The sequence below is a fragment of the Leiobunum rupestre genome, chromosome 1 (assembly GCF_980474605.1).
Source record: "Leiobunum rupestre chromosome 1, qqLeiRupe1.1.hap1, whole genome shotgun sequence".
Lineage (NCBI taxonomy): Eukaryota > Metazoa > Arthropoda > Arachnida > Opiliones > Sclerosomatidae > Leiobunum > Leiobunum rupestre.
The window spans coordinates 18,976,794-20,130,226 of NC_143384.1; the positions used below are offsets into that span (position 1 = coordinate 18,976,794).

Sequence of the window (1,153,433 nt, forward strand, 5' to 3'; positions counted from 1 at the left end):
CGCTCAATATGTTAAAATAGATTTCTGAAATGCAAATATAGGTAGTAAATACTACAAAAGCCTCTTTTCTTGGCGTTCAATATGTTAAAATAGATTTCTGAAATGCAAATATAGGTAGTAATTACTACAAAAGCCTCTTACTCTACGTTCAATACGTTAAATTAATGATATGACTCCGATCGAATCGTTCATTTTTTCCTATTTAAATATACGCATTTAAATTAGAATTGCTTCTAGTGTTCGGCAGTCGATTAATTTTTATCCACAAATTTTCCGATTTATTTAAAAAACGTTGGTAAAAAGAATATCATTTTAACTTATTTAATTGTGTTTTTTACCCAACCAAGCATTTATTTAAATAAAAGTGGTATTTATTTAAATAACCAATAGTTAAATAAAAATTGTTAAATGTTTAAATAATCGAAAGTGAACAAGCCTATTTTTTAAGTAAAACAAACAGACTTTAGAGTTGATAAGATTTGTAAATATCATTTGAAACTAATAATTTTCACGCTTTATTTAAGTCAAGCAATTACATTTTTAAAAATGAAAGAAGTTAAACAATATAAAAATTTGTAAATATTGTAAATATTTTTAGGTAATAAAGAAATTAAGAAATGTTTTAATTAAAATATCTTTCATTTTCTACTGGAATTGTTACAAAAGGTTCTTTTAAACGTAACTTAGTACATTAATTTATTTTGGAAGTTCAAAACGTATTAAGAGCCCTTCAGAGTACTATAAAAGGTAAATGAAAACATCATGGATTATAGGTGCGTAATCTACTATTAGACCGAACAGATTAAAAAAAAATACTTATAGTAAGTGGTTTTACTGATAAACTAAAGGAATTTAACTTTAAAGGGTATCTTAGATTATTGTTTTTAATATTATTCAAGTTCAAAACGTATAAAGAGTTCTTCAAAGTAATTTAAAAGAATTTTGTTTACGAACTAAATCCATATTTTAGAAGTTAGTTTGTATGAAATACTTACTAATACCTGAAAAATGGACTTTAGAGTTGATAAGATTTGTAAATATCATTTGAAACTAATAATTTTCACGCTTTATTTAAGTCAAGCAATTACATTTTTAAAAATGAAAGAAGTTAAACAATATAAAAATATTATTTAAAGTACAAATGCATAATTTAGTGAAATAATTCTTATTTAAATACTTTTATTTAATTAATTTGTGTATCTGAAATGTATTTATTGAAAAATAAGTGGGTTTTACTATTTATCACGGTTTTATATATATATATATATATATATATATATATATTGGAATTGTTACAAAAGGTTCTTTTAAACGTAACTTAGTACATTAATTTATTTTGGAAGTTCAAAACGTATTAAGAGCCCTTCAGAGTACTATAAAAGGATTTCATTTACAAACTAAATTAATATTTTCTTCAAACTTTCAATTCGTTATAATTTGAATTTAAATGAAAACATCAACGAAACTAATAACTGGGAGAAAGGTTGAAGTAAGTAATTTTTTGATTTTTCGTTTTTTAATTTTTGAGTTCCGATAAAAATTATTTTTATATAGCATTATAACGTACGTACCCTCGTCCAATAAGAAATGTTAACGATGTTTATCAAATCCCCGAACACCCGCAAATCAATTCCGATGGATTTATGTAATTTACTTTTTATTATATTTATATATATTTTTTAATTTAATAAATTAATTTATAAAATAAACGATTAACCCTTTGTCAGCAGACACAGGAAATGAACAATTCCTATAAAATACATACATTAAGACAAAGTTAAGAATTATCACCGAGTATTCCTACTTACATTTTATTTTATTTCATATTATTTCATATTTTATTTTATATTTTATTTTATTTCATATTTTATTTTATATTTTATTTAACAGTTCTTAAGCCAATCAATGACATGCAATATTATCCCTTTACTTCTCTGCTCCCTTCCAACTATCTTGCAATATTTTCAATCCAATTGTATTTGTTTTTATATCTTTAACTTTATTTCTCAGTACAATTTCCCTTTGACAAGCTTCTTCTAACTTCAATTCCCACTTTTTTAAATGCTTTTTTATTTCGTCCAAATGTTCTTTTATTTCTTGCATATCTAACCACGTCCTATTATACTCTTCCACTATTTAAATAAATACCACTTTTATTTAAATAAATGCTTGGTTGGGTAAAAAACACAATTAAATAAGTTAAAATGATATTCTTTTTACCAACGTTTTTTAAATAAATCGGAAAATTTGTGGATAAAAATTAATCGACTGCCGAATACTAGAAGCAATACTAGAATGCGTATATTTAAATAGGAAAAAATGAACGATTCGATCGGAGTCATATCATTAATTTAACGTATTGAACGTAGAGTAAGAGGCTTTTGTAGTAATTACTACCTATATTTGCATTTCAGAAATCTATTTTAACATATTGAACGCCAAGAAAAGAGGCTTTTGTAGTATTTACTACCTATATTTGCATTTCAGAAATCTATTTTAACATATTGAGCGCCAAGAAAAGAGGCTTTTGTAGTATTTACTACCTATATTTACATATTGGAATGTAATTTAATGTATTGAAGGTAGAGTATAGAGATTTTGTAGTATTTACTACCTACATTTGCATTTCAGAAATCTTTTTTAACATATTGAACGCCAAGAAAAGAGGCTTTTGTAGTATTTTACTACCTATATTGGCATTTCGGAAGTATATTTTAACGTGTTGAATGTAGAGTATAGAGAGTGTTGTAGTATTTTTCTTCCTACGTGACTACACCGGAAACGTCTCTGTGTTATTCGCTTTAGTAATCAAGCCGACTCTGAACATATGTTTTACTCTTTATTCTACGAGGTTTAAACATACACCATTTCAGTACATTCTTAACTTATTCCATACGCTATTTAAAACACATGCGATAAAGATAACGAGGAAACAAGTTAACTCTGAACATATATGTTATGCTCTATACGTGAAGGATGTTGTAAGCTTAAATTCATAATGGTTAATGTGTAGTATTTTTCTACCTTTTTACATTTTATAGTATTTCTTTATCTATATTTGTGTATCGGAAATGTATTTTAACGTATCGAACGTAGAGTAAATTTTTTTTTTATATTTTCTTTATATATTTGCGTATCAGAGTTGTGTGTTGTCGTATTAAAAGAAGAAAAAGGAACTTTTCATAGTGTTATTCTACCTATTTACATATCGGAAATGTATTTATATTTTACCGTATTTAAAATATAGGTAATTGTTTTTATTGGCTTGACTTAAATAAAGCGTGAAAGTTATTAGTTTCAAAATGATATTTACAAATCTTATCCACACAAATTTAATTTAATTTTAATTTTAGTGTTTTATAGTATCTTTCTGACTATATTTGTGTATAAGAATTATATTTTACCGTATTTAAATAGTAATAAAAGCGAATTGAAAGTTTGAAGAAAATATGAATTAAGTTCGTAAATAAAATCCTTTTATAGTACTTTGAAGGACTCTTAATACGTTTTCAACTTGAATAAAATTAAAAACAATAATCTAAGATACCCTTTAAAGTTAAATTCCTTTAGAGTTTATCAGTAAAACCACTTTAAGTATTTTTTCAATCCTTATACCTATATTTATTATTATTATTATTATTATTATTATTATTATTATTTACATATTGGAATTGTTACAAAAGGGTCTTTTAAACGTAACTTAGTACACTAATTAAGTATTTATTTAATTAATTTGTGTATCTGAAATGTATTTATTGAAAAATAAGTGGGTTTTACTATTTATCACGGTTCTATATATATATATATATATATATATATATATATATATATATTGGAATTGTTACAAAAGGTTCTTTTAAACGTAACTTAGTACATTAATTTATTTTGGAAGTTCAAAAATTAAGTTGGCTTATGGTAAAATTACAAACTAAATTAATATTTTCTTCCAACTTTCAATTCGTTATAATTTGAATTTAAATGAAAACATCATGGATTATAGGTGCGTAATCTACTAATTAAAAAAAATACTTTAAGTAAGTGGTTTTATTGATAAACTCTAAAGGAATTTTGGAATTTTCTAGAATAGCAAAGTAAAACTAAAACGTAAACCAAGTTTAAAACGAAACTAATAACTGGGAGAAAGGTTGAAGTAAGTAATTTTTTTGATTTTTCGTTCGGACCTATTAGCTTTATTGTAATGTTAAACTCCCATAGAGATTCCCCTAAAAAGAAAAAAAACTTGCGGTCCAATTTTGGGTACATGAATTATTTCGGAGAGGGAATCCATGTTTTAAATTCAAATTAACCGCGCTCCTCGGGCAATCCGCGCCTCCCAGGTAATCCGCGCACGCGTGCGCTATCTTCCTGCCTAGGTTATTAATCATACAACTTACATAATTTCCACTTATTTCGTACGATAAAACGCGATCGAGATATTCGTTTTAAGAAATACTCGTGAGATTGGTTCAAGTGCCAAGCGTACTACAATGATATTAAAATGAAGTTTAAAAATATTTCCATTCTACTTTAACAACGAATATTCCATGACGTCAAAACACTCTTAAATTCAAATTAACCGCGTCCCCCGGGGTAATCTGCGCACGCGCTGCCTAGGTTATCAATTTTTACATCATTTCAACTTATTCCGTACGATAAAACGTGATAAGATATACGTTCAAGTGTCTTTCGAGATAAGCGTAGATAAATGAACAAGTTGGCCTGGACACAATATGTTGATATACGGGAAAACAAATCGTCGCGAGAAATATCATAAATACATTGACTTTTCGACGATTTTACCCCCATTTCAGCCCTAAAATCCTGGATCCTCGATCCTCGATCCTAGGATCGGAGTCTCGCCCTCACTTTCCTTCTACTCTTTAAAAGTCGCTCGATGACTTAGGCCTAAGGTGGTGCCTTGGGTATTAGCCTAGCTGATTATTTATTATTATTATTATTATTGATCGAACTGTCGCTACTGAGGTCCAGGTAGACCAGTTCAACTACTGACACTCATCGAAACAGACGGTTAAACTCTCCTAAGAAGTCTAGTGTGGTCGAAGTGATCCAAGCATGCAAACCCTTACCAAAACGGGAGACTTAATTTACGCTGTAATAAGGATCGAAATGGATAATGTCTTAATTAAGACAGAATGTAGTCTGAAACACAGTTTTAGAAATATTTAAATATAACATATAATAGGTTTATTTAAGTCTTAATCAAGTCATGTTTTTAAAGACCGGCTTCAACAATCAAAAGAGACCTTTTAATACGACTGTTGCTTTCAGCTTAAATTTCGATTAAAGACTTGTATAAGAATGAGAAATGAGCATTTTAGGAGAACAGAAATCTTAAAAATGAAGATCAAATTGAGTCTTGAATTTGTTTTAAAAATACAGCCTTAGTAACCTAGATGAAATAAAATATGCAGTGTAAAATATCCATATTTTTTTATTAAATTAGTTTTAAAATAAGATTTGCATTACAGTGTTTTTAAAAATTAATTTAACACCTAAATAAGACTTAATTAGTTCTTAAAAACGACTGTTTTTCAGCTACATTCCCGTTTAGATCAAGTGTTAAATAAACTGAAAATGAAACTGTAAAATGAGTATGTTAGGTAAATATAAATCGTAAAATTTAGGTTTTAAAATAAAAATTTATTAAAAGAAAACCGTGTATAATATCCTTATTTAAATAAGATTGGCAGTACAATGTTTATAAGAAAAAACTTTGAAGCTCAATTAATGAATTTAACTATTCCAAATTTTCCTCTGAGCACTTTGAGCAAAATTTGTGAGTTACAAAACTGTTTTTCATTTTGTGCCTTTAGATTTCCGTTTTGCTCCAGTCGCGTAGACAACGAGGGCTCTAAAACCCCCCTTGGGCGAACCTTTACATAGTGCAAAAACCCCTGGATGGCTGTCGTATAATAATTATAATAATAACAATACGTAAGTAAACCTTATTGTGGGTAAAATCAAACCATTTTTGATTTATAAATTGAACCCAAAAATTGTAAACCAGAACCTGTTTTTTTAATAGCCTATAAAAGATTTCTTAATGGACTCTGCAATTTCCTATGGACTATATTCAATCCGTTTAATTTCAATAATATAATTATTTTTGACGTTATTTTTATTACACCACGATAAAACTTTAGAGCAAAAACACGAGAACCACCAATGGTCAAGAGAGTGAGGAGTAAAAACGCGAACAAGTATATAAAGAGACCAAGAAGTGGGGCAGAAAACTAAGCTTTATTGGGGAAAAATATGCGGTACTTCGGCCGATAGACCTTCAAGGCGAAAAACTTTATTAGGACTGATAAAACTTTAATCAAATTTGAGATGTTTTAGTGGTCATGTTAGCTCTAAATCGTATAACTTATTTCTTCCTAGAAATCCAATTAATTTCAAGGTTATATTTATTAATGTACATTCATACAAATGGCACCCCATACCCAATTTGGTATAAAATCCAATTCTATTTTAATTTTATATTTAGGAATTCGAAAACCAAACAATAGTATTGTGTCATGTAGTTTTCTCGCTTGGGGAAATTCATTTTGTTGGCTCTCACGATCGTCAGTACATTCTCATATTATTCCAAACGAGTAGTTAATTTCAAGGAGATAAAAGTGGTGTCAACATACACATTTATGGATTTATAGTTAAAATCTAAAAAAATATTTAAGTTCAATGCAAGTTAAAATTAGAACCATAATTGCTATTAAAATTGTAGTTAAAGTTGAGATTAAAATATTCATTATTTTTGCTGTTTAAATAGAGACTAAAATTAATGTTATATTGGCAGCATGAATAGAATAACCCAAGCAGTATACGCTTAAATTTAATCTTAAACAAGCCTTCTTTTTCATCTTAAACAAGACTAAGTTTAGAGGAGGAATAATATCAGATTTAAATTAACCGTTATAAGGAGTGTTAAATAAGACTTTCGCAGAGCTGAAATAAATCTAATTTAAGGACTGTGGCAGTTCCAAAAAAGTTTAAACTAGTCTAGAGGTTTAGTTTTACTTTTAGATTCAGATAAATAAGGCGAAAATGCCGCAATATTCGACTTATCATGGAATGAAAACGTTTTTATTTTTTTCGGAAAAATACGGAAAATTTTCCGGACACATTCCACGGTCATTTTCCGACTTAGAACTCTAAAGAAATCAAAAGACTATTCTAATGTTAATCAGAATCTGACCATTCCTACGCGTATATATTTGCCTTAAGTAACCCAAATCTGAAATTTCTGTGTTCAAATATTTTTTATTATTTTTATAATTTTCTGTGTTAAAATATTTACTGACCAGATTAGCCACTAAATTCACTTTTTTCCAGGCCAGAATTTTCCACTATTGTCCACCTGGCATTTTCCACCTCGGAACACTGACTGAGCGACGATTTCTAGTATCTATCGAAGGCTAGCATATGGTTGGTTAATGGTGAATGCCTTTCATCTAAAGCTACTAAGCATGTTTGACATTTTAATTCTTTTTTCAGCTTCATTAAATTAAACCTAGCTGCGCAACGAATTTTGTTATATCGGAAGAAGTTAGAATTTGACGTTTCTTCTGTAAGAAACATAATGAAATCGTCAATCATTTCATCAAGAGTTTCTCGCAACATATCATGTGACCTTCTAAACAACGTAAGACTATCATATATAACTGACATTGCTTAGCCCCGGAACTGAAAGCTCACATATATTAAGGAAATGAGTATTGCCCAAAGCAATGACATTTTGTAGGCAACAGTGAACTGTCTATTTATTTAGCAATAATATTAAACATTCTATGGAATGCTAAGCCATATAAAAATACAATGCCGCGTAATATGTTTTCTTAGTTCAGCTTTAAAGTATTCAGATAAAGTGTAAAAATTACTAACCGTAATAATTTTAACATTTGAAAAAAAAAGATAATTTTAAATCAGCAAAACTGAATTCTCCAAGGAAAACATCAACCGATAAAAACAAGGTTAAAGATTGCGGTTCCCAGTTTTTTGAACTGGGTGGCGCTTCCACATAGAGACTCTACAACGATTTCTTACGTTTTATCAAAAATGTTTTTATTTCCAATTCGGTAGAATGGTCGAGATATATAAAGCGAAGGTTAACTTCGCACCGGCGTGTGCTTGAATCGCGCACGTCAGTTTTAGAGAGCCAATGGTTAGGGGGGAGGAGTTTACTGTTAGAGTGAAAGTGGGGTTCAAAGCCACGGGCAAAATCGTATCAACAAATTCATTCTGCTCACGTAGAAATAAAAACATTCTTGGTGCTATATATCGCAGGGACGGCGCGGGGAACCTGTTATCCAGGTAAAATGAATGCCCATGAAATCACGTCGCGCGGACGTATCTCACAATGTGGAAGAAGATTGAAATTATCCACTCTTCAAAGACAAATTAAATCTATAATGCTCCAAATTTTGGTTTGTCGATGGTAAATTAATTTTAAAATAATGTTTAAAATGAGCTCTCGCATCTTCTAAATGGTAAGGATTTTACACATTTTCTCTGCTATGATCTCTAGAAACGTATCTGCCTTTCTTTCCAAATATTCTGCTCGGAGACCTAGAACTGTTGTTCAAGAAATTTACGGATATTTGTAACCGAAAAAAAATTGTTTTAATTATTAAAAGCTTCACGCGAAGTTTAAAGTTTGGGCGGAATAATCGCCGCCATCCGACTAAGTTTTAAATTGAATGTGCGAAAGCTTTCGGCTCTTTCAGAATGATCTCTGGAACGTAAAATAATAAATGTTTGCTCTCAACTGTTGCGATTTAACCATCGATCTAAAATATTCTCAAAGTGAGTGCGGTAAACCTATAATAATAATAATCAGCTAGGCTAATACCCAAGGCACCACCTTAGGCCTAAGTCATCATGCGACTTTTAAAGCCCTTAATTCAGGTGGCCGGGTTACAATGCGTAGGAGGGTGGTGGCAAGCCCTGCATGCCACGCGTTCGAGCCAACAGCTCCCTACACTAACTATTACCGTTAACCTCAACAAGTTTTTGTGGAAGGGGAAACCGAAGATCTCGGGGGAAAACCCCTTAAACCAGTGGGGAGAGAACTTGCAAACTCTACGCAGAAGGAGTTGTTCCGAGTTTTCACCCAGTGCCACAAGCTGGGATCGAACCCGGCTCCTCTTGCTGCGAGGCGAAAGTGCTAACCACTCCACCACCCCACAAAAAATGTTACAGAAAAAATAGGAAATTGGTTGTCGGATTAAAGGGTTTGGAAAAATATAAAATATTTTCTATTGAATTAACAGGAAAATATACGATTCAAATATGAATATGTCATTCCGTTAATTTCTATTTTTATTTCATTTGGACAATCGTTCATTTTCGTGTCAGACAATACCTCTCATCTATTTTATAATCAATTAATAATAATTTATAATTAATAATAGGTGTTTCAATAAAATACGGGATGTCACGTGTAAATGTTTTTCCTACGTCACTTATAGTTATGGAAAATAGAGAACGCGCGCTGGAGTCAATAAAGAATTTGGAACTTGAAGTTCACGAGCGAAACCCGCTTGCCAATAAAGTACTAAAAAGCTTGTGACGTGGAGAAAAACATTTTATACTTTTTAATTGTTTTATTTTAACGAAACATATATTAATAATTAATTAATTTGGCAGAGGCTGAAATATTTCTGATCTCAGGAATCAGTTATTTCGATTATTTAGTATATTGGAACCAAAGATTTTTAATGCCAGTCCTTCGCTAATTCTTCTTCAAGGAACAAATGCACTTATTAGGCGGTTCGCACCGAAAACTGCGCAGGCGTTAAGTCTGAACAACATTTAATATTTAGATTTAATGTAGATGCTTTGGTGAACCAATGTCCCGTCTCTTAAGGAAGATCATTCATCGGAAACTAAGAATAGATTTATGTGCGACCCGTTAATGTAACCAGTTACAACAGTCACATAGTCATATAAGTCATATAAGTGCCTGATGACGGATCACGCTGTTCGGATGTGTCATATGACTGCTTAGGACTCGAGTTATTGGTCAATGAAGAACGACTCTCCGAAGTGGTGTGTAAATATTCTATTGAAGCTCCTTCGCGAGGACTTGACTGGATTTTATCATGAACTTAAAAGAACTAGCTGTCAATACTGCCCATTTATCGGTTGAACACACCATCGCATACAGTCAAATATTTTGAAAAACTTATGTTCTATTAACGTAGGCTGGCTTAGTTAAATATAAACAAGGTGGCAAGCCAAAATTTACCTCTCCTCGGAAGAATTGTCCCTAGTGGTATTAATTTCTCGAGATGACCCTTAAAGATGTATCTCCGCAATTCAGAGCTATTTAATAAAAACGTCATCCCGGTTCAATCCCGACCCGTATAAAATTTTAATTATAATTACAATAATTGAGACGAAACGACCGATTATAATTTATTCAGAATATTATAAATTAAGTAGTTACAACAGAGAGTTAGACATCCTAAAAAAACAACAAAAATAACCAATAGAAAAAAAAGAATATTCAACCAAGAAGCAAGGTAATCCAAATACTTCGAAATGAAGAATAAATAAACCCAAATACTGAAAGTTAAAAAAATTATGTGAAAGGAAAAACGAAAAACACCTTACCGTTAGCAATACACGGCTTACAACGTACAATAAATGACCGTAGATGGAATAGTTAGGGCTCTTTATAATTAAAAACAGACCAACCCAAGTGATGAACTGCATTAAACATCTTAATCCGTCGAGAAAACGTTTAAAATAAATAACGAAGTGATAACGACCCAGTTTAAAACCAGACCAACCTAAATGTCAGAGCACGATGTATACAACTCGAAATTATCTTCATAAATGAACTTTTACGCTTGAAAATTAAATACGCTAAACACACAATAGATAAAAATATACGACTTAAAAAACCAAATAAATTACAAAAAACTAACTAGGTGGACCACCCTGTGGTAGAACGTCTGCCTGTCATGCAGGCGGACTCGGGTTCGAATCTTGCTCGATGCAATCGCAATTTGATACCAAGTTGAATACCGTAAACAATTGGTGGAAACCCTGCCATTTGGAGCTGAGACGTTTACCGTAACCCTCAACACTCGGTCCGTCCCAAAAGTCAATAAGAAGAACTAAGAGAGGAAACACCCATACAAACAAACTCATCACCCTCAACGCAAATAATAAGCAATATAATAAAATAAAATTAATCAAGAATACTAAACTTAACGTTCAGATGTTCGATCAAAATTGTTTCCGTGGGGGGTTTTTTTAATACCCTTTGCACCACCCTATTCCCAAGTCAACTAGCGACTTTTAATGCCTTAGCCCAGGTGGCCGGGTTACAACGCGTAGGAGGTTGGTGGCCAACCCTCTATGCCACGCGAGTCAACAGCTCCCTACACTAACTATTACCACATCAACTAGTTTTTACGGAAAGGGGAAACCGAAGAGCTCGGAAGGAAACCCCTCTAGCCACTAAGGATGGAACTTGCAAACTCTACGCAGTTGGAGTAGTTAGGTTTTGCACCCACTGCCACAAGCTAGACAAAAGTGCCAACCACTCAGCCAACCCACTTACTTAAATAATATAATTAAGGTTTTAATAATTTTATCTAAATCTTTAGAAACATGCGTGGAAGATTTTGGAAATGTTTGTTGATTGAAACATTTCTATTGATGATAATTTCTACAGCAACTACATCAAGTTAGTTTATTTTATCATTTTTTTTAAAGCTAAATTAAAAAAATTCAATTTAGTATATTTCTTAACTCAATAATTTCACTCGAGAAATCGTGCCTTCGGGTTACAAACTGCTAAAGCTAAATTCAAATTCGGTCGTTTGTTTCCCGAATCAGCGCTTAGAAACACGAAACAAGAATGTTTATACGACAGATGAGTGGTACTGAATTAATATTGAGTTTGAAACCAGCTCCGTGTTTAATTTAAATTTATACCACAGGTATCGCCAAAATCTTAAATTCACGAGTATCCATTTCATTTCAAAACATTTAATGCACTAAGCCTAACCAAACTTTATCGCTCGCACTGTCGCCCCGACTAAGCCTCTCGTAGTGATAGTTGAACCGAATTCTGGAGGCGCTTATCAAAGTGGCTGATGTACCTCAGTAAGCCTTCCGATTTAGGCCACGCCTGCCGTCTCAAAATATCGGCAACAGTGAGACCCCTTAAATTCTGGGTCCATGATTCGAAGTAGATGACATGTGCCGTCCTGCTAATAACTTTTGCTAAAGACTGGTTCAGCCCTATATGGTTTTACTATAACTTTAGTATAATCCGATTACTCGCGTGTGTTCTTCTGGAATCCTGTAAGCTAGCAAATGAATGTACAAAACGTCACTTAGAGACCTGTTGGTATCCCTTGATCATCGAAATTTATTAAACTAGTTATGGTGTTAACTGGCACGTTATCGTTGTTTTAGACTGTAACACTTTCAATTGGGAAAACAAATAATGGACATTTTTACGTCTAAATCACCGAATGATTTTTTTGGTGCGAAAGATGATTTCTTTGGTTAAACTAGCTTAGTATACATACATTTCTATAAAATTTGATGACTTTAATTAACAAACGTGTGAAAATATATTGCTATTCGCGACATGTTTTAAAAAGAGTGAATTCATTTTTATAGTTTAAAATATTAAATTTTTAAATATCCTTGAACTTTTTCCAAAAAACATTAGTTAGAAAAATGCCATTTTATACTTGTTCCTATTAAAATTTACTACTTTTACTAAAATATTGGTAAAATTTTGGACTGTCCGGTTATCTATTAGCCCATGAAGTTCATTGAATAACCTTTAATTAAAACAAGCTACATATTATTTTCAATTAATTAAGTTAAAACAATTAATTCACCACACTGTTGTACCCGAATGGCCTTGGTTTTAAGACATTTTAATTTATCAAAGCGTTTTCTTCCATCTTCCCAGCGCCCTCACTGAATACAGATCCATCTTGTAGGAATTTCACGGTGGGAAATCCAGATGCCAGAGAATTTTACTCGCCAAATTATCGGGAGTCGTATCCACCATCCGTGCATTGCGTCTTCATTATCACAGGTAAAAGTAAATTAATTAAAGGTTGATATTAAATATTCTAAGCTCAAATGGCAATTAGTCTATCACTTGAATAAAATGAAAATTATTCAATATAAAACTATTATTTCGAATTTGGTATCGCGTAAATATTTTTGGAAAATGTTTGTTGAATTTAATGAAAACTTTAAATGTTGGGTATTTATTAATATTGTAATTTAGAAATCTTCGATCTGTTTCTATAGTAAAAAATCAGGTCTGCAAAATGTGACCAAGGAGGCATGCGTGGCTGAACCCATTCTTCAGGACCCCACTACAAAAGGAGATGCGCTTCAATTAGTATTGGCGCCACCTAGGGAATGTGTACTCATTGATTACTCTTTAGGCTGTGGCTGTTTTCGAGGAGTTTAATTTCTACGCGTGACACGATGATCATTATGGCTATCACCTGCTCGGTTTAATGTGCGAACGGAAGCGCTCTTGGCCGTTTTCTTTTCCGAAAGATATCAGTATTGTTGTGCATAATTATCGCGAGGAATTACTTTGAACTGCTTATCTACCTTTAAAGCAAGTGCAGTAGTTTTTTTTTCAATAGATGTCACTAGCGTCGAGATCAAATGGGCGGTACTTATAGGTATCCCTCGCGTTGGATTGGATCATTTGTAAATTAGTCAATAACATAAATTACAGCAATTATAAACAATATTTGGACATGGGATATATAATTTAGGTTGAAGCCCACGACGTTATAATTTGGCTAAAGTAGCGCTTTTCGAAGAATCGGCTAGATTCATGGCCATCTCTAATAACCGGGGCCTTTTCATAATACAGGTGGTAATGTTAGAGCCGACAGTTACTTTTATATCTGCCTACAGATAAACTCTTTCTCGTACATAAGAGGATTTCTACGCGAATACTTTGAGACATTTACAATCATTGAAATGAACTCAAAAACTATTCAAATTTCAGCTCCTTGGAATCATCTAATTCGGGTTCAATTTTCGGAATTCACTTTGTCTTACGGAGATAAACTGCAAATCAGAGATGGCGCAACTGAATCATCCGAATTGCTCTATACGTTGAGTGGTTTCAAGGTTCCTCGTCTCATTGTCTCAACCGGATCTGACCTCCATTTGACATTCATTTCTGACCGAAACATCGAACTCGCTGGTTTCAAAGGCAATTACACATTTCTGACTTCTGGTGAGAGCACATTTTCTACAAACAATTGTTCAAGTTTTTGCGTCATATTTTTCATAAAAGTATATTTATGGTGGTAGATTTAAGTCAGGTTTCAAAGCAGAAATTTTAACTCTGGTTAGAGCGACTTACAATATTTAAATAACTTTTCCTGACGAAAATGACTTGAGCCACAGTCCGAATTTGAATCTAACTGTCCAGAATCAAAATACAACCAGTTTGATTACAAATCTATTTGGACTAGTTAGTTTTCATCAAATCGGAAAAAAGTAGAATTTCATACACGGTATTTGGATCAAATGGAACACATTTTAGATAACATAAATAAATATTAAATTATATTTATTAATAATAATATATAATTAATTATTTTTGTGTACAGTAAAATTCAGTTAGACCTCCAAGTACACAAAAATAATGTTTAAAAATGTTATAATTTAATCTCTTTTAGTAGAAAACATGAGGATAATTTTTAAATTACGCAAATAAGCTAGAAACCAACTTAAACTGAATTGAAAATAATTTTTACGATTCTTTGTAAGTTATAAGTAAGTTTAAATCATTGTACCGGTCAATTGGTTAAGTAACTAAATTTCTAATTAAAAGTCGCAAAACTGGGTTATAAAACAGTAACAAGTATTTTCTGTTGGCAATCACAAGCCGCATTTCAGGTTTGGGTGATATTTTGTTTTGAAAAATTAAAAAAATTTAAAATCCTTTTGAGATGTAGAATTTGTGGATAATATCAAGATTTACAGATATCATTGGATAAATTACTGCAGTCAAAAGGGTGTTTTAGTAAATTAACGATCTCATTGCAGACAAAACAGCGTGCCACAACTTCAGCGTGGGGAATCCGCAAACCCAGGAATTGAGTTCACCGCTTTTCGCCAATTCTTCAAGTGGCAGCCTCATTTGCGTCAAAATAATAACTGGTATTTTAACTTTTTTTTTAAATCTACATTCTGTTTCGAGTGAGAATATTGCAATTTTCAAATACACAAAAACAAACAGTATAAAGGGCTAAAGGCGGCAAATACAGTTCGCTAGTTTCATCCTTGTACAGTATCATCCTAAATATAACGCCATTTAACTGAATTTGAGAGCTGAGCTTTTTTCGAATAAATCCATTTTCACCGTTCAATATTTGATACTGCAGGACAAAGGATGAGTTGAGGTTCAAAATTACGCGTTGTTTAAATACATTCTTTAGTACCGAATTTTTCGGGCGATTCATTTTTAACCACAGCAATATCCATAAGTTCCACTTAAAAGTCGAAGACAACACAGAAAAAAATGTGTTCAGATATTGAACTTTTCTGCTCATGTTCAAAAACGAGAACGTGTTCAATTAGAAATATGGTCAGGTTTTGAACGTGTTCAAGTGGAAATATGTTCGGGTTTTGAACGTGTTTATTATGTCATGTGTTCAGGGTTAAAAAGTTTTTCAAATGTAATGTGTTCAGGTTTTGTATATGAGTTACTGGAAATGTTCAGCTTGTGAACATATTGGAAATCTCCGGACCCTTATAGGCCTTTATTTAAAGGTGGGTAAAAATGTCGACCCTCGCAGCAATATTTGAATTTATATGAAAACGAATTTCCTGTCTTGCGTAGTTTCGTGTTTTCGGTTTAAAATCGTCTGCGTTTCAGACGTCGTGTAACGAAATAGCAGTTTCTTATTGGTCTTTCACATAAATTCAAATTTTGCTGGGAGGGTCGCCATTTTTACCCACCTTTTAATAAAGGCCTATACTGTTGGAAAAACCCTTTAAATTGAATATTTAATAATATTAAAAGACTAGCTACAAAACGAAGCTCTTGGATGGTCTAAAACCTAGTTAACTGTTAAAAACTATTTTAATTTTGTTATTATTAGATCAGGGTTTTCTACACTTTGATAAAGTAGTCACTAACACTTGTAAGTGAAACTTTAGACCTTGGCAGGAAATAGTAATAATTTTAACATTTATTCTGCATTTATAAATTACTAGTACAATAGTTTCTAAAATTATTTTAAGTTTAAACAAGTCAGTAAATAAACTAAAACTTACCAAACTTTACGACAAAGGCGCGAAAGAAAGTTCGTAGTGGTCCACTGTGTTCGTTCGTATCTGGCCTATGCGAATTTTTGCCGCAAATTCTGAAACTTTTTAGATAAGAGGTCGGAAATCGCTGTAGAACACGAAACCATAGATCATGTCCTTGAATTAACATGTTCACAGAACAAGTGTTAAGGTTTTGTGTTTAGGATAGCAAATTTCATCTATTTCGAAGGGAATAACACTAGGAGAATGGCAATGTGTTCACGATAGAACACATTTTAGTCTTCGTAACATTTTCAAGCGTTCAAATTCTAATCGTGTTTACGTATAGATCATTTGAATGTGTTCAAATCCTAAACACACTTTTTTCTGTGAAGATTCGGCAAGGGCCGAAGGTCATGGTGGACGAGTGGAAGGGGAGTCAATTACAACGGGTATAGATAGGTTCGAAAAAATCCCTTTGCTAGGATTCTAGAATTCGTACCCTGCTAGAACGTGCTGACCCTCAACAGGGCAAAAGGGTGCACTGATAGGGGGCATTATCAGGGTGTCTGCGCACTGGGATAAAAAGGGGTGGAAACTTAGCTTCGACTCAGATTCAAGCACTGTCGGCGCTCTGGCGGGTGTCGCTTTTCTGCCCTTCGGACCAGTGGGGTGGCGGAGTGGTTAGCACTTCCGCTTCGTAGCAAGAGGAGCCGGGTTCCATCTCAGCTTGTGACACTGGGTGCAAACTCGGAATCACTCTTTCCGCGTTGAGTTTGCAAGTTCTTGTAAAAGGGTTTTTACTCCCGGTTCTTCAGTTTCATCTTCCCATAAAAACTTGTTGACGTTAACAGTAATAGTAAGTGCAGTGAGCTATTGACTGGCGTGGCATGAAGGGCTTGCCACCACCCTCCTACGCATTGTAACCCGGCCACCTGAATTAAAGGCTTCAAAAGTCGCTTGATGACTTAGGCCTAAGGTGGTGCCTTGGGTATAAGCCTAGCTGATTATTATTATTATTATTTATGGACGTTTGGATGACTATCTAGAAAAAGGACAGTAATTATATTTAAGTATTAATTTCGTTAATTAAATATAAAACTAATTTAATTTAATTACATTAATATATTAATTATTTAATTAAATTACATTAATTTATTTCTTATTTAATTTAATTTAATTAATTAATTAATTATTTAATTTAATTAATTAATTAATTAATTAATTAATTAATTAATTTAATTTAATTAATTTGTTAATTTTTTAAATTATTTAATTTAATTAATTTGTTAATTATTTAAATTATTTAATTTAATTAATTTGTTAATTATTTAAATTATTTAATTTAATTTAATTAATTTGTTAATTATTTAAATTATTTAATTTAATTTAATTAATTTGTTATTTATTTAATTTAATTTAATTAATTTACTAATTATTTAATTTAATTTAATTATTTTGTTAATTATTAAATTTAATTTAATTAATTTATTACATGTTTAATTAATTTTTTATTACTTATTCAATTAAATTAAATTATTACTTATTTAATATAATTAATTTATTACTTATTTAATTAAATTAATTTATTACTTATTTAATTTAATTTAATTAATTTGTTAATTTTTTAAATTATTTAATTTAATTAATTTGTTAATTATTTAAATTAATTAATTTAATTAATTTGTTAATTATTTAAATTATTTAATTTAATTAATTTGTTAATTATTTAAATTATTTAATTTAATTTAATTAATTTGTTAATTATTTAAATTATTTAATTTAATTTAATTAATTTGTTAATTATTTAAATTATTTAATTTAATTTAATTAATTTGTTAATTATTTAAATTATTTAATTTAATTTAATTAATTTGTTATTTAATTAATTTGTTAATTATTTAAATTATTTAATTTAATTTAATTAATTTGTTATTTAATTAATTTACTAATTATTTAATTTAATTTAATTATTTTGTTAATTATTAAATTAAATTTAATTAATTTATTACATGTTTAATTAATTTTTTATTACTTGTTCAATTAAATTAAATTATTACTTATTTAATATAATTAATTTATTACTTATTTAATTAAATTAATTTATTACTTATTTAATTTTATTTAATTAATTTATTACTTATTTTATTTTATTTTATTAATTTATTACTTATTTAATTTATCTTAATTAATTTATTACTTATTTTATTTTATTTTATTTTATTAATTTATTACTTATTTTATTTCATTTAATTAATTTATTACTCATTTAATTAACTTTTAATTGCTTAGTTAATTAAATTAATTTATTCCTTACTTAATTTTTTATTACTTATTCAATTAAATTAATTTATTACTTATTTAATATAATTAATTAAATACTCATTTAATTCGATTAATTTATTAATTATTTAATTCAATTAATTTAATATTTATTTAAATAAATTAAGTTATTAATTATTTAATTCCATTGTTTTATATTTTTTTAATTCATTTATTTATCAATTATTTAATTAAATTAGGTTATTAATTATTTAATTAAATTAAGTTATTTTTTATTAAATTATTTTATAACTTATATAATTCATTAATTTATTTATTATTTCATAAATTAATTAATTATTTAATTTATTTTATTTATTTAAATTATTAAAATTAATAGTTATTTAATTTAACTAGTGTAATAAATTTAATAAATGTAATTAATTTATTTAGTGTAATAAATTTAATAGTTATTTAATTAAATTAATTTAATAGTTATTTCATTTAGTTAATTTAATAGTTATTTCATTTTATAAATTTGAAAGTTATTTAAATTAATTAATTTGAAAGTTATTTAATTTAATAAATTTTATTATTATTTAATTTAATAATTTTAATTATTATTTAATTCAATAAATTTAATAGTTATTTAATATAATTAATTTAAAAGTTATTTAATTTATTTAAATTAATAAATATAATAGTTATTTAATTTTATTAATTTAATAGTTATTTAATTTTATTAATTTAATAGTTATTTAATTTTATTAATTTAATAGTCATTTAATTTTATTAATTTAAAAGTTATATAATTTAATTAAATTATTTTATTTATTATTTAATTAATTAATTAATTATTTAATGTATTTAATTTAATTTAATTAATTATTTTAATAGTCAATTAATTTTATTAATTTAAAAGTTATATAATTTAATTTAATTAATTAATTTATTATTTAATAAATTAATTTATGATTTAATAAATTAATTAATTATTTAATGTATTTAATTAAATTAAATTAATTAATTTAATTGTTATTTAATTTAATTAGTGTTATAAATTTAATTGGTGTAATTAATTTAGTGTAACAAATTTAATAGTTATTTAATTTAATTAGTGTTATAAATTTAATTGGTGTAATTAATTTAGTGTAATAAATTTAATAGTTATTTAATTTAATTAATTTAATTGTTATTTAATTTAATAAATTTAATTGTTATTTAATTTAATAAATTTAATTGTTATTTAATTTAATTAATTTAATTGTTATTTAATTTAATTAATTTAATTGTTATTTAATTTAAAAAAATCAATTGTTATTTAATTTAAAAAATTACTTATTCAATTTATTTTAAGTTATTAATATAATAAATATTTAACGTTTTAATTATGCTTTTAAGTTTAACAATTAATTTATTTTATGTAATTAATGTAATTATTATTTAACTTTTTAATTATGCTTTTAAGTTTAACATTCAATTTATTTTATTTTATTATTATAATACTTATTAATCTTTTTAATTATGCTTTTAAGTTTAACATTCAATTTATTTATTTAGTTTAATGATTATTTACTTCTAAAATTTCGCTTTTAAGTTTAACATTCACTCCACTAGAGTTGTGTAAATTGTCAAGGCTCATCATAGGTGTCTATAATTTTCGCTTCATGATTAGTCCCAACAGAAACACTTCCATCCGGAATAGCTCTGGGGATTTTAGAAGTCAATTTATCCTTAGTGTTAAGATGATTTAGGAAAACTTGAGATTGATATGGTGGTCTACCGTCATGCTGGAATAGCCATCTGAGTAGGCAATGTTTCGCAAATTTATTCAGCAAGAACTTAAATTAATTCTGCACAATCAGAAAATTTGGTAGAAGAAAATTTTAAGATATTCGATTTAAATCCCCTACCAGATCTGCCGATGGTTTTAGTTAGTGGTTCCTATTTCTAACAGTTAAGTAGTATCAAAATATCCTAATACCCTTTTTTAAGCCGAGAAAACACGTTCACCGCATATAAAATTTGTTAGCGTTATCTAAATATGTTAACTAAACTACTATTTTATGAATATTTATGTGATTATTTAGATTAATGTTAACCAGCTATAGCTTTTAAATACAGATGATTAAAAATTCTGATGATCTGATTTTGACACAGTTGAAAACGAATGGTAGTTGTTTAAAACCATAACTGATTTTAAGGTGATTAATCTTATTATTTGAAAATCTTACTTTGGAAACTATGAATTTTGGGGTACGCCCATAGTGTCCAAACGTGTTAGAAAATACTCCAAAAAAAGCTAATGCTTCCTAGTATACCCTGAAAAATTAACGATTCTAGGTTTAATTATTTTGGAGAAGCAATTAAAAAAACTAAACAAGTGTGGATATTTTATGTGCCATCTTCTTAAATGGTGCTCGAAAGTTTTCAACTTGTGTTAGCAGTCTTAAGCGCAGCTAATAATCCAATCCACCCCAAAATTTACGGAAGATTCAACCTGACAGTGTGCTTGGACGAGGGAAATTTTGATACTATGATTATTTAGGTTTTCAGATCCTTGTGGCTCTTTTGTGTGTTTCAGATTTCGAAATTGGCCGGCCAACTGCTACATTACTATATTTAAGAGTTGTAAGTCAGAATATTTTCCGGAAAATTACCGACGCCTTTTTTCCGGAACATTTTCAGTTTTTTTCCCGATAAAAATAAAATAAAGGATTTTAATTCGCAAATTTATTTATCTAAATCTCTAGACTAGGCTAGAAAAAATAAGCATTAAAAAGTAATTTTTTATTTTTCCGTTTTGCGGAAAATTTTCCGGAACTTTTTCCGCATTTACTTTTTTTGGAAAATTAACAACTCTACTATATTTCTTAATATATCAAGATCTAGAAAATTTCAGCTAACAATTATTAGAAATAGCAAAATAATCATTCAAGGGTCGGATGATTTCTCAGTTCAATATTAGTTTAAATTCCTTGTAGTTCTTTAAAAACTGTGTTTCTATGAAAATTTACAAAATAAGATTTAACGGTCATAAGACGTCGAATGCGTTATATAAGCCAGCCGGCCCCTACTGCAATTATTAGGTCCCGTACTTGGGCTTGAAAAATCTCAAACAATCGGACCTGAAGCGCACGCCGGTGACGTATCTCTTTCCCTCTTGTCTCAACATATAGTTATTCTCCCTTTGTATAATTAAATTCTTGCTTTCATACTTTATGCGAATGCATTAATATTTTTTAATTAATATTTTTAACCATTGCATATTTTTATTAAAAAAATCAGCACCTTCGCAAGACGATCACGCTATCAGAATATCATTCTTGGAATTTCCTTTCGCGGAAGAAGACGCTGGAAGCTCGGACTTGGTGCAAATTGTAGATCCGGCTTCGGAAACTGTTTACGAGGTTGGCCGGCCCATCTTTCGACGCGGCATAGTTTCGGCGGGACGTCAACTTCTTCTGGCATTCCTTTCTAACAACGCAACGAGGCAAGGCAGATTTAGGGTCCAATATTCGTACCCGGCTAAACGTAAGCATTTCTGTTTCATTTATTTATATTCCATCGGAAAGGCCATTTTGCAATGTTTCAAATGTAGACCCGAAGCGGAGCGCCAACAATAGGTGGCGCTAGGCTGCTACTACTACTTGAGTTACGGCGGATGTCTTTCCAAAAGTTAAGTAGGATGTCCACACAGGTTCTAATAAAGGGCCTCCAAGTAAACAATAAAGGACCCATATAGAAATTAAACACCTGAAATATTATATTTTGAACAAATTGCTTAGATTAAAGTTTTTCCTCTGTAGGCTAATAACAGAACACTGGACGACCTTTCAAGCTCCACAGATTCGTTTTGAAAAATTCCGGTGCTATTTCAGGTAGCCCCTTTCCGCCCGTCGCTTATTTCTTAATTTGATATTCATTAATTTCTTCATTTTAATTTGATATTAATTAATTTCTTCATTTTAATTTGATATTAATTAATTTCTTCATTTTAATTTGATATTAATTAATTTCTTCATTTTAATTTTAATTTAATTTTCGTTTTTTTCTTAATTTAATTAAAATTTAATATTCGTTTTTTCTTAATTTAATTAAAATTTAATATTTGTTTTTTCTTAATTTAATTAAAATTTAATATTCCTATATTTCTTTATTAAAATTAAATTTACTATTAATCCATTTTTTATTTAATTTATTTTATTTCTTTATTTAAATTAAATTTACTATTCATCCATTTTTAATTTTATTTAATTTATTTCTTTATTTAAATTAAATTCACTATTCATCCATTTTTAATTTTATTTAATTTATTTCTTTTTTTAAATTAAATTCACTATTCATCCATTTTTAATTTAATTTAATTTATTTCTATATTTAATTTATTTTAATTTAATTTAATTTATTTCTTTATTTAATTTATTTCTTTATTTAATTTATTTTAATTTTATTTAATTTATTTCTTTATTAAATTTATTTTAATTTTATTTAATTTATTTCTTTATTTAATTTATTTTAATTTTATTTAATTTATTTCTTTATTTAATTTATTTTAATTTTAATATTCATAAATTTCTTAATTTTATTTTAATATTCATAAATTTCTTAATTTTATTTTAATATTCATAAATTTCTTAATTTTATTTTAATATTCATAAATTTCTTAATTTTATTTTAATATTCATAAATTTCTTAATTTTATTTTAATATTCATAAATTTCTTAATTTTATTTTAATATTCCTAAATTTCTTAATTTTATTTTAATATTCATAAATTTCTTAATTTTATTTTAATATTCATAAATTTCTTAATTTTATTTTAATATTCATAAATTTCTTAATTTTATTTTAATATTCATAAATTTCTTAATTTTATTTTAATATTCATAAATTTCTTAATTTTATTTTAATATTCATAAATTTCTTAATTTTATTTTAATATTCATAAATTTCTTAATTTTATTTTAATATTCATAAATTTCTTAATTTTATTTTAATATTCATAAATTTCTTAATTTTATTTTAATATTCATAAATTTCTTAATTTTATTTTAATATTCATAAATTTCTTAATTTTATTTTAATATTCATAAATTTCTTAATTTTATTTTAATATTCATAAATTTCTTAATTTTATTTTAATATTCATAAATTTCTTAATTTTAATTTAATATTCATTCATTTCTTAATTTAATATTCATTCATTTCTTAATTTAATATTCATTCATTTCTTAATTTAATATTCATTCATTTCTTAATTTAATATTCATTCATTTCTTAATTTAATATTCATTCATTTCTTAATTTAATATTCATTCATTTCTTAATTTAATATTCATTCATTTCTTAATTTAATATTCATTCATTTCTTAATTTAATATTCATTCATTTCTTAATTTAATATTCATTCATTTCTTAATTTAATATTCATTCATTTCTTAATTTAATATTCATTCATTTCTTTATTTTCAACTTATTTCTAAGTTCAAATTTAATTTTCACTTAATTCTTATTTTCCTTTAAAAATAAATCTTAGCGAGAGTGTAAAGTCCGTAAGTGAGATGATCGTGGCAGCTGTGTGGGTATCCTATTGAAAAAGAGATTACTGCTGCCGTCTTATAAACAGTGAAAGACGTTCTGCGAAAGGTTTCAATGTTAAATGACGGACACTTTAGTTTTCGAGTTCAATAATCTACCATTCCCCAAAAAACCATACGTTTATTTTACATTTAATTTAATTTTCCTTTAGATTCGGTACCGACATCGCGTGACCCCTGTGACAATTTCAGCGCGAATCATACTTCTCAGGAGTTTTACTCTCCGAACTATCCGGATTTCTACCAGAATAATCTGAAATGCAACTTTACAATCTCTGGTAAGTTCTCTTAAAATTAGGGCGGTGTTGGTAACCGATCATCATTGAGTACTCGGTCTTTTTTGAGATCGCCTACTAGGGCTGCGTGATTACACGAAAACTCTCGAGTACTGGCCATTTTTCAGATCGAGCAGTTTGATTAGGAAGTTGACTTTTCTATTTCTGTTTACTGCTGCGAGATTTGCAAATATAGTTTGAAGAGTAGCATTAATGGATCGGGATCTCAGAAATAAAAACAGAAATAAAGTACAAAGAACGAAAGATACACATTTTTACAACCACTTTGGCTTTTTGGAAAATATAAAAACAACATATATTTTAAAATCGTATTAAGATTTAATTCTCAAATTATTTTTAATAAATACTTTTTATACTGCTGGAGAAAACAGATACATTCTCCCGAAGTATCAGGAATTTGGTTCTTGTTATTAGTAATCGCTTAATCCAATAAAATTATTTAAAAGTGTAAAAGGAAAGCTTGAATATTTTGTTCAGCAAAAATATGATGAAGATGTCACGTAACAAATTAGATAACGCAACAAATACACTTTCCTGACGGACCTCCTACTGGAACAAAGAGTAACTACTGCAAAGGCCCATAAAATTATGTAAAAATTAAATTAAGTTTTGTTTGGTGTTTTATTATCTAGAAAACTATATGTTAAGTTAAACTTAAACCACTTATTGTACGATAAAAATGTTGGTTCAGCTCGGACGCCGGCGTGCGAATAACCTCCGTATATAGAGAGGTAGGATTCGTGTTATTAATTTCAATCTCAAACGTAAAATTTAGGGATTTTTTACAGGGGACTAAATATTTTAACTACTAATTTGGCAATTGGTGGCGCTGATGAGTTAACATTTTCAACAATCGGTCAAAATTTTTGTGTTGGTTTAATAGTTTTAGGTAGGATATACATTCTCGGGGCCAAATAACGATAAACAATCAACCTTTTAATTTCTCCTTCCGTTGAAGATGGGCATTGCTTTATAGTTTTTTTTTAACAATTTCGTGAACAGTATTCGTGGGGTATCTTTTAATTATTTTGTATGTTTTAGAATCGCTAAGTAGGCCATTTCATTCTACTCCGTACTCTTTTTTTGTCTAAAACAACGATGCACCCTCCTTAATCGGTACGAGTAATGATTCGGTCTTTGTTTTTCCCAGGGCAGTTAATTAAAGTTATTTTTATCGTTGTAAGGTACCATATTTAGTACGATTATAATTTCTGAGATACGATCTTCTTTATTAAAACATTTTGGGGATATTCTAATTCGAACACCTCTTTTTGTTCATTAGTGAGCACGTGACTTGATTTATGGACGATTTCTAGCCTTGTAAAACTTAAAATAATGGCATATACCAAATAGCTCTAAGATGGGACGGTGTTTACAAACGCAACTTAAAATTCAAAATTAACGAACTTAAACTAGCAGTCCACCACTCGAAGGTTTTGACGTCAGCTCTTGCAGAACGGGTCGCTGAAACAAGAAAACCACCAAAATTGAGAAACAATTAATATTTTATACAAAAGTGATCATTATTTAAGAGAATCATTAGAAATTATTAAAAAACGCAATTCTAACTCGACAGTTTTAAATGAAGACAGAATTAGATTAGAGGAAGTTATCATAGAGCCATAGAGCCCACTGTGGGCGCATTTAACTTACCAAGAGAAAATAGGGGAGAGTGTAGCTCTTCAAAAAAAATTAAATTTCCCTTCGCTTGCTACCTTATTTGAGGGGCTCAAATGTTTTAAACTCCCCCCCCCCTCGAGCGACAGCCAATAAAGACGCGATTAAGTCACGGGACCCCAACGTCATTTTTCTCGGGAATGTAGTGCTGACCGAGGTAGTCTGGGATACCTTTACCGCTTTCATTTACTACGCCAAGCGCGCTAAAAGCGTAAAATTATAGATTTTTAACCCTTGGTCGGTGACAGCGGTTTTAGGAAATGTTTATAGTTTTTTTACTGTAATTCTGGGAAATTATTTAAACTTAACGATATGCCACCACGCAATCTGAAAGACGACAAACAACCTATTCTAAAGCCAAAAGTGAAAAACCAAAAAACTCAGTGTAACTTCTTTTTAAAACAAACTGTCTCAAAATGCATTCAAGCCTTCGCTCAGGCAGATAATATAAATTCTTTGGAAACACCTAGTCAAACTGAAATTATTGGAACTTTAGTACCAGATTCGAAATGGAAAGAACTTAATATTTTAAAAACAGGTGAGTCGAAAAGTGAATGTGGTATGAAAACAAAGAAGGCATAAAATAAAAACCACTATTCTAATTGCATCTAATCAAAGGTTCCATCAATGGGTCAAGAATACTTCTGCCTAACTCGTCAAATAATATCACTATGGATATGGAACCAGGGACTAGCTGTCATGCTAGTCTTGCTACAGAAGAAATACCAATGAATTCAACTTTATTTCATTTAAATAATTACATCTTGAGTCTTGATAAAGGTGATCAAACAATTAAAACTGCATTTGGGTTCATTAGTATTAATATATATATATATATATTATATTTTTACAGTTGATATTGAAATAATAGTAAAGAAAAATTTAAGTGGGGTAATTGAGCAGATTAAAATCTTCCAAAAAAATCTCTTGTATCAGTAGCTGAATACTGTGATGTACCATTGAAGCTACTTTTTTCTGAAAATGGCCAGTTGACAACTTTATGCATTTTTCAAAAAGCATACGTCGTAGATTTTTTTTATTGCGATACTCAAATGCTGGATTATGAGGTCATTAATAGTTCCATGGGCCTTCTCTCTGACCGCCACGTTTTTTGTCCAGGGATACCAAAGGTGAAAGTTCTTGTTACAGAATTTGAATAGACTCAATTTTTCAAGTTAAAAATATTTTTACAGTCTGATTGCGAAAATTTTAAAGCTACTAAAAACCTATCAAGTTTCACTCGACCTTTTGAAAGGTATCAATCGCAAAATTGTCATTCTTGGTACCTGCCACCTTTAAATGTGCCCAATGAGAAACTAATGAATAAAGTTTACCAATGCCCTGATTGCAGATCTCTTAATTGGTATGTAATTACTGCAATATTAATTTAACCATAAGTAACATAATATCAATAATTTTACAAATAATTTATACAGGTATTTACGTGATCGTTTGAGAAAGCTTCAACAAATTACACCTAGAAGGAAACTTAAAAGGCTTGCTGCTTCCTCAAGCTGCCCCATTAGTGCTCTCACTCCAAAATCCAAAAAAAAACGAATACTTCAGTCCAGACGTCTCCGTCATAACCAGAAGAAACAAATAGATGAACTAGAGCGGAAACTGTCAGATGCTAGGGTTGAGTTATCCGAAAAGCAAAATTTGGAAATGGCAAAGATTATTTCCGAAATAAATGAGAAAGGCCAAGCTAGTTTAAATCAAATTTACGAAGAAGCCACTGCCTGTAAAAAATCGCTGGGAGAAGCTCTAAAAAAGTCTTGGGAATTAGATTCAAATCAAATTAGCAATGACTTTTTGAAAGACCAATCAAAATTTGTTAAAGGGTTCAAAGGAAACCGCTATAGTCCGTTGACTTATAGAATAGCACTTGCTGTGTATTCTCGGTCTCCAGCTGCATATGAAGCCTTGGCTTCATTTGAAGTACTGAAGCTGCCAAGTATACACACTGTTAAAGCGAAAGCGAGAGAAATACCTTGTGGACAAGGAATAGAGTTAAAACACTTGAAAAGTGAATCAAATTTATTGGCAGTTCTTTGGATGTTAGTGAGTATCCTTCACTAAAAGATATATATTCTGAACCAAGTCTTACGGAATTACTGGAAGGAGAATATGTTTTACAATATCTTTGGTGGTGCGCGGGTGGAAATTTCAACATCATTGGACCCTATTTCATAATGCCGAAGGCAGTCCCTAATTCCACAATTACAAATACCGTTTTACGGTGTATTTGGTCATTTGAAAGTGTGGGTCTTCATGTGACAGGCTTGGTTTGTGATGGTGGCTCGTCCAATATAGCTTAATTGCGACCAAGTTTAGGCGTTGATAAAATTCCCACTCATACATCAAATGTAGATGGCGCAACGATTTTTTTCATTTTACCAAGGTTTAAGAACCCATTTGTGAAAGATGGTTGGATATACTGGATTATGTGCCCTAGTCGCCAACTTAAAAATATGATAAATGCATTAAATCATTCGCAAGATGAAGATACAAGAGATTTCACAATTACTATAATTGGAGAGGTAATTTCTTTTGGATGGAAACAGTTGGTTGATATGTATGAAAGAGAAAAGGACCGTCGAGAATGTTATGAACTTGTACATGTGAAAGGCCTGTTGCAATCGCATATTGACAGGGACGCATGGTCGAAGCTTAACGTAACACCCGCAAGAATAATGCAGCAAGAACCGGTTTTATGTGAACTCTATAACTATGCCAACCCAAAGTTTGAAAGTGAAGTCCCGAAAGACAGAAATAAGGTTATAGCTTGCCATGCTTATTTAGAAGCCTGCAATAAAATTTTCGAAAATGGGCTACTCTCAAAAAAACCTGCAAGTTCAATTACCTCAACTCCTATTAAGTCAATGCTAGAGGGCTTCGAGTTTTTTGAAGATTGGGCGATACAAATTCTACAATCCGGTGAAACTATTGGAAACAACATGGCAGACATGGGAACTGCTTCGAATAGCAATTTATGGGTTTATTGGTTTAGTTGAGGACTTTTGTGGCAGACATCCTGGTCAATATATATATCCAGTGCGAATTAATGGTTCAGCTGTTGAAACTATATTCAGTCAACTTAAATATGTGGCGGCTGGTAAATTAACAAGTGTAAATTATTCTACATGCACAAGAACCTTATATATTAAAGGGGTCACAAAAACTGCACAAAATTCAGAAGCTGGTTACCGTAAAATTGGACTGGATAATTTAACTAAAAACTGATTTTATTTTTAATTTCTTAAGTATATTTAAATGTAAATTCCATTTTAATTTTTTAAGATAAAATCAAGTGAAAATGCAATTAATTTCAGTGAACATTTATTTTAAATACTTATCTCAATAAAAAATATAACATCTTAATAATAAACTATTATTAGCACAATTTTGTTAATTTTTTTCGGGTTAATATATTTCTCCTATTCCCTTTAAGAGGGCTCAGAAGTATTTCACTAGCAAGACACTTTTTTGCCACTTTTTTGACTAGCTGTAGCTTTCCATGGTTAGTTTTATTTTTTTGGACAAATTATACAATTTTCACCTTAAATTTTGCCCACCTTTACTTCTTTTTCCTTTTCTCTCATTACGCTTGTTTACTTGACCCCTAATTAAGTCTGCCAACTTGGCATGCATTATTTTCCTTTGCCAAACTTTTCTAAGGCATTCTAAATTAGGTCTTGGTAGGTTTTCAGCTTCGGGTATTTTTTTTATGGCATGGTAAAACGCCACTTTTATGTTATCATCTTTAGTAACTTTGTCTACAGCTTCTTCTGATAAATACAAGTAAAAATTATCAACATTGACATTTCTCAATCGGTTAATTTTATGTCAAATTTACTTATGGCTCCTAAAGGTGTTTTGCTATAGTACCACCTCTTATACTCTTGGGTCACCATGTCGCTGACTATGTTAACATAGCGCAAAAGTTGTGGGTGAGGAAATAACAATACACCTTTATCAATTTTGATTAGTGCTGCAGGCACATTTTCTTTCGATTTCTCTGTGTCTCTAATCGCTAAACTTGATTCTAATAGAACTTCAGCTTGCTTTCGCTGTTTTTCTGTCAACTTTTTTTTCCCATTAAGTATTCTATATTTTTCATTTAAGTAATTTTTGTTCAGCCTAAAAACTTCTCCTAGACATCCTCCTCCGAGTCTTATGGCGGTATATAGTTGGTCACCCTTTTTGTTTCTATGCACTTTTTTAATTTGCACTATTTTCGACGCTGACTCTTCCGTCTGATTCAGTTTAGCATATTCATCAATTATTCTGAAGGATATCCAGTGAGTGAGTGTGAGCAACTCTTTTTAATTTTCATTTTTAATGTCGCTTATGCATGTAGATTGACTAGATTCATCACTAGGATAATAAAGGGTTCTATGTACCGAGGCACTCCATGCGTATAAAAAACTGGAATAACCATTTTTGTTGTTTTTGAATTGTTCCTTTAACTCACTATATATATTGCACAAAGTGTTACAAAGTTTAGCTAAGGCACCACTAATTTGCATTTTTTCTATTATTCTCTTGTAAATTCCGCTTTCGTCAAACTCAAAAATATCATCTTCAAAATTATTTATCAAAATTAAGGGGTTTAACATGTCTCCTCGCGTTGCCATTTTGGCAAAAAAATTTAAAACTCAACTTACTCAAGGCAGGCTGCAGGCCGACTACTATAAAGATTAGCTGCATTAGCAAGAGACTAGCAAACACTTATTTACCATATGATGACGAAATGTCACTTTGATCTAATTTTTTCGTAATATATATATATATATATATATATATATATATATATATATATTGCACATGTCTTTTACTTATAGAAAATATATAATTTTAATATATATAAAACAATTTCCGTGGTTTTAAATTAAAAAATAAAACCGTACTATGTTTTTGACCGCGCAGTGACAAAAAACCTCGAAACTAATAAAAATTGTGAAGCGGCTTTCGCGGGAGGGGGGGCCGACAGCTCTTACTTACGGATTTTTTACCCCTCAAACAAGGCGACGCGCGCGTTTCGCGAAGAGCTACACTCTCCCCTATTTTCTCTTGAACTTACGAGAGAGAGAGAAAGAGGAGAAGACTAGGTGGGTTGACAATTTTAGCCCCCTTATCACGGGAAAGACAGAGATTGGTACCTGGTGGAAATTTATTGAAACACGGGAAAATGGCAGCCGTTATAAATTAAAGAGACAAACTATTCAAAAGCAAACAAATCTACCAATGTTGAACTCCAAACGAAGAGTATATCCACCATTACAGAGTCAGTTGGCAAATTAGTTTGTGATATTTCAAAGATTATCAATTCTGATTATCATGAAGAATTAAATTATGAAGTAAGTACATTTGGATTTAGTATAGAATATTGAAGCATATGTTTTAAATAATACATTTTTTAGGTGAAAGGTGACTGCCGCAATCAACCAATTTTAAGAGTTACAAGAAAACATGCTATTGGACTGATAAATCAGGAAAGTGGTTTAGATCCGGTAGAATTGGTGATTTTAGAAGAAGGACAATGTAACCTTTACATTCTATTAAAACCTGTACAAACTTACCAGCTTAAAGCACAGAAAATCAAGCATTAGACACTGAAAAATTAAAAAAATTACTTAATATGATATATCGGGTCGATTAGGTCATGCATTTTGTCCCGGTGTAAACAAATCTAAAATCGAAATGGAAACAAGTAACGTTAATTGGAATCTACCCAAAAGCTTGAAGACCATCAATTAGCCTTTTATTCAATACCAAGCAATCACGTGTAAAGTGTTTTACCCTTATTATGTTAAAAGCAATTCTAAGCGCCCTAAAAGCAAGCAGTGCAAGTTCTGTGCTTCAGTGACAAACCTAATTTTTAAACCAAAAAAGAGAAAAGCGTGTGAAATTCCAACTCGAAAGTACAAACGCCAAAGGATTAACAGTAACTATGCTATTAAATTTCAAACACCTACCAGCAAGAAGCAACGGGTCTCAAGAGTTCAAAAAGCAAGATTTCAGTTAAAGCGAAAGATTTCTAGTCTAGAGAAGGAATTTGAAGTACGTCAGTTAGAGTTATCTGATCCGTATTCTCAAGAAATGTCAGCTATATATTGTTGATAAAATACACGAAGATTTTAAAGAGGATTTGGATAAGGCTTTGGATTCAACAGATCGTTTTACGAAACGCCTTTTAAGGGAATCATGGTGATTCTTCATTCAAACATGTAGCTGACCAGAGGGATTTCATTTCAGATCAGGCAAATTCTTTGAGTACCATGAAAAAAAATAAATGAAGTGCCATTACTTTAAGAATTGCTCTTGCGGTGTATTGCCGTAGCCCGGCAGCTTACAAGGCTCTGCATGGATTTAAAATTTTGAGCCTTCCTTGTGAGTCAACTCTCAAACAAAAAACTAAGAAGTTAAACCTGAAACCAGGGGTTCAAGAGCAGTTTTTATCCGAGGAACAAAAAAAACAATTCCCTTTTTGAAGAGGAGAAGTTATTAAGGGATGAACCGGTACCAGTGGCAGAGGGCATTTTGGTGATGGATGAAGTTAAAGTTATTAACAAAGTAATGTGGAACTATAAAAGTCACGAATTTGTCGGTTACGCAATGAATGAAGATGACTTCAGTGAGCTTACAGATATATATAAAGCGATATCACCTGTATCCCCATCACCGACCCAGTACGTTTTACAATATTTGTGGCGTGACTTAACCTCAGGATATGACATAATAGGTCCTTATTTTACTTCGGCATACCCATTTCAACAAAAGTTATTAGTCTCGTGTTTATATCAAACCATATAAGCGTTTCACATCTACGGATTCAAAACAATGGCAATTGTACGCGACGGTGCAAGCGAAAATTTAGCATTAATGAAGCTTACTATGGGTGTTACTGGAGCTTTTGGATTTGACATCAAAGATGGAAAGTTTAACTTTGAAATTGAACCTAGCTTTGAAAACCCTTCTCTGAAGAACTGAGAAAAATTCATTGGATTATATGCCCCTCGCACCAACTGAAAAATGTTATTGGCCAGTTGTTGGCTTCAAGAAGTGATGGACCAAAAGACTTTTCACGTAAAAACATTCACTTTAGGTGGTGGCAATTAGAGCTAGTACGAGACAGGGACAAAGAGAGGACTAAAGTTGGACAGATACGTAGGGCACGACGTTTGCTTGATAGTTATTTAGAAAGGGACGCCTGGACGAAACTAAACGTAGGACCATCAAAAGTAATGCAGCAGGAAGATGTTTTATGCGAGTTATTTGAACATACAATGGGTGTGAAAGGAACAGTGCAAAGTCGAGAGAGTTCAATGAAAACTTACAAATTCTTAAGAGCGTGTAATCAAACTTTTTGAAAATGGATTTTTATCTGGAAAGCGTATTGACTGTGAAAATTCCACAGTTATGGAATCAATTTTTCAAGGTTACAAATACTTCGAAGACTGGATTCTAGAAATTTTATCTGAAGATCCAAGTTACAATTTCAGTAGACCTAATCAACAAAGATTTATTTCATGGCAAACGTGGGATTTGTTAAGAGTGGTAGTTTTTGGTTTCAAATATTTAGTAAAGGATTTCTTTGAACGTTTTTCTAGTAACGTTTTATCACCCGTTAGAATAAATGGCAGCTCAATAGAAAGCCTTTTTTCGCAAATAAAATATGCAATAGGGGGTAAAATTACCCCAGTGAATTATGTATCAGGACTTAAAGCTACGCTAACTGGTCGCAATGTTCATGGTAGTCACCGTGGAAATAAAAATTACCGTGATCAAATGCTATATGTAAGAGAGTATGATTTATATTAAGGTTGAGAAAATGTCTAAAAACAGTTTTTAAAATTTAATTTTTGTAACAAATTTTATTTGACCAATTTATTTGAATTTTAAATTTTTTGGTTAATATAACTTTGGCTTTTGTGTGTGTAAACTAGGAACATATATGGTTAGGAACATTTACATAATATGCTAACATAAAAAATCTTGAAATAGTTTGGCTTTTCTTTTTAGGTTACTTCTCTTGACTTGGTTGACTATCTTTTCAGATGTGTCAGTTTTTATTATATCTTTTTGGTTATCACATTTAATCATGCAGGCTAAGCTGTTATCACTTGATTTATCACAAGACATTACAGTAAAGGACTGACTTGATCTGTTATTTCCTAGATAATGACTAAAGTTTGTGATGGAGGAATTTCTTTGGTTTTCCTTTGAAGAAGAATTGGTGTGACTAATACTTTGATTTGCAGCATCTACAGAGATCAATGTAGAAGGATAGATTCTTCGTTTTTCCCCGAGATCGGTTGACTGATATCGGGGACGTTAGTACAACGCAACTTTCCGTACTTTTATTTTTTGGGATTTTAACTTTTGATTAAGAAATGGAAGCTTTGGAAGATTGATTCGCTTGTTCATTTAGAAATAGAGGTTTTCTATTCGGATTTCGGTTCGTTCTGTGTAACAGAATTCTTCCGTATTCTTTTGGTCACCTTTTCCGCTTCAGGTTCTTTCATAGTTTTTCATTGAATACAGTTGATCTCGTAATGTGTGTCCGCCCTTATCATTTTTCTTGGGACTAGAAAAGAACTCCTGAATTCGGGCATGAACCATCTTACGAGTCCACTCCTTATAAAAATGTTCAAAATCAAAGCTAATTTCCGGAAGAACACTGAAAAATAACTGTCGTGGTTCCTCAGTTTGGATAAATTTGAATGTTTCATTGGCACATTTCTATAAAATGAAATAAGATTGAAATCAAACTTATCTGATTACTTAGGTGTAACAGCTCTTACCATATGTAACATAATTACTCATAAGTATGCCACTGTACCTTAATTCCATTCAAAAATCTTCACTAACGGTTTGTTTCACCACGAACCCGTATTTAGATTTTAACCTTTTTATTCATCCTAGTAATTTTGGGAGTCACACTATTGGCTAGTAACATTTGTATTTAAGCCAATGGAAAACCTCTAAATTGAGAAGGAATTTTTTGCGTTGGAAATTTAGTCTGCCCAATGTAGCTTGCTTTATTGAAATTTATAAACTCGCTCGGTTTGTGCGGATGAAGTTAAATTATGAGTAATTTAGAAAAATAAAAGGTTGGGGACAATGAGCAATAAGTGATCGCTTTCCGAAAATGGAACAAGTCGTCGAAGTGGGATATTCCACCAGCGTTATTAAAACCCAAATCAAGCCGAGACGAGTTAGGCCTAGGCTCAAAAGAATCAGCAAAGACTCCAACCTTGTAGATGCGCCAGAAAAGCTCAACCTGAATTTCAACTATTTTTTTCCAATAAACTTGCTTCTTTTATTTGACAATGCAAATTTATTTTAGAACGTGAGTCTCCGAGAACTTCATTAACTTGCAAATTAATTACATTAACAGAACTTGTAGTTCATTTTAGCTCCTGAGCCTTGGTTGTTCAAACCGGTTTGTTTACTAAAATAATGGCCGTCGGTTTATCAGACGTAGAGCTAATTATACGACGGCATAATCGGCATTTGAGATTTGATGACGTCAAATATGACATCAAATATGACGTCAAATATTACGTAGAGTACGGATGACGCAATATCTGTGAAACAAACCGTTAGTGAAGAAATAGAGCTAGTGGCTTACTTATGAGAAATTATGTTACATATGCTCTTACCTTTATCATTTTGGTTCCATATTTTAACAGACTATTTTGATTAGCAAATTTGCACACTGTCTTAATAAGTTCTCTGATAAATGTCAAAAAGCATTTCTTTGGAAAACATAATTTTCTATTATCTCGGTTTTTTAATTCTGCTGGCAAATCTTTCTCTTTTTCCTCATCAGTCATCTCCAAAAAACTGACACATTTTAAGAGCTTTTGATCCTTTAACATTTGTTTTGGGAAGATATTTTTAGCTCTTTTCCATTTTTCCTTTCCTTGTCTTAGCGTCCTACCATAAATTTCTCCCATTGTCCCTCCACCTAACGAATAAAGACCAGTATCTGTTTCATTTCCCCAATTCAGTGGCGCAGCCAGGATTTTGTTTCGGGGGGGGGGGGGACACCATTGAACAAAAAGTAAAAAAATAAAAATATTTGTACGTACGACCATACGTGCCCCCTGCGCCCCCCTCCCCGTATACGACACTGTCCCAATTCATCATGTATTTAGGCTCGTCAATTTCATAGTAAGGTTTTATCGAGTATTCCGCCCCGGACCCTTCAAAAAAATCATTTTCAAAACGTTCGGGGTGTTTTTCTTTCGCTTTGAAGAAAGTGAAGGCCTTGGATGTTAATGAAGTTAAAATTGGAAATATATCCACATTATTCAATTCATTGAAATCAAGGTCTGTTTTTAATTTCTTAGCTTCCTCAAAAAACTTGACTGTTAACGAAGCCTTTCATTTGTTTGTTCGGATTTTATTTGAAGTGTCTTCAATTTCTTTTTGTCCTTCTGTCATATCATGCTCTTCTTGGGTTGTTAAATCATTTTTAATCCTAACACGCTTCCTTTTAATTTTTTGTTCTGGCTCACATTGCACTTTTAACTTGAAAAACAATTACAAAAGTGACTGAAAATATTGCTGAACTTCTTTGCATAGTTGAATCTCGTCAAATAACGCGGATCTTGACTGAACAAATAAACTGACATCTTTTGTTTAAATATATTAGTAACTTAGGTAAATAGGTGTCTTCCCAGTCCCACTCTTCCATGTCTAACAACACTAAATATATAAGGCTTGTAAAACGTACAATATAGCAGATGATATTATCATTTCGTTATATCACGTTAGATGGCGGTATCGTTACCCAGCGTGCCTCGAGAAACTTCTCTCCTTCTAAGAGGGGTAGAATTTTAAACTTACCCCCCACGCTTTTGTAAGGCATTTACGCTTCCAGAAATTCGCGCTCTGTAGTAACTTCCTCTAACCTAATTCTGATGAAGACGATGAACCAGGTAGTCACATAATGTGGTTAAAAAAGATTTTCTTCGTTCTATTATTAGTGTAATTATGTTTTATTTATTTGTTTAATTTTAAGGAAAAAACAGTCGTTTGTCCAAAAATGCAATTGTCTTCTAATCTGTAGTTTTATCTACTTATATATTTTTTATGCTATAAACAGGAGCTATATTTCGCTAAACTTTTTTTATGCATAAATGCCACCTGAGTTTTAATGCTTACTTTACCAGCTTAATGATTTCTTTTCATGTTTGGCAACGTCTTTCCAAAACCCTATAACATCCGTTTCATTATTATCAAGAACACTTTGTGCCTGCCATTCAATATCCAACTTCTTAAAATCCAAACTAGCTTTTGGGTATTTTTTCGCAATACTTAGGAGAGATGGAGGATTTAGATTCCGGGCATTTATTGGATAAAAAATCTGCACATCTGTATATATGTCATCCTTGAATTTAAATCTACCCTTTATTTGCTTGATTGCTTCAATATAAAAGTTACGAGCAGCTAAATATATTTTTGAGGTATCTTCTTCACTTGGCTTTTGAGGGTAAAATAAATTAAATAAAAAATCCCTCAGAGTTCACGATAAAACATATTATATTTAAAAACATTCCCTCAAAGTTCAAAAATATCTTTTTTATCCCTTATCTCTTGGTTTAAAAAAAAATCCCCCAAAGACCCGAAAATTCCCTAAAAAGCGATGAAATCGCTCGAAGTGGAAACACTGGCCGCCTCACTAACTTTAAATCTAGGAAACGAATTATAACTTTCTATAAACTCCAAGCTAACCAGACCAGACACTTTCACGAAGACAACTTGGCTTTTATTCAGTAGGACTTGCAAACTAATTTATTCTTCGGTTTTAAAAATTCTGCTTCCGCTCATTCCTATTTGATTGTTATTCTCCGAAGCGTCACCCATAAAGTCGATTTTCAAAATATAGCTTAGGTAGCCTAAGTGAGGATAGTAAATTTCAAAATATAGTAAGTCCATAACTGGAATATTTACCAAATCAATGAGATATAGTTAATTGACTATTTATAATGGTTTCTATAAAACTATAACCGTTAAATGAGTAGTATTTTTATCAAAACTCCAATAGTTATCCAGATAATCCTTTTTTGAGCTACCCCCCCCCCTGCATGGTTCTCGAAAAATCGGGGCAAAAATAAATAACCAAATAAGTAGTATTTTATAGAATGGCCTATTAAGAAGTTACGAAGAGTTCCAAGATAATTAATAATTACATTACATAATTACATTTGAACTATTCAAGAATTTGGATATTTATACTTTGGTGATTTGACCATTACCGCCGACGGTTCTGTGATTCCAATTAGAATTAGAAAGTCTAACTTCCGCGGTGATTTCGAATCGGCAGAATTACATTTTGAACCCTAATTTTCATTTTTAGCCGAACCGGGTCTTAACATCGTACTCAATTTCTCCGAGTTTTCCATGGGAAGCGAGGCCTTTGATAATTTGGAAATTAGAGATGGCCAAATGGACACTGGGAAACTGCTGTACACACTGAGGGGCACCGCTATCCCGTGGGTGATCGTTTCGACCGGAAACGTCCTCTCTTTGAAGTTCACATCTTACGTGTCCGTAGAGAGATCGGGCTTCAAAGCAACTTATTATTTCGTTAAACAAGGTAACAAATCAACAAAACAAAAGTACCGGGTTAAGTGGGTTTGAGGCGTTTGATTGCCAGCTTCGACCAATGAAATCTAAAGAAAAACCACACGTGAACACTGATTTTAAGCAAAAGTGAGATCGTTGCTAGATAAAATGAAATTTGAAGGTTGTTCGAAGATCCAAACACGGCCGGTAACTTAATTGGCAAATTGCAACTGAAGGTATTTGATTTTTGATGCGACAATACTACACTTTGATCTTATCTAAACGGTGAAGAACCTTGTTATTAAATAAAAAAAATATTTAATTAGAAATCATATCATATTTTGACACAAATATTTAATTTATGCTTCTGAAAAAGTAAGTTAGTTAATTAACCTAAAGCCTATTCAACAAAAAAGAATTATCGATCAATGTATTAACCAATCGTTATCACGCTAATTTCTCCTTCAAAAACCAAACCTTATTAGCTCCATAAACGTGACATCTTACGACACCATTTAAGCGCTCAACTATCGCGTCTCAACAAAGAGTGAGTTTTCAATCATCTCGTGACCACCCGCGCGTGCTATGCGATCTGGAAATATCCAATTCCTAGGAAAAATAGCTTTTCGATAATTAGCTCTGGAAAGTTATTTAGTGGACACACTGTATATATTTTGATGTGTTGCTAAATTTACAACTTTTTGGAGAAATGTGGCGTTTGTTATCCGTAAAGAGCAAGTAGGCGAACACGCGAGAAACATTTTCCGCAGTGGTCACTTCGGTTCAAGAGATAAAGTGGTACATGAACGTGTCTCGCATTATTTCGCGTAAAGTGTGTCTCTGATCCGTATATTTATCTGTTTGTTTGCTTTGCGACACTCGTTTAGAGGAAAGACGGAACGTAGAAGCTCCCTGCGACCCATTTTCGATTGGAAACAAAGATACTCGAGAATTTAGTTCGCCAAATTTCAACAATTTCTACCACGCATCCATTCTGTGTGATCTGCACCTCGAAGGTGAGTACAAGCGGTGTATCAAAATATAATATTCATTGCCTAACTTGTAGTCAAAAATTAGTCTTAATAAGAAAAGGTGGTTTGTTTTCGCTTGTTCCGGGATTGCGGAGTAGGCTGAGAAGAGTAAGGCTTTGACGTTATTTCACTCCGATTCTGTGCTGGCGAATAGTTTGACTCGGAATAAGAAAATGGCTGCCTGTGCCTTTTCGGCAAATAAATTCTGGCTAGCATACGACAAAATCCGATTTACTCCTTTACACCTCCTTTTCAGAAGGAGTAGAAAGAGTAGCCCTAATACTCCGGAACAAGCGAATAGTTTATGGGCCGGAGTAATTCTCATCCCCGGAACAGGCGAATAACACGTTTTACGTTAAAAAGCTCCTAGTGACAAAAAGGAGCAAAAAAAGCTAAACCCTTACAGATTTAAAAGTATGATAAAACTTACGAAATATTCGAACCAAAAAAATGTCTGGTGCCATTGCCGCGAACAAGCGCATTTTGTTCTTCGCTTCATCGTTTATTTAAGGTCTGTTTCAACTTCACAGCGGAAATGAATCAGTCAGTTCGAATAAGCTTCTCCGAGTTTCACTTGGAAGAAAGCGAACACTGCTCATCTGATAATCTGAATATTCTGAGTGAAGATGATGAGGACGTTTTTAGAATATTTTGCGATGCGATGAATGAAGTCGTCATATATTCGCCCGGAAATTCGATTCGATTAAGATTTGAATCCGATGACTCGAGACAGTTCTCTGGATTCAAGGCATCTTATTCATTTCTCGGTAAGTAAACCTCGAGTATAAATATTCCAACTAGGGTAAAGCGAAAGTTATAAGCAGTTCCAAGACTGACTACCACATTCCAGACAAATTTGGGAAATCCCGTCCCGTTCTCCTTTGACTATTTGATCAGCAAAACCATCGCGAACATTTTCGACATCTATTCGGGACGACCAATCGAATATACTTTTTGGTATTGGATCGAATTATTTAGTGTAAATATTTGACACACCCCTAGTAGATGTGTCCAAATTAGTGCAAGTAACAAAGAAGTGTCATCACTGACTACCACATTTTGGAGGAGGATAAATAAGGTATGAATAGCGTTGTAATTGACCTGTCGAAATTCAAACCAGCAGGGGTAGAACCATCTTGGACATTTTTTCTAAAATTAATTATAATACGAAAGCCCTTTTTATACGAATCACTGCAAATGATAAGTGAGATCACCTTCATGTACCTGCTAGATATTGACTTATGTGAAAGCCTTTGAGTGAAAATAGAGGAGCTCTTCAATTGCTGGATTTCTGTCTTCTAAGCAGGCGATTTGTTATTTATAAGACACAAATCGTCTATTAACATTTATTTCTTATTCGATTTCAACTCCTTCTTTTACAATGAGGACCATTTTTTCTGGAATATTTTTGGCCTCTTTATTCTTGCCGAGACCATCCGGCGGTGTTGGACCCGCGTCGCCCATTATTACGTTAACCGTTTTGACTAAACCACGCCATTTTTAAAAGGATGAAAAAATTACAGCCCAGCAAACACAAAAACTTCCACTGGATATCTTTCCAATATCACGTTAGGATATTCGAAATATCCAAAGGATCCCCAAAAAACTGAAAAGGATGTCAGTTAGGTGTTCTGTGGATGCCCAAATGTCATAGTTTTAGACATCCGATTAACATCCATTGAATGTGGATTTCGAAGTTAATGGGATATCACATGGATGTTCACCTGACACCTTTTAGGTCTCAATGTTCTCCAACCGATGTCGTAAGGATATCCATGAGTTTTAGAGTACCTGAATCCAATTCCATTGGATATCCTAGAGCAACATATTTCGATATGACGCTTCGTAATTTGATCCATAGGATATCTTATTGTTATCCAAATTCGTAATAGATTTTCTATGGATATCTAATTAAAGTAGTGTTATAAATGAGAGAACGCTCTATGAGGCACTAATGAGGTATCTGGGCGCCGGGCATCGTACCTCACAGAAATAACATGGGGCACTATTTGACGGTGTCTAGAAAAAAAAGTACCGGTTCAACATCGACGCGTTTGAGACACCTAATAAGGCACCGGGACACCGGCACCGTGCCTCATAGAAATAACATGGGGCACCATTTGACGGTGACCGGCACCGTGCCTCATAGAAATAACATGGGACACTTTTTGACGGTGTCTAGAAATAACATGGGGCACTATTTGACGGTGTCTAGAAAAAAGAAGCGGCTCAACATCGACGCGTTCACCGACCGTAAATCCTCATAGAATTAACATGAAGTATTATTTAACGGTATCTCACGACCACCATGCCGCATAGAATTAACATGGGGAATTATATTGACGGTATTTGATGCGTACACCGGTCATAAATGTACTGCGAGAGAGCTGTGAGTACCGTATCTCATAGAAAATACATGGAGACGAGGATTTGAATATTGACCGTGAATTGTTCAATCGCGTATTGCGTGGATATACCCTTAATTTACAAAGCCTGCTTAATCTGCTGTTTCGAACGTGGTGGTATAATCCTAATTGTTTAAGGCGTGGTACAAAGTGCAACAAAGTTTACTATAAAAGCCAGAATTTTCCTTTAAAATATCATTCGGAATTAGGATCCCTGAGTCTCTTACACCTTAGAATTCGAATACTCAGAAGATGTAAGTAGAAACCTTTCCACATTAAATTACTTTAAGTGATTTCTAACGATTTCGATACCCCTTTTAGGAACGTCGGTAAGGTTTTCCCTATTTCTACTACGAAGGGGGTATCGGTAACCCCAGACTGTCATATTCACGTCGGTACTTTGGATGGTAGTGTTGGAATTGAGTTGACGGAAAGTCAGTTCAAGCAACTACGGAGAGCAAGCGGTCAAATTACTACGTTCTTGGAAGACGATTCGATCCCAAATTCTACGTGGTTCTTTGAAGGATCAGAAACGAGACGAGTCGAGCTATGCATTTTCCAAACGCGGAAGGTAGTGGACGTGAGAGAAATAATCCTTGGAACTGGGACCAACTACGGAAAGCACATCTTAACCAAACAGGGCTTTACTGTCACGCAATACCCCTGGAAGACGTTGATGGATAAATACGACGAAGTGATGACGTATCACAACGAAGTAAAACGCGTCTTCAATGATATTAAAGGAGTCGTTCTGACCGCGATTACAGACTACGTGAATAAGCAATGCGAAGGTTGCAAAATTGATCATCCCTCACAAAGGCAGCACGATTGTCTGATGATTGATTGGAACTCTCGTTTAGATATACATTTGTTTGACGCGATGGATAGAATTAGTTATTCCGAAATCACTTTAAAACTTGACACGTTTTTAAGCGAGGACTTTCGCGATACTATATTGACTTTCATAATGTGCAACGCTAAAAAAATGTTGTATAAAAATGAAGACTTTTGAATTTGTCAATAAAAAACTTGAGTATTAAAAACTGGGCTCTTTATTTTGTAGCTCATTTAGAGACATGGAACCAGTAATGAAACATCCGTTCACCGGGCTCGTCGCTGGGCCCACGCAATGTGGAAAGTCCCACTTCCTTGCTAAATTAATTAAACATAATGAGTCGTGCATTGCTCCTCCACCTCAAAGAATAGTTTGGTGTTATACTGAGTACCAAGAGAAATTATTTAATTCGGTATTGGAGCATAATCCTACCGTAGAGTTTCACGAGGGTTTATTAGACCCAAACAATTTAAATCCGACGATTAGAAATTTTGTAATTCTCGATGATCTCTTATGTGAAATAGCGAATAACAAAGACGTCACAAATTTATTTATACGAGGTTCGCATCATCGTAACACGTCCGTACTGATTTTAATGCAAAATTTGTTTTATCACGGGAAAGAAGTTAGAACTCTCAATTTGAATTCACAGTACCTCGTCATTTTCCGTTCGGCTAGAGACGTTTCCAGCGTGCTAAATATCGCTAAACAAATTTCACCGGCTAATACCAAATTCGTTGTTGACGCGTTTCGTCAAGCCGTGGTGAAACCATACGGTTATTTATTCATCGACTTGAAACCAAATACCGCAGATGAATATCGGCTGCGAACGGGGATCATACCGGGAGAAGAAGCCGCGATTTTCATCCCGAAATAAAATCAAAATGACTATAGCAACGTCAAAACGTGTGTGTAAAAACTTGGATTTTTTAAAATATTTGAGCACGTGTAATGTGAAACAGAGGAAAGCTATCATTAAACTAGCGAATCGCGACGCCATCTTAGCGCTGGTCGAATGTTGTATAAATGTACTACGCGGGAACATTCAGTTAACAGATGGACAAAAGAGTCGATTGAAGAAACATCGTAAAGCCTTACATCATCTTTGCGCAAAAATTCCTCTCGCTAAAAGAAAACAGATTCTAGTTCAGAAGGGGGGATTTCTCCCGTTTTTGTTAGCTCCACTTCTTTCAATCGTTAGCTCAGTCGCCGGCGCTGCGATAAGCCGCGCCATTAATAAATAAATGGCCCGAAAAATGATTTTAGTGTCTGAAGACGCTTTACGTCGAATGAAGAATGCTACTCCCGAAGATGTTCCCAGTGAAATACCATCCTTGGATAAAGAAATGAAAAAGATCCTCGACGATCCCAATATGACCGAATCCGAAAAATTAACGTTATATAATCAAACTTTGCAGCGACACATAATATCTAATCGCCAACCAGTTGAAAAACAACAGACTGTTAAAAACAAAACGTGGTACGAAGAAATTGCGACGTCTATTCCGTCAAGTATGCTTACCGACGCGATATCGTTGTACAATTGGACATTACGTTTTATTTCGTGGAACGAACTCGGTGAAATGACATTTGGAGGACGAGTCGTTTCTGGATCAAACGTAATCGATTTAATTTACGATGCGGTTAGAAAAACCAAGTCAAATTCCGACCCTACAGGATTCAAGAACTTCTACGAAGTATTGCAAAACAATAATGTACCAAAAAAATATATCAAGAATCCTACTAGAATAAGTTCTTTAAAATCGTTATCTTTTAACACGTCACCACCTAGACAAAATCAGTGGGTGACGATTTGAATGTATTTACCAATAAAACATTTAACCACCAGTTACTGTTATTTAGTTCAATCCCATATCTCATAATGGATGGTTGCACGGAAGTTGTAGCTGAAAGTATCGTATCCACATTAACTATATCATTTTCGAAAAATCCAAAACTATTAACCGTCGTTTTAATTATATTAATTTTTGTAATAGTCGAATTATTCGATTTCTTAATATTGTACTACACGACACCCACACATGGAAATTACACTAATTACGGATAAGCTAGAGAAGATCTATTACGACGTAGCGGACTCTGGCGGGTACGTTGGCGTTCGCGGACTATATCGTTCCGCTCGAGAAAAGGGTATCAAAGTTACGTTGAAAAATGTGAGGGAATTTTTACAAAACCAAGATACCTATACTCTACATAAAAATGCGAAGTGGCGATACAAACGAAATAAAACGATAGTGTACGGCATTGACGATCAATGGCAAGCCGACCTCATTGACCTCCAGAAACTTTCCAGGCTAAACAATGGGTATCGCTATATTCTCGCGTGTATTGATATTTTTAGTAAGTACGCTTACGTCGAACCGGTGAAAAATAAGAAAGGAGAGACTATAGTGAACGCTCTAAAAAAGATATTAGATGGTAAAAGGAAACCAAAGCGAATGCAGAGTGACCACGGGAATGAGTTTGTTTGTAAAGCCGTTCAATCCGAATTAAATTCCCGCGAAATAGAATTTTTCGCGACGAACTCTGAAGTGAAAGCCAGCATCGTTGAGCGGTTTATTCGATCGTTTAAATCGAGAATGTATCGATATTTTACAAGGAAAAATACTTATAAGTACGTTGACGTGCTTCAAGAATTAGTTAGCGCCTATAATAACAGTTATCACCGAGCAATTAAATGTAAACCCGTCAATGTAAATCCCGAAAATTCGAAAATAACTTGGAAAAATTTGTACGGAGATATAGACTTTAGTCCTCCGATAAAGTACGACTTCGAAATTGGAGACATTGTCAGAATAAGCAAAAACAAGGGACTATTCGAAAAAGGATATCTCCCGAATTATTCGGAAGAATTATTTCGAGTGATTAAGCAGATACCGAGACAACCGCCGGTATATAAACTGGAGGCGCTAGATTCGGAGCCCATTTTAGGAATTTTTTACAAAGAAGAAGTACAAAAGGTGGGGAAAGATCTTGACACTTGCGCGTTCAAAATTGAAAAAGTGCTCAGGAGGCGACGGAAATCTGATCATTCAGTCGAGTTACTCGTACGCTGGAAGGGGTACGGACCGCAATTTGATAGTTGGGTTCAAGAAGTAGACTTAGAATGAGTTTCTATATCACTCTACCATCCGATTCTTCGCTGAATTACTTTCCGGGTAATACTCTGAGCAAATTCAGAGCTTACCTTCCGGAGAATGTTCAGCTGAATGGACCTTACGAAGTAGGTTTAGCGGAAATAAGTTATCCTAGAACGTGGAATAATATCAAAGAAGAACGGGTAGTGCGAGTTGGTTCGGATGATATCAAACTGGAAGATTTTAGGTATATACCTAGAGCAAATTTCTCTTCTATCGAAGATTTACTTGAAATGTTAAAATTTGAGAATAAAAGGGTCGAGTTCAAATACCATAAACATCTGAAACGAGTTGAGGTTCATATAACTAAGAGTTTTTACTGTATCATCCCTCCCGATATAGCGATGATGTTGGGATTTTCTCTTAAGCAAGAAGGTGAATTTGAAATTAGAAAATCTTCGTTAGCCCCTTATACCGTAGATATGGACGTAGGATTACATTCATTGTTTGTCTATTCTGACATCGTTGAAAATACGATCGTGGGGGACAGGAACGTCCCTCTTTTAAGAATTATTAACGTGAAAGGAAAAGACGGGGAAACTGTGAATACTGAATTTTCTCGTCCACATTACCTACCCGCCGCTTCTTCCAACATACAAACTATCGAGATTAATCTTATGGACGACTTGGGGAACCCCGTGCAATTTGAACGTGGAAAGGTGCACGTTACTCTACATTTTAGACCGCGGAGGGCCTGGCTCGCTCTATAATAGCGAGTGTCGGGAACAAGTAGTCCTCAGTTTAATGAAAAGTAACGAATGACGAACATCATGAGACGGCCGCAATACATTTCCTCCGTAAGCGATTACGAGAGGTACTATTTAAATCAGGCTGGATACGGATCAATCCCCGTGTATCGCGGCGTGGGTATCCAGAGAGGCTATGGATTGGGTAACATACTCGCTTCGGCATTTCGTCGTGCCATGCCGCTTTTGAAGCGCGGAGCCCAGTTTCTAGGAAGAAAATTTCTCGATACTGGAGCGAAAGTCGTGTCTGACGTCGCTAGCGGAATCCCAATTAAATCATCGCTAGCGAAGAGATCTAAGAGCGCTGGTAAAGAGACATTGTTATCAGCCGCGGAAGCCGTTACGCAAATGACGGGATCTGGAATTAAAAAGAGGCGTAGAGCATCGCGCAAAGTCACTCGAGCTAAAACCAAGAAGAAGAAAGCATCGTGCCGATCTTACTCCGATATATTTTCATAAAGTCTTAGAATGGCGTTGATACATCCGAACTCTAGTGGTTGCGTGAATTCCGAATTGGACCTTTTCGAAGTCCCGTTAACGCAAACGGGGATTATCGGTGGCGAATGGGTCGAATACCACCCCATTTCCAGCATTAGCAACAATTCAGCGTTAACGTTTTGCATTAGTGGGAATTCCGAAGCGTACATCGACCTATCACAAACTCTCCTTCACGTTCAGGTGGATGTGAAATTGGAAAACGGATCTTACCCTAAAGCCGCCGTTGTTACTCCGGCGGGTGTGGTTACGACCCCGGCGGATAATGTAGCCCCCATCAATTTGTTTTTGCACAGTCTATTTCCCGAAGTCCACTTATTTTTAAACGAAAAATCAGTTACTCCTTCCGCTCAGAATTACCCGTACAAAAGTATGATTCAAACTATGTTAACATTTGGAGACTCTGCTAAAACGAGTCATCTTACCAGCGGCCTATTCTATCGCGACACGGCGTACGAGTTCAACGATTTCGTGAACAATAAAGGTTTCTTACAAAGAGCCACCTTCGCTCAAAAGGGAACTATAGATATGATCGGCGCTCTTCATTTAGATATTTGTCAACAGCCGCGCTTCCTTTTGAACTTGGTGGATTTAAAATTTGTTTTTGGGAAATCAAATACCGAATTTTGTTTACACTCTGACGTAAAATGTAAATTGGACATTAAATCAGCTTCGTTGTATTTGAGGAAAGTCAAGTTAATTCCCGAAATCCCACTATCACACGCCAAAGTGTTACAAATGTCGAGAGCGAAGTACCCAATTTCCCGCACGGAAGTGATGTCGTTTTCGATTCCGAGAGGCAACATGAGCGTCGTGCAAGATCATTTATTTACAGGACAAATTCCGAATAAAGTCGTAATCGGGATGGTTGAGCAAAACGCGTTTCTGGGTGAACTTAAATCGTCGCCATATAATTTCCAGCATTTCAATTTAAACCACATTGGTTTGTTCGTCGACGGCAGTAGCGTACCACATAAAGCCCTAACACCTAACTTCGCGGAGCGTAGCTACATCCAAGCGTACACCAATTTATTTCTTCAAACGGGTCAGTGGAACATTGACGAGGGAAACCAAATAAGTCGCGAAGATTACGCCGGTGGAAATTGCCTTTTCGTCTACGATTTGACTGCCGATTTAATGAACAATGCCTCTCATTTTCATCTTGTTAAAAACGGAAATTTGAGGCTGGAAATGAAATTCGCTTCCGCGTTACCCGAAACGATTGCCGTAATTGTTTACGCGGAATTCCAGAGTTTGATTGAAATTGATAAGAACCGAACCGTAATCTTCGACTAGAATGGACACAATGCAGCTAACGAGAATTTTGGAGAAAGATAATTTCACCAGAGACTTATTTCGAGGCGTATTCGCCGCGGACCAACTACCAAAGTTCGTGACGACGTTTCCATCTCTGTATATCGTGAACACGGATACGTCGAATGACGATGGTCAGCACTGGATAGTTTTGTATTTCTCGAAGAATAATACAAATACCGAGATGTTCGACTCCTACGGTAACCCCCCAGATATGTTTCGCTTTAATGACTTTGTCGAAAGAAATAGTAAAACTGTGACATTTAACTCTTTACAACTTCAAGGAAATCGAAGCGTGACGTGTGGAGGTTTTTGCGTGTATTTTGCTCTTAATAGATGTAGGGGTGTAAAAATGTTCGATATTGTGACTAGATTTTCTAAAAATAAAAATGTAAATGATAAAATGATAAAAGAATTTATGTATTCAAGGTATTCAATAAATTTTCAATAACTTAGTAAAACTTCTTTAATTTACATTTTACATTCAAAATAACACCAGTGGGTTTGTTTGGTGATCTCCGCAGTCTACATTACATCAAAGTAAAAATTTAAAAAGTTAGTTACATTTTTACGTTAAATTAAAAATATCATTTAAATAAGATAGTTTCATTTTATTTACATTACGCTTTAAGTTCAAAATATATTTTTAATAGAAATACAATAGAAGACTGAACTATTGGCGATTTAAAATATCGATCCAGTAATGACCATGCGATAGGGTTCGAATGCCGTCCCCCAAAATATACCTTTTATTATCGCATGGATTAAGAGACATTTTGTTTTGGGAGACGGTAAATAGCTGATGCCTCTGATTGACGATCCGCTTCATAGAATTGCTCGTAATTCGAGTAGCCACGAGGCAGTCGCGGTAACTCGAGTGTCGGATATCCTTTTCCACTACTCGCTTACAAACACCTTTCGCGGTTTTTTTCTCCCCCCTTTCCGAAAGGATGGAGTACATTTTGGGGCGGAGCCCAACGAACTCCCGTATAGGGATCCCATCCATTTCATCTTTCATCTTTCCAATGACTTTTTTGTTTACGTCATTGAAAAGAGGATGATTCGTGGGATACCCCGAGAAATCGAAGAGATGGGAGGAATTTCCGAAGTCCGTGTAAACGTCCTCCGTTTGTATATTGTACGCCAGGCTGTCCGTGTCCGTGAAAAGTAATCGGACCTTTTCACCGTAGGTCTTGCGCATGTACTCGTAATGAAACTCGTACATGGTTAGTTTCGAAAGATCCAAAACGGTGAAACCAGTGTAAATTGGTCTATTCAAAGTAAGTGACTTCTTCTTCATATGAATACCCACGAGTTCGTTGTGGAAAATCGTGAATTTTTCAAATGCCGGAGAAGACGCTTTCTTAATAGCCCGCTCAGGTGTTTGTACGAGATGGAAATCTATCCGATTTCTCAAGTTCTCCATTGTTTTACCTATTATTGAAACGAAATGAGATTAGTACTTATTATTCCGATAATTTGTATACGTGGCTACTTGCGTATAAACTAAATTACATTTATTAAACCAAAAGAATTTATTTCGCGCAATAAATACTGTTGGTAAAAAAAAATAATCTACTTATTTTTCATTTACTTTGATTAATAACGTACCAAAACAGGAGTTGTTTAAAAGTTTGAAAAAATCTTTTTCAAAACTGTTTTTGGCAAGTTTCCTCTTTTCGGTATTGAAATTTATGAATGGGCGAAGCCAGGGAGACTGATGGAAAGAGAGTATTCTGTGAACTTTCGTGAGTTTAAGTCCCTTCGATACGTAGTATTTTAAATTACGATAGTGAACTACGTATCGCTCTTTGTTGTTGAGATTAGGGACGAGCTTAGGCAGAGTGTCTTTTGCGGGGAGGTTTAATCTTTGAAGCATCAGTTTGTAATAGGAAGAAAATTGATCCGTAGTTATTCTTTGAGATTCGGGTGCGAGGGGGTAGCAGTTGTGTTCATGATGTAACTCAACGGGGTATTCCAAGTCGACTTCCAAAATGAAGCCGTAGGGAAACTCGTGCGATAAAGTAAGCACATGTTTATGGGTGTAGTCGAGTAGGTCTTCGACGGGAACCCAAGCGAACCTACTCGTGGGTAAGTAATCGACCATGGCGAACCCGTAGAGATTATTTTTGTCGAGGTACATGATGTAATTACACTCTTTATTGGGGTCGTAGCTTTCGGGGATGTACGGGTTATTGGCTTCGGCGTAGCGGTGACTAATCATCGAAACTCCTCCCCGAATGCCACGTTCAATAAACAAGTGCATGTCAATATCGAGTAGTAGCTCCAACTTCACTTTTGTCATGTGGAGGGCTGACTCCCAGGCAAACCCAGGTCCCGTGTACGCGTGCGCGCAATCTAGGCCGTAGTATTCTACACACATAGCGCGGAAACTCTCGAATACGTCAGCGAGTTGGAGGGTATCCGCCTGCACGTACAAATCGTGTAGTTCACCTGTTGAAGAATTTTATCACTACCACTATTACATTTAGTAATAGAATAGGGCTATAAATAATACCTAGATTTTGTATGTTAAAAATGTTCCACACTTGGCGGACATTTTCGTAACTCTCATCCGTTAAATGTTCGCCAGTGAGGGTGTTGAAAAATGTCTCTTTGGGTGGTAGTGCTGTCTCTTCAAACTTGTCTACGTCACTCATGTAGTCGTAGGGATACGTTAACTTTTTGAGCAAATACGGGATTTGATGAGTTGGATAGAAAGAGCTCAAGATGGGGAATTTTTCTTGACCTCCAGTGGCTAAATTTGAAATTAAAGTTTCGAGACTAGCGGGCATAAAGCGAATAGAATCGATGAAACGGAGGCGACCGAAAGTGAAGCTGATATACGTTTCGGCGTTAGATGGAATACAGGAAATGTTTACACTTTTTATCAACCCAATCCTTTGCATGATAAGATGGGCATCGTATCTGAAATTTTATATAAACACGTTATAGTTTGTAAATATTGGAATTAAAGAAAAAATACAATACCGTGATAAATTATGCATGATGACCGGCGTGAAATTTCCCACTCGCAGCTTTAGATTACAAGAATTATGCGCGACTCCCCGGAAACGTCCTAATAATTATAATTACGCGTTAACTTATTTATATCTAAAATAATCAAACACGTAAGTCGTACCGGTATAATGACAATGATCTCTGACTGCCGGATCATCTTGCGTAAGAATTTTCTGACACACGTAACATTGTGTCGCGGTACGGCACAATTCTTCTTCGACTGGTGTGAGATTCATTGGAATATTTTCCTTCAATAATTTGGTGATGGTGCTCCGTTCCATCAACAAACTTTCAAGAAAAATGTCGATAGCGTCGGTTCCCCTATACGTAACAGGGGCATTTGGCTTTCCTGTAATAATGATAAACGTCGCAGCGAAAATAAACTTTTTAATGAAACCAAATATAAATACCGTCGGGTCCTATTACGACGTAACTAAAACCACAAGCTACGTGCTCCGAAAGTTTCGTTGTTGATGATAGTGAGGAATCGGGTAAACAAGACTGGATTCTGTCAATTATAGATTCAAAATCCGCGTAAATGACGTAGGGAACCTAAAAATAAATGTGTTAAGCTCTTAAATTCATGAATTTCCGAAATTATTTTTTACCTTTTGAAGCCAATCAATTTTTTCGAATTTTAAAACGGGATTTTTGTGTGGCATTTTGACAAGTTGGGGGTCGTGAACGTTGCAGTTTTTCACGTATTCACTATGGTTTCTAGCACTATTTTGTCCTGAAAAGCGATGTAAGCAATAACGACACACGTAAATTTTCCCGTTATGGTTTGTGAAATGACTCAATAGTCGACTAATATCCGTAATTAGGCAAAAATGTTGGTTTCCTTTTGACTTGAGATAAAGCAGATCTATTTGCCGATCTTCGGGGGCTCTGTTTTCGCTTACATGAAGAGGAAAAACTACTTTTTCGTAGCCGTAAACGTTGATAGATAGATTATTTTTATTTTCAATTTTTTTTAGTTTAAAATGATTTAATTCGAAAGGAAACGAAATGTCACTGCAGTCTAATTCTTTTTCAAACATCACGTATTTATTCTGATTATCGCGATGGGAATTTGGAGGTTGTGGATTAAGTTTAGCGAGGACGCACCACAAGAAACACTTTTGGTCTTTGGTTTTAATATTTAATACTCCTTTGCTGGTATTATTGAGCTCAGGGGGGAGATTTATATACGTACCCCCGACCAGCGGTATGTACGCTATATTATCGATTTGAAGAAACAAGATACGATCTATGGTCCAGCCACTGCCCATATCTTGGAATTCCTCAATCGCGTGTGTTATTTGCTTCACACACGAGTCTATTTGTGTTGGTATTACATCTGGTAAAAGTGTTGCTTGAGTTTTGCACCGGAAATACGGTAATGCCTCGACTTCCGCACCATCGTTCAATTCGCGTACGTATCTCACGCGAATAAAAATGTTCCACTTTAAGCCCCGCTTCTTATTTAAGTGATTTTTTAAATACTTCATTAATGCTGGTTTTAATGTTAAAATTAATATTTCGGAGTCTGTTTGGGTCGTTTTCGGAGTATACCGCGAACTGACGATAGCGTCCTCAAGAACGGAGACTTCTTCGATGTTTTGAAGAAAATCGTCCGCCGATTGCTCGGATACGCCGACGGTTAGGAGATTTTGAAGCGGTTGGGGGTTGTCTTGATATCGGTGGTCTGGTGTGGCTGAAAGTGGGCTAAGCTGATGAACTCGCGAATGTTGAATTAATTTGTATCTTCGCGCAAAACTAATGTTACAGGTTGAACAAACATATTTTACATTTTCGTGTTGTTCTCGTACGTGGCGATTTAAAATTGACTTTTTAGAAAACTGTTTCGCGCATACGGTACACGGAAACATTTGTATGGTCTAGCTGTTTATCGCAACTGGTAAAGAGTGGAGGACTGACCCGATCTTTTATACCCTCCACTTTCATGCCTATAGATCTGATATGTGTTAGACTCTGAACTCCATATATGTGAGATATTTTTATTTATAAAAACTCTATGTATCCCACTGTAGATTTTGTAATATGATAACGTTAACCAATATTTCCAGTATTATTTTGAATTTTTTTTTAATTGGTGTTCACTGACATATCCATTACTATTCAGTGGTACATCTATTCAGAACTAAAATATAATATGTCTTTTATATGTAAGAAAAAAAAACATTTTTTTTTGCATTTATTTATTTATTTTTAAAATTATAAATTTTGAAAGTCTTCTCCGAGAGTTTGCTTTATGACGTCTTCTAAAGCCAGCAAAGCTTCCAAATCACCGTTATGATCATTTTTTTTATTTTTTTCGTCATTAAGTGAATTTTTTTTCTGTTTTTTTTTAATTGACTTTTCCACCGGTGTGCTCCTCTTTTTTAAGTTTCGAGAGGTGGGAGAAGTGGGGGATAAGGATGTCGATGCTTGAGGTGTTGAAGTAGGTGATACTGATGTGACCGATGACGAGGAGGTGGCTGCGGAAGGATAATGTGTGGGAGATGCGGAGAGCAATGGGATGGAGTTCATTGCCAAAAAAAGCGTAGAGGCTTGGACATCCTCCTCCACAGTAATAGTCAAATCCATCTTCTCCAACTTTAAAAAAACATAATAAAATGAAAACACAGTCTTTTGTAAAAAAAAAAAGGTTTTCAAAAAATAACCATACTCATGATACCTGAATTAATGCCATCATCCCTCCGAAGGCCAGTCTTATTTTAGCAATATTAGGGTGGTAGCAAAGGTGGACTTTGATGGTGTTGCTTTCTGGATCGGGTTCAAAGTGGCACCAAAATCCTTTATGATATTTTAGAATAACAACTTCGAAGGTTCTAAAATTAAAATGGGGTAAATCGGGGCGACCTGGAATTGGGCCCAAGGTAGCTGTATATTTTAAGACCGCCACTACTACTGTTTTGTCTAAAGATGACATGTTTCCAGTTATTATTCAGAAGTCTGTATGACTTTAACTAAATCAGCACGAGCTTATATACTAGTCGAAAGGTGGAATTTACAATAACAAAAGTTCGATGTACATTCCTTACATTTCGAAATTGGTTATCTCTGCGTTTGTATGTGAACGAATTTAATTTTAAAGCAAAAATATATTTTAAAAGTTCGATGTACATTTCTTACATTTCGAAATTGGTTATCTTAGTGTTTCTATCGGATCTAACCAGATTGAAAATGGAATTTGTATATCAACGTGATAGTTTAATCGATAAATATTACAAATATGATATAGACTCGGAACAACAAAGTGCTTCACATTCGGTTATTATAGTTAGAGGTCGGGGATGGTTGACTTTTATTCAATAGATAAAGCTTTCAGAATTATTCGTAAAACGTTATTGTTATTGAGTTAAGAAACGGTAAAATGGTTTGAATCAAAATATTTTATTTTCATGACAATATTACATATTCCATAATTTTATTTTCTGCGCTTTGAACAACGCGCAATTTGAATTATTAGAATGATATTTACACACTATTGGACAGGGATCGGAAAGTTCTTGGTACTTAGGGCACCCTAAATCTTCGACGTTCACCAGTCTTTTTCCAAAAAGTTCGGAAAGGTACAATTCTTTTTCCATCCCCTTTGTGTAAAAGGTTGCCGCTTTGGATTTTATGTTGGTAACTATCCCATCCAACTGGTCCAGCTCATGTTCACCCTCGTCCCAAAGCATCCCACAAATATGTCTAGAGATCCAACCGCACAGTCTCCTGTCTTTAGCGCTTAGCTCGTTGTAAGGAAAAGGTGGTTTAAATGAGTAAACCCCATTATCCCCAGTTTCCACAACCAAAAACGCTAGTTCTTTAACGACGTACTCATCGTTGGACCTCATAAAGTTGACTTCAATAATACACGAATTTCCTTCCGACCTTTAATTAATTAATAATACAATATAAGAAACGATTCCCTCAAACGTTTCATAATTTTTAGAAACCGTTTATATAACTAGCTACATCCATACTTACATCGTATTAGAATTCGAATTCCAAGTTGCAAGGGACTCTGGGATCCTACTTCAGAATGATATTTTAAAGGGAAATTCTGGCTTTTATAGTAAACTTTGTTGCACTTTGTACCACGCCTTAAACAATTAGGATTATACCACCACGTTCGAAACAGCAGATTAAGCAGGCTTTGTAAATTAAGGGTATATCCACGCAATACGCGATTGAACAATTCACGGTCAATATTCAAATCCTCGTCTCCATGTATTTTCTATGAGATACGGTACTCACAGCTCTCTCGCAGTACATTTACGACCGGTGTACGCATCAAATACCGTCAATATAATTCCCCATGTTAATTCTATGCGGCATGGTGGTCGTGAGATACCGTTAAATAATACTTCATGTTAATTCTATGAGGATTTACGGTCGGCGAACGCGTCGATGTTGAGCCGGTCCTTTTTTCTAGACACCGTCAAATAGTGCCCCATGTTATTTCTAGACACCGTCAAAAAGTGTCCCATGTTATTTCTATGAGGCACGGTGCCGGTCACCGTCAAATGGTGCCCCATGTTATTTCTATGAGGCACGGTGCCGGTGTCCCGGTGCCTTATTAGGTGTCTCAAACGCGTCGATGTTGAACCGGTACTTTTTTTTCTAGACACCGTCAAATAGTGCCCCATGTTATTTCTGTGAGGTACGATGCCCGGCGCCCAGATACCTCATTAGTGCCTCATAGAGCGTTCTCTCATTTATAACACTACTAATTAATGTGTTTAATGAGATACATATGATATCCCTAAGATGTTTAATTTTTATTTTTTAGACTTAATTTTCTAGCTAAATAAAAAAAAATTTGAATAAAAACATTTATTGAGCAAAGTAAGTAATTTTTTATTACAAGAGTAAACACTTAGTTTAGGAAATTTCAATATTTCTTATGAAATGTCCTTATTTTTTTTCGCAGCAGTTGCCTCTTTTGACTTTACCCTATCGGATGCATGCATGAACCATCTTTTCAAAATGGTTTCGATTTCCGCAATTGTTACATCTTTAAATATTCTTGGGTTTCGAACAGTATCTATAATCAAAATTGAATAGAAATTAAAAACTGCTTATAGTAAACACCATTGAATAACATACAGGTATAAGAATGACTCTACACATTTTCTGACGAACCTTCTCAATTAACCCCTTGTACCAACTTTAACTCGTAACTTACAAGTTAACTAATTTAAATCTTTCATTTAGTTAATTTTAATTTTCTATTCACGATTAGCAGAAAAAGACAGGGTTTTCCGGCTGTGCGGAAGTCTCATATATTTTGACATTAGAGGGTCTGTACTGAATGTTCAATAAGTTTTGTTGTAATCTTTGCTAATTGACATACTTATGGTTTTAAAAGTTGATATAATCTTACCAATTACTGTTTTGATGAGGCGCAAATTTACTAATGGCCTTTTCCCTTTCCGGCCTTCCCAACTATAATCTCTTGCAAATTCGTCTACAAATATGTGAACTAAAATTCTTTTGACACATTCTTGCAAAGTAGCTCCGCCAAATTGTTTCAAATATTCTCTCTGCAAATTAAATAAGATAATAAATTAAATAAATTAAAGTTTTAAACTTGAACTAGGGCTTCTAACAGTGATCTGTGATCGGTTGTGTTCACCGATTAATTGGATTATTTTTAATCCGACACCTTTAGCTAATGGCAGATTTTTAACTCTAAGGGCATTACTCAGATACGCTTATCTGACCCACCAAATGGAACTTGAATAAGAATAACTTATATTTACTAGGTCAGTGATTTTTTCAGTTGTAGCGAGTTTTTCTTCCAACGAAATTAGCTCATTCTCGAGAGTTAGGGGAAATCCATAACTTTCTTTTAGCTGCTTTGAGTCTTCAGCCGTTAAAATATTTGGAGCTTGTCTTTGCGTATTTTTCATGATGATTTCCAACGACTCAAGAATGTGCCTTTGGTTCGCCTTCAATATCTCATGATTCTGATTAACGGTTTGATACCAAGCTATATACAACAGAAAACAATTTTTTTCACAAATAGCTTTCAAGGGTTACAAAAATTAAAATCTTACATTTACTAACTAAAATCTGTTCATTTGATCTAAGCTCCTCACTACTTCCAAAATTTACCATCCCAATTATGGGTGAAGATTCAGGGACGCTAAGGGATTTTTGATGATTCAAGCCACCACGTACAGAAGATAAATAGTTGCATCTAGAGCTGCCATTAACATTTGGTGAAGTGGTATTCCTTCGCTCATTTGAAAGACTTGGGTTTTTACCCTTGGAGACTATTGCAACTGTTGTGGTTTCTAAATGAAGTTAAAGATTAACATGAGAGTTTTAGATAAAACATTGAAATTATATGCTATTCATACTTTTATTCATGGAAATTGGAAACACATTAAAGTTGGCATTCACGAAGGAATCTGAAATAATATTCTTTACTTTGTGTCTGATAATTGTCAGAAAATAAATTTTACCATCACTAGACGACCCATCATCAGAAAGGATCTCACTATGACTAATCTCTTTATAGTTAGAAACCTCATTTATGTAGTTGTCTACGTCGAGGAAATTAAAATATATATATATAGATTAGTTAAGATATTATTTATTCAAGTAAATTTCTATGATTATACCTATTTCTAGCATAGCAGTATCTTGGGTAAGCTTTTTTTTGGCCAAACTCCCACTGTTTGATACATTTAGTGTGGATTTTTTTCTTTTTAAATTGTCGTTCGTCTTGACATTCGAACATAGATCTAAATCAATGTATATCTTATTAAAAATCAGTTTTTAATAAAAGAAAAAAATTATACCTATACTGTTTTGTGTTGATGCTGAAGCGCACGCTTTGAAAACTGGAAGTTGCGGAACATTTTCATCACCATTGAGATCCCCTTCATCTGTTTCCGACTCCACTTCTTTTGGTAAATTGTATGAAAGAGATAACCGTTGCTTTTTTCTTCGTTTTCCACGACCTTTTTTGTTTTCGCTGTTTGACACATCTGTGTCCCTGATTATTTTTCCCATTTTTTTCCAAGCTGTTTCGAATTGATCTGAAACGAGTTAAATTTATCAAAACTGTCATTTAACAAATCAAATAACAATGTATTACCGCAACTGTAAAGAGTTTTCATATCAAAAACATCCCATTCTTTATTTGGTGGCAACAGTTTTTTGGCCAATAGCATTTGTTTTCTTCCAAAATCCAAGAAGCCGGAATAACTGCCGCTCCTCCTTGCACGAACTCTACCACCTTGAAATCGTCGCCCATTTAATCTTGAAAAAATAATAAAACTAAAAAAATATTACAAGGGAATCTTAATAATTTAAAAATAAATAAACTGATTGGTGTTTATAATTAACAAAGCTTTAATTTTTTAAATTTATCATTCAGAGTTATGTAAAAGACGGTGTACAATAAAGTCATCTGTGTTTCTAATAGAGTATTTCACGGCCTTAGCAAGTACGTCATTTAGAGGCAACTTCATTAACTGTGATAAGTGATTTACTCTAAATGTACCGACCATTGATGATTCACATGGAGAATTAAAATAGTTCTGCACGTTCATAAATTTTCTTCCTATTACAATATAAATACTTTAGTTGGATCAGTTACAGATGTAGCAAAATTTTCTATTACAATGATCGAAGAATCCGCTAAAAAACAAAAAGGATCACGTTCATTTACAGATAATTGAAACCCCGATAACACTAATTTCTTGTATTGAGGGTTTGAACATTCTTCTAGAAGTGGTCCTAGCTCATGAATCATGTGAAAAGTCACCAAGTCTTTTTTCTTTAACATATCAATGTTTCTTTCTTCAGTAATACGGTTTATGGCTTGTTTTAGAGGGTTGCCTGAGTTCGCTATTTTGTTTTTCAATGTAAACAGGTAGTTTTCAAACTGGTAAGCACTAAATTTATCTAAATGACCATATTTTAGGCAATCTTTAGCTAAATGTAACAACGCATGTACATTATAAGAAATAAGGTGCTTTCCGTATAGAATTCGAAACATTTGTACAAAATACTTAATTAGTTCATTTGCAAATTCCATCATTTCTGATGTTTGTTGTGGTGTGGCTAGAATTCTTATAGCGACATGCAGAGTTAGAAATGACTCGAAGTGAGTTTTTGGGAAAATATTTTGCAAAACAGTAACACCCGAATATAACAAAAATTGGCGAAACTCGGTAGCCTTCCATCTATCAACATCTTTCAAGGCTCTCGGCTTTCTCACAAATTCTGTACAGGTGACACAAGATATAGACTCTAATCGAGAGGAAACTTCCAAAATCTGGTCAGCATGCAACTTGAAAAGATAATTTTTACCTTCAGCGCCCATCCATAATTTTATTAATTTTTTAACGACCCCTAAACAAACTAAGTGCATATAGTCAAGAGGGAAGTCATCTACCATATCAATATTAGTAAGATGTTCCAGAATACTTGTTCCATGGTGGTGACCGTCTTGCGTTTTTTTTCTAAAATCCGAATCAGTTCTAGGTTCAAATTCAATTGATGGAAAACACATTCGTCCCTTACTCCTAGTCCCTTCTTGGGTGCATTTATCACAACCGAAATTTAAATTGAAAGATTATTTCTTAAGATATTGAATGGAAATTTAGCGAAGGAATTAAATTCTACCAAACATTTTTAAACTCTAGACCTTATAGAAAAACGTAGAAGCAGTTCTATAATTTTGTTCAATTTCGGTTAATCCAACAAATTGACAGACATAAAGAGACCGTTTTAAGGTATAAAATAATTTTCTAAATTTCAGAAACTAGCACCTACAAACACAACGAGTGTCGTAATTTCAGTGTCGGCAATCCAGCGATCAAAGAATTCTACTCACCAGGCTACCCAAATACGTATGGTGGATGGATCAGTTGCGTTTTGATATTAGAAGGTACGTTCAGTGTCTCTCAATTTGCTCGAACACACCTCATTTATCTCAAAAGTATATTATCTAGAAACACGATTTTTTTTATAAATTTTCTCAATTCGAAACTGTCTAACGTGATTATTTCAGAGAAATTGAAAAACATTTCACCGTTTTTTCGACTTTTTTACCAAACCTTCAAACGAAAATAATGTGGACATATTGAAAAATGTTTCAGTGAAAATGGTTTGGTTGAAAATCCACTGCTTTTTGCAAAGTTTTCAGCCGTTACTAGGCCGAAATACCTTGTTTTAATAGACTTTTCCTAAAATATATTTCAAATGTATATTTGTGAATATGTTTCAGCATTTACCAAAACATTTTGGTTTTAAATTTAATGGTTTAGATATTTTATTTAATCGTAATTTTTAAGTAAATGTATGGTTTATCTCACTGATGCAGTGCAGATGCCCTATCCATTCAAATAACCAAGACGTTTTTTTTTATGAGAGCGAGGGCAAAAACAATGTTATAAGCGCATACCTTGTTAAATAGGCTGCGTCCGAAAATATGACGAGAGATAGAAAACTTATCACAAGATTGTCGCGTGTTTAGTCTTTCTGCCCGGATGAACTACACCTCTGCGCAAAGTCTGCCCTCGGAAATGTAGCGGAAGCAGCGCCCCTTGGTGAAATAGAAGCGGGGGGATAATCAGCTATTTTAAATATTTCATTCTTTTTGCGGTAAATAGCGCTGCTCAAAACTGCCCTGACACGTTTGAATCAATTTATCCTCAAGACAAGTCTCTAAAATTATTTTGACGCGAACTGGTTTTTAAGATCTCATGACTTTGCAAAAATTGCCTTTTTTCGAGCAAACCAATTTCATAGGAAAATTTTCAGTATGCCATACTTTTCATTTGAAACGTTTTGTCTACCATCTATGAGTAGAAATATAATTTGTAATTCTTTAAGATTCACAATTGATGCTTGATAAATTAGAGAATAGAATTGAACAGAAAAAATATTCCCTTAAAATAAACGTTTTGAGAAAATGGTCTATTTCAGCAAATGCAGACACACTGTATAGATAATTCATTTAATATTAGTAAAAATAACATTTTAAATTTATTATAAACAGCTCCAAAGAAACATTACGTGGAAGTCAATTTTAAAGAATTTAACACGGATATAGAGACTGATTGCGACTACGCTTGGATGGAAGTAAGAGACGGCAATCGAGAAAACTCAAATTTGCTTCCTTCAACATGTCAGTCTTATAAGAACGCCAGGAGCATTTATTCAACCGGGAGGTACCTGCGACTGAAACTGGACACTTTCAGGAATATAAATAATTGGTCACATTTTAGAGCAAAGTACGCGTTCCTGAAACAAGGTTGGTCCTTCAGATATTTTTCGAGGGTTTAGTCACTCGTTAAAAGTGTCTACGCCTGATTACAAATATTTTTATTTATATACTTTTTTCCAATGGTGTCCCCCCCCCCCTCGGAACAATATTCAGACTACGCCACTGAATCCTCGCGAATACCGTAAATATTTAGCGGCAACTCTGTCATTTGGCGTTTACTGTAACCCTCAGCATTCGGTCCGTCTCAAAAGTCAATAACCAGTAGAAGTTGAAGATACGAACAAACGCACGACACAACACGATTATAATACGATAAACCAAACGACACAACACAATACACACGATTGGATATCGTACGCAATGAAAAAAGCGCTTTCGTATTTCCAAAACCACGTAATCGTGTAACTTAGTACACAAACCTCAAAATAAAAAGAATGCATGCATGGTTATGGAATTAAGGCGTTTTAGAAAACATTATACCAAATCTCAAAACTACGAACGCGTTCGCAGCACAGAAAGACCGACAGACACGGTGATTGTAAATAATAATAATAATAATTCCCTCGGAGAGGGTAAAATATTACCGGAATACTCTTACGAGGAGAGGTATATTTTGCCTTGCAAACTTGTTTTTAAATAGTTTCAAAGAAAAATTACACTGTGTTTGCGAGTCCCGAAACAACCATACTACAGACTAAATCTTATACGCGTATCATTGGTTTTTACCTCTCCGAGGGGACTTTGTACCCTAGGAGGGGTTATACAACCACCGTGTATGTCTGTCTCTTTGTGTGTCTGTCTGTGGGTCTGTCTGTCAGGCCTGCGAACGCGTTCGCATTTTCGGGGCAAACGGTAATCACTGCGTACGCAGTTTCTGGGAATTGGGGAAAAGCTTTTTCCAAAAGAGCCCTCTTTTTGTCATTGGGTGTAGTATAATTTTTAATCAATTGGCGTTAGTATAGGGGGGGGGGGGGGATTGGAACCCGAGCCCTCCTGCACGACAGGTGAGCGTTCTACCACAGAACAACGGATACATATTACGCTTCGCTGAAAATTAGAAACTCTTCCGAGGAGAGGTATATTTTGGCAGCTACAACATCTTTGGCACAAAGGCACTAATTTTTCAGTTAAGACATATCTTCTCAATTATCTTTCCTTTGTAAAAAGAACGTAAAATATTTTTTAAAAGAGCTATAAAATGTTAGCCAAAATGACAAATAGAATTGATAACGAAATTATCCACATTTTACGCAGATTCTCGCGCTGTGGCAACGAAGCAATTCCTCAATCCAGATTGCGAGGCATTCAGCGTCGGGAGCCCTGAGAAAAGGGAATTCTACTCGCCAAACTATCCCAATAATTATGCCCGCAATCTGGAGTGCCATCTGGTTATAACCGGTAAGTAACATCCAAGAAATGAGAGCTGTTCATTTGGGACAATATTATATTACATGGGGTTCAATGAAACCAGGTGTTCTTATCGTTGATAATTAGTATTTCTAGTGGAGTGTTGCCGAATTTCACACTTGTGAAACACGTGTTAGTATAGTTTTCTACGACACTAAAATTAATTTCGTGTGATTTTACACGTGGTGTAAACGTGATTATTTGGTAAACAAAGACACTAAATACAATTCGTGTCATTAAACGAGTGGCGTACTTATGATTTTGTTGGTGTTCTAAGACTAACTGTCTGATAGATATACTTATGGAAGAATATTTAGGGATACGGGCAAATTAATAATCTTAATGAACCATATTGTTCAATAGTTCATGGGCTAAACTTACGGAACAAAATTCTAGAAATGATTTTTAAAAATTGATAAACCTATGGAACAATATTATAGGCTTATAAGCAAACGGATTTTACACATAGAATGTATTTAACAAGGTAATTTTTTCTGTAGCTCCCGAAAACCAAAATATTCAAGTTCATGTTGAAAGTTTCGATTTAGAGTCTTGCAACGACAATTGCGAATGCGATTATTTGGAAATCCTTTACGCACCTCCTGTTGCTTCGAGCAAGAACGAGCAAAGATATTGCGGAAGTCACGAGCCTTTCAAAATCTCATCTTCCGGAAGACACCTACGCCTCATATTCAAATCGGACTCATCTGGTGAGAATGTTGGATTCAAAGCTAATTACAGTTTCGGAAAAGTTGGTAAGAGTTGTTCTTACTTGTTCCAAGGAATTCGAAAGAACGTAGCCTATGAATTTATATTTTGAAATACCTTCTGATATGGCAAGGCTTAGACAGCTTCGGATGGATTGTAGTCTATCACCGAGTTTTATATCGAATGCGTGAAACTCGTCTGCCCTTTCAAAAATATATCTCTACACTTTCCGAAAGTGGAAGTTTTGAAACCTTTCAAACTAAATGTAGCGCGATCTTTCCTCTCAAATTTAGTTGACAAGTATTAAAGCCGTTGCCTCTATTTTTTCCAAGCTCGAACAACAACTTGATGGTACATTGATTATCACATCAAATAAACGGTACTTTTCCGAATATGTTTTGCTTTGGTCAACTTAAACGTTGAAAGCATTATTAAATTAAATAATAATGAATAACAATTAAATAATTTCAATAACCGTTTATATAAGAATAATAAATAATAATAATAATAATAATAATAAGCTAGGCTTATACCCAAGGCACCACCTTAGGCCCAAGTCATCGAGCGACTTTTATCAAACTAACCTAACCTTTTAGTATTAATATTTTAATTTAAACAATAGGCGCCCCATTGCGGTGATAGTTATTCAAACTACCGTTTCAGAATTATTGAAACCAAATCTCAAGTTTCCCTACGAGGAAGAAGCTGTCGAACTAGACTGCAGCTACCATCAGGGAATCCTGGCGCCGAATATCAGTTGGTTCAAAGACAACGTGGCGCTGAATGCGTTCAACGTCGAAGTGTTGACGTTCATCGCGTCCAAGGAGGCCGAAGGAGTGTACAAATGCCTCTCCACCGACGAAGAGGGAGAAATACGAAGAACTTTTGACGTGCGATTGTACGCGGGACCATCGGTTGTCGATTCCTCCAAATGGCAGTTCGTCATCATTTCATTCGTGGTCCTTATCTTGTTATCCGTCCCCGTAGCTGTTATTTATTTCCGCCTAAAGAAGGTATTCACATTTTTTATTCACTTTGATTAACAGCAATAATTCCAATAATCAGCCTTAATTTGCACCACCCCAGACCCAAGTCATCTAGCGACTTATATTGTCTTTTAAACAAGTGGCCGGGTTAAAGTGCGTAGGAGGGTGGTGGAAGGCCCTTCATGCCACTCGAGCCAATAGCTCCCTACACTTACTATTACAGTTAACCTCTACAAGTTTTTATGGAAAGGGGGATAACTTGCAAACTCAATGCGTAAGGAGTAGTACCGATTTTTCACGGAGTGCCACAAGCAGGAATCGAACCCGGCTATTCTTGCTGCGAAGCGAAAGCGCTAACCACTCTACCACCCCACTTAAAACAATAGAAACTTAAAAACAATTATGATATCTAGCGATTGTAGTCGCAACTGGACCAAATACACTCTTTTCAGTGTCAAGTAAAGTACTTATTGTTTTCATGAAATAGAGAAGAGTGAACCGAAGACGCTCGGCAGACGCTCGGTACATTGGAAAACCTAATAAGCAATTTGAGCCAGATGTCGTGGGACCTCATCCGGACCTGCACTTCTACGACCAGAAGTGGGAATTCCCGAAGGGCAGACTCGAATTGGGGGACATTTTGGGACAAGGAGCTTTCGGAAAAGTCATCAAGGCCAGAGCTCTGGGAATCACCAAAGAGGCGGTTTCAGTTGTTGCTGTAAAAACTCTGAAAGGTACCAGTCTGCTACTTCAATTTTTGGACGTAAATAAACATTTATATAAACACTAGCTGGGGACCTGGGGTACCCGGTATTTACCGGGGAAATATGCCTATTTATACAACCAAGGAAAAAGCGCCAGTGACGAAACTCTGAATTTAGAAACTCGTTTTTTTGGCTAAGATCTAAGTGTATTATCTTGTATATAGCGGATATAGCTAATTATTTCAATAATTCAACTAATTGAAGCTGTTTTGACGGCCGTAACCGTCGAAAACCACAGTCAGGGTACCATGAGATAGTGTACCAACTGTGGTCGACCTAAGTTGAAATCTGAAGTTTCCTATAGCGGACAAAAAACGTACAGGGTGTTTTGAATTGCTCTGACTGGACATTATTTTCAGAAACTGCAAGAGATAGAGTTTTTAAACTTCGTTGAATACAGCCTTCTGAATATATAAAAAATACACATAAATGTTACGTTTTTTTTTAAATAGTTTCAAAGAAAAAGTACATTGTCTTTGCAATTAAAAAACAACCACACTAGAGACTGACTCTTATATAGGGTGTTTTGAATTGCTCTGACTGGGCATTTTTTCCAGAAACTGCAAGAGATAGAGTTGCGAAATTTTCAGGGTATTATTTCTCGTGTGGGATCGCTTTAAATCCTAAATTTCAGAAAAATCGGAAATAATTTCGGGGTTTTGTAAAAAATATTTTTTCACCGGTAGGTGCTAGAAAAAACGTTTCAAAGAGAAAGTTGTACTTGTAGAGTGTTGTCGAAAATATTCAAAGAAATTGTCTCCATTGGAAAAAAAACACTTTTTCACGAAGATATGAGCTGATAAAAAAACAAGCTGTACGTAAATGAAAGAAATGTCTGAAAGATTTAATTGAACATTTTATTCGAATAAACATAAGAATTTTACAAGTGAGGTTCTATGATACCTCCGTTTGCCGCGTTACATGTTTGGGCACGATGGAGCATGTTTTGAAACAAGCGTTTTATCATATCAGGAGTGAAAAGTTCGAAGGCTGCAATGATTCGGTGACGCAAATCTTCGATGTTCTCAACGGGCGACACATAAACTTGTGCTTTGATGAACCCCCACAAGAAAAACTTTATCCGAGTTAGGTCAGGAGACCTCGCCGGCCATCGAACGTGACCGTTCCTGCCAACCCAACGCTGAGGGAACTCGTTGTTAAGATGCTCCACTACACATCTCGGTACGTGGGGTGGTGCGCCGTCATGTTGATACCACGTCTATCTGTAAGTTTCCAGCGGAATATCTTCTAAGGCATCTGCTATTTCGTTCTGCAAAAGCGCCAAGTAGCGTTGTCCATTAAGATGAGCTGGGAGGAAAAATGGGGCCAATAACTCGGTCCCCGAGCAAACCCGCCCAAACATTCAGTCGGAATTGTTTTCGATGATGGTGAGGAAAACCCCAGTGAGGATTTTCGTCGCACCAAATGTGGGTGTTTTGATGGTTGAAAGGCCCATCTCTCCCGAAGGAGCACCCGTCGGTCACCAGCATTTGATTGATGGAATTTTTGTTCTCATCAGACATGGTTATTAGCCAGTTGCAGAAATCAAATCTACGTTCCATATCTCCTTCGTGCAGAGCTTGGTGGAGGGTCGCTCGATACGGATGGAAGTTGTGATTGTGAAAAGTTGTCCACACGTAGTTCGTCGATAATCCGAGATCGTCGCTTGTACCTCCGACGCTTTCTCGAGGATATGCCAAAAAAAACAGGCTAGAACGGTGTCTTCCAAGTTGATGTTTTGACGACCTGGTCTACGAAATCTGGGATTGACGTTTCCGTAAGTCTGAAAGTAACGAACAGGTCCAAGATCGGTGTTGACGTGATGTGGCTTGATATTCTATCTGGTTATCGAACGGTGAACAATTCACTAACCCTAAGCGCGTTACGATTTACTTCACCATAAAATTATAGGATGAAATGATATCCCAGTATACATGGGCTAAAATAAGAATTTTTTAGAACTGCCGAAATACAAACTGAACCCCCAAATCATAATTTCAATGAGCTATAAAAGTACGGAATTCAGAATTTGTAGCAGACGAATATTTTAACAAAATTATGAGAGAAAAAAAGGGCTGTAAATAAGTAACTTAGTTCAGCAAAATTGGGTGCGTTTGTCGAGATATGTTGGAAAGAGCCGTCGACCGCGAAATCTCCCATGAGGTAATCAGCTATTTTAGGTTGTTCACACTTTTTTACGATAAATTCAAGATAAATAGCATTACCCAAATACAATTTTAGAACTGCAAATCTGAGTTTTAACTGCCCACTATTTTAGGCCATTCCAGTATATAAATCTGACACTCACGCAGTATCTACTGGAACGTCAACTTGTATTACATTTCGAAAACTATAGCCAGAAACTGTATACACTAATTGGCGATTTAATTAATAATGTTGACAAAATGTTTGATGCCGTTATTGGTTCAAAGTATGACTCGATAAGGAACTTGGAAGATTCATGACCAAAATTCCGCACACCAGAAGACTTTGGACGCATCAGTGGAACTGTTAAAATCCATAAAATATTTCCTTTAAGAATATCCGGTGTGGAGGGATGCCTGCTTTTCATAGCATCCATTAAAGATAGATGGGAGAAATTGACAATACTTTTAGGTTCCGAGTTTCCAGTCTATGTAAGCGATAGCTTTACATAGTCTTTGGATATGCTTAAGTGAAACCTTAAATTTTATTTTCACTTTCGAAAATATTTTTATTAATATAATTATTCAATATTGGTAGTTCATTTTGTGCCAGCTAATATTAATTATTTATTTAGAAATATATCGAACAAAATATTATATTTGAGCATTTGAATTGTTTCAATTTCAGATTTCTCCAACCCATTGCAACGATCAGCTTTGTTGGCCGAGCTGGAAATCCTGATCCACTTGGACAGGCACATCAACGTTGTCAACCTTCTCGGAGCTGTCACCAAGAACTTCTGGAACGGTGAGTCACACATCTAGTTCGGTAACGTGTAAAACACGTCATTCAAAGTCAATAATTATGTTTGATAAGGGTGTGTGTGTTAATCGAAATAATGAATTATAGCAAAAGTGACATAATTACCAAAAGCGTGCAAATTCCTTTACTTTCCAATGCTAAAGATTTACTGAATGCTGCAATCGAGAATTCCATATTGACCACATAGAAGGCTAGGCTAGGATGGACTTTGCATGTTAACAATAAGCCTGCCAACCTCCCCAGTGCTTCTTTAGTTCTTGAAGTTCTCACCAGGTGACACGGTTTCTACTTTGGCACTTCATTCCGTCCCCAAATGAATACACTCACTCCTCCCTTCACCACTTTTACTCAGGCTCCCCGCCAGCAATAGGCACAAGTAGGCACGTGCCTACGTTGAAAAAGTGTAGGCCTACTTTGGGGGCCTCTAAATTTTTGAAACGGTGCCTATTATAACCCTCAATATTTTTAGTTACTAGTTTGTAAAATAAGATTTGATATTTCCATTTTTAGCCTACTGAGAGCAATATAACAGATTGGAAACGAAGAAAATCGAAAGTTAACTTTATCGAAATGTACTATAATTAGAGTACGGTTGGCAACGCTGTCCGTGATTATAGATTTTCCCCTTGAAAAAACCAAGGACAGTAGATACAGGGACGAGAAAGCAGAAAAAAAAATCGATTTTAAACGTCTTCATAATCACGGGTAGTTAGATGAAAACAAACCGCGGCCATTGTTAAGACGCGGTTCACCATGGACAGTATTATTGTAGTTAGTTTTTACCATTTTGATGTTAAATTAAAAATAAAACCACGAGCGTAAATAAAAAAATGTCCATTTGTTTTGAACACTTAAGCCTCGTCAAGAACCGCTAAAATTAGGTGACCACCATTTTTTTTGTTTACAACTAACTCTCCTTGCGTTTAGGTCGTTTTAGGGGATATATTCCAACAGAGGCCGCCAATACACTTTCTCGTCCCTGTATCTACTGTCCTTGAAAAAACTTTTTCTTTTGAATTGACTGATAAGAGATGGTGACGCCGGGAGGGGGAAATACGTCATGCTAGGCCGCAAAGTGCAGGGACACCTGTCTTTTTGCCTCGGTGTCAGTGAGAAGCTACAATACACACAACAAAGACATTTAGTTTCTTGGAATTTGACGACGTCAGTGAAGAGGACCGGAGGGGGGATTGCCAAAACTTGATTTCTCTCGTTCTCGTCCCAGCAGAGGTAAAGCCCAAGCCTATTGCTTTGATAGGAAGGGGTTATTCTTTCAAATATTGAGGAATTTGGGTTTCCCCTTTTTCCCTCTTTTGTGAAGTCACGTGATTTCAGTGACCATCGAACGGGGTCCGTCAGTGATTAGGGCCTCGCGTTTCGTCAATCGTCATTTCGTTTTCGTCTCCTGAGCAAGATAGTTCTCAATTTCGAGTCTCTTTTGGCCAGAATTTAACTAGATTTAATAGTTGATTTTTCAACAGCCTTTTTCAAGGCTAATAAGCTATTGTAGCTTAATTTTCCAAACAGCCTTTTTCAAGGCTAATAAGCTATTTGTAGCTTAATTTTCCAAACAGCCTTTTTCAAGGCTAATAAGCTATTGTAGCTTAATTTTCCAAACAGCCTTTTTCAAGGCTAATAAGCTATTTGTAGCTTAATTTTCCAAACAGCCTTTTTCAAGGCTAATTTGCTATTTATAGCTGATTTTCCCACTGCCTTTTTGAAACCTAATTAGCTATTATATTTACATATACTATAGCTCTGCTTTATCCAAACAGTCTTTTCGAGACTACTAAGCTATTACAAGCTTCGTTTAGAATAGGTTTTAAATTAAGTTTTAAAATATGAGCACCCGAAAGTTTTTATCTGGGGCCCAAAAACGCCAGAAGCGCAAGAGAGGAGATGGTGTTGTTAGTAGTCAGAAAGGCGCAATGGAACGTTTTTTGAAATCGTCAGGCAAGAGTCATAATGATAGTCTCGGGGAAAGCTTGGGAAATAAAGAGGGTTTTGAATTCGAAGGTGGCAATATTTCTGAGGTTCTTCCAAACGTCAGTTCTGCTTTAGACATTGCACTAAGTAATGAAGCCGAAATTATTAGAAACCCTACTATATCTGCCGATGTGCAAGATTTAACTAATTTAAGAGAAGTGCGCTTACACGAATTGGATATTAGTTTAGATAAAGATTGCCTTCCAGTTCAGCCTAAACTCAATCCTTTTCCTAAAACTTTAATGGGTGGTAAAAATCGTGGTTTCATTTCTTCTTGGTACGACAAATATCGAATGCTTGAGTATTCAGTTGCAAAAAATGCAGTTTACTGCTTTTGTTGCCGTCATTTTCTAGGCAGTAGAAATACTGGATTTGTGAACGGATTTTCGGATTGGAAAAATATGGCGAAAAAATTCGAAGAACATTTCACTTCGAATAAATCTTCCCACCAACTAGCCTATAGAATGTATTTAGACTACACTGAATTAAAATTTCGTGGATCAATAGCGTGTCAGGTTAATGGCACCATAGACTTGACGTAATTAGAAATAGAGAGGTGTTATCTAAACACGTGGAAGTCATAATTTTATGTTCTCAACAAGATTGAGCACTTCAGGGGAATACATCTGCCGATAAAATTGGAAACAGAGGAAATTTTATTGAAATTTTAGAACTTCTGAAAAGAAAATGTCCTGATTTGAAAGCCAAATGCGAGAGTATGCCCAATAATGCAAAATATATTCACAGCACTATACAAAATGAAATAATTGACATTTGTGCAAATTTAGTAAGGAAAATGATTGTCGAAGAGGTCATCGAATCCGATGGGTTTTACTCTGTAATTGCCGATGAAACCCGAGACAATGCAGGGGTGGAGCAGCTAAGCGTTTGTATTCGATATACTAGAATAGAAATAGGTGTCGTAGAAAGATTTCTAGGTTTCACTGATTTACATAAGTTCGATTCTGAGAATATCAGATTGGCAATTATAAATCTTTTGACAGAGGGTGGTTTAAAACTGGAGAATTGCGTTGGACAGACATATGACGGGGCAAGTGTAATGAGCGGACACGTAAAAGGAGTGAGGGTGAAAGTAGAAGAGGCAGTAGGCGGACATTGCATTGCTACGCGGACCGCTTAAATTTAGTTTTAGTTGACTGTTGCTCCAAAATATTGGCAGTTAGGGAACTACTTGGTTTGGTTCAGGCCATATACAATTTTCAAAGCAATTCGGTTATTAGTAGGGCTGTGCGAGTACTCGAACATCATCGAGTACTCGGCCTTTTTTAAGGCCGAGTACTCGAACTCGACCTCGAATAAGTAATTGGAGAATACTCGTCGATTACCGAGTACCAAAAAATTGCATATTCGGGTACCCGATTACTCGAATAAGTTGCTCTCTAAACTCGTCGAGTATTAGTTTTTTCTATCCTCGTTGCTTCAAAGTTCAAAAAGGGGTTTTTACAACTTTTTGGGGGCAATAAACGGTACCTACAAAGCTGTAGAAACTGTGGTCCATTTAAATTAAAGAAATGTTTTTCAGAATTGAAAGTTACTTTATACTCCTTTTAAATTTAATTTCATAATTAATTGAATAAAACCAGCTCCTAATCAAGTACTCGATAACCCGACTCGTTAAAAATAGTACTCGATGTGTTTTTTTTAGTTACTCGACTCGAATAAGGGGAATTTTCCCCTTAATCAAGTACTCGATTACTCGACTCGACTTCAATATTTCTCGAATCGAATACTCGATGAAAAAGAATTTGGTACTCGATACCCGACTCGATTGCCTGAAACCACTACTCGCACAGCCCTAGTTATTAGAAGCGAATATTTTGAAAACTCCCAAAAAGATCTGGGCTATGAGATACTTAAAATGCCACAAAGCTGGGACACTCGGTGGTGGAGTAAAAAAAAAAGGTGTTAGTTATTTTAGAAATAGACTCGATTCCGTAGTTTTAACGTTAGAGAATCTAATTGAAAACGGAAAACCAGAGGAAGCTGCTGAGTGTCGTGGGTATATATCCCAATTTCATAACTTTAACAACTTAATATTAATTGTCGCACTAGACGAAGTATTAGGCGTAACGAATTCCCTGTCGGAATACTTGCAAAGTTCGAAAGTTATTTTAACGGAAGCCGTTGCCATTTGCCAAGCTACCGTTAAGACCTTAGTAGAATGTAGGAACTCGGATGGTTTTGATTTAATTTGGGTAGAAGCTACTAAAATCGCAGAATCTGCTTTTATTGCAATACCTGATCGTAACAGCGAACCGATAGCTTTACGGAAACGTAAAATAATCCCTAACAAGAGATTAAAACATAGTGTGGTAACGAGTACAACGGGTAGCAGGGAAACGGAAGCAAAAACCCTGATTGACCAGTTGAGGTCCAACTATTTCGAATTAGTTGATAAATTTATTTCAGAAATGAAAATTAGACTATTGGAAAACTCTGGCTTATTCAAAGGTATAATGGCGTCTGACCCTAACTCGGAAAACTTTCTTAACGAAAACGATATCGTAACCCATTGTAACACTTATAATCGGTTTCAATTCGACCTGAATTCGTTAAAAAGCCAAATTAAAATAGCCAGAAATTTAATTATCCCCAAGAAATTTACCAGCGTAATCGACTGCTTCACCTATTTAATTAAAATGGCAGATGGGTTCCCCGACCTAGTGAAATACTACAAAATTGTTTCTCGCATTCCTGTGGCAAATACAATCTCAGAAAGAAGTTTCAGTTCACTCAAAAGAATTGAAACACGTCTACGGACAACTATGGGAGAATTTAGGCTTTCAAATCTGGCTACACTGTCGTTAAATCGTGATTTGTCGAATTGTTTAAAAAAAAACCCAAAGTTAGTAGTCGACGAATTTGGAAAAAAAACTAATTCCTTGATTAAAATGCCTTTAAAAAATTCAATGGGAAAATAGAAATCATGTCAAAATTTAAAACATTTAAATAAAAAAATCCTTGAAACTCGGGAATTTTTTAAATAAACATTATAAAAGGGGCCTCTAATTCAGGCTGGGCCTACGTGCATAAAATCCCTGGCGGGGGCTACTGCTTTTACTTCGCGTGAAACATTCATTTCAAAATCGATTACATTGACACACATTTGATAATTATGTCACTTTTGACGATAGCCGTGTGGGGAATGTGTAGTGTTTACCTGTTTATATATTTATCTTCTTCAAATAACCCGATGTAATGACCTAGGCTGCGCCATCTAGGGATGAGTAGTGAAAGAGAATAACGACCGGGTCAGGGCAAAGTCAGCGAAGCCACATGGTTCATCCAAGTTTTAAAATTCAATGTGTCTTGTTAATTACTTAAACCGAGTAGTTATTAACGCCACACGCACAAACTCTACACAGAGTGATGCAAAAACAGAAACCTGAACAGAAGAGGGGGCACCGTGATTAAAATAGGAAACTTTAAAACAAATTACCGCGAAAAGGTCCAAGCACGCGCTCAAAAAGCGGACGAAGCAAAGAGGGCGTCTTGAGCGTAATGTCGTAGTCTGAAGTCCTTCAAAAATGTACGGTTGATCTAAGTATGCAACGTGCAGTACAAAGTCGGCCAACCGTCCAATTGGCTTTCCCAGAATCATTCCCTCAAAGGGGTGAAAAGTGGGAAAGACATCAAGGAGGCCGACCGTGCGTCCACTTACCGACCAAGTTTCATATAAACGAAAGTCTTCAAAGCAAGAACCCTTAAAATCGTGTCAATTGAACAAAGCAAATGTATCCTCTCATAATCTGAAACGCTAAACCTTCGACATTTCTAAGCAAATTCATTTGATAAAAGTACCGCCAATTTCAAAAACTATTTCTCTAATGACATATAAGTGGTTATCTTAGGATGATCATTGTTTATTACGTTTCAATCGTAAGTTTTATTGTGAAGGTTTTAATGCGGGTTTTAAAATGCTTGTTTCGAGCCTGACGAGAACAATGAGGTCAATCGATCTTGACGCCGGTTTGAAACCCGTCCAGTTGCCAAGATCCCAAGAAATATTTTTAACTGATGCAAAAATTAAAAATAATTATAAATTTTAAATATAATTTAATAATTTGAAAGATAATGCTGTTATTATATATCAGCGGGGTCAGAGTATTTTCTTAATATCGAGATCTGTCGAATATTATTTACTAGGGGTAACATTGGTGCCAAACCTTTTGTCATGTGAAATATAGATTAAAAGCTACTACCTTTGAGGCGAACAATATTTAAATTTCGTTGAAAAAACGCAAAACACAAAACCTTATTTGAAGTATACGAATCGGAGTTTGTTAATGACATGTTGTCGTTTGATTTTAAAGGAGAGCTGTTGTTGCTTGTGGAATACTGTCCGTTTGGAAATCTTCGAGATTTCTTGTTCAAATACCGGAAGTGTTTCGTCGCTGAAGTTGATCGAGAAATCGAGGGCATCCGTTTGAAGAGCAGTGATGATATGAAGATCGATGCGTCGATTGAAGACGAGGAATCGATTCGAAGCGCGGAAAACGACCAGATCAAGCGGACGATTAAAGTTCAGGACCTGTGGTCATATTCCTTCCAAGTAGCCAGAGGAATGACGCATTTGTCGTCGCAAAAGGTTCGGACATTTTGCTTTTCATTGACACAATTTTACAGCATTCCCTTTAGACCCAAATTCTGTGTTTATTCGTTATGCTTAACATTAAAGTAGGAGCCCGTATACCAAACAGTTGACAATGCCCAGTTGCTTACCAAAATCGTTAGAAAATAGCATATCCGGTTATTCTATCTTCATTTCGTAACCTCGCTGAAATAGATATCTTCACACGGGTTTCCATGGGTACTTTATTCAACTATTATTTCTACAAATTTAACGTGTATATTTAACTGATATCGAGTACTTTAGTTCGGGACACTGGTCTAATATTTAATCGACGAAGTAAACGCAGAGATCGCTACTGTAACAATCATTTGATTCTACACCAGCCAAGTTCCATCGGGAAATACAATTCAATCAAACGCCATTTTAAACTATATTTAAGTAATCGGGTGACTGATAGACTTCATTTTCTTCAATTAAGCTCCTAACTTAAAGATGTCATTTACCAGAAGTGTAAAAAGAAATTGATTTGTAACCTCAATTACTATGCCTAATTAGTCATCGTTGTAGGGCTCTGAGAAATCTTGACTTGCAACGTTTTTGAATAATTAATTGGTTTCCGTTTCAGCTGATTCATCGGGATTTGGCGGCGAGAAACGTCTTGTTGTCCGATTTTAACATTGTCAAGATTTGCGACTTCGGCCTCACCAAAGACATTTACAACTGCGCCGCTTACACGAAGCAGAGCAAAGTGAGCTTCGCATTCTGTTCAATCCAGAATATTTTCAGGTTAACCGGACAATATGGAGCCGCAACAATGGCCTCTGTTTTCATGATTCCCAAATTTATTATTAATTAATTAAAATTTACAATATAACAAGCTATAAAATTCAAAAAAATATTATTAATTAATAAAAATGTACAAAACAAATTGATTTTAACATCAAACGTTTTGGAGGAGCAAGAAGTCTGTGTATTATAAAACGTTTTTTCGTCTCGTTATTAATTTGGTTTCACGATGTGCTGCTCATTTGTTAAATGCATTTTTAAATTTTCCTTGAAATCTTAAATATCATCGCGCTGAATTCATATTTTGAGATTCAATTGAAATACGAACCCCAAAAGTGGAATTCGAACAAATTTTTGCGATCGCTTCTACATCAAATAATATTAAATATTTAAATATAATTCCACTTATTTGATAATGTTTATTTAAAGGGTTTAGTTCCGATCAAATGGAATGCGCTGGAGTCTTTATCGGACAATGTTTACACTGTTCAAAGTGACGTGTGAGTGACTTGTATCTTATTTGACACTGCTTATTGTTTGGTGGGCGAGGTGAATCTTAAAACTAATTAGATCATCCGTACAAGCCACGTTGGAGGCTACATTAAACTGATTTATGTTAAAAGTAATTAGACATTAAAAACCTGAGCTAATAAGGGTATATCTGAGAAATATAATACCGTTTTAATCCCATTGAAATCACCAAGGTCGTTGCAGAATTGTCTCAGATGTATTATTCATGAAATTTTTACAATGTTAAATTGTACTAGTGCAATTATTCAGGCATATTTTGTTGTTTGAACTGTTCCATATACAAAAACGTTTTAAAATTAGCAACTTTTTTCGTTTTAAACTGTTCTAAACTATTATATTTTTTGTTAAAAGGAAATATTGGTCAGATTGAATAGTTTCAAAATTCTAAATATTTATTTTTCCCGCAAAGATAGCAAACTACGGTTATCTAACTAAAAATTAATATAAATTTAATACTAAAAAATTCTAAATTTCTTTATTATTGCGCACCTCTTTCTTAGGATTTTGGGCCCTTCGACTTTTAAGATGGCCATGCCCTACCTGGGCTACCCCTGGCATCGCCCCTGGGGTGGTTAGCACCTTCGGCCCGAGAGGAGCCGAGTTCGATCCCAGATTGTGGCAGTGGGCGAAACCACGAAATAACTCTTTCCGAGTTGTGGTTGCAAGTGCTCTCGCCAGTGACGGAGCCAGAAATCCTTCAAGGGAGGGGTTGAAACTATGTAAAATACCTAAGTGGAGTCAGGAAGGGGTGAAATTTTAGTACAGCCAAAGTTAAGCCCAAGGGGGGATATGAATCCCCCCCTTGTCTACGCCACTGGCTCTCACCAACGGTGAAAGTGGTTTTCCCCCGAGTTATTCGGTCGGTTTCTCTTTTCCAAAACACTTTTGGCCTACTTTTTTGGTAAGCACAGTTTTCCTTCACACGCTTCACGAAGAGTTGTCGAGGTTTCGCGCGATAACTGGCTAAGAAAATTATTCGTCATTTTAAAAATTCTCACCTATTACAATTTATGTCAAGTTAGAGTAATAATGGTATTTAATATTAATAATAGCGTTGATGTCTAGGAAAATTATTAGAGTTAAATATTTCAACCCTGAATATCTGCCTGCATTACATAGGCAGTCTACCCTCAGTCGCTAGGATGGGAGGGCCTTCGTTATTATGACGTCAGTCATGCAATCACTGCCACTCAAAAATTGTTTCGATTTGCAACGTTTTGAAACACGGCTAGTTTTCATGCCACGACTTAGCGCGAAATTGCATTTGTTACATTTTAATACCCATTATTTCCTTTAAAAGAAAATAGGTAAAAATATTAACATCAAATACCTTAATTTATGATTATAAACTGTTTATGCAGTGGCACAAGTATTTTTCTAAGAATTGCAGGTAATTTTCTTGGCCGTTTAAAACTCGCAATGCCGCAGACATTTTGTGAATCGAGTCAATGACCATTGAAGCTCTCTGCTAATTGGCGCAAGTGATGACGTAAAACACAGAACGGCACCGCGCCCATCTTAGCCCCAGATGTTAGAAAAGATAATGATATTTTAAACTACGCTTATTTGAAATAATTGGACCGAGCTTCAAAACTTTATGAACCAACTCGTTTGCGCGGGCAACGCGTCCCAGAAATGTTTTATCTAAGAGGTTAAAGGCCTATTTTTTCTTCTGCCTGTCACCCTTTAAATTGACTTTCCTTCCAAACAAATACCCTGGTGGTAGGCCTACGTATTCCGCTGTTGGCCTACCACCAGGGTTTTTGTTTGGAAGGAAAGCAAATTTAAAGAGTGACAGGCGGAAGAAAAACCTAGGCCTTTAAGCAGAGCACTCTAGAAACTTTAACAACAACGTCTTGGGTCACGTGAACATTTTCGACGTTTTACCTTTCCCGTTTGTACTTCGGAATCGAATATTTCACAATTTCAAGACGACGCCTTATTTCTGCGGAGCTTACGTGACACGTCGTAATATATTTATACTGTTTAAATGAAAATACATATAGTAAAATGTTCCGACTCAACAAATCAAGATAGAGTTATAACAACTTATTATTTATCTAGCAGCGTACTTGTTAAAAAGCGTAAATACTGGTTTGAATTGAAAAATGCCTAGGCCTTGTACAATGAAGGCTAATTTGGCAAAATAAGTACGAGTATACAAAGAAAGTCTTTGGCGTTACACCCGGGCACACGAAGAAACAAATAATTGTATTTCGACAACACTAATAACCATACGTAACGCCTGATTTAGTATTGTTCACACGACGTTTTTAAATATTCGTGTACCCTGGGTTAGCGAAAGATATGCAATTTATTAAAATTCAATTGGAAACATACTTGTTTGCGTCAGCCGGCGAACTGAAAGCGCACTTTGCCGATTTTAAAGAATGTTTATCCGCGAACATCGAGGTACTCCCGACGTTGTTGTTCAAACTTCTAGAGCGTTTTGCGACTCATGTTGCCCGATGTGCAATATTTTTCAAATGGCCTAAAGTTAAGGGAGCGGTTGGTTCTTGAGTCATGAAGGGTTTGCCAACACCAATGTGACCCGATTACCCGCAATAGTTTCCTATGGTGGTGCATTGAGTTATTTTTTTTTATAGAATTACACTTTTGACCAGAAAATTAAACAATTTAACTGTCCCATGCGCGTACTGAAATAATGATGAAAAATGTGGCCATTCCACAACCACGTTCTTCAAATGTTCGATTTGACTGTAACTGACGCTGTCCGCTCTGCGCAGGTGGTCGTTCGGCGTTCTTCTGTGGGAGATCTTTTCTATGGGGGCCGAGCCGTATCCCGGAATGGTCTTGGACGAGGACTTCTTCCAGAAGTTGAAAAGCGGATACCGGATGAAGAAACCGGAACACGCGCCAGATGACGTGTAAGAGATCTAAGCTCCATTTTCAAACAAACGTTTTAAACAACAAGTTCAAAGAATTTTATTCACTTTAACACTTTCTGAACATATTTTTCTAAGAATTTTAATTCAATTGCTATTTTTATGACATTGAGTTGAAATACACTCACTGCGTATCAAAATTATATTTTTTTCTTCGTGTGTGACGGGAAAGGAAACCAGTTGCAACACTTTCTTTAACACTTTAACACGATCCTTTCACCACTCATGAACTTTGTCCCTACGAACTCCAATACCTGATATTAAGAAGAATCATTATTTTTAAAACGCAGATACCAAATAATGTTGCAATGTTGGCAAGAGGAGCAATTCAAAAGGCCGAACTTTGCCAACTTGGAAGAGTTTTTCGAAAAGAAACTATCAAATGAGGTTTACGGGGTAAGTTTCGAAATATAAACCTTGATGACACTTCGGGATACGACTTCACGGTTTACTAGTATACTAGTCTTTTAGCTTTTGAGAGGAGGGACATAATTTCATCCTCTCAAAGCTAATCGAATCAGTCCGGTATTCCGTTGGTTCCCTAAGTTTCCCGACGCGATTCAGGGGCGGAGTGAGGGGTAGCCGAGACAGGCTATAGTCTACGTTTGTTTTCACTTAGGGGCCCACAAATCGACTTTATTTATATATTAAACTTGGCAAAATTAAATTTGTAAGTCAATATATGGGGAGCCCACAATCAAGAATAATATCCTGACGCGATTGACCCTCACGGCGGTGACCTTTTCATCCCCCCCCCATTGTACCGGAGGAATTCAGCCATGATGCCCGTCTTAACATTGTCTTTTTTTTAGTATAAATTCTTAGACGCTGAAGCTAATGAAAATAATTAGATTTATAAAATTAACTTAATTTAGTTTTTAAGTCAATATATAGGGGCCACACAATTGGGGAAAGGGGGCCACACAATTGAGGAAAGGGGGACCCATAGTTAGGAAAGGAGGGCGCACAATTGAGGTAAGGGAGGCCCACAATTGAGAAACGGAGGGCCCAAAATTGAGGAAAGGGGGCCCAACAATTGAGGAAAGGGGACCCATAGTTAGGAAAGGGGGCCCCACAATTGAGAAATGGAGGGCCCAAAATTGAGGAAAGGGGACCCATAGTTAGGAAAGGGGGCCCCACAATTGAGGAAAGGGGACCCATAGTTAGGAAAGGGGGCCCCACAATTGAGGAAAGGGGGACCCACAATTGAGAAACGGAGGGCCCAAAATTGAGGAAAGGGGACCCATAGTTAGGAAAGGGGGCCCCACAATTGAGGAAAGGGGGACCCACAATTGAGAAATGGAGGGCCCAAAATTGAGGAAAGGGGGCCCCACAATTGAGGAAAGGGGACCCATAGTTAGGAAAGGGGGCCACACAATTGAGGAAAGGGGGACCCATAGTTAGGAAAGGAGGGCGCACAATTGAGGTAAGGGAGGCCCACAATTGAGAAACGGAGGGCCCAAAATTGAGGAAAGGGGGCCCAACAATTGAGGAAAGGGGACCCATAGTTAGGAAAGGGGGCCCCACAATTGAGAAATGGAGGGCCCAAAATTGAGGAAAGGGGACCCATAGTTAGGAAAGGGGGCCCCACAATTGAGGAAAGGGGACCCATAGTTAGGAAAGGGGGCCCCACAATTGAGGAAAGGGGGACCCACAATTGAGAAACGGAGGGCCCAAAATTGAGGAAAGGGGACCCATAGTTAGGAAAGGGGGCCCCACAATTGAGGAAAGGGGGACCCACAATTGAGAAATGGAGGGCCCAAAATTGAGGAAAGGGGGCCCCACAATTGAGGAAAGGGGACCCATAGTTAGGAAAGGGGGCCACACAATTGAGGAAAGGGGGACCCATAGTTAGGAAAGGAGGGCGCACAATTGAGGTAAGGGAGGCCCACAATTGAGAAACGGAGGGCCCAAAATTGAGGAAAGGGGGCCCAACAATTGAGGAAAGGGGACCCATAGTTAGGAAAGGGGGCCCCACAATTGAGAAATGGAGGGCCCAAAATTGAGGAAAGGGGACCCATAGTTAGGAAAGGGGGCCCCACAATTGAGGAAAGGGGGACCCACAATTGAGAAACGGAGGGCCCAAAATTGAGGAAAGGGGGCCCAACAATTGAGGAAAGGGGACCCATAGTTAGGAAAGGGGGCCCCACAATTGAGAAATGGAGGGCCCAAAATTGAGGAAAGGGGACCCATAGTTAGGAAAGGGGGCCCCACAATTGAGGAAAGGGGACCCATAGTTAGGAAAGGGGGCCCCACAATTGAGGAAAGGGGGACCCACAATTGAGAAACGGAGGGCCCAAAATTGAGGAAAGGGGACCCATAGTTAGGAAAGGGGGCCCCACAATTGAGGAAAGGGGGACCCACAATTGAGAAATGGAGGGCCCAAAATTGAGGAAAGGGGGCCCCACAATTGAGGAAAGGGGACCCATAGTTAGGAAAGGGGGCCACACAATTGAGGAAAGGGGGACCCATAGTTAGGAAAGGAGGGCGCACAATTGAGGTAAGGGAGGCCCACAATTGAGAAACGGAGGGCCCAAAATTGAGGAAAGGGGGCCCAACAATTGAGGAAAGGGGACCCATAGTTAGGAAAGGGGGCCCCACAATTGAGAAATGGAGGGCCCAAAATTGAGGAAAGGGGACCCATAGTTAGGAAAGGGGGCCCCACAATTGAGGAAAGGGGACCCATAGTTAGGAAAGGGGGCCCCACAATTGAGGAAAGGGGGACCCACAATTGAGAAACGGAGGGCCCAAAATTGAGGAAAGGGGGCCCAACAATTGAGGAAAGGGGACCCATAGTTAGGAAAGGGGGCCCCACAATTGAGAAATGGAGGGCCCAAAATTGAGGAAAGGGGACCCATAGTTAGGAAAGGGGGCCCCACAATTGAGGAAAGGGGACCCATAGTTAGGAAAGGGGGCCCCACAATTGAGGAAAGGGGGACCCACAATTGAGAAAAGGAGGGCCCAAAATTGAGGAAAGGGGACCCATAGTTAGGAAAGGGGGCCCCACAATTGAGGAAAGGGGGACCCACAATTGAGAAATGGAGGGCCCAAAATTGAGGAAAGGGGGCCCCACAATTGAGGAAAGGGGACCCATAGTTAGGAAAGGGGGCCACACAATTGAGGAAAGGGGGACCCATAGTTAGGAAAGGAGGGCGCACAATTGAGGTAAGGGAGGCCCACAATTGAGAAACGGAGGGCCCAAAATTGAGGAAAGGGGGCCCAACAATTGAGGAAAGGGGACCCATAGTTAGGAAAGGGGGCCCCACAATTGAGAAACGGAGGGCCCAAAATTGAGGAAAGGGGGCCCAACAATTGAGGAAAGGGGACCCATAGTTAGGAAAGGGGGCCCACAATTGAGAAATGGAGGGCCCAAAATTGAGGAAAGGGGGCCCCACAATTGAGGAGATTGACCCACACGTCGGTAACCTTTTCTCCCCGAGGAAATTCAGCCATGATAGCCGTCTTAACATAATCTTTTATTTAAGTATAATTAAATACGTTCTTGGACGCAGTTGATGTTTCTTTGAAAAACTGAAGCTAATGAAAAGAATTGGTTTTTCAGTTTTACTTGGACTTGGCCGAAAAATTCAAAGAGAAAAATATCGAAATGAAGTCCGAATATCCGACATTGTTAAATATCGAAAACGCTATCCCGGATAATGACCATCAAATGGCGAATGTCTCCCGCGAGGACCCGGAGGTCATCCCGGGAACAACGGACGATCAAGAGAGTTACGAAACGGGTATCGAATCCGAAGAAATGACGAAACTCTAAAGTGAACCGTATCGAGTGGAATCAGAAGTATCTGACACCTAAAAGCAACAAACACACCACCAAACACAAGGAGAACGCAACCCGCCAAAAGTCGTGTATTTTCTCGCGTAAAGTTTTCATTGGTTGGACCCTTTAGCTCCTGCTGCCGTCGGAAGGGGAAAATTCGGAAATTGTCTTTCCCCTTTCCGTAAAACGTGCAGCGTTAAGGCTCGTCCAATGAAATTTGTACGCAACACTGCGTTAGCGTGTTTTAAGGCTAGCTGCGTTCTCCTTGTGTTTGTTGCTCCTAGGTTTGACCAACTGGAGGAACATTTCTGTTACGTTTGTATATGTAAAAAACTGATTCAGCTATTTTATATTTCTTATCAATTGTAATGAATTATCTTATCAATGGTATATCGTTTATTAACGCTGACTATATTGGTATTTATTGTAAGGTTCCATTGACCCAGTATCATAGTTTTCAGTGTACACTTCAATTCATTATCATCCTCAGTAAAACATTTTACATGTCTTAATCTTGTCATGGTTATTTTGTTGGAATACAACAAATTAAAACCTTGAAACCGAACATTCGTCGCTTAACGCAGTAGGATCGGCTTACTGCGCTATTTCATTGAACGTAATTTTGGAGCTCTAGGCACAGAACGTGCTGCGGTGAAGATGCCCGCTGGGAGCCTCTATCAGGTACAGAAACGACGGCATGCCACTTCAGTATTTCAGAAACATGAATTATAAGATTTGTTAACTTATTAAATTTAATTTAAATAAAAATTTATTTCACCAAACCGTCATTCTTGAAAATAATGTTTGAAATAGGGTGCAAGCGTTGAATGTCGAAGGTAGCATAATCCCATCTAGAAATAACATTAAATTTTTTATTAAATATCATTTCTTATAAAATATATGCTTTAAACAATTAGTCCTATTTTTTATCTAGCGCTGATAAAAAGAAATCATTATCTTCCTTTTTTGTAAAGATCGACCTTTTCTGGAATATAAATGTAGAGACTCAATCTGAGCATTTCATTCGAATAATCTCAAGAAACAACCGCAGCCTATCATCGAAGAAAATCAGTGATAATCAAATTGGGTAACCATTGCGATAACGCGGTCTGGTTATCTGGAAACAAGATATCAACTCGAACTCTGTTTTGTTTGTTTGTTTTGTCCTGAAGTTTTTAATCATTATCCCCGAAAAGGTGGAAATTTTAGCAAAAAATCAAATAAAAATTATTTTAGTTAGCTTTTATCAGCGCTAGAAAAATAAAATAGGTCTAAATGTTATAATATATTATATTACATAATATAATATAAATATTATAATATTATAAAATATAATATAATATAATATAAATATTATAATATTATAAAATATAATATAATATAATATAAATATTATAATATTATAAAATATAATATAATACAATATAATATTATTATTAAATATTATATAATGTGATATAATATAATATAATATTATTATTAAATATAATATAATGTAATATAAAATAAATTAATTTAACAAAAGTTTAATACTATTTTGCAAAGATGGAAAATGAAAGAAATGTGGGTTTTATAAAATAAACTTAATTTTATCTTTCATTAAAATTAATACATTAACAAAACTTAAGACAGGCTCAAAAGTGCGCATTGGCTTTCGATCGTTAACTTAATGAAGAAACTAAAGTTTGAAATAATGTTTCTTCGATCGACGTGAGTCCCCGGTTAATGTTTCGACTATAACAATTAAAGTATTAGACGTATTATTAGAGATTTAAATTAATTAATAATATTTGTCTAACATTTAAAATATTTATCCATTCATAACTTTGAAAACATTTTCAAACTCGGGTTACGGCACAAGTAACGTAAAAATGGTAAGTACGACAAAAATGTTTTCTCTAACGAAAGTTTATTTCGGGAGAGAAGATTCGAAACTAACAAGCGATAATTTTCTGTGTTGCTGAACTGGAAATAAGAAACGAATTATACTTATAATTTGATATATTTATTACACTATCATTTATAAAAAATATATTATTTCTCTGACATGAAATAGGTTCACATATCTTCATTGATGAACTTTGGTTTGTACGTTCTGGCCGCCGCGAGTAGCAACTCACCCAATTCTTTCACGGTGAATAAATAAGATTGGTGAAATGGTCTGTCCGGTGTCGTTATGGCCGAAGTGAACTCCTCGACCATCCGCGAATTGAGGCTGTGGTAGTTCATGACACTCTTGAACTCCGACTCAAGCAGGCCGGTACCATTACTGGAATCCCCGACAAGGTGACCTTGGAGGGCGCATTTCAAAAGCTCCGTGACTTGACTGACCCGCTTCCAACTCATCGACACTCCCAATAAATGGTTGATGGCCCGCTTTCTGCTGGTGGTCAGCAGATCAGACGTAATGCGCGACATGGCCACTCCGTTGGGCCCCCTCGAGTGTCGTCTTATTGTCGTCAACAGTCTGATCTCGGTGTCATAAGCGTCTTTTAAACCCTCGCAACATAGCTTTACAGATTCCCGATAGTCCTCCGTGGTTGCGGACAACATTTGAAGTCGGCGACGAAACGCGTCCAAAGTGACTTGGTACAGACGACGGTTCCGCCATTGCCGATGACGAGGCGCGAGTACTTCCGGTACTTCATAATTCACTCGCGAAACGCCTTCAGCATCATTTCCGGTTCTCGACAAGTTCGACGGGATGTACTGGGCTCCCGGATGTCTTGATTCCGTATGGTGGGGTGAAGCCATGACGCTATCCGACGAATCACCGTCCTTCTGGCGGTCGCTTCTTTCTCGGCGTACAAGAGCCATTGGTGGAGTTGCGTTAATTGATTTTTCAACTACGAATAAAATACGAATATATTTTAAATATGTTTGTTCTACCAGAAATAATTCATTCTCTTCATTTTTTTATGCCAACTAGGAGCAAGAAACACAAGGAGAACGCAGCGTTGTGTACAAATTTCATTGGACGAGCCTTTACGCTGAGCTTTTACGGGCGGGGGGAAGACAATTTCAGATTTTTCCTTTCCGACGGCAGCAGGCGCTAAAGCGTCTAACCAATGAAAACTGTACGCAAGAAAATGCACGACTTTTGACGGGTGTCGTCCCCCTTGTGTGGGTGCTCCTAGATACCAATATGAGAACCCGAAATCTCGAAGAAAAGGATGTCAAAGGAAAAAATGCGCCATAAATTGAACCCACTGAGACAGGTACATTTTGAAGCGAAAAATAAAAGACCAAAATTCAAAGACTCTTTCATGAAATGCGCATATTAAAATAGTATTCGTTTTTAATCTATAACTCTGGGAATATTTTGCAAATGATTACTAAATAACTTTACGAAAAACCTATTATCGTAGTGGATAAAATACCACTAGCATTGCTAAAATCGGAAACGTACCAATTGGGATATTCGACACCCCATTCAACTATAGGGGATTAATTTAATATTAAATTTATTTAATTTCAAAAATTAACAGAGCAACAAAATCAAAATAAGATTTTAAATAATAATTTAAAAATAAAATTAGTTTATTAAACCGTTATTACTAATTTATTTTATTTTAGAAAATTTAATAAACCGATTCAAAAACCAATAATTTACAATATAAAATGCCATTACCAGATTTTAATTGGTGTCTTCCGTTGGACTAAAAGTTGGATCAGCACGATTCAGTTCAATTAAGATGCACGGTGAAGGTGTCCCGTTGGTGGTAGACCATTGACTGTCACGATGTGTCGACGGATTTGGTACTTTATTGGAATCCAGTCTGTTATTGGTACAATGATTCACCGAAACTTAAACCCCTCCACTTATCATCGAAAACAGCGAATGATACCCCAATGGGGTAAACATTGCTTTAACGCGTCCTGGTTATCTCGATGCGAAAGGTTCAACAAACATTAGTCGTCCATTGTTCCTCTTGGTTTTAATCATCAATTGATTTACAACCAGAAGGATATCACTGCGTGCAAGTGAAGGTCATTAGAAGACTCTGTTTTTCGCGTTCATGTTTGTTTTGTCCTGATGTGATCTTTCTCCAAAATATCCAAATAAAATTATCATTACACCAACTAATAAATAACTTCATTTTGTGATTATATTTAAGAGTAGTTCTGAAATAAACCTTTTGAAAAAATCAAATCTAAAATATATTAATAAGTACAAGCAAAATATTTTTATTTGAACGTCCTCGTTATTTCATTGGAGTACTCTAGAGTACATTATTTGGCATGAATCGTCATGAGCGAACAATGATCTGATGCGTCATGTTTGTTTTGTCCTGATGTGATATCTCGATCGACGTTTCCCCAAAATTTTTAAAATTTTATCAGTTTATCAATTTATTAATAATTATCTTTGCTGTATAGTTTTTAGTGTATTGTAGAAATACCAAATATTTTCAACCAAATGTTTTTGCATAATTTTTTTTTTAATTTTTAACCTTCCTCGTAATTTCATTGGAGTACCAGATTCTTATTTATTTTGCTTTCATTGGCCTGAGCGTATAATTATTTAAAAAAAAACTAAATAAATTTAATTTAATTTTGGTTTTGAATAGAAGCAACTTGATTTAACAAAACATGGACGTCGTGGATTTAAACAACAGTCGACGGGCAGCTATGTATCTTGCTAGTTTGTTAGTTGGTAGTATTTTTAATTTGCGCTTAGTTACGGTAAAACAATTCCAATTCGCGTCATTTGGTCATCAAGAAAAACTGTATTTTTTACTTTTACACTTATTTTATAAATTTTATCGCAATTTGGTTTTTGTATAAACCAAAGAATCGAAATGAAATATATAAATCTGAGAGAGTAAATAATTAACCCAAAATATGTTTTTGGATCATTTAGGATCATGGGAGGTAACCTAAAGTTGATACTAGAAACCAGCCCAGCCGCTCGACGACTGGAAGGTTAAAATGCCAGGACTATAATGTCAGATTGCGCGATAATTTTATAAAACTCGCCACCTCCTTACTTCTACAGTCACCTGATATTTTCACAGTAGTTTATAGCAAAAATAAATAGACATAAACAGGAAGTCTCACATTAGCGGTATTCTGTACCCTTCCCTTTGGTTTCCTTGAAATCTAAGGGGAAACCCCCCAATGCTTCTCACCCAATCAGATCGCGTCTAAAGCATTTGAAAATGTTGGTCAGAAATTTGTAAAGGTAGTGTTTCGCGATGCTATACACCCTGGCGGGATTTCCTACAAGCTCTTTTGGTTGGCTCCGGGCCGCTTTTTTTTCAGTTCTAGATGGCTCTGAAAAAAACCCCCAGCTCAATTGGCATTAATGCCTAAAAACCAGGCAAGTCAATTTAAGTTTTACGTAAGTTAAGGTTGATACTAGAAATCAGCCCAATAGCTCGACGACCGGAAAGTTTCAAATAAATGCCAGGAGCATAATTGCGTGATAATGCTAACAATTTCACAACCTCTTTACCACTAAGGTCACCTGATATTATCACAGTAGTTTATAGTAATGGCGACAATTTTTCCCAATTTTAAAAAAATCAATAATCAGACAACATTTTACGTAACGTAGTAAGACACCCAGCCTTTGGTAGTGCTAAATCTGTAATCGATTACGTAATCCCTTTAATACAGTCAAAGCTACTGGCTTGTACACTGATTACGACTAGTGGTTAGCCCCTCGCCTTTGCCCACGCGATTGTATTCAATTATGATAGACGGTGAATGCTAGGAGCAACAAACACAAGGAGAACCCAGCTAGCCTTTAAACACGCTAACGAAGGGTTGTGTACGAATTTCATTTATGTTTGTTGCTCCTAGGTGAATGTGTTTCGTTGGTGGTAGGCTTTGTACTTTATAGGAATCGCGTCTATAATTGACACAATCATTCACCTAGACGGAAGCCCCCAACTCATATTATGGAACAGAGCGAGTGATACCCCCAATTGGGTAAACATTGCTTTAATGCGTCCTGGCTAAAGCGGCAGAGCCTAGCGCTGCCGATCCAACGCTGGTACTGAACCGCCGCCGCTGAGTCATTTACATTTCGGCGCGCTGCCGATAAATGTTTATCCCGCCGCCGAATCTTTTTTTCCTTCAAAAAATTTGGAATGTATTTTTCCAAATTTTCACTGCCGAAAAAAAATCAACACAGCCGAGTATTTTTGAGAAATCAGCGTAAAGCCGCCGCCAGAGCCGGATTAGGGACTAATCGTACTAGGCACAGGCCTATGGACCTCCACCAACAAAAGACAAAAAAAAATTGTCTACATGAAAAAAAAACCAGAAATCCAGAATCATAAATATCTTATTATCTGCCCTGTTTATTTGTAGCAGACGTCTAAGCACCGACGTCTCTTAGTTTTTGAAAACAGTTTTAGTTTTAGATATATAATCAATTGCCGGGAGTAGTGGCTTACTCCTGTAATCCCAGGCGTCCGGGAGGCAGAGTTTGTGGATGGCCGTGTGAGGACGATCACCAATCCCCCAACGGGTGGACGGCATACTTCCGCCACGGGTGTCCCCGCCCCTGTCCCCACGTATCCCCCCGTTGGCGTGGCCGTTACACATATCTCGCCCTGATTAATCAGATGGTGTCTTCGCCGGGCTCGCGGTCTTCTCAGACTCAAATCAGCCCTTTCTTCTTTGAATAAAAAAAAATATATAATCAATTGTCGAGATCGCTGCCATGTAATCGTTGACTATTATATATATCTTTACGTTTTATAATTATTCGTAATTACTCAATCTACGAATATCACATTGGTGACCGATATATCTTCGTTTTGCTGACTTGTAAATCTACAGTGTAATTTAAGTGAGTTATTTTACCTCTCCGAGGGGACTTTGTACCCTAGGAGGGGTTATGCAACCACCGTGTCTGTCTGTCTGTCTGTGGGTTTGTCTGTGGGTCTGTCTGTCTGTCAGGCCTGCGCTCGCGTTCGCATTTTCGGGGCAAAGGGTAATCGCTGCGTACGCAGTTTCTAAGAATTAGGGAAAAGGTTTTTTCAAAAGGGCCCGTTTTTTGTTGTCATTGGGTGTAGTATAAATATTTTTCAATTTGCGTTAGTACCGGGCGGGATTCGAACCCGAGCCCTCCTGCACGTCAGGTGAGCATTCTACCACAGAATCACGGATACACTGTACACGTCACTGAAAATTAGAAACTCTTCCGAGGAGAGGTATATTTTGGCTTGCCAACTTGTTTACCAGGTAAAATCAAAGTTTTTTAATATTGTCATGGCTATATTAAATTAAATGATTAAATATACTCTCTTAAAATAAATCAGTGAAAAACCACTGATTTACAGTGAATTTCACTGATTGAAGTAGCTCAAATTATGTCACTACAAATCAGTGCCTAGTCACCGAAAAAATCAGTAAAAATCCATAGGCCCCGACCAAAATCTGCCTACTTAGTGCCTAATTAAATCCGGTACCCAAATCAAATCGGCGCTATGCTCTAGTCTAGGTTATCTCGACACGAAAGGTTCAACAAACATTGGTCGTGCATTTGGTCGTTTTTTTTTAAAACAGAATATTGTGACTGGAAGCTAGGAGCAACAAACACAGCACTGCCCTTACAAGGAGAACTCAACCCGTCTAAAGTCGTGGATTTTCTTGTGTACGTTTTTCAGTGGATAGACGCTTTAGCGCCTGCTGCCGTCGGAAGGGGAAAATTCGGAAATTGTCTTCCCCCCGCCCGTAAAACGTTCAGCGTAAAGGCTCTTGACGCTTGTCCAATGAAATTCGTACACAACCCTTCGTTAGCGTGCTTAAAGGCTAGCTGCGTTCTCCTTGTGTTTGTTGCTCCTAGCTGGAAGTGGGTGAGGGTCACTAGAAGAATCTGTCCATGCTTGTTTTCTCGTGCCATCTTTCTAAAAAATTGTACAATTTTTATCACTTTTAATTTGGCACTTAATTCTTAATTTGGAAAGGAATTGTTTTTCAATAAACCAAAGAATAAAACTTAAATATCGAAATATGAGAGACCAAAATAATTGTCCACGCATAATATCGAATGATTTTGGAACTCCCGTCATGAAAATAAGCTTAGATAAAAACTAGAAATCGTTGCTCAACGACTGGGAAGTAGTCAACGAATGTAGGATGCCAGGATGATTACGTCAGATTGCTCATTGCTGGATAATTCTTTTAAACTCGCCATCTCACCATCTTACCGCTACTACAGTCACCTGATATTCTCACTATACATAATTTGCATCCCTACGTCATCAATAACGCAGTTCCAAGTATAGATATATGCACCAAGAATAAACATGTAATATTTGTAAATTAAGCAAGAATGAACCGTACAATAACGCCATTTTGCTGGTGTAGATTTCTTAGTAATACGCGAGTGTTAACAGTTTCAATCGTCTGTTTGCGGATTTTAATTATTTTAAAATGATTAAGAATTTAGTTTCACGTTAAAAATGGTTACCTGCCTTGTTAAAAATTGTTCGATTAGTTCAATTAGAAAGAGACCGAATATTGTCATTTTATTCGATACCGAAGGTCATTGTAAAAGGGATCACCACAAAGGCCTAATTTGATTAACTTTGCCAACCTCTTTTCGGAGATATCCCTGTCGTCATTTGCTATTTATTTAAATAACCCGGGTTTAAAATCTTATCCGGTTTTGCCTAAGGCCCATAACGATATTATTTTAAAAACTTTAAAGCATATAAATGATAAATCTAATTTTCGTCAGTTTTGTGGCTTCAATGAGATAACCAACAGAAGAAAATAGGGGGAAGTACGTTTCTTAGGAAATTTCGCGAGGCGTCACATTCTCGATTTTTTAGAGAGCGGTTTTGGCGGGATACCGCGGATGGTTACACGAACTGCTTTATGTTGTAAGTAAAATGGCAAAACTGTTTTGTGGGCTAGTGTTCGTGTCGTCTGTTTCTCATCTGCCTCGCTAAGGCTTACGGATTTGTTTAATTGAGAGTATTATTAACAATGTTTTTGAAAAATTTAACTTATCTTTAGAAATTTAATTATATGTATTCAAAATTTAGATGTAAAGATGAAGTTTCACCCGAGTCTAGGTTTAAAGTTTTTGGAGATACATATCTGGCTGCGCAAAGCTTTCGTTAGTCCCATTTGATTTTTATAATGCCCCAATGAATCCAATAGTTTGCATAGTTGACTGTTCGAAGACATTTCTATCACCAGTCTTGTTAGCTGTTTGAGTTTTGCCATCACTATTCACTACATGTACTGGCAGCCAGCTAGCAACGCCAAGGCTTAATTGTTGGCTATAGTGTTTGTCAAAATTTCCACCTAACTACCTTTATTTGTTTGCCAAAGAACATTACCCAAACTAACAAGTGGCTACAGATATTTGAATACCGGCGCTCTAACTAGAGCATAAAGCTCTTTATAAGCCTACTACACTTGTGGTATCATCACAATGCCCTACGCCAGCGAGCGTCCGCAAGCCCGGACAGGTGACAAATCCAGCATGGGTAGCAAAACCCTTAAACCCTACTACTGACGGTCTCAACCTTGGCGCAAACCCCTCATCCCGACAAAAGGCGCAGTAATTGTTTGACCAGTTTCCACTTCGCGCACAGCTGGGAGATAGAGAAAGGATGCTATAGTATATCTAGCCGACACCCTACCGACGTAGGTAGATAGCCGAGCCCTGTATGGCCATGTGTGTCAGATTTGTAGCCCAGTGTACCATAAACAGAGTGCACACCACCGGAGGTGCTCATCATAATACATAACACTCCCGCGACCACAGCCCGGACAGGTGACAGAACAGCCAAGGCCACGAGATAACCCTACCGCTGACGGTCACACCTTCGACGCACGCCGCTCAATCCAGCAGAAGGTGCAACATAAGGTCGACCAGCACCTCACTTCGCACACAGCAGTGGGAATAAAAACGGATGCTCTAGCAACTCCAGCCGACACCCTACCACGTAGGTAGAAAGCCATACCCTTCAGAAAGAGCTCCTAAAGGGGAACGACGGGCACACAGCGGCCCACGTAACCCGGCACAGCCGGTACCAGAAATCCCGGTGGGCTCCAAAAGGCCGGGAAACAGGGTCACAGCTCCTCATACGGAGACCCGCCGCGCCACAACAGGCTACCAAATCCACCGAGGCGACAAAATGCCTGGGCCCTCTCCGTTAGCCTGAACCGAAACCCAGTTTTCAGCACCTACCGGACCGAAGTCGGAGGTGGAGATAGGACCATTTGATGAGAGCCACCGCCCTTATGGGTTACAAGAGCCGGACCCCGACTCCTCGATAAAGTCACCAGTTATTGCACACCATGACCCGTTAAGGGCCAACTAGTGGCTACTATAAAATAGACTTTCGTATGGTGTAATATTCGAGGAGGAAATATTAGAAACTTAAGTTTAATATTTGTATTGGAGCGGAATCCAAATTGGGAGACGCTCTCAGCAGACTTTGCGCAGGAAGACGATAGAACTTACATTGTTAGTGGATACTACCAACATGTTGGGAAACATGATTCGAATACGATGAGAGGCCCACTTAATTAGATTATGTTAGATTGAAATTTTTAAAACCTTTTGAGGCGAAATTCATTAACGAATGAGTATATTAAAAGGGTATGATCCACCTAATTTGAAGTTTCATTGTCTCTTATTTCTCGTCAATTGGAGATCAAAATCAACTCCGCCCATTCTGATTCTTGGGTTTTTTCTTGAAGTGGAAATTTTTGAAATGTGAATTTTGAGGGTACGTTATGCATGTAGCATCTTTTTACCTCTCCGAGGGGACAAAGTCCCCTAGGAGGGGTTATACAACGACCGTGTCTGTCTGTGGGTCTGTGGGTGGGTCTGTCTGTGGGTCTGTGGGTCTGTCAGGCCTGCGAACGCGTTCGCATTTTCGGTGCAAAGTTTAATCACTGCGTTCGCAGTTGCTAGTAATTAGGGAACAAAGTCGAAAAACCGTGTTTGCAAAACCACCGTGGGACGGTGAGCGTTAACGGATTAATTTGCAGTCGGGGTTGGTTTGGTGGTTTTTTTTTCGTCAACGCTCGCCGTCACGACAGGTTTGGATATTTCGCTATTGTAATGTTTATGTGTAAGGTGGTAATGTTGTGTTATTGTTATGACGTTTGTGGGTGTTGAGTTTGTGGTGTGTATGTACGGGTGGTATCTCTCCAACTCTTTCTTATTGACTTTTGGGACGAACCGACTGCTGAGTGTAATGCTACCTCTCAACATCCAATGGCAGGGTTTCCACCAATTGTTCACGGTATTCGTCTTAGTATCAATTTGCGATCGCATCGGGCGGGTTTCGAACCCGAGACCGCCTGTTTGACAGGCGGACGTTCTACCACAGAACCACCGACACTTATTACATTTCATTGAAAATTAGACCTTCAGCTTTATCGAAAGCGTATTTAATAGAGTATGAAATTTTGGTTTAATTGAAATAGAGCAAGATTTCGTGGAAGATTTAAATTATTGCATCGAAGAAATTCTAATTTAGCGATTTCTCATTTGATTAAAAACAAATGCGTCACCCAGGTTTCGAACCCGGGCCGTTCAGTTAGGCAGTCGAGCGCTCTACCACAGAACCAACGATAACTTCAAGCTATATTGCAAATAAGACACTCATTGTAAGCATAATAGTTAACAAAGTCTTGAATTTTTTTACGAATGAAATTGTGAAGGCCTAATGTGGTTTTTTTACGAAAAAATTATAAAGACTTAATCTTGTTTAATAGAATTAGTTGCTTTATTTCAATTTGGTACTTTTGTTTAGGGTTTTTTTAATGAATGGAGTTAAAGATTGTTTTCTTCTATTATTTGACGTTTTATTTTTGCGGTTGTATATTTGTTTTATCTTTTATTCTTTTAAAATTATTTACTTCTTCCGCAAAATGGTTCATTTTTTGGAGGAACCTTTTTACTTATTTTTGTGTATTAATGTTTTGAGAACCCTTACGTTTGGGAAAGGATAATTTTTGACGGAACCTTCAAAGTGTATACGTCGCATTTTCAAAAAATTTAATGGTCAAATCTTGTTTTAGCGCAGTCAGCAGATAAGATAAAGGGTAGAACCCGTTAGTTTTTTGTAATTTATTTAGTTTTTTCAGTCGTATATTCTTATCTATTAGGTTTAGCGTATTGGTTTTCAAGCTTAATAATTCATTTATTAACAACATATCGAGGTGGTCTGGTTTTCAACTCGGTCGTAATTTATTTTAAACGTTTTCTCGGCTGATTAAGATGTTTAATGCAGTTCATCAATTGGGTTCGTTTGTGTTTATTTATAAAGAACCCTAACTATTCCCTCTACGGTCATTTATTGATGTACGTTTAGTCAAGTGGCTTTCTGTGCTTTGTGAATGGTAAGTTTTTCGCTTCTTGTTAATAAGTTTTTTGGTGGTGTGGATATTTGGATATCTACGATTCCTAATGCAGTCATTGATATCCTGGGTGTGCGAGTCATTATATGATATTGGAAATTGGACGGTTTTGGTCTTTTTCATGCGGTATGTGTCACAACGTCAACAGGATGGTTCCGACAGTCTACGAGTCGTCCACTACCAGATATCTACGGTATCTTGATCGGGCGAACGTTGAAATAAAATGAGCGTTAACTATGCGGCAAGTATTTCGTAAGCGACAAAAATACAAATACCCTCTGAAGATATTTATTTCATTAAAATTGGCTTCGTATTATATTTAACTGCTAAACTTGTACCGTAAATAGGGTTAAAGTCAATTGTGCATTGTTTTAGTACGTCTAACTCATTGTTGTAACTACTTAATTTATAATATTCTGAATAAATTAATCTCGGTTGTTTCGTCTCAATTATTTTAATTCAAATTAAAATTTTATACCGGGCGGGATTGAACCGGGATTACGTTATTAGTAAATAACTCTGAATTGGGGAGATATAACTTTGAGGGTCATCTCGAGAAATTAATACCGCTAGTTGTATTTTAATTTTGATTGTGTTGAGCTTTTGGGCGGTATTGTTGGCTTTAATTATCATTTTTTCGTGTGAAGTGGTTTAAAGAAAGTTTTCTGTGTTGTTATATCGTAAGCGATAAAAATACAAATACCCTCTGTAGATATTTCTTTTATTAAAGTTTGCTTCGTATTACATTTAACTGATAAAATTATTCTGTAAATAGGGTTAAATTCAATTGAGCGTTGTTCTAGTTCGTCTAACTCACTGTTGTAACTACTTAATTTATAATATTCTGAATAAATTAAACTCGATTGTTTCGTCTCAATTATTTAAATTAAAATTAAAATTTTATACCGAGCAGGGTTTGAACCGAGAATACGTTTTTCGTAAATAACTCTGAATTGCGGAGATATCTTTGGGGGTCGTGTCGAGAAATTAATACCACTAGGGACCATTCTTCCGAGGAGAGGTGTTTTTTGGCTTGCCAACTTGTTTATAATACTTTTTTCTTAATTGCATTAATTTAAAATACACTAATAAGAAAATGTAAATGATGTTAATAAATAAATATATTGTTAAAAATATTACCTATCATGAGCACTAAGTGAGATATTTGATCAGCAAAGGGGAATAGTGAGGGAAGGGGGTTGTTGGCACGCGTGACATGAAGGGTTTGCGACCACCTTTCTTCGCGTTATAACCTGGCCACGTGATTTAATGGCATTATAAGTTGCTAAATGAGAGGGTTTGACAATTTTTTCCCCAGATAACGAAATCTCTTAAATACAACAATGAAACGTTCTTTGAAAATAGATAGTATTCTTTTTAAAGTTGTTATTTTTCCGGAATGTAGAATATTTTCCGTAAATAAAAAAAAATAAAAAATTTAAACATACATTCCTTTTAAAGGTTTTTTATTTTAAAGGTTTAGTTTCACGTTTGGAGCCGAAAATGCCGCGAAATTTACATTTGCGAACCATAATAGGCTAATCATAGATTGAAAACCTTTTTTTTTCCGGAAAAATACGGAAAAGTTTTCGAAAAAAATGGCCTCGGTCATTTTCCGCCTTACAACTCCAATTAGTTAAAACATGTTTATTTATTAATATAATGAAAATTATTTAATTCATGTAATTTTAATAACAAAGCATTGAGATGGGCTCACGCCCACTGTTGCCCCCCCCCCCCCCATCCCCACCACACGAAAAACTTTATGCCGGCCACTCTAGATTTCTGAAATAGAAAAACGGAGGGTTAATTTTTCAAAATTAGATTTCAATTTTTCATTATGCGCGTTGTTGCGAAAATAAATGATTAGGCTGAAATCCTTAGCTTACGTAAAACTTAAAGTGACTTGCCTGGTATTTAGGCATTAATGCCAATTGAGCTGGGGGTTTTTTTCCGAGCCATCTAGAACTGAAAAAAAAGCGACCCGGCAGCCAACCAAAAGAGCTTGTAGGAAATCCCGCCAGGGTGTATAGCATCGCGAAACACTACTTTTACAAATTTCTGACCAAAATTTTCAAATGCTTTAGACGCGATCTGATTGGGTGAGAAGCATTGGGGGTTTTCCCCTTAGATTTCAAGGAGACCAAAGGGAAAGGTACAGAATACCGCTAATGTGAGACTTCCTGTTTATGTCTATTTATTTTTGCTATAAACTACTGTGAAAATATCAGGTGACTGTAGAAGTAAGGAGGTGGCGAGTTTTATAAAATTATCGCGCAATCTGACATTATAGTCCTGGCATTTGAACCTTCCAGTCGTCGAGCGGCTGGGCTGGTTTCTAGTATCAACTTTCGGTTACATCCCATGACCCTATATGATCCAAAACATCGATATTTTAAGTGAACAATTTACTCTCACGGATTTATAAATTTCATTTCTATTCTTTGGTTTATTCAAAAACCAAATTGCGATAAAATTTATAAAATAAGTGTAAAAGTAAAAATTACAATTTTTCTTGATGACCAGTTGACGCGAATTGGTATAGTTTTACCGTAACCAAGCGCAAATTAAAAATACTACCAACTAACAAACTAGCAAGATAGATAGCTGCCCGTCGACTGTTGTTTAAATCCACGACGTCCATGTTTTGTTGCAAATCAAAGTGTTCATAAAAAAAAGAAAAACTTAAGTACCAAATCATTGTACGCTCAGGCTGACGAATGCAAAATAAATTAGAATCTGGTACTCCATTGAAATAATGAGGAAGGTTATAAATTAAAAAAAAAACCTTATATGCAAAACATTTGGTTAAAGATGTTTTGTTTTTCAAAAGTTAATTTCTGCAATACGCTAAAAACTATACAGCAAAGAAAGTTATTTATAAATTGATTAACTGATAAATTTTTAAAAGTTTTGGACAAAGGTCGATCGAGATATCACATCAGGACAAAACAAACAAGACCCATTAGATCATTGTTCGCTCAGGACGATTAATGCCAAATAATTTACTCTAGAGTACTCCAATGAAATCACGAGGACGTTCAAATAAAAATATTTTGGTTCTACTTATTAACATATTTTAGATTTGATTTTTCAAAAGTTTTTATTTCAGAACTACTCTTAAATATAATCATTAAATAAAGTTATTTATTAGTTGGTTTAATGATAATTTTATTTGGATATTTTGGAGAAAGATCACATCAGGACAAAACAAACATGAACGCGAAAAACAGAGTCTTCTAGTGACCTTCATTTGCACGCAGTGATATCCTTCTGGTTGTAAATCAATTGCTGATTAAAACCGAGATGAACAATGGACGACTAATGTTTGTTGAACCTTTCGTGTCGAGATAACCAGGACGCGTTAAAGCAATGTTTACCCCATTGGGGTATCATTCGCTGTTTTCGATGATAAGTGGCAGGGGTTAAGTTTGGGTGAATCATTGTACCAATAACAGACTGGATACAATAAAGTACCAAATCCGTCGACACATCGTGCTAGTCAATGGTCTACCGCCAACGGAACACCTTCACCGCGCATATTAATAGAAAACAATCGTGTTGATCCAACTCCAACAGAAGACACCAATTAAAATCTGGTAATGGCATTTTATATTGTAAATGATTGGTTTTTGAATCGGTTGATTAAATTTTCTAAAATAAAATAAAATAAATTAGTAATAACGGTTTAATAAACTAATTTTATTTTTAAATTATTATTTAAAATCTTATTTTGATTTTGTTGCTCTGTTAATTTTTGAAATTAAATAAATTGAATATTAAATTAATCCCCTATAGTTGGATGGGGTGTCGAATATCCCAATTGGTACGTTTCCGATTTTAACAATGCTAGTGGTATTTTATCCACTACGATAATAGGTTGTTCGTAAAGTTATTCAGTAATCATTAGCAAAATAATCCCAGAGTTAAAGATTGAAAACGAATACTATTTTAATATGCGCATTTCATGAAAGAGTCTTTGAATTTTGGTCTTTTATTTTTTGGTTCAAAATGTACCTGTCTCAGTGGGTTCAATTTATGGCGCATTTTTTCCTTTGGCATCCTTTTCTTCGAGATTTCGGGTTCTCATATTGGTATCTAGGAGCACCCACACAATGGGGACGACACCCGTCAAAAGTCGTGCATTTTCTTGCGTACAGTTTTCATTGGTTAGACGCTTTAGCGCCTGCTGCCGTCGGAAAGGAAAAATCTAAAATTTTCTTCCCCCCGCCCGTAAAACCTCAGCGTAAAGGCTCGTCCAATGAAATTTGTACACAACACTGCGTTAGCGTGTTTAAAGGCTAGCTGCGTTCTCCTTGTGTTTGTTGCTCCTAGTTGGAATAAACAAATGGCGAGAATGAATTATTTCTGGTAGAACAAACTGTATTTAAAATCTATTCGTATTTTATTCGTAGTTGAAAAATCAATTAACGCAACTCCACCAATGGCTCTTGCACGCCGAGAGAGAAGCGACCGTCAGAGGGACGGTGATTCGTCGGATAGCGTCATGGCGTCACCACACTATCCGGAATCGAGCCATTCGGGAGCCCAGTCCATCACGTCGAACTTATCAAGAACCGGAAATGATGTTTCGCGATTGAATCATGATGTACCGGAAGTACTCGTCCATCATCATCGGCAATGGCGGAACCGTCGTCTGTACCAAGTCACTTTGGACGCGTTTCGTCGGCGACTTCAAATGTTGTCCGCAACCACGGAGGCCTATCGGGAATCTGTAAAGCTATGTTGCGAGGGTTTAAAAGACGCTTATGACACGGAGATCAGACTGTTGACGACAATAAGACGACACGCGAGGGGGCCCAACGGAGTGGCCATGTCGCGCATTACGTCTGATCTGCTGACCACCAGCAGAAAGCGGGCCATTAACCATTTATTGGGAGTCTCGATGAGTTGGAAGCGGGTCAGTCAAGTCACGGAGCTTTTGAAATGCGCCCTCCAAGGTCACCTTCTCGGGGATTCCAGTAATGGTACCGGCCTGCTTGACTCGGAGTTCAAGAGTGTCATGAACTACCACCGCCTCAATTCGCGGATGGTCGAGGAGTTCACTTCGGCCATAACGACACCGGACAGACCATTTCACCAATCTTATTTATTCACCGTGAAAGAACTGGGTGAGCTGCTACTCGCGGCTGCCAGAACGTACAAACCAAAGTTCATCAATGAAGATATGTAAACTTATTTCATGTCAGAGAAATAATATATTTTTTATAAAAGATAATGTAATAAATATATCAAATTATAAGTATAATTCGTTTCTTATTTCCAGTTCAGCAACACACAAAATTATCGCTTGTTACTTTCGAGTCTTCTCTTTCGAAATAAACTTTCGTTAGAGAAAACATTTTTGTCGTACTTACCTTTTTTACGTTACTTTTGCCGTAGCTCGAGTTTGAAAATGTTTTCAATGTTATGAATGGATAAATATTTTAAATGTTAGACAAATATTATTAATTAATTTAAATCTCTAATAATACGTCTAATACTTTAATTGTTATAGTCGAAACATTATCCGGGGTTAATAAGTTTATTTTATAAAACCCACATTTCATTCATTTTGTTAAATTAATTTATTTTATATTACATTATATAATATTAAATAATAATATAATATTATATTATACTATATCATATTATTATGTAATATAATATATTATAACATTTAGAAATGATTTATTTTTCTAGCGCTGATAAAAGCTAACTAAAATAATTTTTTATTTGATGTTTTGCTAAAATTTCCACCTTTTCGGGGATAATGATTATCATTTCAGGACAAAACACACAAACAAACAAAACAGAGTTCGAGTTGATATCTTGTTTCCAGATAACCAGCCCGCGTTATCGCAATGGTTACCCAATTTGATTATCACTGATTTTCTGCGATGATAGGCTGCGGTGTTCTAGTAAGCGGGTGCGTTGTTTCTTGAGATTATTCGAATGAAATGCTCAGATTGAGTCTCTACAATTGCATTCAAGAAAAGGGAGATAATTATTTATTTTTGTCAGCGCTAGATAAAAAATAGGACCAAGAATGTATTTATTTATTCTCAGGGAGAATGAATATGTCGAGACGATCGACGGACACGTTGAGGCCCTAACCCCCTCACGCTAAGGGGGGGGGGGAGAAAAAGGAGGCGGTCTTATTTTTTGCGTCCTCGCAGCAGCGTTAATCGCGTCGGAAAACGTAATTTTTAAGAACCAATGAGATTGCAGTATTATTTGATTTTATTAAAGCGGAGGAGCATACCGGGGGGCACAACGGGTGGAATTAGAGAAACGCTAAAAATAATCTCAACATATTCATTCTCCCTGAGAATAAATAAATACATTCTTGATAGGACTAATTGTTTAAAGCATATATTTTATAAGAAATGATATTTAATAAAAATTGAATGTTATTTCTGGATGGGATTATGCTACCTTCGACATTTATCACTTACACCCTATTTCAAACATTATTTTCAAGAATGACGGTTTGGTGAAATACATTTTAATTTTAATTAAAGTTAAGTAGTTAACAAATCTTGTAAAGACGCTTCCCCGACGTGTGAGTAAAGTAATTCAGCCCGTAATTATAATACCCAGACATAAGTACGTTTATTTATTTATTTATTTGAAAGAAGAAAAGATACACATCGTTAAGCTAGTTATAGCTTGTGTACAATCTTGCAGTACCCGACAGCAGAGCGTAGAAATTCAAAAGACATAATAGAAGGATATGTAAAATTTTGCTTAAAGAAGAAACTACGCGGAAGAAGTTTGGAATACAGACTGAATACAAAACATTAAGATAAAAAAAAAACAGAACAAAATAAAATAAAAATAAAAAATAAAAAAACCGTGTTGAATCATGAGGCTAATGTAACAAAACAAGACAAAACTGGACAAAACTGGCCAGTCGAACAAAAAGGGAGTCTACAACAATCTTTGACAGAGGTGATTCCGAACCAGACGACGCACAGCGCAACGGGATTGACAAGCCAGCACTTCTTTAGGTAAGGAGTTCCAGAGTTCGATATTTCGGAATGAGAAGTGCCATTGTCGAACAGACGTTTTAACGCGAGGGCATCAAACGTGAAAAAGTTCTCAGGGTTCAAAGCGGATTTCCCCGCCCAGATGTTCCAGACTTGGATAATGTCATTTATAGCGTGGCGTGTCGTTGGAGAATCGACATTGAGCACTCTATTTCTGGCGTCAGGAGAAAGTTTCTCCAGGCCCCTGGTGAGTTTTGTAAAGCGGTTGTGTGCCTTCACTAACCGATCCTGGTCCCCCAACAAAGGAGGGCTCCACACTTCTGACGCGAAGTTTATGTGAGGGAGGACTAGTGCAGTGTAGAGTGTGCGCATTAGCCGTGGAGAACGAAAATAAAAGTTTCTTCTTGTGAGGCCTGTCAGTGAGTTCATTTTCTTGACGACCCTGGAGGTGTGATTACCAAAATTGAGGAATGGATCCATCCATACGCCCAGGTCTCTCAACGGGGAGTCCGAACTTAGCAGTGGGAGACCATCCAGAGTGTAACATGTGCGCGGGTTGTTGCGACCAAGGTGGTTAACACCGCTTTTTGACGCATTGTAGGCCATCCCATGCGTTTGAGCCCAGAGAGCTACGGCGTTGAGATCTTCCTGCAAGTGCTGGCAATCTTGGGGGGTTCCAACAGAGTGAGCAAGCTTGGTGTCATCAGCGAATAAGTAAGGCCTGGAATGCTTCACAACAGGGGGCAAAGAGTTTATGAAGACCGAGAAGAGGATAGGGCCGAGTACACTTCCCTGGGGAACACCATTCAGCGGAGTAAGAGCTTCAGATTCGTGACCTTGGAGCACAACTGAGTGTTTACGATCCGTGACGAGGCTCCTGAGCCATTCAAAGGCAAGCCCTTCAACACCAGCCTCAGCTAACGCATCAAACAGCCCCTGGTGGGGGATGGTATCAAAAGCCTTACTGAGGTCCAGGTACACCACGTCAACAGGATTACCCTCGTCAAGCCACGCCGTCCATTCGTTAGTCGCAGAGAGGAGATTGGTGGTGCAAGATCAATTTGAGCGGAAACCATGCTGGGAGGGGTGGAGGAATTCCGTGTCGTCAAGGAAGGAGCGAAGTTGTTTATCGGCCAGACGTTCAGCAACACGGGCAATATGGCAGGTTTTCACAATCGGTCTATAGTTCGACGGGTTGGTTCTTAAGCCCGCTTTGTGGATAGGCGTGATAGTTGCCACTTTCCACTGGTGTGGAACGGCACCGGAGCTAAAGCTTTTGTTAAAAATGTTCGCTAAAGGTATCGCAATAGAATGAGCCAACTGTTTTAACATATACGGATGAAGACCATCCGGAGCAGCAGACTGGGTCGTGTCCAATGACAGAAGTTGCTTTAGCACAGAGTTAGCAGTGCAGGAGAAGTGACTCAGATGTTGTGCTGATAGTAGGACAGGGCCTCTAGCTGCAGCGGATGAAGTGCGGGTCGTCGAAGAGACGCCAATGAAGTGCTGGTTAAGAATTTGAGCCATTTCAGTGGGATTGGGTGATGAGCCTCCACTGGGATTAGTCATGGCAGTTTTTCGGAGACTATTCACATGACTGAAAAAGACCTTCGGGTTATCAGCAATACGGCACGTTAAGTCATGCTCAAGCTTCCTCTTGAACTTTCGGGATGCGTTAGTGACAGCATTTCTCGCCTTTTTGTACTTTTCATGTGCTGACTCAACCTCTGCAGACGAGTAATGACGAACCTTGCTTCGAAGGTAATAGCGCCAGGCACCGGTCTTGTACTCCTTAGATTTAACGAAACGGGGAGGAAAGAGCGAAGCCCGTTTCTCTCCGAGACGCCGATATGGAACATAGAGCTCGATGCCTTGATATAGGAATTCAATAAACGCTGACCAGCAAATATTCACATCATCACTGCTAACAACAGTTGCCCAATCTTGATGTGAGAGGAAATCATAAAAGGCTTCATAATTTCCCTTATAGAAGTCGCGACATAGCCTTGTAGGTGGTTTCAGGGAATTATGGTTGGAACAGGCCAGGCTGAAGTAGATTACGTTGTGATCGCTCTTCCATAGTGGCGGAAGCTGGGTAACATCAAACACCAGGTGCTCATCATTTGTAAAAATTAAGTCTAGGACACTTGGCCGTTTCAGAAGGTGGCCAAGGCGGGTAGCTACGTGGACTGCTTGTGATAAATTATGACAATGGACAGCTTCTTGGAAGGCCAATGTCGCTTTGTTAGCAGAAGGAAGCGGCAGCCCCAGAGTCCAGTCAATGCTGCGATAGTTAAAATCTCCCAGTAATACAAGTTCATGGTTCAATTCAGTACAGTACGCCGTGCACCCATTCAGAATAGCTAGGATGGCCTCGTGATTGTCATATGAAGGGGAGCGGTAGACCAGACAGAAGAGATAAGAAACGGTTGATAGTTTCCAGCTAATAGCTATGAAATCCAGTCCTTGTGTTTCGGAGTAGTCACGGACCAGAGGTGCCGGTAGGACGTCAACACGGTGGACGTTAAAGAATTATAGAAATAGTAAAGCGACGCCTCCACCCTTGGCTGGGCCACATCGGTCTTGTCGGAAGGCAGTAAATTGCGGAAGTTGGAGCTCACTACTAAGCACTTCAGGCTTGAGTCCCGTTTCAGTCACTGCAACAAAGCCAGACTGGTGAGTTTGTATCAGGAACAAAAGTTCAGCCAATTTATACGTAGTAATTGTGCATGAGTTTGTGAGAAGAATATTTATATGCTGATGAGATCGGGAAACCGCCGCAACACTATGGATGAAAGGTGCAGCAAGTGAATTCAGTGGGCGATTATTTCCACTGGAGGATGAAGGTGATGAGGGTACATTTACAATATGAACGTGTACAGGGGTTGTGATACAGGAGACGGGGGAGAGGTGGGTATTTACAATGGATGACGGGACAGGATTGACGTCCTGTAACGTACTCAGTTTTTTGGATGAGGAACAGGGTTGACCACCGGGGCTTTGTCTAGGGCGCCCCTTGGAATAACTTGGCCACTACGTATACAGAGGTCCTTCTCACCGGCGTTCAGTCGACTCTTTAGCTCAGTTACTGCAAAGCGGTGAGCTAATCGTTGAAACGGAGAGCTATCGATGGTACATGAAAATCTTATCCTGTTATCTTTAGCCTTCAGAGATTTAACACCATTCAGGAATGCATGTTTTAGTTCTAACGCGGGGAATTCAAGTTTGATAGGGGAGGTGCGTGTCGTAGAAGTCGAGGGACGCGGTGGACGTAGCCGGTGGATTTTGACCGTGCTTGCAGAGTCCTTGGAGAATCCGACATCTAGTAGGAGGGTACGTATCGCGGTAGAGTCACCTGGTTCCGTGTCCGCTTCAGGAAAGTTGAAAATCATGGCATTAAATAATCGGTTTTGTTCACCGCGGTCAGCAGAGACTGACTGTATTGAGTCCTGAATCTTCCTATCTAGTTGAGGGTTACGAGCGGCGTCCATGGAGTTAACAGTTTCACGAATACACTTATCAAGATTTTCCGGTAGAGTAGAGCTCTTAATTTGCTCTCTAAATGTTTCAAGGGATGATTCGAGTTCCTTTACGTGTTTTGTGATGTTGTTTTGAAATGAAGCAGTAGAGGATACCATACGCGAACACCCTGTGTCGATATTTGCTAAGCTCTTGGTTACACTAGCGTGATTTGTCCTGTCAATTTCCTTCAAATCAATAAGTTCTTTGCCTTGGCTGTCAATATTTTCGTTGAGAAGGGATAGTTGAGCTCCTTGGTCATCGAGTGGAACCCGTTGGTCTTCCACATCACTCTGGTATTTATTGACTTCGATCAGTTGAATACCAACAGTAGCAGAAAGTTCGGCTACTGCAGCCTTCAGATCAGCAATTAAGGCGTCCTGTGCAGTTTGTTTTTTGATGAAATCAGAAATCTGACCCTCGAGTTGCGTCACGGTAGCTTGTAGATCCATTCTGCTTCGTGTTGATGTACAGGAGGAATTCAAAGGCGAAGTAACAGTCTTGTAAGACAGGACTGTTTTAGCTTTACGTCCGCCAGGCATCACTCAAGGGAAAAAAATACGGGTTTTATCCACCCGCTAGACGACGTATCTACCCACACTACGCAAGTGGCCCGTCAACTCGCAAACGGTTACTCCACCAAGGCCAGGAAACTGTGTATATATATAGTTATAATTATTCCTTACTAAGCTTAACTGACGGACACAAATTCAAAACGAAATTAAAAACGTGAATTAATCGTGTCTAAGAAATCCCCATTGACAATGTCCCGATGTTATAAGCGATATACCTTTGATAAGATAATTCATTACAATTGATAAGAAATATAAAATAGGTGAATCAGTTTTTTACATATACAAACGTAACATAATTGTTCCTCCAGTTGGTCAAATCTAGTTCACTATAAAAAGCTAAATTGTTACATTAGAAATCAGAAATGACAAAGAATGCTGAAATAAATTTAAAGATAATGTTTAATTTAGCCTTGTTGAGCCTCAGGAGTTAATTTTGCACCGCCATACGACATTATTAAATTGCTGGTGTTTGATAAGAAAACTCAATAAATCTGATGATTGGAAGTATGCCGTGATCTGCCTAGCTGACATAGTGAAAATTCATCCCTACATCAACTTACGCTTTCACCCGCAACAGATCATCCGTTATTTTGACTAATAACAACTGATTTTTGCAACTGGATCAATATCAGGTAAACCGATTTTTTTAAGGATTTGGAATAAACACGTGCAAATAAAATCCGAAAGGAAGGGTTACCTTTACATTACCTGAGGTTATTTCTTTTTTAAAAAGTCGCTTTAATCTAAATGTAATACAAATACATTAGAACGCTAGTAAACGTTGTTTGAATTATTTTAAAATATTTCAAAAATCGTTTCACAATGTTTATAATAATAATAATAATAATAATACAGACAATTTTAGTATATATTTAAAAAAGCAAACACGGGACATGGTCAACGAGTAAATTTAGGTTTTTATACATGGGTACTTGAAGTGCAAAAGTCAACGTGTGTTTGCTAAAAATAGCGATAAAGCCGGGTTAAGCAAGCCATCTTAAACGTATACGGGAAACTTGTGGAAACGTACTCTATTTTGTTCAATCTAATCTCCTTCGTGTTCCCCCGACACTTTTTCAAGAGGATGGCTTAACCCGCCTATTGTCGCGAAAACGAGATATTTTCGTGTTTACTTTCGCCTCACAGCTATTGTAATTTAAAGTAATGTTGGTTTTAAAAATGTTTTATTTTTTTCCATAAAATAGGCTTCCTTGCGCTGTTTTTCTTACAAAATAATGATTGTTTTTCACGGGAGGAAGGTAGCTTCAGGGACAGTTTGATGACGTGGTAGAGAGATGGATAACCTTCTCATAAGCGATGTACCAGATACTTCTGATTCCACTCGCTACGGGTCACTTTAGAGTTTCGTCATTTCTTCGGATTCGATACCCGTTTCGTAAGTTTCTCGTTGGTCCGTTAGTGCCGGGATGACCTGCGGGTCCTCGCGGGAGACTATCGCCATTTCATGGTCATTTTCCGGGAGAGCCTTTTCAATATCTAACAATGTCGGATATTCGGACTTCATTTTAATATTTTTCTCTTTGAATTTTTCGACCAGGTCCAAATAATACTGAAAAACAAATGCTTTTCATTAGCTCCAGTTTTTAAAAGAAACCGGAACTGCGTCCAAGAACGTAATTAATTATACTTAAATAAAAAATTATGTCAATACGGCCATCGTTTCTGAATTTCCTCGCGCCACATTTAGGGGTAGGGGGGGAGAAAAGGTTACCGACGTGTGGGTCAATCGCCTGAATGGTGGCGCCAGGAGAGTTTTCTCAATTGTGGGCCCCCGTTCCTCAATTGTGGGCCCCCGTTCCTCAATTGTGGGTCCCACTTTCCTCAATTGTAGGGGACCCCTTTCCTCAATTGTGGGGGACCCCTTTCCTTAACCGTGGGGCCCCCTTTCCTTAACCGTAGGGCCCCCTTTCCTTAACCGTGGGGCCCCCTTTCCTTAACCGTGGGACCCCCTTTCCTTAACCGTGGGGCCCCCTTTCCTTAACCGTGGGACCCCCTTTCCTTAACCGTGGGACCCCCTTTCCTTAACCGTGGGACCCCCTTTCCTTAACCGTGGGACCCCCTTTCCTTAACCGTGGGACCCCCTTTCCTTAACCGTGGGACCCCCTTTCCTTAACCGTGGGACCCCCTTTCCTTAACCGTGGGACCCCTTTCCTTAACCGTGGGACCCCCTTTCCTTAACCGTGGGACCCCCTTTCCTTAACCGTGGGACCCCCTTTCCTTAACCGTGGGACCCCCTTTCCTTAACCGTGGGACCCCCTTTCCTTAACCGTGGGACCCCCTTTCCTTAACTGTGGGACCCCCTTTCCTTAACTGTGGGACCCCCTTTCCTTAACTGTGGGACCCCCTTTTCTTCACTGTGGGACCCCCTTTTCTTCACTGTGGGACTCCCTTTTCTTCACTGTGGGACCCCCTTTTCTTCACTGTGGGACCCCCTTTTCTTCACTGTGGGACCCCCTTTTCTTCACTGTGGGACCCCCTTTTCTTCACTGTGGGACCCCCTTTCCTCAAATTGAGGGGCCCGTTTTCCTCAATTATGGGGCCCCCTATATATTGAATTAAAAATTTAATTAAGTTTATTTTATAAATCAACATGAGGATTTGTAAGCCCCTACGTAGGCTATAGCCTGTCTAGGCTCCCCCTAACGCCGCCCCTGAATCGCGTCGGGAAGCTAAGGGAACCAACGGAATACCGGACTGATTCGATTAGCTTTGAGAGGAGGAAATTATGTCCCTCCTAAAAGACTATAGTGAGTTGCAGGCTAAGAAAGACAAAATATATAGTACAGTCGGCGCAAGGATACCTCAGATTGTTTCCGGTTAGTCGACCGCGCGAAATTTAAATTTGGCCACTTTACGGTCAAATTCAAATTTTGCTATTATCGTCGGCTTTTTGCGCCATCTAGAAACTGAAATTGGAATCTTTATTTTTAAATTTCAAGTTGTGGGGGCGAGCAAATTTAAAAGATAAGACTTTCCTATCATTCTTAAATTTAAAATAGTATGTATAATTATTTTTTTTTGTAAACAAACGAGCAATAATATTCAAGTAAACAGACTAAGACTTTATTTGATAAGACTAGAGAAAACTTATTAACTGAAAAAAATTATTGGATAATGTCAATTTATTATAACAAAATCAATTAATTCTAAACAAATAAAACAATAAGAAATCAATTATCACATTCCTCGGGACCACTATTATCAGTGTCCCTTTCGCTTTCCGAACTGCTTTCTTCGGTGCTACTAAAAGTAATCTGGAATACGTATTGCTTTTGCACCCTTTCTCGTAAATTATCAGCCTCCCACATCATTCGTTCAACCACTTGATGATACCATCTTTTCTTGTAGCCATGGTTGGTATAACTTCTAATTTCTTACTGTGGTAAGACGCGTTATCCATTACAATAACGCTTCTTGGTGGAATGTTAGGAAGAAGTTTCTTTTCCATTTAAATTGCAATATGTGGCCAGTTCAGCTAATTTAAATTATTTTGTACGTCTTACCAGTTAAATCGGCAGTTAAAATATTTGGAGCTTCCATTATCGAACTTTCTATAGCAAAATATTTCAGCTGTATTCAGTAATTAAACTAACGACCACATGAAATTTAAAAATAAAGATTCCAATTTTGGTGTCTAGATGGCGCTAAAAGACGACAAAAATAGCCAAATTTGAATTTGACCGTTAAGGGGCTAAATTTAAATTTCGCGCGGTCTACTGACCGGAAAGATCCGAGGTATCCTTGCGCCGACTGTACTATATATTTTGTCTTTCTTAGCCTGCAACTCACTATAGTATACTAGCAAACCGTGAAGTCGTATCCCGAAGTGTAATCAATGTTTATATTTCGAAACTTACCCCGGAAACCTCATTTGTTAGTTTCCTTTCGAAAAACTCTTCCAAGTTGGCAAAGTTCGGCCTTTTGAACTGCTCCTCTTGCCAACATTGCAACATTATTTGGTACCTGCGTTTTAAAAACAATGACTCTTGTCAATATCAGGTATTGGAGTTCGTAGTGACAAAGTTCACGCGCGGGGAAAGAATCGTGTTAAATTGTTAAAGAAAGTGTTAACTGGTTTTCTCTGCCGTCACACAGAAATAAATAAAATTTTGGTACGCAGTGAGTGGATTTCAACTCATTGTCATAAAAAGAGCAATTGAATTAAATTCTTAGAAAAATATGTTAAGAAAGTGTTAAAGTGAATAAAATTCTTTGAAATTGTTGTTTAAAACGTTTGTTTGAAAATGGAGCTTAGATCTCTTACACGTCATCAGGCGCGTGTTCCGGTTGCTTCATCCGGTATCCGCTTTTCAGCTTCTGGAAGAAGTCCTCGTCCAAGACCATTCCGGGATACGGCTCGGCCCCCAGAGAAAAGATCTCCCACAGAAGAACGCCGAACGACCACCTGCGCAGAGCGGACAGCGTCAGTTACAGTCAAATCGAACATTTGCAGAACGTGGTTGTGGAATGGCCACATTTTCATAATTATTTCATTACGCGAATGTGACAGTTAAATTGTTAAATTTTCTGGTCAAAAGTGTAATTATATTAAAAAAAAATAACTCAATGCACCACCAAAGGATACTATTGCGGGTAATTGGATCACATTGGTAGTGGCAAACCCTTTGTAGAATTCTTTCGGTTGAAGGCAGCTTCCCGAAATTTCGCTAGGCTAAGTTTTCGATAGGATTTCTCAAGTACTAATTTTGGGTAAGAACTCTTTATTACATGACGATGAAGTGCTTTTTACAATAATGAAATGAGTTATAAAATATAATAGATTTACAATGGAATAAAATGTTATAAAAAACTTTACTTTTTTTATCTAATGAGTTTAATACTCATCCAAAATTACCGGTTACACCTCTTTAATCTCTCTGGTTTTTCGAGGATTCTGGTACTGATGAACGGATCGGAGCTCCATGATTTAGTCATTTCGCCAACGTCCCCAGAACTGATCAAGCAATGATTGTCTATATTTCAGTCGCCTGGCGAGATCTCGCTTAGTGGAGGATACAGCTCTGTTGACATCGTAGATTCTGGATGGAAGCGCCATGAGCCGCTGACCGACGAGAAAATGACTCTGACACAAGGGTGCTGGCTCTTCGACGTCGTTGTAGCTAAACGTTAGACTAGAATTGAGAACGGCCTCGACTTCCGTCAAGATAGTCTGAAATTCTTCGGCGTCAAAAGATGACTTTCCAAGGACTTTCTTCAGCGCGCTTTTGATAGATCTGACCAGCCTCTCGTAGAAGCCACCCCACCATACGGCCTTCTCGACTATGTATTTCCTAGTAATGTTATGGCCAGAGACGTATTCTTTTAACCGCGGAGATTGCAAATGTCTTTTAGGTCTTTGGCAGCTCGCTTGAAGCTCAATGCATTATCAGAGTAGATAATGGATGGCACTCCCCTTCTCGATACGAACCATCGCAAGAACATTTCCGCTTCCATATTTGAAACGAGTTCCAAGGGGAGTCCTCGTGTCACTGCACGGGTAAACATCGTTATGTAGGCCTTAACGGTTTTCTTCTTGTTAACCCGAACAAAGAAAGGTGCAGCAAAGTCCAGACCAGTAACATTGAACGGCGGAGTTTCTGTCACCCTCTCTCTGTTTAATGGTGCAATGGCATTTGAACCAGGTTTGGCTGTGAACCTCTTACAGGCGGTACATTGATTTAGTAGAGTTTTTGCTTCTTGTGTTCCTCGGGTTAGCCAGAATTTTATAAGAAGGCAAGATGATTAATTCTGATAATCGGTTTTTACCGGACAGTATGTAGGGATGTTTCTCGCTGTATGAAAAGCTCGTCTTCTGTAGTCGTCCTCCAACGCGGATCAGCCCATTTTCGTCCAATACTGGATTCAACGTAGTTTTTGGTGAGTTGACCTGTAGACGTTTATCTTTTTTCAATGAAGTTAACTCATCTTTGAAATCTTCGGTCTCCGCTTCCTTAACGAGGATTTTTTCTGCTTCGTAGAGTTCTTCACTCGTTAGGATTGCCGCGCCGTAGTGATTTGTTTCTTCTTGATAAGTTGTACGCATCGCAATATAATGACCATTATTTTTCTTACCTTTGTCAAGAAACTATAATTAAATAAGTTTTCCGTGACGGCTTTACGGGGTTCTTCTACCTTTGTGACAGGCCAGTTCTTTACTTCAGACCTTAGCCATTCTGGACCTTTCCACCAAATTTGGCTCGAGACCAGGCTTTGAACTGTACACCCTCTTGTTGGGATATCTGCGGGGTGTTCTTTACCATTGACGTGGTTCCAGATACGAGGCACCGTCAGTGATTGTATTTCGGCCACACGATTGGCGACGAAGGGCTTCCACTTGAGTGCCTTGCCTTTGATCCAATGGAGCGCTATTGAGGAATCGGTCCACATTTGAACTTTAATGATTTCTTGGTACAGGTGTTGCCTTAAGTACTTGACCAGTCGGGCCCCAACGATTGCTCCCATCAGTTCAAGTCTCGGTAGCGTAATCGTTTGGAGCGGAGCGACTCTGGTTTTAGCGGTGATGAATGAAACTTCAATTTTTCCGTCGAATCGAACGTATTTGAAATAGGCAACAGCGGCATACGCTTGCTCACTGGCGTCGCAAAAGACAGGAATCTCCGTGTACTTTATCTGAGAGCTGTCCAAGCCGCCATAATAATGTCGGGGGATTAATAGTTGGCTAAGCTTTGGTATTTCTAGACACCATTCTTCGTAGTTCTTCGGTGGTTCATCTGGCAAGGCATCTTCATTCTGACCGTGAACGGCGCAAGAAATCCGATTGGACCAAAGATTCTTGAAACGCACTGCAGTACGCTTCGCTTCGTGCTCGTTCGGGTGGTGATAAATTCCAGAAGTGGTCGTAGATTAAAGCTGGTCTGAATTCCAAGTAAGGCCCAAGACCTTTAGATTTTCTCGTGACTCTTTTGGTGTTAAGGTAGTTTTGTTCTTCGTACTGTGCTCTTCAGCGTCCCATCTTGACTGGAGTGGTCTTGAATTTGATCTCCACTTTCGAATGTTCATGCCTCCTTTCTTCATAAGAATTTTAGTCTCGGTCGATATGTTATAAGCTTCATCTTCGTTACGAGCGCCAGTTATAAGGTCGTCGACGTATAGACTGTCTTTGATCAACTTGCAGAGTTCGACCATCTTATCTTCGTGTTTCCTCAGGTGATATTGTATAGTCGCAGAGGGTAGAAACGGACTCGCCGTGACGCCAAAGGGTACTCTTGTGATACGATACGTCTTGAATTCATCTTGTGTTGGGTCGTCTTTCCACAGAAACCGGACCGCGTCTCGATCAAGTGGCGATAACGATATCTGCAGAAACGCTTTTTCGATATCTGCGGTGATTGCGTTTTTGTAGTTGCGGAAACGTAGCAATATGGAGAGCAGCTCTGGCTTCAGATTAGGTCCTGATGGTTATTAAAATGTAACAAATGAAAATTCCTTCTAAGCCTTGGCATGAAAACAAGCCATGTTTCAAAACGTTGCGTATCAAAAATATTTTTGAGTGGCAGCGATTACCTGACGTCATAATAACGAAGGCCCTCCCATCCTAGACTGCCTATGTAATGCAGGCAGATATTCAGGGTTGAAATGATTACATTCATGCAAATATTTCACTCTAACAATTTCCTAGACATCAACGATATTATTAATATAAAATACTATTACTACTGTAATAGGTCTTTCAAAAGTTACGTCCCCCTTCCATCCCGCCCGCCGCGTAAAACCGGAAATAGGTGGTTTAGTTTATGTTACACGGCTACCAGATTTTATCGGGTAGTTGTACAGCCAACCCTCTTTGAAACAGCCAACTTCAATCCAAGATTTCGCTTAAAACTGTAAGCCTCGGCACACGCGTTACCGTTCTCTGTGGTCCTTCGTTAAGATATTTAACGTTGGGCAAGTTAAAATTTTATTTAAATGAAATAAATCTAATGTAAATAACTTAAACATTTCTAGTAAGAGGCGCGAAATAATAAAAAAAAAATATAATTTTTTAGAATTAAAATTATATTTATTTTTAGGTTAGATCACCGTAGTTGGCTATCTTTCGAGAGAAAAAGATAATTATTTAGAATTTTTAAACTATTCAATCTACCCAATATTTCTCTTTAAGTAAAGTTCAAACAAAAAATAAAGTAATTTAGAACAGTTTAAAACGAAAAAAAAATTCAAATTTTAAATTTTTCTAAAAGTTTTTCTTTACGGGACAGTTCAAACTACAAAATACGCCAGAAAAATTGCACTAGTACAATTTAAAATTGTACAAATTTCAACTGTCGTTCTCATGAACGATAAATCTGAGACAATTCAGCAAGGCCCTTGGTGATTTCAATGGGATTAAAACGGTATTATATTTTACTTTTAATATACATCAGTGTAATGTAGCCTTCAACGTGTCTTGTACGGAGGATCTAATTAAATTTAAGAATTACCTCGCCCACAAAAAAATTAGCAGCGTCAAATAAGTTACAAGCCACCGGAGGGGATTAGGCGGAAATGCTGGATATTAGATTCCATTTAAGTGTAAAATACTCACACGTCACTTTGAACAGTGTAAACATTGTCCGATAATGACTCCAGCGCATTCCATTTGATCGGAACTAAACCCTTTAAATAAACATAATCAAATAAGTTGAATGATATTGAAATATTTAATATTATTTGGTGTAGAAGCGATCGCTAAAAATTGGCCTTGTGAATGGTCTTGGATCGTTGGACTTTTTTAAATTGAAGAAATAATGGATAATCGTACAGTTCGATCAAGAATCACCATGTTGATACGATTTTAAGCGTTTCGGGGTTTGAATCTCAAAATATGAATAAAGTGCGATGATATTTCGGATTACAATGAAAATGTGATCATGCGTAAATTACCGGACTCAAGTGAGTAGTGCATTGTGAAACAAAATTAAGATAGAGACGTTGTAAAATCGCAATACTCTTGCTCCTCCAAACGCTGGATGTTAAAATATGTTTATTACGTAAATTTTAATTAATTAATTTTTAATTTTGAAATTTGATAATTTGACAACCTTACGGAAGCTTGATACCTCTAGTGGCGGGAATTGGAAGCTAAAGTGGAGATTAATTTTGTTGCTTCACGGCCATTTAGTGGAACTTAAAATATTGCTTTTCAATTGATTTTGTTTTAAGTTTTTTAAATAAATAGGAGCAATTGAAACTAGGGAAATATTTTTGCTACAAAAAGGTACAATTGCTAAAAAACAAATATATTTTGAAAATGTAAAAAAGCCACAATCAATATATTATAATGAAAAAACATAAATACATGAAAAGCACATTTACAAATTCAATCTACTTTTGGGAGTATTTCATTTTCTTGTTTCTTTTGTTCTAAGAGCTAACTCTACATTTCTCCAAAGAGATGGAATTTTTGGGAAGACATTAACTCATATACACTAATTGTTGTTGGGGTAATTTTGTAAAATACTTTTTCAATAATTTTTGTGAAGAAAGGCACCTCTAAAATATTTCGAATAGGTGACTTCGATTAAGACTATGTTTTGAAATACGCTTCTACGTCGTTTAGCTAAGATGAAAGTGTAGTATCCTTCAAATCAGCTCGTAAAAATATCTCGCCATGCCCATCGTGCAAATGGGATCGATCAAACGGTACAGGCGCTCTCGGCCCAACAGACTTCGATGAATCTTACTCCTCATCTATTCTTAACTTTCTTTGACCGCGAGTAGCTGATGTAGGTTGTGCCGCAGACGTCCATTAGAAATTAAAGTAATCAAGAACGTGTTTAGGGGCAGAGCACTTTTCAGCCGAAGAGAAACCACGCCCCTCCGCCAATCACCGTGTAATCTCTTCCCGATTTCTAGCCGTAAGAAATGAATTTTAATTAATTAATAATAAATTTTGGAATCACGAAAACAGAGGCCATTGTTGCGGCTCCATATTGTCCGGTTAACCTGAAAATATTCTGGAAATAACAAAATGCGAAACTCACTTTGCTCTGCATCGTGTAAGTGGCGTAGTTGTAAATGTCTTTCGTGAGGCCGAAGTCGCAAATCTTGACAATGTTGAAATCGGACAACAAGACGTTTCTAGCCGCCAAATCCCGATGAATCAGCTGAAACGGAAACCAATTAATTATTCTAAAACGTTGCGAGTCACGATTTCTCAGAGCCCTACAACCATGACTAATTCGGCCTTGTAATTGAGGTTACAACTCAAACTCTTCATTTAATTTTCCATGAGATGGAAATCTCTCCGTAAGTAAACGTATATATTATACACTTCTGGTTAACGGAAACTTTATGCTAATCTTAATTTTCTTCAATTAAGTTCCTATCCGTCACCCAGAAACTTAAATATAGGTTAAAATGCTGTTTCATTAAATTGTCATTCCTGATGGAATTGGCTTATGTACAATCAAATGATTGTTTCAGTAGCGCTCTCTATATTTACTTCGTCGATTAAATATTAGACCAGTATCCCGATCTAAAGTAGTCGATAACAGTTAAAGATACACATTCAATTGGTAGAAATAATAGTTGAAGATACACGTTCAATTTGTAGAAATAATAGTTGAAGATGCACGTTTAATTTGTTGAAATAATAGTTGAATATAGTACCCATGGAAACACGTGGGAAGATATCTAGATCAGCGGGTTTACGAAATCAAAATAGAATAACCGGATAGGCTATTTTCTAACGCTTTTGGTAAGCAACTGGGCATTGTCAACTGTTTGTTATACGGGCTCCTACTTTAATGTTAAGCGTAACGAATAAACACAGAATTTGGGTCTAAAGGGAATGCTGTAAAATTGTGTCAATGAAAAGCAAAATGTCCGAACCTTTTGCGACGACAAATGCGTCATTCCTCTGGCTACTTGGAAGGAATATGACCACAGGTCCTGAACTTTAATCGTCCGCTTGATCTGGTCGTTTTCCGCGCTTTGAATCGATTCCTCGTCTTCAATCGACGCATCGATCTTCATATCATCACTGCTCTTCAAACGGATGTCCTCGATTTCTCGATCAACTTCAGTGTCGAAACACTTCCGGTATTTGAACAAGAAATCCCGAAGATTTCCAAACGGACAGTATTCCACAACCAACATCAGCTCTCCTTTCAAATCAAACGACACTATTTCAATTACCAACTCCGATTCGTATACGTCAAATAAGGTTTTGTGTTTTGCGTTTCTTTCCTACAAAAGTTACGTATTGTTTGCAACAATAGTGTACTTTTTAATATTTTTTTCATGACAATACCACAGTTTATAGAATCTACACAGGTTGGGGCGCTTGGGATATGGGAGGGTCCACTTTCTGGCTACTCCCGCGTTTAGAAGTTTGAAATTTGGCTAAGGCGCCGAATGCGTCATCTGGCGAAAACTAGTGTTTTAATTTTTCTGGATGCTTCAGGACTCCAACCTTGTAAGGTTTTCTGAATTTCATATTTAACTAAGGTAAATATATTGTTTATACTAATTGTTTATTTTTCATATTATTTAATCCTAAAACACCTTATAATTTTCAAAATTGTATTTTGGAATGTGTTTTAAGCTTCCTGTTAAAAATATGATGTTATTCTTAGGCCTTAGCGTAGATAGACACGTGGATTTTCTTCTCTATAATTTTGGTTTTAAATTAAAATTTTAAAATATATAAATTAAATAAAAAAACAGGTGAAGCTTTTGTGGTATTTATATTTCAAAATAATTTTTAACAAATTGTATATAAAGTACATTAGTACTCTTTATAACATACAGGTGGCGCATAGATAGCCAAGTCTGGAACAGGGTTGGCAGGCAGTAGAAAATAAGTGGACCTAATCGCTAGGATGTACGAAGGTACAGGAAGCTCTAACCTGGGTAGATTCTATAAACCGTGACAAAACGTTGGGAACCAATGTTACCCTTAGTAAATAAGATTCGACAGTTTTCTAAATTAAGTAAATACTCTGGCCCAGCTGATATATATTAGCAGCATTATTCCATAGGATTTCGACCAATCATGTCACCATGGGTCAATCGATTTTTTTAATTTTAAACACAGATAGATTTGTCTAACAAACGGTGATATCCAAGGTTTTAGCTGAAAATATTAAGAAGTTTTAGAATAAACACAGTTTAACCGAAACCCCACATTTTTTGGTATATCGTACCTCGATTTCAGTACCCCTTCGCTTTAAGTTTAATAAATTTTTATAAATATATTTTATTTTAACAAAATAACAGTCTTACACATTTCGGCAAGGCCAATTCAAAGGTGGAGTTTATATAGTCCTAACTGGAATTTATACCAGGTTATTGGATGTCAAAATGTACATTTGTATTTTTGGGGTCTCATTCGAGGGGTTAAAGGGTCATGTGGGTGATTGAAAACACGAAATATAAATACACTATTAGATAGCTCTAGAAAAGAGCTTTAAAATAAGCTCTTAAAAAAGGGGTTTTTTCCTCGTTTTTAGTTCCACATCGATATATATATATATCGAAGTGGGACTATTGCTATGGATGGATTGTCGTTAAGTGTTTGTCGTGGAAAAGCAACGACACGGTAGATGGAGCTGCGAAAAATAAAAATTATAATTTAATTTGTTGGCAGGTGCTGGGACTCGAACCCTGATAGCCGCAAGCCGCGTAATCCCTTATACCGACAAATTAACCAACCGAGCCACGACGCTCTGCACAATTATATCCGGAATTTCTAGTCTTTATTTGCAACGCGGGGGGATTTGTCAAGTTAAGTTGTCGCAATTTCCGTTCCTTTTTCCGGGTTATTTTACGTATATTTACGGCGTTTTAGGGTCAAGTTAACCTCAAACTTCGCCTCCCCCCGTCCCCCACCCAGTGGATTTCCACGAAGGGTGACACGGGCGTGGCGGGAAGTTTGAATTACAGTGTGGGGCTACACAACGTTTCCCGATGGCCAGTTTCAGGTCTGCCAGGTAAACAGGGGGCACAATTTAGACCCCCCTTATCGAAACCGTGTATGGTCAGAAGTAATAAGTAAGTGTGGCACTTTCTTATCGAAACCGTGTATGGTCAGAAGTAATAAATAAGTGTGGCACTTTCTTATCGAAACCGTGTATGGTTAGAAGTTATAAGCAAGGGTGGTACTTTCTTATCGAAACCATGTATGGTCAGAAGTAATAAATAAGTGTGGCTCTTTCTTATCGAAACCGTGTATATTCAGAAGTAATAAATAAGTGTGGCACTTTCTTATCGAAGTCGTTTATGTGTGGCACAAAATAATATTATCGCCTTCTTAGCGAACTTGTATAGTTTGTATAGTTGGTCCAGAGATTTGGTCTCATTCGATAGAACTCTTTGACGCGCACGCAGTTCCGTTAATTTCCGCCCCCTCCGAACAACCCCCTTAAAGGGAAAGTGACCGAAAAAAACAAGTTGGTCTCATTCGATAGAGCTCTTTGACGCGCACGCAGTGCCAGTAATTTCCGACCCCTCCGACCAACCCCCTTAAAGGGAGAGTGATCGAAAAAACCAAATTTTCTATAGAACAATAAAAGTAAAAGATTGGAATCGTCTACGCTCGCGTCTACTTGAAAGAGTGAGACCAAAAAATCCAAAGCAGTCGAACTTAGGGCGTGTTTGAAAAAGTCTGCTTTGCTAGAATCAAACTTGTTAAATTCAATGGGCTAGCACTTTGCCTAGCGCTTTGGCAACAGGCCTTTAAGCTGAAAAGTATGCGACCATGGGGACAGAATCTCCGTCTTGCCATATTTGTAGTACATAAATACATTATTGCAATAATATGATTTATGCAGTTGTTAATAATCCATATTAAATATCTGCTCTAAAAAAATACTAACTTAATCACCGAGATACTATAAAATAACATGGCCTGAACAGCTTTTGTATTGGTTTGCCCACCCGGGTATCCTGAGGGTGGGCGGTGGCCACTCTTTAACATAGGATGATAAATTATATATCAAAAGATAGGAAATCACATGGCCTCAACAGCTTTTAAATTGGTTTTCCCACCCGCATATCCTGAGGGTGGGCGGTGGCCACTCTTAAACATAGGATGGTAAATTATATATCAAAAGATAGGAAATCACATGGCCTCAACAGCTTTTAAATTGGTTTTCCCACCCGCATATCCTGAGGGTGGGCGGTGGCCACTCTTAAACATAGGATGGTAAATTATATATCAAAAGATAGGAAATCACATGGCCTCAACAGCTTTTAAATTGGTTTTCCCACCCGCATATCCTGAGGGTGGGCGGTGGCCACTCTTAAACATAGGATGGTAAATTATATATCAAAAGATAGGAAATCACATGGCCTCAACAGCTTTTAAATTGGTTTTCCCACCCGCATATCCTGAGGGTGGGCGGTGGCCACTCTTAAACATAGGATGATAAATTATATATCAAAAGATAGGAAATCACATGGCCTCAACAGCTTTTCAATTGGTTTTCCCACCCGCATATCCTGAGGGTGGGCGGTGGCCACTCTTAAACATAGGATGATAAATTATATATCAAAAGATAGGAAATCACATGGCCTCAACAGCTTTTAAATTGGTTTTCCCACCCGCATATCCTGAGGGTGGGCGGTGGCCACTCTTAAACATAGGATGATAAATTATATATCAAAAGATAGGAAATCACATGTCCTCAACAGCTTTTAAATTGGTTTTCCCACCCGCATATCCTGAGGGTGGGCGGTGGCCACTCTTAAACATAGGATGGTAAATTATATATCAAAAGATAGGAAATCACATGGCCTCAACAGCTTTTAAATTGGTTTTCCCACCCGCATATCCTGAGGGTGGGCGGTGGCCACTCTTAAACATAGGATGATAAATTATATATCAAAAGATAGGAAATCACATGGCCTCAACAGCTTTTAAATTGGTTTTCCCACCCGCATATCCTGAGGGTGGGCGGTGGCCACTCTTAAACATAGGATGGTAAATTATATATCAAAAGATAGGAAATCACATGGCCTCAACAGCTTTTAAATTGGTTTTCCCACCCGCATATCCTGAGGGTGGGCGGTGGCCACTCTTAAACATAGGATGGTAAATTATATATCAAAAGATAGGAAATCACATGGCCTCAACAGCTTTTAAATTGGTTTTCCCACCCGCATATCCTGAGGGTGGGCGGTGGCCACTCTTAAACATAGGATGATAAATTATATATCAAAAGATAGGAAATCACATGGCCTCAACAGCTTTTAAATTGGTTTTCCCACCCGCATATCCTGAGGGTGGGCGGTGGCCACTCTTAAACATAGGATGATAAATTATATATCAAAAGATAGGAAATCACATGGCCTCAACAGCTTTTAAATTGGTTTTCCCACCCGCATATCCTGAGGGTGGGCGGTGGCCACTCTTAAACATAGGATGATAAATTATATATCAAAAGATAGGAAATCACATGGCCTCAACAGCTTTTAAATTGGTTTTCCCACCCGCATATCCTGAGGGTGGGCGGTGGCCACTCTTAAACATAGGATGATAAATTATATATCAAAAGATAGGAAATCACATGGCCTCAACAGCTTTTAAATTGGTTTTCCCACCCGCATATCCTGAGGGTGGGCGGTGGCCACTCTTAAACATAGGATGGTAAATTATATATCAAAAGATAGGAAATCACATGGCCTCAACAGCTTTTAAATTGGTTTTCCCACCCGCATATCCTGAGGGTGGGCGGTGGCCACTCTTAAACATAGGATGATAAATTATATATCAAAAGATAGGAAATCACATGGCCTCAACAGCTTTTAAATTGGTTTTCCCACCCGCATATCCTGAGGGTGGGCGGTGGCCACTCTTAAACATAGGATGGTAAATTATATATCAAAAGATAGGAAATCACATGGCCTCAACAGCTTTTAAATTGGTTTTCCCACCCGCATATCCTGAGGGTGGGCGGTGGCCACTCTTAAACATAGGATGATAAATTATATATCAAAAGATAGGAAATCACATGGCCTCAACAGCTTTTAAATTGGTTTTCCCACCCGCATATCCTGAGGGTGGGCGGTGGCCACTCTTAAACATAGGATGATAAATTATATATCAAAAGATAGGAAATCACATGGCCTCAACAGCTTTTAAATTGGTTTTCCCACCCGCATATCCTGAGGGTGGGCGGTGGCCACTCTTAAACATAGGATGGTAAATTATATATCAAAAGATAGGAAATCACATGGCCTCAACAGCTTTTAAATTGGTTTTCCCACCCGCATATCCTGAGGGTGGGCGGTGGCCACTCTTAAACATAGGATGGTAAATTATATATCAAAAGATAGGAAATCACATGGCCTCAACAGCTTTTAAATTGGTTTTCCCACCCGCATATCCTGAGGGTGGGCGGTGGCCACTCTTAAACATAGGATGATAAATTATATATCAAAAGATAGGAAATCACATGGCCTCAACAGCTTTTAAATTGGTTTTCCCACCCGCATATCCTGAGGGTGGGCGGTGGCCACTCTTAAACATAGGATGGTAAATTATATATCAAAAGATAGGAAATCACATGGCCTCAACAGCTTTTAAATTGGTTTTCCCACCCGCATATCCTGAGGGTGGGCGGTGGCCACTCTTAAACATAGGATGATAAATTATATATCAAAAGATAGGAAATCACATGGCCTCAACAGCTTTTAAATTGGTTTTCCCACCCGCATATCCTGAGGGTGGGCGGTGGCCACTCTTAAACATAGGATGATAAATTATATATCAAAAGATAGGAAATCACATGGCCTCAACAGCTTTTAAATTGGTTTTCCCACCCGCATATCCTGAGGGTGGGCGGTGGCCACTCTTAAACATAGGATGGTAAATTATATATCAAAAGATAGGAAATCACATGGCCTCAACAGCTTTTAAATTGGTTTTCCCACCCGCATATCCTGAGGGTGGGCGGTGGCCACTCTTAAACATAGGATGGTAAATTATATATCAAAAGATAGGAAATCACATGGCCTCAACAGCTTTTAAATTGGTTTTCCCACCCGCATATCCTGAGGGTGGGCGGTGGCCACTCTTAAACATAGGATGGTAAATTATATATCAAAAGATAGGAAATCACATGGCCTCAACAGCTTTTAAATTGGATTTCCCACCCGCATATCCTGAGGGTGGGCGGTGGCCACTCTTAAACATAGGATGGTAAATTATATATCAAAAGATAGGAAATCACATGGCCTCAACAGCTTTTAAATTGGTTTTCCCACCCGCATATCCTGAGGGTGGGCGGTGGCCACTCTTAAACATAGGATGGTAAATTATATATCAAAAGATAGGAAATCACATGGCCTCAACAGCTTTTAAATTGGTTTTCCCACCCGCATATCCTGAGGGTGGGCGGTGGCCACTCTTAAACATAGGATGGTAAATTATATATCAAAAGATAGGAAATCACATGGCCTCAACAGCTTTTAAATTGGTTTTCCCACCCGCATATCCTGAGGGTGGGCGGTGGCCACTCTTAAACATAGGATGGTAAATTATATATCAAAAGATAGGAAATCACATGGCCTCAACAGCTTTTAAATTGGTTTTCCCACCCGCATATCCTGAGGGTGGGCGGTGGCCACTCTTAAACATAGGATGGTAAATTATATATCAAAAGATAGGAAATCACATGGCCTCAACAGCTTTTAAATTGGTTTTCCCACCCGCATATCCTGAGGGTGGGCGGTGGCCACTCTTAAACATAGGATGGTAAATTATATATCAAAAGATAGGAAATCACATGGCCTCAACAGCTTTTAAATTGGTTTTCCCACCCGCATATCCTGAGGGTGGGCGGTGGCCACTCTTAAACATAGGATGGTAAATTATATATCAAAAGATAGGAAATCACATGGCCTCAACAGCTTTTAAATTGGTTTTCCCACCCGCATATCCTGAGGGTGGGCGGTGGCCACTCTTAAACATAGGATGGTAAATTATATATCAAAAGATAGGAAATCACATGGCCTCAACAGCTTTTAAATTGGTTTTCCCACCCGCATATCCTGAGGGTGGGCGGTGGCCACTCTTAAACATAGGATGGTAAATTATATATCAAAAGATAGGAAATCACATGGCCTCAACAGCTTTTAAATTGGTTTTCCCACCCGCATATCCTGAGGGTGGGCGGTGGCCACTCTTAAACATAGGATGATAAATTATATATCAAAAGATAGGAAATCACATGGCCTCAACAGCTTTTAAATTGGTTTTCCCACCCGCATATCCTGAGGGTGGGCGGTGGCCACTCTTAAACATAGGATGGTAAATTATATATCAAAAGATAGGAAATCACATGGCCTCAACAGCTTTAGTCTTGGTTTGCCCACCCGCGTATCCTGAGGGTGGGTGGCACCCACTCTTTAACTTAGGATGGCAATTTATATATCAAACGATAAGAAATCACGTAGCCTCAACAGTTTTTGTATTAGTTTGCCTACCTGTGTCTACTAAGGGTGTATGGGTTTGCCCACTCGAATACACTGATGTGGAACTAATATTACGGCCTGGGCCGACTTGTTCCGTTTGAGGACGTTTTGACTCGGCTAACTTTGCTTAAGGGGGGAGAAAAAGAGGGAATAGCATTAACAAGACTTTAGTCGCCGCTCTTAGGGGAGAGTGGCGTTTTGCGGACCGTCCCTGTGTATACATTAATGGTCCGCCTACGGAAGGTGAAATAAGCACATTATTGGCAACGTAATTATTTTTCATACTAGAAACAAATTTTGTTTAAAAACATTCCCATTACTATGAAAAAATATGGCGAGTTGCGATTATACAGAGATGTCGTTGTGTCTACTAAGGGTGTATGGGTTTGCCCACTCGAATACACTGATGTGGAACTAATATTACGGCCTGGGCCGACTTGTTATTTGATAAATCAATCACTATTTTCTTGAAATTCAACACTTTTGAAATTTTATATTTTTGATACCATACAAAAAATGGTTGAAATCTTTTAGAAATTATTACTACGTATTTAACTATGTGTGATAAATAAAGCTCGATTTTTTTTTAATCATTAGCTTTAAGAATAAAGGATCTAGCCCTGTAAGCGGTTGCTGTAGGCGTTAATATCAGTCGCAAAATCAAGTTAAGAGGTACATGGCATTTGTCGTCCCGTTTAGGCCATGACAGACTGTAAACTTATGTATATATTTTGCAACCCTTAATTTATAGTAGTAAATTGTTAAAATATTAAATTGAAAATAATTGCGTGTTAAACAGAGGCATAGAACTTTTTAGTGTCGCCTATAATGTTTGTTGTAACTGAAAACTAAACCTAATCTATAAATACCTAAAAAAACCTTATACCCTTCAGTATTGTAATCCACCATTTTGGTCAGATTGGAAAATACATCAAGAAACACATGGTACAATAAATGCTCCCGAATTTTATTTTTACCTTTTGTAATACCAATCTCCCCAAAAGTATCAACACTTGCCAAAGATTCATTTTATTAAAGTAAACCGATAGGTTTACTGTTTATTCTTACCCTCGACTCCTGCCTTCCACTCCATCCCCCTTTAGCTGTTTATCCCGTACCCTATCGTGTAGCATTGCGCTATATTCGATCGCTAAGACCCGATTTTACACTTCAAATTTGCAAAAACATCGCATTTCGACACTTTTGTATACAGTACGATCTAGAGAACAAACTACTTATCGTAGGTGAAATCGGAAAACACCATTCGATTTCTGACATTTCAATCCTCAGACTTTGCTATATTTCAAGTCAATTCCAGTTAATTTTAGTTAGTAAATCCTCGAATACAAATTCAGTTAATAATTTATCAGCTCTAAAAACAACCGGCTAGAGATAGAGCGAGGTTTTCGGGACGGGAGAAAGGGGAAGACGCGGGGGTGGAATACTTGTCTAAGAGGGAAAAAGGGCCGTGATTGGCCTTTTCGCTTTTAGCACGCCAGTAGCAGAGTTGCCATAAGTGATTATTTAGTTTTTAAATCTGATAGTGCAACGTTCAAGGTATTTATAATTATATTTATTTTCCAAAAATTACTTTGGTATGTTAAGCCTTGGTACAATTATTACATAATTAAAAAGGCTTCAGTAAAATTGCAAATAAATAAAATAGGAGTCGAGATGGATTTTTTTTGGTGATACCGTGATTTCCGTAAATTCTACCCTACATAGCGCTTATTTTTTAGAACTGACAAGGAAACGGTAAAGTAGGACTCTTGAATGAGCTTATATTGGTAGTTAGACTATAGTATATATATTATTTTAAATATTTTGAAAACGACTACCGCAAACTGCGTAAATTACTTGGTATACGTTTATGCTTAGACTATACTAAATATCATGTTAATCCAAATCTGAGATTAATAAAAACGAAGTTGAATTATGATTATTTCATTACGTAACTTCGAATTAATCAATTACTTATTACAAATAGTCGACATTAATATCAAAATTTTAGCACAATGAAAAAGGGACATATATTATACAAAAACAGTTCTCTGAACTGAAAAAACCGTGTTTATTCTTGTAAATGTTACGGCTAAGAAGGGACAGATATTGAAAGTTCACAACAGCGTTTCAAGTTCTGTTTAATTTTCCCTAGTGACTTACGGAACACCGATGAACTTTCAGCTAACACGCATGCGCATTGCGGTCCCGGATTATTTCAGTCGGTAGGAAATAAACTTAAACGCTGGAATAGCCCTTTAAGAGTATTCCTAAGGGCTATTCCAGCGTTTAAGTTTATTCTTGAACTTGAAACGCTGTTGTGAACTTTCAATATCTGTCCCTTCTTAGCCGTAACATTTACAAGAATAAACACGGTTTTTTCAGTTCAGAGAACTGTTTTTGTATAATATCATCTATAATGTGTGGTAGGTTCAATTTAACCTTCTTAGGGGGCAGCCTAGGCTGTGACCAGTTAATTTTTCACTGAATCTTAGGCAGAATTCACAATTTAAAGAAAAATAATAATTTATATGTATAGTCAGGAGTGGTTCTTTGAAATATTTTCAATTACTAACCCTAAAACAATATTACTTTTAACTACGTATACAATCACAAAACTAAATTTGTGTTAAAATAATACTCAACGGCTCATGTTTCTCACTTCGTAAAACTCGCCTATTTATATCTGCTTATGGAAGAGATGATTTTATATTATGATTTTTGAGGCACCAGTTCAAAATTATTAACAATAAGGTCAACGTTAAAACTGAAATCAAAGTACGATATACCAAAAATTGTGGGGTTTCGGTTAAACTGTGTTTATTCTAAAACTTCTGAATATTTTCAGCTAAAACCTTGGATATCACCGTTTTTTAGACAAATCTATCTGTGTTTAAAATTAAAAAAAAAATCGATTGACCCATGGTGACATGATTGGTCGAAATCGTATGGAATGACCCATTATCCTTAAAATGTATTGAATTATATTTAAAATTAAGAATCATTTTCCATTTTTACATAATTCAAAAGGATTTCTTTTTCTGGGCGGTTTTTGAACCGGCATTAAGAACAATTGACGTCATCGTTCTCGTCAGGCTGCTAATTGTTAAAAACATTTTAAACTTCACAATAAAATTTACGATTGAAACGTAATGAACAATGCTCATCATAAGGTAACGACTTACTGAAATAGTTCTTGAAATTGGCGGTACTTTTATCAAATGAATTAGTTTAGAAATATCAGAGGTTTAGCGATTCAGATTATGAGAGGATATTGACACGATTTTAAGGGTTCTTGCTTTAAAGACATTCTTTATTAGTTCTACTTGATTTCTTTCACCCCTTCGAGGGAATACCAATTGGACGGTTGGCCGACTTTGGACTGCACGTTGCATACTTAGATCGACCGTACATTTTTGAAGGACTTCAGACTACGACATTACGCTTAAGACGCGCTCTTGGCTTCGTCCGCTTTTTGAGCGCGTGCTTGGACCTTTTCGCGGTAGTTTGTTTTAAAGTTTCCTATTTTAATCACGGTGCCCCCTCTTCTGTTCAGATTTCTGTTTCACATCGCTCTGTAGAGTTTGTGTGTGTGGAGTTAATAACTACTCGGTAGAGGTGTGCAAATACCATTTTTTGGGAATTTAATCGAATATCAAATATTTTTTTCGAGGCAAGTCAAATATCAAATCGAATATTTAAAACATCAAATAATTTGGTCGAATATTTTTAGGTCAAAAATCCAAGCCAGTTAACTGATCAAATACCAAATAGTATTTCGAATATCAAATAATTCGTCGTATTTGGTTTTCAAATACTCAAATAATTTGCATATTTGTCAAAACAAAAGTTATTGAAATCACAGGACGTTTTACTAGCAAATAGCAAAATACTAAACCAAAAGTATAATTTTTATTTTATTTATTAAATGCTCAGTAGCGTAACTATATTAATTGAAGACCAGGGTGCAATTTGATAAAGGGGCCTCATCCAAACATTTTTAAACCTAAAATCCGAGGGCTGAGTACAAGCCGTCTGTACTAAATTGATTACGTATACTAGGTGTACTAAAGTGATCATGTAACTGATCCCAATTTTATTGGTTTCCAGCCAATTGACGTATTATACACTGAGAGAAAAAACTGTAGAATTTACAGAAATATTTTACAGCACCCGTTCTGTATTTTTTTTAAATAGTATCTGTTTAAATTACTATATTCAAGAAATATTTACAGTATAAATTACACGATGTTTATAGGTATTTAAAATACAGGGGCTTCATATAGTATTTATCGTTGAATAGTAATATATTCAAACATTTTCAGTACATATTACTATTTGTTTATAGTAAAATTAGAGGTTTGTTTCAGATATTTGTAATAAAGAACAGCCATGTAGTTTCTATGGTAGAAATGTTATATATGTAAATATTTGTTCAATACATATTACTATGTATTTACAGTAAAAACTGAAGACGTTTTAAGGTATTTAAAATATAAGTAGTACCTGTTGTTATTGTGGTCGAAGTTGAATTGCTACCAAACAGTAATAATCCATAAAAATTCATTATTTGTTGTAAATCAACTAATATGAAGAAAATATTTTTAGTGACATCTCGTAAAAGCACCAATGGAGTCATATTTTTAATTACCCATCAAATGAAAACAAATTAATGTTTGTACATTTCAATGCAAATTCATCGCGTTAGTGTTTGTGGTTTGAACTAAGTTTAATACGTGTCTGGATTCCAAGCCAATGAATTGCATTACTATGTTGTACACGTGTTTATGTCACTTGCTTTGGACTCTAGTTCTGCTGGAACTTATTGGTATATATTTAGCAAATTTGTTGAATATTTTTACAACGAAGGTACCTTATTGGTTAAAAATTAATTACGGAAATGTTTAGTGTACATAAACTTCTATTAAAAAAGGGTAGTAAGAACAAATCAAATATATAATATTTCCTGGCTAACAGTGGCTATATTCACGCAGTTTTTAAATGTAAATTCCGTAAAATTTACAGGAGTGTTAGAAATTTTAATTATTATTTCAGCTGTATACAATACAAAGATTCTGGTTGAAAATTTTACTATAGCTATTTGTAAAAATTACAGGAATCTCAAGTAAAAGATATTTACGAAACTTTCTGTAAAAAATACAGAACATTCCTGGCTACTCTGCGTCCAGGAGTTCCATGTAATTTCTACGCAATATTTTTTATCTCAGTACGTAATCTAATGTATTTAGTTCTATCCACACAGGTAGATAGAAAATATGTATCTATCGTTACTTCAATTGGTGAGAAACGAGTAAATACCAAGGTTGGTTTGTAGAATTATGTTACTTTTATTTAGATGAAATTTATACAGTAGATTTATTATCGTTCATAGATTTTTGGGGTCTTTCTTTACCTTGAGGATCCCAGGAAAACGTATCCGCCTAGCCCCGTGGAAGCAATAAGTTCAAAATGCACTTTTTTAATCACAAAGTTGCTTTAAACTGTCGCCCAGTTTCGTTTTAGTTTTACTTTCTTATTCTAGAAAATTCGAAAACAGAAAACACACCAATAATCTAGCCAATTATAGACCAGTGCTAAAATAAATAGCTTCTGCCTTTCGCCAAGAAGTGTTAATACACAGACTATGGACTTGCAAGGTACTCTTTATATATGGTCCTTGCCGCTGTGGCCTAAAGAGGTGTCAGAAATAAGGAGTAGTTCGAAATTTTCATTGCGTTCTCCTTTGATGGCCTTGAAACTCAACAAATTAGAAAAAGACCCGCGGTTATTCGACCAGTTTGCAAACTATTGGAAAATATCAAATACTCTTTCCTTCCCTTTTCGAATATTCGACTATTTGATCAGGAAAAACGAATATTCGCGAACTTTTCCAAGCGCTATTCGATTCGACGAATCGAATATTCGATTTGGTTTTCGATCGAATTATTTGGCCTTACCAAATATTTTGCACACCCCTACTACTCGGTTTAAGTTATTGACAACCAACATTTAATTTTAAAACTGGGGTGAACAATATGTGGCTTCGCTGACTTTGCCCTGACCCGGTCAGTATTCTTTTTTTACCCTAGATGGCGCAGCCTACATCATTACATCGGGTTATTTGAAGGGGATAATTATATAAACAGGTACAAATTACACACTTCACACACGGCTATCGTCCAAAGTGACATAATTACCAAATGAGTGTCAATGTAATCGTTTTTGAAATTAATGTTTCACGCGAAGTAAAAGTGGTGAAGGGAGGAGTGAGGGTATTCATTGGGGTGGGAATGAAGTGCCCAAGTGATGACAGCTTCGAGAACTAAGGAACTGGGGAAGGTTGAAAGGCTCATGGTTATTTTGCATAGTCCATCCAAGCCTAGCCTTCTATGTGGTCAATCTCGAATTCTCGATTGCAGCGTTCACCGTTAAAAAAATTCGTTCAGAAGACGTTCAACTTAGAATAGTCTGTTCAAAAATGAACGATAGCGTTCTAAAAGTATGTAACAGAGAACGGTGTGTTCAAGATATTTTATTTCGTTCAAATAAGAACGAATGCTCTTTCGCCCTCTGGAGGAAGGCTTGTAAACTACACAATATAATAGATTCGTTCCAATCCTATATGGATTTCTTTGCATTGGTTTCATGTACATGTTACATAAGTAACAAATAGGTGTGACACTATTATGCGGAAAAAGTTGTAAGGCCAAAAGTAACAAATAAGTATAACATCCATAAAGTAATAAATGAGTGGTTTAGAGTGCGCTTTGTTATAGGTAGTTTTTTCGTACAATATTATGTTGTTCTAAGTTAGTGTACTGGTTGATTAAAGTATTACTCGTAGTAATTTATTTACAGGTTGAGTTAGAACATGTTGTAATGAAGTGGTTTTTGTAGTTGTATGTACAGTGTGTTTGGAAATTTACCGAAGATTCAATTTCATTATTGGAGCGTTGCTCATTCACTAGCGACTCAAATGGCGTTAGGTCTGTAACGCTGTTTCTCAGAAACTACTCCACCCATTGAATAGAAACTTCACACAAATAACAATATAAATAACCTCCGTGTCCCAACGAAGTGGAAAACGAAAAAGGATTGTGAAAGGTCCGAATTTAGAAGACACGCACCGTTTTTTTAAGTATATTTTTATTTGATTGGCAAGGTAGACGAAATTCGTTCGGAAATGTAATTGCCCAAGTTCCAGAATTAAAATTTACAGAAAATATTTCGAAATATACTGCAATCTGGTTTGACGTTTTCAGCATAGAAATAAATTCTAAAATCGTTCGTTACCAGTTTACGGCCTCTCGGCTCAGAATAGAATGTAATATCTTTTGCGCTATGAAAAGGCTTTATTTAATTAACGCAGATCACTTTCGTGGTAGATATTTTAAGCTGAATAAGATGATTGTAGTTGAGGTTGGAACTAAACTTAAATTATGTAGTTTAAGGCCTGGTTTTCCTTTTCGGTGGGCAATGGGTTAGGTTAGGTTACTTTTATTAATTTAGCATGATGGACCGCCGGCAGGAGACATGAGCTATAATTTTGAAAGCAACAACTTCATATACTCTGTGTATTCAATTTCAATAACGATAAAGCATTCCAAGTCGAACGATAAAATGATCCACGGCGAACGACAAAGCGTTCCACCGCGAACGACAAAACGTTCTAATTTGAACAAAGAAGGTTTGTTCAATATAGAACATCTAAGTTCAATATTGAACCATCAACCATCGTTCTTTATCGAACGAATATTTTTTGTTCATATTAGAACAAAATGGCCTTCTGTTACAGGGACCACCTTCTGAACGGTGATTTGTTCAAATTAGAACAATTGTTTTTAACAGTGTTGGAAAGTAAAGGAACTTGCACACTTTTGGTAAATATGTCACTTTTACTATAATTCATTATTTCGACTAACACACACACACCCTTATCAAGCATAATTATTGACTTTAAATGGCGTGTTTTACAGGTTACCGAACTAGATGCGCGACTCACCGTTCCAGAAGTTCGTGGTGACAGCTCCGAGAAGGTTGACAACGTTGATGTGCCTGTCCAAGTGGATCAGGATTTCCAGCTCGGCCAACAAGGCTGATCGTTGCAATGGGTTGGAGAAATCTAAAATTGAAACAATTCAAATGCTCAAATATATATATTCGATATATTTCTAAATAAATAATTAATATTAGCTGGCACAAAAGGAACTACCAATATTGAATAATTATATTAATAGAAATATTCCGTACTTTAATAGCTCATTGAAATTATATGTTTTGGGCGTTCAGTTTGTATTTCGGCAGTTCTAAAAAATCTTTATTTTATACCCTGTATACTGGGATATCAATTCATCCTATAATTTCATGGTGAAGGAAAACGTAACGCGCTTAGGGTTAGTGAATTGTTCACCGTTCGATATCCAGATAGAAGACCAAGCCACAACACCGATCTTGGACCTGTTCGTAACTTTCAGACATACGGAAACGTCAATCCCAGATTTCGTGAACCAGGTCGTCAAAACATCAACTTGGAAGACACCGTTCTAACCTGTTTTTTGGCGTATCCTCGAACAAGAGGTACAAGCGACGATCTCGGATTATCGACGAACTACGTGTGGACAACTTTTCACAATCACAACTTCCATCCGTATCGAGCGACCCTCCACCAAGCTCTGCACGAAGGAGATATGGAACGTAGATTTGATTTCTGCAACTGGCTAATAACCATGTCTGATGAGAACCCAAATTTCATCAATCAAATGCTGGTCACCGACGAGTGTTCCTTTGGAAGAGATTGGCCTTTCAACCATCAAAACACCCACATTTGGTGCGACGAAAATCCTCACTGGGGTTTTCCTCACCATCATCGAAAACAATTCCGACTGAATGTTTGGGCGGGTTTGCTCGGGGATCGAGTTTTGGCCCCATTTTTCCTCCCAGCTCGTCTTAATGGACAACGCTACTTGGCGCTTTTGCAGAACTAAATAGCAGACGCCTTAGAAGATATTCCGCTGGAAGCTTACAGACAGATGTGGTACGAACATGACGGCGCACCACCCCACGTAATTAGATGTGTAGTGGAGCATCTTAACAACGAGTTCCCTCAGCGTTGGGTTGGCAGGAACGGTCACGTTCGATGGCCTGCGAGGTACCCTGACCTAACTCCGATAAACTTTTTCTTGTGGGGGTTCATCAAAGCGCAAGTTTATGTGTCGCCCGTTGAGAACATCGAAGATTTGCGTCACCGAATCATTGTAACCTTCCAACTTGTCACTCCTGATATGATAAAACGCGTTTCAAAACATGCTTCACCATGCCCAAACATGTAACACGGCAAACGGAGATATCATATAATCTCACTTGTAAAATTCTTATGTTTATTCGAATAAAATGTTCAATTAAATCTTTCAGACATTTCTTTCATTTACGTTACAAAAATGCGAAGGCTATTGGCCCCTATGGGCAGCTTGTTTTTTTAACAGCTCATATCTTCGTGAAAAAGTGTTATTTTCCAATGAAGACAATTTCTTTGAATATTTTCGACAGCGCTCTTCAACTTTCTCATTGAAACGTTTTTTCTAGCACCTACCGGTGAAAAAATATTTTTTACAAAACCCCGAAATTATTTCCGATTTTTCTGAAATTTAGGATTTAAAGCGATCCCACACTTGAAATAATACCCTGAAAATTTCTTTGAAACTATTTTTAAAAAAACGTAACATTTATGTGTATTTTTTATATTCAGAAGGCTGTATTCAACGAAGTTTAAAAACTCTATCTCTTGCAGTTTGCCGGGAGTAGTGGCTCACTCCTGTAATCCCAGGCGTCCGGGAGGCAGAGTTTGTGGATGGCCGTGTGAGGACGACCACCAATCCCCCAACGGGTGGTCGGAATACTTCCGCCACGGGTGTCCCCACCCCTGCCCCCACGTATCCCCCCGTTGGCCAGTGGCCGTTACACATATCTCGCCCTGATTAATCAGATGGTGTCTTCGCCGGGCGTGCGGTCTTCTCAGACTCAAAATCAGCCCTTTCTTCTTTGAATAAAACAAATCTCTTGCAGTTTCTGAAAATAATGCCCAGTCAGAAAAATTCAAAACACCCTGTATATTTTTGTCCGCTATAGGAATCTTCAGTTTTCAACTTAGGTCGACGACATTTGGTATACTATCTCATGGTACCCTGATTGTGGTTTTTGACGGTTACGGTCGGCAAAACAACTTCAATTAGTTGAACTATTTGAATAATTAGGTATATCCGCTATATACAAGATACTACACTTCGATCTTAGCAAAAAAAACGAGTTTCTTAATTCGGAGTTTCGTCACTGGCGCTTTTTCCTTGGTTGTACAAATAGGCATATTTCCCCGGAAAATACCAGGTAACCCAGCTAGTGTTTAGATAAATGTATATTTACGTCCAAAAATAGAAGTGGCAGACTGGTACCTTTCAGAGTTTTTACAGCAACGACTGAAACCGTTTCTTTGGTTATTCCCAGAGCTGTGGCCTTGACGACTTTGCCGAAAGCTCCTTGTCCCAAAATGTCCCCCAATTCGAGTCTGTCCTTCGGGAATTCCCACTTCTGGTCGTAGAAGTGCAGGTCCGGATGGGGTCCCACGACATCTGGCTCAAATTGCTTGTTAGGTTTGCCAATGTACCGAGCGTCTGCCGACCGTCTTTGGTTCATTCTTCTCTATTTCATGAATACAATAAGTACTTTACTTGACACTGAAAAGAGTACCGTTCCTTACCCCCTTTTACAAAACAATATAATTTATCTAAATCAAGTTATAGGTTTCCCTTTGTACGGGGATGGGAAATCTTTCTCCAATTAATTTGCTCACTTGGCAAAATGAAGTGTTTGACGACCTGCTTATAGCAAACATTTCATTTCAAGGAAACTTTGAGGAAGTACCCCATCGAATTGCTTTATTTGTGTATTTTGTCCAGTTGCGACTACAATCGCTAGATATCATAACTTTTTTTAAAAATATTCTATTGTTTTAAGTGGAGTGGCGGCGTGCTTAGCGCTTTCGCTTCGCAGCAAGAGGAGCCGGGTTCGATTCCAACTGGTGGCACTGGGTGAAAAATCGGAACTACTCCTTGCGTGTTCACTTTGCAAGTGATCTGCCCACTGGTTAAAGGGGTTTTCCCCGAGTTCTTCGGTCTCTCCTTTCCCAAAAAAGTGTAGAGGTTAACGGTAATACTGAGTGTAGGGAGCTGTTTGCTCGCGTGGGGTGGCGGAGTGGTTAGCACTTTCGCCTCGCAGCAAGAGGAGCCTGGTTCGATCCCAGCTTGTGGCACTGGGTGACAACTCGGAACCGCTCCTTCTGCGTTGAGTTTGCAAGTTCTCTCCCCACTGGTTTAAGGGGTTTCCCCCGAGCTCTTCGGTTTCACCTTCCATAAAAACTTGTTGAGGTTAACGGTAATAGTTAGTGTAGGGAGCTGTTGGCTCGATCACGTGGCATGCAGGGCTTGCCACCACCCTCCTACGCATTGTAACCCGGCCACCTGAATTAAAGGCTATAAAAGTCGCTTGATGACTTAGGCCTAAGGTGGTGCGTTGGGTATTAGCCTAGCTGATTATTATTATTATTATTAAAGAGCTTTCCACCCCCCTCCTACGAATTGTAACCCGGCCACCTGTTTCAAAGCCATTATAAGTCGCTAGATAATAAATTATAAAAATAAAATAATTATTTCTGTAAATCAAAGTGAATAAAAAATAATATGAATACCTTCTTTAGGCGGAAATAAATGACAGCTACGGTGACCGATAACAAGATAACGACCACGAATGAAATGATGACGAACTGCCATTTGGAGGAATCGACAACCGATGGTCCCGCGTACAATCGCACGTCAAACGTTCTTCGTATTTCTCCCTCTTCGTCGGTGGAGAGGCATTTGTACACTCCTTCGGCCTCCTTGGACGCGACGAACGTCAACACTCCGACGTTGAACGCCTTCAGCGCCACGTTGTCCTTGAACCAACTGATATTCGGCGCCAGGATTCCCTGGCGGTAGCTGCAGTCTAGTTCGACAGCTTCTTCCTCGTAGGGAAGCTTGGGAATTGGTTTCAATAATTCTGAAATCGGTCGGAACTCGACTGAGAATCGGTTAATATACCTTACCTTTTAGTATTAATTAATAATAAAAGGTAAGGTTATTTTTATGGATGGTATTTGAAATTATCAATCTTTTTGTAGTTATTTTAATAATGCTTTGAAGGTTTAAGTTGACCAAAGCAAACTCGTTTTATTTGAATTTGAAATTTTCTAAAAATATTTGGAAAAGTACGGTTTATTTTAAGTGATAATTAAAGTACCATGAAGTTGTTTATCAGTTTTTGAGTACTAAATAGGCTTCGAGCTTGGAAAAAATAGAGGCAATGGTTTTAATACTTGTCAACTAAATTTGAGAGGAAAGAACGCGCTACATTTAGTTTGAAAGGTTTCAAAACTTCCACTTTCGGAAAGTGTAGAGATATATTTTTGAAAGGGCAGATGAGTTTCACACATTCGATATAAAATTCGGTGATAGACTACAATCCATCCGAAGCTGTCTAAGCCTTGCCATATCAGAAGGTATTTCAAAATATAAATTCATAGGCTACGTTCTTTCGAATTCCTAGGAACAAGTAAGAACAACTCTTACCAACTTTCCCAAAACTGTAATTAGCTTTGAATCCAACATTCTCATCATATGAGTCTGATTTGAATATGAGGCGTAGGTGTCTTCCGGTAGATGAGATTTTGAAAACCTCGTGACTTCCGCAATATCTTGGCTCGTTCTTGCTCGAAACAACAGGAGGTGCGTAAAGGATTTCCAAATAATCACATTCGCAATTGCGGTTGCAAAACTCTAAATTGAAGCTATCAATATGAACTTGAATATTTTGGTTTTCGGGAGCTACAGAAAAAATTACCTTGTTAAATACATTCTATGTGTAAAATCCGTTTTCCCATAAGCCTATAATATTGTTCCATAGGTTTATTAATTTTTAAAAATAATTTCTAGAATTTTGTTCCGTAAGTTTAGCCCATGAACTGTTCAATAATATAGTTCATTAAGATTATTAATTTGCCCGTATCTCTATAATATTGTTCCATAAGTATATCTATCAGACAGTTAGTCTTAGAATACCAAAAAATCACACGTACTCCACTTGTTGAATGACACGAATTGTATTTAGTGTCTTTGTATACCAAATAATCACATTTACACCACGTGTAAAATCACACGAAATTAATTTCGTAGAAAACTATACTAACACGTGTTTCACAATTGTGAAATTCGGCACTAGAAAAACTAATTATCAACCGTAAGAACACGTGGTAATGCTACCTGGGTACTGTTGTTTCATTGGATCCTATCTAATATTAAATAAAAAATGCTTTTATCAAAGCAGTTGAAAGGTTGAATTAAGGGGGAGTAGTTGAGATCTATGAAGGCACAGATATTGAAAATGTTTTAGGTTTAAAGAGTTTTGTTTTTGGAATTTTCAAAAGCGAAATATATTTCTAAAATAATTTTAATCAATTTTCCTCACCTTTTATATATTTTAAAACCCTTCCCTTAAATTTGAGCCTTGAAACTGTAACAGTAAACTGAGAAAATTTTAAATTGTAAATGAGTACGCGTGTTTAGTTCTGAATTTTTTCTATTCTAATCGAAATATTTAAACCAATTTTTAAAATCACACGCATTTAGTCATGGATAAATTAATAGGGCTGTATGACCAAAATCTAGACAGAAAAAGACAAAAATACGAGGTAGGCTACATTAGGGTGTTTCAAAAAAATGCAAATATCGAAATGTTTTGGTGCACATTGATTTTCTTGTTCATTTTGGTGGGAAAATAACCCAGGAACAATTTTACGTAAATTCATTAATATTTATAACTGCCTCAACGAGCTAAAGTTTAACCATTATAAACAAACCCATTTATAAGCAAAAAATAATTATGTTACTCAAATACTTTAACTGAAAGAATTATTCAATATTTATTACTTATTTAAGATTTTAAAAGGTTTATTATAGAAATAAGTACCGGTACACAATAAAATATTTGGCAGAAATCCCCCCAAAACCAGGTCCTAACTTTTCAGCAGTTATGACCTGGTTTAGTGGGGCTTTCTGCCAAATATTTTATTGGGTACCGGTACTTATTTCTATAATAAACCTTTTAAAATCTTAAATAAGTAATAAATATTAAATTTTTCGTTCAAGTAAAGTATTTGAGTGACATAACTGATTTTTGCTTATAAATGGGTTAGTTCATAGTCGTAAAACTTTACCTCGTTGAGGCAGTCCTAAATATTAATGAATTTACTTAAAAAATTTCGTGGTTCATGTTCTCATCAAAATGAACAAGAAAATCCATGTGCACCAAAAAATTTCGATATTTGCATTTTTTTGAACCACCCTAAGGCTACATTGCTTGATAGTTGATACGGCACCATATTTTTCAAATTAAAAGCTTATTTCTGGGCTTCTGGCGTTGATTTTCAATCCGATAGACGTCTGCTACGTTGTTGTAACTAGCTCGTGCAGATTTATTTTGCAAATTAGTACTCGTAATGGCCGGGAGTAGTGGCTCACTCCTGTAATCCCAGGCGTCCGGGAGGCAGAGTTTGTGGATGGTCGTGTGAGGACGACTACCAATTCCCCAACGGGTGGTCGGAATACTTCCGCCACGGGTGTCCCCACCCCTGTACCCACGTATCCCCCCGTTGGCGTGGCCGTTACACATATCTCGCCCTGATTAATCAGATGGTGTTTCGCCGGGCTCGCGGTCTTCTCAGACTCAAATCAGCTCTTTCTTCCTTAAATAAAATAAAAAAAAAGTACTCGTAATGAGTTATAACCTAATTAATTTACTTTTTTATGTTAAATTAAAAATGTTGTATGAATATAAAAGAAATTAAACGGTTAAAGGAGTTGGCAACGTTCTATGTTAGCTAATTATCTTGATGAATTAAATTGATGTTATATATGTCATATCCTTATTTCTATCTATCATAGTCTGCATTTTTAAACTTTTCGTTTAAAGTAGAATCATGAATAGAGTAATATCGGCGTGACGTATGTCGACGTCACCCATGCTTTTTCCCGTAGATAAAAAACTGCCCTCAAAATGGCGGCCATAGCCCAAAGCTACAGAGCGATACTACTCTATTAATTAACCTCATTCAATCCATGGTAGAATTACACATAACAACACGGAACATTATACAGTTTTGGCATGCCTAATGAAAATCTGAAGCTCCACATAAGTTTGAGTAAGCGCTGGTAGGAAAAAAAGAGACTTAAGAGTTACATTAAAACGCCATGTTTCTTTCTAGAAAGGACTATTAGAATTTATTGTTATTGGAAGAAAAACAATGACTTATCTTTTCTAAGCCACAGGGCAAGACACACGGCTCTCTTTGCACTTGCAGGCTCTCTATAGAAAGACAATGTCATCTGTTGATTGTGAAAATAGAAGCTATAGTTACATCAACATTTTCTCTGTTAACTTGAACACCGTCTTGATTAAAATTATTGCAAATCTCTTTTATTTATGACTTTTTCTAGTTCAGTTTCTGTTATATATGTATTTATACAGTGATTTCAGTGTCACGTGATACGACGTCCCCCATGCTTTTTGAGTGAAACTACTCTATATGTGTATATAGAAGTTAAATGCTGTCATTTTACACGTAATCCTTCACAATTAAAAATTTTCTCAGTTTACTGTTACAGTTTCAAGGCTCAAATTTAAGGGAAAGGTTTTAAAATATATAAAAGGTGAGGAAAATCGATGGAAATTATTTTAGAAATATATGTCGCTTTTGCAAATTCCAAAAACAAAACTGTTTAAACCTCTGAGCAAACACAAGTGGTCCCTGGGACGTGCTACGAATGTCTCAAAGTGCATTATACGTCCAAGTCCAAATGGATATCCAGACAATGTCGTTGGTACGTGACAAAAATAATATATTTTAGAATTAATATCTAAAGTACATCCAAAATATCGCTAACCAATTTGGACATCTCCTGGATGCCCATTATAGATCCAAAATATCGCTAAACATTTGGGACATCTCCTGGATGCAGTGCCGTAACAAGGCAGGTGCGACAGGTGCGGCGGCACAGGGCCCACGACCCATATGGGGGCCCATAAATTGAATTCCTGTGATTTCTATATAATGGGGCCCCAAAATAAAGTCCTTGCACAGGGCCCATGAAATGCTAGTTACGGCACTGCCTGGATGCCCTTTACAGATCCAAAATGCTAGTCACGGCACTGCCTGGATGCCCTTTACAGATCCAAAATATCGCTAAACATTTGGGACATATCCTGGATTTTACATTTTTAGATTCAAAATATCGCTAAACATTTGGGACATATCCTGGATTTTACATTTTTAGATTCAAAATATCGCTAAACATTTGGGACATCTCCTGGATGTCCATTATAGATCAAAGATATTGCTAAACATTTCGGACATATCCTGGATGTACATTCTTAGATCTAAAATATCGATTAATTTGATGGACGTTCGGACAACATCCACTAGATGTCCAGAATGCCGGATTTCATGGAACTCTGAATGACGTCTATGTCCAAGAGCTGTACATTTGTAAATGTCAGGACTGACATTTACAAATTATTAATTAACACTTTAAATTAATGTGCGCCACAACTTTAATTTTGGTTTAGATGACTTTTTAAAAAAACATTTAATAAAAATATTATATTTAAATTATTTAAGCCCGATTACTGGTAGCGCTTACGTCGATCGTCTTCCGGAAAATTAAGAAGAAAACGATCACATTTGGTCTGCCTAATTCTTTTTATTACTAGCAGTTAACACCACGCGTGCCTGCTAGAAGGAGCTCAGAGGTGTGATATTGTATGGTTCGACGTATATATTTTCTTTACGCGGCAATTTCTTTTATTTGAATGCAAGTTAAAAAGGAAAAATTATACCGTAGAACGTTTACTTCACGTCCTGTGAATGTCTCAAAGTCACCATTATATGTCCAAGCCCAAATGAATATCCTTAAAATGTCGTTGGGATGTGACAAAAATAATACATTTAAAGTTATATTCATATTACATACAAAATATCGCTAACAAATTAGGACATCTCCTGGATGTCCATTTTAGATCTAAATATCGGTGAGAATCACTGTCGTCTTCCGACATCGTTAGGAAAAAAGGAACTAACAGCTAGCAAAAACTCCGAAGTCGACTGAAACCTCAACTTGTGGAATCGAAAACATCTCAACTGGTGCAATCGGAAACAGAATATTGGCGCCTCTTACAGCTAGCAAAATCTCTGAAGTCTAGCATCTTATCGACTGAATCACAACTTGTGCAATCGAAAAGATAATATTGGCGCCGGACCGCGCCACCCCAACCCCATTCTTGCTATCACGATGGGCCGTCTATAACGTGACCTAGAGGACAGTACCTAGCCATAACGCATCAAGTATTGTCCAAATACGCGGAAAACTCAAATAGTTAACTGATGTTAAATGCTTCACATTGCCCCAAATAATTAATTGATGTTCAACGCATCAAGTATTGTCCAAATACATGGGAAAGTAAAATAGTTAATTGATGTTCAATTATTCACATTGAACATCTATTAATTATTTGGGATTAGTAGTTTAGACCAAAATGAAAGTTTGTTTTCATGTGTCCTACTCTATCTCGGGGTAGAACAGCTAGTGAAATCTCCGGATAATAACAGTGAAAAACTGAAAACTCACATTCCAGATAACTTTTTATTTACATGTTTGCGGATAATAATTAATACACCATTAAATTCAGCGTAAAATATGCTACCAATAAATCGAAAAAAAAACGAAAAATAATAGGGGGGGCTAATTTTCACATTGGCCATTTTTTTAAATAATTCTTTATGTATAATTAAATGCACCACAACCAAATTTATTTACAAATAATACGTTTATTAACACTGAGAAGATTTAAAACTTTTAAGGCGGTACTGACCAAAAATTTTATTTTCAAACTTTGAACTTCCCAGCTGATAGGTAAAGCCGTCATGTCAAAAATGTTTCAATAAAGCAAAGCCTTCGGTAGCATTTTACCTACTGTCGAGTAAACCATATATTGTTTTGCGATTATGAAGTGTTTTATATTTTGAGTTGACAGTAATAACAAACCCGTTAAGCTATCGCTAGCCTCCCTAATACTGAATCTTGGGCATGAAAATCGCTTAAAATTTAAAAGTGGAAAAAAAAGCTTGCGTTTTTGATAGCCTTAATAGTGCTTTCAAAGTCTATGGAGAAGCATGTTGGCCCCTTATAAAGATTCCACTATCGTGGAATCTTAATAATATTGTCCAAAATTAGCAGCTCTCATTATTCCGGGGTAATCATTGTATCAGTCGTGTCATATAATTTCTAGCATGTTACTTACCGGTTATAACCAGCTGGCACTCCAGATTGCGGGTATAATTATTGGGATAGTTTGGCGAGTAGAATTCCCTTTTCTCGGGGTTCCCGACGCTGAATGCCTCGCAATCTGGATTGAGGAATTGCTTCGTTGCCACAGCGCGAGAATCTGCGTAAAATGTGGATATTTTAATTATCATTTCTATTTGCCATTTTGGCTCACATTTTATAGCTCTTTTAAAAAATAAAAATAGTTTTTTTTACAAAGGAAAGATAATTGTTTGTTAGTGAATTTCGGGGAATAATTGAGACGAAAATGTCATCACTGAAAAATTAGTGCCTTTGTGCCAAAGACGTTGTAGCTGTTTTAATGTTTGAGATAAAAACCAATGATACGCGTTTAAAAGTTGGTCTGTAGTGTGGTTGTTTCGGGCAAACACTGTGTAATTTTTCTTTGAAACTATTTAAAAACAAGTTGACAAGCCAAAATATACCTCTCCTCGTAACAGTTTTCCTGTGATATTTTACCCTCTCCGAGGGGACTATTTCCTCGGAGGGTTATTACAATCACCGTGTCTGTCTGTCTTTCTGGGCTGCGAACGCGTTCGCAGTTTTGAGATTTGATATAATGTTTTCTAAAACGCCTTTATTTCTAAAACCACGTAATCCTTTTTTGCGGTTTGTGTACATAGTTACGCGGTTACGTGGTTTTGGAAATACGGAAGCGCTTTTTTCATTGCGAACGATATCCATTCGTGTGTATTGTGTTGTGTCTTTTGGTTTTTCGTATCATGATCGTGTTGCGTCGTGTGTTCGTTTTTATCGTATTCGTGAATGATGTTCGTGTTTTGTACGTACTTGGTACGGTAAATAATCTGTACTCCGAGTTCGTGCATTTAGCACTGTTAAAGCTACATATTTTCAAGAGTTCGCGTGTTCCATTTAGCACTGTCAAAGGTACGGCAGTGTACACTGAGTTCGCAGAAAGTATTACCCCTCGCCCGAGCCCTCCTGCAGGACAGGTGAGCGTTCTACCAAAGAACCATCGATACACGTTACGAATCACTGAAAAGTTGAAACTCAGCTTAATAGTTAATAAAGTCTCACAATTTTTACGTATGAAATCATAAAGGTCAAATCTTGTCTTAGCGCGGTCGGTAGAAATAAGAGGGCTAAAGGGTAGAACCCCGGGGTGGTCCACATAGTTAGTTTTTTGTATATTCTCCGCCGGGAGGCCGTGACGTCATCGGTATTTTCTTTTCAAGTGCAATGGTTCATTTATTAAAACAATGTCAAGTTGTATATACAACGCGCTCTTATGCCTTTTCGGTTTGGTTTTACTTTCTCGTAACTTCGTAATTGATTTTACGTGTTTTCTTATCTGCTTTAAATGTGTGATACATTTTCATTCATGAAGTTACGTTGGGTTCACTATTCATTTAAGTGTTTTTTGTGTGCGTTAAAAGTTATTACAATTTTTATTACCGTGAGTATTTGGATTGACTTTTTCTTCATTCCTAAGTATTTCAATTAACTTGTTGCTTGGTTGGGTATTATTATATTTTTTATTTTGTTAATCAAAAGTGTTGATAATGTGAGGGAGAATTCGTGTCTACGATTTTTTATTGGCTTTGATTTTTAGCGGCTTAAAAAACGAGAAACATACAAAAATAACTCTTGAATAAAGTTGCTTCTATCCACAACCACTGCCTTCTATAATATTAGACCTAGAAATGGTAGCTACGTCGATTTTTTAAGTGACATTTTCAAACTGACATGATTTTCGCGCTAGATGTCGCTCTCTTGGGTTTTTTTGGTTTGGGGTAAAAAATGTTAAACGGCTGCGGCCAATCAGCAGTCTCCTGTCACTGGTGGCTTCGAAACAATAAATGTATTTTTTTTTAATGGATTAAAAAACCTGTAGAAGATCCAAGCTTATTTTTAAATGTTTTTTACTAAATCTATTTCATTATTTGTCCTATAAATTGAATGATGACATTATTAAATTGTATTTTCGCTATTAATATTTTTCGCGTACGTTTGAATTTCCCGCACTTTTCCTACCCAAAAAAGCGACCTCTATCGGATATTTCAAAATCGTTACCGCCACCCCATTTTTATTCTTATTTCTAGGCCTAGTATTATAGAAGGCAGTGTCACAACAACAAATAGTCAGCCAAGGCCGTAATATTACCTCTCGTCGGAAGAGTTGGTCCATGGAAAAATAACCGGAGGGCCGACCCAGTCTTTGGGCAAGGTAAGTTTATTTTGAAAGGAGATGCTAACGCCACCTGGCTGTCGTGCTGTTCTAAATAGCGCGCCAAATATAAACTTATCCCGTTACTCCTCCATGGTTTGTCTATGATATTATTTATTTTCAAGACGGTGTTTTAGATTAAAATAATCAATTAATTTTAATTTATAAATATGAAAAAATTATAGAATATATTGACGTGAATAAGTTTAAAAAGGCTTAAAGGAACCCAGGCTGTTGGTCAGTAGCTTAGCGGTAAAATATCCGCCTGCTTAAAATATGACTTGGGTTCACTTCCTGGAAACAACCGTATTTTCAATTAAATCATATAATTTTAATTTATTGCCCCCCTCCGAAACAAAATCCTGGCTACGCCACTGCACACAATACAAATTCACAAATTGCACGTACACACAGTAGGAAAAAGAACAGTTTCGGGAAAACACCTTTTCCACAATTCCAAAAACTGCGAACGCGTTTTTACACTTCGCCGTGATACTGCTAGCTCGTTTCTGCAGCCAGACACACACACACGCGGTATTTGTAAAACCTCTCCTAGGTAAAAACGTAACATTTAAAATAGCTGTGGTAATTTGTAGCCTATATTGTTAAATCGTTATGTCATTGATATTCATTTCTTTAGGAATCATAAATTGACGTGTGCTTTGTTTTGCACTCAATCTTTCGTTAGACATTCGCGATTTCGTGAGATCTATCTAAAATTAACGTGGAGCCTTTGCGGGGCCATCATGGTCAGTTTTCCCTCGCCACGAGAGGCGGAAGGAATTAACGTCACACGGGTTGACCCAATGGACGCTTCAATAAAAGATACTCGGTTTTTACTCCCCTCTCCAAATTCATCTGGGAAGGAACTATTTCCGGTCGGTCGGTTAAACTGTTAGAATGGCTAGCCAAAAAGTTATATTTAAGCCAATTGGAGACGCGTTTTTGCCCTCATGAGAATTTTGCGTCAGATAAGAAACGCGTCGGCTCACGTGTATAAGGAACATACTAATGTTAATTTTCGATAATATATTTTATGGTAAAATATATAATGTTATTAAAACTAAGTAGGGTGAGTGAGGGTAAGAATGGACATGGCGAAGTTTGGACACTTTTGAAAAATATTTAATTGAAAATTTATTCTTTGATGCCAAAGCGCAAAATTGGTCTCATTTTGAAGCCTTAAACATACCCTAAAACATGCAATTTATTACTAAATATTTACACCGCGACAGATTATACAGCAAGTCTTGAAATAAAACAACTAAAATTATCGAAAACCATGTCTTGAAATTTCATTGGAAATTTCGTTTTGTGGCTTAGGAAATAAGATATAGCATGCAAACATGAAATGGTGGGATAAAAATAAATTGTTTAAGTATTATTTTAAGCAATTTGGCGTTTTTCTAGTACACGAAATTTATAATTTAATGAAGGTTTTGCCTTTTTTATAAGCATTTAAATTAACTAGTGCAAAGTTTCAGATTGGACAGCCTACTTTGTGATCAATCACATGTCGATTGTATTCAATTTTAAACGAGGTAGGATTTAGTTTAAAGTCTTTTCTTGAAAGAAAACTTTAAAAACAAGTTTTCATATTCAAATTTCCCGGGAAAGCAGACGGTGACTGTGTACGGCTGTGAGGTTGGAGCTCTACGAAACACGTAGCTATGAGGCTGCCTCGCTTACATTGCTAGTGAAGGAGAGTCGAGGGGTCCGACAGTCGACACTCTTTCAAATTTCGTACACGCCAGTGATTTGAAAAATTCCAAATTTCAAATTACGTATTAAATTTTAGAAAATCTTTTCAAATTTCTCAAATGTTTTGGAAAATTTTAATTTTTTTTATCGATTCCAACAAATTTCTCAAATTTAATAAATCTTGTGAAATTTGATGGTTTTCCGCAAACTTTTTATGAAATTTGAATTGAAATTTTAGCAAATCTTGAGAAAATTCATAAATTTCTACGGGAAATTTAATAAATCTTCAAAATTTAGAAATTTACAAAAAAAACCCCGAAGGAGAAATTTCCAAAGATACCGTAAACTATTTCTGTGATAACTGGACACGAGAAGTATAATATGTAATATATTAATATTTTTATATATTAATATTGTAATATTACAATATCTACCCTTCTTGTCCATAGTTTTCCTAATAGTGTCCAAAGTTAGCACCCCCCCCAGGCTAATTCAAAACTATTTTGTCCAATGTTTGACTTACTCACTTCATTTCTTAAAATAATTATTGTTTTAAAAATTCACAAATTTAAATACCAAAAACCAGAATATATTAAAAATGAACATTCATTATTTGTATTTCAAATCGTTTTAAAATGGTCTACTCTCAATTTGTGTTTTTAAATCGAATTTTACAAAAACTGTCCATTCTTACCCTCACTCACCATATAAGAAGATATTATTATTATTATTATCATCATCCTCTTAGGGTATAAATAATTAAAATTATACTGAATATTTTTATAATACCGGGCAATTTTAAAGCTTCTCATGGAGGCAGAGTTAATTCATTTCGTATAAAATTATCTTTTGGAAAAAGATGAAAACTCATTCATTTAGAACTGAACGTATTACATTTGCATTACAGTATGCAACAAGTGTTTCCTTTTAACCAGGTAACTTTTTAGGCATATGTTAAGGCTTAGCAAAAAACCGATGTTACGTACGAGAAAAGTTTCCAGCTTTCTAATATTTCAACAAGCCCTATATAAATAGTAACTTATGAGTCCTGGCTGTCGGAAATATTACTTCTTGGCAATTTCTGGGAAGATGTTTTATTTAAGCGCCTATTAACTTTAATAGAGTACTAAATAAAACTTCATCTAAATAATACTTCGACTCAAACATTTTGTAGAATCTATTCGTTATTACAAACCAAAACTTTCGATTTCATTACTAACAAGGAGACGACCCGAGGTCAGCGGCGGCGCCAGCAATAGGCACGAATAGGCACGTGCCGACGTGGAAAACTAGAGGGGGCCCCAAATTTATTAAAAAAGGGGGCCCTATTTTTTCATATTGGTAAATTTTACGTAGCCGGATTAATAGAGAAATTGCTGAAAAATATCAAACTTGTGACTATCACCTAATGCACATATTTTATGGGTTTATATTTACTCCATTTAAAAAGGATAATACCCATTGTATAATACCAGGGGGTAAGCGCGTAAGCAAAAATGCAACGGGTGCCTTAAGGCGGATGCACACATAGCCCAGTACGCCCCCCCCCCCAACCCCTTTTTCCCATGGGATAATTTCCGTGCCACTATTTTCCCGCATAGTCGAACAACCACAGTAAGGCACCCTTCCCCTTTTACCCATGCGAGAATTTCCGTGGCACCGTTTTCCCCATAGTCACTCCCTTTTGTCCCATGCGATAATCGCCATGGTACCCTTAACCCCATAATCGACCTCCCCCATAAGGCCCCCTCCTCCTTTCTCCATGCGATAATTACCATTTTCGGTGTCCTATAATTTTAACAGTGTACTATATAGGACGTTTTTTCCGACTTTTCGATATTGATGACCTATAAATCCTATAATTTGGAAATTTCTTACTGAGAGCGTTAACCGTCCAAGAATTTCTCGGCTCGCAGCTGACAAATGCGATGGATAACTGTGTTTTTATAATTTTTAAGTTTTTTTATTTAAAAAGTTTTATTTTAACATACGTCAATGGGTTTATTTAAAAGATAAATTTTATCAAACAGCAGTGGGATATCCGATGCAAAATTGAAATTACCGCCAAATACAATATGTCCTATAACTTGGACTGGAAATCTATAATTTTTAGTCCTTGGGTCTATAATTGGATTTTGGCTATCTGGCAACGCTGCTTTCAAATCGGAACGACCCCGAAACCCCTCGCCCCTCCCCGTTTCCGAAACCCCTCACCCCTCCCAGTTTCCGAAACTCATCCCCCTCCCCCCTCGGAAATTCTTTTCTGTCTTTGGGTCTATAATTGGATTTTGGCTATCTGGCAACGCTGCTTTCAAATCGGAACGACCCCGAAACCCCTCGCCCCTCCCCGTTTCCGAAACTCACCCCCCTTCCCCCTCGGAAATTCTTTTCTGTCTTTGGGTCTATAATTGGATTTTGGCTATCTGGCAACGCTGCTTTCAAATCGGAACGACCCCGAAACCCCTCGCCCCTCCCCGTTTCCGAAACTCACCCCCCTTCCCCCTCGGAAATTCTTTTCTGTCTTTGGGTCTATAATTGGATTTTGGCTATCTGGCAACGCTGCTTTCAAATCGGAACGACCCCGAAACCCCTCACCCCTCCCAGTTTCCGAAACTCATCCCCCTCCCCCCTCGGAAATTCTTTTCTGTCTTTGGGTCTATAATTGGATTTTGGCTATCTGGCAACGCTGCTTTCAAATCGGAACGACCCCGAAACCCCTCGCCCCTCCCCGTTTCCGAAACTCACCCCCCTTCCCCCTCGGAAATTCTTTTCTGTCTTTGGGTCTATAATTGGATTTTGGCTATCTGGCAACGCTGCTTTCAAATCGGAACGACCCCGAAACCCCTCGCCCCTCCCCGTTTCCGAAACTCACCCCCTTCCCCCTCGGAAATTCTTTTCTGTCTTTGGGTCTATAATTGGATTTTGGCTATCTGGCAACGCTGCTTTCAAATCGGAACGACCCCGAAACCCCTCGCCCCTCCCAGTTTCCGAAACTCACCCCCCTTCCCCCTCGGAAATTCTTTTCTGTCTTTGGGTCTATAATTGGATTTTGGCTATCTGGCAACGCTGCTTTCAAATCGGAACGACCCCGAAACCCCTCACCCCTCCCAGTTTCCGAAACTCATCCCCCTCCCCCCTCGGAAATTCTTTTCTGTCTTTGGGTCTATAATTGGATTTTGGCTATCTGGCAACGCTGCTTTCAAATCGGAACGACCCCGAAACCCCTCGCCCCTCCCAGTTTCCGAAACTCACCCCCCTTCCCCCTCGGAAATTCTTTGAAAGCAGCGTTGCCAGATAGCCAAAATCCAATTATAGACCCAAAGACAGAAAAGAATTTCCGAGGGGGAAGGGGGGTGAGTTTCGGAAACTGGGAGGGGCGAGGGGTTTCGGGGTCGTTCCGATTTGAAAGCAGCGTTGCCAGATAGCCAAAATCCAATTATAGACCCAAAGACAGAAAAGAATTTCCGAGGGGGAAGGGGGGTGAGTTTCGGAAACGGGGAGGGGCGAGGGGTTTCGGGGTCGTTCCGATTTGAAAGCAGCGTTGCCAGATAGCCAAAATCCAATTATAGACCCAAAGACAGAAAAGAATTTCCGAGGGGGGAGGGGGATGAGTTTCGGAAACTGGGAGGGGTGAGGGGTTTCGGGGTCGTTCCGATTTGAAAGCAGCGTTGCCAGATAGCCAAAATCCAATTATAGACCCAAAGACAGAAAAGAATTTCCGAGGGGGAAGGGGGGTGAGTTTCGGAAACTGGGAGGGGCGAGGGGTTTCGGGGTCGTTCCGATTTGAAAGCAGCGTTGCCAGATAGCCAAAATCCAATTATAGACCCAAAGACAGAAAAGAATTTCCGAGGGGGAAGGGGGTGAGTTTCGGAAACGGGGAGGGGCGAGGGGTTTCGGGGTCGTTCCGATTTGAAAGCAGCGTTGCCAGATAGCCAAAATCCAATTATAGACCCAAAGACAGAAAAGAATTTCCGAGGGGGAAGGGGGGTGAGTTTCGGAAACGGGGAGGGGCGAGGGGTTTCGGGGTCGTTCCGATTTGAAAGCAGCGTTGCCAGATAGCCAAAATCCAATTATAGACCCAAAGACAGAAAAGAATTTCCGAGGGGGGAGGGGGATGAGTTTCGGAAACTGGGAGGGGTGAGGGGTTTCGGGGTCGTTCCGATTTGAAAGCAGCGTTGCCAGATAGCCAAAATCCAATTATAGACCCAAAGACAGAAAAGAATTTCCGAGGGGGAAGGGGGGTGAGTTTCGGAAACGGGGAGGGGCGAGGGGTTTCGGGGTCGTTCCGATTTGAAAGCAGCGTTGCCAGATAGCCAAAATCCAATTATAGACCCAAAGACAGAAAAGAATTTCCGAGGGGGAAGGGGGTGAGTTTCGGAAACGGGGAGGGGCGAGGGGTTTCGGGGTCGTTCCGATTTGAAAGCAGCGTTGCCAGATAGCCAAAATCCAATTATAGACCCAAAGACAGAAAAGAATTTCCGAGGGGGAAGGGGGTGAGTTTCGGAAACGGGGAGGGGCGAGGGGTTTCGGGGTCGTTCCGATTTGAAAGCAGCGTTGCCAGATAGCCAAAATCCAATTATAGACCCAAAGACAGAAAAGAATTTCCGAGGGGGAAGGGGGTGAGTTTCGGAAACGGGGAGGGGCGAGGGGTTTCGGGGTCGTTCCGATTTGAAAGCAGCGTTACCAGATAGCCAAAATCCAATTATAGACCCAAAGACAGAAAAGAATTTCCGAGGGGGAAGGGGGGTGAGTTTCGGAAACGGGGAGGGGCGAGGGGTTTCGGGGTCGTTCCGATTTGAAAGCAGCGTTGCCAGATAGCCAAAATCCAATTATAGACCCAAAGACAGAAAAGAATTTCCGAGGGGGAAGGGGGTGAGTTTCGGAAACGGGGAGGGGCGAGGGGTTTCGGGGTCGTTCCGATTTGAAAGCAGCGTTGCCAGATAGCCAAAATCCAATTATAGACCCAAAGACAGAAAAGAATTTCCGAGGGGGAAGGGGGTGAGTTTCGGAAACGGGGAGGGGCGAGGGGTTTCGGGGTCGTTCCGATTTGAAAGCAGCGTTGCCAGATAGCCAAAATCCAATTATAGACCCAAAGACAGAAAAGAATTTCCGAGGGGGAAGGGGGGTGAGTTTCGGAAACGGGGAGGGGCGAGGGGTTTCGGGGTCGTTCCGATTTGAAAGCAGCGTTGCCAGATAGCCAAAATCCAATTATAGACCCAAAGACAGAAAAGAATTTCCGAGGGGGAAGGGGGTGAGTTTCGGAAACGGGGAGGGGCGAGGGGTTTCGGGGTCGTTCCGATTTGAAAGCAGCGTTGCCAGATAGCCAAAATCCAATTATAGACCCAAAGACAGAAAAGAATTTCCGAGGGGGAAGGGGGGTGAGTTTCGGAAACGGGGAGGGGCGAGGGGTTTCGGGGTCGTTCCGATTTGAAAGCAGCGTTGCCAGATAGCCAAAATCCAATTATAGACCCAAAGACAGAAAAGAATTTCCGAGGGGGAAGGGGGTGAGTTTCGGAAACGGGGAGGGGCGAGGGGTTTCGGGGTCGTTCCGATTTGAAAGCAGCGTTGCCAGATAGCCAAAATCCAATTATAGACCCAAAGACAGAAAAGAATTTCCGAGGGGGAAGGGGGGTGAGTTTCGGAAACTGGGAGGGGCGAGGGGTTTCGGGGTCGTTCCGATTTGAAAGCAGCGTTGCCAGATAGCCAAAATCCAATTATAGACCCAAAGACAGAAAAGAATTTCCGAGGGGGAAGGGGGGCTATCTGGCAACGCTGCTTTCAAATCGGAACGACCCCGAAACCCCTCGCCCCTCCCCGTTTCCGAAACTCACCCCCTTCCCCCTCGGAAATTCTTTTCTGTCTTTGGGTCTATAATTGGATTTTGGCTATCTGGCAACGCTGCTTTCAAATCGGAACGACCCCGAAACCCCTCGCCCCTCCCCGTTTCCGAAACTCACCCCCCTTCCCCCTCGGAAATTCTTTTCTGTCTTTGGGTCTATAATTGGATTTTGGCTATCTGGCAACGCTGCTTTCAAATCGGAACGACCCCGAAACCCCTCGCCCCTCCCCGTTTCCGAAACTCACCCCCTTCCCCCTCGGAAATTCTTTTCTGTCTTTGGGTCTATAATTGGATTTTGGCTATCTGGCAACGCTGCTTTCAAATCGGAACGACCCCGAAACCCCTCGCCCCTCCCCGTTTCCGAAACTCACCCCCTTCCCCCTCGGAAATTCTTTTCTGTCTTTGGGTCTATAATTGGATTTTGGCTATCTGGCAACGCTGCTTTCAAATCGGAACGACCCCGAAACCCCTCGCCCCTCCCCGTTTCCGAAACTCACCCCCCTTCCCCCTCGGAAATTCTTTTCTGTCTTTGGGTCTATAATTGGATTTTGGCTATCTGGCAACGCTGCTTTCAAATCGGAACGACCCCGAAACCCCTCGCCCCTCCCCGTTTCCGAAACTCACCCCCTTCCCCCTCGGAAATTCTTTTCTGTCTTTGGGTCTATAATTGGATTTTGGCTATCTGGCAACGCTGCTTTCAAATCGGAACGACCCCGAAACCCCTCGCCCCTCCCCGTTTCCGAAACTCACCCCCTTCCCCCTCGGAAATTCTTTTCTGTCTTTGGGTCTATAATTGGATTTTGGCTATCTGGCAACGCTGCTTTCAAATCGGAACGACCCCGAAACCCCTCGCCCCTCCCCGTTTCCGAAACTCACCCCCCTTCCCCCTCGGAAATTCTTTTCTGTCTTTGGGTCTATAATTGGATTTTGGCTATCTGGCAACGCTGCTTTCAAATCGGAACGACCCCGAAACCCCTCGCCCCTCCCAGTTTCCGAAACTCACCCCCCTCCCCCCTCGGAAATTCTTTTTAGTCCTTGGGTCTATAATTGGATTTTGGCTATCTGGCAACGCTGCTTTCAAATCGGAACGACCCCGAAACCCACGCCCCTCCCAGTTTCCGAAACTCATCCCCCTCCCCCCTCGGAAATTCTTTTTAGTCCTTGGGTCTATAATTGGATTTTGGCTATCTGGCAACGCTGCTTTCAAATCAGAACGACCCCGAAACCCCTCGCCCCTCCCAGTTTCCGAAACTCACCGCCTTCCCCCCTCCGAAATTCGCAGTGGAAAGAGAGATAATATAGGGTGTCTTGCGTGTTGGGACAAGCACGGCCCAACTCTCAGGGGCGACAGATTTTGAGAAAATAGATAATCGATCCACCTCAGTAACGAAGCGAAGCCCAGCAGCTTCTCTCGCCGTCCCGCGCTGGCGCTTTCTCGCCGCCCCGCCTTTGGCTTCGTGACCGACTAAGCAAACATTCCTGAAAGCTCGGACGACGACGACCAACCTTAGACCAAGAAACACAGGGACGTCTCGCTCATAGCATACCCAACGCTTTATTTTTCGGCGGGGTTTTGTTGCGGCTGCGGTAAGTAGAGGGGGTTAGGTGATACAGATAGTCAATAGGCGCCATCCATGAGAGATGAAAATAATGTTTTTTAAAGAACTTGAAAAAAAAATAATCAGCTAAGAGTTACATTTTTTTAAATTATTTTATATTTTTTAATATTTTAGGGACACAAATATTAAAAAACATATCAGAAATTTCGTTTTTTGGAGCCACGCTGTTGCAGGCCACGTGCTGACAGATTGTAGGGCTGTGCACGTGACTCAAATTTAGCCAATAAAAATTGACTCACCTTCGCTACTAGCGACACAGCGCGAGATAAATAGGAAATAGAAGGCCGCAACGAAGCTTCGGGCGCGAAATACCTACCGTGCGACGTCCCTGTGTTTCTTGGTCTAAAGGCCCAAACACACATACGGTTCGCAAGCGATTTCGCCTGCGAATTTCCGCGCACGCGCCCATGCGCCATGACTTCCATTCTATTTAAGTCACGCGACGCGACGCGATTTGCTAGCGAAATTTCGCGCGCGAAGGCTATGTGTGCATCCGCCTTAAGGACCAACGTACCAAGCACTCCTTATAATATAGATGGAAGTCATGGCGCATGGGCGCGTGCGCGAAAATTCACAGGTGAAATCGCTTGCGAACCGTATGTGTGTTTGGGCCTTTACGCGCCTGTCACTTCTCCTCCCGCTGAGGGGGAGTTACGCGCGTGGCTAGACGAAACACGAAATCGCACAGGTGCGACAAAGATAAAAATAAACAAACAACAAGCTATCTTGTGACTAGATTTAAGGCTTGTATATAGTTCTCTTCGCTATATTTTGACGACTATTTTGAAATGACCGTCCGTGGCAGAGATGTAGACATGTAGTGTATTATTTCAAACAAAAAAAGGGTGATTCACTTTCTCTTTTTTGTTAACAGTCTGTTTTTAGGTTTGTAGAGCCTAATTCTAAAAAAAACCCTTAACCATTTTCATATATCTTCATTTTCCAGTCTGTTTTCGTACGATAAAGCAGCAATTTAGAACTCGCGATCATAGTTGAACTATATACATATAAATATTGTAAAATAGTGTAGGATTAAATTAATTTTGAGACCTCGTTTGAGACAACCTAGTTTAAAATGAGTTAGAGAAAAACTCCGTCTGGTTTCCAAAAGCGGAGAAAACGCAAAATGGAAAGGAGTCTAATTAAGAGCCAATCTGGATCTATTAAACGATATTTTGAGTCAACTATAATGACTAGCGATGTCGTTCAATCTCGTGATAGTTTCGAATGGGTAGGTTATAAACCCTGAAAAAAAAAAACATTTTTCCTACTTCGTGGGTGCGTGCTTACAGCAGCCTACTTCCAGGGGATAGTAGGTCAAACTTTGAAGCCCTCTAGCGCTCTTTAAACTCGTCGCAGAGAAACGCGACAAAAACCTGCATACTTCTCAGCTCATCCCCTACAACTACCAGAAATGTCTGTACTGACTATTGAATCACCCTGTACATAACTTGACAAAGTAATTTTGTTAGTTATTGTAGTAGTTCAGTTTCAGATGGTTATTCATACCAGCGAAAACACATGTTTTAAATTCGAAAATAACAAGCTAATGTTTAATGTTTATAATAGTTATTTTTATCCTCTTATATAATAATGCATACATAGTAAGCATAATTTACATTTTTGAAAGCAATTCAATTTTTAATGGGCCTTGGCTGTATCACTCGGCGACTAAGAGGAATTCGCCGAGAGTTATTTGTCTTTAGTCACATAATAATTTACAATGGCGAAACAGACCATTATTTAAAAAATTCATTAGGTAAATAGGTAGTGTCATAACTATGTTTATTATGTTACATAAATTTGAACCAAATGGGTGAAAATGAACCGATATGGCTTAAATAGGTAAAATGTCCATTTGCTGGTTTCAAAAACATTTTTTGTTGCCATGGCAAAACCGTTACCCATTGAATAAATTCCCTTTAGGATTTTTCAAGTTACATGAAGGTCTACCAATCCCTCGAGTTTGAATACACTTGAAATGTGTGAGCTAGGATCCCTGCAAATTGTCTGGGGAAACGATCCGGGTAGTGCACATCGTAGGCAAATCACCGAAAATATTTAAGAAATCACTAAATTTAGTGCCGTAGCCTAGATTTTGTTCAGGGAGGGGACACCATTGGGAAAAATATAACAATAAAAATAGTTGTATGTACGGCGATACGTTTCAAGAGGGGATGTGCCCTGTGCCCCCCCCCCCCCTTGTATACGCCACTGAACAATGATATTTTATGAAATCAGTAATCAGGCGTAGACACTTTCAACGAGTGACTAAACCCTCGAAAAATATCTAAAGGACCAACCTTGTTTCAGGAACGAGTACTTTGCTCTAAATTTTGACAGAGTGTTTATTTTGCCGATAGTGTTCAGTTTCAGTCGCAGGTACCTTCCGGTTGAATAAATGCTCCTGGCGCTCTCATAAGACTGACATGTTGAAGGAAGCAAATTTGAGTTTCCTCGATTGCCGTCTCTTACTTCTATAAAATCGTTATCGCAATCACTCCCTATATCCGTGTTAAATTCTTTAAAATTGACTTCAACGTAATGTTTCTTTGGAGCTGTTTATTAAAAAATTAAAATGTTATTTTTACTAATATTAAATGGATTATCTATACAGTGTGTCTGTATTTTCTGAAATAGACCATTTTTCTCAAAACGTTTATTTTAGGAGAATATTTTTCTATTCAATTCTATTATTTAATTTATCAAGCTTCAATTGCGAAATTTAAAGAATTTCAAATTAATTATACTTATACTAATAGATAGTAGACCAAACATTTTAAATGAAAAGTATGGCCAACTGAAAATATTCCGATGAAATTGGTTTGCTCGAAAAAAGGATATTTTTGCAAAGTCATGAGGTCATAAAAACCAGTTCGTGCCAAAATCTTTTTAGATACTTGACTTGTCTTGACGATAAAATGGTTCAAACGTGTTTGGGCAGTTTTGGGTAGTTCTAGAACTTGGATTTGGGCAGCGCTATTTATCGCAAAAAAGTAGGAAATATTTAAAATAGCTGATTATCTCATGGGAGATGTCGACAAACGCAGCCAATTTTGCTAAACTAAGTTACTTATTTACAGCCCTTTTTTGTCTCATAATTTGGTTAAAATATTCGTCTGCTAGAAATTCTGAATTCGGCGCTTTTATAGCTCATTGAAATTATGTTTGAGGGGTTCAGTTTGTGTTTGGGAAGTTTTAAAAAAAACCTTATTTTATCCCCTGAAATGTGTGTAGTTCGTTGGTACCTGCATCTTCGCCAACGCGAGTCTGTGGGCGATTTATCACGTTACCAAAAGACCTCTCTACTATATTCGGAGCAACAGGACGGCTAGCTTCAATTGTTCTCCGTCGTAAGTCGTCGAGGCTCGTTGCTGGCGTCGTGTAAACGTATTACTTCATAAAGCTCCGCAGGAAAAAGTCAAAGGTCGAATCAAGGGTGACTGAACTGCTCTGTTCTTTTGAATTTATTGCTAAGGAAACTCGGTAGATAAAAGTGCAACAACATCATAATGTTAATGCGCTAGCGCACCGTCATGTTGACACAGGGGACGACTGTAATCAAGCAAAGGAATGTCGTCTAGCCTAATCGCTATTTCTACTTGAAGAAAGATTAAGAAAATGGCCTATGCACTCGATTTGGAATGAAAATTGGGGAATAAGACGGTCTGCCTAAACGTTTAGTTTAAACTGTACTTAGTGGTGATGAGGGAATCCCAAGCGTAGATTGGCGTTAATGCACATGTTTTAGTGATTAAATGGTCTTTCTCTAGAGAAGGAACATTAGCTCGAACCAGTGAGACCGACGGGTGATTTAATCAGCTTCACGTTGTCTATAAACGCCGGGGCGTGCCAACCACGGGGGCAGCGGGTGCCACTTGCCACCGCTTCTATTTCACCAAAGGGGCGCTGCCCCCGCTACTTTTTCCGAGGGCAGACTTTGCGCGGAGGTGAAGTTCACCCGGGATACTTATTTTTATGGCACGCCAAACCGGACAAAATTCGACTTCCACTCACTCGCGCTCAGAATACGAACACAACGTAAAGTCGTTGCAAACATAAGATAAAATTACTCTCTCGCTCGCTCAGAATACGAACACAACGTAAAGTCGCTGCATACATAAGATAAAATTACTCTCTCGCTCGCTCAGAATACGAACACAACGTAAAGTCGCTGCATACATAAGATAAAATTACTCTCTCTCTCTACATCGTGTAGCTCTACAAACATAACGTAAAGTTGTTGCAAACATAAGATAAAATTACCCTCTCTCTCGCTCAGAATACGAACACAACGTAAAGTTGTTTCAAACATAAGACAAATTTACTCTCTCTCTCTCTCTCTGAAGAATATCTAGCTAAAGGACTTCCGAATTTATTCTTCTTTTCCGCGCCTTTAACTATTAATTTGGGAGAGCTACTTAATCTTCTAAACCGACTGAAAAATCTAGAAGATAGGTTATTAATTGGACTATCTTAATTTAGAAAGTACAAGATTTTGTATAAAAACTTTGATTTATTTACTACGTGGTTACGGTGGTTAAAAGTTGACCCATTCACTTGAGTCCCGATGAGAACTCTGCCTTAAAGGCGTCGTGAAGACTACCAAGAAACATTTTTCCCTGGTGGCCAACATTTTAGAGAAAAGGGTATGGAAAGTTTTGGGGATTAGCGGGCGAGTACATATTAGCGCCAGAGAGGCTGGAGTATTTTTCGATGGGGTTTACTTTACATGTAGAAAGGGTCAGAGAATAGAATATATCAATTTGTGCCGCTTCAATTCAGGAATTTTTAGGATGGGGAATTTTACTTTTGGAAAGAGTTGTTTTTGTTATGGGACATTTACAAATAATGGTTATAAAATAAAAGGTACAAAAACATTAATACATACAGCAAAATTAATCATGACAATGAAACAAATTATACACTCTCTACCTACATCGTGTAGCTCTACAAACGTAAAGTTGCTTCATACATAAGATAAAAATTTCTATACCGCCGAAATAGATAACAACTGAAAAATGTTTTCTATGAGGTAGGGCTCGCGAGGACTAAAATAAATATAAAAAAGATGCTGAACCAAACTAATTAAGTATTAACAATCATAGATGGCGATAGCTGTTTCATAAAAGAATGTAGTTTCCGCAAGACTAAGAACTATAATTAATGATTTTTTATTATCAGAAGTAAATGAACATAAGTTATCGAAATTGGCTTAAAAACTGGAAGGCATTTCCCTTAAGGAAATATTAAAAAAAAAACCAACCCCAGCAAATACTTATGGTCTACTGGATTTCCTATGTATGTCCAAATGTCGCATATATAGCCAATCCAAAATCATATCTACGGGATGTCTATGGAACGTTATAAAATAACTCAGTTTCTGTAAAATAATATACCTGTTGGTTAGGGAGATTGTTTTTTTTTTTAATATTTCCTTAAGGGAAATGCCTTCCAGTTTTTAAGCCAATTTCGATAACTCATGTTCATTTACTTCTGATAATAAAAATTATATAATTATTTCTTAGTCCTGCGGAAACTACATTCTTTTATGAAACAGCTATCGCCATCTATGATTGTTAATACTTATTTAGTTTAGTCCAGCATCTTTTTTATATTTATTTCAGTTGTCGCGAGCCCTACCTTATCGAAAATATTTTTCAGTTGTAATCCATTTCGGCGAATGGACGGCGATATAGAAATTTTTATCTTATGTATGAAGCAACTTTACGTTATGTTTGTAGAGCTACACGATGTAGAGAGAGAGAGTAAATTTATCTTATGTATGCAGCGGTTTTACGTTGTGTTCGTATTCTGAGCGAGCGAGAAAGTAATTTTATATTATGTTTGCAACGACTTTACGTTGTGTTCGTAGTCTGAGCGCGAGTGAGTGGAAGTCGAATTTTGTCCGGTTTGGCGTGCCATATATTTTCCCTCCAGACAGAACGACTAAACACGCGACACTCTTGTGTTAAGGTTTCTATATCTCGTCATATTTTCGGACGCAGCCTATTTAACAAGGTATGCGCTTATAACATTGTTTTTGCTCCCGCTCTCATTAAAACTTTAGCACGCCACTGTCTTGGTTAGTTGAATGGATATGGCATCTGCACTGCATCAGTGAAATCAACCATACAATTACTTAAAAATTAGGATTAAATAAAATATCTAATTCATTAAATTTAAAACCAAAATGTTTTGGTAAATGCTGAAACATATTCACAAACAAACATTTGAAATATATTTTAGGAAAATTATATTAAAACCAGGTATTTCGACCAAATAAAACTTTTCAAAAAGCAGTGGATTATCAACCAAATATTTTTCACTTAAACAATTTTCAGTATGTCCACAATATTTTCGTTTGAAGGTGGGGTCTACCACCTAAGTATGGTCAGAAATTCCAAAAAACGGTTAAAAGGTTTTTCAATTTCTATGAAATAATCACGTTAGACAGTTCCGTATTGAGAAAATTAACAAACAATTTCGTGTTTCTAGTACTTTTGAGAAAAATGAGGTGTGTTCGTGCAAATTTGAGAGGCCCTGAACGTACCTTCTAATATCAAAACGCAACTAAAGCTTCCACCATACATATTTGGGAAGCCTGGTGAGTAGAATTCTTTGATCGCTGGATTGCCGACACTGAAATTACGACACTCGTTGTGTTTGGAGGCGCTAGTTTCTAAAAATTTGAAAATTACTTTATACATGGTAACGGTCTCTTAACTTCTGTCAATTTGTTGGCTTAACCGAAAATGAACAAAATAATAGAACTGCTTCTACGTTTTGCTATAAGGTCTATAGGTTATAAATGTTTGGTCAAATTTAATTCCTTAGCTAAATTTCCATTCAATATCTTAATAAATAATCTTTTAATTTAAAGTTATCTATAAATTCGAAATCTGTGATTTCTTCACCCTTTTAATAATGGCGTGGTTTAGTCAAAAATAGCTAACGTAATAATGGACGACGGGGGTCCTACACCGCCGGATGGTCACGCCAAGAATAAAGAGGCCAAAAATATTCGAGAAAAAATGGTCCTCATTGTAAGCTAGGAGCCACAAACACAAGGAGAACGCAGCTAGCCTTTAAACACGCTAACGAAGGGTTGTGTACAAATTTCATTGGACGAGCGTCACGAGCCTTTACGCTGAACGTTTTACGGGCGGGGGGAAGACAATTTCATAATTTTCCCCTTCCGACGGCAGCAGGCGCTAAAGCGTCTAGCCAATGAAAAACGTACACAAGAAAATCCCCGACTTTTGACGGGTTGCGTTCTCCTTGTGTGGGGTGTTGTGTTTGTTGCTCCTAGTTGTAAGTGAAGGAGTTGAAATCGAATAGGAAATAAATGTAAATAGACGATTTGTGTCTTATAAATAACAAATTGACAGCTTAGAAGACAAAAATCCAGCAATTGAAGAGCTTCTTGGCTCTATGTTAACTCAAAGGCTTTCACATAAGTCAATACCTAGCAGGTTCATGATGGTGATCTTACTTATAATTTGCAGTGATTCGTATAAAAAGGGCTTTCGTATTATAATTAATTTTGGTAAAAATGTCCAAGACGGTTCTAAAATTGCGGGATTGAATTTCGACAGGTTAATAACAACGCTATTAATTCCTTATTTATCCTCCTTCATATTTACTAGGGGTGCGTCAAATATTAACACTAAATAATTCGATCAAATACCAAATTGTATAATCAATTGGTCGTACCGAATTGATGTTGAAAATGTTCGCGACGGTTTTGTAGATCAAATAGTCAATGAGAACAGGACGGGATTTTTCAAATTTACCTGGAATGTGGTTTTTAGTCATGGAACTGCTTATTACTTTCGCTTAACCCTAGTTGGAATATTTATACTCGAGGTTTACTTACCGAGAAATGAATAAGATGCCTTGAATCCTGAGAACTGTCTCGAGTCATCGGATTCAAAACTTAATCGAATCGAATTTCCGGGCGAATATATGACGGCTGGAATCATCGTATCGCAAAATATTCTAAAATCGTCCTCCTCATCATCACTCAGAATTTTCAGATAATCAGATGAGCAGTGTTCGCTTTCTTCCAAGTGAAACTCGGAGAAGCTTATTCGAACTGAGTGATTCATTTCGGCTGTGGAGTTCAAACAGACCTTAAATAAACGATGAAGCGAAGAACAAAACGCGCTTGTTCGCGGCAGTGGCACCAGACTTTTTTTGCTTCGAATATTTCGTAAGTTTTATCATTATTTTAAATCTGTTAGGGTTTAGCTTTCTTTTCGCCTGTTGTTGGATTTAAAGTGTAATATTTTTACGCGGATTAGAGTTACTCTGGCCCATAAACTATTCGCTTGTTCCGGAGTATTAGGGCTACTCTTTCTACTCCATCTGAAAAGGAGGTGTATAGGAGTTAATCGGATTTGGTCGTCTGATAGCCAGAATTTATCTGCCGAAAAGGCCATAGGCAGCCATTTTTTTATTCCGACTCAAACTATTCGCCAGCACAGAATCGGAGTGAAATAACGTCTTAGCCTTACTCTTCTCACCCCACTCCGCAATCCCGGAACAAGCGAAGACAAACCACCTTTTCTTATTAAGACTAATTTTTGACTACAAGTTAGGCAATGAATATTATATTTTGATATACCGCTTGTACTCACCTTCGAGGGTCAGATCACACAGAATGGATACGTGGTAGAAATTGTTGAAATTTGGCGAACTAAATTCTCGAGTCTCTTTGTTTCCAATCGAAAATGGGTCGCAGGGAGCTTCTACGTTCCGTCTTTCCTCTAAATGAGTGTAACAAAGCAAATAATCAGATAAATATACGGATCAGAGACACACTTTACGCGAAATAATGCGGGACACGTTCATGTACCACTTTATCTCTTGAACCGAAGTGACCACTGCGGAAAATGTTTCTCGCGAGTTCGCCTACTTGCTCTTTACCGATAACAAACGCCACATTTCTCCAAAAAGTTGTAAAATTAGCAAAATATATACAGTGTGTCCACTAAAAACGATCTAAAGCTAATTATCGAAAAGCTATTTTTCCTAGGAATTAGATATTTTCAGATTGCATAGCGCACGAGATGATGGAAAACTCACTCTTTGTTGAGACGCGATAGTTGAGCGCTTAAATGTTGTCGTAAGATGTCCCGTTTATGGAGCTAATAAGATTTTGTTATTATAGGATAAATTATCGTGAGAACGATTGGATAATACATTGATGGATAATTCTTTCTCGGTTGAATAGGCTTTAGGTTAATTAATTAACTTACTTTTTCAGAAGCTTAAATTAAATATTTATGTGAAAATATGATATGATTTCTAACTTAATATTTTTGTTTGAAATTTAATAACAAGGTTCTTCGCCGTTTAGATAAGATCAAAGTATAGTATCTTTCGCGTAAAAAGTCAAATCTTTCAGTTGTAATTTGCCTAATAAGTGACCGGCCGGGTTTGGATATTCGAACAACCTTCAAATTTCATTAGCAACGATCTCACTTTTGCTTAAAATCAGTGTTCACGTGTGGGTTTTTTTTAAATTCATTGGTCAAAGCTGGCAATCAAACGCCTCAAACCCACTTAACCCTGAACTTCTGTTCCGTGATTTGTTACCTTGTTTAACGAAATAATAAGTAGCTTTGAAGCCCGATCCCTCCACGGAGCCGTCGGATGTGAAATTCAGAGAGATGACGTTTCCGGTCGAAACGACCACCCACGGGATAGCGGTGCCCCTCAGTGTGTACAATAGTTTCCCAGTGTCCATTTGGCCATCTCTAATTTCCAAACTATCAAAGGACCCGCGTTCCATGGAAAACTCGGAGAAATTGAGTACGATGATAAAGCCCGGTTCGGCTAAAAATACAAAATAGGGTTCAAAACGCAATTCTGCCGATTCGAAATCACCGCGGAAGTTAGACTTTTTAATTCTATTTGGAATCACTGAACCGTCAGCAGTAATGGTCAAATTACCAAAGTATAAATATCAAAATTCTTGCATAAACAAGTTCAAATGTAATTATTTATTTTATTTTAACTCTTTGTAGTTTCGTAATAGATCATTCTATAAAATACTACTGATGTGGTAATAAGTAGGGGACAAATCTATGTACTGGAAAACAGGGGTCAAAACCCGTTCTATATACTGGAACACAGGGGACAAACCCTAATGTTCAGTTTATGGAGAGTCCCCCATGTTATAAGTCCATAGAGGTGACCCCCATGTTAAGTCTATCGACGCGACCCCAATGTTATAAGTCTATGGAGGTGACCCCCATGTTAAGTCTATTGACGCGACCCCAATGTTATAAGTCTATGGAGGTTACCCCATGTTAAGTCTATCGACGCGACCTAATGTTATAAGACTATGGAGGCGACCCCCGTGTTAAGTTTATCGACGCGACCCCAATGTTATAAGTCTATGGAGTTGATCCCTGTGTTAAGTCTATGAATGCGACCCCAATGTTATAAGCCTATGGAGTTGACCCCCATGTTAAGTCTATGGATGCAACCTCAATGTTATAAGTCCATAGAGGTGACCCCATATTAAGTCTATGGACACGTCCCAATGATATAAGCCTATGGAGGTGACACAACATTTATAGTCTATGGACGCGACCCTTATGTTATAAGTCTATGGAGGTGACCCCCATATTAATTTAGTGGTCGGCAACCCCAATGTTATAAGCCTACGGATGTGACCCCCGTGTTAAGCCTATGGACGCTACCCCAATGTTATAAGCCTATGAATGCAACCCTCATGTTAAGTCTTTGGACGTGACCCCAATGTTATAAGTCAATAGAGGTGACCCCCGTGTTAAGTCAATGGACGCGACCTCAATGTTATAAGTCTATGGACGCAACCCCATGTTATAGGCCTATGGATACGACCCCGTGTTAAGTCTATGGACGCGACCCCAATGTAAAAGCCTATGGAGGAGACCCCGGTGTTAAGTCAATGGACGTGACCTCAATGTTATAAGACAATAAAGGCGACCCCGTGTTAATTCTATGGACGCGACCCCAATGTTATAAGCCTATGGAGGTGACACCCATCTTAAGCCTATGGAGGCGACCCCAATGTTATAAGACTATGTAGGTGACACCCGTGTTAAGACTATGTAGGTGACACCCGTGTTAAGTCTATGGACGTGACCTCAATGTTATAAGCCTATGGACGCGACCCCATGTTATAGCCCTATGGATGCGACCCCGTGTTAAGTCTATGGACGCAACCCCAATGTTATAAGCCTATGGAGGAGACCCCCGTGTTAAGTCTATGGACGTGACCTCAATGTTATAAGACAATGAAGGCGACCCCGTGTTAAGTCTATGGACGCGAACCCAATGTTATAAGCCTATGGAGGTGACACCCATCTTAAGCCTATGGAGGCGACCCCAATGTTATAAGACTATGTAGGTGACCCCCGTGTTAAGTCTATGGACGTGACGTCAATGTTATAAGCCTATGGATGCGACCCCCGTGATATGTCTATGGACGCGACCCCAACTTTATAAGCCTATGGAGGCAACACCAATGTTGTAAGACAATGGAGGTGACCCCCGTGTTAAGTCTATGGACGTGACCTCAATGTTATAAGCCTATGGAGGTGACCCCCTTGTTAAGTCTATGGACGCGACCCCAATGTTATAAGCCTATGGAGGTGACACCTATCTTAAGCCTATGGACGCGACCCCAATGTTATAAGCCTATGAATGCAACCCTCATGTTAAGTATATGGGCGCGACCCCAATGTTATAATCCTATGAAGGTGAACCCCATGTTAAGTCTATGGACGTGACCCCAATGTTATACGCCTATGGAGGTGACCCCCCTGTTAAGTCAATAGATCCGACCCCAATGTTATAAGGCAATGGAGGCTACCCCCGTGTTAAGTTTATGGATGCGACCCCAATGTGTTAAGCCTATGGAGGCAACCCCAATGTTATAAGCCTATGGAGGCGACCCCAATGTTATAAGCCTATGGAGGTGACACCCATCTTAAGCCTATGGACGCGACCCCAATGTTATAAGCCTATGAATGCAACCCTCATGTTAAGTATATGGGTGCGACCCCAATGTTATAAGCCTATGAAGGTGACCCCCATGTTAAGTCTATGGACGTGATCCCAATGTTATACGCCTAAGGAGGTGACCCCGTGTTAAGTCTATGGACGCGACTCCAATGTTATAAGCCTATGGAGGTGACCCCGTGTTAAGTCTATGGACGCGACTCCAATGTTATAAACCTATGGAGGTGACCCCGTGTAAAGTCTATGGACGCGACTCCAATGTTATAAGCCTATGGAGGTGACACCCATCTTAAGCCTATGGAGGCGACCATAATGTCATAAGACTATGGAGGCAACCCCCGTGTTAAGTCTATGGACGCGACCTCAAAGTTATGAGTCTATAGAGTTGACCCCTGTGTTAAGTCTATGAATGTGACCCCAATGTAATAAGCCTATGGAGTTGACCCCCATGTTAAGTCTATGGATGCGACCTCAATGTTATAAGTCCATAGAGGTGACCCCCCTGTTATGTCTCTGGACGCGTCCCCAATGTTATAAGCCTATGGAGGTGACACCCATCTTAAGCCTATGGACACGACCCCAATGTTATAAGCCTATGAATGCAACCCTCATCTCAAGTATATGGGCGCAACCCCAATGTTATAAGCCTATGAAGGTGACCCCCATGTTAAGTCTATGGACGTGACTCCAATGTTATAAGCCTATGGAGGTGACACCCATCTTAAGCCTCTAGAGGCGACTCTAATATAATAAGACTATGGAGGCGACCCCCGTATTAAGTCTATGGACGTGACCTCAATGTTATAAGCCTATGGAGGTGACCCCCTTGTTAAGTCTATGGACGCGACCCCAATGTTATAAGCCTATGAATGCAACCCTCATCTTAAGTATATGGGCGCAACCCCAATGTTATACGCCTATGGGGTGACCCCCATGTTAAGTCAATGGATGCGACCCCAATGTGTTAAGCCTATGGAGGCAACCCCAATGTTATAAGGCAATGGAGGTGACCCCATGTTAAGTCTTCGGACGTGACTCCAATGTTATAAGTCAACAGAGGTGACCACCGTGTTAAGTCAATGGACGCGACCTCAATGTTATAAGCCTATGGAGGCGACCCCAATGTTATAAGACTATGGAGCCGACCCCCATGTTAAGTCTATCGACGCGACCCCAATATATAAGACTATGTATGATAAAATACGCGAAAAAGTAGATAAGTCCATAATTAAAAGGGATAATATAGCTAAATCCTAAACAAATTTGAAGAAAATTAAAAACTTACTATTAACTCGTACCGATAGGTCTTCGAGCAACGCGAAACTCGGATCAAATAGATCTTCGAGTAATAAACTAAATTAAAAATAAATAAAATAGCCAGAAATTCCAACGGTAGACCGGTTTCGTTCTATTTGGAACTCATCAGTACCGTGCGGGAAATCTGGCTGGCGACTATCAAATCGAAAAGAGAAACTAAGCCTAAACATTAAAAATTTCAAAACGCGTTGCGTATAGCAACGGAAAGCCGAAAAGGGGGGAGTGTGGTGGAGAATAGTATATACGATAAGTTAAGTTAGAAGAAACCACCTATGGACTATGAGAAGGATGATAAAATACGCGAAAAAGTAGATAAGTCCATAATTAAAAGGGATAATATAGCTAAATCCAAAACAAATTTGAAGAAAATTAAAAACTTACTATTAACTCGTACCGATAGGTCTTCGAGCAACGTGAAACTCGGATCAAATAGATCTTCGAGTAATAAACTAAATTAAAAATAAATAAAATAGCCAGAAATTCCAACGGTAGACCGGTTTCGTTCTATTTGGAACTCATCAGTACCGTGCGGGAAATCTGGCTGGCGACTATCAAATCGAAAAGAGAAACTAAGCCTAAACATTAAAAATTTCAAAACGCGTTGCGTATAGCAACGGAAAGCCGAAAAGGGGGGAGTGTGGTGGAGAATAGTATATACGATAAGTTAAGTTAGAAGAAACCACCTATGGACTATGAGAAGGATGATAAAATACGCGAAAAAGTAGATAAGTCCATAATTAAAAGGGATAATATAGCTAAATCCTAAACAAATTTGAAGAAAATTAAAAACTTACTATTAACTCGTACCGATAGGTCTTCGAGCAACGCGAAACTCGGATCAAATAGATCTTCGAGTAATAAACTAAATTAAAAATAAATAAAATAGCCAGAAATTCCAACGGTAGACCGGTTTCGTTCTATTTGGAACTCATCAGTACCGTGCGGGAAATCTGGCTGGCGACTATCAAATCGAAAAGAGAAACTAAGCCTAAACATTAAAAATTTCAAAACGCGTTGCGTATAGCAACGGAAAGCCGAAAAGGGGGGAGTGTGGTGGAGAATAGTATATACGATAAGTTAAGTTAGAAGAAACCACCTATGGACTATGAGAAGGATGATAAAATACGCGAAAAAGTAGATAAGTCCATAATTAAAAGGGATAATATAGCTAAATCCTAAACAAATTTGAAGAAAATTAAAAACTTACTATTAACTCGTACCGATAGGTCTTCGAGCAACGCGAAACTCGGATCAAATAGATCTTCGAGTAATAAACTAAATTAAAAATAAATAAAATAGCCAGAAATTCCAACGGTAGACCGGTTTCGTTCTATTTGGAACTCATCAGTACCGTGCGGGAAATCTGGCTGGCGACTATCAAATCGAAAAGAGAAACTAAGCCTAAACATTAAAAATTTCAAAACGCGTTGCGTATAGCAACGGAAAGCCGAAAAGGGGGGAGTGTGGTGGAGAATAGTATATACGATAAGTTAAGTTAGAAGAAACCACCTATGGACTATGAGAAGGATGATAGGTGGTTTCTTCTAACTTAACTTATCGTATATACTATTCTCCACCACACTCCCCCCTTTTCGGCTTTCCGTTGCTATACGCAACGCGTTTTGAAATTTTTAATGTTTAGGCTTAGTTTCTCTTTTCGATTTGATAGTCGCCAGCCAGATTTCCCGCACGGTACTGATGAGTTCCAAATAGAACGAAACCGGTCTACCGTTGGAATTTCTGGCTATTTTATTTATTTTTAATTTAGTTTATTACTCGAAGATCTATTTGATCCGAGTTTCGCGTTGCTCGAAGACCTATCGGTACGAGTTAATAGTAAGTTTTTAATTTTCTTCAAATTTGTTTAGGATTTAGCTATATTATCCCTTTTAATTATGGACTTATCTACTTTTTCGCGTATTTTATCATCCTTCTCATAGTCCATAGGTGGTTTCTTCTAACTTAACTTATCGTATATACTATTCTCCACCACACTCCCCCCTTTTCGGCTTTCCGTTGCTATACGCAACGCGTTTTGAAATTTTTAATGTTTAGGCTTAGTTTCTCTTTTCGATTTGATAGTCGCCAGCCAGATTTCCCGCACGGTACTGATGAGTTCCAAATAGAACGAAACCGGTCTACCGTTGGAATTTCTGGCTATTTTATTTATTTTTAATTTAGTTTATTACTCGAAGATCTATTTGATCCGAGTTTCGCGTTGCTCGAAGACCTATCGGTACGAGTTAATAGTAAGTTTTTAATTTTCTTCAAATTTGTTTAGGATTTAGCTATATTATCCCTTTTAATTATGGACTTATCTACTTTTTCGCGTATTTTATCATCCTTCTCATAGTCCATAGGTGGTTTCTTCTAACTTAACTTATCGTATATACTATTCTCCACCACACTCCCCCCTTTTCGGCTTTCCGTTGCTATACGCAACGCGTTTTGAAATTTTTAATGTTTAGGCTTAGTTTCTCTTTTCGATTTGATAGTCGCCAGCCAGATTTCCCGCACGGTACTGATGAGTTCCAAATAGAACGAAACCGGTCTACCGTTGGAATTTCTGGCTATTTTATTTATTTTTAATTTAGTTTATTACTCGAAGATCTATTTGATCCGAGTTTCGCGTTGCTCGAAGACCTATCGGTACGAGTTAATAGTAAGTTTTTAATTTTCTTCAAATTTGTTTAGGATTTAGCTATATTATCCCTTTTAATTATGGACTTATCTACTTTTTCGCGTATTTTATCATCCTTCTCATAGTCCATAGGTGGTTTCTTCTAACTTAACTTATCGTATATACTATTCTCCACCACACTCCCCCCTTTTCGGCTTTCCGTTGCTATACGCAACGCGTTTTGAAATTTTTAATGTTTAGGCTTAGTTTCTCTTTTCGATTTGATAGTCGCCAGCCAGATTTCCCGCACGGTACTGATGAGTTCCAAATAGAACGAAACCGGTCTACCGTTGGAATTTCTGGCTATTTTATTTATTTTTAATTTAGTTTATTACTCGAAGATCTATTTGATCCGAGTTTCGCGTTGCTCGAAGACCTATCGGTACGAGTTAATAGTAAGTTTTTAATTTTCTTCAAATTTGTTTAGGATTTAGCTATATTATCCCTTTTAATTATGGACTTATCTACTTTTTCGCGTATTTTATCATCCTTCTCATAGTCCATAGGTGGTTTCTTCTAACTTAACTTATCGTATATACTATTCTCCACCACACTCCCCCCTTTTCGGCTTTCCGTTGCTATACGCAACGCGTTTTGAAATTTTTAATGTTTAGGCTTAGTTTCTCTTTTCGATTTGATAGTCGCCAGCCAGATTTCCCACACGGTACTGATGAGTTCCAAATAGAACGAAACCGGTCTACCGTTGGAATTTCTGGCTATTTTATTTATTTTTAATTTAGTTTATTACTCGAAGATCTATTTGATCCGAGTTTCGCGTTGCTCGAAGACCTATCGGTACGAGTTAATAGTAAGTTTTTAATTTTCTTCAAATTTGTTTAGGATTTAGCTATATTATCCCTTTTAATTATGGACTTATCTACTTTTTCGCGTATTTTATCATCCTTCTCATAGTCCATAGGTGGTTTCTTCTAACTTAACTTATCGTATATACTATTCTCCACCACACTCCTCCCTTTTCGGCTTTCCGTTGCTATACGCAACGCGTTTTGAAATTTTTAATGTTTAGGCTTAGTTTCTCTTTTCGATTTGATAGTCGCCAGCCAGATTTCCAGCACGGTACTGATGAGTTCCAAATAGAACGAAACCGGTCTACCGTTGGAATTTCTGGCTATTTTATTTATTTTTAATTTAGTTTATTACTCGAAGATCTATTTGATCCGAGTTTCGCGTTGCTCGAAGACCTATCGGTACGAGTTAATAGTAAGTTTTTAATTTTCTTCAAATTTGTTTAGGATTTAGCTATATTATCCCTTTTAATTATGGACTTATCTACTTTTTCGCGTATTTTATCATCCTTCTCATAGTCCATAGGTGGTTTCTTCTAACTTATAAGACTATGTAGGCGACCCCCGTGTTAAGTCTATGGACGCGACCCCAATGTTATAAGACTATGGAGGTGACCCCATGTTAAGTCTTCGGACGTGACCCCAATGTCATAAGTCAACAGAGGTGACCACCGTGTTAAGTCAATGGAGGCGACCCCAATGTTATAAGACTATGGAGGCGACCCCGTGTTAAGTCTATGGACGCGACCCCTATGTTTTAAGCCTATGATTGCAACCCTCATGTTAAGTATATGGGCGCGACCCCAATGTTTTAAGCCTATGAAGGTGACCCCCATGTTAAGTCTATGGAGGCAACCCCAATGTTATAAGACTATGGAGGCGACCCCCTTGTTAAGTCTATGGACGCGACCCCAATGTTATAAGCCTATGGAGGCGACCCCAATGTTATAAGACTATGGAGGTGACCCCATGTTAAGTCTATGGATGCAACCCCAATGTGTTAAGCCTATGGAGGCAACCCCAATGTTATAAGGCAATGGAGCCGACCCCCATGTTAAGTCTATCGACGCGACCCCAATGTTATAAGACTATGGAGGCGACCCCCGTGTTAAGTCTATGGACGTGACCTCAATGTTATAAGCCTATGGAGGTGACACCCATCTTAAGCCTATGGACGCGACCCCAATGTTATAAGCCTATGAATGCAACCCTCATCTTAAGTATATGGGCGCAACCCCAATGTTATAAGCCTATGAAGGTGACCCCCATGTTAAGTCTATGGACGTGAAACCAATGTTATACGCCTATGGAGGTGACCCCCATGTTATTCAATGGATGCGACCCCAATGTGTTAAGCCTATGGAGGCAACCCCAATGTTATAAGGCAATGGAGGCGACCCCCGTGTTAAGTCTATGGACGTGACCCCAATTTTTTAAGCCTTTGGAAGTGACTCCCATTTTAAGTCTATGGACGCAACCCTTAAATTATAAGTCTATGGAGGTGACCCCCGTGTTAAGTCTATGGACGCGACCCCAATGTTATAAGACTATGGAGGCGACCCCATGTTAAGCCTATGGACGTGACCCCAATGTTATAAGCCTATGGAGGTGACAACCATCTTAAGCCTATTGAGGTGACCCGAATGTTATAAGCCTATGGAGGTGACACCCATCTTAAGCCTATTGAGGCGACCCGAATGTTATAAGACTATGGAGGTGACCCCCGTTTTAAGTCTATGGACGCGACCTCAATGTTATAAGCCTATGGATGTGACCCCTTTGTTAAGTCTATGGACGCGACTCCAATGTTATAAGCCTATGGAGGCGACCCCAATGTTATAAGCCTATGGAGGTGACACCCATCTTAAGCCTTTGGACGCGACCCCAATGTTATAAGCCTATGAATGCAACCCTCATGTTAAGTATATGGGCGCGACCCCAATGTTATAAGCCTATGAAGGTGACCCCCATGTTAAGTCTATGGACGTGACCCCAATGCTATACGCCTATGGAAGTGAACCCGTGTTAAGTCTATGGACGCGACCTCAATGTTATAAGTCTATGGAGCTGACCCCTTTGTTAAGTCTATGAATGTGACCCCAATGTAATAAGCCTATGGAGTTGACCCCCATGTTAAGTCTATGGATGCGACCTCAATGTTATAAGTCCATAGAGGTGACCCCCATGTTATGTCTCTGGACGCGTCCCAATGATATAAGCCTATGGAGGTGACACAACATTTTTAGTCTATGGACGCGACCCTTATGTTACAAGCCTACGGATGTGACCCCGTGTTAAGCCTATGGACGCTACGCCAATGTTATAAGCCTATGAATGCAACCCTCATGTAAAGTATTTGGGCGCGACCCCAATGTTATATGCCTAAGAAGGTGACCCCTATGGTTAGTCTATGGACGTGACCCCAATGTTATAAGTCAACAGAGGTGACCACCGTGTTAAGTCAATGGACGCACCTCATTGTTATAAGCCTATGGAGGCAACCCCAATGTTATAAGGCAATGGAGGCGACCCCCGTGTTAAGTCTATGGACGTGACCCCAATTTTTTAAGCCTTTGGAAGTGACTCCCATTTTAAGTCTATGGACGCAACCCTTAAATTATAAGTCTATGGAGGTGACCCCCGTGTTAAGTCTATGGACGCGACCCCAATGTTATAAGACTATGGAGGCGACCCCATGTTAAGCCTATGGACGTGACCCCAATGTTATAAGCCTATGGAGGTGACAACCATCTTAAGCCTATTGAGGTGACCCGAATGTTATAAGCCTATGGAGGTGACACCCATCTTAAGCCTATTGAGGCAACCCGAATGTTATAAGACTATGGAGGTGACCCCCGTTTTAAGTCTATGGACGCGACCTCAATGTTATAAGCCTATGGATGTGACCCCTTTGTTAAGTCTATGGACGTGACTCCAATGTTATAAGCCTATGGAGGCGACCCCAATGTTATAAGCCTATGGAGGTGACACCCATCTTAAGCCTTTGGACGCGACCCCAATGTTATAAGCCTATGAATGCAACCCTCATGTTAAGTATATGGGCGCGACCCCAATGTTATAAGCCTATGAAGGTGACCCCCATGTTAAGTCTATGGACGTGACCCCAATGCTATACGCCTATGTAGGTGAACCCGTGTTAAGTCTATGGACGCGACCTCATTGTTATAAGTCTATGGAGCTGACCCCTTTGTTAAGTCTATGAATGTGACCCCAATGTAATAAGCCTATGGAGTTGACCCCCATGTTAAGTCTATGGATGCGACCTCAATGTTATAAGTCCATAGAGGTGACCCCCATGTTATGTCTCTGGACGCGTCCCAATGATATAAGCCTATGGAGGTGACACAACATTTTTAGTCTATGGACGCGACCCTTATGTTACAAGCCTACGGATGTGACCCCGTGTTAAGCCTATGGACGCTACGTCAATGTTATAAGCCTATGAATGCAACCCTCATGTAAAGTATATGGGCGCGACCCCAATGTTATAAGCCTAAGAAGGTGACCCCTATGTTATGTCTTTGGACGTGACCCCAATGTTATAAGTCAACAGAGGTGACCACCGTGTTAAGTCAATGGACGCGACCTCATTGTTATAAGCCTATGGAGGCGACCCCAATGTTATAAGACTATGGAGGCGACCCCGTGTTAAGTCTATGGACGCGACCCCTATGTTATAAGCCCATGGATGCGACCCCCATCTTAAGCCTATGGACGCGACCCCAATGTTATAAGCCTATGATTGCAACCCTCATGTTAAGTATATGGGCGCGACCCCAATGTTATAAGCCTATGAAGGTGACCCCCATGTTAAGTCTATGGAGGCAACCACAATGTTATAAGACTATGGAGGCGACCCCCGTGTTAAGTCTATGGACGCGACCCCAATGTTATAAGCCTATGGAGGCAACCCCAATGTTATAAGGCAATGGAGCCGACCCCCATGTTAAGTCTATCGACGCGACCCCAATGTTATAAGTCAACATAGGTGACTACCGTGTTAAGTCAATGGACGCGACCTCAATGTTATAAGCCTATGGAGGCGACCCCGTGTTAAGTCTATGGACGCGACCCCTATGTTATAAGCCTATGGATGCGACCCCCATCTTAAGCCTATGGACGCCACCCCAATGTTATAAGCCTATGTTTGCAACCCTCATGTTAAGTATATGGGCGCGACCCCAATGTTTTAAGCCTATGAAGGTGACCCCCATGTTAAGTCTATGGAGGCAACCCCAATGTTATAAGACTATGGAGGCGACACCCGTGTTAGGTCTATGGACGCGACCCCATTTGTTATAAGCCTATGGAGGCGACCCCAATGTTATAAGACTATGGAGGTGACCCCATGTTAAGTCTTCGGACGTGACCCCAATGTTATAAGTCAACAGAGGTGACCACCGTGTTAAGTCATTGGACGCAACCTCAATGTTATAAGCCTATGGAGGCGACCCCAATGTTATAAGACTATGGAGGCGACCCCGTGTTAAGTCTATGGACGCGACCCCTATGTTATAAGCCTACGGATGTGACCCCCATCTTAAGCCTATGGACGCGACCCCAATGTTATAAGCCTATGATTGCAACCCTCATGTTAAGTATATGGGTGCGAACCCAATGTTTTAAGCCTATGAAGGTGACCCTCATGTTAAGTCTATGGAGGCAACCCCAATGTTATAAGACTATGGAGGCGACCCCCGTGTTAAGTCAATGGATGCGACCCCAATGTGTTAAGCCTATGGAGGCAACCCCAATGTTATAAGGCAATGGAGCCGACCCCCATGTTAAGTCTTTCGACGCGACCCCAATGTTATAAGACTATGGAGGGGACCCCAATGTTAAGTCTATGGACGCGACTCCAATGTTATAAGCCTATGGAGGTAACACCCATCTTAAGCCTATGGAGGCGACCCTTATGTTATAAGTCTATGGAGGTGACTACCGTGTTAAGTCAATGGACGCGACCTCAATGTTATAAGCCTATGGAGGCGACCCCGTGTTAAGTCTTTGGACGTGACCCCAATGTTATAAGTTAATAGAGGTGACCCCCGTGTTAAGTCAATGGACGCGACCTCAATGTTATAAGCCTATGGAGGCGACCCCAATGTTATAAGACTATGGAGGCGACCTCGTGTTAAGTCTATGAATGCGACCCCCGTGTTAAGTCTATGGACGCGACCCCAATGTTATAAGACTATGGAGGCGACCCCCGTGTTATGTCTATGGACGCGACCCCATTTGTTATAAGCCTATGGAGGCGACCCCAATATTATAAGACTATGGAGGCGACCTCGTGTTAAGTCTATGAATGCGACCCCCGTGTTAAGTCTATGGACGCGACCCCAATGTTATAAGACTATGGAGGCGACCCCCGTGTTAGGTCTATGGACGCGACCCCATTTGTTATAAGCCTATGGAGGCGACCCCAATATTATAAGACTATGGAGGTGACCCCATGTTAAGTCTTCGGACGTGACCCCAATGTTATAAGTCAACAGAGGTGACCACCGTGTTAAGTCATTGGACGCAACCTCAATGTTATAAGCCTATGGAGGCGACCCCAATGTTATAAGACTATGGAGGCGACCCCGTGTTAAGTCTATGGACGCGACCCCTATGTTATAAGCCTACGGATGTGACCCCCATCTTAAGCCTATGGACGCGACCCCAATGTTATAAGCCTATGATTGCAACCCTCATGTTGAGTATATGGGTGCGAACCCAATGCTTTAAGCCTATGAAGGTGACCCTCATGTTAAGTCTATGGAGGCAACCCCAATGTTATAAGACTATGGAGGCGACCCCCGTGTTAAGTCAATGGATGCGACCCCAATGTGTTAAGCCTATGGAGGCAACCCCAATGTTATAAGGCAATGGAGCCGACCCCCATGTTAAGTCTTTCGACGCGACCCCAATGTTATAAGACTATGGAGGGGACCCCAATGTTAAGTCTATGGACGCGACTCCAATGTTATAAGCCTATGGAGGTAACACCCATCTTAAGCCTATGGAGGCGACCCTTATGTTATAAGTCTATGGAGGTGACTACCGTGTTAAGTCAATGGACGCGACCTCAATGTTATAAGCCTATGGAGGCGACCCCGTGTTAAGTCTTTGGACGTGACCCCAATGTTATAAGTTAATAGAGGTGACCCCCGTGTTAAGTCAATGGACGCGACCTCAATGTTATAAGCCTATGGAGGCGACCCCAATGTTATAAGACTATGGAGGCGACCTCGTGTTAAGTCTATGAATGCGACCCCCGTGTTAAGTCTATGGACGCGACCCCAATGTTATAAGACTATGGAGGCGACCCCCGTGTTAGGTCTATGGACGCGACCCCATTTGTTATAAGCCTATGGAGGCGACCCCAATATTATAAGACTATGGAGGCGACCTCGTGTTAAGTCTATGAATGCGACCCCCGTGTTAAGTCTATGGACGCGACCCCAATGTTATAAGACTATGGAGGCGACCCCCGTGTTAGGTCTATGGACGCGACCCCATTTGTTATAAGCCTATGGAGGCGACCCCAATATTATAAGACTATGGAGGTGACCCCATGTTAAGTCTTCGGACGTGACCCCAATGTTATAAGTCAACAGAGGTGACCACCGTGTTAAGTCAATGGACGCAACCTCAATGTTATAAGCCTATGGAGGCGACCTTAATGTTATAAGACTATGGAGGCGACCCCGTGTTAAGTCTATGGACGCGACCCCTATGTTATAAACCTACGGATGTGACCCCCATCTTAAGCCTATGGACGCGACCCCAATGTTATAAGCCTATGATTGCAACCCTCATGTTAAGTATATGGGTGCGAACCCAATGTTTTAAGCCTATGAAGGTGACCCTCATGTTAAGTCTATGGAGGCAACCCCAATGTTATAAGACTATGGAGGCGACCCCCGTGTTAAGTCAATGGATGCGACCCCAATGTGTTAAGCCTATGGAGGCAACCCCAATGTTATAAGGCAATGGAGCCGACCCCCATGTTAAGTCTATCGACGCGACCCCAATGTTATAAGACTATGGACGCGACCCCAATGTTATAAGCCTATGATTGCAACCCTCATGTTAAGTATATGGGTGTGAACCCAATGTTTTAAGCCTATGAAGGTGACCCTCATGTTAAGTCTATGGAGGCAACCCCAATGTTATAAGACTATGGAGGCGACCCCCGTGTTAAGTCAATGGATGCGACCCCAATGTGTTAAGCCTATGGAGGCAACCCCAATGTTATAAGGCAATGGAGCCGACCCCCATGTTAAGTCTATCGACGCGACCCCAATGTTATAAGACTATGGAGGCGACCCCAATGTTAAGTCTATGGACGCGACTCCAATGTTATAAGCCTATGGAGGTAACACCCATCTTAAGCCTATGGAGGCGACCCTTATGTTATAAGTCTATGGAGGTGACCCCCATGTTAAGTCTATGGACGCGACCCCAATTTTACAAGCCTACGGATGTGACCCCCGTGTTAAGCCTATGGACGCTACGCCAATGTTATAAGCCTATGAATGCAACCCTCATGTAAAGTGTATGGGCGCGACCCCAATGTTATAAGCCTAAGAAGGTGACCCCTATGTTAAGTCTTTGGACGTGACCCCAATGTTATAAGTTAATAGAGGTGACCCTCGTGTTAAGTCAATGGACGCGACCTCAATGTTATAAGCCTATGGAGGCGACCCCAATGTTATAAGACTATGGAGGCGACCTCGTGTTAAGTCTATGAATGCGACCCCTGTGTTAAGTCTATGGACGCGACCCCAATGTTATAAGCCTATGGATGCGACTTCCGTGATATGTCTATGGACGCGCCCCCAATTTTATAAGCATATGGAGGCGACCCCAATGTTATAAGACTATGGAGGTGACCCCGTGTTAAGTCTATGGACGCGACCCCAATGTTATAAGCCTATGGAGGTGACACCCATCTTAAGCCTATGGACGTGACCCCAATGTTATAAGACTTTGGAGGCAACCCCCGTGTTAAGTCTATGGACGCGACCCCAATGTTATAAGCCTATGGAGGTGACCCCTTTGTTAAGTCTATGGACGCGACCCCAATGTTATAAGCCTATGGAGGCGACCCCAATGTTATGTGACTATGGAGGTGACCCCATGTTTAGTCTAAGGATGTGACCCCAATGTTATGCGCCTATGGAGGTGACCCCCATGTTAAGTCAATGGATGCGACCCCAATGTGTTAAGCCTATGGAGGCAACCCCAATGTTATAAGGCAATGGAGCCGACCCCCATGTTAAGTCTATCGACGCGACCCTAATGTTATAAGACTATGGAGGCGACCCCAATGTTATAAGACTATGGAGGTGACCCCATGTTAAGTCTATGGACGCGACCCCAATGTTATAAGTCTTTGGAGGTGACCCCCATGTTAAGTCTATGGACGCGACCCCAAAGTTATAAGTCCATAGAGATGACCCTCATGTTAAGTCTATGGACGCGACCCCACTGTTATAAGTCCATAAAGGTGACTCCCATGTTAATTCTATGGACGTGACCCCAATGTTATAAGCCTATGGAGCAAGGAAGCTATATTAGCCCTCGTTGAATGTTGTATAAATGTTTTTCACGGGACAAATGAACTGCCAGAACGTCTTCGTAATGCAGCTAAAGAAGCTCCAAATATTTTAAATAGCCCAAGAGGTTACTATAAAAAGCATGATAAAGGTTTATTGTTAACAAGTAAAGATAAAAAATATAATTTTAAACGTCTATAGCTCATTAAGACAACGTTACCCCCCAGAAAGCGTTGTAACTATTTTAAAAGAAACTGCCGATTTAACTGGTAAGACGTAGAAATATATTTACAAAATTAAATAATTATACATACTATTTTAAATTTAAGAATGATAGGAATGCCTTATGTTTTAAATTTGCTCGCCACCACAATTATGAAATTAAAAAATAAAGATTCCAATTTCGGTCTCTAGATGGCGCTAAAAGACGACAAAAAGAGCACAATTCGAATTTGACCGTAAAATGGCCAAATTCAAATTTCGCGCGGTGGAATAACCGGAAACGATCTGAGGCATCCTTGCGCCGATTGTACTATACATTTTGTCTTTCTTAGCCTGGATCTCACTTTAGTATCAATTTGCGATCGCATCGGGTGGGTTTCGAACCCAAGACCGCCTGCTTGACAGGCGGACGTTCTACCACAGAACCACCGACAATCATTACGCTTCATCGAAAATTAGACCTTCAGCTCTATCGGAAGCGTATTTAATAGAGTAGGAAATTTTGGTTTAATTGATTTAGAACAAGATTTCGTGTAAGATTAAAATTATTGCATCGAAGAAATTCTATTTTAGCGATATCTCTATTGATTAAAAACAAATGCGCCACCCAGGTTATGAACCCGGGCCGTTAAGTCAGGCAATCGAGCGCTCTACCACAGAACCAACGATAACTCCTTAGCTATACTTCAAATAAAACACTCATCGTAAGCATAATAGTTAATAAAGTCTTGAATTTTTAAAGTCTAAATTTTTTACGTATGAAATTTTAAAGGTCAAATCTTGTTTTAAAATATAAAAAGTATCTGGGTTTCAGGCAAAGTAAGGGTTTTATGTTATTTTTACTTATCGAGATAACGTTGTTTCTTTTGTCTATTCTTGGGTATTGTTGGTTTTTTAAGCTTATTTTTCGAAATCGTTCAGTTTTAGTGGAACCTCTAGAATGGTTACATCGTGGGTTAAAGCTTATCCGGTTTCATTTTAATAACGTCGAAAATTCGTAATTGTGAATGGTAAGGTGTGGCGCTTCTGGATTTTCTATTTTCTATTGCTTGGTTTTGAATTAATTTATTACTCGACTGCGTAATAATATTTTTCTATGAGCTATTTTGATCCTGAAGTCTGATTGATTGGGATATTTTTATAAATTTTTTCTATTCGTTATTTTTGCTCTGAAGCCTGATAATTTGGGATATTATTAAATATTTTTCTATTCGTTATTTTTGCTCTGAGCCTGATCGATTGGGTTGTTATTATATATTTTTCTATTAATTATTTTTGCTCTGCTCTGGTCTGATTAATTGGGTTGTTATTATATATTTTTATATTGGTTGTTTTGGCTCCAAAGTTTGGTCGATTGGGTTTTTGTATTTTATTTTTTTGATTGTGTTGAGCTTTTGGGCGGTATTGTTGGCTTTTAATTATGTTTTTCGTGTGAAGTGGTTTAAAGAAGGTTTTTTGTGTTGTTATTTCGTAAGCGAGAAAAATTCAAATACCCTCTGTCGATGTTTCTTTCATTAAATTTTGCTTCGTATTACATTTAACTGATAAACTTGTTCTGTAAAATAGGGTTAAATTCAATTGTGCATTGTTCTAGTTCTTCTAACTCACTGTTGTAACTACTTAATTTATAATATTCTGAATAAATTAAACTCGGTTGTTTGTTCTAAATTATTTTAATTATAATTAAATTGTAAACCGTGCGCGGTTGAACCGGGATTACGTTTATAGTAAATAACTCTGAATTGCGGAGATATATCTTTAAGATTTATCTCGAGAGATTAATACCACTAGGGACAATTCTTCCGAGGAGAGGTATATTTTGGCTTGCCAACTTGTTTAAATTTAAAATGAAAATTTTTAAAATAGGAACTTTTAAATTTTTAAAATAGGAACTTTTAAATTTTTAAAATAGGAACTTTTAAATTTTTAAAATAGGAACTTTTAAATTTTTAAAATAGGAACTTTTAAATTTTTTTAAAATATTATTAAATAAATAAACAAAAAGAAGTATTAACTTTTAAAATTTTCTAAAATATTAACTTGAATTTGTTTAATTAAATAAAATAATTGAAAGGGTTATGTAGATGGCGCGCGACTACAATAACGATAAAAATGATTGAAGTGATCTGACTTATCTTGGCCGGGCAAATGCTGTTACGGGCTCCAACCTTTTGTAGATAGACTCTGTCCTATGTTAGTGATGAAATTACGTTATACCAGAGATACTGACAATATAGAGATATGACCCCTTTTTTTTCGTTAACGTCGGCGCCATCTATCAGCCGGGAGAAAGCCTTTTCTTCCCGTGTTTATTTGTAGTAGGTTTACGTGTGAATGAAATTCAATGAATCATATGTGCAGCTTTAATAAAGAAATACGATTGCTTAGAGGATTTTCAATATAATTTATTAAGATAAGATAAAAAGTAAGTTTTAATTAATTATATTTAATTATTTTAAGAAAGTTCATATATTAACTATTTTTTTTTGTTATTTTAGACCTTTGTTACTTTAATACGGGCCAGAGGTTAAATTAATGATCATTAATCCAAGGGTATTTCTGGGATAAATAATTGGAATATTATTAATCCAAGTATATGTTATCGAAATGGTTAACGACTAAAATGTTTGGTAAGTATTTGTTAATGTTGAACCTTAAGTAATTTGCGATCTAGATGTTTCTGGGCTTTGTCATACTTGTGGTTTAAATTATGTTTTTCCAATGTACTACGAATGGAAAGTTGTACAAAAAAATTTATTATTTCTTTCAAGTAATCAACACATGGAACATGCTGATGCATCTCATCTTTTGAAATAAACCAAGATTGACCGATTGTTCTTGAAATAATTCTGATAATCCTCTCTTTGACTTTATTCATTTGTATTACCATTGGGAAAAGTGTATCAAACTTGTCATTGATCCATGGATTAAACATAAGTGTTTAATCCATGATTGATCTCAGATACGTAGCTCAGGAATCTTTCAGTTGGTATTGTCAAGCCACTGAATGTTGATGTATCACGAGACTTAAATGATGCTAATATATTTGACTGGTTGAGTGTTTGTTTTTCATCTACAAGTTTGGTTTTGCATGATTCACAATTGTGCTTTTTATTACAACGTGATAAGACATATCCTGAAATGTAAGATAGTGTGTTTTGTTTTCCAGGCCCTTGGCTTTCAAGTGAACTTTTACAAATTTGAAAGTCTTCCTCCGAACATGCCCTGGGATAATAATTATTTGCTGATGGAAGACTTTCATCATAATCATCTGGAATTATTATATGGGTCTTATATAAGTCAATGTTTAGAAGGAATTTGTCTCGATTTTAGGTTTAGTAGCCTGCTGAATTTCAATTGTAGGAATTTCCACTGATAAAGAAAATCATGTTAAAATTTAATAAAGTGGTTTTGAATGAAACTGTTTACAATCCTGTTCTGTAGAAATAGTTTCGCTGGAACTTGCTGTAACTGAAACACGGGTCCTTTTTGTAGGTCTATTGTTGCGCTCTTCAGGGGCGTAGGAACGTCCTAGAAGTTGGAGGGGGCAAAGTGAAACCAAAAGGGGTCTGGAGAATGGTTTTGAATTTTTAATGGAGTGTAGCTTTTCCGAATGCTTTTGTACACTTTTCTACTATATACATTGGTGGGAAAAGACTGAAATTTAAACACAGTTGAGGTTCTTTAAGCTTTATATGCTTTTAAAATGATAATTTGAGCCTTGCGAAGATTTCAACTGACAAAAATGTTGGAGGGGGCAATAACATTAGTTGCCCCTCCCAGTAAAATTCTAGGGAGGGGCATTGCCCCCCTTCCCCCCCCCCCGGGTTCCTACGCTCTTCCACTGGCGCTCTTCCACCATTTCTACAGACCATTTACTAGATTCTATTTGAAAATTGAGTTTTAACTTATGACCCCATTACTAATGTATAAATTTCATCGTACCAGTTGTTTTATGATAGTCCTTGATATCATTTTCTCTGGAACCTTTACATTTGAGCAACTAGCTAAATTATCATTCCCTTGGGAAATATGTTTCATTTAAATTAACAATACTTAAAACTCGATTTTTACACGTTGGCTTAAATTCATTTGAAAATATTATATAGGTATATAGACTTCAGAAGTTGTCTAAATATAATTCGGGATCCCGCTACGTATTATGTATCATTGATTTATTTAGCAAATATGCTAGGGTTGAAGCAGTCAAAAATAAGAAAGCCCTAACAATTTCAGAAGCGTTAAGTAAAGTTTTTGAAAAAGGTCGCCAGCCGAAAAGAATTCAAAGTGATCATGGACGCAGGGTTACATTCCTTATTCGTTTATTCTGATCTGGTTGAAAACGTCTAAGTACCGGAGAAAAAGTAGATACTGTAAAATATTCATAATATTTTGTGAAAGTTTAGTACATTTTTCTCTTTCCATTCCCATATTTGTAGTTGTTCATTTTAGCGTTTCTTTCCACTTTGTATTTTGAAAAATTTGCGTTAATCCCTTTTTGTGTGTCAAGGAAATAATTTTCCCTCTCCTGGGTCTTGTGTCCCTCGATTCCCCTTGCCCCCGGACATTCCCGGGGGTCTGTCCGAAACCCGTTCGTTGCAAAGAGAGGGCCCAATATTCGGACCCAGGCAGCGAAATTTCTATAATATAGAGGGGGTTTGGCCTACCTCGTCCCTTTGTGTTACGCGCGTCTTTTTTCTCTTGAGAAAGAGGAGCGTTAGTTACTGTAGAACAAGAGTATGAAACAACAGTTTTATTCCCGGACCTGATGGTCAAGCAACTGTTTTGTGATCGCGCGTAAACGCGAAAGAATATCTGAAAAACTACTGCCCTTATCGCGATTTTTTTGTAGTAGTATTTTAAGTCCGAAAATAAATTCCTTTGCTGTTAATGTTTTAAAGCCGTGTTAATTTCTATTCAGTTTATTACAGTTCGGAAATAGTTAGTTGTACTTTTTAAATTTAGTAAAATTCCCTGAACCTACGATTATTTTTTCAGTCGGTAGTCGGCAGGTTCTGTTTCCTTATTTGTACTCTCCCAGTCGGACTCCCACAGATACGATACCGATGTTGTCAGCGGAGTCTCAATTAAAACAGCCCTTAAATCACATTCCATTAACGACGGAAAGGAAATTGAAATCGTATTAAATAAGGTACCTGTTCACGATAAAAATAACCTATGAAATAAACGCGTTAAAACGTTAGAAAAATTTTACATATCTAAATATAATTAACTTTAATTAACTGCCTGGGAAAAACAAAGACCGAATCATTACTCGTGCCAATAATGAAGGGTGCATAGTTGTTTTAGACGAAAAAAGAGTACGAAGCAGGATTAAATGTCCTACTTAGCGATTCTAAAACATACAAAATAATGAAAAGATACCCCACGAACACTTTTCAAGAAATGGTTAAAAAAAACCTTAAAACAATGCCCATCTTCAACGGAAGGAGAGATTCGGCCCCAAGAATGTATGTCTTGCCTAAAATTTATAAACCAACACTAAAATTTAGACCGATTGTTGAAAATGTGCACTCATCTGCGCAACTAATTGCCAAATTAATAGATAAAATATTTAGTCACCTGTCAAAAAAACCATAAATTATAAAGTCTCATGAACTTATCAATGTTAATCCTTATTTAACTTTGTGTAAAAGAACCAATTTCGTTCTAAAGTGTGCTCCAAATTATTTCCGTAAAAAATTTAATTGTCTTCTAATCTGTGGTTTTATCTAGTTATATATTTTTTACGCTATAAACAGGATCTATATTTTTTGTGACGTTAATCGCGCTGCTGAAGCCGTCGAATTAGTCACCGAAACTAGTATACTATTTTATTCTACAATAAGTGGTTTTTTACTAAGTTTAACTTAACTTATAGTTTTTTAGATGTTAAAACCCAATACCAAACTTAATTTTAAACTAATTATAATTTAACTTTTACATAATTTTACGCGTCTTTAAAATGAAAAGCATTTGTAAGTAGGTACCATTTCACGTATTCTACACTAACAACAGTAAAATTACCATTCCGTTTCCTTAACATTCTCGCGCACTATTCAAAACTAGAAGCACAATCCCCGCATCCATCGGGGAAAATACTTTGAATTGGCATTCGCCTCGTTTAAGTGCTTATTTCCAAAATTTCTGTCCATGTTGAACAATGTCGATTAAATTCGATTCTTTAAAATAATGGAACTTGGCTTCAATGAAACTATTGAACGGCCCCTCATAGGTACACTTTATAAATCTTCATCATATTTATTTTAAACAAAATATTCAAAGTTTCCTATCGATCGCGGGGCCCTGCGCACGTGCCCAGTTTGAAAGAGGTGCCTGGCTACCCTTCTAACTATATTTGCAACTCTTTCAGCAGTAACCAGTAATAGAATAGTAAACTTCAAAATCAAACTGCGCAAGTACATGTACTCGAGAGTTTTCGCATTGTAACCCGACCACCTGAATTAATGGCTTCAAAAGTCGCTTGATGACTTAGGCCTAAGGTGGTGTCTTGGGTATTAGCCTAGCTGATTATTATAGTAATCGATAATGATGATTTATTTTTCAGCTCTAAGGCGTTATCATAGAGTGGGGGAGGACATAGCTAATAAGGGGGCAGCAAGCTACCTGTGGGACATTTGGTATCGCGCACCGATATTTAACATAATTCTAAATAAATAGCCTTTTATTCATCTGAATTCATCCGATCTTTTCCCTGTTTACTTCTCAAGTCTTTCCCGTCGTTATTTCTAAGGTGAAACCCATCGAGAAAAGATTCGTAAATAATTCACAAACTATTTACTTAATAAATAAATATAAAAAATGTAAACCAAAATATATACTGTATATCATACAATTAACAATCCCTATAAATAAATTTAAGTTCGTTTTGGTTTCACATAATACTAATCAATAATATTCAAAGTCATAATTGTTTATAATTTCAAACAACATTTTGACTAAATCTTCTAAAATATAGCCGCCCCAGGACAATTCTTTGCTTATTAATTAAGAATGAAATTATAACAAAAACAGTTCTTCGAACTGAAAAACAGTTTAGAGCTCGTTAGAGGTGCGGCCTTAAAGGGACATATATTATTTTTTATTGTTGATTAATTTGTCAAATTTATTGAAATAGTATTAAAAAATACTCCTGTGAACAACAGAATGACGTCATTCTGCTTTCAAATCACAGTCCACTGCTCCTCCAATTTTTAACACAAAATCTTTGGTCAAATTTTGCCCACAAAGGTATCCATATTTATATTTATTTTCTTCACTACTCATTTAACATTAAAATTTTAAAATTTATTATTATTAGTTTGTAATTAATTTTGATAAACCACGTAGCCTATTAAATATTTTATCGAAATATGCACATTTAGTTTAAATGTGTAATATGTTAATCATTTTAAATTCCACCAACTAATTTTAATTACTAATTGCTTTTAGTCTTAAGATATAATTTACTTGAGGTTTTCGTGCTTTTTCGCTATCTAGAAGCGTTTTGATATTATTTAGTATAGTTTTAATTTTGGTCATTCCGTCGCGAGGTCTCCTCCATCTCAAAATTAAAAATATTTTTCCGCCCACAATGCGGCGGAATGACGTCAGTGAAACGATTCTGAGGCTTAGGACGTCCTGTTGCAAAAGTCTGCTTTGCTAGAATCGCATATGTTAAATTCTATGGGCTAGCACTTTCGCTAGGGCCTTTGCAACAGGCCCTCAGCTGTCTATTCAGTATGGCCAGAGAATAGCAATAGGATTAATCGTGAGTTAATCAGATTTATTGTGATTTAATCGGCTTAATCGAAATTTAATACGCTTAATCGAGATTTAATCAACTTCATCGAGATTTAATCAAATTAATCACTAACTTGATTTTATCACGATTTAGTTCATTTAATCATTTTAATCATGATTTAATCGTTTTTAACCGACCAAGAGTGAAAACTTAATCATCTAAGTTAAATTCCCTTGGGTGTGGTCTTGTGTACTTTTAGTAATTGTTTATTGAAACTGTTACACTTAATCGCGATTCGATTATAAGAACTATATTTCATCGTTTAAATTAATTCAATATTTAACCCGAACTTAGTAACATTAATTATTTGTTATGGATTTAAATAGTTTGATAACTAATAATATAAACTGAATAAGATTTAATACTGTAATATCCATTACAAATAATTCGTAAATCATAAGTCAGGATTTGAATTTACCGCCATATCTTTACTTTCGTTTATGAGCAGGCGGACCGGGAGTTTCTGTACAGTCCGTGACTGACGTGATATCTTTGTTGTGATAATTAAAAGTATTATATTTTATGAAGGTGAATATTTAATTCTACACATACACAACAAATACGATACGAGAAAACCTAAAATTCAAATTAACCGCATAATTTTCGAGAGAGAGAGGAGGGGAGAGGCTTTTACAAAGTTCTACAAGAGGCGAAAAAGTTTTACAAGACGCCAAAAATTTATCCAGGAGGAGGGGAATGTTTCTACGCATGCGCTACGATTTATCGTCCCTTGCGGCTTCCCTCTCTTTCTTCGTGCGGACCGAAATTCAATCCCAGCAAATTCAAGTTTTCTCCCAAGATAAAAAAGTTTCTCCCAAGACAAAAAGTTTCTCCCAAGGCAAAGTCGATTATCCCAAGACAAAAAGTTTCTCCCAAGGCAAAGTCGATTATCCCAAGACAAAAACAATTATCCCAAGACAAAAAAGGATATCCCAAGACCAAAAAAGTTTCTCTCAAGACGAAAAAAAGTTTATCCCAAGACGAAAAAAGATTAACTCAAGGGAAAAAAGTTTCTCCGAAAGACAAAGTTTCTCCCAAGACAAAGTTTCTCCCAAGACAAAAAAGTTTCTCCCAAGACAAAAAAGTTTCTCCCAAGACAAAAAAGTTTCTCCCAAGACAAAAAAATTATCCCAAGACCAAAAAAATTATCCCAAGACCAAAAAGATTATCCCAAGACCAAAAAGATTGTCCCAAGACCAAAAAGTTTCTCCCAAGACCAAAAAGTTTCTCCCAAGACAAAAAAGTTTCTCCCAAGACAAAAAAATTATCCCAAGACCAAAAAAATTATCCCAAGACCAAAAAGATTATCCCAAGACCAAAAAGATTGTCCCAAGACCAAAAAGTTTCTCCCAAGACCAAAAAGTTTCTCCCAAGACCAAAAAGTTTCTCCCAAGACGAAAAAAGATTAACTCAAGGGAAAAAAGTTTCTCCGAAAGACAAAGTTTCTCCCAAGACAAAGTTTCTCCCAAGACAAAAAAGTTTCTCCCAAGACAAAAAAGTTTCTCCCAAGACAAAAAAATTATCCCAAGACCAAAAAAATTATCCCAAGACCAAAAAGATTATCCCAAGACCAAAAAGTTTCTCCCAAGACCAAAATTTTTATCCCAAGACAAAAAGATTATCCCAACACAAAAAGGTTTCTCCCAAGACAAAAAAAGTTTATCCCAAGAAAGATTTTCTCCCAAGACAAAAAATTTATCCCAAGACCAAAAACGTGTCTCCCAAGACAATAAAGTTTCTCCCAAGGCAAAAAAGATTATCCCAAGACAAAAAAATTATATCAAGACAAAAAAGATTATCCCCAGACGAAAAAAAGTTTCTCCCAAGACGAAAAAAGCTTCCTCCAAGACAAAGTTTCTCCCAAGACAAAAAAAGTTATCCCAAGACAAAAAGTTTTTCCCAAGACAAAAAAAGGTTTCTTCTAAGACAAAAAAAGATTATCCCAAGACCAAAAAAGTTTTTCCCAAGACCAAAAAAGTTTTTCCCAAGACAAAAAACGTTTCTTCTAAGACAAAAAAAGATTATCCCAAGACAAAAAAAAGATTATCCCAAGACCAAAAAAGTGTATCCCAAGACAAAGTTTCTCCCAAGACAAAGTTTCTCCCAAGACAAAAAAGTTTCTCCCAAGACAAAAAAGTTTCTCCCAAGACAAAAAAGTTTCTCCCAAGACAAAAAAGTTTCTCCCAAGACAAAAAAGTTTCTCCCAAGACAAAAAAGTTTCTCCCAAGACAAAAAAGTTTCTCCCAAGACAAAAAAGTTTCTCCCAAGACAAAAAAGTTTCTCCCAAGGCAAAAAAGATTATCCCAAGACAAAAAAATTATATCAAGACAAAAAAGATTATCCCCAGACGAAAAAAAGTTTCTCCCAAGACGAAAAAAGCTTCCTCCAAGACAAAGTTTCTCCCAAGACAAAAAAAGTTATCCCAAGACAAAAAGTTTTTCCCAAGACAAAAAAAGGTTTCTTCTAAGACAAAAAAAGATTATCCCAAGACCAAAAAAGTTTTTCCCAAGACCAAAAAAGTTTTTCCCAAGACAAAAAACGTTTCTTCTAAGACAAAAAAAGATTATCCCAAGACAAAAAAAAGATTATTCCAAGACCAAAAAAGTGTATCCCAAGACAAAGTTTCTCCCAAGACAAAGTTTCTCCCAAGACAAAGTTTCTCCCAAGACAAAGTTTCTCCCAAGACAAAAAAGTTTCTCCCAAGACAAAAAAGTTTCTCCCAAGACAAAAAAGTTTCTCCCAAGACAAAAAAGTTTCTCCCAAGACAAAAAAGATTATCCCAAGACAAAAAAATTATATCAAGACAAAAATAATTATCCCAAGGCTAAAAAGGATTCTCCCAAGATGAAAAAAATTCTTCCAGGACAAGAAAGATTATCCCAAGACAAAAAAGATTATCCCAAGACGAAAAAGATTATCCCAAGACGAAAAAGATTATCGCAAGACGAAAAAGATTATCCCAAGACAAAAACGTTTCTCCCAATACATGAACTTAGTTTTGTCCTGTTTGGCGTGCCATAGATATTGTTTTTGTTTATCTTATCCTAAAAACTTAAATTAATTGGAAAAGGAAAGATGTTATATAATGATTTTAGCTCACTAGATGGCGTTATCATAGAGAGGGGGAGGGCAGAGCTAATGAGCAAGCTACTTGTGGGACACTTAGGATCGCGTACCGTTACCCAACAGTATGTTAATAAAAAGCTTTTTATTAATCTGAATTCATCTGAGTTATTTTCCCACATAACAACCAACACCGCTCAAATTTCAATAGAACTTACCAGATATTGTGAAGTTGCATTCCAGATCACTCGGGTAAAAATCCGGATAGTTCGGAGAGGAAATCTCCTGAGAAGTGTGGTTCGTGCTGAAATTGTCACAGGGGTCACTCGATGTCGGTACCCAACCTAAAGGAAAATTAAATTAAATGTAAAATATACGTATTATTTTGGGGGATGGTAGAAATAACTCGAAAACTAAGATGTCTGGCATTTAACATTGAAACCTTCCGCGCAACGTCTTTCACTGCTTATTAGACGGCAGCAGCAATCTCTTTTTATTAAATTAAGAAATAAATGGATAGTAAATTTAAATTAAATATTAAAATACGGAAGGGAAGGAGCTTCATGAAATACCTCCGCAATTTTCAAAACGATTCTGTGAAGCCTGGAGGCCCAGTGTGGACATCCTACTTTATTTTTTTAAATACGTCCACTGAAACTCATGTAGTAGGCAGCCTAGCGCCACTTCGGGTCTACACTAGAAACATTTCCAAATGGCCGTTCCGATGAAATAGAAATAAATGAAACAGAAATGCTTACGTTTAGCCGGGTACGAATATTGGACCCTAAATCTGCCGGGCTTCGTTGCGTCGTTAGAAAGGAATGCCAGAAGAAGTTGGTGTCCCGCCGAAACTATGCCACGTCGAAAGATGGGCTGGCCAACCTCGTAAACAGTGTCCGAAGCCGGATCTACAATTTGCACCAAGTCCGAGCTTCCGGCGTCTTCTTCCGCGAGAGGAAATTCCAAGAATGATATTCTGATCGCCTGATCGTCTGGTGAAGGTGCTGATTTTTTTAATAAGAATATGCAATGGTTAAAAAATATTAATTAAAAAATATTAATGCATTCACATACAGTATGAAACCAAGAATTTATTTATACGAAGGGAGGGACAATGACTATATGTTGAGACAAGAGGGGGAAGGAAATACGTCACCAGCACGCGCTACAAAGGAAAAAATGTACCCATCACTGACAGGTTGGTAAAAATGTACGCTCGAAGAAATGTACAAAACCGAGGAAAAAATGTCTAAAAAATATTTATTTTTCACTTATTTGGTTTTCCGAATCTCATATTTGGCTTACACCCAGATTTTGTATTTTCACCAGTTGGATCGAGTCTAGTGGTAAAAACAAGCACGAATTTGACTTACTCCGAAAATGTGATTTATAGCTTGGTGAACGGCCTTGTGAAAGTCAACGGTAATGTGGGCTTGATTTGCGTCACAACTGTCGAGTATTACGTTAAACAATTGTTCATAATCAAAGGTTACCATTACTATTACCAACTTCACCGTGGGTACATTGATGGAAGATGCGCGAACCGACTCCAAACGTTCGTCCATAAACCATGAATCTGATGATGCGAGGTTTTCGAGTCCATCTTTAATGGCAAATATGATGAGACGTTCAATGGTATTTTGCCCGTTGTCAGGCAACTATCAGACGCACGCTTGACGAAATGCCACGTTACTTGGCTTTTCCGACATATTTTTAGTAAACATAATCCGCCAACACCAGTTTTTCACCGCCTTGATTACTGGTTATAACTTAGCCGTCCATCGGGGTATTTTAGTGAAACTGATTAATAACTGAACATTTTTTCTTTGGACAAAATTTCCAACATGTAGTTAAAAAAATCTGGACTTTTTTCCTTTGTACATTTTCTCCTACAATATCGGAAGTTTTATGAATCCGATGTGATACCGGGCTGTTTGACTTTTAAAGGGGGAGGAGCTTATCGTTCGAGCTTAAAGTTGACTGGAAGCCACGCTTAACACCGTCATGACATAGTCCGCCTACCAGAGTAGAAATAAACACATTATTGGCAACGTTATTATTTTTCATACCAGAAACAAATTTGGTTTAAAAACATTCCCATGACTATAAAAAAAATATGGCTAGAGTGTTAGGTTCCATTGGTTGAGATTCTTAGGAAACCAATGTGATACCGGGCTGTTTGACTTGCGATTTCTCAAGCCTAAGTGCGGGACTTGATAATGGCCGTAGGGGCAGGTTGGCTTATTTAAAGGAGAACTGTCACCACCCTAAAATTGGTTAAAAACCATTTAAATAGATAGAGGACGTCCGAAAATGGTTATACAAAAAATTTCATGTTAATATTTCTAGTATTTGATTTATTATAAGCAACCAAATTTCGTGTTTTATCCCCCCTTCCCTCCCTCCCCTGACTCGAGAATCTCAGAACCGTTTGCTTGAACCTACCTGCAGTGCCATCTCGTAATCGAAATATTTTTTCCTCGGTGTAATCGTTTTTCGGTCGGAACAGGGCCGTAGCTAGGGCTGATCGGCCGCCCCGGGCGCCGTGCGCGCAATAGGGTATAGGGGCGCCATAATTGGTCCATATTATTATATTAGGGGGCGCCAAAATTGCAGCTCGCCCCTAGCGCCATTTTCTCTAGCTACGGCCCTGGGTCGGAACTGCCGTCTGCTACGACATTCTCCTTGACGTTTTAACATATTGGTAGATTGTAGTTAATCGTGTTTTTAATATGCCTTACACGCCACCCTTTCTCAAATTTTTGCCGCTTCATTCTTTTGGCGCTGCACGTAGGTTCAACCGCGATTTCTAAAATTTTTGAAGTCGTTTGATGTAGGTTGCGGAAAAAGTAGCGTAACTTTTTAAATACTTTTCCAATAACTATAAAATTTCAGGGATATAATAATTAATATATTTTCTATCTTTCTGTAAAAAAAAACCTCGTAAATTTTGGTTTTGGTGACAGTTCTCCTTTAAGGAACTACAAAAAACTATACGGATTTTGAACTGAGAAATCGTCCGACCAAAAGACTACGCTTTTAGAAATTTTTAGTTTTATAGTTCACAGTAAACTAAAAACTATTGGAAGAATTTCCGTGTATTTGGACAGTAGGTTGTTACACATTTTACACCTGCTCAGTAAATTAGGAGTAATCGGTGTAAGCAGCGAAGAAAAACGAAATAAATTCGTCAGATCGTATAGGGTACACTCTGACGTCCTTTCGAGCTAGGTCAGTGGTTTTCAAGCTTTATTTTTCGCTGAAACCTTCGCCATCAGAATCAAAATCCGTGGATTCCCTGAAATTTTCTCTAATGAATAATATCCCGATGGTCGGAAAGTAATTTAAGTAAATTTTTAAATAGTTAAACTTAATTAGAGAAGAATTAAAAAAACGTTCCCGATTTATCATATTACTGATATAAACAAGCTTATTTATAAAGAAATATATATAAGGTGGAACTTTCCTTCAATCAAAACGTCACAAATATGAGGTAGAATAAATTAGAAAATTGTTATTTTGGTTTTCAAACTTTGAATATATATTTTATTTGTTTCCGCAGGTTGAAAACCACTTGGCAAGCGAGACACTTGCCAAATAATTTTTACTTTAACTTTTCAAGAGCTTGATAAGATTAAATATATAGAATAGTATCCTCTGTATGAATATATTCCTATGAATACACTGGGGTGCAATTTTTTATTTTGTTTTGCTCACGGCGCCAACACCGATTTGGGTTACCCCGACACCCTGATAAAGCCCCCCATTAGTTCACACCTTTGGCCCGTTGGGGTCGATCCACGTTCTAGCAGGGTACGATTTTTTCCGCGCCTATCTTTACCCGTTGTAATTGACCCCCTCCCCTTCCACTCGTCCAACATGACTTTCGACCCCTGTCGAATCTTGTCTTACGGATATTGCTGTGGTTAAAAATGAACCGCCCTAAAAATTCGTTACTAAAGAATGTATTTAAACAAAGCGTAATTTATGCTTTGTCCCGCAGTATCAAATATTGGACGGTGAAAATTGATTTATTCGGAAAAAGAGCAGCTCCCAAATTCCGTAAAAATGGCACTATACTTAGGATGATACTGTCCGTTGCACTAACGCACTGTATTTGCCGCCTTTGTTTGTTGTCGTGTAATTGTCACGCGTCCATTTGCAATATCATCACTCGAAACAGAATGAAGATTTTAAAAAAGTAAAAATACCCGTTATAATTTTGACGCAAATGAGGCTGCCACGTGAAGAATTGGCGAAAAGCGGTGAACTCAATTCCTGGGTTTCGGTATTTCCCACGCTGAAGTTGTGGCACGCTGTTTTATCTGCAATGAGATCGTACATTTACTACAACATTCTTTTGACTGCAGTAACTTATCCAATGATATCTGGAAATCTTGATATATTCCCGAAATTCTACATCTCAAAAGGATTTATAAAAATTGTTATTTTTTAAACCAAAATATCACACAAATCCCGAAATGCGGCTTGTGATTGCCAACAGAAAATACTTGATTTACTTCGAGATGTTTTGGTTTTATAACACAGTTTTGAAACTTTTAATTAGAAATTTAGTTACTTAACCAATTGACCGCTCCTAAACAAGGATTTAAACTTATTTATCTCTTACAAAGAATCGTATATTATTTTCAATTCAGTTTAATTGGTGTCTAGCTTAGGTTATTTGTGTAATTTAAAAATTATCCTGGTTTTTTTCTACTAAAAGAGATAAAATAATGTAATTTTTAAACAATATTTTTGTGTGCTTCTAGGGTCTAACCGAATTTTTCTGTACACAAAAATAATTCATTATATATTATTATAAAAAATTTAAATTTAATATTTATTTATTTAGGCTGAAATGTGTTCCATTTGATCCAATTACCGTGTATAAAATTCAACTTTATTCCGATTTGAAGAAAACTAACTAGTCCAAATAGATTTGGAATCAAACTGGATGTGTCTTGATTCTAGTTAAATCCAAATTCAGACGGGGGCTCAAGTCATTTCCGTCGGGGAAAGTAATTTAAATATTGTAAGTCGCTCTAACCAGGAGTTAAAAATTCTGCTTTGAAACCTGACTTAAATATACCACCATAAATATACTTTTATGAAAAATATGACGCAAAAACTCGAACAATTGTTTGTCGAAAATGTGCTCTTACCAATAGGCAGAAATGTGTAATTGGCTTTGAAACCCGCGAGTTCGTTTTTTTGGACAGAAATGAATGTCAAATGGAGGTCAGATCCGGTTGAGACAATGAGACGAGGAACCTTGGAACCGCTCAACTTATAGAGCAATTCGGATGATTTAGTGGCGCCATCTCGGATTTCCAGTTTATCTTCGTAAGACAAAGTGAATTCCGAAAATTGAACCCGAATTAGATGATTCGATGGAGCTGAAATATGAATCGTTTTTGAGCTCATTTCAATCTCAAAGTATTCGCGGAGAAATTCTCTTATGCACTAGAAAGAGTGTACCTGCAGATATAAAAGCAACTGTCCGTTCGATCATTGCCACCTGTATTATGAAAAGGCCCCTGTTATTCGAGATAGCCATGACCCCTGTAGCAAAATAGAGTCGGGCCGACGTCGGCAAAAAGGTACTAAACACTAAAATCAAACCGACCTTTGGATTTAGGGTCGAAATGTCCTAGGGAAAAAACGTTCGGTCGGCTACAAAACGTCGATTCTTAACCGCCTTTTAATAGACCTAAGAACCGACTCTGAAACGACGTCGGGCTGACTTTATATTAATGCTTATTCCCGACCCAAAGCTGATCTAATTATTAGATGTCGTGTTTTTCGAACACAAATAAGTTTGAAGAAAGAATAAAAGTGAATAAAAAATTATCTCAGAAAATCATCAAATAGTCAGAAAATAATTAAAATATCCCCTTTTTCTAAATACATATGGTCTGTTTCATAAAGTTAACGTCGAATCCAATTATTAAATGTAAGGTCTATTTTAAGTTGGATAATGGTCGGCATTAAAAGGATTTATGGTTTTAGAGTAGCAAAACGTTCGGACGTTTTTAGGTCGGCATTTGGTCGGCTATATAATGTGTCACGCGTAGAAATTAAACTCCTCGAAAACAGCCACAGCCTAAAGAGTAATCATTGAGTTCATATTCCCTAGGTGGCGCCAATACTAATTGAAGCGCAGCTCCTTTTGTAGCGGGGTCCTGAAGAATGGGTTCAGCCAGGCATATCTTCTTGGTAACATTTTGCAGACCTGGGTTTTATACTATAGAAACAGATTGAAGATTTCTAAATTACAATATTAATAAGTACATTTTTGAAGAACATTGATGCCCAACATTTAAAGTTTTCACGAAATTCAACAAACATTTTGAAAAATCTTTACGTGATACGAAATTCGAAAAAACTTAAAGGAACAGTTAACTCAAAAGTTCTATAAAAGATAATCGTCTTGAAATTTTTTAAAGATGTATCGAATTCAAAAATTCTTAAAGGGATAGTGAACGGTACAAAATTTTAGAAATATTTCAAAACAATTTCTCATTTCGGAAAGTGTTTGTTATTACGTAATTTTTTCAATAATTTTTATTTTATTTAAGTGGTAGACTAATTTCCGCATGAGCTTAGAATCTTTAATGTCGACCTGTAATTAATTTACTTTTACCTGTGATAGTGAAGACGCAATGCGCGGAAGGTGGATTCGACTCGGGGTAATTTGGCGAGTAAAATTCTCTGGCATCTGGATTTCCCACGGTGAAATTCCTACATGACGGATCTGTATTCAGTGACGAGTCTGAGGACGCTGTGAAGATGGAAGAAAACGCTTAGATAAAATAAGATGTCTTAAAACCAAGGCCATTTGTGTACAACAGTGTTGTGAATTAATTGTTTTTACTTAACTAATTGAAAAGAATATGTTGAAGTAAAGCTTGTTTTAATTAAAGGTTAATCAATGAACTTCAAGGGCTAATAGATAACGGCACAGACAAACTTTTATGCAATATTTTAGTAAAACTTGTAAATTTCAACAAGGAACAAGAAAAAAATGGCATTTCTGTAACTAATGTTTTTGGAAAAAGTTCAAGGATTTTATTCAATACAGCTAGTTGTGTGTTTCGAGGCAACCCCCCCCCCCCCCCCCACCAGTAAGCCCCTACCCCTCTTTCCCATGCGATAATTTCCGTGGTACCCTTTTCCCCATAGTCGAACCACCCCAGTAAGGCACTCCTCCCCCTTTCCCCCTGGCCAGAATTACCGGGGTACCCTTTCCGTCCCGCAAATATAACAAATAACTTGCCTTTCTCTCACGTCCCAAACTCCACAGTAAGGCACCCCTCCTCCTTTTTCACATGCCAAAAATACCGGGGTACCCTTTTCTCCACAAATATTACTCAAAACTCGCCTTTCTCTCTCTTCCAAACCCCCCAGTAAGGCACCCCTTCCCCTTTTCCCCATGCCAGAATTACCGGGGTACCCTTTCCGTCCCGCAAATATAACAAATAACTTGCCTTTCTCTCACGTCCCAAACTCCACAGTAAGGCACCCCTCCTCCTTTTTCACATGCCAAAAATACCGGGGTACCCTTTTCTCCACAAAAATTACTCAAAACTCGCCTTTCTCTCTCTTCCAAACCCCCCAGTAAGGCACCCCTTCCCCTTTTCCCCATGCCAGAATTACCGCGGTACCCTTTTCCCCCGCAAAAATAACAAAAAACTCGCATTTCTCTCTCGTCGCAAACCCCCTTGTACCCCTGTAAACTCCCTATATTCAATGGCAGATTTTCTCCACCCTCATGACGAACAGAAACAAATACGCTGGTCCCTGAGCCCCGACTCCCCTCTGCCCCGCCCTATTTATAGTCGAACCACATCAGAAACGAAGCGAAAGGCAGTCCCGGTTTCTCTCTGTCCCGTGCCGCCTTTGTCTTGCCCCGGTTCGACACCCCGCCTTTTGTAAGCAAAAACACTAAGTAAGCAAAAGCATAAAGGCTATAGTTGAGCCACTAACGAAGCGAAAGGCAGCAGTTTCTCTCTCCGTCCCACGCTGGCTTTCTCTTCGCCGCCCCGCCTTTGGCTTCATGACAGACTAACCAAACATTCCAGAAAACTCGTACAGACGACCAACGTACCAAGCGCTCCTTATAATATAGATTTTAAAATTTTAATATTTTAAACTATCAAAATTAATTAACTCTTTTTAAAACATGTCGTGAATAGAAATATATTTTCACACGTTTGTTTATTAAAGTTCTCAAATTTTATAGTTACTAAGCTAGTTTTACATAAAATTATCTTTCTCACCCCCTTCGGTGATTAAGCAGTAGAAAATACATTATGGGTTTGAAAGTTTTACGGTCACGTGACTGTTAAACACCAGAAATAGTTTTTCACCTATTTCGATGATCAACGGATACAAACCGTTCTCTAAGTTACGTTTTGTACACTCATTTGCTAGATAATACTAAAGAAATAGCAAAATTATATAGGGCTGAACCAGTCTTCAGCAAACGTTATAAGCAGGACGGCTCATGCCATCTTCTTCGAATCATGGACCAAGAGTTTAATGGAACTCACTGTTGTCGATATTTGGACACGGTAGGCGTGGCCTAAATCGGAAGGCTTACTGAGGTACACCAGCCGCTTTGAAGCTCCTCAAGAATTCGGTTCAACTATCACTACGAGAGACAGTACGTGCGTGATGGTGTTTTATGACATTTATGGCGTATGTTTCCGCATATTTTCTCTTATCGGGTCAATCATTTTCTTGAAACTTTGTAATGGGACCCTCCTATACTCAAAAGGTGGAAATAAATATTTCAACTAGGCTTAGTGCGTTAAATGTTTTAAGTTTAGAAATGAAATGGATTCCAGTTAATTTGATTTAAAAACTTTACCTATGCGCGGCTTACTGGCTATTTTTACTTAACACAAAGGTTTATTTACAATTTTACCATTATTTAAACTTTTAAAGAACCAATTTAATAAAAATGGTCAAAAACTTACTAAGCCTCATCATTTAACCGACAACAACGGCGCCGTTTGGTTAAAATTGAACGTGAACGCTTCAGCTTCTCAACGAAAGTACGCCGGAAATCGACTGCAGCGACGCCACGTTGGTCCACATGGAACTAAAATAACCGTGATTTTCCTATTCCCAGTATTAATGCGTGCTTTTTAAAGCCTGAACAGTGAGTCCCCTTAGATTATTGGTCGATGTTAGAATAAACTAGCGTTGTAATCGTTTTTAATAGGACATTTAACGCCATTTGCCTGAATACCCTTCAACTAAATTTGATAGGAAATAGCAGACGGCTTTTAGATTAAATATTTCTAAGTCTTTCAACTGTTGTACAGAGATAATTTTGGCGTTACTTGTGATAAACATTTAAATTGAACACGGAGCTGATATCAAACTCAATATTAATTCAGTCCCACCATAGCCCACTCATCTGTCGTATAAACATTATTGTTGCGTGTTTCAAGGCGTTGATTTGGTAAACAAACGACCGAATTTGAATTTAGCTTCAGCAGCGTGTAACCCGAAGGTAGGATTTCGCGTGTGAAATTAATAACTTAAGAAATATACTAAATTGAATTTTTTTACTTTAGCTCTAAAAAAATTTAAAACTAAACTAACTTGAAGTAGTTGCTGTAGAATTTGACTCGCTTGTTTGGGCTTCGTTCGTTTCTTTTATGATCAATATAAATGTTTCAATCAACAAACATTTCCAAAATCTTCCACGCATGTTTCTAAAGATTTAGATAAAATTATTAAAACTTTAATTATATTATCTAAGTAAGTGGGTGGGTTGAGTGGTTCGCACTAGGTGAAAAACCTAACTACTCCTAATGCATAGAGTTTGCAAGTTCCATCCTTAGTGGCTAGAGGGGTTTCCTTCCGAGCTCTTCGGTTTCCCCTTTCCATAAAAACTAGTTGAGGTGGCAATAATGAGAATAGGGAGCTGTTGACCAGCGTGGCATGAAGTGCTTGCCACCATCCTCGTACGCATTGTTATTCGGCCACCAGGCTAAAGGCATTAAAAGGCACTCGATGACTCGGGAATAGGCTGGTGCAAGGGTAATAAAAAAAACCCCCACGGATACAATTTTGATCGAACATCTGAACACACGGATGTTTAGTCCATCGTATTTGTAATTTTTGAAAACTTCAGGCATAAAGTAAATTTTTTATATTTAACTAAGGCAGCCTACGTTAATAGAATATTAGTTTTTTCAAAATATTTGACTGTATGCGATGGTGTGTTTAACCGATAAATGGGTGGCATTGACAGCTAGTTCTTTTTGATTCATGATAAAATCCAGTCAACTCCTCAGCATAACTTGGCAGTGAAATAAAAGTTGGCACGTGTTTAATTCTTGTCTCGATCAAAGTACCACCTTGGCCAACCGATACAAAATAAAAACACTCGATAAAATTACTGAAACTGTCCGTATACTAGTGGTACTCGAACATTTCTGTACTTTATCGATAATTGGCAAATTACTGAAAGCAGACAAGTTTGTCTGCTTTATTTAATTATAATTTTAAGGTAAAAGAGTAAATTTAAACAAAGTAGATAATATATTTCGATCTAACCAATATATTTGATACAATGCGATTCTAATATTAGCCAATCTCTTTGAAATGTTTTATGGTTGTGCAAAGGATTTTAACTCAGTAAAACACTTAGGACGCGCAAGGTCTAGCATATTACTTCAGAGCACATCACTTGTCGATAAATAAGCTTGTACGATTGTGATTAAACTGTACACGTTTTGTACTGTGTTTATTACTCATTGGCTTCGTTTACCGCCCTCTGGCGGCACACTGCCCACCCTGACACTGACGAGAAACTTCAAACTCACTGCACCTCTTTCACTTAGAAACAAGCTATAAATCAGTAGCATTCGAATAATTAATCTATTTCCCTAGGGCAAGATCTGTAATTATATTCCCATAAACGTTATAAACTGGACTTATTTATCGACAAGCCCTATGGCGGACAACCCCCACCCTGACACTCGCAAGACTATTGTTGTCGAACTCAGCGCCCCTTTTTTCCTACAATCCACCTTTAAATATGTTGTATACATAGTTTCCAAGTATATCCGTCATAGCGGGCATTTAAACCTTTAAGACTATTTTTTCGAACACAGCGACACTTTTTCACCTAGAATCAACCCTCAAACCTTTTGCATTATATTTTTTAAATCGCTCGTCGCTCCGGTTTACTACTTCTTATGTGTTTATTACTCCATGTCTTCGTTACCGACACGCTGAACTGTACATTTGTCGCCGTAGCTCAAGAATTATACCAGGGGTACGTTCAGCAGCGCTCATCGGACTTCGGTTTCCTACTGTACGCTTTTTGGCATTTCGGGTTTTGACGTCACGATAGTCATCGGTTACTCACCGAAGTCATCGGCTGGAAGAGCCGGTTTTTCCGATGAGTGACGTCATTTCTGACGTAAAACTACTATAAAAGCTACAGCATTTAAAAAAAACCGATGACTGAATAAAAGCGTTCAGCAACTTACGCCACATTATGACGAAAAAGCTCATCGGTGGAAAATATCAAATCCATCGGGTTTTTTTCCGTTGACTGCTGCTGAACGTATCCCTTATGTGAACTTCTCCTTTGGAAGGACACAATGGGAGCTTAATTTGATACTGTATATTAACTTGAATTTCAATTGCTTCTGTAGTTTTTGCTGTAGAGCGGTCTGCGAGGAGAAAATAGAAGAGGAAGAAGTAGAAGGAAAATTGGGCCTAACTTTGCCCATTACTACGAAACGTCGCGTCAACCCTGTTCAATGGAATTCGTATATTTTTGTCGCTTGCTTGTAATCTGTCAAACGATGCATCACTTGTTTTGATACGACCTATAGTTTTTGAGATATTAGATGGGGTAAAATCGGCTTCATTCTGACTCGAGATAATATAGCAAGTGCCCGGGTAGGTGCTCTACTCTATACCCGGACTTTGAATAGGGACTACCGTCCCTTTTGATGACTCGAGATAATATAGCAAGTGCTCGGGTAGGTGCTCTACTCTATACCCGGACTTTGAATATTGGACTACCGTCCCTTTTGATGACTCGAGATAATATAGCAAGTGCTCGGATAGGTGCTCTACTCTATACCCGGACTTTGAATAGGGACTACCGTCCCTTTTGATGACTCGAGATAATAAAGCAAGTGCTCGGGTAGGTGCTCTACTCTATACCCGGACTTTGAATAGGGACTACCGTCCCTTTTGATGACTCGAGATAATATAGCAAGTGCTCGGATAGGTGCTCTACTCTATACCCGGACTTTGAATAGGGACTACCGTCCCTTTTGATGACTCGAGATAATATAGCAAGTGCTCGGGTAGGTGCTCTACTCTATACCCGGACTTTGAATAGGGACTACCGTCCCTTTTGATGACTCGAGATAATATAGCAAGTGCTCGGATAGGTGCTCTACTCTATACCCGGACTTTGAATAGGGACTACCGTCCCTTTTGATGACTCGAGATAATATAGCAAGTGCTCGGGTAGGTGCTCTACTCTATACCCGGACTTTGAATAGGGACTACCGTCCCTTTTGATGACTCGAGATAATATAGCAAGTGCTCGGATAGGTGCTCTACTCTATACCCGGACTTTGAATAGGGACTACCGTCCCTTTTGATGACTCGAGATAATAAAGCAAGTGCTCGGGAAGGTGCTCTACTCTATACCCGGACTTTGAATAGGGACTACCGTCCCTTTTGATGACTCGAGATAATATAGCAAGTGCTCGGATAGGTGCTCTACTCTATACCCGGACTTTGAATAGGGACTACCGTCCCTTTTGATGACTCGAGATAATATAGCAAGTGCTCGGGTAGGTGCTCTACTCTATACCCGGACTTTGAATAGGGACTACCGTCCCTTTTGATGACTCGAGATAATATAGCAAGTGCTCGGATAGGTGCTCTACTCTATACCCGGACTTTGAATAGGGACTACCGTCCCTTTTGATGACTCGAGATAATATAGCAAGTGCTCGGGTAGGTGCTCTACTCTATACCCGGACTTTGAATAGGGACTACCGTCCCTTTTGATGACTCGAGATAATATAGCAAGTGCTCGGATAGGTGCTCTACTCTATACCCGGACTTTGAATAGGGACTACCGTCCCTTTTGATGACTCTAGATAATATAGCAAGTGCTCGGGTAGGTGCTCTACTATATACCCGGACTTTGAATAGGGACTACCGTCCCTTTTGATGACTCGAGATAATATAGCAAGTGCTCGGGTAGGTGCTCTACTATATACCCGGACTTTGAATAGGGACTACCGTCCCTTTTGATGACTCGAGATAATATAGCAAGTGCTCAGGTAGGTGCTCTACTCTATACCTGGACCATGCATAGGGACTATCGTCCCTTTTGATGACTCGAGATAATAAAGCAAATGCTGGGATTGGTACTCTATTCTATACCCGGACCTTACATAGGGACAACCGTCCCTTTTGATGACTCGAGATAATATAGCAAGTGCTCGGATTGGTGCTCTACTCTATACCCGGACCTAGCATAGGGACTACCGTCCCTTTTGATGACTCGAGATATTATAGCAATTGCTCGGGTAGGTGCTCTACTCTATATCCGGACCTTGCATAGGGACTACCGTCCCTTTTGATGACTCAAGATAATATAGCAAGTGCTCGGGTAGGTGCTCTACTCTATACCCGAACTTTGAATAGGGACTACCGTCCCTTTTGATGACTCGAGATAATATAGCAAGTGCTCGGATAGGTGCTCTACTCTATACCCGGACTTTGAATAGGGACTACCGTCCCTTTTGATGACTCGAGATAATATAGCAAGTGCTCGGGTAGGTGCTCTACTCTATACCCGGACTTTGAATAGGGACTACCGTCCCTTTTGATGACTCGAGATAATATAGCAAGTGCTCGGATAGGTGCTCTACTCTATACCCGGACTTTGAATAGGGACTACCGTCCCTTTTGATGACTCTAGATAATATAGCAAGTGCTCGGGTAGGTGCTCTACTATATACCCGGACTTTGAAGAGGGACTACCGTCCCTTTTGATGACTCGAGATAATATAGCAAGTGCTCGGGTAGGTGCTCTACTATATACCCGGACTTTGAATAGGGACTACCGTCCCTTTTGATGGGTCGAGATAATATAGCAAGTGCTCAGGTAGGTGCTCTACTCTATACCTGGACCATGCATAGGGACTATCGTCCCTTTTGATGACTCGAGATAATAAAGCAAGTGCTGGGATTGGTACTCTATTCTATACCCGGACCTTACATAGGGACAACCGTCCCTTTTGATGACTCGAGATAATATAGCAAGTGCTCGGATTGGTGCTCTACTCTATACCCGGACCTAGCATAGGGACTACCGTCCCTTTTGATGACTCGAGATATTATAGCAATTGCTCGGGTAGGTGCTCTACTCTATATCCGGACCTTGCATAGGGACTACCGTCCCTTTTGATGACTCAAGATAATATAGCAAGTGCTCGGGTAGGTGCTCTACTCTATACCCGAACTTTGAATAGGGACTACCGTCCCTTTTGATGACTCGAGATAATATAGCAAGTGCTCGGATAGGTTCTCTACTCTATACCCGGACTTTGAATAGGGACTACCGTCCCTTTTGATGACTCGAGATAATATAGCAAGTGCTCGGGTAGGTGCTCTACTCTATACCCGGACTTTGAATAGGGACTACCGTCCCTTTTGATGACTCGAGATAATATAGCAAGTGCTCGGATAGGTGCTCTACTCTATACCCGGACTTTGAATAGGGACTACCGTCCCTTTTGATGACTCTAGATAATATAGCAAGTGCTCGGGTAGGTGCTCTACTATATACCCGGACTTTGAAGAGGGACTACCGTCCCTTTTGATGACTCGAGATAATATAGCAAGTGCTCGGGTAGGTGCTCTACTATATACCCGGACTTTGAATAGGGACTACCGTCCCTTTTGATGACTCGAGATAATATAGCAAGTGCTCAGGTAGGTGCTCTACTCTATACCTGGACCATGCATAGGGACTATCGTCCCTTTTGATGACTCGAGATAATAAAGCAAGTGCTGGGATTGGTACTCTATTCTATACCCGGACCTTACATAGGGACAACCGTCCCTTTTGATGACTCGAGATAATATAGCAAGTGCTCGGATTGGTGCTCTACTCTATACCCGGACCTAGCATAGGGACTACCGTCCCTTTTGATGACTCGAGATATTATAGCAATTGCTCGGGTAGGTGCTCTACTCTATATCCGGACCTTGCATAGGGACTACCGTCCCTTTTGATGACTCAAGATAATATAGCAAGTGCTCGGGTAGGTGCTCTACTCTATACCCGAACTTTGAATAGGGACTACCGTCCCTTTTGATGACTCGAGATAATATAGCAAGTGCTCGGATAGGTGCTCTACTCTATACCCGGACTTTGAATAGGGACTACCGTCCCTTTTGATGACTCGAGATAATATAGCAAGTGCTCGGGTAGGTGCTCTACTCTATACCCGGACTTTGAATAGGGACTACCGTCCCTTTTGATGACTCGAGATAATATAGCAAGTGCTCGGATAGGTGCTCTACTCTATACCCGGACTTTGAATAGGGACTACCGTCCCTTTTGATGACTCTAGATAATATAGCAAGTGCTCGGGTAGGTGCTCTACTATATACCCGGACTTTGAAGAGGGACTACCGTCCCTTTTGATGACTCGAGATAATATAGCAAGTGCTCGGGTAGGTGCTCTACTATATACCCGGACTTTGAATAGGGACTACCGTCCCTTTTGATGACTCGAGATAATATAGCAAGTGCTCAGGTAGGTGCTCTACTCTATACCTGGACCATGCATAGGGACTATCGTCCCTTTTGATGACTCGAGATAATAAAGCAAGTGCTGGGATTGGTACTCTATTCTATACCCGGACCTTACATAGGGACAACCGTCCCTTTTGATGACTCGAGATAATATAGCAAGTGCTCGGATTGGTGCTCTACTCTATACCCGGACCTAGCATAGGGACTACCGTCCCTTTTGATGACTCGAGATATTATAGCAATTGCTCGGGTAGGTGCTCTACTCTATATCCGGACCTTGCATAGGGACTACCGTCCCTTTTGATGACTCAAGATAATATAGCAAGTGCTCGGGTAGGTGCTCTACTCTATACCCGAACTTTGAATAGGGACTACCGTCCCTTTTGATGACTCGAGATAATATAGCAAGTGCTCGGATAGGTGCTCTACTCTATACCCGGACTTTGAATAGGGACTACCGTCCCTTTTGATGACTCGAGATAATATAGCAAGTGCTCGGGTAGGTGCTCTACTCTATACCCAGACTTTGAATAGGGACTACCGTCCCTTTTGATGACTCGAAATAATATAGCAAGTGCTCGGGTAGGTGCTCTACTCTATACCCGGACTTTGAATAGGGACTACCGTCCCTTTTGATGACTCGAGATAATATAGCAAGTGCCCGGGTAGGTGCTCTACTCTATACCCAGACTTTGAATAGGGACTACCGTCCCTTTTGATGACTCGAGATAATATAGCAAGTGCTCGTATAGGTGCTCTACTCTATACCCGGACTTTGAATAGGGACTACCGTCCCTTTTGATGACTCTAGATAATATAGCAAGTGCTCGGGTAGGAGCTCTACTCTATACCCGGACTTTGAATAGGGACTACCGTCCCTTTTGATGAATCTAGATAATATAGCAAGTGCTCGGGTAGCTGCTCTACTATATACCCGGACTTTGAATAGGGACTACCGTCCCTTTTGATGACTCGAGATAATATAGCAAGTGCTCGGGTAGGTGCTCTACTATATACCCGGACTTTGAATAGGGACTACTGTCCCTTTTGATGACTCGAGATAATATAGCAAGTGCTCAGGTAGGTGCTCTACTCTATACCTGGACCATGCATAGGGACTATCGTCCCTTTTGATGACTCGAGATAATAAAGCAAGTGCTGGGATTGGTACTCTATTCTATACCCGGACCTTACATAGGGACAACCGTCCCTTTTGATGACTCGAGATAATATAGCAAGTGCTCGGATTGGTGCTCTACTCTATACCCGGACCTAGCATAGGGACTACCGTCCCTTTTGATGACTCGAGATATTATAGCAATTGCTCGGGTAGGTGCTCTACTCTATATCCGGACCTTGCATAGGGACTACCGTCCCTTTTGATGACTCAAGATAATATAGCAAGTGCTCGGGTAGGTGCTCTACTCTATACCCGAACTTTGAATAGGGACTACCGTCCCTTTTGATGACTCGAGATAATATAGCAAGTGCTCGGATAGGTGCTCTACTCTATACCCGGACTTTGAATAGGGACTACCGTCCCTTTTGATGACTCTAGATAATATAGCAAGTGCTCGGGTAGGTGCTCTACTCTATACCCGGACTTTGAATAGGGACTACCGTCCCTTTTGATGACTCGAGATATTATAGCAATTGCTCGGGTAGGTGCACTACTCTATACCCGGACCTTGCATAGGGACTACCGTCCCTTTTGATGACTCGAGATAATATAGCAAGTGCTCGGGTAGTAGCTCTACTCTATACCCGGACCTTCCATAGGGACTACCGTCCCTTTTGATGACTCGAAATAATATAGCAAGTGCTCGGGTAGGTGCTCTACTCTATACCCGGACTTTGAATAGGGACTACCGTCCCTTTTGATGACTCGAGATAATATAGCAAGTGCTCGGATAGGTGCTTTACTCTATACCCGGACTTTGAATAGGGACTATCGTCCCTTTTGATGACTCTAGATAATATAGCAAGTGCTTGGGTAGGTGCTCTACTCTATACCCGGAATTTGAATAGGGACTACCGTCCCTTTTGATGACTCGAGATAATATAGCAAGTGCTCGGGTAGGTGCTCTACTATATACTTGGACTTTGAATAGGGACTACCGTCCCTTTTGATGACTCGAGATAATATAGCAAGTGCTCGGATAGGTGCTTTACTCTATACCCGGACTTTGAATAGGAACTATCGTCCCTTTTGATGACTCTAGATAATATAGCAAGTGCTCGGGTAGGTGCTCTACTCTATACCCGGACTTTGAATAGGGACTTACGTCCCTTTTGATGACTCGAGATAATATAGCAAGTGCTCGGGTAGCTGCTCTACTATATACTTGGACTTTGAATAGGGACTAACGTCCCTTTTGATGACTCGAGATAATATAGCAAGTGCTAGGGTAGGTGCTCTACTCTATACCCGGACCATGCATAGGGACTATCGTCCCTTTTGATGACTCGAGATAATATAGCAAGTGCTCGGATAGGTGCTCTACTCTTTACCCGGACTTTGAATAGGGACTATTGTCGTTTTGATGACTCGAGATAATATAGCAAGTGCTCGGGTAGGTGCTCTACTCTTTACCCGGACCATGCATAGGGACTACCGTCCCTTTTGATGACTCGAAATAATATAGCAAGTGCTCGGGTAGGTGCTCTACTCTTTACCCGGACCTTGCATTATAAAGACATTTTTGCGTTATTTTCAAATAAAAATCTAGAACATTCTACATTGAACTGTTATTTATGAAAATTCAGATTGAATGATTTGACCTTTGGCCTTTACTTTATAATCAAATTTTTAAAAATATTTTAATATTTTTTTTCGAATTTATCATCCTTGATTTACTAGATAAGGTTGAAACCCCAATATATTAGAAGAAAAAAATTCTTTTCTACAGCACCAATTGACTAAGTGAATTCCGCAGCTCTTTCGTCAATGAAAGAGATGAAAACCTTCGAATCACCGAATGTTTTTGGTGGAATATCTACTGGGGATTTGGTATCGTGTTTACCAAAACAATTACTTTATAGCAGTAGTTGAGAAACGTCGCGTGAATTTGACGATTTAAAGGTATCCTGCATATGTCGCAATGGTCATTCGGATTTTTATTCCTTGCCTGTACTTAAGGATCAATTCTGGGTTCCATCTGACAGTATGATGTGCAAAACTGAACGCCCGGCTTAAGATAATATAACTAGGCCAAATTTGGTATCAAATATCTCCAAAACCGTTTATAGTTCATTAAAAATAATTTGTAAACCAAATTTTGGCGAGATCTAAGAGGGTAGGGTGTGTCAGAATTTATAGCCCGGTGCACCTAGTAACAGAGACTATTTTACCGGACGTCTATCATCATGGGGCCTACGCCAGCGTCCACAGCCCGGACAGGTGACAAATCCAGCATGGATAGTACGCTCTTACTGATGGTTGAACCTTTGACGCAAACCACTTAACCAAGCAGAAGGTTCAGCATTTGTGGACCATTTCCCACTTCGCACACAACAGTGGGATTAAGAGTGCATGCGGTAGCAATGCCAGCCGACACCCTACCTACGTAGGTAAAGAGTTAAACCCTATGGAGAGAGCTCCTAAAGTAGAACGACGAGCACACAGCAATCCAAGTAACCCGGCACAGCCAAAAGGCCTGGAAACAGGACGACTGCGCCTCATACGGAGGCCCGCTGCCCCACAGCAGGCTACCCAATCCTCCGAGGCGGCCAGTTTGCACTGACCCTCTCCGTTAGCCTGAGGTGGAGCTCAGTTTCCAGCCCAAACCTGACCAAAATCGGAGGGGGAGGGTAGGGTGGACAAATTAAAAAAAATGGTTGATTTGTCATGGAATGAGCTTGCGTCTCAAGCTTTTTAGTTTTTTATTCACAAGCGGGTTTCGCTCGTGAAACTCAAGTTCCAAATTCTTTATCGACTCCATTGCGTTCTCTATTTTCCATAACTATAGCTAGTGACGTAGAAAAAAACATTTTATTGAAACACTTATTATTAATTATTAATTATTATTAATTATAAATTATGATTAATTATAAATTATTAAAATTATAAATTATTATTAATTATTATTAATTATAAATTATTATTAATTATTAATTATTAAAATTATAAATTATTATTAATTATTATTAATTATTATTAATTATTAATTATTATTAATTATTAATTATTATTAATTATTAAAATTATAAATTGTTATTAATTATTATTAATTATTAATTATTATTAATTATAAATTATTATTAATTATAAATTATTATTAATTATTAATTATTATTAATTATAAATTATTATTAATTATAAATTATTATTTATTTTAAATTATTATTAATAACAAATTATTTTTAATTATAAATTGTTATTAATAATAAATTATTATTAATTATTAATTATTATAAATTAAAAATTATTATTAATTATAAATTATTATAAATTAAAAATTATTATTAATTATAAATTATTATTAATTATAAATTATTATTAATAATAAATTATTATTAATAATAAATTATTATTAATTATAAATTATTATTAATAATAAATTATTATTAATTATAAATTATTATTAATTTATTAAAGGGGAACGGTCAAGCTTTCACCAGTTAGATAGCCCCATAGCCCATTAAAAACTAAAATTTATGGCGAAAACCGCTTAAAAAATATTGAGTGGTTAATTTTTAATAAAATAAAGAAATTTTGGGAAATCGAAAAACGCGCGTCCGCCGCGACAAATGGTGAGAAGTCGGTGAGACCGAAAAACAACGTAAAAGCGCGAACTGCTGAAGACGCAAAAAAATTGATTCGCACGCGCGGCGCGTTCCAGTTATAAGAGACCTAAGCCTAAATTGCGCGATCTTAAAAGTTAGGATAGTTCGCATATCGCTCAAACGGGGTTAGGGGCGCTGGCGGCAGCCCCTAAGATGGCGGCGAAAATTCAAATCCAAACACTTGGCGTTATTTTTCGTTTCAACCTTTTGGCCCAAAAGCTATTTTTTCAAGACAAAAAAAGATACGTGTTAGTATATTGAACGTCTTGTTGATCTTTTGATACGGAAATAAGGCCACATTTGGAAAAGCTTGGCTGTTCCCCTTTAAATAATAGATGAGAGGTATTGTCTGACACGATAATGAACTGCAAACTTTAGAAGGATTGTATAAAAATTTATTTTATCAAAACGCTTGTCAAAATAAATTAACGCACTGTTAAAAATAAAGGTTTATAAAACGACCAAAATTGGACTTTTAATTTATTTCAAACCATTTGGTTACTGAAAACGGTCTAATCAATTATCTTAGACCCATTTTACTCTTTCATGTTGAATACAATACCTTTTGGGGTATGGAAAGGGAACGAGAGCTAAGAATAAACCTTTTCCAGTCCTGGTGGTAAAGGTATAAAAAAGTTATGTTCTAACATTTAGTCCTTTTGAATACCCATTTAATTCCCTTAAACGAAGAAAAAAATTATACGGACCAATTTCGAGACTAGTATTTGAATACTACGTTATTTCTTTTTTAATATTTTCTTTAAAATAACATAATGCGAAGAAATTCCAATCACCAGGAATATTTAACTAAGGTTAAGTCTTTAAAAATTTTATAACAGATTTAAATATAGGGGATATTGATTATGGCTTCAAACTATTATAACCCAAATATCGGCACCAAAAATTCTTGCTACGTGTATATCAAAAACTGAAAGTATTAAATGATACTTTACGTGATCAACTCCCTTCGTTCAACGACTATTTCCCCCGAGCGAAAACCAGCTTAATCTTGCCATGTTAATGGTTAATCTATTGAGTCGTATTGAATAATAATAAAAAAGGTATTAAATAAGGTCCTATAAAGGACTGAATAAAAAGTTAAAAAGGATTAACTTCTTACTGTTTATGAAGTAAAATATGGTACGCCAAACCGGACAAAATTCTCACTTGCTCGTTAGTATACTCACCGCTCACGCCGACATAGTCAAAACGCTCGCGTCAATATACTCAAACTCTCGCATCGATAGAGTCGTTTCCCTCTCGTTTAAATAGTCGATTTACTCTCTCGATAATATAGTCGATTTACTCTCTCGTTAATATAGTCGATTTACTCTCTCGTTAACATAGTCGATTTACTATCTCGTTAATATAGTCGATTTACTCTCTCGTTAATATAGTCGATTTACTCTCTCGTTAATATAGTCGATTTACTCTCTCGTTAATATAATCGATTTACTCTCTCGTTAATATAGTCGATTTACTCTCTCGTTAATATAGTCATTTCTCCCTGGCGTCAATATAGTCGTGGAAAGACTTGCACTGGCTTTACTCGAAGATTGCACTTTTTTTACTCGAAGATTGCACTGGCTTTACGCTTATTTTTAGCAAAGTCGAAGTTCGAAGTCCGAAGTTCGTAGTTCCTTTTCTGAAATAGTTCATCGCGAGTGGCGAATACGAAAGTAATTTTCGTTGACTGAATTAGATTGCGGTCCGTTTTTCTTTCGTAGAACCAACGTAGGCAACGGTAGAACCTACCTTTTTAAATGTTCGCTTTGGTTTAGCGCGTAGCTGTTGATATAGTTTTCCAACGAAAAATTGGTTTATTTAAAATATTTCGTGAGTGAAATGGCAGGAAATGTAGGACAATTAGACGTGGCGAATCACATTCAAAGTCTAAGTAACTGGTACGAATCTTTTATAAGGTATCGTCATACTGATGATTTAAACCTGATAGAAATGCTCCATAGAAAACTTCAGAACCATTCTTTTATAATCGGTCGATTTTTATTGGCTTTGGATCATCACCGAATTACAGATGACACCAGGAATATCTTAAGCGATATTTTCGAGACATTACTGAATGCCTTAAATGCTCATTTATTGGAACTTGAAAATCGTTCATATAGTCAAAATAATTTTGTTTCCAACCCATACTCTTGCCAAGTGGTTCGTACGGGTGCAGCGGGTAGACCTCCATATGAAATCTCCATGAATCAGCTTTCTTGGTGTAGAAATACTTTGGGTCTTTCATGGACCAGAACAGCATCTGTATTTGGTGTTAATGTTAGAACTATCTACAGACGTCGGGAAGAATTCGGAATATTGGAAGAAGCTGAAATCACCAACGAAGAACTAGATCGGAATATTTTAAATCTCTTAAATTCTACCCATAACATTGGAGAAACTTATGTCATCGGCGGACTTAGAAGAATTGGTATTGCAAGACACGTGGCAAGATGGAGGATAAGAGAAAGGCTTAATATATTAGACCCAGTAGGACGAGCTCTCCGTTTAAGATTTCCCATATTAAGGCGACAGTACAGAGCTATAGGAGCAAATGCCCTTTGGTAATTATAATTTTTTTAAGTTTATTCGCAGCGTCGTCTTAATTCAATATTAGAAATGAACACCAGACCTCTTCGTCTTTTACCGAGGGGTCCGACATCACAGAAATTTCTGTACGGGATTTGCAATCTCAAACTGATTTTAGATTTTGAAGGTGATTTCCAGATTTTGAAAGTGATTTCAAGATTTTAAAATGTTAACAATGATTTCACAAATCTTATTTTTATATTCGGGATTTTGACGCAGATTTCGGGTTTATTATTAATAATAATAATCAACTAGGCACCTCCTTAGGCCTAAGTCATCGAGCGACTTTTTTAAAGCCATTAATTGAGGTGGCCGGATTACAATGCGTAGGAGGGTGGTGTTAAGCCCCGCAAGCCAAGCGAGCCAACAGCTCCCTACACTAACTATTACCGTTAACCTCAACAAGTTTTTATGGAAGGGGAAACCCAAGAGCTCTGGGGAAAACCAGTGGGGAGATAACTTAAAGCAGAAGTAGTTGTTCCTAGTTTTCATCCAGTGCCACAAACTGGTATTGAACCCGCCAAAAAACGAAGAGGCCTACTCAAGTCGATTTTTAGGATCTTAAATTAATATAAAATATTTTAAAATAAATTAAAGACTATTTTCGGTTTATACATAATATTTGCGAAATTTTATTTTTAAGTGAATTTATGAGGGGAGCCCACAATCCAGGAACGGGGACCACAATTGCAAGACATTATTAGCTTACACCGAAACATCTCCTGGCGCTGCACCTGTTTCCAAAATTTTCGGGCTTGTGGAGAGGGGCCCCTTGTTACAATTTGTCCCAGGGAGCTCGGCGACATAGTTACGCCACTGACTGATACTCCGCGGGACATTTTTAGGTAAATTAACTATTGAAGAGGGACGAAAGATTAGTTTAATGGAGGTGAATGCATTGAAAAAAGACTTGGATTACTAGGACGTCACAGATCCCAAATGGGTATTTTGGCACAGACCTGAGTGCGGCGACTTAGGGAGCGTCCATTAATTACGTAAGGCGATTTTGGCGATTTTTCGACCCCCCCTTGGTGAGATATCGTAAAATTGGTCTCGACCCCTTCCCTTCCCCCCTAATATCACGTGAGATTTTTCAAAATGTGTATTTTTATCGTAGTAGATTCTATTTCACCCCCGGCATAGAAAACGATGCGCAAAGGTGTTATTGTGTAGGATTTTGCCATATTTTAGTGGAGAAACATGTTTTACTTCATTTCACCCAGTTTATCGCATTTTTACACTGTTTCTTGCGGGGAAAATTACGTAATATTTGCCGAAACCCCCTCTCCTCCACCTGAGATTGGGTGAGATTCAGCTCAGCCCCCTCCCTCCCCTAAACGCCTCACGTAATTTATGGATGCTCCCTTACTCTACAAAACTCTTCCCTAGTAGCGGCGGAAGGTTCGTTTTTCAGAAGTGTACAAACTACAAAAAATCACAAGCGTAGTATAAGAAAGACGTTAATTTGGGGGGGGGGGTACAATGTACCCCCTATTCCGCCGCCCCTGCTCTACCCTCTATCACTGCTTCGGACGCGGACGGGTGGCGACAACTCTACAAAACTCACTTCCCTCTATCGCTGCTTAAATAATCAAATTATATTTTAACTCATACCCTTTATTTATTTTAAAGACCACAGAACTATTTCCATAACTTAAATATATTCGTAAATTTTTATTTAAACATTAATATCTGTGAATATATTCTGAGCACCAGCAACTGAAATTAAATTATCGATAATTAGACCCAAATATTTATTGATATCACAGTATCCATATATAAATATATATGATCTATTTCAATTATCTTGGTCTCCAATCATTTAAGCATTGGTTTGGTACCAATTACGCAAAACGTCTATGGCTTTCTTCGAAGGCAATCTAAGCACGTAACTTCTTTGAAAACTCTTCTATCGAAATTGTAAAATTCGCCCAATCAAAAAGCCCGATTTAATTCAGTAGCGGCGCTAAGCTTTTTTCACGCGTAAGAAAAGTCGCACGGGAGGGGTATTTACGGCTTTATGAGAAAAAAAACACACACATTTGTTGACATGGGTGTCACGGTACCCAATTTTACGAAAATCCTAACTACGTCACTGTTCCCTGTGTCCCTTTTGCTTTGTACCCAGAGCGGTACAATCTATCCTGTCCTGTTGGAGGTCACAGGTCTCGTTAAAAGTTAAGAAGGAAGTTATCGATTCTACCAGTGCTTTATCTTACTTGAGTTTGGTCCGATGATTATTATGAACTTTGGCTTGCTTCTCGCTCGTCTATACGTTCCTTATATATATAGATACGCTCCTTATATTTATAGTTTATTTTTGTAAATTTTTTATTGTTGCTTTGTAATTACTTGCTGTGCTCCATTTGGAGCCGCCCTGATTCTAAGGGGTGTACTCTGGTACGGCTTAAATAAACCTCTAAACCTCTAAACTATGAAATCCATCCAAATTAACACTGTTAAAATTAAAAATTTAAAAACCACTAGGCCTATAGTGTTGTCGTCTGATATGATTTTGAAAACTTGGAACGTCACAGCTGTAGTGTTTATAGTGGTCGCCATGACAGTTACCGTTTTTTATCAATAGGCAAATTACAATGGTGACGTCGCAGGGTTTCAGACGACAACACTCTATAGGCGATATCGAAATATATATATCGTAGCGGGAGTTTTACCGCAAAATAGTTTGGTATTTCTTAAGACCAATTGGGTTTACCCTAACTTCGTTAAATCTGGCCTCCTACCTCAGCCTACTCTTATATTAGCAACGCTACTGATTTCATTGTATTTAAACAGATATAATTTATAATAAATTATCTCTGATTTAAACGTACAGTCCCGGACAAAAGTTCCGGGCCGTTTAGTTTTTGTTGCCATTTTTGTGTAGTTCGAGCTAGAAATTTCAGTGATAGCGTTTTGGAAAGAACAACATCGTGAGCATACAAATCTTTAAATATATTTGCGGTCACGAATATTGCCCCAAAATGACACCGGGAGTGGTCACACCCCTCAAAGTCAACTTCTCATAACTCCCCAGGAACGTTTCTACACGGGTTGCATTATATCCAAATATCTTAACAGATTTAAAATCGCTGAAGTATTTCAAAAGATATTAAACAAACAATTCAGCTTTTAAACTAAAATTTTAACCCTAATGCTATTTATTGTAGCAAAAGTTAATACGGGTAAAACAATAATAAATAACATTAGGGTTAAAATTTTAGTTTAAAAGCTGCATTGTTTGTTTAATATCTTTTGAAATACTTCAGCGATTTTAAATCTGTTAAGATATTTGGATTCAGTGCAACAGGGCGCGTATAATGCAAGCCGCGTAGAAACGTTACTGGGGAGTTATGAGAAGTTGATTTCGAGGGGTGTGACCACTCCCGGTTTCATTTTGGGGCAATATTCGTGACCGCAAATATATTTAAAGATTTGTATGCTCACGATGTTGTTCTTTCCAAAAAGCTATCACTGAAATTTCTAGCTCGAACTACACAAAAATGGCAACAAAAACTAAACGGCCCGGAACTTTTGTCCGGGACTGTACATGATTCCCCAATCGCCAGCCGGTGCGGCTTCAGACAAACATTCGAGGGGGGGGGAATTGTATTGGGTTTTCTGTATTAATCTCGAGCCGCCCTCGTTTATAAGGCTCCAAAATTTAAACGGTTTTGGTAATTCAATTGTTGGTTGTAGCCGTTGTGTTATGCTCTTCCTTTAGATATTTATATTTTAGTATTTTTTACTTATTACGAAACAAAAATATGTGGCGATAAAACAACCCACAGAGCAAGGTCTAAACTCTAAATTGAGGGAAATCCGTCAGTCTATCGGGATCGAGGCGGAACGAAAATACAAGGTCATAAGTTAGAGACGATAGAAAGTAGACCAGTCTACTTTTATTACTATACACTCTTTTTCGCGGTCTTTTCGACCCCTCTTTTTCTCAAAATCTATACTTTCTAGAATTTTGAAATTTTCAGAATGTACGCTCTCGGGGGAGATCGTTATTAATTGTAAATATCGCCACTGCTTCCTACTCCTACTAATATTCTCTTAGGACGGTCCTGTTTATTTTTATAGTACACTACACGAATAACGTGGTTGAAATATTTTTAATACTTTAAAAAGTGTAGGGTCAATATTAATTTTTATATAATTTTAAGGCACATTGACAGTAATCATAAACTCATCTCGTGGCGCTTTGTTTTCCATGGATTAGTCGATGGATTTAGTCGATTGATCATACATCTTCATTGCGAGACCAACAACCGCGCAAATACTGTCCTTCAGCATTTCCAGGAAGGTATCAACACTTATGGCACGCCTTCGAGAATACGAGGAGATATGGGCGTAGAAAACACAATGGTAGCCAGATGCATGATCGAAACTCAAGGATTGAACAGGGGAAGCTTTATTACTGGATTAAGTGTCCACAACACTCGTATAGAAAGGATTTGGGCAGAGGTGAATCGAGTCGTTTCGGCGCACTATCGTAGTGTATTTAATTTTATGCAGGAAGAGCAGATACTGGATTCAACTAATGAAAGGCACCTATTCTACCTGCACTATGTGTTTCTTCCACGATTAAGAAGATCCTGCGAAACGTTCCGTGACGAATGGAACAACCATTCTTTAAGAACGGAAAGAAATTACTCGCCTCTTCAACTATGGTCACTTAATAGATTAAGCGAAATTCGAAGGCAGGAAGAAGATGAAGAATACCGTATGGCGTTGACGATAACCTACCGAACGCGGTGGAGACGGACAACAATGTTATAGTGCCAGACAATGTATTTCAGCCACCACACGCAGTTCTTTTGGAAATAATTAGAGATTTTGACCCATTATCGGATGACGGAAATTACGGAATTGATCATTATTTAAATATTTTATCAAGATTATAATTACATAAGATTATTTTCCGATAACTAATTAGTATCTTTAAATAGAAGAATTACACATGGAGACTTTTTTAAAGTTAAAAACCTTTATTTAATGTTATTTAAAATCATCAGAGAGCTTTCGACTTCGAGGCTATAAAAAGCCTCGAGCTGGAAAGCTCCTTGATGATTTTAAATAAGTAGCCATGTGTAATTCTTTTTAAGATACTAATTAAAATTTTAACCACGGAAAATAACACATTTTATAGGCCTATTCCGATAATGAAATTAAAATTATTAAATATCAAAGCTTACGAGTTATACTATTGTGGAAAATATATCTTCATAATTAAATTTAACAGCAATACAAGCTAATAAATATTATCACCCGAGGCTTGGTAAGTTGGTAATAGTATTTCAATGAATAACCGCAAGTTCACACTTTGTAAAACGCCCTGGTCCTTTTTCTGTAAATAAGATTGGTGGCGTCACACAAAATCTCGCCCATTTATTAATAGTTGATCTTGTACTCCTTCTCAAGAGGAGAAACATTCGGGTTCAGAATTGAAAATATGGTGAAACTAATTAATATTGTCCCATAAATTTAATTATGGTCAGTCAAAATAACAATGTTTGTTAAATAATCGACACGCAAATCAAAATGCCGCAATATTAACAATCCGACGAAAGCCTATAGTTTTTAAAGCACAAAGGTCGCTCGTCAAAGGTTTTCTCACGCTTTTAGCTACCGACGGGAGAGTCAGCGTTGCCAGATCGAAAATCTTAAATTATCGTATCTAGGCCAAAAAATTATCTATTTTCCTGGAAAATTATCGTACATTTATTTTTGGCGCTAAATTTTAATTCTTACAAAAATGCGTTGAATTTAGATGATTTTTTTAAAGCACTACAGGAGTTTTATTTCAGGGAAATAAACAAAATGTCTATTATCATAATTAACTGAACTGAATATGATTAAAAATGTATTAAAAAATGCGGTAATAGCTAGGAGTAATAAACTCACACTCAGGACTACGCGTACAGAAAATGTATATCATTCATTTTTAAGAAGAAAAGTTATATAAATTAATAATATATAAATCGTTCGTAGGTTTTTAAAAAAAATCTAAAGGTTATCGTACATTATAGTACGTTGAGGCAGAATTATCGAAATAATGATACGATATCGTACGCCATGAAAATTATAGTACGCCCTAAAAATTTGATGAAATTATCGCACTGTGCGATAATTATCGTACGTCTGGCAACGCTGGGGAGAGTTCACTTTACTCAAATTGGGGGTAGACTATCAACGTATAATACGTTGATAGTCTACCTCTCTTAGTTTGACGCAGGATAATCAGAAATAAACAATATTTTCTTTTTGTGGTTTTCGATTCTATAACATTGCCTTTTTTATAAAAGAAAATGTGGATTATGTTTACTGTTATGTTTTATTTAAGCAAAGGTATATTGGGCTTGATCCAATGTAATTTTGCGATTGTGGATTAGGCAGAGTCACGCTCTCAGACGCCACGTTTCGTTCTCTTGGTCTAGTCGTGATTCGTAATTTCGTACCAAAATTGTCAGAACGCGCGCTTTCAACGTAGAGTGCAGACTGTCAGACGGTTTCATGGCGATTCTTTGTAGTTTGTACCAGAATTGTCAGAAGGCGCGTCTTTACACTAAGTGCGGACGTCGTGTTCAATCGTGATTTTTATAATGTCTGAACAAAACGTAGATATTTCGCAAATACGCGATATGTTAAATATGTTAACGAGCCCTCGGGTTATGGACGCTTTAAGCACGATTGCTGGGCCACCAACAAACGTTTCTACCAGCATTGGCGTAAATCATGGGTCCGATCCAACACCAATATTCCCGTCATTTCCACATCAGTTCGCCGAGGAAATTTTGGTTCTGTCGAAGAGGAACTGCGCCATCGGTTTCGACCTAGAATGTCCTCAGGATCTCGTCATCACCAAACAACGCCAACAGGGTCTACTCGCCATCACCAAACATTGCAAACCACTACTACTACTGAATACTCCAATCCAACTAAAAAGAGGAGAATTGGAAAGTAAGCCTCTTTTTGGAAAAATCGAGAGGGTAGTCACTCGTAAATATTTGGTACTCATGATTACTGATTTTCGTAAAACAATCGGTGATTACCAGGGATTGCTCATAAGTTTTGGATGATTTCCAGTGATTATTTTAATTGAATTCTCGTGATTACCTATGATTTGTACAACTGATTACTTAAGTGACTACCCCCTCGGGTAAAATAAAGAATAAGCTGATTTTCTAAGACGAAACGCTCATAACAGGATCGTAACCAGATCGCTGTTGAAGATAGGGCGAGACTCATACTATAAAATAATTGGTTTAATGGCGAAAGTTAAATCGTTAATTGGCCGGCCGTTACAGCCTTTTATGTGGCGAAAAACGTGCTAGTACGGGCCATTTATAATTGGAATTATAATTTTTGGCCGATATTTTCGGCCCCATTACAATTTCGGCCATATTAGCGCCCAGACTAAATGGGCCGAAATTTCGGCCCATTTAGTCTAGGTGCTAATATGGCCGAAATTTTAATGTAGCCGAAAATATCGGCCAAAATAGCCACTTCGATAATTTTTAGTTCCACATCGAAATATAGCCATTTCGGCTGGGACTGTTGTTTTCGTTGCATAGATGTGATGTGTGGTTGTCGTTGTGGTTTGGAACACTTTTCATATCTTTTTAAGGAAGCCAGATGTCACCACCATTTTTTTCAATTATATTTTATAGGGTTTCCTCTACCTGAGAAACTAATTTTCGCTGGCTAAAAGTAGTTAGCGGAGATTTGGCAGCCCTTTTTATACGACCCCCTTTAAAAAATTGGAAAAAAATACGCACTCTTATAAATTTTGATCCGAGTGACTTATCGATTTAGTTTCTTTTTTATTTTAAATCTCCTTCAACCCTTTACATTCGATATCAGTTTCAGTGCCATAAACTATATAGGGGCCCAACCCTCGGGCTCAACTGTACACCATTTTCAGATTTTGGGCATTTTTAAAAAAATAATAATAGCCCAACTAACAATGTAAGTGACTTAAAAAAAATTATTTTTTAAAATATGTATTTATATTATCTGTGATGGTGTGCCAGGTTTCGGCGCCCTAGAAAAATTATGGGCCCTTGAGCTCCCCGAAAACGGTGGTTCCACAGACTTTCGTTTTTGACTTACGCAAAGTGCGTACAGACTACCGCTTAAGTGAGATTTCTGTATAACGGCAATTCAAGTAAATGTGAATGATAGATCATTGGTTAGGTATTGTTCCCGCTAAATAACTATACCAGTGTTGTCCTGCTGGAGTTGGGCAAAAGGGAATTTTCGGCCCCCAAATGAAAAAAACGACGCGTAGGCTCCGGCGGAACTAAGATTTCTCTTCAACAACTAATCCTATAAATTTCAATATTAGGTCGTTGATTATGTATTGATCCCCGATATTCTACTAATTCAGTGTCGTCCTGCTGGTAATGGTCGTAGGGGGGTTTTCCGGTCCCCAAATGCAAAAAGACGTGGGGGCTCCCGCGAAAGTGAGACTTCTCTTCAGCATTTGAGGCAGTGGCGTAGATAAGGCCCCCGCAGACCCCGCAGTGCGGGGGGCCCCGGAGCTTTAGGGGCCCCCTAATTTCATATCAAAGTATATACTAGATACCGGATAAAATTCCGAATATTGTTTTGCGGGTCTTAGCTACGCCACTGATTTGAGGAATTAACCTTTTCCCACGTGATGTGTACAGTGTACCACGTGAACTTCAACTTTTCGATGTGGAACTAATATTACGGCCTTGGCCGAGTTGTTTTAATTAGGTTGTTCCTTAAATAACAAACCATAGGCGAGAAAACATTCTTTAAATATGTTCTTTTACCTATTTTCTGGAATTTAATTTTGTTACTTTGTACCCTAAGATGTACTGCAGTTGATCAGAATCCCACGTTTGAACTAACAGTAGTTTTGCTAAATAAACGCAAATATGACACAGCTCCGAGAGGTAGAAAGGAAAAAAAATTGACCGACAATGGATTTATAGTATCAGCAGTGACTTTTCAAAAGAACTGGGACGAAACAGCTGTTAGAAATGAATTATTCAAACTTTTCCAAAATAAATTATCTGGACCAAGAGAGTAAGAAAATTTACATTAAAAATAAATATTTTTTTAATGGGTTAATTGTTCCAATTTCAGGTTTGATTTTTTAAAATCGTGCGGCATATATCTGTCATCGGTAACATTACCAATGGGCGAGGAGTTTTCTGGTAAACAAATTCAGAGCACTTGGAATAAAACGCATCTTTACTTACGTCCGCATTCAAATATACCGATACCGAAAAAGACCAAAGGAATTTCATTGTTATCATGTTCTGAGGATTCTGACGAATTGCCTGACATTGAGTCCGTTATTGGAAATGGTAAAAAATTACAAAATATGATCGAAACTAATTATTTACAATTCGAAGTTTCAACTAAATTTTAAACATTTCAGATGACCCTTTATCTGATGAGACAACAAGAGATATAAAAATCACGGCAGAAGGGTATGACGCTGAAGTGTACAGGGATATTGTTGCATTATTTCCAGAAGAAGTTCCATTCCTTTTTTCATCATCTACAATGGCTACTGAAGACCATTCCACCTTCATACGATCACTAGTGGAGAACTTCCCATTATTACTAATGTCACTTCTTGAAACCTTCCCAATATCACTAATGTCACTTCTGGAAACCATTCCAATACTCGTTCCAATATCACTAGTGGAGATCTTCCCATGATCACTAATAACCAAACGGTTATTGAAGACCAACAAATGACTATTGAAAACCGAGAATCCACTACCAGAGACACCTTAACTCTATCAGACATCATTAAGAATTTGAAAAACAATATCAAAACGGAAAAAATTTCGTTTTTTTTTATAACCAGGGAAAAGGTTTTCGAAAGTGCCAAAGTTACATTCGATAGAAAGAATTTTGATCCAGCAGCGATGGTAAACGTAGTTTTTATGGATAATTTTAAAAATCACGAGGGAGCCGTTGACATAGGAGGCCCTACACGCTAGTACTTTAGAAAAATATTAGATGAAATATTGTCTGGAAAGGCATTTGAAGGCCCAGAAAATGCCAGATCTATCAGTACGAATGCCACTGCCAAAGATGAAAATTTGTATTTTTTAAGCGGGATGATTTTAGCAATGTCAATAGTACATGGGGGCCCTGGACCACAATATGTCTTAGTAGTGTGCTTTACGATTGTTTACATCAAAACCCTGATTCAATTGAAGTGTCTTCCGCTGACATACCAGATAGAGATTACAGGAAAAAAATAGAAGCGATAGAACAATCCCAAAATTTAGATCAACTAACGGAAAATTTCGACAAAGTCTCTGAATTGATTTTTATTTGTGGTATTTACAAGACTATACGTGACATGGGGTAAAAGGACGAATTAAGCCGAAAACTGGCTCATTTCTTGGTGATAGAACGATGCCTGCAAAATATAAATGATTTTAAAAGGGGACTAGAAACCTTAGGTGTTTTAGATGCAATTTCAACTCATCCAGAGGCCTTCAAGCATATTATGGTAGGCAGTTGCAAAAAGAAATTAACAAGACAGGATATATCGAGAATTTTTAATTTTGTTGCTTACTCCGAAAGAGGTAGTAATAAATATGTAGTAGAACAAGTAACCTACAGTTACTTTTTAAATTATCTGCTTGATATAGAGTTAGGTATAAGCTTAATATCATTTGAAGACTTATTGATTTTTGCAACTGGCGCCAACACAGAACCACCAATGGGTTTCAGGACAGTTCCTAAAATTCAGTTTTTACATGAAAATGTCAATGGAAGCTCTAAACCTAGTAGTTATAATATTTCTAACACGTGTGCATTATTTTAAATCTACCGATTGTCCACAACAATTATCCAGATTTTAAATTCAATATGGATTTTGGGATTATGTCGAGTCCAGATTTTGGCCTTGCGTAAAAAGTTCTTTCTCGACCAAAAGAAATGCGTGTCAAAAACTTTTAAAATTTTCACTTGGTTTAAAGTTCACGAAAAACATGTTGTTCAAATAATTCTTACAAAAAGACTCGAACAACTAGTTAAATTCCTTCTAAGATATTCGGAAAGATTTGTTTTTCCCTATTGTTTCGTTGTCTTTTTTTGTTAATAGTTTAAGGTGTAAACTAATCTGATATTTCAAAACTTTTGTAAACTAATCTGTTAAAAATTTTAAATGTAAACTAATCTGGTAAAAGTTTAAAGTGTAAACTAATCTGGTAAAAGTTTAAAGTGTAAACTAATCTGGTAAAAGTTTAAAGTGTAAACTAATCTGGTAAAAGTTTAAAGTGTAAACTAATCTGGTAAAAGTTTAAAGTGTGAACTAATCTGGTAAAAGTTTAAAGTGTAAACTAATCTGGTAAAAGTTTAAAGTGTGAACTAATCTGGTAAAAGTTTAAAGTGTAAACTAATCTGGTAAAAGTTTAAAGTGTAAACTAACCTACAATAAAACATTTTTATACTTTTACTTTTTTATTCGATTATGAAATACTTCATTAGTTAAATTTATTAATGCTATAATTCCTAGTTCGAAGTAATATTAAAATTACACCACGTTTTTTTAATCTTTTAACTCTACGATATTTAATTTTATGCACATTTAAGTACTTATCTAAGTTATTACAATAGCTAAAATGTATATTGATGAGAGTGAGTACGTACAGCCAGTGTGTCAGAATGTATAGCCCGGTATACCTAAGTACGTACTGCCAGTGCAATCTTCGAGTAAAGCCAGTGCAATCTTCGAGTAAAGAAAGTGCAATCTTCGAGTGAAGCCAGTGCAAGTCTTTCAAACGACTATATTGACGCAAGAGAGAAATAACCATATTGACGAGAGAGAGAAATGACTATATTGACGAGGGGTAACGACTATGTCAACCCGAGAGTAAATCGACTATATTAACGAGAGAGTAAATCGACTATATTAACGAGATAGTAAATCGACTATATTAACGAGAGAGTAAATCGACTATATTAACGAGAGAGTAAATCGACTATATTAACGAGAGAATAAATCGACTATATTAACGATAGAGTAAATCGATTATTTAAACGAGAGAGAAACGACTCTATCGATGCGAGATATTGAGTATATTGACGCGAGCGTTTTGACTATGTCGGCGTGAGCGGTGAGTATACTAACGAGCGAGTGAGAATTTTGTCCGGTTTGGCGTGCCATAGTAAAATGGATAAAAGAGTGTAAAATAAGAACTCAAACACTCCACGAAAGGACTGAATTTGGGGAGCAGAAGGTTTAAATATGTTCTATGATAAAACCATGAATGGTCTTAATTATTGGAAAATGTTTTAAGCACTTTAGAGGTCTAAAATAAGACCTTTATTTTTAAAAGTGCGGAATTATGTAATTTTTTCGACCATCTTCATTTGTAATCACATCCGCTTTTAGATTAAAATTATTCTCAAAACCTAGTTTATAAAAATGTATCCAAAGATGAACGATTGAGCACCAAACTATTGATTTTTCTACGTTAATTAAACATATTTTGTTATTGTTAATTATTTTTGATTTGTAGGGACTACAGCGCTTTCCTAAACAGCATTGGTTTAATCAGCATTTTCCAAAACAGCGTTTTTCAAATCAGCGTTTTGTCAAAATAGCGCTTTGTCATAACAGCGTTTCTTTATACAGCGTTTCCCAAAACAACAAATTGTTCAACGGCCGGAGCTTTGTCATAACAGCGTTTCTTTATACAGCGTTTCCCAAAACAACAAATTGTTCAACGGCCGGCGCTTTGTCATAACAGTGTTTCTTTATACAGCGTTTCCCAAAACAACAAATTGTTCAACGGCCGGCGCTTTGTCATAACAGTGTTTCTTTATACAGCGTTTCCCAAAACAACAAATTGTTCAACGGCCGGCGCTTTGTCATAACAGCGTTTCTTTATACAGCGTTTCCCAAAACAACAAATTGTTCAACGGCCGGCGCTTTGTCATAACAGTGTTTCTTTATACAGCGTTTCCCAAAACAACAAGTTGTTCAAACGGCGTTTTGTCATAGCGGCGGTTCTCAAAACCGTATTTCGTCGAAACAGCGTTTCCCAAAACGGCGCTGCTTTCTATAGCACTAATAATATAGGCCTATTGTTATACATATTTTTCTGGAATTTCGGCAAATTTCATTACCTAATGGTTTCTGCCGATAGTTAGTATTGCAAACTTACCCAACCTAACATAACCTAACCTAACCTAACCTAACCCCTGAAGTTCATATGTATGTTATACATTTTCCATCGTCAATTCATATAATTTTTAAGAAACCGCTGTCTTGACCAAAACCGCTGTTTCAAAATCGCTAATTTGAGAAACGCTGTTTATGAAAAAAGCTGTTTTGACAAACCGCTCTACTGAGAAACGCTTAACCAAAAAACGCTGACTAAACAAAACGCTCTTTCGACAAACCACGGTATTGAGAAACGCTATTTCAACAACCGCTGTTTTAACAAAGCGCCGTTGAAAAACGCGCTTTTGAAAACGCTATTTTAGCAAATGCTATTTTAGTCAAGCGCTCTATTCCCTACATACCATTATTTTCACGAGATGATTTTTAACCCGTGTCTTTACTATAAACCAAAATAAAACCATAAACAAATCTGCGAAGTATAAATCATCTTTTGCTACAGGCGTTGAGCTTAGCAAATATAATATTCGTCAACTAATGTGTGAGGAAACCACAGACAGCTTTTGGATTTTCATGTTCTTAGGCTATAATTTTCAGAGATAATTTGTCGTACGTATTTTGATATAGATGGCAATCGAAACTACGAAGATAAAAAAGAATTTAGAAAACATTTATGGCAGTTTTCATATTTGAATCGTGTATTTTCTACTAAATTCAATAGAAATTATCTATTTTTTTCCTTTACAAAAAAATCCTTTAATCCTACAACAATTTTTCTATTTTTCTTTAACATTTTTTTAGCTTTACCGTGCTCACTCTTAGGATATTTTAGATTGATGGTGCGGGTACACTTTTAAATCGCAACACTTGAAAGCAAACATTTATTATTCTACGTTCCAGAGATAATTCTGAACGAGCCGAAAGCTTTCGCACATTCAATTTCAAACTTAATCGGATGGCGGCGACTATTCCGACCAAACTTTGAGCCACGCGTGAAGCTTTGATAATTAAAAGTAGTTTTGGCGGTTACAAATAACCATAATTTCTTGATTAACAGTTCTAAGTCTCCGAGCAGACTATTTGGGAAGAAAGGCATGTACGTTTATGCTATGGCTGTGTGAGTACTTGAACATCATCGAGTACTCAGTTTTTTTAGTCGAGTACTCGAACTCGACCTCGAATAAGAAATTGGAGAATACTCGTCGATTACCGAGTACCAAAAAAATTGCATATTTGGGTAAGTGATTACTCGAATAAGCTGCTCTCTAAACTCTTCGAGTATTTGTTTATTCTATCCTCGTTGCTTCAAAGTTCAAAAAGGGGTTTTTACAACTTTTTGGGGGCAATAAACGGTACCTACAAAGTTGTGGAAACTGTGGTTCATTTAAATTAAATGAATATTTTTCAGATTTTAAAGTTACTTTATACTCCTTTCAAATTATATTTCATATTATCTTGAATAAAACCAGCTGCTAATCAAGTTCTCCGTAACCCGACTCGTTTATTATATTACTCGAGGTTTTCTTAGTTACTCGAGTCGAATAAGAGAAAGTTTACCCTTAATCAAGTACTCGATTACTCGACTCGACTTCAATATTACTCGACTCAAATACTCGATAACCGACATGATTGAGTAAAACCACTAATCGCGCAAACCTAGTTTCTAGAGATCATAGAATAAAAAATACGTAAAATCCTTACCATTTAGAAGATGGGATAGCTTATTTTAAAACATTATTTTAAAATTAATTTTACTACGACACAAAACTTTGGAATATTAAAGATTTAATTTGTCTTTGAAGAGTGGAGGATTTTAACCTTCTTCCACATTGCGTGATACGTCGGCGCGACGTGATTTCAAGGACCTTCATTTTACCTGTACAACAGGTTTTCGGCTCGTCTGTCGTAGCGCCGTCCCAGCGTTATATAGCACCAAGAATAATTTTATTTCTACGTGGGCAGAATGACTAGGTCGAGACGATTTTGGCTGTTGCTTTAAACCAAAACTGATGTGCGCGATTCAAGCACACGCCGGTGCGATGTTGACCTTCGCTCCGTCTCGACCATTCTACCGAAGTGGAAATAATTACATTTTTGATAAAAAAAAATCGTTGGAAAGTCTGTATGTGGAAGCGCCACTCCGTTCGTTAACTGGAAATCGTAATCTTTAACCTTGTTTTTATCGAAAGATGTTTTCCTTGGAGAATTTCAAACGTTAAAAGTATACACTTTATCGTAATACTATAAAGTTCAACGAAGGGAACCTTTTACGCGGCATTGTATTAAATAAAATAGTGAACTAAAATATGAAATATTATTGCTTACGATTCCAATGAATATATTTCATTTTGATCCAATACCAAGAACGTATTTATTAATGACCGAGGCGTTTTTTGCTGGAAACGTTTCCGTATTTTGCCGTAAAATGAAAAAAAAAAACGGTTTTCATTCTGGTCATGATTAGACTAATATTGTTCGCAAATTTAAATTTCGCGGCATTGGAGCGTTTATAATCCCACTATAGATGGTTTCTTTTCGCCTGTTCTTGAACTTAAAGTGTACTATTTTTACCCTAAAATGTTTTATTCGCCGGAACCATTGGTGTGAAGAAACAAGAAAGGTATTATTTCTTGTCTCGACGCGCACTCTCTACTCAAATCAATCATTTTGTAATTGCCTGACGACGACGCTGGTAAATGCGTCGAAATGGCCGTAGCGAATTTATAAAACCACATTTTACTGATATCTTTTCCTTTTTTTTAATTTAAAAAGGTGATGGGAAGAGTAGAATCTACCGTTGCGTTCCCGGTTGTAAGAATTATTACGCAAAAGGTCCTCAAAGAACAATGTTTTAATCGTAGAAATTATGTTTAATTCAGAGAAAACGGCATGGTATTAGAAGATAAAACTTATTTTATACAAGACGTTTCGAGCCGAGGCTCTTCTTCAGTCGTTCGTTAGTTTAATATATATAATGTTTTAATCGTTTCCCATTGGAAAGAAGATTTCATGGAAGGGGGAACCCCCATTGACAAAACTCTGGATAAACGCTTTAAAATGACCAAACAGGTTAGTTTTTAGGTCTTTGACAGAAACAATCTCACACTGGGGTATCATTCGCTTTCTTCTATGATAAGTTGCGGGGTTTAAGTTTGGGTGAATCATTGTACCAATAACAGACCGGATTCTAATAAAGTACCAAATCCGTCGACGAATCGTGACAGTCAATGGTCTTCGGCCAACGGAACACCTTCAACGTGCATCTTAATTGAATACAATCGTGCTGATCCAACTCTTAGTCTAACGGAAGACACCAATTAAAATCAGGTAGTAAATTATTGGTTTTTGAATTGGTTGATTAAATTTTCTAAAATAAAATAAACATTTAAAGGGTAATATGGAAACTAATGGCGCTTTTATAAACTTGTTTCTTTTTAAATTATAATTTAAAATCTTATGTAGCTTTGGGTGCATTATAGTAGCCATGTTCCGATTTCTCATTTAAAATATTTTGCATTAAATTAATCCCCTAAAGTTGGATGCAGTGTCGAATATCTCAATTGGTATGTTTCCAATTTTAGCAATAAATAAAGTGGTATTTTATCCACTACGAATATAGGTTTTTCGTTAAGTTATTCAGTAGTCATTTGCAAAATATCCCCAGAGTTATTGATGAAAACTAATACTCATAAGTACAGAGTTCTATTTTAAAATGATCTTTTCGTGAAAGATTCTTAAAGATATTAAAGACATCACTGTCTCAGTGAGTTCAATTTATGGCGATTTCCTTTCCTTTGATATCCTTTCCTTCTGGATTTCGGGTTCTCATATTGGTATAGACCGAATTTGGAGTGATTCAATTATTTCTGGCAGGACAAACTGTATTTAAAACGTTTCCGTAGTTGAAAAATGTCCATTCATTTAAATTTTCAGGAAAGTCAATTAACGCATCTCCACCAAGGGCTCTTGCACGCCGAGAAAGAAGCGACCGCCAGAGGGACGGCGATTCGTCGAATAGCGTCATGGCTTCACCCCACCATCCGGAATCGAGCCATCCGGGAGCCCAGTCCATCACGTCGAACTGATCGAGAACCGGAAATGATGCTGAAGGCGTTTCGCGATTGAATCATGAAGTACCGGAAGTACTCGTGCCTCGTCATCGGCAATGGCGGAACCGTCGTCTGCACCAAGTCACTTTGGACGCGTTTCGTCGCCGACTTCAAATGTTGTCCGCAACCACGGAGGACTATCGGAAATCTGTAAAGCTATGTTGCGTGGGTTTAAAAGACGCTTATGACACGGAGATCAGACTGTTGACGACAATAAGACGACACGCGAGGAGCCCAACGGAGTGGCCATGTCGCGCATTACGTCCGATCTATTGGAATAAAAAACAACGATGTAAACAAACAAGTCTAATCGCTCCTGTCTTATCTAAATTATGTTTTATACCGCACTATATAAAGATCGTACACATTTATTTTATTGTCAGTTACTCATTGTTCACACTAAAATTACTGTTGGATTGCTATGCTTCGTCTCTGACAACTTGTGAGTTCCTTATCGATGATAGTCGGTTATTTTTTCTAGTAGGTTATGGGCCCAGTCGCGACGGCGCAACGGTAAATATGTCTTTATGTATCTAGCTGAGTCCGGGGAGGTCCGTCTTCTAGAGTTTGCATCGTTCCACAAAACGTATAAGATTTTACTTCAAGCTTCGAAATCGGACGGCAAATCTATGGCTACCGGCGGCGATATGAAGACATCTGTAATCAAGCTGAACTTGACGAACTACCGGTTATGGCAATTCAAGTTCAGGATGTTGCGATTAAAGGATAACCTCTGGGAGGTGGTAGACACAGTCAGGCCAGCAAAGGAACCTCCTGCAGATTGGGATTCTCGCGACAAGCAAGCCCAAGCAGCGATAGCCTTAACGATAGAGGATGACCAGTTGATTCACATTGTAAACCTTACCACGTCCAGGGAGATGTGGAGTACACTTAAGAAGCTGCATGAGCAGAGCAACATGACTAGCAAGCTTTATCTGCTAAGGAAGATTCATAAGATGCGTTTCCAGGAGGGTCAGAGCATGCAAGCATATCTCCGTCATGCTGGAAGTTGTCGACCGTCTTCGGGGAATCGGTGAGCAGATACAGGACAGTTATGTTGCCTGTATGCTGTTATGTAGCCTCCCAGATTAATATGAGACTCTGATAACCACCTTGGAGGTTAGACCAGAAGCAGATCTTACCTTGGAATTTGTCCGAGGTAAGCTCATTAACGAATTCAACAGGCGTCAAGAACGGACAGGTGCAGATAGTGGAGATTCCGTTCAAGCTATGAGGTCCACGAATCAGAAACATAAGTCCAAGCCTGGTAGCAAGAAGGGGTCATGTTTCTATTGCGGAAAGCAATGTCATTTCAAGGCAGACTGTAGACCATACAAAGCCAAGAAACCGGTGCAGTCCAATGATATTAAGGAGTCACAAAGGTCTAACAATGTGGTATCTCAAGAATCTACGGTTTCCAGATGGGAAGATCAACTCTTCATGGTCTCGGAAGGTAAAGCGGGAAAACATTGGTATGTCGACTCAGGAGCGACTAGTCACATGACATTTTTCTTCGAAACCTTAGAGAAATTATATCAAGATGTCACACTGGCAGACAAGTCCGTCATCAAAGCTGACGGCATCGGGTAAGGCCGCCTTCATTGTTCAGTCCCGGGAGGCGGTTTCAAGGTGAATGCAGTCACGGGGGTTCTCTATGTTCCGGATTTGGAAGGGAGCCTACTTTCTGTACACAAGCTAACGCAAGAAGGTCTCAGAGTTGAATTCGATGGAGAAGAATGCAGTATTCTTAAAGACAAGAAGGTCCTCGCCACCGCGAAGATGGACGGAGCTCTCAATCGTCTCAATTGTCATGATACGGTTCGGACTGCGATGAAGTCATCGCATAGTGATTGCGTACATTTCTGGCACCGAAGAATGGGTCACAGGGATCCAGTAGCAATCAGAAAACTTTACGACCAGGAATTAGCAGATGGAATATCTCTACGAGACTGTAAATAACGTATGTACTGCGAATGCTGTATCAAGGGAAAACTCACAGAGATCCTATTTCCTCAATCATCTGAGATCAAGACAAAATCTCTCATGGATCTCGTTCACAGCGACGTGACGTCTGTAGCCCGATGAGACAAGTGACACCTAGAGGCAACCGCTACTTGGTAACCCTTATCAATGATTATTCAAGATACACCCAGATATTCCTGATAATGAACAAGAGTCAAGTATTCGAAGGTTTCAAAGAGTCGCACTCGTCAGAAACCAGATTCACCGTAATCCGCTGATCTATCGCGCAGACAACGGACGGGAATACGTTAATCAAGCTATCAAAGACTTCCTGAAGAAAGAAGGTATTAATCATCAATTAACAATTCCTTACACTCCTCAACAGAACAGCGTGGCTGAAAGGAAGAATAGATCACTACTAGAGATGGCCAGGTGTATGCTCATAGATGCAAATCTTCACAAGCGATTCTGGGGTGAAGCAGTCGTCACCGCTAGTTATCTACGGAATCGTCTTCCTACAAGTCTTCTGGAAAAGACACCCTACGAAGTCTGGAATGGTTCAAAACCAAAGCTGGGACATATACGAGTCTTCGGATCCATGGCCTTTGCCTACGTCCACAAAGAGAAACGAGGAAAACTTGACGACCGGGCTATAGAGGGTGTTTTAATCGGATCAGTACTAACAGTAAAGCGTATAGGATTATAATCCCAAAGACAAACGAAGTCATTTTATCCAAAAGTGTCCGGTTTGACGAAGGTACTGATGGAGGATTCTATACCCGAGGTCCAGACGAAATTCAGTCACGACCAGAAGAGGATTCTATGGAAATAAACCTTGGAAATCTGTTACTGAAAGTCATCGATACAAAATCTGTACTAGCCAAAGAGCCGTCAAAACCTCAGCAACCCGAAAGGAGGTTGTTCCGCCGATCAGACTGGGATGCAACTCCGCAATTACGAGTGTTCGAGAGCCGTCTACTTGGTCTGACGTTATCAAGTTCCCGGAGAGGGAGCAATTTAACTGGGTTATGGCAGCGAAGGAGGAAATCTCTTCATTAGAAAAAAGAAATACTTGGGATATAACTTCACTCCCAGTTAACAAGAAAGCCATCGGTTGCAAATGGGTATTCAAAGTGAAGATGGAAAAATCGGAAATCTTCTAAAATACAGAGCTCACCTCGTAGCGAAGGGGTTTTCCCAAAGGTACGGGGAAGGATACGACGAGACGTTGGCGCCAGTGGTCAAGTTCGAGACGATCCGAATTCTCTTGAGTATTGCTGCAAGTAAGAAATCCTGGTGGGATAATATATAATTATGAACACCAATTCAAATAAATTCCCAACAAATTGATTTTCTCTTACCAGTTCGTTGGTCATTGAGAACACCGTAATGCTCCCAAAAATTCCTCAAGAGCTTTAGCATTTGGCACGCGTCAAGAACAAAGTAAACGCTTGCATCTGTAATTGTAACTCACCCATTTTTATCACTGAACAGATTGGTTTAACCTTTGCACCTGGGTAATGTTGCTTCGAAGTCCATAGCACACAAAAGCAATACATTTGAGTTCGTTATTGGTATTTTAAAAAGGCAGTCTTTTAGCAAATTTTCCACAGCCCGGACAAATGACAGAACAGGCAACGCAGCGAGAGAACCCTACCGTCGGCGGTCTCACCTTCGACGCGAGCCGCTCAACCCAGCAGAAGGTGCAACAATGGGACGACAAACCCCTCACTTCGCACACAGCAGTGGTAATAAGAGCGGATTCTCTAGCTTCAAAGTAGTGCTCCGCATGGCTCCGGCTCCGGAGCCGGCTTCGGATCCATCTACGGCTCCAGCTCCGGCTCCGGCCCCGACTTAAACCCTATCGGCTCCAGTTGGCTCCGATGAAGACCGGACTCGGATCTGGAGCCGCGGCTCCGGCTCCAATACTTTTATGGTAATTTTATATGTCTAATCTTTGGGAGCGTCCATAAATTACGTGGGGCGTTTAGGGGAGGGAGGGGATCGAGCTGAATCTCAACCCAATCTCACGTGGAGGAGAGGGGGGGGGGTCGTCAAATATCACGTAATTTTTTCCGCAAGAAAAAGTGTAAAATTGCGATAAACTGGGTTAAATTAAGTAATTCAACCCTTACACACCTTCATCAGCATGCCATATGACTTCTATTGCCCAAGTGTACGTGGTGATCTGAAAAAGAGATGCTGCAGTACATGTGGTATCTACTTTTCATCCGTCACAAGAGCTGCAGAGCACCACCTGCACCAGCGTGCAAAGTGTGATCTTCACGGATTGTGGCACGCCGAGTTACTGAGCTTCTGTGTACAAGCGACAACGGTTTTAAGTGTCTAAATCAGAGCGAGGTTGAATGAGCAGATGATTTTACTGAAAATCACATGGACATGTTGGTTCCAGTAGTCACTCTTGAGACCACACATGAGTCCCCGTGGACTGAATTAGAATGAATATTCTTTTACGAATTTTAGTAGTTCCTTAATACTTAAAATTTAAGTATGTTATTGTTCGATTTTCTCACTGTGATTCTAGACTACGTTTTGTCTAAAATACTAGTCTTAATTTGTCTTAAATATAAATAATTAAGCAAATTACGTTTTTTTAAAATAAATCCAACGCAATGAAACACGGATTAAAGTATTTACACTAAAAATACCCACTTTGAAAAATCTCACGTGCTATTTGGGGGAGGGTGTGGTTTGAGACTAATCTCACGACATCTCACCAATGGGAGAGGGGGGGGTCGTAAAATCACCAAAATCGCCTCACTTTTATTAATGGACGCTCCCTTTTTGTTATGAATTTACGAGTCCTAGCAGTAGGAGTGGTACACTCCACTAATAACTTGGTAAATACTAATTATTTAAGTCCTAGCAGTAGTAGTGGTACACTCCACTGGTAACTTTGTTATCTATCTTGTGTAAAAATAAAATAAAATAAAGTCGGAGGTGGAGATAGGACCATTTGATCAGAGCTAACATATCCCAGTGCGCCACCGCCCTTACGGATTACAAAAGCTGGACCCCGACTCCCCGGTTAAGCCAACAGTTATTGCACACTTTGACCCCTTAAGGGCCGGGGTGCCATGAGCCAGGAAATCTCCAACTGGGACTTTCCAGTGTCCATTATTAGCCACAGCCATGAACACGAGGGCTGACGTCGCAATTTCATCTGTAGCCAGAAAACTCCTTGCCAGTCCATTCAGTATTCTTCTTGATAGACGTTTCATCCAAAGATAACGTTATTAATATTGGATCTTCTGATTTGGTAACATCTTTTTTAATTTAATCAAAGCTTTAAGTAATGAAACCCGGTTGACCATCAATTTTATTTGTCCATTCTCGTAGGTTGTTTGGATGTGGTAAGCAAAGGTACCTCCTTCAAAATGCAAACGCCATCGAAGAATATAAACGGACTGTGTAACGAATATTTTTCGATACGTTACCCCTCTTTTAGATTTTGTTAGGGAAACAATTATTTTACGTCCCTCGGCATCCCCATATGGTCGCGTTGGACCGCGTATTTTTAGTAGTCTGGCATTGGTCGAGTGCATGCTACATGTAGTTATTTTGGGGGTCATATATATTAATCTAGTAGTATTTTATTTGTAAGCGGTATTGTTTGGTTTTTACCTCTCCGAGGGGACAAAGTCCCCTAGGAGGGGTTATACAACGACCGTGTCTGTCTGTGGGTCTGTGGGTGGGTCTGTGGGTTCGTCTGTGGGTGGGTCTGTGGGTGGGTCTGTGTGTGGGTCTGTGGGTGGGTGTGTCTGTCTGTCAGGACTGCGAACGCGTTCGCATTTTCGGTGCAAAGTGTAATCACTGCGTACGCAGTTTCTCAAAGGGTTGGCAAAACCACCGTGCGACGGTGAGCGTTAACGGATGCATTTGCGGTTTGGTTTGGATGGTGTTTTTTCGCTCACCGTCGTGACGGTTTGGTGTATTACGTTTTTGTAATGTTTATGCGTAGGTTGTGAGTGTTGAATTTGTTGTGTTTGTGTTCTGATGGATGTGCATGTTGAGTCTGTTGTGTTTATATGGGCGTTTTCTCTCCAACTTCTTCTTAATGACTTTGGGACGGACCGAGTGCTGAGTGTAATGCTACCTCTCAACGTTCAATGGCAGGGTTTCCACCAGTTGTACACGGTATTCGTCTTAGTATCAATTTGCGATCGCATCGGGCGGGATTTGAACCCGAGACCTCCTGATTGACAGGCGGACGTTCTACCACAGAACCACCGACACTTGTTACGCCTTATTGAAAATTAGACCTTCAGCTTTATCGGAAGCGTATTTAATAGAGTACGAAATTTTGGTTTAATTGAAATAGAATTGAAATTGAAATTATTGCATCGAAGAAATTCTAATTTAGCGATTTCTCATTTGATTAAAAACAAATGCGTCACCCAGGTTTCGAACCCGGGCCGTTCAGTTAGGCAGTCGAGCGCTCTACCACAGAACCAACGATAACTTCAAGCTACACTGCAAATAAGACACTCATTGTAAGCATTATAGTTAACAAAGTCCTGAAATTTTTTACGAATGAAATTGTGAAGGCCTAATGTGGTTTTTTTACGAAAAAATTATAAAGACTTAATCTTGTTTAATATAATAAGTTGCTTTATTTCAATTTGGTACTTTTGTTTAGTGTTTTTTTAATGAATGGAGTTTAAGATTGTTTCTTCTATTATTTGACGTTTTATTTTTGCGGTTGTATATTTGTTTTATCTTTTATTCTTTTAAAATTATTTACTTCTTCCGCAAAATGGTTCATTTTTTGGAGGAACCTTTTTACTTATTTTTTGTGTATTAATGTTTTGAGAACCTTTACGTTTGGGGAAGGATAATTTTTGACGGAACCTTCAAAGTGTATACGTCGCATTTTCAAAAAATTTAATGGTCAAATCTTGTTTTAGCGCAGTCAGCAGATAAGATAAAGGGTAGAACCCGTTAGTTTTTTGTAATTTATTTAGTTTTTTTCAGTCGTATATTCTTATCTATTAGGTTTAGCGTATTGGTTTTCAAGCTTAATAATTCATATATTAACAACATATCGAGTTGGTCTGGTTTTCAACTCGGTCGTAATTTATTTTAAACGTTTTCTCGGCTGATTAAGATGTTTAATGCAGTTCATCAATTGGGTTCGTTTGTGTTTATTTATAAAGAACCCTAACTATTCCCTCTACGGTCATTTATTGATATACGTTTAGTCAAGTGGCTTTCTGTGCTTTGTGAATGGTAAGTTTTTCGCTTCTTGTTAATAAGTTTTTTGTTGGTGTGGATATTTGGATATCTACGATTCCTAATGCAGTCATTGATATCCTGGGTGTGCGAGTCATTATATGATATGGGAAATTGGACGGTTTTGGTCTTTTTCATGCGGTATGTGTCACAACGTCAACAGGTTCCGACAGTCTACGAGTCGTCCACTACCAGATATCTACGGTATCTTGATCGGGCGATAGTTGAAATAAAATGAGCGTTAACTATGCGGCAAGTATTTCGTAAGCGACAAAAATACAAATACCCTCTGTAGATATTTCTTTCATTAAAATTGGCTTCGTATTATTTTTAACTGCTAAACTTGTACCGTAAATAGGGTTAAAGTCAATTGTGCATTGTTTTAGTACGTCTAACTCACTGTTGTAACTACTTAATTTATAATATTCTGAATAAATTAATCTCGGTTGTTTCGTCTCAATTATTTTAATTCAAATTAAAATTTTATACCGGGCGGGATTGAACCGGGATTACGTTATTAGTAAATAACTCTGAATTGGGGAGATATAACTTAGAGGGTCATCTCGAGAAATTATTACCACTAGGGACAATGCTTCCGAGGAGAGGTATATTTTGGCTTGCCAACTTGTTATTTAGTAGTACGATTCGATATGTTTGTCTAATAATAAATTTAGTAGTTGATCATTAAATCAGAATCTGGGTATGCAAAAACTTGTCCTTATTTAATAGTTCATTAGCGTCTTACTAACCATTTTAATCTAGTAGCATAGTAGTAGTTTATGTCAACGCTAGGCACCTATAGGCCTATATTAGTAGTAGAAAAGCGTTACAACTGTCATGGCAAAGCTACGAATTAATTGAGGGTATTGTTGCTTTTTTGTATTTTTCATTCCAGTTTTTCTCAATAATTTAAACAATTCGGTTGAAGCTGGACCTTTCTCTTCATTTGCATGTTTTAAGATGAAAGCTTTGAATCTCGGCGTTTCTTGGCCGGTTTCGGAAGCCGAAATGGTTTTTGTAGATAATGAACTTTATTTTTCTCAGTCTCTAAGGCATTTTTGAAGCGCAACCCAATGGAAAAATGTTTAACATGATTTATAAATTTTAATTTACCACTATATACTTTTTTATTTTATTTCCCACCACATCAGTTGCCATTTCTTCAGGGACTGAAGAAGAAACAACGTTATTGAAATGCCTAGAATGTTTATGAAGTCCATAACTCCGAGATTACTAAATTAACTTAAAGGGAATATAACCTGCAAAGCAATCTTTATAGAAGACCCCTTCAATTTTTCAAATTTCCCTGTACAGTGGCGCCAAACATTTTTAAAGCCAAAGGCAAGAGCGGCCAGAACTGCAAACGTTGGTGTTCCACACTAAATACCTGAGGTTATATTCCCTTTAAGCAGGTAAATAGATAGATACAGTTCTACTTACATGATCATGATGCGTGTTTATTTTTTTCAGTAATTAATCTTCTTCAAAAGCTTCATGCACAGGATTGCCAAAATCCGGCGAATGACCAATGTTTCGTCACTGAGATTTACACTAAAGACAGCCTACCAGGTTGTGATCACTTTGCGATTGCTGGAAGCCTGAACTTACCTCGGCCTTTTGTTCAGAGAATTCTTCGAACTATTCTCAATTACAAAGATCCGTCTAAAAATGATCTTGCAGACACTTTGTACGACGCCTCTTGGGACATTGTTTTTTCTTCAAGTGATATTGATGTGACTTGGGAACTTTGGCTTCATGGGAAGAAGCGTCCGCCCTGGATTACGGCCGATCTTGTTCACGCGAGCCAAGTGAAAAATTATATTTTTAGGAAGGCCAAAAGATTGGGAAGAGATTTTGATTGGAAGAAATATCGGGATTTGAACAACACTTTGAGAACTATGACTAGAGGTGCATATGATATATTTGTGTATTAAATTTGCATGATACCATTGCTACTTATCCTACGCGGTTTTGGAGTTTCGTCCGCTCAAAGTCCCAGCTCCCTCCACCGTCTGCGTTTAAAGTAAAGAATGGGCAAATATCATGTCATTTGGCCATAACTAAGGCCTTTGGTGAATTCTTCTACCGAAGCTTTAGCATGCCAGACACTGCCTTAACTCTACCATCCGTTTCGACACCAGAAAAAAAAACATTTTCCTTCGCTTCTGTTGACGCATCAGATGTTGCTTTGGCCTTGAAACGTTTGAAGAATGGATCGGCCTGTGGGCCAGTTGGTATTACACCTAGGCTTCTTAAATTGATGTAACGATCTTTCAAATTATCGACCTATATCACTCAAGTCTGTCGTGGAAAATTACTGGAATCGATTGTTTACGAGAAGCTGAATAAGTTCTTGGAAGACAATTCCTTAATACCTACCTCGTAATATGGATTTCGACAGGGTCGCTCTTGCACGCACCAGCTTCTGAAGTCTTTCCACGAGTGGTCTTCCTTTCTCGATGAGCGTAACCCACCTGACATTCACGTTGTGTCGTTTGACTGGTCAAAAGCGTTTGCCTCCGTTTGCCACAAGCGGCTTATTTTTAAACTTCAAAGAATCGGGATCACTGGAAAGGTATTGCTTTGGCTTCGGGATTTTTTATCCAATCGCTTTCAACGAGTGACCTATCGTGGTGAATTCAGCACGTACCTTCCAGCGCGTTCTGGAGTGCCTCAAGGCTCGATTTTGGGACCATTACTTTTCAACATCTTTGTGTCTGATCTGCCGTCTGTGTTGACTTCAAAATGTTCTCTATATCAGTATGCTATATATCTCTCGCAATTAGATCTTCCACGGAACTTTTGAACTTGCAAGATAACATCACTAGTATTTTCAATTGGAGTGTGGCCAACAACATTTCCCTCAATATTAAAAAATGCAACTTCATGGTAATTACAAGGAGGAAGTCCCATGATGATGTTACCTATAATATTAATGGCGTTCCACTTAACCGTGTGTACTCTATGAAGATTCTCGGACCTCCCACATTAATTACGCTAGCAATCGAGCTCGCCGCTTATGTGGTCTTATTCGTAGAACCTCTGGTTTTACGCCTGCATCTACCACACTCTTTCGTTCGAAGTGCTTGCCAGTGCTAGACTATGCGTCCCCAGTTTGGAATCCTTATCTCAAGAACGATATTGCAACACTGGAACGCGTGCAGCGTAATTTCACTACCTTTAAGTCACCTCGGTCATATTTGCCTGGTCAAATTCCTTATAGCCAACGCTTGCGGAATCTTCACCTTTGGCCACTCTCCGTTCGTAGAAGTGTTTCGGATAAGGTCACACTCTTGAAAATTGTCAAGTCTCCGACCTTTAATATAGATGATAAAATGACATTACGCACCTGGAAGACCTGCCTAACGTATAATCTAAAGTTTGCTAGATGCTTGGCTTTAGAAAATTCCTTCTTCTTCAGAAGTCATGTCTCCTGACGGTACCGTATAAAACTTTTAAGTATGCCACTTTTGGTAGGGAACCAGCCACCGCGAAATGTTTTATTGTAATTAGTTTTTAAGTTAGCTTATCAATGTGTTAGGTTTATTTTGTAATGATGATAAATTTGTTAGTGAATTATTTCTAATGAAGACACTAAACACTTAAATTAACTTTTATTTTCCCCAAGACAACTGATTTATTATTTTTTATCTTTTATGCTTCCCCTAATAAACTATTTTAGTATAAAAAGTGTCTCATTAATCACTATTGTTGAAGTGCTTACCACACATAATGGTTATTTTCCAGTTTGAAGATTAATCGTTTAATGGCTATATACCATTTGGAGCGACACGGTTTGTTAGAATAAGGATATCTTAAGCGATAAAATGAAATAGTACAATATTATTTATTCTGAAATGCTTATAAATATTTTATTTCAAAAATATTTATGAAATTCTATATTGTCTCTCAAAGACCGACTTTGACAGCCAGGAAAGGCCCAAGTTTTAGGCATTTTAAGGTTTATGTTTAAATTAAATAATTGTTTTACTTGAATTTCCAATTTAAATTTACAACCTATTAATAGTTTATCTGCTAGATGGCGTCACGCAACTTTGGGTTTAACTTTCCCAAGTAAAAAACCAGGGATCCTTGACTCTCAATAGTGGCTCTATTTCTTTCTATCTCGATGGAAAGGATCAAAATCATGCAACAATTAAGATGGTAGGCATTAGGGCTAGATGTGGAAGAAATTGTGCGTTGCGTTTTGCAACACTACTGCAGTTAAAATAGTTTTCCTGTAAATGTAGAAAAACCATCGTTTCACAAGTTTCCCAATAGGTGTTTTCATTAAATCCGTTTATGTTGTCCACCGCCCCCTGCAAAAATTGCCCCTCAGTCTTTGGTTGGAATTCAGTTCAGTACGTTCCCGTTCTGAAACCGTCGGCGCGACTCGCATGCTGGTACGTCAACAAGCAGACAAACATGTTTTCCGAAAAATCAATAAAAACCAAAGACTACAGACCGTTACATGGTCTTTCCTAGAGTATACCACCTCCTAGGCAGTTCTTTGATGGGAATTTAGGAAAATAACTGTTGCAAAAAACTTTGAACTGAGTAGTGAACTTAAAGGGCAACGCAAGTGACCATGCAGGGGGGTAAATTATCTTATAGATAAAAAGAACGACTGCGCATGCGCTATCTGCCATAGCCTTTCCCTCTGTAAAAAAAAGCAGAACCATATTTGCCGAATTTATTTTGTATAAATGCGCCTCTCGCGGTTTTTACGCAAAATCCATGCATTCTTTAGTCGCGAAAATGGCCGAGGAAAGTGAAGTCTCCGTGCTTACCGACAAATCGGATCCTAAACTTCTACAAAATAAATGTAATAAAAAAAGATAAATATTCTGTCGGGGTATAATGATAGGGAAATTGTTAAGGGAGACAGGATATAGGAGTGTGTGTGGTGTTGAATTTTCTTAATCCAATGTGAGGCTAGCGGCAGAGATTTACCGCGTCCAAGGCCTAATGTTTCAACTTCCATATATTAAAAATATTCAATTCTCAAATAATTTTATTCCAAAACATTGTTAAATCGAAAATATCAAAAACCAACTCTCGGAAACTAACCCAGTTCTTTTCTCCATAATAAATAAATTGAGCTAGGCTTAAATTCCTGGGTTCGTTCACTTCGTTGATTGCGAGCTAACTCAGCGAAGAAGTTCAAGAAACAAGAAAATCGAAAAATTCGCGAATGAGAGCGAAATTGCGCCACGTGGCTACACCAAGGAGAATAAGGCTTTCGCGCTGTATAAAATCATCCTTGGAAAACCTACTTACGGCTTGTTGAAGAAAACATAGTTCCCCCTGCATGACCACTTGCGTTGCCCTTTAACTAACAAGGAGACGACCCGAGGTGCAACGCCCGATTTAGTTCAAACTCGGGGATTTGATACACCTTCATATAACCTTGGAGGAGAGAAGGGGTTCCTGGAGGGGAAAATATAATACCAAGAGCATAGGCGATAGGTACGCGAGCGCGGGACAGGGGGAAGGCTAGGTACGGTAATTTTTGGTCGGACCCTAGGACGTTAGTAGCATCTAGCGGTGGATAAATTTATTAAAAAATTCGAATTAGTCGTCTGCACATTTGGAAGACGTTTTTAGATCACACAAGGCTTAGGAATGCCCAACGGTCTTTTACGCGTTAGTTTAAATACTAAAACTTTTACAATTAATTCATTATTATGGGAAAGTACTGTTGTTATATAGATTGTAGAAGTGATTCAAAATTTCACAAGAATATAATTTTTTTTCCTGTACCTAAACCCGGAAAGAGAAATGCTTAGCTAGAGCTCACCCAAAAATGGATTTCTAGTATTAATTTCTGTACTGCATCAACTCTAAAAAAACATTTTAAATTTATAACCTTATCAAAAAGTTAATCTGTATAAAACATTCCGATCAACATCCTAAAAGCTTGCTAGTCGCGATCTGTGTTGTAGGTCAAGGTTAGAGTTCCCTTTTTATGAACCTTGGGTCAAGGTCAAATAGGGAAAAAAATAATAATATAGTTCCAAATTCCCCTCAATGGTGGCAGCATTTAACAAGAGTCCGACCGAAAAAGAAAAAAACGTCCCGAGCTATGGTTTTCATAATTTCCCCTCCAGGAACCCCTTCTTTCCTTCAAGATATAACTTGAAAAACCCTCAAGGGAATTTATTCAATGGGCAACCGTTTTGCCATGGCAACCAAAAATGTTATGACAACACAAAATAGAAATTTTCCCATTGAATATAACATGTGGGAATCTGATAAATTTAAAAAAAAATGAAAATGCTTAAAATAGAAAATATACATAAAAAAATAATGAAAAAGTTCGAAATTGATTAAAAATTTTACAGGAAGTGTTCCCTGGTTACACCTCGGGTCGTCTCCTGGTGAGAGAAAGTCGGGGAAAAGGCCTAGCAAGAGGTAAGCCACAGGCGGTGTACAGTGTTTTCAAATCGACTTTTTGCGGCCAAAATTAAATACCGATAAAATGTAACATAACATTTATAGTCTTATGTGATTTTGTGCGTAGAATCTGAAAACATTGACCAAATCTTTATACCTTACAATGTCTAATTCGCCTGTTAGTTGGTAAGATTCATAATTTTTTTAATGTGTCTTCTCACCGTACTGATGAGCCCCAAAAGGGCGAAACCGGTCTACTGTTGGAATCTCTGGCTCAATTTTGACTTTTGATATAAATATCTTAACGTTGGAATTCAACGGAAGCCCGAGCGTAAAAGATGTCTGCTGAATAGCGACCGCCATGCAATCATTGGTGAAGAATTTCACTATAAGTTGCAATGGACCGCTCACATATAGGGCACTCTGATTGTTTAATAGTGTTAACTGGTTAAGACGCTGAAAGGTAGTTCTGGACGGACGTCACATCGGAGTAAATTTATAAATCGACCAGTTTACGTTTGAATGAATAAATGTGATTGTAGACCATTGGACCGAAATCCCATTAGTCCGAATGTACCATTCAACCGAATTCCAATCGACCGAAAACCGCGTTTTGCGCGGTTTTCATACAATATACCGTTAGTGATACATATTTATATATCGTAGGTTACGTGACGATAGTATCTCTAATTTGGACTAAACTATGTCTTAAATATTTATTATTTCGTACCGACGTGTATTTTTAGACCTTTTTCCCTTGAAATTTAATATTTTCCGGGTTTAATTTTGGAAAATAACCTTGATAAGACCCGACCTGAAATAGTTGCCTACCATATCTAACCTAACCCAACCTAACCTAACCTAACCCAACCCAACCCAAACTAACCTAACCTAACCTAACCCAACCCAACCTAACCTAACCTAACCCAACCTGAACTAACCTAACCTAACCTAACCCAACCTGAACTAACCTACCCGAAGTGAAAACGAACCAGATTTAAATTTCCCATTCAACTGAATCCCGCCATGTTGGGCTATAAACGAAAATACTTTTCGGTTCAATGGGATTAGGTCGAACGGGATTCGGTTCAATGGTATACAACCAATAAATGTAGCTGCGCGTCTGAACGTAATCCGGATAAATCGAATTTACAAGTTAGGGCAGGATATTTTAAAGAGGATAATAATAATGATAATCAACTAGGCTAATACCCAAGGCAACACCTTAGGCCCAAGTCATCTAGCGACTTATAATGAATTTAAACAGGTGGCCGGGTTACAACGCGTAGGAGGGAGGTGGCAAGCCCTTCATGCCACGCGAGCCAACAGCTCCCTACACCAACTATTACCGTTAATCTCTACAAAGTTATATGGAAAGGGGAAACCGAAGAACTTGGGGGAGAACCCCTTTAACCAGTGGGGAGAGAACTTGCAAACTCAACGCGGAAGGAGTTGTTCCGAGTTTTCACCTAATAAACATTAGATTTATATTAATATAATAAACTATTGAATTGACTTAAATTTAGCCCTACGCCTAATTATAATCATAAAATTTGCGCATATCCATATTCCGAAGGTTTGAATCAACACTTTACCTATTCTTTATTTAGCCTGCTGGAATCGCGAAGAGGAATTTATGAATGGAATATCTTAATTTTAGTTAAAAAGTGGCTTCAAAGGGCTCTTATCTTCAATATATTTTTAATTGTCACTAATTGTTTTTTAAATATACGTAATTCACTCGAATTAAGGTAAAAATGTAAACGTAAGCGGTCCAAGTTCGAAATCCCGCTAACTATTTACAGGTATTCTTTTTAACTATGTTCGTATATAATGTTTTAGATAAACTGACAGATAAGAACAGATGGTGGGAAAAGTTATGTTATCCTCCTATAGTGCGTTTTGTAGTAGTTTAAAAGAAAACAAGATGATCAAAGACACCATAAAATTCCCGATGAAAATATGATTTTTTGCATGTTAAAAAAGTTGCTTTGTCTACACACCTTGACGACGTTTACCTCGCATAGCTTTTGCATTGTATTCTACACAAATTTCTTCTAGAGATAAATCTAAAATTACTCGCATTCACTTGCACTCTTTTACAAAAAAAGCCATTGGAAAATGCCACATTTTGATGAAATTTGAAGGTTTATATTCAATTTTTAGCGGTTGTATTTATTATAGGCTTACTAAACTTTTAAGTAACGTCTATGACCACCCTTAACATAAGTTGCGCCAAAAAATCCTGAAAAATTCCGTAAAGAAAACGTTTGGCCTCCTGGTGTCACTTAGAAAAAAATGATCAATGTTTTCAGATTCTACGCGCAAAATCACATAAGAATATATAATGTTATGTTACATTTTCTCGGTATTTAATTTTGGCCGCAAAAAGTCGATTTTAAAACACTGTGCAATGGGGTAAACATTGCTCTAACGCGTCCTGGTTATCTCGACACGCAAGGTTCAACAAACATTGTTCGTGCATTGCTCATGTTGGTTTTAATCGGCAATTGATTTATAACCTGAAGGATATCACTGCGTGCAGGTGAAGGTCACTAGAAGACTCTTATTTACGCGCTCATGATTGTTTTGTCCTGATCTGATCTTTCTCCAAAAATGAAAATAATTATCATTACACCATTTAATAAATAACTTGCTTTGATAATAAGATTTGAGAGTAGTTCTGAAATAAACCTTTTGCAAATAAAATCAACCAAAATATTTTTATTTAAAACTCCTCGTGATTTCATTGGCGTACTCTACAACACATTATTTTGCATGAATCGTCCTGAACGAACAATGATCTGATGCGTCATGTCGGTTTTATTCTGATGTGATCGATCTTTGTCCAAAAATATTTTTCCGGATTATTAATTTATAAATAACTATCTTTGCTGTATAGTTTTAGCGAGGTTTTTAGTGTATTGCAGAAATAAACCTTTTGAAAAACAAAACATCTTCAAAAAAATGTGTTTGCATAAAATATTTTTTTTTTATTTATAACCTTCCTCGTAATTTCATTGGAGTACCAGATTCGAAATTATTTTGCGGCTATGGATTTCCAAAAAGGAATTGAGTCGTCATCTTTCGAAATATATACCCCCGTCAATTAATATTCTCGATTTACAATACACCTGCGTATGCCGATTACGTCACTGTCCTGGCTGCTATTAGCTACCGAAAGCTATCGCAACGCCCTCTTTTGGTTGCAATGATGTAGTCCTAAAAAAACCGGGGTGCTACCTGGTAAGGCCAACTTCGATTTCACGCGTAATCGAAGTTGGCTGTACCGGCCTCTATAAATGAACGTCCAACTTTGATTTTTAGCGTGATCGAAGCTGGCGGTACCTATTTAAAGATTTGAAATTGGTATGGTATTTTCCTGCGGGCAAAATATATAGTAAATTCACACACCCAATATAAAAATTATTTACGAAATAGAAGCTAGGCGCCCTGGCAAAATGGAAAAACCAAAGCGGAGCGGAGCTATGCCTTTGAAAAAAAGCAGCAGGGCGACGCCCTGGCCCGACTACACCACTGTTTGGTTGCCATCAAAAACTACATAGGTATCTTATTAGTGTTGGTTAGCTATAGTAGCGTACGACCTTTCTATGGTAACAAATACGCGCATTAGAGGGTTATTATTGATCAGTAAAAGCCGAATATTGGCATTTAAATTTTACACGGTTTTATGATTGGTCCATGGTAACGCGGAGATAAAATTTAGGCTTTTCTCTCTAAAATAACAAGAGCAGACGGTACATCATAGACGCGTCGCCCTGCAGCGCCACATAGACTCGTTTCGGTCGTCGATTTCGCAACTTACAGAACTTTATGAATCTATTAATATATTTACTTCACGAAATAGCAAAGCTAAGAGCTACGAAAGTTTCAATAATGAAAGTTTAGAGGACACTTTGGTAGCGTTATTGTTTGTTTGTTTCTTACGCGTTTCTCGGATATGATGCTACTTTTTGGAGTAAGCGCAAAAAATGATTCGAACAACAAGCTCAAGCTTACCTCCCACAAACAGGGGCAAAGAATGAGAATTAGCTGGTGAAATATGTTACCGACAAGGTTGAGAAATCTAATAGAGATTTTAATTCTAAAAAGCTATAAATACCCTTGGTTTGTAAAATAGTTCGGATTAAGAGAAAAGTCGAAAATGACGTTTTTACCAATGATATCTGCTGCTCGTAAATAATTGAAAATTTAATGATCCGTTAAAATTCTAAATGAAATATTATTTTCACATTAGGTATTTCGCCAAAATTGAGACTTGATTATACCCAAAAAAAACCGCCGCTATTACTATTCGCAGGAATCCATACCTCTACTTGGAATGCTTTCGTCTTGATGCGGCTGACGGTTTTTTTGACGTCACTATGTTAACTTAACATTTTTTCTCTTGTAGGCGGGGCCAATGCGTTATCTGACCTTGGACGAATAATTACTGGACTCGAAACCTAAGCAAAATACCCGGTTCCACAATTTACATCGCCCGTCAGCGCTCCTACCGAGAGAATCGCGAAATATTTATATCCAAATACAAAACACGTGCGCATTCCGTCGTCTGCTCTGCCGTTTTTAATAGAAGTTAGGCTTTTGGAATTCTCATAGGCTTTAGATTATTCAGTAATAATTGCATTGGAATAAAAATGAAAGGGTAATGATTTATTTAATTTAAATAGAAAGTTCGCTTTGATGTTTTTGCATATATAGGTTGCGTGAAGGTTTAAATAGATTAGAAATTTAAAAATGCCTAGTAAAAATGGAAAAAAAGGTGTAAACTTTGACGACAGTGACGAGCTAAGAGCTAATACATTGAGTTGGGAATAATACTATTGAGAGCCCCAGTTCAAATTTTCCCCATAGGTTTTAACACAGCATTAGTTAAGATAGGAACGAAAATCATGGGAGGGTTATCAACTACGACAAAAGCCACCTATGAGCGAAAAATGCAACTAATTAAATGAAAAATTCTTCGATGGCCCCTGCCGCCACCTATTAGCGACTTTGTGAACTATTATAATTTTAACTTTTGAATTGAAGAGGGAAAGCGACGCGTTTTTAAGAAAAATTTTGAAAAAGCGTTTTTTTAAATTAAAGTCATGTATATCTGAAAACTCTTTATTAACACAATAAAGGTTTCTTTTGTGAGTTCTTTACTATTTTGTAATATATTTTGAGTGCAATTTTAAGCAAAATGGGTAGGAAATGCGCAGTTTCGTCTTGCGAAAATAATGGAAGAAACAAAAAAGTTTCTTGGCATAAGTAGGAGCAGCACTAATATTCCAAAAAAATAGAAGACATTTTTATTCTAAATTATTCAAAATTACAAAATTGTTTCCAGGTAAAGTGAATCCTTTGTTGCAAAAATGGCTCAAAGCCATTGGAAGATCAGACTGGGTTCCAAACGCAACAGATGCAGTTTGCGGTGATCATTTTACAGAGGAAGACTTCAGGAAAAACACCACTTTTAAAATGCTTACAAACACCGCAACACCTTCACTTTTCTTAAATACAAATTTTAGAGCTGGCATGGTACTATTTAAGAAGAAAATAAATTATTAGACCATTACTTAGATAAGTTTTTACAGTGAACGTTTAGTAGAAAGTGGGGTGGCGGAGTGGTTAGCAGTTTCGCCTCGCAGCAAAATGAGCCGGGTTCGATCCCAGCTAGTAGCACTGGGTAAAAATCCGGAAACATTCCTTCTGCGTAAATTTTGTAAGTTCTCTTAATGGGGTTTTCCCCCGAGATCTTTGGTTTCCCCTGCCCATATACACTTGCTGAGGTTAACGGTAATAGTTAGTGTATATTATTTATATTCATTACTTATTTATTTATATTCATTACTTATTTATTTATATTCATTATTTATTTATTTATTTATATTCATTATTTATTTATTTATATTCATTATTTATTTATTTATATTCATTATTTATTTATTTATATATAATCATTATTTATTTATTTATTATCATTATTTATTTATTTATTATCATTATTTATTTATTTATTATCATTATTTATTTATTATCATTATTTATTTATTATCATTATTTATTTATTTATATTCATTATTATTTATTTGTATTCATTTTTTACATACTTAATTTTGATTTAGGGCAATTTAATCTTTTAAAATACTCTAAATTATTTCAAAATGAAATATGATTTACCAAGAAACTACGTTGTTTTGTTTTTTAGCTTTAAATTATAATAGTTCACAAAGTCGCTAATAGATGGCGGCAGGGGCCATCGAAGAATTTTTCATTTAAATAGTTGCATTTTTCGCTCATAGGTGGCTTTTGTCGTAGTTGATAACCCTCCCATGATTTTCGTTCCTATCTTCACTAATGCTGTGTTAAAGCCTATGGGGAAAATTTGAACTGGGGCTCTAGATACTATTATTCCCAACTCAATGCGCTAATATTGGGAACGTGTTTAGAATTTGGATAGAAATATTTCCAATAGTCTTAGTCGATAGCTACGCCGCAAAATTTTAGTTTTCAAAACGAAAACATTTGAGAGAGTTGGCCGTTTTCGATCTATCGAAATCTGGCAGCCTTGCCTGCCTTCCGGCCGGTATCTTCATACCGAAAATGGCCGACGATTACGCCGCCGAAAATATTTTACAAAACTGATCGGCGGAATTTTTACCGTTATTTTTAATTATCAACTAGGACGATACTTGACACTACGTCGCTACAAGAGGCGCTGCCGTAAAAGCACTGTGCAAACTTACCAACCAACAACGTGAGAGGGTACCGCGCTCATAGGGGATTTTTCCTCTCGTAATCGGGGCTAAAGCCGTCAGACTGATCTTACCATAGGCGATACGGCAGGATAAGCATTACAAGTAGACGTATGGATTAATGCTATTCGCTATAGTGAAAATATCAGGTGACTGTAGTAGCGGTAAGATGGTAAGATTAAAAGAATTATTCAGCAATCTGACGTAACCACCTGCCATCCTACATTCATTGGATACTTCATGACGGGAGTTACAAAATCATTCGATATTACGCGTGGACAATTTACTTTGTCTCTCATATTTCGTTGTTTAAGTTTTATTCTTTGGTTTATTGAAAAACAATTCCTTTCCAAATTAAGAATTAAGTGCCAAATTAAAAGTGCTAAAAATTGTACAATTTTTTAGAAAGATGGCGCGGGACATCACATCAGGAGAAAAGAAACGTAAACAGACTCACAGAAATCGATTCTTCTAGGGACCTTCAATCACTTCCAGTCACATTCTTCTGTTTGAAAATAAATTGCTGCTTTAAAACAAACACGACCAATGTTTGTTGAACCTTTCGAGTCGAGATAGCCTGGGAGGCTATTCTGTGAGCAATCCAAATCGTTTAGACAATTCCAAATCCAAATGATTTGGATCGGCTTCATTTGGATAGGGCGCGAAAAACCGTATTCTCTAACCCAAATCCAAATCTTCATTTGGATCGCTCGATTTCCCTTTCCAAATCTAAATGAACGTCATTTCCGCTCATTGAGTTTTTATAGTGAGTTGCAGGCTAAGAAAGACAAAATATATAGTACAATCAATCGGCGCAAGGATGCCTCAGATCGTTTCCGGTAATTCCACCGCGCGAAATTCGAATTTTGCTCTTTTTGTCGTCTTTTAGCGCCATCTAGAGACCGAAATTTTAATCTTTATTTTTTAATTTCATAATTGTGGTGGCGAGCAAATTTAAATGATAAGGAATTCCTATAATTCTTAAATTTAAAAGAGTATGTATAATTATTTATTTTTGTAAATTTATTTCTACGTCTTACCAGTTAAATCGGCAGTTTCTTTTAAAATAGTTACCACGCTTTCTTGGGGGTAACGTTGTCTTAATGAGCTATAGACGTTTAAAATTATATTTTTCTCTTTACTTGTTAACAATAAACCTTTATCATGCTTTTTATAGTAACCTCTTGGGCTATTTAAAATATTTGGAGCTTCAATTATCGAACCTTCTTTAGCTGCATTCAGTAATTTAACTCATGACAACATGAAATGAAACTATAGATTACAATTTTGGTTCCTAGATGGCGCGAAAAAACGATGAAACTCACGAAATTTGAAATTGACCGTAAAGTGGTCAAATTTAAATTACGCGCGGTCAACTGGCCGGAAATGGTCTGATGTATCCTTGCGTTGACTGTACTATATATTTGGTCTTTCTTAGCCTGCAACTGACTATAGAAGCAAATACTAATTTGGTGCACATGAAATTCAACATAAATTTCACGAAGGCAAAATATGATGCAATGTGGAATCAATTGAACGGTCAGCTCAATAGTTGTGGCTTGGTACCATCCAAAACTGTTGAAAATTGGAAGAAGGTAAGTTTCAATTTAAATAAAATTTTTGCGATAATTTCTATAAAATTAACTTTTTGCTTCGCTAGTCGTTTTCAGCGTGGCACTCGAACATTCGAGCTAAGGCATCAAAGGCCTTTAAGGGAAAAACTGGTGGTGGACCACAATCCGAGCCTTTAACCGATTTGGAGGAACGGGTTCTTTCCGTGATTGGGAAAGGGACCGTGACTGGACTTGGTTCAGTGGTTGAAGCGCCCGTTGCACCAACATCCACAATTAGTATCCCACCGCGGGAGGAGCCAGCAGCGTCTTATATCCAATTGGATGCTTGTTTTGAGGTTGAGGTGGAACAAACCATGGCTGTTGAAGAGCCAATGGGGTCCGGGGAAAATGAAGACCTTGTTTTAGAACATTTCACTTTGTGCTTGTTGGGATCGGGGCCCCGGAAGTGGGGTATTTGCCCATTTAAGTGATTTTTGGCGATTTTCGTCATAAAATCTACGTACTTAAGTAATATGAAAACTAATGACGCTTTTATAAACTAGTTTCTTAGAACATTAATGTTGCGATGTTCAGTTTTCTCATTTAATAGATTTATCATTAAATTAAGCCCCTAAAGTTGGATTGGGTCTCGACAGAAATCCATACCGCTACTTGGAATGCTTATCCTGGCGTATCGCGTATGGTAAGATCACTCTGACGGCTTTGGCCCCGCCTACGAGAGAAAAAATCCCCTCTGCGCGCGCTCCCCTCTCACGTTGTTGTTTGTTAAGTTAACATAGTGACGTCGAAAAAACCGTCAACCACATCGAGACGAAAATCTGCCGCGATAAGCCTTCCAAGTAGAGATAAGGATGGTCTCGAATATCTCAATATTTACTTATCAAAATTGATAAAAGTTAGTGTTGTTTTATCCGCTACGACATTAGGTACAATAAGTAGATCATCAAGTAATGAACTGAACGAATAATGTGTAAAGCTTTATCTAAAGTGAACTAAAATGTCTCAAATGAGAAATTCATAAAAGATATTTAGAATTTTTATGTTTTATAATTTTTATAGTATTTTTAAAAAATAGCTGCCCCTGCTGGTGTTCGTAAAATATCTCTAGAGCCGTTTGTAGTAGACGAGGCATCAATCGACAGAAAATATCAAACGCTCGTGCTCGCGGCCATTATTAATACTTTTGAAATCGGAGCCCCAGAAGTTGATCATTTGTTCATTTTAGTGGAATTTGGCGACTCGCGACTTTTAATCTACTTACTTTTTTAAATTAAGACCCACTTGGTTCAAAATGATAATTTAGTCAAATTAAATGCTGATCATTTCCGAACTACGTTTACGGTTGCATTAACAAATTTTAATTTTAAGTGAGATTTCTGGCCAATACGCAAGCCACTCATACAGGTAAACGGCGCCGCAATGGGGTGGCCATCTTCCACTTCACTCACAGCTGTGGGATTGAGCACCGCACGTTTGCGACCTTATACTATCTTGACTGCCAAAAGCTCGGGGCGCTCAAATAAATGCCTTGTTACTAAAAATCGCCATTTTTAACTCTCACTCGCGAAATTGGCTTTATTTTTAAATTTTTTTAATTTACAAATTTTTATTTCGTTGAAAACAGAATATTAAACATCGTTTAAAACTAGCTATTTAAAACGGTTGCAATGCTAGTTTATTTCAAGTAGATCACACTAGCCTTGAAAACAGCTAGTAATCTTGAAGACGATATGTTAATAGTTCTTTAATATAGCAGGATACACGAGGGAAAATATTAAGCATGAACTACAATCCTGTGAATGTTTTACCATTGTTGTAGTATAGTGTTTCAGAATATATAGCCCGGTGTGCCTAGCAACAGGGGCCGTACCACCGGAGTCCGATCATCATAATTCCCTACGCCAGCGTCCCCAAAACCGGACAGGTGAAATTTCCAGAAGGGATAGTAGTACCCTACTACTGATGGTCGCACCTTAGACGCGAGCCACTCAACCCAGCAGAAGGTGCAGCAATGGGACGACCAATAACCAATTCGCACACAGCAGTGGGATTAAGAGTGGATGGGGTAGCAATGCCAGCCGACACCCTACCTACGTAGGTAAAGAGTCAAACCCTTTGGAGAGAGCTCCTAAAGGGGAACGACGGGCACACAGCGGTCCACATAACCCGGCACAGCTAGCACCGGAGATCCCAGTGTGACCCCAAAAGGCCGGGAAACATGACCGCCGTGCCCTCATACGGAGGCCCGCCACCCCACAGCAGTCTACCCAATCCGCCGAGGCGGCCAGTATGCACGGACCCTCTCCGTTAGCCTGAGCCGAAACTCAGTTTCCAGCCCCTACCTGACCGAAGTCGGAGGTGGAGATAGGACCATTTGATCAGAGCGAACGTCTCCCAGTGCGCCACCACCCTTATGGGTTACAAGAGCCAAACCCCGACTCCCCGGTAAATTCACCAGTTATTGCACACTCTAACCCATTTAGGGCCTGTTGTAGTATATTATCGCCCAATCACTTAGGTATTCGTGTATCCTGTTGAAGCCTCAAAATATCAAGGCAATGCTATATCCGTCGAAACACTTTTGATTGGCTGGTTCCGTATTTCTTTTAATTGAAAGACCGTCGCATATTTAGTATTTTTTTTATAGATTGTTGTTCTTGGTTACTCGAGCTTGGAAGAAATTAACGTTTGTCTTTTCCAATTAAGTTATATAGTTAAAATATCATAAACTAATGTTATGACATATTTCATTTTAATTTAATTAAATAGTATTATATAAAGCGTGTAATTATGGTTGTTTGACAACATCTGGCACTAAATTGCCGAAATATTTATAATTTTGTTTTTAATATTTCAACTATTGGGTCAGTAAAACGCGCGAAAACAAAGTTTTCCAGAACTATAATGCTAAGGTTTTTGATTAATATCGAAAAATCTTAGATTCTATCTTTCGATAGTTGAGCAATCTTCTTTTTTAGGGTTGGTCCGGTTGGGGATGCTCAAGTATTTATTTGGGGGCGCTGAGCATCCCCTGGCGCCCCCCTCCCTGTACAGGCCTGTAAAGTGTTGGCTATGCTATGCTATGATATATTGAGTATTTTAAGATAGGGCTGGCTTATGCCTTATTGGGTACTTTCGGAGTTTAAGTTTAAAGGAGGGTGTTTTTTAATTGACAAGCTGATTTTGATATTGTACAGGGACTTTGATATTTTTCTAAAAATAGCTTTTATAGGTTGAAATCTTGTTCTTCAGGGCGGGATTACGCAATAGACCGACTATATGACACCAAGCCCACAAAGGGCACTAAGAGGTTTCGAAAAAATTAAAAGTACAATGTCATTCAAGTAAAAATGCATTGTTGCTGAAAGTAATCACCTTTGAATAAATCGGAAGAATCGACTACTTTACATCTTGATATTAATTTTTCTGTTTTAATGTCGGGTAATATTCGTTATCCTCTTGAGAAATGACCTGGAAGGCTCACTTGGTGGTCGCTTGTTGCAATTCCAGTTGTTAATTTCGGCAATATACGCTTGTCTGAGATTCATTTAGTTTTAGAACTTCAGAGTCATTTTTATCTCGTTCTTGGGGCCAAGTATAAATCTCGATTTCGGCCAGCCATTCATTTTTCTGTTAGGTGTTCCCTAGCGGTATCTTTTCCGTTATAAGCCGGTGCGGAAATCAACTAAACCGGCCGCTGTTGAAATTTAGTCAACTTTTAAATCGTTGGATTGTTTCGGTAAAAGCGCCGTTTAATAAAAATAAAATACCTAGTTTGGAAAGAATAATAATAATCAGCTAGGCTAATACCGAAGGCACCACCTTAGGCCTAAGTCATCAAGGGACTTTTGAAGCCATTAACGAAGGTGGCCGGGTTACAATGCGCAGGAGGGTGATGGAAAGCCCTTCAAGCCACGCGAGCCAACAGCTCCCTACACTCACTATTACCGTTAACCTCAACAAGTTTTTATGTAAGGGGAAACCGAATGCTCGGGGGAAAACCCCTTAAAATAGTGGGGAGAGAACTTGCAAACTCAACGCGGGTAGAGTTGTTCCGAGTTTTCACCCAGTGCCACAAGCTGGGTTCGAACCCGACTGCTCTTCCTGCGAGGCGAAAGTGCTAAAAACTCCGCCACCCCAGATGATTAAATTACTTAATTACAGTTTCTTTAGTGCACTTATGGCGTTTTATAATAACGTCTTAAATTGATGTACCTCTATACAAACATTGTAAGTATAGCATGGAAATCTTAAGGATCGGTTTCTACACTGCCATCTTTAAAAGTAGGTATAGGTAATTGACGTCCCGATATTACGCTTCCGTGGGGCTTAGTGAACATACAACGCCATCTACTTTTAAACTGTCAATAACGCCGCAGATTTGTTTTATTGATGGTTCAACATGGTTCAAATATCGCTGACCTTCAAGGGAGAGTTGTGGGGGGGGGGGTGAATTCTATTTGAAATAAGTCATTAGGTCGCAAGTTATAATCTAATGACGTTTCAGTGACGTTTTTTGAATCGGTTCCGACCCCTCACATCTCACTTTGAGACTAAACTTGAAAATTGCGAAATTAAATTAAATTTAAAAAATATGTGCGGTATTGCGAAATGTTTAGTCTGAGCGCCTTAGCTACGTTATGTGGAATGTTGTTTGAATATTGATTTTTTAAACTTGGGGGAAAAAAAACTATTGTGAGAATATCAGGTGACTTTAGTAGTAAGGAGGTTGTGAAGCTGTTAAAATTATCAGGCAATCTGACATTATGCTCCTGGCATTTATTTGAAACTTTCCAGCCGTCGAGCGATTCGGCTGATTTCTAGTATCAACCTTAGGTTACCTCTATGACCCAAGATGTTCGATATTTCGAGTTAACTATTTACTCTCTCAGATTTATATATTTTTTTTCAATTCTTTGGTTTATTCCAAAACCAAATGGCGATAAAATTTCAGAAATAATTGCAAAATTCAAAAGTGCAGTTTATCGTGATGACCAGATGACGCGAATTGGTATTGCTTTACCGTAACTATGTGCAAATTAAAAATACTACCAACTAACAAACTATTTAATTTCTTCAAATTGGTTTAGGTGTAACGAAAAATGTAAGGCATATACGCTAGATATCAAATTTAATCAAATAACCCCTTGCAATTAAAATATAAAATAATATGGTTTTAAAGTCAGTGACAGTGCTTCCAGTTTCCTGCAGGTGCACGTGCTGGTAGCGTAGGCCTGCCGGCGACGATGGTTCCCATTGTCGCTGCCTTTAGTTCGTTTCGCGAAGAGGGACCCCCTGGCCAGAGCCCTTCCTAAACGATTCGGCCCAAACAATATTGACTCGCTTTCCATTTCGGGATTGGCGGGTTAATCCCCTAATCCCTTCAGTTGAAAACACGATTCCCATCATTTTCCTTTTTTTATTTAAGAAACCAAAAATAACGAGGGTGCCAAGCCTCTTTTATACCATACATGAATATATAAAAACTTTTCCAAAATGTACTGTATTTTGTAAAACGGATATTGGTGTGCGCGAGTTTTGTGGAATGTGTAGTTGGGATTTTTGAAGAAAAACCCGATGACGTAGGGGTGACGTTTTTCATGAACGACTATCTTTCGGACTCTACGGAGAGACGGTAGATCGGAGTGACCGGCCCAGAGGAAGGTGAAGGCAAAAATCTCTCAGAGCCTTTTGAGTGTCGAGCCGCGATTTAAAATATGCGAGACATCCCTGATTAATGAGCGTCGCGTAAACGTCTTTCGGGTGAAATGTGCAATTCTTAAAAAGATAAACCAAATTACCGCGGTCGTCCCCAGTGAGTGCCGTACCAGCCAGAATCGGACGCCGGCTCCAAGCATGGACACCATCAGCAAGCGCAACTCGAACGTTGGAAGAATGGACCGCCGCCGATATAGAGCTTCGCTCGGATAATATAAGTATATTATAAAACTTACAAAACTCAATCTCTGATTGGTTTGGCCTTGCTGCCGTTAATGTAACCTTCGAACGGACCCATATGGGCCGTTATCTTGTTTTAAATAGTGCTAGTCTTGGTAATGCTCATAAAGCGTTAATATATTCCCCCCTAATGTTTAAGTGTGCACACACCACTGAATGTGGTTAAGATTAAGGCCCCCTATTCGTTTAAAGAAAATCATTTCATTAAAATTAATTAATTTCAATGTCAGTTATGCAATTTGATTCCATTAAATGTGTGAATGTTTTTGGCAACCCTCTAAAATCTGGTTTACTCCTTATTTTAATTAATTAAGTATTTAAAAATTCCCCTAGACAACGTTTTCCTTTAATTTTGATACCGCTAACCCCGAAAGTTAAGCGAGCAAGCCCGGAACCATTATTTTAAATGTGGAGGTCAAGACACGCGAATAAGCTTATTGAACCTAACGTGCTCTCTTTTACGTACCCGTCTTATTGGGCCTAATGCCCACCTTTTACGGACCGAATAGGCTTATTCATGTTGTTAAGTTAAAATAATTAATAATTCCTCTACATAGGGTTTAGCTATTTTATCCCTTTTAATTATGGACTAATCTACTTATTCGCGTATTTTAGCAAGATACATTCTTGCCCGTCGACTGTTGTTTAAATTCACGACGTCGACGTTTTGGCGCGAATCAAAGTGTTCATACAAAAAACGAAAAACAACAAAAATTAACGCTTAAATCAAGTTGCTTCTATTCAAAACCAAAATTAAATTAAATTTATTTTATATTTGTCCCGCATTTATGAAGTACAAAATCATTATACGCTCAGGCCGACGAATGCAAAATAATTTCGAATCTGGTACTCCAATGAAATTACGAGGAAGATTATAAACTAAAAAAATATTTTATGCAAATCATTTGGTCGAAGATTTTTTGTTTTTCAAAAGCTATATTTCTGCAATACGCTATATATACAGAAAATATAGTTATTTATAAATTGATAAACCGATAAAAATTGAACATTTTTGGACAAAGAGCGATCGAGATATCACATCAGGACAAAACCAACATGACGCATCAGATCATTGTTCGCTCAGGACGATTCATGCCAAATAATGTACTGTAGAGTGCGCCAATGAAATCAAGAGAGCGTTCAAATAAAAATATTTTGGTTGTACTTATGGACATATTTTTGATTTGTTTTGGTTTTTTTCAAAAGGTTTAAGTTAACTACTCTTAAATCCAATTACCAAAGCAAGTTATTTATTAAATGGTGTAATGATAATTATTTTCATTTTTGGAGAAAGATCAGATCAGGACAAAACAATCATGAGCGCGTAAAACAGAGTCTTCTAGGGACCTTCACTTGCACGCAGTTATATCTTTCTGGTTGTAAAATAATTGCTGATTAAAACAAACATGAGCAATGCACGAACAATGTTTAATGAACCTTTCGTTTCGAGATAACCAGGACGCGACCAAGCAATGTTTACTCCATTGGGGTATCATTCGCTGTCTTCGGTGATAAGTGGCGGGGGTTAAGTTTGGGTGAATCATTGTACCAATAACCGACTGGATTCCTATAAAGTACAAAATCCGTCGACGCATCGTGCCAGTCAATGTTCTACCGCCAACGGAACACCTTCACCGTTCATCTTAATTGAATACAATCGTGCTGATCCAACTTTTAGTCCAACGGAAGACACCAATTAAAATCTGGTAATGGCATTTTATATTGTAAATTATTGGTTTTTGAATCGGTTTATTAAATTTTATAAAATAAAATAAACCAATAATGGTGGTTTATTAAACTAATTTATTTTTAAATTATTTAAAATCTTATTCAATTCCTAATTTAATCAATTTAACATTAAATTTATCGTCTAAAGTAGGATTTGTTATCGAATATCTTTCCTTTGATATCCTTTCCTTCTGGATTTCGGGTTCTCATATTGGTATAGACCGAATTTGGAGTGATTCAATTATTTTTGGCAGGACAAACTGTATTTAAAATGTTTCCTTTGGATATTCGTAGTTCAAAAATCTAAAACGAATGTCGATTCATTTCAATTTTCAGGAAATTCAATTAGACCCAATGGCTTTTGTACGCCAAGAAAGAAGCGACCGCCAGAGGGACGGTGATTCGTCGAATAGCGTCATGGTGTCACACAACCATCCAGAATCGAGCAATCCGGGAGCCCAGTCCATCACGTCGAACTTGTCGAGAAACGGAAATGATACTGAAGGCGTTTCGCGATTAAATCGTGAAGTACCGGAAGTACTCGCGCCTCGCCATGGGCAATGGTGGAACCGTCGTCTGCACCAAGTCACTTTGGACGCGTTTCGTCGCCGACTTCAAATGTTGTCCGCAGCCACGGAGGACTATTGGGAATCTGTAAAGCTATGTTGCGATGGTTTAAAAGACGCTCATGACACGGAGATCAGACTGTTGACGACAATAAGACGACACGCGAGGGGGCCCAACGGAGTGGCCATGTCGCGCATTACGTCTGATCTGCTGACCACCAGCAGAAAGCGGGCCACCAACCATTTATTGGGAGTCTCGATGAGTTGGAAGCGGGTCAGTCAAGTCACGGAGCTTTTGAAATGCGCCCTCCAAGGTCACCTTCTCGGGGATTCCAGTAATGGTACCGTCCTGCTTGACTCGGAGTTCAAGAGTGTCATGAACTACCACAGCCTCAATTCGCGGATGGTCGAGGAGTTCACTTCGGCCATAACGACACCGGACAGACCATTTCACCAATCTTATTTATTCACCGTGAAAGAACTGGGTGAGCTGCTACTCGCGGCGGCCAGAACGTACAAACCAAAGTTCATCAATGAAGATATGTAAACTTATTTCATGTCAGAGAAATAATATATTTTTTATAAAAGATAGTGTAATAAATATACCATATTATAAGTATATAATTCGTCTTTTATTTCCACTTCAGCAACACACAAAATTATCGCTTGTTAGTTTCGAATCTTCTCTTCCGAAATCAACTTCCGTTGGAGAAAACATTTTTGTCGTTCTTATAATTTTTATGTTACCGCTAAGAAACAAAAGAAATTCATTTTCTATTTGATGTTTATCAAATGTTTGAGCCTTTTCGGGAATAATGATTATCATTTCAGGACAAAACACACAAACAAACAAAACAGAGTTCGAGTTAATATCTTGTTTCCAGATAACCAGACCGCGTTATCGCAATGGTTACCCAATTTGATTATCACTGATTTTCTTCGATGATAGGCTGCGGTATTCAAGTAAGCGGGTGCGTTGTTTCTAGAGATTATTCGAATGAAATGCTCAGATTGAGTCTCTACAATTATGTTCAAGGAAAGGTCGATCTTTACCAAAAATAGAGATGAAGATTTCTTTTTATCAGCGCTAGATAAAAAATAGGACTTAATGTTTAAAGCATATATTTAATAAAATATACTGAATAAAAATGTAATGTTATTTGGCAAAGATGAAAAATGAAAGCGACGTTTCCATTGAAAGAGTCAGTCCGACATTCAACGCTTACGCCCTATTTTAAACACTATTTTCAAGAATGACGGTTTTGTAAAATAAATCTTAAGCTTAATTTTTATTAAAGTTTAATAAGTTAATAGAACTGGTAAATGGCGCTTCCCCGACATGTGAGTAAAGTTATTCAACCCGTAATTATAATTATAACAAAAACAGTTCTCCGAACTGAAAAACTATTTAGAGCTCTTACCAGTTAAAGCCTTAAAGGTGCAAATATTACTTTTAATCTAATTTTATATCTTCATTTATTTAGTAATGTAATCAACCATATACATTCAGCCTTATAAAAATGACAAATACCCTATGTCCCAGAAATAGGGTATTGACATTTATTAAAACTCGAAAATTAATTTTATCTTCTTTCAAACAGGGCCTGGTGCAAAGACGTTTTACGATTCTTCTTAATTTTAACAGGATCGCCATTTAATGATTCAGATTTAACGAGCTGTTTATCGAAATCGCGGGGCAGAGACGTTTTTGCGATTCCTGTTAAAAAAATTTAATAATAAAAAACTCATTATTAAAAAAATTTAAAACGCTTGTGCACAAGAACAATTCGTTGTTTTTACCTCTCCGAGGGGACTTTGTACCCTAGGAGGGGTTATACAACCACCGTGTCTGTCTGTCTGTCTGTCTGTGGGTCTGTCTGTAAGGCCTGCGTTCGCATTTTCGGGGCAAAGGGTAATCACTGCGTACTCAGTTTCTTAGAATCAGGGAAAAGGTTTTTCCAAAAGCGCCCTCTTTTTGACATTGGGTGTAGTATAATTTTTTAATCGGCCGGGATTCAAACCCGAGCCCTCTTGCACGACAGGTGAGCGTACTACCGCAGAACCACGGATACAGTTACGCTTCACTTTTTACCTCTCCGAGGGGACAAAGTCCCCTAGGAGGGGTTATACAACCACCGTGTCTGTCTGTGGGTCTGTGGGTCTGTGGGTCTGTCTCTCAGGCCTGCGAACGCGTTCGCATTTTCGGTGCAAAGTTTAATCACTGCGTAGGCAGTTTCTCGAGATCTCTGCGTTCGCAGTTTCTCGAAGGGTTGGCAAAACCACCGTGTGACGGTGAGCGTTAACGGATTCATTTGCGGTTTGGTTTGGATGGTGTTTTTTCGCTCACCGTCGTGACGGTTTGGTGTATTACGTTTTTGTAATGTTTATCCGTAGGTTGTGAGTGTTGAATTTGGTGTGTTTGTGTTCTGATGGTTGTGCATGTTGAGTCTGTTGTGTTTATATGGCCGTTTTCTCTCCAACTTCTTCTTAATGACTTTGGGACGGACCGAGTGCTGAGTGTAATGCTACCTCTCAACGTCCAATGGCAGGGTTTCCACCAGTTGTACACGGTATTCGTCTTAGTATCAATTTGCGACCGCATCGGGCGGGATTTGAACCCGAGACCTACTGCTTGACAGGCGGACGTTCTACCACAGAACCACCGACACTTGTTACGCCTTATTGAAAATTAGACCTTCAGTTTTATCGGAAGCGTATTTAATAGAGTACGAAATTTTGGTTTAATTGAAATACAATTGAAATTAAAATTATTGCATCGAAGAAATTCTAATTTAGCGTTTCTCTTTTGATTAAAAACAAATGCGCCACCCAGGTTTCGAACCCAGACCATTCGGCTTAGCAGTCGAGCGCTCTACCACAGAACCACCGATAGCTACTTAGGTTCACTGAAATTACGACACGCATCGTAAGCATAATAGGTAATAAAGTCTTTTTTTATTAATGAATTTATGAAGGCCTAATCTGGTTTTTTTAAAGGTTAAATCTTGTTTTAGCGCAGTCAGCCGAGATAAGAGGGTTAAAGGGTAGACCCTGTGGGTGGTCCACTTTGTTAGTTTTTTGTTATTTATTTACGGGTATTATTAACGACCTATATATAGTTGTGTTAATTCAAAGGAGATAATTTAACGTTAATTGCTTTAAGAGCTGGCGGTTAGTCAAGTGGCTCTCTGTGCTTTGTTGATGGTAAGGTTTTTGCTTCTTGTAAATATATTTGGTGTGGATATTTGGATATCTACGATTTCTAACGCAGTCAATTATTTCCTGGGTGTGCGAGTCATTATATGATATTGGAAATTGGACGGCATTGGTCTTTTTCATGCGGTATGTGTCACAACGTCAACTGGAAGTCTACGAGCGTTGAAATAAAATGAGCGTTAAAGATGCGGCAAGTATTTCGTAAGCGACAAAAATACAAATACCCTCTGTAGATATTTCTTTCATTAAAATTTGCTTAGTATTATATTCAACTGATAAACATGTACTGTAAAAAGGGTTAAATTCAATTGTGCATTGTTTTAGTAAGTCTAACTCGCTGTTGTAACTACTTAATTTATAATATTCTGAATAAATTAAACTCGATTGTTTCGTCTCAATTATTTAAATTAAAATTAAAATTTTATACCGGGCAGGGTTTGAACCGAGAATACGTTTTTCGTAAATAACTCTGAATTGCGGAGATATCTTTGGGGTCGTGTCGAGAAATTAATACCACTAGGGACCATTCTTCCGAGGAGAGGTATATTTTGGCTTGCCAACTTGTTATTTTTATTATATAGTTAAATTGTTACATAAGAAATCAGAAATGACAAAGTAAGGATAAATAAATTTAAATATGATGGTTTGATTTGACCTTGTTTAGCCCAAGGAGTTCATTTGGGGCCGCGATACTTTATTATTAAATTGCTGGTGTTTAATAAGAAAAAGTATGTCGTGAACCGACATGACTAGGTGAAAAATCGTCTCTACTTCACCTAATGCTTTCACCCGCCACAGGATATCCGTTATTTAGACTAATAACAACAGAGTTTAGCCACTTGGTTAAAGGGCCACACGGGCGTTTGAAAAAATTCGGCCCGGATATACCACGTAATAGCAGATACGACTAATCATTTTTCAGAAACAAGCGCGGTAAACGTTGGTGCGTCCCTTTAATTACCATATGCGGATAAAGGATTCTGAATAAACACGTGCAAATAAAAATGCATTCGTTACTTAAGCCGAATTTATACATTTGTTTTACGCGCCAAAATCGATCAGCAACTAAACGTTACCTTTACATTACCTAAGATTATTCCTTTTTTTAAAAGTAATTAAAATTATTTTATTATTAACTATTACGTCAACATAATACCGTTAAAAACTCGGAAGCAGATTAACGGGTTTTAAAATGAAAAACATATCAATTCGCATATTCAGATAAGGTTAACAGATTTTGCCTAAGAGAGATTTCGTTGATCTGATCAGATAAAAAATGTACGGTATACTAACTACATGGTTAGGCTATTCTCTTTATTCCTTTGTCACGCAAAAATGGATGCATATTCAAGTTTAGCTGCTCAGCATAGTTACACGTTACACCCACACGACGCCTGACTTTGAAAGTCTTCCAAAGGAATTAATCCTGTTTTAATTTTTGTGTCCGCTATACTCTGTTTGCTAAACTATATCGGACCGAAATTATTAAATGCGTGCGTACGTAGAGTGGCGGAGTGGTAAGCACTTTCGCCTCGCAGCGAGAGTAGCCGGGTTCGAGCCTAGCTTGAGGCACTGAGTTAAAACTAGGAACAACTCCTTCCGCGTTGAACTTGCAAGCTTTCTCCCAACGATTAAAGGGGTTTTTCTCCAAGTTCTTCGGTTTCCCCTTTCCGTAAAAACTTGTTGAGTTTACGGTATAAGTACGTGTAGGGAGCTGTACAGTTGGCTCGCATCGTGCGAAGGGCTTTGCACCATCCTCCTACGTGGTAAAGGCATTTAAGGTCTCTAGATAAATTGGACTTAAGGCCGTGGTTCGGTTATTAGCTTAGCTGATTATTATTATTACCAAAGCGGAAAAATTCAAAAACATCGTGCCAGCTTGTTTTAAATATTAAACACTTAAAGACTAGGAGCAGTACCCCACACAAGGAGAACGCAACCCGTCAAAACTCGTGCGTTTTCTTGTGTACATTTTTCATTGGTTAGAATAAAATTTTGCAGTCAAAAATCAAACACCGGTAAATTGTGCGGTGGTTTATAAACAAATATTATAAAATAAAATTCTTACGCGCGATTTATTTTTTTGGCTTTTGGCCAGTTTTGGGCTCAGTTTACCCCACTGTGCGTCAGAAGGGTAAATATCGGAAATAGTCTTCCCCCTTTTCGTAAAACGTTCAACTTTAAGGGCCGTCCAATGAAATTTGTACACAACACTGCGTGTTTAAAGGCTAGCTGCCTTCTCCTTGAGTTGGTTGCTCCTAACTTTATGATTATCCATGGAAAATAGAGACAGGCATGGAATTATTTAAAATTTATTTTAAAATAAAATAACAACTGAGCTTTCAACACGCGGGTCTTCGTCACAGTGAAAGCTTGTTCCGTTTACACTTCTCATTTCAATTCCAATTAGTCGTATAAATTGTCTGAATAAAATAATTGGCCTTTGAGAGTTGTTGTCAAGAATCGCTTTTTGACGCCTACAAGATTAGTTACATTCTTCACAATCACAAGCCTCGAAACTTCAGCCAATAATAATAATTTAAGGAAACCTTTTTTAAACTATTTAAATATGTTGAACATTCGATCTAGGCATATTCACATATAAGTAGATCAGAACGCTATTAAACATTTGCATTGTTTTAAATTAGTGCAATAGTCGTTTCCCAAAAAAAGCGTTGTTCAAACAATGTTAAAATGACGATAATAATAATAATACAGATATTTTAGTATCTATTTATAAAAGGGAATCACGGGAAATTGTTAACGAGTAAATTCACGATTTTCTCTTAACTTATAATTACCAAGGTGAAAACGTGTTATCGACGATGGGTTCCTGTAGTGCAAAAGTCAACGTGTGTTAGCTTAAAATAGCGATAAAAGCCGGGTTAAGCAAGCCGTCCAAAACCTATACGGGAAACTTGTGGAAACGTACTCTATATTGTACAATCTAATCTCATTCGTGTTCCCCCGATTCGTTTTTAAGTGGATGGCTTAACCCGCCTATTGTCCCGAATACTAAATATTTCGATGTTTACTTTCGCCTCACATCTTTGTTATTTATATTTTTGCAAGTTTTATTGGATTTCAAAATGTTTTTATTTTCTTTCATAAAATAGACTTCCCTGCGCGGTTTTTCTTGCAAAATAATGATTTTGTTCTCAAAAGTGCAGTTCACGAAAGAGAGGTGGCTTCAGAGAGACACTTTGAGGATGTGGCAGAGAGTTGGATTATTTTCTCGTAAGCGATGTGCCAGATACTGCTGATTCCACTCGCTACGGGTCACTTTAGAGTTTCGTCATTTCTTCGGATTCGATACCCGTTTTGTAACTTCCTCGTTCGACCGTTGTTCCCGGGATCATCGGGATGACCTCCGGGTCCTCGAGGGAGACATACGCCATTTGATGGTCATTATCCGGGAGAGCGTTTTCAATATCTAACAATGTCGGATATTCGGACTTCATTTTAATATTTTTCTCTTTGAATTTTTCGACCAGGTCCAAATAATACTGAAAAACCAATTATTTTCATTAGCTTCAGTTTTTCAAAGAAACATCAACTGCGACCAAGAACGTATGTAATTACACTTAAATAAAATACTACGTTAAGACGGCCATCATGGCCAAATTTCCTCGCGCCACAATTAGGGGGGGGGGAGAAAAAGTTACCGACGTGTGGGTCAATCGCTTCAGGGGCGGCGTCAGGATATTTTTCTAAATTGTGGCCCCCCGTTCCTCAAATGTGGGTCCCCCTTTCCTCAAATGCGGGGCCTCCTATATATTGACTTAAAAACTAAATTAAGTTTATTTTATAAATCAAATTAAGGAGCCCCATTCGGAGCCCCCTCCAGTCGATTTGTGGTCCCCTAGGTAGGCTATATCCCGTCTCGGCTACCAGTCACGCCGCCCCTGATTCGCGTTGGGAAAGTTCAGTCTAAGGGAACCAAAGAAATACCGGAATGATTCGATTAGCTTTGAGAGGACGAAATTATGTGCCTCCTCTCAAAAGTTAAAAGACTAGTGTACTAGCAAACCGCGAACTTGTATCTCGAAGTGTCATCAAGGTTTATGTTTCGAAACTTACCCCGGAAACCTCATTTGATAGTTTCTTTTCGAAAAACTCTTCCAAGTTGGCAAAGTTCGGCCTTTTGAATTGCTCCTCTTGCCAACATTGCAACATTATTTGGTATCTGCGTTGTAAAAATAATGATTCTTCTCAATATCGGATATTGGAGTTCGTAGTGACAAAGTTCACGAGGGGTGAAAGGATCGTGTTTAAGTGTTAAAGAAAGTGTTAGAACTGGTTTTCTTTTCCATCACACATTTTCGGTACACAGTGAGTGGATTGCAAGTCAATGTCATAAGAATAGCAATTGAATTAAAATTCTTAGAAAAATAAGTTCAGAAAGTGTTAAAGTTAATAAAATTCTTTGAAATTGTTGTTTAAAACGTTTGATTGTAAATGGTGCTTAGATCTCTTACACGTCATCTGGCGCGTGTTCCGGTTGCTTCATCCGGTATCCGCTTTTGAGCTTCTGGAAGAAGTCCTCGTCCAAGACCATTCCGGGATACGGCTCGGCCCCCAGAGAAAAGATCTCCCACAGAAGAACGCCGAACGACCACCTGCGCAGAGCGGACAGCGTCAGTTACAGTCAAATCGAACATTTGAAGAACGTGGTTGCGGAATGGCCACATTTTCATCATTATTTCAGTACGCGAATGTGACAATAACTCAATACACCACCATAGGAAACTATTGCGGGTAATCGGGTCACATTGGTGGTGGCAAACCCTTCATGCCTCAAGAATCAACCGTTCCCTTAACTTTAGCCCATTTGAAAAATATTAAAAAGACGGGTCGCAAAGCACTCTAGTTTTAACAACAATGTCGGGAATAAAGATTCATCCAATGAAATAATAATCAGCTAGGCTAATACCCAAGGCACCACCTTAGGCCTAAGTCATCATGCGACTTTTGAAGCCCTTAATTCAGGTGGCCGGGTTACAATGCGTAGGAGGGTGGTGGCAAGCCCTTCATGCCACGAGATCGAGCCAACAGCTCCCTACACTAACTTTTACCGTTAACCTAGACAAGTTTTTTATGGAAGGGGAAACCGTAGAACTCGGGGGAAAACCCCTTAAACTAGTGGGGAGAGAACTTGCAAACTCAACGCAGAAGGAGTTGTTCCGAGTTTTCACCCAGTGCCACAAGCTGGGATCGAACCCGGCTCCTCTTGCTGCGAGGCGAAAGTGCTAACCACTCCGCCACCCCATTTGTACGCAACACTGCGTTAGCGTGTTTAAAGGCTAGTTTCGTTCTCCTTGTGTTTGTCGCTCCTAGCTGCCCCAATCTGGGATCGAACTCGGCTCCTCTTGAGCCGAAAGTGCTAACCACCTAGTCTGGGGCGGTGTCAGGGGTAGCCCAAGTAGGGCATGACCCATCTCAAAATCCTAATAAAGAGGCTCGAAATAATACAAAAATTATTTTGCAACTATTCAATCTGCCCAATATTTCCTGAAAGGTACGGTTCAAACAACAATATAGTAATTTAGAACAGCTTAAAACGAAAAGATTTCTAATTTTAAAAAGTTTTTCTTTGCGGAACAGTTCCAACTACAAAATAAGTCAGAATAATTCAGCAACGACCTTTGTGGTTTCAATGGGATTATATTACTCAGATACACCCTAATTGGCTCAGGTTTTTAATGTCTAATTACATTTAATAAACATCAATGTAATGTAGCCGCCAACGTGTCTTGAACGGAGGATCTAATTAGTTTTAAGATTCACCTCGCCCACAAAACAATTAGCAGCGCCAAATAAGTGACAAGCCACAGGAGGGGATTAGGCGGAAATGCTGGAGGTTAGATTCCCTTTAAGTGTAAAATACTCACACGTCACTTTGAACAGTGTAAACATTGTCCGATAAAGACTCCAGCGCATTCCATTTGATCGGAACTAAACCCTTTAAATAAACCAAATAAAATAAAATAAGTGGAATGATATTGAAATATGTAACATAATTTGATGTAGAAGCGATGAGTAAAATTTGGCCTTGTGGATGGATTGTTCGAATTCCCCATTAGGGGTTCGTATTTGAATTGAATATCAAAATATGAATTCAGTGCGATGAAATTTCGTATTGCAAGGAAAATGTAATCATGCCTAAATACGGGGCTCAAGTGAGCAGTGCATTGTGAAACAAAATTAATATAGAGACGTAAACACGTTTTTAAATTCGCAATATTCTTGCTCCTCCAAAACGCTTGATGTTAAAATAAATTTAATAAATAAATTTTAATTAATTAATTTTTAATTTTGGAATTTGATAGTTTGACAACCTTACGGAAGCTTGATACCTCTAGTGGCGGGAATTGGAAGCTAGAGGGGAGATTAATTTTGTATTAGCTGAAATAGTCGGCCGTGCTCGATTCGCAGGGCCGTCAAGGTTATTCGCAAGAATGTAAACCCCATTTCAAACGGAACGTTTTGTCGACCACGTGACGAATTATGTGGCCTTGACAGCCCGAAACTTTCAAAATTCTTGAACCTCCCCCCCCCCTTTACAGAGAGACGGTGGCGGCGGCAGGTGATTTTGTATGGTGGAAGCTACAGCTTTTTCCGTCCGGTTAGAGATACAGTGTCTAAGATATTATAATGAATTTTCTTGTTTCTTTTTCTTCGCATAGCTAACTCTACATTTCTCCAAAGAGGTGTTGGGGTAATTTTGAAAAATACTTTTCGACTCACCAAAATCAAATATTTTTGCGAAGAAAGGCACCTCTGAAATATTTAGTTTTTTAAATATAGGTGACTTCGATTGAGACTATTTCATTGAATTGAATAATACGCTTTTCGTCGTTTGGCTAAGATGAAAGAGTAGAATCCTTCGAATAAGCTGTTCATCGTGCAAATGGGATCGATCTAAACGGTACAGGCGCTCTCGGCCCAACAGACTCCGATGAATCTTACTCCTCATCTATTCTTCACTTTATTTGACCGCGTGTAGCTGATGTAGGTTGTGCCGCAGACATTCATTAGAAATAATGTAACCAAGAACGTGTTTAGGGGCAGAGGACTTTCCAGCCGAAGAGAAACCACGCCCCTCCGCCAATCACCGTGTAATCTCTTCCCCATTTCTAGCGCTAAGAAATGAAGACACTCACGAGGAGACTACCCGAGATGATAATCACCGATTTGGTTGAAACTAGGTGGGTATGTAGACGTTATGGTAACATGAAATTTTACGAAGGGAAAAGTTGCAATGGGCATTAGTTTTGCCATGGCAACCGAAAATGTTTTTCGCAACACAGTATGTATATTTTCTCATTGAAAATAACATGGGAATCTGAGCACTTCTAAGGGTCCCCCTGTGAAAAATTTAAAAAAAAATTCAAATTTCAAACCCAAAAAAAATAGATCAAAATTGACAAATGAAATGAATTTTATGATATTTTGATGAATTTTGGTCAATTTGATCAAAATATGTAAAAATTCATCAATTGTTATTTTCAATGGGACAATATACAGACTGCGTTGTCAAAAACATTTTCGGTTGCCATGGCAAAACTAATGCCCATTGCAACTTTTCCCTTGGTGAAATTTCATGTTACCATAAGGTCTACATACCCACCTAGTTTCAACAAAATCGGTGATTATCACCTCGGGTAGTCTCCTCGTCAGTCCGCGAATCACGAAAACAGAGGCCATTGTTGCGCCTCCATATTCTCCAGTTGAGCTGAAAATATTCTGGAAATAACAAAATGCGAAACTCACTTTGCTCTGCATCGTGTAAGCGGCATAGTTGTAAATGTCTTTCGTGAGGCCGAAGTCGCAAATCTTGACAATGTTAAAATCGGACAACAAGACGTTTCTCGCCGCCAAATCCCGATGAATCAGCTGAAACGGAAACCAATTAATTATTCGAAAACGTTAGCCCTACAACGATGACTAATTCGGCCTTTTAATTGAGGTTACAAATCAAACTCTTCATTTCATTTTCCATGAGATGGAAATCTCTGCGTAAGTAGGCGTATTATACACTTCAGGTAAATGAAAACTTTATTTTCTTCAATTAAGTTCCTATCAGTCACCCGATTTCTTAAATATAGGTTAAAATGTTGTTTGATTGAATTGTCATTCCTGATGGAACTTGCATGGCTGATGTAGAATCAAATGATTGTAACAGTAGCGATCTCTGTGTTTACTTCGTCGATTAAATATTAGACCAGTGTCCCGAACTAAAGTAGTCAATAAAAGTTGAAGATACACGTTCAATATGTAGATATAATAGTTGAAGATACACGTTCAATTTGTAGATATAATAGTTGAAGATACACGTTCAATTTGTAGATATAATAGTTGAAGATACACGTTCAATTTGTAGAAATAATAGTTGAAGATACACGTTCAATTTGTAGAAATAATAGTTGAAGATACACGTTCAATTTGTAGAAATAATAGTTGAAGATACACGTTCAATTTGTAGAAATAATAGTTGAAGATACACGTTCAATTTGTAGAAATAATAGTTGAAGATACGCGTTCAATTTGTAGAAATAATAGTTAAAGATACGCGTTCAATTTGTAGAAATAAAAGTTGAAGATACGCGTTCAATTTGTAGAAATAATAGTTAAAGATACGCGTTCAATTTGTAGAAATAAAAGTTGAAGATACACGTTCAATTTGTAGAAATAATAGTTGAAGATACACGTTCAATTTGTAGAAATAATAGTTGAAGATACACGTTCAATTTGTAGAAATAATAGTTGAAGATACACGTTCAATTTGTAGAAATAATAGTTGAAGATACGCGTTCAATTTGTAGAAATAATAGTTAAAGATACGCGTTCAATTTGTAGAAATAAAAGTTGAAGATACACGTTCAATTTGTAGAAATAATAGTTGAAGATACACGTTCAATTTGTAGAAATAATAGTTGAAGATACACGTTCAATTTGTAGAAATAATAGTTGAAGATACACGTTCAATTTGTAGAAATAATAGTTGAAGATACGCGTTCAATTTGTAGAAATAATAGTTAAAGATACGCGTTCAATTTGTAGAAATAAAAGTTGAAGATACACGTTCAATTTGTAGAAATAATAGTTGAAGATACACGTTCAATTTGTAGAAATAATAGTTGAAGATACACGTTCAATTTGTAGAAATAATAGTTGAAGATACGCGTTCAATTTGTAGAAATAATAGTTAAAGATACGCGTTCAATTTGTAGAAATAATAGTTGAATATAGTACCCCTGGAAACCCGTGTGAAGATATCTATTTCAGCGAGGTTACGAAATGAAGATAGAATAACCGGATAGGCTATTTCCTAACGCTTTTCGTAAGCAACTGGGCATTGTCAACTGTTTGGTAACTATACAGGCTCCTACGTTTAATGTTAAGCATAACGAATAAACACAGAATTTGGGTCTAAAGAGAATGCTGTAAAATTGTGTCAATGAAAAGCAAAATGTCCGAACCTTTTGCGACGACAAATGCGTCATTCCTCTGGCTACTTGGAAGGAATAAGACCACAGGTCCTGAGCTTTAATCGTCCGCTCGATATGGTCGTTTTCCGCGCTTCGAATCGATTCCTCGTCTTCAATCGACGCATCGATCTTCATATCATCATTGCTCTTCAAACGGATGTCCTCGATTTCTCGATCAACTTTAGTGTCGAAACACTTCCGGTATTTGAACAAGAAATCTCGAAGATTTCCAAACGGACAGTATTCCACAACCAACATCAGCTCTCCTTTCAAATCAAACGACATAATTTCATTTACAAACTCCGATTCGTATACTTCAAATAAGGTTTTGTGTTTTGCGTTTCTTTAATACAAAAATTACGTATTGTTTGCTTCAATAGTAATACTTTTTAATCTTTTTTCTCATGACAATACGTTGGGAGCCAATGTTACCCCTCGTAAATAAGATTGGACAGTTTTCTAAATTAAGTAAATACTCTGGCCCAGCTGAAATATATTAGCAGCATTATCCTTAAAATGTATTGAATTATATTTAAAATTAAGAATCATTTTCCATTTTTACATAAGTCAAAAGGATTTCTTTTTCTGGACGGTTTTTGAACCGGCATTAAGAGCAATTGACGTCATCGTTCTCGTCAGGCTGCATTTTACAACGAGCATTCAAAATGACAGTGCTTTTAAACCCTTCACAATAAAATTTACGATTAAAATGTAATAAACAATGCTCATCATGAGGTACCGACTTACTGAACTAGTTCTTGAAATTGGCGGTACTTTTATCAAATGAATTAGTTTAGAAATATCAGAGGTTTAGCGATTCAGATTCTGAGAGGATATTGACACGATTTTAAGGGTTCTTGCTTTAAAGACATTCTTTATTAGTTCTACTTGATTTCTTTCACCCCTTCGAGGGAATACCAATTGGACGGTTGGCCGACTTTGGACTGCACGTTGCATACTTAGATCGACCGTACATTTTTGAAGGACTTCCGGCTACGACATTACGCTTAAGACGCGCTCTTGGCTTCGTCCGCTTTTTGAGCACGTGCTGGGACCTTTTCGCGGAAATTGGTTTTAAAGTTGCCTATTTTAGTCACGGTGCCCGCTCTTCTGTTCAGGTTTCTGTTTCGCATCGCTCTGTAGAGTTTGTGTGTGTGGAGTTAATAACTACTCGGTTTAAGCTAAGACCATTTACACTTGGACTGCAATCAAGGTAAGCGTTGTTGTTAGGCTAGTGTCGCCGCTACCCCAACGCCACCATCGTTATTTAGAGGCAACTCTCGTTCACAAGGGAATTCGGGATGTAAAAAAACGCGTTCACTTCGCGCTCAGCGTTGCCAGACGTCCTATAATTATAGGAAAAATATATAATTTTGCCTTAAAAATTTTCCGTGTCCTTCAATTTTAACAGTGTACTTTATAGGACGTTTTTTCCGATTTTTCGATATTGATGACCTATAAATCCTATAATCTGAAAATCCCTTACTGTAAGCGTTAACCGTCGAAGAATTTCTCGGGTCGCAGCCGACAAATGCGATGAATAAATGTGTTTTTAATATTTTTAATATTTTATTTGTTTTTATTTAAAAGGTTTTTTTTACATGTACCATACGTCAATGGGTTTATTTGAAAGTGAAATTTTATCAAACATTGAAGTGGTATATCCGATGCAAAATTGAAATTACCGCCAAATACAATGTGTCCTATAATTTTTAGTCCTTGGACCTATAATTTGATTTTGGCTATCTGGCAACGCTGTTCGCCCTCCTCTCCCGACATTTTACTCGGTCGCCCCGCGCATGGACTAATTATCAACAGGGACGGTCCGGCCCGGGAAAAAAGTAAAAAGAACAAGCAACGACGCACTCTAGCGGTATTCGCGGGCATAACAGGAAATACTTGTATAGGCTGGTGATTCCAAATAAGCGGGGGGGGGGGGAGAAAATAGGGAAAGAAGCTTCCTTGGAATGCTGGGAATTTAAAAGTTGAACCACGACATTACCATGCGGTGCTGCTAATATATTAGTCTTTTAAATTAATCGTCGTCAAAATTTAGAATGTCGAGCTTTTCCGATCGTACATACAGTAAAATATTCTGCTTACCGTCTGGAAGCAATTCCCAAATTTGTTACGGTAATTATTATTATCATAATATAATATTATTCATAAATATAAATGATTGTACCAAGGCTTAATAGTTGTTTACCTTTTCTTATGATGAATTTCGAATCTATCTTAGAATCGGAGGTGGCAAACGTATCATTTAACTATACCAATTATACTAAAATAATAACTATAAAATTATAGTTATTTAACGTGATAACATCGATGGTTATGAGAGACGTTTGAAAATTCAAATCACAACCGCTAAAACCGTTAAAAATCTGTTTCCTGTTTATGACGTTTGAATCACCAGGATAAAAAATATTTGCCTGGCAACGCTGCTGAACGCGTTAACACTTTTATTTGGGGTCTTTATAGGGAAATGTTATAGATCTGGGCCGTCCCTGTTGTTAATTAGTCCATGCCCCGCGAGTCGTGACCAATTTTCGCCCGTTATTTACGGCGTCCAGGCTTAAGTGGAAACCACATGGCAAAGTTTATTGAAATTCCACCTAAAACGTTTTGGGAACTTGTTGAAGCTATGTTTAATTATGAATTTTCTAATTTTTTAAGGAAAATGTTTCTAATTATTTTTATCATGGTGTTAGATACTCGTCCACCCACTAGAAATGAAGAGGAGCCCCGAGTCCGAGAAAAACAGCGGAAGAGAGCGCGAACCATTCGCCTCCTAAAGAAGGGAGCTGTTGGCTCGCGTGGCATGCAGGGGATTGCCAGTTGCCACCACCCTCCTACGCATTGTAACCCGGCCACCTGATTTAAAGGCTTCAAAAGTCGCTTGATGACTTAGGCCTAAGGTGGTGCCTTGGGTATTAGCCTAGCTGATTATTATTAGAAGGGGGATCAAAAAAGGGGGTTGCTGCATGTTTGTGGATTACTTTCGCGGATTTTCTCCACTTGATGTTGTATTGTAGCGGACACTCTGAAATCGGAGTTATAACGTTGGCATTGTAGTCTAAGTGTAAATGGTCTTAGGTTTAAGTTATTGACAACCAACATTTAATTTTAAAACTGGGGTGAACAATGTGGCTTCGCTGACTTTGTCCTGTGTCCTGATCCGTTCAGTATTCTTTTTAACCCTAGATGGCGCCATTACATCGGGTTATTTGAAGCGGATAAATATATAAACATGTAAAAATTACACACTTCACACACGGCTATCGTCCAACGTGACATAATTATCAAATGTGTGTCAATGTAATCGTTTTTGAAATGAATGATACACGCGAAGTAAAAGTGGTAAGGGAAGGAGTGAGGGTATTCATTGGGGTGGGAATGAAGTGCAAAAGTAAAAACAGTGTCGCCTGGTGACTGCTTCGAGAACTAAGGAAGCACTGTGGGAGGCTGGCAGGTTCATTACTATTTTGGATTGTCCATCCTAGCCTAGCCTTCTATGTGGTCTATCTCGAATTCTCCGTAGCAGCATTCGGTAAATCTTTAGCATTGGAAAGTAAAGGAACTTCCACACATTTGGTAATTATGTCACTTTTGCTATAATTCATTATTTCGACTAACACACACACACACCCTTATCAGGTTACCGAACTAGATGTGTGACTCACCGTTCCAGAAGTTCTTGGTGACAGCTCCGAGAAGGTTGACAACGTTGATGTGCCTGTCCAAATGGATCAGGATTTCCAGCTCGGCCAACAAGGCTGATCGTTGCAAAGGGTTGGAGAAATCTAAAATTGAAACAATTAAAATTGTCAAATATAACAGTTTCTTCAATATATTTCTAAATAAATTATTAATATTAGCTTAGAGTTAAGTCTAAAATATTATCTGGCACAAAATGAACTACCAAGATAATTATATTAATAAAAATATTTTCGGAAGCGAAAGTGAAATTTAAGGTATCACTTAGAGCATATCCAAAGACTATGTAAAGCTATCGGTTACATAGACTGGAAACTCAGAACCTAAAAATTATGGTCGATTTCTCCCAGTCGTACCATAGTATTGGCGGAAGGACTTAAAAACAACCGATCTGCCATCTATCTTTAGTGGATGGTATGAAAAGCAGCCACCCCTCCACACGGTATATTCTTAAAGTCAATATTTTATGGATTTTAACAGTTCCACTGATGCGTCCAAAGTCTTCTGGTGTGCTGAATTTTGGCCATGAGTCTTCCAAGTTCTTTTTCGCGTCATACTTTGAAAAAATAACGGCATCAAACATTTTGTCAACATTATTAATAAAATCGGCAGTGTATACAGTTTCTGACTCTAGTTTTCGAAATGCAATACAAATTTACGTTCCGGTAGATACTGCGTGAGTGTCAGATTTATATACTGGTATGGCCTAAAAGAGTGGGCAGCTCTGGGCAGTTTTAAAATTGGATTCGGGCAGTGCTATTAATCGTGAGTGTATCGCAAAAAAGTATGATACATTTAAAATAGTCGATAATCTCATGAGAGATGTCGCGTTTGACGGGTCTTTCCGGAACATATCGACAAACGCCGCCAATTTTGCTGAACTAAGTTACTTATTTTTAGCCCTTTTTTCTCTCATAATTTTGTTAAAATATTCGTCTGCTACAAATTCTGAATTCAGCGCTTTTATAGCTCATTGAAATTATGTTTTAGGGGTTCAATTTGTATTTGGACGGTTCTAAAAAATCCTTATTTTAGCCCCTTTATACTGGGATATCAATTAATTCTATAATCACCAGTGGTCTCATCATTTATATCCCGCGCAAGCGTCCACAGCCCTAACGGGTGACGAAACCGCCACTTACCACTGACAGACACACCTTTGACAACCATCCTCACTTCGCGCGGAGCTGTTGGGAATAAGGATGGATGCTGAAACGCCATCAAAAGATACCCAGCTCACCGAGATCGATAGCCAACCCGCGGAAGTAAAGGCATCAAAAGGTGGACAAAGGGCACATTGCGACCCAGTCCATCCCGCACTGCTGGCACCAGAGCACCTGTGAGATTCCAAAAGGCGAGGAAGCAAAAGCCACATCGCCTCATACGGAGAACCGCAGCCACGAAGCCGGAAACAAATTCTGCCAGAGCGTTGACAGTGCATGGACCACCACCTTTAGCTTAAGACAAAATCCAGTTTCCGTCCCCCTGACCGAAGTCGGAGGTTAAGGGTATGTGTAGTCAGAAATTTATATACCGGTGCTCCAATCGCAATCATGGCGGCTTACTACACCAATGGTCTCATTAAAATGCCCTACGCCAGCGTCCACACGCCCGGACAGGTGACAAAAACCAGCACGGGTAGTTGTAACCTACTACTGATCTCTCATCTTTGAAAACGATGTGAGATTAATAGGTTTTTTTTAGTTTCCGCGCAAGCTGAAGTGGTCTTGAACAGTAGTGGCGGAATGGCGGGGTACAATGTATGTATTTGAACCCCCCCCCCCCCCCAAATTGCACTCTGAAAAATATCATTTTCTAAATGCATAATGATTCTATAAAAATTTGGTTCCGGAGAAATCAAATAAACGAAACTTTTGGAGTCGAGGCAGAACGACGTACTTTTACTTCTTGGCGTAAATGAAATCATTGAACGAGCTTTATACGAACTTCGTATTTCGATGAAACAAACGTCTATTTGAAATTGGCAATATTAACAAATTTATTTTTTGGTAATAACATACACTTTTAAGTTAAAAGGAACAGAATATGTAAACGAGACAATAAGAACATTGTCTGTCCAATTGTTAATCTATGACAATAAACGAATTAATTTGGAGTTGGAATCAGAAGAAAGTATTTGCTCCTGCTGGAATGCAACGTCAGACATTTTCTAGATCATGTTGGCACTGCTTAAACAACAATAAATCCAGCTTCTAATTGGTTGATAGAGTTCCACGGATTAATGTTAAATTCGGATCACTAAAGTAGTCTCAGGTAGCAGACATCTAATTTATTAAGATGAGTGTTTGTATATATGTTTGTCCGCTATAGGAATGTTTAGTTTTCAACTTAGGTCGACCACATTTGGTATACTATCTCATGGTACCCTGACTGTGGTTATCGACAGTTAGGTCGGCAAAACAAATTCAATTAATTAAATAAATTAAATAATTAGGTATATCCGCTATATCCAAAATACTACACTTTGATCTTAGCCAAAAAGCCGAGTTTTTCAATTCGGAGTTTCGTCACTGGCGCTTTTTCCTTCGTTATACAAATAGGCATATTTCCCCGGGAAGTACCGGGCACCCCAGCTAGGGTTTATATAAATGTATATTTACGGGCAAAAATTAAAGTAGCAGACTGGTACCTTTCAGAGTTTTAACAGCAACAACTGAAACCGCTTCTTTGGTGATTCCCCGAGCTGTGGCCTTGACGACTTTGCCGAAAGCTCCTTGTCCCAAAATGTCCCCCAATTCGAGTCTGTCCTTCGGGAATTCCCACTTCTGGTCGTAGAAGTGCAGGTCCGGATGGGGTCCCACGACATCTGGCTCAAATTGCTTGTTAGGTTTGCCAATGTACCGAGCGTCTGCCGACCGTCTTTGGTTCATTCTTCTCTATTTAATGAAAACAATAAGTACTTTAGTAGAAATTATGTTTAATTCAGAGAAAACGGCATGGTATTAGAAGATAAAACTTATTTTATACAAGACGTTTCGAGCCGAGGCTCTTCTTCAGTCGTTCGTTAGTTTTAATTTGATTTAAAATTTTACCACGCGCCATATTCAAGTTCTAATATCACGCGAGCAGAAGGTCAGCGTGTTAAAAAATAAACAAAAGTTTTACTGATTTTAACAATTTACGTGTGTAATAGAATCAATGTAACCGATAAATCCAAAGTATATGTAAGTCAGTGTGAATTATTAAAATATAAATATAAAATAAAATAAAATTTTAAATCACAATATTACCCCAATTAGTTACTTCTTGACATCCTTTATCTAAATTTAAATTACCTAGTTTACGAATATACAATCCTTCATAGAATTTTCTTTTGTACCAATTGGTTTCCCGTTTTAAAATTTTGTAATCATCCCATTTAATAGAGTGGTTTAACGTAGACCAAATATGTTTTGAAATTCCGTTATTCATATCGCCCTTAGCCACGCAGGATTTATGTTCACGTATCCTGTCTAAAATGGAACGTTTTGTTTCACCAATATACGTTTTTCCACATGAGCAAGGGATTTCATAAATAACGCCTCGAATGGCGGAATCTTCTATTTTAGGTTTTAAATGAGAAATTTGATTTTTTAGTATATTAGTGGTTTTTGATACTAAGTTTATTTTATAATTTTTCAAAATACGTTTAAGTTTCTCTGTGGTTTTAGGTATATAGGGTAAAACTAAAACCTCCTCTTTAGGTTTACTTTTCATATCAGAAGGCATGCTGATTAAGTTTCTGTCAAATATGGTTTCTATAAGTGTTTTTGGATAATCTGATTCAATTAACTGATTTTTAATTTTTAATTTATCCGCAATTGGGTTATCAGATATGGATTCAATATGGTGTTTTAAACCTTTTACGACTGATGTTTTTACATGGTTGGGGTGGTTTGAATTAAAGTTTAAAAAGGTTTTTGAATGAGTAGGCTTTTGGAATAATGAAAAGGTTAGTTTACCATTAACATTTTTAATAAATAGGTCTAAAAAAGGAATTTCGTGGTTAACTTCTAGTTCAAGAGTGAAGTGAATAGAGTTATGTAAATTATTTAAATCATTGTGAAAAGTCGTTAATGAATCCAAGTCTCCCTTCCATACAAAAAATATATCATCCATAAAACGAAGCCAGCAAGCCAAATGATTTTTGTCCATGTCCGACCCAAAAATGGTATCCTCTAGATTTTCCACGAAGAGATTTGCTATAACCGGTGATAATGGATTCCCCATTGCTAGGCCGTCTTTTTGTTTATAAATTTGGGAATTAAAGTCAAAATAAGTACTATTTAAACATAATTCCGAAAGCTTAAGAATTGTATTGATTTTAAGAGGAGATCTTTGTAATAAATTAGGGTCATTTCTCAATTTAGATTCCAATAATTTAAGGGCTTCATTTATAGGGATACTACCATACATATCGGTTATATCAAAACTCCCTAAGACGTCATTCTGGGATAAGACAGGGCAATGGGATTTTAGTTTTTTAATACAATCTTCAGAGTTTTTTAAACAAGAAATATTGTTTCCAATTAAAGGGGAAATTATATTACATAAAATTTTTCCCGAGTTGTTGACGTTATCTCACGTTCTAACTCTAAAGAGTTCCAAGAAGCTAAATCTAAACATATCCGAAAATTCAACGAACTGTGCCTCAGACACGCTACAAGTAATCCGAAATCGAGACATCACATTGATCATCCATCTAACCCTTCTATAATCACCAACCTTTCTAATCGACAATTGACAACCGGCGAAACTTCGCTACTAGAAAAGGGTCTTAACTTCAAACCAACACAAACCAATCCCAATATCAATGATATCTATGCTACAACTGAAAATTTCTTACGCACTTCAAAACAATCCGATCAAGATAAACAGGAAATAAGGAGTCTAATCAAAAATTCGTTCAAACACGAGAAACAAGTGAAAAACTTAACTCCATCAAATCTAAACAAAATTGAAAGAACAGCTCTCAAATTCTTTAAAGAAAATAAGGACATTATTGTTTTAGAAGCGGATAAGGGTAAAAAAGTAGTTGTTATGGATAGACTTGATTATGTTCACAAGATGGCTGAGTCTTTAGATAAGAACAATTACTTAAAGCTAAAAAATGACTGTACTCAGGACATTGATAGGAAACTTAGGATTATTATAAATCAAGCGGTGAAATCAAAAGAAATTACGGAAAAGGAGAGATTTAGATTCTATAATGACAATGTTCAGACCCCTCATATTTATGGAAAACCCAAAATTCATAAGCCGAATAACCCACTACGAACTATAGTAGCTTCATATGGAAACCCAACGTACAACACGGGAAAAATTTTATGTAATATAATTTCCCCTTTAATTGGAAACAATATTTCTTGTTTAAAAAACTCTGAAGATTGTATTAAAAAACTAAAATCCCATTGCCCTGTCTTATCCCAGAATGACGTCTTAGGGAGTTTTGATATAACCGATATGTATGGTAGTATCCCTATAAATGAAGCCCTTAAATTATTGGAATCTAAATTGAGAAATGACCCTAATTTATTACAAAGATCTCCTCTTAAAATCAATACAATTCTTAAGCTTTCGGAATTATGTTTAAATAGTACTTATTTTGACTTTAATTCCCAAATTTATAAACAAAAAGACGGCCTAGCAATGGGGAATCCATTATCACCGGTTATAGCAAATCTCTTCGTGGAAAATCTAGAGGATACCATTTTTGGGTCGGACATGGACAAAAATCATTTGGCTTGCTGGCTTCGTTTTATGGATGATATATTTTTTGTATGGAAGGGAGACTTGGATTCATTAACGACTTTTCACAATGATTTAAATAATTTACATAACTCTATTCACTTCACTCTTGAACTAGAAGTTAACCACGAAATTCCTTTTTTAGACCTATTTATTAAAAATGTTAATGGTAAACTAACCTTTTCATTATTCCAAAAGCCTACTCATTCAAAAACCTTTTTAAACTTTAATTCAAACCACCCCAACCATGTAAAAACATCAGTCGTAAAAGGTTTAAAACACCATATTGAATCCATATCTGATAACCCAATTGCGGATAAATTAAAAATTAAAAATCAGTTAATTGAATCAGATTATCCAAAAACACTTATAGAAACCATATTTGACAGAAACTTAATCAGCATGCCTTCTGATATGAAAAGTAAACCTAAAGAGGAGGTTTTAGTTTTACCCTATATACCTAAAACCACAGAGAAACTTAAACGTATTTTGAAAAATTATAAAATAAACTTAGTATCAAAAACCACTAATATACTAAAAAATCAAATTTCTCATTTAAAACCTAAAATAGAAGATTCCGCCATTCGAGGCGTTATTTATGAAATCCCTTGCTCATGTGGAAAAACGTATATTGGTGAAACAAAACGTTCCATTTTAGACAGGATACGTGAACATAAATCCTGCGTGGCTAAGGGCGATATGAATAACGGAATTTCAAAACATATTTGGTCTACGTTAAACCACTCTATTAAATGGGATGATTACAAAATTTTAAAACGGGAAACCAATTGGTACAAAAGAAAATTCTATGAAGGATTGTATATTCGTAAACTAGGTAATTTAAATTTAGATAAAGGATGTCAAGAAGTAACTAATTGGGGTAATATTGTGATTTAAAATTTTATTTTATTTTATATTTATATTTTAATAATTCACACTGACTTAGATATACTTTGGATTTATCGGTTACATTGATTCTATTACACACGTAAATTGTTAAAATCAGTAAAACTTTTGTTTATTTTTTAACACGCTGACCTTCTGCTCGCGTGATATTAGAACTTGAATATGGCGCGTGGTAAAATTTTAAATCAAATTAAAACTAACGAACGACTGAAGAAGAGCCTCGGCTCGAAACGTCTTGTATAAAATAAGTTTTATCTTCTAATACCATGCCGTTTTCTCTGAATTAAACATAATTTCTACTAATATTCACCATGGTAAATAATAAGTTTAATATATAATAAGTACTTTACTGGACACTGAAAAGAGTACCGTTCCTTACCCCCTTTAACAAAACAATATAATTTATATAAATAAAGTTATAGGCTTCCCTTTGTACGGGGATGGGAAAGCTTTCTCCAATTAATTTGCTCACTTGGCAAAATGAAGTGTTTGACGACCTGCTTATAGCAAACATTTCATTTTAAGGAAACTTCGATGAAGTACGCCATTGCATCCGATAGGGTCAAAATTGCTTTATAATTGTATTTTGTTCAGTTGCGACTACAATTGCTAGATATCATAATTTGTTTTTAAATATTCCATTGTTTTAAGTGGGGTGGTGGAGTGGTTAGCGCTTTCGCTTCGCAGCAAGAGTAGCCGGGTTCGATTTCGCTTGTGGCACTGAGTGAAAAATTGGAACTACTCCTTCCGCGTTGAATTTGCAAGTTCTCTCCCCACTGGTTAAAGGGGTTTTCCCGAGTTCTTCGGTTTCCCACTTTCCATAAAAACTTGTAGAGGTTAACGGTAATAGTGAGTGTAGGAAGCTGTTGGCTCGCGTGGCACGAAAGGCTTTCCACCACCTGTTTAAAAGACAATATAAGTCGCTAGATGACTTATATGCAAAGGCTGATTATTATTATTTTTTTTTTAAATAGAGCTAATACCCAAGGCACCACCTTCGGCCACATAAGCAATGTTGCTTGTGCGTGATCAAGTAACAGGTGGCCGGGTTACAATACGTAGGAGGGTGGTGGCAAGCCCTTCATGCCACGCGAGCCAACAGCTCCCTACACTAACTATTACCGTTAACCTCAGCAAGTTTTTATGGGAAGGGGAAACCGAAGATCTCGGTGGAAAACCCCTTTAACCAGTGGGGGGAGAACTTACAAACTCTACGCAGAAGGAGTGGTTCCGGATTTTCACCCAGTGCCACTAGCTGGGATCGAACCCGGCTCCTCTTGCTGCGAGGCGAAAGTGCTAACCACTCCGCCACCCCACAGAATTATAGCTGTTAATCAAAGCGAATAAAAAAGGTGAATACCTTCTTTAGGCGGAAATAAATGACAGCGACGGTGACGGATAACAAGATAAGGACCACGAATGAAATGATGACGAACTGCCATTTGGAGGAATCGGCAACCGATGGTCCCGCGTACAATCGCACGTCAAACGTTCTTCGTATTTCTCCCTCTTCGTCGGTGGAGAGGCATTTGTACACTCCTTCGGCCTCCTTGGACGCGACGAACGTCAACACTTCGACGTTGAACGCATGCAGCGCCACGTTGTCCTTGAACCAACTGATATTCGGCGGCAGGATTCCCTGGCGGTAGCTGCAGTCTAGTTCGACAGCTTCTTCCTCGAAGGGAAACTTGGGAATTGGTTTCAATAATTCTGAAACGGTTGTTTGAATAATTATCACCGCAATGGCGCGCCTATTGTTCAAATTAAAATATTAATACTAAAAGGTTAGGTTAGTTTTATAAAAGTCGCTCGATGACTTGGGCCTAAGGTGGTGCCTTGGGTATAAGCCTAGCTGATTATTATTATTAAAGACGGTAATTGAAATTATTTAATTATTATTAATTATTATTTAATTTAATAATGCTTTGAAGGTTTTTTTAAAATATTAATACTAAAAGGTAAAGTTATTTTTATGTACGGTATTTGAAATAATAATTTTTTTTGTAGTTATTTTGATAATGCTTTGAAGGTTTAAGTTGACCAAAGCAAACTCGTTTTATTTGAATTTGAAATTTTCTAAAAATATTTGGAAAAGTACCGTCTATTTTAAGTGATTATCAGTTTTTGAGTACTAAATAGGCTTCGAGCTTGGAAAAAATAGAGGCAATGGTTTTAATACTTGTCAACTAAATTTGAGAGGAAAGATCGCGCTACATTTAGTTTGAAAGGTTTCAAAACTTCCACTTTCGGAAAGTGTAGAGATATATTTTTGAAAGGGCAGACGAGTTTCACGCATTCGATATAAAACTCGGTGATCCACGGGACTTTCAAATCGGAACGACACCGAAACCCCTCCCCCCTCCCTGTTTCCGAAACTACCCAATACGATTTCCCCCCCCCCTCCGAAATTCGCGGCGGAAACAGAGAGATAATTTCGGGTGTATTGCGGGTTGGGACAAACACGGCCCAACTCTCAGGGGCGACAGATTTTGAGAAAATAGATAGTCGAACCACCTCAGTAACGAAGCGAAAGGCAGTCTCGGTTTCCCTCTGTACCGCGGGTCGCTTTTTCATCGCCGCCCCGCCTTTGGCTTCGTGACAGACTAAGCACACATTCCTGAAAGCTGGGACGTACGACCAACGTACCAAGCGCTCCTTATAATATAGACTAGCCGAGAAGCCCGCCTTACAGGCGGGCCCTCAGCTAGTTGTGCGTTTCGAGGCACTCCACTCCAGTACGCCCCCAACCCCTTTTTCCCATGGGATAATTTCCGTGCCACACTTTTCCCCATAGTCGAACCACCGCAGTAAGGCACCCTCCCCCATCTACCCATGCGAGAATTTCCGTGGCACCCTTTTCCCCATAGTCGAACCACCGCAGTAAGGCCCCCTCCCTTTTTTCCGTGCGATGGTACACTTAACCCCATAGTGGACCTCCCCCCGTATGGCCCCCTCGCCCTTTTCCCATGGTACCCTTTTCCCCAAAGTATAGCCACACCAGTAAGGCCTTTCCTCCCCCCTTTCCCCATATGATAATTATCGTGGTACCCTTTTCCCCAAAGTAGAACCACCCCAGTAAGGCCCTTCCTCCCCCTTTTTCCCATGTGTTAATTACCGGGGTACCCCTCCCCCTTCTTCCCATGTGATAATTACCGGGGTACCTCTCCCCCTTCTTCCCATGTGATAATTACCGGGGTACCTCTCCCCCTTTTGTCCGTGTGATAATTACCGGGGTACCCTTCCCCCTTTTCCCATGTGATAATTACCGGGGTACACTCCCCCTTTTTCCCATGTGATAATTACCGGGGTACCCCTCCCCCTTTTCTCCATGCGAGAATTTCCGTTGTACTCCCCTCCCCCTTTCCAATGCGAGAATTTCCGTGGTTCCCTTTTCCCCGCAAAAATAACTCAAACTCGCAGTCGTACCAAACCCCCCTGTATCCAATGGCTGATGCATAAAGGCCACGGGACTAACGTACGCCGAGAGAGCCACGGGACTTTTAAATTGGAACGACCCCGAAACCCCCCCTCCCCGTTTCCGAAACTCACAGGCCTTCTGAAACCATGGACTAATTAATGTATACACAGGCACAACGCCACTCTCTCATAAAAGCGGCGACTTCATTTCCTGTTCATCTTTTTCTAAGCCTTGTCCAAAAAATCTTTGATTTACCATTATCGGAATCACTGAAATCCACTTTTTTAATCTTCTTTTTGTCTGGAGAAATTGAGAATAACGTCTCGAATGTATGGGCCGAAAAATTAATATCAATCAATTTAATTTTTAATATAAAAGAATTCATTTACCAAACGCACGTGAAGCCTACAACATCGCTGGCAAGGCGACTGCTTTTTTTTTGTTCCCTTAAAGGAAAAGTCCAGGTTGGGTAAAACTTGGGTCTATTTGAAAGATCATGTTTAAATAAACTCAAAAATATCAGTCGTAAAATTGTATCTTTTTTTAATGACGATAAATTAATTTTTAAACGAGCCAAATTTACCGCCAAGCGATCTGCCATTTTTTGTTTCGGGGTGACGTTTTAGGACTTTAATCACGCGGTGTTCGCGCTATAACAGGCTTTAACAGCGCTCTGTTCCCCGCGCGCGCTTGCTCCGCGTGCGGTCTGCGGAGGGAAGGCGAAAGAAAATGGCAGCTCGCTTGGCGGTAAATTTCGCTCGTTTAAAAATTAATTTCTCGTCATTAAAAAAAGATACAATTTTACGACTGATATTTTTGAGTATATTTAAACATGATCTTTCAAATAGACCCAAGTTTTACCCAACCTGGACTTTTCCTTTAAACCTTTCCTCCCGTTTCCATCCCCCTTGACTCAGTTTGTCGTTAGTTCGCACAATCGCCGCTCGAGGGCACATTTAGCAATCGCTAGCCGCTAAATTTCCTATGCGGACCTTCCCTGTTTATACATTAATTAGTCCATGCTTAAACTACCCCACACGATCCCCCCTCCGAAATTCGCGGCGGAAACAGAGAGATAATTTCGGGTGTATTGCGTGTTGGGACAAACACGGCCCAACTCTCAGGGGTGACAGATTTTGAGAAAATAGATAGTCGAACCACCTCAGTAACGAAGCGAAAGGCAGTCTCGGTTTCCCTCTGTGCCGCGGGTCGCTTTTTCCTCGCCGCCCCGCCTTTGGCTTCGTGACAGACTAAGCAAACATTCCTGAAAGCTCGGACGACGACCAACGTACCACGCGCTCCTTCTAATATAGATAGCCTACGTTCTTTCGAATTCCTTGGAACAAGTAAGAACAACTCTTACCAACTTTTCCGAAACTGTAATTAGCTTTGAATCCAACATTATCTTCAGATGAGTCTGATTTGAATATGAGGCGTAGGTGTCTTCCGGTAGATGAGATTTTGAAAGGTTCGTGACTTCCGCAATATCTTTGCTCGTTGTTGCTCGAAACAACAGGAGGTGCGTAAAGGATTTGCAAATAATCACATTCGCAATTAGCTTGGCAAAACTCTAAATCGAAACTTTCAATATGAACTTGAATATTTTGGTTTTCGGGAGCTACAGAAAAAAATTACCTTTTTAAATACATTCTATGTGTAAAATCCGTTTGCCCATAAGCCTATAATATTGTTCCATCGGTTTATTAATTTTTAAAAATCATTTCTAGAATTTTGTTCCGTAAGTTTAGCCCATGAACTGTTGAATTAAGATTATTAATTTGCCCGTATCTCTATAATATTACTATAAATATTAAATCTTTTAGCCATGGTTTATTATATAATATTGTTCCATAAGTTCATCTATCAGACAGTTAGTCTTAGAACCGAGGGGCTGGTCACTCCGCGTAATCGGTGTACAGAGCCGTACCTTTGACTGTACTAATGGGATTACGCGTAATCTTTGAAGTCCCTGCCTTTGGCAGTGGTAATCTAAGCGTAATCCGGTGTACAGATTTTCTAAGAGTGGTTAGCCCCTCGCTTAGAACACCAACAAAATCACAAGTACGCCACTTGTTTAATGACACTAATTGTATTTAGTGTCTTTGTATACCAAATAATCACGTTTACACCACGTCTAGAATCACAAGAAATTAATTTAGTGTTGTAGAAAACTAAACTAGCACGTGTTTCACAAGTGTGAAATTTGGCAACACGTGTTCTCCCCTAGAAATACTGATTATCAACCATAAGAACACGTGGTAATGCTACCTGGGAACAGCTCTCATTATTCCGTGTCACATAATTTCTAGCATGTTACTTACCGGTTATAACCAGATGGCAAAGCAGATTGCGGGTATAATTATTGGGATAGTTTGGCGAGTAGAATTCCCTTTTCTCAGGGTTCCCGACGCTGAATGCCTCGCAATCTGGGTTGAGGAATTGCTTCGTTGCCACAGCGCGAGAATCTGCGATAAATATTGATTAATTCATTATCATTTCTATTTGCCATTTTGGCTAACATTTTATAGCTCACTTAAAAAATAAAAATAGTTTTCTTTTTTCAAAGAAAAGATAATTGTTTTTAGTGAATTTCGGGGAATAATTGAGAGGAAAATGTCTTAACTGAAAATTTAATGCTTTAGTGCCAAAGACGTTGTAGCTCTTTTAATGTTTGAGATAAAAACCAATGATACGCGTATAAGAGTTAGTCCTAAGTGTGGTTGTTTCGGGACTGCAAACACAGTGTAATTTTTCTTTGAAACTATTTAAAAACAAGTTGGCAAGCCAAAATATACCTCTCCTCGTAAGAGTTTTCCTGTGATATTTTTACCTCTCCGAGGGGACTATAACCTGGGAATGGTATAACAATTACCCTGTCTGTCTGTTTTTCTGGGCTGCCTTCACAATTCAGTTAAGTGTTTTTTGTTTGCGTTGGAAGTTTTTACAATTACGTTAAAGAAATTTTTCACCCCTTGATTTGATAGTGCCGTGGCTAAAAAAGGGGAGGAAGGGCCTTACTGCGGTGGTTCGACTATGGGGAAAAGGGTGCCACGGAAATTATCGCATGGGTAAAAGGGGGAGGGTGCCTTGCGGTGGATCGACTATGGGGAAAAGGGTGCCAAGGAAATTATCCCATGGGAAAAAATTGGTTGGGGGGGGGCGTACTGGAGTGGAGTGCCTCGAAACACACAACTAGCTGAGGGCCCGCCTGTAAGGTGGGCTTCTCGGCTAGTCTGTAATAAGTTACGTGATCAGTTAAATGCCGTCAAAGCACCCTGATTACGGAATTTACAGTTTTTCGATTCAACAGTTTTTTCGATTCAACAGTTTTAAAAACCTAGAAAAGGCCGTAATTACTTAAATAATTAGTTGAACTGTGAAAATATATGAATACACTTGAAATGTGTAAGCTAGGATTCCTGCAAATCGTCTTGAGAATCGTGAATTTCCAAAATCATTGGAAGGCCATGATTGCCAGTCAAAACCTCCATTTACCTTTCAAGTGTATACTTATTTAGTTCCTTGTTAATGCACATCGTAGGCAAATCACCGACATTTTTATGAAATGACTAAAGGCAGTGGCATAGTCTGGATTTTGTTTCGAGGGGACACACCATTGAAAAAAAGTATAAAATTAAAAATATTTGAAGGACCAACCTTTTTTCAGGAACACGTACTTTGCTCTAAATTTTGACAGAGTGTTTATTTTGCCGATAGTGTTCAGTTTCAGTCGCAGGTACCTTCCGGTTGAATAAATGCTCCTGGCGTTATTATATGACTGACATGTTGAAGGAAGCAAATTTGAGTTTTCTCGATTGCCGTCTCTTACTTCTATAAAATCGTTATCGCAATCAGTCCCTATATCCCTGTTAAATTCTTTAAAATTGACTTCAACGTAATGTTTCTTTGGAGCTGTTTATAAAAAAATTAAAATGTTATTTTTACAAATATTAAATGGATTATCTATACAGTGTGTCTGCATTTGCTGAAATAGACCATTTTTCTCAAAACGTTTATTTTAGAAGAATATTTTTTCTATTCAATTCCATTATCTAATTTATCAAGCTTCAATTGTGAAATTTAAAGAATTTCAAATTACATTTTTACTCATAGATGGTAGACAAAACGTTTCAAATGAAAAGTATGGCATATTGAAAATGTTCCGATGAAATTGGTTTGGTCGAAAAAAGGCAATTTTTGCAAACTCATGAGGTCATAAAAACCAGTTCGTGTCAAAATATTTTTAACAGACGTGAAAAATTTAAAATACCTGATTATCTCATGGTAGATGTCGCGGTTGACGGGTCTTTCCGGAACATATCGACAAACGCCGCCAATTTTGCTGAACTAAGTTACTTATTTACAGCCCTTTTTTGTCTCATAATTTTGTTTAAATATTCGTCTGCTACAAATTCGGCGCTTTTATAGCTCATTGAAATTATGCTTTAGGGGTTCAGTTTGTATTTGTTCAGTTTAAAAACACCTTATTTTAACCCCTGAAATGTGTGTAGCTCGATAATACCTGCATCTTCGCCAACGTGAGTCTGTGGGCGATTTATCACGTTACCAAAAGACCTCTCTACTATACTCGGAGCAACAGGACGACCAGCTTCAATTTTTCTCCGCCATAAGTCATCGAGGCTCGTTGCTGCCGTATTAGTTCATAAAGCCCCGCAGGAAAAATTCAAGGGTCGAATCAAGGGTGGCCGAACTGTTCCGTTCTTTTGAATCTATTACCAAGGAAAGTCAGTAGATAAAGGTGCCACAACATCACGATGTTAATGCGCTCGCGCTAGCGCACCGTCATGTTGACCCAGGAAACGACTGTAATCAAGCAAAGGAATGTCGTCTAAGAATCGTGCGTATTTTAAATTTTGGTCACAAGTATCGCCGCCTACCGATCGAGTGTTAAATGAATATATGTAAGCTGTCTGCTCTTTCAAAATTAAAAACTTAGAAATTCAAAAGTTGTCGGATATTTCTTCACATATTTCGCTCCCGGATATTAAGGCAGATGGCTCTATATTTTCTAAGTTCGAAGCTCATTCGATACTTCTACTTGAAGAAAGATAAAACTTGTGGAATAATTAAGACGGTCTGCCTAAACGTTTAGTTTAAACTGTGCTTGGTGGTGATGAGGGAATCCAAAGGGTAGATTGTTTTAGTGATTAAATGGCCTTGATTTCCAGATGGAACATTGGTTTGAGACTTAGAGAACACTGTCGTATGGCTGAAAGTCAATTTTGAATATTTATAGTTCATAGTATGACGCGGCTTAGTGCAGTTGGGATGGCGGCTCTGTAAGCATTTGACTAACAAGAAATGCGTTACCAGTTCTAGCATAAAAGCACGCTATTGTCGGGAATAAGGTAGCTCTGATTTAAAAAGTCGCTATTAAAGTAATGGGTAATAAACTCGAAATTCATCTCTGACTAGTGAGTCCGACTGGTGATTTAATCAGCTTCACGTTGTCTAAAAACGTGTTGATTATTCGAATGGATAATAATATGCCATCTGCACTGCATCAGTGAGAGAATACATTTACTTAAAAATTAGGATTAAATAAAATATCCAAACCATTAAATTAAAAAAACAATGTTTTGGTAAATGCTGAAACATAATCACAAACATTCATTTGAAATATATTTTAGGAAAAGTCTATTAAAACAAGGTATTTCGACCTAGTACCGGCTGAAAACTTTGCAGTGGATTTTCAACCAAATCATTTTCACTGAAACAATTTTCAGTATGTCTACAATATTTTCGTTTGAAGTATGATAAAAATTCCAAAAAACGGTGAAATGTTTTTCAATTTCTCTGAAATAATCACGTTAGACAGTTTCGTATTGAGAAAATTTACAAAAAATTTCGTGATTCTAGATAATATACTTTTTAGAAAATGAGGTAAAACCCTGAACGTACCTTCTAATATCAAAACGCAACTGAAGCTTCCACCATAAGTATTTGGGTAACCTGGTGAGTAGAATTCTTTGATCGTTGGATTGCCAACACTGAAATTACGACACTCGTTGTGTTTGGAGGCGCTAGTTTCTAAAATTTTGAAAATTATTTTATACCTTGTAGCCGTTTCTCAATTTCTGTCAATTTGTTGGCTTAACCGAAATTGAGCAATGTAATAGAACTGCTTCTACGTTTTGCTATAAGGTCTATAGGTTATAAATGTTTGGTCAAATTTAATTCCTTAGCTAAATTTCCATTCAATATCTTAAGAAATAATCTTTTCATTTAAAGTTATCTATAAATTCATGGTCTGTGATTTCTTCATCCTTTTAAGAATGGCGTGGTTTTGTCAAAAACGGGCATCGTACATAATGGCCAACGTGGACTCTACACAGCGGGATGGTCACGCCACGAATAAAGATACCAAACATATTCAAGAAAACTTGGTACTCATTGTAAGTGGGGGAGTTGAGATCGAGCATTTGTAGGAATTAAATGTAAAGAGATGATTTGTGTCTTATAAATAACAAATCGTCAGCTTAGAAGACAGAAAACCATCAATTGAAGAGCTTCTTGGCTCTATGTTAACTCAAAGGCTTTCACATAAGTCAATATCTAGCAAGTGCATGAAGGTGATCTCACTTACCATTTCCAGTGATTCGTATAAAAAAGGCTTTCGTATTATAATCAATTTTGGTAAAAATGTCCAAGATGGCTCTACCATTACGGGATTGAATTTCGACCGGTCAATAACAACGCTATTCATTCCTTATTTATCCTCCTTCATATCTACTAGGGCTGTTTCAAATATTACACTAAATAATTCGATCGAATACCAAATTGTATATTCGATTGATCGTACCGAATAGATGTTGAAAATGTAAGCGATGGTTTTGCTGATCAAATAGTCAAAGGAGAACGCGATGGGATTTCCCAAATTGGTCTTGAATGTCACGGAACTGCTTATTACTTTCGCTTAACCCTAGTTGGAATATTTCTACTCGGTTTACTTACCGAGAAATGAATACGATGCCTTGAATCCAGAGAACTGTCTCGAGTCATCGGATTCAAATCTTAATCGAATCGAATTTCCGGGCGAATATATGACGCCTGGATTAATCGCATCGCAAAACATTCTAAAATCATCCTTATAATCTTCATTCTGGATTTTCAGACTATCAAATGAGCATCGAGCGCTTTCTTCCAAGTGAAACTCGGAAAAGCTTACTAGAACTGAGTGATTCATTTCGGCTGTGGAGTTCAAACAGAAATAAACGATGAAGCGAAGAACAAAATGCGCTTGTTCGTGGCAGTGGCACCAGACATTTTTTTGGTTCGAATATTTCGTAAGTTTTATCATTATTATAAATCTTTTAGGGTTTAGCTTTTTTTGCCCCTTTTTGTCACTAGGTGGTTTCTTTTCACGGAGTATTAGGGTTACTCTTTTTACTCCTTCTGAAAAGGAGGTGTAAAGGAGTAAATCGGATTTTGTCGTCTGCTAGCCAGAATTTATCTGCCGAAAAGGCCACAGGCAGCCATTTTCTTATTCCGACTCAAACTATTCGCCAGCGTAGAATCGGAGTAAAATGACGTCATAGCCTTACTCTTCTCACCCTACTCCGCAATCCCGGAACAAGCGAAGACAAACCACCTTTTCTTATTAAGACTAATTTTTTACTAAAAGGTAGCCAATGAATATGATATTTTGATATACCGCTTGTACTCACCTTCGAGGGTCAGATCACACAGAATGGATGCGTGGTAGAAATTGTTGAAGTTTGGCGAACTAAATTCTCGAGTCTCTTTGTTTCCAATCGAAAATGGGTCGCAGGGAGCTTCTACGTTCCGTCTTTCCTCTAAATGAGTGTAACAAAGCAAATAATCAGATAAATATACGGATCAGAGACACACTTTACGCGAAATAATGCGGGACACGTTCATGTACCACTTTATCTCTTGAACCGAAGTGACCACTGCGGAAAATGTTTCTCGCGAGTTCGCCTACTTGCTCTTTACCGATAACAAACGCCACATTTCTCCAAAAAGTTGTAAATTTAGCAAAATATTAACTCTGGCCGATAGGCCAGAGTTATTTATGGCCCGAACATGCTTTCCTATGGGAATCGATAGTACACTGGAAGGCAGGGAAAAATATAACTTTTTGTTCACTTTTTGAAAAAAGACAATTATTTTAAAGGTTTATCATGCCCAAGATTCAGCATTAGGGAGGCTAGCAGCATTATTCTTATTGTCAACAATAATTTATTAACACATTGAAATTGCAATACTTTACAAGGTTTACTCGGCAGTGAATAAGAGTATGCCAATGACTTTCCTTCATAGACTCATTTCTGACATAAGTCTGCTTTCATTGGCTGGAAAGTTCCTGAGCTAGCAACCCTGTTACAAAATTCCAAAATAAAATGGCGGACCGCGATGTCGCCTTAAACTAGTGTTAAAACTTTTCGGGTTTTTAAAAACGTATTATTTATAAATAAATTTGGTTGACATGTATTTATTTCATTGAAAATTATTATTACTAAACAATTGTATTAACGTTAATTATTTAAAATTTTAACTAATATTTGGAACTTTAGGGTAAGTTTTAATAATAATTTGAAATTCGCGCAACAAAGATTGTAGAATTATACGCCATTAGATGGCCTCCTAGGAATCTAGGATGTAGTAGGATATACATCATTTCAGCTAAGGTGCCTTGTAATTTGTTGAAAAGTAGGAACTCTGACTAGCTTGCTATTAAATTAAAAAGAGTTCCAAATTTAAAATATAAAACTGTGGCCAAATGCTATTCTTCAGTTAAAATTGATTTTATAGTAGAAATGAAGTTATTTAGTGAACGAGTGATACTAATGGATAGTACCATTGTTAAGGAAGAAAAGTACATGTCCACTGTGGCCCACAAAATGCTTTATTTTTTTTAAATTCCACCTGGAAATGTAACTGAATTCTTTAAATTGTTTTTAAAGACAGGACCGAATCTGGTAAATTTTAGTTGGAAAATGCATGAATCAAGTATTGAACTTAATTTATGATATCTCTGTAGCTCCTACCTTTAATTGATAAAATTTTAAGAATTCTTATGAAATTGAAACTCTAGTGTTCAATATTTTTAATATTGCTTCTTTACATTTTGGTTTGAATCAAAGTGTAGGATCTGTCATTAACAAAACGAACATTTTTTACCATAAAGTGAAAAGTTATAAATCATTAATAATTATTATCTTGTAACTGAATGATTACTTATGGCTTATATTTACAATAATAATTTCTACGATAAATATGCCCTGTAGGGCAGGAAAAGAGCCAGATATTAATGAAAAATGCTTTTATCAAAGCAGTTTAAAGGTAATTTATGAGGGGGGGGGGTGAGTTGGTACCTAGAAAGGTACAGATATTGCTTTAGATTTTAAGAGATATATTTTGCAATTACTTTCAAAAGCCAAATATATTTTATTACATTTCATCAATTTTCCTCTCCTTTTCACAAATTGATATTCATATTTATCAGATGGAAATGTATATATTTGAAAACCCTTTCCATAAATTTGAGCCTTGAAACTGTAACAGGAAACTGATAAAGTACTAAATTACAAAGGATTACCTGTAAGTTGACCATTTAATTTGTTGCAACTCACCAAAGGAAATACACTATTAAATTGGTATAAATGTTTTACAATCTACCTACATGTAATCAAGAATATTATCAACTACATAGCCCCTAATTTGATGATTAATTTAGTATTGATCTCCACCCATTGAGATGTGAGAGAGACTGCAACTCTATAAGGGGAGTGTTATGTTTTCCAGTATTATCCAGAAAAAGATGAGAACTGATCAGGATTTTTATTCCAATAATAAAAATAATAATCAGCTAAGCTAATACCCAAGTCACAAACCACCGGCTAGCATCTTGTTAGTCATGATTCTAACTCTAATTTAATGAGAAAATATTATAAATTTAATAGTTTTCAGTATAATAGTAAACTGGAGTTAATTTATTGGGTAGCATAGTACAACAAGTTTTAAGCAATATCAAGCCCTAAACATAACAATAAAAACCAAGTGCCACTTTATTTTAAAATATTATAAAATGCAAACTAACAGACAGAATTTATAAATAAATGAAAGTAAAACTCGCTTACATATTAATTAAATACAAATAAAAAAGCATGATAATTACTTTATAACAACTATGCACTTATTTATTCAAAGTAGTGACGACACCGTAGCAGACGACTGTTTTAAAACAAAGGGCTAGAAATAAGGTTATTAAAGTAAAAATCAGCTTCCTATGAGTATGAAGGTTTCGTTATTTGGAATAGGTGTATTTTGCTGTGTCTCTTTTCGCTATTTTCATATGGAAAAAGCTCAACCTTTCAAAAGTGAGTGATTTCCAAAATAGTCCCCCCCCCCGAATAGAGAACCCTGGATGTACACGCGTACTCCTTTGTAATTTAATATTTTATCAGTTTCCTGTTACAGTTTCAAGGCTCAAATTTATGGAAAGGGTTTTAAAATATATACATTTCCATCTGATAAATATGAATATCAATTTGTGAAAATGAGAGGAAAATTGATGAAATGTAATAAAATATATTTGCCTTTTGGAAGTAATTGCAAAAAATATCTCTTAAAATCTAAAGCAATATCTGTACCTTTCTAGGTACCAACTCACCCCCCCCCCTCATAAATTACCTTTAAACTGCTTTGATAAAAGCATTTTTCATTAATATACAGTGTGTCCACTAAAAAACGTTCCAGAGCTAATTATCGAAAAGCTATTTTTCCTAGGAATTGGATATTTTCAGATCGCATAGCACGAGCAGGTGGTCATGAGATGATAGAATAGTCTCTCTTTGTTGAGACGCGATAGTTGAGCGCTTAAAAGGTATCGTAAGATGTCCCGTTTATGGAGTTAATAAGATTTTGTTTTTATAGGAGAAATTAGCGTGAGGACGTTTGGTTAATACATTGATGGATAATTATTTGTCGGTTGAATAGGCTTTAGGTTAATTAATTAACTTACTTTTTCAGAAGCTGAAATTACATATTTATGTCAAAATATGACATGATTTCTAATAAAAAAAAATTGAAATTTAATAACAAGGTTCTTCGCCGTTTAGATAAGCTCAATGTGTAGTATCTTTCGCATAAAAAATCAAATGTCTTCACTTGTAATTTGCCTAATAAGCTAGGAGCAACAAACACAACACCCCACACAAGAAGAACGCAACCCGTCAAAAGTCGTGCCTTTTCTTGTGTACAGTTTTCATTGGTTAGACGCTTTAGCACATGCTGCCGTCGGAAGGCGAAATATTCGAAAATTGTCTTCTCCCTTTCTATAAAACGTGCAGCGTAAAGGCTTGTGCAATGAAATTCGTACACAACACTGCGTAAGCGTGTTTAAAGGCTAGCTGCGTTAACCTTGTGTTTGTTACTAATAGCTAATAAGTGACCGGCCGTGTTTGGATCTTCGAACAACAGGGCCGGATTAAGACTTTATGGGGCCCTAGGCCCAAGTTAATTTTGGTGCCCCCTTTCAATTCCTCAATTTATAATTGAGAAATGGAAGGAAAATTCATTTTGCTGCCAGATTTAGTATGTCGTCAGGGGCTAGACGGCAGTCCGTCAGAGAATGTGACAATCAAACGTTTTTGGTTCATAGGGGTGGACGCATTTACTAAAATTACTCTGGAAAATATTTTGTGAAAAGCAAATGATTAAAGTTTTGTACTTTTTTTTTCGAACCCTCTGGTGCCCCTTGTAGGCTTGGTGCCCTAGGCCCAGGCCTATTCGGCCTATTGGTTAATCCGGCCCTGTCGAACAACCTTCAAATTTCATTGTATCTAGCTACGATCACACTTTTGCTTAAAATCAGTGTTCACGTGTGGTTTTTCTTTAAATTCATTGGTCAAAGCTGGCAATCCAACGCCTCAAACCCACTTAACCCGGAACTTTTGTTTTGTGATTTGTTACCTTGTTTAACGAAATAATAAGTGGCTTTGAAGCCCGATCCCTCCACGGAGCCGTCGGATTTGAACTTCAGAGAGAGGACGTTTCCGGTCGAAACGACCACCCACGGGATAGCGGTGCCCCTCAATGTGTACAGCAGTTTCCCAGTGTCCATTTGGCCATCTCTAATTTCCAAATTATCAAAGGAGCCGCTTTCCATGGAAAACTCGGAGAAATTGAGTACGATGTTAAAGCCCGGTTCGGCTAAAAATACAAATAAAACATCTAATTGGAATCACAGAACCGTCGGCAGTAATGGTCAAATCACCAAAGTATAAATATCCAAATTCTTGCAAAATTTTCTTTTAACTCTTTGTAGTTTCCTAATAGACCATTCTATAAAATACTACTTATGAGGATATTTATTTTTGTCCCGATTTTTCGTGAACCACGCTCCAAATAGGATTATCTGGAAAACCTGCAAACCTAGTTATCTGGATAAATATTGGAGTTTTGATCAAAATCCTACTCATTTAACGGTTGTAGTTTTATACAAACCAGTATAAATAGCTAATTAACTGTGTCTCATTGATTTTGTAAAAAGTTCAGTTATGGACTTACTATATTTTGAAATATACTACCTTCACGTAGGCTACCTTAGCTATATTTTGAAAATCGACTCTATGGGTGACGCTTCGGAAAATAACAATCAAATAGGAATGAGCGGAAGCAGAATTTTAAAAACCGAAGAATAAATAAATTTGCAAAGTCCTATAGAAGAAGCGCTAAGTTGCCTTCGTGCAAGTGTCTGGCTAGTTTAGATAGGAGTTTATAGAAATTTTAAATTAGTTTCCCAGATTAAAAGTTAATGAGACGGCAGTTTGGCATAAAAATTAAATTAACCAAATATAGAAAACCATAATTACACTAATAATAGAACGAAGCAAATCTTATTTTTTGCAATATTATGTGACTACCTGGTCCATCGTCTTTATTTAAAACTGTCAAGTTAGAATTGCGTTTTTTAATAATTTCTAATAATTCTGATAAATAATGATAACTTTTGTAAAAAATATTAATTGTTTCTCAATTTTGGTGGTGTCCTATTTCATTGCCCGTTCTGCAAGAGCTGACGTCAGAGCCTTCGAGTGGCGGACTGCTAGTTTAAGTTAGTTAATTCTGAATTTTAAGTTGCGTTTAGTTTGGCCAATGTAAATACTGTCACAGCTTCAAGCTATGTGGTGTATGCCATTATTTTCAGTTTTACAAATTTTCCCTTTAAGCCGTTGAAGGCTAGATAGTAATTTATTAATGAACTTATAAACGGGTTTGACGTTAAATGTTAATGTAGGATAAGACAACAGCCTCTTTCTTTTTGAAAACTTTCTCTAGTAGTGAGTGTTTGTCCACTAAGTGTCTATGAATAATACGGTCGATGCCTCTGTTAAGAATAGAACTGCAAAAGATCCTCAACTTCTGCCAGGACAATTAAATATTCTTGGTTATCCTAAAATCATCCAGTGGCGTCGCCAAGGGTTGAAGTTTGGGGGCGTTTAAGCCATAAACCGTGCAGGGACGTCAGTTCGGGGGGGGGGGGGAGGTATCACCCCTAAAGTTCAGTTTTCGACGAACCTTTCTTGGAACAGCTCTTTTCAAGAAAAATTCCAAGATTTGGCCAAAATGAAGATGGAGTTGGCGCAATCCTCGAACCCTCCCACAAAAGCGATCCTCGTCGGTACGCCCTGCTTTATGTGGTTCTTAATAATTACTTTCACCGGGTAAACTATAATTTTTCTGATATTTTAGTAGAAGCAATAGCTTCATTTTAGGAGGCGTTTATAAGAAATTTTAGGTGGCGCTTTTATGAAGTTTTGGGTGGCACTTTTAAGAAATTTTGGGTGGCGCTTTTTAGACATTTTAGGTGGCGCTTCTGAAATTCTAAAGGTGGCTCGAGCGCCGCGTAGCCTAGCGACGCCACTGAAATCATCCATAAATCAAGTCACGTGCTCACTAATGAACAAAAAGCAGTTTTAGAATTAGAACTTAATGTCGCAATCTCCCCAAAATGTTTGATCTCAGAAATTGAAATCGCACTCAAACGATAAAAATCACCTGAGAAATAACTGCATTAAAACGTTAGAAAAATATAATAGATCTAAATATAAAGAAATGCGAACACAAAGCGTTAACTGCCTGAGAGAAAATGAGCTTTACTAAACTAGAAGCACAATCCCAGCGTCCATCGGGGAAAATACTTTGAATTGGCATTAGTCTCGGATAAGTTGCGTATTTCCAAAATTTATGTCCATGTTGAACAATGTCGATTAAACTCGATTCTTTAAAATAATGGAACTTGCCTTTAACGAAACTATTGAACGGCCCCTAAGAGGTACACTTCATACATCTTCATCGAATCATCGTATTTTAACTAAACAAAATATTCAAAGTTTCCTTCCAATTTTTGAAAAAGTTTTATTGGTTTAAGCGATTACTAATAACAAGAAAAGAATTCTTTATACTGTCGGGAGAATTAAATGTTGATACGACGCGCGGACATCCAGATCTAGTTTTCATCCAGCAGTATAAATTGTATTTAATTAAACCTAATTTAAGAATTAAATCTTAATACGATTATAAAATATTATTTTTTAATTTTTTTTCCAAAAAGCCCAAAGGGTCAATCCATGTCAAATCACCCAAGGTCCCCACGCTACCCCCTCCGATTTTAGTGAAACTCTCAGCAAATGTAATTCCCGCCTGTTTAGTATGAAATCCAAAATTTCAGCTCTGTATTCAATATAGCTCTTGAGATACTGGTTTTGAAATTTACCCCTGGACGCGGTCGAAATTTCAAACCTTTCAAAAATCCCATTTTTAACGAATTATATTTCAGGAACGGCTTCGCTTTCCAGAATGATTTTTTTTATTTTGATAAAACAGTTGCCAGAGTCCACAAATAAGGTGTTATAATTGAAAATAAATGAGTAATTTATTTTATAAATATTTTCAAAGATGCTTGATAAATCACGGTTTTTGTTCGACAGATTTATTTAAACAATTTCCCAATTCCGAACAGTAGATATTATATTGTTAATTATGACTTTTTGTAGGTAAAAAAGGGTCGGGAAACACGAAAATAGAACTAAAATTAAAAAATGACGTCACGGTGTGAAGATACGAAACTTTAATTATTGGCTTTTTTTGAAAATTGCAAAATCGAAGCCGTCTTTGGTGGCGATTTCGGGTTGGTGAGAAACTAAAATTGCAAAAAACTGTAATACCACTGGAAAGATAAGGGTTTCATATAAAACATATCAAAAATTCATTTTGTGTTTACAACTCCTTGATACTTTAAATAACTTCTAAAATAGCGGTAAAAATCTCTATATTTATGTGATAAGTGTCAGCCCTAGAACCGCTTTGGAAACAAGCTACTCAATTCGCAACTAAAATCAGGCACCCTCGTTACTGATTTAATTTGGTTATTGTGGCGTTAACGTAAATTACAGTTACTTTTAATCAGTATGTTCATAAGTTACATAATAAGCATAAGTATGACACTGAATGATATCGGTTAATGACAGTCTCTCACAAAGTGGTTGCGTATATAAGCAGCGTAACCTGAGGACTTGTAAAACGAAATTCGACACTGCCTAATAAAAAATAATAATATCAGCTAGGCTAATACCCGAGGCACCACCTTAGGCCTAAGTCATCAAGCGACCTTTGAAGCCATTAATTCAGGTTACAATGCGTAGGAGGCTGGTGGCAAGCCCTGCAAGCCACGCGATCGAGTCAACAGCTCCCTACACTAACTATTACCTATCCTTGTGTGGCATTATATATCAGCCAAAAAATATTTAGATCTCAAATTCGAATATAAGTTCCGTCATAAACAAAATGAATGAATATAATGCTATTGAAAAGTTCAGTCCTTACCCTGTAATGATATATATGGTCATAGACAAATCAGATTTATCAATAAATAATTAATAGTTAGGAGAACAGGTTGTTTCGTACTTGTGTATATGATGTTACTTATGTTATTTTTATATATTAAGTATAATTTAGGTACACATTGCCAGCAGTAGATGGTTGTTAATTCGCCTTTCGTTTCAAGTCGCTGGAAGGTGTTTCCACCCAAAAGAGCCTTCTGGTAGTTTTTTTTTAATTTGATAGAGCCGGTACTCGCTTTAACATTGCTAAAGCACTCTTATTCAATCTGAACTATCCTACTAGCACCCGCTAACGGTTCTGCGATTAGCAGCAGTAGAATCTGATTAAATTTCAACTATAGCGCGTAGCCCATTTTTATTTTGTGTATTCTGTTCCTTTAATTTAATTTCTTGTACATTTTGGTCATTTATTTATACCCTTGAAAGTAATATTATTTTGTCATCTTCTGTCAATGAATAATAATATTGAATAAATCTTGTCGTTTTACTTAGTAGTATCAGATGGCAGTCTTCTTCTGAAAAGGCCCCTGTTATTAGAGATGGCCAGGAATCTTAGCCAATTCTTTGAAAAATGTGACTTTACTGGAGAGCGTGGTGCCATCTATTTATGGCAAAGGAAGCTCAAATTCGAAATAGCCAAAAGATACCGTCGTCAGAAAGTCATTGTAGAGTATTATAGTTATACAACTTATTTCTATTTTGGGAACTTTAATCTAAATTATATATCCTATCTAACAATTTTGTTTATAATTGCTATAATTTATGTTATTGACCAATTTACAAGCAATCCAATCATCGAGAGGGGTACTTATCAGTACCGCCTTTTTAATTTCGACGCTAGCGACATCTATTGAGAAAAGAGCTACTTCACGTCAAGCCGCCACTTGCTTTAAATATAATCTACTTGTGCTAATCGCAGAACCGTTTGCATATGCTAGTAGGGTAGTTCAGATTGAATAAGAGTGCATAACATAAACTTAAGCCATGTTAGTAGGATAGTTAAGATTGAATAAGAGTGCGTAACATAAACGTAAGCCATGCTAATTAAGCGAGTTTGGACTCTATCTAATTAAAAAAAATAGAAAGTACTTCTAGATGGCAGCACCTTCCAGCGACCTGAAACGAAAAGCGAATTAACAGCCATCAATTGCTGGCAATGTGTACTAAAGGAACGGAATACACAAATTTAAAAATGGGCCAGAAATGTGTTGTAGAATAGAAGGGCACTATTCTAAATCAACTTATTATATAAAAATACCATAAGTAACATCATATACACAAGTACGAAACCACCTGTTCTCCTAACTCCTAATTATTTAAGGATAAATCTGATTTTTCTATGACCATATACATCATTACCGGGTAAGGACTGAATTTTTCAATAGCATTATATGCATTCATTTTGTTTATGACGGAACTTACATTCGAATTTGAGATCTTAATATGTTTTGGCTGATATATAATGCCACAAAAGGATAGGCAGTGTCGAATTTCGTTTTACAAATCCTCAGGTTACGCTGATTATATACGCAACCACTTTGTGAGAGACTGTCATTAACCGATATCATTCTATGTCATACTTATGCTTATTATGTAACTTATGAACATACTGATTAAAAGTAACTGTAATTTACGTTAACGCCACAATAACCAAAAGCAAATCAGTAACGAGGGTGCCTGATTTTAGTTGCGAATTGAGTAGCTTGTTTCCAAAGCGGTTCTAGGGCTGACACTTATCACATAAATATAGAGATTTTTACCGCTATTTTAGAAGTTATTTAAAGTATCAAGGAGTTGTAAACACAAAATGAATTTTTGATATGTTTTATATGAAACCCTTATCTTTCCAGTGGTATTACAGTGTTTTGCAATTTTAGTTTCTCACCAACCCGAAATCGCCACCAAAGACGGCTTCGATTTTGCAATTTTCATAAAAAGCCAATAATTAAAGTTTCGTATCTTCACACCGTGACGTCATTTTTTAATTTTAGTTCTATTTTCGTGTTTCCCGACCCTTTTTTACCTACAACATGTCATAATTAACAATATAATATCTACTGTTCGGAATTGGGAAATTGTTTAAATAAATCTGTCGAACAAAAACCGTGATTTATCAAGCATCTTTGAAAATTTTTATAAAATAAATTACTCATTTATTTTCAATTATGACACCTTATTTGTGGACTCTGGCAACTGTTTTATCAAAATAAAAAAAATCATTCTGGAAAGCGAAGCCGTTCCTGAAATATAATTCGTTAGGTTTGAAATTTCGACCGCGTCCAGGGGTAAATTTCAGAGCTATATTGAATACAGAGCTGAAATTTTGGATTTCGTACTAAACAGGCGGGAATTAAATTTGGTGAGAGTTTCACTAAAATCGGAGGGGGTAGCGTGAGGACCTTGGGTGATTTGACATGGATTGACCCCAAAGTGATTATAAAAATGTATATCTTTCGTTCTAAGCCATTTCTACTTTATATCTGTTTTTATTTCTGAGATTCCGATCCCTTAATGCCATACCCTTCAAACTATATTTGCCAACACTTTCAGCAGTAAGAAGTTACAGAATAGTCAACTTCCTAATCAAACTGCTCGATCTAAAAATGGCAAGTACTCGAGAGTTTTCACGCAGCCCTCATTAAGTCCAATTACTCGATGATGATCGGGTACACACAGAGCCCTAGAACTCAATCTCAATTAAAGGTCAAGTACTTGATAAAGACCGATACATTATAAAATTAGACATTTTTGAAATCTAAAATTATTTTTATACGCCACCTAGCGGACAAGTTAGCCTTGTGATACTTTTTTGAGCAAATCAAGCATCGAAATCAGTTATGAATTAGTTCCATATCTTATATAAAAAATTTCATTGCATTTTGTCCTTTACTTTTGAAGTTATCGAACAAAAACCACTGAAAAATGCACCAAATCCGCCATTTTCGTTTGGGTTTAACTATAGAACCCCCAGGCTAATTTCGATTTCGTTTTTTGAAATTGATAGAAAACAAGGGATATTACTATAATATTTTGAAAAACTTTGCGATCTCTGACGCAGTAGCGACAATTGCTATTAATTTTCAGTAAAACAATTTCTGGTAAATAGCACAAATATAGCCAGAAATTGGGCTATTTATGGGCTAGAAACTAAAATAGTTGGCGAAAAGTTGAAGCATAAAAATTAAGAACCGTATTGTCCTAAATACGGATAAATGACCAACAGTTTTCACTTACATCATTGTTAAAGAGATATATGTGAACTCGCGACGATACCACTAAGATGTTAAACTGAAATCGAAAGTACGTTCCCGTCGGAATGTTTATATCATTTTGATTCATTTATATTATAACCATTTAAACTTACAAAATTAAAATTTGCAATATAATAACGCATTATAACCCGGCCACCTGAATAAATGGCTTCAAAAGTCGCTTGATGACTTAGGCCTAAGGTGGTGCCTTGGGTATTAGCCTAGCTGATTATTATTATTATTATTATTATTAATGAATGATAAATGACGCCGTCCAGTTGATGTATACAAATAGTTAAAAATCTAACTCATATATAATACAGTTGATATGATGAAGTAGAACATGTTAAAAATTCAAAAAGTTAAATTTTCCTAAGTTTTTAATAATAATAATAATAATCAGCTAGGCTAATACCCAAGGCACCACCTTAGGCCCAAGTCATCTAGCGACTTATAATGCCTTTAAACAGGTGGCCGGGTTACAATGCGTAGGAGGGTGGTGGCAAGCCCTTCACGCCACGCGAGCCAACAGCTCCCTACACTAACTATTACCGTTAAAAATGTATTAAAATCAAATTTTTATTAATTTGTGTGATTCATTATTATATTGCAAATTTTAATTTTGTAAATGTTTTATGGTTATAAGATAATTGATATGAACATACCAACGGGAACTTACTTTTGATTTTAGTCTAACATCTTAGTAGTTTCGTCGCGAGTTCACATATGTCTCTTTAACAATGATATAAGTGAAAACTGTTGGTAATTTATCCGTATTTAGGACAATACGGTTATTAATTTTTATGAATCAACTTTTCGCCAACTATTTTAGTTTCTAGCCCATAATAGCCCAATTTCTGGCTATATTTGTGCTATTTACCAGAAATTGTTTTACTGAAAATTAAAAGCAATTGCCGCTACTGCGTCAGAGATCGCAAAGTTTTTTTTAAAATATTATAGTAATATCCAGGGCCGTGCTTAGGGGGAGGCGAGCAGGGCGGTCGCCCAGGGCCGCTAAAATTTTACCATAGGGATGCATATACCGGAGGGCCGCTACACTCAGTTTCGCCAATGCATTTCGCCCGGGGCCGCGAGACCTCTAAGCACGGCCCTGGTAATATCCCTTGTTTTCTATCAATTTCAAAAAACGAAATCGAAATTAGCCTGCGGGTTCTCAAGTTAAAGGTTTTAAGGTTTTATTGTTGCCGTCTTCGACACCCTTTTGTAACAGGGCGGCTCACAAAGAGCACAGCAAAACAAATTTAAAAATACATGGAAGAGTATCATTTAAAACAAATTTGGTAAAAAATACAAAGGTAAACTAGGTTAAATGCAAAGGATGTAAAAACAGACAGACCTTATATTAGCCAAGTTATATAGTAGTTAAATATAATGCAAATAATAATCAAGTATAAGAATGAAGTATAATAATGAAATATAATAATGGAATACAATAGTAATGAAGTGAAATACAATGTAATAGTTATAGTTATAGGCAGGGGGATATCGAGTACAAAAACTAGTGAAATACTGAAGTGCATCCGAATTAAACGCTATATCACATGATTAAACGCAATATTACAGATACCTGCCATATTACAAAGCAAATCGTAATATCACAGGGTTAAATGCAGTATTACATATATATATTATATCACAGAGATAATCTTAATATCCCAGAGTAGCCCGCAGTATCACATAAATTAGTATCACTGAATCATTCGCAGTATCATAGAAACAATCGCAGAGTCACAGATATTCTTTATAACGAGTTCGTATATCCCCTTATGACAAGGTCATTTACAATTTTAGGGGTTACTTTTGTAGTCTAAACTCCTTCTTTTTTAATTGCCAGAAGGTGAGAATGTCTGTTATCAGTCCAGGTTCCCAACCGAGCATTGGATTTAGCCCTAATAGGTCCTGCAATGGCGTAGAAATGTTCTTTACTCTCCATTCTCTGAAGTCGTCTTTATATGTTCCCGGACATTCTAGTAGTATATGTCGTGTATCTTCCACATTAGTTACACACAAGCGACACTGAGGGGAGAGACCCACTAATTCAGCCTGTCTAGCACTGGTCAAGAGAGAGCCTGTCCTTGCTTGAAAGAGAAGACCACCGTTCCATGTCCCTCTGTAACAGTCTTCATACTTTGGCTTAGTTTTGTTTCTATAAAAACAGAGACTCTTTTTCTTTTTGACTTCAGCTATCCATTTGGCCTCAGCGTGGGTATTTGCCTCACTGGTAACCATTTTTGCCCATTCTTTATAAGTAGTGCTTTTAGCTCTCTCCGTCCTAACGCCATACTCTCTATCCAATTGGGAAATTCTCTTGGTCCAAGCTATATTATAACCATTCATCCGGATATATTCAAAGATCTTTCTGGGTAGGCTTGTAGCAGGTAGAAATTTCAGCCGTCTCAGATAACATAACTTGCTACGTGCTTCTCTCTGGACCATTAGAGACCATCCCAACTCCCCCTGGACGGCCACCTTTGCTGCGAAGGGACCTGCATTTATGGCACTTTTGCCCACTTCGTATTGCGTCCTTTCCAATACCTCAAGGGTACGTGAGGAGAAGCCTAAAACCTCATTTCCATAGGTTAATGCTGGGATAGCTATAGATTTCCACAACAAGCGTCCAACTGAATATGAATTATATGACCGGTTAGCAAGGTTTCTTACTGCCCACCGTAGCTTATTGCACCGTTTGAGTACTAATGATTCCATGTCCAACAGATAATGCCTGGAAGACATAAATGTAACACCTAAATATTTGAAACTTGTGACTAATGCCATGGGAGCTTGTTGGAGAGTCAGTGTAGTAGATGTTTCTCCGCCATTCAGTGTCAGACGAACCGATTTTTCAGCACTAAATGATAGGCCAGATTTTTTTGATATGCTGTACATACATCTAACATCTTTTGCATATTGTGTTCGGTATTTGCAAACAGCGCGATATCATCCGCATAGAATAAACATGAGACAGAGATAGGTACTCCATGCCCATAGATTTTTGAGTCCAAATTCGCCCCAACTCCTTGTTCAGTGAGGTCTCTTGCTAGATCGTCGAGAAATATTATAAAAAGAACTGGAGATAAGGGGCATCCTTGCCTTAGTCCCACTCGACTCTCCACTAACGGCGTAATTATTGAGTAAATTTTATAGGTGTAGAGGCAGGATTCATATAGTGCCGAAATATATTTTACCAAGGGTTCTGGAATGTTCCTCCGTCTCATGCATTCCCATAATTTAGTTCTATCTACACTGTCATACGCTTTGTTTATATCTAGAAAAGCCATATCCAGCCTCTTGTTCATAGTGGCAGAAATCTTTATCAATTGCGTTATTATGAACAAATGATCGCCTATGCGTCTATTAGGACGAAACCCACTCTGAACCTCATTGAGAATTTTATTTTCTTCCAAAAAATTAGACAGTTTTGATTTCAATAGCATAGTATATAGCTTATAAACCATAGAGGTAACTGCTATGGGTCTATATGCTGACATGTCCCTCTCGTCTTTTCCTTTTCCTTTAAATAACAAGGTTACCCGGGCTTCTTTCCAAGAGTCAGGGATATTACCTGATACTCTAATTTCGTTCAATGTATTACACAGCTTAAACCTAGCCTTTGGACCCAAAGCCTTCAGACACTCGGCATGTAATCCGTCACTTCCAGCTGCTTTACCTCTCTTTAGTTTGTCAATACTGGCAATTACATCTTTGTATTCAAAGGCATCCATTAAGTTTCCTACTACAGCAATGCTCGGCGAGTGTCTAGTATTATTATTAACTGTTTTATTTTCCAAATCGTCTTGGGACATTAGCATATTTTCAGTTGGCCCCATGGTATGATCTATGTTATGATCTAGCGACTGCGGGCCCTCTACAGTGCCAGTAGCTTCTGCGGTATGACATAGGAGGTTATCTTCCAATTCCTTAATGTATTCCGTTATTCTATCGGAAACTTCTTGTCGTCTATACAGAATGGAGCCTTCTCGGGACTTAATACCACCGAACCGACTTTTCATTTGCTCGTTTGATTTCCTCAGTTTTTTCAGGAACTTCCAGAATTTTTTACCCTTCTCTTTGCCGGATTTTTCAATTGCCCGTTCGATCTTTCTATTGTATCCTGCGATGTTTCTCGAAATGATTGATTTAGCCTCTGATCTCACGTTCTGGTATACTTTCCACTTTTCTCGGATTAATTCTACCGGCAGCCCCTGAGCTAAAGCATTTCTGTGGTCTTTGTTGGCAAGCTTACGTTTCTTAATGCAAGCATCTACCTCACAGTCCCACCAGGGTTTAGGGGTGATTCCTCCCTTTAGTACGCCTCCTACCCTCTTTTTCTTTAACGTCTGATTCATAGCATGTTTTATAGCGTCTACAAAGCTTTCATATGCATCAATTTCATTTTCTACTTCAGTTTAAATGTGTGAGGTAAAGTCTTTCATTGCCTGTTCATCTTCAAAGTTCCATAATACTGTACGGGTCAGCGAGCTGTTGCCCTTTTCTTCCTCCTGTTGTAGTTTTAGTACTGCTGTTTTGTTAACCGTAGTGAAAATACTATGATGGTCGCTCGCCACACTATTCAGACCTAATTCATCAATTTCTATCTTCGTGATACAGTCAATAAAGCCACTGTCATTGAATTCCAACCCGTCCGTGTAAATTTTCCCTCACACACTGGAGTGGTATTGCCAATTATAAGCCCAGTAGTTTCAGCAAATTGCTTGAAACGTTTTCCACTTGTATTTTCCTCTCCTAGTTCTGCAATATGCCCATTAAAGTCTCCCATAATGCAGATATGTTTTCCATCTTCGACAAAACCAATAATGTCTCTTTCAAGGCAGGTGTAGATTTTTTCATTCCACAGGCGTCCGGCAGTAGTGTCTCCACTAGCACAGTATATCAGACCAAAGATTAAGTCAGGTGTCTCTTCGATGGAAAACCACATATGCTCTTTACATTCTGTAATAACGGTTATAGGTTTCTTCTTAGCAATTAAAATTCCCAGGCCACCACCTTTTTTTTCCTTTCCTACTCGATTCACTCCACACCAGCCGCAACCATCAGGTATGTCTGGAACTTCTCCTCCACGAAGATGGGTTTCTGTCATACCATAAAATGAGAGTCCCTTTTTATTCATTAGTTCACCCACTTCTACATATTTAATTTGTGAGCGAGCACCTTGAACATTCCCATAACCAAAAACCAAGGGTTTTTCTTGTCTCTTTTAGCTTCGACGTTTTCGCCGTTTTTGCCGTGGCCGCTCTAAGTGAGGAAGGAGACCACTACCGGTCTGAGGAGACGGTTGATGGATTGTGGGTGTCAACGGATGGGATTCACTTTTGTCCTCGTTGGCATATACTACAACATTATCGTTATTATTTACATTATATACAACATGCTCCTGGTTAAAACCAATAGATAAAAAATCACTAGATAAAAAATCACTATGGGTATCATGTCCTATGCGGCCTGATTCCCGGGGTGCAGGCCAGGATTCTAGTTTTTTTGTGTTTTTGCACTAGTATTACCGTTCTTATCATTTGCACAAATTGGTTTTTGTTTCTGCCTTCTATGCTGCCGAAAGGAGCGGAACCTCGCCATCATACGCTCTTCCACTGAACGGTCTGGGTGACTTTACGGAATTCGGGTACTTGATTCTTTCTCAGAGTTAGCGCCTCTTTAAGTATAACTTGACGGCTTTCAGCGCTGTCTAAACAGATAAGAATTGGTTGATCTATCTTCTCCGTTCCTCTCCCAAACCGAGTGCAAGTCTTCACAGACCAGGAAAAATTCTCATCTAATTCGAGATTTTTACGTAACCACTTTTCGGCTCCATCAGGCGTGTCTAAATCATCAAATATTGCACCAAAGGCCATTAAATTCTCGGCTGGGGCCTTTTCTATCATCTGGAGATTCAAAGAGTGATCTAACCCTTCTTCAGACTCGCCTGTCTTTGACTTAAGCATTTCGATTAGACCAGATAGATCCTTGACTGTTTTCCATACTTTTTCGGTCTCCGCCTCTTGCAGTATTTGGCGTTCTGAATTGAGTTTTGAATTAAGTTGTAATATTGCATTTTGTACTTCTTCAACCTGTGTCTTAAGCTCGGTATTGTTTTTCTCTTGGGTCAATTGCCTCTGCTCAATTTCTTCCCAACGCTTTCTGATTGCATGGTCTCTGTGATCTAACTCTGTCAGGAATGCTCTTTGCATCAACGCCAAACTTTGTTCAAAGGTGTTAAATCTGCTGCCAATAAGCTTATCTATATTTCCTAGAAAACTTTCCAAACCATTCGTTCCTAGGTTGGTATTCTGTCTAGTTATTTGATTATCAGTAAGCGTGGCCGGATGAGTGGTGTTCTCTGAACTATTACTAGTGATTGCTTCATCATTGGGTTGACTAGAGGCAAAGTCTTTAGCGTTCAGTTGGCTGCGAAACCTTGTCTGGTAGTGTTGACTTGCAGTGGCGACTTTGCAGCAGCCACCTACCCATGTCTCCTGAATCTTGCTCACTTCTCCTGGAGGTACATCTACACATTCAGCATGATACCATTGTCGACATGTTACACATTTTATCCAAGTATTGTTTTTGCCCGAACCCCTATTAATTGGGGTATCCTCCGCTTGGAATTCCTCACAAACGGTTTTCGGCATATTAACGCAGTCTCCAGCGAAAAGAAACCTTACCCTAGCCGCTATAAGATGGCGCCTCTTAACCCGTGCTATGCACAGGCCGCGTGCTCGTTATAACGGCGACTCCGCTAAGCCTAACACCTAAGTTTACAAAATATAAAACAGACTACTCACTAAAATCTAAAATACTTAGGGGAATAGATAACTACAACGTTTAAATAAACAATTCCGTACTAATAAGCCCAGATAATACTGACTAGACATTCAAAAGCATTCTCCTCCCGCTACAGCTTTTTTTGTTTTTAAACCCAAACGAAAATGGCGGATTTGGTGCATTTTTCAGTGGTTTTTGTTCGATAACTTCAAAAGTAAAGGACAAAATGCAATAAAATTTTTTATATAAAATATGGAACTAATTCATAACTGATTTCGATGCTTGATTTACTCAAAAAAGTATCACAAAGCTAACTTGTCCGCTAGGTGGCGTATAAAAATAATTTTAGATTTCAAAAATGTCTAATTTTATAATGAAACTAATTTAATAAAAATAATTTTTCAATGTACCATCCAGAGTTTTGGCCGCAAAAACGGGTTTATAAAACATAGTGCGAGAGGTCTATAACTCTTACCGCTTTAGTACTCATTCAAAATAATAAATAAAAACACGAAGAACATGCGTAAGTAAAAGCTGGTGAAAATGGTTTTATTGTTTTAATTTATTATTTTGAATTATAATTAGCGTAAGGAGTTTCAAATAGTTTTTACTTCGAATTTAGTACTCATATGATAATGTACTCGCGGACACTAGTAATCGATAACGATGGTTTCTTCCTCCGCTCTAATACTCGATCTCAAAACAGACCGAGTACTCGATGATGATCGCTTACCAACACCGCCCTAATTTCAATAGAACTTACCAGATATTGTGAAGTTGCATTCCAGATCACTCGGGTAAAAATCCGGATAGTTCGGAGAGGAAATCTCCTGAGAAGTGTGGTTCGCGCTGAAATTGTCACAGGGGTCACGCGATGTCGGTACCAAATCTAAAGGAAAATTAAATTCAATGTAAAATAAACGTATTGTATTTTTGGGGAATGGTAGATTATTCCACTGCTTATTAGACGGCAGCAGTAAGCCGGTAATCTCTTTTTGAGTAGGACCCCCACACAAATGCAACGATCATCTCACTTACGGACTTTGCACTCTCACTTACAAAGAAAAATCACCTTTTTAATTAATATAGAAAAATCGAGTTTCTATTCCAAAATCCATAGTTTTTGGTTAATTATTTTTTAGAATTTGGAGTATTCTCTTAGTGGAACTGAAGGTTAACTTTAAACCCTTCTTTTTAAAGGAAATTAAGAATTATATTTAAACGAAAATAAAAATTAATTTAATATTAAATTTTAATTAAGAAGTAAGTTAACATTAAATTTTAATTAAGAAGTAAGTTAACATTAAATTTTAATTAAGAATCAAGCTCATACTAAATTTAAATGAAGAATTAAGTTCATATTAAATTTAAATTAAGAATTAAGTTCATATTAAATTAAAATAAATAATTAAGTTCATATTAAATTAAAATTAAGAATTGAGTTCATATTAAATTAAAATTAAGAATTAAGTTCATATTAAATTAAATAAATAAATGAATATTAACTTTAAATTAAGAAATGAATGCATATTTAATTTAAATCAAGAAATGAATGCATATTTAATTTAAATCAAACTAAGAAATGAATGAATATTTAATTTGAATCAATTTAAGAAATAAACGATTTTTTAATTTAAATCAAACTAAGAAATGAATGAATATTTAATTTGAATCAATTTAAGAAATAAAGATTTTTTAATTTAAATTTAATTAAGAAATAAATGAATATTAATTTAAATTAAATTAAGAAATAAATGAATATTAATTTAAATTAAATTAAGAAATAAATTAATATTAAATTTAAATTAAATTAAGAAATAAATGAATATTAAATTTAAATTAAATTAAGAAATAAATTAATATTAAATTTAAATTAAATTAAGAAATAAATGAACATTAAATTTAAATTAAATTAAGAAATAAATGAATATTAAATTTAAATTAAATTAAAGAAATAAATGAATATTAAATTTAAATTAAATTAAAGAAATAAATGAATATTAAATTTAAATTAAAGAAATAAATGAATATTAAATTTAAATTAAATTAAGAAATAAATGAATATTAAATTTAAATTAAATTAAGAAATAAATGAATATTAAATTTAAATTAAATTAAGAAATAAATGAATATTAAATTTAAATTAAATTAAGAAATGAATGAATTAATATTAAATTTAAATCAAATTAAGAAATGAATGAATTAATATTAAATTTAAATCAAATTAAGAAATAAACCAATATTAAATTTAGATTAAATTAAGAAATAAATAAATATTAAATTTAGATTAAATTAAGAAATAAATAAATATTAAATTTAGATTAAATTAAGAAATAAATAAATATTAAATTTAGATTAAATTAAGAAATACACGAATATTAAATTTAGATTAAATTAAGAAATAAATAAATATTAAATTTAGATTAAATTAAGAAATAAATAAATATTAAATTTAGATTAAATTAAGAAATAAATAAATATTAAATTTAGATTAAATTAAGAAATAAATAAATATTAAATTTAGATTAAATTAAGAAATAAATAAATATTAAATTTAGATTAAATTAAGAAATAAATAAATATTAAATTTAGATTAAATTAAGAAATAAATAAATATTAAATTTGGATTAAATTAAGAAATACACGAATATTAAATTTAGATTAAATTAAGAAATAAATAAATATTAAATTTAGATTAAATTAAGAAATAAATAACTATTAAATTTAGATTAAATTTAGATTAAATTAAGAAATAAATAAATATTAAATTTTGATTAAATAAAGAAATAAATAAATATAAAATTGAAATTAAAAATTAAAAGACGGGAGGGCAGGAGCTACCTGAATTAAATAGCACCGGAATTTTCAAAACGATTCTGTGAAACTTGGAGGCCCTTTATTAGTATCTTAGTGTCCTAAGTGGACAACCCACTTTACTTTTGGAACGACGTCCGCCGTAATTCAATTCGTAGGCAGCAGCGTAGCGCCACTTCGGGTCTACATTTGAAACATTTCCAAATGGCCGTTCCGATGAAGTAGAAATAAATGAAACAGAAATGCTTACGTTTAGCCAGGTATGAATATTTGACCCTAACTCTGCCGGGCCTCGTTGCGTTGTTAGAAAGGAATGCCAGAAGAAGTTGGTGTCCCACCGAAACTATGCCGCGTCGAAAGATGGGCTGGCCCACCTCGTAAACAGTGTTCGAAGCCGGATCTACAATTTGCACCAAGTCCGAGCTTCCGGCGTCTTCTTCCGCGGAAGGAAATTCCAAGAATGATATTCTGATCGCCTGATCGTCTAGTGAAGGTGCTGATTTTTTTAATAAGAATATGCAATGGTTAAAAAATATTAATTAAAAAAATATTAATGCATTCACATACAGTTTGAAACCAAGAATTTATTTATACTAAGGGAGAATGACTATATGTTGAGACAAGAGGTGGAAGGAAATACGTCACCAGCACGCGCTTCAGACGGTGCTCGGAAAAAATGTACACATCACTGGCAGGTAGGCGAAAATGTACAAAGGAAGAAATGTACGCATAACTGGCAGGTAGGTGAAAATGTACAAAGGGAAAAATGTACACATCACTGGCAGGTAGGTGAAAATGTACAGGAAAGAAATGTACGCATCACTAGCAGGTAGGTGAAAATGTACTGGGAAGAAATGTACGCATAACTGGCAGGTAGGTGAAAATGTACCTGGTAAACATAAATCCGATTACCGCCTTTATTACTGATTATAACTTGGATGTCCAACGGGCTATTTTAAAGAAACTGATTAATAACTGAAAATGTTTACCTTGGACAAAATTTCCTATTTAAAAATAATCTGGACTTTTTTTCCTTTGTACATTTTCTCCAACAATCTCGGAAGACGTTTTTAAGAATCCGATGTGATACCGGGCTGTTTGACTTTTTAATGGGGAGGAGCTTATTGTTCGAGCATGAAGTTGATTGGAAGCCACGCTAAACACCGTCACGACATAGTCAGCCAACCGGAGTTTAAATAAACACCTTATTGGCAACTGTTGTACATTTTATATTATGTCATGAACCTGTATAACGGTTTCATATATATCGCCAGATGGCGCCTCATTCTATAATCACGTATTTTATCATTCTATAATCAAGGTCAACAACCAAAGTAAAACTAAAACTTAGAGAACAGGGAGAGAGACCAAGCGAGATAGACTTTTCTATTAGTGTATCAAATTTACAACTTCCCCACAAACACAACATTGGCGACGGAGATGGGATCCAAGAAAAGAGAATAACACAGTTCAAGTAACATTTACACAAGTCCCTTTTTATTTTTTGTTTTGTCTGTTTTTTACAAATTAAAGAAGGTTGTTATCTTAAATTAAAAGGGCTTTAAGTCGCTCATTGACTTGGCCCTTGAATACCTTAGATGTAAAACATATCAGATTGGCAATAAAAAAACCTGAACTTGAACTTGTATCAGTCTAACTCTTGCACACCACGTCTCAACACTATCAATCTCAGAACAAAGGATTAGGCTCAACTATGCCAACACCGCCTACCATCACTGTGTCAGGCACTGATGGCCAATGCGATACGTTCAATCCAAAGGAGGAATCTTTCTTCAATTACTCTGAACGTATGAAATCATACTTTTGGGCAAATTATATAACTGTAGATGCGAAGAAACCTGCCATTTTGGTAACTTGTCTACCGTCCACTGTATTCTCTAAACTGACGGGCATGATTGTTCCAGAAAAACTCGGGGACAAGACGTATGATGAACTGGTGACACTACTGACACAGCATTATGATCCAACATCGAGAGAGATGACGCAATGCTTCAAATTTAACCAAAGAGTCAGACAACCAGAAGAGTCAGTTAATAATTTCATAGCGGAACTCAAACGACTAGAGGAGCATTGTAACTTTGACGCAGCGTTCGATAGCGTGATAAGGGATCGCCTGATATGTGGAATAGCAAATCCGGAAATTCAAACACGTTTACTCCAGGAAGCCACACTCACACTAGCGCAGGCAAAAACCATTCCAGTAGCCATGGAAACAGCAGCCAAGGATTCCAGAGTTATGAAATCCACCGATGGAAATTCTGCATACACACAACCACATGCAACATTATCACTCAACCGCAAAACTGGTAATAGGAACGAACCAAAGAAAGACTTCTTTGAACTCCCTACAAAACGCAATGGCTGATGTTTCCGATGCGGAACGAAAGACCATTTCACGAAGAATTGTATACTCATAAAGAAACAAAATGCAACAAATGTAGGACATTCGGCCAGAGTATGTTTGGGTACATCAGGAAAGCCCAATACAACGAAGAAACAAATTACAGAGGAAGTTCGGCAAACCACAGTTCAATACAAGCTTTTCGATGAATACAATGCTACTGCTTACCACATTGAAGCTGCTAGCGCAAGACCCTCAGTCATTGAACCATGTCTCCTAACATGTAAACTGAATGGTAAAGCACTACCGTTTGAGTTAGACACGGGTTCTGCCTTCACGATTCTCTCGGAAGATGTCTATAGCACAATTCCGAACGCCAAACCTTTGGAGTCATTTCCGTACAACTTACGCTCAGTTTGTAGCAGTAGCAGTAACCTGGAAACCAAAGGATTTTCGACCGTAGATGTATAGTTTCACGGAAGGAAAGCCCACTTACAAGTAGTCGTCACACGAGGAACCAATTGTGACACTTTTTAATATTAAATGAGATTGGTTCAGTAATTCGTTGTCTAGGGGTACTTTAGTTACGTAAAGTGTCAACAATAATTAAACTACATAAATAAGAAGTCGTAATGTAGGCACTAAAAATCATTTAATTATGCATTGAAAGAGTTATATAAGGAATAATGGACCTACATAAGGTAATACAACAATGGAATTTGGCTCTGGTCTCCCCACCATATATTAAGTGCACTTATGAGTTAAAATTGTTTTCTTACGAGTACGTTGAAGAAGGCCATAGGAACGAGAGTCTTGACGGATTCCGCTGGTTTAGACGCTAAAGACCCGATGAACGCGGGTCGACGCTGGCGCGGGTCCGTACCGAACATTTCTTTTTCGGTGGATCTTGAAAACAAGAAAACATATCGCGCACAAGCGGCACAACTCCTTCAGTGGCGAACCGGGCTGACGAGAGAGTTAGGGTTTCATCATGTGGCGCATCGTCAGAAAAGAAAAGAGAGAGACCCTTTTGAGTCTGTGTCCCTTTTTATACCCCGTGGTCAGCCGATCTACGGGGTCGAGTTAGTCGTTCCAAGTATGGAAAGTTTTTCTTGTATAAAATCGTTCGATTGGGAAAACCCGATGGGTAAGACCAGAGCAACGTTTTAGTCCTATTGTAGGAGCCAGAGCCATGAAAATTATCTTACCTAGGGGAACATTCATAAAAGGAGAAATACTCGATATATATTATAGTGTTTCTTATGGGATATCGGCTTAGAATACCTTTATCGTTATACAATCCAAATCTCTGTGGAAGAACTTGGATCTTCTCTGATCTACGAGTTTTGGATCACTTTGTTCATCACTTGACTAGTGCCACCCTCACATTGGAAGATATCTTGGAAAAACACAGCAGTTTTCACACCACGTTTAGGACGTTTTAAAGACGTCTTGGTACATTTAATCAGAAAATCAGATGCGCGACCGAGATTTTTCCAACCACGCACTTTGCCCTTGGCAATCAAGGAGAAAGTTGAGAAAGAACTTGATCGTTTGGAATCTATGGGAATCATCACTACGATTCCAACTTCTACATTCGCTGCACCGATTGTCCCAGTGTTAAAGCCGAATGGCTCGATACGTATTTGTGGAGACTTCAAACTCACCGCTAACAAAGCCATAGATACGAATGCTCCTTCGAATGCACGTGTACATTTTACTACTATGTAAATTGGCGGGAAAAGACTGAAATTTAAACACAGTTGAGGTTCTATAAGTTTTTTATGCTTTTAAAATGAGAATTTGAGCCTTTTGAAGATTTCAACTGACCCAAAAGTTGGAGGGGGCAATAACATTAGTTGCCTCTCCCAACAAAATTCTAGGGAGGGGCATTGCCGCCCTTGCCCCCCCTGGTTCCTACGCCCCCGAATCTTAAGACCTGGTGGCCATAAACACAATCAAAGGCTTGTACGCGCACAACTGTCTTATGGCGTATCTTCGGCGTCTGCCGTATTTCAACGAGCTATGGAAACACTCTTTCGAGGTCACGCAAAGGTGTATCCTTTTCAAGATGACATCCTACTCGGTGGAACATCTCCACAGGATCACCTACTTCTTCTGGATAAAGTTTTGGACATTTTGCGGTGATCGTTACAAACACAAGAAACTACAAAACATTATACTGATTTTGAACTGAGAAATCGTCCGACCAAAAGAACACGGTTTTAGAAATTTTTAGTTTTATAGTTCACAGTAAACTAAAAACTATTGGAAGAATTTCCGTGTACTTGGACTGTTGGTGGTTACACATTTAACCCCTGCTCAGTAAAGTATGAGTAATCGGTATAATCAGGAAAGAAAAACGAAATAAATTCTATAGTAGGGGTTACGTATATCTTTACTCTATTGACCCTAGCTTCGAGCTAGGGCAGGGGTTTTCAACCTTGATTTTTCAAGAAACTCTTCGCTATCAGAACCAAAATCCGCGGAACCCCTGAAATTTTAAATAAATAATATCCCGATTGTTGCAAAGCAATTTTAGTAACTTTTTAAGTAGTTAAACTTAATTATAGAAGAATTTAAAAAAATGTTTATGATTTATCATATAACTGATATAGACAAGCTTATTAATAAATAAATATATATAAGGTGGAATTTTCCTTCAATCAAAACATCACAAATATGAGGTAGAATAGACTAGATTAGCTTGATAAGAAAATTGTTATTTTGGTTTTTAAACTTGGAATATACATTTTTTGAGGTTTCCGCAGGTTGAAAACCACTTGGCAAGCGAGTAATTGTTAGTTAGTTTAACTTTTCAAGAGCTTGATAAGATTAAATATATAGAATAGTGTCCTCTATATGAATATATTCCTAAGAATACACTGGGGCGCAATTTTTTATTTTGTTTTGCTCACGGCGCCAACACCGATTTTGGTTACCCCGACACCCTGATAAAGCCCCCCATTAGTGCACCCCTTTGGCCCGTTGAGGGTCGACCCACGTTCTAGCAGGGTACGATTTTTTCCGCGCCTATCTTTACCCCTTGTAATTGACCTCCTCCCCTTCCACTCGTCCACCATGACCTTCTACGCTTGTCGAATCTTGTCTTCGACTTTTAAGTGGTACTTATGGATATTGCTGTGGTTAAAAATAAATCGCCCGAAAAATTCGGTACTGAAGAATGTATTTAAACAAAGCGTAATTTATGCTTTGTCCCGCAGTATCAAATATTGGACGGTGAAAATGGAATTATTCGGAAAAAGAGCAGCTCCCTAATTCCGTAAAAATGGCATTATATTTAGGATGATACTGTCCGTTGCACCAGCGCACTGTATTTGCCGCCTTTGTTTGTTGTCGTGTAATTGTCACACGTCGATTTGCAATATCCTCACTCGAAACAGAATGTAGATTTTAAAAAAAGTAAAAATACCAGTTATAATTTTGACGCAAATGAGGCTGCCACTTGAAGAATTGGCGAAAAGCGGTGAACTCAGTTCCTGGGTTTGCGGATTTCCCACGCTGAAGTTGTGGCACGCGGTTTTATCTGCAATGAGATCGTACATTTACTAAAACACTCTTTTGACTGCAGTAATTTATCCAATGATATCTGGAAATCTTGATATTATCCACAAATTCTACATCTCAAAAGGATTTATAAAAATTGTTATTTATTAAACCAAAATATCACCCAAATCCCGAAATGCGGCGTGTGATTGCCAACAGAAAATACTTGATTTACTTCGAAATGTTTTGGTTTTATAACCCAGTTTTGCAACTTTTAATTAGAAATTTAATTACTTAACCAATTGACCGCTACTAAACAATGATTTAAACATATTTATCTCTTACAAAGAATCGTATACATTATTTTCAATTCAGTTAAATTGGTGTCTAGCTTAGGTTATTTGTGTAATTTAACCGAATGTTTCTGTACACAAAAATAATTCATTATATATTATTATTATAAATAATTTTAATTCAATATTTATTTATATAGGCTGAAATGTGTTCCATTTGATCCAATTACCGTGTATGAAATTCAACTTTATTCCGATTTGATGAAAACTAACTGATCCAAATAGATTTGGGATCAAACTGGTTGTATTTTGATTCCAGTTAGATTCAAATTCGGACGGGGGCTCAAGTCATTTCCGTCGGGGAAAGTAATTTTAAGTCGCTTTAACCCGGAGTTAAAAATTATCCTTTGAAACCTATCTAAAATCTATCACCATAAATATACTTTTATGAAAAATATGTTGCAAAAACTTGAACAATTGTTTGTAGAAAATGTGCTCTTACCAATAGGCAGAAATGTGTAATTGGCTTTGAAACTAGCGAGTTCGACGGTTTCGTAAGAAATGAATGTCAAATGGAGGTCAGTTCCCGTTGAAACAATGAGACGAGGAACCTTGGAACCACTCAACTTATAGAGCAATTCGGATGATTCAGTGGCGCCATCTCTGATTTCCAGTTTATCTTTGAAGGACAAAGTGAATTCCGAAAATTGAACCCGAATTAGATGATTCGATGGAGCTGAAATTTTAATTGGTTTTGAGTTCATTTCAATGATTGTAAATATCTCAAAGTATTCGCGTAGAAATTCTCTTATGCACTAGAAAGAGTGTACCTGCAGATATAAGAGCAACTGTCGGCTCTCTCATTGCCACCTGTATTATGAAAAGGCCCCTGTTATTCGAGATAGCCATGACCCCTGTAGCAAATTAGAGTCGGGCCGACGTCGGCAAAAAGGTACTAACACTAAAATCGGCCGACCTTTGGATTTACGGTCGAAATGTCCTAGGGGTAAAACGATCGGTCGGCTGCAAAACGTCGATTCTTAATCGCCTTTTAATAGATCTAAGAACCGACTCCGAAACGACTTCGGGCCGACTTGATGTTAATGCTTATTTCCGACCCAAAACTGATCTAACTATTAGATGCCGAATACAAATCAGTAGAGTATTTAAGTTCGGCAACTTAAACTCTACTTAACGGACTTAAACCTAAATTATATATCCCATGTAAAAATATTGTTTATAATTGCTGTAATTTATGTTATTGACCAATTTACAAACGAGCCAATCAACGCGAGGGATACCTATAAGTACCGACTATTTGATTTCGACGCTAGCGACATCTATTGAAAAAAGAGCTACTGCACTTGCTTTAAAGGTAGCTAATCAGTTCAATGCAATTCCTCGAGATAATTTTGCTGAAAATTACTGATTTCTTCGGAAGTGAAAACGGCCAAGAGAGCTTCCGTTTGCCCATTAAAGCGAGCAGGGAATAGCTATATAATGTGTCACAGCCTAAAGAGTAATCATTGAGTTCATATTCCCTAGGTGGCGCCAATTCTAATTGAAGCGCAGCTCCTTTTGTTGCGGGGTCGTGAAGAATGGGTTCAGCCAGGCATGCCTTCTTGGTCACATTTTGCCGACCTGATTTTATACTATAGAAACAGATCGAAGATTTCTAAATTACCATATTAATAAATACAATTTTTAAAAAGTTCATTGAAGTCCAACATATAGTTTTCATGAAATTCAACAAACATTTTGAAAAAAATTAAAGGAACAGTAAACTTTAATAATTCTATAAAGAAGAATCGTCATGAAAATTTTTAGAGATATAGTGAATTCAAAACTTCTTAAAGGGATAGTGAACTCAAAAGTTCTTAAAAGGATAGTAAACGGTACCAAATGTTTGAAATATTTAAAACTTAAAACTTTTTTCTCATTTCAGAAATACTAATTTTTAAAATTAATAATTTTAAGGGTTTGTTATTTTGTTCGTTTAAGGAGTAATTTTTTTGAATAATTTTTATTTTATTCAAGTGGTAGACTAATTGCCGCGTGAGCTTAGAATCTTTAATGTCGACCTGTAATTAATTTACTTTTACCTGTGATAATGAAGATGCAACGCACGGAAGGTGGATACGACTCCGGATAATTTGGCGAGTAAAATTCTTTGGCATCTGGATTTCCCACTGTGAAATTCTTACAAGACGGATCTGTATTCAGTGAGGGCGCTGGGAAGATGGAAGAAAACGCTTAGACAAAATAAGATGTCTTAAAACCAAGGCCATTCGTGCGCAACAGTGTTGTGAATTAATTGTTTTTACTTAATTAATTGAAAATAATATGTTGAAGTAAAGCTTGTTTTAATTAAGGTTAATCAAGTGCTAATAGATAACGGCGCTGTCAAACTTTTTACCAATACTTTAGTAAAACTACTAAATTGCAATAGGAACAAATATAAAATGGCATTTCTGTACCTAACTATTTTGGAAAAAGTTCAAAGATTTTATACAATATTTAGAAAATTTAATATTTTAAACTAAATTAACTCTATATAAAACATGTCGTAAATATAAATATATTTTCACACGTTTGTTCATTAAAATCATCAAATTTATAGAAATGTATGTATACTAAGCTAGTTTCACACAAAAAAATTATCTTTCGCACCCCCAAAATCATTCGGTGGTTTAGACGTAAAAATATACATTATTGGTTTTCTCAATTGCAAGTTTAACAGTTCAAAACCACGGTCACGGGACAATTAAACACCATAACTAGTTTTCAATCAATTTCGATGATCAAGGATACCAACAGGTTTCTAAGTTACGTTTTGTACACTCATTTGCTAGCTTACCGGATTCCAGAAGAACACACGCGAGTAATCGAATAATACTAAAGAAATAGTAAAACCATGTAGGGCTGAACCAGTCTTTAGCAAAAGTCATGATATATACTTCGAATCATGGACCAAGAATTTAAGGGGTCTCACTGTTCCCGATATTTGGACACGGTAGGCGTGGCCTAAATCGGAAGCCTGAGATACATCAGCCGCTTTGAAGCGCCTCAAGAATTCTGTTCAACTATCACTACGAGAGGCTTAGTCGGTGCTTAAGCGATAAAGTCAGGTTAGGCTTAGTTCATGAATTTTTTTAAGTTTAGAAATGAAATGCATTCCCGTGAATTTGATAAAAAAAACCTCAGCCATACGTGGCTTACTGATTATTTTTACTTAACACAATGGTTAATTACCATTACTTAAACTTTTAAATAACCAATTTCAAAAATAAAAGGCTCAAAACTTTCTAAGCTTCATCATTTAACCGACAACAACGGCGCCATTTTGTCGAAATGAACGTGAACGCTCCAGCTTCTCAACGAAAGTACGCCGGAAATCGATTGCAGCGACCCCAAGTTTGTCCACATTGAACTAAAATTAACCATGATTTTCGTATTTCGAGTATTCACGCGTGCTTTTTAAAGCTTGAACAGTGAGTCCCCTTAGATTCTTGGTACATGTTAGAATAAACTAGCGTTGTAATCGATTTCAATAGGACATCTAACGCCATCTGCCGGAATACCCTTCAACTAAATTTAATATAAATAGCAGACGGCTTTTGGATTAAATATTTCCAAGTCTTTCAACTAATGTACAGACAGAGAGAATTTTGCCGATACTTGTGATACAAATTTAAATTAAACATGGAGCTAGTTTCAAACTCAATATTAATTCAGTACCTCTCATCTCTCGTAAAACATTCTGGTTGCGTGTTTCTAAGTGCTGATTTGGGAAACAAACGACCGAATTGGAATTTAGCAACGTGTAACCCGAAGGTACGATTTAGCGACTGAAATTATTAAGTTAAGAAATGTACTAAATTTAATATTTTTACTCGAGCTTTAAAAAAATCAGAAAATAAACTAACTTGAAGTAGTTGCTGTAGAATTTGACTCGCTTGTTTGGGCTTGGTTCGTTTCTTTTATGATCAATATAAATGTTTCAATCAACAAACATTTCCAAAATCTTCCACGCATGTTTCTAAAGATTAAGATAAAATAATTAAAACTTGAATTATATTATCTAAGTAAGTGGGTTGGTTGAGTGGTTCGCACTTTCGTCTCGCTTGCGGCACTGGGTGAAAAATCTAGCTACTCCTACTTCCTTCCAAGCTCTTCGGTTTCCCTCAAAACTAGTTGAGGTGGAAGTAATGAGTGTAGGGAGCTGTTGACTCGCGTGGCACGAAGGGCTTGCCACCACCCTCCTACGCATTGTAATCCGGCCAGCTGAATTAAATGGAATTATAAGTCGCTAGATGTCTTGGGTATAGACTGGTGCAAAAGGTAAAAAAAAACCACACGGAAACAATTTCGATTGAACATCTGAACCTTAAGTTTAGTTTTCTTGAATAATCTTAATTTATTATATTGCATTTAATGAACTTACAAGGAGACATCCCGAAGTGTAACCCACCGATTTTGTTCAAAATCGGGGGATTGGTAGACCTTCATGTATCATGAACATTCCTAAAGGGAATTTATTCAATGGGCAACCGTTTTGCCATGACAACGAAAAATGTTTTTGACAACACAAAATATTAAATTTTCCCATTGACAATAACATGGGATTCTGACCGATTCCTAGGAAAAATTTTAACAAATTTCAAAATTTCGAAAATGCCAAAAATAGAAAAAAAAAAAAATTGACAAAAAAACATCAAAATTGATCAACATTTGATCAATTTGAGGTCCAAATCCGATGTTATTGTCAATGGGAAAATTTTATATTTTGCGTTGTCAAAGACATTTTTCGTTGCCATGGCAAACCGGTTGCCCATTGAATAAATTCCCTTTAGTATTTTTCATGATACACGAAGGTCTACCAATCCCCCGAGTTTGAACAAAATCGGTGGGTGACACTTCGGGATGTCTCCTTGTTAGACTCGCAACGGTAACAATTTTGTATTTCCTAATTACACTGATGTTTAGTCCTTCTTAGTTGTAATTTTTGAAAGCATTAGGCATAAGGTATATTTGTTATATTTAACTAAGGCAGCCTACGTTAATAGAACATTAGTTTTTCAAAATATTTTACTGTAATAAAACAATAATAATCATAATAAGCTAGGCTAATACCCAAGGCACCACCTGAGACCCAAGTCATCGAGCGACTTTTAAGGCTTTTAATTCCGGTGGCCGGGTTACAATGCGAAGGAATGTGGTGGCAAGCCCTGCAAGCCACGCGAGCCAACAGCTCCCTACACTAACTATTGCCGTTAACCTCAACAAGTTTTTATGGAAGGGGAAACCGAAGAGCTCGGTGTAAAACCCCTTAAACCAGTGAGGAGAGAACTTGCAAACTCAACGCGGAAGGAGTTGTTCCGAGTTTTCACCCAGTGCCACAAGTTGGGATCGAACCCGGCTCCTCTTGATGCGAGGCGAAAGTGCTAACCACTCCGCCACCCCACATGCGATGGTGTGTTTAACCGATAAATGGGCAGTATTGAGAGCTAGCTTATTTAAGTTCAAGAAAAACTCCAGTCAACCCCTCGTGAGGGAGCTTCAAAAGAATATTTACAGACCACTTCAGAGAGTCCTAAGCCGTCATATGACACATCAGAACAGAGTGATCCGTCATCACGCACTTATATGACTTCGATGACTGTTGTAACTGGTTCCAGTAACGGGTCTCACAAAAATCTATTCTTAGTTTCCGATCAATGATCTTCCTTAAGATACGGGACATTGGTTCGCCAAAGCATATACATTAAATATAAACATTAAATGTAGTTCAGAGTTAACGCCTGCGCAGTTTTCAGTGCAAACCACCTAATAAGTGCATGTGTTTTCAAATCGTCATAATGCGAAGAAATACTTTGTCTTCCTTCAAGAAGAATTAGCGAAGGAGTGGCACGAACATTCTTTTTTTCCAATAAACTATAAACTCGAAATATCAGATACCCGCGGTCAGAAATATTTCGTCCTCTGCTAAATTACTTATTTATTAATATATGTTTCCGTAAAATGAAACAATTGAAAAGTATAAAATGTTTTTCGCTGCGGCGTCATTTCGTGACAAATCAACCAGAGGTTTATAAGGTCATTTTGGCCCAAAAAGCCGATTTCCAAATTATTTTTAATGAACTCTAACCAGTTTTGGAGATATTTAATACCGAATTTGGCCAAAAATGGAAAAAAGTGACCATGGCCTCTGAAGTCAAAAATTAATATCTTTTGACAAAATAGTCCGATTTTAACCGAAACTAAGTTATTAAAAAGACATTTTTGCTTTCTTTTCAAAAAAAAATCTAAAACATACCACATTGAACTGTTATTTATGAAAATTCAGATTGAATCATTTGACCTTTGACCTTTACTTTTTACTCAATTTTTAAAAAATTTCCAATATTTTTTTTGAATTCCTCATCCTTGATTTACGAGATAATGTTGAAAACCCAATATATTATTTTTAGTTTTGGAGAAAAAAAATTCTTTTCTACAGCACCAATTGACCAAGTGAATAATTTGTAAGCCAAATTTTGGCGAAATCTAAGAGGGTAGGGTGTGTCAAATTTATAGCCCCATGCACCTAGTAAGAGAGACCATATTACCGGACGTCTATCATCATAGTGCCCTACGCCAGCGTCCACAGCCCGGACAGGTGCCAAATCCAGCATGTGTAGTACCCTACTACCGATGGTTGAACCTTTGACGCGAGCCACTTAACCAAGCAGAAGGTTCAGCATTTGTGGAGCATTTCCCACTTCGCACACGGCAGTGGGATTAAGATTGGATGCGGTAGCAATGCCAGCCGACACCCTACCTACGTAGGTAAAGAGTCAAACCCTTTGGAGAGAGCTCCTAAAGGGGAACGACGGGCACAGAGCAGCCCAAGTAACCCGGCACAGCTGGCACCGGAGATCCCGGTGTGGTTCCAAAAGGCCGGGAAACAGGACCACTGCGCCTCATACGGAAAAACGCCGCCCCACAGCAGGCTACCCTATCCTCCGAGGCGGCCAGTTTGCACGGACCCTCTCCGTTAGCCTGAGCCGAGGCTCAGTATCCAGCCCAAACCTGACCAAAGTCGGAGGTGGAAGGTAGGGCGGACAAATTAAAAAAAATGTTTGATTTGTCATGGAATGAGCTTGCGTCTCAAGCTTTTTAGTATTTTATTTACAAGCGAGTTTCGCTCGTGAAACTCAAGTTCCGAAATCTTAATCGTCTCCAGAGCGCGTTCTCTATTTTCCATAACTATAGCTAGTGACGTAGAAAAAACTATTTACACGTGACCTCCTGTATTTTATTGAAACACTTATTTTTAATTATAAATTCCTATTAATTATAAATTATTATTAATTATAAATTATTATTAATTATAAATTATTATAAATTATAAATTATTATTAATTATAAATTATTATAAATTATAAATTATTATTAATTATAAATTATTATTAATTATAAATTATTATAAATTATAAGTTATTATTAATTATAAATTATTATTAATAATAAATTATTATTAATTATAAATTATTATTAATTATAAATTTGAAATTAAAATGAAATGAAATGAAATTTAATGTGCACCAAAACAATACTAGTTACAGCATCAGCAAGTTGATACACAATGTAAGAAAAATAAATAAGGAAAAAACGAGAAGGTTAAAAGATTATATAAACACAATTAGAATGAAAATATAAACAATAGTTACAAATGTTTAGAGAGTGTCTTAAAGCTAGTGAGGTTGGAGATTTTTTATGTCTCTTATTGTACAGCTGAACAGATCAATATCTCTACCGTATTTGTTCGAAGTTTTTAAGATTCTAGAGATAGGATTTAAGGGGCTTTTAATAGTTTTAAATAGATTTACGTTTCTAATAGAATAATTTGTGACGGAAAAATTGATATTATACAGTAAGTCTTCACTTGGGATTGAGTTATGGAACAATTTATATAGGAAGATAATCTCGGATTTCTCTCGAGTTACATTGAGTTTTTCCATGTTTAGGTCTTCTAATAATAGATTATAATTGTAAATATGACTTTTAGTGAAGTTAGTATGCAGATATTCGATAAACTTCTTTTGAATAGCTTCGATACTTAATAAAAGATAAGTGCTACAGCCTCCCCAGGCCAAAGAGCCGTACATGACCTTCGAGAAGATAAGACTTTTATACAGTAAAATATAGTGGAATTTAGAATTAATTTTTTTCGAGAGTTTTAGAATAACGCCGAGTAGTATTCTGCAGCTATTGACAGTGTATTGAATATGTTTTCTAAAGTATAGTCCTTGGTCGAGGTACACTCCGAGGTCTTTAACCGAGTCCTGGCGTGGGACGGTGTCACCGTTAATTTTGTAAAAGTACCGAATTATTTCCATTTTCCTACTAAAAGAGATTAACACAGATTTAAGGGGATTGATTGGTAAATTATTTTTGGAGCACCACTTAGCAACATTATTCAGGTCTTCTTGTAGTTTTAAACAGTCAGTTAAATTAAGAATGGTTCTGCATATTTTATTATCATCGGCAAATTGATATATGTTGGAATGTTTAATAACGAATTGTAAGTCATATATATAAATGTTAAATAAAAGCGGGCCCAGGGAACTACCCTGGGGTACTCCACAGTTTACTCCATAGCTAACCGCGGTAACAACACCGTTACATTTTAACAAATTGTTCCGGTTATTCAGATAACTGCCCAACCAGCGCAATAAATCGCCATGAACACCAAATTTGCTATTTTTTGCAATAGAGTCGGGTGAGATACTCGGTCAAAAGCTTTCGCGAGATCGATAAATACTACATCAGTTTGTTTCTGATTTTCTACACTTTCAGTTAATTTGTTTAAAAAATTAACATGATTCGTCTCAACGCTTTTGCCTTTAAGGAAACCATGTTGGGCAGAGTTAGGAAATGTATTAAACCAATTTGAAAAATATTTGTGCATAATTCGGTCGAATATTTTCGCGAACACACATAGCAGAGATATAGGTCGATAGTTTTTAGAATCACCCGCGTAACCGCTTTTAAAAATTGGACACACTATTGATGTTTTCCATGAATTTGGGAATTTATTAGTTTTTATGGACAGATTGAATAAATGCTCTAATAATGGCAGTAGAAGGTCACCGCAACCCTTAATTATAAAAGCAGGAATATTATCGCTCCCAGTTGAGAAAGTTAGTTTTAATTCGGTAATTGCCTCTTTAATATCTGATTGAGAAATAGTAACGCTGCTATAAGTGTCCGAATGAAAAATGTTAGTGTCATAATCGAATGATTGATCAACTGCCGTGGTATCTACAGAAATTTTGGAAAAAACATCAAGAAATTCGTTTGCTAGATCGTTAGGTTTAGTAAGTACGTTATGGTTACGCTTCAGGCGGATATCCATAGGTTTCCCTTTGGTATTATTTTTAATATAACCCCAAAACATTTTTGGATGTTTAAGGGCCATATCACATATGTTTTTCGTATTTTCTTTACAATCTCTAGTTATTAGTGTTTTGGAAAGTGAACGAAAATGCCGAAATTGATCAAGATCACTAGAGTTTTTAGTTCGCTTAGATTTTTTGTGGTAATAATTTTTACGTTTTAGAGTGGCTATTAGTTCTGCAGAATACCAGTTAGGAAAGTTTTTAAAGCTTTTGCGTACTAGTTTTGGAATCGAGGTGTTCATGGCCCAGTTAACAGCGCTGGTCAGTAAATCGACACAGATGTCAACGTCAGTAGCACCGTAAAGACAAGACCAATCGTAATCGCGGAGGAAAGTATATAATTTAAGATAGTCACCTTTAGGATAGTTATATGTTTCGGAGGTAAGAGGAATGGATTTTTCAAAGTTCGAAGTGTAATCTAAAGTAAGTGGTGGATGAGGTTTATCAATATTAACGAAGGGGTTGTTCATAGGGGAAATGTTGATATTATTTATATTAGTTAAACAAAGATCTAGGGTGTTTCCATAGTAATTTTTAAAATTACAGTGTTGTGCTAAGTTGCTAGAGTAGCAAACGTCAAAGATATGAGTAGCTTTTTTCTTGATAGCTGAAGAACAGTTGACAGTGCTGTTATGAAACCAATCTACTTTAGTTAAATTGAAGTCTCCTAGTATAATAATGTCAGTACCTGATTTAAATTTTTTTGAGTGAAGTTGCCAATGTGTACTAAACAATTCGTAAAGTGTGTCACTCGCATTCGGGGGTAGATAAACATTACCAATAATAACAGAGGTTACCGAATTGATTTTAACTTCGACAAAAACACATTCCGGGATGCCCTCTAAGTCAGTGCGACGTAGAACTGTTAAGTTATTGTTAATTGCTATAAGGGCGCCCCCACCCCGGATATCCGGGTTGTCGGAATTGTTTCTATCCGAGCGAAATATGTTGAAGTAGCTGGGAAAATAGTCAGAGTTGAAGTGGCTAGAATTAAACCAGGTTTCGGTTATGCAGATGATATCGAGAGAGGTTAGATTAACGTTTTGAAAGAAAGTAGTAGATTTAGTCCTGAGACCACCCGTATTTTGGTAACCAATAGTAATAGTTTTTGACATAGATTAATGAATAATAGGGCTCTGGGAATAAACGTGTTCATCGCGCAGTCTACCCTGAAAAACCTTGAACAGACAATTTTTTGGCCAGTTTTCAGGGTCTTGTAAATTAGAAAATTCTGAAATATCAGCACTGACATGGAAAGACGCGTAAGAATTAAATTTAGTTTTGAGCTTTGTACATTTAATCGATTTTAGTTCAGTTTCGTCTAGGAAAAAATCCGCAATGTCACCTTCAGTAGTTTCTGGAGATAGCCTGGTCACAAAGAGTGCCATCCTAGTGGGTTTCAGGTGAGTGGTAGATTCCTTCAGTTTAGATTCCGTTTTGGTTCCTTTGTAGCTATCACGAACAGGTTTTTTGATAATGGCGCTGTGTTGCCGAGGGATGACTGGGTCGGCTTTTAGCGCATACGTCAATCTATTATGCGAGGTCTGCGCATTGGTGTTGTCTGAGCTAAAGGATGGTTGCTGGGTGTTGGTTGAAGTAAGACATCCAGCAAAAGAATGAGGTTCTGGAAATGGCGCCAGAGGAACGGTAGTGCAGGAAGTAGTGTTGTTACTTTTCAGACTAGCTTTTTCAGATCTTAAGTCGGTTATTTCAGAAACGAGAATGCCAATAGTAGCTTTCGATGTCGCATTATCAGCGGCAAGAGACGATACCGTGTCATGTAGGTCTCTGACAAGGTCCACTAGTAGTATTAACTTAGAATGTGATGAGTCGATGATCGACCGCTTGTCGCGAGTTAAGCTGTCGGTTTTGAGGAACACGTTAAAGATATCATTCAGGGCATCCATTTCTGGTCCCTGAACAAACCCCTTAGGTAGGGTATAGCTGGAGTTTACAGACTCGTTCAGATTTTGAGAACTATTAGCGCCCCCAGGATTTGAAGAGATAGAAGTTTCAGAGGTGTTCATAGCGTGTTTCAACTTTTGTTCCTTCTTTTTTTCTTTGATTTACACGAGGAGCAGGTGAAAAGACTGTGTTTAGGATCAGATCCATCCCAGAGATTGTCGAATTCCGCATCAATTAAGTGAGAAACGCAATCACGATGTACACGCCTACCACATGTTCCGCATGGAACACGGCGTTGTTTGCCATAAAAATGTTTGGTACATTTATTATTAATTATAAATTATTATTAATTCTAAATTATTATTAATTATAAATTATTATTAATAATAAATTATTATTAATTATAAATTATTATAAATTATAAATTATTATTAATTATAAATTATTATTAATTCTAAATTATTATTAATTATAAATTATTATTAATAATAAATTATTATTAATTATAAATTATTATAAATTATAAATTATTATTAATTATAAATTATTATTAATTATAAATTGTTATTAATAATAAATTATTATTAATTTATTAAATAATAGATGAGAGGTATTGTCTGACACGAAAATGAACTACAAACTTTAGAGGGATAGGTGATTATGAAAAAGAATTGCGCGCAAAGGCTCACGGGAGTTGGCTATTTTTTGACAAAGCGTCGGCTGCTTAAATTCGTCTGCACCTACCGAGGCCCGCGGTCATCCGCGTTTAGTAAAAAGCACCAACCATGGATTGATTGTTTGAAAAGTTAGTATTTTTCTAAAATTATTAAAAATACATAAAGTTAACAAATTTATTATATATTTTTTTTATTTCTTATAGTTCTAAACCAAGTATTGATAAAGAAACAAGCCCAATTTTAATAGAAGACACAAGTTATATATTCATACATGTTTCCATTATTCCTGAAAATGAATTAAAATCAATTTGGATAGAATTTAAAAATATTTCATTTAATAAATCAATTACCTTAATTTAACGACTTTGCAAACTTCTCTCAAAACGAAAAACGAAAAATCCTTTCGATTGAACAATGAAATAATAGAAATCTCGCTAACCCTTGCCCAACTAGCCAGACGAATTTACAAAAAGGGCCAATTTTGATACTTTTAATTTGGTAGTACTTAACCAAATCACGTGACCACCGATATTTTTCATAATCACCTATTGTATAAGATTTTATTTTGTCAAAACGCTTGTAAAAATAAATTAACGGAATTGCGTAATTTTTTCGACCATCTTCATTCGTAATCACATCCGCTTTTAGCTTCAAATTATTCTCAAAACCTAGTTTATAAAAATGTATTCAAAGACGAACGATGTAGCACTATTGATTTTTATTAAAGATATTTTGTTATTGTTAATTATTTTCACGAGATGATTTTTAAGCAAAAGAAAAACAATAATTAAATCTGCGAAGTAAATCATCTTTTTCTACAGGCTTGGAGCAGAGCAAATATAACGCTTTAATACTCGTCAACTAAATGTGTGAGGAAACCACAAACCGCTTTTGGATTTATAGATAATTTGTCGTACATATTTTGATATAGATGTCAATCAAAACTACGAAAATAAACAGGAATTTAGAAAACATTTATGGCAGTGTTCATATTTGAATGGTGTATTTTCTAATAAATTCAATAGAAATTATTTTATATTTTCCTTTACAAAATCCTTTAATCCTACAACAAATTTCCTATTTTTCCTGTAACATTTTTTGAGCTTTACCGTTTTCACTCTGAGGATATTTTAGATCGATGGTTTAATCGCAACATTTGAGGGCAAACATTTATTATTTTACGTTCCAGAGATCATTCTGAAAGAGGCAAAAGCTTTCGCACATTCAATTTAAAACTTAATCGGATGGCGGCGATAATTCCGACCAAACTTTAAACTTCGCGTGAAGCTTTTAATAATTAAAACTAGTTTTGGCGGTTACAAAAAACCGTTAATTACTCGAATAAGCTGCTCTCTAAACTCGTCGAGTATTTGTTTTTTTCTAACCTCGTTGCTTCAAAGGTCAAAGAGGGGTTTTTACAAAATTTTGGGGGGCAATAAAGGGTACCTACAAAGTTGTGGAAACTGGGGTTCATTTAAATTAAAGGAATATGTTTCAGCATTGAAAGTTACTTCATATTCCTTTTAAATTGAATTTCATATTATTATGAATAAAACCAGCTCCTAATCAAGTTCTCCATAAGAATATTACTAGAGGTCTTTTTGTGGTTACTCGAATCGAATAAGAGAAAGTTTCGCCCTAATCAAGTACTCAATTACTCGACTCGACTTATACTCGACTCAAATACTCGATGAAAAAATTTTATACTCGATAACCGACTAGATTGCCTAAAACCACTAATCGCACAGATCAAAGAATAAAAAATACGTAAAATCCTTACCATTTAGAAGACGCAATAGCTTATTTTAAAACATTTTTTTAATTAATTTTACTACGACACACAAAACTTTGGAACATTAATGATTTTATTTGTCTTTGAAGAGTGGAGGATTTCAACTTTTCCACATTGCGTGATACGTCGGCGCGACGTGATTTCGAGGACCTTCATTTTACCTGTACAACAGGTTTTCGGCTCGTCCGTCGTAGCACCAAGAATGTTTTTATTTCTACGTAGGAAGAATGACTTGGTCGCGACGATTTTGGCCGTTGCTTTGAACCCCAACCTCACTCTAACAGTAAACTCCTTCCCCCTAATTCCTCCCGGTTCTCATTGGTTCCCCAAAACTGACGTGCGCGATTCAAGCACACGGTGGTGCGAGGCTAACCTGCGCTCCCTCTCGACCATTCTACCGAAGTGGAAATAAAAACATGTTTGATAAAAACAAATCGTTGTAGATTCTGAATGTGGAAGCGCCACTCCGTTCGTTAATTGGGAATCGCAATTTTTAACCTTGGACCTCTCGTAAGATGTTTTCCTTTGAGAATTTCAATTGTTAAAAAATAACCGGTAGTAATTTATACACTTTATCGTAATACTATAAAGTTCAACGAAGGGAACCTATTACGCGCCATTGTATTAAATGCAAAATAGTAAAACCAAATAAATTAAAATATTAAATAATGTTGCTTAAGATTCCAATGAATATATTTCATATTTATTAAACCTATTATTTACCATGGTGAATATTAGTAGAAATTATGATCAGAGAAAACGGCATGGGATTAGACGAGATAACTTTATTTTAAACAAGACGTTTCGAGCCGAGGCCCTTCTTCAGTCGATCGTTAGTTTTAATTTGATTTAAAATTTCACCACGCACCATTTTCTAAAATCACGTGAGCAGAAGGTCAACGTGTTAAATAATATACAAAAGTTATTCTGATTATAACAATTTATGCGCCTAATAAAATCAATGTAAGCTATAAATCCAAAGTATACGCAAGCTAGGAGCAACAAACACAAGGAGAACGCAGCTAGCCTTTAAACACGCTAAGGCAGTGTTGCGTACAAATTTCATTGGACGAACCTTTACGCTGATCGTTTTACAGGCGGGGGGAAGACAATTTCCGAATTTTCCCCTTCCGACGGCAGCAGGCGCTAAAGCGTCTAACCAATGAAAACTGTACGCAAGAAAAAGCACGATTTTTGACAGGTTTCGCTCTCCACGTGTGGGGTGCTGTGTTTGTTGCTCCTAGATGCAAGTCAGTGTGAATTATTAAAATAGAAATAGAAATAAAAAATGTTTAAATCAAAATATTTCCCCAATTAGTTACTTCCTGACCTCCTTTATCTAAATTTAAATTACCTAGTTTACGAATATACAATCCTTCATATGGCTTTAATACCAAGAACGTATTTATTAATGACCGAGGCATTTTTTCTGGAAACTTTTCCGTATATTCCCGAAAAAAGAAAAAATATGTTTCCATTCCATGATTAGACTAATATTGTTCGCAAATTTAAATTTCGCGGCATTGGAGCGTTTATAATCCCACTATAGATGGTTTTAAGAAAGGTATTATTTCTTGTCTCGACGCGCACTCTCTACTCAAATCAATCATTTTGTAATTGCCTGACGACGACGCTGGTAAAAGCGTCGAAATGGCCGTAGCTAATTTATAAAATCACATTTTACTGTGCAGTAGTGGTTTTTTATTTCATTTCTTGATTTATTTTCCTTTTTTTTAATTTAAAAAGGTGATGGGGAAGAGTAGAATCTGCCGTTGCGTTCCCGGTTGTAAGAATTATTACGCAAAAGGTCCTCAAAGAACAATATTTTAATCGTTTCCCATTGGAAAGTTGATTTCATGGAAGGGCGAACCCCCTTGACAAAACTATGGATAAACGCTTTAAAATGACCAAACAGGTTAGTTTTTAGGCCTTTGACAGAAACAATCTCACACCAGACTGTGGTTATAGCCTCTTAAAGTGACCACTTGCTAGGCCTTTACCCCGACATTATGTTAGTTAAGTTAACGACACAGTTAAATGTTTTTTTGAAATAGTTATTTTCTTAACATCCCAATCAAAGAACTGCCTAGGAGGGGGTATACTCTAGTCTTTGGTTTTTATTGATATTTCCGGAAACATGTTTGCCAGCTTGTTGACGTACCTTCATGCGTGTCGCGCCGACGGATTTAGAACTGGAACGTACTGAACTGAACTCCAACCAAAGACTGAGGGGCAATTTTTGCAGGGGGGGGGGACAACATAATTGGATTTTATGAAAACACCTATTGGGAAACTTTTGGAACGATGGTTTTTCACCATTTACAGGAAAATCTATTTTAACGGCAAAAAGACCACGCACCATTTCTTCCACCTCTAGCCCTAATGCCTGCCATCTTAGTTGTTGCATGATTTTGATCCCCTCCATCGAGATAGAAAGAAATAGAGCCACTATTGAGAGTCAAGGATCCTTGGTTTTTTACTTGGGAAATTTCAACCCAAAGTTGCGCGGTGCTATCTAGCAGATAAACTATTAATAGGTTGGAAATTTAAATTGGCAATTCGTATGAGCAATTTCAAAGTCTAATAATTTTAAGCTTCAAACTATTCACACATATACATACTTGCAAATGTAATTCAAGTAAATCAATTATTTGTAAATTTAAACATAAACCTTAAAATGCCTAAATCTTGGGCCTTTCCTGGCTGTCAAAGTCGGTCTTTGAGAGACAATATAGAATTTCAGAAGTATTTTAGAAACGAAACATTTATAAGTATTTCAGAATAGATAATATTATACCATTTCATTTTATCGCTTAAGATTTGCTCATTCTAACAAACCGTTGTGCTCCTATAGCCATTAAACAATTAAACTTCAAACTGCGAAATAACATTATGCGTGGTAAGCACTTCAACAATAGTGATTATCGTGTTGGTAAAAGTGGGAAGGATCAGTCACGGACAAAACTAAAATAAACCGCAGTTCCTTAAGATTTAATGAAACCCGGACAAAAGAAAATAAACTGTTTTTGTAGCAGACTTGATGAAATGGACACTTCAGAAACCACGCAGATTGACAGTACTGGTAACATACCAGAAATATTACATCTTCCATTTTACAAGATGAGCACTTCTATGGTCTTGAATTGAAAGTAACAGATGATGATCATACGGAGGTAACTAGTTGCTTTAATAATTAATATTAATTAATATTTGCCCAGTAGAGTTTAGTATGTTGGGATTTATGTTATATTAAATTTGGATTTCATTGAAGATGACCCTTCATGTAAAAGCTCAAGTTTCGGTTCTAGATCCAATGCATGAACAGAGTTGCCAACTCCGAGATTTTCATTTCGCGGGAAAACATTGCTCAGCCGCGGGCCGCGTGATTTATACATTCTTGAAATGGTATTATAAATCCTTACTAACAATAATTGAAAGCGAAAAACTGACTTCCGAGTTTCCTTGTAGAATCACTAGAAAAATGGTTCACGGGAAAAGAAGTTCGTACGTTGGCAACCCTGTGCATGAAGCTCATGAAGTTGATAAAAAAAATAAACACGCATCATGATCATGTAAGTACAACTGTATCTATCTAATTACCTACTGAAGTTAATTTAGTAATCTCAGAGTTATGGATTTCCAAGACATATTCCAAGGATTTCAATAACGTTGATTCTTCTTCAGTCTCAGAAGATATGGTAACTGCTGAGCTAATTTTTTGATAAATTTGTAAAATTAATCAGAAAAACGACGTTTTTTTCGATAAAAAGCTCAAATTTTCCGAATAATACATGTTTTTTAATCATTTCCGAAATATAAAAAGGTAAATTTCTTTGTTTAAATTTTTTCCCCGAAAAAATCAATTTAATCATGGGTAATAATTAACCGTCCCCGACCTCTAAATGTAATAATAATATCAAAATATAATACTATAATAATAATATAATAATATAATAACTATAAATATTATAATATAATATAATATAATATAATATAATATACAGAAAAAACTCAAGGGGGGGGGGGGACGCTAAATGACATCTTCAAACTGTTTCCAAGACAAGAACTACAATCAACCGAATAAGAACCCATATACTAGTCAAAAGGCCACCAGTTGTTTCGGTAGGAGTTAAAGGAACGACAAATGTTTCAAAGTTAAGACTATTTAATTCATACATAATACACAAGTACAATATAACGCGTAGAGTCTGAATTAACGTTATGTGAGAGTTCGCTGAGAGTCTGAATTAACGTTGCGTGAGAGTTCGCTGAGAGTCTGACTTAACGTTGCGTGAGAGTTCGCTGAGAGTCTGAATTAACGTTGTGTGAGAGTTCGCTGAGAGTCTGACTTAACATTGCGTGAGAGTTCGCTGAGAGTCTGAATTAACGTTATGTGAGAATTCGCTGAGAGTCTGAATTAACGTTGCGTGAGAGTTCACTGAGCATCTGACTTAACGTTGCGTGAGAGTTCGCTGAGAGACTGAATTAACGTTGCGTGAGAAGCAAATTTACTTAGCCTGGTGAGAGATGTCTGTGAGATTTGATAGGTGATACTGGACGGAAATGCCTTGTAATATATAACAATGCTATATTAGAGTAATTTTAGAAGCCGCGAAAGGTTTGCTGAGATTCGTATATTTACGTATATATATGTGTGTATATGTAAATGTATATGCATGTGTGTGTACATGTTTATGTAAAGTAAAGTAGAAGGACAGGTAGAGAAGGAGTTGTCTTAACGGTTCGTGAGAGTTCGCTGGGAGTCTGAATTAACGTTGCGTGAGAGTTCGCTGAGAGTCTGAATTAACGTTGCGTGAGATTTCGCTGAGAGTCTGAATTAACGTTGCCTGAGAGTTCGCTGAGAGTCTGAATTAACGTTATGTGAGAATTAATTGAGAGTTTGAATTAACGTTGCGTGAGAGTTCATTGAGAATCTGACTTAACGTTGCGTGAGAGTTCGCTGAGAGTCTGAACTAACGTTTCGTGAGAGTTCGCTGAGAGTCTGACTTAACATTGCGTGAGAGTTCGCTTAGAGTCTGAATTAACGTTGCGTGACAGTTCGCTGAGAGTCTGACTTAACATTGTTTGAGAGTTCGCTGAGAGTCTGAATTAACGTTATGTGAGAATTCGCTGAGAATCTGAATTAACGTTGCGTGAGAGTTCACTGAGAGTCTGACTTAACGTTGCGTGAGAGTTCGCTGAGAGTCTGACTTAACATTGTGTGAGAGTGCGCTGAGAGTCTGAATTAACGTTGAGTGAGAGATGTCTGTGAGATTTGATAGGTGATACTGGACGGAAATGCTAAGTGATATATTACAACGCTATGGTAGAGTTATTTTAGAAGCCGCGAAAGGTTTGCTGAGATTCATATATATACGTATATATGTGTGTATATGTACATGTATATGCATGTGAGTGTACATGTTTTTGTAAAGTAAAGTAGAAGGACAGATAGAGAAGGAGTTGTCTTAACGTTGCGTGAGAATTCGCTGAGAGTCTGAATTAACGTTGCGTGAGAGGCAAAACTACTTAGCCTGGTGAGAGATGTCTGTGAGATTTGATAGGTGATACTGGACGGAAATGCTTAGTAATATATAACAATGCTATGGGAGAGTAATTTTAGAAGCCGCGAAAGGTTTGCTGAGATTCGTTTATTTACGTATATATATGTGTGTATATGTACATGTATATGCATGTGAGTGTACATGTTTTTGTAAAATAAAGTAGAAGGACAGGTAGAGAAGGAGTTTTCTTAACGTTGCGTGAGAGTTCGCTGAGAGTCTGTATTAACGTTGCGTGAGAGTTCGCTGAGAGTCTGAATTAACGTTGCGTGAGAGTTCGCTGAGAGTCTGACTTAACATTGCGTGAGAGTTCCCTGAGGGTCTAAATTAACGTTGTGTGAGAGTTCGCTGATAGTCTGACTTAACATTGCGTGAGAGTTCCCTGAGGGTCTGAATTAACGTTGCGTGAGAGTTCGCTGAGAGTCTGACTTAACATTGCGTGAGAGTTCGCTGAGAGTCTAAATTAACGTTGTGTGAGAGTTCGCTGATAGTCTGACTTAACATTGCGTGAGAGTTCCCTGAGGGTCTGAATTAACGTTGCGTGAGAGTTCGCTGAGAGTCTGACTTAACATTGCGTGAGAGTTCCCTGAGGGTCTAAATTAACGTTGCGTGAGAGTTCGCTGATAGTCTGACTTAACATTGCGTGAGAGTTCCCTGAGGGTCTGAATTAACGTTGCGTGAGAGTTCGCTGAGAGTCTGACTTAACATTGCCTGAGAGTTCGCTGAGAGTCTGAATTAACGTTATGTGAGAGATGTCTGTGAGATTTGATAGGTGATACTGGACGGAAATGCTTAGTAATATATAACAATGCTATGGGAGAGTAATTTTAGAAGCCGCGAAAGGTTTGCTGAGATTCGTTTATTTACGTATATATATGTGTGTATATGTACATGTATATGCATGTGAGTGTACATGTTTTTGTAAAATAAAGTAGAAGGACAGGTAGAGAAGGAGTTTTCTTAACGTTGCGTGAGAGTTCGCTGAGAGTCTGTATTAACGTTGCGTGAGAGTTCGCTGAGAGTCTGAATTAACGTTGCGTGAGAGTTCGCTGAGAGTCTGACTTAACATTGCGTGAGAGTTCCCTGAGGGTCTAAATTAACGTTGTGTGAGAGTTCGCTGATAGTCTGACTTAACATTGCGTGAGAGTTCCCTGAGGGTCTGAATTAACGTTGCGTGAGAGTTCGCTGAGAGTCTGACTTAACATTGCGTGAGAGTTCGCTGAGAGTCTGAATTAACGTTATGTGAGAATTCGCTGAGAGTCTGAATTAACGTTGCGTGAAAGTCTGAATTTAATGAAATTCACTGGAAATTCCTGGAATCCATTTCATTTCTAAATCTAAAACATAGGAAAGCACTAAAAGTGAATGACTAAGCTAGCTTTGATGTTCACAGATTGTATGTTCCTGTTTAACTTAAGTTTAAAGGCCTAGGGTTTCTTCTGCTGGTCACCCTTTCAATTTACTTTCCTTCCAAACAAATACCCTGGTGGTAGGCGAACTGCAGAACACGTTGGACTACCACCAGGGTATTTGTTTGGAAGGAAAGTCAATTTAAAGGGTGACAGGCAGAAGAAAACCTAGGCTATAAAGTACAAAAAAATATAATAAAATTTAAAACGATTTACTTGGGTTATAAGTTCCTGTTATTTAACCTGCAAAGTACTCTTTCACTAAAGTGGTTTTTAAAATTTACTTCGATAGCTTTTTCTTGATACTGTAATTTGTAAAACAATTCGTATAAAGATTAAAATGGTAAATTACTCCGTAAAGCATCCACTTTTCTCATAATTTGTTTGTGTAAAATAAATGTTTTTACTCTCTACCAAGTTGGAGTAACAAGCACAGCACCCCACACAAGGAGAACGCAACCCGTCAAAAGTCATTCATTTTCTCGCGTACAGTTTTCATTGGTTAGACGCTTAGCGCCTGCTGCCGTCGGAAGGGGAAAATATGGAAATTATCTTCCCCCCTGCCCGTAAAACTTCTTGTGTTTGTTGCTCCTAGCTGTCACGGATGCGCTAGCGTAGAGTAGGGAAAAAACGGGGGTAGACACTGTACGGATTTATACCATTGGCGAGGCATATACTTTCATATCTCCCTTAGCGCAGCTTATATAAGATCTCTGAGTATGATGTAATCCGTAGCCAATAAGATTGTTATACGTTTCTAAGACGTGAATGGCGCGCGCGTGAAATTTAAATTCTGGAAAACGACGAAAGGCTCGTGCGCGCGTTTCGATATCAAGTTTTCATTTTCAAAAGTAGTTTGGGTCTAACGGCGTCGTTTTAATTTTGGTAAACAAAAGGTACTTATTTTCGTATTAAAAATTACGTATTTTTAAAGAAAAATAATTTTAGACCCATAGGGTCGAATGTTATCTTCGTTCTAAGAAGAAACGTTAGTTTTTCTCAATTTCCTCCGCAAATGTCCGACACTTCCAGCGATGACCAGCCACCACCCGACGAGCGAAAGAGCGCTAATTCTCAACGACGACAGGATCAACTGCAGCGATTGTCCAAGCCCGTAAAACGGGAAAATCAGCCTCAAACCAGCAATGCCATATACAGGACAATTGACGGCGGTAAGTACATTCTCTTACCCCCAAAAAGAATTCCTCGCCATCCAATTGCTGTGAAACGCAGGTTTTCCTCCGTTGGAGAGAATCAACGGAGCCCGTCGAAAGAAACCTACGTCGGAAGTGAAGATTGCCGTGATTAAGACCTTGGATGGCCGAGGTGAAACGGAAATCCACGAAAGAAAAACGGAGGAGATGATCAGAGCTATGATAGAAGGTCAACCACTCATCCAGACCAAAGTCACCACGGAGCTGGAGAAGATCACCGTACTGGACCCGGCCACCACGGAGTTCTTGAAAAAAGGCGTGGTTGACATCTTGGCAATGAGCCAAGATCAAACGGCAGCCCAGGAGTCCATCAAAGAGTTCACGAAGAACGTCGCGAGGCGAGCCAAAAGAGGCGCCAGATCGCATCTGAAACACGCCACTCGGATCAGATCGGCCATCATAAAGAGACAAGGTTTTCTATTTAGCTTGAGAACTGGATTTATGTTTAAGAAAACGAGGATTTTGAAACGATAACATCGTTAAATTTAGATGAAACCTCCAGACAACCGAGGTGGATCAGAAGACAATCGCGAGAGCCGGTAATTCCGCGTTTAGCAGTGGTACCGACTGGAGGGCGTCCATCTAGATCGGGGCGTTCCAAAAGACTCCCAGCCTTACCAGCTCCGGATAAAAGTTTGCCTAGTAGGAAGAGCATCGATCCATCCCGTCTCGAAGAAGTCAAACAAGCATCCATCAAAAAGTTTCTGGAAAAGAGCTCGAGAAGAAGGGCCACCAACGTTTTCAAGCCACGCAGCCTGAAGTCGGTGTCGAGTGCTAAAGAATCCTGTAATTCCAGTCGATTCTTCAGGCCTTACAAAACGATCACTTCGCGATTAACAGGTACGCTTACGAATTGGAGTATTTTAAGAGATTTCCCTAACCTCAAGTTCTACATAGACAAAGACGACGAGAGATCTACTGGCAGAAAGTCCGCAAAATCGAAAAGAAGAAAAGAATCCAGAACTCATAGAACTTCCGAATCACACGCGGATGATCGAGTAAATAATGTTGGTTGTTGGAAAACGGCTAGAAATTAATATTAAATCTTTTCTCAGTCAAAAAGTAGAGGTCCGGCACCATTGTCTGCCAGGGCCAAAGAGAGGATGGACAAAGCCTTCGAAAAGTCCATTGCCAATATTAGTTCTTCGCAAAAGAAAAACAAACAAGAAAAGAAGCCATCGAAAAGACACGGTAAAGCGGTTCCAAGGTTGAGCGGAAGCTCGTCCAAGAGCGGAAGCGCGTCCAAAAGCGGAAGCGCGTCCAAAAGCGGAAGCGCGTACAAGAGCGGAAGCGCGTCTAAGAGCGGAAGCGCGTCCAAGAGCAAAGCGAGAACTATGAGGTCCGTGGAAGATCAAGACGAGTCCGTCGCCAAGAGACAAGCGGCTTCTTTGAAGAGATTCTTTGAATTGAAAAAGCCTAAAGAACTTCCAAAGCACTCAACACCAAAAATAAAATTTCCGTCGAAACCGAAAAAGCCGAGTCAGCGAGAAAAGCAAGCGTACGAAAGGTCCATATCTTTGAAGAAGAAGGGCTTAGCCAGCCGTCAGCCGGAACTGACAAAAAAACTCCCGAGAAGAAAACGATCTAAGGGTGAGGTCCAAACCTCCTTACTTAAAAGGGACAGAAGCGCCAGACCGGCAAGACCAACAGAGGCAGTTTCTCAGCGACAACGCCAAGCGGAAGAGCGCTTCTTGAAACTGAAAGCGCCAAAGACGGCGCCTCAACCCGCTAAAATGGTCAGTAGGAAACCGATTGACGCGGAAAAGTTCGAACGTAGAAAGCGGGAGGCGATCGAACGAAAGATATCCTTGATGAAAAAGGGAGCCGGAACTCGACAGCCGCCAGACACGAAGAGCGAGCGCCTCCGAACGAAGAAATACAAAGATGCCAAGAGCTCAATCCAAAAATCGGAACGATCAGCGGGGAAGGTGCCGCCTCAATCCAGATCCGTCCTCAAAAGACAGAAAGAAGCGGAGGAAAAATTTCTCATTCTAAAAAAAGGCAAACCGACCCCGAAACCTTCGCGTCTCAAGTCGTCAAAGACACTTCCGGCCAACTGGGAACGAATAAGGAAACGCGAAAAGGAAGCGAGAGATAAGTCCATCGCGATGTTGAGGAGAGGAACCGCCAGCCGAGAAGCCGTTGGAAAACCGATGCTCAAGAAAAGCGAGCGATTTCAAGGAGTTAAAAGCTCCATCCCGAAGAGGGACGCTTCTAAATCCGCCATGGCCCCGGACAGAAAAGATTCCGTCGCCAAGAGACAAGCGGACTCGTTGAAAAGTTTCTATAAATTGAAAAAGGGCAAAGAAGTTCCTAAACCGGTCAAGAAACAAGCCGCGAAGAAACCCCTACCCGCCAGTGTCAAGGAAAGAGCGGCCAAAGCTTACGATAAGTCGATCAGCATGTTAAGAAAAAAGTTCAGTCGTGAACCAGACAAGGAAGTTTCTAAACGTGAGAGGTCTGATAAAAGTGGTAAGAAAGAGAAGAGATTGGGAGGAAAAACATCCGACGTGACTAAGCTGACGGGACGAGAAGCCGAGGCCTACCAGAAATCAATCAGTCGCAGAAGCAGAGCCGCCAGCCGCGCACCAACGGAGAAGAAGCTTCCCAGAATCCAGCGAAAGAAATCGGACGTGACGGTCCAGAGCTCCATTCCGAAAGCCACCTCGGGGCGGGGAAAATCAGCCAAGGAAGCCAGGGACACCGTCACCAATAGACAAAAACGGGCCGAAGACGCGTTCTACAAATCAAAGACGCGTTCGAAAGATAATTCCGTCGCCGAAACGACCAAAAAGACAGCCACGACGAAGCCTAATTGGGCGCGGTTGCGGAAGAGGGCCAGCGAAGCTTACGAAAAGTCCATCAGTAAGAGACAAAAGGCCGTCGAAAAGACCGCGCCGGCAAAGAAACCCGGAAAAAAGGACACGAAAGTGGACGCGCAATCGATCCAGAAGAGAAGACACGCCGCCTTCCAAAAAGCGGTCACTGCCAGAGAAAGATCCAAACGGGACCAATCTCGGGCGGAGGAAAGCGAGTCCGAACGACGCAAAGTACAAAGAGCGCCGATGGATAAGGAACGACTTAAGAGGGTCACCGAACGTCAAAAGAAATCAATCGAGAAGTCAGTGGCGAGTCGTCGGAAACCTCCAGAGCCGCAACTGGCATTCGGCCGGCCAGTCTCCGCCAAAGAGACGCGTCGTAAGAAACCACCCGCGGAAGCGAAAGGTATGTTCAGTTAAGCCAGCGCATTTTTTTTTTCAAAAAAAGGTGATTGTAAAAGTCTTCCTTAGCGATGAAACTGTCGGCGGCTCCCGATGCCCCGGAACCCGACGACGGCAGCGATGAATCGGACGAGGCAGACGATCATTTGGAAAAACTCAATCATTTGAAAGATAAAATGAAAGATTTTGCCGATTTCGACGAAGCCACGAAGATGGTTGCTGAACTTCAAATCAGTCAAGTCACGACTTATCTGGAAACGTTTGGAGCTATTACCAGGGTGCGAACAACCATCAGCCTATATTTACTTTCAATAAGTGTGTCAGTTATTCGTAAAGTAATTACGCGTGGAGTGACGTGAAATTGAGGTCACGTATTAGAACTAACATGTTCAGTCCGAAGTGCACCAAAAATTCGTTTTCGTTCTAGAAAAGTAAAAATTTAACAGACGGAAGATAGGGAACTGACCCACTCGTGCGAAACAACTTGGTAGTTTTTCTATCATAACTAATAAACTATTACCGTCGATTTGTCTTCAACAGGCGATAGAAAAGCACCGGAAGAATCAGGGCTGCCCACATTACGTCCCAGCCTTAAAAGTCAGTCGAGGAATGAGCGAGAGATTCCACGAACTAATGGACTACGTCATCGAATGCTTAGAGAAGCTCGAAGACTCAGAAATGAGCCCGAAGGGAATCGAGGACATCCTGACTGACGCTATGGCCGGCGGCGACCAAATGCGAGACATCACACGGTTTCTAGTTTCGCGAGTTAACATCGGGAAAGCGATGGAATGTCGTCAAGCGATTCAGTACATTCGGAACAGCCACGTACGAGTGTTGTCTCTGACGAAATATCAGGGAAGTGAATTTGATTCAGCTCTTTTTCGCCGCAGGTTTGCGCCTACTTGAAAAGCACGGATTCCACGAAGATGAAGGAAAGTTTGAAAATTCTCGAAGGTTGCCAGACGTTCTTCGTTGAAGAAGTGAATCTGGAGGAAGATGGCCTGTCTCTCGAAGAATTCTTCGATGAAGCCAACTCAAACTACGAACGACTAGCTCGCGTAAGGAGGGATTTGGAGTCCCAAACTGGACAACCTCTTACGAAGAAATCGACAGATACGAAGTTTGTGGACTCGGATAAACACTTTTTGGAAGCCTTCAAGCCCAAAGTAAGAATATCTCGTCGCCATTTTACAAACGAAATAAACTGAACGGCTTTCGCGTTTCGCAGAAAACGAAAGAAAAAGCGACCAAGGAAGCGACGAAACCGGCAGTCCAAAGAAGACACAAAGAAAAGTCAACAATGAAAAAGGCGTTTTCTGGTGGAGCCGTGAGTCGGCCTAAGTCCACGCCTAAATTGGCCCAGAAATCAGGCGTAAGAGCCCCCTCGGCCGGAGTATCCACTGCCAAAAAAGCCCGCAAGGAGAAGTCTGTGACCACTGTTAGACGAATACCGATTCCTTCCACCGAATCCTTCGGAAGCTTCTTGCCGGATTTTTTGAAACCGCTAAAGAAGAAATCTAAAGATCCCAAGGATCTATTTAGCTGGGAAGAGAGAATGGTCGACAGACTATACCGACAACCGCGACCCAAGTCCCAGGAATACGAGAAGCTATTTACAGAAACTCCCGACGCGACGAAACCTAGACGACCGGCTGGCCGGCAAATTGCTACTGGTACGTTTAATCCTAATTAGACGGCGAATCATCTTTATTGTCTTTTCTTTATTAACAATAGAGCCAACCAAGAGAAGACACGGTCCACCCAAAAGAGACGCAGCAATTGAAGACGAGGAGCCACCAGAGGACTATTACAAGATGGACCTCGGGGTGCCTTTTCAAAAGAAACAAATCGGAAGAACGACGAAATTGATACGGGAGTTCGCGGACGAACAAGAGAAACGTTTCGAAGATTTTGAAAAAGTAAAAATCCACGGATTCGGGTGGTCCACGATATTTCCCAAAGTGTCGGAAGTAAAATCTTTGACAAAACTCCTCATTTTAAGGCTCTGCAAGATTACGGTCGGGACATTCCTTACAATGGTGAGGCTATGGACATTGTGCGAAACGCGAAAGTGGGAGTCCAGGCAAACGCCGACAGAGTGAAGACAACGCTGAAGCGAGTGGAGGCAGGCAAAAAACTTACGGAAGCGGCGAACCAACAAATGAGACAAGCGGACAAAAACGCCGAAGAATTGAGGGACACGGTGAACGAAGTCATCTCGACCTTCATCGAGTTGGAATGTTTAAAATCGAAGGACGAGTTCAAACGTTGCAGGGTAATGACAATGTTGAGAGCAATATGAAAAATCTTCGTAATTAACGTTGGTAATATCTTTCATCTAGATGTTGGCCTACGCGAAGAGAGTCCCCGGTGTAGAGCACACGAAGATTGTCGAGTACTTTACGAAATGCCAAGGTTTCTTCGAGGAGCATCTGCTATTGGAAAACCGAGGCGCGGACTTTGAAGACTTCTTCGAACGGGCGACCGAGATGTACGGACACACGCGCAAAATCGCGCGACTGTTACAAAGCGAAAAGGCGATTAACACCAGCGGCCAACCCATCCAGGATAATATCCAGCCCAGCGCACCGTTTCTGGACATGTTACGAAGAGTGTCTGGGAAACTTCAACGGGTAAGATCAACATAGCCGTACGTTCGAATACCACGTTCGAACCACCGAAGTCTGAAACCTTTCAGGTCAAACAACTGGTGAAAGGACTTGGCTCGAAATTGAAGGAGAAATCGCGTATTAGAAAGCCGAAGACACTTCCCAAAAAGAAGCCGGCGGAGAAGAAACGGCCCGAAAGCGCCAAGAAAGAAGCGAAGACGCCCGGGAAAAAAACTAAGCCAGGCAAAGAAGCCGCGAAGTTGGATGGAACGGTGACGACGAAGCCATCGCCTCCCGTTATGGACACGACAGACACGATTCTGAACGAAGCTAAAAAAATTTGGAACGAGGTGGATAAGGAGGTTCCCACTAAGGAAAAACGGGCCATCTTGGAGTCCAAAATCCATCTGGACTACATGTACTTACACCAGGAACTGACGGGCTTCGTGGTCGAGACGAGGGCTAAAACGTCCAAATACTTCAGAAGGGTGAGTTAATCTATTACTACGAAGATTAGAAGCCGAGGTTTACTGGTTTACGTCTTTTATCAGGTTTTCAAGAAGTGGTACCGCCCCAGCGTCGACGGAATTTTGACCATCGTGGAAGCCGTTTTGGACAAGACGAGGGACTTGATGATCGAAACTCTGAGGAGAGCGGACGCCGTGGCCCAAAAGGGAAACGTCTTGGACCTGGAAAGAGAAGCCCTAAGGGCTGGTTTCAGCCGAGTCTTGGCGAGTCGCGAAATGAAGAAATGCGAAGAACGCTTGCGAATCGAAACGGACCGTTATCTCCGGTCCTTCTACGAGAAGGAACTGAAACGAAACGTCAACGTCTACTTCGGGACCGTCCTAGAGTTAAAGGACTTGGCCATGTCCCTTATGACGGGCGACCGAGGCGACGGAGCGAGTGACGAGCCCGTATTGCTGTTGTGCCGAGAGGCTTGGCAAAAGAAGCTGGTCTTCGACAAATTCCTGTCGCACATTTCCAACCCAGAGAGAGCCAAACGGGTGGCGAATGTTCACAAGATAGACGAAGTCTTCTTGAAGATTATTGACGATATGAAAAATCTAGTCGCCAAACTAAGTATAGCTAAAAATTAAACCTTATTTTGTTTTAAAATTTCGCGATAAAAATTAAATAAATTACAAATTTCAATATAAATTCAAACTTGGTGACTCTATCTGCTGACAAAAACAGAAGCGCCAAAGGCTTATAAGAGGGTTTCAAATAATTGTTAATCACGAGGAACAGATAATAGTTATATTTCAGCTTAGGCAAAGGGTTTTGAGAATGGGTGGTTCCATTTTGGAAGGCAGGCCGAGTAAAAGCATTTTTCAAACATTTCGCGTCGCGAGAAAAACTGGCACCAAGGCTTATAATTATAGCTATTTCCGATTTCCGTGTCAGTTAATTTACTCAAGTTATAAAGCCTAACGGGTTTCCGAGTATACTCCAATGTATGCGGGTGAAAGGGGGACGCGTTAATTCGGTGGGAAACGTTGACTGAAGGTGGTCATTTTGAGGAATTCTGGTGAAAGTATGAGCTAAGAAATACTTTTGTATATTTAGTTTTTATAACTAAAATCATTGGTGACAAATATATGACCAAAATATAATTAAAACTTTATTTGGAACGATATCAATAATTTGACGTAAAAGTTAATAATTAATAGTGATAATGAACGAAATGAATACTGGTAGATATGAACGGTATATATAAAAGAATCCTGGAAAATTCTAGGAAAACAATGAAATATCAATGGTGTATGATGAAAGCATCTCGGACCCTTACTGAATTGAAATACGGAAAATGAAAGCCCTTCACATTTTCAGATTGAGGTTTGTAAACTAGTTCCTTTAATTTATCAAATGCAACTGTCCTAGTAATGTTATCAACTGTGGGTGGTATTATTTTGTCACTGATAAATTTGGCATGAGTTACATTGAGATATCACTGAAAAATTGGACACAGAAAGATTCGGCAATACGTGAGTTTCAGTATTTTTGCTAATTCTTGGCGATTCTTGTAAATAAGGAATAATAATGAGAATCAGCTAGGCTAATACCCTTGGCACCATCTTAGGCCCAAGTCATCTAGCGACTTTTAAAGAAGGTCAACATTACAGAAAGAACCGTTACTGAATCCTTATTTTGGAAACTAAGGCCTCCTCTGTCACATGTTTTAATTAAGTCTAAAAGTGGTGAATTTGAGCAGGTTGCGGAAATGGACTCGAGACACAAGCCACAAAATGCAGCTTGCTCCATTACCTTGACGGGAATCCGTTTCACAAAAGTGTAAACTGCGTGCAACCTAGGAGCAACACACACAAGGAGAACGCGGCTAACCTCTAAATACGCTAACGCAGGGCTGTGTACAAATTTCATTGGACGAGCCTTTACGGACAGGGGCAGGCCCCTCTCTACCATTGGGCTAGGTAGGGCTAAGCCCTAGGGCGTCTTCCCGGAGGGGCGCCGTCTCGCCCTTAATTTAATTTTTTAAGTATAAAACGTATTCAAATTAATTAAAGTCGTTGTAAAAAATTAAAACAGTACATTCTTCTTAAAAACACTTTTAACACATACTATAAAAAATATATAAAAGGGCGCCTAATATAATTAGCCCACGGGCGCCTGAAAGTTAAAGACGGCCCTGCAGGGGGGAAGACAATTTCCGAATTTTCCCCTTCCGACGGCAGCAGGCACTTAAGCGTCTAACTAATGAAAATTGTACGCGAGAAAATGTACGACTTTTGACGGTTTGCGTTCTCCTTGTGTGGGGTGCTGTGTTGGTGGCTCTATAGATGCAACGCTCGAATCGGATTTGTCATTTATTTGAAAATTATCCGTAGAGATATTTTCCAGTCACATGCCTCTCAACGCCCCATCAGAAGGAAACTCGTGGAAACTACAGGTGTTTTGTCTTTTACAGAAGGGTGATAGGTAACGCAACATTTTTAGGTAATTTCTACAAAAATATTGGTATGTAAATGCTTAAAATTAGAATCACAACTTAAAATAATATTTGAAAAATGAAATAAATATCTTTTTACGTTAATCAAATACCATTCAGTTTTAATTTACAAGCGTTCGAATTTCCCGCCTCGAAAATGGTTTTACAAGACAACATATCTAAAATCTAACATAAAAGCATAAAATAACTGTAAAATATTATTGTTATATTCGAATTGGCTTGTTATCGAAATTTTATTAACGAGGACGTGTTTTGTCGTTAGGGGAGAGATGTGTAAAATATTATTGTTATATTCGAATTGGCTTGTTATCGAAATTTTATTAACGAGGAGGTTTGATTTTTATAGGGAGATCGGCGCGTGTGGATTTATGTAAAACGTGGTTAAGTTTTGAGCGCATGCTCTTTTGTTTTTGAAAAATGCGGCAGTTGTGTTTTGAAATATAAAAAGGGATGTTATGATATTTTTTTACTGTTGGAATAAGAATAAAGTTTGGAGAGAGTTAAATGTTTTAAGCTCATTTAAACCCACACCCGAGTAATAATATTACATAACTATAATAATTAATTATGTGATATTTAATTAACTTTCAGTACTAGGTACTCATCATGGTCAAGTTTCGAGCCATAGAAAACCATGTTTTTGATATCGATAAAGTGGCCGACTTTAAGGTCCGGAGGTGGCGCTCCCGACGGCCGACGGCGACAATAAAAACCAAACTTTTGATTCGCGCCAATACACGGATTAGAAATTCTTAAAGCAGGCCCCCCTGGCATGCTCCCCGCCAGCAATAGGCACAAGTAGGCACGTGCCTACGTTGAAAAAGTGTAGGCCTACTTTGGGGGCCTCTAAAATTTTGAAACGGGGCCTATTATAACCCTCAATATTTTTAGTTACTAGTTTGTAAAATAAGATTTGATATTTCCATTTTTAGCCTACTGAGAGCAATATAACAGATTGGAAACGAAGAAAATCGAAAGTTAATTTTATCGAAATGTACTATAATTAGAGTACGGTTGGCAACGCTGTCCGTGATTATAGATTTTCCCCTTGAAAAAACTTTTTCTTTTGAATTGACTGATAAGAGATGGTGACGCCGGGAGGGGGAAATACGTCATGCTAGGCCGTAAAGTGCAGTGACACCTGTCTTTTTGCCTCGGTGTCAGTGAGAAGCTACAATACACACAACAAAGACATTTAGTTTCTGGAAGATGGCGGCCAAGGGTAATTATAGCGTTCGAAGCGCCATCTATCGATGAATTATTGAAAAAAATTTTTAGAAAGTTTTTTGTATTTTTATGGCATTTGGAGTCATGACTCGTAAATTTTTAGTTTCTGAAGATAAGTTAAATAGCAGTGTAGAGGTAAATAATTATGTTACATGCTTTTATATTGTTTATTAAATTAGGCGAAGGCATATTAAATCATATATTTCTTAATTTAACCTAGGCTTAGCCATTTCGTATCATCGTATGTTTAGTAGCACATGGCCTGTTGGCGGTAAACATTTTTCGCCCTTTAGGAGTAGAGGACCGTTAGTAGCGCCATCTGAATTCAAATTTTAATTATTTAAAATTAAAGTATAATTTTTAAAGTACGAAAATAATATTTTAAAACAGAAGTTTTTACGTTAGTTATAGTTAAATTATACTTACATTTAAAATAATAATAATTATTATTACTTCTTCGCAATCAAGGTGGCGCTGGGGAAGCTATAATTCCAATGGGGATAAAGGCCATCAGTAAGTAACGGTCCCCTTTCTTTAGTACGTACAAAAGTACACCGAGTTCAAGCCGTGCCGAATCACAGGTAGTGTTCGTACGGGGTCAAAAAGAAGTCGGGGTCGGGGTCTGGGTCGGAGGAAAATGTCGGGGGTTTTCAGGGTCGGGGTCCCTAATCACAGGAATCTTGGCAGGAACCTTAAATTTTTCCAGAATCAAAGAATATCATCTTTGGATTTGGAATCTTACAGGGTATCAAATTCGAATCCTTGAATCATCTCAAGAATCTGTAATCATACCAGAATCGTGGAATCACATCTGGAATTAAACTCCATGCAGTGATGGAATCTTTCCCGGTGAATCACGGGGGATTTGAATCAAAATCTATTTGTTTCTTTGGTTTGCTACGTTGTTTACAAATCCATAACGAGGTCGGTGTGGAGATGGTTTTATTTTAGGTAGTATCATTTTAAAGGGATGTGCAACCTAATTTACAAAACAATGGTAAAAGTTGAGTGTAGTGGGAGTACGCAGTGAACGCTGATGCTGGCGGAGGGTTACAAAACATCATTATCAGACTGATCATTTCAAATGCTGCAACGTAGGTATTGCGGATCCCTTGAAATGCTAAATATTACATTTCCTGTTCCCTTTAAATATAAAAGAAGAAATAACCTTAATCAGAATCAACGATTTTTAAAGGAATCCACGGAATCGAAAGTGAAATCAGAAAAATCAATTTGGATTACGAAATAATTAGAATGGAATCATGGAATCAAGGCGGAATCACGGAATCAAATGGAATAAATGATAATACTCCTAAGATTCCTTGATTCCGAATAATCTTGTAAGCTTTTTTCTTAAGTGGCGGCATGGAGCTTCTATACAAGCTCCATGGTGGCGGAACCCTTCGATTCCCCGTCTTGGATCGTTATTGCACCAGACCGCCATCAAGGTTAGTTACATCGAGTAAAGACAGCCATAATTTGAAATAAATATTTACGGAAAATATTCGTTTATTTTATAAGTTATAAAATTAAATACATTTGATTAAATTATTACAATAATAATTCGACCCCATTATGGTTTCCTTGTTTTGTCACGAGCTTCTTTATTCGCAATAGAGGAAGCTGTTGACTAATCAAAATAAATTTCCCGTCTTCCATCTAGGAGCAAAAACACAGCACCCCACACATGTGAACGCAACCCGTCAAAAGTCGGGTACAATTTTCATTGGTTAGACGCTTTAGCGCCTGCTGCCGTCGGAAGGGGAAAATAAGGAAATTGTCTTCCCACCGCCCGTAAAACGTTCAGCGTCCAATGAAATTTGTACACAACACTGCGTTAGCGTGTTTAAAGGCTAGCTGCGTTCTCCTGGTGTGGGGTGCGGTGTTTGTTGCTCCTAGCTTCCACCGACGTGAGGGGGGATGAATGTCTGCCCAGATAAATGTATACGTTAAAAGTTAAAAGGAACCACCAATGGATTGTATTGCAAAGGATGATAAAATACGCGAATAAGTAGATTAGTCTATAATGATAAAGGATAAAAAGCTTACCCTAAATAAATTTTAAGAAATTTAAAAACTTACAAATAGCTCGTACCAATAGGTCTTCGAGCAAACATAAAGACGCGAAACCGAGCACTAGAAGTTTGAACCAGAACGTCGGGAGTCACATGAGCATTTTAGACCCTTTACTTTTCCCGTTTGTACTTCCAGGGGGTAGTAGCCCCGCCAGGGATTTTATGCACGTAGGCCCAGCCTGAATTAGAGGCCCCATCTATAATGTTTATTTAAAAAATTCCCGAGTTTCAAGGATTTCTTTTATTTAAATGTTTTAAATTTTGACATGATTTCTATTTTCCCATTGAATTTTTTAAAGGCATTTTAATCAAGGAATGACACTCTTCGATTAGTTTTTTTTTTCAAATTCGTCGACTACCAACTTTGGGTTTTCTTTTAAACAATTCGACAAATCACGATTTATCGACAGTGTAGTCAGATTTGAAAGCCTAAATTCTCCCATAGTGGTCCGTAGACGTGTTTCAATTCTTTTGAGTGAACTGAAACTTCTTTCTGAGATTGTATTTGCCACAGGAATGCGAGAAACAATTTTGTAGTATTTCACTAGGTCGGGGAACCCATCTGCCATTGTAAGCGCACTTCTGTTAAATTAGTTAAATCTTGCACATCGGCAGATATAGTAGGGTTTCTAATAATTTCGGCTTCATTACTTAGTGCAATGTCTAAAGCAGAACTGACGTTTGGAAGAACCTCAGAAATATTACCACCTTCGAATTCTAAACCCTCTTTATTTCCCAAGCTTTCCCCGGGACTATCATTATGACTCTTGCCTGACGATTTCAAAAAACGTTCCATTGCGCCTTTCTGACTACTAACAACACCATCTCCTCTCTTGCGCTTCTGGCGTTTTTGGGCCCCAGATAAAAACTTTCGGGTGCTCATATTTTAAAACTTAATTTAAAACCTATTCTAAACGAAGCTTGTAATAGCTTAGTAGTCTCGAAAAGACTGTTTGGATAAAGCAGAGCTATAGTATATGTAAATATAATAGCTAATTAGGTTAATAATCAGCTAGGCTAATACCCAAGGCACCACCTTAGGCCTAAGTCATCAAGCGACTTTTGAAGCCATTAATTCAGGTGGCCGGGTTTCAAAAAGGCAGTGGGAAAATCAGCTATAAATAGCACATTTGCCTTGAAAAAGGCTGTTTTGAAAATTAAGCTACAAATAGCTTATTAGCCTTGAAAAGGCTGTTTGGAAAATTAAGCTACAATAGCTTATTAGCCTTGAAAAAGGCTGTTTGGAAAATTAAGCTACAATAGCTTATTAGCCTTGAAAAAGGCTGTTTGGAAAATTAAGCTACAATAGCTTATTAGCCTTGAAAAAGGCTGTTTGGAAAATTAAGCTACAATAGCTTATTAGCCTTGAAAAAGGCTGTTTGGAAAATTAAGCTACAAATAGCTTATTAGCCTTGAAAAAGGCTGTTTGGAAAATTAAGCTACAAATAGCTTATTAGCCTTGAAAAAGGCTGTTTGGAAAATTAAGGTACAATAGCTTATTAGCCTTGAAAAAGGCTGTTTGGAAAATTAAGCTACAAATAGCTTATTAGCCTTGAAAAAGGCTGTTTGGAAAATTAAGCTACAAATAGCTTATTAGCCTTGAAAAAGGCTGTTTGGAAAATTAAGCTACAAATAGCTTATTAGCCTTGAAAAAGGCTGTTTGGAAAATTAAGCTACAAATAGCTTATTAGCCTTGAAAAAGGCTGTTTGGAAAATTAAGCTACAAATAGCTTATTAGCCTTGAAAAAGGCTGTTTGGAAAATTAAGGTACAATAGCTTATTAGCCTTGAAAAAGGCTGTTTGGAAAATTAAGCTACAAATAGCTTATTAGCCTTGAAAAAGGCTGTTTGGAAAATTAAGCTACAATAGCTTATTAGCGTTGAAAAAGGCTGTTTGGAAAATTAAGCTACAAATAGCTTATTAGCCTTGAAAAAGGCTGTTTGGAAAATTAAGCTACAAATAGCTTATTAGCCTTGAAAAAGGCTGTTTGGAAAATTAAGGTACAATAGCTTATTAGCCTTGAAAAAGGCTTTTGAAAAATCAACTATTAAATCTAGTTAAATTCTGGCCAAAAGAGACGAAAACGAAATGACGATTGACGAAACGCGAGGCCCTAATCACTGACGGACCCCGTTCGATGGTCACTGAAATCACGTGACTTCGCAAAAGAGGGAAAAAGGGGAAACCCAAATTCCTCAATATTTGAAAGAATAACCCCTTCCTATCAAAGCAATAGGCTTGGGCTTTACCTCTGCTGGGACGAGAAAGAGAGAAATCCAGTTTTGGCAATCCCCCCCTCCCTAATTTTAAATTTGATCTAAAGTTAAAGAAAATTGAATCATTTGGATTTTTAGTTTTTTTTATTGTTACATAGCTTTGGAAAACAATTTACATAATCATGCCAAAAAACAGAAATGGTTGTTAGTTAACATTTCAATGAGAATTTGAGAAAAACTTTTAAAAATAGGGTTCACGCGCGATGCTTGTTATTTTTTTTCTTTATATATGTTAAATATAAAAGTTTAGTAATGAAATATTAACCGAAAAAATTCACAAAGTAGGAACTACTTTTTTTTTCATGGATAAGTTGTTGAATGGATGGACTAGGGTTAAATTGAAAGGAATGATACCACGATTGTGTGTTATTTCAAAAACAGTTGTGAGAAGAAATGGAAAAATTAAAATTAAAAATTCTTTTTGAGTTCAATCAATTTTCAAGTCGCGCAAAGTTCCAAAAAATACAAATCCAACGCAACTTTCCACTCGTTCCATTAGATAGGAATTGAATTCATTTTTTTATACGTATTACGAATAATAATAAAAAAATCGATTTCAATGCGATTAAACAACGCGCAAAATAGTATATATTTTGGTTTAAGTCACCCATTTTTTGTCGCAACGTTCAAGTTAACGAAATGTCATAGCTAAAACAAAAACGGAGGTTTTCGGTTCCTTTCGGGTCAAAGGATGTAAGCGTTTTGCTTTTTTTTTAGTTTGCTCTCGTTAATGGTTAAGTGTTAGTTTATTATTATTAAGTAAATAAAAATTTAGCATTTTTTTTTCAATCGGCTAAGAGGCACTTTTTTTTCTTTTATCAGAAATAATAATTAAAAAAAATTAAAAAACTCACAGTTGACTTCTGTTTTTGGTCAAATGGATCCGTTCGGAATTGTCATCCTGAAAAAATTAACCGTTTGAAACAAAAAAGCAAAAAATAAACTAAATTTAATCTTAGTGTAGCTTGAAACTGAATAGAAATGATAATTTGGCCTATCTGTTGAATCATTTAACTATTTTATATAATTTTTAATATAAGTATTCTCAGGGCGTTATTTACAAGTTTGAGCTTTTCGGATAAATTTGTTTTTAGAGCTAGAAAAGTCACAAGATATTTTGAGAAAAGATTGGTTTTGTTTGGTCTTTACGAGCAAAGGGACTATCAAAACTATTTGTTTATATTTGTTTACAAGCGGGGAAATTTTCTTTTAAATATTTTGAAGTTAAATTTCTCAAACTACGTGTTTTTTTTTTAATTTTGACTGCAAATTGAAATTTTATATAATATTTTGGGTTTAATATATTATTTGAAGAAGAAGTGATAGAATTATAATCGAATAATATAGGATGTCTTAAACAAAGTTTACATTGTTTCCTCGACCGCTTCCTTGGAATTTGGAGAGCAGGCTTGACCGTCCGGTACCCGTGGTGACCACTGCGTCATATTGATCATCGTCGTCGTCATATATGGCACAGCTTTCAGCCGTGGGCAGTTCTCCTTCCTTTGAAGAACCCGATTGGACTAGTTTCATGTACTTGTACTCCAATCTGACAAGGACATTCATTCAATTAAAACTTACATCTTAAAGATTTTCTGACAAACAATTCAGTCTAATTTGAGCTATGAGAGGGGTGACAAAGTTAACGATCCTAAAGATAGTATTTATGTAGGTCGAGATGACCATTCTCAAGGTCGAGATCACCTTTTTGAAGGTCGAGATAATTATCCTTAAAGACGAGATCGCCCTTTTGAAGGTCGAGATGAACATTCTAAAGATCGAGATCGCCCTTTGAAGGTCGAGATGAACATTCTCAAGGTCAAGATCGCCTTTTTGAAGGTCAAGATGACCATTCTCAAGGTCGAGATCGCCTTTTTGAAGGTCAAGATGACCATTGTCAAGGTCGAGATCGCCTTTTTGAAGGTCAAGATGACCATTCTCAAGGTCGAGATCGCCTTTTTGAAGGTCAAGATGACCATTCTCAAGGTCGAGATCGCCTTTTTGAAGGTCGAGATGAACATTCTTAGGGTCGAGATCGCCTTTTTAAAGGTCGAGATGACCATCCTCAAGGTCGAGATCGCCTTTTTAAAGGTCGAGTTTACCATTCTCAAGATCTATATTACCTTTTTGAAGGTCGAGATGACCATTCTCAAGGTCTAGATCGCCTTTTTGAAGGTCGAGATGACCATTCTCAAGGTCTAGATCGCCTTTTTGAAGGTCGAGATGACCATTCTCAAGGTCTAGATCGCCTTTTTGAAGGTCGAGATGACCATTCTCAAGGTCGATATCGTAATGTTAATAAAAGTTATTTTATTTTAAGATTTTGGTATATTTTCGAGATGAACCTTTTGTAGGTCGAGATGATCATTCTCAAAGCCGAGATCGTAATGTTAATAAAAGTTATTTTATTTTAAGATTTTGGTATATTTTCGAGACGACCATTTTGAAGGTCAAGATGACCATTTTGAAGGTCGAGATGGCCATTTACTAAAGATCGTTCATTAGAGCTAACGTATCAAGGACGAACGGTTTTTGGATAGAGGAGACGAGTAAGAATGCGACTAACTTTCTATTTTTCTTCCAGCAATACATAAGCAACGCTAGTAGTAAGACTCCTAGAGCGACACTACACGCGATGACAGTCTGCAGCTCGAAGGGGATCACGGTGCAAGCTTGCGTCTGCTTCTTGTTCATTTGCCAGTCGTTGCCAGCCACGCAAGAATGAGAGGAAATGTAGTGCAGAGTCTGGAGACCTTTCTGGCACTCGCCTTTCACAATCTGCCACGATCAACAAAAAGACCACATTGCGTCAGTTACGTAACACCCTTAAGTATGACACACATCGGTTCATGATAGCTAGGAGCAACAAATACTAGGAGAACGTAGCTAGCCTTTAAACAAGGTTAGTAAATTTTAGGCTATAAAAGGTTGCCTCGATACGCTGTGGTTGCTAAGGGCTAAGGTTGGTAACTTCGTTGCTAACGAACATCGTGATGTCACTGAGATGAGATCCTATCAATGGGATCTCATCTGGGTGACGTCAGCAACAGACGAATTTTGGAGGCAATCCAAAAATTCTTTCAAACCGTTTCTCGATCGAGACCCCGTTGGCCTTTAAACACGCTAACACGGTGTTGTGTACAGATTTCATTGCACGTTTTACGGAAAGGGGGGAAGACAATTTCCCCTTTCGACGGCAGCAGGCACTAAAGCGTCTAGCCAATCAAAATTGTACACAAAAAAAATAGATGACTTTTGACGGATTGCGTTCTCCTTGTGTGGGGTGCTGTGTTTGTTGCTCCTAGATGACGTAAAACGGAACCATATTTTCCAAATCAAATACCCTGATTGGGATTGCGTAAATAAGAACAGGGTTGCCACCATAATTTCAAATTCAAATGCCCTGATTTTCTCTAACCATTGGAGATTTTCCCTGATCTTTCTAAGGGCAAAATTTTACGATTTTAAACTTTATAATTTGCTTTTCTTATTAAAACGTCATCGATACGTCACCCGTGACGCATCAGCAACATAAAAACAAGAACGCCTATGTTACTTTATAGATAGAAGCAAACAACACAGCACCGAACACAAGTAGAACGCAACCCGTCAAAAGTCGTGCATTTTCTTGTGTACATTTTTCATTGGCTAGACGCTTTAGCGCCTGTTGCCGTCGGAAGGGGAAAATTCGGAAATTTTCTTCTCCCCGCTCGTCCAATGAAATTTGTACACAACACTGCGTGTTTAAAGGCTAGCTGCGTTCTCTTTGTGTTTGTTGCTCCTAGCTTTATAGAAAGGCCTATTTAGTTTATATATTCGACTTATATTTACGTATAGGGTTATATTTTACACAACGTTTAAAAAAATTAACTGCACGAAACCTTTCATTGTAAAATTAAATACATAGTTTGCATCGCTACGTCATCAATGACGCAGTTTCAAGTATGGATATATGCACCAAGAATAAATATGTAATTTGAGCAATAAATGAACCGTACAAAGCCGCCTTTTGCAGGTTTTGATTTCTTAGTAATACGCGAGGGTTGAAAGTTTCAATTATACGGATTTTAATTACTTTCAAATGATTAAGAATTTAGTTTAATGGTTGAAATGGTTAGCTGTCTTGTTAAAAATGGTTCGAGTAGTTTGATTAGAAAGGGAGAGCGAAAATTGACTTTTTATTCGATAACGAAATTAATTGTAAAAGGGATTTCTTCAAAGGCCTCATTTGAGAAACTTTGCCAACCTCTTCCTGTCGTAATTTGCTATTTTTTTAAATATTATAGATCTGGTTTTGTTCAGGGCCCATAACGATATTAATTTAAAAAATGTTGAATTACCAACAAAATGGCTGCCTATTTAGTAATGGTTTTGAATTTTTGATCTCCCCTTCCGGTTTACATGGAGACCATAGCTGCAAACTATGTATTCCCTGACTTAACAAATTCTAATTTCATTACGTTTACAAATTCTTAAACTTCCCTGATCTTTCCCTGACATTTTATATCTAATTTTAATTCGCTGACGTGTTCCTTATTTCCCGTAACCCGTGGCAACCTTAAACACTCTCTTAGTTGGTAAAAATAATTGTCTTAAATACGAGTTAAGACCCATTTAAGTTTAAAATTGTTTAAAATGTTATTTATTACTGTTGGAAAATGTTTAAATTTTCCATAAGCTTTGGCTATTCCTTAACCTAAGCTGTTGGCACTTATTTATTTATATGGTCATTGGCGATACAGACTATCGTAAAAACGTTAGAGTTGGGAAAATTTTTACATATTTTTGTAGATTGGGTTACTTATGAATAGTGTTGTTAATTTTCCGGAAAAATAAAATGCGGAAAAATTTCCAGAAAATTTCCTGGAAAATTTTCCGCAAATCGGAAAAATAAAAAATTGAAACATAAATTACTTTTTAAGGGTTTTTAATTTTTTATCGATGTAAAATGTCAAATATTAGTAAACATACTAAAAAACAGTTTACACTAGTCTAGAGGTTTAGTTTTACTTTTAGATTCGAAAAAATGAGGCGAAAATGCCGCTTTATTTCAATTACGGAAAATTTTCCGGAAAAAAGGCCTCGGTCATTTTACGGAAAATTTTCCGACTTACAACACTACTTATGAATAAGGCAAGTTCAGCGAATGGAACAATTTGAAAAGTGCAATTTGAACTAACCTCGTAGTCCTCGGAAGTACAAACACGACAGGCCCGTTGAGTTTTCCATAAAAAGTGGAAACTGCAACCGTCACAAGTTCCATCGGGGCAGTTTTGGGGCATCAAAATTTGACCAGGGTCCTTCATGGAAGGGTCGCAGTGCAGGGTGACGGTTGTGTTGCGGCCGTAGGGGCAGGCTTGGGTACGACTGTCATTAAAACCAAGTAGAAGAAGATCAAGGTCACGTTATTTATTAGGCAGGGTTCGTACAAAATTTCCGGGATGAAATTCCCTGACATTTCCAGGTTTTCCCTGACCAAATTGCCAAATTTTCCCTGACCATTTTTATTATGTATTTTGAATACATCTTTCAAAAATTTATTCGCCTGATATTTTTGGGGTCATTTTAAAATTCCCTTACTTTTTTGGACCATTTTCCAATTCCTGGACTATTCCTGACCTTTTGGAATCACTTTAAAATTCCCTGACTTTTCCCTGACCTTATGGAATCACTTTAAAATTCCCTGACTTTTCCCTGACCTTTGGGAATAATTTTCAAATTCCCTGACTTTTCCCTGACTTTTTGGAATCACTTTCAAATTCCCTGCCTTTTCACTGACCTTATGGAATCATTTCGAATTCCTTGACTTTTCCCTGACCTTTGGGAATCATTTTCCAATTTCCTGACTTTTCCCTGGACTTTCGGAATCATTTTCAAATTCCCTGACTTTTCCCTGACCTTTTGGAATCACTTTCAAATTCCCTGACTTGTCCCTGACCTTTTGGAATCACTTTCAAATTCCCTGACTTGTCCCTGACCTTATGGAATCATTTCAAATTCCCTGACTTTTCCCTGACCTTTAGGAATCACTTTCAAATTCCCTGACTTTTCACGGACCTAATGGAATCATTTCTAATTCCTTGACTTTTCCCGGACCTTTTGGAATCATTTTCAAATTCCCGGACTTTTCCTGGACCTTTTGGAATCATTTTCAAATTCCCGGACTTTTCCCGGTTTCCCAGGTCGTGTACGAACCCTGGTAGAGGTCAAAGGTTGGAAACATACCTCGACGCGACGTAATAAAAATGAATGTCGTCGGGAGAGCTGTCTGGCCCCGTCAGAAACTGCGCCAGAACGTGAATATTTTGGTAGCTAGATCTCTTCGTTACGCCAATTAGCCAATCTCCGATGCTGGAAGTTAATTAATTTTGATTTAATCGTGATTAAATTAATTTAACGAAGATACGCACCTAACCGCTTGCGTCGCGATTGTTCTGTCGTCTTCGCCTTGAGGCGGAACAATTGTTAGACGACAAATACTAGATTTGATTTCCGACACTTGATTCGTTACCTACGAAACGAGTTAAACCATAACACACTTAATTCGTTACTTTCGAAAATAATTTAACCATACCACGACATATCACAGATTTTCATATCATAATCACTCGTAAGTATGTCTCTGTATAACATCTCAATCGAAATAGTTTCAGTGAGTATGTTTCGGACACAGAATAATAATAATAATAATAATATTATTATAATAATAATAATAATAATAATAATAATAATAATAATAATAATAATAATAATAATAATTATAATAATCAGCTAGTCTAATACCCAAGGCACCACCTTATAGGCCCAAGTCATCTAGCGACTTTTGAAGCCATTAATTCAGGTGGCCGGGTTACGATGCGTAGGAGGGTGGTGGCAAGCCCTTCATGCCACGCGAGCCAACAGATAACTTGTAAACTCTACGAGGAAGGAGTAGTTCAGAGTTTTCACAAAGTGCCACAAGCTGGAATAGAACCCGGCTCCTCTTACTGCGAGGCAAAAGTGCTAACCACTATTTTAGTGGGTAGTTCATTTTCATTTTGGAAGTCATTTTGCGTAGTTAAAAAGTTGAGTTTTCACAGTTAAATTATTGTTTTAAAAAAAATTATAAAAATACTCTGACTAACCAAAGTTCAACTCTCGCTACAGGGCTATCGAAGATAACTAACGAGTAAGTGTAGCCAGACAAAGCTAGTTAGTAAGTCAGCCTGGTAGCTAAGCTGTAAAAGGCTATAATAATGAAATTTGCTCGTTGTGCTAGTGGCGACCTCTGGGGGGTGGGGTAGGCGGCAGAATCGCATTTGGGTAGTTCTGAGAAATCCTTAAATTAGGCCCTGATCATTGGACTTAAAAGCTTAGTATTCCTTGTACTTTTAGAAACGTATCATGAAACAAATTTGACTGGTAAAACTCAGGCTAGAGGTCGGGGATGGTTAACTTTTATTCAATAGATAAAGCTCTCAAAATTATTCGTAAAACTTTTTGATCAAGTAATTTATATTTCTGTATTATCAGATTAATGTTTTGATAAATTTGTAAAATTAATCGGAAAAACGACTTTTTTTCGATAAAAAGCTCAAATTTTACACCGGCACGACGAATTTCGTGTTCCTAAAAGTAGTGATGGTTACCAAGTCTCATGGCTCAAAAATCATCCAGCAACCCAAAGTAATTTTTCAACCAAAAGACCATAGTCTTCGCGTAGTTACCTAATTTTACCCTTAAACTAATTTAACGGCACAAAAAAAAAACTTGGCCTAGCCATCAATAGGTGTTTCTATAAAATAAAACAATAAAAATTAGAAGTATAAAATGTTATTATCCGCGTCACGAGTGCCAGTTATTTAAGTGCTTTACTTGTACGAGAGATGTGCACGCGGGTTTCAGATTTGGAAGAGTCTCGCGACTGCAGCGCGTGCACTCTACCTTCAAGAGCTAGGGCTAAGTGACGTAGACAAAACATTGTCACGTGACCTCCCGTATTTTATAGAAACGCCTATTCCCGATTTCATAGACCCAAGAAAAAAAATTGACAACCGGTGATACGTTTAGTCTCATAAGGCACTTCCGTTTCCCAATCTGAATCGCTAGATTGCAATCCGGTTAAAATGAACATGAATCTCAAAATGTCTCTGCACCGGGCCCTAAAACTTTGATGACTCGTAATTCGTCAGCTCGAAATGAAGCAATTGACGTCATACCCCGCGAACAAATTTTCATGATGGAAAAATCTTTTATGGCGTACTTACGAGTGTCTACGTTACATATGGTTACGTCAAAACAACAAAACAGTTGTAAAATATAAATATACTGACGTTATTACTGCAAGTGGCTTGAGGATTGGGTTTCCCGCAAAGGCTTATGTTGAACAAATGGTGGAAATTCAAACCATTCGAAGAGAAGAGCTTGCTGCCCTGAAGCGTCATCGACTTGGGAAGGTGAGAAAAGTCAATTTGTCCATTGACGGACACGGGAACGGCGCATTCGCTGTAGCAAGTGTGGCCGTCCTCGGAACGCAGACCAGCACCGCACGGTTTGCAAGAACCTCGACCTCTGGCGAAACGGTCACTGACGTGAGTGTTCGGCGGACATTTGTGACAGTTCGCGCCTTCGAAGTAATGACCCGGAGGACACGGAATGCAACTGGAAGAAAATCGGAATTCGCTTTGAGGACGACGTGAACGAAGAAAATGGAGACGCCACTTACCCTTCTAGATTGTTTCCCTTGTTACATTTGACGCATGATGACGCGCTACCGGACATCGTATTGGTGACGGTGACGCTGTAGATTCGGACAAAGTTTTTAGTGGCTTTATGGGCTCTGTTCTCCGTTTGAAAGACGTTTTCGTTGACTTCTTCTTCGGCGAAAACCCAAGCGAAGACGTAAGTGTCGTTGCGTCGAATGGAGTACCTGCGTTTTACAACAACGATTATTAACGTCTTAGCGACGACCAAGCGCTTACGTACTCGTAAGTGTCCTTGCTACTGTCGCCTTTGAAGGTGTTGATGACCTTCATGTTCTCCATGAAGTAGAGGACGCAGTTGGAAGTACAAGACATGTCGAAGGTGAAAGTCATCAGGCTGACCTCGACGGGTCGGCCATTGACCACTTTCTCTTTGTTCCGGAACCCGTCCACTTCCAGTTTGAGGACTAGGTAGACTCCTTCGCCGTTGTGATTGTGGGTCGAGCGGATGTAATTTCCCATCGGAATCCAGCCCACGTCAGAGCTGCAACGCGGTCCCTGGGACAGACAAGTGCTCAGCATATTCGGAGGAATGTCGTTCCACACTTTGTAGTTGATTTCGTAGTTGGGCGCCGTTGACGGAGGACAAGCTTGACATTCTGAAATAGTTGCGACTCGTTTATTGCAGGTTCAAGAATAATAGTTATTTCGCAACTGCACTGAGGCTAAGGCTATTAGGGGTGGTAACCAGGCTACACTAATTACAAATAATTTTAAAATATTTAAGTAAAATCCAACCAGAGGTTACCAAATAAACTTAGTTGAAGGAAAATGTGGTAAATAAATTTAATAATTAAATAAAATGTTGTGAGCAATGAGCTAATAGTGACAATCGAGGATTATATATCAACAATCGAGCATTATCTATCAATAATCAAGCATAAATTTTCTATCAACAATCAAGCATAAATTTTCTATCAACAATCAAGCATAAATTTTCTATCAACAATCAAGCATAAATTTTTTATCAACAATTGAGCATTATATATCAACAATCGAGCATTTCCTATCAACACTGAGCGTTCGAACAACAAGATGACGTCAGGCAATGAAAGGAATTACTAGACTCGAAGATAAAAAAGTAAGATTTCGCAACTCACTGGAAACGCCATCCGAGAAGTGGTTTGGCGGGCAGAACTTGCAAGTGGAGTCCACAGATTGTTCCATGCCAATGTTGCAGCGCATACAACTGTCGGTTTTATCCGAGGGCAACTGAATGGCGTCCGGAGCGCCGCTGTCCAAGTAGCAGATCCTGGGCTCCCGCCATTTGTAAGACACGCGGGTCGTGTTCTTCTGTTCGTCGCACTGCTCGTACACCGCGTGATAGTCCAGCGTCGTGCAGTTGTGACGTTTCAGGCAAGTACTCGAACCAACGGCTAGAATTCAATGATACGGACGACAGCTCAAAGACCAGATTGGACCCTTACCTTCGACCGATCTACTGAGGGAGAATGACTATGTGCAGACGATTTTTACAGTTGCTCTCAATTGGGTCCTTAAAGGGGAACGGTCAAGCTTTAACCAGTTAGATAGCCCTATAGCCCATTAAAAACTAAAATTTATGGCGAAAACCGCATCAAAAAATTTGAGCGGTTAATTTTTAATAAAATAAAGAAATTTCGGGAAATCGAAAAGCGCGCGTCCGCCGCGACACCTGGTGAGAAGTCGGTGAGACGGAAAAACAACGTAAAAGTGCGCGCTGCTGAAGACGCGAAAAATTTGGTTTGCACGCGCGGCGCGTTCCAGTTATAAGAGACCTAAGCCTAAATTGCGCGATTTTAAAAGTTAGGATAGTTCGCAAATCGTTCATACGGGGTTAGGGGCGCTGGCGGCAGCCCCTAAGATGGCGGCGAAAATTCAAACCCAAACACCTGGCGTTATTTTTCGTTTCAACTTTTTGGGCCAAAACCTATTTTTTCAAGACAAAAAAAGGTACGTGTTAGTATATTGAACGTCGTGTTAATCTTTTGATACGGAAATAAGGTCATATTTGAAAAAGCTTGGCCGTTCCCCTTTAAAACTGACGTCTACCAACGCGATTGAAGCAAACGCCGAATACAGAAGAAATTCAACATGTAGTCATTCTCCCCAAGCAGAAATAAATATATTCTTGCTAACATAAGTAGCATAATAACAATAAGTATGTCAATTAGGATAAATTATCACCGAAATTATTTTCAGAGCTACTGCGCGATATAGCTATAGTTCTCAGCACAGAGCCCCTTGGAGTCTAAATATGTCCAAGGCGAAATCTAGTACTACAAAGGACGATAATTTACTACTCACAAGGAGACATCCCGAGGTATTTCTCAAAAATGTTGTTCACAACTCAAGTTTAAACTTTCCCCACGTAAAATAGCATGGGAAAATCACGGTCTGTAATTTTTGCATTTTTCAAAAAATTAAAAAATTAAAATTTTGGCAAAACAATTGGGTAAAATCGATTAATTTGGGTAAAAACCATCAAATACAATCAACCCCCGAGTTTTAAAAATATCGGGGATAAACACCTCGGGATGTCTCCTTGTCAGTTCGAGTGCAAGTCCAAGTTGTAAAAAGTTATCGGTCAGGAAATTAGCATTAAAAAATAGGAGGTGTCAGGACCAGGCAATGCTGCTTCCGTGGTATGTCACTGGCGTCTTAGTTGGAAGTGTTCCTTCAAGTTGAAGATGACGTTTTTAAATTATATACACAACGGATACTTACGAGAATATTCGAAGGCATTGTTGCATTTCTTGCAGGATGTAGAGTTTCTCTCGGAATAGTGATTTTCGGGACAAGCGGTGCAGAATGAAGCCTTTTCTTCGCTGTACGTCCCATTCGGGCACGGGGTGCATTCCGAGGTGTAGGCCACACCTGCAATGCATCTCATTTTCAACACACTTCGAGCGAATATCACCTCTCACGCGTTTTTTAAAATAAGATAAACAGCTAAGCTAGTACCGAACTAACCAAACAGACCTAAGTCAACCAATTACCGGTGGCCGGGTTAGAATGTGTGGGAGGGTGGTGGCCAGCCGTTCATGCCACCCGAGCCAACAGCTCCCTAGACTTACTCTTACAGCTAACCTCAACAAGTTTGGTGGCCAGCCCTTCATGCCACCCGAGCCAACAGCTCCCTAGACTTACTATTACCGATAACCTCGGCAAGTTTTTATGGAAATGGAAAATCCCTCTAACCCAGTGTCACAAGGTGGGATCGAACCCAGCTCCTCTTCTTGCGAGGCGAAAGTGCTAACCACTTTTCCACCAGATTTCTTCGTTACGGAGACCATGACCATTTTAGGGATTAGTTAAGTAACAAACCATTAACCAGGGCCACGAATCAGAGCCGTAGCTAGGGCCTGGCAAGTGTTGCAGGGTGCAAAATTCTAAAGGAGCGCAAAATCTGTGATTTTGAATTGAAATATAGTTAAACACCAATTATCGGCAATTAGTATAGACATAAGTCTATAACATTCTCCATAAGTTTGTCACTTTGAGGAATATTTCACTGCGAGCTAGTAACGGAGGGACGTCATGAAGAAAGTCTCCCCCTAGCGAGACGCTGTCCAATGCTACGTGTGACGCGTTAGCAAGCGGACGCAAAACGGTGACGAAACCCGTAATGCAGTCTGTCTTGTGAAAAGCTCTCAGTAAATCTTTTGCATGTGAGAAATAGGAAGTGTCACACTTATGGATCAATATTATACACTTATGGTAGAGATGATAGGCAAAATTCAGATCCCGAAACCATCAAACGGCCAAAAATACAGATTTTACAATCAAACCTTTAATAAAAGTTTTCTATTGATAATTCGCCTGTCTCAATAACGTAGAAGTATTTTCAAATACCACCAGTACAGCCAACTTCAATAGTTCTGACACGCGCTTTTATTTGATCGCAATTGGCCAAGATAGTACTTTTGCGCGAGAGTAATTTTAAGAACGCGCTGCCTTATTCAGTGTAAAATTTTTGAAACCGATAGATGGCGGTAATGTTATTGAAACTGGCCAATTGCATTTGAAGCAGACGAAAAAGTAAAATATTCTGGTTAATTTAAAAAAAATACGTTAGGGGGCGCATTTTTAGGGGTCTTGCTCAGGGCGCCAAGTAGGCTAGCTACGGCAAGGGAACCTTTTGGCCGGGGCAACAGAAATACGAAAGGTTATATTCTCTTAAATTAGGAGGTCAACATATTTAAACCACGCAATTAAGGAATTTTAAGATTTAAGATTTAAGATAAGGTTGAAAAATGATTTGGTGAAATGTGGATTTAACAACAAACTTTCGCAGCTAGTGGCGTGAAGGAGTTAAAAGGCCTTTAAGCAAACGGCGTATGATTATTCACAGACAGGAATTCATACCTTTACTTGGAATGCTTCTCCTGGCGTATCGAGTATGGTAAGATCACTCTGACGGTTTTGGCCCCGCCTACGAGATAAAAAATCCCCTCAGCGCGCGCTCCCCTCTCACGTTGTTGTTTGTTAAGTTAACATAGTGACGTCAAAAAAACCGTCAGCCACATCGAGACGAAAATCTGCCGCGATAAGCATTCCAAGTAGAGGTATGTATTCCTGTCACATAACATTATGACTAAACGTAGCAACGGTTTCCAAGTCATATTGTCCAAAAATCTTCTAGCAACGCAAAGGTAATTTTTAATCAAAAGACCCTAGTCTGCACATAGTAACCTAATTTAACCTAACGTTAACCAAAATAAATTTTCAACCAAAAAACTACTTTTCATATAGTAACCTAATTTATCCTAACCTGTATCTTAAACTAATCTAACGTTAACCTACATTAGTTTTTCAACCAAAAACCCTAGACTTCATATAGTAACCTAATTTATCCTAACCTGAATCTTAAACTAACCTAACGTTAATCTAAATTAGTTTTTCGTACAAAAAACCTAGTCTTCATATAGTAACCTAACGAGGGGCTGATCACTATCCGTAATCGGTGTAAAAGTCTGTAGCTTTGACTGTACTAAAGTGATTACGTAATCGATTACCGATTTAGCACTACCAAAGGCTGTACTCGCTCTTATCGGTGTACGGAATTTGAGGAAGTGGTTAGCCCCTCGTAATCTAAGCTAACCTAACCTTAACCTAAAAAAAATTTCAACCATAAACTCTAGTCATCATACAGTAACCTTAACCTAACCTAAACTAATTAAAATACCGAATAAAACTAGGCATAGGTGTTTCTATAAAATATGGGAGGTCACGTGTATATGTTTTTTCTACGTCACTAGCTATACACTCTTTTTAGAAACGTTTACTGGGAGCCGCCATTATCGTACAGACAACCAACGAGCAAGAGCTCTACCACAGAAAATTCATCCCCCCAAACCGGTTTTTTCATCACCCTCGCCGTAGACTGTAAGCTAGGAGCAACAAACACAACACCCCACACAAGGAGAACGCAACCCGTCTAAAGTCGTGGATTTTCTTGTGTACGTTTTTCATTGGCTAGACGCTTTAGCGCCTGCTGCCGTCGGAAGGGGAAATTCGGGAATTGTCTCCCCCCCCCCCCCACCCGTAAAACGTTCAGCGTAAAGGCTCGTGACGCTCGTCCAATGAAATTCGTACACAACCCTTCGTTAGCGTGTTTAAAGGCAAGCTGCGTTCTCCTTGTGTTTGTTGCTCCTAGCTGTAAGGTAATGGCGGTCGATTGGGGAGGCGCGTTTAAGAGTCTTTAGTTATTGAAGACATAGAGCACGTGCTCGAGTCGATCAAGATTTTGGAATTCGAAGTCCACGTGCGAAACGCACGTGCCAATTAAATATTTAAAAGCTTAAGCTCGTGACGTGAAGAAAAACATTTTATAATTTTAATTTTTATAGACGCTAAAAGAAATTATTCGCTCCAAAATAAAAACCGTCAAAAGGAAGGGTTTTTAAATTAAAAACGCGTGAATCTCGATGATATCGCCCATTTTTTCGTCGCACGTGTAATAATTTATTCTGATAATAAAATAGAATCACGTGGGCTTAGCAATATTTATCTGCATTTGTCTTAGCCAATAAGATTATCCCTTCCGATCAAGCACGCGCCAATTTACACAATGAACCGATGAAGATTTTCAAATCAATTTCTTTTAAGATCTATTGGTTTATTTCCACAGCTAATTAAATCGGGAACCGTTGCTACGTTTAGTCGATTCTAACAAGAAGTTTTTCTTCCATTGGTAGGTAGTCTTGATAACAAGTATTTAGCTCGGTCACGACACTAGCGGGGAATGCGTTTCCTCAGGTCCTCATTGGCGTGGGAAGTTTAATAATAAAGACGTTACCAGTAATGTTGATGGATTTGATTTTGACCGGCATCAGTTTGTGGTCGAAGTATTCTCCGGAGCCCATCCCAATCGTCTTCCAATACAGCACATTCTGCCCTTTACTCAGCGGGACCTTTCAAACCAGACATTACACGTCATTAAAAATAATCAGCATTTAAAAATGATTAAAATAGTTTAGGTACGTTTGAGCATTTGAATGATTTGATAAAATTTACAGTTGATCGAATAGTTTTTAAAGTACTGTTTTAGGAGGAAATAAGTGTAGTTAAAATGATGAAGATTCGGCTAAAGGGACTAGTGGTTTGGACTTTACTAAAAGTATCTTTTTGTTATCTGTTGAAATTTTAATTCAGTAGGGTAGGTTAATAATCAGCTAGGCTAATACCCAAGGTACCACCTTAGGCCTAAGTCATCGAGCGACTTTTAAAGCCATTAGTTCAGGTGGCCGGGTTACAATGCGTAGGAGGATGGCGGCAAGCCCAGCATGCCACGCGAGCCAACAGCTCCCTACACTCACTATTACCGTTAACCTCAACAACTTTTTATGGAAGGGGAAACCGAAGAACTCGGGGGAAAACCCCTTGAACCAGTGGGGAGATAACTTGCAAACTCAACGCGGAAGGAGTAGTTTAGAGTTTTAGCCTAGTGCCACAAGCTGGGATCAAACCCGGCTAATCTTGCTGCGAGGCGAGAGTGCTAACCACTTCGCCACCCCACTTAGGTAAGGTTAGGTTGAAATAGCGGTTATAATTTATAGGCTCTCGTGACATTAGTTTTATTAGTTTTATAGTTTTGAATTGTTTATTTTAATCAGTGAAAAAAATTATTTTCATTAGTTTTACTTCACTTATTAGCTTAAAATAGCAGGTTCAGTATTTTCGATCATTTGACGTTCGAACAAATTAATTTCGATAATAAGTGGATTCGATCATTTGAAACAAGGTTCGATATCCAAATCCCTTTAATCACTTACAGTTATTTGCTTCCACTCGTCCTCGTCCGTTTTTGGCGGGAAACGGTAGTTTTCTAATTGTCTTAAACTCTGACACCGATCGTTTTGTACCTAAGGATATTAGAAACCATATTAGAGTTAAATTGGATTTTCAAATTATAATAGTTTGATACCGTAAGTCTATAGTTACGAGTAATAAGTGTGTCAGTTAGTGTTAAAGAATTATGGAATACGCCATTCTATAAAATCCGAACTGGCCAAACATTTAACACAGACTATTAGACTAATTGAGTTGGGAATAAATAGAGGTATAACTAAATCTGGCTGGCGTGGGACCAATTTCATTCAATAAGGAGACTTTATCAACTTTATCGTTCTACCGTAGCGGCATCTGTCTCTAGTAGTGGCAACTATATTGCAATTGAATTTTTTAGCGAATCTGATGCGTAACAAACAAACCATTGAAGTTGTTTAAAAATAATTTTATTCTGTCAACACGATCCTTTTTAACTCAAGTTACGGTGAGTTAGCTAATAATTATTTATTTTTTGCCATATAACTTTACAAAGTATAGATGGCGCTACCGCTTAATTATAAAGATGAATTTCGTACAGTCTTATCAGAACAGGTCCCGCGTAATCATGGAAAGTTGGCAACCGTAATTTTAATTCTAGCAGTATTATTCCCAATTCAATGATTAGACCAAGTTTGTGGGACTAACAACTTTCTTTACTCTTTGGTTTCAAAACGTTGGCTTATTTTCGGTCTTCGGCCATACATATATTTTGGGAAGTATTTCTAAGAAATGGCTCTCAGTAGAAATATAACACGCCAAAGACAGGGAACTGACACACGTATGTAACGCGTAATTATAAGCTTATGACGATACGCGAACTCACCTCGAACGTTAGCAAGACGAAATCGTCGATGTTCTGATACTCGAAAGTCAATAACCCAGGTTTGACCAATTGTACCGAGTATCTCAGCTCCGAAGAACACGGGCCCCCGTCCGAAGAAATGTACTCTTCGTAAGGTGTCCATTGGTATCTGCACCCACCCAAGACACCCGTGATTATACCATTTATCTAATAATTCGTTGTTAATACAGGACATTGAATTTCTATTCTGAGCAAACCAACCGAGGGCAGGTCACTTCCATTTTGGGTGCGTCTTAATCATAGTAAAATGATTAAATCAGGGTAATCGTGATTAAATCAGGGTATTCAAGATTAAAAAATCTAATCACGATTTAAACGAGATTTAATCATTCTAATCATGATCTAATCTTTTTAATCAGGATTCAATAATTTAAACGAGATTTAATCATTCTAATCATGATCTAATCATTTTCATTAGATTTAATCATTTTCATTAGATTTAATCATTTTAATTAGATTTAATCATTTTAATTAGATTTAATCATTTTAATTAGATTTAATCATTTTAATTAGATTTAATCATTTTAATTAGATTTAATCATTTTAATTAGATTTAATCATTTTAATTAGATTTAATCATTTTAATTAGATTTAATCATTTTAATTAGATTTAATCATTTTAATTAGATTTAATCATTTTAATTAGATTTAATCATTTTAATTAGATTTAATCATTTTAATTAGATTTAATCATTTTAATTAGATTTAATCATTTTAATTAGATTTAATCATTTTAATTAGATTTAATCATTTTAATTAGATTTAATCATTTTAATTAGATTTAATCATTTTAATTAGATTTAATCATTTTAATTAGATTTAATCATTTTAATTAGATTTAATCATTTTAATTAGATTTAATCATTTTAATTAGATTTAAACACTTTAATCACGATTCAATCAATATAATCGGTCGAATAGAGAATTTATCATTAAAATCAAAACTAAAGTACGATTTAATCATACTAATCACGATATAATTTTTTTAATCAGGATTTAATTATTTTAAACAGATTTAATTATTTTAAACAGATTTAATTATTTTAAACAGATTTAATTATTTTAAACAGATTTAATTATTTTAAACAGATTTAATCATTTTAATCTGATTTAATCATTTAATCATGATTAAATCGGATTTAAACATTCTAATCAGGATTAAACGTGATTTAATCAACTGAATCGTGATTAAATTGAATTTAATCAAAATAAACACGATTAAATCGGATTTAATCTTTTGAGGGGTGTTAATCAAGGAAGTGACCTGCCCCTAGAAACCAACTGCAACTACTCAATTCTACTACTTGTTTTTTCTCAGCTGCTGCGATTCGTTGTTAATGCAGGACATTGAATTTCTATTCTAAGCATTCTTAAAGGGACTTTCAAGAGAGAGCTGTGGTGAGGTTGAAGTCCTTTAAAAACATCATTCGGTCGCCGTTCGTTGCATTTACAAAGTTACACTCTGATGACGTTTCACTGACGTTTTTTGAATAGACTTCTGACCCCTCACACCTCCCTTGAAACTCCCTTTAAGTTGTTTAAAGCTGGAGTGTCATCTATGTGAGTTTGCCAGAAAATCTAGTACTTAACGTTTGCGATTTGACTGCTCTCGAGCGCTCTAACCAAAACCAATCTGCCGATTTCGACAGATCAACGGATCGAGATCGAGATCGGAGCAAATTTTTGCGTGTTCAATTTAGATGTTTTAGCAAAATGGCAGACCAAGACGCGAAAATTCAAATTACTAACAGACGAAAAACAACAAAGCGCGGGAATGTGTTCATGGCATGTTCCATTTGCGGTTTTACTCTAGTCGATTGGGGCGAGATCTATCACGTCAGAGACAGATTTGGAGCGAATCTCGAGCAATCTAATGGAAAACGCTATAAGTCAAATAGGTTGGATGTTCACTTTATTCGCGACCGAAAACTATCGCAACGCCCCCTTTGGTTCGCCATTGAAACCTAGATAGGTAGCGGCTAAAGTAGATGCTATTAGTTTTTCCTCATCGTTATTCGTCAATTTAACTTTATAAATAATGAAACTTGCATTTTAATATAATTTATGCATCGTTTGCTTATATATTGATAATTTTATTTAAGGAAAAACGTTCTTAAGACTTTTTAATTTGTCTGTTGCAGACGCTAAATCCTCGGAGAAGCTAGCGCCGTTACGCCACCTAGAATCGATTCGGTCGCGAAAGAATCGTTTGAAAATTTTTGAAGAATTTCATAAAGCACCAGGGCAAAAACGCCACTACTGCAACCATCGACGCAAAATCTGAGCTAGGCCTAACATGTTTTACGTCGATGATAGATTATTAGTATAGATTATCTTTAATGATAACAAAAAAACACAACAACAGCAAACGTGGACTCAAAAATTTCAGTTAGGCCTAATCGTCGATGCTAGCAGTCACGGCGTTTTCCTTTACTGGAAACCTTATTTCTGGCACCGCTTTCAGCCTAAGCATAGATACCTTACGTTGTGTGGGAAGAACACGGAAGAGACAGCTAGCAGAAGGCCTATATTTTCTGTAATAGTGGCATCTATCGGTGACCTAAATTAGTATTTGGAAAATATTTTCTGGATGTGCTACGTAATAGTGCCATCTATCGGTGACCAAAATTAGAATTTGGAAAATATTTTCTGGATGCGCTACGTAATAGTGCCATCTATCGGTGACCAAAATTAGAATTTGGAAAATATTTTTGGGATGCGCTACGTAATAGTGCCATCTATCGGTGACCAAAATTAGTATTTGGAAAAAACGCGGTAGATTATGCCTAATGATGTTGATAGCCCTAAAGTAACGTTGAGTTGAATTGACGTGTAATATTTTTTCGCTTTTGGTGGAAAGATGGCGCTCTAACTTAGCGCATCCAGAAAATTCGTGTTGTCTGCTAGCTATCACTTCCGTATCAGTCTCTCGTAGAATTGTGGATCGCAAGAACTATTTATATTCGTAGCGAATAGCTGAATTGGTTTTATTGAAGCGCGTATTACTATTAGCACGAAGCAGCAATGGTTTACTTTGTGCAGTTAGATGGTCCATCTTCGACGCTCTGCTGCAGGAAACGGAAGCTGCTGGCGAACGACTCTTGGCTGATCTCGAAGCCCTTCGGGAGCGGCGACCAGTTGTCGATGTAGATCCCTCCGCCCAAAGAATAAGTCCCGGCCTGACACGGTTGACACACTGAATTGTACTTATCTAAATACATCCCCGGTTCGCAGGAAATTGCTGAGAAAATAAAACATATTCAAATAATTTTATAATAGACGGTAAAATAAATGGGGGTGGAATTTTAAACCGTCATTGCCACTTAAAAACTGGACACTAGCCAGGGAGGGAACACCGGATTGGTTGGTATTGAAGCATGCGCAGAGACCAATTTTTAACTGTCGCCGAGTAACAAATATCTAAATCATGATTCTTCGTAGAGCACGTGGCGCCATCTAAGTAAACTGACCGTTATATTTCGGGAATAAAAGCTAGACCAAATGGTTGTTTAACTGTAAATTTACCTATAACTTGAATTCTTTAAATTAAAATACAAATTATTAATTGAGATCAATCGTAATAGACGAGAAAAACGATTGAAATGACTTCAGTGACAATTAAAGTCGCGAAGTGGGGAGGCTGGCAGCCATGCTGTCACGAAAAGTTTCCCCTTTTTTCCTACCCCCAAATTCAAAAACCCTTCAGAGGCTGGGAAGCCGTTGGAATTTATTTTACCGTCTATTTAAACAAATCGATCCAAGCCTGTTTCGGCGACTAGCACGCGGCAGCGGCAAAAGTGGCGCCATCTTTAGATTAATTGTTGAACTATTGTCAAAGCACGGTTTATATATTACACAGGTTAGAATTGTCCGTAGCTTCGCGCATATTACAGGACGGGGCCGCTTAAATTCTGCTGACTGGCAACTCGTTTTTCCAAATCGCGCTCGCTGCGCCATCTAATTTATTGAAACAGTATTAATTGGATATATATATATATATAAATTTGGTCAATAGTTTTTACAATTTTATCCGAGATGGCGCAGCGAACGCAATTTGGAAATTTCCGAATGAGGGAGTAGTGCACGACAAGCCTAACCTGTGTAATATATCAAACGTGGTCAAAGCTCTGTGGATTCTATAAATAAGCTTTTCCATAAAGTCATTACGCTTGCCGAACTTGTTTTAATGTATCGCTTTCGTCACGAGATACGTAGGAGTTCAGTTCAGTTTTGAAGGTTATCTTTATAAAACGGGCGACTCGTCGAATTTTAATTCGTGTCTTGTTCAACTTGTTAAAATGTTCCACGCGCTCTTTCATATTTTAGCGCAATAGGCTCGCGCATTTTTTTTATGTCAGGAAGCACGCGCGAAATCGCTCGAGCCCGTTTACGCTGAAAAATCCAGACGCTATTATAGTGAAACGTCACTTCTACGTGACTAACAAGGAGACGACCCGAGGTGTTACACACCGATTTTGTTCAAACTCGGGGGATTGGATCTTCATGTAACTTGAAAAATCCTAAAGGGATTTTATTCAATGGGCAACGGGTTTGCCAGGGCAACGAAAAATGTTTTTGACAGCATAAAATGGAAATTTTCCCATTGAAAATAACATGGGATTTTGACCGATTCTAAAATTGAAAAAAAATACCAAAATAATAAATAAAACATGATAAAAATGTACGAAAAAAATACAATTGATCACATTTTTATCAATTTTTTAAATTTTTTTTTCACAGGGAAATCGGTCAAAATCCCATGTTATTTTCAATGGGAAAATTTCAATTTCATGTTGTCAAAAACATTTTTCGTTGCCATGGCAAACCGGTTGCCCAATGAATAAATTCCCTTTAGGATTTTTCAAGTTACATGAAGGTCTACCAATCCCCCGAGTTTTAACAAAATCGGTGATTATCACCTCGGGTCGTCTCCTTGTAAGTGACGCGCGTCTAAACAAGAAGGCCAATGTCACTTTATAGAAAGGCCTATTGGGTTTAACTAAAACGCCCAAATTATTATTCCCAACGCGTAACTATCTCGGCGCATGTGCAATACGTTTTGACATCTGTTTTTAGAAATCCAAATAGTAATATCGTTAAGAGCCGCAAGGTGGCGCGGTTAACGACGTTTTTAAACGTGGCAGCTTCTTGTGATACCTTCCCATCCATCGTTGAAATGCCTATTTTAACCGATAGAGGGAAATTCCATGTCACTGAAACGTCAAAGTTCCAGACTAAATAGTATTTGGACAACGAATCTCGAGATACCGATCTGTTATAACCAAAATTTACATTTTTGTGTTTCCATAAGGGCATAAGTAACATATTAATGATAAGTATGACCGTTCCTATTGTTTAAACCTTAATTGGACATTAACGCTGAAAATTAGTTCGTTGAGAATTTTTCCTAATTGTCATACTTATTGGTGGATCTTAAAATTCATTTTGCGCGTGAAAATACGCAGCCATGTTATAGGATATAAAAGCAGGTATACAGGGTGTTTCAAAAGGTGATGCAAAAATTTGAAGGAGTTGTAGGGGGTGAGTTGAGAAGCATGCCTGTTTTTCCCCATTTCCCTACGATGAGTGAAGAGCGCCAGAGAGCTTCAAAGTGTGGCCTACTAGCCCCTGCAAGTAGGCTGCAACAAGCGCAAAACCAAGCAGCAGGGACTTTAAATACTGTTTAAGTTTACTTTTTTTACGCTGGTTACCTCGATTTGTTTCCAAAGTCCTTTTTTACCTATCACACGAACCCAAACCTTAATGTTCGCGTTTCTCTGCTGCTTGGTTTTGCGCTTGCTGCAGCCTACTTCCAGGGGCTAGTAAGAAACACACTTTGAAGCTCTCTGGCGCTCTTTTAACTCAACGTAGGGAAATGGGGAAAAACAGGCACACTTCTCAACTCACCCCCTACAACTCCTTCAAATTTTTGCATAACCCTTTGAAACACCCTGTATATGCCGGCTATACCTCACAATGAAAAGGTACTGTCACGCGCAAAAACTTCATTTTGAAATCAGTCAATTTTGTTTATGTTAGTTAAGATTAAATTAATTAAAATATGCAATCTCGAACCGCAGACAATATTCTTTAAAATAAGCCATAGATTCTAATTTATCATATTTATTGTTGTTCTATTACTTATGGTGTATATCTAATATATATTCTAACTAACCAGCGCCACCTACCATCAGAAGTTGACAAATTTCGTAATGATGTAGACATTTTTAGGACCTTTAAATTACATTTTACGCGTATTTCTCATTATATTTCCTAAAGTAATAAAATAAAAATGCGTGCGACGCGAGATAATAGATTATTATAAAATTACCTTTTTTTTAACAACAACCGAGGCTTAGCTATCAAAAAGTTGCGAAACCACGTTTAATTTGCATTTTTGACGTCCCTTTCAAAAGCTAAGCGTAAAAGCAGACAGATAACTCCTTCGCCAAAATTGTGTACATCATCTAAAAAATATCCCGGCAGCCTGTATAAAGAATCTTTCCCATGAATAATTCACACGAAGTAACCCGCTTCAAAGACACCATTATTTTCCTTGCATTTCTAGCCTACGCGTTTCAAAGTTGCTCAAAAATAAGAAAGTTAGTACAGGAGAGTTGTTAAATCAAGGAACGACCGGGAAAATTCCATAAAATGTATCACTTATATTCTAAATACTCGCTAGGCCTAAATGTAGCTCACTGCTAATACACGCCAAGGCCTAAATATAACTCACTGCTTGTACACGCCAAGGCTTAAATATACGTAACTGCTTGTACACGCCAAGGCCTAAATATAACTCACTGTTTGTACAGGCCAAGCCTAAATATTGCTCATAGTCTTAGTCGATAGCTACGCCGCAAAATTTTCCGTTTTGAAAACGAAAACATTTGAGAGAGTTGGCCGTTTTCGGTCTATCGAAATCTGGCAGCCTTGCCTGCCTTCCGGCCTGTATCTCCATACCGAAAATGCCCGACGATTACGCCACCGAAAATATTTTACTAAACTGATCGGCGGCGTTTTTGACCGTTATTTTGAATTATCGACTAAGACTATTGCTAATACACGCCAAAGCCTAAATATAACTCACTGCTTGTACAGGCCAAGGCCTAAATAAAAGTAACTGCTTGTACACGCCAAGGCTTAAATATAAGTAACTGCTTGTACACGCCAAGGCCTAAATATAACTCACTGTTTGTACAGGCCAAGCCTAAATATTGCTCATTGCTAATACATGCCAAGGCCTAAATATAACTCACTGTGTGTACAGGCCAAGGTTTAAATATAGCTTATTGCTAATACGCGCCAAGGCCTAATTATAACACACTGCTTGTACAAGTCAACGCCTAAATGTAACTCACTGCTTTTACAGGCCAAGGCTTAAATATTGCTTATTGCTAATACGCACGCGCCAAGGCCTAATTATAACCCATTGCTTGTACGAGTCAAGGCCTAAATGTAACTCACTGCTTTTACAGGCCAAGGCCTAAATATTGCTCATTGCTAATACACGCCAAGGCCTAAATATAACTCACTGCGTGTAAACGCCAAGGCCTAAATATAACTCACTGCGTGTACACGCCAAGGCCTAAATATAACTCACTCTTAATGCACGCCAAGGTATAAGCCAACAGAACTTACTACGAATACACCGACACATTTATGACCAGGGGCGAAGATCCTTTTACGGGGATATAGTCGGTAGAATCCTATTTGGAAATACCAGAAGTTTTACTAGATGGCGCCAGTAGTCTGAAACGTAAACTTATTTTTAAATTATCTAAAAATTGCGAAAAAAATAAATTTTTCTTGTGTTACAAATAGTTCTACGTTAAAAAAATCTGTCAAAATTTATTACCTTCCCACCAAAAAATAAATAAATTCGGCACCATCTAGTTTAAATAAAAGCATTTAAAATCCAAATCTGATGGCTTCGTTTCGAATTTTGGCGAATTGGTTCACGAAGAGCAACTCTTACGATTACGGTTCAACAAACTATAGCAAACACGCTGTGTTCTATTTGGTTATAAAATGGGTGATATATAGGTATATACTCACTGCAATTGGCTCTTTCCGGTGGGTTGGGCGCTCCTAGTATGCAGGTATTAGGTTTGGGTACGGACACGCGCCATCTACCGCCCAGTTCGTCGCATTCGGTAAATTCATAGTGAAAATCCTCCTGTGACAAAGAAACGAGTATCGGTTATTTTTATAGAGAGCGCAATATTTTCTATTGAAAGCTAAAAGAAGAAGAAGAAAGGGGTAAATAGGCCTTTGCTAATGTACTATCGATTTTCGCGACGATTGTTCGATATTTGGCATTGGCCGAAAACGAGGACGTGACTAGCTCCCTCTTTTGTTAAGCGTAATTAATTACCTAGTGGAGATAAATAATGCCGATAAAATTCTGAGGAAAGAGCTGTGGTTCTTTTTTTTGTTATATAGGAAGCCAGCCTGTCAACCAGCCAGCCGGAAAAGTTATTCCTATAACGTTATCGTCGTAATAACTAACTTGGATATAAACAAGAAGGGCAAGACTTTATGTCAGTTTGCATTGCATTAAAACGAAAAACCTATTTTTAGACTTTTCGAAATAAAATAAATGACTGACTTTGTAATCGATTAGTGTTTTAAATGTTTCCGGAATAAATTTAACCCCAATTTGTAATTTTAAACTTGGTATATTTCGAAGTGTTAAACTCTATTTGAAATTCTATTGTTATAAAGGTTTTACGTTGTAATTAAAATTTATTTATTTATTAAATAAAACAGTTACTTGGTAATTTCGAATTTACTATTTAATTAATTAATATTATTAGGAAGAGTAAAAGAGTTATAATCTTGAAGTAATAATTACTGGACTCGGAACCTAAGCAAAATCCCCTGTTCCTTAATTTGCATCGCCCGTCAGCGCTCCTACCGAGAGAATCGCGAAATATTTCTATCCAAATACAAAACACGTGCGTAAAAATGTCAGATGACCCGCATTAAATAGGCTTTAGATTATTCAGTAATAATTATATTGAAATAAAAATGAAAGGATAATGATTTAATTAATTTAAATAAGAAGTTCGCTTTAATGTTTTTGCATATATAGGTTGTGTGAAAGTTTAAATAGATTATAAATTTAAAAATTCCCTGTCAAAATGGAAATAAAGGTGTAAGCTTTGACGACAGTGACGAGCTAAGAAGGCTAGGCCTAACGTCGTCTGCTAATATTGGGCACGCGTTTAGAATTTGGATAGAAATCTTTCCAATACTTGACACTACGGCGCTACAAGCGGCGCTGCCGTAAAGGCACCAAAAGCGTCATTTGGTTTCGGGTCCAATAATTATTTGTCCAAGGTATAATAAAAGCGCGGCTTATATATTTACACAGGTTTGACTACTTGTACCTTCATATGTGCTAGCGTTTTGAGCCTCTTAAGTTCTTCTGACAGGCAACCCTGTTTTCTACTATGCTACTGGTACGCCCTCTAATGTATATAAACAGTACTAATTATTATAAATTAAATTTTTATAAATTTTAATTATAAATACACTAATGAGCTACCGTATTTATAATTTGATAATATGTATTTTAAAATGTATTAATTATCTACGACACATTTAAATTTAAAATATAGGTGGCGCTCCATTTTTAAATATAAATATTATTTTAACAATAGTTGATTATACTTCCGAAACTTTACACAAGCCGGCGCTGTAGGCGCGAAGTAGAATTTTTCAAATTCTCTAAACGCGGGAGTAGCTCATAAGCGTCCATCTCTGAGCCGAAGTAGTCTAACCTGTGTAAATATATAAACCGTGATAAAAGTTTTCGAAATAAATTTTGACGTAAAATATCCAAATTTAAATTTTGTCCATCAAAACCATATTTGACTAAAATCATTCATATATTACAAGCGCCGGGGCTTGTCCAATATGAAGTGCTGAAACTTCCTTTTTAACCAATAAACAACTAGGTTTCCCAAAATCAATCTAAAGTTGAGTAAAGTATTTGTAAAAAAAATCTTTGAAAATAAAGGCCACGCCCCTTTTATGCGCTTACAACCAGCATAACAATCTCTAAGAATTTTTCGTGAAATCCTTCAACAACAAATATAACACTATATTGTATAAAACGCTTTTTACACAAAAAAAAACCCCAAAAAAGTAACTTTTTGCCACGAAAAAAATGCTGAAGCCAGATCAAAAAAATCGCCAAGAACTCCCGAACGGAAATTACGATTCTATTTTTTTCTTTCGTTGACAAACGGAACAGAAGACAGAAAAATAAAATAACGGGTAAAATATTAGACTTCCTTATAGACGTAAAAACAAGTTCGTAGAAAAAGGTAAAATCAGTTCGGCGCTTACACTTGGGTTTACCGTAATTAAAGTTTCAAATACAATTATTTTTTTTCTCAATTTCAAATTACGCGCCTTAGAGGTCCAGGCTATGAATGACGTTAAGGGTTTCATTACGGAAAAGAAAAATCAAAATTTGTTGAAATGTTGATACATTTTATTGGATCGAAATTTGTTTTGAAAAAAATTGGACAGATCCAACGGGAATAAAATATTAATTTGAACTTAATATTTTCAAATATCTTATCTGAACTGCAATCTTAATCATATATGGATAAAATTACGATCCAATCTTGATTAAATTTGGATTCAATCTTAATCATCTTGGGATAAAAATATAAATAATATTAAGATCAAATTTCGATCCAATCCTAATCATATTGTTATAAAAATAAAAAAAATCATATTAGGATAAAATTTCGATCCAATCTTAATCATATTAGGATAAAATTTCGATCCAATCTTAATCATATTAGGATAAAATTTCGATCCAATCTTAATCATATTAGGATAAAATTTCGATCCAATCTTAATCATATTGGGATAAAATTTCGATCCAATCTTAATCATATTAGGATAAAATTTCGATCCAATCTTAATCATATTAGGATAAAATTTCGATCCAATCTTAATCATATTAGGATAAAATTTCGATCCAATCTTAATCACATTAGGATCAAATTTCGATCCAATCTTAATCATATTAGGATCAAATTTCGATCCAATCTTAATCATATTAGGATCAAATTTCGATCCAATCTTAATCATATTAGGATAAAATTTCGATCCAATCTTAATCATATTAGGATCAAATTTCGATCCAATCTTAATCATATTAGGATAAAATTTCGATCCAATCATAATCATATTAGGATCAAATTTCGATCCAATCTTAATCATATTAGGAACAAATTTCGATCCAATCTTAATCATATTAGGATAAAATTTCGATCCAATCTTAATCATATTAGGATAAAATTTCGATCCAATCTTAATCATATTAGGATAAAATTTCGATCCAATCTTAATCATATTAGGATAAAATTTCGATCCAATCTTAATCATATTAGGATAAAATTTCGATCCAATCTTAATCATATTAGGATAAAATTTCGATCCAATCTTAATCATATTGGTAAAAATTTCGATCCAATCTTAATCATATTAGGATCAAATTTCGATCCAATCTTAATCATATTAGGAACAAATTTCGATCCAATCTTAATCATATTAGGATCAAATTTCGATCCAATCTTAATCATATTAGGAACAAATTTCGATCCAATCTTAATCATATTAGGATAAAATTTCGATCCAATCTTAATCATATTAGGATAAAATTTCGATCCAATCTTAATCATATTAGGATAAAATTTCGATCCAATCTTAATCATATTAGGATAAAATTTCGATCCAATCTTAATCATATTAGGATAAAATTTCGATCCAATCTTAATCATATTAGGATAAAATTTCGATCCAATCTTAATCATATTGGTAAAAATTTCGATCCAATCTTAATCATATTAGGATCAAATTCTTAATCATATTAGGATAAAATTTCGATCCAATCTTAATCATATTAGGATAAAATTTCGATCCAATCTTAATCATATAAGAATAAAATTTCGATCTAATCTTAATCATATTGGGATAAAATTTCGATCCAATCTTAATCATATTAGGATAAAATTTCGATCCAATCTTAATCATATTAGAATAAAATTTCGATCCAATCTTAATCATATTAGGATAAAATTCCGATCCAATCTTAATCATATTGGTCAAAATTTCGATCCAATCTTAATCATATTAGGATCAAATTTCGATCCAATCTTAATCATATTAGGATCAAATTTCGATCCAATCTTAATCATATTCGGGTCAAATTTCGATCCAATCTTATTCATATTAGTATACAATTTCGATCCAATCTTAATCATATTAGGATCAAATTTCGATCCAATCTTAATCATATTAGGATCAAATTTCAATCCAATCTTAATCATATTAGGATCAAATTTCGATCCAATCTTAATAATATTATTATATAAATATAAATCATATTAGGATAAAATTTCGATCCAATCTTAATGATATTGGGATCAAATTTCGATCCAATCTTAATCATATTAGGATCAAATTTCAATCCAATCTTAATAATATTATTATACCAATATAAATCATATTCCGGTCAAATTTCGATCCAATCTTAATCATATTAGTATAAAATTTCGATCCAATCTTAATCATATTAGGATCAAATTTCGATCCAATATTAATCATATTAGGATCAAATTTCGATCCAATCTTAATCATATTAGGATAAAATTTCGATCCAATCTTAATCATATTAGGAGAAAATTTCGATCCAATCTTAATCATATTGGGATAAAATTTCGATCCAATCTTAATCATATTAGGATAAAATTTCGATCCAATCTTAATCATATTAGAATAAAATTTCGATCCAATCTTAATCATATTAGGATAAAATTCCGATCCAATCTTAATCATATTGGTCAAAATTTCGATCCAATCTTAATCATATTAGGATCAAATTCTTAATCATATTAGGATCAAATTTCGATCCAATCTTAATCATATTAGGATCAAATTTCGATCCAATCTTAATCATATTCGGGTCAAATTTCGATCCAATCTTATTCATATTAGTATACAATTTCGATCCAATCTTAATCATATTAGGATCAAATTTCGATCCAATCTTAATCATATTAGGATCAAATTTCAATCCAATCTTATTCATATTAGGATCAAATTTCGATCCAATCTTAATAATATTATTATATAAATATAAATCATATTAGGATAAAATTTCGATCCAATCTTAATGATATTGGGATCAAATTTCGATCCAATCTTAATCATATTAGGATCAAATATCAATCCAATCTTAATAATATTATTATACCAATATAAATCATATTCCGGTCAAATTTCGATCCAATCTTAATCATATTAGTATAAAATTTCGATCCAATCTTAATCATATTAGGATCAAATTTCGATCCAATATTAATCATATTAGGATCAAATTTCGATCCAATCTTAATCATATTAGGATCAAATTTCGATCCAATCTTAATCATATTAGGATCAAATTTCGATCCAATCTTAATAATATTATTATACCAATATAAATCATATTAGGATAAAATTTCGATCCAATCTTAATGATATTAGGATCAAATTTCGATCCAATCTTAATCATATTAGGATCAAATTTCAATCCAATCTTAATAATATTATTATACCAATATAAATCATATTCGGGTCAAATTTCGATCCAATCTTAATCATATTAGTATAAAATTTCGATCCAATCTTAATCATATTAGGATAAAATTTCGATCCAATCTTAATCATATTAGGATAAAATTTCGATCCAATCTTAATCATATTAGGATAAAATTTCGATCCAATCTTAATCATATTAGGATAAAATTTCGATCCAATCTTAATCATATTGGTAAAAATTTCGATCCAATCTTAATCATATTAGGATCAAATTCTTAATCATATTAGGATAAAATTTCGATCCAATCTTAATCATATTAGGATAAAATTTCGATCCAATCTTAATCATATAAGAATAAAATTTCGATCTAATCTTAATCATATTGGGATAAAATTTCGATCCAATCTTAATCATATTAGGATAAAATTTCGATCCAATCTTAATCATATTAGAATAAAATTTCGATCCAATCTTAATCATATTAGGATAAAATTCCGATCCAATCTTAATCATATTGGTCAAAATTTCGATCCAATCTTAATCATATTAGGATCAAATTTCGATCCAATCTTAATCATATTAGGATCAAATTTCGATCCAATCTTAATCATATTCGGGTCAAATTTCGATCCAATCTTATTCATATTAGTATACAATTTCGATCCAATCTTAATCATATTAGGATCAAATTTCGATCCAATCTTAATCATATTAGGATCAAATTTCAATCCAATCTTAATCATATTAGGATCAAATTTCGATCCAATCTTAATAATATTATTATATAAATATAAATCATATTAGGATAAAATTTCGATCCAATCTTAATGATATTGGGATCAAATTTCGATCCAATCTTAATCATATTAGGATCAAATTTCAATCCAATCTTAATAATATTATTATACCAATATAAATCATATTCCGGTCAAATTTCGATCCAATCTTAATCATATTAGTATAAAATTTCGATCCAATCTTAATCATATTAGGATCAAATTTCGATCCAATATTAATCATATTAGGATCAAATTTCGATCCAATCTTAATCATATTAGGATAAAATTTCGATCCAATCTTAATCATATTAGGAGAAAATTTCGATCCAATCTTAATCATATTGGGATAAAATTTCGATCCAATCTTAATCATATTAGGATAAAATTTCGATCCAATCTTAATCATATTAGAATAAAATTTCGATCCAATCTTAATCATATTAGGATAAAATTCCGATCCAATCTTAATCATATTGGTCAAAATTTCGATCCAATCTTAATCATATTAGGATCAAATTCTTAATCATATTAGGATCAAATTTCGATCCAATCTTAATCATATTAGGATCAAATTTCGATCCAATCTTAATCATATTCGGGTCAAATTTCGATCCAATCTTATTCATATTAGTATACAATTTCGATCCAATCTTAATCATATTAGGATCAAATTTCGATCCAATCTTAATCATATTAGGATCAAATTTCAATCCAATCTTAATCATATTAGGATCAAATTTCGATCCAATCTTAATAATATTATTATATAAATATAAATCATATTAGGATAAAATTTCGATCCAATCTTAATGATATTGGGATCAAATTTCGATCCAATCTTAATCATATTAGGATCAAATATCAATCCAATCTTAATAATATTATTATACCAATATAAATCATATTCCGGTCAAATTTCGATCCAATCTTAATCATATTAGTATAAAATTTCGATCCAATCTTAATCATATTAGGATCAAATTTCGATCCAATATTAATCATATTAGGATCAAATTTCGATCCAATCTTAATCATATTAGGATCAAATTTCGATCCAATCTTAATCATATTAGGATCAAATTTCGATCCAATCTTAATAATATTATTATACCAATATAAATCATATTAGGATAAAATTTCGATCCAATCTTAATGATATTAGGATCAAATTTCGATCCAATCTTAATCATATTAGGATCAAATTTCAATCCAATCTTAATAATATTATTATACCAATATAAATCATATTCGGGTCAAATTTCGATCCAATCTTAATCATATTAGTATAAAATTTCGATCCAATCTTAATCACATTAGGATCAAAATTCGATCCAATCTTAATGATATTAGGATCAAATTTCGATCCAATCTTAATCATATTAGGATCAAATTTCAATCCAATCTTAATAATATTATTATACCAATATAAATCATATTAGGATCAAATTTCGATCCAATCTTAATCATATTGGGATACCAATATAAATCATATTGGGATACCAATATAAATCATATTGGGATACCAATATAAATCATATTGGGATACCAATATAAATCATATTGGGATACCAATATAAATCATATTGGGATACCAATATAAATCATATTGGGATACCAATATAAATCATATTGGGATACCAATATAAATCATATTGGGATACCAATATAAATCATATTGGGATACCAATATAAATCATATTGGGATACCAATATAAATCATATTGGGATACCAATATAAATCATATTGCGATACCAATATAAATCATGTTGGGATACCAATATATATCATATTACGATCAAATTTCGATCCAATCTTAATCATATTGGAATTAAATTTATATAAAAGCTTAAGCGGATTGAGATCCAATTGGGATCAAATTTCGATCGAAACTAAATCATATTGTGATCAAATCTTTATACAATCATAATCGGATTGGGATCCAATCGGGATGGAATTTGGCTCAAATTGTGATTTATAGGGGCCCAATCTTGATCCAATTGTCTTTTAACATTTGGTCAAGTTTGGATCCAATTATATTGAAACGCCATAATAATCCCCGCGAAGGAAAGCGGTGCTTCTGGCATTGCATTCCCCTTGAGTTGGCGCATCCCCTCCAGACGTGATCTGCGGTGGGGTTTCAAAAGAAAGAACGTGTTTGCCAAAATAAAACCGACCAAACGACTATGCTTTCCCACATGGTTACCCCTGTTTTTCTCTCACCAGTAGCAAACACTCGTGCTAAAGGTATCAGGCGTGTTGGGCATTTTCGTCAAAGAGCCGCTCAGCTCATTCACCGCTCGCACTCGCTAGCCTAATATCCGCTCACGCTAATGCATTTTTCAGTGGTAAAATAAGCGCTCCTCTCTTTTCGCTCTTTTGTTTTGAGTGGTAAAACTGGTGCTCCTCTATTTTCGCTCTTTTTAGAGCGGTAAACTCGGTGTTCCCCTCTTTTCGCTCTTTTTTGAGCTGTAAAATAAGCGCTCCTCTCTTTTCGCTCTGCTTTGAGCGGTAAAATAAGCGCCCCTCTCTTTTCACTCTTTTTGATCGGTAAAATCGGTGCTACTCTCTTTTCGCCCTTTTTTGAGTGGCAAAATAAGCGCTCCTCTCTTTTCGATCTTTTTTGAGCGCTGAAATTGGCACTCCTCTCATTTTCGTTTCGTGCTCTTTCAAGAAAAAAAAACATTTTGGCGCTCAAATTCGCTCATAATAACAAAAGCGCTCACAATCACTCACAATGAGAGGAGTGGTGCCCATTACTGGTATCAGTAAGAATTGAAATCTAGCCTTTTTACCCCGGTTGCTAGTCCGGCGCCACGCCTAGATGGCGTTAAGATTCCAGAGTAAAATAAACGACTTGAAGGAAATAAAAAGGCCAGAGCAAAGATCCTAAAGAAGTTACCGAAAACAAAACAATTAAAAATTTCGCTTCAATGTCAGAATGAGAAAGAAGAAATTATTTTTATTTTCTTAGGCGCCTTACTTGCGATACAGAGAAGCGAGAAAGCTGGCTGGAGTACAAATAAGGAAAATTATTTTCGGGGAGTACCGAATTGAGATCCATTTTTGATGAAGTCCGGTGTTGTTATCTCCGGCTTTGCGCCAAAATCCACGCTCTAACAGCTCCGAATCAAAACTACAGGGTGTTTCGACATAAAACCTTCACAAAAATACGATCTAAGGAAGTGATGGGCACGCTCCTCTCAGTTTGAGCGGATTTTGTCATTTTGAGCGAAATTGAGAGGTAAAATATTTTTTTAAAAGATTGACAAACGGATACGAGTCGAGCGAAAATTTCGGCGTTCAACGATGAGCAAAAAGAGAAGAACGAAAGTTTCGTGGCTCAAGAAAGTGTGAAATGAGTGGAGCGAAAATTTAACCACTCAAAAATAAGCGAAAATAGAGGAGATTAAATTTTGCCGCTCAATAATGAGCGAAATGAGAGGAGATTAAATTTTACCGCTCCAAAATGAGCGAAAATAGAGGAGATTAAATTTTACCGCTCAACAATGAGCGAAAATAGAGGAGATTAAATTTTACCGCTCAACAATGAGCGAAAATAGAGGAGATTAAATTTTACCGCTCAAAAAGGAGCTAAAATAGAGGAGATTAAATTTTATCGCTCAAAAATTAGCGAAAAGGGATAAGTTCAATTTTCGCCGCTCAACAAATGGCGCCAATAGTTTGAAACGTATAAATTTTAAAATATCCAAAAATAGCGAAAAATAATTATTTTTTTCTTGTTTCATTGTATGTTAAATTTTTAATAAGTTTTAATTTTGTTAATGTTTTTGTATATAAAACATTGTTTAAAATAGTGTTAAGAGTGGCTTTTTTGTAGTTAATCGGTATTTTTTATTTCCGGCCAAAAGGTGTAAATTCGCTCTAAATGTTTGTTTCCCTGTAAGCAGTTCGTGAATTTCGAAGTATTCTTGGTAGAAAGAAATAAATTCTTGGTAGAATTACATATATTCTTGGTAGAATGAAATATATTCTTGGTAGAATGAAATATATTCTTGGTAGAATGAAATATATTCTTGGTAGAATGAAATATATTCTTGGTAGAATGAAATATATTCTTGGTAGAATGAAATATATTCTTGGTAGAATGAAATATATTCTTGGTAGAATGAAATATATTCTTGGTAGAATGAAATATATTCTTGGTAGAATGAAATATATTCTTGGTCGATTGAAATATATTCTTGGTCGATTGAAATATATTCTTGGTAGAATGAAATATATTCTTGGTAGAATGAAATATTTTATTGGTAGAATGAAATATATTCTTGGTAGAATGCAATATATTCTTGGTAGAATTAAATATATTATTGGTAGAATTAAATATACTCTTGGTAGAATTAAATATATTCTTGGTAGAATTAAATATATTCTTGGTAGAATTAAATATATTCTTGGTAGAATTAAATATATTATTGGTAGAATTAAATATACTCTTGGTAGAATAAAATATATTCTTGGTTGAAAGAAATATATTCTTGGTAGAATGAAATATATTCTTGGTAGATTGAAATATATTCTTGGTAGAATGAAATATATTCTTGATAGAATTTAATATATTCTTGGTAGAATTAAATATATTCTTGGTAGAATTAAATATATTCTTGGTAGAATGAAATATATTCTTGGTAGAATGAAATATATTCTTGGTAGAATTAAATATATTCTTGGTAGAATTACATATATTCTTGGTAGAATTACATATATTCTTGGTAGAATTAAATATATTCTTGGGAGAATTAAATATATTCTTGGTAGAATTAAATATATTCTTGGTAGAATTAAATATATTCTTGGTAGAATTAAATATATTCTTGGTATAATTAAATATAGAATGATATATATTCTTGGTATAATTAAATATAGAATGAAATATATTCTTGGTAGAATGAAATATATTTTTGGTAGAATGAAATATATTTTTGGTAGAATTAAATATATTCTTGATATAATTAAATATATTCTTGATATAATTAAATATATTCTTTGATAAAAGTCAACAACTATATTAACTATCCACTAGAACCCAACCGCGTTAGAATGTCCATTGTTTTGGAAACCGAGTGACGCTACAAATAGACCGGAAGCACCCTGTATGTATGAGATCAATGGAAGAGCACCAGGTAAAATAAGAAAAAAGGAAAGAAATAATCTAAGCTCGTCCCTTCTAAGACCTTAAGTACTCGAAGCCTTCTGAGACTCTGGATAACACCCCGAGACATGTAATGGCCAGCCCAGAACAATTTATATTACATAATGATTCCAAGGCTTAACGCTTACGGATTTGCTGGATATTTTTACAGACTTCGCTCGCGTGAAACAATTTCTGTAATTTATGTTTCTAATAATAAAATATAAACGGGGATATTTATAAAATGTGGCCGGGTTTACGATTAAAGTGGACTATTTGAACAGGTCGCTAACAGCAAAAGTATATAATATAAATCTTATAAATACCAAAGTACATAATATACCCTCTGATAAAGCAGGGTTCGTACAAAACTTCCGGAATTAAATTCCCTGACATTTCCAGGTTTTCCCTGATTATTTTTGTAGAATAAATGAATGGTTTAAGGCGAGGTTTAAGGTAAAATCTTGAAAAATATTTATTGTGTATTTTTAATACATCTTTCAAAAAATTATTTGATTGACTTTTTTTTTCGGATCATTTTAAAATTCCCTTACTTTTTTGGACCATTTAAAATTCCCTGACCTTTTGGAATCATTTTAAAATTCCCTGACTTTTCCCTGACCTTTTGGAATCATTTTAAAATTCCCTGACTTTTCCCTGACCTTTTGGAATCATTTTAAAATTCCCTGACTTTTCCAGGTTTTCCAGACCGTGTACGAACCCTGTAAAAGTAACGCTAGCCAAAAAAGTTCATAATATATATCTGATAAGATAGTAGTCCTTTCTATAAAATAAGCTACGCTTGCTGAACTGGTTTTTATGTAGCTCATTCGTCACGAAATACGTAGAAGTTCAGTTCAGTTTATGCTTAAAAACAGGGTACCTCATCGAATTTATTGTTATGTCCGGGAGTTTTCGTCGAGCGCCGGTAGGTGGCGCAACAGCAACATCAAAACCAGAAGGCCAATGTTATAGAAAGGCCTATTACCAAGAATGTATTGAAGTTACTAAGAATATTTCAGAATAGCATTAACCCCCGGTACCATCCTCACAGCTTTTGTGGAGAAAGTTCGTCTGCATTTAAGGGGCATTCAAGGTCATACCATATAGCAAACTTGAATGGGAAAGCAGACGAATTTAAGCTACAAAGGCTGCGAGGATGGGAATCAGAATCCTGTCGTCCAATATTCTTAGTCACTTCAATACATTCTTGCTATTAACTCTAACACCAAAAATACATTAATATATATTTTACGATATAGTTATCCCTAAAACAAAAAATACATTAATATATATTTTATGAGATAATTATCCCTAACACCAAAAATACATTAATATATATTTTATGAGATAATTATCCCTAACACCAAAAATACATTAATATATATTTTATGGGATAATTACCACTAACACGAAAAATACATTAATATATATTTTATGAGATAATTATCCCTAACACAAAAAATACATTAATATATATTTTATGAGATAATTATCCCTAACACAAAAAATACATTAATATATATTTTATGGGATAATTACCGCTAACACAAAAAATACAATAATATATATTTTATGAGATAATTATCCTTAAAACCAAAAAGTACATTAATATATATTTTATGAGAAAATTATCCCTAACACCAAAAATACATTAATATATATTTTATGGGATAATTACCACTAACACCAAAAGTACATACTATATTATGAAAGTATTATGCTCAACGACAAAAGTAGATAATATATCTCCTATGACCAAAGATCACGAATTTCCAGCCAAATTTAATTGTAAATATTTCCACATTTATGAACCATATTTCACAAAATATACAGTAGTTTTAGAAAGTTATAATATAATAAGTGTTCGCATTATAGCTAGGCCTATCAGATGATCGGGGGAATCCGAACTACGACCGTACGAATAATAAATAAAGAATAAATGAGTTCATTTTACGGAATGGTCAATCTCAAAATACGATCATGTTTCGTTTTTAGCCAATGGGCTATCAACTAAATGACGTAATATTCCATTATATTCCAACACGGGTCGCGCGGGATGCACGCTGCGTTCGCTCAGAAAACAAATTAGATGGACCGGGTATGCATCTTACATAGTTTTTGTTCGCGTGTTTTTCTAATGCCAAGAAAAACAGCGGCTGCAAAAGTAAATTCGATTAGATCTAAGCCCACATTCTCGTAGAAAAACGAACATACGTTAAGACGTGATACCAGAAGCTAATAAAATCTCTCTTACGAGAGAAGTACCTTCGCACACTCCATTGGACATGAATTTCCCTCCAAATCGCGTACGCAAGGCCCCCAGAGGTCCTATAATTCCTGTAAAATCCTATATTTTCAAAAATGTCCTATAATATCCTATATTTTTAGCAAAATTCCTAAAAGGTCCTATAAAATCCTTTAATTTTGATATTTTGCCCATTTCAAATCCCGCCACTCTGTTAAATTGTTATTTTAGCTATAGGATAAATTAATATACAAAGTCATTCTAGTCTATACCAGGGCCGTAACCAGGGGGGGGCGGTCGGCCCCCCCCCCCCCTGAGCCGTATGGTTGTATGTACAATTTTTTTTTAATTTTATTTGTTGCCATTGCGTGCCCCCCTGAAATCAAACCCTGGATCCTGGTTACGGCGCTGGTCTATACTTTTGTTATTGTTAACATGGTTAGCTACTAGTATATTCTTGTGATAAAATGGTTCAATAGTTTCTATTTTTCAAGTGAAAATCAACTAAATACAGATTTTGTTTTTTAAATGCATAAAGTTAGTACATGAAATAGCATACTTAGTCCTATTAAATCCTATGATTGGAAAAAATAGTTCTATAAAGTCCTATATTTTTAGAAATATAATCCTATTTTTCCTATAAAAAAATTGAAGATTTGAGTGGGGGCCCAGCGGATGTATACAGCTATACACCGAATCACGGTTTAAAATTTACCGAGTTAAACGCCTAGGATTTATTCTGCCTGTCCGCCTTGAAATTTTCTTACCCTCGATGCTTCCCCTTGCATTTATGCTTCCCGCTAAACTGGTTTTTGTAAAGAGTTATAAATTTAAAATTTGCTCGTACCAATAGGTTTTCGAGCAAACATTAAGACGCGAAACACGGACCAAATATATCTTCGAGTTAAAAACTAAATGAAATTAAATAAAATAGCCAGAAATTCCAACGGTAGACCGGTTTCGTCCTATTTGGGGCTCATCAGTACCGTGCGGGAGATCTGGCTCGCGAATATAACACTAAGCCTAAACATTAAAAAATTCAAATTAAAATTCGCCGAGTTTTATAAAAGGTAAATCGAAGTAGAATTTCCAATCAGATTAGTTTGGTCTTAATTTCTTTGCGCTTTTACCAATAATTTATCCATACTTGGACTTACAATGACTAACCCCCTTAAAGGGAGAGTGACCGGGGGAAAAAGTTGGTCTCATTCGATAGAAAATGGTGTAAGCTGAGAACAAATTGTGAACGTTGTTAACCGTAGAACGTCACTACACTGAGGGAATCAAGTTAATTAAGCCCCAGTTGGTTTACTTGGGTAAAGCTGAATAAACGACGACACCGTACAATATCATATAGACTACAGTACAACGGGAAATTAACCTTAGTATAGTCCAATCAATATTTCTATTGGATTAAGTGCCATATTACTGTTTCTGCTACAGCTAAAACTTTCAACTTCAAATGGTGGGAGTGATACTAATATAATCTAAAGTAAATTACATAGTTTAGACAGTTGGACTTAACCATAAGTCTATAATATTGTTTCAATATTTGACACTTATGACTTAACTTAATATAATGTGATAATAGGATATTTGTTATTGATTTTGTTTACTTACTTTGATATTTTTCTAGGGCACAATGCTATTTTTACGAGGGCACAGAAACTGTTTTTAAAGTAAAGGTCGGTAACGGTTAATCATTATCCATGATTAAATTGATTTTTTTTGGGAAAAAAATGTAAACAAAGAAATTTACCGGATAATATTTCGGAAAATGGTTAAAAAACATGTATTATTCGTAAAATTTGAGCTTTTTATCGAAAAAACGTCTTTTTTCCGATTAATTTTACAAATTTATCGAAAAAATTAATCGGATAATACAGAAATATAAATTACTTGATCAAAACATTTTACGAATAATTTTGAGAGCTTTATCTATTGAATAAAAGTTAACCATCCCCGACCTCTATTTTAAAGACGTAAAATATATAAACAACACCGCGTAGGGATATTTATCTATTGATTAAGCATATTTTACCGAGGAAATAGCATTAGAAAATCAATACCTGACGCACTATTTTTTATTCCCAAACATGTTTTTTAAAAATCAACGGGATCACACGAATAAAATTAGCAAGATACGTAGACGAAAACCTTTATCGTAAGAAATATATTATGTACTTCTGGTTATACGTATGAGCATAGCCATTTCCACTTTGTCTGTACAGCCTCAATATTTACTCAGGAAAAGACGACTACCCTTACCGGTGTTACTTATAGCGTTAAAAATGTTTTGGAAGTACGTTCAACTTTACTTCCAGGTTATCCAGTTTTTAAATGAAACCCTTAAGGTACGCTTTACCAACAGCGTAGGAGCACTGCTGGGTTGTATACCCAAGGGAGAAATAAGTCAATTTTAGGCCTAAATAGTTTTGTCGTTTTACACGTGTACATAGAAACACAACTATACCCATAGAACGTCTATTTCGAAAATTTACTACAAAAAGGATCAGTAAAACTAAATTTAGAGGCTATAAAATATACGACTACCACATACATAAACTAACTAACTTTAAAATTAATATACGATGTAATAAAATCCAGTATAAAAAGTGAAATTTATACCAATAAAACACGACAAAAAACCGTAAATAAAAAATTGACGAAAACCTCCATAAATCGGATATAGATCCAATTTAGTGAAAGTGGCGCCATCCGTCTGTACGACACGACGCTAGAAAATGATAATTGTTTCACGAACGATTTTCAATGATCAGAGGCGAAGAAGAAAGCATCACACCCCAAAAATGCCACTCTTTCGATCGCAATCAATAAAAACAAAACGCCCAAACGTAAAAAACTTCATCCCGATAAAGAATTATGTTGGATTATAAAACTAATCCACCCGGGATTAACGCGGAGTAATACATAATCCCTAAGATAAGCTTCACCCAATATTTTTTATGATTAACGAAACCGCTACGTAGTTACGAGTTTTGGAGAAAAATGGTCCAATTTAGTCAATATTACAGGAGTAAAATGAAATTAAACTTACGGGTATGCAAGTGGGATATTTATCTGCTGTGCAAGGCTTAAGTGTTAGGCAGGCAAGCCACGTTAAAAGTAGCCATAAGGCCGAGTTGAAGTTGTTACAACACATCGCGTTATACATATGTATTTTTCACCCGCGCTAGTTTTATCGAAAATTGGGAGTTAACTAAGTTTAATTCTAAATTAAACTAACTAAAAATAAATACATAGAACGGCGCTAACTACTCAACTTCATAGGTATTTTTAAAGCACTTAATTCGCGTACTGTTTACAAAATATATATATATATATATATAAATTTAAACGCGTTTATGTAAAAGAAGTATTTAGGAGAAGCCCAACGCGTCTACCACAGTCCGCCATTCCTACTTCTCTGTACGTCGCTTCTCCGCCGGTAAAGCCGTTGCCGTAGAGAGAGACGCAAAAAGGAGAAACATGTGTTTCCGCGGGACTGGTGTCGCCATCTAGATTTCCCAAGGCGAAACTTTTCAAATTGCCAATTACCGGGATTGGGCCGTCTATTTTTGGGAAGACCTAATCGATAATGTATGCCACGGGTGAGTGGTAAGACCCGCCTAGTATTCGGCATTTTCCCCCTCCTCTAATTAATACCAAAGATTAATTAGGACATTTAATTAATTGCGAGACAAATCAGAGGCCTTTTTCGAACGCGACGCAAAAGCGGATTGATAAAAAGATAACGCACGTTTTAAGCAGGCCTAATTTTCAGTCACCAATTACTGACGGCGGAAACCGTTGACTGTCTAGGATGTGGAAGGTTAATTTTTCAGGAAGGAACGAAATAGGGAAGAAAAAAAAGGTTGATAACAAAACGCATGTACTGTTTTGTTGGAATTTTTCTTCTATGTTTTTAACTAGGGGGCCCTGGGAATCGGCACGTTTTTGTCGTTTTTATCTAAGCGTTCATAAAAATATATATACTTTATTGTGTTTGCGCTTTACCTATAGGAGAATTTGTAGAAAAATAATTTGAGGATACTTTGACACGTAAGGTATAAATGACAAATGTTAATGGAAAGATTCGAACGCTATAATCAGCGAACACGGACACCTGGTGGTGAACATTATTATTGGCGAATGCATACGGGTCACGCTACCAAGTCACGCAGGCGTTTCCCCTTTGAGAAGCGCTAAACCGATAACTTATGTTTCTACTGAGATTGTTAGAAAGAAAGTAAGAAACTAAAGTCCAATTTCCCAGCCAAGTCCTACCCAATGAGGTCGAATAAATAGAGATCCAAATAATCTGGAACTCGCGGGACACGTTTTATTTGAGTAGGAGAATTAGGCTGAAGTTTCAACTTTATCCAATAGAGTTGGCGCCATCTGTTCTATAAGCAGACACTTTTTGAAAATATATTAAGGTTTAGTTTTCCAATAACACGATAGATGGCGCAGCACGATTTGACCAAGTTCTTTTACTTGGCCTAACTCTCCAAATCAACAAATACAGTCCCGCGAAACGGTAGGTCCTGGAATTCGGATTTGGCTCTCTATTTATTCTACCTCATTGCAATTTACTTCGTATAAATCACTACAAAATTCTTTTTATGGTGCCAAATAGAGCATTAGTTAATATTCAGGATTGGGTTAGGTTTAAATGGTTAAGCGTAGATGAAAAAGGAAATTAACTTTTAAAATTGGCGCACATGAAAGGGAATAAATTTAGGTAACCCCCCCCCCCCTCCAGAATAGTTTGCCTTTTTTTTAGCAGCTCTCTTCTATGGCTTCTGATATTTTGGGCTCATCCATAAAGAATGCTTTGGGGTTATATTCCCTTTAATGACCTAATAGGAATTGATAGATGCCAGACGCCAGTTTATACAATAAGCGCAAGCTATCAGTAATGTGGTTTACTTCACAAAAACACTGAAGGAACCGTTTTTTTTGATAAAATTGTAAAACCAATTTATTGATTACAACTATAAAATATTGTTCACAAAAGAATTTACACCATAACATCACTAAGTTTTAGATAAGTCTTAGTTCTTGTTCCAATTGAACAATTTGGGCTTTCATAGACCTTAAATTGTCCGAAATATATTTGGATTTGGTTGTAGTTTGGTGAATCGATTGCAACATATCTTGATCAACTTGAGTTTGGGTTAATTTTATTGCAGTCTGAAATTTTTGAAAATGCTGTTAGTATACCTTTAAGAATAATAAATTATTCATACTAACAAAGTAGGAAATAAAACAAAAATATTCCCAAGTAGTAGTGGTTGTTGTTTTACCTTTAAAAGCTGCTTTTCAACTTTCTGCAAGTGATTTTTCAAAATTTTAACATCATTCCTAAATCCTTCAACTTCAGATTTGTGCCTTTTTTCCAAGTCTTTATATTTTCCACTAATTGATTTTAGCTGATTTGCCAGCTTATCAGACCTGTCCTACAATTATCAATTTCAAATACAAAGTTGTCACAATATTATCAGATTCAAATTCCCAGTTTTCCCTGACTTTTTAAAACCAAAATTAGGCAATTTTTAGCTTAATATTTTAATTTCATCAGAAGTTATAATAATAGAATTTGTAAAAATTCCCTGACTTTCTAGACCCATTTTTAAGTTCCCCGATGTGTGGCAGCCCTGAATTAATAAATTAACAAAAACAAAGAAAAAAAATTAAATAACTTACGCTAAACAGATTTTTAGAAGCATCTCTTTCTTCCTTAACTTGAGCCAACTCATCTTCCAATTTCATGCATTGATTTTTGTACGTTTCACACATTTTGTGGGCTCTATCCAAGTTAAATTGTAGAGCTTGAACTTCGGCCTTTGCATTTACAGCATGAGCGGGTGGATGCATTGGACGCATCAATGTTGAAGATCTGGAACTACCGGCGCCAGTTTGAACATCAGCGTAGGCTTTTTCTCTAGAATTCATTCTACGCAGAGTACGGATATGCAATCCCATTTCATCACGTTGAGACAGCCAGGCCTGTTCCTCTTTTTTGTGGGCCCTTTTAAGACCCAAATAGTCTTCAGTCATTTTAGCCAGTAGATCTTGGGATAACTTTAGTTTGTCATTAAAGCATGCAATTTTCTCAGTATGGCGTTGGTATTGAGCTTCAGACTCTTGCCTAGTGACTTTCAAATCCTCCGTTACTGCCTCGATGTTATCCCGCGCAAATTTGGTTTGCTCTTCAAGCTCTGCTTTCAAGGCATCAATTTGAAGCTTGAAAAACTCTGTATTGTCAAAATCATCTGCAGCGTGAGACGATTTGTCTATAGTTGAACAAAAATTGTTTTATTTGAAGCCTTATCTTAATATTGTGCGTATATATATTAACTCATGGTCAAAAAATATTTTTAAGCAAAATGAAGAAAAGCCAGGTTATATCATCAAATTGATGTCTACAAAACTCACCAGTGTGCAATGTTTGACCTGATCTTTTAATAGTTTTGTGGAGGGTTTTAGGGTTATTCTTAACAAACGTTTCTGCCAAATCAGGATAATCTTTCATAATGAAGTGAACGTCCGCCGAGGGAAATTTATTCGCGCATAGCGTTAGTAACTGTTGAATCTTTTTACGATCCTCCAATTCTCTTATCTGAAGAAAATTAAAATGCTTATACACAAAGAAAAGGATAAAACAGCAGTATCAATACCTTTAATCTGTCATTCTCAGAGTAAAGCCTTAAAACGTGTTCTCGTTCTTGATACAAGCACGCTTGCATATCACTGAGAGCTTTACGAAGGGCAGAATTTTCTTCATCCCGTTCCATTAAATCTTTTTCAAGAGCGTACTAAATTTCAAAATGAAGTCTTTATAACTACAGGATTCGATAATACTCCGCATATACTCGAACTTTTCACCAACACGTACCAAATTATCACACGTAAGTTTAAATTCCGAAAGCCTTCGTCCAATTTTACCATCCTCATCTTCGTAATGAGAAAGTCTAGTTCTATAAAATTCTAACAGTTCTTTAGATGGCTCCATTTCTTGGAGTCTTTCGGCCACCGATGGTAAAACTATACTCGCGTCACTCATTTCAAAGAGATCGTCCTTAATTTTATCACTTTAAATTTACCGCTAAAAGAACTTAAAGTCGCATTCACGTTAAGCCTTGGATTCAATCTGAAATAACGTTAACTTTCCAAACCGCAAGTTAAAGACAAACTGGAGAAAATTTCTGTTTAAAAGGAGTATGACCGTGCTGTAGAAGTTTGTCGATTGGTTGAAACGTACCACGTGTTACAAAAGAGAAGAATGAATCGTCAAGGTCTGTTATCAGCGTGAATAAGCCTGCATTATTAGTATCATAAAAGTCGTCACGTAGACAGGTTACCTTGTTAATGCAATTTAGGGAATTTCCAATTCCAACGATATGAAATATTTCCCAAAAAATTCCATTAAAAAAGTTATTTGACAGTAAAGTTGAAGGGGGCGTAGGGTAAAATCTGTTATTTTAATAAATAACTAAATGTACTGTTAAAAATTTAAAGTTTGCTTAGAAGAAATGTCGAATCACTTGAGGTATTGAAAGTTATTTGACAGTAAAGTGCAATGGGGCATAGGGTAAAATCTTTTATTTTAATAAATAACTAAATATAATAATTTAAAGTAGACTTGGAAGAAATGTCAGATAACTTGATATGTTAACTGTATATCTACTTTTTTTTTGTGTAATTGTTTTTCATAATTTTTTATTTCTGTATTTGTTTAATACCAGCAAGATGGGCTTTGCTGGTTTCAGTAAACTTTAGAACTTTAAGAAACAATAGTAACTTTGTCAAATTTATTTAAATCATTTTCATAATAAATTTCTACATTTTCAACTTTTAAAATGCATATAAACTTTTTTAAGTTATCTGTAAAATAAATAACACTAATTCCAAACATGCATTTTATACTTTAAATACCTAAAAAAAAATTACCAAAACAAACTATTTATTGAACACTATGACGGCTGTAGGTTGAATAAAACACTCCACTGCTTTTGCATATAATTGATTTAGCGATATATTCAGATTAAACAGCGTTTTTGGAAGAAAAACGTATTCATGGATTTAAATTATTTTATTTGAGAGACGAGTGTTGTTGTACTTCTTTAATAATCGACTTGGCCACGTCAGCCGTAGACGATTGACCACCCAAATCAGGCGTATGCAACTGAAAAACCAGCGATTAGACCAATTTTTATATTAATCAGTTTAGAGTCTTTAGACTTACCTTTGACTGATTGATAGTTTTATCAATTGCATTACGAACAATTTTAGCCTGTGATTTAAGGCTAATAACAAAAATTACATGTCAAAATTAATATTATATGGGAAAATATAATTGTTAATTTTACTAAAACATACCCAAGATAGTCTAATAAATCTCCGCTTGCGTTTAACATTGCAATTGGATTAGCAATATTTTTGCCAACGATGGATTTACCCGTGTTACGAGTTCCCTATGGCAAAAAATGACAATTTTTATAAAATTTATTAAAATTTTAGCTCTTAAGGAATTTGAATTACGGTTTCAAAAACAGCGTAAGAATGACCGTAGTTGGCACCGGAAGTGATTCCAGGACCTCCGACAATTCCACAAGCCAAATTGGTTAAAATATTTCCATATAAATTTGGCAACAACAGAACATCAAATTGATGTGGATTGGAGACCATCTTAAATTTAAAATTAGACGATAAATTATGTAAAAATTAATTCGTAAATCACTGTACAATATTTTTATTAGGGCTGTGCGAGTACTTGCTCTAGAGACTTCGAAAATAGTTTTTCTAGGACTCAATTGGGTACCCGGGTCCTTTTCCAAGGCATAAAAATTACTCGAGTTTAAAAATAACATGAGAAATACCTAGTGAGTACATTATTTTCAGCCGAATCTATTATTTCCTGGCAAATATATTATTTTCCAGCGAATTTAAGGCACAAATAGGACTCAATAAGAAAATTTGGACTCAAATTGGCCTCGAATGAGTTAAAATCCGATTCTTATGGACTCGAAGACTCTAATGAGAATTGCAAAATTGAGCTCGAAGACTCGCAAGTCCAATTTTCCAAGACTCGGGACTCAACTCGAAACCCCAAAAACAGGACTCGCACACCCCTAATTTTTATACCTGCATACTGCAGTTATCAATAATCATATGATTATATTCTATATCAGGATATTCTTTGGCAATTTCAGTACAGCATTCCAAAAATAAACCATCAGATAGTTTCCTGCGTTTATTATAAAACATTGGATTTAAAAAATAGTGGTAAAATTAACTTTCAACTGGGACTTACATAATGTTAGCTTTATGGACAGCCGTCACCTTCTTGCGTCCATTATTTTTGGCATACTCAAAGCCAAATCGAGCAATTTCTTCCGATTTCTCACGTGTGATGACCTTAATGCTTTCCACCACCCCGGAAACACTCTGCAATATTTAATAAATGGTTTGTGATAGCTCAATTAAAGTGAACCGGACTTAAATACTTCATGTTCTAAACAACTATATTCCCCTTCAGTATTCTGTCGGATTAAAATGAGATCGACATCCTTATGCCTTGTTTTGATTGCGTCCTGACTCTTACAATGAATGATGTTGGCAAAAAGGTTAAGTCGTAAACGTAATTCGACATTTCGTGAACGGAAATGCCTGACATTTTCTCTGGTTTCAATGTTACCTATACGAAAAAATTAAAGAAAATGGACCCTTGCTTTTCAAGATAAGACTTGGTAAGTTTGACAAACCTTTTATAGCAACTCCATTACGGCGAATTGAAGTAATGGCTTCGTTGACAGCATCAGCATCCTCCTTAGTAGAGTCAAGACTTAAAACTTCAAAATCAACAGGAAACCCTCCCACACTAAATAATCAATACATTGAATTTATTTATTGCCGCAGACATAAGTTAGGTATATATTTAACCTAAACATCTCTCTTATATAAGCCATCATTTCGGGTCCAATGCCATCACCTGGTAGCATGGATACCATGAACCGGCCTCCATATTTGGCTTTTTTGAATTCAACCTGCAAAACCCTCAAATTTAGAGAAGTAAAGAAATAAAACACATAGCTACCGCCTGTAAACTATATGAAAGTATAAATTATACGTGTTTATTCATCTGAACGATTGCAAAGGAAAGAGGCAAGCGTAAGGATGAACGTAAAATAAGAACACGGTCAGGCGTTTTAGCATAAACTTACCCATGCCGTTTTATCAATTTCACTTAGGATGTTGCTAACCGAGTGTAAACATGCAACCTGCAAAAAATTAAATTCAATTTATAAGGTAAATAACAAATCTATCATATTAAACGGACTTAAATATAAACTTACGTGGTTTTTCCAGTGCAGTGCGCCTTTATTAACATTTGCAATATTAATTAAATTGTTGCAGGCTCGGAATGGAAATGATCGAATAGCCGCCATTTTATTTTTGGAAAGGTCACCAAAGGTCACAATGCAAAATCGCCTCCTAGTCCACAGACGGCGCAGTATTCGTAAGCAACTCGAAAAACACGTTTCTAAATTCATTCATTGCTCGACTGGGTTCTATTCGGAGCCGTTTTCTCGTTAATTTTAATTAAAATGTCAGGCCGTCAAGGTAATTATAAGTATTAAATCTTATATTTAAATCGATTTTGAACGCAATTCCTATGTCGTAGGTGGTAAGAAAAAACCTCTGAAAGCCCCGAAAAAGGAGGGTGGAGATCAGGATGATGTAAGCCTTGGTCCAAAATTTCTTAAGTGTTTTGATACATTGGATTCAAAAATCCAAATTAACTTTAATTAAATTTAATTGTAGGCTGATAAAGAGTTCAAACAGAAGCAGAAGGAAGAACAGAAAGCCATGAAAGAAGCTGCAGCTAAAGCGGCTCAAAAAGGACCTTTAGGTACAGAATTTAAATATTTTAAAACTTTTGCGTTGTCGTTATGACTAAAATTAAATTTAATTAAAGTTGGTGGCGGAATTAAAAAGTCGGGGAAAAAGTGACGAAGGCTGCTTTTGGGACTCATTATTAAGGAGAATGGATCACATTTGTACAGCTTTTTATTAAAAAAACAGCCCAGTCCATTTTCTACACATGAACTATAATTTTACGCCGTTTATTTCTCTATATTGAAAATGTGTATACAAGTTATGTAATAAAATACTGTTCCTTAAACAAAATCAGTCACAATTATTTTTTACCAGTCCAAATGGGTGGGGTCCGTCGTTTAGTTGTGATTTTGGGACACTGTTTGAGAGGTCCAAGCACTCTGATGTTTTGTGCAACTAGTTTGCCAGTTTCAGACCATGTATAGTGTAATAGTGCGGTTTGGCGCCATCTATATTGGAACCTTCCGAACTTTGACTTTCTTTGTAATATCCTAATATTTAAAAAATTTGTATATACTTTATTTAATATTGTACCGTGATGATGTTCTTGGAATTTCTTTAGATAAAAGGTTTTGCTACACAAAACTAAACGAAAGGCTTTGCTTTGATGTGTTGGTGCGAAACCCCGCGCCGCCGCCGCCGATTATTATCCAGCGCGACGCCGATTAGTTCTGTATTAAATGCTGCCACGCGGTTTTTGCGGTTTTCAGCAGAGGCGAAGCTTGGAAATACTTTTGACAAATGCAACGTTATGAAGACGAAATTATTATATGCTGTTAACATATGTAATATAATTACTCATAAGTATGCCACTAGCTCTATTTCTTCACTAACGGTTTGTTTCACAGATATTGCGTCATCCGTATCCTACGTAATATTTGATGTCATCGAATCTCAAATGCCGATTATGCAGTCCCACAATTAGCCTTTCAGTTTACATAGAGCTACGTAGTGGCAAATGCAAGAAGCTCATAAACGGCTGGGTTTTCGTTTGCTAAGCAGACGCTTAATTGAAAAATCGTCTGCTTAGCAGACGAAAATCCAGTCGTTCATGAGCTTCTCACATTTGCCACTACGTGGCTCTATGTAAATTGAAAAGGCTAATTAGCTCTACGTTTGATAAACCGACGGCCATTGAACTAAAATGAACTACAATATACTGTTAATGCAATTAATACGCAAATTAATGAAGTTTTCGGAAACTCAGGTTCTAAAATAAATTTGCATTGTCAAATCTTGGATTAATAATCCAAGGTGGCAAGGTCAAATAAAAGAAGCAGGTTTACTGGAAAAATAGTTAAAATTCAGGTTGCGTAGGGTGCTGTGTTCAGCGAAAAGGCTCGTCCAATGAAATTTTTACACAACACTGCGTTAGCGTGTTCAAAGGCTAGCTGCGTTCTCCTTGTGTTTGTTGCTTCTAGCTATAACCTATGGCAATGAAGTCCTAAACCACGGCCAACTTTGATCTCTCGCGCTACAGCGGCCATCTCATTCGTTGACGTTTCTGTGTTAACCTATGAGCAAAAGATGTGTATGACGTCAGCGCCCCTAGCGGATTATTATTTTTAGAATAGTTTTTACATTGAAGCCAATGGGTAGAGTGGGGTAAACACGTGAAATAGGGAGAGTTTCGTTTGGCCGACTTCTCAATTGGCCGACCACAAAATACACGTTACGCCGACTGTCCATTTGGCCGACTGCACATTTGTCCGACTGAGAAGTCGGTCATATGGACAGTCGGCCAAATGGACAGTGCATTAGACCGACTGCTCATTTTTCCGACTACTCATTTAGCCGACTGCTCGTTTGGCCGACTGCTCGTTTGGCCGACTGCTCGTTTGGCCGACTGCTCATTTTTCCGACTACTCATTTAGCCGACTGCTCGTTTGGCCGACTACTCGTTTGGCCGACTACTCGTTTGGCCGACTACTCGTTTGGCCGACTACTCGTTTGGCCGACTACTCATTTGGCCGACTACTCATTTGGCCGACTACTCATTTCGCCGACTGCTCATATGTCATTTAGACGATACTAGGTGCGTTTGGCTAGGTACTGTCCTCTAGGTCGCGTTTTAGAAGGCCCAGCTTGGTTATAAAGAACGGGGCTGGGGGGGCGCCGGTCCGGCCCCCCAGCGCTCGAGCGAAGCGAGTGCGCGGCGCCGTCAGGCGCCAATACTTAGAATACATTGCCCGTTCTATAAGTCCACCTAACACTAAAGACATAGATAAGGACAGGCTATAGTATAAGAGTCAGTGAAATGAGCAGTCGTCCAAATGAGCAGTCGTTCAAATGAGCAGTCGTTCAAATGAGCAGTCGGCCAAATGAGCAGTCGGTCAAATGAGTAGTCGGTCAAACGGGCTGCTCATTTGGCCGACCAGAATTTCAGCTAAAAGAGTAGTCGGCCAAATGAGTAGTCGGCCTAATGAGTAGTCGGCCATATGGTCTGCTCATTTGGCCGACCGAAAAGTCGACCAAATGAGCTGTCGGCCAAATGGGCATTCGGACATATGAGCAGTCGGCCAAATGAAAAGTCGGTCAAATGAGGAGTCGGCCAAATGCGGAGTCGGCCAAATGCACCCCACCCGTGAAATAATCGCGGAACTGTGGTAGGCCAATTATCAAGCCAAAACGCCAAGGTTAGCTGCGCCATCAGTAGCGGCGCTAAGGGTGGGCTGAAGTGGGCTTTAGCCTTCCTGCATTTCTGAGAGGGGCCACATATTTATATTAAAAGGGCCACATATTTGAAATTTCTTTATGTTTTCATTGCCAAGTAAAGTTTTTCGGGGGGAAAAATCTTTAAAAATCAATTCGTTTATTCAAAAAGATAGATTCGGGAGGCGAAGGGAGCGGAAATGGAGAGAAAGTTTAATGAACAATTGAAAGAAAAGAAAGGGGCTTGAGGGAATTTCGGGAAATACCCCAGCGGGCATGCGCGTCAATGCTCGGATACAAGCTCAGAAGGGGTCCAGTAAACGCGACTATAGCCACAACAATAAAACGACCTTGCTCTTCTCGCTTCCTGGGAAATTCTGCGGTTTTTCGATTTCACCACTTTTGCGAAATATGGTCAATGCCAGGCTCGACCGCTAAGCTGCTTTTTTTTTAACATTTCTTTCCATTTCGTCTTGAGCTCCAGAACGAGTCAGGTCTATTTTGAAAGTCTTCCTCGAATTTTAAGTCTTTAGTCTTTCTGTTCTATTATTTTGGCAAGAGCGGACTTCTACCTCCTCGAGGTTTAAAGAAGCCCTAATGCGCTTGTTTAAAATATAAACACTTAGCTAAATGACTAGTTGATAGTTTGATTTTATTTCAAATTATTTCAACAGCCTTTTAAAGGCTAATTAACTATTAATAGTTAATTTTTCCAAAAAGCATTTTTCAGGGCTAGCTAACTATTAGTAGATATATATTTTCCAAACCGCCTTTGTCAAGGCAAATTACTATTATTTTTATTTTTCTAATATCTTAGAAACTTAGTCTTATTATTTACTAAGATAAATATTCCTCGAGAATTAGAAGGATTTTAGAGATACATTTTAGATAATTATATCCGGTAAATTTAACTATTTAAGTATTGACAAATTAAAAAAAAATTGTAGAAATGAGTGGGTGAAAATTTCCGTCCGGAAGCCAAAGTCGCGAAAAGCCAGTCAAGAATTTTTAAATTCTCAAAAAGGGGCTCTAAATAAGTACTTCAAAACATCAATTCCAGTCTTAGAACAAACTCAATTAAATGCAATTGCGAACAAACTTGACTTACCAACCACTACTGAATCTTTAAAAAATCAACTTTCCCACAACGAAAACAAATCGCTAGAATCCGAACCAAAACAAAATAGTACTGACAATAAAATAAGCTTATTGAAGGATGCTATAGGGGTTCATGTTGAAAGTAATCTTTCAACTAATAAATCGAACGATGTTATAAATAAACATTCTATGTTGCAAACGAGTCAAAATGTTTTCGATAAAGGAGCTCCTAGTGAAAGTGAATCAAACAATTCAAATGACATTGCACTTTCATTTGTCGTTTCCAGGAATTCCCGAGAACTCCATGACAATAGCAGTATCGTGCACCATTTAACTCCTGCTCTATCTGATTTAAATGCAACTCAAATTATTCCTGACATTAGTATCGACATGGATTCTCCACTCGCTCAACCAAGGCTCTTATCATTTCCCCAAACGATTATTAGGGGTCAAAAACGAAGTTTCAATAGTATTTATTATGTAAAATATCCCTTTTTGGAATATTCTGTAGAAAATGACATGGTATACTGTTTTTGCTGCCGTTATTTTCCAAGCAGTGGTAAAAAAACATATTTCACAACTGGTTTTAAAAATTGGAAAAATATGAAGTACATACATTTTTTACAGTCTAAGAAACTTCACAGATAAATAAGCAACACCGTTTAGATACTATTCGAAACAGAGAAGTTTTATCCGCCCATGTGCAAATTGTTTTAACATGCGCTCAACAGGATATCGCTTTAAGAGGGCATCGAGAGAACGACGATCAGCAAAATCGTGGAAATTTCATTGAAATCCTAGAATTGTTAAAGCGCATTTCACCTGACTTAAAGAAAAAAGTAGATAGCATGCCCAATGTAGCGAAATATACCCACGGATCAATACAAAACGAGCTTATTAACACTAGTGGTGCACTTGTTCAAAGAATGATTATTCAGGATATTAATGATTCGGGTGGTTTTTACGCAATAATTGCTGACGAAACTAGGGACAAAGGCGGTGTAGAACAACTAAGTGTTTGTGTTCGATTTACCACCACTAAGGGAGAGGTTCTTGAAAGGTTTTTGTCTTTTGTTGATTTACATAAATTTGACGCTGAATCTTTATCTTCCGCGATTATTAATATTCTTTTATCAAATGGGTTAAAAATATCAAACTGTGTAGCGCAAACATATGACGGAGCGAGTGTAATGAGTGGAAGTAAGTCGGGAGTGAACATTAGGATTAAGGATGCTGTGGGTGGGATGTGTCCATATGTGCACTGTTACGCCCATCGCCTAAATTTAGTTTTGGTGGATACCTGTAAGAATGTACCAATAATTCGTGAAACACTTGGTTACTTACAGGCAATTTATACATTTCAAAGTAATTCGTCACTTCGAAGTGAGTATTTTCAAGAGGCCCAAAAAGAGCTTGAATACGATGTAATATTAAAATTACCCCAGAGTTGTGACACTAGATGGTCCAGTAAAAAAAAATGTATACATTTTTTTAGAACTAGATATAATGCTGTAGTTTTAGCTTTAGAAAACTTAATTGAAAGTGGCAAATCTGAGGAAGCAGCCGAATGTAGAGGGTACCATTCCCAGCTTCAAAATTTCAGCATTTTATTAATGGTCGTAGCATTAGATGAGATTTTAGGCGTAACAAATGTGTTGTCTGAATATTTGCAAAATCCAAAAGTAGTTATAACTCAAGCCGTAGCAATTTGCGGTGCCGCAATAAAAAAGTTAGAAACAGACCGAAATTCTGAAAGATTCGATCAAATTTGGGATGTTGCGAAACAATTAGCTCTCTCAGCCTCAATTCCAGTACCAGAAAAGAATAGTTCCGTCAAAGTACCCATGAAAAGAAAAATTATTCAAAACAAAAGGTTAAAAGGTACCATAATAACGGGTACTATAGGAAGTCGGGAAACGGAGTTCAAAACTATTGGCGACCAACTTAAAGCAACTTATTTTGAAATTTTAGATAGATTCGTATTAGAAATGAAAAAAAGATTGTTAGAAAATTGTTCTATTTATGAAGAACTTTGCGCATCAGACCCAAATTCGAGCGAGTTTTTGAACGTTGAAAAAATTACTGCGTTTTGTCAAAACTACAAAAGATTTAATTTTGAAATGGAGTCTCTGAAAAATCAGGTCAACGTTGCTAAAATGTTATTTAGTACCAAAAGCGGTGAAAACATAAACACAGAAAGTTTGCAAACGCAGCTTGAAACCAATGAATATCTTAAACCTCAAAATTTGCAAAATGTTTCCGATTGCTATACATATTTATTGACATACGAGCAGGCATTCCCAGATCTCGTAAAATATTTCCAAATTGTATTATGCATCTCTGTTGCTAATACTATTTCAGAGCGTAGTTTTAGTACACTTAATAGACTCGAATCATTTTTAAGAACAACAATGTCTGAAAATTGATTAACAAATTTAGCCTTGCTCTCTATAAATAGAGATTTATCTAATAGGTTAAGAGACAATCCTTTGTTGGTTGTTGACGAGTTTAGTAAAAAAAAGAGAAGAGTGCAATTTATACTTTGAGTTAAATTTTCAAATTTTTAAATATGTAGAAGCTATAAGAGACATATTGGAGGGCAAGCCACAGCTGCCACCAAATTATAAGGGGTAACTAAAATGGTAAGGGCCACGAAATTCTTAGGGGCCACAAAATATTTAGCCCACCCGTGAAAAAACCTTAGCGCCGCTACTGTGCGCCATCTGCCCTGTTTTTGATAAAATCGCTTTTAAAATGTCGGCGAAATATTGGTATCGGTATTTTTTAAATCGGTATCGGTAACCCAAAATCTATATTATATCGGTTTCGGCCAATCACTACATTTTCCCTTCCATAGACTAACAACATAGCACGGAGCGTTAGTCCTTAGCTAGATATATGGTCATTGACGAAACAAAATATCATAACAAAATAGCCTGTAGAGAATAGTAAGTGTCATACTTATGTTTCTTATGTTACTTATGGTAGAAAGGCGAAATCGTAGATAATAGAGAAATTTTAATGTTAGGGCTTTTCGCGGGAGCATAGTTAGCAGAGGTGGGCAAACATTGTGAGCGTTCATTTTTGAAAATCCTCTCGAAACGAGTGAGCACTTCAAATACGAAGGTCGGTTGGTCTTGTTAAGCGAGAAAGATAAATTGAGCCAGCTCAGGGTGATCGCCGATTTGTTCGCTCAGTCAGTGATAATTCACGGTGCGGTGAGCGAAATCGGCCGATTGAGGCGCTAGCCTGCTCAATTTGAAGCGCCGCTTCCCCTAGCGGCGGGATAATTCGTTCACTAGAAAGCGCTGACGGTGGGCTGAGTGAGATCGCGCCGAGAGAAGCGGTAGCTTTTTAACATTGGAATTTATCATCCCACTAAACGACGGGTTTGACTGTTTCCCAGAATTCGCTCACAGCGCTGTGAGAAAAAAGTTTCATTTCTTATAAATTATTTCATTAAAAAGTGCATTGAGTAAAAAAATCGACAATAAAATATTATTCGTATAATTTTTTCTCACCGCGCTGTGAGCGAATTCTGGGAAACAGTCTACACCGTCGTTTAGTGGGATGATAAATTCCAATGTTATAAAACTAGCGCTTCTCTCGGCGCGATCTCACTCAGCCAGCCGTCAGCGCTTTCTAGTGAACGAATTATCCCGCCGCTGGAGGACGTGGCGCTTCAAATTGAGCAGGCTAGCGTGTCGATCAGCCGATTTCGCTCAACGCACCGTGAACGATTAGTGACTGAGAGAATTTCACGGCGCTCGGCCTAAGCTGGTTCAGTTTAAGAGAGATAAAATAGCATCGCCATTATTGAGCACTAGCTTACTTGATCACTCAAATTAAAAAAGTCTGAGCGTTCATTTCAGAATTCGCTCACCATTTTTGCCCACCTCTGATAGTTAGAGCAAAAATAATATAAAACTCTGTAAACTAGATTATAATTCTGAGAGCTTTCCGATTGACGGTTTTGTAACGAAGCGATTACCCACTTCCGGCACGTGACCTCCGAAAAATCATTCTCCATTGGTTGCTGCAGGCAGTGCAGGGCTTTAACTATAGTTAATTACCATGGTAACTACGCAGCTAATGGTTTTCGGAGTTCCGGCATGAAGTGGGTAAACGCTATTGACTACGCCACAGAAGGTTTAAGGTATATTATCTTTGGTTGGAGATAGTTTTACCGTGAATATCTGCCTGCATTAAGTAGTTTGACCTCAGTCGCTAGGGGGAGGGGCTTCGCTTTTATGACTTTGGTCACACGCCGTCACTCAAAGATTGTTTCGATTGCCCAAGGTTATTAGAGAAAATACACTCGATTGGCAACGTTGGAAACTTGGCTAGTGTCGTTGCCAAGGCTTAGCGGGAAATTTATTTCGTATCATTTTGGATTGTAAGAAAATAAGTTAAAATATTAACATGAAGTATCTTTATTTGTGATTATCAACCAATTATGTAGTAGGATAGGTATTTTTTTAGAATTAGAAGTAATTATCTTTGCCGGTTAGGATTGCGTCATCGACCAAATGCTGTCACCCGATTTGCTTTATAGCGTTTTCCATTTGTCTGCTCTCGAGCACTCTAGATCGCTCTGATCAACATTATATGTTCCATTTGCGAGCTCGGATCTGCTCCGATCAAGTTTCGCGTGTTCCATTTCCCGCTCTCGGGTGTCTTCCTAGATCGCCCAAAACCGATCTGCCGATTTCGACAGATCAACGGATCGAGATCGAGATCGAGATCGGAGCAAAATTTCGCGTGTTCCTTTTATATTAGATTTTTTGGCAGAATGGCAGACCAAGACGCGAAAATTTAAGTTACTAGCAGACGAAAAACAACTGTTGAAGTAATTGTTCAACGGAGATATCAAAGCTTCCAAGTAATGAAGACGCGTATAACAATACGAAACTGCTTTATTTACCTCTGTACAAGGTTACATGAGAACATGGACAGTAAATTAAGAGGACAGGTTTTCGATACCCTTCCATAGTGCAATTTATTTCTCCCCGCGTATCAATCAGCTCGAGAGACTCCGAGGGAGTCTTGCAAGGTCGTTTGTACCACGTGATCTTAAAATTTCAAAATGGCAATCTAACGCGGTTGATATTGTTACGTAATTTTTGCGCTTGATATTTTAGTAATTTTTAATTTTGGTTTTTTAATTCAATAAAAACTATGAATTGATATTTAGTATATCATATTTAATCTATAAAAACGTGAAAAAATACCTTTTGGCGTAAAAATGTACTTCGTGTTTATCTTTTTTCTTTTTTCGAACAGTATCGTCCACTCTTAGCGATACTTGTTTTTTCAAATAACCTCGGACGACTCCCTTCGTGTGATTAGTTTACGGGGGCTAAAAACCAGGCCTTTTACCGATCCTCTAAAATCTACTATCCATGATGAGAACGAGAAAATTAAAACTGAACCAATTAACAACAGCTACATGCGATTATATATACAATTAAAAAAAACGTATTATCGGGTTTGTTAAATAAAAAAAAGGCTCCCGATAATCTTGCAGGGTAGATATAATACGGGTCAAGAGTCCTCAACGTGTTAAACTTTAACAACAACAAAGTACGGGAATATGTTCATTGCATGTTCGATTTGCGGTTTTACTCTAGTCGATTGGAGCGAGATCTATGACGTCAGAGACAGATTCAGAGCGAATCTTGAGCAATCAAATGGAAAACGCTATTAGTGTTTACTTAGCGGAGGCATATTTATCATTATGTCTCATAAGTATGCCATAAAAGCATTTCACTGGATATGACGTTAATTACGTCACTTCCAACTACCTGACGTCATCAACTTTACAGATGGGAAACAGAAGATAGTGAAGCTAATTATGAACACGCGATATTTCGTTTCCATGGTAACCTCTTAAATCGCGCTAGCTTTAGAAGAATTTTCGATTCATGATCCTCTAATTGGCCGATTTTAATATAATTCGGTTTTGGCGCGCAACACTACCTTTACATCACGAGGAAAAACAAGCTTATTTACCTGCTTTTATAACCTAATATGGCGGCGTATTTTCATGTGTAAAATGAATTTTAGGATAATTTAATTAAAAGTTCCGTTTGAAACAAGGTCCCTTTGAAATTATTTTCTTTCTAAATGTTATACAGAGGCACACTTATAAGGGATTATGTTACTTATGGTGAAAGCTAAGAGCATCCGAGGGCAGATCACTCCTCTTTCGGGTGCAAACTTAATCGGATTTAATCCGATTAATTGTATTAATAATCGCGATTAAATTTTGAATCCGATTTAATTTTTAATCCGATTTAATTTTTAATTCGATTTAATTTTTAATCGGATTTAATTTTCAGTAGGATTTAATCTTTTTAATCTGGATTTAATCCGATTAATTTATTAATAATCGCGATTAAATCTTTTGAATCTGGATTTAATCACAAGTTAATTTGGATTTAATCACAAGTTAATCTGGATTTAATCACAAGTTAATCTGGATTTAATCACAAGTTAATCTGGATTTAATCACAAGTTAATCTGGATTTAATCACAAGTTAATCTGGATTTAATCACAAGTTAATCTGGATTTAATCACAAGTTAATCTGGATTTAATCACAAGTTAATCTGGATTTAATCACAAGGTAATCTGGATTTAATCACAAGTTAATCTGGATTTAATCACAAGTTAATCTGGATTTAATCACAAGTTAATCTGGATTTAATCACAAGTTAATCTGGATTTAATCACAAGTTAATCTGGATTTAATCACAAGTTAATCTGGATTTAATAACAAGTTAATCTGGATTTAATCACAAGTTAATCTGGATTTAATCACAAGTTAATCTGGATTTAATCACTAACTAATCTTTTAATCGCTATGTAATCGGCTTAAATCGTTTATTGAGTGGGGTTAGAACTTTCGCCTCGCAGTAATAGGAGCCGGGTTCGATCCCAGCATTTGGCACTGGTTGAAAACTTGCAAACTCCTTTGCCGGTTCTTCCCCACTGGTTCAAGGGGTTTTCCCCCGATTTCTTCGGGTTTTTCCTTTCCATAAAGACTTGTAGAGGTTAACGGTAATAGTGAGCGTAGGGAGCTGTCGGCTCGCGTGGCATGAAGGGTTTGCCACCACCCTCCAAGGCACTTTGACCCGGACATCTGTTTAAAGGTATTAAAAGTCGCTCGTTGACTTGGGTATTAGCCTAGCTGATTATTATTTATTTAAATTTTAATTATTAAATCGATTTAATCACAATCTTAATTTTAGGATATATTTAATTTTTAATCGTGATTATATCTGCTTAATCGTGAATATATATGCTTAGTCATGATTATATATATGCTTAATCGTGATTTAATCGTCTTAATCAGAAACTGAATTTAATCGTGATTAATCAACTTAATCATTATTTAATAAATTTAATCGGCTTAGTCACTAACTCAATTTAATCGTGATTTAATCATGATTTAATCCATTTAATCGGCTTAGTCACTAACTCAATTTAATCGTGATTTAATCATGATTTAATCCATTTAATCATCTTAATCATGATTTAATCGGATTTAATCGATCAAGAGTGCAAACTTAATCATCGAAGTGAACTGCCCCTCGCTAGCAACCTATGTGAAAGTCAATAGTTTCAACACCTTTTCCATGTCCTCTTTATAGGAAATACCTGTTGATTTCCTTCTTGTCAAAGACCCAGTGAAATACTGAAATTCTACCTAACTGATAAGGATCGTAGGACAAATGTCTTTGCGTTGCGAAAGAGATAAAAAGCTTATTTCCTGCGCATGAATTCACGGTGTTCTGGATTTCCTGCGAAATCTCCTACGGATTTTAGTTTACTTTATAATTTTATTGTTAGGCAAATTTCCGAATCGAAAGGACGGGTTTCTACAAAAGAGTCTACGTACAAAGCTTTAAAATAAGCACGATAAATATACGTTGTTCATAAGTTCATATAAATTAAACGTTTTAGGTTGAAAATAGCCGTATTTAGTTCCAGAGGACATGGATTATACTGGGTAATTTAAGACATTAGATAATAATAAACATAATTATAATCTTATGTTTATACATTTTATATTTTAGTTCTTATGAATTTGGAACACTCCAGACACAGAAAGGTAATTTCAATCAAGCTTAAACTCAAGCAACGAAGTTATATTAATTACTTTTGCGATTTGATACTCAAGAACAATTAAGTACAAACGGAGTAAGTTCAGATGGAGGAAGTTCAGCAGAAGAAAGTTTAATTGATGAACCAGAACATATCAAACTTAACCAACAACAAATACGTGAATATGAGGAAGCTACTTTCAAACCTAGTAATATTTTTTCTATCATTTATACATGACCGTTTTATGGAGAGGTCAGCGCACGTACCCAAACAAAATATCGTTTTTTAAAAATCGGATTGATAAATTTACGAATAATTTTAAATTAATCTTAATTAAACTTACTTACCAATTAAAAGTAATTGGTTTCATAAATTCATTGAAGTATAATAAGTGATTTAAATCGATGACTTTTTAAAATCACTCGATTTAAATAGCAATTTAACTCACCGATTTAAATAGCAATTTAACTCACCGATTTAAATAGCAATTTAACTCACTGATTTAAATGAAATTAATTTAAATCATACAACCCTGATTAATGTGCCGTGCAAAGAATTAGCCTTTTCAGTGGAACTATTGATATTTTTAACGCAAGAAATATAGTATAAAGGTTATACACTACATCTATTTAATTTTAACAATTTATCATATCATATAATTTCAGTTTAAATTAGTGTTGTAAGTCGGAAAATTTTCCGACTTACAACACTAATTGTAACAATGTAACGCTATTAATGTTTTGTAGTATGTTTACTGAAATTAGACATTTTATATCGATAAAAAGTTAAAAACATTTAAAACCCTTAAAAGGTAATTATGTTTCAAATTTTTATTTTTCCGATTTGCGGAAAATTTTCCGCAATTCGGAAAATTTTCCGCATTTTATTTTTCCGGAAAATTAACATCCCTAGTTTAAATATTAGGATATAATGATAAATAATTGAGATAAAATAATTATATTATAACCATAAAATAATTGGTTTTATTTAATTTCTTATAATAATAGGCTTAGGGGTACCTGTTTCAATGGCGCGAAACGGTACAGTGAATGCTCTGACTCCTTGGCCTGAAACTGACTAGCTAGTCACACCAAAAATTGTAAGTGCGCCGACCTCTCCATAGAAAGATCGTGGTTTATACATACATAATAAAGATTTATATACCCCGTGCGGTACGTAAGTTAATACCAGAGGGTATTTTTTGACCACCCATTAATTGGTCTTTGTTATACAGCTACGATAGCGCCACCGTACGAGACGCCTGTGAACTACGAGCCGCCAACGAACAGAGAACTTTCATTAAGGTGAAATTATATATTAAGTTTCAAAATGTATAAGTTTCTATAGAACAATTCACATATGGCTTGCAGGGAAACAAATATTTAGAAAGCAGCTCTTAGAGATTCGATTTCAATAATTTTTATTTAAATTTAAAATACCAATTTAAATGAAGTGTTGTCGGATTTAAATCTATGTATTTATGAAAATGGACCAAATGGGTTCTCCACAAATTTGAATTCAGAGCAAACTAAAATATATTTAGTATTTAATTAGTAATTATATTTAATTGGGATTTATTTAAATTCGAGTTGCAAGTCGGAAATAATCAAATAAACTCAATAAAAAATCTGATTTAAATCGAAATTAAAAAAAACTCTGCTAGATGGCACTGATTGATTACAAACAGTATTAACGGCTCGGACAATTTTTATTTTTTTCCGAAATAAAGAAAAAAAGGTTTTCATTATATATTAGCCTAATATTGTTCGAATATTTTCTCGAATCGAAAAGTAAAACTAAACCACTAGACTAATCTTAAATTTTTCCGCATTTAATTTTCCCGGAAAATTCACGACTGTAATTTAAATTTTCGTTCACATTATAAGAAAAAGTCATCAATAATATAAAATAATCAAATAAACTCAATAAAAAAATCTGATTTAAATCGAAATTAAAAAAACTCTGCTAGATGGCTCTGATTGATTACAAACAGTATTACTATTACCTTTTATAACATTCAAATCTGAAAAAGAAATCGTTGGGAAAAGTAAACAAATTTCTACATTTCCGACTGTTAGCGCCATCTTGTAAGACTTTGGGGTATTTAAAAATCGGCTTCAAATGGCGTTACCCCAGCGAAGCGATCTTCTCCCTGGACAAGTGTACATCATTGTATTATATTGGAAATTCATTTATTATATTAAACTAGCCGAGAAGCCCACCCTACGGGCGGGCCCTCAGCTAGTTGTGTTTCGAGGCACACCACCCCAGTCAGCCCACCTACCCCTCTTTCCCATGTGAGAATTGCCGTAGTACCTTTTCCCCATAGTCAATCCACCCCAGTACCACCCCCTCCCCCTCTTTCCCATGCGATAATTTCCGACGTACTCTTTTCCCCACAAACATTACTCAAAAACTCGCCTTTCTCTCTCTTCCAAACCCCCTACTAAGGCACCCCTCTAATTCCTTTCCCCATGCCAGAATTACCGGGGTACCCTTTTCCCCCGCAAAAATAACAAAAAACTCACCTTTCTCGTCGCAAACCCCCTTGTACCCCTGTAAACCCCCTGTATCCAACGGCATATTTGCCCCCCCCCCCCCCATGGCGAACATAAACAAATACGCTCGTCCCTGAGCCCCAATCCCCCTTTGCCCCGCGCTGTTTATAGTCGAACCACCTCAGTAACGAAGCGAAAGGCAGTCCCGGTTTGTCTCTGCCCCGTGCCGCCTGTGTCTTCGCTCGGTTCGCCGCCCCGCCTTTGGTACCCTTACTGACAAAACAAAACCTTAGACCAAATTGGTCTAAGCAAAAACACAAAAAAGGCTATAGTTAAGCCACTAACAAAGCGAAAGGCAGCAGCTTCTCTCTCCGCCCCTCGCTGGCTTTCTCTTCGCCGCCCCGCCTTTGGCTTCATGACAGACTAAGCAAACTTTCGTGACAGCTCGGACGTACGACTGACGTACCAAGCGCTCCTTATAATATAGATAATATAGATTGGAAATGTGTGATTTTCAGCGTGCCAAATATAACCGACGAAGGAATCAGGGAAGCCGTGGTCGACTTAGCAACTGATACATGCTGTTACGGCACCACAGCGGCCAAAAGCATGACATTCAACGACACGATTCACAAAACCGCTTTTCGCGTAAGATACCATTTTATAATATTTATTTTATTTTAAAGTTACCAAAACTAAAAAAAAGTTACAAATATTTCCGAAAAGTTACCAAAACTTAAAAAGTTACCAAAACTTAAAAAGTTACCAAAATTAAAAAGTTACCAAAATTTAAAAAGTTACCAAATTTAAAAAGTTACCAAAATTTAAAAACGTTCTGCGGTAGAACGCTCACCTGTCGTTCAAGCGGGCTCGGGTTCGAATCCCGGCCGGTTAAAAAATTATACTACACCCAATGACAAAAAGAGGGCGCTTTTGGGAAAACCTTTTCCCTGATTCTAAGAAACTGCGTACGCAGTGATTACCCTTTGCCCCGAAAATGCGAACGCGTTCGCAGGCCTGACAGACAGACCCACAGACAGACAGACACGGTGGTTGTATAGCCCCTCCTAGGGTACAAAGTCCCCTCGGAGAGGTAAAAACGTTTCCAAATTTTAAAAAAGTGAAAATTTCCTATTAATTTAGTACACCCTCGAAACGTTCACGGAAAAACGTGAGGTTGAACTGGCATTCGTATCAGCGGACCCAGGTAACATTTTACTTTCTGCTCAAATAGAAAGCGAAACGTTTTAGCTTGATAATACTAAGCTGGGTGGAATAATGTTTAACGCGCATACGTACCACGCAGATACTCCAATTTCGAAGGGAGAGGCCCCGCTTCCGTGGGACATTTCACTTTCTCCACCCGAGCATTTCGTAGACCACTCAGTGATGACCGAAATACCCAACACGGGGGAACTGAGGACCTGCTTCGATTGTGAAGGGTGTGGCAAAACTATGTGCATGTACTGCGTCGGAACCGGAAAGGTAATCATTATCTTATCATAATCATCGTCACCATTGTCACATAAATGTGCCAATTCCCTATCTTAAATAATAACCGTGATAATATAATAATCAAGGCACCATCTTAGGCTTTCGTAACCCAGTTTGGACAGGACCTTAGGCCAAGTCATTTAGCGACTTTTAATGCCTTTAATTCAGGTGACCGGGTTACATTTTCGGTTGCCATGGGAAAACTAAAGCCCATTGCAACTTTTCGCTTTGGCAATTTCCATACTACCATAAGGTTTACCTAACCCCCGAGTTTCAACAAAATCGCTGATAACCACCTCGGGTAGTCTCCTTGTCAGTAGAAATTAATACAATCTTGGTCAGCGCAATAGACATAAGCGATTAATAATTATTAATTAGAAGCTTAAAAATTAACTAGTGACATCCGTCTAACAGGGCTCCCAGAGTACCTATATTTTTTATTATTTTATTATTAATTATTAATTAATATAATTAATAATTTTATTATGATTTATTACAAAGTTTAACCGTATTTGAAACTTGGTTTCAGGTGACATGTCAGGGATGTGGCGGCATGGGGCGAACCACCTGGTACAGGTCAGACGGCTATATGCAATACGATCCGTGTTACGTTTGCTACTCCAGCGGACGAGCCAACTGCTGGGGTTGTTCTGGTTCGGGAATGGGCACTTGCATAACTTGCTTTGGTCGCAAAGCCCTCAAATTGTTTATTCAATTAACCGTAACTTGGTAAGTTCACATTTATTTATTTGTTAATTAACAAAAATGAATTTATTTCCACGTGGATTGGTAGCCTCGACATAATCTATCTTGAGGCAAATCCCCCTCATTATCTAACAATAGCTGGTTTGTTTTCGCTTGTTCCGGGATTTCGGAGTAGGGTAAGAAGAGTAAGGCTTTGACGTCATTTTACTCCGATTCTTTGCTGCCAAATACTTTGAGTCGGAGAAAAAACATTTTTTCAAAATGGCTGCCGGTGGCCTTTTTAGCAGATAAATTGTGGCTAGCAGACGACCAAATCCGATTTACTCCTTTACACCTCCTTTTCAGAAAGAGTAAAAAGTGTAGCCCTAATACTCCGGAACAAACGAATAGTTTATGGGCTGGAGTAACTATCATCCCCGGAACAAGCGACTAATTATTATTATTAAAACACATCGGGTACTCTCCTTGTTAGTTCATCAAGATTAGAAATGAAATAGATTCCAGTGAATTTGATTTAAAAACCTCAGCCATATGCGGCTTACTGGTTATTTTTACTTAACACCATAGTTTATTACCATTACTTGAACTTTTAAAGAACCAATTTCAAAAATAAAAGGCTCAAAACTTACTAAGCCAAATCATTTAACCAAAAATAACGGCGCCCTTTTGTCAGTATTCACGCGTGATTTTTAAAGCCTGAAAAGCGAGTCTTCTTAGTAATCTTAGATTCTTGGTCCATGATTGAAGTGCACCGTAGTGACGTATTTCTTTTCCCCTCTCACGCCGGGTTGGAAACTACAAAATTATGATATATAGTCGTCCTCCCTGACTACAAAAAAATTCATTCTTGTAGTAGTCATTTAAGTAATCTATTAATTAATTAATTAATTAATTAATTAGTACTAGTGTTGTAAGTCGGAAAATCTTTCGCTCGGAATATTTTCCGGAAAATGACCGAGGCGTTTTTTTCCGGAAAAATTTTCCGTATTTTTCCGAAAAAAAATTCATTCCATGATTAGTCTAATTTATTGTTTGCAAATTTAAATAAAGCGGCATTTTCGCCTATTTTTTTGAATCTGAAAGTAAAACTAAACCTCTAGACTAGCTTTAAATTGATTAACAATGTAACACTATTAATGTTTTGTAGTATGTTTACTGATATTAGACATTTTAAATCGATAAAAAGTTAAAAAAATTAAAAACCCTTAAAAAATAATTTATTAGTACTAACAAGAACGTATATATCATGGTCTAATTTTGCCCCTATGCACGAGAGGGGGGGAGGAAAAACGTCACCGTTGTGTGCTTCAATAGCGTCATATGACGTCAGTTGTAAGGAGGGAGGAGCTTACTGTTAGAGCGAAGCCAAAAATCATCTCAACACAATCAATGTCCCAATAAATAACTACATCCACAATTATGTATTAAAAAGCTTACAAAATTTAAACAAAAATTATTTGATTTTGATTAATCGTTTAAATATTTAATTATAGGACTAATCACGTCGACGAATTTATCACGGAAACCATCAATTTTCCCAAAGAATTAATTACCAACAAACTTAGAGGAAAAATTGGATTTGAGGAACGGTATCCTAAGGTAGAAACGCGCCATCTATCGTCTATTACATTAACTAACACACGAGTACTTCATTACCTAGGTTTTTCCAATGACGCAATTTCCGGACGAATCGATAGTTTTAGCGTCTGAAAGTATCGTTCGGAAACACGAAAGTGAATTTCCTCTCGAGAAAGTTTTGGAACAGGTATAATGGCATAAATTACGACATGAAATGCCGCCATTTATTGGATTAAAACTAAGGCTGGACGAATAACCGATTTAACCGAATAATTCGGTGAATATCGAGACGAATAACCGTCTCTATATTCTTTTCACGCCTCTTTTAGTATTTGATCAAATATCGAATAACATTTCAATTATTCGACGAATATCCGGAAAATATAGACTCTTATTCCGGTCTCCCCAATCGGCCTGTGCCACTGCATAGCTGCCTATGGGGATGGTCAAAGCAAACCTTTTTTGAGGGGAAGAAATTTTTATGGTAGAGCTCTCACTTGGCGGTTGACGGCTAAGATGGCGGCGCCCAGTGAAATTCAAATAAAAGTATCTATAGGGCAATTCTATATAAAAGAACGTACGTCATTGTTCAGTTGGCTCTCAGCAGATACTTTTTTGTGTGTACGTAATCTATGACGTCAATTAAATAATTCAGTTCTACCATTTAGATATTCATATTTAAATTATTTCGACTATTAGACCTGTTATTCGACGAATATTTGGGTCTTTATTCGATGAATATTCGGCATACTATTCGACGAATATTTGGGTCTATTATTCGACGAATATTCCGTAAGGTAATATTTGCATTAAGCCTAACTATTCGGTATTTGGTTCGAAAACTACTATTCATCTCAGTATCCGATAAGAAACTTTTTGGGTATTCGATATTCGTCTCGATAAAAGTGCTATTCGCCCAGCCTTAATTAAAACGCAATTATTTCCCGTTTAAATTACAGCGTCAACGGATTGAAGTGGTGCCCATTGCCGAAGTTCTTTATCAGTTTAAAGAAAAGAATGGCAATTTTTACGTTTATGGTTTGGAAAATCAGATACATTTTGCAGATTACCCCCAAAGCTGTTGTTGGGGCTGTACCATAGTTTGAAAAATAAAATATTTATTTAACTTTATTCTGGACAATTATTACATTTACATCAGATTGACACGATTATAGAGATATCGTCAGCTTGGACACATTTCGAATTTTGCTATTTAGGGTACATCGTAAGATTGAGATGTCCAAAATTCTAAAATATATATGTTATGACACATAAAACAAATATAGGCGCATTCACATATTGCCTACAGGGAAATAGCTAAAAAGGGGCGAAATCCACCCGAGGTACCTTCCTATTTAACAATGTTTGAGGTAGATGGCGACACTTTATGAAAAATAAACGTTTTTAAAAAGTTGTTAATTAATTACTAAATTATAGTACTTTAAATTCTTATTAAAACTATATAATTTTTGTAATTTAAATTAACAATTAATTTTAAGAGTAGTTAACACTCCGCCATAGATGGCACTATAATACCATTTTAAACTATCCAATCAGGGAAGATAATTTTGTATTTTGAATCTCGACAAAACCGTTCTCCACTAAAAACTGAAAACTTTCAACCAATCGTCGAAAATGAAAATTATGACGTCATGTTGCTATCAGAGCGCCATCTACTAACAAATAACGCCATCACCATGTTACCTCAGATGAATGTTACCCCTTTAAAATCGTCTTTGCGCGTTAAAAATTGTAAATCGATCTATATAGTTATAAAAATTAACTTTGTTATTAATTATATTATAGTCACTTCGTTGACGTCATAAATTATTGTGGATAGAAAGAAATTTAAAAGATTTCCTATGTAATTCCAACCGTTCTAGTTTGGGTTAGGATTAAATACGTGTATTAAAGTATTTGTTGAATCTTATACAACATTGTATATTAAATTGGCATCGAACACCGGTGCGTTGCGGTTGGAATACTTCTACAGGGGTAATGGGTTAATGATAAACTATAGCAAAAGTATATAAAATAGTTCCTATGAGGGAAGTATTCCTTTTCCTATACTGCTTGAAACGTGAACCTTTTCAAATAATGGTTTCAAAGATAAAATCGTGCGGGGAGATATACATCCAACTATGAATAATTAAAATTATTTTAAAAAATAACCAAATATTCAAAACTACATTTTAAAGCAAGTGTCTGCTCGTCATGAAATAATTTTTTTCAACAGATGTCGCAACAAGATGCATACGCTACATTTTGACGCAAAAGGCGGGACATAAAAAAACCCCTCGCGTTGATTGGCTCTTAGTAAATTGGTCAATAACATAAATTACAGCAATTATAAACAATATTTTTACATCGGATATATAATTTAGGTTAAAGTCCACTAAATAGAGTATAAGTTGTCTAATTATAATACTCTGCAATGGTTATCTGACGACATTATTGTTTCGCTATTTTGAATTTTAGCTTCCTTTGGCATTAATAGATGGCATTTTGAATTTTAGCTTCCTTTGCCATTTATAGATGGCACCACGCTCTCCACTAAAGTCACGTTTTTCGAAGAATCGGATAGATTCAGGGCCATCTCTAATAACAGGGGCCTTATCATAATACAGGTGGCAATGATAGAGACGACAGTTGTTTTAATTTGCCACGTGGTATAATTATAATTATAATATAATTTGGTGTATCCTTCCGCGTTTTGTCCTGTAAAAATCCCTCTATTTAGAAAATGCTTCGAACTTGCGAAGACACATGTTTCCTACGTCCCACTATTAATTTCCTAATACTTTTATGATTACGCAGAAACACTTCAATTTGAACCAAATACAGTTGTATAAACAATAGATTTATTTGCGTATAACGTAGGTAAAGAAGCTGAATTTCCACACAGAAGATAGACTTTATGAAATGACAATATTCCTGTCAAGATTATTGTCATAATAAGAAAAATATTAGAATTCTTATCGTTACTGGCTTATCTGTAGGCGTTATTGGAAATGATAAAGGCTCCCAACACGGAGGATTGCGAAGAAACCGGCCAAGTGCGCGACGGGGCGTTTCGAAGTCAGATACTGGCAAGGCTTGAAAGACGCGAGTGTCGTTTGCGCCTCCTGAAAAACGCACAATGAATAATTACGGGTAATAAAGGTGATCTAAAATGTAGCCAAGGCTTCGTTTAAACTTGAGCATTTTGCAGTGGTACCTTAGGAGCGGAACATGGTATCAATAACCCACTGAATGACTACCCACCGCCGCCCCCGTATTCCCCACCCGGGGCGTACCCAGAGGGACAGGGACTAGCGCCAGGACCGGGACCTTACCAAGTACCGCCGGGGCAATTACCACCGGCAGGGTCTTCTCAACAGACGCAAGAAGAGTTGAAAAATGTGCCCATCAACGAACTGCAGCAAATACCGGGTTACAACGAAGCCACTTTCGTTTCTAGTAATGTCTTCAGTCATTTTGCTTGTTAAGTTAATAGGCGATAGCATAAATTGTTTTGGTCTTAGCTAACTTGTTAAAATGTTCCCGGAAATTTGGCATAGCACAGCCAACTTCTATAACGCGCTTCCGTGATCGGGGTTGGCCGTCATCAAAACATAGGAGTGGCTTCACTAAGCCTAGGTTAATTTTTTACAATTTTCTAGTCAGAGACTTAACATCACTATCACAATACCAGGAAACTATATAGGTATACACTTGGAATGTCATGGTTATTATATTATTAGCTTACCTGATTATCTCTTTTATAACCATACAAATACCTGAAATTAGGTATAACTACACTTCTTTCGCGAAGAACGTTATAATTACTTCAAAATATTAAGTACGATAACAAATTGAGGTTTTTAAATCCATTGTTTTATAAGCCTATTTTGCGCGGGAAGATCGCCTATTTGTGACCATGACTAAGCATTCTTTTCGCGTCAAACCTCGAGCCAATGAATTTGAAATGTCGTGTTACGTCTTAAGGCTGGTTCACACGGGCAGTGTTTTCCTGATTTTCTCTATTTTCTCGTTTTACCACCTTTCCCCGTTGTTCTGGCGCGCGGGAAAACGACTGTACACACGTACAAAATTAAACGGATTTTCCACCGTCAGCGCTGCCGGTAAACGAGAAAAAGGAGAAAAAAATGTTGAAATATCTCTACTTTTTCCCCCGGTTTTCTGAAGCACTTTGAGTTCGACTAATCAGCGGGCGTTTCGCTGTCACGGGATTTTGAAATTCTTTAAAAGTAGGCTTAAGAATTTTTGCGTCTACCACGTGACGGCATAACGCTCGCTGACTGGTCGAGCCCAACGCCCCTCAAAAAAAGATTATCCGTTTTCTCATTCCCCGGCAGCGCTCGCTGTGATAAAATCCGGCAAATTTTGTCCGTGTGTACAGTCGTGTTCCCGACCGCCAGAACAACGGGAAAAGGTGAAAGTCGCTGTTGGTGAAAACTCGGTAAAACTCCTTCCGCGTCGAGTTTGCATGTTCTCTCGCCACTGGTTAAAGGGTTTTTTTTATTAGATTTCTACTTGCCATAAAAACTTGATGAGGTTAACGGTAATAGTGAGTCTAGGGAGCTATTGGCTCACGTGGCATGAAGAGCTTTCCACCACCCTCCTACCAGTATAACCAGGCAACCGGATATTAGCGTAGCCGATTATTATTATTATTATTATTTGTATTTATCAAATCAGCCCTTTTTATAATTGGTTCTCTAAAACGTCTTACGGTTGAATTGTTTCCTTCCCCCTGTCGTGCTGGGGGCTAAATTTAGTAAGTATAAAAAAATACATACTTGGTTCCATATTTATGGTGTATCAACGAATTTAATTCGTCTTTCTTAACAGAAGCTATGGGTAACTGTATGTATTTTTATGCATATGAAGTATCTTGTCTCTTAAATTAGTTTATTTTATTATGGTGATAGTTACGTTCAAAACTAGTCATGGCGTAAGTTAACGGATGATTTCTTACTATAGAATATACCCCATTTAAGCTTGGGTTGAGGTTTTGCTTTCAAAATCCCTAATACCAATGAAATTTTAAAAAAAAAATTAATTGTGAAATTTTAATTCAATTTTGCTATTAATAAATAAATATCTAATAGAATTTCACAAACATTTTTCTAACCAGCTGCAACAGCGCCACCTGCAGAGCAAGGGCCGCATTATGAACCGCCAACCGAGCGAAACCAGTTACTTAAGTAAAGTATCTTTATCAACTTCGATCAAATCAAAAGCCATTTTCAATCTGAGATTTTTAATTTTGATTTTCGTTTCTTTCATCTAGATTTTGAGATTTTATAGAAATAATTTCGTTTAGATTTCAAAAGTTGATTTGAAAATTTATAATTTGTTTAGCAAAGTTTTTTTGATTTTAAATCTCAAGGTAATTTTCTAAATCTTAAACAACATTTTGGGATTTGAAAGTGTAATTTTCGCGTTGATTTTAAATGCCGATTTTTCGATATTTAGAACTGACTTCGGAATTTTCAAGATCTCCAAAACTTTTTTCCGGGTAAAGTGTACGGAATTTAAAAATCTCAAACAAAATTTTGAGATTTTAATGTATAATTTTCGCGTTGGTTTTAAATGCCGATATTGATATTTTAGAACTGGCTATAGGTCAAATTTCCTAGTTTTCAAGATCTCCAAAACTTTTTTACGGGTAAAGTGTACGGGATTTAAAAATCTCAAGCTGATTCGGGAAATCTCAAATAAAATTTTGAGATTTTAATGTATAATTTTCGCGTTGGTTTTAAATGCCGATATTGAGATTTTTAGAACTGACTCAAATCCAATTCCAAAATATTTTTTATTTCATTAGTTTTAAAATTAAGAAGTTAGTGAGCGACTTATAGAACCAGATTTCGAAATTTTCAATTTTTAAAATTTCAAAAATCTTTTTCTTCTGTAAAGTGAACGAGATTGGGTCCCCTTGAATTCCAATTAGAAAGATTTTCAAAAAATTAAATTTTTTTAAATATTTAAATACTATTTCCAGTGTCCCAAATTTAACAGAAGAACAAGCCAGAGAAGCCGTTTTGAACTTCGCCTCGGAGACATGCTGTTACGGAACCAAAGTGGCCAGAGACATGATCATTAACGACATCACTTACAAAAGCGCCTTTCACGTTGGTTATATCCTATCGAATTGTTTATTTTTTCCGTAACTAATCGTAATTTAATTAGTACACGTTAGAAACGTTCTCCGAAAAACGAGAAACGGCGAGAGCTTTCAAACCTTACAAAGGTACTGCCTTACGTTTTTTACTTTTGTACATTTATTGGAACAAAAAGTATTAGCTTGATCGTTGCCTACGTTATTATAAAGGTTCGCGTATGGGGGTACTTTTGAATCGGATTTCCACCTACGAAGGGGATTTCAAAAATCTAAACTTAACCTTTTCCATAGAAGTAAAACAACTATTTATATTAAATACATTTAAATTTAAATTGTTTCTGTGCTTGTAATGCACGAAAAATGGCTCTCTGAGCTCGATCTAATTGAAACAAAAGAGCCATTTATATTAAATCCATTTAAACATAAGTTTATAATATGATAGCTCCCTATAAGTTGGAATCCGCCATGGATATAACGTTAACAGTGATTTATCCCATATAAAATCAAAACCGGTATACGTGACTCCCTGCGGCGACTTTTTGCCCTATCTTTTTGACTTTTTCAACTTCCGACGATAGCGGAAACGGCTATCTCCATGGATACGAGACAGAAGCGCGTGAAGTTAGCTAGGCCTAACGACGCTTGTTTTAAATTTTACATGGGGGTCGATGGGTTTGTTGACTGGTGAAGTATTAATTTAGGGAAATTTAACCGATAAAACAACTATAATGTGTCAACATTTTGGAATAATATTTTATTCATTTCAATATGAACAGGCATTGTCGTAAAATATTCGTAGTTTAAAGCAACTGTCGGCTCTATCATTGCCACCTGTAATATGAAAAGGCCCCTGGTATTAGAGATGGCTATGAATCTTTCCTATTCTTTGAAAAAAAGCTACTTTAGTGGAGAGCGTGGCGCCATCTATTAATGGCAAATGTAGCTAAAACTCAAAATAGCGAAACAATAATGGCGTCAGAGAACCATAGTAGAGAATTATAATTTGGCAATTTTTACTCTATTTAGTGGACTTTATCCTAAATTATATATCCGATGTAAAAATATTGTTAAAAATTACTATAATTTAGGTTCTTGTTCAATTTACAAACGATCCAATCAACGCGAGGGGTTCTTTTATGTCCCGCCTTTTGGGTCAAAATGTAGCTTAACTAACTTGTTTTTATTATGATGACAGCGATATCATTCTGTTGAAAAAAGAGCTACTTGACGTCGAGCCGACACTTCTTGCTTTAAAGCTTATCTCTTCGCGACAACTCGCGTTAGACTTTGATCCCGTCGTTGAAACGAAACCGGATTTCACAGGCAAACTCTCTTTTCGATTTTTCGCCATCAGATGGCGACACGCCGCGACTTCAACGTCTTGGGAGAAATCACTCTTAACTTATAAGCTAGTATATGGTTTAAATTCATGAAATGTTTGTCCTAACCTTCCCTTTTCTTAAATTAAACTTCTTTAACGAAACTAAACAAATTAATTTGCATCCCAAAGTTGAAACCTCGCTGTTGCCAAGAAAACAGATTTATCGGGCTAAAATGCCGAAATGAATTGAAGAAATTTCAAGTGAAAGGGCCTTTATAATGACGTAGGCAACGTCTTGATCCAGGATTGCCAAAGTGGTTAACCCGATGAAAATATAACTTTCTAGGAACGCCAATTTCGGTCGGCTACGCTCCCTTACCGTGGGAAATATCAGTCCATCCGAAGACGCCTTTCAAAAACGACCACGTTGTGGTTGAAATACCCAATACCGAAGAAATTAGGCCTTGTCACGCCTGCATCGGACTGGGCCACAAACGTTGTAACAGATGTCTGGGAGCTGGAAACGTACGGTTGACAGAGCTGTTCCAAATGCATTTTGAAAATGCAAAATGCAAAATACCATTTTACAGTATTTTTCATTTTACATTTTGAGTTTCTAGGAAACTACTTTGCATTTTACATTTTGTGGGTTTGATATGTGGAAAAACATTTTCAAACTGCTTTTTCAAAATGTTTATACTCTGGTTCCATCATCGCAGCTCGTGTAAAGAAAGTTCGTCTGCTATTTAATCCTAAGTAATCATAGATGGCGATACTCAGTTACTCACTTTCTCAGAAGCAGACGAACATTCGTACAGCGCCACCGCTTTATTTACCACGCTGGCTGCGAGGATGGTTTTTAAATCTCTACGTTATTATTATTAATTATAATTAATAAGTAATAAAATATTAATAACTATTAATTTATTAAAATATAAATAACTATTAATTTATTATTAATTTATTAAAATATAAATAACTATTAATTTATTATTAATTTATTAAAATATAAATAACTATTAATTTATTATTAATTTATTAAAATATAAATAACTATTAATTTATTATTAATTTATTAAAATATAAATAACTATTAATTTATTATTAATTTATTAAAATATAAATAACTATTAATTTATTATTAATTTATTAAAATATAAATAATTATTAATTAATTAAAATATAAATAATTATTAATTTATTATTAATTTATTAAAATATAAATAATTATTAATTTATTATTAATTAATTAAAATATAAATAATTATTAATTTATTATTAATTAATTAAAATATAAATAATTATTAATTTATTATTAATTAATTAAAATATAAATAATTATTAATTTATTATTAACTAATTAAAATATAAATAATTATTAATTTATTATTAATTAATTAAATTATAAATAATTATTAGTTTATTTTTAATTAATTAAAATATAAATAATTATTAGTTTATTATTAATAAATTAAAATATAAATAATTATTAATTTATTATTAACTAATTAAAATATAAATAATTATTAATTTATTATTAACTAATTAAAATATAAATAATTATTAATTTATTATTAACTAATTAAAATATAAATAATTATTAATTTATTATTAATTAATTAAAATATAAATAATTATTAATTTATTATTAATTAATTAAAATATAAATAATTAAAAGTAAACAGAGTGCATTTGTAAGAACATTTTACATTTTGAAAAACCATTTTCAAAATGAATTTTGTATTTTTATATTGAGCTGCAAAAACCATTTTATATTTTATATTTTGCATTTTGAACAACCCTGACGGTTGATAAATATCCCAAAATTCTTTGTAAACTCTAATTAATCGAGTGTATATTAACAGACTTGTTGTTCGTCGTGTGGAGGGAGTGGGCACAGACATCGAAGCGGCGACGGCAACCATCATCACCATCACTGCCACGGATGCCACGGCTCCGGACGCGATAGATGTTTCCACTGCATGGGCCGCGGGCACGTCACTTGCAGCACTTGCGACGGCAAGACGCAACTGAGATTTTACATCAAGTTAACCGTGACCTGGTAATAACGATTTCCGGATTAAAGAGGAACGGTCAAGTTTGAACCAGTTAGATAGCACTATAGCCCGTTAAAAACTAAAATTTATGGCGAAAACCGCATCAAAAAATACAAAGTGGAACAAATTTAATTTTTAATTAAAATAAAGAAATTTCGGGAAATCGAAAAGTGCGCGTCCGCCGTGACCCCTGGTGAGAAGTCGGTGAGACAGAAAAACAACGTAAAAGCGCGCGCTGCTGAAGACGCGAAAAATTTGTTTCGCAGGCGCGGCGCGTTCCATTTATACGAGACCTAAGCCTAAATTGCGCGATTTTAAAAGTGAGGATAGTGCGCAAATCACTCACTAAGGTGCTGCTGGCGCTGCCGATAAGCCTTAAAATGGCGTCGAAAATTCAAACCCAAATACTTGGCGTTATTTTGCGTTTCAACTTTTTACGTCAAAAACTATATTTTCAAGACAAAATAAGGTACGTGTAAGTATATTGAACGTCTTGTTGATCTTTTGATATGCAAATGAGGCGATTTTTGGAAAAGCTTGGCCGTTCCCCTTTAATTATTTTTATCACAACGAGATTAATTAAGGATTAATTAGGATTAATCACGTGGAAGACCATATATCGGACACAAATGATTTTCCCAAAGAACTGATCAGGGAAGTTAGTGGACAGGTTGCTTTGGAGGAACGCTATCCTAGGGTATTTATTAAAGGCGGACCTCGCCATCTAACGGCTTTTTTTTTAATTTTAATTTATATTCAGGTGTATCCGGTGACGCACTTCCCGGATAATTCCGTGAATTTGGCTTCCCAACGCATCGTGTCCAAGCACGAAAGGGCCTTTCCTTCCGAAAAAGTTTTGGAACAGGTAACGATTACAATTAGGGCATAGCGCCGCCGATCCAACGACGCCGACGCCGATATTTTATCTGGCGCTGAACCGCCGCCGCCGAGTTACTTTTCGGCGCGCCGGCATCTCCTATAAAATTTGGTATCGTCCCTTTCGACCGAATTCCCATTTGACCGAAATCCCAATGGGCTGGAAAATGTAATATTTTCGAGCCCAAAGGGTTAGAAAATTCAAAAGCCCCATTCAATTTAGGTTAGGTTAGGTTAGTTTAGGTTAGGTAGGGTTGGGTAATGTTGTGTTAGGTTAGGTTGGGTTAGGTTAAGTTGGGGCCTCCGTAGTAAAATGGAATTTAATTTCGGTCGAATGGGATCAAATATATATTTAATTAAAAATCGCACATTTGGGCTATTTTCGGTCACCAAAAAAACGCATTCAGTCTAATGGCACCAAAGCGGATCCCGCCGCCGAAAATGTTTTGAGTTTTTCTGGTAACTTTTGTTCTTTCAAAAACATTTTGGAATTTTTTTTTTTCAAATTTTCGAAAGGGCGATAAATTAGTGCCCCTAATTCACGCCACCGCCGACCAAAAAAAATCAACGCTGACGAGGATTTGAGAAAAATCTGCACGCAGCGCCGCCGCCGGATGATTTTGGCCAAACGCCGCCGCTGACCCAAGTCAAATCGACGCTATGCTCTAGTTACAACACAAGATCGAGTAGCCAGCTGGGCGGTTTTCTCGCCCAATTGGGCTCCTTTTCAAAGCGCTTTGCGGCGAAAAAAAGACTTTGGCAAGAGGCGGATTTTTGTGGTTTTCACCAAAATTATAAAATTTAATTGGTTTTTTAATTGTTTATATATATATATATAGTAATTATTTGACCGAAAATGACGCTTCTATAAAGTTTTCCACTCTTTTTCGTAAAATTTGCCTATAAAAGGGGATAGAATGTGGGCTGTTTTTTAAGAAAAAAAAAACATTTTTATATCTGGGCTAGTTTAATTTTCGTTTGGGCTGTGGGACGTCACTTATACCACAACGCCACAAGTTTAGGTTTGGAATATTTGTGATCTAAATCCATCTTTCAAGTCTTTCTCAAAAACTAAAAACGCGTCGACGCGTTTCTTAATTCAAATGACGCGTGCAGCGTTTCCAAAGGCTCCCGTAGTGGCGCTGCGGTACCGTGATTTGGGGTTTTAAACGTCGGAGTTCCATCCCCATCTAAGGCTACGCCCACCTTAAAGCAAATGTCGGCTCTATCATTGCCACCTGTATGAAAAGGCCCCTGTTATTAGAGATGGCCATGAATCTTTCCGATTCTTCGAAAAAAAGCGACTTTAGTGGAGAGCGTGGTGCCATCTATTAAAGTCGAAGTAAGCTAAAATTCCAAATAGCGAAACAATAACGTCACCAGAGAACCATTGTAGAGTATTATAATTAGAAAATGTTTACTCTAACCAAATTATATATCCCATGTAAAATATATTATTGATAATTACTGTAATTTATGTTATTGACCAATTTAAGGTCAAAATGCCGCTTAACTGTCTTGTTTTTATTACGACGATAGCGACATCTGTTGAAAAAAAGAGCTGCTTGACGTTGAGCCGACACTTTCTTTAATATATCCCACGCGGTCATTTTATCTCTAGTTCACGTAGTCCTATATACTCTTTGCTTATACCTGGCACGAACGCCATCTACGAGTAGAAAATCAAACTTGTCCTCTTTAATTTCAGCGACAACGAATACGGATAATTCCGATCGCCGAAATACTTTACAAATGGAAGGATAACAACGGCAGATTTCACGTCTACGGTTTCGAGACCAAAGTACATTTCCCGGATTACCCACAATCATGTTGCTGGGGTTGCAATGTACTTTGAAACAAATGTTGGCAGCTATTTGGGAAAACCATGTTTAGTTCATGTAAAATAAGAATAATTCTGTTTATGGAGATAAAACTATGATATGTATTCTCGAATTTGTTATATTTTTTGGGTTAACCTAAGTAGATCTGGGCGAATAGCACTTTTAGCCAATCGAGACGCGTATCGAATACCCAAAAACTTTCAAATCGAATACCGATACGAATAGTAGTTTTCGATCCAAATACCGAATAGTTAGGCTTAATTCAAATACTGAAAAAAAAAAGAGTAAAAAAGACCGTGTAAAATTTAATAAAAAAATCACAGACTATTCGACTAATATTTACGTCTATATTCGACGAATATTTGTCGAATAATAAGCCCGGATGTTCGTAAAATAATATGCCGAATAATAAGCCCGAATATTCGTTGAATAATATGCCGAATATTCGTCGAAATATAGGTCCAAATATCAGTCGAATAACAGGTCTAATAGTCAAAATATTTTAAATTCTAATACCTAAATAGTAGAACTGAATTATTTAATGACAGTATAGGTCACCTATGACGTAATTAAAAAACTAAAACTATCCGTACACACAAAACGTACCTCGATATTCCGCCGAGTTATTCGATTATTCGCCCAGCCTTAGGTTAACCCTTTAGTTATTGTTTTAATAAATCTAAAAACTTGACAAACGAACTTTTTTATTGGAATGACTTGAATTGTGTGGATGGGGTTGGTTTATTTAGTTAAATATGCAATAACATAAAATCCGTTTAGAGCACATTTTCAACTTAAATATTATTTAAAATTAGTTTTTTAGTCTCAATTTAAACATCATTATCGATACTCACTTCGCCTAGTAAATAAGTAACGCAATAACAATAAGAATGACACTTGCTATTTTTTCGACGTATTTTTTAAGGCTAATTTTCTTACTGAAGCTTTTTCGACACTGACACTGTCACTCAGCTCAACCGAACTGAGTAATATATTATCGTCCTTGCTAACAGTATATTTCGCATTGGACAAATTTAGACTCTATTGGGCTCTGTACTCGTGATATTATGTAAATCAGTTCGGTGGTAATTCTAGCTAAATGCCCCACTTATTGGTTTTATGTTACTTATGATATAATATATAACACTTTCAACACTTCTAAACGTGTAACGAATCTTACTTTTTAATTTATTTACTTTGCGACGGAGATGTATGGGTTCCTAATTCACCTTGTGTTGGAGTGAATTTAATTCATCCTAACTTGTCAATACAGCGTGAAGCTGTGGGAGGTCTTACCCCATCTAGTGGCTGGCGCCAGTACTAAACATTCGTAGGGTTTCTATCTTAAAGGAAGTTAGAAAACCAAAGAAATATTTCTTGGTAAATAAGTTTATTTCACAATTTTGTTTTTCAATTTACAATAAATGTGCACTACCAAATACTGAGTTTGTATTGCAAAGACAACCTGCAAAGGCTTAAAAACCGACAATAAAAACACTAGGGTTAACAAACAATCCTTATTCTTATTTAAATTTGTACCAGAATAAAAAAATCTATGGTATTTTCTACACTTGAAAAAATATATACTAAATTTTTTTGTTCGAAATAGCGCATAGGCTAATTTAATTATTTTAATATTAATATCATATAGGCTGGCTAATATTTGGCATCATCGTTTTTGTTCGGTATTAGGCTTAGCTAATGAATCTAGCTACACACGTAAAACGGCAAAGCTTGGCGGTATTTGAAGACTCAGACAATGTTTACGAGATTTAAAGCTATCTTGACAAAAGCTTTTATTTTTATCTCCAGGCAAGGCTTAGCGACGTTTAGCCAACTCTTAGGTTTCTTTAACCAAGGCTTAGAGGCGTCTATCGAAGTCCCAGGTTTCTATAACCGAGGCTTAGGGGCGTTTATCCAAGTACTAGGTTTCAATAACCGAGGCTTAGAGGCGTTTATCCAAGTCGTAGGTTTCAATAACCGACGCTTATAGGCGTTTAGCCAAGTACTAGGTTTCAATAACCGAGGCTTAGAGGCGTTTATCCAAGTCGTAGGTTTCAATAACCGAGGCTTAGAAGCGTTTAGCCAAGTCGTAGGTTTCTATAACCGAGGCTTAGCGGAAATTACGTATATAATCTGAACAGGTGGGGTATGATATTTCTATAAACTTTAGGCAAAGCTTCGTTTGGCACTTCACTTATAATGAAATTGCGCCTAAATGTTAGAAATATTAACGCCGAGTGGCGCTAAGAACCTAACAAAGATTCGTTGTGAGCTTGTAAACGAGGGAGAAAACAAAAATAATGAAAAGTACACTAATTTAAAATCACAATTAAACGGAAAATGATAATTACAGAGACGAAAATCACGAAATTAAACAATTCTTATTGGCATCCTTGGCCGACGCCGACGAGTGATTGTGCGGCGAAGAGTGATTGTGCGGCGACCTATTGGGCATACTAGCCGTTCTTTGTTTGGCAGCCGCCAGAGCGTCGTTGCTGACGTAAGAAATGCGCACGCCGCCGTAAGCCTTGCGAGGCGGCAACTGGTAAGGGTCCACGTCATCGTCCGAGCTACTACTTGAGCAAGTGCTGCAACTGTCACCATCTTCGTGATGGTGGGCGTAGCCGCGTCCGAGTCCCTCGTGTCGCGAACGTCTCGGGTTTCTCTCTAGAGGCGGCGCGGCCGTCGCTTCCGAGCCGCCGTAACTGCGACTGCGCGGGAGGTTCTTGGCAATCGTCACCGTCTTCTTGGGTTTGGGCGTGGAGGACGTCGCCAGCGCGGGTTTGGGCAACGGCTTCTCTTCGGACGAATGGGTCGCGGACGAGTCACTGCTGCGTTCGGCGTGGCAGCTGGTGTTACGCGACGCGCATCGTTTGTGAGAAGGGCCACCAGGGAGCGCCGTCGCGTCACTGTCGCCGCTGCACACGCTGGTGTTGACGGAAGATGGCGTCACCGTGTTGCCGTCGTTGGAGTCGGGGAGGCTTCGAGTTTGCGGCACGCCGTCGGAGGGCGCTATCGAGTTGGCCGGACTATTGGCCACACTGGGGTCGCGGGTCAAGTCGGGCATGGAGAAATGTCCTCCGGACAACCTTTGCGCCGCCACGACCATGTTGCGGTTGCGAGTGCGTTCCCGAATCTCTTGTATGACCTCCACGAACATTTCGGAGTTGGCTAGTAAAGTGTCCAAGGTGAAATCGGAGAGGTTAATGGGCACCCGGCATCGGCCTTCTGCCGTCGGGACCAGTTCCCCGTTTCCGGGTACGATGGGAGCGTTCCCTAGCGTCTCGAGTTCGTAACACAGTTTGGATAGGACCAAGGCTTTCTCGGCGGCGTTGGCTTCGTTGTTGGACGACGAGCCGCTTTTGTCCGAGCCCGTGCCGTCCAGTTGCGGGGACTGAGTGTTGCGGTGGCCGAATTGCTCGATGGCCGGAATCACTGGGGCTTCGCGGATACTTCGCACCGTCGTCGGTGGTTCACCTGTAACAATTGTGGACATTATTTTTTTGGTTTTATAATTAAGATAATAATAATATAATAATAATAATCAGCTAGGCTAATACCCAAGGCACCACCTTAGGCCTAAGTCATCAAGCGACTTTTGAAGCCTTTAATTCAGGTGGCCGGGTTACAATGCGTAGGAGGGTGGTGGCAAGCCCTGCATGCCACACGATCGAGCCAACAGCTCCCTACACTAACTATTACCGTTAACCTTGACAAGTTTTTATGGAAGGGGAAACCGAAGAGCTCGGGGGAAAACCCCTTAAACCAGTGAGGAGAGAACTTGCAAACTCAACGCGGAAGGAGTTGTTCCGAGTTTACACCCAGTGCCACAAGCTGGGATCGAACCCGGCTCCTCTTGCTGCGAGGCGAAAGTGCTAACCACTCCGCCACCTCACAAGAATTAAGATAAGATGACTCGGGCCTAAGGTGGTGCCTTGGGGTATTAGCCTAGCGGATTATTATTTATTATAATTAATAATAATTAGCTAGGCGAATACCCATGGCCCAAGTCAGCTTGCGATTTTTAATGCCGGGCAGCGTTGTCAACCGTACTATAATTATAGTATATTTCGATAATTTTACCTTTCGAATTTTCCGTACTATAACTTCAATCGCGTACTATATAGTACGCTTTTTGCGATAATTGTACTATAATTTTACTATATTTGCGATATTTGTGCGATAATTTAGAAAGTTCCTATCTGTTAACATAAGAACGGCGTTTCCAGTTTCTTTTGTTACTCCTAGTAGGCTAAGAATTGAAATATTATACTCCTTGGAGTGTTTGGTTTGTACTTTAAAATACGGCCGACTTGACTAATCAAGCGTGTTGTAGCCTAACGAAAATGAAATATGTTAGTAACGGCCAACTTTGATAAAGTGCTACCACGCTTTAGCGAGTAATCAAAGTTGGCCGTACTTGTGTACTATACTTTTCTAGAAAATTCGATAATTTTTCGGCTTCGATACTATAATTTCAGTTTTGGGACCTGGCAACGCTGTGGCCGGGTTACAATGCGTAGGAGGGTGGTGACAAGCCCTTCATGCCATACGAGCCAACAGCACCCTACACTCACTATTACCGTTAACCTCGACAAGTTGTTATGGGAAGGGGAAACCGAACTATATTTGCAGACGTGGCATGTCACACCAGGTTTCAGATATGTTCTTTACATTCAGAATTTAAAGTTAACTTTGGAGTTTAAACCCGGTTTTGTTAAAAACATAACACGGAAACGGCGCAGGGTTGTTCAAAATGCCTTATAAAAATGCTAAATGCAAAATACCATTTTGCATTTCTAGGAAACTATGTAGCATTTTACTTTTTGTGGGTTTCGTATATGGAAAAACCATTTCAAAATACTTTTTCAAAATGTTTTTAATCTGGTACCATCATTAATTAATTAATTAATAATTAATGATAATAATTAATTAATAATTAATGATAATAATTAATTAATAATTAATGATAATAATTAATTAGTTAATAATTAATGATAATAATTAATTAGTTAATAATTAATGATAATAATTAATTAGTTAATAATTAATTAACAATTAATGATAATAATTAATTAATTAATAATTAATGATAATAATTAATTAATAATTAATGATAATAATTAATTAATAATTAATTAATAATTAATGATAATAATTAATGATAATAATTAATTAATAATTAATGATAATAATTAATTAGTTAATAATTAATGATAATAATTAGTTAATAATTAATGATAATAATTAGTTAATAATTAATGATAATAATTAGTTAATAATTAATGATAATAATTAATTAATAATTAATGATAATAATTAATTAATAATTAATGATAATAATTAATAATTAATGATAATAATTAATTAATAATTAATGATAATAATTAATTAATAATTAATGATAATAATTAATTAATAATTAATGATAATAATTAATTAATAATTAATTAATAATTAATGATAATAATTAATTAATAATTAATGATAATAATTAATTAATAATTAATGATAATAATTAATTAATAATTAATGATAATAATTAATTAATAATTAATGATAATAATTAATTAATAATTAATGATAATAATTAATTAATAATTAATGATAATAATTAATTAATAATTAATTAATAATTAATGATAATTAATTAATAATTAATGATAATAATTAATTCGTAAATAATTTTTAATACATAAAATTTAAATAATTAAAAGTAAACAGTGAATTTGCAAAAACATTTTGCATTTTGAAAAACCATTTTCGAAATGCATTTCGTATTTTACATTTTGAGTTTTGGAGAAAGTATTTTGCATTTTGAACAACTCTACAACGGCGATTCCTAAAACCAACCGAAACGACAGCCACAATCCAGTGAAAATAAAGGCAAACATTCAACTCACCCCTACTGCATTGAATGGTACAGTAGATGAGTCCTCGTCGTGGTAGGAAGGGCCTCCCGAGGAGGGAGATCTTGCAGGTGTGACAGTTGAAGCAGGCTTCGGTGGCGTGCCAGTGTTGGCCTTCGTGGGACATCTGCCCCTGGTCCACCCCGATGGCTTCCCCGCAAGCGTCGCAGTACTCGGCGAAGAGGGCGTCGAAGCAGTGCAGGCAGTAGGGGCGGCCCTCTCGCATGATATATCGCTGTCCACCCAGTTGACGGTCGCATTCGAAGCAACTGAAGTGTTTCATATGCCAAGCCCGCCCTTCGGCTTCCGTACATTCGTCGGCGAAAATTATCTGCGAGGGTTAATACTATTTAGTTCGTGGCCAACTTGTTAAAATTTAAGATACGCTTCACTTTCTACTTACTTATACAGTAATATCAACTTTTGAACATTTTACTTCAACTATAACGACAATCACGAATATATGAACTTCGTCTTAACTAGTTGACTTACTCAGTTCGGTTGCAAGTTCAAGTCAAAATTGGCCGACTGAGAGTCAGTTTTTAAAAAAAGGTAAGCTAAGAAATTTAGCATCAGAACAATAATGTCATAATTATTGTTATTACGTTATGATTTAACTGATTTAAATCGATTGTTTTATTTTATTGATTTTTAAATATTGTGTCTATTTTCCGTGGTAAGTTGATTTACGTGCTTCGGTAATGTAAATTAAAATTTCAATTAATCCTCTTAATTAATAATTAATTACAACTTTTAATTTAGTTTACACTGATTTGGTATTGATATAGATCCTAATTTTGTGAATTCCCATTAATACATTATTAAATTTTTCTACAATACGTTCTAAAATCCTTAAGCTGATATTCTTTATTTCCAAACAAGTTAGCCACTACATAAGAAAGTTTTGATTCCCCATTGTCAATCGTGAAAACTAAGTTAAGTCAACTTGTTTTGCAGAACGTAAGGAAGTTTCAAGTTATAATGTTGAGACACTTTATAAATACATCAATGGTGAAAAATTAGTTTCATCATAAGTGTTCGTTAGGACGAATTTCATACATTCGAAATAGTCGCTGTAATTGAAATAAATATTTCCAGAAGTTGATAATTCATCTCTTACGAAAGAAGTATTGATCTTAGCCATTACAACTACACAATTTTTTGTTCCGAAATTTATTTTGAAAAATCGGTGCCGGCGAAAGTACTGGTTTCACAAGTCACTAGTTGATTTCCTTGTGGTTTCCTTGGGTATTAGTTTAGTTGGTAGTACATGTTTAAAGCGAATATTATGTTGCTTTTCAATTTCTTAAATGCCTAGGTTTTCCTCTGCCTGTCACCCTTTAAATTTACTTTCCTTCCAAACAAATACCCTGGTGGTAGGCCAACGTGTTCTGCTGTTGGCCTACTAGAGGTCGGGGATGGTTAACTTTTATTCAATAGATAAAGCTCTCAAAATTATTCGTAAAACATTTTGATCAAGTAATTTATATTTCTGTATTATCCGATTAAATTTTTGATAAATTTGTAAAATTAATTGAAAAAACGACGTTTTTTTTCGATAAAAAGCTAAAATTTTACGAATAATACATGTTTTTTAATCATTTTCCGAAATATTAACCGGTAAATTTCTTCGTTTACATTTTTTCCCGAAAAAAGTCAATTTAAACATGGATAATGATTAACCGTCCCCGACCTCTATGGCCTACCACCAGGGTATTTGTTTGGAAGGAAAGTAAATTTAAAGGGTGACAGGCAGAAGAAAACCTAGGCCTTTAAACCGAAAAAACCAACTTATTGGATTTAAATCTAATTTTTATTAAATTTAATTGATTTATTTTTGATTTTATTGTTTTTTTTTATTTACACTCTATGCCTCTTACTTGAAAATTTCATTAACAATTTGCTTGCAGCGGAAATGTAAACTACATTTTAAATTATACTTAATTAGTAATTTAGTTTGCTCTGAATTGGCGGCAGGAGAACCTACTTTTGTACATAAAATATATAGGCGATTTAAATAAACGTATTTTTAAAATAGCTTGACTGAAATCAGACAACCCTATTCAGGGTGGGGAGATGAATACTTAATTCGTAAGAGCGGTATTATCTACGATATTTGTGAACGGTAGGGGCCGGGTTGGAACAAAGCCGGCTTTTTTGAAAAAATCCAGACCAGTGGTTTTAATTGGCTATATCCGGTTTTTTTCGGTTATAGCCGGCTAAAATATAAACAGTACCTTTTACTTATGTATGTAGAAATTGTCTGCAGTTATTGTCGTAAATAAGAAACTAAACAAATAAAGCGAAATAACTATATAAAATAACTGAATTCTTTTGATTTCCTCGGGAAATTCACCCTAGTTTTTGTGTATGACGCACCGACAGAAGCGAGGCAGCGAACTTTGGAACTTTAAACCTACCGAAAAACTGGTAAAAGTAAACCGGTTTCTAAATATTGAAACAAAAAATAAACTAAATTTCTAACTAAAAACTATTAATTCGCAAAAATAATCATAATTGTAATTTTTCTTAAAAAAAGCCACAAAAATCTGGATTTTTTCAAGTGGCTATATCTGGATTTAACCAGGTGGCTATAACCGGTATGGCTGGTTCTATGCCAACCCTGGGTAGGGGGGGGGGGCATACCTCATCGCAAGCGGCGCATCTGGGTTTGAGACTTTCGGCATGATGCCGTCCGCAGTAGAGTTTTCCTTCTCGGAAAAAGTAGATTAAGTCCACCAACAGTTCGTTGCAGACTGAGCAAGTGAAACAGGCCGGGTGCCAACAGGTCGAGGGACCGGCTCTGGACGCGAACACGCAGATGTCACCCGCTCCGATGGATTCTTCGCACTGGAAAACAAAAGTTACGTTGATATCAATCCATTGTCATACTCAAAAATTACGTTCTGGTTCGCTTTTACAAATAGTCATGAATAGATCTATCCAATGAATATTAAATAGGGGCTTGCCATAATATTTTCATATTTAAATTACTTGACCTTTATCTGGTTATTTTTAGAGATTTTGATTTGGTTTTTTTAAGGTCAAATTGAGAAAAATTAAAAAAATAAAGAATTTACTTCAGTTAATATTTCGATATAAATATGACTTCAGGTTTTAGATAAAAGCTTTGTATTGTTTTAGATCACCTTCATAAAATTAAATGCTGCGACATTTGCTTTATTTAAAATAAATCCCTAATATTTTACAATTTATAATTATCTGACATTCTTCTATTTTAATTTAAAATTATCTAACCATTTCCTAATTGCTTTTTTTTGATAATAACCTGACATTTTTCAATTCTTTTACAAATTCTTAAAATTCCCCGAACTTTTTAAATTTTTTTTAAAAAATTCCTAAAATTCCCCGACCTTTAGCTAATGTTTTAACAATTCTTAAAAATCTCCGACCTTTCCCTAATGTTTTAACAATTTTTAAAATTCCCTGACCTTTCCCTAATTTTTTAATAATTCCTAAAATTCCCCGACCTTTAGCTAATTTTTTAACAATTCTTAAAAATCCCGGACCTTTCTCTAATTTTGTAAAAAATCTTGAAATCCCTGCCCACTCCTAAATTTTGTTTTTAAATTTTTAAAATTCCCCGACTTTCCCAGACAATTCTTAAAAATCCCGGACCTTTCTCTAATTTTGTAAAAAATCTTGAAATCCCTGCCCACTCCTAAATTTTGTTTTTAAATTTTTAAAATTCCCCGACTTTCCCAGACGCGTGGCAACCCTGTTAAATAACCATATGACCAACCTGAAAAAAAAACCCCTAAAGCAACCTCATTGGAAATAAACGAACATGGCAAAAGTCAAAAACATGAAAACTCATTTAGCGGCTCTACAACAATGCTCGAAACATATCCGCTTAAAACAGGGGGAAATGCGCAGCTCACAAATCACGCTCTTAACTACCCTTCACAGCCTCCAGATTCCCCCTATCACAGCAGCCCGCTTTCCACCCCGCTTGGCCAATACCACCTCGGGCTGAGTCCCCTCATTGTACCGATGACTAAGTTCCCATATTTCAAGATCAGGAACACCGGGGATGCTTAGAGGCTGCGATGGATCCGCTCTAGGCTTCCCCCCGAATTCAATTCCATTTACGTAACAGCCATCCCCTTTCCCCCCCCCCATTACGACCTCCCCCTCCCGTTACAAGTTGAATCCCATCAAGTCAGATTACATTTCAATACTATACAGGCTTAAGGAACTCGCCTACAAACGTCTACGTGTACGTCTACAAATTTTATAGAATCTTGTACATGGTTGCTACAGTTTTTTCTCATTCAAATTCCCTGACTTTTCCAGGTTTTCCCTGACTATCTCCCGAGATTTTCCCCAACTTATTTTGTGGCTAAATTTTGTATTTGTTTACCCTAAATTTTAGTAAAGGCTTCCTTTAAATATTTAAATTCCCTGACTTTTCCCTGATTTTTAGACCCATATTTAAATTCCCTGACTTTTCCCTGATTTTTAGACCCATATTTAAATTCCCTGACTTTTCCCTGATTTTTAGACCCATATTTAAATTCCCTGACTTTTCCCTGATTTTTAGACCCATATTTAAATTCCCTGACTTTTCCCTGATTTTTAGACCCATATTTAAATTCCCTGACTTTTCCCTGATTTTTAGACCCATATTTAAATTCCCTGAATTTTCCCTGATTTTTAGACCCATATTTAAATTCCCTGACTTTTCCCTGATTTTTAGACCCATATTTAAATTCCCTGACTTTTCCCTGATTTTTAGACCCATATTTAAATTCCCTGACTTTTCCCTGATTTTTAGACCCATATTTAAATTCCCTGACTTTTAGACCCATATTTAAATTCCCTGACTTTTCCCTGATTTTTAGACCCATATTTAAATTCCCTGACTTTTCTAGGAATTCCAGGTTTTCCAGGTACCGTGGCAACCCTGTTGTATCTATAGCTTATTTTACGAATATTTAAACAATATTGTCGTTAATTAATTGGAAATATAACGACGGATACTTCATGGCAATATTGTCTTTAGTTTAGAGATTCCTGATTTTAATTATTTAATTCTAAGTAACGTAATAATAATAAGTATGACACTTAGTAAAAATTATCAATGAACTGATTTTCTAAGTTAAAATCAGCTAGGCTACGCTAATACCCAAGGCAACACCTTAGGCCTAAATCATCAACCGACTTTTAAAGTCATTAATTCAGGTGCAAGTATATATGGCTTATTTTACGAATATTTTGAACAATATTGTCTTTAATTCGAGATTCCTGATTTTAATTCATTTAATCCTAAGTAGCGTAATAATAAGTATGAAAATTAGTAAAAATTATCAATGAACTGATTTTCTAAGTTATGGCAAGTATTTATGGCTTATTTTATAAATAAGAATAAATATATGATAATCAAGGACGATGATATATTACTCAGTTCGGTTGCAAGTTCAAGTCAAAATTGGCCGACTGAGTCAGTTTTGAAAAAAAAAGGTAAGCTAAGAAAATTAGCATTAACACAAAAAAGTCATAATTATTGTTATTTAATTGAATTAAATCGATCGTTTTATTTTATTGATTTTTAAATATTGTGTCTATTTTCCGTGGTAAGTTGATTTACGTGCTTTGGTAATGTAAATTAAAATTTCAATTAATCCTCTTAATTAATAATTAATTAGAACTTTGAATCTAGTTTACATTGATTTGGCATTGTTATAGATCCTACTTTTGTGATTTTCCATTAATACATTCATAAAATGATTTGATAGAAATAATAATAATCATTATTAAAATTATTTGATTGAAATAATAATAATCATTAAAAAACTATTTGATTGAAATAATAATAATCATTAAAAAACTATTTGATTGAAATAATAATAATCATTAAAAATTATTTGATTGAAATAATAATAAAAATTAAAAAAATTATAATTTAAATAATAATTATATAATAATAATAAATAATTTAAATGAAATCGCGGATTTAAATCAACTGCTTACTTAAAGCTTTCATCGTGTACATTCCAGAATGGGTACTTCGATTTTGGCTCTATTGTTCTCGGGGGGGGGGGGGTATTTTAGACGTACACGTACAGGTTTGACGAGGTCATTCTAAGCTTCTGAAGTCGAGGAGAGGGGAGTAGGGTAGCCTGATTAGGAATTATTTCGCGTCTGTGGGTTCTGAGTCACGTCAGAGGGGGAGATCCTATCAAATTTAACGCGAGCGGATGACATTCAAAATGGTGGCGTTGTTTCTTATTCCGAATGGTCGGTCTTACGGACAAAGCGCGCGAATTACTACAGACCTTTTTACGCACCAAAATTTGGGAGCAATCAATTTAATTAAGTGTTTTCAAATGTAACGCTATTAAAAATTAACACAACATTGAAAAATCGTCATTTCGTTTGTATAGAAAAGATTCTTTACAAAATTTCACCGATAAACGAGTAAGATTTTAGGTAAACGAATAGCATTAAAGGGTAAAATTATTTAAATTGAATTGTGTCAGGGTTACCAGAAGTTTTAGCTGATTTACGTTTTCCTTAGTCATTTTGCGATAATTAAATTGGGTTTTATGCCACAATTTGGAAATTTTGAAATATAATATAATATAATATAATATAATATAATATAAATTTTTAATATATAATATATAAAATATAAAATATAATATATTATACTATAATATATAAAATAAAATATATAATATAATATAATATAATATAAAAAATATATAAAAAATATAATATAATATATTATAATATATAAAATATATAATATATTATAATATATAAAATATAACATAAAATATAATGTAATATAATAAATAATATATAATGTAATATAATAAATAATATAATATAATGTAATATAATAAATAATATAATATAATATAATATAATATATATAAAATATAATAAATAATATAATATAATATAATATAATATATATAAAATATAATAAATAATATAATATAATATAATATAATATATATAAAATATAATAAATAATATAATATAATATAATATAATATATATAAAATATAATAAATAATATAATATAATATAATATATATAAAATATAATAAATAATATAATATAATATAATATATATAAAATATAATAAATAATATAATATAATATAAAAAACCATGATACAGACAACACCAAATTAACTTATCTCTAAGTATACCAAATTCATTAATTCATGGTTATAGCAGTGAAGGAAAGATACTATTCTATAGCTCATCGGGACCAGAAGGTCAAATTGAAACTTACCCATACCCCAAGGTTGGTCGCAGGGCGTACCGCAACATATAACCCAAACACAGAGGCCTAACTAAGGTATCTAGGGCCCGCCAGGTTAAAAAGATTCTAAAATCTTTTAGGGTCCCTTACTCTTCGGGGCCCCACCCGCGACAGAGGCCCCGCGGGGTCAATATCCCATCTCCCCTCTCTCTCGGGCCCCCTACATTTTGGAAAGTGTCGGGCCCCTAGGCTTAAGCCGATTGCACTGCCCCAAACAAAATATCTACAGCAAACACACCAAAAATTGCGTAGGTAAAAAATAGTGTTGCCGATATCATAACTCAGCCGATTCCGATACCAACTATTTAACCGATATTTGAGATTCGAGAAGTCGTTACCGATACCGATATCGCAGACCATCGGTAGGCGAATTAGCCAAGCCAAAAGGTCAAGGTTAGCAGCGACATCTGCCTAGTTTTTGAGAAAATCGGTATCGGTTAAAATCGGTAATTTAGACGAGAGGCGAATAATCCGGAAAATCGCGATATCGGACTAGTAAAAAACAGGCAAAAATACTCACGTTATCGCAAGTGAGGGCGTGATTCTGCGCCTGTACGGGCACTTGCCGGACGGTGCCTCTTCCCAGCGCTTCTTTCTTCCTCTGGGTCGAGAAGAGCCTCAGCTCGCGGCGCTCCTCCTCGCTGAGGGCGCTGCAGTAGCGCACTTCGTTGTCGTGAGGGGGCAGCTGGTGCAGGAGCTGCTTGATGCGGTACTTCTCCCCGACGCTGTTGATGTACGGCACTTTGGCTTCTGGCAGGCCGGCGAAGTACAAGTGCACCTAACGACAAAGAAATACACCGTTGAATTAATCGGTACAAGAGCACCTAACGCGAAAGAAACATCGTTGAAATTTAAAAACGAATTTTTCGGTACAAGAGCACCAAACGCTAAAAAAAGCGAAGCACAGTTATAATTTAACATGTAATTTATTGGTACAACTACAACTAACGCCAAAAACACAGCCCGTTGAAATTTAACAACGAATTAACCGGTACAAGAGCACCTAACGCTAAAGAAGCGCGAAGCACAGATGAAATTTAACAACTAATTTATCGGTACAAGAGCACCTAACGCGAACGAAACACCGTTGAAATTTATCAACGAATTTCTCGTAATTGGATTGTTACGTTTTTAATCGGGGATAATTGTCAGAAAATGGCCCACTTTTTTAAGCCACTTCCATTGTAGGATTCTTTAAATACGTGACGCTAATGGGGTCAATATCAAAGTCATTTTTCCCGCAATAGGTACACGGTAGTACCCCCCTACCTGGGTTAGTTTTTAATGTATTTCGTTAATGAGAAGAAACACAATAACCAGGAAGATGGGGCGGTTAATTAAGGAAATTTTGTACCTGCAAGTTAGTAAAATTACGTAGAAATTAATATTTTAATTTCTTTAGCGTTTGGAAAACACGAAAATAATTTTTAATTTATATGGCCCGCAGTTTTTTGGTCCCGTCGTACGAGGGCGCTGATGTCATTACGCTTTTTTAAGAGTCGCTGACGTTAATTGTTCCGTGGCGTAGGTAGACTCGCGTCAGGTTAATTACCTTTGTCGAGCTCGATTTCGGTCCATTCAGTAACGCAGATTGGGGAGAGGATCCGCTGTCGGGAAGGTCGTTAATTATACAATCCCATTGTGCCTGCTTCCGAATGGCCCGCCTGCTTCGGTTTTAGATCTGGTTTCCCCAAAACAGTCATTGTTTCCGAGATCTATTAATAATCTAGACTGCCTTTGTTTGCGGGGTTTCTTGGAAGTGCCAGAGGGGAATAGACCATTCTATAAAGTACTACTTATATAGTTATTTACTTTTGTTTATAGAGAGGCAGAAGGTTTGGCCCGATTTTTCATGAACCAGGGAGGCTCAAAACAGGATTATCTGGCAAACCTGCCAACCTATAGATCTGGATAAATAGTGGATGTTTATCAAAATCCTACTTATGAAACGGTTATAGTTTTATAGAAACCATTATAAATAGTTTTAATAAGGATTTTAACTTTAAAAACATTGAATATTGGTATAACGTTGAGGAACGAAATATAGAAAATCTACAGGTGAAACAATTATTGTATGATATTGGAAAAATATTTATATATTTTGCATACAACGAAGCCATGAATTTAGGTAATGCCAACATGAAACAAAAGATAAAAGAAAATTTCTTTATAAAATTATTAAGAATATGCACTTACCATCAAGAAATGGAGAAGAGAAATGAGCGTAATTTTTTAAAACTTTTAAAAGAAAGTAAAATATGCCAGATAGATTGCACCCAAAAAATTTCACTTAATCCCGATCTTGTCAATTTGTTTGTATTTTAAAGAATACTGAATGTAAATATGTAAATATGCCGGTTTGTAATTTTGTTTTGGTTTTTAAATAAATTAAAAAAAAATAGTCAATTAACTATATATCATTGATTTTGTAAATAGTTTAGTTTAGTTATATTATCTTCACGTAGGCTACCTTAGCTATATTTTGAAAACTGAGTTTATGGGTGACGCAGTGACGCTTCAGAAAATACAAATCAAGACAAGAGAGATACCAATTACCGGGGCCCGTGCAGCCTCGGGGGCCCGATTCAGAACTAACGAGGTATACTTCACCATTCAAATGTATAGTTATCTCTAATAATTAGGGCTCTATGGGGACCCGAAATTTATATCTTCCGGGAACGCTCTCGGCTGCCGTCTGTATGAACCCATAACAACATCATAATTATCTAGAACTATAAATAAATATATTCGATGTAAACGTAGGCATATTTACATTTTTATAAAGCATATTTTATCGATGTTATCGTTTTAGTAAATGATCTCTTTGTCCCTGCATACTAAACGTATTTAAAAAATCAGAGCGGAAGCCTGAAAAGGTATACGCTACGAACGAATAGGGAGATTCCATTCTCTAGGCAATGTATGGTCGTTTTTAAACTGCCCTAGCCTCACAATATCATACATAGATTAAAAAATTATCCCTTTGCCACCATAATGAAAAATGCTAAACGTGTCAGTATTATTAACTAATATTTTCGATATTTCCCAAACATTGCCCGATATTTCCCAAACATTGCCCGATATTTCAAAAACATTGCCCGATATTTCCCAAACATTGCCCGATATTTCCCAAACATTGCCCGATATTTTCCAAACATTGCCCGATATTTCAAAAACATTGCCCGATATTTCCCAAACATTGGCCGATATTTCCCAAACATTGCCCGATATTTCCCAAACATTGGCCGATATTTTCCAAACATTGGCCGATATTTTCCAAACATTGGCCGATATTTTCCAAACATTGGCCGATATTTTCCAAACATTGCCCAATATTTTCCAAGCTTTTCTGATATTTCCCAAACATTGTCGATATTTTCCAATCATTGCCCGATATTTCCCAAGCTTTTCTGATATTTCCCAAGCTTTTCCCGATATTTCCCAAGCTTTTCCCGATATTTCCCAAACATTCCCCGATATTTCCCAAACATTCCCCGATATTATTCGGTACTACTCAAATATTTCAATATTTTTCAATATATTTCCACAATTTCTTCTCATTTTTCTAAATTTTAAAAAATTCGCATTTCTATTCTTAGCTTTTTGTAGGGCAGAATTCTTAAGTGGCTAGCCCCCCGCTGTTAACAAGCCGTGAGTAAAACACGAAAACAACACGCAAACTATAAGCTATCAAAGTGCCACAATTGGAGCCAAAGTAAAAAATAGTTGGCCACGAAATGTCTGCGTAGTTGGCGGACCAGCTAGAAGATGGCGCGGTAGTCGTGGCCAGAGGGTGCAAAATATCCCGCGAACATGTAGGTATCATCCATGGACGGCAGTTCTTCCGTAACCTGTAATTTGGCGTTGGACGAGATATTTCTTCGTAAATTCCCCCGTGGATGTAGAAATGCACCGCTCGGAGGCGAGGGATGGTTGTTAGGCCCTATTTTTTTAAAGGTATTTTCCACATTTTTCGGCATATTTTTGGTGCAGGGGGGCGCATCACGCAGGGGGGAGGAAGTCGAAACGCCCTTGGTGAAGGAAAGCTAGTTTTTCGAAGCCAAAAAGAGGATGTTTGGATTGAACTTCTCATTGTAATTAGGCTAATGTTTTCAGAACCAGACCAATTGAGGGGGCTATGTTTTGTGATCCCTGGTCATAGAACATTCATGCTAGGACATTTCTACCGAATAGCCAAAGAAAGTTGTCAATGATATTAGGTGTAGGCATGACTGTAGCAAAACAATGGTATTACCTCAATTTATTGTATTTCATAATAAAAGTTATTGTATTTCATAATAAAATTTATTGTATTTAATAATTAAATTTATTGTATTTAATAATTAAATTTATTGTATTTAATAATTAAATTTATTGTATTTAATAATTAAATTTATTGTATTTAATAATTAAATTTATTGTATTTAATCATTGATTTAATCATTCAAATTTCATTGATTTAATAATTCATTTTCATTGTTTTAAATATTCAATTTCATTGATTTAATAATTGAATTTCATTTATTTAAATATTCAATTTCATTGATTTCATAATTCAAATTTCATTGATTTCATAATTCAAATTTCATTGATTTCATAATTCAAATTTCATTGATTTAAATATTCAATTTCATTGATTTAAATATTCAATTTCATTGATTTAAATATTCAATTTCATTGATTTAAATATTCAATTTCATTGATTTAATAATTGAATTTCATTTATTTAAATATTCAATTTCATTGATTTCATAATTCAAATTTCATTGATTTCATAATTTAAATTTCATTGATTTAAATATTCAATTTCATTGATTTAAATATTCAATTTCATTGATTTAAATATTCAATTTCATTGATTTAAATATTCAATTTCATTGATTTAAATATTCAATTTCATTGATTTAAATATTCAATTTCATTGATTTAAATATTCAATTTCATTGATTTAAATATTCAATTTCATTGATTTAAATATTCAATTTCATTGATTTAAATATTCAATTTCATTGATTTAAATATTCAATTTCATTGATTTAAATATTCAATTTCATTGATTTAAATATTCAATTTCATTGATTTAAATATTCAATTTCATTGATTTAATCATCCAAATTTCGTTGATTTAATAATTCAAATTTCATTGATTAATCATTCAATTTCAGTCTTCATTAAATTTATTTTATTTAATAATTTAGTTTCATAATTTAATTATTTTATTTACTATACTCAGTTAGAAACTTTGAAAGGAAAAAATCTACTAGACAAATTAGCTTTTAAATAATCCACAGTTAATTTTATATCGAGATAGCGGAAACGGGAACACTTATAAACAGAATCTTTAACCTCTCAATTTTATTTGTGCCATCTTCAGAAATCAATAGTAGTTAAAAATCAGAAGAATTCCAGGGAAATCGCGTCAAATCGAAAAAGGTACCAAAGAAGGAGTATATATAGTTTGCATCCCTACGTCATCAATGACGCAGTTCCAAGTATAGATATAAGAACCAAGAATAAATATTTAATTTGAGCAAGAATGAACGGTTCTTTGCCGCCATTTTGAAGGTGTAGATTTCTTAGTAAAACGGGAGGGTTAACAGTTTCAATCGTCTGTTTGCGGATTTTAATTATTTTCAAATGATTAAGAAATTATTTTCACGTTAAAAATGGTTATCTGCCTGGTTAAAAATTGTTCGAGTAGTTCAATTACCAAGGAAGAGCGAAAATTGTTTATTTTATTCGATAGCGAAGGTAATTGTAAAAAGGATGACCGCAAAGGCCTAACTTTGATAAGCTTTGTTAACTTCTTTTCGTAGATATTTCTGTCGTAATTTGATATTTTATTTAAATCACCCGGCCTTAGAATCTTATCTGGCTTTGTTTAGGACCCATTTAAAATTTTAAAGCATAAATCTAATGCGTTTTGTAGCTTTGACGAGATTACCAACAAAATGGCTACCTATTTAGTAGCTACGCGCGAAATGGTTTGAATTTTTGATCGCCCTCCCAGTTTCCTTGGAGACCATAGGCCCCTCCCTTCGGTGCAAACTATGTATTGGTAATCACCGTAGTCATATTAATCCTTTGGAAATCAGTAGAAATGATGGGGAATCAAGGGAAATATTAAGTATTCAGAAATCAGGGACAAAGTTTTTCTTAATTGTTAATCCCATCGTCTCTGGAAATGACAATGGAAAAGAACACGTTTTTCGCTGGTTTTATTAAAAAAACTACGATTTAATTATTATAATGATTGAGCTAATTTAAATGACAATAGTAGGAAACATTTTTTCTATTCGAGAATTATGAGTATTTTAACCTCTATTATGCCCCAGGAGCTACAAATTTAAGAGTGATAGTTACGACCACCGTATATTTTAATATTTAAGCTACGGTATGAAACACAAGATTTAAATAATATTATGTTCAATATTATAACAAAATTGTACAAGACACAAAACGAAAACGTAGTTTGAAAATTGAATATATTTTAACACAAATATTTTGTACCCTTAGAATATGGAAATTTCATATTTTAGATACGATTTTCGAAGCCTAACAATAAACAAATTTCAGTAACATTAGTTCACGAACATTTAATATTATCATTAAAGACAAATATTGCTTGTCTTTGGGATTTTAATTTGAAAGTGTTAAGAGAAAAATAGTTCCCTTAATATTATATACAATAATTTATTATTATCCACTTTTTGACACTGACATGAACTTTTCTCTAAGAAGTGTCATTTAGGTAACACAGTTGCCAAGTCCATAAATTGTACCCAGCCCGGTATCCAAATACGTCAATGAATAAAAAATGAGCCCCTACACGCTGCACTTGAGGAACAACGTCCGCGAACCAGCTCGGAAAATTTACTCATTTTCGAAAAACCGTTTAAAGAAACGTTTTCGATCTCCATAAATTACGAAACTATACAGAAGAAAAGGCAACCTTGGCAAAATTGGAAGGCAATTGGCGCCACTAATGCTGGCGGAAATCCACAGAAGCGCTCTAAAAAGGGAATAGGCGGAGCCACTGAGTGGGCGCGGGACTAATTGGGTTCGTCACCCAAATCGAGACCAACATCGATACCTATCGCGCCAAATATTATGCCGATTTTTCAAAACCCACTTCGTCTAAAATCGACAACAGTTGGCGAGGGGACATTCGTTCAAATCCCTTACACTCTAGATTTGAGAATCTCGAAATCCCATTTGAAAATCTCGAAATCCCATTTGAAAATCTCGAAATCCCATTTGAAAATCTCGAAATCCAATTTGAAAATCTCGAAATCCCATTTGAAAATCTCGAAATCCCATTTGAAAATCTCGAAATCCCATTTGAAAATCTCGAAATCCAATTTGAAAATCTCGAAAAACCACTTAAATGGAAAATTATTAACATTTTGGGCTACGATTTCAAAAACCTTATAACGGGCTACCGAGGGCATAGTATTTCCTTTCAATTAATATATTCTTCGCCCTTCTAAGCCTAATTCTTGGAGAGATATGTGAAATACGGTCGCATCGGCTATACTTGTACGTGGGCCCAGTACACACAAATCCCTGACGGATTGTGAATAAAAAGTTCACCAATAGATTTCGTTTCGCCAACTCAGATGTCGTTGGGACAACTACTCAGATGTCGTTGGGACCACTACTCAGATGTCGTTGGGACCACTACTCAGATGTCGTTGGGACCACTACTCAGATGTCGTTGGGACCACTACTCAGATGTCGTTGGGACCACTACTCAGATGTCGTTGGGACCACTACTCAGATGTCGTTGGGACCACTACTCAGATGTCGTTGGGACCACTACTCAGATGTCGTTGGGACCACTACTCAGATGTCGTTGGGACCACTACTCAGATGTCGTTGGGACCACTACTCAGATGTCGTTGGGACCACTACTCAGATGTCGTTGGGACCACTACTCAGATGTCGTTGGGACCACTACTCAGATGTCGTTGGGACCACTACTCAGATGTCGTTGGGACCACTACTCAGATGGCGTTGGGACCACTACTCAGATGGCGTTGGGACCACTACTCAGATGGCGTTGGGACCACTACTCAGATGGCGTTGGGACCACTACTCAGATGGCGTTGGGACCACTACTCAGATGGCGTTGGGACCACTACTCAGATGGCGTTGGGACCACTACTCAGATGGCGTTGGGACCACTACTCAGATGGCGTTGGGACCACTACTCAGATGGCGTTGGGACCACTACTCAGATGGCGTTGGGACCACTACTCAGATGGCGTTGGGACCACTACTCAGATGGCGTTGGGACCACTACTCAGATGGCGTTGGGACCACTACTCAGATGGCGTTGGGACCACTACTCAGATGGCGTTGGGACCACTACTCAGATGGCGTTGGGACCACTACTCAGATGGCGTTGGGACCACTACTCAGATGGCGTTGGGACCACTACTCAGATGGCGTTGGGACCACTACTCAGATGGCGTTGGGACCACTACTCAGATGGCGTTGGGACCACTACTCAGATGGCGTTGGGACCACTACTCAGATGGCGTTGGGACCACTACTCAGATGGCGTTGGGACCACTACTCAGATGGCGTTGGGACCACTACTCAGATGGCGTTGGGACCACTACTCAGATGGCGTTGGGACCACTACTCAGATGGCGTTGGGACCACTACTCAGATGGCGTTGGGACCACTACTCAGATGGCGTTGGGACCACTACTCAGATGTCGTTGGGACCACTACTCAGATGTCGTTGGGACCACTACTCAGATGGCGTTGGGACCACTACTCAGATGGCGTTGGGACCACTACTCAGATGGCGTTGGGACCACTACTCAGATGGCGTTGGGACCACTACTCAGATGGCGTTGGGACCACTACTCAGATGGCGTTGGGACCACTACTCAGATGGCGTTGGGACAACTACTCAGATGGCGTTGGGACAACTACTCAGATGGCGTTGGGACAACTACTCAGATGGCGTTGGGACAACTACTCAGATGGCGTTGGGACAACTACTCAGATGGCGTTTGGTCCACTTAAAAGGAATGGCTCCCTCAATTGTAGCCTCCCCTCCCCTTGGATGACATAAACTGTCTACCTATACAATTATCTAGCTGAGAAATTGGTAAAATATCCCAAAGATTAACCATTAAAACACCGCTCCAGAGTGATTTATTCGTTCGAAATCAGATTAAAGACAAGGTTTTTCGCGGCCGTAAAAATCAATTTCACCCGAAAAGCTTTATCGGCGGCTCGTTAAGCCTTAGTCAACACTACCCACTGAAATTAAAACAACGCCGTTTCCTTCCCCTTCGCGACGACAACTTAATTTGAAAATAAAGCCAAGGTTCGCGAGCCTTTAAACTAAGACTACGGACTTAATTGGTCGTCGGATTCTATTTGTCTTTTAACATACAACCCCCACGCGTTGGCATAAAATATAAGCCACTTTGGAGGTTTTTACAAGTTTTCCGCTTCGCATCTGGGCCTGGCCTATCAAAAGCTAATATCTTTTTATCGACTGTTTTTCTCTTTGGAAACTTTAAAAGAGGTTTTACTATTGGGTGTATATAACGTCATCTTAGAAATTGTGACACGCTTTAGATTGATGTACTCGAGAACTTAATTTATAGCTTTCCGATAACACTTTTTTTTCTTCTTACAAGTTTTAAGTCCTCCCCAGTACCCTTGAAATTATTGAAGCGAAGCGAGCATACTCGAACGAATCAATTAGCCTATTCAGTTTATCGAGCCATGTGTTAAATTCATAAACTCTTCGATTTTCTATGAATCACAAAACGTCTACTTAGCAGACGATAATGTAAGTTGAATAGGTTAATTTCGGTTAAAATACAGGGTGTGTCAAAAGTGTATGCAAAAAATATAAGGAGTTGTAGGGGGTGAGTTGAGAAGTATGCCTGTTTTTTCCCGCATTTTCCTACGATGAGTGAAAAGAGGGCCAGAGAGCTTCAAAGTGTGGCCTACTAGCCCCTGGAAGTAGGCTGCAACAAGCGCCAAATCAAGCAGCAGGGAAATGCGAGCATTAAGGTTTGGGTTCGTGTGATAGTTAAAAAAGGACTTTGTAAACAATTCCAGGTAACCAGCGTAAAAAGGTAACTTAAACAGTATTTAAAGTCCCTGCTGCTTGGTTTAGCGCTTGTGGCAGCCTACTTCCAGGGGCTAGTAGACCACACTTTTGAAGCTCTCTGGCGCTCGTTTAATTCATAGTACGCCTATGGGGAAAAAAACAGGCATACTTCTCAACTCACCCCCTACAAACCAAGCAACAGGGACTTAAAATACTGTTTAAGTTTACTATATTTATACGCTGGTTACCTCGATTTGTTTACAAAGTCCTTTTTACCTATCACACTGAACCCAAACCTTAATGTTCGCAGAATTCGTATAATGAACTAACCTTAATCCAAGTATATATTGAACTAGCCTAAGCTAAAGCGAAAAACTAATTTTAATTAACTAACAGACAAAGTACATTAATTAGTCCAAACAAAAACAGAAACAAATTAATTTTTAAATTAAATCTATACCCTTGGATATTTCGAATATAAGCTCGCCATGTACAGTACACGATTTCAATTAAATCAATTTCTGGCACGTTAGGAAAGCCCAATTTCCAAAAGTTGAAATAGTTGATTTAAAATCTTCGAGTTTCGAATAAAAATTCGATTTGGAACAGTCCTTTATGTTTTTGACTTAGCTAATTGACGGTTTTTAGGAGATATGTTCATTTCTTTGATACGGTTAATTTCATGGTATGAATTAATTACAAACCCCAAACCTATTCTGACAAGAATCTTCGCATTTTCGACTATTGTGACTACACTCATGGTATTTTCAACTATTCCGACTATAATCTTGGCATTTTCGACTATTCTGACTACACTCATGGTATTTTCAACTATTCCGACTATAATCTTGGCATTTTCGACTATTCTGACTACACTCATGGTATTTTCAACTATTCCGACTATAATCTTGGCATTTTCGACTATTCTGACAAAAATCTGAGCCATGGAACTATTCTCACAAGAATATGAGTATTCTAAAATATTCTTACAAGAATACGAGTATTCCAAACTATTCGCACAAGAATCTAAGTATTTTTAACTATTCCCAAAAAAATTTAAACGGTCAAGACAAGAATCTCGACATTCCGGACTATTCTGACAACAATCTTAACATTTCTGACCATTCAAACCAGAATTATTCTGCAGTATTCTGACAAGAGTATCAAAATTCCGCGCAGCATTCTGACAAAAGTATCAAAATTCCGCAGTATTCTGACAAAAGTATCAAAATTCTGCAGTATTCTGACAAAAGTATCAACATTCTGCAGTATTCTGACAAATGTATCAAAATTCCGCAGTATTCTGACAAAAGTATCAAAATTCCGCAGTATTCTGACAAAAGTATCAACATTCCGCAGTATTCTGACAAAAGTATCAAAATTCCGCAGTATTCTGACAAAAGTATCAACATTCTGCAGTATTCTGACAAAAGTATCAAAATTTCGCAGTATTCTGACAAAAGTATCAACATTCTGCAGTATTCTGACAAAAGTATCAAAATTCCGCAGTATTCTGACTAAAGTATCAAAATTCCGCAGTATTCTGACAAAAGTATCAACATTCTGCAGTATTCTGACAAAAGTATCAAAATTCCGCAGTATTCTGACAAAAGTATCAAAATTCCGCAGTATTCTGACAAAAGTATCAACATTCCGCAGTATTCTGACAAAAGTATCAACATTCCGCAGTATTCTGACAAAAGTATCAAAATTTCGCAGTATTCTGACAAAAGTATCAACATTCTGCAGTATTCTGACAAAAGTATCAACATTCCGCAGTACTCTGACAAAAGTATCAACATTCCGCAGTATTCTGACAAAAGTATCAACATTCCGGGATTTTAATAATAATAATCAGCTAGGCTAATACCCAAGGCACCACCTTAGGCCTAAGTCATCATGCGACTTTTGAAGCCCTTAATTCAGGTGGCCGGGTTACATGAATCTGGACAATCAAATAAAGTTCTTGCAAAGAATAACGAAAACGTTCTAGCAACGAAAGTGAGTCTCGTGGTTCATATTTGACGGTTTAGCAAAACGCGTCAAGTCATAGAGAACGAAAGCCACCTTTCTATTTTGTAAGAATTCTTCCAACGTATAGCTACAGTCAAATAATTTTAAACAGTGTAAAGCCAATTCCGATCCTTTAGCGGGCCTAATCGTGATATAAACCGTAAAAAATATAGATAGGAACATCCTCAGCAGGTGGCGCAATCCCCGACCAATTAAAACACCCCAGGCAGAACGAATTTTAAATATTTTAAAAACGCTTCAAAATGGCCACCCATGGCGCCGCCAACCTTTCAAAATAATCAAATAATAACTTTGAACGCGCGATGAAAACGTAAATATAACTCGTAGTAAACCAGAATATAAACAACACGTTGTATTTCCCCCCTATAATTACCTATCGTTTCCGTTAAAGCGAAAAAGAGCTAAGCCTTAGTAGGGCCTTGGCCAAAACAAAGCTACGCGGGCGCTAGTCAATTACTTTAAGCCTCAACGTGACGTTAAGCCTGACGTGACGACAGACGCCACTAGGTGACCTTCGAAACAAAACAGGTCGTAATTTCGAGTTGGTTCGGAGTCCCTCGAGACAATGAAGAGGATACGGACGGGAAAAAAAGTAATTAAACTTTTATAACCCCCTCTGGCGAACGAACTTTGAACTGGCGTCTCATCTGGAAGACTTGATTTTGTTATTTTTCGAACGCGTTGCATGACGAAAACGGCATGACGGTTAAAAATGTGGGCGGAGTTTTTCAAAGAAGGGACGAGCTGGATTTGTTTTACGCCATAAATAATAATGAAATTTTTTAAGCCACTTTACCGGTGGTCCTATACAAGCTAGTTATTTCGGCGGCTCTTTTTCCCAGAAAGGTTTTAATCGCGATTTTCATCCCCGATGGAATCAACGACTGATCATAAATTATAAACACTGTTACAAACGGAATTGATTACTTATTAAGTTGGGTAAAACCAGATTTGGGAATTAACAAGAAAATGTTCGTAGAAATATTAAAATTTATCGACAGGGGGAAAGTAGAGAAAAATTTACTACATTTTAGAAATTAATGTAGTTGTGAAATGGATGGGTGAATCTTAAAACTGAAGGGTTTCCTGGGTTTCATTGGAGTGTCGTAAATATTGATTTGGTGAGATCGCATTGACGGAAAATTTAGTGATTGGGTGAAGCTCTGTGACGCCCAAAATATACCGATTGGTTCAAGCCTTATTGGCGCCCAAAATATACCGATTGGTTCAAACCTTATTGGCGCCCAAAATATACCGATTGGTTCAAGCCTTATTGGCGCCCAAAATATACCGATTGGTTCAAGCCTTATTGGCGCCCAAAATATACCGATTGGTTCAAGCCTTATTAGCGCCCAAAATATACCGATTGGTTCAAGCCTTATTGGCGCCCAAAATATACCGATTGGTTCAAGCCTTATTGGCGCCCAAAATATACCGATTGGTTCAAGCCTTATTGGCGCCCAAAATATACCGATTGGTTCAAGCCTTATTGGCGCCCAAAATATACCGATTGGTTCAAGCCTTATTGGCGCCCAAAATATACCGATTGGTTCAAGCCTTATTGGCGCCCAAAATATACCGATTGGTTCAAGCCTTATTGGTGCCCAAAATATACCGATTGGTTCAAGCCTTATTGGCGCCCAAAATATACCGATTGGTTCAAAGCTTATTGACGCCAAATATACCAATTGGGCCAATTTTTATGACGTCGAATGTATTGATTGGGTGAAGACCCTTATGACGTCAAATGTATTGATTGGGTGAAGACCCTTATGACGTCGAATGTATTGATTGGGTGAAGACCCTTATGACGTCGAATGTATTGATTGGGTGAAGACCCTTATGACGTCGAATGTATTGATTGGGTGAAGACCCTTATGACGTCGAATGTATTGATTGGGTGAAGACCCTTATGACGTCGAATGTATTGATTGGGTGAAGACCCTTATGACGTCGAATGTATTGATTGGGTGAAGACCCTTATGACGTCGAATGTATTGATTGGGTGAAGACCCTTATGACGTCGAATGTATTGATTGGGTGAAGACCCTTATGACGTCGAATTTAGTGATTGGGTGAAAACCTTTATGACACCAACTGTACTGATTGGGTGAAGACCCTTATGACGTCGAATGTATTGATTGGGTGAAGACCCTTATGACGTCGAATGTATTGATTGGGTGAAGACCCTTATGACGTCGAATGTATTGATTGGGTGAATATCCTTATGACGTCGAATGTATTGATTGGGTGAAGACCCTTATGACGTCGAATGTATTGATTGGGTGAAGACCCTTATGACGTCGAATGTATTGATTGGGTGAAGACCCTTATGACGCCGAATGTATTGATTGGGTGAAGACCCTTATGACGTCGAATGTATTGATTGGGTGAAGACCCTTATGACGTCGAATGTATTGATTGGGTGAAGACCCTTATGACGTCGAATTTAGTGATTGGGTGAAAACCTTTATGACACCAACTGTACTGATTGGGTGAAGACCCTTACGACACCGATTGGATGAACTCTTGTACCGAAGGGATAATATCCAAATGTAGTTTTAGCGAACGGTCAAAAATGAGAGTAAAGGGTGTAAGACAGTGTGCTTACTTGTTCGGGCTTGAGCGCAGGCGGCACCCAGGTGTACTCCTCGAGGGCGCATCCGCTGTCGTCATCAGACTGGGACTGCCTCTGGTTGGCCTCGGCGGTGGGCGCGAATGGAAGCGCCATCTTTTGGGAGAGCAGTGACCGATCCATCTCCTGGGACAAGTTGGGCGTGGCGTGCTGGATCGTCTCTCCATTGGCGGACACCGTGTGCTCGTCGCGCGGACATTTGCAATTGCGACACACTTTCCTGCAAACAGACAAAAGACAAGCTCGGTTATTTCAGGGTCTCAGTCAATAATTCACAAAAATATATAACAAATAGAAAGATTACGCTAATAAAGTATGCACCAAATATAATATCAGGAATCCATAGCTCTACTTGGAATGTTTATCCTGGAGTATCGCCTATGGTAAGATCACTCTGACGGTTTTGGCCCCGCCTACAAGAGAAAAAATCCCCTCTGCGCGCACTCCCCTCTCACGTTGTTGTTTGTTAAGTTAACATAGTGACGTCAAAAAAACCGTCAGTCACATCGAGACGAAAATCTGCCGCGATAAGCATTCCAAGTAAAGGTATGGATTCCTGATTTTATAGAACTTCTAATTCAGAGAGCTTTCTGATTGACGGTTTAGTAACGAAGCGATTTCCCACTTCAGGCACCTGACCTCCGAACAATCGGCCTCCATCGGTGGCACTGTAGGGCGCTATCTACCGAGGGGTAGATAATTCGGTTACAAGGTGCCCTAATAAGCAAGATTAAAAACTTTATCAGTATTTCGTTATTTTTAATCTTTATACAGCCAAAGCTAAAAATTTGGTTTTCATCAGATTCAATCAACGGAGGAATTATATGAAAATCTAAAATTTATAGGATTTACCAATAGTTTTCAATAATATATAGAAATTATACGATGAAAATCTAAACAAATTGCATATTTATTGCATATTTAAGAATGTATAGGAATTCTAGGAAGAAAATATTAGATTTCTATAAAAATAATACTAGCATATTTATATAAATAATTCAATATAGAAAGTATAGGGTGAAAATCTAAAACATATAGGATATTTATATTAATAATACTAAAAAATACATAGAAATTACACGATGAAAATCTAAAAAATTTAGGATATTTCAATCAATAATACTAAAACATATTTAAATCAATAATACTACAACATATTTAAATCAATAATACTAAAACATATTTAAATCAATAATACTAAAACATATTTAAATCAATAATACTAAAAAATATTTAGGAATTATAGGATGAAAATCTAAAAAAATAGGATATTTAAATCAATAATACTAAAATATGTATAGAAAATATAGGATAAAAATTAAAATCTATAGTATATTTTTAATAATATAGCAATTATAGGATAAAAAAAACCCAAAAAAATATAGGATATTTACACGACTCCAATTATAGGAGTGTTATAGGGTTAAGATATTAATAACAAAAATTCTACTATATGTTACAGTATATAAAAATCGTGCGAAACGTTCGTACATAAAGAAAATTCCATAAAATTGCTCAAAACGACTGACTCCGTTTAAACCAGATCGCGCACCTTTAACACACCCCGGCCAAAAAATAAGAGAAGATTCTACAGAATAGCACGTGCCCCAAATTACCCGAAACCCGGTAAAAATAAATTTCGAGTATTCGAAAAATATGTCCCCGAGAAGTTCCACATTCCCAGAAGATTGCATTTTTAATAAATATTAATGATCCTGAAAAAGCATCGAATTATATATACCTCCGGAAAGGTAGACGCCACACTTTGTAACCGGAAACCCTACCCTCCCAACAAAGGATACAGTTCGTACCCCCTCTTTCGAATTACACTCAACTATTAGTTGACCTTACGAGTCAAGTATCGCGAGAAGAACAGAAAATTACAAAGCGACGGTGGGGATATTTTTAGGGGGAATTTCAGAGAGGAGGCTCTTTAGGGGTTCCTGTCGATTAATTTCGATGGGGAATCGAGATACCGATCTGATCCGGAGGGGGGAGAGGATACCTAATCCCTTCGCCCAACAGCTAGTTTAGAAAAAAAGGGAATCGGTATCACGATATCAGATATCTGTAAACATGTCGTTCACCTGGCGAGATTTTCTTCCGATCCCTGCAAGTAGATACGGCGCTGCATTTTTCAATTTTTTTCTTGTAGTTTTTTATATTTTACTCGTCTTAAATACGTTTACATCGATAATGGCGTGTATATATCGGTATTTTGAAGAACGTCGCCGGTTTAGTCGATGTCAATTTATAACAGGATTTTAGTGACAGTCGATGGTATTAAGACGAAGGGTGAAATGCGGTTTTGAAACGAATTCTTATATCGGGAGGGGAAGAAAATAAATTGGTTTAAGTTTATTGGCTATAACTGACCGAAGAAGAAGCTAGAACTTGGGTTAAAAAACGGAGTACATTGAAAGTTGGAGAAAAGGGTATATACGATTAATATCAAGTAGATATTAATTACTTAGTAACTGGTACAATAAAGGTAGTGAAAATTTAAATAGAAGTTGGGTTAGGGTAGAAATCAACAAAGTTAAAAGTTCGGTAATCAGTAGAAATTAACAAAGTTAAAAGTTCGGTAATCAGTAGAAATTAACAAAGTTAAAAGTTCGGTAATCAACAGAAATCAACAAAGTTAGAAGTTGGGTAATCAGTATAAATCCAAATCAACAAAGTTAGAAGCTTGGTAAATTAATCAGTTGGAAAAATTGAAAGTTGGGTAATAAGTAGATATTGCCAACTTAGAAGTTGGTAAACATAGAGAGACGGCAAAATTAAAATAAGTCGGGTATTGGGGTAATGACTGGTAATTGGAAAATAAGAAGTTGGTAAAATAGCGAGTAGTAAAATTTAAAATAAAAGTTGGGTAATGGGTTATAAATAACAATTTAGTGAGTATAAAAAAAAATTAATTAGAGTTGGTAAAATAGTGAGTTGGCTAAACGTTTTCTAATGACCCAACAAGTAAGAAGTTGGTAAAATAGAGTAGTCAAAATGTAAATAGAGGTTGGGTTATGGGTTAGAAATCAACAATTTAGAAATTGGGTTAAAAATTAATATATTATAAGTTGCTAAAAAAGAGTAGATCAAAATTATATTAGAAGCTGGGTAAACAGAAGAAAATTACAAGTTACAAGTAAGTAAAATTTATATTGGAATAGATGTTTGTCAAAATCACGTATCCAAATCCAATCAGAACCCTATCCATTTTATGGACGATCAAACGTCAATATATAACGAATACTCATAAATTATACCCATAAATAGCCGTTAATTATAAAATACTTAAAATTCCGATAGAACAAGCATCAGCCTGAAAGAGAAAAAGGTATAGGTGGAAAACGGCTCTCGGGTGTGGAATGTGGAATGCAAAATAGTCCTAACAAATAGTTGGAATTACCGTATAACGAGGAACAATTACGGGGTCGGTTGGAAATGCCCTGTAATCGAGAATATCAATGTACCACGCGCCGTCGGCATCGCTAAAATTTAACTCTTCTTCTTCGCAGCCAGTCTAACCTGTTAATAATCCTTCCCTTTTAAATCGCGCGCTCAAGTATTTTGTAAGAGTGAAAGTTTCTTTGATTTTTCCTCCACTATCAACTCGCGTTGTCTGTTCGTGATATACTGTAACGGCGGCTATCGTCGAAGGCCAGTTCTAGGGTCAAGTGGGGTTGTCTGACGGTGCACGGATGATATTTCGTCTAGATTGATGTTTCGGGGGTTGTCAGCTGTTAATGGGGTCGTTTAACCGACTCTCCAAACGGATCTGTCTCAAAAGAGAGTTACGCTCTGACCCTGTTCCGAAGGCATTAGGACCTAATGCTCGTTCCGCTAAATATAATGGGGTTGGTGGTTGTTAGCGCTTGACCCTTAAGTAAGGGCTTTGACTTTTACGCACGTTGGTTATATTTTTAAGTTGTTAAAATAATAACTTCATCCGTTAATGTAGCAGACAGGGTTGCTACGCAGTTTTTGCCGATTCAAATTCCTTGACCTTTCCACGTTTTCCTTTAAAATTTCCATAGATTTTCCCTGACTTATTTTATGCCACATTTTGGAATTTTTTACCTATTTCAGTAAAGGTTTTCCATTTGCAACCAAAACTAAATTTCCTGACTTATAAACTAATTCTTAAAATTCCTAGATTTTTCCCTGATTTCGGAACCCATTTTGAAATTCCCTGATTTCTAAAACTATTTTGAAATTCCCTGACTTTTCCCGGATTTCTGAACCCATTTTCAAAATCCCTGATGGCTATCGATTTGAATTATCGATTCTATCGACGACCATCGATTTTTAATTTAGCTTATCCTATCGTTGTAAATCGATTTCAATTTTAACGATTCTAATGATGTAAATCGTTTTCTTCATTAGCGATCCTATCGATAAACATCGATTTTTCATTTAACAATGACATCGATAACCATCGATTTATCATTTAACCGATAATATCGATGACCATCGATATTATCCGTTTAACGATCCTGTCGATGACAATGGTTTTCTCGTTTTATGGATTTTTCATTTAACAATGATATCGATAAATATCGATTTTTCATTTAACAATGATATCGATAAATATCGATTTTTCATTTAACAATGATATCGATAAATATCGATTTTTCATTTAACAATGATATCGATAAATATCGATTTTTCATTTAACAATGATATCGATAAATATCGATTTTTCATTTAACAATGATATCGATAAATATCGATTTTTCATTTAACAATGATATCGATAAATATCGATTTTTCATTTAACAATGATATCGATAAATATCGATTTTTCATTTAACAATGATATCGATAAATATCGATTTTTCATTTAACAATGATATCGATAAATATCGATTTTTCATTTAACAATGATATCGATAAATATCGATTTTTCATTTAACAATGATATCGATAAATATCGATTTTTCATTTAACAATGATATCGATAAATATCGATTTTTCATTTAACAATGATATCGATAAATATCGATTTTTCATTTAACAATGATATCGATAAATATCGATTTTTCATTTAACAATGATATAGATAAATATCAATTTTTCATTTAACAATGATATAGATAAATATCGATTTTTCGTTTAACAATCAAGTCGATAATAACCCATAATTCGTTTAGCCGATTCCGTTGATAATAACCCATTATTCGTTTAACCGATTCAGTTGATAATAACCCATAATTCGTTTAGCCGATTCAGTCGAAAGTCTAAGATAATTCCTGAAACGATCCAGTTAATGACCACCAATTTAAATGAACGTCTTAATAAACTAGTCAGCATACACGGCGTAATTTCGAACAAATAAATATAACAGCAGAACGGTTATCAACGCGGGTTGATAACCTTCGGCCGCATCGCGCACCAACAAGTTCTCTTGGAAAGCATTTTTCAACGACATGATCGTCTCTCCAGCCAGGGCCCTTGTACAATTCTCGAACGAAAGAAACAGCAACGCTTATAAGCTTCGGAGCTGTCAAAAGACCAACTAAACCCGAATCACACCCGACCTACAACATCCCGAAACTAAGTTAGGTGTTCACGCGACGCAAACTTTACCATTCGACCATCTCTTAACTTCGCAATCGGCTCAGAGACCAACTAAAAACAAATTTTAAAAATTCAAAAACAGAATTTTTCAAAATGGCGCGTTATTATAAATCAAAAATAAATAGGAGGAATTTGACAACAAAGCGGCAAAACGCGAAAACGTCTTTTGTGCTTGTAGGAATTACATAATAGGATTTAGTAGAAATTTTTATTTGACGTCGAATAATATGCGTAGTCTTACAGTTCGTGTCTGATACAGTCGCTTTTTGGCTACCGACGAGTTCAGGTTAGTTCTATAGCGCGGTGTTGAACGGTACAGTTTCCATTGTCAACTGTTTAAAATTGATTGAACGGTTGGAATTATCAAAGAAAACTAGTTTTTTTTTAAAACTAGCGTCATTTGAAAGCGGCTAGTTCTACTTTATACCACCTAGGAGCAACAAACACAAGGAGAACGCAGCTAGCCTTTAAACACGCTAACGCGTACAAATTTCATTGGACGAGCCTTTACGCTTAACGTTTTACGGAAAGGGGGAAGACAATTTCCGAATTTTCCCCTTCCGACGGCAGCAGGCGCTAAAGCGTCTAACCAATGAAAATTGTACATAAGAAAATGCACAACATTTGACGGGTTGCGTTCTTCGGTAGTGTGGTGCTGTGGTTGTTGCTCCTAAGTACCACACTCCAAATTACGTGTCTTGTTATTGCGTAGAAAAAAATTAAGAAACTATAATTTCGTCCTAGGTTAGACCCAAATTGTTTTTATTTATAGTTAGCTGGGTGACCACAGGAAATCCTCCAATGTTTATTAGGAAAAATTGTAAATATTTAGTCATTTTATAGGAAATTATAGGAGATACCGAGCTGATATTAGTTTATTTCGGGTGAATCGAATGTGGATTGATAGATACAAATTGTCATTATCCCTAGAAATAAATATATTCGAGAGTAGAATTGTTTTGATTTGGTTGATACGGATCTCAAAACATGATATCACAATCTTCTAAATCCTCATACTTTATCTTTCGTCAATTCCCTTTTTCAAAACATTTTTAACCGCAAATATTTGAAAATATCTAAATTTATGATGTTTGGGAACCAATTTGTAACCTTTTTTTTTGTTAAATTCCGAGTCAAGGTAAAATTTATGGGAATTTAATCTAAATATAATTCCTTTGAACTTAATCCGATTTTTATTTATGGTCGATAGTTCAAAGTGTGTTTTTCTTTTGGAAAGAGAGATATAGACCCGGAACCCAGACGTATAAAATGTCGACGCTCGGATCGAGAAAATGCCAAGTTACGACTCCGTTTAAGATTTCTTCAATTCTTTCTTTCCTCGAGTTAAGTCCAAATTATTACAAGTCCCACTTTTCAACAACTGAGCAGTGGTTTTTTCCCCCGTTGTTTTAAAAGAAAATATCATATTATTAGCTGAAGATGTTTGAATTGGTAGTTTTCATACTGCGTTGATAGTTTAGTACTAGGATTAGGATAAATTCGACCAGTTTAGTATAATTTTTATTTCAATTTATTGGAAGAAATATTTTACCGAAATTTCAGTATGATGGTTTTTTAGAAGAAATATTTTACCGAAACTTTAGTATGATTGTTTTATTCGAATAAACATTTTACCGAAATTTTAGAACGAAGGTTTTTTAAGAAGAAATATTTTGCCGAAATGTTTGAATTTATGGTTTTTTTTAGAAGAAACATTTTACCTAAATTATAGTAAGATTGCTTTTTTTAGAAGAAACATTTTACCTAAATTTTAGCACGATTGTTTTTTGGAAGAAATGTACCTACGGTTTTTTTTTAAAAGCGTTATACTCTTTACAGACAAGGGTAATAAAACAAACGTAATACAATTTTTTTTTCATACATATGCCAAAAAATATGTTAACAAATATTTTTATTCAAATGTTTCTGCATATTTTTATACATAAAATAAACTTTATTAAACTGAAAATTGTGAGTTTAAAGTCAGTTTTTACGGTTGTATAAGCTTCGTCTGAAGAGGATATAATACCCTAAGCACACGGAATTTAGAAAACTAAAAGGAAATCATCAAGCGAATTTTAATGCCTTTAATTCAGGTGGCCGGGTTACAATGCGTAGAAGGGTGGCGGCAAGCCCTTCAAGCCACGCGAGACCACAGCTCCCTACACTTACTATTACCATTAACCTCAACAAGTTTTTAAGGAAGGGGAAACCGAAGAGCTCGGGGAGAAAACCTTTAACCAGTGGGGGAGATAACTTAAAAACTCAACAACGACATTAAACCCTCTTTTTCAAACGCGTACGGAGAACGTATAGAGGCGATTAAGCTAGACGTTTTATCGAACGGGCAAATTTAAAAAATTTCTATTTGAATGAAAATATATAGGCTTTCTTATATTAAAAAACTTAAGCATATTTTGACAATACAACACAAAAACACATTAAATCATAGGAAATTCCCGCCCAAAAAAAATAACTATAATAAACTAAAGAAATACTTTTCTGCATCCTGGAAGTTAGTTGGAAAAAATGTCGCGTTGAAGCCCTGCAGGCTAGTGACTTACTATACAATCGCGATACCAAGAAAAATAAAGACAGGTTAAGAAACACCTCGAAAACGTGTAGGAAGAACTTGTAGTTGAGATTATCTACGTCTAGGTGTCGTACAAGGTTCCCCGCGTTCACGTTTTCAAAAGCTAGCTTAATCAGTCTATTTTTCTCCAAAACACATTTTGTCCCCGAAGCACTATCAGCGACGGAAGCTCAGACGTCATGAACCATAAAGGGCTCATTCCTACATCACACGCGGTGTCAAACACCCAATACAATAGACCCAACTTACCCAAGTAATGGACAGACAGTTATTTAAGAATGGCCCCCCTTTTTAATAGAAGGGGCAAGGTCAAAAGAATGAACCTTATTTTACCGCTTAGTAATTTGAGTGTGGTTTAATGAAGCAGTGGAGATAAAAAAAATGTTCCATGAATATTCAAAGATTTTATCCTTTAAATAACGCGCTAAAAAGGGGGTTTATAAAAAAAAACCGGGCGAAACTGGTTAGTCTTTCGTACCCAAAGTCACGCATTTATATTCTTAATTTTGTACAAGATAATTTTGTGAGTGTCCCCCCTGTTGGATTCGGAGAAAGTGTTTATAAGGCTTTGTGTTTTCGGTTTTTTGGCTTGGTTTAAGTACTTATTAAGAGACCGATCCCATTCGTACTTTAAATTAATTATCGATTTACGGAGTAAAATATACTTTTTTTGAAAGAAATAATTTGAGACCTATTCGTACGATAGCAAACTAAAATTAAATTAAATTTAACTTTTATAAAAATATCAATTAAATAAAAGCATATAATCAGGAATTTATTAAGAATTTCATTTTATTATTTTATGCAGAGACACGATACTACACGACTGAAGTTTTAAAAACGTTTAATTAAAACTTATTTTCAAAATATGAAAATTTTACAGCTAGCTTGTTGACATGTAGAAGAACTACGATTCCAAAGCTTGTTTGACAAATTTTAATATTATGAAAATAAGTTTGAATTAAACTTCAGTCATCTCGTATCGTGTCTCTGCATAAAATAATAAAATAAAATTCCTAATCTTGTAACTATGATTTTGAATGCTTTTAATCTATATACGAATTCATTATTATGGTAGAGTTGTAGGTCGGAAAATGTTCCGGAAAATTACCGAAGCCTTTTTGGGTTCCATTCCATGATTAGCCTAATATTGTTCGCAAATTTAAATTTCGTTGCATTTTCGCCGTGTCAGAATCGTCTCAACCGAGGGGTTCTAGGGAAAAATGAAATTAGAAATCTTCAAATCCACTTTTAAAATAAAAGCGCGTGTCAAAACTATTGAAGTTGGCTGTACTTGTGGTACTTGAAAATACTTTTACATTATTGAAACGGGCGAATTAGTTCCAAAAGTTCGAATTTAGCATAAAAAAACCTGAATTCAACACGAAAATCATGCTCTGAAATCTCAAAATCAGTAAACAAAATTGGCAAATTTGAGAGTCCCAACATAGTCATATATAATTTAATATTTCTTAATATTTGAATTTAACTTTGTGTCATCGAAATGAAGAAAGTAAATATTAATTATTAAAAAAAATCGTCAATTCGCATTTTCATTTGGGGGATAAAAACCCCCTTTTTGATAAATAATAGCAACACGGCACCGACATGGTAGGACAGATCGAAACAATAACGATCGAAGGATGTCTCAATTAAAATTGTATCAATTGTCGTTGAGGAGAAATTGACGGAACCACCAACAACATCGATATTATCGAAAATAAAAGCTTCTATCCCCTCTATCGCTAGAGGCTAAAAAGCCAAATATATCATTGTAGATTTCACTATCTATACTATTTAAGCAACTTCGGCATTCGGAACGAATTTACATACAAAATATACGCGTACGAGAAAACTACAGCATTCCAAACATGGCGAATAAAGTTAAACTGATCTTTTGCCAGCGGCCGAAAAAAGCCTATAAAACGGCTGTATCTCTTTCTAGCAAAACGCGTTTCAAACTATATAATTACCCCACCTGTCAAAGCGATGGTACCACCGTTTCGAAGGAAGAATCTAGGCCTTGGCGAACATGGAAACGCCGACGAAAAAAATCTTATTCGTATCATTTCGAATGCTGATTATATACCTTTAAAGGTTCTCTGTATCTACCTGGGGAATATAGCGAATAAGGAATTATTTCAACCGAGCCTTCCGACGCTAAAATCAAAGGCAGCGCTTTGACGTTAGCAAACATGATAAACTATAAACTTTAGGCCTTGGTTGAAATTAGACAAGGCTTAGTTTTAAGCCTTGGTTAAGCAAATAGGGAATTATTTCAACAGAACTTTCCGACACTAAAATCTAAGACAATAGTTTGACGTTAGAGAATTATGCTAAAATAGGCCTTGGTTGAAATTAACGAAGGCTTAGTTACTTAATACCTATATATTTACCCGACTTAATTTTCGTGAAACTTAAGAAACCGGCGAAAACAGTCTACACTAATTAATTGCTAGTTTTACTGCGAGAGTAAATGAAAATAATTTTAGTTAGCCTAAAGGTTTTAAAGTTTTAATTTTGATGATAAAATTGCCGTTTCAAAAAACAATGACCAAATAGTTTATAAACCTGTCATTTTCCATTGTATCTGATAATCTGTCATAGAAATGTTGATTATATAGTAAGTAGCAGGAATCCATACTTGGAATGCTTATCGCGGCAGATTTTCGTCTCGATGTGGCGGACGGTTTTTTCGACGTCACTATGTTAACTTAACAAACAACAACGTGAGAGGGGAGCGCGCGCAGAGACGATTTTTTCTCTCGTAGGCGGGGCCAAAGCCGTCAGAGTGATCTTACCATACGCGATACTCCAGGATAAGCATTGAGTAGATATACCTAAGGTTAGGATCTGCGATATTTGGTAACATTCCTAGTCTGTTAGGAACAACAAAAGTATTTATTTTTAAACTAAGTTCAATTTTTAATCAAACTAGAAAATATCTCTTCAATCTCAATAAATAACAAAGTAAATACCAAACCAATTACAACGACTTTTGTGTGAAATAACTAGCCTTAAATCACTCTAAACTATAAGTACTTAATGCATTTTTTCATTCAGTCTCAAGATTGTATAGCTTATTTCAAATCGGCAGTTCGCGTGTGATCGGTGCACGTTTGGCCTGTAATTTAGGTATCCGTTACGTCGATTTGTCAATATGACTTCGTAGCTCAAATAGGGCTGAACGTTTACGGTTCGCCACTTTTGAGAGATGCCGTCTTAGACCTACTTAATTTTTTTTTCCTCTCTTTCATTTTTAAAGAAAAAAAAACCTCGGCAAAAGTCATTTTTTGAGTGCTACGGGTTCCCGCCCCCGGCCTCAAGACACACCCAGCCTGTTTACAAAGAAACACTTTTTCGTCTCTCATAGATGGGGAAAATTTACGTTACAATAAAGTTTTGAAGAAGTCAAAAAAATCTCATTTATTTTTTGGCAGTTTATTCTCAAAGTGTTTTGGTCGGCGGTCGGACATATCTAGAGCGTTTGAGAGCCGCAATTTATATTTAATTATTTGTGTGTATTAAAAAGTTAGCTTAAATCGGTGACTATCATTTCTACTTTTTTTAAATGATTTAGATATTTTAGACTGTGATTCTGAATCGAATTTGAGATGTTAAAGTCAGTTTTAAATATAAGTAGTTGATTTAAAGATATTTATAGCTATCTTTAAATCAACTATAGCTATCTTTAAATCAACTATAGCTATCTTTAAATCAACTATAGCTATCTTTAAATCAACTATAGCTATCTTTAAATCAACTATAGCTATCTTTAAATCAACTATAGCTATCTTTAAATCAACTATAGCTATCTTTAAATGTACTATAAATATATCTTTAAATCTACTATAAATATCTTTAAGTGTACTATAAACATATCTTTAAATCTACTATAAATATATCTTTAAATCAAATATAAAGATCTTTAAATCAACTATAAAGATCTTTAAATCAACTATAAAGATCTTTAAATCAACTATAGCTATCTTTAAATCAACTATAAATATCTATAAATCAACTATAAAGATCTTTAAATCAACTATTAATATCTTTAAATGTACTATAAATATCTTTAAATCAACTATAAAGATCTTTAAATCAACTATAAATATCTTTAATGTACAATAAATATCTTTAAATCAACTATAAAGATCTTTAAATCAACTATAAATATCTTTAATGTACTATAAATATCTTTAAATCAACTATAAAGATCTTTAAATCAACTATAAATATCTTTAATGTACTATAAATATCTTTAAATCAACTATAAATATCTTTAAATCAACTATAAATATCTTTAAATCAACTATAAATATCTTTAAATCAACTATAAATATCTTTAAATGTACTATAAATATATCTTTAAATCTACTATAAATATATCTTTAAATCTACTATAAACATATCTTTAAATCTACTATAAACATATCTTTAAATCTACTATAAACATATCTTTAAATCTACTATAAATATCTTTAAATCTACTATAAATATCTTTAAATCTACTATAAATATCTTTAAATCTACTATAAAGATCTTTAAATCAACTATAAATATCTTTAATGTACAATAAATATCTTTAAATCAACTATAAAGATCTTTAAATCAACTATAAATATCTTTAATGTACTATAAATATCTTTAAATCAACTATAAAGATCTTTAAATCAACTATTAATATCTTTAAATGTACTATAAATATCTTTAAATCAACTATAAAGATCTTTAAATCAACTATAAATATCTTTAATGTACAATAAATATCTTTAAATCAACTATAAAGATCTTTAAATCAACTATAAATATCTTTAATGTACTATAAATATCTTTAAATCAACTATAAAGATCTTTAAATCAACTATAAATATCTTTAATGTACTATAAATATCTTTAAATCAACTATAAATATCTTTAAATCAACTATAAATATCTTTAAATCAACTATAAATATCTTTAAATCAACTATAAATATCTTTAAATGTACTATAAATATATCTTTAAATCTACTATAAATATATCTTTAAATCTACTATAAACATATCTTTAAATCTACTATAAACATATCTTTAAATCTACTATAAATATCTTTAAATCTACTATAAATATCTTTAAATCTACTATAAATATCTTTAAATCTACTATAAATATATCTTTAAATCAAATATGAAGATCTTTAAATCTACTATAAATATATCTTTAAATCAAATATAAAGATCTTTAAATCTACTATAATATTTCTTTAAATCAAATATAAAGATCTTTAAATCTACTATAAATATATCTTTAAATCAAATATAAAGATCTTTAAATCTACTATAATATTTCTTTAAATCAAATATAAAGATCTTTAAATCTACTATAAATATATCTTTAAATCTACTATAAAGATCTTTAAATCAACTATAGCTGAGTTAAAGACATTTATAGTTGTTTTAAAGACATATATACTTGATTTAAAGATATTTAGCTCTGATTTCGCGATGAAATTAATGATTTCAGAAATTTGGTGATATCAGACAATGATTTACCTGTGAATTTCCCATGTTCCAGTCAGTTTTCGGTATATACATAATTTCTAGATTTTTGGTCAGATTATTATTTGGATATTTTTAAATTAACATTTCTTACAGCTTATAAATAATACCTTAATATATTTAGTGTTCGTTTACATTGAAGTAAAATAAATTCTACTCTCTTAGAATGGAATCGTTATCATTCATGATAGATGCATTTTACTGCCGGTAAACTTCAAATACAAACAATATAAACTCATAACCGCACAAAAAGGATTTGTTACTTTTGGTCAAAATGACATCCAGAGCTATAAGGTAGCAAAAAATATAGACAGTAAATCTATTTTTAACGACATTTATATAAAAACTGTCCATCAAACTTCATTTTACAGAAAAACGTCGGGAAAAGGGATCTTCAAGGTAGCGTCATTTTCCTCAAGTTACGAACAATAAAAAAATATATAAATATCGAAACGAAGTTCGCGACTAAAATACGCCGTAGAATAACGACCCGAAATATACGAAAATGATACGTTTCAAATGAACGTTTTCTCCTCCCAACCTTCACGAAAACCAAATGAAACGTATTGTTGTTGAAACGTTAAAGGTTTCAGGAAATACACATGGCAGAAAACGCCTTTGAATTTATTTTGATTTCAAAACGTGAATTCTAAAAAATAATTTTAACTTTTAGGCCGTTAGTTTTGTTTGCTATATTTAAAGGGAGTGTGACCTTTGCCGGGGAAGGTCAAGCTTCCGTTATTATCCACTGGTGGCGCAACCGTCTAGAACGTAGTAGAAACTACTATAAGGTCTTCCAATAATATTTCCATACACTTTGCAGAAGGATGGTACTATCTTAAAGCGGAAATAGGATTTGAACTTAGATATTTGTTTTTGCAGTACAGTCTGAAATAAGTATAGTTATTAGACCAAATTAAACATGTCAGACAAAACGAATAAGGAAAACGTGTAGAGAAAACAGTCTTGTGTCCAATAAAGTTACGTCTAAAATACTAAACTTTATCCTGTTTTCGTTTTCGATAGCGGACTTAACCTGACTATTTTGGATTTTATTTTACAGATATTACTTTTTCAGGGTTCGTACGAAATTTTCGGATTTAAAATCCCTGACTTATCCAGGTTATCCCTGACCGTTTTTTGGCAATTTCCCTGACTTTTTGGTAATATTCCGGATAATTTTCATGATTTCATAGGTAAAAGTACAATGTGAAACAATTTTTTTAAATATCACAAACTAAATTATCTCTTATAACAACATACTGAGAGCATAACTCATTCTTCTATGCGATTATGAGTTATTTTACTAATAAAATCCCTTTTTATACCTGATTTTAATCCCTGACTTTTTTCCCAATTTGAAAATCCCCGACTTCTCCCGGTTATCCAGGTTCCGTACGAACCCTGTTTTTTAAATAATATTAATTTTTAAATTATATTGGTTTTATCGCAAAATCAGACATAAATGTAAAGGCTGTGACATCATACCTAAATTAAAATTCAATAGACTAATACGAATTTAACAAGTGAGAAGACACATTCACAGGGGTAACACCATTAGAGATATATTTTTAATTACTCATAGTTTAACCAGATGGCGTCAATCAACAATTTAAACGCAAACATTTTAAATTATATAAAACCAAATTAAAATATAAATTTTTAAATAAAACATAATAATAATCAGCTAGGCTAATACCCAAGACACCATCGAGCGACTTTTAAAGCCTTTAATTCAAGTGGCCGGGTTACAATGCGTAAGATGGTGGTGGCGAGGCCTTCATGCCACGCGAGCCAACAGCTCCCTACACTCACTATTACCGTTAACCTCAACAAGTTTTTATGGAAAGGGGAAACCGAAGAGCACGGAGGTAAACCCCTCAAACCAGTGCAAACTCAACGCAGAAGGAGTTGTGCCGAGTTGTCACTCAGTGCCACAAGCTGGGATCGAACCCGGCTCCTCTTGCTGCGAGGCAAAAGTGATAACCATTCCGCCACCCCACCATTACTTCAACTAGTATTAAAAGTTGTGTTTTTTTGTAATAAGTCAGAAACATTTTCGTATTTTTCCGAAAAAAAATTAAAAAAGTTATTATTCCATGATTAGTCTAGTATATTGTTTGCAAATTTAAATATAGCGGCATTTTCGCCTATTTTTTTCAAATCTGAAATTAAAACTAAACCTCTAGACTAGTTTAAACTGATTAACAATGTAACACTATTAATGTTTTGTAGTATGTTAACTGATATTAGACATTTTATATCGATAAAAAGTTAAAAACATTAAAAACCCTCAAAAAGTAATTTAGGTTTCAATTTTGATTTTTTCCGATTTGCGGAAAACTTTCCGCATTTAATTTTTCCGGAAAATTAACAACCCTATAAAATAATTTGAAGTTTAAATTAACGCCATCTAGTGATAAAAAATATGAAATCGGGCCTCTAATGTTTGGTTTCCGTGTAAGCAATTTGCAAATCAGTCTATATTCCCAACCCATTTTACAAACATACCCTTGACACATGGCCACCCGTCTTTACCAAATTTAAATTTTATATCGACATTCTTACACGGTAGCACAATGCGCATTGTTAACTTCAAATTTATTCCCACTTAAAACGGGGAATATAGATGTGAGCCTCCCAAACAACTTCATAAGTGCTTAGAAAAAGCGCATTTTACCTTTTCGGTAGCTAACATGTCCATGGGTGGTAAAGGCCTTTCCACAACCACGAAAACGCCGTTACAATCCCCCCCCCCCCCATATTCGAACACTCGAGTTACGTCAAAGAAACATTTTTGGGGTTTTGAAAAATTGACGTTTCCCCAATCTTACACTTTTTCATTCGGCGCCTCATAGATGGCGCCGAATTATACTGCGGTAAAAGGGACACCTTCCATGAAGTTCGTTTGGGGAACGTATAGAAAGGGCTTTGTCGCCGTCTGTTCAACTCTTAACTATAGAAAAACTTAAAATCGCAATTTTTGAATGAAATTAATTTTAAAGCAAAATGTACAAAATTAATTAATATAAATAAAAATGGACAAATAAATTAATAAAAGTAAAAATGGACAAATAAATTAATATAAATAAAAATGTACCATTAAATTAATATAAATAAAATGTACCATTAAATTAATATAAATAAAAATGGACAAATAAATTAACATAATTAAAAATGGACCATTAAATTAACATAATTAAAAATGGACCATTAAATTAATATAAATAGAAATGGACCATTAAATTAATATAAAGCAAAACGGACAATTAAATTAATATAAAGCAAAATGGACAATTAAATTAATAAAAATTAACATGAATTAAATTAATATTAAATTAAAACGAAGAATTGAATTGATAGTAAATTGAAACGAAGAATTAATAATATTAAACTAAAATTACTATGGAATTAAACTAAAACTATTATGAAATTAAAATGAATAATATGAAATTAAACTAAAACTATTATGAAATTAAAATGAATAATATGAAATTAAACTAAAACTATTATGAAATTAAAATGAATAATATGAAATTAAACTAAAATTATTATGTAATTAAAATGAATAATATGAAACTAAATTTAATATGAAATTATAATTAATAATTTTAAACTAAAATTAATATGAAATTAAAATTAATAATATTAAACTAAATAAAAATATGAAACTAAAATTAAAATATTTTAGTGCCCAACGTTTTCACGAATGTTGATGGCGACTTTAAGCGCCGGACTATATTTTGCCTTGGATGTCTTTTTTTTTACCGCCAAGAAAAAGCGTGCGTTTTTTTGAGCAAAGTATTATTTTTCGAGCAAAAACATCGTGTAGCTTTAAAAGGAATTCCCGTCGTCCGGGGTGAAGAGGTCGTGCAACATTAACATATCTACGTAACTTGGAAGTTTTGCTTTTTACTTGCCCTCTTCAAAACGGAAGAGAAATTGATGACGGGGGGGAATGAATCCGGTTTTTTTATTTTATAAAGTTCTATAATTTTTGCCTCATTTTTGCTTCCTTATAGTAAATTACTGGAGGTGAGAAAATCTTAATGCATTTTCCGTTTTGCTGGTTTTTAACAGTCGAGAATTTCCAAGGAATTTTGGAAATTAATTTTTTTTTACGGTGTTGAAATGGAATTTAACGTTGCAGTTTGAAATTAATTTGTTTTAAATTGATTTATCTAGTCACTATACGCAATGCAATGATACGGTAATTTAAAATCAAGGCGCTTAACGATAAACTCGTATTGAATGAGGGATAATTACTAAATTCCAAATTTAACACACGTGGGGTCAACTACGTACTTAATTTAACACACGTATGGTCTGCTACGTACTAATTTAACACACGTGGGGTCAACTACGTACTTAATTTAACACACGTATGGTTTGCTACGTACTAATTTAACACACGTGGGGTGAACTACGTAGTAATTTAACACAATTGGGGTGAACTACGTACTAAATTTAACACACGTGGGGTGAGCTACGTACTAAATTTAACACACGTGGGGTGAACTACGTACTAAATTTAACACACGTGGGGTGAACTACGTACTAAATTTAACACACGTGGGGTGAACTACGTACTAATTTTAACACACGTGGGGTGAACTACGTACTAAATTTAACACACGTGGGGTGAACTACGTACTAAATTTAACACACGTGGGGTGAACTACGTACTAAATTTAGCACACGTGGGGTGAACTACGTACTATCGTGATTCTAATCTTGTTAAAGGACTTCCATATAAACCTATAGAATCTTGTTAATCTTACTAAAACAAATATAACTACAATACAGCCCAACGCAAACTTATATGACTTAACTATAACTAAAATAAATTTAATTTTCAACTGTAAACAAACTAAATACTCATTTACACAAAATGACGGTGGCAAGCGTTGGTCTGCAGAGAGATAATGATATAAAACAAGTAGGTTTAAAAAAGACCAACAAATATGGGGGAAAATACGCTTTATTTAAGGACGTGTTCCGTCAACTTTATATAACCCAATCTTAGAATCATTATGTCAACTATAACACCGTACGCAACAACCGCCAACTATATTCAACCTAACCAAAGAATTTTTCCGTCAACTATGGAACCATACACAACCCAACCTTAAAATTATTCCGTGAACTATGCAACCATACACAACCCAACCTTAAAATTACTCCGTCAACTATGCAACCATACACAACCCAACCTTAGAATTATTCCGTCAAGTCTATACAACCCAACCTAGAAAATATTCAGTCAACTAAATATAACCCAAACTAAGAATTACTCCGTCAACTATACAACCAAACCTCAGAATCATTCCGTCAACTATACAACCGAACCTAAGAACGTTTCCGTCAACTATATACAACCCAATCTAGGAACTATTCCGTCAACCATACAACCCAAACTAACAATTATTAAGACAGCTATATACAACCTTATCTAGGAACTATTCCGTCAACCATACAACCCAAACTAACAATTATTAAGACAGCTATCTACCCAATCTAGGAACTATTCCGTCAACCATACAACCCAAACTAACAGTTATTAAGACAACTATATACAACCTTATCTAGGAACTATTCCGTCAACCATACAACCCAAACTAACAATTATTAAGACAAACTATATACAACCCAATCTAGGAACTATTCCGTCAACCATACAACCCAAACGAACCAAATATATACCACCCAATCTAGGAACTATTCCGTCAACTATACAAATCAAACGAACCAAATATATACCACCCAATCTAGGAACTATTCCGTCAACTATACAACCCAAACGAACCAAATATATACCACCCAATCTAGGACCTATTCCGTCAACTATACAAATCAAACGAACCAAATATATACCACCCAATCTAGGAACTATTCCGTCAACCATACAACCCAAACTAACAATTATTAAGACAAACTATATACAACCCAATCTAGGAACTATTCCGTCAACCATACAAACCCAAACGAACCAAATATATACCACCCAATCTAGGAACTATTCCGTCAACTATACAAATCAAACGAACCAAATATATACCACCCAATCTAGGAACTATTCCGTCAACCATACAACCCAAACGAACCAAATATATACAACCCAATCTTGGAACTATTCCGTCAACTATACAACCCAAACTAACAATTATTCCGTCAACCGAAATCGAAAGAAAACTTACACGGCCTCTTGTATTTTGGGCGCCTCGCTAATCACGACACTTCCGGCGCTGGTAACGGTCTTCCGTTGCTGACCGTACATTTGTTTGTACAATTTGTACTGATCTCCGTACAACCAACACACTTTCCACCATTGTCGACACACCAACACCGAACTCTTCGGCGGAGACAACGCGTTGGAGCTCATTTTGGCTGAATCCGACACGATCACAACGGAGAATTAAATTAATCCGGCGTCGGTAATCCTTCAATTGGGAGTAATCCTCGGTAATCCAAAGTAAGCGGGGGGTCACGAAGACGAGAATAAGACACACCTGTAGGTAATCAGCCAAGCAACGCGCCGGAGCGCGGACTGCACAGTTCGGAGATCCAAACCATGTGTGTGATCAAGCGACTCTCGGCTAAACCCGAGTTTGGCAGTCGCAGACGCCGATAGACGGATCGTCGACTTAGCTAACACCCAGCGTCTCGTTTCCTCCCTTATAGACCGTACCTACACGTCCCCATTAAGGTAGAAATATCAGCTAAGTAGCGGTCTTAAAAATCTAGCGTGAAGAGTCCTATAGAGAGATTTCGCCCCGGAGGTATGGTGGGTCAAAAAACGAAGTTATAGGTTTCGGTGAGTACCTGATATTTAGGAGAAACTTTGGCGAAGGGGGATGAAATACGTTTGCGCCGGGGACGCGCGATTTTTATTTTAACTTTTTTTATACTTATTTTTTTTTACATCGCGGCGCACGTTCTAATTAATTAAAGGGACGCACCGGCGTTTGAATTTAACCCGTTTCACGTGCTAGTTTTAAGAATATGATTGGTGTGGCCCTTTAAATATGGGAAAATTATTTAATATGGGAAAATTATTTAATATGGGAAAATTATTTAATATGGGAAAATTATTTAATATGGGAAAATTATTTAATATGGGAAAATTATTTAACATCGGAAAATTATTTAACACGGGAAAATTATTTAACACGGGAAAATTATTTAACATCGGAAAATTATTTAATACGGGAAAATTATTTAATACGGGAAAATTATTTAATACGGGAAAATTATTTAATACGGGAAAATTATTTAATACGGGAAAATTATTTAATACGGGAAAATTATTTAATACGGGAAAATTATTTAATACGGGAAAATTATTTAATACGGGAAAATTATTTAATACGGGAAAATTATTTAATACGGGAAAATTATTTAATACGGGAAAATTATTTAATACGGGAAAATTATTTAATACGGGAAAATTATTTAATACGGGAAAATTATTTAATACGGGAAAATTATTTAATACGGGAAAATTATTTAATACGGGAAAATTATTTAATATGGGAAAAACTATCAGCTATTCGTAAAACTTTCAAAAATGGGAAACATAAAATTTGGGAAAATTGTTTAATAATGGAAAAATTGTGCAATATGGGAAAAACTATCCAACATTCTTAAAAATTTGAAAAATGGGAAATTATTTAATGAAGGAAAAATGGGAAAAACTATCTGAACAGCATTCCTAAAAATTTCAAAAATTTTAAATAATTTAATGGGAAAAACTATCGAATATTCGTAAAACCATCGAAAAATGAAAAAAATATTTATTATAGAAAGTATGGTAACAGGGAGAGAGAGATTTAGCATCAGAAATAATGAACGTCAACGTCGAGAGTTTCCACAGTTTTGCGTACTTGAAACTTGTCGTCCAAGTTCCCGTCAAGACATCTACTTAACCTCTCCCGAATACCGCCAAAGCATTTTATATTATTAAAAACAATTTAAATTAAAAGTGAATTATTTTCCGTAGAGTAAAAAGGGTTAGACCGTCCCTCGAAAATGGAAGACATTGTAATGGACGATTTAATTCTGTTGGGAGTAGGCAGGGCCCGCGCATTTTGGAAGGTCAGTGGGTTGGTCTAGAACTTGGCTATTCTAAATATACCCCAACCTAACGATACACCGCGACCGAAGCTAGGAAAGAGAGGGTACAGTCGGTACGTCTCTCATCGGACCATCAGGGGCAAGTTAAATCGGAGACAAGCGACTCGGTGGAAAATAATGGTGCGAAAATTTCTGCAAAGGGAGTGTGCAGGGATTAAAAGAAAACTTTTAAAAAAACAGTGGTGGAGGGGAAGAATCGGGGGAGGAAAATAAACGAATAAAGGCTTCATTGTGAGTGTTAAAGGGGCCGGTGCGCAGTGAATTAAAATTTACAAAAAAATATATATTAAAAATTATCTTATGAAAGGAAAGAGATTTAATTTATGATTTGTACTTCCAATATTTATGAGAAGAAGAAGTTAATCATAAGGATAATTTTAATTAGGAACCAGGATATGATATTTTGGGAGTTATGATATGATGGTAATTTATGATGTCATCATTATTTAAACGTGTTCTTATTAATGCGTTTGTACGATTTAAAAAGTCACTTTCTATGGGATGGAGTATGAAGATGGTCAATATATGGATGGTATCGATAAACTTCCCTATTTAACGATATTACCTATATTTGGCACACTATCGCGATTATGCCGATATATGAAACCATATATTTTCCGATATTTGAATCGATTCTCCAATTTTACCGATATTTGAACCAATACCTCGAATTGTCAGATATTTGAACCGATATATCGAATTATCCGATATTTGAACCGATTTATCGAATTATCTGATATTTGAACCGACTTATCGAATTATCCGATATTTGAACCGATTTATCGAATTATCTGATATTTGAACCGATTTATCGAATTATCTGATATTTGAACCGATTTATCGAATTATCTGATATTTGAACCGATTTATCGAATTATCCGATATTTGAACCGATTTATCCGATATTTGAACCGATATATCGAATTTTCAGATATTTAAACCGATGTATCGATTTCAGCTCAATTTGACAAGATACCTCGATTTCAGCTCAATTTGACAAGATACCACGATTTTAGCTCAATTTGACAAGATACCACGATTTTAGCTCAATTTGACAAGATACCACGATTTTAGTTCAATTTGACAAGATCCCATGATTTTAGCTCAATTTGACAAGATCCCATGATTTTAGCTCAATTTGACAAGATCCCATGATTTTAGCTCAATTTGACCAGCTACTTCGATATTAGCCACAATTTGACAAGATACCTCGATTTTAGTTCAATTTGACAAGATACCTCGATTTTAGCTCAATTTGACAAGATACCTCGATTTTAGTTCAATTTGACAAGATACCTCGATTTTAGCTCTATCTAAACCAATATCGCGATTTGATCTATTTTCAATTAATAGCCAAAATTATCCTCAACAAATAAATACATTATTGATAGTTGGAACCGAGGTTTGAACCTCTCAAACTGAATTTAGGAACTAGTTTCGTCGCAATAAACTCGTTAAAAATTAGGCGTTATAACAATTAAAATTATCACGTCATCGCTATAAATACATACACCCTTATAACCATCTTAAGCGTTGGAAAAACCTGAATGTATAGTATTCCTCGCTTCTTATGATCCTAATTATCAAATCACCCCTGTTAATTGTCATAATTATCTTGACGAACAATGGCGCAAAAGCCGGTTCCATTTCCAACCCACACGAGTTGCTACTTACGACCTGTTTTTTACGATTAAAATACGTTATCAAATTTTATTAATGAATTAACGTAAAAACCCGGATACTCCGTTATTAACTTTCATTAACAGTTTGGCGCTAACAAAAAACACTCCTAATACGAATGAAAGTTAATGTATCAAACGGTCTATTTTACGATTGGCGTTATGGTAAAAACCCAAGGCCCAAAAGTCATTAAAGATTGAAGTCACTCCTTATCGCGCTGTAAAACAGTCTTAAGTATTTAATTATAACGATAATTATACGTTTAAACAAACCCTGAAAGTTATATAAGTGTAAATTGAGAATTATCATAGCCTCCGATTACATACTAAAAATTAATTTTAACCAGTGTCCATTTTCAGGATTTTTTAGAATTACCCAAAATTAGGATAACATTGGTAATTATCTCACTTTTTCCAAAATTTTGTTTGTTAAAATCAATTTTACAAATACTCAAATTGAATTGCAGACTGAAACTTCTATAATATACTACATATTAACTTTATCCAGTACCTATTTTAATGGGTTTTTAGAACTACCCAAAATTTAAAAACGAAATGGATAATTTGCGATAATTTGTCACTATTTCGTAAAGATATTTGGTTAAAATTAATTTTACTACTACCCAAAATGACTGAAATGTTTTGGGTAGTCCCCAATTTTGGAACTACAAAAATAAGGCACAACTGAACTAAAAAATATCTCTAAGTAAAATTGAGTTAATGTTCTCATAATACACTCTTACTTCACCAAACGGAAAATAGATTTTAGGATCATATTAGGATTAACTACTAAGTAATCTAAAGTCGAATTTATTATAACTTAATTTTCTTATATTTATTCTCAACTACGAACATAAGATAAATGATAAGTTAATTTTGAATAGTAGAATCAAATAATTTAAATCAAGTTATTTAAAAAATCATAAGGTATTTCAATGCACTAATGAAAAAGACCAAAAAAATAAATTTTAGATAATTCCAATAGAAAGAAAATATAAATTAAAAAATCATATATTTATTAGACTTAATTAAATTTAATTTAATTTTAGATTATATAACCGATAAAATAGAAGTGCATATTAACAAGGGAAACCATAAAAAATTCAATTGATTTGATTATTATTAAATAAAATTTATGAAGGTTTAAGATATCAGATTTGTATGTGTCATTTCTTAAGTACGTGTAAACTAAATTTGATCAACCCATGGATTAAATTAACCTGTCGTTAGGATTAACAAATACCCCCCAAAATCCTGATTCACGTATATGTGTTTCGCAAATTTCTCAATCTTGTAATCACCGAAATTGGACATTACATCATCAAAGAAATTCCAACGATTCTTCGCAGTAACCCAGTAAACAGCCTCTAAAAATGCTTTTGATACGAATTAAATGATAAAAGTATAAATAAAATAATATGTGACGAGTCTACGAGGAATGATCATTCAAAAAGTAGTTACTTTTTTCTGCCGCGATATTTGGCGGGATTAATTGCTAACTTCTCTCTCTCTTCTTAGCTGCTACAGAAGGAGAATGTCAAAAATTGAGCGCCCGAAAATGAATCGAAGCGAGGAAATAAGCGCTTCTTTTGTGCGCCATAATACACTTAAGAAACACGCCTCGAGCCACGTCTCGTATTATATTCTATCCTTGAGAATTTCGCAAATTATACGACCATATATATACGCTAATACCAAGAATGTACTCGGGTTCACTGAGAATGCCCAACAGCGACTATAGCCTCCGTTTTCATGATCCCCGGCGGGTATTCTCCGCCTACTCGGAGAGAAAGCCCGTGTTAATACCGCAGTGTCTTCCCCCCTTACTGCCAGAAAAGGGGGGAAGATTACAACGAGGAAAGGCTAAGGGGCGTGGCTTCTTTTCCGGGGATCAAGAGAAGAATGAGGTACTGTTTGTTCACTCGAATACAACCTTTCTAATTCGATTCGTAACAGCACCAAACGGGCCAAGGCTGTTTAAAAATTGTTTGTGGATTCAAATAATTTCCTAATTTCGTCGCCTAAGAGCAACAAAACCACGTAAATCAAATTCGAATTCAGTGTTTTATTTTTTACTTTTAAAAGTTATTCAAATTCTAGAATGAATTTCGATGCCATCGAAACGTTACGTTGTTTTGCTTTTAAAACGATTTTTTTTTGAAAATGTATAAAGCCCTAAAGGAGTTTTTGAAAGTTCTTCTTTGGGCCAGGATCTGAAATGTCTCGATAATTAACTTCGACTAAATTTAAAAACTATTTTTAGATTTTTATTACTTTTTTTGCCAGTATGTTTATGTTAATAACTGTAACGTGTACTAAAATTTAAATCAATCTTAATTAAATTATAATAATCCATGTCAATTCTGACTTCAAACCGCTTAAACACGGTTGATTTAAGTGATTTTATATTTTTTAATATTGCCGTGTAGCGGAAAATCATAATTTAACTTGGCGTGTATCGTAAAAGTGAAATTCGCTATCAGATCTGAACCATCCGTAATGATATTCCACAAACGCCAATCCATTTCCCTTCTATCTCGCTTTATAATCAAACATAATTGTCCCCTCTTCATTGTTAAACAAAAATAAGTATTTAAACAAGAGAGCCAAGCCTATAAGACATTTCCCCCGCACCTTACTCGAAATCAATGTTACCTGAGACAACTAAAACGGTCGACATTTAACATTAATAAAAATCAGAGCAACTTCATTATCTGATCACAGGGTTGTCACCAAATTTTCAGATTTAAATTCCCTGACTATTCCCTGTTTTCCCTGACCATTTTAAGAGACTTTCCCTGACTTTTATCAGAAGTTAATCAATTTTAATGGACTTATATTTCAGTAAAAAGGTTATTGCAATGTTGAAAAAATTAGCCAAACATTCAAGGAAATAAATGATAATCGTGGAATTTGTCATACATCTAAAGTTAAATTACCTTCAAAACGTGCCCAGATAAAATTGAATTCCTTGACTTTTCCCTGAATTTTTACCAATTCTTAAAATTCCCTGACATTTCCCTGACTTTTTAGGCCCATTTTTAAATTCCCTGACTTTTCCCTGTTTTCCCTGACGTGTGGCAACCCTGGATCAATAGATGGCCTTAGTCATCTTCCAAAGATTAAATGTATCTCAAGCTCGCACAGAAAAACCATCGTGTTAATTTACGTAGAACAATTTGCCGTTTTTATCCAATCGTTAGTCCTTGGATGTACCGGGTTGCCACAGTTTATCATATTAAAATTCCCTGACTTTTCCTAGTTTTCCCTGGCCATCTCCGGAGATTTTTCTTGACTAATTTTGGCCAAAGTTTTTTATTTTTTTACCCAAAATTCTAGTAAAGGTTTCCTATTTGCAACCGAACTTAAATTCCTTGACATTTCCCTGATTTTTAGACTAATTTTCTGAAATTCCCTGATTTTTAGACCCATATTCAATTTCCCTGACTTTTCCAGGAATTCCAGGTATCGTGGTAGCCCTGTTGTCAACTCTTAAATACGGGTTGCCACGATATTTTTACTTTAAATTCAGTTATAAGTGAGAAAATATTTTTATGAAAATATAAATTTTATTACAAGCCCTTTTAGTGGCGGATAATAAATTTCACCTAACTCTAATCTAATAATAATTTACATAAATTACTTTATTTAGCGGACTATATTACCGGCGGAGGTCGAACAATCCCAGACTTTGGTAGTGGTCGAAGGTAACAGTTACTTCAATTTTTTATAGGAAAAACAGGATTATATTTCTAAAACTATAGGACCTTATAGGACTATTTTTCAGAATTATACGATTTTTAAGGACTATTTTTTCAGAATTATAGGATTTTTAAGGACTTTTTCTTCATAATTATAGGATTTTAAAGGACTATTTTTTCAAAATTATAGGAACTCATAGGACTATTTTTTCAAAATTATAGGACCTCAGGACTATTTTTTTTAAATTATAGGATTTTATATAATTATTTTTTAAAATTATACGAACCCATAGGACTTTTTCAAAATTATAGGACCTCATGGGACTATTTTTTCTAAATTATAGGATTATAAAGAACAATTTTTTCAAAATTATAGTATTTTATTGGACTATTTTTTCAAAATTATAGGATTTTATAGGACTTTTTCCAAAATTATAGGATTTTATAGGACTTTTTCCAAAATTATAGGATTTTATAGGACTTTTTCCAAAATTATAGGATTTTATACGACTATATAATTTACTAGCTTTATGCATTTAAAATCCAAATAGAATGACTTTGTATTGGAATTTATCCTATCGCTAAATCTAGCTATTTAACTGAGTGGCGGGATTTGAAATGGGCAAAATATCAAGATTATAGCATTTTAATGGACTTTTTGGGGATATTGGATGTTATGTGACATTTTTGAAAATATAGGATTTTATAAGACCTCTGGGGGCCCTGATTATTAACAAATCCCCCAATCGTTAAAACACACAACTGTGGGCCAATTGCAATACTTTCCAAAACCAAACTCTCACCTCAACCAGCATTTTTACGATTCAGTACACGCGGCTAATGAAAAACGTTTGGTTGAAGAAGAAAAAGCCCCCCAACTTTGAAACTACCCAAGTGGTAAAAATGACCGTAAATATTAAACCCTTCGCTACACTTCTAAACTGATCCGGAATGGCGGAAAACGTTATTTTGCCAATCTAAGAGTGTATCGATTTGAAGCTGGCTTTTTAATATAAAACTGATCACCGTGCTAAGGTTTAAATTGGCCAATTTTTCCGCTCTGGGCTTTATATACGGGGAGCACAGGGGGGTATCGGATTTCTCGTGACATTGAAACAGAGGGTGCTTGAGAATTTGGTGACAGCACGCTTGAATGCGCTGCAAAATGGCTTACATCACCTTTAATTCCCACCGTATACAACCTTTGTATTTAATAATTGTTTGATATTTTTAATGAGGTTTTTTCGAAGAATTTTTATTCGTGGTTATTGACATTTCCGAGGCATTTTTTTATTAATTATTTTCAGGAATCCATAGCTCTACTTGGAATGCTTATCGCGGCAGATTTTCGTCTCGATGTGGCTGACGGTTTTTTTGTTCGTCACTGTGTTAACTTAACAAACAACAACGTGAGAGGGGAGCGCGCGCAGAGGGGTTTTTCCTCTCGTAGGCGGGGCCAAAGCCGTCAGAGTGATCTTACCATACGCGATACGCCAGGATAAGCATTCCAAGTAGAGGTATGAGTTTTATAGATTAAGTTTTAGCGGCAAAAACTGGACGTTATCTTTGGTAATCATAAATTTTAAAATTCATTATTTCCACCGTTTGTAAATAGCTAAAATTTAAATATTTTTGACAAAGGATACTTTGTACGTTTAAAAAAAGTGTGTATATAAAAAAAACAGAAAAAGGTAAAATATTGAACCAGGAAATATAGATTTAAAACGTTGGGGTAGACTTGTTTACAAAAATAAAGAAAGAAATATTGATTGATTGCTTATAAAAATAATATTATTCTACGAAAATATTAAGAAACGATTTCAGTGTAAAAGAAGAAGCCTGAAGATTATAAATGAATGTTTCGAATAAAATTTACAATTTTATCCACGAAGTATCCGTATAAATTATTTCAATTTTAGTAAGTTTAGTATTTTCAATCTACCGTTGACAATATCATTAAATAGGAGAAATGAAACTTCGCATTTAGCCGAATCCTACTAGCAGGTTTGTCAGTTTATTAACCTTATTTGTGTGGTAAATTTTTAAAGTGGTATATAAATTTTAAATATATTTTTTAACTTTACTGACAATTTCTGACATTTGCATAGTAATAGTTACAAAAATTTGTAATTTAAATAGCTACTTTCGAAAAACCAATTATTTATAGTAAAAAAAATGATTATATTTCTAAAAATATTAAACAGTTATTTTCGAAATTGTAGGATTTTATAGGACTATATATGATATTTCATTTACTAACTTAATGCATTTAAAAACAAAATCTATATTTAGTGAAATAAATCTTTGATTTTCACTTAAAAAAAAGAAACTATTTAACCATTTTCTCACAAAAATATACTAGTAGCTAACCATGTTAACAATAGTATAGACTATAATGACTTTGTAAAGGAATTAATTATATAGCTAAATCTAGCAATTTCAATGGCGGGATTTGAAATGGGCAAAATATCAAAATTTTAGGATTTTATTGGACTTTTTGCAAAAATATTAGATATTATAGGACATTTTTCAAAATATATGATTTTATAGGAATTACAGGACCTCTGGGGTTGGCCTGTAACTGGTTTATTTAGAAGGCAATATATTTTCTTTTCCACTATTTGCAGCAAGAAAAAAGGTCTATATTTAGTGTTTGCAACGTGAATTTATCCAAATTTCGCAATATCACAAATGGAATATTAATACAGTCAATGATATATCAGTATTTCGCTATAAACAAAAGCTTGGATTAACAATTTAATTGATAAATGAATCTGGTTTCGCATTAACAATGTAAAATCTACATATTTAAAATCTTTTTAAAAATTAATCTTTTATAGTAGAAGTCTGTAGGATGCCTGTACGAAAATGGGATAAATGTTCTAAAATCACCACTTACAATCACTATTAGGGTCATCAAGAGCGGATTTAAATCGGGCCTGCGAGACTGCAAGGGCCCCGGCAATTTGTGCCAGCTTCCCCCCTATCTTGTCGGGCCTGATCACTATTAGGCAATATTGGCAATTGTCTAGGGCCCACACTCTCGAAGGGCCCAGATTCTAAAGGTAGGTTTCTGATTAATTTTAGAAGAACAAAATGCTACATTAGGGCGCAAATTCTAAAGGTAGGTTTCTGATTTATTTTAGAAAAATGAAATGCTACATTAAGGCCCGGTTAGAAGACTTGGTTTAGGGATCTGACTAAAAGACTTTACCTAGTGCCAATAAAACTGCTAACCCTAACCCTGATTAGGTGATGGAGAATGGAGGACATGGAGAAAATTTAATGGTGGCAAATTTTTGCCCCCAAATTTAATGAATAATCAACATAGTTTCTCATAGTTTTACAAAGCAGGTGATAAAAAATCTACAAACTTCGATAAAATATAGCTAAAATGTGAGAGGTTAACAGGTTCCAATTAACGAAATCACCCAAGGCATAAGAACAAAATTACCTTAATAAACGTAGCACGACCAGACAAACCCTCTTCTAGGCTTAAATCTTAGACGGGCATACTCCATTTAAAATGGCGACGAGTCGCGCGCGTCCTCTGGTGGTAGAAGTATGAGCTATATCTACTCTTGCGCTGTGCATTTGTAGATTTTATCGCGTAGTTTTGTTTGAGTAGACGAGTTTTCAAATTCCGCCACCATAGCGCTGGTGTCATGGCCTTTACTCTAAGCTAACGTTTATCCCTATGAAGTGTACCCGTCCCTTATTTGTTTGGTCTAAGCTGCAATACAAAAATTAAGACAGGAAGTCGCGATTTTTCGGAAATACCTTTACGGCGTCATAAGTGGACAAATAAATTAACCCCCTTAATTGTAATTTAATAGAAAAATAAGTACCATAAATACTTCGTGATAGCGTTTGCAATAATTATTGACGTAGCACGTACCCTAATAACCGCCTTTCGCCTTACAGTCAGATAACACTCGATTGAAAATAAGCATCGCAATAAAACGAAACAAAATTAATGACACGTTAAACGCGACGATAAAATACTAATTAATTTCGACCAAAAAATATAAAAGTATTTCTTTATAATTGAAAGATAAAATGAAAAAAAAAATCAATGTCATAACCTTTAAAGGAAGGGTAACCGTTTTGGCAATGTTTCAATAATTATCGAAAAATATATAAAATTGAGCGCAAAATGTAACCCACGTTAGTTGGGGTATTTCCCTAAAGGGGGCGTTTATATAAAATATATATTGCAAAAAAAAATATTTCGGAATTTCGGCGTCATTTTCGGTCCCAAAAATTGAATGACTTCAAAGATTTGGCTGGCGTATATCGCCACCGGCTAATTTAAGGTAAAGGTAATAATTATTAATGGAAAGAAGATGGAAAAAAAACTAGTTTTCGACCACAATATTAAATATTCCGCTGGAAAAAGCCGAAATCCGAACCTTTCCTGTCTTCTCCTAGAGAATAGGGTGTTTTGATAGCGATCGCGTGCGTATGACGACCTTCCGTAGCGCCCCCTATCGACGATATTATTAAACGATCGGATTTTTCAAGGTAATTTATTCGATGAAATTCATTTGATAAATTGTCGCGTATTTGTACAATTTGCAACATTTTAGGGTATATCAAAAGTAAAGTGATAGTCGTAAGTACGAAATGTGGGAAGTTTCTAGACAGAAAACTCGACAGTTCGTATTAACAAGTGGATAATTTTATATTTTCATGTTGGCAGAATTATTACCAGGCGAAAATCTTTAAAGGCCTAGGTTTTCTACTCCGCGACACCGTATAAATTTACTTTCCTTTAAAAAGAAAAAATACCCTGGTGGTAGGCTACCCGCAGAACACGTTGGCCTACCACCAGGGTATTTGTTTGGAAGGAAAGTAAATTTGAATGGTGACAGGCAGTAGAAAACCTAGGCCTTAAATTCGCAATTTTGCTAAAATAAGCTTCACCTACAATTTTCAATAAGCCTCGGAAGAAATGTAAGCAAGTAGAACGAGTCATGGACCACAACCACACAAATAAGGACCCGTACTTCAATAGTAAAATACTGACTCCAATATGATATGCATTCCCTACAGAGCGACATTACGTGGCTACTGTATCGTTTCTGTAGGTTCAGAACAATACACGAGCAGAATCAGGTGCCATTTTAATTTGATTTGAAGTTTCGCCTGATAACCGATGGATGGCGCTAGTAATGGCACGTCGTTTGACAGTACCACCGCAGATACAAGTCCTTCTTCGGGTGACTGGTCTGTGAACCAATAATATAGAGGACTCGCTTCTTGATCCTTGTATAAATTTTTATTTAATTGGCGTATATTGAAACAAACTATTAGTTGAGAATTGGCGTTGGGATAATAGTACCTGGCAAACTTATGGTAATTATGTTACTTATGGTGAATGTTTATAACTTTAACATAAATAATACATACATGTAAATTAAAATTTGAAAATTCAAGACCCTTTCTTAGAGGTTACTTTTTGAGTTGCCACTTTTTGGGTTTTTTCAATATAAATCAAATCAATCGATATTTTTTTTTAATCTGATTTTATTTTATTTTATTTTATTGATTTTTATAAAATTAATGGCTTTTTTAATCACTTATTTAATCTTGAATTAAATGAAATCTTAAATAATTTAATTACTATTTAATATTTTAGTTTGCTCAGATTTTCTATGTATTTAATTTTTTTAAGAATCTATTTTTTGTCATTTTGCATTCCTCCATTTCAATGATTTAATCGATATTTTTTTTTAATCTGATTTTATTTTATTTTATTTTATTGATTTTTATAAAATTAATGGCTTTTTTAATCACTTATTTAATCTTGAATTAAATGAAATCTTAAATAATTTAATTACTATTTAATATTTTAGTTTGCTCAGATTTTCTATGTATTTAATTTTTTTAAGAATCTATTTTTTGTCATTTTGCATTCCTCCATTTCAATGATTTAATCGATATTTTTTTTTAATCTGATTTTATTTTATTTTATTTTATTGATTTTTATAAAATTAATGGCTTTTTTAATCACTTATTTAATCTTGAATTAAATGAAATCTTAAATAATTTAATTACTATTTAATATTTTAGTTTGCTCAGATTTTCTATGTATTTCATTTTTTTAAGAATCTATTTTTTTGTCATTTTGCATTCCTCCATTTCAATGATTTAAAAAAAAACATTTGAATTAAATCTTGATTTTAATCATGATTTAAATCAGCCAACCCTGCACAATTTAAATAATTTTATTTCATTGACGTACTCTGAACTATCCAGGGACGTTATTAAAAAAATCCTTAAAATAAGGAACACTTTTATGGGGGGGAGGTAGATATTCTACAGCGTATCTTGATAAAACAGAATTTTTTTCCAGCTCAACACCTCCAGGGCAACGATAATCGTGTAATACTGACGATTTCACCGCTCGCGTGCGTTATAATTTAATTAGTATACCCATAAAAGTAAAATTCAAGGCGTTTCTCTGTTACCTTTTTTCTCGGGGAATTTTTATCTTATCTTGATATGCCTTTGAGAAACCGTGAAACTGAAAATTCCCATTTCCAGTTATTCGTTTGAAATCGCGCTCGCGGATTCCCCGGGAAATTAAAATTTAATTCTTTTTTAAAAATAAGTTTCGCTTTTCCCCACTTCCTTCCCCCCCTTTAAGTTCTGTTTACGGAAGTGGTTTGGAGGGCTCAACCAGTTTACTCAGTCTCTGGTTTTCTCGACGTAATTAAGTTATTTATGTATATTCAGCAGTGGTTACTTTGATATTAAATACTAAGAAACACGCGATGTTTTCTTGCACTTTCATATTTTGACGATATTTGACCGGTTACCATAGTAAAGGTGTAAAGGTTTAAAAAATTTCTTAATTTAAACCCGAATTTCTCCATTTAAATCCGAATTGCTCCATTTAAACCCGAATTTCTCCATTTAAACCCGAATTTCTCCATTTAAACCCGAATTTCTCCATTTAAACCCGAATTGCTCCATTTAAACCCGAATTGCTCCATTTAAACCCGAATTTCTCCATTTAAACCCGAATTGCTCCATTTAAACCCGAATTTCTCCATTTAAACCCGAATTTCTCGAATTAAATTTTAATTGTTTTATATAAAAATAAATCAATAAATAAAATTCCTATTTAAACAAGTACTGGCTATTTTCCAGTCTAATTTCATGAAAACTTTGAATTTATCGGTTACATAATCTAAAATTAAATGATAATTAGATTTAATTAATTTTTAACAATTCAGTTTTCTGAGATTTGCTTAGTATTGAAATTGAGTTCTAACTTATTTTTTTGAAACTTTTTGTATTCCTCTCTCTTATCTGATTTAAATCAATGATTTATTTAGAAAAATAACTTAATTTTAATCAGACAACGCCGAAAAAAATTAAACATGATCAGTACACATGATTTTCATTCGTCAATTGCCTTAAGCCACAAAAATTTAAACGGGGTACCTTTAAAGTTTCAACTAAAAAAAGGTCGCCCACGTGCAAAATATTAACCTCCACTTGAAGCACGAGGTTTAACGAAAGTGAAACTATAAAAGAAGTTTTCGTAAACAAATTCATCATTATCAACGCCAAAAGAAAGCGAATTATTTAGGTTACCAAAAAATCAGCCGCTTTATACGAAATTGGAATACAACAACACAATTTACCTTGAAACTTCTCCAAATATAAATAAGTATATCAATCAACTTAATACAACCCTCCCTTTAAAAACCCCTTCAAATCTGGCAAATTTAAACATTAAACAGGAACACAGCGGGAGAAAGAATACATGTATTAATACTTACAGAGAATGACTAACAAGGGGAGTACCCGAGGTGTTTATTGCCGATTTTGTTCAAAGTCGGGGGTAATGTACACCTTTATGAGATATGCAATTTCCCAAAAGGAGACATTGCACTACCCATTCGATTTGCCATGGCAAACGAAAATGTTTTTGACCACTTAAAACAAAAAAATCTCCATTTAAAAAAGCATGGGATTTTCTCGGTTACGAAAATTTTAAAAATTTCAAATTTGTTTTTGAAAATCACGAAATGGGTAATTTGGACCACATTTAGGTAAATTTCATCACGTTAGGGTAAATTGGAACCGAGAAAATCATGCTTTTTTAAATGCAGATTTATCTGTTTTAAGTGGTCAAAAACATTTTCGATTGCCATGACAAATCGAATGGGTAGTGCAACGTCTCCTTTTGGGAAATTTCATATCTCATATAGGTCTACATTACGCCCGACTTTGAACAAAATCGGCAATTAACAACTCGGGTACTCCCCTTGTAAATTGAGAACGATTGTTAGATTAGCTCCCAATCCACCCCACGCTCTAACAGTAAGCTCCTCCCCTTACGAATCAATCAAATCAGCACGCTATCTCATTGGTTCCCTAAAACGTACGTCATCTGTCGTGTTAAGGGGGTAACGAGACCATGGTCCGTATCTCAAGATAGTCATTCTCAGTCAAAATGAAATAGATTCTTGCAGAACGAAAGTATTAAAACGAGCCACCCACAAACGTACACGACTTCGTCCTGCCTGGAACCATTTAGTTTTTTTTCATCAGTGTGAAAAACATTTATTCCTGCAGAGGTCTCGTCATAAATCCCCTTATAGCGGGAGAAGCACGTGGGATCCATGGATAGGTTTAACGCGACCTCTACAGGCCCCCACTCGAGAATTTAAAAAACATTTGCAAGTGGGCCGTGGGAGGAATCGGCTGTATTATAGAATATATTACCACGTTGGGCCTACGACCCGTGTCATAGTTTGAAATATAATCACAGAGCGGGTTCAAAATATTTCACGAAAAATAGCTTCTGATTTCTTTAAAAGTAAACTGATGATTTTAGAGTAACGAAATATGACGTATAAATCATTTTATGGAAGTGGGTTGGGTACGTATTGCCATCACGTGTCCTTGTTTATTCTTAGTACAGGGTGCGTACAAATTTTCCGGAATTAAATTTCCTGACATTTCCAGGTTTCCCCTGACCAAATGGCCAAATTTCCCTGACCATTTTTGTAGAATAAACTAATGTTTTGAAGTAAACTCTTGAAAAATATTGATTATATATTTTTAATACATATCTCAAAAATTTATTTGCCGGATTTTTTGGGGCGTCATTTTAAACTTTAAAATTCCCTGATTATTCCCTGACCTTTTGGAAACATTATCAAATTCCCGGTTTATTCCCTGACCCTTTGGAAACATTTTCAAATGCCCTGATTATTTCCCGACCTTTTGGAAACATTTTCAAATTCCCTGATTATTCCCTGACCTTTTGGAAACATTTTCAAATTCCCTGATTATTCCCTGACCTTTTGGAAACATTTTCAAATTCCCTGATTATTCCCTGACCTTTTGGAAACATTTTCAAATTCCCTGATTATTCCCCGACCTTTTTTAAACATTTTCAAATTCCCTGATTATTCCCCGACCTTTTGGAAACATTTTCAAATTCTCTGATTATTCCCTGACCTTTTGGAAACATTTTCAAATTCCCTGATACAAGTTTAGAAAATATAGTTTTTTGCGCTCTGTAAAATTAACAAACAATATCTGAAAGTTTCCGATATGAGAGAGGTTAAGCTAGCCCCCAAAAATGGCCTGGTTTGAAGAGTGGAGGAGTGGTTAGCACTTTCGCCTCGCAGCAAGAGGAGCCGGGTTCGATCCCAGCTTGTGGCACTGGGTGAAAACCCGGAATAACTCCTTCTGCGTTGGGTTTGAAAGTTATTTCCCCACTGATTTAAAATCAGCCCAAAAAACCTAGAAATCAACACGAAAATTGAGCTCTGCAATCTCAAATTCAGTTTATAATTTCAGAAATTACTTTGATAATTGGAAATTTGCAAATTTCGAAACCCACTGTAAGTTTAAAGATATTGCTGACGTCTAAATCCAAAAAATTTGAAAACGAGAAAAACGTTAAATGGTTCTGAAGTTCACGTTTGTAAAACTTTCGTGGTGTGTTAAAACTGTATAATATGCCATGTAAAACACTAGGCCGCGTTGCCAATTCCTCTAATTATCGTACCAGAGCCAAATAATTATCGAATTATCGATCTCAGAAAACAATTATCGTATGCCTGAAAACCAGCGGTAGATTTAAATTTTGTATGAAATACTGATATTAAAAATTTTGATTTCACAAGTTTAACAACATTTAAAGTTCGACCGAATTAAAACTTATGTTTTAAAAGTCGCAATTTTCAAGTTTCCAGCCAATTTAAAAAATATATCGAAAAATGCGTACTATAGTAGTAGACTATTAGTACGTGTCAAAAACTAGCTCGAAATTATCGATGTCTACGATAATTATCGTACGTCAGGCAACGCTGACACTAGGTATATTATGGACGAACTTAAGAATTTAACAAAAAAAAACCTTCAATATCAAAGTGTTTTTTTTTCCTTAAATATCTTTGACTGACTCGGGCGTGCAAAAAAACCGTCAAAACTTCTTCCTAAGCCTAATCTGACAATAACATTGAAACGAGACAAGCTTCGAATCATCAGATTAAAAAGAAGAAAAACCTGTAGGGTGTCGAAACACCTGTGTCTAAATTTACCTTCAAAGTATCAGCGTCTATAAAACTATCAAATGGTTTTTTAAGTCAAACAGCCGTGCGTAAATATTTGTATAAAAACTATGATTATATTAATTATAATATGTACTGAAATGGAAAAAAAATGACGTTTAATATTGCTTTGGGCCTTTTGTAGAGCCTATCGTTACAGAAAATAATTCTAATTGTTAAATTTATAATTTAAGCAAATATTTATTGAAGTGAGTAGAAACTACAGCGAAAAATTGTACTATTTTTTGTAGCTGTTTGTAACGTAACTAACGCCAATCAGAAAATTTGAAAAGCCTCGATTCAACATAAATATGAAAGTTCATCCTTTAAAATTGAATACCAAAAAAAAACAGAAACCAGTCTAGAGATCTTAAACAGTCATTAAATTACCAGTGTCGATAATCTATCTATTAATATAAATTACAAATTAAATTTTAATTTCAAAAACATTCCTAGTTGTCAAACCCGCTACTTTATTTAAACAGATAAAATTGTTCGCTCGTGGCTCATAAGAGGAGAAGCTCGTAAAACTAGATTCACAACTACGCAAAGAAATGTAATGTTCGGAAGAAGAAAAAATATGATTACATATGTCATTTCATTCCGGTGGTCAATAACCTTGCAGCAGCGGTTAGTAAAAGAGCATTTATATCTTTCAAGAGAAACTTCCCTGGCTTTCTCTTTTTTTTTGCTCCACTACAAAGGGATAATATACTGAACTAAATCTGACCTTTGAACTCCATGAAAATATCCCTTCGTCGGGTTTTCAGAACGGTTTGAAAACACAAATTACTATTATTATGTAAAAATTCTTTTAACCACTTCCTATTTTCATATAACGATTCGTTTAAAGCGACAAAAAACCTTTTAAATGGTACTATTGTTATTGAGGTACAATTTCTTCCTCAATTAAAATCATTATGTTAAAAAAAAATTTGAAAAAAAACGCGTCCTGCCTTTAACTTTTTATTCAATCATTTAGACAAGATGGTAACGACATCTACCGAAGTGGTTGGGAACTATTCGAAAAAAAAAGAGTGCGACTACTACGCCATCTCTCTGTGAGCGAGAGAGTTTCTAAGTTTTTAGGGAGGAGCAAAAAACGAGCATGCGCGATACGGAATAAAAAAGGTTTTGTTCGGGTAGACGTTATCTCTTTAGCTATTTGGAGAGAGAATAATGCCTCTCATACCAGATCCTCGGTAGTATAGTGGTGAGTATCCCCGCCTGTCACGCGGGAGACCGGGGTTCGATTCCCCGCCGGGGAGGATTATATTTTTGCCGAATTTTAAGTCAGGAATTATTTAATTTTTATTGTATTTTTGGCAAATTATTGACTTGAATAATTTAAATTTTATTGACTTTATTCCATTATAAATCATAAGCAATTTAAAAATAAAAATACATAGTAAGATATTAAATTATTATTAAAAAAATTCTGCTTTAAATTCAAAATACTTCAAAGATTTTTTAACGCAATAAATAAATATATACAATGTATATAAAAACCGTGAAGTTAAATATTATAGTAAGGAAATTAATCTATGGTTATTTATAGATAAATTGAATTGAAATTAAATATAACCGGATTTAAAACACGTGAAAACTAAAATTTTAAAAGTCATTAATAAAAATTAGTCTAAAACGCGTCCAAAAATTACGATGATCAAAATCGAATTTGTCCTCCCCTTAAATTTGTAAGCGGACCTCCGATAGAAAACGCATTAAATAAATTTAGCCAGCGCAGGGCTGCCAAAACACAAAGGCACGATTCCGTATAATTATTAACGATTAGAGCGTGCTATTAATGCGCGGTAAAGTGAAATTTGGGGTTAGAACCGCTGAGGAGTCGTAAACTTTTTTATTTTGTGCTCGACGAGTACGTCACGACCATCGCACCCATCCGGGTTTTCGACGTCACGAAGTACCACTAAATTACCAGACCTTTAAAGGACTGACCAGAGCGCCACCAAAACACATTTTCATAACAATAGAAATTGATAAGAATCTGATTATACGGTAAGTACTCCGGAGTAAAGCCTATCTCGAGAGTTTCGGAGACTTTCTCCGTGTTAAGGAGATTATATATTGCCTTTTTTAGTTCGGTTAGTGGCCGATAGATGACGCTAGGGTTGCCGTGTACGGCGCGAAAATGATTTACAAAATAACGCGTTCTTTAGAATCCGAGTTCTTAACAGTCATAGAAAGTCGATAAAAATGTTTTTAGGTTTCGTAGGAATTCGATAAACATTTCTTTTGATTCCATAGAAATTTGACAAAAAAGTCTTTAAACTATAGAAAAAAATTATTGTGATTCCATAGAAATTAAAACATTATTGTGATTCCATAGAAAATAACAAATATTGTGATTCCATAGAAATTATATAACATTATTGTGATTCCATAGAAATTAGATAACATTATTGTGATTCCATAGAAATTAGATAACATTATTGTGATTCCATAGAAATTAGGTAAAATTATTGTGATTCCATAGAAATTAGGTAAAATTATTTTGATTCCATAGAAATTAGATAAAATTATTGGAATTCCATAGAAGTTAGGTAAAACTATTGTGATTCCATAGAAGTTAGATAAAACTATTGTGATTCCATAGAAATTAGATAAAACTATTGTGATTCCATAGAAATTAGGTAAAATTATTGTGATTCCATAGAAATTAGATAAAATTATTGGGATTCCATAGAAATTAATTAAAATTATTGTGATTCCATAGAAATTAGGTAAAATTATTGTGATTCGATAGAAATTAAAAAATTGTGATTCCATAGAAATTAAAAAATTATTATGATTCCATAGAAATTAATCAAAAACTTATTTTGATTCCATATAAATTAGACCAACTCTTATTTTATATTAATATCGAGTGGACCAATTCTTCTTTAGAAATTCAGAACCAGGTTCGTTTGATTTAAATGAATTTAATTTAAATGCGCTATATCACAATTTAAACAAATCAAATGAGTTTTAAGAAATATCATTAATGAAAATCACCTATAATTCCATATAATTATATTTATGAATTATCAATCAATTAATTTTCCAAGAAGAAAAAGGCACCAAATATATAAACATAAATAAAAATAAAAAATCCAATTTAAATAACATAAATACTTTTTTTCAAATCAATTGCCCTGTTTATAACTCATAAGTCCCATATAATTTGGATGATAAAATACGCGAAATTAATTTAATATAATATAATTTAATTAATATAATTTGGACCAACCTTTAGAATTGAGGAACTTTCATTAAAACAAAAATTTAATTATTTATTTATAAATATATTTTAGCTTGGATAAAATAATTTTGCAAAGGATCCCAACAAAGTAACACTCGAGCCAAAGAGTATAAAAACTACGTAACCTAGAGATATAATGACGGTCGAAAGCAGTAAAGGAAGTTGTAGCAACCGAGGGGGAAGGCACTCAGTGAATTTGCACTTCAAATTTCGGTACCGCAGCGCCACTACGGCAGTTTTAAGTGGCAATCATTTTGATTTAGTTCAACATTCTTGAAAATTCCTTAAGGAATTAGTTACCTTTAGGACTTGGCAACGTTAGAGAACAAACGCCTTATTCTTCACTTTTTGAAAATAAACACCGAAACAACGAATCCACAAATTCTAACTAAAAAAATCACGAAACAGTAACCAATTACTGTCACTTTTTTGAATTGACAGATATTAGACAATTAAATATCCAAAATGCCAAATTTAGCACCTCCGCAACACCGTAACTGCCATTTTTCTCTGGTTTTATTATTTATTGTACTAAATACTGCCGTAGTGGCGCTGCGGTACCGAAATTTGAAGTGCAAATTCACTGAGTGCCTTCCCCCCCGGTTGCTACAACTTCCTTTACTGCTTTCAACCGTCATTATATCTCTAGGTTACGTAGTTTTTATACTCTTTGCTCGAGCAACCCTTATAAATGTTAATATCCTAAAAAAGAAAACCTAAAAAAACCGAGTCTGATAATATACTCGGCGGGAGAAATTCCAAATGAGAACTCTACACAGTGGTGATACATAAAACGCGTCATATTTCGTACAATAAAGAAAAGCGATTTGAGAGAGATGGCAAACGTAGCTATTTTCTACAATCTCCCACAGGACGCCGGCATTCTTACGGCCAAGTGCAAGGCCAAGGCTTAGGAAGGAAATAATAATCATCATCATCAAAGCGGGAGGCTAGATGGCGCTCTTTTGTCTTTTCGGAGCTTATTAGGGAATCAAGAGGTTTTCGGCGGATCCACGCCGTATTAATATCCCGACGCTTTTGTTTGAAAATCCCACTAGATGGAGACACGAGACGGGGGTTCCCCCGAAACAAAGTGAGCGGGGATAGAAAGGGAAAAACGGGCTGGGGAGGAGAGAGGTGTTTCTAATAACCTCAAACGCTACCAGCGACTCCTGGAGGGAGGGAGGGCGAGGGTTCCGCTAAATTTACTCTTTAGGAAATTTTCTAAAATAGCAGCTAGATGGCGCGTCGGTGGCAAGAAGAAATGACTTCATTTTTAATGTTGCAAAGACTACGGGGGATACGAGGGGGGGGGGGGTCGCTTAACTTTGAAAGTATATTGGAGCCCAGACTTTTTGGTTGTTGATATATAACCTATTTGGTTAGGGTGAAATTTCAGATCTACGCTACATTTAGTGTTACATTCAATATTTATGTTTATTTTGAGGTTTCTTCCTGTGAGAGTAAATAAAGATTTGAAATATCCCAACTGCTGTCAGAGAAAGGTTTCGTAATTACATAAGTTTATAATATTATAAATAAGAAATTTAATAATATTGTAAATAAGAAATTTAATAATATTGTAAATAAGAAATTTAATAATATTGTAAATAAGTAATTTAATAATATTGTAAATAAGTAATATAATAATATTGTAAATAAGTAATATAATAATATTGTAAATAAGTAATATAATAATATTGAAAATAAGTAATATAATAATATTGTAAATAAGTAATTTAATAATATTGTAAATAAGTAATTTAATAATATTGTAAATAAGTAATTTAATAATATTGTAAATAAGTAATTTAATAATATTGTAAATAAGTAATTTAATAATATTGTAAATAAGTAATTTAATAATATTGTAAATGAGTAATTTAATAATATTGTAAATGAGTAATTTAATAATATTGTAAATGAGTAATTTAATAATATTGTAAATAAGTAATACAGGTTGTTTCAAATGGTTATGCAAAAATGTTAAGGAGCTGTAGGGGGTGAGTTGAGAAGTATGCCTGTTTTTCCCCCCAATTTCCTACGAGGAGTGAAAAGAGCGCCAGAGAGCTTCAAAGTGTGGCCTACTAGCCCCTGGAAGTAGGCTGCAACAACCGCAACACCAAGCAGCTGGGACTTTAAATACTGTTTAAGTTTACTTTTTTACGCTAGTTACCTCCATTGGTTTACAAAGTCCTTTTTTACCTATAACACGAACCCAAACCTTAATGTTCGGGTTTCCCTGCTGCTTGGTTTTGCGCTGGTTGCAGCCTACTTCCACGGGCTAGTAGGCCACACTTTGAAGCTCTCTGCATAGACTAAGAAAGGTTCAAGTAATATAATAATATTGTAAATAAATAATATAATATTGTAAATAAGTAATATAATAATATTGTAAATAAGTAATATAATAATATTGTAAATAAGTAATATAATAATATTGTAAATAAATAATATAATATTGTAAATAAGTAAATAATATGTTGTTAATATTTTTCAAGAAAAATCTTGCATCTGGAGAAAAGTAAGGGTCATACTTGTATTGTAGACTTAGGGTAATACAAATAACATAAACTACGACCAAGATTGGCAATTTTTCAAGGGTCAGGGAATGTACTTTGAGAAAAATGTTTGCATCTGATGAAGAGGAAGTGTCATACTTATAAAATAGTATTAGAGACATATGGTAATACAGCTAACAAAAGCTTCTAAGGCCAGGAAATGGATGTTGAATTAACTAACGAACTATATGGAAGCTTAATTTAAATCTCCCTATTCTGATAATGATATTCGCTTCAAACATGTAACATTGATTTTTTTAAGTATCAGGAAAATCCGTGGTCAGTATAAATTTCTTCGAACCTGGAGAATTTCATTTTTGTACAAGGTTGCCAATATATTTTCAGATTAAAATTGACTGACTTTTTCCTGATAATTTTTAAAGATATTTCCCTTTTTCAAATTAGACAAATTTTGACTTTAATATTAATTTTACTTTTATCAGACGGTAATAAATTTACTTCAGTTTCAATTTAATTAAAAATATTACTTATTTTAGGTCACCATCATAAAATGTTCTGGATTAATTTAAATTATTTGACCTTTAACGTAAGCCGTCATCATCCACTTTTGGGAGTGAATGTAAGTTATCATACTTTTTCCAGATTCTTAAAATTTCCTAGACCCTCCCCCGGGCATTTTAGGCCTATTTTATATTCTCATTATCCAAGTCTTTCAGATTCTTAAAACTTTCTCGACCTTTCTTCGGACACTTAAGCTAATTTTAAAATTCCCATTATCCAAGTGTTTCAGATTCTTAAAACATTCTTGACCTTAAGCTAATTTTTAAATTCCCAATATCAAAATTCTTCCAGATTCTTAAAGCTCCTTGACCTTTCCCTGGCCAATATTAGGCCAATTTTTAAATTCCCTAACTTATCCCTAATTTCCCTGACCTTAGGCGGCAACCCTGGTGTAAAAATATATATAAATAAACTTCTGACGATATTTAACGACGTCACATTTCCTAGGAACAAATGACGTCACTTAGTAACGGGTAGGAAGGGGGAGGGATGGTAGCAGCCAACGGGTGTAACTAATAGACAGTCCTGAATCGTCCGCATCATCATCAGCATCCCCGCATCCTCAGCTTCTTAGCATCCCACTCATCCCGAGCATCGATTTATCTTTTCTCCTTTAAATTCGGATGGATAAAGAAGGGAGGACCCTATCTTGAGGCGGGGGGGGGGGTGCTTAAGACAAATGGGGGAAGGAAGGCGCTGTAAGGGGGGTGGCGCGAGTCACCCTGGCGCCTTAACAACCTTTTGACCTCTCTCCGCTTGGCTGGCAAAGCGCTGGAACGAACAAGGCAGTCGTAAACAATATAACTGTAGCCGGGAGAAAGGAGAGTCTGCTAAGCCCCGGCTTCCTTCGCTTTTAGCGGGGGTCCAAGGCCTCTTTATTTAAGCCTTGAACTCGACGCTTTATCGGGCCCAGTTTTTAACCCCCTCTAGACGTGACTTCTACGGTTTTATTTCGAAGAACGGGATTAACTCTGAGAATCTATTTTATAACGTTCCGTTTTTACGATTGTTACGTGAGATCATATATCGTGTTTTGTTTCTTGCCTGTACACTTTATTTTTTTTACCCTCCGTAAGGTGTAGTTTGAAGTTCATTCGCTACCTTAACGAGTCTAGGTGGCGTAACGGCGTTAGCTTCTCCGAGGTTGCCATTATAATCTAGCGTTTGCTACAGACAAATTAAAAAGTCATAAGAACGTTTATTCCTAAATAAACGTATCCAGGATTGGCAAGAGCCAGCCAGACCATTTTTAACCACCTGGTTTTATCCACTTAGAAAAATCCATGGTAAAAAGTATAATTTAAAACAAACGAAATAATATTTTTTTCGAATGAAATCAAGAATGTATTTATTTATACCTAGGGAGAATGTCTATGTCGAGACGGTTTTTAGCCTTTCTCTCAATCCACCCGTTGGTCCCCCCAGTACGCTCCTCCGCTTAAAATAAAACGAATAGTCCCGGTATTTCATTGGCTGCTTAAAATTTACGTCACCTAACGCGATGGAAATCAAACGCCGGTGACGTTTTGTCTTTCCTCCCGCGCGAGACGGGGGAAAGGCGTTCAACGTGCCCGGCGATTGTCGCAACATAATCATTCTTCCTAAATATAATAAATACATTCTTGATGAAATATAATAATAATAATAATCAGCTAGGCTAATCACCCAAGGCACCACTTTAGGCCTAAGTCATCAAGCGACTTTTAAAACCATTAATTCAGGTGACCGGGTTACAATGCGTAGGAGGGTGGTAGCAAGCCCTTCATGCCACGCGAGCCAACAGCTCCCTACACTTGCTAATACCGTTAACCTAAACAAGTTTTTATGGAAGGGGAAACCGAAGAGCTCGGGGAAAACCTCTTAAATAGGAAGAGTCTTTCTATACGAAAGTACGAATCTAAAACTTTTCGATTTTAATCTAAGGCTAAAACCACTAGGAGAAATATTAATTACTGCTTGATATAAGAGTTTTTTAATTGTGGTTTCATTCTGTTTTATCCGGGTAAATCTATACTGGCTTTATCAATTTAAGAAAAAAAAACGTTTTTTTGCCAACCCTGAAATTTCCAGATTCAAATTCCTATTTTAAGATTTTTCCGACTTTTTGATAAATTTAAATCGACTCATTTTTAATTAATATATAAATTAATCTTAATTTAAATTTTAGGTTACATTACTGCTGCCCACAAATTATTAATGAAATTGTCAAGAAAAACAGGCATGAAACCATTAAAAAAAACATTTCAATTCAAATTAATTTTAAGAAAACAACAGCCCTGATACCAACTCTAAATTAACTGATTTTTCCATTACTTCTTAAAAATTCCCCGACCTTTTCAGGGTACCTCAGTATTGTGGGAGAATTCAGTTGAGATATAGGATGAATAAATTCGTGTTTTTGTTTTCTGTGATGTTTTTAAGAATTACTCAAATTTACCACTGAAATTTCTTAAATAAAGACATCCGAAAAAAATCGACCAATACTTAAAACTCTCCATTATACCAAATACTGATTTCCCCTCCAAAAAGGACGTACTTAAAGAATCGAACTTTCAACAATATAGCGAGTCGTAAAACAGTTGATGAGGTTCATCAAACCCAAAAAGCCCCTTTACGTCAAACCTTATACCATCAAAGTACGCTAAAAACGTACAAAATGGACGCACCCAGTGAAGCCTTAAATGACACCGCGAAAATGGTCTATTATTAAACCTAGAAAAGGTTCGAAATTGCGGCAAAAAACGGGCAAATTTAAATAAGGAAGCGCTACTGGAAAAGGCTCATTTACGGCGACATGCAAAATGCAAATAGCCGCATCAATTTGAATGGTGCTTGGCCGAAAGGGAGTGCAAATGAACTCTGTTGCTAAATTGATCCCATTAGAGGACGCCGGGAGAGGTTTCGGCTCTTCCCCAAAAATATCTCATTGGTCCCCCTAGTCCGTAAGAAACGTTCCTCCCAAAAACCCGAAGACCTGACATGACTTCGAAGCGAAGATACGTTCACTAAGCCTTGGGTTGCTGCTAAAATTTAGGTCATTAACAAAAGCTCTAATGACGCGTGTTTTGCAAAAGAGGGAAGAGTTGAGAAATATTATTTTGCATATATCAAGTCTGGCTGATTAATTAACAAAGTCACAAATACATTTTTAATTACTCTTTTTTTATTTAGCGTTGCCTTTGAGCTATCATGACCTTCTTTAATTGATAAACTAGTTGTTGTTGAAATTTTATTATTGATATAATCAAAAGTAGATGAACCGAAGTTATCATACTGCTATACTCCCCCGTGTTGGAGGCTTTTTCCTTATGAAGTTACATACAGGGTTGCCACAGTTTTTACACAATCTAATTCCCTGACTTTTCCAGGTTTTCCCTAACCATCTCCGGAGATTTTCCCTGACTTATTTTGTGCCATGATTTGGTATTTTTTAACATATATTTTAGTACAAGTTTCCTATTTGCAACCGAAATTAGGTTCCCTGACTTTTAGACTAATTTCTAAAATTCCCTGACTTTTCCCCGATTTTTATACCCATATTCAAATTCCCTGACTTTTCCAGGAATTCCAGGTTTTCCAGGTACTGTGGCAACCCAGTACATACCTCGAATTTTAAATTTTGCACGCTCCTATGCCGAAAAAAAGTTTTTGTTTTATGAAGTCATTTTTTATACATAGAATAGCTATACCCACAATTCCCAAGCGCAATTTATCGCGTCAAAAGACGGGGATGGAAATTAGCTTTTGTTCGATTTTCTCATCATTTTCATAAGGAAAACGCCCTCCGATTCTGAGCGCTATTTCGATAACTTCGGTCATTATTTACTTCTGATATAATGTCAAGACGAGTTTTAATTTTTTTCTATTATCATATTTTTAATGAATTCCGCGTACTAGTTCTCTAACAATTGAATTTGTGTTTTAATTATTATTTTATTTCAATAGCTGTGGGTTCCGGGTTAGTCTAATTATAGTTTACTGAATTAGGGTTACAAACGGGTCGAGAGGGGGGCTATTTTGTGTGTTTTGGTTACTTTTGGTACGTAGCGCGGAGTCGGTAATACGGTACCCCTCTTTTTATTTTAATTAGGAACTGGTCTGTCCACCGTAAGAAAATAATTATGTCATAATCACAAACTTAAAAACGGCAAATATTATTAAGTTTTAATTCAAGAAATTCATATTATACATGTAACGAACGACAAAATTTATTTTTTTAAGCATGGAATGTTAATAAAATAATTCCTAAATGATAGTTTTGTGTTTATTTCAAAACGATAGGACTAGTATCAAATATGTTTCAAAAACGAAATGGACTAGTATCAAATTTGTTCCAAAAATGAAACGAATTGGTACGAAATCTGTTCCAAAAAAGAAACGAATTGGTACGAAATATGTTCTAAAATTGAAACGAATTGGTACGAAATCTGTTCTAAAATTGAAACGAATTTTTACGAAATATGTTCTAAAATTGAAACGAATTGGTACGAAATCTGTTCCAAAAACGAAATGAATTGTTACCAAATTTGTTTAAAAAATGAAACGAAGTCGTAACCAAATCTGTTCCAAAAACTAAACGAACTCGTATCAAAATTGTTCCATAAAGAAACGAACTCGTATCAAAATTGTTCCATAAAGAAACGAACTCGTATCAAAATTGTTCCATAAAGAAACGATCTCGTATCAAAATTGTTCCATAAAGAAACGAACTCGTATCAAAATTGTTCCATAAAGAAACGATCTCGTATCAAAATTGTTCCTTAAAGAAACGAACTCGTATCAAAATTGTTCCTTAAAGAAACGAACTCGTATCAAAATTGTTCCATAAAGAAACGAACTCGTATCAAAATTGTTCCATAAAGAAACGAACTCGTATCAAAATTGTTCCATAAAGAAACGAACTCGAATCAAATCTGTTCCATAAAGAAACGAACTCGTATCAAAATTGTTCCATAAAGAAACGAACTCGTATCAAAATTGTTCCATAAAGAAACGAACTCGTATCAAAATTGTTCCATAAAGAAACGAACTCGTATCAAAATTGTTCCATAAAGAAACGAACTCGAATCAAATCTGTTCCATAAAGAAACGAACTCGTATCAAAATTGTTCCATAAAGAAACGAACTCGTATCAAAATTGTTCCATAAAGAAACGAACTCGTATCAAAATTGTTCCATAAAGAAACGAACTCGTATCAAAATTGTTCCATAAAGAAACGAACTCGTATTAAAATTGTTCCATAAAGAAACGAACTCGAATCAAATCTGTTCCAAAAACGAAACGAATTCGTATCAAAATTGTTCCATAACGAAACGAACTCGTATCAAATCTGTTCCAAAAACGAAACGAACTCGTATCAAGTTCAAAACCCAACGTTTGAATTCCAATCCAACTTTATGAGCACAGTAAAACGTTTATAATGAATGTCAATGGAACGCGTAACGAAAAGGTTCATGGTCAAGATGTCCGAGCTAGTCCTCCAAGTCGAGGTCGTACTTGTCGTACTGTTCCTTGGTCGTGGTCCCCTCCATCTCGGCCATACGGCCCATCAACATTTGGGCGGCGTCCTTGAGTTCATTGTACTCGTGCAATTTGTCAATGTGCCAGTCTAACTCCTCTTCCTTCAAGCCCTCCGACTTCCAAGCGACGATCTCGGCGTCCAGTTGCGCCTCTTCCGCCAACAGAAAGGTCAGCCGCTCCTTGACCCGCTCCACCTCTTCCCCCATCGCAAATTGGCCCGAGTGATTGTCTACCTCAAAACCCGAGTCACCATTGCCTGCCAAAGAAATCAAGACCACCCAAAATGCTTTATTTTTATAGCTCTCCTAAATTTACTGTATTTAATACACTTAATACGGAGGTTAAACGGGACACTCTAGAAGTTTAAACGTCAACGTCGGGAGTATCTAGACGTTTGTGATTACAATTGGCAGCCAAAGAAATCAAGACCACCCAAAATTCTTTAATTTTTCTAGACCTAGGAGCAACAAACACATTTTATATCTTCATGTTGGCAATATTATTACCAGGAGAAAATCCTTAAATTCGCAATTTTGCTAAAATAAGCTTTTCTTACAATTTTCGATAAACCACGGAAGAAATGTAAACTCGCTTCTTGATCCTTGTATATATTTTTATTTAATCGGCGTATATTGAAACCTAGGAGCAACAAACACAAGGAGAACGCAGCTAGCCTTTAAACACGCCAACTCAGGGTTGTGTACAAATTTCATTGGACGAGCCTTTACGCTGAATGTTTTACGGGCGGGGGGAAGACAATTTCCGAATTTTCCTCTTCCGACGGCAGCAGGCGCTAAAGCGTCTAACCAATGAAGAATGTACGCGAGAAAATGTACGACTTTGGACGGGTTGCATTCTCCTTGTGTGGGGTGCTGTGTTTGTTGCTTCTAGCTGCCACGGACTATCGAGCTCTTCTAAATTTACTGTATTTAATACACTTTAATATGGAGGTTAAGCGGGAATTTTAATTTTAAATTTAAAATTAATTTACTTCAAAATCAGTTAAGAGTGATTTCACTTTGACTGCTACAATTAGAAATTTAGCCCGGGTACATGCCGAAAATAAACAAGTGTTTAACCAATACTAAAAGGCGCCTTATGTATGGCTGTGAGCATTGTCTAAAGACAAACATTTAATAATAATAATCAGCTAGGCTAATACCCAAGGCACCAGCATAGGCCTAAATCATCAAGCAACTTTTAAAGCTATTAATTCAGGTGGCCGGGTTACAATGCGTAGGAGGGTGGTGGCAAGCCCTTCATGCCACGCGAGTCAACAGCTCCCTACACTCACTATTACCGCTAATCTCGTCAAGTTTTTTCGTGTACCCTGCTTTACTTTAAATATGTCTTCGTAGTCGAATTTCACCCTATATTATAGCATTGTCTAAACATTGTTTTCGCCATTAATGTACAAGACTTGGAGCATTTCAATTTAAACGTTGCTAAAACAAGAACCACCTGCCATAAATATCTCTCGATTTGTTGAGCAGGGAAATTGTAATATTTAGTATTTTTAAATAAACGCTATATAGATATTATACCACACGTGTCACATTAGATCGACAGAAATATGGCGCCGTCTTCATATTGTAAAAGGTTCAGACTCCGAAGTATAGAGTAGTAGCACTCCGTAGCTTTGGCCATGGCCGCCATTGTGGGCGCGAATTTTTTATGAATAGGAAAAAGCATGGGTGACGTCGTGTGACGTAGAACTGCCATTACTCTATAAACGCGAAAAGAAAATCGTGGATAATGATCAGGTAACTCTCGACGTTGTCGTTTAAACTTCTAGAGCACTCTGCTTAACCTCTCTCATAGGGAGGTAACTTTAGCTTAAACAGGGTTCGTACAATATTTCCGGAATTAAATTCCCTGACATTTCCAGGTTTTCCTTGACTACATTGCCAAATTTCCCTGACCATTTTTGTAGAATAAATTTATGTTTTGAGGTAAAATCTTGAAAAATGTTAATTATGTATTTTTAATACATTTTTCAAAAATTTATTTGCCGGATTTGTTTTTGGGGTCATTTTAAAATTCGCTTACTATTTCGGACCATTTTAAATTTCCCTGACTATTCCCTGACCATTGGGAATCATTTTCAAATTCCCTGACTTTTCCAGGTTTTCCAGGTATTCCAGGTCGTGTACGAACCCTGTTAAAACGACGCTTGATGTCAGCGCCGAGGTGGCGGTTTTTGGAAACTATTCCACTTCAAAACGTGGTGATTTCTTTTACTACTGTTTTAAATCAGGAATCCATATCTCTACTAGGAATGCTTATCGCGGCAGATTTTCGTATCGATGTGGCAGACGTTTTTTTTACGTCACTACGTTAACTCAACAAACAACAACGTGAGAGGGGAGCGCGCGCAGAGGGGATTTTATCTCTCGTAGGCGGGGCCAAAGACGTCAGAGTGATCTTACCATACGCGATACGCCAGGATAAGCATTCCAAGTAGAGGTATGGATTCCTGTTTAAATTTAATAAAGTAAGCTGAAGAATAATAACAAGTGGGGTGGCGGAGTGGTTAGCACTTTCACCTCGCAGCAAGAGGAGCTGGGTTCGATCCCAGCTTGTGGCACTGGGGGCAAAACCCGGTACCATTCCTTCCGCGTTGAGTTTGCAAGTTCTATCCCCACTGGTTAAAGCGGTTTTACACCTTTTTCGGTTTCCCCTTTCCATAAAATCTTGTAGAGGTTAACGGTAATAGTGAGTGTAGGGAGCTTGTTAACTCGCTTGCCACCACCCTCCTACGTTTTGTAACCCGGCCACCCGAATTAAAGGCATTAGAAGTCGCTAGATGACTTGCGCCTAGGGTGGTGCCTTGGGTTCTTATTATTATTAAATTATATAGCGTTGCTTCCAATCCCTTTCACGTTCTAACAGTAAGCTCCTACCCCTTAAAATAAAAAACCCATATCCGCCATCTTTGGTAATTGTAATCAACATATCTTTTTACGAATATTCCGTTAGGCCTACTACAATGTTTTGAGTAGGAAATAACGAGACAAAATGGCGGTCGTAACGAGACAAAATGGCGGTCGTAACGAGGCAAAATGGCGGTCGTAACGAGGCAAAATGGCGGTCGTAACGAGGCAAAATGGCGGTCGTAACGAGGCAAAATGGCGGTCGTAACGAGGCAAAATGGCGGTCGTAACGAGGCAAAATGGCGGTCGTAACGAGACAAAATGGCGGTCGTAACGAGACAAAATGGCGGTCGTAACGAGACAAAATGGCGGTCGTAACGAGACAAAATGGCGGTCGTAACGAGACAAAATGGCGGTCGTAACGAGACAAAATGGCGGTCGTAACGAGACAAAATGGCGGTCGTAACGAGACAAAATGGCGGTCGTAACGAGGCAAAATGGCGGTCGTAACGAGACAAAATGGCGGTCGTAACGAGACAAAATGGCGGTCGTAACGAGACAAAATGGCGGTCGTAACGAGACAAAATGGCGGTCGTAACGAGACAAAATGGCGGTCGTAACGAGACAAAATGGCGGTCGTAACGAGACAAAATGGCGGTCGTAACGAGGCAAAATGGCGGTCGTAACGAGACAAAATGGCGGTCGTAACGAGACAAAATGGCGGTCGTAACGAGACAAAATTGCGGTCGTAACGAGACAAAATGGCGGTCGTAACGAGGCAAAATGGCGGTCGTAACGAGACAAAATGGCGGTAAAATCGGAAGTAAATTTTTTCATCAAAAACTCAAACGAAAAATTCACACCAAGTAACTACATTCGCCTTTTAAAATAAAACAAAATAAAAATCCCAGGAACACTTTTACGCCATCTAGTTGCTAAATCTGACACAAATCGCCTTTCAGAATAATTCCAATCGCGAATTGCGAGATTTTATTCGTAGAAATCGAGAAACAAATTCTTGGCAAACACCGAAAACATTCTTTTCGACATACTGAGGCAAAAGCGAAGGCAGTGAGTCAACAAAGAAACCAATTTACATACGACAATCAATCAGCCTTTATCTCGGCGCTAGTATCGCCGCTACAGAGCGCCCCCACGCGGATGGAGAGAGAAACCGAACAATTTCCGACATTCCGATTCGACGGGAAAAATTCTTTTACGATCTTTCTCTATCGGAAACTAAGGCGAATAGGCGTAACGACGTCGCTCGTCACTGGGACCAAAGCGCCAGTCCAACACGTCACGAATGGCCGCTGTCGAAGGCGGGGCTTCGCTGCAAAGTAACGTCGAACGCCCCGGATTACAATTCGGAGAATTTCAAAGTTAAAATCCCTTCGTATAAATCACAAACGATAGCCTGACACAGACACGGAAAGAGTGTTTCCTAATGGTCAGTTTTTAGATGACCGCTTCTACGTGTGTAAATTCCGAAACGGGAAATTTCGACCTAACGTTTCTTCTTTTTTTGGGGGGGGGGAGGGGTGTATGTCCCCCCAGGTCCGATTGTCTGCATGGGGGGTATCTGAAAGTTGCTAAGTCCGAAAGATAAATGACTACAGTCTATGGACGAAATCAATAGTAAAAAAGAACCCATGAAGAAAACAAACTGAAACAGATGATCTACAAATGAAAACAGACAGCCGATGGCGGGGGGAAAAAACACATCACACAGGCCAGACTATTTTTTACGACCGCTATTATCGATAGCAAATGGACGTACTGTCGAAAATTCCTTTCCAAGCTTTGACTTCGACTTGATACTTCCAAAACTATCATTTAAAGACTGGTTCGAAACCCATTCGTATACTGACAACAGATGGCGCCCAAACGTAAATAATATGGCGGTCACTAACGTAAAAAATCTCGACGATTCGATAATTTATGTCCAAATGAATATAGGGAGTATTCTCGTGACATCATCGCCGCTATTTTGAAAAGCTCGTGCTATCCTACTTTACCCCCTTGCCTTGGTCGCCATCTTGTCTAATATCACCTATTGACCATGTTAAAAATAATACTTAAATATAGGGATGCACCGATATGGGTACAACCGATATATCGGATATTCGTGGCTGATAATATCGGCTGTAATATTGCACAATATATCGGACGATATTAACAAAGTTATCTATCATAACAGTATAGTCCATATGATAAAATCATTGTAAAAGACGGTTCAGAGCACTATTTTATTCCAATTTTTCATGAAAGTTTGCAAGAGCATATCCGAATATGTTTCTTTTCATTTTACGTGATACATATTTTCTATCACAATATCGTGGTTTTTTATTTGTTTACACTCGTAACCCCCAGTGTCTAATAAAAAGGTATGATCTAGCTTCTGAAGTCTGGCGTACGTGGCGCGGCCAATCAAATAAAATATTATCAATAGTTATTTAACCGAGAATTTTCTTATTTTTAAAAGTGTTTCTTGAAAATATTTTATTGGCTTCGTTTAAGCCGATATTGGCCGATACCGATATTAGAAAATAGGCCGATAATATCGGTGCATCCCTATTTAAATATGTCTAATTTAAAAACGGATTCGTAAACTCATTCTTTATGCTGACAACAGATGGCGCAAAACGTAAATAAGATGGCGGACACCCAACTAAGAATGTCAACGATTCTAAAATTTTTGTCTCAATAAATTGATAATACTAAAAATAATACTAAATAATATAAATAAATATGTACAATTTAAAGACAGGTTCGAAACTCATTCATATGCTGACCACAGATGGCGCCTGTAGCAAAACGTAAATAAGATGGCGGACTCAAACGAAAAAAACTCAACGATTCAAAAACTAATAATAATAATAATCCTCAATATACTGACAATATTAAAACCAAATCAACCAAAATAAACATAATAGATATAACAAACAATGCACTAACCTTTAAATAAATTCCAATATCTTTTAAATAACCGACTTTAAACAATTTGCAATATTCTAAGAGTACGGGGACACAACTTACGGGCGATTTTAATAGTGGCGTAACTCATCCACCGTTCGCCAGATGACGCCAGCGGTCTAAGTCGACTACTTAAAAACTTTTAAAAAATAATAAAAGTCAACGCGTTGGAACCGTTAACTATGTCTGTCTAAAATTTAAAAAAGAAACTTTCGTAAAAGAAAAACGCTTTATGGTAAAATTTAGCTAGCGGCGTTTTTCAACTTTCCCAGGTTATTATGCAAATTAATTTATCCCATATAAAAGCCGGTGGTCGTATTTAAATAAATTTATACGCTATAAATGCACGCGAGGCTTAAACAGCCACGATTTTCGAATAAATATAGGTGCTAAGGAATTTTTCGATATTTTAAAAGACTAAACATACCCACCTACATTAACGGCTCCTAAAAAGGTTAAAATGTTAATAACATAATAATTTCGCAACGACATAACCCGGTTTTCTTATGTTAAAGAAAAATTAATTATGTTAAAATTAATTATGAATTTGGCAGAAAATGATATTAACTCAATTAACTAGGTCAAATTTGCCAATTAGCGATAATTTTAAAACTAAAACTGGAAATAAGCTTGTCCCCCAATTAAATCGGATATTTTGCCAGCCAATTAAGCAACCCAAAGGTGACGATTTTCCAATATTAATATTATTATCGTCTGACAATGAACAAAACACGTTTTTGATACTTGATGAAATTAAAATTATAATTTTAATAATTATATACTATTGTTCAGTATCACGTTAATTTAAAGAGACGGTAATTTATATTTAATGGATTTTCTACGATAATTTCGTAATTGAAATTTCAAATAAGTTAAAACATTAGATTTTACTACTACCATTTTGTAAATTAAATTAAAAAAAAATATAAAAAATTTGATATTTCTACTACAATTTCGTTCATGGAATTGCAAATAAATTAAAACATTTGATATTTCTACTACAATTTCGTTCATGGAATTGCAAATAAGTTAAAATATTAGATTTTTCTACTACCATTTTGTAAATTAAATTTCAAATAAGGTAAAACATTTGTTATTTCTCTACAACCATTTCGTAGTTGAAATTTCAAATACGTTAAAACAGGGGGATAGTTATTTCAAAATAATGACGTCATAACGACGCCAATTCCACGTTGAATTTGTAAAAAAAAATATAAACTAAATATAAAAATTACCAGGACCAAAATAAAGACGTCGTCACGCTGTTTAAATTGATGAATTTAAATCCAATTCATTTAAATCAGTGATTTAAATCGAGATTTAAATCAAGTGATTTTGTTTTATATCATTGATTTAAATCGCGATTTAAATCAAGTGATTTTGTTTTATATCATTGATTTAAATCACATATTATACTTCAAAGTATTTATGAAAATGTACGAAAGTAGAAATTTCAATTTAGAGAAAATGCAAATAAATTTCATTATTAATTAATAATTCAATTTAATAAAGATTAATTTGAGCTAGAGTTTACGTTATCAATTTGTCAAGAAAAACAGGCATAAAACCTTAAAAAAATCAATAAAAATCCGATAAAATCAACAACCCTTATTCCCATTCTAAATCATTTCTATACGAGACAGCTAGTGGCTCTCAATTTGATCAAACGATACGAGACCAAACTAATAATAATAAACTCCAAAAAGAACAAACTTAACTCAAAGAAAACCAACATCAGAATAATTACGTTAAAGATTAAAGCAACATTCCACGACAGCTACTTATCGCTTTAATTAAACTAGGCAATTAATAATAGTAATTAAAAATGTAGTACTGTGTAAAAAAATAAAGTAGACGTATGAAAGAAAAAATAACGAGTTAAGAAGTACACTAGAGAATTTATTGTGTCATAGGGTTAAGACAGCTTTCACACCTTTACATTGGTTCCAGAGACAAGTTTTAATCTCGTAATTTAGTTTACAAAAAAAGAAAAAGTTTTTTTTTGCTTTCTTTCAAACGTACCGACTCGATTCTCGGAGGTGTGGAGTGGGCAGAATACACGCATTCAGTCTAGTAGGAATTGGCTCGGCTGGGGGAGAAAGGGGAGGAGATAGGCACGGGGGAAAGGAATTCCCGAAAATCATTTATCGTCCGTTTCGCATTTATTTAATTTATACGAAAAGTCACTTCGGATATATATCACTTTCGTTTTAAGGTTTCGTCGACGGATTAAACATTGTTCGGTGTATGGTGCTGCCATCTGTAGCTACCGGAATGTGCCATTACCTAGACATTTATATAAAAGGTGCGAGGCAGACTTTTCGATCGGAATTTTGCCGTGTAAACTGTGTTTGCATTAGAAGTTTGAAGGCTCGATCATTGTAAAACCCGTCAGGCTTAAAAATTTATAACTTATCAGCTTTAAAAAAAAATTAAATATATCAAGCTAAAAATGTGAAAATTATCAGCTTTAACAATTTTAAAAGCTATCAGGTTTAAAAATTTGAAAATTTATCAGCCTTGAAAATATTTAAACATACTACGGGCCAAAATTTGGAAACTTATCAGGATTTAAATTTTGAAGTTGTCAGGCTTAAATATGTGGCTTAACAATGTGAAACTTGTCAGGCTTAAAAATGCGAAAGTGTCAGGCTTAAAAATGCGAAAGTGTCAGGCTTAAAAATGCGAAAGTGTCAGGCTTAAAAATGCGAAAGTGTCAGGCTTAAAAATGCGAAAGTGCCAGGCTTAAAAATGCGAAAGTGCCAGGCTTAAAAATGCGAAAGTGCCAGGCTTAAAATGCGAAAGTGCCAGGCTTAAAATGCGAAAGTGCCAGGCTTAAAAATGCGAAAGTGATAGGCTTAAAATGCGAAAGTGCCAGGCTTAAAATGCGAAAGTGCCAGGCTTAAAATGCGAAAGTGCCAGGCTTAAAATGCGAAAGTGATAGGCTTAAAATGCGAAAGTGCCAGGCTTAAAATGCGAAAGTGCCAGGCTTAAAATGCGAAAGTGCCAGGCTTAAAATGCGAAAGTGCCAGGCTTAAAATGCGAAAGTGCCAGGCTTAAACTGAGAAAGTGTCAGGCTTAAACTGAGAAAGTGTCAGGCTTAAACTGAGAAAGTGTCAGGCTTAAACTGAGAAAGTGTCAGGCTTAAACTGAGAAAGTGTCAGGCTTAAAATGAGAAAGTGTCAGGCTTAAAATGAGAAAGTGTCAGGCTTAAAATGAGAAAGTGTCAGGAGCCGGGTTCGATCCCAGCTTGTGGCACTGGGTGAAAACTCGGAACAACTCCTTCCGCGTTGAGTTTGCAAGTTCTCTCCCCTCTGGTTAAAGGGGTTTTCCCCCGAGTTCTTCGGTTTTCCCTTCCATAAAAACTTGTCTAGGTTAACGGTAATAGTTAGTGTAGGGAGCTGTTGGCTCGATCTCGTGGCATGCAGGGCTTGCCACCACCCTCCTACGCATTGTAACCCGGCCACCTGAATTAAGGGCTTCAAAAGTCGCATGATGACTTAGGCCTAAGGTGGTGCTGATTATTATTTTTTTTTAATGTGGCTTAACAAGGTGAAACTTGTCAGGCTTAAAACCTATCAAGTGTAAAAAAATTGAAAACTTTCAAGCTTAAAAACGTGAAACTTGTTTGGCTTAAAAATGTTAAATTTAAATAAAATAAAGTTTAAAACTGTTAAGACAAAAAAATTCAAAATTATCTAGTCTCGAGGATTTGTAACCTCTTTTATTCAAGTATTTCTCGTAGTAAGTTTTTCGAGTTACTAAGCATGTAGAAATTAATTGAAAATTACAACCATCTCGACGAGAAAAACAATGTTTAAAAAAAGTTTATACGTCGGGGTCTGTTTTACCATTAATAATAATTTTCCGTAATAAACGGGAAAAGCTATTAAGGTCACAGATCAAAACATTGTCGGTACTAAGCGCCCCCTTCAATTTGAAAAGAGAGTACACTTCTTAAAACAAGGTTAGATCACCGTTAGAACGAGAGGCCCCTCTTCTGATTGTGTCACACCAAGCAGGAACCTTTTTTGACGTTCGCCACTTCATAGGTGGCGCCTGAATTATACTCTGATAAAGGAACGAATTACATAAGTTTCGTTTTCGTTAAGGCAGAGCGACCCAAGGATATCTAAAAACTTATCTCCGCATATAGCGAAAGGAGTTCATCGCTGTCTGTTCTTGGAATATGGAGCTCTCAATGTTATATGAATATTATCTTAAAATTAAGAATTGAATGAATATTACATTTAAATGAAGAATTAAATGAATATTACATTTAAATAAAGAATTAAATGAATATTACATTTAAATAAAGAATTAAATGAATATTACACTATAATGAAGAATTAAATGAATATTACCATAAAATGAATAATTAAATGAATATTAAATTTAAATGAAGAATTAAATGAATATTACCATAAAATGAAGAATTGAATGAATATTACCATAAAATGAAGAATTGAATGAATATTACATTTAAATGAAGAATTGAATGAATATTACATTTAAATGAAGAATTGAATGAATATTACATTTAAATGAAGAATTGAATGAATATTCCATTTAAATGAAGAATTGAATGAATATTACATTTAAATGAAGAATTGAATGAATATTACATTTAAATGAAGAATTGAATGAATATTCCATTTAAATGAAGAATTGAATGAATATTCCATTTAAATGAAGAATTGAATGAATATTCCATTAAAATGAAGAATTGAATGAATATTCCATTAAAATGAAGAATTGAATGAATATTCCATTAAAATGAAGAATTAAATGAATATTCCATTAAAATGAAGAATTAAATGAATATTACCATAAAATGAATAATTAAATGAATATTCCATTAAAATGAAGAATTAAATGAATATTACATTTAAATGAATAATTAAATGAATATTCCATTAAAATGAAGAATTAAATGAATATTCCATTAAAATGAAGAATTAAATGAATATTCCATTAAAATGAAGAATTAAATGAATATTCCATTAAAATGAAGAATTAAATGAATATTCCATTAAAATGAAGAATTAAATGAATATTCCATTAAAATGAAGAATTAAATGAATATTCCATTAAAATGAAGAATTAAATGAATATTCCATTAAAATGAAGAATTAAATGAATATTATATTTAAATGATTTAAATGAAGAATTAAATGAATATTCCATTAAAATGAAGAATTAAATGAATATTACATTTAAATGAAGAATTAAACTAATATTCCATTTAAATGAAGAATTAAATGAATATTATATTTAAATGATTTAAATGAAGAATTAAATGAATATTATATTTCAATGATTTAAATGAAGAATTAAATGAATATTATATTTAAATGATTTAAATGAAGAATTAAATGAATATTCAATTAAAATGAAGAATTAAATAAATATTAAACTATAATGAAGAATTAAATTAATATTAAACTATAATGAAGAATTAAATTAATATTAAACTATAATGAAGAATTAAATGAATATTAAACTATAATGAAGAATTAAATTAATATTAAACTATAATGAAGAATTAAATTAATATTAAAATAGTATTACTGTGCTTTTCTCGCCCATGTTTAGACAAAAATGTATTACTTTCTACAAGTTTAGAAAGAATGAGTCTATTTTAGCGTTAGCTTCCAATCCCCCTCACGCCGGGATAAATAAATTTTTGGTTAAGTTCCTCAAAAGTAGATGGCCCCGGATTATATTTCGCCTTTGGACAACTTGTTTAATTTTTTAATCTTGAAAGCGGACCGACGATAAATCTGAATTCCTTTTTTTTTCTTATAGTTTTCTTTGATCCGCAGCACCAACCTAAGAACGTGATCTTAACTATGAGACCATTAAAATTTTACCTTGAACTAAAAAAAACTGATAACTTTAATTTTTGGGCCAACCTGACTGTTTATTTTTTTTTACAGTACTTAGTTCCCGTTAAGTGTACTAGTAAAGCCAAAGACTAAAGGTAGGGGACGGGAAACTGGCTTCGTTTTTTACCTCGCAACTTCGTCCCTACTAATTCCGATAACGGGAATTGAGTCTAGAAAGAAAAACTATTTAAGTGAGTGGCTAGACCAACGCTAGACCCAAGTATCGCGACGTTCAACTTCTTGCAATGTCTAATAAATTCATATTTTTCTGGTTGTCTTTCACCTGTTGCGTCTGCTTATTTCCGTTAGAATATATCAGGGTTGCCATTTTTTTAAATTAAAATGAAGGCAATCGATTTTTTGGATTTAAATCGAATTTATTTTAGTTAATTCCTTTAAAAATAATTAATGATTCTTTTCCAGTCTAATTTAAGCGCCAATTTACTTCTATCGGTTAAACAATCTAAAATTATACGAAATTTTTATTAAATCTAATTACGATTCAATATTTTTTTGTTTTTTATTCCTCCATTGACATAAATTGTTAAAGAAATGAATACATTTTTGCATTAATCACATTATTTAAATTTTGATAGAAATTAAATTTATTTAAATTAGACAGTTGCGAATTGGGTTAATTGCATATTTGCAATAAATTATTTTTATTTAATAAAAAGTATTGGATAATTGTATTTCGTTATTTGGCAGTATTTTGTGTTATTTATGGGGTAAGCGAAATTGGGGGTTTATTAAGTAGTTTTACTACTAAATAAGTACTGCGGGCTTATTAAGTACGTTTGAAGCATGAAGCTACCAAAAACAAATGCAAAAAAATATATTCAAGAATGTCTATAAGCTAGATCCAAATTTAAACGATATTTACTTTGAATCGTACTAAAAACATTGGGGGTTTATATAGTAGGTTTAGTATGAAATATGCTATATGGGTTTATTTAGAAGATTTAGTATGAACTATGCCATTTGGGTTTATTTAGTATAAATTTAGTAAGAGATGTGATTTGCCAGTTTAATTAGTAGGTTAGTAAGAAACATGCTATGTGGCGTTGGTTTAGTGAGAAATACGTTACTTATAAGAAATATTTCAAGCTCCCAAAACCAAACCCAAAAAAATATACTCAAGACTATAAACTAAATTCAAATTAAAACGTATCGTACTAAAGACATTGGGGTTTTATTTCGTAGGTTTTGGTAAAAAATATTCCATGTAGATATATTTAGTAGGTTTAGTAAAAAATATGCCATGTGGATATATTTAGTAGGTTTAGTAAAAAATATGCCATGTGCATATATTTAGTAGGTTTAGTAAAAAATATGCCATGTGGGTTTTTTTTAGATTAGTATGCTAAGTGGATTTATTAGACAGGTTTAGTAAGAAATTTGGTATAATGGGTTTATTTAGTAGATTAGTATGAAATATGCTGTGTGGATTTTATTTAGTAGATTTAGTATGAACTATGTTATTTGGGTTTATTTAGTAGATTAGTATAGGAAATATCGTACTTATAAATTTTCGGAAGCTCCCAAAAACCAACCTAAAAATATACTTATTATATATTATATTATATATATTTACTTAGTATCTTACTAAAGACAATGGTTTTTTTCGTAGGTGTAGTATGAAATAGGGTAGCACTCTGTAGCTTTGGCCATGGCCGCCATTGTGGACGCGAATTTTTTATGAATAGGAAAAAGTATGGGTGACGTCGTGTGACGTAGCACTGCCATTACTCTATACGAGATGTGAAATTATTTAGTAGGTTTAGTAGGATATATACTAATCACAAACGTTTAAAGCTCCCCAAAAAGCGCAAAAAAAACTAGATTCAATTTAAAACGCAAATTCAAGTAATGGCAAGTTGTAACAGTCCTAAAACGAGCCCCAAACTTCTCATTGAACCTCCAATTACCCAGAATTCTTTGTGAATATCCCAACAAGCGTGGCGTGCCTGGCGTTGAAAAACGGTCCCAAACATTAGAACGGGGAGTTAGTTTATTTTGACTTGTGCGGCCGCGAACTGAGAGACTTCGAGTGGGGAAAACATTAACTCGGCGGATTTCAATCAAGAAATCCGCGCCTCACTCTCCCCAAGAATGCATTGATTTCGACTGACAGAGAATGACTGTTACCATCCTTGGGAATCACGCTCGAGGTTCACCCTGGCACGAGAGGAAACACGCAACTCGCGATTCGGAAATTCGCACAAATTTTTTCTAAAGTAGCTCAATTTTTGGCCCAAATTAATTATAACATTCTGTTATAGCCCAATTTTTGGCCCAAATTAATTATAACATTCTGTTATAGCCCAATTTTTCGCCCAAAATAAAACACCACCAAATGCAAGAATTAGGTTTAACGAAGGGGACTTTTATCACTTGCTTTGTTTAACTATCAGACATAAGAATATTAGATTTAAATTAATTTCCAATATTGGATATTCAAAACAATTTATTTTCAAACTTTAGTGGTACGTGGTTTGGTTAAAAGAATCTAATAGTTCTTTCGGTGGCTTAAACTATGAACATTTTATGAGGAAAGCGATGTAACCTGAAAAAAACTCAACAGAATCCACAACTTGAAAAACTTGAAAAATAAATTTCGCCCAACCGATTTTGGTCGCCATTCGGTTTCAAAAGTAGCCCGAAATGGCAACCCTGGAAACACTTTCAGGCACCCAATAAGATACTGAGCTGATTTGATTGTCTCTTACAGGGTTGCCACGGTTTTTTCAGATTTAAATTCCCTGACTTTTCCAGATTTTCCCTGGTCATTTCTGGAGATTTTCCCTACTTTTTGTATACTAACTAAGAGTAAAAAACAACGAAGATTAAAAGTGCACTTATATTTTACTTTTAGTCTTCGTTGTCTTTTACTCTTGATTAGTTTTGTCTTGCACAAGTAACTAGAAATATTTTAAATTACTTATTCAGGGTCGCTACAGTTTTTTCACGTTCCCTGAATTTTCCAGGTTTTCCCTGATCATCTTTGGAGATTTCCCTGACTTATTTTGTGTCAAGATTATGCAATTTTTTAACCAATATTTTAGTAAAAGTTTCCTATTGGCCACCGAAATTAAATTCCCTGACTTTTCCCTGATTTTTATACCCATATTCAAATTCCTTGACTTTTCCCTGATTTTTATACCCATATTCAAATTCCTTGACTTTTCCAGGAATGGCAGGTTTTCCAGATACTGTGGCAACCCTGTTATTGTATTCCAAAATAAGACCATTGTTAACCAATATTTTCTAGATTTTCCTTAACTATTTTCCCTGACTTATTTTATACCAAAAATTGGGAATGTTTAGCATATATGTTAGTTAAAAAAATTCCAGGTGTTTACCTAATTTCGTTGCTTTTCCTGTCATAATTTTTAGAAACTATTTGCAACCAAAATTAAATTCCCTGACATTTCCCTGATTTTTAAACAAGTTTTTAAAATTCCCCAAGTTTTCCCTGATTTTTAAACCCATTTTCAAATTCCCTGACTTTTCCAGAAATTCCAGGTACTGTGGTAACCCTGTCTTGAAGGGAGGAGCTTACTGTTAGAGTGGTAAACGGATTGGGAGTAACCCTAAAAATCGTCCTAACTTACAATAGTTAGTCATTCTTCCTAAGTATAAATAAATTAATACTTGCACTGAGTAAATCCAGATTGCAGGGCCTCTCGTCTTAGTCAATTCCGATTTTCAGTACATTAAGCGCACTGGGAAACCTAACATAAAACGGGTCTCACCAGACAGTGGCAGAGAAAGTGGTAGATTGGTCAAATCTACGTTTGTTTATTTCAATCTCAATTATCAGCTAACGTTACGAACGTCTTCGCAAAGTTAGCTTGACAACGTTCCCATCGTATAGACAAATAAAGCCGTACATTACGCGGTTATTTCGATACAAAATGACGGGCTATCTTGGCAGCGCGCGATAAAGCGTAGGGTAGGGATCGATTTAACGTAATGGTCCGGACGCTGTTGGTCATTCCGCGCTCGTTTCAAGGGGTCAACTTGACCCCTTGAAACGAGTGGATTCCAATTAAGATTACCGCCCGGGTTCCCGGCGTCGGGAATAAAGATATTACGAGTGTCCGCTGGGACTGGGATGGTTGGGGTTCCCGCCACTCAACGTTATTGGCTGTAAATCCGACCCGCAGGAATTAATTAACGGGGCCCAGGGAAGGAATTCAACTCCCTTAATTGGGTTGGCCATTAATAAAGAATTAATTGGCGGCCTGCCCGAAACAAATGGTTTTTCGTTGGCTTCTAATTTGATTAGCCTGGGTTCGAGTTTAATTTAAAGAAATTAATTAATTTAGTGGAAACCATGGATTTAGGTTAGATCAATCAAGATATCACGTAAATACGGTTTTGGCTCAAATCAATCAAATCAAATTAAATTTTATTGCTGTTAGTATAATCACAATTTTTTTCTACAGATTTTCCATGACCTTTTTAATATAAAGAAATAGACAATTTTTAGCTTTATATTTCACTATATTTGTGAATTCCAATTCCATTATCATTTTCGGAGATTTGTCCATGACCTTTCTAGTTTCTAAGACCAAAAGTAGACAATTTTAGCTTTATAATTTACTATTAGAAGTTGCCCCACAATATTTGTAAATTCCAATTCCATGACCATTTTTATAAATTTTCCATGATCTTTTTAAAGCCAACATTATATCATTGTTAGCTTTATAATTTACTAGCAGAAGTTGGCCCAAAATATTTTCTAATTCAAATTTCCGGACCCTTTTAAAGATTTTCCATGACCTTCCTAAAACCAAAATTAAATCATTTTTAGCTTTGTAATTTACTATTAGAAGTTTCCCACAATATTTCCAAGTTCAAATACCATGACTATTTTTAGACCTTTTCCATGACTTTATATTTCACTAGCAGAAGTTAATGAATTTACTTTAGTATAATGGTTATACTACTTCAGGTTATGTTATTTATTTTAGCCATTATGTCTAGTTAATTACAAATTATGTAACAAATTGAGTATAACCTCTACGCCAAAACTTTGTAGGAGTTCAGAATTTATTTACACAAAATTATCTCCTTTATTAAATATTCAAAACAATTTTAAATTCCCTGACGTTTTAGGCCTATTTCAAAATCACCAAAAACTTATCCTTGACCCGTGGCCGCCCTGTATTAAAAAAGGTATATCTTTTGAAATGTCTCCTAACGCAAAAATTTCAATTCTTTGGGGTTGTCACAAAATTTTGAGATACAAATACCCTGGCTATTCCCGGTTTTCCCTGACCATTTTAAGAGATTTTCCCTGACTTCTTAAGGCCAAAATATTTATTTTATATTTTACTTTTAACACAAGTTAATAAATAATGGACAAGTGTATTTCAGTAAAGAGGTTATTGCAATGTTGAAAAGAGTAGCCAAACTTTAAAGAAAATAAATTATAATCATATAATTTTTCATAGATCTAGAGTAAAATACCTTCAAAAAGTGTCAAAATTAAATAAAATTTGCTGATTTTTTACAAATTCTTAAATTTCCCTGACTTTTTAGGCCCATTTTTAAATTCCCTGAATTTCCCCTGACGTACGGAAACCCTGTTATTGTATTCAAGGAAACAGTGGTCTTAAAAACACCCCTAATTAAAAACTGGATGCATTCCATAAAGTTCCAAACAAAAAAAAGGCAGTTGTTAGAAACTAAAAGATGCAAGTGGAAATTACGGAAACCACGAAACTTTTAAATAACACCCTTTCTGTACCACTTCACATTTCGAGAGAAAAAAAATCAAAAAGCATTCGTACGAAAGCCGAAAATAAGTATTTATTTCAACTTAGGGAGAATAACTAACTATGTGGAGATGCTCCTCGGGTACCACGGTGCCTTTTACCTCCGCCACTAGAGGGTGAAATTGGAATACGTCACCAGCGTGCGGTTCAGTCGCCAAAGAATACGTCATTTTAAAGGAACCAATGGGATACCGTGACTAATTCGATTGTTTTAGAGGGGAGGAGCTTACAGTTGGAGCTTGAAGTTGATTGCAAGCAACGCTAAATCGTCTCACATTCTTGGTACGAAAAGGCTTCTTATTCCTGGCCGGGTCCAGTCATGAATTATGATGTTCCGGGATTTACGGGAAAATTATTTCTTTCAAACCTTAAACAAGATGGGTGCGGCCTTTTACGCGAGTCAGAAGAATGACCTCCGAAAAAACACGATTTTGGAGAACCACCCCACCTGACCTAACACCACGCCCAACCACGCGTAGAAATCCATTTTCGCTACGACTCGACTATCAGGTTACTCGCGGTAAAATCCCCACTATTTTACAACTTTCGAGCAGAACGCCTTTTTTACCAGAACGAAGTAAAGCAAAAAAAAATAATAGGGACGATTTCAACCCCCAGGGGGTGTTGCTCGCGCCCTAAAAATGACCAGAGAAGAGGCTCGCTAAAAGCGCGATTTTAAGATTGTTTACGCCCTCTGGCGACAATTAAAGGTACAATAGCATGGGACAGTTTTTTAGACCTATTTCTCGGCACTTCTTTTTTACTTCAAGAAACTGTAAGATCCTTTACGTGGAAGCGAGGACAATGCTGTTGTTCTACGACTGTACACCATGAATTTGGTTCCAGGTAATGATAAGGAATTTATAATGGTTTAATAGCCCGAAGATGCTCGCGATAAATAAAAAATACAGGAAATACTTGGAAATCTTTTGCCTGAATGTTTTCAATAGGTAATTTACGACGCTAAGTCTTACAAAACTGCCGCGATTCCTTTTTTGGCGTTGCTTTAGAATTGAAGATGGTAAAAGAACTTTAGTTTCCATAAGATTGAATAAATAAGGAAATAAACAAATAAATAATACTTAAATATTTAGCAAGATTTAATTTTATTTAGATCGGATTTTAACTGATTTATTTGGATTTTTTCTATTTCAATTCCTCTTACTTTTGAAAATGGATTGGTAATTTTCATTTTGAGTGCAAACAGTACATAAATTAATGGCAATTAAATTTAATTAGTACTTGTAATTATTTTGAATTAATTTTTGCATATTTTCATTAATAAGTAGAACTATAATAGGCGATTTAAAAAAATAGTTCGAAATTCACATTCAAATCAAATTTTATGGGTTATGTAAGAGTTTATGTCTCATTGTGCTTGGCAAATGGCAAATATATTGATAATTCGCAAGCATTGGCAATTAAACTAAATACAATTAAATATAATTAGTGTTTTTAATTATTTTATCTTTGAATTTTAATTTCAACGGAAACCATTTTTGTACATTTTCTTAAATACATAGAAGTATAAAAGGCGATTAATTCAATGATTCTTAACTAAAATCTATAAATGGGACAGTTAAATATTGAAATTTTACATTCAAATCACTCATGCTAAGTAAAATTAAATATATTTAAATACAGGAACCATTTCCATATCACTACAACAAACTAGGTGATAAAAATTAAAGATTTAAAAAATGTTTGATTTAAATGAAATAAATTAAATGCGAAATAAATTTAAATGCATTTAAATACCGGAACCATTTCCTTATCAGTACAATAAACTATAGGTGATAAAAATTAAAGATTTAATTTTTTTTTGATTTAAATGAAATAAACCTAATGCTTAATAAATTTAAATTCATTTAAATACCGGAACCATTTCCTTGTCAGTACAATAAACTATAGGTGATAAAAATTAAAGATTTAAAAAATGTTTGATTTAAATGAAATAAACCAAATGCGAAATAAATTTAAATGCATTTAAATACCGGAACCATTTCCTTATCAGTACAATAAACTAGGTGATAAAAATTAAAGATTTAAAAATGTTTGATTTAAATGAAATAAACCTAATGCTAAATAAATTTAAATGCATTTAAATACCGGAACCATTTCAATATCACTACAACAAACTAGATGATAAAAATTAAAGATTTAAAAATGTTTGATTTAAATGAAATATTTCAATATCACTACAACAAACTAGGTGATAAAAATTAAAGATTTAAAAAATGTTTGATTTAAATGAAATAAACCTAATGCTAAATAAATTTAAATGCATTTAAATACCGGAACCATTTAGTTATCAGTACAATAAACTAGGTCAGGGTTGCCACAGTTTTTTCACAATCAAATTCCCTGACAATTTCCGAAGATTTCCCTGACTTATTTTGTGCCAAGATTTTGTATATTTTAACCTATATTTTAGTAAAAGTTTCCTATTTGCAACCGAAATTAAATTCCCTGACATTTCCCTGATTTTTAGACTATTTTTAAAATTCCCTGACTTTCCCTGATTTTTATCCCATATTCAAATTCCCTGACTTTTCCAGGAATTCCAGGTTTTCCAGGATTTTATTTAGAAATTTACATATAAATCACTAATGCTAAGTAAAATGAAATATATTTCAATACCGGAACCACCGAAGCTAACCTTCCATATCAGTACAATAAACATCCTAGATTTAATCACAACCCCCACACTCAATTGTACCATCCTAGCCTTAAAAAATATATATTTTCATAGGAAGCAAACAAAACTTGTACTTCCTAGTACATACATAAAAGAATTAACCAAGTGGCAACTTTGAAATATTTCTCTACCCGACTAACTCTATTAATCTCTTATATATATATATATTCAAACTAGATTCCATACAAATTATTACCATTCAATACAATATACACGGTGTTCAAAGGAGTTTGAACGCATTAGAAAAAGGTGCAGAGAAAAATGGGGTTTGTTGAAGTTGGCGTGGTCTGCGATGAGGATTATTGCGGGTACACACACATCTGATAGAACCGCCGCACATAGGGAACTTAAAAGGGGTCAGAGACCTCTGGTGTTGCTATTAGGAACAATGCGGGTCTCCAGCTGGGGTATATCTCCATGCAAAATCGAAAGTGCGTGTATGCGATATAAAATGAAAACTAAATATGCTAATTTAGGGTTGGTAAACATAGGACTAAGATGGTTTTTAATATTATTGTTTAAAAAATAAAGCCGTGTTTTTTCATTTATAAATAGATTTAATTTTTCAGAGCTTAGTTTACAAACATAATTGTAAAATATATTAATTTGAAAACATTATTATGACTATTGTTGCTTTATTACTTTAGGTAATCAAATTAATTTTAATTTTTTCAAGATCATGCAGGGTTGCCACAGAATTTTGAGATTCAAATTCCCTGTTTTCCCTGACCATTTTAATAGATTTTCCCTGACTTTTAAAGTCCAAATTTTTTATTTCATATTCTAGTTTTATCAGAAGAAAATAATTTTAAATGGACTTATATTTCAGTAAAAATGTGTTGAAAATATTAGCCAAATTTTCAAGGAAATAAATGATAATCATACAATTTGTCATAAATCTAGAGTAAAATTACGTTCAAAAACTGTCAAAAGAAAATTGAATTCCCTGACTTTTTACAAATACTTAAAATACCCTGACATTTCCCTGACTTTTTAGGCCCATTTTTAAATAGTTGATTTTATAAAATGTCTTTACGCTTGCCCAACTTGTAGAAATGTTGCCCTGGAATAGTTCAGCCAATGTCTAAGAATGAGTTCATAAGCTCTTTAGTGGGAGAGAAAACAGATCCACAGCTGAAGCGGGGAGGCAACATTTCAACAAGATAGCCAAGGTTGTTTTATAAAAAGAACTATTCGCTGACTTTTCCCTGATTTCCCTGACGTGTGGCAACCCTGTCATGAATCCTGAAATTACATGATTGCCACATATTTTCAGATTCAAATTCCCTGACTATTCCCGGTTTTCCCTGACCATTTTAAGAGATTTTCCCTGACTTTTTGAAGTCAAAATTAGACAATTTTTAGCTTTATATTTTACATCTATCAATTGAAATCAACCTACATAATCGCTACAAAAGTATTATTGCAACGTTAAAAAAATAGCAACACTTTAAAGGAACTAAAAAAAACAATATAATTTGTCAGATAACCAGAGTAGAATTACCTTCAAAAAGTGTGAAGATCAAATTGAATTACCTGACTTTTTACAAATTCTTAAAATTCCCTGACGTGTGGAACCCTGAATTATATGTTAACGAAAGTAAACTACTAGAACTAACGAGATATTGGTATATTGTACTATTTAACTTTTGCTCTTAACCAACTAGAAGATAATTAAAAACGAAATATTGTTGAACTTCACGTTAGTAAAATAATTGTTTTCACAAAAAATAATCGATTTAACTAAATATGTTAAAATAAAATTAAAATAGTTAAATTCCTTTAATAGGGCTCCAAAGGACTAATGTTAAACAAAATTAAATATTTATATGATCCCTAAAACTGATGTAAATTTTAACTAACCCCAAAATTGAAACTGCTATAAATTTTAACTAACCCAAAATTGGAAACCGATTTAAATTTTAACTAACCTAAAAATGGAAACTGCTGTAAATTTTAACTAACCCCAAAATGTAAATTGATATAAATTTTAATGAACCCCAAAATTGAAACTGATGTAAATTTTAATGAACCCAAAAATTGAAACTGATGTAAATTTTAATGAACCCAAAAATTGAAACTGATGTAAATTTTAACTAACCCCAAAATGTAAATTGATATAAATTTTAATGAACCCCAAAATTGAAACTGATGTAAATTTTAATGAACCCCAAAATTGAAACTGATGTAAATTTTAATGAACCCCAAAATTGAAACTGATGTAAATTTTAACTAACCCCAAAATGTAAATTGATATAAATTTTAATGAACCCCAAAATTGAAACTGATGTAAATTTTAATGAACCGCAAAATTGAAACTGATGTAAATTTTAATGAACCCCAAAATTGAAACTGATGTAAATTTTAACTAACCCCAAATGTAAATTGATATAAATTTTAATGAACCCCAAAATTGAAACTGATGTAAATTTTAATGAACCCCAAAATTGAAACTGATGTAAATTTTAACTAACCCCAAAATGTAAATTGATATAAATTTTAATGAACCCCAAAATTGAAACTGCTATAAATTTTAACTAACCCAAAATTGGAAACCGATTTAAATTTTAACTAACCTAAAAATGGAAACTGCTGTAAATTTTAACTAACCCCAAAATGTAAATTGATATAAATTTTAATGAACCCCAAAATTGAAACTGATGTAAATTTTAATGAACCCAAAAATTGTTCTAACAAGTAAGTTATAGCTATTGTCAATCGATATACGGCCTAAGCTTTGACCATTTCATAAATTTAAAAAAATATAAATATAGCAGTATCTTAAGCCGAAAAAATTCATTGAATATAGGGTGATTTAGGTAAAAAATCTCGATATAAGGGAAGATTGAAAATTTTTATTTTAAAAATAGGAATATTAAAGTTTTCCTTCTGAAAAAGAACCCGACGTTTTTAAGTGGCGCTACACTCCAAAGCGATATTAAACCGCGTATTCTTTTTAAAACATTTCTATCAGATTTTTAGTTATCAAAACAAATCAAAACCCGAAAACGTGTACGTCAAATTGAGATCGCGTTACTATAAAACCACTTCAATAAAGAGGTTAAGCTAACCCCACGGAAACGTGTACGGGGGGAATATTTGTACACAATAAAACAAGTTCCGCAGTTCACGTTTCTGGCGCTGCGCTTAACCCGTCTATTTCCCAAACAGCCCCGCAAAAAAATAAAATAGAAGATAGGGAATAATCTGGGATAACTGACCACGAGTCCACGATGCAATTTAGCGCCCAAAAGAGGTCACGTGTCTCGGCTAAAAATGGCGGCTACTTTCAAGAGAAAACTAAAAAAGTAAAAAACAAAACCACGTTTTATACGGTATAGATTTAAATCTAGCTGGTTTCGCTTCCTAAAGACTATTTTATTGTATTTATCTCGGAACGATAAACATCCTCCGAATTTTGAAGGCTAGGAAAACAACCTAAGTACTGAGAGAAAAAACGTGAACTTTTGGAATTAAATGTTTTTATTTTATCCCGGTTATTGTTCCTTTATTTTTAAAATGGGCTCTTTAAAAGCTTTTAATTGCAATTCAATAGAGACACTCACAAATTGTTTACAGGGAATTTTTTTTTTTCATGTCGACCAATGTAACACTAGCAAAAAAGAATTGTCAATCGTATAGAACGGTATAAAAATAATACATTCGGTATTATAACATATTACTATTAAAGATATAACGATAAATAACGATAAATAAAAAAAAAGCTTAAACAATTCGTTTTATAAATATAACCTGTTTTATACCGCTGTTATATCGGATCCCAGTCGAACTCTTTTTATTATTATTTTTAACTAAATTAGTTTAATTTTTTTAATATAATTTTTTTGTTAAAGATAACTTCACTATTGTATAACTCAATGTTTCAAATTTGTATAGGGCTCACAAGTCATTTTTGACTTAGTCCAAATACCCTAACACAATATTTTTTCACAAAATAATAAAAATGATTCTGATTCTGACATTAAACGTTCGATTTTAAGGCTTTTATTTGTACTAGTTGGCGCCAATTAAATTTCGGATTGGAAGGGACTAATTTATTACCAATAAAACTCGTAACACTATTTTATGCGCTGTTTAATGTAAAAACCTATAAACAAAAGTTCTTTATAGGTAAAATTAAGCATAAGGAAACCCGAAAAAACCTTTTTTTTTTAAATAATTTAAAAATTTCCCCATAAAAATACTGGATCTCATTATTTACCAAATGTGTATTATTCTATTGGAATTAAATATTTCTAGCCCAGGTTGTTACCTTTATAGATAATTTAAATATTTCTACGTTAAAACTACTAGTGACATCTAGCAGATCTGCGGTTATTAAAACATGTACCTCTAATGGCGTTACCCCTGTGAAAGGATCTTCTTTACAAAATGTGAATCGGATCCAGTAATTGGATTCCTCCCTAATTTAAAAGCGATTTGTACAAAATGTTAGTTGCCATGGTAACGCGTATAGGCCGGCCATGACATTAAGACGCCCATGGCGGTCACGTGATTATTTCACAGGATCGTGTGACGTATCGACACGTGATCTTTGACGTTAAATTAATGTCATGGGGGCCGTTTCAAGGTTGGTCTTAGCTATGACGTACCAGTAAGCACCCAATTAGAATAAAATATTTTAATCGCTTTTTAGATAATTTTAAAAAAATTCGTTAAAACAACTGGTAATTTTTTTGTTTAATAATCGACCTCTAATGGCATTACCCCTGCAGGGTTGCCAAAGTTTTTTCACAATCAAATTCTCCGACTTTTCCAGGTTTTTCCTGACTTATTTTGTGCCAATATTTGGTATTTTTGAACCTATATTTTAGAAAAAGTTTCGTATTAGATTAATTTTAAAAATTCCCCGATTTTTAGATTAATTTTAAAAATTCCCCGATTTTTAGATTAATTTTAAAAATTCCCCGATTTTTAGATTAATTTTAAAAATTCCCCGATTTTTAGATTAATTTTAAAAATTCCCCGATTTTTAGATTAATTTTAAAAATTCCCCGATTTTTAGATTAATTTTAAAAATTCCCCGATTTTTAGATTAATTTTAAAAATTCCCCGATTTTTAGATTAATTTTAAAAATTCCCCGATTTTTAGATTAATTTTAAAAATTCCCTGATTTTTAGATTAATTTTAAAAATTCCCTGATTTTTCCCTGATTTTTACAGCCATATTCAAATTCCCTGACTTTCCCAAGAATTCCAGGTTTTCCAGGTACCGTGGCAACCCTGGCCTGTGAAACGATCTTCCCCTGGTGTATCTGACTATTGAAATGAAATATTTTCAGTCCAGGTGATTACCTTTATTTTTAAACTATAAAATCTTTTAATGGTAATTCAATATGTCAAAGAACTTTTTTCTGTCGCGGCAACGTACTTGAAGCTTCGGAGCAGCTATTCTGCGGGGAATGTCGGCGTTGTAATAGGAAATGTCGATGAGATGAGAAAGTGGTTTTGGAGTAATCTGGTCTAACTCGTATGTGACACGTTATTCGGAAGAGAAGCCAGTTTCTGCTTTGCCGACTTTTGCAATTCTGATTTCCTCAATTTCAAGTTCTTCCGCCACCAGGGACAGGTTTATACGCTTATCGTCGAATATCGAACATTCTTATCGAGTGTTACCAAATTACTGCCAGTTTATTCGATACCGGCTTATATAAGGGGGAGAGAAAACTGATACTGTTCAAATATTTCCATTACTTTTTTCACCTTTCCAAATTTTTTTCTCTTATTTTTTAAGTATTCAAATATTTCTCTTATTTTTTAAGTATTCAAATATTTATATTTCTTTTTAAGCACTCAAATATCTCTATTTCTTTTTAAGTATTCCAATATCTCTATTTCTTTTTAAGCATTCAAATATCTCTATTTCTTTTTAAGCATTCAAATATCTCTATTTCTTTTTAAGCATTCAAATATTTCTATTTCTTTTTAAGTATTCAAATATCTATATTTCTTCTTAAGTATTGAAATATCTATATTTATTTTTAAGTATTCAAATATCTATATTTCTTCTTAAGTATTCAAATATCTCTATTTCTTTTTAAGTATTCAAATATCTCTATTTCTTTTTAAGTATTCAAAGATTTATATTTCTTTTTAAGCATTCAAATATCTCTATTTCTTCTTAAGTATTCAAATATTTATATTTCTTTTTAAGCATTCAAATATCTCTATTTCTTTTTAAGTATTCCAATATCTCTATTTCTTTTTAAGCATTCAAATATCTCTATTTCTTTTTAAGTATTCAAATATTTATATTTCTTTTTAAGCATTCAAATATCTCTATTTCTTCTTAAGTATTCAAATATTTATATTTCTTTTTAAGCATTCAAATATCTCTATTTCTTTTTAAGTATTCCAATATCTCTATTTCTTTTTAAGCATTCAAATATCTCTATTTCTTTTTAAGCATTCAAATATCTCTATTTCTTTTTAAGTATTCAAATATTTATATTTCTTTTTAAGCATTCAAATATCTCTATTTCTTCTTAAGTATTCAAATATTTATATTTCTTTTTAAGCATTCAAATATCTCTATTTCTTTTTAAGTATTCCAATATCTCTATTTCTTTTTAAGCATTCAAATATCTCTATTTCTTTTTAAGTATTCAAATATTTATATTTCTTTTTAAGCATTCAAATATCTCTATTTCTTCTTAAGTATTCAAATATTTATATTTCTTTTTAAGCATTCAAATATCTCTATTTCTTTTTAAGTATTCCAATATCTCTATTTCTTTTTAAGCATTCAAATATCTCTATTTCTTTTTAAGTATTCCAATATCTCTATTTCTTTTTAAGCATTCAAATATCTCTATTTCTTTTTAAGTATTCAAATATTTATATTTCTTTTTAAGCATTCAAATATCTCTATTTCTTCTTAAGTATTCAAATATTTATATTTCTTTTTAAGCATTCAAATATCTCTATTTCTTTTTAAGTATTCCAATATCTCTATTTCTTTTTAAGCATTCAAATATCTCTATTTCTTTTTAAGTATTCAAATATCTCTATTTCTTTTTAAGTATTCAAATATTTATATTTCTTCTTAAGTATTCAAATATTTATATTTCTTCTTAAGTATTCAAATATTTATATTTCTTCTTAAGTATTCAAATATTTATATTTCTTCTTAAGTATTCAAATATTTATATTTCTTCTTAAGTTCGATTATTTTTCGACTATTCAAATATTTATTTGACAGCTGGTTCAAATATTACAATTACTTTTGTAACTGAACAGATATTTCCTGTTGCTTTTAACCGTTCAAACATTTCGATTATTTTTTAACTGTTCGAATATTTATTTATAGTTTAAAAAAATGCATTTTCTATCAGAGTTTACCAAATTACGAATTTTATTTTATTACACAAGTGACCAAAATTTACTATAATATTGCTATTATTAAAATAATGGGTTTGGTTTTTACAAATTTGCAAACTATTTGGTTTTTAACCGATATTTGGAAACCAAATACTTCAAATTATTTGGTGTTCGATATTCTACTTGGTATTTGATCAGTTAAACTGGCCCTTTTTTATCATCTGAAATATTCGATCGAACTATTCGACGTTTTAAGTATTCGATTTGATATTTGAAATGGCTGAAAGAAAATATTTGATATTCGATTCGATCCCTAAAAAATGGTATTTGCACACCTATAGACGTTTATATTATCTTTGAGAAAGAGAAAAGCCAGAAATCGAATCAACTTAGGCTAGGCGCCCACTGGCTCTCCGTTTCGTATCCGTCCTGCCTTCCACGAGGCATTGTCTCCGTTACGAAGCAAAGGCTCGTGGAAGGTAGGACGGAGACGTTACGAGGGAGCGCCTGGCTTTATAAGTCCTTCTCCTTAGGCACATAGTTTAATTATCCTTGTTATTTAAGCAAAATACTTTTCCCAATCCAATCTCGATTATCCTTCGAAGTAACTCACGAACTGGGCAAGATGATAATGGACCAATCTCGTTCGCTAGATCGTGTTGAGAGTTAAAAAGATGATTTTATTTTTCAGTTGGGGAAAATTTATGATTTTCTAGTAACGGTAAAATCGTGCGAACGACTTTAAATTCGCTTTTCCGTTTCCTGGTTTCTTCGAGACGATCACTTATATCATTTCAAATTGTTATTTTGGGATTATTTCACCCTCCCTCCCTCATCTTCGTCTCGATTTTCTATTGTACGTTTTGATTTGGTCGTGATCGGCAGAAAGAAATAGCCTGAAGTTACGCGATATGGTTCCCACAAACTAATTTCATCGAATTTGCACTTTCTTTCTTTGGCTGGGGATGTTTAATATCGAATTAAAGGTTAAAATTTTGAAGTTCCGTGTGCGAGGGGGATAATTTTAATACCAAGATTGTTTCGAGCACTAAGACCAATTAAATAATAATTTAATAATAATGATAATATGTAGTTGGTGAATATTTGAAATTTGTTTTTAAAAAACGATATAATTAACTGATTTTAGCAAGTTTCTAGAATATTCAAATGTTTCTAAATCAAATTAAAATCTGGATTTAGTCCCTAGTATGGGAATATAAAAGACAAAGCTAGTTTTTGGGATAAAATAAAACAAAGCCTAGTTTTTGAATCATAAAAAAACAAAGCTAGTTTTTGAGATCATAAAAAAACCAAGCTAGTTTTTGAGATCATAAAAAACCAAGCTAGTTTTTGAGATCATAAAAAACCAAGCTAGTTTTTGAGATCATAAAAAACCAAGCTAGTATTTGGGATCATAAAAAACAAAGCTAGTATTTGGGATAAAAAAAAACCAAGCTAGTTTTTGGGATCATAAAAAACCAAGCTAGTTTTTGGGATCATAAAAAACCAAGCTAGTTTTTGGGATCATAAAAAACCAAGCTAGTATTTGGGATCAAAAAAAAACAAAACTAGTTTTTGGGATCATAAAAAAGTCAGTTATTTATTAAAACAAAAAAATTCAGTCAGTTATTTAAGATAATAAAAGCGCTGTCTATGTATTAAACATTAATTAAAATATCCGGAAATTGATTTTCTAAAACACTTTCTTACAGAACTAGGAAAAAAAAATCATTTATATAACGTAGATTAGGCTAACGACGTTTCCTACGAAATGGTAGTTTCGCCTGCATTTTCTAGGTAAAGAAAGAATCAAACTATTTCACTATCTTCGCCGAGAAAGTCTCCCTGTCTCTGGAGAGAAGCCGGTTGAAATGGCCTTGTGACGTCAGCGGTGACGCGTTTCTCTCCTTAGTCATCGATCCCGCTTACTTCTACGCAAAAATCTCCGCCTAAGACCAGATCCTCGGTAGTATAGTGGTGAGTATCCCCGCCTGTCACGCGGGAGACCGGGGTTCGATTCCCCGCCGGGGAGGATCATATTTTTTGAGATAATTTAAAGGCTGAATTTAGAATATGTAATAAAAATCACGAACGCGTGCTATAATAGTTCTGCGTGTACAATCTGTTCATTTTGGTTCGGTTTTAAATACCGTTTAACATAATAATTAAATTGAATTATTAAACTGAACGTATTTTTAAGGTTATTTAAATTTAGATTAAAATTTCGATAAATGTTATTTTATTAAAAATGTAAATTTTTCAAATTATACTTTCTAAATTTTAATAATTTTTTAATGAAAAAAATATTTCAATGAAGGTTATTTTACTTTTACAAAATCTGATTTTTTCATATACATGAATAGTTTAAATTAAATTTTTTAAATTTAAATTTAAATATATTTTAAGAAAAATTTAAATTTAAATATATTTTTAGAAAAATTTAAATTTAAATATATTTTTAGAAAAAAATAAAATTTCGTTTAGGGCTATTTTATTTTTAGAAAAAAATAAAATTTCGTTTAGGGCTATTTTATTTTTAGAAAAAAATAAAATTTCGTTAAGGGTTATTTTATTTTTACAAAATCTGAATTTTTCATAATTGTAATTACTAAATTTTAAAAATTGCTTACGAAAAGAAGATTAAATTAAAAATTATATTTTCTATAAAAAGAACGTATTTATTAATTTAAAATGATCAAAAAATTAATCAAATTAAGCAAGTGTTATTAAAATTTAAGGACGATGTATTTATTTTGGAAGAATCAATGGTGATAGCTTATCATTATTTCGTATTTTATCTTATCATAGTTGAGGGTAAAACTATCGGAAGGATCAAATGCTGGCGACAGTTGTACAGATCCTCGGTAGTATAGTGGTGAGTATCCCCGCCTGTCACGCGGGAGACCGGGGTTCGATTCCCCGCCGGGGAGGATTACATTTTAACTTCACTAAGAAATATTTCATTTAAATAGTAAAATTGTCCAAATCAAGAAATATATTGAAAAATAACAATAACGAAAATTTATTGTTTTAACTGTTTCCACGAAAAAATATATTTCAATGATAATTTATTACAACGCATAATTTTAAGTTAAATATCAACTAATAACTTTCGTTTGTTGTTATAAAAATTATATATAATTTTTATAACAACAAACGAAAGTTATTTTGAACCAATTGGCAAGTAATACTTGCTTTGGGTATTTTAATTTTCTATATATATTAGTTGATATTATCGTATATATTATCGTAAATTTTTTTGGTATTAATACTATATATATATATATATATATATATATATATATATATATATATATATATATATATATAATTTAAAAATTATAAAAATAATTATAAATTATAAATAGTTATATAAAAATTATATATATATAATTTTTATAATATATATATATATATATATATATATATATATATATATATATATATATATATATATATATATATATATATATATATATATATATATATATAATAGAATGTATTTTTATTGTGCACCAAAACAGTTACAAATAAATATATATATATATATATATATATATATAGTATTAATACCAAAAATATATATTACGACGCATCATTTTTTGTTTAACTTAATAAGAAAAAATAATTGATATAGAAATTTAAAATGCCCAGAGCTAATAACATTTTTGTGAACCATTATAGTTAAAAAGAAAATTAACATGAAAAACCCCAGATTAAAAGAAAATGTGAATTGCATTTTTTCACTAAAATTCTTTATTTGAAACCATTTTCGTTATAAAGAAAATTAAATATTGATATAATTAGTTTGAAAAATGTATACTTTCACTTTATAATTGACAAAAAAAATTAAGCAAGAAATATAGCAACCCACATTTTCCAAAAAAAAGAAATTTAAATTAATGATCGAAATTTTAATTAAAAATCTCTAGGAATGATTAAATGGCAAAAACAACGTGCTTAAAACAATCCCCTTCGTTCAAAAAAAGCATTATCTTAAGTTCGACGACCCAGAGGAAAAAAATGTTAATTATAAATTACAGCTTCTAATATCAGAGCTAAAAGCGGCAAAGACTGGCTATTTTTAATTCGGACTTCCCGCTGACGCTGAAAAACAATAAGTTGAGCTCCGTCATACACTCCAAGGCGGCATGGGCGCCACATTTTATCGGTCCTCCCCGGCCTTAAATGGTGCTAAGAACTAAACTTGGAATCGACTATAGGAAATATTTACGGCTCAGAACAGCAGGGAAACTCAGCTCCAACTTTCTCACAAACTAGATATTTCAAATTATACGGCAATTCGCTAAGGTAAATGACATCATTGCCTGGTCCGTCGCTGTGACCTGGCATTGTTGGTAGCGTTTCATTACGGGGTACGGGATTCGCCGTTTACGTAGGCGCGTTCTTTCAGGTTAATATTGCGTGTTATTGGACGAAGTTACTTGGTATTAATTGAAGTCGGAATTGGTATTGCGGGTTAGTTACGGATACAATACTCGGTGGTATTTCAGCTTTACGCATTTTCCTACCTTATAATTTCCTAACCAATAACGTCAAAATATTGAATTACAGATAAATTAATTTACCGGTGTTAACGTCATAAATTTAAAATGTGGTAAATATTTCATAAATTTGAACTATATTAGCATTATTTTAAATAATAATCCTTTATAAATGATATTTTAAATGCTCTTTCGAGAAAAACCTTTAAAAACGTTGGTTTTGGAATTAATTATAAATAATTTTGAGGACAATTTAGAATACTAAAATTTTCACACCGTCCCATCCAACCTAATTTAATCAATTTCATTCCATCTATAGGCTAAACAGGGTTTTTTATTTATTTAATAAAAACGATTTATTTGATTTAAATCGATTTTTTAATTTAAATTATTTTTATTTTGAAATATTTTATGTACCTTATTAACTGACAAATTGATAAATAATGTGAGGAGTAATGTAAAATAAAATTTAAATTGATTCTTTTAATTGCAAGTATTTTAGTTTACTCTGAATTTGCATTATACAAAAACAATTTTTGTACATTTTTACCAAAAAATAATTCAATTTACCCCCAATTGATTTAAATTAGACAGCCAGTAGTCAAAATATAAATAATTTAAGCAAATATCATTATATCAAAGTATATAATTAAGTTCATACAGCTATTAGCAAGCTGATTTCCCTGATATATCCAGATTTTCCCACGAATATTTCCCTAATTTTCCCAGGTGCAAAATAAAATAAAACTAAGATTTACAGAGAAACTCATTTAATGATTGTTATTTGAGTTAAATTGGTACAATATTATAACATAAAATAAGTATTAATAAAGTCAAACCTTTAATAAGAAAAATTTATTGATGTAAATTTGTATTCATTAGGGCAAACTTTCTGAACCCTCATAAATTTCCCCGATTTTTACAAAATAAATTGTAATTTCCCTGACTTTTCTGTTAACAATCGAAATCCATGATATTTCCAGGTTATCTAAGTTTTAAAGGTCTGTATGAACCCTGTAAGGATTATATAACCACTAAAAAAAAATCTTAAGCCACTTGCAGGGCCCCCACTCAAATCTTAAAAAAAAATTAGGAAAAATAGTATTATATTTCTAAAAATATAGGACTTTATAGGACTATTTTTACAAAAATTATAGGATTTTATAGGACTATATATGCAATTTAATTTACTAACTTTATGCGTTTAAAAACAAAATCTACATTTAGTGAAATAGATCTTTGATTTTCACTTAAAAAATAGAAACTATTTAACCATTTTATAACAAAATATACTAGTAGCTAACCATGTTAACAATAACAAAAGTATAGACTAGAATGAATTTATCCTATAGCTAAATCTAGCAATTAAACTGATTGGATGGATTTGAAATGGGCAAAATATCAAAATTATAGGATTTTATAGGACTTTTGGGGGATTTGGCTAAAAATATAGGATGTTATAGGACATTTTTGAAAATATAGGATTTTATAGGAATTATAGGACCTCTGGGGGCCCTGCACTTGAAAAATTCAACAATTCAAATGACACAAAATGTAGCTCCATTTCCAACGAAATTTGTCAAAAATGGTCTTCTTCGGCAGACTGAGCGCCAAAAGTCAATAACTTAAGTACCCTCATTTATTACAAATTTATCTTCGCGGAAAAATATCAAAATGTTCTGTAAAAAAATCACTTTCAGAGAATAGCAATCTTGTATCTCGCGTGTAAAGAAAAACCCACGTCATTTTAAATGACCCTAAGAATTCGCTAGATTGAATCCCGAGATATATTTATCAGACAGTCGCACTTGGCAGTTTTTACACGTTAATGACGTCGTTTAGTCTCTCTTCGGGTTCAAGGTCTGCCGAGAGTGTCGCGTGCACAGTCAAAATACGCGTCATAACCGCTTAGGCTAGACAAAATGGATGGAGCATTTTATCGAAGGAAATAAAATACACCCCTTTTCGCGGGCCGACTTAATTGGCCGTGGGTTGAACAAGGATTCGAGCGCTAGCAACCTCGTATTCAAAGCCATTTCACTAAGGGTGAGTATATGGTTATGGAACTACTGTCAGGTTACGATTGTAGGCTTGGTTAGAAGATTTAGTGGAAGGAAAAGTTCAATAAGAAATAGTAAAATGATCATTTCGCACAAACGTTTAATCAAAATCCATTTGATATTGTACACGATTTTCCCGTAAAAGGCCTGCCTAGTAAGGTATGACTACTTTTACTAAGATAACTATACTTAGTTTTTAAAAAAACTTTGAAAATATGCAAATATAACGACATTTTTTATATAATGTGAGGTTAAACTGTTAGAGAGGAATTAAAATTTCGCGAATTAAATATTTATTGTTAGTGAGTAATATTTATCAATTGGATTTTTAACCAATTCGCTAAAATAGGAAATATACGATAAACTATGGAATTTTAGGATATTGAACCACTTTCAAATTAAAGGAAATATAACATAGCTGATATATTAATAATGATAATATATTAATAATGATAATATATTAATAATGATAATATATTAATAATGATAATATATTAATAATGACAATATATTAATAATGATAATATATTAATAATGACAATATATTAATAATGACAATATATTAATAATGACAATATATTAATAATGACAATATATTAATAATGACAATATATTAATAATGACAATATATTAATAATGACAATATATTAATAATGACAATATATTAATAATGACAATATATTAATAACGATATATTAATAACGATAATATATTAATAACGATAATATATTAATAACGATAATATATTAAAAACGATAATATATTAATAACGATAATATATTAATAACGATAATATATTAATAACGATATATTAATAACGATAATATATTAATAACGATAATATATTAATAACGATAATATATTAATAACGATAATATATTAATAACGATAATATATTAATAACGATAATATATTAATAACGATAATATATTAATAACGATAATATATTAATAACGATAATATATTAATAACGATAATATATTAATAACGATAATATATTAATAACGATAATATATTAATAACGATAATATCTTAATAACGATAATATCTTAATAACGATAATATCTTAATAACGATAATATCTTAATAACGATAATATATTAATAACGATAATATATTAATAACTATAATATATTAATAACGATATATTAATAACGATAATATATTAATAACGATAATATATTAATAACGATAATATATTAATAACGATAATATATTAATAACGATAATATATTAATAACGATAATATATTAATAACGATAATATATTAATAACGATAATATATTAATAATGATAATATATTAATAATAATAATGTTATTTAAATTGTATCCAAGATATTGAAACCCCCAAAAATATTCCTAATATGGAAGACCTCTGGACCCATGTCCATTATAATTTTTTTTCACTAGTCAGTCCCTGAACGTTAGCCGTATTAACAACCCCCTGTACAATTTCGATTTTAAAGTACCCCCCCAAAATTTCGAAAGTAATCAGTCAACCCCAGCAGCACTTTTGAAAACTCCTCGAAAAACTGATTAATCTTTTGGGACATAAAATATGAGCCATCGTAAAAATATGGCGTTATCCGTTAAAAAGTGAACGCTCCAGCCATTTCCGAAGTGGACAGACAGCGCTTTTAATACACCTCTCTCTTCTCTCCGCGATTTAATATTTATAAATGCATTTTCACTTCATAAAATCCGGGCACTATCTTACTCTAGCCCCTCTCTTTCTGAAAATTTAAATTAAAACTTTCGCCAACACTCCGTTCGAAATTTCACTTTCTAATAACGCACTCGACGAGTCTCGTCAGTGCTAGAAAGGGTAACGGCACTTTTCCAGTTAAACGCACTCGAATGGTCAAGCGATTTTGTCATTTTGTAGAAGCAGTGATTGAGTTTGGCAACTCGGGGGAGAACTTTTCCAAAGTGCTTTTTTACGGCGATTTTGAAGGGGTTCCAACGCTTTGAAGTTACACTTTATACTTACCAAACACCAATTTCAGGGTGACCATGGTTCAACTCGAAACGTTTTATACGAAAAATAGGAAATTTGTAGGATTTTATAGTAGATATTTTTGGAAATTGTAGTATTTTATTTGAGATATCTTTTTCGAAAAGAAAGGATTGTTTTTATAATATTTTATAGACGAGATCTTTTGGAAAATGAACAAAATTGTAGGATTTTGTATTAGATATATTTGCGAAAATAAAGGAAATTAAAGGATATTGTAGGATCTTTTGGAAAATTAAGGAAATTATAGTATTTTGTACGAGTGATCTTTTGAAAAAAAAAAGGAAATTATAGGATATTGTAAGAGATATTTTGAAAAATAAAGGAAATTATAATATAATTGAAAAGATAAATCTTATTGGACAATAAAGCAAAATATAGGATAATATCAGTTGATATTTCAGAAAAACATAGGTTTTCGATAATTATGAAGCGAAAAGACAAGGTTGATAAAGTAATTTGGTATTAATACTTAACAATTTCTAATTTGGAGGAATTTTTTTATTGAATTTGTATGTGTTTAACCCGATAACTGGCGTAATTATACTTGAAAGACTAACTTTTGGTTGCCATCTATATCAAAACACGTGTACTATTACTAATATAAAAACGCGTAATTGCAATTAAATTATCAAATCTAGGAGGTAACTCAGCAGGGTTGATATATTTTTTCAAAATACAAAATGTTTTTACAAATGCACTATGTATTAATTAATAATAATTACGTAGAGATTTCAAAACCATCCTCGCAGCCAGCGTGGCAAATAAAGCGGTGGCACTGTACGAATGTTCGTCTGCTTCTGAGTAAGTGAGTCACTGAGTATCGCCATCTATTGATTATTTGGGAGTAAATAGCAGACGAACTTTCTCTACAAGAGCTGCGATGATGGTACCAGAGTTAAAACATTTTGAAAATGTTTTTCCACACATCAAAGCCACAAAATGCAAAATGTAAAATGCAAAATAGTGTAGTACTTTTTCTAACTCAAAATGCATTTTGAACAACCCTGGTACTCAGGTCACCTTGCAATTAAGACCAAACCGGAAGCCCCTAAAAAACAGACAACGCCAACGATTTTAACTATACGAAGTCAACAGTCTTCGAAAGTAAACATTCCGGGAAGCATTTGCACGGGTAATTTGCGAGCTCGTTTTCGGTAATGGCGAATGGATGTCCATTTAATAGCGGAAGTGCACTTCAGCGCCATCTACCCAAAAAAACCCATCAACGGCTACTAAAGACAAAAACGAACAAAAAGGGTTTAGTCTACGGACTACAAAGCTAAATGCCACTTCCAGCTTAAACCCGTTAAGTAAAAAAGCATAATCGATCATTCGGAAATAAAGCGAGCAAACAGAAGATTTAAAAGCCAGCCTTAGAATGCAACGCGCGCGGTAACTAACCATCAAAACTCCATTAGGTTTAAAAAATACTGCCAACTGCGACAGTCTAAATCTAGCTTAGCACGTTTTCTCAAATTTATATAGAATAATTCGTTCGATTCAAGTAGAAATAAAAAATTTCTATAAAAAGCGACCCGCTATTGTAAAGCGATTACGAAAAATTCTTTATAGAAAAAAATCTAGGAGTTGAAAATCAAGCGAGGGTCGAAATGGTGACTCACGATTGCCGCCGAAAAGAATTCAATTTATGTGCTTCGCCAGTTTTAAGCCTTTGCCCGCCTTTTAAATTTTATTATTGATTTAGGAAATCATTCAATTTTTTTAGGGTTTTTTATTTTATTTTATAGATAGCAGCGTCACCAAGCGAAGAAAACGGTCGTAATTTTTGGAGGAGAGAGTGAAAAGAGGCAGCTATTGAAATTTTCAATTTTCAATAGATAACTTCAAAAATAATTTTTTTCACGCAGTTTTAAAATTATCAGAAATATTATTTCAATGCGGCCAAATTTTATCATTTTTAAAAAAGCCTAGATCATAAATACATTGATCTAAACAAAATTTCCAAACTATTCACACAAGTTAATAGACAGGTTAAGCCAGTGAAAACTTGTAGGATTGTAGACGTAGCTCTATTGCGTACTATCTACACGTTATCTCTACACGTTTTCGATAGTTGGCTATTCAATATTTTGATAGAAATCTTAGTCATTAAAAATTTACCCGCAAGAGCTTGTGAGCAAAGTCGATTGGAGTGTATAGATTGATAAGGATAAGATACTCTTGCGCAATGGTAGCCCCATAAGAAGTCCGTTTTTAAGTACCCTCTGTTTAAAAAGTCTTCGACAGGTGAAATTTTTGCCCTCTTTTTAATTCTGCTAGAAAACTGTAATAAATAGATCGATGAAACCAATTGCAACTATTATTTATTTTACAATATCTTTCGTTATTTATCGGTTTCGTCCGCCAAAAATTAATATTTTGGCGGGAACCGTCAAAACTCATTTTTGACAACTTTTTAAATATTGGTTCTACGGCACTGACTCGCGCGTTTTTGAATTCACATTGGTCGATTCATATTTAGAAAGTGGAAAAATTATCCCCCTACAACCAACGGTTGAGAAGTTATCGCGTTTCCAAACTTTCGTCGAAACTAGGAAACATCTAAAATGCATCAAGCGATTATTAATAACGCAACTTCGACAGCGATCCAACAACATATATTTAATTAAAGGCTGGTTTAAAATTGTGGTATCAATTATTGTAAACAATTTATAACGCAAATAGCTTTTCAAAAGCTTTAGCGTAAAAAAAGGATATTCTTAAAACCACTTGCCAAGTTGTCCTAGGAATTTGGTTTTTTAAAACCGGCCTTTAATTAAATATGTTGTTGGATCGCTGTCGAAGTTGCGTTATTAATAATCGCTTGGTGCATTTTAGATGTTTCCTAGTTTGGTTGTAGGGGGATAATTTTTCCACTTTCTAAATATGAACCGACCATTGTAAATTCAAAAACGCGCGAGTCAGTGCCGTAGAACCAATATTTAAAAAGTTGTCAAAAATGAGTTTTGACGGTTCCCGCCAAACTATTAATTTTTGTACTAACCTACAAAAGCGGTCTGTTTGCCTAAGCAAATTGCAAAATCGTTGCTTTTAACCGTGCCGGAAAATAATTCAAATTAAAATGGCCAGTAAACACAATGGATAGGTTGCACCATCGCAACCCCAAGTTCAATTAGCCAGAGGAAATAGCGTCTTTAATGGTCATTTCATTATTACGAGACAGGTCGAGGAGACCTTTCACCCCTCAAATAAGGTCATTTCATTCTCAACAGAATCGCTTTCGAAAGGTACATTGTTATTGCGGCGATTGTCACAATCATTTCGTATCACGCTACCGCGACCGAGACAATTGAATTAATATGAAGGGTAACATTTCGCCCTCCCCCCCCCCCATCTGGAATTTCGGGGCATAAGTAACAATCGTTTACGATCAAATTGGAATTAATGTCTTTCGAACCGCGTATTTAATAACGATTAAATCGTCCCTAATCGATTTTTCAAACGATATATTTCATTTAAAAGAGACTAAATCATTTCTAATCGATTTGTCTTCAACAAGCGGAAGTGACTTGGAACGAAACTTGCTACATTTCGACAATAGATAATTAATAGAGAGGTTAAGCTACCACTAGGAAACGCGAACGGGAACTTGTAGGAGCGTAGATTGTTCGCAATAAACACTCCACTAAAAGTTTCTCCCAATGAAAATGAAAAGGGGCTCAGATTGAAATCTAATGTATTTAGAATGGCATATTTAATAGTAGCTAAATCATTCGTAATCGATTTTTCAATCGATATATTTCGGTTTTTTAAAAACAGGAAATGGCTTTGCAAGCTAGAACGTGTTGGTAGATTTTTTTTACACACTGTGCAAAATTTATTTTTATTACTTTTTTAGTTTAATTTAAAAAAAGTTTTAAACAATTCTTAAGACTTTACCAGTTTATGAAAATAAGTTTGAATTTCGTTATAAATGCATTTTGTCATAAAAAAATATTGCCATTAATTGAATATAATTAAAACGACGAAACAATAATTACCCATACATCTTGAATTTCATGATAAATTAAGTTTGACCTAATAAAAAAATTAATTGCCATTAAATAAATATAAATTTTACATCATAAATAAATTTATTATCATTAACAAAATATAAATTTTACATCATAAATTTATTATCATTAACACCAAATATAAATTTTACATCATAAATAAATTTATTACCATTAAATAAATATAAATTTTACATAATAAATTTATTACCATTAAATATACATTTTACATCACAAATAAATGAAATTACCATTAATTCAATATTATCAATTTGGAATAACAAATAAATGTATTACCTTTAATTCAATATTATCAATTTGCGCTAACAAATAAATGTATTACTTTTAATTCAATATTATCAATTTGGAATAACAAATAAATGTATTACCTTTAATTCAAAAATGATTAATTTTATCTAATAAATAAATTTATTACCATTAATTCAAAATGATCAATTTGGGCTAACAAATAAATGTATTAGCTTTAATTCAAAATAATCAATTTCGCCTAACAAATAGATGTATTACTATTAATTCCAAATTATCAATTTGGCCTAACAATTACATTTATTACCATTAATTCAAAATTATAAATTTGCGCTAACAAATAAATGTATTACTATTAATTTATTATTTAATAATATTAAAATAGCAAAAATAAATAATTACGAACCAAAACAACACAACCACAACCCCACACAAAAAGTCTAATCCGATCTTACGTTACAAAATAACGTTTTTTTTTACAATCTAGTTGGCCCCTCCCCCCTAAAGACAGTAATTTATCAGGCTAGCATCTCAATTTCTGCAAAGACAATAGGAAAACACGTTTTTCCTCGCGAAAAGTGTCGCTTTGTCGAGCTCACAAGCACGCTCTAGTAAGCAAGACGTACCCCGTTTCAAGTTTAAGATATCACACTTTTTTCTTCCTTCATTTTTTTCCATTCCAATTTTCTTACATTGAATTACGAGAACTTCGGAGCTCTAATCACCCGACATCGTACCGGCGTACACCGCACTCTTCTATCGGCTTATGGCTAGTATGTCGGGTGAGGGTAGTCGCCTCGATTCCTAGCTGCGAAATTTATCCGCTAAACTGTTACTAGAAGAGATAGTGGTAAAATAATTTTTTCCTTATAACCGATATTATTTTTCTTCCGTCGTAAACTCGCCCGTGTCACAAACTTCGAGAAGCAGAAAAATTAGATTTCACGCGTCCTTGCTCATGCGTTTGATCGAGCCGAGTCCGCGGCCAAAATATTATTTATTTCATGTCTACATTTTTGACATTTTCTATAGAAGATAGCCCGGACTTGGATATCGTGTTTGGTTTGGTTCCTAGACGCCTAAGTAAAAGTAGCGCGGGGAAACCGAGAAACAGGGGCGATTTGTTTTTCCGGTATATCACATCCGGCGGTAAAATATTGGCTAGGTTACGCGCGAGGGAGAAGACCCTTTCACGGGGGTAACGAAATTGAAGATACATTTTTACAGATGTCGACAATAGTCTGAGAGGGTTGCCACAAACTCTTCAGATACAAATTCTCTAACTATTCCCCGACTATTTTAAGATATTTTCCCCGACCATTTTAAGATATTTTCCCCGACCATTTAAAGAGATTGTCCCCGACCATTTAAAGAGATTGTCCCCGACCATTTAAAGAGATTGTCCCCGACCATTTAAAGAGATTGTCCCCGACCATTTAAAGAGATTGTCCCCGACCATTTAAAGAGATTGTCCCCGACCATTTAAAGAGATTGTCCCCGACCATTTAAAGAGATTGTCCCCGACCATTTAAAGAGATTGTCCCCGACCATTTAAAGAGATTGTCCCCGACCATTTAAAGAGATTGTCCCCGACCATTTAAAGAGATTGTCCCCGACCATTTAAAGAGATTGTCCCCGACCATTTAAAGAGATTGTCCCCGACCATTTAAAGAGATTGTCCCCGACCATTTAAAGAGATTGTCCCCGACCATTTAAAGAGATTGTCCCCGACCATTTAAAGAGATTGTCCCCGACCATTTAAAGAGATTGTCCCCGACCATTTAAAGAGATTGTCCCCGACCATTTAAAGAGATTGTCCCCGACCATTTAAAGAGATTGTCCCCGACCATTTAAAGAGATTGTCCCCGACCATTTAAAGAGATTGTCCCCGACCATTTAAAGAGATTGTCCCCGACCATTTAAAGAGATTGTCCCCGACCATTTAAAGAGATTGTCCCCGACCATTTAAAGAGATTGTCCCCGACCATTTAAAGAGATTGTCCCCGACCATTTAAAGAGATTGTCCCCGACCATTTAAAGAGATTGTCCCCGACCATTTAAAGAGATTGTCCCCGACCATTTAAAGAGATTGTCCCCGACCATTTAAAGAGATTGTCCCCGACCATTTAAAGAGATTGTCCCCGACCATTTAAAGAGATTGTCCCCGACCATTTAAAGAGATTGTCCCCGACCATTTAAAGAGATTGTCCCCGACCATTTAAAGAGATTGTCCCCGACCATTTAAAGAGATTGTCCCCGACCATTTAAAGAAATTGTCCCCGACCATTTAAAGAGATTTTCCCCGACCATTTAAAGAGATTTTCCCCGACCATTTTAAGAGATTTTCCCCGACCATTTTAAGAGATATTCCCCGACCATTTTAAGAGATATTCCCCGACCATTTTAAGATATTGTCCCCGACCATTTTAAGATATTGTCCCCGACCATTTTAAGAGATATTCCCCGACCATTTTAAGAGATATTCCCCGACCATTTTAAGAGATATTCCCCGACCATTTTAAGAGATATTCCCTGACCATTTAAGGCTAAAATTTCGGTTTTATAATTTACTTATTTACTTTTATCAGAAATTAATAAATTTAAATGAACTTATATTTCAGTAAAAAGGTTATTATATTATGAAAAATTAACCAAACTTTCAAGGAAATCAATGATAATCATAGAATTTATCATAGATCTAGAGTAAAATTACCTTCAAAAAGTGCCAAAATAAAATTTAATTCCCTGACATTTTCCAAATTCTTAAAATTTCGAACTTTTAGGCACACTTTGCACATTTTTAAATTCCCTGACTTCCCTGACGTGTGGCAACCCTGTCTCTGAATTTAAATTATCTTACAACCGTTAAAAAAATATTTAATATTTAATATTTATATATAATTACAATAATTAATTTTGTGCCATATTTTAAGTTGAAATATCGTTAACATAATTTACATTATATACTAATTTACTACTAAAAACACTTCAGTATTTATTAATTTCCCGCCAACATCTACTTTAAATAAAAGTATTTAAAGATTCAAACTAAATGTTTGTTTTCCTTTAAGCAATTTATGAATGGGTTTGGTATTTTTAAATCACCATTACACAGTTCGATCTAGGAGCAACAAACACAGCACGCAAGGAGAACGCAACCCGTTAAAAACCCTGCATTTTCTTGCGTACATTTTTTATTAGCTAGACGCTTTAGCGCCTGCTGCCGTCGGAAGGGGAAATTTGGGAAATTGTCTTCCCCCCGCCCGTAAAACGTTCAGCGTAAAGGCACAATGAAATTTGTACACAACACGGCGTTAGCGTGTTTAAAGGCTAGCTGCGTTCTCCTTGTGTTTGTTGCTCATAGGTTCAATTAACCTATATGAAGATAAAACTTTTAAAATTATTTATTCCACTCAAGGTCGGATAAAGATATACCATGGACTACTTGTAGAAACGATTAAAGTCTTTACTAATTTATCACGGTTGGCTGATTTTTTTTTTAAATCGTGGATTTAAATTATGTATTACCACAAAATAGGTTCTCTGAGGGTGACCACAGAAAAGCTCAAAATAATTATGGGGAAAATAAGTTTTCGATTTTTCTGTAATTTCAAGAGAAGTTTAAAATAAAATCAATCAATTTTTTTATATTATTGAATTTATTGATTTTTTATACAATTTATGGCTCTTTCATTGTATAACTAAGAGATAATTTGACTTTTATCAGATAGCTAATCTTGAATTAAATTAAATTGTATTTAAATTTAATTACTATTTAACATTTTAGTTTGCTCAGATTTTCTATGTATTTTAATTTTTTAAGAACCTATTTTTTGATAAATTTTTAATCCCCCATTGCAAAATAGTGTAAATATAGGAAAAAGTATAAAATCACCCTGGAATCTTTAAAAATTGTAGTAGTAATTAGATGATTGTATTCCATTGAACCGAATTCCAATCGACCGAAAACCGCGTTTTGCTCGGTTTTCATTCAATATAATTTTAGGGATACATTTTTATATAAATATATAAAAAATACAATACATACAACTACTATACATTCGGTCAGATGGGAATTCGGTCTTATGGGAAAACTCATGCAAGCCAATTCCCATACAACCGAATTCCCATTCGGCCGAATCATACGATTTTGACGGTTTTTAACCTAACCTGCCAAACGCACCTAGTATTGTCCAATCCGATATTAATCCAACCTAACCTAACCTACCCTACCAAATCAGATATTACTTAATTCGGTTGAATGGGACCCCGCCAACTTTCGTGCTATTATTATAAATATATTGGCTATATATTGATTCGGTCGAAGGGGAATTAGCTTGTATGGGATATAACCTTATTAGATTAGAAGCAAGACATCCATCATTTACCAGAATATGTGACACAACGTTTCACGCAAACTTCTTCAGTGCACAATTATAAAAACACTAATAGTGCGACTACGTTTTACCTGGAAAACCTTTCTCATAAACTTCGCAAAGTGAGTCCCAGATACAGGGTTAAGTTAAAAAGTTATAGTCGCGAGCCAGCCTTCCCGCACGGTACTGACGAGTCCCAAATAGGACGAAACCGGTCAACCGTTGGAAATTCTGGCTATTTTATTTAATTTCATTTAATTTTTCACTCGAAGATCTATTTGGTCCGAGTTTCGCGTATTATGGTTTGCTCGAAGACCTATCGGTACGAGCTATTTGTAAGTTTTTAAATTTCTTCAAATTTGTTTAGCTTTATTATCCCTTTTCATAATGGACTAATCTACTTATTCGCTAATTTTATCATCCAGATACGGGGGAATTTCATTGTGGAATGCTCTTCCTTCAAAATTCTCATCTTGCAACCCTACGCTCTCAGTTTTTAAGTCAAATATTAGGTGGTTTTGTTTCGCCTGTTCTGGGTTTTTTGAGCAGGTTCAAAAGTGTAGCCCTATAACGTCATTTTACACCAATTCGATCTTGACGAAAAAAACGAGTTGGAGTAAGAAGGGAGTAGTTAGAGGTTAAAGGTTATATATTTGTTTTGTTTTTAAGATGGCGACCGGTGGTGAGATCATCAATATAGGACTCATTTTTCTTATTTATTTAATAATAATAATAATCAGCTAGGCTAATACCCAAGACACCACCTTAGGCCTAAGTCATCAACCAACTTTTAAAGTCATTAAATAGCATTTAACAATTGGATATTCGTTATTAAAAGCTTGCCACGTGTAAAGATGTTCAAAACCCGTTATGTTTTCGTGAAACGAAATTTAAGCAGACGAATTTTCTATATAAGCTAGATTACTCCCTCTAGACCTCCTTTCGAGGAGGAGTAAAAAGTGTAACCTTAGAGCTCTGGTTCAAGCGAACAAAATAAGGGACAGGGTAAATCTGAACAAAATAAGGGACAGGGTAAATCTGAACAAAATAAGGGACAGGGTAAATCTGAACAAAATAAGGGACAGGGTAAATCTGAACAAAATAAGGGACAGGGTAAATCTGAACAAAATAAGGGACAGGGTAAATCTGAACAAAATAAGGGACAGGGTAAATCTGAACAAAATAAGGGACAGGGTAAATCTGAACAAAATAAGGGACAAGGTAAATCTGAACAAAATAAGGGACAGGGTAAATCTGAACAAAATAAGGGACAGGGTAAATCTGAACAAAATAAGGGACAGGGTAAATCTGAACAAAATAAGGGACAGGGTAAATCTGAACAAAATAAGGGACAGGGTAAATCTGAACAAAATAAGGGACAGGGTAAATCTGAACAAAATAAGGGACAGGGTAAATCTGAACAAAATAAGGGACAGGGTAAATCTGAACAAAATAAGGGACAGGGTAAATCTGAACAAAATAAGGGACAGGGTAAATCTGAACAAAATAAGGGACAGGGTAAATCTTACCCCGAGAACAGGCGAATAAAACGTTTTAGGGTAAAAAGTTTACACTTTTTGTCCTCGGACAAGCGAAAAAAAACCACCTACTAAAGATTTTGTTCTAACATTTTAATCCAATTTTACTAATATGCAAATGTCTTAATTCAAATTTGAAAATGTTTTGTATCGTGGACTCAGCTGGAAATCAGTAATGGTTACTGAGCTGAATATCCCAAATAAAGCCTTATTATGATTATTTATTAAGGAAAAAAAGCTATTCATTGTAGAAAATCCAATAAATAGAAAACATTTCAATAATAATAAAAATCGATTTTGGTGCCACACTAGTCTAGATTTATATTTGTCAAAATATCAATTTAACATATTCATAAAACGGTGTTGGTGTGTTTGATCACTACTACTGACATCTTTCAAAAAATTATAGAAGCTAAATATAAATCTTTCTTCGCCGTAAAAAAAATAGGTCAAAATTACAATGACAAATTCAGTCCTTCTAAAACTCGGAGCGACTCACCCCCGCTTTTGAATTTCCAAAACGTGAAAAGCTTCAGTTACGGCCGACTAGATCCAGACACCATTATAATATCTCTACTTTTCTCTCAGAGGGTCAAACGAAAGGTCAAAGTACCGGTTTCGAGCCCGCAAACTTCTTAAAAACTTCTTTTCAAATTGAATTAAAAAAAAACCTTTACAAATTTAGACCTTGTTTGAGAAAAGCGCTAAATGAACTTAGTCGAAGTTTGTTTTGCCTTCTTAAGCGAGTACTATTTTAACACGAATCTGTTTGCCAGTCGGTTTGAGCTGAGGTTGTTCCAAGAAACCAAGAGTGTACATGGACGAACGGAGAATGGACAGCTTCAGCCACAACTTGGAAAACGTGTAAGGCAAACTTTTAGCTGAATGTAGACGTATTTTTATAAGTACAATTTACACTTGTACAAATGCCGTTACACGTTTCCGTGGGCCGGCTTAACCTTATTGTCGTTTTATAGGGAATTATAGTAGTAATTTGTAGCTAAATATAGGAACGATCGGGTGAATTTTCAGAAAATTAAAGAAATAATTGTAATAAAGATAAAACAAATGCTTTTAAAGCAACTTTGGTTTACCACCCGAACTTTGGTTTAATAGTAATATTACATTTATTTAAAATAAAATTAAAGAAACGACCACTATTGCATAGTGATATTTAAAAATACTTATTAAAATAATTAGACTAATAAGGAACTACTATTATTAATCCAAGATGCAATAGTGATCGTTTAATTTTTCTATATTACATTTAATATGAAAACATCACACACTTTGTGACTCGATAAATTAGGTAATATTACATTTTCATTTTAAAACACCAGATAGCCTTTTAAGTCAATTAAATTAGTGCTTCAGTAAAAGACTGGCTCTTTTTGAGCGCCTTCTATCATACTTTAAAACTATGAAAGCAAATTGCGAAAAATACATCGAAAAAATAGGAAAATTGAAAAATTATAGGAAGACAATCGAATTATGCTTTGGTCCCATTCGACCGAAATCCCATTCGTTCGAAAACGATTTAACATTGAGTCCCAATCGATCGAAAATACCCTAATTGTGCGGTTTACAGCCCAATTTTGCACGTTTATATTATTATTAGCCTTACTCGACGCAATTGCTACAAACTTAACCATTCACATTAAAAAATGAAATTGTTCGAATTATTGTATTCTTGACATAAATAAAAAGTTCAAAGCATAAATATATTTATAAAAGCGCGCCACCCTAGGGAAGTGAGACTAACCTAACCTAACCTAACCTAACCTTACCGTTAGTACACCTGTAGCAATTTTGTTTAGGTATAACGTTTTTTGCGTACCCTGCTATATCTCGGGGCAGAAGTAAAAAACAAAACAAAAGGTCCCAATGAACCGAATCCGCCTTTTGGGCTATATTTCGGAAACATATTGAATTCGGTCGAATGGGATTTCGATCGAATGGGAATATACCCGAATTATAGGAAAATTTATATAATATAGGAAGTGTGCTCATGATTTCTCGTGATCCCCGATAATAAAAGCCACGCCCCTCTGCCTTTCTCGGCGTAAACTTCACCATTTTCTGTCGATAAGGGGGGAAAGCACTCCCAGTACAATAGCAGGCTCTCTCTTCGTGTAGGCGTGGTATATCATCCGGGAATCATGGAAAGCAGCTATAATCGCGGCTACATATTATCCGTTAACTGCAATAAATTCTTGGTGGCACTGATTCCGCTAGAGCATTCAAAAGTTGACGTAACGCGAAATCCTATTGTACAAATTTCGCATTCAGGCGGTGTACTTTCAAAAATTCTATTTGGGTTTCGAATAAAAACTAAGAAAAAAAGGGGTTAGGTCAGGGCTATTTTGCAGCGAGTTTAAGGCGTCAGACGTAATTGTCTATTTCGAAGAACGTAGGGGCTTTTGATGTTGTCCGTTTCGCATTTTTGGGCATGAGTTTTCTTAATGCTTTTTGGGGTGTTATTCGCCGTTTCCCATTGTGCTGTCATTTTAGATTCTTTTTACCGGATTCAAAGTTTGCTTTGACGCGCGCTTATCTTCAAGGATTAAATGTATGTATTGGCCTCTTTTGAACGCGCGTTGAAGTTGGTTCTATCTCCTAATTTAGGGCTAATCAATTTAAATGGTTTTGTTTTGTTTGTATTTATAAATTTATCTATGTTAAATTTTTTTGGTAACGATAATAAATTTCGATATTTGACTCTATTTATCGGAACTGTGATCAGGGATGTCTGATTTATTAAATCGATTTGATATAAATCATAATTTAAATCAAGTGATTTTTTGAAAAATAACACTTGATTTAAATCACACAATGTTTTTCAATGGAGGAATAAACAAGATGTCACAGACAATAAAGTACACACAATCCCCTCGATGTCGAAATCCGGCGACAAATCTCGAAATCCGGCGACAAATCTCGAAATCCGATGACAAATCTCTAAATCCGATGACAAATCTCTAAATCCGATGACAAATCTCGAAATCCGGCGACAAATCTCGAAATCCGGCGACAAATCTCTAAATCCGGCGACAAATCTCTAAATCCGATGACAAATCTCTAAATCCGATGACAAATCTCTAAATCCGATGACAAATCTCTAAATCCGATGACAAATCTCTAAATCCGATGACAAATCTCTAAATCCGATGACAAATCTCTAAATCCGATGACAAATCTCTAAATCCGATGACAAATCTCTAAATCCCACGGCAAATCTCTAAATCCCACGGCAAATCTCTAAATCCCACGGCAAATCTCTAAATCCCACGGCAAATCTCTAAATCCCACGGCAAATCTCTAAATCCCACGGCAAATCTCTAAATCCCACGGCAAATCTCTAAATCCCACGGCAAATCTCTAAATCCCACGGCAAATCTCTAAATCCCACGGCAAATCTCTAAATCCCACGGCAAATCTCTAAATCCCACGGCAAATCTCTAAATCCCACGGCAAATCTCTAAATCCCACGGCAAATTTCAAAATCCGACAAGATATCTCGAAATCCCACGGCAAATTTCAAAATCCGACGACAAATCTCGAAATCCCACGGCAAATCTCTAAATCCGACAAGATATCTCGAAATCCGACAAGATATCTCGAAATCCGACAAGATATCTCGAAATCCGACAAGATATCTCGAAATCCGACAAGATATCTCGAAATCCGACAAGATATCTCGAAATCCGACAAGATATCTCGAAATCCGACAAGATATCTCGAAATCCGACAAGATATCTCGAAATCCGACAAGATATCTCGAAATCCGACAAGATATCTCGAAATCCGACAAGATATCTCGAAATCCGACAAGATATCTCGAAATCCGACAAGATATCTCGAAATCCGACAAGATATCTCGAAATCCGACAAGATATCTCGAAATCCGACAAGATATCTCGAAATCCGACAAGATATCTCGAAATCCGACAAGATATCTCGAAATCCGACAAGATATCTCGAAATCCGGCAAGATATCTCGAAATCCGGCAAGAAATCTCGAAATCCGGCAAGAAATCTCGAAATCCGGGACAAAAGTTAATAAATCCGAAATCCAACAAGAAATCTTGAAATCCCATTTTCGCTAAATGCCCGACCCCCCCCCCCCCCCAGGACACCCCCAGGACACCCCCCGACTATTTTAGTGTCTTCAGTTAGTATATCGTGTACATAAATTAGGCTATCACCGCCCACCACCAACCTTCTCGAAGTGGTGAGACCCAAAGCAACTTTCCAAAGTGTACATTCTTAAGGGGGAAGAATACGGTAAAAGCCTCTTTTTTGTTCAAGCTGAACGTTTCTGTTTTAACAATTACATAATTGAATTATATTTTTATTATTAGGCGGAACCTTCCTCTAGTGCTTAAAATAATTTTGATAATTCTAATATTAATAGTTAACGAGATATTAGGTCCTAACTAAAGGGTAGTGTAGGCGCTTGCCCAACTTGTTTAGCTCCGGGGGTCCGAATTAAAACGTAATAACTTAATTACTTTTAAATAAAAAATTGTGAAAATTATTTTAGTCACTAAACAAGAGGCTGTTCTACACTGAAATATTAATTTTATAAGTTAAAATACAAAATTAAAAGAGTTCAGCTTGAAATAGCGCGAAAGTAGACAATGGCCACTGTATTATTATTTATTTTATAGTCTTCCCCCTTAATCCGAGAATCCAGTTTCAAACCTCGTCTAAGGAGTCGATTACACCAAGTCCCAAGATAAACGCAAAAATGAAACTAGCCAACATATCAACAATTGAATCAAAGGCGGTAAAAGCGAGGCTTAGCTTTACAAAAACGATCCTCGTAACGAGGCTAAATCGGCCGAATGGAAACTTTCTGGCGTGGGCGAGCCACTCTCTCTATCATCTCATTGTGTCCGGAGAGGCAAATCTCTTCTCTCCCTGCCAAGGATTTTTTTCCCTCGAAACGAGCCGCTAATTATCTCCAAAGGCCTTCCCCCGCGATGTCTCTGACCTCTTCTCGAATTTCTTAAGACAACATCTTCAACATTTCAAAGTCCTCCTACTTTCGGAGCCCGTAATGAGCCATGTTGAACGACTATCGTTTTACTACGCAACTTTACTTCCAAAAATAATAAAAACTACCGGGTATAAGTACTAAGGAGGGGTTCAAATATTTATTTTAATTGGAAATTATGGTCTTGGAAATGCAATGTCTTTTACGCGAGGGGTCGGAGAAATTGCAAACTTTGCGTACGCAGTTTTCGAGTCTGAGTGATTCCATAAATTTGAAGCTGATTTGGTTTCAGTTCATTTCTTGTTTGTAAAGACTAATTTTGAGATTTCGAGTACATTTATGGTTGTTATAGCCTAATTGAGATTTCACGTTGATTTCTAGTTTTTATAGACTAATTTTGAGATTTAGAGTTCATTCCCGGTTTTTATACTAATTTTGCGTTGATTTCTAGTTTTTATAAACAAATTGAGATTTCGCGTTCATTTTTTTTTATAGACTAATTTTGGGATTTGGAGTTCATTTCTAATTTATATAAACTATTTTTGAGATTTCGCGTTCATTTCGGGTTTTTATAGACTAATTGAGATTTCACGTTGATTTCTGGTTTTTATAGAATAATTTTGAGATTTCGAGTTCATTTCTGGTTGTTATAGACTAAATTTGATATTTGGAGTTCATTTCTAATTTATATGAACTATTTTTGAGATTTCGCGTTCATTTCTGGTTTTTATAGACTAATTTTGAGATTTCACGTTGATTTCTGGTTTTTGTAGAATAATTTTGAGATTTCGAGTTCATTCCTGGTTTTAATAGAATAATTGAGATTTTGAGTTCATTCCTGGTTTTTATAGCCTAATTTTGAGATTTCGAGTTCATTTGTGGTGTTATACGGATTTTGAGATTTCAAGTTTATTTCTGGTTTTTATAGACTAATTTTGAGATTTTAAGTTAATTTATGGATTTTAGACTGATTTCGAGATTTTGGAAATGATTTTCGCCTAGATTTCAGACTTTTCATGTTGATTTGAAGATTTCTAAAATAATTTTTCTCTAGAGTGTACGAGATTTTTTACGATGTCAGACCACCTCCTTTAATCACAAAAAGAAATAAAGTTTTAGTCACCCTGCCGCCAAAAAAGGAATCCACTTTTTCTACTTCCCAAAAGGGAAAGTCAACCTTCCTACACTACCTCTGGGATCACACACACACCAAATAAAACAACGCAACCTCATCATTCGATAATAAAATATTTCTTTTCAACCTTTCAATTCCGAGAAATTTATAGCTACTTGTTTTGGCGCAAAAAATCGAAAGATTTAAATCGACGGAGAGAAAAAACCTATTCTTAATTCCGGTTTTTAATAAAATTTGGGAGCCCTTAACGTTAAAAAAGGGAATTTTTACCGATTTGTCTTACGTATAAAATTAACTGCCCCCTAGCGGTCCGCAATCGAAGCTAGTTTTATATCCTTTTTATTTCGCGGTATCAACTGTAATTAAGATATGCTATTTCTTACACCGAGATTTTTGTAAATTATTTTTCCACTAATGTCAACTAGGCCTAAGGAGGCTACAGGTTGAACTCGTGATTTTCACTAGTTCTTTTAAAGGAGTTTTTTTGGGAATATTTCCACAGATAACGCATGCATCGATTCTTTTGGTATTAAATTTATATCAGTTATTTTTATTTTATTTTTGACATTGAACTTTAGTTTCTAAAATATGCTATCGTTTTTAATTCAATTTTAAATTAAAATTGGGTTTGATCGACGTGTGTTTTAATTCCGGATACGAAAGAAAGATTATCACAAATTTAAATAATTTGTTCTAAACGACGTGTATTTAAATTGCTGATTTAATTTAAGTTGTATTTTCTCGTGTGGGAGATATAAAAGGCTCATACAAACAGATATTTCAAGGTTTTTTACAGATTGATATATCCCAGACTTTTGTCAACAGTCTAAATTCCCCGATATATCTCAAACTTTTGTCAACAGTTTTAATTCCCCGATATATCCCAGAAGTTTGTCAACAGTATTAATTCCTAGATATATCCCCGACTTCAGTCAACAGTCTCAATTCCCCGATATATCCCCGACTTTGTCAACAGTATTAATTCCCCGATATATCCCAGAAGTTTGTCAACAGTATTAATTCCCCGATATATCCCCGACTTTAATCAACAGTCTCAATTCCCCGATGTATCCCAGAAGTTTGCCCACAGTTTTAATTCCCCGATATATCCCAGAAGTTTGTCAACAGTATTAATTCCTAGATATATCTCAGATTTTGGTCAACAGTATTAGTTCCCCGATATATCCCCGACTTTAATCAACAGTCTCAATACCCGATATATCTCAAACTTTTGTCAAAAGTATTAATTCCCCGATATATCCCAGAAGTTTGTCAACAGTATTAATTCCTAGATATATCTCAGATTTTGGTCAAAAGTATTACTTCCCCGATATATCCCCGACTTTAGTCAACAGTATTAATTCCTAGATATATCTCAGATTTTGGTCAACAGTATTACTTCCCCGATATATCCCCGACTTTAGTCAACAGTATTTATTCCCCGATATATCTAAGACTTTTGTCAACAGTATTAATTCCTAGATATATCCCCAACTTTAGTCAACAGTCTCAATTCCCCGATATATCTCAAACTTTTGTCAACAGTATTTATTCCCCGATATATCCCTAACTTTTTGCTAAAAATCTAATTCACTGATAATTCCAGCTTATTACTAACTATGAAATTGCCGCGATTTTAATTATAGCCAAAATTACAACTTTCTTCAAAAATACAGCATGGTGAAAATGATAAACCGTCTAAGCTCAATTGAAAAATAACTTGTTAAATTAACAAATGAAGTCAACGGCAAATTAGCTAATGCGTTAAGTTCATAAAATATTTGTAATTTTAAAAATACGGCAAAATTTTTGGATGTTCCGCAAACCCAACCATTGATAATTTTAAATTTGAACGCCGCAAAAAGAAACGTAAAATATAATAAGGTACAAAATGGCAATGTTAAAAGAAGTAAATTGCAGCTACATGTACGTTAATAAATCAAATGTAACCCAAATAACGCCACTCAAAAGTCAAAAACCCTCTAGGATACAACAGTAACAAAATAACACCTTAAAAACTTATTCGAACGGCAAATGCTAAAATGTTTACGTTAATTCTCACCTCAGTTTAAAAAAACGCCACATAATTCCTCATCCATCTAAATTAGGCATATTTCATAGCGCGTCAAAATGGCTGAAAAACCAAATGATAAAATCCTATCCAAATTTACCCAAGGCCAAGACAAACTGTCATACACCCTTACGAAATACTTTAAAATGCGGAGAACAGTTGACAGTGTGTGTAAAAGGGGTATAAAGAAACAGCAAAAAAGATAACTGATACGAACGCGCTAAAACATCAATCAAAAGTTTAAAAACCTTCTCAGCCAAGGCTTAGTCAAAACAAGAATGTGTTCATTTTAACTTATCGAGAATGACTCACAAGGAGAAGACCCCAGGTGTTACACACCGATTTTGTTCATGTAACCTTCATGTAACTTGAAAAATCCTAAAGGGATTTTATTCAATGGGCAACGGTTTTGCCATGGCAACAAAAACTGTTTTTGACAACATAAAATGCAAAATTTCCCACTGAAAATAACATGGAATTTTGACCGATTCCAAGGGTCCCTTTCCCCCCTGCGAAACATTTTACAAAATTGAAAATAAAATAAAATACCAAACAAATAAAAAAAATTATAAAAATTGACGAAAAAAATAAAATTGGTCACATTTTGATCAATTTCTTAAATTTTATTAACAGGGAAATCGATCAAAATCCCATGTTATTTTCAATGGGAAAATTTCAATTTTTGTTGTCAAAAACATTTTTCTTTGCCATGGCAAACCAGTTGCCCATTGAATAAAATCCCTTTAGGATTTTTCAAGTTACATGAAGGTCTACCAATCCCCCGAGTTTGAACAAAATCGGTGTGTTACACCTCGGGTAGTCTCCTTGTCAGTTGAGACGGTCCACGTGCATCACCATTTAGGTTTCCCCCGGGCACGATAACGGCGGAAGGAAAAACGCAGGGTTGGCTGGTTAAACCATGGTCTAAATCATGGTTTAAACCCAGTGATTTTTTTTTAAATAATAATTTAGTTTTTTTAATTCAAAATTATTGAAAAATGTTTGTACATTTTCTTACCGAAATAAGTACATTTCTAAAACATTTACAACTAGGTGACCACATTTCCAATACCATCCTATAAATTAATTATGTTTTCTCGTGTAGTATATAACCCGAAAACATTCCGTCGTCGTGTACCCTTCTTCATCCTATATTTCACTTCATTTTATCTACTGTTTCTCGATAAGAATCCTTATTTTCACTTATCAGGGTTGCCACAGTTTTTTCACAATCAAATTGACATTTCCAGGTTGTCCCTGACCATCTCCGGAGATTTTCCCTGACTTATTTTGTGCTAAGATTTTATTTTTTAAACCTATATTTTAGTAAACGTTTCCTTATCTAAATTCCCTGACATTTCCCTGATTTTTTAGAGGTCGGGGACGGTTAACCATTATCCATGTTTAAATTGATTTTTTTCGGGAAAAAATGTAAACAAAGAAATTTACCGGATAATATTTCGGAAAATGATTAAAAAACATGTATTATTCGTAAAATTTGAGCTTTTTATCGAAAAAAACGTCGTTTTTCCGATTAATTTTACAAATTTATCCAAAAATTAATCGGATAATACAGAAATATAAATTACTTGACCAAAAAGTTTTACGAATAATTTTGAGAGCTTTATCTATTGAATAAATGTTAACCATCCCCGACCTCTATGATTTTTAGACTCATTTTTAAAATTCCCTGACATTTCTCTGATTTTTAGACTAATTTTTAAAATTCCCTGACATTTCCCTGATTTTTAGACTAATTTTTAAAATTCCCTGACATTTCCCTGATTTTTATACCCATATTCAAATTCCAGGTTTTCCAGGTACCGTGGCAACCCTGCTTATGGTTTTTCCTATATTTTCCTTTAATTTACTTGAAAATTTTATATATATTTTTTTTTTACAAAATCAAAAATTAAACTAAAACTAAAACTTTGTTCTGATGAGACTGGTAAAAAACGTAACCAAAACTAAAACTTTTTCTGGTCACTTGAGACTTGTAATAATACTCATATTAATTTTGAGTTGATTGGTAATATGTATGCACGGTTAAACAAAAGTGAAAAATAGATTAAAAGCAAAATAAAGCGGTGTTTAAAAAAACTGATTTAAACCAAAAAAACCTGGTTTTCCGGGGATTTTTACCAACACTGGAAAAACGTCACCGACTGAGTTGATTTTTTTAAACGAGGGAATTGAAAAGCACGCTAAAAATAGTCTCACCGTAGCCATTCTCACTAAGTATAAACAAATCCATTCTTGGCAAAACCAAGTAAAAAAAACCCAGACCGAAAAACATCAGCCCGAGTTATTTCCGCATGAATAAAACTCCATAATCAAACCAATCTTACAATCAGAAACGCTAAACTAGAATAATAAAGGTTACTTAGGGCGAATTTAAACCATGTGAGATCGGGTTGACGCTAAGATGGGCGCTGAGCGGCAAAAGTGTTCCTACCTCCAAAAATGGGCCACGTATCCCGGGCATTTATCTCCGCACACTTGACATCCGGGAGATGGTTCCAGCTTGTCCATTTCCGGTTCGTGGTGTCCTCGTTTCCGGTGTCCGAGTACGGGAGATTTCACCTTCAAAATTAAGAAAGTACTATTAGAGAATGATCGTAGGTCATTTCAAGATTTAAAATTAACTGAAGAAATACTATCAATGACAATCTTTCTAGAGTAATTAAATTGCGATATAATTTTAATTAAAGTTTATGAATGCGTGATATTTACATAGTTATGTCATAACATTCCAATATAATATTTATATTTTTGTGGAATGCGAAATATTTTACTTATATTTCTATTTTTGCCGATTTCATAAATATTTTACTTATATTTCTATTTTTGCCGATTTCATAAATATTTTACTTATATTTCTATTTTTGCCAATTTCATAAATATTCCACTTTTAATATTGCTATTTTTGACGATTTCATAAATATTCCACTTATAATATTGCTATTTTTGACGATTTCATAAATATTCCACTTATAATATTGCTATTTTTGACGATTTCATAAATATTCCACTTATTATATTGCTATTTTTGACAAATATTCCACTTATAATATTGCTATTTTTGACAAATATTCCACTTATAATATTGCTATTTTTGACAAATATTCCACTTATAATATTGCTATTTTTGACAAATATTCCACTTATAATATTGCTATTTTTGACAAATATTCCACTTATAATATTGCTATTTTTGACAAATATTCCACTTATAATATTGCTATTTTTGACAAATATTCCACTTATAATATTGCTATTTTTGACAAATATTCCACTTATTATATTGCTATTTTTGACGATTTCATAAATATTCCACTTATAATATTGCTATTTTTGACGATTTCATAAATATTCCACTTATAATATTGCTATTTTTACGATTTCATAAATATTCCACTTATAATATTGCTATTTTTGACAAATATTCCACTTATAATATTGCTATTTTTTACAAATATTCCACTTATAATATTGCTATTTTTTACAAATATTCCACTTATAATATTGCTATTTTTGTCGATTTCAAAAATTATTCCAATTGTAATATTGCTCTTTTTGCCGATTGCATACATATTCCAATGCTAATATTGCTATTTTTGTCGATTGCCTAAATATTCCAATGCTAATATTGCTCTTTTTGCCGATTGCATACATATTCCAATGCTAATATTGCTATTTTTGTCGATTGCCTAAATATTCCAATGCTAATATTGCTATTTTTGACGATTGCGTAAATATTATGGCTTTAAAAAACGCTTGATGACTAATATTTCTGTTTTTGCCGGTTACATAAATATTCCACTTATATTATTGCTAGTTTTGCCGATTTCATAAATATTCCACTTAAAACATTGCTATTTTTGCCGATTTCATAAATATTCCACTTAAAACATTGCTATTTTTGCCGATTTCATAAATATTCCACTTATAATATTGCTATTTTTGACGATTTCATAAATATTCCACTTAAAACATTGCTATTTTTGCCACTTATATTATTGCTATTTTTGGACGATTATATAAATATTCCATTCTAATATTTACCTATTCGGCAAAAATAGCATTCTTATATTGCTATGTTTGCCTATTCCTTAAATATTCCACAAATGACATTGTTATATACTGAAAAACACTTTTCAGGTAGATTTCCTTAATTAATTATATAAAAAAAATATTAGGGTACCTAAAAATACCAAATCAAAAACCGTAAATAAAGAAAAAAAATTAATAAATAAGGCGGCCTCCGTTTGAAGCTAATTTAGTAAGTAGAAATGCGAGCGAAAGAGGCGCTGACTTCATGAGAATCAACGGTTGGATTCCGACCGGGAGTAGATGACGAACAAAATGGGGAATATTGTTGGTGGTATTGATAAATCGGGAACTCGTGATTTTTCTATTGAAAAAGAAAAGCTAATTGAATGACCTCAATGACCTCTCTCTCTGGTGGCTTCGAAGGCAGCGACCCGTCAACTCCCCCAGCCAGCTACTATACACGGCGGCACACTGAGAGAATCAAACAGGTTGCCTCGATAAGTACCCCATCGCGCCTGACCTATCTTCAACTCGTCTCTCCTTCACTGGGAACTGAGCAGTGTACAGGGTGAGGGCAATTCTTTGTTTTTGGGGCGTCCGATCGGACCGATCCAATCATTTGCCTCAAAAGGTGTCACCCTCGAAAGGTTAGTCACTCGTAATCATGTTGTACACCTGTTGATATTTTTCAAAAAAACATTCTTTGGTTTCTCTCAAAACTATGATTTCCATAGCTTTCTCGTAATTTGCCTTTAATTTCCATGGATTTATCGCAATTTATGTACGATTTTCATTGGTTTATCGCAATTTTTCTATGATTTCCATAAATTTTTCCCATGACTTCCATTGATTTTCGGGAATTTGCCTATGATTTCCATTGATTTAACGCAATTTATTTACGATTTCCCTAAATTTTCCCTTGACTTCCGTTGATTTTTGGGAATTTGCCTATGATTTCCATTGATTTATCGCAATTTGCCTACGATTTCTATTGATTTTCCTTAATTTGTCTACGTTTTCTATTGCTTCTCCTAAATTTGTCTACGTTTTCTATTGATTTCCCTCAATTTTTCTACGTTTTCCATTGATTTATCGCAATTTGTCTACGATTTCCCAAATTTTTCCCATAACTTCCATTGATTTTCGGCAATTTGCCTATGTTTTCCATTGATTCCCCTCAATTTGTCTTCGTTTTCCATTGATTTATCGCTATTTGTCTACGAATTCCCAAAATTTCATTGATTTTCGGCAATTTGCTAAGCTAATAAAAAAGCCAATTACCAGGGTTGGCGGATTTAAATCTATTTGATAACATAATTTAAATCAAGTGTTTTTTTTAATAATTGATTTAAATCACACCATGTATTTCAATGGAGTAATAAAAAAAGGCAAAAAATAGTTTATCAAAAATTTAAAATACATACAAAATCTGAGCAAACTAAAATGTTAAATTGAATTAAGATTTCATTTAATTCAAGATTAGCCATAAATTGTATAAAAATCAAAAAAGTGCCAACCCTGTCCCCTTAGAGGTTAGTTTCTCTGGATGAGTGCCATTATGATGATTGGTCATTAACTTAAATAGTTTCAGTTTCAAAGTCAATAATTACTGCCAGTGAACAAATAAATATTTTACTTTCTTCAGCAATTTATGAATTTGCATTATCTTATATATATGAAGTTGATTCGATCTTCAGGTTACCTTTAAACTAAAAAAATAATTGCAAAGTTGGATCTACAACGTTTAAAAATGACAAGAAAGTTTACAGAACTACACAATAATCACAGAACTATAGTAAAATTATTTTCAGAAAATATTCAAGATAAAAATTTTAATTTCCCTACCTTTTCACTGAATTTTTGCAAATTATTTAAATTTCCCAACCTTTCTCCGACTTTTTAGGCCTATTTCGAAAATCTCTTGACATTTTACAAATTCTTAAAATTCCCTAAAAGACTTATTTTCAAATTCCCAGACATTTGTTAGACCTATTTTCAAATTCTCCGAAATTTCTAGGTCTATTTTAAAATTCCGACTTTTTACAAATTCTGGAAAATTGCCAGACTTTTAGGCATATTATAAAATTTATAAAATCTTATACTTCCCTGACCTTGCACTGACCTTTAAGGCCTATTTTGAAATTACGAGACCTTTGTAAGACTTATTTTCAAATTTCCAGACCTTCCTAGGTCTATTTTAAAATTCCGACTTTTTACAAATTCTGGAAAATTGCCAGACTTTTAGGCATATTTTAAAATTTATAAAATCTTAAACTTCCCTAACCTTACACTGGACCTGCAAGGCCTATTTTCAAATTCCCAGCCTTTTAGACCTGTTTTCAAATTCCATGTCTTACCCCCGACTTTTCACAAAATTCTATAAAATTCCCTGCCTTTTAGACCTGTTTTCAAATTCCATGTCTTACCCCCGACTTTTCACAAAATTCTATAAAATTCCCTGCCTTTTTAAAATTTCTGGAAAATTCCCAGATTTTTAGGCATATTTTCAAATTTATAAAATCTACAACTTCCCTGACTTTTAAGGCCTACTTTAAAATTTATAAAATCAAAAACTTCCCTGACTTTTAAGGCCTATTTTCAAATTTATAAAATCTAAAACTTCCCTGACTTTTAAGGCATATTTTCAAATTCATAAAATCTACAACTTCCCTGACTTTTAAGGACTATTTTCAAATTTATAAAATCTAAAACTTGGACCTATTTTAAAATTCGATGCCTTTTCCCTGACTTTTTACAAAATTCTTGAAAATTCCCCGACCTTTCCCCTGTGCCGTGGCAGCCTTAGTATGTTGTACTCTTCGGAGCGAACTCCCCTGTACAGCTTTCCCATTCGTTCGCGCGTTGCGTTTGTCTTGATTAACTTTCGGTAGTCACGAAATTATATTTTTTGTTTTAGAAGTCCATTCAAAAACACGGACAAAAAACGTCCCTGAGGGTATCGGTGAAAACGTATATCGCCGCCGGAATCGGCTGTCCGCGCGCCTCGTTAAGACGCCCGTAGTCACGACCCTCTCGCAATAGGGTCAACACATCTCGGCTGCGAATGGTCGACGTACGATTCGGTGCCGTTTCCGTTGCGAAAGAAACGATTCTCAGGACTTGCAAAATGCCGACTCTCATTTGAAGGATAAATTATCGTCATTAACCACAAGGCGTTTGCTTCTATGGGGTAATATTCGCGGGGTTTTATACGAAAGTAACTTCGCCGTGTCTCGATAAACGTTTCGTACAGGAAAATTTCGAAATTTGTAGCGCATTTATTGCCTTTCATTGGGAGGATTGTGTTGGAGAAAGTAATTTCGGTTGGATTTTTATAGAAAATTTAGGTTTCAAATACTTGTGAAGCCACTGAAAACCCATATAATTCGAGATTTGTATCCTACAAATTTCAAGATCTTAACCCCACAATTTTAAGATTTCTATCCAACAATTTTGACTATTTCTATCCAACAATTTTGGCTATTTCTATCCAACAATTTTGACTATTTCTATCCAACAATTTTGGCTATTTCTATCCAACAATTTTGGCTATTTCTATCCAACAATTTTGGCTATTTCTATCCAACAATTTTGGCTATTTCTATCCAACAATTTTGGCTATTTCTATCCAACAATTTTGGCTATTTCTATCCAACAATTTTGGCTATTTCTATCCAACAATTTTGGCTATTTCTATCCAACAATTTTGACTTTCTATCCAACAATTTTGACTTTCTATCCAACAATTTTGACTTTCTATCCAACAATTTTGACTATTTCTATCCAACAATTTTGACTATTTATATCCAATAATTTTTACTATTTCTATCCGATAATTTTGACTATTTCTATCCAACAATTTTTACTATTTCTATCCGATAATTTTTACTATTTCTATCCGATAATTTTGGCTATTTCTATCCAACAATTTTGACTATTTCTATCCAACAATTTTGACTATTTCTATCCAACAATTTTGACTATTTCTATCCAACAATTTTGACTATTTCTATCCGATAATTTTGACTATTTCTATCCAATAATTTTGACTATTTCTATCCAATAATTTTTATTATTTCTATCCGATAATTTTTACTATTTCTATCCGATAATTTTGACTATTTCTATCCAATAATACTATTTCTAACCAATAATTTTTACTATTTCTATCCAATAATTTTTACTATTTCTATCCAATAATTTTTACTATTTCTATCCAATAATTTTTACTATTTCTATCCAATAATTTCTACTATTTCTATCCGATAATTTTTACTATTTCTATCCGATAATTTTGGCTATTTCTATCCAACAATTTTGACTTTCTATACAACAATTTTGACTATTTCTATCCAACAATTTTGACTATTTCTATCCAACAATTTTGACTATTTCTATCCAACAATTTTGACTATTTCTATCCAACAATTTTGACTATTTCTATCCAACAATTTTGACTATTTATATCCAATAATTTTTACTATTTCTATCCGATAATTTTGACTATTTCTATCCAATAATTTTTACTATTCCTATCCGATAATTTTTACTATTTCTATCCGATAATTTTGACTATTTCTATCCAATAATACTATTTCTACCCAATAATTTTGACTATTTCTATCCAATAATTTTGACTATTTCTATCCAATAATTTTGACTATTTCTATCCAATAATTTTGACTATTTCTATCCAATAATTTTGACTATTTCTATCCAACAATTTTGACTATTTCTATCCAACAATTTTGACTATTTCTATCCAACAATTTTGACTATTTCTATCCAACAATTTTGGCTATTTCTATCCAACAATTTTGACTATTTCTATCCAACAATTTTGACTATCCAATAATTTTTACTATTTCTATCCGATAATTTTGACTATTTCTATCCAATAATTTTGATTATTTCTATCCAATAATACTATTTATACCCAATAATTTTGACTATTTCTATCCAATAATACTATTTCTACCCAATAATTTTGACTATTTCTATCCAATAATTTTAACTATTTCTATCCAATAATTTTGACTATTTCTATCCAATAATTTTGACTATTTCTATCCAATAATTTTGACTATTTCTAACCAATAATTTTTACTATTTCTATCCAATATTTTTTACTATTTCTATCCAATATTTTTTACTATTTCTATCCAATAATTTTGACTATTTTTATCCAATATTTTTTACTATTTCTATCCAATAAGTTTGACTATTTCTATCCAACAATTTTGACTATTTCTATCCAACAATTTTGACTATTTCTATCTAATAATTTTGACATTTCTGGGAGCCCTAATTTTGGGGAAAATCTCCTTTGATAACCACGTTTCGCGTGTTAAGTACGAACATAGGCATATTTGAGAAAGTACTAAACGTTAGCGAAAATAGGAGGGTAATGTTTTGATGGCTAGACTTTTATTTTTCAGCAAATAATAATAATAATGGGGCTATGAGCATATGAGGGTACCGGATCTGGGCCTTCCGAAAAAGCGTGCTAAGCGTGACCTTGCCCGTCCCATACTTACGAACGTTAAAGGGCCAAAACAGCACCCTTGAAAACTTTCCCATCACCAATCCCCCGCCGCTGCAACGGCTTTCTACCACCGAAGAGTCGTGACTGTACCCCCGTTGTCGGCGTTTTTACCTTACTGCCAAGTCAACTTGGCCAATTATTTTAAATATTCCGACTAAACAACCTACCTGCCAACTATCGCACGCGCTCTGGTGGGCTTCACGCTCGTTAAAACGTTTTTCCGCAAAATAAAAGGGAAAATTATTTTCCTAGCTACGGCCTTGTTTAGTTTTATTTAATTACTTTAATCAAAAGTATATAATATAACTCTTACGAAATAAGTATCCATATTTCTATGCTAATTTAATTAGTGTGAAACAGGGTTCCGAAGTTGTATTTAACAGGTGGTAAACAATTTGGTAAATTATGGTAAAAACCATTATGGTATAAAAAGAAAAAAGTGGAAAATTATGGTAACTATTGTGGAAAATTACGGTAACTATTGTGGAAAATTACGGTAACTATTGTGGAAAATTACGGTAACTATTGTTAAAAATTACGGTAACTATTGTTAAAAATTACGGTAACTATTGTGGAAAATTACGGTAACTATTGTGGAAAATTACGGTAACTATTGTGGAAAATTACGGTAACTATTGTGGAAAATTACGGTAACTATTGTGGAAAATTACGGTAACTATTGTGGAAAATTACGGTAACTATTGTGGAAAATTACGGTAACTATTGTGGAAAATTACGGTAACTATTGTGGAAAATTACGGTAACTATTGTGGAAAATTACGGTAACTATTGTGGAAAATTACGGTAACTATTGTGGAAAATTACGGTAACTATTGTGGAAAATTACGGTAACTATTGTGGAAAATTACGGTAACTATTGTGGAAAATTATGGTAAATAACGTTATGGTATAAAATGGGGAAAGTGGTAAATAATAGTAAACAACGTTATGGTAGAAAATGGGAAAAGTGGCAAATATTGTGGTAAATAACGTTATGGTATAAAATGGGAAAAGTGGTAAATAATGTGGTAAATAATGGTAAATAACGTTATGGTAGAAAATAGGAAAAGTGGTAAATATTGTGGTAGAAAATGGGAAAAGTGGTAAATATTGTGGTAGAAAATGGTAAATAACAGTATGGTATAAAATGGGAAAAGTGTTAAATGAGGTTCAGCCGCAAATTGTTTTTGTACTAAAACCGGTTAAGGTGTTGTTATATTTAACGTAATTAACAGTTCAACATAAAGTCTGGTTCGCACTGCGTTTTACGACTTTCCGAGGCAAAATAAAAAGATTTTTCTTCGAGGTTTGTTTTGGATTATTAATATCTCGAACTCGTATTTTTTATTTATAAATGAATGGTTTATCAATCTCACTTAGGGACACCAACAAGGAAATTATATGAGTTTAACCTTTGATAATTTTATTTTGTGGTTATCTAATTTATTTTCCCTTTTATATAATCTTTTTCGTCCTGATCATCAAATTTCAGGGTGGTCACACGCAACATATTTTATATATGTCTTCCTTGATTATATAATTATAAAAATTATAATTTCTTATTTTTGATATAGCTCTCAACTCAAAATTACAAAGTTATGAAGGATTTAGAAAAAACTTACTTCAGATATCGAGTCATGCTAATTCAAACCATAATCTTTCCAACCGTATAAGAAATATTAATATTTTTATTTATTTAAAGGCAGTCATATTACTTTTACAGGTCAGAGTTGAAAATTTAAAATCTTTGCGATATTGGAGAGAAATTACGAAAATAAATGTATTTACTGTTGGTGTTTAATCTTTATATAACTTACACAGTTCGATTTTAACCAATATGCTACAAATATAGGAAATAATTTAAAATTGGATATTTTATAAGATCATCTCAGAATAAGATAGTTTCAATTCTTTATCAGAGCTGGATTTTATAAATATTTATTTAAAAATATCTCGAAATTTATTAAATTTATTTAAAAATATCTCGAAATTTATAAAATTTATTTAAAAAAATTTCTAAATTTATAAAATTTATTTAAAAATATCTCTAAATTTATTAAATTTATTTAAAAATATCTCGAAATTTGTAAAATTTATTTAAAAATATCTCGAAATTTGTAAAATTTATTTAAAAATATCTCGAAATTTATAAAATTGATTTTAAAATATCTCGAAATTTGTAAGATTTATTTTAAAATATCTCGAAATTTTTTAATTTATTTTAAAATATCTCGAATTTTTTTTAATTTATTATAAAATATCTCGAAACTTTTTTAATTTATTTTAAAATATCTCGAAATTTTTTAAATATATGATATTTTAAAATGAATTAAAAAAATTTCAAGATATTTTAAAATAAATTTAAAAAATTTAAAAGTAGATGATATACCCAAATATTTCATACAAAATTTATAAAATTTTCTAAAAGTTTTTAAACGAACGTTTAGCGAACTTTTTCCAACGGAACAACCGCATCAATTTAAGACCATTAAAGCTGTCAACCAAACGAGAAACCCAACCCAGAAATAAATCAAACCTTGTACGTTAAACATTACGGTAAGCGTAATAACCCATAACCAAATTGCCATTATAATTAAAAGTTTTAAAACCAGTTTTAAAGCCTTTTTAAGTACGTATATTATTCATAAATGATAAAAAGTCATCCTATTTAAAATATAATTAAAAGATATATCCTTTTTAACCATCGTGAAAACTCGTAAAAATCAGGAGCCAAAAAAATAAGACTAGTCCTATTTTATCAAATGATCTCAATTAAAAAAAGCTTTTTCGGTTTTTATGGGACGGATTTCGTCAAGTGCACATTTCTAGACACTTTTTCAAGGTTGCTACAACCCATCCTCGAAATTCCGACTAATTCTATACGTAGGTAAGTGGTGTCGTAAAAACAAATATTGTAATCTACCTTTTATACTAAATTCATTATTATCTATCCCTTTAAGATATTCCACTCATGAGAAGCGAAGGGTTTTTGCATAACCTGACGGCATACTTGCCCCGAAGAGGAATGCTATGTTTTTTCTTAATTACCCTGACTATGGAAATATATTCGTTATTAAGGGTTCACATTTGAAATGGCTTACGTAGTACGCTAGAGTAGGTTGTGATTGTTGCATAATTTGATAATTTTATTCGGAATTTTATTCCACGCCCATACACATACGAATCGTAGAATTTGAAACATAGTTATTTGGTAATTGAAGCGTGGTATTATGAAGCGTTCGAAGGAATGCAACTACGTGCATTGAAGATGAAAATTACTTCAGTATTAAATATTTAAATATTGAAATTGTTAAAAAAAAATCATTTGTTAAAATTTGTAAAAAAATAAAATCTTAAAATTGTTAAAAAAAAATCTAAAATGGATCTAAATTTAAGAAGAAAATCTAAAATTGGTTAACAAAATCGCCCAAATTTATAAAGAAAATCTAAAATTGGTTAACAAAATCGTCTAAATTTATAAAGAAAATCTAAAATTGCTTAAGAAATCGTGTAAATTTATGAAGAAAATCTAAAATTGGTTAACAAAATCGCCCAAATTTATGAAGAAAATCTAAAATTGGTTAAAAAATCGCCCAAATTTATGAAGAAAATCTAAAATTGGTTAAAAAATCGTCTAAATTTATGAAGAAAATCTAAAATTGGTTAAAAAAATCGTCTAAATTTATGAAGAAAATCTAAAATTGGTTAAAAAATCGTCTAAATTTAAGAAGAAAATCTAAAATTGGTTAAAAAATCGTCTAAATTTATGAAGAAAATCTAAAATTGGTTAAAAAAATCGTCTAAATTTATAAAAAAATCTAAAATTGGTTAACAAAATCATCTAGTTTTATAAAAAATCGTCTAAATTTATGAAGAAAATCTAAAATTGGTTAAAAAAACATCTCAATTTATGAAGAAAATCTAAAATTAATAGAAATAAAATTATTTATTTATTTAATAATATTAATAATAATAATAATAATAATAATATTAATAATAATCAGTTAATACCCAAGAAGATACACGAAAAGTATTAACTATTTAATTTAATACAACGAACCTGCTCAAAAGGTCTTAAAAATATAGCAAATTCAGCCTTAAAATGAACTAACTAATAAGATTATACAATCCGAAACCTAGTAGTCTTAGAGAAATCTAGGACGTCATAATCTTGATAAAACAAATTAAAAAACGCACCTGGCAATTTTCAGTCCCTTCGAATCAATACCGCGAAAATCCCACCCTTACCAGACGTTGATCTGATAATTAGGCAGGAAGTTCGAAAACGTCTTGGCGTATAAAAAATATTAAATTAAAAAACTCCCAGTACACCCTTATCGGCGAAATAACCCCTTTTAAAAAGGGTTAAGAGTCATAAAATTTGGATACACTCAATATTTTAAGAAAATTTCCTAAAGATAGCGACGGACTTGGTCGAGATTTAACCAAAATAAGTTCTATCTTTTTATTATTCAAAATTTAAAAGAAAAGTCTTCGAACTAGTTTTTAAACCACGATTTTTTTTCTGGGTTTCTAAGAACGAACATTCGGCTACGCCCACTAGACGAACCCTTTCGAGTCTTGTAGAAATTCGCCCACAAAATTAAAAACTAACCCCCTTAGCCAAATTTTCGCGACCTTCAATTCTACATTGACCGTACCCTATCCGTATTTTTGCCCTCAATATCAACTAAGTATTCCAAACGTCTCTAAATATATATTTTTTTAAATTTAAAAATACTTTTCCAAGTTAAGAGCGTGGTTTCATTTGGATTTCGTTCAGACGTGTTGCACCTTTTCTGCGTTTGGTGAAACTAAGCGAAGGGTTTTCGGTGTTACTTTTTGGCAGACAAATTTGTCAGTTTCGGGGTGAAACGTTTGCCAGTGTTCTTATCTCGAGGTTTTCGAAGGTGCTAACATGGCTTCTCTTCAAAGTTCTGGTGGTCCTTTAAGTTTCAAACTTTGAGGGTGTTACTGCTTTTTAGCACGTTTTTGCAAAGGATTTAAACGGTACATCAAATTCTACAATTTTAGAGTGTAATAGTGATGTTTTATTTTTACTATAATATACATTTTTAAAACATGTTAAAAGTATTTATTTAATGTTTTCTTTTGAGGTTCCGGATGTGACTTTATGTAAAATTTGAGCGTTTCAGGGTTGCCACAATATTTTCAGATTCAAATTCCCTGTTTTCCATGACCATTTTATGATATTTTCCCGGGCTTTTTAAGGTCAAAATTAAACAAATTTTAACTTTAAATTTAAATCGTCTTTTGTTTCAGTACAAAGGTTATTGCAACGTTAAAAAATTAGCAAAACTTTCAAGACAGTAAATAATCACAGAATTTGTCATAGATCTAGAGTTAAAATACCTTCAAAAACTGTCATGAAATTGAATTCCCCGACTTTTTACAAATTCTTCAAATTCCCTGACTTATGATGACTATTTTTAAATCTCCTGACTTTTTCCTGGCGTGTGGCAACCCTGCGTTTAGTGATAAACTTAATATAGCCGTTAGCCGAGTTCACACACACTAGATATTGATTAAAAACGTTTCGAAGGAGTTGTGTGAACCAGGCTAAATCATTTTAAACCGATTCAAACAATTTTCTGTCGTTTACGTGTGAACGTAGCTTATTTGTAGTATTATGTTGCAACAGGGTTACTGGTTTTTTTATCGGAAAAATAAATTTATTCGATTTAAATCAGATTTTCATTGATTTTAATAGATTTTTTAAGGGGGAAGAATACAGTAAAAGCCTCTTTTTCGTTCAAGCTGAACGGTTCTGTTTCAACAATTACATAATTGAATTATATTTTTCTTATTAAGCTGAACCTTCCTCTAGTGCTTAAAATAATTTTGATAATTATAATATTTATAGTTAACGAGATATAAGGTCCTAACTAAAGGGTAGTTTGGGCGCTTGCCCAACATGTTTGGCTCCGGGGGTCCGAATTAAAACGTAATAACTTAATTACTTTTAAATTTAAAATTGTCAAAATTATTTTAATCACTAAACAAGAGGCTGTTCTACACGTAAATATTAATTTAGTAAGTTCAAATACAAAATTAAAAGAGTTCAGCTTGAAAAAGCGCGAAACTTGACCATGGCCACTGTAGTCTTCTCCCTTAAGATTTTCTGCCTGCTTGATGAATAATTTTATTGCAGCGGTAATGCAAACTAAAATTAAAATTAATCAACATTAAATTTAATTAAAAAATTAACTTAATTGCTTTGATTCGTACATTTTTATAAATCTGACCTTTCTAAAGTCAAAATTAGATTCTTAACTTTGTATTTTAATTAATTACAGAAGTTAATGAATTTAAGCTTTTATTTTAATATAAATGTTATGTATTTATTGCAACGTTGGAAAAGTGAAAAACCTTACTATTCTTTACCATTTCCAAGATAAATTTTAATTTTTTGATTTTTCCCTGATATTTTACAAAATTCTTATACTTGAAATTTTTTAGGTATATTTTGAAGTTCCCTGTACTCACTGGCCTGTGGCAAACCTGTATTAAATATTTCTAACACACAAAATTTATTATATTCATACATAAGTGTGCAAAAAGATAAAGTTTATCATAAACCAAAAAATTAGATTATGAAACCAAAATATTTCAAAATTCTATAAAAAAACGTATATTAAGCCTTTTATATTAAATCATAATAAAACAATATATTCCATTGTAAACATATTTTGAGTATATTTTAAACTTCGCAGTAAAAACAACATAAATAATCTAAGATTATCATGAAGAATATATCAAAAATATAAATTTTGCTATTATGGGCAAACGATAAACTTTACAAACATATTTCAAACTCAAAAAAAAAGGACACTGAAACGAAAAAAAAATTTAAGTCAATTTTAAAATTAATACGAATATTCTTAATATTTCAACCCCGGTTTTAATAAAACAATATACTCTATTGTTAAAATAGTTTTTAATATTTCAAATTTCAGTCAAAATACCTCTAAATAACTAAAAAAATAGTAATTTTTTTAACATTTTTCCCCTTTAAAAAAGTACCTAGAATTATTTATTTTGAAAAATACTAAATCTACCTGGAAACGGTCTAGTTTATTTTATTTATTTATTTTTTACGTTTAAGGAAAAACAGGTTTTTTCTGTTAAACTTAGAACCGAAAATAAGCGTCTGTTTTCGGACCCAGACGGTTCTTAAAATTTTACTCAAAATACGAGAAATAATATACTTAAATACTTTAGGAGAATGACTAATTTTAGCTTTGCTCCCAATTCCTCTCACGCTCGAAGAGTAAGCTCCAGCCCTTCATCTCATTGGTTCCCTAACACTGACGTCATTGAAGCACACGCCGGTGACGTGTTTCCTTCCCCCCCCCCCTCCTCTCGTGACAGGAGATAAAACTAGACCACAGTCATTATCCCAAAATTTAAATAAATACATTCTTGATAAGAAAAACAAATTCGGTTTATAATAAAAGCCTATAGGAATGGGATATGCACGTATATGCGTGAAATACATGCTCCACAAAGGCCCACATATAATTTGGGGAATTTTCCGGGAAAGGCCCACACATGTAGAAATTGATAAAATTATTTTAATTGGACATTTCTTCTTCGCTTAGAGCGACAATTTTGAATAACAAAGGACATTTGACCAAATCGTATTTTTCAAAGTTCTAGTACCCGCCTATTACACTGAATTACTTTATTTTGGAGCAACGCTAATAAACGAGCGTTTTATTTGGTAAATATTTCGTAATTATGCCGCTGCGGTGTGCTTATTTGAAACGATTGTACAATGCTTTCGATACTATAATAAACTGTGGGAAATTTAAACGATATAATATCTTTCCAACAAGTCAATTTTTCTCCGACGTATCTTAAACGATATATTAGTATTAAATAAGAACGTACACTTCGAAATGTTTAGTTTTTGAGAAAATAAAAATTTAAATTGTGTAACAATCGAAATTTGGAAACCAATTCTATATCTGTACGAAAACACCGTAAATTTTGGTACGAAACACGAAATAATAAATATATGCAATTAAGTGCCACAAAGTAACCGAGGAATAAACCGACTAAATGTCTCGAACAAAAAACCGACTAAATGTCTCGAACAAAAAACCGACTACAAGTCTCGAACAAAAAAACCGACTAAATGTCTCGAACAAAAAAACCGACTAAATGTCTCGAACAAAAAACCGACTAAATGTCTCGAACAAAAAACCGACTAAATGTCTCGAACAAAAAACCGACTACAAGTCTAACAAAAAAACCGACTAATTTCGTTACCGACAAAACCGACTAAATTTCGTTACCGACAAAACCGACTAAAAGGTTGTTACCAAAAAACCGACTAAAAGGTTGTTACCAAAAAACCGACTAAAAGGTTGTTACCAAAAAACCGACTAAAAGGTTGTTACCAAAAAAACAGACTAAATGTCTCGAACAAAAAACCGACTAAAAGTCTAACAAAAAAACCGACTAATTTCGTTACCGACAAAACCGACTAAATTTCGTTACCGACAAAACCGACTAAATTTCGTTACCGACAAAACCGACTAAATTTCGTTACCGACAAAACCGACTAAATTTCGTTACCGACAAAACCGACTAAAAGGTTGTTACCAAAAAACCGACTAAAAGGTTGTTACCAAAAAACCGACTAAAAGGTTGTTACCAAAAAACCGACTAAAAGGTTGTTACCAAAAAACAGACTAAAAGGTTGTTATCAAAAAACCGACTCAATATTTCGAGTAATTTCAGGTATAAAACTAATATTTCCAATATTAACATAACCCTATAAAAGCCTTTCTATCCGAAGCCGACCCTCTCCAGACAACCCAGATCTCTGTAATAAGCCAAACTGCTAAACTCAACTTAAATTCATAACGGTAATGGCAATCCTCCGCCGTTTTCCGAAGAGAGCCAGCCACAAGCGACCCTTTTTTAAAGTTCAAAACCATTAAAACACGAGCCTCTTACTCCGATATATAATATTGACTTCACTTTAAAGAATATAAAAATATCACGTATCTTCCCTTAAAACACATCCCGGAATCGAAGGCGACGATCGAAAGATAACAACTTCGCCCAAGCATAAAAAACGGGATCCTAAATTTCTGACCATCCAAAAATACGTGGATGAAATTCCGTTATAAAAACTTATTCACGTCTTAAATCGCGTCCCAATAAATCGCTTTTTAAATTGCCCCTCTAGTAATAAAAAACATTCTTAAATAAGGAGTCAAGTTTCAATTTTTACTTCGTGAGAGTTCGTATATTATTTTTAGGCCTTTGCTAAAAATATACTCGAGCGTAGTTCCCCCTATGGGCGTAAAAAATAAGCTTTTAACCCATATGTCTCGCTTGTCATTAAAAATCCGGAATAATGACGAATTGGGAGAAATATCGCGTCTCCCCCTCCTAAATACATCCCCTTCGGATTCGGTCAATAATTAAACTTTGTGAGGAGCTACAAAAAAATGCAGACTATCCAAAAGTCTTCCCGACGCCAAAGGTAGGTACGTAAGAAGGGGGGATAGTATATAAACTCGGTTTTCTCAAATCTTAATTACAGGAAAAGTATAAGACCCCTACAGCGACTCATCGTTTAAAATCGGCAGAAAGAGATACCGAGAATTTATGAATGTCGTTTAGTTTGAGAGTTAGGCCTAGGTTGGGAGTTCGGGACACTTTCGAGAGTTCTTAAATTTAACCAACATAAAAAAACCGTTGACGCAAAAAGTCGACAGTTAAAAACTGTAGTATCACTTTCCTCCCTTGATTTCATTGAATTTTATAAACTCGAGACATGCATGTCTCCGTATCACTTTTCTAACTTCTTTTGTTTACATTTTATACACTATAAAAATAATAACTGGTCGACAGTAGATCAAAATACACGTGAGAAATTGTACAAATTTCCCTCCGTTGTCTCGCGCATAACAACGTTTCGAAACGCACGGCAAAAGTTTACTGAATAAGCAAACTGACTTTAGCTAAGGCTTATCTTTCGCCCCGTCTTTCAAAAACCCCAACGCGGCTTTTTCAACTACATGCGAGAATGGCACGGAAATTTGAAGAAACTCACCGATAAGGGAGCGAATTATCCAAAAAGCAGCGACGACTATGGGTCGATTTTAATCCAAAATTAGCGAGAGATTAGCACAAAAACGCAAAATACTGTCAAAAACACAACTTGACAAAAAAAACCGCCAAAAAAAGAAGCACAAGCGACAAACGCGTTGAAAAAAGTTATCTCGGCACCACGAACTTTCGTGCGGCCGCGCACATCGACGGGTAGACGCAAAAACGTTCCCGAAGAGCTCTAGCCGAGTTCGCGTCGTCTGCTTTCCTCTCCCCTTCTTCGAAAAGAGGGGCGGGACATCGGGATATTTTTGATTGGTTTCGGAGGGGATCAAAACATTAAACGGGGGACTTTCTTTTTCTGGCTCTATTTAGTACGTTAATAGAATTGCGATTTTAATTAATATTATTTTTCCCGATAAAAGAAACTGCGTTATTTAACTATTCTGCTTCTTTCAAAAACGCGGACGAAAATGTAAAAAGACGCTCGTTGAAAAACGAAATTGAAAATTACACGGTTTTCAACTCCCTCTTTCGGCATGTTTTAACAATTTGATTTGCGGGGAAAATGTCTTCGTATAGGGGTTATGTCAAATGCCGCAACCTTACCTATAAAGAGGGCCTCAAAACATTAACCAAGTCGCACCAGACCCCTTCAGAAAATTATGCCATTCCCTCTGTCGACCCTCCCTCCCCGAAGATCTAAGCTTAGCTCTTCGAAACATCAAACCAGGATGAAACTTAAACAAGCTGTACCAAGGGTATATTTCACTATGTCAGTGCTACAAAAATTATCCTAATTTTTAATTGGCGCAATCTAAATTTTAATGGAAAATAAAATATTTATTACCGGTCGTCTTCCCGTACTAGCGTTAAAAGTTAGTAGACGCAAATTAACTCAAGATAGAATCGCCCAATGTCGAAAATAGGCAGCATCTTACGATGTCGATTACATAACGTGCCTGCACACCCAAATAAACGCTTTAACTAAAAATAATAAAAGTGCACGTGCTCTTAAATTTGATCTCTCAGCGGCAGACCGGCGCTTTTTACTATTAGTTCCTTTTCGAACTCCACTTTCAAAAGAAGTCAGTAATGTCATTTTTATTCAACCAAACATTACCCTCATTCAACTCTAAATATGGAAATTTTTAACGGTCGCTTACGAGAAATATATTCCAGCCTAATCCTCGAAAAATAAAATACGCAAAAAGAAACTCTAACATAAACAAACATCGTAAACATACCATTCGTTGACTCGTTATTACATTTACATTCAAAATCTTTTCTTCACTCTCCTCCAAAGACTTCAAATAGCGAAATACGTTATCAAACGCCATCAACCGCGAAAACTTCACTAAGACTTGGCTATAAAAATCCAACTGTTAATAGAAAAACGTAATATAGCCGAGGATAAACTAGAGCTAAATGGGAATAGTTTTATCTGAAAAAGTCCGGAACTGTAAAAGACGTCTGCTAGCGATGTGTTTTTTGAAAGAGATGCTAGAAATAGTCACTGGGAAAGCTCCGAGATGATGTGATGGGGATTTTTGAGCGCAGGATGGAGGGGCGGGGGGCGCGGGATTATCCCCCCCCCCGGCTTTTTGGAGACTTTCTCCCGATGTTGGAGCAGTTTTCATCCGCGACCCGCCGACCCCCGCGCGCCGTATTGTCGCTCAGGACGCAAAAATATATGGACAAGCGGGGGGGGGGGGAAGTGCAGGAAATAAGGGGATTTCGATTCAACCAGTGGACATATTTTTTATGCAAGGGAACTTTATGGAAGCCTGACACCCCACTCCCCCAAGTCCAGCTGCGATTAATGGCTCGGGCGTGGGGGGGACAAGGGGCTGAAATATAATATAATAATAGGCCGCTACGCGCCTTGTGGAATTTATTGATGGGAAAATTTTTTAATCAACTTTTCTCGCGTCGCTTCCGGTTTACGCTACATTGCCTTGTTTTACGCAGTAGTGGTTTGGGTGGGCAAAGGCTTAAGAGTTTTCTTTAACCGACTACAATTTTTTTAGTTCTGACTGAGTAATAGACCTAAAAACCTCAGTGTAAAATGTGTGAGGCAAAGTCCCGCTTTCAATTTGAAAATTCTATTCAACTCGAACAAAATATGATGTTTCTTTATTTAGGCGAGTATAAAATGCTTATCAATCAAACTGTTAACAAACCAAAGCTAAAAAGTTAAAACATGCACGAAACTAAATTTGAAATCGCTTTTTAAATTTTCGATCAGCTCCACTGTCGCCATCTTCACGACAAAGCCTAAACTAAAAAAAGGACTATCATGGTGGCGCCATCTCTTGGATTTTCTGACGTAAATTCGTCTGCATTACGGAAGAGACTTGAAGGAAAAGGTGATCCACGTGTTTAGGTACCATTTTTTTTTTAGAAAACACGTTAATAATTTTTTCAATTAAAATTAATAATTTATATATCTAGAAAAAATGAGGGTATTAGCTTTAGTAAGTGGAGGCAAGGATAGTTGCTACAATATGATGGTCTGCGTTAAAAACGGGCATGAAATAGTAGGCCTTGCCAACTTGTACCCTACCAATGCTGAGGAACTGGACAGCTATATGTACCAAAGTGTTGGACACCATGGTATCCAATACTACGCCGAAGCTATGGGTCTTCCAATGTTCCGTAGACCAATTCTTGGTACAGCCATAAATCAAGGTGAAGCGTACGAAAGCGCTACGCCCGGTGATGAAGTTGAGGATCTGTACCAGTTAATGAAAGAAATTAAGGAGAAACTACCCTACGAAGGAGTTAGCGTTGGTGCTATATTTTCCAGTTATCAGAAAGTTCGAGTTGAAAATGTGTGTGAAAGACTAGGAGTTACCATGTTGGGATACTTGTGGCATCGTGAACAAGGTGAACTTCTGAAAGAAATGATAGAGAATGATGTTCAGGCCATTATAATTAAAGTGGCCGCCTTAGGATTGGTCCCCAAGCTCCATTTGGGCCTAACTATTAAAGAGATTTATCCCCATATGTTAAATATGCAAGAAAAGTATGGGCTGAACATTTGCGGAGAAGGTGGAGAATACGAAACATTCACGTTAGATTGTCCATTATTTAAAAAGAAAATTGAGGTCCTAGAACGCGAAACTAATATTCATTCGGACAGTGACATTGCTCCCGTTGGTTTCTTAAAATTTAATAAACTGAAATTGGTTGAAAAATGATACTTTTTGCGATGGTGTGGGTTACGCAAGTATTTGAAAAATGTTGACGCGATGCGCTGGCGCCATCTAGCTATATAAAAACAAATCGATAGGCGAAAAATTTTGTATCTCCATCTATGTCGAAGATGTACAGTAAATGTGATTAAACTAAATTTTATTTTATTTTAAATAAGCTGTTTAAATATTTTACCGTGATAAAATATTAAAAACATTCAAAACTTCCTAATTAGAATTCCATAACATGTTGCTGTCAATTTAGAGAACTGCTGATGACCATAAAAACACAATTAGCAGCGTCTGTTACATTCACAACCATTTAAACTATTTATCATAAAAACAACTGTATCAATATGATTATGTTATAAATCGAAAGAAGCGTACTTTTATCATTAGAATTATTTGCACAGATTCCAAAGGAACAAAGTTAAACAAAAACAGGGATAATTTCAGACATACCAATGCCTTATCACGTCATTCTTAATATAAAAAAACAAAGGACTTGGTCGTAACCCATCGTACAGGAAACGGCGAGTTAAAGTTCATCCCCCTTAAATTCCCGTTTTCGGTAATCAACCTTGGCTGAATTAAATCATAATATATGTTTGTTTTACGTGTCTCGAATAACGCATTAAACCATCAATTTTTTTGCGTCCTTTCCTCCGTTCTTCGCAAACTCTTAATCTGAGTCTTAAAACTTGTAAACCTAACAGGGCTACCACATTCCGACGTTTCGAAATTGCCCTCAACACTTCAAACGTCAAGAAAAGGGGAGTTTATGGCGAAATTTGGTTTTGCAAATTTTGTAGAAAAAATACATTGCCCAACTACATTAAAAGTCTTCCCTAATTCGTATGAAATCTACGAAATAGTGACGTCACGAGCAGCGTAACCTTTGATTGGGTAATTTCGGAAAACAAGGATGAGAGTATTGGCCTTTTTGGATGGCGCGAAATCTTTTATTTCGGGGGGGTTTCACTTGAAAAACGTTTTTCGGTAATTTTTTCTACGAAGTTAACGAATAGCAATTGCTAATATTATACACTCTATCGAATTCGATTTGATGACAACTTACTCGAAGGGAATATACCCATGTACATTCGCTCTTAAATTATTCTAGATAGAATCTCTATATTTGGTTTCCAAGGTTTTTAACGTCATTTAGTTCGGATTGTGTCGTCGCGAAGTTTAGATATGTTCTTCAATGTTAAAGTTTTCGTAATTTCGTGGTGTGTTTTGTGTTATTGCCAAGCGCTGGAGTAAGTTGTTTGTTTTTTATTGTTATATATTGTTTGTTTATGATAAGTTCTTGTTAGGGGACAGCTAAGAGATAAGAGACAAGTTAGTGGTCAAAAAGGTACGTTCACATTACTTCACTTTTCCCTGGTCCTTTATTTGATATTTTTCCATGACTTTTCCCTTACCCTTTTTTTAGAGATTTTCCCTGACTTTTCCCTTACCCTTTTTTTAGAGATTTTACCTAACTTTTATCTGGCCCTTTGTAGAGATTTTTCCTGACTTTTACCCGGCCTTTGTTTGAAATTTTTACTGATTATTACCTGGCCATTTGTAGAGATTTTTCCCTGACTTTTCCCTTAACCTTTTTAGAGATTTTTTCCTTGACTTTTCCCCTTACCCTTTTTTAGAGATTTTTCCCTGACTTTTCCCTTGCCTTTATTTTAGATATTTTCCCTGATTTTTACCTGGCCCTTTGTAGAGATTTTTCCTGACCTTTGTTAGAAATTTTCATGACTCTTACCCGGCCTTTGTTAGAAATATTTACTGAATTTTACCTGGCCATTTGTAGAGATTTTTCCCTGACTTTTCCCTTGCCCTTTTTTAGAGATTTTTCCTGGCCCTTTTAATAAATGCTTTACCTTAATTTTCCCATACCCTTTTTTTGGAGATTTTACCTGACTTTTACCTGGTCCTTTGTAAAGATTTTCCCTGACCATTCGAAGGCCAAAATTAGACAGTTTTTATATTTTATTTTTATTTAATTTACTTCCACTTTTAATGTATAAAGATGATTCTCCAGGTTATGTTTTAACTAAAAAACTTCATTTTATCACCAAAACGTTAAATAAACTAAATAAAATATAACATAATTTATCACAGAAATATAGTAAAATTACATTAAATATTTGTTTAAAGATCAATTTAATTTCCGTGAATTTCACAAATTCTTAAAATATGCTGATCTTTCCCTGACTTTCTAGGCCTATTTCCAAATTCCCTAACCCGGATTTAGTTGAATTAAGTATTAGAAAATAGCTTTGAAATTAATAAAACCTCTGTAGTATTTGTTACCCTAGTACCCAAAATGGTTCCAATATTGTCCGCAACCTACTTTAGCTAAACTAAACTGAAATTGGTTTGTAATTTGAATTACCCAATATTGAAGTGTAGTTCAATTTCAGTGTACAGAAAATTTTCCCAAAAGTCGTGTTTGTAATGCGCAATCATTTAAAAAATATTTTTGTGCTGAAAATATTTTAAGCATTCCAAAATAAAGCTTCCAAAAAAAACTAATTATAAGTTAACAATACGTAGAATCCTTTGAAGAACCCGCCGGAATTATATCTATTATAAAAATCTAGTTGACCTTCAACATTTTTGATTTCCAGTACAACAATGAAAAACCCTACTACAAACTTTTACCAGATAATAACTATTTTAAATTATGTAATTTCTTTAAAAAAAAATTGCTTAAGATAGTTTCATTAATAATTAAATTCTGTTTAAAAAATGCCAAAATTAATTAAAACCAAATTAAATAGATTGTACTGTAAGGTCATTTGGGTCAAACGGAGGCAGTTTCTCGTCTCCCGGCTACCCTGACCTTTACCCCGAAAACGCCTATTGCGAAGTGGAAATCCAAGCACCCTATGGACAACAAATATCCCTCACTTTCGAAGATTTTGACTTGGGACCCCAAGATAACTGCAAAAATGACTGGGTCGTCGTTAAGGACGAAGTGGGAACGCAAGGTTGGCCAAATCCGGGGAGAAATTAATATACACTGAATTAATTGTGAAAGATGATTTTGTTTAGACGAAAATAGTATTATTTTCTGTGGCAAGTCGTCTAGCAGCAGGGTACTCCAAACTAGCTCCAGACGAATCAAAATAATCTTCCAGTCGGATTCATACTACAATTATAGGGGATTTTATGCCATATATAGCTATGTTCCCACTGCACAATCCGGTTTGCACTAATTTTTTCTTGCACTTTATTTTAACTTCACATTGATTTGTGGCTATGAATTTTTTTAAGTTTTGATGGTAGTTCGACATCTTTAGTATTATTTGAAAATTATTCGAACACCGAAATTCTTATAATACTTCACAGGGTTTTTGTTGATTTTTTTGATTTTTTTTAATCGAAAAAAAGTTTTATTTTTATTTTATTAGATTTTTTATTTTAATAGGTTTTTTATTTAATTTGATTTTAATTTTAATTGATTTTTTCACTAATAATTTAAGTAAACTAAAATTTAAATTAATCTAAATTCAATTTCAACTCCACTTTGATATCATAGCCTCAATCCATAATGATTTTGAAAATAGGTAATGAAATAATTTTAACACTTTCCGTAAATTATCAAAATTAAAGGGTACCAAAGCAACCAAGGTCGAAACCCGTCTCAAACCCAATCAACTCAAGGGAGGGACCCGGCTCAAACGCAATCGAACCAAGGAGTACAGGGTCGCAAACCGTCTCGCAACAATCAAGGTCAATCGAATCAAAATCGTCAAGGCAGCAGCTCGATTCGGAACCAAGGCAGCCAACAGCTGCGACCGCAAAATACCCACCAACAAAATGCCAACCCGGTCGTCGCTAACAACAACCAAAACAAGAACAACTTGAACAAACAGCAGAACAACCAGAATCGAGGCCCGTCCAATCCGAACCGAAATGTTGGTTTTCCACCAAAAGGTACTTATTATCCTTGGTTCTTAGCGCATCAAGTTCAGGTACTTAAGAATATGGGGGAGTAGCATAAGCTTCTGATATGACTCTCGCATTTTTCCATGGCGTAAATTCGTTTGCTTTTGAATTTAAAAAAAAATGAAATATAGATGGCGATAGTCGGCATCAAAAAGAGGAAATCTCGTGTACGATTGGCGCTTAAATAAAACATCTTCAAGGAAATCGCCAGGAATTCATATTTCCGATAGCCAGGATCTGCAAGACACTTTTTATAGTGCGTGTTTAAAAAATGGAAATATTATATATAATTAGAGAAATATCGGAAATATTTTAGAAATATCGGAAATTTTTGAGAAATATTTTAGAAATATCGGAAATATTTTGGAAAAATTTAAAATATTTTAGAAATATCGGAAATATTTTAGAAATATCGAAAATATTTTAAAAACATCGGAAATATTTTAAAAACATCGGAAATATTTTAGAAATATCGGAAATATTTTAGAAGTATCGGAAATATTTTAGAAATATCGGAAATATTTTAGAAATATCGAAAATATTTTAAAAACATCGGAAATATTTTAGAAATAGCCGAAATATTTTGGAAATATCGGAAATATTTTGGAAAAATTGAAAATATTTTAAAAATATCGTAAATATTTTAGAAATATCGGAAATATTTTGGAAAAATTTAAAATATTTTAGAAATATCGTAAATATTTTAGAAATATCGTAAATATTTTAGAAATATCGGAAATATTTTAGAAATATCGGAAATATTTTAATATCGTACGAAATATTTAAATACAAAAGTGCAATAGAAATACTAAAAAAATAATTGGTAAATTAGCAATCCAGTGATCCTTTTTTTTTCAAAGCGGCTTTTCGAGCGTCATGAAAAAACGAAATCCAACAATCTTTCGCCTTAGAAACCGCTCCCATATTCTTAGCCGTACCTCATTTTATTCTTGGTTCCACGAGATCTTTTTTAATTGGCATTTATTTTTCGGGGATCAGTTTGCGGCAAGAATATTGATGACTTGCAGCAGAGCGGTAATTCACATCAGCAAACTTCCCGCATCGTGGGTGGCACCAAAACGGAGAGGGGAGAGCATCCTTGGCAGGTACAACACTTTTCATTTTAAACGCCTTTATTTACATATTTCTATCCAACTTCATGACCAGGGTTGGACATAAGGCACTAGTCACGGCATTTGACTACTAATATAAATGCTCTGACTATTAAAATTCATCGAAATCTGGGGCTCACTAGTCAATTTGACGGGTGAAAAATTTACCAAAATATTCATCAATAATGGCGAATATGGCGTATCATAAATTCATCAATCACCAATCCCATTTCATTTTAAAAAAATCACAACATGCTTGTAGAGCTTGTAGAAAATCAATGAAAATATTTTAAACCAAGTGTCGGCTCGACGTCAAGTAGCCTTTTTTTCAACAGACGTCGCTATCGCCGTAATCAAAACAAACTAGTTACGTTACATTTTTACCAAAAAGTCGGGACATAAATTACAGTAATTTAAACAATATTTTTTTACACCGGATATATAATTTAGGTTAAAGCACACTTAATAAAGTATAATTTGTCTAAATATAGTACTCTACAAAGGCTCTCTGACGACGTTATCATTTGACTATTTTGAACCAAACTTCCTTTGCCATTAATAGATGGCACCACGCTCTCCACTAAAGTCGCTTTTTATCGAATAATCGGATAGATTCATGGCCATCACTAATAACAGGGGCCTTTTCATAATACAGGTGGCCATGATAGAGCCGACAGTTGCTTTAAATTAGTCAAAGACAAAGTCGTGAAAAAATTGTGATCGGCCAAAGTCACGTAACTCAAGTGATAATAAATTCCTATTTTAATTCTGACGGGTAAAGAAAAATGTTGGCTGACCTTCTTGTTTTATACCCCCATTTTTACCCCCACTCGTCAGTGACTACTAAAATAAATTAAGATAGTAATCAGCCTGACTAGTGAGCCGCCTAAAAATATCCTTATGTCCAACCTTGTTTATAAATGGTGCCTTAAAATGTATTTGTTTTCAGCGCATTCAGAGACTCAGGTTTAGATATTTGGAAAATAATAATTAGTTCGTTTTACAATTTTAACTCAGTGGTAACTTCTCTCTATTTGGGGTTTAAAATAGTTTTTTTCTAACAAAGACGGCTAAAGTTCCTATTTAACCGTCGGCTCCGCCATTTTTTGTTGACTGCATGAGATATGAATTTAATTACATGTTTATTAAAAAGAGCAGAATTTAATATAGGAGAGCGTCAAATTTTATAAAAATCGGTGGAAGTGTTAGTTCGCAATGCAACGCCAGATCTTGGGCATATTTTCTAAGTATATAATATTAAATATTAAACTGTAATGTGTTAGTTTCCCTTTAATGGTTTAACACCCAGTAGCTTCTTTTCTTTAATTTGCAGTTATTTTTAGTTGGGAAAGTGATTCTGAATATATTTAAAGGCCGCGCTGGCCGCTGCTCTGAGGAGTAATTAGACTTTAATCGACGGGACAGTCCTGGAACAGGGTTGCCACATGTCAGGGAGAAATCAGGGAATTTAAAAATGGGCTTAAAGCAACTGTCGGCTCCATCATTGCCACCTGTATTATGAAAAGGCCCCTGTTATTAGAGATGGCCATAATCTATCCGATTCTTCGAAAAAAAGTGACTTTAGTGGAGAGCGTGGTGCCATCTATTAATGGCAATGGAAGTTAGGTTCAAAATAGCCAAATGATAACGTCAGTACTATATTTAGACAAATTATACTTTATTTAGTGGGCTTTAACCTAAATTAATATCCCATGTAAAAAATATTGTTTAAATTACTGTAATTTATGTCATTAACCAATTTACCAACGATCCAATCAACGCGAGGAGTACCTATAAGTACCCGCCTTTTGGGTAAAAATGTAGCTTAACTGTCTTGTTTTGATTACGGCGATAGCGACATCTGTTGAAATAAGAGCTACTTGAGGACGAGCCGACACTTGCTTTAAAAGGTCAGGGAATTTTAAGCATTTGTAAAAAGTCAGGGAATGAAATTTTAGCTTGACACTTTTTGAAGGTAATTTTAAGTACTCTAGATCTATGACAAATTCTGTGATTTGTTTTTAGTTCCTTGAAAGTTTGGCTAATTCTTTTTACGTTACAATAACGTTTGTACTATTTATTATCTTTTGATAAAAGTCAAATATAAAGTTCAAAATTATACTAATTTTGTCCTTAAAAAGTCAGGGAAATCTCTTAAAATTGCCAGGGAATAGTTAGGGAATTTGCATCTGATAATATTGTGGCAACCCTGTGGTAACTTCGTAGGCTAGGGGTCTCTCCCCTCATTATCTTAGCTATAATGACTCCTTCATAATAAAGAATTTATTAAAGTTCATTATAATATATTTTAGGAATTGGTTAACTTACTCACTGCCTAATTTTAATGAAGCTAAAATATTCTATGGATATCCAAAAAACACATCTTAAGGGGGAAGAATACAGTAAAAGCCTCTTTTTCGTTCAAGCTGAACGTTTCTGTTTTAACAATAACGTAATTGAATTATATTTTTCTTATTAGGCTGAACCTTCCTCTAGTGCTTAAAATAATTTTGATAATTCTAATATTTATAGTTAACGAGATATAAGGTCCTAACTAAAGGGTAGTTTGGGCGCTTGCCCAACGTGTTTGGCTCCGGGGATCCGAATTAAAACGTAATAACTTAATTACTTTTAAATTTCAAATTGTCAAAATTATTTTAATCACTAAGCAAGAGGCTGTTCTACACTTAAATATTAATTTTATAAGTTAAAATACAAAACTAAAAGAGTTCAGCTTGAAATAGCGCGAAAGTAGACAATGGCCACTGTAGTCTTCCCCCTTAACTTGCATATTTTAACGATATTTAAAGGACATCCAAAAATTTAAAATCAATCTTTTTGGACTAAGAGATATCCACAGGATACTCGAAATGTCTTCTCTCGGATATCAAATAAAATCCGAATATCTTTTTCTGATAAAATACATCCATGCATGGATATCATGAATCGAAATGCTTTGCTAAATATATCCGAAATCTTTTTTTATCACGATGTCAGAGGTGGAATAATCCTAAAAAAATATATTATCAACTTCCTGTGTTACTTATTATCCGATCTAGTACATGATATGAGCTTATTGATACAATCTGAGCTTGGATTAACAATAGTAGTGCCTACCTGGATATATCACTCTAGCGTCCCGCAGGCATTTCCTAAGTGTTTGTTACGGGTTCTGCCTTTTAGAAGGCTACGTGTTACGGGAGTTTCGCAAATTCTCCGTTAACTTCGCCGAAGCGGTGCTGCTGTCGCAAAAGTCAGTTGCTTGTCAGGTTTCTTCCAAGTGATATATCCAGGTAGGCACTACTATGGTTAATCCAAGATCTGAGCGCCACCTTGGCAACCTTCGAGGGGAGTTGGGTTATTAACAGCCGTTAACCATACTTGACTTACAAGGAGACTACCCGAGGTGTTACACACCAATTTTGTTCAAACTCGGGCCATTGCAACGAAAAATTTTTTGACAACTTAAAATGGATATTTTCCCATTGAAAATAACATGAGATTTTGCCCGATTCCAAGGGTCCCCCCTGCGAAACATTTTACAAAATTGAAAAAAAAAATTAAAATACCAAAATTATAAAAAAAGAAAATGAAAAAAATTGACGAAAAAATCAAAATTAGTCACATTTTTATCAATTTTTTAAATTTTTTTCACAGGGAAGTCGGTCAAAATCCCATGTTATTTTATGTTGTCAAAAACATTTTTCGTTGCCATGACAAAACCGTTGCCCATTGAATAAAATCTCCTTAGGATTTTTCAAGTTACATGGAGGTCTACCAATCCCCCGAGTTTGAACAAAATCGGTGTGTAACACCTCGGGTAGTCTCCTTCTTAGTGCTAATAAAAACTGAACTATTATTGCCTGGCATACTCTGATTTAGGATTTGGTGTTCGGACAGGAAATTTTCCGTTCATTTATTTTATATAACAACTTATTTGTTGCATATTAAAATCAAACACGTGCATTTAAATTTTGATTGATAGTCAAAAACAAAAAAAGATATATTTTTATCTTTTGAAGATTTAGATGTATTTAAAACCAAAATACGTTAAAGCTTAGAAACTTGATAACAATATTTATTGAAAACTAACAATGAAGCTCAGATCATCAAATTACCGGAAGTGTTTACTTTCGTCGTCTGTGCCGAAATTTGGCTTTGTGCGGTCCTTCAAACCTTTTACTCGGCAATTTTCAAATTTTAACCGATTAAATTGATTGGAGAGAGCAAATACATTAGTGGTCTTTTAAAAATATAATATTTGAAAACGTCATTGGCTCCATGAGATAAAAGGTCATTGGCGCCATACACCTCTGATTTTCATAGAAGATAAATATAATTATACAGGGTGTTTCAAAAGGTTATGCAAAAATTTGAAGGAGTTATAATTTAATAATATTGTATATAAGTAATTTAATAATATTGTAAATAAGTAATTTAATAATATTGTAAATAAGTAATTTAATAATATTGTAAATAAGTATTATAATAATATTGTAAATAAGTAATTTAATAATATTGTAAATAAGTAATTTAATAATATTGTAAATAAGTAATTTAATAATATTGTAAATAAGTAATTTAATAATATTGTAAATAAGTAATTTAATAATATTGTAAATAAGTATTATAATAATATTGTAAATAAGTAATTTAATAATATTGTAAATAAGTAATTTAATAATATTGTAAATAAGTAATTTAATAATATTGTAAATAAGTAATTTAATAATATTGTAAATAAGTAATTTAATAATATTGTAAATAAGTAATTTAATAATATTGTAAATAAGTAATTTAATAATATTGTAAATAAGTAATTTAATAATATTGTAAATAAGTAATTTAATAATATTGTAAATAAGTAATTTAATAATATTGTAAAAAGTAATTTAATAATATTGTAAATAAGTAATTTAATAATATTGTAAATAAGTAATTTAATAATATTGTAAATAAGTAATTTAATAATATTGTACATAAGTATTATAATAATATTGTAAATAAGTAATTTAATAATATTGTAAATAAGTAATTTAATAATATTGTAAATAAGTAATTTAATAATATTGTAAATAAGTAATTTAATAATATTGTAAATAAGTAATTTAATAATATTGTAAATAAGTAATTTAATAATATTGTAAATAAGTAATATAATAATATTGTAAATAAGTAATTTAATAATATTGTAAATAAGTAATTTAATAATATTGTAAATAAGTAATTTAATAATATTGTAAATAAGTAATTTAATAATATTGTAAATAAGTAATTTAATAATATTGTAAATAAGTAATTTAATAATATTGTAAATAAGTAATTTAATAATATTGTAAATAAGTAATTTAATAATATTGTAAATAAGTAATTTAATAATATTGTAAATAAGTAATTTAATAATATTGTAAATAAGAAATATAATAATATTGTAAATAAGTAATTTAATAATATTGTAAATAAGTAATATAATAATATTGTAAATAAGTAATATAATAATATTGTAAATAAGTAATATAATAATATTGTAAATAAGTAATTTAATAATATTGTAAATAAGTAATTTAATAATATTGTAAATAAGTAATTTAATAATATTGTAAATAAGTAATTTAATAATATTGTAAATAAGTAATTTAATAATATTGTAAATAAGTAATTTAATAATATTGTAAATAAGTAATTTAATAATTTTGTAAATAAGTAATTTAATAATATTGTAAATAAGTAATTTAATAATATTGTAAATAAGTAATTTAATAATATTGTAAATAAGTAATTTAATAATATTGTAAATAAGTAATTTAATAATATTATAAATAAGTAATTTAATAATATTGTAAATAAGTAATTTAATAATATTGTAAATAAGTAATTTAGTAATATTGTAAATAAGTAATTTAATAATATTGTAAATAAGTAATTTAATAATATTGTAAATAAGTAATTTAATAATATTGTAAATAAGTAATTTAATAATATTGTAAATAAGTAATTTAATAATATTGTAAATAAGTAATTTAATAATATTGTAAATAAGTAATTTAATAATATTGTAAATAAGTAATTTAATAATATTGTAAATAAGAAATATAATAATATTGTAAATAAGTAATTTAATAATATTGTAAATAAGTAATATAATAATATTGTAAATAAGTAATATAATAATATTGTAAATAAGTAATATAATAATATTGTAAATAAGTAATTTAATAATATTGTAAATAAGTAATTTAATAATATTATAAATAAGTAATACAGGATGTTTCAATTGGTTATGGAAAATTTGAAGGAGTTGTAGGGGGTTAGTTGAGAAGTATGCCTGTTTTTTTTCCATTTTCCTACGATGAGTGAAAAGAGCGCCAGAGAGCTTCAAAGTGTGGCCTACAAGCCCCTTTAAGTAGGCTGCAACGAGCGCAAAACCAAGCAGCAGGGACTTAAAATACTGTTTAAGTTTACTTTTTTACGCTGGTTACCACGATTTGTTTACAAAGTCCTTTTTTACCTATCACACTGAATCCAAACCTTAATGTTCGCATTTCCCTGCTGCTTGGTTTTGCGCTTGTTGCAGCCTACTTCCAGGGGCTAGTAGGCCACACTTTGAAGCTCTCTGGCGCTCTTTTAACTCATCGTAATAAAATGCGGAAAAAAACAGGCATACTTCTCAACTCACCCCCTACAACTCCTTAACATTTTTGCATAACCTTTTGAAACATCCCGTATATAAATATGTATGACATGTGTATACATGGTTTTAACGTAAATTTTCTAAACTATTTCGACACGGACACTCTTGACCCAACTGCAGGCCCGACAAGAGAGGGGAAGCCGGTACAATTTGCCAGGGCCCGTGCAGCCTCGGGGGCCCGACACGGAACAAACGAGGTATACGGCACCATTAAAATGTATAGCTATCACCAATAGTTAAGACTTTATAGGGACCCGAAATTTTTATTTTATCGGGGCCCGGGCCCGCTCTCAGCGGCACTGCCGAACTAAGTAGTATATTATCGTCCTTGGTAGTAGTGTATTTCGTACTACTCAGAAAAGTACATAGAAAAATTAAGAAATTTGTTGTCGATTTCTAAGATTTTATACAATATACTTTGGGAACGTAAAAAATATAGGCAATATATTTGGAAAATAAAAGATATAGGCTATATATTTGGAAAATAAAAGATATAGGATATATTTTTGGAAAATAAAAGATAAAGGATATATTTTTGGAAAATAAAAGATATAGGATATATTTTTGGAAAATAAAAAATACAAGATATATTTTTGGTAAGAAAAAATATAGGATATATTTTTGGAAAATATAAGATACGTATTTTTGGAAAATAAAAGATATAGGATATATTTTTGGAAAATAGAAGATATAGGATATATTTTTGGAAAATAAAAAATACAAGATATATTTTTGGTAAGAAAAAATATAGGATATATTTTTGGAAAATAAAAAATACAAGATATATTTTTGGTAAGAAAAAATATAGGATATATTTTTGGAAAATATAAGATACGTATTTTTGGAAAGCTAAAGATATAGGATATATTGGGTCATTCCACGACAAATCGACCAAATGTTTTGAAATTTTCCACTCTACCTTTTTAGATTTGGATAAAAATTTGCCTTAAGGGTTATTTTGGTCGTAAAAGCCGATTTACAAATTATTTTTAATGTGCGATAAGCGGTTTTTGAGATATTCGCTATAGAACTTTAGCAAAAAAGGCCAAAAAGGCCTCAACACCGAAAACTTGGAAATTGATATCTCCGTCAATAAAAGTCTGATTTTAATGGGATAAAGCTTATTGTAAAGCATTTTTCTTATACAAACCAGCATAAAATTTTAAAAATTCTATATTGATTTTCTTAGTCTCAAAAAACAGTTTAAATTGTATGACCTTTGACCTTTACCTGTTACCCCAATTTTAGTGAAATATAAATATTTTTTTTCGAATTCCCCGTTTATGATTTAGTCGGAAAGATCAAAATCCCAAAGTAGTATTTTTAGTTCTTTAGAAATAAATTATTTTGTACAACCCCTCGTGCAGTTTTAGAGACATGGAACTTGGTAAACATATCTTGTTAGTCCAGTCGATTTAAATTAAAAACGGGGTGTAACTAAAAAAAAATTGAATAGAATTTTTCTCTTTTGCAATGTGTTCCTAAAATCGGTCTGAACAGCCCCTGAAAAATTTCCATGAATCCCACCATGGGAAAGTGGTCAAAAGTGGTCACAGGTGGTCAAGGTAGATTTTATTTGGAAAATACGGTCGGGGAAAGTTTAAAAAAGTTATTCTGACTTCATGCTTTGGGATAAAAGGCTGAAATTTGGTGAATATACTTCACAGCTATAGGGGATAATTATAGGTCAAAGCTTTTTACCGCCGCCATCTTGGATTCAATATGGCGGACGCAAGTTCGGTATAAATCTCGGAATATCTTATCAAAAAACCTTATAACGTATGCAAATACTCTTGATATTGTCTATTATCTATTTTTCCGGTTTATCACGGGCTTGCGCGGTAATAATATTTTCCCGCCATTCGCAAAATACAATATGGCAGCCGTTTCAACCTACAAGAGAGAGAATCACAATTGTTACTTGGACGATTTATGCCGAGTTTTGGCTTATTCTATAGGAAACTACATTCTCGGAGCGTTCCCGTCAAAATAAACACTATTTAAAAAAGAAACATGAAATTAACCTAAATAATTTATTTTAAAAATTTTAAAACTTAAATATTTTCGGTATCAGAGTTCAATATCCGGTTTCAATGAGTTTTCGCAAATAGCTAATTGGCAAGGTCCGCAGGCCGACGAACAATTAAGGCTTTGGCTTTTGCATCGACAACTCTTATCGGAGCACCTCTTGGTACATTTGCAGCGTACTAAATTTAGTAAGCAAATTATAGCTGGTGTTAAGTCCATCGTTATCGGACCACCCTCTAATATCCATCCCCGGTCACTATGGTTCAGATTTTTGACGTTTTATTTCCATACAAATACAAATAGTTAGGGGAATACTCTCGGGTTTCACAAGTGAACTCTTAGATGCAACTTTTGAAAAAAAAGGCTAAGAGTTCACTTGTGAAACCCGAGAGTATTCCCCTAACTATTTGTATTTGTATGGAAATAAAACGTCAAAAATCTGAACCATAGTGACCGGGGATGGATATTAGAGGGTGGTCCGATAACGATGGACTTAACACCAGCTATAATTTGCTTACTAAATTTAGTACGCTGCAAATGTACCAAGAGGTGCTCCGATAAGAGTTGTCGATGCAAAAGCCAAAGCCTTAATTGTTCGTCGGCCTGCGGACCTTGCCAATTAGCTATTTGCGAAAACTCATTGAAACCGGATATTGAACTCTGATACCGAAAATATTTAAGTTTTAAAATTTTTAAAATAAATTATTTAGGTTAATTTCATGTTTCTTTTTTAAATAGTGTTTATTTTGACGGGAACGCTCCGAGAATGTAGTTTCCTATAGAATAAGCCAAAACTCGGCATAAATCGTCCAAGTAACAATTGTGATTCTCTCTCTTGTAGGTTGAAACGGCTGCCATATTGTATTTTGCGAATGGCGGGAAAATATTATTACCGCGCAAGCCCGTGATAAACCGGAAAAATAGATAATAGACAATATCAAGAGTATTTGCATACGTTATAAGGTTTTTTGATAAGATATTCCGAGATTTATACCGAACTTGCGTCCGCCATATTGAATCCAAGATGGCGGCGGTAAAAAGCTTTGACCTATAATTATCCCCTATAGCTGTGAAGTATATTCACCAAATTTCAGCCTTTTATCCCAAAGCATGAAGTCAGAATAACTTTTTTAAACTTTCCCCGACCGTATTTTCCAAATAAAATCTACCTTGACCACCTGTGACCACTTTTGACCACTTTCCCATGGTGGGATTCATGGAAATTTTTCAGGGGCTGTTCAGACCGATTTTAGGAACACATTGCAAAAGAGAAAAATTCTATTCAATTTTTTTTTAGTTACACCCCGTTTTTAATTTAAATCGACTGGACTAACAAGATATGTTTACCAAGTTCCATGTCTCTAAAACTGCACGAGGGGTTGTACAAAATAATTTATTTCTAAAGAACTAAAAATACTACTTTGGGATTTTGATCTTTCCGACTAAATCATAAACGGGGAATTCGAAAAAAAATATTTATATTTCACTAAAATTGGGGTAACAGGTAAAGGTCAAAGGTCATACAATTTAAACTGTTTTTTGAGACTAAGAAAATCAATATAGAATTTTTAAAATTTTATGCTGGTTTGTATAAGAAAAATGCTTTACAATAAGCTTTATCCCATTAAAATCAGACTTTTATTGACGGAGATATCAATTTCCAAGTTTTCGGTGTTGAGGCCTTTTTGGCCTTTTTTGCTAAAGTTCTATAGCGAATATCTCAAAAACCGCTTATCGCACATAAAAAATAATTTGTAAATCGGTTTTTACGACCAAAATAACCCTTAAGGCAAATTTTTATCCAAATCTAAAAAGGTAGGGTGGATACCTTTGGACGATTTGTCATGGAATGACCCATAATTATATTTTTGGAAAATAAAAGATATAGGATATATTTTTGGAAAATAAAAAATACAAGATATATTTTGGTAAGAAAAATATAGGATATATTTTTGGAAAATATAAGATACACATTTTTGGAAAGCTAAAGATATAGGATATATTTTTGGAAAATAAAAGATATAGGATATATTTTTTTGAAAATAAAAGATATAGGATATATTTTTGGAAAATAAAAAATACAAGATATATTTTTGGTAAGAAAAAATATAGGATATATTTTTGGAAAATATAAGATACGTATTTTTGGAAAATATAAGATACGTATTTTTGGAAAATATAAGATACGTATTTTTGGAAAGCTAAATATATAGGATATATTTTTGGAAAATTAAAGATATAGGATATATTTTTGGAAAATAAAAAATACTAGATATATTTTCGGTAAGAAAAAATATAGGATATATTTTTGGAAAATATAAGATACGTATTTTTGGAAAATAAAAGATATAGGATATATTTTTGGAAAATAGAAGATATAGGATATATTTTTGGAAAATAAAAAATACAAGATATATTTTTGGTAAGAAAAAATATAGGATATATTTTGGGAAAATATAAGATACGTATTTTTGGAAAATAAAAGATATAGGATATATTTTTGGAAAATAAAAGTTATAGGATATATTTTTGGAAAATAAAAAATACAAGATATATTTTGGTAAGAAAAAATATAGGATATATTTTTGGAAAATATAAGATACACATTTTTGGAAAGCTAAAGATATAGGATATATTTTTGGAAAATAAAAGATATAGGATATATTTTTTTGAAAATAAAAGATATAGGATATATTTTTGGAAAATAAAAAAAACAAGATATATTTTTGGTAAGAAAAAATATAGGATATATTTTTGGAAAATATAAGATACGTATTTTTGGAAAGCTAAATATATAGGATATATTTTTGGAAAGTAAAAGTTATAGGATATATTTTTGGAAAATAAAAAATACAAGATATATTTTTGGTAAGAAAAAATATAGGATATATTTTTGGAAAATATAAGATACGTATTTTTGGAAAGCTAAAGATATAGGATATATTTTTGGAAAATAAAAGATATAGGATATATTTTTGGAAAATAAAAAATACAAGATATATTTTGGTAAGAAAAAATATAGGATATATTTTTGGAAAATATAAGATACACATTTTTGGAAAGCTAAAGATATAGGATATATTTTTGGAAAATAAAAGATATAGGATATATTTTTGGAAAATAAAAAATACAAGATATATTTTTGGTAAGAAAAAATATAGGATATATTTTTGGAAAATATAAGATACGTATTTTTGGAAAGCTAAATATATAGGATATATTTTTGGAAAATTAAAGATATAGGATATATTTTTGGAAAATAAAAAATACTAGATATATTTTTGGAAAGTAAAAGTTATAGGATATATTTTTGGAAAATAAAAAATACAAGATATATTTTGGTAAGAAAAAATATAGAATATATTTTTGGAAAATATAAGATACGTATTTTTGGAAAATATAAGATACGTATTTTTGGAAAGCTAAATATATAGGATATATTTTTGGAAAATTAAAGATATAGGATATATTTTTGGAAAATAAAAAATACTAGATATATTTTCGGTAAGAAAAAATATAGGATATATTTTTGGAAAATATAAGATACGTATTTTTGGAAAATAAAAGATATAGGATATATTTTTGGAAAATAGAAGCTATAGGATATATTTTTGGAAAATAAAAAATACAAGATATATTTTTGGTAAGAAAAAATATAGGATATATTTTTGGAAAATATAAGATACGTATTTTTGGAAAATATAAGATACACATTTTTGGAAAGCTAAAGATATAGGATATATTTTTGGAAAATAAAAGATATAGGATATATTTTTTTGAAAATAAAAGATATAGGATATATTTTTGGAAAATAAAAAGTACAAGATATATTTTTGGTAAGAAAAAATATAGGATATATTTTTGGAAAATATAAGATACGTATTTTTGGAAAATATAAGATACGTATTTTTGGAAAGCTAAATATATAGGATATATTTTTGGAAAATTAAAGATATAGGATATATTTTTGGAAAATAAAAAATACTAGATATATTTTCGGTAAGAAAAAATATAGGATATATTTTTGGAAAATATAAGATACGTATTTTTGGAAAATAAAAGATATAGGATATATTTTTGGAAAATAGAAGATATAGGATATATTTTTGGAAAATAAAAAATACAAGATATATTTTTGGTAAGAAAAAATATAGGATATATTTTTGGAAAATATAAGATACGTATTTTTGGAAAGCTAAAGATATAGGATATATTTTTGGAAAATAAAAGATATAGGATATATTTTTGGAAAATAAAAGATATAGGATATATTTTTTTGAAAATAAAAGATATAGGATATATTTTTGGAAAATAAAAAATACAAGATATATTTTTGGTAAGAAAAAATATAGGATATATTTTTGGAAAATATAAGATACGTATTTTTGGAAAGCTAAATATATAGGATATATTTTTGGAAAATTAAAGATATAGGATATATTTTTGGAAAATAAAAAATACTAGATATATTTTCGGTAAGAAAAAATATAGGATATATTTTTGGAAAATATAAGATACGTATTTTTGGAAAATAAAAGATATAGGATATATTTTTGGAAAATAGAAGATATAGGATATATTTTTGGAAAATAAAAAATACAAGATATATTTTTGGTAAGAAAAAATATAGGATATATTTTTGGAAAATATAAGATACGTATTTTTGGAAAGTTAAAGATATAGGATATATTTTTGGAAAATAGAAGATATAGGATATATTTTTTGGAAAATAAAAGATATAGGATATATTTTTGGAAAATAAAAAATACAAGATATATTTTTGGTAAGAAAAAATATAGGATATATTTTTGGAAAATATAAGATACGTATTTTTGGAAAGCTAAATATATAGGATATATTTTTGGAAAATTAAAGATATAGGATATATTTTTGGAAAATAAAAAATACTAGATATATTTTCGGTAAGAAAAAATATAGGATATATTTTTGGAAAATATAAGATACGTATTTTTGGAAAATAAAAGATATAGGATATATTTTTGGAAAATAGAAGATATAGGATATATTTTTGGAAAATAAAAAATACAAGATATATTTTTGGTAAGAAAAAATATAGGATATATTTTTGGAAAATATAAGATACGTATTTTTGGAAAGCTAAAGATATAGGATATATTTTTGGAAAATAGAAGATATAGGATATATTTTTGGAAAATAAAAAATACAAGATATATTTTTGGTAAGAAAAAATATAGGATATATTTTTGAAAAATATAAGATACGTATTTTTGGAAAGCTAAATATATAGGATATATTTTTGGAAAGTAAAAGTTATAGGATATATTTTTGGAAAATAAAAAATACAAGATATATTTTTGGTAAGAAAAAATATAGGATATATTTTTGGAAAATATAAGATACGTATTTTTGGAAAGCTAAAGATATAGGATATATTTTTGGAAAATAAAAGATATAGGATATATTTTTTTGAAAATAAAAGATATAGGATATATTTTTGGAAAATAAAAAATACAAGATATATTTTTGGTAAGAAAAAATATAGGATATATTTTTGGAAAATATAAGATACGTATTTTTGGAAAGCTAAATATATAGGATATATTTTTGGAAAATTAAAGATATAGGATATATTTTTGGAAAATAAAAAATACTAGATATATTTTTGGAAAGTAAAAGTTATAGGATATATTTTTGGAAAATAAAAAATACAAGATATATTTTGGTAAGAAAAAATATAGGATATATTTTTGGAAAATATAAGATACACATTTTTGGAAAGCTAAAGATATAGGATATATTTTTGGAAAATAAAAGATATAGGATATATTTTTTTGAAAATTAAAGATATAGGATATATTTTTGGAAAATAAAAAATACTAGATATATTTTCGGTAAGAAAAAATATAGGATATATTTTTGGAAAATATAAGATACGTATTTTTGGAAAATAAAAGATATAGGATATATTTTTGGAAAATAGAAGATATAGGATATATTTTTGGAAAATAAAAAATACAAGATATATTTTTGGTAAGAAAAAATATAGGATATATTTTTGGAAAATATAAGATACGTATTTTTGGAAAGCTAAAGATATAGGATATATTTTTGGAAAATAGAAGATATAGGATATATTTTTGGAAAATAAAAAATACAAGATATATTTTTGGTAAGAAAAAATATAGGATATATTTTGGGAAAATATAAGATACGTATTTTTGGAAAATAAAAGATATAGGATATATTTTTGGAAAATAAAAGTTATAGGATATATTTTTGGAAAATAAAAAATACAAGATATATTTTGGTAAGAAAAAATATAGGATATATTTTTGGAAAATATAAGATACACATTTTTGGAAAGCTAAAGATATAGGATATATTTTTGGAAAATAAAAGATATAGGATATATTTTTTTGAAAATAAAAGATATAGGATATATTTTTGGAAAATAAAAAAACGATATATTTTTGGAAAATAAAAAAACGATATATTTTTGGTAAGAAAAAATATAGGATATATTTTTGGAAAATATAAGATACGTATTTTTGGAAAGCTAAATATATAGGATATATTTTTGGAAAGTAAAAGTTATAGGATATATTTTTGGAAAATAAAAAATACAAGATATATTTTTGGTAAGAAAAAATATAGGATATATTTTTGGAAAATATAAGATACGTATTTTTGGAAAGCTAAAGATATAGGATATATTTTTGGAAAATAAAAGATATAGGATATATTTTTGGAAAATAAAAAATACAAGATATATTTTGGTAAGAAAAAATATAGGATATATTTTTGGAAAATATAAGATACACATTTTTGGAAAGCTAAAGATATAGGATATATTTTTGGAAAATAAAAGATATAGGATATATTTTTGGAAAATAAAAAATACAAGATATATTTTTGGTAAGAAAAAATATAGGATATATTTTTGGAAAATATAAGATACGTATTTTTGGAAAGCTAAATATATAGGATATATTTTTGGAAAATTAAAGATATAGGATATATTTTTGGAAAATAAAAAATACTAGATATATTTTTGGAAAATAAAAAATACAAGATATATTTTTGGTAAGAAAAAATATAGGATATATTTTGGGAAAATATAAGATACGTATTTTTGGAAAATAAAAGATATAGGATATATTTTTGGAAAATAAAAGTTATAGGATATATTTTTGGAAAATAAAAAATACAAGATATATTTTGGTAAGAAAAAATATAGGATATATTTTTGGAAAATATAAGATACACATTTTTGGAAAGCTAAAGATATAGGATATATTTTTGGAAAATTAAAGATATAGGATATATTTTTGGAAAATAAAAAATACTAGATATATTTTTGGAAAGTAAAAGTTATAGGATATATTTTTGGAAAATAAAAAATACAAGATATATTTTGGTAAGAAAAAATATAGGATATATTTTTGGAAAATATAAGATACACATTTTTGGAAAGCTAAAGATATAGGATATATTTTTGGAAAATAAAAGATATAGGATATATTTTTTTGAAAATTAAAGATATAGGATATATTTTTGGAAAATAAAAAATACTAGATATATTTTCGGTAAGAAAAAATATAGGATATATTTTTGGAAAATATAAGATACGTATTTTTGGAAAATAAAAGATATAGGATATATTTTTGGAAAATAGAAGATATAGGATATATTTTTGGAAAATAAAAAATACAAGATATATTTTTGGTAAGAAAAAATATAGGATATATTTTTGGAAAATATAAGATACGTATTTTTGGAAAGCTAAAGATATAGGATATATTTTTGGAAAATAGAAGATATAGGATATATTTTTGGAAAATAAAAAATACAAGATATATTTTTGGTAAGAAAAAATATAGGATATATTTTGGGAAAATATAAGATACGTATTTTTGGAAAATAAAAGATATAGGATATATTTTTGGAAAATAAAAGTTATAGGATATATTTTTGGAAAATAAAAAATACAAGATATATTTTGGTAAGAAAAAATATAGGATATATTTTTGGAAAATATAAGATACACATTTTTGGAAAGCTAAAGATATAGGATATATTTTTGGAAAATAAAAGATATAGGATATATTTTTTTGAAAATAAAAGATATAGGATATATTTTTGGAAAATAAAAAACGATATATTTTTGGTAAGAAAAAATATAGGATATATTTTTGGAAAATATAAGATACGTATTTTTGGAAAGCTAAATATATAGGATATATTTTTGGAAAGTAAAAGTTATAGGATATATTTTTGGAAAATAAAAAATACAAGATATATTTTTGGTAAGAAAAAATATAGGATATATTTTTGGAAAATATAAGATACGTATTTTTGGAAAGCTAAAGATATAGGATATATTTTTGGAAAATAAAAGATATAGGATATATTTTTGGAAAATAAAAAATACAAGATATATTTTGGTAAGAAAAAATATAGGATATATTTTTGGAAAATATAAGATACACATTTTTGGAAAATAAAAGATATAGGATATATTTTTTTGAAAATAAAAGATATAGGATATATTTTTGGAAAATAAAAAATACAAGATATATTTTTGGTAAGAAAAAATATAGGATATATTTTTGGAAAATATAAGATACGTATTTTTGGAAAGCTAAATATATAGGATATATTTTTGGAAATTAAAAGTTATAGGATATATTTTTGGAAATTAAAAGTTATAGGATATATTTTTGGAAAATAAAAAATACAAGATATATTTTTGGTAAGAAAAAATATAGGATATATTTTTGGAAAATATAAGATACGTATTTTTGGAAAGCTAAAGATATAGGATATATTTTTGGAAAATAAAAGATATAGGATATATTTTTGGAAAGTAAAAAATACAAGATATATTTTTGGTAAGAAAAAATATAGGATATATTTTTGGAAAATATAAGATACGTATTTTTGGAAAATAAAAGATATAGGATAAATTTTTGGAAAATAAAAAATACAAGATATATTTTTGGTAAGAAACAATATAGGATATATTTTTGGAAAATATAAGATACGCATTTTTGGAAAGCTAAAGATATAGGATATATTTTTGGAAAGTAAAAGTTATAGGATATATTTTTGGAAAATAAAAAATACAAGATATATTTTTGGTAAGAAAAAATATAGGATATATTTTTGGAAAATATAAGATACGTATTTTTGGAAAGCTAAAGATATAGGATATATTTTTGGAAAATAAAAGATATAGGATATATTTTTGGAAAATAAAAAATACAAGTTATATTTTTGGAAAATAAAAAATACAAGATATATTTTTGGTAAGAAAAAATATAGGATATATTTTTGGAAAATATAAGATACGTATTTTTGGAAAATATAAGATACACATTTTTGGAAAGCTAAAGATATAGGATATATTTTTGGAAAATAAAAGATATAGGATATATTTTTTTGAAAATAAAAGATATAGGATATATTTTTGGAAAATAAAAAGTACAAGATATATTTTTGGTAAGAAAAAATATAGGATATATTTTTGGAAAATATAAGATACGTATTTTTGGAAAATATAAGATACGTATTTTTGGAAAGCTAAATATATAGGATATATTTTTGGAAAATTAAAGATATAGGATATATTTTTGGAAAATAAAAAATACTAGATATATTTTCGGTAAGAAAAAATATAGGATATATTTTTGGAAAATATAAGATACGTATTTTTGGAAAATAAAAGATATAGGATATATTTTTGGAAAATAGAAGATATAGGATATATTTTTGGAAAATAAAAAATACAAGATATATTTTTGGTAAGAAAAAATATAGGATATATTTTTGGAAAATATAAGATACGTATTTTTGGAAAATATAAGATACGTATTTTTGGAAAGCTAAAGATATAGGATATATTTTTGGAAAATAAAAGATATAGGATATATTTTTGGAAAATAAAAGATATAGGATATATTTTTTTGAAAATAAAAGATATAGGATATATTTTTGGAAAATAAAAAATACAAGATATATTTTTGGTAAGAAAAAATATAGGATATATTTTTGGAAAATATAAGATACGTATTTTTGGAAAGCTAAATATATAGGATATATTTTTGGAAAATTAAAGATATAGGATATATTTTTGGAAAATAAAAAATACTAGATATATTTTCGGTAAGAAAAAATATAGGATATATTTTTGGAAAATATAAGATACGTATTTTTGGAAAATAAAAGATATAGGATATATTTTTGGAAAATAGAAGATATAGGATATATTTTTGGAAAATAAAAAATACAAGATATATTTTTGGTAAGAAAAAATATAGGATATATTTTTGGAAAATATAAGATACGTATTTTTGGAAAGTTAAAGATATAGGATATATTTTTGGAAAATAGAAGATATAGGATATATTTTTTGGAAAATAAAAGATATAGGATATATTTTTGGAAAATAAAAAATACAAGATATATTTTTGGTAAGAAAAAATATAGGATATATTTTTGGAAAATATAAGATACGTATTTTTGGAAAGCTAAATATATAGGATATATTTTTGGAAAATTAAAGATATGGGATATATTTTTGGAAAATAAAAAATACTAGATATATTTTCGGTAAGAAAAAATATAGGATATATTTTTGGAAAATATAAGATACGTATTTTTGGAAAATAAAAGATATAGGATATATTTTTGGAAAATAGAAGATATAGGATATATTTTTGGAAAATAAAAAATACAAGATATATTTTTGGTAAGAAAAAATATAGGATATATTTTTGGAAAATATAAGATACGTATTTTTGGAAAGCTAAAGATATAGGATATATTTTTGGAAAATAGAAGATATAGGATATATTTTTGGAAAATAAAAAATACAAGATATATTTTTGGTAAGAAAAAATATAGGATATATTTTGGGAAAATATAAGATACGTATTTTTGGAAAATAAAAGATATAGGATATATTTTTGGAAAATAAAAGTTATAGGATATATTTTTGGAAAATAAAAAATACAAGATATATTTTGGTAAGAAAAAATATAGGATATATTTTTGGAAAATATAAGATACACATTTTTGGAAAGCTAAAGATATAGGATATATTTTTGGAAAATAAAAGATATAGGATATATTTTTTTGAAAATAAAAGATATAGGATATATTTTTGGAAAATAAAAAATACAAGATATATTTTTGGTAAGAAAAAATATAGGATATATTTTTGGAAAATATAAGATACGTATTTTTGGAAAGCTAAATATATAGGATATATTTTTGGAAAGTAAAAGTTATAGGATATATTTTTGGAAAATAAAAAATACAAGATATATTTTTGGTAAGAAAAAATATAGGATATATTTTTGGAAAATATAAGATACGTATTTTTGGAAAGCTAAAGATATAGGATATATTTTTGGAAAATAAAAGATATAGGATATATTTTTTTGAAAATAAAAGATATAGGATATATTTTTGGAAAATAAAAAATACAAGATATATTTTTGGTAAGAAAAAATATAGGATATATTTTTGGAAAATATAAGATACGTATTTTTGGAAAGCTAAATATATAGGATATATTTTTGGAAAATTAAAGATATAGGATATATTTTTGGAAAATAAAAAATACTAGATATATTTTTGGAAAGTAAAAGTTATAGGATATATTTTTGGAAAATAAAAAATACAAGATATATTTTGGTAAGAAAAAATATAGGATATATTTTTGGAAAATATAAGATACACATTTTTGGAAAGCTAAAGATATAGGATATATTTTTGGAAAATAAAAGATATAGGATATATTTTTTTGAAAATTAAAGATATAGGATATATTTTTGGAAAATAAAAAATACTAGATATATTTTCGGTAAGAAAAAATATAGGATATATTTTTGGAAAATATAAGATACGTATTTTTGGAAAATAAAAGATATAGGATATATTTTTGGAAAATAGAAGATATAGGATATATTTTTGGAAAATAAAAAATACAAGATATATTTTTGGTAAGAAAAAATATAGGATATATTTTTGGAAAATATAAGATACGTATTTTTGGAAAGCTAAAGATATAGGATATATTTTTGGAAAATAAAAGATATAGGATATATTTTTTTGAAAATTAAAGATATAGGATATATTTTTGGAAAATAAAAAATACTAGATATATTTTCGGTAAGAAAAAATATAGGATATATTTTTGGAAAATATAAGATACGTATTTTTGGAAAGCTAAAGATATAGGATATATTTTTGGAAAATAAAAGATATAGGATATATTTTTTTGAAAATTAAAGATATAGGATATATTTTTGGAAAATAAAAAATACTAGATATATTTTCGGTAAGAAAAAATATAGGATATATTTTTGGAAAATATAAGATACGTATTTTTGGAAAATAAAAGATATAGGATATATTTTTGGAAAATAGAAGATATAGGATATATTTTTGGAAAATAAAAAATACAAGATATATTTTTGGTAAGAAAAAATATAGGATATATTTTTGGAAAATATAAGATACGTATTTTTGGAAAGCTAAAGATATAGGATATATTTTTGGAAAATAGAAGATATAGGATATATTTTTGGAAAATAAAAAATACAAGATATATTTTTGGTAAGAAAAAATATAGGATATATTTTGGGAAAATATAAGATACGTATTTTTGGAAAATAAAAGATATAGGATATATTTTTGGAAAATAAAAGTTATAGGATATATTTTTGGAAAATAAAAAATACAAGATATATTTTGGTAAGAAAAAATATAGGATATATTTTTGGAAAATATAAGATACACATTTTTGGAAAGCTAAAGATATAGGATATATTTTTGGAAAATAAAAGATATAGGATATATTTTTTTGAAAATAAAAGATATAGGATATATTTTTGGAAAATAAAAAACGATATATTTTTGGTAAGAAAAAATATAGGATATATTTTTGGAAAATATAAGATACGTATTTTTGGAAAGCTAAATATATAGGATATATTTTTGGAAAGTAAAAGTTATAGGATATATTTTTGGAAAATAAAAAATACAAGATATATTTTTGGTAAGAAAAAATATAGGATATATTTTTGGAAAATATAAGATACGTATTTTTGGAAAGCTAAAGATATAGGATATATTTTTGGAAAATAAAAGATATAGGATATATTTTTGGAAAATAAAAAATACAAGATATATTTTGGTAAGAAAAAATATAGGATATATTTTTGGAAAATATAAGATACACATTTTTGGAAAGCTAAAGATATAGGATATATTTTTGGAAAATAAAAGATATAGGATATATTTTTGGAAAATAAAAAATACAAGATATATTTTTGGTAAGAAAAAATATAGGATATATTTTTGGAAAATATAAGATACGTATTTTTGGAAAGCTAAATATATAGGATATATTTTTGGAAAATTAAAGATATAGGATATATTTTTGGAAAATAAAAAATACTAGATATATTTTTGGAAAATAAAAAATACAAGATATATTTTTGGTAAGAAAAAATATAGGATATATTTTGGGAAAATATAAGATACGTATTTTTGGAAAATAAAAGATATAGGATATATTTTTGGAAAATAAAAGTTATAGGATATATTTTTGGAAAATAAAAAATACAAGATATATTTTGGTAAGAAAAAATATAGGATATATTTTTGGAAAATATAAGATACACATTTTTGGAAAGCTAAAGATATAGGATATATTTTTGGAAAATAAAAGATATAGGATATATTTTTTTGAAAATAAAAGATATAGGATATATTTTTGGAAAATAAAAAATACAAGATATATTTTTGGTAAGAAAAAATATAGGATATATTTTTGGAAAATATAAGATACGTATTTTTGGAAAGCTAAATATATAGGATATATTTTTGGAAATTAAAAGTTATAGGATATATTTTTGGAAATTAAAAGTTATAGGATATATTTTTGGAAAATAAAAAATACAAGATATATTTTTGGTAAGAAAAAATATAGGATATATTTTTGGAAAATATAAGATACGTATTTTTGGAAAGCTAAAGATATAGGATATATTTTTGGAAAATAAAAGATATAGGATATATTTTTGGAAAGTAAAAAATACAAGATATATTTTTGGTAAGAAAAAATATAGGATATATTTTTGGAAAATATAAGATACGTATTTTTGGAAAATAAAAGATATAGGATAAATTTTTGGAAAATAAAAAATACAAGATATATTTTTGGTAAGAAACAATATAGGATATATTTTTGGAAAATATAAGATACGCATTTTTGGAAAGCTAAAGATATAGGATATATTTTTGGAAAGTAAAAGTTATAGGATATATTTTTGGAAAATAAAAAATACAAGATATATTTTTGGTAAGAAAAAATATAGGATATATTTTTGGAAAATATAAGATACGTATTTTTGGAAAGCTAAAGATATAGGATATATTTTTGGAAAATAAAAGATATAGGATATATTTTTGGAAAATAAAAAATACAAGTTATATTTTTGGAAAATAAAAAATACAAGATATATTTTGGTAAGAAAAAATATAGGATATATTTTTGGAAAATATAAGATACGTATTTTTGGAAAATAAAAGATATAGGATATATTTTTGGAAAATAGAAGATATAGGATATATTTTTGGAAAATAAAAAATACAAGATATATTTTTGGTAAGAAAAAATATAGGATATATTTTTGGAAAATATAAGATACGTATTTTTGGAAAGCTAAAGATATAGGATATATTTTTGGAAAATAAAAGATATAGGATATATTTTTTTGAAAATAAAAGATATAGGATATATTTTTGGAAAATAAAAAATACAAGATATATTTTTGGTAAGAAAAAATATAGGATATATTTTTGGAAAATATAAGATACGTATTTTTGGAAAATATAAGATACGTATTTTTGGAAAGCTAAATATATAGGATATATTTTTGGAAAATTAAAGATATAGGATATATTTTTGGAAAATAAAAAATACTAGATATATTTTCGGTAAGAAAAAATATAGGATATATTTTTGGAAAATATAAGATACGTATTTTTGGAAAATAAAAGATATAGGATATATTTTTGGAAAATAGAAGATATAGGATATATTTTTGGAAAATAAAAAATACAAGATATATTTTTGGTAAGAAAAAATATAGGATATATTTTTGGAAAATATAAGATACGTATTTTTGGAAAGCTAAAGATATAGGATATATTTTTGGAAAATAAAAGATATAGGATATATTTTTTTGAAAATAAAAGATATAGGATATATTTTTGGAAAATAAAAAATACAAGATATATTTTTGGTAAGAAAAAATATAGGATATATTTTTGGAAAATATAAGATACGTATTTTTGGAAAGCTAAATATATAGGATATATTTTTGGAAAATTAAAGATATAGGATATATTTTTGGAAAATAAAAAATACTAGATATATTTTCGGTAAGAAAAAATATAGGATATATTTTTGGAAAATATAAGATACGTATTTTTGGAAAATAAAAGATATAGGATATATTTTTGGAAAATAGAAGATATAGGATATATTTTTGGAAAATAAAAAATACAAGATATATTTTTGGTAAGAAAAAATATAGGATATATTTTTGGAAAATATAAGATACGTATTTTTGGAAAGCTAAAGATATAGGATATATTTTTGGAAAATAGAAGATATAGGATATATTTTTTGGAAAATAAAAGATATAGGATATATTTTTGGAAAATAAAAAATACAAGATATATTTTTGGTAAGAAAAAATATAGGATATATTTTTGGAAAATATAAGATACGTATTTTTGGAAAGCTAAATATATAGGATATATTTTTGGAAAATTAAAGATATAGGATATATTTTTGGAAAATAAAAAATACTAGATATATTTTCGGTAAGAAAAAATATAGGATATATTTTTGGAAAATATAAGATACGTATTTTTGGAAAATAAAAGATATAGGATATATTTTTGGAAAATAGAAGATATAGGATATATTTTTGGAAAATAAAAAATACAAGATATATTTTTGGTAAGAAAAAATATAGGATATATTTTTGGAAAATATAAGATACGTATTTTTGGAAAGCTAAAGATATAGGATATATTTTTGGAAAATAGAAGATATAGGATATATTTTTGGAAAATAAAAAATACAAGATATATTTTTGGTAAGAAAAAATATAGGATATATTTTGGGAAAATATAAGATACGTATTTTTGGAAAATAAAAGATATAGGATATATTTTTGGAAAATAAAAGTTATAGGATATATTTTTGGAAAATAAAAAATACAAGATATATTTTGGTAAGAAAAAATATAGGATATATTTTTGGAAAATATAAGATACACATTTTTGGAAAGCTAAAGATATAGGATATATTTTTGGAAAATAAAAGATATAGGATATATTTTTTTGAAAATAAAAGATATAGGATATATTTTTGGAAAATAAAAAATACAAGATATATTTTTGGTAAGAAAAAATATAGGATATATTTTTGGAAAATATAAGATACGTATTTTTGGAAAGCTAAATATATAGGATATATTTTTGGAAAGTAAAAGTTATAGGATATATTTTTGGAAAATAAAAAATACAAGATATATTTTTGGTAAGAAAAAATATAGGATATATTTTTGGAAAATATAAGATACGTATTTTTGGAAAGCTAAAGATATAGGATATATTTTGGGAAAATAAAAGATATAGGATATATTTTTTTGAAAATAAAAGATATAGGATATATTTTTGGAAAATAAAAAATACAAGATATATTTTTGGTAAGAAAAAATATAGGATATATTTTTGGAAAATATAAGATACGTATTTTTGGAAAGCTAAATATATAGGATATATTTTTGGAAAATAAAAGATATAGGATATATTTTTGGAAAATAAAAGATATAGGATATATTTTTGGAAAATAAAAAATACAAGATATATTTTTGGTAAGAAAAAATATAGGATATATTTTTGGAAAATATAAGATACGTATTTTTGGAAAGCTAAAGATATAGGATATATTTTTGGAAAATAAAAGATATAGGATATATTTTTTTGAAAATTAAAGATATAGGATATATTTTTGGAAAATAAAAAATACTAGATATATTTTCGGTAAGAAAAAATATAGGATATATTTTTGGAAAATATAAGATACGTATTTTTGGAAAATAAAAGATATAGGATATATTTTTGGAAAATAGAAGATATAGGATATATTTTTGGAAAATAAAAAATACAAGATATATTTTTGGTAAGAAAAAATATAGGATATATTTTTGGAAAATATAAGATACGTATTTTTGGAAAGCTAAAGATATAGGATATATTTTTGGAAAATAGAAGATATAGGATATATTTTTGGAAAATAAAAAATACAAGATATATTTTTGGTAAGAAAAAATATAGGATATATTTTTGGAAAATATAAGATACGTATTTTTGGAAAGCTAAAGATATAGGATATATTTTTGGAAAATAGAAGATATAGGATATATTTTTGGAAAATAAAAAATACAAGATATATTTTTGGTAAGAAAAAATATAGGATATATTTTTGGAAAATATAAGATACGTATTTTTGGAAAGCTAAAGATATAGGATATATTTTTGGAAAATAAAAGATATAGGATATATTTTTGGAAAATAAAAAATACAAGATATATTTTGGTAAGAAAAAATATAGGATATATTTTTGGAAAATATAAGATACACATTTTTGGAAAGCTAAAGATATAGGATATATTTTTGGAAAATAAAAGATATAGGATATATTTTTTTGAAAATAAAAGATATAGGATATATTTTTGGAAAATAAAAAATACAAGATATATTTTTGGTAAGAAAAAATATAGGATATATTTTTGGAAAATATAAGATACGTATTTTTGGAAAGCTAAATATATAGGATATATTTTTGGAAAGTAAAAGTTATAGGATATATTTTTGGAAAATAAAAAATACAAGATATATTTTTGGTAAGAAAAAATATAGGATATATTTTTGGAAAATATAAGATACGTATTTTTGGAAAGCTAAATATATAGGATATATTTTTGGAAAATTAAAGATATAGGATATATTTTTGGAAAATAAAAGATATAGGATATATTTTTTTGAAAATAAAAGATATAGGATATATTTTTGGAAAATAAAAAATACAAGATATATTTTTGGTAAGAAAAAATATAGGATATATTTTTGGAAAATATAAGATACGTATTTTTGGAAAGCTAAATATATAGGATATATTTTTGGAAAATTAAAGATATAGGATATATTTTTGGAAAATAAAAAATACTAGATATATTTTCGGTAAGAAAAAATATAGGATATATTTTTGGAAAATATAAGATACGTATTTTTGGAAAATAAAAGATATAGGATATATTTTTGGAAAATAGAAGATATAGGATATATTTTTGGAAAATAAAAAATACAAGATATATTTTTGGTAAGAAAAAATATAGGATATATTTTTGGAAAATATAAGATACGTATTTTTGGAAAGCTAAAGATATAGGATATATTTTTGGAAAATAGAAGATATAGGATATATTTTTTGGAAAATAAAAGATATAGGATATATTTTTGGAAAATAAAAAATACAAGATATATTTTTGGTAAGAAAAAATATAGGATATATTTTTGGAAAATATAAGATACGTATTTTTGGAAAGCTAAATATATAGGATATATTTTTGGAAAATTAAAGATATAGGATATATTTTTGGAAAATAAAAAATACTAGATATATTTTCGGTAAGAAAAAATATAGGATATATTTTTGGAAAATATAAGATACGTATTTTTGGAAAATAAAAGATATAGGATATATTTTTGGAAAATAGAAGATATAGGATATATTTTTGGAAAATAAAAAATACAAGATATATTTTTGGTAAGAAAAAATATAGGATATATTTTGGGAAAATATAAGATACGTATTTTTGGAAAATAAAAGTTATAGGATATATTTTTGGAAAATAAAAAATACAAGATATATTTTGGTAAGAAAAAATATAGGATATATTTTTGGAAAATATAAGATACACATTTTTGGAAAGCTAAAGATATAGGATATATTTTTGGAAAATAAAAGATATAGGATATATTTTTTTGAAAATAAAAGATATAGGATATATTTTTGGAAAATAAAAAATACAAGATATATTTTTGGTAAGAAAAATATAGGATATATTTTTGGAAAATATAAGATACGTATTTTTGGAAAGCTAAATATATAGGATATATTTTTGGAAAATTAAAGATATAGGATATATTTTTGGAAAATAAAAAATACTAGATATATTTTCGGTAAGAAAAAATATAGGATATATTTTTGGAAAATATAAGATACGTATTTTTGGAAAATAAAAGATATAGGATATATTTTTGGAAAATAGAAGATATAGGATATATTTTTGGAAAATAAAAAATACAAGATATATTTTTGGTAAGAAAAAATATAGGATATATTTTTGGAAAATATAAGATACGTATTTTTGGAAAGCTAAAGATATAGGATATATTTTTGGAAAATAGAAGATATAGGATATATTTTTGGAAAATAAAAAATACAAGATATATTTTTGGTAAGAAAAAATATAGGATATATTTTGGGAAAATATAAGATACGTATTTTTGGAAAATAAAAGATATAGGATATATTTTTGGAAAATAAAAGTTATAGGATATATTTTTGGAAAATAAAAAATACAAGATATATTTTGGTAAGAAAAAATATAGGATATATTTTTGGAAAATATAAGATACACATTTTTGGAAAGCTAAAGATATAGGATATATTTTTGGAAAATAAAAGATATAGGATATATTTTTTTGAAAATAAAAGATATAGGATATATTTTTGGAAAATAAAAAATACAAGATATATTTTTGGTAAGAAAAAATATAGGATATATTTTTGGAAAATATAAGATACGTATTTTTGGAAAGCTAAATATATAGGATATATTTTTGGAAAGTAAAAGTTATAGGATATATTTTTGGAAAATAAAAAATACAAGATATATTTTTGGTAAGAAAAAATATAGGATATATTTTTGGAAAATATAAGATACGTATTTTTGGAAAGCTAAAGATATAGGATATATTTTTGGAAAATAAAAGATATAGGATATATTTTTTTGAAAATAAAAGATATAGGATATATTTTTGGAAAATAAAAAATACAAGATATATTTTTGGTAAGAAAAAATATAGGATATATTTTTGGAAAATATAAGATACGTATTTTTGGAAAGCTAAATATATAGGATATATTTTTGGAAAATAAAAGATATAGGATATATTTTTGGAAAATAAAAAATACAAGATATATTTTTGGTAAGAAAAAATATAGGATATATTTTTGGAAAATATAAGATACGTATTTTTGGAAAGCTAAATATATAGGATATATTTTTGGAAAATTAAAGATATAGGATATATTTTTGGAAAATAAAAAATACTAGATATATTTTTGGAAAGTAAAAGTTATAGGATATATTTTTGGAAAATAAAAAATACAAGATATATTTTGGTAAGAAAAAATATAGGATATATTTTTGGAAAATATAAGATACACATTTTTGGAAAGCTAAAGATATAGGATATATTTTTGGAAAATAAAAGATATAGGATATATTTTTTTGAAAATTAAAGATATAGGATATATTTTTGGAAAATAAAAAATACTAGATATATTTTCGGTAAGAAAAAATATAGGATATATTTTTGGAAAATATAAGATACGTATTTTTGGAAAATAAAAGATATAGGATATATTTTTGGAAAATAGAAGATATAGGATATATTTTTGGAAAATAAAAAATACAAGATATATTTTTGGTAAGAAAAAATATAGGATATATTTTTGGTAAGAAAAAATATAGGATATATTTTTGGAAAATATAAGATACGTATTTTTGGAAAGCTAAATATATAGGATATATTTTTGGAAAGTAAAAGTTATAGGATATATTTTTGGAAAATAAAAAATACAAGATATATTTTTGGTAAGAAAAAATATAGGATATATTTTTGGAAAATATAAGATACGTATTTTTGGAAAGCTAAAGATATAGGATATATTTTTGGAAAATAAAAGATATAGGATATATTTTTGGAAAATAAAAAATACAAGATATATTTTGGTAAGAAAAAATATAGGATATATTTTTGGAAAATATAAGTTACACATTTTTGGAAAGCTAAAGATATAGGATATATTTTTGGAAAATAAAAGATATAGGATATATTTTTTTGAAAATAAAAGATATAGGATATATTTTTGGAAAATAAAAAATACAAGATATATTTTTGGTAAGAAAAAATATAGGATATATTTTTGGAAAATATAAGATACGTATTTTTGGAAAGCTAAATATATAGGATATATTTTTGGAAAGTAAAAGTTATAGGATATATTTTTGGAAAATAAAAAATACAAGATATATTTTTGGTAAGAAAAAATATAGGATATATTTTTGGAAAATATAAGATACGTATTTTTGGAAAGCTAAAGATATAGGATATATTTTTGGAAAATAAAAGATATAGGATATATTTTTGGAAAATAAAAAATACAAGATATATTTTGGTAAGAAAAAATATAGGATATATTTTTGGAAAATATAAGATACACATTTTTGGAAAGCTAAAGATATAGGATATATTTTTGGAAAATAAAAGATATAGGATATATTTTTGGAAAATAAAAAATACAAGATATATTTTTGGTAAGAAAAAATATAGGATATATTTTTGGAAAATATAAGATACGTATTTTTGGAAAGCTAAATATATAGGATATATTTTTGGAAAATTAAAGATATAGGATATATTTTTGGAAAATAAAAAATACTAGATATATTTTTGGAAAATAAAAAATACAAGATATATTTTTGGTAAGAAAAAATATAGGATATATTTTGGGAAAATATAAGATACGTATTTTTGGAAAATAAAAGATATAGGATATATTTTTGGAAAATAAAAGTTATAGGATATATTTTTGGAAAATAAAAAATACAAGATATATTTTGGTAAGAAAAAATATAGGATATATTTTTGGAAAATATAAGATACACATTTTTGGAAAGCTAAAGATATAGGATATATTTTTGGAAAATAAAAGATATAGGATATATTTTTTTGAAAATAAAAGATATAGGATATATTTTTGGAAAATAAAAAATACAAGATATATTTTTGGTAAGAAAAAATATAGGATATATTTTTGGAAAATATAAGATACGTATTTTTGGAAAGCTAAATATATAGGATATATTTTTGGAAATTAAAAGTTATAGGATATATTTTTGGAAAATAAAAAATACAAGATATATTTTTGGTAAGAAAAAATATAGGATATATTTTTGGAAAATATAAGATACGTATTTTTGGAAAGCTAAAGATATAGGATATATTTTTGGAAAATAAAAGATATAGGATATATTTTTGGAAAATAAAAAATACAAGATATATTTTGGTAAGAAAAAATATAGGATATATTTTTGGAAAATATAAGATACACATTTTTGGAAAGCTAAAGATATAGGATATATTTTTGGAAAATAAAAGATATAGGATATATTTTTTTGAAAATAAAAGATATAGGATATATTTTTGGAAAATAAAAAATACAAGATATATTTTTGGTAAGAAAAAATATAGGATATATTTTTGGAAAATATAAGATACGTATTTTTGGAAAGCTAAATATATAGGATATATTTTTGGAAAATTAAAGATATAGGATATATTTTTGGAAAATAAAAAATACTAGATATATTTTTGGAAAATAAAAAATACTAGATATATTTTCGGTAAGAAAAAATATAGGCTATATTTTTGGAAAATATAAGATATAGGATATATTTTTGGAAAATAAAAAATACAAGATATATTTTTGGTAAGAAAAAATATAGGATATATTTTTGGAAAATATAAGATACGTATTTTTGGAAAGCTAAAGATATAGGATATATTTTTGGAAAATAGAAGATATAGGATATATTTTTGGAAAATAAAAAATACAAGATATATTTTTGGTAAGAAAAAATATAGGATATATTTTGGGAAAATATAAGATACGTATTTTTGGAAAATAAAAGATATAGGATATATTTTTGGAAAATAAAAGTTATAGGATATATTTTTGGAAAATAAAAAATACAATATATATTTTTGGTAAGAAAAAATATAGGATATATTTTTGGAAAATATAAGATACGTATTTTTGGAAAGCTAAATATATAGGATATATTTTTGGAAAGTAAAAGTTATAGGATATATTTTTGGAAAATAAAAAATACAAGATATATTTTTGGTAAGAAAAAATATAGGATATATTTTTGGAAAATATAAGATACGTATTTTTGGAAAGCTAAATATATAGGATATATTTTTGGAAAATTAAAGATATAGGATATATTTTTGGAAAATAAAAAATACTAGATATATTTTTGGAAAGTAAAAGTTATAGGATATATTTTTGGAAAATAAAAAATACAAGATATATTTTGGTAAGAAAAAATATAGGATATATTTTTGGAAAATATAAGATACACATTTTTGGAAAGCTAAAGATATAGGATATATTTTTGGAAAATAAAAGATATAGGATATATTTTTTTGAAAATTAAAGATATAGGATATATTTTTGGAAAATAAAAAATACTAGATATATTTTCGGTAAGAAAAAATATAGGATATATTTTTGGAAAATATAAGATACGTATTTTTGGAAAATAAAAGATATAGGATATATTTTTGGAAAATAGAAGATATAGGATATATTTTTGGAAAATAAAAAATACAAGATATATTTTTGGTAAGAAAAAATATAGGATATATTTTTGGAAAATATAAGATACGTATTTTTGGAAAGCTAAAGATATAGGATATATTTTTGGAAAATAAAAGATATAGGATATATTTTTTTGAAAATTAAAGATATAGGATATATTTTTGGAAAATAAAAAATACTAGATATATTTTCGGTAAGAAAAAATATAGGATATATTTTTGGAAAATATAAGATACGTATTTTTGGAAAGCTAAAGATATAGGATATATTTTTGGAAAATAAAAGATATAGGATATATTTTTTTGAAAATTAAAGATATAGGATATATTTTTGGAAAATAAAAAATACTAGATATATTTTCGGTAAGAAAAAATATAGGATATATTTTTGGAAAATATAAGATACGTATTTTTGGAAAATAAAAGATATAGGATATATTTTTGGAAAATAGAAGATATAGGATATATTTTTGGAAAATAAAAAATACAAGATATATTTTTGGTAAGAAAAAATATAGGATATATTTTTGGAAAATATAAGATACGTATTTTTGGAAAGCTAAAGATATAGGATATATTTTTGGAAAATAGAAGATATAGGATATATTTTTGGAAAATAAAAAATACAAGATATATTTTTGGTAAGAAAAAATATAGGATATATTTTGGGAAAATATAAGATACGTATTTTTGGAAAATAAAAGATATAGGATATATTTTTGGAAAATAAAAGTTATAGGATATATTTTTGGAAAATAAAAAATACAAGATATATTTTGGTAAGAAAAAATATAGGATATATTTTTGGAAAATATAAGATACACATTTTTGGAAAGCTAAAGATATAGGATATATTTTTGGAAAATAAAAGATATAGGATATATTTTTTTGAAAATAAAAGATATAGGATATATTTTTGGAAAATAAAAAACGATATATTTTTGGTAAGAAAAAATATAGGATATATTTTTGGAAAATATAAGATACGTATTTTTGGAAAGCTAAATATATAGGATATATTTTTGGAAAGTAAAAGTTATAGGATATATTTTTGGAAAATAAAAAATACAAGATATATTTTTGGTAAGAAAAAATATAGGATATATTTTTGGAAAATATAAGATACGTATTTTTGGAAAGCTAAAGATATAGGATATATTTTTGGAAAATAAAAGATATAGGATATATTTTTGGAAAATAAAAAATACAAGATATATTTTGGTAAGAAAAAATATAGGATATATTTTTGGAAAATATAAGATACACATTTTTGGAAAGCTAAAGATATAGGATATATTTTTGGAAAATAAAAGATATAGGATATATTTTTGGAAAATAAAAAATACAAGATATATTTTTGGTAAGAAAAAATATAGGATATATTTTTGGAAAATATAAGATACGTATTTTTGGAAAGCTAAATATATAGGATATATTTTTGGAAAATTAAAGATATAGGATATATTTTTGGAAAATAAAAAATACTAGATATATTTTTGGAAAATAAAAAATACAAGATATATTTTTGGTAAGAAAAAATATAGGATATATTTTGGGAAAATATAAGATACGTATTTTTGGAAAATAAAAGATATAGGATATATTTTTGGAAAATAAAAGTTATAGGATATATTTTTGGAAAATAAAAAATACAAGATATATTTTGGTAAGAAAAAATATAGGATATATTTTTGGAAAATATAAGATACACATTTTTGGAAAGCTAAAGATATAGGATATATTTTTGGAAAATAAAAGATATAGGATATATTTTTTTGAAAATAAAAGATATAGGATATATTTTTGGAAAATAAAAAATACAAGATATATTTTTGGTAAGAAAAAATATAGGATATATTTTTGGAAAATATAAGATACGTATTTTTGGAAAGCTAAATATATAGGATATATTTTTGGAAATTAAAAGTTATAGGATATATTTTTGGAAATTAAAAGTTATAGGATATATTTTTGGAAAATAAAAAATACAAGATATATTTTTGGTAAGAAAAAATATAGGATATATTTTTGGAAAATATAAGATACGTATTTTTGGAAAGCTAAAGATATAGGATATATTTTTGGAAAATAAAAGATATAGGATATATTTTTGGAAAGTAAAAAATACAAGATATATTTTTGGTAAGAAAAAATATAGGATATATTTTTGGAAAATATAAGATACGTATTTTTGGAAAATAAAAGATATAGGATAAATTTTTGGAAAATAAAAAATACAAGATATATTTTTGGTAAGAAACAATATAGGATATATTTTTGGAAAATATAAGATACGCATTTTTGGAAAGCTAAAGATATAGGATATATTTTTGGAAAGTAAAAGTTATAGGATATATTTTTGGAAAATAAAAAATACAAGATATATTTTTGGTAAGAAAAAATATAGGATATATTTTTGGAAAATATAAGATACGTATTTTTGGAAAGCTAAAGATATAGGATATATTTTTGGAAAATAAAAGATATAGGATATATTTTTGGAAAATAAAAAATACAAGTTATATTTTTGGAAAATAAAAAATACAAGATATATTTTGGTAAGAAAAAATATAGGATATATTTTTGGAAAATATAAGATACGTATTTTTGGAAAATAAAAGATATAGGATATATTTTTGGAAAATAGAAGATATAGGATATATTTTTGGAAAATAAAAAATACAAGATATATTTTTGGTAAGAAAAAATATAGGATATATTTTTGGAAAATATAAGATACGTATTTTTGGAAAGCTAAAGATATAGGATATATTTTTGGAAAATAAAAGATATAGGATATATTTTTTTGAAAATAAAAGATATAGGATATATTTTTGGAAAATAAAAAATACAAGATATATTTTTGGTAAGAAAAAATATAGGATATATTTTTGGAAAATATAAGATACGTATTTTTGGAAAGCTAAATATATAGGATATATTTTTGGAAAATTAAAGATATAGGATATATTTTTGGAAAATAAAAAATACTAGATATATTTTCGGTAAGAAAAAATATAGGATATATTTTTGGAAAATATAAGATACGTATTTTTGGAAAATAAAAGATATAGGATATATTTTTGGAAAATAGAAGATATAGGATATATTTTTGGAAAATAAAAAATACAAGATATATTTTCGGTAAGAAAAAATATAGGATATATTTTTGGAAAATATAAGATACGTATTTTTGGAAAGCTAAAGATATAGGATATATTTTTGGAAAATAAAAGATATAGGATATATTTTTTTGAAAATTAAAGATATAGGATATATTTTTGGAAAATAAAAAATACTAGATATATTTTCGGTAAGAAAAAATATAGGATATATTTTTGGAAAATATAAGATACGTATTTTTGGAAAATAAAAGATATAGGATATATTTTTGGAAAATAGAAGATATAGGATATATTTTTGGAAAATAAAAAATACAAGATATATTTTTGGTAAGAAAAAATATAGGATATATTTTTGGAAAATATAAGATACGTATTTTTGGAAAGCTAAAGATATAGGATATATTTTTGGAAAATAGAAGATATAGGATATATTTTTGGAAAATAAAAAATACAAGATATATTTTTGGTAAGAAAAAATATAGGATATATTTTGGGAAAATATAAGATACGTATTTTTGGAAAATAAAAGATATAAGATATATTTTTGGAAAATAAAAGTTATAGGATATATTTTTGGAAAATAAAAAATACAAGATATATTTTGGTAAGAAAAAATATAGGATATATTTTTGGAAAATATAAGATACACATTTTTGGAAAGCTAAAGATATAGGATATATTTTTGGAAAATAAAAGATATAGGATATATTTTTTTGAAAATAAAAGATATAGGATATATTTTTGGAAAATAAAAAACGATATATTTTTGGTAAGAAAAAATATAGGATATATTTTTGGAAAATATAAGATACGTATTTTTGGAAAGCTAAATATATAGGATATATTTTTGGAAAGTAAAAGTTATAGGATATATTTTTGGAAAATAAAAAATACAAGATATATTTTTGGTAAGAAAAAATATAGGATATATTTTTGGAAAATATAAGATACGTATTTTTGGAAAGCTAAAGATATAGGATATATTTTTGGAAAATAAAAGATATAGGATATATTTTTGGAAAATAAAAAATACAAGATATATTTTGGTAAGAAAAAATATAGGATATATTTTTGGAAAATATAAGATACACATTTTTGGAAAGCTAAAGATATAGGATATATTTTTGGAAAATAAAAGATATAGGATATATTTTTGGAAAATAAAAAATACAAGATATATTTTTGGTAAGAAAAAATATAGGATATATTTTTGGAAAATATAAGATACGTATTTTTGGAAAGCTAAATATATAGGATATATTTTTGGAAAATTAAAGATATAGGATATATTTTTGGAAAATAAAAAATACTAGATATATTTTTGGAAAATAAAAAATACAAGATATATTTTTGGTAAGAAAAAATATAGGATATATTTTGGGAAAATATAAGATACGTATTTTTGGAAAATAAAAGATATAGGATATATTTTTGGAAAATAAAAGTTATAGGATATATTTTTGGAAAATAAAAAATACAAGATATATTTTGGTAAGAAAAAATATAGGATATATTTTTGGAAAATATAAGATACACATTTTTGGAAAGCTAAAGATATAGGATATATTTTTGGAAAATAAAAGATATAGGATATATTTTTTTGAAAATAAAAGATATAGGATATATTTTTGGAAAATAAAAAATACAAGATATATTTTTGGTAAGAAAAAATATAGGATATATTTTTGGAAAATATAAGATACGTATTTTTGGAAAGCTAAATATATAGGATATATTTTTGGAAAGCTAAATATATAGGATATATTTTTGGAAATTAAAAGTTATAGGATATATTTTTGGAAATTAAAAGTTATAGGATATATTTTTGGAAAATAAAAAATACAAGATATATTTTTGGTAAGAAAAAATATAGGATATATTTTTGGAAAATATAAGATACGTATTTTTGGAAAGCTAAAGATATAGGATATATTTTTGGAAAATAAAAGATATAGGATATATTTTTGGAAAGTAAAAAATACAAGATATATTTTTGGTAAGAAAAAATATAGGATATATTTTTGGAAAATATAAGATACGTATTTTTGGAAAATAAAAGATATAGGATAAATTTTTGGAAAATAAAAAATACAAGATATATTTTTGGTAAGAAACAATATAGGATATATTTTTGGAAAATATAAGATACGCATTTTTGGAAAGCTAAAGATATAGGATATATTTTTGGAAAGTAAAAGTTATAGGATATATTTTTGGAAAATAAAAAATACAAGATATATTTTTGGTAAGAAAAAATATAGGATATATTTTTGGAAAATATAAGATACGTATTTTTGGAAAGCTAAAGATATAGGATATATTTTTGGAAAATAAAAGATATAGGATATATTTTTGGAAAATAAAAAATACAAGTTATATTTTTGGAAAATAAAAAATACAAGATATATTTTGGTAAGAAAAAATATAGGATATATTTTTGGAAAATATAAGATACGTATTTTTGGAAAATAAAAGATATAGGATATATTTTTGGAAAATAGAAGATATAGGATATATTTTTGGAAAATAAAAAATACAAGATATATTTTTGGTAAGAAAAAATATAGGATATATTTTTGGAAAATATAAGATACGTATTTTTGGAAAGCTAAAGATATAGGATATATTTTTGGAAAATAAAAGATATAGGATATATTTTTTTGAAAATAAAAGATATAGGATATATTTTTGGAAAATAAAAAATACAAGATATATTTTTGGTAAGAAAAAATATAGGATATATTTTTGGAAAATATAAGATACGTATTTTTGGAAAATATAAGATACGTATTTTTGGAAAGCTAAATATATAGGATATATTTTTGGAAAATTAAAGATATAGGATATATTTTTGGAAAATAAAAAATACTAGATATATTTTCGGTAAGAAAAAATATAGGATATATTTTTGGAAAATATAAGATACGTATTTTTGGAAAATAAAAGATATAGGATATATTTTTGGAAAATAGAAGATATAGGATATATTTTTGGAAAATAAAAAATACAAGATATATTTTTGGTAAGAAAAAATATAGGATATATTTTTGGAAAATATAAGATACGTATTTTTGGAAAGCTAAAGATATAGGATATATTTTTGGAAAATAAAAGATATAGGATATATTTTTTTGAAAATAAAAGATATAGGATATATTTTTGGAAAATAAAAAATACAAGATATATTTTTGGTAAGAAAAAATATAGGATATATTTTTGGAAAATATAAGATACGTATTTTTGGAAAGCTAAATATATAGGATATATTTTTGGAAAATTAAAGATATAGGATATATTTTTGGAAAATAAAAAATACTAGATATATTTTCGGTAAGAAAAAATATAGGATATATTTTTGGAAAATATAAGATACGTATTTTTGGAAAATAAAAGATATAGGATATATTTTTGGAAAATAGAAGATATAGGATATATTTTTGGAAAATAAAAAATACAAGATATATTTTTGGTAAGAAAAAATATAGGATATATTTTTGGAAAATATAAGATACGTATTTTTGGAAAGCTAAAGATATAGGATATATTTTTGGAAAATAGAAGATATAGGATATATTTTTTGGAAAATAAAAGATATAGGATATATTTTTGGAAAATAAAAAATACAAGATATATTTTTGGTAAGAAAAAATATAGGATATATTTTTGGAAAATATAAGATACGTATTTTTGGAAAGCTAAATATATAGGATATATTTTTGGAAAATTAAAGATATAGGATATATTTTTGGAAAATAAAAAATACTAGATATATTTTCGGTAAGAAAAAATATAGGATATATTTTTGGAAAATATAAGATACGTATTTTTGGAAAATAAAAGATATAGGATATATTTTTGGAAAATAGAAGATATAGGATATATTTTTGGAAAATAAAAAATACAAGATATATTTTTGGTAAGAAAAAATATAGGATATATTTTTGGAAAATATAAGATACGTATTTTTGGAAAGCTAAAGATATAGGATATATTTTTGGAAAATAGAAGATATAGGATATATTTTTGGAAAATAAAAAATACAAGATATATTTTTGGTAAGAAAAAATATAGGATATATTTTGGGAAAATATAAGATACGTATTTTTGGAAAATAAAAGATATAGGATATATTTTTGGAAAATAAAAGTTATAGGATATATTTTTGGAAAATAAAAAATACAAGATATATTTTGGTAAGAAAAAATATAGGATATATTTTTGGAAAATATAAGATACACATTTTTGGAAAGCTAAAGATATAGGATATATTTTTGGAAAATAAAAGATATAGGATATATTTTTTTGAAAATAAAAGATATAGGATATATTTTTGGAAAATAAAAAATACAAGATATATTTTTGGTAAGAAAAAATATAGGATATATTTTTGGAAAATATAAGATACGTATTTTTGGAAAGCTAAATATATAGGATATATTTTTGGAAAGTAAAAGTTATAGGATATATTTTTGGAAAATAAAAAATACAAGATATATTTTTGGTAAGAAAAAATATAGGATATATTTTTGGAAAATATAAGATACGTATTTTTGGAAAGCTAAAGATATAGGATATATTTTGGGAAAATAAAAGATATAGGATATATTTTTTTGAAAATAAAAGATATAGGATATATTTTTGGAAAATAAAAAATACAAGATATATTTTTGGTAAGAAAAAATATAGGATATATTTTTGGAAAATATAAGATACGTATTTTTGGAAAGCTAAATATATAGGATATATTTTTGGAAAGTAAAAGTTATAGGATATATTTTTGGAAAATAAAAAATACAAGATATATTTTTGGTAAGAAAAAATATAGGATATATTTTTGGAAAATATAAGATACGTATTTTTGGAAAGCTAAATATATAGGATATATTTTTGGAAAATAAAAGATATAGGATATATTTTTGGAAAATAAAAGATATAGGATATATTTTTGGAAAATAAAAAATACAAGATATATTTTTGGTAAGAAAAAATATAGGATATATTTTTGGAAAATATAAGATACGTATTTTTGGAAAGCTAAATATATAGGATATATTTTTGGAAAATTAAAGATATAGGATATATTTTTGGAAAATAAAAAATACTAGATATATTTTTGGAAAGTAAAAGTTATAGGATATATTTTTGGAAAATAAAAAATACAAGATATATTTTGGTAAGAAAAAATATAGGATATATTTTTGGAAAATATAAGATACACATTTTTGGAAAGCTAAAGATATAGGATATATTTTTGGAAAATAAAAGATATAGGATATATTTTTTTGAAAATTAAAGATATAGGATATATTTTTGGAAAATAAAAAATACTAGATATATTTTCGGTAAGAAAAAATATAGGATATATTTTTGGAAAATATAAGATACGTATTTTTGGAAAATAAAAGATATAGGATATATTTTTGGAAAATAGAAGATATAGGATATATTTTTGGAAAATAAAAAATACAAGATATATTTTTGGTAAGAAAAAATATAGGATATATTTTTGGAAAATATAAGATACGTATTTTTGGAAAGCTAAAGATATAGGATATATTTTTGGAAAATAGAAGATATAGGATATATTTTTGGAAAATAAAAAATACAAGATATATTTTTGGTAAGAAAAAATATAGGATATATTTTTGGAAAATATAAGATACGTATTTTTGGAAAGCTAAAGATATAGGATATATTTTTGGAAAATAGAAGATATAGGATATATTTTTGGAAAATAAAAAATACAAGATATATTTTTGGTAAGAAAAAATATAGGATATATTTTTGGAAAATATAAGATACGTATTTTTGGAAAGCTAAAGATATAGGATATATTTTTGGAAAATAAAAGATATAGGATATATTTTTGGAAAATAAAAAATACAAGATATATTTTGGTAAGAAAAAATATAGGATATATTTTTGGAAAATATAAGATACACATTTTTGGAAAGCTAAAGATATAGGATATATTTTTGGAAAATAAAAGATATAGGATATATTTTTTTGAAAATAAAAGATATAGGATATATTTTTGGAAAATAAAAAATACAAGATATATTTTTGGTAAGAAAAAATATAGGATATATTTTTGGAAAATATAAGATACGTATTTTTGGAAAGCTAAATATATAGGATATATTTTTGGAAAGTAAAAGTTATAGGATATATTTTTGGAAAATAAAAAATACAAGATATATTTTTGGTAAGAAAAAATATAGGATATATTTTTGGAAAATATAAGATACGTATTTTTGGAAAGCTAAATATATAGGATATATTTTTGGAAAATTAAAGATATAGGATATATTTTTGGAAAATAAAAGATATAGGATATATTTTTTTGAAAATAAAAGATATAGGATATATTTTTGGAAAATAAAAAATACAAGATATATTTTTGGTAAGAAAAAATATAGGATATATTTTTGGAAAATATAAGATACGTATTTTTGGAAAGCTAAATATATAGGATATATTTTTGGAAAATTAAAGATATAGGATATATTTTTGGAAAATAAAAAATACTAGATATATTTTCGGTAAGAAAAAATATAGGATATATTTTTGGAAAATATAAGATACGTATTTTTGGAAAATAAAAGATATAGGATATATTTTTGGAAAATAGAAGATATAGGATATATTTTTGGAAAATAAAAAATACAAGATATATTTTTGGTAAGAAAAAATATAGGATATATTTTTGGAAAATATAAGATACGTATTTTTGGAAAGCTAAAGATATAGGATATATTTTTGGAAAATAGAAGATATAGGATATATTTTTTGGAAAATAAAAGATATAGGATATATTTTTGGAAAATAAAAAATACAAGATATATTTTTGGTAAGAAAAAATATAGGATATATTTTTGGAAAATATAAGATACGTATTTTTGGAAAGCTAAATATATAGGATATATTTTTGGAAAATTAAAGATATAGGATATATTTTTGGAAAATAAAAAATACTAGATATATTTTCGGTAAGAAAAAATATAGGATATATTTTTGGAAAATATAAGATACGTATTTTTGGAAAATAAAAGATATAGGATATATTTTTGGAAAATAGAAGATATAGGATATATTTTTGGAAAATAAAAAATACAAGATATATTTTTGGTAAGAAAAAATATAGGATATATTTTGGGAAAATATAAGATACGTATTTTTGGAAAATAAAAGTTATAGGATATATTTTTGGAAAATAAAAAATACAAGATATATTTTGGTAAGAAAAAATATAGGATATATTTTTGGAAAATATAAGATACACATTTTTGGAAAGCTAAAGATATAGGATATATTTTTGGAAAATAAAAGATATAGGATATATTTTTTTGAAAATAAAAGATATAGGATATATTTTTGGAAAATAAAAAATACAAGATATATTTTTGGTAAGAAAAAATATAGGATATATTTTTGGAAAATATAAGATACGTATTTTTGGAAAATATAAGATACGTATTTTTGGAAAGCTAAATATATAGGATATATTTTTGGAAAATTAAAGATATAGGATATATTTTTGGAAAATAAAAAATACTAGATATATTTTCGGTAAGAAAAAATATAGGATATATTTTTGGAAAATATAAGATACGTATTTTTGGAAAATAAAAGATATAGGATATATTTTTGGAAAATAGAAGATATAGGATATATTTTTGGAAAATAAAAAATACAAGATATATTTTCGGTAAGAAAAAATATAGGATATATTTTTGGAAAATATAAGATACGTATTTTTGGAAAGCTAAAGATATAGGATATATTTTTGGAAAATAAAAGATATAGGATATATTTTTTTGAAAATTAAAGATATAGGATATATTTTTGGAAAATAAAAAATACTAGATATATTTTCGGTAAGAAAAAATATAGGATATATTTTTGGAAAATATAAGATACGTATTTTTGGAAAATAAAAGATATAGGATATATTTTTGGAAAATAGAAGATATAGGATATATTTTTGGAAAATAAAAAATACAAGATATATTTTTGGTAAGAAAAAATATAGGATATATTTTTGGAAAATATAAGATACGTATTTTTGGAAAGCTAAAGATATAGGATATATTTTTGGAAAATAGAAGATATAGGATATATTTTTGGAAAATAAAAAATACAAGATATATTTTTGGTAAGAAAAAATATAGGATATATTTTGGGAAAATATAAGATACGTATTTTTGGAAAATAAAAGATATAGGATATATTTTTGGAAAATAAAAGTTATAGGATATATTTTTGGAAAATAAAAAATACAAGATATATTTTGGTAAGAAAAAATATAGGATATATTTTTGGAAAATATAAGATACACATTTTTGGAAAGCTAAAGATATAGGATATATTTTTGGAAAATAAAAGATATAGGATATATTTTTTTGAAAATAAAAGATATAGGATATATTTTTGGAAAATAAAAAACGATATATTTTTGGTAAGAAAAAATATAGGATATATTTTTGGAAAATATAAGATACGTATTTTTGGAAAGCTAAATATATAGGATATATTTTTGGAAAGTAAAAGTTATAGGATATATTTTTGGAAAATAAAAAATACAAGATATATTTTTGGTAAGAAAAAATATAGGATATATTTTTGGAAAATATAAGATACGTATTTTTGGAAAGCTAAAGATATAGGATATATTTTTGGAAAATAAAAGATATAGGATATATTTTTGGAAAATAAAAAATACAAGATATATTTTGGTAAGAAAAAATATAGGATATATTTTTGGAAAATATAAGATACACATTTTTGGAAAGCTAAAGATATAGGATATATTTTTGGAAAATAAAAGATATAGGATATATTTTTGGAAAATAAAAAATACAAGATATATTTTTGGTAAGAAAAAATATAGGATATATTTTTGGAAAATATAAGATACGTATTTTTGGAAAGCTAAATATATAGGATATATTTTTGGAAAATTAAAGATATAGGATATATTTTTGGAAAATAAAAAATACTAGATATATTTTTGGAAAATAAAAAATACAAGATATATTTTTGGTAAGAAAAAATATAGGATATATTTTGGGAAAATATAAGATACGTATTTTTGGAAAATAAAAGATATAGGATATATTTTTGGAAAATAAAAGTTATAGGATATATTTTTGGAAAATAAAAAATACAAGATATATTTTGGTAAGAAAAAATATAGGATATATTTTTGGAAAATATAAGATACACATTTTTGGAAAGCTAAAGATATAGGATATATTTTTGGAAAATAAAAGATATAGGATATATTTTTTTGAAAATAAAAGATATAGGATATATTTTTGGAAAATAAAAAATACAAGATATATTTTTGGTAAGAAAAAATATAGGATATATTTTTGGAAAATATAAGATACGTATTTTTGGAAAGCTAAATATATAGGATATATTTTTGGAAATTAAAAGTTATAGGATATATTTTTGGAAATTAAAAGTTATAGGATATATTTTTGGAAAATAAAAAATACAAGATATATTTTTGGTAAGAAAAAATATAGGATATATTTTTGGAAAATATAAGATACGTATTTTTGGAAAGCTAAAGATATAGGATATATTTTTGGAAAATAAAAGATATAGGATATATTTTTGGAAAGTAAAAAATACAAGATATATTTTTGGTAAGAAAAAATATAGGATATATTTTTGGAAAATATAAGATACGTATTTTTGGAAAATAAAAGATATAGGATAAATTTTTGGAAAATAAAAAATACAAGATATATTTTTGGTAAGAAACAATATAGGATATATTTTTGGAAAATATAAGATACGCATTTTTGGAAAGCTAAAGATATAGGATATATTTTTGGAAAGTAAAAGTTATAGGATATATTTTTGGAAAATAAAAAATACAAGATATATTTTTGGTAAGAAAAAATATAGGATATATTTTTGGAAAATATAAGATACGTATTTTTGGAAAGCTAAAGATATAGGATATATTTTTGGAAAATAAAAGATATAGGATATATTTTTGGAAAATAAAAAATACAAGTTATATTTTTGGAAAATAAAAAATACAAGATATATTTTGGTAAGAAAAAATATAGGATATATTTTTGGAAAATATAAGATACGTATTTTTGGAAAATAAAAGATATAGGATATATTTTTGGAAAATAGAAGATATAGGATATATTTTTGGAAAATAAAAAATACAAGATATATTTTTGGTAAGAAAAAATATAGGATATATTTTTGGAAAATATAAGATACGTATTTTTGGAAAGCTAAAGATATAGGATATATTTTTGGAAAATAAAAGATATAGGATATATTTTTTTGAAAATAAAAGATATAGGATATATTTTTGGAAAATAAAAAATACAAGATATATTTTTGGTAAGAAAAAATATAGGATATATTTTTGGAAAATATAAGATACGTATTTTTGGAAAATATAAGATACGTATTTTTGGAAAGCTAAATATATAGGATATATTTTTGGAAAATTAAAGATATAGGATATATTTTTGGAAAATAAAAAATACTAGATATATTTTCGGTAAGAAAAAATATAGGATATATTTTTGGAAAATATAAGATACGTATTTTTGGAAAATAAAAGATATAGGATATATTTTTGGAAAATAGAAGATATAGGATATATTTTTGGAAAATAAAAAATACAAGATATATTTTTGGTAAGAAAAAATATAGGATATATTTTTGGAAAATATAAGATACGTATTTTTGGAAAGCTAAAGATATAGGATATATTTTTGGAAAATAAAAGATATAGGATATATTTTTTTGAAAATAAAAGATATAGGATATATTTTTGGAAAATAAAAAATACAAGATATATTTTTGGTAAGAAAAAATATAGGATATATTTTTGGAAAATATAAGATACGTATTTTTGGAAAGCTAAATATATAGGATATATTTTTGGAAAATTAAAGATATAGGATATATTTTTGGAAAATAAAAAATACTAGATATATTTTCGGTAAGAAAAAATATAGGATATATTTTTGGAAAATATAAGATACGTATTTTTGGAAAATAAAAGATATAGGATATATTTTTGGAAAATAGAAGATATAGGATATATTTTTGGAAAATAAAAAATACAAGATATATTTTTGGTAAGAAAAAATATAGGATATATTTTTGGAAAATATAAGATACGTATTTTTGGAAAGCTAAAGATATAGGATATATTTTTGGAAAATAGAAGATATAGGATATATTTTTTGGAAAATAAAAGATATAGGATATATTTTTGGAAAATAAAAAATACAAGATATATTTTTGGTAAGAAAAAATATAGGATATATTTTTGGAAAATATAAGATACGTATTTTTGGAAAGCTAAATATATAGGATATATTTTTGGAAAATTAAAGATATAGGATATATTTTTGGAAAATAAAAAATACTAGATATATTTTCGGTAAGAAAAAATATAGGATATATTTTTGGAAAATATAAGATACGTATTTTTGGAAAATAAAAGATATAGGATATATTTTTGGAAAATAGAAGATATAGGATATATTTTTGGAAAATAAAAAATACAAGATATATTTTTGGTAAGAAAAAATATAGGATATATTTTTGGAAAATATAAGATACGTATTTTTGGAAAGCTAAAGATATAGGATATATTTTTGGAAAATAGAAGATATAGGATATATTTTTGGAAAATAAAAAATACAAGATATATTTTTGGTAAGAAAAAATATAGGATATATTTTGGGAAAATATAAGATACGTATTTTTGGAAAATAAAAGATATAGGATATATTTTTGGAAAATAAAAGTTATAGGATATATTTTTGGAAAATAAAAAATACAAGATATATTTTGGTAAGAAAAAATATAGGATATATTTTTGGAAAATATAAGATACACATTTTTGGAAAGCTAAAGATATAGGATATATTTTTGGAAAATAAAAGATATAGGATATATTTTTTTGAAAATAAAAGATATAGGATATATTTTTGGAAAATAAAAAATACAAGATATATTTTTGGTAAGAAAAAATATAGGATATATTTTTGGAAAATATAAGATACGTATTTTTGGAAAGCTAAATATATAGGATATATTTTTGGAAAGTAAAAGTTATAGGATATATTTTTGGAAAATAAAAAATACAAGATATATTTTTGGTAAGAAAAAATATAGGATATATTTTTGGAAAATATAAGATACGTATTTTTGGAAAGCTAAAGATATAGGATATATTTTGGGAAAATAAAAGATATAGGATATATTTTTTTGAAAATAAAAGATATAGGATATATTTTTGGAAAATAAAAAATACAAGATATATTTTTGGTAAGAAAAAATATAGGATATATTTTTGGAAAATATAAGATACGTATTTTTGGAAAGCTAAATATATAGGATATATTTTTGGAAAATAAAAGATATAGGATATATTTTTGGAAAATAAAAGATATAGGATATATTTTTGGAAAATAAAAAATACAAGATATATTTTTGGTAAGAAAAAATATAGGATATATTTTTGGAAAATATAAGATACGTATTTTTGGAAAGCTAAATATATAGGATATATTTTTGGAAAATTAAAGATATAGGATATATTTTTGGAAAATAAAAAATACTAGATATATTTTTGGAAAGTAAAAGTTATAGGATATATTTTTGGAAAATAAAAAATACAAGATATATTTTGGTAAGAAAAAATATAGGATATATTTTTGGAAAATATAAGATACACATTTTTGGAAAGCTAAAGATATAGGATATATTTTTGGAAAATAAAAGATATAGGATATATTTTTTTGAAAATTAAAGATATAGGATATATTTTTGGAAAATAAAAAATACTAGATATATTTTCGGTAAGAAAAAATATAGGATATATTTTTGGAAAATATAAGATACGTATTTTTGGAAAATAAAAGATATAGGATATATTTTTGGAAAATAGAAGATATAGGATATATTTTTGGAAAATAAAAAATACAAGATATATTTTTGGTAAGAAAAAATATAGGATATATTTTTGGAAAATATAAGATACGTATTTTTGGAAAGCTAAAGATATAGGATATATTTTTGGAAAATAGAAGATATAGGATATATTTTTGGAAAATAAAAAATACAAGATATATTTTTGGTAAGAAAAAATATAGGATATATTTTTGGAAAATATAAGATACGTATTTTTGGAAAGCTAAAGATATAGGATATATTTTTGGAAAATAGAAGATATAGGATATATTTTTGGAAAATAAAAAATACAAGATATATTTTTGGTAAGAAAAAATATAGGATATATTTTTGGAAAATATAAGATACGTATTTTTGGAAAGCTAAAGATATAGGATATATTTTTGGAAAATAAAAGATATAGGATATATTTTTGGAAAATAAAAAATACAAGATATATTTTGGTAAGAAAAAATATAGGATATATTTTTGGAAAATATAAGATACACATTTTTGGAAAGCTAAAGATATAGGATATATTTTTGGAAAATAAAAGATATAGGATATATTTTTTTGAAAATAAAAGATATAGGATATATTTTTGGAAAATAAAAAATACAAGATATATTTTTGGTAAGAAAAAATATAGGATATATTTTTGGAAAATATAAGATACGTATTTTTGGAAAGCTAAATATATAGGATATATTTTTGGAAAGTAAAAGTTATAGGATATATTTTTGGAAAATAAAAAATACAAGATATATTTTTGGTAAGAAAAAATATAGGATATATTTTTGGAAAATATAAGATACGTATTTTTGGAAAGCTAAATATATAGGATATATTTTTGGAAAATTAAAGATATAGGATATATTTTTGGAAAATAAAAGATATAGGATATATTTTTTTGAAAATAAAAGATATAGGATATATTTTTGGAAAATAAAAAATACAAGATATATTTTTGGTAAGAAAAAATATAGGATATATTTTTGGAAAATATAAGATACGTATTTTTGGAAAGCTAAATATATAGGATATATTTTTGGAAAATTAAAGATATAGGATATATTTTTGGAAAATAAAAAATACTAGATATATTTTCGGTAAGAAAAAATATAGGATATATTTTTGGAAAATATAAGATACGTATTTTTGGAAAATAAAAGATATAGGATATATTTTTGGAAAATAGAAGATATAGGATATATTTTTGGAAAATAAAAAATACAAGATATATTTTTGGTAAGAAAAAATATAGGATATATTTTTGGAAAATATAAGATACGTATTTTTGGAAAGCTAAAGATATAGGATATATTTTTGGAAAATAGAAGATATAGGATATATTTTTTGGAAAATAAAAGATATAGGATATATTTTTGGAAAATAAAAAATACAAGATATATTTTTGGTAAGAAAAAATATAGGATATATTTTTGGAAAATATAAGATACGTATTTTTGGAAAGCTAAATATATAGGATATATTTTTGGAAAATTAAAGATATAGGATATATTTTTGGAAAATAAAAAATACTAGATATATTTTCGGTAAGAAAAAATATAGGATATATTTTTGGAAAATATAAGATACGTATTTTTGGAAAATAAAAGATATAGGATATATTTTTGGAAAATAGAAGATATAGGATATATTTTTGGAAAATAAAAAATACAAGATATATTTTTGGTAAGAAAAAATATAGGATATATTTTGGGAAAATATAAGATACGTATTTTTGGAAAATAAAAGTTATAGGATATATTTTTGGAAAATAAAAAATACAAGATATATTTTGGTAAGAAAAAATATAGGATATATTTTTGGAAAATATAAGATACACATTTTTGGAAAGCTAAAGATATAGGATATATTTTTGGAAAATAAAAGATATAGGATATATTTTTTTGAAAATAAAAGATATAGGATATATTTTTGGAAAATAAAAAATACAAGATATATTTTTGGTAAGAAAAATATAGGATATATTTTTGGAAAATATAAGATACGTATTTTTGGAAAGCTAAATATATAGGATATATTTTTGGAAAATTAAAGATATAGGATATATTTTTGGAAAATAAAAGATATAGGATATATTTTTTTGAAAATAAAAGATATAGGATATATTTTTGGAAAATAAAAAATACAAGATATATTTTTGGTAAGAAAAAATATAGGATATATTTTTGGAAAATATAAGATACGTATTTTTGGAAAGCTAAATATATAGGATATATTTTTGGAAAATTAAAGATATAGGATATATTTTTGGAAAATAAAAAATACTAGATATATTTTCGGTAAGAAAAAATATAGGATATATTTTTGGAAAATATAAGATACGTATTTTTGGAAAATAAAAGATATAGGATATATTTTTGGAAAATAGAAGATATAGGATATATTTTTGGAAAATAAAAAATACAAGATATATTTTTGGTAAGAAAAAATATAGGATATATTTTTGGAAAATATAAGATACGTATTTTTGGAAAGCTAAAGATATAGGATATATTTTTGGAAAATAGAAGATATAGGATATATTTTTGGAAAATAAAAAATACAAGATATATTTTTGGTAAGAAAAAATATAGGATATATTTTGGGAAAATATAAGATACGTATTTTTGGAAAATAAAAGATATAGGATATATTTTTGGAAAATAAAAGTTATAGGATATATTTTTGGAAAATAAAAAATACAAGATATATTTTGGTAAGAAAAAATATAGGATATATTTTTGGAAAATATAAGATACACATTTTTGGAAAGCTAAAGATATAGGATATATTTTTGGAAAATAAAAGATATAGGATATATTTTTTTGAAAATAAAAGATATAGGATATATTTTTGGAAAATAAAAAATACAAGATATATTTTTGGTAAGAAAAAATATAGGATATATTTTTGGAAAATATAAGATACGTATTTTTGGAAAGCTAAATATATAGGATATATTTTTGGAAAGTAAAAGTTATAGGATATATTTTTGGAAAATAAAAAATACAAGATATATTTTTGGTAAGAAAAAATATAGGATATATTTTTGGAAAATATAAGATACGTATTTTTGGAAAGCTAAAGATATAGGATATATTTTTGGAAAATAAAAGATATAGGATATATTTTTTTGAAAATAAAAGATATAGGATATATTTTTGGAAAATAAAAAATACAAGATATATTTTTGGTAAGAAAAAATATAGGATATATTTTTGGAAAATATAAGATACGTATTTTTGGAAAGCTAAATATATAGGATATATTTTTGGAAAATAAAAGATATAGGATATATTTTTGGAAAATAAAAAATACAAGATATATTTTTGGTAAGAAAAAATATAGGATATATTTTTGGAAAATATAAGATACGTATTTTTGGAAAGCTAAATATATAGGATATATTTTTGGAAAATTAAAGATATAGGATATATTTTTGGAAAATAAAAAATACTAGATATATTTTTGGAAAGTAAAAGTTATAGGATATATTTTTGGAAAATAAAAAATACAAGATATATTTTGGTAAGAAAAAATATAGGATATATTTTTGGAAAATATAAGATACACATTTTTGGAAAGCTAAAGATATAGGATATATTTTTGGAAAATAAAAGATATAGGATATATTTTTTTGAAAATTAAAGATATAGGATATATTTTTGGAAAATAAAAAATACTAGATATATTTTCGGTAAGAAAAAATATAGGATATATTTTTGGAAAATATAAGATACGTATTTTTGGAAAATAAAAGATATAGGATATATTTTTGGAAAATAGAAGATATAGGATATATTTTTGGAAAATAAAAAATACAAGATATATTTTTGGTAAGAAAAAATATAGGATATATTTTTGGTAAGAAAAAATATAGGATATATTTTTGGAAAATATAAGATACGTATTTTTGGAAAGCTAAATATATAGGATATATTTTTGGAAAGTAAAAGTTATAGGATATATTTTTGGAAAATAAAAAATACAAGATATATTTTTGGTAAGAAAAAATATAGGATATATTTTTGGAAAATATAAGATACGTATTTTTGGAAAGCTAAAGATATAGGATATATTTTTGGAAAATAAAAGATATAGGATATATTTTTGGAAAATAAAAAATACAAGATATATTTTGGTAAGAAAAAATATAGGATATATTTTTGGAAAATATAAGTTACACATTTTTGGAAAGCTAAAGATATAGGATATATTTTTGGAAAATAAAAGATATAGGATATATTTTTTTGAAAATAAAAGATATAGGATATATTTTTGGAAAATAAAAAATACAAGATATATTTTTGGTAAGAAAAAATATAGGATATATTTTTGGAAAATATAAGATACGTATTTTTGGAAAGCTAAATATATAGGATATATTTTTGGAAAGTAAAAGTTATAGGATATATTTTTGGAAAATAAAAAATACAAGATATATTTTTGGTAAGAAAAAATATAGGATATATTTTTGGAAAATATAAGATACGTATTTTTGGAAAGCTAAAGATATAGGATATATTTTTGGAAAATAAAAGATATAGGATATATTTTTGGAAAATAAAAAATACAAGATATATTTTGGTAAGAAAAAATATAGGATATATTTTTGGAAAATATAAGATACACATTTTTGGAAAGCTAAAGATATAGGATATATTTTTGGAAAATAAAAGATATAGGATATATTTTTGGAAAATAAAAAATACAAGATATATTTTTGGTAAGAAAAAATATAGGATATATTTTTGGAAAATATAAGATACGTATTTTTGGAAAGCTAAATATATAGGATATATTTTTGGAAAATTAAAGATATAGGATATATTTTTGGAAAATAAAAAATACTAGATATATTTTTGGAAAATAAAAAATACAAGATATATTTTTGGTAAGAAAAAATATAGGATATATTTTGGGAAAATATAAGATACGTATTTTTGGAAAATAAAAGATATAGGATATATTTTTGGAAAATAAAAGTTATAGGATATATTTTTGGAAAATAAAAAATACAAGATATATTTTGGTAAGAAAAAATATAGGATATATTTTTGGAAAATATAAGATACACATTTTTGGAAAGCTAAAGATATAGGATATATTTTTGGAAAATAAAAGATATAGGATATATTTTTTTGAAAATAAAAGATATAGGATATATTTTTGGAAAATAAAAAATACAAGATATATTTTTGGTAAGAAAAAATATAGGATATATTTTTGGAAAATATAAGATACGTATTTTTGGAAAGCTAAATATATAGGATATATTTTTGGAAATTAAAAGTTATAGGATATATTTTTGGAAAATAAAAAATACAAGATATATTTTTGGTAAGAAAAAATATAGGATATATTTTTGGAAAATATAAGATACGTATTTTTGGAAAGCTAAAGATATAGGATATATTTTTGGAAAATAAAAGATATAGGATATATTTTTGGAAAATAAAAAATACAAGATATATTTTGGTAAGAAAAAATATAGGATATATTTTTGGAAAATATAAGATACACATTTTTGGAAAGCTAAAGATATAGGATATATTTTTGGAAAATAAAAGATATAGGATATATTTTTTTGAAAATAAAAGATATAGGATATATTTTTGGAAAATAAAAAATACAAGATATATTTTTGGTAAGAAAAAATATAGGATATATTTTTGGAAAATATAAGATACGTATTTTTGGAAAGCTAAATATATAGGATATATTTTTGGAAAATTAAAGATATAGGATATATTTTTGGAAAATAAAAAATACTAGATATATTTTTGGAAAATAAAAAATACTAGATATATTTTCGGTAAGAAAAAATATAGGCTATATTTTTGGAAAATATAAGATATAGGATATATTTTTGGAAAATAAAAAATACAAGATATATTTTTGGTAAGAAAAAATATAGGATATATTTTTGGAAAATATAAGATACGTATTTTTGGAAAGCTAAAGATATAGGATATATTTTTGGAAAATAGAAGATATAGGATATATTTTTGGAAAATAAAAAATACAAGATATATTTTTGGTAAGAAAAAATATAGGATATATTTTGGGAAAATATAAGATACGTATTTTTGGAAAATAAAAGATATAGGATATATTTTTGGAAAATAAAAGTTATAGGATATATTTTTGGAAAATAAAAAATACAATATATATTTTTGGTAAGAAAAAATATAGGATATATTTTTGGAAAATATAAGATACGTATTTTTGGAAAGCTAAAGATATAGGATATATTTTTGGAAAATAAAAGATATAGGATATATTTTTGGTAAGAAAAAATATAGGATATATTTTTGGAAAATATAAGATACGTATTTTTGGAAAATAAAAGATATAGGATATATTTTTGGAAAATAAAAAATACAAGATATATTTTTGGTAAGAAACAATATAGGATATATTTTTGGAAAATATAAGATACGCATTTTTTGAAAGCTAAAGATATAGGATATATTTTTGGAAAGTTAAAGTTATAGGATATACTTTTGGAAAATAAAAAATACAAGATATATTTTTGGTAAGAAAAAATATATTTTTGGTAAGAAAAAATATAGGATATATTTTTTGATAATATAAGATACGTATTTTTGGAAAGCTAAAGATATAGGATATATTTTTGGAAAATAAAAGATATAGGATATATTTTTGGAAAGTAAAAAATACAAGATATATTTTTGGTAAGAAAAAATATAGGATATATTTTTGGAAAATATAAGATATAGGATATATTTTTTTGAAAATAAAAGATATAGGATATATTTTTGGAAAATAAAAAATACAAGATATATTTTTGGTAAGAAAAAATATAGGATATATTTTTGGAAAATAAAAGATATAGGATATATTTTTTTGAAAATAAAAGATATAGGATATATTTTTGGAAAATAAAAAATACAAGATATATTTTTGGTAAGAAAAAATATAGGATATATTTTTGGAAAATATAAGATACGTATTTTTGGAAAGCTAAAGATATAGGATATATTTTTGGAAAATAGAAGATATAGGATATATTTTTGGAAAATAAAAAATACAAGATATATTTTTGGTAAGAAAAAATATAGGATATATTTTGGGAAAATATAAGATACGTATTTTTGGAAAATAAAAAATATAGGATATATTTTTGGAAAATATAAGATACGTATTTTTGGAAAGCTAAAGATATAGGATATATTTTTGGAAAATAAAAGATATAGGATATATTTTTGGAAAGTAAAAAATACAAGATATATTTTTGGTAAGAAAAAATATAGGATATATTTTTGGAAAATATAAGATATAGGATATATTTTTGGAAAATAAAAAATACAAGATATATTTTTGGTAAGAAAAAATATAGGATATATTTTTGGAAAATATAAGATACGTATTTTTGGAAAGCTAAAGATATAGGATATATTTTTGGAAAATAGAAGATATAGGATATATTTTTGGAAAATAAAAAATACAAGATATATTTTTGGTAAGAAAAAATATAGGATATATTTTGGGAAAATATAAGATACGTATTTTTGGAAAATAAAAGATATAGGATATATTTTTGGTAAGAAAAAATATATTTTTGGTAAGAAAAAATATAGGATATATTTTTTGATAATATAAGATACGTATTTTTGGAAAGCTAAAGATATAGGATATATTTTTGGAAAATAAAAGATATAGGATATATTTTTGGAAAGTAAAAAATACAAGATATATTTTTGGTAAGAAAAAATATAGGATATATTTTTGGAAAATATAAGATATAGGATATATTTTTTTGAAAATAAAAGATATAGGATATATTTTTGGAAAATAAAAAATACAAGATATATTTTTGGTAAGAAAAAATATAGGATATATTTTTGGAAAATAAAAGATATAGGATATATTTTTTTGAAAATAAAAGATATAGGATATATTTTTGGAAAATAAAAAATACAAGATATATTTTTGGTAAGAAAAAATATAGGATATATTTTTGGAAAATATAAGATACGTATTTTTGGAAAGCTAAAGATATAGGATATATTTTTGGAAAATAGAAGATATAGGATATATTTTTGGAAAATAAAAAATACAAGATATATTTTTGGTAAGAAAAAATATAGGATATATTTTGGGAAAATATAAGATACGTATTTTTGGAAAATAAAAAATATAGGATATATTTTTGGAAAATATAAGATACGTATTTTTGGAAAGCTAAAGATATAGGATATATTTTTGGAAAATAAAAGATATAGGATATATTTTTGGAAAGTAAAAAATACAAGATATATTTTTGGTAAGAAAAAATATAGGATATATTTTTGGAAAATATAAGATATAGGATATATTTTTGGAAAATAAAAAATACAAGATATATTTTTGGTAAGAAAAAATATAGGATATATTTTTGGAAAATATAAGATACGTATTTTTGGAAAGCTAAAGATATAGGATATATTTTTGGAAAATAGAAGATATAGGATATATTTTTGGAAAATAAAAAATACAAGATATATTTTTGGTAAGAAAAAATATAGGATATATTTTGGGAAAATATAAGATACGTATTTTTGGAAAATAAAAGATATAGGATATATTTTTGGAAAATAAAAGTTATAGGATATATTTTTGGAAAATAAAAAATACAATATATATTTTTGGTAAGAAAAAATATAGGATATATTTTTGGAAAATATAAGATACGTATTTTTGGAAAGCTAAAGATATAGGATATATTTTTGGAAAATAAAAGATATAGGATATATTTTTGGTAAGAAAAAATATAGGATATATTTTTGGAAAATATAAGATACGTATTTTTGGAAAATAAAAGATATAGGATATATTTTTGGAAAATAAAAAATACAAGATATATTTTTGGTAAGAAACAATATAGGATATATTTTTGGAAAATATAAGATACGCATTTTTTGAAAGCTAAAGATATAGGATATATTTTTGGAAAGTTAAAGTTATAGGATATACTTTTGGAAAATAAAAAATACAAGATATATTTTTGGTAAGAAAAAATATATTTTTGGTAAGAAAAAATATAGGATATATTTTTTGATAATATAAGATACGTATTTTTGGAAAGCTAAAGATATAGGATATATTTTTGGAAAATAAAAGATATAGGATATATTTTTGGAAAGTAAAAAATACAAGATATATTTTTGGTAAGAAAAAATATAGGATATATTTTGGGAAAATATAAGATACGTATTTTTGGAAAATAAAAAATATAGGATATATTTTTGGAAAATATAAGATACGTATTTTTGGAAAGCTAAAGATATAGGATATATTTTTGGAAAATAAAAAATACAAGATATATTTTTGGAAAATAAAAAATACAAGATATATTTTGGTAAGAAAAAATATAGGATATATTTTTGGAAAATATAAGATACACATTTTTGGAAAGCTAAAGATAGGATATATTTTTGGAAAATAAAAGATATAGGATATATTTTTGGAAAATAAAAAATACAAGATATATTTTTGGTAAGAAAAAATATAGGATATATTTTTGGAAAATAAAAGATATAGGATATATTTTTTTGAAAATAAAAGATATAGGATATATTTTTGGAAAATAAAAAATACAAGATATATTTTTGGTAAGAAAAAATATAGGATATATTTTTGGAAAATATAAGATACGTATTTTTGGAAAGCTAAAGATATAGGATATATTTTTGGAAAATAGAAGATATAGGATATATTTTTGGAAAATAAAAAATACAAGATATATTTTTGGTAAGAAAAAATATAGGATATATTTTGGGAAAATATAAGATACGTATTTTTGGAAAATAAAAAATATAGGATATATTTTTGGAAAATATAAGATACGTATTTTTGGAAAGCTAAAGATATAGGATATATTTTTGGAAAATAAAAAATACAAGATATATTTTTGGAAAATAAAAAATACAAGATATATTTTGGTAAGAAAAAATATAGGATATATTTTTGGAAAATATAAGATACACATTTTTGGAAAGCTAAAGATAGGATATATTTTTGGAAAATAAAAGATATAGGATATATTTTTTTGAAAATAAAAAATACAAGATATATTTTTGGAAAATTAAAGATATAGGATATATTTTTGGAAAATATAAGATACGCATTTTTGGAAAGCTAAAGATATAGGATATATTTTTGGAAAGAACAAAATATAGGATATATTTTTGGAAAATAAAAAAATATATATGACCAAATTGCTAACCACTCCGTCACCCTACTTATAGTGACATCCTGTATGACCAACTTTGATTTAATTCAAGGCCATGCTGTGGGAACCGGACAACAAGGCCTTCTGCGGAGGAGCGGTGCTTTCTGACCGCTGGGTGCTGTCGGCCGCCCACTGTTTCGACCCCAAGCTGACCTCTCACATCAAATGGCGTCGAGTGTGGGTGCGTCTGGGCAAATTCAACCAGCTGAAGAAGGAAGAGGACGAATTCAACTCGCAAATCGAGTCCATCTACGAGCACCCCGACTACAACGGCAAGACCTTCGACAGCGACATGGCGCTCATCAAGCTGAAGAAGTCCGTTCGATTCAGCCCGACCATCCAGCCCATCTGTTTGGGAGACACTCGCCACATCGAGGAACTGTTCCGCAAAGTGGACAACCTGCCCAACACGAACGGGAACAACAAGGGTCCCATGGGCGTCGTCACGGGCTGGGGCAAGTTGGCCGAGAAAGGCTCGGCACCCAAAATACTCCAGGAGATTCAAATTCCGCTGGTCAGTCGTAGTTTTTGCAAAGGAAGCGGATCCAAACAGGTTAGATTTTTTTCTCTGAAACCATTGAAGCTAATTGGCGAGTCTAACGTATCTGTGGTGCCGGTGACAGGTGACCAAGAACATGTTCTGCGCGGGATACGACGTGGACCACGCGGGTGACGCGTGCCAGGGGGACAGCGGAGGTCCGTTCATGATCAAAGACGACAACACTTGGTTCCTGATCGGAGTGGTCAGTTGGGGAATAGGGTATTAAATTATTTTCTTATATTTTATATTACCAAGAGAATGACAATGTTGAGACTATTTTAATAATAACGTAAGTGGATAATAAACATAAGTATGACACTTCCTATTCACCCAATGCAAATTTTTTAATGATAGTCTGTTTCGCCAATGACAACGTAACCCATTACGTACCGACGGACTGACAACTCTCCGCGAACTGCTCCTAGTATTTCGAGGAAGCCGGCAGCCTCTTCGACGGACCAGCCAAGGCCTATTAAAATTGAAATGCTTTCAAAAGTGGAACTAACGCTTACTTTTGGAAGATAAAAATAACTATTATAATTTATAAACACTGGCTCCATTTCAGAAGTTAGTTTTTTTCGAATTTCAATCCTAAAGTCGTATTTCTCGCCATCAAACTAACCAACTATTTTGCCGACGGAACCGTTGGAAGGGACTAGTTTCCTGTTCGGAAACTTCCTATTTCGCAATCACTCCACGACAGACTATCATTCACCGAATTCGTTCAGTGCCATACTTATGTTTCTTATCCACTTATGATAAAAATAACAATAATAATAATAACCCAGGACACCACCTGAGGCCACAGTCATCTAGCGACTTTTAAACGAGGGGCAGGTCACTTCCATTTTGGGTGCGTCTTAATCATAGTAAAATGATTAAATCAGGGTAATCAAGATTAGAAAATCTAATCATGATTTAAACGATATTTAATCATTCTAATCATGATCTAATCTTTTTAATCAGGATTTAATCATTTAAACGATATTTAATCATCCTAATCATGATCTAATCTTTTTAATTAGATTTAATCATTTTAATCGCGATTTAATCATTTTAATCGCGATTTAATCATTTTAATCGCAATTTAATCATTTTAATCGCGATTTAATCATTTTAATCGCGATTTAATCATTTTAATCGCGATTTAATCATTTTAATCGCGATTTAATCATTTTAATCGCGATTTAATCATTTTAATCGCGATTTAATCATTTTAATCGGTCGAATCGAGAATTTATCATTAAAATCAAAACTAAAGTACGATTTAATCATACTAATCACGATATAATTTTTTTTAATCAGGATTTAATCATTTTAAACAGATTTAATCATTTAATAATGATTAAATCAGATTTAAACATTCTAATCATGATTAAACGTGATTTAATCCACTTAATCGTGAATAAATTGAATTTAATCAAAATAATCACGATTAAATCGGATTTAATCTTTTGAGGGGTGCGTCGTTAATCAAGGAAGTGACCTGCCCCTCGCTTTTAAAGCCATTAAACTGGTGGCCGGGTTACAATGCGTAGGAGGGTGGTGGCAAGCCACGCGAGCCAACAGCTCCCCACACTCACTATTACCGTTAAAGTTTTTATGGATAAGGGAAAGAACTCGGGGGAAAACCCCTTTAACCAGTGCAAACTCAACGCGGAAGGAGTAGTTCCAAGTGGCGGCTCTATAAAAAAAAGTGTACAAAAATGCTTCTAAAAGCGCTTCTAGATGGCAGCACCTTCCAGGAACTTAAAACGAGTTGTCGGCGATCTATTGCGTTTCCAAAACCAGGTGTTTAATAAGTTAAAAATCTCGTGATTCCGAAAAGCCAATTAACGCGAGAAGTTCCCAATTGGCCACACCTTTTAGGATAGATATTTATGCTTACTCAACTTTGATTTATACGCTAACGACATCTAGTGCGAGCGAATGCAACTAGGCCGGAGCCGACACTTGCAGATGTGTACACCGCAATTATTCGTTACCGCCTTAAATTTGTTATTAAACGAAGCGCTTACGTTTTAAGGGGAATGGTCAAGCTTTAACCAGTTAGATAGCCCTATAGCCCCTTGAAAACTAAAATTTATGGCGAAAACCGCATAAAAAAATATTAAGTGGTTAATATTTAATAAAATAAAGAAATTTCGGGAAATTGAAAAGCGCGCGTCCGCCCCGACATCTGGTGAGAAATTGGTGAGACACTCCTTGCTTGATTAAAATTGAAAAACAATATGAATTTTGAAAGCGCGCGCTGCTGTAGACGCGAAAGATTTGTTTGTTTTTTTTTTGTTCCAGTTATACGGGACCTAAGCCTAATTGCGCGATTTTAAAAGTCAGGATAGTTCGCAAATCGCTCCCTAAGGTGGCGCTGGCGCTGGCAATACACTTAAGATGGCGGCGAAAATTCAGACCCAAATACTTGGCGTTATTTTGCTTTTCAACTTTTTAGGCCAAAAACTATTTTTCAAGACAAAATAAGTTGAACGTCTTGTTGATCTTTTCTCAAATGGTTTGCCGATGACAATAAGATTGGTCATAAAATAGCTTCACCGACTGATTCGCTATCCCTCCAACGGCACATTGATGCTTTGGCCCATTTTGTCTCCTCGAATGGTATGAGCTTCAATACTACTAAATCGGTTGTTCTCCATTGCGGGGCCAATAACCCTCGCTATCAGTACAGTTTGGGGGGTAAAGCGATCGAGGCGCATGCTGTGGTTCAGGACCTTGGGGTCACGCTTTCCGGCCATATGTTCGGGGATACCCATAGCAAAGCCACTTCCGCGCGCCGTGCAAGGGCTTTGTATATGCTGCGGAGATCATTATCTCATTTTAGTGTCAAATCTTTCAAAATCCTGTACAGTGTCTACATTCGCCCTCACTTAGACTACTGTTCCAGCATTTGGTCCCCCCACCTGGTCAAAGACATTGAGAAGCTGGAAAGGGTGCGAAGAAAGGCCACGAAGCTAGTTTCAGGGTTCAGAACCTTACCATATGATGAAAGATTAAAAAGGTTCGGTCTTCTCTCCCTTAAAGGGGAACGGCCAAGCTTTTCCGAATATGGCCTTATTTCCGTATCAAAAGATTAACAAGACGTTCAATATACTAACACGTACCTTTTTTTATCTTGAAAAAATAGCTTTTGGCCCAAAAAGTTTAAACAAAAAATAACGCCAGGTGTTTGGGTTTGAATTTTCGCCGCCATCTTAGGGGCTGCCGCCATCGCCCCTATCCCCGTATGAGCGATTCGCGAACTATACTAACTTTTAAAATCACGCAATTTAGGCTTAAGTCTCTTATAAATGGAACGCGCCGCGCGTGCAAACCCAATTTTTCGCGTCTTCAACAGCGCGCGCTTTTACGTTGTTTTTCTGTCTCACCGACTTCTCACCAGGTGTCGCGGCGGACGCGTGCTTTTCGTTTTCCCGAAATTTCTTTATTTTATTAAAACTTAACCACTCAATAATTTTTGATGCGGTTTTCGCCATAAACTTTAGTTTTTAATGGGCTATAGGGATATCTAACTGGTTAAAGCTTGACCGTTCCCCTTTAAGGACAGACGTCTTCGCGCCGACTTAGTTGACACCTTCAAAATCATTTATGGCCTGTATGATGTTACAGCAGTTGACTTCTTCGACATCAAGTGGGAGGGCCGGAAGGCTCCCACAATCCGTAACAAGTCGGCCCAGGCCGTAATATTAGTTCCACATCAGTGTATTCGAATGGGCAAAGCCATACACCCTTAGTAGACACAGGTAGGCAAACTAATACAAAGCTTTTGAGGCTTTGTGATTTCTTATCGTTGGATATATAAATTGCCACCCTAAGTGAAAGGGTGGATGCCGCCCACCATCAGGAGACCCGGGTGGGCAAACTAATATAAAAACTGTTGAGCCCATGTGATTTCCTATAGTGAGATATACTATTTACCATCCTATGTTAAAGAGAGGCCACCGCCCACCCTCAGGATACACGGGTGGGCAAACCAATTCATAAGCTGTTGAGGTCATTTATTGACTTAACTTGCAAGGTAATTTGACAAAAAGCTATATTTTAAATTTCGATCTATTTGTGGTAGAGCTATAAACGGGTAGTCTTTACGTGAACTTGTAAGTTAATATACCTAAGTTTTGCGAATGGTATACGGCAAAGATTATCGTAATAAAAATTAGATATAAAACAACATATGCCAGAATGCCCCTAGTTTTTGGATGAGTATGGGAGTCCAATAATTAATAATGGCGGTACGTAAGTGTGTGAAGGGAAATAGAGTCTTCAATGCTTTAACTTTTTAAGCGTACGCGTGTTCTTAATAATATAATACCTTCTCCCGATAGTGACTTCAATGTATAATTGTTTCTCTATGGTTCTATTGCTTTTATTACCCAAAAGGAAGTTCGTCAGTGTGGATTGAACTCGTAGTTTCTCTTGAACCTTTTGTTTGGTGTAACGAGTTATGAAGTTTTTTAATGTCTCTTGTTGATTTATTTAAATAAGAAAATAAGTATCTCATTGTGGGGCTTTTAGAGCATTTATAAGTACATATGGGGAAGAGGGCATTTAAAATTTTCGAGCTCGTTTATTCGAGTACTCACTTTCGAGCGAGGCATCTTAAGCGAGTATGCCCACCTACCACTGCTCACCACCCGAACATTTAAAATTTTCGAGCTCGTTTATTCGAGTACTCACTTTCGAGCGAGGCATCTTAAGCGAGTGTGCCCACCACCCACCGCCCACCACCCACCACCCGACGCGAAGTTTGAGGTTCACTTGACCTTAAATTTCGGAAAATATACGTAAAATAAGGCGTAAAAACGGACGAGAATTTCGACAACTTAACTAGCCAACTCCCCCCCGCGCCGCTAAAACTAACAAGAATACAGTAGAAGTTCCGAACAAATTTTGGGAAGCTTCCAGTGGCCGAGAGCGTAAAGGCGTAATTGTTCGGAGTTTTTGACTGTGAGTTCGAATCCCGGTTTCGCCAAAACTGCAAATTATTTTCGCAGCGCCATCTGCCGTGTCGTTGCTTTCCACACCAAACAAACAAACAAACACAGAACACTTAACGACAATCCGTCCATAGCAATAGTCCCACTTCGATATATATATATATATCTCGATGTGGAACTAAAAAGTGGTGCAACGGGGTAGCTAGGCGCGTTTTCTTCACTCAACGGGTTGTTACATTTTGGAATGATCTCCCGGCTGCCGTTAAGACCAAATCCTCCGCATCGGCATTCAAGTGTCGATTAGATACATATAAAAACTGGGGCTGACCTGTTGTTCATTTCAGCATTACTTACTATTAGCCTTTTTTTATTTTATTACTGTCGCTTCATATGTATCTTTTTTTTGTGAAATTCTGTTTTTTTCATTTTCGTTTTTTCTGGCCCTATCATTGTATCAATTAATATTAATGTAAATAGTTTCTTTTGTTTCGTGCGTTATAATATCTTTTGTATCGCGTATCAAGGCCCAATAAGTGTACAGCTTTTTTTATCCTGAATTAAAACATTATTATTATATATGCAAAAGCTTGGCCGTTCCCCTTTAAAGTACCCAAATAAAAAGTTTCGTTGCTTTCCGGTTCGTAGTTAATTAGAAGTAATTAGTAGAACGGCCAAACAATTTGATTGACGACATTGACTAGACGGTTTTCCTCATTGGCCGCTAGGCTTGGATTGCAAATGTAGATGCTACTGATTCCGTGGCCGAATCCGAAAAATCTCCTATAGACTCGTGAGATTCTACTATTGAATTTTTACGCGGGTGCTTACAGGGCATAGAGATAGTAAAGCAATAGAGGCACTATTGTATCTGGTGAAGTTGACCGCGAGTGCCGACCCTTTTTCGCCAATGTAGGAAGCCTTGAGATGGGCAGATTACGTGGCGCCATCGACGCGCGGTGAAATGAAATACATTATGCCTTTTGGAAAATCAACTGTCATTTGATGTAAACAAAGGAAGGATAGATGGCGTTGCAAATTCTGCCCATCTCCGCTTTCATACATGCGTGGGGGGGGGGGGGGGTGAATTTACCAGGTCAAAAACAGGGGTGCCTTAACGCGGTAATCTTCCCTCTATTTCTTTTCTATCTCTATGTTACAGGGTTTTAAAAACACGAGCTCACGGCTAAATTGACATCGCCAAATCTACCAAGGGCCTTGGTAGGATAGTGGGAACTATGTAATCTACCAGATGCAGTGGGAAAAATTCAGAAAAAACCGTAGTCAATGACGTCACAAACTAGGCACGATAAAATTATCGTTCAAAATAAAAGCCGCAGTCTGGCGCTACACGTAAATTTAATTTTAAATAAACTTAACGACGGTATTTAATCAAGTGAGTTACATTTACGGAACAATGAACAAGAAAAATATAAAGTTGTTAAGTTTCTTTCCGAAAATCTATTTGTAACTTACTATTTAAATTAAGAGGTGCTGATTACTCCGCCTAGTAAATATTAGACTGTCTGAAGGATATTTGGCTTATTTATAAATTATATTTTTCCTTTGTATATATTATCTTCCAAAATGTTTTTTTTTGTGAAAGACACTTGTTTCAGATAGCAGGGCCAGTACCCAAGGCATAAACATCTTCATTTCTTGTAGTTTAAAAATATCATAAATAACATAATTATTCATAAGTATGCCTCTGCGCAACATATCCATAGAAAAAAATATCAATGAGACCTTGTTTCATACGAAACAATAACATACAATATGTGGACCCAAAAATGCAAAACTAATTTTCATCTTTGGGCTAGTAACGGAGTGACGTCATCACACGAAGAAAATCTCCCCTTAGCGAGGCGCTGTCAAAGATTACGTGTGACGCGTTAGCAAGCGGACGCAACACGGCGACGAAGCCCGTAATGCAGTCTGTCTTGTGAATAGCTCTCAGTGAAACTTTTGCGTGTGAAGAACAGTAAGTGTCGCACTTATGTAACAATATTATACACTTATGGTAAATCGGACGACGCGTTACTCGTCACGGAGTTGGAAGTGACGTAAATTACGTTATATTCCGTGAACAAGGTTTCATTAAAGAAAATGCATTTGTGGCATTTAGGAGCAACAAACACAAGGGGAACGCAGCTAGCCTTTAAACACGCTAACGCAGTGTTGTGTACAAATTTCATTGGACGCGCCTTTACGCTGAACGTTTTACGGGCGGGGGTAAGACAATTTACGAATTTTCCCCTTCCGACGGCAGCAGGCGCTAAAGCGTCTAGCCAATGAAAATTGTACGCAAGAAAATCCATGACTTTTGACGGCAGTGCTGTGTTTGTTGCTCCTAGCTAGCATACTCATGAGGAATTATGTTATATATGACAATATGCCAAAGCAGTCAGCTCGGATCAGAGCGAAATAATTTCAGTATATTCTCTAAGAGTAAAGAAAATAATGTAGACATAATTATACGTTCTTGAAAGAGACTTGAGCAGGACGTAACTATCGCGACAATAATTGAGACGCTGTTGAGATAAGTACTGGCCCGCGGTTTCAACGGTGCTATCTTTAAGATGACTGTGTTAAGATGACTGACAAGCATCTAGTGTTTCCAAGCGGTTTCCCGACAGCTTATAATATACTCGAATTGACTAAGGGCATATGGCGAGGGATCGGACATTCAGAAATAGGCCGTACACTTTCCGAACAAAATAATGAAGAAAACCAATTCAAAACTCATGAAAGAAAAATTACACAATTTTGTATTTGTAAAAAATTTAGGACAGAAGCCCGCAAAAATTATATGGCAGGGAAATAGTGTACACATTTGGCGAGGGGTTGGACATTCAGAAAAATCCAAAACCATTAAAAAAACACAAATCCAAAATCCAAAATTAAAATTCACATATCCCCAAAATACAAGAGAAGAATCCACATATTCCCAAAATGCCAGAGGAAAAAAACACCAATCTCCAAAATCTCAGAGAAAAAACAAATCCACAAAATCTCAGAGAAAAAACAAATCCACAAAATCTCAGAGAAAAAACAAATCCACAAAATCTCAGAGAAAAAACAAATCCACAAAATCTCAGAGAAAAAACAAATCCACAAAATCTCAGAGAAAAAACAAATCCACAAAATCTCAGAGAAAAAACAAATCCACAAAATCTCAAATAAAAAACAAATCCACAAAATCTCAGAGAAAAAACAAATCCACAAAATCTCAGAGAAAAAACAAATCCACAAAATCTCAGAGAAAAAACAAATCCACAAAATCTCAAATAAAAAACAAATCCACAAAATCTCAGAGAAAAAACAAATCCACAAAATCTCAGAGAAAAAACAAATCCACAAAATCTCAGAGAAAAAACAAATCCACAAAATCTCAGAGAAAAAACAAATCCACAAAATCTCAGAGAAAAAACAAATCTACAAATCCCACGACAAAAATCCACAAATCCCAAAAATACAAGAGAAAAATCAACAAATCTCTAAAATCCAAGGGAAAATTTAAAAATCCCCGTAGTAACTTTCTACTCTAATTAGTAACTTTCTACTCTAATTAGTAACTTTCTACTCTAATTAGTAACTTTCTACTCTAATTAATAACTTTCTACTCTAATTAGTAACTTTCTACTCTAATTAGTAACTTTCTACTCTAATTAATAACTTTCTACTCTAATTAGTAACTTTCTACTCTAATTAGTAACTTTCTACTCTAATTAGTAACTTTCTACTCTAATTAGTAACTTTCTACTCTAATTAGTAACTTTCTACTCTAATTAGTAACTTTCTACTCTAATTTGTTACTATTATATTTGCAACAGGTGCGGCCGTGCAGGACAGTACGGATTCTATACCAAGGTCAATAATTTCCATCCGTGGATACGCAACATTATCAAGTCGGAGTCCAAAAATGACCGTCGGTAACTCAATGTTACACTCCATTTTGTACACTAAAACCTTTATTTTTAGTGCTAATAAAATACCCTCTGGTTTTTAAAACAATTTCCTAAACAAATACTATACAAATAAATAAAAAATATTCACATGTTTGCCACCAGGTTTAACAGAAGCTAAGAATAATTGGCGACGATTTTTAACATTTAGTTAATTATTAGAGGTACCATAACGTCCATAAGTAGGGTAATTTAACGTAAGTATGACGGCTTTGGTACGCGTCATATTTACCCATATCAAAAGTCTATTAAATATCTCTTAATAAAGAAGTATCCATATTTGTAATATAACATGTATCTTCACTGGCTGTAAACAGTTTGCAAAGGACGCAAATTTAACGCCAAACTCGCGGATGTGTACACCGCTTCACGGCTCAAAATTTAGCGCGTGTATTACTCCGCGTTAACAATATAAAAGGTAGAACTTACACTGCCTACTAGGGATACATACTTATTTAATATTTATAAACCATATTTTCCCGATGTAATTGTTCTAAAAAAGTATTTCGCTACGCACTATTTTTAACGAAAAATCAACAAGAACCTACGAAGATGCTTGTTTCAAGCTAATAACATTAACAGCATATGTAAATGTATCCTCCTCTAGTACGTGACATATTACGTACCAATTTACGCGAATTTACGCGTCAAAATCGTTACCGATATGAAAAAAGTCCGTTGTCAGTTCCCGCTGCGTACGCTAGATGGCGCTAATCGCGTGAAAGCTTGGGGAAAAGGAGGAGGGGAATCAAAAGAAAGGGGGAGGGAAGGCGCAAACGAGAAGCGTATTCGATCGCGGCGCGACTACATTCGTCGAACAGGTGAAACCCGGGTTCCCCGGCAGGTAATGGGGGGAAGCTAAGAGGAACCCTTACGATCATTAGAAACAGAACCCCGCTCTTTTATCAAGATCCGTCTAAACAATAGAGGGAAATTCGTGCCCGTTGATCTAGAGGCGAGAGACGCGCAGAGGCCTAACCAGTACGTATCCAGTAGGGCGACGCCTAAAGTCCGACAGACGCGAAAATGGCAGACGACGATGGCAAAGTCGTGGCTTACGAACCGAAGCTGGCTAAAAACTCGACGGGTCTTTATATCGTAGAACGTCGCAGGAATTTAGCGCAATGGATGGAAGAATTGCCGGTAGCCGTGCATCACGTACCGTTGCTGTCTCTGGCTATTCCCGGTAAGTGTTCTTTTTGTCGACGTTCTCTTAATGACGCTAAGCCTAATTTGGAAAATATGACGATTTATTAACCGCGGAGGCCTTGGTTCCCCCCTTTCGCTTGTCAACGGTTGTTGATAACTCGATAGCGCGCGTCTACTTACGAGTGATTTGTTATCGTCGCCTTTAATGGGGCATTGGGTCCTCTTTTAGTAATTTTAATGGATATTTGTTTGAGATGGAGTTCGGCATTTGCGTTTGGGAATTAACTAAGGTCTATTATTGACCTACTGACCCCTGTAAAAGTGTTCCAACCGCAGTTCACTAATGCCTTGCTCGTCAGCTATTTGTTTTTGGTCTAGGCTGTCTAGCAGGATTATTTACAATAATATATCATGATATTTTCAAGCGTATTGGTTTTAAAACCACTATATTGTTATAAGTCGTACCTAAGTGAAAATGTCACCAACTTTACCAACAATTGAATTGGTATGTTTTTAGTAATAGGTAAAAAATAAACTTCACTAATTTAAAAAAATCCAAGTACGATAAATTGACCAAAATAAATAAAACTAATCGATAAATAATTATAATTTATATAAGGAAACCCGATTAAAAATATAAATTGAATAACAAAAGACCTAAAAACGTACCAAAATACTGTCTTTATTATAGTACCTTCAATCGAAAATAATAAACAGTAGTGACAACTACTAAATACTCCCCAAAAAGAACTTAAAAAACGCCGTAAATCCCAAAATAAACCATTCCATTAATATAAATTAAATTCCATCAGCTAAAAAAAAGAGAAGCTAGATCGAAATCTTTAAGCCTTAGTCAAAATAAAAGTGAAAATCCGCGTGTCCCCCCGGTTGTCATGACAACGGAAGCCAAGGCTTAGTGTTTTAAAAGAATGCCGACCTTAACGGAAATCAAAAACATCGCGAAGCTAAAATTCCGTAAGGTTTCCTCCTCGCTTTCCAATAGTGACATTTCGAAAAATATGACACGACCTGTCGGACAAAAAGGGAATTAAAAACGAAACAAAAATGGTAAGGCGCGGCTGGGACAAAATTGGGGTGTGGTTTCTGATCACACACACGGTCTGTTGTCAACGGGACAAAATAATAGAACAATTTAGACAGCTCCGGAGGGGGGAGGGAGAGGGGATTAAAAAAGTGATAGATGAGCCTGAGAAAATTGTCCAAAAGCTTTTTACTCCCATCTCCCGTCGTCTTAAGTAAACTTTGGAGAATATGGTGTATCTTAGTAGATTGAGGATATGTTGATTCTGGAAGCATCAAGACTTCATCAAGATGAGAGTATTCAAATGAGGTAGTAGTAGACGCGATAAATCATGTAAATTGAAGCTCGATCAAAGCGTTCTGTGAAGCTAAAATTTCATTACAATCTACCGTTTACCGTGGCGCCATCTATCGTACAGTGGCGAAACTAAATGGCAATGAGAAATCTGTTAAAATTCCTGTGAAGCTAAAATTGCTTTCAAATCTACCGTTTACTTTAAAATGTACTTCGGGCCCACAAATAAATTTTAAGGACCCCACAATTCCATTTTAAGGGCCCAAGTTCATTTTATTGGACCCCAGTTAATTTTATAATAATAATAATAATAATAATAATAATAATAATAATAATAATAATAATAATAATAATAATAATCAGCTTGGCTAATATCCTAAATCGTCTAGCGACTTTCAATGCCTTTATTCCCCAGTTAATTTTAAGGGCCCAAGTTAATTTTATTGGACCCCCAGTTAATTTCCAAAGGCCCCAAGTTAATTTTATGGGCCCCCGGTTATTTTTCAGGGGCCCCAAGCTAATTTTATAGGACCCCAGTTAATTTGCAGAGGCCACAAGTTAATATTATTTGACTCCCGGGTAATTTAATTTAATTGGACCCCCATTTAATTTTCAGAGGCCCCAAGTTAATTTTATGGAACCCCACTTAATTGTCAGAGGCCCCCAGTTAATTTTAAGAGACCCCAAGTTAATATTATTGGTCCCCCATTTAATTTTCAGAGGCACGAAGTTAATTTAAAAGAATCCCAAGCTCATTTGTGAGGCCCCAAGCAAGGCAATTTACCTTCGATAAATTTGTGAAAGTTAAAAATGGGACCCAATTTTGAGAAATGTTAGCCTACATCTCGTAAAATCCTTACACCACTTATCGTGCAAGCCGAATCAAATTAAGTGAATAGTTCTTTTTATAAAGTAACGGGGCCTTCTTGTTTAAATGTTGCTCCTACGTCACAGTCTCTTACTTTGGCAAGCCTACTAGCGCGCGCTATAGTCGCGAGGAACATAGGTTTTTCTAGCGCGCGTGCAAATAGCTCGTGCGAAGAATACACTAATAAAGCTGGGTCTTGTGACGTAAGAGCAACATTTTAACAAGTTGGGCAAGACCACTTTTTATTTTATAAAATCAACTATTATGAAAACATCTCGCAGTTTATGCAAAATAAGATAAATATACAGAGCGACTGTTATGATCTAAACATGCTATCAGCAGGGCTCGTACACGACCTGAAAACCTGGAAAATTCGGGGAATTTGAAAATGATTCCAAAAAATCAGGGAATTGGAAAATAATTCGAAATAGTCAGGAAAAAGTCAGGGAATTTGAAAATGGTCTAAATAGTAAGGGAATTTGAAAATGGTCTAAAAAGTAAGGGAATTTGAAAATGGTCTAAAAACTAGTGAATTTGAAAATGGTCTAAAAAGTAAGGGAATTTGAAAATGGTCTAAAAACTAGGGAATTTGAAAATGGTCTAAAAAGTAAGGGAATTTGAAAATGGTCTAAATAGTAAGGGAATTTGAAAATGGTCTAAATAGTAAGGGAATTTGAAAATGGTCTAAAAAGTAAGGGAATTTGAAAATGGTCTAAAAACTAGGGAATTTGAAAATGGTCTAAAAAGTAAGGGAATTTGAAAATGGTCTAAAAAGTAAGGAAATTTGAAAATGGTCTAATAAGTAAGGGAATTTGAAAATGGTCTAAAAAGTAAGGGAATTTGAAAATGGTCTAAAAAGTAAGGGAATTTGAAAATGGTCTAAAAACTAGGGAATTTGAAAATGGTCTAAAAAGTAAGGGTATTTGAAAATGGTCTAATAAGTAAGGGAATTTGAAAATGGTCTAATAAGTAAGGGAATTTGAAAATGGTCCAAAAAAGTAAGGGAATTTGAAAATGGCCGGAAAAAAAATCATGTAAATAAATGTTTGAAAGATGTATTAAAAATACATAATAAATATTTTCAAGATTTTACCTCAAACCATTCATTATACAAAAATGGTCAGGGGAAAATTGGCAATTTGGTCAGGGAAAACCTGTAAATGTCAAAGAATTTAATTCCGGAAAATTTGTGCGAACCCTGTATCAGTGACCTTTAAACAAAAACCAACGAGACAAAGAAGAATCATGTCTCTTAGCAACCAGAAGTTTAGGACCCTTTTTGATCACCCCCTTATTTACATATTTTAAAATATTATCGATGACCGCAGAGTTAGCATACAGGTATCAGAAATGGGGTAGTCTTGTTAATTTAAAATTATGTTTTGATCCCTGAGTATCTATAGTTCCTATATTTCCAAATTGTTCCTATTTTTTAAAAATTGAACATATAAATCCATATAATTTTAAAAATTGTCATTAGATAGCTGCTGAAACGCTTGTGGGAAATGTACTAAACAATGCCTTAACTTTATAGGAAATCTTAAAAAAAATCATTTAGTTGTTAATAATGATGTTTATTACCTCTAGGGCTGGGGTTAGCATTTATTCCCCTCCATTTTTATGGAATCTTATAAAAAAACACTTAAATGCTTTTCCTATTTTAATTTTGAAACGCGTTTTATGTAAATATTAAAGCAATATTAAATGTGATAGAAATGTTTTTTAGTTTTTAAAGTATTTGAATTTTGTTATAATGGTTTTTATGAGGAAGATGTTCCTATTTTTTTAGAGAGATTTTTACCTATAAATTCCTATTTTTTAGAGATTTTTTCCTATAAATTCCTATTTTTTAGAGATATTTTTACCTATAAATTCCTATTTTTTAGAGATTTTTTCCTATAAATTCCTATTTTTTAGAGATCTTTACCTATAAATTCCTATTTTTTAGAGATTTTTTCCTATAAATTCCTATTTTTTAGAGATTTTTACCTATAAATTCCTATTTTTTAGCGAGATTTTTACCTATAAATTCCTATTGTTTCGAGATTTTTACCTATAAATTCCTATTGTTTCGAGATTTTTAAATATAAATTCCTATTGTTTAGAGATTTTTTCCTATAAATTCCTATTTTTTAGAGATTTTTACCTATAAATTCCTATTTTTTAGAGATTTTTTCCTATAAATTCCTATTTTTTAGAGATTTTTACCTATAAATTCCTATTTTTTAGCGAGATTTTTACCTATAAATTCCTATTTTTTAGAGATTTTTTCCTATAAATTCCTATTTTTTAGAGATTTTTACCTATAAATTCCTATTTTTTAGCGAGATTTTTACCTATAAATTCCTATTGTTTCGAGATTTTTACCTATAAATTCCTATTGTTTCGAGATTTTTAAATATAAATTCCTATTGTTTAGAGATTTTTACCTATACATTGGATACATTCATCAAATAATCCTACTAACACACTTACTCCAATTATATTACTTTCCATCATTTAAATTTCGGCTAATTTAAAAAATAAAAACAATTTGGGTCAAGATCCCTAGTCCTTACCTCAAACGCCTCCTATAAAATAACCCATAAGTAAAATTCGCCAACCGTTATCAAACTCGTTCAGTGGCGCGTTTAAAAACCTTCCCACAATTCCCTGGGGCAATATACGGGAGTACCTCCTTTCCCCCAATAAAAACCCAAGTATGTTTACAGTTCCTCCACAGCCTTGACGCAACCCAGCTTCGCTCGAAGTCAATTTTGATGCCGAAAATATGTATACTCGGGGATCTAGCGCTCCCAAAACTTTCTCGCAGTTCTGGGGATAATAATTTTAATGGCATCCGCTGGAGGGCGTTGGGGAGGTCGCATCCCGGACGTCCATACATCAGCGCCACCTATTTTAAGCTCGAGTAATCTTATCGGGCCTATTAATTTTATATAAGTCGCCGTCGGGTGGAGATCAGGCTAGAGAGAGTAAGGTTTTGAGGAAATTGCCCCTTTTAACGGGCGAACGAGTGGGCCTTGGTCTCTAGCTATTGTTTACAAGTTAATTGATGCAACCTCTTCCGAAGATGCGCTCTGGGATTACCAAAACCTGGGCGGGGTTGGATAGCGAAAATAAGTTTTAATCTAAAGTTAAGGACTCCGGGGTTGGTTAGAGCTCAATTATCTTATCGGTGTTGTTGTTGTTAACGTAATTTGATATAGTTAAGAGTCTTATCTGATTTCACGCGTTGGACGTAACTACAGCTAAGATAATTAAGTTTTCTAAATTTTATTTAATGCGATTTATATAGTGTAAATAGGTAGAAGAACGTACTGAGGCAACGGAGAACAAACAAGCCCTACATTTACATGATGTACTCTTTTTCTAATTTTGTTGGCGAAGATTTATTGATAAATATGTAATAGCCACCATCTGTGAGTCAATACTAAGAACTTATTTACGTTTGATTACAAGTTCTTTAAAATAATTGTAAGCAGTAACATGAATTACATTATCAATAATTTTATATTTAATTTTATTATGTTCATCATTATCACAGTAATATAATTAAAATGAATTATTTTAATATTTAGTATGTAATTAATATATACATATTTAAATTTTAAATATAATTACTAATAATTATTTAATTTAACATTAAATTATTTGATCTAAATTTTAAAAAGACATTTGTAGTTCTCGTTTTATTAAACAGGGGGAGCCACTAAATGTCTAGTGGGCGGGGCCTGAGATATAATTAGTAGATCATCCACCATACTCCAATGTTATGTTTGTTCTCAGTTTCTTCAGTTCTATTCTCAGTTGCAGGTTAAGAAAGGCAAAATATTTAGTACATTTGGCGGAAAGATACTAGCACGAATTTCCGGTAAATTTAGAATTTGGCTGTTTACGGTTGAATTTCTAAGTATAAAATATTTAGAATTAAAATTTCAATTCACACACTTTTTAAATTGGAGCCATTAAATGACCTGGAACCATGAGTTAAATGTCATTCGAGTTTCCAAATTCTACTATATGAGTATGTCTAGCAAATTTTTATACTCTAGCATAAGTACATTTCGAGTTATTAGCCCTTCAAACCTGGTCTCTAGTAACATTATTTTCATTACAACCTTCTTGTTTTGTCTAAAATTCCTCGACTTGTTATTGGTCAAATTAAGTATGGTCAAAGCTAATTACACTTAAAATGTGACGGGGAACACTTTTCTATTGGAAACCAACTTTGTATCTTTAATGGTTCTCGAGATAAATTTTAAATGACCTTGAAGACATGGTTCAAGGTCATGACATTTTCCATTGTCACGTGACCCCCTGCACGTTCTATGTGTCGTGAAAATTACAAATTCCTAGTTACTGTCGTTGTACGGTTTTTAGTTAACACCCTGATTCATTAGTTGAAGTTCATAGACCTGCTAGAACAGCTAGTGTGGTATTTCCCAAAATGTAATAATATCCAAGGTTTAGGTTTTTTTTATTTTGATCTAACGACTAATAAAAATACCGTAAGTAAAGAAACTTGTTCTTCAATGAAAGCCAACTACTTCGTTAGTAGCCAAGACGTAAGAGTTTAAATAAGTTAAATATGCTAAACACTTTTTGTGGTGCGAAATGATCATTTTGGAAGGGACGCATTTTGCATTAGGCTTAATTTACAACCCCTTTTTTCGATAGTAAACATATTACTGTTTCTAGTGTTAGTATTTTTATGCTAAACTTTGTGCCAATATTTTGTTTTTGGGGTCCTGTAAAATCCTATCATTCTGGAATGACCCAGGAAAATCCTATAATTATGAAATGATCCTGTAAAATCCTATAATTATGAAATGATCCTGTAAAATCCTATAATTATGAATTGATCCTGTAAAATCCTATAATTATGAAATGATCCTGTACAATCCTATAATTATGAAATGATCCTGTAAAATCCTATAATTATGAAATGATCCTGTAAAATACTATAATTCTGAAATGATCCTGTAAAATCCTATAATTATGAAATGATCCTGTAAAATCCTATAATTATGAAATTATCCTGTAAAATACTATAATTCTGAAATGATCCTGTAAAATCCTATAATTATGAAATTATCCTGTAAAATCCTATAATTATGAAATGGTCCTGTAAAATCCTATAATTATGAAATGATCCTGTAAAATACTATAATTATGAAATGATCCTGTAAAATCCTATAATTATGAAATGATCCTGTAAAACCCTATAATTATGAAATTATCCTGTAAAACCCTATAATTATGAAATTATCCTGTAAAATACTATAATTCTGAAATGGTCCGGAAAATCCTATCTTTCTGAAATGACCCAGGAAAATGCTATAATTATGAAATGATCCTGTAAAATCTTATAATTCTGAAATGGTCCTGTAAAATCCTATCATTCTGAAATGGTCCGGAAAAATCCTATCATTCTGAAATGACCCATTAAAGTCCTATAATTATGAAATGATCCTGTAAAACCCTATAATTATGAAATTATCCTGTAAAACCCTATAATTATGAAATAATCGTGTAAAATCCTATAATTCTGAAATGGTCCTGTAAAATCCTATCATTCTGAAATGGTCCTGTAAAATCATATCATTCTTAAATGGTTAGATTCTGTCATTCTGAGTAATTTTTATTAAATATAAAAAAATATAGGAACGTTCATGTGAATTTATAGGAAATTAAAGGAATAATTTTAATAATGCTTTTCAAGGATTTTTGGTTGAATAGAAATATTAAATTTAATATGAAAACATCACAGACCTCGTGACTAGATAAATGTATTAAAGTGATATAACATTTTCATTTAAAAACAGCATCCATCCGTAAAAGCCAACGATATTAGTGCTTTAGTAAAAGACCGGCTGTTTCTCAGCGCCTTCTATCGAACTTTAAAACTATATTTTATCATTATTATTTTCAGACATAATATACCCTCTATAAGCAACGCAAATATTTTTTAATTATTTTAAAATTACAAAAAATATTTTTATTTCTTATTTCGGCCTAGGTTTTCTTCTGCCTGTCACCCTTTAAATTTACTTTCCTTCCAAACAAATACCCTGGTGGTAGGCCAACAGCAGAACACGTTTTATTTACCTAAAAGATCCCCTTTAAATCAGGGAGGAGCAAAGGTTCGCAGGTACATAATGGGAAAACAGCAACAAATAAACAATAAGAAACGTTAATATAATAAGTTTCGAGTTATTATAAAAAAAATCAAAGAAACTTCAGTAAAATGAACAAGCGCTATATACAAATATATACAAAATGGTAAAAAATATGAAATGTTACTTATACCAGGGTATTTGTTTGAAGGGAAAGTAAATTTATAGGGTGCAGAAGTAAACTTAGGCCTTTATTTTTTTAATTTTTCGTAGTTTGTACATCGCTTAAAATAGTGTTAGTAAATTTGTAATAAAAAAGCTAGAATTTTTTCCTACCTTCCAAAAAGTTTAAACTGGCGCCATCTAGAATAAATAAAATCATTAAAATGGAACCTCTAATGGCTTCGATTTGTACGTTCGTTCCCACGCGTACAATTCAATTCGTGAGTTTCGAACCTATGGCGTAATAAAAAATAAAATAAACAGGACCAAAACCAGACCCCAACAAAGGCTAAAATATTCCAACTCTGGCATTCTCAAAAGAAACGAAAAGATTGACAATATTTAAAAAAAATGCATAAGTTCGAAAAAGAATAATGGAAGCATCATTTTCGAAGAGAAAGTCGTCGGTAGAGGCGCGTCCCGATGGACTGCGAGGGCCTAATGTCAGGTGTCAAATAAATAAACACGCTTCCCAAAGACGTACACGCCGCTCCGTTAGGAACTGCCCTCTTAAAATAGGACTTGGCGAGAAAAGCGGTGGAAAATAAAATATGATGGCCCCTCTAAGGATCTCTTTCCCTCCAACAAAAACAGCGTGCGGACTAAGGAAAAATTCCGAAAGGTTCCAAGGATGAGCTAAACAAGCAGGCGAAAAGGGTAAAATATAGTCCGGGGCTTAAATCGCCATCTACATTCGGCGATAAAAGCGCAATTATAATTAATTAATAATTTAATCCTTAATAATATTTTAATCCTTAATAATATTTTAATATTCATTTAATACTTAATAATATTTTAATATTCATTTAATACTTAATAATATTTTAGTAATAATTCAACCTTAATAATATTTTAATATTCATTTAATCCTTAATAATATTTTAGTATTAATTCAACCGTAATAATATTTTAATATTCATTTAATCCTTAATAATATTTTAGTATTAATTCAACCTTAATATTATTTTAATATTCATTTAATCCTTAATAATATTTTCATCCTTAATAATATTTCAATATCAATTTAATCCGTAAAAATACTTTAATATTCATTCAATCCTTAATAATATCTTAATATTAATTGAATCATTAATAATATTTTAGAATTAATTTCACCCTTAATAATATTTTAATATTAATTTAATCCTTAATAATATTTTAATATTCATTTAATCCTTAATAATATTTTAATATTCATTTAATCCTTAATAATATTTTAATATTAATTTAATCCTTAATAATATTTTAATATTAATTCAATCCTTAATAATATTTTAATATTAATTTAATCCTTAATAATATTTTAATATTAATTTAATCGAAAATTTTAATTTAATTTTAATTTAATAGTAAATTTTCATTTTTTATTAATTTAATCGTAAATTTTCATTTAATATTAATTTAATCGTAAATTTTCATTTAATTTTATTTAATCGTAAATTTTCATTTAATATCCATTTAATATTTTTATTTTTTACTAATTATGAATTTAATCCTAAATTTCATTTTAATATGAATTTAACCCTACATTTTAATTTAATATGAATTTAATCTTTACTTTTAATATTAATTTGTTCGTAAATTTTAATTTAATATTAATTTAATCTTAAGTTTTTATTAATTATGAATTTAATCCTAAACTTTTATTAATTATGAATTTAATCCTAAACTTTTATTAACTATGAATTTAATCCTAAACTTTTATTAACTATGAATTTAATCCTAAGTTTTTATTAATTATGAATTTAATCCTAAACTTTTATTAATTGTGAATTTAATCCTTAATTTTTATTAATTATGAAATTAATCTTAAATTTTTATTAATTATGAATTTAATCCTAAATTTCATTTTAATATGAATTTAATCCTAAATTTTAATTTAATATTAATTTTATACATAATATTTTAATATTATTTAATTCTTCATTATAATTTAATATTAATTTAATTCTTCATATTGTTTTAATTCCTCATATTAATTTAATACTTAATATTTGAATATTATTTAATTCTTCATAATAATTTAATATTAATTTAATTCTTCATATTGTTTTAATTCCTCATATTAATTTAATACTTAATATTTGAATATTATTTAATTCTTCATAATAATTTAATATTAATTTAATACTTCATAATAATTTGATATTAATTTAATACTTAATATTTGAATATTATTTAATTCTTCATAATAATTTAATATCAATTTAATTCTTCTTATTAATTTAATATGAAATTAATTCATCATATTTATTAAGTATTAATTTAAAACTTAATTTGAATTTAAGATAGAGGACCCCACATTCCTAGAACAGACAGCGACGAAGCCCTCTATATACTAGATCTCTCTAGACCGTGGGAACCAGTTTGCAGATATTTTGAAGCCGCTCTACCTTTGGCAACCAAAAAATGAAATTTTCCACTTTTGTCCGAATATAATTCGGCGGTACCTAAGTGGCGCCGAAGTAAAAAGCGGCGGAAAACGTGATCGAAAAGAACGGCTTAAGAATCGAGAAGCGGAAGAAAGACGTGGAAAAGACCAGCCGGAAGTGGCGGTCGTGGTGCCGCATTGGCCAGTCATCGCTAAACTCCAGCCAGCTCTTACGAATCGATAGCGTGGATGGAAGGGGTGAAACCAAAAGTATATTACACATCTGGTGGTAAAATTAGTTTTGACGCCGGGCCAAATTTTTTAATTCTATAAGTGTCATTTTACTTTAAAAATTTGATTTTTTACCAAATACCTTTGGCTCAAGAAAATTTAATTCATTTCATAATTTAATTATAATTAAATTAAAGTATTTTACATTTCACTACGCAACAGCGGTTTTTAAATTACTATTATTATTTTTAGGGCTAGTCATTTTCAACCTATTTAGAAAAAAATCATTATTAATAGTTTGTATTGTTCTGCGAAATAAATAATATTATTATTATTATTATTAATTCAGAATTTGAAATAATCGAACGGTCCATGAAGGAACAAATTTTAGCTAGTCAAATAATCACAGGCCACCTGAAAAATATTTCGACTGATTTTACAATAGAATTCAAAAAAGATTTTGTAGAATTATACATTTTTTTTAAAATTAAAGTCAAAGTTATTAAATTTTAGGAGGTTAGTTAACGGAAGCTTTCGATTGGCACCCTATAAGTCAGACTTACGTTCAGATAATTTACCCCTTTCTATTTTTATATTGCATGATCTAGGTCATACATTTTTACTGAAAATATTTATTAAGTTTCAAAGTTATAAAAGCCAATAAATTTTATTAACCGACCATACCATTGTTTTCCGATTTTTACGAAATCAACATAAAATCCCTTCATTTCACGCGTTTATATTACTGATATAATGTCATAATCTAACCTCCTAAAAGTTTAATAACTAAGCAGACAATTTTCTATTATCAAATGAGCTTCTCACGTTACCCGAAATGTAAACTGAAAAGGCTAATTGTAGGATAAACTAAAATAAATAATTTTATTATTAAATAATTATTTTTAAATGAACGTACATTATCAGTATAGACAAATACTTCGCAAGTAAGACATATCTTATATACCTCTGCTGAAACTTAAAGACAGGCAAATCAAGAAAACTGTAAATTCTGTTTACGACACTAACGCCACTTTGGGGCGAGCGTTCGTAATAAAAATTAAATTTTAATCAAAATGGCTCAGGTTCATTTACTAATCCGTTTTGTATTACAACATTATTTTTAAATTAATTACAACTGAAAATTAACATTTTAATTATATTTACGTGCATTATAGTATGTTTAATCCCCTCATGGTTTATCAATATAAAAGGTTGCCACTCGTCAGGGAAACCAGATAATTTAAAAATTAAAGTTTATTTTAATCTAGATCTATGACAAATTCTGTGATTATTATTTAGGTCCTGGAAAGTTTTGATGACTTTTGTAACGTTGCAATAACCTTTGTACAGAAATATAAGTCCATTTAAATTTATAAATGTAATTTATTAGCCCTAAAAAGTCCGGGAAAATATCTTAAAGCAAGTGTCGGCTCGACGTCCAGTAGCTATTTTTTCAACAGATGTCGCTATCGTCGTAATAAAAACAAGACAGCTAAGCTACATTTTGACCCAAAAGCCGGGTACTTTTAGGTACCCCTCGCGTGATTGAACCGTTTGTAAATTGGTCAATAACAGGAATTATAGTAATTATAAACAATATTTGTTACATGGGATATATAATTTAGGTTAAAGTCCACTAAATAGAGTATAAGTTGTCTAATTATAATACTCTGCAATGGTTATCTGACGACATTATTGTTTCGCTATTTTGAATTTCAGCATCCTTTGCCATTAATAGATGGCACCACGCTCTCCACTAAAGTCGCGTTTTTCGAAGAATCGGAAAGATTCATGGCCATCTCTAATAACAGGGGCATTTCATAATACAGGTGGCAATGATAGAGCCGACAGTTGCTGTAAGCAAGTGTCGACTGGATGTCAAGTAGCTCTTTTATCAACAGATGTCGCTAGAATACTTTGGCCTTAGGTATTGGCCTAGCTGATTATTATTATTATTATTATTGTTATTATTGTTATTATTATTATTGAAAACAAGACAGTTAAGCTACATTTTGACCCAAAAGGCGGGTACTTATAGGTACCCCTCGCGTTGATTGAATCGTTTGTAAATTGGTCAATAACATAAATTACAGTAATTTTAAACAACATTTTTACATGGGATATATAATTTGAGTTAAAGTCCACTAAATAGAGTAAAAATTGTCTAATTATAATAATCTAAAACGGTTCTCTGTAGACATTATTGTTTCGCTATTTTGAATTTCAGCTTCCTTTGCCATTAATAGATGGCACCACGCTCTCCACTAAAGTCACGTTTTTCGAAGAATCGGAAAGATTCATGGCCATCTCTAATAACAGGGGCATTTCATAATACAGGTGGCAATGATAGAGCCGACAGTTGCTTTAATATGGTTAGTTAAATCAGGGAATATTGAGAGACTTTGAATATACTTAGCCTTCCACCATATAGACGATGACGTCACGAATATAAAAGTGACTCAAGGGGAAATCGAAGAGACGCATTTGGCGAAAATATTTTTTATGTTACGAGTGGAATCTTGGGAGCTCTATCGAAGCAAATGACCCACTACAAAAATAATCTCAACAAGTCAGCCAAGTGGTTACATAAGTTTCACATCGAGTTAGTTTGGCTATTTGCCCGTACTCGTCAAAGAAAGCACATTCAAATTCTCTGACTTTCCTAGATTTTTCCTGACACTTTTTAATCTAAAAATTTTAAATTTTTAATCTTTATGTTTTCCATTAACAACCAAAATTAAATTGCCTAATTCCTAAAAATCCCTAACTTTCACAGATTTTACATGACGTTTAGATCCATTTTGAAATTCGGTGATTTTTCCAGATAATTTACCACTATTTTAAGTGTCAGAAATATCAAATGCCCAAATTTCTGGACCCCGATTGCCCAACTTGATCGATTAATATATCATTTGAATTTTTATCGATTAATATATCACTTAAAATTTTATCGAATAATATATCACTTGAAATTTTATCGATTAATATATCACTTTAATCAATTAATATATCACTTTAATCGATTAATATATCATTTCCATTTTTTATCAATTAATATATAATTCCCATTTTCATCAATTAACCTATCACTTGCATTTCTTATCACTTAATATATCATTTGCATTTCTTATCAATTAATATGTCATTTGCATTTCTTATCAATAAAAATATCTTTTGCATTTCTTATCAATTAATATATCATTAAATGTATCAATTAATATATCATTTAAATTTATCGATTAATATATCATTTGCATTTCTTATCGATTAATACATCCCTTGTATTTCTTATCAATTAATAAATCACTTGCATTTCTTATCGTTTAATATATCACTTGCATTTCTTATCAACTAATATACCGCTTGCATTTCTTATCGATTAATATATCGCTTGAATTTCTTATCGATTAATATATCGCTTGAATTTCTTATCGATTAATATATCGCTAGAATTTCTTATCGATTAATATATCGCTTGAATTTCTTATCGATTAATATATCGCTTGAATTTCTTATCGATTAATATATCGCTAGAATTTCTTATCGACTAATGTATATTTTTCTTTTTTTTTCTTTTAATATATCACTTTCATTTGTCACCCTAACGGTTTCAGACATAGCAATTACTCAATTTTCATTTCGGTCTGATAGGAACAAATTACCGTAAATTTCACGCCCATTTTTTACTTCTTGAACGCCATCTGCCGAGCCGTGAAGAAACTGTCTAGATAGAAAAAATAGCCTAAGGTGATAATCTAAATACGACAACTATTCATCAAAAATTAATCTTCAGAACCCTCCAACCCAGTAAGCCTTCGCTCCAAAATTGAAACCTGTCGTTGAAGCCGCCATTTTGTAAAACAAATTGGAAATGTCTCCGATAGATGGCGACGCTATAGAAATAAAAGAAGTCGTACTTCACGCCATTGAAATACTGCCGGTAACTTTTTCTTATCAAAACGTAAATAAATTCTTCTCCGTAGAGAGAAACTAAAAAACGGAAAACTAGGCTTTTTTCCCATTTTTAAAAGAAAAGTCGAAAAACGCCATCTATCTCTCTCTTGAAGAATTTAAAAACTCTTTTTAATATCAAACAAGGTGGCCAAAGCTGAAATACAGTCCGGCGCTGAAGCCGACATCTAAATTTACATATGGTGAGAAAAGCGTATTAATATTTTAATATGAATATAATTCTTAACGTTAATCTAATTTATTTAATATTAATATAATTCTTAACTTTAATCTAATTTATTTAATATTAATATAATTCTTAACGTTAATTTAATTTGTTTAATATTAATATAATTCTTAACGTTAATCTAATTTATTTAATATTAATATAATTCTTAACGTTAATTTAATTTATTTAATATTAATATAATTTGTTTAATATTAATATAATTTGTTTAATATTAATATAATTTGTTTAATATTAATATAATTTGTTTAATATTAATACAATTCTTAATTTCAATTTAATTTATTTAATATTAATATAATTCTGAACGTTAATTTAATTTATTTAATATTAATATATTCTTAATGTCAATTTAATTTATTTAATATAATTCTTAATGTTCATTTAATATTAATATAATTCTTAATTTAGTTCTCCCCCCTAAGCAATGTAACCCGACCACCTGAATTAAAGGCTTCAAAAGTCGCTCGATAGCTTAGGCCTAAGGTGGTGCCTTGGGCATTAGTCTAGCTGATTATTATTATTATTAAAATTCTATAATGACGCTTTTAAGTTCAACATTCAGCCCCACTAGATGTCTCCATATTCGTAGAACAGACAGCGACGAAGCCCCCTATCCATTTATACCCTGGGATCCAATTTGTATATATCCGAGGGCCTCTCTACCTCGACTAATAGTTTCAAACAAAATTTATTTCAATAATTTGAGGAAAGTAACAGGGTTGCCACGGTACCTGGAAAACCTGGAATTCCTGGAAAAGTCAGGGAATTTGAATTTGGGTTTAAAAATCAGGGACAAGTCAGGGAATTTTAAAAATTAGTCTAAAAATCAGGGAAACGTCAGGGAACTTTTACTAAAATATATATTACAAAATACAAAATCTTGGCACAAAATAAGTCAGGGAAAATCTCCTGAGATGGTCAGGGAAAACTTGGAAAAATCAGGGAATTGGATTGTGAAAAAACTGCGGCAACCCTGAAATTGTCACTTTTATCAGCATATAATTCAGGCGCCATCTATGTTGCGCCGAACTGAAAAGAAAGGCGAAAAGCGCCACCTCGCTCTTTCTCTCTAAGAATTTGAAAACTCTTTTAGTATCAAAAAAATAAAAGGTTTGGCCTTCCGTTCCGTAAGCGCGCTTGTAGGGCAATATATTCGAGCTATAAAATCTAAGTTTCGGCCCATACATGGAAAAGACATTTGATAGTTCCTGTTGTAATTTATTTCTTAAATCGGGTCTTAGAAGGGCTTTAAAATGTATCGTTGGTCGTTGGAGAAGGAGCCTACCGTAATGATCAAACGTTGTTGTACAGTTCCTTTGTACTTATTTTAAAATAAGGATTTGTTTTTAAGCTCTACTTGTGTTTTATTATTTTTGGTTTACGCCGTGCTAAACAAGGGTTCGTTATCAAATTAGTCTATACATTATACAATTAATAATATCCACCGATGCTGGAATCCACACAGGGTTTATGTTGAGTTAAGTTAGAAGAAACCACCTATGGACTGTGAGAAGGCTGATAAAATACGCGAAAAAGTATATTAGTCCATAATTAAAAGGGATAATATAGCTAAATCCTAAACAAATTTGAAGAAATTAAAAAAATTAAAAAACTCACTATTAGCTCGTACCAATAAGTCTTCGAGCAAACAAAAACCGCGAATCTCGGATCAAATAGATCTTCGAGTAATAAACTACATAAAAACTAAATTTTTAATGCTTAGGCTTAGTTTCTCTTTCAGATTTGACAGTCGCCAGCCAGATTTCCCGCACGGTACTGATGAATTCCAAATAGAACGAAACCGGTCTACCGTTAGAATTTCTGGCTATTTTATTTCGTTTTTATGTAGTTTTTTACTCGAAGATCTATTTGATCCGAGATTCGCGTTTTTTGTTTGCTATTGGTACGAGTTATTAGTAAGTTTTTAAATTTCTTCAAATTTGTTTAGGATTTAGCTATTTTATCCCTTTTCATTATGGACTAATCTACTTTTTTCGCGAATATTATCATCCTTATGTTGAGTTAACGCGGAGTCAACATGAAATAAAAATATTTTTAAATGTTAAGTCAACTCTGAGAAAAATTTAAATCAACTAAGTAAATGTTAAATCAACTGAGTTAATGCTAAGTCCACTCTGAGTTAATGCTAGGTCCACTCTGAGTTAATGCTAGGTCCACTCTGAGTTAATGCTAGGTCCACTCTTGAGTTAATGCTAAGTCAACTCTGAGATAGTGCTAGGTCCACTCTGAGTTAATGCTAAGTCAACTCTAAGTTAATGCTAGGTCCACTCTGAGTTAATGCTAAGTCAACTCTGAGTTAGTGCTAAGTCAACTCTGAGATAGTGCTAGGTCCACTCTGAGTTAATGCTAAGTCAACTCTGAGTTAATGCTAAGTCAACTCTGAGTTAATGCTAAGTCAACTCTGAGATAGTGCTAAGTCAACTCTGAGATAGTGCTAGGTCCACTCTGAGTTAATGCTAAGTCAACTCTAAGTTAATGCTAGGTCCACTCTGAGTTAATGCTAGGTCCACTCTGAGTTAAAGCTAAGTCAACTCTGAGTTAGTGCTAAGTCAACTCTGAGATAGTGCTAGGTCCACTCTGAGTTAATGCTAGGTCCACTCTGAGTTAATGCTAAGTCAACTCTGAGTTAGTGCTAAGTCAACTCTGAGTTCGTGCTAAGTCAACTCTGAGTTAATGGTAAGTCCACTCTGAGAAAAAGTTAAATCAACTGAGTTAAGTCAACTCTATGAATATAACAAAGTGCGAGAAGCGTGGCCAGGGAGTCTAGAAAGACCCCGGCTGGAAAAGGGCACAACCCAAAAAGAGGCATATTTGGCGGAAATATTTGGACGTGGCGTAATATAAATCTTTATGGTATAGAACAAATAACACGGCTGAGTAAATAGCGGAAAGGCGAAATCGATGGCGCAATGACACAAGCAGCAGCGCAGTCTTAAGAATCCGGAGGGTACGCCTGCAGAAGACCTTTTCTACATATCTTACCTTCTCTTCTTTAATGGTGGGCACTTTCGAGAAAAAAACTGCTCAACTCGTCTGATATCTGCTCTCTCATCTCTGAGACGTAAAATTGGATCGCGTCTCTTTTGGCAAATTTTTGATAGGTGAAATCGGCGCTCCTCTCTTTTGGCAAATTTTTGATAGGTGAAATCGGCGCTCCTCTCTTTTGGCAAATTTTTGATAGGTGAAATCGGCGCTCCTCTCTTTTGGCACATTTTTGAGAGGTGAAATCGGCGCTCCTCTCTTTTGGCACATTTTTGAGAGGTGAAATCGGCGCTCCTCTCTTTTGGCACATTTTTGAGAGGTGAAATCGGCGCTCCTCTCTTTTGGCAAATTTTTGATAGGTGAAATCGGCGCTCCTCTCTTTTGGCAAATTTTTGATAGGTGAAATCGGCGCTCCTCTCTTTTGGCACATTTTTGATAGGTGAAATCGGCGCTCCTCTCTTTTGGCACATTTTTGAGAGGTGAAATCGGCGCTCCTCTCTTTTGGCACATTTTTGAGAGGTGAAATCGGCGCTCCTCTCTTTTGGCACATTTTTGATAGGTGAAATCGGCGCTCCTCTCTTTTGGCACATTTTTGAGAGGTGAAATCGGCGCTCCTCTCTTTTGGCACATTTTTGAGAGGTGAAATCGGCGCTCCTCTCTTTTGGCACATTTTTGAGAGGTGAAATCGGCGCTCCTCTCTTTTGGCACATTTTTGAGAGGTGAAATCGGCGCTCCTCTCTTTTGGCACATTTTTGAGAGGTGAAATCGGCGCTCCTCTCTTTTGGCACATTTTTGAGAGGTGAAATCGGCGCTCCTCTCTTTTGGCACACTTTTGATAGGTGAAATCGGCGCTCCTCTCTTTTTGCACATTTTTGAGAGGTGAAATCGGTGTTCCTCTCATTTTCAATCTTTTTGAAGAGGCGGAATCGGCACTCCTCTCTTTTGGCACATTTTTGAGAGGTGAAATCTGTGTTCCTCTCATTTTCAATCTTTTTGAGAGGTGAAATCCTCACTCCTCTCTTTTGGCACATTTTTGAGAAGTGAAATTGGCGCTCCTCTCATTTTCAATCTTTTTGGAGAGGCGGAATTGGCGCTCCTCTCATATTCCCTCTTTTTGAAGAGGCGGAATCGACGCTCCTCTCTGTTGGCACGTTTTTAATAGGCGAAATCGGTGCTCCTCTCATTTTCCCTTTTTGGAGAGCAGGAATCGGCGCTCCTCTCATTTTCAATCTTTTTGGAGAGGCGGAATCGGCACTCCTTTCATTTTCAATCTTTTTGGAGGGGCGGAATCGGCGCTCCTCTCTTTTGGCACATTTTTGAGAGGTGAAATCGGTGTTCCTCTCATTTTCAATCTTTTTGAAGAGGCGGAATCGGCACTCCTCTCTTTTGGCACATTTTTGAGAGGTGAAATCTGTGTTCCTCTCATTTTCAATCTTTTTGAGAGGTGAAATCCTCACTCCTCTCTTTTGGCACATTTTTGAGAAGTGAAATTGGCGCTCCTCTCATTTTCAATCTTTTTGGAGAGGCGGAATTGGCGCTCCTCTCATATTCCCTCTTTTTGAAGAGGCGGAATCGACGCTCCTCTCTGTTGGCACGTTTTTAATAGGCGAAATCGGTGCTCCTCTCATTTTCCCTTTTTGGAGAGCAGGAATCGGCGCTCCTCTCATTTTCAATCTTTTTGGAGAGGCGGAATCGGCACTCCTTTCATTTTCAATCTTTTTGGAGGGGCGGAATCGGCACTCCTCTCTTTTGGCATATTTTTGAGAGGTGAAATCGGCACTCCTCTCATTTTCAATCTTTATTGGAGAGGCGGAATCGGTGCTCTTCTCATTTTCCCTTTTTTGAGAGGTGAAATCGGCGCTCCTCTAATTTTCAATCTTTTTTGGAGAGGTGAAATCGGCGCTCCTCTCTTTTTTCACATTTTTGAGAGGTGAAATCCTCACTCCTCTCTTTTGGCACATTTTTGAGAAGTGAAATTGGCGCTCCTCTCATTTTCAATCTTTTTGGAGAGGCGGAATTGGCGCTCCTCTCATATTCCCTCTTTTTGAAGAGGCGGAATCGACGCTCCTCTCTGTTGGCACGTTTTTAATAGGCGAAATCGGTGCTCCTCTCATTTTCCCTTTTTGGAGAGCAGGAATCGGCGCTCCTCTCATTTTCAATCTTTTTGGAGAGGCGGAATCGGCACTCCTTTCATTTTCAATCTTTTTGGAGGGGCGGAATCGGCACTCCTCTCTTTTGGCACATTTTTGAGAGGTGAAATCGGCACTCCTCTCATTTTCAATCTTTTTTGGAGAGGTGAAATCGGCGCTCCTCTCTTTTTTCACATTTTTGAGAGGTGAAATCCTCACTCCTCTCTTTTGGCACATTTTTGAAAAGTGAAATTGGCGCTCCTCTCATTTTCAATCTTTTTGGAGAGGCGGAATTGGCGCTCCTCTCATATTCCCTCTTTTTGAAGAGGCGGAATCGACGCTCCTCTCTGTTGGCACGTTTTTAATAGGCGAAATCGGTGCTCCTCTCATTTTCCCTTTTTGGAGAGCAGGAATCGGCGCTCCTCTCATTTTCAATCTTTTTGGAGAGGCGGAATCGGCACTCCTTTCATTTTCAATCTTTTTGGAGGGGCGGAATCGGCGCTCCTCTCTTTTGGCACATTTTTGAGAGGTGAAATCGGTGTTCCTCTCATTTTCAATCTTTTTGAAGAGGCGGAATCGGCACTCCTCTCTTTTGGCACATTTTTGAGAGGTGAAATCTGTGTTCCTCTCATTTTCAATCTTTTAGAGAGGTGAAATCCTCACTCCTCTCTTTTGGCACATTTTTGAGAAGTGAAATTGGCGCTCCTCTCATTTTCAATCTTTTTGGAGAGGCGGAATTGGCGCTCCTCTCATATTCCCTCTTTTTGAAGAGGCGGAATCGACGCTCCTCTCTGTTGGCACGTTTTTAATAGGCGAAATCGGTGCTCCTCTCATTTTCCCTTTTTGGAGAGCAGGAATCGGCGCTCCTCTCATTTTCAATCTTTTTGGAGAGGCGGAATCGGCACTCCTTTCATTTTCAATCTTTTTGGAGGGGCGGAATCGGCGCTCCTCTCCTTTGGCACATTTTTGAGAGGTGAAATCGGTGTTCCTCTCATTTTCAATCTTTTTGAAGAGGCGGAATCGGCACTCCTCTCTTTTGGCACATTTTTGAGAGGTGAAATCGGTGTTCCTCTCATTTTCAATCTTTTTGAGAGGTGAAATCCTCACTCCTCTCTTTTGGCACATTTTTGAGAAGTGAAATTGGCGCTCCTCTCATTTTCAATCTTTTTGGAGAGGCGGAATTGGCGCTCCTCTCATATTCCCTCTTTTTGAAGAGGCCGAATCGACGCTCCTCTCTGTTGGCACGTTTTTAATAGGCGAAATCGGTGCTCCTCTCATTTTCAATCTTTTTGGAGGGGCGGAATCGGCGCTCCTCTCTTTTGGCACATTTTTGAGAGGTGAAATCGGTGTTCCTCTCATTTTCAATCTTTTTGAAGAGGCGGAATCGGCACTCCTCTCTTTTGGCACATTTTTGAGAGGTGAAATCGGTGTTCCTCTCATTTTCAATCTTTTTGAGAGGTGAAATCCTCACTCCTCTCTTTTGGCACATTTTTGAGAAGTGAAATTGGCGCTCCTCTCATTTTCAATCTTTTTGGAGAGGCGGAATTGGCGCTCCTCTCATATTCCCTCTTTTTGAAGAGGCGGAATCGACGCTCCTCTCTGTTGGCACGTTTTTAATAGGCGAAATCGGTGCTCCTCTCATTTTCCCTTTTTGGAGAGCAGGAATCGGCGCTCCTCTCATTTTCAATTTTTTGGAGAGGCGGAATCGGCACTCCTTTCATTTTCAATCTTTTTGGAGGGGCGGAATCGGCGCTCCTCTCTTTTGGCACATTTTTGAGAGGTGAAATCGGCGCTCCTCTCATTTTCAATCTTTTTGGAGAGGCGGAATCGGCGCACCTCTCATTATCCCTCTTTTTGGAGAGGTGGAATCAGCGCTCCTCTCATTTTCAATCTTTTTGGAGAGGTGGAATCGGCGCTCCTCTCTTTTGGCACATTTTTGAGAGGTGAAATCGGCGCTCCTCTCATTTTCAATCTTTTTGGAGAGGCGGAATCGGCGCTCCTCTCTTTTGGCACATTTTTGAGAGGTGAAATCGGTGTTCCTCTCATTTTCAATCTTTTTGAAGAGGCGGAATCGGCACTCCTCTCTTTTGGCACATTTTTGAGAGGTGAAATCGGTGTTACTCTCATTTTCAATCTTTTTGAAGAGGCGGAATCGGCACTCCTCTCTTTTGGCACATTTTTGAGAGGTGAAATCGGCGCTCCTCTCATTTTCAATCTTTTTGAAGAGGCGGAATCGGCGCTCCTCTCATTTTCAATCTTTTTGAAGAGGCGGAATCGGCACTCCTCTCTTTTGGCACATTTTTGAGAGGTGAAATCGGTGTTCCTCTCATTTTCAATCTTTTTGGAGAGGCGGAATCGGCACTCCTTTCATTTTCAATCTTTTTGGAGGGGCGGAATCGGCACTCCTCTCTTTTGGCATATTTTTGAGAGGTGAAATCGGCACTCCTCTCATTTTCAATCTTTATTGGAGAGGCGGAATCGGTGCTCTTCTCATTTTCCCTTTTTTGAGAGGTGAAATCGGCGCTCCTCTAATTTTCAATCTTTTTTGGAGAGGTGAAATCGGCGCTCCTCTCTTTTTTCACATTTTTGAGAGGTGAAATCCTCACTCCTCTCTTTTGGCACATTTTTGAGAAGTGAAATTGGCGCTCCTCTCATTTTCAATCTTTTTGGAGAGGCGGAATTGGCGCTCCTCTCATATTCCCTCTTTTTGAAGAGGCGGAATCGACGCTCCTCTCTGTTGGCACGTTTTTAATAGGCGAAATCGGTGCTCCTCTCATTTTCCCTTTTTGGAGAGCAGGAATCGGCGCTCCTCTCATTTTCAATCTTTTTGGAGAGGCGGAATCGGCACTCCTTTCATTTTCAATCTTTTTGGAGGGGCGGAATCGGCACTCCTCTCTTTTGGCACATTTTTGAGAGGTGAAATCGGCACTCCTCTCATTTTCAATCTTTTTTGGAGAGGTGAAATCGGCGCTCCTCTCTTTTTTCACATTTTTGAGAGGTGAAATCCTCACTCCTCTCTTTTGGCACATTTTTGAAAAGTGAAATTGGCGCTCCTCTCATTTTCAATCTTTTTGGAGAGGCGGAATTGGCGCTCCTCTCATATTCCCTCTTTTTGAAGAGGCGGAATCGACGCTCCTCTCTGTTGGCACGTTTTTAATAGGCGAAATCGGTGCTCCTCTCATTTTCCCTTTTTGGAGAGCAGGAATCGGCGCTCCTCTCATTTTCAATCTTTTTGGAGAGGCGGAATCGGCACTCCTTTCATTTTCAATCTTTTTGGAGGGGCGGAATCGGCGCTCCTCTCTTTTGGCACATTTTTGAGAGGTGAAATCGGTGTTCCTCTCATTTTCAATCTTTTTGAAGAGGCGGAATCGGCACTCCTCTCTTTTGGCACATTTTTGAGAGGTGAAATCTGTGTTCCTCTCATTTTCAATCTTTTAGAGAGGTGAAATCCTCACTCCTCTCTTTTGGCACATTTTTGAGAAGTGAAATTGGCGCTCCTCTCATTTTCAATCTTTTTGGAGAGGCGGAATTGGCGCTCCTCTCATATTCCCTCTTTTTGAAGAGGCGGAATCGACGCTCCTCTCTGTTGGCACGTTTTTAATAGGCGAAATCGGTGCTCCTCTCATTTTCCCTTTTTGGAGAGCAGGAATCGGCGCTCCTCTCATTTTCAATCTTTTTGGAGAGGCGGAATCGGCACTCCTTTCATTTTCAATCTTTTTGGAGGGGCGGAATCGGCGCTCCTCTCCTTTGGCACATTTTTGAGAGGTGAAATCGGTGTTCCTCTCATTTTCAATCTTTTTGAAGAGGCGGAATCGGCACTCCTCTCTTTTGGCACATTTTTGAGAGGTGAAATCGGTGTTCCTCTCATTTTCAATCTTTTTGAGAGGTGAAATCCTCACTCCTCTCTTTTGGCACATTTTTGAGAAGTGAAATTGGCGCTCCTCTCATTTTCAATCTTTTTGGAGAGGCGGAATTGGCGCTCCTCTCATATTCCCTCTTTTTGAAGAGGCCGAATCGACGCTCCTCTCTGTTGGCACGTTTTTAATAGGCGAAATCGGTGCTCCTCTCATTTTCAATCTTTTTGGAGGGGCGGAATCGGCGCTCCTCTCTTTTGGCACATTTTTGAGAGGTGAAATCGGTGTTCCTCTCATTTTCAATCTTTTTGAAGAGGCGGAATCGGCACTCCTCTCTTTTGGCACATTTTTGAGAGGTGAAATCGGTGTTCCTCTCATTTTCAATCTTTTTGAGAGGTGAAATCCTCACTCCTCTCTTTTGGCACATTTTTGAGAAGTGAAATTGGCGCTCCTCTCATTTTCAATCTTTTTGGAGAGGCGGAATTGGCGCTCCTCTCATATTCCCTCTTTTTGAAGAGGCGGAATCGACGCTCCTCTCTGTTGGCACGTTTTTAATAGGCGAAATCGGTGCTCCTCTCATTTTCCCTTTTTGGAGAGCAGGAATCGGCGCTCCTCTCATTTTCAATTTTTTGGAGAGGCGGAATCGGCACTCCTTTCATTTTCAATCTTTTTGGAGGGGCGGAATCGGCGCTCCTCTCTTTTGGCACATTTTTGAGAGGTGAAATCGGTGTTCCTCTCATTTTCAATCTTTTTGAAGAGGCGGAATCGGCACTCCTCTCTTTTGGCACATTTTTGAGAGGTGAAATCGGTGTTCCTCTCATTTTCAATCTTTTTGAGAGGTGAAATCCTCACTCCTCTCTTTTGGCACATTTTTGAGAAGTGAAATTGGCGCTCCTCTCATTTTCAATCTTTTTGGAGAGGCGGAATTGGCGCTCCTCTCATATTCCCTCTTTTTGAAGAGGCGGAATCGACGCTCCTCTCTGTTGGCACGTTTTTAATAGGCGAAATCGGTGCTCCTCTCATTTTCCCTTTTTGGAGAGCAGGAATCGGTGCTCCTCTCATTTTCAATCTTTTTGGAGAGGCGGAATTGGCACTCCTCTCATTTTCAATCTTTTTGGAGAGGCGGAATCGGCACTCCTCTCTTTTGGCACATTTTTGAGAGGTGAAATCGGCGCTCCTCTCATTTTCAATCTTTTTGGAGAGGCGGAATCGGCGCACCTCTCATTATCCCTCTTTTTGGAGAGGTGGAATCAGCGCTCCTCTCATTTTCAATCTTTTTGGAGAGGTGGAATCGGCGCTCCTCTCTTTTGGCACATTTTTGAGAGGTGAAATCGGCGCTCCTCTCATTTTCAATCTTTTTGGAGAGGCGGAATCGGCGCTCCTCTCTTTTGGCACATTTTTGAGAGGTGAAATCGGTGTTCCTCTCATTTTCAATCTTTTTGAAGAGGCGGAATCGGCACTCCTCTCTTTTGGCACATTTTTGAGAGGTGAAATCGGTGTTACTCTCATTTTCAATCTTTTTGAAGAGGCGGAATCGGCACTCCTCTCTTTTGGCACATTTTTGAGAGGTGAAATCGGCGCTCCTCTCATTTTCAATCTTTTTGAAGAGGCGGAATCGGCGCTCCTCTCATTTTCAATCTTTTTGAAGAGGCGGAATCGGCACTCCTCTCTTTTGGCACATTTTTGAGAGGTGAAATCGGTGTTCCTCTCATTTTCAATCTTTTTGAAGAGGCGGAATCGGCACTCCTCTCTTTTGGCACATTTTTGAGAGGTGAAATCGGCGCTCCTCTCATTTTCAATCTTTTTGAAGAGGCGGAATCGGCACTCCTCTCTTTTGGTACATTTTTGAGAGGTGAAATCGGCGCTCCTCACATTTTCAATCTTTTTGAAGAGGCGGAATCGGCACTCCTCTCTTTTGGCACATTTTTGAGAGGTGAAATCGGCGCTCCTCTAATTTTCAATCTTTTTTGGAGAGGTGAAATCGGCGCTCCTCTCATTTTCAATCTTTTTGGAGAGGCGGAAGCGGCGCTTTTCTCATTTTCCCTCTTTTTGGATAGACGAAATCGGCGCTCCTCTCATTTTCAATCTTTTTGAAGAGGCGGAATCGGCACTCCTCTCTTTTGGCACATTTTTGAGAGGTGAAATCGGTGTTCCTCTCATTTTCAATCTTTTTGAAGAGGCGGAATCGGCACTCCTCTCTTTTGGCACATTTTTGAGAGGTGAAATCGGCGCTCCTCTCATTTTCAATCTTTTTGGAGAGGCGGAAGCGGCGCTCCTCTCATTTTCCCTCTTTTTGGATAGACGAAATCGGCGCTCCTTTCATTTTCAATCTTTTTGGAGGGGCGGAATCGGCGTTCCTCTCTTTTGGCACATTTTTGAGAGGTGAAATCGGTGTTCCTCTCATTTTCAATCTTTTTGGAGAGGCGGAATCGGCACTCCTCTCTTTTGGCACATTTTTGAGAGGTGAAATCGGCGCTCCTCTAATTTTCAATCTTTTTTGGAGAGGTGGAATTGGCGCTCCTCTAATTTTCAATCTTTTTTGGAGAGGTGGAATTGGCGCTCCTCTCATTTTCCCTCTTTGGAGAGCAGGAATCAGCGCTCCTCTCATTTTCAATATTTTTGGAGAGGCGGAATCGGCGCTCCTCTCATAGTCCCTCTTTTTGAAGAGGCGGAATCGGCGCTAATCTCTTTTGGCACGTTTTTAATAGGCGAAATCGGCGCTCTTCTCATTTTCAATCTTTTTGGATAGACGAAATCGGCGCTCCTCTCATTTTCAATCTTTTTGGAGAGGCGGAAGCGGCGCTCCTCTCTTTTGACACATTTTAAAGAAGCAAAATTGGCGCCCCATTTATTTTCGTTTCGCGCTCTTTTTACCGCTCATTGTCTCTACAAGTAACAAAAACCCGCTCAAAACGAGAAGAACGCGCCCACCACCGCTCCTCGCAGCGTGAACTGAAAGAAGCCTAATTGGTTTTTCGCTAGGTTCTGTTTTTTTCCCCGAGTGTTCCCAAAAAGATAACTCGCTGTCTTCCAGCAAAGGCCTAGCAGAGGGCATCCCAAGGCTTAATGTCAATCGAGTCCCTAAATCTTCCAATAAGGCCTAACATAATAATAACGGCAGTTACAAACAAACCAACCGAAATTGATATTCTTAAATGATACGCACTGTAGGCGAATTTCGAATAGGAACTCGCATTACATTGACGGATCCCAATTTCCCTCCCCTCCCCGTATTGAACCTAAATTGGAAAACGAAGATTGGAAAAATGCAGGGAGGGAAGGAAACGAACAACTACCCGTTCATTTTTTTGGGACGGTGGAAAAGTATTCTTAAGAAATCCCCATTGATTTTATTCGGGTAGTTGGGGTCGCATTATGATTTCAGTTTGAAAGAAAATTGGTCTATTAAAAGTGTAATAAGCTACCTTTACCAGGTATTCAACTATGAACTATGCCGACGTCACTTGTTTTAGAATATATATCATAATTTTGATTGGATGCCATTAAGTTTCGACAATGCACGATGGGCTGTGTAATGAGTGGTGTGTTATTAAATTTAAAGTTTGATAGTAGTTGAAACAGATGGCGCTTCGTGCGCTAGAATTTAGTTGACGTAACGAGTATGTATGTGCTCGTTCACGACGGAACGATGTTTGAATACTTCTACCTAACTCATGCTTTTATAATTGTTTCGATGATAATATTATCTTTTTTCAATTTGATTTTAGACGTTTTATGTTTTACAATATTAAATGTGTTATCAAATAACCCGAACTCCATCGAATAACCGATTTAGCTTTTTTTTTATCGAATAACTGATTCAGTTATATCGAATAATCCTGAATCCGAACTTTATCGTATAACCGATTCATTTTCACCGAATAATCCGAAACTTTTAGAATAGCCGATTTAATTTTATCGAATAATAGACCTTAATCGAATAAACGATTCAGTTTCACCGAACAATCGATTTAATTTCATCGAATAATGTGACCTTTATCAAATAACCGATTCAGCTTCATCGAATATTCCGAGCTTTATCCAATAACTGATTTAATTTCATCGAATAATGCGACCTTTATCAAATAACTGACTTAGTTTCATCGAATAATCCGAACTTTATCGAATAACCGACTCTTCGTCATTGAAAACTCCGACATTTATCGAATAACTGATTCAGTTTCATAGAATATTTGGAACTTTATCGAATAACTGATTTAGTTTCATCGAATAATCCTAACTTTATCGAATATTCGATTTAGTTTCTTTATTGAATAACCCAAACTCCGTCCATTACATGTGTCTTATTCGTGGTCATTGTTAGGTTCTCACGATGCGGGCAGCTACTCTCTGGACCCTCACTCGGAGGTGGCGCCCGACCAGCCAGAGTTGTACTACCCGTCGGTGTTCATGGGCTGTTTCATGAAGCACATCATCCTCAATTGGTCCAAGACGCAAACCATTCCCATTCGACAACAGCTCGAGTCCGGCATCCGATATTTTGACCTGCGCATCGCCTCCAGGGGGAGCTGCAACGACCTCTACGTCGTTCACGGCCTTTACGGGGCACCAGTCAGAAATATATTACAGGTAAGAAGATCAGGAATCTTGCTATGGACTTAGTCTAATTTAGCTTAAAATAACCGATTCTCTACATAAGATAACCGGATCTAATTTAGTTTCATTATCGAATAACCAATTCAGCTTTTTTATCGAACAACCGAATTAGTTTCTTTATGGAATAACTGATTTTTTTATCGAATAAACAATTTAGTTTCATTATCGAATACCCAATTCAGCTTCATTTTCGAAAACCCGATTCAGCTTCATTATCGAATAACCGATGTAGCTTCGTTATCGAATAAACGATGCAGCTTCGTTATCGGATAACCAATTCAGCTTCTTTATCGAATAACCGAATTAGTTTCGTTATGGAATAACCAATTCAGCTTATTTATCAAATAACCAACTGATTATTTATCGAATAACCAACTGATTATTTATCGAATAACCAACTGATTATTTATCGAATAACCAACTGATTATTTATCGAATAACCAACTGATTATTTATCGAATAACCAACTGATTATTTATCGAATAACCAATTGATTATTTATCGAATAACCAACTGATTATTTATCGAATAACCAACTGATTATTTATCGAATAACCAACTGATTATTTATCAAATAAACCGATTTACAATCGAAGAAGAATAGCGGAATCAGTAATTAAACACCTAAATAGAGATAGAATCACGATTATTACCTATAGTGCGGTAAAACCACAATCGAATCCTAAAATACGAAACAATTTCCCTAATTTCTTCCGAATACAGGACGTCAAGAAATTCCTGGACGAAAAATCGAAAGAAGTGGTACTACTGGACATCCAACACTTTTACAAAATGAACTCCGAGGACCATCACAAACTGATCACGCTGTTGATCTCCACATTCCAGTCGACGCTGTGTCCGTTGGTGGGCGACCCAAACGTCATCACCCTGGACTGGATGTGGGCCAAAGGGTTCCAGGTCATCCTCTTCTACCGGGACCCCGTGGCCAAATTCCACCCGTTCCTGTGGCCCGGCCGTCTGATCCCTAACCCTTGGCCCAACACCGTGTCCGTCACGGGATTGCTGGATTTCCTGACGGAAAAGTACCAAGAACGACCGCAAGGGGTCTTCTACGTCACCCAAGCCGTGTTGACGCCTTCGTTATTCTACGTGCTACGTCACACTTTCAGCAACTTGAAAACCTTGCTGGTGTCGCCATCTAGGCCGCCAATTCTTCAGTGGCTTACGGACAAGGTGCCATCTGGTTTGAACGTGGTGATTTGCGATTTCGTGGACATGGACAAATGCCGTTTGCCCGAGTCGGTGGTCGAGTTGAATTACAAGAACATCGACGAGAAATTGCAGAAGGAATTGGAGGAGAAAGCGCAGAGGGAGTTGGAGCAGAAAGCCAAGATGGAGGAACGCGAAAAGATCGAACGAGAAACGAGAGAGATGAACAACAACAACAGCGGAAAAAATATTACAGAAAATAAACTGTGCGAAATTATTACGCGATTGGAATTGTATTAACAGGAGTCGCTGTGGGCTGCTATCAGTTTTTTATCATCATAAGTTTCTCGCGATTTGACGAAGTTCGTTTCTGGAAATTAACTGACGGGAAATATTTTGACAAATTATAATCCTGATTTGGGTTACGTCCTGAGACCTGTTTGTGGATTAAAGCGGGTGAAATAGAACGATAAACCAATTTGTCAAAGGGAGAAGATTCTTTCACGGAGGTGACGCCATTAGAGGTCGATTACCAGATGGCGCCATAGTCTGAAACGTAGATTTTGACGAATTATCCAAACATCCGACAAAGGGAGAAGATCCTTTCACGGGGGTGACGCACTGACGCCATTAGGAGTCGTTTATGAAAAACCCTAAAGTCTTACCAGATGGCGCCAACAGTCTAAAGATATTTTATTTTATAAATTAACCAAAAAACAGAGAAAAATATTTTCGTGTTTCTTTTATACAGTTTTTCCTGACTTTGAACTTCCATATTTATACTGGATCTACGAATTTTACATAAGTGTCATACAAACTAGGGTTACGCATTTATATTCTTTTCCACCGAATATTTTAAAACTGGCGCCATCTGGTAAAAATCAAATCGAAACTAAGCGTTTTCGCTCTTAATGTTTGTTTGAATTGTTTAACTGTAAAAATATTGAGAATCGGAATTTTGGTAGTAACTATCTATTTTCCCTGGGATACAAAATGTTAAGTACAAAGTTAAATTTCTGAAAAGGTTAATTTTCTAGAAATTAAACCTGATAATAAGACTGACATTACAATTATTAAAAACTACAAAATCAAAGTTTTTTCAAAAATGGTAAAAGGTAAACCGTAATTTCCAAAAAGGACATCGTCAAAATCAAATTTTGCTACATACAGCATTAAAAAAATCGCCTTTAAAAATATAAGAAGGGTTCAAAAACCCTCACTACGTGTCGCTTTCGATAAAGAGCGCTAATAAACGTTAAAGTTAAGTTGGAAGATGACGTCAGAAATCATATTGGTGCGCCCTCTAACGTGTAAAAAGAATTATTAAAATACCCACCCCCAACCTGCTAAGAATACTTAGTTACATGAGCCCTTATCCTTGTAATAAAAAGGAAATTAGTTTGCAATAGCTTATATCTAAATCTATTACAGCGGTTATAAATTATTGTAAAAGTGTTTAAAATAATTCCCCCATTTAGAGGATGCAAGCGCACACAAAAACAAATTTTAAAATTTAATAAAAGTATTTATGGCTTACGTTATCCGTAATTAAATTAAAATTATACACATTTCGTAACCAAAAAAAACCTGTAAATAATTTAAAGATCGTTGCAATATATCAAAAGATGCATTTATATATAAATAATTTAATCACTGCCTGTATGTGTTTCAATTAATATTAAAATCATGTTTAAATGTGAAATCGTTTTAAGAAAAAATATCCTAAATATTTGAGAACAAAATAAACCCTATGAAATTTATATATTGTAATTTTTTTTTAAATTATAGCTTACGTAATTGTAAGGTGCTTCTGATAATAAAATTAATTTCATCACAACTAGCCCAATATTCAACATGAATGTTAATAATGTAAATTTTTAAGTTATATGTGATATTATTTATTATGAGATCTTCATAAATATTGCTAACAGTATATTACCATTTTTTTTGGAAATCATACATAAATTGGCACTTAAAAATTAAAATTTGAAATAAATTTAAAATTAATGATGTATTAACCAAAACCTGTCTTCCACACTAAGAAAATTTTTAAAAACTAAAATTTTTCATACGTACGAAATTATTTAGAATAGTGACAACGTGAAAATCTAAACCAAAGAGGCGGGCACAAATTTTCATTGACGCGACTACTTGTTTATATCATTATGACGCCTTAGCTGACAGTACAGTCGAAGGTACAGATAGATCTATCTTTAGCTCAAAAAACGCACTACAAAAAATGTATGCAATGTTATCTAAAAACCAATGCCAGTTTGTAAATTTTTGCCAGCCCCTTCTACAATTAAAGTTTTTAAAAATTTAAAACGAGGGTTTTGGTTAATAAAAATGAAATGTTTTTATATCTATAATTGCGTTTCCAGAATATGGTAAAATTTGTGATAAGAAAAATGAACATTTAAGTGCACGAAAATATAATGCTAAGTTATTATTCAAATGTGTATAAAATAAAATGTAAAACACGATTTACGCAAAAGTTTGTGTAACGTATCTTGCTTATTGTTTTAAATAAGGCTTAATAATAAAAATAATTAAAACACTTGGGATTTTTATTTTTTGGTAGATTACTAAATGCCTTTTTCGGGAAGCGCAGCTAATAATTTAAATTCCTTATAGGACTAATAGGATTATATATAACAAATTTCTCAAATATAGATTATTATAAAGGATGATAAAATTGGCGAATAAGTAGATAAGTCCATAATGAAAAGGGATAATTAAGCTAAACACTAAATAAATTTGAAGAAATTTAAAAACTTACTAATAGCTCGTACCAATAGGTCTTCGAGCAAACAAAAAACGCGAAACTCTGACCAAATAGATCTTCGAGTGAATAATTAAATTAAATAAAATAGCCAGAAAATCCAACGGTAGACCGGTTTCGTTCTATTTGGAACACGTCAGTACCGTGCGGGAAATCTGGCTTCCATTATTCACTCTAAGATCTATTTGGTCCGAGTTTCGCGTTTTTTGTTTGCTCGAAGACCTATCGGTACGAGCTATTAGTAAGTTTTTAAATTTCTTCAAATTTATTTAGGGTTTAGCTTTATTATCCCTTTTCATTATGGACTTATCTACTTATTCGCCAATTTTTCATCCTTTACAATGCAGTCCATAGGTGGTTCCTTTTAACTTAACCCTAGATTATTATAAGGCAAACTTCAGCTTACAAAAACTGTAAAAATTATGGAACTAAATTAAAAAAAATGTATACGAACATAACAATTATTTGAGAACAAAACGAGCACAGGCAACTGAGTCACCAAGATAGGTTGAAATAAAAATAAGAATAATCAGCTGGGCCAATACCCTTGGCACCACCTTAGGCCCAAGTCATCAAGCGACTTTTAATGCGTTTAAACAGGTGGCCGGGTAACAATTTGTAGAAGGGTGTTACCATGCGAGCCAACAGCTCCCTACACTCTCTATTACCATTAACCTCTTAACCTCTAAAAGTTAGGTCCTAAATAAATAAATAAGTAAATATTTCACGGAATTACCATCATGTCAATGATCAGTTATAATTAGAACATTTAGAATGGAAGATTCCATGACTGGAGTGCCTTCCTACACTAACTATTACCATTAACCTCAATAAGTTAAGGTCCCAATTAATATTTCACGGAATTACATGAGAATATAGGATAGGTTATAAAATATAGGATTTTATAGGACTTTTATATTTGATACATACTTCTGTAACACTAAGAGCTGCCTAATAAGATATCATTAACGATTTGCAATATAACACCCAAATAACTTACCAAAACACTGAAAATAATGTTTTGGAATTTCATTTGCTAAAACATTTACCATAAATGGAATGGAATAAATAAAAAACAATGCGAAGTAGGATGAAATGCATCGGCTAAAATATTTTATTATTTACAAGTTAGACATAAATCTTTTTCATCACTAAAAAATAAATTACTTCTACCTTCTCTCCAAAAATTCAATGCTATTTACACACTCCAAAATATCACGAAAAACTTTGTCTAAAAAATTATTTGCTAGTTTATTTTTTTCAAAAATTTAAGAATTTAAAAACTTTGAAAATTCATTTGGGTTTTAAATGCCTCTTTTACTTTTGTTTTAAATAGATAACATTTTGATTTCGTTTAAAAAATTTTTTATTGTGATTTTAGACTAAGGTAGCCCGTTTGACATTTTCTTGGTCTTCGTACCACGCGATCATTTCCTCGTGAAAGTCATCCACAACTGACATTCGAGATGGATCAAAATTGAAACTGCCATCAGGGCTCGTAACATTTGGCGATTTGGTTTGAGCCAGACTGAAATATAATTTAAATTCTGTTATAAATATTCTAAAACATCAAAAATTTCCTTTTCCCAAGGGTTAGTGGGTGTATTTCCAAATATTTGCGTAGTGGTAACTAAGATTTAAACCAATTATTAACATGTATTTATACAAGACAAAGATCGTAGCGTGAAATAAGGTTCAATATAATGCCGCACTCTTTGAAAATATTTCAATCACTAACCCTTTAAACAAATCAAAACTTACGCTGGACTGTTAGCTCTTAGTAAAACTCTGTTAGGACTCAAGAGATTCTTGTTAATTGGAGAAGTAGGTCCATTTTCGAAAACACCAGGAGAACCCTGATTTCCATAGTACAACTCCCTTTGCGTTCTAGTGGCGTTCTGGGACAATACCTCTTTACCAGGCGAATTGGAAACATCTTGCAATAGCGAATCCATTTTGGGGTTATGACAAGTACTTTTGGCCGGGGAAGAAGAGGTGGAAGAAGAATTACGATGTTTTGTGCTGTACTTGTAAAAATCTGACAATTCGTAGGGCTTGGTCTCTTCCCAATAAGGTTGAAACTGACCAACGGCGACTACGTCGACTGAGGGAACACCCGGTTGGTAGTTGAAATCTGGCACAACAGATGTTCTACCATTCGTTGAAGAACAGGCAGAAGTGGGAGTAGTTTCCTTTGACTCTTCGGGAATGGAAGAAGACTGTATGGCATTGGAAGCTGGATGCGACGTCACATGAGCTGTTGGCGTCACAGAATGACCAGTTCCAGCAATCAAATTATCCAAATTGGCTGTCATGGAGGCTAATGTGTTGGTACTTCCCATCATATCTTTATTTTTCGAACGACGAACAGGAAGGGGAGAGTCAAGTGATGTTTCTGTCCAATTTTTGGACCTGCTTTTGGGAGATCCAACCTCGTCTAATGAGGTTTCCATCCACTTTTGCGGGTGCACAACTGAAATTGGTTTGCTACCGTTACTGAGCCCAGAAACACTCCCGTGTCTTTGCAAATTATCACTTCGCTGTAGTTCCTCGTGATTATGAAGGTTTAGAGTACTAGGCCTAGGAAGGGAATTTGCCCCATGCAAAATCCTCCCGCTAACATCACCCGATTTACTATGCTTAAGCCTTGGCTTACCAGCATGTGGCGGTGGTAAATAAGTCACTGTAGATCCGTTAGTTAAACCGTTTCCACGGTTAAGATCCTCAAAAACAGGATAGTCTCGATCGTCACAGTCTAAATGGTCCAAACTGCGAGAATCTGACCCGCTACGCACCCTCTGAACTTGTCTATGTAGCGAATTAAACTGGTTATGAAAAACCGGATTGACAGTTTCTAAGCCATGCTTGTATTGGGAGTTAAAACTTTGCTGATGCCTTAGTCTAGAAGCACCGAATTGTTCTTCGTGTTGGGGACGAGACTTTGGGAAGGAACTGAGACGGTCATCGTACGACACTGATGAAGGAAGGGTATTGGACTGGATATGAGGGACATGGTGATGAGGTGACGGGGACTGTGGAGGGCGAGAGGGGCTCTGGGGCCCCGCTGTTTGCGAATTTTGGCGTTGATAAGAGTGGCGTTTCATGCTGTCAAGGCTATTGTGCCTGGACATGAGACCAAAGTTTTCGGGTTCATTTTGCGGAGTGGGTAAACCAAGGACGATGTCGTCTTTAGAGTCCAGAGCCTGACTGGTGCGTTGAGTCGGGACGCTGTAGAGGTTTGAACCTTCCGTTCGTAATGAAGCTTCAAATCTGAGGGAAAACATTAAGGGTTGTACGTGTAAGACTTGGCAACTTTGAGAGGAAGAAGGAAGCAACTGGAAAGCACCATCTATGGTCTGGGTAAGCAGCATTGAATCAAGTTACAAGTAAACCAGGATGTCAGTAAAAAAAGGCAAAAACCCAAATATTGCTTGAATATCAACAAAGACATGCTTTACATAAAACCATTTACAGGAAGGATAAAGTTAAAATCAACAGATCATAAGGAATGTAACGATATTAGAAAATGTTTTGTGATGTATACTACATTTAACATTATGAAACTCAATTATTTGATCTAATATAACCTATTTTATTCTATGAGTTTTCCCCCCTTTGAATTTCAAATTCTGCAATACTAGCTAGATGCTGAGAATTAATATTTTTTTTTTTAAAGATAAACTAAAGTTTTGGAATTTTGATCCACAGTAAAAATCAAACAAAATATTCCTAATCACCAATTTAAAAAATTTCATCAAAGGAAGGCTGTAGAGAAGGTGAATGCCTAGATCAATAGCAACAAAAACCACATACGTAAGAATACATAATGTAGATATTAGTGGAATACTGCACAAACTGCACTTGGTTCACCAAAACTCAATTAAAAAACCAGACAAGCCAATAAAAACTATGGCAAGCACGAAATTTCAAAATAATATTGGTAAGAAACTCACCGATTCTGATAAGGTGACTTCAAAATGTTATTGTCTACACTGACATTATCATACTCTGAACTCGTTGAATAAGTCCGACTCGTAGCACTACTTCCATTTAAAGGCAATGTGGGGTAATGTTGATTTCGATAACTTTGGCGCGTTTGGTACAGTCCATTAGGTTTATATCCTTGGCCATCTAGACTTCGATCAGATTTACGTCCTGGTCCCGAACGGATAACTGGAGAAGCTGGTGGTGTATCTGTAGAGCTGACTGTTGTGGCTTGAGAATTATGCCTATACTTGGTAGGACTTGCAGGGGCGGAGATGGAGCCCGAACGACTCAAAAGACGGGTTTCATTATGGATGGATGATGAATTGGAACTGGGCACGGGTGATGGACAGTTGGAAGACCGTTGCTGTTCAATTAAAGACGATAAAATTTTACATTATGTTTGGTGGAACACCTTAAACAATAAAAAGAGGTAATTTAATAATATATTCTTTATTTTCTACTATTTAAAATTTAATCAGGCAAATAAATATATTCCTATACAATCCAAGGCTTAACTAAGCATAAAACCAGTCTCGTTTCTTACAATAAAAGCGCATTATCCTTCGAAAAGAGTTGATAATGTTAAATGCCACTTCAAGCTTCAAACGTATTATGAAAAACCCACTTTACATGCAATTATTTTAAGAACTAAACCTTGATTTGTGCGTTATTACTAATAAAATCTACATAAATTAATATAACATGCATAAAATAAATTTTAAAATAAGTTTAAATAAAAAAATATTCATAAAAAATTAATCCACAAAAAGACTTACAAAACAAAATAAGCGATACATGGCCCGAATTTTACAGCTCTTACTCAGGTGATAAAATGACTAAACTAAAAATCCACACAAACAAAAGAAGCTTTGGCAAATCAACGTCTATAATAATTCCACTTCTCTAGATTACAAAATTTTGTAAAACAATTCTCTATGGTAAAACCACCAGAACGACCTTGTGTGGGTCTAACGATGCGGAACAATGTTTATAATCGCGGGAAAATACTTTCCACTATCACAAGCCGATCTCTAATACCTCTACACCACTAAATCTATGAAACGAACCATGCAAGGTACAGAAGCAATAATTACCTGACCAACTGAGACAGTCAGGACATGGTTGATGTGATTGTGGGTGTCTTCAAGACCGGCTTGAAGAGTTGTTATGGAGTCCGTGTAACATTTTTCATTACAGGCTTGTGGTAGAATTAAATGAAAAATTAATTACCATTCCTAATGATCAGCAAGGCGGGACAAAAAGATGATTAAACCTACCACTTCCATCTGTTGAATGACTTAGATTATCTTCACTGGGTTCTGCGAAACATTTAAAATATATTAGTTTCAACACTCTCGAGGAGCAAAATAAATTGCATTTTTGTTGAGGGAGATTGTTACGCTATATAGGCTGACGATGGTGCCACACAACACTAGAAGGCAGGGCCTCCAAGAGTAAAAACGGGCCCCTGTTAAACTATAATTCCCAGAGAGTCATTAACGGAGATAAATTAGGGTGGAGGGTCCAAAAACGGAGATAAATTTGGGTTTAGAATACAAAAACTGAGATAAAATTGGGTGGAGAGTCCAAAAATGAGGCTTCCCCCTTAGATTGTATGGGTCCCATTAATTTTGAAATTAGGGCTCAAAAGGAGAAATTACCCCTTGTATTGTGTGTTCCCATGGACTAATTAATTAGTCCATGGCATTCCTATCCTCAGCATAGGCAGTAAGAATTTCCTTAGTTACATCGATAGATGGCACTACTTCAAAAATTACACCCAATAATTGGGTTAAACACCACATTGGAATTATATTTAAAGTAAATTTAAACCAACTATGAGAATTTATTTTTGTTATTACGCCGGAATTTTAATTAGAAGTTTCATTTAAACCAAGGAATACCTCTGCGTGTGGTGCCATACCAGAGTGATTGAGAAAAATCATATCACCTCGGGCAGGAATCAAACCTACGAAATTTGGGTTACCATCCCAACGCCACAACCATTGGACTACCGAGGCCACGAATAATCAGGCCTCGGACACTCAATTTATTAATTGATTCCAGCCTAAGGTGATATGATTTTTCTCAATCACTCTGGTATGGCACCACACGCAGAGGTATTCCTTGGTTTAAATGAAACTTCTAATTAAACCAACTATTTACGAGATTTTACAATAAAATAGTAGAAAATAAATATTTGCGCGTTTTTTTTAGAAAGGTTAATGCCATATTTTGTTGCAAAACAAACTAACATAAAACACTTACCATCATCCGAAGCTTGCCTCATAGCTTGTCTTTTTTTCATTTCTAAATGCTTTTTCTTTGTACAGAGTTCTTTCTCCAATTCTTTTAGCTACAAGAATAAAATTAAATTAAGTAATGAACAAATCAATTAAAATTAAACAAAAACCAAGCTTACTTTGACTTGAGCTTGCTGATAGGTGATTTTCCTCTGACGCCTAACAGACTTCTTAGCCGACACATCATTGGCTAATTTCCAAGCGGCAGAGGCAATTTTACTCTGGATATCAATATTCAACTCCAATTTCGTCATCATTTCTTCCTCTTTCGTTTGTCCGCCCAAGATTAGCTTATCATTTAGCATAAAAGACGTGCCAACTCTCCGTCTAACTTGCGGAGGTGGCTCGCCCACGGACAACGGAGTTTCCGGAGGTAGTTCTCCCGTTAACTCCTGCAGAAAGCCAATAAAAATAATAAAAATGTCATTAAAGTCCAGATCCATCACACAAAAGAGTCTACATTATTAAAAACTATTTTAAGTACATACCCCTTCTCTGAGACATAACGCCTTCAAATCAGCAGTTTTCTTTAACAACGCTTCTTCGAGCGCGTCTCTTTTCGCCTTGAGAGCTGCCAACATGGCTGCCCTGGCTTGGCGGCCTTCTTCGCTGATCCCTTCACCTTCAATTTTGAGAGCTGGTAGACTGTGTGCCGAAGCACTACGGCTTAGTCGAGGCGTAGAACTTGACGAAGAACTTAAAGAATGGGTACTCGCTGATAATTCAGCGGCAATTTGGCCCAAATTTCGAGGAACTAGAACCTGAGACTGAAAAACAATGAAAAATCTTAATTTAATAAGGCTTGGCTTCTAAGATGAGAGCTTTAAGAGACAAGTAAAAGTACCTTATTATGTTTCCTGTCAAGATAAAATTGATGTTGAGCAATGGCCATAGACCAAATACATTTTGTCAGACTTGGGGATTGCGCTAACCAGACTAAGACTGTAACATTTCCAGGCCCAAATGTTCGTCTACTCACAGAAACTCTGTAAAAGGATATTTTAAATTAAATTGAGTACAATTACATAAAAAAATGGGTTCCCAATTCCATTTAAGCCTTAGAAAAGAAAATGAACTCTTACTGAGTTGTGGGGTCACAAATCGCGTCCGATAATTCATCTAAGTCAGAAGGGGGCTCCTCTATTGCATCCTCGTAAAGATTGAAACTGCTTAGGGTATGAACAACCCTGGAAAAACCCATTTTACTTTCATTTTATAAAAGGTTTATCAAAGAAAGGTTTCACGATTATTCCAACTATCGTCTCCTGGCTCTGTTATTCTCGTTCAAGTTCAATTTTGCAGTTTCAATTTCAACGAGTTTTGCAACATGAAATTTATTGTGCAAAGGTCACAAATTGCGTACATGACAAATTAGGTGCAAAAATTCAAAATGAGAAACGGTGCATGAACAGAACAAATAAATGTACAAGTAAACATTCAGTCAGGAGACGAAGGCTTTGGTGAAAACAATTTTTAAGGAATTTTTAACAAAGGCTTTGGTGAAAACAGTTTTAAGGAATTTTAAATAACAATTTTGGTTTATCTCGGTAGATTTATGTATTACAATTAACAAAATAAATAAGAAGTTTTTAAATAATTTGACAGATTTTTTTTAAGTCAGCCAACCATCTAGTATCAAACTATAAGTTACTGCCTACAGCGACAAAAAGTAAAAAAGAGTAAATACCTAAAAAACCTACAAGTATGATTGGAGAGTTAACTACCATACCAAATAATACCTCTAATTGTAATCAGAAAGGGGAAAATGATCAGAATTATATAATATGATATTGAAATTAATTAACCATAACAATCAAACAAGAACAAGCTTCAAATATTCACAAAACCATTTTTGAAACTTACCGTTTTGCATCATGCACCTCAATAGAAAATTTACGATCCCTAAAGTACAGATTTTCAAGTTGTTTCCATAAGAACACCTATAAGTAAAAAATAATCAAAACATTAAAAAGAAGTTCATCTTTAAAATCTAATCAAATGAACTTACTTTTCGTGGCGTTTTCCTATCTGAATAATCGTACTGACTCAAACCACGATGACTTAAACCAAGCCACCACGGAATTCCACCTTTATCTTTAACTTGATAATAATGAATACCATACGTAGGTAGACTTTCAACCAAACTCATATACCTGAAAAAATAGGGCGAAATGGATTAGATTCCTACCAAAATAATACACTATCCAAAAGGAGTACGTACTTAACAATGGCAGAGCCTCTCAACTGTCCGATAAATTTCTTGTAATAAGCAACGACTCTTTCTTCACTATGTGGAAATACGAAATTAGTTAATTCTATGTAGTTGCTCTAATTTTGAAACTGTGAGGTCTGACAAAAATGAGACTAACCATATTGTAAGGGACGGATGTTCTTTAAAGACACTCGTAGGCAAAACAGGCAACTTCTTCAGCAAATTTTTGGCAGTGGAGTCACTGCGGACGGCAGACACAAATTGAGGGAGTTGAGATTAGTCATTGATAAAAAGAACGTAAGGCCCCTCAGTTTCCCTTCTTCCTAATTCTCCTAATTAGATATGACAGCTACCCAGGGACTGAATGATGCACCCGATGGAGACACTTTAAGATGATAAATGTTACTACCAAGGACTTATTTTTAGAAAACTAATAAGTAATGACTGATAAGCGTCTAAGGGGGGCGTAGAAGTCTACTCTTTGGCACTTTCCAACGATATATGAACTAGCTTTTCTAACAGAGTGACCACAAGTCTTATAGGAAAATTAATACAGGGTGGCCACAGAAAAGTTGAAAAGTCTTATTGGTAAAATAATACGGGGTAAAACTTAAAATTGCAGGAAAATATAGGTTTTAAATAGTTAAAAACCATGGTTTTAAAGATAATTTCTATAAATAATTGGCTGAAGAAGTTATAATACGTAGAAAATTCTCTAGCAATAACTGAAATAAATTTGTCCGGATTCTTTCTAACTTTGTAGATTTTGATATCAAAAAAAATAATTGTCAAAAATAAGGCATAAAAAATTCCACAAATACAGGAAAATAGTGTAATTATAGGAACAAATTGAAAATACAGGAAAAATAATAAAATATAGGTGGTGTGGTCACCCTGTTATTATATAAAACAAAATATCGAATTATCCATAAAAAAATGTAAAAGGAATGTAAGAAACTTACTCAGTGTAATCTCCATGGGTAGCTTGAAGTACTAGAGCAGCGAGTTGGAAAGCAGACTCACTGTCAGCCTCCACTGATCCCTATGACAAAAAGAGAACAGAATTAGTGGAAATATAAACCCAACATTGTCTTCTCAGTGGGGGAGAAAACACTTGATTTTGATAATCCGGACTAGCGCGCATCGAAAATAACTTTCCCTGAGAGGGAGAAAGAAATAATTCAACCCCCAAAGATAGGAACAAAAACCTTCCAGGGGGCCCAAGGAGAACCATAAAAAAAGATTAACACCATGCTGTTTTTATTTATAAATTATAATAGATACATCCAGACGTTTTACAAATAACTTTATTATTCAAATTTGTAGACTCAAGTTTTAACGTCATATTTAATTTTGTCTGTATAATGCTTTTACGAATATGCAAAAAACCAGCAATTTTTTAAATTCAATAAAGGATGTGTGTCACAAATATTAAAAAGAAACCATTACGTATAAAAGTGGACATTCAATATTAGAGGGCAATAACCCCGAATAAATAACAATTCTTATATAGCACGGAAAGCTGTCATATTAAGTCCAATTTCTATTTGATAATTTTCCCATGCCAATTTATACATACATCCCAAGAGAAAATCACTTGGCCAATACTAATAAAAAAAACAGCATTTTCTTCCTGTATTAGGACAGAATAATGACAAAAGTTGGATACTTCTATATACAATCGCGTGTGATAACGGGAAGGGGCAGACTGAGATGAAAATTGGACAAAGAGGGGATAATAATGGGGTATGAATAACGGACCTTTTGGGGAGTCTGGGTTACCGCCCATTCCATTCTTCTTCGGTTAATGGATGTAGCCTAACGCGAGTTAGATCTTATCGGACATTAGATGAAAATCTCTCAAGTATTAATAAAAGGGAAGTGGATTTTTTCTTTAAATTTTGGTATAAATTGTTTCCTAAGATGGAATCAAATTTGGGGAATATGAAATGATTCTAAAGGGTCAAAAGTGAAGGTTCAGATGTTTCTTTATTTTGTCAGCTGGAATTGCGTGGTGTTCGGAATATAATTTTGATTGGGATTTCAAATGTTCGTAATTATATTTATTTATATCATAATTTCTAGATTTCTATCTCGATTTTCAAAATTGTGTGCGAGCAAGCGTTATAGTTATTTCGAGGAATGTTTGCCGTTTGGGTCAAAAGATCACCAAAACCTTGGCTTCCTAACCTTTTCCTTGTGTATTGGATTGCAAGATTTTAGAATATGATTTTAATTCCTTAAATTACAAATATTGTAAGTGCCTTTTGATATTTCATAAATGAACTTCTAATATAATAATTAAAATAAATATTTATATATATTATACAATATAATATTTTGTGTTTTATAACCTTATTGGAACTTCTAATATAATTATTAAAATAAATATTTATATATATATTATACAATATAATATTTTTTAAAACCTTATTTATAGATTTTGATCCCTTTTTTTATACGAAGATTTTTCAAGATAGTTTGACATTTTATAGAAAAATCTATTTTCACGAAAGCATGTACGTTATTTCGACCCTTGGGTCCACAATCTACTAACTTGGCCACTGCATTTTTTGTCACGAGAAGAAACTTAGGTTTTGAGCAGAAAGTTGCGACCTAAGCGAGATTGATACATTTTAAATTGACAAATCGATCAGCTTAGGACTTTCGGAATGGAGAACTTAATTCGATCGTTCGATACTTTCCGCATCACGCAGACCACCCCGAGATCAAAAGATGACTCCGGAAAATATAATACGAGATATCCACGGAATTCTTCGACGCGGAAAGATTACGGAGTTGGTCACGCTAGAGCGCGCGCCACGATCCCGCTAAAAGCGACTATATCACGTGACTCATGGAGGGGGAGTGCGCGGTAGGGGCATTTTCAGTTCACGCTCGGTAACTTTCCCTTTAAGCGAAATAAATATCTCGGAGCGGGAAAGAATAAAGTTGATTTCTAAAAATTATCTAATGGAAATATCAATATAGAGCCCGTAGTAACGCCGAAGCCCCGCCCCCCTCGGGCACGAGAGGAAGTGGAAGATACCCCTGGGGTGGTTGGCTTTCCCCGCTCTACTCCGGAGTAATGCGCGGAAGTGATTGTCAGCCCCACGCGGAGGTCAAACTAACTGAGGGTTCAGAGAAAGTTTGGAAGAGCGAGCAAATTTAATAAAAATGTTGACTTCATCAATTTCGATGACTAAAGTGGATTTACAGATTAAAAATAAAAGCGTTGACTTTAATTTTATACTAACTTTCTAATTGAAGTCATTTAAAAAAGAAACTATAAAAATTGATAATTAAGTATTTAAATATATTATTTCTACTAGGATAGAATACAAGATTTACGTATTTTTAATAAGAGCATTAGGAATCCAGATATATTTTAAGTAAAAATTAATAATTAAGAGTTTAAATATATTATTTCTACTAGGATAGAATTCAAGATTTACATATTTTAAATATGAGTATTAGGAATCCAGATATATTTTAAGTAAAAATTAATAATTAAGAGTTTAAATATATTATTTCTACTAGGATAGAATACAAGATTTACGTATTTTTAATAAGAGCATTAGGAATCCAGATATATTTTAAGTAAAAATTAATAATTAAGAGTTTAAATATATTATTTCTACTAGGATAGAATTCAAGATTTACATATTTTAAATATGAGTATTAGGAATCCACAGATATAGGACTTTATAGGACTATTTTTACAAAATTATAGGATTTTATAGGACTATATATGCTATTTTATTTACTAACTTTATGCATTTAAAAACAAAATCTATATTTAGTGATATAAATCTTTGATTTTCACTTAAAAAATAGAAACTATTTATCACAAAAATATATTATTAGCTAACCATGTTAACAATAACAAAAGTATAGACTAGAATGACTTGGAATTTATCCTAAAGCTAAACCTAGCAATTTCACTGACAAGGAGAGTACCCGAGGCGGTTATCACCGATTTTGTTGAAACTCGGGGGTTAGGTAGACCTTATGGTAGTATGAAACTTGCAAAAGGGAAAAGTTGCAATGGGCTTTTAGTTTTCTCGTGGCAACCGAAAATGTTTTTGACCTCTCAAAACAAAAAAATCTCCATTTATAAAAGCATGGGATTTTCTTGGTTTTTTTAATTACAATTTTTTTTTAAAAAATTGACCTATTTTAGGTAAAATTGATAAATTTTCGTTAAATTTTAACAGAATTTGGGTAACCGGGAAAATCCCATGCTTTTTTAGATGGAGAGGTCAAAACATTTTGGGTTGCTATAGGAAAACAAAAGCCCATTGCAACTTTTTCCTTTGGGAATATTTATACTACCATAAGGTCTACCTAACCCCCCGAGTTTCAACAAAATCGGTGATAACCACCTCGGGTAGTCTCCTTGTGAGTGGCGGGATTTCAAAATAAGATTCTATAGGACTTTTTGCGGATTCTGTTAAAAATATAGGATGTTATCGGACATTTTGACAAATATAGGAATTTAATGGAATTATAGGACTTTGGAGGCCCTGCTAATAATTCAATTTAAAAACATTAACTAATTTATTTTAGGTTTATTTATTATCAAAAAATTAAATTTAAAGAAAAATATAATTCTCTTTATAAATGCTTAATTTTACATTTACCGGTTTGCGAAAATAGTTTATAAAGAAATATTTTAAAATTAAACATTCGTAGAATAACAATCGAGCGCAATTAAACGCCCACACGTATTCAAGTCACTTAATAAAACAACAATGACGTCACGTCCAAATCGTACAAGGATTTCCCAATACCACATAATAAAAAATCTAGAAAACGCGAAAGACACTTAAAACAGGTGATTGAAATAAGCAACGTTATAAAACTTAGCTGCCAAATATACCTGTTCGTCCAGTTTGAGAATAGAAGCAGGTACATTATATTACGGCGAGGTCTTGTTGGGGAAACCAAACCAGACGCGAGCTAGCCAAGGCTTCAGGTGCTTATTTATTACCTACGCAAAAACGAAAATCTTTTTTCTTCTCATATATAAAGCCGAGGGGGGCCCTGAAGGCATAAAACCGCAAGAGCGATCTTCAAAAAGGGCTTTTTCGTGTCGGTAAAAGCTCTTTGTTGTTGAAAAGAGGGTCTTAGTGGTAAAAAAAATTCGGGAATAAATCAAACCCATTTTAAATGCCCATGGGAAAGTAAGTGCCCCAAAAAACTATATTACCCATTAAGTGAAGTTTTTTGGTATTAATGGGTTTAAAATAAAATGTTAAATTGTAGAAATATGCGGGACGTCGTTGGTAATATGAAAATTGCGATATTTGGTTTATGTTAATTTTCTGTCGTTTAATCTTACTTAGGTCATTGAAAATAATATCGAATAAATCAACAAAGTAATTCGTATTTAACACGTGATTCATTGTAGGGACTTTAAAACTTATTTGTAACAGTAATTAAATTTCGGAAAATTGCGTATTTAAAATTTTATCGAATTAGTAATCAACACGAGAGTGCTAAAAATTAGGTTTTCAAAATTAAACATTTTTACTAATAAATTATTAACCAAACTATCAACTAATAAACCAAACTATCAACTAATTAACCAAACTATCAACTAATTAACAAAACTATCAACTAATTAACCAAACTATCAACTAATTAACCAAACTATCAACTAATAAACCAAACTATCAACTAATTAACCAAACTATCAACTAATTAACCAAACTATCAACTTATTAACCAAACTATCAACTTATTAACCAAACTATCAACTTATTAACCAAACTATCAACTAATTAACCAAACTATCAACTAATTAACCAAACTATCAACTAATTAACCAAACTATCAACTAATTAACCAAACTATCAACTTATTAACCAAACTATCAACTTATTAACCAAACTATCAACTTATTAACCAAACTATCAACTTATTAACCAAACTATCAACTTATTAACCAAACTATCAACTTATTAACCAAACTATCAACTTATTAACCAAACTATCAACTTATTAACCAAACTATCAACTTATTAACCAAACTATCAACTTATTAACCAAACTATCAACTTATTAACCAAACTATCAACTTATTAACCAAACTAACAAATTATTAACCAAACTAACAAATTATTAACCAAACTAACAAATTATTAACCAAACTAACAAATTATTAACCAAACTAACAAATTATTAACCAAACTAACAAATTATTAACCAAACTAACAAATTACTTAATTATTATATTACTAAATTATGATTACTATTATTATTCATAAATTAAGTTTCAAATTTATTTACATAACCGGATTAGAATATGAAATATTCTGATGTAACACTCAAAAAGCAATTTGCCAACAAGCAACGTTACCGCAGAAGGTCATTAGTCATTATGGAGTAAATTTCCGCGCCATAAATTAATCCAATTGGCTAGTCATTAGCGAATTCTAATTAGTAATTTGTAAAACAGCCTTGTTTCATTAGCCGAGGAACCAGTTGCTGGAGACAATAGAATCCCATCAGCATTGTTAGTTCCCGAGATGTCTAATTAAAAGAACAGGGTAAATTACGCCCTCTAGTGGTGAAAAATGTAAACGCGTGCGCCTTCGAAAACAAAAACGGCAAAAAATGGTAAAGCTGCGGCGAAGAAGTCACTGTGACAAAACTGCGCGTTCCTTTGAAGGTTTTTCTGTCGCGAGGCGGTTACAAAATTAACTTTGACCTAAATTAATTTACACTCAACACAAAGATTTCTTTTTCTTCAAATTTCTCAAAAGTGATATTTTTGGCGGAATCAAATAGAGCGTAACGTTTTATTGTAAATCAATTTTGAATTGGGGAGAGTCGCGAATTGTCACCGAGTTTGTCTCAATTTAACGGTGCGTTGTCATAATTTATCGCTCGATACCTTGAAACGTTTCTAATTTAATTTGGTTTTTAATGGGTATTTTCTTAAAAATAACTATAAATACCTTAAAACCAATTAGCGGTCTAAGCTTTTTCTTTGGACGTATTAGCGTAAGTTCATAATTATTTGTCACATAAGTGTGTCAGTTACCTGTCTTCCGTATGTTCAAATTTAATTTGACCGAAATTACTGAAATATTTCGTAATTTGTATTTTAGTTGCGTATTTTCCTCGCTAGAGGTGCTTACCGTTTGGATATGGCGTCAAACTTATGATATTACCAATAAGTAGTGATTTCTTTTAAAAAATAATTGATTTATTTTAATGGAGAAAAAAAATTGGCTCTTAAAAAGTTAAATATTCTGAGCAATATATTAAATAGTATAAACGTTTAAAACCATAATTTCCACGGTAATGAACATAATTAGAAAAAAATTAATACAATGACGGATACTTCGTTGTTGAAATTATTTTATTTATAATTATTGTTAAAATTATTTTATTTATAATTATTGTAAAAATTATTTTATTTCTAATTATTATAAGTAAAATAATTTTAACCAGGAAGTATCTGTCATTGTATTATTTTTTTTTATAATATTAAATAGTAATTAAATTTAATTAAAATTTCATTTAATTCAAGATTAGTTAACTAATAAAAGTAAAATATCCGTTAATTATATAGGAAAAGATGAATTAATTGTATTAAAATCAATAAATTCAATGAAAAAAATTCGATTGATTTCATTTTTATTAAAAAAAATCAAAAAGTGGCAACCCGGTTTTCAGAGATATTGAGCAATCAAGGTTTAGTTCTAAGTACGACAAGGCGAAATAATATAATACTATTTGGTAGCGAGAGTTGTCAGTGTCGAAAAAATTATTCGGTAAAAAAGTATTAAAACAATGGGAATTGTCATACTTATTTCATTATGTTACTTATGGTAAAAGTATATTCTGCTATTCATTTGGGTAGCAAGTCCAAGTCGGAACTGGGCGAGTGCCTATTCGAAAAAATGTTTCGCTAAAGAAATTAGCATTCAACAATATGAAGTGTCATACTTTTTGTTATGTTACTTATAGTATTAGTATATTGTTCATTTTAACGGCTGAATTTACAGATTCTTTTAAAATGAAGATGGAAAATTACTGTTCAAAGTCCAACACTTAGACAATTACATCATTTAAAATAAAATAAAAAATAATTATCGGATTTTTTTATAATTATCGGATTATTTGGATAATTATCGGATTATTTGGATAATTATCGGATTATTTGGATAATTATCGGATTATTTGGATAATTATCGGATTATTTGGATAATTATCGGATTATTTGGATAATTATCGGATTATTTGGATAATTATCGGATTATTTGGATAATTATCGGATTATTTGGATAATTATCGGATTATTTGGATAATTATCGGATTATTTGGATAATTATCGGATTATTTGGATAAATATCGGATTATTTGGATAAATATCGGATTATTTGGATAAATATCTCGGATTATTTGGATAAATATCTCGGATTATTTGGATAAATATCTCGGATTATTTGGATAAATATCTCGGATTATTTGGATAAATATCTCGGATTATTTGGATAAATATCTCGGATTATTTGGATAAATATCTCGGATTATTTGGATAAATATCTCGGATTATTTGGATAAATATCTCGGATTATTTGGATAAATATCTCGGATTATTTGGATAAATATCTCGGATTATTTGGATAAATATCTCGGATTATTTGGATAAATATCTCGGATTATTTGGATAATTATGAATATTTGGATTTTAAGTTGTAAAATTTAACGATGATTCCAATGAATTAACAACATTGCCTTTTCAAGTTCCAAAAAATTTCAAATTTTAAAGTTTAAAATTTCATAAAATTCATTTTGGATAGTTGTAAACATTACATAAATGCGAGCATAAACGTCATAAATACTTAATACTGCTGTATATTGCTTTCAAAATTAATAAATTTAATTTTCAAAACTGTTTTCAGATATTTTAATTTAATTCGATAATTATCATGATTTTTTCATCGGATAAATATCGATAATTATCGACCAACCCTGTAAAAAAATACCAAATTCACGCGCGTTAAATTTAAAAAATCCAAAGTAAATTAAGACCTTGAATTGCGCTTTATCGCGAAAAAAATTAGAGGTCATTCACAGCTGAGACCGTAAAAAAAATGGAAATTCAACAGAAAAAGCCATTGTACACATATATAAATCGAAGTATTATAAAAAAATATATTTTCTTTTGGGAGTTTTAGGATATGGGTGAGTGATATTCGGATTTATTAGCTTCGAAATGATTTCTTTTGAAGACAGGTGAAAAAAGCCGACTGTTTCGGTATTTCTTTTTGGTCTTCTAATCTTTTGATAATAATATCTAAAAGCGAAGTGGCTAGAACTATAAGTGTCTAGTGTGTATAAATAAAGAAACCGGTATCACATCTTTAGGTAATTGAAGCCTTACGGAAGTAGGGCAAAAGTGCCAAAGTAAAAGAGAAAAAAACGTGTTTACGAATAATATCGCGGGTCTATTATGTATATTAATATTAATATATTGAAGTAGGATGATATGTGTAGGATTTCTTAAGTGTGTCGAATGTGGGTTAAACGCTGATGATTGTACGGAACATTTCAAAGGCGCGTTTATTTACACGTATGAGAATACGCAAAAAATATAACTGCGTCCAATAACACACAAAAAATGGTTCCGAAATATTCGTAAAATAAAATGTCTGCAATAACTCAACTAGAAAATCCAATTATCTTAACCAACTTTCGTAGGACTATAACATCGCAGTCAAATTGAAATCATAACCAGATTCGAGATGAAGCTTCAAAATTGCAATACAAACAAACCCGCGACAACTAGTAAAACATCCATCAAACTATCCCATTAGTGAACTAAAAAGATTGAACGACCAAGGCTTAGCAACTTGTCAATTTCAAAGCAAACACGTTCCGTGAATACAAAATCTTAATAAAAACCCCGCAAATTAACGTCAAACTCACCCAGTAATTAGTTCCAACGTTACTAAATCCAAACTCTACCGTGTCACTGTAAAAATTAACTTAGTAGCTCCAATCAGTGAAAACTTAAATGTAACGAAGCTAATTTAAAACGCGTCGGCGACTCGTGCTATTCTTCGGACTACGGCAGGACGCGAAACTGGCGAAAACGCGCCGTATCGTAACTACCGCCAACTAGCGGCGGAATCGAGAAACGGAAAAAAAGGAAAATCTTCTCCGAAAGGCCGCTTACAACTCGGATCGAAATTGGCCGTCGGCGTCAAAGAAATCCGCGTATAGAGTGGGAGGGGGATGCTCTAGAAGCTCTGGTAGAGCCCATCACCCCCTACTTTTACAGAACATTTGGGGGGCGTCACAGAAGATATGTTAGGACCGGTCCAACTTCGGATAAAAAAGGGGGGAGCGCTATTTTATCTCCATCCTAAGATCTCTCAAAAACTCCGCGAAAAATTGGAAATTTAAAAATCGGGCAACACCAGCTCGTATATGAAAGAAATATTTAAAGGTTAGCATTTCTGGTTAACCTGGGTGTAGCTGCTTTCAAAATTCAGTTACGATTTGAAACGTTTTTATATAAAAATAATAAAAAGTACATTTATACAATCCTAGTATTTAGGATTTAAACGCGGTTATAAAGTTTAAGACCAAGGCTTAACAAAAAAGTGATTTATACATAAGTCGAGTTTATTTTGTTCCAGAGCGCTTCGGCTAAATTTGAAGTGGTTGAAGTTTATCATCTGCTAGTCTTGTTTATAGGGAATTTAGGGTAAAGTTTACGCAGTCTTTACTTTTTAAGATAGACTGTTAGGATGACGCGATAGATACCATTGAATTAATTCCGGTAAAAACCTGCTATAGAGAGGGGTGCATGTTATTAAAATTACAGGGTTTTTGAACCATACTGTGTGAATCATTTTTTTAAGCAGGTTGGAGAAAGTTTTAGGCCTATTAAAAAAGACGAGGTAACTAATAAATAAATTATGCTATGTTTTTTATGCAGATCGAAGTACGCCAATGGTTATGAATATTTATAAGAATGTAAGTATCTGGTTAATTTATGATCACTTATAATTGAAATGTCTACTTGTATAACCAGTTGCAATTAGACAATAAAATTTAAGGCAGTAGCGTAGTCAGAAAATACAGTAGTAAAAACTATCATCATGAGTTTTTAAAAATTGTATAAAAATTGATAAATTATCCTTTCAAATAACTTCCACCTCGATTGTGGGCAGAAAACTTCTAAAATAGATTTAGTTGATTTGAATTTTAGGCGATTTTCAAGTTAAGTTAAGTAATTTAGAAGAAATAGTTCTTAAGAATATTTAATAATCTTATTACCGTCGATCTTAAGACTTAATACAGAGCTGCCACAGTTTTTACAGATTTTCCCTTACTTATTTTGCGTAAAAATTTTGTATTTTTGAACCTATATTTTAGTAAAGGTTTAGTATTTGCAACCGAAATTAAATTCCCCGACTTTCAGACCACTTTTTAAATTTCCCCGACTTTGACTATTTTTAAAAATTTCCCCGACTTTTAGACTATTTTTTAACTTTCCCCGACTTTTAAACTATTTTTTAAAATTCCTTAACTTTTAGACCATTTTTTAACTTTCCCCGACTTTAGACCATTTTTTAAAATTCCTCAACTTTTAGACTATTTTTTAACTTTCCCCGACTTTTAGACCATTTTTTAAAATTCCTCAACTTTTAGACTATTTTTTAACTTACCCCGACTTTTAGACCATTTTTTAACTTTCCCCGACTTTTAGACCATTTTTAACTTTCCCCGACTTTTAGACCATTTTTAACTTTCCCCGACTTTTAGACCATTTTTAACTTTCCCCGACTTTTAGACCATTTTTAACTTTCCCCGACTTTTAGACCATTTTTAACTTTCCCCGACTTTTAGACCATTTTTAACTTTCCCCGACTTTTAGACCATTTTTAACTTTCCCCGACTTTTAGACCATTTTTTAACTTTCCCCGACTTTTAGACCATTTTTTAACTTTCCCCGACTTTTAGACCATTTTTTAACTTTCCCCGACTTTTAGACCATTTTTTAACTTTCCCCGACTTTTAGACCATTTTTTAACTTTCCCCGACTTTTAGACCATTTTTTAACTTTCCCCGACTTTTAGACTATTTTTTTAAAATTCCCCGATTTTAACAGGGATTCCAGATACTGTGGCAACCCTGTAAAACTTATGGTTAAAAGACATCCTCTTAACTGTCTGCCAGTTTGGCCGGAAACAAAAATATCCGCTTGAAAAGACTACTCTCGTTACACTTGAAGTGTCTAGGCAAATTTCTAAGGATTCCAGACGAATATTTAAGCCGTTTTATTTTTGTTACTTTCTGACGGGGAATTTGTGAGACGCTCAATAGGATTTGGACGTTTAAAATTCACGATCGGTTTGTCTTTATTATTGCAATCTGCGTTTTCTAAGCAGACTTTAAAAAAAAACTCCAGCCTTCTCGTATTTTCGCTTATTGGTTCGAGACAAATTTAGATAAACGTTTTGCACAATTGCAAATGGTTTGGAATAAGCCAAACGTTATATTTTGGGTCGTTAATTTTCTTTCGGTACGTTTACGTAAACAAATTTCCGACAGATATATTGCTTTATCCGTTTTTTAAAAAAACTCTGGGTCAACCGGGGTCATGAATAGCTTCAGTCGGTTTTTCTTTCGGTTAAGAGGAAAGGATTTAACTAGAGAGGATCCCTTTACTGGTGGTAACGCCATTAGAGACAGAACTTTCCATATCGAAAATATTCACCAGATGGCGTCAGCAGTTTAAAATTTTAAATTCATTCAAAACCGTTAAAATAGGAATTTTCGTTATAAGTATTTACATTAAAATAGTTTGTATTTAGATGAACGTTTTCATTTTTTTACAAAATATTTAAACTAGCGCCATCTAGTTGAAATAAAACCATTAAATTGTAACCTCTAATGGATTCACTTGGATTTTTTTATTTTGTAAATCGAACTAAAGCATGGCCTTCTGTAGTTCTTGCACCATTTACAATATTTTTCAAGAATTTAGTATTTTTCTCCATTGATATTCTGTTGAATTTAACAGTTATTCCTCTAAAGATTCTGTTGAATTTAACAGTTACTCCTCTAAAGATTCTGTTGAATTTAACAGTTACTCCTCTAAAGATTCTGTTGAATTTAACAGTTACTCCTCTAAAGATTCTGTTGAATTTAACAGTTACTCCTCTAAAGATTCTGTTGAATTTAACAGTTACTCCTCTAAAGATTCCGTTGAATTTAACAGTTACTCCTCTAAAGATTCTGTTGAATTTAACAGTTACTCCTCTAAAGATTCCGTTGAATTTAACAGTTAAGCTGGTTTCACACTCGACGGAAAATATCCCGGAAAGACGATAATAAACGCCGAGCTGAAAATTGATTCCCATTCGATAAACCGCTAACGTTCAACTTTACGCAGCTAATTTTCCGTCGAGTGTGAAACCAGCTTTATTCCTCTAATATTCCGCTGAATTTAGCAGTTAGGTATTAATTGGGTATAAAAGCAAGACAAGTAGATATTCACAAAGTGGCACGTGGAATTCAAGGAGAGTTTCACGTTGAATAGTCAATTAAGCCTTGGTGGTAGTTTCGCGAGCTTTAGTCCCATTCGACCTAAGGCGGTTTTTGAGGTGTCCCATTCGACCGAATTCCGCCGAAACGTGCGGTTTTTATGTGTCCCATTCGACCGAACGCTTTTATGTGTCCCATTCGACCTAACGCTGCTATATAAATTGGCTTTTGGAATGAGCATGAATTATATTTTTATCTTCACCTAGTCAAGAAAAGTAACTGAACCAAAACTGAAATAGTAAACTTAACCAACTAACCTAACCAAAACATGGATCTTCGATAGTACATACCTTATAAATAAAATACCAAATCACCCCGCCAATTGGGCTACATTTTAAAATTCTTTCGGTCGAATGGGAATAAACGGTTTCGCGAAGCCTTTGATATGCTCCGGGTGTATTCAATAGTTGGGAAACCGCCGTGCGCGCCATCTATTGTTCGTCCGCGACGCCTCGTGACTTTATCTCCGAGACGAATGGACCGGCGTGAACGAGGGGAGGGGGGAGAGAGGAACAATTGTAAACCCCCTTTTTTGCATCAATTGGATTTCTAAAGGACCCTTAATTATGACGAGATATAGGTCTACTGTCAGTAGCTGCTTTCGTGGGGGCAGATAAGGGGGAAGAAAAGCATTTGGAGATTAAGGTCGAAAGGGATATTGATTTTTACCATTTCAGAGGTTTCGATGGGGGATTCCCTGGTAGGATATGGCTAGGGGGACTGAATGGGGTTTCTCTCTTAGGGGCTTTGGCCCCGTTGCGATAAGTTCACCCAATTTAAAAAAACGAACTAACAAACATTTATTTATTTACAAGTTAAAACCTTTTTTTAGGAGATATCCAAACACTAATTATTCTTATCCAGGGTTGCCACACAATTTTCAGATTCAAATTCCCTGACTATTCGATGACTTATTAAGGCCAAATTTTTTTTCATATTTTACTTTTATCAGAAGTTAATAAATTTGATGGACTTGTTTTTCAGTAAAAAGGTTATTGCAATGTCGAAAAAATTAGCCAAACATTCAAGGAAATAAATGATAATCGTGGAATTTGTCATACATCTAGAGTTAAATTACCTTCAAAAAGTGCCCAGATAAAATTGAATTCCCTGACGTTTCCCTGAATTTTTACAAATTCTTAAAATTCCCTGACTTTATAGGCCCATTTTTAAATTCCCTGATTTCCCTGACGTGTGGCAACCCTGTTATCAGTATAGCGGCCAACACGAGAAGCTTCTAAATAGAGCCTAGCGCCGCCGATATTTTATCTGGCGCCGCTAGAGGAACTAAATTAGTAGACATGCTACGTGCATACTTAGTACTCTAAATACGTTCTTGGTTTAAATAAACGCTTTAAAATGCAGTTTATTTTTAACACGTTATTTTAAAGTAAGTTAAAATCGAGAAAGTTTATTTTATAATAGAATTTGTAACGCAGGAAATAACCTTTTCAAAATGGCGTGGTTTCCGGTTTTTCAGAAGGGGCCAATCACAAATTACTTAACGCAATAAATCAAACGTTTTCGACACTCAAAGAGTTACAATTGCCTTACAAATACTATATTAGCTACATAAATCTTATTATGAATAAATTACATCCAAAGTTAAGACTAATTATTATTGTTTTGAAAAGTACATACGGTCGATGCTGCCAATTTAAGCCTTGGGCACCAAAAATAAACGGATATTTGTCGTCCGCTTAACCATTTAGTATTTAAAATAAGTTCCAAAAACTCTAAGTCAGCCTAAAAATCCATTAATTAACAGGAAAATTGGGCTCCGAAAATCAGTTTCTGATATCACTTTAGCCAGGGTCACACTAGAGCTTAAAACCCAGTTTAGGTCGGTTTGAATGCCAGTTTTTACCGCCGACGATAATTCTTGGTTCACACGTACGAAATCGCTTCACCCCAGTTTACCTTAAGCCTTGGCTATAAGCAATTTAAAATTATGACCAGAATTTGGAAAATACTGAAATGTATCCCAAAACAATTAGTTAATCATGTTTACTATACATACAGTCCTGGCTTTTTCCTAATTTATAAATGACCCCAAACGACTCATCAAAACGTTACAAGAACGTGTTTAAAAAGTCGCTTTCAATCCGCTATATTCAAAACGAGCAAAAAAATATTTTGGTTCCGATTGAAGAAGTTTAAATTTTTTAGGGCAAAGTGCGTTCGGTAACATTTAAAATACGTGAAACTCCATCACCCTTTTTCTGAGAGTGAAAACTTTTTTCAAGTTTGTATTAAGCTTTAGAAATAAATATAATTTAGAGTTATCCACCGGAACCTACTTTTTAATCATTTATAAAGACGTAAAAAAAAACCCCAATTTGTTCCAAACTTCAAACTTTCTATTTCGAAAATACCTTTTCAATTTATGTTATTTCTTTTTTAGAACATCTTTTAAAGATGATACGAGTAAACAATTTTAAAAATGTTTATTTTGGGTCATAATAAATAAATGGTAAACAAACTACCTTCGTAATATTTTCCAGGGTTGGCTTATTTAAATCAATTTGATTTAAATCATGATAAAAAAATCAAGATTTAAATTGCACAATTTCAATGGCAAAAAATGGGTTCTTAAAAAAATAAAATACATAGAAAATCTAACTAAAATATTAAATAGTAAATTAAATTTAATTAAGATTTTATTTAATTCAAGATTAAATAAATTGAAGTAAAATATTCGTTAATTATACAGGGAAAGCACCAATAATTGTATAAAAATCAATTCAATAAAATAAAAAACGATTTAACTAAAAAATTCGATTAATGTGCCAACTCTGATAATTTCACAACAGTTTTAGAAGTAAAATCTATAAGGTTGTTTTGATATTTTATGACGTAACCGTGACAGGGTTATTAGAGTTCATATGGTTAAACATCTTATCAAAATAACAGCCAGCTTTCCCACAAAACTGACTGGCGCCATCATGTGTCCAGAATATGAATTAAAATGGAGGTTACGAAAAAATTAATTATAACTCTGTATATTAAAGTTTTTATTTCGAATTTAAACTATTTTTGTTTTAAACTATATATAAGTTATTTATAATTATTTTTGTACAACATTTTAAAAAGGAATATTAATGTTATGTGTAGTAAAAATTTTGACCGAAATGTTTCTAGTCAGGACTACTGCCTGTTTTCAAATATTTTAATGTTTATGGAAGTCAGTGCCATCTAGGAGCGTCTGAGAACCCTATTGGGGTACTCAAATAACCCTGACCATAGAATAATTTTTTTTCCTAGATGCAATAAAACCCAAAACCAAGGATGCTGATTATGTCAATGTTTTAACGATATAAGCATCTTTAACTGGAAAATTCAATTAATAATTTGAATGCAGCAGAAACGTAATTAATATTTAAAAACTAAATTTAAACCCAACACCAGGGTTTCTGATTATATAAATGTTTTAACGTTATAAGTATCTTTAACTGGACAAATCAATTAATAATTTGAATGCAGCGGTAATGTAATGAATAATTAAAAACAAAATTTAATATACTTTGGTCTAAATTGACATTGCCAGTCTAGAGAACCTATTTTTCAACATTTTCATAAATACATTAGGTGATTTAAATCAATTAAAAAAATAAATTGATTAAATTCGCGATTTGAATTTTTTTTATTTAAGTCAGACAACCCTGCCCAACACAAATATTAAACAACAGGCAGTTACTTACTTTTGCAACCAAAGACTTGGCTTGAAGATAGAAAGCCTCCACCGTGGCACAATCACGTAACTGCGTTATGTGTTCAACAAAGTACTTGACCAGAAAATAGAGAACGAGGGGACCGGGCCCTTGAGCAAACTTTTTGGGAAATTCGTGTTCCAACACCCTCCTGTCCATCTGTAACCAGTTATAATGACCCCTGCACCAAAGGGAACGAATAAGCATTTAATTAATAATTAAATTAGAATTTATTATCTATTTAAAATCCACCTACGTTTCATCGATATAAGCTAAACCAAAATATTCTTTTTCCTTGAGGTTAAAATGAGAAGAGACCATGTCCAGAAGGTCGCCGGCGTATAATTTTGGCTAAAAGATAAATGTTATTTAAAAAAAAATTAAAATGGTTATTATTCATTTTGACTAAAGAGTTATAACACGTTTGGCTAAAAGTGAAAAGTTTAACTTTGTCTAAACATTTAAACAATTTATTTATTATTATTATTATTTTTGTACAATTGTTCTAAAGATTAAAAAATACAACAATTTAAATTAACTTTGGCCAAAAATCAACAATTTAAATAAATTTTGGCCAAAAATAAACAACCTAAATAAACTTTGGCCAAAACTAAACAACCTAAATAAATTTTGGCCAAAAATAAAAAACTTAACTAAATTTTGGTCAAAAATAAACAACATAAATAAATTTTGGCCAAAAAAATACAACCTAAATAAGTTTTGGCTAAAAATAAACAATTTAAATAAATTTTGGCTAATAATAAACAAGCTAAATAAGTTTTGGCTAAAAATAATTTTAAATTTATTGAACAATTATAAATGGGGTAAAATTGGTTAAAATTATCTAAGCCTTCTAAGGATTTATATTCACCTGTATGAGAATGTCGAGCCGTCGGTCGTCCAGCAACACGACTTGACTACGCCTCCCTTCCGCCATCTGTAGGAAGAAAATACCAATTATTTTAAGCTATTTGGCGGGAAATTTTGAAAAGGTAATTTTTTGCCAAAAATGTTTTTAATAGCAATAGGTGTTTCTATAAAATACGGGAGGTCACGTGTAAATGTTGCTTCTACGTCACAAGCTATAGTTAATGAAGATAGGGAGCACGCGCTCGAATCATTAAAGATTTAAACGCACGTGCCAATTAAGTACTAAAAAGCTTATGCTCGTGACGCGGAGAAAAACATATTATACCTTAAATTTTTTAGTTTTATTTTATCGAAACACCTATTACCACGTGCAATATAATTTTTATCAATAAAAAATTAATAAATATATTACATTTTTAAGTTAAATATCAATTTGTAAAGTTTGTAATATTATTTACAGCATCCTATATATAATTTGAGATTAAGGTCATAATTAATTTTTGATATTTATTTCATAGCGTATTTATTCTAATTCTTTAGATTTACAATAATAAATTTATAACAATTTGCAATAATAAATTTATAACAATTTGCAATAATAAATTTATAACAATTTGCAATAATAAATTTATAACAATTTGCAATAATAAATGTATAACAATTTGCAATAATAAATGTATAACAATTTGCAATAATAAATTTATAACAATTTGCAATAATAAATTTATAACAATTTGCAATAATAAATTTATAACAATTTGCAATAATAAATTTATAACAATTTGCAATAATAAATTTATAACAATTTGCAATAATAAATTTATAACAATTTGCAATAATAAATTTATAACAATTTGCAATATTAAATTTATAACAATTTGCAATAATAAATGTATAACAATTTGCAATAATAAATGTATAACAATTTGCAATAATAAATTTATAACAATTTGCAATAATAAATTTATAACAATTTGCAATAATAAATGTATAACAATTTGCAATAATAAATGTATAACAATTTGCAATAATAAATTTATAACAATTTGCAATAATAAATGTATAACAATTTGCAATAATAAATTTATAACAATTTGCAATAATAAATTTATAACAATTTGCAATAATAAATGTAATCTTAGTTTGCAATAAAATATTTAATGCAATATATATTAACTATTTTAAAACGCCACAGAAACGTAATAGTTTAAATTAATCATTCTAATATTCACAACGATGCCTTTGTACTTCCAAGGTAAAAAACCCCAAGGACCAGACAAAACACACCTCAAAACCACTTAATAGCGGTCAGTCCCACTCTACAGTACCATCGAAGGAGTGTACAATTATAAGTTAATCACGGCAATACTGTCATCTGAGAATGACAACCCCAACTAGTCCCTTTAAAGATAATGATATTAATTTTCATACCCAGTGCCAGTCCGCCAGTCGTGAAGAAAAATTGAAACAAGGGATTTGTGTGGGTAGAGAGAGGCTAGATTGCAACCCACACGTGGTGGGATGAATTAATTAGGATCAATTACATTTGGTAGATTTCGTCACCGAGACGAGCTCATTCCACAAATACAGATATAAAGTTTTATTACTTAATTACTAAAAATAGCTTTTAATTTTTGGCAATTCATGGTTATTATCAGAGCGGCTAGACACATAGCTGAAAATAACGACCAATAACCAGCTTAAATTTATATAGTAAAATAGCAACTTGGAGATTGTTTTTAGTTTAAAATTAGCAACCAGAAGTATATAAGAATTTCCTAGAGATAAGTATTTATGTTTTCCAGTTGAAACATACAATTTACTATGGTTTCCGCCGATTTTTCAGTGTAAAGTTTACATTTTACGCCATCAGCCGGAGACCCGATTCGCTAACTTGTTGAGCAAACTATTACATCTTTCTATCGTTAACGATACATATATTTTTGGTACAGGGTTGCCACAGATATTTAGATTGAAATTCCCTGATTTTCCACTTTTACCCCATGACTTACTTTAAACGAAATTTTTGCTGTTTTAAACGTTTTCCAATTGCAACTTAAATCAATTAAAATTCCCCGATTCTGCCCAGAATTTTGCACCCATTCTGAAATTTTCCCGATTCTGAATAGAATTTTGCACCCATTTTAAAAATTCCCCGCTTCTGCCAAAATTTAGCACCCATTTTCAAAATTCCCCGATTTTGCCTAGAATTTTGCATCCCTTTTCAAAATTCCCCGATTCTGCCTAGAATTTTGCAACCATTTTCAAAATCCCCCGATTTTAGCACCAATTTTCAAAATTTTCCCGATTTTAGAACCCATTTTAAAAATTCCGACATTTCTAAGTATCCCAGGCACGGTGGCAATGCTGGTCAAAACATAGCCAAGGCCTAACAAAAGCCATTTTATACATTTAATCTTTTAACTGTCACCTTTAGGCCGTCAAAGTTGGCCATTTAGGCCATACGTGCCACGAGAAATGACAAAAGCAACAGCATCAAGTTAACCTGTCCCAATGTTAAAACGTGATAAGGAATTCGTAAACAGTATTTTACGGTACTTCAAAAAAGTCTACGTCACTGATAATAGTAGCTGCGCGTTACTGCAGATAAGAGCGAAACGAGAAACCGTTGGGAACCCCTTTTGGAATGGTTGGGGAAAATGCTCCCCCGAAACATGGAGTTTTTCCATCACGCCATAGAAAAAAGTACCTTTTTGGAAATAGGCCAAACGGGTAGTGGGATGCATTGTGTACGATATACACCTGCGTAGGGAAATAATGGGATAGGTAGCCACGATTCGCACTTTCTGGTACACTACTCATGGTGGAAAACTTCACACTGAAAACACTTCATGATTACTTACATTATAATAACAATACTATTTTACGATAGTTCAATAATAAAATATTAAATTGCGACTAAGTTTTGGAGTTAAATTTAAATTGCGACTAAGTTTTGGAGTTAAATTTAAATTGCGACTAAGTTTTGGAGTTAAATTTAAATTACGACTAAGTTTTGGAGTTAAATTTAAATTACGACTAAGTTTTGGAGTTAAATTTAAACTACGTTTAATTTAAAACGACGTTAAAATTTAAACTACGTTTAATTAAAAACGACGTTCAATTTACACTATGTTAAAATTTAGACTACGTTTAATTTAAAACTACGTTAAAATTTAAACTACGTTCAACCTAAAACTATGTTAAAATTTAAACTACGTATAACTGATATTTAAGTTTTCGTTTAAATATAAATTATAATAAAAACTCATTAAATAGTAAATAAATTTTTAAAATCGACGAAAACCACTCATTTAAAAAAGGCATTTTAAGTCCGAAATAAACCAACCAAAACAACCCCAATTTTCCAAACCTTTTAAATGAGTAGAAATTTTAAACCCCCCGGGTCTAAAGGTAGACCCCCCTATCCCAAATAGTCATAAATCGAGGCAATAAAAATATAAGAGCCTACCTTTAACCTAATCTGCATATTATAGCAATGTTTAAGTCCGGCGTTGGAGCCAATGGCTTGAGTATCTTTACAGCGCGCGGAAAAGCGCATTTTGGCAATGCCACATTCGTCATCCATGGCGACACCGTATCCCATCAGCGGGATTGAAGACACAATTACGAAGAAACCTACTGGCACGCGCTTCTATAAGACTTAACTAATAAATAACCAACCAAGTCGCCGAAGCCAACTAAATGAGAAAAACGTTCACTTCCCCCGCCCCCTTCCTCTCACTTCCCGCGCGCAGGTTGACGAAGTACGAAGCAACTACAGCGTTGCCAGGTCCTTAAAATAAAATTATCGATTTCCGAAAACAATTATCGTAGGACTGAAAAGTTCGTAATTTTAAAGTTTGTGGAAATATTGCGGTTAAACTAGATCGAAGTTACGATAAATTATTTTTTTTAATCACGCTTAAATTAAAATCTTGAATAAAACTAAAAATAATAACATTAAAACAGTTTCAGCTTTAACCGGATTTTGCCAAAATAAAATAATCGTACGATCCAGGATTGGCACTTATTTTTTTAAATAAAAATCCAATCAATTTTTATTTTATTGAATTTCTTGATTTTTATACAATTAAAAGCTCTTTTCCTGTATAATTAACGGATATTTTAATTTTATCATTTAGCTAATCTTGAATTAAATGGAATCTTAATTGAATTTAATTACCGTTTATATTTTAGTTTGCTCAGATTTTCTATGTATTTTAATTTTTTAAGAAGCAATTTTTGTAATTTTGCCTACGTTAAATACATTGCATGATTAAAAAAAATCGGTTAATTTAAATCTTGATTTAAATCAGCCATCCCTGATACAACTCTGAATGAATTATCGAAAATAGCGTACGCCGTTGAAATTATCGTACGGCCTAAATATTAGTTACCAATCATCGCCGTGTACGATAATTATCGTACGTCTGGCAACGCGCAACAACTACAGCGCAGGCGCCGGGGGAAAAAAGGCGAGCTGATTAGAAAAGCGACGACACTAAGCTGACATTTAAGTCAAAGGCTGGGATTTAGGGATGAAGTTCAGCGTTTTTAATGTTCGGTGACGATGGGGAATTCAGATTAACGGTGGGAGTGTGGAATTTTAGTTAAATAGGTTGTACTATTTGTATCAACAAGTGGTTGGGAGTGAAGGGGAAGTTCGGAGGAATTAGCGAAGATGCGACGGTGGAGTGTGGCACTGGCGAAGAATTAGAAATTTAGGAGTGGCGGTAGATTTGGAATGTATTGTTTAAGGATGCTGTCCCGTGAGCTCATGCATCTTTCCACCGGATGACTCAAGGATAGCCTTTTTTGTTTAACTTTTAATATTAAAAGGTGTTTTACCTAATCTTACGTAATGAAATACTAAATTTGAATTATTTACGCAACAATTTGATAACATTTTCGTATTTTTGTTGATATTTACATTACGCAGGGTTGCCAGTTTTTTCACAATCAATTTCCCTGACTTTTCCAGGTTTTCCCGGACTTATTTTGTGCTAAGAATTTGTATTTCTAACCTATATTTTAGAAAACGTTTCCTATTTACAACCGAAATTAAATTCCCTGACGTTTCCCTGATTTTTAGATTTTTTTAAAAATTCCCTAACTTTTCCTTTATTTTTATAACCATATTCAAATTCCCCGACTTTTCCAGGAATACCAGGTTTTCCAGGTACCGTGGCAACCCTGATTACAGAAGTAAATTAAAATGTAATTGGATGTTATATGGGACGTTCCATACCGGTTTAGACTAGGGTGATTAAAATTAATTGAAGTTATATTTAAAAGTGATTTTTAAAAAGCGGCACTTCAAAAGAAAAATTGGAGTTCAAAACTCGAATTATCGAATTTATTTAACTTTGAAAAATTATATCATTTCAGAACTGGTGTAGCAGGATTAATAACGGTTTTAATATATTTTATACTCTAATTAGAGAGGTAAAATATCACGGATAATGTTTTACTATTTGGACCTAATCGGGGATGGGTAGATTGAACCAAAGATAATTTAAACTTCGTACCCTAGATTCGAAATCACTCTCTCGCGCGTTGCCCATAGCGTTTACCCACTTCCCGCCGGAACTCAGAAAAAATTCGCTCCAATGGTGGCGCACTACTGCCATCTAGGGATAGAAACTAATTTTTTTTTGGAAGTTGCGGTGCGTAATTTGACGCGTTTTGCGTTCAACTCGAAGTTTTAAAACATGATGGACCACAATTATAGCACTAAAAAAGTTTCAAATCGAAAGAAAAAACCTAGACTTACTAAAGGTGAGTAATATAATCTTACAAGCGATTCAAGCATAATTTGACTAAACTTAATAGTTCATTCAATTTCATTTACCATTTTAATAGGGTTCGTGTTTAACATCGACATTCTTAAGGAATATTTGCCTGAAATTTTAGAAATTCTTCAAGATTGGCATCATTACCGAAAGAAGATATACAACCACCAGAATTACCATTTGTTAAAGTAAGTTTTTATTGGAAATATATGATTTACAATTAAGCGTGTTTCTATAAATACTCTTGTTTAAAATAAAACAAATCTAGGCCTAAATATGGCGCCTTACCGCAACCGATGGAGCCGATTTTTCTGAGGTCACGTGCCGGAAGAGGGTAAACGCTTCGTAACAAAACCGTGAATGGGAAAGCTCTCAGTATTCGAATCTAGGGTACGAAGTTTAAATTATCTTTGATTGAACCACGATTTAAATTATTTTTTAAGAAAAACATTGAAATCACAATTTTAATAGTTTAATTACAAAAATTAAATTAAGATTATTTTACATTCGAATTATCGATATAAGAACCGGTCAGATAAGTCCCTATTTCCTAAAATAAAATAATCGATTAACTTTTTAACTAAAAATTTCCAAGGCTGAACTTAATATTAAAATTGGAAGCCAATTAGAATGGCTTGGACGTGTATATTTAAGTTTGTACTTTGGTGGGTCTTTAATCAAATTCAGTGTGGCCAGTTTTTTTTTCAGATTAAAATTTCCCGACTTTTCCAGGTTTTCACTGACTTTTTGTGCCACAGTTTTGTATTTATTAACCAACTTTTTAGCAATGGTTTCGTTTCCTATTTGCAACGGAAATTAAACTCCCTGACATTTACCCGATTTTTAGACTAGTTTTGAAAATTCCCCAATTTTTAGACTAGTTTTGAAAATTCCCCAATTTTTATACTAATTTTGAAAATTCCCTAGAGTTTTTAGATCCATATTTAAATTCCAGGAATTCCATGTACTGTGGCAACCCTGTTATTAATTAAAGTAACCGTTGAATTTTCAACATAACATCAAACTGCTGAACCTTTTAAGAAATTATTTGGCGGGAATTTTCAACGAAAATAAAAATGATAAATCTCTAAATATAATATAAAGACGCGGAACTTGATTCCTTTTATCAACAGTTTTTAATTTCCGGCGCGCACGCCGCCAAAAGTCGAAGTTAAGTTGAGTAGATATTACGTCACTTCCGTTTTCCTCACTCATTAAAAATATAGTCGCTTACAAAAGCCTCCATCTAAGGTCACGTCAAAAAAACCCTTTCTTTGCCTACTCATTTATAATATAAAAATAACACTGACGTAACAAAACCAATTTCATTTTTAAAGTCAAGAGAACAAATTATTTAATAATTTTTTTATCGACTTTTTGAACTATTAATGGCTTTGCTTCTATATGTTACGTAATACAAAATTAATTTTACCTTAGTTTAAAATTTAATTACTTCTTAATATTTTAGAAGCTATTTATTATTTTTTTAAAATAATTTATAATATAAAAATATAACTGACGTAGCTAAGCTAAATTTAATTAATTTTTTAAAGTCAAGAGGACGAATTATCAAGGTTGGCATTTTTTAAATTTTAATTTAATGAAAATTTAATCGATTTTCTTATTGAAAGCTTTTTTTATTTAATTTTATAACATTTTTTTCTGCAGGGCTCCCAGCGATTATTTTTTTAATTATAGGAACTTAACACAGAAAAAGGAATTTTATAAGTAAAAATCTCTTCAAAAAATAGGATTTATAGGTAAAAATATCTTCAATAAATAGGACTTATAGGTAAAAATCTCTTCAATAAATAGGACTTATAGGTAAAAATCTCTTCAATAAATAGGACTTATAGGTAAAAATCTCTTCAATAAATAGGACTTATAGGTAAAAATCTCTTCAATAAATAGGACTTATAGGTAAAAATCTCTTCAATAAATAGGACTTATAGGTAAAAATCTCTTCAATAAATAGGATTTATAGGTAAAACCTATTAAAAAATAGGATATATAGGTAAAATCTCTTAAAAAAATAGGATATATAGGTAAAATCTTCCCCATAAAAACCATTATAACAAAATTCAAATTTATTTCTATCACATTTAATATTGCTTCAATATTTACTTAAAACACGTTTAAATTTTTTCGGGATAATAAGATTCCATAAGAATGCCATAACGCTGTATGTAATGTTGCGAAAACGTATTACAAATAAAGCGCTTTCCTTTAAAATCTATTTAAACTTAAATATAAATTTAAAATTCTTGTAATTTTCATTTTGTAAATGTATAATGTATAGCTTAACTCTAAAAAAATATAACTACCTGTTTTCGCGCCAAAAATAACCAGTGTACTTTTTATTTCATTGTATTATATTATTGTATTCCAAGCTTTTAAAGGTATTTTCTCCCAACTTTCCTCCTGAAATAAACTGTCAACAGTGGGAACGGTCGAATTTCCAAGAAAATCGCCAATTTGCGAAAAGGGGTAGTTTCTCTGATTGTCCGCCGTCATAAAAATCACTTCTCAAGCAATTTGACTTCTTTGGGATGCCGCGTGCCAAGGGATGGCTACCTGGGGTTTAAGAAAGGGGTGGTGGAACAAAGCTTTCGCCGGTTCCCAGCGTCCTACACTGGGGCCTGGGCAGATCTCATGGGCCCGCTAACCAGAGGTCTTTTTCCAAAATTTAAACTTTGATTTTTTCGTGTAAATAAATGCAGTTTTTATATTTTCTAATTCCAACGCATTATTTAACCTACTAACACGTTACCAATCACCAATTACCATCACCTAACTTCAAGACCGCAACAACTACCTAGTAATCAGCTAGGCTAATACCCAAGGCACCACCTTAAGCCTAAGTCATCAAGCGACTTTTGAAGCCATTAATTCAGGTGGCCGGGTTACAATGCGTAGGAGGGTGGTGGCAAGCCCTGTATATACCCACTGTTTCAGTCCGGTGGAGATATATATACATTTTCTCAAAGACAATTAGCTCTTCCAAACCGCAACATATAAGCAGACAGGGAAATAAGTGCCAAGTTAAGTCCTATCATGGTCTTGGTCCTATCTATGTACAGGGCCCCCACTCAAATCTTCAATTTTTTTATAGGAAAAATAGGATTGTATTTCTAAAAATATAGGACTTTATAGGACTATTTTTTCCAAATTATAGGATTTTATAGGACTAAATACGCTATTTTATTTACTAACTTTATGCATTTAGAAACAAAATCTATATTTAGTTAAATAAATCTTTGATTTTAACTTAAAAGAAATAGAAACAATTAACCATTTTATCACAAAAATATACTAGTTAACAATAACAAAAGTATAGACTATAATAACTTTGAATAGCAATTTATCCTATAGCTAAATTCTAGGTTAAATCTAGGGTTGTTAATTTTCCGGAAAAATAAAATGCGGAAAAATTTCCAGAAAATTTTCCGCAAATCGGAAAAATAAAAAATTTAAACATAAATTACTTTTCAAGGGTTTTTAATGTTTTAAACTTTTTATCGATTTAAAATGACTAATATCAGTAAACATACTACAAAACATTAATAGTGTTACATTTCAACCAGTTTAAACTAGTCTATAGGTTTAGTTTTACTTTTAGATTAGAAAAAATGAGGTGAAAATGCCGCTTTATTTAAATTTGCAAACAATATATTAGACAAATTATGGAATGAAAACGTTTTTAATATTTTTCGGAAAAATACGGAAAATTTTCCGGAAAAAAGGCCTCGGTAATTTTCCGGAAAATTTTCCGACTTACAACACTAGTTAAATCTAACAATACACCAATTCGCATATTACATACAGGGAAACAAACCTTTACAAACCGCCATCGAGTATAAAATTTTAATTTCGTATTTCTACACTAGATGACACCAGCGTGTACATTTTGGCGCAAAATTTGAAAAAATAAAATATTTTTTTTATTTATTATATAATTTAAGTGCTATTTCAAGCTGAAAGTTTACATAAAATATTTTAGAAAATATAGTTATACAAAATTTCAGCTTTTAAATAACCACAATTTAAATTAGACTTTCACGGATATTATCATTTTTGTTATTTCGGATTGTAAACTGATGGCGCCATCTAGTAACAAGTAGATTATTAAAAATGTACACACAATGGCGGTACCCCTGTAAAAGGGTCTTCTCCCTTATTATACGCGTATTAGTGTATTTCACTGACATAATGAGTGGCGGGATTTGAAATGAGCAAAATATCAAAATTATAGGATTTTATTGGACTTTTTGGGGATTTTGCTAAAAATATAGGATGTTATAGGACATTTTTGAAAATATAGGATTTTATAGGAATTATAGGACCTCTGGGGGCCCTGATGTAATATATATCATTATTATCAAGCAAGTGATTTTTGAAGATTTCCAAGTTAAGGTGTTTAGTACATTTCCCATAAGCGTTTCACCAGCTATCTAATGAATTTTTTTTAATTATAGGGATTTATAGGCACAATTCTTAAAAAATAAAAAAAATAGGAATAATTTGAAAATATAGGAGTTACAGGTACTCTGGGCCCTATGTTCTTGTCTAAATGACCATATGGGCACTTTGCTTCTTCTGGTAGGTAATATAAAATTAAATTATTCTTAAGTTTAAAATGTGATTACTTTACAATATTTTGGGTTTAACATTTTCACTACTCATATATGTTTTTTTAATAAAAAATACTTAATTTAATTGATAAATTGATTTTGGACATGATTTTAAGCTCTAATTTCAGAAGATATTTTCAGGTTGCTAGATATCATTTTGAGATATTTCGGGTCGAATTTACAATTTTATTTCAAGATGAATGAAATATTTGGTTCTGTATAAAAAATCTTTAAAAAAAGGGAAAATCGGTACTTTTGCAATAAAAATAGGGCCGGGTTGGAAAAAAGCCGGCTTTTTATGAAAAAATCCAGACCAGTGGTTTTAATTGGCTATATCCGGTTTTTTTCGGTTATAGCCGGCTAAAATATAAACGGTACCTTTTACTTATGTAAGTAGAAATTGTCTGCAGTTATTGTCGTAAATAAGAAACTAAACAAATAAAGCGAAATAACTATATAAAATAACTGAATTCTTTTGATTTCCTCGGGAAATTCCCCTTAGTTTTTGTGTATGACAGAAGGGAGGCTGCGAACTTTGGAACTTTAAACCTACCGAAAAACTGGTAAAAGTAAACCGGTTTCTAAATATGAAACAAAAAATTAACTAAATTTCTAAATAAAAACTATTAATTTACTAAAATATTCATATTGTAATTTTTTTTCAAATTAAAGCCAAATAAATCTGGATTTTTTCAAGTGGCTATATACGGATTTAACCAGGTGGCTATAACGGGTATGGCTGGTTCTATGCCAACCCTGAAATAGGGTAAAATAGGGACCAAATGTAATACAAAATGAGATCATTCTTTAGAGTAACTAAATTCCAAAACTGCCTTTTTATTTACATATTTTAAATTTTACAACCTAACAGGGAGGCTCTGTTCTACAAATTAATAATGTTAGCAAACTTGTGGCGCTACCTTATGTACTATGTTCGAACTATTTTATCGTTAATCTTCAGATTTGATTATTTTGTAAACAGTCCTTGAGCAGATGTTTAAAGATATTTTAAGCCTACGATGGTTTCTCTGCATTTCACGAAAATCGGGAACTTTAGGGACCAAATCCCGATTTTAGGGTAGATTAGGGACCTTGAAGAAAAATACGGACTTTTGGGTATTTTAGGAACCTGGTACCTCGATTCAACATCGCGTCTGCTCCATTTTCGTCTACCCCATTCTCTTAAACATAATGGAAGAAAACGTAGCAGACGACGTTATGACGTCAGTTTAGTTAACCTTCAGGAGATAGGGGGGGAAGGAAATTTTCTTTCACTGACTTTCGGAATCTATCCATTTTTCTCTCCAATCTCGTGAAAATAACTTCCCTTAGGTCATAGTGTCGTCTGCTACGTTTTATTTCATTAGGTTTCTGAGAGTGAAGGAGCAGACGACATGGGCAAAGAACTAGACTCACTTGGCCCGTGGTCGGATCAACTTTATTTTGGGGGACCGCGGTCGGATCAACTTTATTTTGGGGGACCGCGGTCGGATCAACTTTATTTTGGGGGACCGCGGTCGGATCAACTTTATTTTGGGGGACCGCGGTCGGATCAACTTTATTTTGGGGGACCGCGGTCGGATCAACTTTATTTTGGGGGACCGCGGTCGGATCAACTTTATTTTGGGGGACCGCGGTCGGATCAACTTTATTTTGGGGGACCGCGGTCGGATCAACTTTATTTTGGGGGACCGCGGTCGGATCAACTTTATTTTGGGGGACCGCGGTCGGATCAACTTTATTTTGGGGGACCGCGGTCGGATCAACTTTATTTTGGGGGACCGCGGTCGGATCAACTTTATTTTGGGGGACCGCGGTCGGATCAACTTTATTTTGGGGGACCGCGGTCGGATCAACTTTATTTTGGGGGACCGCGGTCGGATCAACTTTATTTTGGGGGACCGCGGTCGGATCAACTTTATTTTGGGGGACCGCGGTCGGATCAACTTTATTTTGGGGGACCGCGGTCGGATCAACTTTATTTTGGGGGACCGCGGTCGGATCAACTTTATTTTGGGGGACCGCGGTCGGATCAACTTTATTTTGGGGGACCGCGGTCGGATCAACTTTATTTTGGGGGACCGCGGTCGGATCAACTTTATTTTGGGGGACCGCGGTCGGATCAACTTTATTTTGGGGGACCGCGGTCGGATCAACTTTATTTTGGGGGACCGCGGTCGGATCAACTTTATTTTGGGGGACCGCGGTCGGATCAACTTTATTTTGGGGGACCGCGGTCGGATCAACTTTATTTTGGGGGACCGCGGTCGGATCAACTTTATTTTGGGGGACCGCGGTCGGATCAACTTTATTTTGGGGGACCGCGGTCGGATCAACTTTATTTTGGGGGACCGCGGTCGGATCAACTTTATTTTGGGGGACCGCGGTCGGATCAACTTTATTTTGGGGGACCGCGGTCGGATCAACTTTATTTTGGGGGACCGCGGTCGGATCAACTTTATTTTGGGGGACCGCGGTCGGATCAACTTTATTTTGGGGGACCGCGGTCGGATCAACTTTATTTTGGGGGACCGCGGTCGGATCAACTTTATTTTGGGGGACCGCGGTCGGATCAACTTTATTTTGGGGGACCGCGGTCGGATCAACTTTATTTTGGGGGACCGCGGTCGGATCAACTCTATTGGGGGCCCTATGCAAAGAATTGGGAGCCTCAAAAACGAATTACGAAATATTATAAAAATTATAACCTCGATTACCCCTGTGCCATGGCCCATTCCTTAATCGGGTCTGACTTGGCCTACGTCATAACATCGGCTTCCCTTAAGCTTGGGAGATAAGGGGAGCAGACGTCATAGCAGACGACGTTATGCCATAGGAGGATGAAATGTCCTCCCACGGTCTTTCGGAAACATTCTATTATGGGAAATTAATATTAAGCACGCTATGTAGAGAAATTAACAGACACGGAAATACACGGTGGGCTAAATGAGACGGTGGTTTCCGTTATCCGTTAGCGACACTCGAGCCACACGCACATATCCCGTTTTCGAATGACGCGCTAGCCCGTGACGTCTCACTGTTATGCTTTCGAGTTGAGACACTGGCCGCCAGGTGGCGATACTTATCGGGCGCGCGTGTTTAGAATACGGATGAGACAACCAGCGCTCTCTTTACAGTAATAACGTAGTAGCTGATAAATAGGCTTTATGAATACCACTATATTTTGACTAAATTTTAATTTTAGGGGTTTATACTTTAAGAGTTTGTGTGAAGGCAAAGAAGGCTCGTTTCTTACATTTGAAGGCGAAAAGGGGATGGTCTTATGAGTGTGGGGGTCAAAAGGGCTAGTTTTAAGATTGTGGATGGCAAAAAAGGGCTGGTTAAGATTGTGGATGGCAAAAAAGGGCTGGTTAAGATTGTGGATGGCAAAAAAGGGCTGGTTAAGATTGTGGATGGCAAAAAAAGGCTGGTTAAGATTGTGGATGGCAAAAAAGGGCTGGTTAAGATTGTGGATGGCAAAAAAGGGCTGGTTAAGATTGTGGATGGCAAAAAAAGGCTGGTTAAGATTGTGGATGGCAAAAAAGGGCTGGTTAAGATTGTGGATGGCAAAAAAGGGCTGGTTAAGATTGTGGATGGCAAAAAAGGGCTGGTTAAGATTGTGGATGGCAAAAAAGGGCTGGTTAAGATTGTGGATGGCAAAAAAGGGCTGGTTAAGATTGTGGATGGCAAAAAAGGGCTGGTTAAGATTGTGGATGGCAAAAAAGGGCTGGTTAAGATTGTGGAGGGCAAAAAAGGGCTGGTTAAGATTGTGGAGGGCAAAAAAGGGCTGGTTAAGATTGTGGACGGCAAAAAAGGGCTGGTTAAGATTGTGGAGGGCAAAAAAGGGCTGGTTAAGAATGTGGAGGGCAAAAAAGGGCTGGTTAAGAATGTGGAGGGCAAAAAAGGGCTGGTTAAGAATGTGGAGGGCAAAAAAGGGCTGGTTAAGAATGTGGAGGGCAAAAAAGGGCTGGTTAAGAATGTGGAGGGCAAAAAAGGGCTGGTTAAGAATGTGGAGGGCAAAAAAGGGCTGGTTAAGATTGTGGAGGGCAAAAAAGGGCTGGTTAAGAATGTGGAGGGCAAAAAAGGGCTGGTTAAGATTGTGGAGGGCAAAAAAGGGCTGGTTAAGAATGTGGAGGGCAAAAAAAGGCTAGTTTTAAGAGCGTGTGAGCCTGTGATGGGTAAAAAGGGCTGGTTTTAAGAGCGTGTGAGCCTGTGATGGGTAAAAAGGGCTGGTTTTAAGAGCGAGTGAGGGCAAAAAAGGGCTGGTGGTTGTCATTCTAAAGGCAAAAAGACTAGTTTTTTTTCATAGTGAAGACGAAAAGGGCTAGTTTTAAGTTTTGTTTCAGAATGATATTATATAATTATTGAGGACGAAAATGCTCGTTTTATGGCGAGGTTCTATAAACAGTAAACACTGTTTAAATATGTCGGTGACAGCAATCTGTGAAAACAACAGCCCACTTAAAAATAACGCGTCCTGACACCGCTGGAGGGCAACGTCCACCTTTTCCATTAAAAAGGGGAGCTGCCAACTAATTTCGTGTCGGCGGGGCGAGAGAAGGGGAGTTAGTGTTACAAAGGCTGCCAGTCATTTGACATTTTTCTGTCGTCCGTGCCTTCAATAAAACGAAGTGGCCTCCGCGTATTTACGAGAGCAGCGCCTTCGAAGGCGGGAGGGAAGGGTATCAGTCTGCTACAGACCGGATACGCGCCAAAGAACGGAAGTTCAAAATTCTACTTCCGGTGTCGGAGGCGCGGATAACGCCTAACGTCGAGTGAAAAGGAAATCAAAACATTATACGTTTGTTGACTTTATCAGCATTACCTCCGTTTAAAGTGATAAAATAATATTTAATTAGTTATTAAGTCTTTTAATACGTTTTCGATTCTGTTCATAATACAATGAACAACGTCGAAGAGGTAAAAAAGACCAACAACGTTTGGGGAAACTAAAATATATTTATTTAATAAATTGAACCGATATTTAAAACATTCCGTTAATTAGTCTTAACTTGTAACTTCGTTTTGAAGGCCTATCCAGGGTTGCCACATTTTTTTCGCAATTAAAATTCCTGACTTTTCCAGGTTTTCCCTGACCATCTCCAGAGATTTTCCCAGACTTATTTTGTGCCACGTTTTTGTATTTTTAAACCTATGTTTTAGTAAAAGTTTCCTATTTGCAACCGAAATTATATTCCCTGACATGTCACTGATTTTTGGACTAATTTTTAAAATTTCCTGACTATTCCCTGATTTTTGGACTAATTTTTAAAATTTCCTGACTATTCCCTGATTTTTGGACTAATTTTTAAAATTTCCTGACTATTCCCTGATTTTTGGACTAATTTTTAAAAATCCCTGACATTTCCCTGATTTTTGGACTAATTTTTAAAATTTCCTGACATTTCCCTGATTTTTGGACTAATTTTTAAAATTCCCTGACATTTCCCTGATTTTTGGACTAATTTTTAAAATTCCCTGATTTTTATACCCATATCCAAATTCCGTGACTAACAGGAATTCCAGGTACCGTGGCAACTCTGCCATCAGTCGAAGTACCGCGTATCGGTTCAATTTATTAAATATATTTTAATTTCCCCAAACGTTGTTGGTCTTTTTTACCTCTTCGACGTTGTTCATTGTTATCATTAGACCAACGGTGGTTCTCATTTTCTTTTATTTATAATCCAAGTTTATTCGCGACCGAAATAAACGAGTCTAGATGGCGTAACGGCGCAAACTCCTCCGAGGTAGCACCTAAGATCTAGCGCCTACTACAGACAATTTAAATAGCCATAAGAACGTTTTGATTACGTAACTGATTACAGATGTAGCATTACCTAAGGCTGTAAACAGTTTCATATGCTCGTAATCGTATAGGTTCTAAAGCAATTCAAATGCAAAATTAAGATTTCGATTATTTTAAAATTTCATAACATAAGTGTATATGATAAAATCATTGTAAAAGACGGTTCAGAGCACATTTTATTTTCATTTTTCATAAAAAAAAGTTTGCAATAGCATATCCAAATATGTACCTTCTCATTTTACTGAATAAAAAAAAAGGTATGATCTAGCTTCTGAAGCCTGACGTAGGTGGCGCGGCCAACCAAATAAAATATTAACAATAGTTAGTTAATCGATAATTTTCTTATTTGTAAATGTTTTTTTCTGAAAATATTTTTCTAATACCGGTATCGGCCAATACCGGCTTGACTTAAGCCGATAGTGGCCGATACCGATATTAGAAAAATAGGTGCATCCCTATTAAATATCCAAAACCACTTTATACTCCTGTTAAATTGAACATCTACAATAGAGGTAAGCCATCTACTTTAACAGGGTTCGTACGAAAATTTCTGATCTAAAATCCCCGACTTTTCCAGGTTATCCCTGACCAATTTTTGCCAATATTCCTGACCTTTTTGGTTATATTATTCGACATGTTTTATTATTTTATGTCAAAAAATCTTTGTTAATGTGTGGTTTGGTTGACTAACTAAAATCCCTGATTTTTCCCTGACTTTCTACGAAATGTTTTAAATCCCTGACTTATCCAGGTTTTCCAGGTTCTGTACGAACCCTGTTTAAACAGTGGAATAAAAGAACTAGCCTATGATGTCTGCTCAAACGCCATAAAATTCACCGCCAAAAGGCAAAAAAGTAAATAAAACACAACACCATAACAGAAACCAGAATATCAGCGACACGCTGTAACCCAACTCTGGTACAGACAGAATATGCGAGGGGGTTGGGGTGGGCCATGTGCCACTTCAGATACGGCCCGGTAAAAACGCCCATAGCGAACTCCAGAGAGAGAGAGAGCATATTGTTCGGGTTCAAGCCATTTATATCAGCGCAAGGAGAGGGAACTGCCGGCATCCGAGCGTGTCTGGCCCTCCCGCCATTAAGCTATTGTCTTTAACCCCTCCACCTTCTCCCCTCCCCTTCTTGGGCCAGCGCCATTTATGATGGAGTGTTCATTATATTCTGAAGAAGGGACAAGTTTGGGTAGACACCGTTGCTAAAGGTATAGCGGTTATTTTGGGTATCCGTAAACTGGATCCCTGGGTATAAGGAAGATAATATAGAGGGCTTCGTCGCTGTCTGTTCTAGGAATATATTCACATCGCTTTAGTGGCCTTAAACGTGAAACTTAAAAGCGTAAATTATTATGAAATGAAAAAGTTTGTTTATTGTGAACATCAACAGTACAAATGTACCTACAAGGGTGTACACGCAAGAGGGTAAAAAAATGTAAAACATTAGTTATTTACATACATACAAGTCGATAGGTCGACACAATGTACTAACAAGGAGACTACCCGAGGTGTTACCGGGTGTTACACACCGATTTTGTTCAAACTCGAGGGATTGGTAGACCATGTAACTTGAAAAATACTAAAGGGATTTTATTCAATGGGCAACAGGTTTGCCATGGTAACGAAAAATGTTTTTGACAACATAAAATTGAAATTTTCCCATTGAAAATAACATGGGATTTTGATCGATTTCCCTATGAAACAATTTAAAAAATTGATCAAAATGTGATCAATTTTATTTTTTTCGTCAATTTTTATAATTTTTTATTATTATTTTGGTATTTTAATTTTTTTTTTCAATTTTGTAAATGGAATCGGTCAAAATCCCATGTTATTTTCAGTGGGAAAATTTCCATTTTATGTTGTCAAAAACATTTTTTGTTGCCATGGCAAAACCGTTGCCCATTGAATAAAGTCCCTTTAGGATTGTTCAAGTTACATGAAGGTCTACAAATCCCCCAAGTTTGAACAAAATCGGTGTGTAACACCTCGGGTAGTCTCCTTGTAAGTTATTGTAACCGCAGTATATCCAAGCGTTTACAGTTAAAAATGTCTAATTGTTCAGTATATTGGTTGCAGGTTTGTTGCATCGGGCTTAAAACCTTTGTTAAACTAAATGTAAGAGGTTTGCGAATGTTATTGCCTGGTTCATGGAAATTGACAAAAGGAGTTAATTCAGTGAGATGTGAAAGTTTTATCAACCGTCACACAAAGATAATTTCGCGTTTAATGGTGTAAAATTTTATTGATTCCATGCCTAAGCAGTCTAGTAAGTGCAGTGCATATAATAATATTAACAATAAGAATATAATTAAATTTATATTAACAATAAGAATATAATTAAATTTATATTAACAATAAGAATATAATTAAATTTATATTAACAATAAGAATATAATTAAATTTATATTAACAATAAGAATATAATTAAATTTATATTAACAATAAGAATATAATTAAATTTATATTAACAATAAGAATATAATTAAATTTATATTAACAATAAGAATATAATTAAATTTATATTAACAATAAGAATATAATTAAATTTATATTAACAATAAGAATATAATTAAATTTATATTAACAATAAGAATATAATTAAAGAATAAAGTAATTAATATCAAGAATAAAGCGAATTAAATTAAATTAATATGAAGAATAAAGCAAATTAAATTAAATTAATATGAAGAATAAAGCAAATTAAATTAATATTAAGAATAAATCGAATTAAATTAATATTAATTAAATTATTATTAAGAAAAATAATATTAAGAATTATTTTAATACAAATTAAATAAATGTTAAGAAAAATAATACTAAGAATTAATTTAATACAAATTAAATAAATGTTAAGAAAAATAATATTAAGAGTTATTTTAATACAAATTAAATAATTGTTAAGAAAAATAATACTAAGAGTTAATTTAATACAAATTAAATAATTGTTAAGAAAAATAATATTAAGAATTAATTTAATACAAATTAAATAAATGTTAAGAAAAATAATATTAAGAATTAATTTAATACAAATTAAATAAATGTTAAAATTTTACTGTGCTTCTCTCGCCATTGTTCGGTTTCACTAATGTAGAAGGCAACTGAAGCGGCGCACTGTATTTTGTCTTTGGGCCGCCTTGTTTTATTTCTTTTAACTGTACATCGTCGACGCGCCGAATTCTTCGCCATTGTTCCCTATTATTCACCCCGCCATGTACAAAAAGACATTGTAACCCGTAACCGACACCGTTACGTGTGGGTTATTTTTTTCAAAGATAACTTTTGGACTTTCATTTTTAAACAGTCTTCTTTTTATATTTTTATTTTCTCATGAATATTATTTTTTAAAAGCCACAACATATTTTTCTTTTTCCGGTAAATGTCAATGACCAAAAATAAACGTTGTTCTTTTTTGGAAGGCCCGGTTTAGGAGGCGACATTTTTCAAAGTTAAAATGCTTAGTCAATGTGTAAACTTAATATCGTTAGAGAGACTGGTTTTAGTTTATTAATTATGCCTCGAGAGAAATATTCTTTCGGTTAGAAGGGAATAATTTTTTTTTAAGAACTTGTTTGGTTTTCTTGTCAGCCCAAGTCTTAAGAGTTGCAAAATTTCTTGAAACGATGCAAAATTCCCCGTCAATTCAAGGAAATTGAATTCACATGGTTGTCATAATACTTGTAAGATTTTAAATTCCTTGAATTTTTACTTGACCTTTTTAAGACCACAGTTAGATACCTTTTAGCTTAATATTATCAGAAGTTAATGAATTTAGTTATATTTAAGTTTTAAAGGGGAGCCCTTAAAGCTAATGTTTTAATTTAATAAGTTTATTTTTGCCAAATTATTAAAAATCATAAATATTAAAATCTTTAAGGTTCATGGTAATAAGATTAAAATTTATTTAATAAATTAAGTTGTAAAATGCCAGGGTTAAATTTCCTTAAAATTCCCTGACATTAACGCCTATTTTTAAATCCCCTGACCTGCATTTACAGGGTTCGTACAACATTTCCGAAATGAAATTCCCGGACATTTCCAGGTTTTCCCTGACCAAATTGCCAAATTTTCCTAGACAATTTTTGTAGAGTAAATGAATGGTTTAAGGTAAAATATTGAAAAATATTTATTATGTATTTTTAATAAATCTTTCAAAAATTTATTTGTCTGATTTTTCTTTTGGGGTCATTTTAAAATTCCCTTACTTTTCCCTGACCTTTAATTTTTGAATCATTTTCAAATTCCCTGACCTTTTGGAAACATTTTTAAATTCCCTGACTTTTCCAGGTCGTGTACGAACCCTGATTTAATACTTCAATTAACTTAAACATATTAGAATTTAATTAAATGTTGATTAATCCAATATAAAAAATTACGTAGAGAAAAGCTCAAAATATTTATAGGAAAAATAAGAAATTGGTCGTCGATTTATAGAACTTTATACTTGGAGATTGTTTTGCTAACAAAAGGAAATTACAGGTAATTTTTAGGGCTGTGCGGGTATTGATACCCGACCCGATACTCGGTCGGGTATCGGGTCGGGTATCCGCCCCGATACCCGAAATTTAAATTTTTAAATACCCGAAAGTGATCGGGTATTAAATTTTTTCCCGCCAAATAGTCGGGTATTAAAATTTTCCCGCCAAATATTCGGGTATTAAAATTTTCCCGCCAAATATTCGGGTATTAAAATTTTCCCGCCAAATATTCGGGTATTAAAATTTTCCCGCCAAATATTCTGGTATTCAAATTTTAGCGTCAATTACTGTGAGGTATAAGCAAACTGAAACAAACTGAAACCAAAAGTATGCGCACCTTTCTGTCCATATTTCAACATATGTCTCTAATGAAACTGTACTAAAATACTAAAATAAAAGGATTGTTTTTGAATTTTGGATAAATAAAAGTTTAATTAATTAATTCCCTTAAATAATGCAACTACCCGATAATTACCCGTTATTTTTAGTATCCGAATAGTTATTTTGCTTAGGCTTAAATACCCGAATACCCGATAAAAATTGGCTACCCGACCCGATACCCTAAATAAATATTTCTGATTTACCCGTACCCGACCCGAACCCGAAAAAGCACTACCCGCACAGCCCTAGTAATTTTATGTTGTAATGACAGCCAAATTTACGATTCAAATACAATGAAGTTGAACTTCATAGGTTTTAAAGGAAATTTGGTTGAAATAATTGCTACCTATATCAACACACGTAATTGAAAGTACGAAAACTATGAAATTTCTCAAAAATTGGAAAATATAAAAAGTATACGTGAGGTAAACCTAAAAAAAAATGAAAATAATACTAAAATAAACCCCAAAAATTTCAGCACCCAAATCAATTTCACCCCCACCATTGTCTTCAATAAATCGCTCACAGCATCAACCTAACCAGAAACAAAATACCACTTTCAACCTTGGCAAATGAGTGAGAAAATCCATATTAACCCAATTCAATTCCCAAAAGAAAAATATATTCCCAAAATAATCGTGCAATTTCATAACACGACGTTTCTTAGCCCAGTAACCTTTGACCTTTAACGCCTGCCAACACTAGGAACACGGACCCAATCAAGAATTTTAATGACATTCAACGTTACGCGAAAACTTTTAGTTCCTGTAGAGGGCGTTATCTCGTTTTCCCCATCAAGATGGCCGCCCCCTTTTATTAATTTCCCGAAAAATGAAATGGCGGGAGCTGTTGTTTCAAGCTTCTTTCATTTAATCCGTCGGATTTAGCGTGGGAGGGATGGGTTCACTCATTATGTAAGTAGAAGAAATTTCGCTACGCTCCAAGGAAGGCGATAAGCAATAGAAAAAACGCTGTCAAGCGCGTCTGCCATTCATTTTTAGTCTTTTCGTAATTGGGGCCAAGGCTTAATTTTGGGCCTCGGCCATTGCCTTATTAAAGTAACCTGGCCAACGTTTTGGTAAATAGAGGTAGAGGGTCGAGGCGAAAAGGGTTTTCCAAGGTGACTGTCACGTAAGTCACGACCCTTGGTGTCGATAATTGGAATTATTACGTAATGAGATTGGAATCAAGATTGTTTTTCCATTGTTCGCGACTGATTTGAATTACACGGTTGATTAAATCGCCATTGGTGGATTTATTAGCCATGAAATAAACCATAAAAGGGGTTAATTAACACGTCAGATATTTTTCTCAGCGACTAACCTTGCTTACACCATAAGTAACATAACAATAATTATAAGAAATTAGAAAATATTATCACCGAACTGATTTTTACTAGTTTTAGTTCAGCACAAAGCTAATGTGAAATATACTACCAGAATTCTATAATATTGTTCCATAAGTTTGTCACTTTGGGGAACATTTTACTGAGAGCTAGTAACGGAGTGACTTCATCACAAGAGGAACCTCTCCCCCTGGCGAGGCGCTGTCAAAGGCTGAGTGTGACGCGTTGGCAAGCGGACGCAAAACGTCGACGAAGCCCATAATGCAGTCTGTCTTGTGAACAGCTCTCAGTAAAACTTTTGCATGTGAAGAACAGTAAGTGTCACACTTAGTAAAAATATTATACACTTATGATACTACTCAATTCAGTTACAAGTCCAAGTCGTTTGTCAGTGTCCAAAAAGTTTCCGCCAGGTCATGGTTAGAGAGGGGTTTTCCATAGAATTTTTCGGTTTCCCCTTTCCATAAAAACTTGTAGAGTTAATAATAAATTATGATAATCGGGTGGCGGAGTGGTTAGCACTTTCGCCTCGCAGCAAGACGAGCCAGGTTCGATCCCAGCTTGTGGCACTGGGTGAAAACTCGGAACAAATCCTTCCGCGTAGAGTTTGCAAGTTCTCTCTTCACTGGTTAAGCTGTTCAGTTTCCCCTTTCCATAAAAACTTGTAGAGGTTAATATTATGTGTAAAGGAGCTGTTGGCATTGTAACCGGCCACCTGTTTGAAGTCGCTCGACGACTTGGGCCTAGGGTGGTGCCTCGGGTATTAGACTAGCTGCTGATTACGAGTGCATGGCACGAAGGGCTTACCACCAGCCTCGCACACATCGTAACCCATTGCTAGATGACTTTTGGGCTTAAGGTGGTGTTAATATTAATATTATTATTAGCATAAAAACAAGAGGAAGTGATATACTTATTATAATTACGTAACTTACATTTATATGAAGTAAATATGTAATATTGTAAAACTAAGTTCACGTTTTTGTCACCAGGTTTTTAAATTAAAAAAATTTGATAAAAAATGAATGGTACAAGGCTAGATCCTTTACAATTATAGGTACATTACGTTAGTTAGGGCAACAGGGCTGCCACAGTTTTTCGCATTAAAATTCCCCAAATTTTTTCAGGTTTTTATCGCATTTTCAAATATTTCCCTAAATTTTTAAATTAAATTTTAGAAAACAACTTTCATGTGCGATTAAATTAAAATTCCCAGATATTTTCCTGACTCATAAGTTCTTAAACCTCCGTGCTTTTCCCCGACTCATTTACTAGTTCTAAAAATTCCCGGATTTTCCCCCGACTTACTAGTTCTTAAAATTCCATGATTTGTCCAAGCTACCCGGAGCAATTAGTTCCTAATCGTTGAGAAGTTTGAGAACAGACCAGGAAGAAACGTTGAAAAAGTTCAAAATAAACAGGAAAATTCCACCATGATACGTCAAAAACTAATGATATTTTTTTATAAATAATGTATTTATTTCCACTTAGAGAGAATGACTAGGCTGAGACGAGTTTTCGCGATTGAAGAGCACACCGGTGACGTTTTTCCTTCCCCCCTTTCTAGACCATGATGCTCGAGGATAGTTTCAACATAGTCATTCTCTTCAGCCATAAATAAATACATTTTAATATTACCAAGAATGTATTTACTGCTATCATAAGTAACATAATAACATAAGTATGACGTATGACATCTTCCTATTCAGCAATGCAATTTTTTTTTTGGTTTCGCCAATGACAACGTAAACCATTACATACCGATGGACCGAGGGGTAAGACACTCTGCGAACTCGGTGTACACTGCCGTACCTTTAACATTTAAATTAAAGGAATATTTTTGGCATTGTAAGTTACTTTATACTCCTTTTAAATTTAATTTCATAATTACTTGATAACCCGACTCGTTAAAAATATTACTCGAGATTTTATTTAGTTACTCGACTCGAATAAAAGAAAGTTTCTCCTTAATCAAGTACTCGATTACCCGATGAAAAAAATTAATACTCCATAACCATTAATCGCACAGCCTTACGGACTAGCCAAGGCCTATTAAAAATTGAAATGCTTTCAAAAGTTTAAATAACACTTTTGGAAAATAATGGTGAATTATTGAATCGGAAGATTAAAACTATTATAAGCACTGGCTCCATTTTCGAATTTCAATCCTAAACGCGTGTATTTTTCGCCATCAAACTAACCAACTATTTTGCCGACGGAAACAGTAGGAGGGGTCTAGTTTCCTGTTCGGAAACTTCCTATTTCGCAATCCCTCATTAACCGAATTCGTTCTGCGTCATACTTATGGTTATTACGTTACTTATGGCACAATTAATAAAATCGTTGGTGGCGCTCGCTTCAATCGCTTAAGGAGCCAATAAGATACTGATTAGAATTTGTTTATGGGCAGAAGCTTACTATTAGACCATGAGGAGGCATTGGATGAAACGCTAAAATTCCTATCAACCTAGTCATATAAATAAATACATTATTGATATTACCGAGAAAAGTAAGCAAAATCTTGGAACATGGCGTTAAATACGGTCTTAAAACATGATGGTACATAAAAATAACCCAACAAACCACGCGCTGGTCCCTCTTGATTATTCATGCAGGATGACCACAGGAAACCCACCAATTTTTTATATTCAAAAATTGGAAATTTAGTCATTTTACAGGAAATTATATGAATAAATTTTAGGTAAATATAGGAGTAAATTTTAGGAAAATATAAGAAATTATAGGGGGAATTTTTAGGAAAATATAGGAACGATCATGTGAATTTATAGGAAAATTTCAATATAGTAATATTATATTTTCAATCATTTTGAAACAGCAGCCAGACGTTAAAGCCAATGAAATTAGTGATTTAATAAAAGGCTGACTAAATTGAAATCAAAACGCGAAGTACGATAAATATATAAAAAAAATAGGAAAATTGACAAAGTAAAATATAGTAAGATAATCGAAATATAGGAAAATGTATAAAATATCAGAAGTGTGGTCACCCTTCATATACGTTGATGTGCCTATTTTATTTAAGCGGAATTTTAAAATGCCTATCCTTTTACGAAGGAAGAGGTCTGGTGACTGGCGCCTTTAAATTCCGCTATTGTTCCTAGATGAGCAATTTGTTATTTGTTTAATTTACTTTCCTTTTTCATTTCCGCGATGAACAATACGAAGATGAAATTGTCAAGGACTTTTTTTATTTAAAGTGACAGTCACTTGGAAGCACCGTTAAAGGCGGGATAATTTAGAAATAACCTTACGTTGACGTCTCTTACGTTTTAAATAATTTGTATAAAATATTAGGGTATATAAAAACAACACAAAGTTATGTTTCGATTGTGTATTCGCACATATTTCAGTTATATTTTTCCAATTATCTCTTTACACAATAGGGATATAAAGTTGAAGTTAATTTAGTAAGTTGAAGTGTGTAGTATATTTAATATTTTAAATGGGTTAAGCACACATATCCTTCTAGAAATTGTTACACCACAAGATGGCAGTGCTAAAAGTGGGCGTCGTCAAAATTTAATAAAGCGAGCCAATTATCAGAGTTTCTTAATAATGACAATTTTCACCACAAGATGGCAATGCTCAAAGTGGGCGGAGTCAAATTCAATAAAACGTTGTAAAAAAATCAGATTATCTTTACGTCAATTTTTGCCGAAAGATGTCAGTGCGAAAATTGGGCGAAGTTCTATATTTAATCAAGTATGCCCAAAATCAGCGATTATCTTAAATACAATTTTCACCACAAGATGGCAATGCTCAGAGTGGGCGGAGTCTTTAAATTTAATAAAGCATGTCTAAAATCAGCGATTATCATAAATACAATTTTCACCGCATAATGGCAGTGCTGAAAATGGGCGGAGTCGAAATTCAATACACCAAAAATTATCCAAATTACAATTTTCACCACAAGATGGCAATGCTCAAATTGGGCGGAGTTTTAAATTTAATAAAGCGTCCCTAAAATCAGCGATTATCATAAATACAATTTTCACCGCAGGATGGCAGTGCTAAAAAAGGGCGGAGTCCAAATGTAATAAAGGGATCCAAAAATCTGAATAAATACAACGCACCGTATGATATAAAATTTAACACAAATTGTCATTTCACTTTTAAGGGAAAAACGTACAATGGGTTACAATCAGGACAAAGTTTTCACTAGAAAAATATTCAAATCGTAAAAAGGTTTTATTCCTGTATTCACAACGGCCGTCCGGTCCAAATAAATCGGCATTGTTTCCATTCCGTAAATATATTTAAATGGGTCTTCTATACGAAAAACGAACGTGGGATTTCCAGGGAAAAAGGGGAATTTTACACCGAAACTTGCTGAGCGGGCGTTATACCAAAAGAGTATACGCGGGTTAACTTATCGACAGCGTAATCAATTATATTAAAAAAGTTTAAAAACCCGCCCACAATAAAATGCTTCTCCCACACGAACAAAAACGGATGTTTAAAATTTAAACGCTAGCAAAAATTGTGCTGAATTAAGAGCTTCGAACCCAGCTTATGTTTGTGTTTTGTAGTTTTTTGAGAAACTGAAAATTAATTTTATAAATACTTTGTATGTAAATGCAAAATTCATGTAGATTTTTTCCGATAGAACAAATTTAGTTACAAATTTTTGTTTCATATTAACTATATAATTACAAAAATTAGAAGGATTTATTTTGTTAGATTGCGTATTTTTTTAAATAAAATTTCCTTACAAACTTTGTATATTAATTATATAACAATAATAATAATAATTATTATTTACATTACGTTAGACATATTTTTTAATTTCTTTACAAAAATACCTTTCTGTCAAATTAAAATGGGACCAAGCTATCACGCGAAACCGAATAACAACCAACTAACTTCGAAATTGCGTAACAAATAAATACCAAAAACTACGAAAGCTTATAAATTGGGTAACATAAATACCTACAACTCCGAAAGATTAAAAATTGAGTAACATAAATACCACCAGCTCCGAACGCTTATAAATTGCAATACCAACAACTCCGAACGCTTATTAATTGCGTAACATATAAATACCAACAGCTCCGAACGCTTATAAATTGCGTAACATATAAATACCACCAGCTCCGAACGCTTATTAATTGCAATACCAACAACTCCGAACGCTTATTAATTGCGTAACATATAAATACCAACAGCTCCGAACGCTTATAAATTGCGTAACATATAAATACCACCAGCTCCGAACGCTTATTAATTGCAATACCAACAACTCCGAACGCTTATAAATTCCGTAACATAAATACCAACAGCTCCGAACCCTTATAAATTGAGTAACATATAAATACCAACAGCTCCGAACGCTTATAAATTGTGTAACATAAATACCAAAACCATCTAACGAGTATAAGCCGCATAACTCATAAATACCAATAAAAATAAAAAACAGATGCCCAAAAGTAACCTCCAAGCGTTACAAATATTTCGGCAAAAATACGGGTATGGGAACACCTTGAAATCGAATAGGACATTTATTCACCGGGTAAATAGGGGCTGTAGTGAATTTCATTAATAAACAGTAGGTCTGTTACGTAAAATCTGAGGTGACAAAACGATCAAAACTATCGACGAGGGTACAGTTTACGCCTTTCAAGCAGCAGCATCATTGTCAATTCAACCTGTCGCGTTTCGTAGTAAATTTAGTTCCCGCCCAAAAGCATTAAGGTAGATGGGAGAAAAATGTACCTTATTTCGTATGCGTAACTACATTTACGACTACTTGGAAGGAATTAGTGTTTTTGATATTTTTCAGCATAATTATGCGGTAATACGAAGGCTCGTACAATACCCAGCCAGAGTTAAAATCCAAACGCTTCGGTTAAAGTAAATTTGATATCGCGTCTACCTTGATATACTGGATGCGTAATAAGTGGGGAATTTTCCGGGTTATTTTATACGCTTGGTTTCAGTACCATACAGCTGCTGTAAAATGATATTCACAGCCTCTTTTAACGTTGGTTTTGACTGGTTCTAATCTTTCGGTGGTTTAAATAATTAAATGTATGGTTGTATCGATTACTCTTATAGGTATTTCTTAGTTACAAATATTAACGGTTGTATTATTGATGTTTAGAAGCATTTTAATTTATGATTTCGGAGATTATAAGATCGATTGAACAATTTAAAACCACTCTTACGTAACATTCGATATAATATTGGATTTGAAATTAGCAAAATTTGTCATTTCAAAACCGATATCTGGTATCACTTTGGCCAATTGAAAACCAATAACCAATATTTCGACATTATCGGGAATTTTAAAACCAATATTTCAACATTATCGTTAATTTTAACATTTCCGATAATTTGAAAACCAATATTTCAAAATTTTCGTTAATTTGAAAACCAGTATGTCGACAATTTCGTTAATTTGAAAACCAGTATGTCGACAATTTCGTTAATTTGAAAACCAATATTTCAACATTATCGTTAATTTTAACATTTCCGATAATGTGAAAACCAATATTTCAAATTTTCCGTTAATTTGAAAACCAGTATGTCGACAATTTCGTTAATTTCAAAACCAATATTTCAACATTTTCATTAATTTCAAAACCAATACGTCGACAATTTTGTTAATTTGAAAACCATTAAAAGCAACTTTAAAACCAAAAATAACCAATATAGTGTACCATTTCGGCCATATCAAAACCAATATTTTAACATTTTCGTTAATTTTAAAACTAAGTGTACTAATTTTGATCATTTCAAAAATTAAAATTCAGTCAAACATAACCATAATAACAAATCCTGGTAGAGGCAATATTTTTACAACACCGAAACCTCTCTTTGCCCGCACCCGAAAAGAACCACGTTATTTATAACTCCCAACATCAGATCCCATCAAAACAAATCTTAAACCCCACGGTTACCAAAAATAACCATGTTCGCGTCATAAAAAAACTCCGCAACCATCCTTCTAAAACATCAAAAACTCTCCAACAAAAATCCATAAAATACTTACGGTAAAAAACTGTATAACATCTTTGTAAAGTCTATCAGAACCCATGTTCTAAGCCAAAACATGGACCACAAAAACCACGATAACCCAGTTAAACCGAAAAACTACATACTCCGAAGATCCCAAGCACATGTAACTGACGAACAAAAAACCGCTGTAAATACAAACTTCACGAGGCGGGGAGAAAGAGCGCCTAGTCGCGTAGTTACGTCAAAATTCCGCAGGGTGTCGCTAGTGGAAAACGAACGGACGAGGGAGGGAGAAAGAGAACTGACTTATGAGCGTTCCCCCCCTTAAGCCTAATAATAACCTATAACACAGAGATGCGCAGTCTCACTTGACACGGCCGGAAACCGAGGCTAAAATTCAACAACTTGCCATCATACCGTAGAAAAGGTTATAAGCGTCTATTAACATTCGCCACTTTTCGGCTGTATAAGGAAATTTTGTTGTGGCGCCGTCTATCGTAACGCGTCACATTTTAGTCTGGAATGTTACGTAAGGTATTTCGCGCCTTATTTATTGCGCCGGCGCAGTGCGTTATCACGTGACTAAGGTGAACGAATGTTTAATGTACGTTTTTCGGTTTTTTTCGGGTTTAGGCCTAAAAAATTCCTAAAACACATTTACGATTGCAAATTTTAGATCAAAATGTTTTTGTAATCAGAGCTGGTTTTAACAACTACAATTAATTGATAAACCACACCCATTTATATTCATATAGCATGCCCTTTTTAAAATTAAAATACAGCCCCAAAACAAAAAGTCATTAGCCCAATTAAGATTAATGAGGATGTATATAAGGATCCTTAAATTGTTTCGAAAGAAAACTAGCGTAAATGTAGATAAATTTAAATTTTTGTTATTCCTATTACCACCTAACGTCATTTCCTAGAAGTTCCTTTTAACAGGGTTTGCCAGATATTTAACCGGGGTTGGCCAGATATTTAACCGGGGTTGGCCAGATATTTTACCGTCTAAGTTATGTCACATGATAAATGTATAGCCTCCCTGTTCTCCAACATTTTCCAGGTGAAATAAATTAATTATAACGAAACCTACATGGTAGCCCTGTGAAAATTGAGTCTGCTTCACTGTTTTGACCCCTCATGACCTTCTAAGAGACGCCCACTACTAAAATTTCAGTGACGCAAAGAATGCGCAAAACATCAAAATAAAAAATCTGGGTTAAAATTTCGCTTCTATTTCAATAATTATAGACATCGCGAAAGCGGAAGTTAGGAAGATGACTATTTAAAACGTCATTAGGGGAAACAATCGTCGTCAGGGGGCGTGTTCGTACGACTGCGAAGGTTTTAACTCTCTAAACTGTTTTAAACGCCCCCTATTATCTACAAAAGTAACTGATAAAATTTATAAAAGCGTATAAAATATTCCTTAAGAGAATAATCCCCTATAATTTAAAAAAAAAACCGTTAAATACAAACGTTTCTTAAGCCTTGGCTGTTTCATAATGGACTACAGCTTAGGACGTACACACTTTACCACCTAACCGGCTTCGCTTTTAGAACCAACTATTTAATATAAATTTCGTACGAGCGTCAAACCCCCGCATGCCTGATTGAGCTACTCGTGACCGCGCGCGCTTAACAGATGACACCGAAATATTAAATGAAGTTCTTTGATTGGTTTTTTGTGTGAAGCCAAAAAATGAACCGATGAAAGGACGGTTTTATTTCCAAAACAATGGAAGTTTTGTTGAAATTTATCTGAGCGTGTAATCGCGGCAATATAAAGGTGGTGAATGGTACATTTCCGAAGATAAAACGTTTAATAGATGGTTTCGTGAACGAGCCGAGGCCTAACGGAATCGCCTTTGGAATACAGATTAGGCTTAGCGAAAAGTTAGTTCAATATTTATCATAACATATGGTTGCCTGGCTTTATTATTATAAAATCATTAAATTTGTCATTAAACGCAGAGTCCACAATAAAATTAAATTATTAAATACTTTAATTTATTACTTTATATTTAAGCATTTAATTTTAACCAGTTCTTTAATAAGTATTTAATTGTCCCCTATCACAGTTCTTCAATCCATCTAGTGAAAATCAACCATTTTTTTTTAATTTGTTCACTAAAATTTGGTTTAGAGGGTAATTTTGCGCCAAAAAGCCGACTTACAAATTATTTTAAATGAATTATAAACGGTTTTGGAGATATTTGATACCAAATGTGGCCAAAAATTGAAAAAAGTGACCATGGCCTTTAAAGTCAAAAATTCATATCTTTTGATATAATAGTCCTATTCTAACCAAAATAAAGTTATTATTAAGACATTTTGGCGTTCCTTTCAATTAAAAATCTAGAACATTCTACTTTGAACCGTTATTTATTTAAAATTCAAATTGAATCATTTGACATTTGACCTTTCCTTGTTACTCAATTTTTAAAAATATTTCAATACATTTTTTCGAATTTCCCATCCGTGATTTACTAGATAATGTCGAGGTATAATTTTTAGTTTTCGAGAAAAAAATTCTACAACACCAATTGACATAACATTTTTCCAAATACAAGAGCCTTTATTTATTTTATGTTATAGGACATTTTGGAAAATTTAGTATTTTATGTGAATTATAGGACATCTGGGACGGCGATTTATCAATCACCTTATTCATTAAGATGGAAAAATCAAACGCCCTGCGAATTAATTTGATAAACGCAATATAACCACAGGGACGGCCCAGATCTATAACATTTCTCTATAAAGACCTCGAAAAAAAGTGTTAACGCGTTCAGCAGCGTTGCCAGGCAAATATTTTTAGCCTAGTGATTCAAACGTCATAAACAGGAAACAGATTTTTAACGGTTTTAGCGGTTGTGATTTGAATTTTCAGATTGTTGTTTACAAAGGAAACCTCAAAACGTATCTCATAACCATCCATGTTATCACGTTAAATAACTATAATTTTAATTATTATTTTAGTATAATTGGTATAGTTAAATGATATTTTTTCCACCTCTGATTCTAAGATAGATTCGAAATTATCTCGGAAATTTTTCATCATCAAAAAAAGGTAAACAACTATTAAGCCTTGGTACAATCATTTATATTTATGAATAATAATAATAATTACCGTAACAAATTTGGGAATTGCTTTCAGACGGTAAGCAGAATATTTTACTATTTGTACGATCGAAAAAGCTCGACATTCTAAATTTTTACGACGATTCATTTAATAGACTAAAATATTAGCACCGCATGGTAATCTTGTGGTTCAACTTTTAAATTCCAAGGAAGCTTCTTGCCCTATTTTACTCCCCCGCTTATTTTGAATCACCAGCCTATACAAGCATTTCCTGTTATGCCCGCGAGTACCGCTAGAGTGCGTCGATGCTTGTTCTTTTTACTTTTTCCCCGGGCCGGACCGTCCCTGTAACAGTCTAAGATGACCTTTAACCAAAATGAGCGCTTTCTTCAAAATATCCCACTCAACCAGTAAATCAGCCTGTCAAAAATAAATTACAACTCTTCCTCAATAAATATTTCCACAGATAATAACCGCAAAAAGTAAGACTAAGCAATGCAAATTAACACAATTTAAGCTATCCGGTTTTCGACGTTGGCCACGTACGGGAAAACACCCCCAGAAGCTCAAATTCGCGGCCAACGATAATGTAATAGGTGGTTTGTTTTCGCTTGTTCCGGGATTTCGGAGTAGGGTAAGAAGAGTAAGGCTATGACGCCATTTTACTCCGATTCTGTGGCGGCGAATAGTTCGAGTCGGAATAAAAACCTTTTTCCAAAATGGCTGCCAGTGGCCTTTTTAGCGGATAAATTCTGGATAACAGACGGCCAAATCCGATTTACTCCTTTACACCTTTTCAGAAGGAGTAAAAAGAGTAGCCCTAATACTCCGGAACAAGCGAATAGTTTATGGGCCGGAGTAATTCTCATCCCCGGAACAGGGGAATTAAACTTTTTAGGGTAAAAAGAGTACACTAACGAGGAGTGTACCCGAGGTGTAAATCATCGATTTTGATGAAACTCGGGGGGGTATGAAGACCTTGGGGTAACATGAATTTTCGCCAAGGGAAACGTTACGCTGGGCTTCCGTTTTGCTATGGCAACCGAAAATGTTTTTGACAACTTAAAATGAAAAAAATCTACATTTACTTGACGAATTTCACCAAAAATTATTCAAATTTAGCATTTTAGTTGAAATTTAAACTTTACTTTTTTTTTTTGTGTTTTCAAAAATTTCCACAGGGTACCCCCCCTGTGAAACCGAGAAAATCCCATGCTTTTTTAAATGTAGATTTTTTCATTTTATGTTGTCAAAAACATTTTCGGTTGCCATAGCAAAACGGAAGGCCAGCGTAACTTTTCCCTTGGCGAAAATTCATGTTACCCCAAGGTCTACATACCCCCCGAGTTTCATCAAAATCGGTGATTTACACCTCGGGTACACTCCTCGGTCGTAGAACAGGAGAAAATAAACCACATAACAGTGAAATGGCGTTAGAGATGGAAGATTAATAAACCAAATTACAAAAAAGGGGAGCTCTTTCCGAACCACCCTCAATTACCAGGTCCTAAGAGATTAATATCTCAAGAAGAACAACGTTACCATAGAGAAACAATATTTAAATCACCCTCTACAACAGGGTTTGTCAATTTTGATTAACAAAATCAAATAAAGCCCAGTTCACACTATACAATTAATTGGACCACTTAATTGAAACCAACTAATTGTAAGCAAGAAAATTGAATAGTGTGAACAATAAAATTGTAACCATTGTTCCAACTTTTTCTGTTCACACTGTACAATTTTCTTGCTTACAATTAAGTGGTCCAATTAATTGTATAGTGTGAACTGGGCTTTAATCTTTTTTTATTTAAATTTGATTTTTCTTGATTTTGATTAAAATTTCCAAGTGTTATATAATTTAGTATCATAATTTTACCTAAAACAAATGTTTAAATTTTAAAAAGACTTAATCTATATATATGTATAATTAATTTATAAAATTTAAGATAATAATCATATAGAGGTTTTTAATTTTTTAAAACCTATTTTGGTACTTAACAAATAAAATTCGCCGGACTCTACACCCACAGGTAGAATCCAATGCAACATCAGGGTTGCCACCAAATTTTCAGATTCAAATTCCCTGACTATTCCCTATTTTCCCTGACAATTTTAACAGATTTTCCCTGACTTATTAAGGCCAAAATTTTTCTTTTATATTTTACTTTTATCAGAAGTTAATAAATTAAGATTGCAATGTTGAAAAAATTAGCAAAACATTCAAGGAAATAAATGATAATCATAGAATTTGTCATAGATCTAGATTTGAATTACCTTCAAAAAGTGCCAAGATAAAATTGAATTCCCTGACTTTTCCCTGAATTTTTACCAATTCTTAAAATTCCCTGACATTTCCCTGACTTTTTAGGCCCATTTTTAAATTCCCCGACTTTTCCCTGATTTCCATGTTTTCCCTGACGTGTGGCAACCCTGAACATTAGGTGGTAAGTACAAGAAAGATTATATTTAAACCCAAATTTTAGCAATTGGCGAGGTTTTTTCTTTTTCAAAAATACTATATAAAAATGTTTTTAAAATCAATGATTTTTTTGAAAACATTAATTATTTAAATCAGCCAACAACCCAAGACAAATTTTTAATAACCATAGAGAAAAAATATTTCAATCACCCTGTATATTTACTTTATAAGCGCGATACAACAGCCTAAGCCAATTTTACTTAACCACACCGTAATTTTTAAAAAAAATGTCCCATTCAACCAAGTTTTAGGCACCCGATTGCGAATATCCTAGGGCAGCGAGGATTCGAATTTCCCTACCGATTGATGCATAAATCAACATTCTGACAGGTCGGAAAGTTATGTAAAATATAAGAAATCAAAAAATAATCCATGAACGAAATTAGAAATGATTTTAATTTCCAGGAAGGGGGGGGAAATTTTCTATCGATTGATGTATCATTTACTTTTATAACTCCATGGGGTGAAGAGTTCTGTAAAAAAGTTAAAAATCACCAATATGGGCTTTATTAAAGTTCTGGGCAATCTGGCGCGAAAAGAAATATTGGGCTATCGAGGGTTCGTAATTAGCTTTGATTACATACAGGGAAACAAACCTTTACAAACCGCGATCGAGTATAAAATTTTAATTTCGTATTTCTACACTAGATGACACCAGCGTGTATATTTTGGCGAAAAATTTGAAAAAATAAAATAATTTTTTTTATTTATTATATAATTTAAGTGCTATTTCAAGCTGAAAGTTTACATAAAATATTTTAGAAAATATAGTTATACAAAATTTCAGCTTTTAAATAACCACAATTTAAATTAGACTTTCACGGATATTATCATTTTTGTTATTTCGGATTGTAAACTGATGGCGCCATCTAGTCACAAGTAGATTATTAAAAATGTACACACAATGGCGGTATCCCTGTAAAAGGGTCTTCTCCCTTATTATACGCGTATTAGTGTATTTGACGTATCCTTTATCATTCTAACCTTAACGGCTGAAGAGTTATGCCAAAATCGGCGGCGGCAACGGCGGCGGTGGCGGCTACGTACCAGGTGATTATAGTACACACAAATGCCTTAGGGATGGTAAGTAAAAAGCGAAACTTCTTACGAAATTAATGTCTTTATAAATTAAAAAAGTACATGTATTTAAATTAACCAAAATAAACCGCCTCCGTAACCTCGTAAGGTCATTATAATAAATTAAAACGCGAAAGAAAACTTTATCTAACGGTTTATGCATAAATTAGCAGTACTCTAATGAGTCAATTAACAACGTACAAAACCGAGGCCCGATTATAATTCTAGATACGAAGCCGCGAGCTTGTAAAATGAGTAATTGTTCATTTCCCCTTCAAAAAACGGAACAATCATGATGCGTAATAATATAAAAATTCCCACATTCCTACTTTTACGACGAAGGAACTGACTCACCTACCACTTCTACAAACCACGAGATGCCATTGAAGGTACCTATAAACGGAAGTATCAAGTAACCAGGGAATAACCTTCAAATGCCGTTTGTAGAGACGCTGGCGCCATCTCTAAGGCGATGGGGGAACTAGGACGTAAATAAAATGCGCGATCAGCTGTTTAGAGTGGTTTTTTTGATTGATTTTCCTTCGTATAAATGATTATCTTTTGATAAAACGCTAAATTCCCCCCCAAGGTCGAAAACATCTTTTGCAATAAGCATTTTATAGCAATATGCGGGTTTTTGTAAACGTAAACATATTTTTGGTTTGCTTCATTAATTTTTATAAGGCCGTATTTCAATGTAACGGGAAATATTCAGACCTCTACTTTATACTACTTCACTATGCATCATCCCAAAGGAATTATGAACTACTTTGCATATTAATACCGAATAATTAAGTTAAGGTTTAAACATACGTTACTTTTTGAATAATTAAAATACGAAATTAAATGGCTTAATTTATATCCAAAAGAACAACAATTTAAATATTAATTTTCACGAAAATAATTTAAATAATTATTGTCATATAAAACTTTATAATTAAAAAAAGTCCTAAATGAGAATTAAATCATAACAAAAATATTAACTTCAAAGAAAATATTATTTAAATATATTATTGTCATTTATGTTTATAGTTAGTACTCATTAAGTTTAAAAAAGTGATAGCACAATATCAGAACTATTAATTTTGAAGGAGATTAAATTTAAATACAGAATATTATGTAAGCAGTCGCTTTTATAAACGAAATAATTATTTTCGCAGCGGTATCCTTAAAATAGGTCCCAATAAATAGAAATGTTTGTCATTTAAACTTAAAAAATAATATTTTAATGAAACTTAATTTAAATATTTCTAACCGTAATAATTAAATAATATTATTATATTATATTATATTAAACAATTATTTTAGTGGTGGTATCAAAACAGATTAAAATTAAAATCCAACCCAATAACATTTTAACGAAAATATAAATTAAATACCTTCAATGATAATATTCTGTTACTCATAATTTTATAACCGTAATAATTAAATAATATTATTATATTACATTAAACAATTATTTTAGTAGTGTTATCCTCCAAACTAATGATACGATCAAAACAGATTCAAATTCAAATTCAACCCCAATCTTTAAGGAATAAATTATATATATAACACTTACAATGAACCGCTTAATCCTTTGAAGCCTTGGCGACGCTAATATCCTGTTAGCTAACATATTGGCGACACGGGGGAAACAAAATCACAAATAAATTAAAGACGCCAGCTAGCGAAAACCGTTTTTATATTTGACACGCGCATCAAATGAGTAATTTGTTTTCGTTCGCGCTATGGAAAACTACGGCGGTTTTAGACGACTCATATATTCCAGTATTCCAAACGGTTTGAAAGGGCTCTTTAAAAATCATTTTAGCGAACACCAGTCGTCCACTCCAACGGGGCGCGTTCGAAATCTAACTAAAGACAGAAATCGAGTTGCACATTTCTAGGAAACATCAAAAACCCACAATCTTATCAAGTATAAGAGAGTGATAAATTAATTTATATATATTTAAAAAAACCATAGTAAAATACCGTTATATTAAACCACTATGGTAGAAGCAAATTTTACAAGAGAAAAAAAAATGCCTTGAGCGATTCCAGAATTTCTTAAACCCACGTACAATTAAAAAATAATTTTCCGACTTCTTTAAAGAAACATTTACAATTCGTTTCTTTTTCCGCGTACGCTACCTAGTTACGTTGACATTTTACGGTACTTTTTAGTAGTCCGTATCAAGTTGGATCGTTAGGGGATTGGAAAGTATGTCGTAGCGTAATTTAACGTTGCTAAGATAAATTGACGAAGGGGGGATGCTCAAAAACTTGAATATATCCAGGAGGGTAGAAATGTCATAAATGGTGCGGTAGGCGGTGCTTCAAGCTCCCACGTAGTGGTTTTACTGTTTTACTGGGATGTACAACTCGCAGGTGCCTCGCGCCGGGGAGGGGGGGTGTATAAATAATTGCTCTGAAGCTAAAACATGTGTTCCGTAATATTTTGTTAAGATAGTTTTTTTCTATCTTATTGTGTGATAAGAGATTTTTTAAAACTTATCAGCGCAGAGAAAGTGAACAATTTAAATGGATTTTGTCACGGTTGGGTTATTTTCAAAGAGGTTTTATCGCGGATAGAATTGAAATTTATGTTGCCATAAAGAATTATGATTTATTTGTTATAAATCATGTTAAGAGTTATTACGGAAATACCAGTTTAAATAATTAATACTTTAAATTAGATTATTCCAAATGAAAAAAACAGTTAAAAAACTAATAACAAGTTTAAGCGTTACGTAATATCAAAAGTATACGTGTCCAGTATCTATCTCTAAATTTCTAATGTTTTTCGCTTGATACCGGTTTTACAAAATACGTTTTACTTAACACAAAACCATTGCAAAAATAGGATTAATTCGTTAGGTGGAGTGATACACGTGCTATATTTTGAGGGTTGCCACCAAAATCTGATAGACCAATAGTCCCAATATAGGGACCTGAATTTCCTAAATAGGGACCAATGTAAAATATGATATCTTTATTTGAACTAAATTTATATTTATATTTTCTTATAAATTTTATAACCTACAATATTTAATATGAAATATCGAAGGCATTGATTTAGTAATGTTACCGAGCTTGTGGCGCTACCTTGTGTGCTATGTTCGAACTATTTTATCGTTAATTTTCAGCTTTGACTATTTTTAAAACAGTTCTTGAGCAGATTCAGGCCTGTTGCTGAGTCACACAGTAAAAGTTAGTTATTTAAGTGACTAACAATTTTAAAAATAGTGACTAAAAAAGAAGAAAAACCAAGGTTATAAAAGTTAAAAAAATGCTTTAGCGCTCGAAAACACACAAGCAGACGAATTCAAATGCTCAGGTTCGTTCCAAGCGCAGCTGCAGCGCCAAAATGAACCAGCGACAGAATTAGTAACTAGCGGGATTTTAAAAAAATATCATTTTTTTTTGCTAAATCACCAGGTGTTCATTTCAGTTCCGTTTTTAAATAGTTTAGAAAATATTTTTGAATAATATTAAAAACGCAAAAATCCAAAAAAAAATTAAGTGACTAATTTTTGAAAAAGTGACTTTTAAGTGACAATATAAAAAAGGGATTTTAAGGGATGTATAAACATATTAGAAAACCTATGATAGTTTCCCTGGATTTCATGAAACATGGTACTTTAGGGACCAAATTCTGATTTTAGTGTAGATTAGGACCCTTAAAGAAAAATAGGTACATACTTCTCTCGCACGAAAAATCTTATATACTTCTGATAATACAAATATATGTAAACGTGCATCTCAATTTCGAAATTACAAAATTGCCTGGCGTCGGTGATGTAAAGTAAGAAAATTACTAGCGCCAGGTAGTCAAGATTTATATTTGCAAAACTACCAAACCAGGAAAGTTTCCCAACGAAAAAGGATAAATCAAAACAAGATTTAAGTACACACCTTCCCCTCGATTAATTTAAAGGAATTTCATCAGAAAATAATTTTTTGGAGTTACCTAGTTTGGGAAATAAGCTAGCGAAACGATAACACGTTAATTTAAACTAATTTTTAGACAAACCGAATTTTTCGAGTTATCTGGTTTTGGAAATAAGGTAGCGAAAGGATAACACTTTAATTTAAATTAATTTTTAGACAAACCGAATTTTTCGAACGAGCTAGATGGCGCCTGTATCAATTGGGACGAAATTCAAATATGACAATATTATGTAGATTTAAATTTTGAAATCGTGCTAACAACGGCGGCATCGGACACAGTACGTAAAACTAATACACACAAATCCCCTAGGGATTGTGGGTCAAATAATTTTGGGAATTACGTAACACCGGAAGGGGGTTGGGTAGTTTCAAAGATCACATAAAAATAATCTGCAAAAGTTATTTGGAAGATTTCGATGGCATAAATGGTTACTTACAAACAATCTAGTCATATTTTTACATATTCTTCAATACATTAAAGCAAGTCACAGTTCTATAAAAAAAAAAGTAAATTAAGTTTAAAAAAATGCTTCTAAAAGCGCTTTTAGGTGGCAGCACCTTACGGGGACTTAAGCCGAAAGACGATATATTGCGTTTCCGAAACGACGTGTTGAATAAGTTAGTAATCACGTGATTCCGAAAAGCCAATCAACCCGACAAGCTACCAATTTGCCACAACTTTAAGACTAGATTTTGATGCTTACTCAACTTGTTTTTATTTATACGCTAACGACATCTAGTGCGAGCGAATGCAACTAGACAGGACCCACAACTTGCTTTATAGTAGCTTATAATAAGAATATGAATTATTTTTTAAATCACTTCATTTAAATCAAGTTTAAATAAATCAGTTAAATTAAGTGATTTTCAAAAGCGAATGAATTAAAATTTAGAGTTGTAAGTCAGAAAATTACGGAGGCCCTTTTTTCTAGAAACCTTTCCCCGTATTGTTTCGAAAAAAAGAAAATGTTTTAAAGGGAATATAACCTCAGGTATTTGGTGTGGAATACCAACGTTTGCAGCTCTGACCGCTCTTGCCTTTGGCTTTAGAAATGTACAGGGAAATTAGGAAAATTGAAGGGGTCTTCCGTAAAGATTGCTTTGCGGGTTATATTCCCTTTAAATCCATGATTAGCCTAATATTGTTCGCAAATTAAAATTTCGCGGCATTTTCGCCTTATTTTCTCGAATCCAAAAGTAAAACTAAAACCTCTAGACTAGTCTAGAACAAAAACAATTAAAAAATAATATATGTTTAATTTTTAGTTTTTTTTTATTATTAATAAAGTTATTGAGCGAAAGGCTGAAAATTTGGCTATCTAAGTGTTTCCACAGTTTTTTTTTTTCAGATTAAAATTCCCTGACTTTTACAGGGTTTGTCTGACTTCTTTTAAGTCCACAGTTTTGAAATTTGGAAACTATATTTTTGGAAATGTTCTCCATTTGAAACCAAAATTAAATTCCCGACTTTGATACTCCGCGACCTTTGGACTAATTTCGACTTTTGGACTACTATTTTCAAATTTAGACTTTCGGACTATTTTCAAATTTCGACTTTCGGATTATTTTCAAATTTCAACTTTTGGACTATTTTAAAATTTCGACTTTCGGATTATTTTCAAATTTCGACTTTTGGACTATTTTCAAATTTCGACTTTTGGACTATTTTAAAATTTCAACTTTTGGACTATTTTAAAATTTCGACTTTTGGACTACTTTAATATTTCAACTTTTGGACTATTTTAAAATTTCGACTTTTGGACTATTTTAAAATTTCAACTTTTGGACTATTTACAAATTTAGACTTTTGGACTATTTTCCAATTCCGCCACTTTTTGGACTATTTACAAATTTAGACTTTTGGACTATTTTCCAATTCCGTCACTTTTTGGACTATTTTCAATTTCCAAAAACTTTTGCAGGGACTACGACGACCCGAAATATTATCAACCTCAAAACAAGAGTTCCCTTTTCCCTTCAGGGGTCAATCGATTATTAATTAAAGTACATCAAGGTTTTAATATAATTGATGAATTTTGCGTGTCCGAACTTTCCCACGCAAATTCCTGGGACTTTGAAAGTTAATTAGTTTGATATCATTAATATTTATTTCGCCCCGAGAATATTTTTCGGTCCAATAACGCGTTAATTTCTGATGATCAAAATTTTATACCAGAAATGTAGACGGGAAAGTGCCAAAAGCTAGATAATTCGACGAGCTTCGAAGTGGCAGGGATATATTATTATAAATATCCACTAGAACTGGGCGAGGTTTGCTTCGTTGGTCGCTAGATGGCACTACAGACGGGCGTTGTCGAATTTTAAAAGTGCACTTCTAGGAGATGCGTTTTGCAATCACCTATTCAACTTTATCATCTTTTTACTCTAGCGATTTTTGCGCAACTCGTTCGTCAGTTTCAGGTCGGTGGAAAAATCTCACTGCTCCGTTTCGCGCCATCTATACTGGTACCCAAAAACTATTTAAATTATATTAAAATTGTTTTATTTTACCATTTAACATAATTGGCTTGATAAATATAATAATTATTAGAATAATATTATGACATTAAAATAGAGGTTTGGAATATATTAAAATGTTAAGATTCAATAGATGGCGCATCGCAGTGTACAGCCTTTATTCCGTCTTTCATAATTTATGCGCTAAAAAGATTATTATTAGCACTAACGGGCCTTAGATGGCGCGACGTTACCAAGGGACATTTTCCACTCTCGCCACTAGGAGAAAGGGTAGAGCTTCGTTACATGGAGATTTAGGGCCGTGCGTAAACCTCTCCATAAAAGGATCTTGACTTTATGGTCCATTTTGTTTTTACGAACTTTAGCTAATGCGGAAAGTTTGAGTATTTTTTAGCAGAGTTTTACACTTTTACTAGCGTACAGAATCTAAAAAATCTACTAAAGCGATAGTATTGTATAAAATTTAGTCACAAAATTCAATAAAAGATATTTCCTTTATATTATCATCAACTTAAACTTGGCGCTGCATTTAGACAAATTTGTCGATTATCTACAGATAATTTGGTTTGAGTCTATTTGATCGATTCCCTAATGATCGAACGGGTCCCATTTGATCGAAAGCTACTGTAGGGTAAAACTACTAGTTTTTGGGAGTAAATCGAAAAGGCAACGGTGCATACGCTCCTACGGCGCGCGTACATCAACCTAACCTAACCTAACCTAACCCTATTTATATATATCAAAAACAACGGGCCGTTATCGTCGATGTCATAAAAAATTCCATCATATAGTGTATAAAGTAAAAATCTCTTCATCTTTGTGGCTTAATACAGTTAAAGCAATGAATTATTCCATCATTATTCCTTCCGCACTTAAGCAATGAATTATTCCATCATTATTCCTTCTGCACTTCATATTGACATTCGGTAAAATAAAAACATACCAACTGGTACTATAAATACTTTTGAATTCGATCAAATAGCATTCGATCATTTGAAGGTTCGATCTTATGAAACAAATGACAAATGGGATTCGATCAAATGGAATTTCGATCAATTGCAACGTATAATGATCGACTATCGATCACATATTTTTCGATCAAATGGACCAACACCGATAATTTTAGTTAATTTATTCACCAAATTAATAAAAATAGGGGCCAGATTTTGATAAATATTATCGATGGATAAATTGATAAAAATGGTATACGATAGAGTAGATAAATTTTTAAATCATCGTTTGTACTCACTTTTGTGGAATTCGCATTATCTAAAATATTTTTGTGATAAATTAAATTTATTACGCGCTTATATTTTAAAGACAATATTCATCTGATTAAATTGTCAATTGCAAACAATAATTTAAATCCGAATGCAAATAATTGTGTTATTACAATTTTTCCTTGAATGAAATTTTTAAATTTATTCATGGACAATTTTATTTTAACATTTTAATAACGGATAATATTAGTAGAATATGAATGGGAATAATTAAGTTATTGAAATAATTTTTCCTTGGTTTAAATGTGTAAATTTATACACGGTTAACTTTATTTAACATTTTAATAACAGAAAAAAAATTTGATAAACTAATCTAGCTATTGAAACATTTTACCCTTGATTAAAATGTCTAAACTTATCCAGAGCTAATTTTAATTAAAAAGTTGAATAAAATAAATATAATCGAATATGGATGCTTATAATGGAGTTATTTAAATAATTTATCCTTTATTGAAATTTCTAAATTTATCAATGGTTAGTTTACTTAAAATTTTAATAAAAGAAATTGGATATTTGCCGTTATTTGTCAATTTTTGTTCATTCAAAAAGAAGTATAACTTTTTTAACAGTTTTTATCTTTACTAAAATTATTTCAGTCTATCCACGGATAAGCAAGTTTTTGTCCCATTGGGTCGATTCTCATTGAACCGAATCCCATTCGACCGACATTTTGTTTGCTCACAAGTGAAAGCATGACACCTAACCTAATCAGGAATAGCAACCGTTCAAGAAAACCATACAAGTTAGGAATTCGAGTTAATTTATATGTTCAAAACATTTTTTTTTATTATTATTTTCTCTCAGTTCGGGTATCGTTATTTACTTCGATTTGGATAGGTAAAAATATTCTATTAACTTTTTCGAATAAATGGGATTGCAAAATTAGAATTCGATCAATTGGGAAAGTATATTTTTTAATTCGATCCATTGAGAATTCGGCCCAATAGGATTTTATCCAACGGGAATATACCATAAGCAACCTATGGATGCGGTTCAAATTGTCGCGCGAGAGTTATACGACTAGACGTATTAAAAATAAGACCAAAATATCGTACATATTGCAACATCCGACGTCGAAGAGATAACTTCCGGTAGGCTGAGAAGGCTTACAGGCAAGATACCTTATCCGGTATGGGCCCCGGGGGGGGGGGGTAGCACCCACTGACTAGCCGTTCCTTTAAAGGTCAATGGGTAGGGGTAAAAAGCGTGCTATTAAAGTCATAAAGGGACGAATAAGAATTCTGGGCTGTCACAGGCAGCGTTTCGAAGAGATAACCTTTTCCCTTTGACTACACGGGGATGGCATTTAGAGCGCCCGAGGTCGAAAACCTACTCTCTCTCTCCTCTGTTTGTTGCGCGTATACTTTGTATCTCCAAGGGCAACCAAGTTCTGTCGCTTTGTTTTCCAAGGTTACGCTATTTAATTACCTATGATAGTATAGTCTAGGTCGCTCTACTATTCTCCGACTGTTTGAACCCTGGCGGGCCCAATGATTCGCTTAAGCCTGCACGCCTGATCAGTCTAAATCCTCGCCTATTTTTTAACACCTTAAAATTAAAAAAATATTAAATTATTACCAATTGCATTTCATTATTCGCCAATTTCACTTAACGGATGAAAATTTCATTTAAATATTGCCAATTTCACTTAACGATTCATAATTTCATTTCATTATTCGCCAATTTCACTTAACGGGTGACAATTTTATTTCATTATTCACCAATTTCACTTAACGATTGACAATTTCATTTCATTATTCGCCAATTTCATTTAAATATCGCCAATTTCACTTAACGGATGACAATTTCATTTCATTATAGTCAATTTTAAAATTTCAAGGTCAAGATCACCCCAGTTTATTCTTCTTCGCCATTTTTAAGGTCAGCATCGACATTTTTTCAAAATTATACCGAATGTTGGTGAAAATAAGCCAAAGAGAAATGTCCATAGATTTTAGATAGCTCTGCACAACTACGAAATTAATTGACAAATTGTCAATATATTTTAACAAATTTAAAAAAAAATTGATTCATTAATTTTCCACGATACAAAATAAAATTTGATTCGTTAATTTTTACACTATAAAACGCAATTTGATTCATTAATTTTTACACTATAAAACACCTTTATCACAAATTTACACACTGCAAAACACATTTTCACATAATTCAGCACTGCTAAACATTTATTTCACATAAATTAGCACTACAAAACGCATTTTTGACATAAATTAATACTGCCAAACCCCTTTTTTACATAAATTAGCATTAACCCATTTTCACATAATTATCACTAAAAAACGTATTTTTCACATAAATTATCACTAAAAAACGTATTTTTCACATAAATTATCACTAAAAAACGTATTTTTCACATAAATTATCACTAAAAAACGTATTTTTCACATAAATTATCACTAAAAACCGTATTTTTCACATAAATTATCACTAAAAAACGTATTTTTCACATAAATTATCACTAAAAAACGTATTTTTCACATAAATTAGCACTACAAAACCATTTTTTCACATAAATTAGCACTACAAAACCCATTTTTGACAAATCACCACTGTAAAACCCATTTTTGACATAAATTACCACTGCAAAATCCATTTTCGCATAAATTAGCACTACAAAACGCATTTTAACATAAATTTCCCCACTACAAAATAATGTTTTTTTTTCGGTCCCGCCATAATTTTCGAGACGAGTAGGACGAGTACGTAGCACCTACACCCTGTACATGTTTGGTGTTTATAAGCGGGAGAACCCCTGACGAGTTCAGTCATTAAGTGAGACGTTGGAGTAGCTTCTCTGTGGCCGTCATTTTGTTGAGCGCGAGTGAACTTATCTTTCGCCTCTCGCCCCCGAGATGGAGACACCCACGCCCGTTGAGTGAAGCGTTTCCAAACCCCCTTATTAAGACAAAGTTTTTGACATTTTCCTGACAGGTATGGCCATACGGAATTTTTTTTTGCTGGGACATTTTAAACCCACCACTTAATGATTCTATTTTTATTTTCACTAACTGACAGTTGAGAATTTTGCAAAACACAAATATAACTTTTCGCAAATCTACGCCTCCATTCTAAGAGTCTAAAAACTACCATAATTAAATATGATTCTTAAAATTATATTTGACTATTCCCTGCAATTAAGAATCAAGTTAAAAATTAAGTCTATAAACGTCCCATTATTAAATATTAAATACCACATGTGAGCCCAAAACTGAATTTCGACCTTTTCCTGTTAAGTACAACCACATAACACCAGTTAAGCGTCAAAGCAAATGTCATTTCGAAAACGATATATGCTTCAAAAATGTAAATACATAAGAAAATTTAAAAACGGATCAATTTATTTTGGAAAATTTAAAAACGTATAAATTTATTTCAGAAAATACAAATTTACGTATAAATTCATTTAGAAAAATTAAAAACGTATAAGTTTATTTAGAAAAATTAAAATCGTATGTTTATTTAGTAAAAATTAAAATCGTTTAAGTTTATTTAGAAAAATTTAAAACATAAGTTTGTTTAGAAAAATTAAAAACGTATAAGTTTATTTAGAAAATTTAAAAACGTAGAAAATTTAAAGATGTATATATTTATTTAGAAAATTGAAAAATGCAATTACTTTTCAGATTAACGATACCATTCATTTCCCCAAAATGTCACTATGGAACAGATAATTTGCTATAATTTACGAGATTCAAATGTAACAAACTTAAAAACTGACACTAGACAATTGGTATTATTAAAACCACAGATTCAATAATACCCAAGGGAAAATATGAAACATCAAAATACCGCATTAAAAAGCAGCAACCCTTCAACCCTTTACGAAAACTCACTAGACATTTGGTATTATTAAACCAAAGATTCAAACGTAAAAACCTTAACAAGAAAAGAATACATTTATTACCAAAGATAAAATATCAAACATCAAAACACCGCATTAAAAACCAGCAACCCTTCAAATTAACCCAACAACCTAAAATTGCAACCCAATAAAAACGACAACCGCAAACCCAACCGGCCAACTGTCAACTCTCAACGACCCATCCAAATATAACCAAAAAATAACGCAAGAAAATACAATGCCAACTCACGTGAAAGCACAAGTCCAAACACCCGACCATTTTCTCCAAAGAACACAAAACCTTCATAAAAGTGTTCGCGATTAAAAATTTTTTAAAACCCGTTAATTAATACGCGTTTAAAAACAATTAAAAAAAGTGCAAGACGTCCCATCTTGACGCGTCGAATAACGGACAATCACGAAAAGCGATGGTCCGTTATTCTAATAGCGGCGGCATTATCGTCAAAGTAGGGCAAAACAGCCGCAGACATGGTCCGAGGAATACTGCGAGATTCTGGTATCAGCTGAGAGCCGCTTGCCAATAGAAGGCTAGAATTCCCGGCGCACGCGCACGCCTTCCGTTCAGGAGAAGAGAGGGGGAGAAGTTAAATTTTATCTCCTTCGCCCCCTCCCCTCATTCCGACTAGCTTCCCCCTTTGTGCTCCGGGAAAGCGAATGACAGGGGCGGTTGGCAGCGTCTAAAAGGGTACGGATCGTGCGGGAGTCTAACGGGGATGAAGGTCAGGTGAGATTGGAATATCCTCATCGGTTGGATTTCGCCGGGTTTCTGTTTTGAGAAAGTTGTCAATGGAGTCCATTGCCTCAAAGGGTTTGTGGGGGTGAATAGAGAAACCGTATTGTGCGGTTTCAAATGGAGCTTGAAAGAGTGGATCAGTTAATGGGTAATTAGAGCGGTTATATGGTACCGTTGCTTTTAGTCGAATTAAATAATTTCGCTGATATTGAAACGCCAGTTTTAAAAATTTAAAAAAAGTTAATGCATAAAGTTTCTTTTTGCGGGGGTTCTGGTAGTCGCTTAAGTCTCTAGATGTAACCTTTCAACGTGTACTTCGAAATTTAATATTTGTAATACGATGTTTCGTTTTTCGAAAGAATATTTTAAAGATTTAAGCCTACATTTCCAAAGGAAAGTAAGACGTAATAAATATATATAATATGATAACATAATAATATAAAATACTATAATATATAATATTTTCAGATTCAAATTCCCTGATCTTTTTCAAGGCAAAAATATGACAATTTTTTACTTTAAAAATAGGGATGCACCGATATGGGTACAGTAGATCAGGGCCCCCACTCAAATCTTAATTTTTTTTATAGGAAAAATAGGATTATATTTCTAAAAATGTAGGACTTTATAGGACTATTTTTACTAAATTATAGGATTTTATAGGACTATATATGCTATTTAATTTACTAACTTTATGCATTTAAAAACAAAATCTATATTTAGATAAATAAATCTTTGATTTTCACTTAAAAATAGTAACTATTTAACCATTTAATCACAAAATATACTAGTAGCTAACCATGTTAACAATAACAAAAGTACAGACTAGAATGACTTGGTATAGGAATTTATTCTAAAGCTAAATCTAGCAATTTAACTGAGTGGCTGGATTTGAAATGTGCAAAATATCAAAATTATAGGATTTTAGGGGACTTTTGGGGGATTTTGCTAAAAATATAGGATGTTATAGGACATTTTTTTAAATATAGGTTGTTATAGGACATTTTTTAAAATATAGGATGTTCATTTTTTATAGGAATTATAGGACCTCTGGGGGCCCTGGTAGATATATCGGCTATTCGTGGCCGATATCGGCGATCTATCATGACAGTATCATTGTAGCACTTTCGCTTGCGTTGAGTTGCAAGTTATCTCCCTACTGGTTTAAGGGGTTTTCCCCCGAACTCTTCGGTTTCCAATTCCATAAAAACTTGTTGAGGTTAACGGCAATAGTTAGCGTAGGGAGCTGTTGGCTCACCACCACTCTCCTACGCATTGTAACCCGGCCACCTGAATTAAAGGCTTTAAAAGTCGCTCGATGACTTAGATGGGTATTAGCATAGCTGATTATTATTATTATTATTATTATTATTATTAAGACGGTTCAGTACACTGCCATAACATTTTATAATATTTCACTAAAAGAAGTTTGCAAGAGCGTATCCGAATACGTTTCTTTTCATTTAACGTGATACATATTTTCTATCACAAATCGAATATCGTTGTTTTTTATTTGTTTACAATCGTAACCCCCTGTCTTAAAAAAAGGTATGATCTAGCTTCTGAAGTCTGGCGTCCGTGGCCAATCAAATAAAATATTGTCATTAGTTAATCGATAATTTTCTTATTTTTAAATGTTTTTCTGAAAATATTTTCCTAATATCGGTATCGGCCAATATCGGCTTCGCTTAAGCCGATATTGATATTAGAAAAATAGGCCGATATATCGACGCATCCCTATTTCAAAGTTACTTTTATCCAAAGTTAATGGATTTTACTTTAGCTTATATTTTGTTATAAAAGTATATTTTTATTGCAACGTTAAAAACAAATGGCCAAAACGTTAGAAGAGTTAAATAATAATTTATAACAGGAGCTATACTAAAATGGCAAATAAACTAATTTCATAAAATTTTCAAGATAAATTTAAATTCGCGGCACGGTTACTACTCGCTGGGTGACCAATTTTTTATAGGAAATTAGGGGTAGGTACATTTGTTCGAATTTCATTCGTCCGAACCGCCGAAATAACAAATGTTTCAATTGTTCGAATTGGACAACTGGTTTGTTTCATTCGTCCGAATCGGTAGCATCACTTGTCCGAATTCTGTCGCTAAATTAGTATTTCTTATTGCTGTTTTTTTTGTCTGGATTTTTCTTAGTGCAAGAATAAAAACTAAAAAACTACATTGTAAATATCGTTGTTTGTTCAAGTTGTTTTTTCTTAATTGCTGCTATATTGTATATTTGGCCGATATAGTAAGTGGGAATTGGGTTGAATGTTGTGGATTTTTTAGGTTAGGTTAGGTTAGGTTAGGTTAGGTTCACGTTAATGTTACTATTTTCTTATATTAACAATATTAAAAAAAAACAACCAATTCCTAATGTTCGAAAAAACGGACAAACGATTATTCGGACAAATGAAATTCGCCAGTAAAGTTAACATAAATTGAACGAATAAATCACCAACAAAAGTTGTGATAAATTTTTCGGGCAAATGAAATACGTTTTCGGACATACGATCCTGTTTTCCGGCATTCGGACAAATGATCATTCGGACATTGGTACCACCGTTCGGACGAATGAAATTCGAACAAATCTACCCAAATCGCTGAATGACCATAAGAAACCCTCCAATTTTTTATAGGAAAATAGGAAATTTAGAGTCATTTTATAGGAAATTATAAGAGTAATTTATAGGTAAATATAGGAAATTATGGGAATGTCCAGGGGAAATTATAGGATTAATTTTAATAAAGAAAAAATAAATGCGTTTAAAGGAAAACATCACAGCAGCCAGCCGTTAAAGTAAATGAAATTAGTGCTTTAGTAAAAGACTGGCTGTTTTTGAGCGCCTTCAATCGAGCCTTAAAACTATATTGAAATCAAATTTAAGTACGAAAAATATATCGTAAAATAGGAAAATTGTCCAATTATAGGAAATATACGAAAATTTGTAAAATATATTAAATGTGGTCACCCTGTACTCGGACGCTATAGTGTTTTCAAATTGAAATGAAGTGGTTTCTCCAGATTATCCCGATTTATTTTACGTAAAATTTTGTAAAATTTTTAACCTATATTTTAGTGAAGGTTTCCAATTTTCAACCCAAATTAAAATCCTCGACTTTTCCAGATTTCCCCCGACTTATTTTAATACAAAATTTGTTAATCTTTAAAGGGAATATAACCTCAGGTATTTGGTGTGGAACACCAACGTTTTCAGCTCTGGCCTCTTTTGCTTGTGACTTTAAAAATGGTTGGCGCCACTGTGCAGGGAAATTTGAAAAAATTGAAGGGGTCTTTCATAAAGTTTGCTTTGCAGGTTATATTCCTTTTAATCCACATTTTAGTAAACGTGTTCCATTTGCAACCAAAATCAAATTCCCTGACTTTGGACAAGTTTTTAAAATTCCCTGACTTTTCCAGGTACAACGGCAACCCTGAAAATGAACCCCTTCGAAGTATTTCTTCAACGGGAGACACAGTTCCTTCGAAAACAAACACGAAGCCCATAAATTAGGAAGTCAAGCAGGCGTGAGGGGGTCGCATTTTTAAAACTTTGGAAATTCTTCCCGTTTACCACGTGATAAATATCCCTTCGCCGCTCATCGGGCATCGTGCTCTCTTCGCCTTCTCGCGCGTGAGGGGGAGGGAATGTTTGTTCGCTATCCCCCCCCTTTCCTTTTTTGAATTTTTGGCGACTTTAGGCTTCTCGTACCCCACACGCTTTATTTATGGAAGAGAAGAAAACGCATTCTTTCGCGCCGTAAACTCTCACTCAGCCGGGTTTGTCATCGGTTCAACTTCTCGGTTCAAATTCTTCTATTTTGTCGGTTATATTTTGGTTGGGGATGTTCGATTGCAAACTTTGGATAATAAGTTCACAAGGTTTCTTGGTTAATAGTCAATAATTATACGACTCAAAAGTCCAGGGTTGGCAAGAGCCAGCCAGACTGGATTAAACCACCCTGGTTTAAGCCGGATTTATCCACCAAATAAAATCCATGGTTAAAACCACTTTTTTTTATAAAAAAATTGAGAAATTAATTAGAAACATTGACAAAACTTAACCTTCACTTTTTGTCGCAAGTAATGAGAGCTAACATATAACCAATTAGGGTATCTTAAAATTAATTTGGCGCGTGAAAATACGCTGCCATGTTAGGGTATAAAAGCGGGTAAATAAGTCTGCTATACCTCACAATGTAAAGGTACTGTCACGCGCAAAAACGTAATTTTTAAATCGGGACATTTGAGCAATGAGGGCTTGATATAAGGAATTTGTTCATTTTTTATTAATGGTTTTAACCGGTTTAAACCACCGGTTACAGTCGGTTTTAACCATACTGGATTTTTCAATTTTAAAAAAGCCGGTTTTTTGCAAACCCTGCAAAAGTCCCCAAACTTTTTACGCCTCAAAAGTCCCCAAAATTTATTTAAAAAAAAATAAAAAATTAAACCTATTAATTTATTACTAAATTTTAGAAATGTAAGTTAAAATAATAGATAATCTATGTTCCAGTATGTTACATGTGATGTAACATTTAAGCGACCCTACACTGTAACTTTTACATACCACACCCCCATTACTGGGTTATGTAATTTTTTAATGGCCTCTCAATCCCCCATCTTATCACTTGTGTCTTTATGAAATTTCCCCTTCCTACCGAGTGACATTTTAAAGCACTTTTACAAACACCTTCCCCTTACAACGTTACGTTATTTATAAACGTCATACAAACCTAAATCATCACATTTGTGACTTTATGAATTTCACTTGCCCCTATAACCTTACCGGGAATATAACCTGCAAAACAATCTTTATGGAAGACCCCTTAAATTTTTCAAATTTGCCTGTACAGTGGCGCCAAAGGCAAGAGCGGCCAGAGCTGCAAACGTTGGTGTTCCACACTTAATACCCGAGGTTATATTCCCTTTAAATAACAGGAAAACCCTACCTACAATTACAGCGTTACGTTATTTATGAATTTCCCCAGCCAATATAACATTAAATACCCATGACCCCTACCTTCCCTTACAGCATGACGTTATTTATAAACGTCCCATAAACCTAAATCACATTTACATCTTCATGAATTTCACCTGCCCCTATAACAATGACCCCTACTTACTCTTACAGCGTGAAGTTATTTATAAACGTCCCCCAAACCTAAATAATTACATTTACATCTTTATGAATTTCACCTGCCCCTATAACATTAAACAGGGTTGCCACAAAATTTTCAGATTCAAATTTCCTGACTATTCCCTGTTTTCCATGACAATTTTAACAGATTTTCCCTGACTTATTAAGGCCAAAATTTTGCTTTTATATTTTACTTTTATTAGAAGTTAATAAATTTAGATGAACTTATATTTCAGTAAAAAGGTTATTGCAATGTTGAAAAAATTAGGCAAACTTTCAAGGAAATAAATGATAATCGTGGAATTTGTCATAGATCTAGAGTTGAATTACCTTCAAAAAAAGTCAAGATAAAATTGAATTCCCCGACTTTTCCCTGGATTTTTACCAATTCTTAAAATTCCCTGACATTTCCCTGACTTTTTACGCCCATTTTTAAATTCCCCGTTTTCCCTGACGTGTGGCAACCCTGTTAAATAACAAAGACCCCTACCAACCCTTACAGCGTTACGTTATTTAAACACCCCGCCCCCAAAACAACAGCATCACATTAGCGTCTTTATGAATTTCCCTCCCCCCAATAACATTAAATAAAAATGACCCCTACCTTCCCTTACAGCATGACGTGATTTATAAACTTTCCCCAAACCTAAATCATTACATTTGCGACTTTATGAACTTCCCCTTCCTTAAAATTTCTAACATTTAAATGGCCTAAAAAAGATCAAAATTCGAAGGTACAGATACATATTTGAAACTTTGTAAAAGAAAGTTGAAAGAAAAAAATAATAATAGAAAGGGAATGAAGAGAATAAGAAATATTGGCTCCAAAAACCGCCGAACATTTGGTTTCTCGTCGAAATCTAATTTTAAGCCCTGGCCTACATAACCGCTCTTGTCTAGCTCTTTGAGCTCAATCCAATATTCTTCGCGTTGGTAGCAAATCACCGTCATCAGGCACCGGCAGGGAAGAGAATCGAGCGACAACGAGCGGCAAAAAAAAAATAGCATCAACGAGATCCGAAAGGAAGAGATGGAAGAGCGGGATGAAAGGTGTAAACCGAGAGAACAAAATAAAAAACAAGTTGCACACCGGCATATGTCCGTTCCACGTCCTAATAACAGCGTTGCCACAGTTAATTTACAATCAAATTCCCTGACTTTTCCAAGTTTTCCCTGGCTTAATTTGTGCCAATATTTTGTATTTTTTTACAAAAAAAACGAACTTAAATTCCCTGATTTTTAGACTTGATTTTTTAATTCCCAACATTTCCCTGATTTTTAGACTAATTTTTAAAATTCACTGATTTTTATACCAATATTCAAATTCCCCGACTTTTCCAGGTACCGTGGCAACGCTGTTGTAGGTCTTCTTTCAAATTCCCCGAGTCTTCCCTGACGTGTGGTCACCCGGAAATTCACCCCTACAATTTCCTCCCAGGGGTCGCTTAACCTGTCTAACAACAACACCAAAACGTGTCTACTTCACCTCATAATAGAGGAGTAGGGGAATCTTGGACTTTGCAACGTTAAATAAATAAGCGAAACACTCAAGGAACTAAAAAATAATCACAGAATATATCATAGATCTAGAGTAAAATTATCTTAAAAAGTGTCAAGATAAAATTTAATTCCCTGCCTTTTTACAAATGCTTTTTTAAATTCCCTGACGTGTGGCAACCCTGTACTGTCAAGGCTATAGAGTTTAAAAATGGGTAAAAGGATTTATTCCTAAAACTTTCAGAAAGTTAACCACAGTGGTATTTTTTATTTTATTTGAAAATATATCTTTGTTTTTGATTTATTGATATTTCTTTTTGAGGTATGGCGTTTTTTTTAATTTCAACTTAATTCTTTAATTTGAAAATTATGTTCATCCCATATTGCTACAAAGTCTACATTTTCATAAATGATATGACATAATTTAATGAGTTACAGTAATTTTTTTAAGCCAATCGCGAAAATTAGAGCTCAGCTGTTTTCTACAAAAATGGTTCTATGGAATATTTCGGTGCGAGCCATTGTTTTTGCGCAATCACAGTTTAAAATGGATAACTAGGCTATCTTACCGTTGTTTCTGTAATAAAACGCTTGAAAATGAAGCTATTGTGATGGTTAAACGTGGATTGAATCCTCTGATAGAAGCTTGTATGGGAAAATTGAATTATTGCGCAATGTAATTTTAATGAAAATCCTATAGTTTTCCGTAAGTATTACATCGGCAAGACTAGTATTAAAGGGAATATAACCTCAGACTTATATACACAGGTTAGAATTCAGTAGCGATATGTGGGGGACCTTTACGAACTGCAAGATGGCGGCCCAGGGGAATTATGGCGTTTGACGCGCCATCTATCGATGAATTATTGAAACTTTTAAGATAGATTTTTGTATTTTTATGGAATATGGAGTCGTGACTCATGAATTAGTGGATGTTTATTTTAGTTTCCGGCGATAATTGAAAGAGCAGTGTAGAGGTAAATAATAATGTTACATCTTCATATTGTTTATTAAATAAACAAGTCTTTGAAAAATTAGGCGGAGGCATGTGTCTTAGGCTTTAATAATATATTTCTTAATTTAGCCTAGGCTTAGCCATTGCGTGTGATTAGTAAACACACGGCTAAAGCTTCGCGCTTTAGGAATAGAGGCCCGTTAGTAGCGCCATCTGCATTCTAATTTTAAATATTTATAATTAAAATATAATTTTTAGTACGAAAATAGTATTTTAAAACAACAATTTTGGCTTTAGTTATAATTAAAATATACTTAGATTTAAAATAATAATAACAATAGTTAGTACTTTATTCGCAATCAAGGTGGCGCTTGGGAAGCTATAATTCCAATGGGGATAAAGACCAGCCGGACGTAACGGTCCCCCTTATAACCTGTGTATATAAGCCGTGCCTCAGGTATTGGGTGTGGAACACCAACGTTAGCAGCTCTGGCCTCTCTTGCCTTTGGCTTTAAAAATGTGGGGCGCCACAGTACAGGGAAATTTGAAAAATTGAAGGGGTCTTCCATAAAGATTGCTTTGCAGGTTATATTCCCTTTAATGCTTTAAAAGAAAACTTGATACTGCTCTAAATAGTTCTTATTATAAAGTAACGTGGTCTACTGGTTTTAATGCGGCTCTTACGCAAATGGCTTTATAGCCGTGAATTCAATACAAACGGATTATAATAGCCAAAACCCCAAAAAAGGCTTAGTATGAAAATTAGAACAACTTTGTTGTCACTGCACTATAAGTGCAATTTACAAGCACACGTACCCTCCTAAAGTATAAACCTGTTGAACAAAATAGTAACAACAGCTACAATTACATGAAGTACAAATGTAGTAGTTACCCGCATTAGAAGCAAAGCGCTAGGGTAAATTGTCTAGCTAGTAAAAAATGGGGATCGTGAATCAGGGAGGGAAGGAAAGCAGACAGGAAGAAACGGAACAGATTCTTTAATTAGATGTGTGGAAACGTTTGCCAAATTGAAAAATTAGATTAACTTCTACCTTCACGTGGGAAGTGAATATCCCAATTATAAACAACTTCGGCAAAAAGGCTTCACACGCGAAACTTTGTCTTTTGGGAAATGGCCCATTTTTGACTACACAAAAAGGGTACGTTCATGGTATTTAACAGGTGGTAAATAATGGTAAATAACGTTATGGTATAAAATGGGTAAAGTGATAAATAATGTTATGGTATAAAATGGGAAAAATTCTTAAAACGAAAGAAAAATTCAAACGAAAGAAAAATGAAAACGAAAGAAAAATTCTTAAAACGAAAGAAAAATTAAAACGAAAGAAAAATTCTTAAAACGAAAGAAAAATTCTTAAAACGAAAGAAAAATTCTTAAAACGAAAGAAATATTCTTAAAACGAAGGAAAACATTTGAAATAAAGGAAAACATTTGAAATAAAGGAAAACATTTGAAATAAAGGAAAACATTTGAAATAAAGGAAAACATTTGAAATAAAGGAAAACATTTGAAATAAAGGAAAACATTTGAAATAAAGGAAAACATTTAAAATAAAGGAAAACATTTAAAATAAAGGAAAACCTTTAAAATAAAGGAAAACCTTTAAAATAAAGGAAAACATTTAAAATTAAGGAAAACATTTAAAATTAAGGAAAACATTTAAAATTAAGGAAAACATTTAAAATTAAGGAAAACATTTAAAATTAAGGAAAACATTTAAAATTAAGGAAAACATTTAAAATTAAGGAAAACATTTAAAATTAAGGAAAACATTTAAAATTAAGGAAAACATTTAAAATTAAGGAAAACATTTAAAATTAAGGAAAACATTTAAAATTAAGGAAAACATTTAAAATTAAGGAAAACATTTAAAATTAAGGAAAACATTTAAAATTAAGGAAAACATTTAAAATTAAGGAAAACATTTAAAATTAAGGAAAACATTTAAAATTAAGGAAAACATTTAAAATTAAGGAACACATTTAAAATTAAGGAACACATTTAAAATTAAGGAACACATTTAAAATTAAGGAACACATTTAAAATTAAGGAACACATTTAAAATTAAGGAACACATTTAAAATTAAGGAACACATTTAAAATTAAGGAACACATTTAAAATTAAGGAACACATTTAAAATTAAGGAAAACATTTAAAATTAAGGAAAACATTTAAAATTAAGGAAAACATTTAAAATTAAGGAAAACATTTAAAATTAAGGAAAACATTTAAAATTAAGGAAAACATTTAAAATTAAGGAACACATTTAAAATTAAGGAACACATTTAAAATTAAGGAACACATTTAAAATTAAGGAACACATTTAAAATTAAGGAACACATTTAAAATTAAGGAACACATTTAAAATTAAGGAACACATTTAAAATAAAGGAAAACATTTAAAATAAAGGAAAACATTTAAAAAAAAGGAAAACATTTAAAATTAAGGAAAACATTTAAAATTAAGGAAAACATTTAAAATTAAGGAAAACATTTAAAATTAAGGAAAACATTTAAAATTAAGGAAAACATTTAAAATTAAGGAAAACATTTAAAATTAAGGAAAACATTTAAAATTAAGGAAAACATTTAAAATTAAGGAAAACATTTAAAATTAAGGAAAACATTTAAAATTAAGGAAAACATTTAAAATTAAGGAAAACATTTAAAATTAAGGAAAACATTTAAAATTAAGGAAAACATTTAAAATTAAGGAAAACATTTAAAATTAAGGAAAACATTTAAAATTAAGGAAAACATTTAAAATTAAGGAAAACATTTAAAATTAAGGAAAACATTTAAAATTAAGGAAAACATTTAAAATTAAGGAAAACATTTAAAATTAAGGAACACATTTAAAATTAAGGAACACATTTAAAATTAAGGAACACATTTAAAATTAAGGAACACATTTAAAATTAAGGAACACATTTAAAATTAAGGAACACATTTAAAATTAAGGAACACATTTAAAATTAAGGAACACATTTAAAATTAAGGAACACATTTAAAATTAAGGAAAACATTTAAAATTAAGGAAAACATTTAAAATTAAGGAAAACATTTAAAATTAAGGAAAACATTTAAAATTAAGGAAAACATTTAAAATTAAGGAAAACATTTAAAATTAAGGAACACATTTAAAATTAAGGAACACATTTAAAATTAAGGAACACATTTAAAATTAAGGAACACATTTAAAATTAAGGAACACATTTAAAATTAAGGAACACATTTAAAATTAAGGAACACATTTAAAATAAAGGAAAACATTTAAAATAAAGGAAAACATTTAAAAAAAAGGAAAACATTTAAAATTAAGGAAAACATTTAAAATTAAGGAAAACATTTAAAATTAAGGAAAACATTTAAAATTAAGGAAAACATTTAAAATTAAGGAAAACATTTAAAATTAAGGAAAACATTTAAAATTAAGGAAAACATTTAAAATTAAGGAAAACATTTAAAATTAAGGAAAACATTTAAAATTAAGGAAAACATTTAAAATTAAGGAAAACATTTAAAATTAAGGAAAACATTTAAAATTAAGGAAAACATTTAAAATTAAGGAAAACATTTAAAATTAAGGAAAACATTTAAAATTAAGGAAAACATTTAAAATTAAGGAAAACATTTAAAATTAAGGAAAACATTTAAAATTAAGGAAAACATTTAAAATTAAGGAAAACATTTAAAATTAAGGAAAACATTTAAAATTAAGGAAAACATTTAAAATTAAGGAAAACATTTAAAATTAAGGAAAACATTTAAAATTAAGGAAAACATTTAAAATTAAGGAAAACATTTAAAATTAAGGAAAACATTTAAAATTAAGGAACACATTTAAAATTAAGGAACACATTTAAAATTAAGGAACACATTTAAAATTAAGGAACACATTTAAAATTAAGGAACACATTTAAAATTAAGGAACACATTTAAAATTAAGGAACACATTTAAAATTAAGGAACACATTTAAAATTAAGGAACACATTTAAAATTAAGGAAAACATTTAAAATTAAGGAAAACATTTAAAATTAAGGAAAACATTTAAAATTAAGGAAAACATTTAAAATTAAGGAAAACATTTAAAATTAAGGAAAACATTTAAAATTAAGGAACACATTTAAAATTAAGGAACACATTTAAAATTAAGGAACACATTTAAAATTAAGGAACACATTTAAAATTAAGGAACACATTTAAAATTAAGGAACACATTTAAAATTAAGGAACACATTTAAAATAAAGGAAAACATTTAAAATAAAGGAAAACATTTAAAAAAAAGGAAAACATTTAAAATTAAGGAAAACATTTAAAATTAAGGAAAACATTTAAAATTAAGGAAAACATTTAAAATTAAGGAAAACATTTAAAATTAAGGAAAACATTTAAAATTAAGGAAAACATTTAAAATTAAGGAAAACATTTAAAATTAAGGAAAACATTTAAAATTAAGGAAAACATTTAAAATTAAGGAACACATTTAAAATTAAGGAACACATTTAAAATTAAGGAACACATTTAAAATTAAGGAACACATTTAAAATTAAGGAACACATTTAAAATTAAGGAACACATTTAAAATAAAGGAAAACATTTAAAATTAAGGAAAACATTTAAAATTAAGGAAAACATTTAAAATTAAGGAAAACATTTAAAATTAAGGAAAACATTTAAAATTAAGGAAAACATTTAAAATTAAGGAAAACATTTAAAATTAAGGAACACATTTAAAATTAAGGAACACATTTAAAATTAAGGAACACATTTAAAATTAAGGAACACATTTAAAATTAAGGAACACATTTAAAATTAAGGAACACATTTAAAATAAAGGAAAACATTTAAAATAAAGGAAAACATTTAAAAAAAGGAAAACATTTAAAATTAAGGAAAACATTTAAAATTAAGGAAAACATTTAAAATTAAGGAAAACATTTAAAATTAAGGAAAACATTTAAAATTAAGGAAAACATTTAAAATTAAGGAAAACATTTAAAATTAAGGAAAACATTTAAAATTAAGGAAAACATTTAAAATTAAGGAAAACATTTAAAATTAAGGAAAACATTTAAAATTAAGGAAAACATTTAAAATTAAGGAAAACATTTAAAATTAAGGAACACATTTAAAATTAAGGAACACATTTAAAATTAAGGAACACATTTAAAATTAAGGAAAACATTTAAAATTAAGGAAAACATTTAAAATAAAGGAAAACATTTAAAAAAAGGAAAACATTTAAAAAAAAGGAAAACATTTAAATTAAGAAAAAAAATTAAAACGAAGGATATTATAGAAGTAATAACCTCAAAACTGTACAAAGCTAGAAACGAACGCTTCAGCTAATCAAAAGGTGGGGTCAAACTGGCATTAGTCAAGGGTCATTATTTACAAATCCTCGAGGTTTTGATTAAAACCCGGCAAAAGGGATGAAAACGAGAGAAGCATATCGGGCCATTTTTCACGGTACTCGGAAATCATAATCCAAAGTACCTCGAAATTGAGCGGGTTCTATAGGCTTCTCTCTTCAATGGCGAAGTGGCGGCAGGCAGGGCTAGGGCGCACCCTAAGGTCCCTCCTCCTGGCCACGTTCCCTTTTTAAAGGCAGACAAAACGACGCTGGGAGGGGTGTCCGGAATCGATAGGGTTGACAGTCAAATAGCCCGCACCCTATTCTCAAAGCGTTGCTTTTTACCGGGTCAAACCGATTTTATTTTTATAACAGGGCGTTGGTTTTTACGAACTTTGCGAAATACTGAGTTTTTGTACGGGCGGAGTAAATAATATTTCATGATAGATTGTAGATTCTTACGCAAATGTCATAAATCGACATTTAATTTATTAGCAAAAGGAAAATTACCTTTACAAGGTGAACAAAATGTTTTCATTGTTTAAAATTTCCTGATAATGTTTACCAATTTTTTTCTAACTTTTTTTAGGCCAAAAATCGACAATTTTGAATACTATATTCCACTTTTATCAGAAGCAAGAATGTATTTATTTATACTCAGGGAGAATGAATATGTCGAGATTATATTTAGCGTTTCTCCAATTCCACCCGTTGGGGCCCCCGGTATGCTCCTCCGCTTAAATAAAATCAAATAATACTGCAATATCATTGGTTCTTAAAAATTACGTTTTTCGACGCGATTAACGCTGCTGCGAGGACGCAAAAAATTAGACCCCCTGCTTTTTTCCTCCCCCCACCCCCTTAGCGTGACGGGGTTAGGGCCTCAACGTGTCCGTCGATAGTCTCAACATATTCATTCTCCCTGAGTATAAATAAATACATTCTTGTCAGAAGTTAATGAGTTCACATCGACTTATATTTTAGTATAAAGGTGGTTCAAATTCCCTAGTTTTACCAGACCAAAAATTAGACAATTTTTAATACTATATTCCACTTTTATCAGAAGTTAATGAATTAACTTCCACTTATAATTTAGTATAAAGGTGGTTCAAATTCCCCGACTTTTCTAGTTTTACCGACCAAAAATTGGACAATTTTAATACAAAATTTTACTTTTATCAGAAGATAATGAATGTACAGTTAATGTTCAAATTCCCAGACTTTTTCTTGTTTTACTTAACCAAAAATTAGAAAATGTTAGATACTATAATAATATTTTACTATTATCAGAAGTTAATAAATTACCTTCAATTTAAATATTAGTATAAAGGTTACTTTTCATGTTTTCCCTTACCGAAAGTATACAATTTTAACCTTATATACTTCACTTTTATCAGAAGTTAATGAATTTTCTTCCAACTTATATTTTAGTATAAAAGTGACTCTTTGGTTTTTTTTAATCTATCGTTGGAGCTACGTTTAAAAATGTCCGGAATGTTTTGATAAATTAAATTATCCCAGAATTCATCACATACCAATAGTAAAATTAGCTTCGTAAAATTTATGAAATTAAATATATTAAATTTTCTGACTTTTCCCAAATTGTTTATTTTTTTAATAAAAATCAAATCAATCGATTTTTTTTATTTAAATCGTATTTTTTTATTGAATTTATTGATTTTTATACAATTAATTCTATACATAATTAACGGTTATTTTACTTTTATCAGTTAGCTAATCTTTAATTAAATTTCAATGTTTAATATTTCAGTTTGCTCAGATTATCTATGTACTTTAAGTTTTTGAGAACCTACTTATTGCCATTTTTTACCCCTCCATTGAAATACATAGTGATTTAAATCAATGATTTAAAAAAATCACATTATTTAAATTAACCAACCCTGGTTAACAGACACTGAAATTTTATTCCTATTTTAAAATTGAATGATTTTACCCTAATTTCCCTGATTCTTAAAACTCAACTTTTCAGGCAACCCTGCCTTAAAACCGTCTTAAACCACGTCATACGGGCAAAAAAGAATTAAAAAAAAAACTAAAAAAAAACCGATGACCTTCACAATCACGACTTTATGAATAAAAAATACTTAAAAATTGCTAAGATATTTTGATAATAAGACCTCACGAATTAAATAAAAAAACAAGCATGAAGCTTCTCTTGAGAACGGGTTTCGCGCGGTTCAATGGACATTCTTTAGCAACCAGTAAAGAAACTACTCCAGCGGCTAAGAAGAAATCTATTTGATTTTTTTTTCTCTAGTAAAGGTAAAACGCCTCTCAGCCTAAGGGCGGATGGCGCCCCGGCGTGTGCTGCCACCTAACGACGGAAAAGATAACTACGCGAACAACGCCTTTAATAGCCTTCCACCGAAATAGACTCGCGTAAAGTCTACCGAAAAGACAATTTCGGCGATTCCTACCCCCCTTTCGTGTCCCCGGGCCTAGCGGGATACCTTACTATCATAGAAAGTGAAATTATTGTCAGGGGGTTTGGTTTTTGTTCGTTTTTACCTAGTACCGACTACCTGTGGAATGGGAGGTAAATTACAGGTATCACGAAATAATACGATACTACTTATGCAACAAAAATAAAAAACCACAGTCGAAACCTGTATTTTAACTGACTAAATTTCTTTGAAAATTAAAATTTGTCACCGAATAAGAGTTACGTTGGATTTTCTTTGACAAAAATTAACTTTACAAGTGACAACAAGAAAAGATGTACAAAATTAATCCCAATTAAGCTTAAAAATGTTTGCAATTGAATGTTATTTATCAAATATCGTCGTTTTTAAATGATTAAATTTGACTAAAACTTCGATATTCGAATAAAATTAAGTTAATTGCCATATATAAATATTACTTGCAGTTCCTTCAAAACATGGCAAAACGTATAACGGATATGCGATATTATAAATTTTTCGTTTTTATACCTTATGGCGTCGGGTATTGTTTGGATCAAAAAAGGAATAACAGAAACGGTATGCATACAGCTGTCTGTTCAAAGTTCACCTGGATATTTGGAGGGGGGTGGGGAATAGACATTACATAACAGTTGGCTAATTTAGGAACTCCACCCACCCCCGCTTCAAACCAAAAATTTAAGAGCTATTTTAATACCACTAATTACGAAAAAGATCAGTCTTAGGGTAATTTAACTAATTATATTTCGCGGTATTTTGGGTTTAACTAGCTTGTTACTTCAAAAATTATTCGAAAAAATCGCGTGCTGTTAAAGAAAAGTCAAGCACAAGGCTTACAAATTTTGGCACTCTCCCAAAATGTGGTTGATAAGAAAATATTAACTTACGGTTAGTAAAGTCAAGTCCTGGGTGTTTTGGGGAATCTACTACGTTGAAAGATAATCACAATCGTTCATTATCGCGATTTCTTATCTAAATTTCCGTTGAAAATACCCCTAAATCTAAGATCTTCGTTCCCGCCAACATAGACGCGAACTTGCGTGTTCTTTTGATTTTCGGCCGAAATGTGCGAAACAACGGCGGAAATATAAAAAGTTGCGCATGCGCCACTTTCAAACTTTACAAACTTCCGGACTTTTCGACAATGCCAAGGGTTAACGATTGCGTAATAACTTCACAACCGGCGATTAAATTGTTGCTTACAAGAAACTATAATAAATGCATAAGTTATATTAAATAAAAAGTCTGCATTAATGTATTTACAATTCATTTATCTGTTAAAAATAACAAGATTCACTCGTGATTCAACTCAACACGCAAATAAAACGACGTTAATTTTCAAGATCACGTTTGCCATCTATCGAACGGCTCCATAACTACACGGTACCGTCGTTTTTAAAAAATACATTATATCATTTTTTAGCATTATGTTTTGGCGAAATTACAAATTAATTAATTGTAAATAGTTCAGAAATAATTGTATATTTTAAAAACATAATATATAGTACTGTATTTCCAACGACCAAAAATACGATTTCGATTCACTCTGCCATCTGCAGGGAAAGAACCAAACTATTTTCGGCGCGAATTCAAATTCGAAAACACTAATGATTGAAGAAAAACTTTTATCGCCGTTATTATTCCCAGTAACAAAACAAAAGGTAGAAATTAAACTGCGCTAGGATATTTACCTATTTTTAAACCATATTTTCCATATCTAAATTTTAGTAACTCAATATAAGATGTACAGTACCCCACTATTTTTTCTTCGAAAACCACATTTATAAAATCAGCACGAGCCTACGAAAATACACGTTTCAAGCGAATTCATTAGTACGATTTTTCGAAAGATAATTATTTTCAAAATTCAGTTATTCCAAAAGTATTAGAATGTAATGCCAATAGTTTCAATACTTTTAAAGGGAAACGGCCTACCTTTTCCAAATATGGCCTTATTTCCGTATCAAAAGTTTAACAAACGTTTAATATACTAACACGTACCCTTTTTGTCTTGAAAAAATAGCTTTTGGCCCAAAAAGTTGAAACGAAAAATAACGCTAGGTGTTTGGGTTTTAATTTTCGCCGCCATCTTGGGGGCTACCGCCAGCGCCCCTAACCCCGTATGAGCGATTTGCGAACTATCCTAACTTTTAAAATCGCGCAATTTAGGCTTAGGTCTCTTATAACTGGAACGCACTACCAGTGCAAAACATATTTTTTGCGTCTTCAGCAGCGCGCGCTTTTACGTTGTTTTTCTGTCTCACCGACTTCTCACCAGGTGTCGTCGTTAAAAATTAACCACTCAATAATTTTTATGTGGTTTTCGCCATAAATTTTGGTTTTTAATGGGCTATAGGGCTATTTAAAGTTTAAACTGGTTAAAGCTTGGCCGTTTCCCTTTAATTTAAAAAGTATCGAAAAGCACCAAATTCAGAATTTGTAGCAGACAAATATGTTAATAAAATTATTAGAGAAAAGGGCTGTAAATTAGTAACAAAATTGGCTGCGTTTGTCGATATGTACCGGAAACACCCGCCAACCACGACATCTCCCACGAGGTAATCAGCTATTTTAATTTTTTTTTTGCGATAAATTCAATCCCCAAAACGATTTTAGAACTGCCCAAAACTGCCCACTATTTTAAGCCCTGAGTTATGTCATAACCAAAATCTATTATTGCCTAATTTTACCAGTGTAGTTTAAAAATTGAAATAAAGTGTTTGTCAAGAATAATAAGAAACACCATTCATTTAGATACTTATAATTGTAATAAAACTTATGTACAATCATTTCGAAAGAACAAAATCAAATCACAAGAAAAAAATAAAAGGTGAAAATTTATCTTCCACAAAAATAGACCAAATATATATTTCTTTACAAGTACGAAAATAGGTTTAATTATTAAAGGAGTAGTGAGGTATATCTTTACGAATTTTTTATTTATTTTTGACAAGCATCAAGTTTCAGCTATCGAACTAATATTGAAATGTACTTTTCGATTTTTTTTTTGTAGGATATGTTAAAAATTTCACGAATTGATAACACCTTTTTTTAATAAACACAAAATAAATAGTTTGATTTGAACTGTAGCGATTTAAATGATTAAACTCTCTACAAAATGCAGGCGTTTCAGGCGAAAAGAGTTTTAAGTAGAAATTGAGAAACGATAGAGTTAAGAGCTTAATAAGCACATTTCATTTCGTCGTCACTGCCAATTTTTAAACTTATACAAAAATAGTGGCAACTTCGATATCCTACTACAAACGGGAGTCTATTCAAAAATAATTGTGAAATTAAATCTGCTTCGAAAACTGTGAAAAATCACACTTTATGTTTGATGTTTTTTCCGTACTTTTATCACACTAAACGTTGTCTGGCAGTGCTGTAGATAATTATAAAATAGACTATGTCGCTAACGTAAGAAAACCAATAGACAGGCGCTAAAAATTAACAAAGGCTAAGGCAAAAATTGCGGAAACTCGATATGCAATCATAGCGCCCTCTATAGTTTTACTTCCTGACAGGACACCACCTATTTGTTTTGTTTTTTTTTGTTAATATTGTTATTTGAAAAAGGCATTTTTCTTAAGAAGAATAAGATTTGGGGCTTTTGGAATACATTCTGCGGGAAACTTACACGTAAAAGAATTAGTTAAAAATAGTAACGTGTTAAAAACGTTTGCTTGTACGTTTATTAACAATCTCGGAAGCTTCCTTTGTTATTGGCTGTGTTTAGGAGTTATTGAAAACCATATTATTCAAAAGATTTGTCTTAACCAAATATACCAGTAAGTTATAGTAGCTATAGCGTTGATATTTAGTGCTGGTTTATTCGATTTCCACAATCAATATGATAATTATAACTTTAACTCTTTGATTACAAGATCTACACCGAACTCTGCTACCATGTTGGAAATACCAACAAGACTTAGGTTATAGTTTACTATGGCGTGTCTAAATTAGTAAAAAGCCACCGACTCAAACAAGAGTAGTTTGATTGGTTCTTGTATTACTAGTGTCATTCTGTGATTAGCTAAGTTAAAAGTATCTGCCAGAAGGGATTTGGTTAATTCTTAATCTAAATATTACCTTTAAGATGATGTTCAAATAATCTAACATTAAAATTTTGAATTAACACTCGTACCAATAGCAAAACTAAAATAAACCAGCACTAAGTGATAAAAAGCATCTAAGAAAAAAAATCAATACAAAAAAATTATTACAACAAAAATTAAAACTATCACAAGATTTCTGTTATTTTCATTTTATGTTTTTTTTACTAATAAAATATGATATATTAGTAAATATCTACCCAAAAAATACTGATTTCTCCGTTTATACTTTGAGCACAACAATTAAACGTGAAGAACCAAAAATCATAAATAATTTATTTTTTAATCCTTTCACTACTATTCAAATTTATACGAATTTGATGCGTACTTTACTACAATTAAGAAAGAGGCTCTAGGAAGAACTGAAGAAGACACCAAATGCGAACAAACATTTCCTTATTGATTCATTCCAACCCACACAATTTTTCTGTTAACATTCCTCAAGATCACGCTACCAAATGGAAAATTCCAATCTTTCGTTAATTTGTCCCATTCCCGAATGAAAAAAGGACCCACGAAAAATGTACAACGTTATTAACACCTATTTACACATACTTTTTTGTATAGTTTATGTATAGTTGTACCATTTTTTCCCCCCCATACTTCCGTGTACAATTTTGAATTCTGTTAAGCCCACAGCACTTTTTTTTTAAAAAGTATTTTAGTTCATATATATTCTTCTTTAACTTAACTAGAGAGTTCAGTTTAACCATCATATTTCTTTGCGTGCTGTTTTTGTTTGTAGTTAAAGCTAAGCAGTGTCAAACTGTTCCATTTATTCACCTTTGTTTTGTCTTTTTTGTCTCTTAAAATAATATTTAAATAAAGTCGATATTGATTAGGGAGCGTTATTTTTGGCACCAACATGCTCCTAGTGGGTTAGGATTCAGTATCGACTGGAAACGTATTAGCTCGTACACGAGCGTGGACACGAAGGAATTCAGGTTGATCAACATCTTCGGATTTCTTAGTAGTGTCTTCTTCAATCTAAGAAATAATAAAAAGATTAGTTTGAGTTTTCCAACAGTATTTCGAAATGAAAATATCCAAACAACAAATTATACCTCCTTGATTTTAGACGCCTGTTCTTCGAGTCTCTTTTCGAAAGAACTCCTCTTGTTCATCTTCTCTCCTTCCAATTCTTTCTTTTTCTGGTCATCTCGGAACTTCTCCATCACTTTTTGTAGTTCCGACTTCTGACCCAAGACACTTTTGCCACTGAAAACCAAACAAAGTTATAGAACACATTTCCAAAGGTAACAAGAAACAGCATAATTTTAAGAATCTTTTAAGAATTTTGGATGAAGACCTCTACCTAAAATTGCACACACAAAAAAAGGGGTTTACATTTTTTGGTTGAACATGAGCTCCTTATGCAGGTTTTGTCTTTCCTGGGAAGTGAGACATGGGTTCCCCAGTTTCTTGGGGATGACGAGTCCATCCTCGTTGAGTTGAACACTGCCATTCGTTCCTGCCGTCGTGGTCATGTTGGGGTGTTGAGTCGAGGAACTGTTGTTCTTCTGGTTCAGCTTATGCGCCTTGCGTTGCTGGCGCACCTGTAAGTTGCTTGTTGTCTTCAACAGTGAAGAATTTGGACTGTTCTCTTCCTCTGAATCGCTGTAGTCGGGCTCAGGGATCATCGCTGGGTAATACAATTCTATGAAAAGAAAAAAAATTATTATTACGTTATCAGTTATGTAGCCTTAAGAATGCTTTATCTAGTTTTCAATAAATGTGAAAATTAAAATATTGGCTTAGAAATACCCTCATAAATTCAAAATTTTAACATTAGAAACTACACTAAATAGAAAAATTCACTGGCTAACACAAGCTATTTCTTTTTAACATAATTAGCACTAATGTAAAATTCGTTCATACACAATATAGTTCATACTCCCTTTAATAAATATAAGCACTTAACAAAAATTCAGATTGCTTAACATTTTATGTTTTAACCCACTTAAATAAGTCTAAATAAAAATTACATTTACGACCGACCACCACGTTAATTAACTACAATATCAAATACAACGTAACCCATTTAATCATAAATATAAGCACATAATTTATGCTAATAAAACAATGAAAACCCATTCGAATGCAGGCGTAACGTTACACACAATTAGCTTAGCTGTCTAAATATATGAATGGCCAGAAATATAATAACAAAGATTAAGCGAATTAAAAAAAATTAACAGCTGTTAAATTAACAACAAATAGAAAGCAGCCTACACGGTGAGCCCACATCAACTAGCAGGAACATTTTTAATTGCCAATTAAAAACTGAAATTTGCATTTCTAAAGAGTATCAAATTACTGGGTGGGTAATTTAAAACTATTTGGTTGAAGAATGACAGGGTAGCCGGGTTAAACTCTAGTCTCGAATTTCAAAGCCGTTTATCATCATTACAAACGTCAAAATTAATTAAGTTTAGAATGTTTTCATACTACGCAGACAACAATTATCAAGGATAAAAAAAATACAGTATCTTACACTTACTGGACATGTTCGTAGCAATGTTTGCTCATAAATTTTGTGGGATTCGAGATGAATTTATCAGAAAAAATATTGATAAGGTATCGAACGTTACCTTTCTTACTAGTTTGGTTACCAGCTTAACATTTGTTTTATCTTTTACGTAAAGATTGATAGTTAACGTTGAAAAAACAAGGAGTGGTTTTTTTATATACACTATAGTAGCAATACATTTCCAAAAATTTAAAAGGTCAATTTTACTATTATCAGGGCTCCCCATGTTTATTTAGATAAATATTCCCTGACTTTTCTAGGTTTTCCTTGACTTTTTTTGTGCCCAAATTTTACGTTTTTTAACCTGTATTTTAGTAAGGCTTACTATTTGCAACCGAAAATAAATTCCCTCACATTATCCTAATTTATCCCTGACGTTTCCAGGTACTGTGGCAACCCCGATTTTCCTGCTAGAGCTCGGAAAATATGGCGGGAAAAATCCCAGCATATGATTGGTTGGATTGGCCACGAGGTACGGAAGAGGATAAGTTACTCAATTATCGCCTAGATTTTTTCAAACACCGCTATGGCCCTTTAAAGAGAAAACTACTGAAAATACCTAAATTCAAAATTTGGTTTTATACTTATTGATAAATAGCCCTTAATTAGCATATTGAAAAGGATAAACAAACAAGAATGAACGAATAAAAATATTTAATCCTTTACTGAATTTAAGCTTCCACATAGTTATCAATATTCGCGTGAGGATTTTGAGCCCTGTACAAATAAAAAATCTTTGGAACTAGATAAAACGAACTTACGCAATGTCAAATATCAATAAATTATGTAACAATGGGCTAGGCGCCTATTAATGTACAGCCTATTTTAAAGGAAACGTAAAACGTTCAACTCCTGAATTTGGAGACTTTTTCAAAAGGACAATACAACAAATTCAATGTTATTCCCATGGTCCAATTGGCTATATAATTTTAATGTACAGCGGTTTTTAACGCCCTCTTCATTGAAATAAGAAATTGTAGAATGTTTGCAACAATATTTTCAAGTTCAAATTCCCTGACTTTTCCCTAGAAATTTATACAGATTTTGGTCAATATTAGCCCATTTTTAATTTTATATTTCACTTTCATCAGGTATAATCGCACTTTTCAGGTTGCAACTTTGGAATTAAAATACCGAATTATCACAGAATTGGAGTAAAATTACCTTTATAATATTTTCACTATAGTTTTAAGTTCCCTGACTTTTGAGATTTAAAAAATTCCGAGTTTTTCCTGATTTTTTTTTTTTTTTCAAATTCCCTGATCTAGGGCCACCCTGTATTTACATTCGCAAAACTAATTTTCTCGAATAGAGTCACTTAATATCTGGTGATGAAAATAGTTTTGACAATTTTAACGTTAATAGTTAATTAGTTATAACGTATTTAAAGACATTATATCTCCTTAATCTAACCAAAATCAACAAGTTGGTTTTTAAACACTATAGAAATATTAAATCAAAACGAAGGTCTACTTGAATTACGAAGCTGTTTTTAGAGTAATCATACCCCCTTAACAAGGTTGTTGATTTCTTGATTTTTTCAGAGAAATCGAGAAAAAAAAACCGGTTTTTAATTGATTTTGTATTTTACTGATCTATTAGCGATTTATGCCGATTTTTCTTGACAAACTTATTCATAATTATAATGAAGCAGTATTGTAAACTAAAAGTTGAATTACTCTTAATTAAATTTAACTATTATTTAACTACAATTACTATTCGAATTGGAATTGCAAGAAAATATACTACAAACATTTTCATAAATACATTGCAGTAATAACAGGTAATTTAAAAAACATTTAAATTAAATTAGTTTTCTTTAAGAAATTGAACTATAAAAATTAAACGCAGGATGATAAAATTATACATTACCCTTAGCGCTGAAACTGTCCGTAGATACAGAATAAGACTAACTTCAACATATAATTTAAAACCGACGCTGTCTAAAATGAATATGCTAAAAATTAACTCACAATCATGCTTTCTTGTTCCTTACAAGAAATTTTCGTCCACTCACTGAGGAATTTCAAATACCAACAACGCAATCACAATTAAAAAGTGCGTTTTCGCAGTAAACGTATGACAGCGCGTTTAAATTACGTCACTTGATCGTATTCCGCTTAAAAAAATTGTAACAAAAACCTTCATTTTTCGCTGAAAAAAAATCCCCCAGCAGGAAGTTCATCATACGACCTTACATCACACGCAAAAAAACTGTAATCATAATTAAGAAGAATAACAATTTCGGCGGCTTCTTTTGACTGTCTTTAATTACTCCCCCAAAAAAACACGGTTCCAAAAATAGTTCTAATAGAAACGAAGTTACCTGGCACTCCCGACAATATAAAAGAATAAGAGTCAACCGCTTTATAGGGAATTACCAGCTGAAGAGTTGGTATATTTGGAACATAAACACGAAAAGGAAAATGATAAATGTTTACGTTACGAGTTGGTGCGTGGGACGTTTAAACTAAACCAGGCCTTAACTAGTCTTAATTGACAGAGTCGGACACCCACAGCGAGACAGCCTTCGTTGATAGCGAGGCCAAGCTAAGGTTTCAATTGAGAAATTTACATTACGGCAAAGTCAAGTTCGATTGTCGTAACTATACCAAAACAAAGCAGTCTTGGTTGACAGTTAAGTGAAGCGATAAACGCTTTGATATATTGAGTCAAGATGGGTGTCAGGTTAGTTTGTCATTATGTTATCCAAAAACCGAGAACAGTCTTATTTGACAGTTAACGGGAGCGTTAAACGTTGTAATAATTGACGATAAGGGTATGTCAGGTTATATTTTCGAGACTAGGGCCCATCTTAATTGACACTGGAACGTAAAAATACACACTGTCAAGGAAGGTTGTCGTTTTACCAATTTGACTTGAAAGTGTTTGCGAAGGCATTATTAGGGGGTTAATTCGGTCGCACGATATTACGACGTACTAGTGTCAAGTTAACTGGACGTTTGCGTCGGGGACTGCCTTCCTGCTTCTGGCAATTAGAGGGTCTCACCACCACCACCGGCGTATTACGTCTTCAGCTCCCTCTGTCGGATTTTGATACAAAGCTTTATTCCGCTAGGGTTTCCTATGGGAAACTGACAGGGAGCCGCACTTCCTAATTTACTTAAAGAGGGGCTCTATTCGTATCGCGTTTCAGACGACGCTCTCTGGAAACTATACAAGGCCCGGATTTAAAAAATGAACCGCTTCTGAACGAAATACACTCGAGTTAACGGAGAATACTTCGCCCGAGGGGTGTACAAAACCTGTACACTCTAGAGAAAAATGATTTTATAAATCTTAAAAATCTACTTAAAAACCATTAAATGTGAGCGAAAATCAGTTTCAAAATTTCAAAATCAGTCTACAAAACCCGAAATCAACACTAAAAATCGTACTCTAAAAATATCAAGAACAGCAGGGTTGTTCAATATTTGAAAATGCAAAATGCCAAATACCATTTTCCATTTTGAGTTGGAAAAAAGTATTTTGTATTTGACATTTTGAGTTTCTTGGAAACTGTTTTGCATTTGACATTTTGAGTTTCTTGGAAACTGTTTTGCATTTGAAATTTTGAGTTTCTTGGAAACTATTTTGCATTTGACATTTGGAGTTTCTTCTAAACTAATTTGCATTTGACATTTGGAGTTTCTTGGAAACCAATTTGCATTTTACATTTTGAGTTTCTTGGAAATTGTTTTGCATTTGACATTTTGAGTTTCTTTGAAACTAATTTTAATTTTACATTTTGAGTTTCTTGGAAACTCATTTGCATTTTATTTTTACATTTGGCATTTTGTGGGTTTGATATGTGGAAAAACAATTTCGAAATGTTTTCACTCTGCTACCATCATCGCAGCTTTTGTAGAGAAAAAGTTCGTCTGCTATTTACTCCCAAATAATCATAGATGGCGATACTTAGTTACTCACTTACTCAGAAGCAGTCTAGCAGACGACCATTCGTACAGTGCCACCGCTTTATTACCCACGCTGGTTTTAATCATGCTTTTTCTTCCATGTTTATATGGAAGGTTTTCAACCAGTGGGGAAAGAACTAGCAAACTCTACGCGGAAGAAGTGCTACTTCGAACCCGGCTCATCTTGCGAAAGGGCTAACCACTCCGCCATCTTCGGTTGCAAATATTAGCTATCAGATCGACAATAATGAAAATTTAAACTTACATTATAGATACCAAGATCGTATAATTCCCCCCCCCCTTCACCGAGTTTTATCTTACACACTGATTTTGAGATTTTTAGAATTTATTTTAAATTTATTATGGCCATTTTGAGGTTATTAGCGTTGATTTCACAGTTTTTTTTGACGATTTAAAAAAAATTAGCATCGAATTAAGATATTTTTATTACGATTTAAAAAAAAATTAGCATCGAATTTTAAGATATTTTTATTACGATTGAAAAGAATTTAGCATTGAATTTTAAAATATTTTTTATATCGAGGTTTTTAGCGTTGATTTTGGTTTCCGTTTTTATGCCGATTTTGAGCTATGAATTTTCGTGTTGATTTTTACAATTTATTTTCGTTCACTTATCCTGATTTTTAAATTGATAAAATCGTTTTTTCTGTAAAGTATACGAGATTTCGACGAATGACCGACCACTCGGGTAATTTCGTCCGAGATCATAACAAAACAACATCGAAAAAAAAAAGAAAAAAAACAGGTTTCTACAATAGACGCGCCGGGTAAACAGTCTTTACACAATAAAGCTACATCTACACGTTCCCCCTTACGCGTTTGAGTGTAGGTGGATTAATATCGCTTTTATTATTATTTGAAGATAATTTATTGGCGAGCAAAGTAGCCAGCGAAACGTTTCAATGGTTGGATCCCCTCGGGTATCATATATTTTCCCCATCCGCACATGTTGAACGAACAGGAGGGACTGAGAAATCAGGCCTATTCGGACTAGCCATGTTTTCCCAGCTTTTGGTTGGCGGACACAGTTCGTGGAAATTTTTTCAACGGGAATGGGATGTGCCGTGCGCGTTGTGGGACATGTGCGCGTTGTGGGACATGTGCGCGTTGTGGGACATGTGCGCGTTGTGGGACATGTGCGCGTTGTGGGACATGTGCGCGTTGTGGGACATGTGCGCGTTGTGGGACATGTGCGCGTTGTGGGACATGTGCGCGTTGTGGGACATGTGCGCGTTGTGGGACATGTGCGCGTTGTGAAAATGGGATGTGGGAAAGTTTCTGCTTCAAAGGCAGTTTTCTGATTCCAAAAGGTCAGGGAAAAGTCAAGGAATTTTAAAATGATCCAAAAAAGTAAGGGAATTTTAAAATAACCCCAAAAAAATCAGGCAAATAAATTTTTTAAAGATGTATTAAAAAATACATACAGTTGTTGCAAAAATTGATGGCAGTTCTAGGCGTTCTGCCTTCGCGTTTGAGTGTATGTAGCTTAATCTTTCACGTAACAAACGGAACAGAAATAAACCTTAAAAATCCGCAAACTTGTTATTGACTGAACTAGCTCCAATCATAACTAGCTTCTGATTAAACCTGGTGATAGAAATGTGAATTTCGTAGTGCAGACATTACGGGCCCCATGACTAATTATGTCTTCGCGGGCCCTTCCAACTGTAATTTTCAAGGGGAGTGCATACTGCTGGGCCCTTATTCGTCGGGCCCGGGGGATTCTTCCCGCACTGTCACCGGGCCTTTCAAACTGGTATTTTCAACAGGGTTCGTACAAAAATTTCTGATCTAAAATCCCTGACTTTTCCAGGTTATCCCTGACCACGTTTTGGCAATATTCCTGATCTTTTGGTTATATTTTTGGACATTTTTCTTTATTATTTTAGGTCAAAAATTCTTTGTTAATGTGTGGTTTGGTTGAGTAACTAAAATCCCTGACTTATCCCTGACTTTCTACGAAATTATTTAAATCCCTGACTTATCCCTGACTTTCTACGAAATTATTTAACTCCCTGTCTTATCCCTGACTTTCTACGAAATTATTTAAATCCCTGACTTATCCCTGACTTTCTACGAAATTATTTAAATCCCTGACTTATCCCTGACTTTCTACGAAATTATTTAAATCCCTGACTTATCCCTGACTTTCTACGAAATTATTTAAATCCCTGACTTATCCCTGACTTTCTACGAAATTATTTAAATCCCTGACTTATCCCTGACTTTCTACGAAATTATTTAACTCCCTGACTTATCCCTGACATTTTCTCTCCATTTTACAGATCCCTGACTTATCCAGGGTTTCCAGGATATCCAGGTTCTGTACGAACCCTGTTCAAGTGGTAGGACAAGGCGACGGTCCCGTAAAAACCTCCACTGGCCCTGTAGCCAACACGTCGTAGAAAGTGTGTCTCTCCATTCAGTCGGAGAAACTCGGTTGGCCAACTCAAACGCGCTGCAAAAACGTGTCTGCGAATGGGGCTTTTGAGAATAACTCTTCTTTTGATGGGGCCACCGGTTGGCAGGCTTGGATTCGGGCCATCAGCGAAGAGCGGGAGGCGGTTTCTTCGGAAAGGAGTTCTCCACAATCTCCGGTCACGCACGAGCGCTCCAAACGCGACGTTCTATATTTATATGGAGAGTCAGGGGTTATTTTTTTTTCTTCCATTCTTTGGGCAGCGCGGGGTTTGATTCAAAAGATCCCGGCGCTCGATTGAAGCTGCTTGCTGGCCGGGGTTAAAGCCTCCACTAGGACTCTTTCTACCTTGAATCGTATCTCGCGTTTTCTTTAAATACTAACTTGTTTCACAAATATATCCGTAAAAATGATTTTTTTTTACGGTGTTGTCTGTTTTTCGTAGCTATAATTAGCACCAATTATAGAATTAAAATCCACACGTTATTGGACTTTGCCAATTGAAAGAAGTTTAAGATTAAAATTTTTATGAAATATTATTTTTAAAATATCTAGAGAATAGTTCAAAACAAATTACAGAATAAAAATCCAAAAAATAATTCAACTAAAATTTTTAAATTTAAACGAGTTTAATAAGATTTAGTTGTAGAAATGTACAGTTTTTATTTGATATTGTTTTCAAATACCTACGGGTTTTTATTTCATATTTTTAAATATCAAAAGAATAGAAATAGTCCAAACAGATTATACAATTAAAATCTCAAAATTATTGGACTTAAATTTGGCAATTAAAAGTAGATTAATATGGTTTAAATGTTGAAATATAGTTTTTATGAGACATTTCTTAAAAATAATCATAGGATTAAGATTAAATGGGTTTAATAAGGTTTAAATATCGAAATAGAGTGTTAATAATATTTTTTTAAATATCAAGAGATTAGTTCAAAACAAATTACAGAAATAAAATCAACAAATTCCCCATTTCAATAGACGATTTATATATAATATTTGTTTTGAAATATCAAGCATTTCATTCACAAAATATTTAAAAATCAGGAAAAAGAGTTTTTGCGAAGAAAAATAGCACAATAAATAAAAAAAAATAAAAACGATGAAAATAAAATTCCGGGATTTTATTGAGAGCTTTTAAGACGTAAAAAATATTAATTTAATTTCTGTTCGATTAACAGTATCACCGTAGCCTACAATGGATTAATTTTAGGAATACCACATACTATACCCCTCTTCATCCCAATCGTTAGTTCACTTATAAAATCGCCAGAGGGCGTTTCAATTTTAACTTTTCAGAAGAGAGGCGCGACCTGCTTTGACCCTGATAGAAAGCAGGAGAAAGTAAAAACTTCTCCCTTTTTCCCTCAAAAAGAGCAAAATATCTTGGTCCAAAATTAATGAGGCACGAAAACCCTTTGGGGCCTCGAGAAACACCCCCGTTTTCCTTCTTTTTCGTATTTTTAGTTTTTGGTGGTTTTTGAAGGCTATAGAAAAATGATTTTTTTTCTTATCGGAACTGGTACCAGAGTTCGGAATTTTTAAAAAATGTATTTTAGATAAATTATTCCATTATGTCTATACCGATTTTTTTATTAAAATTATCGAAATTTTCGAAGTAAATTGAGCAAAGTAGAATTTCATTTAAGGAACAGAATATTTTTTATTTAAATTATCGAATTTTTCGATCTTAAATTAAGCAAAAATACGAATTTAAGGAAATTAAAGTGAAACTTTGTAAACATAGTTTTAAGAAAATTTAATGGTACATATTTTATAATGGATTTTGTATTGTCAGAAAAATACTAAAGACAAACCTAATGAAATTTTGTATATAGTCTAATTTTTATACAGTTTGGTTTTCTATGAAGTTTATCAGGCCCGACAAGAGAGGGGGGAAAGCCTGCGTGGGCCCGATTTGGAACAAACGAGGTATACTTATCCCCTAAAATGTATAGTTACCTCTAATAGTTACGGCTCTATTGGGGCCATAATTGAATATTTTACAGGAGCCTGGGCCCGTGAAGTCGCGGGAGCCCGATTTGGAACAAACGAGGTATACTTATCCCCTAAAATGTATAGATATCTCCGATACTCACGGCTCTATTGGGGCCCGAAATTTATATTTTCCTGGGGCCCCGAAGTTTACTAAGTGTTAAATGAAAATCAAATTAAATTTTATTTTTAATTAATAATTAAATTTGTTAAAAAGAATAAATAAAGAATAATGCATTTTTGACTGAAGCTTTGGATAAAGTAATAATTTCTGTCAAAAAAGCTCCGATAGGAAATACAAATCTTTCAATCAATTAACTAAATTGTAACATACAATCATCTTTTTTTTTAAACATAGAAAATGCAGCCATTTAAATTGTAAATTATTAAAAAGGACAGACCTTCTAAGGTGGCGCAGGTGTTTTACCCCAGGTGGGCCATTTTCGGGCCAAACGCGGCAGCCGACCGATTTGCGGCGCTGGGGTCTACAAGTTCTGGCGCCTGCCAATTTCATGTACGAGATTTTGAATCTGAAGACGTCTTTGGAAACCACAATGAGAATTCAAAGTGTGATTTTCGTAATGATTTTACATTTTTATATTTATTGGGAATTCAAAGTGTGATTTTCGTAATGATATCCCATTTTTATATTTATTCGGAATTCAAAGTGTGATTTTCGTAATGATATCCCATTTTTATATTTATTGGGAATTCAAAGTGTGATTTTCGTGTTGATTTTACATTTTTATATTTATTGGGAATTCAAAGTGTGATTTTCGTAATGATATCCCAATTTTTATATTTATTGGGAATTCAAAGTGTGATTTTCGTAATGATATCTCAATTTTTATATTTATTGGGAATTCAAAGTGTGATTTTCGTAATGATATCACATTTTTATATTTATTGCGAATTCAAAGTGTGATTTTCGTAATGATATCCCATTTTCATATTTATTGGGAATTCAAAGTGTGATTTTCGTAATGATAACCCATTTTCATATTTATTGCGAATTCAAAGTGTGATTTTCGTAATGATATCCCATTTTCATATTTATTGGGAATTCAAAGTGTGATTTTTGTGTTGATTTTACATTTTTATATTTATTGGGAATTCAAAGTGTGATTTTCGTAATGATATCCCATTTTTATATTTATTGGGAATTCAAAGTGTGATTTTCGTAATGATATCTCAATTTTTATATTTATTGGGAATTCAAAGTGTGATTTTCGTAATGATATCCCATTTTTATATTTATTGCGAATTCAAAGTGTGATTTTCGTAATGATATCCCATTTTCATATTTATTGGGAATTCAAAGTGTGATTTTTGTGTTGATTTTACATTTTTATATTTATTGGGAATTCAGATTTTCGTATTTCCCTTTTTTATGTTGATTGTAGAGAATTTGAAGTGTGATTTTTGTGATTATTTCCGGTTTTTATATTAATTAATTGTGCTGATTTTCGGTTTTATTATTAATTTTTGGGAATATAAAGTATGATTTCATTTTTGCGTTGATTGGATTTTGAATATTGTGATTTCTAAAATCTTTATATTTGGTAAAGTGTAGGGTATTTTTTATGAACCCCTCTCTTTCAAACTATTCAATTTAGTGCGGAGCCTAAAACGTTCGAAATATTAATAGAAAAAGCTCTCGAAAACCTCCAGATAATGTATAAACCTTGAAGGGTAGCCTTCGGACTATTATAATGGAAACTGATCGGGTCGACAAATTTTATTATAGGGTTTCTCGGTGACAGTCTCGAATGGCAGTGAGGTCACGCCTAACAGAGAGGGTTCTCCAATTCGACGAAATATCGCCAACTCAGCCACGTGTCGAAGTGTGCCGAGATAACGGGCTTCGGGCGCCGTAGGACCGAGTTAATGGCGAAGGCACAAACTGTACCGCCGTCCCCGCCTTTCGCCTCTAGTAACGGGTGACGGGCGTCCGATAATCGACGAGAACTCTTGATCAAAACACTCGAATAAAAGTTGAGATGACGTGGATCGCGTGAACTACGAGGGGGGGGGGGCAAAAACCCTTTTCTATTTGGCGCCAAAGATTAGCCGGCGCGCGCGCGCGTGGGAGTGCGTCGGGGGAGGAAGGGTGATTGCGGTTACCATAGCGACCGATATTCAGATAAAAATAGGAATAAATTAGGCGAAATGCCTGGCGCTTGGATGGTCTGAGATTTAAGCATTTACTGTACGAGAAATTTGGTCAAGATGGCGGACATTAATTTAAATTTAAATTGAATGATTTTTCAGGGTTCGTACAAAATTTCCGGAATTAAATTCCCAGACATTTCCGTGTTTTCCCTGACCAAATTGCCAATTTTCCCTGACCATTTTGTAGAATAAATTAATGGTTTGTGGTAAAATCTTGAAAAATATTTATTACGTATTTTTAATACATCTTTCAAAAATTTATTTGCCTGATTTTAAAATTCTCTTACTTTTTTGTACCATTTTTAAATTCCTTGACTTTTCCCTGTCCTTTTGGGATCATTTTCAAATTCCCTGACCTTTTCGAAATATTTTAAAATTCCCTGACTTTTCCCTCACCTTTTGGAAATATTTTAAAATTCCCTGACTTTTCCCTCACCTTTTGGAAATATTTTAAAATTCCCTGACTTTTCCCTCACCTTTTGGAAATATTTTCAAATTCCCTGACTTTTCCCTCACCTTTTGGGGTAATTTTCAAATTCCCTGACTTTTCCCTCACCTTTTGGGGTAATTTTCAAATTCCCTGACATTTCCCTCACCTTTTGGGGTAATTTTCAAATTCCCTGACTTTTCCCTCGTCCTTGGGAAATATTTTCAAATTCCCTAACTGTTCCAGGTTTTCCAGGTCGTGTACGAACCATGTTTTTAATTAAATAATCAATTATATTTTAATGTATTTATGAAAAAGAAAATAATTAGTTGCCATATAAAATACCAATAGGTTTTAGTCTCCCCTATCTTGTGAAGACCCACTTCCATTACGTCATAACGTAGTTTGCTCTTCCACTCTTATGACGTATGGGGGAAGCGATCCTTCACAAGATAGAAGGATTTAAATTTTCACCCACTGACCTTCAGAATCAAGTTTTTTAAGAGAAATATACTTAAATTTAATTAAATTTAACTTAAATTTTGGTTTATATAATCGCTGCATACTAAATTATTAAACATTTTGTCAAGAAACTAAGTTATTTATCACTAAATAAAATTAATTTAAAATCAACGGTGTTTATTGCACAAGGTTTAATTTTAATTGTTTTTAAACATCATGCCATAAACACCGTTGATTATACAGAAATTTAATTTAGTGATTTTGTCAAGTGAAAGAACACACATGCTTAAAAATCAATAGAATATGAAAATCGATTTAAAAAATCAACAGCCTTAGTTGGTGGCCATGGTTTAAATAGAAGGTCATTAGGAGGGGGTAAAAATAACCCTAGCCTATAAAAACAATTAAACTTTTTCTATTAAGAAAATAAACTTTCTATTAAGAAAATAAACTTTCTATTAAGAAAATAAACTTTCTATTAAGAAAATAAACTTTCTATTAAGAAAATAAACTTTCTATTAAGAAAATAAACTTTCTATTAAGAAAATAAACTTTCTATTAAGAAAATAAACTTTCTATTAAGAAAATAAACTTTCTATTAAGAAAATAAACTTTCTATTAAGAAAATAAACTTTCTATTAAGAAAATAAACTTTCTATTAAGAAAATAAACTTTCTATTAAGAAAATAAACTTTCTATTAAGAAAATAAACTTTCTATTAAGAAAATAAACTTTCTATTAAGAAAATAAACTTTCTATTAAGAAAATAAACTTTCTATTAAGAAAATAAACTTTCTATTAAGAAAATAAACTTTCTATTAAGAAAATAAACTTTCTATTAAGAAAATAAACTTTCTATTAAGAAAATAAACTTTCTATTAAGAAAATAAACTTTCTATTAAGAAAATAAACTTTCTATTAAGAAAATAAACTTTCTATTAAGAAAATAAACTTTCTATTAAGAAAATAAACTTTCTATTAAGAAAATAAACTTTCTATTAAGAAAATAAACTTTCTATTAAGAAAATAAACTTTCTATTAAGAAAATAAACTTTCTATTAAGAAAATAAACTTTCTATTAAGAAAATAAACTTTCTATTAAGAAAATAAACTTTCTATTAAGAAAATAAACTTTCTATTAAGAAAATAAACTTTCTATTAAGAAAATAAACTTTCTATTAAGAAAATAAACTTTCTATTAAGAAAATAAACTTTCTATTAAGAAAATAAACTTTCTATTAAGAAAATAAACTTTCTATTAAGAAAATAAACTTTCTATTAAGAAAATAAACTTTCTATTAAGAAAATAAACTTTCTATTAAGAAAATAAACTTTCTATTAAGAAAATAAACTTTCTATTAAGAAAATAAACTTTCTATTAAGAAAATAAACTTTCTATTAAGAAAATAAACTTTCTATTAAGAAAATAAACTTTCTATTAAGAAAATAAACTTTCTATTAAGAAAATAAACTTTCTATTAAGAAAATAAACTTCTTGTATTAAGAAAATAAACTTCTTGTATTAAGAAAATAAACTTCTTGTATTAAGAAAATAAACTTCTTGTATTAAGAAAATAAACTTCTTGTATTAAGAAAATAAACTTCTTGTATTAAGAAAATAAACTTCTTGTATTAAGAAAATAAACTTCTTGTATTAAGAAAATAAACTTCTTGTATTAAGAAAATAAACTTCTTGTATTAAGAAAATAAACTTCTTGTATTAAGAAAATAAACTTCTTGTATTAAGAAAATAAACTTCTTGTATTAAGAAAATAAACTTCTTGTATTAAGAAAATAAACTTCTTGTATTAAGAAAATAAACTTCTTGTATTAAGAAAATAAACTTCTTGTATTAAGAAAATAAACTTCTTGTATTAAGAAAATAAACTTCTTGTATTAAGAAAATAAACTTCTTGTATTAAGAAAATAAACTTCTTGTATTAAGAAAATAAACTTCTTGTATTAAGAAAATAAACTTCTTGTATTAAGAAAATAAACTTCTTGTATTAAGAAAATAAACTTCTTGTATTAAGAAAATAAACTTCTTGTATTAAGAAAATAAACTTCTTGTATTAAGAAAATAAACTTCTTGTATTAAGAAAATAAACTTCTTGTATTAAGAAAATAAACTTCTTGTATTAAGAAAATAAACTTCTTGTATTAAGAAAATAAACTTCTTGTATTAAGAAAATAAACTTCTTGTATTAAGAAAATAAACTTCTTGTATTAAGAAAATAAACTTCTTGTATTAAGAAAATAAACTTCTTGTATTAAGAAAATAAACTTCTTGTATTAAGAAAATAAACTTCTTGTATTAAGAAAATAAACTTCTTGTATTAAGAAAATAAAACTTCTTGTATTAAGATAATACTGTCAAAACTAGGTACAAACCGTACAGATTCTCTATAAGCTTAAGTAAATATCCCAATTCAATCTAGAAGATGAAATATGAGAATATGTAAAAATGGTAAGCGTCGACAAAAAAGGTGACGAATAAAAATATTATTTGCTTTTTTCATTTGTTATTTCTCGTCCAGCTGCCCGGGTTATAAAAAAAGGAGCCACGGATATCCTTAGCTTTTTGAAGTGGAAGGATGTAGGACTTATTTTCATGTCCCAGGTAATAACGTTATCGAAGTGAATCCGAGGACAAGACCGTCGCCCTACCTGGCGGCCAGCGAGCGCAAATTCCAAAATAAACCGTATTACCGTTTCTTATCTCCTTTCGCATATCGAAAGCGTGCTGAGAGAAAGAGCAAACACGGAAATTCAAATTGGGGGGAAAACCAACGGGATGCGATGCTTGAGAAATTAAAGGGAATATGCACTTTCGTAATTATGTCGCAGCTCCTAATTTCACGTTTCTGTCATCAGGCTTAAAACCGTTAAACCAAGAATGTATTTAATTATAATTAAAATTAAAAAAATTATGACAAACTACAACATGGATAAAGTTGATTTAATTAAAAACTTAAAAAAAAATTAGACGTAACGTGCTACAAACATTTCCAAAATTCATTTTGTATTTTTAGTTTATTTTGAGCTCCAAAAATCATTTTGCATTTAGAAAAACTAATTTTCAAAATGCATTTTGTACTTTGTAATTTGAGTTATGGAGAAAGTATTTTGCATTTTGAACAACCCTGAGCGAGGGGTCGGACACTGGCCATTATTTTCTACGGGATTTCGGGATTTCGTAGAGATTTTATCATTACTTGTTGAAGTGATTTTGGGATTTCAATGTTAATTTACCATAGAGAGAGTTAAAAGATTTAATGATTTTAGACAAAGTGTACGGGAATTTGGTAAATATCCGACCCCTCGCCGATCATTTAAAATACATGTATTTATTTATATTTAGCGATAATGACTATGTTGTGAAGATCAACATCGTTGTCGTATTTTCCACTTGTTGGGATTTGGAACAATTTTCCCACTAATGTAAAGTCCCGGATGGCTGCCTTTGGCTTTTCAGCAGAAAAATTCCGGCTAGCAGACGACAAAATCCGATTTACTCTCTTTACACCTCCTTTTCAGAATGAGTCAAAAGAGTAGCCCTAATATTCCGGAACAAGCCAATAGTTTGTGGGACGGAGTAATTCTTATCCCCGGAACAGGCGAATAAAACGATTTAGGGTAAAAAGAGTACACTTTTAGTCCGAAAACAGGCCTATATAGTCATTTTACCGAAGTAGAAATAATAAATAAATTCTTCGTGATACTACGTCGTAAAATATTAATTTAGCCTAAGAACGAACGTCGGTCATTTTTTGGAGTATTTCAAACTAAATAATCATAACCTGGCAACATTGCTATATATTTTTATCCTTCTACGAATTGTTTGTGTGGCAGCGTTGTTCCTCCACACCGAAAACGGCAGGAGATTATCGCCGCCGAAATTGTTTCCTAAGCTGGTCGCCGGCTTTATCGACCGTTATTTTGAAAGACTATTAGCGCTAGTTGCGTGTTAATAAATGATATTTCTATTTCATTTCTATTCCCTTTAAAGTGGTTTTGTATTAAAGCAAGTGGCGGCTCCTGTCTAGTTGCATTATCTCGCGCTAGATGTCGTTAGCGTGTTAATATAAACAAGTTGAGTAAGCATCAAAATCTAGCCTTAAAGGCTGGTGTGGCAAATTGGGAGCTTCTCGGGTTGATTGGCTTTTCGGAATCACGTGATTATTAACTTATTCAACACGTGGTTTCGGGTAGCCAATAGATGGCAGTCAACTTGTCAACTTTTCCGATTTGCGGAAAATGTTCTCGAAATTTTTCCGCATTTTATTTTTCCAGAAAATTAACTACACCACTTATGACTACACTAAAATTAATACAGAACCATCTACTGGTAAAAATTATAACTTCGGTAATCATCAAATTAGAGATAAATGCCTAAATCTGGGCATTAAAATTGCTCTGTGTTACCATGGTGGATACTTTACGTTTGTTCTGGAACAAAAAGTGTACACCTTGTTCTGGTGGAGATATTTACTCTACACCAGTGATTCTCAACCTTTGTCACCTCGTGGAACCCCATTTCAGTTTCAAATTTATCGTGGAACTCTCGCTTGAAAAAAAGTTTAAGAAAATTAAGGAACTTTATTTTATTTTAAAATTTTAGTACGACGATTGACACTGATTTTAAGAACGTTTTTTATCGGTAGTTAAATAGAAATGTGTTCGGCATTTAAATATTTTCTGGTGAAACTAATTCTATCGTGGCAGAGGTCCGTGGAGCCTCTAGAATTCTAAATGGTGAATTACCTTGGACGAATAATTACTGGACTCGAAACCTAAACAAAATACCCGGTTCCACAATTTGCATCGCCCGTCAGCGCTCCTACCGAGATAATCACGAAATATTTCTATCCAAATACAAAACACGTGCGTAAAAATGTTTTTAATAGAAGTTAAGCTTTTGGAATTTTAATAGGCTTTAGATTATTCAGTAATAATTAATTGTATTGGAATAAAAATGAAAGGTAATGATTTATTTAAATAGGAAGTTCGCTTTAATGTTTTTGCATATATAGTTTGTGTGAAGGTTTAAATAGATTATAAATTTTAAAATGCCTAGTCAAAACGGAAATAAAGGTGTAAGCTTTGACGACAGGGACAAGCTAAGAACGCTTTATCGTCGTCCGCAAAATTTTAAGACAAAATTTTTAGATTCAAATTCCCTGACCATTTTAAGAGATTTTCCCTGACTTTTTAAGTCAACACTTTTTATTTTATACTTTACTTTTATCAGAAGTTAATAAATTAAAATGGACATATATTTCAGTAAAAAGGTTTTAGCAATGTTGAAAGAATTTGCCAAAACTTTCAAGGAAATAAATGATAATCATACAATTTGTCATAAATCTAGAGTAAAATTACCTTCAAAAAGTGTCAAAAGAAAATTCAATTCCCTGACTTTTTACAAATTCTTAAAATTCCCTGACATTTCCCTCACTTTTTTGGCCAATTTTTAAATTCCCTGACATTTCCCTCACTTTTTTGGCCAATTTTTAAATTCCCTGACATTTCCCTCACTTTTTTTGCCAATTTTTAAATTCCCTGACATTTCCCTCACTTTTTTTTTGCCAATTTTTAAATTCCCTGACATTTCCCTCACTTTTTTGGCCAATTTTTAAATTCCCTGACTTTTCCCTGTTTCCCCGGACATGTGGCAACCCTGGCACGTGTTTAGTATTTGGATAGAAATCTTTCCAATACTTGACACTACGACGCTACAATTGGCACCAAGCGCGTCATTTGTTTTCGGGTCCAGTAATTATTCGTCCCAGTTTACACCGTGTACTATTCGGTCACTTTTCACTCCTTCAAAGCGGTAGTAAAGAGAGTAAACTGATAAAATCATCTGCTTATCAAGAACTTATCTGCTAAAATGGCCACAGGCAGCCATTTATGAAGTCATAAGGTTAATCTTCTTACCCTACTTCGAAATCACAGAATCTATCTAGTTTTCGACGGCAACCAAAAGGGGCTGTTCACAAATTACGTATCGTGGTAGGGGGGAGGGGGGGTTTTGGCAAGCGTTACGAATTGTTACGTGGGGGGGGGTTCACTAAAATGTTACGTAACACATCTTACTTTTAATATCGTAGAATAAAATTTTCATCACTTTCAGAAACAGTCGCAATTATTAAAAACATAAGCATTTTCATTGGTTTACATAAAAATACAGTTGTAATTTCAAATGTAAATTACAAACAACAAAATTTAGTACCTGATCTTATAGTACTTTATTACCAGCATATTAGTTGTTACGTACTATAATAATTTAAGGGGGGGGTCGATATTTGTTACGTAATTTAAGAAGAGGGGTCTTTCCATTTGTTACTCTTTGTTACGAGGGGGAGGGGGGAGTCCAAAAAGTGGTTTTTCTGCGTTACGTAATTTGTGAACAGCCGCAAAGAGGGCGTAGCGATAGTTTTCAATCGTGGTCAATTGACCGTCAAATGAAAGTTATACATACCGCATATCTCGGACAGAGCGAGATAGTCGGAAAAATAAGCCGTCGAAATTGGTTCCTGTCAAAAAAACTTGATTCGAAGCTTTATATCCTTTCGTCTCGAGAATATTAAAGTCCGAAATTGCGTTGACCTTTCGGACCTTCGAGACACGGATTTCGGTATTCCAGTGCTAGCGCTATCAAAAATATTTCCAAGAGGGGATCCCGGGATGGGGAGGAGATAAAGTCCTAGGCGAGAAGATTTAGAGATTTCGAGTTTTTACGATTCTCGGGAAGGAACCGGGCACTAATGGCGGTTTTTTTTAAGAGACTACGACCTTTGACCTCTTCAAGGCAGTGGCTCTTACGCATTATCGAAACTAGCACTAGACCACCGATAATCCTCACCCTATTTCGAAAATTCCAAATTAATGAACTCGCACCACCAGTTTTATTTTTAATTAAAGTATTTAATTCTTGACCAGTTTTTTATTACATTAGAAATCAGTTAAAGGCCTAGGTTTTTTTCTGCCTGTCCCCTTTTAAATTAACTTAGTGGAGCACAAATATCCTGGTGGTAGGCCAACCGCTGAACATGTTGGCCTAATTTAAAGGGGGACAGGCAGAAGAAAACCTAGGCCTTTAAAGGATAAATTAATATTTTGAGCAATTATTTTTAATTAAATTAACTGGTTCAAGCGATTAAAGATATTGACCAGTTATAATTTTTTATGTAAATCAGTCTAAGCAAATTAATTGACCAGTTTTATTTTTAATTAAATGAACTGGTCCAAGCAATTAATAAATTTTTTACCAGTTTTAATTTTTAAATTAAACTGGTCCAAGCAATTAATTTTTGGCCAGTTTTATTTTAAATTAAATATACTGGTCCAAGCAATTAATTTTTGGCCAGTTTTATTTTAAATTAAATATACTGGTCCAAGCAATTAATTTTTGGCCAGTTTTATTTTAAATTAAATATACTGGTCCAAGCAATTAATTTTTGACCAGTAAGCAATTAATCAATTTTTGACCAGTTTATTTTTTAAATAAACTAGTCCAAGCAATTAATTAATTTTTGGTCAGTTTTAATTTTTAAATTAAACTGGTCCAAACAATTAATTTGACCAGTTTTAATTTTTTAAATAAATATACTGGTCCAAGCAATTAAATAATTTTTGTCCAGTTTTAATTTTTAAATTAAACTGGTCCAAACAATTAATTTGACCAGTTTTAATTTTTAAAATAAATATACTGGTCCAAGCAATTAATTAATTTTTGACCAGTTTTAATTTTTAAAATAAATATACTGGTCCAAGCAATTAATTAATTTTTAACCAGTTTTATTTTTAAATAAATAAACTGTCCCCAGAAACGAATAAAATTTTAACCAGTTTTATTTTTAATTAAATAAACTGGTCCATGGACCAGAAGACCACCCTTATTTCCAAGCTCACTATAAAAACCCGAGCTACTCCAAAATCTTTGTAAAAACTACCATTTCCCATATTTTGTAATTTAACTTTAACAATGGCCGAATCTCATGTACAGATATCACCGAGCTCCGAATTTTATTTCAGACATGAAATGTGTTTGATACACCACCTCCCTCCTCCCCAAATCGTAGCCTATAGTAAGTCGATTGACAAAAGAAAAAATATATACGTTCACAATATAATGCCCCCTGGCCGCCTCTGGTAACACGGAAATGCTCTCATGCAATAAATTGAATATTCGGCTACACTTCTGGACGTGGTGAAATGACAACCCGTGAAAGCCGCGTCCGTGGCGTTACTGGCGCTTATTTTCGGCTTGGATGATTTCGAGATAATTTTGAGGCGCTTTTACTGTTCCAACAACTGTCGTTACGTCGTGATTTAAAAAATAATCATCCGTTTCGTGTTGTGGGAAAAGGCGCTGGATGTAGTGCCGTTTGTGGTACATGGCCGAGGATTTACGACTTCGCTAATTCTGGGACTAACAATTGTAAGCTAAAGCGCGTACCTCAAACCGTACATCATTAAGGGGATTTTACGCCGGTATTTTCAAATTCTACTTTTTCGTCGTCATGGAAACGCTGGACCTAGCGGATTTTAAGCGATATTCAGGGATGCCACATTTCTTCAGATTCAGATTCAAATTCCCCGACTTTTCCATATTTTCCCTGGCCATTACGAATATTTCCCCCGCCTTATTTTATGCTAAAATGTGACAATTTTTTTATCTATATTTTAATAAATGTTTCAATTTGTAACCAAAATTAAATTCCCTGACTTCTGTACTAATTTTTAAAATTCACAAACTTTTCCCTGGCCATTACCGATATTTTATTTTCCCCGACGTATTTTATGCCAAAATGTTGCCATTTGTAATCTATGTTTTAATAAAATGTTTCAATTTGTAACCAAAATTAAATTGCCTGACGTCTGTACTAATTTATAAAATTCCCGAACCTTTCCCTGGCCATTACGGATATTTCCTACGACTTATTCTATGCCAAAATGTGGCAATTTTTAATTTATAAGGTTTTCAAATCGCAACCAAAATTAAATTCCTTGACCTTTCAAACATGAGAAAAATAAATAAGCGGGTCGTTCGCTTAATAATTAAGTAAATCAGATTTATTAATATTAAATCGTTTTTCGAAGGGGAATTTTTCTGGCATTTTTCAAAATATCAGTTTCGTTCATTTTAAATAGAGTCAATATAGTTTCCAATTTATGTGATTTTGGAATTTTTTAAAATGACGGTTGGAAAACTAAAATAATTAATTTAATACGAAAACTTTAATCCACTTTTAATGATTTTCTAAACATTTAAGGCAAGTTTAATAGTTTAAAATTAATCTGAATTAAAATTTATTAGTACTTTTAGTCATTTTGTTCTTAAATTTACCTGCATAAAAATAATTTTTAATATTTTCATGAATACATAAAAGTATAAATCACAGATTTTTTAATTAAAATTAATTAAATTAATCTGCATTAAATTTAATTACTACTTCGTTATTTTTCTCTGAAATTTCACTGAAACAAAAACCATTTTTTAACATTTTCCAGAATACACAATTAAATGTATTTAAATCAGAGCAATTATAGCCATTTGGGGTATCAATTTTGAATGTCGGGGCCTTTCAATAAAATAAACTACGCTTGCTGAACTGGTTTTTGAGTAGCTCATTCGTCACGAAATACGAATATACTCTTATGTCCAGGGCGTTTCGTAGTAAAACGTCATCGATACGTCACCCGTGACGCAGCAGCAACATCAAAACAAAAAGACCAATCAGGCCCGGATTGGCCATAGCGGCTGGTCGGCGATCGCTGAGGGCCTCCGGGCTCAAGGGGGCCCCAAATTGTTTAAAATAAATTTTAATAATAAATAGATTTTTATTCCATAACCCCCACCGCCCGGTAAGGGTACCCCCCTTCAGTCTCTAGCCTAGGGCCCTAAAAGGAGCCAGTCCGGGCCTGAGACCAGTGTTATATTCCATAGAGAGGATTTTTAGGAATAAGTGAAAAAAAATTTCGTATTTTGCTCGACTTGTAAAACTAAAAAACGTGATTCTTAATACGAGAGGTTTAGCCACCCCTCTTGAAAACGCGTAGCTACGTCTGTAGCTTTATCACGTACCATCTAATCTCCAACAAATTCGCCCTACACGTTTTCAAAGAGAGTGTCTTAACGTCATAAATAATCTACAACTTATCATCAACAACAACAATAAAGCGAAGTTCAAGTGTCCAAATTGGGTGTTAACTATTAGGCGACAGGGTATATGGAAATCGGTGTGGCGCGAAAAAAGAATTTCGGACGGGGCAAAGAGAGATCAGATCGTTCGATTCGTAAACAATGAGCTCCGACCGAGAGAGAGGCGAGTAGCCGCCGTTTGTGTTTCTAAAATGTCCAAAAAGAAGAACAAAGAGTTTTCCCAGGCGGATCGAGAAACCCCCCCCCCTCCCGCACGGACGGATAACAACAATGTCAGACACCTCTTCTCCTAACCCCCAAGCAATCCCCCCCACCCGCGGATGTTTGTCAGTGCGTTTTCAAGATACTTCGTTCGGCGGCGTTTGGCGAAAAACATTATCGGCGGCGGCAGCGTGATAAAAGTCCCCCTCCCCTTTTTGAAAAATTCTTAAAAAAATTTAAAATGTTTTTCAAATAATTCTCGGCGGCGTTGATTTTTAACGGCGGCGCCGGCGTGAAGGGGAAAAATTGTCTCCCCTCTTTTGAAAAATTCTTAAAAAAAATTTTAAAATGTTTTACAAAAATTCTCGGCGGCGTTGAAAACTATATTTAGTGAAATAAATCTTTGATTTTCACTTAAAAATAGAAACAATTTAACCATTTTATCACAAAAATGTACTAGTAGCTAATCATGTTAACAATAACAAAAGTATAAAATAGAATGACTTTATATAGGAATTTATCCTATAGCTAAATCTAGCAATTTAACTGAGGGGCGGGATTTGATTATAGGATTTTATACGACTTTGTAAGGATTTTTCAAAAAATATAGGATGTTATAGGACATTTTTGAAAATATAGGATTTTATAGGGATTATAGGACCTATGGGGGCCCTGATCTCTCACATTGTCAGTAAAATGTTCCCCAAAGTGACAAACTTATGAAACAATATTATATAGACTTATGGTCTTACGTTTAGTTTCAGACTTTGGTCGTACGAAGAATTAATTTATTTCTACTGAATACGTCAGTTTTAAGGTGGGGTTTCTTCGTTATTTTGTTGTTTATTTTAGTTTGTTGTTATTATTATTATTATTAAAGAAGTCAATATCACATCAACGCCCTTGGTTTTGTGTTTAGAATAGTATTTTGAATAAAAGATGTCTTTTTTTAACAATTGCTTCAGAATGTAAACATTTCTAAAGTTTACGTATGTAAAATTGACATAATAATAATAAGATATGCGATATTCAACTATAAAATTTAGGGAATATTTTCTTGAAAAGGCTTAAAAATATTTTAACACTTACTACACAAATTAAGCATTTCTAAATTGTAAGCATTAAAATCACAAAAATATAATAAAAAGTGTAATTATCAAATATGAAACTAACATGTAACACGTCTTAAGACAAACCTTTTTTTTGGCTACCAAATTGTAGCATTTAAAATTACAGAAATAAAAAATTCGTTAATCAAATATAAAACTAACATTGAACACGCCTTAAAGTAAAACATTCTAGTTAGAAATAACACCAAATAGTTATTTTAAACAATTGCCTAAATATTTTAAGCATTTCTAAAAATGACGCTTGTAAAATAATAAAAAATATTAAAACATTTGTGATAATCAACTATAAACCTTGCATTAAAAAATAATCGTAAAACACCAAATATTTCTTTTCAACAATTACTACAAAATATAAGCATTTCTAAAGGTGACGTACGAAAAAACACCGGAAAATAATAAAAAACACTTAGAAATAATCCTAAATATGGCTTAAAAGTTACCAAACAAGACAAGAAAACAGCGTATGGCTGTTAACAAAACATTGGCCTCCATTGGCGAGGCCTAGAAAAAAAAACTTGGGTTAAATTAGCATATAAGCGAAAGATATCAAGTTACCGCGAAACCAAACTCTCCCTAAAGGCCAGCGTTAAAAGTTAAAAACTCTTTGGCGTTCTTAGCAAGCCTTTGTTTATCATTATAAAAACAAGTCCACTAGAAGCGTTGCTTGAATATCAAAATACCAAGTGCCTGAACCCTTAGCGGAAAAAAACGCACTTTTTTAAACGTGGTTATATCCATTATTTAAAAAATATTCCACACTAAGTTTTGCCAAGAATGTATACTTATTTATACTTAAGGGAGACGATGCAAGGGGTACCATGATCTCGTTCCCCCCTAGTGAGGGTGGGTGGATAGGGGAAAAGGGGTAATTTACTAATTACCCGCCTTTAATTACCGCTTTTTTCGGCGCATTTTTAAACGAGTTCCAAGCAATTATCGAGACAAAAATGCGGTTCATTTATGAATAAAAGATTACGCTATCCCCTCGTGTCTCCGAAGTTAGAGAGGTGGGTAAAGTTTGCGTTCGTTTCTAACATAAAATGAAGATCTAAATATTTCGAGCTCTGCCGTAATTTGAAGTGAAATTAAGGTAGCAATCAAAATGTTCTCGTGCACAAAAGAAATGGCCATAGTTCGACGCGCGGCAGCGTGACGTGAATCTTTAATATCCCAGCCATCCATATATGCGCCAGTATTTATAGTAACAGATGACAAATAACAGAGTGAACATTTGTAACCTCATTATATTTTTATATCGGTAGGTTTTTTTTTTGAAATATAAAAATATAATAAAGTTTTTTCAAAATTTTTTAAGTGTTTTTGTTATATTTTTAACAAATCAGAGTGACCACCTAAAACTCACAAACATCTTATACAGGGTTGCCACAATATTATCATATTAAAATTCCCGCTTTTCCTTGACCATTATAAGTTATTTTCCCTGACTTTTTAAGGCCCAAATTAGACAGTTTTTAACTTTTACATTTATCAGAAGTTAATAAATTTTATCAACTTATATTTCAGTACCTAAGTTATTTCAATGTTAAAAAACCTTTCAACGATTTAAATATTAATAACAGAATTTTCTATAGATCTAAAGTTAAATTACCTTAAAAAAGTGTCAAGATTAAAATGAATTCCTTGACTTTTTACAAATTCTTAAAATTCCCTGACTTTTTACAAATTCTTAAAATTCCCTGACTTTTTACAAATTCTTAAAATTCCCTGACTTTTTACAAATTCTTAAAATTCCCTGACTTTTTACAAATTCTTAAAATTCCCTGACTTTTTACAAATTCTTAAAATTCCCTGACTTTTTACAAATTCTTAAAATTCCCTGACTTTTTACAAATTCTTAAAATTCCCTGACTTTTTACAAATTCTTAAAATTCCCCGACTTTTTACAAATTCTTAAAATTCCCCGACTTTTTACAAATTCTTAAAATTCCCCGACTTTTTACAAATTCTTAAAATTCCCCGACTTTTTACAAATTCTTAAAATTCCCCGACTTTTTACAAATTCTTAAAATTCCCCGACTTTTTAGAAATTCTTAAAATTCCCCGACTTTTTACAAATTCTTAAAATTGCCCGACTTTTTAGAAATTCTTAAAATTCCCCGACTTTTTAGAAATTCTTAAAATTCCCCGACTTTTTACACATTCTTAAAATTCCCCGACTTTTTACACATTCTTAAAATTCCTGACTTGTTATGCCCATTTTTAAATTCCCTGACATTTCCCAGTCGTGTGACAACCCTGTTATAGGAAATTTGTAGTCGATTAATGGGATTTTATAGGAGATTTTTTTGGCCAAATAAAGGAAAATATAGGATAAATTCACTTAAAATTATACGTTTCAAGTTTTTATAAAGTGAAAATCCAGGGTTTTTAAACGGAATTTGGTTGAGCTAGCGAAGATTTCTAATATTTATAAAATCATTTCTAACTTTGTAGATTTTGATATCAAAAGACATTATTACTACAGGTGAAGCTCGAAAAATTTCACAAATATAGATAAAAAAATCGGTAAATAGTGTAATTATAGGAAGTGATAGGAACACATTGAAAATATAGGGAAAGTAATAAAATATAGGGGTTGTGGTCACCATGGCTAATATTTGGGTAAAAAACCATAAAAAAGCAACAAAGCATGACCCCCTCTAAACTACCTCATATTTAATTACCTAGAAAGAAATGAAGCCCGTATCATATGAAATCAACGTGGACGGAGAACGGGTTTACGGTGACTAATTTCACGATATTTCATTTTCTACGCTAAATAACTTTCAAATAACATTAATTAGGTCGTGATCATAGTTTAATAATCGTAATACAATCTAGGAATGTGCATGGAAACTGTTTTTTACCATTTACCACGGTAAACGTGGGAAAACGCGAGAATCCTATTGATAGTTAGTGTAGGGAGCTGTTGGCTCGCGTGGCTTGCCACCACCCTCCTACGCATTGTAACCCGGCCACTTGAATTAAAGGCTTTAAAAGTCGCTCGATGACTTAGGCCTAGGGTGGTGCCTTGGGTATTAGCCTAGCTGATTATTATATCTTAGTTTCGGTTAGGGAATGGATGGAAAGTGTAATTTTGAGTTCGGGAATGGACGGGATTGCGATTGATATTTTAATCTTATATTCGTTTCGGGAATGGGCAAAACTTCGATTGATTTCTGATATTTGTTTCGGGAATGGGCGGAAAACGTATTTTTGGCTTCGGGAATGGGCGGGAAATTCTATTGATATCTTTTATTCGTTTCCGGAATGGATTTCTCCTCTGATCGCAATACTGCGAGCCGGGAATGGGAATTTCGGGAATGGTTGGAAAATAAATATTTGAACGGGAATGGGATGGGAATGGTTGGAAAATAAATATTTGGACGGGAAAGGGATGGGAATGGTTGGAAAATAAATATTTGAACGGGAATGGGATGGGAATGGTTGGAAAATAAATATTTGAACGGGAATGGGATGGGAATGGTTGGAAAATAAATATTTGAACGGGAATGGGGTGGGAATGGTTGGAAAATAAATATTTGAACGGGAATGGGATGGGAATGGTTGGAAAATAAATATTTGAACGGGAATGGGATGGGAATGGTTGGAAAATAAATATTTGAACGGGAATGGGGTGGGAATGGTTGGAAAATAAATATTTGAACGGGAATGGGATGGGAATGGTTGGAAAATAAATATTTGAACGGGAATGGGATAGGAATGGTTGGAAAATAAATATTTGAACGGGAATGGGATAGGAATGGTTGGAAAATAAATATTTGAACGGGAATGGGATGGGAATGGTTGGAAAATAAATATTTGAACGGGAATGGGATTATTATTTTTTCCAACGGGAATGGGATGGGAATGGTAACATTTCTGCTTCAAATACAACTCTCTCATTCTTGTTGCAAAATTTATAGGAGCTCTATGCGTATGGATAAATCGTTATCGTAACTGAGAGGGAACAATACGACATGTTTTGAACGTAACTAGCGCCAATTGTTAAACCTGGTGTCAAATTCGTTCATCAAACAAAAATAAGGCGATGAAATAATATCAAATTAAGATAAAACCCTTTCAAAGGACGTAATGCAGTTAAATTTCTAACAACATTTTTCACCTAAACAACGGACATCGTCAACAATGAAACACGTCAAAATCTAATTTATAAAACAATTGAACCAAATCTTAACCCTATCTTTCAATCCACTGGTAAATTAAACCTATCATTTACAAGGCTGAATCAATAAACACGCGTCAATATAACTTGCCATTAGGTAAACACCGGCAGTGGCGTCGGTTACAGATTACGTTTAAAGGTTGACAAAAAAATTTCGAATTTCTGCCCACGCGAAACGACATTTAGACCGTATACGACTAGCGATGACGTCACCGTGGAAAAAAAAGCCAAGCGCGTCGCTTGTAGTCGTCTGCTAACAGCCACTTCTCTTTAGGCCTTGGTTACCGCCCAGTTGAAAGAAATACTTCCCCTTTTTTGGGTGTAATTATATTCGGATTGAGAAATCGCACGTGACTCCACTTGACAGCCCAATGAGTGGATTTAATTTTTAGGGTCTTACGCAAAGCTCAATTATTTTTCTTTAACGTCCTTGCGCGCTCCGTGTAAAGGTATACACGCGCTGTTTCGAAGGTGTTCTTATATTTAAGGAATGTTAAGTAAATGTTTATACCTGGTTAAAAATAAAGTTTCTTTTGATAATGAAGTATTTTTGAATTAATGCCTTCAGGGTGATCACAGGAAACCCTCCAATTTTTTATGGGAAAAATAGGAAATATTTAGAATATTTTATAGGAAATTATAAGATTAATTTTTAGGTAAATATAGGAAATTATCAGATTAATTTTTAGGTAAAAATAGGAAATTATCAGATTAATATTTAGGTAAATATAGGAAATTATCAGATTAATTTTTAGGTAAAAATAGGAAATTATCAGATTAATATTTAGGTAAATATAGGAAATTATCAGATTAATTTTTAGGTAAAAATAGGAAATTATCAGATTAATATTTAGGTAAATATAGGAAATTATCAGATTAATTTTTAGGTAAAAATAGGAAATTATAAGATTAATTTTTAGGTAAATATAGGAAATTATCAGATTAATTTTTAGGTAAATATAGGAAATTATCAGATTAATTTTTAGGTAAATATAGGAAATTATCAGATTAATTTTTAGGTAAATATAGGAAATTATCAGATTAATTTTTAGGTAAATATAGGAAATTATCAGATTAATTTTTAGGTAAAAATAGGAAATTATCAGATTAATTTTTAGGTAAAAATAGGAAATTATCAGATTAATTTTTAGGTAAATATAGGAAATTATCAGATTAATTTTTAGGTAAATATAGGAAATTATCAGATTAATTTTTAGGTAAATATAGGAAATTATCAGATTAATTTTTAGGTAAATATAGGAAATTATCAGATTAATTTTTAGGTAAATATAGGAAATTATCAGATTAATTTTTAGGTAAATATAGGAAATTATCAGATTAATTTTTAGATAAATATAGGAAATTATGGGAACGTTCGGTTGAATTTATAGGAATAATTTTAATACAGATAAAACAAATGCTTTTAAAGGAACTTTGGTTGAGTTGTAATCATTTAATATGAAAACATCACAGACTTTGTGACTAGATATATGTATTTAAGTTTTATTACATTTTCATTTTAAAACTAAATACAAAGCAAAGCGCAAAGTACAGAAAATATATCGAAAAATAGGAAAATATAGGAAAATTGTCAAATTATAGGCAGTTATAGGAAGACAATCGAAATATAGGAAAAATTATAAAATATAGGAAGTGTGGTCACCATGCGTCTTAACAGATTTCGTACAAAAAATTTACAAATTTCATTACTAATTTATAACTTTAAAACAATCAATTTATAACGTATTAAGTTAAATTAAATATTCAAATAATAGTATCCCAAACGAAACATAGAATTAGGAAACTTGATAATTTTGTGTAAAGGATCAGTTTTAGATTTTAAAGTATAATTTTGAGATTATAGTACTGATTATCGCAAAGATTTTGTGATTTCAAGTGGATTTCAACATTTCTCAAATCTTTGTATCTGTAGATTTAAGATTGTACGTAATTTTGACGAATGTCCGACCCGTAGGCGAATACTTTTGTACTACTCAAGTAGTGTAAAGCCGATTTAGAGCCTAGGCTTTTGCTAGTACAGAAAAGAGAAAGTTTTTAGTAGAACCGAACAACTTAGGGTAAGAGAATAGTTTTCACCTACGATATGTAACGATAGAGAAAAATTATTATCCTGTAATGGCACCCGCTATTAAAAGTTACAGCTATTATAGAGATAGGTTTATAAATGATGTCACGTGATCCAAAAACGTCACCGCTTAGAAGTCTCTATTAAGATTATTACGCCCAATAATGTAAGCGAAATTTAAAAATAAATATAAAAAAGTTTGTTTTGTAATATACCTAGGCAAAAAGAGACCCTTTTTTAAAATATCTTGAACTTGATTTTAACCTTTGAATATCTATAATTTGGGTAAATGACGAAACAAAAGAAAATTTATTCTTTAAGAGAATATAACCTGAAGTCTTTTTTAAGGTTTTTGTATGTTTTTTATGTTAACAATTTAGGCGGGAAATCACTAACCAGCGCCAAAAATATCTGAAGCCATAGGAGGGAGCGGGAAATGGTCGAAGTGTTGGTGTACCAAAAAACCTTAGGTTATATTCCCTTTAACAAAAATATTTAACGAAATCAGTAAAGAAATTTTTGGGTAAAATGGACTATTAACGTTAAAAATAGGGTCAAATAAGAGCCAGATATTGGCTAATGTTAAATAAAATGACCCCAAACATTTATTTAGTTTTAAACAGCCATAAAATTGCCTTGTGTGCTAAGTTATAACTCTTGTTTAACTATTTTGTAAACTGTCCTTAATCCCCGGATTAGAGGAAATAGGGTACTTTAGGTTTCCAAATCTCGATAATTAGGGTAGATTAGGGACCTTATAGATAAGCAGGGACTTTACGGTACTCTAGAGACCTAGTGGGAGCCTTATATTTAAAGTAACCCTCATCTATCATTAAATTTGTAACGCCTAAATCCTGAGAAAAACAGTTAATTTGGCTTAATTTAAAACTTTCTTGTAGTTCTAAGCGCATTTTATTAACCTGTTACTTTATACGTGGCTTAAATACCTTCTTGGCCTAGGCATATAACAGAAATTCGGGTCTTACCTCCTCAAAAATAAAACCGTCGAATTTATTCAATAATCAAAAACAGTATATTAAATAAATTTAAAAATATTTTCTAATCTTTATTTAATCTAATATTTAAAATATATCCTTTTATAAAACCAAACGCATTCTAAATCAATTTACTAATTTACCGAGTAATTCCGGATTCAAGCATATTAAGTAAAAACCAAAATTAAAAATAGCAGCTGAAATGACAAAAAAAAACCTCAAAACCGTTCAAAATTATATTTTCAACAAGGGGAAAAAGCGACATTATCCTCAATAACGACATAGACGACAGATTTGTTGTAGTAAAAATATCAAAAAGGGTGTTCTTGTATAGAATTAATTAAAACTTGTACCCCCGAAGATTATTTTGCGTGGTTTTAAGTCAGTGGGAAAATACAAATATTTTCCGCATAGCCCTTGTCTATTTATCAGGAAACAAAAAATAATAAAAATATACACCAGTATATTGATGATATTTTTTATACATCTCCTTTCACAAAGGAAAGTTTTAAATAATAAGGATAATTACTGAATTTAACTTTTAGTTTGCCGTGGTTGTCGTTTTCAATGTTATAAAAGCACTATAAATATTAATTTAGAAACTTTAGCGCGCAATTTTTCCCTGTTATTTTAATTTATGTATTACAATCAAAGTGAAACTTTAGTGTCTTCATGGGGAAATAGACCTTAAATGTTTTTCAATGTTAATGTATTAAAATTTGCTAAATATTGTATTTTCCTTAAACCTTTTTAATATATTACGCATTAAAATAAGAGTGAAAATTACTTTATTTAAAATATATTATTCACATTTGAGTGTTTGGATATATAACAGTTAAAAATAGAAAAGTTTACTCTACTCTAAGAGTAATTTGCAGATGCTGATTAAACGGAAATCAGAATTATCCCTAAAATGACACGTTCAAGGTAACATATTAATTAACATTCAATTGTAGCTATTAGCAGACCTTTAAACAAACATTAACGTCCCCCAACATTAGTTTAGTCATGACAATGACTAAACAAGGTTTAACCCAATACAGAAAAAAAACCGTATAAAAAACTCCCCGAATCAGTCAAATGATCGTAGCCTACAGAAACAAACCGAAACGCTGGTTCATTAACATACAAAATATCCCCTATGAGACCTCATTAAATATAATAAATACAATATAAACAATATGAGGTAAAAAATACCCCTATGAAATAACAAAAACCGAAAAGGTAGCGTAATATCAACACACAAAAAGCTCCTAAATTAGCATATTCAAAGCACCCCCGGGTTCTACATCGACATAAAAGCTCAGCGTGAGCTTCACCGAATAAAATATAATAAATATTTAGGTTCTAAAAGCCAGGAAGCCTAACAAACAGGAAGGGACTGGCTAAACGTTTCCGTTTCATTTACGCAATGGGAAAAAAACTAACATTTAGGCTTAAAAACCATACCATAAATGGACTAGTAAAATATAAAAACATCACTAAGCCTTGGCGGACGCAAAAAAGTCCCCAAAAACAAAACATTTACAGGCTAGGCGAAAGAGAGAGAAATTTACGGCGGTTAAAATGACCACCACTGACTTACCGGGCCTTTTCCAGTTCTGATTTTTCTTGGACACATGAAATTTTCCGTTGTTTCCACCCGATGAAACTGGCTTTGCACTTCCGGAACTGGAAGCCTATTTATCACGGCAAAAGAAGAGAAAAACAATAGTTCTTTTAGAGATAACTTGTCTTCCAAAACAAACGGTTAATCACTAGCGCTGAGAGAGAGACGCGTTTTCGAGCGCGCGGCCTACGATTCGGCGAAATATTGGAGAAAATGCCCGTGAGCAGCCGAAAGAGTCGGTTGGAGAAATCGGCACCAGGCGGCGCTCGTTCGCGTACGCTCGGGCGCCGATCGGGTTGGCTTCGGGCCAGGCTCGTGCCGCGGTCGAGTCCATTTTCGTCATTCGAGGTGCCATCACTCGCGCTTCGTAAGATAGGACGCGGAAGCTGAGCCGATAACGTTCGCGAAGGCTAGTCGGAAGTAAAGTTTGCCTACGTTTTCGTTCGTCAGTTTATCAACTGATCTTTAACTCGTTTTCAATCAAATCTTATTGTATTCTGAAAGCCAGTTTTCTGCCTTGGAATTAATTAATTTCCAAACAGAGTGCCCAATATATTAACTCGAGTAACTCGATATATTAATTTTTATTAAGAGTTTTGATTATAGATCATTTTAAGACTTGTATTATCGATAAACGTGTTTTTATATTGTAAACAATTTATCTAATACGATTTGGAATGATTTACCGATTTGATATGGAAATTATTAAAGGTTGTTTATAGATTCATTCATATTGATTGCTTTAATACATGTATACTATCGGCATAAATGGTAAAATTAAAGAAGTAGTAATATTATTTGGCTTATTTAATTATAAAATTAGTCAATTTAAAAGTCCAGTTAAAATATGTAAAATGTAATAATATATAATGTCTAATAATATAAAACAATATTTAACGTTTAATGTCTAATAATAAATATTATGTAATAATGTCTAATAATAAATATTATGTAATAATGTCTTCTAACAAATATTATGTAATAATGTCTTCTAACAAATGATATATAATAATGTCTAATACCAAATATATAATGATTAATAACAATTAATATATAATAATGTCTAATAAAAATGTATAATGTAACATAATAATATATATTAACATATAATAACATATATTAAGATGTAATAATATATAATAATGTAAAATATTGATGTAGATATATTTTATATTAGATACTAGATATGATATTAAATTTTAATATTCCTTTAATCGAACATTTTGCAAAGCAGGATCACATCCTCCAAAAATAAATAACACCGTTACGGACAACCAGTGATAAATAGCCCCGATAGAATCTAAAAATAATTTCCCAATTTCATTAATTCAGAATGACCAAGGACGCCATCTGTCGTACAGGACCGGCACCCGCGACATGTTCAGATTGACGGGAAAGGCCTCACTTTCGACCTAGTCCATATCATAAACATGAATTACTGCTAAGCCTTGACCAGTACTCTTGGCGAAGTGGGGACTAGCTTTGGGTGGGGCACACTCAGCCACTCACTACCACTTTTTATAGAATCGAAAAGTGCCCATTAAAGAGCCATAAAAGAGAACAGGGTGATGCGCTTACTTTGCAACTTTACTCCTTGGTTTTTACATTCTCAAACATAGATAATTTATGAAAGGCTAGAAAAAATACAGCGTGTATTTCTTTGAAAATAAATTAAAAATAGAAAAAAAATCTTGAAACTTTCTGAAATTCGAGCGAAAATGAGCTCCATAACACCGAAATTCGGAGGAAAATGAAGCTTAATCTCGAAATACTAAATACAATGAAAAATGAGCCTTATAACCTCGAAATCTGGACTAAATATCTCCAAATCTTAAGATTTTCAAAACTGCCAAACCCGAGCGGGTAGCCACTTCGAAAAAAATTGTACACCAGATTTCTGATTTCCAAATATTTGTTATATATTTCTTTGGATTTCTCTAGATTGCCAATATTTCTTTGGATTTCTCTAGATTGCCAATATTTCTTTGGATTTTCTCTAGATTGCCAATATTTCTTTGGATTTTTTCTAGATTGCCAATATTTCTTTGGATTTTCTCTAGATTGCCAATATTTCTTTGGATTTCTCTAGATTGCCAATATTTTTTGGATTTCTCTAGATTGCCAATATTTCTTTGGATTTTCTCTAGATTTCCAATATTTCTTTGGATTTTCTCTAGATTTTCAATATTTCTTTGGATTTCTCTAGATTGCCAATATTTCTTTGGATTTCTCTGGATTTCCAATATTTCTTTGGATTTCTCTGGATTTCCAATATTTCTTTGGATTTCTCTGGATTTCCAATATTTCTTTGGATTTCTCTAGATTTCAAATATTTCTTTGGATTTCTCTAGATTGCCAATATTTCTTTGGATTTCTCTAGATTTACAATATTTCTTTGGATTTTCTCTAGATTTACAACAGTTCTTTGGATTTCTCTAGATTTCCAATATTTATTTGGATTTTCTCTAGATTTCCAATATTTCTTTGGATTTTCTCTAGATTGACAATATTTCTTTGGATTTCTCTAGATTGACAATATTTCTTTGGATTTCTCTAGATTTACAATAGTTCTTTGGATTTGTCAAGATTTACAATAGTTCTTTGGATTTGTTAAGATTTCCAATATTTATTTGGATTTCTAAATTTCCAAAAATATTTCTTTGGATTTGTCACCTGATTTCTTAAGTGGCTACCCCCTCAGCCAAACCAAAGCCAATATATATTTTGGACTCCTGACGTTCAAATGGTAACGAATCACCCGGCGCAATTTTGTTTAGAAAATCTATTACCCAGATTGTTTGTGTCGGGAAAGCACCAATATTAACTGACACTACCAAGGAAGGCGGGTACGAGAACAATTTCATTCCATTGAAATAACACGAAGACCGCGTTGTAACACCGCTACTAGGTGGTGGCCACCCGAAGTTAAAAAGAATAGGGAATGGCGTAATATTATTCTGTCCTTAATGACGTACCACGTGACGCCCGCCACGCCCATCAGGTCGTAATGGAGCCATATAGGACCCTCTTACGAGACCAACGCCATCTTTTGTTGAAATAATTTGTTCTCTTTTCAACGTCACGGCTCGCACTTCTTCGGGTGTTAGCTGCAAAATTTTCCCCAAAAATTTAATTGTACGGAAAACACCTGTTCGCTAATTAAGTTCGCGTTTTGAATTATATTTAAATGAGTTTCGAGGCTCATTCTCCTTTACGCGGGGTCACCGAGGGTCGAGATAGCGGGGTCGAAAGGTCACAGCACGATGTCGTGTTTGTAAGTCGAGGAATTGAAATGTGATAAAAATGCGAAAACGTGTTGCAGTTTAAAGAAGTTAATTAAAAACGTAATTGAAGTTGAACGAAGACGTGACTTGAAGGTTTGCCAATATGGTGGCGATTAAGGGGATGGCACTAACCTTACGCTACAGCGTTGATGACGTCACGTGCATATTAAGATATTCCCCAAAAAGAGTTGTTAAATAGGTGCTTCCATAAAATCCCCATCAAAGTCCAATATAGAGTTTGTGCTACCGTGACTGGACTTACAACTTGTTTTTCGTTATACTGCCTAAGCTGTCATCAAAGTTCTGGAAGCAGTGTTCAGCGGAGGGCAAGACAGTTGAATATGATTTTATATAAAGATCTATTGCTTTTGACTTTAGACTTCGCATGAGTGTCAGAATTAATCGGTGCTAAGTAATACTCGAAGTCAAATACGGAACTAGCGCCAGCCAGTGACGACCTCCTAAATTACACTAACACATCGGATTGGCTGAATTTTACTTAAACGACAAACTACTACACTTCCGGAATATTAATTTGCTGATTCTTATACTCATTTGTTTAAAGGTGAAAATAGATAGTATTGTCGCGAAATCCCGAAATCCGACGTGAAATCCAGCGATAAATCTCGAATTTCCTCAAGAAATATCGAAATCCATCGAGAAATCCCGAAATCCGACGGGAAATCCAGCAAGAAATCGAGAAATCCCGGAATTCGACGAGAAATCGTGAAATCCCGGAATCCGACGAGATATCCCGGAATTCGACGAGAAATCGAGAAATCCCGGAATCCGAAGAGAAATCGAGAAATCCCGGAATTCGACGACGAATCGAGAAATCCCGGAATCCGACGAGGAATCGAGAAATCCCGGAATCCGACGAGATATCCCGGAATTCGACGAGAAATCGAGAAATCCCGGAATCCGAAGAGAAATCGAGAAATCCCGGAATTCGACGACGAATCGAGAAATCCCGGAATCCGACGAGGAATCGAGAAATCCCGGAATCCGACGAGATATCCCGGAATTCGACGAGAAATCGTGAAATCCCGGAATCCGACGAGATATCCCGGAATTCGACGAGAAATCGAGAAATCCCGGAATCCGAAGAGAAATCGAGAAATCCCGGAATTCGACGACGAATCGAGAAATCCCGGAATCCGACGAGGAATCGAGAAATCCCGGAATCCGACGAGATATCCCGGAATTCGACGAGAAATCGAGAAATCCCGGAATCCGAAGAGAAATCGAGAAATCCCGGAATTCGACGACGAATCGAGAAATCCCGGAATCCGACGAGATATCCCGGAATTCGACGAGAAATCGTGAAATCCCGGAATCCGACGAGATATCCCGGAATTCGACGAGGAATCGAGAAATCCCGGAATCCAGCAAGAAATCGTGAAATCCCGGAATTCGACGAGGAATCGAGAAATCCCGGAGTCCGACGAGATATCCCGGAATTCGACGAGAAATCGAGAAATCCCGGAATCCGAAGAGAAATCGAGAAATCCCGGAATTCGACGACGAATCGAGAAATCCCGGAATCCGACGAGGAATCGAGAAATCCCGGAATCCGACGAGATATCCCGGAATTCGACGAGAAATCGTGAAATCCCGGAATCCGACGAGATATCCCGGAATTCGACGAGAAATCGAGAAATCCCGGAATCCGAAGAGAAATCGAGAAATCCCGGAATTCGACGACGAATCGAGAAATCCCGGAATCCGACGAGGAATCGAGAAATCCCGGAATCCGACGAGATATCCCGGAATTCGACGAGAAATCGAGAAATCCCGGAATCCGAAGAGAAATCGAGAAATCCCGGAATTCGACGACGAATCGAGAAATCCCGGAATCCGACGAGATATCCCGGAATTCGACGAGAAATCGTGAAATCCCGGAATCCGACGAGATATCCCGGAATTCGACGAGGAATCGAGAAATCCCGGAATCCAGCAAGAAATCGTGAAATCCCGGAATTCGACGAGGAATCGAGAAATCCCGGAGTCCGACGAGATATCCCGGAATTCGACGAGAAATCGAGAAATCCCGGAATCCGAAGAGAAATCGAGAAATCCCGGAATTCGACGACGAATCGAGAAATCCCGGAATCCGACGAGGAATCGAGAAATCCCGGAATCCGACGAGATATCCCGGAATTCGACGAGAAATCGTGAAATCCCGGAATCCGACGAGATATCCCGGAATTCGACGAGAAATCGAGAAATCCCGGAATCCGAAGAGAAATCGAGAAATCCCGGAATTCGACGACGAATCGAGAAATCCCGGAATCCGACGAGGAATCGAGAAATCCCGGAATCCGACGAGATATCCCGGAATTCGACGAGAAATCGTGAAATCCCGGAATCCGACGATATATCCCGGAATTCGACGAGAAATCGAGAAATCCCGGAATCCGAAGAGAAATCGAGAAATCCCGGAATCCGAAGAGAAATCGAGAAATCCCGGAATTCGACGACGAATCGAGAAATCCCGGAATCCGACGAGGAATCGAGAAATCCCGGAATCCGACGAGATATCCCGGAATTCGACGAGAAATCGAGAAATCCCGGAATCCGAAGAGAAATCGAGAAATCCCGGAATTCGACGACGAATCGAGAAATCCCGGAATCCGACGAGGAATCGAGAAATCCCGGAATCCGACGAGATATCCCGGAATTCGACGAGAAATCGAGAAATCCCGGAATCCGAAGAGAAATCGAGAAATCCCGGAATTCGACGACGAATCGAGAAATCCCGGAATCCGACGAGGAATCGAGAAATCCCGGAATTCGACGAGGAATCGAGAAATCCCGGAGTCCGACGAGATATCCCGGAATTCGACGAGAAATCGAGAAATCCCGGAATCCGAAGAGAAATCGAGAAATCCCGGAATTCGACGACGAATCGAGAAATCCCGGAATCCGACGAGGAATCGAGAAATCCCGGAATCCGACGAGATATCCCGGAATCCGACGAGATATCCCGGAATTCGACGTGAAATCGAGAAATCCCGGAATCCGACGAGGAATCGAGAAATCCCGGAATCCGACGAGATATCCCGGAATTCGACGTGAAATCGAGAAATCCCGGAATCCGACGAGAAATCGTGAAATCCCGGAATCCGACGAGAAATCGTGAAATCCCGGAATCCGACGTGAAATCGTGAAATCCCGGAATTTGACGTGGAATCGAGAAATCCCAGAATCCGACGAGAAATCGTGAAATCCCGGAATTCGACGAGGAATCGAGAAATCCCGGAGTCCGACGAGATATCCCGGAATTCGACGAGAAATCGAGAAATCCCGGAATCCGAAGAGAAATCGAGAAATCCCGGAATTCGACGACGAATCGAGAAATCCCGGAATCCGACGAGGAATCGAGAAATCCCGGAATCCGACGAGATATCCCGGAATTCGACGAGAAATCGAGAAATCCCGGAATCCGAAGAGAAATCGAGAAATCCCGGAATTCGACGACGAATCGAGAAATCCCGGAATCCGACGAGGAATCGAGAAATCCCGGAATCCGACGAGATATCCCGGAATTCGACGAGAAATCGAGAAATCCCGGAATCCGAAGAGAAATCGAGAAATCCCGGAATTCGACGACGAATCGAGAAATCCCGGAATCCGACGAGGAATCGAGAAATCCCGGAATCCGACGAGATATCCCGGAATTCGACGAGGAATCGAGAAATCCCGGAATCCGAAGAGAAATCGAGAAATCCCGGAATCCGACGAGATATCCCGGAATTCGACGAGGAATAGAGAAATCCCGGAATCCGAAGAGAAATCGAGAAATCCCGGAATTCGACGACGAATCGAGAAATCCCGGAATCCGACGAGGAATCGAGAAATCCCGGAATCCGACGAGATATCCCGGAATTCGACGAGAAATCGAGAAATCCCGGAATCCGAAGAGAAATCGAGAAATCCCGGAATCCGAAGAGAAATCGAGAAATCCCGGAATTCGACGACGAATCGAGAAATCCCGGAATCCGACGAGGAATCGAGAAATCCCGGAATCCGACGAGGAATCGAGAAATCCCGGAATCCGACGAGATATCCCGGAATTCGACGAGAAATCGAGAAATCCCGGAATCCGAAGAGAAATCGAGAAATCCCGGAATTCGACGACGAATCGAGAAATCCCGGAATCCGGCGAGGAATCGAGAAATCCCGGAATCCGACGAGATATCCCGGAATTCGACGAGAAATCGAGAAATCCCGGAATCCGAAGAGAAATCGAGAAATCCCGGAATTCGACGACGAATCGAGAAATCCCGGAATCCGACGAGGAATCGAGAAATCCCGGAATTCGACGAGAAATCGAGAAATCCCGGAATCCGAAGAGAAATCGAGAAATCCCGGAATTCGACGACGAATCGAGAAATCCCGGAATCCGACGAGGAATCGAGAAATCCCGGAATTCGACGAGAAATCGAGAAATCCCGGAATCCGAAGAGAAATCGAGAAATCCCGGAATTCGACGACGAATCGAGAAATCCCGGAATCCGACGAGGAATCGAGAAATCCCGGAATCCGACGAGATATCCCGGAATTCGACGAGGAATCGAGAAATCCCGGAATTCGACGTGAAATCGAGAAATCCCGGAATCCGACGAGAAATCGTGAAATCCCGGAATCCGACGAGAAATCGTGAAATCCCGGAATTTGACGTGGAATCGAGAAATCCCAGAATCCGACGAGAAATCGAGAAATCCCAGAATCCGACGAGAAAGCGAGAAATCCCGGAATCCAACGAGAAATCGTGAAATCCCGGAATCCGACGCGAAATCAAGAAATCCCGAAATACAACAAGAAATCCGACCCCCGGTATTAACAAGGAACGTATTAAGGTAACTGAAAACGTAAACGAACTGAGTAAAAAGGGAAAATTTATTTTAAAATAATTTTCCTTGACGCCAAACTATTTTGTTATTTCTTAATAATTAAATTAACTAAATCCTTAATTTCAACTTTCAATAAAGTTTCACGAATTCAATTAATGGTTAAATCGAACTAATTATAGACGTTTTCACAAAAACGATACTAGATGGCGTTATACAATTGAGAAAATTGATGGTTTCCGTTAGAGGGTGGAGTTTAGGTAGTAGATCATGTAAGGGGTCTGGAAGGTTGTCACGATATTTTTAATGTAGAAGCGAATGGTACTACGGACATTACTGTGTTACTTTAAAGGGGAATTGTCACCAAAGTTTTTAACAGAATGATAGAAAATATATTAATAATATGTCCCTCGAATTTAATAGTTATTTGAAAAGTATTTAAAAAGTGACGCTATTTTTTCCGCGACCTACATCAAACGGCTCCAAAAATTTCAGAAATCGCGGTTGAACCTACGTGCAGCGCCAAAAGAATGAAGCGGCAAAAATTTGAGAGAGCGGCGTGTAAGGCATTTAAAAAACACGATAAACTACAATCTACGAATATAACTCGGTTGAAAAGCCAAGGAGAATGTCGTAGCAGACGACAGTTCCGACCGAAAAACGATAAAACCGGGGAAAATATGTTTCGTTCACGAGATGGCACTGCAGGTAGGTTCTGAGATTCTCGAGTCGGAGGGGATAAAACTCAAAATTTAGTTGCTAATAATATATCAAATACTGGAAATATTAACATAAAATTTTTTGTAAAACCATTTTCGGACGTCCTCTATCCATTTAAATGGTTTTTAACCAATTTTAGGGTGGTGACAATTCCCCTTTAAATAAAATTTTTAAATAAAAATATTTTAACGAAAATACAAAATTTTATATAAGCCAGCTCTTACTTCGTATTAGTGGCAGACAATAAATTTCACCTAACTCTAATCTAATAATATTTCACATAGATCATTTTATTTAGCGGACTTTATTTACGGCGGAAGCCGAAAACTGCCGCCTTTGGTAGTGATTGAAAGTAACAGTGACTTCGAGTATAGCAGGGTGACCAGGGAAAGATTTGAAAGTTTTATAGAAAAAATAAAAATTTTAGAGGTGAATTATAGGAAAAATATAGGAAAATAAACAGGCGAATTATATGAAAATATAGGAAAAATAATAAGGTAATTATTCAGGGTTCGTACAAAATTTCCTGAATTAAATTCCCTGATATTTCCAGGTTTTCCCTGACCAAATTGCCAAATTTTCCCTGATCATTTTTATTGAATAAATTAATGGTTTGAGGTAAAATCTAGAAAAATATTTATTATGTACTTTTAATACATCTTTCAAAAATTTATTTGCCTGATTTTTTTTTGGGTCATTTTAAAATTTCCTTACTTTTTTGGACCATTTTCCCAAACCTTGACTTTTCTCTGACTTTTTGGAATCATTTTCAAATCCCCTGACCTTTTGGAAACATTTTCAAATTCCCTGACTTTTCCAGGTTTTCCAAGTCGTGTGCGAACCCTGTTATTGCATATCGGTATACTTTAACTCGAATCACCTATAATATTGTTAATTGTTTTCTCGCATTATTGGATCACTTAGCGGATTTCTGAAGCCCGTACATTTCAAGATTTTGTTCGAAAGTTAATAATAATAATAATAATAATCAGCTAGGCTAATACCCAAGGCACCACCTTAGGCGTAAGTCATCAAGCGACTTTTGTAGCCATTAACTCAGGTGGCCGGGTTACAATGCGTAGGAGGGTGGTGGCAAGCCCTGCATGCCACGAGATCGAGCCAACAGCTCCCTACACTAACTATTACCGTTAACCTCGACAAGTTTTTATAGAAGGGGAAACCGAAGAACTCGAGGGAAAACCCCTTAAACTGTGTATGACACGTACAAAAATGTTCTTTCATTTTCAAAAGACCGTGAAATTGTTGGAAAATAGGTTAAAATAAAGTAATTTATAGGAAGGCATTAAAAATATAGGAAAATATAGGAAATCTGGTCACCCTGTGACCCTGGTATACGTATGTCATAAGCCCCCTCAGTTCCAAGTTACTTCCGACACCACTGGTCATCAGAGAAAGCCAGAGAACTCTTCCATGGCTGAAGTAATTAAACTTACGTTATTAAAGAAGTTATATAGAGCGAGAATGTAAGTCTTATTATGAATTCGGTAAAGACTCCGTACTTTTATATTCGACCACGATTAAACTACAGCTGCATGCAGTTCATCAAAGTTAAATTAGTTTTTAACAGGCCCGGAAATCATAAAAAAAAGATACTAAAAGTAAGAATTCGGGGGGAGGGGAATATTTCAGGAAATGAGGGTGGGTTATTATCGAAAGTAGGCGACTTGTAAAAGACATTTCAGCTCGAGAGCAGAAAGACTATTTTTATTTCCATTTCTAACCTTAATCACTTCCTACGTACTCTAAAAACTGTAATTGACTTTTATGAAAATTAATGGATGTAATTAGTTGATATCCGTGGATTAGACATTAGTCAAAATATTAAAGAAGTTTTTTTTAAAATCAACTTGGAAAATCCTGAAATATATTTGAAATTAGCCTCGAAATCTCAAGAATCGATTCTATTCTAGATTGTGAGAGCTAGGATTAATAATAGTAGTTCCTATCTGGATATATCACTTGAAATAAAACCTGACCAGCCAATGGCTATCGCAACAGCAGCGCCGCTTCGGCGAAGTTAGCGGATAATTTCCGAAACTCCCGTAACACGTAGCCTTCTACAAGGCAGAACCCGTAACAAACACTTAGCAAATGCACGCGGGACTATATAGTGATATATCCAGGTAGGAACTACTATTATTTATCCAAGGTGAGAATGACTGTTGAAACGATGCGAGGGCATCATAGTCTAATCACAGACCACCTACCCCAAGAGGGACACGTATCGCTGGTAGTCATTTCCATTTTTTCTTAGTCTCGAATGTGGTGCGCCTTATTTAAGAGCGCGCCATCTCACGGCAAGTAGAGGCGGTTTTAAAGGTACAAATACGAGCACGCGCCATAATAAAAAAAAACATTGTAGCAACTGCCACGCGCACGACAATTTTTTTTATTTTGATAAATTAAGAATTTTCATGCGCCTCTGTTTATTGTAAATAAGCCGCATAACTTTTGAGACACATTTTTTCGAGGTTAATGCGAGTCCTTCTTGGGGTATATAGTCTGTGTTCTAATTAACTTTCAGCACGAGTTGGAGGGGGGGTGGAAAAACGTCACTGACGTGTGCTTCCATCGCTTCGGATGATGTCAGCTTTAGGGAACCAATGAGATATCGATTGTTATAAGGGAGCTTAATCTTAGAGCTTGAGAGGGATTGGAAGCAAAGACCAAAATGGTCTCTACATAGACATTAAGTTAAAAGGAACCACCTACGAACTGCATTGCAAAGAGTGATAAAACTAGTGTTGTTAATTTTCCGGAAAAATAAAATCACTTGATAATCCAATTGGTTTAATTTAAAATATTAAAACGACGGATAGTACCATGAAGTATCCGTCACTGTAAGGTTTTATTATTTTAAATTAGTGTTGTTAATTTTCCGGAAAAATAAAATGCGGAAACATTTCCAGAAAATCAGAAAAATAAAAAATTGAGCCATAAATTACTTTTTAAGGGTTTTTAATGTCTAATATCAGTAAACATACTACAAAACATTAATAGTGTTACATTGTCCATCAGTTTAAACTAGTCTAGAGGTTTAGTTTTACTTTTAGAGTCGAAACAATTAGGCGAAAATTCCGCTTTATTTAAATATGCAAACAATATATTAGACTAATCATGGAATGAAATTTTGTTTAACTTTTTTTCGGAAAAATACGGAAAACTTTCCGGAAAAAAGGCCTCGGTCATTTTCCGGAACATTTTCCGCTCGGAAAATTACTTACAACACTAGATAAAACATTTTATCACTCTTTGCAATTTCTTATTAACTACACTGATTGTACCCCCTCTTGAAATCTAAGAGGGTATAGCGTACCCCCATATTCCGCGGCCCCTGCTAGAAAATAAAATATCAAATAATTAAAGACCGTCCTATAAACTCGACGTTAGTGGCACATCTTTTTGGCTGCGGCCATAAATGAAAGGAACGAGGCAGCCGTATAACGGTAGGCCATTATCGGCTATCCGAGTAATTCCCAGAGAACTATTAATCAAGCCCGACAAATTAGATTATACGTTAAAAGTTTCCGACAAAAATCCGCAGGCGACCGAGTTTCCAACTAAATTCTTTTTTACAGCCCCAAACCAAAAACAAAAGCAGACGACATTTAAGAAATTTTGGAGATCGAATTGAGGCTAGTGTTTCTAGAAAAGGGTCCAGAAATCCCCCTCCTTACATAAAGGGGGGGGGGGAGGCTAAGAAACCCGGCTTAAATTTATATTGATTAGCATATAGTTAGAGAAAGGAACCAGATGTTGGGCTCCATCCCCTCAAGCAGCGAATTCTCAATGCGAACAACGACTGGATTCAAATTCTCCAAATTACATCTTCATTACCATTTATTCCAAAAATAAACGAATTGTAATTAATAATGTTAATATTGCATTGTTTTGAGCTGGTTTATGTCTAATTATATTAAATATAATTATAAGTATCTATTACTATCTTATATTATATCGTATTTATCATATATCATAAATCGAACATTATCTCATATCTATTTTATCGTATCTATCATAATAATCTCGTATCAATTATATATCATATATCTTATATTATCTCGTATCAATTATATATCATATCTTATATTATCTCGTATCTATTATAAATCCTATCTGTTATATACGACATATCTTATATTATAGCGTATATTATCTGGTATCTATTATATATCGTATCTATTATATTATATCGTATATTATCTCGTATCTATTATATATCGTATCTAGTATATATCATATAACTTATATTATCTCGTATCTATTATATATCATATATCTTATATTATCTCGTATCTAGTATATATCATATAACTTATATTATCTCGTATCTATTATATATCATATCTTATATTATCTCGTATCTAGTATATATCATATAACTTATATTATCTCGTATCTATTATATATCATATCTTATATTATCTCGTATCTAGTATATATCATATATCTTATATTATCTCGTATCTAGTATATATCATATTAATTATATTATCTCATATCTATTATATATCATATTAATTATATTATCTCATATCTATTATGTATCATATTAATTATATTATCTCATATCTATTATATATCATATTAATTATATTATCTCATATCTATTATATATCATATATCTTATATTATATACCATCGTATCTATTATATATCATATATCTTATATTATATCGTATCTATTATATTACATATATCGTATATTATATCGTATCTATTATATTACATATATCGTATATTATCTCGTATCTAACCTACGGCGATTCATGTTTCAAGTGGTATTTACTCCTCTCTACTTAAGATATATATTATGAACTCAGGATATTAGTAATTATTTATTTTAGAACCCATAATTTAATAACGTAACAATAACCTGTAATAAACCTACCGTATGACACTAAAGTTATTTTATTCTTCAAAGTGATGTTTAAAATTATCTAAATAGCACCACCCGGTAACTACTAGGTGAACTAATTTCAAACCAATAAAATACTATAACTTCTAGGTTATAGTTTGCTAACTCTTACTTATTTTTTATTACGTTACTTATGGTAACGACCGCAAATTCACGAAAATAATAAATGAGCATTTAGTTATTTATATTTTGGGAAATAAGGGAACAAGTTTGCAATCAATTATATTATAATTATAATTGATTTTGATTTTACGATTCCTTACACCAGAATATTAAATATTTTATTTTATTTCATGTTACTCTTATTTTCAAATATGTATAAAAAACTAAATAAAATTTTGCCGGATAAAGGGTTTTTTTATTTAATAAATATGCAGTAATATAAAATCAAAGAAATAGCGTATGTACTACACACACAAAAATCTCAAGTCAAAAAGGCTTTTATCTGTTCATTTCTTTAGAGATAAAAATTCCCTTTCGATTGATTAGAGAAACAGGTATGACATAAGCCTCCCCCGGGAAAGTTGCACGTTCCGAAGGTAACCAAGCGTGCACTGGAAATTGCTATATGCCGCAAAATGCAAAATATTTCGCCATAATTTCTCTTTTTTTTTCTATTTCTTGCCAAAACAAATATCACCTAATCTGTCACTGCGCGAGAAACTAGGACAAACTAAAGTGTTGCCAGGAAGAGGCTGCGTATCCAACGTCAACACAATAAACCGCCCAATAATTGTACAATAAAAACCCGTCACATACGTTAAATATGTAAATATTACGTGTAATTTAATACTAATCGCGAAATAATAATTTAAAATTTCATAGGTCTATATTTGACCTATTTACGCCTGTAGAAGTGTTCTAGCCGCAGCACACCGCTGTTCTGAAAGAAGGGGACTACCAGAAACCATAGAGAAAATATTAAACCTATCGTATATGTTGAATTTATTTACTATGGTTTTGATTGATTGAAAATAGTGATGCTAGACGCTCGGAAAATTTTCCGAAAAATGACCGAGGCCTTTTTTCCGGAAAATGTTCAGTATTTTTCCGAAAAAAATTAATAAGTTTTAATTCCTTGATTAGTCTAATATATTGTTTGCAAATTTAAATAAAGCGGCATTTTCGCCTATTTTTTTCGAAGCTGAAAGTAAAACTAAACCTCTAGACTAGTTTAAACTGATTAACAATGTAACACTATTAATGTTTGGTAGTATGTTTACTGATATTAGACATTTTATATCGATAAAAAGTTAAAAACATTAAAAACCCTTAAAAAGTAATTTATGTTTAAAGTTTTTATTTTTCCAATTTGCGGAAATTTTTCCGAATTTTACTTTTCCGGAAAATTAACAACACTAATTTAAAATTATAAAACTTTACAACGACGGATAATTCCTGGTAGTATCCGTCATTTTAATATTTTAAATTAAACCAATTGGATTATCAAGTGATAATCCTATCTAAAAATTGAATTTTACAACTACGATAATCTGTAACAAATACAGTAAATAAATACAATTAAATTAAACCTTGAAATAAACGAGGTGTAATTAAAATTAGTATTAAAACATCAAAAATGTAAAATAATCTTTAAATTGAATGATAAAACCCGCTAAGTATGTAATAAAACCCGCCAAAATGCGCTATAACCCTCCGTGAGCCGGCAACCATGTATCTGATTTATAGGCATAGTTACCGAAGACGGCGACCGTCGGGAGCGCTGATTACGGAACGAAACCCGGAGAGGGAGAGTTTAGCGCGAATCCGGGGGGGGGGGTGGGCAGCCGCCCACGAATGACCTTGTGCTACATATTGATCGGGGCCGGATTTCGGGCTTCTGGGGCTGCGAGTCCCCGGAAAGAGGGTCACTTCAAAAAGGGGTCCCGGCTTGCCCCAGTTACGGCGCTCAATTTCCGCGATACAAATAAAAGGAATTTGGGCGGATTGCCAACAATGGAGAAGTTAATCTCGCTCTACGAAACGTGTACGCCCGCAGTCTGTACGCGATCAAGCTATACCTCTACACGCCTACACGTTTTCTATAACGATTCTTAACCTCTTTAATATCTTGTTACGATTTTGTTTATTTCGTATTCGGTAACGGATAAACATTAAGACCGGCAAATGGAGAAAAACTTTAAAGAGTTCTTGACATTGAGCTCATTTAACTTTACGGATCGATCGTCACTATCAAATTGACACCGACTACTTTCTTCCGGCTAATAAAAAAACCCAGAGGTCCATAGACCTTAATAATGCCAAAAGACATTTGACTACAAATATAACACGGACTTTCAAAAACCAAAACTGAGAAAATCTCCATTTCACAACATCTTGAAATATTCAAACATCAGAAATTACCCACCAAATCCGAAGTAAACAAACTTTGAGTGAAATCTTCAAAACAACATTAATCACGGTCGCAGGACCAGAACCGACACTGCTATAGCTTAGAAGCCTAATCTTCGCACTCCGGACGCCTTTATAGTCACTCGGTTTTCCAAAATAAAAAATACACAGCTAAGCCTTGGCGCTTAGCGGACCAAAAGGGGATTCGAGCTCTTCCTTAAGCCTCGGCAACTTAGGCCTATTTGCGAAAATAAAATTGGGAAAAAAAGTAACATCTTTAGCGTGTTGGAGATCCAATTCAATAAAGTTCCCTAAAGAAGTTCTACTATATATTTTTTTTAACTTTTTTCTTCCTCTGGCAAAGGGTTAACTACGTTCAATAAATAAACGGTGACCCAAAAGACTTGGCGGAAACTCATCAACGAAAGCACGTTTAACACGAATGCTTATATCGAAAGGATTTTCGGTGGAAAAACGTCATATCTCAAAAAATGATAACAATTTTCAGGTAGGGTATCAGGGTTTCAACTTCAAATTCCCCAATTTTTCCCTGTTTTCCCTTATCACTTTTATAAATTTTCATTGACTTTTTTACGGCCAGAATTTGCCATTTTGGAACTTTATATTTTAAGAGATTTTAATATTTATGTTACAGCTTTTATTTTAGTGTAGGTGACTCTTCAGGTTATATTTTAAATTCCCTGACTTTTCTCAAATTCTTAAAATTCCCTGATATTTAATTGACTTTGTAAGCCTCCTTTCGAAATCCCTGTCTTTTCTCAGTTTCCCCTAACCTGCGGCAAAACACAGTTCGGCCAAGTACCGATTTGAGCTACAAGATGGCGCTACTAATAGCGGGGGAGGAGTCGAAATTTGTGTCGAGATTGGTTTATTGATTAACGCCAAGGGCGATAATTTGTCGACTTGGTTATTTACTAACTAGCTAACATTTCAAGCCAAAGTTGGCATTAGCTTCGTGTTCATTATTCTAGTTAATTCGCCTTTCCCTCCTCCCCTACCTTATCCAGTTTGTAGCGCCACCTTGAATAATAATAAATAATAATAATCAAATAATCAGCTAGGCTAATACCCAAGGCATCACCTTAGGTCTAAGTCATCAGGCGACTTGTAATGACTTTAAACAGGTGGCCGGGTTACAGAGGGCATTAGTAAAAACATTTTGTATTTTGAAAAAAACATTTTCAAAATTCATTTTGTATTTTTATTTTGAGCTGCAAACCTTAGGCCTAAGTCACAAGCGACTTTTGAAGCCATTAATTCACGTGGCTGGGTTACAACCCGTAGGATGGTGGTGGCAAGCCCTTCATGCCACGCGGGCCAACAGCTCCTTACATTAACTATTACCGCTAACAAAACCGCTAGGTGGCGAGCAGTTTTTTAGTACAGTGAAATATTCTTTATTTAAATAATCCACGATGTTTTTACATAAAATATTCCAAATATAAAAATAGTGAGATACGTGTTTTTCTCTAGAGAGAAGCCGGGAATATCACCTGCCCACGCGGTTTTTTGTTTCATGGGGGAACTTTGACATTTTCGCTTCCAAAAGTTGCCAAGATTCGCGGCCGTAGTTTGGGAAGAGTCCTTTATCTAGGATTAAGTTATTTAGAAGATACAACGACCGACGAATTAACAGGGAAATCCACAGAGATTTTTTCCTTCGACCTTATAACTTTTAAAAAAAAATTGAGCCAAAGAACTTAGTTTATGAAAACTTTAAAAGTCAAACTGCTTTGATCCTTCGACCTTATAACCTTTAAATAAAATTGAGCCAAAAGACTTGAGTGTATGAATACTTTAAAAGCCATACTGCTTTGAACTTATTTTACTATTATTTTTATTTACAATTAAGCAATTTAATTTAAAAACAATCGTGATAGATAATTAATTAATTAATTTTTACTTTCTAAATACTAGTTATTATTAATATAGCGTTTATAAATAATGCATCTGAATTTAGTTATCAATGTACGCGATAGGCGACGTCACTTTACTACGGAAATCCGGATTTTTGGTCTATTTTTACCTACTAGCGCCTGTAGAAGTGTTCTACCCGCGGCACACTAGGGTGCTAAAAGAAGTACACTTCCAGGCGCTATTGGAGAAAATGCCTTTAAACGTCAATGGTAGTTGACAACGAAATGGGCATGATAATACCCAAAATAATAAAATTATAAATACTGTCAACTGCGGTGGACAGAGAACGGCTTTAATTTCAAAGATTTCGCTAACAATTCAATCTTCTCTAAGAGCTCTCGTAGAGATCAAAATTCGGTCACACTAATGACTTCAATACGGATAATGGCGCTTTAGAAACCAACAAATTAAAAGCGAAGGAGTAGCGAAACCCGAATCTAGATGGCGCCTCCTGCAGGTTCTCAAATTAAATCGCCACGATTGGGTCAGCCACGCCATCGCAGCGGGCTTTTAGATAAATTAAATCGACGTTATAAAGTCGTCGCGCACAACTTATACGTTGAAACTGTCACAAACTGAGCTCGATCCTCGCCTTAAGTAGTAATAGCAGATCACCCCGTATACGTCACCAACGCCGAGGCGTTATTAATTGGAACTATTTCCAGGAAATTTCTAATATCGTGTGGGCGATTAAAAACTGCTTTATTGCGTAGTTAACCCGAATATATTGTAGTATTTAATTTGGTAATTTTTTTATAAAACTACCTTAATTGTACGTTTCCATGACGACGATCAATTTCACGCTATAATACACTGTGAAGAATTGAGGAAGTGGTCTTGGCAGGTTCGCTAAAATATTCGTTTCAGCTGATTAACGCTAGGAGGCGTTTCAAACGCTTTGACTAAACTGTCTCCGTCGCGATTATTGCCCCAAAAACGAGTTAATCCCAAAGTACTACGAAACCTAACTTTCCGCTTAACTCTACGGCGTTGACTTTACATTACTCCCCGCCTTCGTTAGTAGTATCAGGTAAAATGAGTATGACGAAAAAGTTAAAACGAGTTTCACCTGACAGCTCGGGCTAAAATAGAACTGGGGTACAGTTAGCGTTATTTATTATAGAGACACTTTCAGATGACAAGATAGGAAGATATATTTTGGAGGAAGCGAGACTGGTTCGAGGTGGTTTTAAAAAAGCATCATTAACTTTTTCCTTTTCTTGTTCGGAAGGAATTGATTGGAATGCCGACTTCTTTTGCTTAAAGACATGACCGTTCACCATTTTAAATTTAGAGTATATTTTTAAGAATAAAATTCCTACGGAATAAATTATATTTTCATTAAAAATTTAAATTTCTACAATTCAGTTGTTCACTATCTATTTGAAATTATTAAAATTATTAAAATTAAACTAAATGAACATATTTCTATTTTATAAATTCTTTAATAGATAAATAGTTTTAATTTTAGTAATTAAAAGCTTTATTAAAAATATTACAAAAATAATATTTTCATTAAAAATGCGTTAAGTTAATCAATTTAATTGTTCTTTATTTTTGTCAGTTATTAAATTAAACTCAAGGAACAAATTTGTAATTTCTAAATTCTTTAATAGTTAAATAATGGTAATTTTAATAATAATAATAAGCTTTAAAAATTAATTTTAGCTATATCTTAACTATAAATATAATGACTTAAAAAGCCTTACAAAAAGGATAAACCAAGAAAATTGCAAGTCGACCATTTTTAGAGCCCTCGAAAATTTACAAACCCAAATTATGAAAAAATGTTTGGACTATACTACAGCGTTACGTAACGTTTCCACAATAGTTAAAATTCCAAACTATATTTTGCCCTCATATAGACTTTATATAGAAAATCCTTAATAAAAAATAAAAAATACATGATAAAATAAATATCACAAAAGTTCAATAACTTCGAATTATAAATAAAAATAATACTCTACGACTTCTTTTTTTTTAAATTTATATAAATCATATTTTTGTCATTTATAAAAAAAAACTTAGAAATTTATAATTTTTTCCTGTATATTACCGGGTAGAATGAAACCAAAGCTACGTTTGGACATTTGTTACGAAAAATGGTAAGAAAAAACTGTCTTTAAACTGTCCTAAATAATGTTTTCAAACAAGGTAAAAAAAATCGAAATATAGCTGCAATATAAAACTATATATTATACCTGTTTTTTCGGATATTTCGAGCTTAAGAAACCAGGTAAATATTTTCCCCGTGTGATTTGGAAACGAAAATTCGATAGCGATAAAATGTCCACAATGGTTTCGCTTTGTTTTAGAAAGAAATGAAACATTAGAAACTATGATTGCGATATCTTTAGCTGGTGAAAGTTAAAAGGGAAATCTGAGAAGTTAAGAAAGGCGCCATCATGACAAGGAGCCCAGCTAAAAATTTATATTCCTTATAGGAAAATTTAGGATAATTTTATTTTGATTTATACAGTAAACCAAAATTGATTATATAGGATAATATCGGACTAAAATTTCTCAAATTAGGATATTATATGCAAATTTAAGACAAAAAATAGCAAAATAATGCTTCCAAAATTACGAAATGAAAATTCTATATAAAGATAAAACCTAAAGAGCGAATTATGAAGCTAACGGACTAAATACTAACTGACTAAATACTAACGGACTAAATGCTAACGGACTAAATACTAACGGACTAAATACTAACGGACTAAATACTAACGGACTAAATACTAACGGACTAAATACTAACGGACTAAATACTAACGGACTAAATACTAACGGACTAAATACTAACAGACTAAATACTAACAGACTAAGTACTAACGGACTAAGTACTAACGGATTAAGTACTAACTGATTAAGTACTAACTGAATAAGTACTAACTAAAATTTATAAGTCTACTATTACATTTCAATAAATTGAAGGATATAATATACAATATAGGATTTTATAGGATTATGAGCTTCTAAATTCTTTGGCTGCACTGTCCAGTTAACAGAACTGTGGATTGGCTACTTAATCTCGTTAATAAATAATATATCTGAACGGCTCTAACAGTTCAGTAACGACGCCGAACAAAAAACTGGATTCTTAAAATTGCCTACCTTGACATGGTGAAAATTAGAATATAATTTTCCGAAATAAAAAACTTTATTGTTTAATATAATTTAAAAGATTTTCCGAACCACACCCCTATGAGTAAATTTTTTGGGGCGAATAATAAGCGCCAGAAGTAAATAATATATTTCCTAAGAAGATAAGTATACATCTAAAGCTACTTACAAGGAGACTACCCGAGGTGGTTATCTCCGATTTGGTTCAAACTCAGGGGGGAAGTAGACCTTCGTGTAACTTTAAAATCACTTAAAGGGTGGACAAGAATGGGCTTTCATTTTGCCATGGCAACCAAAAATGTTTTTCACAAATTAAAAAATTATTTTCTCTACGGGAAAATCGAATATAACAATATTTTCCAAAAAATTAAAAAAGGTTTATCAATTAGATACATAATTCAGATCATGGCTAAATCTGGTACATTTGGACCAATATACGTCAATTTTGGTAAATATGAGAAAATATACATATATTAGGTAAATAAGAGTAATCAGTTTTTAAGTTGTTAAAAACATTTTTGGTTGCCATGGCAAAACAAAAGCCCATTCTTGTCCACTCTTTTAGAGATTTTCAAGTTACATGAAGGTCTACTTACCACCCGAGTTTGAACAAAATTGGAGATAAACATTTCGAGTAGTCTCCTTGGTAGTGTTATTACCCTATTTTGATATTAAATTTGAACCTGGTCAATGTTTAATTAAATAAAATTATAAACGTATAACCAGAAGTATATGATATAATTTCATAGAGTGGAGTACTATACTACCAATGTTATTACCTTGAAACATGTAACTTCGCTGCATTTAAAAAAAAAACGTTTCGAAGAATACATCACAGAGGAGCAAAATGAGTTACTATTATACAATTAATATTATATTAATAATTATAATTATTTGAATATCTTTACGCAGTTTAATTTATTCATTTCAAATCATTAGGCCATTAGGCGGGGTAATACACGGCTGTATTTAAGCGCCTAAAGAAAGGTAGAGGTTTATCTTTTATAGTCTAGTCTCTCGTAAGATATATATTATGTACTTCTGTTAGCGCCGTTATATAGGTGCGGTAAAATTTTCGTAATAGATGTAAGTAGTTGTGTTATTCGACCTATGGGATTTTCATATGAAAAAATATAAAGTAGAAAATGTAAAAGTTAGTTGACAGTAATCGTAATTTAAAGAATAAATGTTTTTTTATCAATTTTAAAAATTAAGTGGTAATCATACCAGATACAGAATGTTTCCTACTACACTCCTACGTATTATACTTTTTTATAGAAAACAAAGCCACTCTTTTTAAATAGAGGTTAAGCGAGCGCCAGAAAACGTGTAGGAGGTGCAGACAAAGCTACGTCTAGAGATCGGCGGATCAAATAAATGAACCGGCAAAATTTCTATTGATCATAAAAACTTTGGTTAACTGTTTATTTACGAACATTTTATACGTATAAACAGCGATTTAACATGCAAAAATAATCAGTTTTTTCGGATATTGTTTGGATAATTGTCGGTTATGAATAAAAATAAATAATTTGATGATTTCTGATTCAAACGCCGATCTCTAGCTACGTTTACACTCCTACAAGTTCCACCTTACACGTTTTCGGTCGCTGCCTTAACCTTCTATTATATTCCCAATATATCACCATGGACAGTAAATGAAGAGGACAGGTTTTCGATACCCTTCCACAGTGCATTTTATTTGTCCCCGCGTATCAATCAGCTCGAGAGACTCCGAGGGAGTCACGCAAGGCCGTTTGTACCACGTGATCTTAAAATTTCAAAATGGCAATCTAACGCGGTTGATATTGTTACGTAATTTTTTGCGCTTTATATTTTAGTAATTTTTAATTTTGTTTTTTTAATTCAATAAAAACTATCAACTGATATTTAGTATATCATATTTAATCTATAAAAACGTGAAAAAATACCTTTTGGCGTAAAAATGTACTTCGTGTTTATCTTTTTTCTTTTTTCGAACAGTATCGTCCACTCTTAGCGATACTTGTTTTTTTTTTCAAATAACCTTGGTTTACGGGGGCTATAAACCAGGCTTTTTACCGATCTTCTAAAATCTACTATCCCTGATTTAACATCCAAAAATAATCAGTTTTTTCGGATATTGTTTGGATAATTGTCGGCTATGAATAAAAATAAATAATTTGATAATTTCTTATTCAAACGCCGATCTCTAGCTACGTTTACACTCCTACAAGTTCCACCTTACACGTTTTCGGTCGCTGCCTTAACCCAGAACCGTCCCTTGAGTAGGGCGAGCGGGGCAGTGGCCCAGGGCACCAAAGATTTCATTTAAATTGGATATTGAAAAAATAAAAATTTCTACCTAAGGTTCTGGGGGCGCCATTTTGGTTTTTATTGCACAGGGCGCCATTTGGGCTAGGTACGGCTCTGCCTTAACCTATCTATTATATTCCCAATATATCACCATATTGAGAATAATACTAAAGGCGGAATTATTCCTGCTTTTCCCCAAATCCAAGGTCAGCGCAGTCCCTTTAATCGAGCACTTTCTTCCGCAGAAGCTAAACCCACGCGTTTTTCAACACCCCCGACATAAAATTAAAAGTCAATTGAAAGAGCAAACGTGGTCATAAATTTGTTGGGTTTACGAATACGTCAGTACCGCTATACGAGTCAAGGCCTTTCCAACGATAGATGCTAAAATTAAACCCCTAAGGAGCCGGTGAACTGCACTTTTCAAACATTTTATTTATCTTGGTGGGAAATGTTTCAGCGCCAACAGAAAACTAAAAGCCTATTCACACGAGCCAACTTTTCCCCTCGAGTTTCGCCAAACACGCTCCACCAAATGTTGCCGAGATGTCGACCGTTAACCGGCGAAGGAAATTACTGGTTGTTCTTAAGAAAACATCTCTTCTATTACCAAATGTGTCAGATCTATTCCTATTCCTTCTGCGTTGAGTTAAAGGGGTTTTCCCCTCTGTTCTTCGGTTTCCCTTTCTATGAAAACTTGTAGAGGTTAACGGTAGTAGTGAGTGTAGGGAGCTGTTGGATCGTGTGGCATGAAGGGCTTACCGTCACCTGATTTAAAGGCATTAAAAGTCACAAGATGACTTGGGCTTAGGGTTGTGCCTTGGGTAATAGCCTAGCTGATAATGATTAAAAACTTATAGAGGTTAACGGTAATAGTAAGTGTAGGGAGCTGTTGGCTCGTGTGGCATGAAGGGCTTGCCACCCCCTCCTACGTATTGTAACCCGGCCACCTTAGTTAATGGCTTTAAAAGTCGCTCTGTGACTTGGGCCTAAAGTGGTGCCTTGGGTATAATAATAATAATAATAATAATAATAATAATAATCAGCTAGGCTAATACGTAACCTAGCTGAATATTATTATTATTATGAGGTCAGTGGGTGTATATTATCTTCTCCTTATCTTGTGAAGATTCAGTTCCCCTACGTCATAACGTCGTCTGGTGTGTCGTTATCCCTTAAGCTTGTGAGAGTTGTATATAAGACCACGGAACAGACGACGTTATGACGTAGGGGAAGCACGTCTTCACAAGATAGGGGAGACTAAATTTACACCCACTGACTTCCGGAATTGGTCTATTCTTAAAAAAAAACACCTTCTGCTACAAAATATGTTAAGGGGGAAGACTACTGTGGCCATTGTCTACTTTCGCGCTATTTCAAGCTGAGCTCTTTTAATTTTGTATTTTAATTTTTAAAATTAATATTTAAGCGTAGAACAGCCTCTTGTTTAGTGACTAAAATAATTTTGACAATTTGAAATTTAAAAGTAATTAAGCTATTACCCCCGGAGCTAAACAAGTTGGGCAAGCGCCCAAACTACCCTTTAGTTAGGACCTTATATCTCGTTAACTATTAATATTAGAATTATCAAAATTATTTTAAGCACTAGAGGAAGGTTCAGCCTAATAAGAAAAATATAATTCAATTATGTAATTGTTAAAACAGAAACGTTCAGCTTGAACTAAAAAGAGGCTTTTACTGTATTCTGTACATTAATAAAGGTATTTTTATATTAAAATTATAATAAATATCATTATAAGTATGTCAATTATGAAAAATTATCATCTAACTAATTTTCAGAGCTTCTAGGTTTAGTTCTCTGCACAGAGCCCCCTACTGTCGAAATAAGGTTTGGTCAGGAAATAAGCACTAAAACAAAAAAAGGGTCATACTTATTGTTAATATGTTATTTATGATAATTTTGTTTTGCATAATCAAAAGGATGTATGACTAAAGTTATTAGATTTAAATATTCGTAGCTAAGCCTCGGTTAGAAAAACCATCCATTCTTCAAAACCTAACCATTAAAAAGGTTTTTGTATGGCCAATATGTTGAGCAGCTCGGTTTGGGGAACCGCGTTGATCAACTATGTTTTGTCTAAAATGTTGCTGCTCGTGTGAATATGACCTTGGAGCATTGGCTGCCAACGAAACAAAAAATACCCTTAAATTTTAGTGTCCTTTTCGAAGTCAATACAAGTTTTAAAGTGGATTTCACCGTCGTAATCTTTATTTCGCCCAAGAATTTAGACTTATTTTTACTCGAAAGTAGAACGTTTTATTTTTATCTTATTTTTTGAGCACTTTTAAAACAAGACTTGTTTTTTTTTTCTTTAAGCAGATTTTGATAATGGAATTAGGTTTAATAGTTTGACCTTGAAATTTTTGTTGATTTGGAAAAATACTCCAAATGGATTTAAAAATTCGACTAAAAGTTTTGGGTGTAGCCCGTCTTTCAAAGCGTCAGGGTTTGGTCTATGCGGTTCTGGGTAATTGTCTATCCAATTACTCTATAGAGTAGTTTCAGTTCGTAGCTTTGGCTATGGCCGCCATTTTGTGCGGGATTTTTTCTCTATGGGAAAAAGCATAGGTGACGTCGTGTCACGTGATACTGAAATCACTGTATATGGGTTTATAAAATCACCAAGTTGGCAACATTTTAGCTTGCAGATTAATTTTAACAGAAAAATACCTTAAAAAATTTAATTTCAATTTCTTCAAATGGATTTCACTGAACTGAATATTCAAATTTATAATTTAAATAATAATATAAAATAAATGATTTACTAGTATTTTACAACTATTTACCGACCTCAGGTAAATTGAACTGAATATTCAAATTTATAATTTAAATAATAAAATAATATAAATGATTAAGTAGGATTTTACAACTATTAACCAAGCACGTAAATTGAACTGAATATTCAAATTTATAATTTTAATAATAATATAAAATAAATGACTTACTAGTATTTTACAACTATTTACCGATCTCAGGTAAATTGAACTGAATATTCCAATTTATAATTTTTATAATATAATAAAATAAAATAAAATAAAATAAAATAAAATAAAATAAAATAAAATAAAATAAAATAAAATAAAATAAAATAAATGATTTACTATGATTTTACAACTATTTACTGAGCACGTAAATTGAACTGAATATTCAAATTTATAATTTTTGTAATATAATAAAATAAAATAAATGATTTACTATGATTTTACAACTATTTACCGAGCACGTAAATTGAACTGAATATTCAAATTTATAATTTTTATAATAAAGTAAAATAAATTATTTACCAGGATTTTCAACTTTTTACCGAGCACGTAAATTGAACTGAATATTCAACTATTTACTGAGTAGGTATTTGTATATATATAATAATAAACGACTATTAATTAATATAATAAAGTTCGAAACCGATAATTTTTCTAAATTAAAAGCCTACATTATAGTTAATTAAAACCTTCGTGATGTTAAATTGCAACAAATTTAAAATGGTAAAAGTCTTCCTTATTATTTATAGTAGATTTGAGTTATTCAAGCTTTATTTTTGACTAACTGTAAGACTCTAAAATGGGCATTCGTAGATTTCTAAAACAAGATAAGATTATGTAAAGTTATATCAATTGATCGATGGTTAAAATAACGTTATGTTTCTAGCTTTAGTTATCCCATAAATATTAATATTACTTTTAATATTACATCATTCATTTACGTAAAATTTCAAACCATTTAGAACTATAAATTTAGTAACCTATAAATACGAAAAAAAAAAGTATAACGTACCTTCCATGACTTAGAACGGGCCCTTTTGACGGGATAATTGGTGTTAATTAACTCTTCAATTAACTGTTTATGATAGTCACTTTTGCCAACATGATCGGCAGATTTGGGTCTTTCGCTATCACAATGTTTTCTTTGGCTAACGGCTGTGTTTCCCATCGCGTTGACAAAATCTCCCAAATTTAGCACACAAAATAGAAAATAACGCTAAGCCTTACCTTCCGAATTTAAAACATGACTAAAAGTTTGACTAGAACGCGACTCCGTAAATAAAATTAACCGAAAATAATCTAGATGCATTTCAAACTAGACCGGCAATCTCGAAGATGAGTATCGCGCGAAAATTTCAACTATCATGGTTTTGAATTTAGATCAATTGTTTTTCCCACAATACACTATACGGTAGTTCAAAAACAATGATAACTTTAATAACTCGACTATAATGATAATAATATCTAGAACTGTATATTTATAGAATTCGCGCTGACGGTACCTCGTCTGGTGAAATTACCCGCCGAAATAAACCGCTTTTGCAACGGTTGAATCGCCACGACACGTACGCGAAAGGCAGAATTATTAAAAACTAGAAGAAAACGGCCTTTTCACACATATATATCCATCGTTGTTCGAAGAGAGAAATTTTGTTTATATTTCTACGAAAATATCCACGAGTTGTGGCCGTAAGAAACTCGCCCGAAACTGTCTAAATTGTAATTTATACAAAACACTCTTCGGTCTTTCGGGAATGGAGGGGGGGGATAGACTTGGCAGAGCGCCTAGCAGACGTCTAAGAGACGCAAAAATTAGAAACGCCGTTAGTGCGCATACGTGACGCGCAGGTTGACGCCGATTGGCTGCAGACCCGGTTTGTTTTTGTTTGGGAGTCTGGTGGTAACCAAAGGCTTAAGAAGTTCGCTGCGAGGCGGGGAATTTAACAATTGCAGCCTAATTTACGTAATATTTATTTACCGGTTTTCGAGAAATGGAAAATTTAAAGTATCTAGGTGCCTCGCAGATTTGTAAAGTCGATAAATATCAGCGGTAGAGGAAGCGGGTTTCTTCGGTTTATTATTATTGAATTGTACAGAGAGTTTTTGTCGACTTTTTTTTGACGATTTATAGATTGATTTTAATCGCGGCTGGTCGAACTGGTATGGCCAGGAAATAACTTACTATTTAATTGTCTTTTAATAAGGGTTATAGCTTGAATTTGAGGTTACAAGGAGTCTGGTTTTGGACATTTTTTCTACGTGAAAGTTTATTACGTTCCTCGAGGTAGTTATTTGAAAGTTTCTCTGGGCACATTAAGTGTCCTGTTAGTATTCCTTTAAGAATGACATTTGATAAGGGGTTTACTGTGTTTTGAACTAAGATATCGGTTTTCTTAAGTGGGTTGTCATAATATTTGCTTTAATTATGGTGTTTAAATACAGTTTAAAACATGTGGTATACCTGTGATTTTATAACGTTTTGATAAATATGATATACTTTAATTATAGTTTAGTGATTGGTATAAATTAACGTTAATTCAAACTTTTAAATTACATTATCTTACGAAAAATAATTAAATTTAACTAAAAACGTTGTAGACTACTCGAATTCACATCTGCAAGACCTACAAATCTACAACGAATATCTCAATGACGATATTATTTTTCCTTATGTATATTAGGTAGACGTTTCAAACTAACATTCCAATACTTTAACACAATTGCCAAGTTAACTCGACGAAGCACCATAGAAGCCTACACATAACTTCAGGGTTTGCTTAACCTCTCTAATATATTAAAAATTAACTGGAAAGTATTTTTAAAATTCCAACCTTAAATAATTTAAATTATAAAGTTGAATATTTTTTAAAACAAAATTCTTATTTAAATACCTAATTATACGGCTTCTAAGAAAAAAATAAATAAAACATTTTGAGAACCCAACAGGTGTAAAATTATAAAAATAAAATAAATGATATTTAAAAATGTATAAAATAAAAGTATGGGTACGCGTATGGCATAAAATATAAAATATATATATACTAAAAATTTCAAAAGAAACCTCTATTCAGTCATAAATGGTGATTTGTAACCAGTCAAAAAAAAATATATCAAAATCAAAATCAGTGGTCCGTGTAAAGTTCAGATTCATTTTAAAAGATTAAAGAAAAAAATCACGTTTCAAAAATTTCGTACGTGCAAACGAATGGTTTATAGTCATTAATATCTCGATACTATTGGTAAAAGCGGAACTAAGGTTAAACCTACGCGGTAGAGATATCGTAGTCCCCGCCATCGTTAGTACTATCTGGTAAACTTGAAACGCGTGATAAGGGTGATACGAAACTAACCTGGTATATTCTCTGCAGACGTAAAACGGTTATACAATATACGTTAGGTCGGGTTTATACGAAGTGTCAGGTAGGGTGCGATTTTACTACAGGTGTCTGGTCCACAGTTGTATTCCATAATAGCTACGTTTTTTATCAATGCCCAAAGCTGGGCAGGCTTTTCTACAGTTAATTACCTCTTTTTTAAACACATTTTCGTTGGCTTTTTTATAATGGAATTATTGAGATAATGAGTAAATTTGGTTTTGTGAAATAAAATAATATGAAATCACGTGGAAAAGTATTTAATGCTTAATTAATTAATGTATCTAGATTGTAGCTAATGCGAGTGAAATTTTGCTTTAAAAACATTTTAATTATTTTTAATTTTTAATTTTATTATTGCCTAATTACATTATTTAATTTTTAATATACCATTAATTCGAATATATTGGTATAGATATACGAGCAAAATATTTAATATTAAATAATAAATATTCGTATATTATTCCAAAAATATATTTTAATTAAGTGAACTCAAAATTAATTTTAAAATAACAAAATTTAATTTATTACTAAAATAACATATAACAAAAACGAGATTATTTGAAAATTTTAAATTGTAGCTAATTTTAATTGAAATATTTTTTGCGTTTAACATTTTATTTTTAATTTTTAACACAACATCAATTTAATTTATAAAGATAGATACAAAACGAAATATTTTATTTATTTTAGTTTTAAATTAAAAAAGTTAACTAACATTAACACCAACGAATTTGTTAAAAGAAATTACTACCAAAACGAAAATAAAAATAATAATTTCCAAAAGAACCAAGAGATGTCGCTTAGTGGCCATAAATAAGGAAAACTAGCCAAAAACGCGGAAAAAAAAACATGCGGGTCTCGTCAATAACAAGAAAGATAATAAAAATAACGCCCATAGGCAAAAATCGACAAGAATCGCGTCAAAGTAATTAGAAATTTATGACCATCCTAGAAGCAGCCCCAGTTCGCGATGTAAGGGGCCGGCTAAAATCTGGATTAACCGACGAGGAAAAATACCGTCAAATCTACTTTTAAAGAATTCAAAGAAACCTCACTGTCCAACTGAAAATATATATCAAACGTTACAACAAAAAAGTAGTTCGTCTAGTTACATACAACCTTGACACCATTATCACTTTAATCTTCACAAAAGCCTATAATATCGTTACATATAAGTATGACACTTCTTATTCTTTACGGGCTAAAACTTTCACTGAGCTATTGGCACAACATTATCACTTAAATATTAACATAAGTCTATAATATCGTTACATATAAGTATGACACTTCTTATATCGATTAACATTAGCCTATAATATCGTTACATATAAGTATGACACTTCTTATATCGATTAACATTAGCCTATAATATCGTTACATATAAGTATGACACTTCTTATATCGATTAACATTAGCCTATAATATCGATTAACAAAAGCCTATAATATCGATTAACAAAAGCCTATAATATCGATTAACATTAGCCTATAATATCGATTAGCATAAGCCTATAATATCGATTAACATAAGCCTATAATATCGATTAACATTAGCCTATAATATCGATTAGCATAAGCCTATAATATCGATTAACATAAGCCTATAATATCGATTAACAAAAGCCTATAATATCGATTAGCATAAGCCTATAATATCGATTAGCATAAGCCTATAATATTGATTAGCATAAGCCTATAATATCGATTAACATAAGCCTATAATATCGATTAACAAAAGCCTATAATATCGATTAGCATAAGCCTATAATATCGATTAACATAAGCCTATAATATCGATTAACAAAAGCCTATAATATCGATTAACAAAAGCCTATAATATCGATTAACATAAGCCTATAATATCGATTAACATAAGCGTATAATATCGATTAACATAAGCGTATAATAACGATTAACATAAGCGTATAATAACGATTAACATAAGCGTATAATAACGATTAACATAAGCCTATAATATCTGTTAACATAAGCCTATAATATCGATTAACATAAGCCTATAATCTCGTTACATATAAGTATGACACTTCTTATTCTTCACGAGCAAAAGCTTTTACTGATAAATTTTGAAAACTCCAAGAATGCATTAAGAGATCTAAGAATATGTGGCAATTCTTGATTTCCGTCTGCTACGCAAGCGATAAGTCACAAAGCGTCTGCTTAGCAGACAAAAATGCAGCGATTGATGGTCGTCTTCACACGGCCTTCCACATTCTCTACCTCCCAAGTTTAAAATATTTGCAGTGCCATATCCTTAGCTACATGAATATTACTCGTTACGTCATACTGTAAATAGCTATCAGTAAAACATTTCCCAAAGCCACAGTTTTTTCAGATTCAAATTCTCTGACTTCTTTACTAGTTCTTAAAATTCCCTGACTTATATACTAGTTCTTAAAATTCCCCGATTTTCCCCTGACTTATTTACTAATTCTTAAAATTCCCTGATTTTTCCCTGACTTATTTACTAGTTCCTAAAATTCCCTGATTTTCCCCTGACTTATTTACTAGTTCCTAAAATTCCCTGATTTTCCCCTGACTTATTTACTAGTTACTAAAATTCCCTGATTTTTCCCTGACTTATTTACTAGTTATTAAAATTCCTTGATTTTCCCCTGACTTATTTACTAATTCTTAAAATTCCCCGATTTTCCCCTGACTTATTTACTAATTCTTAAAATTCCCTGATTTTTCCCTGACTTATTTACTAGTTCCTAAAATTCCCTGATTTTCCCCTGACTTATTTACTAGTTCTTAAAATTCCCTGATTTTTCCCTGACTTTTTGACCCATTTTGTCGATTTTCCATGTTTTCCAGGTACTGCGACAACCCAGCCAAAGGCACATACTTATGTATAAATCTAATAGACTTGTGATATTAATGCAATATGATACACGAGGGATAAAATAAGAGCACTCATTTTCAGCTCAGCAGGATCGTAAAAGTGTACGAATAATCTAACAACATGGGGGTGTTGCATTGTGAAATTCGCGGTAATTACGAGCGAAAGTACTCGAGTTATTCGTATTGTAAGAGTGTTGACGCGCTCTGAAATTTAATTAGGATGACTTTTATTATTCTCGCGACTTGTATGGCTTCGTGTCTTGGATAAAATTAAGCTTACAATAACCGTGCGTTATTGTTGACGATTGTGGGAGAGAGTTAGGCTAGGCGCCCTCTGGCTCTCCGTTTCGTATACGTCCTGCCTTCCACTAGGTATTGTCTCCATTACGAAGCAAAGGCTAGTGAAAGGTAGGACGGAGACGTTATGAAGAGCAGTAAGAGCCTGGCCTAAACCGAGTCTGCAACGGTAGGAGGTTGAAAAATATTATTCTTACATTCATAAATTAATTATTTATTCAACTTTATTTTTTCAAGATTCACAAATGTACTACATTTTCTTATCTTTTAATTTATTTTGTGTATTTATTTTACACCCAAATTACAGATCAAATTAATATATAAAATATAAACTTCATTTTTAAAATTAATTTCCAAATTAAATAGAAACGTTTTAATCTGAGTACTCGAACTCGATCTCGAATAAGTAATTTGAGAATACTCGTTGATTACAGAGTACCAAAAAGTTCCATATTCGGGTATTGGTTTTTCTCTCCTCGTTGCTTCAAAGTTCAAAGAGGGGTTTTAACAACTTTTTGGGGGGGCAATAAACGGTACCTACAAAGTTGTGGAAACTGTGGTTCATTTAAATTAAAGGAATATTTTCAGCATTGAAAGTTACTTTATACTCCTTTTAAATTTAATTTCATAATTACTTGAATAAAACCAGCTCCTAATCAAGTACTAGATAACCCGACTCGTTAAAAATATTACTCGAGATTTTATTTAGTTACTCGACTCGAATAAGATAAAGTTTCTCTTTAATCAAGTACTCGATTACTCGACTCAACTTCAATATTACTCGACTCGAATACTCGAAGAAAATAAATTTGATACTAGATAACCGACTCGATTGCCTAAGACCACTAATCGCACAGCCCTAAACATTGGCCTTTCATAATACAGATGGCAATGATAGAGCCGACAGTTGCTTTAAGCATACCGCTGTAGACGTTCTAACGCGTAATTAAAGAGTTTCAGCAAACTCTTTTCTAGAAGTTTCACGCGAACGTCTGCGACTCTCAGGAGATTGATGGACGTCCGCGTAAACGCCTAGAAAAGAGTTGGCTGAAACTCGTTGACAAAGTATTGTAAATCTAGAGCTTAACATCGCCACCAAAATGGTCAAAATATTCGAAACAAAATACACCAAAACCAACGTGAGAATATCAACAAAACTAACCTGTATATGGGCTAACAGCCCCATCCCCGCATAGTCACTGAAGTTGGAACCACGATGGACAACAGCCATTTTGCCAAAGAGCACCCGGGAAAAAACTGCACTCGAAAAGACGAACCGAGTACTTGTTATCCTTTCATCGAGGTAACACGGCGAACAGACTTTGGCGAGTTCGAATATTGTGAGTGTGATCCGGAACTTGAACTCTTATTCGCTAGCTGCTACTAAAAGGAAAAAAAGGGCAATATAAAAATTCGGGATGATCCAGGCAGTACGCGAACATGATGCGTTATTTCCTTTAAAACATAGCGCGCCGTTATATCAGGAAATATTTGAAAACAAACGAGACCAGCCCAAACTCGCACGTACTTATTCAAATAGGAAATACGGTCTCCCGAGTCTAGGTTATTAATTACGCCCCGAACAAGGGCAACACTCGTTAAAATTTCGATAATTACCATCTTGAAACGATTAACCGAGCAGAGTTAATTGAGACGACGTCGATTTCCCTTAAACCGGACAAGGCCTAACGAGTTAAAAGAGGGGGAAGTTTGGGTTCAAACTTTGCGTCGTCTGCGCTCGTCTGCATGATGTGTAATGTAAAATTACGAGGTTTGTACAAAATGTTTTTTTTTTCAAAATGTAAAATGCAAAATACTTTCTCCATAACTCAAAATGCAAAATGTAAAATGCAAAATACTTTCTCCATAACTCAAAATGCAAAATGTAAAATGCAAAATACTTTCTCCATAACTCAAAATGCAAAATACTTTCTCCATAACTCAAAATGCAAAATGTAAAATGCAAAATACTTTCTCCATAACTCAAAATGCAAAATGTAAAATGCAAAATACTTTCTCCATAACTCAAAATGCAAAATGTAAAATGCAAAATACTTTCTCCATAACTCAAAATGCAAAATGTAAAATGCAAAATACTTTCTCCATAACTCAAAATGCAAAATGTAGAATGCAAAATACTTTCTCCATAACTCAAAATGCAAAATGTAAAATACAAAATACTTTCTCCGTAACTCAAAATGTAAAATGCAAAATACTTTCTCCATAACTCAAAATGTAAAATGCAAAATACTTTCGCCATAACTCAAAATGTAAAATGCAAAATACTTTCTCCATAACTCAAAATGCAAAATGCAAAATACTTTCTACTTAACTCAAATGTATCGACTATTTTGAATTGGTGGATCTAAAAATGAATTTTGCTCGTGAAAATACGCCGCCATGTTAGGGTATAAAAGCATGCAGGTAAATAAACCTGCTATACCTTACAATGTAAAGGTATTGTCACGTGGAAAAACGTAATTTTGAAATCAGTCAATAAGGTTCATTCTAATTTCTAACAAATGCCTGTTTCGCCGTATTTAGAGCTCATCAGTACCCTAATCATTAAAAATTTCACAACGTGTTACGTAGCAACGGAAAACGTTAACCTGTCTATCTTCAATAGTCCCCTATGACGGATGAAGTGTTGCAACTGTAGTTTACAATTTGCCACAGTAAAGATAATTTAATCAGTCCTCCTATGCCATATAATCTTTATTGCCTGAATCCATAAGCAAATATAAGAATGCATTTTTTTTATCTTTTGAGATTATAAAGCAACATAATACGATTTTATATGTTGTCAATATCATTGAGGAAACCTATTCGCGATCAAAAACTATCGCTACGTCCCCTTTGGTTGGCTATTGAAACCTGAATAGGTAACGGCTAAAGTAGACGACATAGATAAAATAACTTAAAATAAATACAAAGTTATTTTATCTATGGTAGACATAGATATAAGAAATGTATATAAAGGTCTAGATAAATTTCGGGGCGTCTAAGCCTAACATAAAATACGGAATTGACACCTAGCAGACACCGAGGAAGGTACGTGACCAAGAGCGCGAGCTCTCTTAGCATTTTAGTACTAAGTGCTTGACCTTTCCGCAGGCCGCAGTCTTTAGACACCATCTGTTGGTGACTTTTAGTATCATTTTTAAGCAGGAGACAATGGCTCTCGCGACGATAGCACGAGATTTCTTACCGATAGATAGCGCCTTTTAGGGATAGCCTGCAGAAATTACGCGTTTCTGCTAGCTGTCACCTCCGTATTCACTCCCTTTGAAATATTTTATCTAGACCTTTATATACGTTTCCTATATCTATGATGGTAGACGCTATTAGATTTTCCTCATCGTTATTGGTAAATTTGCCTTTATAAATAATGATTTTAATATAATTTTTAAATCGGTTGCTTATATTTTGATAAGTTTATTTAAAAAAACCGTTATTTTCATATTCAAATTCCCTGACCACTTTTAAAGATATTTCCAGACCTTTTTAGTGCCAAAGACAGACTTTTAACTTGATGAGAAGCTATTGAATTAAATTAAATTTTAGTATGTGTTAATTTAAAATTATGCTTAAATTTCCCTAACGTTTTACGCCTATTTTTAAATTCCCTGACTTTGGCAACACTGTTTTTGAAGGGAGTTTAAAGTCCTTTATTTATGGGGGATTAACGAACTTCTCATTTCTAACATTGGAATTAACAAAAGCTAGAGCAGAGTGGCGCTAGTTAGTAGTAGTTACGATAATAAAAACCAAGGCTTAGCGTATTGGTTAAAACGCCCACGCACTAAATCTCCATAGACTAAAGGAAACTTGAAAACCCTAAAACGAACTTACAATGCATAAAAACAACCGACCAAAACAACGCGAAACAGAAAGATTCAACAAAAAGCATCTAAGAAACTGAAAGGGAAACTAGAGAACTCATAAGTGACGTAATACGCGTCACGACTGAATAACTTATCCAGCGATTAAGCCGACGAAACACGCGCTATTTAATACGCCTTAATCCGGCGTAAACTTTAACTAAGCCCCGCCTTTGTCTATACTACCAGGTAAAACTTGCACGAAACGCAGTTCAGTTCACGGATCAGCAATTCAATCGGTTCCTGGCACTAGATTTCGCTGATTTTTGCAAAGGGCATCGTCAAATAATTTGGTCGAAAAAAGGTACTGAAAACAATAGCTATTTAAAGCGTAGAAAGGAAACTACAACGAATAAAAAAACTTCTAAATTATGCGGAAATTTGTTAAGTGCCAGACCCAGAGCTTCACTCGAATGAGATAAGATTTAAAACATTATGTTTAAAACCTAACGAACCGTACGCTTTTGCGGTTAATACGCTGTTTTTGTCGACCAAAATACCGTCTTTTGTTCGGCCATAATTGTATTATAAATATTAATAAAATATTATCAATATTTAAAGTGAAAATACGGTTTTTCTACGAAAATATTGCTTTTTTTACTTTTCATTTATATTTATTGATTCAATGAATTACTTACAAGTTAGAGAAAAATAATAATTAGTTATTTCAATTAAACGTAGAGCCATCTATCGACCAACGTCCGAAGTTGACTTAGCTGCTAACGCTTTGTGTTTAAAAAGAAAACGATAAATCGTTTGCAAAGTTTTTGCACCATAAATAACATAATACACATAAATATGGCACTGAATGACTTCGGTTAACGACATTCTGACGCTGAATCATTTAAAATAAGCTTATTTTGAAAAGGCGCAGAATTCGCTTACACTATTACCATAAGTAACATAATAACAAATAAGTATGACAATTAAAGAGATTTACAACCAAACTAATTTTCATAGTTATTGCGTAATCAAGATGTTTTCTCAGCGCAGAGACCTCTAGTGTCTAAAATACGCGAGACTTCCGCTAAGCCGAAATCGGTTTCCGATAGATAGGCGGAATATTAGGCTAAAATGATCAAAATTAAAAATGTTTTTCTCGGCGCCACGAGCTCATGTTTTTTTTTATCACGCGTGATTCGCACGCGGGCTTCGAAACAAAGCTCTTCGATATTAGGCTTAACGTAGTCATAAAAAACGGTAAGTCGCGAGTCCAAGTCACAGCTTGAAGAGAGTATCAGTGCCGAAAAACAATTTGGTTAGAAAATTAGCATTAAAGCAATAGGAAGTGTCATACTTATTGTTATTATGTTACTTATGCTATTACGTTACTAATGCTTGCACCAATTATGTTACTTATGCTATTACGTTACTAATGCTCGCACCAATTAACGAACAAAAAAGGGTAATAACACCGATTATAAAAATAATAAAACTACAACAAGAAAAATTTACAAATCAAAACTTACATTACAAAATCCAAAAATACATCGATTTAAAATTCTACAACTCGGATCAACTGATTCTACTCAAAAGCTGAACGCAGCTGTCGACCTCGCAAAATGGTACCCAAGTAAATCGAAAGTTTCTACCTGTTTTGAGATAGCAGAGGGGGTTGGCAGAGATTAATAGGTCAAAACAGGCGTTTTCCATCCCCTCGCCTTTTCACTTTAAGCCAGTCGTATTTAGAGCTACATAGATTTAGTCTAGATAACATCGGGCGTTCTTCGAACATCAATTAACTCGATAAGGGCGTATGTTTTACGACGAGGAATTCGGCTTTGAAAAACTAATTCGTGTTTTCGACAGACAGACCTAGATGGAGACACTGTCGCTTCTACCGACTTAATTTTAAACATAATAACGTGCCCTGACTTCGCTCCTACGAAACCTCACGTGCTAGCTCCGATTGGTGATAGCGTTATTTTAAACTAGTTAATTTATTTAATTTAACGTTTTTAATAACATAATTTTATTTTATTAATTTATAATAAAATTACATAATTTAATTTAAATATTAATTTTAGAGTCTTTCCATGATATAGCACTGTTAATTTGAGGGTTTCCATATAAGACTACGTCCCTTAAAACGTAATAAAGGAGTGGTAAATCCTCAAAAAGTTTAGCTCCGATACCGGGAATCGAACCCGAGCCTTCTGGGTGAAAGCCAGATATCCTAGCCACTAGACCATATCGGATATGAGAACTTCTGTGCTACAAAAAACACAAAATACTACAAAATAATGAAAATTACTTGCTAAGTTGTAAAAACGTCAATTGAAATTCAATAAACACGTCCAACCTGGCCCAAATATTACACACCAGAGAAATAGACACAGTCAAGTTGCCCTTGAAAACTACAATAAAAAGTTTTTTTTGCGCTTCCCCCACAAAAAGTGACACAGTTCTGGTAATGCCCCATATGTTCGTAATAATAATAATAACAACAAAAAACATATTCTCAATAAATGTAATTTAAATGTGCGATTTGTTAGAATGAAAATTAACTAATCCGGCAGCCCTGCTAGACTGCTTGTTCTAGAGTAGAACAGTAATTTTAAATAAACACCTAATATAAAACACATAGGTAGGATTTCTATGCTTTTAACAAACGGCTTAGTAATGCTGCCGGATCAGTTAATTTTAATCCTAACAAAATAATAATAAAAACGATTATCTCAGAAGGCGTGAAATACAATTTTTATAATTATTTCAATCAAGAAATTTTAACAAAAGAATAGTAATTATGGAATTTAGATAAGTAAATATCAAATAATATACGAATTTCATAATGACTGTCTACAAAAGAAAAAAAATCTTAAAAAGTAACTTGTTCTCGTTTCGCGTCGATACCATTTTGGTGGGAATGCGATTTATGTTCGTACGATGGACAAGTAACGCCCTCTTTTGCCAAATATTGTCCCCAATTACTACAATAGCTTTCCCGCCTGCGACCACGGCGTGTAAAAAAACGTATTTATTGTAATTTCCACGGAAGGTTACCCTCTTCCCGTGAAATGTTTGGGGTTTTTTATTCCTTTTTTTGTTCATCTTTATAATCTTTAATGTAATGATTAGTCAAGAAAACCACGAAACATTTTCATAAGTTACCCAGCTCACCGCGCGTATCAACATTTTACGCGCCGATAAATTTAAAAAATATTATATAATGGTAAAATTCCATTGAACTTTAGCTTTAGCTCGAAACTTTTATTCCACGGGAAAGCTTCTTATATAAAAAAACGTATATCCGTAGATAATATAAGGTTAACCCAAAATAACTTCATAAATAAAATCTTCAAAATATTCAAAATAGCTGAAAAAAAAGCAGTCGACAAGAAAGAGTGCGTTTACATTTTCCTTCGGTGCTGCCGCTCAAAAACGCGTTTTACGAGTCTATATACAACATCCGATATGGTCTAGTGGCTAGGATATCTGGCTTTCACCCAGAAGGCCCGGGTTCGATTCCCGGTATCGGAGCTTGATTTTTTGTAAAATTAAAAACATTGCGAATTAAAATATTTCTATCAATAGGTCTTTCTATAAAGTGACGTGGCTTTCTCGTTTAAATGTGGTTCTTACGTCACAGTCTCTTACTTTTACAAGTCTACGAGCGCGCGCTACAGTCGCCAGAGGAATATTACTGTTAAAGCTCTGTCTTGTGACGTAAGAAAGAGCCACATGTTATATTTCTTACTTTTTATTCAATTTATTTTATAGAAACCACTATTGTAAATTTTTAAATCTAGCCTCACACCAGACCATACCATCTTATTAAAAAATAAAAATAGCTAGGCTGGCGGCATCTACGGGACTTAAAGGTAACTAAAATAAAATTATTGTTTCACTTCGAACTTTTGGTCAAACGCGTATGAAATTAACCGATATTATCTGCTATGGGAGATATAATTACAAACTGGTTTACCCCAGGGCTGTCATTGGGAGCTACTTAATATGATTAGCTCATACTGCCATCTGAAATTATATACTAAAGAAATACCGGAAAAATACACAAGGAAAAAAACTTTCATGCGTAAAAAAAACTGGAGGGTAATAGGTTTTTTTTGTCTTATACGATAAATTATAATTAATCGAAACTTATTTTTTATTTTTTCGAGCAAGTCTAGCACGTTTTTCAGAAGTGGTTGCTTTCTTATTTTTATGACATAAGTAATGTTATTTCTCGGTGGAACTAGGTGAAATTAACCAGTATTATGGTTGCGGGTATTTAACCGAGGTTTTTGGAATTGCTTAATTTTTGAAGATGAGGCTCGAGGCGTAAGTTAAAATTTATGTAAATTAAGCAAAGCTGCAGAACGGTTTAGTATTTATATAAAAGGGTAACTCAAAATACGGTATGAAACGTGAATATACCAAACACCAAATATACATAAAACAAAAGTTAATATTTACCATAATATCTCAAAATAAAAAGTATTAAATGAACACCCTCAATAAACCAAAACATAAAATATGCTCAAAACTATAAATAAAATGAATTCGAGATGCAGATCACTTATTTACAGGGTATCCTAAAAATAAAAAAAATTAATAATGATTTAGTAAATTTTAATCAATCTACAGCTTTGATTTTAATAATAATATTTAATCATGATTTAATCATACGAGTGTGTACTAATAATCAAGGGAGTGATCTGCCTATCGAATTAACCCAAGAAAATTAAACAAAAACTTTAAAAACATTTACATTTCGAATCCTCCAATGTTCACAGAATCAGTCTTCATAGATGGCTTATTTTATCCTTTATTTCGAAAATCACCAAAGTAAAGTCCTCCAAAGAAACACATAAAAACTGCGTAACCACTAACAAGACGACGAACCTCGCGTAATAGAACGTATAGAAGTAGTTTCTATCTTGCTATTGTGACAACAAAATGAAACTACAAAACTAGAATATCTTGAAATAAGCGCGCGTCCCGGTTGAAAACGAGGCCTTTTTACTTTTGGCGCACTTGGGAAAAAACGCGTCCTTTTCGACAGCGATCGACAGTATGGTTACGTAAGCAGCGCCGTTTTCCCACCGGTAGCGCAACTATTTTTTGTTTCAGTTTCTGTGAAAGATATAAAAAATGAATATGACAGTGACAGCTGAAAACTATTCGCTGTCCGGAGCTACACCAGTACCAATGTTTTTATATTTGGTCTCAGAAAAATAGCAGTTCGAAATTGGCCATAAGCTGCTCAGGGGCAGTACAAAAGTATTCGCCTAGTTACATTACCAATTCTAAGAGAAGAGAAGCTTAGTAGGAGTGTATCGTTATGCACCATTTCATTTGCGTTTGCTTTTGTAATGCTTGTCGGAAGATTTGAAAGAAACGAACCACTTTTGTCACGATTAAAATCTTTTTATTCGAATCTTCACACTAGTCTTCACCCCATTTTATCGCTTTATAATATAAAACGAAAATCTTTCTGACACAATATAAAGGGTGCCGAAATTCTTTCAAATTTTAATGTATGTGAAATGGCAAACTAACGAGCTTTTGTTTAGTACCTAAATTTTTTGATAGCTTTTCCGAATGTTATTATTTTTTTACTCCACGCTGGGGGAGAAATAAAATTATTTGACCGAAGTTGTCGACTCGAAATCTATCACTACGCCCTCTTTTGGTGGCCGGGCGGTAAAAGGGAGATAAGTGGCGCATAAGCAGACTTAAAGCAAGTGTCGGCTCGTCATCAAGTAGCTCTTATTTCAACAGATGTCGCTATCGCCGTAATCAAAACAAGATAGCTAAGCTACATTTTTACCCAAAAGGCGGGTACTTAAAGGTACCCCTTGCGTTGATTGGATCGTTTGTAAATTGGTTAATGACATAAATTACAATAATTTAAACAATATTTTTTACATGGGATATATAATTTAGGTTAAAGCCCACTTACTAAAGTATAATTTGTCTAAATATAGTACTCTACAAAGGCTCTCTGACGACGTTATCATTTGGCTATTTTGAACCTAACTTCCTTTGCCATTAATAGATGGCACCACGCTCTCCACTAAAGTCGCTTTTTATCGAATAATCGGATAGATTCATGGCCATCTCTAATAACAGGGGCCTTTTCATAATACAGGTGGCCATGATAGAGCCGACAGTTTCTTTAAAGCAAGTGTCGACTGGATGTCAAGTAGCTCTTTTATCAACAGATGTCGCTAGAATACTTGGGCCTTAGGTATTGGCCTAGCTGATTATTATTATTATTATTGTTATTATTATTATTAAAAACAAGACAGTTAAGCAACATTTTGACCCAAAAGGCGGGTACTTATAGGTACCCCTCGCGTTGATTGAATCGTTTGTAAATTGGTCAATAACATAAATTACAGTAATTTTAAACAACATTTTTACATGGGATATATAATTTGGGTTAAAGTCCACTAAATAGAGTAAAAATTGTCTACAACGGTTCTCTGTAGACATTATTTTTTCGAAATTTTGAATTTTAGCTTCCTTTGCCATTAATAGATGGCACCACGCTCTCCACTAAAGTCGCTTTTTATCGAAGAATCGGATAGATTCATGGCCATCTCTAATAAACGGGGCCTTTTTATAATAAAGGTGGCAATGATTGAGCTGCCAGTTGCTTTAATTCTGTTTATCTAGGGAAGCATTAGGAACTTACTCTAGAGTGTTACAGCAAATGCTATATACAACCAAAAGTCTATAAATTATAATATTATGTAACATTATTATATACTTATGATACAACTGGAACCTAGTATGGTGAGGCCTCAGGTTTTGCTAATAAAAAAATTAAATGAGTAATGCTTAAAGTTGTCTACCCATATTTCCCCGACCAACGTTACTAATGACGATATTAAAAAAAAAACTTACCAAAGATCATTTGGGTTAAAAACTAATTTTTTTTAATGTAAATTAACACATCAATTGGCGATACTATAAAGTAAATTTGGTCTTAACGAACTTGTTAAAATGGGAAAACAAAATCACGTGACCACCTTTTCACAGCCAACTTCAATTCGGTAACTCGTGTTCATAGTTGGCCGTGCGACCTTAAAGGCCTAGGTTTTTTTCTGCCTGTCCCCCTTTAAATTAACTTAGTGTCTGCTAGGTGTCAATTCCGTAATTTATGTTAGGCTTAGACGTCCCGAAATTTATCTAGACCTTTATATATATTTCTTATATCTATGGTTATGACGTTGGTCACGCGCCGCCGCTATGAAATTGTTTCTAACGGTTCGAAACTAACCTATCAAAAATTTTGCTCCGCATCTTTTCGACTGTACGAAAATAGGTAAAAATAATAACAGAAAATAACTTTATTTATGATTATCAACTGATTTTGTAATAGTACAAGCATTTTTCTAAGAGTAACAGGCAATTTTCTTCGCCAATAGCATAAAAATAGAAATGAGACTGGAACCAAACAGTGTTGGAAATAAGACGGTGGCGTCGGTCAAAGACCAGTTTATTTTGGGCTATGACCAGTAAATTAAATGGAATCTGGGGGGTTCACTGGTCATAATGACCAGTTTATTTTTAATTAAAATGATAATTCTATGCCGAAAAGAAAAAATGATAAAAGCGTTTTGCTCTCAGCTTCTCACAGCCAATGAAATTGCGGATTTCGACTTATTGCTACTCCTAAATCAAACGTATTTCCTGGCATCTGGCAGTAATGGAATTTGACGTTCTTCCGCTAACTGCGAAACATCTAGATCAATCATGAAGAATATGTTTAAGAAACATAAACATAGAAGACATTGATGCCTATCCCGCAATTACTTTATGGATTTTAGAAACAAAAAGAAGGTCAGAAAGGAGTTAAACTGTTTTTATTCGAAGGACTAGAAGATGATGTAAAACTGTAAATACGGATAAATTTTTATTCGAAGAACGAGAAGATGATGAAATATTTTTTAAAGTTTCATAAGAAATGTGATAAAAATCAAAGCTCTTTGGTTTGTGATAAATAATTATCATTATAGTTCCGAATCGCTATAAACAATTCACTTTCAAAAGTAAAAAAAAGAGGGAGGGAGATAAGTGGGTTAGAATAGAGTGGTCGTGACCAGTAAATTATTTTTTAAGTAGGGGGTATTGTGGTCATATTGACCAGTAGTTTTAAAAAGTTTATTTCCAACACTGGAACCAAAGACTATAGAAGCTTACGCTACATAGACTGATTTGTGCGTAAGCTTCTATAGTCTTTGCGAGTCTTTGCTAGAACCATAATCGGATTGGGGGAGACATTGAGTTGGGAATATTAATCTATAGGTACAATCAAAACGTAGGATTTCAGTATTTCGCGAAACAAGTTTTTAACAAATATGAATACTGCCGTCTGCTCCCAAATGACGAGATAACTTTATAATTCTACCCGTGGCGCCGTCTATCTCTCAATGGTTCGTTCAAATAAGACGCGTTTTCCGGCAAAAAGATTTTTTTTCAAAAATAATGGATGGCGCCACGGGTCATATGATAACGTTTGTTCGTCATTTTAGAGGAGACGGCACATTCGTAATTTTCAAAACCTTGTTTCGCGGGGAGCAGATTTGATTGGATCTCTAGATTAATATTCTCAACTCAATGGGGGGAATAAGAAGAACTAAATAAGATCACCTCTAAAGCCATAGGAGGGAGCGGCCAACGGCGAAACCGTTGCAGGGCGACAAAAATACCAAAGGTTATATTCAGTTTTAAACAACTATGAAAATCATTACTTTCACAAGAATCTACATTACCGTAAATTACATATTTGTAAACCTTTTAAATTTACTAGTCTTGTTAGACCCGAAAAACGCAAACACAAAGTATCATCACTGCGTAGTGGCTCGCCGCCTTAAAAATTTCCGCCGTAACCATGGCGACAAAGTTTAATGCGCTTGTCAGATGGCGCGGATAGCCTGATTCCACCCTACAACAAGTGCTTCCTTTTAACCAGGTAGCTTTTTTTGACATATTAAGTGCTAGCACACACACTACGTATAGGTGGAAAGTTTCCATTATTTCAACAAGCACTATATAAACAGTAACATGCAGGTCCTGCCTCTCGGAAATATTACTTCTTGCCAATTTCCTTGAAGACGTTTTATTGAATCGCCTATTGACTTAAATGATTACATAAAAAGCAAGAAAGAAATTATTCAGTTCAACATGATATATAGTGCAACGCAAAGAAAGTATAGATGTTTTCCAAAAATTCCATCATTCTGTAACCTTGGAGGAATAAAGCTTGCATTAGCCAAACCAATTTAAACCAGCAAACGCATTTATATAGCAAACTAAAATTCAGCGCAAACAGACACTTTTCTATCCCAGCACAGACCACTACCATCCTAACAACCGTACAATGCTGGAGTATAAAATCAAAGATAATATAGAACTGGCCATAGAGTGAACCCAAGGTTCGTAAATCGTGCATGCCCGATGGCAGGTGGGCCCCACGGACCGTTCATGAAGTGGGCCCCTCAAACATGATAGCGTTATAAATGTTAAAGCTGGGGCGCTTTGTCTTCTGGCAGCCCAAAATATTAGACCCAGTCCGCCACTGTCCGTACCCTTCGAATTGGAAAGCTTTCCGATTGACGGTTTTCTAACGAAGCGAAAACCCACTTCCGGCAGATGACCTACGAAAAATCAGCCTCTATCGGTCGCTGTATTGTGTTATGTTTTGTTTTGCTAATCTAGTTTTTTATATATGCTTTGTTTTAACAAAACCTAAAAGAGGTCTATTTTATTTGTATATAAACTCAGTCGCTTGGTTCTAATAAAACACATTCAAGTTGCATCTAAACCTTGTTGTTACTCTCTCTCCTTCTTATATTCTGGTACACTAAGCCAGGACATAACATGGTGTCAGATTTATGAAGAACGTCGCGCCTAGTAGAGTTTTTGCCTAGAAGAGGTTATGCTTAAGTCAAAGTTTTAGCTTAGTTCAGGTATCTCAGAATTCTTCCAGTATGGCGAGTAATATTCCGACGATTAAGCCGTTTCACGCAGGAAACAACCCAGCCGAAGCATGGAGATTTTGGCGACAGGATTTCACGGACTACATCTCAGCCTTGAAATACGATACGGAGGAAGAGTCGACAAAGACAGCGCTGTTCAGACACGTTTGTGGGGACGAATTGAAGCAGCAATATCGTTCGTTTCAATTACAACCTTTGTCTCCAGACACAGACGTGACGTTGGTTCAAATCCTTGACGAATTCAACAAACAGTATGATGCATATACTAATGAGATTTCGGCGTCGTTTTTTGCCTTGGGTATCAAGCAGAAGCAAGGTGAACCTTTTCCTGAATTTTACTCTCGACTGCGACTGGCCATTGAAGAATGCAACTACAGCAAGGCCATGGAGAGGATGTTGCGAGATAAGCTGGTTCATGGGCTGCAAGACAAAGCTTTACAAGAACGACTTCTCAGGGAAGCCGGTCGGAAAAAGAAGACGCTAGCTGATGTTATCAGCGACTGTAAAGCGGCAGAGTTATCAAAAGCACAAGCAATCGCTATGAACGATCCAAAGAGCGAAGTCCACATCGTAACACGGAAAAAGAAGGTCGTAGCAGGTCGCAGCAAGGCAAGTTCCCGAGAAATTAAAAATTGTGGATATTGTGGTTTAAGTCACGCTTCAAGCAACTGTCCGGCGTATGGTAAGATTTGCCACAACTGTGGGATTAAAAACCATTTCAGCTCCAAGTTCCGCAAGAACGCTAAAGAGAGCAAACCACATGCGCCAAAAGATAAGAGAGTTGATGTCGTTTCTCAATCCATGGATGACGTTGTCTACATCGGTTCAGTCGACGTATGTGACCAAGGGTGCGGAGCATCAGTACATGCGATAAGCGATTCTCAAGATCAAAGTGACGTTTGGTATGAAGAAATATCTGTCAATGGGTACAAAGTCAATTTCAAGCTAGACACGGGTGCTCAGGTAAATGTAATTACGAAATCTGAGCTGTTGAAGATGTCAGATTGTCCAGTTGTCCGAAAGACCAATGAGAGAGTCCTGGACTTTAGCGGAAATGAAGTTCCTGTGCTTGGGGACTGTCATTTAGCCTGCTCCACAGACTCTATGAAGAGAGGTGGTACATTCCGTTTCATCGTGACAGACCTGATTGCCACACCCGTTCTGAGCGCTAATACCTGCGTTCAGCTGGGTTTGGTTGAAAGAGTCGGAAAGTCAGCATCCGTTTGCCAAGCTGAAGTCGACACGCCAGAAAGGGTCCTTGCTGATTTTTCCGATGTCTTGACAGGTATGGGCCGTCTGAAGCGAGGGGTGACCATCCACATGAGGAAAGACGCCAACCCTCACGTTTCTGCGCCAAGAAAAATTCCGCTGGCTCAACAAGAAAAAATAAAGCGCGAGCTGCAACGAATGGAAGAGTTGGAAGTTATTACAAGAGTCGACAAGCCGACAGAATGGGTCAACAACATGGTGGTGATCGAGAAGCCGAATAAGATACGGATCTGTTTAGATCCAAGGCAGTTGAATGAAGGGATAATGCGTCCGCGTTATCCCATACCAGAACCAGATAAACTGTTTGCAGGACTTCAAGGCTGCAGTATCTTTACGTCGCTTGATGCAAAGGATGGCTTCTGGCAGCTGCCGTTGGATGAAAAGTCGTCATATCTTACGACATTTGCAATACCATGGGGGAGATATCGCTTTCTGGTCTTACCATTTGGACTAAACAATGCGCCAGAGGAATTCCAAAAGGCCATGGATGACATATTCGAGAAGGAGCCAAGAATCAACCCCTATTTGGATGATATCGCCATTGGTTCCAAAGACGTGGCTGAGCATTGTACATTGCTGCGTAGGACTCTGTCCATTGCGAGAGAGGTCAATCTTAAATTCAACCGACAGAAGGTTCAGTTGGCCAAGACGAAATTGAAATATATTGGTCATGTCGTTTCCAAAGAAGGTCTAGAGCCAGATCCAGGGAAAATTGAAGCGGTCGTAAAGTATACAGAGCCAACGAGTAGAGAAGATCTGCGAAGATTTTTGGGTATGATAACATATCTCACCAAATTCACCCCAAACCTGTCGACGCTGACCCACTCTTTACGTCAACTGTTGAAGCAGTCGTCAGTATGGTGCTGGGACGCAAATGTCCAGAGCGATTTCAACGCAATCAAGGGCGCTTTGTCTGAAGCGCCATGTCTGAAGTTCTTCAATCCTGGTCAACCAGTCCTGCTATCAGTGGATGCCAGTAAATATGGGCTCTGAGCCGTTCTGCTTCAAGATGATGGTCCAGTGGGCTATGGTTCAGCATCTTTATCGGAAACTCAGCAGAAATACGCCCAAATTGAAAAGGAGTTGCTGGCAGTAATATTTGGGCTACAACATTTCCATTATTACACGTATGGGGTGCCCGTTGAAGTCCAGACTGATCATAAGCCGCTTTTGGGGTTAAGTCTGAAGCCGTATGATACGCTTTCTCCGAGACTTCAGAGACTATTGTTGAAGTTAAATCGATATAATGTACATTTGACGTATGTTCCAGGGAAGCAACTCCTCGTTGCTGACGCATTGTCCCGAGCCCAACTGATCGATAACCATTTTATGGAAGAGTCCATTCCAGTGCCAGTTCAGGTCTGTCTGTTGGTAACAGCGTCTAATACCAGATGGAACGAGTTGAAGACCTTGACAGATCGCAGCTTGGCACTTCAGGACGTAATTTTACATGTCTCTAATGGATGGCCAGATGCTAAGACAAGTGCTCGGGTCAGAGCGAGGCCGTACTTTCACTGTCGAGATGGACTCTACTTGTCCTCGAATGGACTTCTTTGCAGAGGTCAGCGCTTGGTTGTTCCTGAAGAAGCTCGCCAAAACATTCTGGATGTCATTCATTCCGCTCACAGAAGGATCGTAGCAGGAAAGGTCAAAGCCAGGGAATACTTCTATTGGCCTACCATGAACCAGAACGTTGAGGATTCCGTCAGTCAATGCCAAATCTGTCAAGCGTATCAGAACAGTAATCAGCATGAGCCCCTATTGAGTCGTGAGCTGCCCAGTCGACCTTGGGAGAAAGTTGGTTGCGATTTCTTTGAGATCAGAGGGAGACACTATCTACTCGTCGTTGATTATTTTTCGAAAATTGTTGAGGTCCAGCTTCTGCACAGCACCACCGCTCCAGCAGTAATTATGGCCATGAAGACCATCTACGCACGATTTGGTATACCCGAAGAAGTCGTCAGCGATGGCGGTCCACCTTATGACTCTGTGGCTATGAAGGAATTTCACGCTCAATGGGGTATTCATCACAACATCACGTCTCCGTATTATCCCCGTTCCAATGGGCAAGTAGAGCGGTCCGTTCAAACGCTTAAGAAGAGTCTACTTAAAGCCGTAGAGGATGGTAAAGATTTGCACCTTGTGCTTCTAGATTACAGGATTACACCGACGCATGGCCTGGCCTCACCTGCCGAACTGTTAATGGGACGAAGACTCCGGTCTCTGTTGCCGTCACTTCCCGGAAAGTTGACTCCACATTACGATGTCACAGAAGCAACCAAGGAACTGGAAACCCGTCAGCTTAATCAGAGAACTCGGGGTGATCAGAAGTCCAAGCCGCTGAGTCAGCTCAACGAAGGCGACCGAGTATGGTTTCGAAAACGTCCAAATGAAGGTTGGAAGCAAGGAATCATCATCCGGGTTGGTCCGCAAAAGCGATCGTACGGAATACAATCTACCGAAGGAACAATTTACACCCGGAATCGCTTTTACGTCCGCCCTGATCGTTCTGCTGTTGAAAACTACCATTCGGTTGATCATACTTCTGGTTCAGTCACCGGTCCAGAATCACCAACCGGTCTTGCGAAAGCTTCAGAGACACCTCCAGCACCCGTTTCTAAACCAATCCACCACGCAGCTCCAGTTCCCGAGTTACGGCGCTCTCAACGTCTCCGTAAATCACCGGTTTGGGCTAAAGATTATGTCCGCTAAGTATTTACCGGCATATCCTCGTTTTACGAAAATTTAAAAAAAAAATCACTCACAAAAGGGCGTGTTATGTTTTGTTTTGCTAATCTAGTTTTTTATATATGCTTTGTTTTAACAAAAACTAAAAGAGGTCTATTTTATTTGTATATAAACTCAGTCGCTTGGTTCTAATAAAACACATTCAAGTTGCATCTAAACCTTGTTGTTACTCTCTCTCTCCTTCTTATATTCTGGTACACTAAGCCAGGACATATTGTCGTATCACAGCCAACTTTGATGACGGTGCGAACAGCGCGTCATCAAAGTTGGCTGTCTTATCTATACTCGGTTAACATGGTAACTATGGAGCTAATTTTTTCTGAGTTCCGCCAGAAAGTTTATAAACGCTATAGACGCTTCAATAAATCATCCACCCAGGAAATCGCCAAGAAGTAATATTTCCGAGAGCCAGGACCGTTTATATAGTGCTTGTTAAAATATTGGATATTTTTCCCCTTTACGGCAGCAACAAGCGTTCCCTTTTAACCAGGTAGCTTTTTTGACATATATTAAGGCTTGGCAAAAACACGACGTTCTCTTTACAGATGAAAAGTTTCCATTATTTCCACAAGCACTATGTAAAAAATACCTTGCGGGTCCGGCTCTCGGAAATATAACTTCTTGGCGATTTCCTGGAAGAATGATTTATTTAAGCGCATATTGAATACGCACAAAATAACTAATTTCGAATCTAGGGTACGAGGTTTATATTATATTTGATAAAATGTATACCAATAATTTACCGTTTAAAATACCGTAGATTCAAAATCAACGCGTTGTCAATAGCGTTTACCCACTTCCCTCCATAATTACCACGTAACCAACTATTCGCGACCGAAAACTTTAACTACACCCCCTAGCTTTGGTTCGCCATTAACTGGTTTCTTATTCGCCTGTTCCATGATAATGAGTAATAGGGCTTCTCTTTTTACTCTTTCTTGAAAGGAGGTGTAAATTAGTAAATCGAATTTTGTCGTCGGCTACTCAGAATTTATCTGCTAAAAGGCCACAGGTAGCCATTTGGGAAAAACGTTTTTACTTTGACTCAACCTATTCGCCACCACAGAATCGTAGTAAAATGACGTCATAGCCGTACTCTTCTTACAACCTCTTCCAAGCTAGAACAAGCGAAAAGAAACCACCTATTGAAACCTAGAAACTATATAGAGGTATACACTTGGAAAGTCTAATAGCTTTTTCCATTTGTCTGCTCTCGAGCACTAGCTCTAGATCGCTCTGATTATCATTTTATGTGCCATTAGCGTGCTCGGATCTGCTCCGATCAAGTTTCGCGTGTTCCATTTAGCGCTCTCGGGTGCTCCGAGATCGCCCAAAAAAACCGATCTGCCGATTTCGACAGATCAACGGATCGAGATCGAAGCAAATTTTCGCGTGTTCCTTTTAGATTTTACTATGGTGTAGTCGGGCCAGGGCGTCGCCCCGATGCTTTTTTTCAAAGGCAGGGCGCCGCCCGCCTTGGTTTTTCGATTTTTCCAGGGCGCGCCCTGCCTCTTTTTTTCAACTTTCCAGGGCGCGCCTTGCTTCTATTTCGTAAATTGTTTTTCTCGAATAAAGGGTGTGTGAATTTATTATACATTTTGCCCCCAGGAAAATACCATAACAATTTCAAATCGTTACTTATAGGTACGGCCAGCTTCGATCGCGATAAAAATTGAAGTAGACGTACATTTAAAGCGGCTGGTACAGCCAACTTCGATCACGCGCGAAATCGAAGTTGGCCGTACCCAGGTAGCGCCCCGGTTCTTTTTTTTAGGACTACACCCATAGAAATCTCATAGGTAACTAGAATGCTGCCGCCTACGGCCGAGCTTGACGCCAGTTCGCCTTGAACCTTCAGCCAATGAGAGGCCGTAGAGTGGTTCCGCCAAGGAGGATAATAATCCTCGCTGGTTCCGTTACTATAGCGGGAGATAGGTGACGTCATTCTCTCCGGTGACATTAAATTCTTGGCAGAACCGCTCTTTGAGCTCTGATTGGCTGAGATCTGGCTTCGTCTGCCACGGCGTTTGGACCATTTGCCAGTTACACGGCAGCATTCTAGTTACCTATGAGATTTCTATGACTACACCACTGGTATCATCATTTTAGACCAAGACGCAAAAATTCAAATTACTACATTTCCGGTTTTACTCTAGTCGATTGGGGCGAGATCTATGACGTCAGAGACAGATCCAGAGCGAATCTTGAGCAATCAAATAGAAAACGCTATAAGGTTCCATTGGGACGATGATACGAAAGCGCGTCGAGAAAAAGGCGGGGCTTAACTACGTCAAGTGTAAGACGTAACACGACATTTCAAATTCATTGGCTTGGTCGCAAATAGATAGCGCCCTACAGCTAGGAGCAACAAACACAGCATCCCACACCATAGAAATCTCATACGGCCGAGCTTGACGCCAGTTCGTTTTGAACCTTCAGCCAATGAGAGACCGTAGAGTGGTTCCACCAAGGAGGATAATAATCCTCCTTGGTTCCGCTACTATTGCGGGAGCTAGGTGACGTCATTCTCTCTGGTGACATTAAATTCTTGGCAGAACCAGTCTTTGAGCTCTGATTAGCTGAGATCATGGGTACGTTCAGCAGAGCTCATCGGACTCACCGATTACTAATCGGCGAGATCGGTTTCCTACTGTACGCTTTGTCGCGTTTCCGGTTTTGACGTCATGATAGTCATCGGTTACTCACCGAAGTCATCGGCTGGAAGAGTCGGTTTTTCCGATGGCTGACGTAAAACTATTAAAAAAGCTATGGCATTTTAAAAAACACCGATGACTGAATAAAAGCGTTCAGCAACTTACGACGTCATTATGACGAAAAAGCTCATCGGGGGAAAATATCAAATCCATCGGGTTTTTTTCCGTTGACTGCTGCTGAACGTAGCCCTGGCTATCGTCTGCCATGGCGTTTGGTACATTTGCCAGTTACACGGCAGCATTCTAGTTACCTATGAGATTTCTATGCCCCACACAAGCAGAACACTACCCGTCAAAAGTCGTGGATTTTCTTGTGTACAGTTTTATTGGCTAGATGCTTTTGCAACTGCTGCCGTCGGAAGGGAAAAAATCGGAAATTGTCTTCCCCCCACGCTCGTAAAAAGTTCATCGTAAAGGCTCGTCCAATGAAATTTGTACACAACACTGCGTTAGCGTGTTTAAAGGCTAGCTGCGTACGGTTCTCCTTGTGTTTGTTGCTCCTAGCCTACAGCAACTAATGGAGGCTGATTTTTCGGAGGTCACGTGCCTGAAGTGGTTTATAGCTTCGTTGAAAAACGGGTCAATCAGAAAGATAACTAAATTTGAATCTAGGGTACGGAGTTCTATAGTAACTTTGAATGTACTTACAATTGTTAGTGTAAAATTTAGGAGCGAATAATTTTGAGGCATTTTAAAAATAAATATTTTCACGCTCCCAATGTGTTGTTGATAACGACTGGCAGGGAGCGATCAATATTGGAACACTTTTGGAGGCGACAGAAATACAAATAATTATGATATTTCGTTTATAAGCGAAATTAATATTTTAACTACAACAACCTGACAATTTATTTTGTACTTTTTGGACAGGGTGGCTTCGAACCAATTTAAAACATACAGTAGTTTCTATTTGGTTTTATTTAAAAAGAAAAATACATTTTATGTTCTAATACAATTAATTAAAACAACAAGACAAGTCCTGTACATTTTTCGTGCAAATCCCTTAAACAATTTCCATGAAGGGGAAAAACTGATTTTCAATGTAGATTAAACTTTTTCCGTAATAATAAATAGATATTTTTTCCCCTCTGCCAGACAAAACTGCCCAAATATCAGGCCCCAAAGCGATTCTGCACAATACTTCGACCCCCAAATAACGGTAAATGTTATTTACATTTTCCGGCATTAATATAACGAAGCTAAAAATTTCTTTTTACCGTTTGAAAAAAGCTTGTTTAATTTTCAAATTATTTTCCAGTCAATGTTATATATATTTTCTGGTCTAAAAACACTGCAACAAAAACAAAATTCCTAATAAAAGCAAAAATACACCCAATACAAGATTGGTATGAACGTCTCGGTAGTCGAGGGTGAGAGTAATGAAAAATATTATACAACCCCTATGTCTTTTAACACCACAATTTTATCTTTTTAGTTGCAATACAATAAAACCTAATTAACAAAAAATAACAAGCATTCATTAAGAATATTGTCTATAATTTTTTTAATTTAATTTTATAGTTTAGCACAGTTCATGGTAACACCATTTTTTTTCAAACTATTTGAAGCGCTAAACCCAGCCAATGTTTTATTTCTCAAGATTTGTGGCAGCGAATTTTTGATACAGATACGGTTTTTTTTGGAAAAATACTACATAAATTAAGTAACATTTACAATTTTTAAGCTCTAGTCTTAAAAGTTTTAGTGACAATGAAAATAAAATAATGCGAAGAGCTGTTCATAACAATCTTGGGGATGAAAATTTCACATAAAGGGGGAACATTTTTTTCGAAGTTAATCTACTGAAGGATTTGGAAAAGCAAATAGGAGTTTATTTGTTTTGAAAGTCGATATTTTTACTTTTTATATAGAAGAGTTAAACCAAAACAAATTGTTTTAAAAGTTGTCATTTCATTAAATAAAAATAGAGCGATAACTTGGGAGTGTATTTGTGTGGTTTTTGTAGTGATTTTTTTTCGCTTTATATTATTTACACAAAAAACGTTTAAGTTCCTTTCTGAAAGAAACTAATTTTCCGGATTCGTTTTCATTTTTTATAATTTTTACCACCTTATTTTAAACATTTATTCAATCCATCCAGACCTTTTTTCAGCGAGCCTTCCAGATTTGGTTTAAGTTTTTATAAATTTAGACGATGACATAATTGCAAAAGAAAGAAATTATTTACTTTTAGTTGTGAATTTTGATAGCTTTTTCCAAATAGTTATATCTGGAACGCTTCGGTGCCTTGTTAATGTGCTCCAAAGCTAGCCACGGGCGAGGTTGCATTGCGTTACCTGCAAAAAGAACGGCAAAATAGAGCCGCAACTAATGGAGTTAGTAAACGAGGAAAACAATGGAGGGTGTTAAGGAATAACGTTTTACAGTTCTCACGTTGATTTGGCAGAAAATCTGGTAAATTGACACAATACTCCGTCTCTTCTTCGTTGATATACCGCGGAATACCCATTACTACAATGGCAAACTTGAACTGTACGAAAGTAAAAGGAATTATACGTTAGTGATAATAATTAAGCATTTGTTTAGGCTTAATCCTTCAAGATAAAATTTTGGGTTAAATATACCTTTTCAAATTCTTTGTCCGGGACATCTAGTTTCTTCTGTATTCTTTCTTTAACTTTTGAAAAAGGTTCATTCTATAAAACAGATGGGGGGAAAAGTCACATTACCGCATCCCTAAATTAATGTATTAAATAAAATATTACTTGTTTAATCTTGAGTAGAAAAGGAACACCATAAGTTGAGAAAATTTCTTTGTAGAAATGGGCAACAGGGATTAATAGCTCATCGTCATTTAGGTGCAATTCGTCTTTAGGGATTTCCTCTATTCGGAAACACTTTGTTCCAGCTGGGTTTAGACATTCCAACTGAATATCTTCCCTTTGCACACTGAAGATTTTGTAGCTGATTACTTCTAATAGCCTATAAAATGAGTTTGTAAGCAAAATTGAAGCACTGAAAAGGAAATAAAACAATAAATTACCTTAGTCGTCCAACGGAGCCATCCTCCGTGGATAGTTCAACCTGTTTCATAGCTTCCTCCAGCAGATCAGCAACACACCCATTTTTATTCGGGTAAAGAACTAATTCTTTCTGTGTTGTCAAGAATTGTCAATTAATAAATTATTCAACTAAATTAAATTTACCAGGGTGATTAAGATACGTAAAACTGTAAAATCAAGTAATTGGCAGTTAAGCTTTAGTAAAGTAGGATTGGAAATTAGTTTCCTTAATCACCCAGTAACTAAGAAATGATTCTTACCTCCTCTTTGAGTTTGTTATTAACCCAAATGCACTTGAATTGCTTCTTATTTTCTAATTCATTAACTCGGATGCTGAGTTGTTGGTAATATATCTTTTTCACTTGTTTGGGTTTATAACCTTGCAAAAGGTCTTTCAACGTCCCATCATAATTGAAGCGTAAAGCACTACCTGGGCCTTCACGATAATTTTGCGTTTTGAAAAATTGCAAAAGGTACGGGTCCGTGCCTAACTTTTGAGCAACAGCGTGCGCCATTTGCTCGTAGTTCATACGATTTGACATAACCAAAGTAAAACCAGTATCATTCGGGATAGTTTTGTCACAGAACGTAACCTCTACTCGGTAATAAAGCTCTCGAAAATAGTCCTAGCAAAAATGAGGTATTGTTAAGTTATCAATACCGTAAAAATTCTGCTGATTAACAATCAAAGAATTTAAATCACCGTGACAGTAGGAAGGGGAATTTGAGTTGGATTAAGAATATTATTTCCGCTGTTAGTGTTCAAGAGTGCAGGCGCAGAAGACTGCTTGTAGCTTTCTTCCTCGAGATCACTAGCTTTTTGAAAAACAATGATGTCCCCGTCCATCAACTCTTCCAAAACTTTCTCTAGCGGTAGATCCAAATCCTCAATTTGATCAACCATATTTGGTTTAACTTCCTTCATTTAGGAAAAAAAATTTAATCAGAATTTAACAGATAAAAATTGGTAAATATCCATACATGATATTTTACCTCATAGAGGACCAAGTTAGTATTGGGAGGGAATCCCGCTTTCTCATTTAAAATCGGCATTAATTCCCCTAGAATTTAAAATAATTAATATTTATACCGTAAGCCCAAGCTTAAAGAGTAATTTGCAAATTATTCGTTACCACCCTAATTTTGTTATTAAACGAAGCACTTACGTTTAAAGTACCCAAATATAAAGTTTTGTTGCTTTCCGCTTCGTAGTTAATTAGAAATAATTAGTAGAACGCAAAAACAATTTGATTTTAGAAATATTCAGACAGAACCATAGTCTATGATGTCACAAACTAGGCTCTATAAAATTATTGTTCAGAATAAAACCCGCAGTGAGGCACTGCAGTGTAAATTTCATTTTAATATTAAATAAACTTAAAGACAGCATTACATTTTTCGCAACCCATCATCAAATGAATGAGAAAACAAAGCAGTTAAGTTTCTATTCCAAAAATCTATATGCAAGTTACTCTTTAAAAGTGAGGTAGTCATTTAGCCAAGGCTTAAGCTACCAATACTTACTGGCTTTGGATGTAATAGGCATATAACTATGACCAATATAGGCCATCCTCTTTTCTTTGGGGTTGTATAATTTGAAAAATAATAGAACATCACCTATGAAAAAAACCCTAATTAGTTGACAATTGACTTTAACTCGTTAGACTTCAAAAAACTCACTTTCTTTGTCAAATTCTGGTAACGCTGTTGCTCCTGAATCAGGCTCTACAGTTTCTAAGAAGATGGTCCAAGGGTTGTTACTTTCAGCCAGGTCAATAACTGTTTTATGAAGGTCTGCTTCTACATCTATAGCCAAAGGCCGGCATGTTGAGTTTGAACGAGAAGCGACTGGCCACGGACGGATCATAGACAAAGGATAACGCTAAAGTGATAAAATGAAACCATAGAGCTAACCATGACTAACTGCGGGTAGACACTTACCATTTGGTCCGAGATCAATTCTAAAAGTTCTTGTAACGTTGTCGTCTTTTTAACTTTGAAAACTCTAAAACAAGAAGTTAATATTGATAAAGATTGGTCAATTTTGATTTAAAAATTTAAATTGAAAATTCTTTACCTAAAATTAACTTTTTCTGGGTCATAAAGATCATTCCCTTGGTGACCGCAAAAATGGTCCTCCGTTAAAACCTGCACATTCATGTATAAATGAGCTTCATTTCTCTCTTTTCGTTTTAAGGCTTCTTGTCGCCTGATAAAGATTAAATGTATAAGAAAATAACTTCTTTTTAACAAATCCAAAAAATACTGACTTCTCTTCTTGAAGCCTTTCAGCTAACTGTTCTGGAATGTCAGATTCCAAAACAGGTTGAAGAACGTCCTCTGGAACAGAACCATCAACTACAAATTTAAAAGAAAGATTTTTTTTATAATACTAAAGAAAAAGGCCCTGGGTACGTTCAGTAACAGTCAACTGAAAAAAACCCCGACGGTTTCATATTTTCAACGGATGAGTTTTTTGTCATAATGACGTTGTAAGTTGTTGAAAGCTTTTATTCAGTCACCGGTGTTTTTTTTAAATGGCGTTGGATTTATAATAGTTGACGTCAGTCATCGAAAAAAAGGCTCTTCCAGCCGACGACTTCGGTAAGCAACCGATGACCATCGTGATGTCAAAACCGGAAATGCAAAAAAGCGTACAGTAGGAAACCGATGTCAGCGATTACTATACGGTGAGTCTGATGAGCGCTGCTGAGCGTACCACATGACTACATCTTTCAATGTAAGTTGTAGCTTTGCTTTAATTTCTTACGTATTTCTGAATCCCTAATATAGACCAACATGTACGCATTAGTGCAGTGTTTAACCGTAATGTCATCCTCGTGACCTCCAAAGTTATGATCAATGGCCTCTTGCTTCGTGCAACGGGAGACAACGTCATCATCAAATTTGCACCATTTCCCATCGCCTTTAGGGTTAATGAAAACCACATAATGACCACCGTGATTATCTCCACTGTGAACCAATACAGCGTGAAGGGTGTAAGATATAGGTGGTGTTGAACCGGGTGTAGTTGCTGCTAACGGTGCTAAAGCGGGGTTAGCAGTGTTAGAAAGAGGTGTTGGATCTTTCGTATTTTGAGTTTGTGATCTAAAAAGAGGGGAATATTAATTAAACCACACTTAAGGGAAAAATTAATTTACTTACTGAATTAGCTGTTGTTGATGTTGTGGACTTTGAAGATATTTGTCCAAATTTAGTTTTTCAGGGAATTCAAACTTGTCGTTTATTTTTATATTCGTGTCGGTTGTGGGGTCATATTGGAACCTTAAGAGATGTAAATGTAGAACTGGAGGAAAAGATGAGAAAACAATGCCTTTTTCCGCTTCTTGAAGGCCAAATTGACCAGCATCGTATTTATTCTCTCCGTCTAATGTTTCCACAGCACAGTAATCATTGAAAGACTCATAAACTAAAAGAAATTTGGTTTAAAACTATAAATCAACATTCAAAGTTCATTTTAGACAACTTACTATTCTTTTTTCCTTTAACATTAAGCTGAATATCATAAAACGGTTCGACTCTGGAGGATGTGTAACTGACGTGTTTGCACCGAATGTAGGACTATAAATGCGGTGATTGTGATTTCAAACTTAATTTACTGAAAACTCAAGTAAATTAAAATAACTCACAATCATTTTGCCTTCAAATAGCCTTGGAATAGTTCCCTCAACGCAAGTTCCTTTCATTTTACTTTCCATGTTGTCCAGCAACTAATATATTTTTAATCGATGAATTATCCAGTTGATAAATGCAAAAAGAAAGTTCCTTACCACTCTACACAATTCTTGTACATCGTGTTGCATAAAGGAATCTAGAGTTTCCCAGCTAAATATACGAAATGTAAGTTGAAAAATGGCAATTTTAATATGTTTAGGCCATTTGTACTTACCCGAAAGACTTTGTTAATTTTTTAGTACCAACAGGTTTATCAAAGAACTGTAGTTCGTGAAAAACCCTCTGAAGAGCTAATGCAACACTTTTAGAAGAGTCATCACTCTCTGTCGGCATTTGGTACACGGCTTTACGCAGTTTGTTGGTAAAGAAAAGTGTTTGAAGTAGCGAGTTCATATAGCAAGTAGCACCCTGGTTCTTCAAACCAACGTAGCCCGTGTGTTTCTTCGAGTCCCAACTGATGGACCCAAAAAAGTTAGCTTTAATAATCAAGCTTAATTATTAAAGCTATCATAATTTACCTAACACCGTGAGGAGCATCCGCTGAAACCCAAACTTCTAGAATGATAGAATCATCTTTGATGTATCCTTTTTCAGGGTCCATAATATCCTATTAAGAGACATTAGAGTGAAAACTTGCACTTTTATTTAATTAATAGTTAAAAATAGTTACATTAATGGTCATAAAATGGCTAAATCCCCAATCATTTTCTTTACTATAGAATAAATGTTGAATTTCTAGGCAAGAAATATATTTATTTAATTTTCAAACATTTACTAAAGTTAAAGCTAAATTAGTACTTCGTTTAAAAGTTTCAACTCCCTCCTTTTGACTTATTAGCCTTAGCTCAGCAACTGCGTTACAAGACCATGTTCTAAAAAAAGTTTAACATCAGTTCAGTTACTAAAAGTTAATTATAATTATAAACTATCTTACGATGATTCTGATTCACCATTACACTGTAAAAAGAAACCTAAACTTTTTGTCGGTTGTCGATCTTGACCTTGATTCGTTCTTGGCATTGCCATAATTTTCCTACGCAAATTTAGAGGTTAAAAAGACGAGCTCTTTAAATAAGTTTACTTTGGGTTATTTCAATTTGTACCAAGGTAAATTTCTAACAAACGTCGGAGGGCTAAGAACCGTCTCCTTCATTTTACTAAAATTAGTGACTATGAATCGGAAAGTAGCCTCCGAGCGAGCCTCATCTAAAAAAAATTAACACACATTTTATTAAAACCAATTTACACACTCTCGGCCTACACTTACCTTCTTCCTCCATGGCTTCTTCTTGAGATATATTACCAGCTGTATTATTCTCAGGACCAAATTCTCCGTTCAAAAATTTTCCATCTTCTGTATTTGAATCGGCACTTTGTGTCCTTGTATCTGTAACAACATTACATTATTTAAATATTAATTAATTTAAACTCTAAAAACGTTTTCAAGATTCCAAAGTGTTTGTATTCGTACAAAAATTGTCAAATAAAATAGTGTGTCTTTTCTAAGAGTTCTAATTTAATATTAACGTAAATTCCCTGACTAAATCACCAGTTAAATAAACTACGTGTTTCTAAAAAGTGCCATGGAAAATTCTAATCTGTACCAATATATTATGAAACATAAGTCTTCAATAAAATATTTAGCATGTTTCCTTCAAGTAGTTAAATCCTGAAATTTTGCAGTAGACTTAAATCCCTGATTTTATATTTTCATACTGGTAAAAGTTTGTCGGGCCAACACTGGTTAATTATAAATTATAGGTTTGGAAAACACATGTACCTATAAGTATTTGATCATAAGAAATTATGGAATAAAAGAACATTTAGTTTATCAGTATGAAAGTCCTAGTTAGATTAATTTTAATAGGCATCATAAAATCCATAAACTGATATTAAAATTCAGAAAATGGCAAAATAAAAACCACACAAATTCTATGCAATTTTTAAATGTGAATAATTCTCAATAAGCTTATATTTCTACTTTTTAAAATTAGATATTATAGATTTAAATGACTATTTAAACTATACTTAAATTTATTTTTAACCAAATTACAAAAGAAAAGTTGGAAGTATTACTATATGTTACCAATTTTTATACAGTTTTTCAACTTGTTTGTTAAAAGCCTCACTTTTTGCAAATGATTATCAGTAAATAAAATGGGATAAATAGAATTATCTGTAACTAAAACCAATAAATAATTTTAGAATAAGGTTTACTATACAATTGTGCCACTTTATTTATATCCTAACACTATAATAACTGTTAATAAAATCAATATGAAAGGTATATAGTCATTCACACAAAATCTTTTTGTAAAAATGCATTGGAAAACATTGCAATACAGCTAGAAACATTTATGTAAACAAACTTAAGTCTTATACATTTAATGCCATAACTTATTCACAACTAATGCGTATGAAACCTGACTAAAACATTATTTTAATGTCATTACCATTTTATTTGGCACTACTAATGATTATTTCACTTGAGGGTTACACCCATGAAATATGAAATGGGAGCATTTAGAAAATCAAAATAAAACTAGTACAAAGATTGGTTAATAAGCATATTACAAGAATCTTATCTATTTCAAAATTAAATGGGTATTTCAGGAATGAAGTCCATTAAAATTTGCATTATGAACGTTGATTAGCATAGGCCTAAGGGTGGGATGACTAGGCTTAATAGAATATAAAACAGCCCATACCGTAATTAATAAGCTACATTAAGATAAATATTCCTGTTACACTACAGCTTCTAATAAAAACGATTCGAATAGTGATAAAAAAAACACTAAACCTAATATATTTACCTTGCTAAATGTATTTGATTCAACGTACTTTCTACTCCGGCGAAGCCGTATCATCTGCCCACCAACAAACTGAATTACCGTAGTCCCCTTGACTCCCCACCCCTTCCGTACCCAAGCCAGCCGCGGCGGCTCAACTGCTACCATGCAAAGAAGATATGCCTATGTCTACAATAGCACTAACCCTAAGCCTTGGTCGATGAAAAAAGTGACAAAGTCTTTTATCCTCACCTTCTCTCGTGTCCATTTCTTCCGGTTCGGACTGATTATCCTTTTCGTCAGGCGCTAGACTGACGTAATTAACTGACATATTGTCACTTTGTACCAGAGTCTGTTTCTGTTTCTTCACTTTTCCCGTGCCTGTGACCGTGTCTTTTACTGTACCTGACGAATTCTTACCAGAGACGGTCACTTTTACGTGTTTACTGTTTATTCGCCCAATGTCTGCTGGTAAGGCTTAGTCCTCGATGCACAAATGACAAACTAGAGTATTCATAAATTGTTATAATTCATCTGGAAGCCCGTGTATGCACTTTGTCTCTTCGAAAATAAAGGACGAGAACCATTCATTTGTTTTTCACGCTTATAAAACGTGCCGGTCAGGGAAGCCTCATTTACCCCTGATGTTTTCACAATTTTTGACTTCCGTTAAAAAATTGCCTCTTGCCTACTTGAGCGAAAAACGACAAATCAAATCGTCGCAGCGCATGGAAACGCCTTTAACTACGTAAACTTATTAATTTTTAAGCATTAATTCTTGCCTTTATTCCGAAAGTTGGCTCGTCGGAATCGCCACATAAAATTTTAAACAATATGGCGGATGAACGTTTTCACTTTAATCGCTGAGGGGCACTGATTGGTTAATTTTCTTGTGGCTCTGACACGCCGTTTTGAGAGAAATTTGAACTAAAGTGGTCTCAATCACCTTTATTTCGACCCCCGACTACCACGTCTATTGATTTTGGAATTTAAAATTTTTGTTTCTAAAAGCCATTTTAAAATCATAAATTCCTATTAAAATACTTGTTTATTACACTGATTGAAAAATAATTATATTTGAATTTGATTTTCTAACAGGATGGAGGGGGAGTACCACAACAACGAAATCGCGTCGCATTCATTTTACATTCATTCATTCGAAAGGTTTGCGATGAATCGGTCCTTGGAAAATTATTCTGTTGTACTGGCGAAAAGTATTTTGTCGAAGAAGTCTCGATAATCCTTAGATTATTTTAATTTTCAAAGCTCAGCAGCGACATATAAATTATTAACATAAGTTAAATTAGTATCTTGGTCGAAAATAAGTGTTTCCGCGGCCTAAAACCGTAGGAGTTTAGATTTCCGGAAAAAAAGTACATCTGCTTTATGGTAAAGGTATTTCTTCGATCGACGCCAAGGCTTAGAAAATAAAAAGAAAATTTTCCTACAAAAAATAATGCGTTAAAACTGGCTTTTAAAACGCCCTAGACTCTAGAGAAGCTAAGGTGCTGTAGCATCTGGATTAATAAGATAGGACTTACGGTTTCACTCTCTTATAATTCCCCATTTATAATTTAAAAGATAAATTTCCCTTTTCAAATTGAAATAAGGTCTACAACTCTACATCTACCTCAAAGAATTCAGAGTTAACAATGATAAAATTGTTACAAAGTTCAAGCCTTGGTTAAACTCAAGTGACCAAGCCCGGATTTAAAAACAACTAATAGATAATAAAAAGGCTAATTAAAAATAATTATTACGATCCTAGGCGTACTGAGTAAATTTAACAACTACTCATGGATGATATACCTGAGAGGGACTGGTTAACAAACTTAACAAATTGGGAACAACAATGTGTGGAAGAAGTTGAAAGTACACCAGACTTAGAACCTCAAATTCAAAGTGAAAAAGACTTTGCTACACAAAAATTATGGGTTTTGTTTCAAAATTCAGCAACGTGTATTGCTCAGCTTTATAAAGGTGTGTTCTTTTTTCTTACATTTAGATTCCATGCGGGCAATTAAAAGTTAACCCTAATTTCAGATCGACAACAGAATTTAAGTCTATGGCTACCATTTCAAAATGCAGCTAGCGCAGTTACTAGTTTATACAAAGGTAAATAACACTTTTCCTGGAAAATAAACTATACAAGAGTGAAAATTAACTAATTTTTAACTCGTTTGTTCAGAATGTATAGATTCCCAAAAAGCATTTTTAGACTTAGGAGTTCAATGCGGGAGTCAACGTAGAAACAAAGATTTATTAGCTTGGGCGAAACGAAGAAAAAGGCACATAAGACGGGAGGATTTAATTTCTTTTTTATCGGGTAAAAATCCACCTCCTAGTTCAACAGTTTCACAACGTGCGTGGAGTACTCCTCGTCAGAGAATATGTGTGGATGGCGTCAACCATCACTTGCACCATCATCTTAATCACCAGTGCCATCATCAATATCATCATTTGATGCATTCGCCGAGGTTATCGTTCCAAACAGCTTCCGAACCTGAAGATCCAGAGGAAAATGGAGATTCAGACTTGCAAACATTTCGCGAAGCTCTTTCTGGTAAACTGACGCTTATTTTTACTAAATTAAAATTGTCTGCTTATTTTTAATAATGCTAATCCTTAATTTAGCAGTTTCCAACGTTGCTCGTCAAGCTCCATGCAGTCCCACAAGTGGATCGTCACGTTCTGCAATTCCAAATGGTGGTGTAACGCGTAATCGCAGTCAGGCATCTCTGACTGAACTGAGTGCTTTCATAGCTGATGAATATATGCGACACGCTGATTCTCGTAAACGCGCTTCTTCTAATACAGACGTTATTATGGATTCCCCAACTCACAAACGTAGCCGACTTACTTGAATTAGTTGACATTTCATTTGACCTTTTGTTCTGAAAAGGAAGTTTATTTACTTTTTCTGAATTCTAATCTAAGAAAAAATTGCAAGAATTATTCCTCAGTTAAATTTCTTTCTGTATTTTTGAAGAAACATGCAATAATACGGAACTTTAAGTTATAATATCGTTACGTTCTTATAAAAACCTTACATTTCTCTCCAAGTTATCCAGAAAAAATGCCAACTCTAAATTCTTGTAACAGTATTTAAATATCAATAAAAGTGTGACTATCTAGCTCTGTATTCTTGCTAAAACTTTTCATTAGGTTAAATGTTTGAAACTAAACTGAAACATCATATTTATGCTTCTAGAATTTAATTACGCGCATACATTAATCACAAAAAAATAAGTGTATTGGATCATCCTACAAATATTTTGTTGAAAGCTCCAGTATGAACTAGTATTTTTTTTTTGAGAACTAACTTATGGTGCTGGCCAAAGACCTTAAACACCAAAATCAACATCTAGTTTGTATTGAAAAATTGAGTCTTTAACAAAAGGGTCTCATGGATAATAGACACTTTTTATTACTAGAAAGTGTAATATTATCCATGAGACCCATGTTAAAGACTCAATTTTTAAATATTTCTATACCATAGATTTAAAAGGTTTTAAAAATCTAGTTTTAATTTTAAATTCATACAGTGATACTTTTTTCAGGCAAGGCCTAGACTCTGTTTTAGTAAATTAGTTAACTTTTTATAACAAAATATATATGGAAAATACACTTTAATAAATCTCGATGTTCAAGCCTCATCTGAAAAGATTATGATTTTGAACATGTTTTAAGTCTTTTTACAAGGGCAGATTTAAGATAAAATATTTAACAGATAAAAGGACTTGAATTTATTTATCATCTTCATCCCTTAAGAGCTTTCACTGCACAAATTCTTAATTTATAATGTATTCAAATCAGAAATAAATCAATATTTAAAAATGACATTACAAAAATGGCTTTACTGGAGGAATTCCCAGTACATATCTAAGTATTCTACCCATTTCTCTACCATGTTATGTACAAAAATATATACTAAAAATATAGTGAAACTGTATATTATATTATTTTTTTCATTGGACGGTATATTTTATGCAATTAAATTTGCATTTTGTATAAAAAACTGGCCATTATTTTTTTAATACTATGTTGTGGACAAAGGCAAATTCACAGGTGGGAGTCTGCCACCTCACCTGGATCATGTAAGGCTGCTTTACGTATCTCAATAGCTTTTATTAATTTCTTTCGTGGACCCAATTGGAGGCCTAATTCTTTCAAATCCTCTTCATTCAGCAACATTAAGGCATCCAAGTCAATTTTTTCTTGAGTAAACAAGGGAATGTAATCAATAAGACTGTGAGCTGCAAAAAATAATATTAAAGGGGACGCATCTCCCTCTTCATCCTGATCATCCATATTTAAATCTTCTTCGTTCCATGGTAAATTAGCTTGGGTACGTTGTTGAAGACTACTAGCACTGCCTATACTATCATTAGGGTCATCAAATTCATTTTCTTCGTCATCATCCTCCTCCACATCTTGCTCAGACGCACTCATGGATGGTAAAGACAACAAAGTACTTGTGATCGAATTTCTAAAAGCCACGCTGCCAAAACCAGGTCTTTCAAAAATGCTTGATGGTTCAGGAATGGCTAAACGTTCTCCATCTTGGTAAAAGTCCATCGGACTGTTGTTAGGAGCTCTTCCTATGGTGGGTTCGCTGGCTGCTTTTGATTTGTTACTATTGGAATCAAATACGTCTTTCATATGACGCCGGTTCTGCAAGGAGTTTGTTTCATCATACTTTGGGACATACATGATCTCCGAGTCCCTGCGGAGTCCAGATAAGGACCTCACAGATTTCTTGCCTCCACCTTCCATTTCTCGTACTTTAAACTCTGAAGACGAAGAATCTTGCTTTTTTATTTGTATCTTCTTTGAAACAGCACCTAAGCCCTTCTTATTGGAAGACGAGGTTGTATTTACTATATCAGAGAATTTAGGGGAGACATATAATAGGCGCGAATCTTTTCTTATGTTGTTTGGATCTAGTAAAGGGCGTTTTGTAAGAGTGGTGCCTTTAGAATCGGTAGTCACAACCATTTTCTGTCGTTGCTTCTCTAGAACTTTCTCGTCCTTTTCAGCCTTCTTTGATGCTTTTTTCTGCAATTTGGAAAAGTTCTTTATTCGTTTTTCAGCCTCTTTTGTAGATTTGTCTTTCAATTTTTCCACTAATTTGGGTTTTTCAGTTGATATTTTGGCAATCATGCCATCCAAGAAACGTAGGATTTCTTCCTTTTGATTGATAGCTGCAACTTCCTTAGCCGTGTGGAAATCATTGTCCATGGCAAATAAATTGCAGTCAAAACTGACTAGAAAGGACACGCAACTCAGATGCCCATTTGCAGTTGCACAGTGCAAAGCTGTATTTCCATAATGATCACATTTGTCTGGATCTCCACTGGATAAAGATAAAAAGAAAAACGGATATAATATTCTTGTTAAAACAACTGATAACAAGGTTACCACATTGATAAACAAATATAGGGTGATTAAGATATTTCTAATACGATGAATTGAGTTAGAATAGATTTATACATGTACCTTTAGGTAAATTTTAAATATACTTCCTAATAAGTAATTAATAAAACCACTACTAATCTGTAGTAGAAAAGCATGAATGGGTACAATAATAATGTTTAGCTTTTGACAAATTTAACTGCAATTGCTCGGGATGGCTTAATTGGACAAGTTTGAGTTTCATTTATTTCCCATACTAGTCTACAGAATTTGATCATGAGAAAAGGTCAGTCAAAATTTTGGAAAAATTTTCAAATGATAATGTGGCTCTTTAAGTAAAAAATCTTTCATTGCCCCTAAATTTTTTTTAAATTTCCCTCACCCTCTTCCAACTAATAGGCGTAGAGCTTCCAGATTTCCACAGTGTGCAGCGTAAAGAGTAGGAGTCATTCCATCCTCATCAGGAGAGTTACAGTCTTTACGGGTAGCTTCTTTCAGTAAATCCAAATAGCCATCTCTGGCGGCACGATGGAATTGATCACGATCTGACATGATTTTAAGATTTTGGAAACCCAAATCTGTTGGATATATAAGTAACTGGTATTATAAAATGAAAATAAAGTCCTTCTCATAGAATTTCGATAGTTGTACCTTCAATAAGCGCTCTCCTTCCTTTGGTTAGGCTTACTGCTATAAAAATGGACGAAAATTGCTGCCTTCCCCTTTCATTGTCGTTGTTGAACTTTGAACAAGGCTTACGTAGATGCACTTCAAAGCAAAGGTTTAGTGCCGTATCTCACCTGTCTGTTATCAATAAACACTTCTGTGTCATATATTAGCCTTATTTAACGTAGAACATTTTAAAATCCTTTGAATTTGCTTTGATATCTTCATCGACGCGTGACATTTCGGGGAAATGATAAATAAAGGCTTCTATTTCCGTCACTTCCCAATAGAGGGATCATTGACTGCTATTTCTTCATTAATAGGCATAAAAGGCTATTTTTACGTATTGGCCTTACTGGGGTAAACAGCAGACGGCCTTTGCGTAGAGCTTACTAAAAGAGCTTAAATTAATTTAAAATGGGCTTGAAAACTTCAAAGTTATTTGTGGATATTTTGATTCTCTACTTGTAAGTTCATAATTATAAACCAAACTATTTAAGGAAATTTACAACTGATGCCTCAGAATAAAAATTTGTGCAGTTTACACATATTTCAATTTAATTTTTGGCCACAAGACAAACTTCTGGCATAAGCCATAACTTAATAATGTCAATAGAAATTGTAAAAAATAAGAGCATAAAGTCACAAACATTCCTTGCAAGCGGAAATGTAACTAATTTTCTAGTCAAAAGTTTTGGTAAAAATTTAAAACTTGTTCTGGAAAGTGTACATGTAGTCCAACTTATTAATCGTGGTTACTAATGGTTCAATATTTATATTAAAAGTAAAGCATTCTCAAGAGACAAACTAGACTTGCAAGAAAAAGGGGGATGGTATGTTCCAAAGTCAGCGCAACCGTCTCCACCTTTAACGACTGCTAGTGACTTAGATACAAATTGACAAGCCAATTATACTTTAGAGATTAAAAGTTGGAATATTTTTTGCCTGTCCCTAAGATATTGGAGCTTTGTGATTTCATGGACTAATTAACAATTAATTAATTAATTAGTCCATGGTGATTTATTATAAGATAAGATAAAAATCACAGTCTGATTTGTTTATTCAAGTAATCCAAAGTCACCATAACAATTTTACCATCAGAAAATCTGGATTAGAAATTAACACCTCAGACAGAATATTTACTTGCTCTGGACTATATGTATCCTATATGAAATCCTTCCCTCACAGAGGATGTTACATCATTGGAACATATATGGCTCAGCGTAATTTTACTCACTTTTATCCAAATTTACTGTTTTATATTCTGTATAGCAAGCGCCTTGAGACTCTTAATCTTTTTTCATTATCTATTCACTGTGAAATTTGAGATTTATTACATCAATTATACAATCACTTAGTGTATAATACATTTTCATCTTTAAGATCTAGAGACGACTAGTTTTGTCAACAGATGAAAAACCCGAACTAGTCATCTCAACATTTTGAAAATTAAAATAAATCTATTGTCCACTGTAAGTGGTTATTTATTGTATTTTTGTATAAGTGATACTAGTACTATAACTATTGAGATTTATGTCTTAAGAGAAGGCCCTTAAGTACTCAAGTCCTCATTTGTGTTTGATTTTAAACTTTCTCTGTATGATTTTTATTAAAAATTTTAAAGGAACTTAAAGGGGAACGGACAAGCTTTAACCAGTTAGGTAGCACATTAAAAACTAAAATTTATGGTGAAAACAGCGTTGCCAGATCGAAAATCTGAAATTATCGTATCTAGGCCAAAAAATTATCGTTTTTTCTGGAAAATTATCGCAGATTTCTTTTTTACGCTAAATTTGAATTCATACATAAATGCGTTAAATTTAGATGATTTTTTTAAAGCACTACAGGAGTTTTATTTCAGGGAAATAAACAAAATGCCTATTATCATTATTAACTGAACTTAATATGTTTAAAATTGTATAATAAAACGGTAATAAACTCACACTCAGGACTATGCAAGACGTTCGGAAGAAAATGTATATCATTGATTTTTAAGTAAAATAATAAAATTTAAATCGTTCGTAGGTTTTCAAAAAATTTGAAAATTCTCGTACATTATCGTACGTCGAGGCAGAATTATCGAAATAATGGTACGATATCGTACGCCATGAAAATTATAGTACGCCCTAAAAATTTCGATGGAATTATCGTACTGTGCGATAATTATCGTACGTCTGGCAACGCTGGGTGAAAACCATAGATATAGGAAACGTATATAAAGGTCTAGATAGAATATTTCAAAGGGAGTGAATACGGAGGTGGCAGCTAGCAGAAACGCGTAATTTCTGCAGGCTATCCTTATAAGGCGCTATCTATTGGTAAGAAAGCTCGTGCTATCGTCGCGAGAGCCATTGTCTCCTTCTTAAAAATTATACTAAAAGTCACCAACAGATGGTGTCTAAAGACTACGGCCTGCGGAAAGGTCAAGCACTTAGTACTAAAATCCTAAGAGAGCTCACGCTCTTGGTCACGTGCATTCCTCGGTGTCTGCTAGGTGTCAATTCCGTATTTTATGTTAGGCTTAGACGCCCCGAAATTTATCTAGACCTTTATATACATTTCTTATATCTATGGTGAAAACCGCGGCAAAAAATATTGAGTGGTTAATTTTTAATAAAATAAAGAAATTTCGGGAAATCGAAAAGCGCGCGCCCGCCGCGACACCTGGTGAGAAGTCGGTGAAACAGAAAAACAACGTAAAAGCGAAAAATATGTTTTGCACGCGCGGCGCGTTCCAGTTATCAGAGAAATAAGCCCAAATTGCGCGATTTTAAAAGTTAGGATAGTTCGCAAATCGCTCATACGGGGTTAGGGGCGCTGGCGGCAGCCCCTAAGATGGCGGTGAAAATTCAAACCCAAACACCTGGCGTTATTTTTCGTTTCATCTTTTTGGGCCAAAAGCTATTTTTTCAAGACAAAAAAAGGTACGTGTTAGTATATTGAACGTCTTGTTAATCTTTTGATACGGAAATAAGGCCATATTTGGTAAAGCTTGGCCGTTCCCCCTTTAATTATATTTTAAATTTATTTCTTTAGATGTTGTTGGTTTTTATTTTAATATTTTGTGAATTTAAAATTATTATCGTATTTTCAAATAATTTCTGTTTGTCTAGGTGGCCACTGAAATAGGATTCAGTGGTTGCTACTTGCTAGCAAAGAAAAATATTTTAAATATTAATCATTGATGTTTTCTGAAGCTTCTTCTATTATACAAGGTTGTTCAAAATGCATTAGAAAAATATTTTGAGTATCTAGGCGTAGGAAACTATTTTACATGACTGTGGAAAAACATTTTAATGTATTCATTACTTAAAGAGAGTATAACCTTTTCAGGAATTTGGGGCAATACATAATTCCCACCCCTCATTTATCTAACCACGTGTTATACGTAGTGTGAACTACAGTGGTTTTTGAGGAAATATTCCAATAAAAGTATCCCCGCTTTGGTTGTACTTTAATTTATCATATCATAGAACCCCTTTCGTTAATCTAAAAATACGTACCTCATTATTAAGAAATTATATTTGAATAAATATCCAAACTATAATGAAAATAATTAATTTATAGCTCGGATATTGTTGTTTATACGTTAATTAAGGGTGCATTTAAAAATTAAACGCTAAATATGAAACAATAAAGGTTTGAAGTGAGAAAACCTCTTCAGGGCGGGCACGCTTCTTCTAATAGAAGAATTGGGTGTTTCTACCATAGAAATCTCATAGGTAACTGGCAAATGGACCAAACGCCGTGGCAGACGATAGCCAGATCTCAGCCAATCAGAGCTCAAAGAGTGGTTCTGCCAAGAGTTTAACGTCACCTAGCTCATTATTTTTCATTACGTTACCAAAACCGAATTTGATCCGTCGTGTAAAAAGCGTCGATATTCCGGTCGCGAAAATATGTAATTTTCAGGTAATAGACGGTAAAATAAATGGGGGTGGAATTTTAAACCGTCATTGCCACTTAAAAACTGGACACTAGCCAGGGAGGGAACACCGGATTGGTTGGTATTGGAGCATGCGCAGAGACCAATTTTTAACTGACGCCGAGTAACAAATATCTAAATCATGATTCTTCTTAGAGCACGTGGCGCCATCTAAGTAAACTGACCATTATATTTCGGGAATAAAAGCTAGACCAAATGGTTGTTTAACTGTAAATTTACCTATAACTTGAATTCTTTAAATTAAAATACAAATTATTAATTGAGATCAATCGTAATAGACGAGAAAAACGATTGAAATGACTTCAGTGACAATAGGTGATTATGAAAAATATCGGTGGTCACGTGATTTGGTTAAGTACTACCAAGTTGAAAGTATCAAAATTGGCCCTTATTGTAAATTCGTCTGGCTAGTTGGGCAAGGGTTAGCGAGATTTCTATTATTTCATTGTTCAATCGAAAGGATTTTTCGTTTTTCGTTTTGAGAGAAGTTTGCAAAGTCGTTAAATTAAGGTAATTGATTTATTAAATGAAATATTTTTAAATTCTATCCAAATAGATTTTAATTCATTTTCAGGAATAATGGAAACATGTATGTAAATATAACCTTGTGTCTTCTATTAAAATTGGGCTTGTTTCTTTGTCAATACTTGGTCTAGAACTATAAGAAATAAAAAAAATATATAATAAATTTGTTAACTTTATGTATTTTTAATAATTTTAGAAAAATACTAACTTTTCAAACAATCAATCCATGGTTGGTGAGCCTCTGCGCGCAATTCTTTTTCATAATCACCTATTAAAGTCGCGAAGTGGGGAGGCTGGCAGCCATGCTGTCACGAAACGTTTCCCTTTTTTTCCTACCCCCAAATTCAAAAACCCTTCAGAGGCTGGGAAGCCGTTGGAATTTATTTTACTGTCAGCGCGATTTCCTATGGATAAAATTAATACAGCCAAGCGCAGGAGAATCAATAGTCGGGTCGCTAAAAAATTTTAAGACTTTATTTTAAGCGATTTTCATGCCCAAGATTCAGTATTGTGGATGCCTAGCGGCATTATTCTTACTGTCAACAATTATTGCCTGCCAGTACTACAATTAATATTAATGTAACAGCGTTGGTGTACAGTACAGAGATACTCATACGGATTTGTTGCTACTGTCAACTTCAGCGAGAAACGTATTAGAATCCCGTTATTTAACGAAAGTTAGTCGACTGTAGATAAGAACCTTCGTACTGTTATGAGTTAGTGTACCATTTTTGACATGGAAGGCCAACTGATCAGCTCGTAGCCAGATTCCCGGAAAAATGCAAAAATAAAATTTTGTCCGTCTTCGAGTTAACGTTGATTTTCGCACTTTACTCAAGAAATAATAAACCATTTCGTATGGGAACTTTATTTAAATCTCATTATTTATACGTAATTAAGTATTTTTTAAGTAACAATTATCATTTTCGTAATTCATTTAATTGCAATTTAATAGTAGTTAACATTTAACCGTTAAGCCTTTGCTTTGTAATGAAAATTAGCCTGTAGAACCCGATCATATATTCTAGGTTAAAACTAACGTATTTAGTAGTACCAGAAATAATTTTGTGGAAAGTGAAATTTAGTTTGAAGTTAATTTTGTTTTATCTCTTACATAAACGGTGGGCCAATGTGAAGAATAGCCCCCCCTATTATTTTTCGTTTTTTATTCGATTTATTGGTAGCATTTTTTACGCTGAATTTAATGGTGTATTAATTATTATCCGCAAACATGTAAATAAAAAGTTATCGGGAATCAACGGGGGCGCATCTCTGATACTCGTTTTTGGAGAGAAAGTCGAAACGCAGAGAGAGAGGTAGCGAGGCATCTGACCAGTGACGTCACTGGCTAGATTTTCAAGAGAGCGATTTATAGGGTGACTACGTTTGTCTCTATCTTCGTCTGTCTCTTAAGTCGCGTTTCATTCTGGAATGCGAAGTATTATTAATTTTGTAGATATTTAGAAAATCGATATAATTTGTGGAGTTAAAAAAAATTCCTTTAAAGTTGGAAAGAACTTTACAGAGATAAAATAGTATATAAGCAAAAAAGTTGTTTTACAAAACCTCAATTCATAATATTAAATTTGACAATTCATTCTTATTTAATGATTTTGCTTTTGATTTATTTAGTTATCTTTTTTGCCTGCCTCCTGTTTTGAGAGTCGGAAATAAACTTGACATTTAAATATTTCATTCGTACAATAGTTCGCATTTTGACATAAGCGAGTATAATTTCTCTGGGGTATTTGGTTATTTTTTCAGAAATTATATTTGTTAGATTTTTACAAATATCTCTTTCTTTGCTCAAAGAAATGTCTTTGGAATTTTTGACTTCCTGAAATTTTATAAATTCCAATTCCATTAATTTTGTATCTTTTAAGAAGTTTTTGGAAGGAATAGCGATACCGCCATAACTCAGGTGTTCCACCCATGATGGCACCATATAATTGTGGTCGTTGCTTTCAATTGATTTTAAATTTAATTCTGGGTACTTATCATGAAACATTTTGGCTACCCATCCCGTGAGGTACTCCATTCCACCTTCTTCATAACTCGTCAGGATTAACCAATTTTCTTTATTAAGCGTAGAACTCGTAGAAGGCAAACTTAAAGGTAATTCATTTAAATTGAGAGGTTGAGACTCGGGTTTAGAACCTGCTATTTTTCTGATTATTACCAGAGGTGGTCTACGGATAACTTTCGAATATTTTTTACAGGGGATTGTGTCGGACTTTTTAAAGTAATAGTGCCCTGTTTCTCGGTAGTAAATTGATCTAAGAACCCCTAACAATCTAATTCTCCATTTGAATCTTAGGAGAAGAGGAAGTGTCATACTTATTGTTAATATGTTACTAATGGTAATGCTCTTATAAAAAGCAAATGGTGTATATAAAAATTAAAGTCAATATGCGAATGCAGTATTTAGCAGTGGCGTTGCCAAAAATCGGAGATCGGCAATGTTAAAAGCCTAGATGGGATTAAAATTTAGTACAGTCAAAAACGTACATAAACTTATATACATAATTTTAAGTATATTTTACCAACATTCTAAGTATTAAATCTTATGAATTGAGCTAGTTTAAGAATACGGCCTAATATACAGCTTTGATATGAAAATATAAACGTTTTGGAAAAAAAAGTTAAAGTTCAAAGATTTCCGTAGTGTACTGAAAATTAATTGTAAATTAAAAAATTACTTACAAAATATACAATTTTAACAGGAAACGAGGCAACGTGTTTGCTATGTAATCATAAACGAAATGAACAGATCTATGATCTATCTCGGATAAAAACCATGAACCAGGCCCAAGGCCTTTTTTGATAAATACCGCCAAAGAAAATGAAATAAATTAAAACAAAAGTTTCGCTCTACTACCTTAAATTAATCTGTTTAAAAATACAGAATGGTATAGGCATTTTTCGAAAATACGAACAACAAACAAAATAGGGCTGTTAAATACAAGCCGCTGTTATAACGTAAATAAAAATTCAATTTTTTGTTGTATATAGCCAAATTGGGCTACTATAACGATAAGTTGATAGACCTGTAGCTGGAATTTTCCCTTTTTCTCTTTGGCGCCTGCGCAGTGTTGCTATAACCAATATCATTTCCCGCGGAGTCTTGTTTCGTTTTATTCTAACCACCGACGTCACCAGACTAGGGGAAACCCACCCTCCCGCGCGGTTGCCGAAAACTAGTTTCCCGCCACTTTTATATGCGCCAATCTATATGTGCCGCTTGTAAGAACCTTGATCGGGAATGTGATTTTTCAAGTTTCACTGGTATTATCCTGAGATTTCACTGGCTGTTCTACCCCGAGATAGAGTAGGACACATGAAAACAAACTTTCATTTTGGTCTATACTAATTGAATATCAATTAATTATTTCGGCCAATGTGAAGAATTGAACATCAATTAACTATTTTACTTTTCCGCGTATTTGGACAATACTTGATGCGTTGAATATCAATTAATTATTTCGGCCAATATGAAGCATTGAACACCAATTAACTATTTTAGTTTTCCGCGTATTTGGACAATACTTGATGCGTTATGGCTAGGTAATGTCCTCTAGGTCGCGTTAAAGACGGCCCATCGTGACAGCAAGAATGGTTTTGGGGTGGCGCCGTCAAGCACCAATATTCTGTTTTCGATTGCACAAGTTGAAATTCAGTCGATAAGAACTTTTCTTACCCTCGCAAATGCTTTGAAATTGTAGATTTTTCACACGTGTTAACAAAGTCCTTAGGGCTTTTTTTTAACAATAGGTACTTTGGTTTTTTTTTGGTTTTGTTTATTGTTTTCGGGTTTACGATACTTGATGCGTCAGGCTTGGTGCTGTCCTCTAGGTTGCGTTATAGTTGGCCCATAGCTTTTTTTAGTATGGGGTTGGGGAGGCGCTGGGCGCCCCCAGCGCTCGAGCGAAGTGAGTGCGCGGCGCCGTTAGGCGCCAATACTTAGAGTACATTCGACGTTGTATAAGTCAACATCACACAGAAGTCAGGTATAATTAAAAAAACCTAAAATGCGTTGAAATACGAGAAAAATTCCCAACACTTAAAAGTTAGTACTGTTCTGCATTTCAGCCTTTTCCTTTTTCGTCATCAGTCCTACGTTCTCCAAAACGTATTAAAATCTAGAAATTTAAAGAATCGTCCTCCTCATCAGTCCTACGTCATCAAATAAACAAACCAATCTCGAAATATGTCGTATTTCTCGTTGTAAAAATTGCTGGCAGGTAACAATTTTACATTGATCATATCTTTTTAAACAATAAATTGCGGTTAAAACTTTTTGCATTGTTAAAAAATCCCGTTCTTTGAGGTACATATCATTAACATATTCAGTTCCCTCCCAAATCCCTTATTTGTAAGAGTTAAGTATAGTCTACACTACCACTACAAATTTAATTTTCAGTATTACTCCTTAGTACACACCAAACATAAATTTTGATTTCACGTGTCCTGCTCTATCTCGAGAGAAAAAGTATAGAACTCACATTAAACTATTGTCGAAAATGCATTGAAATTGACGGTTTTCAAAACGCGTTAACTTAACTAATTCTCATTTGCGGTAACTAAAAAAAATACCTTCGTACTCCTTATACACTGGGCTTTCATCTAAGAAAATAAAAAACCAAAAAAAGGAGGGGGGGCTGTTCTTCACTTTTGCCATTTTTTTTTACCCAGCTAATTTTTTCAGAGTTAAAAAAAATAATCATTGAATTTTGATTTAGGTGTAACCATTTAGCATTGTGAAAATAATTTTGAGAATTTTAATTACAGTAATGAAATATGGTAAATATTTGAATAAATTTTCATAACAATAAACGTTTTGGGCATTCAAACTTAATCCTCTATGTAGAGGCGTCTTAATTATTCAAAAGCTTAAAGAGAAATTATTGTTATTTGAGGATCAGTAGTGTACGAGCCATACCGTTGTACGGTAGTACAGCCAGAACAGGACTGGAGCCCCCCCCCCCCCCCCTTCAAGTACTGTTGATAAATGTGCTTACTTACACTAAGCGCGTTAGAATTTTTTTGATTTTTAATATAATATATATTCATATTAATTGCCTTTGTGGCTATATTCATTTACAATGTCTGTGTACCCCATTCTATTATAATATAAATTACACATGCTTGGTTTTTTATTTGAAAGCTCGGCCGAGTTGGAAAACTCTTGATACATGATTGAGATAAAAGTAAACGATTAGAAGCTCTTCACAAATCATGCTATGCTACCCATAAACACTATCTCATCAAAGGTCTGTTTTTGATTGAAAGTTTTACTAAAATTAGCATATTTCACTTGCTTACTAGAACCAGTTATACACCTATTATCTTGTTATCTAAGTCTTAATGGCAAATTAAACCTCAATTTGACATAACCAATTATCATCTTTATTTCCCAATGTTAAGTAAAATATTTAAAATAATATTCAATATATTAAATTACATTCAATAATATTAAAATGTCTGTACAAAATATTTTTAAAAATAAAACTTATGGATTTTATTTTCAATTATAAATTTTAGTCAAAATTTGCTCTGTGATGCAGAGCAAAGGGACAGCTATAAAATAAAAAATGCTTTTATCAAAGCAGTTGGAAGGTTGATTTAAGGGGTAGTTCGGATCTATGAAGGCACAGATATTTGAAATATTTTAGATTAAAGAGTTATTTTTTGGAATTATTTTAAAAAGCAAAATAAATTTCCATAAATTTTCCCTCACCTTTTATATATTTTAAAACCATTTCCTTAAATTTGAGCCTTGAAACTGTAACAGTAAACTGAGAAAATTTTAAATTGTAAAAGATTACGTGTAAAATTACAGCATTTAAATTGTAAAGGATTACGTGTAAAATTACAGCATTTAAATTGTAAAGGATTACGTGTAAAATTACAGCATTTAAATTGTAAAGGATTACGTGTAAAATTACAGCATTTAAATTGCTGAAACTCAATATAGAAACTAAACTAGTAAAGAAGTCATCAATAAAAGAGATTTGCAATCAATTTAATCAAGAAAGTTATTAAAGTTAACATGCCGTACATTGTAAACCCAAAGTTACGACTGAATGACTTATTTCAATTTGACTAAGTCTTTCTTGAAAGTCCCTTTAACAATTCAAACAGGCTACTGCAGTGTAACTGCACACATTTCATCAGGCCTTTCTAGAAAGAAATGTGGTCATTTTAATGTAACTCTATTGTCCATTTTTTTTACTACTACTTGACTTGGATCTTCAGTTTTTCATGATGTATGCCAAATTTAAATACTGTTGCATAGTTCTACCAGAGATCCTGGCAGTTATAGATATGCGAAACTCCCTATACCCTAAGCAAACCAGTTTTTTTAAATTTTTACCGATCGCAGCGACGCCTGTACGTGGGGAGTAATCGCAGAGATCCTAGGATTGTTACCGTTGTTTACAATTTTTTTGGGCTAACGCCAACGAAGAAGAAACCAAGTTGAAACGGGAATTGAACTATAATTTATTAGTTTAAGTATTTTTTTATACATTAGTATATATTTAAAATTTATTTGAAATAAAGTTCATATTTTAACTGTTTATCATTTTAAAATATTTTAGGCCTTGTTTAACCACAATAAAGAAATAAGAAACAGGATTTTTGAGAAATTAGGACTAAATCAAGGATTTACGCTAATATTTTAAAGTTTGTTAATATTTAGTGATTAACTTTAAGTAACTTACGATCTAAACGTTTCTGGGCCTTGTTATTGGTATCTTTTTCAAAAAGATCGCGTCTTCCTACATTTTCTAGCCATTGTTTTGAACTGTATTTTGAAAAACAAAGATTAAAATATAACTCTAATTAAAATAACTTATGTTATATCCCACCGTTCTTTTTCTTTTGGAAACTTAAATAAAGAAATGCGCTGTTTTTCTTTACAAGAATTACAAAAACAATAGGTTCCAGGCATTTTAAAACATTATTTCGAAAATAAAACGCGTTTACAATTTTTGCGTCTCTCGGCTTGAAACGGGCGCTTCCTTCCGGCCGAAGGGCGGCGCTGATGCTTGCATTTTTTTTTTGTCAGGTTTTCGGCGGAGTTTCGCATCTCTATAACTGCCAGGATCTCTGGTTCTACTTTAAACCAGAAGTTTAAAATAATAAGTGCAGACTTGGATAGATATAATTTAGTACATGTCTGTTTTATAAATTCATTATGAGAATTAGCTTACATAGAAAGTTGCAAACTCCTTTGACCGTTTAATTTCATATGTATTTAAACAAAATTTGTATTTAACATATAAAACAGCATATTAATTAAGGTTATAATATTTTGCGAGTAGTCGTTTAGTTGGAAACACAAAACTGCAGAATCCAATTACGACAGCATAGCAGACCAGTGTTGCCAATGTTTGACGAGCGAAAGTCCCACAGTCCAGTTCCAAAATTTCCAGCCAAACCCCCTACACCTTTTTAGCCACGCCCCCTCCCAAAACCCAGCGGAAAACATGCCAAATATTTTCAAGTTTCGTAGGCCAGCGCGGGAAAAAAATTAAATAATAATTACTAATAATTTTTATATAAAAAATCTGAATAGTAATTTTCAAGCACTTGCATCTAGCGTTAGAGAAATAGAAGTCTGATATTTTCGGTTTATGAATTTCTGGAAATAGGGCTTTTTCAAAAATTCAGGCCAAAAATCCCACCAAATCAATGATTTTCGCTTAAAAATCCCTTTATCCCACACAGCGCAAAAAATCGCCAAAAATCCCAATGTGGGATTTATCCCACACATTGGCAACACTGTAGCAGACGTCTATACAGGGCTTCCACATTTGATATCTAAAATTTTCCTCATGCGATAATTTCATTTTCGCGTTTTCGACCTAGTAATTCCTATTTTTTATCCCTCGCTCTTAATACTAATTTATATAGATATTAAGATTAATTCTTAAAATTATTGAAAATTTAAGGTTTTATTTATTACAAAATTACTTACATTTTAATAATTTTGCCAAAACATATCCTCAAAAGTTGCTTTGGATATTTAGATTGTGACTTTCATTACTTTTATAATGACCCTTTATTAAATTTCCATCGCTTTTCCCGTTTTCCCTTTTAAATTGCATTATTCCCTTTCAGCGTTTTTAAAGGTTGAAAAGTTGTGGAAAAATTAAAAATTCCCCGAGTATGGAAGCACTGCGTCTATAGCATTGAAAATCAATGCCAGAAATAAGCGTTTCAAAAATTTGGTGCCTTATCAAGCAAAATAACTCAGCTCGTAGTAGGCCTATGTCTTCTCTTTCGAATTTTTTATCCCACAGCCTTATTTTATATCCATGGCGGCCGATTTTAAAATTAATTTTAAATATTTCCAATAGAATATACATAATTCTGAACTAAACACGCGTACTCCTTTAAAATTTAAAATTTTCTCAGTTTACTGTTACAGTTTCAAGGCTCAAATTTAGGGAAACTGTTTTAAAATATATAAAAGGTGAGGGAAAATTTATGGAAATTATTTTAGAAATATATTTTGCTTTTTAAAATAATTCCAAAAAATAACTCTTTAATCTAAAATATTTCAAATATCTGTGCCTTCATAGATCCGAACTACCCCTTAAATCAACTGCTTTGATAAAAGCATTTTTTATTTAATAAACATTAGGCCTCGGCTAATAAACGGCGGGAAATTTAGATGTTTAGGCTTAATGTTTATGAAGCGCACCTGCAAATGAAACGGAGCTATCTTCTTCCAAATAGGTTTACAGATTCCTTATTACAAATCGAGGGGTAAGACAGTCTCAGATAATCTGTACTCCGAGTTCGTGCATTTAGCACTGTTAAAGGTACATATTTTCAAGAGTTCGCGAGTTCCATTTAGCACTGTCAAAGGTACGGCAGTGTACACCAAGTTCGCAGAGTGTCTTACCCCTCGTTACAAATATACAGGGTGTCTCAATTTGCTTGATCAGGCCATTTTTCTCAAAATGTATTTATGCTAGGGTTCTGACATTTTCAGGGTTTATTTGTTAGGTATGGAAGGCTTTGGTTACTAAATTTCAGAAAAATCGAACGATTTTGTGCCGTTTTGGAAAACCTATTTTTTCACCGGTAGGTGTCACGCAAAATGTTTCAATAGAAAAGTTGTAGGGCATAGTCGAAAGTGTAAAAATAATTTTGGTTCGGTTGAAAAAGACCCATTTTTCACTGAGTTTGGAGGTCGGGGGAAAAACAAGTTGTACTAGCAGGCAATAGCCTTTAACGAATTGTAGGTAACATGCATTTCAGTTATAAGATTTCGAAAAATAAACAAATAATAATTAGCCCAAGTGACAAATGTTTTTTAATGACTTCTACAAAATGTTTTCAAAAATGCCACCTTCTGATGCAATGCACAAATATGCACGATGTTGCATATTGCGAAATGCTCCCCGAACCATTTCTGGAGTCACCCGGCGACATGCTTCGATGATTCTTTGTCGTAAATCTTCAACGCTCGTCACAGGTGTTTGGTATACGTAGTCCTTTACAAATCCCCAAAACAAAAAAAGTCGAGTGGTGTTAGATCAGGGGATCTTGCAGGCCAACGAACAGGACCAGTTCTTCCGATCCATCTTCCAGGAAACTCGTCGTTTAGATATGCAACCACGTCACGATATTGGTGAGGTGGCACCCCATCTTGCTGGAACCAGATGCGTCTGTACTCGGCCAGAGGAATGTCGTCCAACACGTTGGATATTTCATTTTGAACGAACTCCAAGTAGTTTTGACCGTTCAGACGATTTGGCCGGAAGAACGGGCCAATAATTCTGTCACCTAACAGACCAGCCCACACATTTAAGCGAAACTGCACTTGGTGGCGGTGAGGAAATCCCCAGTGTGGATTCTCGTCGTCCCACATATGTTGGTTTTGACGGTTGAAAGGCCCATCTCTTCCGAATGAACATTCGTCGGACATCAGTAGTTGATCGTGAAAATCCTGGTGTGCGTCAGCCATGAGGCAAAACCAATTGCAGAAGTCGAGTCGGCGCTGTCTATCACCGTCATGCAGTTCTTGGTGAAGTGTCGCTCGATAAGGATGAAAATGGTGTCTTTTGAGTGTTCTCCAAACGTAGTTTCGATCCAACCCTAAGTCAAAGCTGGCAGTCCTGACGCTCGCTCGAGGATAGGCGACGAAGTAGGCAAGTATGGTGTTTTCCATGTCGATGTCCTGCAGACCACGACCACGAAACCTCGGATTGATATTACCCCAGTTGTCGAAGTCGCGGACCACTCTAAGAACCGTCGTATGACTTGGTCTGCAATTGGGAAATCTTCGTCTATATAAATGACTTACTAGAGTAGCATTACGACGACCTTCTCCGTAAAATAATTCTAGCATATGAGCGCGCTGATCTCGAGTGTAAAGAGGCATACTGGACAACAATCGGCCAAGCTGAGATAATGTTTTAACTTTGAAATGTAAACGCTTTAAATACTATTCGGACAATTGATATTTCACGTTAAAAACAACAAAAGAAAAATAAGCGTAATTTTTGGTTTACAAATCTTTGTTTGATGATCTTACTCGTAACCACGTCGAAATGGAAGACGCGGTCTTTGTCTACTTTGTCTAATTAGGTGTTGAACGTAATAATTTTCTTTAACAATAACTTTTTGCAGATCTGATTATTAACTACATAGCTGAAAGCATAAGTTCCCTAAAATAAATGTACATGTGTTGTGATTATGTACGATTGTTTACGTTAAAGGTCATTCCACGTCAAGTCGACAACTCATGCAACCATGGGTCGGCCGAATCAAATGAAATTTAAACCACCTAAACTAGGGACAAAACCATGGGGAAATTGAAATTTTGGGTGAAATCGATGCAGCGGTTGCGTAACTAGAGCCTTTCGAAAATAAGTCACTTTTTCAAACTCTTGAAAAGTTCATTTTCGCACCCTCAAACATTTTAAATAATAAATTGAAGAATATTTCGATGATTACTATGAAACTCTCGATTTTAGGGTAACATATAGCGCTGATTTCGAAAACATTGATTATTATTTTCTAAATATTACCGTTTTATTATACCAAGTTAAAACTTCGTGATTTTTATTCAACGGGGGGCCATTTTCGACGGCCAATTTCGTGATGAGGGCAAACTTCGATTTTGGATTTTAGACATTCATAAAAATGCTCTTAAACTAAGCTTTAATGTGATGATACACTTTATGTCTAAACGATTTCTAATAGGCGAAATATTAGATCAAAGTCAGTAATAAATTCTCGAAATTTTCAAAAAGATTTTATTTTAAAAAATTAAAAAGATAACACTCGATTAGACTAGTGCTTCCAACCGACTCCCAGATATCAGTTGCGATATCTGATCTGGGGGAAAAGAACAGATCAGATCGGTATCTATTTATTCGTTCTTTAGAAATAAAAATATGAAAACCTGGTAGAAATGTTAAGGTTGGATAAATAAAAAGTACTGTATCAAAATAACGATATGTGATATTGATTTAACGTTTAATTAATACTGATTCCATTTCTAATTTCTAAATATTAATTTAATGTTTAATTAATACTAATTACATTCCTAATTTTAAAATATTAATTTAGTGTTTAATTAATACTAATTCCATTCCTAATGTTTATTTAATATTAGTTTAATTCTTAATTTTTATTTAATATTAATTCTATTCTTAATTTTTATTTAATAATAATTGAATTCTCAATTTTTATTTCATATTAATTTAATTCTTGTAGCAATGTAGTAGAATCATGTAGGATGATTGTAGTAACCATGGAGGTATTTTCTAAAATCACCACATACAATCAATGCTATGCTGCTCCTGGCATTACCTTCGCACATGCACAGAGGCTATTATGCCAAATGTTTCAGTGTTTGCGTGCTTGCTATATTAATTCAGTGTCTGTATTAATTGGTTCAAATACTATTGGTGAATTTTGCGTTAACGTAAGATGTTGTGTATATAAAAACGAACTAAAAAACCAACTGGACTATAGTTATCACTAGATAGCCCGTAGTGGCTATTCTTATCGCATCACTAGATCACGCGTAGTATAAATACGGCTGCACGATCTGGAACGGGGCAGTCGACCGAACGATCTATAAATGTTTACCTCGCCATTCAGCATGTAAACATGGATAGTAGATTTTAGAGGATCGGTAAAAAGCCTGGTTTTTAGCCCCAGTAAACCAATCACACTAAGGGAGTCGGCCAAGGTTATTTGAAAAAAACAAGTATCGCTAAGAGTGGACGATACTGTTCGAAAAAAGAAAAAAGATAAACACGAAGTACATTTTTACGCCAAAAGGTATTTTTTCACGTTTTTATAGATTAAATATGATATACTAAATATCAGTTGATAGTTTTTATTGAATTAAAAAACCAAAATTAAAAATTACTAAAATATCAAGCGCCAAAATTACGTAACAATATCAACCGCGTTAGATTGCCATTTTGAAATTTTAAGATCACGTGGTACAAACGACCTTGCGAGACTCCCTTGGAGTCTCTCGAGCTGATTGATACGCGGGGACAAATAAAATGCACTGTGGAAGCGTATCGAAAACCTGTCCTCTTAACTTACTGTCCATGATGTAAATAACTATTTCATGTGTCATCAATCAACTACCTTTACTCTCGTAAATGTCATGCTGTAATTAGTTGGAACACAACAGATGTAATGCGATGCAATATACTTCGATGTAATGCGATGCTATGCGATGTAACGCGATGCGACGTAATGCTATGTGATGTAATTCAATGTGATGCGATGCGATGTAACGCGATGTAATGCGATGCGATGTAACGCGATGTAATGCTATGCGATGTAATGCGATGCGATGCAATGCAATGTAACGCGATGTAATGCGATGTGATGTAACGCGATTCAATGCTATGCGATGCAATTTTATGCGATGTAATGCGATGCGATGCAATGCTATGGGATGTAATGTGATGCGGGGTAATGCGATATGATGTAATGCGATGCTATGCGATGTAGTGCGATGTGATGTAATGCGATGCGATGCGATGCTATGGGATGTAATGTGATGTGAGGTAATGCGATGTGATGTCACTTTTGAATAATAAAATAATTGAAAACCTAGATGACGATAAAAAAGTGTTAGACATATTTTTAGATCTTGCTAAAGCCTTCGACCCCATAAGACACGATATAATGTTTGAAAAACTAGATAAAATAGGAGTCAGAGGTATTGTACTTGATTGGTTTAAAGACTATTTAAAATGCAGAAAACAAGCTGTTAAGCTAAATGGTAACGTAGGCAACGAAGAAGATGTAATTTGTGGTTTGCCACAAGGAACAGTATTGCGTCCTATTCTCTTTTTGATTTACTTTAATAACTTCTGTAATTCGAATTGTGCTGACGCCCTGATCTCTTTCGCGGATGATACAGTTTTAGTGTTCACTGGTGATTGTTGGGACCATGTAATCGATAAAGCGAACATTGGACTAAAAAGTGCTAAACAATTGTTAGATAAAAACTTCTTTAGTTTAAATACCAAAAAAACTATTTATATAACATTTTCCGCTATAAAATCTGGTCAGACATTCCATATTAATCTAAAAATTCATGATAATACCTGTAACAAAACTAATTACTTAGTTGATGACTGTAACTGCGAAAATATAACTAAAGTTGAAACTGTTAAGTATTTGGGAGTTTGGATTGACCAGCATATGAAATGGAAAAACCATGTACAATCTCTGATTAAGAATTTAAGATATTTACTGTATAAATTTAGTTTACTACGCAAATTTACGTAAAGCTGGTCGGTTGGAAGCACTAGTGTAATCGAGTGTTATCTTTTTAATTTTTTAAAATAAAATCTTTTTGAAAATTTCGAGAATTTATTACTGACTTTGATCCAATATTTCGCCTATTAGAAATCGTTTAGACATAAAGTGTAGTACATTAAAGCTTATTGTAAGAGCATTTTTATGAATGTCTAAAATCCAAAATCGAAGTTTGCCCTCATCACGAAATTGGCCGTCGAAAATGACCCCCCGTTGAATAAAAATCACAAAGTTTTAACTTGGTATAATAAAACGGTAATATTTAGAAAATAATAATCAATGTTTTCGAAATCAGCGCTATATGTTACCCTAAAATCGAGAGTTTTATAGTAATCATCGAAATGTTCTTCAATTTATTATTTAAAATGTTTGAGGGTGCGAAAATGAACTTTTCAAGAGTTTGAAAAAGTGACTTATTTTCGAAAGGCTCTAGTTACGCAACCGCTGCATCGATTTCACCCAAAATTTAGTTTAGGTAGTTTAAATTTCATTTGATTCGGCCGACCTATGGTTGCATGAGTTGTCGACGACGTGGAATGACCCAACTTGTTTTTCCCCCGACCTCCAAACTCAGTGAAAAATAGGTCTTTTTCAACCGAACCAAAATTATTTTTACACTTTCGACTATGCCCTACAACTTTTCTATTGAAGCATTTTGCGTGACACCTACCGGTGAAATAATAAATTTTCCAAAACGGCACACAATTGTTCGATTTTTCTGAAATTTAGTAACCAAAGCCTTCCATACCTAACAAATAAACCCTGAAAATTTCAGAACCCTAGCATAAATACATTTTGAGAAAAATGGCCTGATCGAGCAAATTGAGACACCCTGTATTTAAGAAAACAAATATTAAGTTTAATACTTTTACTATTATATCTAAGTTATTACCCGCCAGCTGTTACGATCTCAAAATCGAAAAAAAACCAACGAAATCCTACGGGAATTTCCCGAGCTTGACTGTCGATTGCATCGTCTGCAATAGACGCTAAAAGAAATTATTCACTCCAAAATAAAAACCGTCAAAAGGAAGGGTTTTTAAATTAAAAACGCGTGAATCTCGATGATATCGCCCATTTTTTCGTCGCACGTGTAATTATTTATTCTGATAATAAAATAGAATCACGTGGGCTTAGCAATATTTATCCGCATTTGTCTTAGCCAATAAGATTATCCCTTCCGAGCAAGCACGCGCCAATTTACACAATATAACCGTTGAATTTTTCAAATCAATTTCTTTTAAGATCTATTGACTCCCGCGAGAGTAGCGGAACCATAGAAATCTTATACTCCTACCTAGAATGCTCCAGTCTACGGGAGAATCTGACACCAAGACATTTTGTAGCAACGACTAATGATTATATAGTCTTTGCTTAAGCTTCAGCCAATCAGCGGATATTCATTGACTACGGCAAGCCGCTAGCGCCATTACATGGCGGTTAAAAATAGTAGAAGCTCAGACGATTTTTACAGGATCCATCCGATCCAAGCTCGCAGAATTCCCATAGGTTTTTGCTGGAATTTTTCACAGGAACCACTTCAACGTTTTTGGATTTTTATTTAATAATAGTGATAAGATTTTTTGAACTTTTAGTTTTGTTTTCATATTTACTTATTATAAGGAATATTTAAATGCCATTGTGAGGAAGATAAATAAGATTTCGTTTAGGTTCGCTTTGAAAATATTTCAGCCTAGGTCTAACATAGGCCCAACTTTTAAAATAGCAGGCAATGTCAAATTGTCAATGACAGTTTTGGGAGCAGTAACTGAAGGTCCTTAGTATTAACCTTTGTATTTAAAGGTTATTTCACATTTAAAGTAAGTAATATTATATTTATTATTATGTTTGTAAAAACTTAGATAAACAAAAACCTTATGAAAGAGTAATTATATCCTAGAAAAAATACATCACACTAAAGAATGACACTTATGACGAATTGAACAGCAACAATCATACTGATAATTGTCTTATTTATCAAAACTTTACCTTCTATTTAATAATATGCTTTTTCTCTTAGAAGCTTGGCCAAGATAAATGTCTCGTACTCTGCTTAAATTCAACATTCCACTGTTAAACAACATAAGAGATAGTACTCAACGAATACCGATATTTACAATGTTAAATAAAGTTTTTTTTAAAAAAAAACGGATATTGCAGTAATTATAGTCCTAAGTTGTTGTTCCACTAGGCTCACTGAACTTCCTGAAGTAACTTTTACCAAATCATCAATTTGAAAACCCGCCGTTTGTTAACATTTCAAATTGCCCCGAGGCTTAAGGAAACCCAAACTTTTACCTGTACAACGACACATTGCCGTCCACCGCAAATCGTTTTCTACATGTGGAAATGAAACATCGAGGAGCCATAACAACAAACAACGCAATAGTTATCCAAAACTTTTGCATATAAGAGAAAAATCTTTACGAGTAAAGAAACAGTCTACCATGTTTAAAAACTACATTAAACTCGATCACGGCCCCCTGCACGCGCTCACTTAAACTCGATCACGGCCCCCTGCACGCGCTCACGTGAGCGCATGCAGGGGCCCGTGACTCGATTGACGTGGGCCAATCAAATGCGGGTTCTTAAGGTGACGTAATCTAAAATCGAATTATTATTTTCAGTAACTCAAACTAGATGGCAACGAGTCGTTGCCGTAGTCACTCTTTGAATCGTGATTGGCTGATAATGACGAAACCTCCGAAAATGTAATTGGCCCATTTTGTATTTATACGGAATCATTCTATGTTATAAGATTTCTATGAGCGGAACCACTCAAACAAATGGAAAATTAACAAACACTGATAGCCATAGAAATCTCATAGGTAACTAGAATGCTGCCGTGTAACTGGCAAATGGCCCAAACGCCGTGGCAGACTACGCCAGATCTCAGCCAATCAGAGCTCTAAGAGCGGTTCTGCCAAGAATTTAATGTCACCGGAGAGAATGACGTCACCTATCTCCCGCTATAGTAACGGAACCAAGGAGGATAATAATCCTCCTTGGCGGAACCACTCTACGGCCTCTCATTGGCTGAAGGTTCAAGGCGAACTGGCGTCAAGCTCGGCCGTAGGCGGCAGCATTCTAGTTACCTATGAGATTTCTATGCTGATAGCGAACAATGCAATAAAATGAAAACACAAACAAAAAATTAAAATACGCGACAAATCAAATAACAAAACAAAAAAGAAAGGAAGAAACGAGAAATAATGGTCCGAAGAAAGTTGTCAAGTCTGAACAGCGTTGCGAAGTATCGCCAGTGGCGGAAATAACGTCTGACAATCCGGCGTGGACCGCTTTCAACACACCCGTCAGAGAGACAGGAAGAGTCCTCTTATGGAGACTACAGAAGACCATGCCGTGATGTAACTTGGGATGGACAGGCGAAGAGGATGTGCTCCGCGGTATCTACCACCCCGCACTTCGAGCAAGAATCCGAGCTACTCAAATTAAAGCGGAAGAGAGTTGCTTTCGTGGGAAGGCGTCCGCAGCCGAGACGCGCCAAAAGAGTGTCATCCCGCCTGGGGAGCTGACGCCGCATAGTCACGCGAGAGCCCGGATTAGGCTTCGCCTCCCTGAGCGCGTAGGAGGTGGCTCGGGTCTGCCAGGAGTCCCACCAAGCACTGGTAACCACTTTACTACACGCGGATTTCAATTCGGAGAGCGTAGCCAGGAGGAAAAAGTCCACCTTGGAGGGGCGCGGAAGACTGGTGACGGCCGCCGTTTCATTGCCCACTACGCTGGACACCACAAAAGAGTCACTGACAAGGCTACCCGAGGTGTTACACACCGATTTTGTTCAAACTCGGGGGATTGGTAGACCTTCGTGTAACTTGAAAAACCGTAAAGGGATTTTATTCAATGGGCAACGGTTTTGCCATCGCAACGAAAAATGTTTTTGACAACATAAAATAACATGGGATTTTGACCGATTTCCCTGTGAAAAAAATTAAAAAAATTCCTAAAAATGTGACCAATTTTGATTTTTTTCGTCAAATTTATCATTTTTTTTTATAATTTAGGTATTTTAATTTTTTTTCAATTTTGTAAATTGTTTCAATCCCATGTTATTTTCAATGGGAAATTTCCATTTTATGTTGCCAAAAACATTTTTCGTTGCCATGGCAAACCCGTTGCCCATTGAATAAAATCCCTTTAGGGTTTTTCAAGTTACATGAAGGTCTACCAATCCCCCGAGTTTGAACAAAATCGGTGTGTAACACCTCGGGTAGTCTCCTTGTGAGTAGGAGTACCCGTCGCACAAGTCATGAATAGCGGTGACTACCGGATTATTTGAACGCGTATGTAACATCGTAAGCGCGCTTTTCGAGTCGGAGCGCGTCCGAGCAGAGGTCACCTTTTCGAGTAGTTAGCCAACGGGAGATGACCGTCACCTTGGGAGGTTCCCAAGGAGGAGTGGACGTGGGAGGAAGATGACCCCTGGAGGAATGAAAGAGCCAGGAGATATTGTGTTCCCTAGCCAAGTTCCACGCCCGGAGCAGAAAAGGAAGCCGATCCGGGGCGAAGCGATGTTCCATGACCTCCAGTTGAGCCAGGTTGGCTCGCGGAAGAAAGGGATAAAAGGTCGGGGTATCCGCTGCGCCACATGGAGCAAGTGTATGGAGGTCCAAAAGAGTGCGACGAAAACTCAGCGGTGAAATGGCGGCCTCAGCTTCCATCAGGACAATGGGCGTAGACCGTGGCACACCAACGATGACCCGTAGAGCAGCGTTTTGGACTTTATCCAAAGTTGTGAGCAGAGGAGCGGCTGCGGACGCATAGAGGGAGCTGGAAATATCCAGCCTGGAGCGAATGAGGTGGGTGTACAAAAGCCTTAGTACGCCCCTACTGGCACCCCAACCGGTCGCTGAGACCGTACGCAGAAGATTGAGGCGCTTGAGAGAAGAGGAGGCTAGAGCCTCGACGTGTGGCTTCCATGAGAGTCTGTCGTCGAAAATACCACCAAGGTACCTATACGAGTGGACTTTGGTTAAGGGAGTGCCATCGAGACTGAGAGTGAGATCGACTGGGATGTTAGTCGCTTTTGAGAATAGCAAAAACTGGCACTTGAGTCGCTGAAAGTCGAGACCCCAGCGTGCACCGTACTCCGCTGCATGGAGCCGTATACAGTGATGTCAAGTCGCCAAATTGAAATTTTCCTCACAGGGACTTAAAATTTCCCTTTTTGACCAAAATTTTCCCTAGTTTCTTTATTAGCCTTCAGAAAGTGATATTTATTACATAGCGCCTTCTAGATAACCAATATTAAACTATAATTTATATATTTATAATTTACTATTTATCTTAATACATTTCATTGCTTTATATGTAATAGAATAATTAGCTGAAAAACAGTACGTTATTACACAAAATAACGATTTTTTTACTTTTCCCCATTAGTTTAATCAACAGAGTTAGATGACTAGAAACTAGAAATTATTAGATTAATTATAATTGTTTATATAATTTAACAAACGACAAAGTGGAAAGCAAAATTGCAGGGGTGCCAGGTTAATAGAAAACATTAAGCTTTCTTGCTAAAATTACTCTCTTTTAATATTTTCATAAAATTAATTCAATTATTTTAAATATTGTGATTATTTATATTAGTAACTTCACTTTAAAATCACCCTACGTGGAATTTCCCGAGATTTAGCAAATTTTTTGCCTGAATTCCCTTTTCCCTTTTTGGATTTTTAGGGGTAAAAATTTCCCTAGATCTGGGAAATTTCCCTCGACTTACCATCACTGGCCGTATAAAGCGCGAAGGGCTTGGCCACAGACCCAGGCTAGCGGGCAACCCATTCGCCGAAATTCCGTGAGCAGGGATTTTCCCGCTATAACAAGCGTGGCGCTGTTTTTTATATTGGCTTCAATGCAAGAAAACTATTCTAAAAAACATTCCGCTAGGGGCGCTCAAATCTTACAGTCTCGTAGGTTTCATCGAATTGATAAAGTTCCTTGATTTTCAGTCCCGTTGCCACTAATGGTAAGCCTATGGTCTATGGAGAAAATCCGGTCTGCATGGGGCTCTATATTATTCTCAACTCAATGGGTGTTCCCTGAATAATGAATATACTAATAAAGCTAGGTCTTGTGAGGTAAGAGCAACATTTTAACAAGTTTGGCAAGCCCCCTTTTTATTTTATAAAAATCAACTATTGATACAGGCGCCATCTAACTTCACGAACATTTGCGTTTCGCTACCTTATTTCCAAACCAGGTAACTGTAAAAATTCGGTTTGTATAAAAATTAAATGAAATTAAACCCCTGTAGCAAATTAAAGTCGAGCCGACGTCGGCAAAAGGTACTAAACACTAAAGTCGGCCAACGGTCGGCCGACCTTTGGACTACAAAACGTCGACTCTTTACCGCCTTTTAATAGACCTAAGAACCGACTGCGAAACGACGTCATCCCGACTTAGAATGTACTGTATCATTACGTCGAAACGACTTACTTTTCGATATTTTAAGTGACTGAAAATGACCAAATAAAACCGTAAATATATATACATGTATGTAGTTGGTCAAGTCCCATGAACGGGAGTGAAACAATGAGTTTATTTCCATCAATCGGAAAGCTCTTGAATCTTAGTAAAAGTAACGAATAAATCTTCATTAATAATATCTTAGCCTAACATATTTAGCTATACGAATGTAACCTACTTGAGCTGAGAGATTTGTAATAAGGAAATATTCTCAGATTGAATATATAATATTTTTCGAAAAAATATAATACCGAAAGGAAGGAATTTGTTTTATTAAATCGCAAATTTTCACAGTTTTGAGCGATTAATTGGCAAAGCGCGACCTTAAATCGACCCTTTGTGCCACAGGGGTAATAATTAAATGTAAGGTCTATTTTAAGTCGGATAATGGTCGGCATACCGACCATAAATAGTTCCAAAAAAGGATTTACGGTTTTAGTGTCGAAAAACGTTCGGACGTTTTTAGGTTGGCATTTGGTCGTCGACTATAAAGCGACTTTTCGACCGTACCCCGACCCTAAAACGACTTCATGCGCTACAGGGGAAGTGTTCGCGTTTCGCTACTTTATTTCCAAAACCAGGTAACTCGATAAAATCCTTTTTGATAAAATTCATCTTGGGTTTACTAAGTTAATGCACAAAATTGTTGGAAATTTGTTGAAATTTAAATTTAATATTTAAAATTTGGTTAATAAATCCGGGCTATGGTGTGTATTTGAATGTCCGTGACATCTTGTTTTCAATTGTAACACCGATTAAAAAAAGTTAAATGTCAAATATCGCTGTTGCCAAAGAACGAAAAATAGATGAAGCTGTAACTTCGGGAATCGGGATAAGCAGCATAAGCTTAGTATACGAGTTACAGGTTTAACGTTTGCATTTTGGCAGAATTAATATTAATGGAAAATAAAAATCCCAAGTAATAATTATTGTAGTGTACCACAATGCAATTCAGGCTATAAATCAATGATATCAGGCTAAAAGTGACATAATTATGTCACTTTTGTCAGGCCTAAGTATGCATTATTTTCCAAAAGATAAAGCTTCGCGACAGGGGCGTAGGAACCGGGAGGGGCAGGGGGGCAATGCCCCTCCCTAGAATTTTGCTGGGAGGGGCAACTAATGTTATTGCCCCCTCCAACCTTTGGTCAGTTGAGATCTTCAAAAGACTCAAATTATCATTTTAAAAGCATATACAGTTTAAAGAACCTCAACTGTTTTTAAATTTCAGTCTTTTCCCGCCAATTTACATAGTAGTAACAAGTACACATGCATTCGGAGAAGCTACACTCCATTAAAAATTAAAAACCATTCTCCGACCCCTTTTTGTTTATCTTTGCCCCCTCCAACTCCTAGAACGTTCCTACGCCCCTGCTTCGCGAGAGCAATGAATAAATGCCTTAAAAATTGGAAAACAAATTACAAATTTTACACTGCAGGGGGAGAGAGGTTCAGAGAAAATACATTCCGAGTAGCTACACTTCCCAGGGCCAACCTGCACCGAGAAACACTGTCCGACGCTATGCAACAATATTTCCAATTTGAAATATCCTAGTATCATATGTAACATAATTACTCATAAGTATGCCACTGTACCTTTATTCCATTCAAAAATCTTCACTAACGGTTTGTTTCACCACGAACCAGTAAGAAGGTGGACTACGTTAGATTTTAACCTTTTTATTCATCCTAGTAATTTTGGGAGTCACACTATTGGCTACTAACACATTTATTTAAGCCAATGGAAAACTTCTAAATTGAGAAGGAATTTTTTGCGTCGGAATTTTAGTCAGCCCAATGTAGCTTTATTGAAATTTATAAACTCGCTCGGTTTGTGCGGATGAAGTTAAATAATGAGTAGTTTAGAAAAAGAAAAGGTTGGGGAAAATGACCAATACGGTTCGGTTCAGAGATCACTTTCCGAAAATGTAACAAGTAGTCGAAGTGGGATATTCCACCAGCGTTATTAAAACCCATACCAAGCCTAAAAGAGTTAGGCCTAGGCTCAAAAGAATCTGCAAAGACTCCAACCTTGGAGATGCCCCAGAAAAGCTCAACCTGAATTTCAACTATTTTTTTCAATAAACCTACTTTTTTATTTGACAATGCAAATTTATTTTAGAACGTGAGTCTCCGAAAACTTTATTAATTTGCATATTAACAGCATTAACAACACTTGACACTATATTGTAGTTCATTTTAGCTCCTAAGCCTTGGTTGTTCAAACCGGTTTGTTTACTACAATAATGGCCGTCGTTTTATCGGAAGTAGAGCTAATGATGCGACGGCATAATCGGCATTTGAGATTCGATGACGTCAAATATTACGTAGGGTACGGATGACGCAATATCTGTGAACAAACCGTTAGTGAAGAAATAGAGCTAGTGGCATACTTATGAGTAATTATGTTACATATGCTAGTATCCACTATCACGCTTTGATGGAGCAGGAATGAGAAAAACGAAAAAAATCCAATTTTTACGACTAGAGCCACGTTCACACTAGAGCTTAAAACCTAGTTTAGGTCGGTTTGCATGCCAGTTCCAACTTCCATGGACTAATTAACACTATAGGTCGTTATTTTTCGACTGTACCAGGACAAAAAGTGTTAACTTTTTACCCTAAAACGTTTTATTCGCTTGTTCTCGGGGTAAGATTTACCCTGTCCCGAATTTTGTTCGCTTGTTCCAGAGCTCTAAGGTTACACTTTTTACTCCTCCTCGAAAGGAGGTGTAGAGGGAGTAATTTAGCTTATATAGAAAGTTCGTCTGCTTAAATTTCGTTTCACGAAAACATGACGGGTTTTGAACATCTTCACATGTGGCAAGCTTTTAATAACGAATTGTTGTTGATGACTTAGGCCTAAGGTGGTGTCTACTGTCTTGGGTATAAGCCTAGCTGATTATTATTATTATTAAATAAATAAGAAAAATGGGTCATATATTGATGACTTCACCACCGGTCGCCATCTTAAAAACAAAACAAATAAATAACCTTTAACTACTCCCTTCTTACTCCAACTATTTTTTTTCGTCAAGATCGAATTGGAGTAAAATGACGTCATAGGGCTAAACTTTTTTACCTGCTAAAAAAACCCAGAACAGGCGAAAAAAACCACCTATTAAGTCCATGCCAGTTCTGACCGCGACGATAATTCCTGGTTCACACGTGCGAAATCGCTTCACCCCGGTTCGCTTATAGACAATTCTTAACGCCATTTTAAATTATGGCCAGAAAGAGAATTTTGAAAATACTACATTTTTTTCCAAAACAATTAGTTAATACATACAGTAATATTATTGGACATTATTTATAATTTTATTTCCATTATTTTGAAAATACGAACAATTTTCATTCCATGATTAGTCTAATATATTGTTTGCAATTTTAAATAAAGCGGAATTTTCGCCTAATTCTTTCGAATCTAAAAGTAAAACTAAACCTCTAGACTATCAGCGCTGTTTTTAAAGATGGCGGCTATAAATGTTAACACCGACGCGTTTGACGTCAAGTCATCAAAAAAACCTTCTCGACGATATGGTTTTTTTGATGAGCATCGGATGCCTATCATGACGTCAAATCGGAAACGCGAAAAATCGTACAGTAACAAAATGTTCGCATCGATTACTCAGCGATGTTTTTGATGAGCGTTACTGAACGTACCCTAGATTAATCTGATTAACAATGTAACACTATTAATGTTTTATAGTATGTTTACTTATATTAGACCCGGCCACCTGTTTAAGGCATTAAAAGTCGCTAGGTGGCTTGGGTATTAGCCTGGCTGATTATTATTATTATTAAATCGAGACAATGATTGCTACTATGAGTCTATGTCCCAAGAAAAATTCTTATCCAACGATAAAAATAAAAGTCGACTTATTGACATACTTAGGAGGGCCCATACTTCACGAAATAATAGGGGGTTGGGCAGGAAATAGTATGGAAGTTTATACAGGGTGTTATGCAAAAATGTTAAGGAGTTGTAGGGGGTGAGTTGAAAAGTATGCCTATTTTTCCCCATTTTCCTACTTTGTTCTTCTGTGTTTAATTAAACTCATTGGACATTTCTTATTTACTCATTTGTTTTTTGTTATTTATCTCAATTCCCACGCATTCGCGAATCGTACCCTGAAATCGCATTTCCCAGCTGCTTGGTTAGGTGCTTGTTGCAGCCTACTTCCAGGGGCTAGTAGGCCACACTTATGAACCTCTCTGGCACTCTTTTCACTCATCGTAGGAAAATGGGACAAAAAACCAGCATACTACAACTCCTTAAATGTTTTGCATAACCTTTTGGGTGGGCACGGGTCCATTGAGCCACCCCCTGAAAACGCGCCTGGCTGCGTGGAAAACTATAATTTGGCGGTTTTGTAACAAAACAAGATGAATTATCGGAAAACAACTGCTATTCAATTATAGTAAGCGCAGATATTGATATTTTTGTCCTGCTGAGCGCTTTAGCGTCATCTCTACCTAACATATATTTACTGAAACTAAGCGAAGGAAAAATAAACCAAAAGATTATTGCACCACAAGTACCAATCTTCCATTACACGTACAAAATAATATATTGTTAATACACGCATTTAGTGGATGCGATAACACTTTTTTTTGGCAAGGCAAAATTAAATTCGCAAAGATAAAAAGTTACAGGAAGTTGCGAATGTTTTACAAAATTCCGAAGCACATTGTGATGATAGTTTTTATTGCAGCTCTTTATGGAGGCAATTTGGCAAAAGCGATTAAATTACATTTGACGAACTCAGGTCGAGGGGCAGGTCACTTCCATTTTGGGTGCGTCTTAATCATAGTAAAATGATTAAATCAGGGTAATCGTGATTAAATCAGGGTAATCGTGATTAAATCAGGGTAATCAAGTTTAAAAAATCTAATCAATATTAGAAAATCTAATCACGATTTAAACGATATTTAATCATTCTAATCATGATCTAATCTTTTTAATCAGGATTTGATCATTAAAACAGATTTAATCATTAAAACAGATTTAATCATTTTAATCACGATTTAATCATTTTAATCACGATTTAATCAATATAATCGGTCGAATCAAGAATTTATCATTAAAAACAAAACTAAAGTACGATTTAATCATACTAATCACGATATAATTTTTTAATCAGGATTTAATCATTTTAATCAGATTTAATAATTTAATCATTATTAAATCAGATTTAAACATTCTAATCGTGATTAAACGTGATTTAATCATTTTAATCAGATTTAATAATTTAATCATTATTAAATCAGATTTAAACATTCTAATCGTGATTAAACGTGATTTAATCAACTTAATCGTGATTAAATTGAATTTAATCAAAATAATCACGATTAAATCGGATTTAATCGTTTGAGAGGTGCGTCGTTAATCAAGGAAGTGATCTGCCCCTCGACTCAGGTTTCAGATTTTTACTAAATCTTTATCAAATTAGTTGATTAGTATACGATGAAATGACAAATTGGCAAATTTAAAAGAGCTATACCAAGTTGTGTCTGTCCATAATATTTATGATGTTTCCTCCAGTCAATGATTACTCCATTCTTGGTCGGACAGATCTAGGCTTGTTTCCATTTTTAGTAACTCTTCAATAGCATATTACCTCTACAAGTATATTTGGTTTGCCATTTTCGAAAACAATACCATCCGCATTGTAAGATAACCATGGTACGATGGGATTGACAACCATTCCAATGCATAGAACCAGAAAACTATATAGGTATACACTTGGAATGTCTAAGGAAGATTTTTACGGCCGTGATGAAGCTCGTAGAAACGGGCGTGTCTTAAAGCGGGAAAACTCCCGCGCCTCGCTACCCTAATTCGACGAAAACTCGTCATTAAGCCTAGTCATGGTTATTATATTATTAGCTTACCTGATTATCTCTTTTATAACCATACAAATACCTGAAATTAGGTATCACTACACTTCTTTCGCGAAGAACGTTATAATTACTTCAAAATATTAAGTACGATAACAAATTGAGGTTTTTAAATCCATCTTTTTATAAGCCTTTTTTTGCGCGGGAAGATCGCCTTTTTGTTACCATGACGACGCATTCTTTTCGCGTCAAACCTCCAAGCAATGAATTTGAAATGTCGTGTTACGCCTTACACTTGACGAAGTTAAGCCTCGCCTTTTTCTCGACTAGTTATAAATCCTAAATGATTAAAGACACATTTCATCCTAATATTTTTGGGGGTTAATTTAACCCTTTTTCCCCAACACTTTTTGGGTTTGGGGGGGATACCCCGACGCTATTCTGACTACCCCGATACCTACACCTCATGAAATGTTATATCTTCACTTGGTTCCACGCTGTCCATAATTGCTATAATTTATTTAATTTTTATCATTTGAGAAAGTATAGTGGCCCAACGAATTATAGTATTCTCCTCCCATATACCAACTTCTGTAGAATGGGCCCATCAACACCCACCTATAAGTCATACTAACACCCAATTAAATTTAGTATTCAATTATGGCAACTTGAAATAAAATTCTCTTCCCAGACGCAGCTTCACCTATTATGGAACAAATAATCTTTTTCCATGACCATACTTTAATTATTTTAATCTTAATCACTATCTTAGTTTCATATATAATAATTAATTCATTAATTAATAAATTCTCAAATCGACTCTTACTAGAGGGTCAAGAAATTGAAACTTTCTGAACAATCATCCCCGCCTTCATACTTATTTTTATTGCTTTCCCATCGCTACAACTACTTTATATAATGGATGAAACAAACCACCCAAACGTATCACCGTCCTAATGGAACCTTAGACATTCCAAGTGTATACCTCTATAGTTTCCTGATAGAAGTTCATAGCTGTTAAAGTCTTCATAGCGTTTACAGGGTTCATACAGCTATACCCGATTTCCCACAGTGCCCCCCCCCCCCCTTGACGCTTAAGCTTTGCATGTGACTTGATGATTTGTTATTACACCCATAGCTCAAGATGTCAATTGCCTTTGTAATAGTGTAGGAAACATTTGGACATCGCCTATCATCTGGAGAATGGATTTACGATAAAAAACCTTGGAGAACTTAAGAGTATACCTGAGTATCGAAATCGAACGTAGTCAGTCAGGCATCCAGGTCGCTTCGGAGGATTAGGTAGCCTGCTGTGGGGTGGTGGGTTTCTGTACGAGGCGCAGTGGTGCTGTTTCCATAAGTCGGCCAGACTTTTGGTCTTCAGTCTCCACTGGAAGATTTGGTTTCCGGTCTCCAGGCCTCCGAAGCGACTAATGGACCTCCGGTCTCCACGACTCAAGTCTCCGCAGGAATATTGAGTCTCCGGCCTCAGAGGTCGGAGGACTGGAGACTGGAGGTTGGAGCCGCCGATATATGCCTGTTTCCCGGCCTTTTGGAGCCCACCGGGAAATCGGGTGCCAGCGGTGCCGGGTCGCTGTGTGCCCGTCGTTCCCCTTTAGGAGCCTTTTCTGAAAGGCTTGGCTATCTACCTACGTAGGTAGGGTGTCGACTGGAGGTGCAGGGCTTATCACCACCCTCCTACGCATTGTAACCCGGCCACCTGAATTAATGGCTTCAAAAGTCGCTTGATGACTTAGGCCTAAGGTGGTGCCTTGGGTATTAGCCTAGCTGATTATTATTATCCCCCAGCTGTGCGGGAAGTAGATCCTGGTTGACCCATTGCTGAGTGAGACTATCAGTAATAAGGTCCTACTACCCATGCTGCATTTGTCACCTGTCCGGGCTTGTGGACGCTGGCGTAGGGCATAATGATGAGACCACTGCTGTAGTAGGCTTTTAATGAGCTATACGCTCTGCTTGGAGCACCTGTTAATAAATATCAGGCAATATCCCCAAGTAAAAATAAATGCATTTTTGTAAATGCGCAACAAAAGTGTTCATTCGTACGAAATGACTACGAACTGGTTCAAACAATAATTGTCTTTTTTATTTCTTTACAGTTCCACCGGAAAAAAAATACACCATGGATGTTCAAAACCTGTAAGAGCAAATTTGATCTTCGCTACGTGTCTAAGTTGTCTACAATTAACTACACTATAGAATTACGATTAACCACTTTCCGGTCAAAACTATCAAACAAAGATTTTTAAAAACCATTTTTGAGCAAATTATTTACATGAAATTCGTATATACTCTTTTTTTTCAAACATCTATGATTTGGAATGTAGTTAATGGGATCCTAATCCAGTAGAGTTTCCGATTTAACGCTCGCGAAGGTAGTCTACTAAGCCTAACTGACGGTAACTCAACTGCGGTGGTTGAGAATCTAAGGGGCAGTTCGCGAAATGTCCGATAATTTTAAATACATTTGGGGCTTTAATATAAATGTTTAACACCAAATTTAATATTTGAAATATTTACATAACAAGCTTAGTGGTTTTATACGATTCAACGTACATTATATCATTTACAACGTGCGCACCCGAAATTTCGATTATTTCGGCCAAATCATCCTAAACGCGTAATTTTACTTAGATCTTTACAAACCATTTATTTCTTACACTTCGATTTGACCGAGAAATAACTTAATAATGGGGTGGAAGGAGGTTCTAAGCTACGCTTAAACTTCATTTAAAGCAAGTGTCGGCTCGACGTCAAGTAGCTCTTTTTTTCAACAGATGTCGCTATCATCGTAATAAAAGTTAGTTAAGCTATATTTTGACCCAAAAGGCGGCTACTTTTGGGTATCCCTCGCGTTGATTGGATCGTTTGTAAATTGGTCAATAACATAAATTACAGTAATTTTAAACTATATTTTTACGTGGGAAATATATTTTAGGTTAAAGTCCACTAAATAGAGTAAAAATAGCCTAATTATAATACTCTACAAATGGTTCTCTGACGACGTTATTGTTTCACTATTTTGAATTTTAGCTTCCTTTGCCATTAATAGATGGCACCACGCTCTCCAGTAAAATCACTTTTTTTCGAAAAATCGGAAAGATTCATGGCCATCTCTAATAACAGGGGCCTTTTTATAACACAGGTGGCCATGATAGAGCCGACAGTTGCTTTAACAGCGTCGAGCGCTAAATTTTTACATTCGTAGCGGGTAAGTTACACTACGGAAACACTCTATTAGAAAGAAGAAAATCAGTGTGAAAATATTGTAAAGTTACGTTCAAAAGTAGATGAAAAGTTTCAAAATAATTCGCAAGTATAGAATGATAGTCGTTTTTTGAGAATGATAGATTGTAAAAAAATAGTTCCACGAAACAGCGAGTGGAACTAAAAAATAGTTCTTGAAGGGAAAATATTTAAATAATTATAAATATTAAATACATTAATATTCATTATTAATAGTGAGGATACTCGATCGCCATAGAAACGCTTACTAGTTTGCTAGTTTGCGAAGCGACTACCCGAGTGTAATCATAAGTACGTAATAAGTGTGACACTTCCTATTCTCCCGATGCTAATTTTGTTAAGCAATGACCAAAATATGATGATATGGTTAAAGGGAATGTGAACTAAATCGAAAAATCGTCTGCTAAAACGCGCTTAAGTTTGTTTGTAACGTAACTAGCACCAATCTTCCCTAGCTTTTGTTAAACCTGGTGACAAAAATATGGAGGATCATACTCCCTTTAAGAACTGATTACAACCAAGAACTGTCTTTGGAAGTTTCGGGTAAAGGTGCCCGAGCAATAGCCAGCCACGGCCAATTTAAAGGATTAGCCAAGGCCTAGTGAAATTTAAAACTCTTTGAACGATAAAAATAACGTTTACTTTTGCGAAATAATGGAGCAGTAATTACTCTAACTTGGCTGAAATTTTCCCGGCGCAATCACTCCGAGATAGACTTCAGTGTCACGAATATTACGTTACTTATGATATAGTTTAAAAACTACGGTGGAGGTCAAGCGTAAATGTTTACTATTTGTTAAGCCTTTGCTGTGTTAATGGCCAACTTTTGGTTATTGTTTGAGAGCATCGGTAAAACCATGGACCAATAAATACGGGACATGACTCGAGGGAGATATATTTTGCTCGTATAGTGTCGCCTTCTAACATTAATTAAGCTAATTAATATTAATTTTTTTAACAAAATACTGGTTAATCGAAAAGATTACAATTTACAAAATAAAAATTCGACGCTAAGCCTTGGTCAATATTAACTTGACTCGTTACCGACTGACGTAGTTATTTTTTTTTAATTTTGGCGGTTAGGCGTCGCTACTAGTCGCGGTCCGTTTTGATTGGCCCATTAGTAAAACCACGCCTGCAAAGATATTTCGTTTAAGAGTTTAAAATTCGAGATCAAATTCGCAAAAAGTGAATTGTTTACGATAAAATATAAAAAGCTGGCAATGATAAGTTTCACCTTCATCCGTCCGACAATCGCTTTTCACGTCTACGAAATTATCTACCGAAGATCTCTCAAATATCTCCGGCTACATATTTGATATGGCACTATGAATTTGTTCAACTATTTAAAAAATATATGACACTTTTCTACAGTTTTTGTTTTTTTTTTTACGTGAAAACTGCTCTAAACTACGCTATATTGAGTGACGTGATCACGGTTATTTATGAATCACAGATACAAATTTCGTCCGTTGATGTGGGCAAAATATATAATTAAAAAAATTCTTTCGCTGGAAACCAACAAAATCGTCAAAATAACAATCATCTTTTCTTAAGTTTTGGTTTCAGTTTTGTATAAAACTGTCCATAGTACTTAAATTCACAGATTTGCAGTCCTCGGGTGACAAGCTACGGTCTTCGGAATTGACCGGACTCGCCACTGACGTAAAACCTCGCGACAGCCGCTGTCAAAGATTTTTAAAAATGCGATTAGTATTGGTCCTGAAATGTGTTTATTTGAATAACGACGTCGTACCCAAGATTCGAACTCTGACAACTTTCCGATTGACGGTTTTATAACGAAGGAATTACCCACTTCCGGCACGTGACCTCCGAAAAATTGTACTCCATCGGTTGCTGTGGTAACTGTGGAGCCAATGGTTTTTGGAGTTCCGCCAGGAAGTGGGTAATCGCTATTGACTACGCCCCAGGCAGTGATTTCGAGTCTAGGGTACGAGCTGTCTTAAACCAACTACCATAGTACACAGAACCGCCGAGAGCGGGCTTTGAGCCTTGTAAAACAGTAATTTCGAGGCCCGTGAAAGTTATTTTTACTGAAGATAACATTACGTTTTCACGGAGAGCTAGATGGCGCCAGCAGTACAAAATTTAGACTTTTAAAAATTATCTTAAAACCGGGAACAATATAAAATTTGCATGCTAAATATTTTAGAATTTTAATTTCTTTTGACAGTTTTTAAACCTAATAATAGCGAGATAAGTTAATTTTGTATTGAATGATTAAGTTTTTATTCACTTCCCGCCAAACGTTTTAAATTGGCGCCATCTTGTATAAATAAATGTGTTTAAATCGAACCGCCAATGGCTACTATCTAAATGGGCGATTCAAAAAACGTCTTTTCGACACCCACCACCCCTAACGAACAGTAACATTTGGTAAGTCGGCCACAACCTAAATTGCTTGACAAATACTCGACCTAACTGATTTACATTAGCACTAGATACAATAAAATTATTAATTTATTTCAAAATTAAGCGGATTTATTGATTGATTTACCTCTAGAAAAATAATCATACTCTTACAAATGAAAAAAAAAAACAAGTATTAAATTTTCTAGTGTTCTTAAAATAATTGATAGTTTACATTTAATAACATTAAATCCCCATCACCCTTACTAGGTTAAGTAATTTGCGAACGGCCCTTAAAAGATTGTTTCCCAGTAAGCAAAGAACAAACTACTCACTTCCATGAGGGTCCCGGGTGTGACGGCCAGATAATAGAGGGCGTAGCAGGGAATCCAGGCAATGGACGCCATACTGATTCCCCAACCCAAGAATTCTCCCCACCAGGGGAACACGTAGTCGGCGTAAGTTAGCGGTTCGTATTTAATTACGGAGAATAGGAAAATACTCTGCAAAAAAAAGATAACGTTTTAAAAGCTCGTAACCCACACTTCGAAAACTGAAATTAGGAGAGTGTACTCCGCCTTGGAACCATATCGACTTTCGCCGTAGCGCCACCTGCTTGTCGAGGTGTCATTTGAAGGTCGAATTCTTAATATTACGACGCCAGGAATTTACTAGTACGAAAATATCTTTAGTTGTACAGGGTGTTTCAGAAGTCAGTGCAATAAATTTGAGGTGTTATAGGGGTTGAGTAAAGATGTTTGACTGTCTTTGTCGCGATCCTCCTCGACGAATAGGAAAAGCGCGAGAGAGCGTTAAAGTTTGGCCTAAAAACGCCTAAATGTAAGCTTTCAACGAACATAAGAACCCAGATAGAAAACCGGTTTTAAAGGGGTAGTAGGGAATTTTACTACTACAAAAAACACCATATTGTCGAGTGCAAAACAGTTTTATTTTTTAAATGTTCAAATTGTCGTCCTCCAGCTCCTAAACAAAGTCGGCAGCGACGAAGAAGCGATGTCCGTACGGACTGAAAAACTCCAGCTGTGGTACGAATCTTTTCCGAAGCGGCGTGAATTCGTGCTACCAAATCCACTTCCGTCTCCACTGGTGTTTCGTAGACAAGTTCCTTCATCCACCCCCACAGAAAAAAGTCAAGTGGGTTTAGATCCGGCTCACTTTTCGAGCGTTCCTCGACTTGCAATATCCAGAGAGATGGATTGGCAGAGGAGGTCCGGTCAACTGGCCTGCAAGATCGCCGGATCTAAACCCACTTGACTTCTTTCTGTGGCGGTGGAAAATATTCGTACCACAGCGGAAGTGTTTCAGTCCGTGCGGACATCGCTTCTTCGTCGCTGCCGACTTGGTTTAGGAGCTGGAGGACGACAATTTGAACATTTACTTTAAAAAATAAAACTGTTTTGCACTCGACAATATGGTGTTTTTTGTAGCAGTAAAATTCCCTACTACCCCTTTAAAACCGGTTTTCTATCTGGGTTCTTATGTTCGTTGAAAGCATACATTTAGGCGTTTTTAGACCAAACTTTAACGCTCTCTAGCGCTTTTCCTATTCGTCGAGGAGGATCGCGACAAAGACAGTCAAACATCTTTACTCAACCCCTATAACACCTCAAATTTATTGCACTGACCTCTGAAACACCCTGTATAATAATCACCACCTTAGGCCTAAGTCATCGAGCGACTTTTAAAGCCATGAATTCAGGTGGCCGGGTGACAATGCGTAGGAGGGTGGTATCAAGCCCTTCATGCCAACAGCTCCCTACACTCACTATTTCGGAGCAAAGCAATTGTTATTTTTTTATAATTTTTTAAGTTTCTAACTTAATGAAACCTGCCAACTCTGAATCAGATGGGGCACGAACGCGAAAATCGAAAAATTAACTATGCAGCCGGACACGCGACTACAACCAAACCTTTATCTTTCCGTACCTATATAACTGACATCGAAACTAGTCCCATCGTAATTACTGAAAACTCAATAAGCCTTTCTATTAAATAAGCTACGCTTGCTGAACTTATTTTTATGTAACTAGACACTTTGGAAACGTTTTAAAACGGTTTCGAAATATCAAATTGTAAAATTTTGGTGTCGTATGTATTTATCGTATGGCTGTTAATACAGTTGACTCCGAAAAGGTTGAATTTGATCTTTCGAAACCGCCTCAAAACGTTTCCAAAGTGCGTAGTGTGAACGCGGTTTAATTCGTAGTTCAGTTCAGTTTATGCTTACAGACGGGGTGCCTCGTCGAATTTACTCTTATGCCCAGGGCTTTTCGTTGTAAAACGTCATCGATTCGTCACCCGTGACGCAGCAGCAACATCAAAACAAGAAGGTCAATGTTACTTTATAAAAAGGCTTATTGGGAAAATTAATTTTCTGATGCAACCGAACACGCGACAACAGAAACGACATATTTTCGTTCAAAACAGGCTATTGGCGATTTTTTTTTAATTATTCGTCGATAAATTCCTGTCATAGTAAAGGTATAAAAAAAAATATCAGAAAAAGTATAATTTTCAGGCAATTTTTGTGCCGTACCATAAAGTACGATAAATTTCGAATTTATCTGAAACTGCGGAAAACCGGTTAAGGGGAATATAACCTGCAAAGCAATCTTTATGGAAGACCCCTTCAATTTTTTCATATTTCCCTGTACAGTGGTGTCAAACATTTCTAAAGGCAAAGGCACCAAAAACCTGAGGTTATATTCCCTTTAAAACGGTAGACTATTAACAATTTAACATTATATTTTTTGTTTTATTGAACCATATTCAAAATAGACCCAAGTTGATTTAAGCTTTATAAAATTTTTGATTTCCCATAAATATAACTGCGAACCAAGTTTATCGCCAATACTTTTTTCCATAAAATCCTTTCCGACTATCTTGCCCCCTGCCGAGCATGGCTGCTAGAACTTTGACAGCAGCTTTGGTAGCAGGCTTGGAAATAAGGTTTATTTCTAAACTGGTCTATTTGGCCAGTGACTCCCAACTCTTTAATTATTTAAGTGGTCACGTAGACCAGTTGGTTAATAATACGGTAGATAATTTTGAATTAATAAACTTGACACTGGACCAGTGAACCCCTAGCTTTAGAATAAAAAAACTGGTCCGAGCCATTAATAAACTGGTCTTTGACCCAGTGACCACCGCTTATTTCCAAGCCTGTTTGGTAGTATAAAGAAAAACCGGTTTTAAGTCCTGCAGTTGTGATATTTGACTTTGAGGGGATTTTATGGAAATATCTATTGTCTGACGTATTTAAAAAATATATACCTCTTACAGTCAGCTATTTTGTATAAACAAGTAGTAATTTGGAAAATTGGCACCTCTACAACTGGGTGGCGCTGTAGTCGATCCCCTCGAATGCACTTACCCAAGATTAAAAAAACTTACAATAATAACTAATGGAGCCCCGCAGACCCAGCAGAAGAAAAAGAAGTAGTTTGGTTTGAATCCTATCATTTCTTCAATATTGGAGTATATCCTACGAGCACCTGTTTTAATCATTCAAAAATTAATCAACATTTTAATTTATTTTCTTAATAGACGCTTCAATAAAACCATGGACATTCTATGAACAGGCGGGTACATTAATAGTTCTTTTTATTAAGTAACGTGGCTTTCTTGTTTAAATGTGGCTCTTACGTCACAGTCTTTTACAAGTCTACGAGCGCGTGCTACAGTCACCAGCGCGCGTGCGAAGAATATATTAATAAAGCTGGGTCTTGTGACGTAAGAGCAACATTTTGACAATTTGGGCAAGACCACTTTATATTTTACAAAATCAACTATGGGGTCACACCGGTTAATACCGTTCTCCGAAATATTTATCCAAACATCTGGCAACGCTGTTAAATTTTCTCATGCTGAACAGGAGCACTGAATTGCGAATAGTATCGCTAGAATGGCAATAGCTAAGTCTGGAACAGGGTTGACAGGCAGTAGAAAATAATAATAAAGAGTGCATTGCGCGTCCAGTCTCTGCGTATTAATAAACCCTATCAAATCGCTGCATCGGTTTTATTGAAGGGTCTATTGAAATTATAAAAACATAATTACCATAAACGTAGCAAAATCCTATAATCTCGAAGAAAACCACCGTTAACAGAGTTATACCGCTCGCTGCGTAGAAATCCATAATTGAAAACAAATAAATTCCACCCTGGTAGTAAAACAAATCACAGATTAGGGGGATAATTCTGATAAAAAGTGGCTTTCCTACTATACCTGAGTGACCATGGGAATTCCCAATAAAAATTGAAAAAACACGACAATAGCCGTGAACTTCTTCCTGTGCGGTCGTAGATGAGATGCAAATTCATCTACAACTCCGGTAACGAACGCCTCCACCGTACAAAACTAGAAACAAAAACTTTCGTCAAGGCTTAGAGCTTTTGAATTTAAATAAATAATAATTTGGGGTGATTGAAGTTTTACCAACAACGCCAATAACGATCAAAACTACCTCTTGCGGTGAGTTTTGGCGTTAATAAAATATTATTGGTTATACCTGACTATCAACGCCTAACGTAATCAGCATTAGGAAGAATAACACGGCCCATAGCGGAGATACGGGGAGCCTGGTTACAACTGCAAATGGAGGTAAAATCTCTATCAGTACCTACTATGATAATTCTAAACTAAGGTTTTATAGTATTTTACCTTCTGGGTATGCCAAGAAAGCCAAACCTGGGCCTATACCGCAAAGAATGAATGCATTTAATACCAAAAAGTAACTTCATCTACTAATTTTTATATTTTAAGTTAATTTAAAGATGAAAATTAAAATAAAATAGAGAATAGATATATACTGATGGCTGACCTAAACGTCCCACTTTGCAGATGGTCATTTCTAACCTCCGCGGGTTTGCGAAATCACCTCCCAACATCCTATCAGGAATGTATTTTAGCCGGAGAAGACGTTTTTCGTGAGGGCGGATAGTGTGGGTTTTATATTTTTAAACTTTTTACACACAACCATATGACAACAATTCAATAAACATATTTTTAAAGAAATGGTAGGTCTAGTTTATTCATTTCTCGCATGCTACCAAAAACTACGAATTAAAAACAAACTGGTTCTAGAAAAATGGCCTATCATTTAAACTCTACCAAAGCCTATATTTTTGTTAATTTTGCATCTATAAACCTTTGTTAATAGGGTTAAATCTACTATGCAATAGTCTTAATCGATAATTCGAAAAAACGGTCACAATTCGTCATATTTTTTAAAGCGGAGAAACACTGAAACAGCCGCCGTTTTCCAGGCAAAATAAAAGATAGCGTGGCTGCCAGATTCAGATTATTTGATTAGAACTACAACCACGGTTATTCAACTTTAATAAATACGATTAGGGAAGCTTTCGGATGACACCGAAAGTTGCTTCATGAACCAAGAATTTAAGGGGACTCGCTGTTCAGGCTTTAAAAAGCACGCGTTAATACTGAAAATAGGAAAATCACGGCTAATTTTAGTTCAATGTGGACCAACTTGGCGTCGCTGAAGTCGATTTCCGGCGTAGTTTCGTTGATAAGTTGGAGCGTTCACGTTAAATTTTACAACATGGCGCCGTTGTTGTCGGTTAAGTGATTAGGCTTAAAAGTTTTAAGAAAATTTATTTTTGAAATTTGTTCTCTAAAAGTTTAATTAATGGTAATTCACCATTGTGTTAAGTAAAAATAATCAGTAAGCCGCATATGGCTGAGGTTTTTAAACAAATTCACTGGAATCCATCTCACTTCTATACTTAAAAATATTATGAACTAAGCCTAAGCTAACTTTCTCGCACGTACTGTCGCCTAAGCCCCGACTAAGACTTTCGTAGTTGAACCAAATTCTAGAGGCACTTCGAAGCGGCTGATGTACCTCAGTAAGCCGTCCAATTTAGGCCACGCCTACCGTGTTAAAATATCGGGAACAGTGAGTCCCTTTAGATTGATGGTCCATGGTTGCTTTCACCAAATTACCGCCTCATTTATCTTTATTACATGGTAGCGCCATCTAGGTTAATTACATTGACTAAAGATAGACAAAAATTTTAATAAATATTTACTGCTAATATTTATTATTTTCTAAGTAAATACATTTTATTAAATTATTTTCATAAATAATTGACCACACCAACCGTTGTTTAATTATTTTTAACGAGCTTTTATTTATCCGCAATAGAGGGAGCTGTTGGCAAATCACCGTAAAACCTCTATCTTCCACGCGAGTGGGAAAAAGAGAGTGACTTACGCGTAATATAACCTCCAAAAAGTTGAATAACCACGTTATCGTTTTCCCGCCAAATATGGAAGTAGATCTGAATAATATAATCGGCTAGGACTATCGCGGGTTCTACGTGTTAGGACTTGTTACAATGACTAAGACACTACCCTACTTTTCAGAGTGGCACAGCATCAACATCTAATGAGCTTAATACTAAGACTGGACGAAGTTTTAAAAGTACACAACCTTACAAGTATGATATCGGCTTAAAACTAGAAAACGTAACTTACCAAATAGGCTTAGCGAAAGTAAGCGCAAATGACCAACTAAAGATTGCAACTTACCGGATTTGGCCACCGTGGCTACGTCTTTTCCTTGAACAAATGCCATGTGCCCCAAAACGGAAAATATCACTAAACCAGCAAAGATACTAGTACCACTACTGATGAAGCAAACTATGATGGAATCCCTATCAGAGGCAAAAGTAAAACGTCACTTGGTTTATAATCGCCGTCAATAAGTGATAACATGAATGTATTCATTGCAACCATGACTATCGAACTGCATGAGGTAGTCTGACCTCAGTCGCTAGGATGGGATGGGCTTAGCTATCATGACGTCGGTTACGCGCCGCCGCTCAAAAATTGTATTGAAGGGCAACGTTTTGAAACTTTACTAACTTTCAGTGCCAAGGCTTAGCGTTAAATTTTGTTTCCAAAATTTCATTACACGTCTTTTTGATTGAACGAAAATAGGTAAGAATATGAATAACAAATTCCTTTATTTATGATTATCAAGTAATATTGTTAAAGTACAGGAATTGTTCTAAGAATCACGAGTCATTTTCTTAGCCGGTTAAATCGCGCAATCCCGGAAATGTTTTGTGGATCGAGTCAATGACAAATGTCTGTCTCCTGATTGGCTCAAGTGATTACGTAAGACGCACCGCCCATCTTAGCCCCAGATGGTAGAAAGGTTAATGATATAGTTCGATATTCATGGTTGAAATGAATACATTCATGGTGATAAGCCTTGTGGCCAAGTTAGAAGATTTCCTCCTATTTCTAGAATAAAGTTGGAGGAATAACAGGAGATAGACTCTCATAGGAGCAGCGTTGCCAGACGTACGATAATTATCGTACACGTCGATAATTTCGAAATGATTTTTGGGATGTACGATATTTTCAAGGGCGAACTATATAGTACGCATTTTTCGATAATTCAGCTCACAATATTTTTTTTAATTGGCCGAAAACATAACTTTTCAATCGGTCTAACTTTAAGTGTTATTAAAAAAATTTATTTCACAAGTTTAACGCCACTATTTCACACACAATTTAAATCTACCGCCAACTTTCCGGCATACGATAATTTTTTGGCTGTGGTACGATAATTTGAGTTTCAGGAACTGGCAACCCTGCATAGGAGGTTTCGATAGTTGGAAGCAAAAATTCAATAGGAGGTCGCAAAATTTTAACGTCTTTGACCACCGTACAATTTATAATTTGAATTTTCCTTTTACGAATTCCAAGTTATACCTAAAGTTCCCGTTAAAAGATCATTTTGTCAAGCTTTATTTCCGAAATATAACGGTCAGTTTACTTAGATGGCGCCACATGCTCCATGATGAAACATGATTTAGTTATATTTTTCTCCGTGATACGGTGATAGGCAAAAATTGGACTCTGCGCCTGCTAAAATACCAAACAATCCGGCGTAGGAGAATCTCTCTATCAGGTTAGGAGGAAATCGGAGAATTTTTCTCTGGAGTATGGAGGTTTGTTTTTTATACTTGGCCACCCGGATAAAGGTATGGTTTTGAATAAACTCACTTGTAGAAGTTGTGCCGGTATTTGTTATAGCTGCCTAAGGCAATATTGGCCCCAATACCAACACCGTATGAGAACAGAACTTGGGTTCCGGCTGAAACCCATACCTACAAATAATAAGGATTCTTTAGCACTTCTTGGCGTTACATGCTGAAGAAAGCGATACATTCATTATTCTGCCCTACGTTTCAGAAACGCATTATCTATAAAGCTGGTTTCTCACTCGACCGAAAATATGACGGAAAGACGATAATAAACGCCGAGCTGAAAATTGATTCAAATTACTTTTACCGCTAACGTTCAACTTTCCGCTGCTAATTTTCCGTCGAGTGTGAAACCAGCTTTACAAGGATACTGGCGCGTTTATCCCTCCTACTTCGCCTCCCTTCCTATCCTCCTTGCTGTAATATTGTTGTTTTTCATAAGAATGACAAAAATCGATTTATCTCGAAATGCCAGCTTAAGGGTTGGTTTTCACTAGCGCAAAACCGTCGTGACGGCGGGCGTGAACGCAAAAATTTTCTATTAGGCCTAACGAGGATTTCAAAAGTTAGCGCCCGCCGTCACGGCGGTTTTGCCTTAGTGTAAACCAGCCTTAAGCCTGGTTTTCACTTGGCGGTTTTTGGGCGAAAAAGCCCGGCGTCGACGGAAAATGGGCGAAAATTTCCGTCGACGCCGGGCGGAAATTCCGTCGGTTTTCGGTTTTGTGGGGCGATTTTCATTTCTATTTTTTTCGCTCAGTTGGGCGATTTCGCTCTTTTTCAACCAATCAAAAACCATTTTCGAAAGGTGACTGTGACGTCAGGGGGATGGTTAATTTCCTGCTTCTTGCACCCGGAACTCGGCCACGTGCTTTTCTGTGAATTTTGGAACGTGTTTTTTTTGATACCCTTGTTGCCTTCTTTTCCAGTATGTTTCTTTCACACAAACCGATCTTTCATAACTCATATTTCTTTGAACACGATAGATCATGTAAAATAACATTAAATTTAAAATGCTTACATGAGCTTTAATCAATAGTTCACTATTAAGATCAGATAAATCATCCATTTTTAGGCCTAGGCTTAAATCTCCACTATCAGACGAAAACCGACGAACTCGCTGCCAGAAAGAAATCGCTTTATTTCCGCCCTAAAAAAACGCCAAGTGAAAATGCTAAAACGCCGACAGTGACCGAAACGTCGAAAACCAAATCGCCGACGTCAAACTTTCTTTCGGTGATTTTCCGCCAAGTGAAAACCAGGCTTTAAGAAGTTTAGCGCGCGCTTGACGGAAAAATTTATGAAAAATGGCGGCAAGATTGCGGCCGCTACGCTACGTGTTGCCGCCATTTTTCCGAAATTTTCGAGCCGAGCGCGCGCTAAACTTCTTACAAGGATGCTGGCGCGTTCATACCTCCTACTTCGCCTCCCTTCCTATCCTCCTTGATTACAGTATTTAGGTAACTGAAAACGAGTTGTTAGGGGTTTCATTTAGTCCGCAATCTAAATATGACAACGAATAACGCGTTTTGTACGTTTATATTTGGCTAAAACTCTTGGCAGAAATGCATTATGTGGTATAAACAGGGTTGCCACAGTTTTTTCACAATCAAATTCCCTGACTTTTCCAGGTTTTCCCTGACCATCTCTGGAGATTTTCCCTGACTTATTTTGTGCCAAGATTTTGTATTTTTTAACCTATATTGTAGTAAAAGTTTCCTATTTTTCAACCGAAATCAAATTCCCTGATATTTATACCCATATTCAAATTCCCTGACTTTTCCAGGTACCGTGGCAACCCTGTATAAATATACCGAGAAGAAATTAGAGCAGACGAAATTATACGAAAGGAAGACTCTTATAGGTTAATAACGACATAATGCGTTTCTGCAAATTTCTGACGGTCGTTAATGCGTTTCTGTAGAGTATTTTCACGGGTGACGTATCAGTAACATTGGCTTTCTCGTTTCGATGTTGCTGCTGCGTCACGGGTGACGTATCAGTAACATTGGCTTTCTCGTTTCGATGTTGCTGCTGCGTCACGGGTGACGTATCAGTAACATTGGCTTTCTCGTTTCGATGTTGCTGCTGCGTCACGGGTGACGTATCAGTAACATTGACTTTCTCGTTTCGATGTTGCTGCTGCGTCACGGGTGACGTATCAGTAACATTGACTTTCTCGTTTCGATGTTGCTGCTGCGTCACGGGTGACGTATCAGTAACATTGGCTTTATTGTTTTGATGTTTTACTACGAAAAGCCCTGAACGAGGAACCCTGTTTTTAAGCATAAACTGAACTGAACTGAACTACGTATTTCGTGACGAATGAGCTACATAAAAACCAGTTCAGAAAGCGTAGCTTATTTTATAGAAAGGCCTATTTTTGAAGATTCATAGCTTGCTCGTTGGTGTGGCCTATTTTAATTGCTTAGGTAACGAGTTTGTCGGCCACGACATTAAGACGCTCATGGAGGTCACGTAGTTATTGGCTAAACAGGACCGCGAGGTAATTTGCCTCGTGTTCGATGACGTAGAATAATGTCATGGCGACTGTTTTAAGGCAGAGCTTGGCTATGAAATATGACTAAAACTCTATGAGCAACCACCGAATTAGCACCTGCGTCTTCAAAGTAATTAAACCATTAGGCATAAAAAAAAACCTAAGATAACAAGCATAGTTCGTTTGAAAATATATATTTTTTTGAAGATTTGTACTCACCCGCGGCTCTTGCAACTTCTCCCATTTGGGTGTGATGAAAAGCTTCAAGCCGTCCGACGCTCCCTCTAGCGTTACCCCTCGTATGAATAGAATTAAAAGAATTACATACGGTGAAATGGCAGTGAACCAGATAATCTAAAAAGTTACATTGATTAGTTAGAAGCGATCGGTTCTGTCGAGAACGTATTCGGCTGAGAAGATGCGGACATATCGTGATCCCCCGGGAGAAAGCCACGCCCCTCCGCCTTTCCTAGCGTTATCTTTCCGCCTTTCTGCCGCTAAGGGGACGAAGACACGCGCTGTAGGCGGAGAACATCAAATGGGAATCATGAAAACCAAGGCTATTAGCCCGGGTGCTGAGACGTTTTTCAGAATCGCCAAATTCGTATCTTGCCCGTGGGTGTGGCCTGTGGTGGTCAGGTGCTTATTTAATCGCAGTTAATATGGTCACGTGGTGTTTGCCTCGTGATTGGTGACGTAGTAAAATGTCATGGCGGCCGTTTTAAGGCGGAGTTTAGCTATGACGTATGCCAATAACGCGACGAGCAAGGATATAATAGAGATTCGTCGCTAAATTAACAAAGGGGGCATGGTTTTATTGCTATCAAAGTATACTTAGCTTCTCAAAAACTTATGTTCTGCCTTTCGTGACTATATTATAAAAATTATTTTAACAAAAAATATCAACAATAGGTGTTTCCATAAAATAAAACCATAAGAAACTCGTCGAGTATTGGTTTTTTCTATCCTCGTTGCTACAAAGTTCAAAGAGGGGTTTTTACAACTTTTCGTGGTCAATAAACGGTACCCACAAAGTTATAGAAACTGTTGTCCATTTAAATTAAAGGAATGTTTTTCAGCATTGAAAGTTACTCCTTTTAAATTTAATTTCATAATTAATTGAATAAAACCAGCTCCTAATCCAGTACTCGATAACCCGACTCGCTAAAATCTGTATCGCTAAATCACGAAATGTCTCAGCACCAAATTCACTGTTACATATCCATATTCTCAGTTAGCCCGAATACGTTCTATTAGTGGGCGCAAGTATTTCACAATTACCTTCCCACTTTGGTGAATTCCTCGCCATATAACGACGTAAACCAACAACCAAGCTAATAACAGATAGAGACAAAGTTCCCAGCGTATTTCGCCACTGACTTCAAGGCCAGGGGACACGTCCAGAACTCGACGTCTGTTTAATAAAATTTATATTAGCGTATAAACGATGTCGCAAATCAAACTTTAGACGCTTTTAACAGTCGCGTGATGAGAAGTTGTTTCCAAAGAATGTGGAAGACCATCTAGTATTTGAAGGTCGGTGGTTTTTTTTTTTATAATTTAACGCTACCTCGTTACAAACCGGAATGTACGTAGAAAAACATGGCAAAGTTCGACCTGGATGTGCCAGACTCGCAACTAGTACCCTAGGTGTTTAATGCCGTTTTTGTTCAAAGTCGGGCGTAATGTAGACCTATATGAGATATGAAATTACCCAAAAGGAGGGGGTAGGTACATTTGTTAGAATTTCAATCGTCCGAACGGTGGAACAAAAGTTCGAATTTCATCCGTCCGAACCGCCGAAATAACAAATGTTTCAATTGTTCGAATTGGACAACTTGTTTGTTTCATTCGTCCGAATCGGTTGCATCACTTTTCCGAATTCTGTCGCTAAATTAGTATTTCTTATTGGTTTTTTTGTCCTGATTTTTTTTAGTGCAAGAATAAAAAATAAAAAACTACATTGTAAATATCGTTGTTTGTTCAAGTTGTTTTTTCTTAATTGCTGCTATATTGTATATTTTGCCGATATAGTAAGTGGGAATTGCGTTGAATGTTGTGGATATTTTAGGTTGGGCTAGGTTCACGTTAATGTTACTATTTTCTTATATTAACAATATTTAAAAAAAAAACAATTCCTAATGTTCGAAAAAACGGACAAACGATTATTCGAACAAATGAAATTCGCCAGTAAAGTTAACATAAATTGAACGACTAAATCACCAACAAAAGTTGTGATAAATTTTTCGGGCAAATGAAATACGTTTTCGGACATACGATCCTGTTTTCCGGGATTCGGACAAATGATCATTCGGACATTTGTACCACCGTTCGGACGAATGAAATTCGAACAAATGTACCCAAATCAAAAGGAGACGTTGCACTACCCATTCGATTTACCGAAAATGTGCCTTTTTCGATAAGGGCCTGGTAGCCTTGCTGTCTGCAGCATCTCTAGCAGTCGTACGGTACCAAATATGGCAGCGCTAATGTTTTTCTCGTGAAATAGGTATATATGCTTATACCGCGCGATGACTAAAGCATGGCCGAAGGACTAAATAAATCATATCATCGGTTCAAGGGTGGTTCGAGCTGTTCCTTTAAATTTGTTGTAACGCTCAAGCGAAATTAAATGAAGGGATATCTTTTCCAACTACCCAATAGATCAACAAAAGTCAGTAAATATATAAATATATGTAAATTAAATATGATATATTAAATTTCCCGCGCAGAACGTTAATGATTGTACCGTATGACGACCAGGTGGCGATAAAATCTTAATTCTAAAACTACTCCTTTACACCTCCTTTTCAGAAGGTGGTTTTTTTCGCCAGTCCGAGGACATAAACTGTAAACTTTTTACCTTAAAACGTTTTATTCGCCTGTTCTCGTGGTAAGATTTACCCTGTTGCGAATTTTGTGCGTTTGTTCCAGAGCTCTAAGGTTACACTTTTTACTCCTCCTCGAAAGGAGGTGTAGAGGGAGTAATTTAGCTTATATAGAAAGTTCGTCTGCTTAAATTTCGTTTCACGAAAACATGGCGGGTTTTGAACCTCTTCACATGTGGCAAGATTTTAAATGTCTTTAAAAGTTACTTGATGACTTAGGCCTAAGGTGGTGCCTTGGGTATTAGCCTAGCTGATTATTATTATTATTAAATAGATGAGAAAAATTAGCCACATATTGATGATCTCACCACCGGGCGCCATCTTTAAAAAAAACTATACGGCTGCTATGGCAAATAAATAACCTTTAACTACTCCCTTCTTACTCCAACTCGAATTGTTTAAATGGCTTTAAAAGTCGCTTGATGACTTAGGCCTGAGGTGGTGCCTAGGTTATTAGCCTAGCTGTTTATTTTAAAATGACGTCATAGGGCTAAACTTTTTAACATGCTCAAAAAACCCAGAACAGGCGGGAACGAGCGAATAGTTTATGGGCTGGAGTAATTCTCATCCCCGGAACAGCCGCAGCGGCGGCGATCGGAAAACATTTCTGTGGGGGCCCGGGCCATTATTTTTTTTATCAAAAAATTAATATACTTAAAACTTAAGGAAGAAAATGTACCGCTCTAAATTTATATATTTTTAAGTGTTCTTTCTAATACCTCATCCGTCATGGAATGCATTGATAATAAAAGTTAAGTCGATATCTTTAGAAAAATACCTGTATACATGGCTAGATAATTAAGCCTTTCTTGGCCACATACTTTACGAAGGTATTTTAGGAAAAATAGGGTACACGACGGGGCGATTTTCTGTTTGGACGAATCTATCGAAATAAACGGCTATATCATCTTAATGCTATTCGCATCTGCAATCTCAAAATAACTTCTGTAAAAAGACTGAATTCGGACCCAAATAAAGGCAGTGATATAATAATTTTTTCCCTGATTGCTATTTTTCCTCAATTTTATTTCTGTGGGGCCTCTGCCCTCGTTGGTTTTTCCCCGTGGGGGCTCGAGCCCCAGAGCCCCCACGGGATCGCCGTCACTGGGAACAGGCGAATCAAACGTTTTAGGGTAAAAAGAGTACACTTTTACACCCAGAACAGGTGAAAAGAAACAAGCTATTACTTACTCCCAATATTCCTGAACGGGAGAGCTAGTGTCGTTGTATGACACGTTCCTGGCGGAAAAACCTTCCAGGAGGCTGGTCTTGTTCGGGTCGTACGGGTTCAGACACAGGTCGGTGTTCCACCAGTTGCCGCAGCTCTCCCAGGGCAACACCGCCTGGAACGACGAGAAGAAATAGAAGAACGTCCACGCTATCAGAATAATGTAGTAGACGTTGCAAAGGCCTATCATCGTCATTGACGCGTACCCAATTCCTGTTGGTAAAAGTCACTAAATCAGAAATTGTATTTGCTTTTCATTTTCGAAGTGCACCATCATAAATCGTTTATTCCCATTCGACCGAAATCCCATTCGACTGAATCCCATTCGACCGAAAGAATTTTAAAATGTAGCCCAATTGGCGGGGTGATTTGGTATTTTATTTATAAGGTATGTACTATCGAAGATCCATGTTTAGGTTAGGTTAGGTTAGGTTAGGTTAGAGTTGGTTAAGTTTACTATTTCAGTTTTGGTTCAGTTACTTTTCTTGCAAACGACTTCAGTAACTAAATTGAAAACATAGCAAAAGACAATTTATATAGCCGCGTTCGGTCGAATGGGACACATAAAAGCTTTCGGTCGAATGGGACACATAAAAACCGCACGTTTCGGCGGAATTCGGTCGAATGGGACACCTCAAAAACCACCTTCGGTCGAATGGGATTTCGGTCGAATGGGACTAAAGCTCATAAATTCATCATTTCAGATTAAATAGAAGTAGGACGCTTTATAGCAGTGGTTTTCAACCTTTATTATTCGCCACCAGGAACCAAATCCGCGGAACCCCTGAAATTTGAGGAATTAAATAATATCTCGGGACTCGGTGGGCAAAGCCCCCAACGTTTGGAAAACAATTTTTTTTAAACCAAAACGCATCAGATTTCTAATATATTATATTTTTATTTATAATAATTATTTATTTATAGAAAAATAAATTATCATTTATAATTTATTTATAGAAAAATAAATTAAAAATTATCATTTATAATTTATTTATAGAAAAATAAATTAAAAATTATCATTTATAATTTATTTATAGAAAAATAAATTAAAAATTATCATTTATAATTTATTTATAGAAAAATAAATTAAAAATTATCATTTATAATTTATTTATAAAAAAATAAATTAAAAATTATAATTTATAATTTATTTATTGTTAAACCGTTTAGCCATCTCGCGGTACACAGGTTGAAAACCACTGCTTCATAGAATCTACTGAGGTTTACTCTTTTATCCTGTAGAAAAGTAGTGTTGTAAGACAATTACCCTTTTAATAATAGTTTATGAGCGGCTCAAGTTGACCGCTATGTGGCTAATTTTAACGCCTCTTTGAACCCGAAAAGGCTAATTTTAACGCTTCTTTGACGTCATCACCCTGATTCATCGGAAAAAGGACTGATTATTGTCAGCCCCCACTCTTCAACTGGCAGTACGGTCATTTGTTAAAATTGTTTTACAACACGTACCTTTTCTCAATGCCCTTAGTTACTTATGACATAAGCCTATCATAAGGTCGCCATAAGTAAAGGTCTAGCATAGAGCCCCATGTTTACGTCATTGTCCTTGCGAGAAGAAAATGAACGTACGATAGGGCAGTAGCAACATCTTCTTTTTCAAAATATCTACATCCAAAATAATATCTCTTACTTGGTAGAGCAGCCACGCTCGGTTTGATAAATGTCACACAAGACGCGTTTAAATCTCACATTTGAAAAATAAATACCTTCAGGAACACAACTCTTATTTCTAATAACAAGTTTTAGGCTCTGATGAATCATTTTGCAAAGATAAGTGTTCATTTTAAGTTTTGAAGCGATAAAATTGCGAATAAGCCTTGGCTACAGTGCTAAGGGCTCGCGGCGGAGATTAAAAATGTTCGCGAACGGCTTGTGCGCATACATCATTTATTTCAGAAATGCATAGTTGTGTACGTAGCCACTAGGAGGTGTAGATTTTGAATACCTACCTCTTAATAACGGGTATGTGATCGTTAAAATTTTAGCCTAGACCTTTGATTATGGGGACCTTATGATAGGCTTATGCTTATGATAATAAATAAATTAAAGATGAATAGTATTTATAGTACCTTTGAGGATGGGTACTAAATCCCATATCCCGATACCACCGGTACTAAGGTATTGTCCCAAGGCTACTTCCAAGACAAATAGTGGAATTCCACATATAAAAATACTGATCACGAAAGGTATCAAGAAAGCACCTGCAGGGAAAGAAAAATAATGTTATTAATTTTTGGGTGACTTCGAACTCGCGAAGATACCTTAAAAATAAGTAATGAAACGTATAGCCTATACACGCGGCAAGGCTTAACGTGCTTAAAATGGGGGTCTGCTTTCTGCAACGGTATTGTTTTACAACAGAAATAATAGCAGACGTTAAATTCCATAAAAAAATTTAAAAGAGGAATAGCAACTTTCACTTCGACAAAGTCTTAAAATGTATCTCGAAGTTCTAAAGCCAGTGGCGTAGCTAGCATGGGTGACACCCGGGGCGGATATCATGGTGGGCTACTTACTAGTCTCTATAGTGTGGGTTTTCACGGTCGGGTGTCACCCCCAAATAACGCCAAACCGGGTGGCACCCGGGACGGACCGCCCCCCCCCTAGCGACGCCACTGTCTAAAGCTAATGGTTTGCACGGGTAAATTCCAGTTATTATACAAATAATAGACTAGGCTTACATCATAACATTACCGGAAGCAGGAATCCATACCTCTACTTGGAATGCTTATCCTGGCGTATCGCGTATGCTAAGTTCACTGACGGTCTTGCCCCCGCCTACGAGAGAAAATATCCCTTCTGCGCGCGCTCCCTACTCACGTTGTTGTTCGTTAAGTTAACAAAGTGACGTCGAAAAAACCGTCAGCCACATCGAGACGAAAATCTGCCGCGATAAACTTTCCAAGTAGAGGTATGGATTCCGCCGGAAGTTTATAGCTCTAAAGTACCCCGAGACGACAAATCGATCGAGTTGCTATTCCTCTTCTACATTTTCTCCGTTAAGCCTCGCGTAGTGTATCGAAAATAAGATGGATTCAATAATCCCAACCACAGTTTATTTCATAAGGGAAACCCAGACGGGAATAAATTTCATTCGCATCACAATGTTTGCGGCTAAGATTAATAAGGAAACTACATCGATTGGGATTATGAGGATTAGCCTTATCGGCTTCTCTCGCCAACAGGCGGCGCTTGCTTCTATTGTTTTTGGCGGGAAAAATGGGTTTCGGCGTCTGCGGCTTGTCTGATAAAGTAAAGCTCGCTTTCCCACCGATATTAATTTTTTTATCCCAATCTTAGTTTACTCTACGCCCTCATAGATGGAGACACATTCGCCTCGTCCCTAGAGAAGAAGAGCGAATTTAGACGCTGATGCAAGAACGGAGGTTTCTTGCTCGTATTAAAAGGCTTAAAAATAGAGTCTCCTTAAAGGTGTGTGTGGGGACTGAATCGAGGTTTTATTCGTGATAAATGAGTCAAGGACTAGGCCCTTGAGAGAGGTTCCTCGAATAAGACGTCTTCCACATTGGGTCTAGACTCTCTAGAATGGTACACAAACATCGGCCAACGTCGTTGTGATCCAATGATAATTACCCAGAATTTGTTTGTATTTGATGCCAACGTAACAGATAGGCTTAAAGATAATTCGTAGTTATGGGCCGTTTTATCCAATGGGCACAATGGGCACTGTGCCCAAGGCCTACGAAAGTTTGAGTATGAAAAAATTAAATTAAAAAATTTCATTTTAGGATAAGGACTTGGCAGCATAGATAATACGTCACCCATGTTTTTTCCCAATCCCAGGCCCGATACTCGCTTACACAGTAGAATTTAGTGAGTTTAGTGACGAAATTTTTAAAAAAAGTGACTAACTAGTGACTGAAAATCTACGAAAAATGGTAAAAAAATACTGTTTTATTGCGTTTTTCTAACTATAAAACCAATACCATAGAGAGTTATATCACTTAGGCTAATTCCACCTCTACAAAGTTTTTATCACTAATAGCTTTTATCAAGCGCTTATTTGCTAATGGAAAATAAAAGTTAAAAGCGAACGGAGTTTGATTTTGTTTTATTATTTGTAAAAAAAGGATTGTAAGACAGTTTTCTAAAGTTCAATGCTAAGGAAATCTAAAATTCGAAAAAAGTGATAAATAGTAACTTATTTTGGGAAAAGTGACAGATTTAAAAAAAGGTTATTTTAAGTGAGAAAAGGCCTGAAATCTCTATGGGGGAATACAAAGGTCTTGGTACCCAAGGCCTACGAAGATCTTAAATCGTTCGGCACTAGTTATAATGAGGTCTACTTTCAGCCATTTCTAAGGTATAGAAAATATAATAAAACACTTATTATCCATGAAATAAATATCCATCTCACTATACTGCTTATGATATTCATAGACAAATAAAATATTCTCCAGGACTAGCTATCCAGTACTTATCGTGGAACAAAAATTGTCGTCAGCTCATCGTAACCCTCCTAAAAAATTCTCAAAAGGTCCGTGACGTAATTCTTTGTTTGCGACATTTTTTCAAAAGGTGGCGCTGGTAGTTGAGATGATGACGTGGTTTGGAGAGGATAGCTGTACTGGATAATCGTTTATTTGTCTATATGATATTCGCAGGCTCCCGTTGATTTTTTCAAAAACTTATTTTTCCGATTTACGGAAAATATTCGGAAAAATATTCTTCATTTTATTTTTCCGGAAAATTAACAACTCTATTTCGGAATAACAAAAAATTTGCCATTTATTCAGGAAAATATGAGTTATGAATAAGTATGCCAAGGAAGCAGCGTTGCCAGACTTACAATAATTATAGTATATATCGAGATTTTCGAGACAATATTTGGATGGTACGATAATTTCGATAATTCAGCCTGCACGTGCTATAATGTATGATATTGTTTTAATTTGGGTGAAAACCGTTTAAAACTGCAACTTTAAAACGTTAGATTTTGGTTTTATTTAAGCGTTATTAAAAAAATATTTATCAAGTTTAACACAATTGTAATTTACCGCCAGATCGATTGTTTATTTGTCATGGTACCATTATTTGATTTTCAGTACCTGGTAACGCTGCAAGGAAGTGTAATCTCAGGGTGACCACAGTTCCTGTATTTCCTATATTTTCCTATAATTTAACGTCTTTCCTTTAGGACTATAATTTTAACTAAAAAATCTGAAGAAATTAAAATAGTGGATATTTTACCCTTAGAAGTCTTTAAAACGTCCTGGTTTTTAATGATGCTTATTTCCAACACTGTTCGCCGATAGGTTTCGACTATTTCTATCGGTTATCAACTTTATTTTGAAAGCTATACCCCCCTTAAACAATTTTGACAACCATTTTCTCTTATTGTATAATTAATTTTCTCCTATTTTTCGACTTTTTTTCTCCGAATTTTTTTCTTATATTTTCCTATATTTCACTGAAAAATTTCCTATAATTCTTTCAAAGAATTTTAAAATATTCTGTGGTCACCCATTCATCTTACAACGGGAGTAAAATACACGCTGTAAATTTTTAACCGTGATGCGCGTACATTGAAAACTTCTGAGTATAGTTATTTTTCAGCACAAATATTTAGCAGTAAATGGAAAATTTAGGGGTTCTAGATTTAGCAAATGACAGAATCACGACGTTCCACAATTGAAAAAATCTACTCAGTAAAGCGAGTAGCTGTTTGAAGTTTTGTAGCTTAAAAGATTTATCGGTTCAAGAGTCAAAATATGTTCAAAATGAGGTCAACTTCCGCGGGATATGACGTTATTTGACGTCACTATCATAAAACATACTCGCGTCGGGAAACATGCCAAGATTTACGACAAATTACTAGGAAGTGAACTTTACTTTGGTACTTTGCATATATCGCGTATAATAACTTTCAAAAGCAAGGTAATTTAATTCTCAAAGGTCTATTGTATATATGGTTAAGGAACAATAATTTCCAGGGCTTTGTAAGTTTGTCAACTTACACGAAGATTTCTTAAAGAGGTCAATTTTGTATTTTTTTAATATAGAAATCGATTTGATTTAAATCGGATTTTATCTATTTTAATAAATTTTATGGATCTTTTTAACGTTCTATCAATGCGTGTCTTGTCAATTTCATTAGTAATTTGAGTAATGCAAACTAAAACTTAAATTAATCTTCATTCAATTTAATTATTTATTAAAAATTTAATTTAATTGAGTTGGCTCTGAATTTAAATTTTCATACATCCATTTTCAGAAATACGTGATTCAAATCAATGATTTTTTAAAAATCAAATAGATTCAAATCAAAGATTCTAAAAAATCAAATTCATTCACATCAAAGATTCTAAAAAATCAAATTGATTCAAATTAATGTTTTAAAAATCAAATTGATTCAAATTAATGTTTTAAAAATCAAATTTATTCAAATTAATGTTTTAAAAATCAAATTGATTCAAATTAATGTTTTAAAAATCAAATTGATTCAAATTAATATTTTAAAATTCAAATTGATTCAAATTAATGTTTTAAAAATCAAATTGATTCAAATTAATGTTTTAAAAATCAAATTGATTCAAATTAATGTTTTAAAAATCAAATTGATTCAAATTAATGTTTTAAAAATCAAATTGATTCAAATCAATGATTTTTCAAAAATCAGATTGACTGAAATCAATGATTTTTTAAAAATCAGATTGACTGAAATCAATGATTTTTTAAAAATCAGATTGACTGAAATCAATGATTTTTTAAAAATCAGATTGACTCAAATCAATGATTTTTTAAAAATCAGATTGACTCATATAATTATAGATTCAATAATTTGTCATTATTTTAACTCTGGATAATGTTTTAATTTACCTAAAACCTTTCTTCCAAGCTCAATTTTGTATCTATAAAAAATATTTGAATGTGAAATCTTTGGTAAATGGCAGTTACTGTCTTCCATCCAGCGATGTAGGGTCACGCTATAACGTTCGTTCTCTTACGGGAAACAAAACGGAGAAACAATTCTCGGTATTTAATCGTAAGCCTTGGCTGGCGAATGTAGAGTGTTACGATGTCAAGGGGACATTTTAATTCAAACTATTTGAAAATGCCGAAGTTAAATAAAGGGAGGCTCGAATGTAGGACTAGGTCTATTTGGAAAGTTACCCTTACGCTATTTGGAAGGGTCCGGCTTAAACTGTGGTTCTCAAAAACCTTCAACTCGCTTTTGGTAGGACCTAGGCTTATTTTTTGGCACGACAATTGTTTGTCAGGGAGTGAGAAAGGGAAGAGAAAAGGAAACGTTGTTATTCGGTATATTAAACCGGTCATAGCTTAGAAATGCACGTAATACGTATGTATATATTCATGAATATTTAATTTTAATAGATGGCGCTAGTTATAATTTTTAGTCTTTTTCCTATTTCAAAGGGAGAGGTCGATGTTGAAAAAATTGAGTTGCTCCTTCTCTTCCCTACCGGAATCGGCCCAAACCCACATACACGCACCCGGAAACCAGATACACTCGACCAACTCCGTATAAACCCGCATAAAAGCGCCCAACACCGAATAAACCCGAATGAATTCGCCCAGAACCGAAAAAGCCCGAATTAAAACGCCCAGCACCGAAAAAACCCGAAATAAAGCGCCCAGCACCGAATACACCCGCCTAAGACTGCCTAAAACCGCATACACCCGCATAAAAGCGCCCAGCACCGAATACACCCGCATAAAAGCGCCCAACACCGAATAAAACGAAATAAAGCGCCCAACAGCGAATACACCCGCCTAAGACTGCCTAAAACCGGATACACCCGCATAAAAGTGCCCAACACCGAATACACCCGCATAAAAGCGCCCAACACCGAATACACCCGAATTAAATCGCCAAGCACCGAAAAAAACTGAATTAAAGCGCCCAACCCGGAATAAAACCCGTCTAAACGCGCCAAACACCGAATAAACCCGCATAAAAGCGCCCAACACCGAATAAACCCGCTTAAAAGCGCCCAACACCGAATAAACCCGCTTAAAAGCGCTCAACACCGAATAAACCCGCTTAAAAGCGCCCAACACCGAATAAACCCGCATAAAAGCGCCCAACACCGAATAAACCCGCTTAAAAGCGCTCAACGCCGAATAAACCCGCTTAAAAGCGCTCAACGCCGAATAAACCCGCTTAAAAGCGCCCAACACCGAATAAACCCGCATAAAAGCGCCCAACACCGAATAAACCCGCTTAAAAGCGCCCAACACCGAATAAACCCGCTTAAAAGCGCCCAACACCGAATAAACCCGCTTAAAAACGCCCAACACCGAATAAACCCGCTTAAAAGCGCCCAACACCGAATAAACCCGCTTAAAAGCGCCCAACACCGAATAAACCCGCTTAAAAGCGCCCAACACCGAATAAACCCGCTTAAAAGCGCCCAACACCGAATAAACCCGCTTAAAAGCGCCCAACACCGAATAAACCCGCTTAAAAGTGCCCAACACCGAATAAACCCGCTTAAAAGCGCCCAACACCGAATAAACCCGCTTAAAAGCGCCCAACACCGAATAAACCCGCTTAAAAGCGCTCAACACCGAATAAACCCGCTGAAAGTGCCCAACACCGAATAAAACCCACCTAAACTCGACCAACCCCGAATAAACTTGCCCAGCCCCGAACGGTACTTCAAAATTAGTTAATATACCAGACTTAACTACTACTTAACACAGTTATTATCAAATGAGGCTCCATGGAAGCCCAGGGCTCCATTTAAAATCTACGATAGAATAAGTTTCGGCAGAAGATATTTAACTATCGAAAAACATATTGCTATTTAACTATCAAAAAACATTTCTATTTAACTATCGAAAAACATATTTATCTTTAACTATCGAAAACATATTTCTCTTTAACTTTCGAAAAACACCTTTATTTAACTATCGAAACACATATTTCTATTTAACTATCGAAAAACATATTTATTTACTATCGAAAAACATATTTCTATTTAACTATCGAAAAACATATTTCTATTTAACTATCGAAAAACATTTCTATTTAACTATCGAAAAACATATTTCTATTTAACTATCGAAAAACATATTTCTATTTAACTATCGAAAAACATATTTCTATTTAACTATCGAAAAACATATTTCTATTTAACTATCGAAAAACATATTTCTATTTAACTATCAAAACACATATTTCTATTTAACTATCGAAAAACATATTTATTTACTATCGAAAAACATATTTCTATTTAACTATCGAAAAACATATTTCTATTTAACTATCGAAAAACATATTTCTATTTAACTATCGAAAAACATATTTCTATTTAACTATCGAAAAACTGTTGTGAAAATCAGTGTCAATCGTTGCACTAAATTTTTAAATAAAATAAATTTTATTAATTTTCTTTAACTTTTTTCAAATGAGGATTCCATGATAAATTTTAAACTGAAATGAGGTTCCACGAGGTGACAATTATAATTTCTTTGAAAACCACGTTTTAAAATACTTCTAAGGAAACTATTCCCGAACATTACCATCCGAAAAGGATTTATTATTTTCGATGTCGTAGAACTCGCGAAATCAGTTAATTAAACCCGACTGAACTTTTCGGTGGCCTTTTTGAGAAAAATGGATTTTTTAATTTTGCAGGAACTTGTGAAATCGCGTGTTAGGTTTTTACACGCGAGTTAATTTTATAGTTAAATAATTTCGTTTCAATATAGAATTTATGAGGATTTTAATTTAAAAATATTTTGCTAAAGGGGAATTTTTAGAGATACGTGGTCTCGCGTCATGTAGTGAGATAGGAGCTGACAATAAGCGAGATACGTGCTTTTGCGCGAAATGCGTTGCGAATATCAAAGATACGTTTAAATGTTTTCTCGATTTTGAAAAAGAAATTCAATTGCAACCTATTAATGTTATTAATGTTATATACGTAAATTGGGGTGTAGAATCTGAATATGTCAATTTTTACAAAACCACGTATCTCAAGTTACGTGGTTTTGTTTTAATGGTGACGTACGATAAAACTAATCTTCGATAGATAAGCAACGAACAGGTAGTAAGGTCAAAAATAGAACCTTCTATCTCGTCCCTGTTTACAAATATAGGGGCCCAGGTAACCCATATTATGCACCTGTACAACCTATAAGGGCGCGCCAAAACCTCCCGAGTTCCTCAGTCGCGCGCGCAATTTAAACATCAGGAGTCACTTTTAAGAAAAAGGTTAGCAGACAGGATCATTTTCGGGTTCACGAAAAAATCAGAGGCAAAACCTTTTCTAAAAATAATACGTAAAGAGAAAAAAATAAGCCCGGGGTACGCTACGCGAGCATTTAGGAACGTTCGGATTTTTGGAACATTCTCGGGACGAACCGTCGTCTTTTTCGATTTTTTTTTTACTTTTGCGCTTCCTGTCTGAGAGAGCGCGAAAAGTAATAGGAGCAGAATGTGCGTGGCTGGCTGGGTGGTTGGTTGGCACGCTGCCCTACGATTGAAATTTCCCGCGCCGACTCCGCGGGAAGTTTAATTTAGGAATTTGTGACTGCCATTGGTTATATATTAGTCGTACTGTTTGTCAAGGGTGGGGAATATAGTCTTGAGAGTGGTTGAATAAAAATGATATAGTCAGAATGGTGATATTTATATAATCTGGGCTATTGAACTTATTGGACTTTTTTGCCGCTTGATATGAGTTAGCTGGCTCGTGTTGTGAGGAAGGCAAAGGTATTCCAATGATTTGTTTCGTTTAACTGCCCGTTTTCTAGCCAGATAATTCAATATCTATCAACAATTTACGAAATACCAATCCATTAGCATATATTTAAACTGTGACGACAGTGCTAATATCAACTTCCACCAAAGGGTCTTCCTGTTTATAATATTTGTCATAACAAAAAAAATAAATGTGGATCACCTGGTTACATATTTTTTCCACCAGGTTCAACAGAAGCTATACGGTATCTGGCGCTAGTTACGTTAAAAACAAGCCGCAACAGGCACTGTTAGTAGAATAATTTCCTATGTAGAAGGTTCTCCCTTTAGAGGGAGTAGAAACTAGATTGAAAAGTCGTCTGCTTACACTCGCCACAACTTGTTTTTAACGTAAGTAGCGCCAGTTGAACCAGGTGGGAGAAATGTGAAATTCGTTGCTCCACCATATATAAGGCTTCACGAAACCATCGGGAATTTCAGTTCTTAAAGATGCCAATAGGGACTTGACAGCGTGACGTAGGTAATACGTCACCCATGCTTTTTCCCATTGAAAAAAAAGCAAAGGTACGTCGTTATGTCACGCTGCCAAGTCGCTATAGAATTATAGCAACCCATATCAAATAACAGCGTCAATTTAAAAACCAATTATAAATTAAAAATCCTTCCAACAAAATAATTGTCCAGCATTATTTGACCCAAAGCATCCCACATAATACCACTTGTTTAATTTAAACCCAAATTATTTCCACCAAACCATTAATACAACTTGAAAACGACAAAGGTAATTTCATAGGTCAAATACTAGTGTATCCCTACTACCAACGTAAGTTACCCCTCACCTCGTAAGCGAAAAAAAACACCTTAATGTCAGCTGAATAACAACCTCAATAAAACCTTCACGGAAGTAAGTTCTGGCAAATCATCAGACATCGCAGAAGCCGACAGAGACATAACCAACCCTACCCAAAACCACCAGTTAACAATCGACTCGATTCAACCCCCCCCTCACCATTAAGAGAGACGCAAAAATACAAACTCCCTAAAATCTTCTAAAAATAACGAAACTCAACTAGCAGACGACGCTGAAGAAGCGCGCGAGGAAAGCGAAAGGACGAGAGTAAAAGAGATCTTCTTACCTCCGCCGTTTTCGTAGCACAAATATGGAAACCTCCAAACATTGCCGAGTCCCACGGCGTAGCTGATGCAGCCGAACATGAAGTCCAATTTGCCAGCCCATTGTCCTCGTTCGGGCATGTTATCGGGCTCGTTCACCGTCGACGACTTCCTGTCCAAGCCTTCCGAAAAGGACACGACACTGGTCAATTCGGTTGAGGCGGTGGAGGAGTGGGTCAACTTGGCGGGATTCGAACCAGGGTCCTCGGCGTCGACGTAGGCCTTGTTGGAAGCCGGAGTAGCGTTGCGGACCTTACGGCGGTTGGCTCCGAATGAAAAGCAATTGAAAACCCACTTCATTTTCACGTCTTTTTTCTCGCAACTTTCCGCTTCCAAAGTCTTGAACAGGGTGGCCGGGATGAGAGGGGGGAATGAAAGTTATAAATTCAATAAAAAAATCAACTTTTTTTGAAGTTCACTGTCTATTGTATTAAACGGGTTTTTTTTATTCTTCTTACTCTTCCCGATTGCGTAAGTATTTCGCAATAAACTAGCCGAAATATCGAGAACTGGTTATTCTGAAATACTCGGTTTAATCTTTTCTTTTTCAGGCAAGTCGGAATTTTTCATTTGTGATACAATATTCCTAAATCGTGTAATAGAAGAGACACCGCTATTTCAAAGCCATGAGTGAACGAGAGTGAAACCGTCCCGGCAGAAGATGCAACGCCTTTATTGCCAGCCATCCCCCATTTCGCTTTTTTTTTGGGGGAACGTACGGACGAAGCGATCGTTGCGACGTCTGCCGGGATTAACGGCAACTAACAAAACCTATACCGAGAGTTTTCTGATGGAGATTCGGATAATTATTTCCATACGGTGGTCGGATTTAAAGTTGGCGTTAAGCCCAGTTAAGTTTCAATTCACTCTATTTTATTAATTTAGAGATTATTAGTGTGTATCGTTACACTCGCGATGATCTTAAATTGTCAAATTCAAATTAAAAATTTTAAGTGGGAAAGTAATGAGCGTATACTATAGAATATGTTTCAATTTCAATATATAAACCTTTTGGACTGGCGAAAACGTTTCAATAACCTATCTTTAGACATGCGTAACGCTTTTCGCGATAGAGTGGTCGGATTAACAGTTATTATACTAATTTAGGTTGATTTAACTCATTTTTATAAATTTAGAGATTATTAGTGGGTATCGTTACACTCGGGAAGATCTTAATTTAAATAATTACACTTTTATAAAGTAAGAATATTATTCAATTAAGATTATGTTTTGTTTGGGTGCAGTAGGACTGGCGATAACGTTTCAATAACCTAGCTTTAGACATGCGTGACGCTTTTCGCCATAGAGTGGTCGGATTAACAGTTATTACACTAATTAAGGTTGGATTAACTTTTTTATTAATTTCGAGATTATTAGTGGGTATCGTTACACTCGCGAAGGTGATAAATTGTATAATTAAACTTTAAAATTTAAAGTGGTATTTTTTTAATTAAGATTCTTTTGTGCAGTAGGACTGGCAAATATGTTTCAATAATCTAGCTTTAGACATGCGTGACGCTTTTCGCCATAGAGTGGTCGGATTAACAGTTATTATACTAATTAAGGTTGATTTAACTCATTTCACTAGTTTCGAGATTATCAGTGTGTATCGTTACACTCGCGAAGGTCTCAAATTGTATAATTAAACTTCAAAATTGTTAATGATAATTTTATGAGCTTAAAATTAAGAATATGTTGTATTTTCATTATATAAACCATTTGGATGCTGTCGAACTGGCGATTAAGTTACAATACTCTGCGCCCCCCCCCCCCAAATGTGGTCAGATTTAAAGTTGGCAGTTAACTATACTACTATTTGGTAAATTTGGATTAACTAATTTGATTTTATATTATTAATAGTTTTCGAGCTTCGTTGGCCTCGCGAAGATGTTAAATTATCAATTTTTGCTTTCGATATTTAAGTAGGAATGTTACTGTAAAGCTTTAAAGTTTTTAATGTGTTAAATATGCATTTGCTCAATGGGTGCAGTAGGACTGGCGATTAACTTATAACACCTTTTTAACTTACATTATATTTTTTCCGTACGGTGATTGGATGAAAAATTTGTTATTAATAAAATTTAGTCTACTAGTTAAGTAGAAATTTATGGTTTTTGAGATTATATATTGTTTTCGAGTATCGTTGGACTCGCGAAGAGTTTAAATTATCTGTTCTAACTTTCGATTTTTAAGTAGGAACAACAACAAAAGTCGCTCGATGACTTGGTGGTGCCTTGGGTATTCGCCTAGCTGATTATTATTTATTTCTATTATTATATTAGAAAAACAACCTGCAAAGTTAATAAATTGGTTTAATTATAAAAAATAAACCATTCAGGTGCGGTAGAACTGACGATTACCTTAAACAGGGTTCCTACAGTTTTTTCACAATCAAATTCCCTGACTTTTAAATGTTTTCCCTGAAAATCTCTGGAGATTTTCCCTGACTTATTTTGTGCCGAGATTTTCTATTTTTTAACCTATATTTTAGTAAAAAGTTTCCTATTTGCCACCGAAATTAAATTCCCTGACATTTCCCTGATTTTTAGACTAATTTTTAAAATTTCCCGACTTTTCCCGATTTTTAGACTAATTTTTAAAATTCCCCGACTTTTCCCTGATTTTTAGACTAATTTTTAAAATTTCCCGACTTTTCCCTGATTTTTAGACTAATTTTAAAAATTCCCCGACTTTTCCCTGATTTTTTACCCATATTCAAAATCCCTGACTTTTCCAGGAATTCCAGGTTTTCCAGGTACCGTGGAAACCCTGCTTAAAATAAATTTTTTGACATTTTAGATGAGATTTTAACTTTGGAACTTATTGCGCGCACGAAATCAGCTCTTGAAGTGAAAATATTTCTAAAAAAATATACAGAACAAAATCCAGATTTCCTATTTCATCATAACCTAATTTGATATAGTTGAAAATACTCAGAGACTGTTAGAATGTCATTCTCGTAAGAAAGAGATTTGGAGAAGGGGAGATACGACCAAAATAAACAAAAAACGCGTCACCTCTCACGTACGCTACTTTTCCTTGAACTTAACTACCACGACCCCAGCGAGGCTTAGAAAACAGGAACGAATTACACGTACCCAAAGTTCTCTGAGCTTCTAAGTAGAACATTTAAGCCTCGTCGCGAGTTCTACTGCGCCTCGTTTGTTAACTAAATTTAAAAGTGGCAATAAATAGTCGCGAACGAGACAACACTTAATTATGAATCCCAAATGAATTGATTATATAACGTTGGTGGGAGTTTTGAATTTATTTGGGTACAATATTTAAAAGATCTTTACTTCAGCCGGCATAATATTATTGCGTATAGTAGGATACACGACGACGAAAGTTTGTCTGGACAATACTACATTCCAATTTTAAGCTGATTTTGATAGTGTACTTTCATTTACATTTCATTGTAGTATTGTCCAGACAACATTTGCGAAGTCGTGTCGTCTACTACTACCAATAATATCTTGGTGGAAGAAGTAAAGAACATTATTTTGGTCGAGCTGTGCTTTGATTAATTATGAATCCAAGAGCTGTGTGAATAATAATAATAATAATTGGTAGAGCTGTGTGAATAATAATAATAATAATAATAATAATAATAATAATAATAAGCTAATAGCCAAGGCACCACCACAGGCCTTAGTCAACTAGCGACTTGTAAATCCAATTACCAGTGGTCGTGTTACTTCTAAAATTGACTTGAAACACTAATTTCAATTGATATCATTGCAAACGGATTATTAGATCTACAATTTCAAAATAACTACCTTCAGAAACGAAGCGAATAAATATAAATTTTCATTATTTCACCGATGTGTCAGTTTTAAATAAGCCTTAGCATCAGTGGCGGATACAAAAGAAAAGTCAAGGGGGGGGGGGCTCTAAAAGACATCTTAAGCGATGGGTGTAATAACAAGAATGTATTGAAGTTACTAAGAATATTTCAGCATAGCTTTAACCCCCGGTACCATCCTCACAGCTTTTGTGGAGAAAGTTCGTCTGCATTTAAGGCGCATTCAAGGTCATACCATATAGCAAACTTGAATGGGAAAGCAGACGAATTTAAGCTACAAAGGCTGCGAGGATGGAAATCAGAATCCTATAGTCCAATATTCTTGGTAACTTCAATACATTCTTGGTAATTACAAATCATCAAGTCACGCGCAAAGCTTAAGCGTCAAGAGGGGGGGCACCCCCCCATATGTATCCGCCACTGGTTGGCATCATGCAAAAATTAGGAGATTCCTCGCTACGGTTACCTGGAAGTCGCCAAGTTTGCTAGCGACGTATTTATGAACTTCATAAGTATGCGAATATTTTTTTAGTTTTGGTTTTATCAAACATGTTCTGAATAACCTTATGTTTTCTTTAGGAATAATGGTTCAAACGACAGGCTTTCACCAAACTGGCCTAACCATAATGAAAAAGAAAATTAGGGTGGCCATATTGGTTAAGTAGATATGAGCCTAATCATTGAAATTTTAACAATCTTTCACCACATGTTTAGAAACGTTAAATTTCCTAGAAAATAGTAATCAGTACCAAAATTGATTGCAAATAGATTAAGTTCGCCAAGGCTTAGTTGAGGAGATATAAATCAACGCAACCAAATACCACAAAATGGAGATTTACTGTGTACCACGGAACCCTATAGGAACTTTTAGGTTAAAAAAATAAAAGTGCTAATAACTAATAGGGCTTAAATTTGTAGTACGTAAAACGAATGCTGTTTATTTAGGCTTTATTTTAATGCTATTTATTTGTTGTAGTTAGACGGCGAGCACATACTATCTTGGGTATAAATTATCTTCCGTTTTCGTGGGAGCTGCTGCAGTTTTAGTTTAGTCTAAACGTTTATTCCATTTTTCGCGAGTCCTTCTGTATAGTTTTATTTTATTTAGGGATTCAGCCATTCAAAAGGTTTGGGACAGTGTGAGAAATAAGGAACTATCACAGACCAATCGCCAGTTTAAAAATTAGCTGGGTCAGTTTAAAAATTAAATGCTTGGGGTGTTAGTGGCCCTGGCGACCACTTAATTAATTCCAAGCTTTTTTCAAGATTTTAGTCAATTAAAAAAATTATTTATTAATCCCTAAAATTGTTTGGTCTTTGCTTCTATGCTGCGTGCTTGGCCTTGTGTCAATTGTGTGAAAGCCTGATTTAGAAGGTTAAAAATGGTAAGTGGTCAGTGTCCAGTTTTTTCATTAAACTACCTAGGCTCTATTGGCCACAGGTCCAGTTTTTTAATTAAACTACCTAGGTTCTATTGTTTAAAAAAATTCCTTATTTCTCAGCCTGGACTTTGGGAACCACTGGTCTAAGTTATCGTCTGCTATTTTATTACTTGGTAAAATAAATTAAAATTAAAGAATAAATAATGAAAAACTTTAATTACCGGGGCATTTTCGTTATCCATAGCCACGCACTCTGACAAAGGAATAATTTATCGACAATGTATGACAATTTCGCGACGACTAGAACGTTAATGCCGATAACCGCCTAATAAAATTTAATATTTAACTAAAGGCCACGTTTTGATCTCAGAAACACCCGAATCTTTCTTTTTTTTTTGATAAGACAAAGGGTACTTGAAAAATAATCTTATAGCACACGGAAGAACCGAAGTTTAAAATTACGAAACACGTGATAAAGGTATATTTCAATTCTTTCGTTGGAAGAAAACTATAATATTTTTAAAAATATTTGGCGTCGTATGTATCAAATTTCAAGAGAATCAAACTTCGACACGTTCTCCTAGCCTGGTTTTACCGAAAACTGAGTAGCCGCGAAATATTTTAAGAGGTAATAAGAGATTGCTAATTCCGCGGATAACGCGGTGATAAAATATGCATTGTAACACTCAAAACATATCAGTTATCGCGAAAGGTGCGTTCTAAATTATAAATGATGTTTCTATTATTACACACCGGGTTCCTACAGCTATAGACAACGCCATTTCCCTGATATTTCCAGGTTTGCCCACGAATATTTCCCCGATCTTTCCAGGTGCAAGATAAAATAAAACTAAGATTTACAGAGTAACTCATTTCATGATTATCATTAAAGTTAAATTGGTTCAATATTATCATATAAAAGATTAAATAAAGTCAAATATAACCAAAACTTATTGATGTAAATTTGTATTCATTAGGGTAAATTTTCCTGATTTCCAGGCCCTTATATGGGGGGGGGGGGGGGGGGGCGCCCGTGGAGGCTCAGCGCCCTCAAATGAATAGCCGAGCATCCCCAACACAACCGACCCCAAGAAAAATCTATTGCTCAATTACCAACTAATATCGTATAACATCGGTTACCTGTATTTTTAATAAAATATTCTGTTTACAACAAAGTTAAAAAATAACAAAATAAAACCAATTTCGGTATATTTACTAATTTCAGTTACAAATTACAGTTTTTGGTATCAAAGCGTTGGCGCCCCCAAAACAATTTGAACGCCCCCGAGTTTTGGCGGCTGGTTACGGGCCCTGATTTTTACTTAAAAATTGAATTTCCCTGACTTTTATGCCCTGATTTCCCCGATTATTACAAAAAAATGAATTTCCCTGACTTTTCTGCTCTGATTTCCCTGATTATTACAAAAACAATTGAATTTCCCTGACTTTTATGCCCTGATCTCCCCGATTATTACAAAAACAATTGAATTTCCCTGACTTTTATGCCCTGATCTCCCCGATTATTACAAAAAATGAATTTCCCTGACTTTTCTGCTCTGATTTCCCTGATTATTACAAAAACAATTGAATTTCCCTGACTTTTATGCCCTGATCTCCCCGATTATTAAAAAACAATTGAATTTCCCTGACTTTTATGCCTTGATTTCCCCGATTATTACAAAAAATGAATTTCCCTGACTTATCTGCTCTGATTTCCCTGATTATTACAAAAACAATTGAATTTCCCTGACTTTTATGCCCTGATCTCCCCGATTATTACAAAAACAATTGAATTTCCCTGACTTTTATGCCCTGATCTCCCCGATTATTACAAAAACAATAGAATTTCCCTGACTTTTCTGCTCTGATTCCCCCGATTATTACAAAAACAATTGAATTTCCCTGACTTTTCTGCCCTGATTTCCCCGATTATTACAAAAAATGAATTTCCCTGACTATTCTGCTCTGATTTCCCTGATTATTACAAAAACAATTGAATTTCCCTGACTTTTATGCCCTGATCTCCCCGATTATTACAAAAACAATTGCATTTCCCTGACGTTTCTGCTCTGATTCCCCCGATTATTACAAAAACAATAGCATTTCCCTGACTTTTCTGCCCTGATTTCCCCGATTATTACAAAAACAATTGAATTTCCCTTACTTTATGCCCTGATTTCCCCGATTATTACAAAAAATGAATTTCCCTGACTTTTCTGGTCTGATTTCCCTGATTATTACAAAACAATTGAATTTCCCTGACTTTTATGCCCTGATTTCCCCGATTATTACAAAAACAATTGAATTTCCCTGACTTTTATGCCCTGATTTCCCCGATTATTACAAAAAATGAATTTCCCTGGCTTTTCTGCTCTGATTTCCCTGATTATTACAAAAACAATTGAATTTCCCTGACTTTTATGCCCTGATCTCCCCGATTATTACAAAAACAATTGAATTTCCCTGACGTTTCTGCTCTGATTCCCCCGATTATTACAAAAACAATAGAATTTCCCTGACTTTTCTGCCCTGATTTCCCCGATTATTACAAAAACAATTTAATTTCCCTGACTTTTATGCCCTGATTTCCCCGATTATTACAAAAAATGAATTTCCCTGACTTTTCTGCTCTGATTTCCCTGATTATTACAAAAACAATTGAATTTCCCTGACTTTTATGCCCTGATCTCCCCGATTATTACAAAAACAATTGAATTTCCCTGACTTTTCTGCTCTGATTCCCCCGATTATTACAAAAACAATAGAATTTCCCTGCCTTTTCTGCCCTGATTTCCCCGATTATTACAAAACAATTGAATTTCCCTGACTTTTCTGCCCTGAATTCCCCGATTATTACAAAAACAATTGAATTTCCCTGACTTTTCTGCTCTGATTTCCCAAATTATTTCAAAACTAATTGAATTACCCTGCCTTTTCTGTCGACAATCAAATTTCCTGATATTTAAAGGGTTTCAAGGTTTTTCAGGTCTGTATGAACCCTGTACACAATTATTATATTATTAAACAAATAAAGGATTGTTTAGAAGTCGAGTTTTGTTACTGAAATTAAGAATTAATAAACATTAAGTCATAGTCATTCTCCCTAACTAGAAATAAATACGTTGTTGGTAATAGAAAGCGTGAAAAACGTAATTGTCTGTCTAAACACTTATTTCATCTTCATGTACCCTGCTTTACCGAAATATTTTATCAACGTAAAGTGCAGCCAATATTTTCATCGAAATCATTTCAATATTTCTATTAGATGTTGGACATTCCAAACGGGTACTTTATTTAGAAACTAACTTCCAAAAGCTTTTAGATATTCGCTTTTGTAAATCAAAACGAAAGAAATAAACAAGCATTCAAAAATACCATAGCCTAGAAGCGGAACCAAATAACTTTGAGAAACTTCTTAGTTTTCTTACGAGATCTCAAAACACAATTTAGTATCAGAGTTGCCAGATAGTAAATATCAAATAACAACACAAAAAGGCCAAAAAATTATCGATATCAGAAATCAAAAGGCGGTAAATTTGAATTTTGTAAGATTATTATGGTGATATTTGGTGGAAGTAATATTTATGATTTAGCGAAAATTGTGATTACGTTTATTTAAAAAATCTTCTCTTAAAACAATAATTATTTAATTATTTTACATTAAAATTAATAATTATCGTACAATATATCGTACTATAACTTTCGTAGAATTATCGAAACACAGCGTAATAAATCGTACACCGTTGAAATGATCGTACAGACCAAGGGGGCGATTCTGTAAAAAATCGAATGGGAATTCGATCTCGATACCCTATACCATGTCGAAATCGACTTCGACAATTTGCATTGATTGATGCTTATTCTAAATCTTTACCGAATACCATTCGTCGAGATCTCGAAGTTCAAAATCTAGTTTTCGATCGAAAATTGGATTTCGAATATTTACAGAATAGGCCATCAAATAACGTAGACCAAAAAATTGGCTCGAAATTACCGACGTGTAGGATAATTATCGCGCGTCTGGCAGCACTGAATCGTATTTGTACCTTCAGAGCTGCACTTTTCTTAGTCTCGAGGTTTTAGCAGTGGTTTTACGTCAATGGTTAAGGAATGTTTTTCACTACTCCATCAAATCCGGGAAACAAAGCATGCGAGCTAACGAATGAACAAGTACTTGGATGGGCTCCCAGTTAAGTCCCACCTTTTACAAATGAAAAAACAGCGAGTGTATTTTTATTTTCGGCGTATACCCAGCGCTGGCGACTAATTGGATGCTTTGGGATTTATCTTCGCCTAATTTCAGACAGATCTCTTTTGCATCTACTTTAGTTTTATTTATCTTTTGCTGGATAGCCATAGTTAGTTCCTCGATCAAAATTTGAAGTGGAAAATAACTAGCGCATTTAGTCATTGAGAGTTGAATCTTATTTACGCATTTAGTCATTGTGAATTGAAACTAATTTACGCATTTAGTCATTGAGAGTTGAAACTAATTTACGGATTTAGTCATTGTGAGTTGAAACTAATTTACGGATTTAGTCATTGAGAGTTGAATCTTATTTACGCATTTATTCAATGAGAGTTGAAACTAATTTACGCATTTAGTAATTGTGAATTGAAACTAATTTACGGATTTAGTCATTGAGAGTTGAAACTAATTTACGCATTTATTCAATGAGAGTTGAAACTAATTTACGCATTTAGTCATTGTGAGTTGAAACTAATTTACGGATTTAGTCATTGAGAGTCGAAACTAATTTACGGATTTAGTCATTGAGAGTTGAAACTAATTTACGCATTTAGTCATCATTTAAAAATAATTTACGCATTTAGTCATTGAGAGTTGAATCGTCATAAGTTAAAACTAATTTGCGCATTAAATCATAATAAGTTAAAAACAATTTTCGCATATAATCATTATAAGTTAAAAACAATTTTCGCATATAATCATTATAAGTTAAAAACAATTTGAACATTTAGTCATTAGTTAAAACTAATTTGCGCAATTTAATCACCGGTTAAAACTACTTTGCGCGATTTAATCACCAGTTAAAACTAATTGGCGCAATTTAATCACCAGTTAAAACTAATTGGCGCAATTTAATCACCAGTTAAAACTAAATTGCGCATTTAATCACCAGTTAAAATTAATTTGTGCATTTAATCATAAATTAAAATTAATTTGCAAATTTAGTAATTGAAAGGTAATACTAATTTGCAAATTTAGTCTTTGAAAGCTAAAACAAATTGCCCATTTAGGCATTATAAGTTAAAACAAATTTTCCCATTTAGTCATTATAAGTTAAAACAAATTTTCCCATTTAGTCATTATAAGTTAAAACAAATTTTCCCATTTAGTCATTATAAGTTAAAACCAATTTTCCCATTTAGTCATTATAAGTTAAAGCCAATTTTCCCATTTAGTCATTATAAGTTAAAACCAATTTTCGCATTTAGTCATTATAAGTTAAAACCAATTTTCCCATTTAGTCATTATAAGTTAAAGCCAATTTTCTCATTTAGTCATTATAAGTTAAAGCCAATTTTCCCATTTAGTCATTATAGGTTAAAGCAAATTTTCCCATTTAGTCATTATAAGTTAAAGCCAATTTTCCCATTTAGTCATTATAAGTTAAAACCAATTTTCGCATTTAGTCATTATAAGTTAAAACCAATTTTCCCATTTATTCATTATAAGTTAAAGCCAATTTTCCCATTTAGTCATTATAGGCTAAAGCAAATTTTCCCATTTAGTCATTATAAGCTAAAGCCAATTTTCCCATTTAGTCATTAAAAGTTAAAATCAATTTTCCCATTAAGTCATTATAGGCTAAGACAGATTTGCCCATTTAGTCATTATAAGCTAAGACAGATTTTCCCATTTAGTCATTATAAGCCAAGACAGATTTGCCCATTTAGTCATTATAAGTTAAAGCCAAATTTTCCAATTTAGTCATTGTAAGCTAAGACAGATTTGCCCATATAGTCATTATAAGTAAAAAAAAATTGTCCATTTAAGAGTAAAAATAGTTTCCTAAAATCAATAGCGCGTTAAAACAAAATGAATCGCTGTAACTTGAACGAAATGTCGCCCTCGCGAAGTAGAGATTCCATTGAGCGTAGATTGAAGGGAACCGGATGCATTCAGCCCTTTGGAAATTACGTCACCACAACGCAACGAAATTTCTCTTTAAACGGAACACGAAATAGCAAAAATGATTAAAAGACGTTTGACGGTTTAACGCGCCTCGTAATAATGAATGATACGTTTCAAACACGACGTGAAATAAGACCCACTTTCGCCAAACTTCCTTCGTCTTAAAAACAAACACAGAATTACGCGTATTGCGACACATAAAATATTGAAGAAAAGGAAATTAAATTGACATCAAGTACGTAAACGCTCAAGTAGTTAAACAGGGTTGCCACAGCTTTTTCACACCCAATTCCCTGACGTTACCAAAACTAAAAATTTTATTAAGATATTTTAGTGAAGTATTCCTTTTGCAACCCAAATCAGATTCTCTGACGTTTCCAGAGACTAATTTTATTCCAAAAGTGGCAAATTTTCAAAATATATTTAATAAAGGTACTATATGCAACCAAAACTAAATATCTTGCCATTTCTTTAACTATTTTATACCAAATCTGGAATTTTTTTAAAATATATTTTAGTAAAGGTACTATATGCAACCAAAACTAAATATCTTGCCATTTCTTTAACTATTTTATACCAAATCTGGAATTTTTTTTAAATATATTTTAGTGAAGGTTTCCTTTTGCAACCAAAATCAAATTCTCTGACGTTTCCAGTGACTAATTTTATGCCAAAAGTGGCAAATTTTCAAAATATATTTTAGTAAAGGTACTATATGCAACCAAAACTAAATATCTTGCCATTTCTTTAACTATTTTATACCAAATCTGGAATTTTTTCAAAATATATTTTAGTAAAGGTACTATATGCAACCAAAACTAAATATCTTGCCATTTCTTTAACTATTTTATACCAAATCTGGAAATTTTTTAAATATATTTTAGTAAAGGTACTATATGCAACCAAAACTAAATATCTTGCCATTTCTTTAACTATTTTATACCAAATCTGGAATTTTTTTTAAATATATTTTAGTAAAGGTACTATATGCAACCAAAACTAAATATCTTGCCATTTCTTTAACTATTTTATACCAAATCTGGAATTTTTTTTAAATATATTTTAGTGAAGGTTTCCTTTTGCAACCAAAATCAAATTCTCTGACGTTTCCAGTGACTAATTTTATGCCAAAAGTGGCAAATTTTCAAAATATATTTTAGTAAAGGTACTATATGCAACCAAAACTAAATATCTTGCCATTTCTTTAACTTTTTTTTATACCAAACCCGAAATTTTGGAAATATATTTTAGTAAAGGTTTTCTTTTGCAACCCAAATTAAATTCTCTGACTCTTATATTAATTTTTAAAATTCGTTGACATTTCCCTGATTGTTATAATAATTTTAAAATTCCCTGACATTTCAATGACATCTCTATAAATTTTTTAAACATCCTAACATTTCCCTGACTTTTACACTAACATTTAAAATTCCCTGACATTTCAATGACATCTATACTAAATTTTTAAATTATCCTGATATTTCCCTGACTGTTATAATAATTTCTTAAATCCCTGGACTGTTATACAAATTCTTAAAATTCCCTTGATGGTTATAATAATCTTTTAAAATTCCTGGATATTTTCTGGACTTTTATAGTAATTTTTAAAATTCCCTGACGTTTCCCTGATGGTTATAATAATTTTTTAAAATTCCCGGATATTTTTCGGACTTTTATACTAATTTTTAAAATTCCCTGACGTTTCCCTGATGGTTATAATAATTTTTTAAAATTCCCGGATATTTTTCGGACTTTTATACTTATTTTTAAAATTCGCTTAATTTTAGACCCATTTTTAAATTAACGGACTTTTTCAGGAATTCCAGGTTTTCCAGGTACTCTGGCAACCCTGTTCAATTCTTTAAAATCGATTAAGCTAAATTCGAGTCCGAACGATACTAAAAAGCGTCATTTGTATGGCTGGAGCATTGCTTAAACACCTATTTTGTGTTTCTCCATAGTTGGACAAGGCTTAAGCTCTTTTCTATTTCGGTAACTTGAAAATAGTAATAGTATCGTATTTTAAACGCTGCAACGTATTATACATAAATATGAGATAAATAAGGTTTCGTCTTCACGAAATATAAAACGCGAAAATCCCACCAAACGCGAAAATCAAACCATCAAAAAATATCATGCGAAGTTGTTTTATTATGTGGTTTCTTTTGGCTTGTTCCGGGATTTCGGAGTAGGGTAAGAAGAGTAAGGCTATGACGTCATTTTACTCCGATTTTGCGCTGGCGAATAGTTTGAGTCGGAGTAAAAACGTTTTTCCAAAATGGCTGCCTGTGGCCTTTTTAGCGGATAAATTCTGGCTAGCAGACGACAAAATCCTTTACACCACCTTTTCAGAAGGAGTAAAAAGAGTAGCCCTAATACTCCGGAACAAGCGAATAGTTTATGGGGCGGAGTAATTCTCATCCCCGGAACAGGCGAATTAAACGTTTTAGGGTAAAAAGAGTGCACTTTTAGTCTGAGAAAGGGCGAAAAGAAACCACCTAGTCGCTACCTTAGAGCAAGAGTCAAACAAGTCTGAAAATCCTTATTTGAGAAAAAAAAGGTTTAAGTTCGAAATCTAGTATAATAACCATGATAATCTAATAATTAAAATACATAATAATTAAGTGCAACCATATATTGAAAATTTTGTACTGAGACACCTTAATTTAAAAACACTCGAGGATTCTTATTTTGAATTTCTTTCAAAAGTCACGTATCTCGACTTACAAGACTCTTGCTCTCAGGTAGCGTAGTGTTGTAAGTCGCACGTGGAAAGGATAATAATTCACGTTACGTAATAGCAAGCAACTCGAAAAAAAAGTTTTCATAATGAACATTTTCCCAGCGTTAGAGAAAGTGCTAATTATGCTAATGAGGTAATTTGAAAAAAGACAATGCTTAGAAGACAAGCAAAGTCAAGGCCATATTGCGAATACGAATTAAAATTCCTAGTAAAATAAATTCAGGTAATCAACTATATCTATGCAGGGACTTACCGTAGGATGAGGGGAGGAGTCAGGTGGACTCTAATAGACCACCTGTCACTAGAGTAGTATCAGTGCTACATCACGCAACGTCACCCATGCTTTTTCCTATAGAGAAAAAAACGCGCCTAAAATGGCGGCCATGGCCCAAGCTACGAGGTGATACTACTCTATAGATCTTCTAAATTCGGTAGGTTAAATTAAAGATAATATAGACAGCTCGTACCCGCTAGATTCGAATTCACTGCCTCGCGCGTAGTTAATAGCGTTTATCCACTTCCTGCCGGAACTCCGAAAAATTCAGCTCCATCGTTACCATGGTAACCAACTACAGTTAGCGGTCTACACTGGAACCGATGGAGACCAAATTTTCGGAGGTCACGTGGTGGAAGTGGGTAATCGCTTCGTTACAAAACCGACAATCGGAAAGCTCGTGGAATTCGATTCTTGAGGAAAATGCCCAAAAATTAGAATAATAACCTATCATAGGTTGGATCAAGAATTTATTTAATAATAATACCACGGCCAACTTTGATCACGCGCTGTTCGCGCTACAGCGGCCAACCGATTCGTTGAAATTTCTATGTTAACATACATATCTGTATGGTTTGAGCACCCCTAGCGGAATATTATTTTTAGAATAGTTTTTGCATTGTAGCCAATATAAAAACGAGCGTGGCGCTGAACTCCTACAGGTTATAGTACAGTTTATAGTGGGAAAATCCTTGCTCACGGAATTTCGACGAATGGGTTGGCCGCTGCAGCGCGGGGGATCAAAGTTGGCCGTGATAATACCTTGGAGGAGAGAAGTGGTTCCCGGAGGGCAAAATATGAAAACCATAGCTCGGGACGTTTTTTTTTTGGTAGGACTCTCGTTAAATGCTGCCACCATTGAGGGGAATTTGGAACTATATTATTATTTATTTTTTGTTGCAAATTGCAAACATAATGATGTTTTTTAAATTTGATTCAGAAATGGAATTTCGGTTAACACTAGAAATCCATTTTTGGGTGAGTTCTAACTTAGCATTTCTCTTTCCGGGTTTAGGTACTGGATAAAAAGTTCTATTCTTGTGAATTCTTGAATCACTTCTACAATCTATATAACAACAGTACTTTCCCATAATAATGAATTAATTGTAAAAGTATTAATATTTAAACTAACGCGTAAAAGACCGTTGGGCATTCCTAAGCCTTGTGTGATCTAAAAACGTCTACCAAATGTGCAGACGACTAATTCGAATTTTTTAATAAATTTATCCACCGCTAGATGCTACTAAAGTCCTAGGTCTGACCAAAAATTACCATCCCCTGCCTTCCCCCTGTCCCGCGCTCGGGTACCTATCGCCTATGCTCTTGGTATTATATTTTCCCCTCCAGGAACCACTTCTCTCCTCCAAGATAATACGTCCTAAACCTACGAATAATGAAAGATAAAAAATATGGCGGCCATATTGGTTGAGCTGTAGATATGAACCTTATCATTTAAGATGGATAAAGTGTAATAATAACTGAATAATCTTTCACCACACGCTAAGAAAAGATAGTCTGAAAAGTTAAATTACCTGGAAAATAATAATCAGTACAAAAAAATGATTGCAAAAAGATTAAGGTCACCAAGGCCTAGTGGAGGAGATATAAATTTAGCATTTGCAATCAAATAAGTGAAGAGGTTATCTTAGTATTAACTCCTTTTAAAATACTCTCCATAACTGTGACGTCACTTATCTCATCCTATTGGCAAACAACTAATTAAATTAATCAAGAAGGTATTTATTGCATCTTAGCATAAGTAACATAATAGACATAAGTATGGCACAGAACGAATTCGGTGAATGATAGTCGATCGTGGAGTGATTGCGAAATAGGAAGTTTCCGAACAGGAAACTCGTCCCATCCTACTGTTTCCGTTGGCAAAATAGTTGGTTAGTTTGATGGCGACAAATACGAGCATACACGCGTTTAGGTTTGAAATTTAAAAAAACTAACTTCTGAAATGGATCCAGTGTTTCGGAATTAAAGGCTTTAAAAGTCGCTCGATGACTTAGGCCTAGGGTGGTGCCTTGGGTATTAGCCTAGCTGATTATTATTATTATTTTATTATTATTAATAGTTATTTTAATCTTCCGATTCAATAATTCATCATTATTTCCCAAAAGTAAGTGTTATTTAAACTTTTGAAAGCATTTCAATTTTAATAGGCGTTGGCTGGTCCGTCGAAGAGGCTGCCGGCGGACCATCGCTGATTTTCCCGGGCATCCTCCAAATACTAGTAACAGTTCGCGGAGAGTTGTCAGTCAGTCGGTACGTAATGGTTTACGGTGTCATTAGCGAAACCGACTATCGTTAAAAAATTTGCATTGGGTGAATAAGAAGTGTCATACTTATGTTTATTATGTTACTTATGATTCTTAGGGAGAATGACCATGTTCAGACAATTTATAGTGTTGCTCGCAATCGCACCCCCCTAAAACCATAAGTGTATAATATTGTTACATAAGTGTGACACTTCCTATTCTTCACATAGCAATTGACAGCTCCTCGTGAGGGGGACATTTTCTTCTTGTGATGACGTCACTCCGTTACTAGCTCTCAGTAAAATATTCCCCAAAATTGACAAACTTATAGAACAATATTACAGACTTATGCTAAAACCATAAGTAACATAATAACAATAAGTATGACAATTAACGAGATTTACAACCAAACTGATTTTCATCGTTTTTGCGTAATCAAATTGCTTTCTCAGCACAGAGCCCTCTAGTTTCTAAAATACGCGAGACTTCCGCTAAGCCGAAATATCTGGTTTCCGAAAGATAGGCGGAATATTAGGCTAAAATGATAAAAATTAAAAAAGTTTTTCTCGGCGCCACGAGCTCATGTTTTTTTATCACGCGTGATCTGCACGCAGGCTTCAAAACAAAGCCAAAGCCCCTCGCGACTCCAGAACGTGCTCTCCGATATTAAGCTTAAAGTTTTATCAAAAGGTAGTCATCCAAAACGGTTAGTCGCGAGTCCAAGTCACAGCTTGAAGAGAGTATCAGTGCCGAAAAAAGGTTCGGTTAGAAAATTAGCATTAAAGAAATAGGAAGTGTCATACTTATTGTTATTATGTTACTTATGCTAAAACCAATATCAGATATTAGCCCGGTATCTCATTGGCTGCATAAAACACGCGGGTGACATGTTTCCTACCCCGGTCCCAACGGGGGCGCATTCGCCGGATCGCGACGTTAGTCTCTCTCATTTTGGCCGGGAGAGAAAAACCCTGCGCGCGCAGGAGCGTACTACGTCACAAATTCCAAAGTCCTCTGAGGAGCTAGTAATTCGGGAGGGCTAAGACGATATTTACGTTTGTTTCATTGTCTGTCTGCCGCAGGTTTTTTTGAACCACTATGATAAAACAAACATAAATTTTTAACTGTATTATTTTTTTATTACAATTTATATTTACTTTTATATTACAATTTATATTTCACTGTTTTCATTAAAATTTATATTTAATTGTTTTCATTAAAATTTATATTTGTTTTATTACAATTTATATTTATTTTTATTCTTTTACTTATCATTCTATTTAATTTCATTAGATAACTACATAAAATGTGTAAGACTTATTTAAAATTCATAAGAAATAAATTATTAATTAATTTGTACTTATTTTATTTCAAATGGATTTTACAATTTTTAATTACTCGTATGTTACTCTTATCCGCCCTTCGTTGAGCGTCGCTCTCTTTATTGAAATGTCTTGAACACTCTCTAGCATTTTTAATATTGATGCCTTCTGGTTTACCACATTGTTCTAACTACTTATTTCTAGTATTTATATCTCTATGGAAGTTGTTATTTGTAGTATCTTGTTCACTAGTTTCTTGGTTGGAGTTGTTACAACCCAATACGCAACCGCAACACTTCATTATTGGCATAATTTAAATTTTAAATAGCTCAAACTATTCCATATTTATCCTGATATGAAAAATAATTATAAAAATCATTAACGGTAAGCCTAAAGATTCATATAGCTAAGAATTGTTTTCGACTTGTTAAAAAAGGTATTATCTGGGATTAATATAAGGAATTATATACCTTTACAGTTCTCAAACAATTACATATTTTAAACTGAGGAATAATTAACAATAAATATTTATTTCTGTACTATATATTCTATTTATTATTTATTTAACGTACCTTTTATCTTCCAGAGTTCCAAAAGTTTATTTGCATGGACGCAAAAATATTAGGCCTAACGGAGATTTTCGCGTTGCTGGCGGCCGTCGCGTGGATTCGGACGGGGTGATCTTGTTTCTTCTCTTTCGGAATTTGTGACGTAAAAAGCTCGAGGCGTGCCTCTTCTTCCCGCCCCAAAGGTTTTCCCCCACAACCGGCGCCCAGCGCGTCCGCGTGAGCCAACCTTATAGTGCGGCTAGCATTTTTACGAACCTTGCCCCGGTCCCGTGACTGGAGGCCCGCAGATCGCCTCAAAATAGTCACTCTCCCGAAGTGGATTTTTAAATAAATTAAACAGTATTGTGATTTTAAACTGTTTTTTTTTACATCTCATCATTAATTTTGTTAAACTATCAAAGCACATCAACGCTAGAAAGTACTCAGAGATTACTAAGGTTGATCATAAAATATTAATTTAATTTTCCTTTTCAATTAACTGTGTCTAACTGTAAAGCATCGTGATACCCGTTGCGTGTTATGAATTAATTTAATATTAACAAAATGACAGCCTCATTTTTCATTTAATTAACGCAAATAAATATTCATTGTCATTGATTGTTTTAAATTATGGTTTTAAATATAATTTTCATATTCTTATAGCTACTGAAAAATTATACCTCAATTTAATTTTTGGCCCTTTCTTAATTTATCACACAATATCAAAGTAAGCGAAAGTTAATTTCGTAATTTTTAATTATTATATTACCACCACAATTTTTAATTTTTCCCCCGGTAGTGGTAGTAAAATTACAGGATAATTTAGTGACGTAAAACGTTTCTACTAGAAATGATTATTAAATTAATTGTAATTAATTTATAATTGGCCACAAAATGTCCCGTTTCATCGCATTATGATACGTTAGAGTAAATGAAAATTAATTCCGTACTTCGCCTTAGTAAATGTTGATACCACAAAAATAAATTAAAATAGAACTTGTAGTTGTTTGGACAATACTAAAACATTTCAACAAAAATGGCCATTTTAAAATAATTTTGATGCAAAGATGTAATTATTCGTAAAATATTTTTCATGCGCGAGTCGTTGAATGAAATAGTCACGTGTTGATGTTAGTTGAGAGCGCTCGCGCATTTTTTTCAAGAGGCGCGAAATTTAACGAGTCCTTCTATAGGGACTTAGCAGCATGACGTCACGCCGTACTTTTGGCTATGGCCGCCATGCTGGTAATCTTTATTTTCGAATTGGAAAAAGCATGGGTGACGTATTATCTACGTCCACTGTCTTATATTGAAAAATAACGTTTTTACAAGTATTCGCGACCAAAACTATCGCAACGCCCCCTTTTGTTCGCCATTGTAAGCTAGATAGGTAGCGGCTAAAGCAGACGCTATTAGTTTTTCCTCATCGTTATTCGCAAATTTGACTTTATAAATAATGATACTGCCATTTTAATATAATTTTTGCATCGTTTGCTTATATTTTGATAAGTTTATCCAAGAAAAAACGTTCTTTAGACTTTTTAATATGTCTGTAGCAGACGCTAGATCATAGGCGCCACCTCGGATATGCTAGCGCCGTTACGCCACCTAGACTCCTGGCTCTCTGGGCCAATCACTGAACAGGTTTTAATTAAGCGTCTAGTCTATTCGATTGCAATAAATCCAGCACATGCACAAAATGTTTAAAATGACATGAAAAAAGTTGACGGTTGTCGGCAATCAGAGGTTGGCAGGATTGGTTGATTGCTAGCATTAGTATTGACACCTAGCGGTGTGTTTTAGAAACGAACGGGCAATGATGAAACCATCTAACGCTATTATCTATTAAAGCAAGTGTCGGCTCGTCGTCAAGTAGCTCTTATTTCAACAGATGTCACTATCGCCGTAATCAGAACTAGACAATTAAGCTACATTTTGACCCAAAAGGCGGGTACTTATAGGTACCCCTCGCGTTGATTGGATCGTTTGTAAATTGGTTAATGACATAAATTACACCAATTATAAACAATATATTTTACTTGGGATACATAATTTAGGTTAAAGCCCACTAAATAAAGTATAATTTGTCTAAATATAGTACTCTGACGACGTTATCATTTGAACCTAACTTCCTTTGCCATTAATAGATGGCACCACGCTCTCCACTAAAGTCGCTTTTTGTCGAATAATCGGATAGATTCATGGCCATCTCTAATAACAGAGGCCTTCTCATAATACAGGTGGCCACGATAGAGCCGACAGTTGCTTAAATATCTGCAGGCAGAATTGGCGTACGAGGGGGAAACAGTGCGACCCCCCCCCCCCCCCTTATATTAGAAAAATGTCTAGAGATGCCATTTGTAGGCAGTTTCATGTTTACAGTTTTCATAACTAGGCGGAGTAATACAAGCTGTAAAGTTTCACGTGTGATGTCGTGTATGTTTCCGCGGTTTGAAAAATGCCTCGAACCTGCGAAGGTCCAGGTTTCACTTTGTGACCTAGTTGGGCTCTTCTCTCGAAAAATATATATTATAAACTTTTGGTTATTAATAAAATCACTTTTATCATTTTTTGAAATGCGAAGTCGTTGTTAAATATAAAATTATTCCTACGTGAGATTCTAAATTTTCGCCTTATAGGGACCACACTATAAGTAACATAACAAATTAAGTATGCCACTTAATTGTATCCAGAAAGCTTAAGTATGACACTTAGTACATTTAATATTATATTGAAAGCTTAATTATGACACTAAATACATTTAATATTATCTCGAAAGCTTAATTATGACACTTAGTACATTTAATATTATATTGAAAGCTTAATTATGACACTAAATACATTTAATATTATCTCGAAAGCTTAATTATGACACTTAATACATTTAAGATTATCTCGAAAGCTTAATTATGACACTAAATACATTTAATATTATCTCGAAAGCTTAATTATGACACTTAATACACTTAATATTATCCCGAAAGCCTAAGTATGACCTTGTATTAATAATAAAAGCTAACGCTTACTGGATATTTTACTCTCGGTTTTCCGCGTCCACCAAACTTTGGGACTGCTTTCAGCGCCATCTGTCGATTTTTCACGTTTCGGTGGGACAAGCTTTTTAAGGAGGGCGCACGTTTTTCTCCACATGGTGGATTATTACCCTATGTTATTCTCTCTTGTATAGAAATTATTATTCTTTGTAGTTTTTAAGTAAGTACCGCATATTATGGTTATTATTATTTACGTAAGTATTAATTATTTATTGTTTTAGATATGAGTTTCAGTGGCCGGAATCAACTTTCGGTGACATTGTGAAAACAATGAAAATTTTGGGTATAAACAATGTTTGACTCTTAACATTTTATAACATTATTGTACCGTATTATACCGTTGAATTAATAAGTAATAACGATGTAACTATTAATAGCTTACAATGATTCCACACGAAGCCGAAAACAGGACTCAAATTTCAAACTGCCGTTATTTAACTTATTTTTGAAATCTCGCGCACGTGCCGCGAAGCTTGTCCCACTAAATTGTCTCCCCCTCCCCCTCGCTACCCCACCGTCTTCTCCAAAGTTTGAGAGACGCCCGCGAATGCGTTGACGAAGGTACGTGTGAAATTATGACACTTAATACACTTAATAATATCCCGAAAGCTAAAGTATGACACTTAATATTATCCCGACGCCATATTTTTTACATAAAATTTGTTTCGTCAATGACCAAGTAAATCATTAAATAACTAAGGACTACAAACCCCGCGAGCGTTTACTAATCTTTGGAAGTGTCAGGTAACGGTGCCCGAGAAATCGCCACCTTAATCTAGTTTGAAGGATCAACCAAGGCTTAGTTGAATTTGAAACGCTTTCAACAAATAAAAATAATGTTTACTTTGGCAAAATAATGATGGATTATTTAATTTTAACATAAAATTGACTATTATATATAAGGTATATATTTACTAATTGACCGATTTCAAAATTAAGTTTTTGCGCGTAACAGTACCTTTACATTGTGAGGTATAGCAGGCATATTTACCTGCTTTTATACCCTAACATGACGGCGTATTTTTACGCACAAACTAAATTTTAAGATCCACCAATTTTAAACCTCAACGCATTTTTGGTCGTATTTATCGTCATCAAGCTAACCTGGCAATTACGCAATCACTCCACGCCACAGACTATCAGTAACCGAAATCGTCCATGGGCACACTGACCGTTTTTTACGTTACTTATGATAAGACCCATGATTATGAATGTATTTGGAAATTCCAAAATACTGTTTAATTAAGTAATCCTGTTTATAAATATAAACTCACCGTGTTGGAATCCATCGATGAAGTTAAAAAATATTACTCGTAAATAAACAAACTACTGGAGAGACGCAAAATCTTGAAAAAAACGCGTCACGGAACGCTAAGCCTAAACGATGGTAATTGAGCACCTCCGACTCGTCTCGCGCGACAAGATCATATCGACAGTAATGATGTAATTACTACATACGTTCCCACTTTTAGCCGAGCTGGTGCGATTTGGAGATAGTGGTAAAACGGTAGGAAATGCGTTTTCGCTTTCAAATTCGAACGAAAAGGGTAAAAGTACAACTAGCACTTCCTAAAAAAACGCGAACGTCGACAGATTTTTTCGCGTCAAACAAGCTCTCGTGCATCGAAAATCCTCATTGTACGTTGCTGTGTTTACCGTAAGAGTTAATGAACAAAAACCAAACCGGTTGGACTTGGGAGACGTCTTGAAAAGTCGAAAAATGTAGATTTTGAGGCCAGAAAATCGCCTTTTTATAGCTACATGTAATGAAAACGTATACAAAATAATCACGTAAAATCATAAGTAACATAATACTTTTAAGTATGACACCGAATTATTTTCAGAATTTATTCGTAGCTTGCTGACCTGTTTTCGTTTCCGTGGTAACGAGTTTAGATCGGTCATGTTATTAAGACGTATTAGACATAGCATAAGTAACTTAATAACAATAAGTATGACAATTAGCAGAAATTATCACCGAATTAATATTTCTTTATTGTGCAATCGAGTATAAGTTTAGCACAAAACATCCTAGTGTTTGATACGACAAATGCGAAATATACACTACTACGAAGGACGATAATATACTACTCAGTTTAGTGGCGAGTAGGGCTGTGCGGGTATTGATACCCGACCCGATACTCGGTCGGGTATCGGGTCGGGTATCCGCCCCGATACCCGAAATTTAAATTTTTAAATACCCGAAAGTGATCGGGTATTAAATTTTTTACCGCCAAATATTCGGGTATTCAAATTTTCCGCCAAATATACGGGTATTAAAATTTCCCGCCAAATATTCGGGTATTCAAATTTTCCCGCCAAATATTAGTTAACCTTGACCAAACCGTCCAGGACTATTTTAGTATTTTCATATTTTACTCTAGTCTTCCTTAGCTATCTAAATGATCTCAAGTTGAAGTTCATGTATTTTATCATATTTTACAGCTAAAATGTGATATTTCAACATATGTCTCTAATGAAACTGTACTAAAATACTAAAATAAAAGGATTGTTTTTGAATTTTGGATAAATAAAAGTTTAATTATTTAATTCCCTTAAATAATGTAACTACCCGATAATTACCCGTTATTTTTAGTATCCGAATAGTTATTTTGCTTAGGCTTAAATACCCGAATACCCGATAAAAATTGGCTATCCGACCCGATACCCTAAAGAAATATTTCTGATTTACCCGTACCCGACCCGAACCCGAAAAAGCACTACCCGCACAGCCCTAGTGGCGAGTCCAAGTTCGGTAAGGAAATTAGCATTGAAACAATAAGCTTCGTGCCTAGTTTAAACTTTGGTCAGAAGTATCGCCGCCTACCGACTGAGTTTTAAATCAAATGTGTGAAAGCTGTCTGCTCATTCAAAATTCTCTCGATATAAAAGCAGAACGTTTCACTGACAAGGAGAGTACCCGAGGTGTTTATTGCCGATTTTGTTCAAAGTCGGGCGTAATGTAGACCTTTATGAAATATGAAATTTCTCAAAAGGAGACGTTGCACTACCCATTCGATTTGCTATGGCAACCGAAAATGTTTTTGATCACTTAAAACAATAAAATTTCCATTTAAAAAAGCATGGGATTTTCTCGGTTTCACAGGGTCCTAGCTACGAAAATTTTGAAAAATTTTGAAAATCACGAAATGTGTAATTTGGACCACATTTAGGTAAATTTCATCAAGTTTGGGTAAATTGAAACATTTTTAGGGTAAATTTATAACACATTTTGGGTAAAATAAGGAAAAAATCTTATTTTGGTTGTAAGTGGTCAAAAACATTTTCGGTTGCCATGGCAAATCTAATGGGTAGTGCAACGTCTCCTTTTGGGAAAGTTCATTTCTCATATAGGTCTACATTACGGCCGACTTTGAACTAAATCGGCAATAAACAACTCGGGTACTCTCCTTGTTAAAGAACATTCATATTCAAAAGTCGTCTGCTATTTCTTCACACATTTAGTTGACAAGTATTAAAGTAGATGGCGCTATCTTTTCTAAGCTCGAAGCCTATAGGAAGTGTCATACTTTAATACTTAACGTTATTACGTTACTGATGATAATACTGAATTGCTTACATAATGTTAATATATTCATAAAAATCTGAAACAGTTAGCTTTATTGTCAAATTTTTATCCGGTCCGAATTGGGGGGAGGAAAAAGGTCACCAGCCTGTGCTTCATTCTCGTCGGAAGACGTCAGTTGCAGGGAACCAATGAAATACCGGGCTGATTTGATTGACTTAAAGGGGGAGGAGCTTACTGTTAGCGTGAATGTATTCATTTCAACCATGAATATCGAACTATATCATTACCCTTTCTACCATCTGGGGCTAAGATGGGCGGTGCTTTTTTGCGTTTTACGTAATCATTTAAGCTAATCAGGAGACAGACATTTGTCATTGACTCGATCCACAAAACGTTTCCGGGATTGCGCGATTTAACCGGCGAAGAAAATGACTCGCGATTCTTAGAAAAATACCTCTACTACTACAAAATCAATTGATAATCATAAATAAAGAAATTTGTTATTCATATTCTTACCTATTTTCGTTCAATCAAAAAGATGCGTATTGAAATTTTAGAAACAAAATTTAACGCTAAGCCTTGGCACTGAAAGTTAGTCAAGTTTCAAAACGTTGACCTTCAATACAATTTTTGAGCGGCGGCGCGTGAGCGACGTCATGATAGCTAAGCCCCTCCCATCCTAGCGACTGAGGTCAGACTACCTAATGCAGTTCGAATGAATACAGTCATGCTGTTAGTCATTCAACGTAAAATATATATTTGGTTGTACAAATTTTCCAATAGGGTGCGACAGCGGAAGAAAAGTACAGTGACGTCATAATTCTGTATAATTTTATTGTATATAGTAGGTAGTTTCTTTTCACCTGTTCTGGGTGTAAAAGTGTACTGTTTTTACCCTAAAACGTTTTATCACCTGTCCCGGGGATGAGAATTACTCCGGCCCATAAACTATTCGCTTGTTAGGGCTACTTTTTTTACTCAATTAGGTGGTTTGTTTTCGCTTGTTCCGGGATTTCGAAGTAGGGTAAGAAGAGTAAGGCTATGAAGTCATTTTACTCCGATTCTGTGCTGGCGAATAGTTCGAGTCGGAATAAAAACGTTTTCCAAAATGGCTGCCTGTGGCCTTTTAGCGGATAAATTCTGGCTAGCAGACGACAAAATCCGATTTACACTCTTTACACATCCTTTTTAGAAGGAGTAAAAAGAGTAGCCCTAATACTCCGGAACAAGCGAATAGTTTATGGGCCGGAGTAATTCTCATCCCCGGAACAGGCGGATAAAAGGTTTTAGGGTAAAAAGAGTACACTTTTAGTCCGTGAACCGGCGAAAAGAAACCACATTAATTTTGGAAAAACGTTTTTACTCTGACTCGAACTATTCGCCAGCACAGAATCGAAGTAAAATGACGTCATAGCGTTACTCTTCTTACCCTACTTCGAAATCCCGGAACAAGCCAAAAGAAACCACCTAGAGAGTTAACACTAGTAAAGACTACATCGTCACGGTTAGCAGACGATAGTTTAGAGTCTAAACTATTATCTGCTAAATTTTAGATCATTTAATTTCCGCTCTCAAATACATTCTGGATACTATCGAATATTTTGAAAAAGTAATAAGTTAGTCACGGGGTGGAAATAGTACTCGAGTGCCACCAGTTTTTTAAAATAAACTTGCCAAAGATTAAACTCTAGATGGCGTCACTGTAGCTGGGACGGGTACTTTTCCCGCCTTGCCAAAGAATGTCTGATTGAAGCAGACAGCTACTACCTCTCCTGTCACTTCTAATAGATAAATACTCTTCACTCGAGACAGGGATTTTGGCTTTGGTACAAATTAAAAACAATTTATTTTATAAAAAGAAAGAAAAGCAAAGGCTTAAGGTTGAAACTGCAGAAAATAACAGACTCGAAACCAGTGCAAACGGGTTTCTTCGACCTTGACAAATTAAACAGATGCGCGAAATTACGAAAACAAAGTGACAATTTCACGGTTTTATTTTAATTTTGAACCTAGAACAGTTTAATTGACCTATTTAAATATCAAGTTTCTGCCCTCTAGTAAGATTATTTAAATGCTATAAAAGCATATTCTCAAGCGAAAAATTGATTTAAATATCGATCTATTTAAATTTTAATTTTCATTGTCCAAATTTATCTTTGAAATTAAACAATAGAAATATTATAATTAAACAATAGAAATATTATAATTAAACAATAGAAATATTATAATTAAACAATAGAAATATTATAATTAAACAATAGAAATATTATAATTAAACAATAGAAATATTATAATTAAACAATAGAAATATTATAATTAAACAATAGAAATATTATAATTAAACAATAGAAATATTATAATTAAACAATAGAAATATTATAATTAAACAATAGAAATATTATAATTAAACAATAGAAATATTATAATTAAACAATAGAAATATTATAATTAAACAATAGAAATATTATAATTAAACAATAGAAATATTATAATTAAACAATAGAAATATTATTATTAAACAATATAAATATTATAATTAAACAATAGAAATATTATAATTAAACAATAGAAATATTATAATTAAACAATAGAAATATTATAATTAAACAATAGAAATATTATAATTAAACAATAGAAATATTATAATTAAACAATATAAATATTATAATTAAACAATAGAAATATTATAATTAAACAATAGAAATATTATAATTAAACAATAGAAATATTATAATTAAACAATAGAAATATTATAATTAAACAATAGAAATATTATAATTAAACAATAGAAATATTATAATTAAATAATAGAAATATTATAATTAAACAATAGAAATATTATAATTAAACAATAGAAATATTATAATTAAACAATAGAAATATTATAATTAAACAATAGAAATATTATAATTAAACAATAGAAATATTATAATTAAACAATAGAAATATTATAATTAAACAATAGAAATATTATAATTAAACAATAGAAATATTATAATTAAATAATAGAAATATTATAATTAAACAATAGATATATTATAATTAAATAATAGAAAAAATATTAATTAAATAATAGAATAATAATTTAATGTGTAAATAATAGAATAATAATTTCAAGTGTGAATAATAGAATAATAATTTAAAGTGTAAATAATAGAATAATAATTTAAAGTGTAAATAATAGAATAATAATTTGTAGTGTAAATAATATAAAAATAATAATTTATGGTGTAATTAATAGAACAATAATAATTTATGGTGTAAATGATAGAACAATAATAATTTAGTGTAAATAATAGAAAATATTTATAGTGTCAATAATTGAAAAATGATAATTTATGGTGTAAATAGAAAAATAATAATTTATGGTGTAAATAGAAAAATAATAATTTATGGTGTAAATAGAAAAATAATAATTTATGGTGTAAATAGAAAAATAATAATTTATGGTGTAAATAGAAAAATAATAATTTATAGTGTAAATAATAGAAAAATAGCTTATTAAATAATAGAAAAATAACTTATAAATAATTGAAAAATAACTTATTTAATAATAGAACTTATTAAATAATAGAAAAATAATAATTAAATAATAGAAAAATAATAATTAAATAATAGAAAAATAACAATGAAATAACAGAAAAATAATAATTAAATAATAGAATATTGGAGAGGTTAAGCGCACCCTCTCGAAAACGTATAAAGAAAACTGGTAGGAGTGCAGCAGACGTAGCTTTATTGTCTACAATCTTACACGTTCCCGGTGTGAGGGGTGAGCTTAACCTGTGAAATATTAAATTATTTAATTATTATTATTCTATTATTTACCAAAAAGAATAACCGCTGCGATGGCCGGGAATCGAACCCGGGTCAATTGCTTGGAAGGCAGCTATGCTAACCTCTATACCACCATCGCGTGCTTGAAGAATGACGATAATAAATATTCATCCCCTTATCTCCAGATAAACAGGTTTACAATCAAAATAAATTGCATCACTGGCTCTGCGAAACAACCCTCCTTCCAGAAAAAAATATTCCCAAAACCAAAAAGAGCGCGCTAATTTTGAAATTGAAAAATCACTTACATTTATTCCTTGCAGTTTTAGCAACATGTCCAGCCAAATATAACTGAATTAAGACCTAGATGAAATGACAACTCTCTGCTAGGTGCTGTAATATTTATAATTAAGTAGGCCTAGGCAAGAACTAAAAATGTGTGGATTGTCATTTTTGGTTTTCGAGCATCGTGCTAGTTACCTAGATTCTTTTTGTTTAAACAGGCACTTGTCGAATTAAGCCCCCCCCCCCCCCGTTGAATTTATATATAGAAATCGACAGAGAGTTAATCCTAGCTATCGCTGAGTTAGGTTCTCTTTTGAGGGCTTTCATCTGTTTAAATTTAAGTTTAAATTTGCCGCTTTAGCATTTATAGATTCTGATCTAGTTAAAAATGACGCTGAAATTTAGCAGCTGATTAGTTGTTCCTAATATTTTATAATATATTTAATTTATCGTGTCTTCGTCGCGAGTACTGCTTTATCCAAAAGATTTGCTTACAAAATGAAATTTAGCAGCGGATTATTTGTTACTTGTATTATAGTCTACGTTTAATTTATCGTGTCTTCGTCGCGAGTACTGCTTTATCTAAAAGAATTGCTTACAAAATGAAATTTAGCAGCTGATTATTTCTTACTTGTATTATAGTCTACGTTTAATTTATCGTGTCGTCGTCGCGAGTACTGCTTTATCTAAAAGAATTGCTTACAAAATGAAATTTAGCAGCTGATTATTTTTTATTAGTATTGTAGCTACATTTACTTTCTCGTGTCTTCGTCGTGAGTACTGCTTTATCTCCAGAATTTGCTTACGAAATGTGATTATTTGTTATTAATCCTCTAGTCTATGTTTAATTTATCGTGGTTTCATCGCGACTACTGCTTTACCTAACAAATTTTCTTACGAAATTAAATTTAGCAGTGGATTATTCGATTTTACACACAATCCTACTAAGTTGTGTGTATTAGTATCACCTAAAGTGACATAATTACCAAAAGTGTGACAATCCCTGTACTTTCGTATGCTAAAGGTTTAATGAATGCTCGACTCGAGATCGACCACGTAAAAAACTATTTATTGTCGCCTTTTTGGATCTTTTTTAGTCTATGGTATTATATCGTAGGTAGATGGCGATAGCGTCTCCACAGAACGACGAAAAATCAAAAAATACACTAACTTTGACCCGCTTTGACCACTGTTACTTAGTTCCTCCGTTCCTCACTACGAGGCGTTATTTGTTGGTTTTAACTTCCTTCCCTCCCCAAGGCATACTTTCCCTTCTCCCCTCCCCAAGGCATACTAACCCTTCTGCCCTCCCAACTTGTATTTCGCTCGTAACATTCATTCAGAAGTAGGTCCAATTGACACACTTTTGGTAATTATGTCCCTTTTGGTTTCACGTACAGTGTAGCCGATGCCGATGCCGCCGTGTCGCGCAAGTCTCTTCAACAGTTAGGTCTAGAAAAGTCAATGATATCTCTTTCGAATGTACATACCTCGGCATCGATAGCCTTTCATAAATTTTTGAAATTGGAGCCCTAGAAGTGGGGCAAATGCCCATTTTACTATTTTCGGTGGTTTCGCATTGTGTGGAAGATATTTTATTTAAAATTAAGTCCGATAACGTTAAAAAAAATATTTTTGGTTAGGTTAGGATTCAGTTATATCAGTAAATATTAAATTTAAGTATAGTTTCCAGGGTAATTTACCGGACCCCAATTTTCGCGGTTTTATATTTTCGCCTAAAAGTCTACATAACGTTCCTTAATTCAAGTCAGTTTTTCATTAGAGTTATATTTTTGAATAGCTGTAGTTTCCATATAAGCTAGATTTGCAATTACGTTGCTTAATTTTAATTCTAAGTAAGGTTCTTTGGACAGCGTATACAGACCCCCGCAACTTCGGAGATTGTAAATCGGCGTGTTTATAGAGGTCTACCCGCGAGTTTCCCTCTCGCATTTCTCAAGGCCGTTCGCGCCGCGCTTTCAACGTATGAACAGAAGTAAAAATAAGTGTGACACTCAACGTGTGACCATAAGTAACAAATAAGAGTGACACTCAACGTGTGACCAGAGGGTAACCAATAAGAGTGACACTCAACGTGTGACCATAAGTAACAAATAAATGTGATATTCAACGTCTGACCAGAATTAACAAATAAGTATAAGTGCAAATTAGTATGGCTGGCCGTGGGTTTATATTGGTTCTGTCACCGGCGTTGCAGGTTGCTGTGAATAGCTAAAAAAAAACTTAACACATCAGGAGGATTGTGTGTATTCCGACCGTCGTACGTCTTGTTAATATTCTAGGTTACGTTTATTTGAACGTGTCTTCGTCGCGAGTACTGCTTTATATAACAAATTTGTTTACGAAATTAAACTTAGAAAATGTTTTTTTATTTGTTTTTAATACTGTAGTATACATTTAATATCCCATGTCTCAGTCGTGAGTTCTGCTTTATCTAACAAATTTTCTTACAACTTGCCTTTAGCAAAAGTAAATAGGGGGAGAAAGTCTATCACTGCCTTCAGATTTGACCTTCCACCATGCGTGACAACCTTTTTATAGAGCTAGTTTCTATCATATATCTACTTTATTTAGGAACTAAATTAACCAAATTAACGAAAGCAAAAGTTTAATATTCACGTATTTTATAGAGAACTATTTTTCATCGTGGCGGAGTACAACCGATACCTTTGTGTCCCTGTAAAGAGGCGAGGGGGAAGTCATTTCCGAAGCCCAAAAATTTTATCCCTCAAATAACACGTCGTGAGGTTGGACCCAAGTGCCAGACTTTCTTCCCCTATTTACTTTTGCCTTTAGTAAGAAATAATATGGGATCTTAAAGGGAGTAGAACCCTCCTTCTCTCTTTTCTCGCTCATGGCGCTAGTCTAGAACGATAGTAGAAACACCCAATTCTTCTATTAGAGGAAGCGTGCCCGCCCTGAAGTGGTTTTCTCACTTGAAACCTTTATTGTTTCATAGTTATCGTTTAATTTTTAAATGCACACTTAATTAACATATAAACAACAATATCCGAGCTATAAATTAATTATTGTCATTATAGTTTGGATATTTATTCAAATATAATTTCTTAATAATGAGGTACGTGGATTAAGATTCACGAATGGCGTTCTAGTAGATATGAGAAATTAAAGCATTACCAAAGCGGGAATACTTTTAGTGGTTTAATTCCTCAAAAACCACTGTATTTCACACTACGTATAACACGTGGTTAGATAAATGAGGGGAGGGAATTATGTATTGCCCCAAATTCCTGAAAAGATTATACTCCTTTTAAAAGGAGCAGAAACTAAATCGAAAAAAACGTCTGCTAACGCCTATCAACAGTAGCGCGTGTAAACCCTGGTGGCTGAAAAGTAAAATCCTAAAATTAGTAGTTCATATTCCCTTTAAAGGGCTACGTAATCACGTGACGGAAGGGGAGGAGTTACCTGAAATTCAGCCCGAATTTTCCAATGATTCTGTGGACCTTTAATTTATGTATACTGAAAAACCAAACTAGGATATAAAAGCATTATTTTAATTTTTTAAACTACACTAAGGACCATAAAAATGATACACATGTGGTTCAACGAAATGAACGATTCATCTTGAATCATGATCATGGGATCCCTGCTACCATCTACTGGGAGAAATTGAAACTAAACCCAAAAACAAGTTGGGTAGTTCAAATAACAATTCTGTGTAAAGCTATTCCTCAAAAACTATTCGACCAAGTGTAATAAAACTTTGCATACATACATAACTAATCACCTGAAATATTGCAGATCAAAGTTCGTAATAAACATTAAAATTCTTCATAGTATCCCTGGTAAAAATAACATTTAAAATTTCAACGGAGGAAACACGTTTTTAAAATAAATTTATTACAAATTAAAAATCAGGTGAGCTTTCGACCTGCGGTTCTTTGTCAAACTACGTTAAAATTGTAATTAAAGGTCGTAATGTTAGAAAGATGTAGTTAGCACTTTGGCATTAATTAAACCTACCAAAAACAGAATTTGCGCTTAAGTTGTTTGACCTTTGACCCGATATATATAGTAATAGTTACCCCGTTTGAACCTATGGTAAAAATTACCCATCTTGAACCTACGGTAATAATTACTCATGTTGAACCTAGGGTAAAAATTACTCATCTTGAGCCTACGGTAATAATTACACCGGTTGAAGCTATGGTAAAAATTACCCATCTTGAGACTACGGTAATAATTACACCGGTTGAACCTATGGTAAAAATTACTCATCTTGAGCCTACGGTAATAATTACACCGGTTGAACCTATGGTAAAAATTAACCATCTTGAGCCTACGGTAATAATTACACCGGTTGAACCTATGGTAAAAATTACCCATCTTGAGCCTACGGTAATAATTACACCGGTTGAACCTATGGTAAAAATTACCCATCTTGAGCCTACGGTAATAATTACTCATGTTGAACCTAGGGTAAAAATTACTCATCTTGAGCCTACGGTAATAATTACACCGGTTGAAGCTATGGTAAAAATTACCCATCTTGAGACTACGGTAATAATTACACCGGTTGAACCTATGGTAAAAATTACTCATCTTGAGCCTACGGTAATAATTACACCGGTTGAACCTATGGTAAAAATTAACCATCTTGAGCCTACGGTAATAATTACACCGGTTGAACCTATGGTAAAAATTACCCATCTTGAGCCTACGGTAATAATTACACCGGTTGAACCTATGGTAAAAATTACCCATCTTGAGCCTACGGTAATAATTACACCGGCTGAACCTATGGTAAAAATTACCCATCTTGAGCCTACGGTAATAATTACACCGGTTGAACCTATGGTAAAAATTACCCATCTTAAACCTACGGTAATAATTACACTGGTTGAACCTAGGGTAAAAATTACCCATCTTGAACCTATGGTAATAATTACCCATCTTGAACCTACGGTAATAATTACACCGGTTGAACCTATGGTAATAATTACCCATCTTGAACCTACGGTAATAATTACACCGGTTGAACCTATGGTAAAAATTACCCATCTTGAACCTCCGGTGATAGTTACCCCGGTTAAACCTAGGGTAAAATTACCCATCTTGAACCTACGGTAATAATTACCCCGGTTAACCCTAGGGTAAAAATTACCCATCTTGAACCTACGGTAATAATTACCCTAGTTGAACCTATGGTAAAAATTACCCATCTTGAACCCACGGTAATAATTACACCGGTTGAACCTAGGGTAAAAATTCCCATCTTGAACCTAAGGTAATAATTACCCGTGTTGAACAAAGGTTAGCTTCGGAGGGTGTATGATCTACTTTTACCAACCCCTTTAGATATTATTTCAGAAAATTAAATACTAATGCTGCTAGTTAAATTTGATATCGAATTATATTTCGCAAAATGAATTAAGAAACTATCAGCTTGACGTTTTGAAATATTGTGTCAGTATACCTTTAAAGTTACTCATTTTTAATGAACGCAAAATATTTCGATATAAAGCTGTTTCTAATATGTGAAACAGTTAGGCTTTTCAGTTTACATAGAGCAATAGGTGATTATGAAAAATATCGGTGGTCACGTGATTTGGTTAAGTACTACCAAGTTGAAAGTATCAAAATTGGCCCTTATTGTAAATTCGTCTGGCTAGTTGGGCAAGGGTTAGCGAGATTTCTATTATTTCATTGTTCAATCGAAAGGATTTTTCGTTTTTCGTTTTGAGAGAAGTTTGCAAAGTCGTTAAATTAAGGTAATTGATTTATTAAATGAAATATTTTTAAATTCTATCCAAATTGATTTTAATTCATTTTCAGGAATAATGGAAACATGTATGTAAATATAACCTTGTGTCTTCTATTAAAATTGGGCTTGTTTCTTTGTCAATACTTGGTCTAAAACTATAAGAAATAAAAAAAATATAATAAATTTGTTAACTTTATGTATTTTTAATAATTTTAGAAAAATACTAACTTTTCAAACAATCAATCCATGGTTGGTGCTTTTTACTAAACGCGGACGACCGCGGGCCTCGGTAGGTGCAGACGAATTTAAGCAGCCGACGCTTTGTCAAAAAATAACCAACTCCCGTGAGCCTCTGCGCGCAATTCTTTTTCATAATCACCTATTATTTAAATTTAAGTAAATAATTCAACAATCTCCGTTACAATTTAGTAAATATAATTTTATTTATATTCTTACACAACACAAATGAAAAACATTTTTCATTTAATAACATTATGTTCTTTTAATAATTATATATGATTATGGGAGCATGCTAATAAATGAAAATTATTTAAAAAATGACTATTTCATTATAATCATACAAAGTCCTTATAAAAACTATCACCGTTTTATAAAAAAAAAATGTTCGTTCCTTAATTTCACTTAAGTCATTTTTAGTCCTAAGTAACGTTTTAGGCCTAACAAACTTTTACATTATTTACAAGATAGTGCAATTGGTTTTTTAAAAATACATTCTTTCAAGCGACATTTCGCTGGGCGCGTCCATGTTTAGTTTTCCCCCATTCTCCATTTCCCACGAAGGGTCAGAGGTTAAATGGCGGACGAAGGGGAGGCGGTAAATAACGGGGGGGTTAAAAAGACGCGGAAAAAAGAGTGTATACCGGAATACATTTTACAATCAAATGAGTGACCAAGGCCCAAGTCTGCCACTGCTTTTAAATATTATGTAAAAACTGGTTCTGTTTTTAGTTGCTCTTACCGAACGTAGAGGGCGACACTATAGCGATAGTTTTGTTCGCGTTAAATAATTCTGACCGTTGTATTTTTCTAGCAAAAATAATGCTATATGGCTGGTAGTACTGTAAATACGCTAATATTTTAGCCTTTGGAAACTAATGATAGATGGCACTGGTAAAGTAAACGTGCCTATGAGATATTTATTTTAATAATAAACAGTTTTAAAAAGAGTAGTCTGGTCCACGTATCAAAGAGATTTCCACAGACGCTATAATACGGTGGATGGGAAAGTCTTGGTCAATCCGTTGAGTTCGGTTTGAATGGAGCCCAGTTCGCACTCCTTATCTGGGCTGCTCGAAGTGGAGTGCCTCTTCGGCTTGATATTTGGCGTTACGCCGCTTATAAAACGCTGTAAAACAAATGTGAACAATTACGACGCGTGCCAGTTTGAAAGCTACTAAGCCTAATAGGCACTTCAATAAAACATCATTAAAGCAAGTGTCGGCTCGTCGTCAAGTAGCTCTTATTTCAACAGATGTCGCTAACGCCGTAATTAAAACAAGTTAGTTAAGCTACATTTTTACACAAAAGGCGGGTACTTATAGGTACCCCTCGCGTTGATTGGATCGTTTGTAAATTGGTTAATGACATAAATTACAGTAATTTCAACAATATTTTTTTACATGGGATATATAATTTAGGTTAAAGCCCACTTAATATAGTATAATTTGTCTAAATATAGTACTCGACAAAGGTTCTCTGACGACGTTATCATTTGGCTATTTTGAACCTAACTTCCTTTGCCATTAATAGATGGCACAACGCTCTCCACTAAAGTCGCTTTTTATCGAATAATCGGATAGATTCATGGCCATCTCTAATAACAGGGGCCTTTTCATAATACAGGTGGCCATGATAGAGCCGACAGTTGCTTTAAGGAAATCGCCAAGAAGTAATATTTCCGAAAGACAGGACCTGCATGTTACTGTTTATACACGGCTTGTTGGAATAATGGACAGTTTTCAACTGTACGGTATGCAACAACTGTTTCCTTTGAACCAGGTAGTTTTTTTTTGACACATTAAGGCTTAGCAAAAACACGACGTTCTGTTTACGGGTGAAAAGTTTCCATTATAACAACAAGCACTAAATAAACAGTAACTTTCAGGTCTAGCTGGCTCTCGGAAATATTTCCTTGAAGATGTTTTATTGAAGCGCCATCTGTATTCATAAGATAGAACTATGCTACTATAAATGTTTAAAAGTTTTGTTGTCGTAGAGAAATTCACACATACTTTAAACTTAATATTAAAAAAAATTGTAATTCTAGTTCTTTTTCCCGTATACAGATGTCGCTAGGGGAAAATTAACCCGACTTCAAAGCAAATACTCATAGAACTAAATTTAACACTTTCTGTATGCCCGAGGGGCAAATCATTTTGTTACAGAGTGTCCTAATAATCATGATTAAAAATTTAATCATGATTTAATAATTTGTAATCTTTGTACAGCCAAAACTACAGATTTAAATTTAATCTAAACGCGAACATTAAGGTTTGGGTTCGTGTGGTAGGTAAAAACAAATCGAGGTAACCACCGTAAAAAAGTAAACTTAAACAGTATTTAAAGTCCCTGCTGCTTGGTTTTGCGCTTGTTGCAGCCTACTTCCAGGGGCTAGTAGTCGGAAACGTCGCACTACCCATTCGATTTGCAACCGAAAATGTTTTGACCACTTTAAAACAAAAATTAGATTTTTTCCTTATTTTACCCAAAAATTGTTACAATTTTGCCCCAAAAATGTTCCAATTTACCCATTTCGTGATTTTCAAATTTTTAAAATTTTTTAGAAAATCCCATACTTTTATAATGGAGATTTTTTTGTTTTTAATGGTCAAAAACATTTTCGGTTGCCATGGCAAATTGAATGGGTAGTGCAACCTGTCCTTTTGGGAAATTTCATACCTCATACAGGACTACATTACGCCCGACTTTGAACAAAATCGGTAATAAACACCTCGGGTACTCTCCTTGTTAGAGTTAGCATGGCCGTTTTAACTCTTTAGTAGGCCTTAGGCCAAAATATCTGCCTAGTTTGCCTTATGGATAAGGGGGCCCTGGTTGTTAAACCTAGGAGCAACAAACAGAAGGAGAACGCAGCTAGCATTTAAACACGCTAACGCAGTGCTGTTTACAAACTTCATTGGACGAGCCTTTACGCTGAACGTTTTACGGAAAGTGGGAAAACAATTTCCGAATTTCCCCCTTCCGACGGCAGCAGGCGCTAAAGCGTCTAACCAATGGAAAATGTACGCAAGAAAATACACGACTTTTGACGGGCTGCGTTCTCCTTGTGTGGGGTGCTGTGTTTGTGGCTCCTAGGTTAAACTACAAGACTTGGGTAGTGTCCTTTTAAACAACGCCGAGAAGGTAAAGCAAGTTTTGCAAAGTATACCAGTACCTCTTTCCAAGTGCCATCGGTGGTACAAACGTAGTAGAAGGCGTAACAGGGTATCCAAACCATGGACGCCAAGGCCATTCCCCATCCCAACATTTGCCCCCACCAGGGGTACGTGTAATTGTTGGCGTACACCAACGGTTCGTATTGGATAATGGAAAACAAAAATATTCCCTATTACAGAAAAATAAAATTCATTAACTGTTCTAATTAGTTCTAACAAAAGTGACATAATTACCAAAAGTGTGACAATCCCTGTACTTTCGTATGCTAAAGGCTTAATGAATGCTCGACTCGAGATCGACCACGTAAAAGACTATTTTATTGTCGCCTTTCTGGATCTTTTTTAGTCTATGGTATTATATCGTTGGTAGATGGCGATAGCATCTCCACAGAACGACGAAAAATCAAAAAATACACTAACTTTGACCACTGCTACTTAGTTCCTCCGTTCCTCACTACGAGGCGTTATTTGTTAGTTTTAACTTCCTTCCCTCCCCAAAGCATACTTTCCCTTCTCCCCTCCCAACTTGTATTTCGCTCGTCACATTCATTAAGATATAGCTCCGATTGACACACTTTTGGTAATGATGTCACTTTTGGTTCTAATTAGTTCTAATTATTCTAAACAGGAGTTTGACTTACCAGGGTTATGGCGGGTACAATGTACATCCAACTGATTCTATAGAAAAGACCCGGTCGCCGTCCCAACATCTCCTCAATGTGGTCGCTGAATTTAGTCGACCCTGCGCAGACAAAACGACACGTTTCACAATACAACTTAAAGGGAGTATTTGCTACCAAAAAACTACCGCTACGCCCCCTTTGGTTCGCCATTGTAAGCTAGATAGGTAACGGCTAAAGCAGACGCTATTAGGTTTTCCTCGTCGTTATTCGTAAATTTGACTTTATAAATAATGATACTGGCATTTTAATATAATATTTGCATCGGTGGCTTATATTTTGATAAATTTATTTAAGAAAAAACGTCCTTATGACCTTTTAATTTGTCTGTAGCAGACGCTAGATCATAGGTGCCACCTCGGAGAAGCTAGCGCCGTTACGCCACCTAGACCCGTTTTGGCCGAGAATAAAGTAGGAAGTTCGATGGTGGTTTAAAGTATTTCACGTTTTCGCCGCTGTGGGCGCTGTTAATTGTCTTTTAGGGTTAAAAGTTTGTAGGAGCTTCTACTCCTACTGCCTTATGTAAAACAGGGACGCGTCTTTCCTCCTAGCTTAGTGGTCAAGATTATTCTAACTATTTTGGGAGGAAAACTACTATCGTAGTATATAAATAAGTGAAGATTTGTCTTATAAGGAGACATCCCGCGGTTTTTCTCCCAGATGTTTTTCAAACTCGGGGGTTAAGTAGACCTTCATGTAGTTGGTAAGCTCCTTAAGGGAAAAGTTTCAACGGCCATTCGTTTTGCCATGGTAACCGAAAATGTTTCTCACAACTCAAATTTAAACTTTCTCTACGTAAAATAGCATGGGAAAATCACAGATAGTAATTTGCCATTTTCAAAAAATTAAAAAATTAAAATTTTGGCAAAACAATTGGGTAAAATCGATAAAATTGGGTAAAATCGATAAAATTGGATAAAATCGATAAAATACAATCCGTGATTTTCCCACGCTATTTTACGTAGAGAAAGTTTAAACTTGAGTTGTGAAAAACACTTGTGTTTGCCATGGCAAAACGAATGGCCTTTGAAACTTTTCCCATTAGGAGCTATCAAGGTACATGAAGGTTTGAAAAAAAAATATATATAAAAAACACTTTATACTGCCTTTAAAAAACTACATGCATATGATACAATGAGCTATTGAGTGAGACCAGAAGTACGCGAAACAAAGTTATGGCACTCTAATAATGTAAGGGGGAAGTTAACTTAGCTTCCCCCTCCCCCCGGGCTATATAAAGATATATTGAAAATATCCTCTCAAGCGCCACCAGGGGCAAAATCTTATCGCTTAGACAGCAAGCGTGTATTGCTTTTCCCGGTTAAGGGTTCCTTTCTAGGAGCCGTTTGACTAAGAAAATTACGCCTAATAAATAAAAACTTAACAGTTTATTTACTTCTGGTGATACAAGAAAACCAATTTACCAAGTTACGACACACGCGATCCAGAAACCATTGAAAACAAATTCCGCGCGTGAAGAAGAGCAGGGTTATTTTATTTTAGGAGGTTAGAGCTCGACGCTATACCAGATGCAAAAGCTTCTGTCAGACTTTGCTTCCCCCCCCCACCCAAGTAGGTGTAACAGATTGGTAAAAACATACCGAAGATTCTACCAACCATAAATTCTTGTTATATCAAACGAAATTTTAAAGTTACATTAGTGCCATCTTTCGAGTATTATTCCTTGAATTATAAGTAACATAATAACAATAAGTATGTCGATTAGGAGAAATTATCACCGAAATTAGTTTCAGAGCTATTGCGCAATCTAGCTTTAGTCTTCAGCACAGAGACCCCTAGTGTCTAAATATGCCTAAGGCGAAATACACTACTCTCAAGGACGATACTATACTATTCAGTTCAGTTGTGAGTCCAAGTCGGAGGTTGGCGAGAGTGTCAGCTAGGAGCAACAAACACAAGGAGAACGCAGCTAGCCTTTAAACACGCTAACGAAGGGTTGTGTACGAATTTCATTGGACGAGCGTCACGACCCTTTACGTTGAACGTTTTACGGGCGGGGGGAAGACAATTTCCGAATTTTCCCCTTCCGACGGCAGCAGGTGCTAAAGCGTCTAAACAATGAAAAACGTACACAGAAAAATAGACGACTGTTGACGGGTTGCGTTCTCCTTGTGTGGGGTGTTGTGTTTGTTCCTCCTAGGTATCAGTTTCGAGAAAAGATTCGGTCAGGAAATTAGCATTAAAGCATTAGAAAGTGTCATACTTATTGTTATTATGTTACTTATGGTAATAATAATAATAATCAGCTATGCTAATACCCAAGGCACCACCTTAGGCCCAAGACATCGAGCGACTTATAATGCCTTAAACAGGTGGTTATAAGTGTCATACTTATTGTTATTACCTTACTTATGCTTTAATTAATTAACGGGTTACGGTCGACAGTCGAAAACTCCTAAAATAAAATAACCGTGACTAGAGGATGTCTTACCGTAAATCCAGAAGATGGCAATGGTCTGGAAGAACACTGTGAACAAGATGGTGATGCCACTGGCGGCGTTGAAATCCATCAATTGGAAGATGTACATTCCTCCCTGCGAAAAGGGAACTATAAGGGACCCACGCGTTAATACGCTTGAGTACCGCGAACCGGGAAGAAACCTACTTCGGTCACCATGGGAAGGCCCATCACGTACAGGGACAGGCAGATGATCAACGTCACTAATTTCCTTCGGGGCCGGAAGAATTTCGGGTATTCGTCCACGATACCCGTGATCAGAGCCTCCACCGTGCAAAACTGGAAAAACATAATCACCCATTTTCGTTATTCATTTGTCACGAGTATCAGAAGTAAATAAACTATCTCTTACGAGAAGTATTCATCTATCTATCTTGCTAATGTTATTGCATTGAAACACAGTGACGTAAATTACAGTCCTGTAGGGCCTGCGGCGCGGAAGGGCTTCCGTGGAATAAGGGCCCCTCGAGGAATAAAGGGTCCTAATAAATACGGGGCCCCGAGGAATAACGGCCTTTCGAGGAATAAAGGGCCCTAATAAATACGGGGCCCCGAGGAATAACGGCCTTTCGAGGAATAAAGGGTCCTAATAAATACGGGGCCCCGAGGAATAACGGCCTTTCGAGGAATAAAGGGTCCTAATAAATACGGGGCCCCGAGGAATAAAGGACTCTAATAAATACGGGGCCCCGAGGAATAACGGCCTTTCGAGGAATAAAGGGCTCTAATAAATACGGGGCCCCGAGGAATAACGGCCTTTCGAGGAATAAAGGGCTCTAATAAATACGGGGTCCCGAGGAATAACGGCCTTTCGAGGAATAAAGGGCTCTAATAAATACGGGGCCCCGAGGAATAACGGCCTTTCGAGGAATAAAGGGCTCTAATAAATACGGGGCCCCGAGGAATAACGGCCTTTCGAGGAATAAAGGGCTCTAATAAATACGGGGCCCCCGAGGAATAAAGGGTCCTAATAAATACGGGGCCCCGAGGAATAAAGGACTCTAATAAATACGGGGCCCCGAGGAATAACGGCCTTTCGAGGAATAAAGGGCTCTAATAAATACGGGGCCCCGAGGAATAACGGCCTTTCGAGGAATAAAGGGCTCTAATAAATACGGGGTCCCGAGGAATAACGGCCTTTCGAGGAATAAAGGGCTCTAATAAATACGGGGCCCCGAGGAATAACGGCCTTTCGAGGAATAAAGGGTCCTAATAAATACGGGGCCCCGAGGAATAAAGGACTCTAATAAATACGGGGCCCCGAGGAATAACGGCCTTTCGAGGAATAAAGGGCTCTAATAAATACGGGGCCCCGAGGAATAACGGCCTTTCGAGGAATAAAGGGCTCTAATAAATACGGGGCCCCCGAGGAATAAAGGGTCCTAATAAATACGGGGCCCCGAGGAATAACGGCCTTTCGAGGAATAAAGGGCTCTAATAAATACGGGGCCCCGAGGAATAACGGCCTTTCGAGGAATAAAGGGTCCTAATAAATACGGGGCCCCGAGGAATAAAGGGCTCTAATAAATACGGGGCCCCGAGGAATAAAGGGCTCTAATAAATACGGGGCCCCGAGGAATAACGGCCTTTCGAGGAATAAAGGGCTCTAATAAATACGGGGCCCCCGAGGAATAACGGCCTTTCGAGGAATAAAGGGTCCTAATAAATACGGGGCCCCGAGGAATAACGGCCTTTCGAGGAATAAAGGGCTCTAATAAATATGGGGTTCCGAGGAATAACGGCCCTTCGAGGAATAAAGGGCTCTAATAAATACAGGGCCCCCGAGGAATAACGGCCTTTCGAGGAATAAAGGGCTCTAATAAATACGGGGCCCCGAGGAATAACAGCCCTTCGAGGAATAAAGGGCTCTAATAAATACGGGGCCCCCGAGGAATAACGGTCTTTCGAGGAATAAAGGGCTCTAATAAATACGGGGCCCCCGAGGAATAAAGGGCCCTAATTAATAAAGGAGCCCCGATGAATAACGGCGCTTCCACAAAAAAGGGCCCTAATTAAAAAGGACCCCGAGGAATAACGACCCTTCGATAAATAAGGACCCCCAAGTAATAAGGGCCCCAAGGAATAAGCAGCAGCCAAAAGAAAAATATTATCCTCGTGATGATGAAGGGGCCCCCCAAAATCGAGTTTCACGGGCGGGCCCCAAAGATCGTAGGTATGCTACTTTTGGTTTTTCAAATAATGTTTTAGTAGAAATAAACAGTGCCGGGAGAAATACATCTTATTGTGATTCTCCCGTCCTCTGCACGGCCTTGAAAATACGGTTTATCCATAGGTGTAATTTTTACATTTTGCATCATTAAGCTAAGTAATAGACTCCGTAAACAGTGATTTGGAGGTTTCAATTTAATGGTCTAGATTGTTCCTTCTAGATCGTAAGAGATATATTTCAAACTTCTGAGAATACTTAAAAATTTAAACGCTCGTACCTGACTATCAATTCCAAGGATTATTAACATCAGAAAGAAGAGAATGGACCACAGTGGAGCAATCGGTAGTTGAATTACCACTAAGGACCAATGTTAAACATTAAGAATCTATTAGAGCTTAAGTACAAACAGTTAGTTTTATTTACCTTCCGGATAAGCCAAGAATGCCAAGCCGGGACCTAAATAAATAGTTTTTCAGTTTATGCAGGAATACATAAAAGCTACTAGGAATAATACACGTTGGTCATTTTGCCGTGGAAATATATGGGTTGTGCCTAAATAAAGCCTTAGGTTATTAGATAATTTGAAATGTTATACACAAAACTTGCCTAATTAATAGTTAATTAATTGTTAAGCTAACAAAAAATGGATGAAAAGATAGATATATTTTACTCAGAACTGTCGCCACCAGATGGCAACGTTTTAAATTGAATTTGGGGAAATCGTCTGCACAATCAAAATTGTTTTGTAAGAAAGCTATAATAATAATCAGCTAGGCTAATACCCAAGGCACCACCTTAGGCCCAAGTCATCTTGCGACTTTTAATGCCTTTAACCGGGTGGCCGGGTTACAATGCGTAGGAGGGTGGTGGCAAGTTTCGGCCTTAAAACATTAATATTATACCAAAATCGCCTGCAATTTTCCCCAAATTCAAGTTTTAAAATATTGCAATTACAGATGGCACTATATTTTGTACACTCGGAAGAAACACTTCTTGCGCCAAGGCTTAAAATGACCGCTATTAAGCCTAGGCTTTAATCGTTAATTTGAATAATTTCAGCCACAACGACTGATCCCTGGTATAAAAGTTTGATTGAACCGCGTGTTAGTTTTCAAAATGAGGTACCTGAGCTGACCACATCCGCGACTTCTTTGCCCTGAGTTTCGGCCATGTAGCCCAGCACTGAGAAGATGACCGTACCAGCAAAAAGACTCGTCAAAGGGTTTATGGCGCACAAAATCAAAGAGTCACTATAAATTAACAACATTAATTACCACGTCGAATGGTTCCATATCAGCTGGATACATTTAGCTTGTTCGGGGATTTATAAGTAGGGCAAGTAAAGAAGAATAACCCTATGACGTCATCAGTGCCGTTTGAAGACCTTCGTGAGCCCTGGGCACTTTTAAAGCAACTGTCGGCTCTATCATGGCCACCTGTATTGTGAAAAGGCCCCTGTTATTAGAGATGGCCATGAATCTATCCGATTATTCGATAAAAAGCGACTTTAGTGGAAAGCGTGGTGCCATCTATTAATGGAAAAGGAAGTTTGGTTCAAAATAGCCAAATGATAACGTCGTCAGAGAGCCTTTGTAGAGTACTATATTTGGACAAATTATACTTTATTTAGTGGGCTTTAACCTAAATTATATATCCCATGTAAAAAATATTGTTGAAATTACTATAATTTATGTCATTAACCAATTTACAAACGATCCAATCAACGCGAGGGGTACCTTTAAGTACCCGCCTTTTGGGTAAAAATGTAGCTTAGCTAACTTGTTTTGATTACGACGATAGCGACATCTGTTGATATAAGAGCTACTTGACGACGAGCCGACAGCCCGACACTTGCTTTAAGACCTTTGTAGGCCCTATTTCTAAGAATATTTTTTAAAGTTTAAAGCAAGTGTCGGCTTGACGTCAAGCAGTTCTTTTTTTCAACAGATGTCGCTATCGCTATAATAAAAACAAGAGAGTTAAGCTACATTTCGACCCAAAAGGCGGGTACTTATCGCTTGTAAATTGGTCAATAACATAAATTACAGTAATTATAAACAATATATTTTACATGGGATATATAATTTAGGTTAAATTCCACTAAATAGAGTATAAGTTGTCTAATTAAAATACTCTGCAATGGTTCTCTGACGACGTTATTGTTTCGCTATTTTGAATTTTTGCTTCCTTTGGCATTAATAGATGGCACCACGCTCTCCACTAAAGTCGGAAAGATTCATGGCCATCTCTAATAGCAGGGGCCTTACCATAATACAGGTGGCAATGATAGAGCCGACAGTTGCTTTAAATTTTTTCATACTCATAAACTTCGGTTGGCCCTGGGCATAGTCCCCATTGGATAAAACAGCTCTGGACGTCATTCTACTTGGATTTTGTGCTGGGGAATAGTTAGAGTAGGGGTAAACACGTTTTCCAAAATGACTGCCTGCGGTCATTTTTCCAGATAAATTCTGGATTAGTAGACGATTTTGTCAGTTTACTCTCGTCAGGGGCGGATCGTTAAATTTGGGGGCACTGCAGGGCATCCCGGATTAACCCGAGTCTGGGAGTATCAGATGCATTTTTCAGGATAAATGGTAAATTTAACTTATATAAAATTTTTAATTTAATAATTTTAATTTTTTGACCGCGATGAGGGCCCTTTGGTTGAACGGGGCCCTGGGCTGCAGACCATTAAAGGGAATATAACCTGCAAAGCAATCTTTATGGAAGACCCCTTCAACTTTTCAAATTTCCCTGTACAGTGGCGCCAAACATTTTAAAAGCCAAAGGTAAGAGCGGCCAGAGCTGGAAACGTTGGTGTTCCACACCAAATAGCTGAGGTTATATTCCCTCTAAAACCATGGCTTAAACCACTCTCGCTACTCATGCTTTTGAGAAGGAGTTAAAAGTGTAGTCAAAATACTCTATCCTTGACGAATAGTTCACGGCGTAGAGTAATTATCTCTACCAGAACAAGCGAATAGTTTCATTTGGAGTTAAAGGTGTACACTTTTTGTTCCAGAACAAACTAAACAGTATGCACCTATGGCATACTTTGTAGAGAAAGTTCGTCTGCTTTCTATATTTCTTGACACTCTTTAACAGACATTATCGCCATCTATGTTTACGTTTTGCAAGAAATGTATTCATTTAAACTGAAGGATAATAAATGAGATACCAGGCATGCTTTGATTAACTCTTAAAGAGTAAGATGCAAATAGATTTTCGGATAAGAAACTTAAAGGAAAAGTCCATGTTGGGTAAAACTTGGGTCTATTTCAAAGATCTTGTTTAAATATACTCAAAAATATCAGTCGTAAAATTGTATCTTTTTTTAATGACGAGAAATTAATTTTTAAACGAGCCAAATTTACTCGCCAAGCGAGCTGCCATTTTCTTTCGCTTTCCCTCCGCAGACCGCACGCGGAGCAAGCGCGCGCAGGGAACAGAGCGCTGTGATAGCGCGAACAGCGCGTGATTAAAGTTCTAAAACGTCACTGCGAAACAAAATGGCAGCTCGCTTGGCGGGTAAATTTGGCTCGTTTAAAAATTAATTTCTCGTCATTAAAAAAAGATACAATTTTACGACTGATATTTTTGAGTTTATTTAAACATGATCTTTCAAATAGACCCAAGTTTTACCCAACCTGGACTTTTCCTTTAACTACTTTATATTTTTCTTGTTCATTTGATCATGGGTTTTCCGTAAATGACACTCACTTGATAAAATACCTTCGTTAAGTTGATTTAAAATGAAATTTACGTGCAGAACCCCGCTGCGGTTTTTGTTTTGAACGATAATTTTACCGCGCCTAGTTTGTGACGTCATTGACTACGGGTTTTTTCAGAATATTTCCCATTGCATCTGGTAGATTACATAGTTCCCACTATCCTACCAAGATCATTCTTGTAATATCCTTGGTCAGGAATCCATACCGCTACTTGGAATGCTTATCGCGGCAGATTTTCGTCTCGATGTGGCTGACGGTTTTTTTGACGTCACGATGTTAACTTAACAAACCACAACGTGAGAGGGGAGCGCGTGCAGAGGGGGTTTTTTTGTCTCGTAGGCGGGGCCAAAGCCGTCACCCGTCAGAGTGAGCATCTACATTTTGTATCCAAGTCTAAATTCAATGTTGGGGATAGCGGCCAATGAGAAATAACGTGTAGTCAATGACGTCAATCACCACGCTAAAATTCAAATTGTTTGGCCGTTCTACTAATAGACGGTAAAATAAATGGGGGTGGAATTTTAAACCGTCATTGCCACTTAAAAACTGGACACTAGCCAGGGAGGGAACACCGGATTGGTTGGTATTGGAGCATGCGCAGAGACCAATTTTTAACTGTCGCCGAGTAACAAATATCTAAATCATGATTCTTCGTAGAGCACGTGGCGCCATCTAAGTAAACTGACCATTATATTTCGGGAATAAAAGCTAGACCAAATGGTTGTTTAACTGTAAATTTACCTATAACTTGAATTCTTTAAATTAAAATACAAATTATTAATTGAGATCAATCGTAATAGACGAGAAAAACGATTGAAATGACTTCAGTGACAATTAAAGTCGCGAAGTGGGGAGGCTGGCAGCCATGCTATCACGAAACGTTTCCCCTTTTTTCCTACCCCCAAATTCAAAAACCCTTCAGAGGCTGGGAAGCCGTTGGAATTTATTTTACCGTCTATTACTTCTAATTAACTACGAAACGGAAAGCAACGAAACTTTATATTTGGGTATTTTAAACGTACGCTCTTCGTTTTATATCAAAATTAAGGCGGTAACGAATAATTTTAAACTTTTACTCTTGAAAGGGGAACGGTCGAGCTTTAACCAGTTAGATAGTTCTATAGCCCGTTAAAAACTAAAATTTATGGCGAACACCTCATCAAATAATATTAAGTGGTTAATTTTTAATAAAATAAAGAAAGGACATCGCACTTCTTCTATGGGATTGGCTTTCGACAGATTTTTTTCAAAATGAAAGGAGCAAAATTGTCTCTTGCCATTTTTCCCTAGCTCTTATAGTTTGTCCAGTATCAGCGGTCAAAAGTGGACAAAACTTAGTATAGTCTATTTGTTAAAAGGGGTCACGGCCCATCGGTTAGCGCTCTACGCTCGCGCGTCGCTAGTCCTGGCACACTATCAATAGAGTTTTCTTGCCAAGATTTTTACACCTCTACTTCATTATTTCTTTTCTCGCAACTTATTATTCGATGAATTTTCGTACGTGGAATTATTTAATATTCAATATTTTATGAGCAATAATAAAATAAAAGAAATACTAAAGAAATCAGAATATATATGATTAACCGTTCATCGTGCGATCAGAAAGTCGTACGAACAGAACGAAACCAAATACGACGCGGTTGGAAAGCACCCGGAATTTCGGCATGAAACCTCTATTGATAGTGAGCCCAGACTAGCGACGCGCAAACATAGAGCGCTAAGCCGAGACTTCTTTTAACAAATAGACTAAACTAAGTTTCGTCCACTTTTGACCGCTGCTACTGGCCAAACTATAGGAGCTAGGAAAAAATGGCAATGGACAATTTTGCTCCTTTGATCAAGTCCAACAACATGTTTCAATTTTAAAAAAATCGGTCGAAAGCCAAATCCCATAGAAGAAGCGCGATGTCCTTTCGGGAAAAGCGCGCGTCCGCTGCGACATCTGGTGAGAAATCAATGAGACACTCCTTGCTTGATTAAAATTGAAAAACAATATGAAAGCGCGCGCTGCTGAAGACGCGAAAGATTTGGTTTGTTTATTTTGCACTCGCGGCGCGTTCTAGTTATACAAGACCTAAGAATAAATTGATCGATTTCAAAAGTTAGGATAGTTCGCAAATCGCTCACTGAGGTCGTGCTGGCACTGGCGATACACCTTAAGATGGCGGCGAAAATTCAAACCCAAATACTTGGCGTTATTTTGCGGCTCAACTTCTTGGACCAAAAATTATTTTTTATAAGCAAAATAAGGTACTTGTAAGAATATTGAACGTCTCGTTGATCTTTTGATATGCAAATAAGACGATATTTGGAAAAGCTTGGCCGTTCCCCTTTAAGGGGAGGAGCTTACTGTTAGAGCACGAAGAGGAAGGGAGTAACGATTAACATTCTCCCTCAATATAAATAAATACGTTCTTGGTACAGACAAACTTTCGTTACGAAGTATGTGAGGGTGGTATCAGAAGCTAACGCTATTATTAGCTCACAAACCGATAAAAGTTGTGATGGAACTTATTGTAGCTGCCCAAAGTGATGACGGAACCAAATCCGATCCCAAAAGTAAAGAAAACCTGAGTTCCAGCAGCCACCCATACCTGAATAAATATAAAAACGTATAATTAGATTTAAAATTTAATTTAAAATGACTGTTTTTTTTTTGTGGCCATTAACTTGGCCCTTACATGTTCACCTTTGCTTCTAGCAGACGACTCCATTTAGGCGTGATGTAAAAGGACAAGCCTTTCCAAGCTCCCTCTAGCGTCACTCCACGGAAAAACAAGATAGTCAAGATTAAATACGGAAATATTGACGTAAACCACATGATCTATTAAATAAAAACAATCAAAGGTCACAAAAATACTTCGTTGTTTTGAAGGGGAAATACCCCACTTCAGTGTTTATTGTGGCGCCATCTACAGACGTTTTTCGAAATCAGATACTTTTTACGTTGTGTATTACTAACAAGGAGACGACCAGAGTTGATTTTCACCGATTTTATATAAATTCGAGGGATAAGTAGACCTTTATGTTACTTGAAATTTTCCAAAAGGAAACGTTTTGACCGGGTTTAGTTTTGCCATGGCAACCAAAAATGTTTTGACAACTTAAAACCATCTTTTCCCTATAGAAATTAACATGGAAAAATGGCGTAATTTACTATATTAAAAAAATAAATTATATTAAAAAATTATACATTGGGTAAATTCAGGTTAATGCGTGCAAATTTTGGATGGAAATTAAGCAAAATTTTGTAAATACAAGTAAATTTGGTTACATTTTTTAATATGGGTAAAAATGTGTATGTACATTTCGCTAAATAATTACAAAATATTAGTAAAATGTGAACATAAGGTAAATGCTTGTAAATTGACTAAATTTTGGTTATGGAAGTAAAATTTGTAAATGCCAAATATTTTAAATTTTTAATTATTTCTGCGATTTCTCCATGTCAATTTCCATAGGGAAAATATTTAAGTTATAAAAAACATTTTTGGTTGCCATGGCAAAACTAAAGCCCGTCGAAACTTTTCCTTTTGGGAAGTATCAAGTAACATAATGGTCTACTTATCCCCCGAATTTAAATAAAATCGGCGAAAATCACCTGCAAGTATTACAGGAATGTATTGAAGTGACTAAGAATATTGGACTACAGGATTCTGATTTCCATCCTCGCAGCCTTTGTAGCTTAAATTCGTCCGCTTTCCCATTCAAGTTTGCTATATGGTAAAACCTTGAATGCGCCTTAAATGCAGACGAACTTTCTCCACAAAAGCTGTGAGGATGGCGAGGGGCAGGTCACTTCCTTGATTAACGACGCACCCCTCAAAAGATTAAATCCGATTTAATCACGATTAAGTTGATTAAATCAAGTTTAATAATGATTAGAATGTTTAAATCTGATTTAATCATGATTAGAATGTTTAAATCTGATTTAATCATGATTAGAATGTTTAAATCTGATTTAATCATGATTAAAGGATTAAATCTAATTAAAATGATTAAATCTGATTAAAATTATTAAATCTGTTTAAAATGATTAAATCTGTTTAAAATGATTAAATCCTGATTAAAAAAATTATATCGTTATTAGTATGATTAAATCGCACTTTAGTTTTGATTTTAATGATAAATTCTCGATTCGACCGATTATATTGATTAAATCGTGATTAAAATGATTAAATCTAATTACAATGATTAAATCTAATTAAAAAGATTAAATCATGATTAGAATGATTAAATATCGTTTAAATGATTAAATCCTGATTAAAAAGATTAGATCATGATTAGAATGATTAAATCTCGTTTAAATCGTGATTAGATTTTTTAATCTTGATTAGATTTTTTAATCTTGATTAGATTTTTTAATCTTGATTAGATTTTCTAATCTTGATTAGATTTTCTAATCTTGATTAGATTTTTTAATCTTGATTACCCTGATTTAATCATTTTACTATGATTAAGACGCACCCAAAATGGAAGTGACCTGCCCCTCGGAGGATGGTACCAGGGGTTAATGCTATGCTGAAATATTCTTAGTAACTTCAATACATTCTTGGTATTACTCCCTACTCTTTCGTGATAGCAGATGGCGCGTCAGTCGTTGCGTATTTCTGAAGCGGTGTATAGTGAATGACATAATTTACTTTTCCGCTGTTGTGCAATCCTTTCCATATGACGAGATAGACTAGCACCCAAGCCACGAAAAGATACAGGGCCAACTCCCAGCGTATGTTTCCTAAGTCGTGGATTCCCGACGTGATTCCCAACACTCTCCGTCTATGCAAATTCAAACAGTACTTCAAAAACCTTCTTCCGATCAGCCAAAACTAAGACCAGGATCTTTTTATGGAGAGGTCAGCGTACGGGTCTATCTATGCCGTACAACCAAAAGTGACATAATTACCAAAAGTGTGACAATCCCTGTACTTTCGTATGCTAAAGGTTTAATGAATTCTCGACTCGAGATCGACCACGTAAAAGACTATTTTATTGTCGCCTTTCTGGATCTTTTTTAGTCTATGGTATTATATCGTAGGTAGATGGCGATAGCGTCTCCACAGAACGACGAAAAATCAAAAAACACACTAACTTTGACCAGTTTTACTTACAAGGAGAGTACCCGAGGTGTTTATTTCAGATTTGGTTCAAAGTCGGGCGTAATGTAGAACTATATGAGATATGAAATTTCCCAAGTGGAGACGTTGCACTACAAATTTGATTTGCCATGGCAACCGAAAATGTTTGTGACCACTTAAAACAAAAAAATCTCCATTTAAAAAAACATGGGATTTTCTCGGTTTCACAGGGTCCTAGCTACGAAAATTTACGTAAATGTCCTCAAGTTTGGGTAAATTAGAATTTTTTTGGGTAAAATTGTAACAATTTTTGAGTTAAAAATGTAAATTTTTTTTGTTTGAAGTGGTCAAAAACATTTTCGATTGCCATGGCAAATCGAATGGGTAGTGCAACGTCTCCTTTTGGGAAATTTCATATACCATATAGGTCTACATTACGGCCGACTTTGAACCAAATCGGCCATAAACACCTCGGGTACTCTCCTTATTAGTTCCTCCGTTCCTCACTACGAGGCGTTATTTGTAGGTTTTAACTTCCTTCCCTCCCCAAGGCATACTTTCCCTTCTCCCCTCGCAACTTGTATTTCGCTCGTAACATTCATTCAGAAATTGGTCCGATTGACACACTTTTGGTAATTATGTCACTTTTGGTACAACGAAAGTCAACCGGGGGGGGGGGGGGGGGTAATAAAAGGGGAAATATCAGTGCGTCTTGTTGCGCCGTCTAACGACCGCTATTGAAGCTAATAAGATTTTTATCGGTTAAATTTTAGCAGACTGAATATTGTCTATACCAGGTACCATCTCTTGACTCTTAACAAAACTTTATTATATTATAATTTTTTTTTATCTTTGGATATTTTGCGGTGAGAGTTAAATACATACATATGGTTTAAATGTAAAGTTAATTTTCAATATTTTTTTAAAATAAACTACATTTTAACCACGTCGTAGTATCCGTCATATGTATTTAACTCTTATCGTATTATAATTTACCATTGAATTAATTATGGTTTTTAAAATTTATTATGTTTTTAATTTTAGGATATTATTAGTAATAATTAACACTTTATTATATTATATTATATTATATTATATTATATTATATTATATTATATTATATTATATTTTTAATTTCAAGGTATTATTAGTAATAATTTACACTAATATATTTCATTATATATTTTTTAATATTAGGATACTATTAATAATAATTAACACTAATATATTTTATTATATATTTTTTAATATTAGGATACTATTAACAATAATTAACACTAATATATTTTATTATATATTTTTTAATATTAGGATACTATTAATAATAATTAACAATAATATATTTTATTATATATTTTTTAATATTAGGATACTATTAATAATAATTAACACTAATATATTATATTATATATTTTTTAATTTTAGAATACTATTAGTAATAATTATAACTCTATCATAATATTTTTAATTTTATGATATTATTAATAATAATTAAAAATGATTGCTGCTATATTGGTGCAATGAAATAACTTGTTTTATATAATTTCTTATAATATATAGTTTGGGTAACCAATATAGATGGCGCAAAACAGCACGATAATAACTTGGAGAATTCTGACCTCTCTGTGAACAGATCCTGCAAACTATATAGGAGCCACAAACACAACACCCCACAAGGGCCCACATAAGGAGAACGCAACCCGTCAAAATTCGTGGATTTTCTGGTGTACACTTTTCATTGGTTAGATGCTTTAGCGCCTACTGTCGTCGGAAGGGGAAAATTCCGAAATTGCCTTCCCCCCCACGCCCGTAAAACGTTCAGCGTAAAGGTTTGACCAATGAAATTTGTACACAACACCGCGTTAGCGTGTTTAAATGCTAGCTGCGTTCTCCTTGTGTTTGTTTCTCCTAGCTGCAAACAACTTTTTAGTTTTTACATACTCCCAAAACTCCACCACGGGCGAAGTGGACTTGTCCGTGACGTTAGAGGTGCCGTTCAACACCAAATCCTTGCAATTTTCGGAGCTCCACGAAGGGTCGCAGTTCTTCCACGGCAGCAGACTGGTAAAGGAAGATACGAAGTAGATGAGAGTCCACGAGATGATGACCACGTAGTAGAGATTGTACAGGAAAACGATGGTCATGGAAGCGTAGCCAATTCCTGTTGAACCAAAGAAGAACCGTGTAGGTAATAATAAGTGTACTCTTCAAGGTTAAAAAGGTCAAACGTACCTTTAAAAATGGGCACGAGTTCCCAAACTCCAATTCCTCCGGTACTTAGGTACTGGCCAACTGCTACTTCCATCATGAACATGGGTATAGCGCAGAATATCAGGCAGATGAAGTACGGCAGTAGAAAAGCACCTGTATTTAGTGGATTATATACTATATTTAAACTATTAAATATCAATCATAAATTTTAAAATTATGTTCCATGGTAAAATATGTAAAATTTAAAAACATTAGTAATAAATATTGCTACTTTTACTAGTGTTTTTATATCAAATATCAAACCAATATTCTTAGATTTTTTTGCAAATAAATTATAATTTTTTCATAATAAAAAAGTATTCTTAGATTTTTTTAAATCTAGTTTTTCAAGAAAAACTAAGAATACTAGTTAAAAGTATGCGAGTACTTAAACATTACTAGTAATCGGACTGTTATCTAGTACTTTTAGGTAGAGGTCGTTGATGGTTAACTTTTATTCAATAGAAAAAGCTCTCAAAATTATTCGTAAAACGTTTTGATCAAGTAATTTATATTTCTATATTATCCGATTAATTTTTTGATAAATTTGTAAAATTAATCGGGAAAACGACGTTTTTTTCGATAAAAAGATCAAATTTTACGAATAATATATGTTTTTTAATCATTTTCCGAAATATTAACCGGTAAATTTCTTTGTTTACATATTTTTCCCGAAAAAAAATCAATTTAAACATGGATAATGATTAACCGTCCCCGACCTCTACTTTTAGGAGTAGTTAGCAAAGAATGATAAATTAAAATATAATTCTATTTTTACCTCTCCGAGGGGACTTTGTACCCTAGGAGGGGTTATACAACCACCGTATCTGTCTGTCTGTCTGTCTGTGGGTGGGTCTGTCTGTCTGCCAGGCCTGCGAACGCGTTCGCATTTTCGAGGCAAAGGGTAATCACTGCGTACGCAGTTTCTTAGAATCAGGGAAAAGGGTTTTCCAAAAGCGCCCTCTTTTTGTCATTGGGTGAAGTATAATCTTTTAATCGGCCGGGATTCGAACCCGAGCCCTCTTGAACGACAGGTGAGCGTTCTACCGCAGAACCACGGATACAGTTACGCTTCACTGAAAATTAAAAACTCTTCCGAGGAGAGGTATATTTTGGCAAGCTTGCCAACTTGTTATTTCGACTTTAAAGGGTCAAAGAAGCCATTGAAAAATTCGGTTTGAATTTCAGTTCAGTTCTCCCATTACGTAACGTGACTTATACTTCCCTTCTGTAGCTTCACGCTCAAAAGTCAAACGGTTCCGTGGCCCATTAAGTAATCCGATAATCGACACTCAAAAATAACTACGACAGCTTCAATTCACGATTCTTGGCAGGCGTAGTTTTACAAAGAAGTATTATTTTCTACTCGGGGAGAATGACTATTTTTACTCGATCCGAGACCATCATGGTCTAGATGTACCGCCGCCACGAGAGAGGGGCAATGAAAAACGTCAACTGCGTCGGAAGTTGCAGGGAACCAATGGCTTGTCAACCATACAACCGAATCCTACCATTTTGGCGGATTTCAAATAAATTTACGAGGAACTTTTAATATGCAATAATTAAATATCATTTTATTCAACCTGATCTAATCTAACCTAACCTAATTACCTAATATAATTAAAGCTAACATAACCTAACCCAACCCAGCCCAACCTAACCTAACCTAACCTAACCTAACCCAACCCAGCCCCACCTAAACTAACGTAACCTAAACTAATCTAACCTAACCTAACCTATCCAAACCTAACCTAAGCTAACCCAGCCCAACCTAACCAAAAACAACCCAACCTAACCTAACCTAACCTAACCCATCCCGACCTAACCTAACACAACCGAACCCGACCTAACCCAACCTAACGCAACGTAGGATCTTGTTGAACGCTTTTTACGATTATTGTTAATTTTGTAAAATATCGTCTGTCGCGGCGTCTGCATCTAGCCTTACTCCTTGCTGAGACGTCACGTGACCGTTGAGCAACGGAAAAAACCTGCTCTTACAGCCGATGACTTCGTTGCTCAACGGACGGGCAACGTGACGTCAAAACCAAAAGTCAAAAAAGCATACAGTATGAAACGGTGAGTCCGTTGAGCGTTACTGAACTCCGCCAGTGTTAGGGAACCAATGAGATACCAGGATAATTTGATTGACTCTTAAGGGGAATAAGAACTTACATCATAAAGTTTAAAAGTTTGTTCCATAGTATTAATTGACAATAAAAATAAAATAAAAGACTGGTACTTAATGGAAATTTTTTTAAAAGTACTTAATTATAATATTTAAAATACACAAGAGCTTTCAGACCGTGGTCCTTCCTCAGCCGCACGTTACTAAATTATGATTACAATGTTATAACGTGCAGCTGAGGAAGAAAGCTCCTGTGTATTTTAAATATTTTAATTTAATAATTACTTTTAATTTTCCATGAAGTAGCAGTTTTTTTTATAAACATTTTTATTATGAACTTACATATTTACGGTGAATTCCAAAATTTAACAATTCCGCCTCGAGATTTAAAAGACGCTAGGGGATATTGTCGCTAGTTACGTTAAAAACCACTGTTAGTAGACGATTTTTAGATTTACTTTCTATAGTTCCCTTTAAGGGGAGGACCTTACTGTTACCACTAAAAATCCTCAACATAGCAAAAGCGACATAGGACCCAAAAGCGTGTCAACTCTACGTTGCACCCTCTAAAATATTTACTGACAAGGAGACTACCCGAGGTGGTTATCAGCGATTTTGTTGAAACTGAGGGGTTAGGTAAACCTTATGGTAGTATGAAAATTGCGAAAGGGAAAAGTTGCAATGGGCTTTAGTTTTCCTATAGCAACCGAAAATATTTTTGACCTCTCCCTTTAAAAAAGCATGGGATTTTCTTGGTTACCCAAATTTTGTTAAAATTTAACCAAAATTTATCAATTTTAGCCAAAATCATTGATCAATTTTACCCAAAATAGGTCAAATTCATCTTTTTGGGTAAGTTTTGAAAATTTAATTTTTTCAAATTCTTTAAGTAAGTAAGTACCCTGTGAAACCGTAAAAATCCTAAGCTTTTTTAAATGGAGAATTTTTGTTTTGAGAGATCAAAAACATTTTCGGTTGCCATGGGAAAACTAAAGCCCATTGCAACTTTTCCCTTTGGCAATTTTCATACTACCATAAGGTCTAACTAAGGCCTGAGTTTAAAAAAAATCGGTGATAGCCACCTCGGGTAGTCTCCTTGTGAGAGCAAAGATAATTTAAACTCGTACCCTAGATTCGAATACTGAGAGCTTTCCCATTGACGGTTTTGTTACGAAGCGTTTACCCTTTTCCGGCATGTGACCTCAGAAAAATCGGGCTCCATCGGTTACGGTAAGGCACAAACCATGGAGCGAATTTTTTCTGAGTTCCAGCGGGAAGTGGGTAAACGCTATCGGCAACACGCGAGAGTGATTTCGAATCTAGGGTACGAGTTTAAATTATCTTTGGTGAGAGTTAGTCTCACAATAGACTGCATGGCCTATTAGTAGGAATAATACTAGCAACTATATTATCAGTCTATGGTCTCCCTTCGATTTACTCGCCCGAAGACACGCTCTAAAACTTCTCACTCGGCGGCGCTGGAGTGCAGGAAATTTAAACTTTTAACCCCCTCTCCCAAACGCCCTTTTTATTTCGCGACAAGCTCTCATTAAACATTATACCGTAATGACACACTTTTGTGTTTTTATGTTACTTTGGAACATAGTCATTCTCTCCAAGTAGAAATAAAGACCATAAGTAACCAGTGACGGCGATCCCGTGGGGGCTCTGGGGCTCGAGCCCCCACGGGGAAAAACCAACGAGAGCTGAGCCCCACAGAAATAAAATTGGGGAAAAATAGCAACCAGGGAAATATTTATAATCTCACGGCCTTTATTTGGGTCCCAATTCAGTCTTTTTACAGAAGTTATTTCGAGATTGCAGATGCGAGTAGCGTTAAGATGATAATGAGGCTCTTTCCATGAGCGCACCCAGAGCGACCTTTCGGTGTCAACGCATCTGAACGGTCATGGAAACGGGTTAGTGCGATAAAAGTGGTCGACCTTCTTGGCACGACAAAAGAGGTGTTCCGGGGAGAAAATATCGCTCCTTTTTGTTTCTTGGAAACGGTCATCGCATCGTTCTCACTACATTTTGGGTGTTTCTCTCCTTATTCCTTCTATACTCGGTGTGCCTCTTAGCCAATTTCCGAATTGAAAAACAACCGGTAAATCTAGCGCTTCTAATTTCTATCTGAACATATCAATCCGTTATCTTTTTCTCACATGATCAGGTACAATCTGAATTATATATCCAAACTGCTTCACTAATTTCACCGTCAAATTTACATTTATATGAACGTATAAATTTGTGGCGTAAGCGTAAGTAAAATTAGTTTGGGTGAAAGTCGAGTTTGACTTAATCCACCGCATTGGGCTAGAAAGAAAATATTAGGATAAATGCTTCAAAGTGCCAGTTAGTAGCACTACAAATGCAGCGATCTACTCATCGGTGGGGGTTCGATTCGACAATGGAAACAGGCGGCGATATCACGTCGCGTAATTTTCATGACCGTTCAGATGCGTCATTGACGGATGAGATATTAAAAAAAAACGCTTTCAAAAAATATGTATAGTAATAAAAATTTAGAGCTGTACATTTTCGTGCTTAAGTTTTAAGTATATGAATTTTTGTATGAAAAAATTATGGCCTGTTCCCCCACAGAAATATTTTCCGATCGCCGCCGCTGTAAGTAACATAATAACAATAAGTATGTCAATTAGGAAGATTTATCACCGAACTGATTTCCAGAGCAATTGCGTTATCAAGGAATAGTTCTCAGCACAGAACCCCCTAGTGTCTAAATATGCCCCAGGCGAAATATACTACTGCGAAGGACGATCATACGCTATATTCAGTTCGAGTGCAAATCCAAGTATCAGTGTCGTAAATAGATTCGGTCTGGAAATTAGCATTAAAACAATTGGAAGTGTCATACTTATTTAAAGATTAAGGCACTTGTACATTATAATAGCGAGATAAAAAATAAATAAAGTAAAAAACCACTGTATGTACAAAAATGGGTTTTATTAAAAAACTAGACGACATTAAATAATTGTTTATCATAAGTTGTGTTAAAAATTGTTTGCATTATTTTTAAGCTTAATTGCATATTTGTGTATATATTTTTTATATACCTCTTGCTATGTCTGTATATATAATTTTTTACCAACGAAACGGTTTTTTCGAAAGCTGTATATATTGGTGTGTAGAGGCCCGGACTGGCGATCGCCGAGGGCCCCCGACATTGCTTATAATAAATTTTAATAATAAATATATTTTTATTCCACCCCCCCCCCACCTCCCGGTAAGGGGGCCCCTCTTCAGTCCCTAGCCGAGGGCCCCAAAGAAGCCAGTCCGGGCCTGAGTGTGTAACGCTCGCTAGAAGTCAGACCTGATGAAGCTTCCGAAATGGACGCGAAATTGTTCGTCTAGTTTTTTTTGTATAATACAGTGGTTTTTTTACTTTATTTATTTTTTATCTCGTTACTGTCATACTTATGGTTATTATGTGACTTCAGGAATCCGTACCTCTAATTGGAATGCTTATCCTGGAGTATCGCGTATGGCAAGATCACTCTGACGGCTTTGGCCCCGCCTACGAGAGAAAAAAAATCCCCTCTGCGCGCGCTCCCCTCTCACATGGTGGTTTGTTAAGTCAACATAAGCCACGTTCACACTAGAGCCTACAACCCAGTTTAGGTCGGTTTGTATGCCAGTTTTGACCGCCTACGATACTTCTTAGTTCACACGTGCGAAATCGCTTCACCCCGGTTCGCTTATAGCCAAGGCTTAACGCCATTTCAAATTATGACTAGAATTTTGAAAATACTAAAACATATCCCAAAACAATTAGTTAATCATGTTTACTATACTAATATTATTTGACATAATTTAGAATTTTATCCCCATTATTTTTGAAAATACGAGCAATTTTATTTCCCCGCCTTGTCGTTTGGAAAGCGATTCTAAGCGAACCGACTTGGATGAGTTGCTTCCCGAACCACGGCCAACTTTGATCACGCGCTGTTCGCGCTACTACGGCCAACACATTCGTCGAAATTCCGCGAGCAAGGATTTTCCCCCTATAAACTGTACTATAATGTGTAGGAGTTCAGCGCCACGCTCGGTGGTTATATTGTCCCCAATGTAAAAACTATACTAAAAATAATAATCCGCTAGGGGCGCTGACGTCATACACATCTTTTGCTCATAGGTTAACACAGGAACGTCAACGAATGAGATGGCCGCTGTAGCGCGAGAGATGCGCGAGAAATCAAAGTTGGCCGTGCCCGAACCAACACGAAGCGATTTCTCACGTTGGTTTTAAAAACCAGTTATCTAAACGAAGCGAATTTAGGGGTAAGTGTGAACGTAGCTATAGTGACGTCAAAAAAACCGTCAGCCACATCGAGACGAAAATCTGCCGCGATAAGCATTCCAAGTAGATATATGGATTCCTGGTGACTTATGATTAAACACAACGAAAGAAAGCAACAAGACGGCAGGCAACCAGCCAATAGGGATGAAAACGTGACTCTCTTACCTCCTCCGTACTCGAAGCACAAGTAGGGAAACCTCCAGACATTCCCGAGTCCCACGGCGTAGCTGATGCAGCTGAAGAGGAAATCCAGCTTGCCGACCCACTGGCCGCGCTGGGGCATTTCGCCGATGTCCGAGGACGGGCTGCTCTCCGGGGTGGCTTTTTTGGTCAAGTAGAGCTCGGACTCGGATGGCAATCCTCCGGTCATCTTCTTCAAGTCGGACATGGGATGAGAAGGCGACCAATCCACACCTATGCGGACCACAGAAACGCGATAACCATCAATACCAATATAAATTACCTCGCCGAGAAGGCGATATTCTAAGACTATTTTTAACCCATCGGTTGTTATGGAAACGGCGCGGGCTACCGCGTTCGACATCAGAATTTTTCAAGGGCGACTACGAATTGAGGTTTCACTATCACTCCGAATCGTCTGCGCGTACGTCTAAAAAGCGACGCGAGATTGCTTGATTTAAATCAATGAGGATTTCTATTAATTTCATTTAAATTAGTATTGGTATTAATTTCATTTAAATTAGTATTGGTATTAATTTCATTTAAATTAGTATTGGTATTAATTTCATTTAAATTAGTATTGGTATTAATTTAATTTTAATTAGTATTGGTATTAATTATTAGTATTGGTATTCATTTCATTTAAATTAGTATTGATATTCATTTCATTTAAATTAGTATTGGTATTCATTTAATTTAAATTAGTATTTGTATTAATTTGATTTAAATCAAGATTTTTATCAATTTTATTTAAATCCAGATGTGTATCAATTTTATTGAAATCCAGATTTGTATCAATTTTTGTTTAAATCCAGATTTTATCAATTTTATTTAAATCCAGATTTTATCAATTTTATTTAAATCAAGATTTTTATCAATTTGATCTAAATCAAGATTTTTATCAATTTTATCTAAATCAAGATTTTATAAATTTGATCTAAATCAAGATTTTTATCAATTTTATTTAAATCCAGATTTGTATCAATTTTTGTTTAAATCCAGATTTTATCAATTTTATTTAAATCAAGAGTTTTATCAATTTTATCTAAATCAAGATTTTATAAATTTGATCTAAATCAAGATTTTTATCAATTTTATCTAAATCAAGATTTTTATATAAATCACTATTTTTATCAATTTGATCTAAATCAAGATTTTTATCAATTTGATCTAAATCAAGATTTTTATCAATTTTATCTAAATCAAGATTTTATAAATCAAGATTTTATAAATTTTATCTAAATCAAGATTTTTATCAATTTTATCTAAATCAAGATTTTTATATAAATCACTATTTTTATCAATTTTATCTAAATCAATATTTTTATCAATTTTATTTAAATCTAGATTTGTAATTTTTTGTTTAAATCCAGATTTTTTCAATTTTATCTAAATTAAGATTTGTATAAATTTTATCTAAATCAAGATTTTTATCAATTTTACGTAAATCAAGGTTTTTATCAGTTTTATTTAAATCCAGTTATTTTGAAAAAAGTTATTGATTTAAATAACAAATTACGTATTTCAATGAAGGATTAAAAAATGACAAAAATGTACTGGTCCTAAAATAATTAAAAAAAAAACTAAATTAACCAAATTATTAAATAGTAATTACATTTAATCAATAATTCAGTAAATTTTAGATTAAAATATCGATAAAACAATTTATTAATGATTTAGACTAAAAGAGTCATTAATGGTTTTAAAATTAGTATATCCAATAAATAAATAAATCCGATTTAAATAAAACAAATCGATTGATTTGATTGTTCCACAAAATAAATAAAAAAATGTCAACCCTGTTATGTGATACCCTTAACTAGATTACAGCTATTCATTTGAATGAAGCCTTTAAATTCAAATATAATTTTAAACAGAAAAATGTAATATAAAGGTTTAAATTGAAATTTATTTAATCGCTTAACAAATCACAAAAATTGTTTCTCCGAAAGTTGAGTATACCATTTGACCCCTAGACGTACGTTTATCAGTGGGTTCGAAACCTCAATGATAATGGAGTTCACTACCACTCGGTCGAAAGGTCAAAAACTGTAGTCCCAAATCACTCGCGAAATGTCGTCAAGTGGAAAAATGTCACCCATAATATCGTAATTTGAACTATAAACAGATAAAACAAATGAGTGAAACTTAGGCGAGCAAATAAAGATTAAGAAACTGTCGGCTTCTCAAACGAACGTTTCATTCACCCTATTAACTCTATCAGCACTGGTTTTCAGTTTCGGGAAATTTCCTCTGTTGACATTATCACCACAGAAATGAGAGTGCAAGTGCAATCATTTGAGGGGGAAGAATACAGTAAAAGCCTCTTTTTCGTTCAAGCTGAACGTTTCTGTTTCAACAAATACATAATTGAATTATTAGGCTGAACCTTCCTCTAGCGTTTGAAATAATTTTGATAATTCTAATATCAATAGTTAACGAGATATAAGGTCCTAACTAAAGGGTAGTTTGGGCGCTTGCCCAACTTGTTTAGCTCCTGGGGTCCTAATTAAAACGTCATAACTTAATTACTTTTAAATTTAAAATTGTCAAAATTATTTTAAGCACTAAACAATAGGCTGTTCTACACTGAAATATTAATTTTATAAGTTAAAATACAAAATTAAAAGAGTTCAGCTTGAAATAGCGCGAAAGTAGACAATGACCACTGTAGTCTTCGCCCTTAAAGCCTACTTTAGTTTCACCGAAAATGAATTTATTTATGCTTAGGAACTTGAACTCAGAATGAGTAGGTTGAATTAACCCCTGCCAGGAGAGGGGGGGGGGAGCAAAAAGTCACCGGCATCTGCTTCAATCGCGTCGGAAGACCTTCAGATTTAGCATAAGTGTATAATATTGCTACATAAGTGTGACACTTTCTATTCTTCACATGCAAAAGATTTACTGAGAGCTATTCGCAAAGCAGACTGCATTACGGGCTTCGTCGCCGTTTTGCGTCCGCTTGCTAACGCGTCACACGTAGAATTTGACAGCGCCTCGCTAGGGGGATATTTTCTTCTTGTGATGACGTCACTCCGTTACTAGCTCTCAGTGAAATATTCCCCAAAGTGACAAACTTATGGAACAATTTTATAGACTTATGGTTTTAGGGAATAAATTATATACCGCGCTGATTTGATTTTGTTTCATCCCGTACACTCTAGAGAAAAATTATTTTAAAAATCTTCAAATCTAATTCCAAAATCTCGAAATCTGGATGAGTGAAAAGAGCGCCAGAGAGCTTCAAAGTGTGGCCTACTAGCCCCTGGAAGTAACTGCAACCAACGCAAAACCAAGCAGCAGGGACTTAAAATACTGTTTAAGTTTACTTTTTTACGCTGGTTACCTCGATTTGTTTACAAAGTCCTTTTGTACCTATCACACGAGCCCAAACCTTAATGTTCGCGTTTCCCTGCTGCTTGGTTTGGTGCTTGTTGCAGCCTACTTCCCGGGGCTAGTAGGCCACACTTGGAAGCTCTCTGGCGCTCTTTTAACTCATCGTAGGAAAATGGGGAAAAAAACAGGCATACTTCTCAACCCACCCCTACAACTACTAAAAATTTTTGCATAACTTTTTGAAACACCCCGTATATATTTTTTCGCTAAAACGCGTTTCTACATGAAGATAAGACACATTTACGCCTTAAAAATATATAAATGTAGTCTTGTTACGGTATAATTTAATCACTCGTCTCAGGAAAACGTGATTTCTAAGCGTTTGGTTTTTCTAACCCGCGTTTTCATTAGCGTTGATAATGGGCCGCCGGTTTGGATGGCGTCCAACTAGATTTGCGCGTACATCTACCCCAGAACAATAGACGCTTCAATAAAACATCCTTCAAGGATATCGCCAAGAAGTAATATTTCTGATAGCCAGGACCTGTAAGTATTGTATATATAGTGCTTGTTGATAATAATGGAAACATTTACCTTGGTGCCATCTATTAATGTCAAAGGAAGCTAAAATTCAAAATAGCGAAACAATAACGTCGTCAGAGAACCATTGCAGAGTATTTTAATTAGACCACTTATGCTCTACTTACAATTGTTAGTGGAATTTAATCTAAATTATATATCCAATATAAAATCGAGGAGCTAACCAGTAAGAATTTGCCAGTACACATGATTACGCAATGAGTACAGATGATTACGATGAGAACACATGATTACGATGAGTACAGAATAATTACGATGAGAACACATGATTACGATGAGTACAGAATAATTACGATGAGAACACATGATTACGATGAGTACAGAATAATTACGATGAGTACAGAATGATTACGATGAGTACAGAATGATTATGATGAGTACAGAATGATTACGATGAGTACAGAATAATTACGATGAATACAGAATAATTACGATGAGAACACATGATTACGATGAGTACAGAATAATTACGATGAGTACAGAATGATTACGATGAGTACAGAATGATTACGATGAGTAAAGAATGATTACGATGAGTACAGAATGATTACGATGAGTACAGAATGATTATGATGAGTACAGAATGATTACGATGAGTACAGAATAATTACGATGAATACAGAATAATTACGATGAGAACACATGATTACGATGAGTACAGAATAATTACGATGAGAACACATGATTACGATGAGTACAGAATAATTACGATGAGAACACATGATTACGATGAGTACAGAATAATTACGATGAGTACAGAATTATTACGATGAGTACAGAATGATTATGATGAGTACAGAATGATTACGATGAGTACAGAATAATTACGATGAATACAGAATAATTACGATGAGAACACATGATTACGATGAGTACAGAATAATTACGATGAGTACAGAATGATTACGATGAGTACAGAATGATTACGATGAGTAAAGAATGATTACGATGAGTACAGAATGATTACGATGAGTACAGAATGATTATGATGAGTACAGAATGATTACGATGAGTACAGAATAATTACGATGAATACAGAATAATTACGATGAGAACACATGATTACGATGAGTACAGAATAATTACGATGAGAACGCATGATTACGATGAGTACAGAATAATTACGATGAGAACACATGATTACGATGAGTACAGAATAATTACGATGAGAACACATGATTACGATGAGTACAGAATAATTACGATGAGTACAGAATGATTACGATGAGTACAGAATGATTATGATGAGTACAGAATGATTACGATGAGTACAGAATAATTACGATGAATACAGAATAATTACGATGAGAACACATGATTACGATGAGTACAGAATAATTACGATGAGTACAGAATGATTACGATGAGTACAGAATGATTACGATGAGTAAAGAATGATTACGATGAGTACAGAATGATTACGATGAGTACAGAATGATTATGATGAGTACAGAATGATTACGATGAGTACAGAATAATTACGATGAATACAGAATAATTACGATGAGAACACATGATTACGATGAGTACAGAATAATTACGATGAGAACACATGATTACGATGAGTACAGAATAATTACGATGAGAACACATGATTACGATGAGTACAGAATAATTACGATGAGTACAGAATTATTACGATGAGTACAGAATGATTATGATGAGTACAGAATGATTACGATGAGTACAGAATAATTACGATGAATACAGAATAATTACGATGAGAACACATGATTACGATGAGTACAGAATAATTACGATGAGTACAGAATGATTACGATGAGTAAAGAATGATTACGATGAGTACAGAATGATTACGATGAGTACAGAATGATTATGATGAGTACAGAATGATTACGATGAGTACAGAATAATTACGATGAATACAGAATAATTACGATGAGAACACATGATTACGATGAGTACAGAATAATTACGATGAGTACAGAATGATTACGATGAGTACAGAATGATTACGATGAGTAAAGAATGATTACGATGAGTACATAATGATTACGATGAGTACAGAATGATTACGATGAGTACAGAATGATTACGATGAGTACAGAATGATTACGATGAGTACAGAATAATTACGATGAGTACAGAATGATTACGATGAGTACAGAATGATTACGATGAGTAAAGAATGATTACGATGAGTACAGAATGATTACGATGAGTACAGAATGATTACGATGAGTACAGAATGATTACGATGAGTACAGAATAATTACGATGAATACAGAATAATTACGATGAGAACACATGATTACGATGAGTACAGAATAATTACGATGAGTACAGAATGATTACGATGAGTACAGAATGATTACGATGAGTAAAGAATGATTACGATGAGTACAGAATGATTACGATGAGTACAGAATGATTACGATGAGTACAGAATGATTACGATGAGTACAGAATGATTACGATGAGTACAGAATGATTACGATGAGTAAAGAATGATTACGATGAGTACAGAATGATTACGATGAGCACAGAATGATTACGATGAGTACAGAATGATTACGATGAGTACAGAATGATTACGATGAGTACATAATGATTACGATGAGCACAGAATGGTTACGATGAGTACAGAATGATTACGATGAGTACACAGTCAACCCAAAACTTTAAAATTGTTACAGATGAGTAATTGAGTACGGGAGAATTCCAATGAATACGCTTGATTACAGATGATTACGCGCTATTACAAGTGATTACGGGTGATTACAGATGAGTACGAAGATTACAAATGATTACGGGATTACGAATGAGTATAATAGATTACAGAAGATTACGTAATCATTATAGTTAGGGTGTACACCGATTACTGGAAGTGGTTAGCCCCTCATATAAAATATATTGTAAAAAATTACTATAATTTAAGTCATCGTCAAATTTACAAACGAGCCAATCAACGTGAGGGGTACTTTTATGTCCCGCCTTTTCTGTCAAAATTTAGCTTAAGCATCTTGTTTTGATTTCGACGCTAGCGACATCTGTTGAAAAAGAGCTACTTCACGTCGAGCCGACACTTGCTTTAAATATTGACTTATCTAAATTAAGATTTGTATAAATTTTATCTAAATCAAGATTTTTATCAATTTTATCTAAATCAAGATTTTTATCAGTTTTATTTAAATCCAGTTATTTTGAAAAAGTTATTGATTTAAATAACAAATTACGTATTTCAATGAAGGATTAAAAAATGACAAAAATGTACTGGTCCTAAAATAATTCCAAAAAAATGCCTGAAAGTTCGAAATTCATATAAACACTCTTAGCACGCGCGCTAAAAACGACACAGTGTCGTCAAATATGCATTAAAACCAGAAGGCCACGAACATAATAAAAGCTTAATTTTATCTACAAAAGGCGTTTTTTAGAATGAGTGGTATTTGTTCATTGCCTAGAAATTATTATTAATTAATTAATTATTTATAATAATAATAATAAATAAATAATTATTAATTTAACTCCTCAGGGTAAAAAAAACCTTCGATTGTAGGCCTTTTTATAAAGTAACATTGACCTTCTTGTTTTGATGTAGCTGCTGCGTCACGAGTGACGTATCGATGACGTTTTACAACGAAAAGCCCCGGACGTAAGAGTAAATTCGACAATGCACCCGGTTTTTAAACATAAACTCAACTGAACTTCTACGTATTTCGTGAGCTATATAAAAACCGAGGGGTAAGACACTTAGGATTTTTGTGTAAACCGGGAGTTCGAACTCTGCAGAGTTCTCGAGAGTTCACGAGAGTTCGCGAGAGTTCGTGAGAGTTCTTGAGAGTTCAAGGGTGAGTTCCAGAGAGTTTATTGGTGAGTTCTTGAGAGTTCGGAAGAGTTCCAGAGAGTTCAAGGGTGAGTTCCAGAGAGTTCAAGGGTGAGTTCCAGAGAGTTCAAGGGTGAGTTCCAGAGAGTTCAAGGGTGAGTTCTCGAGAGTTCGGAAGAGTTCTCGAGAGTTCGGGAGAGTTCTCGAGAGTTCTTGAGAGTTCAAGGGTGAGTTCCAGAGAGTTCAAGGGTGAGTTCCAGAGAGTTCAAAGGTGAGTTCTCGAGAGTTCTTGAGAGTTCAAGGGTGAGTTCGGGAGAGTTCTCGAGAGTTCTTGAGAGTTCAAGGGTGAGTTCCAGAGAGTTCAAGGGTGAGTTCCAGAGAGTTCAAGGGTGAGTTCTCGAGAGTTCGGAAGAGTTCTCGAGAGTTCTTGAGAGTTCAAGGGTGAGTTCGGGAGAGTTCTCGAGAGTTCTTGAGAGTTCAAGGGTGAGTTCCAGAGAGTTCATTGGTGAGTTCGGGAGAGTTCTCGAGAGATCAGGGGAGTTCATAAGAGTTCCAATAGCAAATGTACACCTGAGTTCTTGAGTGTCTTACCCCTCGATAAAAACAAGTTCAGCAAGCGTAGCTTGTTTTATAGAAAGGCCTATCCAATAAAGATTAGGTCAATAATTGAATCAATAAAGTTCAAGTTTATCTCGTTATTGTTACCAAATATTATAATCTATTGAGACACAGATGGGTGTAAACAGATTAATCGTTACATTTAATACGAAACTACTTGGAAATTATGCAAGAAAGAAACAAAATTTAATAGAATACCACTGATAAAAAATTGTTCGTTTAAGCGCAAATGATGCGCTTAATATGATGCGGGAGAAGCGCAATTTGAAACGCCTCAATATATGAAGTTAATCAGTCGCTAATCCGCCGATAACTGATAATAGACTATCTAATGAGTGCCTCTGGGGTTATCGTCTGTTACGTACCAAATAAATCCTGACGAGAAATGCAGGAACGGAAATAAAGAAGATAACGATATTTCACAATGTCACCCGGAAAATGGATGATTTATCTGCTATTCAACAAATTCCTTTTTTTTATTAACCGGAAGTTTTAACATAATTCTCAATATTGAATTTAAAAAATATATATTAAATTAAGTATAATCCTAACTGGGAAGCTTTGTGTGTTACTATTTTTTGTTGGTTCTTCTATGTTTCTTATTACTTGAAATATTTATTTATTTAATATTTTTATTTATTTAATATTTTTACTTATTTCATATTTTATTTATTTAATATTTTTATTTATTTATTATTTTTATTTATTTCATATTTTTATTTATTTAATATTTTTATTTATTTAATATTTTTATTTATTTAATATTTTTATTTATTTAATATTTTTATTTATTTAATATTTTTATTTATTTCATATTTTTATTTATTTCATATTTTTATTTATTTCATATTTTTATTAATTTCATATTTTTATTAATTTCATATTTTTATTTATTTAACATTTTTATTTATTTCATATTTTTATTTATTTAACATTTTTATTTATTTAATATTTTTATTTATTTATTATTTTTATTTATTTAATATTTTAATTTATTTAATATTTTTATTTATTTAATATTTTTATTTATTTCATATTTTTATTTATTTCATATTTTTTATTTATTTCATATTTTTATTAATTTAATATTTTTATTTATTTAACATTTTTATTTATTTCATATTTTTATTTATTTCATATTTTTATTTATTTCATATTTTTATTTATTTCATATTTTTATTTATTTCATATTTTTATTTATTTCATATTTTTATTTATTTCATATTTTTATTTATTTCATATTTTTATTTATTTCATATTTTTATTTATTTCATATTTTTATTTATTTCATATTTTTATTTATTTAAGATTTTTATCTATTTAATATTTACTCCGTTCCAGACAGTCGCTCCACCGGTGAGTAATAATGGAAGCTTAACCTTACCGGCTAGGATTATATAAATTTTAAATTAAATTTGACGTAATTTAAGAAGCATTTTTAGTCCAAGATTAAATATGCCATTGCACTGTAAAAAAATAGAAAACATATTAAGATATTTTAATTTAATATAAAATATAAAATTTATTTATAATATTAATATAATGTATAATATTAAATACATAAAAATGTAAAATAAATAAATATCAATATTTAAAATATTAAAAATAATAATTAAGGGGTAAGAATACAGTAAAAGCCCCTTTTTCGTTCAAGCTGAACGTTTCTGTTTTAACAATTACATAATTGAATTATATTTTTCTTATTAGGCTGAACCTTCCTCTAGTGCTTAAAATAATTTTGATAATTCTAATATTAATAGTTAACGAGATATAAGGTCCTAACTAAAGGGTAGTGTGGGCGCTTGCCCAACTTGTTTAGTTCCGGGGGTCCGAATTAAAACGTAATAACTTAATTACTTTTAAATTTAAAATTGTCAAAATTATTTTAGTCACTAAACAAGAGGCTCTTCTACACTTAAATATTAATTTTATAAGTTAAAATACAAAATTAAAAGAGTTCAGCTTGAAATAGCGCGAAAGTAGACAATGGCCACTGTAGTCTTCCCCCTTAAACAGAAGAATCAAAAAGTAATTTAATTTTTAACACACATAGAAAACATGAAACCAATTTCTTTCGAGAAAACAAATGTCAGGATTAAAGTTGGCGGAATTACATCATGGAGATCAAAACTACATCACCACGTTATGAAACGAAATATTAGATGGTTGTACAACATTCCATGCAATAGTTAATTGTAATGAAAAGAGCTTTTAACAAGGGGCTTAATTAATTTGAACTTAATTGATTAATATACATGTTGGTTAATAAACTGAAAACTTCACGAAATTAATTGTAAGAATTCTACAATATCCTAATCGTAATTAGGTGTTTACAAAAAATAAAACAATAACAAATTCTACGTATAAAACGTTTTTATTTGCGTTTTTAATTCTTTACTTGCACGCGAGTTTTGCACGCGGGTTTCAGATTCCGAAAGGTCTCGCGACGGCAGCGCGTGCTCTCTACCTTCAAGAGCTACAGCTAAGTGACGTAGACAAAACATTGTCACGTGACCTCCCGTATTTTTTGTAAACACCTATTCCTATACACTCTTTTATATCCTTATTTGTGAGAGCTGCCATTTGATTACAGGTCTGATTTCAAATAGCGCATGCAAGGCCGCTTCACGCGGTCAAGTGCACGCGACGTCTCGAGCTGATGAGCACGCGCAGGCGCCCTTGCCTGTACTATTTCAAATTAGGCCTGTAATGAAATGGCCGACTTTGTAAAAGAGTGTATTTATGAAAACTATCACGAGCTACCACCGAACTATAAAAACTAAATCCATTTTCAATTTGTAATTTTTCTTTCCCATATTAAATTTAAAATCATAAATCTGACGTCAAAAGCCTGCCAATAAAATTTCAAAATAGAATTTGGCCTTGTTTCAAAAGATTTGGAAAAATAAAATTTGAATAACTCCGTTTAAATTTAGTAGAGTAACCAAAATTTTACCTCGACAACAAAGAGAAATATTTTAAATTGTCAGCCAATGACACGTGTATTTTGGTGTACGTGAAAATTTGCCAAATATCGATTTTTTAACAGTTGAACTAATATTAAACCACGGATTTTTCTTTCTATAAGTCGTTGCATTTTTTTTTTGGAACGTGTTCGGGAATGAAAATTGGTATTAGAGGCACTTAGGCGACGTGTAATATTTTTCAAGAGAGGTTAAAACAGGATGTGCGTGAATTTATTAACGTTGAATACGTGCTCGAATTTTGATATAATACTTAATGGGGACTGAATTCGAGAACGAAGAATGTGCCGTTACAGTTTATAACGTTTCCAGTTAGCTATTCACAAACATTAATAAAATTGTTTTGATACTGCCTTTATACTTTATGCAAATATTAATATTTTCCAATTAAATGCACTATTTGAAACGTAGAATTTTTTAAATAATAATCTAAAAGGGTCATTATAGGTATCTTTAGACTTAACAGTAGGTGTTTTTTTTTTCGCTTGTCCGGGGACAAAAAGTGTAAACTTTTTACCCTAAAACGTTTTATTCGCCTGTTCTCGGGGTAAGATTTACCCTGTCCTGAATTTTGTTCGCTTGTTCCAGAGCTCTAAGGTTACACTTTTTACTCATCCTCGAAAGGAGGTGTATATAGAGGGCGTAATCTAGCTCTGTCGTCTGCTTAAATTTCGTTTCACGAAAACATGACGGGCAAGCTTTTTATAAATAACCTTTAACCTTTAACTACTCCCTTCTTACTCCAACTCGTTTCTTTCGTCAAGACAAAATTGAAGTAAAATGACGTCATATGGCTACACTTTTTAACCTGCTCAAAAAACCCAAAACAGGCGAAAACCACCTAATATTCTATTTATATTTATGGAGTAAAATTATTTTAACTTCTAAAATTGTTCTAAAAGTTTGCTATAGATAATACCAAAAATAAATAATATTACATACTATTGTATGTAATATTATTTATTTTTGATAATGTCTAAGTTAATTTTAAATAATGGCTCTGAAGATTTTCTAAATGTGGTATAAATTTTCTTTAGAAAAACCACTATCGATATTCTAAAAAATTCAACGGCTATATATATATTATGTTTGTAGACTCTGGTTTTTAGTTCTTTATACTATATAAATCCCAGTATAATCTTTACAAGTCTATGACCTGCAATGAATTCATTATAGACTTTAATTCTAAAGAATTCCATAATTATTTTATCCATTTTTGAGTTTGTCTATAGCGTATTCTAAATTTGTTGTTAGTACAATCTTTGTCTATGGTTTGTAAAGAATTATCTACATGGAGACGTAAAATTGACCTATAGACTAAACAGCATTCTATCGATATTTCTAAAGAAAATTCTTTAAAGAGATCACATTAGAATTATTCTAAACGATTCTTATAGTGGGTATGATTCTTCTAAATATATTCTAAAGGTGTTCTAATTTTCTAAAGTAAATACCTTTAGAAATCAATGTCCCATGCAATAGCTATTCTAAAGAACTCTACTAAAGTTAGGTTAAATATGTAGAATTTTCCTGGGAAAATTTTTGTAAAAGAACTACTAATTTAAGTGTTCAATTTAAATGTAAGTACGTAATTATATAACCCAAATATTTACTATTTCGTAAAATGTTAAATAATTAGTATATGATTTAATATTTTTAATAATGTATAAATTGAAATAAATAATGGTTCGAATATATAATTGCTGTATCAACGGTACCCATTATTATTAAAAAAATAAATCAAAATTAAATTTTATCGATTTTTATAAAACTGTGGTTAAATTTCCAATTCTGAAATAAATTAACGTAAAAAAAAACGATAAACCTAATTAAAATTTACCAATTTTAAAAACACACTCCGTAAGAATTAGATTAAATTTACCAATTCCAAATAAATGAAAAAACTAACGCAATAAAAATATTTAAATAACTAATTAAATTTTACCGATTTAAAGAAAATACAATTTATAAAAACCAGTTTAATTTTACAAATTACAAACGAATTAAAAAACTAACCCGATAAAAATATTAACCTAATTAAAATTTACCGATTTAAATAAAAACGTAAGAATGAAAATTAATTTCCAAATTCCGTAAATAAATAAATTAAAAAACCAACCATAAACCTTATTAAAATTTACCAATTTTAAAAACACACTCCATAAGAATGAGATTAAATTTACAAATTCCAAATACACTTAAAAACTAACGTATTAAAAGTATTTAAAAACCTAATAAAAATTCACCTATTTTAAAAAATATATTTATTAATAATGAGATAAAGTTTCCATTCTAAATAAATTTAAAACGTAACGCAATAAAAACACCAGTTGCAACTGCTGAAAGGAAATTCCTATTTTTCAACGATACAGGATGAAAACAAATAAAAAATAACGGGCAAGTTTCCAAATCCATGGACATAGGCAGGAATACAGCAGGCGCCAAACTTTAGCCCCCCGAAGAATGCGCGATATTTAGCATAAAACTAAAACGCCATCCCAGAAACTTCGACTTAATTCTGAAAGCTAATCGGAGCGACCGAGAAACCCGCATTACTCAAATATCTTCGCTTCAAAAATACCTTTCTCGTAAAGGAAGAAGTGAAAAAAAATAAAATAAAAAGTTTTATTTTGAAGTTGAGTCGTAATTAATTCCAGAAATTTGTGTCAAGGTTCTGGAAACCGGACCCCCCTATCAGCGGTTCCGCGAAGAGAATTTCTATAGATAGCCATTATATTAATTGTTGTACATTAAATAATTTGATTAATTGGTCTATTATATCGTTTGATAATTGCAACAAAACGCAGGCCCGGCCTAAGGGTTGGAAGGGGCCAGAAACAGGGAGCGATTCTCAGGGCCCCTTTTTACTATATTTTGAGAAAAACAAACTATTTTCTATTATCCTTTTATGTTTACTAACAGGGCTCATAATCTGCTGGGGGTTTTTTCTGGTATTCTATTTTATAATAGAAAATAGTCTGCTTAGCAGACGGAAATTCAGCAGTTTATCAACTTATCAAGTTAAACAACACGGCCAAACCCTACAAAGCAGTAAAAACTGCAAAGCCACCAATGGGTTAAATTTGTAATAAGTTATATAAGTAATCCATTTACTACAGTCAAAGTGACATTTACAACAGTCAAAGGGACATTCTAACGCGGCTATTATAGGGGAAGTGATCAGCTCCTCGATCAAATGTGCAGTTGTTAAAACTTCGAGTTAGTATCTCATGTCCTGTGTCTTAAATTTGATTCTGGGGAAGGTCTTTGTCACTATAAAGTGCTTGGAATTTGGATTATAAGGAAGGCTTTTTCACATAATTGGGCACTGTGGCTAATAACTCTGCAACTATAAAGTTCTTAGAATTTGGATTATAAGGAAGACTTTTTCACATAATTGGGTACTGTGGTTAAAGCCTTTGCAAAAGTAAAGCGCTTGTATTTTGATTATGAGGAAGGCTTTTTAAATAATTGGATACTGTGAGGAAGGCTTTTTAAATAATTGGATACTGTGAGGAAGGCTTTTTAAATAATTGGATACTGTGAGGAAGGCTTTTTAAATAATTAGGTACTGTGAGGAATGCTTTTTTAATAATTGGGTACTGCGAGGAAGGCTTTTTTAAATAAATGGGTACTGTGGCTAATGCCTCTGCAACAATAAAGTGCTTGTAATTTGATTATAAGGAAGACGTTTCCAGTAATGAGGTGTTTCCAATCCAATTACTATGCAAGCCTGTTCAAATAATAGGGTATGTCTGCAAAAGGGAAATCATTTTCAATATAAGCGCTCCTAATCACTATTTCACAACCCACGCCATATTTTTTAGAACGATAAAGTTATAAACAAGAAACATTTTATGTAAAATATAATTTATTTGGTTTTTTTTCGTTAGTGAAATCAATTCAGAAGCGTACCAACACGAGGGAGGGGGCGGGCAACTTGAACAGGGCCTCACTGTCAGAGGGGTACCAAAATGTGGTCGACGACCAGGTAAAATTTGCTTCAAATAATGTTTTACGCAAAAATGGGACTCCATTCAAGAATTAAGGCCCATTTTCATGCTCGCTAGTAGCGGATAAAAATCGTCAAAATTCGCATCCGCCACTCGCAAGCGTGAAAATTAATCTAAAATATCTGTTTAAAACAGATCGACGCGGAAAGTGAAAAAGTGTGTAGCGGAAGCGGATTTTGTCGATTTTTACCCGCTACCAGCGAGCATGAAAATGGGGCTTAAGACCTACGCAGACACAGTACGTCACTGGATAGAAACCTTTAAATAACTTTTATCCGCCATTTTAAAAATACTTCTTTTAACTCATTTCAAATACCAAACCTAAAAAAACTTACCCGAAAAAAATCGGAAACTTCGAAAAAAAACGAATCTTTTACTTTTTAACCCGACCACGAACTAAAACATCGCGTTAACACGAATAAAAGTTCAAAGACGCGGTTCCAGAAACCTATATTATTAAAAGTCGGACGCAAAAAACCGAAACCACCGCAATAACAGTGACTACGGGCAGAAAACCGAACTGCTTTTAAAAATAAACTTGTTCTAAACTGAATATTAACGTGAGCGAAAAACAACAAGCGACTAGAAACCGAGCGAGCGAGAGAGAGAGAGAGTCAGTAGATGTACAATATTTTTAGGTAGCGCGCCGTTTTCGCAAAAGCAGAGCTCCCTACTCGGCTACTGCCAACCTTCAACTAGACTTCCGCGTGTTAAAGTCAAGGCGCCAAGAGATTCACTAGGCCTTGGATGGACGACAACGGCGCGACCAGATTCTCGGTAGAGTCGGTAGTGGGGGCATTCTGAGATTCTCGACGAAAATACGCGCGTTTCTTAATCCGAATCAACGGCTATCATAAGTGTGTTTTTTATATAAGTATGACCATCTTTGAAGTTGTTTTGACTAAGATCTATTCTCGAAGTGTTACGTCGTAGTTTTAGTAATAGGGTGAAAAAAAATCGCTCTCTTTCACGGAGACGCAAAATGAAGACGACGTAAGATCCGAGTGGCGCCATCTACGGATTGGTTTCGAGAACAAATGTTATTTAAAAATTGTAGAAATGTTAGGAAATGAAATTACATTCTACGCATTTCTCTTTTCTGATTGTAGGTGGCGTACTATAGTCAGCTACTGCGCTTGCTCAGAGTTTTACTGAAATGGTGTACTACGTTAATCATAAAATTACTATTTTTGTAAATTGTTTATTTACTAGTTTTGTAAATGGCTTATTTACTAGTTCTGTAAATGGCTTATTTACTAGTTTTGTAAATGCCTTATTTACTAATTTTGTAAATTGCTAAATTACTAATTGTGTAAATTACCAATTGCTTATATTGCTTATTAATAATTCACTCTTTTTCTAAAATTCTAATTCCCTATTTTCATAAACTTATCATTTACTAATTTTGTAAATTAATAATTTTATAAACTTCTATTTTACTATTTTTGTAAATTACTAATTTTATAAACTTTTATTTTACTATTTTTGTAAATTACTAATTTTATAAACTTCTATTTTACTTTTTTTGTAAATTACTAATTTTATAAACTTCTATTTTACTATTTTTGTAAATTACTAATTTTATAAACTTCTATTTTACTATTTTTGTAAATTACTAATTTTATAAACTTCTATTTTACTATTTTTGTAAATTACTAATTTTATAAACTTCTATTTTACTATTTTGTGTATTACTTTTACTAATATTGCTTATTATGCACATTACTAGTTTACTATGTTTGTAAACTTCTAATTTGCTATTTTTGTAAATTGCTAATTCACTATTTTTGTAAATTACTAGTTCACTATTTTTATAAACTACTAATTCACTATTTTGTAAATTACTAATTAACTATTTTTGTAAACTACTAATTCACTATTTTTATAAACTACTAATTCACTATTTTGTAAATTACTAATTAACTATTTTTGTAAACTACTAATTCACTATTTTTATAAACTACTAATTCACTTATTTGATAAAATTCTTAAATTGTTGTAAATTTTCATTTAATGCAGTTAATTACCGACTTTATAATTATTGTAATTGTTTACTTTTATTTTTATTACTAATTTATTATTTGGTATATAAACTTTATTTAATTTAGCAAATCAAAGTTAACAACTCCAGGAATATCACACTGACCTTAAGTGCGACAGCCCGAGATTTCTGGCAAGTATATCTGTAATACCACTATTAAAAATTATCGATAATATCTGGCTGCTAGCCATCAATAAATTTAACTGTAAACTTGACATTTTGATGATCATTACCTGTGTATGAATGTCGCTTCTGGGCATTGACAACTGAGCCATGTTAGCTTGTCGTAATTTCTCCACAAGTCTGCGCGTTGATAACGTCGGGTTCTTAACCCGCCCTAATTATGGCTTATCTTATGCACGTATGTTGTTAAGTTCTTTACGAACACCTAAAATAAAACTATATGAAACGGATTTATTGGTCTTAAAAATATATTTAAGTTAGAACTAACTTTAATTTAATTTGATTGTTAGGTTTTCAGAGATAAGCAAGGGTGTTGATTTTTGTTTAATTTATTGGATTTGAATCGGATTTTTTATTTATTTTAATAGATTTTTTGATTTTATAGATTTTTTGAATTGATAGATTTTTTGATTTTATAGATTTTTGATTTTATAAATTTTTTGATTTTATAGTTTTTTTGATTTTATAGATATTTTGATTTTATAGATATTTTGATTTTATAGATATTTTGATTTTAAAGATTTGTGATTTTATAGTTTTTTTGATTTTATAGATTTTTGATTTGATAGATTTTTGATTTTATAGATATTTTTATTTTATAGATATTTTGATTATATAGATTTTTTGATTTTTATAGATATTTTGATTTTATAGATTTTTTGATTTTATAGATTTTTTGATTTTTGATTTTATAGATTTTTTGATTTTATAGATTTTTGATTTTAAAGATTTTTGATTTTATAGATTTTTTGATTTTATACATTTTTTAACGGTTCATGCCTCTTTGTCTTGACCAATTGATTATTCTGTAATGTAAATTAATCTTATTTAAATTTAATTCCAAATTAAAAACTAAATTTAAGTTAGTTTTCAATGTAATGATAGACCTATAATTATAGCCTACATTTGTTTAAATTGTGATTTAAAACAATGATTTTTTTAAAAAATCACTTGTTTCAAATCCGACAACCCTGGATATAAGTTAAATTTACTTGTTTCGAAGGTTTTTTTGAAAATTGTAACAAATTATTTTTAAAGTTTTTGCCTTCGAAATCTGCGAATGTTTTTCCCGTGCTTTTGTTAGTTTAAAAATAAAAATCTGATTCTCGAAAAAGATAAAAAAATAACTTTTATTTTCTATTTATATGGTTTATCGGCAGTCTTTGAAAGAATCTTTGAAAAGGCAAATTTGAGAGGACGGTGTGGTTTATTTTAATAACGCTTACGTAGACCTCGCCCCCTTGCCAAAAAGTCCGTTACTAAACACACGGCAAGATGTTTAAAATTAAAGCCAAAAATATTTTGAGTCCAAAAATTCGAAGCTTTGAAAAAATGTTGAAGGTGAATCCCAAATCAATCTGAATGACTGTTAAAAGATGCGTGACTAAACACACATTTCCTGTAATCGGTGTACACGCTTGTACTAAAGTGATTACGCAATTGATTACAGATGTATCATTACCAAAGGTTCAGAGATTAATATGTCTAATCGGTGTACACCTCAGAATAAATAGAAAAAATAAGCCAGTGGCCGAATAGGTGTAGATGCAACTTGTAGGAGTGTAGACGTAACTTTGGCTCTACAGCCTGCACCACCTACAAGTCCCCCGTTACAAGTCTTTATTGCCGTTTTGTGGTGCTGGCTTAACTTGTTTAATATATTAAGTGTTGGGGTAATCCTTAAAATTGTTGGGATCTTCCTTAAAATTGTTGGGATCTTCCTTAAAATTGTTGGGGTAATCCTTAAAATTGTTGGGGTAATCCTTAAAATTGTTGGGGTAATCCTTAAAATTGTTGGGGTAATCCTTAAAATTGTTGGGGTAATCTTAAAATGTTGGGATCTTCCTTAAAATGTTGGGATCTCCCTTAAAATTGTTGGGGTAATCCTTAAAATTGTTGGGGTAATCCTTAAAATTGTTGGGGTAATCTTAAAATGTTGGGATCTTCCTTAAATTTGTTGGGGTAATACTTAAAATTGTTGGGATAATCCTTAAAATGTTGGGATCTCCCTTAAAATTGTTGGGGTAATCCTTAAAATTGTTGGGGTAATCCTTAAAATTGTTGGGGTAATCTTAAAATGTTGGGATCTTCCTTAAATTTGTTGGGGTAATACTTAAAATTGTTGGGATAATCCTTAAAAGTGTTGGGGTAATCCTTAAAATTGTTGGGGTAATCCTTAAAATTGTTGGGGTAATCCTTAAAATTGTTGGGGTAATCCTTAAAATTGTTGGGGTAATCCTTAAAATTGTTGGGGTATTCCTTAAAATTGTTGGGGTAATCCTTAAAATTGTTGGGGTAATCTTAAAATGTTGGGATCTTCCTTAAATTTGTTGGGGTAATACTTAAAATTGTTGGGATAATCCTTAAAATGTTGGGATCTCCCTTAAAATTGTTGGGGTAATCCTTAAAATTGTTGGGGTAATCTTAAAATGTTGGGATCTTCCTTAAAATGTTGGGATCTCCCTTAAAATTGTTGGGGTAATCCTTAAAATTGTTGGGGTAATCTTAAAATGTTGGGATCTTCCTTAAATTTGTTGGGGTAATACTTAAAATTGTTGGGATAATCCTTAAAATGTTGGGATCTCCCTTAAAATTGTTGGGGTAATCCTTAAAATTGTTGGGGTAATCCTTAAAATTGTCGGGGTAATCTTAAAATGTTGGGATCTTCCTTAAATTTGTTGGGGTAATACTTAAAATTGTTGGGATAATCCTTAAAATGTTGGGATCTCCCTTAAAATTGTTGGGGTGATCCTTAAAATGTTGGGATCTCCCTTAAAATTGTTGGGGTAATCCTTAAAATTCTTGGGGTAATCCTTAAAATTGTTGGGGTAATCTTAAAATGTTGGGATCTTCCTTAAATTTGTTGGGGTAATACTTAAAATTGTTGGTATAATCCTTAAAATGTTGGGATCTTCCTTAAAATTGTTGGGGTAATCCTTAAAATTGTTGGGGTAATCCTTAAAATGTTGGGATCTCCCTTAAAATTGTTGGGATCTTCCTTAAAATTGTTGGGGTAATCCTTAAAATTGTTGGGATCTTCCTTAAAATTGTTGGGGTAATCCTTAAAATTGTTGGGGTAAACCTTAAAATGTTGGGATTTTCCTTAAAATTGTTGGGATTTTCCTTAAAATTGTTGGGATCTCCCTTAAAATTGTTGGGGTAATCCTTAAAATTGTTGGGGTAATCCTTAAAATTGTTGGGGTAATCTTAAAATGTTGGGATCTTCCTTAAAATTGTTGGGATCTTCCTTAAAATTGTTGGGGTAATCCTTAAAATTGTTGGGATCTTCCTTAAAATTGTTGGGGTAATCCTTAAAATTGTTGCGGTAATCCTTAAAATTGTTGGGGTAATCCTTAAAATGTTGGGATTTTCCTTAAAATTGTTGGGATTTTCCTTAAAATTGTTGGGATCTCCCTTAAAATTGTTGGGGTAATCCTTAAAATTGTTGGGGTAATCCTTAAAATGTTGGGATCTTCCTTAAATTTGTTGGGGTAATACTTAAAATTGTTGGGATAATCCTTAAAATGTTGGGATCTCCCTTAAAATTGTTGGGGTAATCCTTAAAATGTTGGGAACTCCCTTAAAATTGTTGGGGTAATCCTTAAAATTGTTGGGATAATCCTTAAAATGTTGGGATCTCCCTTAAAATTGTTGGGGTAATCCTTAAAATGTTGGGATCTCCCTTAAAATTGTTGGGATAATCCTTAAAATGTTGGGATCTCCCTTAAAATTGTTGGGGTAATACTTAAAATTGTTGGGATAATCCTTAAAATGTTGGGATCTCCCTTAAAATTGTTAAGGTAATCCTTAAAATTGTTGGGGTAATCCTTAAAATGTTGGGATCTCCCTTAAAATTGTTGGGATAATCCTTAAAATGTTGGGATCTCCCTTAAAATTGTTGGGATAATCCTTAAAATGTTGGGATCTCCCTTAAAATTGTTGGGGTAATCCTTAAAATTGTTGGGGTAATCCTTAAAATTGTTGGGGTAATCTTAAAATGTTGGGATCTTCCTTAAATTTGTTGGGGTAATACTTAAAATTGTTGGGATAATCCTTAAAATGTTGGGATCTCCCTTAAAATTGTTGGGGTAATCCTTAAAATGTTGGGATTTTCCTTAAAATTGTTGGGATTTTCCTTAAAATTGTTGGGATCTCCCTTAAAATTGTTGGGGTAATCCTTAAAATGTTGGGGTAATCCTTAAAATTGTTGGGGTAATCCTTAAAATTGTTGGGGTCATCTTAAAATGTTGGGATCTTCCTTAAATTTGTTGGGGTAATACTTAAAATTGTTGGGATAATCCTTAAAATTGTTGGGGTAATCCTTAAAATTGTTGGGGTAATCCTTAAAATTGTTGGGGTAATCCTTAAAATGTTGGGATTTTCCTTAAAATTGTTGGGATCTCCCTTAAAATTGTTGGGGTAATCCTTAAAATTGTTGGGGTAATCCTTAAAATTGTTGGGGTAATCCTTAAAATGTTGGGATTTTCCTTAAAATTGTTGGGATTTTCCTTAAAATTGTTGGGATCTCCCTTAAAATTGTTGGGGTAATCCTTAAAATGTTGGGGTAATCCTTAAAATTGTTGGGGTAATCCTTAAAATTGTTGGGGTAATCCTTAAAATGTTGGGATCTCCCTTAAAATTGTTGGGATCTTCCTTAAAATTGTTGGGGTAATCCTTAAAATTGTTGGGATCTTCCTTAAAATTGTTGGGGTAATCCTTAAAATTGTTGGGGTAATCCTTAAAATGTTGGGATTTTCCTTAAAATTGTTGGGATTTTCCTTAAAATTGTTGGGATCTCCCTTAAAATTGTTGGGGTAATCCTTAAAATTGTTGGGGTAATCCTTAAAATGTTGGGATCTCCCTTAAAATTGTTGGGGTAATCTTAAAATGTTGGGATCTTCCTTAAATTTGTTGGGGTAATCCTTAAAATTGTTGGGATAATCCTTAAAATGTTGGGATCTCCCTTAAAATTGTTGGGGTAATCCTTAAAATGTTGGGATTTTCCTTAAAATTGTTGGGATTTTCCTTAAAATTGTTGGGATCTCCCTTAAAATTGTTGGGATCTCCCTTAAAATGTTGGGGTAATCCTTAAAATTGTTGGGGTAATCCTTAAAATTGTTGGGGTAATCCTTAAAATGTTGGGGTAATCCTTAAAATGTTGGGATTTTCCTTAAAATTGTTGGGATTTTCCTTAAAATTGTTGGGATCTCCCTTAAAATTGTTGGGGTAATCCTTAAAATGTTGGGGTAATCCTTAAAATTGTTGGGGTAATCCTTAAAATGTTGGGGTAATCCTTAAAATGTTGGGATTTTCCTTAAAATTGTTGGGATTTTCCTTAAAATTGTTGGGATCTCCCTTAAAATTGTTGGGGTAATCCTTAAAATGTTGGGGTAATCCTTAAAATTGTTGGGGTAATCTTAAAATGTTGGGATCTTCCTTAAATTTGTTGAGGTAATCCTTAAAATTGTTGGGGTAATCTTAAAATGTTGGGATCTTCCTTAAATTTGTTGGGGTAATCCTTAAAATTGTTGGGGTAATCCTTAAAATTGTTGGGGTAATCTTAAAATGTTGGGATCTTCCTTAAATTTGTTGGGGTAATCCTTAAAATTGTTTGGGGTAATCCTTAAAATTGTTGGGGTAATCCTTAAAATTGTTGGGGTAATCCTTAAAATTGTTGGGGTAATCCTTAAAATTGTTGGGATAATCTTAAAATGTTGGGATCTTCCTTAAATTTGTTGGGGTAATACTTAAAATTGTTGGGATAATCCTTAAAATGTTGGGATCTCCCTTAAAATTGTTGGGGTAATCCTTAAAATGTTGGGATTTTCCTTAAAATTGTTGGGGTAATCCTTAAAATTGTTGGGGTAATCCTTAAAATGTTGGGATTTTCCTTAAAATTGTTGGGATTTTCCTTAAAATTGTTGGGATTTTCCTTAAAATTGTTGGGATCTCCCTTAAAATTGTTGGGGTAATCCTTAAAATTGTTGGGGTAATCCTTAAAATGTTGGGATTTTCCTTAAAATTGTTGGGATCTCCCTTAAAATTGTTGGGGTAATCCTTAAAATTGTTGGGGTAATCCTTAAAATTGTTGGGGTAATCCTTAAAATTGTTGGGGTAATCCTTAAAATTGTTGGGATAATCTTAAAATGTTGGAATCTTCCTTAAATTTGTTGGGGTAATACTTAAAATTGTTGGGATAATCCTTAAAATGTTGGGATCTCCCTTAAAATTGTTGGGGTAATCCTTAAAATGTTGGGATTTTCCTTAAAATTGTTGGGGTAATCCTTAAAATTGTTGGGGTAATCCTTAAAATGTTGGGATTTTCCTTAAAATTGTTGGGATTTTCCTTAAAATTGTTGGGATCTCCCTTAAAATTGTTGGGGTAATCCTTAAAATTGTTGGGGTAATCCTTAAAATGTTGGGATTTTCCTTAAAATTGTTGGGATTTTCCTTAAAATTGTTGGGATCTCCCTTAAAATTGTTGGGGTAATCCTTAAAATTGTTGGGGTAATCCTTAAAATGTTGGGATTTTCCTTAAAATTGTTGGGATTTTCCTTAAAATTGTTGGGATCTCCCTTAAAATTGTTGGGGTAATCCTTAAAATTGTTGGGGTAATCCTTAAAATTGCTGGGGTAATCCTTAAAATTGTTGGGGTAATCCTTAAAATGTTGGGATTTTCCTTAAAATTGTTGGGATCTCCCTTAAAATTGTTGGGGTAATCCTTAAAATTGTTGGGGTAATCCTTAAAATTGTTGGGGTAATCTTAAAATGTTGGGATCTTCCTTAAATTTGTTGGGGTAATACTTAAAATTGTTGGGATAATCCTTAAAATTGTAGGGGTAATCCTTAAAATTGTTGGGATCTTCCTTAAAATTGTTGGGGTAATCCTTAAAATTGTTGGGATCTTCCTTAAAATTGTTGGGATTTACCTTAAAATTGTTGGGATCTCCCTTAAAATTGTTGGGATCTCCCTTAAAATTGTTGGGGTAATCCTTAAAATTGTTGGGGTAATCTTAAAATGTTGGGATCTTCCTTAAATTTGTTGGGGTAATACTTAAAATTGTTGGGATAATCCTTAAAATGTTGGGATCTCCCTTAAAATTGTTGGGGTAATCCTTAAAATGTTGGGATTTTCCTTAAAATTGTTGGGATCTTCCTTAAAATTGTTGGGGTAATCCTTAAAATTGTTGGGATCTTCCTTAAAATTGTTGGGGTAATCCTTAAAATTGTTGGGATCTTCCTTAAAATTGTTGGGGTAATCCTTAAAATGTTGGGGTAATCCTTAAAATTGTTGGGGTAATCTAAAAATGTTGGGATCTTCCTTAAATTTGTTGGGGTAATACTTAAAATTGTTGGGATAATCCTTAAAATTGTTGGGGTAATCCTTAAAATTGTTGGGGTAATCCTTAAAATTGTTGGGGTAATCCTTAAAATGTTGGGATTTTCCTTAAAATTGTTGGGATTTTCCTTAAAATTGTTGGGATCTCCCTTAAAATTGTTGGGGTAATCCTTAAAATGTTGGGGTAATCCTTAAAATTGTTGGGGTAATCCTTAAAATTGTTGGGGTAATCCTTAAAATGTTGGGATTTTCCTTAAAATGTTGGGATTTTCCTTAAAATTGTTGGGATCTCCCTTAAAATTGTTGGGGTAATCCTTAAAATTGTTGGGGTAATCCTTAAAATTGTTGCGGTAATCCTTAATATTGTTGGGGTAATCCTTAAAATGTTGGGATTTTCCTTAAAATTGTTGGGATTTGCCTTAAAATTGTTGGGATCTCCCTTAAAATTGTTGGGATCTCCCTTAAAATTGTTGGGATAATCCTTAAAATGTTGGGATCTCCCTTAAAATTGTTGGGATCTTCCTTAAAATTGTTGGGGTAATCCTTAAAATTGTTGGGATCTTCCTTAAAATTGTTGGGGTAATCCTTAAAATTGTTGGGGTAATCCTTAAAATGTTGGGATTTTCCTTAAAATTGTTGGAATTTTCCTTAAAATTGTTGGGATCTCCCTTAAAATTGTTGGGGTAATCCTTAAAATTGTTGGGGTAATCCTTAAAATTGTTGGGGTAATCTTAAAATTGTTGGGGTAATCCTTAAAATGTTGGGATTTTCCTTAAAATTGTTGGGGTAATCCTTAAAATGTTGGGATTTTCCTTAAAATTGTTGGGATTTTCCTTAAAATTGTTGGGATCTCCCTTAAAATTGTTGGGGTAATCCTTAAAATTGTTGGGGTAATCCTTAAAATGTTGGGATTTTCCTTAAAATTGTTGGGATTTACCTTAAAATTGTTGGGATCTCCCTTAAAATTTTTGGGATCTCCCTTAAAATTGTTGGGGTAATCCTTAAAATTGTTGGGGTAATCTTAAAATGTTGGGATCTTCCTTAAATTTGTTGGGGTAATACTTAAAATTGTTGCAATAATCCTTAAAATGTTGGGATCTCCCTTAAAATTGTTGGGGTAATCCTTAAAATGTTGGGATTTTCCTTAAAATTGTTGGGATCTTCCTTAAAATTGTTGGGGTAATCCTTAAAATTGTTGGGATCTTCCTTAAAATTGTTGGGGTAATCCTTAAAATTGTTGGGGTAATCCTTAAAATGTTGGGATTTTCCTTAAAATTGTTGGGGTTATCTTTAAAGTTGTTGGGATCTTCCTTAAAATTGTTGGGGTAATCCTTAAAATGTTGGGGTAATCCTTAAAATTGTTGGGGTAATCTTAAAATGTTGGGATCTTCCTTAAATTTGTTGGGGTAATACTTAAAATTGTTGGGATAATCCTTAAAATTGTTGGGGTAATCCTTAAAATTGTTGGGGTAATCCTTAAAATTGTTGGGGTAATCCTTAAAATGTTGGGATTTTCCTTAAAATTGTTGGGATTTTCCTTAAAATTGTTGGGATCTCCCTTAAAATTGTTGGGGTAATCCTTAAAATGTTGGGGTAATCCTTAAAATTGTTGGGGTAATCCTTAAAATTGTTGGGGTAATCCTTAAAATTGTTGCGGTAATCCTTAATATTGTTGGGGTAATCCTTAAAATGTTGGGATTTTCCTTAAAATTGTTGGGATTTGCCTTAAAATTGTTTGGATCTCCCTTAAAATTGTTGGGGTAATCCTTAAAATTGTTGGGGTAATCCTTAAAATGTTGGGATCTCCCTTAAAATTGTTGGGATAATCCTTAAAATGTTGGGATCTCCCTTAAAATTGTTGGGATAATCCTTAAAATGTTGGGATCTCCCTTAAAATTGTTGGGATCTTCCTTAAAATTGTTGGGGTAATCCTTAAAATTGTTGGGATCTTCCTTAAAATTGTTGGGGTAATCCTTAAAATTGTTGGGGTAATCCTTAAAATGTTGGGATTTTCCTTAAAATTGTTGGGATTTTCCTTAAAATTGTTGGGATCTCCCTTAAAATTGTTGGGATCTCCCTTAAAATGTTGGGGTAATCCTTAAAATTGTTGGGGTAATCCTTAAAATTGTTGGGGTAATCCTTAAAATGTTGGGGTAATCCTTAAAATTGTTGGGGTAATCTTAAAATGTTGGGATCTTCCTTAAATTTGTTGGGGTAATACTTAAAATTGTTGGGATAATCCTTAAAATGTTGGGATCTCCCTTAAAATTGTTGGGGTAATCCTTAAAATGTTGGGATTTTCCTTAAAATTGTTGGGATCTTCTTTAAAATTGTTGGGGTAATCCTTAAAATTGTTGGGATCTTCCTTAAAATTGTTGGGGTAATCCTTAAAATTGTTGCGGTAATCCTTAAAATTGTTGGGGTAATCCTTAAAATGTTGGGATTTTCCTTAAAATTGTTGGGATTTTCCTTAAAATTGTTGGGATCTCCCTTAAAATTGTTGGGGTAATCCTTAAAATTGTTGGGGTAATCCTTAAAATGTTGGGATCTTCCTTAAATTTGTTGGGGTAATACTTAAAATTGTTGGGATAATCCTTAAAATGTTGGGATCTCCCTTAAAATTGTTGGGGTAATCCTTAAAATGTTGGGAACTCCCTTAAAATTGTTGGGGTAATCCTTAAAATTGTTGGGATAATCCTTAAAATGTTGGGATCTCCCTTAAAATTGTTGGGGTAATCCTTAAAATGTTGGGATCTCCCTTAAAATTGTTGGGATAATCCTTAAAATGTTGGGATCTCCCTTAAAATTGTTGGGGTAATACTTAAAATTGTTGGGATAATCCTTAAAATGTTGGGATCTCCCTTAAAATTGTTGGGGTAATCCTTAAAATTGTTGGGGTAATCCTTAAAATGTTGGGATCTCCCTTAAAATTGTTGGGATAATCCTTAAAATGTTGGGATCTCCCTTAAAATTGTTGGGATAATCCTTAAAATTGTTGGGGTAATCCTTAAAATGTTGGGATTTTCCTTAAAATTGTTGGGATTTGCCTTAAAATTGTTTGGATCTCCCTTAAAATTGTTGGGGTAATCCTTAAAATTGTTGGGGTAATCCTTAAAATGTTGGGATCTCCCTTAAAATTGTTGGGATAATCCTTAAAATGTTGGGATCTCCCTTAAAATTGTTGGGATAATCCTTAAAATGTTGGGATCTCCCTTAAAATTGTTGGGATCTTCCTTAAAATTGTTGGGGTAATCCTTAAAATTGTTGGGATCTTCCTTAAAATTGTTGGGGTAATCCTTAAAATTGTTGGGGTAATCCTTAAAATGTTGGGATTTTCCTTAAAATTGTTGGAATTTTCCTTAAAATTGTTGGGATCTCCCTTAAAATTGTTGGGGTAATCCTTAAAATTGTTGGGGTAATCCTTAAAATTGTTGGGGTAATCTTAAAATTGTTGGGGTAATCCTTAAAATGTTGGGATTTTCCTTAAAATTGTTGGGGTAATCCTTAAAATGTTGGGATTTTCCTTAAAATTGTTGGGATTTTCCTTAAAATTGTTGGGATCTCCCTTAAAATTGTTGGGATCTCCCTTAAAATGTTGGGGTAATCCTTAAAATTGTTGGGGTAATCCTTAAAATTGTTGGGGTAATCCTTAAAATGTTGGGGTAATCCTTAAAATTGTTGGGGTAATCTTAAAATGTTGGGATCTTCCTTAAATTTGTTGGGGTAATACTTAAAATTGTTGGGATAATCCTTAAAATGTTGGGATCTCCCTTAAAATTGTTGGGGTAATCCTTAAAATGTTGGGATTTTCCTTAAAATTGTTGGGATCTTCCTTAAAATTGTTGGGGTAATCCTTAAAATTGTTGGGATCTTCCTTAAAATTGTTGGGGTAATCCTTAAAATTGTTGCGGTAATCCTTAAAATTGTTGGGGTAATCCTTAAAATGTTGGGATTTTCCTTAAAATTGTTGGGATTTTCCTTAAAATTGTTGGGATCTCCCTTAAAATTGTTGGGGTAATCCTTAAAATTGTTGGGGTAATCCTTAAAATGTTGGGATCTTCCTTAAATTTGTTGGGGTAATATTTAAAATTGTTGGGATAATCCTTAAAATGTTGGGATCTCCCTTAAAATTGTTGGGGTAATCCTTAAAATGTTGGGAACTCCCTTAAAATTGTTGGGGTAATCCTTAAAATTGTTGGGATAATCCTTAAAATGTTGGGATCTCCCTTAAAATTGTTGGGGTAATCCTTAAAATGTTGGGATCTCCCTTAAAATTGTTGGGATAATCCTTAAAATGTTGGGATCTCCCTTAAAATTGTTGGGGTAATACTTAAAATTGTTGGGATAATCCTTAAAATGTTGGGATCTCCCTTAAAATTGTTGGGGTAATCCTTAAAATTGTTGGGGTAATCCTTAAAATGTTGGGATCTCCCTTAAAATTGTTGGGATAATCCTTAAAATGTTGGGATCTCCCTTAAAATTGTTGGGATAATCCTTAAAATGTTGGGATCTCCCTTAAAATTGTTGGGGTAATCCTTAAAATTGTTGGGGTAATCCTTAAAATTGTTGCGGTAATCCTTAAAATTGTTGGGGTAATCCTTAAAATGTTGGGATCTCCCTTAAAATTGTTGGGGTAATCCTTAAAATGTTGGGAACTCCCTTAAAATTGTTGGGGTAATCCTTAAAATTGTTGGGATAATCCTTAAAATGTTGGGATCTCCCTTAAAATTGTTGGGGTAATCCTTAAAATGTTGGGATCTCCCTTAAAATTGTTGGGATAATCCTTAAAATGTTGGGATCTCCCTTAAAATTGTTGGGGTAATACTTAAAATTGTTGGGATAATCCTTAAAATGTTGGGATCTCCCTTAAAATTGTTGGGGTAATCCTTAAAATTGTTGGGGTAATCCTTAAAATGTTGGGATCTCCCTTAAAATTGTTGGGATAATCCTTAAAATGTTGGGATCTCCCTTAAAATTGTTGGGATAATCCTTAAAATGTTGGGATCTCCCTTAAAATTGTTGGGGTAATCCTTAAAATTGTTGGGGTAATCCTTAAAATTGTTGGGGTAATCTTAAAATGTTGGGATCTTCCTTAAATTTGTTGGGGTAATACTTAAAATTGTTGGGATAATCCTTAAAATGTTGGGATCTCCCTTAAAATTGTTGGGGTAATCCTTAAAATGTTGGGATTTTCCTTAAAATTGTTGGGATTTTCCTTAAAATTGTTGGGATCTCCCTTAAAATTGTTGGGGTAATCCTTAAAATGTTGGGGTAATCCTTAAAATTGTTGGGGTAATCCTTAAAATTGTTGGGGTAATCTTAAAATGTTGGGATCTTCCTTAAATTTGTTGGGGTAATACTTAAAATTGTTGGGATAATCCTTAAAATTGTTGGGGTAATCCTTAAAATTGTTGGGGTAATCCTTAAAATTGTTGGGGTAATCCTTAAAATGTTGGGATTTTCCTTAAAATTGTTGGGATCTCCCTTAAAATTGTTGGGGTAATCCTTAAAATTGTTGGGGTTATCCTTAAAATTGTTGCGGTAATCCTTAATATTGTTGGGGTAATCCTTAAAATGTTGGGATTTTCCTTAAAATTGTTGGGATTTGCCTTAAAATTGTTGGGATCTCCCTTAAAATTGTTGGGGTAATCCTTAAAATTGTTGGGGTAATCCTTAAAATGTTGGGATCTCCCTTAAAATTGTTGGGATAATCCTTAAAATGTTGGGATCTCCCTTAAAATTGTTGGGATCTTCCTTAAAATTGTTGGGGTAATCCTTAAAATTGTTGGGATCTTCCTTAAAATTGTTGGGATCTTCCTTAAAATTGTTGGGGTAATCCTTAAAATTGTTGGGGTAATCCTTAAAATGTTGGGATTTTCCTTAAAATTGTTGGGATTTTCCTTAAAATTGTTGGGATCTCCCTTAAAATTGTTGGGGTAATCCTTAAAATTGTTGGGGTAATCCTTAAAATTGTTGGGGTAATCTTAAAATGTTGGGATCTTCCTTAAATTTGTTGGGGTAATCCTTAAAATTGTTGGGGTAATCCTTAAAATTGTTGGGGTAATCCTTAAAATTGTTGGGGTAATCCTTAAAATTGTTGGGGTAATCCTTAAAATTGTTGGGGTAATCTTAAAATGTTGGGATCTTCCTTAAATTTGTTGGGGTAATACTTAAAATTGTTGGGATAATCCTTAAAATGTTGGGATCTCCCTTAAAATTGTTGGGGTAATCCTTAAAATGTTGGGATTTTCCTTAAAATTGTTGGGATTTTCCTTAAAATTGTTGGGATCTCCCTTAAAATTGTTGGGGTAATCCTTAATATTGTTGGGGTAATCCTTAAAATGTTGGGATTTTCCTTAAAATTGTTGGGATTTGCCTTAAAATTGTTGGGATCTCCCTTAAAATTGTTGGGGTAATCCTTAAAATTGTTGGGGTAATCCTTAAAATGTTGGGATCTCCCTTAAAATTGTTGGGATAATCCTTAAAATGTTGGGATCTCCCTTAAAATTGTTGGGATAATCCTTAAAATGTTGGGATCTCCCTTAAAATTGTTGGGATCTTCCTTAAAATTGTTGGGGTAATCCTTAAAATTGTTGGGATCTTCCTTAAAATTGTTGGGGTAATCCTTAAAATTGTTGGGGTAATCCTTAAAATGTTGGGATTTTCCTTAAAATTGTTGGAATTTTCCTTAAAATTGTTGGGATCTCCCTTAAAATTGTTGGGGTAATCCTTAAAATTGTTGGGGTAATCCTTAAAATTGTTGGGGTAATCTTAAAATTGTTGGGGTAATCCTTAAAATGTTGGGATTTTCCTTAAAATTGTTGGGGTAATACTTAAAATTGTTGGGATAATCCTTAAAATGTTGGGATCTCCCTTAAAATTGTTGGGGTAATCCTTAAAATGTTGGGATTTTCCTTAAAATTGTTGGGATCTCCCTTAAAATTGTTGGGATAATCCTTAAAATGTTGGGATCTCCCTTAAAATTGTTGGGGTAATACTTAAAATTGTTGGGATAATCCTTAAAATGTTGGGATCTCCCTTAAAATTGTTGGGGTAATCCTTAAAATTGTTGGGGTAATCCTTAAAATGTTGGGATCTCCCTTAAAATTGTTGGGATAATCCTTAAAATGTTGGGATCTCCCTTAAAATTGTTGGGATAATCCTTAAAATGTTGGGATCTCCCTTAAAATTGTTGGGGTAATCCTTAAAATTGTTGGGGTAATCCTTAAAATTGTTGGGGTAATCTTAAAATGTTGGGATCTTCCTTAAATTTGTTGGGGTAATACTTAAAATTGTTGGGATAATCCTTAAAATGTTGGGATCTCCCTTAAAATTGTTGGGGTAATCCTTAAAATGTTGGGATTTTCCTTAAAATTGTTGGGATTTTCCTTAAAATTGTTGGGATCTCCCTTAAAATTGTTGGGGTAATCCTTAAAATGTTGGGGTAATCCTTAAAATTGTTGGGGTAATCCTTAAAATTGTTGGGGTAATCTTAAAATGTTGGGATCTTCCTTAAATTTGTTGGGGTAATACTTAAAATTGTTGGGATAATCCTTAAAATTGTTGGGGTAATCCTTAAAATTGTTGGGGTAATCCTTAAAATTGTTGGGGTAATCCTTAAAATTGTTGGGGTAATCCTTAAAATGTTGGGATTTTCCTTAAAATTGTTGGGATTTTCCTTAAAATTGTTGGGTTCTCCCTTAAAATTGTTGGGGTAATCCTTAAAATGTTGGGGTAATCCTTAAAATTGTTGGGGTAATCCTTAAAATTGTTGGGGTAATCCTTAAAATGTTGGGATTTTCCTTAAAATGTTGGGATTTTCCTTAAAATTGTTGGGATCTCCCTTAAAATTGTTGGGGTAATCCTTAAAATTGTTGGGGTAATCCTTAAAATTGTTGCGGTAATCCTTAATATTGTTGGGGTAATCCTTAAAATGTTGGGATTTTCCTTAAAATTGTTGGGATTTGCCTTAAAATTGTTGGGATCTCCCTTAAAATTGTTGGGGTAATCCTTAAAATTGTTGGGGTAATCCTTAAAATGTTGGGATCTCCCTTAAAATTGTTGGGATAATCCTTAAAATGTTGGGATCTCCCTTAAAATTGTTGGGATAATCCTTAAAATGTTGGGATCTCCCTTAAAATTGTTGGGATCTTCCTTAAAATTGTTGGGGTAATCCTTAAAATTGTTGGGATCTTCCTTAAAATTGTTGGGGTAATCCTTAAAATTGTTGGGGTAATCCTTAAAATGTTGGGATTTTCCTTAAAATTGTTGGGATTTTCCTTAAAATTGTTGGGATCTCCCTTAAAATTGTTGGGGTAATCCTTAAAATTGTTGGGGTAATCCTTAAAATTGTTGGGGTAATCTTAAAATGTTGGGATCTTCCTTAAATTTGTTGGGGTAATCCTTAAAATTGTTGGGGTAATCCTTAAAATTGTTGGGGTAATCCTTAAAATTGTTGGGGTAATCCTTAAAATTGTTGGGGTAATCTTAAAATGTTGGGATCTTCCTTAAATTTGTTGGGGTAATACTTAAAATTGTTGGGATAATCCTTAAAATGTTGGGATCTCCCTTAAAATGTTGGGGTAATCCTTAAAATTGTTGGGGTAATCCTTAAAATTGTTGGGGTAATCCTTAAAATGTTGGGGTAATCCTTAAAATGTTGGGATTTTCCTTAAAATTGTTGGGATTTTCCTTAAAATTGTTGGGATCTCCCTTAAAATTGTTGGGATCTCCCTTAAAATGTTGGGGTAATCCTTAAAATTGTTGGGGTAATCCTTAAAATTGTTGGGGTAATCCTTAAAATGTTGGGGTAATCCTTAAAATGTTGGGATTTTCCTTAAAATTGTTGGGATTTTCCTTAAAATTGTTGGGATCTCCCTTAAAATTGTTGGGGTAATCCTTAAAATGTTGGGGTAATCCTTAAAATTGTTGGGGTAATCCTTAAAATGTTGGGGTAATCCTTAAAATGTTGGGATTTTCCTTAAAATTGTTGGGATTTTCCTTAAAATTGTTGGGATCTCCCTTAAAATTGTTGGGGTAATCCTTAAAATGTTGGGGTAATCCTTAAAATTGTTGGGGTAATCTTAAAATGTTGGGATCTTCCTTAAATTTGTTGAGGTAATCCTTAAAATTGTTGGGGTAATCTTAAAATGTTGGGATCTTCCTTAAATTTGTTGGGGTAATCCTTAAAATTGTTGGGGTAATCTTAAAATGTTGGGATCTTCCTTAAATTTGTTGAGGTAATCCTTAAAATTGTTGGGGTAATCTTAAAATGTTGGGATCTTCCTTAAATTTGTTGGGGTAATCCTTAAAATTGTTGGGGTAATCCTTAAATTGTTGGGGTAATCCTTAAAATTGTTGGGGTAATCCTTAAAATTGTTGGGGTAATCCTTAAAATTGTTGGGGTAATCCTTAAAATTGTTGGGATAATCTTAAAATGTTGGGATCTTCCTTAAATTTGTTGGGGTAATACTTAAAATTGTTGGGATAATCCTTAAAATGTTGGGATCTCCCTTAAAATTGTTGGGGTAATCCTTAAAATTGTTGGGGTAATCCTTAAAATGTTGGGATTTTCCTTAAAATTGTTGGGATTTTCCTTAAAATTGTTGGGATCTCCCTTAAAATTGTTGGGGTAATCCTTAAAATGTTGGGGTAATCCTTAAAATTGTTGGGGTAATCCTTAAAATGTTGGGGTAATCCTTAAAATGTTGGGATTTTCCTTAAAATTGTTGGGATTTTCCTTAAAATTGTTGGGATCTCCCTTAAAATTGTTGGGGTAATCCTTAAAATGTTGGGGTAATCCTTAAAATTGTTGGGATCTTCCTTAAAATTGTTGGGGTAATCCTTAAAATGTTGGGATTTTCCTTAAAATTGTTGGGATTTTCCTTAAAATTGTTGGGATCTCCCTTAAAATTGTTGGGGTAATCCTTAAAATGTTGAGGTAATCCTTAAAATTGTTGGGGTAATCTTAAAATGTTGGGATCTTCCTTAAATTTGTTGGGGTAATCCTTAAAATTGTTGGGGTAATCCTTAAATTGTTGGGGTAATCCTTAAAATTGTTGGGGTAATCCTTAAAATTGTTGGGGTAATCCTTAAAATTGTTGGGGTAATCCTTAAAATTGTTGGGATAATCTTAAAATGTTGGGATCTTCCTTAAATTTGTTGGGGTAATACTTAAAATTGTTGGGATAATCCTTAAAATGTTGGGATCTCCCTTAAAATTGTTGGGGTAATCCTTAAAATTGTTGGGGTAATCCTTAAAATGTTGGGATTTTCCTTAAAATTGTTGGGATTTTCCTTAAAATTGTTGGGATCTCCCTTAAAATTGTTGGGGTAATCCTTAAAATTGTTGGGGTAATCCTTAAAATTGTTGGGGTAATCCTTAAAATTGTTGGGGTAATCCTTAAAATTGTTGGGATAATCTTAAAATGTTGGGATCTTCCTTAAATTTGTTGGGGTAATACTTAAAATTGTTGGGATAATCCTTAAAATGTTGGGATCTCCCTTAAAATTGTTGGGGTAATCCTTAAAATGCTGGGATTTTCCTTAAAATTGTTGGGATTTTCCTTAAAATTGTTGGGATCTCCCTTAAAATTGTTGGGGTAATCCTTAAAATTGTTGGGGTAATCCTTAAAATTGCTGGGGTAATCCTTAAAATTGTTGGGGTAATCCTTAAAATGTTGGGATTTTCCTTAAAATTGTTGGGATTTTCCTTAAAATTGTTGGGATCTCCCTTAAAATTGTTGGGGTAATCCTTAAAATTGTTGGGGTAATCCTTAAAATTGTAGGGGTAATCCTTAAAATTGTTGGGATCTTCCTTAAAATTGTTGGGGTAATCCTTAAAATTGTTGGGGTAATCCTTAAAATGTTGGGATTTTCCTTAAAATTGTTGGGATTTACCTTAAAATTGTTGGGATCTCCCTTAAAATTGTTGGGATCTCCCTTAAAATTGTTGGGGTAATCCTTAAAATTGTTGGGGTAATCTTAAAATGTTGGGATCTTCCTTAAATTTGTTGGGGTAATACTTAAAATTGTTGGGATAATCCTTAAAATGTTGGGATCTCCCTTAAAATTGTTGGGGTAATCCTTAAAATGTTGGGATTTTCCTTAAATTTGTTGGGGTAATACTTAAAATTGTTGGGATAATCCTTAAAATTGTTGGGATCTTCCTTAAAATTGTTGGGGTAATCCTTAAAATTGTTGGGGTAATCCTTAAAATGTTGGGATTTTCCTTAAAATTGTTGGGATCTCCCTTAAAATTGTTGGGGTAATCCTTAAAATTGTTGGGGTAATCCTTAAAATTGTTGCGGTAATCCTTAATATTGTTGGGGTAATCCTTAAAATGTTGGGATTTTCCTTAAAATTGTTGGGATTTGCCTTAAAATTGTTGGGATCTCCCTTAAAATTGTTGGGGTAATCCTTAAAATTGTTGGGGTAATCCTTAAAATGTTGGGATCTCCCTTAAAATTGTTGGGATAATCCTTAAAATGTTGGGATCTCCCTTAAAATTGTTGGGATAATCCTTAAAATGTTGGGATCTCCCTTAAAATTGTTGGGATCTTCCTTAAAATTGTTGGGGTAATCCTTAAAATTGTTGGGATCTTCCTTAAAATTGTTGGGGTAATCCTTAAAATTGTTGGGGTAATCCTTAAAATGTTGGGATTTTCCTTAAAATTGTTGGAATTTTCCTTAAAATTGTTGGGATCTCCCTTAAAATTGTTGGGGTAATCCTTAAAATTGTTGGGGTAATCCTTAAAATTGTTGGGGTAATCTTAAAATTGTTGGGGTAATCCTTAAAATGTTGGGATTTTCCTTAAAATTGTTGGGGTAATCCTTAAAATGTTGGGATTTTCCTTAAAATTGTTGGGATTTTCCTTAAAATTGTTGGGATCTCCCTTAAAATTGTTGGGATCTCCCTTAAAATGTTGGGGTAATCCTTAAAATTGTTGGGGTAATCCTTAAAATTGTTGGGGTAATCCTTAAAATGTTGGGGTAATCCTTTAAATGTTGGGATTTTCCTTAAAATTGTTGGGATTTTCCTTAAAATTGTTGGGATCTCCCTTACAATTGTTGGGGTAATCCTTAAAATGTTGGGGTAATCCTTAAAATTGTTGGGGTAATCCTTAAAATGTTGGGGTAATCCTTAAAATGTTGGGATTTTCCTTAAAATTGTTAGGATTTTCCTTAAAATTGTTGGGATCTCCCTTAAAATTGTTGGGGTAATCCTTAAAATGTTGGGGTAATCCTTAAAATTGTTGGGGTAATCTTAAAATGTTGGGATCTTCCTTAAATTTGTTGAGGTAATCCTTAAAATTGTTGGGGTAATCTTAAAATGTTGGGATCTTCCTTAAATTTGTTGGGGTAATCCTTAAAATTGTTGGGGTAATCCTTAAAATTGTTGGGGTAATCCTTAAAATTGTTGGGGTAATCCTTAAAATTGTTGGGGTAATCCTTAAAATTGTTGGGATAATCTTAAAATGTTGGGATCTTCCTTAAATTTGTTGGGGTAATACTTAAAATTGTTGGGATAATCCTTAAAATGTTGGGATCTCCCTTAAAATTGTTGGGGTAATCCTTAAAATGTTGGGATTTTCCTTAAAATTGTTGGGGTAATCCTTAAAATTGTTGGGGTAATCCTTAAAATGTTGGGATTTTCCTTAAAATTGTTGGGATTTTCCTTAAAATTGTTGGGATCTCCCTTAAAATTGTTGGGGTAATCCTTAAAATTGTTGGGATTTTCCTTAAAATTGTTGGGATTTTCCTTAAAATTGTTGGGATCTCCCTTAAAATTGTTGGGGTAATCCTTAAAATTGTTGGGGTAATCCTTAAAATTGTTGGGGTAATCCTTAAAATTGTTGGGGTAATCCTTAAAATTGTTGGGATAATCTTAAAATGTTGGGATCTTCCTTAAATTTGTTGGGGTAATACTTAAAATTGTTGGGATAATCCTTAAAATGTTGGGATCTCCCTTAAAATTGTTGGGGTAATCCTTAAAATGTTGGGATTTTCCTTAAAATTGTTGGGGTAATCCTTAAAATTGTTGGGGTAATCCTTAAAATGTTTGGGGTAATAATTAAAATTGTTGGGGTAATCCTTAAAATTGTTGGGGTAATCCTTAAAATGTTGGGATTTTCCTTAAAATTGTTGGGGTTATCTTTAAAGTTGTTGGGATCTTCCTTAAAATTGTTGGGGTAATCCTTAAAATGTTTGGGGTAATAATTAAAATTGTTGGGGTAATCCTTAAAATTGTTGGGGTAATCCTTAAAATTGTTGGGGTAATCCTTAAAATGTTGGGATTTTCCTTAAAATTGTTGGGGTTATCTTTAAAGTTGTTGGGATCTTCCTTAAAATTGTTGGGGTAATCCTTAAAATGTTTGGGGTAATAATTAAAATTGTTGGGGTAATCCTTAAAATTATTGGGGTAATCCTTAAAATTGTTGGGGTAATCCTTAAAATTATTGGGGTAATCCTTAAAGTTGTTGGGTAATCCTTAACCTTAAAATTGTTGGGGTAATCCTTAAAATGTTTGGGGTAATAATTAAAATTGTTGGGGTAATCCTTAAAATTATTGGGGTAATCCTTAAAATTGTTGGGGTAATCCTTAAAATTATTGGGGTAATCCTTAAAGTTGTTGGGTAATCCTTAACCTTAAAATTGTTGGGGTAATCCTTAAAATGTTGGGATTTTCCTTAAAATTGTTGGGATTTTCCTTAAAATTGTTGGGATCTCCCTTAAAATTGTTGGGGTAATCCTTAAAATTGTTGGGGTAATCCTTAAAATTGCTGGGGTAATCCTTAAAATTGTTGGGGTAATCCTTAAAATGTTGGGATTTTCCTTAAAATTGTTGGGATTTTCCTTAAAATTGTTGGGATCTCCCTTAAAATTGTTGGGGTAATCCTTAAAATTGTTGGGGTAATCCTTAAAATTGTTGGGGTAATCTTAAAATGTTGGGATCTTCCTTAAATTTGTTGGGGTAATACTTAAAATTGTTGGGATAATCCTTAAAATTGTAGGGGTAATCCTTAAAATTGTTGGGGTAATCCTTAAAATTGTTGGGGTAATCTTAAAATGTTGGGATCTTCCTTAAATTTGTTGGGGTAATACTTAAAATTGTTGGGATAATCCTTAAAATTGTAGGGGTAATCCTTAAAATTGTTGGGATTTTCCTTAAAATGTTGGGATCTCCCTTAAAATTGTTGGGATAATCCTTAAAATGTTGGGATCTCCCTTAAAATTGTTGGGATCTTCCTTAAAATTGTTGGGGTAATCCTTAAAATTGTTGGGATCTTCCTTAAAATTGTTGGGGTAATCCTTAAAATTGTTGGGGTAATCCTTAAAATGTTGGGATTTTCCTTAAAATTGTTGGAATTTTCCTTAAAATTGTTGGGATCTCCCTTAAAATTGTTGGGGTAATCCTTAAAATTGTTGGGGTAATCCTTAAAATTGTTGGGGTAATCTTAAAATTGTTGGGGTAATCCTTAAAATGTTGGGATTTTCCTTAAAATTGTTGGGGTAATCCTTAAAATGTTGGGATTTTCCTTAAAATTGTTGGGATTTTCCTTAAAATTGTTGGGATCTCCCTTAAAATTGTTGGGATCTCCCTTAAAATGTTGGGGTAATCCTTAAAATTGTTGGGGTAATCCTTAAAATTGTTGGGGTAATCCTTAAAATGTTGGGGTAATCCTTTAAATGTTGGGATTTTCCTTAAAATTGTTGGGATTTTCCTTAAAATTGTTGGGATCTCCCTTAAAATTGTTGGGGTAATCCTTAAAATGTTGGGGTAATCCTTAAAATTGTTGGGGTAATCCTTAAAATGTTGGGGTAATCCTTAAAATGTTGGGATTTTCCTTAAAATTGTTAGGATTTTCCTTAAAATTGTTGGGATCTCCCTTAAAATTGTTGGGGTAATCCTTAAAATGTTGGGGTAATCCTTAAAATTGTTGGGGTAATCTTAAAATGTTGGGATCTTCCTTAAATTTGTTGAGGTAATCCTTAAAATTGTTGGGGTAATCTTAAAATGTTGGGATCTTCCTTAAATTTGTTGGGGTAATCCTTAAAATTGTTGGGGTAATCCTTAAAATTGTTGGGGTAATCCTTAAAATTGTTGGGGTAATCCTTAAAATTGTTGGGGTAATCCTTAAAATTGTTGGGATAATCTTAAAATGTTGGGATCTTCCTTAAATTTGTTGGGGTAATACTTAAAATTGTTGGGATAATCCTTAAAATGTTGGGATCTCCCTTAAAATTGTTGGGGTAATCCTTAAAATGTTGGGATTTTCCTTAAAATTGTTGGGGTAATCCTTAAAATTGTTGGGGTAATCCTTAAAATGTTGGGATTTTCCTTAAAATTGTTGGGATTTTCCTTAAAATTGTTGGGATCTCCCTTAAAATTGTTGGGGTAATCCTTAAAATTGTTGGGGTAATCCTTAAAATTGTTGGGGTAATCCTTAAAATTGTTGGGGTAATCCTTAAAATTGTTGGGATAATCTTAAAATGTTGGGATCTTCCTTAAATTTGTTGGGGTAATACTTAAAATTGTTGGGATAATCCTTAAAATGTTGGGATCTCCCTTAAAATTGTTGGGGTAATCCTTAAAATGTTGGGATTTTCCTTAAAATTGTTGGGGTAATCCTTAAAATTGTTGGGGTAATCCTTAAAATGTTTGGGGTAATAATTAAAATTGTTGGGGTAATCCTTAAAATTGTTGGGGTAATCCTTAAAATGTTGGGATTTTCCTTAAAATTGTTGGGGTTATCTTTAAAGTTGTTGGGATCTTCCTTAAAATTGTTGGGGTAATCCTTAAAATGTTTGGGGTAATAATTAAAATTGTTGGGGTAATCCTTAAAATTGTTGGGGTAATCCTTAAAATTGTTGGGGTAATCCTTAAAATGTTGGGATTTTCCTTAAAATTGTTGGGGTTATCTTTAAAGTTGTTGGGATCTTCCTTAAAATTGTTGGGGTAATCCTTAAAATGTTTGGGGTAATAATTAAAATTGTTGGGGTAATCCTTAAAATTATTGGGGTAATCCTTAAAATTGTTGGGGTAATCCTTAAAATTATTGGGGTAATCCTTAAAGTTGTTGGGTAATCCTTAACCTTAAAATTGTTGGGGTAATCCTTAAAATGTTGGGATTTTCCTTAAAATTGTTGGGATTTTCCTTAAAATTGTTGGGATCTCCCTTAAAATTGTTGGGGTAATCCTTAAAATTGTTGGGGTAATCCTTAAAATGTTGGGATTTTCCTTAAAATTGTTGGGATTTTCCTTAAAATTGTTGGGATCTCCCTTAAAATTGTTGGGGTAATCCTTAAAATTGTTGGGGTAATCCTTAAAATTGCTGGGGTAATCCTTAAAATTGTTGGGGTAATCCTTAAAATTGTTGGGGTAATCCTTAAAATTATTGGGGTAATCCTTAAAGTTGTTGGGTAATCCTTAACCTTAAAAATGTTATGGTAATCCTTAAAATTATTGAGGTTATCCTTAAAATTATTGGGATCTTCCTTAAAATTGTTGGGGTAATCTTTAAAATTGTTGGCCTTCCTTAAAGAATGCGTTATATTTTCTTTAAAAGTGAACTACCCCAAATTGACCAATATACTACGATAAACTAGGCTTAGCAAATAGCAATAGATTCGCGAGTGTCATATACCCTGGAAAAATAAGAAATGCGCTGCCTATGGTATCCATCTTTTGGACACCCACCTTACGATTAAATGATAATATTAAATATATCGAGAAAAATAAGAAAGGTAGACAAAATATAATTTTTTCGTAAATGTTTTTACCCGTAAGAAATTACGGTAAGTAAATTACATTAAACAGGAATCCATACCTCTACTCGGAATGCTTATCCTGGCGTATCGCGTATGGTAAGATCACTCTGACGGCTTTGGCCCCGCCTACGAGAGATAAAATCCCCTCTGCGCGCGCTCCCCTCTCACGTAGTTGTTTGTTCAGTTAACGTAGTGACGTCAAAAAACCCGTCAGACACATCGAGACGAAAATCTGCCGCGATAAGCATTCCAATTAGAGCTATAAGGATTCCCGCATCAAATTAATCTAACATTTTATTTCGTTCATCGCGAGTACTACTTCACCAAAAATATTTATCAATATACAATTTTATTTCATTCAGCGCGAGTACTACGTCACCCACAAAATTTATCCCAAAAAAATGTTTCGAAGAATTAAAAATATCAGGGATTGAAAATTAAAATGTAAACAAATTTTATAATAAAAAATTAGGAATTCGAATTTAACGTATTTCATATTTTAAAATTTAGTTCCGAGAGATGTTGATACTTTTTTTGAACAATTTCCATCTACGCGTAGCACAATACACGCTTTAGTCCCATTCGACCGAAGGCGGTTTTTGAGGTGTCCCATTCGACCGAATTCCGCCGAAACGTGCGGTTTTTATGTGTCCCATTCGACCGAACGCTGCTATATAAATTGGCTTTTGGAATGAGCATGAATTATATTTTTATCTTCACCTAGTCAAGAAAAGTAACTGAACCAAAACTGAAATAGTAAACTTAACCAACTCTAACCTAACCTAACCTAACCTAACCTAACCTAACCTAACCTAACCTAAACATGGATCTTCGATAGTACATACCTTATAAATAAAATACCAAATCACCCCGCCAATTGGGCTACATTTTAAAATTATTTCGGTCGAATGGGATTTCGGTCGAATGGGAATAAACGCAATAAACAGCTATGACTACAGACATATCGTTTTTGGGTTAGGTAGTAGAGGTATAGGAGGGGACCCCCTAAATCGTTTTTAGGACCCCTAAGAAGGCTTTTGGGCCCTACTAAAGCTAGTAAAATATCTTGATGCATACCTAAAAGTTCAATAGGCGAGTTTCAATAACCGCACCGCCATCTATCGGCTTTAAAAATAACTATTAGGATGGTACTTTTTACAACAAAGAGAAGCCTAAGTTGACGTCATAGGTCACCGAGGTCACGCTGAGGCATAACGTCAAAGACCCATCCTCGTCTGCAATTTCGTCTAACTAAACTAACCTTGGCTAGCCGTTGGTATTTTTTCACTCGCTTCCCACCCACCCGCACCAAAATCCGGGCTGCGCCACTGTACGAAACCGTCTGTATCTGATAAAATTGAATAAGAAGTATTAAATAAAATGTCTCCGACGTCAGTGGGCGTGTTCCGCTTTTGAATACGCAGCATTCCCATAATGCCAAAGTTCACGAACGAACGGCAGATTATCCTAGACCTTGAAACATCTCTAAGAAAAATATCTCCCATACCTGTTTTGTTTCTGGAACGCTTCCAAAATACACCGGAGAAATAAACTTTTTAGCGGAGTTTAGATGAAAACACGAAACAAAATGCCGAGGATCACCGTAAATGATGCCAAAATAGAACCGTATTCATCTCTGGTCACATCTTTCCGCTACCTATTACCTTAGCCTAATAAAGCTATTACTAAGGGGACGTTCACAAATTACGTAATGCCCTAACAAGGTGGAGGGCTTCGTACAACCGTTACTAATATTACAGGGGTTCAGAGAAATATGTTACTTATGAGGGGCAAGTCACTATCATGATTATTAGGACACCCTCAAAAGATTAAATCAGATTCAATCATGATTAAATCATGACTAAATCAAGATTAAAATGAATAAATCATGATTGAAATGAATAAATCATGATTAAAATGAATAAATCATTATTAAAATGAATAAATCATTATTGAAATAAATAAATCATTATTGAAATAAATAAATCGTGATTGAAATGATTAAATTATGATAAAATAAATAAATAAATCAAGATTAAATATATTAAATGATTAAATCGTGATTAAAGTTTTAACCAATTAATCATGATTATTAGGACACCTTAAGGCCTAGTGACGACATCACATATCACAATTCAATACCAGGACCTAAATTGTTAATTTTTAATATTGTACTTATTTATACTAAGAATGTTTTTATTAATACCATAAGTAACATAATACCATAAGTAACATAATACCAATAAGTATGTCAATTAGGAAAAATTATCACCAAAATTATTTTCAGAGATATTGCGCAATTTAGAGCCCCCTAGCGTCTAAATATGGCCAAGGCGAAATATGCAACTAAAAGGACGATCATACGATCCTCAAGTCGAGTGCAAGTCCAAGTCGGAGCTTCTCGAGAGGGTCAGTGTCGAAAAAAATGTTCGGTCAGGAAATAGTTGATTTTATGAAATAAAAGTGGTCTTGCCCAACTGGTTAAAATGTTGCTCTTACGACTCGAGACACGGCTTTATTAGTGTATTTTGCGCACTAGCGATATTTCTCTGTGGACTGTAGCGCGCGCTCGTCGACTAGCAAAAATAAGAGACTGTGGCGTAAAAGCCAAATTTAAACAAGTAGACTTAGTAGACCACGTTTCTTTATAAAAGAACAATTAGCATTAAAATAATAGGAAGTGTGATACTTATCGTTATTATGTTACTTATGGTAATACTCAGGTTGCATTTCTTTCTACTTTGAGATAAGGACTAAATTTCCCGCTGGCAGGGCGGGGTGGGGGGTTAAAAAACGTCACCGGAACGGTCAAGCGTTAACCAGTTAGATAGCCCTATAGCCCATTAAAAACTAAAATTTATGGCGAAAACCGTATCAAAAAATATTGAGTGGTTAATTTTTAATAAAATAATGAAATTTCGGGAAATTGAAAAGCGCGCGTCCGCCGCGACAACTGGTGAGAAATCCGAGAGACAGAAAAACAACATAAAAGCGCGCGCTGCTGAAGACGCGAAAAATTTGTTTCGCACGCGCGGCGCGTTCCAGTAATACGAGACCTAAGCCAAAATTGCGCGATTTCAAAAGTTAGGATAGTTCGCAAATCTCTCACTAAGGTACTGCTGGCGCTGGCAATAGGCCCTCAAGGGGTCGGAGTGTGCAATAACTGGCGGCTGTACCGGGGAGTCGGGGTCCGGCTCTTGTAACCCGTAAGGGCGGTGGCGCGCTGGGATATGTTAGCTCCGTCCAAAAGGTCCTATCTCTAACCTCCGACTTCGGTCAGGTGTGGGCTGGATACTGGGCCTCGGCCCAGGCTGATGGAGAGGGGCCGGGCAAACTGGCCGCCTCGGCGGATTGAGTAGCCTGCTGTGGGGCTGCGGGCCTCCGTATGAGGGCACGGCGGACCCATCTCCCGGCCTTTTGGGCTCCCACCGGGATCTCCGGTGCCAGCTGTGCCGGGTTACTTGGGCTGCTGTGTGCCCGCCGTTCCCCTTTAGGAGCTCTCTCCAAAGGGCTTGGCTCCCAGCCTTTGTGGGTGGGGTGTCGGCCGGAGTTGCTAGAGCATCCGTTCTCTATCCCACTGCTGTGTGCGAAGTGGCGGGCTGGTCATCCCATTGTTGCACCTTCTGCTGGGTTGAGCGGCTTGCGTCGAGGGTGCGCCCATCAGTAGTGGGGTTCTGCTACCTATGCTGGTTTTGTCACCTGTCCGGGCTTGTGGACGCTGGCGTAGGGCATTCTGATGATAGGCCTCCGGTGGTGTGGTTCTTTTCTTACCGGTACACCGGGCTATAAATTCTGACAACATGGCGCTGGCAATACGAATTAAGATGGCGGCGAAAATTCAAACCGAAATACTTGGCGTTATTTTACGTTTCAACTTTTTAGGCCAAAAACTATTTTTTCAAGACAAAATAAGGTACATGTAAGTATATTGAACGTCTTTTGATCTTTTGATATGCAAATAAGGTGATATTTGGAAAAGCTTGGCCGTTCCTCTTTAAGCTCGTGACGCGGTGAAAAACATTTTACACTTTTATTTTTATTATTATTTTATTTTATGAAATTTAATACTTGTTTTTATCATTTATAATAGTGTTATTAGGTTTTTAGATGTAAAACAATAAAAATTGACCTAATTTTTGAATGTAATTGAATAATTTTATTGTTAATGGTGCAGTTTTTGTTCGCTTTTGTTACGAGGTGTAAAGCGGGAGTCGAAAAGTCGTTGCATTACGAAATTTATGAACGATACCTTGTAATGTGACGATCAAAAACAAGCTAGCCATTAATACAGGACGGTTTCACTCGTGATATATGTAAGGTTTGGGTCAAGAAAATCATATAATAATATATCATAAGAACTAACAAGGAGAGTACCCGAGGTGTTTATTGCCGATTTTGTTCAAAGTCGGGCGTAATGTAGACCTATATGAAATATGAAATTTCCCAAAAGGAGACGTTGCACTACCCATTCGATTTGCTATGGCAACCGAAAATGTTTTTGATCACTTAAAACAATAAAATCTCCATTTAAAAAAGCATGGGATTTTCTCGGTTTCACAGGGTTCTAGCTACGAAAATTTTGAAAAATTTTGAAAATCACGAAATGTGTAATTTGGATCACATTTAGGTAAATTTCATAAAGTTTGGGTAAATTGAAACATTTTTAGGGTAAATTTGTAACAAATTTTGGGTAAAATAAGGAAAAAATCTTATTTTGGTTGTAAGTGGTCAAAAACATTTTCGGTTGCCATGGCAAATCTAATGGGTAGTGCAACGTCTCCTTTTGGGAAATTTCATATCTCATATAGGTCTACATTACGGCCGACTTTGAACTAAATCGGCAATAAACACCTCGGGTACTCTCCTTGTAAGTAGTTTAAGGCTGCTATTAAAACCAAGTTAAGAATTTAAAATTGACTGTATTTATGTTTCAGAATAATAAAACCAAACTAAAAATTTCAAAATAACTGTTATTTATTTTTCAGAATATTAAAACCAAATTAGGATTTTAAAATTGACTGTATTTATTTTTCAGAATATTAAAACCCAATTAAGAAATAAAAATAGCTGTTATTTATTTTTCAGAATATTAAAACCAAATTAAGAATTTGAAATTGACTGTATTTATGTTTCAGAATACTAAAAGCAAATTAAGAATTTAAAAATACCTGTATTTATTTTATTGATATTAAAAAATCTTAATTTATAAACAACGAAATATTATTTAAAGAAATATAATATTTTAGAAAATAAGAACCGTTCCCTTAATTCTTAATTTGTCATGTGTCATAAGTCTATAATATTCTTCAATAAGTATGACACTTTATAATCTTTTCTTTCAAAATGTTTATTGAGAGCATTTGTTGACCAAGCCTCCATAGCGCACTTACATCAACGTTTAGCGTCGACAAACTCTAGCGTTTCATTACTTAAAGGGAATATAACCTGCAAAGCAATCTTTATGGAAGACCCCTTCAATTTTTCAAATTTCCCTGTACAGTGGCGCCAAACATTTTAAAAGCCAAAGGCAAGAGCGGTCAGAGCTACAACGTTGGTGTTCCACACCAAATACCTGAGGTTATATTCCTTTTAATGAAGTCCCTTTATTCATAGCTTATGGTAAAAACATTTCAGTCGTTGAACTTCGACCTCAAATATCACCGGTGAAAAAATTAATTTCGAAATTCAAACTGTAACTCTTCCTACTTGAAATTTGTTCTGTTCAAACTTAAATATAAATCATTCAATATATATTGTGTGCTCTACTTAAATTAAAATTAATTTAATATGATAAACTTTGATATTAAAATAACAGAACACATTTGAAACGTTTAATGTTATGTTATGTTATGTTAAATATTTAATTCAAATTGATTACTAGACATTTATTACAATACATTTATTCTTATTATAATAAAAATATTTATTTTATTTTATCTCGTGATAATCGTGAATTAGCATTGATTTACCAGATGTACATATTCACCTCAAATATATATGGTCACAAACTCACAGTTTGAATTTCCAAAATTTTGCCTTCACCACGACCTAGGACTTGGTCAGTACCTTATTTTGTATGAACTTAAGTTCAAATCGATTGACATTTAATACAGATATATTTTCCGTGAAATCGTAAAAAAATAAAATAAAATGGTAAAATCTTTATCTCTTAAATTATTTATCGTTACAATCACAATTTATATTCAACCATTAAATGACCTGAAAAGAAAATCATGATTTTAGGAATATGGCGTATAAATAGTAGAGGTAAGCAAATACTATTTTTTTGGAGATCGAATCAAAATATCAAATATTCTTTTACTAGCCACGTCAAATACCAAATCAAATGTTTAAAACGTCGAATAGTTTGATCGAATATTTTTGTATGAAAAACAGTCACTTTTAAATGATCAAATACCAAATAGTATTTCGTATACCAAATAGTATTTCGTATACCAAATAATTTTACCTTAACTGATCAAATACCAAATAAGTTTAACTTAACTTATCAAATACCAAAAAGTTTTTTCGAATAACAAATAATTTTACCTTAACTGATCAAATATTAAATAATTTGACGTTAACTGGTCAAATATAAAATAATATTTCGAATACCAAATAATTTGACGTTAACTGACCAAATACCAAATAGTATTTCGAATACCAAATAATTTGACGTTAACTGATCAAATACCAAATAATCGGACGTATTTTTCCTGTCTTGGTCTTGGTTTTAGTTCTACTTTGCTAACAGCTGATTGAGTGCACTTACAAGGACTATAATCATGGTGATTGCAGCGCCACACCATGCTCCCAGACAATAATGCTCCAAACTTTGTAAGATTTCAAGGATAAAATTTTATAAAGTATAGGATAAATATAAGGTTAATTACCAATTTAAAGTAGTTTTAGTAGGTTAAATTATATAAATACGGAAGTTTTATAGCGCGTATTTAAAAAGACTCTTAACAATGTAAGATATATCAGAAAATAAAACTCAAAATCTTCTAGAATCAGCTCCTTCGAGAAAAATTACAAATTAGATATATTTCTTGTTGGCGTACGTTAATCTTTTCAAATTATATCAGTTTCAATTTAACCGAATATGCTAACAATATAGGAAATATGAAATGAAATGATAGGAAAATAAAGGAATTAGAGGATCGCTGGGAAATTCCATCGCGTTCTTCTTTGATGGCCCGAAATCATGAAAAAACCCAAGCGGTTATTAGACCAATTTTTCAAACTATTTGAAATACCAAATATGTTCTACCCCCTTTTCGAATATCCCAGTATTTGATTAGGAAAAAAAAAACAATTTCAAGGTCTATTCTATTCGACTACTCAGATATTCGCTAATACTTTGAAAGGTATATTCAATTCGACTAATTGAATATTCGAGTTTACATTCGATCGAATTTTCAATTTGGTATTAGATTTTGTATACGATCGAATATTCGATTTGGTTTCAAATAATCGATTTGGTATTCGATCGAATATTCGATTTGGTTTCGAATAGTGTTGATAATTTTCCGGAAAAATATAATGCGGAAAATTTTCCAGAAATCGGAAATATAAAAAATTGAAACATAAATTTCTTTTTAAGGGTTTTTAATGTTTTTAACTTTTTTCGATATAAAATGTCTAATATCAGTAAACATACCACAATACATTAATAGTGTTACATTGTTAATCAGTTTAAACTAGTTTAGAGGTTTAGTTTTACTTTTAGATTCGAAAAATATGAAGCGAAAATGCCGCTTTATTTCAATTTAAAAACAATATATTAGACAAATCATGGAATTAAAACATTTTTTATTTTTTGCGGAAAAATACGGAAAATTGTCCGGAAAAAAGGCTCTGTCATTTTCCGCGGAATATTTTCCGACTTGGTTTCAAATATTCGATTTTGTATTCGATCAAATGTTCGATTTGGTATTCGATCAAATATTCGATTTTGTATTCGATTTCGTATTCGATTTTGTATTCGATTTGGTATTCGATTTCGTATTCGATTTGGTATTCGATTTTGGTATTCGATTTTGTATTCGATCAAATATTCGATTTGGTATTCGATTTCGTATTCGATCAAATATTCGATTTGGTATTCAATTTCGTATTCGATTTTGTATTCGATCGAATATTCGATTTGGTATTCAATTTCGTATTCGGTTTTGTATTCGATCGAATATTCGATTTGGTATTCGATTTTGTATTCAATTTTGTATTCGATCGAACATTCGATTTGGTATTCGATTTTGTATTCAATTTTGTATTCGATCGAACATTCGATTTGGTATTCGATTTTGTATTCGATCGAATATTCGATTTGGTTTCGAATATTCGATTGGGTTTCAAATGTTCGATTTGGTATTCCATCGAATATTCGATTTGGTATTCCATCGAATATTCGATTTGGTATTCCATCGAATATTCGATTTGGTATTCCATCGAATATTCGATTTGGTATTCCATCGAATATTCGATTTGGTTTCGAATATTCATTTTGGTAGTCTATCGAATATTCGATTTGGTTTCAAATATTCAATTTTGTATTCGATCAAATATTCGATTTGGTATTCGATGTGGTATTCGATTTGGTTTCAAATGTTCGATTTGGTATTCCATCGAATATTCGATTTGGTATTCCATCGAATATTCGATTTGGTATTTTATCGAATATTCGATTTGGTATTTGATCGAATTATTTGGCGAAACGAAATATTTTGCACATCTCTAGAAAATAGCATCGACGTTTATATCGTACCGTTGGTTTCATTTTCCTTATCAGACCCTTTATCTGTTTTGGTGAAATATTTCTTATATATTCGGAATATCCCCACGGCGACAGTGGCGCTAAGTAGCATCGGGACGTGATAGAGGTACGAGAAGGCTATGACGGCTTTTTGCTCCTACGAAAGTAAATTCAACGCTTCATTACACGTTTTGATACGTCATGAAAACAAGTTACGCGCTTGCACTGCCGTGATTTGCACAAAGGCATTAACGACCATTTTTGACATTTTAATGTTTTAGTTTTATCTGGGTAAGTTGGTGGTGCTGATTCTGAATCTGAAATTAGTTTGTTTCTAGCCCTCTTAGGTTTTAAGATATACGCTTGTCACAAAAGCATTATTTCGGTACTTTCACGGAACTACTTCGCAAATAGGCATTAAGCGCCATCCTTTACTTAGCACAAAAGCATTTTATGGGTTTATCCAATCAGCATTAAATGCTTTTGCGCGAATAATTTAAGTAATATGAGATTACCTTTAAATAATTTGCGCAAAAGCATTATTGCCTTTGTGAACATTTAAAACTCAAAAAATACCATGCACATCGGAATTTAACTTAAAAAGCGGGATAAAGGAACCGCTAGTTTCAATCAGGAACTATAAATTTAAAAAGAGCAGAAAAAATACTACTAGATAGGATATTTTCCAGAAAATTCTGAGGGAAAGTTTTTGATTGATAAAAAAAAGCAACAAAACTGAGTTTTTCTTAAAATGACGTTTTGGTCGTTAATGCCTTTGTGCAAATCACGGCAGTGCAGTGACGTCATGAAAACCAGTTGCGTGCTTTGCAGTGACGTCATGCAAAATACAATAATTATAACGTATAAGAATTAAGTAAAGGCGGCGTGCGAGGTATTTAGAGCGTGTCACCATAAGTTGATAGTTACGTAAGTGGGGATTTCTCTTTCATCCGTTGGATTTCGAAAAAGTTGAAATGCGAATAACGTAAAAAATAAATAAAATTAAGTGGAAAAGAACTCTGTGAAATCGGTGGGACCATGTTTTGTTCTGTCTATTATAATAAATTATGCAATAACTACTTCGATTAAAAATTAAAAAAATATTAAATTTCACGCGTTTTGGCCTTTCAAAAAAAACCCTGTTTTCCCAGACCCCCGGGGCATTCAAGTTCTGCCTCCTCCTGAATAATCTTGAAATAGCGTTCCTGCCTTTAAAGGCCTAGGTTTTCTTCTGCCTGTCCCCCTTTAAATTAGGCCAACATGTTAAGCGGTTGGCCTACCACCAGGGTATTTGTGATCCACTAAGTTAATTTAAAGGCGGACCGGCAGAAAAAAACCTACGTCTTTAAAGGCACACCAGCGTTGCCAGATCGAAAATCTGAAATTATCGTATCTAGGCCAAAAAATTATCGATTTTCCTGGAAAATTATCGTACATTTCTTTTTGGCGATAAATTTTAATTCATACATAAATGCGTTGAATTTAGATGATTTTTTAAAGCACTACAGGAATTTTAATTCAGGGAAATAAACAAAATGTCTATTATCATTATTAACTGAACTTAATATGTTTAAAAATGTTTTAAAAAATGCGGTAATAGCTAGGAGTAATAAACTCACACTCTGGACTACGCGTACAGAAAATTTATATCATTCATTTTAAGTAGAAAAGTTATATAAATTTATAATAAAATATAAATCGTTCGTAGGTTTTTAAAAAAATCTAAAGATTATCGTACATTATAGTACGTTGAGGCAGAATTATCGAAATAATGGTACGATATCGTACGACATGAAAATTATAGTACGCCCTAAAAATTTTGATTAAATTATCGCACTGTGCGATAATTATCGTACGTCTGGCAACGCTGAGGCACACTGTCCAGGTACATGGCCCTGGAACGAGCCTTCTTTAAACGAAAATATTTTTACATAATGCTAGTTCCTGGGCGTAAAGAATTTCTTTATCGTGTTTACTCAAAGAAAAAACCAGAATAGTTAAATGATAAAAACTTGCACAGAGTAAAGCTGCTAGTGATAGATCCTTCTTAGGTGAAAGTTAAACTTAGTTCTATCGGCCGCAGTACCGCAATAAAGCTTAGTTTTCTCCCCCACTTCTTGGTCTCTTTACTTGTTCGCGTTTTTACTCCTCACTCTCTAGACCATTGGTGGTTCTCGTGTTTTTGCTTTAGTTCTAGCCGGTTTTAGCGCGTCGAATCGCGACGGTGGCGCCGACTAGATTCAAAAATGGAAGCTCAAGATCGATTTAAAAAAAAAATTTATCTGATTGGAATAATATGAAGAAGGTGGAACCTAGGAGCAACAAACACAGCACCCCACACAAGGAGAACGCAACCCGTCAAAAGTCGTGGATTTTCTTGCGTACATTTTTCATTGGCTAGACGCTTAAGCGCCTGCTGCCGTCGGAAGGGGAAAATTCGGAAATTGTCTCCCCCCCGCCCGTAAAACGTTCAGCGTACAGGCTCGTGACGCTCGTCCAATGAAATTCGTACACAACCCTTCGTTAGCGTGTTTAAAGGCTAGCTGCGTTCTCCTTGTGTTTGTTGCTCTTAGGTGGAACGGTACCTATGCGGAATGGAAACTACTTTAAGATCATTTTATTTATTTTCCGCATTATTCGCATTCCAACTTTCACGTGTTTAATTTTTACTGAGAGCCGTTTCTAAAAATGTCGCACATTAATCGTAGGTTTCAGACTATGTTATCAGGCTTAATAGGTACTCTTTGTCTCATCGTCGTTATGGCCGTGTCCAGGCGTAGGACAGGCACGTGATGATTTGTTTTTGGGATGGGTATTTTCATCGCTAGAGGCGCTTATCGTTTTTAGACATGACGTCCAATTTACGTCACTCTCCACACGTAGTAATTGCTTCGCCTAACTAACCCACTTATGGAACTTGATAAAATACGCGAAAAAGTAGATTAGTCCATAATTAAAAGGGATAATATAGCTAAATCCTAAACAAATTTGAAGAAATTAAAAAATTTACTACAAACTCGTACCGAGTTTCGCGTTTTTTGCTCGAAGACCTATTGGGTACGAGTTAGTAGTAAATTTTTTAATTTCTTCAAATTTGTTTAGGATTTAGCTATATTATCCCTTTTAATTATGGACTAATCTACTTTTTCGCGTATTTTATCATCTTTCTCACAGTCCATAGGTGGTTTCTTCTAACCTCACTTATGGAACTTAATTATAGACTTATGGTGTCACGTTAGCATTTGGCACCAAAATGGTTTAAACGTAATAATTCTATTTAAAATATTTAAAAATGTGACGTCTTATACCGGAACGAAAAAAATGAATTATTTGAACTTACTCATCATACAATAGTATGATTCTACCAATAATGTATTTATTTATGCTATGGAAGAATGACTACATTGAGACAATTTTTAGCGTGGCTCCCGATCCCCCTCTATGCTCTAATTGTAAGCTTCTTCCCCTTAAAAAATATCAAATCAGACCGTTATCTCATTGGTCAACATAGTCATTCTCCCGATAGTAGAAATAATTACATTCTTATTAAAACCACAAAGCCGGGAGTAGTGGCTCCCTCCTGTAATCCCAGGCGTCCGGGAGGCAGAGTTTGTGGAAGGCCGTGTGAGGACGACTACCAATCCCCCAACGGGTGGTCGGGATGCTTCCGCCACGGGTGTCCCCACCCCTGTCCCCAAGTATCCCCCCGTTGGCGTGGCCGTTACACATATCTCACCCTGATTAATCAGTTATTGTGTGTGTGCTGGTGTCTAAGGCCTCGGGTCGACACTGATGTTTGTGTATCTCAAAAAAAAAAAAAAAAATTAAAACCACAAATTAGCATAAAGCAAGTGTCGGCTCGACGTCAAGTAGTTCTTTTTTCAACAGATGTCGCTATCGTCGTAATAAAAACAAGACAGTTAAACTACATTTTGACCCAAAAGGCGGGTACTTATAGGTACCCCTCGCGTTGATTGAACCGTTTGTAAATTGGTCAATAACATAAATTACAGTAATTTTAAACAATATTTTTTACATCGGCTATATAATTTAGGTTTAAATCCACTAAGCAGAATATAAGTTGTCTAATTATAATACTCTGCAATAGTTCTCTGACGACGTTATTGTTTCGCTATTTTGAATTTTAGCTTCCTTGGCCATTAATTGCCTATATTATGAAATGGCCTCTGTTTTTAGGAGATATTTTCGTTTGGCCGACCACAAAATACACGTTACGCCGACTGTCCATTTGGCCAACTGCTCGTTTGGCCGACTGCTCGTTTGGCCGACTGCTCGTTTGGCCGACTGCTCGTTTGGCCGACTGCTCGTTTGGCCGACTGCCCATTTGTCCGACTGAGAAGTCGGACAAATGGGCAGTCGGCCAAATGGATAATGCATTTTGTCGACTGTTCATTCGGCCGATTGCTCGTTCGGACGACTGCTCGTTTGGCCAACTGCTCATTTGACCGACTGCAGATTTGTCCGACTGTGAAATCGGCCAAATGAGCAGTTGGCCCAATGAGCAGTCGTCCAAATGGACAGTCGGCGTAACGTGTATTTTGTGGTCGGCCAAACGAAACTCTCCCCATGAATCTATCCGATTCTTCGAAAACGTGACTTTACTCGAGAGCGTGGTGCCATCTATTTATGGCAAAGGAAGATAAAATTTGAAATTGCCAAATCATAATGTAGTCATTTTAATGGACTTAATCCTATAATATTGTTTATAATTGCTGTAATTTATGATATTGACCAATTTACAAACGATCTAAGCAACGCGATGATTACCTATTACAAGTTCCCAACTATAGGCTTCACGCGTAGTCTGAATTATCGCCTCCTACCGACTGAGTTTTAAATCTAATATGTGAAAGCTGTCTGCTCATTCAAAATTATCTCGATGAACATTAATATTCAAAAGACGTCTGCTATTTCCTCACACATTTAGTGTTCAGGTATTAAAGTAGATGGCGCTATCTTTTGTAAGCTCGAAGCCTATTCCAGAAAACACGGCGCATAACCAATCTAAAAAACAATGAAGAACTAACGTCAAAAGCAAAGGACAAGGAGATGAGCGTCAAGGCAATCCCTATGTTCTGCAAACTGCACTCCATGGCGATGGTACGACGTATCTTGGATGGTTGGCGAAAGGCGAAAGCCAGCAGGTAGCCCAAACTCAAACTGACCCCTGGCAGGACGCACAAGGTGGCGTACAAGTGCCAGGTCACCGTCGAGAAGATGTCCGGGTAGATGATGAACTCCAATATCTGCGAGAGGACAATCAAGGCGAATCCGCTGTAGGCTCCCAGCTTGATTGATTACACAGAACATTATCATTAAAATTAACGCTCCTATGACCATTGCTTACGTTATCATTGGATCAAGAACCGATTTACGTAAGGTTCAGTTATGTTCGTAAGACTTAGATGCCGCCATCTATTGACCGAAGCCGAAAGTATTTATTATGGCAACACAAAATTTTTAAATTTTTTAACTACTTCTAAATATATTGTAACGATTATGCTAAGTAAAATTAAGAAAACAACGATAGTTAAAAGTGCACAAAAATATTTTTATTATTAAAAGTTTAAGCCCGACTAGTTTCGGTCGAGTTATGACGGCGTAATAACTCGACCGAAACTAGTCGGGCTTAAACTTTTAATAATAAAAATATTTTTGTGCACTTTTAACTATCGTTGTTTTCTTAATTTTACTCAGTATTTTTGCACAAGTAACTGAAACCGAAAGATTTTAAAAAAATGTATGTTTTTACCGGTAGGTGATAGACTAAAACTTTCAATGAGAAAGTTGTAGAGCATACTTGAAAACGTACCAATAAAGCTGGTTCAGTTTAAAAGACCGATATTTCAAAAAGATATAAGGTCATGAAAAATAACAAGTTGGTCATATAACTCTAAAGTACAAAGGCTCGAGCGCAACATGATCAACTAGAGTTGTAGTGATTATTGTTATAATAACTTCAATAATTGATAAATTTTTTATATATTTCTATCAATAATTAATTAATTAAATATTTGAAAATTTTTAATTAAACCAATATGATAATGGTTTGGTCCGTAAAATTTTTGATGAAATTTTAAGGTCGGGAATAGGTTCTGTACTAAATACGTTTGATAACTAAAACTACGGCAAACACTGGAATTTTACAAACATTGGATTTTACTGTAAAAACTGCCCGCATTTACCATGTTAAATACGTCTGGAATGAAGGTTAAATAAACAGCAATACTCTATAAATATAACTTTATCTTGCTGTATTTTTAAACAGCAGAGTGTCCAGTAAATTTAACAGGAAGCATGACAATAAAACTGTCAGAGTTGGTTGTGAAATTAGCAGCATTCTGCTGGCATCTATGCTGACCGCAGCTTACAGTAAAATTTACAATAATGTTTTTCTGTGTGTAGGAGGCAGTAGCCATATGCAAAAATTTTGGAAATTTACTTTAATGGCCGCCATTTTGAGGGCAGTTTTTTATCTATAGGAAAAAGCATGGGTTACGTCGACATACGTCACGCCGATATTACTCTATCTTGTAGCTTTGCAGCAAAACACATTTCATTAGTCTCGTATGATAACATTTTCTAATTTGTAAAAACGTTTATGGTATACTAATTAGAACTCGATTTTACATAATAAATCGTAATGATTTGTACAAAGGTCGGTTTTCAATTTAGTATTTAAAGCGACACTGATGTTAACTGTCATCAGTCTCTCATTTCAATCAGGTATGCCTATTTACAGTGACCCTGAGCGCACTCTAATGGTCGAATTATTTTTCGGTTAACGGAATCGTAAACACAGCGAACGCCGTGCTCAGAGCTGTTCGTGACTTCAACGACAATGGAAATGTCAATCCCAGATCCCGCGCTCAAGGTCATCACAGCAACGACATGAGCTTAATTTGTAGTACACCCTCAAGCGAGCGCTAAAAGCGCACGCGAGGACCTGGGTGTAACAAGGGACCATGTCTGGAGAATTCTTCGGCATCCGTCCATCAAGCTCGTCATGATGAAGATATCATTTGATTTTTGCAACTGGCTTAGAATCATGTGTAACGGAAACGCCGATTTTCTCAATCAGTTCGTAGTGTCCGTTCGTAAATCCTCACTGGGGATTTCCGCATCACCGCCACTTGCAACTTAAGACTAAACGTCTGGGTAGGTTTGGTTGGTGATCGTGTAATTGGCCTGTTTTTTCTTCCTAATCGCATCAATGAACTTGGTACTTGGTCTTCCTTCAAAACGACATTCCTTTGGCTAATTACAGACGCCTTCGGTTCCAGCATGACGGTGCCCCAGCACATCAAGCTCGTCTTGTTGCGGAATATCTTAACATTGAGTTCCCTCAGCGTTGGATTGTGAAGAACGGTCCCGTGAGATGGCCTTCAAGGTCACCAGACCACCCCTCAATACCAGACGCCCGTGGCAAGCATTGATGCGCTACGGCAAAGAGTGGTTGAAGCTTTCCAATTGGTCAGTTCAGATATGATCCAGTGCTGATTTCGAGCAGTGCTGCACCGTGCGGGAACCTATATCACGGCAAACGGGGATATTATTGAAGAATTTCTGTAAATTGGCTGATGAGTGTAAAAAATATTTTATTTCATACAAGACTACTGAAATGTGCTATGCTGAAAAGCGACAAAATAGGCACACACCAAGTAAATTTCCAACATTTTTCATCACCTGATAACTCGGTCTTTTTCAAGTGAAACAACTTTATTTGTAAGTGTTTAAGTATGCTCTACAACTTTATCGTTGAAAGTTTTCGTCTATCACCTACCGGTCAAAACACATTTTTGAAAAACATGCAAATCTTTTTAAATTTTTCTGAAATTTTTTTTCGCTAGTTTACGGCTTTATACCGTAGAGGATAGCACCGCCGATCGAACGCCGCCGCCGCCGATTATTTAGATAACGCCGAAACGCCGCCGCCGATAAATTTAATATCGGCGGCGCCGCCGCCGCCGCCGAAACATTTTCATTTCGCCGCCGAATTAATTTCCATTATTAAAGTATAATATTTGCGTTTTGAGATCTAAATTCGAACTACATAGATTTTTAATTTGGTAGTGCTACGATTTCTAGGCTGTTGGGTGCACCGTACTCGCGTTATAAAATTGAAAATAATTAATAATTTCCAAAAGATCTTTCACCACTGCACCGCGCGCACCAAGATTTTCTGCAGCAGATAGCTGGGATCGGAGAGAGAGAAACGAAAACGGCTTTGGAGTTGCCTCGCCTCGTATTTTGTAATAAGTACAGAAACGGATCAGCTGCATTCACCAATAAGTAGTCTATTACATTTTAAAAATTCCTTTGATACAAAGATAAAATAATTTGTGATAATAGACTTAAATGCGTGGTGAAAAAACCGGTTTTGGGGGGGATGAAATTTCTGCGGTAGAGGGCTGGCTCGTTGGTTGTCTGTACAATAATGGCGGCGCCCAGTAAAAGTTTCTAAAAAGAGTGTATAGGTAATAATACTAGTGAAAAGGTAGTAAATAAGTACAGTATTGTTATTACTAGCGTAAATGTTTTAGTTTAATAGTATCATATGTAACATAGTTACTCATAAGTGTGCCTCTGTTTAACATCTCTGTATTAAAAATTTAAATGAGCCCCCAAAGAAAATACAGCACTAACGTCGCACAAAACTGGTTTTAACTTCCTTCCCCCCCTCCGCCAGAACTAGTTTTGATGACGATAAAACCGTCATCGACTGGGAAGTGACGTCAATGACGTCATATCCTTGCAACAAGGACTCATTATGAAAAAGTTATTTCTGGCACACTTATGATAAATAAGTTACATATGATAGTATGTAACCAAAGTTACCTCTTCTTCGTTTTGGAAACAAGTGGTTCCTATTTTAATAAAATACATTCTATTAAACATGAATTTTTTAAAATGTGTTTAACAGTTTAAGTTCTAGCGGTCTATTTAAAGGCTGGCGCTATTTCGGGGGGGGGGGCAGTTTTCCCCCTTAGGCGCCGCCGCCGCCGATTTCTTTCAACGCCGCCGATTATTTTCTGCAAATCGGCGCGCCACGCCGCCGCCGAATTAATTATCGTTCCCGCCGCCGCCGTCGAAAATCGGTTCGGCGCTATGCTCTATTTATACGTATATCCTACATATTTTAAAACTGTACCTATAATACATTTTCTAAAACCACCCTTTCCGTGCTCAAAATGATACCTAGTATATAAAAATATAAACAACAAAATAATTTGAATTAAATGTAATGAATAGGCTATAAATTAATAATGCTAAATATAGCGTATTTATAAAAATGATATATTTATAATAATTAATATAATAATAGTTATGAATAATGTATCGTATTCCGTTTAAAAGATGGCGCTCTAGACCAATAGTCAAGATGGATCCTAAAAGGGGGCGGGGCGTCGGTATGACAGCGTAACACCGGTGCTATAGGCTGCAGATCTAGTTCCTCCCTTACGTAAATTGGTTTTTGATTGGGTTATAAAGATGTTTATTATAGGTAGTTTCTTTTCGCCTGTTCTCGGACTAAAAGTGTACTCTTTTTACCCTAAATGTTTTATTCGCCTGCTCCGGGGATGATAATTACTCCGGCCCATAAACTATTCGCTTGTTCCGGAGTATTAGGGCTACTCTTTTTACTCCTTCTGAAAAGGAGGTGTAAAGAGAGTAATTCGGATTTTGTAGTCTTCTGGCTAGAATTTATCCGCTAAAAAGTCCACAGGCAGCCATATTGGAAAAACATTTTTACTCCGACTCGAACTATTCGCCACCACAGAAGCGGAGTAAAATGACGTCATAGCCTTACTCTTCTTATCGTACTCCGAAATCCCGGAACAAGCGAAAAGAAACCACCTGATATATCTCTTACGATAGAACATAAGTAACGTAATACACGTAAGTATGACACATTTTATTGTCGTAATGCAAATTTTCCGACAGATCTTTTTTCGACATTGACAATCCAATTCGGATATGCAACCAAACTGACTAGAAGATTATCGTCCGTGTTAGTAGTATATGCAACCAAACTGACTGGTAGATTATCGTCCTTTCTAGTATAGTATATGCAACCAAACTGACTAGCATGATATCGTCCTTGGTAGTAGTAAAAGGTGGGGTGGCGGAGTGGTTAGCACTTTTGCCTCGCAGCAAGAGGAGCCGGGTTCGATCCCAGCTTGTGGCACTGGGTGAAAACTCGGAACAACTCCTTCCGCGTTAAGTTTGCAAGTTCTCTCCCCACTGGTTTAAGGGGTTTTCCCCCGAGTTCTTCGGTTTCCCCTTCCATAAAAACTTGCTTAGGTTAACGGTAATAGTGAGTGTAGGGAGCTGTTGGCTCGATCTCGTGGCATGCAGGGCTTGCCACCACCCTCCTACGCATTATAACCCGGCCGCCTGAATTAAGGCTTCAAAAGTCGCATGATGACTTAGGCCTAAGGTGGTGCCTTGGGTATTAGCCTAGCCTAGCTGATTATATTTATGCTTAGGCATATTTTCTACAACTTGATTGCACAATAACTCTTAAAAGCAGTTCGGTGTTAACTTTTGTTAATTGTCATACTTATATTGTTATGTTACTTATGATATTCCCGCTATATGCTTAAAAAGACAATTTGCGAAGATACAATAGTGCCGCGCGAAACACATCATATAATGGGTTGCTATGAACATATCCCTACGCACTACAATTTTTACATTTTACATCGTTAGGCAGAGTCATATAGTGCGTAATTTTGGAACCGTGATACGGTGTACAGGAAATTCCACGGAGGCACACTTTTCATTTTAATAGACGGTAACTTCTATTATATATATATATTATTAACTTCTGGTCAAACGTTTACCTTGGAACAAATTTCGGCAAACCGGGGTTTTTTCCATTTGACCAACATGCCCAAGGCAACCGGCGTCGTCACGGATATCAGGGAGATGCCGATTTTGGCATAAGGTATCACTATGCGACCACGGTTTTCCAGGTGTTGGCCGTATATCCATAGATTAGCTGGCATCATGCCCAAAGCCAGCACTGTCGAACATGTCGTCATGGAAACACTGGAAATAAAATACATCATTGTAGAAATAAAGGGTTAGAGGCTAAATGGGTTAGGGACTAAATGGGTTAGAGGCTAAATGGGTTAGGGACTAAATGGGTTAAGGACTAAATGGGTTAAGGACTAAATGGGTTAGGGACTAAATGGGTTAGAGACTAAATGGGTTTAAGGACTAAATTGATTAAGGATTAAATGGGTTTGGGACTAAATACTGACCTTAAGGAGACATCACCGTCCGAGAAATAGGTGAAGACGTTGGAAGTAACTCCCCCTGGCGAGGTGGCCAAAATGAGAACGCCGGTGCCCTGCAGTGGGTTCAACTGGAAAACGTTGACCAGGCCGAAGGCGGTTAGCGGCAACACCACGAACTGGCTCAGCATGCCAATGCCCACTCCAATCGGACGACGAAGGTGCACCCAAATCTACACAAACAAACAGGTGTCTATTCAATTTGGTACGTTTATTTACATTAAAATTAATACTTATATCAAGAATGTATTTATCTCTCAAAATAATGTTTATTTCTACTATTATTTAATCCAAGATTGTGTTTATTTCTACTTTTATATATCCCCAAGAATGTAATTATCTATTCCGAGAATTTAGTTATTTATTTAATGTATTCATCTATTCCAAGAATTTATTTATTTGTTTATTTATTCCAATAATGTATTAATCTATTCCAAGAATTTATTTATTTATTTATTTATTTATTTATTCCAATAATGTATTAATCTATTACAAGAATTTATTTATTACAAGAATGTATTTATCTATTCCAAGAATATATTTATCTATTCCAAGAATATATTTATCTATTCCAAGAATATATTTATCTATTCCAAGAATATATTTATCTATTCCAAGAATATATTTATCTATTCCAAGAATATATTTATCTATTCCAAGAATATATTTATCTCTTCCAAGAATATATTTATCTCTTCCAAGAATATATTTATCTCTTCCAAGAATATATTTATCTATTCCAAGAATGTATTAATCTCTTCCAAGAATATATTTATCTCTTCCAAGAATATATTTATCTATTCCAAGAATGTATTAATCTCTTCCAAGAATATATTTATCTATTCCAAGAATGTATTTATCTATTCCAAGAATATATTTATCTATTCCAAGAATGTATTTATCTATTCCAAGAATATATTTATCTATTCCAAGAATATATTTATCTATTCCAAGAATATATTTATCTATTCCAAGAATGTATTTATCTATTCCAAGAATATATTTATCTATTCCAAGAATATATTTATCTCTTCCAAGAATATATTTATCTCTTCCAAGAATATATTTATCTATTCCAAGAATGTATTAATCTCTTCCAAGAATATATTTATCTATTCCAAGAATGTATTTATCTATTCCAAGAATATATTTATCTATTCCAAGAATGTATTTATCTCTTCCAAGAATATATTGGCTCCAAGAATATATTTATCTATTCCAAGAATATATTTATCTATTCCAAGAATATATTTATCTATTCCAAGAATATATTTATCTATTCCAAGAATATATTTATCTATTCCAAGAATATATTTATCTATTCCAAGAATATATATATCTATTCCAAGAATGTATTTATCTATTCCAAGAATATATTTATCTATTCCAAGAATATATTTATCTATCCCAAGAATATATTTATCTATTCAAATAATATATTTATCTATTCCAAGAATGTATTTATCTATTCCAAGAATATATTTATATATTCCAAGAATATATTTATCTCTTCCAATAATGTATTAATCTATTACAAGAATTTATTTATTACAAGAATGTATTTATCTATTCCAAGAATATATTTATCTATTCCAAGAATATATTTATCTATTCCAAGAATATATTTATCTATTCCAAGAATATATTTATCTATTCCAAGAATATATTTATCTATTCCAAGAATATATTGGCTCCAAGAATATATTGGCTCCAAGAATATATTGGCTCCAAGAATATATTTATCTCTTCCAAGAATGTATTTATCTATTCCAAGAATATATTTATCTATTCCAAGAATATATTTATCTATTCCAAGAATATATTTATCTATTCCAAGAACGTATTTATCTCTTCCAAGAATATATTGGCTCCAAGAATATATTTATCTATTCCAAGAATATATTGGCTCCAAGAATATATTTATCTATTCCAAGAATATATTTATCTCTTCCAAGACTATATTGGCTCCAAGAATATATTTATCTATTCCAAGAATATATTTATCTATTCCAAGAATGTATTTATCTATTCCAAGTATATTTTTATCTATTCCAAGAATATATTTATCTATTCCAAGAATATATTTATCTATTCCAAGAATATATTTATCTCTTCCAAGAATATATTTATCTATTCCAAGAATATATTTATCTATTCCAAGAATATATTTATCTCTTCCAAGAATATATTTATCTATTCCAAGAATGTATTAATCTATTCCAAGAATATATTTATCTATTCCAAGAATATATTTATCTATTCCAAGAATGTATTAATCTCTTCCAAGAATATATTTATCTATTCCAAGAATGTATTTATCTATTCCAAGAATATATTTATCTATTCCAAGAATGTATTTATCTATTCCAAGAATATATTTATCTATTCCAAGAATATATTTATCTATTCCAAGAATATATTTATCTATTCCAAGAATGTATTTATCTATTCCAAGAATATATTTATCTATTCCAAGAATATATTTATCTCTTCCAAGAATATATTTATCTCTTCCAAGAATATATTTATCTATTCCAAGAATGTATTAATCTCTTCCAAGAATATATTTATCTATTCCAAGAATGTATTTATCTATTCCAAGAATATATTTATCTATTCCAAGAATGTATTTATCTCTTCCAAGAATATATTGGCTCCAAGAATATATTTATCTATTCCAAGAATATATTTATCTATTCCAAGAATATATTTATCTATTCCAAGAATATATTTATCTATTCCAAGAATATATTTATCTATTCCAAGAATATATTTATCTATTCCAAGAATATATATATCTATTCCAAGAATGTATTTATCTATTCCAAGAATATATTTATCTATTCCAAGAATATATTTATCTATCCCAAGAATATATTTATCTATTCAAATAATATATTTATCTATTCCAAGAATGTATTTATCTATTCCAAGAATATATTTATATATTCCAAGAATATATTTATCTCTTCCAATAATGTATTAATCTATTACAAGAATTTATTTATTACAAGAATGTATTTATCTATTCCAAGAATATATTTATCTATTCCAAGAATATATTTATCTATTCCAAGAATATATTTATCTATTCCAAGAATATATTTATCTATTCCAAGAATATATTTATCTATTCCAAGAATATATTGGCTCCAAGAATATATTGGCTCCAAGAATATATTTATCTCTTCCAAGAATGTATTTATCTATTCCAAGAATATATTTATCTATTCCAAGAATATATTTATCTATTCCAAGAATATATTTATCTATTCCAAGAACGTATTTATCTCTTCCAAGAATATATTGGCTCCAAGAATATATTTATCTATTCCAAGAATATATTGGCTCCAAGAATATATTTATCTATTCCAAGAATATATTTATCTCTTCCAAGACTATATTGGCTCCAAGAATATATTTATCTATTCCAAGAATATATTTATCTATTCCAAGAATGTATTTATCTATTCCAAGTATATTTTTATCTATTCCAAGAATATATTTATCTATTCCAAGAATATATTTATCTATTCCAAGAATATATTTATCTCTTCCAAGAATATATTTATCTATTCCAAGAATATATTTATCTATTCCAAGAATATATTTATCTCTTCCAAGAATATATTTATCTATTCCAAGAATGTATTAATCTATTCCAAGAATATATTTATCTATTCCAAGAATATATTTGTCTATTCCAAGAATATATTTATATATTCCAAGAATATATTTATCTATTCCAAAAATGTATTTGCTCCAAGTATGTATTTATTCCAAGAATGTATTTATTCCAAGTATTTATTTATTCCAATGCAATTTCAATAAGGGGGTGTTGTCCATCTGGACTCGGAGCTTAATACTGATTTATAAGGAGTTTTTTGTAGACGGTGGCGCTAGTGCAACTAAAGGTAGTCAGCTTGGGATCAGTATTTACGGCGTTGGAGAGATGTGGGTTTGTAGAGTTCCCGTACACAACCGTATTGGAGGACACTTCAAGATCTTTGCCATAGAGCCAGGATTGTTGATTAGATGACCCTCTGGAGCCTAATTTCCGATATTGTGAATTAGGATTTGCTGAGACTGTGGACGTGTCCGTAAACCACCTAGCGACTTTTAGCGACCTGACTCTCAAGACCGTATTTGAACTTCCTTTTAAAATTTCTCGAAGCATTGGTGGTCGCATATTTAGCTTTCTTATAAGCCAAATAAGCAGTATCGATTTGGGCTGGTGAGGAACACCTAGTTTTGGAGCGGACATACCGCCGCCATGCAACAGATGTGTATTCGCGAGACTTTAGGAATCGGGATGAGAAGTGCGTTAGACGGGGTGGACGTTTAGTCCGAAGAGGAACGAAGAGTTTATGATTTCCAAAACATTTCAAATCCTCAAACCAACAAGATTTCAAATTTTCAAACCAGCTGGATTCCAAATCTTCAAACCAACAGGATTCCAAATCTTCAAACCAGCAGGATTTCAAATCTTCAAACCAGCAGGATTTCAAATCTTCAAACCAGCAGGATTCCAAATCTTCAAACCCGCAGGATTTCAAATCTTCAAACCAGCAGGATTTCAAATCTTCAAACCAGCAGGATTTCAAATCTTTAAACCAGCAGGATTTCAAATCTTCAAACCCGCAGGATTTCAAATCTTTAAACCAGCAGGATTTCAAATCTTCAAACCAGCAGGATTTCAAATCTTCAAACCAGCCGGATTCCAAATCTTCAAACCAACAGGATTTCAAATCTTTAAACCAGCAGGATTTCAAATCTTCAAACCAGCAGGATTTCAAATCTTCAAACCAGCAGGATTTCAAATCTTCAAACCAGCAGGATTTCAAATCTTCAAACCAGCAGGATTTCAAATCTTCATCATGGAGCGCAACCTCCCAATCTAAATGTTTCGTAATCACCAACGAAAAAGTCCTTACAGTTCCGAGTTGGACGTTGGAGTGTATTCTGAGGTGGCCAGTCCCGAGAGAAACAGATAATGTTATGGTTGCTCTTTCCTAGTGGTGCGCGTTGTCTAACGTCGTAGACTAGATGGTCTTCGACCGTAAAGATTATATCCAAGATACTGGGGCCTTGGAAGAGGTAACCCACGCGTGCATAATTATAAACGTGCTGGATCAGGTTCTGGTTATGTACAGTGTCAAGGAAGGTATTCTCGTCAGGTGAGGGAAGTACCTGACTCAATGGTCAATTAATGTTCCCAGTAGGATTAGTTCAGCGTTAGTTTTAGTACAGAACTGTAAAAACGTTTCCACTACTGTAGCTAATTCATTATGGTTCTCGAAAGTGGGAGAACGGAATACTAGACAAAAGAGGAGAATCACGTTTGAGAGTACACATTTCAGAGTTAAAAGTTCTAAGCCATCGAGCTTCGAAAAGGAGATCTGAGACTTTTGTAAGGAGTATTTAAACCTGGTTCGTTGTGAAGTCAGAGGGAAAAACCATCGCTGCACCATCGCCTTTTTGGGGGTCACATCGGTCTTGACGAAAGATGGTGAACTGAGGTATAGCCGAAACTCACATCTTAGAATTTTTGGTTTAAGACCCGTCTCTGTGATAGCTACAATATCCTGAACGATATAGACGCAAGCTCAGCAGTTTTATAGGTGGTCATGGTAGAAATGGTTGTGAGTACGAGGGGGAAGAGGTAGTCGAAGGGGCCAAAGAGCAGTCATTGAAGTGAGCAGACGCGGGTGAAAGGAACGAAATGACAAGTGGATTCAGAGAGACAGAAGGAATAACAATGTTTTTTATATTCACAGTATTTACATGCGAGTGAGCAGGACCAGAATTAGTTTTAGTTCAACAGTTGGGAAAATTAGTTTTATAGGACTAACACGCTGGTGGGTAGAGGGTTTATCAACGAGGGGACGGAGTTGATTAAATATTATGTCCGATTTACGTGCGACACCAATGTCTCGAAGAAGTTTATTGATAGCTACTTCGGCCGCGCCATTATCATTGAATGTGATTTCTGTAAGAAGTTTTGACAACAAGTTTTAGAATAATTGAACCGTTGTAAACTATTCAGTATTTATTTGATTTAGTCACATTAAAACTAATCAGATTATATTATTTTCAAACACTAAATTCATTAACCTTAAATTTATCGGATTCTGATTAGTCAAATTCGGTCAAATCAAAGTTATTTGAACTAATAATATGGCGAGCAACAACTTTCTAATTGGAACCAAATACCTAAACCTGAGGGTTCTCGAAATAGTTTTTGAAAAATTTCCAGTTATTTATCATTTTTGATTTTAGTGAACACCCTGTATAATTACTTGTTTTGTAGGTATGGTTTTTATTAATTTATTAAAAACATCCTGTTCATTTGCACATTTATTAAAATATCTGCCTTTGGTTGTAAATATTTTTGGTTTATAAGTAGCGACTGTAATTTATAATAATAATAATCAGCTAGGCTAATACCCAAGGCACCACCATAGGCCCAAGTCATCAAGCGACTTTTGAAGCCATTAATTCGGGTGGCCGGGTTACAATGCGTAGGAGGGTGGTGGCAAGCCCTTCATGCCACGCGAGCCAAGAGCTCCCTACACTAACTATTACCGTTAACCTTAATCTTAATTAATAACTAATGATTTGATTGATTAATACGATAGTGTTGGATAAAATACTTCGTTCTCAGTATTTAAAATAAAATACTAAATACTTGCTGTAGTAAGTTTTTAAAATAAGATACTAAATACTCTTTAGAAAAGTATTTAAAATAAAATACTTATTTTAGTTTTTTAAATTGCAAAATACTCTATTCAGGAACATTTGCTTTAAGTAACAATAATTTATCGAAATTATTATCTGTCAGTCAATTTCTCTTTAAAGTATGAATGAGTGATTATTAAGCAGCATATGCTTAATATTACCATATACGAAATCATCAATAATTTAGAATTTTTAAAATTTTGCATTCGTTTGAGCCGATAGAGTAGTACTGGAACAAAACATATATTTAAAAGTTTAGGAAAATTAATATTATCTGACTCTCGGGGAGATGAATCCATTTTAACATAATAGATTAAACTGCTGAAATGGCAAACAAAGAACATCCTCTTCTAAAAGCAAGGGCTAGAAACACAAAGCCGCTTTATTCGGCACGGAATGGTTTGACAACTCACCGGAATTACGCGCTTGTTCTCGTACTGCTGCCTATTTTAAATCATTTGAAATCCACAACAACAAAATGGGAAAGAGTCGCATAAATCGAGGGGTAAGACAGTCTCAGATAATCTGTACACCGAGTTCGTGCATTTAGCACTGTTAAAGGTACATATTTTCAAGAGTTCGCGAGTTCCATTTAGCACTGTCAAAGGTACGGCAGTGTACACCGAGTTCGCAGAGTGTCTTACCCCTCGGCATAAATACCGTCAGATTGTAATATGATTATTGTTAAAAGTATTTTATTTTTAAATTTCGTATTTTGCAACAAAATACTACGAAATAGTATTTCAAATACTGAATGTGTATTAAAAATAGTATTTAAAATACTAAAAATGTATTTAAAATAGTATTTAGAATACTAAAAATGCATTTAAAATAGTATTTAGATTACTGAAAAAGTATTTGAAATACCGAATATGTATTTAAAATAGTATTTAAAATACTGAATATGTATTTAAAATACTGAATATGTATTTAAAATACTGAATATGTATTTAAAATACTGAATATGTATTTAAAATACTGAATATGTATTTAAAATACTGAATATGTATTTAAAATACTGAATATGTATTTAAAATACTGAATATGTATTTAAAATACTGAATATGTATTTAAAATACTGAATATGTATTTAAAATACTGAATATGTATTTAAAATACTGAATATGTATTTAAAATACTGAATATGTATTTAAAATACTGAATATGTATTTAAAATACTGAATAGGTATTTAAAATACTGAATAGGTATTTAAAATACTGAATATGTATTTAAAATACTGAAAAGGTATTTAAAATACTGAATATGTATTTAAAATACTGAAAAGGTATTTAAAATACTGAATATGTATTTAAAATACTGAAAAGGTATTTAAAATACTGATTATGTATTTAAAATACTGAATATGTATTTAAAATACTGAATATGTATTTAAAATACTGAATATGTATTTAAAATACTGAATATGTATTTAAAATACTGAATATGTATTTAAAATACTGAATATGTATTTAAAATACTGAATATGTATTTAAAATACTGAATATGTATTTAAAATACTGAATATGTATTTAAAATACTGAATATGTATTTAAAATACTGAATATGTATTTAAAATACTGAATATGTATTTAAAATACTGAATATGTATTTAAAATACTGAATATGTATTTAAAATACTGAATATGTATTTAAAATACTGAATATGTATTTAAAATACTGAATATGTATTTAAAATACTGAATATGTATTTAAAATACTGAATATGTATTTAAAATACTGAATATGTATTTAAAATACTGAATATGTATTTAAAATACTGAATATGTATTTAAAATACTGAATATGTATTTAAAATACTGAATAGGTATTTAAAATACTGAATATGTATTTAAAATACTGAAAAGGTATTTAAAATACTGAATATGTATTTAAAATACTGAAAAGGTATTTAAAATACTGAATATGTATTTAAAATACTGAATATGTATTTAAAATACTGAATATGTATTTAAAATACTGAATATGTATTTAAAATACTGAATATGTATTTAAAATACTGAATATGTATTTAAAAAACTGAAAAGGTATTTAAAATACTGAATATGTATTTAAAATACTGAATATGTATTTAAAATACTGAATAGGTATTTAAAATACTGAATAGGTATTTAAAATACTGAATAGGTATTTAAAATACTGAATATGTATTTAAAAAACTGAAAAGGTATTTAAAATACTGAATATGTATTTAAAATACTGAATATGTATTTAAAATACTGAATATGTATTTAAAATACTGAATATGTATTTAAAATACTGAATATGTATTTAAAATACTGAATATGTATTTAAAATACTGAATATGTATTTAAAATACTGAATATGTATTTAAAATACTGAATATGTATTTAAAATACTGAATATGTATTTAAAATACTGAATATGTATTTAAAATACTGAATATGTATTTAAAATACTGAATATGTATTTAAAATACTGAATATGTATTTAAAATACTGAAAAGGTATTTAAAATACTGAATATGTATTTAAAATACTGAATATGTATTTAAAATACTGAATATGTATTTAAAATACTGAATATGTATTTAAAATACTGAATATGTATTTAAAATACTGAATATGTATTTAAAATACTGAATATGTATTTAAAATACTGAATATGTATTTAAAATAGTATTTAAAATACTGAATATGAATTTAAAATAGTATTTAAAATACTGAATATGAATTTAAAATAGTATTTAAAATACTGAATATGAATTTAAAATAGTATTTAAAATACTGAATATGTATTTAAAATGGTATTTCAAATACTACCCAACACTGGTCACAGGCATTAATCTACCAAAGTATTATTTTCATTTCGAGTATAAAAACAGTTTAGTTTGCTCCATTTATTAGGAACGACTAACACGGATAAAACTTTTCCCCTTATTTCCATACCATTAGAGTTTACTGCTGTAAAACATTTTACACTAGACGTTTAGCTGGGAAATAATATACTATTTCCCAGCTTGTTAATTTGGTATTTATTTCGACAAAAACCTTATTATCGGTTAAATATTAACTGTATTTATATGCAAAATTTGTTAATATCCATGGTTAAAATTGTAATTATGGTAATATAAAAATAGAAGAATTACACATGGCGGTATTTTTAAAAATTAAAAACCTTTATTGAGGTTGTTTTAAAATCATAGGAGCTATCGAGCTCGAGGCTTTTTATCAACTCGAAAGCTCCTGTAATTTTAAAACAACCTTAATAAAGGTTTTTAATTTTAAAAAATTCCGCCATGTGTATTCTATTTTAAATTACCATAATCAACTGTATTTATTTTCAAATGCGATCAATTTTAGCATTTTGTTTATTGGCTTATACGGGAGGGGGAAGATAATTTCCGAATTTTCCTCTTCCGACGGCAGCGGGCGCTAAAGCGTCTAACCAATGAAAAATGTACGCAAGAAAATGCACGGCTTTTGACGTATTGCGTTCTCCTTGTGTGGGGTGCTGTGTTTGTTGCTCCTGCCCTACACTAACTATTACCGTTAACCTCTACCAGTTCTCGTTTCTTACGTGGTCAAAATTTCAATAGATCTGGCAACACTGCGCTTTCTGATAAAAGAAGCAGACGAACTTTCAGGAAATTTGTTTTCATAAATGTTGATTTTGTGGGAATTTTCATATCTGCGGGTTTTTATCCAAGGTTTTTTAAATTTGACTATCAATAGAAAGCTCAAATTATCTAGAGCCGTGTATTTTCGTGAACCTTGCGATTTTAGAAATAATATAACGGAGGCGCCTCCCAATACTTCAATCAAACGATGTATAGGCCCAACAATCAAAATGTTTAAAAATTGTAATTTCAATAAAATTTCATTTTAAAAAGTTAATTTTCCAAAGGTTTTAAAAATTATGGCATGTTTTCCGTTGATTTTCGTTGGGGGCGGGGCTAAATAAGGGTGTGGGAATTCGTGGGAAATTTACTATCCAGCTATGGTAATTTTGACTTTCAGACATTGGCAGCACTGCTTTGGGTACGAAATATTCGGTGGTGGCAAAGCAAATGCTATTGTCTAAATACGTTCTTAGATTTCATTGCATGGGCTGTTGTAATTTGCAATATAAAATACTACAAACGCGAAATCAATTTAAACCAGGAAGCGAGGCATAAAACATTCTCTCGAGATTGGGGTCATAGGAAACACATGCTACGAGCCTACGATATGAAAGTAAAACTTTACCCTTGGCCAAGCATTTTATTAAACTTTATTTAGGCTATTAAAAATGGGTTGCAAGTTCAGCTAGGGACTATCTGCGCCAACAATAAACTATGGAGAATCGAGGTTAGCTATTTTTTATCCCTTTTGTAACATTATTGACATGCACTGAATAAACAAAAGCTTTCTAATAAAATATTAACCACAATGGCGATTAAGGGCATAGGTGCATCCTAGGAGGCTAGGCTACGACATCCAGTGTTGCCAATGTTTGACGAGCGAAAGTCCCACAGTCCAGTTCCAAAATTTCCAGCCAAACCCCCTACACGTTTTTAGCCACGCCCCCTCCCAAAACTCAGAGGAAAACATGAGAAATATTTTCAAGTTTCGTAGGCCAGTGCGGGAAAAAAACTAAATAAAAATTACTAATAATTTTTATAAAAAAAAACCTTTAGGAAATAATTTTGTTAAGTCATTTTACCATCTTCTTTGATTGAAACGTACGCTTAAATAAGCAGTATTTTTTAAAATTGCAAGATATTTAATATTATGGTTATTGTGATTATAGAAGTCTGATATTTTCGGTTTATGCATTTCTGGAAATAGTGCTTTTTCAAAAATTCAGGCCAAAAATCCCACCAAATCAACGATTTTCGCTTAAAAATCCCTTTATCCCACACAGCCTAAAAAATCGCCAAAAATCCCACAATGTGGGATTTATCCCACACATTGGCAACACTGACGACATCTAAGGCACCCTATTTTGGCCGAAATTTTTCAATTCCTAAATTTTAAAATAAAACATTTTTACTTAAACGCCCAAAGTGGTATTTATTTTAAAACAAACAAGTAATATTAACGCGGTAAGCCCTATAAGAGTGATAAAATGGTCAAAGTGTTACCTCTGTCACCGTGATGAGACATCCCATGGAGAACATGATAAGTAACAACAAAGATATGATGAGTACATCGTGAATTAATTTGATCAGGGGTGCGTTAACTTGGCGTTTTTCAAGAGACAAGGTATCGTTAAAATCCGTAATATTACTAAAGTTCATGGCGTCGTGATTTCCAAAGTTTCTTGTCCCAAAATTCCTTGTCCCAAAATATATCAGATTTGTCGACGAGAGTTAAAAGTTCATTTCTTTAATCACTTATTTTGGCGGATTTAAATAACTTGATAAGCAGCTATCGGGTAACGCTATAGGATCAACGATTTGGCAGAATTCATTTATGTCGGAACTTTATTGATAATAGTTCCTTATAATGTTTGATGTCGAAACAGCTGTAGTGCACCGCTACATTTCACCACGTAATACTACAATTAAAACTCTCCCATGAACAACGGCTATACTATGTCTAGTTTAAACTGGATTCATATGACAAATTGACCCTAAACGTACGTGGAATCAAAAGTATATAATTAACCTCCTACGCTGAGAAGTATCTAACTACATTATTTTTTAGAAATTATGTTTAATTCAGAGAAAACGGCATGGTATTAGAAGAGAAAACTTTAATTTAAACGAGCGCCAGAGAGCTACAAAGTGTGGTCTACTAGCCCCTGGAAGTAGGCTGCAACGAGCGCAAAACCAAGCAGCAGGGACTTTAAATACTGTTTAGGTTTACTTTTTTACGCTGGTTACCTCGATTTGATTAATTTTTTTGACGGACTGTGTACATTTGGAGAGGGTATTTTTTAGCAATATACGATCAGCTTTTTCAGTTTAAATATAGCCACATAGCGGCGAACGTGAGAAATATAACCCGGCCACCTGAATTATGATATCAAAAGTCGCTAGATGACTTGTGTCTAAGGTGGTGCCAAGAGTATTAGAATAGCTGATTTTTATTATTATTATTATTATTATTAGTTCATAAACTGCTGGTTTTTGTCCGCTAAGCGGTGGATAAATCTCAAAGCCATTGCTTAGCAGACGAAGGGAACTTCTTACGTTGATTTACTGGCTTCTATGCTAGCGGGCGATTTTTTTTAAAGCCAACCAAGACCAGAGTTGGACATAAGGCAATAGTCCCGCCATTTGACTACTAAAATAAATGCTCTGACTACTAAAATTCATCGAAATCTGGGGGCTCACTTGTCAATTTGACTAGTGGAAAATGTACCTAAATATTCATAAATAATGGCGAATAAATAAATTCTTCGTTTTTCCCATTAAAAATAACGTTTACTTTGAGAAAATGATGATGAATTGTTGAATCGCACCACAATCGTTCAGAGTCATACTTACGTTTTATGTTACTTATGGCAATATTAATTGAAATTAATATTGTATTCATAAAAAATAAAAGTTCGCATTTATGTTGCGTTTAAATATTATTACTCCAGTTAAAACTATAATTTAAATTTTACTAAATACTTTTTGAACTTCTCAATTTGCAACTAGTAAAAACATAATATTGATGAATTAAATAAATACATTTTTGATATGATATAAAACAGCTGTCTTGTTTTGAAGTACATGAATGATTGCCTGTTTGGCCATACAATTAACAAAATACAGCTTCGAGGTGAACAATCATGTTTGTATGGATGGGAGTTAGTTTTACAAATACAGAGTAGATGTTTTCAAATTACAAAATAAATTAAATGGTAGTTTAACGTTACTCGACTTTTATAAATTCTACATTTATATATTTGGTCTATAACTTAACAAATACTAGATTAATTAATGTATCGTTATAGGAAGCGAAGAAGTTACCTTTGGAAAGCTTCTTTTAATTGCGAATTAATTAACGTCAAATAGACGGACCACGTAGGCAGTAATAATAATAACTAATAAATATTAATCGAAATTCCAATAATAGACGATAAAACTTACAACATCTAACAGATCTCTATTGCTGGTCTTTTAAACACCAAAACTAAGAATCAGCTAGGCTAGGCTAATACCCAAGGCACCACCATAGGCCTAAGTCATCAAGCGACTTTTGAAGCCATTAATTCAGGTGGCCGGGTTACATTGCGTAGGAGGGTGGTGGCAAGCCCTTCGTGCCACGCGAGCCAAGAGCTCCCTACACTCACTATTACCGTTAACCTTAATCATAATTAATTACTAATGATTTGATTGATTAATACGATATAGGTCAAAACCATACCGATAACGGTCAGTATAATGTACTTTCGAATCACGAAACAATTCCAACCAGTCAAGTAGACGTTCCGATAATTGAGAGTGGTCATCAAGATCACCATATTCTGGTAGACGTACGGATCCTGCGGTTGCAACTTGTACGACATCCTACGAACCAAATGTAACACGTCCTCGCTGCAGTCCGCGATGCCGGAAGCGGAAATGGTCATGGAGACGAATAAAAACGCGTAGAAGACGGCCAAAATGATTAAGAAAACTCCGTCGAAATAGTTGCGAACGGCGAAGAAGTCAATGGCGGTGGGGAAATAGTGAACAATGCGATGCAACAAGTCGCCGTACCACAGAAACACCACGGCGGAGTAGGTGTCGTCCACGTCCTTCACCGAAGAACAGAACTCGTCCCACAACGCCATCAGTTCCCCGACGTCGCTGGAGTTGATTTGATCCTTATTGGAAACATCGTGGTAGAAGACGAACAATTGTTTCAAGGTGGCTTTGATTTGAAGACACAGTACGATGAATAGGATGATATTAAGAGCGCAGATGAACCGTACCAAGGAATAAGCCACACCGCGAGAGACGCGCAAGATGTACCCCATCAAAGTCGGACACGACTCGCAAGCTTTCCCGAAATAGTACTTCATCATCGAAGGCGGGGTGATCCACACTATGAAGATGGATTGTCCAACCAGAAGACTGAAGTAAATCCAGGCTAGAATGACCAGGAAAATCGCTTTGCGTTTCAACGTGACGATTCTCGATCTGGGAAAAGGTCGCACGGTCTTCCAATTGACGTCGAACGACTGGGTTATCCTGGATTGGTTCTTAAGCAGGTGGAAAGTGGTACCGAACCCAACGACCACTTCGAAGACGTCGCTTATGGCTGTAGGAACCGATTTGATGCCGTAGGCTAAACTCATCCCCAACGAAGTGGCCGTTTTGAACACCATCAGTAAGCAAAGAGTGGTTAGCAATACCCAGCAACGTACTCCGAGATTCTTCCAAGGTTTCCTGACCTCTAACTGCCACTCAACGGGTTTCGTCTTCCATAGTCCCAGAAATTGATAATGTCCCAGTACGGGTTGCATGGCGGACGTCATGGTCACGGACGGGACGTCGTCATTCATCACGTGAATGACATTCTTGCGTCCAATTACGTCGTCGACGTGGTGCTTACCCACCACGTTGCGACCATCGGTATCCTCGGCGTACCTCACGGACATGGCGCTACAACTGAATGACCGAACGTCTTTGGGAATCCGCTTTCGTTCCACGTTATTCATTCTTGTCCCTATAGTCACCTGATATATTTCAATACGTTTCGACTCGCAAACTATACGTAACACTTATCTATAAGCGCGCGAAACCAGGTGTTGTAGGCTGCTAATAGTACGATTAACGGCCGCTAGGTTCTCCATTAGCTTACTAACTCCAAATACACATTTTATTTGGGTAGAAAATGGTTCTTTGCGGGAACGCAAAAATCGACGCCCAAGGGTTGAGACGGGGTTATGTTTTTATTGCGTCGCAGATGTCGAGTTCTCACGGACTCTGGATCTCCTTAAGGACATTATTACCAAGTTACTCGAGCTTAAAACGCACCAAATAAACCCAGATATTTTATACGAACTCACCAGAACGTAGTGGATATCAGAAATATACTTATATTACCGTTTTAAACGGATCTAAACGAAGGGCGTTTTTTATGGGCTTTTTTTATATTTTTACTTTCATATTTACCTAAATTAATCGATAGAAGCTTTTCAAGGTGTTATCGAATGCGTTTAGTAGCAAATAAATAATGTTGGTCTCTTTTTTTTTCCTACGTATTGATGGATACACCGTCCGGTTTGAGCATATTTTTTACCATAAGCTTCGCGCCTACTACCATAAGTAATCTTAAAATAATAAGTATGATACTTCCTGTTGTTTTATTGCAAATTTTCTTACCGGACTGACACTCAGTAGTCCATCTTCGACTTGGACTCGCAACCAGGGTTGGACATAAGGATATTTTTTTTAGTGGTCAGCCTGACTAGTGGGTGTAAAAATGGGGGTATGAAAACAAGAAAGACAGCCAACACTTAGCTTTACCCGTCAGAATTAAAATTTATTATCACTTGAGTTACATGACTTTGGCTGATCACAATTTTTCACGACACTTACAAGGAGACATCCCGAATTTTGTTCAAACTCGGGGGATTGGTAAACCTTCGAGTAACTTTAAAAATCCTAAAGGGAATTTATTCAATGGGCAACCGTTTTGCCATGGCAACGAAAAATGGTTTTGACAACAACAAATTGAAATATTCCCATTGAAAATAACATAACAAATTTAAAAATTTCGAAAATGCCCAAAATTTTAAAAATTGATAAAAATTAATAAAAAAAACATCAAAATTTATCAACTTTTGATCCATTTGAGGTCAAAATCCCATGTTATTTTCAATGGCAAAATTTAATATTTTGTGTTGTCAAAAACATTTATCGTTGCCATGGCAAAACGGTTGCCCATTGAATAAATTCCCTTTAGTTCATGATACATGAAGGTCTACCAATCCCCCGAGTTTGAAACTTTGAACAAAATCGGTGGGTTACACTTCGGGATGTCTCCTTGTTAGAGTCTTTGACTAGTTTAAAATATTTTCATTGATAATATGATCAAATGACGCATTAATATGAGATAGACATTCTGAATCAGAACTTGCATGAGGTGCAGTGGACTCTCTGGGCTCTTGCTTTTCTACAAGTTCTACAAGAATGCTGTGATTTTTTAAAATAATATGGGATTCGCCATTATTTATGAATATTTAGGTAAATTTTTCCCTGGTCAAATTGACTAGTGAGCCCCCAGATTTCTATCAATTTTAGTAGTCGGAGCATTCAAATGCCGCGACTAGTGCCTTATGTCCAACCATGCTCGCAACCAAACTGAGTAGTATATTGATTCATAAGATTTGAATCCTTGGGTCAACGGCGGTTGCAGATTAATTAATTGTAATGACTTTATATAATTATTTTAAATAAAACGAGACATGTTTTCGGTAATTTCATTAATTGTGCCTTGGAAATATTTAAAGACTAGAGGCTCTGGGCCGAAATAAACTTTGTCATACTGTTATTATGTTACTTATGCTATTACCTACGGTAAGTTTTTATACGCAAAGAGAGTAGTTTAATTCCGTTACTTTGGCAATTGCTGGCGTCACGTGGGACTGAATCACCCATTTACAGTGTCAATGGGAAGATCGCGTATGCTTTTGAGAACAGTATATGGTGAAGTGGTATGCAGTATAGCCCTTGTATTGAATATATCGACGTTTATGATTTGTTTAACATTTGGCTCGCAGCGTTGATTGTGAGTTTGTGACAGCACTTCAGCCGATAAGATCTATAGTTCTGTTTGAACAAAATCGAAACATTTTTATGTACTTTTCTTTTAAGTAAACGAAACAGAATTTGACCGTGAATTTTTTAATTTTCGTTTAAATGGGTAATCAATATCAAAGTGTTACAAGAGGTGCCAATATTTCTAATTTAAAGGATCATCATTTTGAAGGTCGAGATTACCATTTTGAAGGTCAAGATCGGCATGTTTATAGAAGTTATTTTTTATTCTAAGATTTGAGTATATTTTAAAGATAAATACGTTGAAGGTCAAAATCACCATTATGAAGGTCAAGATCACAATTATGAAGGTCAGGATAACCATTAAGAAGGTCGTAATTGCCATTATCAATTATCGCCAGGTTTATAGAAATTATTTATTTTAGATTTAAGTATATGTTAGAAATAAACCTTCTGAAGGTCAGGATCTAGGGCTCTGCGAGTACTCGAACATCATAGTCGGGTACTCGATTACTCGAATAATTTGGTCTAACCTTAGACCAAGAAACACAGGGACGTCTCGCTCATAGCTTACCTTACCCAACGCTTTATTTTTCGGCGGGCCTTTGTTGCGGCTGCGGTGGGGAGAGGGGGGTTAGGTGATACAGGTAGTCAATAGGCGCCATCTATGAGAGATAAAAATAACGTTTTTTAAAGAACTTGAAAAAAATAATCAGCTAAGAGTTACATATTTTTAAATTATTTTATATTTTTTTAATATTTTAGGGACACAAATATTAAAAAAACATACCAGAAATTTCGTTTTTTGGAGCCACGCTGTTGCAGGCACGTGCTGACAGATTGTAGGGCTGTGCACGTGACGCAAATATTCAATCAAAATTGACTCGCCTTCGCTACTAGCGACACAGCGCGAGATCAATAGGAAATAGGCAGCCGCAACGAAGCTTCGGGCGCAAAATATCTACCGTGCGACGTCCCTGTTTTTCTTGGTCTAAGGTCTAACAATTAACAGACATCCCGAGGTGTTTTTTCCCGATTTTTTTTAAACTCGGGGGTTAAGTAGACCTGCATGTACCTTGAAAGCTCCTAAATGGAAAAGTTTAAATGGCCATTCATTTACCATGGCAACCAAAAATATTTTTCACAACTCAAGTTTAAACTTTCTCTACCTAAAATAGCATGGCAAAATCATTGATTGTAAGGGTCCCTCCTTTGCCATTTTAAAAAAAGTAAAAAATAAATAAAATTTTGGCAAAACAATTGGGTAAAATCATAAGCCTATCAAGTTTGAATCGAAAGGCAGTGTTGGTTCAAGCTAACGACTGTCGAAAGTACAGCGCTAAATCCACCCGGTGGCGGAAAAGAGAAACGTAACGCGTCCCGCAATGCATGATATCCGCTGCTTTAGTAAGAGAGAGGTGCGTAGAGAGAGGAAGGGGGAAGGAAGAAGCTTCAATTTATCTCTACCAGGTGCCGATACTATCGCCTGATTTCTTCTTTTCCAGTGGTGGTACAAAGGGCGTTATGCGCGTTCCAAACTTAGAGGTTATAGGCTTATGGTAAAATTGATAAAGTCGGGTAAAATCAATAACAATTCGGTCAAATCGTAAGGGTTTACATACGTCGATTTTAGTTTAAGCTTGAGTTGTGAAAAATATTTTTGGTTGTTATGGCAAAACCAATGGCCATTGAAACTTTTCCCTTTAGGAGCTTTCAAAGTACATGAAGATCTACTCAGCCCCCGAGTTTAAAAAAAATCGGGGACAAACACCTCGGGATGTCTCCTTCTAAGTTCAAAGAGGGGGTTTTGCAACTTTTTCGGGTGGCAATAATAACCGGTACCTACAAGACGTACACACAACAAATGCCTTGAATGACATTGGGGGCGGATCGCGGTTTTCCATACGTAGTGCGCTTGCGCGGTTTTTCCTCAAACTATATTATTAAGTTTTAGTTTTGGTTTGGAGTGTCACATTGATGTCTCTTCACGAGTTCGGATGGCGGCCGCCGTTAGGACTAGAGGTCGGCGGAACGAATAAATTAACCGGCAAAATTTCGATTAACAATAAAAAGTTTGGTTAACTGTTTTTACACACAATCCTAAGGATTTGTGTGTATTAGTCTCAAGTACAGTGTAGCCGTTGCCGCCGATGGCGCCGTGTCACGCATACCTCTTCAACGGTTAGGGCTAGACGTGTCAATGATATCTCGTTCGGATGTACAGACATTACCATTGATAGCCTTTCATAAAGTTTTCAAATCGGAGCCCAAGAAGTTGGGAATTTGCCCAATTTACTATTTTCGGTGATTTCCTTTATGTGGTAGATATTTTGTTTAAAATTAAGTCCGATAACGTTAAAAAAATATTATTGGATAGGTTAGGATTCAGCGGACCTACAACTTCGGTTATATCAGTAAATATTAAATTTAAGTATAGTTTTCAGGGTAATTTACGGGACCCCAATTTTGGTGGTTTAATATTTTCGCCTAAAAATCTACATATTTAAGTCCAATTTTCATGAGAGTAATATTTTTGAATAGCTGTGGTTTACACTTAACCTAGAATTGCAAATACGTCCCTTAAATTTAATTCTAAGTAAGGTTTTTTGGGCAGCGTATACGGACCCCGCAATTTCCAACATTGTAAATCCGCGTGTTTATAGAGGTCTACGCGCCCGTTTCCCTCTGGCGTTTTTCAAGGCCGTTCAGAGTGGGCCGCGCTTTCAACGTATGACCAGAAGTAACAATTAAGTATGACACTGATCTACCTAGTCTTCGGCGTATGACCAGAAGTAATAAGTGTGACACTCAACGTAACAAATAAGTGTGATCAGAAGTAACAAATAAGTGTGATCAGAAGTATAAAATAAGTGTGATAAGAAGTAACAAATAAGTGTGATCAGAAGTATAAAATAAGTGTGATCCGAAGTAACAAATAAGTGTGATCAGAAGTAACAAATAAGTGTGATCAGAAGTATAAAATAAGTGTGATCCGAAGTAACAAATAAGTGTGATCAGAAGTATAAAATAAGTGTGATCCGAAGTAACAAATAAGTGTGATCAGAAGTATAAAATAAGTGTGATCTGAAGCAACAAATAAGTGTGATCAGAAGTATAAAATAAGTGTGATCCGAAGTAACAAATAAGTGTGATCAGAAGTATAAAATAAGTGTGATCCGAAGTAACAAATAAGTGTGATCAGAAGTATAAAATAAGTGTGATCCGAAGTAACAAATAAGTGTGATCAGAAGTATAAAATAAGTGTGATCCGAAGTAACAAATAAGTGTGATCAGAAGTATAAAATAAGTGTGATCCGAAGTATAAAATAAGTGTGATCCGAAGTATCAAATAAGTGTGATAAGAAGTAACAAATAAGTATGAAACTAATCGAACTAGTCTTTGTCGTATAACCAGAAGAAATAAGTGTGACACTCAACGGCTGACTAGTAGTAACAATAAGTGTTATCAGAAGTAAAAAATAAGAGTGACACTGATCGAAGGAATCTTCGATGCTTTCAAAGTATGACTAGAAGTAACAAATAAGTGTAAATTTGTATATATGTGTGACCGTGGATATATTTTGGTTGTGATACCGGCGCTGCAGGTTGCTGTGAATAGCTCAAACAAACTTAACACATTAGGAGGATTGTGTGTATTCTGACCGTCGTACGTCTTGTTTCGTATATTTTTCGGATAATTTGCGGTTATGAATAAAAATAAACAATTGGATAATTTCTTATTCAAACGCCGATCTCTAGTTAGGACTCAGGAGTCTTAACTTCCTAAGCAATATACGGACAGACGGTACAATAATAATTAAAATAAAAGCGTATTGTATTGTTATTTTACTATTAATTACTATAATTAGGCTAGTCGTCTAGTATACTAGTCTTTTATATCCCACTAGGTTAAGGTTGCTAAAGTTGTGGAAACTGTGGTTCATTTAAATTAAAGAAATATTTTTCAGCATTGAAAGTTAGTTTATACTCACTAATCAAGTACTCGTTGAAAATATTACTCGAGGTTTTTTCTGAATTACTTGACTCGAATAAGAAAAAATTTCCCCTTAAAGGCCTAGGTTTTCTTCTGCCTGTCACCCTTTAAATTTACTTTCCCTCCAAACAAATACCCGGGTGGTAGGCCACCCTTAGAACACGTTGGCCTACCACCAGGGTATTTGTTTGGAAGGAAAGCAAATTTAAAGGGTGACAGGCGGAAGAAAACCTAGGCCTTTAATCAAGTACTCGATACCCAATAACCACTACTCCCTATCAGGACCACCATTTACTAAAAATCAACCAATTGGGTATCCCTGATTTTAGCAATCGACTTCAAATGGTGTTAGTTAAATTGTGAATTGAATTTATCGGCCCTCAGCAACACAGTAACCGCTTTTTTGGAAATTCGATTTGGCCTTCCGTCAAAATGAAGAGATGCCAAAAGAGCCTCACCAGGTGCAATTGATGTTATCGGTAGGTGCGTCTCTCGAACGTATAAATAAACAGGACCTTTAATTACTTAAGAATAGTGTGGTCGTAATATCAAGTTCATGGGCTGCATTCTTAGACGTTTTTCCAATGAACTCTCAACTAGGGTTGGCAACGTTTAGTTTTCTTAAAAAAGAACGAAATGTGTGTTTTTTTTTATTTAAAACGGAATTTTGAATTATCAAAAACCATTGTTGTAAGCTATTTAATTTTAATTTGACAAGAATAAAATTGATGACTATAAACCAAACAAAAGAAAATCAAAAATTGTATTTCATAAAATATCGAAAATATAACTGATTTGTTTAATAATAATAATAATAATAATAATAATCAGCTAGACTAATACCCAAGGCACCACCATAGGCCTAAGTCATCAAGCGACTTTTAAAGCCATTAATTCAGGTGGACGGGTTACAATGCGTAGGAGGGTGGTGGCAAGTCCTTCATGCCACCAGCTCCCTACACTAACTCCATTTAAAAAAATTTACAATTAAATCAATTATAAATGAGATTTAATTATTAATTATACACGCAATTTAATGAAGCTCTATCGAAATGAGTCATAGTTGAAAAGGAAGTATTTATTTATGCCATGTGAATTATAGCTTTTCCCATTCAAATTAATATATATTCGTGCATAAGTAACTTAATAGTCTAAGTGTGACATTTCATAATTTCCGATTGCAATTTTTTTCATTGTATTCGGTTTCGTAAATTACCATAAATATTAATCCTGGGATGCCAGCCATTTTGACGAATCAACAAAGACTTATGAAATTTCAATAGTATTTTACTTATTAATATCATGATTAATGACCACTTATGATTCATGATTCGATTTATACAGTTTTTAGCTTCAAGTACATCTCCTTTATGCAGTCATTTTATTAATTCAGTTTTATTTTTTATTAAATAAGGATTACAATTATGAATCAAATTACACGCGGTCGTTATGACTTATGATGTTCTAAGTATTTTTTTTTAAATAGAGCTAATACCCAAGGCACCACCTTCGACCTCATAATCAATGTTGCTTGTGCGTGATCAAGTAACAGGTGGCCGGGTTACAATGCGTAGGAGGGTGGTAGCAAGCCCTTCGTGCCACGCGAGCCAACCGTCAGCTCCCTACACTTACTATTACCGTTAACCTCAGGAAGGTTTTATGGGAAGGGGAAACCGAAGATCTCGAGGGAAAACCCCTTTAACCAGTATGGAGAGAACTTACAAACTCTACGCAGAAGGAGTGGTTCCGGATTTTCACCCAGTGCCACTAGCTGGGATCGAACCCGGCTCCTTTTGCTGCGAGGCTGCTGCTAACCACTCCGCCACCCCACGCCATTTTCCGAGATGACCCCTAGGCTTTAAGCTGCTGATTGGGCGACATTGAACCAAAGAGTATAAAAACTACGTAACCTAGAGATATAATGACGGTCGAAAGCAGTAAAGGAAGTTGTAGCAACCGGAGGGGGGGGGGAGGCACTCAGTGAATTTGCACTTCAAATTTCGGTACCTCAGCGCCACTACGACAGTTTTTAGTACAATAAATAATAATACCGGAGAAAAATGGCAGTTACGGTGTTGCGGAGTTGCTAAATTTGGCATTTTGGGTATTTAATTGTCTAATATCTGTCAATTCAAAAAAGTGACAGTAATTGGTTACTGTTTCGTGATTTTTTTTGTTAGAATTTGTGGATTCGTTGTTTCGGTGTTTATTTTCAAAAATTGAAGAATAAAGCGTTTGTTTTCTAACCTTGCCAAGTCCTAAAGGTAGCCAAGTCCTTAAGGAATTTTCAAGAATGTTGAACTAAATCAAAATGATTGCCACTTAAAACTGCCGTAGTGGCGCTGCGGTACCGAAATTTGAAGTGCAAATTCACTGAGTGACTTCCCCCCCGGTTGCTACAACTTCCTTTACTGCTTTCGACCGTCATTATATCTCTAGGTTACGTAGTTTTTATACTCTTTGATTGAACCAGGTGAAAGAGCGTCTCAAGTTCTGTAGAAATCCTTAGTTTCGTAAAGATAACTATTTGAAATTGGGAATTTTGAATAAGGTCCTATTGTTGTCACCATTGCTAGTCAAAATCTTGTTCCAATTTGATATTGACCCCCGTGGTTTAAAAATTTGGCTCTGACATTGACCCCTGTGGTTTAAATATTTGGCTTTGAAATTGAACCACGGTTTTTAAAATTTTGGCTTTGAAATGGACCCCCGTGGTTTAAAAATTTGGCTCTGACATTGACCCGCGTAGATTAAAAATTTGGCTCTAGCATTGACCCCCGTTATTTAAAAATTTGGCTTCGAAATTGACCCCCGTGGTTTCCAAATTTGGCTATGAAATTGATGCTCTTTTTTTTCGCTCTTTTTTGAGCGGTAAAATGTTCGCTCTTTTTTTTCGCTCTTTTTTGAGCGGTAAAATTATCGCTCTTTTTTTTCGCTCTTTTTTGAGCGGTAAAATTTTCGCTCTTTTTTTCGCTCTTTTTTGAGCGGTAAAATTTTCGCTCTTTTCTTTCGCTCTTTTTTGAGCGGTAAAATTTTCGCTCTTTTTTTTCCCTCTTTTTTGAACGGTAAAATTTTCGCTATTTTTTTTCGCTCTTTTTTGAGCGGTAAAATTTTCGCTCTTTTTTTTTCGCTCTCTTTTGAGCGGTAAAATTTTCGCTCTTTTTTTTCGCTCTTTTTTGAGCGGTAAAATTTTCGCTCTTTTTTTTCGCTCTTTTTTGAGCGGTAAAATTTTCGCTCTTTTTTTTCGCTCTATTTTGAGCGGTAAAATATTCGCTCCTCTCTTTCCGCTCTTTTTTGAGCGGTATAATTTTCGCTCCTCTCTTTCAGCTCTTTTTTGAGCGGTATAATTTTCGCTCTTTTTTTTTGCTCTTTTTTGAGCGGTAAAATTTTCACTCTTTTTTTTCGCTCTATTTTGAGCGGTAAAATATTCGCTCCTCTCTTTCCGCTCTTTTTTGAGCGGTATAATTTTCGCTCCTCTCTTTCCGCTCTTTTTTGAGCGGTATAATTTTCGCTCCTCTCTTTCAGCTCTTTTTTGAGCGGTAAAATTTTCGCTCTTTTTTTTCGCTCTATTTTGAGCGGTAAAATATTCGCTCCTCTCTTTCCGCTCTTTTTTGAGCGGTATAATTTTCGCTCCTCTCTTTCAGCTCTTTTTTGAGCGGTATAATTTTCGCTCCTCTCTTCGCTCTTTTTTGAGCGGTAAAATATTCGCTCCTCTCTTTCCGCTCTTTTTTGAGCGGTATAATTTTCGCTCCTCTCTTTCAGCTCTTTTTTGAGCGGTATAATTTTCGCTGTTTTTTTTCGCTCTTTTTTGAGCGGTAAAATTTTCGCTCTTTTTTTTCGCTCTATTTTGAGCGGTAAAATATTCGCTCCTCTCTTTCCGCTCTTTTTTGAGCGGTATAATTTTCGCTCCTCTCTTTCCGCTCTTTTTTGAGCGGTATAATTTTCGCTCCTCTCTTTCAGCTCTTTTTTGAGCGGTAAAATTTTCGCTCTTTTTTTTCGCTCTATTTTGAGCGGTAAAATATTCGCTCCTCTCTTTCCGCTCTTTTTTGAGCGGTATAATTTTCGCTCCTCTCTTTCAGCTCTTTTTTGAGCGGTATAATTTTCGCTCCTCTCTTCGCTCTTTTTTGAGCGGTAAAATATTCGCTCCTCTCTTTCCGCTCTTTTTTGAGCGGTATAATTTTCGCTCCTCTCTTCGCTCTTTTTGAGCGATAATAATTGCGCTCATTTCTAGCATACAATTAACTTATGAAGCTATAACTACATCTTCATCTACTTTCTACACACAATCCCTAGGTATGTAGGGGCAGTAGCGTATCTACCAGGAGGGTGAAAGGGGCCCCAGGTGCAAACTTATAAGAGCGGAGGGCGCGTTTTGAATGATCGGTCGCAGATTTTCACGTGTACATTTTTATTCCTTGTATTTCAGACTTTCAGTAAAGTCCTTAGTTTAATTTCAATATTTATTACCAAAGCAAATAATATTTGTAGTTCATTTGCCATAATAATTAATTAATTCGTCAATTAATTAATCAATACTTGAAGTCATTCAAATTATTATTAATTAATTAATATTAATTGTATGAGAGGGGGCTAAGGTTTTGTCTTCCGCCCCGGGTGACCGTAAGTTTAGTTACGCCACTGTATAGCGATTGTCGTGTACTAGTTTCACGTATCGAAAACCCTCGTCGCCATTGCTAATTATTTTGAAATCGGACACTCAGAAAACAGATTCTGTCTTCTGAGTTTTCCGCTTAAACTTCTGAAGTTTAAGCGGAAAATTTTCGCTCCTCTCTTTCCACTCTTTTTTGATCGGTAAAATTTTCGCTCTCATTTTCCCACTCTTTTTTTTGAGCGGTTAAATAGGCGCTCCTCTCTTTTCGCTCTTTTTTTGAGGGGTAAAATTTTCGCTCCTCCCTTTTCGGTCTTTTTTGAGCGGTAAAATTTTCGCTCCTCTCTTTTCGCTCTTTTTTTGAGGGGTAAAATTTTCGCTCCTCCCTTTTCGGTCTTTTTTGAGCGGTAAAATTTTCGCTCCTCTCTTTTCGCTCTTTTTTTGAGGGGTAAAATTTTCGCTCCTCCCTTTTCGGTCTTTTTTGAGCGGTAAAATTTTCGCTCCTCTCTTTTCGCTCTTTTTTTGAGGGGTAAAATTTTCGCTCCTCCCTTTTCGGTCTTTTTTGAGCGGTAAAATTTTCGCTCCTCTCTTTTCGCTCTTTTTTTGAGGGGTAAAATTTTCGCTCCTCCCTTTTCGGTCTTTTTTGAGCGGTAAAATTTTCGCTCCTCTCTTTTCGCTCTTTTTTTGAGGGGTAAAATTTTCGCTCCTCCCTTTTCGGTCTTTTTTGAGCGGTAAAATTTTCGCTCCTCTCTTTTCGCTCTTTTTTTGAGGGGTAAAATTTTCGCTCCTCCCTTTTCGGTCTTTTTTGAGCGGTAAAATTTTCGCTCCTCTCTTTTCGCTCTTTTTTTGAGGGGTAAAATTTTCGCTCCTCCCTTTTCGGTCTTTTTTGAGCGGTAAAATTTTCGCTCCTCTCTTTTCGCTCTTTTTTTGAGGGGTAAAATTTTCGCTCCTCCCTTTTCGGTCTTTTTTGAGCGGTAAAATTTTCGCTCCTCTCTTTTCGCTCTTTTTTTGAGGGGTAAAATTTTCGCTCCTCCCTTTTCGGTCTTTTTTGAGCGGTAAAATTTTCGCTCCTCTCTTTTCGCTCTTTTTTTGAGTGGTAAAATTTTCGCTCCTCCCTTTCGCTCTTTTTTGAGCGGTAAAATTTTCGCTCCTCTCTTCGCTCTTTTTTGAGCGGTAAAATATTCGCTCCTCTCTTTCCGCTCTTTTTTGAGCGGTATAATTTTCGCTCCTCTCTTCGCTCTTTTTGAGCGATAATAATTGCGCTCATTTCTAGCATACAATTAACTTATGAAGCTATAACTACATCTTCATCTACTTTCTACACACAATCCCTAGGTATGTAGGGGCAGTAGCGTATCTACCAGGAGGGTGAAAGGGGCCCCAGGTGCAAACTTATAAGAGCGGAGGGCGCGTTTTGAATGATCGGTCGCAGATTTTCACGTGTACATTTTTATTCCTTGTATTTCAGACTTTCAGTAAAGTCCTTAGTTTAATTTCAATATTTATTACCAAAGCAAATAATATTTGTAGTTCATTTGCCATAATAATTAATTAATTCGTCAATTAATTAATCAATACTTGAAGTCATTCAAATTATTATTAATTAATTAATATTAATTGTATGAGAGGGGGCTAAGGTTTTGTCTTCCGCCCCGGGTGACCGTAAGTTTAGTTACGCCACTGTATAGCGATTGTCGTGTACTAGTTTCACGTATCGAAAACCCTCGTCGCCATTGCTAATTATTTTGAAATCGGACACTCAGAAGACAGATTCTGTCTTCTGAGTTTTCCGCTTAAACTTCTGAAGTTTAAGCGGAAAATTTTCGCTCCTCTCTTTCCACTCTTTTTTGATCGGTAAAATTTTCGCTCTCATTTTCCCACTCTTTTTTTTGAGCGGTTAAATAGGCGCTCCTCTCTTTTCGCTCTTTTTTTGAGGGGTAAAATTTTCGCTCCTCCCTTTTCGGTCTTTTTTGAGCGGTAAAATTTTCGCTCCTCTCTTTTCGCTCTTTTTTTGAGGGGTAAAATTTTCGCTCCTCCCTTTTCGGTCTTTTTTGAGCGGTAAAATTTTCGCTCCTCTCTTTTCGCTCTTTTTTTGAGGGGTAAAATTTTCGCTCCTCCCTTTTCGGTCTTTTTTGAGCGGTAAAATTTTCGCTCCTCTCTTTTCGCTCTTTTTTTGAGGGGTAAAATTTTCGCTCCTCCCTTTTCGGTCTTTTTTGAGCGGTAAAATTTTCGCTCCTCTCTTTTCGCTCTTTTTTTGAGGGGTAAAATTTTCGCTCCTCCCTTTTCGGTCTTTTTTGAGCGGTAAAATTTTCGCTCCTCTCTTTTCGCTCTTTTTTTGAGTGGTAAAATTTTCGCTCCTCCCTTTCGCTCTTTTTTGAGCGGTAAAATTTTCGCTCCTCTCTTTTCGCTCTTTTTTTCCGCTCTTTTTTGAGCGGTAAAATTTTCGCTCCTCTCATTTTTGTTTTGCGCTCTTTTAAAAAGATATTTTACCGATCATTTTCGCTCATAATAACAAATCCGCTCACAATGAGATGAGCGGTGCCCAACACACCGTGGTGTAGCCCTTCAAATATCATAATGATTATAATGATGTGTGCCGTTCTAAAAACCACATCTATCTGGTACTAATAGCGCGTTCCTACCGGGACAAACAGTTACTAGGAATTAGAAGTAACTTACGGCACTTGTACATAAACCAATGAAGATTAAATATTGCAAAAACCACTTCTTGTACTATTTATGGTACAAGAAGTGGTTTTTGCAATTTTTAATCTTCATACATTAGTTACAGGAAATTAGATAATTGGATCCCAAAATGTTTGATGTACGCAGAAGTCTCAGATTCAAAAACTTTGGAGGAAAAATCCTGACTATGACACCTAACTTACGTTAGATTTTGTGGAATACGTGAATATAAACAGCTAAATAAAACAATTACATTTTTAATAGCGTTAGAACAGTACACGTTTGACAGAACGCGATTCTCATAAAAAGATTACGTAATTTATACACGTGACATTGATAATTTATTTTTTATTTAGAAGATAATAAAAAATAAATTATCAATGTTATGACTACAGGCTATCAAGGTCCTGTTATAAATTAGTTGACGTAAAATGCTACGGCACCGTCAACAACCTCTGAGCTGATCACGTGACTCAAGAGTAGATTTATTTCATATCTCTGGCACCATAGGACGGGTTTGACTCCTTGCCATTTGGAAACGCGGGTTTCACATAAAGTCTGCAGTACTTTATTTGTTGTTTTAAGCTTTTATGTATTTATAAAAATGTACTGTTGCAAGTAAACAAACGACCCAGATGCTACAAAAGCTCAGAGTTGATCAAGTGTCTCCAAAGTAGATATAATTCTTATCTTTGACACTAGAGAACGGGTTTGACTCCTTGTCATTTGGAAACACGGGTTTCACATAAAGTGTGCAGTACTTTATTTGTTGTTTTAAGCTTTTATGTATTTATGAAAATGTACTGTTGCAAGTAAACAAACGACCCAGATGCTACAATAGCTTAGAATTGATCAAGTGTCTCCAGAGTAGATATAATTCTTATCTTTGACACTAGAGAACGCGTTTGGAAACGCTGGTTTCACATGAAGTGTGCAGTTAATGTCTAAGACGACATTGGCCTAAGACTAGGGGAAGGGATAGACTCATCCAGGGAAGGCATTGTCCCCGTCCGGTTTCCCATGTAGCGAATATTGAAAGACAGCCCATAGAATAAAAAAATCATCACTCAAAGATCGCCGTATCAAGAACTCCCTCGTTGAACAATGAAATCTATTAGGTTGAAAACACAATCTATTTATATAATTCCATCCATTATACGTCCAAGAATCAATATTTCTTTAACCGGAACCTCACCAACGAGAGAAGAGTTTTAATAACAAATCTTGTAAGAGCCTTTAAAACATACAAGAACCGTGAGAAATAAATCATCTGCACTCATAAACTAACAAATGTCCAGCGAATGGACCGAAACACTTACGAAAGTGCCTGATACACTTTAAGTCACCGCTTAGTTCCTCATTCCCGAAGAACTGAACCATGAGCAGAGTCGAAAGTAGCAAAACAACCGTACACAAATGCGTCAAAACAACAGTGTCGGCCATAGTGGACCACGGGACTCAATCTATGGAGCCCATTCTGAGTCATTTTCGTATCTTCGGCCTGGTCAAGCGACCGTATAAACCAAGTCGAAAGGTCACCGTACGCGGAATCACCTTGCTGATATTCCTATTAGTAGCGCTGATGGTCAAGGTCGCCACTAGCGTGTATTACACGATCAAATTCTACGGCCCTTCGAAAATCCCGGACGCTATAAGCGACTTATTCGAAATCATAGTCGCCGTGGGAACCATAGGACACTTGCTAACCAACCAACACAACATTACTCAAATATTCAGACGAATATGGACCTCCGAAGCCTTCGGAGTGACGGATTTAGTGTCCGTGCGTAGACGGAACACTGTACTATGCGCAATGTCCTGGTTTTATTATCTGACCCTCCTCAGCTACTCCGTTTGCAGAGTTTTCCAAGTGGACAAGACCATGGTCACGGAAGTTCTAAACAACCTAACTGGTAGCGTCAACAAAGGGGCAAACTTCGCTTTGAGAATCGGCATTTTCGTAGCGTACGGACTGAGTCGGTTTCTGTGCAGTTTGTCCATGGTTCTGTACGTGTCTTTGTGTCTCCAATTGAAATTTAGATTGATAAAGATTATCGCGCTGTACAAGGAAACATCTCAGGCCGTTAAAACCAAATCGGACACGATTAGGTACTTGATCAGTACTTGGGATACTTTCTCGACCATCGTGAAGGAGGCTGATGATTTGTATTCCGGCGTGGTGGCTCTGTGGTTCGCGGATTTGATGCACAGGATGGTACTCTACACCCTGGACACTTTGGACTTTTTGAAGGCCGGCAACTACTTTTTGGGCAGCGTGTTCGGGGTGTTGGTGGCCTATTACTTCGTCCTGTTGGTCGCCATTACGTTATCGGCGTCGGCCATAGCGGACAACGTCGAAGATTTGCAACACACAGTCCGGAGTCTTTGCGCCAAGTTGCCACAGACGGACAACGCGGTGTACCAGTACGCCGTCATCTTGATGATTTGTTTTAACTCTGCCAGTGTCCATTTAACCGGATGGCAATGTTTCATTATTAGGCGGTACATCTTGTTGACCGTTCTGGGAATGGTTTTGAGTTACATGGTTATTATTAAGCAAATAATCCAGTAATGGGTAGATATTTCATCAAAATTATTCCTTCGTAGGATTGAGACCGTTCACATGGCGCTATTTTCCCGATAAACCGCGGAAGCATACATCTCATCTCAGGTCAAAATATACCACGTGTATTACTCCGCTTATCAACGTAAATAGGAATACCTACTTATAAACCAAATTGTACAGGAAATATAAAATATGTGTCTCGTGCAATAGTATAGGGAAATGGTAAAATATGTAAATTTAAAAATAATAGTAAATTTAATATTGCTACTTCATTAAAATATATAATCATAATAATATTGTTTATTGTACAGGAAATACAAAGTGTGTGTATTGTGCAAAAATTAAATTAAAGGAAAAGTCCAGGTTGGGTAAAACTTGGGTCTATTTGAAAGATCATGTTTAAATATACTCAAAAATATCAGTCGTAAAATTGTATCTTTTTTTAATGACGAGAAATTAATTTTTAAACGAGCCAAATTTACCAGCCAAGCGATCTGCCATTTTGTTTCGCGGTGACGTTTTAGGACTTTAATCACGCGCTGTTCGCGCTATAACAGCGCTCTGTTCCCTCACGGCCAACTTTGATCACGCGCTGTTCGCGCTACAGCGGCCAACACATTCGTCGAAATTCCGCGAGCAAGGATTTCCCCCCTATAAAAAGCACTATAACGTGTAGGAGTTCAGCGCCACGCTCGGTTGTTATATTGACTTCAATGTAAAAACTATACTAAAAATAATAATCCGTAGGGGCGCTGACGTCATACACATCTTTTGCTCATAGGTTAACACAGAAACGTCAACGAATGAGATGGCGTCTGTAGCGCTAAAGATCGAAGTTGGCCGTGGTTCCCTGCGCGCGCTTGCTCCGTGTGCGGTCTACGGAGGGAAGGCGAAATAAAATGGCAGCTCGCTTGGCGGGTAAATTTCGCTTGTTTAAAAATTAATTTCTTGTCATTAAAAAAAGATACAATTTTACGACTGATATTTTTGAGTATATTTAAACATGATCTTTCAAACAAACCCAAGTTTTACCCAACCTGGACTTTTCCTTTAAATTAAAAACAAAAAAGTAAGTATCGAGATATGATAAAATATGCAAATTTAAATATAATAATTAAATAATAGCTCTACTTCATTAAATTTAAAATAATTCATGGATTAAACTATTTTAGTTGGCTGAAAAAGGACCACGGTCTCATAGGTCCCAGCTAATTTTAAAGGGGAACGGCCAAGCTTTTCCAAATATGGCCTTATTTCCGTATCAAAAGATTAACAAGACGTTCCTTATTTTGTTTAGAAAAAATAATTTTTGGCCTAAAAAGTTGAAACGAAAAATAACGCCAGGTGTTTGGCTTTGAATTTTCGCCGCCATCTTAGGGGCTACCAGCAGCGCCCCTAACCCCGCGCAATTTAGGCTTAGGTCTCTTATAACTGGAACGCACCGCGCGTGCAAAACAAATTTTTCGCGTCTTCAGCAGCGCGCGCTTTTACGTTGTTTTTCTGTCTCACCGACTTCTCACCAGGTGTCGCGGCTTTACGATTTCTTGAAATTTCTTTATTTTATTAAAAATTAACCACTCAATATTTTTTGACGCGGTTTTCGCCATAAATTTTAGTTTTTAATGGGCTATAGGGCTATCTAACTGGTTAAAGCTTTAAGTTATTATTTTTAATAAACTTAAATAGTTTAATCTATGAAGTACATGTAGCAGTCTTCTTGTACTATTGTTTTAAATCTAAAAGAAATGGTTACTTCTCTCGTAAGATACATCTTATATACTTTTGATTTTAGTAAATATCTAACGTTAATATACGTGATATTTTGTTTAGATTGGGCCCATAATAATTTCCGTGTTAGTTATAACTTCTTTTTCGGGTAGATGTAATAATGTATCATTGATTATTTCAAGTTTAAAAAAGGGGAAATTTATGCATACGTAAATTGAAATTGATAGAACAGGTTCAAGTGTTAAGTCGAGAAAAGCTATTTTTGTCGTGAGAAACTTGGGGGGTGTTGTAACTACTTCCCCCATCGTGGGAACGTCCTTGGAGGGGGGGGCAATGAGTGCAAACGACTAACCACCCCCAATTTTACCCCAATATTAATAATCACGCAACTAAACAATGTACAATCGATAATAAAAGAATTAAAAACAGAAATGGTCACTTCTTTGGAAAATACAAGTCTAGACTGAAGACTCCCTTTACCCTCCCTTCCTCAAGCGGGGGGGGGGGCTTGTTTTACCGAAATTTCACAGAAAACAAGTGCGTTCAAGTACTGATACAACGACAACTCGGAACCAAAATGGTCTCGGGCACAACCTTACAGAGCCACATAATTATTTGTAAAATTGGGATTTAATAATCAGCCCCCAATCGTTTATGAGTAAAATCGGTGCTATTTAAAAGGGCCCCCGAGTCGTTTTTCGCGGGGGGGGGGGGGGGTGCGGTATTACTAGTTACGCCACTGCAAGGCACCACCTTAGGCCCAAGTCATCAAGCGACTTTTAAAGCTATTTATTTAGGTTTCCGGGTTACAATGCGTTAGAAGGTGGTGGCAAGCCCTTCATTCCACGCGAGCCAACAGCTCCCCACACTTACTTTTACCGTTCACCTCTACAAGTTTTTATGGGAAGGGGAAACCGAAGAACTTGGTGAACTTCTCTACACCGTGATTGCAGATCCGACCAATCTTAGCTCGGCATTTTTCCGGCCCATATTTCCAGAGACAATTCGTGACCGAAAACTATCGCAACGCCCCCTTTGGTTCGTCATTGAAACTTAGATAGGTAGCGGCTAAAGGAAACTATTAGTTTTTCCTCATCGTTATTCGTAATTTTGACTTCATAAATAAAGATACTTGCATTTTAATATAATTTTTGCATCGTTTGCTTTTACTTTGATAAATTTATTTAAGAAAAAACGTTCTTATGACTTTTTAATTTGTCTGTAGCAGACGCTAGATCATAGGCGCCACCTCGGAGAAGCTATCGGTAATTAGTGAAATTGGGCGGCGCGGCGTGGCGAGGCGTTTATATGAAATTTCGTTTTTATTGAAGAACGTTTTAGCAATCCCTTTTCTAGGAGTTTAAGACGTTACGAGTACACACTACATACCAACAGACGCGATAAAGAAAGAACTACAATTTTGTTAAGGCTGCTGGATATCAACGGAAAATCTGGTAGCCCTGTTAAAAAATATTATAATATTTCCGAGAGCCAAGATCTGCATTTCGCTTTTTATATAGAGTAGTTTCAGTTCGTAGCTTTGGCTATGGCCGCCATTTTGTGCGGGATTTTTTCTCTATGGGGAAAAAGCATAGGTGACGTCTTGTCACGTGATACTGAAATCACTGTATAGTGCTTGTGAATATAATGGCAACTTTTCACCTGTACGGTATGCAACAAGTGTTTCCTTTTAACCAGGTAGCTTTTTTTGGACATATTAAGGGCTAGCAAACACGCGACGTATAGGTGGAAAGTTTCCATTATTTCAACAAGCACTATATAAACAGTACGTTGTAGGTCCTGGCTCTCGGAAATATTACTTCTTGGCGATTTCTTTGAAGATGTTTTATTTAAACGCCTATAGTCTTAAATGAGTACATAAAAACCAAGAAACGCACCACCCATTCTACAAGCGCAAAACCAAGCAGCAAGGACTTTAAATACTGTTCAAGTTTACTTTTTTACGCTGGTTACCTCGATTTGTTTACAAAGTCCTTTTTACCTATCACACGAACCCAAGGGGTAGGTACATTTGTTCGAATTTCAATCGTCCGAACGGTGGAACAAATGTTCGAATTTCATTCGTCCGCACCGCTGAAATAACAAATGTTTCCATTGTTCGAATTGGACAACTTGTTTGTTTCATTCGTCCAAATCGGTAGCATCACTTGTCCGAATTCTGTCGCTAAATTAGTATTTCTTATTGCTGTTTTAGGTTAGGTTAGGTTAGGTTCACGTTAATGTTACTATTTTCTTATATTAACAATATTAAAAAAAAACAACCAATTCCTAATGTTCGAAAAAACGGACAAACGATTATTCGAACAAATGAAATTCGCCAGTAAAGTTAACATAAATTGAACGACTAAATCACCAACAAAAGTTGTGATACATTTTTCGGGCAAATGAAATACGTTTTCGGACATACGATTCTGTTTTCCGGCATTCGGACAAATGATCATTCGGACATTTGTACCACCGACGTCCACCGTTCGGACGAATGAAATTCGAACAAATGTACCCAAATCGAACCCAAACCTTAATGCTCGCGTTTCCCTACTGCTTGGTTTTGCGCTCGTTGCAGCCTACTTCCAGGGGCTAGTAGGCCACACTTTGAAGCTCTCTGGCGCTCTTTTCACTCATCGTAGGAAAATGGGAAATAATTTCAACAAGCATACTTCTCAACTCACGCCCTACAACACCTACAAATTTTTACATAACCTTTGAAACACCCTGTATAGCAGACTAAAATTCAGGGCAACCGGACACTTTTCTATCCCAGCACAGACCACTACCATTTAATTTTCAATAAGCTTTGGTCTCAAACAAACATTTAGCTGTTGAAGGTGATTCCTCTTCATCGTTATACTGGAAGTTACACGCAGCGACAAGTTCGCTTGCGGCGTATGTGTGAACTTCATAATCAGTGGGCTACTTTTCTAGGTGTCCACGAGGTTTATATGAACTTTAAAAGGCCGCAGAATTGTTTAAATTTCGGAAATAGGGTTTGATAAATGTCAAATTTTTTTCTGCTATCAGGAAATTCGGGACGAATTTTTCAAATAATTATGGGGCCCGTAAAGGAATAAATATCTTTGTATCAAAACTTAATTTAATTTTTAGCACATATTGGTAAACCAATATTAGTGAACCATTTTTTTTATAAATTTAACATTAATGTATTTATTTATACCATAATTCTATAATATTGTTCCACAAGTTTGTCACTTTGGGGAATATTTTTTTACGTCATCACAAAATCTCCCCCTAGCGACGCGCTGTCAGCTAAGAGCAACAAACACAGCACCCCACACAAGGAAACGCAACCCGTCAAAAGTCGTGCATTTTCTGGTGTACACTTTTCATTGGTTAGACGCTTTAGCGCCTACTGCCGTCGGAAGGGGAAAATTCGGAAATTGTCTTCCCCCCGTCCGTAAAACGTTCAGCGTAAAAGCTCCACCAATAAAATTTGTTAGCGTGTTTAAAGGCTAGCTGCGTTCTCCTTGTTCTGGCAGCAAGCGGACGCAAAACGGGGACGAAGCCCGTAATGCAGTCTGTCTTGTGAATAGCTCTCAGTAAAACTTTTTCATGTAAAGAATAGGAAGTGTCACACTTATGTAACAATATTATACACTTATGTTTATTCTTGATGATAATTACTATGTTGAGGCGTCAGTTGCAGGGAACCAATAAGATACCAGGATCTTACTATTAGAGCTTGAGAGAGACTGGGAGCCACGGTAAAAATCTGCTTAACGTAATCATTATCCTGAATTATAAATAAATACATTATTGATATAAACAAACCAATAAAATATTTTTAAGCCTAGCGTACCAAAACGTACGATAGGCAAAAGATACAAGTCCTAAAACAAAAACTGGAAAGAGAGAGCAACGTACGACCACCCCAATTCCATGTCCAGCCCCTCAGCCTTCAAACCTCAATAGGATAATTCTGAAAAGAAACGCGACGTGTCACCACCTCCCTTTTACGATAATAGCCTATAATGAATGTCCATTTCTGTGACTGAAGCTCGTGACACTCCACGTGCCACACTGTGAACTATCATCTGCTCGCCGAAAACGTTAATAAAATACGCGAACCGTATTGATTTTCAAGCAGACAATTCAAGGCGTGAGGAAAAACCAACCTTTAAGTCTTAGGTATTTTCCAGTTTGGGCTTCAACGTTGGGCGACTACGAACTCGCGTTATTATTTTATTGTTCTTTGTATCCGTAAAGAGAGAAGGATATATATATTTATGGGCGAGGTTAGTTATGACATGGAAATGCTAGTACCTGCAATGACCGATTATGGTGGCAGTAGCGCACGGCGAATTTCCAATGGCAGGATGGCTTTCACTGGAGTTCAGTTAATGAGACCTTTTTCAAGTATTTTCAAATGGGTTGGCCTTTGGAAGACAAGAAAGGGGTTGGAAGACAGGGCCAAACAGACGTCCTTCAAAGGTAGGTTTTTTATCACGCATTTTGGACGTTTTAAGCCTAGTTTTAGGCTGGTTTTCACTATAGCCACACCGTCTTCGATGGTGAGAGTTGACGCAAAAAATGCTCGTTAGGCCTACAACAATATTTTTGCGTCATAATTCGCGCGTCAAAACAATTGTACATCCGAAAGTCACTCAACTTTGAGACGTACATGTACAAACGTTTTGACGCGCTTAAAGAAAAATGCATTATGACGCGCACAAGTAGAAACCAAGCATTACATATTGTTTTTACGTTAACGCTCACCGTCGAGGCGTGAAGACTCGTTTTCACTAGGAAACCAAACGCCACAAGGGTGCGCGTTATCTTTTGAAATCTCCGTTAGGCCTAATAGTGAAAACACACCTTGAAAACCAGCTCCACTAGCGAGCGTAACGGCGCGTTACTCAACCTGGACTCGCATAAAGATAAAATACATTATGACGTACGCTAGTGAAAACTAAGCCTTAGCCTTGGTTTCCACTAGCGCGTCCGTCATTCAACTCTGGGACATACAATCGTTTTCACGTGCATAAAAAAAATACATTACGATGCGCCCTATAGTGGAAACCAAGCTTAAGGCCTGAAGATTTTTATCATAATCGTGGCGTGTTAGACTTGGTTTTCAACTTTGGGACGCACAAACGTTTTGACGCGCGTAAAGAAAAATGTATTAGCTTTGGTTTCCACTAGCGGGCGTAACGGTGCGTCACTCAACTTTGGGACGTATAAAGATTTCCACTAGCGCGCGTCATAATGCATTTTTCTTTAAGCGCGTCAAAACGTTTGTACGCCGCAACGTGGAGTGACGCACCGTTACGCGAGCTAGTAGAAACTAAGCTTTATGATGCACGCCAGTGGAAACCAAGCTTTAGCTTAAGGTTCCACTAACGAGCGTCATAATGTAGTTTTTACACCGGCGTAAAACAATTATACCAAAGCTGAGAATAATTTTTTTTGCGTAGCGGTGGTTAAAACCAGCCTTAATACAATTTTTTGCGTCGTTTGTACATCCCAGACTGACGCTCCGTTACGGGCGCTAGTGGGAAATAATGGCCGTCATGGCTATTTTGGCCTTATGAAAATCCAGCCTTTCAAGCTAAATTATTTGTCGACTTCTCTTAAGGTACCACTGGCAGATGCATCGCACTACTTATGTTAATCTACGTGGGCCTTACCTACAAAATGCTAGCATCTCTGTCCAAGGCGGTTTACGGCGGAGTCAGCAAAGTTCCAGTGGGCATCAGCGACGTGTTCGAGGCGGTGGTCGGGATCACGACGACGCTAAACTTCCTCAAACACCAGTTCGAGATCGAAACTCTGTTCTTCAACAACTGGAACATCGTGCAGCCGTTCAGCCCCGAAGAAGTTCTCCAAACCACCCACAAGGGTCGCTGTCTGGCCAGTGTAGGGTGGACCTACTCCGGAATCCTCTTCGCGCAATGTCTTTTGGGCGTGTCATCGGTGTTACCGACGCAAAAAGACCTGGCTAAGATATTCGGTTTCGATTTCGCCGATTATTCCGTAATTCTGGTTTATTTAATTCGCGTCATCGTTTCCGTATCGTACGTCACCACGCGTCTGTTATGCTCCAGTTGCGTACTTATGTACGTTTACTTATGCTATCACTTAAACTTCAAAACAAAACAAATGGTACGAAAATTTAAAGAATGGACTCGCAAGAATCAAGTCGGGTCAGACATCGTGGTACAAATGATGTTGGCGTGGGGGAATTTCGCGGCTCTAGTTCGAAAAATCGACCAAACCTACAGTCCCATCGTGTTCTTATGGTACGGAGACCTGTTGCATAGATTGGTGCTGTACTTTCCCGTTGGTATTTGGTATATGACTGGAAAAAACTACGCGGCTGGTTCGATTTACTTGGTATTAGCGGTTATTTATTCACTTTTGTTCGTGATGATGACGGTACAGGCTTCGAGAGTCAACGACGCCTGCGAAGACCTGCAAAGGGTGGTTCAAAGTTTTTCCTACCGCCTGAAATGTACCGATAAATTGGTACACCAAAATACCATCTTGTTTATGTCCAGTTTGAATTCTACCAACGTCTATCTGACGGGTTACAATTTCTTCGTTATAAAGAGGCATATCATATTGACTGTTGGAGGAATGGTTCTCACCTACATCGTACTATTGGACCAAATTACCCAGAAATAAGCACCCATTACTGATTTGTCTTGTATAGCCATAAGTATGACACTTTTTCCTGAGAGCAAAGATAATATAGAACTCCGTACCCTAGATTCTAATTCCGAGAGCTTTCCGATTGACGGTTGTGTAACGAAGCGAGTACCCACTCATTGAATTGGAAATAATACTGCTAGAATTACAATTACGATTTCGGTTGCCATGGTTACGCGGGACCTGTTCTGAGAAGACTGTACGAAATTCATCTTTATAATTAGGCGGTAGTGCCATCTATATTTTGTAAAGTTATATGATTCGCGCAAAAATTCAATTGCAATATAGTTGCCACCACTAGAGACAGATGCCGCCACGGTTGAACGATATACATGCAGTTGAAAAAGTCTCCATATTGAACGAAATTGGTCCCGCGCCAGCCAGATTTAGTTGAACCTCTATTTATTCCCAACTCAATGTACCCACTTCAGGCGCGTAACCTCCGAAAAATCGGCCTTCATCGATTGCTGCAGACCGCTATCTTTAGTTGATTACAGTGTTGGAAATAAGGCGGTCAAAGACCAGTTTATTTTGGATTATGACCAGTATATTAAATGGAATCTGGGGGGTTCATTGGTCATAATGACCAGTTTATTTTAATTAAAAGTATAATTCTATATCGAAAAAAGAAAATGATAAAAGCGTTGCGCTCTCAGCTTCTCGCAGCCAATGAAATTGCGGAATTTCACTTATTTCTACTGCTGGCATCTGGCAGTAATGCAATTTGACGTTCTTCCGCTACAATCAGTCAGATTCGTCGAGCTAAATGCGGACTATCTAGAATTCTAGATCAATCATTAAGAATATGTAAGCATAGAAGACATTGATGCCTATCCTGCAATTTCTTTGTGGCTTTTAGAAACAAAACGGTCAGAAAGGGGTAAAACTGTTTTTATTCGGAGGGCAAGAAGATGATGTAAAACTGTAAATACGGATAAGTTTTTTTTCGAAGAACAAGAATATTATGAAATATTTTTTAAAGTTCCTTAAGAAATGTGATAAATGTCAAAGCTCTTTGCTTTGTGATAAATAAATCTCATTATAGTTCCTAATCGCTATTAACAATTCACTATCAAAGGTAAAGTAAAAGAGGGAGGGATATAAGTGGGGTAGAAAACAGTGGTCATGACCTGTAAATTATTTTTTAAGTAGGGGATATTGTGGTCATATTGACCAGTACTTTTAAAAAGGTTATTTCCAACACTGGTTGATTACCATGGTAACTACATGTTTTTCGGAGTTGGTTAAATCAAAGATAATTTAAACTCGTACCCTAGATTCGAATACTGAGAGCTTTCCCATTGACGGTTTTGTTACGAAGCGTTTACCCTTTTCCGGCACGAGACCTCAGAAAAATCGGGCTCCATCGGTTGTGGCACGGCCAACTTCGATAGAAGTTGGCCTTGGTTGCGGTAAGGCGCAAACCCTGGAGCGATTTTTTTCTGAGTTCCGGCGGGAAGTGGGTAAACGCTATCAGCAACGCGCGAGAGAGTGATTTCGAATCTAGGGTACGAGTTTAAATTATCTTTGGTTAAATGCTGTTGGAGCAAGTCAGTGATTACGATAAATTCCAACGGTTTTCCGGCCTAGGAAAGTTTTTAGAATTGGGCGGGGGGGGGGGGTAAGAAAAAAGGCTAACGATTCGTGACAGCATGGCTGCCAGCCTCACTGCTTCGCGACTTTATTTGTCACTGAAGTCTTTTCTACCGTTTTTAACATCTATTATGATTCATCTCAATTAATAATTTGTATTTTAATTTAAATAATTCCAAGTTATAGGTAATTTCACAGTATTTTGTAAAGCTTTTATTTCCGAAGTATAACGGTCAGTTTACTTAGATGGCGCCACGTGCTCCACGAGGAATCATGATATAGTTATACTCGATGACATTCAAAAATCGGTCTCTTCTTCGCATGCTCAAATACCAACAAATTCGGTGTTCATTCCCACCCCAGGAACATACCGCGAAAAAGAGTGTAAAAGACAGACTCTATACCGGACAGGGTTACCAGATGAAAAAACCGGTTTTTTCCCATTCGTTTTTTGTCTTTGATCCAGTATCAAAATACGTGTTTCTACTTTTTATAGTTTGGGGTATATTTTTTAGATAAGCGAAATTAAATTTTATAATTACAGTACTGTAATTACCAAAGCTTCACACGCCTGAAAACCTTTAGAATTTGCCATTTTTAAATTAAGTTTGTAGGTGTAGCCGCCTTCAATTTGAAAATCTCCCGACTGGCAACCTCGATAACAGACATCGTCGTGAGGGGGCAATTTAGCCTTTTGATATGACGTCACAGCTTTCACGGAAATAATACATAATAATATTTAGTTCTGGCAAGAATGTATTTATTTATACTCAGGGAGAATGAATATGTCGAGATTATTTTTAGCGTTTCTCCAATTCCACCCGTTGGGCCCCCCGGTATGCTCTTCCTATTTAATAAAATCAAATAATACTGCAATCTCATTGGTTCTTAAAAATAACGTTTTTCGACGCGATTAACGCTGCAGCGAGGACGACTCCATTTTTCCTCCCCCCCCCCTTAGCGTGACGGGGTTAGGGGCTCAACGTGTCCGTCGATAGTCTCGACATATTCATTCTACCTGAGTATAAATAAATACATTCTTGGTTCTGGAACAATATTATCGTAGAAAACAAAACGTTGTGCATTTGTGGTATAACGTAGGTACTGATATTTAAAGCTTTGTAGTTTAAATAAAAAATGTAAAATGGTTAATAAAACTTTTCTGATCAGCCTTTCTATAGAATATGTATTGAAATTTAAGCTATCAACTTCGAAATTAATTTTGATTTAAAGAAAAAGGGCCAACTCTCATCTCGGTAGCGAGTGTGTTTGGCTTCCTGTTTAAATTATTTATATATTATAATAATCTAGATACACAGTACCGCCATCTACCAGTGCAGTTCTGTATTAGAGAGCGGATAGTGCTCAAGGTCCGTCGAGAAAAATACACCATGCGCGATATTGTACAAGATTCAGTCAAAGAATATTATATTATTTTATTCAGTCGGTAACCATGGTAGCCATATGACGCGAAGAGCCACTTCGCGAAAAGGGGAAATACATTGAAATTCCCCTTCACCATCTCTCCCCACGACTATTTTTACGAACCTTGGTCGGACAGGACCGCCGAGATCAGGTCTACTTTGTGAATAACGTAGGCACTGATGCAAATAACCATTTACAGGGGTTGTTGATTCATTAGTTGTCTTTTCCACTTTCTTTAACGGTTTTAGCTGTAAGTTCAAAGCGAAAGAAGGCTGCAACTATCCAGAATGTGGTTTTCGGATTCATATTTTTCGAAAGGTAAATACAGCATATCTTTGTTATTTTACGAGATGATAGATTGTGAGCTTTGGTTTAGCCGGTCTTGATCACCCAATAGAGGAGGACTCGCAATTTCCGATGCGTAATTAATATGGGGTAACACTAAAGAGACGTAAATGGTGCGTCCCAATTTCGAAGAGCGGAAAAAGAAATTCTGTCTCGTTAGTCCCGTGAGTGAGTTAATCCGATTGACGACTTTGGTAGTGTGGTGGCTATAATTTAGTGACGGGTTAATCCATACTCCCAGATCTCGAAAAGGTAAGTCGTCATGGGTCAGCAGGGCTGATAATACTCTACTTTGGGGTTCCTGTGACCCAGGTGGCTGACTCCACTCTTAGCAACATTAAAGGACATTTTTTGGTTGGTGACCCAAGCCGCGACAGCATCAAGGTCAGATTGTAGGTGGTCTTGGTCGGAGGCGGGTTCCGCAGGGGAGGCGAGTTAGAAGTCATCAGCGAAAAGGTAAATTTTCGCATGTTGCACAACCGTTGGGAGATAGTTGATACTGATAACCGTAGAGGCCCAAGAACACAGCCCTGAGGCACACCACTTAAAGGACATTGAGTATTTGAAACCGAACCCTGCAGGACAACTGAGTGCTGCCTACCAGTGATGAAGTCGGTGAGCCAGGAGAAGGCCAATCCACCGATGCCGGCGTCACAAAGCGCATCGCGAAAGAACTCGTGAGGGATAGTGTCGAATGCTTTGCTGAAGTCGAGGTAAATGACGTACTCGACAGGAAGACCCGCATTGAGCCAAGTGGTCCAATCATTGGTTGCATTAATTAGGTTGGAGGTGCACGAGTATTTAGAGCGAAATCCATGCTGAGCTGGGTAAATAATAATAATAATAATAATAACAAGCTAGGCTAATACCCTTGGCACCACCTTAGGCCTAAGTCAGGAAAGCGGTCTCCGAAAGGAAATACCTGGTGCTCTCGTCGACCAAACGTTCACTGACACGAGTAACATGACAGGTATTGGCGATTGGTAGATAATTGGCTGGTTCATCGTGGGCTCCGGACTTGTGAATAGGCGTGATGTTAGCGCATTGAGATTAATTGGGCACTCATGTAAATGATATGCGACAATTAAGGAGAGAGCGAGAGCAGGAGAAAAAATGGGTGCCGACCATCCGGTCCCCTTGCTTGGGTGGGGACGAGTGCCATGAGTTGCTTGAAGACAGACGTAGCCACGTAGGAGTACACGTAAATGTAGTGAGGCCAGTCCGTGAGTGGGGTTTACTGGTATAATTGGAACCTACAGACGAAACTATGTTAAAGTAGCGAATCAGGATGTTAGCCATGGAGGCCGGACCCGAGACCGTTTGGCTCAGTAATGAAGAATTTAGCAGTATGTAAACTGAAAAGGTTAATTAAAACTCTTTGGTGGCAACGTGGTTCTACGAAAACTGAAAAAAACTAATTAAAACTCTTTTCTAACTAATGAACGCGGTAAAACATATGAAATTTTAACATAGCCAAAAGTGGTAATTATGCAAGGTTCGTAAATCGTGCAGCATGCTCTCACCAAGGATAATAGCTATTATCCTTGCTCTCACTTTTGACATAGCCAACAACGCCATCTACCAATATAAAATGGTGAGCATCTGTTACGTAATCGATCACCAGTCAGATAGCAGAAATCGGCTACTCGGCTTTGTGCTGGCAGATGACTCTTGCATCATTCATTTTCGACAATTTCCTATTAAAATTATCATTTTGATTAGTAAACAAAACAGACGATTCACATAATTAAGTGTAAAGGTTGATAATTAATTAGTAAGTATTGTAATTAAATTATTAAAATAAAGCTAATAAAACCGATTCTTTAAGCCTTGCACGAAAAAATGTGACATGTGGACTATATCGTCCACATGTCACATTTTTAGTATTAGATTACCTATGCGGAAATGACTTAATTTTATTCTAATATTGCACGATCTTAATAAGAAGAGATAATACTAGAGTGTTTACAAGGAATTTTGTTTAGCAATTTCTGATTAAAATAGAGGACTTATCTTGTGTTCAAAGAGATAAACGAAAGGCATTAATTTTGGAACGATTTTTGTTATTAGTAGCTGTGTTCTCAAAGAAAGCCCTGTGATGGCTTACCAAGTTCCAGAAAATATTAATTTCCCTCAAGAAGAGGAGAAAATAATGCAGTTATGGAAAGAAATTGATGCATTTAAAACTAGTTTGAAGCTATCCAAAGGACGTCCAAAGTATATAACGTCAAATTTAATTTTATGTCAATTTTGCTAAATTATAAAATTTACCAGATTTACATTTTATGATGGACCACCGTTTGCCACTGGCTTACCTCATTATGGGCACATTTTAGCCGGTACTATAAAAGATATTGTAACAAGGTATGCACACCAATCGGGATTTCATGTAGAACGGAGGTTTGGTTGGGATTGTCATGGTTTACCTGTTGAGTATGAAATTGATAAAAGTCTAAATATAAAATCGCCCGATGATGTCAAGAAATTAGGAATTAAAAACTACAATGACGAATGCCGTAAAATTGTTATGAGATATGCCAATGAATGGGAGGTCTGTATATTTAAATCATCAAAATATTTAGCTTTGAAGAATGTTAAGAGATATATTTCATATAGCAAATTGTTGGTCGTATGGGACGTTGGATAGATTTCAAAAATGACTATAAAACGTTATATCCATGGTTTATGGAGTCAATTTGGTGGGTTTTCAAGCAATTGTACAATAAGGGTCTTGTTTATAAAGGTGTTAAGGTAATTATCAATTTAAGTAAATCTTTATTTAAAAGTAGCTATTGTTAATACAAATTTATACAGGTTATGCCGTATTCTACAACCTGTAATACTCCGTTATCAAACTTTGAATCGGGACAAAATTATAAAGAAGTTGTGGATCCAGCTGGTAAATGCATATTTAAAATTAATAATGTAAATTAAAGCTAATTCTAATCCATATTTACAGTAATCGTTAGTTTTCCCTTGGATGAAGACCCTAAAGTGTCAGCGATTGCCTGGACTACTACACCTTGGACATTGCCGAGTAATTTTGCGCTTTGCGTCAATCCTAACTCTGATTACGTGAAAGTTCAAGGTTGTTTATATTTTTTTATTTATTATAAGTTAGTAACTCCAATTAAGTGAACTATTATAATTAAGATAATACCAGTGGGAATATTTACATTATGATGGAGGCTCGTTTGGATTCATTATTTAAGAAACCCACTGACTATACCATCTTAGAAAAGTAAATTAATGCACGGAAGTTGACGTAACTGTTTTCAAATATACTTTTATTTTATAATCTTCAAAATTAATTTTTTTCTGTATATTTGAGCATTTTTACTGGCGTTTAAAGACCCAAACACATAAAAATTAATTTTGCACATGAAAATACACCTAAATCAAATTACTATTCGGAATTATTTAAAGGAAATAAAAAGATTAATTACAAAGAACCGAATAGTTGAAGCCCAGATTACGTCAACTATAATTGTTTATCTATTATTTGATGTTCAAATTAAATTTCTCACAGATTTAAGGGAATAACCCTAAAAGGCAAAGGATATACACCATTGTTCCCGTACTTTGCCTCGGTAATAATCTTAAAATTCAATCTTCCAAATTATTAAAATTAACATAAACATTTATTAATGTTTTCTCTTGTCTGCCTTTAAACTAGCATAAATCAAAGGGTGCTTTTCACATCTACTGTGATAATTACGTAACTGAAGAATCTGGAACTGGCATAGTTCACCAAGCTCCATATTTTGGAGAAGACGATTTTCGTGTGTGCCTCAACAATGGGGTAATCACGAAAGACCAAGAAATGATCTGCCCTTTGGACCCTAGTGGTCGGTTCGTATCACCAGTTAAAGATTTTGAGGGACAGTACATCAAAGTAAGCGTTTGCAATAGCTCACTCTTCAGTTAAGAAGTTTCCGAACAGTAATATTTTGCAGGATGCTGACAAAAACATAGTCAAACATCTCAAAGCAGCTGGTAGACTGGTGCAAAATAATTCTGTAAAGCATTCGTACCCATTTTGCTGGCGATCCGATACCCCGTTGATCTATAGAGCTATACCATCCTGGTTTGTTCGTGTTGAGCAGATGTCCCAACAGCTACTAGAGAACAATAAGTCTACTTATTGGTAATTATTAATTGATTTGCGAGTGAAATTATTATTAATATATAATTAAAAATAATATACAACGATTGTCGTTAAACTATTAAATTTTAATAAGGATTAAAATCTCTTAACATGTTTTGGCATATTGGCGTGTATACCGCCATTTTCAAATGCTTCACGAGGTCTAATTAGACTTCATGAAGCATTTGAAAACGGCGGCATACACGCCAATATGCCAAAACATGTTACGCGATTCTAATACTTATTAAAAATTTATAGTTTACTGGCAATCGTTGTAAATTATTTTTAATTACTTAGTATACACTAGTCTTAAGAGTTTTTGTTACTTCAGTTTATTATTAATATATTAATATTAATTAAGGGTTCCTGAGTTTGTTAAGGAGAAAAGGTTTGCAAACTGGTTGAAAGATGCTCGAGATTGGGCTATTAGCCGTAACCGATATTGGGGAACACCCATACCCCTTTGGGTTAGCGACGATGGGGAAGAAGTATGTAAAAAATAATAATCAATAAGTTTAAAAATATATTTAAAATATTATTTAGGTTCTGTGCGTGGGCTCTATTGAGGAATTACAAAAATTAACAAATCAAAAAATAACTGATCTACATCGTGAAAAGTCAGTTTTTAGCTTGGTTCTCAAATTTAGGAACCAGAATTTTAATATGATCATTTATTACAGTGTTGATCACCTTACAATTCCATCTCAAACCGGTCGTGGTGTTCTTAGACGCATACCGGAAGTATTTGACTGTTGGTTTGAGAGTGGTAGTATGCCCTATGCCCAAGCTCATTACCCGTTCGAGAATCGTAAGGAATTCGAAGATGCCTTTCCGGCTGACTTTATAGCAGAGGGTGTTGACCAAACCAGAGGATGGTTAGTTTATTTAGTGGTATTTAAGTTTAATCTTTCTATGACTAAACTTCAAATATTATTTATAGGTTTTATACTCTGTTGGTTCTATCTACTGCATTATTTGGGAAACCTCCATTTAAAAACCTAATTGTGAATGGTTTAGTTTTGGCTGGTGATGGCCAAAAAATGAGCAAACGAAAGAAAAATTACCCAGATACGATGGAAATAGTTAATAAGTTTGGTGCCGATGCGCTAAGGTATTAAACCTATATAAAAACTAAAACTATGCGCTTTTGAACTGAAATAATTACATTTTTAGGCTGTATTTGATAAATTCTCCGGTAGTGCGTGGTGATACGCTTAGGTTTAAGGAAGAAGGTGTTCGTGATGTACTTAAAGATGTATTTCTTCCCTGGTACAATGCCTACCGATTTTTAATGCAAAGCATTGGTGTTTATGAAAAGGTTTGGAAATTGAATTTTAAGATAATAAAATACTGAAGTTAACTAAGTTCTTTTAATAGGAAACTAACAAGCGTTTCTTAGCCAAAGAAAGTATGACTAATTTATCTGAAAATATAATGGACAGATGGATAATGTCATTCACGCAGAGTTTAGTCTTGTTTGTCAAGAAAGAAATGACTGGTTAGTTAGGTTTACTAATTTTTACTATGCCCTATCTGGGTGGGAATAGGCTGATTACATCTTTTATACAGGAAGAGATACATTTATAGGGAAGCTAGACCTTCCCCACTAAGGTTATATTACCTCTAAAAAGAAGCACTTTGAACTTGGATTTTTAATTAAGGCTGGCCGAATACCACTTTTAGCCTATCAAGATGAATATCGAATACCCTAAAATTTTCTAATCAAATACCAAGACTAATAGAAGTTTTCGCAAATATTAGCTTTTGAATATTCGTCGAATATAGGCCCAAATATTAGTCGAATAACAGGTATTATAGTATAAATATTTTAAATTTAAATATCTAATGATAGAACTGTATCAGTTTAAAATACCATCCATCTACTCAAAAAAAAATAATCTTAAACTATCAACTGACCAATGATGTACATTCTTTAATATAGAATAACGGTTATTCATCTCGATATTCGACCAAATTATTCGGTTATTCGCCCCCGTCTTATTTTTAATGCTTTTATTTATAATTAGTGTTTTCCGATTTCGTATTTTAACCAATACCGATACTGAGAATTTACTGATATCTAATAGGTTATCACTGAAAACGATATTTTTCAATAGATTAGCAAAGCCAAAGTTTAGTGGCGCCATTAGCCTTGTTTTTGATAATATTGGTATCGGGTAAAATTGGTTATTTAGAGCCGATTAACCGGCAAAATTGGTTTCAGCCCATCACTATTTATTTATAATAGAAAGTGCTAATTTAAATTTTTGTCGGTAAGGGAATAAATCTTTACTTATTTATTTCAAACAACTACTATTGATTGATGCTTTATGTAAAAACTAGAAACAAAGTTTAAATAAGGAATATTGACAGTTTTTACGTTTCAAACTGTTGGCACCATCTAGTAAGACTAGGTTTTTAAAAAAGAACTGATCTTCTCGCAGTCTCCCTTGTCAAATGTGCATCACTTTATTGAACGTTATAGTTTCTTGTTTTTGTTTAATCAAACTATAGCTTCTTCACTAATTTGTGTTCTTTTACATTAGCTTATAGGTTGTACACCGTTGTACCACGACTTGTTAAGTTTGTAGATCAACTTACAAACTGGTACGTAAGAATGAACCGAAAGCGATTGAAGGGTGAAGGAGGGCAAGAAGACTGGAATGTTGCGTTAGAAACCCTATTCAACGTCTTATACACCATGAACCGCGTCATGGTAATGTTAAATACTATTCAAAATAACTTCAATTTCAACCTTAAACTTAACTAATTTTACATTACAGGCACCATTTACCCCGTTTCTAACTGAACTCATTTATCAAAACTTGAGAAATGTGATAGAGCATAACCAAGATCGGGAAGATAACAAGAGTATACATTATTTAATGGTCCCACGAGCTAGGGATGATTTGATTGAGGAAGAAGTCGAAAGGAAAGTCAGTCGAATGCAGACAGTAATTGAAATGGGTAGATTAATGAGGGATAGGCGGACCCTTCCAATTAAGGTATTATTCCCAATTTTTTTTTTATTAAACTGTACAAAATTGAAACATTTTTCTATGTTCTGTCTTATGTAGTATCCTCTACCAGAAATGGTGGTGATAAATAGCGACCAAAATTATTTAAACGATGTACTTTCATTAAAAAAATACGTGATAGAGGTCTGTAAATTTAAACAAGTGCATATTCAAATATTTCAAAACTTATAATGATTGTCATTTTTAGGAATTGAATATTCGATCATTGGTAGTCACTACCGATAAAGAAAAATTTGGCGTTCAACTCAAAGCTGATCCTGATATTAAAAGGCTAGGTCAAAGATTGCTAAAAGAATCTAAACCAGTTTGTCAAGCTATTAGGGTCCGTTTTTCATTTTGACTTTACCTAATTTGCATTCCCGCAATAATAGTGAGATTAATTTAGGAACTAAATGATTCAACGCTACAAACGTTACTCAAAACTGGAACTTTAACTCTAGCTGGTCACAATATAGATCCCAATGACGTTCGAATCCAATACGAATTTAGTGGTAATGCAGCTAAAGAGTTATCGGAGAAGTACGAAGCCCATGCTGAGGGAGATGTAAGATGCACTTTAAAAATTAAGGTTACAAATAGGGCTGTGCGAGTCCTCTTTTTGGTATTTCAAGTCGAGTCCGAGTCACAGTCCCAAAAAATTGAACTCGCCAATTCTCGAGTCCCATTTTTGAGTACTCATTCGAGTCTTAAAGTTCTTAAGAATTAGCCACGAGTCCTATTCGAGTCTTAAAAGTTATTGGCATCGCCATTACAGGACTTTTAAAAAAAAAATAAAAGAAGTCGGCGCACTTGTTGGAAAATATAGTACCCGGTGGACTCTGGAAAATACAAACTTGTCTTAAAAAATTGGACTCGCGAGTAATTTTTAGGCTTTGGCGAAGGCCTCGCAAATCCATTCGAGTAATAAAATAACATTATTCGAGTCCGAGCCCAAGAAAATTTCGAGTACTCACACAGCCCTAGTTGCTAACTAAAGCAATTCTCTAAAACATTTAATTTTTAGGTTTTAGGGTTATTAGACGTAACACCGGATAAAGCAATGATGGACGAAGGAATAGCTAGGGAAGTAATAAATAGAATACAGAAACTACGGAAAAAGGTATATTTAACTAATTCTTTTCACTAAAATTGAAAAATAAAGTTACCTAAAACTTAAGGCATTACTGTCACCAACTGATGATGTGATAGTTTACGTTAATATTACACCACCAAAACAAGGATTGGATGAAATTGTAACAACCCACTCTGATTTCATAGCTAATACTTTAAAAGTTCCCTTCAAACGCTTCCCAGTTCCAAAGAATGCCAAAATCATAATTAACGATATCCAAGATGTAAGTTCCCCAAAAATTTAATCTAATCTATTAAATTAACTAACATTTTCACGTAGCTCAAAGAATCTAAGTTAGAAATGACTTTAACGGAATTTGGTTCAGATAGAGCATTGGTTATTAGTGATGGAAATACTCAACCTGCTGAAAATTTCCCTTTTTGCAGGTTTGTGGTGAAATTAATGACTAAATAACTTAGTTAAATTAGCCAATGAGTTATAATTTGAATTTTTAAGGTTCATTAATGTGGAATTATGTGAAACTAAACCTGAACTCGGTGCTACTGGTAATAAAGGGACCATTTTGATAGAAAATCCCATTGGAGATTTTCATTTAACATATGAAGAATTGCTGCATAGGGTATAGATTATTTTTTTATTTATTATTAGTAAGTAACTAATTATAGCCAACTATTTAGGTTAAAGTTGTGTTTGGTCTACAGCAGCGCAAGATTAAACTTTCCCTTAGCCGGAACAGAAAGGAAGCTTTAGATTCAATGACTAATTCTGAGATATTAAATTGTAATTCTAAAACCTTATATTGTTACGCCTTCTAATTGGGTGTAATTGTTATTTAAATTTCTAAATTAAGAAATAAAAAAATAATTCTTATATTGGTCTCGCTTATATCAGAAGTTGATAAGAACAGTTACTAGTTTCCTACTTAAAGCAGTGTCAGCCTGACGTCAAGTAACCCTTTTTTCAACAGATGTCGCTATCGCCGTAATCAAAACAAGTTAGTTAAGCTATATTTTGACCCAAAAGGCGGGTACTTATAGGTACCCCTCGCGTTGATTGGATCGTTTGTAAATTGGTTAATGACGTAAATTACAGTAATTTAAACAAAATGTTTTACATGGGATACATAATTTAGGTTAAAGCCCACTAAATAAAGTATAAGTTGTCTAAATATAGTACTCTACAAAGGCTCTCTGACGACGTTATCATTTGACTATTTTGAACTTAAGTTCCTTTGCCATTAATAGATGGCACCACGCTCTCCACTAAAATCGCTTTTTTTTTTCAAAGAATCCGATAGATTCATGGCCATCTCTAATAACAGGGGCCTTTTCATAAAACAGGTGGCAATTATAGAGCCGACATTTGTTTTAATATCCTCTTTTGACATTACTATATTTTCAATAACTCAGATAGGACTTACCATATTGTCAATAATTTCGAACACACTAACATTTTCCGATAAAATTCTTCTTTTAATTATTAAGTTAATGTACAAGATGATATTTAAAATTAGTTAATACATCAGGGGGGATTGTGTGTACTTAAATGTCCGTGACATCTTGTTTACATTTGGCAAAGCTGATCCTAACTAACCACGGTCGTCTCGAGATCTGCTCTATGAGCGCAGATCTCGAAGAGTGCAGTTCTCGAGAGCGCCGTGTCCTAACGTAAATAAGTTCTTGTCATTATTGATCAAACGGAAGATTTTAACAAGTATCTACAGTTGAAAGTAAGTTTGTTTTTCTTTAAGTACTTAAATAATTAAACGAAGTTTAAATTTTTTGTTTTGATTAATCCTATTTTTGGGGGAAAACGTATATATTTTCTTTTTTACCATGGCTTACTGTAATTAGTTCCAATTTTGTTTTATATAAAAGTTAAAGTTCCGCTAATTCATAGTTTAGTTGATTTTATCATAAGTGTATAATTTTGTTATACAATATTAGATACTTATGATTTTATTGCTGTATTTTTCATTTAATATAAATTGATTATTCATAATGGTGTTTAAATTTATTGATATTTACAAGAAAAAAGGAAAGAAAAAAAACAAAAAAAAACTAGAGGTGGACCAAATAGTCTTCCAGGGAAGCACCCGGCGGGAAGGTGTGCAACACCCTGAAGCGGCATTACCGCGTTGAACGGCGACCGCGATGCGCTGGATTAAGTATAAAACGGAGCGCGGTTATATTTATAGTAAAACTCTCTGGAACTTTCGGACCGTGGTCCGTCTTCAGCCGCGTCTAAAGATAGTGACCACGGTCCGAAAGTTCTCCAGAGTTGTATTACAAGTAAAATCAACTAAACCATGAAGTAGCACGCGGAACTGAAAACATTAATGTAGCTTTTTCGAACATAGATAATTAGACGGCTTACGTAGACGTTTGTTTTCCGAGTAGGGGGTTATAATTCGCGACCGAAAACTATAGCTACGCCCCCTTTGGATCACCATTGAAACCTAGCACTATTAGTTTTTCCTCATCGTTATTGGTAAATTTGACATTATAAATAATGATACTGCCATTTTAATATAATTTTTGTATCGTTTGCTTATATTTTGATAAGTTTATTTAAAAAAAACGTTCTTATGACATTTTAATTTGACTGTAGCAGACGCTAGATCTTAGGCGCTACCTAGACTCGTTTCGGTCGCGAATAGACAGTTTCCGCAACTTAGAAAAATGACCTTCGCGTTTATACGCATAGTATATTTATATAAAACTCGTGACAATTTAATACTGTAGACTTCCTTATTTAAACAATCAGCTCTAGAGAGAGCTATACCATTATACGCTCGGTTATACATATAATTACGTATCCATCAAAACTTTCGAGTCATTACGGAAATAATAAATTGCTGGTGTACGCGAATGACATTCCAATATTTTTATAACTGCGAAATTCTTTGACTCCAACGACTATAGGCTTCATACTTTTGAAATATAGCGCCATCTGCCTTAATATCCGTAAACTAAATATGTGAATAAACAGCAGACACCTTTTGTATTTCCAGGTTTCCGGTTGAACTTTTAGCTGTTATGCAGAGATAATTTTTAACGATACTTATGACCAAAATTTAATCTACACACGAAGCCTATATGATAGGGTTGTGCGATTAGTGGTTTTAGGCAGTCGAGTCGGTTATCGAGTATCAAATTTTTTTCAACGAGTATTCGAGTCGAGTAATATTGAAGTCGAGTTGAGTAATCGAGTACTTGATTAAAGGGAAACTTTCTCTTATTCGAGTCAAATAACTAAAAACAAACCGAGTAATATTTTTAACGAATCGGGTTTTTGAGTACTTGATTAGGAGCTGGTTTTATTCTAGTAATTATGAAATTAAATTTAAAAGGAGTATAAAGTAACTTTCAATGCTGAAAAATATTCTTTTAATTTAAATGATCCACAGTTTCCACAACTTTGTAGGTACCGTTTATTACCCTCCCCCCCCCCCCTAATCTATTAGCGAAACTAATCTTTTTCGCTCCCCAAAATCCAGAAATTTGGCGCGAATTTTTCTCTTCTGTAACACGAGCAAATCGAAGCTGTAGTTTTATTTCTCAAGTAGAAGCACGGCCAACTTTGATCTCACGCTGTTCGTAACCTACGAGACTGCAATATTTGAGCACCCCTAGCGGAATATTTTTTAGAATAGGTTTTTGTATTGAAGCCAATATAAAAAACTGTATGAGTTCAGCGCCACACTTGTTACAGCGGGAAAATCCCTGCTCACGGAATTACGGCGAATGGGTTGGCCGCTATAGCGCGAACAGCGCGAGATCAAAGTTGGCCGTGGTAGAAGGAACTGAATTGGAGGGATTCTGTTTACTTGGACATTGCCCCCTGGATTAAGAGAAGGCCTAGAAATCGTTTTTCTACAGGGGGCGGCAAACATTTTTTACACGCTCGCGAAACACTCGATAGATGGCGCGCTTTCCAACCTTTATATAGAGACGATCAAGGCGGGAATTTTAAATATTCTCGCATAAGCCAATGCCCTTAAGCAATAGCAGCCGATCTTTCGCTGTCAGCCTGACTTGATGACGTCAAAATGGAAAGATCTAGGGCCATCTTTCGGCCAACAGAGGCATAAAACTAAAACTTTGATTTTGCCAGTTTCAAAAATTCAACACCTGCCCATTTCTAGGCCTTCTCTATATCCAGGGGGCAGTGACTTGGAGAAGTTTTAAAACCCGAGATTTTTAATAATAATATTAGCATATGTAACATAATTACTCATAAGTATGCTACTAGTTCTATTTCTTCACTACCGGCTTGTTTCACAGATATTGCGTCATCTGTAAAATTTGACGTAATATTTGATGTCATATTTGACGCCATCGAATCTCATATGCCGATTATAATGTAGCACAATTAGCAGCGTCTGATAAACCGACGGCCATTATTTTAGTAAACAAACCTGTTTGAACAAGCAAGGCTTAGGAGCTAAAATGAACTGCAATATAGAGTTAAGTTCTGTGAATGTAATTTATTTGCAAATTAATGAAGATCTCGGAGACCCAAGTTCTAATATAAATTTGCATTGTCAAATAAAAGAAGCAGGTTTATTGGGAAAAATAGTTGAAATTCAGGTTGAGCTTTTCTGGCGCATCTACCTTGGAGGAATAAAACAAGTATACAGGAGTTGCGGAGAGCTGCGAAAACGGTTTCGTCAGTGACCGTGAACTCGAGCGAGACGGAGGGGTTCAAACGCGACTAGCGCCAACTGCATACGGAATTTTGCAACTATTCTCATTTTATAACATTGTTTTCGCGTCGTCTGGTTGGTTTTGAAACATTTCAAAATTCTTTGCGCCTTTTTCCAAAATGCATCGTATTTGTTTGGAGGAATAAAAAAACCAGACGACGGGAAAACAATGCTATAAAATGAGAATAGTTGCAAAATTCCGTATGCAGTTGGCGCTAGTCGCGTTTGAACCCCTCCGTCTCGCGCGAGTTCACGGTCACTGACGAAACCGTTTTCGCAGCTCTCCACAACTCCTGTATACTTGTTTTATTCCTCCAAGCATCTACAAGGTTGGATTCTTTTGAGCCTAGGCCTAACTCTTCTAGGCTTGATATGGGTTTTAATAACGCTGGTGGAATATCCCACTTCGAAGACTTGTTCCATTTTCAGAAAGCGATCACTTATTGGTCATTTTCCCTAACCTTTTATTTCTCTAAACAGTACTACTCATTATTTAACTTCATCCGCACAAACCGAGCGAGTTTATAAATTTCAATAAAGCTAGATTGGGCTGACTAAAATTCCAACACCAAAAATTCCTTCTCAATTTAGAGGTTTTCCATTGGCTTAAATACATATGTTACTAGTCAATAGTGTGACTCCCAAAATTACTAGGATGAATAAAAAGGTTAAAATCTAACGTAGTCCACCTTTTTACTGGTTCGTGGTGAAACAAACCGTTAGTGAAGATTTTTGAATGGAATAAAGGTACAGTGGCTTACTTATGAGTAATTATGTTACATATGATATTAGGCTTATTATCGAATTATAAAATATTTTCTAAAGCTTGTTTTCCACTAGCGCGCGTTATAATGTTATTTTCTTTACGCGCGTAAAAACGTTTGAATATATGCCAATGATACGCTTCGCATTTTCTGACGTCACGGGTGCCGAAAATAATTTTAGAAGTCTTGAAATACGCTGAAAAACTCGATTTCCACCATTTTGACTTCTTTTTATAATAATTCAAAGACTGTTTAACCGATTTTGATGAAATTCTCTGTACTTGCTATAAAATGTTTGCTCGTTCTAATGAATCATTAAAGGGGAACGGCCAAGCTTTTCCAAATATCGCCTTATTTGCATATCAAAAGATCAACAAGATGTTCAAAATAACGCCAAGTATTTGGGTTTGAATTTTAGCCGCCATCTTAAGGTGTATCGTCAGCGCCAGCAGCACCTTAGTGAGCGATTTTCGAACTATCCTAACTTTTAAAATCGCGCCATTTAGGGTTAACGCGCCGCGCGTGCGAAACAAATCTTTCGCGTCTTCAACAGCGCGCGCTTTTATGTTGTTTTTCTGTCTCACCGATTTCTCACCAGATGTCGCGGCGGACGGGCTCTTTTCAATTTCCCGAAATTTCTTTATTTTAATAAAAATTAACCACTTAATATTTTTGGATGCGGTTTTCGCCATAAATTTTAGGTTTTAACGGGCTATAGGACTATCTAACTGGTTAAAGCTTGACCGTTCCCCTTTAAAGAGACCCTCTAATCGAAATTACAGACAGGAGTGACGGTTTAATTTTCTTTTCAGAAACATGGTCTGTCTGAAAGGTCTCGTGGCGCTGATCACGGGCGGAAGCGGTGGTATTGGGGCAGCCACGGCCATCCATTTCGCTTCCCTGAACTGCGCCGTAGCTATCAATGGTCGAAATGCCGAGAAGTTGAAAAAGGTCGTTGAGGAATGTCTCAAAACTGGAATATCCAGAGACAAGGTTCTGGCAGTGGTTGGCGACGTCAGCGTGGAAGAAGACGCGGCTGCCATAGTTCAAAAGACTGTGGCTCATTTTGGAAAACTTGATATCTTGGTCAACAACGCCGGCTTCTCCATCATCAACCCTGACTTGGAGAAGACGCCTTTGAGCGATTTCGACAGCATAATGAACACCAACGTTAGAGCCCTGTTTCATATGGTCCAACTGGCCACACCCCATTTGAAAAAGACCAAGGGCAGCGTGGTCAACGTTTCGAGCGTCATTTCGCACCGAGTGTTTCCCAGCTCCCACTTCTACGCTTCTTCAAAAGCGGCCGTGGACATCTTGACTAAAACTATGGCGTTGGCTTTGGCTGACGATGGAATTCGGGTAAACGCTATAAACCCGGGTGGAGTTTTGACAAACTTCTTAGAAAACGCCGGTCTCAAAGACAAGGCTACTCAAGAAGCGGTGATCAAAGAAACTGCCAAGGTCCACGCCATGAAGCGAATGGGTGATCCAATGGAGATCGCCAAACCTATCGCTTTTCTGGCTTCTTCGGACGCGTCTTTTATGACAGGAAGCATTATGCTAGTTGATGGCGGCTACGTGTTGGTACCGGGAATGGCCCAAATATGATTTACACTTGGCTGCTTCAAATTACTTTCACGGTCGATTAAAAAGACATTTGATTAAAACAATAATGTATTTATTTATACTCAGGGAGAATGAATATGTCGAGATTATTTTTAGCGTTTCTCCAATTCCACCCGTTGGGCCCCCCGGTATGCTCCTCCGCTTTAATAAAATCAAATAATACTGCAATCTCATTGGTTCTTAAAAATTACGCTTTTCGACGCGATTAACGCTGCTGCGAGGACGCAAAAATTAAGACCGCCTCCTTTCCCCCCCCCCCTTAGCGTGACGGGGTTAGGGCCTCAACGTGTCCGTCGATAGTCTCGACATATTCATTCTCCCTGAGTATAAAAAAATACATTCTTGATTAAAATCTATAAATCCAAAATCCAAGAATTTTGCTCCCTGCTCCCCTAGACTTTGTATGACAAATCCACAATAAAAAATCCAAAATCCCGTACACAAAACAAAGAGTATGGAGGACATAGAGATAAAACAAAGAGTATGGAGGAAATAGAGATAAAACAAAGAGTATGGAGGAAATAGAGATAAAACAAAGAGTATGGAGGAAATAGAGATAAAACAAAGAGTATGGAGGAAATAGAGATAAAACAAAGAGTATGGAGGAAATAGAGATAAAACAAAGAGTATGGAGGAAATAGAGATAAAACAAAGAGTATGGAGGAAATAGAGATAAAACAAAGAGTATGGAGGAAATAGAGATAAAACAAAGAGTATAGAGGAAATAGAGATAAAACAAAGAGTATGGAGGAAATAGAGATAAAACAAAGAGTATGGAGGAAATAGAGATAAAACAAAGAGTATGGAGGAAATAGAGATAAAACAAAGAGTATGGAGGAAATAGAGATAAAACAAAGAGTATGGAGGAAATAGAGATAAAACAAAGAGTATGGAGGAAATAGAGATAAAACAAAGAGTATAGAGGAAATAGAGATAAAACAAAGAGTATAGAGGAAATAGAGATAAAACAAAGAGTATGGAGGAAATAGAGATAAAACTACCGGGAGAGGTCCGCAACGAAACGTTCACCACCGAGGGGGTTGACAATGGAGAAATACATCTGTAAACCGAGCTTCAAAATAGCTACCGCAGCGCCATTTCGGGATTCTTCGTAATAGCGCCAAAGATAATTCTTTTCTTGGAGTACCTTTTTAATTTGAAAATGAATTTAGATTATAAATATGCCAAAGTTAAATATACCAAAAGTTTCAAAACGAAAAGCAGGAAAAGTAAAAGTAAGTAATAAATATTTGTAAATAATTAATGGAAATTGTAATTTCAACCCATTACAATTATAATCAACCGATTTCCAAATGCCAACCACGGGCGCGGTTCAGAAAATGTAATAATTATTTTAGAAGAATTTCGTTTCTTCCCGAAATGGCGCTGCGGTAGCTATTTTGAAGCTCGGTTTACAACTTGGGTTTACAGATGTATTTCCCCATTGTCAACCCCCTCGGCGGTGAACGTTTCGTTGCGGACCTCTCCCGGTTGTTTTATCGCTATTTCCTCCATACTCTTTACACAAAAGTGGCAAATTGAGTGTTAAATATTTGTATTACAAATGCATAAAAAAAAATTTTTTGCGAGACGAAGAGTTCTTTCAAAATAATATTCATTAGAGGTAGCAGGATGTAGACGTCCTTCGATTTCCAGGTGAAACATCATAATAACAAAGCCCCTCCCATCCTAATAACCAAGGCAAACTACCTAATGGTTGAAATGAATGAATTCAAGGTTTCCAGGATTGGAAATAAGCGTAGTAGAAGATTAGAAAGAAGTTACACGAATAAGTAGAAAAGTCCATAATGAAAAAGGTTAAAAAAGCTAAACCCTAATCAAATTTGAAGAAATTTAAAAACTTACAAATAGCTCGTACCGATAGGTCTTCGAGCAAACATAAAGACGCGAATCTCGGACCAAATAGATCTTCGAGTGCAAAACTAAATTAAATAAATTAAAAAAAAATTACTAAAAAACTAGCGAATAGTTTTCGCCTATTTTACGAAATTTTAAATTAAACATTGCAATGCAGTCCTTAGGTGGTTCTTTTTAACTTATAAATTAGTTAGATAATCGGAGCTAAACTATTAATTAGTTCGATACACGTAGTCTTTGTAATTATTTTTTGATCGAAAAGCAATTACAGGGTGTTTGAAATTTATCTATACAAGTGTTTTTCGCAAAAACTATGTATCGTAGAAGTACGACAGGGGGGTATTCGATGACTAGTAATAGTTTTAAATTTTAATTTTCACGAAAATCGGTTTTGGGAAAAAAAATATTTTTTACCGGTAGGTTGTACACAAAAAGTTTTAACGAGAAAGTTTAGAATAAACTTGGTTTGGTTAAAATCCGCCTATTTTTTAGTTAAATATGAGGTCATTCAAAAAGACAAGTTGGTCGTAGGAGGCAATAGCGTTTTATTCCATTTATTTTAATCGGAAATTGGAAAAAATGTTTCTAAGTTGGAATTAAACAATTGGAATTTCCAACATCAAAATAACATTTGACATTTTTAAATGAAATGAAGAATTACTGTAGAACTTAAGTCATCTGTTTTTCTACTTACGTTTACTCTTAAAAAAGTTGCCATTTAGTATTTAAAGCTGTACCACTAGGAAATAAAATCATTATTTTAAATTATCAATTCAAGTTAAGTATGCCTCGTTATAACGCCCGTACAGTAAGCCAGTAATTTAGAAATCGTTTTCCCAACTGTAGCCCTAGTCACACAACTGTTCTCAGAGTCATAAAGGACTTAAACAATTTCGGCAACATCATTCCGAGGTTCCGTGGACAAGGCCGAAACAACTTTGACTCGGAAGACGTTGTCCTGGCGTACTTCGTTGCATATCCTCGATCGAGCGTCAGAGTGGCCAATAGCTACGTCTAAACGGTGTTGGTCCATTTGATCGAAAAATATGTGATCGACAGTCGATCATTATACGTTGCAATTGATCGAAATTCCATTTGATCGAATCCCATTTGTCATTTGTTTCATAAGATCGAACCTTCAAATGATCGAATACTATTTAATCGAATTCAAAAGTATTTATAGTACCAGTTGGTATGTTTTTATTTTACCGAATGTCAATATGAAGTGCAGAAGGAATAATGATGGAATAATTCATTGCTTTAACTGTATTAAGCCACAAAGATGAAGATATTTTTACTTTATACACTATATGATGGAATTTTTTATGACATCGACGATAACGGCCCGTTGTTTTTGATATATATAAATAGGGTAAGGTTAGGTTAGGTTAGGTTGATGTACGCGCGCCGTTGCCTTTTCGATTTACTCCCAAAAACTAGTAGTTTTACCCTACAGTAGCTTTCGATCAAATGCCATTCGATCAAATGGGACCCGTTCCATCATTTGGGAATCGATCAAATAGACTCAAACCGTTCTAAACCGTCACCATTATCATACATACCGAGCAACACTCCATCAAGCACTACACAATGGAGACACGCAGCACCGATACGAATTCTGCAACTGGCTTCACATCATGACTGATGAGTACAGTTTCTCAAGGGATGGCTCATTTCACAACCAGAGTAATCACATGTGATGCAACGAGAATCCTCACTGGGGATACCCTCATCACCATCAGCAGCAGCTTCGCGTCACTGTGTGGGCTAGTCTGGTAGGAGATAGACTTATTGGTCCCCTTGTTTCTATCGGCTCTTCTTAATGGACAGAATTACTTGGCCGTTCTTCAAAACAAGGTAGCGGCCGCATTGGATGATCTTCCTCTGTACGATTTCAGGTGGCGTATTTTCACCAGGCAGTAAGGACAGAGGGAGGTTTCCTCTTATGTTAAACAAACGCTCCTCTCCCATGCAATGGGGGAAGAAAAGAGGGGTATTTACTAGTTCAAATCCAGCTACCGCGCATGCTCGAAAAATTTCATTTCCGTGGATTTTGGTTGACTTGTTTCCTGTTTTCTGCTACGCAGCTACTGTTAAGTTCGTTAAAGCTAAGGCCCGAGTATTGCTGCACGTTATTCCCGAAATCAACATAATTCTAGCTTTGTTTTGGGTTTAGGGAACGGTTTAAAAATTACGTTTACCATATCAGGCCTAGTTGAATATTTAGAGTTGCTAGAGCAATTTAAAAAACAACACTTTTTATAATTAACCATTTCTAAAAAACCGCGGAGAACTCGAAAGAGCCAAGGCACGAAATACGCATGGAGAAACTGAAACTCTACCAGGGAGTCCTTACTCCCTGGTACGTATTTCCAGCTTACTCCCTGGTATTTCCCGAAGAGAGATTTTTAAATTTGGCGCATGCGCGTAAAGGAAACTTGACCTACCTAACTTCACTCCCCGATTATCACCCCATTTCAAGGGAGAGGGTAAAAGCCGCCTATTTCCTCGACTACTCCCTCTGTCCTTACTCCCTGTATTCACGTGCAAAATGAATTTTAAGATCTCCCAATTGCGCAATCTAGGTTTAGTGTCTAAATATGCCTAAAACCAAAAAAATACTTCTAAAGAGTGATAAAATACGCGAATGAGTAGAATAATAACGCGCCATGATTACACCGAAAAGAGAAACTAAATGTAAACATTAACAAGGAAACAAAAATATATTTTTGTAATATGAATCGTGTACCCGTGTGTTTGCTCAGTTTGTTTATTGTTAGTAGTTATTTTAGTTTAAAGAGTAATTTAATATTTTTAATATTTTTGGAAATACTACTGAAATTAAATACTATTATAAATAATTATAATTTAATTATAATTATAATAAAAATACAGCAATTCCAAAATTCTTGGTTATTTTTTTTGTAACGAGATGGCGTTGGGAGCCCAAAATGAATTAAAATGACAAGATAATTAATTCGAGGAATTTCAGTAATATAAATTATTTGATATAAAAAGCAGATAAAATGTTCAAACTGAAAATAAAATTAACAGAAAAAATGTTATCTAAAATATATGCGGAAGCGTGATTTGAACTCATGCCCGGTAGATTGACAGAGCGCGTCTTTAACCATTACACCGGCCTCTTCGCTGAGTCACGGCCAACTTCGATCAGACATACCGCGCTTTAGCGGCCCCGTCAATCGCCTGAATTTACCGTGTATATATTTTCCCACCAGGCTTTCGCTACGACCAAAATTTAACGTTAGTCAGATAGGAAAAATCCACAAAAAACAATTATTTTTAAATAAATTTTAAAAAACATTGAATTAAACCGAATGTAGGTTAATATTTAACTATTAGTATAATATGTTTTTCATGATTCTAATTTTTTAACGGTGTTTATAAATTATAAAAGAGTTAAACAGAAACCAAGAACATCCTCTATATAGATGCTGCCAGCAACATAGTATCATTGTTTAATACTTGAAACACATGTAAATAAATAAAACAAAAAGTGAAAAGAAGATTCAATGTAACTTCAAGGAAAATATATTATTCTAACATTTTATATTAAATAATATTAAGTTAAAATATATTATAATTTTAGGTTTCAACAAGTTTTAAGCTTCCATCTTTTTAAACCTAGAATAATATTGTATATTTAGTAAGGGCCAGTTTGTAATAGTTCTTTTTATAAACTAACGTGTCCTTCTTGTTGAAATGTTGCTCTTACGTCACAGTCTCTTACTTTGACAAGCCTACTAGCGCGCGCTACAGTCGCGAGGAATATAGCTTTTTCTAGAGCGCGTGCAAATCGCTCGTGCGAAGAATACACAAATAAAGCTGGGTCTTGTGACGTAAGAGCAACATTTTAACAAGTTGGGCAAGACCACTTTTTATTTTATAAAATCAACTATTTTATCTGACTGAAATTTGTTTCCATAATAAAGGTACAAACCTGAACAGAAATCATCCTCCTTGAAATGCAGGCTGAATATCATCTATCTTTTACCTATTTTGTTCCGAAGATGTTAGTTTTAAGATTCTTACTCTTAAAACTAATTAGATTTACAGAAAATACTACCTAAGAACGGTTATAAATTCGTGAATTTTACTAATATATATATACCTTTAATAAAGATTTGTTATTATTAAAGATTTATAAATTTTAAGAGATACATTATTTACGCGTCAAAACGCTCTAAACACCTCTACAGCCTTCAAAACTAAGTATTCTAATATGGCGCCTTCGCGTAAAAAACGCGTCTCTTTTTCTTCATTTAATATTTATTAGGTAATATTTTTTTTAAATTATGAATTATACATAAATATATTGCAAACAGATGGTTTAACTTACTATACCTTGTATTTTCTAAATAGGAAAGTGGAAAACCGAAGAAAAAACATTTATTCGTGATTTCACTTGTATTCCCCGCCTTTGGTGATAGTAGTTTTTTGGTCGTATGTAGCGCCCCTATCGGGATTATTCATACACGAAAATTAACATTAGATGCGAGGCGCTTGACGGGGCCGCTAAAGCGCGGTACGCGTGATCGAAGTTGGCCGTGGCTGAGTGCAACGGCCAAAAAGAAAAATATGTATAAATGTAAAAGCATCCAAGTCTTAGCGATAAATTGACAACGAAATAGCCAGAAATAACCGAATTACAATTACATACAGGTCAAATCGCTAATTATTTTATTGCACAAACTCAATTTGCAACTAGATTTTGTATTATTTATGAATTATCTTTAATTTTGACTAGAAACTAAACCCGTTTTGCCTGAATTCTCGTATTTTCTCAACGACGTTCGGCCATCTTTTTATATTTCATTTCTAGCCGGGAAGCCGAAAAGCGCATGCGCGCAGTCGTGAAACGAATATACTTCAACCTGTGTTGCCACGTCAATTTGCCGTTGTATAGGGCTCTTGATGATCTACACAACGCAAACTAACAAGGAGACTACCCGAGGTGGTTATCACCGATTTTGTTGAAACTCGGGGGTTATTTAGACCTTATGGTAGAATGAAAATTGCCAAAGGGAATAGTTGCAATGGGCTTTAGTTTTCCTATGGCAACCGAAAATGTTTTTGATCTCTCCATTTAAAAAAGCATTGTATTTTCTCGGTTACCCAAATTTTGTTAAAATTTAACCAAAATTGATAAATTTTAGCCAAAATCATTGATCAATTTTACCCAAAATAGGTCAAATTCATCTTTTTGGGTAGGTTTTGAAAATTTAATTTTTTCAAATTTTTTAAAAAGATCACCCTATATTTTCAAAAGATCACCCTATATTTCCAAAATATCACCTTATATTTCCAAAACATCACCCTATATTTCCAAAAGATCACCTTATATTTCCAAAACATCACCTTATATTTCCAAAAGATCACCTTATATTTCCAAAAGATCACCTTATATTTCCACAAGATCACCTTATATTTCCAAAACATCACCTTATCTTTCCAAAAGATCACCTTATATTTCCAAAAGATCACCCTATATTTCCAAAAGATCACCTTATATTTCCAAACCATCACCCTATATTTCCAAAAGATCACCTTATATTTCCAAAACATCACCTTATCTTTCCAAAAGATCACCTTATATTTCCAAAAGATCACCTTATATTTCCACAAGATCACCTTATATTTCCAAAACATCACCTTATCTTTCCAAAAGATCACCTTATATTTCCAAAAGATCACCCTATATTTCCAAAAGATCACCTTATATTTCCAAACCATCACCCTATATTTCCAAAAGATCACCTTATATTTCCAAAACATCACCTTATCTTTCCAAAAGATCACCTTATATTTCCAAAACATCACCCTATATTTCAACTTAATTTTGACCAGGATGGCGTGCCATACGTTTACTATAAATAGTACACGATTCATAAAAATTTCAAAACGCGTGGCGTAGCAACGGAAATCTGAAATTGGGGAGAGTGGTGTGGTTCCTCTTAACTTAACTACTTCCGAGGACGTTAACACGCTACTCCGTTTTATCAAGAATGCATAGAGGTACTAAGAACCTTAATATTCGCCCATGCTGCCTTGTTGTTATACTTTCAGAAACAGTCTAAGCATTCGACGGTAAAAATCCATTACACCAAGGCCCAAGTTAGGCTTAAGCCATGGGAAAAGTATAACTTCATGGCGCAACCATTTAATTTTTTCATAGTTCTTAGTACCTCTATGCGTTCTTGTTTTTAGTGTAAGTCCCAGTCAGAGCACGGCGAGAATGTCAATGTCGAAAATAAGTTCGTTCAGACAACTACCATTAAAGCGGCGATTTTGAATACAGCTATTTTTAGGCTTAATGCGTATTTAGCCGTAGACCCCGATGCCCCGAAATTTGGACCGGCGGCGGAAATCCGGTGATTTTCCATCTTTTTTGTCGGTGCTGACGTTGAAACAAAATTTAACGGCGGCGGCAGCGTGGCGCGTCATTTATGAAATTTCGTTTTCATCGTCGGACGTTTTAATTATATTAAATTTGCATCCCTTTTCTAGGAGCTTAAGACATTCGCTTAAACACCTAGAAAATAAACTGTCTTTTTTTGCACTACCAAAATAATAATTGAAATGTGATAAAGAATTGTGTCCACCAGACTTTCGACCTCGCCAGCGCCTTCATCTGACTCATTCCTTGGTGTGTGCTGTTAATTTCTTCTAAGATTCGCTTTTGTTACTTCACGGGAACGATGACTCGATTATTCCACAGCAAGACTCCTTTACTACAAGTAATTTCGTCCTTTCGCCGGATAAATGGTAAAACAAAAGTTGAGTATCGTGGGGTGGCGGAGTGGTTAGCACTTTCACCTCGCAGCAAGAGGAGCCGGGTTCGATCCCAGCTTGTGGCACTGGGTGAAAACTCGGAACAACT

The 1,153,433-nt window shown here is 34.7% G+C and overlaps 28 protein-coding genes, 1 long non-coding RNA gene and 1 other non-coding gene across 51 annotated transcripts; 13 read left to right on the forward strand and 17 right to left on the reverse strand.

Moving 5' to 3' along the window:
- Positions 1-48,971: 48,971 nt before the first annotated feature.
- On the reverse strand, positions 48,972-54,656 carry LOC149961255 (uncharacterized). Its single transcript, XM_090159632.1, has 11 exons — positions 54,402-54,656; positions 54,081-54,319; positions 53,283-53,467; positions 52,330-52,454; positions 52,132-52,273; positions 51,843-52,070; positions 51,692-51,779; positions 51,219-51,628; positions 50,312-51,154; positions 49,447-50,134; positions 48,972-49,077 (listed from the first exon to the last, which is right to left on the reverse strand). The coding sequence occupies exons 1-11, from the start codon at positions 54,654-54,656 to the stop codon at positions 48,972-48,974; spliced, it is 3,309 nt and encodes a 1,102-aa protein (XP_090015758.1).
- Positions 54,657-102,603: 47,947 nt separating this feature from the next.
- On the reverse strand, positions 102,604-105,083 carry LOC149961256 (uncharacterized). Its single transcript, XM_090159633.1, has 3 exons — positions 105,071-105,083; positions 103,903-105,029; positions 102,604-103,665 (listed from the first exon to the last, which is right to left on the reverse strand). The coding sequence occupies exons 1-3, from the start codon at positions 105,081-105,083 to the stop codon at positions 102,604-102,606; spliced, it is 2,202 nt and encodes a 733-aa protein (XP_090015759.1).
- Positions 105,084-107,728: 2,645 nt separating this feature from the next.
- On the reverse strand, positions 107,729-201,303 carry LOC149961257 (uncharacterized). The gene is made up of 22 exons (XM_090159656.1): positions 201,195-201,303; positions 198,223-198,360; positions 196,742-196,975; positions 195,788-195,901; positions 192,335-192,580; positions 191,795-191,920; positions 164,697-164,936; positions 163,736-163,864; positions 162,973-163,209; positions 161,647-161,775; positions 157,397-157,651; positions 143,703-143,846; positions 137,921-138,175; positions 137,002-137,351; positions 135,710-135,956; positions 133,267-133,386; positions 117,678-117,952; positions 116,828-116,950; positions 115,390-115,460; positions 111,109-111,249; positions 110,702-110,807; positions 107,729-108,393 (listed from the first exon to the last, which is right to left on the reverse strand). The coding sequence occupies exons 1-22, from the start codon at positions 201,301-201,303 to the stop codon at positions 108,181-108,183; spliced, it is 4,002 nt and encodes a 1,333-aa protein (XP_090015782.1). The 3' UTR covers positions 107,729-108,180.
- A 31,262-nt stretch (positions 201,304-232,565) lies between these two features.
- On the forward strand, positions 232,566-235,887 carry LOC149961258 (uncharacterized). The gene is made up of 8 exons (XM_090159772.1): positions 232,566-233,071; positions 233,223-233,491; positions 233,648-233,989; positions 234,192-234,218; positions 234,291-234,692; positions 234,758-234,982; positions 235,588-235,703; positions 235,771-235,887. Exons 1-8 carry the CDS (start codon positions 232,566-232,568, stop codon positions 235,885-235,887), a joined length of 2,004 nt encoding a protein of 667 aa, XP_090015898.1.
- A 4,319-nt stretch (positions 235,888-240,206) lies between these two features.
- Positions 240,207-240,770, reverse strand: LOC149961259 (uncharacterized). Its single transcript, XR_016480762.1, has 3 exons — positions 240,694-240,770; positions 240,397-240,451; positions 240,207-240,300 (listed from the first exon to the last, which is right to left on the reverse strand). It is a non-coding gene; the product is annotated as an uncharacterized LOC149961259 (long non-coding RNA).
- Positions 240,771-268,664: 27,894 nt separating this feature from the next.
- LOC149961260 (uncharacterized) lies at positions 268,665-315,553 on the reverse strand. Its single transcript, XM_090159879.1, has 17 exons — positions 315,435-315,553; positions 300,691-300,930; positions 296,421-296,549; positions 295,708-295,944; positions 294,655-294,783; positions 292,390-292,644; positions 291,054-291,197; positions 290,096-290,350; positions 286,675-287,024; positions 281,311-281,557; positions 278,627-278,746; positions 274,935-275,209; positions 273,226-273,348; positions 271,344-271,414; positions 269,931-270,071; positions 269,533-269,638; positions 268,665-268,958 (listed from the first exon to the last, which is right to left on the reverse strand). The coding sequence occupies exons 2-17, from the start codon at positions 300,884-300,886 to the stop codon at positions 268,737-268,739; spliced, it is 3,000 nt and encodes a 999-aa protein (XP_090016005.1). The 5' UTR covers positions 300,887-300,930; positions 315,435-315,553; the 3' UTR covers positions 268,665-268,736.
- A 3,646-nt stretch (positions 315,554-319,199) lies between these two features.
- Positions 319,200-320,318, forward strand: LOC149961261 (uncharacterized). Its single transcript, XM_090160090.1, has 2 exons — positions 319,200-319,812; positions 319,948-320,318. Exons 1-2 carry the CDS (start codon positions 319,200-319,202, stop codon positions 320,316-320,318), a joined length of 984 nt encoding a protein of 327 aa, XP_090016216.1.
- A 12,021-nt stretch (positions 320,319-332,339) lies between these two features.
- On the reverse strand, positions 332,340-334,205 carry LOC149961262 (uncharacterized). Its single transcript, XM_090160202.1, has one exon. The coding sequence runs from the start codon at positions 334,203-334,205 to the stop codon at positions 332,340-332,342; it is 1,866 nt and encodes a 621-aa protein (XP_090016328.1).
- An 11,029-nt stretch (positions 334,206-345,234) lies between these two features.
- Positions 345,235-352,648, forward strand: LOC149961263 (uncharacterized). Of its 3 annotated transcripts, none has more exons than XM_090176370.1 (15): positions 345,235-345,319; positions 345,383-345,606; positions 345,668-346,060; positions 346,138-346,488; positions 346,546-346,646; positions 346,704-348,873; positions 348,939-349,147; positions 349,410-349,697; positions 349,763-350,038; positions 350,101-350,545; positions 350,607-350,791; positions 350,875-351,147; positions 351,215-351,505; positions 351,571-351,969; positions 352,033-352,648. In XM_090176370.1, the coding sequence occupies exons 2-15, from the start codon at positions 345,450-345,452 to the stop codon at positions 352,579-352,581; spliced, it is 6,087 nt and encodes a 2,028-aa protein (XP_090032496.1). In that variant the 5' UTR covers positions 345,235-345,319; positions 345,383-345,449; the 3' UTR covers positions 352,582-352,648. The 3 variants fall into 3 exon arrangements, with proteins under 3 accessions (XP_090032496.1, XP_090032501.1, XP_090032492.1); XM_090176375.1 differs by having other exon boundaries at positions 345,258-345,330; positions 345,391-345,606; XM_090176366.1 differs by having other exon boundaries at positions 345,261-345,330.
- Positions 352,649-360,095: 7,447 nt separating this feature from the next.
- Positions 360,096-402,167, reverse strand: LOC149961264 (endosome/lysosome-associated apoptosis and autophagy regulator family member 2-like). The gene is made up of 17 exons (XM_090176382.1): positions 401,792-402,167; positions 385,003-385,123; positions 379,978-380,185; positions 376,906-377,053; positions 376,028-376,117; positions 375,052-375,166; positions 371,478-371,627; positions 369,872-370,147; positions 368,995-369,370; positions 368,735-368,938; positions 368,343-368,670; positions 366,441-366,541; positions 366,256-366,381; positions 365,211-365,397; positions 362,597-362,808; positions 361,399-361,579; positions 360,096-360,931 (listed from the first exon to the last, which is right to left on the reverse strand). The coding sequence occupies exons 1-17, from the start codon at positions 401,906-401,908 to the stop codon at positions 360,881-360,883; spliced, it is 2,991 nt and encodes a 996-aa protein (XP_090032508.1). The 5' UTR covers positions 401,909-402,167; the 3' UTR covers positions 360,096-360,880.
- Positions 402,168-403,715: 1,548 nt separating this feature from the next.
- Positions 403,716-405,932, reverse strand: LOC149961265 (coiled-coil domain-containing protein 77-like). The gene is made up of 6 exons (XM_090176387.1): positions 405,635-405,932; positions 405,417-405,554; positions 405,175-405,358; positions 404,443-405,032; positions 404,043-404,195; positions 403,716-403,929 (listed from the first exon to the last, which is right to left on the reverse strand). Exons 1-6 carry the CDS (start codon positions 405,800-405,802, stop codon positions 403,780-403,782), a joined length of 1,383 nt encoding a protein of 460 aa, XP_090032513.1. The 5' UTR covers positions 405,803-405,932; the 3' UTR covers positions 403,716-403,779.
- Positions 405,933-406,527: 595 nt separating this feature from the next.
- Positions 406,528-409,248, reverse strand: LOC149961266 (isocitrate dehydrogenase [NAD] subunit gamma, mitochondrial-like). Its single transcript, XM_090176393.1, has 11 exons — positions 409,095-409,248; positions 408,963-409,019; positions 408,682-408,785; positions 408,504-408,619; positions 408,246-408,436; positions 408,053-408,186; positions 407,884-407,986; positions 407,281-407,427; positions 407,119-407,213; positions 406,985-407,045; positions 406,528-406,924 (listed from the first exon to the last, which is right to left on the reverse strand). The coding sequence occupies exons 1-11, from the start codon at positions 409,185-409,187 to the stop codon at positions 406,832-406,834; spliced, it is 1,194 nt and encodes a 397-aa protein (XP_090032519.1). The 5' UTR covers positions 409,188-409,248; the 3' UTR covers positions 406,528-406,831.
- On the forward strand, positions 409,208-409,929 carry LOC149961267 (translation machinery-associated protein 7 homolog). The gene is made up of 4 exons (XM_090176401.1): positions 409,208-409,362; positions 409,424-409,479; positions 409,564-409,651; positions 409,718-409,929. The coding sequence occupies exons 1-4, from the start codon at positions 409,347-409,349 to the stop codon at positions 409,750-409,752; spliced, it is 195 nt and encodes a 64-aa protein (XP_090032527.1). The 5' UTR covers positions 409,208-409,346; the 3' UTR covers positions 409,753-409,929.
- Positions 409,930-421,266: 11,337 nt separating this feature from the next.
- LOC149961268 (protein SSUH2 homolog) lies at positions 421,267-428,902 on the forward strand. Its single transcript, XM_090170392.1, has 11 exons — positions 421,267-421,401; positions 421,469-421,503; positions 421,573-421,704; positions 422,731-422,800; positions 424,513-424,642; positions 425,138-425,201; positions 425,301-425,479; positions 426,018-426,217; positions 427,687-427,792; positions 427,854-427,958; positions 428,731-428,902. The coding sequence occupies exons 1-11, from the start codon at positions 421,388-421,390 to the stop codon at positions 428,875-428,877; spliced, it is 1,182 nt and encodes a 393-aa protein (XP_090026518.1). The 5' UTR covers positions 421,267-421,387; the 3' UTR covers positions 428,878-428,902.
- Positions 428,903-430,822: 1,920 nt separating this feature from the next.
- Positions 430,823-440,691, forward strand: LOC149961269 (protein SSUH2 homolog). The gene is made up of 10 exons (XM_090170421.1): positions 430,823-430,924; positions 430,983-431,230; positions 432,912-432,981; positions 433,782-433,911; positions 433,970-434,030; positions 435,569-435,747; positions 437,088-437,284; positions 437,874-437,976; positions 438,040-438,144; positions 439,864-440,691. The coding sequence occupies exons 1-10, from the start codon at positions 430,911-430,913 to the stop codon at positions 440,008-440,010; spliced, it is 1,254 nt and encodes a 417-aa protein (XP_090026547.1). The 5' UTR covers positions 430,823-430,910; the 3' UTR covers positions 440,011-440,691.
- A 697-nt stretch (positions 440,692-441,388) lies between these two features.
- Positions 441,389-593,310, reverse strand: LOC149961270 (uncharacterized). 2 transcript variants are annotated; one of them, XM_090176409.1, is made up of 7 exons: positions 593,126-593,310; positions 574,644-574,771; positions 467,946-468,189; positions 453,731-453,988; positions 448,555-448,758; positions 445,903-446,239; positions 441,389-443,476 (listed from the first exon to the last, which is right to left on the reverse strand). In XM_090176409.1, the coding sequence occupies exons 1-7, from the start codon at positions 593,216-593,218 to the stop codon at positions 442,362-442,364; spliced, it is 2,379 nt and encodes a 792-aa protein (XP_090032535.1). In that variant the 5' UTR covers positions 593,219-593,310; the 3' UTR covers positions 441,389-442,361. The 2 variants fall into 2 exon arrangements, with proteins under 2 accessions (XP_090032535.1, XP_090032541.1); XM_090176415.1 differs by lacking the exon at positions 593,126-593,310 and adding an exon at positions 591,883-592,101 and having other exon boundaries at positions 441,390-443,476.
- Positions 517,304-523,567, reverse strand: LOC149961271 (DNA repair protein SWI5 homolog). Its single transcript, XM_090176419.1, has 2 exons — positions 523,476-523,567; positions 517,304-517,900 (listed from the first exon to the last, which is right to left on the reverse strand). Exon 2 carries the CDS (start codon positions 517,848-517,850, stop codon positions 517,596-517,598), a length of 255 nt encoding a protein of 84 aa, XP_090032545.1. The 5' UTR covers positions 517,851-517,900; positions 523,476-523,567; the 3' UTR covers positions 517,304-517,595.
- Positions 593,311-593,913: 603 nt separating the features above from the next.
- On the forward strand, positions 593,914-595,424 carry LOC149961272 (diphthine--ammonia ligase). Its single transcript, XM_090170400.1, has 2 exons — positions 593,914-594,264; positions 594,333-595,424. The coding sequence occupies exon 2, from the start codon at positions 594,338-594,340 to the stop codon at positions 595,079-595,081; it is 744 nt and encodes a 247-aa protein (XP_090026526.1). The 5' UTR covers positions 593,914-594,264; positions 594,333-594,337; the 3' UTR covers positions 595,082-595,424.
- An 809-nt stretch (positions 595,425-596,233) lies between these two features.
- Positions 596,234-668,476, forward strand: LOC149961273 (uncharacterized). The gene is made up of 9 exons (XM_090170410.1): positions 596,234-596,337; positions 596,395-596,435; positions 597,859-598,068; positions 598,133-598,285; positions 598,694-599,017; positions 600,029-600,135; positions 659,055-659,555; positions 659,626-659,762; positions 668,323-668,476. Exons 1-9 carry the CDS (start codon positions 596,273-596,275, stop codon positions 668,423-668,425), a joined length of 1,641 nt encoding a protein of 546 aa, XP_090026536.1. The 5' UTR covers positions 596,234-596,272; the 3' UTR covers positions 668,426-668,476.
- A 753-nt stretch (positions 668,477-669,229) lies between these two features.
- On the forward strand, positions 669,230-700,737 carry LOC149961274 (PI-PLC X domain-containing protein 3). The gene is made up of 3 exons (XM_090176465.1): positions 669,230-669,640; positions 698,259-698,524; positions 699,275-700,737. The coding sequence occupies exons 1-3, from the start codon at positions 669,481-669,483 to the stop codon at positions 700,019-700,021; spliced, it is 1,173 nt and encodes a 390-aa protein (XP_090032591.1). The 5' UTR covers positions 669,230-669,480; the 3' UTR covers positions 700,022-700,737.
- Positions 700,738-703,616: 2,879 nt separating this feature from the next.
- On the reverse strand, positions 703,617-794,183 carry LOC149961275 (uncharacterized). 6 transcript variants are annotated; one of them, XM_090176457.1, is made up of 19 exons: positions 793,859-794,183; positions 729,168-729,233; positions 728,553-728,647; positions 728,288-728,477; positions 711,968-712,047; positions 711,163-711,246; positions 711,015-711,080; positions 710,802-710,946; positions 710,657-710,733; positions 709,876-709,980; positions 709,638-709,779; positions 709,282-709,560; positions 708,913-709,185; positions 708,759-708,846; positions 707,768-707,809; positions 707,585-707,688; positions 706,457-706,854; positions 704,265-705,773; positions 703,617-704,031 (listed from the first exon to the last, which is right to left on the reverse strand). In XM_090176457.1, exons 2-19 carry the CDS (start codon positions 729,231-729,233, stop codon positions 703,881-703,883), a joined length of 3,894 nt encoding a protein of 1,297 aa, XP_090032583.1. In that variant the 5' UTR covers positions 793,859-794,183; the 3' UTR covers positions 703,617-703,880. The 6 variants fall into 6 exon arrangements, with proteins under 6 accessions (XP_090032583.1, XP_090032561.1, XP_090032557.1 ...); XM_090176435.1 differs by lacking the exon at positions 793,859-794,183 and adding an exon at positions 777,044-777,115; XM_090176431.1 differs by lacking the exon at positions 793,859-794,183 and adding an exon at positions 766,802-766,992.
- A 1,640-nt stretch (positions 794,184-795,823) lies between these two features.
- On the reverse strand, positions 795,824-869,649 carry LOC149961276 (uncharacterized). Of its 2 annotated transcripts, XM_090176480.1 has the most exons (6): positions 869,587-869,649; positions 865,399-865,619; positions 831,387-831,480; positions 798,431-798,740; positions 798,148-798,301; positions 795,824-798,070 (listed from the first exon to the last, which is right to left on the reverse strand). In XM_090176480.1, exons 2-6 carry the CDS (start codon positions 865,465-865,467, stop codon positions 797,963-797,965), a joined length of 735 nt encoding a protein of 244 aa, XP_090032606.1. In that variant the 5' UTR covers positions 865,468-865,619; positions 869,587-869,649; the 3' UTR covers positions 795,824-797,962. The 2 variants fall into 2 exon arrangements, with proteins under 2 accessions (XP_090032606.1, XP_090032599.1); XM_090176473.1 differs by lacking the exons at positions 865,399-865,619; positions 869,587-869,649 and adding an exon at positions 858,714-859,366.
- A 1,876-nt stretch (positions 869,650-871,525) lies between these two features.
- On the forward strand, positions 871,526-871,597 carry TRNAE-UUC (transfer RNA glutamic acid (anticodon UUC)). The gene has a single exon. It is a non-coding gene; the product is annotated as a tRNA-Glu (tRNA).
- Positions 871,598-877,292: 5,695 nt separating this feature from the next.
- Positions 877,293-895,173, reverse strand: Usp7 (Ubiquitin-specific protease 7). 7 transcript variants are annotated; one of them, XM_090176489.1, is made up of 27 exons: positions 894,559-895,173; positions 892,785-892,904; positions 892,621-892,723; positions 892,452-892,550; positions 892,316-892,389; positions 892,188-892,252; positions 892,036-892,124; positions 891,732-891,971; positions 891,613-891,667; positions 891,472-891,552; positions 891,313-891,403; positions 890,987-891,251; positions 890,592-890,929; positions 890,092-890,179; positions 889,899-890,030; positions 889,763-889,826; positions 889,502-889,703; positions 889,346-889,438; positions 888,803-888,882; positions 888,525-888,740; positions 888,082-888,447; positions 887,803-887,912; positions 887,525-887,741; positions 887,384-887,455; positions 887,184-887,289; positions 886,987-887,095; positions 877,293-877,315 (listed from the first exon to the last, which is right to left on the reverse strand). In XM_090176489.1, exons 1-26 carry the CDS (start codon positions 894,635-894,637, stop codon positions 886,989-886,991), a joined length of 3,552 nt encoding a protein of 1,183 aa, XP_090032615.1. In that variant the 5' UTR covers positions 894,638-895,173; the 3' UTR covers positions 877,293-877,315; positions 886,987-886,988. The 7 variants fall into 7 exon arrangements, with proteins under 7 accessions (XP_090032615.1, XP_090032612.1, XP_090032621.1 ...); XM_090176486.1 differs by lacking the exon at positions 877,293-877,315 and adding an exon at positions 885,698-886,916; XM_090176495.1 differs by lacking the exon at positions 877,293-877,315 and adding an exon at positions 885,698-886,916 and having other exon boundaries at positions 887,193-887,289; positions 894,559-895,172.
- A 140-nt stretch (positions 895,174-895,313) lies between these two features.
- LOC149961279 (HUWE1-associated protein modifying stress responses) lies at positions 895,314-897,435 on the forward strand. 5 transcript variants are annotated; one of them, XM_090176524.1, is made up of 5 exons: positions 895,314-895,470; positions 896,075-896,286; positions 896,350-896,421; positions 896,495-896,869; positions 896,941-897,435. In XM_090176524.1, the coding sequence occupies exons 2-5, from the start codon at positions 896,103-896,105 to the stop codon at positions 897,168-897,170; spliced, it is 861 nt and encodes a 286-aa protein (XP_090032650.1). In that variant the 5' UTR covers positions 895,314-895,470; positions 896,075-896,102; the 3' UTR covers positions 897,171-897,435. The 5 variants fall into 5 exon arrangements, with proteins under 5 accessions (XP_090032650.1, XP_090032641.1, XP_090032636.1 ...); XM_090176515.1 differs by lacking the exon at positions 895,314-895,470 and adding an exon at positions 895,477-895,701; XM_090176510.1 differs by lacking the exon at positions 895,314-895,470 and adding an exon at positions 895,477-895,695.
- A 418-nt stretch (positions 897,436-897,853) lies between these two features.
- On the reverse strand, positions 897,854-900,691 carry Sans (SAM_USH1G_HARP domain-containing protein Sans). Its single transcript, XM_090176532.1, has 3 exons — positions 900,373-900,691; positions 900,104-900,299; positions 897,854-899,662 (listed from the first exon to the last, which is right to left on the reverse strand). The coding sequence occupies exons 2-3, from the start codon at positions 900,271-900,273 to the stop codon at positions 898,369-898,371; spliced, it is 1,464 nt and encodes a 487-aa protein (XP_090032658.1). The 5' UTR covers positions 900,274-900,299; positions 900,373-900,691; the 3' UTR covers positions 897,854-898,368.
- A 34,962-nt stretch (positions 900,692-935,653) lies between these two features.
- LOC149961281 (sodium- and chloride-dependent GABA transporter 1-like) lies at positions 935,654-992,412 on the reverse strand. Of its 3 annotated transcripts, none has more exons than XM_090176537.1 (15): positions 992,354-992,412; positions 963,155-963,530; positions 953,395-953,526; positions 951,271-951,520; positions 948,473-948,605; positions 947,411-947,545; positions 944,714-944,817; positions 943,226-943,350; positions 941,333-941,365; positions 941,181-941,260; positions 940,898-941,029; positions 940,730-940,832; positions 940,064-940,164; positions 936,985-937,152; positions 935,654-935,964 (listed from the first exon to the last, which is right to left on the reverse strand). In XM_090176537.1, exons 1-15 carry the CDS (start codon positions 992,378-992,380, stop codon positions 935,845-935,847), a joined length of 2,019 nt encoding a protein of 672 aa, XP_090032663.1. In that variant the 5' UTR covers positions 992,381-992,412; the 3' UTR covers positions 935,654-935,844. The 3 variants fall into 3 exon arrangements, with proteins under 3 accessions (XP_090032663.1, XP_090032672.1, XP_090032666.1); XM_090176546.1 differs by lacking the exon at positions 992,354-992,412 and adding an exon at positions 986,014-986,091; XM_090176540.1 differs by lacking the exon at positions 992,354-992,412 and adding an exon at positions 968,600-968,673.
- Positions 992,413-998,581: 6,169 nt separating this feature from the next.
- LOC149961282 (sodium- and chloride-dependent GABA transporter 1-like) lies at positions 998,582-1,040,570 on the reverse strand. Its single transcript, XM_090176566.1, has 15 exons — positions 1,040,186-1,040,570; positions 1,024,498-1,024,746; positions 1,017,866-1,017,997; positions 1,017,575-1,017,794; positions 1,015,202-1,015,334; positions 1,013,248-1,013,382; positions 1,013,049-1,013,152; positions 1,007,950-1,008,074; positions 1,007,248-1,007,280; positions 1,007,102-1,007,181; positions 1,004,802-1,004,933; positions 1,004,628-1,004,730; positions 1,002,137-1,002,237; positions 1,001,495-1,001,665; positions 998,582-999,445 (listed from the first exon to the last, which is right to left on the reverse strand). Exons 2-15 carry the CDS (start codon positions 1,024,718-1,024,720, stop codon positions 999,305-999,307), a joined length of 1,833 nt encoding a protein of 610 aa, XP_090032692.1. The 5' UTR covers positions 1,024,721-1,024,746; positions 1,040,186-1,040,570; the 3' UTR covers positions 998,582-999,304.
- Positions 1,040,571-1,130,931: 90,361 nt separating this feature from the next.
- On the forward strand, positions 1,130,932-1,138,423 carry IleRS (Isoleucyl-tRNA synthetase). The gene is made up of 26 exons (XM_090176557.1): positions 1,130,932-1,131,079; positions 1,131,367-1,131,513; positions 1,131,571-1,131,847; positions 1,131,913-1,132,047; positions 1,132,111-1,132,195; positions 1,132,256-1,132,384; positions 1,132,450-1,132,537; positions 1,132,826-1,132,886; positions 1,132,973-1,133,191; positions 1,133,253-1,133,443; positions 1,133,805-1,133,931; positions 1,133,987-1,134,060; positions 1,134,124-1,134,318; positions 1,134,384-1,134,554; positions 1,134,617-1,134,761; positions 1,134,821-1,134,941; positions 1,135,990-1,136,159; positions 1,136,227-1,136,448; positions 1,136,521-1,136,604; positions 1,136,669-1,136,803; positions 1,136,867-1,137,025; positions 1,137,485-1,137,580; positions 1,137,639-1,137,815; positions 1,137,872-1,137,978; positions 1,138,049-1,138,172; positions 1,138,231-1,138,423. Exons 2-26 carry the CDS (start codon positions 1,131,395-1,131,397, stop codon positions 1,138,366-1,138,368), a joined length of 3,549 nt encoding a protein of 1,182 aa, XP_090032683.1. The 5' UTR covers positions 1,130,932-1,131,079; positions 1,131,367-1,131,394; the 3' UTR covers positions 1,138,369-1,138,423.
- A 738-nt stretch (positions 1,138,424-1,139,161) lies between these two features.
- Positions 1,139,162-1,146,745, forward strand: LOC149961284 (uncharacterized). The gene is made up of 2 exons (XM_090170432.1): positions 1,139,162-1,139,282; positions 1,143,838-1,146,745. Exon 2 carries the CDS (start codon positions 1,143,842-1,143,844, stop codon positions 1,144,634-1,144,636), a length of 795 nt encoding a protein of 264 aa, XP_090026558.1. The 5' UTR covers positions 1,139,162-1,139,282; positions 1,143,838-1,143,841; the 3' UTR covers positions 1,144,637-1,146,745.
- The last annotated feature ends 6,688 nt before the right edge of the window (positions 1,146,746-1,153,433 follow it).

Bases quoted from the DNA above. Each gene is read 5' to 3' on its own strand.
- LOC149961261 (XM_090160090.1), top strand. From the start codon at position 319,200: ATGCCAACACCGCCTACCATCACTGTGTCAGGCACTGATGGCCAATGC. The intron at 319,813-319,947 runs GTAATAGGAACG...CAACAAATGTAG, and splicing joins ATCACTCAACCGCAAAACTG to GACATTCGGCCAGAGTATGT.
- LOC149961255 (XM_090159632.1), bottom strand. From the start codon at position 54,656: ATGTCATCTTTAGACAAAACAGTAGTAGTGGCGGTCTTAAAATATACA. The intron at 53,468-54,080 runs GTCAATTAAAAA...TTTTGCGCGAAG, and splicing joins AGGAGCACACCGGTGGAAAA to ATACAAATTAATTCAACATT. The intron at 50,135-50,311 runs GTACGTTATTAA...TTTCAATAATAG, and splicing joins TTTAAACAACTCCTGTTTTG to GTAAAACAATGGAGAACTTG.
- LOC149961281 (XM_090176537.1), bottom strand. From the start codon at position 992,380: ATGTTGCTAAAACTGCAAGGAATAAAT. The intron at 948,606-951,270 runs GTAAGTAATAGC...TTTATTAAACAG, and splicing joins CCCGTTCAGGAATATTGGGA to ACGTCGAGTTCTGGACGTGT. The intron at 941,030-941,180 runs GTATAACCAATA...TTTTGTTTCTAG, and splicing joins CGTTAGGCGTTGATAGTCAG to TTTTGTACGGTGGAGGCGTT.
- LOC149961276 (XM_090176473.1), bottom strand. From the start codon at position 858,869: ATGGGAAACACAGCCGTTAGCCAAAGAAAACATTGTGATAGCGAAAGA. The intron at 798,741-831,386 runs GTAAGTCAGTGG...TTCTTTTCATAG, and splicing joins TCAGAACTGGAAAAGGCCCG to AATTGTATTACCCAGCGATG. The intron at 798,071-798,147 runs GTATAATTTGTT...ATTATTTCTTAG, and splicing joins AGGCGTCTAAAATCAAGGAG to ATTGAAGAAGACACTACTAA.
- LOC149961264 (XM_090176382.1), bottom strand. From the start codon at position 401,908: ATGTATAACGCGATGTGTTGTAACAACTTCAACTCGGCCTTATGGCTA. The intron at 371,628-375,051 runs GTAACGTCTTTA...GATGCATTGCAG, and splicing joins CAAATCCATCAACATTACTG to GTGTGGCCTACACCTCGGAA. The intron at 370,148-371,477 runs GTAAGTATCCGT...ATTGAATTCTAG, and splicing joins CAATGCCTTCGAATATTCTC to CCGTTGGTTCGAGTACTTGC.
- LOC149961282 (XM_090176566.1), bottom strand. From the start codon at position 1,024,720: ATGTCCGACTTGAAGAAGATGACCGGAGGATTGCCATCCGAGTCCGAG. The intron at 1,017,795-1,017,865 runs GTACGTTTGACC...TTGGTTCAACAG, and splicing joins ACTCGTGCCCATTTTTAAAG to GAATTGGCTACGCTTCCATG. The intron at 1,007,281-1,007,949 runs GTACCTCATTTT...CTATTTATTTAG, and splicing joins CGCGGATGTGGTCAGCTCAG to GTCCCGGCTTGGCATTCTTG.
- LOC149961270 (XM_090176409.1), bottom strand. From the start codon at position 593,218: ATGGCGTTTGATAACGTATTTCGCTATTTGAAGTCTTTGGAGGAGAGT. The intron at 574,772-593,125 runs GTATGTTTACGA...TTAATTTTGAAG, and splicing joins TAATAACGAGTCAACGAATG to GTGAAATCTCCCGTACTCGG. The intron at 446,240-448,554 runs GTATGCCCCCCC...TAACCCTCGCAG, and splicing joins GATGCGCCGCTTGCGATGAG to ATAATTTTCGCCGACGAATG.
- LOC149961257 (XM_090159656.1), bottom strand. From the start codon at position 201,303: ATGCGTGGAAGATTTTGGAAATGTTTGTTGATTGAAACATTTATATTG. The intron at 135,957-137,001 runs GTATTCATATTA...TTCATGAAATAG, and splicing joins TTTATTTCCGCCTAAAGAAG to AGAAGAATGAACCAAAGACG. The intron at 115,461-116,827 runs GTGAGTTTCGCA...GTTTATTTAAAG, and splicing joins CTTACACGATGCAGAGCAAA to GGTTTAGTTCCGATCAAATG.
- Usp7 (XM_090176489.1), bottom strand. From the start codon at position 894,637: ATGTCAGTTAATTACGTCAGTCTAGCGCCTGACGAAAAGGATAATCAG. The intron at 892,905-894,558 runs GTGAGGATAAAA...ATGTTGTTACAG, and splicing joins AGAAATGGACACGAGAGAAG to ATACAAGGACACAAAGTGCC. The intron at 892,551-892,620 runs GTACAAATTGAA...AAATTTGCGTAG, and splicing joins TTTGTTAGAAATTTACCTTG to GAAAATTATGGCAATGCCAA.
- LOC149961271 (XM_090176419.1), bottom strand. From the start codon at position 517,850: ATGGGGGAAGAGGTGGAGCGGGTCAAGGAGCGGCTGACCTTTCTGTTG.
- LOC149961284 (XM_090170432.1), top strand. From the start codon at position 1,143,842: ATGGTCTGTCTGAAAGGTCTCGTGGCGCTGATCACGGGCGGAAGCGGT.
- LOC149961262 (XM_090160202.1), bottom strand. From the start codon at position 334,205: ATGTCAAAAACTATTACTATTGGTTACCAAAATACGGGTGGTCTCAGG.
- LOC149961263 (XM_090176370.1), top strand. From the start codon at position 345,450: ATGTCCGACACTTCCAGCGATGACCAGCCACCACCCGACGAGCGAAAG. The intron at 346,061-346,137 runs GTTTTCTATTTA...CGTTAAATTTAG, and splicing joins GGCCATCATAAAGAGACAAG to ATGAAACCTCCAGACAACCG. The intron at 350,039-350,100 runs GTAAGAATATCT...CGCGTTTCGCAG, and splicing joins TGGAAGCCTTCAAGCCCAAA to AAAACGAAAGAAAAAGCGAC.
- LOC149961272 (XM_090170400.1), top strand. From the start codon at position 594,338: ATGAGGGTATTAGCTTTAGTAAGTGGAGGCAAGGATAGTTGCTACAAT.
- LOC149961279 (XM_090176524.1), top strand. From the start codon at position 896,103: ATGGATGATATACCTGAGAGGGACTGGTTAACAAACTTAACAAATTGG. The intron at 896,422-896,494 runs GTAAATAACACT...TCGTTTGTTCAG, and splicing joins AGTTACTAGTTTATACAAAG to AATGTATAGATTCCCAAAAA. The intron at 896,870-896,940 runs GTAAACTGACGC...TCCTTAATTTAG, and splicing joins ATTTCGCGAAGCTCTTTCTG to CAGTTTCCAACGTTGCTCGT.
- LOC149961275 (XM_090176425.1), bottom strand. From the start codon at position 732,773: ATGGGATACGGTGTCGCCATGGATGACGAATGTGGCATTGCCAAAATG. The intron at 729,234-732,638 runs GTAGGCTCTTAT...TTCTTCCTACAG, and splicing joins ATATGCAGATTAGGTTAAAG to ATGGCGGAAGGGAGGCGTAG. The intron at 711,081-711,162 runs GTTAGTCTCATT...ATTTCCACATAG, and splicing joins CATCCGTCCCTTACAATATG to TGAAGAAAGAGTCGTTGCTT.
- Sans (XM_090176532.1), bottom strand. From the start codon at position 900,273: ATGTCAGATCGTGATCAATTCCATCGTGCCGCCAGAGATGGCTATTTG. The intron at 899,663-900,103 runs GTGAGGGAAATT...ATCTTTATCCAG, and splicing joins CGCCTATTAGTTGGAAGAGG to TGGAGATCCAGACAAATGTG.
- LOC149961267 (XM_090176401.1), top strand. The intron at 409,480-409,563 runs GTAAGCCTTGGT...ATTTAATTGTAG, and splicing joins AGGGTGGAGATCAGGATGAT to GCTGATAAAGAGTTCAAACA. The intron at 409,652-409,717 runs GTACAGAATTTA...ATTTAATTAAAG, and splicing joins GGCTCAAAAAGGACCTTTAG to TTGGTGGCGGAATTAAAAAG.
- LOC149961266 (XM_090176393.1), bottom strand. From the start codon at position 409,187: ATGGCGGCTATTCGATCATTTCCATTCCGAGCCTGCAACAATTTAATT. The intron at 408,620-408,681 runs GTTAAATATATA...TTGATTATTTAG, and splicing joins TATATAAGAGAGATGTTTAG to TGTGGGAGGGTTTCCTGTTG. The intron at 407,046-407,118 runs GTATGTTTTAGT...TTTTGTTATTAG, and splicing joins GATTTATTAGACTATCTTGG to CCTTAAATCACAGGCTAAAA.
- LOC149961269 (XM_090170421.1), top strand. The intron at 434,031-435,568 runs GTACTGCCTTAC...ATAACTTTCTAG, and splicing joins AGCTTTCAAACCTTACAAAG to GAACGCCAATTTCGGTCGGC. The intron at 438,145-439,863 runs GTAACGATTACA...CTTTAATTTCAG, and splicing joins CCGAAAAAGTTTTGGAACAG to CGACAACGAATACGGATAAT.
- IleRS (XM_090176557.1), top strand. From the start codon at position 1,131,395: ATGGCTTACCAAGTTCCAGAAAATATTAATTTCCCTCAAGAAGAGGAG. The intron at 1,132,385-1,132,449 runs GTTGTTTATATT...ATTATAATTAAG, and splicing joins TGATTACGTGAAAGTTCAAG to ATAATACCAGTGGGAATATT. The intron at 1,137,816-1,137,871 runs GTAAGTTCCCCA...ATTTTCACGTAG, and splicing joins TAATTAACGATATCCAAGAT to CTCAAAGAATCTAAGTTAGA.
- LOC149961268 (XM_090170392.1), top strand. The intron at 421,705-422,730 runs GTAATATTTTTT...TTTGTTATACAG, and splicing joins GGAAGCTACTTTCAAACCTA to CTACGATAGCGCCACCGTAC. The intron at 422,801-424,512 runs GTGAAATTATAT...TGTGATTTTCAG, and splicing joins AACAGAGAACTTTCATTAAG to CGTGCCAAATATAACCGACG.
- LOC149961260 (XM_090159879.1), bottom strand. From the start codon at position 300,886: ATGGAAAGCGGCTCCTTTGATAATTTGGAAATTAGAGATGGCCAAATG. The intron at 275,210-278,626 runs GTGAGTCACACA...TTGATTTGAAAG, and splicing joins CACCAAGAACTTCTGGAACG to GAGAGCTGATGTTGGTTGTG. The intron at 269,639-269,930 runs GTAAGAGATCTA...TTTACAACGCAG, and splicing joins GAACACGCGCCAGATGACGT to ATACCAAATAATGTTGCAAT.
- LOC149961273 (XM_090170410.1), top strand. From the start codon at position 596,273: ATGTTCTTCAATGTTAAAGTTTTCGTAATTTCGTGGTGTGTTTTGTGT. The intron at 596,338-596,394 runs GTAAGTTGTTTG...AGTTCTTGTTAG, and splicing joins TGTTATTGCCAAGCGCTGGA to GGGACAGCTAAGAGATAAGA. The intron at 598,286-598,693 runs GTTTGCACTAAT...TCAAAATTAAAG, and splicing joins TGTTCCCACTGCACAATCCG to GGTACCAAAGCAACCAAGGT.
- LOC149961274 (XM_090176465.1), top strand. From the start codon at position 669,481: ATGGCAGACGACGATGGCAAAGTCGTGGCTTACGAACCGAAGCTGGCT. The intron at 669,641-698,258 runs GTAAGTGTTCTT...GGTCATTGTTAG, and splicing joins GCTGTCTCTGGCTATTCCCG to GTTCTCACGATGCGGGCAGC. The intron at 698,525-699,274 runs GTAAGAAGATCA...TTCCGAATACAG, and splicing joins CAGTCAGAAATATATTACAG to GACGTCAAGAAATTCCTGGA.
- LOC149961258 (XM_090159772.1), top strand. From the start codon at position 232,566: ATGTATCTAGCTGAGTCCGGGGAGGTCCGTCTTCTAGAGTTTGCATCG. The intron at 234,219-234,290 runs GTATTCGAAGGT...TCTATCGCGCAG, and splicing joins TGATAATGAACAAGAGTCAA to ACAACGGACGGGAATACGTT. The intron at 234,983-235,587 runs GTCTGACGTTAT...TATTTTAAAAAG, and splicing joins GTTCGAGAGCCGTCTACTTG to GCAGTCTTTTAGCAAATTTT.
- LOC149961256 (XM_090159633.1), bottom strand. The intron at 103,666-103,902 runs GTGAAAACCTGC...ATCCCCCACCAG, and splicing joins CGTCGAACTATAGACCGATT to GGGCTGTTTGATGCGTTAGC.
- LOC149961265 (XM_090176387.1), bottom strand. From the start codon at position 405,802: ATGAGTGACGCGAGTATAGTTTTACCATCGGTGGCCGAAAGACTCCAA. The intron at 405,033-405,174 runs GTGAGTTTTGTA...GTTCAACTATAG, and splicing joins AGGTCAAACATTGCACACTG to ACAAATCGTCTCACGCTGCA. The intron at 404,196-404,442 runs GTAAGTTATTTA...TGATAATTGTAG, and splicing joins CTTCTAAAAATCTGTTTAGC to GACAGGTCTGATAAGCTGGC.